General features: G+C 37.2%; 1 protein-coding gene, 1 long non-coding RNA gene and 1 pseudogene across 5 annotated transcripts; 1 reads left to right on the top strand and 2 right to left on the bottom strand.

The window, feature by feature from the left end:
* Positions 1-37,683: 37,683 nt before the first annotated feature.
* NAALADL2 (N-acetylated alpha-linked acidic dipeptidase like 2) lies at positions 37,684-916,643 on the bottom strand. 4 transcript variants are annotated; one of them, XM_072752175.1, is made up of 15 exons: positions 911,638-911,891; positions 715,936-716,097; positions 687,651-688,152; positions 552,285-552,558; positions 538,489-538,608; positions 476,822-476,972; positions 355,790-355,933; positions 333,378-333,470; positions 330,329-330,534; positions 327,576-327,695; positions 226,888-227,034; positions 179,997-180,092; positions 86,774-86,867; positions 77,652-77,847; positions 37,684-40,343 (listed from the first exon to the last, which is right to left on the bottom strand). In XM_072752175.1, exons 1-15 carry the CDS (start codon positions 911,657-911,659, stop codon positions 40,145-40,147), a joined length of 2,526 nt encoding a protein of 841 aa, XP_072608276.1. In that variant the 5' UTR covers positions 911,660-911,891; the 3' UTR covers positions 37,684-40,144. The 4 variants fall into 4 exon arrangements, with proteins under 4 accessions (XP_072608276.1, XP_072608278.1, XP_025863555.2 ...); XM_072752177.1 differs by lacking the exon at positions 715,936-716,097 and adding an exon at positions 824,392-824,490 and having other exon boundaries at positions 911,638-911,765; XM_026007770.2 differs by lacking the exons at positions 715,936-716,097; positions 911,638-911,891 and adding an exon at positions 916,346-916,643.
* LOC112926685 (protein S100-A6 pseudogene) lies at positions 883,917-884,948 on the bottom strand (annotated as a pseudogene).
* Positions 915,917-932,895, top strand: LOC140598203 (uncharacterized). The gene is made up of 3 exons (XR_012000364.1): positions 915,917-916,053; positions 921,890-921,948; positions 932,776-932,895. It is a non-coding gene; the product is annotated as an uncharacterized lncRNA (long non-coding RNA).
* Positions 932,896-1,153,433: the final 220,538 nt, after the last annotated feature.

The raw sequence follows: 1,153,433 nt of genomic DNA on the forward strand, positions 1-1,153,433 counted from the left end.
AATGTCAAGTAGAGTCCCCTTTTCTACAAAAAAAAAAAAAAAGACAAATCACAAGCAATTTTTAACATTATCATTAGTGACTTGAAGATGCCAAACAGTGATTCCTATCGCAGTTCCTCTTTACTCAGACTTTGGACTGAGTACAAAATGTAAGTGTGTCACAAAAACAACACTAGATATTAGTTACTTTATCAGAAATTAATCGGATTATAGCTGCTATTTAAGAGTTTGTTTCCTAAGGAATACAACTCTGGAAACATGGTACACAGCTTTTGATTTGAAACTCGCTTTTCCCTCTTCCTTTAAATAAAAAATACCAGAAGCGTTGCACGTTTGCCTGGAAAGACCTTTGCTATATCTTCACCATCTTGCCTCAGTGTCTTTCGCATCCTCAGCTCTGGAGAAAAATGTAATCGTCTAAGAATTTCACAATAGAATATGTTGGTTCTTAGAATTAATGCCAACATTCTGATAGGAATAATAAAACAGATCATGGAAATATCCTGAATGACCGGGTATGACCTGACATATGGTAGAAGTTAAATTTTTTTTTTTTTCAGAGTAACATGCTTTTATTTTATCATGATGCGTGTAAGGAAAGACAAATACACCAATGGTACATTTCCAGTCTGACAGAGAAATCTCACAAGTAGTTATGATATTTGGGAAAAGAGACACATCAATTACTAAGCACTGGAAGTCAAATTTTAAGAAAACGTAAGGATCTACCAAAATAGGGAAGTGATAGAAGGAATGCAGAGACAACCAGGATACCCTCTCAAAATGGAATGTACATTTTGCATCCTTTCATTATTCATTTTTTTTTACTTTATTAAAAAAGCAATGTATTTATTTAATATATTCATTACAAGGGCTTAACCACAGGCTTAATTTAAAAAAAAATAAATAAACAGGGGATCCCTGGGTGGCGCAGCAGTTTGATGCCTGCCTTTGGCCCAGGGCGCGATCCTGGAGGCCCAGGATCAAATCCCACGTCGGGCTCCCGGTGCATGGAGCCTGCTTCTCCCTCTGCCTGTGTCTCTGCCTCTCTCTCTCTCTCTCTCTGTGTGACTATCATAAATAAATAAAAATTTAAAATAAATAAATAAATAAACAAAGCAAAGATGACAGCCCAGCTTAAGATACAGAGCCTTGCATAGAAAGGAAGGAAAGCACAGACCATCTATGGAAAAATAAGCACAGTCCAAGGAGAGAGGCTGGACAGTCAGGGTTCTCCGCTGGAAACCCGCTTTGAGCAGGTTTCTTGCAGCTACTTCAGATCTGCGGGGCTTCCTCAGAGCTGGGCAGCCTGTGTGTTCAAAGGGTGGTCAATGTTGGGCTCTCCTAGCAGGCTCTGGAGGGACAGCAGGATGGCCCTGACATCCTACCTGGCAGGCACTTGGCCTGCAGGATTTCTGGGCAGATGTTCCCCTGGGTGTCCACCTTGGGGTGGTAGTGGGTGCCAGGAGCTTTGTTTTGGGTGCATGGTTAAGGGTGGGCATTGGAGGGGCACCTGGGTGGCTCAAGGGGTCAAGGGGTTGCCTTCGGCTCAGGTCATGACCTTGGGGTCCTGGGATTGAGCCCCAGGGAGGGTTTCTGCTTCTCCCTCTGCCCCTCTCCCTGCTCATGCTTTGGGCTCGCTCTCTCTCTCTCTGTCTCTCTGAAATAAATAAACAAAATCTTTTAAAAAAAAAAGAAAAAGAAGGTAGCCAGCGGAGAGCTCCAGGGAGAGCTTACACCTCGGGTCTTCATACACTGTGCCATCTGCCCCAGGGATGGGCCTTACCCATTTAAAAAGTTTGATTCGGGGAAGGCAGAAGTGCCTGTGTCGCCAGACAGCGTGAAGGCCATCAGCTCCCGCCATAGCCCCTGGCCCATGGTGTCCCGGGCAGGGGGACCCTGCTGGGCTGAGCTCCCCTGGCTGCGGCTGGGTCTGGAGTGTCTGGCAGTGCCAACCCGGGGAAGGGAACCCAAAGACCAGGACTGCAGCTGCCTACCTCTTTGCACTTTAGAGGGAGCATGTGGTGGGATTGCAATATTATCACTCCGAGGTTCCAGCTTTGAATGTGGTGATCTACAGCTGACTGTGCTGACCCACCCGGCAGGGCCCGCTGTAAATTATGCTCAATTTGTTGTTGTTGTTGGTGGTGGTGGTGGTGGTGGTAGTTCCTTTCTTCCTTAATTACATGAGTATAGATCTTCCCGGGGCAGTGCCCCCACACTTCGGTGTATTCTGAGAGGGGTCAGGTGATCCTGGCAGTGAGGTTTCTTTAAAAGGCGAACACACGTTTTACCCACTTTTCCTGGAAGGAGGAAAAGCGGCCTCTGTTAAAGATCCTTGACAACGTGTAAGTAATTGGCTAATGGTTTCTCCAAAGTCAAGGGCCCTTGGAGTGATTTCGATGGATTGTTCACAGACCAGTTTGCAGACAGGTTTGCGGGTTTAACTTCGGGAACAGGCCCAGCATGGGTGGCGTCTTCACTACCGACAGCGACTGCTCAGTTTGGCAGCAGCAGGAAACAAGTCTGATGCTCTAGGGCACTGCCACTCCCATGGAAACCAGCCCGGTGGTGTGGATGTGATAATTTAAATCTACTAGAGTCTTGGGGCAGTAAAACATTTTTTCTTTACTAAAATAGACACTATATTTAGATTTACTTTCCCTGCCCTTCAGGCCTGTGCCAGCCCCACAGCACGCGGACTGATTGAATGTCTTGATACATCATCCAGCTTATCACAAAATATTCCTCCTAAGGAATTAATTTTAACCGTGAGATAAATAAGGTACTGATTGGAGCTCATGGAAGTCATGGTCTTCTCCAACATCACGTTTCCCGGAAACAAGTGGACTCACAGGATGATAGAACTGCTCGTTGCCGTCTGTTGCCAGCTTTGAGACACGCATTTGAATTGCCATCGTGATGAGTGAAGCACACGCTCTAAGTACTGCCAGAAGTCAGCTGTGGAGATGGTTCCCAGTGGTCCCTACTCTTGGCATCCCAGGTCCTTGTGTGATCTCCCCCCTTGAGCGTGTGCTAGATAATGCCTCGCTGGTGATGAATAGAAGACAGCAAAAGTGGTGGGATGTCATTTTCTAGCTTAAATTTAAAAAAGATTCAATTCTGGCTTCAGTTTTGCTCACCTCTCTTGCTCCCCCCCTTGCTACTGATGGAAGGTGGATGCCATGTTGAAAGGTCTCTATGGAGAGCGTCGCGTGCTAAGGAATTGGGGCCTTCGCCAGCCGCCCATGAAGAGCTGGATTCTCCCAATTACCACATGAATCAGCCTAAAAGTGGATCTTCCTTCACTAGAGACGTCAGATAAGACTCCAATCCAGCCAATACCTTGCTTGCAGCCTGATGGGACACCCTAAGTCGGAGGATCCAGCTAAGCTGTATCTGAATCCTGTAAGATATGAGATAATGAGTATCATTGTTTTAAGTCACTAAATTCAACAGTAATTTTTTTTTTTAAGTAGCAATAATAGATCACATACAAAGCACCCAAAAGAGAAATGCTTTCACAGGTATATACCATTAGTTGTTGAATACGATTTTGAGTTTCACATGCTTTTGGGCAAAATGACAAAAAAGAAGTTTAAGTTTTGGCTGGACAGATGTGAATACGAAATTAGTAATGTGGAAAGAAAATCATAACTACTAATGATTTATAATCAATTCTGTAAAATGAAACTATAGCATCCAACTATATGTTCTTTCTTACTAAAATGCATATTTACATATTTTATGTAGATAATTTTACTTTTGTCTTTACCAGTATAAGAGGTTATTGTTGATAAATTTTATAGATTCCCTCCCCTACTCCAACAAACACACACACACTCTGGTTTCAGAACATTAAAGTGAGAATCACAATAGATGCAGGGAAGAAACACCTATTAGTCAGAGGCAAACTACTGAGTGTCTCTCTTTGGGGCCAACGTAAGTATATAGAAGATTTCAGAGTTGCTTTATGCCAGAGAATAGAATAATTTTTTGAAATATAATTTGAGAAGAAGGATATTATAGATATTGAGGAACTAACAGAGTAGATTGCATGGGCATTTATTTTTTTATTTTTTATTTTTTAAGTATTTTATTTGTAAGTAATCTCTACACCTCATATGAGACTCGAACCCACAACCCTGAGATCAAGAGCTGCATGCTTTACCGAGTCAGGCAGTTACCTCCATGAGCATGTATTTTAACCTGCCCAGCATCCAAACATCCTTTTATTTGATTGGGACACCAAGAAAAGTTAATGGCAAGGGCATGCTTTCTACAATGAAAAACAGGCAAATGATCTCACTTTTATTTTGCTGGTAGCTGTGATGAGGCTGGGTGGCCAGCTCCTACCGTTACGTTTAGATGTTCTAGGGTATGATTTTGAATCTTGAAGGTTTGACATGAAGCTCAGAGAAGACTTCAGAGTTGTGTAGTCAAGAAGCTTGGGAGTTTGGATGGAATTATTAGAGTTTTTCTGAGATAATGTTGCTGGGCATTTCTGTCCTCATTTTCTGACTTTGGTTCTCTAAAACTTTTGCTAATTCTGTATTTCACTATTTCTTGAAAACATTTTTTTCAACCTAAATTGACCATAGAAATCTTCCGTTTCTTACAAACTTTGATAAAAACAATAGCAACAACAAAAACAACAAACAATACCAACAAAGATACCCATTAGTTAGGACAAAAGGATCAATTGGAAAACATGTTTCAAAAAGACGAGCATTGCTAAAGGTTACCGAATAATTTTAACACCATAAAAAACTAGTATAGTGATGATACATGGAGGAAACCAAAGAAAAAATTGGGGACTCTAGTTAATAAATATTACAAAGAAAGCAAATAGAAGGCAGCCCAGGTGGCTCAGCGGTTTAGCACCGTCTTCAGCCCAGGGTGTGATCCTGGAGACCCGGGATTGAGTCCCACACCAGGCTCCCTGCATGGAGCCTGCTTCTCCCCCTGCATGTGTCTCTGCCTCTCTCACTCTGTGTCTCTCATGGATAAATAAATAAATAAATAAATAAATAAATAAATAAATAAAATCTTAAAAAAAAAAGAAAGCAAATAGAAACAACAATTCATTATTTTTACTTAGCTCAAAATATGTATATATCTCCTTTTTGCCAGACACATTGCTGGGTGCTTATTGATGTGATATCTTATATAATAGTCTGAACAACCGTATGAGGTTAATGCTAGCATTATTTTAAAACTAACAAATGAGGGTGCCTGGGTGGCTCAGTCCATGGAACGTGCAACTCTTGTTCTCAGGGCTGTGAGTTTGAGCCCCATGTCGGATTACTTAAAAACAAGATCTTAGAAAATAAATAAATAAAATGAATAAATGATTATCTGACAGGTATTGTGGCTTTATTACAACCAGTTAGGTGATAATGGAGTGAAAAGCATGATTTTGATGATATCTCAGAATCTAACTTCTTTTTTTTTTAATTTCAGAAAACTATGAAAATGAGATATCTTGCCATGGTGACTAATGTGGAAAACTGGCTTCATTGGTTATTCCAAATAATAGTCTCCCTGGTACCCTTTGAAAAATACTTTTCAGCAACTTCCATCAAAAGATGAAGCTTATTTCTTACTCCTTAGATCTAGGCTGAACTTATCATTTGTTTTGATGCATAAAATATGGCAAAAATGGCATTGTATTAACATTTTGGTCAAGTCATTAGTCATTTTGATCATTAGTCTTGACCAAACCTAGGTCAAGAGACACTGCATGCATTTCCCCGCCCCCCCTTATACCCCCAAGACCACTGTTTGAACACACTTGGAATGGTTTGCTTGTCCCAGGGACAAGCCATCTAGCTGAGGTGACCCTAGAACACTGAGGCTACTCCCCCAGCAACCCTCGAGCTAACAACTAGTACACAAGTGAGCCCAGCCTAGATCAGCCAAGTTCAGGTCTGAACCAGACTCTACGGTCAACTCACAGCTTCATGAGAGACAATAAATGGTAATTGTTTCAAGCCACTAAGCTTTGGAGTGATTTGTTACAGAGTCATAGTTAACTAATTCAAGCATTAATATTTAGTATTTATAAATGTTTTAAAACACTGTTATGCCTATTGCATCATCAAAACAAGTATACGGCCTCTGCAATCTGAATGTTATGAATTAAATACTTTGAGTTTTGGCATTCCGTGGAAAATATCTATACTCTCATAATTTTATGATTAATCAGAACTAATTTAATTAACCAAACTCATTTAGAGAATTAGGATATTTTTATATTTCAAAGAATTACATTAAAAACTATATAATATAGGTTTCCTTGAGTTGAGATCAAAGGAAGAAGAATACATTCAGTCTCTCCAACAACAGAAATATCAGTAATTGGTAATATTTATTAAATACTTACTCTGGAGCAAAGTCTATGATAAGTACTTACTCTTCATTCTCATTTTTAACCCTGAGCAACACCCAATCTGTATTTTCTACAGGGAATCCATACATCCTCAGGGTCTAGTCTGATTAAAGATAAACCCACAGAGCATGAACTGTCACACCTCATCAGAGTCAGTTTGCAGACTGCCAATACCCAGAGCTGTGATGGGATTTGACAGCAGCGGCTGCAGCACCTCAGAGAGCATCTAAAAGTAGGGGCAGTGGGAGAAAGTTTCTACACGGAACTGTGCATGGGAGAAGTAGTATGGAGATGTCTGGAGTCCACTGGAGGGATTTCCAACTGTCCTAACAGCCCTAAGAACCGGCTATGGGAAGACATTCAAGTGAGGTTTCTTCTTTCTAGGTCTCAGGAAGCTGAACTATTGCTTAATGAAGTCCCAAGCTGGGAAGACGTTGTCCCAAAACAGAAGGAACAGCCCTTTAGACCCTCTGTTTATGTATTCATACTTACCTTCATCAGAATGATCTGGGAATCAGGCTTAAAAACGCAGATTACTGAGCTCATTTCCTGCAACTTCATACTTAGTAGATCTGAGGCTGGGCTCAAATTTTTGTATTTTTAATAAGGAGCTTCAGTTAGCTTTATAGATAAGCAAGTTTGGAAAACACTAGTTAGGTGACGTAGGAGTTAGAACATCTGGATGCCTGGCAGCAGGCAGCAAGAGAGGATGAAAGTAAGTAGCAGGTTTGCAAGGTTGAAGTATGACATCCACAGGCAAAACTAGAGGCTGGGAAGTGGAGATTGTGTGTAAGAGGGACAAGTGTTTATAGAACAAGAAGAACTGAGAGGCAACTGGTCTCCGCCTTCTCTGTGTGGCCTGTGTTAACTTCATTCACTCATTCATTCTTCATATAGTGCATGTTACTGCGAGTCAGGCACAGTTTGGGTTTCGCCGAATTAAAAGGTTTTGTTATAAATGACCCTTGTCCTCAAGGATGTCACAGTTCAATAGAAGAAATAGACACATAACCAAATAATTGAGTAGCTCATGGCTTTGATGTTGTGATAGGTGTATAAAAAAATGAGATGGAAGTAAAGAAGGAGCTTTACTGGGGGAAAGGAAGGGTCAGGAAAGACTATGGTGGGACTTGGTGGTCTTGAAAAACAGGTAAGAGTTTGTCATAATGCATAGAGGATAAAGAACATTTCAGGCAAAGGAAATAGTATGCAAAAAAAAAAAAAAAAAAGGAAATAGTATGTGCAAAAGCAGTTGAAAGAATCAGATATCTTCAGTGAAGCGTGTAGAATCACCCTGCAGCTAGAAGACAGACTGCCAGAGGGGAGGGGGATATAGAAAGCAAGTAAATTACGGTCAAGTAGTAAAAGCATATTGTAATTTCATGCTAAGAAATTTGAAAATTACCCAGGACTCCATGGAAAATCTGTTAAGCCATTCTGGACTTTTTTTTTAACAGAACGTAATTACCAAATTTATTTACTACATTTAAAACAACACATATACCCTATGACCTTGAATTGTGTCCCAAAATTCATATGTTGAAGCTTTAGTCCCCAGTTGATGGTATTAGGAAGTGAGGCCTTCGGGAGGTGATTAGGCTTAGATGGGGTGTGCGCCTCCTGCGAGACCAGTTCCCTTACAGGAAGAGAAAGACCAGAGCAGCCTCTGCCACTGAGGACTCAGCAAGAAGGCAATGACCCATAAGCCAGGAAGAGAGCTCTCACCAGGAGCCAAATCTGCTGGCATTTGGATCTTGGACAATCCTCGCCTTGGACGATGAGGATTAAATATTTATTGCTTAAAATACCTAGTATGTTTGTTTGTTTTTATGTTTTTTTTTTATGTTTTTTTATGTTTTTATGTTTGTTTTTAGCCTGAGCTAAGAGTATGTACAAATTTGTTGTTTATATTTCTGTGTTTGAAATATGTGCAGAAGATGGGTGGGGAATCCAGGGAAAAATTAAGAAAGTCAGAAAAAGTTCCCTGGCTCTGGAGATCAGGATTAGAAGCCGGTTATCTTGCAGCCTCCCTGACTATAGGTTGTTGTGGCATCATATGGGGAGATTTATTTATTTTTTTAAAAGATTTTATTTATTTATCTATGAGAGGCAGACAGAGAAAGGGAGAAACATAGGCAGAGGGAGAAGCAGGCTCCCTGCAGGGAGCCGGATGTGGGACTCGATCCCAGGACCCCAGGATCACACCCTGGGCTGAAGGCGGTGCTAAACCACTGAGCCACCCGGGCTGCTCTCATATGGGGAAATTTAAAAGATGCTACTATCCCACTATACCTTGTTTTGCCGAATCCATGGCTAAACACCATTACACAAATAAGATGAAGGTGTATGTGAAAAATTGGAATGCCACATGGTAGGAAATTAGGGAGAAGTAAAACAAAACAAAACAAAACAAAACAAAACAAAACAAAACAAAAACACCCATGAATTAAAGCAGAAAAATGATTGAAAATAAATAGTGATAAAATAGGTAATGCATATTAGCTGATTCAGATTGTCCGGCGGTGACAACCAGGATGGCTGTGACACACCCATGGCATGTTCATTGTTAATCTTTCTACTATTTTCTTACTTAGACCGACATTTCCATTTGAGGGACCATCTATAAGGGCTATTTCTATTTTTACAGTATTCCCAGTGTCAAGATTCATGAGGTCAGATGTGAAGATGAATTTGTTGGTTAAGCTGTTCTCTCTTAAGGGCAAGAAGCTTAATCATTTTTTTTTTGTACTGACCTTGTCTTGTCTGGAGATGAATCAATGAATCAAGTTAGGAATGGTAAATCATGAATAAGTGATTTATACTTGTCTTGATCAAATATGATAGATTGCTTGGGTTCCTGACTATTACTATATATAAAGATTTATATAATATACAAGGAACTGTGGATTGGAGAAAGAAACTGAAAGTTTTTTCCAAGGATATGGTCTTATGTAACACGGTAAATGTTATTCCTAGTGAGCTAGTTCTTGAGCGAATGATAACTGGAGAGGATTAATTCGATATGGTTTTTTCCCAAGTAATTAAAATGTCCATTGTTTGCTCATTTCTTTCTTTTCCTTTTCCATCCATTGTTTTCTTATTTGTTTTCTTTTTAAGCAATTACACCCAAGCCTTATAGGTAACCAATAATTCAAAATCCACTTAGTAATGGGTCTTTTTCCTTTTTTTTCAAAGATGTATTTATTTATTTATTTATTTATTTATTTATTTATTTATTATTTACTTATTTCTTTATTTAATTATTTGAGAGGGAGAGAGAGCATGAATGGGTGGAGGGGCAAAGGAAGACGAAGAGAGAGAATCTCTAACTGAGCACAGAGCCCAACACAGGGGTTGATCTTACAACCTTGAGATCATGACCTGAGCGGAAAATTAACGGGTCTTTCTTACCATCTACCCACTCAAATTTCTGGAAAGATCTTTGTAGTCTTTTACCAGCAATGAATGAGGAGGGAATTTACAGTGGTCAGAGATAAACTAACTGCTAAATGAGTGAATTTCACGTGGGTAAGCTGCCATATGCTGCATTTTTCTCTGGTAGAGGAGAAGGGATGGAGACAAGATGGCAGACCACGAAAGTGAAGTTGATTCAGCTTTCAGGCTAATACCTCCTAGAGAAGATCCAACCGATTTGCCAGCCTGTTTTGTGTAGTTTTCCATATGAGACTTTTAAAAAAAGAAATCAAGAGATGATTGGCAAATGATTATTCTACTCAAATTGAGAATGTATGTCACACACAGTGTGCTGGAAGCAGACATTTAGGATAGAAAATATTTTGCTTTTCCTGGAAATTGAAAAAACTATAGTTCTTTGTAAACATCGTTACATAATGAAAAGCACTGCATGCCATGAAGGTTACTGCCATCATCAAAATAGAAATCATGGTGATGGTTTGAATAATGTCCTTGGCAATCTGAGAACCCTATAAAATCATTTTTCTTGGTCTTAACAAAAATATTCAGTATGAAATAGAAATCCATCTTCTATGTAATTTTTTTCACCCAATATTAAAAGGAATAAAAGAATAAATGTGTTTTTAATGTCTCAACTACACCTTTATGTTTTAAAGAGGGATGAATTAATTGAACAGGATATACTAAATGTATTTAACCTCACTTTATGTCAATCATAGAAACACCCTTTGCTCTAATGAATAGTGAGAAATAAAGTTGCCCTTGTCATTGCTGTTTTTTCAGTCTTTTCTGGGGCTTTATTTTATTTTATTTTATTTTATTTTATTTTATTTTATTTTATTTTGTTCTGATATTTCAAGTTCCAGTCTGGATACTGTGGATGTGTAAGTTTGAGAACCATGTCATTTTTGAAGTTCTCAGGCTCTCTAATATTTTATATCAGCAAATCTTCAGACACTAAAGGCCAGGGAGATTCTAGGAACATTTTAGAGACCATCTAAAACAATTAACTGGGTTAGGTAAGCAAAATTCTAAGATATGGGAAAAGTGAATAGATTTTGCAGATATAATTCAGGTTCCTGATTGGCTTTTCTTTGACTTATTCAAAGGCAGTTATCCAGTGGGTGTTCCCAAATCAAATGAACGCTTTAAAAGAAAGATTAGTCTTTCTTTGACTTCGGAGACATTTTCCTGCCAGTCTGGAAAAACAAGCCACCGGGAATTAGAGCTGCAAGAAAGTGCATACTGCCAACAACCAGGTGTGCTTGGAAGAGGATCCCAAGCCTCAAGTAAGATTGCAAACACAGCTCACATCTAATTGCAGCAGAGTGAGTCCAGCTATGTTGCCCCTGGATGATTGAACTACAGAAACTGTGAGATAACAAATGATTATTATTTTAGGTTGCAAAATTTGTGGTGATTTGCTTATCCTAATTATAAAAAAAAAAAAAAAACTCACACAGGAATATCAGGGGTGTATTAGTCTCAGTTCTCCACAAAGATAGAATAGGATACATAAAAGAGAATGAAGAAGACAGAGCCAGAGAGCAAGTAGGTATGGAATCTGAGAAGTCCCACAGGTCAGCAGCTAAAGAGTCAAGAGGGCCAATGTTGTGGGCAACCCAAGCCCACATTCTTAACTTTCATGATCAAAAAAGAAGACTGTGATCTTTCTTTGAGAGTAAATTTTTAAAAAGGAAAAGAAAGAAAAAGAAAAATATGACAACTCTGATGAGCTCACTAGGGTCATACGTTCTTCTGTATGTAAGTCACTGTACCAAGTTTAGACCCAAGCATGAGTCTGAGCAGGAGAAGACTGATATCCCAGCACAATAATAGTTAATCCGAGAAGCAAATACTCATGCTCATGTAGGTTTTGTTACTGTTGTTCTACTCAGGTTTCCGATGGGTTGGATGAATCTACTGGCACGGAGGGGATTCTCTGTTCTCTTCGACTTGACTGATTCTAAAGTTGATTTCAACCAGAAACACCTTCACAGACACATTCAGCCTAAGATTTAACCAAAGGTGGGGGCACCCAGTGTCCCAGTCAAACTGACATTTAAATTAACCATGATGAGATATAACAGAAGGATGGCTTTATGCAAACCCTAGCCATTTCCCGTGGATCTGTTTTAAGAGCATGTCTAACCTATGGCAGAGAATGAATGAACTGTTCCAAGGTTTGTCTACATGTCTGATAGTTCATTCCATTATTTTTTATATTAATATTTATATTAAATTTCTCTATCCTCAATTTTCCTTACCACTTAATCCCCATTCATCCTTTCAAATAAATAAATTACTGAATAGCTGATACCATGTGTAAAAGTCTACCAATCAAACCAGGATTAGACACTCCCAGGAGCCTTATTCTTCAAGACACTTAAAGTACTGTATTATATATAATTCATTATATATAATAATATTATATAATTTATACAAACCCAGATACTTACTAGGTATGACATAATGTACTAGGTACTAGTAACAATATAAAGATGTGTTAGGCTGAGCCTTTACTACTACAAAACTCATTATCTGGTGGGACCGGAGCAGACAGACAGACACTAGCACAAGCAGACTAGAGCAGACGTGTTCACGTTCCGTTAGATTGTAGGAGAAGAGATCACTTCTGTGTGGGAAGATGAATTACAACTAGGGAATTGCAGGCTTTAGGGAAAAGCTAGTACTTGAAACCAACACTAAAAATACAGATAGTACTTTGAAGCGTGGGGATATAGTGAAATTTATTATATTAATAAAGGACATAAATGGCCTATGTTGGTTGTACACTTTTAAAGATAACAGGACAGTAAAGTAGCACAGCATTTGAGCTTGGAGGGTTTCAGTTTGTGTATCAGCTAGTTCACTTAGGATCTAGCTTCACTTTTCTGAGCCCAAGATTTCTTGACCGTAAAACGCGGATAATAGTAAAACCTGTGCTCATGCTGTGAAATCAAATCAGACCATGTGATTGGTTTGATGAAGGTAAAATTTTTATTTTCCCAATTACTGCTTCCTACTGTGCTCTGTCAAATTCCCATCAACAGTCAAAAAGGACATCTCTGTGTGATTCCATATCTTTTCTTTATTAAAAAAAAAAAACACCTCATTACAGCAGAGACTTTGTTTCAAAGTTTGAAAAATTATAATCTTCTATTTGGCACAAAGCTTTACTTCTCTAGGGAGTACAAAGACTTTCAACTCCAATATCGTGGAGCTGAAGGGCAAGGGAGGAGAAAGTTGAATGGTATCTCCCAGTCCGTCCTCCATCTTCCTTTCTCCTTCCTCTCATGATGTTCTTCGTGAGACAAGGCAGATGGAATGATAAATTGATCAATCCATAGCTAGAGAATAAGGATTATTTTCTACAGAATTTTTTATAATCTGTAGAAAGCAACTCTTTTATTAACTTTTTTATAGTACCTTTGTATGCATATTATTTTTGGTTCTCAGAAATAGATGAGTTGGGTTTTCTTGAACTCTTAGCACATGACGTCTGCGGAGATGCAGGAAGGGGCCAGAGTGGTCCTTCAGCCAGTAGGCTCAAGGGTCCCCACTCCCTTCTACATCAGTAGATGGTTTCCTTCCAATAATATGGCATCACTGAATATCCCCTCCCTGATTCTCAGAATCCATCTTGGTTCAGAGATTATCCATCCCGCTCTGGTTTTTCATGATTTTCTCACAGGCTACCATCCACAAGTGACCCAGGTCTTGACACATTTTTCTGGCGTTTCCTGAGCTCTATCTCCTGTGAGTCCCCTGAACAATCTTCAAGTCTATTCCTTCCTCCTCCAGTGCTTTGACTCTTCCACCTCAGTAGAACTCACAACAATTGCTTCTCAAGATACTTTTCTACTCTTTTTGGGTGTGAAAATTTTCTAGAGATTTCTGAGATCATCCATTGATTAGTAGTCTTTTCAGACCCCTTTTCCCTCATAGCATCATTTCAACTTCCTGTACGGGCCTCCTGACAGCCTCTCATTTTGTTCCCTTATGTGCAATTTGAAGTTTCTAAGTTTTATTTGGGTTTAAATAAACACCTAATTTGTCTATACTTTTTATCTTTCTTTCTTTTTTTTTTCAGAAGAATAGGAGAATACTCAAATCTAAGCTGTCATCATATTCCTACTGGAAGTACATGCATTAATTGAATTTTTGACTCCAATATCCTCATATATCTTTCATAACTTTAAATATTTAATATAACACTCCAGTCTGCTTACTTTTGGTCATTGAAATTCTCTTTTAGACTCTTGCCACTAATTTGTACAGACTGGGCAGTGGGGGCGGACGGGAGGGGAGTTTGTGGGAATGGCAAAATACGTTGGTGTGGAGGCATAGACCACCTTGTTCTTCTGAGCATGTGTTCCAGGTATGGACAACCCTCAGGAGGACTCTTCTGTCTTTCTGACTCAGGTTCCTCCACTCACGGCTTAAACACAGAGGCAGGTGCTCAGCTGGGGCTGTGTGGAGCAAATGGTGGTAGTGTTTGCAGAGGCTGACCCACCTGGAAGCTCATGCTCTTGGTCCCCAATTGTCTCCCTCTCAGTTGCTTCTGATTCTCCTCCATCTCGGATTCTCCTCATTGAGGCTATAATGCCCACCTTTCAATCATTGTTCTCTGTGTGCGGTTGGATTTCTGGAATTGTTCATGGTTTGTGATCCACTCAGGGAAACTGTAGTGTTTAGATTATTATTATTTTTCTTTTCCTTGATTTGTCATTCATTTCTTGTTTTCCTTTCATATTTTGGGGATTCACAATTGATCAGAAAGGCTATAATGTATCACTAGATCTCCATATTTTAGCTGGAAAGCAACACGTTTCCTTTACTTTTTCAACATTCTGGTCATGTTCCTCTGTATGAAGTATGGCTTATCAGTGTTCTTCCTTTAAATTGGCGCATGGTACTGAATAAAATGTTCTCCTTGCCCTGTCATGAAAAATAGGTGGGCCATCACCTCCTTCGCCCTGTGAATACAGTATAAGATTAAATTAACACATTTTGACAGTTACATCACATTTGCTTCTATGGAAATTAAATCAACTAACTGGTGTTAGGTTTTTTTATTTCTAATATTTTTTTGTAGATATATTGATGCCAAGTATCTTATATCATGTATTTTCGCAGTTATATTTTTGACCTATTTCATCCTTTTAGTCCTGTATTTGGGATTTGGTTGATTATATAGCCTATTATCTATCACTTCCTGTTTTCATATAAATTATGGTCAATAAGACCAAAGCTAAAAATAATGTTTTCCAAGGACCACTAAATTTTATTGTTGAATACACAACTCACATATTACAACAATGAAGTAATTATACTTTTGCTATTTTCAGTACTTTTCTAGAGAAACTATTTATTCATTCAATAAATATTTATTGAGCACCAAGTCAACCTCTAGATTCTGGTGATAGAACAAGTCAAGCAAAAACAAAAGCACCAAATCTCTCACATGCTCATGGAGTTTATTGGTGAAAGGGGTGACACTGTCCACACACACGTTTCAAAAAAAACAATAGCAGTGAGATTTAATTGTTTTGCAGAGAATTAAATAAGATGATCTGATTGACAATGCTTAAGCGACTGTATTTGCTATTTCTGGTAAGTAATTGTCTTCTTGTGTTAAGGCAGTGGTGCTATTATGTTCTCATAAAAAAGATCTCAGGTATAGGTTAACTTGAGAAAATCCCAGAACAATTCCTAGTTACAACCTTTCCCATACCAGTGTACCCTAAAAAGACTAAGGATTCAAAATACAATTTCATCAAAGATCCCTAGCCAGGGAGCCCATAGGTAACCCAAGGAAATAAGAATTATACTTCTAATTAAGCTGATGGTGTTATGTGCATCATAAATTTAGTTGCATCCATTAAGCAAATAGAGCCAATGTGTTTTATACTTACTTTGATTATGATTGAAATACCTCCTGACCGTTTTATCTTAGGTGATCTAAATAATTTCCTGTTAGCGAAATTGGGGCAATAGTATATCTATTAATGTAGGTGTCTTTTGCAAATAATTACTTTGCCTTAGTAAAAATTGAAAGAGTTTATAGCTTCAAGTCTATTTATTTCTTTTTTTTTAATTTTTATTTATTTATGATAGTCACACAGAGAGAGAGGGAGAGGCAGAGACACAGGCAGAGGGAGAAGCAGGCTCCATGCACCGGGAGCCCGACGTGGGATTCGATCCCGGGTCTCCAGGATTGTGCCCTGGGCCAAAGGCAGGCGCTAAACCGCTGAGCCACCCAGGGATCCCAAGTCTATTTATTTCTTACTTTCCTCGAGTTCTAATGTTATTTCAGATTATGTTACCACAACTGCTCACAGGTGGTCTTAGCTTTAGAATCCCTACTTACAGTATTAATTTTTAACCTTTTAATATTTTTTGTGCTTTAGTATCCCCATAACATCTCTTCCCTTCCATAATTCCCAGTCATTGTCAGACATAAAGAAAATATGCATTTTTTACTCACTCTCAATTGCATTAAAAATTGTTTTTTGTTTTTGTTTTTGTTTTTTTGTTTGTTTTTGTAAAGCAACTTTGAAAATACTGTTAAGGAGCACCTGAGTGGCTAAGATGGTTAAGGGTCTGCCTTTGGCTCAGGTCATGATTTCTGGGTCCTGGGATCAAGGGCCACCTCAGGCTCCCTGCTGGTGGAGAGTCTGCTTTTCCCTCTCCCTCTACCTCTCCCCTCATTCATTCTCTCTCTCTCTCTCAAATGAATATATGAGATATTTTTTAAAATACTGTTGGAATGTAGACTCATGGAGACCTTCCATTTCGAGACGGTGGATAAAATATTTTTCCCCTTACCATTTTAACACTCCATTAAAATGATAAATGTTGTTAGAAGTAGATGAAATTTTTTGCAACAAATAAAATAGAAACAATGCATTCCTGAGCAAGAGTTTTCCACAAATTTCTTAAAGTAGAAAAAGGAGTGATTTCCAAGGGAAAAGTGCATAAACATCTAACTCTAAACATGGAGGTGACATTGGAGATGACTTAAAAGAAGTAGACACTGATCCCTTACTCTTTGCTTTTTACTCCCTCTCCCACGAAGGGGAGCTCTAGCACAGTGCTCAGCTAAATGGACATTAAGTGGTCAGGGGGGATAGATCTTTCCCTCGGCTTCTTAATATGTTCAGTCGCAAAGAGGTGTGTTACTGTCTTTTCCTTCCTCCAGACAGGGGGAGGTAGACCACATAGACTGTTTCAAGCAGATTTTTTTAATTTATATTTTCTTTTAATCTTTTACTGGGCAAATATATGTTGGATGAACACCTGGTGCCACATACATGAGGCATTTGGGCTAAAAGAGTGAGAAAAGGACTGGTGTTCCCCAAACCTACATTCTAGTGGGGTGACGGATCACACACTCACACAAATGTAAAATTACAGCTGTAACAATTTCTATGAAAGACAAGTACATGTCGCTATGGGAAAAAAAAAACACAATAGGATATTTGTGATGTTTTGGCACAATTTCATGAAAAGGTGAAACTCTTAACTGCAATCTGAATGATGAGCAGAGGGAGCTGACTAGCAAGCAGAGAAGGTAAGAGCAGCACCAGCGGTGGAAACGGTGCGGGTAAAGCATTTTGCCAGGGAGGTGCTGGGAAAGTTCAAAATTATAACACTTTTGTTATAGGAGACTAGAGAACAGAAAACTAGAAATGCGGGTAGGGCCAAAATACATATGGCAGCAGAAGGCAGGTGTGCTGGTTGATTTTAGGTGTCGCCTTGACAGGACCACGGATGCCACAGCTGATACTTAGACATTATTTCTGTGTGTGTCCATGAGGGTATTTCTGGAAGAGGCTAGCAGTTGAATCGGTAGACTGAGGAAGGCAGGTGGCTGTCCCCAGTGTGAGTGGCATCAGCTAATTCCTGAAGGACCTGCATTGAGCAAAGACGCAGGGAAAACTTAAATTCATTCTGACTGTGGAGCTGGGATGTCAGTCTTCTGCTCTGGATGCTCAAGCTGGCATCTGTCTCCTCACCTCCCAGCCCTCGGCCTTCTAAGAAAATCACGGGCCCACTGACTGGGCTCCACGTGGCAGATCACGGGACTTCTCAGTCTCCAATCCCAATAAACCGCTTTCTGGATACAGATACACACGTGCCTCCTACTGTTCCTGTTTCTCTGGGAACCCTGACTCATACATCATTTTAAGAGTTAATCGCTGGGGCAGCTAAGGCTCAGCTGGTGAAGTGTCTGACTCTTGATTTCGGCTCAGGTCATGATCTCCAGGTGGTGACGTCCAGCAGGATCCAAGCTGGGTGTGGGTCCTGCTTAAGAGTCTCTCTGCCCCTCCCTGCATGCACTCCGTCTGTCTCTCAAAAACAAACAAAAAACCTTAAGGAATCAGTTAATTGCTCATAGAATTATAGGATAAAATTTCGAAGGAGTCGCTGATGAAAGTCTGATGCTACCTTAGTCCTCACTAGTACTCATTCCCTTCTAGAGGACTGCTTATAATTTGGCTTTTGAAAAATAGTGCTTTGTTGTTTCTTTTTTTTTTTTTTTTTACTTCCCAGAACTTTTAGATTGTCTAAATTTAGTGCTTCAAAATTTTACGATATCCCTGTGGTAACAGACCGTTGGTTATTTTGCTGGAAAGTCAGTAGGAGCTGACAGTGACCGTGTTTTCACTTTATCAAAATATCTTCCATTATTTTGGGTTAGTTTCCTCCCTCCAACTGCTTTTAAGATATTTTATCATTAATTTCACCAGTTTGATTATCATGTAACTTCGTGTGCTTTTCTATATGTTTATCCCATTTGTGGGTCCCTTAAGCTTTCTGTAATTATGGGTTTATAGTTTTCATCAAATCTGACAAAATTTTGGCGGTCCTTTTATTATTTCCATAAACATCTTCATCTGCTCCCCAACTTCTCCTTCTGGACCACCAGCTCCTATTCTATTATGTTAGATAACCTGACACTGACCCACAGGTCACTACTGCTCTGCTTATTCATCTATTTCATTCTTTGTCGTCTCTATTTGAGTAGGTTGTCTTGCAAGATTTTAATTTCATTGATTTTTTTTTTCTTCAGCAGTGTTATGATTTACTGTTAATCATTTGGGTATATGTATTTTTATTTCCCCACATTTCTAGAAGTTTTATTTAAAAATTTTTTTAATTTAAATTCAGTTGGGCAACTGTAGTACATAGTTTCTGATGTAGTGTTCAAAACTTTGTCGGTTGTGGATAACACCCAGTTCTCATCACATCACATGCCCTCCTTAATGCCCATCACCAAATTGCCCCATGCCCCCCCCACCCCCACTAGCTACCCTCCAGTAACCCTCAGCTTGTTTCCTAGAATTAAGAGTCTCTCATGGTTTTCCTCCCTCTCTGGTCAACTTCCCATTCAGTTTTCCCTCCCTTACCTGATCCTCCGCACTGTCTCTTATATTCCACGTAGAAGTAAAACCATACCATTGTCTGTCTCTCGTGGGCTCCTTTCACTCAGCATAATACCCTCCAGTTCCATCCACGTTGATGTAAATGGTATTTGTCCTTTCTGATGACTGAGCAATAGTCTTTATCCATTCATCTGTCCATGGACATCTCAGCTCTTTCCACAGTTTGGCTACTGGGGGGCATTGCTGCTGTGAACACCGGGGGTGCAGGGGCCCCTTCAGATCACTACATTTGTATCTTTGGGGTAAATACCCAGTAGTGCACTTGCTGGGTCATAGGGGAGCTTTGTTTTTAACTTCTTGAAGAACCTCCACAGTGTCTTCCGGAGTGGCTGCACCCATTTGCAGCACCCGCGGTGTAAGAGGGCTCCCCTTTCTCCACATCCTCACCAACATTTATTGTTTCCTGTCTTGTTGATTCTAGCCATTCTCACAGGTGTCAGAATTGCAGTTTTGATTTGTTATTTCCCCGATGCCGAGTGGCGTTGAGCATTATTTCATGTGTCTGTGGCCATGTGTATATCTTCTTTGGAGAAATGTCTGTTCATGTCTTCTACCCATTTCCTGACTGAATTATTTGTTTTTTGGGTGTTGAGTTTGATACATTCTTTATGGATTTTAGATACTAGCCCTTTGATCATTCATTTGCAAATATCTTCTCTCATCCTGTAGGCTGCCTTATAGTTTTGTTGGCTTCCTTTGCTGTGCAGAAGCTTTTTATCTTCATGAAGTCCCAATAGTTCATTTTTGCTTTTGTTTCCCTTGCCTTTGGAGACGTGTCTAGCAAGAAGTTGCTGTGGCCAAGGTCACAGAGGTTGCTGCCTCTGTTCTCTTCTAGAATTTTGAGGGATTCCTGGCTCACAGGTCTTTAACCCATTTTAAGCTTATTTTTGTGTCTGGTGTAAGAGAATGGTCCCATTTTCTTCTTCTACGTGTGACTTTCCAATTTTCCCAACACCATTTATTGGGAAGACTCTTTTTCTCCATTGGATATGCTTTCCTGCTTTCTGGAATATTAGTTGACCATAAAGTTGAGGGTCCATTTCTAGGTTCTCTATTCTGTTCCATTGATCTATGTGTCTGTTTTTGTGGCAGGACCACACTGTCTTGATGATCACAGCTTCGTAATAGAACTTGAATTTTAGCGTTGTGATGCCACCAGTTTTGGTTTCCTGTTTCAACATTCCTCTGACTATTTGGGGTCTTTTCTGGTTCCATACAAATTTTAGGATTATTTGTTCCAGCTCTGTGAAAAAAATTAATGATATTTTGATGGGGGTTGCGTTGAATGTACAGATTGCTCAGGGAGCATAGACATTTTAACAATATTTATTCTTTTAATTCATGAGCATGGAATGTTTTCTCATCTCTTTCTGTCTTCAACAATTTCTTCCATAAATATTCTGTAGTTTTTAGAGTATAGATTCTTTATCTCTTTGGTTAAGTTTATTCCTAGGTATCTTATGGTTTTTGGTGTAATTGTAGCTGAGATTGGTTTCTTAAGTTCTCTTTCTCCAGTCTCATTGTTTGTGTAGAGAAAGGCAACTGATTTCTGGGCACTGATTTTATATCCTGCCATGTTGCTGAATTGCTGTATGAATTCTAGCCATGTTGAGGTGGAGTCTTTTTGGTTTTCCACATACTGTCTCATGTCATTTGGGAAGAGTAACAGTTTGACTTCTTTACCAATTTGAATGCCTTTTATTTCTTTTTTTCTTTTTTTTTTTTTTTGCCTGATTGCTGAGGCCGGGACTTCTAGGACTATGTTGAATAGCAGTGACGAGAGTGGACATCCCTGTTGTGTTCTTGATCTTAGGGGAAAGGCTCTCAGTGTCTCCCCACTGAGAATGATATTTGCTGTGGGCTTTTCGTAGATGGCTTTTATCATATTGAGGTGTGTTCTCTCTATCCCTACACTGCGGAGAGTTTTTATCAAAAAAGGATGCTGTATTTTATCAAATACTTTATCTGCATTAATTGAGAGGATCATATGGTTCTTGATCTCTTTCTTATTAATGTGACGTATCACACTGATTGATTTGCAGGTGTTAAACCACCCTGCAGCCCAGGAGTAAATCCCACTTGGTCATGGTGAATAATCCTTGTAAGGTACTATCGGGTCCTATTGGCTACTATCTTGGTGAGAATTTTTGCATCCGTGTTCATCAGGGATATTGGTCTGTAATTCTTTTTGTCTGGTTTGGGGATCGAGGTAATGCTTGACTCATAGAATGAGTTTGGGAATTTTCCTTCCATTTCTATTTTTTGAAATAGCTTCAGAAGAGCAGAGCAGGTATTAGTTCCTCTTTAAATGTTTGCTAGAGTTTCCCTGGGAAGCCATCTGACCCTGGACTCTTATTTGGGGAGAACTTTTTCATTATGGCTTCAATTTCCTTGCTGATTATGGGTCTGTTCAGATTTTCTATTTCTTTCTGTCTCAGTTTTAGTAGTTTATAAGTTTCCAGGAATGCATCCATTTCTTCCAGATTGCCTAATTTGTTGACATATAGTTGCTCATAATATGTTCTTAAAATTGTTTCTATTTCCTTGGTGTTTGTTATGATCTTTCCTCTTTCATTCATGATTTTATTAATTTGGATCCTTTCTCTTTTTTTAAAGATTTTATTTATTTATTCATGAAAGACATAGAGTGAGAGGCAGAGACATAGGCAGAGGGAGAAGCAGGCTCCCTGTCAAAGGCAGATGGTCAACCACTGAGCCACCCGGGTGACTCAAGGGTCCTGTCTCTTTTTTCTTTGATAGGTCCGGCTAGGGATTTATCAATCTTATTAATTCTTTCAGAGAGCCAGCTTTTGGTTTCATTGATCTGTTCTGTTGTTCTTCTGGTTTCTATTTCATTGAGCTCTGCTCTAATTTTTATTATTTCTATTCTCCTGCTTTGTTTAGGCTTTATTTGCTGTTCTTTTTCCAGCTCCTTTAGGTATAAGGTTAGCTTGTGTATTTGAGATTTTTCTAATTTTTTTAGAGAGGCTTATATTGAATGTACATCCTTCCCAGGACTGCTTTTGCTGTATCCCAAAGGTTTTGAACAGTTGTGGTTTTATTTTCATTTGTTTCCATGAATTTTTAAAATTCTTTAATTTCCTGGTTGACCCATTCATTGTTTAGTAGGGTGCTCTTTAACTCCCATGTGTTTGCGTTCCTTTCAATTTTCCTCTTGTGATTGAGTTCAGGTTTCAAAGAATCTTGGTCTGAATATATGCTGGGAATAAACCATCTTTTGGTCCTGGTTGAGACTTACTTTATGACCCAGTATATGATCTATTCTGGAGAAGGTTCCATGTGCACTCAGAAAGAATGTGTATTCTGCTGCATTAGAGTGAAATGCTCTATATATGTCTGTGAAGCCAACTGTCATTCAAAGCCCCATGTTTCCTTGTTGATTTTCTGCTTAGAGGAACCATCCATTGCTGTAAATGGGGTGTTAAAGTCCTCTACTACTATTGTGTTATTATCAATGTGTTTCTTTAATTTGGTTATTCACTGGTTTATATAAATGGCTGCTGCCAAGTTAGGAGCATACATATTTGTAAATGTTGGATCATCCTGTTGGATACACCCTTTAATTATGATATAGTGTCTCTCTTCATCCCTTGCTACAATCTTTGGTTTAAAATCTAATTTGTCTGATATGAGGACCAATTAGCATGATAAAGAGTTCTCCACCTCCTCCCTTTCAATCTGGAGGTGACTTTAGATCTAAAATGAGTCTCTTGCACACAACATATGGATGGGTCCTGCTTTTTTGTCCAATCTGATGCTCTATGTCTTTTGATTGGAGCATTTAGCCCATTTACATTCAAAGTAAACTATAAAAAGTTGGGTTTAGAACCATCTTATTACAGTAAAGTCCCTGTTTCTATAGATTGTCTCTGTTTCTTTCTGGTGTATGTTACCTTTTGGGTGCTCTCTTTGCTTACAAGATCCCCCTTAATATATCTGTCAGGGCCGGTTTAGTGATTACATATTATTTTAGTTTCTTTCTCTCCTGGAAGCTCTTTATCCCTCCCTCCATTCTGAGTGACAGCCTTGCTGGATGAAGTCCTTTTGGCTGCATATTTTTCTCATTTAGTACCCTGAATATACCATGCCAGCCCTTGCTGGCCTGCGAGGTCTCTGTGGAGAGGTCTAATGCCAGGCTAATGTTCTTACCCCAGTAGGTTAAGAACCTCTTGTCTCCAGCTGCTCTCAGGATTTTCTCTTTATCTCTGAGATGTGCAAGCTTCGCTATTACATATCAGAGTCTTGATCTATTTTTATGGATCTTGGGAGGGTCCTCTCTATCTCTTGGATTTGAATGTCTATTTCTTTCCCCAGAGTAGGGAAGTCCTCAGCTATGATTTGCTCAAATATATCTTCTGGGCTCTCTCCCTCTCTGTCTCTTCTCCCTAAGGGACCTCAGTAATCCTAATATTGTTTCATTTTATGGCATTACTGATTTCCCAAAGCCTCTCCTCATGGTCCGTTAGTTGTTCTTGTCTTTTCCTCAGCTTCCTCCCTTCCATTAGCTTGTCTTCTATGTCACTGACTCTGTATTCTGCATCAGTTACCCTAGCTATTGGAGCATCCAATTTAGACTGCATCTCAGAGCATTTTTCATTTTAGCCAGATTAGATTTCATTTCTGCACTAAGAGATTCTCTAGTATCTTTTATGCTTTTTTCAAGTCCAGCTAGTAACTTTATAATTGCTATCCTGAATTCTAGCTCTGGCATCTTACTTATACCCATATTGATTAGATCTGTAGCAGAGAGTATTACCCCTGGTTCTTTTTTGTTGTTGTTGTTGTGAATTCCTCCTTCTAGTCATTTTGCCGGGAAAGAATAGATGGGGAGAAGAGAGAATATAATCTCACAAAGTGGACAAAACAGGGTGAGCTACTTGGTCCCAAGTATCTTTTGGTCTGTGTGTTAGAAGACACTAAACCTTAAATTGTGAAGAAAGCAAAACATATGTATATATATATGTATGTATGTGTGTGTGTGTGTATATATATATATATACAAAAATAAAATTGAATACAGGGAAAGGAAGCCAAAAATGAAGAATATTTCTATAAAATGTAAATGTAAAAAAAATAAAATAAGAAACTAGTTGAAAAGGGGAAAAAAAAAAAGAAATGGAAAATTTTAAACTGAAAGATAAGCAAATCATGAGGAAAGAACCCCGTCAAGTTCTCTATACCGCTTTCCCCTAGCGCTGGAGTTTTGCAGTCCTGTTTGGTGAGAACTTGCTGTTCACCTTTCTTCCAGCTGGTCTTCTGGGGGCAGGGCCTACCCTGTTGATTCTCACGTGTCTTTGCTGGACGGGGCTGCAGCGACCCTCGCCAGGAGCAAGCCTCAGTGTGAGCCGGTTGTTCTGTGTGGCTTTTGCTCTCTGAAGGCTTTCCTGGACTCTTTAGAGAATAAAAATAAAAATAGCCTGGCCCAGATGTGCAGCCCCAGGGCTGAAAGATCACAGTGTGTGCCAACTGCAGACTCCCGTGGCCTGCGCCCAACCCATCCCCTGGGGGAAGGCAGAGGGTTTCTGGATCCCCTCTTCTGCAGGCCTCCACACAGACAGCAGTCCCCCAGTGGGGCTGTGGTTTGCAGGTTAGGCCAGTTGAGCCGAGTGCCCCCTCCTGGCCTTGCTGACCAAAACCAGTCTCCCCTCTCCAATGCTTGGGAACTTTGGTGGCCCAGGCACCCCTGATCTTTCCATGACTCCGGGGGTCTTGAGACTTCACTGTCCCACCCAGGGTTCTCCCCGCTTCACTGTCCCTGAAGTTCAGGCAGGGACATCTCTCACTGGAGCAGACTTCCTGAAAGTTCTGATTTTGTGCTCCAGGGCCTATGTCACTTTCTGATGGTCTGCTGATGCAGGCTCCCTCCACCGGCACCTCCTAGCCAGTGATCTTCCAATATATCCCCTCAGTTTTGCTTCTCTGTACTCCTACCTTGCAAAAAGTGCTTGCTTTTCTCTTTGTAGAACTCCATGTTTTCTCTTCTTACATCTCAGGTTGAATTCATAAGTATTCAGAAAGATTTGGTAGTCACCTGGTAGTCAGTTCAGGGGACAAGATGAAACCAGGTCCCCTACTCTTCCACCATTTTGCCTCCCTCCAATGTTTATTTAGATTTTTTAAATAACTTCCATTTCTTTCCTCATTATTTTTACATTTTCTCTTATAGTTCTGAGCATATGGGGAATATTTTGATGGCTATTTCCATATATTTATCTACTAATTCCATAACGTCTGCTTTTTCTAATTTCTTTCTGCAGACTGGTTTTACTCTAATTACGTGTCATATTTTCCTGCTCCTATGCATGCAGACAATTTTTTACTGGATGCTTCACGTTGTAGTTTTTACATCGTTAGGTATTAGATTTTCTTGTATTCCTTTATAAAGTAGACTTTGTTCAGGCATGCAGTTAAATTGCTTAGGATGAGTTTAACCCTTTTAAGTCTTGCCTTTCCTTTGGTCTGGAAGTGCCCAGAACTCTTTGGCCTAGGATTCATTTTGCTCATTACTATTGATGACTCTGGAAGATTCCACCCAAGTCCCTGAGCATCACAGCTTCTTTCCACTATTCCCATCCCAGAACTTGTTCAGCCTCCTGTTTTCTGGTGGTTCTCTTAGTAGCTACCTGGAATCCTACCCAATATATGAAATGTCAGTATTTAGACAAAGATTCATGTGTCAGATATAGAAAGCTGCTTTGTCCAATATTCTCTTTTCTATTACCATTCTCCTCTCCTGGAAATTGCCTTTAAGCATAAGCTGGAGCACTTAGAGGGCTTCTAAGATTTGTTTCACTTCCCTCAGATATCTCATTTCGAGGTTGCTTATAGGATCTAATGTCTCAAAACAATTGTTTCATATGGTATGTCGTTTCCTAGTTGTTTATGGTGGGAAAATAAATTCAAAAACAGTTAATTCTTTTTTTAACAGATTTATTTGAGAGAGAGAGACAGAGACAGAGATAGTGAGAGAGAGCAGAAGCAGGGAGGAGAGAGAGAAGCAGGCTGCCTGCTGCAATCATGACCTGAGCCAAAGGCAGGTGCTTAACTGGCTGAGCCACCCAGGTGCCCCTAAAACAGTTAATTCTTTATGAATGCAAGCACTGGTTGATATTTTTTATTATTATTGTTGGATTTCATGGATTGATATCATTTTTTTTCTTTACTTCTATATTTATTTCTCTACTATGTTTTTGGTTTTATTTCCCTGGGAAAATGACCTGTAATTTACTTTATGACTTATTTTATTTTTATAATCTTATTTTAATTTTTAAGAACTTTTCTTGCTTCCTGTTTATCTCAATTATATATTTATGAAAATAACATCTTCTCAAGTATATCATAGAATATTGATAAAAAAATGAAGAGGTCCTCTTTTTCTTTAGGCATTTGTTGGTTTTCCTTTGGCTGTTTTAGGCCTCTTTTAACAGGTTGGTGATTCTTTGTTTTCTCTTCATGTCTAAGGATGGATAAAGATTGTATTGTGAGGCCTTTTCATCTTGGGTACAGTGTGCAGTGGCTTATTTTGCTTAAAGTATGCACATAAAAAATCAGTCATTGTTTTATGGGACCATTAAATGCCAGCATGCAGGGATCTTTTCATTAGGGTACAAATATATACATTAGCTGTCCCAAGTCTCAATTCCTCAAGAGAAGAACCATTTTGGTGGGACAAGGAAGGATGTTGAAACTTTTTTTTCTGATTCTACTTTATCTATAAATTGTTATTATTGTGGACATAATTTTGAAACTATTATTTTAAAGTAATGGTTAAAGAAAGAAACAACTGTAGTGAATCCATGGCCTTCAACAAAACTTTTCTGTGGTCTTATTTCCTCAATGGGTCAACGTTAGGTCTTGCAAGAACTTGTCTTTGAAACTGTTCAAAGACTGGGTAATAAAAATGACTTAGTTTGTTTTGCAAAACAAATACAGGATAGATAGATGAATGATAGATAGATAGTTGTTTATGGATTCAATGAGAAGGATGGATTTGAATGGGGTAAGAATCTGTGCCAGGTGGCTGAGTGATTTTTTTTCCTTTTTCCTTCTTTCTTTTTCTTTTTCTTTCTTTCTTTCTTTCTTCTTTCTTTCTTTCTTTCTTTCTTTCTTTCTTTCTTTCTTTCTTTTTCTTTCTTTCTTTCTTCTTTCTCTTTCTTCTTTCTTCCTTTTTTTTTTTAGAAAGAGTGAGAAAACATGTGCTCGTGCATGGAAGTAGGTGGGGAAGGGGCAAAGGGAGGGGGAAGAGAGAATTTTAGGCTGGTGGTGAGCGGGGGGGGGGGGGGGGGGGGGGGGGCGGGGCTCAATCTCACAACCCTGAGATCATGATCTGAGCCAAAATCAGGAGTCAGTCCCTTAACCAACAGCTACCCAAGTGTCCTAGTTGAATGACTTCTGTCCTGATCCAAATTAAAGAGTTAGTGGTTTGAAAAGATTAGAAAGTGGTATGAAAAGCTGAAAAAACAAAAATAAGTGGATTCTTAAAACATTTGATATAGGGATGCCTGGGTGGCTCAGTGGTTGAGTCTCTGCCTTTGGCTTAGGGTGTGACCCCGGAGTCCTGGGATCAAGTCCCGCATTGGGCTCCCTCTGCCTGTGTCTCTGCCTCTCTCTCTGTGTCTCTCATGAATAAATAAGTAAAATATTAAGAAAAAAAGACATTTAAGATATGAAACAACCAGTACTTGATACTGGCCTAGATGGTAGGTGAGGGAAAATGTGGTGCCACTGGTGATTTCTAAGCTTCTAAGGTATAAATTGAATGGATAATGGAGCCAGTCACTTAGACAAACAAGAAATCATAAAAGAAGTATTCTTGAGGTGAATTCAACTGCTTTTGAGGCCAACTAAGAATGTGAGGAAGGTATTTATGGTCAGAGAGAGCAGAAAACATGCAGATTGGGGATAGAAACGTATTAGTTGCTTACACAGAGCTTTCCTAAAAGATATGGGCTTAGTGACACTTGCCAGGTGTTTAACAAAGTATCGTGAGAAGAGAAAGGCATCTGGGACTGAACTTTCAGAAATAAATGCAGCACTTAATAGTAAATAAAGGAGGGCGGCCCAGAGATAAAGAAAACGTATGGTAGAAGGAAGAAAAAGCAAACAAAACAAAGCCCCAGGCTAAGGAACGCTGTCTCGGGGAAGCCAAGGGGAAATATTATTCCAAGGAAGTAGAAATGTCAAAGGACTTGAGCATCACAGGCCTCCTAAAAGATGAGAATTGAAGTGTATTCAGTAGACCCCGTCCCTTAGACATAAAGGGCTGATCCGTCCTGAACCACATAGTCCAGACTCCTGATTTCCCAGCATAATTATTCATCAAGTATCCTCGCACTCTTTAAAAGGAGTCCTGGTTTCTATAACAAATTACCGTTCACTTCACTTGGGGAGGTTGCATCGTGACTCTTCAAAATTCTGTTGGGAGGAGTGAGGGGGACACAAGTCAGACGGTCAAGGGATGGGGCATCCTTGGGAGATCAGAGGAAGCGCACAGTGATACTGAGCAACTCGGGGGGAAAAAAACAAAAAAGTTTCCTTATGAGATGGAGGCAAAGGGTACAGTGCCTGGAGAGAGGCATGATGGGAGAAACACTTCTGGTCTCTCTTGTGATTGTTGGTTTTGTCTTTTCTTAAATGAGACTGAATATGCGAGGCTGCTGCAACGCGGGAGGGAAGGAGGCAACTGGGCCGGGAAACACGGCTCTGCTTCCCTGAGGGCAGGAGGAGGTGGGACGGTCCCTGGAGAGGAGGGAGGGGAGGGGGGAGGAGGGAGGGGAGGGGGGAGGAGGGGGAAGGAGGGGGGAGGAGGGGGAAAGAGGGGGGAGAGAAGGGAAGGAGGGGGGAGGAGGGGGAAAGAGAGGGGAGAGAAGGGGAAGGAGGGAGGAGAGGAGGGGGAAGGAGGGGGGAGGAGGAGGGAAGCAGGTGGGAGAGGAGGGGGGGGAGGAGGGGGAGGGGGAGGGGAGGATTGGGGAGGAGGGAGGGGAAGAGGGGGAAGGAGGGGGGAGAGGTGAGGGAAGGAGGGAGGGGAGGAGGGGAGAGAGGGGGGAAGGAGGGGGGAGGAGGAGGGGGGGGAGAGAAGGGGAAGGAGGGGAGAGGAGGGGTAGGAGGCGGGAGAGGAGGCGGGCAGGAGGCAGGAGGCAGGAGGCAGGAGCTCGTCCTCCGGGGACACGCAGGCGGGGCGCAGAGGGTGCGGATCCCGCCGGGTCGCAGCCCCAAGCAAGGCGAAGGGAGACGGGAAGAGGCTGAAATGCAGAAGGATGTGGCGCGGCCGCTGCGGGCCTCACGGGGCGTTCCCGGGCCTCCTCCCCGCGGCCTGGAACCGCCGCTCCCCGCTCTCTGGGCCTGTGTCCGTCTTGTCTAGAAATCTGGGGGGATGTCTTTTTGTTGGGTTCATTCTTTCTTTTCTTTCTTCTTTCTTTCTTTCTTTTTCTTTTTCTTTCTTTTCTTTCTTTCTTTTTCTTTCTTTTCTTTCTTTTTCTTTTCTTTCTTTTTCTTTTCTTTCTTTCTTTCTTTCTTTCTTTCTTTTTTTCTTTCTTCTTTCTTTCTTTCTCTTTCTTTCTCTTTCTTTCTTTCTTTCTTTCTTTCTTCTTTTTCTTTCTTCTTTCTTTCTTTCTTTCTTTCTTTCTTTCTTTCTTTCTTTCTTTTTCTTTTTTTATTTCTCTTTGTTGTTTTGGGGGAGAGGAGGCAGCTGTGAGGGCTCACTGAGGACAGCCTCGGGGTCAGGCTCAGGGCCAGGGCCGCGAGGAGTCCACGCGCTTGGCTGAGGCAGTTTTGAATGTTTTTCAAAGAAAGTCAGGTTGAGAGGACTTCACCAAGAAGATTTATGTCGGGGGGGAAAAAAAAAAAGAGAGAGACACGTGCAAGCGGGCGTGGAGGGCGTGGTTGGGTTGGCGGCCGGGGCGGGAGGAGGGGAAGGGAGGTCAGGGGGTCACGACCCACACTCCCCCTCCCCCACCCCTCCCCCAACCCGGGCAGCTGTGAACCCCGCGGGAAGCAGGGCCAGGAGGGAGGCCGCCCGCGGGCGGGGCTGCAGGAGGCCGCCGGGGCACGGGGAGGGGGGAGGGCGCAGGAGCCCAGGGCGTGAGCAGAGGCCCGCGCGGAGCGAGCAGGAGGCTCCTACAGCGGCTCCTGCAGCGGCTCCTGCAGCGGCTCCTGCACGCGGCTCCTGACGTGGCTCCTGACGTGGCTCCTGCAGCGGTTCCTGCAGCGGCTCCTGCAGCGGCTCCTGCACGCAGCTTCTGCAGCGGTTCCTACAGCGGCTCCTGCAGCGGTTCCTGCAGCGGCTCCTGCAGCGGCTCCTGCACGCGGCTCCTGCAGCGGCTCCTGCACTCGGCTCCTGCAGCGGCTCCTGCAGCGGCTCCTGCCCTCGGCTCCTGCACTCGGCTCCTGCAGCGGCTCCTGCAGCGGCTCCTGCAGCGGTTCCTGCAGCGGCTCCTGCAGCGGCTCCTGCACGCGGCTCCTGCAGCAGCTCCTGCACGCGGCTCCTGCAGCGGCTCCCGGGGAACCGGGGCGGGCCCGTAAGCTCCCGGGGCGGAGACCTAAGGGACCCGGGAGGCCGAGCACACGCCTGTGGGACGCCCCGCCCTGCCCCCGGGCCGGACATGCAGGACCTGGCCTGAGGGCGCCAGGATGCTCCGGCTCATGCACCCCCTTTCCTGGGCCCCACGGCCGCGACCCGGGTTCTCGGCTCTCGCCTGTGCTGTGGGGCCTCCCCGACCGGCTCGGCCCTGCTCCCGGGTGTCTGCAGCCCTGGATCCCGCCCTGCTGGGCCTGGCCTCGCCGATGCTTGGGGGGCGCACAGGGACATGACCGCAGAGTCACTGCAAGTGACTGTCCACTGCGTGGGAAAGGGACACCCGGAGACTCGGGAAGAAGAGGTCCAGGGCTCCTCAAGCCTGCGGATGGAAGAGGTGCTTCGCTTCTTCGTGCATTGGGGCCCGGAGGCGGGGGTCGCTGCAGACCCTGTGCAACCCCCTCCCCGCCCACCCACATGCTGGGGCCCCCAGCACACGGTTTGCAGTCTCTGGGCTGGGGCTGCACTTGAGCTGGGTGTGCCCGGGACAGGCCGTGGCAGGGGGTGCAGGCCTAGAAGGCACAGAGGGGGCAGAGGGTGTGCGGCCTCCTGGATGTCTCAGCAACGTGCTGAGGCCTCCACCCAGCCTCCCCCAGCCTCCCCCTGACCTTCCCCTGACCTTCCCCTGGCCTCCCCCAGGGCTCCACCCAACCTCCTCCTGGCCTCCTCCCAGGCCTCCCTCTGGCCTCCCCATGGCCTTGGCCTCCCCCAGCCTCCACCAGGCTCTTCATACACATTGGACGCCTGAAGGAAAGAACCTGCACCCCAAGGACCCAGAACACTGTGTCAGAAATAACTGGCGACCCTTTTGGAGCTCCTTTGAGGAAACCAAAGTCTTGAGCGTGGGAGTTGATGGAACCACTGTGGCTTGATGATTCCCCTGGCACCACCCGCACACCCGCCGGGCCCATGCGAGAACCAGCAGTTTGAGAAAAGGAGGGGCAGCAGAGGGAGCCTGGCAAACCTTAGGGGCTGTCGTGGAGCCGGGCTCCTTGCTCTTCGGGTGACACGCGTCGCCTGGAGGCGCCCGTGGGTAACACGCTGGCACTCAGCTTGCATATTTGAAAGGCTCCATGTCTCGTCGCAACAAAGCACAGGAGAGCAATGGTTTTCACCTGTATTTAATATTTTTAAATGGGTGTTTTCAACATTACTATTTCACGGCATATCCTCGTATTTTTGAACCAGACCGTATTTCTTCAAAGGTGCCTTCATTCCATAGGACTATGTTTTCAATTATGTGCAAATATTTAAGCAACTGCAGTATAAAATATTCACTCATATTCTTAATGGATATAGTACGCCAACCCATTTTTTGTCCCTCCGGATCACAATGTACTTTCTTAAGTAAGCGGCGTATTGAGTCATGGGACTAATACATTAAAAAGTTGTAACATAAATTGAGATCGTGCAATAGGCTAAGTATAGGGAGCACTAAATTCACGGTGGGCACCTATACATTATAGAAATGAGATATTCACCCCTACGTAGTAATTAGAAAAAACCCACAGACGTGTGTCTTTAAATCAATGTCATTAAAAATCAATCGCAGCAAAGACAATGACCATGAAATTTCCCTATGAAGAAAAGGTTTCTGAATCACAGATGGTAATCGGATTATTTCGAACAATATTCAATACTGTACTAGTTTAGTGCAATTTAGTAATTGGGATACCTCCTGAGAGAGACGTTTTTAATCAAAAGCAATTTTACTTGGAGAGCTCGTCCTCCAAATTTATCCCAAGTTAACTTATAGATCTTCCCCTGCTCATCACTATTCTTAAAGGCTATATATATATATATTTTACTGTTATACAATTGAGAAATTTTATTTAGTACGATGTTTTACGATATCAAAATGTTGCCACACTGAAGACATGATTAAAAATGCATGGTATATATTAACATTTTAAACGCATATATGGAACCATTATCAAAATGATGTGCTGGGTTTTCCAAACGTCTATAAAACCAAACTAGCCCTTCAAAGTGTCCTACAAATCTTCTTTTTTTTTTTCTTTTCTGACTACAATCTATTCATATTCTCCAAGTAGCAAGTTAAAATGTGTGGGATCTATTTGCCATTAAACCTTTCTGTGTGAAATGTAAACACTAACTCACCTAATAGAGTCCTAGCTCAGCTTCTAAATGGAATTATTTATAACATCTTTGGAATATAATTACATGAGCTACACTTAACCATCTGGGCATTTTGCTTCCTGCAGACAATGTGCAATGGTCTAGTAAAATAGTTTGTTTGCTTGTTTGTGTGCTTGTTTCTTGTTAGGCAGATAGGATAAAACTGTCTTTTTCATCACACGCTTTTCTGACTTCCAGGGTAAGGGAGTCCATATGCAGCAGCTTGATATAAAGATAAAGCAATGGTAATTATTAATACGAGCAAAACAGTGCTGGATCTATAACGAAAGTATGATTCGACAAGGGCTGAGGATTTCAAAAGGCAAAACGCACGCCCGGGGTAGCGTTCATCCGCACAGGAACGTATTGAGTAAAGATTCTTTGGAGAGAGAATGATATACTTACTGAGCAGACCAGATGATTAAATAATTACACATTGTGATTGAAAAATATATGTAGTTCATTAAAACAGGGACTCTGACTCCACTTCTCTAGCTAAGCTTCTATTCAGATGCCAGGTTGGTACTTTAATTAGAACAAAAGACCGACATTAACTTCCATGCAACATAATAATTCATAATAATGATCGTATATTAATCTCTTGAGCTTGCTGGATACGGCACGTGACATATGGCATAGCACGGGCACCTGTGCGGTTCCCTGGGGACTGAGGTGGCGCGTAGTAATTAGCCCCTGGGAAATAAAGTCTGTTTCCTTCTGGGAAAAGCTACCTCAGTGCTTCCTGGCTTATGACATCAAAAGAAGTCGAGGGAACACTCTTGGGCTCCGTCTATACTCACGAATCCTCTGTCTAGAGGTAGGCACCCAACCGACGGCTGCTGATTGAGTTCTTGACAGAACCCAGCTTAAGAAATTAGAGCAGCCACACCTTCCCTTGGCTTCAATGGTTGGAGTTGGGCTGAAAACGTGAAAAATCACCATTTTGGTTGCAGAAAATCATCAAAACACAAGATGACTCAACCAGAAGCATATTAATATTAGAAGAGGCTCCTTTTTCTAGAATGCTGAGAGTTGCCTCAATGTAATCCTCTGCTTTGTAAATTTAGATACGATCTGAATATGCGATTATAAACGTCTTTAAGAACTATGTCATCTCAAAAAATAAAGAAAGAAAGAACTATGTCATCTCCTAATAAGCAGGGTCTGGAGATGCTTGGTGGGCCCAGGGATGCTCAAGGCACTTCAGAGTCTAGCTTCAAAGGATAATGGAAAGGACCTATGGAAATAAAGCTGATTAACGGATAAATATAGATTGAGATGTAAAGATTCTAAAGCTGCTTTCTTTGGGGAAAAAGAAAAAGGCTAATCCCATTGCTGGGACACACCTAGAAAGAGGAAATAGAAAATGGAGCAGAGGGGATCCCTGGATGGTTCAGCAGCTTAACACCTGCCTTCGGGCCAGGGCGTGATCCTGGAGACCCGGGGATCGAGTCCCACGTCAGGCTCCCTGCATGGAGCCTGCTTCTCCCTCTGCCTGTGTCTCTGCCTCTCTCTCTCTCTCTCTGTGTCTCTCATGAATAAATAAATAAAATATTAAAAAAAAAAAAAGAAAATGGAGTGGAGATGGTGATGACTGGAAAGGGAGACAGTTTAATGATTTCTTTGGCAACTGTCCTTTCAGATTCTTGTCACCAGTAATTTTGAATTGCATAAAACAAACTCACTTAACTGGAAAGTATTTGCACTTGAGGGGGTGCTTAGAACTCTTTCGGAATAGCAGATTCTGAGGTGCTGTTAAGCCAGCAATTTACCCGTACGTAGGAAATACAGATTCACCAGCAGCTAGTTTGTTTTTGTTTTTATTTTCCACACTCACAGCTCGCTTAGCCTTCCCTTGGGTACGTCCATGATCTTGTGATGAAGCAGTTATGTGGCTGATACGTTTATTGGAATACGGGGATCCATTTCCCTGCCGTTCAACACGTGGATTGGCAGTTAAATAATTATTGTCTACTGGGAGAATGGGTGGCTAAGGCACATTTCAGTAGCCTATTAAACCAATGAGGTGACAATGTGCCACCCTCAGAGAAAGCTTAATTTTGGGAGTGATTGCACACCCTACAGGATGTCTCTTGGAACGTTTGGGCTAAGTCTGTCAATTATCGTGCAGATAATTATAGTTTTTCATTTGAGGTGAAGTTGCTGATTCATTATTAAGCAGATGGTAACAGATCACTATTTTCTGTGCACCTATTTTTTCAATGGGGAAGCCTACTGTTTGCCACATATATCTTTATTTTAAAAAGTCATATGGGGGTGCTGGGTGGCTCAGCGGTTGAGCATCTGCCTTCGGCCCAGGATGTGACCCCAGGGTCCTGGGATCGAGTAGTGCATCGGGCTCCCTGCATGGAGCCTGCTTCTCCCTCTGCCTGTGTCTCTGCCTCTCTCTCTCTCTCTCTCTCTATGTCTCTCATGAATAAATAAATAAAATCTTAAAAACAAAATAGTCTATTAGTTTTGCTGAATCTTTAATTATTGTAAATCGCAGCACCTGCTCTTTTATTCAGTGAAATTATACAGGCATTTGGAGGGGGAAATTGTGAAATATGTGGCTTCTCATCCCTTTTGTTTTTGCGATTTTATTAATTTAATTGAGAGAGAGAGAGCACAAGCATGGGGAGCAGAAGGCAGAGAGAGAAGCAGGCTCCCCACTGAACAGGGAGCCCAATGGGGGCTTGATCCCAGGACCTTGAGGTCATGACCTGAGCCGAAGGCAAGCGCCCAACCAACTGAGCCTCCCAGGTGTGCCCCCACCGTCTCTTTTTATGTTGTTTCATCTGGTTACCATGACATTTTAGACTAGTACATTTAATTTTGATGCTTTTATAGTTACTTTCTAATTTATCTACACATGCTCATCATTGCTCGGGCGGGCAAACATCGTAATGAATGATGTCATTTGTTTCTTCAACTTCGTTAATTACACCAGCCAAGAGGCAGGCCACACAGTCTGATCAGTTGTGCAAAAATACATGAAAATCTTCGGTGACATCACTTTCTATAATCAAAAGATTCTCCACATGTTTTCTGCAACACTCCGTGGGAGGAACACAGGACTGCAGAACACCCAGCCCAGCAGAGAGACACCCCGGCCATTTTCATTAGCTTTGGGATTTTGGACAAGTCGCCCAACCAAACTCTTCATCTTTAAAATGGGTCGTCGTGGGGGTTCAATCAGAAGGGACAAACATGTGAAACACTATGTAGTACTGCCCGGCATGTAGTAGGCAGATGTGAGCTGTCTCCGTGTCCTTTTTTGACGCGATGGTTTTTCTCTTTTTTTTAATGGTGCCATTTAATAGCAAAGTGTTAGGTCCTTTCTGTTATTGTGGCTTTTTTTATTTTTAAAGATTTTATTTATTTGACAGAGAGAGAAAGAGAGAGAGAGAGAGCCAGAGACCAAAGCAGGGGGAGCAGCAGGCAGAGGGAGAGGGAGAGGGAGAGGCAGGCTCCCTGAGTGATGTGGGACTCGATCCCAGGACCCCGGGATCAGGACCTGAGCTGAAGGCAGACATTTAACCAACCGAGCCACCGAGGCATCCCTGTGACTCTTTATTTAGATCTATTACCAAGTAATGTTTTCTCAGGACCCAGGATTAGCGTAGATTGGAAATTCTTAAACTTCAGTGTACTTAGGTATTATCTGGGCAATCTTGCTAAAAACGAACATTCCTAGGCCTTGCTCCTCCAAATCCACATTCTGGGAAACACTTGACTGCTGGTTTTTTTTTTTTTTTTTTAAATTTATTTATTTATTTATGATAGGCACACAGTGAGAGAGAGAGAGAGAGGCAGAGACACAGGCAGAGGGAGAAGCAGGCTCCATGCACCGGGAGCCTGATGTGGGATTCGATCCCGGGTCTCCAGGATCGCGCCCTGGGCCAAAGGCAGGCGCCAAACCGCTGCGCCACCCAGGGATCCCCTTGACTGCTGGTTTAATGTAGAGCTAAGACGTCCTCTCATGAAAGCATTTTGCTCAACGCCTTCCTTCCTGACTTGCCGTGTCAAGTAGAGACTCTCCCCACTTCTCCCAATACCGAGTCTTGGTGTCCTTTTCCTGGATTCCCCAGGATAGACAGTTTCGTTTGTCCTGGGTAGTCCGAGAATGAGCTAGTCCTTGATTAAAATCCATGCTTCCACCCCCTATGGCATCCGGTCGAATGGCTAATCAAATGCCCTGGAAAGGATCACAGGTAACCGTGGCACCTCAGGGAGAGATGTGGGCATGTTGCACGAGGAAGCAGAAAAGCTTAAATTCCAGGGCTTTTTAGTTTAGTGTCTTTGCCACTAACTCAGCATGTGACCATATCCATGTTGCTGACCATTTTGGCTTCATTTACTGCATCTGGGGGAGTGATGACACTTGACCTCAATGAATGGAACTTTCTTAAGGCTTAGTCCAGAATGGCTCTTAGGCTTTCTTTTGACCATACAACCTCTGTGTTTCCCCAAAGGGCAACGGCTCACGTATACCCTTCCTGAGCCCAAATTTAAGTGGTGAACATCTGCCACAGTTTCTTGGGAGAATAACCATTCGTGATTCATTACGCCCTGGTGCAGTTCCATGTACGAAGGAGTGTGAGAAGTACCAGGCACCCAGAGATCTCAGCAATAATCTCAACCTACCATAGATTCACCAAAAACACTTGTTCTTAACTTGCATAGGATTTTATTTACTTGGATTTGTTAGGGGGGAAAATTGAAATGTTATAAATCTGGAGGAACACCATAGCAGCGATGTTCTAGGTCTACCGCAGTCAAAGATCTAAAACAGCATCTATAGAATTAGTGGACATCTGTTTTAATTACAATTTGTTTTCTTCACATAATTTCTTAAATAGACTAATAAAAACACATTAAGATATAGTTACCTTTAGTTTTTTTTTTCACATAGCAAATATCAATATAATCTAGAAGGGAGCATCAATAATTTGAGATTTTTATCTATGCCACGAGGTTTACGCCATGTTTAAGCAAAAATGAACAAACATATATTTTGTGCTCTCGACAGTCTTACAGACTAAGGGAATGGGCTTACTTAGGATTTCGTTTTAAGATGATAAACTACCAAACTGTTAATTATTTGGTTTTGCTTGTTTTAAATTGAGCTTCAACTCCAAAATGTTGTTTGCTTAACTTCGGGTCTAAACAAAGAACTGGAAGGAACACACCGAAGCTTGATTAAATATGGAAGATTCTTTGGTAGAAAGCATTCCCTTATTTGGCCCCAAACACGTTTGTATATGTCTTCCCACCTCTGTTCTGCTGTTGACTTTTGTCCAGCAGAAGAGAGCACCGATGGTGAGGCACCCGAGGCTGCTCCGCTCAGGCGCTCCTTGTAGACATTCTTCAACATGGGAAATATTTTCAAACAAGTACATCGGTTCTAAAAAAATTTGTAAGGGAGTCTCACGTGTCGCTCAAACACGCGCACACAGGAGTTTCACATGAAAGTGGATTTCTGCTTCTATTACCCAGCTAATGGCACCAGTTGTCCTCTTTGCCTTGAGCATATCAACATCACGTATGGTAGGAACAGCTGAGCCTTATAAATCAATGAATCAATGCGGATCGATTCTTTGCCCCCGAGGGTAGCTTTCCTTTAAACGCAGAGTAGGTTCAAGCTCGTCCATAAACACGGGAGGCCCTGCCACGCTGCTCTGGACGCGTGTCTAAAAAGAGGAGTGCGTGTGAGTGTCGTGTTAGGTGGAGACAATGACATAAAATATACCGAGGATGCGTTTCCTAAGGGAAGTTGGTTTATTCAATGCCAGAAGAACATTTTCTAAGGATAAGCTCAAAGTTTAAACTGTCACCTACTAGAATTTTAGGCTTTGGGGGGAAATATAGTGGATTCTGGGGCCGTTTCATGACAACGCCAATATGAAAGACTTCATTTTCCACATGAGAGAATAACTGAATTGTGGGAAAGACACACTCTTACAGTAACACTGCATTTTCCGCATAAAATTAGAAGCATGAATATTTGCTACACTTTCATCCCAGTCACAATGAAGGCTAAAGGAGGAAAAAAATATATCAAAAGTTTCTTCACAGAATTAAGAAGTTTTTCATTGATCAAACAACTCTTTCTTTCATTGTAGGTCCTTTTGTCAGTGGCAGAAATAGCGATTTGATGCTTTTTAAGATAGTTTGGGTTTTCAAAGAGAAACTTTGCTACTTTCCTGTGGAAATTACATGGTATTCTGTTAAAACCGCCCTACAGAAAGGAGTTTCGGAAAAGATATAAGAAGGAAGAGCGATGCAAAATGCTTTCATTTTAGAGTAGCTGGTTTTCAGTGCTTCCAACAGAACCCACAGAAGAAGGAATCAGAAATATTTTCTCCCTCGTAACACATATATCACTCCTGAAATTTTTACAAAATCAACTGAGGCAAATTAGGGGTTTCAAAGCTAGTCACCTTATAAGTTGTTAGGAAAAAATTTGCATTTAAATTGCTCTGTGCAGCTACTTTGAGATTTTCCCCTGGAATGTTTATGGCTCTTTTTTTTTTCATTAATACTTAAAAAATACAATTTCATAACCAGTGTATTACTACATCTAGTTGTATTACGAACAGGCACTTCATTTCATAAAATAGAAACATTCAAAGTGGTTTCGGTCGACCAATCACTCGGTCGGAATACTTGAATTCTTCATATTGAATACTTACTAGTGAAGTTAATCTGAAACCATATCAACTCTCCATTTCTGTTACAGAAACTAGGTCATTAATAGCTGTAACATAGGGAATAACTTCCATTCCTATATGTTTTATCCCTAGGAGTGAAGATTGTCCAGCACTTCTTGGAACTTTTCCCCCCAAAATATTTTATATATATAAAAATACAGCAGATTTCTTTTTAATAGATAAATCTTGAGTATTATTTCAATAACTCACTTTTACATATTCCAGAGATGTAGATATAAGAAAATATTAAATGTGCAAAATGCTCTTTCATATGTACATTTGAAAATACGATGTAATAATAGCTTTAGACTTGTATAAAAAGTCATTGGGGGGGAAAGTCTTCAATGTCAGAAAATCCGGTTAGATTAGAGCTTTTGCTTGAGGAATTGTAAACAAACTTTTTAAAATGCCGAGAGTTTTCTCAGTTCTTTCCAACCAAGACACTCTCGAACACATCAAGTCCTGCTTTGAAGTAAACCTGAGCTGAATTAATGCTGTTCAACACCTCTGACAGGGCTTCTTGAAGGGTCTCATTTGATGCAAGTAACTTGCAGCGCTCCCGCGCCCCCAGGAGTATTGCAAACTGGCTTGTCTTCTCATCAAGGTGGTACAGGATATTTCTGGAAAGAAATAAGGAATGTGTAAATGTCTTAAACACAACGCTATTTTCATATCAACCGTTGTAATAAATATCTCCAAGCAACAGTGGTATTTGCAGTAAATCAAGAAACTACAAAAACACAATATCATTTTTCAGCGTCTCATGAATTAATGGACATACGCATTGATCATCAAGTTTCCCATAGTGACACGAGATAGACATTATGTGTGCCCCTTCATGGAAGTATACAACACTCTATGAGCTAGAATAGTTTTGCTAAAAATGTTGAATCTGTATCTGATGAACCTTCTAAATCTAATTGCCAATAAAGACGACAAATACCTTAAAGGATGTAATGATGTGTCATTAGCAAATGCAAACGGAGGGGTGGGGCGGGGAGGAGGACTCTGTAGGACAAATGATCCATCTCATTCAACAAATAAATTGCAATAAAAAAAAAAAAAGTGAAGGAAAAACCTCCAGACTAGGGTTTGTCGACCTCAGGCCCTTGACATTTGGGGCTGGATGATTCTTCATTGTGCAGCTGTCCTATGCATTGCAGGATGTTAGCAGTATCCCTGGTTTTTACCCACTAGATACCAGGAGCCCTCTCCTTTAGTCGTGTCAGTCAGTTCAGGCTGCTATAAGAACACCACCTGCTGAGTGGCTTAAGCAACAAAGGTTTATTTCTGACAGTTCAGAGGCTGGATGTCTGAGACCAAGGTGCCAGCACGGTTAGGCTCTTGGTTGGAGTCACCTTCCTGTTTCCATTCTCATAAGACTTTCCATGGTGTGTGCAGAGAGAGGAGATCCTGTGTCTTCTCCTCTTTCCATAAGGGCTCGTCCCATTAGGAGGGCCCCACCTGCATGAACTCACCTCCCGAAGGCCCCACCTAAATACCAACACACTGGGGTTAGGGTTTTAACTCGTGTATTTTGGGAGGATACTGACATTCATTCAGTCCATAGCACTTGTGAAAACCAAAAATGTCTCTGGACTGCCAAGACTGTCCCTTACAGGGGGCAAAATTAAGTCTGATGGACAGCTGCTGCTTTAGACCAAAAGCAACATATCAACCGGTCATAAAGTCTGGACTTTACCAGGTCTTTACTCAAACAAACTGTTCATAAAATGAGAAAGTGCACAATTGAATACTAATTGGAGATTCATTAGTATTAAGTTAATGTTTTAAGTGTGATGATGGTATCATCAGCATGTTTTCAAAAAGTGTCCTTATTTCTTAGAAATACATGTAGTAATATTCACAAAAGAAAGGTTTTATCATGTGTAAGATTTTGCTTCAAAACATTCGGGCGAAAAAGAAGGGAGTAGAGCCATGGACAGCGTAGACGGAACGAGACTGACTATTAGTTAATACTTGCGGAAATTGGGTAATAGAATACGTTACACATATAACTCTCTTCTTTTGTATGTATTTGATATTTAGAATGCTATCTTCTCATAAGTGTGAAGTGAATATTAAATGGTGCCCTGAAATTTATTCAAATATTTTAGAAAGAAGGATCTGGCTTTGGGCAAATCTAAAGTGACAGATTTTTTTCTAGCTATCGATAGATTTTTTTATCAGTGATATATAGAAGGAGATTCACTTGGGCAGAAAACTATGGATTATTGTATCATTTGACTTATACCCAACCCAAATTAGCTGAAATTGTACAGCCTAATAAGAGAGGGTATCATTAAAATACAGTTGTCTTATTGTCAAGTTAAAAGTGAAAGGCGACAGAAGAAGGGTTACCATTGAAAAGGTCAGAAATAGTGAAAGGGACTATAAGGAAAAAGAGGGAAACTGAGTGGGGAAAAATTAGAGAGGGAGACAAACCATGAGAGATCCCTAATTCTGGGAAACACACAAAGGGTTGCGAAGGGGAGGTGGGTGGGGGGATGGGGGACCTGGGTGACAGGCCCTAAGGAGGGCACATGATGGGATGAGCACTGGGTATTATACTATATGTTGGCAAATTGGATTTAAAATAAAAAGAAAGAAAGAAAGAAAGAAAGAAAGAAAGAAAGAAAGAAAGAAAGAAAGAAAGAAATGGTCAGAAAAAAGTTCCTAATAGAGAATATTTGAATGTCTTCTTGAATCACTGGCTACAAAGGTTTAGGGAAGGACGGGGTGGAAAGCAGAGAGAGCACCCTACATAGGAGGGATGGTATACACAGAAGCACACATTTCTAGAATAGCCTGGGCTGCCCAGGGGACCCGTGCCAGTGATTGTGAACGACCACGGTGCAAGGCCAGAGCGGGCAGCCTTGGAGGAGAGCTCAGAGAGCAAGCCCTGTCCATCCTCTGAGAGCTTCCATACCAAGTTAGGGAAATCACACCTCCTCTTGTAGGCATAAGAAACAGTGAGAGGTTTTAAGCCAAAGAGAAAGGGTACGGAATTTTATCTGGAACGGTCACTTTGCAACAGGAAGCCTGGAGAACCACATGGTCCAGGAGAAGGGTGACAAAGACGTGAGTTACACAGCGATGGCTCATTTGGAGAAGATGAACTGAGGGCCACGATACAGACTGAACTGATTTATACTTTCCCTGACGCTAACCTCCACTTATACAGAGTTCTGAACTCTTATTTCCTTCTGCCTCAGTTTCTCCTGACCTCCCACTTTGTGCTCGGCACCGTATCTAATCCATCATCACTCGTGCCAGAACCCTGCAGGTCCTCCCTTTTCCTTACATCTCTGAGGGTAGTGACTTCCCCATCTTTTCAGGGTCTTTCCTTCTCTGCTGGGGGACCCTGAGCTCTATATTTTCAAGGATAGTCAGGATATCATCACTATATACACCAGGGGGCTGAGAAATACGTTACTTCTTTATCACGTCTCTTTTAGTGTTGGGATTAGAAGAGATCTTCAGGCTCGGTGATTTCATTTACTCAAATTTTTATCAGGCTTGGCTCAGTGATGGGCACTCAGCAGATCCTCAGTAATATTGGTGGAAATCACATCAATCCAGTTTATTTTGCATTTTAAGCTCTAGCTATCTAAGAATAAAACTGTCTTACATTTGTCTTTAGGGGAAAAATTTAAGTCGACTCTAAGTACGCAGTGGGTGGCAGTAGAACAGATCGTTAGACTCAGAGGCTATTTCAATGAATTTTTCAAAATAGATCATTTAAACTGAGGACTATCTCTAATAATCCAATATCCTTGACATTTGTATCTATGAGTAAACTTGGCATGGTATGAATTAAATAGAACAGAGCAAGAAAGGTTCTCTCCAGATTCCAAACATTCTTGAATTCAGGTATAAATATTTATTAAGAAACATACATTCCCCTGAATATGAGAGGGAGAAAAACATCTTCCAAACGGAGTGGCAAGTGGGATATGCGCGGTTCTCTGGACAGAAGTTGTACTCAGAGAAAACTTTGGATCTAGTTCCTGAATTAAAACATGCTTTTTAAAATAGAGATTTCCCTCCTGCCATTCCCATAGTACTCATACAGTTAAAGAGATTGTCCGAGGAAGCCATCCAGCCGTACTAATGTACTCGTGGGAGCCATTATACCTGTACCAAGGTACAGTATCCACACGTACACGTGTTTCTACGTGTACATGTTTTGATTTTATTAAAATAAAATAGCGAGAATTAGGGAAGTATCTAATGACAATTTCCCTAAATATTAGTTCTGCTAGTTATACATCATTAAGGTGGGAGGGGTTGCATAATCAAAGAAATTGAAATAATACAGAGGAACCTTGAAACAACCATAGAGTTTTTCCAAACAGAGATAATATGGCCTCAGGTAGTCACATGTATTCTTCTACATAACAGACTATCCAAAGGTTACTTTTTTCACGTTTACATAATCTTTCTTAATTGCATTTTTATTTATTTTTATTTTTAAAAGATTTTATTTATTTATTCATGAGAGACACACGGGGCGGTGGGGGGGGGGGAACAGACAGAGGGAGAAGCAGGCTCCATGCAGGGAGCCCGATGTGGGACTCGATCCCGGGTCTCCAGGATCACGCCCTGGACTGAGGCAAGCGCTAAACCACTGAGCCACCCAGGCATCTCCCCCCACCTTTTTTTTTTTACATTATTCTCAATTGCATTTTTAAAAAGGAGTGGGTTTTTAGTATGAGGATGCCTACCAGATTTTTGAATTCATAATAAGCCACTTAAACAGGCAAACATATATGCATGTATATATGATAAAGGAAAATGATTTAATAATTAAGATCTTTTAAGGACAAAAATAGTTTAAAATATATTTTAATTAATTATTTATTATTTTTAAAAAAATTTTTAAATTTATTTATGATAGTCACACAGAGAGAGAGAGAGAGAGAGGCAGAGACACCGGCAGAGGGAGAAGCAGGCTCCATGCACCGGGAGCCCAACGTGGGATTCAATCCTGTGTCTCCAGGATCATGCCCTGGGCCAAAGGCAGGCGCCAAACCATTGCGCCACCCAGGGATCCCTATTTTAATTATTTAATCTTTTAAAAAGTACTCCTTTATAGACAACTTATACTGCTTTACCAATAAGAATGACTACAGTAGTTTTAAATATTCTCCTTCTACTTTATCAGTTTTCTGTTTAAAAATAAATGATTCCTTGGCAAATATATTTCCAGAATGTAGGAGTGCAATAGATATTTTCAAAATCTGTACCAAATACTTCCGCTCTTAGAAGGCACGTTGCTAAGGATGCTGACAAACAAACATGTTATAATCTGTGTTATCCAGAACAGCCTCTGTGTTTAAAAAAGATTTTGTTTATTTATTTGAGAGAGAGAGTGAGAGTGGGTGTGGGGACACAGAGGGGAGTGTGAAGCAGACTCCTTGCTGAGCAGAGAGCCTGACATGGGACTCGACCCCAGGACCCTGAGGTCATGACTCGAGCAGAAGGCAGACATTTAACGACTGAGCCCCCAGGAGACCCCAGAACTACCTCTTAAATGAATTGAATGAGTGCAATTAATATATTATGGGGAGCGTGTTTAATAATTTTTATCCTAGTATAGTGACCTTTCCACATTTTCAAAACCCACTGGCACAAAATACATTTCTACATATACATTCTATGGTTATTAAATGTTAAATATTATTAATATTAAATTTAATGATAAGATATTAATAAAACATGCTCATAAAAGGTTACAGGATTAATCCCTCAATGACAATCCATTTAAGCATGAGCACAATCTCTAATATATATGTAAAATTCCAGCATGACTACTATAAAATACCTAGAACAGTGGTAATGTTGAATAAAAATACCCCATTGAAAGAATGGTTAGGTCTGAAACACGAGAAATATGATCTCATTTTTTTTTTTCAAACAGGAAAGCAATACATATACTTCTTAAAGACCAATGTGATGGAGTCTGTAGTGTGCCAACATTTGCTTTTCCTAAGTGGTAAGCAACACAGTAACATAGTTTTATAATGACTGTAAACAAGTCATGTGAATAGAAATGGATCCTTTTTTTGGTTTGAGAAATTCCACAAGGAGCGAAACACATTTTCCATATGTTACATGATTCAAGTAGTAAGCTGTGGCAAGCTATTATGTAAGATAAACACTCACATCTATTTCTACCCAAATTGGATACAAATCAGCATAAAACTATGGATACTGAGATTCTACTTGAAGATACGTAAACAGATTCTTTCATCATAATGTAAGAGAAAACTTTTATTGTGGGGAGCTGCTGATATAACGTATGTTAGTTGATCCTTATTATGATAAAAAGTTTTTTTTTTTAACCTGGATAGATTGCTTTACCTTATTAAACAAATTGGGGATAACGAAGATATATTCTTTAAATTTTAAAGAATAATTTCTCCTACTGATTTCCAGAGGTAGTTCTTTTTTTCCTTTGTGTGTCTGTACTAAATGTGTACCATTGAGCTTCCTGCTTATATAAAATAAATTTCTGCATTTGGAGAAAAGTACCCTTTTCAAAAAAGTAGCCCCATAGTATTTTAGTTTTAATATTTGAATAGAAGACAAAAATCAAAACCCAGGCATTTTCTTACATTTCATCACATACATTTCCATATATTTCTTAGTTTCTGCGCACTTTCCTACATACTCAATCATTAACTCTAAGTACCCCAGGATCATCTCTGGGGGGGGGGGGGGACAAAAATAAAAATACTGTACTATTTTATAATATGCAAATGATTCTTGCCTTTGAAAATTACATTAGGTCGACGCTTCTGATGGAAGCTTCTAAGCCAAAAACTCTTTGTATTCCCATGTATGTCACCAGAATTGAACCTCAGTTAAATGGAAGTAACAGATTTCAACAAATTATACTCTATGTGAGTACTCAAGCATGTCTTGCTTTCTCAATGCTGGGTCATATTTTTCAGCTTAGGGCAGACTAGGAATTGGCAAATAGTCAAAAGGCACGTGTCTGGCAGGAATATAGGGTGGAGAAGAAGCAAGAAAATAGACTTGAAGAGTTTCCATGTCGAATCTGCTCTTTACAACCAAAAGGAATTATATTCTTTAATGAATCATTCCTGCTCTCATACACACCTGCTTTAGTCCAGTTCAGAAAGTTTCCTCGTAGAGAGAATGCACTGTGTTATTAATTCAATAAATCACCACCCTATTTGCATACACACAACATGTATCTCAGTATGGCATGTAGAGACATCAGACCTAATTAAAATATTATTTAATTGAAATCGTTTTTGTAGTTATCGTGTTTAAAATAGCATTAATTCCACCCTCATGCCTATCTTCCCTCATCTGTAACAATTTGGATCTTATAAATGTAATTCATACAGTCATCCTGACCCACACACAACACAAAGAGACTACTAAAAGGAAAGTGTTATACATTATTGATGACACTAATGAAATTACAACACACATCACTCATTTTAATGGGTCTGTTTCAATGACACATCACGGTGACCAGAAAAGAGCAGTGCCAAACTCAGAAACCTAATTAATAACTCACGCAGCATCAGTGAAGGAGATGAAGCATCTTTACTCGACTGACAAATCTTTTCCATTCAGCTAAGGCAAAGGAAAACTGAAGAAAATGAATTTTGAAACAAAGGGAGCTAGAGTCTTCATGAGTCATTTCCTTGCGTGTGAATTAGCAAATTAATGATGGAAACGATGACTCTCTTTCAAATGTTCCCTCTTATATTCATTCACACATGGGCACAGGATGCCACTCATCCTAAACTTAAATTAACATTCATACTTCATGTTGAGAAACTCCTAAATGAAATCACAGTAAATAATAAGCCACGTCTTTCAAAATTGATTGGGAATACATGCTGCATGCCAAGACAGAAAACCAGCTCAATTTTTATGTTTGTGGCTAATTCTTTTCAAGGACCATACTAACTGTACTCCACAGTTAACACTGGCTTGCTGTACTTATATCAACATTAGGGAAGACGACTTGACTTGGATACTAGGTCAGTGAGAATTCACAAAATACATGCCTGTGCTACTTACCGAACAAATACCTTTTCAACTAAGCTTGAATTTGGTCTACATTTGCAAAAACGGAATGAGAATGTAAGACCATTATGATATCGTCAAGCCACAAACTCACTCTGTAGACAACTGAGAACGAATAACGGGTGTAGATGGTTTACACGACGGGTTGTCGTTATTCCTCTCCTTCTGTGCAGGCCTCCTCCAAACATGACTGCAGCTCCAACCCACCAATAAATGGAGTCTATCTCCTTGCCTACTGATTCTGGTTTGGTTTTAGTATTTGCTTTGGCCAATGGAAGGTGGCATACATGGTGAGCCTATGCCTCACAAGGTGCTGTGCGCTCCCTCCCTTCCTCCAAAACCCTGACAAACCACCATGCGAATGCTCCTGTTAGCCGGCTAGAAGAAAAGAGAACAGGGACACCTGGGTGGCTCAGTGGTTGAGCAATTGCCTTTGGTTCAGGTCTTGATCCTGGGGTCCTGGGATCAAGTCCCACATAGGGCTCCCCACAGGGACCCTGCTTCTCCCTCTATTTCTCTACCTCTCTCTCTGTGTCTCTCATGAATAAATAAATAAAATCGTTAAAAAAAAAAAAAAAAAGAAAAGAGAACACACAGAGTGGAGAGTGAGGCCCTCCTAGACTAGCTAGCTAGCCTCCAGCCAAGTTGGCCCCAGGAGCCCTTGCTCGCAGACATAAAAACATCCCGAAAGATACCCAGCCTGTCCCAGATCAGAAGAATCACCCAGCTGAGTCCAGCCTAGATGGCCATATTGAAGAATTACAGACAAAATAAATAGTTAAGTCACTAAATTTGGGGGTGATAGTCAATGGGGCAATAAATGACTGATTTGAGTCATAGTGTTTTACTTCCCTGTGGGAAGGGAAAGGTTAATGTTGCTCTAGGCATCAGTTCTCTATCCTCTCCTGTGGACTCCACAGTTCTTTACCTGTTTAGCTGAATTTGAAAGAGACTGTTGAGAAATCATGCCAAACAGTCCTCACGATGTTTGCATTACAAAGCTAGGATATCTGTGTGCATTCATTTGCAGTTTTAAGGTCTGATTGGAGTATCAGGTGATATTTTTCCCACTAACCAAAAAATAAGTTAATCCTTATGGCATAATGTAGGTTTTTTTGTTTGTTTGTTTTTGGTTTGTGTTGTGTTTTGTTTTAATAGGGATCATCTTGCTGACGTACAACCCAAGAAATGAACAAAAACATTCTGTTTGCATCACAATTACATATCAAAGAGGGCAGAGACAGTAGACTGTATTCTATGTCTCAAAGACTTCTCAGTCTAATTGATATGATTATAAGATTAAAAATATAAAATAATATATTTCTCAAGAGAAGCTCCCCGAGAAGAGGATATCTTTTAAGATATTCAAGGAAGACTCCGTTGCACGGCGCCATGCTTGGTGGTTTATCAGTAAAGAAAAATTATATTTCTGCACTCAAATATTTTCCATTAAATCAAAAAGGGGCCCAGTTATCAGACAAAGAATAATTAACACAAACCTTAGCACCTTTCGGAATTTGATCACTTTTTCCCCACACTCATGTAATTGTTTTTTTGTCTTAATTTCATCACTGTTTTTTCCTTTCCATCTTACCTTTTTTACCTGTATGTATGGCTTAGACCTCAAAATTTAGATGACTCTTCTTTCATAACTTATTTAGAACTCCTTCTTAGTATGTGAGTTTATATCATCAGCACCTTCTAAGGAAAATTTCATTTGAATACCTTATGGGCACTTCGTGATTAACATAACAATACATTTCCGTTAATCTATACCCCAAATATTTGCATTTTCCTTTTCTCCATTATTCTTTCCTTACCTTCATTACCTTTAGTAAACAGCAATGCTGAGGCCACAAAACCAAACAAAGTAAGTAATTCAGGTTTTTCTTCCTTTAGTTTTTTATTTCAATAATGAAAAGGATGTGAACTATTTGTTTTGAAAAATTCACTCTGAAGGCAAAAGATGATAACTTAGGCTGTGTCTATTTAAACAAAGTGAGTAATTGAGCCAATATTGATCTTTTTTGCTTATTCTACTCAACAGCCCTTATTAAACGTCTAATATGAGTAAGTTGCTGTGTTAGGTGCTCAAAGATAGAAAAGAGTTTACAGTCTATGTTGAAAGCAAGCACATGATGAATAAATTAGTATTTTAATTTATTTTCTATTTAATGCACTTAGGATGCATTATATGGTATGAGATTAATTAATTTCATATCTTAAAAACTTTTCACTTTATTTTATACGTGTATATTTACATATATATCTTAGATTGCTAGAAACCATTGCTTTGTTATAAATGTTTTTGTGTATCTTGTCTCTCCAACTATATTATATGCTCTTTATGGGCAAATTCTGTAAATATTCTATGCAGTGTTCATCACATGTCTTATGGTTTGTGGGAAAATCTGCAGGGGTAGATCCTGAGAGTATCCGTTTAACTTGGCCTATCTGATTCCAATCGCCACCCTATTGATTCAGATAACATAGTCCTAATCAAATCAGCATAAGGTAATTCCTTAATCAAATGCATTATTTCAACAATGGGCATATGTTGGCAATTGATTTGAAGGGAAACTTTCTTCAGGATCCTAAGAGCGGTAGTTCCTTGCTTTTTTGAATCACTAAAGCTAATCCCTTTTCTGCTTTTGAATAATATGGGTTATGGATATGAACTCTGCATCCCTTTTTTTTTTCCAACAGGAGGAAAATCAGCTTTGACATGATACCAGGGAAGCAGACCTGAGAGACAGAAATACATTCCCTGGTCATATGATAGAGATGCTGAATCAAACCAACCTAAAATCTGCTTTTTCTCTTGACTTTCAATTATATGAGTAAGATACTTCACTACTTTGTGTAGGGTTTTATGCTACTTTACATTAAATGTATCCAGACCTACAATACTTATTAATTATATAGTTATTAAAAACACAAACTTATTTTCCATTTTAATAACTATAGATATTTTGTAACCTGAAGACTTTATTTAGTTTATGTTTGAAAGTAACCTCAAATTGAATATGTAAAAGAATAACCTGAGAAAATTTTAAATTTGCTGAAGAAATTCAGATGCAATGGGTCTGGGATACATTAGAGGAGTCTGCATTTTCTCCTGCTCCATTACTGAAACTTATTGGGGTGATACTGACACACCCTTGACAATTCCCTCCAGTGAGTTTACTCAGAAACTTGTTTCCAAACAGGTTTTTTCGAGTGACATGTGCCATTATATACAAAATTACATAATTTAATTAACAGTATGTAAATAATGACATATTAAGCTTACAAGACAGTTATTCCTATAAAAATAGAACTGAATGCATTAGAAAGACTCACAAGTATTAATGATGAAATGAAAATATTTGATTATATGTGGAGAGATAAATGAAAAGATTATTAACAAAGGGAAGGAAGGAATCTTTTTGGAAGTCCTTATTTCCTGCTCTAAGATGAAGAGACAACCTGGAAATCTTAAATGATGCATCATTAGTGTGGCTTAAACAGGAAAGCAAATCTAGAATTTCAACTCTTAGAACAGTACTCAAAAAAAAAAAAAAAAAAAAAGGCCTTGGTCTTATAGCAAAGATTGGTAAAATATTTCAGTTCAAATAAACTGCCTTTTCAATCATTTGTCCATTGACAGGTTCTGATTATGTCAGATAAAAGGATATGTACCTTTTAGGCAATAGATAATCAGATCTTTACTCCTAAAAATGGAAAGGCAAATAGGTATCATTTTGAGTTCCAATTCTCATAGACTGGCGGTCATGCCTTGAAGTGCTAGGTTGACAATGGATTGGTGGCTACTTTGGGCCCCAACATAAAAGAGCTCTATTATTACTTAAGCTCTTATTTGCAGACCCTCCCTCACTTAAGATTATTTAGTCCATTCTCTTGGTAATAATGCACAGGTTTCTTGAAGTAATCAAGGGATGTATAAACCAAGCTATCACAAAAGAGGGAGAAAGTAATAATTATTTGATTTTGCTAATTAACGTATAGTCAACTCCAGTAACCCATTCTTAATGTATATGCTAACTTCTCTAGTTTTCCTGTTTATGAATTTGAATTAACTGAACACTTTCTAAAATTCTCCTTTACTAGGTGCTCTAGACTGTAGACTTCTTAAAGCAATAGTCCAAATTGTTATTAATCAATTATATTATATTTAAAGAAAATAACTAAAATTTATGTATTTGTCTTCAATAACTGTTTCACAGATATTAGCTCTTTTGCAAGGTATAAATGTCACTAAAATAAAAAGTACCTTTTGAAGTAATTGACTTGATTCGGTGAGTTCAATTACATTGATCTATATCTACCTTCTTTCTTGAGTCCTAATATTTAATATATGCAAAAAAATAATTCATGCAGTTCTTAACTGAACTCTTTGGAACTGTGGCCTCAAATAGAGAGGAAGAAAAGTAATTTGTTCTTTGCCCTGTACATCTGGATGAAATTTTGTTCCAAACTTAATAAATGTTATGGCAGACACATTAATCCAATATTCTGAAAGTATTACTAAGTGAATTCTGAGCCATATGAAGGCAAAGACCTCTAGTCATAGACTGTGTCTGAAATATGTATATGTTGGGCAATCTGTGAGAGGATTGTTGAATTCTATAAATTGCATTGAGATGATTAAATCTATATTATGGATAAGTTATAGAATTTTAGGATTTTTAACATTTTAAAAAAGAACAGATCCAAGAAAATCTACCTTTGGATAGAAACAGGACAAACAATATAGTAACAACAATACTAGTCTTATAATGTCTAAGAAAATCTAAGAAGAATTTTATAATAGAAGATGATAGAAATCAAAGAAAAGTAATTACCTCAAGAGCTCACTCAGGGAGTATGTATTAAGCATGAAGGACTGTGTGGAATACAAAAGAATTAGAGAACTTCGCTCAATTTCAAAGGAATTTTTAAGTTTTAAGTGGGAAAGAATAGTTTTGGAGCTGTTTTCTTCTGCATATGTGGCTTTCTTACCTAAATCAAAGCAAACTCTGAAGTTAGACAATACTATCAGTTTTTCTTGCTCAAAAGACTGCAAAATGTAAAATAAATTTCTAATAATTTTGTATATTTTGTCTTCTTTCCTTGAGAAAGAGACAATTCGTCTGTTTAAGCTGTAAAGATACTAAAAAATGATAGACTGATTATTTATATGAAGATTTAAATGGACATCATAGCCTATTATGTAACTTCACATTGTCGTTTTCCATAATTAATTACATTTGATAATTCTTCACCTTATATAGAGTCAGATGTCAATAGTTTCCAAAATATATCTTATGAACAGATAGAACTAATTACTAATACTGTGATTACTAGCTTAAAATTAAAATATACTGCAGACCTAGTTATTTTTTTCCTCCATTATTTTAGAAACACTTATAAAATTTCAATTAAAAGTAAATGGAAATATATATAAATATATAAATCTAAATCTACATATTTTCTGCTAATTTGAGAAATAGAAGATAAGAAGATAGATGTTTCAAACAAGTACATACCCAGTTTTATTTAGGCTTTTTTTCTTTTCTTTTTTCTTTTTTTTTTTAAGTAGGCTCCATGAGCAGCAAGAACCCAATGGAGGCTGACACCCATGGCCCTGAGATTAAGACCTGACCCAAGATCAAGAGTCAGCTGCTTAATCAACTGAGTCACCCAGGTACCCCACAATTTTATTTTGGTTTTAATTTTTAACTGAATTTTCAGATATTTCATGCTTTAAAAATCAGTGTTGACTCTATAATTCAAATTACTTATTTTGAAGTAAAAAGAAAATTATTTATCAGAACAAAGCATGTTGGGAACTTGCAGTCAGTAATTAGCTTCAACACTAATATATTTTATATCTATTAAAATAATGAAGATTACTAAACAGTTGAACCCAAACGCAAGGTAAACCCATGACAAGAGAAAATTAATGATTTTTTTCAACTTTAAGTAAATCAAATAATTGTGATATAGACACACTCATCACATAATTTTTTAATCATGTCGTCTTATTCTTAATCACATATGATTTAAAGGTCACATATTTAAAAATAAATTTATAAAATCAGGTAAACTTTGCTTTTCCTTTTCAATGGAATTTGGAAATTGTTATTTCCAGATGGAGATGTGTATATATAAATATATATTTAATATATAAATATATAAATATAAATATAAATATTTATATATATGTATATATAAATATGTATATGTATATAAACAGAAATACATATATATTTGCAGATATGCATGAATACACATATATATACAGATACATACATACATACAGAGAGAGAAAGAGAGATCAGTATGTAATGTTTCCCATACTGGACTATGAAGAAAAAAGTCTACATTTTATGTCCTCCTCCTAAATCATTTAATTGAATAGTAAGCTTCTTGTTATTCTACAAAATACTACATTTATTAGTAACACAAATCAATAAGAATAAAAGAAAATGCCACTAAACAAGCATATTATGTTTTAATAGATAAAGGGCTGATTACATTGTTTTATGGGCACCAAAGTAATTATGTGAAAATAGAAAACTCTACATTATTTATAGGCTATAGAACATTTCCATGGCAGCCCGTCTTGGTATCTATTTTCAAATTACTAACTCTTCTTTCCTTTTCCCTTAATTTTAATTCTCATTATACTTGCTTTATCGAAATTGGACTTTCCTTACAGAAATTCTAATTATACCACTTATCATCATCCTACTTGACTGCATAGTATGAAGTCACCCAGATACCTAACTTTATATGCTCAATACTGTAAAGGACCCATTGTGATCTTTGCCTTACTAAAGGAGGGAGGATAATCTAAAAAGGGTAATGTTTGAAAAGAAAATATGAATAACATCTAAAAAGTATTTACAACAATGAAGAGAAATGGAAAAATATGAAGGAAATACTAAATAGTCAATATTAAAATCTGTCCATCTGAGTCAAGATCCTGGAGCTAGGAAGTGGTGGGAATGGGTCAAGAAGCTTAGTGTTGTGGGAAAGAGTATGGATTTTATATTTTATTTATTTTTTAAGAAGATTTTATTTATAGAATAAAACAAGTACATACCCAGTATGTACTTTCCTCCTTACTGGTAAAATAGGATATATTACTTATAATCTGGAATTTGTATAATAATTAAATGTGCTAAAACATGTAAAGGATTTAGCTTGTGCCTGGCATATACAATAAATACTTTATAAATAAATAAATGGTAACTACTATTACTTGACATTTCTGGGTTTCTTGTCCCTCACCCCTTTTAATTCTCGAGTTACTTTGTCCTTAGTATCAGAGTTGTAAGATCACCAGATGATTTCTCCTGCCCAGAAAAGAGGTCATCCATAAGGAAATTTCAGGGAACAAGGGAAAGACCACTGTAAGGGTTTACCAAGATACGTATCACTCCATGCAAGAGTCTGTACCAATAAAACCATTTACCTTTTTATATTGGACTGTACCTTTAACTATCGAAAATGCCACCCATTCGCTTTTGTTATAATCACTCTATTTTCCTAGTGCTTTTTTTTTCAGTAAATATATTTGAAAAAAAGAAGATCATATAGCCAATAGGGATGACACACACAGAGACATATATACAACGTGTGTGAAAATATATTGTTCAACTTTATTTTAAACTATTATAGAAAATGTACCTTGGTGCATTGGTAATTTAATAAAACCAGACTCTTGCATTTGTGATTTTTAAAGGATCATGGTAATTAGTGAATAAAAGTTTCATATATTCTGACTTGGAGGCAGGAGGAAAGCCAGCTACTGGCTATGAGAGGTACTAAGGAGGGGACAGCATTCTTATGGTCTGGATGAACTAGAGCATGAATCAGATAAATTTCAGAGAAGAGCCTGACTACTCATGTTTTGCCAAGAACTCAAGGCCAACTTTGTTGATTTCTTTTTAGTGCAACTATGGCATGTGATTAATGGTTTCATCATAGCACTAATTATACACCATTGTTATGCTTTGATGAAAACTTGTCTGTCCTGAGGCAGAATTTGAGAACATTGTCTTGTTTATTGTGTATTTCTTCATGCTTTTAACAAGTAGATATGGAATAAATTTGACTGCATAAATCAATAATGGTAGTAATAGTGATTCTAATATTTGTTGAGCAATTAGTCTTTTGTGGGGGATCAGAATATGTCATCCCCAAATGTGACACTTGGATAAGAATTATTTTGTGCTGAAGATAAATGAGAAACTATAGACACAGGAAATTCTCTAACTTCTCCAAACTCTTAATACTGGAGATGAATCTAGGTTTTATCAGGCCAAAGACAGCACCAGCAGGGATGTGTATAACAAGCTTTACTAAAACGACTCTAGTCATCTATTAGTCCCCCCCTTATTTACCTTCCTATACATTTTGTTGCCTTGGAAGCCTAACACCCTTTTATTTGAGGGTCTTGTCACTTCTCTACAATGTATTGTTCTTCATTAAGATTCTATATAAGCCCAAGTTCTAACCACCCCTTTGAGTTACTCATCACTGAGTTTCTCTAATTTGTTTCACATCTTAAAAAGTCCGTTTGCTTTTTCTCTCATTAATCTGTCTTTTGTCAAATTTGCTAGTTAGAGAACCTAGGAAGAAAAAGTTTTTTTTTCCCTTTTCCCTATAATATGCTCAGCCATATTCTAAGCATTTTACATGTTTTAACTCATTTAATCCTCACAAAAACTTAATGAAATAGGTAACATAATTATATCCATCTAATAGAGAACAAAAATCAGCACAAAGATTGGCTTGCCCAATGGCACATTATGCTGAAGTAGCAGAGCCAAGATTTAGAAACATACATGAATGAAAGAGTTTTAATTTGAATATCTGCCTTTTAACAGAAAGAAAATATCTGCCTTTTAATAGAAGTCTTTGGACTTCTATTAAAAACATATTCCAACAAACACTAAACTTGAAACACATGGCTGATAGGTAGATAGATAAAACTTCCAGAGGAAACAACAAAATAAACTTTTGTCAACATGCCAGAGTAGAGCAAACCCCACCGCACAATAGCTTATAGCTTCATCAAAAGGAAAACAGCAAAAAAATGTTTGTCCCTATGCAATGACAATGATTCCCTTTCAAAGTCAACTTAGAAGGTCAGAGATACTTGCCTGAGGATGTTTTCTGACAAAAGAGGGAGCTGATAACTGGTACTAAGCACTTCTCTCCTCATCCTGAACAACTGAAATCTGTATCTCTCTTAATGAAACAATACCATCTTGAACCAGCAGGTATTTTTAGAGCATAATAAGGATATTGTTCTAAAATCAAGCATGAAATAAAAGAATGATAAAACCATTGTGTATGTGCTTCATAATCTCTCACCTCCCTTCTTACCTATTGTATCTCTGCTAAATGCCTGCTTCTTTTGATCGAAGAAAAGAAAGAAAAAAAAAGAAACATCACCTAATTGAGATTTTAATCATTGAGAGACTTGTAACATGAAAGTTTTCAAAGAATTTACCTGAAGTAAAATTGATTTAAAAGTCTAATCTGTGGATTTTCGGATAACTGCCTCTTAGTTTAAAGGGAATACAACAGGTATATTGAAGAAAAAATCTTCTTTTTTTTTTAATTTTTTTTTTTTTTTATGATAGTCACAGAGAGAGAGAGAGAGAGGCAGAGACACAGGCAGAGGGAGAAGCAGGCTCCATGCACCGGGAGCCCAATGTGGGATTCGATCCCGGGTCTCCAGGATTGCGCCCTGGGCCAAAGGCAAGCGCCAAACCACTGCACCACCCAGGGATCCCAAGAAAAAATCTTAGATAAAGTAAGCAATTGAAGATATAATGGGGAAACTAAGACAACTATAAATTGTGTTCACTACACTAAGGATGAAAATAATTTCCAAAAAAGATAAATAGAGGGATCCAAACTAATAAGGACTGGGGGGAAAAATTGTGTTTTTTGAGTGAAAGTATTGGTGATATGGAAAAAATAACAGATTAGATTGGTGCAGGGGGAGAGGTCCATGTGACTAAGTGGTGACTAGGTTAGTTATGGCAAGGTTTGGAAAAATCATCATTTTATCACAGACAGAAAGGAGGGAGGAAAAAAAACATATTAGGGAATAATTAGGGATGAACAAAAGCATTGGAAGTAGACGTGCTAGTTCAGTTAAAATAGTTTAGCATTGACTCGCTACCCTTCCCTAACACTCAGGTACGGCAATGCTCTGCACACCCCCTGCTGCAGCAATTCCAGCCCACAGGGCCTCCCTTGATACTGGCACCTTGGTATTTCTCAACTGACCTTTGTGACATCCTTGCATGGTAACACATTGCGGTTAGGCATATGTGATTCTTTCTGATGTGGTATCCAAAGCAATTTCATTTGTGAGTAGAGACTTGGATGAATTTAGGCTAACAGATGTTGTAAATTAGCAGAAGAATATGAAAGAATCTTTCAAAGAGGGTGGAATGAGAAAATATTTTATCTTTGGATCATCTAGTTCTAAGCATATGCCCAGATCAGAATAAGCACATAAATGAATTAATGAATGAAGCAAATAGCCAGTTTGTTTTAGTGAGACTCCAGAGAAATAAGATTACAGTTTCCAAAGTTAAGTAGGTACAAGGTGAATTTCAAGTAATATTCTAAATATTCACATAGCTACAAGTAATTTCACCTAAAGTATATTTACATTGTTAAGGAAAAACACAAAATGTTCTTTCATTCTATCTTATTTAGCATTATAGATGAGTAGATTTACGTTCAACTAAAATATTTTGAGGGTATTTTTTTTTTTTTTTTTTAGTTTTGTTTTGATTAATACTTCATTTGCTCCTATGGTCTCCAATATTTAACTTTTCTTTTTAAGTTTTCCTTACCCTCCATTTGTCATCACCATCATAGATCACCAATGATGGTGGGGTTTGGATGGGAGAATTTCTTTAAAAAGAGGGCTTATCACTCTCTTGGAAGTTTTTTTTTTTTTTTTAAGATTTATTTATTCATGAGAGACACAGAGAGAGAGAGGCAGAGGGAGGGAGCAGAGGGAGAAGCAGGCTCCACGCAGGGAGCCTGATGTAGGACTCGATCCCAGGACTCCAGGATCAGGCCCTGGGTTGAAGGCAGATGCTCAATCGCTGAGCCACCGAGGGATCCTACTCTCTTGGAAGTTTTATAAGACTATATACTGCTGTGAGTTAATTCAAATGAATGGAGTGTTTCATCTACAAGAAAAGATGTAGGATCTTTGGGGAACATGCATTGCTCTATAGAATATAAGTCAATTTTCAATTTAGCTCTTCAAAACTAAGAAAACCAGGTGAATTAACTTTTTCTATAGTTACAGAACTCAATATTATCACTTCAACATGAATCTATATAAAACTATTAATGTGCTATTTTGCACTGCATTCTTATTTTTTTGTGTTAAGTCTTAAAATCCAGTGTGTATTTTATATTCTAATATCTCAGCTTGGACTAACTATATTTCAAGTTACCAGGAGTCACATGTTGCTAGGGGCTACCATACTGAATAGTAGAGATATATAGGTTCAGATGACATAATTACAAACTATTTTTAAATTAAACAGCTAATTATTTGACATTTTAAAAACCTTATTCATGATATTTTTGTTTCCCTATGAATAAACCCATGAGTCCAACTTGTCTCTACTGTATTGTTAGGCTCTCTATAAAAATCTGATAAGAGAATAGGAAGAAGCCAGACATTTAAAAATTGATTACTAAAAAATATTCCTAAGATTTTCTTAAAAAAAAAAGGAACAACTGAAATCTGAAGTAACAGTTTGTTTCATATCATTCCTGTAAGTTAAGCATTTTGGAGTAAAAAATATGGCCTGTATATAGGTTTTTCTTTGAGTTACAAGACTGCTAAAAGCTAGCTTATCTTAACTTTTATTTAGTATTTTAATAACCAAAAAAACAGCCCCAAACCAACAAATAAATATCTTATAATCTTATTGAAAGTCTTTGAAGATGTCTTCCCACAGCTGAGGGCTTGCATCACATAATTCAGGAGAGAGTAAGGATGAATGACCACATTATCAAAACCTGAAATAATGGTGTATGTTAGAAATGTTGACAGATCTTTAATTGCAGCAGCACAAAGTGTCCTGCTATGTGCACCATGCATCATCGATAAATAGGAATTTAGGATGCAGTTTTCTGCCTTGACCTTCAAGCTCCAACTGTGTTTTGACCATCAAGAGTCCATAAATAATATAATTTACAATCTCTCAAAAGAGACTATGTGGACACAATAAAGCACATATGTTACCTGGGGGAAAGAGAGATATATAGTTGGCCTCGTGGCCTCAAATTCAGTCAACCTTAAGACAAAATTCACTTGTGTTAACACATCACTTTTCAGTCAGTGTCAAGTAGCTAATGTTTATCCTCAGCTCTATTATTTATGATCTTATAATGCAGGTTCGTTTCTGAGAAACTTAGATACTGGCCTCGTAAGTCTATAGTATTTAGGTATCAAGGGTGTCTTAGCAAACTTTGTTTCCTGATTATCAGCATGAGATGAATACCCTTGAACTACAGGGAGAGCAGAAAAGTATACTCCCCTGTATCAGAAAGGGAAAGCTCAGCTAGAGATGATTATTTATGTATAGTGATAATCTCATATACTCTGAAATCATGCTTCTAGAACATAGCAATCAAGTTAAAATGATATAATGGTGTCTGGATGAATAAATAACCATCACAAAACCCAAAAGACTGTCTATGAAGGGAGGTGGAGTATTACTGATAAACTGAGGCAGTCACCAGTGGGTTTCAGTGGCTTGACACAATGGCATCATTAGAAGTAATAAAAGCAGTGATAAACAGGAGAAACAACAAAACACTGAACTGTTTACTCATTTTTTTTCTAAAAACAGACCAGTCTACTAGTTTGTAAGATCCTACTGAGTTACCACCTCCCCGTGATGCCTGCCTACATCCTCCCCAGCTCTGAAGAAAACAACAGAATCACTCACTCTTCTAAATAATGGCAACGGTTTCTTTCTTGGGATATATTCCTTTTAACCTTAGTTGACAATTAATTTTAAAGATATTTTGATTCTGTATTAGATTACGAGAATAGAGGAAACAACTAAACTCTCACAGAGGTTGCAATAGCAAGTAGGGGCCACTAACCCCAGGGATATGAAAAGGTTGGATTTAGTAAATCTTAAAACCTCAAAGGAGGTGTCCTATGAAGCTGCAACTCAGACCTCTGAACAGAGGTCACTGCTCAGCCATTATTAACGTCCCTGAGCTCAGGGATGGGACCCTATGAAATTGGGAGCCGGACGTACGAGGAACGGAGACTAGACAGTTGGTGCTGGTGTCGCTGATGAGGATCACGAGCTTGGTTGAGTTAATGTTGGGGGGAAAAAGTGCAGATGAGAGCTAACTGCTGCTACTAAAGTGAACTGTCACCACTCGGGTGAGGAAGCGTTTCTAGAGTGGTCATCGGCACGAGAAGAAAGTGAACACAAGAACCAAAGGCCAACAGGACAGAGTGTCTCTTTCTCTTCCCAGGCTCCTGTTTTCCCTTTGTGCCTCCCATCGGGGTCTAATGAGGACTCCAGGTGGCCCAGCAGGGATGCGGTCTGTAGATGCCCAGTTCCAGGTCCACAGCATGGTAGTTTACAGGATGGGGTTCAAACTGAAAGGCTAAAACTTAATAAGGGGCCCATGTATGGAAACCAAGCTATTGTCTATTCCACAGTCAAATCCCTTACATTCTCAGGTGGAGTAGGCTGAGTGGTGGCCCCGAAGATATGGCCACGTCAGAATCCCTGCGACCTGGGTACACCTTGCCTGATTTGGAGGGGGGGAAGAAAAGTGTCTTTGCAAGTGTGGTTAAGCTAAGGCTCTTTATGAAAGGAGATCATCTTGCAGTATCTGGACGGGCCCTAAAAGAGCGAGTTGGTGAGACATTAGGTAGATATACAGAGGAGAGAAGAAGGCAAGATGGAAGCTGAGGTGGAGATTGGAGTGACGTGGCCAAAAGCAAGGGGATGAGTGCTGGAAGCTCCTAGAAGCTCTTTAGAGTCAAGGGGTGGCTTCTCCCCTAGAGTCTCTGGAGAGAGCGAGGAGCTACTCACACTTGGGTTTCAGACATTGGGTTCCAGACTTGTGAGAGCATGAATTTCTGTTGTTTTAAGCCTGGTAATTTGTGAAGACAGCCACAGGAAACGAATAAACAACTGTGTTTACGCCATAGATATAAAAGACACTTAGTACAATTTATAATAAAAAGACAAAATAATAATCATAAAACTTTCAATTTACTTAGAGGAAGTTTCATTTGCTTAAAACATTTACCAGTATAAAATATCACTAGTAGCCTTAGAGCAAAGAAATTTGACTAAATGAAAGAAAGAAAGAAAGAAAGAAAGAAAGAAAGAAAGAAAGAAAGAAAGAAAGAAATTTGACTAAACCTAATCTAAATTGTATGCAAAATTAATCACTCAACAGTTAGAAGAAATCTGACTGTGTAGACTATCAAGTCTTTCATTTGGGAATTACAGTAATAAATATATAAAATGGAAAAGCAAACATTTTCTGAAGTAAAATGAAACAAAGGTATTCATCAACCTCCAGAAATTAATCTGGAAAAATATTTTGCTCTATTTTTAATTCTTTATTTCCAATGTCCAGTATGATTTCCTATTCATTCATTTGATATTCCATTTTAGAAAGGAAAAGAAAACCGGCACTGTAACCAGCTTTCAGAAAATGTCTACTCTTTATTTTTTCAAAACTGTCCACTTAATTTCATAGTTATTAGTTAAGAAAAGGACAGAATTGGGAATATGGGGAGTTTGCAGCAACTTTCCGAAAGAGTACTTAACATTTGGTGGATATATTACTTTCTTTCCTCCTAAACTTGTATATCTGACAAGGCTACGTTTTGAATGATATTCTGTAAAATTAGATTGAGTTAGCATATCTTCCAAACTCCCTGGTGGAGCATATGTAAGCTTTGATTAGAAAATGAGACCTACTATGATTAGCAATAAAAAAAAAATTGGAGACACTTTAACTGGCACATTGGAGGGCTGCTCCTTCCAAAAATATTTGGCCATGTTTCCTCCCATTTTGCATTATAGTATAAAGAGCCAATTACTATTTGCATGTAATTATTTCTGGATGAGAAAAAGAAAGAAAGGTAAATTTTTTAGTCTACATTAGGATTAGCCAAATATAGCCAGATAGATACAAACAGAATTTCTTCCCAAGATTTCCATCTAAAGTGCTTACCAAAAGTAATCTCACCTTGTCGATCCTATTATTTAAGCTGAAATCATGAGAACCTCAGTTGGAAAACAGAGAAAAGTCATTTGGTCCACATCAGAGCTATTAAAATCCACTGCTCATGTAAGAAATCTGTAATTCTTGATCACTTCCCTATCTTTTACCCTTACAGCTAATCCATCCCCAAGTTCTGCAGATTCTATCTCCAGAATGTTACAAATTCTTTTTCCTGTGGCTACTTCCACCAATATGACCTTTGGTAATGGTTAATTTTATGTGCCAACTTAGGTTGGACAGGCCGCCCAGTTGTTTGGTCCAATAACACAATCTATATGTTACTGGGAAGGCTCTTCGTAGACGTGATTAACACTTACAACTGGTTGACTTTGGGTAAAGAATATCTTGGTAACGTGAGTGAGCCCCATGCATTCAGTTGACGTCCTTAAGCGCAAAACCTGAGATTTCCTGATGGAAAAAAAGTAAATAAAAAAAGGGAACTCTGCCTCAGGACTCTGATGTAGAAATCCTCCTAGAATTTCTAGCCTGCCCTACAAATTTCAGACTAGGACTGCAGCATTAAATTTTCACCATTCCCAGCCTACCTGCACTATGGATTTCAGACTTGCCAACGTCTACATTCCCATGAGCCAATTCTTTAAAATCTATCTATCTGTCTATCCATCCATCTACCCATCCATCCATCCATCCTATTGGTTTTATTTCTCTGGAGTACTCTGTTGGATAAATTTAGATCATTAAAGTATCGCATCATTTTTAATCTTCCACTTCTCCCATTATGTCTATAATCCCCTCTCTACATAACTTAGAAGAATGCAAGACAGATAGACAAACCAGCAGACAGAATTATGTTGTCCTCTGCTTAAAATCAGATTTCAAAGGCAACTGGAAAGAGCATCTAACTCCCCCTCTTCATGGGCTCTAGGCCGTTGTCTAATTCTTCAATCTCAACCCAAGTTGCTTTCCCCCAATTCATTTGGCTATTTAAAAAAAAAAAAAAAAAAACTGAATTTTTTTCCTTTTTTCCTTTCTTTTCTTTTCTTTTTTCTTTTCTTTTCTTTTCTTTTCTTTTCTTTTCTTTTCTTTTCTTTTCTTTTCTTTTCTTTTCTTTCTTTTCTTTTCTTTTCTTTTCTTTTCTTTTCCTTTCTTTTCTTTCTTTTCTTTTCTTTTCGTTTTTACTTCTAGACACTTTTAAAGTTTGTAATTACATATTTATTTGGCTTGTTGTCTGTGTATTCTGTTTCTTCCCACCAAAGAGTAAGGTCCACAAGGGTAGGGCTGATATTTACATTTTTGAACATGGTATTCTCAGTAGTTCTGGCATTTGGTGAACACTAAAGCTTTGCTGAATTAATAAGTGGAATTAGTAGTAATGGAATTAGTTGTAAACCCAGATAAGTATTTTTGAAGAAGTGGCACCGATTTCTAACTCACAGGTTAGAAAGACAACAAGATAGAAAGTACAAGAAATAAAATATCACCTAACTCACAGGTATTAGTCCTATAGCTGAGGTCTGAGTAGTGACAAAGCGTTAAATAACCATTTTTTTGTGAGATAAAATATATTTTGTTTCTGCTTCTCTTTATTAATTTGAAATAGGATCATTTTATTCACTTTAACTTTTTCTTATTAATCTCCTTCTTTTATTCTACTCTTATCTGTGAAGCTACTACTACTAAAGTGGTCATTAATTTAGCTAAAAAATAAGATTCAGAATGGCTGGAATCAGGTTTTATTGCTAACTGATTTATGTCATTTACCATCTCTGGAAACTTCAGGGAAAAATTTTATTTTTTCTGAAGTTTGGGTCCTTAACTGTAAAATGGGGGAAAATATCTACCTGGATGAGTGATGCAGATCAGAAAAATTATGTAGAGAACATCAAAGAAAAAAAATGGAATCTTCCATACATGGCCTTGTTGGGTATGGTAAAGTAAGAGACAGAGGGCTTTGAAGCAGAAAGCCCTGGGTATGACTATCAGATCCCACAATGATCATGTGGGTTGTGAAGATCAGCACCAAGCACCAAGTATATTAAATGTCTGACATGACATGGATTAGTATTCATTCGAAAATCCCTTTTTGGGGGGCATCTGGTTGGCTCAGTCCTTAAGTGTCTGCCTTTGGCTCAAGTCATGATCCTAGTGTCCTGGGATGGACCTGGGAGTCTGCTTCTCCTTCTCCCTTTGTCCCTCCCCCTGCTCATGGGTGCTCTGTCACTCTCTCAAATAAAAATAAATAAATCTTTAAAAAAGGATTTTTAAAAGATTCTATTTATTTAACTGAGAGAGAGAGAGAGAGAGAGAGAGAGAGAGAGAGAGAGAGAGACTGAATGGATGAATAGGGAAGAAGCAGAGGGAGAGGGAGAAGCAGACTCCCCACTGGCAGAGCCTGGAGCCAGCATCCTGGGATCATGACCTGAGCAGAAGGCAGAGGCTCAACCAGCGGAGAGACCCCGGCGCCCCCATTTAAATATTCCAATAGGCAGTATCTTTGACTCTGTAACCTCTCCTCGGAGGGGAAATATATTACAAATTGAACAATTCCAATAAATGCTGGCGCGAGACATCCCTCCACTTCCACCACCACCGCCACCAGTTGTAGCACAAAGCAGATCCCAGTTCCTCTGAGATCCAGGGAGAACAGCATGAAAGACCTGGTTGGTTTTTCTGGATAAAGTCTTCAATCGTATTATCAAAGCACAGAAAAAGATACACAGCACGAACGTCACACAGGATTCGAAGGCAGAAGAAGGGAGACCGTCCTCTTCAGCGGTGGCTGCCCACAGGCAGGTAGGCAGGTGGCAGAAATGAGAGTCAGGGTCCTCAGGCAGCTCCTGGAAGCTGCCTGCTTGGGAGCTGCAGGCACCTGGTGATGTCACTGAGGCTTTTCTTTCAATCCTGGTAGTTCTGATTCCCTGAATGTTAGCGGACCCCCCAACACTTCTGACGGACACCCAGGCCTCCACTTGTGTCTACTGAAACCATTTCTACTTAGAATTACTGGACTGTCTTCTAGTCTTTTCATTGACACTTGTCTCATCAGAATGTTTGTATATTAAAATATTTTCATGTATTTATAACCTTAATATACAAAATTTCAGTGCTTTTCATAAAGTTTTATCTTCTAGCTCCTTGTATTTAAAACACAAGTTAATTTTAAATATGTATTAGGATTTTTTCTGGTAGATCGAAAGGAAATACTAGAATCCCACCATATGTAATTTGAGGTTTGGCTGTATTTTTTTTTATTAGGATTATATCAATTGTATATTAAATTGCATATTATATTTAGCTCTAACTATTCTTATTTCCATTTCACCCTAGTGTCCTTATAACTTTCCAAGTTGATGTCACTTCAGTATGGTTACATATTCACAGCCTCTTTTTTTTTTTTTTTTTTTTGGTCCATGAGATGAAAATGTTATAGTATTGTGTACTCAGTAAGCAGGTTGGATAAACAACACAACCCAAGGTAGTGGTTGGCACACCATGAAAGCCCTTGTGGTGGCCACTGGGGAAGGACGGACATTTGTATCCCTTTCCTCAACTGGAGTAGCCCATGTAATCTGTCACTTGAACATAATATCACACTGGGGTGGGGCACAGATACAAACATGTGCTCCCCAGAACTGTGTCAATCAGTTTTCAGTCCTTTCTGTGTGTGCCAGCTCATTATGTGGTAGCTGCCCATGTTTCTCCATATTTGTGTGTGTGTGTGTGTGTGTGTGTGCGGGCACGTGGTATAAAGGTCTATTTTCTTATTATAAGAATAAGATGATGCTACTAATCATCTAGATATTGGCAAATTCAATGATTTCTGGGCATTGGCTCTAGTAAACGTACGATCTACATCACAATCGAGTGCTCTAATTTCATTATGGGACAAAACCAAATATTACGTACTTTAGTGGGTACAAAGAAAATACCGAGTGTGATCCTTTCTCTTAGTTCTCTTTGGATCCCATTAAATCAGCATGGAAACACTGAAGTATGTTATACTGGGAGATAAAATAGATGATGGAGGAGAGAGAAATAAATGATAAAATATTTACCATGGTTTTGCAGAGAACTTAACATTTTGTAATTTTTCTTACCTCGCTGAAATCATTATTTCAATGATTATTTTTAAAGAGCATCGAAAGCTGGCTGACATTAGTCTATGGATACTTTCCGTTATCTTACAGATCTGCCTGCTTATCTTCTCTGACTTAACCAATGAGAAGAACGACTCTCGTGGAAGTTAAGTGACTGGTAGGATAATCTCATCAGTGGCCTTTTAGGGCTTACACCCCCCTCTCTAAAGTCCCCGTTTAGTGATTCCTTCTTGATACTGTACTGTTTTTTTTTTTAATGTAAAAACATTTCTAACTATGATATATGAGATTAGGCAGACAAACGTCCCTCCTCTTTTAACTGCACTTAAGACTTATGGAAACCAGAAAGGGTAGGTGGTATTTTGGGACAAGGTAATTTTATTGATTCAGACAATAGGACATATCTTTTTTTTCCTCCAGAAGCAGGAATAGACTTGGTGCCTTGAGGAAGCACTTTTGCAAATTTTTGGGCCAAGAGATAGAACTGTGAGTGTAGAACAAACGAAACTTAGCAAGCCCTTATGAAAATATCTGGCTAGATGTGCACCAAAATTGAACCATCTGCACACGTGAGTGTCTACTTTGATCCCGGTAGACTGAGTTTCAGACCAACTAGCCCGATAAAGTGGCTGTGGTCAATTGAAATTTTTTAAACAAGTGTTTCAACGTCTAATCAAATTGCAGTGAACGGGATTTGTCAAAATGGGATATGTTCTTTTTGTTTCAGTATTAACCCAACGGGCTATTAAAGAAAGAGGCTTGGATTTCAGTATGTTAATTTTTGTTTTCATTTGGAAGACTTTTTTTTGTTCCTTTCAGAAGTAGAAACTTTAAAAATATGAAAGGGATACATAATTATGAAGCTAATGTATATGTTTATCATAAAAGAGTAAAGAGAGTGTATGTAATGATCCACATTATAAAGATTTTGTACATGAGCCAGGTCTTCAATCCTCTTCTGGAAATTTTACATTGTGTAGATTATAAAACTCTGTATTCATACATATTCTTTTGTGCAAGTGGCCGCTATTAAAAATATTTTAAAAGCATTATGGTAATTCTTAATCACTAGTTATTTTCTTTCATAGCCTAAAGAAACCAGAGGCATTGCTGATAGAATTAATGACAAGAGAAACAATGGTGGGATTTTAGCTCCATTCAGACCACCCACACCTCGCTAAAAAGAAATAGTACAACCCGAACAAAGTAGTTATTATCCCAATCAAACCCTGAACATGAGGTTCTATTAGTAGTTATACAGCTAACTCTAATTAAAACACCATGAAAACTGTATAATGAAATTGCTTTATTCTGAAATGTGTTTCTCTCTGGGAGAGAGGGGAAGGGGTTGGATTTCAAGCTCTTAAAACTCTTAAAATCAAATGTATGTACAGAAGACATAGCTAGACACCTGATCATAGGGTGTCTGGGAAGTGTGTTCTTTAATAGTTCTGTCTAATGTCATCGCTTGCCTGGGTGTAAACTAGATCTAACGTCTTTCAAAAGCAAAGTTTTGGGAGCTTATGTGTTTGGAAAGTACTTTTAATGGATTGCTTGCTTTGTGTACTCTTGGCTTAAGGCAGAAGCATCTTGACATTTCCATTGCTATTTTTCTGCTTTCAAGGGTGTGAACAAAAATATTGTCTTGGCTTAGATTAGCTTGAAATTGTCCTCTGAACTTCTTCCGGGCCATTCCAGCTATCTTGGAAAGGGATTCCTTTTTTATGATCCTTCTCCCGGAGTTTTCATGAGGACACAAGGCTAGACAAGCCCTCCCTCGCCCCGCCAGCCCGACAGGTGTAAGCACATGCACCCACGTCCTTCAACTTACAAATAGGTTGCATTCCCCAAATTCCCGATTGAGGTCATTGCTTGGAACCCTCATGTATCCTCCCAAAGAAATAATCATAAATGCAGGTGTTTACATGGCACCCACAGACTACTTACTCAGGATGCAGCTGAAATACCACACATCTAGAGAGAACGATAGGACAGTACTACTCTATGACCAGTAGTCTTGTTTTGAGCATGATAATGAGCCTCCAATTATTTCAAATGAGGACGTTCACTGTCCTGGAGCTTCAACTGTGCCATGCGGCCAGCATTCCCCACTGGCTCCTGCCTGTTTCCTCCTCGGTTTTCCACACCCTGAAATAAAACCACTGCATGTGGTGCTTGCGTGGTGCCCTCAGTGTGGCATCTGACTCCTGGTTCCTGCTCAGGTCTTGAGATGCAGCACCCCCACCGCCACGCTCAATGCGGAGTCTGCTTGAGTTTTTTTCTCCCTCTGCCCCATCCACCTACTTGGCTGTTCATGCTCTCTCTCCCTAAAATAAATAAAATTAATTAAAAAAAACAAAACAAAAACAAAAACACTGCAATACACATGTAAGGGGTGGATCACTGAATCTTCTCCCCAAAGCCACACCAAGTTTCTGATCCTTTGGTAAAAATCCTCCTATAATCCCATATAATCAGTTAATAGTGCAGCAATGCATATGTCTATCTGTCTGTCTGTCTGCGAGTATATATATTTTGTAGTTGGGAGGGAAGGAAACCCTTATTAGCTGTTGCTGTTTAACTGTGACTCTTTAAATATGTAGAGACTAAACGTGGGATCTCATCCAGCTAACCTCTTCCAATGTATGAACGTAAGGCCACGGTGATATATCTCACACCCCTACATTGCAGCTGCCTATTAATAGAAAACCTTTGTCAATCACATTTGTGCTGAGAGCAGTTTGAACACCCCATGGTTTCCTATTTGTACACTAAAAGTTTAAAGTCAAAGATCTTTCTGTGTCCCTGCAGCTTAGTGTAGTCACTTAAAATAAAGGAGCAACAGGTAGTGCTTTCCTATTTTTAAGACTATTTAGCTTGGTCTAAGGGCAAGTGAGGGAAGGAGGGATGGAGACAGAACAGTAGCCTTGAGAACTCATGCCCAAAAGGATTCTAAAAATTGTGGACAAGGCCAAAAATTTGGGAGAAATTTCCTAAAACAAGCGAGGAAGAATGCATATCCTATAAGATATTAAATTTCAAGCACAAAATGGCTGGTGCCCAAATCTAAGAAGCGGCTCAAACTTCAAAACTCAAAAGGGAGGATCTTCCCTAAAAGACTGTGCTGCTTGCAATAGTGTTTCCTGAACATATAAAATATGTATTTTGGGAAAAAAATTTGTTTTGAGATAAGGCTTTCCTACTGGAAAAGGTTTGTCATTCAGAGTGTCCACATTTATTTTGGAAGCTAACAGCATTTAAATAGGTTTACTCCTTTAAAAAAAAAAATTGCATGTTTGCTTCCATCCCCTCCCATTTTTAAAATTTTCTGTGGGACCTTGCTTTTAGCCAATGTTTAAGGGGAGGACTCTATAATAAAAATTAAAATGAAAGAAAATTTTCGCTGTGGTGACCCTGGGGAAAGAGAAGGTGTGGTACTGAATTTTTAAATACTTCTCCTTTGGTGAAAAGAGAAATGAGGGAGAAGTTTTGGAATCCAGAACACTATCAAAGTCAGCAGTAAGATAAGCAGAATGGAATAAAAGTTGTTTTGATTTTGTAATATTTATATAGAATTCTATTGTTTACAAATTATCTCCTCGCATTTATCCTCACTTCATCTAATTTTATCCCAGTAATTTATCTACCTTTATCCTAATATTAATAGCCCTTTGGGGTTTTTAATTTTGTTGAGAAATTGACTTTCAGAGTTACTATTTAGCTTTCTCTAAGCCATGCAAGTAGTAAAAGATATTTTCCCATTCAAACCCCTTCATACTTTCATAAATCCCAAATCTTTTTATAAATCCCAATCTCACTGCTGTATGGTGTTTTTAATTCTGAAAGCTATTCTGTGAAGGAGTGAGCTGCCTACAATAGAAGGCAATATTATTAAAGGATATTGTATGGCAAGAGAAGAAAGGCAATTCAGTAGAGAAAGGATAGTCTTTTCAACAATTAGTGCCGGGACTACTAGACATTCACACGCAAACATAACGTCTCTGAATATATAGACCTTGCACCTTTCACCGAAATTAACTCAAAATGGATCATCGACCTTTTGTAAAACGTAAAACCATGAAACTCCTAGAAGAAAACACAGGAGAAAACCTGGGTGACCGTGGGTTTGATGATAAACATAGACACAACGGCCAAAAGCATAACCCATTAAAGAGAAAGTTGATATGTTGGGTTTCATTAAAATCAAAACTTCTGCTTCACAAAAGAGACTGATGAAAGAATGAAGAGACCTCCCAGGTCACAATCTGGGAGGAAATACTGCAAGATACATGCCTGATAAAAGACGTGCAGCCAAAATATAAAAAGAACTTTTAAAACTCAACAATAAGAAAACCAGTAACTTAAGAAGTAGGCAAGAGACCTGATGAGATGCTGCAATGAAGATTCAGAGGTGGGAAATAAGCATATGAAAAAAAAATCCTCAACATCATATTTCATTAGAGATTTGCAATTAAAATGATGAGATACGATTACTCATCTGTGAGAATGGCTAAAACCCAGAAGACCGACAACAAATGTTGGTGAGGCTATGGGGCAACCCAAAGTTTCATTCCTTGCTAGGGCAGTTGCTGAATGCTACGCCCAGTTGGGCAGTTTCTTACCAAGGTAGACGCAGGCTGCCTACGGGCCAGCAGCCGGGCTCCTCGGTCCTCACCAAGACCAGCTCCAAGTGCACAACCACACGAAGACCTGCCCACCAAGACGTACAGCGGCTTTACTCCTAATTGCCAACATCTGAAAGAGGCCACGTGCCCTCTGATGGGTGAAGAGATGGGCAAACTGTGCTGTACTCATACGATGAAACAGTGTTCAGTGATAAAAATAACGTAGAAAAGACTCAATCACACTGCTGACTGAAGAAGCCCATCTGGAAAGGTGACATACTGTGTGATTAAATGATGGAACATTCTAGAAGAGGAAAAACTGTGGGGACATGAAAAAAGACCGTGGTTGCCAGGGGCTCAGGCAGGAGTGGGAGAGAGATAAGTAGGAGAAACAGATTTTTAGGGTGTGAAAGTATTCTGTATGGTATAGGAATGGTGGGTGTGCACCATCGCACACTTATCAAACCCAGAGAATGTAAAATACGGAGTAAACCCTAACAGAAGCTATGAACTGTAGTTAGCACTAAGGTATAAATTATTCATGTTGGCTCATCAGCTGTAAAAAAAAATGTACTACACTATAGCAGGAAGGTGGATAATAGGAATAATAGGGAAACCAATAGGGAAACCCGGCCCTTGCGGGTGGGGAAACCAGGCCTGCGTGTGAAGGGTTATATGAAGACTGTACTTTCTGCTCATTGCTTCTCTAAGCCCAAAACTGCCCTAAAAAAGATTTTCTTTCTCTCTTCCTTTTTTAAAAAAAAAAAAAATATATATATATATTGTAGTAGAGAATGAATAGGTTCACTGGGTCAGACTGCTTACTTTGCCTTTGCAGAATAACTCCAGGGAGTTAAAAAGAATCCGACAACAAAACAGATGCCACAAGCTCCCATCTCCAGACAATGCCAGTTCCCAGGAGGGGTAGGACAGTACATGTTGGAGTCATAGTAAAGGAAGAGGAGAGATGAAAAGACTCACAATTTTTAAGAAAAATGCATAATTCGTTCCCTATTCAGGGGCAATGAGTCAAATTTGACACTGTGGGATTTTGACAGTAGTAATATTTTTGAGATGCTTTGTAGCTTTTAATGTACTTTCCCTTACACGGTCCCTGATGATGCACATTGTTTCATCTGCTCCCCACGGCCTACTAAGCTCAGTGACTCTGGAGCACTTTGCAGCTTTCCATTGTATCGCTGCCATCCATCACCGCATTGTTTCCTGCTCCCCTCCCTCACGATTAGAAGAATTCCCCGATTAGAGAGGTGAGGCTGAACACTGTGAGTGCCCATCGGATCAGATTCTTAGAGCTAAAAGGGACTTTAGAAATTATCAAGAAATGATCCTATAATTGCCCTGAGCCCCAAGACACTGAGCGCCTTAACTAGTTGACAGAGGAGGCGCTGGCTGCTATGCATCCCTGCTTCACCGGCCTAGGTCCAGGGGAATCCTAAAAAAGAACCTGGAATAAGGTTCTCAAAGCCCCTCAAGCCCTAAATTCATTAGTTCTTCCTTAGCATCATCTCCCAAATCTGCCCTTTGCTCTTCATTGCTGACACCAACATGCCAAGTTAGGTTCCCAGCGCCCATGTGGTCCTTACACCCAGAGTCTTCCTGGAGGTTTCTGTTCTCTTCGAGCACCAGATAAAGTTTCCTAATGGCACAGTTTTCCTCATGGCTCCTTTTGTGGAAGAAAATAAAGTTCGAAGCTCTCCACAGAGAATGTAAAGTACTCCACAGTTGGGTTCCTGCATACCGCTCCATAATTATGATGTAACAGCCATCCAAACTACCCCACTTCCTGTTCTCTACCCCCCGGTACACAAGGCACAGCCTCTCCTTTGTGACTTTCTTCACGCTATCCTCCCCTGCAACTGCTTCCTTTCTTAGTCGGTCTGGGCTACCGTAACAGAATATCATAGATTAGGGGCCTTCTACACCACCCAAAGTTATTTTTCACAGTTCTGGGGGATGAAAGGCAAAAGATCAAATCCCTGACAGATTTGGCATCTGGTGAAGGTCTGTTTCCTGGTCCCCAGTCATCCTGTCCTCACAAGGCAGGAAATGGTAAGGGAGCTCTCTGGAGTCTCTTTTACAAGGGCAGTAATCCCCCTCATGAGGGCTCTGCCCTCTTGACTTAATCGCCTCCCAAGGTCCCACCATTGACTGTCATCCTACTGAGGATCACATTTCAACATATAAACTTGGGGGGGGGGGGGGCAAAACCATTCAGTCTATCGCACTCCCTCAGTTAACGGACATTCCCTTAAGCCCAGAAAAATTTCCCTCTTCCCTTAAAAAAGTCACTCGACCACCACAAGATGATCATTTATCTCCTCACCGAATCCCAACAACACTTCTCGCCTGTAGCATTTATCAGGAGATTTGCTAGGTATTCTTCACATTTTTTGATTTATGATTTATATAGTTTATGTCTTGAATTAAACTCCTTAAAAGCAGAGGTCTTATACGGCCAGTTGCATACGCTTGCACAGAGCAATGTTCAATGAAGGTGTATTTATCAGGAAGACAACAAATTCTACATGCAACATCATAGGATTTCAAAACCTTCAATCTCCTGATGCCAAATTATGGAGAAAATTTCTTCACAGATTTCAAAAAATACTGTTTCAGTGTTTAGTGACACTTTGGTTGAGGAGGTATCCTTTGGGACATGATCCAAATTCCAAATGAAATGTTTAGCTTTATACAATGAACTTCTGTCAACAACTTTCTTGAAAAGCAAATTACTTTTGACTTCTTCCTTGTGTATTTGATGAGAATTGTCATAACACCATCAGGTTGAAGAGTGAGATTCTTACATGAATAACATCTCTAAAGGTTATTTAACATTAGGAAAATGAATCCTGTTCACCAAATGTTCTTTTATACAATGTAATTAACAATTTTATCTTTACTCCATATGGTTATCATTACAATCAAATTTTCCATTTTCTTAAACTGCATATGATCTTGTCACACCCATTTTTGTTCTTTGAACATTTCCTCCCCCAACAAGGAAGAGCTTACAGGGATTGGGAGTAGAAATTCTACTGTAATTTTGAAATTTTTGCTTCAAGAATTTTAGAAATATGAATTCTCCACCAAGAGAAAATATGAAGTAGGATGATTTGTTATATATTTCAGAGATGACGTAAAAATTCATGACAGTCTTGGGATAAAGGTCAGTCAGATAAATCAAAATGAGGCTATCTATTTGCATCTGCCTATTTAAATCTATTTGCCGTTGGCATATATATGAATTAATAGGGCCAAAGAGAGTAATGGCACACATGTATATTTCTTCAATAACTGTAGCAATAGTTTAAAATAATGCCAAAATATTGAAACATAAGCTTTCAGTTCTAAAGTTTGTTATGAGTTAGAACATTTTCATAGTAAACATTTTGAGGCTTCCACACTGGGATGCAAGGTAGCTGTCATCATATCACTAACAGGGGAAAGTATCACTTTCTTATTCATTGTTAACTCAGGACAAGATCAACATTTCCTTTTTTACTCAAAATGTGAATATAACTGAAGTGGTAATGGAAAGTTTCTCTGGACATATACCTCAGACCATACAGGTCTTCTATGTCTAGTGCAAGGGCCAAGGAAAGGTGGAAGACTTTACTACATCACAATATATAAAACTATATTCTCAATGTATGATTTTTATTAATTTCTGAATTTTTCATAAAGTAAAAGTGAGGGCAATTTTTACATTCTAAAAATACAGTTTACTTATTCTGATTAAGACTTTTTAATAACGCCAAATTTAATAACATGTTATATTTATTTATTTAGTCATTATTATATCTACCATACACTATACTTTACTTAGTTCCCTTGTTCATTCTGTTTCCCCATCCCCACTTCTGGAGTACAACCTCATCAGAGCAGATGTTATTAACTCGAGGCAACTTCTATGTCTCTGGAGCTTGTAAGACTGTCTTAAAATATCTGTCACAATAAATTAACAATTTCCAAAGTCGTATAATGTAGAGTTGTAGTGTTAGGAGAAATGATATAAGGATTTTAAATGAGAATTTGAGTTTAACATCATAAAGGGAAATCACCAAATATCAAAAGTAGGAAACATTTCTTATCTTAAGCAAGTCTCTTTCTTTTTTTTTTAATATTTTACTTATTTATTCATTCATGCGAGACACACAGAGAGAGGCAGAGACACGGGCAGAGGAAGAAGCAGGCTCCCTGTGGGGAGCCCGATGTGGGACTCCATCCCAGGACCCCGGGGTCACGCCCTGGGCCAAAGGCAGACGCTCAACCACTGAGCCACCCAGGTGCCTCAGCAGGTCTCTTTCTACTACTATCTCGTTTTATAAATGTAGACGTGAAGATGCAGAGAGATCAAATGTTTTATCAGATCCCAGGATGTTGGTACTAAAGGCCACCTTAAACCTCAGGGACAAAGTACTCAGAGTTACTTAGCCTATACTTTACTACATGCAGTGGTAGTGAGTCCCCTACCCCATAAAAGCATCACATTTAGTCTTTCAGAAACACTATTTGCCAACAACTTCTTTCTTATATGTAATTGAGATGTGCTTTCCTATGCTTCAGTTCTTCAGTCCTTTAGTCATGCACAGTATGTCTAGTCCAGGGTAGTTTTAATGTTATATAATATATATATATATATATATATATATATATATATATATATACACACTAATATAACTATAACTAATATACACACACACACATATATATAACTAACAGGGGAAAGGATCACTTTCTTATTCATATACATATATACGTACATATGTATGTGTATATATATATATCCAGAAACATACACACATATAAAGTCATATAGTGAAAAGTCTAAATTTGAGGTCCTTTATGAATGAGAATTCTGCACCAAATACTATTTCTGCCTCACTATTTGTCCAAAATCTATTTGCCTCCTGCCTTTTTCTCACGTACACGCACACACATACATATTATATACACACACGACACATAAACACACAGACATAAATTCAACTGTTATACAAACACACACGTTATATATGCATCTATTTCACAGAAGGGTGCATGTAATTATATTTTGTGTCTTGTAGAAAAATAACAAATAAGAATATGTAAAATGTTTATAACCTTTCAAACTCCATTTCCCTCTTTGTTTAGTTTCTACTATATCGTGAACTGTAAAATAAAAACCACATCATACTCCTCTCATCCTCTAAAAGTCAAAATTGAACCCCATTCTATCAAAGTGGGTTTATTAAAATATCTATTAAAATTGTTAAAATGTTTCTAGGAATCACTCTGTTGTGACCTTCCAACTAATATCTCTAATCTACTGGTTGTTTCAAAATCCATCTAAATCCCACTCTCCCCTGAATATTAAACTTCTTTAGCTCTCTCTTGACAGGTAGCTTCTCTCTCTCTTGATAGGGAGAATTAAGCATAATACTCTAGATGTGATCTTACTGGGAAGAATAGTATAGGCTTCTCTTCCGATTCATTCAAGAAAGTGTATTTTTCCCAATACAATTTATAATTCCATTTGGTTTTCCAGTAGCCATATCATGTCTGACTCATATGGAGCTTGAAAATCAAAAAGAAAAAAAAAAATCCTTAGTAATTTTCTATGTGAATTGCTACACAATTTGCTTTATTCTATACTCATGTAGTTGAGATCTTCTTTAGGTAGGAGAAGGGTCCTCAAATTGTATATATAATAATTACTGATATAACTCACATAATAACTACATTAAAAATAGTGTCATGTTCACAGAAGGTGCATATTCTGAAAGTTAAGCACAGAAATTTAATCGAGGGGCATAAATAAATGTTGAGACGCATATCCTACCTATAAAAACCTGGTGGCACTTGCTGTACCAGGAAGTTTTTCTCCATGTCTTGAAGAATGTCATTCAGCATTCGGACACGGATGGGAATTCTCTCCTTGGGATCGTTAGCAGGACGCATCTCATCTGACTGGAAGAGTTCAGTACTTTCCCGTAGGCGAGAGGCCAGGGCTAGCAGTTGAGTGTTGGGTTGATCACCTGGTGAAGGTAAATGAGTCCACCTCAGAAGAGACATCCTCAAAGGAGCAAAATAAGCATTTTGCGATCTTGATGTCAAAAAGGAACATCAGCTAAACTTTATCATATTAATTCCACCAAAAAATATTCTACCTGTTATATTCTAATAAAAGTATTAAATTGATTGCTACCACCACTACTACTAATAATAATAATTACTAATTCTAATAATAACTGTAGTAAATAAGTACTGAGTATTGAGAGACTGCTATGTTCCAGGCACTGTATTGAGCACCTCCAATATTATCTCAATAATATTCACCAAAGCTTGCACTGTCATGTCTACTTCATAGCACCTGAAAATTAATTAAGGCAAGCAAGTGATCCCAGGTCATCAAGAAAATAAATGACAAGCCAGAATTAGAAGCCTTATTTTTCTGACTCAAAAATTCATGCTCTTCATGGTGTATCTTGTATTTCTAGGGGACAAAAAATTGTAAAAGAAGTTATCTTTTCTTCTGAGAGCATGAGATACATTACTCTGTTGTGATGTGTCCATGGGCTCTGTTCCTTTCCTAAAAATTTCCTGTAATTAAAAAGATTTTAAAATTAAAATTAAAAGATTTTATTTATTTATTCATGAGAGACACAGAAAGAGAGCGAGAGAGGCAGAGACACAGGCAGAGGGAGAGGCAGGCTCCTTGCAGCGAGCGCGATGCGGGACTCTATCCTAGGACCCTGGGATCATGCCCTGAGCTGAAGGCAGACGCTCAACCACTGATATCACAACAAAAATTGAGGTTGGGAGAGGAGAAAGTTTTGCTCATTGAAGAAAGTTAGCGCCCTAAATAACAATTAAAATAATAATGTCATTTTATGAAGATACGGTTTATCTTAAAATATGATGGTTCACTGAAGTTAATGTATAGTGATCTTACAGGACATACCTTTGTAGAAGGAAAGAATAAGACAAAAAAGGCACATGTAGATTGTACTGGAATCAAAAGACTGAACAACAGAAAAAACAAGTTCGACATCCTTGAGAGTCTTCCATTTAAGAAAGAAAAATCTGTTCTGATCTAACATATACTACAGAATTGAAGACATTACTACTGAATCAAGTGAGACAAATTGTACCATTCTCCCTTATTTAGCTTTAAATGAATTTATCTTTCATGGTGGTGAGGATGTGGAGGACTGACAGCTTTAAGAACTAACTGCCTTATTCCAGAAAGGACCCTGATAGTTGAACACCTGCCATCTACACTATACCCTATATATTACTTCAAGGGTATAAGGTTACAAATTGAAAAATAGCTTTATTTTCAATGTTCACTCCATCATTTGTATTAGAACTGATATTCCAAAGATTCCCAATAGCCATTTTAATGTCAATTAGAGCCTATTTGTCCATTTAAATAAGATCCAGAAAGTAATATCACCTAATCTATGTAAGTTTTGACCCTAAATGATTTTCCCCCATGATCTTAGGATCCCTGTTAGAATGTCAGCTCTGTGAAGGCCAAGATGGTTGTCTGCTTTACTCACTGCCATTTCCTCAGACAACACTATGCCTGGCATGTCACTGAATTATCTCTTTTGATCATTGCATCATAGCATCTATATTATTTTTATCTTTATCTGCCTCATCCATCTCCTTCCTTGAAAAGAACCCCACAAGTTCAGCAAATGTGTTTTAAATGGAGAAAAAAATAAATAAATGTTCATGCAAATGATTGAAGAATTTTTTGTGTACAAAAATAGCCTAAGTCCAGAGAAGAAGTGAAACTTGAGAGACAGACCATGGAATTGCCCAGAAATCAAGGGTCTCCAAAAATGGACATTCTGGGACTTCATTTCTACATTAAAGCAGTTGAGGATGTTTCATCTGTAAACAACAATATTAATTGCTACGAATTAATTCCTTCTTATTCCCTCAGTCCTCGGCTTTCTAGAGGATGAATCTACCTCTAACTTCAACCCTGCCATTTTTCCATCTTGTTATACAAAGAACAGAGCTGGATATCATAAGCAGGAGTGATATTAGCAGAAGAGGGAAGAAGACAGAGGAAAGCAGAGAGAGGGAGAGGGAAGGACGAAGTGTGAGTCTGTGGCTAGTGGGATAGTGTTGAGATTTATGGAGGCCGGGTCAGGAGAGGCTCTCAAACACACTGAAGGAAACCCATCCCTACCCCTGCCTTCTCGCCAATCATCACATTGCCGCTTCCTCCCCTCCAAGTCATTTGGGAGGCCATGTGGTGTAGTGGAAAGGGCAGGGGCTTTGGAATCTGACAAAGCTATAGTCACGCCCTAATCCTATCGCACAAATGTATACGCCTGAGAAAGACACAAACGCCCCCTCCCCGACCCCACTCACAGTTTCTTGATCTCTAAACTGCTCTTAACAACATCTAGTTTGGCTCACGGGGCTAGAGTAAGGTTAAATGTCACAATGGACATAAGACACTGAGCACATTACTTGGGCCTCTGTGGAGCGACCCCTAAGGTGCCACGGTGTCCTCAGAAAAGTTGTTCCTCTTGAGGGCCATTGATAGAGGCTCCTAAAACACCCTCCAGTAGTGGATCAGAAACTCAAAGACACTTCATACTTGTCCTACGCATAAGGTCTTAGGACCCGCAGGTAAGACTAGTAACCACAGCGCCGTCTGCCCCCACTGAATCTGTATGTTCTGTTTGAACCTGCCAGGACCTGAGGCCTGCACACACTACTTCTCCCAAGGCACTTCACGTCTCGATGAGTTTCATCTTGGCATAAACCCATGTGTTTAAGTCTGCTCCACAACCTCCTAAACAAATACATACCTGTCTGATTTTATTTTATTTATTTTATTTTTTTATTTTTTACCTGTCTGATTTTAAAGAATGATTTTACTACTTACTATTGTGGTCTTTCATCAGAGTTTTATACTCTGAAAAGTTTTAAATTTTAGTTTATTTCCACTTTTCTTTCTTTCTTTTCTTTTTTTTTTTTGTTCTATTTTGTGGCTGTATTTTTAAAGACTCACTCAATTTCATCTTAAATTAAGAGTGAAATGTGCTGGTCATACTCTGAAACTACATTTTTATTTCAAACAAACATAACCTCTTACTTTAATAGTATTTCACAGAACCTATTCTTCTGTGGATGAGCTTATCACAGTTTTAAAGGTGCTAAGAATCGCACAATCATAGCTTAGACTTCACTGATTTATAGTGACAAGGGAAAGTATGATTTATGTTCCACATAACACAGTGGTTAAAAGCAGAACAGAAGATTATTTTGGGGGAAAAATGTATGTTGCTTAATGTCATTTTAAAAATATCTTGTGGCATCGCTAAACAGAAAAAAAAGAAATTGCCAATATGATTTCATCCAGGGGAAACAACAGTCCTTTATTATCTATCCTACACTTTCTATTCTTCATGCTGGCTTCTTTAGGATGAATCACAATGAGTCATCTCAGCCGGTTATTTAAAGAAGCTAAACAAACAAAAACGCAGGTAGAGAAAGTGTGGGAGCCAGTGCGCTGCTGGTGAATAACCTAACACGGATTTTACAATACATTGATAAAAGGATATTATTTAAAACCGCAATATGCCAGAAGACAGTGGATAACTATGTCTACATTGAACACAGCAGAAATCTCTCTTGCAAAGATGCCAAAGCGGCATGCTCAGGAGAAGAATCGGGTTGGCCACTTTTTAAAAAATAGGCAACATATTCTGAAGATTTTCGGGTAGTCTAAATATTGCCCAATGATCCAGATAGCCAACACAGATGGAAATCTAGCAAGATTTTGAACATATTGCATGGAATATGTGTCTGTCTGCCTGGTGTAGGAACTGATCTGATTATTGGCTGCTTTGGAAGAGTGAGCAAAAGCTTCCTTGAATGAATTAAATTCATGTGTGGTTTATTTTTTACCAGTCTCCTTCTGAGGCAAAAAGTTGGACTTGTATATTCAATAACATGTGTGAATTTAATTATGTTTTGGTCAAGCCAAGAAAATGAAAAAAAATAAAAATAAAAAGACTGAACAAAATTAATCAGTGTGAGGGCAAAGGTACTCTATGCTCTATTATAAGCCAAGATTAAAAGTATCTTTAAAAAAAAAAAAGCAACAACTTTAAAATTATTGCCAGAGAGGCAATACTCACAGAAAAATGGATTGTGGTACTATCCTGTCATGGGCTCAGGGTTTTATCCTAAAAATACACTTAGGGGAAAAAAAATTCACAATATAACAGCCCATTACTATGATGGGAAATTTAAAATTTAAAATTATATGGTAAGAAGTCATTACCGTATTTCAATCAATGTAGTGACACATATAAAATGTAGGTGCTGAAAAGCAAACTTTAAATGAAGTACTTGAATGAGGTGCTCAGAGTAGTGAAGGAAACGATGACGAAGGGGAGCTGTAGGAACTGCAACAAATTGTGACACAGCGCTTAAGAGAAAATAATATGGAATAATAAATAAATAAAATTCATCTTTAAGACAGTTATGTAGTCAGAGTCCATACGAAAACACATTGTGGGCCGACAGTAAACATAGTTTTGGGAATTTGTACCCAATGGATGGCCAATCTCTATTGAATTTCTCTCAATTTGAGCAAGCAAGGTAAGCTACTTCTGAGAGAATCCTTTTAAGTCCTTGTCACACAAAATGGTAAGTTCCAGAAATGCCAGTTTGGGTCAAACCACTAGAAATCTAACATGATTCAAAATTTCCATGGGAATAAAATCTTTTCTTAGAATTGTTTGGATTTTAGACGGATGGATTTGGAATTTTTTTTTGAGGATGAGCACAGGACCCAGTACCTAGTGCAGCCACTCTTCACTCTGGACTCTAGGGCAGTCCAACGTTCGAATGGGTGGTAATTAAAACCGAGATGTACTGATGACTAGACTCGGGCAACTTATAAAGCACATACTTAATTTTTCCTTTTGGGACATTCAGCATAAATGACTCAGAAAGAAAAAAAAGAAGACATCAGATGGGTGTCAATCACCTGTGATGCTAGAAAAGAACCAAGTGACACACTGACAATAGGAAACTACAGATGTAGGGGAACGCGGTGCGCTTGCTGTGGCCACATCACCACCTTGAGATACTATCCCTCCTTCTACAATGAAACGGTTGACACTAACCAACTATCAGAGTTAATAAAAAAAGAAAGTAAAGTCATATAAAGTCACCATTGTCAGTTTTTCCAAGAACTGGAGGAAGTACCGCCAACAACTGTCTTACATTTAGTGAGACAATCACCAGGTGGCAACGAGCCACCCACTTCGCAACTGTTTCCTGCTGAGTCCGACTTGTACCAGATAAATGTGTACACGGGCAGATCGAATGAAGGTGACTTTTACTTTACCTGGTCATTTGCAGTTTTTACAATAATGGTAAATAGCGGAATCCCAACAAAGAAAAATAGCAGATATTAAACAGAGAGCATCAGACTCACATAGTCTTCAGCTATTTCGAAAAGTGCTGTTTTAAACTTTAAATTGTGTAGAAAGTGAGAAGGAGTGAATTTAGTTAGGTCATCAAGTGCTCCCTCCTTAGTCTGCTTCCAGGTTCCAAGGTGTGGCGGTACCCGGGGTGTCGCTGGCACCTGCCTCTGCCGCCCGCACACCAGTCCTGGAGCCCTGTGCCTGCAGTGTTTGGACATACTTTCCTTTGCCACAAGTACACCTGAGGCGTATCAGTTCTCTTATCAGTCGCTATTTACACTCTATCTCCGTGTACGGCATATAAATATTCATTCTCTAACTATTATGTGTTTGGCATTGGCCAAATATTAAGAGCCAAGGTCACTCAGTCAAAATGAGCTTTCAAGACCATCCAATAAATCAACTCAAGCAAATTATTCACTGGTAAATTATCCTTCTTTCTGGTGGTTGTGAGAGCGGTAGAGAATGGTCGGCTGCTACTGTAAACTAGGGTAATAAATAAACAAGATGGCCCGTTGTCAGGGGGTAAAAATTACACCGCTGAAAATGCAATTGGGTTTCAGAGACCTTCGTATGTAAACTCTTTGCAGTAGGGAGAAACGCTATTTTATGGTTCAGCCTTGAAGGTCACTTTCTTTTTTTTTTTTTTTTTTTTTTACCTGTGATTGAGAACTTAAGACTCATCATTGTGAGGTGTCATAACAAAATCAGACAATATATCAACAATTAAAGCCTGTATAAGCAGTAAAATTAGATGCTTCATTTAACAAGGTACAGGAACTCCGTTGCTAATGAAATCATCCAGCATTGTAGCTAAAATTGAAACTGAAATATTTATTTAGTTGTTGTAAGTGGTGTCCATTGTTCACACATTAGCACACTATTCTACTTTAGTAATAAGGTCATAACCAGAGTAGGCAAAATGGAACAGGTACATCAAGTCGCCGACTGTGTAGCACACATTCGAATGATCTTTCACTTTGACACAGAGCAAATAACTTTGAATTGGGATGGCGAAGATGTGAAAATGTGTAGCTTAAAGGTGATGAATCATATCCACTTTTTTTTTCATTTTTTTTCTTCTTTTTTTGAATCATATCCACTTTGAACAAATATGTATACTTAGGTCATAATAAAAATATATATTTTTTTTTTTGCTTATATTTCTACTTCTTCATCACGTTTGTTTGGCTTTGTTTTGTGTCTCTATTATGGGCACATCTTAAGTCTGCCCGCATCTTTCTGAGTGAAAGCAGCAAGGAGACCCAAAGAGTTTCACATCAAAGAAAATACAATTCAAAACAAAACCAACAACCAAAGGAAAGGTTCTTTAGGTCTAGCAGAGGCAGTCCGACCTACCAGCAAGAGGCCAAAATGCTCCTGGGCTCACCCAGCCAAGAACCGTGACGTTAGGGAGCGGTTCATCGAGACTTAGGAGCATCAGCTTGCAGTGGAAATCTCTGTGTCATGCCTGAAGCTTTCTTCCCCCCTTGTACCGACACGCCTTGAGAGGTGACTATTAAAGAAAGAATTATTAACCTGGCCTCTTTTCAGAATATTTTCTGTACCTTCTTCCTTGAACAAAACCTGCCTATCCCCTGACGATACCGCTTCCACCACAGCCCTCCCAGGCGGTGTTCCTTCTCCCGCCAGCCCTAGAACACTAGCAGGTGCCTCTGGGTCATTACTGCTCATTCTGGGAAGGCTTTAGGGCCTGGTTCAGTCACTCTCCCTTACAGGTATTGGTCCGGTCTTAATTCTTGGTAATTTCAATACCCACCTATGATAGACTTTCTTTCCCTTGGCCTTTTGTCCTCCCATCCCTTGCCTGAAAACTCTCATTACCGATGTCTCTGATCTTTGCATGATCGCATTTTTAATAATCCCATTTGCTGGCCACTAGCAAATGAGTCTTTTTAGCTCACTCACTGTCAGTTCTTTGATCGCACCAATAAGTGGCATCTGTCAATCCTCCTTCATTTCTGTTCCCCCTCATTGTCTTCATCTCCTCACTTTAGATACTTTGGCCCACCTCCATGGGCGCTCCTTTGTGCATACTCCCAGTTTTATCTTACCTTGTTCTTTGTCCCTTTCCCATTAGAGCTCTAGCCTGATTAAATCCAAATCTATCAGTTCTATATCTGAATCCCCAGCTGAAGGCTGAATAATTGTGTTGAATCATCTCGTTAAAATATCTATATTTCTTCTGAACTCTCATGCTGCCCCCAATAGAGGCATCTCTCATTTTTATTGCACTTTGCTTTCCTGAGTTTCACAGAAACTACATTTTTTTTTTTTTTTTTTTTTTTTTTTTTTTTACAAATTGAAGGTTCATGGAAAGCTTGCATCAAGCAAGTCTAAGATAGAAGCTTGACAAAAGTAAAAAAGAAGGAAACTGTATAGAGACTAGCTTAAAAATACTGAAAACAGAATCATCTGAGGCCACATCATATATGAACAAATAACCGTAAACAGTTCAACTGCTTTCAACCGCCAATATAATTAGAATCATTGAGGGAGGGGGTATTGTGTTGTAAATTGTGTTGTCGTATTCTCCAGGTTAAGCAATCCCTGTAGTCAAAATTTAAAAAAAAAAAAGTATTCAACTTTCAGATACTGGAAATATTTGGTTGTTAACAATAATTCATTCCCCTCCCCCCCCCCAAAAAAAAGAAAAAGAATAATCCATTTTCTAAGGATTACTACTTAAGTAACTCTAGTTCAGGTATTGGCTTTTGCGTTGAGAAGTATATGCCTACAAATCACACGTTAAATATCTGACAACAAGATGTGTGACTCAAAGAGGAGGGTGCATTCTCCAATTGCAGCACTGCCCATTGTATCCGGTTAATGAAGACAAATTGCAAATTGTAAGTTGAGTCGAAAGATCTGCATGCAGATGAAAGGGAAATGAAAGTAACTATTAAAATAGTCTTAGAATTCTGCAGAAAGAGACATATTTGAATATGAAAGTATTGAAACTACGGCCAAATTTATTTTCTTGTCACCTTTAATCTAGGATGAGCCAACACTTGAGTGGAACGGCATGGAGCCCATGCCTCAGGAATCAATCCCCAAGGAAAAACTTCCAGTCAGTCTTGTTTGAACTGACTGAATATTAGGTATAAACTTATTTATCTACTCTCTTATTTATTTATTTGGGAAAATACCTGAACTGCATTTTTCCAATGGGAACCTATAAATGATAACAGAAGTTTGAAATGCTCAATCTCTCTGATAAAGGAAAGTAGGGGAAACATCCTCTATAATCAGATATTTTGTCTGGTGCTCACACATAAATACACCTTGTTCCTGTGGATGTGGTGGTCAGATTTCTTCTAAGCCCCTCTCGACCATAATCCTCCCCACGAAGGGAGTCACTGCATTGCCATAGCTAGTAAGTCAGCATAAGATTTTATCCATTGCTCATTAAAAATTAGTTAGACAATTTTTCATTTGTTGAAAATTCTATAATTCAAAGAAAAATTACCTTTAAGACTGTTTTGAACTTCTAAAGCTACATCAAGTGCATTAAAGGGCAGAACTGGTTCATTGGCAATTTGCAAAATCACTTCTCCCGTGAGCTGAAAGAGAAAAACACAAAAGATGCTAGCATTCAGTATTAAGGGTTTCTGATTTGCTTTTTCATTATTTCATACATTCTTATATAACCACAGTAGTTAAAACACAGAGGATAAAATATACTTTTATAAGATTTCTTTTTAAATTTCTTTTTTTTAAAGATTATATTTACTTATTCATGAGAGATACACAGAGAGAGGCAGAGACACAGGCAGAGGGAGAAGCAGGCTCCATGCAGGGAGCCCAATGCAGGACTCGATCCCAGGACCCCAGGGTCATACCCTGAGCTAAAGGCAGACACTCAACCAATGAGCCCCCCACACATTACTAGATTTCTTTTTAGTGTTTTAAAAAAGATTTTATTTACTTGAAAGAAAGAGATCATGGGTGGGGAAGAGGGGCAGAGGGAGAGGGTGAAGCAGACTCCCCCTGACCAGGGAGCCCTGCACGCTGGATCTTGATCCCAGGACCCCGGGATCCTGACCTGAGCCAAAGGTAGTATTTCACCAACGGAGCCCTCCAGGTGCCCCTAATTTTGTCTATAAGGAAAGAAAACACATTCTGTGTATTTTTCATGTCTTAAATAGTATATAAAGGCATATAACATTTTCTCCTTTTTTAAGATAAAATATTAAGACATATCACCCTCCTTCAAGAAGTTGCAATATTTAAACTTTAAAATAATTCCTTATTTTATTTATACAATGGAATATTCCTCAGCCATTAGAAATGACAAATACCCACCACTTGCTTCGACATGGATGGTCCTGGAGGGTATTATGCAGAGTGAAGTAAGTCAATCGGAGAAGGACAAACATTATATGGTCTCATTCATTTGGGGAATATAAAAAATAGTGAAAGGGAATAAAGGGGGAAGGAGAAAAAATGAGCGGGAAATATCAGAAAGGGAGACAGACCATGAGAGACTCCTAACTCTGGGAAATGAACTAGGGGTGGTAGAAGGGGAGGTGGGAGGGGTGTGGGGGTGACTGGTTGATGGGCACTGAGGGGGGTGCTTGACAGAATGAGCACTGGGTGCTATTCTATATGTTGGCAAATTGAACACCAATAAAAAATAAATGTATTAAAAAATAAAAATAAAATAAAATAAAATAATTCCTTATAAGGCAGTTCAGAATGACATACAATAAAATAAACAGTAGAGAGAAATAACTGAAAAATCAATATCTGGTTATGGGACTAAGTAAAACTCCAGACAAAATTAATGATCAATTTATTTCATTTAAAATATAATTGAGTCTGAACAGATGGTTACCAGAGGGGAGGTGGGCAGGGGGCTGGGTGAGATAGGTGACGGGGATTAAGGAGGGGGTGATGATGACGAGCACCCCGTGTCCTAAGGAAGTGCTGCCTCACTAAATTGTACGCCTGCAACTAGTATTATGTATGTTGACTAACCGGGATTTAAATGAAAACTTACAAAAAAAAAAAATAAAACAAACTGTTGTTTTCATTAGGAATCAGAAAATATAAATGTAATTTAGTCTGAAAAACTCCATTAAACTCTCCGTTACTATTTTCCTTAAGGCTTTACTCTGTTAATAATGACTTTTCCAAAATCTGTCAAAACCTAGTATCATTTATGTATCTTTGGGGTCCATGTTTAAGTCAAGTGAAAAAAAAAAAAACCCTCTACTGGCATCTCCAAAACTCATACCTGGCATCTCCATACATGCACATCCCCCAGCCCCGGCTCCAGGGCTGTGCTTGAAACCAGCATATGCACTCCAGCTGAACGAGCATCTGCTTCCTCGACTGAGCAAATCGTCTGCATCCATATACATCTCAGAGGAACTTCCTGCTGGCAGCACATGCCACTGTTACTCTCCCTCTCTCTCAATTGATGTTTAATATTTACCTGGGCTTAACAAATGTCCCTACATCTCTAATAACCCTGAAGCCGGCACACAGGGAAATGTGGCTGCGTTGATGTTATTAACGTACTATGAAATGCTGTTAGTAAATGAAAATATTGTCTTGTGAAACTACACAGGGGAAATTAGCACACTAACTCGAGACATTATAGAACACGTAAAAGACAACAACTTACGGGGAAAATACGATGTTAAATATGCACATCTACAGATTCGACAAGGGTCAAATTCCATTTATTTAAAAGCCATAATTCCCAGTTGTTTGCACAATTTGTATCATGATAAAAGTAAAATTCAATTTGATCTTCTAAATGCTTGAAAAACCTACATCTCTTAGAAAGAAAGAGGGTGAAGGAACACTTTGGGTGTCCTTTTATTTCCTTGAGATATTTTTCTCCCAAATGTAGTAACCGCTTCCCCCTCCCCCACCCTCAATGCCTCCGGTTTATTTGCAGAATTTCATCCCCAGAATAGTGATCACACAAATCCTGGGAAACTGCCTACTCTGATAATGCTGTTTTTCAGGGGAAAAGCTTTATCTGCAATAGGTTGATATGAATTCTGTCTCTATGCCACCTCACTACATCCAAATCATGTAAGAAACGCTGATATTTGGAAATAAATTATTTGTAAAAAGGAATTTTTAAAGAAGATTAAGAAGCATTATGGTTTCTTCTTTTCAATTTGCACTGGATAATGGAAACGGCAGAACAGACATGTTTTGTTTACAGTTTTGGAATCTGGAAGCCACACATTATAAAAGATTAAAATGAAAGGATGGGGAGGGAAGAGAAAGGCAACTTCACCGTGTGCCACTGCTGTGAGTTGTTTTGCTTTGTCTTAAGAGTCATTTGGCAGCTCCAACAACTGGAGCGTAAGCCAGCCACCTTGCTATTTCTTTCAAAAAGAACCTGACAACAAATCCGGGGACTTCCGAGGCACCTGGCCCACGATAGAATGCTTCCACCCCACCGCTTTATTTGCAGCCTCGTAAGCAAGAGGGGGATTTGCATAGGTCTCACCATGAAGTAGGAGGAGATGAGCCATACTCCTAGTCTCTCATCCACTCTGGAATCACTCTTCTTCAGGCAAGCCGAAGCAAGCTCCTCTTGTATTTATATGAAGCCCCGCTGTTTTCAAAGTTAAGCTTTACACTTAAATGTCTCATTTTATTATCTTGGCAAACCTAGAGGCGGGTAGTGGGGGAATTAATTCTACGTCAAAAACATAGGTATAAGGGTAAGCCTTCCTGGGTTCCAGTTCAAGGTGGTAATATAGGAGGATCCTGGCCTTACCTCCTCCCGTGGACACACCGAATCTACAGCTACACGTAAAACAATTCCTTCCGGGGGAAAAAAAATCTAATTGTGTGTCTCTGACACATCAGCCAATAAAAATTCTACTTTGAAATGTGTAAGAAAGGCCGAGATGCACTCTGACCATAAACACTAGCACATCACAGCAACGTATAATTGGAAGAAAACTCTCGACTCCCAGTTTCTCCCTGAGGAGAGAAGGGTTTGGATCCAACATGGAGTGCTCTAACCTTTCAGACTTCCACCGGAGGGACAGGCCCCCAAAACATCTAGCCCTACAAGCCAATGAGACTTGTGTCCACAAAGCTGACAACACTATAGCAAATGAAGAAACAGGACTTAAGGGGCCTGTGAGGACTTGTTGTGAGTCCCCAGGGCTCAGTGAAGAGGTAGCAAGCAAAAACTGACCATATCCCAGTGGCCCTCTGAAAGAGGTCTATTTACATATCGTAAAGGCCACAGCTTGAGCATCAGGGTTCTGATTTAACACACACCTAGGGGCCACCTGCAGTTCTCTCCGGAGACCGAGGCTGCCACGTGCCCTCTTCACATTGTCTCTCTGCCCTGCTCATCAGTGTCTCCCTGAAAGGAGCCTGGGCACCTGCCTGGTGCCCAGGTTTATCGCTGTCACCCAGAAGATGCACCCCCTTGGTTGCCTGGCTCTGGTGGCCGGTGGGGCTTGAGTTATTGAGTTTGAATTCCCAGAGGGCTGCGGCAAACAAAATAAACCCATTTCTTAATCAGCTATCCCCTCAGGGTTCAGCCTGAAATGAGAAGAGGATATGCCAATCTCCCAGTCCTCCCTGAAGGAGGCTTACGTGCATATTTTGTAACTGCTGCCTGAGGGTCAGGTGCCTACTACAACACACATCCAGGCACGATTGTGATCTCCTTCCCCAGAGAACAGGGAAGTCAATAGATACGATCTTAGCATTCTTCCAACAGCCTCCTCCAAACCACCGATATCCTCCTAGAAGGAGTTTATATACCTATCTGGCACCCCAGCTTTTACAACTGCCACCTCGGGGACGGGGACACACCCCTTGAACCCTGGCTATGGAGGCCCATGGAGCTTGCATTCCTAAGTTTCACAGGACTGCAAACAAAGAATCATTTCTTAACCGGCTATCCCTCTGGAGCTCAGCACTTAGGAAGCCAACAGAAGGGGTGTCTGGGTGGCTCAGTCGGTTAAAGCTCAGGTCACAATCCCAGGGTCCTGGGATGGAACCCCACAATCCAGCTCCCTGCTCAGCGGGGAGCCTACTTCTCCCTCTCCCTCTATAGCTTCCCTTGCTTGTGCTCTCTCTCACTGTCTCTCTCAAATAAATAAACAAAATCTTAATAAAATAAATAAAATAAAATAAAATAAAATAAAATAAAATAAAATAAAATAAAAAGCTAGTAGAATTGTCTTTTTTCTAGTCTTTCCCTGAAAGAGGTTTATTTACATACTTCCAGAGCTGCGTCCTGAGGACCTTGCTTCCAATCAGCCTACATCTAGTTGCTGACTGAGATTCTCCTCTTTGGGACACAAATAGATCTTAGCACACCCTCAACCACTGTAAGCCCAATCACAAACAAATAAGAGAAAACCAAGAGCTAGGGCCGGGCTGAATAATACATTTTTTGTCTCCTACACAAGGCCATTCCGTCAAGATTAGAAATGGTAGTTGTTTTTTTGTTTTTTGTTTTTTTGTTTTGTTTTGTTTTGTTTTGTTTTGTTTTTGTTTTGTTTTTTATCTAGTGCACAGAAACCCACACAGGCAGTGAAGAAGAGTAAAGAAATAGAGATATAGGTTCCAAACAAAAGGATAAGAAAAAAACTTCAGAAACAGACCTTAATGAAATGGAGGTAAGCGATTTACCAGATAAAGAGATCAAAATAATGAATTTGCTCACCAAGATAAGAAGAACAATGCATAGCAAAGTGAGCATTTCAATAAAGGTACAGAAAATATTTTAAAAAGTACTGAACAAATCGTAGAACTGAAGAATACAACAACTGAACTGAGAAATTCAGTAGATGATTTCAATAGCTGACTAGATCAAGCAAAAGAAAGGATCAGCAAACTCAAAGATATGAATCCATCCAATCAGAATAACAAATAGGAGAAAGCAGAATAAAAAAGAACCAGACTAAGAGACACATGGGATACCATAAAATAAGTCAATATTCACATCCTAGAGGTCCCAGGAGGAGAAGAGAAAGAGAAAAGGGAAGAAAGCTTTAAAAACGTCTTTAAAATTTTTTGAATATCATTGAAAACAATGTTGCCTTAGTGTCAGGTATACCACATAGTTATTGAAGGGCTCTATACCTGATGCTCTGCTCACCCCAAGGGCAGCTACCGCCTGTCACCACACAACACTATCACAATAGCACAGACTATATTCCCTATGCTGCGCCTTTCATCCTGGAGACTCATATATTCCATAACCAGAAGCCTCTATCTCCCAATCCAATTCCCTCATTTTGTCCATTCCCTCAAACCCCTTCCCTCTGGTAACAGTTTGTTCTCTGTATTTATGATTCTATTTATTTTCTCATTCGTTGTATGTTTTATATTCCACATATGAGTGAGATCACAAGTATTAGAAAGCTTGGTTAAGGAAATAATGGCTAGAAAAAAAATAATAATGGCTAGAGCATCTGGGTGGTTCAGTTGGCTAAGTGTCCAACTCTTGATTTTGGCTCAGGTCATGATCTTAGGGTCATGAGATCCAAGTCCAGGTTGCCCCAGGCTGTGCTCCAGGCTCAGTGGGGAGTCTGCTTGAGATTCTCTATGCCTCTCCCCTCATTCACACACACATGATTTCTTCTCTCTCCCTAAAATGAATAAATCTTATTTAAAAAGAAAAAGAATGGCTGAAAAGTTTCATAATTTATAAGACCCAAATAAAATGAATCCACAGAGAACCATGTGAAAACACATTATAACTAAATTGTCAAAAGTTACAAGCAAAGAGAGAATCTTAAAAGAGGCAAAGTGAAAAACAACTTGTTCCATATAAGAGAACCTCCATAAGATTATCAGTAGATTTTTCTGGAGAAACTTGACAGGCCAGGAGAGACCGGGATAATATATGGGAAGTGCGAAAAGAAAAAAAAAAAAAAAGCCAATCAAGGATATGCTGCCCAGCCAATGTGTCCTTCAGAATTGAAGGAGCAGTTCAGAGTTTTCCAAACAAGCAAAAACTGAAGAAGTTCACGCCCAGTACTCTCTAACACTCTTACAAGAAGTGTTAAAAGGAACTCTTGAATCTGAAGCAAAAGGATGATAATTAGTAATGGGAAAACAGGGAGGGATAAATTTCACCAATAAAGACAAATATATAGTCAAATCCAGAATACTTTGATTTTCAATGGTGGCTGGGAAATCACATAAACCAAGTATGAACCAAAATACAAAAACCTTAAGAAATAACTACCATAAGTTTTTTAGCAGATAAATAAGGTAATGATGTAAATTGGGGCATCAGAAACATAACCTTGTGGGGGCGTGGGAAGGTAAAAATATCAAGCTTTAGTGTGCATTTGAATTTAAGTTGTTTTCAGCTTAAAATAAGACTATCATAAATATGAGATGCTTTAGGTAAGTTTCATGGTAACAGCAAAGGGAAAATCTGTAACAGATACACAAGAATGAGGATAGCAGTTGGAGCATGACGCTATGGAAGATTGTCAAATCACTGGGATGAGAGCAGGAGAGGAAACAGAAGAACTCTAAAACAGCCAGAAAACAATGAACAAATGGCAATAGTAAGTCCGTGTCTCAATAATTACTTTAAATGTCAATGGGCTAAATTTTCCAATAAAAAGAGTGGATGAAGGGACAAAAACATAAGACCCAGCTCCACGTGGCCCACAAGAAGCTCACTGCAGCTCTAGGGACATACCCAGACTGAAAGTGAGTGGAGGGAAAAAAACAAAACAAAACAGTAAGTTCCTCGTAAATGGAAACCCACAGGGAGCAGAGGCAGCTTAACTTACACAAGATAGAGATCATGATAGGAGACAAAGAAGGTCACAGCACAGTGATAAAAGGAGTCAATCCCACCAGAGGATATAAAATTTGTAAATACTTATGCACTCAACATGAGGACGTCTAAATATATAAAGTAAATATTAACAGACGTGAAGAAAGAAAAGAACACTACAGTAACGGGGGGGGAGGGGGAGGTTAGGTCTCTTTCAACAGTGCACAGGTCATCCAAATAGAAAATCCATGAGGAAACCCTGGACGAAAACCAGATGCTTGACCGGATGGACCTCACAGAGGGTTACAGAACATTCTGTCCCATAGCAGCTGAACACACCAAAAAAGTCTTAAGAAGAGTCAAATCGCATGGTGTGAAACTCGAAACCAATGGCAAGATGAAGACTAAAATTCACAAACAAGTGGAGATTTAAGTATCTCCCTGGCTTGGGCAGCTGAGGTGCATGACAATGACAATGGCAGGATCCTGGGCAGCGAGCACTGTGCAGGGCTCAGGATGGCTGGAACGGCTATTGGGCCGGCTTCCCCAGGGGAGGGGACAGGGCACGGGGTCGTGGTGGCCAGAGCCGCTGGTGTGCACCTGTGTGGCTGGGGAGCCGGCTGCAGGGGCCTGAATGATGACAGGGGCCAGCCACAGGCCATAGCCACAGCCACACCCGGGGGCAAAAGCAGGGGCTGGGGCCAGTGGTGGGTGCATGAGCAGCTGCAGGACGTGGGCAATCAGCGAGCACCCAGGTGGCTGCAGAGGCTGGCTGCAGGCCCGTGCACTTTGGGGGTCTGGTAACCAGAGTTGCTGCTGGCAGCATGTGAGTGTGCACCACAGGGGCTGTTGGCAGGTACCCTTCACAACACGAGCCTGTGGATGGGGTTGGCCTGGCTTCAGGCCCACAGGTGGCTGCAGGGGGTCTGGCTGTGGGTGTGCATGTGAGTGAACGCAGATGCTGGTCCCAGAGGCTGGCCCCAGAGTGTCTGGTTGCAGAGGCTGGCCCCAGAGGCTGGCTAGAGAGGCTGGTTGCAGAGGCTGGCCCCAGAGGCTGGCTAGAGAGGCTGGTTGCAGAGGCTGGCCCCAGAGGCTGGTTGCAGAGGCTGATACAGAGGCTGATGCAGAGGCTGGCCCCAGAGGCTGGTCCCAGAGGCTGGCCCCAGAGTGTCTGGTTGCAGAGGCTGGCCCCAGAGGTTGGCCCCAGAGGCTGGCCCCAGAGGCTGGTCCCAGAGGCTGGCAGGTCACACACAATAAAGGCCAGTCACAGCCACTGGAGCCAGCTGAGCACATGCACACGACCTCCCAGGGACTCGCTGCTGGTACTCAGAGGCACAGGCCAGGGAAAGGAGGAGTCTGGGCCGGGTCCTTCATGTGACTGCAAAAGGTCAGGGGACCTGGTCACTCTTGTGCTCTTTTTGCCTACAGGGAGAACTCTTTTTGGCTAGAGAGTTTCCTCTGGATGCTGAGCAGGGCTAGGCCGGGCAAGGGGTAAGGCGGGAAAAATGAAGCTATTCTCCCCACCCCCAAGATCCCCCCTTTTTTTTAATTTAATTTATGAGAAAGAGAGAGAGCAGAGCAGGAGGGAGGGGTAGAGGGAGAAGCACACTCCCCACTGAGCAGGGAGCCCTATGTGGGGCTCGATCCCAGGACCCCAGGATCACAACCTGAGCAGAAGTCAGGTACTTGACCTAGTGAGCCTCCGGGCACCCCACTCCCTACCCTTTTTGTGTCCTTATTCTCAGGTTACTTTACTCTGCTATTTTGCTGGAACTCTCTGGGTGGCCTCCTGAGATTTCCCAGAGCTGTTTTCATCCTTGGACCACTGTCTCCCTGTTCTTTGTGGGAATATGGCAGCCTGCACCTTTGGCCTTATCCTCCTGGTGACGGCACACCCTGGAGCCACCTGAGATTCCCTGATAATAACTTTACAAGCACACAATCTGCCTCAGGACCTTCCCCACTCTCCCTAGGCCACCTTACCCCCATCCTACAAGATAAAGGAAGGATGCATTACAACAACAAATGACAACAAAATTATTCTACAGAAATAAAAGTGTTCAAAAAAGATTATATTGAAAAATTACTTAATGAACCCACACGGCAAAGGCTTCCCTCTCTTACTAGGTAATATTGATATTTCTGGAGTTCCTGGTTTCCCTGGTATCAGGCAAGATTATATTATTGCAGGATAGTAATAGTACAGCCTTCTTCTAGATTTTTTTTTAAGATTTTATTTATTTATTCATGAGACACACAGAAAGACAGACAGAGACACAAGCTTCCTGTGGGGAGCCCAATGCGGGACTTGATTCCAGGACCCCAGGGTCATGCCCTGAGTCAAAGGCAGACGCTCAACCACTGAGCCACCCAGGTGCCCCAGGCTTCTCCTAGATTTTAAGGCTAATAAAAGAAATTAATATTTTGTCATATAAAAATTTCTCTTTCTCCAACCTAAAATAATTTTAGTCGTATTTAAAGGTTCAGGGGAATGTTTTCAGAAACTTAATAAAGGAAGATAGACATACAAACACACACATGTAATTTTTGGTTAAACTCTGTAATCATATATTGCTTCACTGCCATGCAGGGAGGTATTTTCATATTTTTTGATTTTGCCAAAAATCTTTTCCATACCTGTCTAGAGATTAAAAAAAAGATATTTACAATTCCATGAATATTGACAGTAGGCATTCTCCATCCCCCCCCCCCAATTATTAGATCTCACTGGCAAATACAATGACTGTATCTACAATGATTGTTTTGAATGAATTCATTTAATTCAGTGACCAAAGATTTGGACAAAAATAGATTTATTAAAGCAATACCAATACCATAATTATATATATATATATATATATATATATATATATATATATATATATATATTTTAGGATCCCTGGGTGGCGCAGCAGCGATTTGGCGCCTGCCTTTGGCCCAGGGTGCGATTCTGGAGACCCGGGATCGAATCCCACATCGGGCTCCCGGTACATGGAGCCTGCTTCTCCCTCTGCCTGTGTCTCTGCCTCTCTCTCTCTCTCTGTGTGGCTATCATAAATAAATAAAAATTAAAATATATATATATATATATATATATATATTTTTAGTTATAGGCAGAGACACTCAGTAAATATGTGATTTGTTCCACTTTTAATAATTCCAGGTTAAAGCAAGCATGGTTTGTGCCTCCTACCTGAGCTGCAAGTTCAACTACCATTGTGGGATTACTTCTACGTCCTGTCTTCTAACGCAGTATGGCCCCACTCTAGGAGGTCGTGTGGTGAGAGAATTATAACATCTACATTGTAGGGTAGTGTGAGGAAGAAACTGAGAGAGACCGGCATGCGATGGCCTGGTGTGACATAGCAGGACAATTAGATAAATCATGAACCATCTCTCTAGTATCTACCAAGCTTTCATCATCGCTGTGCAATTGGGAGGAAAGAGAAATATAGGACAGTTTCTCCCCTATGACTTCCTTCCTTGATATGACAACCCGTATCACTTTCACACAATCAGAAAAGAAGGTAACCATAGAAAATTCAGCGAACATGAATCTTTTGTATTCTAGAAAGCACTGCTTTGCCTTCCATGCTAAACATATGGTGGGTTTCCGCCACATGTACATATTTTGGGCTCAAGAAGCTAGAGTGAGAGGGGGGAAGGATACCCCAGACCAGGGGAATAAAATAAACGAAAGCCCTGAGCAGAAGGAAGCATGTATATTCAGAGAAACATGAAGAAACCAGTGCAGCTGAAGTGGAGTTGTTGGTTAGCAGGAAGGAAAGAAGTTTGCATGTCGGGTGTGGGGTGAGGGGTCAGAAAGCCCTAAAACTCAAGCAAAGCATGTGGCCGTGATTCAGTGATCCATGCCGAGTCCTTCTCTATTCCCTTAACTTCCAGGGCAGAGGCATTAGCTAATAAATTATGGTCTGGTGAGTCTTCAGAACATGATTTTGTGGTGTATGGTGCCCTTCGGGCTGTTAGGTTCATTCTGAGGTGACCTGACTCTGATTTATGCCACTTTGTAGTAGAAAACCCATACATTAGCAACACATGTCCCGCGGATAACAAACCTCAGGGCAGCCGGCTGTTGACAAGGGGCCTCAGTCTGCCTTGAGGTGAGCAGGACAAGAAGCAGCCTTCCGGGCCTCGGCACTGCTTTCCCAGACTGTGATGTCAGCAGACGAAAGAAAGCAAGGATGTGCTGCTGACGTACCCAGTCTATTTTCTCAGCAAAAAGAGAAATGAAAGGGCACTGCCTAATGTCAGTGCGCCAAATCTATGTGCCCCTGCCATGGCTGAAATTCAGTATTCGGATTCTTGTTACCTGTCATTCGAAATACTCCACAAACTCCCCAACTGATCCAAGCGTCTGCCTCAAACCCATTCTCCACACTATAGCCAGAGCTATGCAGTTATTTATGCAAAATATATCTTTATGTACCTCCTCCCCCCAAAACACACACCTACCTATGTCACCTTGCTGCTACTTTTCATAGCTAGGAAAATTGATGGCAGGCAACATTCAACTAAAAAACCTATGATCTGACAAGTCCTATTATTAGAAAAACAATTACTTGAAAGTCAAACTGTCTCGGAAAATCAAGGACTTCTATATATCGCCCACGACTACTAGAGCATGTCACTTCAGACCAAATTTACATCCTGGAAACCGGCGTACAAAGCTTAAATGCCGCTGAAAGGTCTCTGCTACGAGGGAGCATGTAGAAATGAAGGTACCCGGTTACCTTGGAAGGGAGCTCCAGTGGTTGTCAGAGGGTGGCTCGAGCACTACTTACCATGGAGAGGTTTGGGTACGTGACGTTTACAAGGCCTTACCAGATAGACCTGTGCCCACTGCTTTGTACACACATTTGTGAAGCTCAAAAGTCAGAGGAGGCAGGTGGGAAAACTGCTATAGAATTCCTAAGCTTCCAGGAAGGAAACAGTTCAAGATCCCGCCCTTCTCTTCTTAAGATTTCAAAGACATTAAACTCGTCTGATGAGTGGAGTTTGTCCCAAAGGATGTTGCCTGGCAGCAAAGGACTTCAAAAACAGCATCGAGGAAATCCAAAAGCTACAGGGAGGGAAATTCATTTGAAGGAGGAGAAGGAGTTTAACCAAGAAAATACAGGGGACGTTCTGTCCATAAACCTTGAGGCTGTTAGTAGGAATTCCCTGTGACTGACCCTGTCTGGGCCATGAGCCTCGTGCAAGGAAAGTCTATGTGAACCTCAGGACGTGCACAGTTACACAGAAGGCAGTAAATTTGGGGACCCAGCGTCATCAGGCGGTGGGAAGCCCAGAGATAGACGCACCCCTGCGGGAGAGAAGGCCCTCTGCTCTCCACACCCTGGGAAACCTCCGTTACAGTTGTCGCCAAGCCCCTGCAGCTACCAAGGGCTGAGCACAAACCCTGGGACACCCAGTCTGGGGGCTGGCCTGGGCTTTCAGTGCAGAGGCACTGTGGCTGAGTTGTGCAAAAACTCTCTGCACCTCTGGTGGCCACGTAGACCGATGGATGAGCTATGGAATGAAGGAAAAGAGGCATAAACAGGGTATGTCTCTATGGTCTTTTAATTTGATTATTAAACAGATGGGCCCTCAGTCTGTCCCCTGAACCAATGAAGTTTGTTTTGTTTTGTTTTGTTTTGAATACACACTGACCCCCATGGACGCCAGGGCATTAAAGAACTAAGACAATCTGTTGGCAAGAAACCCACTGGTGAGAAATACAAGCTCCCTGGCCTTCCTCTGTCCTTCCAGCCTCTGCCCCAAGCCCCATCGCCTCTGGGTGTCCTCCTCCTGAACTCGGAGCACGCTACCAGGAGGTGACCATGAGCCTCACTCGGGGTTCCCTCCGAAACAGACCATGAGACAAAATATGAGTGCAAATGGTTCGTTGAGAGGGGAAGGTAGCAGAATGAGGAAAGGCAGCCAACAGAAGGCATTTTATCACGTCCCTGTGTGCAACTGGAACTTAATCCTGCTGGGAACAATACAGAAGTGACAAAGTAAACTAGTTTCCTTGGAATTTTCTATGGTTGCCTCATGGAGGTATGAAATCTTCAACTTTTCTGGACCATTGTCCCCATGGCACAAGAGAACCTCGGCAAAGAGATGGAAATCGGTTGCCAAAATCGAATGTTTCCTTTTCTATGCCTAGACCACAAAAGTAACTGATATAAGCCTTTTTAAAAACTGTATTTATTTGAGAACAAGAGGTGGGGTGGGGAGTGTGAGGGTGGGAGGAGGGCAGTGGGAGAGGGATAAGCTGACTCCCCACTGAGCAGGGAGCTAGAGCCAGACCTGAGGCCATGCGACTCGATCCAGGACCCTGGGATAGTGACCTGAGCCCAAGGTGGATGCTTACAACTGAGCCACCCAGGCACCCACAAGGTTTTTGTTTTTTCCACTGTTAAGATATCTTTCCTTTTTCAAGGAGTGTCATCATCCATCGGTTATTAAATTGTAGCAAAAATATATATATATGTACAGATTACTTTGGAAATAAGTTAGTTTACTGGTAGTTTTTGATAATTCTTTTTCAGTACGTGTAGTCATAATTTTGACTTTGTAAGACAGGTATCTTCCTCTAGTCATATTGTTCTTAGAGGAAAAAACAAAACAGTATTTCTTAGCACATTGGAGAAAGACACTAAAGGTGCCGACTTTTCTTTTATATCACGTCTGGTAGTAATTTGCACTGAATGACATATACGCTCACTGACAAATTGAAAATTAAGTATCTTTATTATATTCCACTAACTTCAGCCCAGTGTTAACAATAATAGTAACTGCAATAGCAACTGACACTTATGAGTTCCTGCCATATGCCAGGCATTATTCTAAATTCTTTCCATGAGTTAATCCATTTAATTCTTACAATAGCCTTGTTTTATTTTGCAGATGAGAAAACAGAAGCACTGCTCAGTGAAGTTACTTTCCCAGAGCCACTTAGGTTGTACATGCTATTCTGAGATTTGAGGCCCGGGCATTCTGGCTGCAGAATCTGGACTCTTATACTAAATTGCATCTTTTTCTTTCCTTTCCAATCCCTTCCCTAATTTAAACAAATCAGGAATCCCAGTGGCCACGGAGACAGCATTGACAAAATCTGCCCATAGGATTCTCAGGAAAATTAAGGGCTGATTACACCTATCAGGCACATTTCATATCAAGGCGGCACATGGTCCTATCAGAAATTATAATTTTTATACTCAGACTAGAAAAGTGGATGTAGGGATTTATGAAGCCAAAAAATCCTCTAAAATGCTGAGTATAGAAAGCGTTTTTATCATTTTCCTTGCAATAAAACAGCATTGACTAAATAGATCTAAAATACATCTGGAAAATTGATGGTAATAAAATAGGAGGGTCAGCTGGTATGCATAATGATTGGTATTCATCTATCATCGTAGATCATAGATTATTATTATTCCAATTTTAGGTTCTTTGAACAAGGTTTGGGGAAAATATTTAAACACTAACATGAACACTTACAGTGATCACCTATCCATCCATATTGATACTACTTAAGGGCATTTCTAGTATAAAATACATATTTAGAGGGCACTGGCTATATGTCAGAGACCCTGTGAAGTACAGGGAAATTCCAGGCTTTTCATATGAAACAGATATTGACTATGATTATTAAATATTTAAGTGAGGGTGATGTGAGAGGGTATACCGGAGTCCTCAAGCATCTGAGGCGATCAAGAAAGCTTCCTTGAGAAAATTCCTTCTGTGAGGAAGCCGCTGGGTTAGGGTGTATGACATACAAGAAAAAAATCAGAAACAGATTTGGTACAAAGCATATGCTCTTACCTCAGTTTGCACAAGGCTGCTTAGTTGGATTTTGCTTATCTTTAGACAATAATAAAATTAAAATGTTAAAACCGTGTTTTATTATTCATCTTATGTCATGATGGTTTCTTCAAAAGGAAAATGTGAATCTTTGAGTAGACGCAGCCCCCGCCCCCTCAACTGCCCCCATATCCCTACCAGAACAGAAATGAAATTCTCTGTCGTTGCAGAAACTGCTCTAGCTCTGGTGTGGCAAAGAGGGTAGGGGTTGTTTATTTTTAAAAGGGTAATTGTGCATTTACTCAATCATATACTCGGTAAATTATCCAAAGTAATTAATCATGGAGAGAAAGATTAGAGAATTGATTAAGCAGAGTTTGTAATAATGCTAAAGAGAACACATCAAATATACATAATGCAGCAAGACAGAAGAGGCCAGTGATTTCCTATTTATAGTTTGTTTTTAAAGACTGCATTTTCAGATCATAATGCTGGATTTCTGTACATGCAAAATAATGTGGTTTCAGTTCGCTCGTTAAGAATTTAATAAAACAGTGATTTACTAAAGGATAAAGACAACGCCTATTCCTAACACCCAATCCTTAAACAAAGGATATTTTGGTAATAATGGATTCAATCACATATGAAGTCAATTATTTAGTTACTAGATCAATATTAGCATTTTGATGTAAATTGTTAAGATATTTCTTTCTTTCTTTAAGGCCCAGTTGAAAAACCAACAACAACAACAACAACAAATTAAACCTCTGTTCTATTCTGAGTTTGGACATCTGATAAAGATTATATTTCTCTAAAATATTTTCAGAATATTGTTCCAATTTTTTACAAAAATACTAACATAGACAAATAATGACATCATGTTTCTATGTTATGGAGGCATTAAGGGCAATGGAGGGCTAGAGATATAAAAATGGAGAGGAAAAAAACAGAATGTCTTTTTGAACTTGCTGTTTCTACCTAGAGATACTTTAAATAATGGCCAAACTTTACGTGACTCTTACTGTAGGCAATTATATTGTTAATGCAGTTTCTTTTCTGTTAATGCAATAACTGCTCTTTTTATACTACATCCTATAGAGTGAGACTTGAAAATTTAAAAATGGTAAAAGAAATGCAACGGCTTTATATCCTTTGATGTGCAATTATATTCGACAAGTTGCTTACATCAACTTTCTCCAAACTAGATGCTATTGTTTAGTTGAATGCAAAAATACAAATGTAAATAAGGAATTGCACAAACAGAGCACACTATCCAGCTCTAGGTTTTCCATGAGTTCTCTTTTCGTTTTTGCATGTTGCTGACAAAGAGGACTCTTATAACTCCTTGCTTCTCAGGCATCCCAGGATGTTCCACAGAACAACACGGATCAAACAATTCAGAATTTTTGAATATTATCATTCACCAGGTAACCAGTAAAGCATGATTTTTAATTTCATAATTAATTTTAGAACACTTTATCTTAGAGATATTTCTTTTGAAGAAGTAAAGCATCTACAATTCAAGATTTCTGGGATAAATGCTAAAAATGTGAAGTGATTCTTGCAGTTAAGGGGTTTATAGTTTGGAAGCCTCTGTTCCTCATTAGCAAAGGAAAACAAGAAGAGCATATAAAATGGTGCTTCCAAAGGACCAAATTAGTAGGAAAATAGTGGTCACTATGGACAGCAAGAATACGTATTGGAGATTTTACTTCTGTTGGACCCTGAAAAAGGGTGTGGTTTAGGGAGCAGGTGACAGTTGAGGGCAGGCCTTTCAGCAAGATAAGCAGGCAAAATTAAGTTTGCCTTCCAACCACTTATTCCAGTAAGTTAGCTCTGAATGGAAGAAGACTTCTTTTAAAAGAAAAAAGAAAAATAAAGTTGGAAAAGTAAACTATGTTGTAAGGGATTGCTTTCCTCATCATTGAGTTCCTTATTCTCCTTAAGGAGACAAAAGACATTGAGAGGTCTGGACAAGAAACAAAAATTTCAAGGAATACTCTGATTATTACTAAACTAACCTAGAAAAAGACTTAGCTATTCTATGTAAAAGGCCAAAGCAAAGCTTGATCTGTAAAGGTAAAGGCAAGGTTTTCATTTCTGCATTTCATTCTTTAACTGGTAATTTGTGTTTCCATGTTCCCATCACCACAAATACCCCATCATGATATCTGAGCGCATGTTGTTGAAAACACACTAGCCTTCAATGGAAACTGTATCAGAGTTAGTCCTTGCACCTTTGCAGGTCTTGGTTTCCTTATCTGTGAGATCTTCCTCTAAAACCCCATCACAACATTCTCTTGGATTTGTAACATGCAGTTGGCTATTGAGGGGTACTGAGAGTGTTGAGGGGCTTGGTCTACTCACAGAAGTTTGGGGCTGTCTGAAGAGCTTAACGTGGCACTTTGTTAGGGTCTTTTTTTTTTTTTTTGAACACAACAGCTGTTTATTAAGATTTTATTGGTGACAATAGAGCTTAAAACAAATTGACCCAAAATCAAAAATTACAGTAAGCTGGTATAGATGCTCTATTTGGAAAACAGAATAACTGCTGCTATGAAGGTGGAGAACAAAGCGAATAGCACAAAGCAGAGGCAAAGCGTTCCAAGGAACAGAACAGAGCAGGCGGGTGGGCACAGGGTGTGGCCCACGGGGTGTGTCGCACAAGGGGTCATAGCGGAAACCTATCCAAACTCTATGCCTCTATGTGGCCTATCAAAAGAAGGGGGAAACCGAAAGCCCTACAGCAATGGTAATAATTAAGAGGACTTGCCGGAAGGAAGGTGGCCTGTGTGTCCCCATCTCCCAAGTACAAGCTGGAATCTGGAGGCTTTGATAAGGGCATCAGCCTCACAGGGACGGGGACACTGGGGAAGGGGGTCAGGGTCACCAGGGCCCAGGTAGGATCTGAACTGGACTTTCCCCAATTGCCATGAATGCTATCACAGACTCCATGCTTTGAAGGCAGCTCATTTCTATGGATGCTGTGCACTGAGCAGTCTCTTCCAAAAGAAGGAGGGTTGTAGAAAGGCCAGGGCTTAGCAGAGCGTGACACTAGTTGCTGTCTAAAAGGTAGAGAGAGGTATCTTTCCACAAGCTTCAGGAATCCTGCTTCCTTTGCTTTCTGAAATTTGTTTGATCCCAATATTTTTCATTCCTCAGAGAAAACAGGAACATTCTGCTATCCACCACTGTGTAACATGTCTTCTCACTCTTTGCAAAGAAACCAGTCCAATAAAGAGGTGATATGGTAAATTTATGGGTTTTGAATGATTTGAAGAAGGATATAGGAAAGGAACAAGTATTAACTGAAAATCAACTACATGCCAGACCTTTCACTCGAACTGTGAATACATGATTTTATGTAATCCTAAGTAACAAACCTGCCAGATTTCATTTTTTAAAACAATTTATTTATTTGAGAGAGACAGAGCATGCAAGAAAGCATGTGTGCATACAGGCGAATGGGGGAAGGGGCAGAGGGAGAGAAATCCTCAAGCAGACTCCCCGCTGAGAACAGATTCCCAAGGCAGGGCTGCATCCCAGGACCCTGAGATCATGACCTGAGCCAAAATCAAGAGTTGGACGTTTAACCCACTGAGCCACCCAGGTGCCCCGCTGCCAGACTTCATTTAATCCTACCATTGAATCTTACTGACAAACATTAAGTAATAATGGCAGTAATTAGAGCAAGGTAGCTCGGAGCAAGGATGGGAAGGGTCTGGTAGGTTAGTGGAAAGAGTTTGAACTTTGTACTGGTGACCAGAATATCTCAGTGTCTGGTTCCTGGGCTATCTGCATTAGAAGCACCTGCGAAACATTTTAAAATAAAAATTCTCAAACATGACCCTGCCCTATCACACTTGTGCACATACACACGCACACACAATTCTAACTCGGCTGATCTACACAGAGATGCTGAAATTCACGATTTTAAAATAAGCACTTCTCAAAAAATAAAATAAAATAAAATAAAATAAAATAAAATAAAATAAAATAAGCACTTCTCATGCTTCTGAGGTAGTAGATGATGGATCAGATTTTGAGAACCAGCACTGTAGACAAAAGAATGTAATAAAGGACACTTGTTTGTGTGGGGAATTGACATATTGAGATTTGTGAATTTCTATAAGCATGTATTTTATAACGTCCTCAAACTTGCACGTAGATAGTATTTAAAATGTGAATATGAATAAGATGTCATAATTGTTTTATGGCAAAGTACATGCATACATAAGAGAATGCACAAGAAGACATTCAGCCCAAGAACAAAGCAATTGCAGCAATTCTGAAAAGTTTACCAATGCATTTGGGTAATTTTTAACAACCGAAAGATGTATCAAGTAAGTAATAAAAACGTAGGTTTCTTCACTTAAAATACAATTTACTTAGTGGAAAACAGGATTAAAAAAGGCTATGCTAAGTAATGTGCCTGTTTTATTTTTCATCTCATATATGATCAGTTGCTAACAATATATCATTTTTAAACGGGATGGGATATCCAGTTCCCCATTCAATTTATTTAGAAGACTGGGGACACAAACTATGGTCATGCTGTAATGAACTATCTCATATATTTAGGCAGATTAAGAAGTGCCTGGGTTTTATTTTCACAGATCTGTATTATGCAATTCAGGTAATAAATAAGATAATTTTATTTTCTCTCATTTCTTAATGAAAAAAAATTAATTGCTGGGCGATATACCCTTGTGAAATACATAATTTAAATATACATTTTTAAGGAACAACACTAATCCCTAAAGGTCAAACATCTTACATAAATTTATGGGGCAGCAAATGATGAAAGAAATCTTGGCTGTCTGATCTCATCATCTCAATTTTCAGATAAGGAAATAGGAGTTGAAAATTGACATGATTTGCCTAACATCACACAGCTGTTTAGAGGCAAAACTAGAACTGGGATTAAGATCTTACAACTCTCAATATATTGATTTTTACATAGTAAAATGGTAGAAGTGAAACACAAATTGTGTGTGTTTGTGTGTGTGTGAGAGAGACAGGGAGCGAGAAAGGAAAATATTGAGGAAAAAAAGGGAAATGTGGTAAATGCACCAAATATACAAAAAGTACACCAATGAGAGTGGGCATGGAATTTGCCACATGCGTTATCAGGGCATATCCATACAAACCATTGAAATAATCTCCTGGGTCTATTCTCTTCCAATTCCTCTAGAAATAACTCAACGTCCCTCCCTAGGGCACCCGCATCTATCTTCCAGGCGTGCTCTCCCATCTGGTTACCCTCTCTCCCATCCTACTACTTGTCCCATTGCAATTTACCCTCAGTTTCTCTGTACCCTCAGGAAATTTTGATCTATCACTTTAAAAAATCCGATGTTATAATTGTGGGTGTATTGAATCCTTCTCTAATTTGATCAGTTTTTATCTTGTATATGTGTTATGAGGGCCGACATACTCAGAATTGCGATATCCTTCTGTAAGTTATTCCTCTTATCCTTATGAGATAATCCTCTAGTAGTTAGATAAGCCTCTAAATTTGAGTTTTGCTTTAATGTCTATTTTGTCTCATGTTAATGATCCTTCATCGGTTTTCTTTGTTTAGGATTCGTCTGATACAGCTTCTTGTTTTCCTTTCTCGTCTTTCAGCGTTCCTGTCTCCTAGGGTTTTGTATCACTTGAAATCAGTGATTAAGAAATGCAAAAGTGCATTTCTTAAAATTGAAAAATCCAGCCTGACATAGTCTCCTTCCACTGCTTTAAACTATTTATAGTTACTGTAACTACAGACAATAATGTACTTGTTCTATTACCCATATTGTGTTTTCTAGACAATGCACCCTCCCTTTGCTCCCTTAGTCTTTTTCTTTGAAATCCCTTAGTTGGAGTGTTCTTTGTTTTCTTCTTCATCTCCTCTTTCTTTGTTAAAACCTGGCTTCCCACCAATGCCAACCAGCATCTGAGAGGCCTACGACAACGTGGCCTTCAGGCTCACTTTGAGCCACTCTGCCCCTCACTTCTATTTCCCAGGACATCCTTAGGTCTTCCCTGCCTTTCAGAATTCGCATATAGTCTTCCTGCTGATGGCAACGCTCTACTTAAGGTTCTTTGCAGAGCGGACTCTCACTCTTCAAGCCTTAGTTGAATTCTAGGCCAAGCTTCCATGCTTGGTAGGGCTCCTCTCTACGCCCCTCAGCATTTTTCTCCCTTAGAGCTCTGCTTATTACTTTTATAGAACTGTTATCAGTCTGTGTTTACATCTACTTGTTTGGTTTCTGTCACCATCTATTATTATTTTTTTTCTACTCTGCCATCTTAGCTCACATCTATTAAACATAAATTCTTTGAAGGCAGCTAGCTGCCTTAAAGCATTATTGCTATGGACCATAATGTGAAGAATACTGGGAAGAATCTGATCTTTCTTAAATCTTTCTCCTTACTTTTAATGCGAATAGATAATTTAAGACAGAGAAAATAAGGATTCTCTCAAAATTCCGATTTGAACAGAATGTCAAAGTTGTTCAGAAACTCCTTTATCAATTATTAAATAGCATCATAAATACTTCATATCTAAAATGTTAAACTCTTCCTCAAAAAATCTTTATACTACAACCCATGGAATTACGTGAAATATATATTAGCAGCCAATTCCACATACACACAATCGTACTGTTGCATTTTGGGGCAGTAAAAGACATTTTGCAGAGTTCACAGAGTCAGCTATTTCTAAATAACAAAATGCATGAATTATCTCACCGACTGCCACAAACATTTATTTCTCTTCTTCTTAACAGAAACAATGAACTGAGTTCAAAATTGTTGATGAAAAATAAGTGTTGGGTGGGCAAGTCAGAACCTGCAAAGCTATCTCACTCGAAATTATCGTAGCGTTTAACTACCAAGCACTTTACCAATTTGTAATAACACAGTGATGACTTCTCTAGGAATCTCAACTTTATGATTATCACCTTATAGGAAAAACTACCAACTCAGAGTTTGTATATGAAAATGGAACCAATGTTTGACTCCTAATTTCGGACCGTCGAAGGGATGAAATCACACATTAAGTTGTGTCTGAATCGTTTTCCTATTAAATAACAGTAGTTGTTCTAGCATTTAGGTTAAGAGAACAGGTTTTGGGATTTAATTATTTCAGGAGCCAGAGTTACGGCCTAGATTATGGCACAATAACAAATGAACCCTCAAATCTCAGGGACGTAACAATATTGGTCATTGGGGTCTCTACCCCACAGGGTCTCGAGGGGCCTCAGGACCTGCTGGAATCCACTTTGGGGAATGCTGCTGGTTGCTGTGGCAGCTGACAGGGAATGCCAGAGGATCATTCACTGAGCTTAAGTGCTGTGCCTCAGAATTGATGCGTCTCGTACCCCTAGCACACTGAGACTGGTCCCATTACCCCCAACTAACTGCAAATGGCCTGCGGACTGTGAGAAAGCCCATGGACTGGACGTATGGTTAGCAGTAAATGTTTCTACCAGTAAAGGGTTTGAGCATCAGCTGTGCTAATCATCGGCTATGCCCAAGTTGGATAACTTTCAACAAATTGCAGGGCCCCTTTTTAATTTCCAACATTGTCATGGAGGACTGGACTCTATAAGTCTTTTTTAAAAAAGGTCAGTGAGACAATTTATGCAATATGCTTATCTTTGTACATAGTATTATGGTAACATTTTAGAGATACGTAATGTGCTTTTCACTAAAATGTGAAGAATAGACAGTAATAGATGTACTACATATTTTTCCACTTAAACAAAAAAAGAGATGGTAAAGAGAGGACTCCTTTTCTGCTTTCACATAGATGGCTCATGAGTCATTAGGGTTTTTGAACTGTGCGAGAGCCTGGTAACTTTAATAAAGTAACTTCATTAAAGACCATTATTTTCTATGTTGTTCTCTCAGAAATTAGTATCATACTTGACATAATGACTTTTCAGCATGTGGCTCTTGAACTTAAAGCTTTGTATCTTATGACATGATTGAGAAATGTCAGTGATTTTATAAAGTACGTTGCTAATACACATATCTATAATATCTATAAAACTGTATTAGAAGGATAATTAGCACCTTTGACCTGACTCTTTCCCACTGGGCCCAGAGAGGAAGGGGATTTCTTCCTTTATTAAAGTTAACGAGGCTCTCACATAGTTCAAAACCCATATTGACTTGGGTCATCTGTAAGACAGCGAACAAGAAGTTCTTGGTTTACCACCTCTTTACAAACTTTATCTCCTTGCCTCTGCTTTTAAATGTTGACTTCGTCACAGCAAGAAAGAGACGGGGGCTACAATTTAGTGTTTTCTGTGAGTTCGTGAGACAGAAAAAGTGAATTTCAATATTGCTTTGCCGATTAATGGCAAAAAATAAATTGATCTCAATGTACTGCCAATCACCACAGTAGGAAGGAAACAATTTAAGTCAAAACTTTTAAGTAACTCTTACATACTTGTTATATAAATTATTTGATAATGTCCTATAAATACTGCTTTTGTTTCTTAACTATAATTCAGATATAGGCCTAGTGCATTTTTATATGTATTCTAGCAAAAAAAAAAATCAGCATTTCTCTATAAATTCAAATCATAGCTCTTTGCAATGTTCTATATGCTCCATTAATATTACAAATAAGCCATTGTATGCTTCTCCTAAATGTGTGTGTGTGTATATATATATATGTACAATATAACTTTAAAAAGGTAAACCTTTCGTGAATGTATATTTTTCTATCATGAAAGACACTGGCGTAATGTTGAGTGCTAAGTCTTAGCTGCCTAGAGATAAATGCATATTGAAATTGCGTTTGAAATAGATTTAAAAATAAGTGCTAAACTCTTATTTTTTTAATCATAAAAGCCTTATATTCTTGATGACAAATACGGATAAAACATTTTACTGTATGATATTTCTTGTAACCCTAATCATCCTGGTTTTGTCTGCTTCAGAATACAGGAGCAACAATAATCTCATTCAAGTATTACCCAGTCAAATGCCATAAACTAAAAATAAATTTCAAGAGAAAGGGAACAAATTAAGGTCAATCGTTATGGATGATTTGAATAAGTTCTTCTCTCCATTTGAGACACACACTAACTTTTGAGCTCATTTCTCACTAATTATAAGGCTGACTGGCAGAGATGGTTGTCTTTTGTGAATAAATGAAAACTCTTTAAATCCACCAGTAACATTAAATCATAGCCTGATTAAGACACATAATTTAATCACTCTTAAACTTCTTTCATTAATTTTAAGCCCTGTAGTCATTATCTGGTAAACCATATTGCAGAATTAAAAAAAAAAAAAACAAAATAGATTCTTTGAATGATGACTCAAAGTATGATTCTGATAGCATTTCTCTAATCACTCACCATTATTGAAACGAAGTTGATTTAATTGAACCTGTAGAAGAGATTGCATTTTCTAATCATACCTCATCTGTAGATGCTTATTATTCAAAGGAAGCCATATGTATTTTCAAGCACCCTTAATTAAAATAATGCATATAATCTTAGATATCATTTTCCCTTGGTAGTTAGTTATTCTAAAGTGATTCTGGCTTTTCCATCATTTTTTAAATGTATTTCTTATTCTAGGCACTACCTTGTCAGTATTTTCTCTTTAGCACTGAGCAAAGAGAAATCTGAAAGTAATTCATTACTACCTACAATGGTAATCACTTGACTAATATCTTCATATATTAGAAGTAAACATCAAAATTCCACAACACAGTGGAATATTGTGTAGACACATAAATTCATAGAAACGTCAAGGATAATTCTGAGCTATATTCATTCTCGAATAACAAATATAACAAAATTGTGGGATAATTTTCTCTGATCAACTCCTTATTTATCAAGTCTTTCTTTTAGAGAGTACAAGTGTACAAAGAACACAAAATAAAAGAATGATGAAGATACAGAAGAATACATGTTTTTATTTCACTATTTTATATATATATGTGTGTATATACATATACATGTATTTAAATATACATTATATATAAAATGTATAATATATAATAGAAACCACTTAATCATCTCATAGAGATATTTATAGAGTATATGAAATTTGCCACACACTTGTGCTAGGGATTTTCATCATCTTAGAAATAAGCATATTTAATGTCTCAAGTAATTCATGATCACCAATGTCTATCTGGCCTTTCCTCCCATCCAAGACCATACTATCCTCTTCACCAAAATGATTATCTGAATACTACCTAAATATTAGTATAATTAAGTACTAATACCTTGACCATCCTAGTTCATTCATCCTCATTTTGCTTACTTTGTAATAAAAATATTTAGAAGGGAATATCTCAAGGACACCTAGCCTACAAGTATGTTTACTCTGTATTATATTTTCCTACTTAGCTGTTATTTAATATTAGCAGAGGATATCATCCTGACAAAAAAATCTTCCATTTATTTCCTAGATTCCTTCACCTCTTGCTTTGCCAGTGATTTCTATCACTTATCCACCTTTCCCTGGACTTTTACATCTCTTCCTACTGGATCTTTTCTATCCCTATTGGGACATGTTCAGGTTTCTCCCAACTTAAAGAAAAATAAACAATAATTTATTAGCCTTTTTCCTTTCCGCTAGTAGGCCAACATTCTTGAAAGAGCTATTACACTCATGGCCTTGATTTCCTCACTTCACCCTCATTCCTCTCCTCACTGCAGCAAACATCCAGTCTTACTGTTGACACCATTTGGGTCAAGGTTCACTATTACAGACTCTGCTTTGATAAATCCAATGGCCCTTCATGGAGCTTTTGGTACAATATACCACCTTGAGACAAATTTTTTCTTGGCTACTGTGGCTGTCAGCTTTGGACTGACCTTCTACCTCTTAGGTGCTCTTCCTCAATTATTTTTGTTAATATTCCCCAGAAGATTCATTAAGTAATTTCATTCATTACCATAGTTTCCAATCATACGGACACACACAAAAATACCTGCCAGGTCTATTATCTCCAACCCAAAGCTTTTCCTTGAGATTCAGATGAGTATGTACAACTGCCTAGTGGACAGATCCACTGCAGACTTTGCAGGCACTTTAAACAATATGTCAGGAAATAACTTATCATTTTACTCTATGTATAACTTTTATTTAAGGAATGTCTCCATTGGCTCAGGCTCTCAGTTCACCTAACTTGGAGACCTTTTAATGACTCCACTTCCAGCTCTGGAATATCTGAAAAATACCACTTATGAATATCGTTTTTAAAGTGTAAAGGACACAAAATACAAAGCTATTTGTGTTAGTTCAACTACACGCACACACATACATATAACATATTCGCTTCTGGAACCAACTTGCATTGATGGCAGAGTAATTATTAGCGAAAAATTTTCAGCGGTTGAACTATATTGATGGGCAAAATATCATTCAGAGGAAAAGTGTCAGTAATGTTAACCATGTTCAAGGGGTCCCAGAGTCTGGGACAAAAAAGTAGGGCATTCCTTGTGGGACTGGCAATGATCTTGATAGGAGCCCCCTTGGATGAAGAGTCACCCCTAGAACCTAAGCTTCTATCAATGTTGTACTGATTGGTGTAAAAAAGCTCCAAATAAGCCATTTGAAAGTAGAACGGGTTGTTACCTTGGAGAAAGTGTGTATTTTGAGAGTTGGGGAAAGAGGCACGGTACATTAATAGTTTTCCTGATATCTGCCCATATCAGATACGTCTACTCCTGTTCTGTAACTCCAGTCATGTGTTTCGTCCCCATTTTTCAAAAAAATATCTGGGCAGAAGAAAGATGAAAGAATAGTAAAGCTGTTTTAGAGAGCCATAAACCTACTGTCTCTTTTGTTTTGGTTGGGGTCCTGAAGAGCCTTAGGAGAAAATGCACTAAGGAAGAACTATAAAGAATTTTAGTCAGAGTTTTTAATCGATACACACCAAACCCATTTGTCCTTTTATCTTTCCTTATCTCACTTCATGTTTCCACCATCTACACAGTTGTTAAAGCAAAAAAACCTGGAAATGACTTTTGACTCTACATTATCCATCATTCTTACACTAAGGCAGAGATGTTGATCTGTTTTGTCTAGTTATCTCCCCAGAACCTCAAGAAGTGGGCGGTATAAGTAGACATGAAATAAATATTTTTAAATCAATCCAATTAATTAATATTTTTCGAATCTGACCATTTCTTTTCATCTCTTCTGGCAGTACTCTCATTCAAGTCCCGATCATCATTCATCTGAGCCAGACTAGCTGCTTTTGAACCGGTCTCCCTGGACATATTCTCGTCACTTGCCAATCCATGCTTCATATTGGGGTAGAATGACCTTTTCAAAATGCAAGCTTAATGTTATTTCCTCATTGCTTAAAACTCTTCAGGACTTTCCATGGTTCTTGGGATAATGTCTAAACTTATTAATGTGCCTTTGTGTCTTACTTCTCTAGCATTCTCTCTTGTACTCTGCTTTATGTCTTAGTCCCTAGTCCTAGACACACTGAACTTATTTTATTTTCTTAATGGGCTAACTCTGTCTCTCATCTCCAGGCTTTACCCATAGCCTTTCCCTTGTCTGGAATATTTTTGTTTCCCCACTTCTTCACTTTGGTAAATTATTTCACCGTACCATTCGACACTATTATTTTTCAAGAAGACTTTTCCTGAAAGCTGATATAGGCATCTGTGCTGTGTTTTCCCTTAGGCCTACATTCTTTTTTTTTAAATTTTATTTTCTCAAAGCACTCTCCGTGTTTTATTATAATTTTAAATCTTGTGTATCTTATAAACTTAACTGTAAGATTCATACGGCCAATGGCAAGGTCTTCTTTGTATACTGTGCATACCTTGTGCTTGAGCATTTCAGGGAAGAGTCTGCAACTAGGAATAATTAAATAGTGCTTGAATAAATAAATTGCTTTAATCTCCATAATGCTACGATAAATGTGGGTACTCCTCCCCAGTTTACATGTGCAGAAACAAAGACTCAGAGAGGTCAAGAGAATTGGCAAAGGTTTGCCTTGCTATGCAAGGTTCAAGTCAGCTAAGTGTTTCTGATACTTCCTTTCATCATGCAGTAAAGATAATAAATTTACCTCAAGATGAACGATACATTTTAAGATGAAAAAAGTAAACGTCTAGAACAGTGATGAGCAAACTGTGACCCACAGATAAGTCCAATTTACTACCTGGTTTCGTAAGGACTATGGACTAAGAATGTTTTTTTTTTTTTTTAACTGCTTGAAAAAAAATCAAAGAACAATATTTCATAATATGCAAAAATGATATGACATTTGTATTTCACCCTCAATGCACAAAGCCTCACTGGATCACAGGCATATCTATTCACTTACATATTGTCTGCCTTTGTGTCGGCAGAGCTTAATAGTTGCAATAGATCGTGTGTGGTTCACAGAGTCAAAATATTTACTCTCTTGCCTTGGTCTAGAAAAACGTCTGCAAGTATTCAACAGATGTGCCTATAATTTTTAGTATTGTTTTCAATAATAAAAAAATAGTCACAAAAGACTTTCTAGTCTAAGTGATTTATAGCTCATCTCCCAGCAAAATTACTGGCTAATAAAAAACTATAATGACAAGTTTCTTTGTTCTTACTCCAACGAACACATGGCATACAGTCCAGTAATCAAGTAATTGTTGCTTTCAGCAAGATAAACCACTTCTAGTAGAAATATAGAGAATTGCTTATGATTCTCTAAACAGGTACTCAACTTGTTTTTAAGCTCCCTCACTTTCCACCTTTGTGTGATAAATATTTATCACAGATATCACACCTATGATCAGGGTCCTGAAGCAAGGTAGCAAAACACTGAAGAACTGACTTGAGTATCCAAAATTCGTGAAGAAGCCTGGATGAGGCTCAAACAGGTATTGGAGCCATCTTCCTTTGATGGAGAACAGTCTCTAATCTAACACGATGGATTCCAGCCTAGGATACTTTGAATTAACTGTTTCCTCCAATGAAATATAAATGTGTCCTAGAAGTTGGCTTGGTCGACAATGGTAATTTTTAAATGTTTAGATATTTGAGATTGGGAACGAAATCTGACCATTTGGAACACTGATCCTTTGGGAAGCGGGGAGGAATGGGTGTTGGGTACATTCACAAAGCAAATATAATTTGAGCAGGCAAATGAAGCCCTGGAGAACCAGGGGTTCTACATCTCCTGTTTGTTACAGCGTATTTCTTCCTGTCCACACAGCGTTTCTTCTTCATGCTGCCTCATGACCTATTTTGTCACCCATACGTTCCCTTGACCTCTTCTTCTTTCTGTAAATTTGGAATCCAAAAGCTATTCAAGATGCAAGGTCATTTATATGATTGAACTGAAAATGTACTGTTAGTCTCTTGGCCTAAGTAGATCCTTTCTTAACAACACAATCTAAACTAAATAATCTAAAAAGATTATTTATCTGCCTTGTTTTGAGCTTCATGGTGACGTCATTCATGAGAGACAGAGACGAATAAGCAGATGGAATGATTTTGGCCTGGGCCAAGCAGACTAAGATTCGAAGCTTAGCTTGCCACGTAACTGGCTGCATGACCTGGGACCAGTTTCTTATATCTCAATCTCAGAGTCTTCATTAGTAAAAAGTGGATAATAATAGCTAACTTAAAGAAGTGCCGCGAGCATTCAAACCACAGAACATATAAAATATCCAGAACAGTCCCTGAATCACAGTAGGCAATGAATCAGTTTCTTTCCTTTCTTCCCTTTCTCCTCACTTCCTGTCGTGTTGGTGGGAGAAGCACCAAAACACACTCGGGGTGATGGTTCGTTATGAGCAGATGGAGTGTCAGGTCACAGGTAAAACGTGCTCTGTTAAGAAGATCCCTTCGGTATACATTGGACCAGAGTGTAATGCCTTGTCTCTAAATGAGTGATTTTAACCTTGATTAAGGAAATCCCTTTTCTTTTTTTGATGAAGGAAATTCTAAGTAAGTATATAATGCAGTAGAGAGGCCGCGAGAAGACCTGGCTTCGGATTTGGGCTCTCCTGTTTGTTTTCCATGTCGTTTATGCTCAGTGGGCCTCATTTTATTTTTCCTGATTTTTCCTGATTTTTTATTTTTTCATTATGATAACAGTGTTCTCTAATCTCCATCACCTCTTTTCCCCATCCCTTCACTGACCTCCTCTCTGGGAACCATCAGTCTGTTCTCTATAGTTAAGAGTCTGTTTCTTGGTTTATCTTTCTTTCTTTTTTTTTTTCCCCTTTGCCATTTGTTTTGTTTCTTCAATTCCACATATGAGTGAAATCATATGGTATTTGTCTTTCTCTGTCTGACTTATTTCACTTAGCATTATACCCTCTAGCTCCATCCATGCTGTTGTAAATGGCAAGATTTCATTCTTCTTTATGGCTGAATAATATTCATATACATATGAATAATATACATATATATGAATACACACACACACACACACCTCCTCTTCTTTATCTACTCATCTATCCATGGACACTTGGGCTGCTCATTTTCGTCTCCTGCAAAATTAGGATAAAATCAGCCCTTAAACTTCCAGCAGGTTAATGTGACATCCTTTCATGATTCTCACTCTTCTTTCTTTCTTTCTTTCTTTCTTTCTTTCTTTCTTTCTTTTTCTTCCTTCCTTCCTTCCTTCCTTCCTTCCTTCCTTCCTTTCTTCTTCTTCTTCTTCTTCTTTTTTTCTTTCTTTCTTTCTTTCTTTCTTTCTTTCTTCCTTCCTTCCTTCCTTCCTTCCTTCATTTCTTTCCTTTCTTTCTTTCTTTCTTTCTTTCTTTCTTTCTTTCTTTCTTTCTTTCTTTTTTCTTCTTTCTTTCTTGCCTTTCTCCCATTGCTCTTTCTCTCTAGATACACCAAACACAGTTTTCCAGATTATTGAGATTTGTAAGCAAAAGCCTCCGAAAAAAATTGTTTCCTGCACCCGAAATGTCTTTCCACCACAGGCTCAGATCCATCTTTCATATATATAGGTGCAAATATTTGTCATCTAGAAGATGGTTTTAGCACCAGCCCTCTGAGGTACAGTTGTTCCTTCTTCATTTGCTCCCACAGTCATTCGCGCCTAATGTCCTCACATCTCTCAGCAGGTTAAATAGAATTGTTAGTCACCCACGTAATCCAGCTTTCAGGGCCAGATTCTGGGGCTCATTCAGCTTTGATACCTCAATATCTAGGTGAGTATTAGCACAGAAATCTCTGTTCAAAGAACACGGGGAGGGGATGTAAGCATGCTCTGTAATACTTAAAGCCAGTAAAATATCCCGACTCTAAAGATTTGGGGAATCTAAGGTACAGATCAGTGAAAAGCAAATGCTTGCCTGAGGAAAGATTTTGTATAGAAAGACTGTGAGAAGTTAGGGTACATCTGGGATTTAGATGAAGAACAGAGTCAGGACAGGGTAAAGGAATTCAGAGAGAAATTAAAAAAAAAAAAACACACTTTACATAGTTGCCTGGTACATACTCTTTTTATGGTCCTGGTAAAAGATCTTTCAGGACCTTTCAGATGTTTGCACCTCAAGACAGAGGACAGGGGAAACCCTTCCTCCCACAGCTCACAGCCCCACTTTTAAATGATAGTAGCTAATATTAAGGAGTCTTTAGTGTACTGCAAGAACTGTGCTAAGCACTTCACATAGATTAAATATCTCAATCCTCACAACCCTATGAGGCAAGACGACCCTATCCGCATTTTGGCTGAAGGACCGAGAGAAGGGCCAGAGGTAGGGTATTTTCTGAGTCACACAGCTAACGTGACACATATTAGGGTTATGATTTAAGCACAGATAATTTGGTTTGAAGGCAGTGCTCTTACACTCCACCAGTAGAATTCCCCAGAGGCCTCGTTAAAGCACAGATTGCTGGCCTCACACCTAGAGTTTCAGGTTCAGTCTGGGTTTGAATTAGATCATTTGCATCTCTGAGATATTCCCTGGTGATGCCGATGCTACTGGTTCCCGGACCACCTTCTCACACCCTTGGGACCGCCGATCTATTCTAATGCACTTCTACGAAATCCTTGTTTATTTGAGAATCTCACACAGCCTGACTCCTATGATTCACACGGGGCAGGGGGGAAGAAATCACAAATCATAGTGCTTAAGAAAATGGGCTTTTGAGACAGATGTTGAGGACAAATTCCCATTTTTCCTATTCTGTAACTCACTAGTTCTGTGATCGAGGGAAAACAGCTTACCTTCTATAAACCTCAGTTTCCATATCTATAAAATGGGTATAACAGCACCTATGTCATAAGATAACTGGGTAGGAAAAAAAAATTAAGGAACATATGTGTAAAGTAAGCATGTAGTAGTCTGGAAAGAATTTTCAAAAATAGATCCTTTGTTATGACATAACACCCTTGGCACACAACTTATGACCCAGAGTGAGCACTTGAGGAGGAGTTCTTGCTGGGTCCCTGAGAAGTGATTTGCTTGACATCGGTCACATGATTAGGGGCTAAAACTGGAGCAGGACACTATTTTACAAATGACAAGAAGTGATTCTAGAGACCCCTGGGGAAAATGCATCTAGAAAAGGAATAGAATAAAGGCAAACTTTTTTTTTTTTTTCATAGAGACACTAGTCATCACAATTATTTTCTTTCTTAAGCCAAGAATCCAAACCTATTTAGTTTTATTTTTCAGTGATAATAAAATCAGAATCGTATTCATGCATGTCCCTGAACTTCTTTTTTTATTTTATTTTATTTTATTTTTTGGCCCTGAACTTCTAAAAGTAACCCAAGGGTCAATTAAGGGGTGCCCATGTGGCTCAGTTGCTCGACCCTTGATTCTGGGTCAGGTCAAGATCTCAGGGTGGTGATATCGAGCCCCTCACTGGGCCCCACGCTGGGCATGGAGCCTGCTTGAGATTCTCTCTTTCTCTCTCTCCCTCTGCCCCTCACCCTTCTAAAAAAAGTCAATTATATATTTAGACCAACCCATAACAGCCTGTTTGAATGGGCACATTTTAAGAAAAATGACATAAAAACAAATGTTTCATCACATCAAGTAGAGAGATGAAAAATTAAAAAAAAAAAAAAAAGAAAACGTAAACAGGCTGGTGTACTTAGCTCTCAGTTATCAACTTAGGTTAAATAATAAGGTAAGGAAAGTACTTGAAGAAAAAGCATTAATTCCAGTACATGTGATGGGGATTGTCCAGTTTCTCTTTAGTAAAAAAATAACAATGCTGTCTGATGTTATAGCACCTTGGGGCCTTTAGACAGTTCGATGGACCTTTTGAATGAAGCATTTTACAATTACCCTACTTATACCCAAGTTTTAATGATTCACTTGCAAAAGAAATGTCTTTTTACACAAAGAAATCTGTGTATGAGCTGAGAAAACAAGAATCCAAGAATGCATTATATTGGGTTATTTGTAAGAGGAATGCTGTGAGTTCTAGCATATTTGATTATTATTCTAATCCTAGATCAGACTTCCAAAGGGACTTTATTCTTTCCCCTAAACATTCAAAAGACATGCCAATTGTGGGGTTAAATTCAATTAAAATAATTTATACAGGAGATAAAGCATAGCAAGTACATTCTGCGGGATATTTTGTAGCACTCTGCTGGAATCCCCCTCCTCCTCCAGTTAGAAGAAACTCCTCACATCCACTTCTGTTTTGCTTTCTTTTCTTTTCTCCACCGTGTTTCTTTCAGATTTAAATACACAACCTGAAGATCTACTCTTTTTGGCCCATCCCAATATTTTCTTCTAGAGATTTTTTTGCAGACAATTGAATTCATAAAATATATTTAGCACGTAGGCCGATTCCCTAAGTTCTTGAAATAGAAATGAAGTTACCGCTTTTCTTAAATGCATCCTTGACCACTGAAAAAAGCTTAGTTCATAGCAACCTTAGGTTTTAACATTAGGAACATTTTGAAAACTAGTAATAGGATCTTCCATGGGTTGGAAGACAAATTCTATTAAGTATCTTATAATAAGCCATTAGTGAAATACAGAGGACAGATTTATTTGACATTTTTAATATAGTATTTTTTATTTTATTTTTTATTTTTTTTACTCAAGTACTTTTTGTTATTCTGCATTTCGGTGAGCAATGGTTGTTGCAGCGTTTTTGTTTTGTTTTGTTTTCCTGTTGTCCGTAAAGCCTAGTACACCTTTCACACAGTAGTTACTCTCTAACGATATTTTGATTGAATTATTTGGTAACAAAAGTAAAATCAACACTTTTAAGATGATTTATTTTGAAGGAAATCCCAGCATTAACTCAACCTTCCAAATACTTCAGTGAGAATCCCTTTTTTAAGGTGTATGGACAGATTGTCATTTTTGAATAACGGTGTCCTTTGTGCTTTGTGACCTGCGCAGAGAGAACACCAAAACTTTGACTCCAGACCTCTATAAACTACTGTTAGAAAAGAATTACAAGATTAGCTTTGTATTTCTTTTCTTTAGTGCAGTTTTATAAGGCCATTTATTATCTTGTTAAATGTTAGAACTAGCATGTTTGACATATTCATAATTTATTTTCTCAAGGAAAAGAACCTCAGAGGAAACTGTAAATAAATATTGGAGATTTGGAGGGCCTAATAAATTTAGCTGAATACATTAGCTCTCATGGCAGCTTAAGTCCATTATTCAGGAAATTGAAATTTGGGTAAATTAGTGTGGTAGTCATCTAGTTCTAAAAATAGAAGCATATAATAAAATTGAAAAACATGCAATCTGAAACAAAAAGATAGAAAAATTGAATGTGTGGTCCATGTCACCTAAATGGGGAAGTTGGTTCAATTAAAATAATCCTATCGCATTAACCACATTTTTTTGAAATATGCATTGCAAATGGAGCCACTACTTACAAGAAAAATTAGACCTCAGAAATATATATATATTTTTATTTTTCTACAAATACAGTCATGATATTAACATCACCCATTGTTCCTCACGGAGTTACACTGCGATTTCATTCTGCTTCATACATCTAACGTGGCCAAACCACAATCAACTGGCGGGTTGGGAGAGTTTTCCCTCCCATGTCTACAAGTGCAATTTTTCTTTTTTCCTTTCTTTTTTTTTTTTTTTTTTTTTTAAGTGCAATTTTTCACTGGGATGCGTGATATTTGATACACACCGACATGGAATCAGCTGCTTATTGCATGCACACGTGGGACACAAGAGACTGAATAGACAAGGCCAAGGCCATGTATATATAAGTAAACACTGACACTCAATCCGCCACAGCAAGCCCAGGAAGCCAAACAACTACTGTAGCAAACAACCCTCAGAAGGCCCATTTTAATAAGTACCTGACAGCTTCTCTAATTTTTGCCCCCACTTCCAACATGGGATCCACCAGGAAAAGTCAAGTATGATCTGCTAAGCTCTACAGGACGCCCACTTCCAGCGAGCGTGCCTCCAGCATCCCTACGTCTACGGCCTCCAGGCAGGGCACACCTGAAGCCCTCCCTGCTTTACGACTACTCGTCTGTCTACCTAGGAGCCTCTGCCAAAGGCAAGGATGACGGGTGCCTCTTTTGCTATAGCAAGTTGGGATAAATAGCTTTTGCTTGTTTTCATTTGGGGCGTTTCATATATTTTCCCAGTAGTAACAGTGACCAATATTGCTTAGCCTGGAGCACCCTAAGGCCCCGTGGAGGCTCCCACCTCATGCTCCTTATTCCCTTCCCATTGTCACCAAGCAATGCCACTCTGCGCGTTAGACGACACCTTACTGCTTGTGTAGCCAACACAACACTTCAAGGCTCAGGAACTATGGCACTGCTTTTACATCGTTTTTCAAGGTAAATATGCATCCCATATAAAAATATAGAAGGATTTTAATCAACCGCAACCGAATTAAGTACAAAAACATAAACAAGAGTGGGTTTAGAAGGAACGATGAAATACAGATTGGAGTTTATTTTATATCATTTGCAATAATTTCTTCCTCTAGGGAGTTAGGAAGGTTGATGAAATTTTTAAGGTTGCTCTAAAAACTCATGATCCCATACTCTCTTTTCATACTTCTTTACTCCTCCCGTAAGCAATTTTAGGTAGTGAAAGTTCTGACTTTTGAAATGTCACATATAATGCCAATCTCATGTTCCCTGCAAAGAGCATCAAGATCTTTAGTACTTCTCCGATTCTTTCAAGAGTTTCAGAACAGTTACCTTTAGGGGAACAGCTTTGGGTAACTGCTCCTAAAGGAAAATCTGTCTTCTAATTATAGTTTCTTCAAGAGGCTTTTCCTCTGAATGAAGATGATTTTATTATTTATTTTTTTTTATTTTCAAAGATTTTATTTATTTATTCATGAGACACACACACACACACACACACACAGAGAGAGAGAGAGAGAGAGAGAGACCCAGGCAGAGGGAGAAGCAGGCTCCATGCAGGGAGCCCGACGCGGGACACGATCCCGGGACCCCAGGATCACACCCAGGGCTGAAGGCAGTTGCTCAACCATGGAGTCCCCAGGGCCCTAAGATTTTATTATCTTCAATCTCATTCATGTAAGTTTCCTGAACTTTTTTTGAACTCCTATGCAGTTGGCTTGATGACAATACTGGTGCTTCTCAATTTATTCCAATCAAGCACCTCAGTCGAAGCTAGAAAAAACTTATTTAGCATTTTTTTTTTAAAGCCAGGCTTATTTTTACACACATTTGAACTTCGGTTGGAATAAACATAATCCAACAGACGAGATTTGTAATAAAACAAGGCTTTCACGGACACTTTCACTTCTGCTCTCAAGACAGCAGTACATAACTGATCACAAATGAAGGACAATAAATCTATTTGAAGGTAGAAAATTGATACAACAGATTTTATCTTTAAAACCAAAATCCCAAAATAAAAGTTTACTGTCTCTGATATCCTAACTGGACTATAGAAAATGCCCTTAGACGTTGTGCTAAGTCTTTGAATCTCCTGTCGTCTGACAGTACAAGCACAACATTGTTTAAAATGCCTTAAAACACAGAATTAAAGGATTTGGCATTTATCAATTATTTAAAAGAACCTATTACAATAATGACGATGCTAAGAAAAAAAATCCTGTGATATGCATTAAGGCATATAAAAAATAACTTTCTGTCACTCAATAATTACACTGTGTGTGTGTGTGTGTGTCTTCTATCATGATCCTGTATTTAATTCTTCTAGTTCCAGAAAGGGCAAAGTGTGAATGTTTAATAGATACTTGTTGAATAGAATCTACTTGTGTTGGGCCAAAATTTTGGAGTATTAATCTGCTTGTGGGTAATGTAGGGGAAGGGAATTTCTAGCCTCTCAAGTAGACATGGAAGATAGAAGGATGGTGGGGCCGGAGCACCTTACAGAATCTCCATGGAACACTCCAGACAGATTCCTAAACGCAGAGCTCATGCCCTATATTATTCCTAAATGAAGATTAAGATTAAAAACTACTCCATGTCGGGCAGCCCGGGTGGCCCAGCGGTTGAGCACCTGCCTTTGGCCCAGGGCATGATCCTGGAGTCCGGGATTGAGTCCCACGTCAGGCTCCCTGCATGGAGCCCGCTTCTCCCTCTGTCTGTGTCTCTGCCTCTTTCTCTCTCTCTGTGTGTGTGTCTCTCATGAATAAATAAATAAAATCTTTAAAAAAATAAAAAAATAAATAAAAACTGCTCCATGCTTCATGGATATTAGTAACCAAGACAGAGAACCACTGTAGAAGACAAGGTCTGTATTCATACTCCCTTGTTGCCTGTCATCTACGCGGGTCATAGGGAAAAACATCGAAACTCAATTCAGAACAGTTATATGCAGGGCTTTAAGGTAACATTCACTGTCTTCAGTGTTGTTTTGAGGATCTTCTAATTTTTTGAAATGCGACTAATGGATTCAAATCACATCTTTCTGGCAAATTTGCACAGCTGGAGCCTGGACACTTTTGCTACAATATTCCTTCCTTGATTGAAACAATCCTGCTTTTTAATCACGTAATCAAAAACTATAAACAAAAATTGAAAATAGAAAGAAAAATCTCACTTTGGCAGAGGTTCTGTAAGGTGGTTCTCTGCAGACGATATTTGGCTCCAGAAATCTGAAACTTTGGGGTCTAACAATTACAGTTTGAGCTTCGTGTGTGGTTATATATGTCTCTGAACTGCTGTCAGGCCATTGCATGTGTGCTTAGCGCTCTTAGCACTTTCATTTCTATCTCGCTGCAGAATTGTAACTGTGTATTTGAAGTCATATTTGAATTAGTGAGAATGTTGTGCCTTATGATCTTTGAGACCAAATATTATTTGACTGCATGGTCTGCTCTCGTGAAGATTGTGAAACTAGAGGTTTTCATATTCCTGTGGATAAATGGGTGTGTTTGTATCTTGAATGATTGTAATTCATGGAACATGCCACAGAATATGTCAAAAGTCCATATATTTTAATTTTTAAGGAATCTATCTATGCTGTATGGTATTAAGAAGGGTAGCTCTACTTTTACCTCTTAAAGGATATAAAAATCTTACTCCTCTTTCTCGGTACCCATCACTCATTCATCACAATCAATCTTCTTAGGTCCTATTTTCATCTAATTTCTCTTTATATCTATATCTATATCATCTATATCTATATCTATCTCTGTCTATATCTATATCTACACCTTTCTGCCTTGACTTATTCATCAGTCAGATTTGCTGTCATGTTTTCACTTCAGTCAAGAGCTTGGCCTTCAGACCTTTATGATTTACAGAATTTTGAGATCAGAACGGTGGGTGGGCAGATTAGCTTTAAAGTCAAATCCTACTTCCAGTTCTGGAGTCACTCCATGATTCCAACCCAATTTGTGCATCTGAGGGGCAAAAAGAACACGGTTTCCCAGGCGGTGTGTTGCACGACCTGAAGGCCAACACGTTGTGAGCCGCTGCCCGGCAGAAAGTGGCTAGCCAACCCCATCCGTAACGCACTGTGCGGAAATAAGAGCCTCTATGTGCTCCTCCGAGGCGTGAGAGCAGGCGTGAGAGCAGGCGTGAGAGCAGGCGCACCTATGAGCGTGCAACCGGCCTGCACTGCAGGTGCACAAGCTCCAGAGTCCTCACTGGAGCCTCCACGAGCCACCTGAAGGCCGAGGCGTTCCTGACCGACTCTGGCTTCAGACGAGGCCAGAAGCCATTGGTGAGGAGGCTGCCTCCTTCAAAGAATGTCTCAAGCCCACCTTTTCAGTTTTTATATTATCCTTTATTTTTCCCTCGTTGGGTTCCTTACAGTCTGGTGAGACAACCACTGTTGTATCCCGCACACACATCCCCTGTATTCACATCTCTGGCTTTTGGTTCACTCTTCCCTCTCCCTGGAGTGATGACTTGCTCGATTGTTCCCTAGACCTGTGCTCTCGAGCCCTAGCTAACTGGAGCTCCCAGTGATGCTCCAAGCTGGGGGCAAAGACAAAATAACGACAACAACAACCACACACAAAGAAAAGACTCCCCCTCCTGGAGTCCCTTTTATTTCTTTAGATAATCTTTCAGAACATGGACTCGTTTCTCATTATATCACAGCTTTGTGTGTGAGCCTCCGCTCCCTCCCGGGATACTGACTTTGTCAACCAGTCTGGCTCGTTTTATCTCTGTAGGATCTAACAAAGTGCTTTCTTTGCATATGGTAGGTGCTCAGTAAAATCTTTTTTTTCTTTCTTTTTTTAAGATTTTATTTATCCAATAAGGAGAGACACAGAGAGAGAGCAAGAGAGGCAGAGACACAGGCAGCGGAAGAAGCAGGCTCCATGCAGGGAGCCTGATGTGGGACTCGATCCCGGGTCTCCAGGACCACGCCCCGGGCTGATGGCAGGTGCCAAACCCGCTGAGCCACCCAGGGATCTCATCAGTAAAATCTCTTAAATAAATGTTTTGGGAGAAGAAGTGTTCCCTGGGAACACTGTGGATCAAACTGGTGTTCTCAAGATTTGGAGATTAACCCAAATATTTGTTACTCTTGCTATAAAAAATGACCAAACTACAGAATGGTCCAACATACTCTTCTTTCAGAGGCAGACTTAGAAATACCAAGATCAGAGAATAACGATGGTAGTGTCATTTGTTTTCTATTTTGTATACCTAGATGAGATGGCCGGTTATTTGCTTTCTCTCTTTTTTATTCTTTTGAGCTATGACATTATATTACCTTTTTACTTTCAACAGGGACCAGTGAACTAATTATTGCTGATGATGAAAGGTATCACCATCAGTGGAGTATTGAGTATCAGATATTATTAACTTTAATTATTGCACGTTTGAGAGACATATAGTTGTTTATTCCTCAAAAAGCGCTCTCAAAATATCTCCTGTGTGTTTTAGTCTATTTTTGCAAGTGTTATGGTGTCTGAAGGAAACGTTCTTAAAAAATTATTTTATCCATTTTTTTTCCAGTACTGTTACTAAAAAGATAGTGTCTGTTCATGATAGTGGCTTTGATACTAAAGGAACCAACGGAACTAATTGCACCTGCACAGATTAAAAGGGGTGCTAACTGCGCCTGCGAAGGCTCAGCATATGCCACTACGCTAAGAATGCAGCACATTTTTCAACAAGTATTCTTTTAAACATCGCTAAGAAAATCACTGCAACAGATGTTGGAAAGTAAACTTCAACAACAAAATTACAATGTGGAGTCTACAGTTTGAGAGTATTTTGATGGAAGGAGTGGGGAAATTAAAAAAGTTCCTATTTAAAACCTGAAGGGATCTTGTTGGAAACCAGGGTTTATGTATAATCGAAAAAAAAAATCACTCTGGAGAAAATTGCAAGTGTGTATTGTACAAAAATGCTCAATTATCCCAGAGATTGGATTTTTTTTTGGGGGGGGGGGAGGTGGCATCTTTACGGATCTTGCCACGAGCACATCAAATTAGGCAATGCAAACATAGCAAACCCCAGAAAGTCTAACTGCAATGAAGTTGAAACTGCTCATTAACAACAGCATACCGGATCTAATTTTATGTTTACCAATTACAGTGATGAAAGTCCCCAAAAGCTTTTCTGCCACAGTACCGGGAAGGCCCTGTCATTGGATTAAATCATGTATTTACCTGATTCTCTGTTTCTAGCAGATTTTTAAAAATCTGATGGGTGAACAGTGAAGGCGAATTCTCTTATTAAATACTGACAAAGGATAATGGACTCAAAGATGGTACCAAAGGGATTCCCTACAGTCAGGATTTCACATTTTGGTTTTGATATGGGCAGCTCACGGAGGTTTCTTCAAAGTTTTTTCTCCTCTCTCTTCAATGCTAATTCCTTCCTTATCTCCGAGAAACTGCAATCGCATACAAAATAGACATATTGAGACAAAGTGCATAGCACTGTAGTTCTTAAAACCCACCGACTGTGCATGTCCACTGAAATTCATTTTTCCTAGACAACGATCATGAAGCACTTCAGTCTATTATACTGTATTTTTCTACCACTGTCCAGTCAACATGTTCACACCAATGATCACGTCTGCTCTCAAGAATATGCCTTGTATATGTTCTTTTATTTATTTTATGATCCTTTTTAGTTCTTAGGCATGCATTAATTACTAGAAAAAAACATAGTTTCCTTATTTAAAAAGGGATTCATATTAAAAAAATAAGGAATTAGATAAACTGTGGAAGTGGACTGATTTGTCACTTTGCATTGGATCATGTTTCTCATGTCTGCAGGAACAAGTGAAAACTCATGGAATATGAAATAAAGCTAAAGAGATGACTATATATTCATGGCAGATATATTAGAATTTACTTTCTTTAACTCACCAAGAGAACTTCTGAATATATTTCTTAGAGTTTTTTTTTTTTAATTCCTACACAACCCTATAGAAAATACATTTCTCAAGCGTAATGTTTTTGTAAGGTATTTATTTGTTTTTGTGGCATTCGATATTTTCTCTAAAAGAAGAATAAACTGATTAAAAGACTGGATGTTACAGCACAAACACCAAATAATTGATATTATTATAGCTTACCAAAAGAGTTGGAGTTTTTGGAAAAGTTTATGTCATGGACAGAAGATTAAGTTTTATAAAATGATACAGGTCATGATCTGAGCCAAAATCAAGAGTGGGATGCTTACCCAACTGAACCATCAGGCACCTCTAGTTTACTTTTTAATTCCAATGATATACACACTAAGGTAAATTTTAAAAATGCAGAGGAAAAGGGAAAAAAAAAGATTGCACATAGTTCCTCCACATCTTTCATTTTTTTAATATTTGCCTTAGTTTCTTTATTCAACATGTAGCTAAAAGTATGTCTTGTATATAATATTGTCCACATTTCAATTTAAAATTTTATTTACCTCTATGGATTTATGATTTAATCAGAAATAGATACCTACATCAGTGGACTCTGAATAATCGAGCATCTTTTATTTTGACAATTTAGTACAACAAGGTAAAACGTTAAAAACAGATCAAAGGCCCAGAATTAATTATAATTATTAACCACTCATATTCCTCTACTTTTTTTTTTTTTTTCTACTCATCACTGACTAACCAAGTCTAATCAGGGAGCATGCACACATTCTATATACTAATCTAACATCTGACTTTGATTTAACATTTCTAATACTTTCCCAATGTTTAATTTTTCATGCCCATTTTCTCCTCATTTTAATTTTATTTTCTTACATTGTATATATTTTTATGATTTTACCTTTATTACTTCTTGTATAAGGTAGGGAGTACATGCATACATAGGGTCTTTTTTATTTTGTGTTAATTTCTTGATTTGGTGTTAAATATGAAAAACTTTGACGGGGGCAACAAACATGAGTTCAGTGACTATTCTCCCAAGGAACTGTTACTTTGCTACCTTGATTTCAAAATGTATTACTAATCCAAGCACTAACAGATTATCTGTATCTTATTTTCTTAAACACAAAACTCTAAGGAGCGGTTTTGTCTTGTGGGGCTGGGGTCATTGTCTTTTGTTTGGTTTTATTTTTGTAATCCTGTCTAACACATGTAGAGAGGGCTATGATTTATATCCTTCTTTTTGAATGAGTGGATATTTCTTCCAGGATTGGTTCTATTTCCTGTCCATTTAAGGTTTGCCTTTCAATATCAAGAATTCATCTATCAACCTCTACATTGAATCCTACAGGGCAGTATCAAGTCATCTTTAAATTATCTTCTCAAAACACAAATATCTACTGAGATCAGCAGTGAAGATATAGAATAATGTGTTAACAAATTAGATAAATTTAGATGAAAATCCTATTTTTTGAAAAGGAAATGTTTCAAAAGATTTTGTGAAAAAAAATCCTTCCACTTTGTGGATAATCTTTCCTTTTTTTTTTTTTAAACCAAATCTTAATATTTCCATTCTAACTGGAACTACCCCAAAAGTTAACTGTGGCAATGTATCTTATCAGTCTCTTCCCTAATATATACTCTAGTCAGGTTGTGTATCAAGTATAACACATTTCAAGGAACAGAACCCCCCATCTCTGGCTACCATGTAGTGAAAAATGTAATTTTGCCTGAAGGGAGGCCTAGACTTTGCACTCTAGTTCTGGTAGGTGATATCTAAGTTCTTGGAACGTCATACCTTCATTGTACCTTGATTGTACCTGGGGTCATACCCAATGACCTAGCAATGTGAGTTAGGGAGGGGGCTGGTCATACCCCGTAGTCCAACAATGTGAGTTAAGGCAGCAATTTTAAGTGTATGGGATCAGCTCAACCTCTGGAGGGGCTGGAGATGGATTATCAACCACATGGGTAGACGAGTATGTCTAAATGATGGAACCTCAATAAAATCTCTGGACATCTAGGCTGAAGTGAGCTTCCCTGGCAAGCAACAACATGTTCTATGCATATTCCCACACATCGTTACTGGGAAAAGTAACACACATTTTCCATGATTCCAGTGGAAGAGGACAACAGGAAGTTCCACACTTAGAAATGCCTGGACTGTTCCATGGCTGGATTCCCCGGGCTGATTTTAATCTCCATCTTTTCACTGGGATAAACTAACTGTGAGTTAAAAGCTTTCAGTGAATTCAGTGAGTCTTCTACTGAATTATTAAACATGAAATTGTGGAGACTCCTAAACGTGTAATTAGTGTTAGAGGTGGGGGGATCTTGGGAGTCCCAAACTTGTAATTGGTGTCAGAAATGAAAAGGGTCTTTTGGACAGTTAAGTTTGTACTCTCTCAAAAAACTGATTTACGCAAGATTTATAATTAGCAAATATTCATGAAAGACTCAAACAACAAAGGGCTGGTTTATTTTGTTCCCATTGTTCAATGATGGCACCAAAGACTTTTTTTCCCCCCCAAATTTCTCTCATGATGGGAAGATGGCTGAAAATATCCTAATACAAATCCAGAAAGAAGGAAAGTCTTTTCTTCCTCACCATCTCTGGATTCCTAACTGCAAATAAAAATCTGATTATAGTGACTTTCTATGAAAACAAAAATCACTATGGCCCAGATAAGGACCTACCCTCACTAGTTTAGACCAATTAGAGCTGTACCTAAAATAAATCATGAGATTAGCCTCATGAAAACCTCAGAACTGCCATGGGTGAGGGCTGCAATGAATACAGATATGCGAGCTGACCACCCTGTCCACCATTGAATCCCATCATTTACCAGAAATTAACTTATGACAAAGGTAGTTAGCTTTTCTGCTAGTAAACTTCCACTTCAAGGCACAAGCTGTACATCATTTGAGATGCAGTTCAGAATGTCACAGTAAGTAAAGTCATAATAAGTAAGTTCTGGCAAAAAAAATGAAAGGTAACCATAAGGAAAGCAAGGAAAACAAGTCAACGCACATAAACCTACAAGCATCACTTCCAGTAAAGTCCCTAGGGACATAAAATATCATATTGCAAACATTCTTAGAAGGGCCACTACACCTGAGATTAAGCAAAAATTCTACAAAAATAAACAAGAAAAGGACTAGGAAAAGTAGTTAGAGGCCTCAGTGGTGGATAGATCTAGAAGGTACAATGCTTAATGAAGTGAGACCGAGAAAGACAGATACCATATGGCTTCCCTTTTTAAGTGGAACCTTAAAAATAATAAAATAAATGAACAAAGAGCAGAGGATGGATTCTGGGGATGGGAAGATGGATGGAGGAGAGCAGGAGGTTCAGGCTTCCAGTATGGAACGAACGTCTGGGGGATGAGAGGTGCGGCCCAGGTCCTTCAGCCAGTGCTACTGTAATAGCACTGTGTGGTGACAGCTGGGAGCTGACTTGTGGTGACACAGCATCCTGTACAGAGACGCTGCAGCACCAGGCGGTACACCTGAACCTAACGTAACGTTGTGTGTCAGCGATACTCAAATAATTTTTTTTAACTAGTGGCAAAATATAATTCCTGAAGGTGAGGGGTTTGCCTTGGAATGCACAAGCCACGTCCTTTAAACAGCAGCAATATCTCAGTATCGACCAACTGTCTCAGAGCGCACACACAAAAAAACTTCTCAATCACTTTTATGATATAAGTTTAACATTGACCTTAAGCCCTCTAAAGAATATATTATTAAAATGCAAGCCACTCTAATTTATGAACGCTAGTGCAAACATCCGATCTAACATATTAGCAAACAGAGTCGTGTGTATAATGAGGATACACTAAAGGGAGTCACGCTGAAACCAGAAATAGGTCAAAATGTTTGGTATCAGCACTCTTATTTTTGTATTTCCTGTAGGCATTAGCCTACACTTAGAAAAGAGGTAAGTTAGTGACATAAAAATTGACAAGCAAGAGGGAAATAGATGATGTGGTTTTAAACGTGGAAAACTTAATATTAATTAAAAATATTAAAGAAGCTAAGCATTTCAGTTAACACCGTTAGTTGCCAAATTAGTAGTTTCATAACATATGAAACGGTTTAGGGATAGAAATTATACATGTATATATACGTATACACACAGATATACACACACATTAACAACTAACCATTACTTGTAATGAAATGAGATGAATGAAAGCAGTAACTATCAAAGAAAGGAAAAAAAATGCCTAGAGATAAATTTAACAAAAAATGGGCAATATCTGTATGCAAAAAAATTCAAATAGTAAGAGAAGACACAAAGGATGCCTTGAACACCATGAAGACATACCATGTTCTGGGGGCGGCAGGGAGATTAGTTTAGCAAAAGCATCCTTTCAATGTAAAGTAAAAACAGATTTCACATGACACCAATAGAACTAAGAAAGATCGGTTCTGTTTTCACTTTTGTTTAACTAGATGTGATCTGCAAATTGATTAAAAAATAAAAGTCAACTAGCCAGAAAAATACTGAGAAAGGTAAGCAATACAGACAGATTCCTTTGGCTAGATATCAAAAACTATTATCATAGTTAAATAATTAATAATCAATAATTAAAATGTTAAATAGAAGAGAACTCCAAATTCAAAAATTGCCATATTCTTAGACACACACAAAATCATGATTCATCACATGAGAAAGGTTGTGTTTCAGCCCAATGTTATGCCCTGTGCTTTAAATAGCAAAGTTAGCAAGTCCTTTTTGTATTCCATAGTATTTTTTTTGCTCTAGATAAGTAATGATTTCTGAATCGGGTACCATTTTAGAAAAAAACCTGGAAACCAAGAGAGCAAGATAGAAATGTTTCCAAGACATGGGGGCAAGCCTGAAGGGTGTCCCAGTAAATTAAACTGAAAGTCTCCCCATGAAAATTACGTTCTTCATTGGAGCCGAGAAAGAAATACAGATATGGAACCGCCTCTGTAAGATACTGCTAAAATTCACATCAAGATAATGCCTATTTTATGATTCCATGTCTCTGACCCAAAACACACTGTGGGTCAGGGTATGCAAAGTTGTGCAGCTGTAAAAGTTTAGCCCATCTCAGAACCTCAGGTGGTTTTTTCCCCATTTCCCATTTTAAACAAGTTGAAATATCCGACCCTTCCATGTGCCTTGAGTACCGATCCTGTGACATAATCTATGTGCAAAATGTGGGCAAGCGCCTTAATTCTTTTGAACTTCAAATTCCTCATTTGTTAAATGTAGATAATAATATTTATTATGGGATTGTTTCAAAGGTTGAGTAAAATAGTGTATATAAAATGTGTAATTCATAGCCGTAACTCAATAAACGCAATTATTACAAAGTGATCCAAGACCGGTATAAAGGCATATTTCACAGGCAACTTGTAGATCAATAACAGGCTTTTCTCAAATATGAGAGTTAGGATCTTAAAAAATGACTACCATAGGAAAACTGACAGTGGAGGTATTTAAGATCTTATTAGAGAAAATAGAGTTTGAGGACTGTGTTAATGAGAAAATCGATTTTAAAAAAACACCTTACCACTATTTTTACACTAAAATAAAATAATACAGGCAGCTTGATCAGTAAAATGCTAGGAATGATGCTTTTATCCACCCTAAATTGTTAATATAATTAATCCCCACTTATCATTCCTCAATTGCCAATGTTACCCTAATCTCCTTCCTCTGTAATTTCAAAGAGATTTTAAATATTAATTTTCTGAAGTTTCAGAGGAGGTACATATTAAGAGTTTCCCCCCACCCCATATTTGGTTCTCTAAATGTTCACTGCCTTTCTGATTTCATGACTCAGCGTTCTTGGATCCTCTGTCCTGAGCTCTGTCGCAATCCAGGAGCAATATAATGTGAAGGGTTAAGATGAAACAAAACACAAAAACAGCATCAAGGACAATTTGGAGTTATTTTAAATGACCATATTTGGCATAATCAATACCTTTTTCTAAAGTTTGCTGTGTAATAATGAGGTTATGTAATCACATATATGTCTTCTGACCCTCTTAAAATAATTTATCTTCTTCATTCTTCCTAGATGTGGGACTATAGTTGGAAGGCCCTGGATATTTTTCCTCCACCTCCTTTTCGGTCTAAAGGCACAATACTACTGCTCTGACTGTTTTACCTTTTATATTTATAGCTACAGTTTTAATTGGCCAAATATGAGTAAGTCACAAGTCAGAGTAGGAATTCTGGAATAAAAATTCTCCCAGGTGCCATGGATTATGGAATTAAATCTTCTGTACATATTTACATAGTCACTATATCTGTATTCTCTGCACATTGCATATATACTAAAATTTTTCTCTCAACATAATTCTCAGTATAGGAAGATCTAAAGCCCCAAGGTTTTTTGGAGGGCATTTCAATATATTTGTTTAATAATGCAATTAAATTCAGTTGGTGATAATTCCAAAGAAGAAACTTAGAATTGGAAAGAGGAAAGGAAGCTAAAGATGAGAGGAGAAGAAGGCATAATAAATATTCTTGGAATAAAAGCTAATAATGCCCATTGGGTAACAGGGCATTGAGAAGTCACATGTTCTTTTAGCCTGAGAAGTTTGTGGAGATTTTGGAAAAAGGCCAGAGCAAAGAACACAAATGTCACAATGACCACTCTCTAAATATCAGAGATTAGCACAGCTTTCTTCATCAAGAACAAAGGAAACATTTAGGCCAATTTATCTGGCAAATTGCACTAAGTTGTAGCAGGATTCATTAGCAAAGTTTTCAGTGGCTAGAAAGAATAATCCTGCATTTACCCTATAAGCACGTGAAATGCACAGTTTGACCAACCATATATACTTGAGGTCCTATGTAAGGAGTCTGGGTCTTGGTTAAAAACCTTTGTGTGACTTCTCAGGCCTGAACGTAAGCAATTGGTACGGCTTCTTCTGTCAGGAAGCGTCCTCACCACGTGAGACTTGGGCACAGCGAGGGCACCGCAGTCCCCCAAGGGATTCCATGAAGGGGACTCGGGCCACCTTGTCAGCCTTGATCTTTGGTTTTTCTTCTTAGCCCAGGTGCCTTTATTCCTAGGCCTCTTCATCTGAAGCTTTGGGTACCGGTCCCTTAGGGCCCTCTGCTGAGGCCTACTTCTTGGGATGACAATGGTGCGGGGAGATAGTGAAGAGGAAAAAGGGAGACTTGAAGACACGCGCTCTGAATGCCCAATATCTTCCTCTCCTAGCTCTTGGTCCCTGCCCTCTTCTTGACCCCAAGGTCCATACAACCGCCCCAGGCATTTGTTCTGAGCTCCCTCAACAGTGAAACTACTTCCACGTGGGTGCTGAGCCTCCTGACCCTTCACCAGTATACCCTTCTACGGGGGGGGGAATGGAACAGGGGGAGTCGGTCTTCTCCATGCTCTTAAAACTCTTTCTTGTATCATCATAGTAAGTGATGAAGCTTCAGTCTTTCATTTAGACCTTGTGGCTTTCATTGGCTCCTTGAACAGTTAATAGTTTAGCTCTGCCTCTCTCATCTTAGCTAAGCTGCTGACAATATGTTAACATAAGAATCCAAAATATTACTCAATGACCTTGTTTTTCTTCCCAACACAAAAATGCAGTTAACCTCTCAAAATGATGTCTAATTCCTCACATGAAATGCAATACATATCGGGAAAACAAATACTGAGAAAAAAACCGACATTATTTAGGTTCCTTTCATGGCATCAACAAGAAGTGTTCATTAATTTGTCATGCGAGGAAGCCCATAGAGTCTTCATCATGGTAAAGTCATTTCATCCTGTTTGACGGAACTTTCATATAGGATCTTGACTTTAGGATTCCTAACCATGAGGAATATTAATTTGCGCTTTGAGAATCCTGTTACTCTCCAGAGTCATATATATAACAAATATTAAGGCAGTGTAGGGCATGGAAACAGTACAGGCCTAGACCAAATATTTGGACTCTACTTGCTAGGCCATAACTTGAAACCAGTCAATAATCATCTCTGACCCTTCTGCCTCAAAGGTTGTTAGATTAGGTAAGGCTATTGCGTAAAGTGCTAAATGTCATCAGAAATTCTGATACTCCTAAGTATATGAATAAACAACATATTTAATGGAAATTAGTAATAGGACATTTGATCTCTCTGGGCCGCAATGACATAATGTCTACCTCAAAGATGTTATCAATTAAAAGTGCTAAGACATATATGGCACTTGGAATAGTGAATACCCTACAACTCCTTATGTTTCAGGTATTGATCATTACATCACCATCATCATCATCATCTCATCGTTCATACATCCTCAGGGTAAAATGGAACAAACTGGAAAAGAGTTGTACCTTAGAAAAATCTATGATCAGTGACCATAGATTAATATGACTATTTTCAGCCCGAGTGGCTCAGCAGTTTGGCGCCGCCATCAGCCCAGGGTGTGATCCTGGGGTCCTGGGAACGAGTCCCACGTTGGGATCCCTGTATGGAGCCTGCTTCTCCCTCTGCCTGTGTCTCTGCCTCTCTCTCTCTCTGTGTCTCTCATTAATAAATAAATAAAATCTTTTAAAAATAATAATAATAATATGACTATTTTTTCTTTTGTAAATTTCTAGAAAATTATGATTAGATCATGATCATCTTTCAAAGAACAGTTTATCCTTCTGGGAAATACTGGTATTGCTCAAACTATTTTTGGAACACACTGCGCTGAAAATGTCTTCATAATCTATAAACGATAGTTATTTTTATTAATTTTCAATTACATCTTACTTTAAAATTTTCAATTTGCAATACCCAACTTCATAATCTGCTTTATTTATCAAATTACTTATCTGTATCTGGAACTGTATTTATATCTACATCTATGATATACAGATAGATATTTATACTCTTTCTCTGATAAACAAGAATTCAGTATGAATTTGTGATAGGTTACTGGATTAAGTTCCTTCAAATATATTTGGTTATGCAGACATGCCCATTTGTCGTATCTTATGCTTTCAGTGTTCTTTCTGGAGGCCTACTAACCTCTCATAATTCTCTGGGCTTCCTATTAAGATTTCATCCACTTGTATTCCAGCAAACACAAGGGCATTATACTCAGCTTGTTAACTTTATATTGATTTATTTTGAGATTTTTTTTTGATTTTGTTATATGTTTCCCCAAGTGCATTACACATTCAGCTCATGCAGTAATATCTAAACAAATTGTGATTTTTTTCCCTCATGAATGAATAAAGGAATTTTATTCTGGATTTTTAAGAATAAGACTTATAACACGTAATTGAAAATTACAGGACTACGAATTTACATATTTCTAATTCCTACCCCTCTAGTTCATAGACAGATATAAATGTCTCTGAAGATGAAAATAACAAATGCTGATTTACAAAATCTTTCAGTGGCTATATATTGATCTGTAAAATGCCACTTTTAGGTTATTTTTGTGTTATATTTTAAAATGCTGTTTCTGCCATTGTCTCCCCTCTTTTCTGGAGCTTGTTTTGGGCAAATATTAGAGTACTGCAATCTATCCCACAAGCTACTAAGACTGCTTTATTACATTTCTTAAGCTTTCGCCTCTCAGAGCTATTTTCTTGATTTATTCCTCAGTGCTAACCTCCAATTCATGAACGCTTTCTGTAATGACTGCAGTCCTCTCTCGTCTGCAGGGGATACATTCCCAAGCCCCCAGTGGATTCCAAAACTGAACCCTACACTATGTTTTTTCTTCTCTGTGCATACTTATGGCAGAGTTTAACTTATAAATTAGGGACAGTAAGATATTAAAAATACTAATAATAGAACACTTATACTATAATTATGTTATAGTATATTATATAACTATAGTATATTAGTTTATATTAGTTTATATTATAGTATATTATATAACTATAGTATATTAGTTATGTGAATGTTTTCTCTCTCTCAAAATATTTTGTACTGTGCTTATCCTTCTTTTTGTGATGATGTGAGATAATAAAATGTCTCTGTGATGAGATGAGCTGTGGTGAATGACACAAGCATTGTGATGACACATTTGACTACCACTGACCTTCTGACAATAGGTCAGAAGGAGGACCATCTGCTTGCAGACACCATAGCTGACTATGACCACACAGTGGGTACCAGAAACCATGGAAAGCAAAACCACAGATAAGTGGGGAAGGGGGCTACTATATTGGAAAAAAATCAACCTTGGAAAGATCCAACCTCTAAACCAATAGATAATTTTATTCAATTACTAACTTCTTCAGGCTTACAATTTATGGAAAAGCTACAACTACACATGAAAATCGGTACCAGGGCTTGGCTTTTTTAGCCTAATGTCACCTGAAGCAGAACTCCAGATCAGGCCCTGTCTTCAAGCACTGGGTCAGGTTTTGATCCCTTTCAATAGCTGGATGTTCAGACACTTACACTGTATGGAGGATGAGCTTCTTGTTGCTAATGCCTGTATTGGTATGACTTTTTAGTTTCCTATTTTCATACTTAATATGTTGCTGTGTGTTTAGAATACAGCAATCAAAGAATGAAAACAGAGCTATTGTGAACAAAAGTATTGAGTATTTTTCTAACATTTCTTTCAGGATAATCTAAGGAAGCACACGAACACAAGTGGCGTGGCCTTAAGATTTTATAATAAAAACTCATACAGATTTTTATCACAAGAAAGTATGTTATAGATCACTTGTCAGCTTATTATGGTATTAAAACTATCACTAACATTCTACTATTTAGAAAGCATAATGGTGGTTTACCTAAACCAATTATTCCTTTAAAATTATAAATGCTCTGAAGAACATAATGAAGGAGATGTCTATGCGCCATAATATATATATATATATATATATATATATATATATATATATATATGTAAATGTCAGGCTGTAAAATGTTGTAAATAAACAATACCCAAATCTATGGTGATAGAACACACTAATAAATGTAAAAAAGGAGATGATACAAGTTCAGAATAAAAAGTAAATTAGACAAGGAGCATAAAGAACATTCATTATTGAATGCTATGAGCCACTTGCCTATTACATGACACGATTCTTGTACAGGGAAGAAATTTAAGCCAGTGAGTAAGAACTTGGTTCTGCAATCCAGCTGGCCTGGATGTGAACCCTGGCTTGCACATTCACTACCTGTGTGGCCTTGGCTCAGAAATGCAGTCATTTTTAACCTGTTCCCTTATTTGTAATGTGGGGTTAGTAGTTATACCTACTTCCCAAGAGTATTGTGAGGGTTGAATAGATACATACAAATATGTAAAAAGCACATTACACTGTGCCTGGCACGAGGTTAAGACAATAACAAGTTCTGTTGAGAAATGGAGCAAATTGATAAACAGTTTGTTCTCCTTTAACATAATCGAAACCTCTATTAGCATTTACATTTCTGAGTCGGAATATGGATTTATCCCTCTACCAGTGGCACCAGACCATGAGCTCCCCAAGGAAAGGCCACTTTCGAATCTTGAATGTTCAGCACAGTGTCTAGATCAGAGAAATAAATGAGCGGAAAGCACAGACACATTCCTGTAGAGAGACCCCAAACAGGAAACAACCTCGGACATTTCTTATGCAGTCAGAATCACTGTGGTACATTTTTCAGTGCATCAATGAAAGGCATTTTAAAGTACTAACCTGTCAAAAGAGCTAGGCTCTCCGGAAATGGGGTGTTCGGGTCAAATATCTCCGAACCTATAACATCTCAAAGCAATTGCTCTGAACCTCAGGGCACTGCTGAGCTCTTCTAAGCTCTCAGAGATTTGGTGCCAGTGATGATAATTTCAACCAAAGGTAAGGAGAATCATTTTTTTTTCCCTTACCATTTTCTTTTCCTTTTTCAGGCAGGTGAAAATGGGTGTGAAGTCGTCTATTTTTTTTTTTTTTTTGCTCACCTTCTCCCTCTTATCAGCTTGATTCTATACTATACATCTTGAGTCATCTGAGCCCAAGTTCCAAATTCTATTTCTGCTTATTTGTTATACTCTTCACTGAGAAATCTCTGCTCAAATTGAGTCTCCGAAATGCATGGCCCAGGCAATTTTCATGGTCAGAAAATCGCTAGCAAATAGAGCCTTCCCTCCCTTCTCAGGCCCAGCAGTTGCTGATGTTAATGGAGCTAGTCATTTGCTTATCACGGGCAAAAGAGATTTCATATTGATTGGTTTGACTCCGGACTCCGGTATTCCAATTTAGCTGGCCACAAGGAACCCCGAGTGAAGACAAGCCGGGATGCAGGGGCACACAGCATTTACAGTCTGCCACAGTCACGAGCCTTCCACGCTGCAGACAGTGCCTCGCGCTCATTCTCCACAAGACCGTACAGAAAAATGAGAGTAGACTTTAGATCATAAAAAACCACATTTTACTGCTATGATTTTTCATTCTCACTTTAGAATCGTTCATTTATCAGCCATTTGGCTACGCCTCCAACCTCACTTTCTTTCCCTGAAACCAGTTAGTTGTGTTTGGTCAGGTGCAATCCTCTAGAAACAGCAATGAATGTCCACAGTAAGAGCCCCTGAGTAGGCAAGTCCCTGAGCTGGCTCTGAAGGTCTCCCCCCTACAGCTCCATTTGTGTTTTCCACTCTCAAATGATCTCATAGGGCTCTAAGTACACAGACCATGTTATTGGGGTCAGAGGACAGAAGAGGGCAATAAGCTACTATTTTTCACTTGAACTCATTTATATTTTGCCAAATATCAAGTTTAAGCAGAATATTTTGTTCCTTGCTAAACGATGTTCTTTTTTTTTTCTATATTTCCAAGGATTAAAAGAATACAGTTTTAAGATACCAAAATTGAAGCACCAACAACAAACAACCCATCTAGATGGAAGCACACACCTTAATTGAAACCCTAACAGAGCTACCGTTTTCTTCTTGCGTAGTGGCCCTGCTAGCAGGCTGTGGCTAATCCTCTGAACCCTCCAAATTCTCCAAAAAAAAAAAAAAATCCCTGAGAGGCCAAGTCTTTCAGTCAAGTCTAATTTAACTATAACTATGTAGAGATAGTTGAAGGCCGCCCACTCAGGTAGAGTGGAGACCTGAGGCAATTATGAAAGTGATTCAAGCAGAAAAATTTCCTGCTGAAGAAGAGATAATGTTTGCTTGAACTCTTCAGATTGGCCATCTATAATAATTAAATTCATTAACTCACTCCTTCGCTTTCACTTTGCCAATAAAGACAGCCTTGTTGCTCTTCAAAATACACATGCGAGGCATCCCAAATATTCGTGAATTTTCAAAATAATTTTTTAAAAAAATTTTCAAAATACTTTATTGATAACTTGTAAGATAGATTCACAGATTTAAGAAGTTGGTTCCCAGAAAATTAGATGCAGGGATACCCAGAGGGAGTAGTAACGACGGGGAAAAGAAGGATAAACTATATCAAGAGGCTGTTTCTCTAAGATGTTGCCCCCTATCCAAGTGACCCCGCTGGAGGTGAATCTTGTATAAATGCATGTGCACACACACACACACACACACACACCATTATATCATTTATCAGCCACTAGAAATCGATACATGAATTTTTAATACATTTAATGATTTAATAATAATTATGACTATAAAAAGAGCCCGTGATCCTTTAATTCTAAAGGCAACAGATGGGCTCCTTTGAGCACACAAAAATTTAAGGATAAAGTACTTACAAACCCTATATAAAAAAAATAAAACAGCACCATTTATTTCCACTGGTCTCTAGTCGAGTAGCTCCAGTTCTTGTCACTGTCATTTTTTAGGTATTCCCACTTTCTCAAGGCTTCACTGCCACTGCAGCCACCTGCAGGGACTCATGACACTTGATTTTCTCCAGCTTTTTCCTCACCAACCACAACCATTGACATCATGTTTGCTTACTTGGATACCCCAAATTATGGCCAGGATAGAGGGTTTAAAACACCTTGATTAGGAGGAAGTAGGGAAGGGCCCCTATCTGGAACTAAGTATGGAAGGATCCCATTTCAGGAAAACCTTTGTGATTTTGATAGTTTAGTTCTTTAAAACACCTTTCACTGTTACACACACACACACACACACACACACACACACACACACACACAATGTCCTACGGTGATTTTGACAGCGTAGGAAATGTCCAACGTTGTGTTCCATGTGGGAGCTCTCTACACGAATGTCATTCCAGGCGTGAGGAAGCATGGGGGAGAACCATCAGGCCCATTATTCACACAAAAGGCGTATGTTTGATACCCACAGCTACAGGGGGGACTACATCAGAGGTCATTCGAGTCTGCTGAAGAGAGATTTGGTGGCAGAAACCCACAACGGTGCCAACAGTGCTGCAGAGTACCTCGGTGCTTTGGAAGTCACTTTGTGTCAGTCAGTAGACAGGTCATCCTCAGGGATGGTTCTACAGGGAACTTACCAGAATGGTTATGACAATGCTCAGCAATATGGAATTATTTCTTCAAAGATGCACATGGTATGAGTCGACAAGCAGATAACCATGGCTCTACCCGTGACTGGTATCTCGTGCCAACAGGAGACTGTCAATAAGGCTGTCAAGGTGTATGTGGAGGTCTGTTTCTCATAACTGCTCTTTCAGTTGGATGTTATACAATAAAACAGTTATTTTAAAAAGCAGAAATGTTGCTGTATTATATTTCAGTTTTTTGCTATTTAAATTGGATCTATCTTTACATCCTGGAAACACATCTATCATCTATCTATCTATCTATCTATCTATCTATCTATCTATCTATCTATCATCTATCTATCTATCATCTATCTATTTTGCATTAGACAACAGAGGTAGTGCTTTCAAAAAAATAAATGTAGTTTTTTGAAATACATTCAAATACAGTCAATGCCTGGCCTGCCAATTTAAAAATATCTGAAGACTGAATTAAGTGAAAATTGTATTTTATTATACATATATGATGTCATGTAAGGCTCTGCCTAGATGATCTGCACATTCACACATAAAAACTGAAATGACTGTTAAAATGTAAAATAATAACCTGGCCAAATAAGAGATTACTCAAAAAACACTCAGAAATGAAGCAAACGTGGTAATTAAATGGGATGTCGTCTTAAACAGACACAGCAGCAAAAATAATGAATAATGAAGTTAAGCACTCAGATCTTCCCAGGATCTTTTTTCTCTTTTTCTCATAACATATTAGGGGTCTTTTAGAAACATATATAAATATAGCTTGTAATAAAGCAAAATGAAATATTGCCTCTTTTCTTAATATAACATGCAAGTAATTATTTCATTATAATACTTTTTTGCCTATTCATCTATTTTCAACAATGTACAGTCATTGAGATATTATTAAAATAATATCCCTGAAGTATTAACAACGGTTATGGGAGGGTGGGATTTGGGTTAACTTTTTAATACTTTAATCTTTATACTCCTCTCTATTGATTGAAGTTATATTGTAAGAATCTGCCAGAGGATATGGGCGGCGTTGGTTTCCATGAGAACAGCAAGAGAATGATTAGGAGCATGGATATGAAGGGACTGATTGGAATCTACTCTTGATAACTCTAGAATTTTGGATCTTATTCGAAAAAGGCAACATAAGTTCACATTATTTTAGTGATTCCATCAAATTTACATATAGACAGACACACAGAGATTTAGAAAACTATAGTTTCTAAATATAGTCATTAATATTTAAAACCAGTTGAAATTTGAGATTCAACTCTACTCCAAAGACGATGGTTATACTGGTATGTGGATGAACAATACTGCTCTTGGCAGAACTTATAAAATAAATCCTCATGACTGATAAAAGAGCAGAAACATTATTTTTCCATGAATAATATTATATAGTTATCCACTTCCATTTAGTGTGAAGATGATGCTTTGATTTCCCCTCTACTTAGCAGGCAAAGTAACATCTAATTCAAAATAAGGTGGTTTTGCAACATGAAGACGCTGAAAATTGTTTAAAGACCTGTATAAAAGTTTCATTCTTAGAAAAGATAAGAGAAATGCGTCTGCCCACTAAATTTGGTGTGGGTTAGATATAAAGTTAGAAGGTGCTGACACATGTGAGTCAGCTGGACATAAACAATAAAGAGCTATTAAAAGGGAAACAATCAAGACCAGATTCATGCTCAGTTTGAAAAATTAAACATATGCCCACAAAGCTCACTAACATGCCTCATAAAATAATTATGAAGTACCAAAGTAACATATAACTAAGGAGATATAAGGAACATGACTCTCCATTTGAAAGCTCAGAATTTTAAGAAAACAACCCATAAACAAAATAGCTTAGGTACCTCAAAAGCTTTATATAATACACTTTAAATACATTTTGCTATATTTTACAAGACCGTCAGGAGATTTATAAAATCTAAGAGAGTCATGAATCATGCCAATAAATTCTAAATTTAAAATATTTTTGATTTACAAATCTTTCCTGTGCAACTTAAGGACAGAAATGACATATTTATAGATCAGTGCTTTTGGTACCACACCATTTTCACTGAGTTTATGTCCTACTTCCTTGTTTTAGTTCAAAGTTCCGATATATGAATCCTAACTGGCTCTTTCTCCTACTTCAGTCTTTTGAAGTTCAGATTGGTAATGAGCTCCACAAGATGTTATGCAACACTTTCCCCGTCTTTTTCTGAAGGGGGGAAAAATCACCCTATTTCCTTTGCCCAGGTGCCAAGAGTAAACAGCCTCGTTCAGTGGGATTTTCATTAAATGCACTAACAGATTATTTTTCTCCATAGAAGCCACAGAGGAAGAGAATCAACTTTTCATTCCTAGAAAGTTATCTCTGCAGAAGAAAAGCACAATAAAGCCGGAATCAGTATTTATGCACACTACTCATTATCTGGCACTTACGATTTAGTCACCAATCAATGATTCCGGATGGGGTTAAGATGGGAATGTGTTTCCAGCAGTGTCAACAAAGCACCATTAAGAAGCCAGCACAATTTCTAAAAATTATGAACTCTTGTCACTAGTTCAAGTTCTAGTTCAGCAGTATTTCCCTCTCTTAGCAACTCCTGCTCCACCAGGCTTTGGTAATTAAAGTCATGTTTAAATCCTGAGGTAGCAGTGTTTCAGTGGTTGAAAAAAGAAAAAAAAAAAAGATCTCTCTTGGTAACATTCTAATAAAAGAAATCATAGATTAAAAGCTTAGCATTGTTAGACATTGCCTTAGAAATGGAAAAGAAATTTCATGAGAAATTGTCTAAGAACAAATTTTCACCTTATAACAATATCATAACGTAGTAATGAATTGAAATAATTTAAGCTCATTAAACAACCATTGATACTTTTAATGGTTCGTTTCAGAAAAAAATGAGAGAAAAATATTTTTTAGAAAATAGTAAAATGACACCCATTATGGACGAGAGCTTAAAGTGGTTTGAATTTTGGAGACACAAATATTTTTCTTTTTAAAATAATTTAATTGTTAAAGATATTTTATTTATTTATTTGACAGAGAGAGAGAGAGAGAGAGAGAGAGAGAGAGTGCACAAGCAGGGGAGGGAGAATCAGGCTCCCCACTGAGCCTGATGTGGGGCTTGATCCCAGGACCCAAGGATCATGACCTGAGTAGAAGGCAGACACTTAACCGACTAAGCCACCCAGGCACCCCTAAAAATAACTTTAAAAAGTAATTTAGTATATGTAATTTGACTTTTTCCAACCAGAAATTCTCTTTCTTAAGTAGTTGTAAAGGAAGTTCGCTGTTTATTTCTAGCAAGCTGCCAACCTTTTAGAGTCTTCTCTGAAATGGTTTGTAAAATTGAGTCATAAATCTCCAGGGATTGACTCATGAGAGATTTCTAGTGACTAACTCCTTTAGACAAACAAGAAATCAAGCCCAACCAGCTAAGATTCACTCATAATGGAATCTAAATATGTAAGTGATATTTCCTTCATTATCTTAACATACAGCAACAGGTAGCTCATGTTAACAATTAGCTCAGCAACAAATCCCAGTGTCTCTGAAATTATCATTAAGGGGGAAAACAGCAGATGCTAGTAAGTCAAAGTGAAAAGCACTAGGCTAAATTCATAAAATACAAACTATTGCTGACAGGCATATATTTTTCTTCATGTTATTTATTTACTCACCCACTTGTTTATTTATTTTTCTTCAAAAAATTTAGAAGCTTATTTATGTAAAGGAGGGGGGAGAGGCCGAGGGAGAGGGAAAGAATCTCAAGCAGATTCCCCGCTAAGCTCAGAGCCCTGGCAGGACTCGATCCTATGGCCCTGAGATCACTACCTGAGCCAAAACCAAGAGTCAGACACAATCAACTGGGCCACCCAGGTGACCCAAAACATCTGTTTCTTTTAAGTTAAATTTTTCTTCTACCCCTCCCCTCCTTTTTTTTTTAACAACTCAAGGCCACTCATTGCTCACAAGGTCAATATATGCAAATTTATCTATGTACAAGAAATATTCACAATTACTCTGCACAATTTTGGATCCATATCACCAATGACCTGAAAATCAATGTTTTTGAGTGTATTTTTTGAAAATGGGACAAATAATATTTTCATGTATAACATTCTTCATGTATGTTTTATCTTAAAATCACAATGCTTATAAAGAAATATAGTTTTCCAAAATGCTGGACAATTTTTAATGTTTTGTTTTGTTGAGTTTTTATTTAAATTATAGTTAGTTAACATATAGAGTGATATTGGTTTCAAGAGTAGAATTTAGTGATTCATTATATTCATCACCCAGTGCTCAACACGAGTTCTCTCCTTAATACTGATCACCTGTTTTACAAATATTTTAAGCTGCCAAGGGTCAAGAACAACCAAATGTTTCTTCATTTTTCCATTTAAACAAAACTTACAGGTCTTCTAAGACTATTAATATTCCTGTGAGTGCAAAACAAATATATTTTATGAATATCTAATGGAATTCTGTTACTAGTTTTGATTAACATATAAACACAATCGTGAGTCAATTTAGTATTTATTCTTAAATTTCACCTCATTATCTTTATAAATTAGCCAGTGAGTTCCTTCTTTAACTTAAAGTGCTTTCTGTTGATTGTTCCTAGTTTGTTTTGTTTGTGTTTTTTGATCGTTCTTCGTTTTGATCATGAGCGTAGATTCCAAAGCCAGATTGCCTGGGCTCAAGTCCTAGCATTACAACTTGCTGGCTCTGCTGTCTTATTCAATCAAGGTGCCTCAGAGCTATGTCCTCTCTTCTCTCATTTGTAAAATGGGTTTGATAATAATAGAGATTACTTCATGAAATTGTTGTGAGGAAACAAAATTATGTAAAGTGCACAGTGCATGGTATATGGTAAGTTCTATGTAACTGTTTGATATGATTCTTTTGGTTTTATATTAATGATTGCAAAATTACCAAGCACTGAATATTGTGTTTGATACAACATATTAAGCCTAATTATTCAAAAAAAATGGTGTCCTTCATTGTATCGCTTGAAAAATTACACATTTACCTCACACTGTCACTAATTTAAGAAATTCTGGGTTTTCTCCTTTGAAGTTGTGTTCAGAATCATTCAAAGCCAAATAAGATAATTAATCTCATTACTCTTAGTGTTGCAAACAGTATTTCCCAATTTGCTCATCCAATGTAGTTAATAGACATGCTCTTCAAATATTAATAATAGTAACAAAACTCCGATTTCCTGAATATTTCATGTGCCAAGTATAGCACTGAGGATTTTACAGTTATAATCTCATTTGGTTAACTTTGAACAGTCTGAGAAAAGTTTTCATCAGCAGTTAATAAAGATGCGTATCATTGGGGACATTCTAAAGAACGTGAGGAAAACTTTGGAGGTGATCCACAAAAGGTTTTGCATGATGGTCCAACTCATGTCATAAATAACCAATGGAGCTAAAAAAGGAAATGACTCTTTGGATGATGCACATTGTTAATTTTGGTTGAAATAGACTATCACGTGATTTCAAAGTCATAAGTCATTAAATAACTGTAATTTACATGAAATTTGTAACTAACGATGAATAAAAACCCTACAATAATACTTAAGTTTAACTTTAGGCTACACATTTTTCTCTGATTTAATTGCTTCGGGGACTTAGAAGATCATGAGGGAATATATGGTTATAAGATATACTTTGCTTTAATGACTCTCAAAGGATTATAGTAGAATTATCTGTTCTCCAAAACTTTGATCAAGTCTCCCAAAGTAGAATTTTTAAGCCTCTGTTCCCCATTGCATAAAGGGAGCTGACACCCACCAAAAGTAATGAATATAAAACAGAGGGTACAGTGTCCGGCCCATAGTACATGCTTAATAAATAATAGCTGTTATTAATAAGTGTTGTTTATTAACAGTCACAAAATTTGCATCTGAAAAAACCGCCAAAGCACAAAAATGTAAGACTAGTTTTTCTTGTTATTGTTGTTGTTTTACTGCATGCAAGTCCTTGTCCTATAGTTATTTACTATACCAAGTGGAAATTTGGCAATTTAGTAGTTTTGTCAAAAGAAAAAAAAAGTACCAATACTACTGACACTTCTACCAAGGCAAAGCCTGATGAGGAGAAATTAGTTCTTGTGAAGGAGATAGCAATGGTGGGAAACAGAAATCTATTAAGCTTTGTGTACAGAATCAAACTAAATTTAAAATTATAGGAATGGCTTGACATATCTTCTTTCCTCTCCTTAATGTTTCCTTGTACTGTATGATTGCTCTTATTTATTCTATGGTCGCTTAAACAAGACCAAAACCCATTCACATGTAGTACGGCTGCAGTTTGTAGACAGTCTCATTCTTGTGCTTGAAAAATGAAAATATCTGAAAACGCAGTAAAAGCAGTCTGCCATAGTGAAGCAAAATTACAATGCTATTCTTAAGGTTATCATAAGAGAGCAAACAATGGGTCATAAAAAAGATGTGTGGCCATGGTATAAAACTTATCAAAGGCCACCATGGCTCTCTCTCGGAGAGCTACATAAGCCAGACTCGAGAGATACCGAGGCATGTTAGTAACTCTGGCAGCGACAAAAGTTCACTGCCAAGCATACAGGCACTGAAGGGACTGAGGTAATCAGTTCCATCCATCTTTCTGGGTAATTAGAATAATAAGCTCCATGCAGAGGTCACATATTGCCTAATGAAACACTTCATCTGAAGGGAAGGGCACAGTAATTCTTACCAGTTGAAGGAGACGGTAGTATTGGACCAGGGCGATTCCTGCAACCTGGCGCTCCTGTGAGGTAGTGGCTACACCCTCCCCACTGCAGGCTGCATGGTGGGCTATGCCGTGAGCTCCCCACAATTAATCAGAGGGTAAGTGAGCTCTACTGCAATGAATCATCTTTGAATAGAAACCATGATAGATTCCAAGGACACCAAAACCAATAATTTCACTGATTCAAACAGATATTATGAGTGTCCCCTCATGGCCGACCCACAGGTACAAGGATCGACACATCCTCAAACCCAACTTCATCTTTTTAGTAATTGACCAAACAGATGGCTGAGGCTACGTGACCAACACAAGACAGCGAGGGATGTTGGGGATGGGTGAAAACCAAGCTGAACATTTCCTAACTTCCAGGTCAGTGTCCTGGCCACTGGCCACTCTGATTCTATTTACACAAATGTTATGATACCGGATATTTGTGACCTACTCTCTTTGTGCTGGCATCAATAAAAATAATACTGGAAGAAACAATATCTCACAGCAACCAACACAGTTCCACCATGGGATTTTGGCCATCCTCTCCCCATCCTAATCTCCAAACCCGTGCAGACAGTACTTTTTCGGTTAACAGGTGAGGAGATCAATTACACTGTTAAACTGTGTGACAATTTTGGATCTTTGTTGATAATTTCATCTTCTGAGACATTGGAATTTGAAGCATATGGCCCAGAGAATTTCATCCATTTAATTTCCCTTCAGATTGTTTCCACTTTTTTGCCAGCACAGACCTAAGTTCCCAAATTTTCATGTAAAGGGGAACATGTGAAAAATTAGAACCTAGGATATTTACCACCCCACTCTGTATCCATTCGTCAAAAATATACCCAGTCCTAAATGTGTATAAAATCTAAAGATGGCTCTCATAGAAATAAGTAGGTTGATTCATCAACTTCTATTTGAACTAAATATTAAGGTAGTTAAGATCTTATCATTAACATTTTAAAACTAAGTTTCCAAGCCTATCTAAAAACAGGGTATGCTTTCTTATCCACCTGCATATTTATATTAAAATGGAATCTATACTACCAGGGTGTTAAGACTTCCAGCTATAAACTGAAACCAATATTTAAGGATTTCATATTCACCTGAAATAATATCTCTGTAACTATATTGTTATGCTCCAGGGGCTAACTGTGCTATCTGTAAGAATACAAATAATGCTTTCACTTAAATTTCAAACCCAAAGTTTTGCATGTTAGGTTGGCACCCAGAGATGCACTAGTTTTGAGAATAGGCGCTTTAAAAAAATCACTTATCACATCCTGGTTTGCAGAACGGTTTGCTTAGAAAATGTTGCCTCTTTGTTATGAGTCCTGGAGTTAATAAATTCACATGCTCTACCTTGAGCAAGTTACACACCAAGTATTTGAAGAGAAGAAGTTCATTGTTCTAGAAAGAGAATCTATCTGGTGGATGAGTCCGGGAACCTGAGTCCTCATCTAGTTGTATCCCCTCAGTTTGAACTTAATTTTCTAATCTATAGAATCAGGTCGATTATGTTTAATGGTCAATGGGGTCCTCTTCAGTTCTGAAATTCTGATACTCAATACTATTCACCATTACTGTCTGAAGCACATTAACAATACTACAGAAGCCAGTCTCGCATTGTGGAAAAGAAGTCTGGGTTTCAGAAGATCTAGATGCTATTCTTGGTACTTCCAGTACCCAGATTTTATCAAAGTTCTTAACCTCTCCAAGTTTCAGTTTTCTCATCTCATTTCTAGATCTATCTCCTCTAAGTGCTCATCATCATCATCTCTATCATCTATCTCCTCTAAGTGCTCATTTTAGGGAGCAAGATTTTGAAAACAAGATAATGTATTAAAACATTTTTTAAATGTTAGATCCTTCCATAATGAACTGAAAAGGTATTAGTGTTTATTGTACTAAGACTTAGTCGTATCAGAATTTATTCTGTCATTTAAATTCTATGAGACCATGAGAATGTGTTGGAAACACAGACATAAGACAGATTTCAATTTGCAACCCGCCCTTCTATATATTTAGGACTTCAGTGCCTAACTTATTAATTCTAAATTGAAAAAAAAACAGATTTTTAAATATTCTTATTAATTTCTTATATCTTAAATCCATAAACAGTTGGTTTTAAGTCATAACATGAAAAAAATATATTTAAAAGGATATTTATTTTTCAACAAACTCGAATGTTTAGATGGTTACAAACAACTGGTTTAAAATATGGACCTGTAACTCTATGCTTTATGTCACCTTGTGTATAATCTTGATTACACCAATTTCATTTTCTTATTGTATGTTTCAAATTCCACTGAGCTTACATCATGAACTTTGATGGATGAGCTAGACTGTTGTGTCTGTCTGGGCAGGTGTGAGATAAATTGCTGGGCAGGCTATGATCTTTGGGCAAATTACTCTCCTTGACTACAATATGTATCGATGAGATGTGTCAGTGTTCATATACACACTTGTCAGTTGCATTACCCAGGTGATGAAAATACAAGTTAGGAGACCATCAAAATGAAGAGGGAGACATCCACCGTGTCATAGGAAATTAGTAAAAGAACCATCACCTGAAGCTGGAAATATCATGAGGTAAAACCTTTGGTCGGTTTTGATAGGGGAAAAAACTCAAACCACTTAGTCAAGTATAAGTAATTATATTTTTTCACTCCCATCTAAAATTAGTTTTATTTAATACAAATGAAAGTGAACGTGACAATAATTTAGGGTGTTTTAAGTGGTACAGAGCAGGTAAATGGGCTATAATCTCAATTCAATAAGTTTTGACCACTCATTCAAATTAAGAACTGCTTTGTTATTGTTGTTGGTTTTATATTTTTTAAAAATTGATTCATTAGCTCTATTAAAGAGATCTTTAGGAATATGTGAATATTTTATTCAGAATCCTTTCAATAGATGTACCATCTATGCACTTAGGAGTCAGGCACTCTTACATAAGAGACACTGTGCATTACAATAGGAGATTAAAAAAAAAGACAGAAATATCTTCCTTAATTAGGTAGTGCAGATTCCTTGTTACAAAATAGCCCTACAGTGTTCTTCCTCCTTAATGAAAGTATAAATTGATCTTGGCTTCAAGATCCAGAGTATTAATAGACATGGAATACACAAAATATCTGTGTTTGAGAGAAAAAGCCCATTTCAGGAGGAAGCCAGAAGATCCCCACTGATTTTGTGTTTACCAAGTAACTTCTGATATCGGTGTACTCCCTAAGCCCCCAAGGTCCTCCCAGTCCTCCATTAGACAAGCCTATTTCAGACTAGTGAATTTGTAAATGCATAAAGACATAATTACTTGCGCACATGAGTGTTTAGGAGAGGGAATTGGAAGCTACCAGAAAATTCTCTAACAGAACTAAGAGTGGAAAAATGTTTTAAATCCTCCAATAATTACTTTAGCTGCCCCTACTGTGGTGCTCAACAACTTGTACGCTGCCACGTCCCCCATTTTGTTCCTCCCAGACAGACTTTATTCCTAAACGTTGCTGAAAAAAACATAATTCTTAAAAGAGGCTCACTATCTCTCAAAAAGGCATCATGCAAATATCACTTTACTTATTTATCTATATTCTTGAGAGCTGATACTCTACTAATAAAAAAGTACTTTTTAAATATTTTTTTCTGAAAACTGGATATTCTTTAATAATATAAACAGTGCTTTTCTAGATTTTAATAATTTGGATTTAAAAGTGATATATATGCTATATTGGTAAGTTATATACATGTTATATATATGAAATAGAAAGTAAAGTATAAATAGAAATAGAAAGTAAAAGTTCTATATCTTCTGCTAATTTTTATTATGTAAAGAAGAATTGGGCCTCATCTTAATTACTGCAGAATTTTTACTGCATTAGATCCTTCGTAAAACTCTCAAATTATTCTTTATAAAGAACAATTTTACTTTAACGCTACATTATTCTTTTCCATGACAAACAGAACAATAAGTCTCTTTTCTCAATTAGTATAAAAGTTTAGCAAAGAGTCATACTTTTAAATTATAAGAGTCTCTGATACACAATAAAACTAGTGAGAAATAGTAATCTATCTTAAAAACTACTGAGAATAGTAATTTATCTCAAAGCATGAAGAAAGTTGATTGTAGCATTACCCAGAGATGTACACCCCATTACCATCTCCGGTAATTCAAGCTCCTATCACCTGGATGGGTAGATGGATGGATTAGCAAAAGAGAAACTGTCTCTTTGATTACGACCCTGCAAATTTCTTCTATCACAAAGGTTCTAGAGACCTATAGTATTATCCGGAATTCTTTGTCTCAATGATAAAGTGATAATCAAGAATAATGTAGCTGTTTCTGTCACGTAAAGCACCCCAAAATGAAAGCACATCTTTTTGGAATGTTTTAAAAGGGTCTTATATATAGTATCATGGTGAATTCTGTTCAGTTATTACAAGATTAACATTGTGTATCATCTTGATCCCTATGCACAGCTCAAATTTGTCTTTGGCAGTACCCAGCTGAAAACTGAATTTGGTTTCCTTGGAAACGTGCTAACAGAGCACTGAAAGACAAGGAATCCAAATGCTACATATAGAAATCTAGTTCCTTTTTGGCTAGCTAGTTGGGTGGAATATAGCAATCTCAGGATCGAATTAAATTTTATGAAATAATGAATTCATCTAATTTATTTTTAATAATGTCTCAAGCTTCTAAGGAAGATTTTATTAGCTGAACACTTTAAATTGAATACTGAATTTAATCAGTTCAGTTGTGCAGAGTTTAATGTTTGCTTTTTCGGTTAAATTACAAAATACTGAATTGATCAGTGAGACCTACTAATGTCTATATTATTTGCTTTATAGTGATCCAACATTCCAATAACTAGAAAAGCAAGCAGTGAGAAGTTGGGGAAATTTAAGGAAGTATAAAATGTTGAATTATCAAGAAACAATGAACACTATTGAGAATATTCCTATAGCATGCAAAAGATGAGGTGTTCTGCTTTTAAATATCTAACAAAATTTTGAGTTTTCTTTAAAATACTGTGATGAGTCTGATGACCTATTTTTTTTTAAAGATTTTATTTATTTTAGTGAAAGAGAGAGAGAGAGGGCAAAAGGGCCAGAGACTCCCCGTTGAGCACAGGGCCAGCAGTGGGACCGTGAGATCATGCTCTGAGCGAAAGTCGGACACTTAACTGACTGAGCCAGCCAGATGCCCCTGAATCTGATGACCTGTTAAGAAAAATATTGGTATAACCCTTTGTAAATATTAATGTTTCTACTTGGCTCTTTATTCATAGTCAAACTTATAAGGATAAAGATATTACAGGCTCTGTCAATAAATGTACAATACTAGCATTTTCTATATGAGGCGTATGATCATCATAACAATATGGCAGATACTATCATCATCACCAATTTATAAGTAAAGCAGCAAAGATTTTGAGAGCTTAAATTATTCAAAGTGATATAATTACTAAGTAGTGGATTTATTAAAATAGCACATCTGACTCCAGAGCCTTCAGCAACACTCTCCAGCCTTAGCTTTGTCAATGTAGAATATGGCAAACCTAAATGTGTGTATGAATGTTGCATGTGTGGACTAATATCTTTGATTAAACAGAATAAGGAAAATGATAAAACCCATGAAAAATAATTATTTGTGGGATGTGCTGGGAGTATTGCTTTAGCAATTTTGACGTTAAATGAAGTCAAAACTTTTCTTTAAAAACATAGTGTTAATTCAAATTACAATGAACTTGCAAAATCACCATTGCTTGGATGCATCCATACATTTTCTAGTGTCTATTTCTGCATACTAGAAATGATCTGTATCTATGTCAACTATGAAAACTTTAAAAGCATGTATGAGTTCAAGGAACTTCTAATTGCCTTTTGTTCCTTGTTTTGCAAAGGAGAAACAACACTATCATATTCAATTTCTACCCTGTTGCTTATTTTATCTCTTAATCTGCCCATATTCCCCAATGCCAGCTAACCACAATCTCTGTCTGAAGAAAAGAAAGAAAGGCCAAAGCAAGGGACCACCACAGTTTAAATCTGAATGATAATGTATCAGACTCTTAATGACCAGTAAGTAAGCTTATCTTATCATTTTCCCTCCAGTCTGATATTTTTCTTTTTTTTTCTGATATTTTTCCTACAGAGTAATTGGCTATATTTGAGGAAGTCCTGTGAAAATCCGAAGGGACCATATTGTGGGTCCCATCATTCACGATGCAAACCCCACTGTGACTCCTACACGTGTATTACGTAATCTGTAGAAACTGCAGCAAGTGCGGAAGGCATTCACAACACATATCTCTGAGGCTATGGTGACATAATAAAAGGCTAATGTCATTCAACCGAGCAGTCCAACTGCAGAGAGTGATTTCACAATCTAGAATGCTGAAATGTTTATCATCACTCACTTTCCTCTAAAGAATCACAGTTTTGTCTTTAAGCGATGAGTAAAAAATATACATAAATCCATAAATAAAAAAATAAAAACATATATATATTTTTTTTTCTTCCTTTTCACATACCCATTAGATTGACCTCTTTGGCAGAGATTGTAACCTGGCAACACTGGTAAAGATGGGCCATTCTAAAGCACAATTAAAACGGGTAAATGAGTCTTCCTTTCTGTCTCGTCATTTTCTCTTCTCATCCAAACTTCCATTAGTAACCACTTAGAAAACTTTGTTTTCTTTAGAGAAAGGCCTGATAAATCATTTTAATATCTTCATTCAGAAAATGAGGTTAATATTAAATAGTAAAATAAAAATTCTATGCTTCTGTGATAAAAATCCTATGACAGAAATAGAATGCTCCTTTTACTTTTTATTTCCCAATACTTATATTATGTTTGAAGACCTGAAGTTGATCTTAGTACACAGTTTAGTGATTAGATCTCATATGAGCTATTTAGTATTCCATTTTTTTAAATTCAGTGAAATATTTATATGAATAGTACATTCATAAAGACAATGCTCTTTAACACATACTCAGAATTCTGGAATTCTGGTGGGGCACAGAACAAGGAAGCAAAAGGGCGTGACTCTGACCAGAAAAAAAATTATTAATATTATATTATATATAAATATATATAATATATTTATTTCCTTCAGTCTGAATTAGATGTCTCTGAATTTCTATTCCTATTCCCTTGAAAAACTAGACTATGCCTGACTCTGATTCATAATTTTGGTAGGAAACAAAAGACATGGTAGTCAAACTCTCAGACGGTTACTACCTCTAAAGAGAACTCTCTCATCTGATATTTAGGCTGAGAAGGCTTAGCAGCATATTGAATAGTTAATAATATGCTGACTGTATTTTGGGAGTTGAAACTCAGTTATAGTATTAAGTGGCTTTGTAACTTTGGCCAAATGACTTCAGACAAGCCATTTCAAAAGTCTGTATCTCAGCCACCTTATAAGTAAAATTAGGGGTTTGGAATGGACAATTTCTAAAGCTCCTTTCAACAGACATAAAAATGCCAGTAGCGAGCCTTTTAAGACACACAAAAGACATATTATTTTCTTTCCTTTTCATATTAATTTTCCTTCCACAGGCAACCAACAGTAAATTCCAGCATCTATAGCAGGCAATAGCCAAATCTTGAAAATAGAAAATAGGAAAATAATGGCAATCTAAAGCAATATGGAAATCTGATCTGACACTTTAAAAGGGCTTTTTATTTTTTTTAAATACAACTGCAGTGCTCTTTGTCTCATAATACTTAACTCTGAAGTATTGCTACATTCTGATGGGGTAAGAAGAAATCTCTCTTGCTGATGAATGTTTCTGTGATTTTTAAAAGTGGTTTTCCAGTGATTTTCAAAGACAATTTCAGCAATCACAAAGAACATATCATGCAATCCAAGACTATAAGAGTGTATTTGTTCTTCATTATTTAGGAAGAAACACACAAAAATATTATAATAATTTAGCACTGTTTGGCTAACTCCAGGTAGCAAAGACATTTGGAGATATATGAGCCAATGGAATACTGAAAAGCAGCATCATAAATTAAAATTATGGCCTTTCTTTCAATAAAATACTTTTTTTTTCTTTCCTTTTCTTTTCCTTTTGCTTCCCAGGAGTGAGAATGGTAGGAGTTTGACTATGAGCTTTCTCACAAGTATTGATACTAATGATTGTGATACTTGATATAAGACTATAATTCTCCATGTCCTCTTGAGTTAAGATCACAACTCTAAAAGTCTGTGGAAAAAATATTTTTCACATATCTACTCCTGACAGATATTCCAGGAATAAAAAAAAATCCACATTTTAAGTGCATAACACCATAAAAAATCATATATATATATATACATATATATCTCAGATAGATCACATCTTTACAATCACATATAAAGCCACAGTCTAGAGATGATTTTTTTCATCTCAAAGATGAAAAAATATAAGCATTGATATATTAACACTATGGCATATTTTAGCAGTTTATTTCATCTGTGAAGTCCAAAGCTCCCATATCGGGTTAGTATCTGGCTGTATTGAGGTTGAGGAAGGTTGCTGCCAACAAATCTTAAAGATCTTCTCCAATTTAAGCTCATATGCAAAATAAAGAACGATGTTTTAAACATTTCATCCATCCTAGCATTGGCTTTTTCCTTACTACCTATTCACATAAATAATTAAAATCCATGTTGATATCTGAAAAAGGAATATTAAAGAACCTAAGCTTTATTTTTCATGGTAGTGGGAACTCGTTAAAGTTAATTAACTCTTTAAAAATGCTTTTAAGCACAAGCAGTTATATAACTATCCTTATTTTCTTATTAGACTATTAGAATAAAAAAAGAAACATAGACTAGAACATTGAAATTTGAGGTACAGCGTCTCATCACGCTGTTTCTATTCATGAACCATGAACTTTGAGGGTAATAAGGCTTTTATGTCATGAGCAAATATGGCTGTCAATACTCAGAAAGAAGTTTTGCTTCTCAAGAGCAAGCTTCTCTTTTATTTTTATTTGCTTGCTTGGCTTTGCACAAGGCATTTAAAAATCTATTGAGTAGAAAATAAATTGCATACATTGGTTGTGCAGTCATAGGAAACTTAACTTGCTGAAGGACTCATATTTAACATTGATACAAAGTTAAGAATGTGATAAACTAGAACCTGAACATATTACAGAGCTTTAGCTGAGATGCTGAGAAATGGACTGGAAACATTTCAAAAATATGCATCATGGCAAGGTTAGTCTTCCACTACTGAAGGGATTAAAACATATTCATCTCTGAAAATGATCTAGTGGGTTATGGTGAAGGACTTATATAAACTCTTAACAATATTTAGATCCCTACTTCTGCTATGATGTTTCTATAAATCCCAAGTGACTGCTGCTGCTTCTATCTCTAAATAATAGGATTCCTCTGAACTCTCTTTTCCTCTGGATTAGCTATGATAAGAACCTCTCTAAAATGAATTAGGAGTGAAACCAACCAGTCACTTCCCACAAAGGCTCATGTTAGTAGATTACATCATTTAATCACTAAATGTTATAGGTTTGTTCAAGCCCATAACATTGAATAAAAAGACTTAAATCATATGACAAATATTTGACAAGAGCTGCCTTCTTACATTGCCCTTGAAAGTTATTTTGATGAGCTCATTATACTCAAAATAACGAGTTTTTTTGTTGATTGTGTCAACTGTACTTTGTCACTGATTCAATAATTTTCTTCAATTATGGAGAGAAATCCCATTAACTAAGACAGTGTAATCTGAATTACCGAAATGTATGAATTGTAAAATATATTAAAGAAACATTTTCCAGGAACGAAAGAAAACACATCTAATACTCAAAGGCTTTATAAGCAATGTTACAGACATTGCAGTAAAATCCTCTACCTTAATTTTTCATTTGTATTCCCAACAATCCTGCTGAGGACGTCCATATTTTAGCAGTGAGGAGATAAACTCAGAGAAGATAGGAAACCTAGATAGGCTCACTCAGCTAGCACGAAGTAGAACCAGGAGTTTCTTATTCCTACAGCCCAGACATTTTGATCTATACCATGCTGCAGTATCCACTTTCTCATAAATGTTCCATTTTATAGTGTATCTGTCGGGTGATCTGGAAGTCAAAGATATTTGATGAGAGAAGAGAAAAATGTTTCATGTAAAGAAATACTAAGAAATTTAAGTCCTTTTGGGTAAAGTCATATTTAGAGATGAGAATTCTTCCCTGAAAGCAGTTAGAGACAACACAGAGACAAGTTCCAGAAATCAAAGCTCATTTCAGGGGGATAATAGAAAGGAATCTTACTGAAAACCAGCAAGACTTTGACTTGCTTATGTTTGAATGATACAGGGACACATACTTTATATGAGAGAACCTTAATTTTTAAAAATTCACCCATTGCAATTATATTCCATGATTTTAAGTAAATTTATGGAGCTGTGAATCCACACTCACAATTCAATTTTATATTCCCATAACCCCCCCATAATTCCCTGGAGTCTCATTTGTAATCAGTCCTGCTCCTATCCTAGGCAACCTCTAATTTATTTCTATAAATTTGTTTTCTGAACACTTCATATAAATACAAGCGTACATATTTTGTAGCCTTTGCATTTGTTTTCATTTAGCTTTTGGCAGATGACTTTTTTTGACTTAGCATAACGCTTTTGAGGTTCATCTATGTTGAAGCATATATTAGTATTTCATTCCTTTTATACTGAATAGTAATTACTTGTATGGATGTACCCCATTTTATTTATCCATTTGCCAAACTGATGCAAATCTGGATCACTTATAGTGTGGAGTTATTCTGAATAATCTGCTATAAATATTCATACACCTGTATTTATGTAGACATAGTTTTCATTTTTCATGGGTAGATACCTAGTAGTGGAATTATTGAATCATAAGGTAAACTTATGTTTAATATTTTAAGAAATTACCAAACTGTTTTCCAAAGTAGCCATACCATTTTACACTGAAAGAGCTTTGATTTTTATCCTTGGGGTTAAATATTTCAAACTCACCTACTAATATGAATAGTAGATCTTCTTTGAATATCTAGAATTTAGATGCTAAGCACACTATTGAAGACTCCATGGTTGTGTTTCTCCTCGTTTCCTATGTTGAAGCTTTAACCCCCCAGGATACCTGCATTTGGTTATGGGACCTCTAAGGAAGTAATTCAGCTTAAATGAGGTCATAAGCTTATGTTCCTAGTTAGATAAAATTAGCATCCTTATAAGAAAAGAAACCAAATCATCAACAAAATGAAAAAGCAGCCGACTGAATGGGGGGAAATATTTGCAAATCATATATCCGATAAGTGGTTAGTATTCAAAATAAACAAAGAACATTTACAACTCAGTAGCCAAAAACCAAACCATCCAATTAAAAAAATGGGCAGTGGATCTGAATAGACACTTTTCCAAGGACATTCAAATGCTCAACAGGTACATGAAAAGGTACTTGATACCACTAATCACTGGGAAATGCAAATCAAAACCACAATGCGATATCACCTCATACCTGTTAGAATGGGTGTTATCAAAAAGACGAGAAATAACAAGCATTGGCAAAAATGTGGAGAAAAGGGAACCCTTGCACGTTGTTAGTGGGAATGTAAATCAGTGCAGCTACTGTGGAACCTAATATTGTGTTTCCTCAGAAAATTAAAAAAAGAACTACTGTATGATTCAGCAATTCCATTCCTGGATATTCATCCCCCAAAAATGAAAACACTAATTGGAAAAGATATACAGGCATCCCCATGTTCACTGCATCATTATTTACAATAACTATGATGTGGAAACAATCTAAATATCTATCAATGGATGAATGGATAAAGAAAAAGTGATATATATATATATATATATATATATATATATATATATATACATACACACACACACACACACACACATATACAATGGAACATTTCATCCATAAAAAGAATGAAATCTTTCCCTTTGCAATTCCATGGATGGACCTTGAGGGCATCATGCTAAGTGAAATAAGTCAGACAGAAAAGGATAAAAACTACATTAGTTTCCGGTGTACACTACAGTGATTCGACAAGTCTATGTGTTATGCTATGCTCATCACAAGTGTGCCATCTGTCCCCACACAATGCTATTACAATGCCACTGATTATATTCCCTGCGCTGTACCTTTCCACCCTGTGACTTATACATTCCACAACTGGAAGCCTGTGTCCCCCACTCCTCCTCACTCATTATGCTCATCCCCCTAAATCCTCTCCCCTCTGGCAACCATTAGTCTGTTCTCTGTATTCATGTGTGTTTCTGCCTTTGATTTTACTGTTTGTTTCATTTTTTAGATTCCACATGTAAAGGAAAGCCTAAGCAGGCTAATATATACACCAACAATTTATTCAGGGACACAAATGGGACAGTTGAGAGCTTGCAAGGTATCAGAGTTCCAGGGAAGAATCTTTCTTCACTGAAGATCTCTCAAAAAACTAGTGGAGGTTTGGAGTCTGGAACTTCCTCTGAAATATGAGTAACTAGATTCTATCATACATTTTCTTTCTTGTATTTCTCTCCTAGATCCTTAATTATAAAGCACAACAAGCAGTCGTGGATTGAAGAAATGATGGTGCTGAGGTTGGAAAACAGATTATAGTGAGTTAAGAGGCTAAAATAAATTCCTGATGCCATATCTGCCGTTGTGGTCCATTTGTAGATTTTTTTTTCTAGAAATTATCTTGTTCTCACAGGCATCCAACTGACTAATTATATGCAAACAATAAGAATCAAGCTTCTGCCAAAAGAATTAGCTCTGTAGCCAATAGCAAGTTACTTTGGCAGGACAGATGTATTCATTAGCATTAAAAACACTTAATTTTTTATTCCTGAATTAAATACTTGTAACTAATTTCCAAAAGGGACAACTGAAGATATAAAGAGAGAAGACAAGTGACCCTAGGCAAAGTATTTGATTCTTATTATTGGAAAAATAAAGCTTAACCTTATTATTTTAGGAATTGGAATTCATAGAGAGAAAATAATGTTATTTTTTTAAGCTGCACTGCTTTCATGAGATACAGGGAGGCTTAGTAATGATGTTTTTGAAATAAAAAGTGTTTGGATCTAAGAAAAGTCCTCTGGAGTACATATGGATTCGACTAGATATCCAAGAGTAAAATTGAAAGAGTAGTCAGTTGAAGTAAATACTTTGGAAGCATTTGCTGGCAAAGTATAAAAGTCAAAAATGAATGTGACACTGGTGCATGGTCAAAAGCAAAGTATGTTTTATAATTCAATAATAATTAAAATGTGGAAGAAATTAAGAAAAAGAAAATTATCTGAATTTGAACTGTTGCCAACAAGAGTACTACAGCTCCAAGCTCTTCCTTAGCTGTGTATTTTAGACTCAGATAATATCCAGTTCTTAAAAATAGTTTTTATATATTGAGTACACTCATGCCATGAACTTCTACATACATTATCCAGTTTAGTTATCTAATAAACACTCCCAAAAGAATCCTGTTGTTTGCATTTTTTTGCCTGTTGCTTAGAAGTGAGAAAACCAAGGAAAAATAGTGAGGTGTGAGAAACCGTCACCATTCTCTGGTCATAAGACAGTGGAAATGAAGACAAAGTGGAACCTACTTACTATAAACAGGTGTAGTCCTTTGCTCCACCTCCACCCAGGCTTTGATTCTGATTATCTCTCAGTAAAGTGTCTAAAGCAAATGTACTAAATCCCTAGTCATGTGAAACGGGGTATGACAACCCAGCAGGAGAAAGAACAGAAAGACAAAACATGGCCTGAGTGTTCACCATTTTGTGCTGAATGTTACAACAAGACTCTACTGAGGGGATGCTAGAACGAGATCAAATCAACATTATAAATTAATTGCTTTGTTTCTGATTTACCTAAGGGAAATCCAAGGTAAATAAATACAGAGCAGTAACAAGCATAAGAAATGAGAACTGCTGACCAGAGACGTTCTTTCTGCCATGATGCCATAGTAACTGTTGAAGAAGTCCTCTGTGGACAGTAATCTAAGTGCTGCTAAAGTTCATCTGACTTAGATAAATTTACACAGGGCAAAGCACTGCAAAAACATTACTTGAAATCATTGTGCTTTCCAGTGAAAAATAATAGCAAAATAAATGTGAATAAATAATATATATATTAATATAATAATAAAAATAATAAATAAAAATGGATAGCAAACACACCAACCAAAAGTTGCCTGTTAGAGCTTACTCCTCACAAATGATTCCTCTTTCTAAGGAAGAGGAACTTTTTTTTGAAAGTTAGAATGGATGAAATTCTATAATCAAAGATTCAAAATGAATTTAATTGAGATTAAGAAAAAACAGGGAAAATAATCTGAATATAATAGTTATGGTCCAAAAGGAAATTATGAACATCTATATATTAATGAAGAATTCAACTGACAAATGAAATTAATAAATTTTCCTTTTTCCATAAAGTTTATTATTTGAGAGATTAAATGATACTCTAAAGAAAGGTATTTCCTTTCTTTTATGCCATGCATGTCAGCCATATAGAAATAATTTAAAAAAATAATTTTCAAGGTGCACATGCTCTATCACATCAATGACAACTTGTATGTTGATTTGCATTTTGAATTTCCAATAATTCATATGCAAAATATACATTTACAATAAAATAACCTTAAGTTTCAATTGCCTTAAAGCACAAAATGTATCAACATAAATTTTGAAGATTTTCAATGACGATTTTATAGAACCAAATAGCATTTTATAAACATAAAAATATGTGTAATGTAATTTTTAAGGTTAATATTTCAAATGTATGATAAAAAATACATATTGTATATCCTTTGTGGAGATTCTTTTTTTTTTTAAGATTTATTTATTTGAGAGAGAGAAAGAGAGAGAGTGTACAGCAGGGAGGGGGACAGAGAGTCTGAAGCAGACTCTTCACTGGGCGAGAAGTCTGATTCAGAGCTCGATCTCACAATCCTGATACCACCACCTAGTCAAAACTAAGAGTTGGATACTTAAACGGATACACCAACCAGGAGCCCTCTTTTGTGGAGAGTCTAAGTGGAGGTAAAAGCATTCATTTTATATGAATGTTTGTGTTTATATATACAACCATATTTATGGCCTTCTTCAGATAATATTTCTCTAAGAGCAGAACAGAATCCTATGTCAATTGAAATATAGAAAACCAACGTTTCATACAAGATCAAGTCATAGCTATGGATTAAAAATTTATTACACTGAAACAATTTTTCTATCAATAAAATTACAAATAATTTACCATCAGTTGTTTTCTTTAAAAAAATCTGTTCAAAGATACAGAAAACTACATTAACATCTATTTATAGTATCTTTTCACTACAGAATTCAAAAAGCCTTATTTTATAATCACTTATTCAATCTAAGGTAATTTTTATTGTTTTTTTTTTTCTGGAATAAAAAATATTTCTGAAAATTATTAGGTAGAGGATTTCATTTTGATGTGTTTATAAGACATATGAGATTATGTATAATAATAGAAGATCTTAACTCTGTGTAAAGACTGAATTGTGCAGGAGAGCCCTGATCCTTAAACATTACTTTACACTAGTATTTCCCAAAATATGTGCCATGAAAACCTACTTCCATTTTGAAAATACTGGTCTAAACAAAGTTAAGCAGGCATCATTGAGTCACAGGTTTTACAAGTCCCTGATTTAATAATATGCCTGTGACTATGTAGTAGTGCGTATATGATATGCAGCCCTTTCAAGAAGTAATTGACTCTAGATTCTTTTTCCTTCTTTCACAAGACAATCTGAGATGATTACTGTAGTAAATATAGGTCTACTTTGAGATTGTAGATGTAGGTTTTCATTATTAAGAGTTTTAGAAGTAAAAAAAGAATTTTAGAAGTAAAGCAATGCCATGAATTGTAATTTTGGGTGTAAAAGAAAAAAGTTAAGTAAAACACTGCAGTTTATTTTTTTAAAGATTATTTGAGAGAGAGAGAGAGAGCAGGGAGAGGGGCAAAGGGAGAGGGAGAGAGAGAATCTTAAGGAGATTCCCCCACTGAGCATAGAGCCAGACGTGGGTCTTGATCTCACAACCCTGAGATCATGACCTGAGCTGAAATCAAGAGTCCAACACTCAACGGATTGAATCACTCAGATCCTCCCAAACACTGCAATATTTAGATCAAGGGGGCTATATAGTTTTTTTAAGTATGTATTTTCTAGTTCTCCCAATTTAAATTCCAAACATAATATCATCCTCATGAACACCTTTGGTGGCCAGGTATCACCCTCTTCTACCATTCTCCATTAAAGGAAACAAGATATTATTGGAGAAATGGCTTATTCAAGATCATGGGAAGGGAAAGTACAAAGCAAGTCTCAAAAATCTTGTGCCAAAAATCAAGGAAGCCATCAAAGATTGATGTAGTCATGTCAAAAAATTATAGGACAAAACTTGAAAGAATGTTATCAAAGTTGGGATAATCTCAACATCAAACACAAATGATTTTAGTTGATGGAGATCATTGATTCTATGAAAATTGACTTAATATATAAAAACACTGCAAGGGGAAAACATCAAAAGCATTTATTATTACCATGTGAAGCAGCTATTATATCAACTCCATGACAATTATTAGTAGAGAAAATTAATTAAACATGTAATCTGCCTTTTAATAGAAACAATTCACCGTTAACCAAATAGTTTTATGTAAGAATATTTGTTAATAAAGGCAAAATAAATAATAAAATTAGAAAATTATCATCTTACAATCTTTAGTAAAACTAGTGATTCAGATGAGAATCATAGATTATCATAAAGCTATTAGGTTAGTGGCTAACAAATGCAATTTGTGCTGATTACCACTGTTTATGTTCCTTGTCTGTCAGGATGCATGGTGGTCATACCTTTCCCAGTCCCTCAAGGTTAGGCATAGTCCTGTGACTTGGTACAGGCATGAAATCAAGGGTAACTTATGGGCAGAAACTCGGAAGAGCCACTCCACACTTGTCCATTTCATTCTTTCCCTGCCTTGGTGATTACAAAGAGTGCACTGATATGCAGATAGAATTCTGAGTCATTCTACAGTGGAAAGTTGCAGGATTTGAATGAATAAGAATTTTTTTTTTTTTTTGTCATTTTAAGCCAGTGAGATTTTGGGATTATTACTGCAATGTAACCTAGTTTTTCCATGACTATTATAATGGGAAATTGAACACTTGACTGTGCTAAACTAACATCATAGATACAATTTTCTAGTAACAAAGGAAAACATTACTATTCAATGAAGAGATCAGAATCTCATTACCCTCATCAAATGATAAATCTTAGAATCATTAATGATATTCCTACTAGGTGTGAAGTGCATCTGATGGAATACAATATGATGCATATATCATCGATGTTGTATTCTAGCCAGAAAAGCTTAATATTAACATATGATCAGACCTTAAAATTTAACTTCTAGTTCACAGGCTATTCAGGGGATAGAGGAATATGTTAAATGACACCACATATCCAGAAGGTAAAACTAATGACAGGACAACAGGCCTATTCTCTTCACCAAATCAGTGTTGTGGGGTGGGGTGGGGGGATTTGCCTAATGGCTTTTTTGAGTTTTTAGGCATGTAAGGCAGTATGATACAGTGAAATACAGGCCAGTAGACTTTCTTATGTTGCTTATCATCATATCCCTGGACTGTAAGGGAACATCATATCCCTAGACTATATTCTTAAATAGAGATGTTGAGTAAATATTTCATAAGGATGAAAGAGATTGGAGCTTAGTCTGCGTCCCATTTTTTTAAAGATTTTTATTTATTTATTTGCGAGACAGAGAGAGAGAGTACGAGTGGGGTGAGGGATAGAGGGAGAAGCAGACCTCCTGATGAGCTCAGGGGCTCCATCCCAGGATTCTGGAATCATGACCTGAGCCAAAGGCAGATGCTTGACCACCTGAGCCACCCAGGTACCCCATTTGAATATATATAATATGTATAGTATATATATATATATTTTATTGATTTATTTGAGAGAGAGAGAGAGAGCATGTGTGTGCAAGAGACAATGAGCAGAAGAAGAGGGAGAGGGAGAGTAAGAAGTAGACTCTCCTGCTGAGCAGGGAGCTTGACGAGGGACTCTATTCCAGGACCTTGCTGTAATTTTGACCTTCACATCTATGGGTAGCAGTTAATTACCTATAAAATGAGTTGTTTAAAGGATGACTTTTGATGATATTTTCAGCACTATTAAGCTGCAAAACTAGTATATTTAGTTATTTCCATTACTGTTGCCATTACTACATTTGATGCTAGTAATAGAATAACCTTTTGAGAAGAGTCAACCATTCTGGAACAGGAAATATTTATTTAAAAAGTAGAGAGTGTCTTCATTTCCAATTGATATTCCAACAAGGTTTTTGAGAACCTGACAAGTTAATTTTCACATTTATATGGAAGAACAAAGGGCAAGAACAGTCAAGATATTCTTACAGAAGAATTAAGTAGGGACCATGAACTACCAGATAGGACGATTTATTTTAAAGACATATGTTTGTACATCAATGGATGAAAAGACTGGAATAGAATTAAGAGCCCAGAAATAAACCTATACATGTGTAGAAACTTGACAAAACGGTTTTATTGTACATAGTTAAGGAAGGATAGTATCCTCAATAAATTAAGAAGAAAATTGAAAAATTGAAAATAGAAAATTACACCCCTAACTAAATAATCATCATCATCATGGTATATTAAAAATTAAAATGTTAAAGAAAAAAATTATAAAGATTTATAAAATAGCATAAAAATATTGTCTCAGGTTATGGAAGAACTTCTTAAAATGCTGAAAACACTAAACATAAAATAATTGTTAAATTAGATTACACTGAAATAAGAACTGTTCATTAAAAGATACAATAGGGATCCCTGGGTGGCGCAGCGGTTTGGCGCCTGCCTTTGGCCCAGGGCGCGATCCTGGAGACCGGGGATCGAATCCCATGTCAGGCTCCCGGTGCATGGAGCCTGCTTCTCCCTCTGCCTGTATCTCTGCCTCTCTCTCTCTCTCTCTCTGTGTGACTATCATAAATAAATAAAAATTTAAAAAAAATAAAAAAATAAAAAAAATAAAAGATACAATAAAAAGAGTGGAAATAAAAGTCAAAATCTGGGAAAAGATATTTACGACACATAAATCTTACAACGAGTTCATGGCCAGAATAAAGAAATATCTCCCATGAGTCAATAAAAAAGATAAACAATCCAATAAAAAAAAATTTAAATTTGGCAACTAACAGGTGCTTAAAAAACGTATGTACAAACATCTAGAAAACCCAAACTGCCAATATGTAAGAACACTCAATTTCATTAGCAATCAGAGAAAGGTGTAGAATTTCAACCACAATTGCATATATCCTATTAGCAAAAATTAAAAACTATCAAGTTTGGTAGAAGATTATATTAAAGGAAATTGTCATACATGCCTCCATGAATTGATACTACATGAGTCCACTTAGCTTAACAGCACTGGAAACTAGTCACTTGTGTCAACTATTTATTCCAAAAAATTTTTGTTTATGAAGACTTTAAGCTAATAAATAACTTCACTGTGTCAAGAAATTTCTACAAACCAATATGTCCAGACAAATAGCCTACTCTTCCATGCAAAGACAAACTTCCCTGGGTAATATGCTGCTCACTTGGACAAACAACTCGTTTATAAAATAGTCTTCCCTTTATTGTGTCCACCATCCCTAATCTATCGTCACGAATTTTTCCCATTAAAAATAATTTCTCTGAATTAAACACTCACCTTAAAATTTAAGTCTAGACACTCAAATCTACTAATATTTCCTCCAGGATATTCCCTTCTGAAATATGACTAAGATTCGGTCAAGGTGTTGTCCTCTCTGTGTGAAGTCAGTGTAATAACTTTTGCTTAATCAGTAGACTATTCTGGTGGTTTTGGGGGGACTTGACAGTCAATTATCCCAGCAATTTAGCATTACCTAATAGGTTTAAACACGAGTCTGTAATTCCACCCCTTGGTATGTATCTTAGAGAAACTCTTATACAAGGAGACTTGTACAAAACATTCTTAATAGTTGCTGGAAACAAATGAAATAGCCATCAACAGTGGAGCAGTACATAACCTTCCGTATATCTACACAATAGAATATTTTACAGTAATAAAAATAAATTACAATTATACCTACCAATGTGGATGAGGAAGAGGGAACTCGGCTTCTCTTCATTACCAATCAAAATTTGTAAAACTTAAAACACAGCTAACACATATTTTTACTTATTCTTCAAAATCAAATACACCTTTGTTCTTCTGAATACTGTAACTCCTTTTTTGAATATTTGACTGATAGAAAATATATCATGTAGGGATGTTCAAAAAAGTCCATGTTATACTAAAAAAGCAGTAATCTTTTTTTTTGCTTTAAAATACCTTTATTATTTCCCCAAGTCATCTGACATAAAAATTATAGTTTTTCCTACTCTGAAATAATTCTGTTCTCTAAGATTCTCATCAGTCTCTTATTCATGCTTTTACTATGTGGTCCCATGTTCCCAGTCACTTAGGGTTTCATTCTGACATATCTCTCTGTCTTCATACCCTCCTCCAATCAGGCTATCACTAATCTGAATTAGCCAAGATTATTAATCAAAGAAGTTATGACGAGCCACAATTTCTTGATCTTGCTTAGTGTCTTTCTTCCAAACCAGGGTTTATAACAAATTTACTTTCTTTTTCACATAAGGAAATCAGGCATAACCCAATGAGCACAATTATTTCCCTGGTCACAAGAAAAGACTCAAAATAAGCATGATGCCAGGTCAGAGTGATAAGATGAGGGTCCGTTTTGCTGGGGCTTTCTAGAAATCAGCAGTATTGCTCTTCTGAGAAAGTCACCAGAGGACAGATATTCTCTTGCTTTGACAGAATTAGGTACAGATAGGATTCTAGGGACTGCTCCGAGCATTTTCTACAATGGGGGAATTCCGCTGGTGAAATACCCAACAGAGAGAAGGGTAGAACTAAGAGGATAATAGAGAAGTAGATCAAGTGCTGCAATTGAGCCACTCTGGAAGCATGCCTCTTTGTTACATGAGAAAAATAGAATTATTTTCTTTTTATTGAACAAGTCTGCATGTAGTTCTTTATTAATGACAAACGTAATATCCTACTTGGTAGGGACTTTTTCACTTTTGAAGAAAATATTTCTAAAATGGATTACCTTCTTCCTAGCTATCTTAAAAGTCAGTAATGATAAGGGTCATAATTCTTTCTCTTGACAACTAGAAAACATAATTATGACTGTTCATTATTTTATTTTAGAAAGTGGAATTATTACTCTTTGAGCCTCCACTAATGGTCAAAAACACTATAATTTTAAATGTAATTCATTCCTAAACCTTAGCTTATAATATCAAATAGATATAATAGTAAATAAATCATAATTAAGTCTAACTAAATATTATCCTATCACAAACAAAAGTTTTATTTGCCCTTCAAACAAAAATCTGTTTGATTTATTCAAATCCAATTCTCATTCGGTTCCTAAAATTCAATTTAATATTGTTAAAGTATTAGTATTTGTGGAATACATTCATTCTATCCTAAAACATCAATTGCTGTGAACTCTTTGAGAGACACTGCATAATTAAAATGCTGGCTACTAAATGACAGAAAAACTGCAACTTTTAAGTATTTTCTGTATTACACCAATAGCCGCAGAATACATAGGTCCAAGGATGATTTAAAAACAAACAAAAACAGGATGACATTCAGACTGTCTTGGAAAAGAGGACATACAGGCATATATATAAATATGTGATATTTATATATATAAATCCAGAGTTTTTCAAGGAATAATATGGAGAGTAACGAGCACTGAAAATTTGTATCATTGATTCATTCATACCACATGATGGGTGTGTATGTGTGTGTCTGTGTGTGTAAGGGGATCTTTTTTTATCATGACACATGGGGACAATGGTTACCGTCCCCAGGTCGTGTGAGCATCATCATCAAAGTCCATTATAATAGACTCGGAAAGACTGCTCAGATTCTTCTGGTTTGTAGTCCTCTATTTGATTTTTTTTAATAAGTGGTTATTGCCTGGGGCTTTTAAATCTTTTTTATTATACAGAGGCTTTATTTCAACAACAGATTTTGGGAGGACATTTGACCTGCCTACCTAGAGCTAATCTGTTATCCATTGACTGGATTGTCCTTTGCCTCTGTACTTCTGCATCACTTCAAGGATGATATTGTTTGAGAAAGGGTGTGAAAAGACAAAGAATCTCTTGTTCAAAGTGAGGGGCAAGTGAAGAAATTGACATTAAAATTCCCTTTCAATTTATTGACATTTACCAGAAATAAGAAGGATGTATTTAGCTCAGACAAAATTCAGAAGTGTTACTTTATGGGACGAGGCTATCATCATTTCCTGAATCACACATGAAAACTTTCCAGAGTGGGTTGACTGTGTCTTTATAAGATTGCCATATTATTTATAGGTGATCATAGAGCTTCCTATCCTGATTTATATCATTAGCATATTTATGTTCTGCAATAAATACATGTTAAAATCAGTCAGTGTATATATTGAAGAAAAAATGTATCCTAAGAGAATCACAGCTTTTCTCCTTCTCTTAATGTGCAATATTAACTCTTTTAATTTGATGAGACAAAAATATCTATTTTGATGATGAACTACCCTTTAAAAAGGGTGTCAGATTTGACAGGTGTCTATTGTGTAACAATTTGCTTTTGAGTAACAAAAGCAAAGACAAAAAAGAGAAACTTATAGCATAAGGTATGCCTTTAGAAACTGTAATACTTGTGCCATATAATGAAAAACAATAAACCAAACCTCTCTAGGCAAGAGAAAATATAGTCAGCACCATTTCCAATTTCAGTAAATGAAGATATTGAGTTTAATTATACATTTATGAAGAAAATGCACACCTATAAAATTTCCTTTTCAAAGCATACAAGGTTGGTTTTAATATCCCATCATTTCCCTTGAGTAGCCCCAACCAACATTCTTTATCACAAAGTACAATCTCTGCATTGAAAATACATATTTGGGATATTTTCTGGTTTAGCTCACGTCATGAAACACAGTGTAGATCCCTACGGAGACATCTTGCATCAAGTAACAACAATTTGATATAGCAGGAAAAAAATTTCAAAGTATTTTTAAAAATAACAAAAGTCTTAAATCTCACAGCTTCAAAATAACCTCAAATGTACAAGTCTGATTAAAGCCTATCGTTATACTTGCTTTGCTAAATAGAATACAGTATTCTCATATTTCATCCAAATAATATATCAACATTAAAGATACTTGGAAGACACTCAGATTTGCTCATTCAGATTAGAAATCGGAGCCAGGTTTTTAAGCATTTAAAGAACTGTACCAGAAATCTATTAGCTCACGAATACATGGCTGTGGGATTCATGAAACTGAATAAAGGATATCTGGTCTCTTCCTTTTTCTCTGACTTTACATAAGGGCTACTATGCTATGATTTTTAAGCTATAGCTTAGAATGACATCTCCAGAGACATAAAATCCTGTATTTTAGTCTGCCTTTGTGTCCTATCATTATAAAATCAACAGATTCTTTTAGCGGATTGTTTTCAGTTGCCATGCTCTGAGAATCTTAATATCACAACAACTGGTACGAACATAATTTATTAGTGACATTTAGAAATAATCACGGATTCATATTTTGCAAATTATGTGTTTAAAATAAATTAGCAGGATATAACTGTATTAGTCAAAGTCATTCTGGTTATTACCTCTAAATGTAACTAATATCAGCTGAAACGGTTAAAAATTAGAATTATTTAAATGTTTTCCATTATTGAAGACACCACCACTTGCCTTTATTCACACCACTGTAAAATTGAGTTAAATTTTATAGCTATAAGTAAGGGCAACTATAACTACTTTGTTAGAATACAAACTATATAAGAATCACTAGTCCTGACTTCCAGGCTTTATACAAACGCTGCCTTATTCTGCAATTTAATCTCACTGCGATACTTTCTCCACACGCATAATAGGAATGAATACTATATTATTCCTATTATTTTTCTCTTTGGAATATTGCAATATCGAAATAATTTTATAAAAGATCTCTATTTTGACATTATATAAGAAAAGGAAGAACTGCATATACATTTAAAAACAGTATTTTAAAACCCCTGTACTAAAAATGTATTAATATTGCATATCCTACAATAATTAAAGACAAAGAAATATTTTTTTTCTTAAATTAGATGGAAAAAAACAATGATATGACTAGTAATTGGTATTTCTTAAGGGAGCTCACCTGCAGAATTAGGTCATTTGCTAGTTTCCATGGTACCACATGTGTAAGGTACTTTTCATTTTCCTGGATGTGTCATTCATACTCAGAGATTTTAAAGTATAATATAGAGCATTTGGGGTTCCGGAGGAAAAGTACAATTAATCCAATAATGCAATAGATAGCGTCTTTCTTCTCCTTCCCCAAATGCTATATATTGACACTTAATTTTAAGCCCTTTCCTTTTCAACATATCTATAGTGTTTTGCTTAAAATAGGGTTATCAATCATCATTTACTGAGTGTGGATTATGGCAAAAATTTATCAAGAAAATGATAATAAAATATATTAAATCCAAAAGGATATAAAATAAATACAGGGTGTTACATCAATTAAAAGTAGAGCAGGGGCGCCCGGGTGGCTCAGTCAGTTAAGCGTCTGCCTTCGGCTCAGGTCATGGTCAGGTTCCTGGGATCGAGCCCATGACTTCATGTTCCTGATGCTGTTGGGCTCCCTGCTCAGCCAGGAGACTGTTTCTCCCTCTGCCTCTGCCCCTTCCTTCCCCTGTTTGTTTTTCCTCTCTCTCTCTAATAATAATAATAAAAAAAATGAAATCTAAAAAAAAAAAATGTAGACCAAAGAAATGGTTAACAAGTCATGTGAACTCTATGGATAATGGCAAAGAATTGAGGATTGGTCATAAATGAAGAGAAAAAAAATAATTCTAAAATTCCAAACAATTGGTTCAGAAGTTACAGTGACCAGTTGACCGGGCGAATACACTTTTTTTTCTGGATTTTTAAAGATTGTGGTAAAATACACATAACATAAAATTTGCCACCAGTCATTTTTAAGTATGATTGAGTGGTATGAAATACACTCCTAACGTGTAACCAGGACCAATATCCGTCTCTGGAACTCTTATGCCTTGTGCAAGTTACAAGGTGTAAAACTGAAACTCTATACCCATTAAATAAAAATGCCCCATTCCTACCCCAACCTCCATTCTATGTTTTTTTTTTTTTTTTCCTCCTTGGTTTCAATTACTTCAAGTACATCATATACATGGAAGCATATAGAATGTCAATTTGTGATTGGCTTATTTCAACATGGGTGAAACTCTTCAAGTTTCACCCATGTTGTAGCCTGTGTCAAAATCTCCCTCCTTTTTAAGGCTGAACAATATTCCATCGTATGTATACACCCCATTTTACGTATCCATTTATCCCTCCACGGACACCGGGGCTGTGTGCATGTTTTAGCTATTGTGAGTAATACTGTTATCAACGTGGGTATACAAATATGTTTTCAAGACTCCACTTTCAATTCTGTGGGTATTTACCCAGAAGTGGAATTGGTAGATCATATAATTCTATTTGTAATGTTCTGAGGAACTGCCATAGTTTTCCACAGCAGCTACACCATTTTATATTCCCACGAAGAGTGCACAGGGGTTTCAATTTCTCTACATCCTTGTCAACACTTGTTATTCTTTGTTTTGTTTTTAATAGTAGCCATCTTAATGGTGTGAGGTTGTGGAGAAATATGCTTTTGAACATTTCCTCTTTCTTATAATGTGTCTTTTCTAATGGATCCCATAAACCATTCTAGCCTGGGTCGTTTGTCCTCTCCCTGTCACTCTTGCTTCTCTGCATGAATATTGTCAGGGCAACATTCTTGCACCATTGGTAATGATGAAAATGTTCTATAATCTGCGCCATCCTATGCAACCCTTAGCCATATGTGGTTACTAAACATGTGGACTGTGGCTAATGATATTGAGGAAATTAAGTTCTGGTTTTATTTAATTTATTTTTTAATTTAAAGCTACATGTGACAAGTCGTTATTACATCAGCTAATGCCTTGGATTCTGTTTCTTCCTGAGCTCCAATCGTGTATCCAACTGTCACCATGGCAGATTTGTCAAGATGTATGAAGTATCCAAAATTCCGCATGTTCGATGCTAAATTCTATCACTTTCTTCAGCTCAATGCCCAGTTTGGTTAACTCAATAATATTAACTTTGCCCATAATGGAACTATTCAAATCACCCTATACTCTTCACTCTGCTTCATGTCCCATATCCATTAAATCATATATTCTGTTATTCAAACCTAAAAAAAGTCTCTTAAATCTGCCTTTTGTTATTGAAAGTACACATCATCATTTCTCGCACAATATTACCAACAACCTGCTTTTTAAAGAATTCTCAAGGGTAGCTCATTGACATTAAAGATGAAGTTAATATTTCTTAAAGTCTTCAAATGTCGCCTTTCTGGTGAATTTCTCAAATCTAGTCAGAAGCATAAACTCCATCTTCGTTCTCCTCATAACTTGTTCATATCACTATCACCTCTTTTAGTATGTTACATTGAAATGATTTCCTTACCTGTTTACTTCTTTGGACCCACTCCCATGTAATAACTGTTTTTGTATTTCAAGTGTTTTGCTTCATCCTTGGCTTATAATAGGCTACTAAAATACTTAGATAACTAATAACAATTTATGCGCTAAATGTTGAAGATTTAGAAACATAACTAGAAAAGTCCTAGGTAGAGAGGGAGAAATAAGCCTATTCCAAAACATAAATCCATGGAGATTTTTATTCACTTATTAAAAGATTAGCAGCTCAGATTTATATTGGTATTTCATTCATGTGTAGTCTTCGGAGAAATTAGTTTGGCTTCTATGATAATTAAAAAAACAAGTACTATTTTTAAAGATAATTGTAGAAGATAAGAAAACATCTCCAACATCAAGACAGTATTCCTGCCCTTCGGCAACTTTATACTATACCACCTGACTGTCATTGAAGCAATGATGAATTACACCTTTTAGCATCAATATTGAGTCATTACTTTCTTAGGCTGCATGCTTTATATCAAAAAGACAAATGCCGACATAAATTCATACTTTGTAAAAAAAATATATTTTTAAAGAGCTACAGGAGAGCATTTGAAAGCTACATACTAGGACTCATAGCTCTTATCCCATGTATGAGTGCAGTTTATTTATTTTCATTTTTTATTCAGAAAAATAACACCATTGATAGACTATTAACTTTTTAATACTTAGGAACTATAATTTAATTTTACATATGTCTTATTTGGGATCTATAACAAAGGCCTGGAATGTAAAGTTACCATTTGTAAAGGATAATAGATTGCATTACATGAACATTTGTATTAGATGTATATGCTTGTTATATTTATTTAATTAGGCAAAATAAATATGTGATTGTGTTATAGTGCCATGTATTGAATTCAAATTTTATTGGGAGGAATAAGGAATAGTATCTTCAATATTTCAATTTACTATAGATTTCTTTAAAATGTTTTATAATTGGTATATCAGTAATTGTGTTTTATCATTTTCTAACGTGGTTCTCCCATTTCACATCAGGTTTTCAGAATTCACAGCGACAGAACTTATACATAACTGGATCTTTTTATTCAAAATCCATTGCTAATTTCTATAATATCTCACTGTTATGTAAAAAAGGAGTGTACTAAATACATGATATACTATTATAATACCATTATTATTCTTACTGAAAAAATATATTCCAAAGGCCTTGATCAATCTTTTACAAATTAAATTATATATTCTCTTTGTACACACTAACCTACCAGTGTATTCTCAGCATTTAATCAATTAGTTTAATTGTACACTTTCATATCTAACTTATGCAGGTAAGAGTCTACTTTCAAGACATCAGCACTCATACTTTTTAATGTGTTAATAATTATACTCAATTACATCCATATTGCATTTCCAGAGAAAATGTATACATTGTCTTTCAATCTCACAGAATCCCAGTGAGGAAAGCCCTTATGAGTGTATTCCTTTTTGATGTAGAAAATAAAATAAAGTTTTACTACATTAAATAACAAGTTGATAGCCAATGTAGTAAAATCTGTGCTCCATATATCCTAGTCATGTGCCTAGTCAGCTCCACCATATTTTAATTTTTATTTGGTTGTTGATCAATGAAAATTTGACCTTAAAATAAAGTATTTATTAAGTACTTCTTGTTATGGTTCCCTAGTTTCTTCTATTGGTAAACTAAGATTGAACTTCTGAAAGCACAGTTTCTTCCCCTGGCCTAACTCTCCAACATGAATGGTTACCATAAGTAAACATGATGATTAGGGAAACAGTATCAACAGTAGATAAATATATTTGGCCATGAAAAATGCCACAGGCCACTTACTTCTGTACTTATGCATGATTTATTTATTCACAGAACGTTTTCCATCATCCATTTAATGGGTTAGTATCTGTTTACATGTGAAATAAATTTGAAAATAAATGTAGAACCGGGGGTAATGTCTGTGCACAAATTTGTGTATTCTTTCAAAAGGTCTCTGACTTTCTGTGTTTTACACTAAGTGCTGACATCATATATATGTTCAGCCTATGTCCTACTCTACTCCACTCTCTTCTTGTCCCATCCCTATTTCCCAACATGCTCTTAGAAGTTGTGGTGTGGCCAAGACATCACTGTGTGTTTCCACTTCTCACGATACATCTGATATCACTAGGGTCTCAAATTATTCATTCCATAAAAATCCAGTGAACTCCCTGACCCAAAGGAAAGCAGAAAACAATGGAGAAAATATTACTATTCCATTGCCCTAAAGTCCTCTAATGCTTCACTTAAAAATAAGTAAATAAACCTAGACTTTAAGTATCCAGAATATTTTAATGAATATACACATCTGCACACAAACACCCTCATCTAAATGTATGCAGATGTATATACTCATTTAAATAGGTATATAGATATATAGATATAGATATCTATTTTTATCTATCAATCTATCATCTTTAGAAGTATTAAGAATATATTAATATTTTGAATACTAAGGAACTATTTTCCTTAGTAAAGGGGGGCACTTCCATATTGCTATATCCAAATAAATATGTATATTAAAGGATGGGTACATTAAAAACTAAATCAAAGAAGTGAAATAAATTGCAAAGCAAAGAGGTATAAATATAGTTAAGATTCAGATATTTTGAGCTTAGGAGAATTTTAAGTAAAATGTGGTCCAAACTCCTCTTATTTCAAAAGTTCAGAAGAAATAAATTCACAGTTTTTTAAAAAGCTAGGGTAGACCTAGAATCCTAGTCTGTATTCTGAGTTCATTCTAATGCCATTTACTGAGTTCAGTTCATTATATCACATTTCCTGTCCATGAAAGAGAAAAATAGCCATGTAAAATTTCACTAAGAAGATTTAAGAATGATTCAATCTTTCAACTAAGCATATATAAATATGGATTATTTTAAATGTGCTGAAATGCCAATATTCTCTATAAACTCAATCCCCAAAAGGGAGGTTATGACAGGTTAAACAAATAGCTGGTAAATGTAAAAATTCATATGATGTCATATGATGTCAGAGATTAAATTTATTTACTCCATATTGTACAATCTAATTTTCTCCATATTATAAACTCACAGCTAAGAGTTTTAAGAAAAATGTAGGTACAATCATCATAGTATAAAAGCATTTATTATAAATGCAGTCTTTTTTTTTAAAGAGCCATTTTTCTTTTACCGAAATTAAAAAGTGCCACCGCAAAAACTGAGTCTCTTAAATACTGAAACAAAACTTTGAAGATACAAAAATTCAAAGACACATTTTATACTGCCCTTAATCAAAGGGTGTACTTGAGAGTATACCACAAATCTACTTTCAGATGAAGAAACAACTCTAATTGTTTTATTAAAGATTGATTTTGAATACAAATTATGCTGTTGGTCAGTATGATCTTGATTGAGTAGTTTATCATCTTCACTCCTTAGTAAAATAACAGGAGGTACTTAAAATCTTTTCGAGTATATTTAATAAATGAAAATATAAGATTTATCTTGATCGATTATCTTCCTTTTCTCCATCTACCAGCAAAAAAAGAACAAAACTTTCCTAACTTGCTCATGAATGCAGTTATCTCCTACCTTGGTAATGGTTTCATGAAGGTTGAAAAATGGATCCATTTCTTCAATTTTTGCTGTGCGTTTAGGAAAAAGGGCCTCAGAAAGAAAACTCGGACCCTGTAGAAAATCAGAAAAGAAACATTTAATACTCTTCATTGATTTTGTTTTTCAAGTGCTTATTGGATTTTCCTTAAAGATTCAAAAGGACTCTAAATTGCTTTAAGTTTTCTGTGGATTGTTGGCCTTAATTCTACTGATCTAATTAACCCAATTGCAGAATACTTATAAATTAAAGAATAGAATTCTATAACTCTTATTTGTATTTACAAAAGAATTTTATTTTATTCAGAGGAGGTGATTCTTTGCAGTCCCCCCTTTTTACAAATGCAAACTTATATGTAGAGTAAGATATCCTGATGACAAAAATCTCTATCTGAAACCCTTTCTCTGATTCATATATTAAATTTTAGGTTTTAAGGCTGGTAGGATGGCATTTTTTTTGTAACACAATTATCATCAAAAAAGCCGAGGTAAATGTGTGCATGATATTTTAAATATTGCAAATCTCACTTCAAAGCAATAGTAAGATATTTTGGATAGATAGGTCTCATGGCTCCACGTGCTTCCAATAAAATGATAGCATGTTGGTTGTATCAGAACCTTGGTGTTGAAAATGCTTCAAATTAATCAGAAAAACTTTTTTTTTTTTTAATCAGAAAAAACTTTAGTCATTTTGTACCTCTAGGTGTAAAACCTCAGGATATTAGAAGACACAGGATGCTGACCATGTTAGTATCTACTATCCTCTAAATATTCATGCTTATTAAAAATTCCTGTATTTAAATCCTAATCTCCAAAGTAATTGTATTAGGAGGTGGGGCATCTGGGAGAGGATTAGATCATAAGGGCTTCATCCTTGTAATTGGGATTACAATTGGGGTAGAAGTTTGCAACCTACAAAGAATCCTCACTCCATCATGTTGGCACCCTGGTCTTGGACTTCTTATCTCCAGAACTGTGAGAAACAACATTCTGTTGCTTTTTATGCCATTCAGTCTGTGATACTTTGTCCAAAAGGACAAAGATGTTATCTAAAATAATGCTCTTATACTTATCGACATTATTAGCATCCCACATGAGGACTATTACTTACCATATAAATATAGCTTTTACTTGAAAACCTGAAGTAACTAGGATTTGTGTAGAAAATAGAAGAATTGGGTTAAGATATATATGTATATATGTAGACTACTGAATGATAGATAATCTTTCTGAAGGCTTTCATAGGGAAGAAAGATGCAAACCAATCCAACCAGCAATGACTACAACAGGGTAGCAAATTTAAACTGAATTCTATTAGACCTATTCAACAGAGCTGTATATAAGAGCAATCCAGCAGCATAGACTATATAGATCAATGATGAAAAAAGTTAGGATGATGTAATGATGGACTCTGAAGTCATACAGATGAGGACAAAAACCAACATATTAATAATTCCCTATAAATTAAATAATTATGTACTTAGGCATACTCTTCATCCCCTATTTTGTACAATATTGTGATCAAACAAAAGTATTTAGCTATTTGCTCCAGTATATTCCCACTTGGGATAAGAAAACCACGAATCAACCAAAAAACTTATCTATATAGGCAAACAGAATATTTATAAACACTTGCTTTATGTTCCCCTCCTCATTTTGGCTTGTAATCTAAAACTAATTTGCCAGAAACTGCTCAATCCCAACTAGTACTCCACTTTTTAAAGCTTACCATAAAACCACACAACTAGGCCAAAATATCATAAATATCCTTCCCTAGTTTCCCCATTTGGAGAGTTTACTAAGACTCAATGTTATGGGTTGAATAATTCACATGTTGAAGTTCTAACCTTCAATATCTCAGAATCTGATGTTATTTGGAAATAGATCATTGCAGATGCAACTACTTAATTTAGAATAAGGTTATAATGGGGTGGAGTGGGTAACAGATGTGCACACAAGGAGAAAACCATGTGAACATGAAGGTAGAGATTGGAGTGATGGTTGACAAACCAAGGAAGTCCAAAGATGGCCAGAAAACCACAAGAAGCGAGGCAAGAGGCTTGAGATGGATTTTTTTGTCACACATCTGAGAAGGAACCAACTCTGATACCACCTTGAACAATAGATGTCCTCATACTCAATCTGTGGTACCTTCTTACGGCAGCCCTGGGAAACTAATACACTTAGGATGCAATTCTTCCTCACTGCAATAGGTCTCATAAACTTAAATTTGTTTATTAATAGGGTTTTTTTGGGGGCATTTTGGACAGTCAACATAGAAATATATTAAAGTTTTGGTTCTGCCACTTAATTATGTTATCTTAAACACTTTAATCTCCAAAGGATTAGTTACCACATCTAAAAAAACTTAAACATTGTATACTTCACAGAGATGTTGTGAATGGTCCAATACCTGCCATACTAGAGAACTTATATTAATGGCATTGATGATGAGGCTAACAACAATAAATATCACAATGATGCTGGTAAGGGTGGTGGTGATATGGTGGTAATTGCAGTACGATGGTCAACTAAAGGAAATCCAAAGACCTCTCTACGATCCTATGAAAGGGCATAATTCACATTTAGATAGGTCTATTTTTCTAAGTAGAGATATCTTTGAATCAACTTTAATAAAAGAATGGCATGAATAATTTGCGGCATTCATTTTCATTTAATAACTTAAGCCTGAAGTCCTTAAAAAGTTTGTTTCATGAGTAGTTTTAAATAAACTACTTGACATAATTTTATCTTATTAATTTTCCTACCAAAGCAAAACTTCATAAATAGTGCAAAGGTAAAATAACAACCCCCCTCAAACTGAGTGATCCCATACAAGATAAATAGGGAGTTATAATTAATGAGGTTTTTATTGAACTTTCAATTATTTAGTAGCAGTATATGTTAATTTAAATTATCCATTACGAGCCTTATCCTCCAATGTAATCCCTTTCTCTGTCTTATTCTTTCACCTATTTGTCACCATACCATTTTTTTTTGTTTCTACTGCCTCATTTATTAACTTAAAAAGCATCCATGTGCCCCTTCTACATGCCATTTACTGCACTAAATGCAGACATGATCCTTAATCTCATGGAGTTTAAATAATGGAATTTGAACACACAAGACATCAAATATCACTGTCTTTGAAAGTATTACAACATTACTATTCTCTATATGCATACACAAACACACGTATAGCATTATTATTCATAGACAGGTATTTATATATCCTGACATAAAAATACTGAAAAGATTAAGGGAGGGATATATGCTTTGTGAAAGTTTTCTACTACTATTATATTAACCCTGAGTGCTGGCTGTTTAATAATGGCTCCCATCTGTAGATGAGAGGGAAGTTAGGCACCACTAACCACTTGGAAAGGACTTTTGTCTAGAAAAATTATTGATTGATTAAAATAAAGAAGTAAATAAAAATAGATGAAAAACTTAACACTATATGTCTGCCAGCTGCAGATCATAATAAAAATGTTACAGAAGAAGGGATACTGATAAATAAAAAAGTCTAACTAGGATATGGGGTAAAATGCCATTTGTCACTCCAGTCACCAACTTACTTGTCTTTCCTATAACATTTAGCCATATTTAGGACACCATCTTTCTTTCATCTCTTTTGTCTAACATCACTGAGTTGAGCCTGCTGATTCTTGAGTTGCATATAATTCTCTCCATGAAATGGATTTCCTTTTCTTTTTTGAATCTTACTGTCATTTGTAGGTGGTCTACTCTCAGTCTTCTCTTTTCCACAGGCTAAGGGGTTTTATCTACTTTTCTGGCTTCAACTACCATCTTCAAAATGATGATTTCCTAATCTTTATCTCCAGACCAGATTCCTGGTTTTAGTTCATTATTTTGTTTATGAAATCCTTCAGATATATCAACTTATGTTCCAAATCATGTGTTTCTATTTGTTGCTTTCATTTCTTGGATGAAAGCATCATATCTATATTTTGCCTATATATATTTTGAAATTTTGTGCCATTCTTGGCTCCGGCGTCTCTCACCCTTTGTACCATAGAGCTACATTAGCCAATTCCCTTCCAATCTATATATTTAGACAATTTTCTACAAGTTTTTATCCATTGATATAATCTAGTTATTTATTATTTTTAACCAAACTTTGGTCTCTACTGACTAAAAACCAAAGTTTAAATTCTTTAGTATGATATTTCACAAACAAGTCCTAGCCTTTTTTTTTCTTTCACCTTAGAACAATTCTTTCTTTCCCACAGGCTATTTTGCATAATATCCATATGGCTTCTGGTTATAGTGCAGCAAGTTATTCACCAAACAGGACCCACCCTTACTTTTACTATCTCTGTTCCTATACTTATGCTATTTCCTCATCTGCCTGAAATGTTCTTCCTCCATCTGGTTATCAGGTTTCTTTCTATAGTTGCTTTCCTTGATCCTCACCAACCCATCAGAGTTCATTGTGCTCTTGTCAGTGTTTTAATTTCACATTATATTTACTTCTACTTATCATTTATCACATTGTGTTTCTGTCATACTTCAGTTTTCTCTACTATACTGTGAGCCTTTTAAGACCTGGGATCCTTTTTGTATTAAAATAGTGAAAACTGATGGACAACCTTGAGTAAGTCATGAATCTCTCAATCTTAGTATCATCAATCCATAAGGATGAAAAATGTAAACATGCTGGTCCGTCTCAGAGAGTTCATGTCAAAATTAAGCAAAGAAACAAAGTATATAAATGTGCTCAGGAAGGAGCAAAGGACTACCTTAAAACTGATTTTTTACACTTGTCAGGAATTGCTCTTGTTATGTCAGCAAAGTTAGAGTTCTGAAATTAAAATTACTATAAATATGTGCTTGTGTATTGAATTCCTTGTGAAGTTTCTCTTCTATAATCTACAGTTGTTAAGACTTGTAAACCATTTCTGTAGGACAGTAAGTCCTTAGAGGGCTTTGAATACAGCAAGTTATTTTTTCAAGTGTGTGCTGAGGATGGTACTCATTGATGCTTATATGGGGAGGGGGGGTAAATTTTAAAAAGATAGATTGGAAACAGGGAGTTTACATAGAAGGCTATTGCAGTACGAGAGTGAGAAAATGTGAACAATCGCCAAACTGTGGAAAGAGTGGAGATATCCACTGACAGATGAATAGATAAAGAAGATGTGGTATGTTCTCCCATATAATAGAGTATTACTCAGCCATCAGAAGGGATGAAATCTTATCATTTATATTGACATGGATGGAACTGGAGAGTATTATGCTGAATGAAATAAGTCAATCAGAGGAAGACAATTATCATATGGTTTCACTCATATGTGTAATATAAGAAACTGCAGAAAATCATAGGGGAAGGGAGGGAAAATTGAATGGGAAGTCATCAGAGGGAGACAAACCCATGAGAGACTCTTAACTATAGGAAACAAACTGAGGATTGCTTGAGGGAATGTGGGTGGGGGTAATGGGGTGACTGGGTAATGGGCATCAAGGAGGCCATGTGATGTGATGAGTGCTGGGTATTATAGGCAACTGATGAATTACTGAATACTACATCTGAAATGAATGATGTTCTATATACTGGCTAATTTAATTTAAATTAAAAAAAAAAAGTGATAGGCTAAACCAGGACAGTAGTTGTAGAATTAGAGAGGAGGGGGTCAGTTTGATAAATGTTTAGGATAAAATGTCTAAAATAGAGTACTTGGTAATTAATTGGATGTGTAAGTCTTAAAAGGAGTCTAGATTGCAAGTATTTCCAGATTTGATGAAATGAGTGGATACAAATTCCATTAACTTAGAAAATATAGAAACACATGAGAATTTAGGACAAAAAATAAGTTTTAAACATTTGAAGTAAGGTATTTGTGAGATATCCATCTAAATTTATCCCAGAAGATGAGTGACTGTATTATTTCAGATGTTTTTGGTTCAAGACCAAATTCTAAACTGAAATAAAAAATAAAAAATGTGTGAGAAAATTTGAGAAGCATGCACATAATAATCAAAATGTAAAGAGGACCATACATAGTGAGTGTAGCACAGATCTCTGAGTAACAGCAAGATCTCTGAATGGCACCTATATTTAAGGAAAAATAAAAACAAAATCTATGAAAACATTATAGATAGAATAATCAAAGTAAACATCATCATATGAGTTTGATTTTATGAGACTCAAAAAGATAGAGAATGTCTGGGAATGAATAATCAATACTTCAAAGGAAGTAAAGAAATACAATAAGATGAAAATCATCTATTGGAAGTCGCATTTCAAAGACTCCCAGTGCCTTTTGTCAAAAGAGTTTCTATGGATTAGTGAGCACAGGACACAATGCGATCAGTTGAGGAGTAAATGTGAAAAGTGCAACATTATGAACTACCTTATTCTCTCTAGAAATTCATGTTAGGTTGAATGAAAAGTCAAAAAAATATCTATCACTACCTGAAGAGAATAAAAGAACCAAGGCAAAGTGTATTTGTTGTTTTAGACAAGATCGATGTGAACTTATTTTTAATGTGAGAGAAAGCATCCGGAAGATCAGATGATATTTTAAAAAAAAAAAACAGGAAAATTTTAGGGAAATAAATAGATTACAGTCTTAAAGGGAAGGAATTACAAGCTCAGGAAAATTACCCAGAAAAATGAATTGTAACTGGAGGAGCCATTGGAGAGACAAGTGTTGAAATGAGGATAAAAATATGGCAGAAGAGTGTTAGTGCATATACATAGGGAAGAAAACACTCAAAGGTTATATTCAATTCATTTCTACAATATATGGAGTTGACCAGACTTTAACTTATTACCATACCAAAATACACCCTTTGAATTTTTTTTTTTGAGAAATAATCATTTAAAACATTTAGTTCATGTAGGTGTTAGGGCATTGATCTAAAAAAAAAAAAACATTCTGCACATGTCTTTTCTGTGTACTTGGCACTTAATGAACATGATTTAGGTGAATACAATAATATTTAATCTACCTACGTATCTTGAAGGTGGAATCTATGATGACCCTCTCCTTACAAATAGGGAATTGAGAACCAATGAGTTCCACACATGAGCTCAAGATCATACCATAGGTAAGTGGTAGAGCCTGGATTCAAACACAGATTTTTCTGACTCCACAGCCCATGCTTTCATTCCTATGCCATGCCTACTCCTTCCTGCCAAAATTCTCCTTAGCTGAAGATTTTGATTTCTTGAATGTCAGTGGAAAAGGATGATTTTCCCCATCTCTTGTTCTAGTTCCCTCCAAGACTTACTCTACTTTATATAAGCAGCATGAATGCTATGTACAGTTAAAAGATATAATCAAAGACTTCCTGCTTAGACTAAATAAAATTGAATCTAAGAAGTCCCACATGCATTTCCTTCATTGTAATATTCTCCTTTCTGCAAAAGAGAATATACACATCAATACTTAAATTTAATATATGAAATTAAAACACTTGCAGGCTTTGAATGGCACTGACATTCATAATGTGCTGGGCTGAAGAAAAAGGTAATTACAGCCATAATTTTGGAAACATAACCTTCTCATTACTATTCAAAGTAAAACAGACTTGAGATAATGTGGAGTTTAAACAGAAGTGTAACAATCTAAGGGTCAAATGTGGAACAATATTAGGACATTATTTTCTGAATTCACCCATTTTTTTCATTTCAATTATTTTTTTCAAGTTTTAGGAAAGTCCACAGCATTGGCCTTATTGAAAATATTGAAAGTATTCAAGGTCCCTTTATAGTTCCATTCATATTGAGATAGCATTCTAATTTTAGACCTAAATGAAACATTAGAGATCTTAATTTAACCCAGAAACACAAAGTAAAACATAAGAAATTCAAATGGCTAAATGATTTTTTAAAAATTGCAAAACAGTTCCTGGAAAGCCAATAATAAACATTGCCTCTGTGTGTGTGTAGGTGTGTGTGTGCGTGCGTGCACATTCTTTAAACATTTCACCTTTTCCTGTACTTTTAAGAGGGGGATAAAAATTGTAATTTAAGTCTTAAAAATACATATCATTTCAATGAATTTATGATGAGTTTTTGATCTTGAAGTTCTCATATGCAAACAAAATACTTTCATAGGACCCAATCTTCATATTTTAGACTTTCATTCAGCTCTTCCCCCTTATATGTCTTGCCTTCTTTCATATCTTAATCACTGGATGTGTGCCTTATACATTATCATTAAGTAGTCTATGTCTTTGTTTTGTTTTGTTTCACATCACAAAGATCAGGAAGGAGGGAAAGCTGAGTTGTAGCAACAAAAAAAAAATAATAATAACACTTAGCAGAGGGTTTCACAAAGTAAGGCATTTCCTAATTAATTCCTTCAGCTAATAATCTGATGGTAAATAGTTAAGATTAAGTAAATATATGTTGCCAAATAAACTTTCTGAATAAACATTAATTATTCCATATAGTAAAGCAAAATGAGCAGTGTTTGTGTTGCTTCCATAATTGTGTTGCTGTCATGAATAAAAGAATAACATCTGACAAAACATTTGCCTTAATGACATTAGTAACAATGTTCTTATTAACATAAACATAACAAATGTATATGCATTAAATAAAGAAATAAAATAACTAAATAAAAGACCAAAATTTATTTATTTAGAGTAAAAGATGTAAATATATGTTATACAGAAATATGTAATATTTATATAATAAATATACAATATTTAATGTTTGTCTATGGAAAATAAATGATAAAGAGTCCTATAGTATAATAAATATAGAATAAATACATAAAACTAGTAAATATTATTGCAAGTTTAACAATATTTATCAAATATTTGATATATGGCAAGCTCCCCAACTTCTCTCTGTGCTTTAGCTTTCTCTGCAAAGTGAGTATGACAAAATCTACTCATAAAATCATAAGTATTATATGAATTCCTATATATAGAACTTCTAAGAAAATTCCTAGAACTGTTAATCGAAGTAGCACCTCTGTCAGAAAGGTATACCTGTCCCCAATTTGTAGATGAAGAAAGCTGAGGTTTAGGACAAAGGATGAAGAAATTTTCTAAGGAAATACATTCACTCGTTGGCAGGATGTTAACACAAACATATGACCCATTCATTCTCATTTAAGCCAGGGGTCCTTAAATGCCAGGTCATACGGCGGTGCTGTAGTCCAGTCCATAATAAAATGAGACAGGCCATAATGTTGCAGAGGGATTTTTTTTCATAAAATTAACTACATGCTAATTAAAGAGCTATTTTTTTCTTAAATTATGTTTTTTCCACTGTCTTCTGATATTAAAACATTTTTCTTTTGCATGAAATAAATTGAAAGTAGATGACATCTCTTGTTTTTTTGTTTTGTCTTAATGCACTTCACTAGTAAATTTAAGGTTGGTACTCTATGTCAGACTCAGCATTCTTATTTTTTGATTCATTTCATTTGTCCTCAAAAAAGTTTTAAATCTAAAAAGGACTGATTAAATCCTTTAGGTTTTTTTCATCATGTCAGACATAGAGATAAAAATATTTTCAGTGCATTTATTTAAATTTTTCATGGCTGTGTACCTTGTGTGAGAATATAAATTTCAACTTTGGTTAGTTGAGCCTCATACACGCCCTTACACTTACATCACTGATTCAAACTATAGAATTCTACTACTTCAACCATATACGACCTACAAAGGTTAGTAGGCATCTTCATGAACATAAAACAATAAAAATAAACTACGTACCTGAAACACTTCCACACAAGTAATATCCGCATGGTAAAATGTCAAAATAATACACATTTTCTGATTGGTAGGAGGTTTAACAGATTTTCAATATATATGCTAAACACTACATAACGGAGGGTCATAAGACTCCCAACACTAAAATATAATCTGATGATGAAAGATGTCTTGTAATTTAAGCCATTATTCCTAAGCCAAGTACCATTTTAAAATAAATACTAAATATTTTGGGTGTTTTGGAGAATCTGGCATGCCCACTCTATGCAGGTAAAGTATTAGGGAAGGATGTGAGGATTTTTTACTGCCCTTGAGAATCACTTATAAGCAAAAGATTTGATTTATGTGTAGATTTCCTCTAAAGTACAGAAAACTGTCTACGAATAGTTATATTCGTAGAGTAGAGAGATCGTAGATTCGTAGAGATAAGTAGAGATCATGTCAATCCTTCTGTTCTATAATATGCATTAAAAATACTGTACGTATAATGAATGATATATAATGCTAATAAGGCTCACTGTGAAAAACCCTCAGTTAAAATCCACATAAAATAGTAGATACTCTGATCACTCTACTTTGTAGATAAAGCAACTGAGGCACAGTGAGTTTAAGTAACCTACATGAGCAGTAAAGCTGGGAGATGAACCCAGGCAGGGTCTGTGCTCTTAACCATTCATTATAGAATATACCGCCTATAATACACGTTACAGTATCAACAGACATTCTTTAGAATCTTTGCAGATGAAAAAAATTAAGTCCCTGTTCACCTCATATACATCTCATATATAAACAGAATATATAACTCTGCCTAATGTAGTGATTTAAAATCTTAGCTCGCCCTGAACTTCTTTTAACCTGGGAATTCCACTCTTCTCCAGTAATTTTATTTTATTATTTTTTTTTAAGATTTGATCTATTTATTCATGAGAGACACACAGAGAGAGGCAGAGGGAGAAGCAGGCTCCCTGTGGGGAACCCAATGTGGGACTCAATCCCAGGACCCCAGGATCATGCCCTGAGCCGAAGGTAGACGCTCAACCGCTGAGCCACCCAGGTGCCCCTCTTCTCCAGTAATTTTAGATACACATTTTATTTTACCATATTTCAGTTTTTAAAACAGGATATCTCCCCACTATATATTTTAGATCCTCATGCTGACTGAGCTAGGCAATAGAGATGCTCTCTCCATTTTCCTATGAAGTTCAAATAACTGTGAAGGAGGCGATCTCATAAACTCAAGTCATTGAATGTTTAGCTGAATGTTCTTTTCTCTTCAACTTGCCTCCTTTCTTCTGGGAGGCTGATAATCCTTTAAATATCAGATGTGCCACTAGGTGATTATAAATTATTTCACAGTCTATCAGATGGAGTCCCAGAGGAGGTTCCAGGAGGAGCCACTGTAGACAAGGGGAAGACACTTATGGGGCCACAGGGTGGCACCTGCTTGTCCCCTCTGCTATTATGTTCTAGTTAGAGCTGGTTTGGCTCCACCAGTGCATCCCGGCCACATCGTGGGGTAGGGTGCTGCACCCAGTGACATCATAACATGGTTAATATACTATGTACCACTGAGAATGCAGCAGGATTGACACAAATAAGTTGCAAGGTGAAAAAAAGAAAAAAAGAAAAAAAAAAAAACCCTGTTATTCCCAGATCTTGGAGGGAAAGAGTTTTCTCAGTAATGAGAAATCCAAACTTTAATACGGTCTTTAGTAAAACTTGGTCTCTCTGGTAAGGTCTCAAGTCAATTTAACAACAGCATTTCTTTGAGGTCAGAGCCTGTTAGCCTTCTGAAAAGCTTTCTGTTGAACAGTCAGTCAGTGCTTTTCTGAGGGCTGTATTTAATCAACTGTGAAAGAAATGAGGGATTTAAAGGTCTTAAAGTTAAGGGCAAAAGAATCTAAACATCAGGTTAAGAAGAAACAAATACATTATTCAAATCCTGGGAGAGATGCTCCAGTCCTTCAAAGTCCTTTGGCTAGAAATAGGAAGAGATTACCTATGTAGTCGTGACCTCATGTTCCGTAATCTGGGTGAAAACACCCAAGGGAAATTAAAACCAGGATATTAGCCTATCTGAAATTTTATCATTCACTGTATTTTTCTTATTATTATTTTAACACCCTTTTTTGTCAAATACTAAGCCCAGCCTAGGAGAAATTGTGGAGAAATCAGAAGAGCATAGTTCTCAGAAGAGAAATGATTGTTTAAATCCATCCCAACCCTTCTCCCCATTCCCCTTCTATGCCACCCCATTGGCATCTCATTTAACAACATATGAATGATTTCACATTAATATGGTTAGATATCCCTGGGCAAATTACATATTTCTATTCTTGTTACTACTTACTAAAGGCTAAACGAAAGTCTTTATTTCCCTCTGTAACCCAGGGAGCACATGTGGATTTAATTTCAGGACTGAAATTTGTTTCTGGAGTATCTATAGTTTGGGGCAATGTTTTCCTTTAGCTAAATGCATTCATTTTAATCATTCATTCCATTTATTCATTTGAAAATCAATAAAGACACAAAATTAATTCTGCAATTCACTAAAGCAAAAATCCCATTTAATTGAATAAATAGGTATTAAAGAAAAGAGCTGTTGTAGCCCTAATGGATAAAACATGTATGCTACATTTGTCTCTTGGTAGAAGTCTCTAAAGACTACAGTAATTGTGACTTCAAAAAATTATCCAAGCCCCAACACAGAACAGACTCTTTCCTTTGTGGATTAAAATATAAAGAAAGAAAATATGCTTTTGATTTCTGATAGCATCTTCCCTTAGTTTTCATTTGAGAATAATCAGTTATCTCAATTTTCCCTCATCCTCATTTAAAGACAGTGAAATTAAAAAGACATTGATGTTCTACTTTTCAAACAATGGGTCACTTCTGATTAAACTTCGATTGAACATTAGACTTTCAGACTTAAAACAAATTGCCTCCTTTTGCTTTTCAATTTGGACCCAATTTCCTGCTGCCCTCAGGTCACTTGATGGCAATTAATTGATTATGAATCAACAGAAGGTGGACTCAAATTGGAAAAATAAAAATAGAAAGAGAAAACCTGTTTTTTTCCCTTTAAATTTATGACCAATGTTTTATAAATGACTCAGTTCTCTCTCAAGTTATATACACATATATTCATAATTTAACAAATTTTATGTTTATAAAGTATTTTTAGGAAAAGTAGACTGCTCAAATTTTACTTGACTTTAGGTTATTTGACTTCTGAGAAAAGTTTTAATCAAAGAACCATATCATACTCTACATTATTAAGATATTTCCTTGTGATTTGATACAATAACCAAATCTGAAGGGTAGCGGTGATTCTCACCAATCTCTCAGTACAGGCAGCATGGTTCACTTAAAGATTAAGTAGGAATTTTGGACCTAAGTGTGAACTCTGTCTCTGCTGACTACTATAGTAACTTCAAACAGGCATGTTAGGTCTGACACTGTTCCCTATGTATATTGTTGGGATCCTGATATAATGCACACAGAGTATTATTATGTTTTGTTAGTATTATATTCTTATAAATAACATATATTTTAAAGCTCCTATTCTCATAATAGTTACATATTCTTATTTAGTATTTTTATTCATTTATTTTTTAATATTTTATTTATTTATTCATGAGAGACACACAGAGAGAGGCAGAGGCACAGGCAGAGGGAGAAGCAGGCTCCCTGCAGGGAGCCCAACGTGGGACTCGATCCCTGATCCTGGGATCACACCCTGAGCTGAAGGCAGATGCTTAACTGCTGAGCCACCCGGGTTTCCCTATTTAATATTTTTAAATGAAATAATACAATAAGCAAAACCCTTAACGCAGTAGCTTGCACAGAGAAGCTGCTCCAAAACTGCTAATATTTATCATTTTATTAACGTTAGCCTGTTATTAAACTCTGTATCCAGTGATTAGTGTGACTTTAGATACCTAATACGTTTACTTGTTTAATGTTAATTATTAAAAATTAATACTTAATAATGCTTATTTAATATCTTTGAACATTTATCAGAATCATACATGATCAAAAATTCTATGCAAAAAAAGGTGGCCTTTTATTACTCAAAAATGTTCAGAATATTTTAGAGAATATTTATAGGATCGTTTGGAGACTACATATTCAAAATGCCTACTACCAGTAATTGATTGTAAGACCAATAATCAAGAAACAAAAGCTTAAGATGTTCTGACTAAATTATCATAGGCACCTGGGTGGCCATGGGCAAATTTATTCTCATCTTTTCTTCCCTCATCTATAGCAGTTAAACAAATGTTTATTGAGTTACAAGCTATTGCTTATACATGAACAAAGGAGAATAAACCACAGTCTTTGAGAAGCAAATAAGAGAAGAGACATGAAGTATAAACGCACAAGTGTGTGTGTGTGTGTGTGTGTGTGTGTGTGTATGGAAGGAGAAATACAATTTACTTAAGCAAACAATCTAGAGAGAGGGAAGCACACACGTGTGTATATGTAATATGAAGTTCACATGCACATGAGTGTGTTATATAAATATGTGCATGTCTGTTTACGCACTTATGAAGAAATCAGCTTTATTTAAAATAAAGTAAATGATAACATGGAGGCATGCAGAGGATGCTAATCCCAAATAATGAAGTTTTAGGGCAGGCATCCTAGGAGAAGTGCTTTCTGAGCTTAGCCCTGGAAGGTAAAATGTAGTCAGGGAAAAAAGGGGTTAGATTATTTCAAACAAAGGGAAAAACATGTTCAAATGCAGACAGATGAAGAACTCCTTACTCCTTAACTGGATGCTCTAAAGAGTTTGGTGTTAATTGGCTAAAATGTTTGAGTTGTGCAGTGTGGCAAAGATATGAGGAAATGGAAGGTCATTGAGGATCTTAATCTAATGCCAAAGAATTTGGACCTTATTAAAAAAAGAATCAGGAGACATCTTTACAGTTTTAAACAGGGAAGTTCAATTAGAGTATTTCAATGGCATCTGAGTTCTAACATTCCGTGATTTTATCACAGGTATAGTACTTGGGAGACTTTCTTTAAAATAGTTCGTGTTAAAAAAATAAATAAAAAAATAAAATAGTACATGTTAAAAAAATTAAAACAAAAAAATAGTTTATGTTTATGAACTCACTGTAAAAAACATAATAATAGAAACTCATAGGCATATGTATTTGCATAGACACAGTGTAGTTATGAAATGGAAAAGAAGTATTATTTTTATATTTTTTATGAGTATATGCTGGAAAAGACACTTATTAAACATATTCGTTATAACCATGAAAGATGCCATATTTGCTTTAAAGATTGGCAGTGTTTTTTATGGTTACGGTTTAGTAATGCAAACTACGGCCAATGGGGAGTGAAGATGCAACCTATTTACAAGTCATCCTAGGTCATTTTCTACCTAACAAAACTCTCTTCCTGTGTTAACCTGACTACAATAACAGAATTTTGTTTCCATATTTACATTCAATAATGTCTAAAACATGTAGACCAGCTCAATGACGATTATTTTATTCTTTATCCGTATAATTATATGACACACCAGCAGAGTGTGTACTGTTTGCAGAACAACTCTCACTTCCTAATTTACTAAGAAAGAGAGAAAGCTGAAAAATACCTGCTTTCCCTGGATGACCTTTTATGTCTTTCTGCTTTTAAATTAAATTCGATACGGTGTATTTAAGTCACTAACATGGTGAAATGAATAACAGTAAAATCTTGACCAATATACAATGACTAACAATTCTTAGAAATTATTTTTCAGCTCCCTATCTTAAATCTAGAATTGGTATTTCAGGACCGGAAAAGATACTAGAAATTAGGTTGAACCCTTCTTTTTATATCTGAAGAAACTGGCATGAAGGCAACGGCTGATGAGAGTCAGTGCTTCTCTAGTCGCTGTGCTGCCATTTCTTACCCCCAGGTGACTTTCCTAAAGTGCTCATCAAAGCTGCCAGTCATCATAACACAAAGAGGGCTAGCGCTTTGCACCAGAAAGAGCAAAGGGGGAGTGAGGGATATGTAAGTAAATTTCCTCTCAACTCTCCTGCACAGCATCTGGATTTCTGCCCCTTGCCAAGTACACAGACTTTAATGAGATTTTTGGAAAAGGCCAAGAAGAGTAGAAACATGAACTCTAACCATGTATTCATGGCGACAGTATTCCTTCACACGCAGTGACAAACACTCACATACCCATGCTCTTAGGGTACACAGGTACAAAAGGACAGCCTATGCATGCACTCCATTCCTTTAAAAAGTGAACGTCATATCCATACGCGTTGACTTTCCTCAGTGAAAATCTTTCCCATGCCCCCTTACTGGAATTATTCTAACTTTTAAACAGGGGTCTTTAAATATATGGAAATCCTTGAAAATCTTCCCATTGGCCCCCGCCCCTTTTTAAAATTATTTCAATGCTCCCAATTACACTGTTCCAAGCTGCACATGATTTATTTATTTATTTATTTTCTATTAGCTAGTTCTGATAGATTTCAATACTGAAACCAAAGCCAGGGTTCAATCTCTAGTTGGGCTAGTAGACTTGTTATTGAAAACATTTCCTTTCTGGGGGCACCTGGGTGGCTCATGTGGTTGAGCATCAACACTTGGTTTCGGCTCAGGTCCTGATCTCCTGGTGGGGAGAACTAGGCCCAAGTGGGGCTCCATGCTCAGTGGGAGGACTCAGTCTCCCCTCTACCTCTGCTCCTGCACTCACTCTCACTCTCTCTCTCTCTCTCTCTCTCTCTCTAATAAATAAATCTAAAAAAGCAAGAAAGCAAGAAAGCAAAAAAGCAAGAAAGCAAGCAAGAAAGAAAATCCTTCCTTTCTGGATTTCCATTTTCATCCTAGTTAGTGATCTTAAAAATATGCACTGCTAACCAAAAGAGAAACCAAAAAACTCAACACAGAAAGATGGCTTAGTACAAACAATCATCACTACTAGAAAAACTAAGTCGCATAGGGCCTTGGGTCAATGGGATTATCTTTTTGTGTGTTATGTAGTACAGTGGTGTCAAAGGATAGTGGTGCACACCAGCACTTAACTGGTTTTGTAAATATTTCAGAAATAATAAAACCAATGATATAAACAAGGTCTAAGTTAAGCATAATGGCAAAATGGTAATACTTTCTATTTTTACTATGATGCTACCCTGGAAGTAATTATACTTTGCATAGAACAGACATTCAGTAAACTTGTGATAGAAAAATAAAGATCATTAGCATTTCTATAAGTTCAATCCATCATAAAGCCTATAGTATCATTAAATCAACCTATATTTAAAGAGACTTATTTAAAAGACAAATTCACACCCCCTACACAAGTGCTATAAAAATGTTTAAAGGATTGTCTCATTTTGCATTCAAGGGGTATGCCAAAGTCTGTGGAAGCATGAAGGAGAAAGAAACACTGGGGAAGAAAAAGAAAAGCAGAACAAAAATACTTCTTATGTCTGCACTGCGGGTCTTCGTCTTGTTATAAAATGGATTTTCCTTTCAATAAATAAAGCATCGGACAAGGGACACATTTTGCAGATGAACTCCCTCCTTGTAATCAATTATATATTCTAGAATTAAAAAAATAAATATAGAAAATGTAGATTTAGGGAAAAAAATGGAATAGAAAAATGGAACTAATATATTTTATTTAAGAGATTAAGGAGGACAAAAAAGATTTTAATAAAAAAATATAAATTAACCATAGCCCACAATCTGAAGTTGTAAGGTATTATCTTCCATAAATGAAAAGTAAAACAAACAACAATAAAAAACAAAACAAGGCAAAACAGAATGAATTATCTGTTGGGCGTGCCATATACGAGACTGCACATTCTGGTAGCCCTGGGAATCCAGAGACAGGATTCTCCCCCAGGCTTTGCCACCAACCTGGTGACCTTAGGCAAATCCTTAACATTACTGCTCTCTAGTCTCCTATTAATGTGGGACATCTGGCTTCCTTTAAATTCTAAATTTCTCAGACTTTGGCTTCTGTACTTTCCCCCTCGCATATGACCTGTTCTTCAGACTCTATTGTTTCTCAATCCAGGCTGCACATTAAAATTACCCTGAGAACTGTTTAAACTCACGGATGCCTTGGCCCCAGCCAGTACAATTAAATTCCAATCATAAGATTGACCTTAAAAGATGACCTTTTAAGAAAATCCCTTTTGTTGGGAGTCAACCTCTTCTCTCTTTTCAAGGCTTGACTGAAAAGAGAGGCATCGTCACAGGCTCTTAAGAGCAGAGAGTTTATAACAAATTTGAACTACATGGTAACTGTTATCTCGTTTTATTCTTTTTTTAAGATTTATTTATTTATTTATGATAGACACAGAGTGTTACCTCGTTTTATAACCTTTCAGACAACTTTTCCTTACACTTGGAAGTAATACGTAATAAAAACCAGTAGACATATGGAACCCCTATCCTGCCTTTATTTCTATAGGCTCCATTGTCTTCACCGAGGAAACAGAGATGGAGTTCTATTTGGTGTGTATATGTGAATCTGTCAAGGAGCACGCAAACGTGATTCCGTCTCAAATTGTGAGTGGAAAAAGTTTTCAACAACAACAGAAACACTAACAGAGCAGAGGAAAAAAGTATGATTATAAATTAAATACCTACTATTACCATGCATGTAGAATATCAAGAAAACATCCGAGAAAAATGTAACAAAATTTAACAAATGATATGTGATGACCGATGACTTTAAAATACTATTGTTTTAGTAATGCTTCTCATTTTTTTCAACTGTGTGCATGCATTATTTAAAAAAAATAAATAAAAACACCTGAATTGGGGGAAAAAAAAAGCCCATGTTTCTTTAGAAGTCTCATCTGGAAAACATTTTGGCTTAAAACCAGAATTCTCCTCATGCTCATGAAAAAGTCCAACTTCACAATACACCTGCTTACTCTCCTCCGTGCAGTTCTTTTTATATTCACTGAGTGAGCTGCAATTCAAAAGCTTTTGTGGTCTTTTCTCTTTTCTCTCCATTTGGTATGGCATGAAAGACATTTCAAAAAAAAAAAAAAGACAACATAAACAACTCAATTGCTTGTTAAATTTTATGTTAAGGATATGCACTGACCCAGCAAAATCGCCACAGACAGCCAGACATGCTGCTGAAATTTAAGCATCCCTGCCCATCTACTTGTTTACAGAGAAAGCAGGTAGTGACCTGAAATCGCTTCGCCCTTCTTCCCCGACACTTCAGCTAGAGAAACGAAACCAGGAGAAAGGACTGGAAGTATGCTAGGTTTTCCTTATGCGATTCTATTGGTCTCAAGAAGAGCCAAATTGGAGGGGGTATTAAGGACAAACTTAACACAGTCCACTCTTATATCTGAATGCGGAGCTGTGACTCCAACACAGGAGAGGCCAGACCTGTCGTGTTGCCTCCTGTTGCCCAACCGGGAAGAGCTCTTGGTGAACATCCAGTGGTTTCAGGGGGAAGGTGATATGAAATGTTATTCCTCAAATATCGCGAATATGTCAGCTGAATTTACACGGAAGGAAAATATCTTTGTCCTAGGTGTGACAAAAAAAAAAGAAAAAGAAAGAAAGAAAGAAAGAAAGAAAGAAAGAAAGAAAGAAAGAAAGAAAGAAAAGAGAAAGAGAGAGAAAGAAAGAGAAAGAAAGAAAGAAGAAAGAAAGAAAGAAAAGAAAGAAAGAAAAAGAAAGAAAGAAAAGGATCTTCCTCCTGTATTCCCATTTGCCCTCCGTTCTTTTCTGACATCCTCGGCAGCAAATGTGAGCTCGTGTGAGCAAGAAGACACGTTGCAGAGACTCTGGCCCTGCTCGACCATCAGAAAAGGGAAACCAACAGTCCCCTGTCCTCCACACATTAGGATTTCTCCTTCCAGTGCCTTTGCTTTTCTTGCAAGCAAACCTCACCAAATTCCTAGTTCTAGTACCTGCTTCTAGCCACGGTGCTGGGGCATGAAATGTTCATTTGTATTCTGGGGAGTCCTTTGTCAGATTTAAATCCTTTTGCACGTGAGAAAGAAATAGCTCAACACCCTTTGGAGCTGCAAGGATCTTTTTGTTTGGGTTTGGTTTGGTTTTTTGTTCTGTTTCTCCCCAGTCCTCTCCCTCTCTCCTTTCGGGATGCAGAACACATAGTGACAACATGAGGACCAGTTGATAAAACTTGCCTCGGGGGATCAGCTGGTAAGGTTCCAGGCTTGCAGCATGTGATCCTGGGCTTAAGCACTCTTCCTTGCTGGCCTTGTGAGGACAAAATCCTCCTTTGGGTTCTCTCTCACCAAGAGATACAAAGCTACGGGGCAACAGCACTCTGAAGAGAATAATGCCTTTATTCCCTCTGAGGAAATGCTCCAGTGACTTGCTTTGTAATTCAATAATTTATTATAAAACAGAGACAACAACATAGGCTGCAATTTATTGTTTCATGGCATCAAAAATAGAAGGCTATGTTGTAAGATTACAATTAAATGTGGGTGAAGATGCTCAGGTTGAAAAACAAGCAGTATGTATCTCAGGCGTTTTTAGGCTGAGGACCAAGTGAGGGTTGGAGAAAGGAGTCTGGGCAAGGAGAGATCAGACCTATGCTAAGGATCGAGAAGGCAGCCGACGAGCGTGTCTTTTGCCTTCCCCTCCAAATTCAGATCACCTTTCCTCTGACCAACCCAGTTGTCATAACAAAGGCCTTGGCCTGCGTGACACATACACATGACCTGATTTCACCTAAAAAACTTTCCCTACTTCCTGCTGATGCACTCAGTTTCTCTTCAATGGGAATATCATCTTTCCCATCCATGGCTAGAAAAAAAAAGGCTTATAAAACTGAGGCAGCTTTGAGCATATGCATGAACTTAAAAAAAATTATACTCACAGACTTTATTTATAGAGTAGCATGAATGAGTGATGTCAGATACCTGAGCAGAGCTCAGAAGACATGAAAGGGTCTTCCCTAGATGAGGAAGGAGCAAAATCAAAGGATCTGGTGGTGCTGAAGTCACAGGTAGGTAACTGGCATCTCATCTCTGCCAATTCTGATTAAAAGGTAGAGACTAGATAACATGGAAGGGAAATATCAGACAAACCAAAACTGAGGAACATTTTACTTAAAATAGTGGGGTGGAGGGAAACAAAAGTTGAGTATTACAAAAACTTCAATATCTAAAAGAATAAAAAAAAAGAAATTACAGTTAGCTACCACCTTGCAACCAGTTGGATGGCTGGTTGAAAGAAAAAAATAGGGGATCCCTGGGTGGCTCAGCAGTTTAGCGCCTGCCTTTGACCCAGGGCCTGATCCTGGAGACCCAGGATCGAGTCCCACGTTGGGCTCCCTGCATGGAGCCTGCTTCCCCCTCTGCCTGTGTCTCTACCTCTTTCTCTGTGTGTCTCTCATGAACAAATAAATAAAATCTTTTTTTAAAAAAATAACAAGTGTTGGTGGGGATGTGGACAAAGTGAACCCTTGTATATTTTGTGCAGATACAAGATGGTGCAGCTGCTGTGCAAAGCAGGATAGGAGGTTTCTTAGAAATCAAAAATAGAATTACCATCATGATCCAACAATTGCACGTCTAGGTATATATCCAAGGGAAGTGAGAGTGGGATCTTGAAGGGATACGCTCGTGTTCATAGCAGCATTATTCAGAATAGCTAAAACATAGAAACGATCCAAGTGTCCACAGATGGATGGATGAAAAAGCAAAATGTGGTAGATGCACACAATAGAATATTATTAACAAGGCAGGAAATTCTGGCACACGCAACAGCATGAACCCTGAGGACGTTATGCCAAGTGAAATAAGCCAAATGCAAAAAGACAAATACTATAGGATTCCCCCTTAGAGGCGGTTCCCAGGGCAGTCAGAATTAGAGAGGCAGAAAGCAGAATGGTGGCTTCCAGGCCAGAAGAGACGGAGGGATGGGGAGTTACCATTCATCGGGAATAGAATTTCAGTTTTAAAAGGTGGAAAAGTTAGGGAGATGAGTGTTGGAGACGATCGGTCACACAATACGAATCCATTTACTACCCTTGACCTGCAAACTTAGAAATGGTTAAGATGTAAACTTTATGTTGTGTGTATTTTACCACAATAATAAAAATGAAAAAAAAAAATTTAAAAAAGACAAAGACTATGTAAATGTTCCAGATTAATGAGACTGAAAAGCAGAATAACAAAATGCACCTCCGAATGTAGACTGGTTCTTGTACTGGAGAAAAATAAAGTCTATAAACCGTACTATTGGGCCAACTACAATATGAACAGTAGACTAGATATGATTTTATTAGTTGATTCTATTAGAATTTTATTAATGATCAATTTACTGAAGTTGATACTGCGTTGGGCTATGTAAGGGTATTTCTGCTTTAGGGAAATGCACAAAGACATATTTTTGAAAGATTGTTTATTTGAGAGAGAGAGAATGGGGGGCAGGAGCGAAGGGGGAGAGAATCTCGAGCAGACTCCACGCTGAGCTCTGAGTCCGATGCCAGGCTCCATCCCATGATCCTAAAATTGCGACCCTGAGATCACAACCTGAGCTGAAACTCAGAGCCGGATGCTCAATGGACTGTGCCACCCAGGCGCCTCCAGAATAACACATTTAAGGCAAAAGGACATGGTGTCCATAGCTGACTCTGAAATATCTTTTATTATATTGATGTATATAGGTACATAGATAGCTATTTCTATCTCTATCTTAATATCTATCCACCCATCCAGGCATCCAGAGAGAGAGAACAAACAACTGCGAAATGGGGAAAATATTAGCCATACGCAATTCTGGGTAAAAAAAAAAAAAAAAAAAGGCTTATAAAATTTTGTATTCTTATTTGTATTATTCTATTCTTATTCTCTAAACTCTTCTGTAAACTTGAAATTGTTCCCAAATAAAATGTTTAAAAAAAGACTTAAGGCCCAGATTCTGCATATGGAATCTGAGACCCTTCGAATTTGGCCACAGCCTGTCTCCCCAGCCTCTTTCCAGTTCCCTTAACACGGTGCTGAAACTTTCTGAATCACAGCATGGATTTTCGTTCAAGTCCTGCAACTTTGCCATGCTTCTGCATAATAAGTATTTACTGATCTAATAAAGCCCAGATCGATTATCATGCCCAGGCTTCCCCATCAGAATTAAATGCTCACTATTGCCTCTATTAGGATGTAGATACAGATATATACACTGGTACCGTATTTATAAGTGCACACTATGGCCATGGCCTATATTACACCCATATTATAGTTTACTCGAAGTTTCAAATCAATGAATGATTAATAGTCAATCATTGATCAATCATAATTGTTAATCATTAACTAATTAATGTTAAGTGACTATGGTTCCATAAAAGACTCATTTAGAAATGGATATAAATATATAACTCATGTATTTTAAACCGGATAATGCTTCTCTGCCTTGGCTTTTATTTTTCCACGTACTCTCTCCTTTCCATGTACTCTAACTATTGTCAATAGTTACTATGTAGAGATAAGGAGCCTTCTAAATCTGTATTTTCTGAAGATATGCTTATAGGCTGTGAGAATTGAGAAAAGTATATATATATATATCAATCACATATATATTAATAAAGTTCAGGTCAATATGAATACACACTAACATATATGTTTACATATATGTGTGTGTATTCAGAGAGAGAGAGAGAGAGACAGAGAGAAAGAGAGAAGTTCCAAGAAACAGGGTTTAATTTTGTCAAAGCAGAAATTGTATTTCTGTAATTACTTTTGGTACAGACTCTACAGCATAGCTATGGCTATATATCTTCGCTGAATGTCTGTTTTATAGCTAAAGATATTACAAAACCACAATGAAAGTCAATGATCTGATTTTTAGTTTTGGTGTTTGGTGTTTCTGGAAGATATTGAATTTATGTGTTAAGGTATTAAACCCTCTGTTTATCCATGGCCCAGCTACCATGTAGTATATAGCCATTTTATCAAATAACTTCAATTTCTACCCAGAACAATAAATATCTCTCTGGATAAGCATGATTCATCCACTGTGTTCAATCTATTCAAGGTATTTTAACAGTAAAAAAAAAAAAATCTAAAATGCCAGATTTTGACAGTCTTCATGTATTTTGCTGTGAACTTACAACATGCCCCAAATCACCAGATATTCTGTGCTCCCGACACATGCATTACATTCAATCACTCTATCAATATCAAGTGGGACTTCTCAGATTGTGTCCAACATCACAGAGCTAAAAATACGACTAATAATAATAAAATTTAACTATGTGGTATAAGAAAGCGTTGGAGAAAAGCATTTATTTGGCCAGGTACATAAATAAGACTTTAGAAATAATTTCTGAATGTACGTATTTTTAAATTTTGACATTAAATAATATTCCATTAATTATTTCGATTTTTATCATTTTAAAACATAGTTACATAAACTTTAATAAGAATACTAAAATGTGTTTTCAAAGTAAGCATCAGGTACCTTAAAAAAATAAATCAATAAAGAATTATTAGATGGCATTTTTAAGGTGTGAAATGAAAATGCTGTCCTTCAGTTTAGCCATATGCCTAAATTTGTCCTTCCTGAGAGGGGAAAGAAAGAACAAACAACTCTTTGTTAGACACAGATTTCTCTGTATCATAATTAGAAATGCAGATGGGAAGTTTAAATTAGGCAATGGCTGACAGGAGGAAAGACATTTGCTTTATAACTGTTGGGAGTGATTTCAAGTTCAAATCCTTTGAAATGAAACAAGGTCCATTTGTCACGGAATGTAATACAGTGGCACATGGTCGGGTTAGTTGGCTCCAGTTTGGTTAAGACTCAAATGCATTTGTGGGACAAAAGGCACATGAAGTACAGACACTGGTAAGGGATGTTCAGCAAAAAATGAATTCATCTTCCGTTTCCAAAAGCTAACATACGACAGCTTTCCAAATCTCTCCAAGAACTCATCTAATACTTCTCTGTGATCGTTTTTACCTTTAAAAGAGGAAACATCTGCTATGCAATGAGATGTGATTCTTTTACAATTTAAGGGTATATATATGTATGTACATTTCAACACACACACACACACACGTACATATATTCCATTATTTTAGATTTCCCTAAACTTCTTTTTATAGCCAAGGATGTACAGCTGAAGATCTTATAAGTAATTTCCCAAAATAATTAGAAATATTGGTGCTAATCCTTGAAATTATGTCTAGCTTGATCTAAATTTGCAACGTTTCAAACCGCAGTATGATTTTTAAATTTTAATTTAATTTAATTTAATTTAATTTAATTTATTTTATTTTATTTTATTATGATTTTTATTTTATTACCTGGTATTTATTTTTACTAAAATTAAATTTTAGGAACTAAGGAAGAGAAGCCGTGTCCTGCTCTCGCACGGCTGATATGGGCCTAAGATTTGCACCCATAGAACAATTAGATAATAGTGTTTAAACTAAAAGATACTTTGAATGATTCATGTGTATTAAATGAAGACGACAATCTTAAACCATCTGCATGATAATGTTGATTTGTACATAGAGTGATGAATACTATCATCGTAGTAAAGATACCGATTTTGTCAGATGAAGCCTAAACTACCGAAGAAACATTGTCAGTGAGCAAAATTACTATGTTCCGCCTCATTACCTGGAAGAAGAGTGTATTCTAAGACCTACCTTCCTAGGTTTCCTTGTCTTGCATGAGGGTGGTCCCGGGAATCTTCTCAACTCCTGGTTTTGCTCCATCAGTGACAAGATAATATATACATGAATCAGACAAATCTAGAGTACTAGCTTTGCTAGAAAGGTGTCCATTTGAAATGTGTCCAATGTGAAAACAGTTCACTCTTCTCTAGTTTTTCAGCCTTGCTTAGCTGCTCCACAGAATCATTTCTCTTCTCTCAGTCACCGAATTCACTGCCTTCTCTTCTTCCATTCTCCTTCCCCCGCCCCATCCCTTTCTTCTTTGTAGTTCTGGTACTTTGTTGGTTCATACACCATCAGAGTAGTAAATAATTAGTTTTATTTTTATTTATTTATTTTTAAATAATTAGCCTTATTAACTACCCATATAAGCTTTTGGTTTTACTTATCGTGATGGTTTCATCTGTTTTTCTGAATTATATGCTAATACTATTTATTAATTCATAAATATAAATGATGTATTAACATTGTGTATTTCAAGATAGATTTAGCTCTCAAACAGCCATCGAATTACCATCCCTTACCCCAAACACAGTTTTATAAACACTGTTCTTAGTTCTTGCGTATTTTTAAAATTTCAAAATATTTAAATCTCTATTTTTAGTCCCATTACCTTTTAATTGTACCTCAATTTCTCCCCATATAGAATTAATGTAATAGTGCCTCGATGCTTCTTTAATCTCCAAATATGCAACATTTGCGACTTTTAGCAAGATTCCTATTATTTACATTGCACTGTAGTGTCATAATTATTTATATGAGGCTTTATTTCAAAAGTCGATAACCAATAAATAATATATATAACAACTTAACTATGTAAATATCATTCACTACTGAGGCCAGCAGGCTGTAACAATTACATATATTTCCGACCAGTAAAATGTAATCCCATTCCACTCAAAAATACTATTCACGTAAATTTTCCTGTCTTACTTATTGATCAAAATCAAGAGACAACCCAGTCAACTTCATATTTTAGTCTGGCTTTAGCTTTGGTTTTGTTTTTTTTTTTTCGTCCTCTGCTGAATTCTCTGATTGTTGGGTTTTCCCCCCACCTCCTTACTGAGTGAAGAAACATTTTCTGTCTCCAAATATTCCAAATATGTGCCAGCTCATTACTTGTTCTATCCATTGTTTGAATTCCATCCCATTCTTAAGCTCCACTGATTTCATATTCTGTTTTAAATGAGAAGTTTCATATTTCAATTATAACTCTCATATGAATTTTGGAACACTTGCTTGGATCTTTGTGCCCCTTCCAGATGCCTGTCCCTCTGCTTCTTTTCAGACCATTGGTGTTTTGGATAGCTATGTAGTGATATAGCTTCACTCCTAATTCTTCTATTCAGTACTCTTTTGTGTGAGAGTGTTTCTTGTGTTCCATATCATATTTTTTCCCTTGCTTTTCTCCTCATTTTGTGGCATCTTAAAGAAATTTTCTGAGAATACATACATGAGAAGCAAGCATTGTGAGCCCATGCAATAAAGAGGTCCTGATTCTCCTTGCACAACTGATTCACTGAGAGAGTGGGTTTAGAATTGTAGATTTAAAATAACTTTCTCTAAAAACTCAAAAGGCATTTTGCCATTTTCCAGTACTATCCTAACTTGCTGATGAGAATTCTGATTCTAGTCTGATTCTCATTCCTTTGGAGATATTGGCTTTGTATTACTTTGGCATTTGTTTTTGATCTTTGGAAGCTTTAGGGTTATGTTTCTTGTTAGAATAACGTAGCATTTAAAGAATAATTGATTAGAATGAAATTACTAGAGAAGGGCCAGCCTTACATGTTTTTAAGACAAGACGATAACTAACAATGTGAAGTTGCAGATGTCCCTAAAGGTCTGCATGCTCTTCCAGGACTGGCCCAACGTGTTATATAAAAACGTGCTCTTCCAGGACTGGCTTAACATGTTATATACGCCCATGACTAGGTCATTTAGTTGGGATAAGCAGATATTTAAAAAAGCTCATGTAAATATACATATTAAGGATAATAGGTTAATTCATCAGGCATGTGTTGAGTGTCCAAGCCAGCGCATTAAGCCCTGAAGATGTACTGATACTGAGAATAAACACAAGATCTCAGGATGAGACAGCCAGACACCTGAGAAACCTGGAGACAGAAGAGGAAGCTACAGGACTTGAGTCAAGGTCCAGCTCTAGGAATGGGGTATAGGGAGGAGGTATAAGGTGGATGTTATGGGAATAAACTCTGAAATCAGACTGCCTGGCTTCCGATCCCTCCTTAATACTTACAGGGCCATAAAAAGCTACCTAAACGTTCTAAGAAACAAATGGATTTAAATATAACAAGGCATTTGACATAATGCTTGGTACACCGTAGCCACTCTGTAAATGTTAGCCGTTATTATTATTATTGCCATTTAGTAATTGTGCAGCCTTGGCTGGGAGACTGAAACTCTGATCTTTCACACTGTCATGGGGACAATGGAATTAATGATTCCTGTGCGACAGGATTTTAAATGAGCATACCATATATAAAATTATAAATGCTTGTTATCATAGAGCACCTACACACCAGTGTAAATTCATTAGCAGTAATTTTTATAGCCCATGTTTCAGAAACACTTGTAGAGTAGTGCGAGGCTTGCTAACACGTTATCACTATCGGTACCACACCATTAAGGGGTGTAACAAAGATGTTCCTCCAAGGCAGTAAGTAACACCTGCACTCAGGGCCTTCATGATGTTGGATAAAACGATCCAAACAATCAATTTAACCTCAACTGTGTTTCAACTTGTAAAACACTGAGTCATTAACCTTAACAATGTCAGTGAGCTCTTACTACCAAACTCAACTAAATGAGTGTCTGGGGGAATATTTAAGAGTACAATTCATGTAGAGTAATGTGCTAAAAGCATCACCGAAGCCTGTTAGAGGGAATAACCCTGGAGTGAGCTGTGAAGGATTAAGTCACTTGAAATAGTGAGAAAGAAAGGTAGATGAAGGGAAAAGGCTCATGAGTGAAAACATGATGCAAGCTTCTCAGAATGGCACACGGCTACTGCCGTGGGAGTTGTGCTGAAACATCTAAAGATCTGTGGGGTCAGGGAAACCCATCCTTTGAGATTTATTAGTTGTCCCATATCTGTCACTTAACAGGAATATGACCTCTGTCTCAGTCTCTATGTCTATAAGGTCAAAATAATCCCAACCTAAGGAGTATGGCACAGGGAATTACAGGAGACAAGAGAGAGAAAGTCCTCGAAATATATAGAAAATGAAACAAATCAAGGTATTACTATGATTACCATTAGGACAATGGAATGACCTTAACCAGTTTTTACATTTCTACATACTGCCTCTCGTTTTAAACCTTTAATGCTTCTCATTTTAGCCCTTTAGGAATTAAGCAGCATAAAAAAAAGAAAGAAAGAAAAGAAAAGAGAAGAGAAGAGAAGAGAAGAGAAGAGAAGAGAAGAGAAGAGAAGAAAGAAAAGAAAAAAAAGAAAAGAAAAGAAAAGAAAAGAAAAAAAGGAAAAAAGAAAGAAAAGAAAGAAAAGAAAAGAAAAGAAAAGAAAAGAAAGAAAAGAAAAGAAAAGAAAAGAAAAGAGAAGAATCTTGGGTCTATTTTTGGGCTGAACCATGGGGTTAGAGGAAAAAGTCCTCCCTGGTCACAATCCTCATAATTTCGTAAAATAGACAACAATCTTTCCACTCTACTGTATGCCACTTCCTATGTCCATATTTTATTCTTACATTTAATTTCTTTTGCAAAGTTTTGATAATTTGTAAAATATTTACTCACCAAGAGAATGCAAGTAATGAGGCTTGATGGCTTTGTATAGACATTAACTATTTTGTTAGGCCCCTCATTATTTTGCACAATGGCTGGAAAATATCTAATATACACGTACACATATATTCAGACATATTTACATGCACATACATGTACATTTACATGTACATATATAGAGAACAACGTTCACGTTTTTATAAAGAATATGGCTCTTCAGAGAAGATATTAGAAAAGCCTGTCAGCGATACGCTAACCCCAGCCCAAGTTTACTGCACACTTACACGTCAGAAACTGTGCAAAGCTCTCTCTCTGTAAATGTAGATATTGATATTCATGTAATCCAGTGTTCCTCACCAGGAGGATTTTGCCTTCCAGGGGGCTTTTAGTGGTACCTGGAGACATTTTGGGTTGTCACAACTGGGGGAAGGAGGAGCCACACTGGCATCTGGAGTCCTTGCTAAGCCTCCTTCAGAACACAGGGCAGCCGTTCACAACAAAGAATTATCTGGCACAGGGTCATAGTGTTGAGGTTGAGAAGCCCTGACCTCATACTCCAGGTAATCACGATGCAGGTATCATCAAAACTCTCAGTCTGTAGATGAGGAGATAACAGTTGAAAGGAGTTAACTTGTGAAAGGTTGCAGGTCCGTGAGAAGCAAGGACCGGCAACCAAGAACAGCCACCCTTTAATCCACAAACTCACTCCCACTAACAGGTCTTACCAGCAGTCCATACTTCAGCTAGAATCTGGTATATCCTTGCACTGCTCACTAGGTATGAGATTTCATAAGGGAACAGGTGAACCCAACCTTGTGTGTCTGCAGTAGGTTATTTTTTTCTCCCACAAACTGATGGAGTGAAGGAGCCAAATGAGAGGGGAAATGACTGAATTGTTGGTAAGTAAATACTCACTCTATTCAAAGTTCAAGCATGTCGTACCCTTTGCTTTCATAGAGATAGGAAACTTGCTTTGAGAAGTGCTAATGAGACTTGAAAGTTACCTTCAAGAAGTTATGCATATTTCAAAAGAAATAAAAGTCATTATGCATTCTCTCTAAAGAGGATACAATCTCAAACTGTCAAAACCCTAAACTCTTCTACATATATTACATATAAATGCCATCTTTTAAAAACCTCCTTCCATTTTTTCTTCTAAATTAGCTTAGTGGGCCATGGTATTTACAGTATCTTGGTCTGGCCTGTGAATAATGTGACAGGTAATTTCTTCACTTCTCCTTGCCCGTAGTTAAGTTTGACTGAAGATATGGAAAACAACTTTTATGACTTAGGTGGTAAAAATAAATGTTCTGTAAGCCGTACAGAGCTAGGTTCTGGACAGCTAGCATAAAATATTGCATACTGAATTTATATCTGCCAATAAATAATTTAAAAAAAACTAGGGACATTTTATACTAATGTACGCTAAAATATTTTCCCAAAACAAATTGATAATGTTGGTAATAATCTCAACGTACCTGTCATGTTACTGGAGAGCAGGCTTCTCAACATCAAAAAAGCACTCTGCTTGGATATGCTCAAACAATGAATTGCAAATAAATGACATTCATAACTGGGCAGCACTAATTTTAAGGATTAATTCTTTAAGGTAAAGAGAATGGCAACATTCAAAGAATGTCATGGTAATAATAGTCTATTCCTATATCTGCAATGGGTAAGGACGTGCCTTCTGCAAGAGCCTATGGTTGCAAACAACATGGAAATTCTAAGATAGTATAATTTAGCTTCGTTTAGTTTATAATGATTATGATTAAATCTAAACTATTATAAGCAAACCACCATCTGGAGCCACAGCAAATCAAGATTCTATTTTCTATGATGACCAATCATGGAAAGCTTATTCAGATTTCCACTTTGCAATATTGTATAGTAATGTGATTAGATAATCATGCAGACCAATGAACCCAGCTAACTGGAACATAAACAAATGTACCATGTGTCACTTGGAAATACTTAAGTACTTTATCAGGGCCTCCTGACCCACACTGCTGAAGTCATTTTAAAAGAACAAGAATGAAATCTAACAGCAAGTGTTCTAAATCTATACAAAAGATATATGAAGGGGGAGGAGGAGGATTGGAAAAAAGTAGACATTTTATATGTCGTTTGCAAGTTCAAATGAACACTTCAGGAATAGAAGACTAGGAACATAGTCAAGAACATATAAATCAATTAAAAAACAAAACAAAACAAAACCACAATCCTCTGCGGTCCATGTTAATCAAATACGGTACCGATTGTTGGGATTTTTGTCTCCTAAAGAGATGCTGAAGTCTTAACCCCCAATATCTTTGAAAGTGATCCAATTGTTATAGGGTCACTGAAGATTATTAGGCTGAAATGAGGTCATTAGAGTGGTTCTTGATCCAATATGACTGTGTATATATTAAAAGGGGAAATTTGGACACAGAGACAGGGACAGGTCAAATGCCATGTGAGTTTTGGAAATATGCTGCTACAAGCCAAAGAATGCCAAGGGTTTCCAGCAAATCATTAGAAGTTAGGAGAGAGATATGGACCACAGTCTTCTTTACTGTCCTCAGAAAGAACCAGCCCTGCCTACTGATACCTTGATCTTGACTGACAGGCTCTAGGGATGTGAGACCACACGTTTTTGTTGTTTGAACCACCCAGTACTTGTAGTGACTTTGTTATGATAACCCCGATAAATGAACACATTGTTTAAATAGGGATTAATGTAATTCAGAGTACCGTTTCATGGTTCTACCCCCTTGGTACAAAGATGGTGAGGACAAAACTTACAGACTCCGCCAGCATATACACTATTAGGAGAAAAAAAGGAAACAATGAACTTCAAGGCATTACCCTATTAGATGTCATGAGAAGGATAAAGACAATCATTGTGTTGAAGGGAAAGATTATGTTATTTCTAAGACTACTAAAAATTGTTCACTGGGAAATGCGGAAGGTTGCTGAGCCAGGGAAAGGGAAAGAAGACAGGCATAATCAAAGCACTTTTTTTGGGAAGCTGGCCATTTTGTGTGTGTGTGTTTTTTTTTTTTTTTCCTTTGGTAAATCAGGTTTTGTTTTACTGGAAGGAATAGAAGAAGCTGTAACATAAGGTTATATAAGAAATATATATATTCAGATGGTTAAATATACTTCTCAGATATGTTTGGTCTTTATCCACAGTTCCTGAAAATGCTTCAGAGCCATGAAGGTGAAACATGGGTCTGGTTACTAATGAAAGTGAGGTTTGGACCCCACCCAAGGTGGGGGCTGGGTCCCAGGAGGACCCATCATATAATCAGAGGGTTAGAACTTTTAGTCCCAACCTCCACCCTCACCTTTGGTCTTTAAACATTTTGCAAAAAAAAAAAAAAAAAAAAAAAAAAAAAACATTTTGTAAGACAAAAGTGGTGCCTGAAAAGTCTACTGAATATTTTAAAGTCCAGATGTGAGGGCATAAGGAATGGTCAGAATTAGGCTGCCGCCGCTAAAGATTCAATGACAGCAACGAGATGCATTATAAGAAAATATATATTGAACTCAGCAATAGAGTTACTGGCAAAAATAGGAGTTAGAGGAATTGGTGAGGGGATTAAGAAGAAAACAGTCAACAATAGTTTCAAGAATTAGAGCTTGGGTGGATGAGCTTATGTTCTGGGTAAGTGATGTCATCACATATCTAGATTCTGAGTTAAGAGGACATTGTTATACACAGATACCGTTCTAAAGGAATTCCACCAGTAGCCAATCCATGGATGATTCCAGAAATGGACTCTAAATGTTACCATAGAAGAAGCCATCATGGTGCTACCCGATCTCTTTGACCTCTGGAGAGGCACGGAATTTGTAGACTTGGAAGACCTGCTGTTCTCTGATGAAATTTCTCACCCTCTGATTTATTGTCTCACAGGTATGGTCTCGGTTTTATTTTTCCCCCATGGTACTCTTGAGATTTACATTATTTATGGTGGATGTATTTGTATGTTGTGAAGGGCTCAAGAATCTAAGGCAATGTTAAAAAAAAAAGTCTTAAGTATATGTGTGAATTCTAAGAAAATAAAAATAATTAAAATTTTAAATGAATCACTCCGTGTGCTATGGCTCAGATACCTTATGTTTAGAGAAATCACTTGGCATTGAGCCTTGGCTTCCTTTTATTGCCATGCATTTGTTTATGCTCATGCCTGGATGCTCTAAAGAGATTATAAATCCCTTGAGTGCCATGCATTGTATCATAGCTTTATTTGTTCTTAATGCAAAGCATACTGTTCTGTACATAGTTTGTGCTCAATTAAACGTAATTGATGGTGATGATTAATATCTTTAAGGAAGAGAAAGATTAAATTTCTTTCATGTTACCATAATACATTGGTTCCTTTCCATTGTTTCTTCTCTCTAGAATATATATATATATATATATATATATATATATATATATATATATATTTTTTTTTTTTTACAAGCATAAACAAGCCTCACAAATGCTTTTGAGAGACTTTTAGGCCTATGAATCTGGTATTTCTTTTAGCATCAGAGTTAAATTTTCTGTTTAAAATAAGCTACATTCCATTCTTCATTTTTAGAACAATGCTTTATATTATATATGAAAATACAAAATCCACTAATAAAATGGATAAAATAGAGATATGAGTATCTTAAGATTCAGGACTGCATACTCCCCACTTCTATACTAACCCCCCATCCACCCACCCACCCATGATGAAGTGTCATTTTTCTTATGGCATCTCCTGAAAAATGACATTAGAGAATGATAGAGTACAATGTGGTACAAGTCTATTTTTTTGGTGCCTTACAGGTTAATCACAGTGTAGTAGCAGCACCAGCTATTTTGAAGGGGTGCCATGCCCATGATACAGAGACATTAATCATGCCCTGGGTCTCTTAACAATCTCCCCACCTCTAAACACACATGCCTACCTTGGTTCAGGACTAAAAGTGAGTATCTATAATTTTAAAATTATGACCTTGGAATCATTAAAACCTGATTTATGTATACTTTTAACTCCAATTCTTTTCATTTTCCCCTCTGTCCTATCCTCTTAGGATCTGCTATGACCTTGTTGAAGAAATTCTATACACTGCTTTCTTGTAGGAGTTTTGAATAATATACTGGAACTTTCATAAGGCAATCTCTGACACCTGTCAAGCTAGTTGTCACACGTTTTCTATTTTCCAGCTTCAATACTTCAAATACTTTAAAGCTTCTTGAGGTTTAGGCTTCAGGTTCCATGCCTTGATAAACTTGAGCACAGAATCCCTTATGAACGTCTTCCTGGTCCTGATTATTAAATTAATTACAAATTTATAATTTTTCTGGGTGGATCTTTCAGTTCATATCTTAGTCATATTATTTCTATTTTTATATTTGGAAAGATATTTAATTATCCTGGTCTCTGCTGATATATTCATTCCCAAAGTCACTCTACACTGAATATCCTTAACAAAATATTCTAATACGTTAGTAAATTAATATTGAATAAGTTAATATAAGGGAAAATCAATTAATAGAACAGGATACCCACTTTCTTTTTAATGAACACTGTTGGCAAGAGTGAGATTATAGAGCAGCAATCCAATACTTTGCCATAAAGTTTTTAAAATACACCACTATTCAGGAAGATATTTTTTCAACATCTTGAAGGCTTAAAATATTCATACTTTGACCCAAACTTCATATCTAGGAATTTGCTTCAGAGGAACTCAAGAGAGGAACAAATATCAAGTCTGCAAATTACCTATGATGACAAAACAATGCAGGGAAACTCATTGAATAATAAGTGCATAGTTACATCAAGTTATGATGCAATTATATTATGGGTTATTATCTTTTAAAGCAATCTAAAAACTATGTTAATATCATCTTAAATAAATAAATAGCAACAATATACACAGAGCATGATTAAAATTTGATTAAGGAAGTCAGGAAGAGGAGGGAGAGAGATTAAGGTTTGTAAGAACATAGTCATTACGATCAAAATAGTAATTTAAAAATGGATCCATCCATCTATTCATTCATTCATACATTTATTTAATGATTGTAAAATTACCGATAGCTATATCTCAAAGAGTGGAATGATTTTTGCTTTCTAGTACAGTATTTATATTATGCCACATAGCAGGGCTCTCTTTACAAGATATATTCGAAAAGACTATGGCTACCAACAGACTATAAGAAAACTAAATGCTGACTAAATTCTTAACCAGCATTCCCTACTTTCTGGTTTTCTGACTTGTGTTTCAGTTTGGAATTTAGAGTTTTCTCATTAAGATTCAAATACAGAAATTCTACTGTTCCTCTGTCAAAAATTACCCAAAGATGTTTCTTTGCTCAAAATATTTTGGTATGCATATACACACCATTTGGGCTCATAAAACACAGAATTTTATAAACTTTTCATAGTTGAATATGATCATAATCTTCAAAATGGAGTAGATGGCAGAGAACATAGCACTTGAAATTTTCCCAGAGTTTGTTCAAGGTTCCATTATGCATTTCTTTGCTTATAAAGTTTACTAAAATGAACTCTTGCTTTAGAACACATGTCCCAGACTGGGTCTGTTTAACTGAATATTTTTCATGTTGACAACTTCTCACTTCTTTTTATATTTCATTAAGCTTGAAATTTTAAAACACATTTTCAACCATCTCCCGGAAGAGATCTGCTATATTAAGTACCTCATGGATTCAGGGTCACAACCATTAGACAGACACACCTTTCAGAACCTAGGTTAGGGTGACACCCAGCTGATACTGCCCATGACCCTGTAACGATTGGTTCAGGTCTGCAGTTTTCTCAGCAACAAATCTTAAATAACGCACTAAAGGCATTTGAGCAGGTTTCTTCAAGGATATTTACTTTCCTACACCAGGACCATCAGCAGTTTGGCATACCAAGAGTTCAGTATCTAGAGTTTAGTCACTTTTTATCTCTATGATCTCTTGATCTTAAATCAACTCTGAGAGACGTGTCTACTCAGAGTCCATGACTCCCTTTTGAGATTAAGTTCTAGTGACCTTGATTCTAGAATCTCAGAGTTCCCGGTTCAAATGGCCTTACATCTGCTTCCAGTGACTGGCCACCCTTCTTCCCCAGCTCTGTTGGGGAAGACTGTCCCTCTGGTATGCAAGCCTAGGCCCAGGAAGTGGGTGAGAGGCAGCCACTTATGGGTGCTAGGGACAATGCTTACAAGTGAGACTGTGTACACACACGGGTACACAAGACCCCTCACAGTGTGGGACAGAATCGAGATTGGAGAGAAAAAAAAGGGTGGGTCAAGGATCAAAGGTCAGGAGCAGAGGGCCAGGTATTTCTCTACCACCACATTTTGGCACAAGTTTCTCATAAGTCTGTGGACATTATGTTCAAAGCTGCCTTCCCAATATTTTATTTATTTATTTATTTATTATTTATTATTTATTATTTATTATTTATTTATTTATTTAAGATTTTTATTTTATTTATTCATGAGAGACACAGAGAAGAGACACACACACAGAGAGAAAGACAGAGAGAGAGAGAGAGAGAGAGGCAGAGACACAGGCAGAGGGAGAAGCAGGCTCCATGCAGGGAGCCTGACGTGGGACTCAATCCCGGGTCTCCAGTATCATGCCCCAGGCTGAAGGTGGCGCTAAACCGCTGAGCCACCCAGGCTGCCCAGCCTTCCCAATAATTTTAAACAGGTGTTTCTCAGATCTGGAGGAAAGAGTATAGTTTAAGTTTTTTTTTAGTTTGATTTATAATATTTAAGCAGTATGTACACATAACGGCTCCCATTTGTACCACTGCCTTGTACCCTAAAATGTTATGAGAAAATTGGGCTATACCTTCACCTGTGATCAAATTAAACACATTAAGTCACTTGAAATAGACTAAATTTCAGAGTCAACAACAACAACAAAAACAAAGCAAAGCAAAGCAAATGGGAGAAAAGGGAGTGGGAGCAGAAAACCACCCAGAAAAGTCAAGGGGAGAAAAAGGACATGAGGAGTATGACCTTATGTGCAGGAAACAGTACAAGAAACCAGAACAGAGAGGGGAGAAAGAAGAAATTTAAGTGTGAAAAGGAATATGACATACAGAATAGGAGTTTAACAGAGAACAGTTATAGATGCACACACTGGGCTGGGAGGAGGAATAAGTAAGTCTGGACTTAATTTATTGTTTTTGCTGTTGGTGGTGTTCTAGTCCCTGATTCCAAGTTTCTATTTCCTTTTACTACAGAGGAATGAATTAAGCTACTTAGGTTCAACGGTCAGTGTTGCTCTAAAAGCCAATGAATCTATAAGCACTTTGTTAGGTTTGGTTTGTCTGTTTGTTTGTTTTCCAGTCACTCCACCAGAGAAATTCTGGACCAGGCGCATCTATGGATGCATCACACATATGACCATCCTTCCACCAAAGAAGCCTCTGATCCTACTTTGGCCACTTAAATTGTCCAAAATTACAAGTGGCAGAAGTCTGCCAACCAGTGATAGCCAATGGAGCTTCCATTCCCACCTGCACCTGTGGCCAGTACACAAAAGAAGGGCTTTGGATTCAACCTCAATATTTTGCCATGTCCTAATCTGATTTTAGTATTTCTGACAATAAGTCCCAGCAATAATAATACAGAACTTCTTTTCAATCCGATTCCTATATATATATATATATATATATATATATATATATATATATATATATATATATTTCAGTGATAAAATTGTTTCTAAACATGGAATATGTATGACATTTCTAATGCTCTGATAAGAATCATCAGTGAGTACAAATAAAGCAACAATGTACTAAAGATCTAAAAATGACTTGTGTGTAAAGTTACAGTTTTATTTTTTTTCCTACTTTTGCCCATTTATCAGTACTACATAAACACTACACTGTTTAGACTTACAACATTCTTCACTAATAAGAGAAAAATGGGTCGAAATAATTTCAATGCTAATGTTATTGACAAGAGACTGTGGAAATCAAAATACTGATAAATAGTTTGTTATCTTTCAGAATCCTCTCCGTTCCTGTCAAATCACAGGGACAGGGCCTCATGAGAGACTGACGATGACTGCAGCTCTCTTGAGACTAAGATAAAAGCCGGAACTTTCATGAGGAAGCAATAGTGATCTTTAAAAGCCAAGTGGCCTTGGCTTCAATCCATTTCTTTCTAGCATTTATGAGACTTCAAAGGCCACTGTTGTGTTTTTCTTTGTGGTTTTTATAGAAATATTTGCTTATTAAAAACCACACAAAACTATAAGCTTCTGTGTGAAACATTATAAACCGTGAAACAGATGTTAAAAACCTGCAATTCCAGATGCAAATAAAATTGTATGGAGTTGTGGTGATTAGGGAACGGACAAGGAAATTCAATCATGGCCATAGTCATCATCCACATCTATATGAAATCTAGATATGCTGCTGCCTTCTGGAGTTTATAGTAAGAGCATGTGGGTAGCGAAGCTTCTGTTAACATTTGAATTTCTCATTCTAAAGAGTCATCTAACTTAATCCCTAAAATGGTTTTATTTTTTAAAAAGATTTATTTATTTGAGAGAGAGAGAGAGAGAGAACGAGAGAGCACGTTTGAGTGCGCAGAGGGGCAGAGGGAGAGAGTGGGAGAGAAACAGACTCCCTAGTGAGTGGGGAGCCCTACGTGGGGCTCCGTCTCACAACCCCAATCTCACAACCATGAGATCATGACCTGAGCAGAAACCAAGGGTTGGCTGCTCAATCTACTGATCCAGCCAGGCGCCCCTCCCCAAAATGGTTTTAGATGTCAAAACATTTTAACTGGAAGAAATATGTCATTTTCTATGAAGTTAGAAGAGACAAACTTGTTCTTGTCCTCATCTTCCAACATTAACTTGGAAATAAAAGTATAAACTCTCTTTGTCTGGGACAGGACTATATAAATTACCGTAAGGAAACATTCATACCAGTTTGTCATCATATCTAAGTTATGGGCTTATTTTAAATTGAGTTAAGAAGTATTGCCCACTTGTAGATATTGCTTAACTTTAAGAATTGTCAAAGCTGAAATGTTCAGAATCTTTGCACAGGAAAGTAGGAATAGTAAGAAATACCACAGACTGTGGTCCTACACTGCACTATGGATGTGGTGGGAAGTGGAAAGCATTTTAGAACTAGTTCAATTTATGTAGAAAACCTCGAGAAACGGGTTAAGACTGGGAAAAAGTCCAGATATCTGGCCCTACAGTGTGGTTTGAATCTTATTCTTCCGCCTAGTAGACATGTGATGTTGGCCAAGCTACTTGACAACTTGGTGCCTCGGTTTCACCCTTAATGAAACTGAAAATACTACTACCTTCCTCATAAGTACTAGTTATAAGAATTAAATTAAATGAATTAACATGTTTAAAGGTCTTAGAACAAAACTATGTCTACCACAGATGTTATTTGTGTTAAATATAATTTTTCCTGATACTACCCTGGCTCTTTCACTTCACTCTATAGTAGAAGCCATCCTAGCCAATGGATCTGTCCGACTGACTGCCAGGTTAATTATTTACAAGTTGGTTCAATTAAATAACCAGTAAAACAAACAAACCAAAAAACCTACATCTCTAAAGTATTATATGTTAATTTATAACTACTGAGTTCATGTTTATTGGCCAATATTTTGATGAAAAGCCAAGACCTTTTCTCTAAACATTGACCTGTTGAATAAAGAGCTCTCATTTCTTTTTGTTTTTTTGTCATTTCTTTCTTGTCCTAATCATTATCTACATTTCAAGCTGCTTTTTTTAATTTAAAGTGGAATTATTAAAGATGTTAGTGAAGTAAACTGAATACAGAATGCATCTAGATGACTATAATTTCCCCAAGACTTGCCTGCTCCACAGCATTCCAGTTTTTTATTAGCAATTCACCTTTTAATGCATTATCATTATAGGTTTCTTAGAAGTCTTTTTTTTTCATATTCATGACTCACAAATTTATGCAGCAATTCATTTACCCTGTTATTTATAACAAATGCAAAGGGCATATATAGATCTGAGAATACAGCTGAATCTGGACATGCATACTACGTAACCTGAGAAAACACAAGTTGTAAAAATTCAGAAAGGATTTACTGTGATGAGCTTCAAGGAGGCTTGGGCATTAATCTTTGTGTTCTAAAGGAATGAAAATCGTCAATGAATCACCCACAAGTTAAGTGGAAGTCCGTTAAGAGGAAAAAAAAAATTAAAATTAAAAAAAAGGGAAGTCAATTAAGATAACTTCTACTATACTTTCTTCACTTGATTACTTACATGTCTGAGTCCTAATCTAGACCGTGACCACTTTAAGAGAAGGAGAGCAGATTTTATTCATCTCTGAATTTCTAACATAGCACTGGATTACAGCAAGTACTTAATAACTGCTGGCTAAATAAGTGAATGAGTTTGAATTAACAAATACCTGAATAAATCACCTTGAAGTCACCCCGTATTCTTAACTTAAATGTTGCCAAACTTACAACATCATTGATCTGTCATTAAATCCACCTGTAAGTCTTATTACCAAAATCATCAAAAACTTCATAATGAAACAAATTTCCCCATAACAGGGATGATCACAAGACTATCCTTGAAAATAGCATTTGAGTTAAAATACAGTATGTATATAATATATTTTGATTTAATGGTGATAGGCACTCGGAATAAATGTTCCTACTTAGAATTCCAAGTAAGGACAACCGCTAGGGGAAATCTGTCCTCCTTGCAGCCATTTCTAAATATTAGGCAATTTGAAGTAGATCTGTTGAATTATCCATTTGAGTCTTAAGAGTTTCTTCATTCTTTGTTTTTTCAATATCTGTCTCATATTTCAATTTCTTGTGTTTACTCCTCAGGCTCCTGGAAGCATACAGCAACTTTAATAGCACTCCCTCTGTGACAGGCATTTCATATACTGTACAATCAAAGCCTTTCAAGTCTGCTCTATAACTGTTGATTTGTTGATTGGGGTTTAACCTTCTCTTCTAAAAGAAGGTTTCTCAGAAGTGGAATTCTTTGTAGAGTCACAGTTTATGAGAGTGTTATATTCCCTACTTCATGCTGTTTGTCAGGTGAATGGGATGGCAATACCCAAAGATGCCCAGAAAATACACACACAGGTTTATATAGAATCACAGTTCAGATTCTTAAAAAAGAGAAATGTTGAACACCTCGTCAGACATAAAGGATGAGGTAGGCTGGTTTAACGGAGGCCACTTCCTCAAATCAGCATTTCTCCATGTGTGTCGGAGACTCTCAAAGGTCCCTGAGATCAACACTATTTTCCTGATAATAATGACATTACAAACCTTCACGTTTTCATTTTCTCTCTCCATTCCTAAGTGTACAGGTTACAAAAAGCTCATCAATATGGTTTTAGTTTCCACGTTGAAACTAACCTTTAGAAAATGAATACTTGTCAAGTCTCAGTGTAGTATCAAAGAAAAATATTTGCCATTACGTGAAAAGACTTTCAGACCAGATTTTCTTCATACATTTCAACCAAAACAACATAAAACAACAGATTAAAGTGTAGAAACACATATGAGAATCCAGTTATCCCATATTAAGTCACAATAAAGAGATTTGCAAAAAAATGTAAAATAATGCACTCTTCTCTATTTTCTTGTCTTGGGAAATATAATTCTCTTTCATAAAATAAGTCATTTATATTAATTTATATCAGGTTTATTATGGATTTTAAATGAAATAGACATATATATATGTATATATAGAGAGATTTTCAAAGTTTAAATTCATGATGTAGGAAATAGTAACACATATGAACCACATAGGCAAAAGCCCTTTTCTTTGTAGTCCTCAATACTTTTAGAGGGTAAATGGGTTTTTAGAACAAATGTTTAAGAAGCTCTGTCCTAAATGAAATAAGTCTGACCTGAAAATAATGATATCATATGATTTGATTGATACTGAAAGTATGTTTCCTCAAATAAATTACAAAGAAAAGTAATGAACTAGAGAGAAGTCTAAAGAATACCTCTCCACTCCATTTCCAATTGGCATTTTGAAGTAGTAAGGTAAAAAATCTCATTTTTAAGTGGCATTATGTAAGTTTTATAAGAATCAGTATAAAACAGATTCTAGCAGATACGGCAAAGTATCAGCACGTCCTACGCATAGGTACACACCTCTGCACACCTCTGGTTCTTTAAGTCAAGAGCTTGTTTTTGTTTTTCTTTCTTTCTTTTTTTTTCGTTTGTTTGGTTTTGTTTTTTTTTTTTTTTTTTTTGTTTTTTTTTTTTTTTTTTTTGAGAAAGAGATAGGGAGGTGGTGGAAGGGGCCGAGGGCGAGAGGGAATCTTGAGCAGACTTAGAGCCCTCATAACCCTGAGATCACGACCTGAGCCCTAATCAAGAGTCAGTGGGCTGTTTGAGGTGCCCCCTCCTTAAGTCTAGAGCTTTTAATTGACTTTTGAACTGTTATGATCTGTTAACACAACAGTGGCAGTGCCTAAGTTCCAAAGGAAAAATGTAATGGAAGAACTATCACTAAGTAAAATACATTATTCTTCGACTTAGTAGAATAAAACATGAAGAATCAAGGTGTAAATCATGAATTGCTTTGCTCTGAAATGTGTGCGTGTGTATGGTAGTGTTGCATCTGTACAGTACCTGCACTAATTATTTTTATGTGATGAAATTACCTTAAGGTTAAAGTTCACATGTGCATACATATACCCAAATACTTAGGCTGTTGTATATCAACTTAAGATCCACAATCGGTATTGAAGCCATCTAACTTAAAAAGAATAAGAGTTTCAAAACACCTATGCTACTTGGTTTTCAGTTGCTGGGTTACTAAATGATATTGAAATAATTATGCAAAAAAATTTGGCTATATAAAGGCTATTACACCTCTTTATCTCATTATCATTTAAATGTTAAATGCTCCATTATAGAGGTAAATTGGGTTTAAAATAGAATGTTTCAAGCAGAAGAGCAAAAAATATAAGGTTAAACAGTGTGAGGAACCAGAGCTTCAATTTGTGATAGAAAGCTTACTAGGGCATGGATTGATCTTTTGATATACTAAGAAAGCCAGACCCTCTGACATGCCCTATGGAGAGTAAATATACTGATCTGGAGCAAAAATTATGTGAAACAGCTGTTAAGTGACAGAAGAAATGTGTATCGGACCACCAGCCTGTCATAAATATTGCACTCTTAATCAGAAAGCATCTGTCTTTTCATTTCCTTTTCAGCAATTTCTGCATTGTATTTAATCTGCGCAGAATGCTTCTCTGAACAGGTGCAACAATGTTTACAAATTGAAAACCTTATTTAAATGAAACTTAACAACCAGAGACATTTCAATTAACAGGGCGATATTTTATGAGAAGGAATAATTCTAGCATTTGGCAAATCCATACATCGCGTTGCATTTGTGAAATTTAATTATTGGAAAATTAGAGTATAGACATCAAGAAAAACTAAGAATGAAATATGCTTCAAGCATATTCAATATACAAGCACCCAGAGAAACTATAGGGAAAGAGCATTGGTGGGAATATGGATGCATGAAATATTGATGGATATGATAAAATGTCATATTTCATCAAAAATGATTTTAGAATAATATCCCATGTGTCCAATAAAAGTGGTATCTGTGGTACTAGTTTCTTTTCCTACAGTTTTTCTTTTTCCTATTATCAATCACTTGTTGAAACTGATTATAATGGATCCATAATCAATCGGCTGGACAAAAAAAAAAAAAAAAGGCAAAAAGTACTGAAGTTAGCATTATAGTCACCCAAATAAAATTTTAAATAGATAATCTCCTCTAAAACATGAGAAGTATTATAAAATTAGCTCATTTAGAACATGCAACGTTTATAAAATGAAGAGGACTATAGGATTGTCCACTTTGGCTCTTTTACTCAAAATGAGTGCCGTGATAAAGCACCCAGTTCCTACGGGGCCAGGCGGGTAATGCAGGCAACACAAATCTGGGGAAACATGTGGCCTCTTAGGCTGATTGTTTCATTTCCCAATTTGTGATAGCAACAGGCGCTGAAGAAATATTCTTCCTAAGTGCACTCTAGGACAAACAACATGGAAGACTCCTTAATAAAGAATATGGAACGCTGGTAATTGATAATTCAGCCAATTGCTTCCATGGGGGGAAATGTTTCCAGATATCCAATTTTTCACTAAAGTTTGGGGTAAACAGAATATATCTGTGAATTGGATTTTGCCCTTGGGCTTCCAGCTTGCCACCTTTAGTGTAATAGTGAGGACATGCGCTTACTGTTAAAGAGATCCAAAGCCAACTTCTATCTTGGTTACGTATTAGTGTAATGACCTTGGATAAGCTACTTGATTATAAGCTTCATTTCAGCCTCAGGAAAAAAAAAAAAGTTAATAATAGCTGACTCATAAGGATATTATAAATACTAGGTAAGATGAAATAAATATATTTAGCACATCAAGAATCAATAAGTGGTAGATATTTTATAAATTATGCACAAAGTATATATAGTATGCAACTATATGTACAAATATGGTTTTAAATCTAATTGCAAATTCATGAAAAAAGTGCTAATTTCCTCATCTGCTTTACTAATTGACATACGATGAATATTTTTCATGCAATGGATAAAGCCTATCAATGTTTATAATTTCTCTCAACGTATACAAACATTTATTGGAGGTTAATGCAAAAAGCAAAGGTTATTATCTGTTCTTGGAAGAATTCACCACACAAAATTATCTCAAGCACTTATGTTTTGCAGGGGACAGGTACATTAAAATCATTTTCCACACTAAAGCCTAATAAAAGTCATTTGTTATATAGCTTAGGGGATTCTCTTTTGATTGCTTTTTTAGGATGAATATAATAAAAAAATTGCTGATGGGATGTGGACATTTCGGGTATAGATTGGGGACATTTGAGTTATGTTCTGAAAAAAAATGATCAGCTCTTGCAGACTAAGCCAGTTCTAGTAAATAGACATTAGCCACAGGAGTTTCAGTGATGACAGTACCTTCTTAAACCTTGACTGCGATCTGTTTCCAAATATTTCTACTGACATCTCAGATCCTCCAGCTGATCTCATTAGATCCCCCTCTTCAGCCTTACCAGCTTGTTTCCCCTAATAATTAACAAGCTCCTCCTTTCCACGAATGCATGCTTGTCTAAAAAGTTTGAAGATCCTTCTGCTAATATGTCGAACCTACAATCAGAAAATAATACTTGTAACAATAGCTATGTTGATGGAGGACTTGTGTGCTCGATATTAGCTGAGCCCCTTCCAGGTAGTCTCACCAAATCGTCACCAGGGCTCTATGCAGTAGTTCCTTAAACATACCAAGTTTCCTCATCTGCAAAACAAGGCTGAAAGCGGTTAGCTCATTGTCTCGTAAGTTATCAGAGTCAAGATTTACGTATAGGCCTATTCCTAAGGCTGCACCATACTGTCTAAATTCATGGCTTAAAGCTCAACCAAGATGAATGAGATACGGATGGAATAAAAGCTACCATTCTACATGTTAACATGACAGGACCTGGGTGCGCTGAGATGGGAGGATGATGAATCAATCCTAAGATATCAAGCAGGAGAACTAAAAATGAGTTAAGTCTTAATATGTTGATTTCATTAAAGTGTAAATAGTGGGCTCTGTAAGAGATAAGCTACCTCTACACACATATTCCATTTTTAGGCAATAATAGCAGGTGAAAATATAATTAAAAAAAAATAGATAAATTCTAATGACATCTTTTCTATTACCCAAGAGTTCACCTCATTACAATAGGATGTACCCAGTGTTTCTCCCTCCAAGAATTTATGTTGTTAGTGACCATTAGCTGTTTACAGAGGAACTCAGGGATGAGTGTGAGAGTGCTGCCAAGAAACAGAAAGCTAAATATCACTAAAGCTATCAGAAATTAAGAGATCGCATATCCGCAGTCGAATCTCTAAAAATGTAATTTAAACACAGCTCTTCAGGAGCATCTATAGTTGAAGAACAAAGCAGGCTTTATCCTATTTTCCAGCCACTGCGTATATTGTTCATATAATAATTACCTGGAGCGGGCCACCCCAGCTTTCGAACAGCTCCCAAGGAAGCACGCACAACTTGTCAGAGTTAAACTATTTCAACAGTTCTAGATCTACAGAGAAACAGTTTCCTGTGACATAATCCTGAGAAAGATCCAAAGTCCAACATATGGATGAACAAAGACTTAGTTCAGGTAAATCAGGCCTCAGTGATAATCTTTGGGGAAAAAACAAAAACAAAAACAAAAACAAAACCCTCCTATCCTCATCAAAAAAAAAAAAAAAAAAAGTCGTATCTTTTTAGGCAGGCAAACTATTGACAAACCCTGGGCAGCTAATCCACAAGACTCACATTAATATACAGCACGTGAAATGCATTTTCCCTCGGGCAAGGAGAGGAGAATCTATTGCCCATGTCATCTGTTTCTGTGAATACTGAAGATTACAATTATGTTTTGATGTTAATCCAACTACTGCAAATTTCTTGTTGCGAAGCACACTGTGAAAATGTGAGTGACAGTATAAATCTTTTTAAATTGAATTCAACACTATTGAAAAGAGCTGATGTTTTCAAATACGGTTACAAAGCCTCTGAACAACAAGAATAACTCTCCAAATGAAGCAGCCTCCTAGAGTGACCTACTTGGTAAGAAAGACAAATAGGCAGGATAAAATCAAATTCTGCACGTCAGCTATATTGTGTGTGTATTTTGCATTTTTAGGAATAATCACCTCTAACGTTTTGACGTCCTCGTAGGTGAACTCCACGGTGGGAACTCCAAGATGGTTGATGAAATAATCAGCATCACCAGGTATCTGCACAGAACTGACGTTGCTTTCTTGGCACTTAGCTTTTCTGGAACAGTTGAAATGGCTTTTCTGAAAAACATAATTTAAACTGTTAGTGTACGCTTTGCTTCTCGGGACATCCCCAAATCAGTGCTACTCGAAATATGGCCCATCTATCAGCTGTGTGCCTGTCATTCAGGAACCTGTTGGAGATACAAATGGTTAGGCTCTCCCCACCGCCCCTAACTCCTTCTGGAATGGGAACAGGAACCTTCTGGGATAGAGCCCAGGAATAATCCATGTCGTGACACATCCCTGATGGTTCTGATGTCCGCCAAACAGCAACTAGCGCCTAGCACTGGACCAAATCAAACTTTGCTTGTTGTGTTTCAAAGGGATTTTTATCATAGATTTATCATGAACTGCAATGACTCTTTAGTTTGCAAGATTTTGAAATGATGCTGAATCCCTAAAAAAAATTATTTATTTTTTTTTTGTTTTCCAGTAAATTTTTAAAAAATGGCTTTGTGATTGAAGAATGGGGATTCCATTCTTCTTAGAATTTTTTGAATTTATTTTTTATTATTTTATTTTTTTTAGAATTTTTTTAAACCACACAAGAAAAAAAAAAAAAAAAAACAAGAAAAAAAACACACAAGGAATTGTCTCTTGTCTCCATTTATTCTTAAAAGCATATTCCCTTAAGTCTAAAGTATGACACTTATGGAAAAAACATCAATCTTCTCAGCCATAATCAGGAGAAAAGTAAGACATTAGCAATGAGAACATCACATCTAACATCAAGCAGGAAGTACGTGTTCAATACATGTTTGTTATTGAATCCAGCCACCCCCCCACACCCATGTGTCTTTGGCATGATATAATTCCAAAAATACTTTTAAATATAAATGATCAAAGGATTTGGAAATGTGTAGTCCAATAGTTAGAAAGTGAATTGTCCCAACTTTTTTTCAACTACAGGGCTAGATTTTTTTCAACATACAATAATGTTTTAATATCTCCTCAACTTTCTTTGAGGACCTAATATAAAAATCTTCACAACAGAGTTAAAATCGACTAAAATGGAAAGCCCGTGTGAGTGTTTATAAATAAGGCAAGGTTTCAAATATCTTGAGTAAGGATAAAAACCTAAAGTTTTTATAGTGAAGCCCACCAACTTGCTTCTTTGGAAACCCTGATTTTCTGAAAAGAGGGTTAATTCTCTTTCACTTTCTGATATATTCCTGAGGCAAAGATTCCTGAAAGTTTTAGATCAACCTGGGACAGTTTAGACAGAGTCTCAATCTTCTCAAGTTAGAGCTCCCCATATGTACTGGATTATGAAAAGCAAAGCAATTGTATCATGTACAAAGTTCCAAGTACTTTTGACAAATCCAGCTCTTGAGAGCTGGCACCTTCGAAGGTATTTGTGCAGCCCCGACAAGATTTTTTTCCTAATTGAATTTGAATGCCTTGGTCAAGCTGGACATTGACCGACACCCCCGCCGCAATCAATTCTTGCGTTCTTTGCTTGCTCTTCCAGTTTCACAAACCAGTTCTTGTTTCATCTCCGCCTTTCACCAGCCCAGGACATTCTTTCTGAAGCCATTGCAGATACCCTAGCCTCTCTCTCCTCGTCGTGGCTAATCCCATTGCATAGCTTTAATATTTTCCATTTCTGTGATTCCTTCTAGCTACATCATTACCTATGCATTCTCTGTTTTTCAGCCAAATCGAAAGGACAATATCCAGCCTTGAGGGTCCCTAAAATACTTCCACATACTTTCCCCTATTCTGGCTTGTTTTACTACACCCATTTGTTAATGAATCTACCTTTTCTTTAAAGGTTTGTATTGCTACCTCTGTGACCTATAAAAACTCCCTTTGTAAGCCAACAAAGATGGCACCAGAATGAGCGTTATTTAGAATGGTTTTTAAATTGTATTTTGAAGGTCGGGATCTATTAAGCTACATCAATGGTCCTAATTATTGACTATGCAGGGAGGGAGCCAAGCGTTGCGTGGCCTGGATGGCTGGAGCCCGTAGCTGAAGTGCTCAGCTGGGGAACCTCCTTGTTGGGATCAAGCACAAATGAAGGGTAAAAGATTCAAGAAAGCCAGTCCAAAATTTGAGGATGAGGGACAATGCCGTTTCCCCTGCTCTTACCTAGCAAGCCCAGACCTTCCCTGTAGAGGACTCACCTCACCAGCTCATACCATTTCTCCTCACTTTGTTTCTCTGCCTCTGTCTCCCACCACCTCATCCTCTACTGACTATTCCCCTGTGATTTCACCAGTGATGAGAGGAGGAACCACCGTACCCTCAGGCCTCTGCTTATTTTGTTCTTTAGTGTTTTGTTCCTAGCTATTCACAGAGTTAAATAGGATTAAAAAAAAAAAAAAACCCAAAACCAAAACAAAACAATTTTCAGATCATATTTTTCCCCCAAGTCATTTCATCTAGGGATCTCCCTTAGGAGAGGAACACTCCTGGCATAGAAACCTTATTCTCTCAATCTCTTCATTATTCATTACTTTAAAATCTAGGCCAAATGCATAGAATTTAGGTGATCCTAAGCCTGCATCCTATCTTAAGTGAACAGTTTTCTCACACAAGGCCTTAGTGGATTGTAGTTGATCTACATCAGGTAAGAGATACTGATCTAACCCAACCCCCGTGAACACTTAATCTGAGAGGGAAGTAGAAAGAAATGTTAATATCTTTCATTTTATGAGAAGTTAGCCACCATGGGAGAGAGAAGGTTGGTAACAAATTTGTGCAGGTCAATTAATCTTTTAAATTTATTTACAAGGCTGAGTAAATTCAAATTAAGTATTTCATCCAAGGAGTTCAAAATGCTCCATACTTAATGTTTGATAACAAGCATTTTTATTACAGTTCATAAAATAAGCAAGTTCAGGCAATCGCCGTGGTTATGTCACTTGTTTAATTTCCTACCACAAGTCTACTGAAGACCTCAAGTGAAAGCACCATGTCACTCCTAAAGCTGTATGCTTGTTGCAAGTAGACTTTTAGGGCGAAAGGCACAACCTCATAGTAAATGATCACAAAAATGAAATATAAAGAAATTAAGTCAGCATTTGCCTTAATTGAATAGCGATATCAAGGCATATTGACAAGTTTCTAAAATATTTCAAAATATGTTTAATAATTCAAACATTTTCGAGGCATCTGGGGGCTCAGTGGTTGAACATCTGCCTTTGGCTCAGGTCATGATCCTGGGGTCCTGGGATCGAGTCCTGCATCAGGCTCCCTGCATGGAGCCTGCTTCTCCCTCTGCCTGTGTCTCTGCCTCTCTCTCTCTCTCTCTCTCTCTCTCTCTCTCTCATGAATAAATAAAATCTTAAAAAAAATTAATTCAAACATCCTCTCTCTTCCATGCTTTGCTTTCCCCTGTATACTTAAGTATTCACTCAATATTCTTAGGAAATCTAGGGTGATTTACTTATTCAAATAGCAAGTGTGAGATTCAAAATAAAAGTACCACATGCTATACATACATGTTGTAATAAAATCAAATAACTTTTTCATTTCAATAATATTATGTAACTCCGGTTGTGTAGAAACAACCTACCCCCCTGGTTTTCCTGAATTTCACGACACAGTAATGTTCCAATCCTGATAATGATGCCTATGGGTATTTTAAAAATGATTTCTCATTTTTAGGCACTGAGATGATTAATTGTATGCGTCAATTTGATTGGGCCACTAGGTACTCTGCTATTATTCTGGGTATGTCTGTGAGGGTGTTTTCAGATGAAGTTCACACTTGCACTGGAAGACTGACTAAAGCAGATCACTCTCCCTAATGTGGCTGGGCCTTACTTCACTCCGTTTCAGGCTTGATGAGAGCAAAACGGCAGACACCCCCCAGTAAGAAGGAGCTCCTCCTGTCTGACATTAGCTGGGACATGGGTCTTGTCTTTAGACTCAACAGAAGCCCACTCACTTCTTGAGGGTGAAGACTGCTGTTTGGGGGACGGGAATTTGTACCATCAGCTCTTGGGGTCTCCAGCTTGTCAACTGCAGGTTTGGGGACTTCTTCATCCTCATAATCCTGTAAGCCAACTCCTTGTAATAATTCTCTTGTATATATTCTACTAGAATATATGTATTCTATATAAAATAACTATTTTATATATTTATATAAATATTATATATATATATATATATATATATATATATATATATATTTCTCTGGAGAACTGTGACTAATACAGATACTTTTAGATGTTAGATCACCTTTTTAAGAAATTTTCATCACAACCAGTAAAAAAAACTGTAATCAATAGTGGTGAGACGAGCTGGGGATTTTTTTTGTTTGGTCAGCTGGAAATAATTTCACAAAATTGTGTTACATTTTTACTTTCGAACTTATTAACCTGCTCCCAGGCAATGTGAACATGGAAATACTTAAGGAATCATAGAGAAATGATTGCATTTTGAATCTAGACCCCAGCCTAAAAATCTGAAAGCCCAGGGAAAGCACAAGGTTATTATCCTGAGGTCCACAGAAAGAATTTAGGAGATCTACAAACTTGGTGGACCAAGAAAAAAAAAAGAAAAGAAAAAAAATTTAAAAATGCATTCTTTTTTCTATTGATGCTAACTAAAATTTAATATCTCATTTGAATATCAAGTAGGCAGTAAACCCAATAGTATTAGTAGTACCTGGGACTTTTTGACCAGATAAAATCAGGCATTTTTATATGACATTTCAGTTGTAAAAAATGCATTAATAATTTGAAAAGATGGCAGTTGTAAAACATTTGGTTGGATTTTGGTGTTTAATTTATTAACTTAAAAAAGCTTACGTACCATTAAATACAAATTTATGCATTTTAATACTGAGATAATTGGAGTTTGCCATAATTAGTTTCCTTTGTAAAGGAAACTAAAACCTGCAGGTTTTAATTTAAGCATTTTAAAACATTACTTCTGAGAAGGAGTCTATATACGATAGATCAGTTTATCGAAGTGGTCCACAACGGAGAGCTCTCCAAGCAAAACAGTTTCATTTAACACATTAGAAAACTGAAGTCCCAAATCAATAGAATTAGAATTCGATTCCAGATCTTTTTCATTCTAAATGCAATGCGCTTTCCTCTCTACCATGCAGATATACCCAGCACACAGATCACATTAATGCAGGTGAAAGTCTTGATCTTAAATTTGCTCTTTCTGGGATTGTGGGTGTCTTTTTTTTATTTTATTTTATTTTTAAGAATTTATTTATTTATTTGAGACAGAGTGTGTGTGTGTGTGTGTGTGTGTGTGTGTGTGTGTGCAGGGAGGGAGAGGGATAGAAAATCTGAAGCAGACTCCACACTGAGCACTGAGCTCCGAGCTCCACTCAGGCTCGAGATCATGAGCTGAGCTGAAACCAAGAGTCAAACTCTTAACTGACTGAGCCACGCAGGCCCCACTCCCTTTTTAAAAATCACATTATAATCACCGGATGTGGTTGAAGCCAACTGCACATCTGTGGCACTTCTTCAATGTTTATTTAGTTGCTGTGTGCAGGCCATGAGTTCCTCGCTTACTGTGATTGCATTTATACACCAGTTCCCCACGTTGCTACCTATCCACGTTCCTCATGACCCATACAGATCTCACAACTCCTTACAGATCTCCTTTAGTTTATCTTTGAGAGGAAACAGGAAGTTATACTTACTGACTCTCTTTCATATTTTAAACTGGAAACTTACTTAAGTCATCCTTAACGCCAGCATCTGATAATGAGTTTCTAATACAGAGAATATATTTTCAAATCGTAAACGTTTTTAAAAATCTTATTAAAGATTAAATTGAGTCTGGGGAGAAATCAGCTTTTTTATCATTTATTTTTTTTTTCTAATGGAAATTTTCAACCCCATAAAACAGGATTTTCAAAATCTCCAGTATCTCAAGGTTTCTGCAAAGGTTTAATCGCCTACTTACAGAGTATTAACAAAGTATTTTCAGCTTTAAATGGGGCAGCACTGCTATCCCTCTAATATACACAAGTAGAATTGCCAAAGTGCAAACAGTCTAATTCTCATCTCATTCTATTCATTTTTAAAACTTTAATCTTGTTACCAAATATAGAGAAATATTACTTCATGTTTTAAATGCTTCAAATTATATTTAAAATGTATTTGTCCAGTAAGGAGTTCTTTAAAGAGTGCTCTGTAACGGTGAAAATAGAGAATGAAGACAATTACCCTTGTTCTTACTCTAACTTGTGTCTCCTCCCCCAGCCCCATGTCTACTCCATTTCCCCTTCCTCTTCTCTGGTTAATTTAAGATTCCTGACCAGGGACCCCTGGGTGGCTCAGGGGTTGAGCATCTGCCTTTGGCTCAGGTCGTGACCCCGAGGTCTTGGGATCTGGTCCAACATCGGGCTCTTTGTGTGCACATCTCCCTCTGCCTGTGTCTCTGCCTCTCTCTGTGTCTCTCATGAATAAATAAATAAAATCTTAAGAAAAAAAAAGGTTCCTGACCAATAGACACATCATAGTTGAAAATCTATTTCTTTCTTTTCTTTTTTTTTTTTCCCCTTCTCCACTTAAGGCTTTTGTGTAACAATAAAAAACAGGTGTGTTATTTTAAAACCTTAAAAAATTCACATTTCAATCAAACTGTTGGGTTTAAATAAAAATCTCCACTAAAATAATAAAATAGTATCCACCCTATGGTATTTTGTACCACGATACATTGCAGATGAATCCATTACTTAAAGGTAGAAAGCTAAATCATAAAATATGGAGGAAACAATGGAAGATCATTTTTAAAAAGCCTAGAGTGGGAAAGACATTTTTGAGTATGACAACACACCCAGAGAATGATTAAAAAAAAAACATTAATTACCCCAACGACATAAAATTCTCCTCCATGTTTCTTGCATGACAAAAATTATCCTAAAGATAATTGAAAACCTGGGAAAACATAGTTATAATTAATTCCCTAGAAATATGGCTAGTTTCTGTAACACATAAAACAAAAAAAACCTGAAAAGCCAATAAAAAATAGTCAATGAATATGAACTGGCATTTCACAAAAAAATAATTATAAATGTCTTTGATGGATAAAAGATACATAATGTGTCTCTTATTTTTACTTTATAAAATGCTTTGGCAAGTTTGATTATGGGCTGAGTTGTGAAGGATGTGGGAACTGTGGTGCCTCCCACGGCTAAAGAAAAAAAAGACTGTTACGAATCCTATGAAGGTTAAATAAATTATATCCCATCCAAACAATGGAACAATATTCAGTATTTAAAAAGAACAATGAAGCAACTTATGCACTGGAGATACACAATCCCTAAGATATAAATTTTGCAGGAAAAAAAATAATATGTGGTAAAATTCTATATGTTGTCATTTATGGTAAAAAACAACCAGAAAAACCATAACTAACCATAACTATAACTGCTCTCATACAAATGGTGTTTGCCTCTGGAGAGAGGCACTGGCGAGAAAGAACAGCTTAGGAGGAAGACTTTTTATTGTCTGCCTATTTATTTCTTTTGAATTCTTTTTTATTTCTTTTGAATTCTAAATCTGTGATTGAATCATCTGCCAAAAATAAATGCTAAATTTTTCAAATCTCCTTTATATTATATACTCTGAGTTCCCAATTCTAAGATTCCCAGATTGTAAATCAATTTTAAAATAGCTTTTGTTGGATAGCAGGAAAGAAACGAACCACGTACGAGATCTCTCCCAGTTTCAGGGAGGCTAGCACTGGTACAGAATGTCTAGGTACAAAATTGAGAATTGTATCACCAACAACCATTTAATATAAGAAGGTCCATTTAGGACCATGGGAAATGCATGTACCACTGGGGAGGCGACAGATATAAGGAACAACCACTTGTTAGGGGCCAACCCGTTCTCTTATAGGCAGATTTGGGAATGGATAGAATAACACAAGTCCTCGGCTGGGAGAGGGGTCACTCAGGTCGGCACTCAGATACCCAGGAGGGCCCGGGAGGGAACAGCCCAGGTGGGGTGGGGGAGACTGGAAACCCACTCATTGCATAAGCATGATCTCCTCGAGGACTGGTCTTATTTACACGGTTGGTGTGTGCTGTATTTTCTAGACAAGTATCAACTTATTATCAAAATACGCTAAACACGCACCATCAAACTACGCCACCTTACTTTCTACATGGAGACATTTACATAAGGGTCTACCATTTACAATCAGACATCATATTAGATCATAACTCTACCCTTTGTTAAAAGCTTTGTTACCATCTAGGGACCCAAGGAAGACAAACAGAATGGTGGGCAGGATTTCTAACTAGATCCTTACATTGGTGGCCCCTCCCCTGCCCACCTCTACCCTCCGTCTAGTTAGTCATCCCCCTTCCCTCCCACTCAACTATGGAAATAAGAAAGGGGTTCCTCGTTTGTACAGGAAGAGCTGGTAGGATGCTGTTGAATCAATTCAACTAAAATTACCTTCTGGTTTAAGAAAATGGTGACTTACTAAAAAAAAAAAAAAAAAAAAAAAAAAAATCCGCACACAAGGAGACTCCATAGATCCCTCTACCACACCGGCGCTTCTCTCATAGGTTTGCTTTGGGTCCTTCCAGTTGCTGAACCTATTTCTTCATCCAATGCAAGCAATATATAGAATAATAAACCCAGGGCGCTTCCAAAAACCGCTCTATCTAAATGAAACCATAAGCATATACTGAAAAGGCAAAGCAGAACCATCCCAGTTGACCTTTGGCCAACACACTGGATGAGAACACACTCCCCCTGGGTCCAATTCCTATAGGACCTTTAATGACCGAAAGGATCAAGATATAGATTTTATGTCTCAGTGAAGGATAACAACTCTGGCCTCACCATGCTGTTCCATACGGAGGAATTGGCTGACATAACATAACTTCGGCTATTATTTCACCAGCCTTCTCGAGGTTTGTCTTAAATAGCTTCTCCTGGCCTCACAGGCAATGCTATTTTAAATAAGACGGCGTCAGCATTTCGGTGATGTATTCCAGCTGCCAGGCATTAAAAAAAATTAACTGAAAAACCTAACTGGTTTTCAATTCAACATGAACTGTCTCAGGCTGCAAATATTTTTAATGAAATATTTAAACACACTCTACTGTCGATGAAACAAGTTTAGTGACTCCCCTTCAAAAAAAAAAAAAAATCAGACATTTCCAAAAAAGTAAACCCAGAAGCAAGAAAAACAATTGGAGTTACTCTGCAGAGATTTAGCCTCATTCAGTGGATGGAGGAGGAAGTTTGCCGTCCCCCCGGGGACCTGGGTTACAGGGCGGGTGTAAATCAGGTGGGTGCTCTCAGGTGTTTTAGAGATAATTCATTTAATTTTAGGAGGGCACAGGGAGAAAAAGCTGAAAAGTGCAGACAGAAGGCAGGAGGGCAGGGGATGTGGATGGTGCACCCTCATCACACACTACCTTCGCAGGTAAGGTAGGTGCCGAGAGCGAGCAACGGCCCAAGGAAGCAACCCCATGGGCCTGCTACCTCTTGACTCGGACAGATGACAGCATCATCATGGAACCTGGAAGCCCAGGGCCACAAGCACTGCGGGCCTAGGGGATGGCTTTGCTGGAGTGAGTTCCTCAGAGCCGTGTGGCCACGATCTATCACAGGCAGCACCGGGCAGAGGATGCCAAGGCACTACCCATGACCCACGCCCCAACGCCAGTCAATCTCCACATGTCAGGTTTCTTTGTACCAGACCTAGGACCATTATTTTGGTCACAGGGTACCGAGAAGTCTTACACATACATCCTCAATTGTGTTAACTCAATTCTCCTTTGTAGTTTTTCTGCCCCCCCCCTACCTGTTTCTTGGGGTCAGAGACTTTCTCCACCCTTCCATTGACCCCACGGTGATCAGCACAATAAAATGGGCGCAGAGTCCCTCACAATGAAGTCAGCGCATTCATATCCATGTTTTGTGATGGGAGGGGATGGTCAGCGAGAGAAGACCAAACACCATCTGGTGTGGCTGAGGTGTAGACCTGAAAGTGACTGGATTCAGAGTTGTAAAGATCTCAGGAAGCTTGAGGTTGACTTCAGGTAATTCCATGAGTCATAACTGTCCTGGACAGTCTCTCTGTCTTCATTCCGGGCTGGGAAAAATCTGCTTTCAAGAACACTCTGTATCCTAGCAGGTACCCGGAGGAAATCGGTGAGTGCGTGCTGACATCACAGAGTACACTGTGGTAAGTAGGCACCGGAGACAAACACTGAGGAACAGTCGAAGCGTGACCTACACATAGACTGCGGGTGAGATGGACAATTTTGCGTTCTCCCTTACAAAGCACGGAGGTCTCTTTTCAGCAGGATGACTTCAGGCAGTGACTTAACTTCCCGAAGCCTTGAATTTCTCTAATGTAATAAGGAAATGTGTGTACAGCATGAAGAGGTTGAGAGGAGGGAATTAAATACTGCACGCAGAGCACTCAGCACCTAGTCCTCTTTCAGAAGCACTGACAACCTAACTGTGGTGACTATGAATTACCATCACTACTGAAATAATCAGCCGTCCGCACGCACGCTTGCACACACACACACACACACACACATTTCTGGCAATGTCTTTCCACCAAATTTGCCTTCTAAGACATGGAATGCTCATATTCAGAAAGTAAACATTTTCCTGATTATCTAATGCACTTTTTCACAATGTATTTGGGTGAACTTTTGTTTTAAAGGAGGTTCTTTTCACACTTTTTGTTTTTCTCTCTTCTCAAAAATTAACCTCTTTGGATTTTATAAGGTAGTTCACATGACAGAATTGTATTTTTTCTTATCTAAACACGCTTACTAAATTCACTAAGAGAGAATATTTTTAAAATGTCATACAAATATTAAATATTGTAAAGTATTGCCCCTTGGGTTTCCCACACACACAGAAAGGCTTTCTAAAGACATGGGGTAAGGCTGTATAAAAGATAATTATATATATCTAAGAAATGATAGGATATTGTTTCATATTTTTTAATCCAGTAGCAAAGAGTTTTTTTAAGCTATTTTATTTTTCTTGAATTTTTCCTTAATAAAATTATTATTTTCTAAAGAATAATTCTTAACACTATGTAGTTACAGTGTTATTGTAGACACAATCTATATATACTCATGACATTTTCTTTTTTTTGTTTGTTTTTTGTTTTGTTTTGTTTTTTTGACATTTCCTTAATATAGATTGAAACAAGATAAATCTGTGATGGCAAAACACAAGAAAAAATACTTAAAACTGTATTATATTAACAACAAAAAGCAACAAGCAAAATAGTAGTGATCTAATATAACATCTAATTCATATTTAATAAATATGTGTTGCATATACTATGTGCCAGGTGCTTTATATATATTATATTTTCTATATAATATTTCATTTTATCTTTATAACAATACTTTAGGGAGGAGATAATTATCCCTATGCTGGTTTAAAGCCCCCATTGCTCAAAGAAATGTAAGCACATCATCTGCGGTCATTTAGGTCATGAGAAGGCCAAGATTTGGACAAGAGCTTCTGTTTCCAAGCCTAGTACTCTTGACTCTTTAACCCCAGTGCTGGGGCTCCAAAGAAGTCAGCTTTCACCTTTTCTCCACATTTGGAACTCAGAGCATGGAGAAGTGGAAGCTACTTTGACAGGAGACTTTTGTGTTGGATTTGACATTTTGCAGATAGACACAAAAATCACACAAATGACCGACTGGCATGTCCTCTTGCCATCCGCCACACTGACATCTCACCTGGATGGGGTGAAATAGTTGCTTCAAACCCAACTCATCGAAGATTAAACCCTACATCACGCTAAGCAAAAGAAGCCACTCACGAAAGAGATAGTTGCCGTATTATTCTCGTTATATGACTGCTCTTGGGTGAACTGTAACTCTTGCAGATCCCTGCGTTGAAACCTCACCCCCCAAGGTGACTGTTTCTGGAGATGGACACTGTGAGGAAGTGAAAAAGGTTAAACGAGGTCATTAAGGGTAAGACCCTAATCTCATAGCTCTGGTGCCCTGAGGAGAAAAAAGAGGAAGAGACACCAGTGTCCCCTTTCCCTCCACCGTGTGGGGACACAGCAAGCAGGTGGCTGTCTGAAAGACGGGAGAAGAGCTGTCACTGGGAACCGGCACCCTGATCCTGGGTTTCCCGGCCTCCAAAGTTGGGACAAGTAAATGTCTGTTGTTGAAGCCACCCAGTCTATGATATTTTGTGATAGCAGCCCAACCGGGTTAACACGATCAAGTAGCTGGAGTAGTCACATCCATGCGACATAGAGTAGTGGTCGGGGACCTGATGGAGGGGAAAACCTGGGGAGTTGTTTAGTAAGTACAGAGTTTCGGTTTTGCCAGACAAAAAACTTAAAAAATATCTCAATACATACTGGAATTAAAAATAAATAAATATATTTTGAAAAGTTAAGGTGAGGGAGCCTGCCTGGCTCAGTCAGTGGCACATGCGACTCTTGATTTGGGGGTTATAAATTTGAGCCCCACACTGGCTGGAGAGAATCCTAGAAAATAAAATATTAAAAAATGTTAAGATAATAAGATCGGCTATCTTATTGTATATGTTATACTACAGTTAAGTATTTTATTTCAAATTTTTTAGGTTTTATTTATTTATTTGAGGGACAGCAAGAGAGAGAAAGAGAGCATGAGAGGTGGGAAGAGAGGTGCAGAGGGAGAAGGAGAAGCAGACTCCCTGCCGAGCAGGGAGCTGAATGTGGGACTTGATCCCAGGACCCTGGGACCAGGACCTGAGCCCAAGGCAGAAGCTTAACCTACAGAGCCACCCTGGCACCTCAATTAAGTTTTTTAAAATAAAAATAAACCAAAGAATAAAGTATTGGTGTCTCTTAAATCAGCTTTTCCCCAGTATTCCTTTTCTCCAAAAATGGTCCCAGCATCCACCTAGATGCTCACATCAAATCTTTATAGTCATTCTTCACTTTTCACCTTCTTTTGCTGCCCCTTACATATGCAATCCGGTGCTTCTCAGGCCTTAGCTTGTAAGAGAGAACCCAGAGGGGCTTATTAAAACACAGATTTCTGGGGGCCCATTCCCAGGCTTCTGATTTAGTACGTCTAGGACGGGTATCAAAGAAGAAGTGCAGGGATAAGAAATATGAGGTAAGAGCTTAGATAAATTAAAAGCAATTACTATTATTATAAAGGTTTTTTTTAATATAGAAAAAAATGTATGTTAATTCCTCAAGTTCAGAGAAACAAGATGTTTTTCAGAAATAATAATGTTATTCCTTGGAGTCCAGAGTCTGTCTAACCTAATTTTTTGTTGTTGTTTATTATGTTTGGCGTTCAATGAAATGATGGTAATTTTAAATAGACCAAATGAAATGATTTCATCAAGAAGGCAATGAGGGGACTCTACCTGCAGTATCATCTATCATTTGGAATCAGAAATGTATTTTTATCTTTTTTTTAAACTGTTGGTTCTGAGAGTGAGGTTTCTAAAATCTATTATATTATTTAAGTACTATATACAGAATATTGGCCTATATGTTCCTCTTATATTTTCAGAGCACTTTGTGAAGTGTGGAGGGTATTACCGCCATCCAGCACATGAGGACACGGAGAGACAGACACGTAAGCAATTGCCAACAGTCCTAGAAATAATAAGTAATGGAGTCTAGTAGAATCTGACTCCTGCTCCAGGATTTTCTTTCCCCCTTCTTCATGCTTTGTCAAAAAGAGTTTTTTTTGTTTTGTTTTGTTTTGTTTTCCCCAGGTGTTGCTTCAAATCTTCTCCCCTAGTTAAGTGTATTTATTTTTTGGTCAATATTTGTCAAGGAGGAAGCCGGGGACGAGCTGTTAGTGCTGCATACCCTCAGGCTGCCCTGTCCTGGCCCGTCGTAGATGCCAGGGTGACCAGCTAACCTGAGCAGGTGCTCCAAGCTCCGGGGTCCTCGGCTCCCTGCCCTGGCTGCAGCTGGACAACTATCCTTCAAGACGACTGCACACAACGTAAAATAAGTTTAAAAAGAGAATTAAGAGGGTTGGTTTTGCCTTTTGTTGCTGTTGTTGTTTTGCAAAGTCAATTCAGTTCAAATCCTAGACATTCAAGGGCTGGTAAAATGCTTCATTAATTATCCTGCAACTCAGGAACAAGAATCTGAGCATGATGCTAATAACAAGTAATCACGGATTTCTCCCTCCCTCTCAGGGTATGTGCATGTGTGCATGCGTACGGACGCATACGTGTGTATGTCGTCTATGCTTTGTGACCACTGCACAATCAACAACCCTTTGCAGAACACCTACTAAGGGTCCGATGTTCTAGAGGATACAAACTATTAACAGAATGCGTACTTTAGAGTTGCAAGGATATTGCAAAAGAGTTGGGTAGGAACTGCTTACTCGCCTGAAATGCTTGGATGGTTTGTGGGAAACACTGTGCTTCAAGGGGTGCAGCATATTGGTTTGAAAGTGACCTTTGGAAGTTTACATAAATTTAGTAGAATGGAGTAGAGTCCATTGATAAGAGATCTCTGGCGACAGCTAAAAGGTTAGGAAGCCATGCGGTAAGATGCACCTGCTGCTAGCTGGAAGACAGGCAGGAGTCTCCACGACAGGCATTGCCAGTGGCAAGATTCTTTGTGGAAAACCAAACTCTGGAGGGGATGGATACGGTATCACGTGATCGCTTCCTCAGGGAAGCCTGGCTTTCAGTACGAGGTCAAAGAGTAATAGGTCACGTCCTCGTTCTGACATGGAACAACAACGTAAAGAAAGACATGCAATCCCTGCTCCCCTCACCAGCCCCCCAAAAAAGTTTAGGGCTCATCAATAAATAGACTCTTGGCCCACAGGAGCTGCACTAGAATTAGGAAATCTGTGAGAGTTCCTACTCCTACAGTATCTGGCTTCATGCCGGATTATATGGCTTCTGAGGCTCTGAGGAAAACCTCCAAGAGGCTTTCTTAGATGTGCATCACCAAGAATAATTGTGTTTTCCAATTAGACAAGGACGGCAGAGCTAGAATAAGGTAAGTAAAAGCTGATAATAGATAAATCGCACATATTTAACCTAACTCGCATTTTATATAGAGGTGCTCGCTACTTTATTGAGTACTATTTTCTCTTCTGTTAAATATGGAATATGTGCAATCATTTTGGGTTTTTGTTTATCGAATTAACAGGATTTTTATTTTTTTATTTTTTAAGGTTTTATTTATTTATTCATGAGAGACACACACAGAGAGAGAGAGAGAGAGACGCAGAGACATAGACAGAGGGAGAAGCAGGCTCCATGCAGGGAGCCTTGATGTAGACTCGATCCTGGGACCCCGGAGTCACACCCTGGGCCAAAGGCTCAACCACTGAACCACCAGGCATCTCAATTAACAGGATTTTTAAAATTATCTCAAAAGTTGGCAACTCTACGATAAATTATATTATTCTACGTCACCAAAGAAGATAAAGTGTACCAGCCATTTAGAAAGTCATTCAGGATGTAGCACATACTTGAAAAAAGATCTTTTTTTGACCCACTGACAGTGTGGCTGAGAGTCTATCCTCTGTGACCCATCTAACAGAATCGGACAACTAGCTACATAAAAATATTTACCACGTCATTATTTATATTATAATGCACTATATTTTGGGGACAAATTATATAAGTAGAGAATATTAGAGATGACCTAAATACTCCTAAACCATAATGCTCACAGTCATTAAACATAAGGATCATAAAGCTTAGTGGGCTGAAAATGCTTTTGAGAAAGTATTGCTAGACTAATCTTTAAAATTGCAAAACCTACCGGCAAGATCCTCCCTCCTAGTTTAAACTTTCCAAGAGCTTCCTGTCGTCCTCACATAAAACCCAAACACTGACTCTGGCTTGCAAAGCCCAACCTGATCTGGGCCCTGGCTGCTTCCTCCCTTGTATCCCGCTCTCCCTCACCCACCAACATCCCCACACTCCGGACTTCGTTTCACCATTTGGAGCCCATGCCCTCTAGTCATGGCTTGGCCAGCTCTCCCCTCCTCCAGTCTTAATTTAAATGTTCTCTCCTTCTGGAAGATTTACTTGATTATGCAGTACGAAATCCTCAGTCACCCCCTATCTTGTTCCCTTGCTTTAATTTTCTGCACGGTGCTCATTGTTGTCTGAGAGTTTTCTTTATGGATTTGTGCGTTAGCGGGCTACTGCACTAGGATGCATATGCCGGAAAAGTCCAGATGCTTACATGGTGTCACTGGTACATAGAAGATGCTTAGATATTTCCTGAATGAATATGAGGAGGTTCAGAATGTGCAGCTTCAAAATAGGCTACGTTGACCTGAGAATGTTTTGAGCTGAAGGCAACTGAGAGGAAGGAGACACCAGGAAAACCCACTGTCCTCTTTCTGTCTATTGGGAGGGGCAAGACGATGTCTCCCATCAGCCCGAGATAGGTGGCACCAGAGGAATCCATAGAGCAACCCCTCTACAAACTTACCTCCCATTATTTTCCCCCACTTATTTCCCTTCTCAGTTTGCCGCCCTAAATTCCTTTGTCTCATCTCTTTTCTGTACATTTGCTGTCCTTTGTAAAGATGCTGGATATGTACGCCCAAGTGCTAACCACCCCTTTCTCTTATTCATCAGTGAGTTTTCTCCTGCAATGTGCATGTTCATAAACTCTATTTTTCTTTAGTTAATCTATCTTTTGTTCCGTCTAATTTTTAGGGCTCCAGACAGAGCCTTTTTTGTTGTTTTTAAAGGGTTTCTTTATTTAGTAATGAGAAAAAAAGAGAGAGAGAGAGAGGCAGAGACACAGGCAGAGGGAGAAGGAGGTCTCCCTGCAGGGAGCCTGATGTGGGACTCTAACCCGGGTCTCCAGGATCATGCCCTGAGCCGTGAGAAGGCAGGTGCTCAACTGCTGAGCCATCCAGGCATCCCAACCTATGTCTTTTTTAAACAGAAATATGCTTTCAAAGAAAAGTTAGCTATGTATAAAGGGGATTTTTGTGTAAAGCTTTATTTTATTTATTTATTTATTTATTTGTGTGTAAAGCTTTAAATGATCATACCATGAGCCTAATTTTGAGGCTACAATACCCGGCTACCATTGCTACTTGGGAATAAGTCCTGTTATTGAAATGCATAGGATTCCCAAAGAGATGAATCGCAGTGTAGGGTTGTGCTTTTTGAAGCCAATAAAATTTCACAATGTCAAACATTTACAAAACCCAAAGCAACGTATCATTAAGAAATAAACTATTTAGTACGATGCTAAGTACAAGAACTATACATGGAAAGAAAAGATTCATGTGGGATGTAGCTGTTTGGGAAGATTTTATAGAGAAGACACAACTTAATTCAAGGACAGGTACAGGGATTTGGACTTAACTGGGAAAAACTAAAAGGATTCCATAAACATTTGGGAAGAACTGTTTTTAGGGAAATTTAAGATATTCTCATCCCTTATGACTTGTTCTTTTTGAATTTTCTAACCCTAAATTATCCTAATTTTAATCATTTGGCTTAGAGTCCAAGATAATACAGGACCACTCGGAAATTCCAAGTCCTCAAATGCTCAGGTATTACATAATAATTTATTCATTTTAGAAGCTTGAAAAGCTTGAACTAGTATGCAGTCGGCCAGGAGATATCTCGAATTTATAGACCGTTCTTAGCTTGTAAGCATATTTATTCAGCATCTGATACATTTAAAAATATATAATGATTTAGATATAAGACCCAAGTCATTTGTGTCTACTTCTTGGGGCCTTGATATACTTACCAAATACAAACTGAACTATCAGCAAAAATATATATATGGATATTTAACAAGATGCCTATAACTTCTTTCTGTATAGTGAGTGCTTTGAGAGACAAGAAAATAAAGTAAAAGGAAAGTCTAAATCTTTAAAGGTAGATTTAATTTGGTGGCATTTGATACAGACCATAAAATTTTTAGATATTGATAAAATATATGATACCCAACCTATCACCAGTAGAATCTCTTAAAGTGCACCCACTTAAAATGAAAGTGAGATTATATTGAACTTTATTCCCCCACTGAATTATGCAATTAATTCCAGGACTTTCTGACACACCACAGGTACACACTGGAATCCCCACCTGCAAAACATGTTGCAAGTCATTATGTTCATCAGTGTATGTCTCTAAATCAATAAAATGGCACAAAAATGCAGCATAAGCAAAGGGGAAATTTTAATATATTGTATAATGCATGTTTCACATCCTGTTATACTTTTATTAAACATTCAGCTGCCAGCATAGCACTGCGAGGCTGTGCAGCAAGAACACTCGTATTAATAGAACATTTCTCTAACAACTTATAAAAAAGAAACATGCACATTTTGACAAGCACCTAATATGGTAAATCTCAGTAATATGAAAGTATAGCTGTATATTTCAACATAAACTGAATGTTCAACATTTTAAAATACCAGTGGTGGGAATAAAGTAATTTAATAGACAGAATTGCCTCTAGTCATTTGCAAACTACTGAAAATTTGCATGTAAAATTTAATACTCTATTTTCTTTTTCACTGGAGGCCTTATTGAAAGAGGAGAAAAGAGCAAACGGGAGGAAATCATGTATTAGTGAGTATAGTGTTCTTTTAGGAACTTCAGATAAAGGAATAGCAACACTTTACCGCATTGCATTTCCAATGCACTTCGTGGTCTCACAAACATTTTCTTAACATTCTCATGCTTGCTTTTGTCTTAGAAGTTTGGTTATAAACAGTTACTGCCAACATATATATGCTGAACATATATATAATTTTACATAATTTCATAAATTTGGTGATTTATGCATAACATAGTTTTAGGCCAACAAATGATGGAAAATAAATCTCTAGTGTCATGAGATATGGCCACAAACACTCCGCGTTTACCGCAAAACAGAAGTGTTATACTAGGTGATTCCCAGATCTCCCTCCTGTATAGATTTTGTCACATGGAAAGCTGTACGGCAGAGGATAATTCACACTTTAAGAGGGGATGACACATTCTAATTTTAATGAGACCCTTAATTTAATGGAGGGAGGGTAAGATTTAAAGACTTTATTTAGCAATTTCAAGTTAAAAATGTAAAGTCCGAAGTTCCATCACTAAATGCTTCTTTTCTATCTCCATTTGACCAAAAATAAAGCATCTGACCGGGAGATGACAGAGACACTGTATTTCAGTTGTGTTGACTCCTGCTTAAGCTAAGGCTTCCTCTGGCTACGTTGTTGACGCTCCTGGGAATGCCAATGTGGCTGGGGCCTCGCTGCCCTTTTTTTTCCTTTTTAATAAATTTATTTTTTATTAGTGTTCAATTTGCCAACATATAGAATAACACCCAGTGCTCATCCCGTCAAGTGCCCACCTCGCTGCCCTTTGTTTCAAGTTCGGTCAACTTCTCAAGTGTCCGTCCCCTCCCCAGCTCAGGGGTCTCCTCATTATTATTTCTCCAGGGTTCCCTGGCTCAGATATAATGAAACGTTCAAGTATTGCCTGCAGCTAAGCCAAATTCACCACCACCTCCCCATATGCACCATTAGCTTGGTGGCAAGGACACACACGCACACACATAACCATCTCAAAATTGATTCTGTATCGAAAATGTCTTCTTCGGTCCAATTCCTAATTATCCCAAGGAAAAACTTCACAGAAAAATCTATTTGTAAACTGGCCTGTCATTCTTTAATATTATCTTTCCTCTGTGTTAGCGTTGACCTGATCTGGTGCCTGTGTTTCATTCAAAGAAGGTGGCACCAATCAAACGCGTTAGCAATGTGTGAGCTCCCCTAGAACGGCAGATACAGAGAGGTTCCTTCCCAGAAGAAAGCTTCTGTATTTGCTGCCTTAGATGAAGCTCCCACTCCAGAAATACCAAGTTAATAACCACTGCACAACTAGATATTCCTGCTTCTTTGCCCTCATTGTTTTTTTTTTTTCCAAATATGCTTGAGGTCACAGCAACTCACTCCACCCAGCCAAAGTAAGAGCACTACTAAGGTCCTTTCTACACTGTCCCCAGTATAGGGCCTATCATCACACTTTCCCTGTAATAAGGAATTAAAGTATCAATCAATAGTCTTAAAATACCTTTGTTTTATCAGTTTAAAAAGAAAAAGCCAAAAACTTTGCTACATTCCTCATCTTTTACAGGACCTACAGGCACTATACACAATATTTGCCTTTATGTTTGGTCATATGTAATGAAGCCAATATATGTCTTAGAATCCCAACACTGCCATGCATCTTAAGGTAGAAAAATGATGCTCCTTCTTTTTTTCAATTTCTCTTTTCTCTGAAAGCCAATTTTTATTTGCATTTTCACATACGGGGGTCGGGGGGCGGGGGCGTCCAGTGCAGTTGAACCAGTTGCCTCAGACTAGAGTTACACTAAAAGTTCTATTATGTGTTCCAGAGTTTCCCAAATATTTTAAAAGATGATGTTGATAATATGTTTTCTGACTCTACCCAAAATGTCAATGGTTTTCTGATGATCTCCCCTTCAAAGAAAGCTCACAACATGATAGAAGCAAAAGAAAACTTAGGATTTAAAACCCTGTAGGTGATCTACATTTAAATAATAACACTGGGCAGCCCGAGTGGCTCAGCAGTTTAGCGCCGCCTTCAGCCCAGGGCCTGATCCTGGAGACCCGGGATCGAGTCCCACGTCGGGCTCCCTGCATGGAGCCTGCTTCTCCCTCTGCCTGTGTCTCTCTGTCTCTCTCATGAATAAATAAATAAAATCTTAAAAAAAAAAAGTTAAAAAAAAACATCAAATAAGATGCAATTTAATGAGAAAATATCCAAAGTTACATAACGCACAAAATATTTTCAGCACTATAAAATGTTTTATTATAAGCTTGGTAGCTCCATTATTATTGCTTCTATTATTAACATTTAAATAAAGAAAATAATTTATTCTTAAATATTTATTTAAAATTGCTAAAAAGAGACCTTATCTTCATGGTTCAGAGTATGGCTCAGTCTCTAACATGCAATATGAGTAAGAGACCAAGCCCAATGGGCCCAGATTAAAATGAAACAGTAATCTCCAAAATTCTGCAATTACTTGGAATTATTCTGTCAAAGTGAGAAACTGCTCTTATAGAAACAGCTTAGAGCAGACTGAGTGGATTTTCTGGAATCACAAATGTCAGTGTACCTTGAGTCTAGACCAGTGGTTTTCAATGAATTTTAGACTCACATCTATATCTTTGTCTATGTCTATGTCTATATCTATATCTATATCTATATCTGTATCTGTATCTGTATCTGTTTTAAAGATTTTATTTATTTACTTATTTGAGAGAGAGGGAGAGAGCAAGCAGAGTGGGGGGTTGGGAGGTGGCAAAGGGAGAGGGAGAAGCAGCCTCCCCCCTATGCAGGGAGCCCAAAGATCAAGACCTGAGCACCCAACTGATGAGCCCCCCAGACACCCCAGACTCCAATATATTCATTAGTAAGAAGGACTCACTATGCAAGCAGAGGAAACACTATTCAGAATCTCTAGGGGGAAAGAAAATGAACCCTATAGATAGACTTAAAAACACCCATCCCCTTATACCTTAATTAACCTCCTTAAAGCTGGTATTGTCCTCCACTTAAAAGCCATGCTCTAGGCCTTAGAGCTGGGGGACATACAGCAAGAAACGGGGTGCCGTGGCTAACAGGAAAATTGATTACTTCATGAATTTACACCATTAACTATTGCCGATGAATCCAACTGGAATAATAAGCACCATTTAGGAGGAAGACTGAAGACAAAGAATAATCAAAAGAGAAATCTGTACCATTATGGAAGTGGGAGGTGAGGAAGTGCTGGGATATATTTAGATGAAACAGAGAGCTGCATTAATCATTAGTCAAAGACTTAATAAAAATCAAATGTGTTCAACCATAAAACTTTCAAATTAGACATATTAGCTGTGTAAAATAAATATTATCTAAAATGGAAAGAAAAGATAGCTATACTCCATCAAAAAGAAAGCTATACTCCAATTTTTGCCACATAATTTTTTAGAGGCTAAAACAGTCATTTCAGTCATTTACCTCAGAAAACCCCAAACTGTAAAGTGAGATTTTCATTACAAAAGAAAAAAAAAAGGTAACTAAAACTTCAATAGCTACTGGAAATGTGATAAAAATGTCCTGGTCTCATTTGCCATAAGAAATGTATATAATGGTATTTTCCATTCAAAGAGCATTATATTTGCTTATTGGCAAAGAGTTTAATTATACATTTCATTAGATCATTTTGGGGTGTTCTTCAGTGGCTTTTCCAGTTAAAACTGCCTCTATTGTTTGCCAACTTTGTCACCTTGGGTAGAAAACTTAAAGTATCTCTACCTTAGCTAATCACTACATGGGGTTAATGGCAGTACTTATTTCCTAGGTCTAATTTAAAGATTAAAATGCATAATAATAAAATATTTTATGATGCTTATCGATAAAAAACTTTACCCCCCAAATGTCTGCTGTTATAACTGTTATTAACAAAAGTAAAATTAAAGACCTGATACATAATTTTTTTCATGGAAAAAAAATCCATGTGATTCAGAATTTCAGATATAATTAGAGCTTCACAAAGCTCTTTATCAATATCGCATTGTATTCAACAACGTTTCCTAGAGGAAATAATGGTACCTCTTAAAAGATGGTAAGGGACAAAAGGAAGATTGATAGGGAAATAGTAATGAATAAATTTCTTTAAAGTACATTCCAATTATTTAAAGGCTCAAAAATAAAAATAAAATAAATAAAGGCTCAAAAATCTTAAAGAACCAATTAGTTTTCCTATATTAATAAAAAAATACCGGTAATAGCTTATTTAGCACGTCTCATTTTTCAGATCTCTCATGTTTATTATCTTCGGAGATATAACTTTGGAGTGTTATAACTCACAAACTATTAAGTCTTGAGGACTGAAGTGCTTTGAAGACTGTCTCTGCATTGTTTACACTTAACATATGGTAGGTGTTCGATAAATATATGAACAGATTATTAGCTCTAATCATGAAGATGAGTTTATAATAAGAAAAATGAGGATTTGAATATTCTCTCTCTTGTGGCTAGTGGACTCAAATTCATATTTTCTGATTCTCTGCAAAAACCTGTATTGTCACTGGAGATCTAAGAATTCACTAATATGATGACATATAGGATAACTGGTCATACTGAATTCAACTAAATTCCTTAAGTACAAATGCATAATTAGATTCACAGAAGGAAACGGCATAAACATTGAGTGTTTACAATGCTAAAAATAATTTTAAGGCTGGATTTAACAACCAGGGTAGTGCACAAAGCTATTAGGAATAAATTGTAATGTCAGTTAAAGAAAAATAACACAATCGTTATATTAACTGAATACCCCAACCGACTTTATTTAAGTTTTCTATTTTGGCTTTTCAAATCTTAACAGAAGAGGTGGCCTGAGTATCATTAAGGAGTAATGGGAATGGGCTTAAGAATCACATCAGAGAACTGCATGACCAAAGAAAAAGACAAGAGACAAGAAAAAATAATTTTCCAAAAATAATCTCCCCCAATTTCATGTACGGAGTATCAAATAGCCATTCTCAACTGTATTGTAAATAAAATATAATAAATTAAAAAACAACAATGATGTGTTAATTCAAAAGGAGAGCTTGATTTTGCCCGATGGCTTGACAATCCAGAGAACTAGTGATCTCTGGGAGCACAATACAGGCTTTTCCTTTTCTGATTTTAGGGGCCTTAAAATCACCCTATGACCATTTAATTCTGTCGATTTCCATCTATGAGTCACCGATCTGCCTTTTAAAACTCTAGTAGGATACCATCCCCTCAGCCAGCATTAATGATACCTTCCTCTGCACATTTATTCTTCAGGTAGACTTCTCATCACATCGCACCCTACACCAGAATGACGTCGGAGCCAGAATGATCTGTGCCTGAATCATCAGTGTCTAGGCCTGTGCACTCTTCCCTGTAGGCGCTGAAAACAATCACTTTCTGCGCCATTCAGGTAGCCCAACGACATCTGGGAAGCCTCCCCTTACCCCTCCAGCTGGAGGCAATGCTCACTGGATCTTAGCGCCTTAGAACTTGTCGCACCAGCTACCCCTGGGCTGCTGTCCCCTTCAGGTAAACCACATGCTGGGTTACAGTCACCACGTTTGTGTTTTATCTGCCTCATCAAAGCACTGGCCACGGGAGGACCGAAGCCTGCGTTATCTCTCACCATAGCTTCAACAGATGCCCTTGCTATTAAATGTTGCTCCATCCAAAGGAACCTTGGCCTCCTCCTTCTCTATGTTTCCTACCACATTTGTCAGCAGCACCTGCCAACTCCGCTTCTTAAATGTACCTCCCAGCCCAGTAGTTCAAATGAGCTCTGGTGCTCCCATTCCTACTGCAGTGGCCTCCTTGCTGCTGTCCCTCCGGGAGCCTCGTATATCTACTGAGCCAGAGCGATCTTTAAGAGCAAATGTCAAACCATGTCAGTCAACAGTTTCAAACCCTACAGTGACTTCTCATCCCACTTAGAATAAGATTCAAACTCTCTGCCATGGCCTCTAAGGCCTTACATGATCTGTGCCCTGTGCTCCCTGCCATGGTTTGCCACTCCGGGCACTGGGCACTCTGCTGCGGGCTCCCTGGCCTCCTTGTTTCTCCCACATGCTCCCACTTCAGGGCCCTTGCACTTTGATTTCTCTTCCACAAGGACCATCTGCTCACTTCATTCTGATTTCCGCTTCCAACACCCCTTTTCTGGAAAAGGCCTTGCTTGGTGATACTGAAATAGTCCTCCCTACCCTCTACTCTCTGGACTACCATATTAGTGTTTTCCTAGCACCTAGTAATGTAACTGGTGTTACATTAACGTATCCCTTCGCTGTCTGAAATCGAAGTGATTTTCTATCCCTCTGTTAAACATCACAGAGAACAAGCAGATGTTCCTATCCCTAGATTAAATAATTCTGGAATCAAACTTCCTTCCCTGTCCCTGTGCTACGTGATCCCATGGTGAACTGCACATTTTTTCTTTTGAGAGTATGCGAAATAACCTCACTGTTTACTTGAGGAAACGCCTGCTCATTGAAGATATAAGTGAAACGTAAACAGCTTGGTTATCAAGTTTTGTTTTAAGTTCCTAGCTTCATCGTGCCTTCCAGTTCCAAGTAATCCTGCCATAAATTCCTTACAATGCCAAACACTTTCCCATGTTGCAAGACCTACCTTCAAATCACCCAGTCCGGTCCTATCACCCTATAAATATTCTGACCCGATTTCTCATTTTGAAGGCTGTTAATGACTCTGTCAAGATAGGGCTCAGCCTTAGGGTAGAAATCACATGAGCATAGTTTTGCTTGACCGAAAGCATATTTTTCTGGTAGTTTTTTGAAGAGTTACCACTTGATAATGTTGGCGGTTCACCAAGATCCTATCAAGACCGCCTTACTAACTGGGACTCAGGGCTCTAGCCTTGGAATAGAAAACACTTCCTTGAGGACCTCTGAAGTTCTCAGTTGGGGATCTCTTTAATAGCAACAGCGAAGTAGGTCCCAACCTGGGTCTGAGGTTGAATGTTTTTAGTGATTCTCCATTTTCTGTTTGTCTCCTGGGGATGCAGGACAATTATGAATATTTATCCAATCTAATTAGAAAACTATTATCCTTAGTAGAAATAAAAAAAAAAATGAACTACTAATTTTCCTGTCTGCTCTTGTTATCTATTGTGAATCTCTATAACCCAAATGAATTTGTACTTGAACTATGAAGTCAGCATCAGTGTGCTTTATTGTCTCCATGAATAGAGGAATATAAGCTCCTTTAGGGCTAACACCTGACTGTGGAGTATTCCATTAAATAAAAAGGCACAAAGTCAAAGTATATTCCAAAGTCAGAGGAATTCATCAATCTACCAATTATATTAAGTAAATATAATCAACAACCATCTAATCTGGATATTCTCTCTATACAAATTAATACAATACTACCTCTTTCGAAATCTGGATTATTGTCACCGACATTACTTATTCTGTTTCACTTCCCAAGACAATTTAATAAAACTTAATGCAATAATAACTTTCTAATCTAGCTTTTTAAAGTTTTTCACAAGCAAATGGATATCCAAAAACCACAATCATGGCTTGAAGTTTCAGGAAGACCATCCTTTGCAGTTTAAATATGTCAAAAACATTTTTTTTCTATACCTATACATATCCAAGAGACATCAATGTACTGCATGGAACCTACCAAACAGACCAGTCAGATATTTCCTATTTCAAATACTTAACTTTCTTACTAGTATTTTCCTTCCAATTCTGTATATCCTGAATATACTTCTTCAAATTTGTTTAGACCTCAGTAAGCAGGAGGCTTAGCTTATTCACCTTTCATGATCTCTCCTAACTTCATCATTGATGCTATATCTTTTTTTTTTTTTTCAACAAATATGGCAAGATCATCTAATGAGAAAATGATCCCAGGAACTAAAGTTCCTCTTTGGCAAGCTAACAGCACTGAGTTTTCTAAGGTATGTATGTTACCTTCACTGGTTCTTTACATCTTAAGTCAGTTCTCATTCCAACTTCTGATGTAGTAGGGTATTTTAAAAGCTGCTATTTTATGACTGATAGTTAATATTGTCATTTGTATATTAGGACACTGAGGCATGGTTGTAAAGTCAATTTATTACCTACTTGTCCTCTACTTAGGGTGGACGGAGTTGAAAACACGACCTTCCTTAATTCAATCCCCTGCTGTCCCTCCTCCACACACAAAATAAACAAAACAAAACAAAATAAAATCTCTACACTAATAGTGCAAGGTATAGTGATATGATGAATTTACAAATTCATAGGCTCTCTTCCCTATACTGTCGAAAGTATTACCGATTCATTTTGAAATATGAAGCATAGTTTGAGCTGCAGCAATGTTCAAAGAAAGTATTACTTTGCCACTGAGCTTTATATCCTTGAATAAGTTACATATTCTCTGGGAGTCTTGGTTTCTACATCTCTAAAAAGATAGTAATGGTGTCTATTTTTGTAAGATTTTTACAAAGATACAAATGCAAATCACCTAACCTAGTGTCTGGATCATCAAAATAGCCCAATCAAGAAAACATATTCTTATGTTTAACAAAATAAAATGAGTAAAAAGCAGAGGTTTATTTTAAAAATCTGCTATTTTGAGGCCCCTCAGCATATACCCATAAAAAGTACCCATCTTTTACGTCTACTCATTTAATATTTTACCATGTATTTACTACATGCAAATACCACAATCCCAGCTCTCCACTAAAATTAGACTGGGCGTAAACTTTCCATATATTACTCCATTTAATACTTTGAACCATCTTAAATGAAATGAGTATTGCTTTGTTTTAAGAAATGAAAAAAAAAATTGAGACTCCTATAAGTTTGGTAACTTGTTTATGGTAAAAAAAAAAAAAACAAAACTGCTAAGTAGCAATTACCCAATTGAGACCTATGCTTTTTTCTCATTTTAATTTCAACACATTTCCCCAAAATATTAGCCTACTAATTAAATCGAATAGAAAGGACTGATATTTGTTGATAGCCTATTATTGGCCACTCATATGGCTAGTTATTTTTGGTTTTTATTTTAAGAGTTTTCAAGGGCACCCTGTCAACCTCGGATTTTCATGGAAAGTGAAACTGAGGCTCGCAGAGGTCAATAAGGAACACATGACCAGAACGTGGCAGAGCCAAGATTCAAACTCAGATCTGCCTGGTTCTAAGGCCTGTGAACATATGACACCAACACTGAAAAAGTGGGGGCTTTGGAATCAGACCAATCTGGGATCCAACATCAAGCCTGCCATTTGTCAACTCTATTAAACCTCAATGGGCCCAATTTGGGCTCCTAAAAATGGACATGATAGTGCATTTCTCATGACTTTGTTGAGAGAATGAAATGACACACACACACACACACACACACACACACACACACACTGCTTAAGACCTAGTACATTTAACAGTAGCTATTACACCATCTGCCTCAAGAAGAGGTAAAACCATAAGGATTGATATGAATAAAACATGATTTCCAGGTTTCCAGCTTGAAAAGCAGGTGGTTCCATTTTCTAAAAACTAAAATATATACTCCTATAATACACAAATATGTCATATCCCTTTCTCATCTCTGAAGGGGAGCTCACCTACCACATGACATCCCGTTATCTCCCACAAACAACTAAAGCGTGTACCCCCACTGGACATAGATGGCCAATCACTTTCTTCCTTCTACAAATTTGGGACTGAGATGTCAAAGGGTCCCTGGTCATAGTTACAGGCATGGGAGACATAAGGCCTTTTAAACTATGGGCTGGCAGCTTTTTAAAATTATGTATTCTCTGTTAAAGAAACCCAGAAAGGCAAGTCTCCTGGGAGTAGCAGGGGAACCAAACAATGCTGTGTGTAGCTGAGCTGAGACAACTCCGAAGCAACGGAGAGACAGAGTTGATCAACTATCAAGCTTCGGAGGCCATTGTATTGCCCCAAACTGAGTTCCTTGAGATCATTCTGTATTCTTTTCAACAAACTTTTATGCTAATTCAACGTTCCCGGTTTTATAATCAGACAACCCCTGAGACAGAATATATTTTAGGGGGCTATATGGAAGAGTGGACGTCGTGGTTATCTTCCCAACATCTGATGTATCACAAGTCCTTCCCTGGCACTCATGTGATTGGCTGGGACTGCTCGCCTTAAGTTCTGGGTGTGAGTCCTGACTCTTCTAAGAACTTGTCTCGGTGACAGGTTGGGAAAACTGGCAGAAGCCAGTCAGGCTGCCTTTCCTGGGAGGGTTTTTTACCCTCGGGGCTTCTGAGAAAGGTCTCCCGCTCTCTAGAAAGAGCTCTCTGAAGAGCTGCTTTCTCTCTTTTTGAACAGTGTGAATGAAGAAATGAAGACCAGGCCCACTGAAACGATTGTGTAACTTTCAAAGAAGCCAATTGGGGAACAAAGCTGACTCTCAGAGAACCATAGGGCTAAAAAATCCTAAAGAAACACAGCCAAATCAGCTTTTACCAGGTCTATAGTCCTAACTGCTTCTGAGCCAATGTAGCTCCTTTATTGTTTAAACAGCCAGTTGAACTGAGTTTTTTGTTAGTTGCAAATGAAAGCATCCTGCCTGAACCGGGAGAGAGGGAAGGGAACAGGGAGAGAAAAGGAATGAAGTCATTTGGGGGCATCTTGAATTTGACAATCTTGTGGAATATCCAGGTGGGGATATGCAGCTTGCAGCTGGAAATACGGTTTTGGAACATCAAAGGAAAGGAGACATCAAAGCTGGTGATATAAATTGGGAGGGTCACCAGCATAAAGGTGGGACCTAAGCCCTGCGGATAGCTGAGGTCCCCCAGAGAGGACCCTGTAAAACTGACTAGTCACCAGTATCATTTGGCTCAAACAAAACCTACTTAAATATGATTTTTTATGGGTTTTACTTGCACTTGAATTGTTTAAGAAACATCTAAAAATTAAGTCCTACCCCACAGCAAGAAATATGCAGTTGTTTGCATTGTTTTTTAGGATGATATATTGACATTTCAATGCTAAAGATTTTTTTATACAGGATATAAATTTAAGGATTTGAGCAGAAGGAATGAGCATTAGATTTTCTATTACTATATACCAGAAGTACATATATAACTTTTACCTGGTATTTCTTTGTTCCAATTCATTCAATTCTGAATTCTAAGCCTATTTTCATTTTTTTTTTCCTCCCTCATGTAGGCTCCATCACCAGCACGGGGCTTGAACTCACAATCCTGAGATCAAAAGTCAAATGCTCTACCATCTAAGCCAGTCAGGTGCCTCTAAGCTAAATAAGTAGTACATGTGAATTTTTTTTAATGCCATTGAAGAATATTTTATTTATATAAATATACATATATTTAAAAGGACTATAAAACAATAAAAAGGACTATAGATTTGATATTTCCACAGTGCTTATTTTAAAAGAAAGGCTGATTTCTCCTTGCTTCTTATAATCCCCAGTTGTATATCATAAAAACACATTTGATTGAAAGGACCTGGATGTTTTCTTTACTGCTAGCGTGATTGTTAGATCAGAAGCAAAGATACAGCAATATAAAAACTGGAGAAGAAATTAAAAAAAAAAGTGGAAGGGAAAACGGAGATAGGATTAAAAATAAAAGGTGGGAAGAGAACAGTTTACAAGAAATATAATTACTTTCTCATAACAAGAATTCCTGGCTATGTGTTTACGATGAAAACAAAACCAAGGGCATTCTAAACAACAGAGAAAATCAATATAATCAACCTAAAAATAACCTTCTACCTTGCGAAGATCTTAACTTTGATATAAAATCGACATGTTAAGTCATCTAGTTGAATATCCTCACACTAGACATCTTGACATCAATGTCAATGGAACTTTGATAGTGAGTCTACCATGTGGAAATGCTGAAAATTCAGTACAATCTCCTGAATAAATATGCCATGACCTTTTGGACTGTTGTGTTCTTGCTTTTCCTAGAAACTCTACACAGGGGGCACCTGGGTGGCTCAGTCAGTTAAGCTTCTGCCTTCGGCCCAGGTCTTGATTTCAGGGTCCTGGGATCTGTGGGGCCCGGCTTCCTGCCCATCTGGGAGTCTGCTTATCCCTCTGCCTCTCCTCCCTGCTTAACCTCTCTCTCTCTGTCTCTATCTCTCAAATAAATAGATAAAATCTTAAAAAAAAAAAAGCTATAAACTCTACTTGGGGTGCTAGTTTATGTGGTCTAGGTCCTTGGGAAAATAAATAAATCTCAGAGCCTCGATTTCATCATTTCTAAAAAGAAGAAATTAGGCCAATAAATCTATTCAAGGAGATATTGTCCTTTGAAAAATCAGAACCAATGGAGATAAATGGATGGGTACAGTTCTTTGAGAAATCCTTGTGTTATATATTAAAAGATAATTTTATTTTTGAAAAAAAAAACTTGTTTTCAGATCACAAATTTCAGAAACTTGAGCTCAGCGAAATCAGTTTTGAAAATAGACCATCTTTTGAAATTAGTGACCACCAGGTGAAGAAGGTGGATGTGGGAGGAATGCTAGTCCAAGGGAAAGCCCTATCAGAATCTCTCACTGGTCGGGTTCCAGATGCCACTGCTAGTCTGTATGTTTTACTGCTTATACTTCTCTGTCTCCTCTGCCTTCTGATGCAGTTTTGTGCAGTTTGCTTGTGCACCGTGGCCTTCCTGTAATCAGATCCACTTCTGAACTCTTAACCTGGGACCCCTGCATCTCTTATATGTTCTGCTGGGTCTCAACACTCTCCTTTCTGAAGAACTTGCATGGAATCTTTTTTCACTCTCTGTTCCCCAGACTCTCGCCAACCGAAATTGCTTTGCTATGAAAACATATGTGCACTTTTTCAAACTCTATACCTACCCCTGTGCAGAGGACATATCCTATTCTTTGAGAATCAACCATATTCTAAAGCTATGGGTCTTCGACTTTCTAGGGAGACTGGGATTATTACAAGTAGTTCTAGAATACAGAAATGCTAAAGCAAAAGACTTATCTATAGAATAAGTTAATTTATAACATGTGTAGTACTATTTTTCAAAAGTGTGTATAAGTATATGTGATATAAATGTATATACCCTCTAGGTAGCAAGTTTCTGAAATGTAATATGTCACATGAAGAACACTATAAAATGCTGTTGAGATTTATACTATTTAGATTTATTTCTAAAATGTTATTGAGGGCATCTTAGTGGCTCAGTGGTTGAGCATCTGCCTTCAGCTCAGGTTGTGATCCTGGGGTCCTGGGATCGAGTCCTGCATCGGGCTCCCTGCATGGAGCCTGCTTCTCCCTCTGCCTGTGTCTCGGCCTCTCTGTGTGTGTGTCTCTCATGAATAAATAAATAAAATCTTAAAAAATGTTATTGAATTAAGTATATGTCATGTGCTATAGCAGGGAGGTATTAAAATACCTTCTCTAGGGCACCTGGATGGCTGGGTCTGTTAAGCATCCAGCTCTTGATTTCAGCTCAGGTCATGCTCTCAGCCCAGGTCATGCTCTCAGGGTCCTGAGATGTAGCCCCACGGCAGGTTCCTCACTTAAAGGAGAGTGTGCTTCTCTCCCTCTCTCTCTCTGCCCCTCCCCCTGTTTGGACATGCTCATAGGCATGCTCTCTCTCTCTCTCTCAAATAAATAAATATTTTTTAAAAAATAAAATAAATAAAAAAATAAAATACCTCTTCTAATTCAGTGATTTGAAACCCCTTGGCTAAATAACTCATTAGAGGGATCCCTGGGTGGCGCAGCGGTTTGGCGCCTGCCTTTGGCCCAGGGCGCGATCCTGGAGACCCGGGATTGAATCCCACATCGGGCTCCCGGTGCATGGAGCCTGCTTCTCCCTCTGCCTGTGTCTCTGCCTCTCTCTCTCTCTCTCTGTGACTATCATAAGTAAATAAAAATTTTTAAAAAAATATAAAAAAATAAATAACTCATTAGAGTATTTCTTGTGTATTCTCCTGAATCATCTTTCTATTGGCATGATCAGATTTTTAGAGGGTGGTAGAAGGGAATTAGAAGCTAGCTAATACAATATTCCTGAATATTCCTGATTTGATTCTCAAGTATATTTTGCTTCGTTGAAGAACAGTATTTTATTTTAAGAAAATTTTGCAAAAAAAAAAAAGAAAAGAAAGAAAAGAAAAGAAAAGAAAAGAAAAGAAAAGAAAGAAAAGAAAAAAAATTTTGCCACCTAGCATTCAAGAAGCTATTACATAACTATCGTTGACCTAGATCACAACCAGATAATTAAGTATCCATCTATACCTACAACATGGGTTGGTGGGCCTCGTCAGCTATCAAGACAGGAACAAATATCCCCAATTAAAACAGATCTATGTAGTGCTCCTGTGAGTGTAACAACAGACACAGAGCTTTAACCATCATTTCACTTGACTTTAGCAACACGGAGCCAAGCCCAGGGCTTCTCTCAACCAGTATGGCCTTGTGCAAGTCCTTTCTTTCTTTCTTTCTTTCTTTCTTTCTTTCTTTCTTTCTTTCTTTCAGCAGATGCCTTGGGGCCTCCATATGTGGCTGCTCCCATCTCCCATGACAAGCCCTAAGACTCTTTTATTTTAAGGTTTTTGTTGCTGATCATTTTAAAGAAGAGGCAACAGCCCAAGATAAGTGAAAACTCTTGAGGGGAAAAAATAATCACAAACCTTTGGAAATGTCCCTCTTGTGACACCAACCCTAGGAAGTGTGACTATCTATTTGCTATGATAATGGAAAAGCCAAGTGCTCTTGGATAAATGCTTTAGTTTCTGAAAGTGGATTCACCCAAACACTACTTAAGGTGAAGGTAATATGTATATGTTTTCTCTAGAAGAAGGTTCCTCACTTCTGCAGGTGGGCTCCCAAAGCCAATTAAGGTAAAACAATAGTAATATTTTTGGTTTTAGGTCTTTTTTTAAACTTTGGAGACCACTATTTCATAGAGTTTTTATCCTATTAGGTATCTGCCTAGTCAATGAAACTCAGGCTTGTTCCTCCTCAAACCTTCTGTTTTGATACGTCATATATTTTATGCACTCATTGCTCACTTAGATAATCTAAAGTAACACCAAATACATAAGCACGGTTTGGCCTATAGATGCTATAGAAAGAAAAAAAATAACAGTAAAATAAATTTCATTTCATTTTTTTTCTTTTTTTTTAATAATAAATTTATTTTTTATTGGAGTTCAACCAACATTTCATTTTAATTTTAGTTCTAATATTAAGCAAAACCTAAATGGTTTAATATATGCAAATTTGTCCATTTTTTATGCCAATGTTTTTTTTTTAAGATTTTATTTATTCATGAGAGACACACACACACACAGACAGAGAAAGGCAGAGACACAGGCAGAGGGAGAAGCAGGCTCCATGCAGGGAGCCTGACATGTGACTCGATCCCGGGTCTCCAGGATCACACCCCGGGATGAAGACCATACTAAACCACTGAGCCACTTGGGCTGCCCGTCAACAATTTTTGAAATGGCTAAAATGCTTAAAGAATAAGGAGAAGGAGTGATGGTGGTCAATTCCACTTTTCAATTATTTGTCAGTAAAGTAAGGGTCAACTCTCTCCATCTTGTAAACACATATCCAAAGATATTGTAAAGCACAGCTGCACCAACTACTAATGAATAAGGGTGTGCACGTGTGTACATATCCACATTTTTGATAAACTGAAACTTACTAAAAGTTGCATGAGTCACTTTTATACCCCCCCCACTAACACTAGTTGCTGTTGCAAAAACACCAGTTAAGTAGTTTCAAGATTAGCATTTGACAAGTGTCCTCATTTTTCAAAAGGCTGATATTTTACATTTTAAAGATACTTGTTATGAATTGTAGATCATTCTTTTTTAAAGAATGCTCTAGGCATTCTTTTTCTATATCATACGGACTCGATAAATATTAAAAACTACTAGGGTTCCTGCAATACTTTCTCCATTCACAGAAGAACTTGGATTTTTGATATCCCTGTAGAGAAAGATTAATGATGAAATGTAATTTTTTTAGAAAAGTAATGATGATTAATAATGACCAAGTTATCATTGTAAGAGTACATGCCAATAATTTTTTTAAAACACCATACTATAAAATAGAATTATATCTTTTCAATTAGGTGTCCAACATTTAAATGTTACAGGAAAACACCGCACACCTTGAGGAGAGCTCATTAGCACATTGAAGCCCAGAGAAGTTCATCAAAAACAAAACAAACTCACTTGATTTTGACTAATGTGGCTTTCCTCAAATGCATTTGACCAATAATTCCCCTTATTTTTAATAAACATTGAGGGGTAAGGTTTGAGAAACACAAGATCTGAGGAAGTCTAACAAATATTTTAGTTTTAAATGTTTTGACTGTTAAATGTGTACTTGCTTATTAATGAGTTATGAAGCTGTGCTTGAGTCACATTCAAACTGATGTGTCCACAGCAGGCTCGATTCAGACAGTGCTTTCCAGTGAATCAGTAAGAGGGCATAGAAATGGGAGGTGTGTAGGGGAAGGGAAGAAGAGAATAATAAAATCTTGAGTTCTACCCAGGCTAATTCTGAGCTTTGTCCTGCTTGCCTTTATTAAAACCACCCAGATGAGTTTCCTTTTTAAGTGGGGAGATTACCTATGCCTAGAATGAGGTGGTTAACAGGAATGCTAAAAATCTGTAATAAATTGGATAACTTGTTAAAAACAACCAGAATAATTTTTAAAAGCAATTAGCAGTTCAATGCATCTACGTATCTATTTTCTCCATCACTATCCATTCATCCATAAGTCTATCATTTTCTATCTCAAATAATTTTCAAATGAAAAAAATAGAGAATGTTCAGCAACATGTTGTCTTTTCTGCTAATCAGCATATACTGGAGTTGACCATGCCGCATTTTGCCACCATATACTTGAGCATATTTCTATAACAGTTAGTATCCTTTTATTACTGATTTACATAGCTCTCTTCCTTGTTCACATGTAAATTCTTTGAGAAAAAACAAAAACGTTTTTATTTATATCTTCAGTGCCTTTCAGCACAATAGATGCTAAAAAGTTTTGAATAAAGGGACTAAACTAATGAGAGTAACCACAGAAAAAAACAAAAATGATATAGGAATGTTTATAGCTATTTATTTATTTATTTATTTGTTTGTTTGTTTATTTGTTTGTTTGTTATTTATTCATTCATTCATTTATTTATTTATTTCATTTATTTATTCATAGACACAGAGAAAGAGGCAGATACACAGGCAGAGGGAGAAGCAGGTTCTCTGGAGGGAGCCCGATGCGAGACTCGATCCCAGGATCCTGGGACCACTACCTGAGCCAAAGGCAGATGCTCCAGGTGTTTCTATAGCACATTAATTAAATAGAGATGGCAAAGGACATGGCATTAATGTTAAAGAGTTAAGTGGTATAAACTACATAAAGAAGAGAAATCATGTACTATTCAGTTGTTAATTTTAGTGGTAAGTCCTTGGGTTACAAGACATTATTTATTTATTCCTTAACTCATTCCAAGGAAAAAATGTTACATCGTACAAAAATTTAATTATGATAAAGCAAACACACACACACACACACACACACACACACCAAATACAGACCACCAAAACTAACAAACACTACAAGCCATTAAGTAAAAGCCTAGGAAAATTAGATATTAGAAAATTAAAGTGGAGCCAGAATCATATTATTATCTCAATTCTAGGCTAGAAAATGGTCTTCAATTACATTTATAGCTCTCTAATAATCAAAACAAGAAAGAAACAAGCTCAATCCGATCTTCAAATTGTCCTTTGAAGCTATACCAGAGCTAATCTTCTTAGAACTGAGGACGGAAAGGAAATCTGTAGGTAGGTAGAGCAAAGCCATCATGGGAGGCACCATCAACAGTGCCACAACACAGAAAATCACTCTTCAGGGGCAGAGTTTGATAACCTGCCTTGAAACTGGGTGACAGCATCATGCCACACAACACGTTTAATAAACCAGAGATAAACCGAAAGAATGCAGTTTAAATAACTTAATCTTGGTAGGGAGGTTCAGAATATCATCTTATCTAGAGTAAGGTTCCTCAGGAATGGTACTAATGACCTTCAGGCATAACGGGTTTTGTTGGGGGGCGCCACACTGCACACTGTAGGTTTAGCAACCCCCACCTCTTGCCTATTGGTATCAATAACAACTCCCCATTCTCCAGTTGTAACAACCAAAGAAAACAAAAAAACAAAAAGCCAAATGTCTCCAAAGGGGTGAAACCATCCCCCTTTGCGAAGCACTACTCTGGAGCACCGATTCACACACTGGGGGAGAAGCACAGATCCCATTAAGAATATCTCCAAAGCTATGGATCCTTTAACCAGCGATGGACCCGTATGTACACCTGACGGAAATGCTCCTGTACCTTTCAGGGCTCGGGGACCCTCTTCGGTACCCAGGTTAAGCACATCTCATTTGAAGGAATGATGGATTACATGTCTTTCAGCCAAGGTTTTATGAATGTGTATTTCTTGCAAATGACCCTTATATACAATCAGGTGGCTTTAAGGGCTAGATGGGGACATTTTAAAAAGATTGTTCACAGAAATAACTGAAATCAGATCGAAAACACTGCTTTAGCCAAAACTGTCCAAAAATGATTTCCCTAATCAAGATCAAAATGACTTGGGCTGCTATTTTCTTTTTTCTGAAGAAAGTCAGGTATATTTAAAAGATCTTAAATAATAAAATCAGAAACAACGTTCTAATTGTGCACTGAAAAGACTTCATATAAGAAGCGGAGTAAGACACTAGAAAAATTATTTACTGAAAGCTGTTGTACTTAAATTTGTTATTTCAACATAACAAGCACGCTCGTACCATTTTATTTGAGAGATTGCCAAATCCCTGAGATTTAAGTGTGCTGATCCACCTTGTGGTTCCGGTGAAGAGCACAATGCCCCAGGCAATGCCATTTCAGAATATGCCACCTCCTTGCTCCAGTGATTATCTAAGATATGGTACATGACCTCATGAGCCCTAATAAGTCAGTCCAGGCGGCTGAGACAACATTTTCTCCTGCTGTGTACACTAAGCTGCTGATACAGGAAATTGTCACCTCGTGGAGAGCGTTCAACAAATGTTTCTCAGTATTTACTATGTGCCAGCCATGATTAAAATAACCAAAATTGCTGCTGTCAGTGAGCTTATGTTATAGTGAGGAACGGTGCATAAATATATAAATAAAACACATAATATAATTTCAAAGATTAATAGTGCTTAAAAGAGAATAAAGCAAAGATACACACACACACACACACACACACACACGTATATATATATATCCGAATTCTTGAGGTGATAGTTTAAACCATTTAATTATTTAACGAATGGTGTTATTGTTTTAAAGCCAGAATGAAAGTTCAATGCATCCTGGGTAACATGTTCTAAAGGGAAATATAAAAAGGCATTATTAAATAATGACCTAGAGTTAGAAAGTGGAAAAATGTTTATTATTTTCATTTCTAATATTGTCCTGAGGATTTTCCTATTTAATAAAAATCTACTGCCAACCATTTCCCTTTGAATTCATTTCCTACAGCTGCTGTAGCAAAACACCACAAATTATGTGGCTTAAAAGAACAGAAATCCGCGTCAACTTTCTGGAGGTGAGAAGTCCTAAGTGTCCTCTCAAAGGTTCTAGGCCAAGATCCTTCCATGCCTCTTCTTAGCTTCTGATGGATGCCTGCGATCCTTGGCATCCTTGGTTTGTAGATAACACTCCAACTTCCCCCCATGTCTTTATATCACCCCAACTTTCCCCACATCTTATATGTCTTCCACCTTGTAAAAATCCCCCCTTTTTTACAAGGACATCAGTTATTGATTAGGATACCTCCCAATGCACTATGACTTCATCTTAACTTAATTACACCTGTAAAGACTGTAATTCCAAATCGGGTCACATTTACGAGTACTAAAAATGAAGACTTGACACAGTTTGGCCCACTACACCTTCTATAGTTGCTTAAAACATTTGGTACCAAAAATAGGCCCCCTTACAGATTAAAAATGTAGGTCTGTAAATAATTAAATTATGTAGCTTTTGAACAACAAAGTCCACTTATTTTGAGAATTACAAAAATATGCAAATGACTATTAACCACAGAATTTCTTCCAAAGAAATAATGGCATTTATTTTTTGACTTCCGTTAAAATAGCATTGTTATTTCATCAGATTATTAAAAATAAATCATATTTACTTTAAAAAACAGTTCATGGGACGCCTGGGTGGCTTAGCAGTTGAGCTTCTACCTTTGGCTCAGGGTGTGATCCCGGATCTAGGGATTGAGTCCCACGTTGGGCTCCCTGCAAGGAGCCCACTTCTCCCTCTGCCTATGTATGTCTCTGATTCTCCCGCTGTGTCTCTCATGAATAAATAAAATCTTTAAAAAAATAAAGAAAAAATTTTAAAAAACTGTTCAGAAAGGTCTGAAAAAGGGAAAAATTCATAATCCCTTGAGACATGGATATTGTCAACATCTAATATACTTGCATGCATCTCTCTAGTTGTACTAGCTTTTAATGTATAATATCTTCTGTTTTTTTGCACTGTCAATATTAGGAAACTCATTTGTTTCGATTTTATTTGTTGGAAGCATTCTGAATCTGCTTAATCTAGAAGTTATAGGAGAGCAGTAAACTTTTATGTGATAGACACCAATCATCTTTCTGCAAAATTGCCAACTAATCATGAAATTTGAGATTCTCACCCTTGATTCTCACTTCAGCTCTAATGGCAGACCCCTCTACAAAGTAGGCCTTTCTTTTTCTGGAAAGCTCTAAATATCAGAGGGTTCTTCATTCTTCTCGGCAATCAGCAAACACTTTCTTCTATTGTCCCCTATTGGTCCTTGCTCTACCTTCTTAAACTACAATAATGTATTTACTCCCTTTTCCATACGTGAGGGTCAATATCTTACCTACCTTCATTTTTTCCCTTCTATAAGCTTAATTACTTCAATCATATTTCATATACTGCAACTTCAGATGCTATCTTTCTCACTTTTTTCTGGTTATATAGCCCTTTTAAATTACACTCTTCAGAACTAACACATATTCTCCAAGGATGGTGTGACAAAGAGTGAAAAGTGAAATGATTACCATCCCCATTCCTTTCTCTAAAGTTTATTAATGCATTTTAAGATAAATTTAGGCTTTTAATAGTCATATAACAACATTGATTCAAATTTAGCTTGCTGCAAAATAAATCTCTAGAGCTTTTCCACATGTGCTATTATTAACATGTTTCCTCCAAATAGCTATTATAGGAATTAGGATCAGTAAGGATAACTAAAGTCCACAAGTAATGCTCCAACTACATCTCATCTATTAATCTAAATTCCTCTGTATCTAAGTCTCTACAGAATCACTAAAAAGTATAAAAACAGATCATTTTGGAATTTGGTGTTATTAACTCCATAGCCTCGTAAAATTTTAAAAAGTAAGGTAAGATTTGGAGATAATAGAAAAACTCTAAGTATGTTGTGGATAATCTTACTGAGAATAACCCAAAGCATTGCATTTCAATATTTTACACGTTTGGTATTTTAAAGTTCATACAGTAGCTTTCCTTTTAAAGCATTCCAGTAATGTACTTCATCTTACATTTTTGACTAGTAAGAATTCAGTGAATTCAATTTTATTTGACTTGCTAACCAGTTAGATCTCATCATCAGGGTTGATATACAAATCTGATCATGTACATATTCATAAATACCTTGCTATTGTATCTCCGTATGCGTTCAATGAATGTTTGGTGAGTGCCTTACATGCATCAGGTCTGTCTCTATCTTGTAATCTGATGTGTTTCTACCATATTTGTGTATATGTGTGCACATTTGTTGGCTACACTGAATAACAGTCAAAAAGATAAAGACATTCCAAAGGATTAAAGGCACGATTCCCTCTTCTAATCTGCTTTAAGGATCTCATCTCTATATAGGGCATCTTTGGTCGACAACTCAGGGAAAAGTATAGAGCTCATAAACTCAGTTCTTAGCTCTGTCATTGTCTAGTTTTGGATAGTAACTAATTTTTATATTAGTGAAATAACACCATTGGAATGATCTTAAAATTTAAACTTAGAGGAAATAACACAAATAACAAAGCAGTAATGCTTATATGAAGCATTGCTACATACCCCAAATTTTAGTTTTAATTCCCCAAATTTGTTTGTGTAACATTGTCAGAAGTAAGTCAGGAAACATTTAATAAATTGACAAGAATAAAGAAAGAAGAAAACATTATTTCATATCTTCTCTTTTTAACCCTGGTAATACTAGGACTGATCAGAGATAGTTAATTCATGAAATCATGAAAAATAATCATTTAAAGGTCACAGTTGGGCCTCAACCTTTTGCGTACTGTAAAAGGCACTGTAGTCCCTCTGTTTACTGATAAACTGTATTAGTGAATATGAGCCATTATACATCTTCTTAAGACTATGAATTGAAAGAGTGGAAACTTTAGAAGAAACATAGAAAGCCTAAGATTTCTTTGGGTAAAGTGTCACTAAAAATAATACCGACATCAATTTAAATCAAAGAGTGTTCCATTGTGCTCAAGGAAAATTGATCTTAAAGACTGTTCAGAAGGAAAAAATCACCGCAGATACACACACACACACATCACTGCAGATATGAATTAGCAAATATTTGTATTATCTGCAAAAGTGGCACATACAAGGTGAGGAATACTAGTATTTGCATAATAAACTTACAGAGAGAGATGGTAACAAAAAATTACTTAAAACAACTTAGAGTTAGCAGTAGTGATAATAATAAGCAGATGTCCAGACTGGAGAAGAGGGCTAGGAAAAAAAAAAAAAAAAGGAGAAAGATAGAAAGGAAGGAAAAGGAAGAATTGGAAAGAAAAAAAAAAAAAAAGAAAACTCGAGTCATGTTGTCATGGTATTTTAATATGAAAATTGAATAAAATGTCACAATACAGAGAAAGAAACAAAGTGATTACAACTTAGAGCCATCCGGAGTTCAGGCTTTGTATATTTTTAAAATATGAGGATAATCTTCAGGGCCCTTTTCTTTCTCCTAACCAGTACTCAAAACAATAATTGGGGAATACATTGTTCGAATAATAGTTCTCTTTCATTACTTGAGAGTTTCAGGTTCATGGCTACAACTTCAGGAAGAGGATTAGTTGATCATCAATTCCAGACCTTTAAATGAGAAGTTGGCCACAAGGAGTGCGTATTTGAGTCAGGCTGGTACCATGCAGCAGTTGGCATAGCTTATCACAAACACTTAGCTCACGCACAGCCACGCGTTTACACGAAAGCCTGGGGCAGCTCCTCTGAACCCCTGAGAGCTAAGAGCGGACCTTCTCTTCGCCTAGAGGGCCAGGGACACGGCCTTGGTCTCAGCCCGAAGAGATGTGGGCCAACAACTAACCAAAAGATAAACCACAGGGGTATGTGGTGGCCCTAGAGACCTGTCTGTTTTGCTCCTGTCCCTTCACTCCCAACTCTTACACGTGTTAGTGACGACAAGCCATGTTCCAGGCTGCCTCAGCAAACACTGGGGAGTCTTGGCCGCTTTCAACAGCTTTCAAGCCATCAAAAGAGCAAATGTGTCATATGATCAATTTACCCACACAGTGCGTGGCCAGGCAGCATTACGAGGGCTCTGCAATAAACATCTGTCCCTTCAGGCTGCACTTCACCTAAGCAGCTGTCTTGTTTCAAAATAATTTTGAAGTAGAAGAGGATCCTTAGAGCTTCGCCTCCTCCCAGGCTTTCTGATGAGATACTTCTTGCTTTTGTGTTGATGGCACAGGCATGTGCCTGAAGCTCAGACGTCAGAGGGCCCCACCTAGGACTATGTGACTAGGGAGAGGACAAAAATGTAGGGACTCAGCAGCAAGCTTTGGGTAAAAAGATCTAAGTGATAGCGGAACAGCCCGGCTACTTCAAGTGGATCAGATTTCGCCTGCTTATCTGATGCCTGGTTCCTCTGGTTTATGCCCAGTTTAGAAATAGGTCCTCCAGCCTTCCAACAGGTTCCTTGGTAGCATTATATAATCTAGCCTGTTCACTTTTGCTTAAATTGGCCAGAATTTTCTTTTGTTGTTTGCAACCAAGACCATGTAACAGAATGCTTTTCCTTCCAGGTTCATAAAATATATATATATATATATATATATACAATTTATGAAATTTATTTATATATATAATTTATAAAATATATTATATAATTTATATATAATATATAATTTAAATTTATATATATTATATATAAATTATATATATTATAAAATATATAATATATTATACAATTTAAATTTATATTTATATATAATTAAATTTATATTTATATATATAATTTGTATATATATATATAATTTAAATTTAAATAAAGAATTTAATTTAATTTAAATAAAGAATTGCCAGGATCGAGAACCAAAGGATTCATCAGCGAAGCACTAACCTCTGAATTGTCTTTCTTGGATGCATTCCAAAGGGGATGCTAACCTCTCCATAGTTGAGGGAAAATGACAAGAAGCAGGGGATTCAACAACAAGACTATCTGTTGAGATCCCCACCGAGACAACAGTCTCTGTTTGAGATGAGCTCTTCCTGCTGTGACGAAGCTTCTCAGCTTTGATTTGCAGTCTATCGTATTTTAGGTGACAGGCTGTTGACAATGCTACGTTTGCTTTCTGCAAACCCACAAAGAGAAAAAGTAAACTCACATGATCTGAAGAAAAGAAAATAGGTCAAATACTGTGATAAAGGTTGAATCCCTTGATGGCTCTGCCATAGTTAGGTAAAGAAGCCCATGCTTTTAAACAGAACAGCTCAGTAGACCTAAGCAGGATATAAGCTACTGGATCAGAATCTCTTGGCGGGCAGGCTTCGGCGTGCATACAGACACACATATGTATGGAATATTGTGCATTATACCTCCACAGGAAATACTTATCCTTAGTGTAGAACCAACCACTGTTTCATAGAGACCAAATACTTAGGAAAAACCCGCTTAGAAAATGTCAAAATCCCCACTGCCTCCTATCAGCATGAATAGAAATAATGTTTATAACTTATTTTCACTGTTGTCAGTACTAAGTCTGCCTCTCATTTTTATCTGATTTCCTTCTTTCATTTATCCGTAATCTTGCCTCTCAGTAATTGCCACAGACTCTGTTTGCTTTTGTGACCATTTTTTTTTTTTTCATTTATTTTCTCCCTTACCCGAATGCTTTCACAGAGATAACATACCCGTAACTGCCTACGGTACAGATCCACCCTGACCTCGGCTCCGTTCATCACTCCCCACCTGTCCTCTGAACACACTCCCACCAGAAGAAGGGATCCCACAGAAACCATCAGGCAAAGGAGCAAAAGCAGAACCTGACAGCCTTGGGAGGCTTGCCCACAATACCAGTTTAATGCTGAAATATCCATAGATAATGTCCCCTGAATTGCCTTTTGTACTCATACAGAAGAGAAAAAAAAAGGATGGGAAAAAATACTGAAAACCCTTAAATTTTTAAAGTGACGTGAACAATTTTTCATTTTGTACAGTTAATCTGTACACTTTCCAACACTAGTGATAATGTTCGGCAATTTCACGAGCAATATAACTTACGATTAAATCCTCAGGTAGTGAATTCATAGCTGTACGATCAGAAACGTACAGAAGCGAATGACTCAACTGTTTGTCAAGAAATTAGCTGAATCACCACAGTGTCATGGAAGGATTCAGTGAACGCGTTACAGGTACCACAGTCGCCTTATCCTCGACCGCACACAGCCCAAGGTCGCACAGCTCGTTTCTGAAAATGAACGTCGTGGCAAGCGCTTGTAAGTCCTCAGAATCGACATACTCAGGAGAGGCAGGAAAGGTCTGTCCGGGGAGATCCGTCTGGATTGTCCTGTGCATCATGCACTGAACCACTCGTCGCTTTCACCCTATTCTCACCTGGCCTGGCTCTGCCTCCCAGCCTTGCGGTTTGGGCCCGCTCACCCTGCGGAGCGGCGCATCTCCGTGGGAGCGGTCACAGATTTCCCTGCTGTCCTGCACAGGATTCCTTCGTCGCTGCAGGAGCCCTGGTAACTGCCTGTGTAATTCTGTGACTTGTTGACCACTGGCCCTGGGGAGCCAGGATGCCACACTCTGCTGTCACAGTACCACATTGACCTGTGCCAATGAACACCAGAAATCAAATTTCCCTTGTCGGAAAGAGCACTAGTAATGAAAGATGCTTATTTTTATATTTGTTCGTCAAACACTTTCCCCCACAATGGCTAAAACAGGTTGCGTTGCTCCAGAGCGTTGTCCGTTGTGAGCAGAATTAAGCCACGCTTTATCTAAATATGCACATTATTGACACAGACTAATGTCTAGGCCAGAAATAGAACGTCTGGCCTAGAGATGTTCTTTTACACTGTCCGGTAGAGTAGTAGGGTCACAAAAGGCTGGTCAGCACTCAAAAAGTGACTAGTATGACTGGGCAATTGAATTCTTTCTTTCTTTCTTTCTTTCTTTCTTTCTTTCTTTCTTTCTTTCTTTCTTTATTTTTTAAAGATTTTACTTATTTATTCATGACAGTCACGGGGAGAGAGGCAGAGACACAGGCAGAGGGAGAAGCAGGCTCCCTGCAGGGAGCCCCCTGTGGGACTGAATCCCAGGACCCCGGGGTCACGCCCTGGGCCGGAGGCAGACGCTCAACCTTGAGCCACCTGGGTGTCCCTATTTAATTTTCATTAATTTAAGTTTCAGCTTACAAATCCACATGTGACTAGTGGCTACGCTTTGGATCAGTTCAGGTCTAGATTGTGGTTTCTTTTAGGGCCTTTCTCTCGTTCTTCTTTTTATTTCTAAGATCGTGCCTGGCGCCTATAATAAACAGATTCCATGAGTAACCTTTATTGAATTAGTGAGTGAATTGTGTACTTTGAGTTTAGCTTCCAACTTCCTGAAAAACTGAAATAATAAGCACACAGAAACTAGGACAAAGCACGGGGCTCAGAACAGTGTTCAATAAGTAATAGCTGCATGTATATTTTAGAGGAGCTTCCTGTAAAGTTGCTTCTGAATATGTCCTTTCACTCTGCAATGCAAACAGGGAAGTCTGCACAGTGGATGAACTCTGCGAACCAGACAATAGCACTTCGGCTTTGAATGAAAGAGTGTGAGTTCAGGGGCTGCTGATCCAAGAAAACAAAAGCCAATTGTTTGCTTCTGCTGGGCAACCTTTCAAGTCTCGCCCAAGAAAACTGGCAGAGGCAGGTGCTATATTTTTCATAGAAGTGACAACAGATACTATCTCATTTGGAAGACGACTGGTCCTCTCAAGAAAACCGTACAGTAGTTCAGCCCCTACTCAGGAGCGTTTTTCATCACGTTGACACGAACATCAGTTCTTGCTTTGTCGTCTGCCTTCCGTCTTTCATATGATAAAAATAATTGTAGAAGAGCAGATTTGTTATCTGAAGCTTTCATTTCTTTTCTTTCTTTAAAGAACTAAAAGAAGTTGGGTTCTACCTTAGATTTCATGGCATTGTCTTTGCCTCATAAAATCTTAAACGGGAGAGCTTGAAAGAGCTTTGGGGGAGTTAACAATGCTACATCAATGCAATGAATTAACAATTTAAATTTTCTAAAAGTTCAGTTATTCTTTTATAAATCGTTGATATCATTGACCCTGCGATAGCTTCCATAGACCTGATCTAGAATCATTAACATTTAGCAAAGGGCATAATTTCTCATGAAAATTTCCCAAAAGTTTAAGGAAACTGTTTCTTAAAGCCAATTAGTAGACAGGAACCCGTTGATTGATGCTTAATCCAGACACAATTGAACACATCCTGGGTTAAAACACGATCGTAACAAGAACTAGCTCTTTGCACAGGTTCCTGACATTTGTAATTTCCTACTGTATTTGAATTAATTTGACGCAGAAGCACAAACTCAGTCTCTGAGGTGGAATTAGCCACATTTTTGGCTCTGTCAGAACTGTGGGAGCTGAAATTAGCCACTAAAGGCCTCCTGATACCTTGGTTTCCACTTGATCACACTGCGGGATGACCATGAGCAGAAGCGCCGGTGTTAGTTTGCAAGGGCTGCCATAACCCAACCGCAGACTGGGGGGCTTACACAACAGACACACATTTTCTCTCGGTTCTGGAGACCTGAACTATGGGGTCAAGGTGTCAGCAAGTTTGGTTTCCTCTGGGGCCTCTCTCCTGGGCGTGCAGATGGCTACCCTCTTGCTGTTTCCTCACACAGTCTTCTTCCTCCGTGCCTCGGCATCTCTCGTGTCTCTCCGTGTGTCCAGACTTTCTCTTAGAAGAATACCCATCGGGTTGGATTAGGGCCTACCCTAATGGCTTCATTGTAACGGGATCACTTCTTGAAAGGCCCTAATTTTCAAATATGGTCATCTTCGGAGATCCTGAGGGCTAAAGCTTCGACATATGAATTTGGGTGGAGACACAGTTCAGCCAATACAGCCCATCTTAGTTTCTCTTATGAGTTTAATGAAACCGGATTATGGTTAGTTTGGGTCGGGTCATCTAGAAATCACCAAGGCAAGGGTGACTGGCCTCTAACCAGGTGTCCACATGACTTTCCTTAACTTTATTATCCTCTGTGACAATGCCCAATTCACATGCTCTTTTGAATGCAGCCTCTTAAATTAATTATTGGGAGAGGTTCCAGAGTGAAAAAGAGATAGAGAGAGAGATTGTAGCTCTGATTCTGATCTCTTTGCCCCAGAGCATCTAGAGTATAATTAACATTTGTAGAGTACTAAGTGGCAGACGCTCTGCCAAGAACTGTAAATACCCTAAGTTCGTTTGCCCTTCATCACGCCTCTGTCAGGTCATTTACAGTATTATCCTGATTTCAGGAGTGAAGAAAGAGGCACAGGGCTACTAGGTGGGAAAACTGAGATTTAAACCTAAGTGGCTGAATCCAGCGGGCGTTGGTGAGGAATCCTTCGTGATTTCTCGGTCCTATCGCTCTCTGGCCAGGTTGCCCTTGTTAAATACCTCACTTGTGAGAGCCTCCCTGCAACAGTGGCTGTTTACACAGTTGCTGTAAAAATAGATGACTTAATATTTATGGACATGATTGATGAAGCAGGAAGATAACTCATTAAGAATTCACTGTAATCCAAACAATAGGAGAGACTCAGGACGGTCTATAAGGTTAAGGGTTGAAGAGAGACACTCGGTCGTCCCCCATTGACCCTGCTAGAGCCAAGATGTCACTGGTGACTGTTTCCAAGGCAGACGTACTTGCCATGCAGTAGTAAGAGCGCAAATTAGATCGCATCGCTGTGCAAGGGGGAGTGGATCAAGGATCTAAAAATGGACAGAAATAATAGAACAATTCCTTCGGGCGTCTGGGGGATGAGACTGGATAAAGAGAGAGCAGATGCACACAGAGAGGCAGTACTGAAGGGAAGGTTTGTCCGACTGTTGTCTTGCATGTTTATTTTCAGACAGTGAGGAAAATGTGCTTACAAGGCCAATAGGACAGATCGAGCCAAGAGGGGCCCGAAGATAGAGGAGAAAAGGGGTTGGACACGTCTCAGTGGAGGAAGGGTTTAGCGTCACCTCAAGTGGGGTTAGAAGAATCAGGAACTTTATAACTATGACTGCAAACATACAAATAACAAAGAACAAATTGTGGGAAGGCCAACATGTCTATGCTGGGCGGCTACCTGAACACACACCTGGGACTTAGTGCAAAAAGATTATCTCTACCAAGTTCTCTATAGATTCTTTAAAAAGAGTGTTGCTTTTTTTTTTTTTTTTTTAATTTGGTTAATTCTCTCTTATACTGTTTATACTCCCTGGAAATGTTCTGCTTTTTTTATCCTCCCTATCTTCAGTCTAGTGAAGTGTGACGGAAATGAATAAAAATCTGTTAAGGAAAAATAAGTCGAAGAGTTTGCATTTTTCAATCCATATTTGAGTATGATTTTTCACAGCAAAAGTATATGCTCCCAAAGGCTGATAACATATTTTATCTTTAGCATTATTAGATCAAACATTTAGAGAATGAAAGCTGATAGCTCCTAAATGTTGTACAATATTATCTAAAATGAACATAAATTGCATGAACCTTCAAGTTTTCATCCATTATAAGATGACCTTCGGAAATTACTTCTGCAGCAATAAAACTAAACATTCAAGGATGATGCATGTGCAGTGCATTAAGTTAGGAGTGTTTACATGGCACGCAGTGCAAAAGATAAATTGGCAGATTTGCCAAAGTACCATGCCATATCTACTTTTTTCCCATTTCACCTGAGTGAAAAGCAGTAAAATACCGGTGTTAGTGGGATCTAAGTGCTATCGCTTATAATTTTTGTGTGTGCCCTGAGGTAAAAGAAGAAGGTAATGAAAGCAGCAGCAGCTAGAATGCCTGGGTCAAAGGGGAGCCTGGTAGTAAATGACCCCAAATCTGGTGATGGCCTGTTTAAGGCCTTCAGTTTCCACACCCCCTGATGGGTCTTGGTGTGATTCCAATCTCCAGAACCCAGAAGGACAAGGCAGTGGCTTTAGGAGACCTTTACACTTTAAAAAATTCCATGATGCAAGCCTTTGGGAGTTTTATCTAAAAACAAAGGAAGAAAATGTCTTATCTTATATAGATAACTTTTCATATTCTTTTTTTTTAAAGAACTTATTTATTTTTAGAAAGAGAGAGCATGAGCTGGAGGAGGAATAGAAGAGGAGTGAGAAGGAGGGGGAAAGAGTCTCAAGCAACTCCGGGGTGAGCATGGAGCCCCACTTGGGGTTGATGTTATGACCCTGAGGCCATGACCTGAGCCAAAACCAAGGGTCGGATGCTCAGCCGACTGAGCTACCCAGGTGCCCCAGGTATCTTTCCTATTCTTTACTCTGCACCTCAAACTTCACTTTACCTCTTCTCATTTACTCCTTCTCAGAGGAAGAGGTGCTCATCCTGCTTGCCAAGGTGAACTTCTCCCCCTAGAACGCTGAATACATTTTCTATCGTTTCTTCCAGGTCCTTACGACCTTCCCTATCTGACATCTTTCCTGTAGCTTTAGTCCATCTCTCTTCTGAATACAAATCCTCAGCCTGGTGCAAATCTCAGGGCTACTTTCTGACCCAATCCAATCAAAACATAGCAGAAATGATTCGATAGTATCTTCTCTAGACTTTGTAATTCCCACAAGTGATGTCTGTTCTCTTTATCGTTCTTTTACCGTGAAACAAACCGTAGTGTTTTAAAACGATAATTTATTATCACTCATGGTTCTGCCAGTTGACTGAGTTCTAGCAGGCAATTTTCACTCCGTGCCTCTCCCGTAGTTTTAGTCCGTGATAGTTGGGGCTGGAGTCACAGGAAGTCCTCTTCACAGTCGTTTTTGGTCTGGCGTCTCTTCGTGAACGTTCTTCTCATGGCTGGCTCCAAATTCCTTCACTCCCTGTGCTGCAAAAGGTCTTGGAAAAATCCTAAACCCTGGTGGCTGTCACATCCTCTCATTATGTCGCCCACACACATGTAGCTAACTAACATTACTGAGAACTTGTGATTTGCTAGGCACTATGTCAAGTATTTTTTGAATATCACCTCAAGTAAAATCTGTAAACTAGATACAATTACTATTTATAATCTCTATCTTAAACATGAGCAAACAGAGCCTTAGAAATTTTAAGTTTATTATCCAGAGTCACATAACTAGCTATTTCGTAGACTGGCCATCCTATTCTCTCCCTTTGAGTCTTTATTCCTTACAGTGTGCTTTTGTTTTAGCTGAAGAGCTTCTTTTCAAGATCACCACTGATTTGTTGTTTTTCTAGACCAAATGGTTTCTTATCAAGCCCTTCCTTGATCAATGGTGGGCTTTTCATTGTGGTGACCAATCTATCTTCCTATCTCTTGGTTTCAATGATAGTATTTGATTTTGTGATGATCATTTTTCTTAATCCCATTAGAGTTCACCATTCCAGGAGTCATTTCTCTATTCATTTGACTCCTAATATTTTATATTTAGTATTTGCCTTTCTTCTAAACTCCAATTTCATCGTTTCAAACTCTTCACTAGTCATATCTATCCAAATGCTCTGCCATTATTTAAACTCAACACATTTATAAATTATTCTTTTCATTCTCAAACTTGCTATTGACCTTTTCTCCACATGACTTATTTCTGACAAAGGTCTCTATCACTAGCTCAAAATGTTGGTGGAATTAATATATTTTTTTTTTGTCTCAGATCTTTTTCTTTTGGGAAATCCATCTTCCCTGTCTCTCACTCCAAAGGATTCAAAAGGAGTTTACCCAAATCCATTCCTGTGGTGGGTATCTGACTTAAGCTGAGTCTTTGAGAGTCATACCCTGTTTTCTGGTCGAAACGTATGTAAAGATGGTTCCTTTTGATGAAGACTTTCTAGCTTCTAGGGTAATGTGATTCTGGAGGCCAGAAACCATCTTCACCATATAGAACGGCCCAAAGAGGAAAGCAATAAGGGAAAGCAGATCTGAGAGACTGTAAAAGAATTTCTTGATTCAAATATATGAACCAGTAAATTCTCGTTTTTGTTTAAGTAAGTCTGAGTGGGCTTCCTGTCCCTTGTAATCTACAGGGTCTCCACTGATGTCACTGCCATTATATTTGACTCTTGTTCTCTTATGCAATTCTTGTTAATGCTACCCCTATGAAATTCTCTTCTGTGTATTATCACAGCTACTACTCTAACTCAAACTTCATCATCTATCATCTAGAGTAAAAAATAGCCACCCACTTGCTGTCAAACTTCACTGTTCCAATCAATCTTATTCACTGCTGTCAGAATAATCTTTTTAAATAACAGTTTTGATATTGTCAAACTTCTTAGCTTGTCATTCAAGGCCATTCATGGTCTAACTGTAGAGACTTCTCTCCCAATTTATCACACAGCAGAATGCAGATCATGGAGCCAGATACCTGAGCTTAAATTCCATATCTGCTACTTCTTAGTTATATTATTGATGAAGTTTCTTACTTTCTTTATGCATCAGTTTCTCCACCTATCAAATGGAGATAATGGTACCTATCTTATGGTATTATGAAGATTAAATAATTAATATTAATAAAGTACTTGGGACATAATCATTATCAATTAAAGAAAGTAAAATGCTCAGGAGAAAAAGTTCTATTTTCTTTCTTTCTTTTCTCTCTTCCTCTTTCTTTCTTCCTTTCTTTTTCTTTCTTTCTTTCTTTCTTTCTTTCTTTCTTTCTTTCTTTCTTTCTTTCTTTTCTTTCTTTCTTTTTCTTTCTTTCTCTTTCTTTTTCTCTCTTTCTCTTTCTCTCTTTCTTCTTTCTTTTCTTTCTTTCTTTCTTTCTTTCTTTCTTTCTTTCTTTCTTTCTTTCTTTCTTTCTTTCTCTTCTTTCTTCTTTTGGTAACCCTTGTGCCTAACATATTTTGATTCATGGGAGACCCCAATTAAAAGTTTACTGACTGAATGAGTGAATGAATACAGTCTCTGCTCTCTCCAAACAACGCCTTTTGCTCCTCATGAAAGTCCACATGCATGTTTATGCTTCTGGGCCTTTGTGCCTATCACTGACCTAGAAATTTCTTTCTCTCCAGTATGTGTGTGCGTGTATATATATACATATATATATGGAATACTATCCATACTTAAATACCTTACTCAAATGCTGTCTTCCTGAGTAATTGTGCTAAATCCCTCTTGCCAGATATAAATGCAATCCCCCTTTAAAAAAATCCATTCTGATTTATCTGGACTTCTCTAATGGCACATATTTTTTCCTTGCCTTACATTAGACTTATTTATGTATGTGCATTACCTTCTTTCTAAAGAATAATGATTGTAGGAAGTGGAAGAAGGATTTCCTTTGCAGTATCCCATAACACCTGGTACAGGGTCTTGCATGTTGAAGACATTCAGTATTTATTTTTGCGTTACTATACATGGATATAATGTATATGTATACAAGTGACTTAACTGCTAATAGGAATAAACAGGAAAATGCCAATATTGAAACTCTAATTAGACTATGAGAAGGAAATGTTGCAATATTACTGAACCAAATATGCTAAAGACTTAAGATTTAACTAAACCAGATCAGACTCCACACAGACGAACAGCTGAAAAGTTGGCTTTATCTGCTTGCTTATATTGAAGAAAAGATATAGTAGACTATGACAAGTAAAAGAAAATCAAATCGAACATCATCTTGAGGGAATGACTAATGGAATAATCAAAATATACCTGATATATTAGAGGCAATAATTTGGGCAGTAAAAGATGAAATGGGAAAAATTAAATAATTACTATGACCTGACTGATCATCTGGAAATAGACTCAACAAGAATCCTTTTGCAATGCCCAATGAAGGCTCCCATCTCAGGTTCTCAGTCATGGGTTTGTATCAGTCATATAACTATCAATGTGTAAACCCTTTCTCTCTAGTTAGATGCAAAAGATTAGAAGGCAGATTGAAGGAAGAAATAAAATAATTTAAACTCAAAGAAACAGAGAGTAGGATGGTGCTTGCAAGGGGTTGAGGGGTGAAGGAAATAAGGAGAAATCAATAAAAGAGTACAAACTTTCAGTGATAAAATGGATAAGAAAAAAAATAATAAGATGGATAAGATCTGAGGATCTAACATATAAATTGGTGACTATAGTTAATAATACTATATTGTATAAATGAAATTTGCTAAAAAGGGAGGAAGGTATATGAGATGATGAATGTGTTGATTAACTCAATGATGGGAATACTTTACTTCGATGGTGTATACGTGTCTCAAATCATTACAATGTACATTTTAAATGTCTTATAATTTACTTATCAATTAGACCTCAATAAAGCTGAAAAAAGTTAAGAAGAGAGATAAGAACAGAGTCTAGAAACAAATTTAAATCTACAGTTTACCTTTTTTGTACTCAATTTTGAGAAAACAATAATGAACAGATTGTAATGATTATACTTTTATTTGCTTAATTTTAGGATAATTAAAGCATTAAGAGACTCTAATTGTTAAGGCATTTCATTTCTTAAGTTTGTAATTATAGTTTAAATGTTTGGTGAAATCTCATTAGTTATATGCACAATTTACTAGCTTTAGTAGTGGCATATTAATAATTAGAAAATGCTAAAATAAATTGGAAATTAGAAAAAGTATAAACAGTACTAAATATTCTTGTCTTTGTACCAGGGACTCTTGAGCATTAATGAATCTATCACAAACTGAAGTACAAATTGTTCACTAATGAATCATAGCTCAAATACTTAGTGTTAATCTATAACACTATTGTGTTAACCCTATAGTGACATTGAAGGAAATATAACAATTCAGAGCAGTCTTTTTGAAAAAGGTGTTGGAAATTAGCAAGTGACCTGAAATTCTTAGGAGGTGAATTTAAGTTGTATAATTACTGAAAAGAAAGTCCTGAAGTAAAACTATTATTGATAAAATTCACAGAAAGCCTCTAAGATATACTTTGCTATGACTATTAGTTTTCTAGGGCTACCAACCTAATGACCTCATTTTAATTTAATTACTTCTTTAAAGATCCTATCTCCAAATACAGTCACATCCTGAGATACTGTGGTTTAGGACTTCAACATGAATTTTGTGGGAACCAATTCAGTCCATTAAAATGACTTAAAGATTTTTATTTTATTGGTGAGAAATCACTTTTAAAAATACTTCTAAAATATAAGTCAGTTGGAAAGACAATTTCATACATTATTGTAAAAAAAAAAATAGAAAAGAATTGAGCCCAGAAATAAACCTACACTTGCATGGTCAATTAATCTATGACCAAGGAAGCAGGAATATATAATCAGGAAAAGACAGCCTTTTCTGTAAACTATGCTGGGAAAGCTGGACAGCTACATACTGAATAATGAAACTGTACCACTTTCTTACACCATACAAAAAAATGAACTCAAAATAAATTAGACCCAAATGTAAGACCTGAAACCTAAAAGAAAGCATAGGGAGTAATCTCTTGACAATCGGTCTTAGCATTATTTTTCTTGCTATGTCACCTCAACAGAGACAAAAGCAAAAATTAAAAAAAAAAAAAGAAAGATTGGGACTACATCAAACTAAAAAGCTTTTGCACAGTGAAGGAAGCCACCAACAAAATGAAAAGTCAATCTACTGAATGAAAGAAAACATTTGCAAATGATATATCCAATAAGGAGTTAATATCCAAAATATATAACGATCTCATACGACTCAACACTAAAAAAATACAAATAATCTGATTAAAAAGGAATACACATTTTTCTAAAGAAGACATACAGGTAGCCAATGGATACATGATGAGATGCTCAACATTGTTAATCACTAGGGAAAAGAAGATCAAAACCTCAATGAAATATCGTCTGATACCACTCAAAATAGCTAGAATCAAAAACAAAACAAAACAAAACAAAAACAAACAAGTGTTGGTGAGAATGTGGAGAAAAGGGAACCCTTGTGCAATGTTGGTGGGGATGTAAATTGGTGCAGCCACTCTAGAAAACAATATGGAGGTTTCGCAAAAAAACTGAAAAGAGAGGTACCATATAACCCAGAAATGCCACTTTAAGGAAACAAAAACATTAATTCAAACAGACATATGCAGTCCTATGTTTACTGCAGCACTATTTACAATAGCCATAGAAGAACCCTAGAGTCCATCCATAGGTGAATGGGGAAAGATGTTGTGTATACGCACAATGGACTATTAGCCATAAAGAAGGTTGAGCTGTTGCCATTTGCAACAACATGGATGGATCTAGAGGGTGGTACATTAAGTGAAAAAGTCAGACAGTGAAAGACAAATACCATATGATTTCACTTATATGTAAAATCTTAAAAAAAAACCAAAGAGCAAGGGATAACAAAAGCAAAAGAAAGTAGACTTATACAAATATAGAGAAAAAACTAGTAGTTGCCGGAGGGGAAGGTGGTGGAGGGATGGGCAAAATAGGTGAAAAGGATTAAGAGTACAAACCTCCGGTTTTAAAAATAAAATTAGTCACGGAGATGGAATGTACAGCATAGGAAATAGAGTCAATAATATTTTAATAACTTTGGTGACAGATGCTAACAACACTCACAATGGTGAGCATTTCATAATGTGTAAAATTGTCCAATCATTATATTGTACATCTGAAACTAATATTATTATTATTTTCTTTAAAGATTTATTGACTTATTTGAGAAACCAAAAGGGAGAGAGAGCATGAGCTGGGGGAGGGGCAGAGAGAGAGGGAGAAGCAGACCCCCCCACTGAGCAGAGAGCCCCACCCGGCTCCATCCCAGGGCCCTGAGATCATGACCTGAGCTGAAGGCAGACATTTAGCCAACTGAGCCACCCAGGTGCCCCCCCGAAACTAATCTCATACATCAGTTATACTTCAATAAAAAATAAATAAAACACAATTAAAAAAAAAAAAAAAGAAAGCCCAACACTTAAGTACAACTATTCACAGCAGTCATGAGATGAGCCTAACTCAAGATCAACCCCAAACTTTATATCCCACACTGTACTACAAGCGCACCCCACGATCATCCCATATATCACCACGCCAGATAGTATTCTTAATAAAATAATAACCTGGATCAGCCATAAGCACATCTATAAAACATAAAAATTACTTTCAACGATCTTTTACTTTCCATTTATAAAGGCTTCTTGGGAAGGAGATTAAGACTATCCTATTTGATCATTTGCCTGCCTCCGAAAACGTTCTCAGTTTACACTTATATATCACCCTTAGGGGTGCAAAATGGTACCGCATCTCTGGAAGCATGTGGCCGTATTTATGAAAATTATGTTTTGATTTGACTGATTTCCTTTTAATTGTGGTAAAGTTCACAAAGTAACATAAACTATACATTTGAACTATTTTGAAATTCACACCTCCGTACCACGTAACACATTTACAGTATTGGGCAACCATTACCACTACCGAGTTCAGGAACACTCCCATCACTTTTCTGACTTTTTTTAAATGCAGAAACTTTCTAGCTGTACCATATACCTACAAGTTAAGTGAAATACCAGGGTTCCTTAGAGTCCTCAGATGTGAAGTTCCTAACAGAGGAACCAAAAATGTCTGACGTGAACAGATAAAATGGATAAAGAATAGTATTAATGTTGCTATTTCACTGTATTTCATCACAGAGGTTAAGTTCACGTCAGTGAGAATCATTTAAGAATTAGAACACCATCTTTTGTAAGGGAATTTTAGTGAAAGCCCCTGTAAACAGAATATGGCTCAAATTTCATAAACTGTAGTTTCATTATTGGTATCTAGATTCAACAGTGGAAAGTGAACAGACGTTCAAATTTCTGAGGATCTACTATGTTCTAATTACTTGTGGCAGGTTTCCCCCATACATTGTCCAGTCAAATTTGCACAATAAATGCATCATATACATATTATAACACTTTTTTTTAATAGATGAAGAAACAGATTTTCATGAGACTAAATAATTTGTCAAAGGTGACAGTCAATAATGATGGAGCTGGAAGTCAGGCCTGATTCTCTCATGAGTCCAAGGCTCATTTCACTTGACCGGACAGGAAATGTAATAGTAATCTGAGGCTCAGTTTATTTTCAGATGAAAAAGTCATACATATATACTGTATCCTATTCCAAAGCCATCAGGAGTTGATACAGACTGGATTTATGTGATTTCCCCGAAAAAGAAAATATTGTAAAAGTAAAACCCAAGAAGTCACATTAAACATCCCTCTTCCATTTTATAAAGTGGAAAGTTCTACTGGGGGGATGCTTAGTTTTCTTTTCTATGATGTTCATGGCAAAGGGGAAAATCCTCTTGGAAACTTATATTTATATATTGGTATCTTTATTCCTAACAGACGGGAAATGTTTCTTGCAATCGTATCTCAATCTTGTTTCCCTTATATTATGAAAATCTAAATTTATTATCTTCACTTAAAATGACAGTAAAAATTATTTCTAAGATTCTTAATATGCTTTCACATACAAATGAGGCAAGTTTCATAGTTATCACATAAATTCCAGTAGATTTTTTAGAACGATTTTAACTAACCTCTGAACAGTGAAAAAATGTATTAGAAAAAGTCATGAACAGTTAATTCGGTCAAACTTATTAGTAGTTAATTGAGAATGACTTAAGAAGGCCTTCTTGGGACACCTGCATGGCTCAGTGGTTGAGGGGTCCCTCCCTCCCCGCAGGGAGCCTGCTTCTCCCTCAGCCTGTATCTCTGCCTCTCTCTCTGTGTCTCTCATGAATAAATAAATACAATCTAAAAAAAAAAAAAAAAAAAAAGAAGGCCTTCTCCAACTCTGGTATTTCTTAGAAAATAACCTCCAATAGTCTAAGAATATTTAAAAAATACTTGTATTTAAATTAATCTGAGATATATATTTCTTTCCATATAATCAGTCAAGATATACTACATTATTGAAGGTTATATATTGGAAAACTACATTTTAAAGAGTGCTTCAAGTACCAACCTGTTTTAGATAGCAAAATCACATCTATATGTGACAGGTGAGTACACTTTAGATAAAAACGTCATGTTTCCCATCCAATAAAATAGATGTACTTTTAAAACTGAGATAAGACCTTATTTAGTGAAAAGATATATTTCTAGTTAGAAGTGGGATAGACTAAAAGAGAAGTTACTAAGAAAAGTGAAGAAGGTAAGATACTGTATTTCTTAACTACTGTGTTATTTAAAAGTTCTAAATCCTATTTCCAGGGGGATAATGAAGCTCTGAAGTTCAGATTCCTGGTTTCAGAACTCAAATTTTGCCACTAGTGACATGCTAACGTAGTCATTAAAAACTGACTTTGAAATTATGTATATTCATTTATCTCAAGGAAGAAATGCCAGTTTTAAAATGTTTGAATATGATACCTCCAGTATAAATTCTCTGCCATTCCAATTAATAGCAAGTAGAGGAAATCCATTGTTATCAGTTCACTATAAGATCCACAGAATATTCAAATACATGAAAGAGAACTGAATTTAAAGTATAAGTTTCTCAGATCACAGCTTTACCTTAAAAAAAAAAAATCCAGTCCTGAAGATGTGGATAAACCTCAATATTATAAAGTTAAAAAAGAAAAGAAAGAAAGAAAGAAGCAAGGAAGCTTGCATTTATTTATACTTGAAAGCCAATCCATCAGTTTTGTTACATTTTATAGAATTTATAAATAGCTGTTTTCACATATATCATAATGTTCCAGGGAACACATTTTATTTCCTCAAACCACAACTCTCATGAAATTTAGATGTGAAGAAAAAGTGGGTTAGTTTTCCTTTTTTCTTTTTTTAATGACATCTAATTTTAGCCACAGACTAACTTGATATGAATGATAAAATATTTATACAAAAAACAAATGAAACTCTTAGCTTCTTGGTAACTCTAATGTAAATGTTCTTCTGATGAATCTAAAATAAAGTTATATTATATACTGGTGGAGAAAATATTTAGAGTTGCCAATCATTAGTGAGAAGAAACTCAAATAAGAGTATATAAACATGATTTGGACTAGGACAAAAGTAAGGAAACAGGGATAATTCCACTAGAGGTTATGGTTATGAGCTACTATTTTGAATCAGGAAATGTTCTTAAAAACCATCCAGCCTGAATCAAATTCAAAAGGATTTAATTATGTTTGCAAGTTAATGTATGTGTATAACCAATGTGGATTGTGCAGGCTAGGATAGATGGCCAAATTATGACAAAAATTTCCTAGTTAGGCAGCAATCCCAAATGCTAGGAAAGGTCAATCAATTGTTTGAAAAGTACATCCTGCCTACTGTCTTTCTAAATATCATGTGCACATTCATATCATATACGCACATGAATCGAATGTTTTCTGTGTGAGAGGCACTACATCTAGTGCTTGCCAAGTATTTGCAGTATTGTGTTCGATAACAAAATAATTCCTCTTCAACTTATAGAGGAGTAAACTCAAGCTTAAATGGGGCTTATACTCAGGCTGTCTGATTCTAGGATCTGTGGTTGCCATGCTTATCTATACTGCATATGGGTTTCAAAATATAAGATTATACTTTCTAATTAAAATAGTATTTTGAGCACCATCTTTATAATAACTATTTCCACCAAATCCACTTAAAGGAACAAAAGAAAACACTACTAGGCTGGGGAATTTAGATTAAGCATTTAAATAAACTATCCATTATCAGCCATTTCTCTAACCATATAATTTAATGGTCATTATCTACCCTGAAACTATTTCACAAGCATCTATAATTTGCAAACAAACAAACAAGTTAAAAAAAAAAACCTCCAAATGTGATACAAAATGGAATTTTATACGAATGACTGCAAATCAATATGAATGAAGAAAGGACTGTAGAAGTTTTTTAACCCTTAGGAAGCATCAAATTATTATACATTTTGTAGAAAATATGTTCTGCAAATATGTAAAATTCCTAAGGATGAAAAATACTCGGAAGGATTTCATTCATCTATTCACCAGATATTTATTGTGTGTTCCTTTGTGCAAGGAGGTATCATATATTAGTTAAGGATAGGACTCTAAACACATTCTGGTTTGTCCTTCAATTATATGGGCTGTATGATCTTGAGCTTGTTACTCAAATTTTGAGCTTCAAATGTCTCATCAGGGCAGCCTGGGTGGCTCAGAGGTTTAGTGCCTGCTTTCAGCCCAGGGTGTGATCCTGGAGACCCGGGATAGAGTCCCACGTCAGGCTCCCTGCATGGAGCCTGCATCTCCCTCTGCGTGTCTCTGCCTCTCTTTCTCTCTGTGTCTCTTATGAATAAATAAAATCTTAAAAAAATTTCTCATCAATAAAGTTATAATATTTCCCTGACAGACTTGAATGGAGGATTGATTTATAATATTTATATAAAGTACTTCACTTTATATTTGGCACATACTAAGTGTTCAATAAATACTGTCAGCTATCCACCTAATGTCATGGAGGAGTAGGAAATCCAAAGATGAAAGTGGCTTGTATCCAATTTAAAAGGAGAGTAAATTAATTACAAAATTAAGATAATTTTCATGTACATGATAATGTAAAAAAATATACAGATAAAGATATCAAATAGAGAAAGATGCTATAAATGTTTATTATAACTTTTTGATATAATAAAATGATATAAATTAAAATATTATAAATCACAACTATTAGCAACTTATAATACGGGTCTTAAAGTTGCCAGAACCTCAGCCTGCTATAAATACAAAAGGTCTCTAATCTGTAGACTCAGACAAATCCTGATTTCCGGTGTGATCTAGTTCACTGTCATCTATTTATTTTGTCATTTAATCAGGTTGCATCTTGTTTTTATTCAAAGATCTATCATTTATTTCCATTATCTCATATTAATGCTTGTGACATAAGCTTTCTAAGGGTGGAAATTGGTGTCAAACGTGTTTTGCCCCATCACAATAGATGTCACTTGAATTAAGGGGGGAATGGATTAAGTTTAATCATTAATGGAGAGAAGTCAATGAGTCATAAGTTAAACATATAATTGGGACACGTGATATCTAGAGCAATTATCGGTACACTGAATGACAAATCTGAATGACTAAAAGTAACATAAAATAATTATTGGCAAAAATATGGCAGGTTAAACACATTTTTGTGTCTTCTCCTCAAACTTAAGTAAAAAGGAAATAATTAAAATGCTAAGGATTTTCAAAGACACAGAGCAAAAAAGGAAGGAGACATTAACACAAGATATAAAAAGGAGAAAAATGAGTTGTCAAGAATTTAACTGGGGAGGCCCGCCTGGGTGACTCAGTGGTTCAGTGTCTGCCTTCAGCTCAGGTCATGATCCTGGGGTCCTGAAATCGAGTTCCACATCTGGCTCCGTGCAGGGAGCCTGCTTCTCCCTCTGCCCGTGTCTCTGCCTCTCTCTCCGTGTCTCTCACGAACAAATAAATAAAATCTTAAAAAAAAAAGAATCTAACTGGGAAAAGAAAATTACAACAAAGTGTGTGTAGAGAGGACACAGGCAAAGAGATTCAGTTCATCAAACAGACACCCAGAGACATGCAGAAGGTGAATTCTCGTACAGAACAAGTTGAGACTGAGGCATGTGTTGGAAAATAGGAACATGTTCAAAGTCTATACCTGGAAAGTCACTGCTCATGCTACTCTTGGTCTCCTCCCATACTGAAAATGCCCACATTTAGGCTCCCATCTTTCAGGCAGAAGGCTGGGTGTTTGCTTTCTGGAGGAATGGAGCATGAAATAATGGCTTGGTACTCATAGACACCAGGCACATTATAGGGTGGATATCTTAAGTTTTAATGACAAAAAATTTCCATATATGCAAGGAAAAATTGAAATATGATAAAGACTAACAGAAACATAAGAAAAGGGAAACACCAGGACTGTATGGACCAGAAGACATTATCAAAAAAGGTAATCAGTATCTTTATAGAGATCAAAGAACAACAACTAAAAAGGTATTGGATTTGAATTAAAAGAAAGAGAGAAACAAAGAGAGAGAGAGGAGAATACATTACGGAAAAAAAAAAAAAAAAAAAAACCTAATCCGAAGAAGTCAACACAAGGAATTTCAAAAGAAGTTCTTACAGATGAGGAGAGGTTGTCTCCCAGAAATCAGGTTTTTAAAGATGACATAGAGACGGTCTATATGAACAAAATAATATGAGTTAGAGAATCAACCTAAGTTTCTCAGAGCCAAGTAGGAGGAGTTTCAGATAGAAGAACTGGGGAAATAGAGAAAAGCATCAAAATTTGCAGAGGAATTCACCAGAAATGAAGGACATGCCTACAAGGGCACTGCAGTTGTTTCATCCAATATTTGCCAAAGTAATCCTCATGAAGCAACACTCAATTTAAGAATGTCAGAGACAAACATGCTAGAAGATCTTAAAAGTAAAATAAGTTTATTTTTAATAGAAAAACAATCAGAATAACCCTGTAGTCTAAACAAGAATACTGAAATCCAACGGATAAGGAAGAAATGTCTTCGAAATTTTGACCGAACAGAATTTTAAAGCTACGTTGTATATGAAATCAAACTAAGAGTTACAGGTAGGAGCAAAATAAAAAATGTTTAGACATTGGGAAGTCCAATAAATGTGTCCTATTGCATCCTTTCTTTTGAAGCTATTCTTAGATGTGTTCCTGTGAGATACAAAAATAAACTAAGATTTAAAAAGATAGGAAATGACTCCTACGTAGGATCTATGAGAGAGTAGCAGCCATTGGAAAATCCTGGGTTGACACCGTGCCACAGGCTTAGTTAGCGATTGTTCTAGATTGCCCCAGGATGACAGTAGACTTCATGAGATGAAATATTGCCTATCTTGACAAAATAAACACTTTGGAAAAATAAGCCATACCTTTCCAGCAATAATATTTGTGGCATATCAGAGGCCTCCTGCCATGGAAAAGGCAGACCAACAAAAGAGCCTATTACATTCCATGGGCTCAAAAATTCCACGGTGAGAAGAGACCACAGACACAGGTATGAAGGCCTGTGATACCTGACAGCTGCGCCGGTGGACCATAGGCCCATGGGTACTTAAGGAGGAAGGCTAGTCAGTGAAGATGGCCTGTGGGTAAGGCCGAGAGGGCTTAGCGCCACTTCTCTGCTCGCAGGAGTATCAATTTGCAACATCCTTCCTGTATGTTTTCTCCATGGAGTAAAAAGTAGATTTGGGACCTACTAAACCTACGCTGCGCTCTGAGGCAACACTGGTACCTAGAAATAAAGAAACTGACCTTCCATTCACCTCTGGCCTGTGATCGTGGAGCTGTCAGACTTCAGTAAGTGTCACTAGGGATCAAGGTCATACAAGGAATTTATAAATTCCTCCATTTTCTAAAGCTACAGGCTTGTTTTAAAAACTTACGCCATATTAAATAGCTAAAAACAGAAAGGCAGAGCTACTCTACCACTCTAACTGCTAGAATCAGCTGATACATGCCTCAAGACACGTACATAAGGTTATGTATCACCCAAAGGGATAGAAACAATTAAAATGATTCAAATACTCTAAAATATATATATGTTACCAATTACAGAACACAAATTAATAACATGGGGAGATATTTAGTATGGCAGATAGAAATCAGCTTATTAGATACTATGTATAGTAGGTAAAGGATTTATGAAAAGCAAAATACACATGGACTAAACAGATGATTTCCAAAATAATGGAGTTGTAAATAATTTTTAATTTCTATGAGTTTCTATGCATTGTTTAGTTTGTCTATAAGAAGTATTAAAACCTGAGTGGTGTAGTCGGTTGTTTGTAGTCAGTTTGTCTGACTCTTGGTTTCAGCACAGGTGGAGATCTCAGGGTTGTGAAATCGAGTGTGGAGTCTGCTTGAGATTTTCTCTCCCTCTCTCTCTGCCCCTCCACACCACTCTCTCTCTCTCTCTATGTGAATAAATAAATCTTTAAAAAAGAAGTATCTAATACTTGTAACAAACTTTTATAAGCATTTTATATTATATAAAAGAGAGAGGAAGTTGTACCAAGAAATCCATCTTGCTAACTTACTTATTCCAAAAATTTATACCTGAGCTTCCAACTCCTAGGAAACTGAAGAGATCATGCAATAGATCATAACTCAATAGATTATACAATTTTCACTCTGCGTGTGTCTATTTATCTATTATTTATCTGCCTAATATCACAAATAATTTGATATTATTGGCAATAATTTGTTACGGAGCTTCCAATAAAAGACGCAAAGCTACATAATGACAATATTTGTCATTGAAAATCAATTGCATTTGTTATACTGGTGACTACTACACGTATTGGTTATTAGGGAGAAGCATACATATAATGAATGGTCTGTCAGGGAAATGCTATGGAGACCAAAGTTAAGTGTGCTCTCTTCTGGTTAGCCATGCAGCTTTGAGGTTTAATGTTTAAACTGAAATTTTATAAAAAAATAATAAATGAAAAAGTGAATGCTAAGAAGGACAACATCAAATGCATAAGCCACCTTGGTTTCTGCTGAGCTGGTGTAATGTGGGAATGGAGTTTGATGATCTTGAGCAGTAAACGGTCAACTTGTCTCGCAGACGGATGTTTCACATGGTTATGTTTCCCTAAGGGTGGACTACATTCTCATAGCATTTTAAAAAATATTTATTTATTTATTCAAGAGAGACACAGAAGGAGAGAGGCAGAGACACAGGCAGAGGGAGAAGCAGGCTCCCTGTAGGGAGCCCAAAGTGGGACTCGATCCCAGGACCCCAGGGTCACGCCCTGAGCTGAAGGCAGAGACTCCACCACAGAGATTGTCCCTACATTCTCATGGCATTAAACGATCTCTGTCTTGTTATAGTTCTGACCACGTCAATCTTGTTTTTAAGGGAAACTGAATCCAAATAATACAAATATGAGGCTGCTATAAAGATTAGCTCCTCTTTTTTATTTTTTTATAACATAGAAATAGCTTCATTGTGTTTCTGATTTTAAAATTAATGTCTTTACTACTAAAATTGAGAAAATAGAGGAGAGTCTGAAATAGGAAGTAAATCATCAATAACCCCACAGCCCTACTGTTATCATTTAAGTGCACACACAACATTTAGTTATTAACATTTATGAATGCATACCCATATGGATGTGAATATATGCAAAATGTATATGTGTATAAACTGTATGTGTTAACATATATACATATGCTATCAATGTGCCATAAAATGATTTTTTATTTTAAGAATATATCATGAAATTATTTCCCATATAAACAAAATCCTATCTACAACATATTTAGTGGTTGTAAGAGCAGAAATATGTTTTCGATCAAAGAACGAATCGTAGGTTCAAGATACTAGTCATGTAGAAGAAAAAAAAAAAACATGTTTAATGATGAAATAAAGGAGACTAGATGGTCTTCCTCCCATGCCATCTTTCCTTTTGAAAGTGTTATTTCAGAGTCGTATAATGACATTAATACGGCAAACTGCTTATATGTCTACATCCATTCAGATATGTAAGTATGATGAGAGTATATAATTTATGACTGGGTGAGAACACGTGTGGATATTCGTATCTGTGCTTTTACAATTCACATTTATGTTTAAATTTATGTGGCCATTCTTCGAATGCTTGGAATGATTATGGTAATACAGCCACTAGTCAGGCTTCCTTCGGAATACTCCTTCCTTCCCGAAGGCACTGGTGTGTTGGCACAACTATCAAACATGCACAATCAGCATTCATTATGTGGGTTTCATTCTTTCCCTTTGAATGGCATTTACCATCTTACCTGATCAGCATTTTATACTCCATACGTCGTAATGTCTTCTTTTCTTTCTAAGACATTTTAAGGGCAATGATAAAAAGTGAGAATGCAGATGAAAAGTATCCTGTTTCTCAAAGCTGCAAATTCAACTTCAAGGGCTTCATTTTAGCACATTTCAGGGAGCCGCCTGATTGACTATTCCATATACTAAAGAATGAGCAGCAATTGAGGCCAATCATGCTGAACTAAAAGGAGTTGTGGAAGCAAAAACTTTTGATGTAGAGTTCAACCGTGAGAGATAAACAGTATTATCCAACATTAAGAGGCAGCATTTTTTCATCTCAAAGCTCAAAAGAGAATTTTAGCCTGGAAATTCTTCTGAAAAATTCATAGTACACAGCCTGCGTGAAACAAGTCACGTCAAGTCTGATCCTTGGACTTTTTTAAGTATGACATCGCTTCATCAGAGGTCCAAATATGATCTTGTGTGGTGAACCCATTCTAGGTGATGAGTAACCTTGTTGAGGTCAGAAAACATCAAAGACATCATTACTGAGGTTTTTTGTAGTATATTCATTTACAAATTATTCTCATTATGTTGTTTAGCCAAAGTGACTCTTGACCATTTCCGATATTATGCTGTACATTTAAGAAAGTGGTAATATTTGCATCACTGTCGTAAATGTTGGTGGTTGCCTACATTTGGAGACCAGGCTGTAGGTACCGACAGCTGTATACTCTCCCTGGCCACTCAGGTCACCCAGGGACAGCGTAGGATGGCGGATGGCATCGCCCAACAGATGGGAAATTTTGCTCTACAAGGATCTTCATGCTGCAGTGAGCTTAGAGTGCCTTGTCCATCGCTAATCAGTTTACTGGCGAAGTGGAAAAGAATTCTGTAATACGACGAAGCAAATTTCATATAAATGAGAGCATAAAATAACTAAAAGTATACATTTGGAGTAAGTTTTAAACATAGGACAGTGAAAAGGGGTTTACAAAGCTTAACCCTAAAGTTAGAATATTATAAAGGAAAAAGAAAGCTCAACTACATGAAAATTTAAAACTTATGTACTTCAAAAAGTTTAATAAGCTTTTATGTAAGAATGTAAGACAAGCACATTAATAACAAAATGGGAAAAGGGAGTTTTCCATGGAAGAAATCCAGATAATATACAATGAAAATGAAAATAACTTCAAATTAATTAATGATCAAAGAGGTACATATAGAACAATGAGATACTGCATCCTATCAATCAATCAAATAAGATACTTTTCAATTTGATAAAAAGTTTTGGGAAATACCTTCTCTTATTGGTAACATTATAAATCAATATGTCTTTCAGGAAGACAACATATATCAAAAAAGTCTTAAATAGCTATATCCTTTACTAGCTATTCTACTTGTAAGCATTTTACCTAGGTCAGGGAGAAATTATATATATAGTGATTTACTTATGAGATTGTTTATGAAAATGAAAATTGGAAACAATTAAAATATACAAAAATAGGAAATTGGTTAAATACTACATGATATATCTATAGGTTGGGATATAGTTCACTCATTAAAAATGGTCATAATAAATTGTATTTGTAAATAGTGAGAAAAATTAAATATTTAAAATGAAGAAATTGCATTTTGTAAGATGATTTATTATATAGTATAGAGAGATGTCAGTATAAATACAAAGACACATAGATATCTTAGTAACTAGTCTAAAAGTTTATACACTAATATTTTAATGGAAGTTGGATTGGTAAATTATTTTCTTCACTCTGTTTATCTGAGCTTCTAATGCGTATATGTAACAGATACTTCTTATGGAAAATAACTAAACTAACAAAGTCTTTTCCTTCTTCTTGAGCCGTACATGGTGGCAGACTGGCAAATGATATTTTTTTGTAGGCTCCTCGACATTATCTATAGTATCTTTTTTTAAATTGCCTCAGAACCTATGGTTTGGGTATTACTTAATAGAGCAGACCTAAAATTAGATTTTTGAGTAGCCAAAGTCCATAATTAACCATGATCATTTTTGACATGTTCTTATAAGCAACGGGCAATTTCTGAACCTATAATCTCACAGAGTCATAACTGAAATTTGTAATGATCCAATTCAATATTTATAGGGCATGTATCACTTAGGAGGTATTGTGTTGTCTATTAAGGGGCTAAATGAAGAAAAAGATACAGTCCCTAGGCTCAAGACATTCATAGACTAGCAGGAGAAATACTACAGGCGTCACAAGGCTGACCATGATCAATGCTACGTAAGAGTTTCCGATAAAACGAGTTTAGAGAAGGGAGAGATGATTTTCTGAAATGACCTTCGAGAACTATAAAACTAAATTATTTTTTGTAATTTATACTTACTAAGGCAAGAGATAATACTTGGTTATTTTAGGAACTCTGCAACAAAATGGCTATGTATTAAAGGATTTTTCTGTTTACTTTCCACTATTCAGAAAATTAAATTACCAGAACACTTCATACTCCAAGATTCCAGCTAATTAAGGCTTTATTTCTAAGGGCATCGGGAAATATTTTCTCCATCATTAGGCTTAATTTTATTATTCTTAATTTCATCTCATTATCTAGAGCAAGATGAGTTAATGGTGTCCTTTATGATTACTTCTATTACATTTAAGCTCAAATGTTTTCCAATACTTTGATTTTGTCATATTCTTTCTAGATCAAAAATAAAACTCTCAGTGTCACATAATGGGATTGCCAATAATTTTCCCCAATATTTTTTTGTCTAAATGTATCACCCAAATCAGAGGAGAAAATTTTGTCCCCTCATATTTTGGGCAAGGCCAACTTATAAAACTGGAATAATGTAACTATGGGGCGCACTCAAGCACCATCCTTCCTATTAAAATTCTCATTTTTACTTAGAAAGTGACAGAGAGGGAAGGAGGGAAGGAAAGAGAGAGGGAGTGAATTAGATCTATGAGATACTTCTGTGAGTAGGTAAGTTTTCTCCTTGAAAACAGAAATATCAATTTGTAATGTGGTAAAAAGAAAATATATACATTATAATAGCTAGAACACTGATAGGAAAAACAAAACCAAAGATATTAGCCTGACAAAGAGCATACCCATGTTTCTTTTCAATCACTTTCAGTTATTTTGGTATAAAAAGTCCACGGTTTGGATATAGGTTTGTTTTACATGTGAACCTCCTACTACTGCAACCTTATGAAGGTTAAGACCCACTACTACGTGATTGGTGATATTTCCTCATTGTGTAAGTGTGCTAAGAAGCGAGATTATCTTCCACAAGTGTGAAATCTTAGAAGCAGAAGGGACTTTCTGAAATTATCTATCGCCTGCTTCTCCAGGAATGCAGAAATGTCTCCTGCCACTGTTTTCTTGGATGACATTTAAATACGCTGATAAATCTCGGATCAGGGAAGTGTAACTTAACAGTTTTCAGGGCGTTTAAAGAAATTAATGGAAAGAGTTCTTTCATGCACCAAAACAATTTTCAATTTCCACCTGAATTTTCCTTTTTCGGGTATCCTCCTCATGACGTAAGAGATAATACTTGTTCTATTTCCAGGCTAAAAGTCCTCCCACTTTTGCAAAGGTGGTATCAACGGACACGCTATGGACGAGCTCTGCTCCAGGCATCTCCCTGGATCATCCCATGCTTGTGATGGAGAGATTATTTTTCCTCTTTAATGAACCATAAGGTCGAGGTTCCTTCTGAGCCTCTTCAACTTTTTTTCTAGCAGGTAGACAGTGGGAACATACATAATCACTCGCATTTCACACCGAGATTGGTGTCAAGCACCTTCAGACACTCCTAAATCCTGGCTGGCGGGGGGCGGGGGTGCAGTGCAGCACAGGATTCCTCCATTTAAGAACAGGCTTCTGCTTCAGAGATCTCAAATAATGCCTACAACCTTGTGCTGGCTTTTTTGGCTGTTACTTATGCTCTTGTGAATCGATACCTTCAGGAAATAAAACTCTTCACATCCCAAAGCAAGAGTCAGCAAACTACGGCCGCCAAGCCAAGCAGCCCACCACCTGTGTTGGTAAATAAGGTCTAGTTTGAACACAGCCATACCCATTCCTTTATTGTCTAGAGCTGCTGTCTTGGCAACGTACAAGAGCAGTGCCAGAGACCACAAGGCCCACAAAGACTAAAACATGCCTTGTGTGACCCCTTAGACGGTTTTCTGGCCCCCGCTCCACAGTCAGACAACTATTTTTAAAATCCAAGTAGGAAACTTGCATAAATTCATTTTGCTGCTTTTCTCACTCAGGGCGTATTAATTAATATATACAGAATAGCAATACACGTTTGTTTTTATGTGTGTACATATCACTTTTTTAAAAAGTGGCTAAGCTAAAATGAATGATAAACAAACAAATAAATAATAAATAAATAAATAAATAAATAAATAAATAAATAAATAAAAATAAATGATAAGTCTATCAAATTGTGGTATACATCATTATCAGTCAAGGGCGATTTTGTTAAAGTGTCGATTCCCAAGAATCTCTAAGAAGCAATAGGGAATTTCTAAACTTATAATTTTGCTTCAAAGATATTTGAAACATCTAAGTATATAAATATACTTGAGGAAATAAATGGAGGAGGTACAGTCTAAGTGTTCTTTCACAGAGCTGGGTCTTCTGTGTGTTTCTCTACAGGAAGGGGTATATTCCGAGGATAATAGCATGCCTTATATGTATTTCTCCATACAGATTATTAGTGGGAGGAAAAAGCAGGTAAAATTGAGAAGTTCAATTTCTTAAATGAATCACCAATATGGTGTGAGTTGCATTAGTCACTGAAAAGCATGGAGCACTACTTCCTGCAAAGAAGTAGTGAGGCTGCTACAACAATGGGAGAGTCAAGAATAATAAGGGAAAACCTTTTCTTCTTTTTAACCTTTTTAGTTTCCACTGAATGGATTCAACTTGGTGAATGTTAATCTTTTTCTTCCTTTATTGGGAAGAAAACTAATTTGGTATCAAGGAAAAACTTTGTATTATCCAGGGACAACGCTCTCTTATTCTATGCACACACACACACACACACCATGAAAATTTGAATTAAAGGACATTTTTAGTCTCTTTTCTCGAATTTCTGCTTTTATTAAGTAAACTCAACCCACTTCCTCCACTTTGGAGCAGAAACTGCAACTTATTCACCTGGTAGATGGTAAGCACTCAATAAATGTCCACTGAGAAAAGCTTATTCTTTAAAAAAAAACATTTTCAGAGACGAACTTAACTTTTTTCCCCTACGAATATACTGGAATTTAATAATTTTGTGGCTCCAACATAACAAATAATATTGTATTGAACTGAATTGCAGATTTACTTGCCTGTCCAATATTTCTTCCTTTGCTAATAAAATAATTGATCCCAGGGAGGTGATTCTTCCTCCAAAAAGTGATTAATCTTACCCATATAGGAAAGTAGAAATACAATGATTTTTGAGCCTGGAGGTCAATGGTAATCATTAATTATGGGACCTTAGGCCTCAAGTTCTCTCAGCTTCCACATTAAATGGGGGTCGGAATGGATGGACAATCAAGTACCTTCCAATTGTAATGGAGGTCATATGGAAGCTTTGCAAATCAACCAGGAAGTAAATCAGCCTGGATGTAAAAATAAAATCACATTAACAAGACAAAGAAGATTCGGGGAAAATAATATATTAGCAATGAGGATTATGTAACTTTTGAAGTTAATAATCTTCTTTTAAAATAAGGACCAACTTAATGATGTATATGTAAGCAGGTATTTAAAAATTATTTTTAAAATGATTTAGATAGATTAAAAAATAAAAATAAAAATAAAATGATTTAGATTAAGAATGATGAAAAAAATAATGGGTGAAATGCACTTTAATCACTTAGATTTCTTAGCCCACAAGCCACAGAAATATACTCTGGTTACTTTCAGTAAAAAGAAATTGATTGGAAAACTATCTGGAGCTTCCAGAGAAAATGGGAAGGGAGGAGGTCAAGGATTGGAAAGAAGGAAGTGTGGCACTCCCGGATGCCAGGCAGCGGCACTATGAAACGTTCTCACATATTGGGCAGATTGGTCAAAATGCTGCTGCTGGAAAAGGATTCAATTACTTCCAAAAAGTCTGTTCATTTTTATGTTCAATTATACTTTCAAAGGAACTTTGTCTCTATGTCAAATAAACTGTTCTGAAGGCTATAAGATGTAGCCATCATATGACATCATTTGGAATCATTCTCTGTCGAGTACCTTAACTGTGAAGTCCTGGTTTGAATCCCTAAATACAAGGCGATGCTTTACCCAGCTATTCGGCTATGATCCAACAAGGACTGCCGACCCTCCTGTTTGGTGGAGGGGCAGGGGTCTTCAGGGTCCTCCATCTCGTTGTTTTCGGTTCACCCACAGTCACATACAGGGTCTATCATGGTTGCCATCCTATTTCTGATAGCACTCCCCATATAAAAGAAAGATGCAACTAAAACAATGAGAGGAATTTATCACTTCCCTAACGAAAAGTCTAAAAACAAGCAAGAATTGATCCAGCAACTTAAACATTATCATCAAGCACCTAATTCCCCTCTCTCTGACCTCCTTTCCATGCTCAGGCCTTCCTCTCAGACTCCACACTAATGCCTCCTTGCATCTCTATTATGGCAGTAAAATGGCCTCTAACAGTTTTGCCACACATTTTCAGGAGGAAGAAGGGTGGCCTTTCCCGGGCGGCTCCAAAGGAAAGAGAAAAATCTCTGGTTTCCTCAAAGGTAGCCCATTCCTTACTGCCTCATTGATCTGTTTGTATAATGTGTCCATCCATGAACTGACTACTGTGGACATAGAAATGGGTTGTAGTGACTGGATTGAGACAACCAGGGCCCACCCTCGGGGTGAGCATCAGGGCAAGCCCATACATACCACCTGGCTGAGAATGGAAGGGAATGTCCAACTGGGCAAAACCTGGGTGTTAAGGCCCTAAAAGAAGGCGAGCGGATAAAGGGTGAGAATCACAACCATCTCTTACGTAATTTAGAGACTATCACACTGTCTTATGATAGTTTCATAAAGAACAATGTTCCATTTATAAAAGAAATGTTATATTTGAAGTTGAAATGGAATAGGAGGCTGGTTTATTCTATCTAACCTCATTATTTTTCTTCAACAAATTTCCATACCCAGATCACTTCCAATAACTCATAGTATGCATAGCCATTTCTATTATTAGAAAAGAACTGTAAGAATGACCTTATTTCACACAAGACACCATGGTAATGGCTTTTGGTCCCTGATGACATGACATCTGCTGGATTCAGATCAGTGATCCAGAAATGAAAAGTGCTATCCTGTATTATCCATCTTTTTGAATTTCATATGCCAGCAAATAATTTAGGGCTTTGTCTTTTAAATGTGAATTATTTTTTTTAAGATTTCATTTATTTATTCATGAGAGACACAGAGAAAGAGAGAAATAGAGAGAGAAAGAGAGCGAGAGAGAGGCAGAGGGAGAAGCAGGCTCCCTGTAGGGAGCCCGACGTGGGACTCGATCCTGAGACCCTGGGGTCACGCCCTGGGCCGAAGGCAGAAGCTTAACTGCTGAGCCACCTGGGCTTCCCTAAATTACAATGATTTCTGCCTTCCTTGTTCATCTTTGATGTTTTTTCCCTTTCTGGTCATCTGGAAAATGAATAATAAAAACAAGCTCCATACCTATAGATATCTGTGACTGTTATATGACAATTTTAACTATTTTCACTTAGTCTGTAAACCAATATAAGATTATGTGGCTTGGTTTCCATTATTCTTCTCTAACTAGCATCCATTCTTCCTTGAGATAAGAAGGGTAATTTATTTATATGATATATATATACTCGCACTAGGTGACTTTTCAAAATATCCCCTTAATATATTTTTTCTAAACATTTTGTAATGTCTTTTTATGACAATCTTAATTTTATTAGAATTTTAAAGTTAATTTAAACATGTGTCTATTAAATCAAATCACTTCAATAAATATAGTTTTCATCCTTCCTCATTGATATCATAAATATAAAAAAATATTATTTTCTCTCTAGATGCTATGAAGAGGATCCTGGTCTTCTAATCTCCATCCACCACAGCCATGAGGAAATACACAGAGAAATCCCTTAGTCATTTTATTCCCAGGCCAATAGCCATTATTACCAGAAATTCAGATTGGCCCTTCATTATGTAGCCTGCTTGTAGCCAACTGCAGTGTTAGTCTATGTGATTAAGTCTCCCAGCTTTCTCTATCCAAGCAAGAGATGCCCTGGCAGGGGGGTTGGTCTAAGTACCAAAAAAGTTTCATAAAATGTGTTTTATTGTACTCTTTTCCAATAGTTTATCAATATAAAAATATTCTGTGGAGAAGACACAGAGAGTGTGGCCTTAAGCACAGTCTCAAAGGTACCTAAATAAACTTACAATGGAAAAAAAAAAATAAAAAAAATAAAAAAAAAAAAAATAAAAAATAAACTTACAATGGGACCAGTTTCTCTACCCTAAGATCTGTAAAATTAGAACATGTGAAAGAGAAAAGAAAACCCTCCACAACTATTGCTTATTAACTCACTACTTTTATGAGAAGGTTTTTAGATCAAATTCAAATTCAACCCTTTTTTTTTTTAAGATTTTATTTATTTAGTCATGAGACACAGAAAGAGAGAGAGAGGCAGAGACACAGGCAGAGGGAGAAGCAGGCTCCATGCGGGGAGCCCAAAGTGGGACTCGATCCTGGGTCTCCAGGATCACACCCTGGGCCGAAGGCAGGTGCTAAACTGTTGAGCCACCCAGGGATCCCAAGGATAATCATTTTTAGGAGTTATTTACACATAGATGAATGCTGATGTGTGCAAATGTGGCATGTAGACACACAGCAGTCAAATGGTATACCTAGCATAGAAACTATTTTCTAAGTAATAGCATATTTCACAAAGCGTGCTCAAAGAATAGGATTCTAGGTAGTCTTCATATTGTCTACACACTCTGGATTGTGGCCAGATTGAACACGAGTGTGAAGAAAGGCTCAAACTCCAAACTAATAATTCATGCTTGTTCTCTAATTCATAGTACGCCTGCCCACCATCTTCGTTCAATTTCGTTTGGGAGAGTAATGAAAGAAATCACTAATTACACCACCAAAGGTTCAAAGAATCATCTTTGATGTAGAATTAAAAGTTGAAGTATTTCGGTGAAGAGCAATGTTTTTTCTGACAAGCGGATATCTCAGCCGCTCATGCTATTAAACATTATGCCATTTTCCATTTCAATAAGGTCAGTTTTATCACGTCACTTTTTCCTTTTGGCATTTCCATTTCAGCCGTGTTTGCTTTGCTTTGGCCTATTAACACTTCCACTTAAATTGGTGCCAATCTCTCCCAGACTACAGAGGTATTTGATAGACTATTTTGATAAAGGGTAAAGGAAATAATACCAAAATACATATTTCTAACAATTCCAGGAATGTGGCATCAAGAAACTACTCGCCGTATCTGGATTAGACACTTTCCCTGCTACATACACCCAACTCCCAAGTGAGCTTTTCCATTAAAATGCATCTTTAGATTAAATGGTGTTATTTAATCTAAATGGTGTATAGATAATATTAAAATTTATTTAAGTAGATGTTGTGTAACTCATTTTGCAAATTGATAATGAGATGTGGTGTAGATTCCAGAAAGGGGCTTTATCTTTATGGACTTCATAGGCTATTATGCGTGTCAGAGAAGGTAGCTGCCGAGAATGATCTTGATATAAAGACTGAATGGACACCCTGAGGACTGGTGATCACAACTGGGATGGAGGCACTTGTAGGAGGAAGGGCAAGATTTGCTTAGTTCTTTAGATAGTATCTCAGATGGGCCAAAAGAAGAAGAGGAGAGGGGAGGGGAGGGGAGGCGAGGGGAGAGGACGGGTGGGAAGGGAAGGGAAGAAAATTACACTTCATTCATCCATAGAACAATTATTTGAGAGCTTACTATGTACCAGGCACTATTTTAGATTCCAGAAAATCATCAGTAACCACAACAGACAACCATCCCTCCACATCTTCATGAGCCTCGTATTTTACAGGGGAAAGACTGGTAGCAAACACTGTAGCAAGTACATTATAGAGAACGCTCTAAGTGCTAGGACAGTACAGGCCAAAGGGCTCAGGAGGGCTTTGGGGGGGTGGCGGTGGCCAATTTAAATTAGGTAGACAGGGTCATTATCACCGTGAAAGACCAGGACTGCAGCAGCATGAGCAAAGGGAGAAGAGTAAGGGATGGGACTGGTTAGGTCAGAGGTCAGATCTTGCAAGGCTTTCGTAGGCCGCTGCAAGGACTCTGGCTTTTACCAGGAACCAGGAACGGAAGGAGAAGCAGATCACAGCATGATCTATGTTGGGTTTTTAAGGACTAACTGCGGCTGATATTCGGAGAAGATTGAGGGGGCTGGAGGCAGAGAGGGAAGCAGCTGAGCAGTTCGGTTAGACGGGACAAGACTGGAGACAGAGAAGGCAGGGAGACGCGGCCCAATTCCGGCTTCGCCAACAGAATTTCCAAACGGAGAGGCTGGACAGCGGGAGGCTGGGAGAGGAATAAAGGGTGACTCCACTGTTGGGGGCCTAAACAACCGGGTGACAGTTAAGATGCCCCAGATCGGGCAAGAGACACGCCACGTTATTTCTAAACCAGCCCCCAAGGCGACTTTTGCCACAGCTCCGGGTTTTCATTGCTAGGAATCAGAGAGGGATCACCGCCAGGGAGGTGGACGGTGCCCGGGGGCTCGGGATATAGGTGACTCCAAGCCTCAAGCCTGCTGGCGCCCGGGAGCACAAGGGTGCACGTGAACTGTGAGATGCACGTCAAATGTAGGGTTCAGGAAGCTGATCATGGTAAACGAGTCAGGGGCCAGGCCCCCTGGGCCACTGGAGTCCTCCAAGTTTCTGCTGTGGGCGTTGGGGCGCAGTAGAGCAGAGCAAGAGAGCGCCCAGGGAAGTAGGCCCCGGGCCCAGGAACCCTCTCCTTGACCTCTGCCCTCCAAAGAGAAAGTCCCCAGGAAAGCTGGCTTCTGGCACCGTATTCTGAGGAGCAGGGTAAAGCCTACACAAGGCTGCACCCGGATTACACTCTGATCCCAGGTGGGCTTGTGTCTGGCCACTCTTAACGGTGCTTTTGATGTGTTATTATTTAAATGGGAAGCCCATGACACCCACATGGCTTTTTTGCCTTGGTACTGCAGGAGCGATCCAAAACCCAGGCCATCATGCCTCGTGGTGAAGAGGCCAACATGTGAAGACAACCAACCACAAAGAGCCAACCTGCTTTCTCAGAGAATGCAACCACTTTGGCTCCAGTCCCCCGAATCATGTCCTTGCTTTGCTTCCAACTCTTCTCTACCATGAAGTCTCACCCCTGCCCCCATTGGTGGAGGACTGTTGACCACTTCTGGTTTGGCCCTGCCCGATTCAAATCATTTATTTCTCATACTCTTACACTTCTTAGTATATCTGTTTATCTTTTAACAAATACAATCTTTTCTTTCCCACGATCACCTTTCTGAAGTGGGTTAGTATTATTATCATTATTATCATCATCATCATCATTATTATTATTAATCCTTTTTCATAAAACAAACCATACTGAGGCTGGAAGAGGTCATTGAAAACTTCTTCGTCTTCTTCTTCTTCTTCTTCTTCTTATTATTATTATTATTATTAATTCTTTTTCATAAAACAAATCATACTGAAGCTGGAAGAGGTCATTGAAAACTTCTTCTTCATTTTCTTCTTTTTCTTCTTCTTCTTCTTCTTCTTCTTATTATTATTATTATTATTATTATTATTATTATTTATTCCTTTTTCATAAAACAAACCATACTGAGGCTGGAAGAGGTCATTGAAAACTTCTTCATTTTCTTCATTTTTTCTTCTTCTTCTTCTTCTTCTTCTTCTTCTTCTTCTTCTTCTTCTTCTTCTTTTTCACCCTTTTTCATAAAATAAACCATACTGAGGCTGGAAGAGGCTATTGAAAACTTCTCCTCCTCCTCCTCCTCCTCCTCCTCCTCCTCCTCCTCCTCCTCCTCCTCCCCCTCCTCCTCCTCCTCCTTCTTCTTCTTCTTCTTCTTCTTCTTCTTCTTCTTCTTCTTCTTCTATTATTCCTTTTTCATAAAACAAACCATACTGAGGGGGAAGAGGTCATTGAAAACTCTTCTTCTTCTTCTTCTTCTTCTTCTTCTTCTTCTTCTTCTTTCTTTTTATTATTATTATTAATCCTTTTTCATAAAATAAACCATACTGAGGCTGGAAGAGGTCATTGAAAACTTCTTCTTCATTTTCTTCTTTTTCTTCTTCTTCTTCTTCTTCTTCTTATTATTATTATTTATTCCTTTTTCATAAAACAAACCATACTGAGGCTGGAAGAGGTCATTGAAAACTTCATTTTCTTCTTTTTCTTCTTCTTCTTCTTCTTCTTCTTCTTCTTCTTCTTCTTCTTCTTCTTCTTCATCCTTTTTCATAAAACAAACCATACTGAGGCTGGAAGAGGTCATTAAAAACAACTTCCTTCTTCTTCTTCTTCTTCTTCTTCTTATTATTATTATTATTATTATTAATTCTTTTTCATAAAACAAATCATACTGAAGCTGGAAGAGGTCACTGAAAACTTCTTCTTCATTTTCTTCTTTTTCTTTTTCTTCTTCTTCTTCTTCTTCTTCTTCTTCTTCTTCTTCTTCTTTTTCTTCTTATTATTATTAATCCTTTTTCATAAAACAAACCATACTGAGGCTGGAAGAGGTTATTGAAAACTTCTTCTTCTTCTTCTTCTTCTTCTTCTTCTTATTATTATTATTATTATTACTAGTATTATTATTCCTTTTTCATAAAACAAACCATACTGAGGCTGGAAGAGGCTAAGTCATTGACCAAATGTCACCAATTCATTGTCAGGCTGGAATAATTCTCTCTAAATGTACATTTTGACATCAATATTGTAGTTGTATGTTGCTCCTGGCTCTCTATTCTCAGCTAAAATAGTTAAAAGGCCAGGAATCATTAAGACACTTGATAGTAATCAACCTAGAACTAGTCTAAACAGGCAGAGAACACCACTGGCGGGAACAGCCGTTAGCAGCTCTGCTCTCCAAGCAGAGAGCCCCATAATCAAGCTTTCTACCTCCCCTCACCACACGACAAAAAGCAAAGGAAAAAATTAATTATTTACGCCGCTGGTTGAGGTGAGCCATCTAAACAAAGTAATTTGCTTTTCCTAATTCAGCTGTTAACTGTAGTTCTCATCAGTCCTTGGCCCCATTAACTGTTCTCATCAACACCAAACACACACACACACACACACACACACACGGAGTGAAGATCGTCTACATCACTACGGACTTGCGTCTTTATTGGCTATGTTATAACATGTAACAGTACTATAATATCTTAAGAATGTCTTTGACATTATCAAAACATAATTTAGTTTCTTTACTAAAGGAAGTGAATTGACTTGTTGCTTGCTTTCCTAAGAATAAATAGCAACAGTAATTGAGTACATAGGCTCCTTAATTCGGAGCATACAATAGCATTGTACCGTGATGACAGCAGCTCTATAATATGATTAAAATATATCTTGTAAACATGATTAATGTTCCTTGCATGGTATTTGCAAGTAATTATGTCTTTTAAGAGACATTTTATGACTTGAAAGTATTGACTGTTACAACACTGTTCAAACAAACGGCAAACTGTTTTCATAAATATGTATATCTTATGAATGTGATGATCATTATTATTATTTTTTCCTAACTGGGCTTCCCTGACAGATGAACTTCTAACATAATAGGAGACATTGCATTCTTTTGTGCGGTCATGTACACGACTCACAGCTAAAGGACATTTATCTGCGTTGTGTTCTCTCTTTAATTTCACCCCTTGCCAAATAAAGCATTTGGCTGGGAAACAGTCCTTCTGCTGAGCTGTCTTGCTCCTCAATACATCTGTTTGACTAAGAGACCCGGTTGGCCGTGGTCGGCTCTGCTTCCAGGACCAGCTGCTCTAAAGTGTGAAAGAAGCGTGGTTGTGATGTACATGTCCATCAGTCCAATCTCATTACCAGCCACTCTTCGCTGCAAAACTAAATAAATCGTACCTCCTCTTATCTGAAATTTCAAGCTTGCGGAGTTGTTTAGAGGACATAATAAAATAATTAATAATATTGAAGCATGTACTCCGTCCAGGACCTGGCACATACATGCTCAGTAAATATTCATTTTCCTTTCTATTCCTCTCAGCCAAAGAAGTCTGCCCTGCTTTCAGTTCTTTTTTTTTTTTTAATGTTTTGTTTATTTATTCATGAGAGACAGAGAGAGAGAGGCAGAGACACAGGCAGAGGGAGAAGCAGGCTCCATGTGCGGAGCCCGACGTGGGACTCAATCCCAGGACTCTGGGGTCACACCCTGAGCCCAAGGCAGATGCTCAACCGCAGAGCCCCCCAGGCATCCCCCTGCCTTTAGTTCTTAAACTGAGTCTTCCGATCATACAAACGCACACTCCCCCAAAGTAGCCCATTGCTCTTGCTATAGGCCACCTGTGTTTGAAGCGCTGCTCATCGTCAACCCCATCTAGGAAGACCAAAAGCATTCCTTTGAGATGGCTTTAAAAAGTAAACTGGGTGTTATACTATATTGGCTAAGTTGGCAAATCAAACTTCAATAAAAACAAATGGAAAAAAATTATCACTCAAAAAAAAAAAGAAAGAAGAAAAAGAAAAGAAGAAAGAAAGAAAGAAAGAAAGAAAGAAAGAAAGAAAGAAAGAAAGAAAGAAAAAAGAAAAAAGAAAGAAAGGAAAGAAAGAAAGAAAGAAAGAAAGAAAGAAAGAAAGAAGAAAGGAAAGAAAGAAAGAAGAAAGAAAGAAAGAAAGAAAGAAAGAAGAAAGAAAGAAGAAAGGAAAGAAAGAAAGAAGAAAGAAAGGAAAGAAAGAAGAAAGAAAGAAAGAAAGAAAGAAAGAAAGAAAGAAAGAAAGAAAGAAAGAAAACAGTACTAGCCCGAGGATGACTCAGGTGAGGTCAAACACAGTCATATAATCAATAATAAAAGTGAGAAAACATTTAAATGATAGGTTAGGAGACATGTAGGCAATTGTTCGTTAAATTCCTCGAAATGAATTAAAAAGAGAAAGACAAGAAAAAGGATTAAGGAATAAGGCTGGACAGAGGAGGTTCATGGGGACTAGAGAAAAATAGGAGGAGAGTGAAAGAAAAAGAACCAAAGAGGCAAATCAACGGCAATCAAATTCACCGTACGTCTGGTGCGTGGGTTACTATGGGAATGCTCTCTGGAGAACGACTACCTCTTTTTTAGCATTTCTCAAAACATGGTCTGTACATACGTTCAACAGGTTAAGTTGCAATTATTAGGATACTTTGGTTGAGAATACATATCATATCTGCAATGAAATTTAGAGACATAATAAAATGCAACGTGACGTGTAAACCTTTTGCTCAACTGGCACCGTTTCTTAGGAAGGCTTATTTCCCAAGTACTGGTTTTGCGTATCTACAAGACTCTTATTTCTTGTCTGGGCATGTTTGGTTTAAGGAACAATGCCTGAATTCAGTGGACTCACTCAGCTTGCCTGCCCACGTTCGAAAGATGTGATCTGAGTGAGCAGAGGAGAAGTTTACATATATTAATCCAATCCCCCTTACCTAGTAAAATGCTTAAGGAAGTTAGCGCCCGTGCGGAAGCCAACGAAGGCTCAAGTGGCGATCTCAGCAGGTTACGTTAGATCTATACCAATGGTTTCCTCCCAAAATTCCCAAAGACCAGAGTCAGCATCTCACCCAGATGGATTACATGAGTCTCATCTAAATTTACTGCTTGTTTTGTTTTAGTTTAAAGGAAATCAGCAATCTCTAATAAAACTAATAGGTTAGCGAACAGGTAGGTAGACACAGAGGGATCACTTTTAATGAAGCTTTTTCAACATGATGAAAGATCCTCCGAGGAATTTCTGAACGTGTCCCATGACCCCATAGACACAGCACTCTGAAAGGTCACCTCGAAGGGAGCTGGAGCTGTATGGCTATACCTGGGGCTCCCCGAGGTGCTGGCAGATGGAAAGGCCGTACCACAGGCCGTGGCCTGATTTGTCGACTGCACGGGTTTCCCGAGTTCCTTAAAAATGTGTTTGCCTAACTAAAAGCTAGCTCTTCGGCCTATGGATACATTTTTTTTTTAAGATTTTATTTATTTATCCATGAGAGACACAGAGAGAGGCAGAGACACAGGCAGAGGGAGAAGCAGGCCCCATGCAGGGAGCCCGATGTGGGACTCGATCTCAGGACCCGGGGTCACACCCTGAGCCCAAGGCAGACACTCCACTGCTGTGCCCCCCTGGGGCGACCCTATGCTTACATATATGAAGCTAATAATTTCCATGATTCTATCTTCTGAGATACGTTCAAAGATTCAAAATTTAATACCGAACAGCAGCCTCTTGAAAACTTCAGATGTAAGGAACCTCCTGTGCAAAGTGGAGGATTCACTGAATAGAAAAAAAAAATCCCTGTAATTTTAACAGACTTAGAATCTAAGGATTTTCACATTCACGCTGAGATTTCTCTCGATGTTGGCTAATGTGGGCTAATACGCGTCCCTTAGATCAGTATATTTTAGTTTCCCTAATTCTTTCCTACTGAAAAGTGAGGGACCTTTTCTTTTCCAACAGTATTTTATGCTCAGCCTCTGCAATGTTATATCAGAAATTTTGCATCTCTAAGCATATAAGATGGTGGAACCTTTAGCGAGTGATTTTTATTTATTTTTTATTATTATTTTTTAATTTTTATTTATTTATGATAGTCACACAGAGAGAGAGAGAGAGAGGCAGAGACACAGGCAGAGGGAGAAGCAGGCTCCATGCACCGGGAGCCCGACGTGGGATTCGATCCCGGGTCTCCAGGATCGCGCCCTGGGCCAAAGGCAGGTGCCAAACCGCTGCGCCACCCAGGGATCCCGATTTTTTTTTTTTTTTTTTTTTAGGATTTACACTGAATACATATGCATGGAAGTTTATGTACAACGACACTCTGATCTTCAAGCTAAATACTATTCTGATTTCTTTCACTGTAGATTGGTTCTAGGAGTTTGTATGAATGGAATCATACAATGAGTACCCCTGTGTCTGACCTCTTTGGCAGATCACAGCCTTTGAGGTTGCATGTATCCATGGATTATTCCCTTTTATCTGTAGGTAGCATTCCATCGTGCGAGTAAACTACGATTTGCTTACCTGTTCTTCCACTGGTAGACGTTTCGATTGCTTCCAGTCTGGGCCATGCTTGTGCGTATCGTTGCGTACACATATTTTTATGTCTCCTGGACAAACACCTAGTCTTGGGATTACTGGGTCATATGGTCGATACATGTTTATCTTTATAACAAAACATGAAATCATTATTTCAGGTGGTGGTGAGACCTGAATAGGGTCTCATATTGAATATTCTCATACTTCATATGGAGCTAACTCTTCTTAGATGGTTAGAGAAGTTACCCCCCCCCCAAAAAAAAATGGTAACTTTTTTGCTCTCACCAGTGAAGTCTGAGAATCCCCATTACTCAAAAAACTTGCCACTATATGGTGTGTCAACATATAGCCTTTTTGATTGTAGCCACCCTAGCAGCTATATTTATAAAGAGTTAAAAACTATATATTCATCACGTTTGCCCATGAAATACTGATAATATTCACCTTTTGGGTCTGTAATATTTGCCTTTTGGGTGCTCTCTGTTTCTCCCTACACGTCATTCCCTCTCAGCATGAAACATCATCTTAAGGTTTCTGTGTGGGAAGGAGTTAAGGGCTAACTCAGCAGGCCTGGATTGCTCAAACCCGGCGCATTTCACCCCTGAGAGATGAGCTCTGAGACCTTGGAACGTTCTGCTTGAGTCTTTTGTGTGCCTGAGGTCCTAGGTCATAAGCTATCCAGTAGTCTGTGCCACCTGCGTGATTTACGGTCACCTCCTTGCTGAGGTCTGAGTCCTGATGAGACTCCAGTGCATCTCTACATCCAGATGCCAGTGGTCCACACCATGAGTGATGGCTCAGTGTTGAATGGCCCAAATGCCGGGGTTCTGTTGTTTTGTTTTGCTTGGGCTGCTTGGAATCTTCTTCACCCCCAGTCCTATACCTGGTTTCCCTGGGCTTCGGGAGATTTCTTTTGGATTGATGACTACCCAGCTGTAAACTTCAACAGCCACTGCCTTGGACATGTTGATGACTTGAAGCACCTGGGATGGAGGTCTCAGTTTACCTCCCCTGCTGCCTCACCTCCAGAAATCCCTGTTTTGCACTCGGTAAAATTCTGAGTGCTTTAGAGGAATTTTTCTCATATACCTTCCTTGCCTCCTGCTACGGGCAGTTCCTTCTTTGTGCTCAGGGAAGCTCTGGAGCCCCTCGAGGGGTTTCTTTCTGCAAACCCAACTCAGGACTCCGCAGCCCGTCTTGCACTTGGTGAGAATCTCCCAGGCTGTGAAGGGATTTTGACAGCTGAGCCCCCAGCCCCCTGCCAGCCCTTGGTCTCCGACCCCGTGCGCTCGGTGAAGATCTATGGGGAATTCCAACTCATCGCGTCCTCCCAAAGGGTCTGGGAAAACTTCATTTGTTCTGCTGATTCTTCTTCCCTCATGCCTTCCCTAGATCCCTCCTCGTCTTGTCGCTCTGCCATGATTGAAGCAGCTCTTTTCTCCCAGAAAGGATTTACTAGTTTCTGGATTTTAGCTTCTGTGGCCTTCTTTGCAGCCTCAGATCTCAATAGATTTTTATCTAAGATTTTTTTTAAAAAAACTGTGATTAGGTGATCTATCTCACTTGTTCTCGTTGTTCGGGTAGGAACAGTGGTCCCTGGCCACTTTTTACAACCCAAGTGGGAAGCAGAAGTCCCATATGTAAGCTTTATTTAGTAAAATACAGAAAGTGCCAGAAAACAAATATCCATTTCTTTGTTCGTTCATGAAATATTATTGAGTGGTCTCTATGTACTCGATAGTGGAAATATAGCAATGAATAAAACCATCCAAGTTCTCTCCTCTCAGGCAGTTTATAGTCTACTGGGGAAAGACATGACAAAATAATTAAGATATATAAAGTGTCAATGTTACGTGTTAAAGAGAAAAATATAAGACCCTAAAGGAGATATAAAATGTCAAGATGGTGGGATGCTGGGTGGGTCAGCAGTTGAGCATCTGCCTTCAGCGCAGGTCATGATCCCGGGGTCCTGGGATCAAGTCCTGCATCCCTCTGCTTCTCTGTGTCTCTGATGAATAAATAAATAAAATCTTTTAAAAAGTGCCAAGATGGCATCTCATATTTCAAATATTGGAACAAGGAATTTCTCACTCAGGTGATTTTGAGTAAAGATCTAAAGAAAGGATAATGTGTCAAATCTATGACTCCTTTCAATCAGAAAAATCGGATATTGGATGGCTGTGTCTGTCAATGTTCCAGGAATTGCTCTCTGATGCGCACTGCTTTTCCCCCAATCTTCCAACAATACAACCATCTCCCCGGACAATCAAGCATATACACCTACAGGTGAAATAGCAACGCAGATACCATCTTGCTTGATTATTTACAAATAATAAGAAAAAGAATGTTAAAACACGGTGTCGTGAAAGAGGGCACGTGAGAAGAGGTGCTCCGATATATTGCTGTGATATTTATAGACTAACGATTTTGACCCAGAAATTCAATATTCTGGAATTTATTCTAAGAAAGTGTTAACACACCGCAGATTGGCTACTGCAGGCCTGAAGCCTGGAAAGCTAGTGATGACTTTACAACTTGCCGAGACATAGCTGCCACCAACTACATGCACCTGCGTGAGATTAGGAGGATGAACATAAGGCAGCATCTGCTGCTTCTGCTGCGACAGGGTAGTTTCAGAGGCATTGGCTGGCACTGCACGCTCGGTGCAAGTGCTGGGATCCTGGCTCCGTGGTCTAGAAGGTGCAGGTTGTGGGGCGCATTTCTCTCTGCATTATGGCTGAGGCAGTGCGGTCCTAAAGCCAGTGACTATGAGCTCACTGGATCTTAGGAGAATTGGTGGGCTCTAGATTCAGTAGTTTGGGCAGTAGCTTCTGGAACCCCATGCTTTCCTATCAAGCAGGCATAGAAATGGCCTTGGAAGGTCTCTATTATCATGCTATCCTATAAGCCATGCCTGGAAAAAATGAGAGGTGGTTCCTGCAGCCCTTCCAAAGACTTTGTGATAACTAATTCCATATTAAAAATCTACTTCTGCATAAAGAAATGGCTTTTGTTACATGCAACCATCAGGCGACTGATGAAGGAACTAACTGGAAAGAGGCAAGAGGTATGTACAGCTTACTAGAGAGTCGCAATGTTAATTTAAAAAACAAAATACTTTGGGGCGCCTGGGTGGCTCAGTCGGTTAAGCATCTGCCTTGGGCTCAGGTCATGATCCCTGGGTTCTGAGGTGGGGCCTGGCATCCAGCTCGGCACGGACCTCCCCGCTCAGCAGAGGGTGTTCTTCTCCCCTGGCCCTCCCCCACACTCACACTATGAAGTGAACTCACACTCACTGTCTCTGAAATAAATAAAATCTTAAAAAGAAAATTTTGCACAGTATATAAATGTTCTTCTTTTTTTTATAAATGTTCTTAAAAAAGAATTGGCTAACAAATGGTAATATAGCTATGACATGAAATAATATGCTTTCACCAATCGAATTTCTTATTTTGAAAAAAATCCAAACCTACAGAAAAGCTAGAAGTATTTTATAATACATTCCCCTATACTTACTTTCATATGATTTACTCATGTAACAAAGATATTATATATATATATAATGTATATTAAATGTAAACTATAATGCTTGAGAGGAAAAAAGGCAGTTTCTTTTTCTCAACAATATATCTGTACATATTACACAAAAGAAAATATTCTCACTGGTTTTCTCTGAGCAAAATCATAGATGCTTGTTTTTACTTTTGCCCAAGTGATTATAATTTTTCTACAAAGACCGTAATAAACAAAAAGGAGCTAAATTAAGGGTCAGGGAATTCTTTGTAGTGTATACAGTTCTTTATTAAATTCCTATTTCTAGGATAAAGTGAGAATGCCAGTCACCTTTGTGGATTTTTCACCAAGCTAGAGCCTGTGACCTCACCTTGGGATCATGCAATATCTTATTATTTTCTTAACCTGTAATTACCTACTGAATATGATTGAAACTCGCTTGACATTTTGGATGATATGCCATATACAACTGGAAAATAAGTCACTTTATTTCAAAGATGACTGAGCTTCATGTAAAACGTAATTTAGAAATTAATATCCTTCATTCAATTTCTGAAATTTTCAAACCAAATAATTTTGGATGACTTTACTTAAAAAAAATAAAGTAATTTCTGAAATTTTCAAACCAAATAATTTTGGATGACTTTACTTAAAAAAAAGAAAGTATACTGTGGACAAGGGTACCAGTTCTGGTGCTGTAATCCTAAACTAGCTTTTCTTTAAAATCCTCCCTAGATTCACGTCTCTTTCAGTTTTACATCTGGGTCACCGTCATCGTTAAGTCTTTCTGTGGTAACCACCGACTGTCCCAGATGAATGAGTCGGAACGCTTCAGGTGAGATGGTCACCGTAGAGGAATGTCTACATCTGCTCTCCGCGGTGACGCCGTCACAGGGCCATGGGAGGTAGTTGTGAACATCCACACTGAACTTCAAGGTGTCACGGTCGCTTATATTAACCAAGTGCTCACATCTAACATATAAAGTATAGCTTAGAGGTCTGGAGCTGGAAGGTCTATAGATAAGTGAACAATAAACCTGAAAGTTAACAACCCAGAAACTAATTGCAGGCCCTCAGGTACGTTACAACTAGACAAACAAACACAAATAAACAGAGGATGCACTCACAAGTGAATGTCTCTATAAATAACCGCCCGTAAAGACGTTGAGTCCCCCTTCACCACACCTGTGCAACGCTTGAGCGCCTTAAGATGACCCATCCTATTTGACAACTCTTCCATAGGCTGCATTGAAATGATTTCTCTGCTCCTTGGAGACATACAGAAAACTGCTATCACGGCCTTCAGGGGTAGTGTTGTTTCAGGGTGAAAATAGCTTGATTTCTTCTGCTGTTCGATTTATGTTATCACCCTGGTCTTAAAATGCTAATTTTCCTACTAAAAAAAATATAGTTAACAGTGGTTACTGTGGAGAGATTAGTGTCAAATTATAGGATGCTTAAGGCTATGAATTTGCAGGTGAAATTCCAGATCAAAGGGAAGGGATAATCAGTGCCTTCGAGTCTTATCAACACTGTGGGTTGAGGTGCGTTTCAGAAAAAGTGAACGCGGATTGTCGATCTTGCCCTTTGGAAAAAAAATCCATTTTCAAAGTGAAGGGATTGAATATTTATTTTAGCTTCTGTAAAATTCCAACCTAAAAGGGTGCATACGGGGTTTGGTTAAAACAGCATTTCCTTGACTGTTTCCACCAGATGAATGTAGGAGAAAAGTTCTAGAACCAAACAAGCTTGGGAAAAACTGCACGTTCTATTTACCTCTGGATCTTTGCCACGCGGAAGACGCACACCGGAGGCTCTACTTAGTACATCTTTCACAACACACACTGGGAAATGCTAGTTTACAGCAAGATTCATTATCATGTTTATGTGTTCAACCTTTCCTTTACATTATTACACCAAGTTCCTTTTGCTTCAGAGAACACCTTTTTTTTTTTTAGCGAAGCATTGATTTCATTTATTTTTACCAAGAGCCTATTGAGATTTCTCATTTTAGATTGTTTTTTGAAAGTCATTTAAATCACATATATTTTAAGACTTACAAAATGATGATTTCATATACATATATGTGGCGAAATGATCGTCCAGGTCAAGATAATTAACATATCCATCAGCTCACATAGTGAACGCAGGTAACTGTGTGTGTGTGTGTGTGTGTGTGTGCGTGTGTGTGTAGAATGTCTCAGATCTACCCTAAAACCTAATACAAAACTGTATTATCAACTATAGTCACCATGCTGTACATAGTTCCTTTTTTTTTTTTGCATTTAGATTTCCAACCTTCCCAGCACCATTGATTTTATTTTATTTTTTTAAAGATTTACTTATTTATTCATGAGAGACACACAGAGAGAGGCAGAGACACAGGCAGAGGGAGAAACAGGCTCCATGCGGGAGCCCGACGCCGGACTCGATCCCAGAACGCTCAACTGCTGAGCCACCCAGGGAATCCGAGAGCAACACTTATTTAAAAGTATGTTCCTGATACCCTGTCAATAATTAGCTGACCATATATGCATGGTTTATATCCATATTCTCTGTTCTGGTCCACTGGCCTATGTGCCTGTTTTTATGCCAGCATCACCGTTTTCATTAACACAGCTTTGTAAGACAGCTTGAAATCAGGGAGTGCGATACTCTCAGACTTGTTCTTTGTTAGGATTACCTTGGCTCTTTGAGGTCTTTTGTGGCTCCACACAAATTTTAGGACAGTTTTGTCTATTTCTGTGAAAAATGCTATTGGAATTTTGAAAGAGATCGCCTTGAGTCTGTAGGCCACTTTGTAAGAGCATGGGCATTTTTAGTAATGGTAATTCATCTAATCTAAGAACATGAATTATCTTTCCACTTATTTGTGTCTTCTTCCATCCTTTTCATCAATGGCTTAATAGTGTTCAGTGTACAGGTCTTTCACCCCTTTGATTTAAGTCATACCTAAGCATTTTACTGTTTTCAGTACTATTGCAAATGGCATTGCTTTTATTTTTTTTAAATTTTATTTTTTATTAAATTTTATTTTATTATTTATGTGCCTGGGTGGCTCAGTGGTTGAGCATCTGCCTTCTGCTCAGGTCACGACCCCAGGGTCCTGGGATCAAGTCCTGCAACAGGCTCCCCATAGAGAGCCTGCTTCTCCCTCTGCCTGTGTCTCTGTCTCTGTGTCTCTCATGAATAAATAAATAAAATATTTGGAAAAAAAATTTATTTATTTGAGGGAGAGAGACCATGAACACAAAAAGGGAGCCTGCCTCTCCCTGCTGAGCAGGGAGCGTGACCCAGGGCTGGATCCTTTCCGGATCTCCATGATCATGACCTGAGCTGAAGGCAGATGTTTTAACTCACTGAGTTGCTTTTAAATTTATCTTTCAGATAATTCATTGTTGGTATACAGAAACAAGTTAGTTTTTTAAAGAACCAAATGAGCCATTCGAATACAAAATATCAATATAAGTACAAAATTGCTTGGTTAGGATGCTACTTAAAAACAGAACAAACAAGCAAAGGAGTCATAATTTATACAACTTCCTTGGGGTAAGCACATGCCAATAGAAACTAAAATTATCCCAGTAATTGTATTTGAAAAGGTGTGTTTGTTTGTATTTTTAAGTAGACTCCACGCTCAGCATGGAGCCCAACACAGGGTCAAAGCTCATGACCCTGAGATTAACACCTGAGATCAAGAATCACTTGCTTAACTGACTGAGTGACTCTTGATGACCCAGGTGCTCCTGAAAAGGTGGGTGGTTTAAGGCATGAAATCACATCTGTTTAACTTATTTTCATTACTCATAATAAAAATTTTAGATAAAATGTCGTCCATCATAAGGACAAAGCATTACTACTGTAATCGCTATATAGATAATTAACTGATGACATCAGTGGTAGGTTTTTAACCAAAATATATTAAAGATCAGGAGGGGAAAAAGGACAATTAACTCATCAGACCTAAGTTTCATCGTTTTAACTGGTACACTCTATTATATTGCAATAACGATGCTGTGTAGGTGAAAGTTGTACCCAGCCGGCCAGCAAGGGTGATTCACTAACTTCCCCTGAGTAAATGGCCATTCTATTGAGTCCTGTAGGGTCTGGTGTCTAATATACCAACCCAAAAGTCACAGACTAACACTAACTCAGCTAAAGCCACTTAAGAACATGATATTCATTTCTTGATGCATGAATGCATTCACACTATACCTGTTAATATTTCAATATCTCTAATTTAATTGTCTGCACTACTCTTTGGCTAGGTCACCCAAATACTTAAACCAGCTGCCTTCTAAAATTCGGGGTTTTACCCAGCATCTAAGGCTTCCCTTGATATCTAGATTCAGATAAAAAAGGGATTTATAAATTGCCAGCATATACTGAACAGAAAACCTTGTAAAACAATAATAACCTGGAGGGATTGCTGGGTCTTAACACAAAGAAAAGTATTGTAAACCTAGGAGATAGATGAACCTGCCAATAGACTCACAATGTTAAATGTGAGACTTTATGGATGTGGTAAATTAGGGTAAGATAGGATTTTAAATCAGTTTATTAGTGTTTATGGTCACTTCCGTCGGCTACTGGTAGTGGAAGCAGCGGAAAGGAAGATAAATTAAGTAGAATTAAGCAGAATACACGAAAAAGGGTCGTAATTTATTGTGAGCAAGAAAAAAACGGAGAATTTCTCCCCTTAAAAAAACTAAAGAGAGAAACTATCAAGGATAGAACCAAATCCACAAACAAAAACTATGCCATGCATCATGAGAGACAAGTCAGTAGAGAATGTCTCAAAGTCCATTCTACGCTTGTGTTTTACAGCGTGGAGAGCAGACTCCAAGCTTTGTTTCCGTACTCTCTTAAAATTCTCAACAAAAGAGAGAGAACGAGAAAAGACATTCTACTGCCATCCCTTTTGCACGCTTACCACACGGCATCTTTGTCAATATTGGAGACTCAGGTGTGTCCTCCGGAAATGTCCAGGCCAAAACCCAGCCAGCCAATGTGACCATATTGGGAGGGAGAACCTTTGACAAGGTCATTAGGGTTAAATGAGAACATAAGGTTGGAGCCCTAGTCCAAGAGGACCGGTGTCCTTATAAGAAGTTGAAGAGTCTCCGGGAATGAGCGTGCGTGGGGAAGACCACGGGGAGGCACCGTGAGAGGGCGGCTCTCCACAAGCCAAGGACAGAGGCCCTAGGATCAAACATACCCTCTCTGGATCTTCGCTTGGACTTCCAGCCTCCAGAACTGTAAGGGAATACATTTCTGTGCTCTAAACCACCCGGTCTGCGGAATTCTGTTGTGGGGCCCAGGAGACTGGGGCCAGTGATTTTAACTGCACAGTGTATACAAATAAAATCAAGGGGGGGGGGAAGCATTTTATTTAATAACTCTGTTATTTGAAAGTCAGGCTTCTAGAGACTCAAACGTTTCAACCAATTACCTGCAGGGGCTACAACGTCTCCTACATCTTGTTTCTAGCCCTAGAACAATACCCTTCCCACAACAGAAGAAGATCTGAGGCAGAGCAGAGTTGCACTTGGTTTGAGCAAGGACATGGAAACGCGCATCACTTGTGGGCACTGAAAAGAGGCGCTGGTAGTTCCCTAGAAGGGCAGTTCCTTGATGTGATCCAGGTATGGAGCTCTGACAAGACAGACTTAAATTTCCTCAAGATTCTGAGTGCGCTCCACCTTTCTGCCACTGTTGTAGAATGATGATTCTGGATTAAACCAACTTCCTTGCCTCTTTCCTCTGAGTTCCAGGAGAACACCTACCACCCTCGCCCCTATATTTTACCATATTTATGCATGTCTGAAGTTCACAGTAAAGTCCTAAATTCCTGGGCCAACATGGGCATTTCATCTAGTAATTGTGGTCTCTACGACCCCCACAGCAATGCCATGCACAGTTCGGTTCTTTATAAATATTTATCACATTGCAGAGCTCTGCAACAGACTGGGGGTGTTCATAAGGAGGTAATACCGTACGTAGTCTGGTTCTGGACTCAAGGCACAAATGAATGCAGTTGAATTAAAATATATGTACTATATTTCCTGGTGGGTAGTTCTTGGTACTAAAAAATAAAACGTGGAAACTTTTTACAAAAACACTATAAAAGTGTGTATATATATATATATATATATATATATATATATATATATATCTGCTGCTTTTTTTCAGAGACTTAAAAAAAAAATAACACTGTCTATCCTGTGGACTGTTTCATAATATTGAGGCAATCCTTTGGTTTGGATCAGGTTTGCCAGTGTCTGGCAGGTGCTTCAAAAGTGACATTTAAGAAGAATATAGTGAGATTGACTACTTTCATATGTACGAATGCTTCAGGCTTTCCTGAAATAACCTCTTAGAAATTTCCTCACTATTTACTTGAGACTTACAGAGCACTGACTAATATATGTATGGTCAAATTCTGTTTTTCTAAAGGCAAAATCAGTACCTTCTGTGAACTATGAAATATGATTTCAAAAAATAAGTGAGGGATCCCCGGGTGCCTCAGCAGTTAAGTGTCTGCCTTCGGCCCAGGGCATGATCCTGGGGACCCGGGACTGAGTCCCACGTCGGGCTTCCTGCATGGAGCCTGCTTCTCCCTCTGCCTCTCTCTCTTTCTCTCTGTGTCTCTCATGAATAAATAAAATCTTTAAAAAATAACAAAAATAATTGTGAAACAGCACTGTATGCACAGAGGGATGCATGGGTTTGTACTGCATCCTAATATTTAAAATTATTATGTAGGGAGAAATCTTATTTTATCTTGAGTTTCATAACTGACTTTGCGTGGAGGTGGTTGCATTTCATTAATGAAGAGGGCATTGACCTGTGTATCCTCTATTGTACATTTAGGGACCAATAGGAATTGTTTTCAGGAAAGAGTTTTCTTCTAAAAAAGTGGATCTTGTGAAGATCATTTACTCCTGCCTCATTTAGGGGCCTGGGTACTCCACACCTGTAGAATATTATACCATCCATAGTGTTTGTGCATATATATGTATGAATATTCACTATATATATACACAGTATATATAAATACACACACAGAGTGGAGAGAGAGAGAGAGAGAGAAGGGGGAGTAAGGGCTCGAATGTTTGTGGATGAGAGAATAATGAAGGTTTATAATGTGCCTTCAATATCACTACTAAACGAAGTTCACCATGGTTTATATAAAATACTGGAACAAGAAATACCATTTAGAAGATTTCAGTGAGATTAAAACGTAAGGTGTGTTGAGACCAGGAAGAGAGCGAAATGTCAAGCCACAGACTAGAAGAGGAATTCACAATATATGATATATGACCAACAAAAAAAAACTGGAATTGCACATATATAAAGAACTCTTACATATGGGTTAGACAAAGATGAACAATTCTCTTTTTTTTTTTCAAGAAGAAAAAGACCTAAGTGATCCTTTAAGATATCCACATGATTAATCATCAAAGAAATTCAGATTAACACCCAGAAAGACATACTCACATACATCAATGCGTTGCTATAGGGCAACTATTTTCACACATTGCTGGTGGTCCTATAATCGATACTTTGGGAAATGTTTTGGCAGTTGATCATGTGTCTACCTTGTGACCTAGTGATTTCATTTCTAGATAAATACCCAAGAAAAATGAGTGTGCTCATTCTACCAACACCACAAGAATAATTATAGCAACTATATTCATTATAACCAAAAACTAGAAATAATCATCCAAATCCAAATGACCACCGACCATGGAGTAAAAAGTAGGAAATTCACACCAGAATCTCATATAGTACTATGTAGATGAGATTTTAAAATTTAACCAAATTTAAAATATTTTACTGGATCTTACCAAAAATTCTTAGTTTTCTGTAATTGACATACTTCTCTGATGTCCACAATGCACATATTAACATTACCATTATAAACTGAAAAAGTCATTTCACTGTATTTTTGCATAGCAAAATGCAAAAGAAAAGAAAATATTAAGAGAAAGTTAACATTTTTGTGAAGGAAATAGGTAATTTATATTTTGAAAAAACATATTTACGAAATGGGGATTTTAAGAAAAATATTATTTTTTTTAGTTTTTTGAAGTGAGTTTTTTTGGTTTTTTTTGAATTGAGATTTTTAATTCTAAAACTTACAAGCTAATTAAGTGACAATAATTTTTTTTGGTAAAATTATTGGTAGCACAAAAGAAGCAGAAATGTATATACAAAATATTAACAAAACTAACAGAAAGAAATCAACCACGTAAAGCCTTAGTTCTTGCCTCTTATTTACCATTCAGTGGGCACCTCACTGGTGGGTTATTACTCCTTTCAGAAGACAAAATGAATTTATTAGTTATCACTGTTACAACTTTTAAAATTTCACTATTTTTAGGGGTTTTTTCAAGTTATAATGAACATTTCCAAGTAAACACCAAAGAAGAAAGAGCGGTAGAATTAACTCACAAGTTCCTATTACCGAGCTTTGGTAACCATTAGTTTTCATTATTCTCCAGGTAATATTTTTTTAAGGACACTCTTTCATGAATTTTAAGAAAAACCTACAGTCATTAAGCATTTCTGAATCTTCGAAAGATTTTATCCTCTCCACTCAGGATGATTTAATTCAAATTTAGTAGAATAGTTTCAGGGAATTCTTTCCTTAATGTCAGTGCTTTTATTTCTCTTTGTTTCAAAATCAAAGTTAGAGTGCCAAGCTGAAGGAAGAGCTCCAAAGGTACTGCATTCATCAAAGACATGGCTGACTTATTATCCTTGTCATCTAGATGTTGTAAAACTACTGACACGGGTGACAACATAGACATATTTAATTTTTTTTAATTTAAATTCGATTTAGTTAACACATACTGTATCATTAGCTTCAGGGGTAGAATTTAGTGACTTATCAGCTGCATACAACACCCAGTGCTCATTCCATCACGTGCCCTCACGTCCCCCCACCAACCTCCCCTCCAGCGACCTTCCGTTTGTTTGCTATAGCTAAGAGTGTCTAATGGCTTGCCTCCTTCTCTGATTTTGTCTTATTTTATTTTTCCTTCCTGTCGTCCATGTTCATCTGTTTCTTAAATTCCACATATGAGTGAGATCATATGGTATTTCTTTCTCTGACTTATTTTATTTAGCATAAAACCCTCTAGTTCTATCCATGTCATTGTAAATGGCAAAATTTCATTATTTTTGATGGCTGAGTATTATTCTTTTGTATATATATGTATATATATGTATATTTGTGTGTGTCTGTGTGTACATATATATGTAACACATCTTCTCTGTCCATTCATCTGTAGATATACATCTGGGCTCCTTTCATAGTTTGGCTGCTGTGGACACTATCACTATCAACATTGGGGTTCCTGGGCCTCTTTGAATCACTATTTTTGTATTCTTTGGATAAATACCTAGTAGTGCAAGTGCTGGGTCATAAGGGAGTTCTGTGGTTAACTTTCTGAGGAACCCCCACACTTTTTTCCAGAGTGGCTGCTCCAGTTTGCATTCCCACCAACAGTGCAAGAGGGCTCCCTTTTCAAGATGGACATATTTTAAAAATCATTATGCTAAAGAAGAGAAGCCACACAGAAAGGCCTGTATACCGAAGGATTCCGTTGTTCATGCTATTCTGAAAGATAAAACCATTTTGGCCCAAGTCAGATCAGTCTTTGTCAGGAGCTAGGAATGAAGAGAGGAGACTGAATGCAAAGGGCTCTGATGGGACTTTTAGGGGATGGAAATACTGTATATCTTGATTGTGCTGGTGTTTACATGTTTGTACACATTTGTCAAATTTCATCATCCTGGATACATAAGAAGGGAGAATTTGAGGGGCGCCTGGGTGGCTTAGTCGGTTAAGCATACAACTCTTGGTTTCAGCTCAGGTCCTGACCTCAAGGTCATGGGATCAAGTCCCACAGCAGGCTCTGCACTCAGTGGGGAGCCGGCATAAGATTCTTTCTCCTTCTCCCTCTGCCCCTCCCCTTGCTTGCACACACTGTCTCTTTCTCTCGAATAAATACATCTCTTTTTTAATTTTTTAAAAAGATTTTATTTATTTATTCATGAGAGACAAAGAGAGAGAGAGAGAGAGAGAGAGGCAGAGACATAGGAAGAGGGGGAAGCAGGCTCCCTGCAGGGACCCTGATGTGGGACTTGACCCCAGGACCCCGGGATCACGCCCTGAGCCAAAGGCAGACGCTTAACCACTGAGCCACCCAGGCATCCCAATACATCTTTTTAAAAAAGGGGGGGTTGTGGATTTTACTTTATGTAAACTATTATTGTAATTCATCCAGTAAGTCTAACTGAAACAAAAATAATAGCATACTAAGGTCTAATGGACCAAGGACAATGAAACTATCACCCTCCTTAATAGAGATAACACATTATTAATGAAATTTAAATCTCTCTGGTATTTGATTTAGGGCGACCATTTCACAGTTTTGTTTTTTATCAAGCTTATAATCCATTAAAATATCCTATATCTGTCTAGATTTTTAAAATAAATGCAGTACTTTGTATTAATCTTTAAAGATTCCATCTGACATATTTAATTCCATGACATGAACGTAGTGAGGTATTTCTGATTCTGTACATGGTTATACAAGAGTATATTGTGTATAATCTTATGTCATCCACAATTCAGTCATCATGCTTTATAAAAAAAACATTGTTCTTTGTAGAAAAATCATTTTTAATTTGTTTTTGTTTGGTTGTTTGGTTTACACTAGACAATATGAAACATGTATTTGTATATGGTAAGATCTAAGTAAGCTGATGAACTACAAAGTCCTGAAGACTGATAAAGCTTTGCAAGTTAAGTTACATATATTCTGTTATAATTAGTTCCTTTAAAAAAAAGACATGCATTTATTTGAGAGAGAGAGAGAGAGATTGGGGTGAAGGGCAGAGGGGGAGAGAGAGAATCTCAAGTATATTCCCCGCTGAGCATGGAGCCTGATGCAGGCCTTGATTCTATAGCCCTGAGATTGTGACCTGAGCCGAAATCAAGAGTCAGATGCTTAACCGACTTGAGCCACCCAGACACTCCAGTTCCTTTTATTTTTATTTTTTTTTAATTTTTTTTTTTTTTAATTTATGATAGTCACAGAGAGAGAGAGAGAGAGGCAGAGACACAGGCGGAGGGAGAAGCAGACTCCATGCACCGGGAGCCTGATGTGGGATTCGATCCCGGGTCTCCAGGATCGCGCCCTGGGCCAAAGGCAGGCGCCAAACCGCTGTGCCACCCAGGGATCCCTTTTTTTTTTTTTTTTTTTTTTTTTTTTTTTAATTTATGATAGTCACAGAGAGAGAGAGAGAGGCAGAGACACAGGCAGAGGGAGAAGCAGGCTCCATGCACCGGGAGCCCGATGTGGGATTCGATCCCGGGTCTCCAGGATCGCGCCCTGGGCCAAAGGCAGGCGCCAAACCGCTGCGCCACCCAGGGATCCCTCCTTTTATTTTTTGAAAGGAACATTTTCAATCTTTCTTTTTTGAAATGCCACTAGTGTTCAATTATTTTAAATTATATAAATTACTGTGAGGTTTTGTTTCTTTCAATTCTCTTCATCTTTCTATTTTTAAGTGTCCTTATATATTTTAAAGAAAGGTGGCATTAAATTATTATATGTAAATCTGTCTTAAATTTCCATATTTACTTTGTTTTGTGTTAATAAAACTCAATACAGTTAAGTAATACTCATTTTTTTTTAATTTTATTTATTCATGATAGAGAGAGAGAGAGAGAGACACACACAGAGAGAGGCAGAGACACAGGCAGAGTAAGAAGCAGGCTCCATGCAGGGAGCCCAACGTGGGACTTGATCCTGGGACTCCAGATTCACGCCCTGGGTGGAACACAGGCAATAAACCACTGCACACTCAGGGATCCCCATTATACTCATTTTTTAAATTGCATATACTGGGATGCCTGGGGGGGCTCAGTGGTTGAGCATCTCCCTTCAGCTTGGGTCATGACCCCAGGGTCCTGGGATCGAGTCCCACATCGGGCTCCCTGCAGGAAGCCTGCTTCTCCCTCTGCCTGTGTCTCTGCCTCTCTCTCTCTGTCTCTCATGAATAAATAAATAAAATCTTTAAAAAATTAAAAAATAAAATAAAAACTGCATATGCTTTTGTTTGAATTTGTGATAATCCTACCTTTCTAAGTTGTCCTATAGTCAACATACATAGGCTCTCTCTCAACTGAAAGGAAATTTTCTTCGAATAAATTAGAATTTATATACCAATTCTCAAATTAGTATAGAAACATTTTCAACCATAGAACAAAAAGTTTTCTTCCCCAAACAGATAAGAAGGTACATCTTCCATATCACTATCCATTATTGAGAAACCATGTCATACTTTTAGATAATTAGGTTTAAATTCTAGTATTTTGCAGTTCTGTTATAAGATGTGCAAAGGTATTCTAAAAGCAGTATATTCTCAGACATTTCTATAGATAGATATTTCTATAGATTTGACAGTCCTTATTAGTTTGTTATTTCTATTTGCTTATGAATATCACCGATTCCCTATCTTCCGAGGTTCTCAAAATACCAATATTATAACATATGAGACAGAACAAAAATTTTCAACTGACCCTCCCCAGTTGCCAGATACTTGAACTCACACTTTCTTCCTGGACACTCACTTGTACAGAAATAGCTTAACCTCCTAACAGAGACATCTGCAGCTGTTTCTTCTTCTGAGTTTTTTCCAGGCAGGTACAAGTCACAGAATGCAAAGCAGTATAAAGCACCTGAGGAAGTCACTTACAGACCTGCATATAATTTAGGACACGCACAGTGGGGTTTGGCTGTTCTCAAATGTACGGATTTATCTATTTCATCTCTCATAATATCTTCTTTATTATACTACATATGGAAATGTCAATGAAAACTATTAAACTAGAAAATGCTTTATGAAAGTCATAAAATGTTAGTTTGCATTACATTTCAATCAGGCATTATGGCTAAACTAAAGCACCGTTCATTATCCCTCTCTTTTTCTAGCTCAGTTTCTAGGATACTCACTGGAAACTCTGTGGGCATCCAAAAGGTCATTTCTAATATATACCAGTAACCCTTTGGGTTGGGAAGAAACCACCCCCCAGGGCTGGCAATATTACTTTCCTTCTGAGAAATAACACACATCATTTCATCTGTAGGGTAAGTCATAAAAAGAATGTAAAAATAAAAGCACAGAATCAACTAATCAACAGGAAAGATGTTCTGAAAAATTCTTTGAAAGGGTCCAGAGTGACTAGTTTTTTTTAAAGATTTTCTGTATGTAGGTATGTGTGTATGTATGTATTTGGGGGGCGGGTAGTGAGTGAGCTCGAGCAGGGGGAGGGGCAGAGGGAGAGAATTTCCAGCAGACTCTGTGCTGAGGGCAGAGCCTGATGCTGGGATTACCTCAGGACCCTGACATCATGACCTGAGCAGAAATCAAGAGTTAAAATGCTTAACTAAAGAGTGACTAAATTTTTCTTAAAAAAAAAAAAAAAAAACTCTAGTGAGACATTATCACAAACTACGTAATTTATTTCAAGTCATTCTGTAGGAAAATGCATGCTATCCCTTTCCATAAGCATTTTTCAAATACTATTTTCTAGCTATCTTGGAATTAGTTACCACTATATTCTAGAGACTGGACACAGATCCTGCTTTTAGGGGGCTTAGGGTGTTGTTGAAAGGATAGGGCAGGTCTCAAATTTGCTCAAAACATGAATGAAGGGGAAGAAATCTAAAAATAGCCACGTTTACCACAAAATGTCAAGATTAACAGAATTGGGAACTGGAGAGCTAAGTTATTTAAGAAATAAATTGACATTTTTACATAGTTCTCTGTTAACTGTAAAAATCTATAACTATCACCATAGTGAGTGCAGAATGTAAGAAACTGGCTAAAGGAATATTGATAAAAAATATAAACAGATTATTTCTTAAAAACTTAGATGGCTTTGTGCATATTAAAAAAAATAAGTGAAAACATCAGGACATGGCAAATTACAGAGAATTAGATGAAAAAGTAGTTCATCTTACCTCTATTACCAGTTGCCGAAGAGATGGTGAAGCCATGGAATGCAGACTTGAGTTACCCCTTATGGGACTATGGAGACTAACGTAAGCCACAGCATTTCTTTGCAGAACCTTCTTGAAATCCTGAAACCACACCAAACCAAAACAAACCAAAAAGCTCCATAAGTAAAAGTAACACATTTTACGTTGTCAGTGATGTGTTGAACCGTAAACACTCCCTACTTAAAATCATTACATTACACAACTACTCTTTTTAAAAAAATGTAGTGTGTTAGAGTGTACCAAGGTCCCGAAAGGATTTTAAATAAAGGGGATAAGGAGTTACGCCTCACACATGACAAAATAGTTTTAAGCATGTTCCTGAATAAAGTCAAATCTTAGAAGAAAATGTTCTTACATGGCTCACATAGAATAAGCTTCAACTAGAGAGTGCAGAATGGAAAGTCTGCTCTAGCCTCAGCACTTAATTTTATAGCTACTGAATCAGAGAAGAGACATGGGTAAACTACTTTAGCGATTAATCAAAGTAGGCCTTTCCTTTGAGACAATGAGCTACGTTTTACATGAAGTAGCTCTTTATCCTGAGCAAAATGGGGCATAATACACCTTTGTCCCTGAACATATTACTGGAAATAAAACCCGATGCATTTTATGCACATGAGTAGCATAAAATGATTTCCGCAGACTAGTTTTTCTAGCTGAGCCCTGTCCCCCAAAACTGAAGACCACTGAGGCTATTACTAAGGTGCCACTGTCAAATCCCTCCCTTTTGCACAGATATTTAATAATAACTAATCGTCATGGTGACAATTCCATAGAAAACACCTAAAAAAACCTGTCCTACTTCATGCCTTAGGAACCTAGCTTTCTTCCTCCAACACTAGGAGTCAGGAGACTGTGAGAGCCAGCCTCCCTAGCAAACCAGTACGTGACCCCTATTTTAAGTTGAAAATTCAGCTACCTCTCTGTAAGATTCATTTAATAAATATTTTAAATGAGTGGGAATGATGAAAATATAATTGTCCACATACATGCAAGGCCACATTGATTCAGTTTACAGGCAATGATGCTCGATGCTTAAAAAAATTCAAAGACTTTTTGCAATGCACTCCCCCTCGCATGGCTCAGGATGTATGTTAGCGACGACTAATGTTGGACAAGCCTACTTTGAGAACATAGCTTAGAAATATGCATGTTAATTTAGGATGACATAAATTCAATGTGAAAGTCACTAGATAGATATGGAGAAGGCCATATGATATAATGGAATAAATTTTTGGAATTTAAAAAGATTCTTTAAGAACTTTTTAAAAAATGTAACTTACTGTTGCAAGAAACTAAAATAATTATTTTATGATGAAAAAAATTCTGAAATACTAAAATCAGCTCCAAACACAAATATATTTTCCAAATTGTTTTTTAACTTGTTTATGTCTTTGAAGTAAGTAATTTGGATTAAAAGTCTGAGAGGTTGGTTCAGCTCTTACATTTTCCATCTTACTAAAAATTTGTCAATTTAAAGACCTTCTTTCAGCGATAGAATTTATTCATTTGATTTAGTTCTCTTGAAAATGGAACAGATATTCACAGAACTAATTTGAGGAAAGAAAAATAATCTAATTTACAATATGTATATCTTGATAAATTCTACACTAAAGTTTTTCCATTTTTAAGACTTCTTTTTCTTCAAATTAAAAAGACACTTGCTATTTTCTTTTGTATCATTTTGATATTTTCTTTGAAGTCAATAGATATTTTAACTTTCTTTTTGAGTACCTAAATAAAAAAAAATGAAATAGGAGAATTTCCTATTAGATATTTAAGTTTGTTTTTTCCTCCAAAGCTGAGTTTGTAAATAAATTAGAGCATCAAATAGTTTTATTTTCCTAGAGAAAACTGTAGAGATTTTTCCTACACTTCTCTACTAGCCTTCTTTTAAAAAAAATCATAAATAGAATATCTAAGAGCTTTACAACGTTCTCATTGTTTTTAATACGGCATCAATCCAATTATCAGTTGTCGTATCCCATTAAAAATACAATGCACCTGCGAAACTCAGACCTATGAAAAGCATTTGAAACTGAAAGGTACCAGTGGCTTCTAGCTATGACGCAATGCATCTAGACTTCATTTGGACAAAGCCTTCCTAAGGCAGTTTAGGTAGGCCGGTCGGTTAATAGATTTGTGGGAAAGAAGGATCAGAGAGAGAGATGTAAGAATAGAAGGAGGATGGGGTGGAGGAAGGGAGGAGAAAGGGGAAAAGAAAGGAGACCCCTACTTTGAAGCCAATCTACATACCGTGTAGCTACGGTATGAGGCGAAGGTAGTAGATATTCAACATAGGAGACTGTTTCCTAATTCTAGATCATTGCCAGAAAGTCAAAAAAAAAAAAAAAAAAAGTGATTGTATGCATCAGCTCATCTTTTCTTGTCCAGTACCTGTCAAGCTCGTCTGAGGAGAAACACACTAAGCGGGAAAATGCAATCGTGGGTCCATGACTCTGATGAGTCTGTTGGTCTGGGAGCAACAAGATAAGATTGTTGCCGAGCACACACAATTCACTGTGTTCTAATCCCCCCTCCTTCTTTATGGGGGATCTTAGCAAGTTAGCAGATGGGACAACTTTGCTGCAAGGTACATTCTTATCCCTGGCTTCCACGGCTTTATTGAGTCAACTTTAGTCGAAAAGAGAGAGAGAGAGAGAGAGAGCGAGAGCACGGGGGCGAGAGAAGCATAATAATCGGTGTGCATTTACCTCTCCCCATTCATATGAGCCAATATTGCCAAAAGCTGTTCCTCCCCATGAACAGAAAACGATTGTGCGGTCTGGCCTCCACCCTTTCTTGACTCTTAACATCAAGGCCCTGATGAAAGCTGTGATTACGGCCGTGCTGCTAGCCCATTCTTGTCCGTCAGAACTGGGCGCCGTGAGATGCTGGCTGCCAACTATGATATAGCGGTCTGCAAAGAGAAGGGAACGAGGGCCATTAAAACAAAATATAGACCTCAACAATGAATTTAATGACATTTACATAATCCTATCGCACAACTGGGCCACAATTATGTAAAACTGTCCTAATAATTAAGACCTGCTTTAACATTTTTCACCCAACTGTCTTGGTTCACACATCTGTGTATATCAAAGCAGAGGCAGCTGCTGGACTCAATTATGATTCCAAAGCTTAGACCCATATTACTGTCCTTTGCAACATGCATATTAATTAAGGAAGGATACAAATATGCCACAGTGAAACCTTTATCTAACATTTTTCCAGGATCATAGTGGGAAGTGCCCTGTAAACAATGTGTGTATGCTCAGTAAATATTAATGAACTATTAATACATGTGACGGGGAGCGGTTATTCAGTAGCTGTAAATATCAAACAATGTGGCAGTCATATATGGATTTTGAAATAAATGAAGTATTTGGGGAATTAATTACAGCCTCCAACTCAGAGTTTTAGCTCCTCTGGTTTCTCTGAAGGAAAAAAAAAAAATCAACATCAACAGTCATCCAAGTACTGTAAAAGTTTTCTTCTCACATATTTCATAGAACATATAAAATCCATCAGATACAACATAAAGAGACTGACTATTGTCGATAATAAGGTGGAATAAAAGCAAATCTCCAGAGTTTCCTCTGATTTTGCTGCCACTAAGTGTTACTGGTATAGAATTCCATTTATTTCATCAAGTGCCCCCACACATCCGTGTAAAAAGATTTCTACACCGAGTGCCATTTTACTCAGAGATGTCCTGTAGCTCAATGGCGCAGACACTGAAGACAGCCTGCTCGGGTTTGGACCCAGGATATTCAATTTACGAGGTGGGTGACCTTGGAAAGTTTATCTCAGCTCTTTATGCCTTAATTTCTTAAATTAAAAATGGAAATACAGGGACGCCTGGGTGGCTCAGCGGTTGAGCATCTGCTTCTGGCTCAGGGCGTGACCCCAGGGTCCTGGGATCGAGTCCCACACCTGGCTACCCGCAGGGAGCCTGCTTCTCCCTCTGCCTGTGTCTCTGCCTCTCTCTGTGTGTCTCTCATGAATAAATAAATAAAATCTTAAAAAAAAAATGGAAATACAAAGAAAACGTACATCATTCAGTAACTTTGAGTTGTAAGTGACTTACTATATGTGTAAGGCACTTGGGACAGTGTCTGACACATAGCAAATACTACCTGTATGGGGAAGGAATGAATTACTCCTTTACCTCATGGCGTCAAAAAGCCATTTGATGGGAAATCATTGCATGAAGTTATTTCAGTTTTCCATACTGATTTTAAAAGCAGCAATGAATTTGATCTGCCAGCATTTTATCAAAATTTAATTAATGATATAAAGAGAATGATTGCAAATGTTGAAACACAGGGAATTTATTTACTCACCTCCCAGATATGTGTGAAAGTTCTGCTTGGGATTATCTGTATTCTAGATAAACCATATCTAAAAGCCTTAATGATCGTTTCTAATTTTCAGAGTCATTAAATAAGAAAATCAGGTGAGTGAACAGCCAATATTTTTGCGTAGAATTCAAATAAACAGAATTTGAGAAGCTTTGTCTATTACACACTGAAGAATACTACTGGTAAATTGATTTTAAGAAACTGATTTTTTTTTCCTATATTGAATTTCAGTTAGGAAAGTTATTTTACCCTAAAGCGAGTTTTGTATAATTTGGTTTTTCTACAAAAACTAGCACATGTAGCAATGATGATAAATATTTCTGGTGCCTCAATTAGAGATTCTTACGATGGAAATTTGTTGAAATAGTTGAAATGCAACTATAACAATTTCCAAATCCATTTATACCTTGCATTTAAAGACATTAAAATCAGAGGTTGTTCAACATTGCTACTGGAAAGAAATTAGAGGGAATATGAACCTTCCGTAAATATTTTAAGAGCTGGCAGGAAACTTGGAGAGATGTAAAACCTGATCTCAAAACTCTCTGGGTTATCAATTATGGGGCAATTTGACTGAAGTTGTGGAGAAAAATAATTCTCCAGGGAGAACCTGAGTAAATATCCCAACCAAATCAACAGAAGTGGCACAAGTTTGTGCCACTTTCTAGAATGCTACGCGGCTCAACCTCAGTGTATTCAGAAGTGTTGCTACTACTCTCTTCATTAATACATGTATTCGTTAGTTTTACTTTTTTAGCCTACATGATGTTATCTGAAGACGCCATGGACATCCCTACATGAGGTGTAAAATTATTTAAAGTTCAGCTAGGGGACCATTTCCATCAGCATCTTCAAAACCTAAAGCCACGCAGACGTGAGGCCGAACTGTCAGTAGACCACGGGCCAGACAGAGAACATAGGTTAACCCTGAAAGATTCATTTTTGGAGATAAACATGTTTACTTTAAAAAAAAAGAAAGAAAGAAAAAGACATCACAAAACTTTTTTTTTTTTTTCCCCTAAAAGGTCCTCTCTTGATAAAATAAAAAACTCCAGTGGTTATGGTACGTTGACGAAGAACAAACAGACAAAAAACCCACGCTGGTTTGGGTAGCTTTTCTTCATAAGGAACATGCCAATTTAACGAGTCTAAACTCTTTTCTCATTTTGGTTTCTTCCCCCCCCCCCCTTACGCTCTCTATTTAGATTTATTTTTGAAGAAAGTAAGAAAGAGAATAAAGACCTACTTCTTGGTTTCATACTGACTGACTCACTCTTCGAGCAGTAAGAACGAGCTACAGCTACAGTGGGACATTTAATTACGCTCTTACATTGTTACAGAGCATTTTCTTGTGACAGTTTAATAGATTAATACATATAGAATCTGTACCCCTCCTTACCTGGAGATGTCAAGCCCTTTAAATATCCAATAACATTAGTAATTGTTTTGAATTTCGTAACTGTCTGAACTTGCATGTTGACAATTCTTTCGTCTGAAAAAAAAAATTATAAGATATTTGCTTTTCTATATCCTCTTGTTGTTTCTTAAAACGTTCAACTTAATTTATCGAATGTCGTTAACACAAGAATTCCAAAACAATTGAAAATTTCTAGAAAATCAAAGTTACACCTTTCGGCAAGTACCTACTGAATCCTTCTGTGTAGACCCTATTTTAGGTACTTGTTATACAATGAGGATCAGGCTACAATTGCTCATAGAACTGCAGTGCAGAGCTATAAAGAGGCAATTTGAGACTCCACATTCAGAGCTGCAGTGAAGTTCAACATGAGAGCACACAGAAGACCTCGGGGAGATGTGGACAACTCATACTTTAAAAAATATGGATCAGATAAAAATATTTCCAAAGAAATTTAAGTGCTTTTCTAGCTTCAGAAAAAGAACATGTGGAAGCTAATTTAATCTTTCCTGCGTGATTCATTATTACGTTATCACATGGAAAACTGTAAACCAGCAATACAGAAATTAAGAGTAAGGATTTCTAAAGCTGTACATATTTTTTTTGCAGTCTTCATTTTCATCCGTGTTGGTTGGTTTCTCACTTCTATCCTAAATCTCCACCGAGTTGCTCTGCCTCTTTGAGTGTTTGTATTCGTGCCTGATACTCAAAAATTTCAACAACAAATAAGGCAAAGACACCACGATCAGGAGATACTTCAGTCACAGTCCTGGAGCCATCTTTGAAGGCCTTTGGGGGTGACGGGTATTAATCATGTACTTGATGGATCCTGGGAAGTCTTGGGGTACGAGGTTCAAGGGCAGCTAGGAGGTTCTTCTGGGGGGTTGAGGATGGCAATTAGGACGCAGATAATGCGGGGCACCTGGGTGGCTCAGTGGTTGACCATCTGCTTTCAGCTCAGGGCATGATCCTGGGGTCCTGGGATCGAGTCCCACATGGGGCTCCCCACAGGGAGCCTGCTTCTCCCTCTGCCTGTGTCTCTGCCTTTCTCTGTGTCTCTCATGAATAAATAAGTAAAATCTTAAAAAAAAAAAAAACAAAAAAACAAGCAAGCAAGCAGGTAATGCCAAGTAGCCAGGCTCTACTGACAGGCCTTCAAATGCCACTTTTTTCTACTGGATGAAAATTGTTTAATAATAATAATTGTCTTCTTTCCTTGAATGTACCCTTTCTGGGAATGCAAATGGGAAATCAATATACTGAGTTTATTAAAATTAAAACTAAAACAAGAGTAAAGATTCCCTGAGAGAATGTCTGAGCACCTCAGATATGAGAAATGGAAAGTTGCATAAGAGCCCGAGTATTGTAGTTTTTAGCTTAGGTGCTATACATTTTTGTTTGTTTTAAATTAATATACTTTGTTGTTGTTGTTGTTGGTTTTTATAGCTGTTTCAGATTTACAGGAAAATAGATTGGAAAGTACAAAGTTGTCAAATATCCAGTCTCTCTCCCCCACTCCTATTAACGTTTATCATTTGGGTGATCTAGTGATTATCATTGATAAGCCAACATTAATACATAATTGTTAACCGAAGTCCCCGGTTTACATGAGGGCTCACCCTTTGCGTAACCTGTACTAGGATATTGACCACGCATAAGGGAAAGTATCCAAGCTTACAGGATCACGCAGAGGAGTTTCACTGCCCTACAAACCTCCTGTGCTGTACCCTTTCATCCTTCCCCTACTCCCTCCTTATTGAACCACTGATCTTTTAAATTTCTCCATAGTTTTCCTTTTTCTAGAACATTAACCACTGATCTTTTAAATTTCTCCATAGTTTTCCTTTTTCTAGAACATTATATAGTTGGACTCATATGGTTGTTTTTTGTTTTGTTTTGTTTTGTTTTTAGGGTTTATTTGAGAAAGAGAGAGGGAGTGAATGCGGGGGTGAGGGGCCCAGGGAGAGGGAGGAGTGAATCTCAAGCACATGCCCATTGAGCCCGGAGTCCTGCACTGCTGGAGCTCACCCGCCTGAGATCATGCCTGGAGCCAAAATCAAGAGTGGGCTGCTTAACTGCCGAGCCACCCAGGCACCCGTCGTATATTTGTTTTTAACGTTTATTTCCCTCCTCTACTTTTGTTCCAAAGAGTTCAGATAAGTGAACTTCAGGCAAGTGACTCATTACTTTAGAGTTTTTTAAAAATCTATTTTTAAAATAGATTTTTTCCAGCTTATTTTTGAGTTAGACATGGATGAAAAAATATTCTCTGGTTTTATAAGATTCTTTTGTTTTCCTCATTTAGAAGTGAGAAAACCTCACAAGATTTGAAAACCTGCAACATAGGGCTTAGAATATTAACTTGCATTAATATAGTTTCTTACAAATTATAGTAGACATTTTCCCATGTACACGCGAGGTCTCATTGGATCTCACTGATTCTTGAAACAACCAAGTGAAATGGGTTCTATTATCTTTATTGAATAAGGCACATGGGGCAGGCCAGGGACTCAAACCAAGGTAAATATAATAATCATATAAATAACATTTTTAGCTAACAATAAAGTCTCTCTCCCTCTAAGACTCTATTTCTTTCATTATGAGATATTCTTCGTATGTATATAAAAGAATCAAAACTAATACAACATACTATGATGATCCACATCTAGTTTTCACATATTATTTTACTATATTTCCTTCATTCATATCATTTTTCAGTAATGAATTCGATCTCGCAGACTTGGTTATTACCCTAAGGTAAATGTTAATCATTTCAGGTTTTGTTATATAGATTTAGATAGATTGGTAGGTTGATAAGTAGGTAGATATAGGTAGACATGAGCATAGGCACAGATTTAGAAATAAACATACTCCATTATTTTATAAGCTTTGATATTTGACAGATATTATTTACCCCCCCTTTTTTTTTTCCCACTCAGCGTTACGTTTTTCTAACTTTCCATGAATGTAAATGGAGATCTGGTTCATTCATTTAAACTGCTAAGTAGTATTTGGTTGTAAAGTCAATTCCAGCTTATGTTCTAGTTCCATTACTGAGATCTAGGAGGTTATTTCCACATTTTCAACATTACAGTGTGGCAAAGAGATTTTTTGTCTTTACATTTCTTTTTGCACGTGTGCCATTTTTTTCTCCAATTAGATAACTAGAAGTATAAGTAGTGGGTTATAATATATGTGTATCTTCCACTAATATAAAATGTGTTTATTCCACGAATATATATGTATCTTCAACTAATATCTTCAACTAATGTATGGAGAAATTGCTTATTATATTTTCTTTTTACTTTTGACAATATGATGGGTATAAAAATCTTCTTATTGCTTTAATTTGCATTTCCCTGGTTACTAGTGAGGTTCATAAATTTTATATATTTTATGTCCAAGTTTTTCATTCATATTCTTTGACATATTCCTTTGAGTTGTTTACCATTTTGGGTATTTTTGTGGGGTTCTTTTATTTTGACTATTATTCTCTTATGAGTTATATGTATTACACATACTTTTAAGTCTGTGGTTTACATTTTCTAGATACTTATTATATTTTAAATATTAATATGGTCAAATCAATAATATTTCAGTATTCCCCTTGAGTACTTGTGGGATTTTTATGTTTTGTTGTTTTTACTTTTTTAAGAAACACTTTATTTTCTAATGTCACAAAATGTTTTCCAAGTATTTTAAAACTGAATTTTCAAATTTGTGTTTTTAATCTAGTCAGACTACATTGTGAAGTAAGTATTCAATATTACCTCTGTGTTAGGGATAGTCAAGTGTTCACACATACTTTATTAAAGACATTTGAGGATTGCATTCGGGATGAATTAATGAACTCATTTGAGGATTGTCTTCTGTCCATAAACATTATATGTCTCTCTATTGCAGTTGTTTTTCAGGTCTTTTTAACAAAGTTTTATATTCTGCTCCAGAAAAGGATTGCACAACCATTATTAATTTATTTTTATGATGTTCCTACTATGGTAACAATATATAATATTTATAACTTTTTCTATCATGTATAAGCACGCTATTTAATTTCTCACCTTGGTCTTACAACGAGTCTTCTTGTTAACCTCTAGAGATTGCAATAGTTCATCTATAGAGTTTTTATTTTTGTTAGTTTCAATTTAGGCAATTGCTCACCAGAAGAAGAGAGCTTTGTTTACTTCTTTCAAATTTTATGACTTTCAACTATCATTCTTATCATCCTGTCTAGGGCTGCTAGTGCTATACAGAATAAAAGCATTGAAAGCATTCCCTGGTCCTTACTTTGTGCTTTTCATTTTTAAAAGAATGTTTCTTGGATTTTACTTTTAAAAAGAAACAAGTGATATTTGCTATAGGTTCCTGGAAAATTCCCTTTCAGATTAAGGAAGAACACTTCTGTTCCTACTTTGCAAAGAGATTTTATCATAAACAGATGTTGAATCATCTTTTGAGATAATTGAAGGCTTTTCACTTTACTGTGCTAAAAAAAATGCATATGTTCCTGGACAAAATTCTACTTAGTCATATGTTTTCTGCTATTGGCTACTAATGTTTTTAGGATGTTTTCATAAATAAGAAATTGGCTGACAATTTTACTTATCATTTGTCCTTGTCTTGTTTTGGGATCTGGATTATACAACCTCACAAATGTTTAGGGATATGTGCTTCTTTTCCTGGATTTTTCTAAGAGTTTTCAGGTAGCACAGGGATTATCCTTTTTACAAAGGAGTACTAGGATTCATACATAAACTACTGAGTTCTCATATTTTGTATGTGGGGAGAGGAAGGAGAGTATATTCTCACTTAATGTATATTTTCATTTAATTAACATTTTCAAATAAATATTCATGGTTATAAATTCATTCAGATATTTAACATGTTTATTGCTTCTAGTTATTTGCATTTAGTTGTTCACTCTCTTCTTGTGCTTCCAAAAAAAGGAAAGAAAAAAAAAAAGAAAATCACTCTGTATATCTATTTTTGTCCTCTTTTCTAACATTAACTCATTCTTGTCTTTTTTTTTCTTTACCAGTTTTGCTAGAAGTACCTAAGTTATTAGTATTTTCAAATGGGATTCATAGATCCTCATTATAAATTTTTTTCACTTCAATATTATACTCTATGCTTACCATTACCTTTGTTCAATTTTATCTGGATGCATTTAAGGTTACAGATTTTTTATATAGATTTAGTATGCCATTGAAATTAATATATTAATTTCCGCATATGGTCTTTTTATCTTACATTCCAAATTTAAAAATTTTTTACTATTATTCATTCTTTTTCAAACACTATTCTTAGTTTGCAAGTTATTTTTTTTAAGATTCATTTATTTATTTTGAGATAAAAAGAGAGAGGAGGGGAAAGAGGGAGAGGGAGGGGAAGAGAGAGAATCAAGCAGACTCCCTGCTGAGACAGGGCTTGATGCCACAAGAGCCTGAGATCATGACCTGAGTCATGATCTGAGTGACCAAACCCAAGTCAGTCACTCAACTGACTGAGTTGTCCAGGCACCGCCCCCCCATCATCCTTTCTGTAATATATATGATACATTAGTTCAAATAATTTTAAAGTATTCAAATAGAAGGTGTGTGCTACTATTGACATCTAACTTAATTACAGACAGAAAGCAGGGTCGGTAAGCTTAGTGATTCTTTGATATTATGTGAGATTTGTTTTGTTTGTTTGTTTTTATTTTTTATTTATTTATTTTTTTTGGTGAGATTTGTTTTGTGACCTCTATAGGCCATTACATCTGATAAATAGAGAATACACATTTTAATAAAATGTCCCATACAAAAACATGCATTCCCTGTTATATGAGTGCAGCATTTCATATGTATGCCCTGTAGATCAAGGTTGGAAGACTGTGGGGCTGTAACTTTATTCATTGTTCTCTATAATTTCTCTGTTAATTACTGAGACATGTTAAAGTTTCCCAAATGATTTGTCTTTATCAATTGTCCTGGCAATACTAGCAACCTTTCCTGTGCATATTTTTAGACTATTTGTTTCTTGTATTCAAGTTTGGAATTCCTATATCTTTCTGACTTCTATATAGAATGTGTAGAGCAATTATTTCTTACATCTTCTTTATCTCCTTTTTTTTCCTACAGTCTTCCTCCCCCCTCCCCTCTGATATTAATAACATCATTCCATCTTTCTTTTCCTTAGCATTTCTGTGATATATATTTTCCCAGCATTGCATTTACTTTTGCCAGGCATCCCAGGAGCATCTCTGGCTCAGGGACAATTTTTATGCATATTTCTTGGCTTGCAGTTTCTGTACTACAATAGTAGTGGAAATTCTGAGCTAGGGTTTTTGATTTCTAAATATGAATTTTTTTTTTCCATCCAGAGTTCAGATAGAAGAAAGATTCCCTGTACTGGTGGGTGAGCTCCTTTCTAGTCTGCCTACTTACTACCTGCATCTATGTAAGAATGCTACTTACAACTCCCTGCTCCCTATAGACACATAACTATGCCTTCTGTCCTCATGTATTACTATATTCTCACTCTAATTTACCAGAATCTATAATTTTCCAATACCAGTCAATCACAGGGTAAACTATTTTGCTTATTTCTCTGATTTTTTGTTCCATCTTCATTTTTGCCTCTGGATATTTGACTTTCTTTTTTGATAGCTGCATATATATATATATATATATATATATATATATATAATTTATTTATTTATTCATGAGAGACACAGAGAGAAGCAGAGACACAGGCAGAGGGAGAAGCAGGCTCCATGCAGGGAGCCCATGTGGGACTTGATCCCAGGTCTCCAGGATCACCTGAGCCAAAGGCAGATGCTCAACCACTGAGCCAACCAGGTGTCCTTTAATAGCTGCTTTTTAAAATGTTTTTTCTTCTATTTCATTGAGTCATTAAAATTTGTATGGAACACTTCAAATATTTTGTCCTGCCTTCTTGCCATACTAAAGTCTAAGATTTCTATCTAGAAGATACATGGAGATCTGAAAACATGAAGACAATCTTTTGCTCTGAGGAGGATGCTATATTTTCATTGGATCTTCCCAACTGAGAGAAGGACCTTTTTATGTATCATTGCACAAGGACCAGACCAAAATAATAATATATAATATAACAAAAGTCACCTTTTCATCTATTTATTTGCATCCCCATACTTGATATTGATATTCATACATATTGTTTCAGGATGCCTGAGTGGCTCAGCGGTTGAGCATCTGCCTTTGGCCCAAGGCATGATCTCAGGGTTCTGGGATCGAGTCCCGTATCGGGCTCCCTGCATGGAGGCTGCTTCTCCCTCTGCCTGTCTCTCTCTCTCTCTCTCTCTCTCTCTGTCTGTCTCTGTCTCTCTTTCTCTCTCTGTGTCTCTCATGAATAAATAAATAAAATCTTTAAAAAATGTGCTTATAAAAAATACATATTGTTCCATATTATCCCATGCCCATATCTGAAAACAAATATTGTGTTTCCCTTTATGAGAGGCAGCACCATGATCACACTTTCACTTATAACATGAGAGAGCCACCAAAACTTTGGATAAACTCCCATGACACATCTATTGCTGTTGGCATCGCTAATTTAAACAGTCCACTGGTAAGGCAATGTTACTCTTCATAGCAATAACAATAGCAATGCTATACTTTGGAATTTATTCTACAAATATAATTGAATTCTTCCCAGTATAATGTCTAACTGAAATTACAGAAAATGGCATAGATATCCCAAATAGGAAAATGACTGAGAAAATTGTGATAAACTGTGTGCCTGTTAAAATGTAAGCATATGAGCACTGGGTGTTATGCTATATGTTGGCAAATCAAATCCAAAAAATATATATATATATACAAAAAAATCTAAGAATAATCTGTAGAAACATGGATATCCTATATGTGAAAAAAATAGAATACCAAAAGATATAGATAATTACTGAACTTAGGTAAAAATGTGTTTACAGACAAAATATTAAAAAAGGAAAGAGTAATAAATGAAACAAAGACTGGGTTAGCAAGGCCTCCCAGGATCTCCTGGGGTGAAATCTTGTTGTAAAGAGGTTTGAACAAGCCTGAACCCTTGGACATTTATTCTTCTCCTCCAATTTTCAGGCGTGATGGGAATTAAAATCAGACCATCCTCTATTGCTCCAACTTATGACACCAAATCCCTGAAAACTGAGGCTGTCTGGGGACCTGGCAGAAAAGGAGAGAGGTTTAAGATGTTCTATTATTGGGGAAACAATGACTACCATTATGCAAACCCAGAAAGATATACATTAGGTATATATAGATATACCCAAGATATATAATGGACTCCAGCTCTGCCCTCCTAGAAGTCAGAAGAAGTAGCTAATACCTCTACAGCAACATAAACTCCCAGACCAGAATATTTAGACACCTGGTTGTGCAGCACACAACCACACAACAGAAACAAAATGAACATATATATTACCCAAAGTAAACACTGAAACACACAACACGCGAGTTTAATAAGCTTATAATTAAACACGACAACAGAAGGGGATGCATTAGTGATAAGAAACAACCAGAAAACACTCTCAAAAGAAGAAATAATAGGGATAAGAAACAACCAGAAAACACTCTCAAAAGAAGAAATAATAGGTAAGGAAATAGAAACATCAAAAGAAATATGACAATAGATAGGATGAGTAGATAGAAATGGTAAGTAAGAGTATAACTGAAAGTTGAATTTAAGAGCTATATCAGGTTGAGGATTGTTTTCAGGAAACACAGAAAAGGGTAAAGAGAGAAAACAGGAAAGTACAATTAAAAATCATGGTGGATAGAAATAGGAGTTCTAAAAAGGATGCCAGAGGAAGAAGAAGAAGAAAAATAAATGGAGGAGAGGAAATATTTAAAGAAATAATATTTTTCCAAAATAGGGAAAAACATCTATATATTTTTGTTTTGTTTTTGTTTTAAAACATTTTATTTATTTACTCATGAGAGTCAGAGAGAGAGAGAGAGAGAGGCAGAGACACAGGCAGAGGGAGAAGCAGGCCCCATGCAAGGAGACCGATGCAGGACTCGATTCTGGGACCCCGGGGTCATGCCCTGGGCCGAAGGCAGATGCTCAATGGCTGAGCCCCCCAAGCGTCCCACATCTATATATTTTATAATGAAGTTTAAAAGCATGTAGGATATAGAGAAAAATTCTAAAAGTTCTCATAGTTGAAACCAGATCACCTACCACAAAAAAAAAAAAAAAAAAAAGAATCAGGTTGATAACAAGCTTCTCAAAAACAACATGACACCAAAAGGCCATAAAATTAAAGAAATTTTTTAAGTAGCCAGAGAAATTTTGAACCTAGATTGTTTGGTAACAAAAAAGAGAGGGCAATGAAGTTGTCCAGCCCTGGAGTAATGGATCTATCAAATGTAGTAAAGCTACTTTTTTGCAAAACCGTAGAGCACCTAGAAGCAATGGAGTAGACAGGGGACAGTGGGGATAGAGCCACAGAGTAATAAATGAAAAAAGATAACAGAATCCAAAGATATATTGCTCAATAATATGTAAAAAAATCTTCACTTCCTTCCTGTTTCTGAATACGTCAGTCCCACAAACTCTTAGGTGAGGTTGGCCAGGATAGCACATCCGGCAGCGGCAGTAGGATATGATGCACAGCGAGCGAGGGGTCATGTGTAGGAAGGCGAGCATCCCAGTGGGTTGTGGTGCTGCATCCCAGGGTGCCGGGGCTGAGGCATGTGGAGCACAGTGTGTGTGTGTGTGTGTGTGTGAGTGTGTGTGTGTGTGTTAAAGCCTGAAAATTGGGAGCGAAACAGCTGTCAGGGGGAACAGAGCAATGAGAGAAGTCAGGGATGAGGACTGAGAATGGCATCTCCATTTCAGGGCTGAACAGCACATTCCCTTGGGAGCTGAAGGGGTCAGGAAGGTAAGTGCCCCACGGATGGGGGACAGGCAGGCGAGTAGTGCAGGCCAGACAGTCCATGTGGGGCTGAGCCCGGCTTTTCTGTCGGACCCACAACGGAGTGAGAAAGGCTTTCTTACGGACGAAGGAGTAATGACATCAGTGGAGTACACGCAAGGGAAGTAATGACCCAGCTGATATTCAAGGGCATGACCCGCACAGGATCTCTCATTGTTAGTGAAGAGATTATAAACATGGGAAGAGAAAACTAGCAGGTATTCGTATGTCCTTTTGGTGTCTCAATAGATATACATAGATATAAAACGAAATAAAGATATAATCTGAATATACATACATGTATATCTATACAGATTTAAATTAAATATATTAATTAAATATATTAAATTAAATTAAAATAAATTAAATTAAATATATTATATTTAAATTAAATATATTCTCCCCAGTTTTGTTTACTAAGTACTGAAGGAAATAACACTCCAACAGCCATGAGCTCATCTAGGATCCACATCTTGTTTTCCAGATATCATTCTCTACTCGAAAGAACTAGGACTTTTTTGGAGAAATGGCTGATAACATGGTTGGGGCTGGGGAGTACAAAATGATTTGATATATCAGATTTCTGTTGTATCAAAAATGAAGGAGATTTGCAAATCATGAGAATATGCCACAGACAGGACCTAGGTTGAAGGTTCTATTTTGGGCTGACCAGGGACAATTTGAGTATCACAATAAAAGTAGTACCGGCTTATAACCCATTGAATAAAGCAGGGATATAAATCCTAACCATATTATAAATTGATACTATATGTATAAATAAAAACCCAAACAAACAGGAAAAAGAAAGCTCTTCTTTACAGCAGAATGTCAACCCATAAAAGCAGAAGGGATGATGAACTTCGAAGGTCACTTTTGGCTCAGCTTGGTAAGGACTAATTGGCCCAAAGCATAAATAATTGTTAAAACTAGTGGGTGGGCATAGGAGGGGGTGGGGACAGGAGCTCTGCATGATTTCAAATAATTATTAATTGTATAAAGGAAGAAATTTAAAAATAATAACTTCAACGAGGAGCCCTCACAGATTTTTGATGAATTAAATGATCAAAGTTAGCATTCCCAGTAATGGGACAAATTGATACCAGCAATGGGGCGGGGGGGAGGGGGTGGACAGTCTCATTCTGTAATGTTGCTGCCAAAGATGCAGCAGCTGAAATTATTTATGGGAAAACATGAGCTAAGCCCACACTGGGGAACATTCTCCAGGTAGCTGGCATGTAAGCTTCAAAATTGATAAAGCCATGAAAGTCAAACAGAGACTGAGACTATTCCGGATTTAAGGAAACAGGCCACTTGGTAACTCACAACACAGGACTCTAGATCCCGTTGCTACTTAGGTCATTACTGACACAACTAAGATTTGCACGGGGCCTCCGGGGTGAGCACCCGACAGCCACGTATACACGTTTCATTCATGATCGTGATGGTTGTGTGGTCTGCAGGCACAATGTCACCCCTTTTGGGGGAATTCGGATGTGATGGGTCATCTTGGTGGTAGTTTGCTCTCAGGTAGTTGAGAAAAAAAATTATTTGTGCTAGTCTTGAAACTTTGCTGGAAGTTCACATTTATTTCAAAATTAAAAAAAAAAAACACTTAGAATGAGAAAATCCTGGATAACATTTAGATGTCACTTATTATTTAAAAAGTCAGCGCGTGTGCGTGCATGTGTGTATGTGTATTGCTACTTTAAGATAACATTTCCAGCTCACATTTGCCAAATGCTTTCTGTCTTTCATGCTTCAAAGTTTGATGGTAGCTTTAAATTTAATGTGTGAAGTTCAGAAGATTTCAAGATGACAAAAATGCGTTGTTCCACTCAGAGAACATTTGTATTCAAATAGGGTGAGGAGACCTAAAAGTAGTTGCCCTCTCTCTAGTCCTGAATTTCATCACGTGCAGAGAAAAATATCCTACTACAGAAATTCTTTTCCAGGGGCAATTCTGTCTCATATTCCATTGCTATTGTGAAGACTCGATTAATCCCGGTCTCCTGGCAGCCCGGGTGGCCCAGCGGTTTAGGGCCCGCCTTCAGCCCAGGGTGTGATCCTGGAGACCCGGGATCGAGCCCCCATCAGGCTCCCTGCATGGATGGAGCCTGCTTCTCTCTCTCTCTCTCTCTCTCTCTCTCTCTCTGTCTCTTGTGAATAAATAGATAAAATCTTAAAAAAAAAAAAAAAAAAAACAATCCTGGCCTCCTTCACTCAGCTAACAAAGCCTCATCTCCACCTGCACTGTGAGTAACTAGGACTCAGCATCTAGGAAAAGTCCCATCCCCATTTGGAGAGATTTGAGGACTAAAAGTTGCAACGAACTCTGAGTCCTAATTCCACTAAATAAGCTTCCGTTGGTTTCTTCAACATAGTTCTTGCTAGGATTCCTAATTTTAATTATTTGCCTCATTCTGTGCACCTGACTCTCTTTTTAGCTGCCTGACTCTAGAAAAGAACTTCTAGGATGGGGGCTATGATTTGTTTTCTTTGTTTTTCAATTTCCCTGAAATCTAGAATCACACTTTTGGTGGCTGGGACTTCATAAACCGCTAGCATCTCTCCTAAATGCCAACTGCTTCTCTAAATATCTGAGTATAAACTGCTTCTGGATTCTATGTCATCACAGCTTGCCTAGGTTTCTCAGTGCTCCATTTCTCCACGTGAGATCTCTCCATTGCCAAATGTTTTTCTGAACCAATATACTATTGGTTGATATCTTATACTAGATCAAGGGTCTTATGGGAAATATTGATCAACTGACATGGCATACATGCTAACCAATCAGAATGCACTGGCGGCAAATAACTGGAATGCCCACACCAACAGATGCAAACTGATATCCCTGCCCCAGATACTGTTTTTCTTGCCATGTTGTAATTTTTTTCAGGAGCTCCATTTCAGTCTATCCTGCAGGGAACATCACCTTACACAAGAATTCTACAGAAGGGGCACCTGGGTGGCTCAGTTGGTTTAGCGTCTGACCTTGGCTCGGGTCATGACCTCAGGGTTGTGTGGTTGAGCCACGTGTCAGGCTATGAGCTCAGCAGGGAGTGGGCTTCTCCCTCTCTCTTTGCCTTTTCCCCCACTTGTGCATGCATGAAGAAAAAAAAAAAGAGTTCTACATAAGAGTCTGCACAAATTCTAGTCCTAAGACCTGACTCGGTCCACCGGGGCCCCCCTCACCTGATGTGATACGTCTTACCATATCATGGATACTGACAATAAGACCAACTACCAAAGAAAAGGTTCTTCAAACATTTTATCCACTAATTACAATAATGACTTTTATAACAGAAGCTTTAAGAATTTCAAGTTTATTGAAAATAAAAGGGACAGAGGAACTAGTTAAATAAAATCACGAGGAAGCATTCCACAAATCTAGAATATAGGGCACATTCAGGACAACAGACTTGTTCCAAAGTTCCCAGTGTTAAGAGAAGAAAAAGAGGATGTGCTAGATTAGAAGGGATGCAATTTATAGGCCTGCCTTGGTTTGGATAAACCCACTGTAAAAAATTGGGATGCCTGGTAAAACACCATAGTTTGTGCATCAAATAAGGTAAAGTTTACTGTCATGAAAAAGTGGATATATTTAATTAGATAGATTTCAAAATAATATGTATAGGGGATCCCTGGGTGGTGCAGAGGTTTGGCGCCTGCCTTTGGCCCAGGGCGCGATCCTGGAGACCCGGGATCGAATCCCACATCAGGCTCCCGGTGCATGGAGCCTGCTTCTTCCTCCGCGTGTGTCTCTGCCTCTCTCTCTTTCTCTCTCTGTGTGACTATCATAAATAAATAAAAAAATTAAAAAAAAAACAAAAAAAAACAAAATAATATGTATAGTATGATCTCCTTTTGGTTAAAATAAAACAAACAAACAAACAAACAAACAAAAAAACCTCCAAATGTGTATATATAAATCCAGAAGGATTTAAACTGTTTTGATAGTGGTAATTACTGGGTGGAATGAATATGTTCTGGACTGAGCTGTTTCTCTTCAAAATCACATGTTGAAGCCCTGGCCCCCACCATAGCTGCATTTGGAGATACGGCCTTTCAGGAGATAATTCAGGTTAAATGAGGTCTCAAGGGTGGGAATTTCATCTGGTAGGACTAGAGTCCTTATAAAAAAGAGAAAGATAACACCACAGGGTTCTCACTCTGCTTCTGTGTGCGCAGAGAAGAGTCCATGTGAGGACACAGAGAAGGCAGCCGTCTGCAAGCCAGCAAGAGAGCTCGCACCAGAAAGCAAATTTTCTGGCACCGTGAGCTTGGAGTTCCCAGCCTGCAGAAGTGTGAGAAAAATAAATGTCTGTTGTTTAAGCTACCAGGTCTGTGGTATCTTGTAATGGAAGCCCAACATGACTAATACAGAATGTGTGGATTTGCTTCTCTGTTTTTACTCATCTCTCTTTTCTAACTCTTAGCAAACATTAGCTGATTTGTAATGATAGAAATTAAAGAGAAAAGTAAAATCGCCAAATCTGTTTCAGTGCTGCAAAGTTTTCATTCTGAAAAAGTGAGAGTAGCATACAAATACTGAATGAAAACTGTCAGCTTGGTCCTTTTCACCACCTTAGTAGCTATCCCTGAGTCTACACGCACACACACACACACACACACACACACACACACACGTGTGTATTCTTATGAACCTGCATGCATTTTGGAAAAAAAATAAAGTTTAAGATTATTATTTTCAATTAGCAAAATTACCTAAGTAGGAAGATGTTTTAAAGAATATTAAACTCAGGAAAAAATAACTTATCTTCTTCGTATCCCTTCTAAGAGTGAAAACTGATCAACAGAGTTTCTACATCTTTCTACCAAACCACCCCACAAATCACAAGTTATCAGATTTGTCAGCAGACTCCTCATCTGCAACACTAGCCCAGTACTGCATATTTCCCACATTTCCATCCAGATCTATTTTCACCCTTCACCTAGCTCTGTGTCCCAAGGAGCTGGCCTCTACCTCTACGGAGAACATCTACCGGGCTCTTCTTTTAAGATTTATTTATTTTAGAGTGTGTGAGAGAGAGAGAGAGAGAGAGAGCAGGGGATGGGTAGAGGGAGCAAGAGAGAGAGAGAACATCTCAAGCAGACTCCGTACTGAGTGTGAAGCCCAACAGGACTTGATGTCAGAACCCTGAGATCATCACCTGAGCCAAAAATCAAGAATGTGCTGCTTAACCAGTTGAACTCTCCAGGTGCCTCTCACCATCCCTTTTCTATTTCCCTTTACCTATTTACAATTACGCATAGGCCCTTGGCCAAACTCCCACGAATTGCCATTTTTGGTGTGGGTATCATCAATTTCCTGATGGTAACCTGATTTATATGTTGACTGACTTAGGTATATTTACTGAGTCATCTGTATGTGTTGCCAGGAAAAGAATAGATGTTGAGGAGGAGAAGAATTTCTTTTATAGTGTTAGGACAGACTAGGATATTCAGGCCAACTTTCCCACTGAAAGTCCTTTACAATGCTGAATAAAACACAAAACGAAACTTGTTAACAGCATCCAAAAACTAGAAGGTAAAGAATTACTAGGTCAAAATTTAAGTTGTGACAGGAACACAGATAAGCAAAACAATAAAGCTGCTTTCAACTTGAGGGAATTTACTGAAGCTGGAAAATCTCTTAATCTTGATGGCCTTATGAGATGCGAAGTTTAGAAGAAAAAGCCCTGGGCCTGCCCACGTTGGAGAGAAGGTAGTTTCAAAAAGAGATTGCTCCTTACAAAGTAGAGTTCTAAATGACTGCACTCCCCTCTCCTATCCAAGAGATGGTGATGAAAGTTACCTGGCATGGAACGAAGCAGGAAAAGTGATCTTGAAAAAGCTATAATTCTAGGTAACTCTAAAAGAATACAAAGAAATATAAATAGCTTCTAAAATAATAAAGGGAAAATATAATGACAAAAATAATCTTAATATAAAGAGAGAAATAAAAGGAAAACATAATATGTGGTACAAAGAAGAAATCCAAATTAAGATGAAAAGAATATATAAGTAAGTATAAATACATTAATAATCACATTAAATGTAATGAATTAGAGCTTTCTGGTAAGAGATAATCAGATCGTATTTAAAATAAAAATTAGTTGTAGGGTGTCTAACAGGCTCAGTTGGTAAAGCATGTGACTCTTGATCTCAGGATTGTGAGCTAATAGAATTTACTTTAAAAAAAATACAAAGTAGTTGTTATTAAGAAGAGATGCTAGGGATCCCTGGGTGGCGCAGCGGTTTGGCGCCTGCCTTTGGCCCAGGGAGCGATCCTGGAGACCCGGGATCGAATCCCACGTCGGGCTCCCGGTGCATGGAGCCTGCTTCTCCCTCTGCCTGTGTCTCTGCCTCTCTCTCTCTCTCTCTGTGACTATCATAAATAAATAAATAAATAAAAGAAGAGATGCTAAAAGAGAAATATATAGAAAGTTGGATACTAAAAAATAAAAAGATATACCATAAAGAAACTAACACAATAACAAGCTAGTGAGTCTAAATTAATATAAAGCCAAATTATTTTTTTAAGTTATTATTTACATGAGGAAGAGCACAAGCGGGGGTGGGGAAGGTAGAGGGAGACGGGGAAGCAGACTCTGCTCAGCAGGGAGCCCAAGACCGGGCTGGATCCCAGGACCCCAGGATCATAACCTGAGCCACAGGCAGACACTTAACCGACTGAGCCACCACCCAGGTGTGCCAAACCAAATCAAATCTAAGACAACCATTATAAATATAAAAGAGATCACTCCATCTGATGAATGTTTCAACTAACCAGGAAGATATGATGTATTTGGATTTATCTAAGAAGGGACGCCTGGGTGGCTCAGTGGTTGAGTGTCCGCCTTCGCCTAGGTCATGATCTGGGGGGGTCCCAGGATCAAGTCCCGCATCGGGCTCCCCGCAGGGACCTGCTTCCCCCTCTGCCTGTGTCTCTGCCTCTCTCCCTGTGTGTTTCTCATGAATGAATGAATGAATGAATGAATGAATGAATAAATAAATAAACAAACAAACAATAAATAATAAATAAATAAAATAAACATTTAAGAAATGACCTTAAAATGTATGAATCAAAAATGGACAGAACTACAAGATAAAATAGACAAATGTGTACATAACAAGGAGACTTTAACACTAATAATAAGAATATCTGAATGTCCTGTTAGGGTTCCTAGCCTCCATGGACGTGTATAGAGCTCTACAGCTGACACCACACGGTGCACACCCTCACATACTCCTAGGACACGGGGCAATAAGGGAGACATCGAAGAACCATATAGAAGTAGAGCAAAACAACACATTCTAATGAAAACTGCAGCTCGGAAGGATCTGCTCTTCTTCTTCCAGCATCCAAGTGCCTGGAGCATGGCGGAGAGAGTCAGGAGGTGCTACTTCCAACTCGAAGAGCATGGCATTCGCCTGGAGCTTTAAAGGATACTGAGGCTTTACAAACTTAGAGACACACCCCTGAAGACATGTTTGGAAAATACTAAATAGAGTGATAGGGAGAAATATTGGATACGGAACCACAAAGGCACTGAGGGATCATCAGTCCATTGCCAACAAAAGGGTCATCAAACTGTAAAGACAGGGCGCGCTCTCCCGGGGTAAATCACATACATAAACCACAAAGTCTAGCCGAAGCGTCTGTAATTGGAAAGAAGTGACAGGTACTTGAGAAGTGATGTGAAGAGGATATCAGAAACTATAAAAAAATTGCTGAGGAACATTGGAGATTGGAAAACACTTGTTAAAAGTAATTCTACCTCAGAGTGTACAACCCAGGTTGTCCATAGGTCTCTTAACAAACAAACACAACCCTAGATTGATTCTAAGTTGAATCGTCCCTGAAAATCACAACTGTCAAGACAGAAGCCTGGCAACGTGAGACGCTCTGGGCGAAGACAGATCTGTGTCACCCTTGGTAAGCCCCACCTGCACTCCCCAGGACACAGAGGACTGACTGTACTGTCTATGGACTTTGGACAATAGGTTTCCCACCTATGTTCACTCTACTTAAGACCCTTGATGAGTCGTCCTTCAAAGTCATTTCTGAAGCTTTTTTTCCCCTTTTGTCCGGGGACTTCAGACTGGCAGCTCACGAAGGCTGATCTTTAGTTCTACGGATTCCTCTCTTATCAGCCTCCAGCTCAGACTCCTCGGTTCACTGCGCAACCGGCTGCCGGAAGAGCCATAGCACTGGGGTGTCACCGTTGCAGTTTAGTGCCTCCTAACATCCGTCATGACCCTTGAGTGTAAACATATTCTAGCTCGCTAAATTTTGGGAATAAAAAGTGGCCACTGTATCTCTGTGTGCCATATAGAAGTTGTCTACGCAAATTAAAATGTTTGCATGTTCTGGGTATAATTCCTCCAGATTTGGTGCTGGAAGTCATTAAGGCCTACCTTTCCCTAAAACAAGTTTGCAATTCCCTTATATATATATTTAGGCCTACTGAGGAACCCTCTTTTGCAGGGTCAATAAGGGCCATATCATATCATTTCCATATCACTCCATTATCTTCCTGACGTATCTACCAAGACACTCTTTAACCACCAGACTAACATAATGTACCCCGGGATCTTCTCACAGGCTATTCTGAACAGGTTGGTTAGTTTCATATGTAACAAAAAATAATGCTGAATTCAACCGTCCTAACATTTCTTGTTAACAAATATTCCATGAAAAGCTAAAATTTGCCACTTGCCAAAAAATTTTAGTATAACCTAAATTTTTGGACGGTACGCTCAATACATCTTTTTAAATCTCTGCTTGGGATGGTAATAATGAACACTTTTAAGTAGCTGTTAAAAATTAGAAGTACAATCCTTCAAAAGACATTTGAAATATGTAAAAATTATAACTGACAGTGTCACTATATTATTCTAATTAAACTGATTTTCATCAAAGAATATGTAAAATTGTGAACAGGGAAATATATTTTATATATAGGAAATATATATCCTGTTCACAATTTTATATATATCCCATATATATTAATATATATTAATATAATATATATATCCATTTGAAGAGATGATACAAGTTTACTTATGTGATGACATTAATTTTTATGCAACACAGAAATAGTCACTTTTCTATTCATCAAAAGTGATCCATCAAACATTCATATGTTTGAATTGGCCATATTTGAGTCAACACACCCTACCTTCATTATTTTAAGTTGATTAATTTAATTTTTTTGTCTTAATGGATCTTAAACTTCCTTCTCTCTGTTTCCCACTATATTCATCGTTTTTAACCACAAACTCTGACTGATAACTGAAAATTCAAATTTCCATGTTTTGGTTGATTCTCAGAGACAAAGATTGATAACATAATTGAGATTGGAAATTGGAAATAGATAAAAAGAAGAGAAGACTGTGGAAAATAAAATACAGCCAATATGCAATTATCTATATGTTATATATCAATATATGCACGTATACATATATATGCAAGACCTTTTTTTCCTGCTTCTTTTTCTATTCCTCACACAATTTTTAGTTCTCCCAGGAATTTTCATATAAATACTCTGCTCTCCAGTTCCTTTTACTCAACGTATTTCACATATTTTATGAATGCTGATATCTAATGCCTTTATTTAAAGTTTTATGGTCTGTTTCACTTAGGTAGCTTTCTGTTGCAAGAAACTAAAAATCCAACATAGATTGACTAACAAATATGAAGGTAGGGTGTGTTGACTCATATATGGCCAGTTCAGTAGGTTTGGCTACAGACAAAGCTTTAGGGCTCACTTGATGTGGAGGTTTTCTCTCTCTCTCTCTGTCTCTCTCTCTCTCTCTGCTTCTCCTCCCATTATTCATCTGTACTTTCTTGGTGTTGGTTCCATTTTCAGGTAGGCTATACTCTCAAGGTCCTGACAGGGTTACCAAGAGATCCTGAGGTTACAGGCTTTTTTGTTCAGCTATAGTGTTAAAGTGAGTCATTGCTACAAATAAATTCCAGAAATTGAGTCCTGGCGCTGTTTGGCTAAGATCATCCTTGAATCAACCATCATAATATGGTTGATGTAATGTACCAATAGGCTTGAGCTAATGAGGATCTATTTCTAGAGCTTGGGATGTGGCCAAACCGATCCACACTATCTTCCTGGGAAATGTTGGCAACGATTCAAAGAGGGGGAGGGGCAAATGGATGCTAAGAAAGCAAAGATGATAGGTCAATTCTGCTATACTCTTATCTGACAATTTGGATTTGGTGTATACAAAGGATTAAACGAGTAAGATGATTAGTTGATCTGAACACGTATTTTTAATGTGCTCCTGCCTAACTTCTTGGTGAAGATTTTCCTACACTAAGGTTCAAGACTAAGAAAATTTAACAGTAAGATATAATTATAATATGTTTATAATTAATTTTTCTATTCCATAAACTGTAAGCATTGCTCTTATTGCCCCAAAATATAGCACTTCATTCTGCATCCTTTTCATGTACCATCCCTATACATATCATAATGAGCAAATGCTATACTTTCGTGTTTATGAGAAAACTTAAAAGTTAATTAATTATTTTGGCTGTATCATGAGTATTATTACCCAAAACTGGCTCATTATTCTACATTTAAGACTAGTTTAAATTTAATAACTCGGTTCAGACTGCTCCATCACTATTTGGGAAATCTAAATATAATACCCTGTATTTAAAAAGATGATGAAAGGAGTACCCATTATAACATGAAATATCTTCTCAATTTACACATGTCCCTTAATTTAACTACTGTCTAAAAACAGTAATAAGCTACTATATCCATAAGGAAAACTGATGTGGCTTAATTCCTTAGAAAGCATGTATCTTGTTTTTTTTTTTTTTTTTTTTAACAATGGAGTTGTAAACAGGTTTCAGTGTATATTTCAATTTTTCTTCCAAGCTTTATACACGTTGTGACTTACTGTGAAGATACAGCTGTGGATAGATACAGCAAAATGTGCCATTTTGCCCAGCTATGCCATTATTATACAGATATTTAACATATCGTGGAGGAAATCGATATAATTCTTTGCTGAAAGACAATGGCTAATATAATATTTCACAGTATGCAGAAGTACTGAGACACAGAGCATAACTTGATTCTCAGATCAACTTGAGACACTAGAAGCTTAGCTAGGAGGGTGTCTGTAGATCAGGTAGCGGCCTCCAGCAAGGCGGTGATGCATGAGGCCATGGAGCTCCCATGCACGCTGTCGGCTCACGAAGGGCAGGACAGTGGCTGGACCACAGCAGGGTCTCTGAATATTAATTGGAGGAATCAATCAATTAATTAACTCTGGTCTTAAATTTGGTCTTTTAGAAGTCCAGTGCTTTCCTCGGAACCAAAGTATTATGAAATGTTCTTTACATATTTTAACAAATAGAGCCCACGGTCAATTTGTAGGGCTCCGAATAAAAGACGGTAAAAACAAGACAAAACAAAAAGCTTCTCAAAGTCTCCCTTCCTGCTTTGAGGATCTACACTCATCATTGTTTTCTCTATTTCCTAGTTGTTTGATCAATAATCCGTTTTGGAGGCACTCAATCGATAGGACTTTGAAAAGTGTACGTGTGTCTCTAACAGAGGACAAGCCTGTATGGATTCAGGTTGTGTGTGTGTGTGTGTGTGTGTGTGTGTGTGTGTGTGTGTGTTTAGGTGTCTTCAAAACATTTTTTGGAATGCTTTTGTTGTCAAGAGAAAAGCAGATGAGATAAAACATGGGTCGTTGAGCCTCCAGGTCTGGACACAAAACCCCAGTCCTGGTGTTGAATTTTACAACCGCTAGATACGAATTTAACAATATGTAAAGAGAGTCTCTGCTTTCGAACTGTAATGCCGAGGCTGGAGGCAGAAATAAGATGCAGCCTGTGGCTCGCACCCCACCACAGGTAGCTTAACTACTTCAGTTTTATCCGTTGTGTTCCAACAAGGCCTGACAAACCGCCCCGCAGTACAAGAGGCATCTCTCGGGCGATGATGCGTAAAGACACGGGGATTTTTTAGTCAATCGCAGGAATTAGGCTTTAATGCTTTCTACTAAAAGACTTCATACCCCAGATAGCTGACTGCTATCCACTGAATCTTGGCAGCCAACAAGACTGCTGAAGCTGAAACGAGGAAGCTATGTTAAGCAGATTTTCATGAATGCACAAAATGCTTTATTTGTAAAGCTGCTTTCCTTTGTTGTGGTTTAAAATGCTTTTTTCTCCCCCCCCCCTTTTTTTTTTTGATCTCTCAGTTTGACGAACTCTCAGTCTTTATCAAAATTATTTTCTGAAAACGTCTCTTAAAGAGCCACAGATGAGAAATAAGTGCTCACCTCATCACAAAGGAATCATTTTTTTTTTTTTAAGGAATAATTCTGAACATGTCAATCTAAGGGATTAAAAATTATCATGGTCCTTACAAAAACTACAAAATACACAGAAAGACATGAAATACTTTACCATTATCTGGAAGCTCTAGAGGGCTACAGACACCAGTTTTGGTTCTGCTGTTTGGCGAAGAGATCAGTTTTGCAACGAGAGATGCTGAGACAGGCTGCACTAGCAGAGACGTGAGGTTTGCTCGGTTTTGCCTAAAGCTTCCATCTGGATTCAAAAGACAAGGGAACAGACCTGTTAGCAACCAGAAATTAAAAACACTTGAAGAGAAGTTTTTTGTTAATAAGTATTTAAAATATGACCCATGTGCTTATTTGAGTTCCTTTGTTTATTCCCTAGTTCTACTCTATAAGAGGCCTTGACGTTCAGTCCAAACACTGTTACGTATCCTGGTTAACGAGGGGGCAGAGTGGACACATGCACCTACCTCCATTCTCCCGTAGAACTCCACTGAAATGACAACAAAGGAATAAAAAAGCATAAACCCCCATGTGCTGATAAAAGAGAAGGGGCAATAACAGCAGTAAGATTCTAAAAGCTGGAAAGCAGATGCGTAAGTGTCAACTGATGTAACAGACCGAAGACAACCACAATCTAAGCAGCAGAGGGTAAGCTGAGAAGCAATGCAGTTTGTACCACACAACCCAGAACGGCTTAGGAATCGGCCACAGCGCCTACCTATTAAAATATGGGCAAAAGAGGAGGAAAACAGGAGGACTTGATGAAATTCTGATTATGAAGGTATCTCTCCTCAAATCCTCATTCATGCCATCAGTCAGAAGAGTGTCTGTTCCTCCCTGACTGCCTCAGAGGAGTAAAAGTGGGATGCTGAACAGGGAAGGAGGCACCAGACACAGTGATAGGGAAGGGGTCTCATATTTAAAATGGGATGGTCTTGGGCAGCCCGGGTGGCCCAGCAGTTTAGCACCGCCTTCGGCCCAGGGTGTGATCCTAGAGTCCCGGGATCAAGCCCCATGTCGGGCTCCCTGCAGGGAGTCTGCTTCTGCCTCTGCCTGTGTCTCTGCCTCTGTCTCTCCTCTCCATGCTTCTTATGAATAAATAAATAAAATATTTAAAATAAAATAAATAAAATAAAATAAAATAAAATAAAATAAAATAAAATAAATAAAATAGGATGGTCTTATAATTACAGAGACTCTTCAAATGTTTTACCGTTTTATGGTGCCCAGAATCCTTCCTTCCAGGTAGGGCAATAGGAAATTCAACTGGAGTAAATATGGCCAGGTCAATGAAGACTATACAAAAATACTAAAAATCTGGAAGTCCACCAAGAAAACAACTCACCAAAGACCTCCTATGTTAGTATCCATCAGTGAATAACACTCATCCATATACACAGCTTCAAATCCACTCAACTTTGCCATTCTTAAGTAGGCCCCCTCAGCCAAGGACAATCCTCGAATGGCACACATGCACCAGAGCTTATAAGAATAAGAGCAAGGGGGGGAGGGCAAGATGGCGGCAGAGTAGGGTCTCCAGGTCACTTGTCCTCAACAAATTACCTAGAAAACCATCCAATCATCCTGAAAATCTACGAATTCGGCCTGAGATTTAAAGAGAGACCAGCTGGAACGCTCCAGTGAGAAGAGTTCGCGCTTCTATCAAGGTAGGAAGACGGGGAAAAAGAAATAAAGGAACAAAAGGCCTCCAAGGGGGAGGGGCCCGCGAGGAGCCGGGCTGAGGCCGGGGCGAGTGTCCCCAGGACAGGAGAGCCCCGTCCCGGAGGAGCAGGAGCTGCACCGACCTTCCCGGGGGGAAAGGCCTCCCGGGGAATTGGAGCAGGATCCCCAGAAAGGCGGGGATGCCCTCGGGCTCCCGGGGACAGTAACAGAGGAACTGCGCCCCGGAGAGTGCGCCGAGCTCCCTAAGGGCTGCAGCGCTCGGCGGGACCCGGAGCAGCTCGGAGGGGCTCGGGCGGCGGCTCCGCGGAGGGGGCTGCGCGGCTCCGGGAACAGCTCGGCGGCGGCGGCTCGGGCGGAGGAAGAAGCTCCGCGGAGGGGGCGGCGCGGCTCCGGGAACAGCTCGGAGGGGCTCGGGCGGCGGCTCCGCGGAGGGGGCTGCGGGGCGGGAGCGCGAATCCAACAGCGCAGGACCCGGAGCACAGGGCGCCGGGACACAGCCCAGGATCCGGCCTCCCCCGGGACAGGCAGAGGCCGGGAGGGCCCAGGACAGCGAGGACGCTCCTGCCTGGAACTGAGCAGATCAGCGGCCCCGCCCGGGAGCCCCCAGGCCCTGCAGCCGGAGAGCCCCGGAGCTACTGCGGGAGCTGACCCCAGGGTCCCAGAGCTGCCCCCGCCACTGTGGCTTCCTCCCGGGGCCTCACGGGGTGAACAACCCCCACTGAGCCCTGCACCAGGCAGGGGCAGAGCAGCTCCCCCAAGTGCTAACACCTGAGAGTCAGCACAGCAGGCCCCTCCCCCAGAAGACCAGCGACACGGACCAGTTCCAAGGGAAGTCAAGGGACTTAAAGTACACAGAATCGGAAGATACTCCCCGTGGTTTTTGCTTTTGGTTTTTTTTTGTTTTTGTTTTTGGTTTTTTTTGTGTGTGTTTTTTTTTTATTTGTTTGTTTTGTTTTGTGCTTTTTTTTTTTTTCTTTCTTTCTTTTTGATTTCTGATTGCTTACCCCGCCCCACCCCCCCTTTTTTTTTCTTTTATCTCCTTTCTTTCTTTTTCTTTCTTTTTCTTCTCTTTTTCCCCCTTTTTTTCCTCTTTCTCTTTTTTCTTTTTCTCTTTTCTTTCCTTCTCTCTCTTTTTCTCCTTTTCCCAATACAACTTGTTTTTGGCCACTCTGCACTGAGCAAAATGACTAGAAGGAAAACCTCACCTCAAAAAAAAGAATCAGAAACAGCCCACTCTCCCACAGAGTTACAAAATATGGATTACAATTCAATGTCAGAAAACCAATTCAGAAGCACTATTTTACAGCTACTGGTGGCTCTAGAAAAAACCATAAAGGACTCAAGAGACTTCATGACTGCAGAATTTAGATCCAATCAGACAGAAATTAAAAATCAATTAAATGAGATGCAATCCAAGCTAGAAGTCCTAACGACAAGGGTTAACGAGGTGGAAGAACGAGTGAGTGACATAGAAGACAAGTTGATGGCAAAGAGGGAAACTGAGGAAAAAAGAGACAAGCAATTAAAAGACCATGAGGATAGATTAAGGGAAATAAATGACAGCCTGAGGAAGAAAAACCTACGTTTAATTGGGGTTCCTGAGGGCGCCGAAAGGGACAGAGGGCCAGAATATGTATTTGAACAAATCATAGCTGAAAACTTTCCGAATCTGGGAAGGGAAACAGGCATTCAGATCCAGGAAATAGAGAGATCCCCCCCTAAAATCAACAAAGACCGTTCAACACCTCGACATTTAATAGTGAAGCTTGCAAATTCCAAAGATAAAGAGAAAATCCTTAAAGCAGCAAGAGACAGGAGATCCCTAACTTATATGGGGAGAAATATTAAATTTACAGCAGACCTCTCCACAGAGACCTGGCAGGCCAGAAAGGGCTGGCAGGATATATTCAGGGTCCTAAATGAAAAGAACATGCAACCAAGAATACTTTATCCAGCAAGGCTTTCATTCAAAATGGAAGGAGAGATAAAGAGCTTCCAAGACAGACAGCAACTGAAAGAATATGTAACCTCCAAACCAGCTCTGCAAGAAATTTTAAGGGGGACTCTTAAAATTCCCCTTTAAGAAGAAGTTCAGTGGAACAATCCACAAAAACAAGGACTGAATAGATATGATGACACTAAACTCATATCTATCAGTAGTAACTCTGAACGTGAACGGGCTTAATGACCCCATCAAAAGGCGCAGGGTTTCAGACTGGATAAAAAAGCAGGACCCATCTATTTGCTGTCTACAAGAGACTCATTTTAGACAGAAGGACACCTACAACCTGAAAATAAGAGGTTGGAGAACCATTTACCATTCAAATGGTCCTCAAAAGAAAGCAGGGGTTGCCATCCTTATATCAGATAAATTAAAATTTACCCCAAAGACTATAGTGAGAGATGAAGAGGGACACTATCTCATACTCAAAGGATCTATCCAACAAGAGGACTTAACAATCCTCAATATATATGCCCCGAATGTGGGAGCTGCCAAATATTTAAACCAATTAATAACCAAACTGAAGAAATACCTTGATAATAATACACTTATACTTGGTGACTTCAATCTAGCTCTTTCTACCCTGGATAGGTCTTCTAAGCACAACATCTCCAAAGAAACGAAAGCTTTAAATGATACACTGGACCAGATGGATTTCACAGATATCTACAGAACTTTACATCCAAACTCAACTGAATACACATTCTTCTCAAGTGCACATGGAACTTTCTCCATAATAGACCACATACTGGGTCACAAATCGGGTCTGAACCGATACCAAAAGATCGGGATAGTCCCCTGTATATTCTCAGACCATAATGCCTTGAAATTAGAACTTAATCACAACAAGAAGTATGGAAGGACCACAAACACGTGGAGGTTAAGGACCATCCTGCTAAAAGATGAAAAGGTCAACCAGGAAATTAAGGAAGAATTAAAAAGATTCATGGAAACTAATGAGAATGAAGATACAACCGTTCAAAATCTTTGGGATGCAGCAAAAGCAGTCCTGAGGGGGAAATACATCGCAATACAAGCATCCATTCAAAAACTGGAAAGATCTCAAATTCCAAAGCTCACCTTACACATAAAGGAACTAGAGAAAAAGCAACAAATAGACCCCACCCCCAGCAGAAGAAGACAGTTAATTAAAATTCGAGCAGAACTCAATGATATCGAGACCAAAAGAACTGTGGAACAGATCAACAGAACCAGGAGTTGGTTCTTTGAAAGAATTAATAAGATAGATAAACCATTAGCCAACCTTATTAAAAAGAAGAGAGAGAAGACTCAAATTAATAAAATCATGAATGAGAAAGGAGAGATCACTACCAACACCAAGGAAATACAAACGATTTTAAAAACATATTATGAACAGCTGTACGCCAATAAATTAGGAAATCTAGAAGAAATGGACGCATTCCTGGAAAGCCACAAACTACCAAAACTGGAGCAGGAAGAAATAGAAAACCTGAACAGGCCAATAACCAGGGAGGAAATTGAAGCAGTCATCAAAAACCTCCCAAGACACAAGAGTCCAGGGCCAGATGGCTTCCCAGGGGAATTCTATCAAACGTTTAAAGAAGAAATCATACCTATTCTACTAAAGCTGTTTGGAAAGATAGAAAGAGATGGAGTACTTCCAAATTCGTTCTACGAGGCCAGCATCACCTTAATTCCGAAACCAGACAAAGACCCCACCAAAAAGGAGAATTACAGACCAATATCCCTGATGAACATGGATGCAAAAATTCTCAACAAGATACTAGCCAATAGGATCCAACAACACATTAAGAAAATTATTCACCATGACCAAGTAGGATTTATCCCTGGGACACAAGGCTGGTTCAACACTCGTAAAACCATCAATGTGATTCATCATATCAGCAAGAGAAAAACCAAGAACCATATGATCCTCTCATTAGATGCAGAGAAAGCATTTGACAAAATACAGCATCCATTCCTGATCAAAACCCTTCAGAGTGTTGGGATAGAGGGAACTTTCCTCGACATCTTAAAAGCCATCTACGAAAAGCCCACAGCAAATATCATTCTCAATGGGGAAGCACTGGGAGCCTTTCCCCTAAGATCAGGAACAAGACAGGGATGTCCACTCTCACCACTGCTGTTCAACATAGTTCTGGAAGTCCTCGCCTCAGCAATCAGACAACAAAAAGACATTAAAGGCATTCAAATTGGCAAAGAAGAAGTCAAACTCTCCCTCTTCGCCGATGACATGATACTCTACATAGAAAACCCAAAAGCCTCCACCCCAAGATTGCTAGAACTCATACAGCAATTTGGTAGCGTGGCAGGATACAAAATCAATGCCCAGAAATCAATGGCATTTCTATACACTAACAATGAGACTGAAGAAAGAGAAATTAAGGACTCAATCCCATTTACAATTGCACCCAAAAGCATAAGATACCTAGGAATAAACCTAACCAAAGAGGTAAAAGATCTATACCCTAAAAACTATAGAACACTTCTGAAAGAAATTGAGGAAGACACAAAGAGATGGAAAAATATTCCATGCTCATGGATTGGCAGAATTAATATTGTAAAAATGTCAATGTTACCCAGGGCAATTTACACGTTTAATGCAATCCCTATCAAAATACCATGGACTTTCTTCAGAGAGTTAGAACAAATTATTTTAAGATTTGTGTGGAATCAGAAAAGACCCCGTATAGCCAGGGGAATTTTAAAAAAGAAAACCATAGCTGGGGGCATCACAATGCCAGATTTCAGGTTGTACTACAAAGCTGTGGTCATCAAGACAGTGTGGTACTGGCACAAAAACAGACACATAGATCAATGGAACAGAATAGAGAACCCAGAAATGGACCCTGAAATGTATGGTCATCTAATATTCGATAAAGGAGGAACGACTATCCATTGGAAGAAAGACAGTCTCTTCAATAAATGGTGCTGGGAAAATTGGACATCCACATGCAGAAGAATGAAACTGGACCACTCTCTTTCACCATACACAAAGATAAACTCAAAATGGATGAGAGATCTAAATGTGAGACAAGAGTCCATCAAAATCCTAGAGGAGAACACAGGCAACACCCTTTTTGAACTTGGCCACAGTAATTTCTTGCAAGATACATCCACAAAGGCAAAAGAAACAAAAGCAAAAATGAACTATTGGGACTTCATCAAGATAAGAAGCTTTTGCACAGCAAAGGATACAGTCAACAAAACTAAAAGACAACCTACAGAATGGGAGAAGATATTTGCAAATGACGTATCAGATAAAGGGCTAGTTTCCAAAATCTATAAAGAACTTATTAAACTCAACACCAAAGAAACAAACAATCCAATCATGAAATGGGCAAAAGACATGAAGAGAAATCTCACAGAGGAAGACATGGACATGGCCAACAAGCACATGAGAAAATGCTCTGCATCACTTGCCATCAGGGAAATACAAATCAAAACCACAATGAGATACCACCTCACACCAGTGAGAATGGGGAAAATTAACAAGGCAGGAAACAACAAATGTTGGAGAGGATGCGGAGAAAAGGGAACCCTCTTACACTGTTGGTGGGAATGTGAACTGGTGCAGCCACTCTGGAAAACTGTGTGGAGGTTCCTCAAAGAGTTAAAAATAGACCTGCCCTACGACCCAGCAATTGCACTGTTGGGGATTTACCCCAAAGATTCAGATGCAATGAAACGTCGGGACACCTGCACCCCGATGTTTCTATCAGCAATGGCCACAATAGCCAAACTGTGGAAGGAGCCTCGGTGTCCATCGAAAGATGAATGGATAAAGAAGATGTGGTTTATGTATACAATGGAATATTACTCAGCAATTAGAAACGACAAATACCCACCATTTGCTTCAACGTGGATGGAACTGGAGGGTATTATGCTGAGTGAAATAAGTCAGTCGGAGAAGGACAAACAGTGTATGTTCTCATTCATTTGGGGAATATGAATAATAGTGAAAGGGAATATAAAGGAAGGGAGAAGAAATGTTGGGAAATATCAGGAAGGGAGACAGAACATAAAGACTCCTAACTCGGGGAAACGAACTAGGGGTGGTGGAGGGGGAGGAGGGCGGGTGTTGGAGGGGAATGGGTGACGGGCACTGAGGTGGACACTTGACGGGATGAGCACTGGGTGTTTTTCTGTATGTTGGTAAATTGAACACCAATAAAAATTAATTAAAAAAAAAAAAAAAAAGAATAAGAGCAAGGGGGTCGGGAGGCTCAAGGAAGGAGGTCTCCAGGAAGACAAAAGAAACAGAAAAACTAGCTACATGCTACTGGATTGAGAGGATATTGACAGTAGAGATCAGAGAGTTAGCATGGGAGGAACATCTAGATACATAGAAAAATAAGAATCTAAGAATTAGACAATCTCTAGCTTCAAAGGGAGCAAAAAGTTGTTCGAGAAAGAAATGTAATCATTGTACAGTGTGAATAATATTTACGTAGTCATTATAATATAAATAATGACTATTTGACACACACAAAAATGATACTCTTTGGGAAAATAATGGGAAAAGGGCACAAGTCAGGGGTGAGGGCCTGTGGAGACTTTGAGAGCAAACTAAATCTTTATCTTCCATAATGGTAGTAGTGATTAAAACGGAAAAAAAATGAATTCAACTCATAAACATGCTTTTGAGAGACAGAGAAGTAAATATAAAATGTCGGGAACAACTGAAAACACTGAAAGAAATTGAGTGTTTGCCTTTGGGAGAGAGGGGAAAGAGAAAAAAGTATATAGGGAAGGAGGGAAGAAGATGAGGGTTTTTTTGTGTTTTTTTTTTTTTTTTTTAAGATGAGAGTTTTTTACATTAACCTTTGTAGAATTATTTGAATACATCCAACAATAACTTGGAGAAAAACAAAAATTAAATAAAAATAAGGAGAGAAAACTATGGTAATACAGGTGAAAGGAAAGTCCACAAGCACTCAGAGTAAAGAGAAAGGAGAGAATAAACAGAAACAGTGCTTAGTACAGACTCAGAGAGGAAATACACGACGGAATGATTCTCTTAAGCAGCCAAAATGTCTGTGAACACAGAGCTTTATTTTTCAGAACTTTTATTAGGGAAAATGATTGCCGAAGGTTTTTCTCAGAATTTAATTTGATAAGACTGCAGGGGGTGCAGAGCTCAACCACACTGGTATCCAGGCTCCAGGAGGCAGATTATAAATGAGAAAGTGTGTTACAGAAGTGTTTCCTTAAATTTATCATCTGGAAAACCACAAAGCTAAAAAAAAAAAAAAAAAAAAAAAAATGGTATTTAACTTAGGCCTATGGCAGCCATAGCTGTCATGGCTTTGAAGAAAAAAAAAAAAATAAAGATTTACGCTTAGGATCAGTTTTGTTACGTAAGCACAGCGCTGGTTGCACTATTCAGCGGCCCTATGAGAGCAGAGGGATATCCGGGAGTACATTGTGACCACAGTGTAGTTCACGCTTCCCAGCCAGTTTCAGGTCATGGTACCATAGCGGCTGCAGAATTTGCAGGGCCCAGAGCAAAACGACAACAGGGGACTTCTTGTTCAAAAGGCATGAAGAATTCCAAGATGGTAAGAGCAGAGCATTAAATCAAGCGTGGGCCCTTCCGAGTGGGGCCTGCGGGACTGTGCAGTGTAGGCCCGTGAGCCAGGCCCTGCAGGGCACCAGGGCACCAGGGGCTAGCAGCCATTCCACCCACTGAGAGAAACCCAAGGGAGCTTTCACACCTCCAGGAAGCTGCTGTCAGCCCCCTAGTGACCGGCCCAGAGTCTCTGCAGCTCCAGGTTGCACCCAGGGCCATCGTGGGGTAGACGGCGTCCCTCAGTGCACCAGCTGGCAAGCCCTGATATGAGCCATCCTACTCCCACTCCCCAGCCTGTATTTTCTCCCTCGGCCATCACTTTCAGGATTCCCAGTCTACGTGGGAAAATGAAACAGTATTTATGAGAAGTGTGTAATCAGTCATTTTGATCTCATGGATGTTAAGTGCTGACACGTTACCAACACAAATGAAACTTCTTAAAAGGCTGCACAATCTCACCTCTCTCCAGATCAAATCCTGAACTCTTTAGTTTGCCATTCAAGGCTCTTCACAATCTCACACTTTATATTTTGAACACGATTTCCCATCATTCATCTCCATACGTCTTATGCTAACAACACATATTCTGTGATGGGCCTCGTCCATGTTGTTGCTAAAGCCGCCCCTTCCCCTTCACTGGCTCTTCTCATGCATCACACATGTCGAAACCATACCCTTCCTTTAAAACCCAACTCAGAAAATAAATAAATTAATAAATTAACTAATTAATTAAAATTAAATACAATAAATAAAAAATAAAACCCAACTCAGAAGTCACTTTCTGAGGCTTTCTCTGTTGCCCTCAGTTCTCTATCTGATATTTCTGTACTTTTTTTGGTAGTTTTTTCATTTCTAATTAACATTGTCCTTACATTTCATACTTATCACTTTAATCACTGTGTTTTTCCTCTTTAAACTCTAAGTTCCTTGTAGACAAAAACCAAGTCTTCTCCATCATTGCAAGACACACAACACCTAGCACAAGGCCAGGAACACAACAGGATCAGCAATTCTTTGAAAAATAGTTTCGATGCCACTGTCCCACAGGCTTTCTGAATGCCCTGAAGATGGAACAAGGGTACAACTAAGGAATAAATTATAATTTTATTACTCCTATGCTTGCTATACATTTGCGCTTTTCTCTCCAGGTCACTACTCTCCCACAACAGACATATTACATCAACTTTCAAAACCCATCTATCGCCAACAATTAACTAGTTAGCCTTGCTGTAAAATTACCTTTTGTGTGTAAAAAAAAGACTATATCTACAAACAAGATAATCTGAGGCGTATTTATCTGTTAATGAAAAGAATCAATAACTGCATTTCCTTTTTCTCTATAATGCTCTAACAAGCATATGAAATAATATATTTAAAAGTTAAATATGAGTCAACCCTAAACTCTAATTGAACGTACTTAAATCTTTGATTTATTTTATTTTTTGCTGCATGACTAATAGACTTGCATTAGTTTTGAAATATCTGAAGTGGGTCATTAATTTTTCACCTTCAGCTTAATGGAAGTTTGACAACAGTTCACATCCAAGAGCAGATAGTAAAAGTAGGACTTTACAGTATACTGAGATTATAGACAAATGTTATTTTTTAACTCATTTATTGAAGAAGGGCTGAGAAGAGAAGTTTAGTTTCTTACATTATTAAGAGGCTTTGAATAAAACCAAATACATATACCATTTTTATCTGTTTATATTCTAAAGCACACTTATGAGCTATAAGGTATGTGTTGAAAATCAGGTAGATAGATAAAAAAAGAAAGAAAAAGAAAGAAAGAAAAAGAAAGAAAGAAAGAAAGAAAGAAAGAAAGAAAGAAAAGAAAGAAAGAGAAAAGAAAGAAAAAGAAAGAAAGAAAGAAAGAAAGAAAGAAAAAAAGAAAGAAAGAAAGAAAGAAAGAAAAAGAAAATCAGATAGTTGATGTGCTTTGATGGAAAGGGCACCACCTGGAAAAGATGTCGATATTACCTCTTAGCACTCCAACTTTTATTTTTATTTTATTTTTATATTTTAGCACTCCAACTTCTAGATTATAGCATGGATATTGTGGCCTGTGTTCATTGCTTATGCTCAGTAAAGACTGACACTAACTTTTTTTTTTTTTTTTTTAATTTAGATAGCTGGTTTTCCCTTCACTTTATACACTCGTTGCAATCCTGATAAAGATCCATATCCTTCCGTGCCATAAATAATCCAATCCCTGACACAATGCCACATGCATGTGGTAGAAAGAGGAAACAGGATGTAGAGTCCCACGTTGGACTTCATCACTGACTCATTCTGTGAAATGTAATATATAAATAATTTCACTCTGCCAGTATTGTCATCCCATCTACCACACCTGAACAACCAAGGTGACACTGAATGACCTTCATTATTCTAAGTGAGATAAAGAGTGTCTCAGCCCAGAGGCTGAGAGCCTGAACCACAGTGGGTAAAACTTGGGAGAAATGAGGTTAAAAATAAGTGGGAAGGTTTTCTAACTGTACATATTTAGTAGGCTTCACATTACGCATTTTCACATTGTTGATGGGCCACTTCGATCGTAGCTGGTTAGGTGTATAAAGAAAACATAAAGACTCCATTATCTTCCAGCTAGTTTTTTTTTTTTTTTTTTTTGATAGCAAGATGGAATTCGTTGAAACTCAACTGAAGAAGTGTATATAGCAAGTAGCGATTACCCAAGGAGTATCAGAAAAGATAAGCCTCCAGAAACTAGAAATCTTAAGACACTGGGATCCTCAGATGAATGCACCAAGAAGTGAAATAAGGTAAAAAAAAAAAAAAATGCTGGCAAATAAAGCAAGAGGAGCCTCGTGTGGATCAGTGGTGATGATGTGCTGCCACTGGAGAGGATAATAGAGTTTCCAAGTTGAGGAACGTAGTCCACGCTCGGCACCTGTGTGTGTACCCAGACGATCCGAACTACGTGGTGTAAGCAGAGGCCCCACACACTCTTCACTCAGTGTGCGTAGCCCTGGACTAGCAGCACAGGCCTAACGCAGGAACTCATTAGAAATGCAGAATCGTAAACTCCACCCTGGACCTTCTGAATCCGAAACTGTAGTTTAACAAGGTCCCTAGGTGATTCATATGCACATTAGATAAGCACCAGCCTAAATCATTATATATTTTTCCAGCAGCACGATTTACATAATTTTCACAGCAAAGGAGATATAAAAAGCGGGATGAAAAAAGATAAAAAAAATAATAGCTGGTGTGTGCTCACCTTTCCCCAAATTAAAGATGACAGAGCCTTTAACTGTATCAATAAACCCCAAATCAAGTTTTCTCAGAGGCTCTTTCAAAATGGGAAACAAGGCTGCTCGTGTGCTATCACGAAACAACAAGTTTAAATTGGAATGAGAGAGCACTTTTTTGTTTTTGTCCTTTCCCCAAAGATAAATTTGGCGATTCAAGATCAGAATTACATTTACAACACTTTATTTCAGCCATGAATAAATATTACAATAGGTAACTGATTTGACTTCTTTTCTCCCCTTTGGTTTTCAGGTATTATAATTCATTATAGCAGAAGACTGACAAACCTAAAATTGTAAATGCTTCCCACTTGCCAGTGAACCAAGCAATCAGAGAGCTTAAAAAGCAGAGATTTTTAAAAAGACATTTTGTGCTGCACTTTTATAAAAAGGCTCAAATGGCAAATGAACAAGTTGATATCAGTAATGTTATCCCAGAATATTTGATTTGACTCTCTCCAGAGAATTGTCACTTTGACAGAAATCAGACCATTAAATAACTGGAGCAAATGGTTGGTTTTTTTTTTTTTTTTTTCATTTTTATGTGAGCTCACTAAATTTACAGTTATTTCCCTGCAATGACCAGTGCGCTAAATTGCCTAGTCATGTTGTTGTCCTCGTAAATACAGCCGATCCTTTACTATTTCAGGATCCCATAACCTGCTGGTTATGAATATCACCATTTTCCCTCAAGCTAGTCAAATTCAGTACTGTGTTGTTTAGGTTATTATTAAAAATGCAATAGTTAACACTTTAAAAAGCCCTGTGCTATGCAGTCTGGGAGCTCATTTTTACTCTCCATGTCTCTGTGCGCGCGTGCACACACACGTATATATTTTTACCATATAAGGATTTTTTACTGATTATTTTCATAACTAAGATGAATTATTATTTCTTTCATTGACATAATATTTCCTGCCTGCCCTCACACTAAAATAAATTATAGGTCTACGGGACGCCTGGGTGGCTCAGCGGTTGAGCGTCTGCCTCTGGCTCAGGGCGTGACCCTGAGGTCCTGGGATCGAGTCCTGCGTTGGGCTCCCTGCATGGAGCCTGTTTCTCCCTCCATCTATGTCTCTGCCTCTCTCTCTGTGTCTCTCATGAATAAATAAATAAAATCTTTAAAAAAAATTATAGGTCTAAAAGCTGGCCGATGTTGGGGCGCCTGGGTGGCTCAGGTGGTTAAGGGCCTGACTCTTGATTTTGGCTCAGGTCATGATCTCAGGGTTGTGAGATCAAGCTTCACATCAGGCTCTGCACTGGGCATGGACCCTGCTTAAGATTCCCCTTCCCCATCCCTTCACCCTCCCCCAACTCCTTCGCTTGAAAAATGCTGGCCACCACCAGTTTACCCAATTCACGCATCACTTACTCTGGGAAGCTTAGTCCTTGCATGTGCCCCCACACAAATCCTTGTCTACACCTCTAGTAAACACTACTTTTCTCTAATGCCCTTTTTATTTTCTGCTCACTGACCAGAGTGTAAGTTTCTTGGGGGCTGATTCACTGCCATATTTCCATGGCTTAGCCCACGGCACAGTAAGAAGTAGCATCAATTTGGACGAATGATCAGACCAGTGTTCAAGTGAGTAATTTTGTTTTGTCTAATCATAAACCTAAGACTCGTGACTCACAATATAAAACTTGGAATCACAAAATCCTAAAACTGAAGACACAGATGGTCTCGTTTCCTCATTTCATTGGTTCTCTCTTACGCAAAGCATCTTGTCATGTTCCAAAGTAATTATCACAATATTTTAGTGCTTAACTCATGTTTTGGAAAAAGTCATAGAGGGACTAGAAAGCAACATACTCATTTATAAAGCAAAACTTCTGTATAATCTGATATTAAAAGAGCATACAGATTATGTACAGTACAATTTCATTTAAAAACAGTATACCAGACAAATCTGTTAATACTGTCACTATTTATATTAATATTTTGTTAATTTAACCTGGACTCTTTCTTTCCAGTTAGCTTATTCAAACGTATTGATCATGAACATGACACAGGCTCAGACGGAGCTAGACAACTTTTCCCATTGCTGAAAACATTTTTCTTTAATGTTTAGATATAAAAACTCAAGATTTGTATTGGTAAAGTGAAATTATTTGGGGCAAAGGACATTACAATATAAATCACCATCATTTTCTCCTCTCAAACAAATATACTTGGATCCTCTGTATATTTGTGGCTATGCAACGGACATTCAATAAGGAAGAGTTTTTACTACCGTATTAAAAAGTTTTGATTAATATGCAGTTATATGAGGTGATATGCTTCATTCTGGCCAGTATACAAGACATATGCACAGTATTTAAGTAAATTGTTAGTTGAATCTGGAGTGTCCTATATTGAATTTATTATTATTTAGAGAATTATGGGAATAAATTTTTATAAATACCGGATTTTTTGTGACTTTACCACACACTGATAAATCACTTCAAAAGTCCATTTCTGTAGATGGTGGTCATCATTAACCACATGCCCTCTAAAGCATTTTTGTAGTCTGATCCTTTCTACTCAAGAAACAAGGCTTCCTTTGGCATAGAGTTTTATCTCACTGAGTTTGTATATAAATTTGTCATTTTTAAGTGAAAATTTAGATGTACAATGGCAGTGGTAATACTCAGATGTTGACAAATATTTTCTTAATTCTATTTCAGAGGAATAATTGAGTATATGAGAACTGATTTCCCATCCCCGAAAGTCTAAATCTTTCTATTTTTTTGGACTTACCGTTTGTCTACTCTAAGACTATTTCATTCCCTAAAGCATTCCAAGAACATGAACATTTGGAAATAAACCATAAACTATATCATAAGAAAAACAAACTCTGAGACAGATAAAATATCTAGTTTGTTCTTTACTTCAAGGAGAGTAGTCTAGATTCATAACTGGAATAATTGGCCATCTGCACATTACATGTAATATAAGCAAAGCAATCCTCTTCAGAGGCATTCCCCCGAGAAGCTTCCCATCTCAGACTTGAAGGATATGAACATCGGAATGATTTGCAAAGTTTCTAGTTTTAGAAAAAGTGTAGTTTGCATTTTTCAAAAGACAGCAAATAAACCGTTTGGATGGGTTTTGTTTGTTTTTTTTCGTTGTTGTGAAAGAATGCAACCATTAATTTACAATAAAATTCTTCATACCAGATTGTAACGAAAACACGTTATTTTATGAGGCTAATTAGATGAACAGGGAGAAAACCAATGCTTTATTTCTGGATTTACTTATTTTTTTAGATGTTTCTGATACTAACAGAAAATAATTAACCCTTGCTATTCTGATTTGAATAGATGTTAGATGACATGAGCTATCACATATGCAGTGTTTTCCAGATCTTCTTGGTTTCTTGTGCATTTCTATTTTTGACATGGAGACACTGACACAAGACAAGGATGGTGGGGTCACCTGGGTGGCTCAGGGGTTGGGCATCTGCCTTTGGCCCAAGCTATGATTCCGGGGTCCTGGGATCGAGTTCTGCTTTGGGCTCCCCAGTCTGTGTCTCTGCCTCTCTCTATCTGTGTGTCTCTCATGAGTAAATAAATAAAATCGTACAGAAAGAAAGAAAGAGGGAATAAGAGAGAAAGAAAATGAGAGAAAGAAAGAAGGGGCACTGGCTTTGAGCCCAAAGATGAATCTGGTCCTTACTCTGCCTCTAACTGGGAAGTGATTCTGGGAAAGCTTTTCACGTCTTTTGCAGTCTTAAATGCATCATACATACAAGGTCTAAGGACTTTCATTTCTAAAGTTTTGATTCTAAACTTGTCCATGGGTAATCATTTAAGTAAGCTAATAGTTCCCTCTCCGAGTGTGTTTCAAATGGCAGTATGGTGCTTTATAATCCTGACAGGAATTTAATAGAAATATTTCTCATCTTAACGTTGAAAGAGGCTCTTTGTATTTAGATGGCGACATCCAAATTTGAGGTGAACATCCCACTATAATAACAGAAAAGTTCCCCATATGTGGAATGGGTAATATGAAAGATTTCCATTAATTCCCCTTCTGGCTTATCATTTTTATATCATTAAAATTATTTTTATTAATACTAATACAGAGAATTAGGACTTAAAAACATATCACTCTAGTATTTTGCTGTATTGAGAAATGAACAGGTAGAGATTTTAAATATGCGCTATGGAAAACAAAATCCCCACTGTCAATAAGCCACAGATTGGTCATCAAAAATTATCTCTACAGAGAACTCCAGTCAGAAAGATTCCATTATTTATTCTGAATTTATATCTGTGAGAATTTTCTTACTGAAAAGCCCTGTAATTTGGTGAATATAGTATACTTTAGCAATTGGTTTTGTAAGTACATTTCCTGATAATATTTTATAAAACGAGACCCAAATTAACATCAAAAAACCCACTTGAATACCACTTTGCCTATTTTCTTACTAAAGTAATGTTTTTCGTATCCTGAAAGGTTATTTCAGTAAATAATAAGTCTTTGAAGTCACAGCAAAGGCTGTAATGACACAGTGAGAGACATGGCCATGCTTAGTATAGTACTAATGGTCCAGTTAATAAGCTCAGGTGTTCTGTAAAGACAGGAATGGTCTTTGTTAGTTCTTGTGTGTAGGACTTCAAATAGCACTGGGTGCAGTCATCTTTTAAAAGCTTTTTCATGATAATGGAGCTTGAAGAAAATTCAGAATTATTCACTTTGGCCTAAATTTCCTTTCTAGCTTCTTCATTTAATCTTTCTAAAAATCCAGTGATGTACTATGACCCCCTGCACTACATATCAAGTACCTTTCAGGTCATTCTGAGTCAGTGTCATGAACGTTTCTTAGAAGAGGTAGAAAATGAGTGGTATCTTAAATAACTGGAAAAGGAAAAGGCCCCAGTTATTCCAGAACAAGAACAGATCCCCGTCACATTTTTGAGGCAGTTGGGTTGGAATTGGGACAGAAGATCCAAAATGCCCAGCTTGATGACTGAAACTCTTCCAGAAATGGGAAAGCTTCAGAGTGGCCAGAAAACCCATGGCCTTTAACAGGGTAAGTGAAATGAAGAGGCTTCAGCAGGCCTGAAGACAACAGGCACACCAGAAATAAGGGAGCGACTGGTACCTGAACGAGACAGTGATGAATTCAGTAGAAGCAAAAAATGCACTGGTAATGGGTGAGTGGGAAAGACTGGTCACTGGTCAGCCTGTCAGAGGTCGGCCCACGAAGTCAATCTTCTTGACTCCTTATAGGGAAATACAAGTAGTAGCTAGAGCACCAAAAAAGCAATTACTAGAACTGTTTTCTTTAGTTACATCTGATGTCAAATGATCCTGGCTCTGACAAGATTTGTAATACAATATTTAAGCTTCAAAGTGTAAAGAAAATGTGTATAAGGGAGATAATTCTATGCAAAAGAATCAGCATGACTAAATGGGATGTGGGAGGGGAAAAAAATGGTGTGAAAAGGGGATGGCAAGTGGCCAAGCTTAACTGGAAGTTACCATACATGTTGTAGATAAAGGCTAGAATGACAGAGTCCTTGTTGAGGTAGTTCATGAAGAAGTGTGGAGAATATTAGGGAAGCCCTAGGGACTCTGACAGGGTTTTGAGCAGATAATTGGTATCATGAAAGTGGATTTAAGAAATATTGATCTGAGAGTGATATGCAGGGAAGAACAGACCAGGGAAAGGGAATACAATGAAAACAGGAAAAACAGATCCCAACGTTGCCAGACGCAGAGCTCCTATTTAGCATCTCATTCCATTTCCACACTTAACATACGGTGACACAATTTTTCAACCTAGTTATTATTATTTCTCTTTTACTGAAGTGACTCTAAAGCTCAGAAACTTAAGGTCACATAGCTGTTAAGCAACAGAAGTGGGCTGAGTCTGCTTTTTTAGACTCTGAAATTAAGGGCCTGGTGTCAAAAGCGTTAGGAGCTACAGCAGTTTCTTAACAAGAACTAACACCTGCACAAACTAGGATGTCTCTAGAAGTAGAAAGGTAAAGACTCATGTAAAAAGCCTGAAAGAGTAGAATTGTCAACACTTGGCAACCCACTGAACAGAGTGGAGGAAATGAGATGACAGGAGCAGCCAGGAAGGCTTCAATCCGGGACGTGTGGGAGAATGAAAGTCCTGTTAACGACAGATTCAGCAGGAAAAGTATCCCAGAGGTAAAGGGGAGCCCGAATGCTTTAAATAATTATATTTCACACTTAGTCTTACTGGGCAGTTGCTACTTTATAAATAATAGTATATAAAATGAATAAATAAGACATAAATAAAGTCCTCCTCACCAGGTCACATTACCATTAACCCCACTGGTTGTTTTCTGAGCACTTTGCAAATGCTTGCACAATGACATCCTTTAAACTGCTGTCTCCCAGGCCATAAAGTGAGGACAAAAGCTGCCAAATACCTAGCTCAGGCCTTAGGATTAATGAGAGTGCCCATAAAGTGCTTTGAGCTCCACAGAAGAATAGGTACAATATAAATGAGCCACATTATTCCAGTGACAAATACTATCCATATAGTGTCCAATAAAACTGAAAAAAAAAAGCAATCTCAAGTCGTTCCTTTTGATAGTGCATATTGTCCTGCTATCACTTCTTTTCATTCTTTTGAGGTTCCCATGGAAAAAAAAATTTCTGCTTCATGCCCAATTTGTAGAGTGCACTGAGATGCACAAATCAAACAGATAATAGGATATTCTATGCCTACTTTCGCATAGTACCTTTGGCATAAAATGAAAAAAAAAAAAAGAGCAATGCATTTACAAGGTTGTTTCAAAGAAAATATAAATCATATGAAAGCAAGATGGCTATTTTTAGAATGTTATGTTCAAGTCAAGTTCATTTTTCAATACAAAAGAAGACATCAACTACTTTCTGCATGCATTCAGGATCTGTTTGAACTATCTGAAATTTCAAAATGGTTTCATGTTTTAATAAAATCTCAATGACATGCTAGATTTGTAAGATCACTTATTATATATCTATACAAACTAGATTGAACCAGCATTGATATTAAAATTCAATACCTCCCCATAAGTAATAAGAAATTCTAAAAAGTTAACTAATGTTACACTAGTATATTATCTTCATGTAAAGATTCAGCATTCCAGATTTCTGCCTTAGTTATTGACAGAACATCCACAGGCTTTTTAAATATAGTTACAGCAAATTTTCATGAATCCACCTCTACGTTAATCTTACATGTTTATCAATGTATGTAATACTGAGATGGGACAACCCCAATGAGGAATAGTAATGTGTGTAGAGAAAAAGTCATTCACTGAGTCTCCCCCTTAATAACAATGATATAAATAAAATATAGGTAGATGATAACATCAGTGAGACTCATCCTAATATTAGCTAGAAGACACACTAGAATTACATACAATTTAGTTAATAATATGAATAGGAATTAGGACAAAAATATTAAAGATTCTTTTTAATAGTGAGATTGAAGTGTCTAAGCTCTGTACTGAATAATTTCAATTAGAGTGTGTTTCAAAACAAAACCATAGAGGCTTTTAAAAAGTCTTCATTGCTTCCAAGTTCCTAAATTAACACACGTATAAATGTTACCCTCCGACACACACATATATATACATATATATATACACACACATATAACTCAAAGAAGAAATAATATTTACAGTTATTCTAAAACTTGCGGATTAACTACTAGAAAATAGCATCATTTAGATTGGTGGTTCTCCCGGCATGATTCGAAATCCAAAGAGTATAAAATCAGAATACTAAAAATGAAAATATCATAAAATAATAATCTATGTTTATCTACATTAATGCAATCTCATTACAAAAACAGAAACATCGCAAATAAAGGTAAGGTCATTTTGATCATGCCCCTCTTTCAGCCCCCCATACCTCATTCCATATAAATTAAGATTTATATTCCTTTCAAATATGCAAAATTAAAAAAAATGTGTATTATTATTTCATGTTCCTTTAAATAAATAATATTGTACATACAAATATGCTATTTCTTTTCACTCAACAAATATGTCTTAAAGATGTTTTTCATGTAAGTTTGCAGAGATGTATTTTATTAGTATTCTAACGCTATAATTCTAACATTCTATAATTTATTTGGTCAACTCGAAATTTTGCCATTGCACTCAGAACTTTAATGAATATCCTTGTTCATACAACCACTTGCACAAGTAGGAGCATTTCTGTAAGGTTGCTATGGGTAAACAGATTTTGGGCGAGAGAATATGGGAATTTTTAATTTTAATACTTATTGGTGGATCATCCTGAAAAGTGACTGAACCTAATTTTATCACTATTAGCACTACAAGAGAGGATCCATATTCCCTATCCTCCTCAAATCTTCTAAGCAAGAAGGACCATATGTGTGAAGATCCTGAATTAAGAAAGAATGTGGTGTATCTGAGAAAGCAAAAGGTGTCAAGCATGACTGGGATGATATAAAGAAGGTCACGGAATAATGAATAAGATCTTAGGATGTGAAAAAGATCTTGCCTTTATTTTCAGAGCAACTTAATCAATTGGGTCTCTCTGTTCCTCCAAAGGATACCGCATATAATAATTTTATCATATCTGTATGTCCTAGAAGTCCTCTTAACCATTTCCAGCCCTAATGTCCTCTTTCTCCCTCCTCTCCAGAGGGAACTAATATGGATTTGATTTGGTTAAGCCCTTTCAATCCATACTCTGTATTTTAATATGTCACCATAAGCAGGCAACATAGATCTCAAAACACTCTGAGTGTGGTATGTATGTATGCATGTATATATGCATGTATGCATGTATGTATTAGTTATTTATAGAGCGTGCATGTGGTAGAGGGAGAGGGAGAGAGAGAATCCTAATCATGCACCACGCCCAGCATGGAGTCCAACACCTGGGCCCATCTCATGACCCTGAGATCATGACCTGAGACAAAATCAAGAGTCGGATGCTTAATCGAATGAGCCACCCAGGTGCCCTCATTTATGTAAATTTTAAAGAACAACAACAGCACTAAAGTTTCACGTAGAAGAGTGTAGCATGTTCGGATTGGGGGGTTTCAAAGTTCATTTATAATATACCAGCCTCTATTAGAAGTTATAAGGGAGGAAGCGGTTAGACGATTTAGGAGGCTGTTTGTAGGTGAGGATGAATGAGGGCTTTCACCCGCACAGACACGGTGGAGATGGAGAAAACAAACTGAGGACTTCCGGAGCAGTTGGAATCACTAAGAGTGACTGCAAGGTGGTAGGAGCTGAGGGAGTCGAGTGAGCCTAGGGGACTTCTGGATTGTGAGAGCCGGTCAGGTTCCTCTCACCCTCCACATGCTCAGTTAACTCTGGGCTGAACTCCTCCCCACCACTCCCGGCCCCAAGTGTCCACTCAGGTGGTTCTCTGCCTGTTAATCATTTTAGTACACGTATCACTATTCCATAAATATTATATGAAAAGAAATTCATTAATATTGAGAGCTTTTTTCATTTCAGGGTGCTTAAAGCGTTGGAAGCACAAGTGCCTTAGCAATATGTCATGTGAGGAATAATCCCAGAAAACTGCCCCAGTATAAAATTTCTAAACTGAGAGAAGATTCTGTTTTGCATTATAACAAGCAGTACTAATTGGTCCGGTGATGGGGCATTTTGTTCTTCTGAAATGAAATGAAGTCTGAGATCTTTGAGAAAATGCATACTTTGATACCACAGTGGTTATTTTTCGTTTCAGTATAACATATCAGAGAGTTTTCTTTCTCATAAAAAAAAAAAGTGTGTTGAGTAATTATCATATTCTAGCTAGATGCTCATGCTACAGAAGTGATGCAAGTCAAGCTATATGCTACAGAAGTGATGCAAGTCAAGCTATATGCCATCAAGTAACCAGACATTTCTAGAAGTATAAGCTGCAAAAATGGGGTTGGAAATTTGGGAGATGGTGGAAATGTTCTATACCTAAACCTAATTATCACAGTGCTATAAACATGAAACATTTAGTGATCTTTACACTTCATCTGAGTGTCCTTTATGCTCTTCATTGTATGCATGGTTTCAGGGGCAAGAAGGTGAAAAACTGGGACAGAAAAACAATTCTCCATAAAAACTAATGTTTGAATGTGAAAGAGATCATAATATTTGAATGTGAACGAGATTACAAGTCCGTGTTTCTACAACTTCCACTCTACAAATCCAAAAATGTATACAATATTGTACAAAAGTAAGAATATAGCATATTATGCTATATTCTACAAAATATTATACAAAAGTAAGAATCTAATAGCACGAGGAGCATTAAGCAGTATTTGGGTATGGATGACGGTAAACTGAATTACTTGAATGTTTTTCTCCCTGAGATGAGAGGTATGAAAATAGACAAAATTAGAAAATAGGTCTACTGGAAAATGCTAGTGAAATGTTGGTAATTTACTCTGAAAAATAAGAAATGTAATATTTTTAAGAGGATAAAACATACATCAAATAGAATGATGAGCTATTGAAAGACAGAAACAAAACGATTTTGAGGTAGGAGTAGCAAGGACTTCCCGGCCTGCCAGTGTTGAGAAATTGGACCTGTGCTGCCCTGTACATTTGGCGACATGTTTTATAATTTTCTTGCCTAAAGGTAACTTTTCAATATGTATGTTTTAATATGTGTTTTTTAGTATGTATAACATGTATCTGCCATGGATCAGCGCTTACAACAGTGTACGGAGAAAGGGGAGTGAATCATTTAATACGCGTATCACTGTTCCAGAAAGAATATATGAAAAGAAATTCATTAATATTGAGAACTTTATTTATCTCCCATTTCCTAACTATAAGGTATTCAGGGTTGCTAAAAGCATTGGAAGCACCAGTGCCTTAGCAATACGTCATGTGAAGAATAATCCCAGAAAACTGCTAGAAATAATAATAATAATAATAATCTATTTCTATCATATGCTAATTGTTCTATCACTGTTAATTTTTACAAACAATATTTCAGAGCATGTTCAGAGTTGATTCAGCAGCTTGATCCTGAGCCCTAAAGGTGGTAAAGGAACTGGAGAGCAGCATATATTCAAGAAATAACCTACCTACGCACACTTTTTCTTCTGCCATAAGCCTTTGACTACAAAAGGTGAAGCTTTCTGGCCTTAAATGTCGGACAGAGTTCAAAACCAGTCTGGCAAATGTTTCAAAAATCATTACCTACTAAAACTCATCACAGGTCTGAATGAGGTACCATGTCCTCATGAGGTGGCTCAGGTCTCTTAGTCAGCACATTCTGTTTTTACCCATCACAGAACCAAGGACAGACTTATATCTCCTACAAATGTGGCACTTTCCCTGACACCCTGTCACTGGCACAGGTGCCATTAAAAAGATTCAGCTGCTGATCCGCTAATCCCTCTTTTTTTAAGCAGCAGATATGTATAAAGATATGTTTATACACATTTATATGTTTAGAAAACACATAAACGTATTTATATATAAATATATAAGTGTAATACACAAATATAGACATATTTATATGTTTATAAATATATGTTTATTATATCAGATATTTTGTATATTGAGCTCCGTCTGTGGGAAAGGTCAAGGTAGAAATATGCTTCTATCATAGCTAGAGTTGCCTCACTTTGTACTTGCAACTGTAGATTCAAACATTAATCACCCTCACACCAATCGCCATGACTATTGCACCACGACCTACCTGTGTGCACGTATCTGTGTGACATATGCAAGCATACTCCTCTGTGGTCTAGGTGTGTGTAGGGGGTGAGCCTAAATGTAAAGAGCATGAACATGAGAAGAAGGAATCCATAAAAGGCCTGTCTTTAAGTGGGCCTAACCTTATCGATGCAAAACCACAACAAAACGTAAGTGACTGCTGATCCCCAGCATCTTGCAGCTGGCCATCGCATATCGGAAGTACCACTTTACTTCCCTAGGACAGACCCCATGTTCTTTCATATTCCATAAAATGAAAGTCTGACGTTGCCAACCCCCAAATACTTTCCAGTCGATTGTGTCTGTCTCAGGATTTATCCCCGCCAGGAAATCTCTCTTCCTTGGGTGCAAAACAAGGGGTTTGGTCAGAGGATGACTTCAATGTGTTTAAATTCTAAGGAATATAGTAAGTATTTTGACTATTTCCACATATAATATCCACAAGATGGATGATCCTAGGTCTTTGTTTTGTTTTTAATATGGGAATAAAGTTATCTAAAAGTATCAGAAAACAATATCACTCTTAAAAGAAGTCCTGTTACGTTATATGATGTGATTTTATAAGATTTTTTCTTAACTCTTAAGATCCACCCTCCTAAAAATTACAGTAGCTGTGGATCAACAGTGACTTATGTTTTGTTATTGTTAGAAATGGGAATTATAGAGGCATCTGGGTGGCTTAGCGGTTGAGCATCGGCTCAGGGCATGATCCCAGGGTCCTGGGATTGAGTCCCGCATTGGGCTCCCTGCATGGAGCCTGCTTCTCCCTCTGCCTGTGTCTCTGCCTCTCTCTGTGCCTCTCATGAATAAATAAATTTTAAAAAATGGGAATCATAGACTCAAAGGCTTGTGGTGCCAACTGAAAATAAAATGTGTGAATCAAGGCCTCTGTGGAACTAACAGAAATGGCGAGGCCCTGGCAACTCAAATCCAACCCCCTACCACATTTAAATTCAGTTTCAAAACAACAAAGACAAAACAATACCAACAGATTGACAGTCGACCAAAGCACCTCTATGGGTTAGATTTGGTTTTAAACTGAATATTACGAGGTAACATATTTTTCTAAGGACTATGTTTCTTGCAGTTTTCCTATAATAACTAAACACTCAAAGAAAGAAAGACAAACAAACAAAACAAACCAGAAGTCCTGAGGAACTAGTCATTCTTGCTGTTCTAAAAGAGTCCAGGCTGAAGGCCAGTTATTTTATCATGTGAATTGTCAGATATCGTTTCTGACAATGGGTTTGCAATTTCTTCACTTGAGCGGATGGTATTTGCCAACAAGAATTTTAACCAAGCTGCTCTGATCATTGTCACCACTCTCAGGGAAAGGATCAAGCCGCAAAGGTGCCACAAAACAAATTGCTGGATGAGTGTGTTACCAAGACTTATTAATTCACTCATTATCCAGAATTTCACTGCGCTTTCAACCGTGCGGGTCACCATCCCTGTGTGAAAGAAGATTCAGAACGAAGTAAACATTGCCAAGAGAGTCATTTGAAACAGAGCTGCAAGGACACCGAGGAAGGAGGGCCTAAGCCCCTCTGCTGTTCCAATTCTTAGAGGACCTCAAACCTGACTTTTGTTCCTTGCAGTTTGCCCAAGGCCGGGAACACATCCTTCTACTTTGCACCGAAATTGAGATAACGTAACAGGGGTTAGCTAAACAGCTAATCACGTATTCCATCGTCAGCTTAAACTCTCGCTTGGAGTCAGCACCAATCATGAGTCTTCCGGGACGGGTTACGTGACCTCGTGGTGGTCGCCTGTGTAAGCCTGCACCCTCCACTTGCAATTCCAGCACACTCTGGGCTTCTGTGGACTCTGTCTCTTGAACGCCAGCCCCTTATACCCCAGATTAGTCTTACTGCCTCTTCTTGATCAACACCTAAGTACCAGTGGGATTCATCTTCACATGTATCTCAGCTGTATTGTATGAAAGCAAGCGGACAAACAAACTTCTTGGCAGATATTTGTTCTAGGAGGACTTATCCTTTTGTTTAATAGGAAAATCTATTGCATTGCTACGATCGTATCCAATAATACAGCCAACTTCAGGAAGCAGGGCTACTTGTTGGGAGCAGAGAGACTGAGGGACTAGGGAAGTGATGGGGGTAAAGTTAACACAATAGTCTATTTAAACTATAGACCCCGCTGGGTACAAAGGAGCCACAGGGACCATCCTCACATCTGTACACTTATTTGTATGTCCTGCCGAACTTTCACACCAACTATTTGAAGCTCATCTTATTTTTCTACTTTACTCCTCCCCTTACTGAACCTGTCCCTCTTCTACTGTTTCCATATGACGAAGTGGCTCTGCTGTGCTCTTAGCAACCAAATCAGAAATGGCATCATCATTTGATCTATGACTTTTCCTCACCCTTTACATCTAATCATTCTCCAAGTCGAGTAGATTTCACCTTCTAAACATCTAGTGAATCCATTGACTTCTCTGCACCCTTACACTTGTTAGTCTACCTCTGCGTATTAGCTGGATGCTGGATAATTACCCCCAAACTTGAGGTTGCAAAAGAATCACCTTGGTGTCTGTCTAAAATTACAAGTGTGCTCCTAAACTCATAAGAAAGATGGGGTTAGTTAGTAGGCACTCAGCTGTTTAAGTGGCCGTGCTTGGCCTTTCCATACTATTATGCCATTAAAAGTATAAAGGCCAACACAAATTAAAAAGAAGAAAAAAATTCTCCTGGTATAAAAATGGAAGGAGACTTCCCTCTCCCTTTTCTTAGAATATTACCTTTAGGGGCACCTGGGTGGCTCAGTCAGTTAAGTGTCTGACTTCAGCTCAGGTCATGACCTCAGGGTCCTGGGATCCAGCCCCTTGCCAGGCTCCCACTGAGTGGGGAGTCTGTTTCTCCCTCTCCCTCCACCCCTTCCCACCATTTGTGCTTTTTTTCACTCTCTCTCACTCTCTCAAATGAATAAAATCTTAAAAAAAATAATGCTCACCTTTATAAAATTTATAATTGTGGGGGATCCCTGGGTGGCGCAGCAGTTTTGCACCTGCCTTTGGCCCAGGGCGCGATCCTGGGGTCCCAGGATCGAGTCCCACATCGGGCTCCCGGCATGGAGCCTGCTTCTCCCTCTGCCTGTGTCTCTGCCTCTCTCTCTGTCCATGTCTATCATAAATAAATAAATTAAATAAATAAATAAATAAATAAATAAGTAAATAAAAATCTTTAAAAAAATTTATAATTGTGAATTATTTTCCCATCCCTTTGAAATGTACGTCAATCTTTTAAAAAGCCAAATTAGCGAGTTTTATGTTCCTGGGATATTTTGCTCAAGCAAAGGTGCTCAAGAAATGCAATCATCAGGGAAGGAAACACCCCCGTCACCCAATCTCTATGAGAGGAAAGCAGGCTAACCTCAGCTGGTGTCTGGTTCATGCTGCAAATCTACCCCTTGTCATAAAGATATGGGAAATATATTTTTCCCTTTGGATACAAGTGATTAGCAAACACAGGTGGCCACCCCAAATAGCAGGTGACTTTAGGATGAGCTATGTGTGACAAAGCTGAGCACTAAAGGTTGTTCACCCTGAGCCAATGTCTGCAATGTGCGGTATCTGCTCAGCTACATAAAAGGATAAAATGTATTTCTGTCTTTGCAATCTCTTTAGCAGACTGCCTGTGATGCACATCACATTTTGGTTTAACGCTTATTTAATAATAAAATAGTTTTCTTTCTGTCTTTGTAGAGAGGATTTCTAGGTTGGCAGCGGATTTTGTTTTTAATTATATTTCCTCAATAAGAAACAGTCTGTGTAAGGTTATCCTGCTACTTTAAAAAGGTAGATTAACCGAAGGGCAGTGGTATACATAGATTGGAGGAGGAAAGAACCACTGTAGTTTAATGCAGGTATATTGGAATTCTTTCAAAATTACTCATTCCATGCATCTTACACAAAACAAGTTTTAAGGTATAATCCTCAACTAATAACCTTCTCCATCTCTACTTCCGTAAAGACTTAATCACAAAATATTTGGGATTTTTTCTTCGGTACTCATAACTCCATATGGTCAAAGACATGATTTGCTGCCTTTTTATTTATTCCTAGCTTGCTGCCCTACTCAATTCAGATTCAAATCTTTAAATTGTTTAGTGTTAGAAGGAATCTTAAAAATCATCTACATGAACCCTTCATTTTACAGAGTTACAGAGGTTAAATGACATGCAGTACAAATCTCTAGTCCTCACCATGGCCCGTGATGAGGGGCATCCTTCCCACTCTGACCTTATTCCCTACCACTTGTTCACCTTCCTCCTCCCTTGGCCTTTTGTTATTCCTCTACCACAGCAGACAAGCTCCTGCCCCACAGTGTTTGAATTTGCTACCCCAGGCCCAGCAATGCTTACTTTCAACCATCAGCGGGTCACTCACTCATCCCTCTCAGTTTTTCCCCCACATGTTTCCTTCTCTATCAAGGTCATCCTCAATAATTCGATAGCAACACATATCCACCTTCCATACACACACAGACACACACACTCCCTCTCTACCCTCTTGCTCTGCTTTTGTTTTTTTTTTTTTTTTTCATATTTATCATGATCCTAACTCGCATTTAGATGCAAATGAACGAGTGAGTGATACTGTGACTTTAGGGTGTGCCTATCCCAGGGTTACTTCAAATGTTTGCTTAAATTCTGTATTTTCATTTGTTTGAACTTCTGTGTATTCCTTCCCAACATACAAAATTCTTTCAAATAAAATCAAGCAAGAGGAAAAAAAAATCAAACAAGAGCCCTAGAGTTAATAGAGGAGAAAACGGAAGTTATATCCTCACATTCTAACTATGGATATAAAAGGATGATTTCAAGGGGAAAACAAAACAAAACAAAACAAAACAAAACTGTTTCTGCTATACCCATTCAGATCTCCTAGGCTTCAAATACATTCTAGTGGGTAACAAATACCAGGAAACGGACTTGGCCCATTCCCTATTTCTCATTCATCTTTAACGTTAATGTGCATCATAATTACCTGGAAGGTATATTAAAATATAGATTTCCAGCCCCCACATCCAGAGCTCTGATTCAGTAGTTCTGGGGTGGGGCCTGAGAATATATTCATTGAATAAGTTCCCAAGTAATTATGCTATTGCTTTATGAACTACACCTTGAGACCTACTGTAAAGGTAAACCCCCTATCACTTGGTATTTAGTATTCATAACCACTTTATCCACCCCAGGAAATGGGTTTTACATGGAAGCGTTGCCTCTATCTGAACCGTATATGCACTCAAGCAATAACAATAGATACAAAATTATATAAGAAAATATGCTTTTAAAAATATTCTTGATATTTTGAAAATATAATTTATTTTACTCTGCAAGGAAAGCTAACAGATGCTGAGGTGAAACAAAGCATAATCTATCCCATATTTTTCCCTAACTATACTGGAATTTCTTATTAAATATTTAAAACCTTTCTATAAGACTGATGAATCTCTACCTCAGAAACCAATAATTCATCATATGTTAATTAATTGAATTTAATTAATATTTTTAAAATTTTAAAACTCTGATCAGAAAATTTCTACTCTTAATTTGTTATGAATAAAAAAAATAGTCAACTTTATATATGGGATGTGGACAGGCAAGCAAATACATTAAAAATGAATGGTAATATTTGGCATCTTATCAAGGGTCTTTCACTGATTTTTTTAAGCTATATTGAGGCATAACTGACACACACAAAAAATGCACACATTGAACGCATACAACTCAGTAAGTTTGGGCATAAGCATCAGCCTGTGATACTATCATCACAATCAAGGTGCTGAACGTATTCACCAGGTCTGTCTTCCAGATCTTTCACCGATTCTCCCTTGCTTTGTAACTCCTTCCTTAAAGAGACAAACTGGAATATGAAAACCTATAAAAATTAATTTAAAAAAAAGAAAACCTAAAGGAATTTTGAGAAATCATATTGTCCAAGCACGTAATGTTCAACTTGAGAAAGAGGAGGTGTTTAACTTTACAATGCTTTTCCAATATGGGCATTAGAACTTGAGCGTACGCTAACTCCTGAAATAATTATGCTTTCAAAAGTCTTGTAAGTATTAACTGCAGCTATTCACGGAAGTGTTGACATTTGGAATTCATTGATTAAATATTCCAAAAGGATATCCAAATCAAAACACGTGTTGACCATTACTGTACATCTATTACCTTACCTTGCTTTAAGGAATATCTCAACTCTGAAACACTCAACAATCTTAAAGTGAGGTTGTAATCGTCCACAATACTGTACTCTACTCTGTAACAGTTTACATAGACAGAAATTTAAGTTCAAGTCCCCAAAGGGTATATCCAACAAGTTCTCCCGGCAAAGCTAGAACATGAAAAGCACTCCCCTCCCCGGAGCTGTAATGAGGCTAAAACAAACAGAAGAGCTAAGAATCAGGTGAAGGGGATCAGAATACATCACACTAAAATAGGCTATTTTGACATAAGTATTGTTTTGAGCCAGAGGCAATTAACTCTCTGCCCTGCTCCTCTCTGCCTGAAAGCAAGGTATACATTTTCTTTTGTAAAGATAAAATACAATTTTCACTTGCAAAGGTGTCCCCCTTTCCTATACCAGGAAGAGGAGGCTGATTCCTAATAACCAACTTGGATCTGCATAATAAATCTCATTTAATAACCCTTCTCTTGCATGGGTATCCCCTATTTACCTTCCCACAATTTACCATCCCAAGAAATCCACATATCTGGACCTTTGCCTAGTAACTTCACAACGTATTGGTCTGTTAAAATCATATAGAAGCCTCCAGATTTAACCTCACCTTTGGATTTTTTTTTTTTTTTACTTCTTTTCTGTGCGAGTCCTATGTGCATACAAAATACACCTTTTCTCCCATCAGCCTGCCTCTTATCAGTTTGATTCACAGACTCTGGGCACTGAAACTAAAACAGAAGAGTCCTGTTTCTGTTGTCCTCCCCTGTACAGGCAAGTACTTCAGAAGATGGGTATTTCTATTTTAACGAGAGTAAAGCTCTAAGAAAGCTCAGGAATAATCTAAATGCTGGCAATTGGATCTTTTTAAAAAATATTTATTTTAGAGAGAGCAAGTGTGCGTTAGCGGGGACATAGGGACAGAGGGAGGGGGAGAGAGAGAATCACAAGCAGACTCCTCACTGAGCGTTGAACCCACTCAGGAGTCTGTCTTATGACCTTGAGACCATGTCCTGAGCTGAAAGCAAGAGTCGGAAGCTTAACCGACTGAGCCCCCAGCCGTCCCAGGCATTTGGGTCTTTATAAGGCTCCATGAGCAGTGCTGATGAGGAGCCTTGGTTGAAAGGCATTCCCAGGGGTAGGCCAATGTCTGGATTTTGTGCATGAGTAACTCAAGGCCTGGAATGTCTACTCCATCCCTTAACTCCCATGAAAAAAAATTAAAAGATTTTTCTTTTTTTAAGTTTTCAAATGACTCTTGCCTGGCTCAAAGTGGTTGTGTACAATTAGGTCTGGGAGGGCTACCATAACTGCATGTTTTGTTACTTCATCTTTTTTTTTTTAATTGGACATTTGGAAATATTACCTCCTCTGTGAGGTACCTTATAATCCTCCCTTATCTCTTAACGACCAAGATGAGTTTTGTTTTTCTTCCCTTGGGACCCATAATATTTTTTCATATTTCTATATATTATAAAATTGGTAGCAAATTCTTAAAAATACCAGATTATAATGGGTAAAAAAATCCATATCATCATGGGAAAAGAAAATAAACCAATGATAAAACAGAAAAAACAAACAAAAAACATCTGGAGAAGGCACAGAGGGAAAAAATGGGAACATTATTTTTACATTATTTTGTTTCATAGCCTTCTTCAAGTACATTTAAGAATATACTTGAATCAGAATGAATGTCACCAAAAAAAAAAAAAAAAAAAAAGAATGAATGTCACCTGAGACTGGCACATTTGCTTAAGATTCTGCATTATATATGGGAGGAAGACAACAACTGGATAGTTTTCTCCAGGAGCTTTCCAAGGCATGATTCCTAGAGAATCACTGCACAATTTAACCTGCCTTTAGGCTTTGTGGATTTGTTTGCTTTATTTTATCTTATTCTATTGAGAAATATGAAACAGAGGACATGTAACTGAGTTCCTGGAATACTTGCCACACTGACCTGTTTCCAGGATGCGTCTAATTCAATTCACGTGCCCCCTTCGAGACAAGAATTTCAAGAACCCTCTTCACATGGAACTGAGGAGAAGACTGCGTGAGCAGAGCTGGCCTCTCCCCCAGTGAGTTCTTTGGCCCCCGGAGCAATATGTATGATGGTTATGAGAATTCACCGTGAAACTAGAATGTTTGGGTCTGAAACACAGCTCTGACACTGAGCAGCTGTGTGAACTAGAATAAATTATTTAATCTCTCTGTGCATCTGTGACTTCAAATCTTTTAAAGCAAAATAAAAAAAAAAAATGGTGATCACTAGAGATGTTAAGGTTCAGCCCAGTTGCTACAGGTGAACTGGGACAGGTAGGCCTTCAGTTACCTACCATTCCTCCCCGCAGTGCAAAAATTCAAGTGTCTTTGATTCTTAACACAAGCTACAACACTCTAACATTGGAGTGCCTAAAGCTGAACTATTGTAAAATCTCTTTTTTCAAAGCAATATTAAACCAAGTGGGAAAAATAGACTACTCTGATCTGTATTCCTCTTCCTTCCATTACCTGCCCTCTCGACTTTGAACATCACTGTCATTGACCCCAACTGCTTCTCATCAACCAGCACCAATTAGGCTATTCTGTATCAATCACTTCTAAATTCACAATAAATGCTGGCACGCCATCTTCCAGGGGAAGATTATACGCAACATTATAGACTTTATACTTCTTTTTAGGCTCTGCATTGCTCAGAGGAAGAAAAATGCAACTTACCACTCAATCTCATAAAGTTCCCACTTATAGGAACATTATGAAGAGCGTCAACATTCAACACACTTTAGAAATATAATCCAGCCATGTATTACCTGTACGAGAACTTATGTTGAATCCAATAACCATGCATTGGACAATAACCTGACAAAAGAGAAACTTTTTTTTTTTTTCTTAATTTGGCTAAGTAATTCAACAGATGCTTCACATTGGAAATGTGTACATATTACCGAGTAAAGGGTTCTTGCTCCTGCCTTGAGGCCCACCTATTTAAAGTCTGGTGTTCAACAGACAAAATAAATAAATAAATTCAATATTTACTGAAACCTTCCCAAAATCTGAAAGGTAAATTTTATTCATAATCTCCAAAATGCATTTGGATATGTTCTTCATTTATTTCCCTTTTCTTGTCTCATACACTTCAGCTCTCCACCTCCCCCGATTTCCCCAAGTCTTCCTAAACCCAACCAGTACAGGCCTCCAACACCTTTTCTCATCTCCCCTCTCACCCCTCCCTTCTAGTTTGGTTCCCTTCACCATAAATCCCCACCATTCCTGATACAGATCAAGCACGGGTCTGAGGCTTTCCAAATATTCTGGTTCACCCATTAGGTGGATATGCATTAAGAGACTCAGGAGACCATAAGGCAAGAAACTTTTTTCCATGGCTGGAGAAGGGTAGCAGAACATGCCATTCCAAATTATGCTTCTTTGGCATAAAGGTTATTTTGAGTCGAATGCAATTGAGCAGCAGATACAAGAAAAGTTCTCTGCCCTCCCCCCATTTGCCTAAAAGCCAGACATACATTTGTAGAGGTGTCCTCTCTCCCCTCTTTATCAAAGGTAAAAGTCAATCACCAGGAGCAACTCAAGATCTTTCTCAGCCCAAAAAGGCACCAGAAGAATCTACATAATGAGCTTTGCTAGCTAGCCCTTGTCTTTCACGGGTTCCTCCTCCATGTGTTAGCCTCCCACAATGTGGCACCTCTAGAAACTCGGCCTTTTTCCTTTGTCAACTCATCTACAAATTTATTGTTCTTTTGTTAAGATGCTATATAATTCCAAATTCTAACTAACCTTTCGAGTAACTTGTCACTCCTACATCTAGGCATGATGCATGTGGTAATAAACTTCTGTTTTTCCCCTTTTTTAAATTTACTTTTTAAATTCAAGTATTATTCAAGTATTCAAGTGTTATATTGGCTTCAGGTGTACAAAACAATTTGATGCTCCTATACATTAGTCAGTGTTCATCATAAGTACTATTTTTGTTCAGGATTAGAGAGAGAGATAGAGAGATAGATAGAGAGATAGAGATAGAGATAGATAGAGATAGAGATAGAGATAGAGATAGAGATAGAGATGATAGAGATAGAGATAGAGATAGAGATGATAGAGAGAGGGAGAGAGAGAGAGAGAATCCCAAACGAGTCCACACTGAGCTCGGAGCCCACATAGGGCTCCATCCTAGACCACCTGGAGATCACACCTGAGCCCAAACCAAGAGTTGGGTGTTCAGCCCACTTCACCACCCAGGCTCTTAATCTCCTTCACCTACTTCATCCATCCCCTCAAACCATGTTTTCCTCTTGTTAATCTATTTTGTGTCTTTCTAATTTGCAGGGCCCAAAGCAAAACTAAGAGGTAGACGATCAAAGTTAAAAGTATTCCCCTCTACACTAGCTTTGAATACGCAGGTGTTCTTGTCCCGTCACAGTGGGGATAGGCTATTAGTAGTAAACATCAGGATTTTTGAAAACAGGTAAAGCTAGATACATATTACACACCATACAGTTAATTTTTTTTCCTGTCCGATAGCTCTAAAGTTCTAAAGAACTGATACTATAATCTCATTCTACATATGTTCCCTCTTCCTTATTTCAATACTCAATTTAGAATTTTCTAAATGATAGTGTCAATGAGTTAGAGCTTCTGTGGGGGTGTGGAGAGCTAATGGGTTTATGTCTAATAGAATTCTAGAACTGAGATAATTACCAAATTGGCTTTCTTAAACTCATTATCCTACTCAGTAGAACTTAATGTATCCTCACAATATTAATTGAACCAAAACAGTTTTTAAAGGAAAAAAAAAATTGGAGGCATCATATATTCTAGCTGACAGCATTATGATGATGAGTTTTAAATGCAAAAGTGACTATGATACTAATTTTTCTTCCAGGATTATTGAATTAAATAATTTATGGCCAATGATTAATGGTGCTAATTATGTCCACTCTCAGAATTACTTCAATAATTATTTATTCTCTTCTGCTTCTGAGTAATTACTTGAGCGGATGCATCTCAGTTTACATTGCCTTGTCTCATAAAAAGGAGTTAGTACTCTCTGCTGGACATTTTAGAAACCATCATAGTTTGGACAGTTTTGGTGGCTGGATAGACTACTTTTCTGTTTTCCTCTACAGTCTGCCTCAGCCTGCTGGTTTTCTGGCGAAACTTCTTAACTGACATCCATTATTCAGCGAGGTTCCAATTGTAACTGGATTTATGAAGGTTTTTGTTACTTAATATATCCTGAAATATTTGTTTAGCACCCTGTACAGTCCACCTAACACTGACTTCCCCCTCGACTTTACATTTTTAAATCTTTTTATATCTCAAAGATAACATGACAGACACATTCTCCTTTGTTTTCACATATTATCACCCATTTATGTTGATGTATCATTGAGTCACAGCAGAGTTTTCACATGGTATTTCTGTGGTCATCTCATTTAACACATTCTCTCCTGCATCACTAAAGCCTGAAGATATTCTTTAAAAAAATATCTAATAAGAACTGCTTGAACGGAGAAGGGAGACTTGGGAGTAGTTTTCATGCCAGCAATAACCTTGTTCTTGAGTTTAATAAATAACTATCTGTATGCAGTTATGAAACCCAAACATCACTGAGAAAATCTAGCATTTTGTCACATCTAAGTTTTTTCAAAAGGAAATGAGGCCTTCCTTCCCCTAAGCAATCAATAGTCTTGAAACTAGCACAATACCTCCAATATTATGAAACATTTATTGTTAATTGTTAGGATAAAGTCCGATACTACTTTACACAAAGGTTACTGTCTCCAGTAACCAACCACTGGTTCGATGACAACCGAATGCAGGCTTCAGGTGCAAATCATGTTTCAAAATTAATTTTGCTATACCTAATTGTGAGAACTGGTGCTTAGGGAAAAAGCTCACACATATATACTTTTAAAAAAACCTGCATCTGCACCATTTTCCATTTTTTACCACAATATTCTATTGCACATATTACTCCATTGCTCAAGCACTAAAATTCTGTTCCAGCTTACATGCCATTTTAGAAAATCATTGGAAAAAAATATTTTTGTACGATATCTCTGTATTTATTGATGTGTTTATTTGAAATATATTTCTATTCAGAATTATTTTCCTAAGGGTATAAACATCTTTATGTTTCTTGCAATGCATTGCTTTATCGTTAGTATCCTAAAAGGGTTGCCTTTATATATAATGAGCATAACATTGATGTAGGGTCCACATCTTATTCATTTTAAAATTTATTTTTTTATTTTTTATTTTTTACTATTTTATTATTATTATTATTATTATTATTATTATTATTATTATATTTATTTTTTTAGAGAGAGCACACTTGCAGTGCACGTGCATGAGTGGGAGGCGCAGAGGGAGAGAGACTCCAAGGCCTTGGAGACTGTGAGCTGAGCAAGAAGCCTGAAGTGGGGCTTCATCTCAAGACCCTGAGATCATGACAAGAGTTGGGTGTTTAACCAACTGCGCCTCCCAGGAGCCCCTGGTTTAGTGTACACATCTTAAGACAACTTTACCAGAATTTGGTGTTGAGGGTCTTTTCCTTTAGTTTTGCATTATGTTGCACTATTTTGCTAGTTTTATAAAGCTATTTCAAGGCTGGATATCATTATACGAGTTACTGCTTTGTGAGGGTGTCGTTTAGTCTTCCGTTTGTTTTAGTCTTAGCATTTCCCATTATGTTAATTATTTTCTTACATTCTATATTTTCTGTATAAATCGTGGTGGAGCTGTTTTGCTGTTAGCAATGTTAAATGGTGCTTTTCATTTTATCTTATCATTCAAAGTATGTGTGTGTGTAAACATGGGTGTATAGACCTAGGTTTACGGACACCTGGAGAGGAAAAGTCCAAGAGGAAAGTCAAGAAGGAAAAGTCTACTTTATAGTTGTAATCCCATAAGGAAACTTTCCTACTTAAAAGTGCTTCCTTTTGATCAGTTTTAACCTTCATCATTTGTTCTAAATTTACTCAGTGTCCCAAAGAACTCATCAATATTCAATCGCTAAGTTTTCCCATGACTTTCTTTCTTAGCCAAGTGAACAGTAAGCATTTTCTTGCATACCTTTATATACATACAAATCTTCTAACTCTATAGACTCTTTACCTTCACTAATTTTGAACTTGGATCTGCTCTAAAATCAAGACTACTTTAATGTTTGCTCTTTTGATATATCTGCAACTATCGACAGAATTGAAGAAACGTTAACACCGTCCGAAGTCACTTTTGAATAATGTACTTTTGACTAAAATCCGTACCAATATTTCTGACATATAATAAAGAGAAGACTTTTGGCTTTAAGTTTTGGAAGAGGCTCTGCTTTGGAAATATTCAATTTTACTTCAAAGAGGACATCTATGTTTTTGTTCAGAAAGCAGAAGCAAAATGTTTCAAGGTATGTTAAGTCCAGATAAGTAGGTCATGTGTACATTAGACACAGGTAGAAAAAAGGTGGAGGGACCAAGAGAGATCCAATATGTAAGAGGTACTAGACACACATAAGGCGCTTGTGCACTCTATGCTCATACACTAAAAATACACAAGCATTTAATGTTCATTAGGCCTTCATCCTACCAGCCCCCTCTGACCAGGATTCTGGTTCTGCATGTCCTCTGCCCAAGGAACGTAAATCAAACCTTTGTTGAATAGACTAACTGAAGTCACAGCTCTTAACCAGGCAGACTTTTCCCTGTCTTTCCTAGTGAACAAATGTCTGTTATTGGGCTGGAGTACGTCTCCCTCTGTGGACCTGCTTGCTCAAAACCACAGCTGCGGACTTCATTGAAACGTTAGAAACGTTGAAAGGAAGACGCACCGGACATCGTGTACCTCAGCACCTAGACGTGGTCTTTCCACACCGCCTGTTCCTTCTCATACGTGTGTTAACCCATCCTCTCCTCTCCCCACTATGTGTTTTAAATTGACTGAATAAGCCACGTGATTAAGCGATTTAATTCGGTTTTCAAGACTTTGTTCTATGACCTCTGGGACAGCTTGCCTGCGTATAGTTGGAGGCTCCCTTTGCATCAGGCTAATTTTCTAAAAGGCAAGTTTTATTTCAGTCAGCGATCATACCTTAAAAATTAGTATATACCACATGTTTGGGTTTTTTAATTAAAAATTAATCATTTGATTACTAGGCATACCAGGAATTAAGCAGTGACCCAGAATGTCCCAGACTACTTGAAATGATCAGTGGGAGAATTTCATCAATGGCTGAAGTTTCTAAAGAATTTGACAAAAGAAAAAATAAAAACATTTTTTCAAGATTTTAATTTTGGGCCTTTATTTTCCTCTCTGTTTTTTGAGATAAGCACTCATTTAAGCCTTATGTAGTGAAGAAACTGACTCATCAAAAGGAATATTCACAACATCATATGTGCAACTTTTTCTTCATATATTCTTATGTTTAATAATGACGATGCCAACCAATGGGATATTTAATAAATAGCTCATTTCTTGGAAAGAATAATTAATATCTAAGAGATTACCTACAGATAACAAGCAAGGCTACCACTCTGCTTGGCTGAATCATTCTTTAGTGAACAGCTATCCAAATACCAAAAGTTTATTTTTTCTTCCTTTATCATGTCACATACATTAAAAACTTTCCTTATAATAAAGCCTCATTTAATAAATCCCCAACATCTACTCACCCATCGAATGTCTTGCTTACTTAGAGCGATGTAAAATTCAATACAACAAAATGATATCACAATCTCTTCTGGTCATCTTTAGCCAGAAGATAAAAAAAAAAAAAAAAGATTATAAATTACTAAAGAATATTCTAGGGATCCCTGGGTGGCGCAGCGGTTTAGCGCCTGCCTTTGCCCCAGGGCGCGATCCTGGAGACCCAGGATCAATCCCACGTCGGGCTCCCGGTGCATGGAGCCTGCTTCTCCCTCTGCCTGTGTCTCTGCCTCTCTCTCTCTCTCTCTCTCTGTGTGTGACTATCATAAATAAATAAAAAAAAAATTTAAAAAAAATAAAGAATATTCTAACACTTGTTTAGATATTGACTTAAAGCACAAGTTAAATCTGGTTTATTACAAGGAAAATGTTGAATTCAGATAGTCGAATAACATGTGCCAGTAGCAGGATTCAGAAAGCCTGTGAGCAGAGCACAGCCTTGGGCACGTGGAAGAGACTTGCTGTCATAAACCCATGTGTTCAGAACTCCTGTAGTCTTTTACAGTCTGGCCGTGTTAACTCATTATCTGACCCTGATCTCTCCAGCACTTGGGGTTTGCAACCAACCTCTGGCCTCTTGCCCACAATTTCTCATAGTGCCTGCACCGTTAATCTCCCAGTGGCTTTGACAACCCGCTCTCTTGCTGTTGAGCGGAAACACTGACCAATGAGTCACTGATACTACATAGTTGTTTTAAGAATAAATTGTTAAATTCGGCCACTTTTGTTCCTGATTTTTGGACATCATAGCTTGTGAGTGCTTTTCAGACGCAATCATGTTCTACTCACCCACTCCTCCTCCCACTTTTTCATCATCCAAAGAAACTGCTTCCCATAAGTCAGTCTTTATCATGAGCGCTTCTCCTTCTGGTTTGCTTATTCAGCTTCTTCCCCATACATTTTTATCACATGCTGGGAATGCCCCAGTTTCCTGTTTTAAGTCTATTTGAACTTCACTGCAATTTTTTCTCAAACACCTCATCCGTATCTTCTCCTTTAATTTCAACATACACGAAACCTAAAATTTCATCCCCAGTTCACACACCTCTCTGAATTCCAGGCTGCCATAGCCAACAGACTACTTAAACTCTCTTCCTGAATATCTGCAAGCATCACGCGATATCAAAACAAATGACGGAAGAACAACAATTCAAAGCTGCTCCTCTAGCATAATGACCTCAATCCATCTACTTACACATGCCAGAAACAAAAGAATTGTAGGCTACCTCCTATGTCGAATTTAATAGAAAATGCTGCTCTCTCTTCCCAGTATGTATCTGGTAATTCCATGCATTTGTTTTCATGTCTACTGCTGTCACTCTGTCCTAGGGACCAGCAACCCTTTCCTATGCCATTGACATGGTCTTCCACCACCTTCACTGTTTCTATTCTTCTGCTCCTACAATTTATCTTCAACACTTCATCCAAAATGACCTTTCTGAAGCCTAGATATGATCCTTCTAACGTTTCAATGGCTTCTCATTGTACTTATGTTAAGGACTACAATCTTAAACATGCCAATAAACTCTGTTCCACTATTTTCTACCCCTGTTCTGTCATATGACATGCTTTCTCTCACTCTGCAAACAGAATGCAGAGGACTTGTTAAATTTACTCCAATTTTCCAAGTTTGTTTCGGTCACAGGGTGAAAACTTATTCCACTCATTCTGCATCTGAGACATCTGCTAAGTTCTCTAAGTTAAGGTCAGCTTAGGCCTCAGATGACCTATTGACCTTTTCCCAGGAAAGTGCTCCCTGACTTTGCTTCCCTCTTCCAAGTCTAGGTTGGAGATACCTGCTATATGTGCTTAGTATACCATGTAAATAGGTTAAAATTCTACATTTATTTGTGAAATTATCTGACTGTCCATCTTCTCCTCTAGACCAGAAGCCCCATGAGGCAGAGATGCTATGTACTCTTGCCAACAGTGTTTTCCAGTGCTTCAACATAACGTATAGCATGAATAGGTATTCTATAAACATTTGTGGAATTAATCAGTAAATGAGGGCAAAAAAAAAAAAAAAAAAAGACTGAAGTTCCCTAAATTTTCTTTTGTAGTACTTGGCTCCACATGCAGGGTTTCTCTGGGCTTCTTTTGGTGGCTTACAACTCTGCTATCTGGAGTCTTTTAAATGAAACAAGAGATAATTTCCAAAGATAATAAACTTGAAAAAGTATTAATATCAAAACAGTGTATATATACACGGCAAGAAACGAAAAGAACAGTTGAGGGGATCCTTGGATGGCTCAGCAGTTTAGCGCCTGCCTTCAGCCCAGGGCGTGATCCTGGGGTCCCGAGATCAAGTCCCACATCGTGCTCCCTGCATGTAGCCTGCTTCTCCCTCTGCCTGTGTCTCTGCCTCTCTCTCTCTCTCTCTCTGTGTGTGTGTCTCTCGTGGATAGATAAATAAAATCTTAAAAAAAGAAGAAGAAAAGAACAGTTGAGTTTATGATGAAAAGGAATTGACCTCTATATCTTCTCATTGTATCTCAAGTTTGTCTCCCAGAGATACTTTAAGTATTCTTCCTTTCAGTGTTTCTAATAATTATCATCATAGCACTATTCCAGATTTATCAAAATATTAAATAATATAAAGTGATAACTCTGTATAAGGAAAAAAATGGGAATTTAACTTATGCTACCCTTCCCCATCTCTTCCCAAATATTAACACTTATATAATTATGTTTAGCTCTTTAGTTGGTTGTTTTTCTACTTTTAAATAATATTTGGCCCTTCACATTTTAGGAGCATTCCCTGAATCTTCCTTTTGAAATATGACTTTTATTTCTAAAACTTTACAGTCTATGGTTTTTATCCTATAATTTGCATATCCCCCAAGAGTATGTTAACAAATGCATAATCTGATTATGTCATAGTACTCCTTCTGCAAGTTTACACATTATTAAAATATGCCTAAAAACAAGAAAAAGAATTGCTCTCAAAGTAAATTGGGGAAAATGTATTCAATAGCTCATGCATATTTATTTTTTTACAAATGAAAAATGTTGAACAATGTAAATTAATGAATTTATAAGCCATCTGAAACAATTTGGTAGTTTCCTGGGGCAGAGAGGTTGAAATAAAAAAGGAAAAACTATTCACTTGATTAAATAAAGCCAAATTATGGCTTGATTTTCTATAGTCTTAGAGTTATACATTACACTCCAAATAATTCATTTATATAAATTCCACTTGAATTTAACATAGATATAGAATTCTTACATGCAAGATGAGACAACAATCTCTAAGTAAGATTCACTTCACCTAAGATTTTACTGAAGGAAAATAAAGTAGTGGTGGCAAATATTGTTAGAAGTAAAAAGAGAAGACATTTATAAATCAATGACATCTTAGACAACTTTTGCACGTAGATAGGTACGTAGCTCAATTCACATGCTTGCCTGCCTGCCTACCTGCCTTCCATTCCCTCCTTTCCTTCCTTCTCTTTTCTTTAAGTAACAGACTGGGGAAAAAAGTCCCTGACTTGGAAATGTATCCATCAATACCTCCACAACCATAGAGTTCAGAGTTGGATAAAGGTTTGCATTTATAATAAAATATTTAAGGGTGATATTTAGAATATAAAGAAAAGAAAACAACGTAGAATCAATGTGGACAGAATATCTTCATGTGTAACCAAGTTATTTAAAAAAATAGAATATTCAATACATATATTTTTTCTAGTTTCTTTTTTTGTATATCTTTTATTGGAGTTTGATTTGCCAACATATAGCATAACACCCAGTGCTCATCCCATCAAGCGCCCCCCTCAGTGCCAGTCACCCAGTCACCCCAACCCCCGCCCACCTCCCTATCCACCACCCCTAGTTCGTTTCCCAGAGTTAGGAGTCTCTCATGTTCTGTCTCCCTCTCTGATATTTCCGACTCATTTTCTCTCCTTTCCCCTTCATTCCCTTTCACTACTTTTTATATTCCCCAAATGAATGAGACCATATAATGATTGTCCTTCTCCAATTGACCAACTTCACTCAGCATCACACCCTCCAGTTCCAACCACGTCGAAGCAAATGGTGAGTATTTGTCGTTTCTAATGGCTGAGTGATATTCCATTGTATACATAGACCACATCTTCTTTCTCCATCATCTTTTGATGGACACCGAGGCTCTTTCCACAGTTTGGCTAATGTGGACATTGCTGCTAGAAACATTGGGAGGGCAGGTGTCCTGCCATTTCACTGCATCTGTATCTTTGGGGTAAATCCCCAGCAGGGCAATTGCTGGGTCGTAGGGCAGGTCTATTTTTAACTCTTTGAGGAACCTCCACACAGTTTTCCAGAGTGGCTGCACCAGTTCACATTCCCACCAAAGCACAAGAAGGCTCCCCTTTCTCCACATTCTCTTCAACATTTGTTGTTTTCTGTGGTATTTCATTGTGGTTTTGATTTATATTTCCTTGATGGCAAATGATGCAGAGTCAACACTTATATTTTAAAATAAGAAATCTAATGCAAATAAGATGGAAAACTAGTTTTGATTGACAAAGATATTATTAGTATGTTGTAAATATCTGTAAACAAAATCAGAGAAAACAAACGAAGCTTGTTCTAGTTTATGAATAAATCGACTAAGCTTCTATAAAAACTCAGCAATCCATTAACCTCAATTTGTCCAATTCTTTTAATTTACTTTATCAGCTACTCTACCATAAGATTATTTGGTACTTAACATAAGGTCTCCATTGATAGTTACTTACTCAAATAAAGAGGGAAAAGATAGAAGCACATTTTAGAATTTTGATACAGACAATGCAAGGTCATTGGGAAGACAGTCTTTTTATATATTCAAATAAGTAAACCAAATCAATTCATTTTACCATAAGGTGTTCTCTATGACTGTTCAAATGACATCATTGCCTCATTCATCCTTGAATTTTCTGTACATTCTCAGTTTCTTTAGTCTTTTGAAATCTATCTGAATGGGTTCTAAGTGTTATCTGGATCTTTTATTATTTAAAAGTGTCAAAGAAATGGCAATTCCACAGCAGTTAGAATGCTATCCTGGTTATGAGATTTAAAATATTTATGTTAATTTTATACTTTTAAGGTTTCATAGCTGACTGTACAAAGTTGAGGGGGAAAAGTCATAAATCAGATATTATTAAAATAATGTTTAATCATTAAATCACTAGCAAGTAAATTAAAATTCTTGGCAGACGACCACAAAACAGCATCTTATACTAAGTTCCTAACATCTCTTTGAATTCACTTTACTATACTAAAAACTAGGACTGACAGGCAACCTACTACTAGACTGTAAAGACAATACTAGTGGAATTTAATCATGAAATCAGTTGGAAGCTCATTATGGTTTACTTGCAGAAAGCAAACTGAGTTGCCCACTTTCCCACTTTTCTGCATTCAGATTTAGAAATAAAATCTATTATCCAGAAACCATCTCACAATTCTATGTCTTTGATTATTACCTTCCAAAGTAAGAAGGGTGCTTTTCTTACTATCTCTTCCTCTATATTTATTTGAGGAATATAAATCCTAGAATATGAGTGAATGAAAAGAAAGGGAACTCCTACTGCATTATGAAAATTTGTTTCCCCGTGCATACAGGAAATACAGGGAAACATCATAGAAGCAGTACATATTGATCTTTGTAATGTAGAAGTACATACATAAAATGTATAGAATGCTTTCCTTGGGATAAGATTGTATAAACACCAACAGATTGAATGTAAGAAGATTCTTCTTTAAAATGAATCCAGTTATACTATATGAATGTAGATGCTAAGAATGTGGCTATGCTATCAACCACATAACCTACCTTTTTTCACTGTAAGTGAAGAAGAGGAAACATGATTTAATGTAGAAATCAGAAGAAAAATTCGGAGAACTATTGGACATGCTTTTTTTTTATTGGACACATTTAAAAGAAGGCAAAAAACACAGGAATCTGTAATGAAAGAATAGGAAAAAGAATGTACCAAATGTGAAGGAGTGGTAAGATAATAAAGAGTGAAATATAGTCTTAAAAATGCATTAGGAAATTAACTTCAAAAAAAAAAAAAAAAGAGAGAGAAGGAGGTCAAAGCAACATAAAGTTAAATGGTATATAGAGAGAATAGAGAATGGAGGCCCAATATTTATATATGTGTTCTTGACCTAGAACCAGATCATTTTCAAAAGGAGCAACAATTAAGACATATTTAATAATAATGGTACTAATAGTAATAATATGTGCTAAAACAAAAAGTAATGGGGATTTCACCCAGTTCAGATCTAGTGATGATGGAAATCCCTTAAGCAGCTAAAAAGGTGGGCCTATCTCTTTACAGGAGAGAAGAAAATAACCTCACCTTATTAGTTGTCTCTACGTTAACTTCTAACTTCATAGAGTTGTAAAATATGCCTTAGTCAGGAGTAAAAGCAACGAAACAAGGATAGAGATCACACAGTTGTGTGTTGGAAGTTGTGTGTGTGAAATCCAGGTTTTGGATAATTGTCCTTAACAAATTAAATCCAAACTCTAAAGCTAAAATTTACAATTTGCTGACTGTCTTCCTGCCCGACTCTCTGACATCATTTCATACCATTCTCTTTCTCATTCACCTTGTTTAAGTCACAATAGCCAATTTTGTTTGTTTCTTGAAAAATAACAAGTTCTTTCCTACCCTGGGTCTCTTCCTTTGCTTTCCACTCAGACATCCCTGCTGTGTCTGCTCAACTGCTACATCTTTAGATAATCCACCCATGACTACTCATCCATAACCACACCCCTCATCCTTTACTCCTCATGGTCTTTCTCCAACAATTGTTGTCATGCTACCAATCACTACTACTTGGAATGACCATATTATTATTTGCTTATATGCTTAGTATCTGTCCTACAACTTTAGAATATAAGCTCTGTGAGGGCGGGCACCCTGTCTGTTCTGTTCATCAATATATCATCAGTAAGTGCTATATCCCCAGTGCTCATAGTACTGCCTGGACAGGAATTCAATAAACAAAGATACAAATAAGCAAAGAAATGTGCAAATAACCTTCAATATCAAGAATAAACGATATGAGGATATTCCTCATAATAATCGTCTTTAAAATCACTAAGAAAAATTAAAATATAATTACAGTATAGTACTTACGTCAAAGGATTACTGGCAGATTAAATGAGACAATGTACACAAAGTATTCAGTACAAGGCCTGATAGCCTAGCATATAGAAGGTGCTGATGAAGGTTCTTATCATTGTTGGTTATTATTTCTCCAAACAATGGGTGTAAAGAAATTACTAGGGCATTAAGATTGATAAATTTTAATGAATGCAACATAGAAAAGTGTTAATATTTTCTTTCTATTTAATCAGGCATAGGAAATTATCATGAAGAAAGTCCACAGATTTTTAAATAACAATAATTAAGGCCAAGTTTAATATCTGCAAAAATGTTATGCTTAAATTCATCTCACCAACTTACATTTTGGCATATTTACTAATGATCAGGAGTTAGATTATTGTTACATGTCTTACTGAAAATAAGCTTAATGAAGCTTAATGGTTCCCTGCTCCTTTTTTAAATTTAAAATTATGTATTTCCTTGAATATCACTTAATAATTATTTGTTACATTAACTGGAAAAGAGTCATAAAAATAAATTTATTAAAGCACAGGAAATGATTATGCAAACAAGAAATGTCCAAGTTAACCTTATTTTTAAAAGGTGCCTAAAGTTGTTTTTCAAATCTTGAAGGATATTACTTCATATTGCTACCACAGCCAAACACGTTGTATAAACTCAGAAAGAATGAAAATGGGGCAGCCTGGGTGGCTCAGCGGTTTAGCGCCGCCTTCAACCCAGGGTGTGATCCTGGGGACCCGGGATGGAGTCCCGCGTTGGGCAACTTGCATGGAGCCTGCTTCTCCCTCTGCCTGTGTCTCTGCCTCTCTCTCTCTGTGTCTCTCATGAATAAATAAATAAAATCTTAAAAAAAGAAAGAATGGAAATGTACGTATCTATGCATGAGTTACAATAAAATTAAGCCTCATGAGATGAAGTTGGATTTAGGTGATTGTGTAGATTGCAATCTTAAGTAATAACTTTTTTGAAAATCCATTTTTCTTTAATTTCAAGTCACCTATTTGTGTGGCGAAATTATAAATGACACAATAAAATTACAGTATTTTCCTGGAAATGCATTTCATTCAAATATAAATTTAAGTGATTAATTGCTATTCTCAGTAAATATGATGTTCCCAGAAATGTGTGTTGTCAAAGTAATTTATTCTAGTGCATGGATACTAGTGAGGGGCTGATGGTCCTTGATATATGAGGCCATCTTCTCCTTGGTTCAGGTGTAGTTTGGAATGCAACTCCACTTAGAAGTAAAACCTGAGATTCTCCTCAGCCGTTTACAGAATCAAGGATAAAAGATTTTGCATTATATATTTCCCTTATTCAACTTATCTGTCGCTCTTATTTGTACATTGAAGGCCTCATGACACTTGGCATGGACATAAATCTAGTGACTATCTTATACCTACAGCCAATAACAGCTTACGTGTGCGGCCAGTCAACAGATACACTCTCTGACCCCCTAAATCACTTTTTCTTGACTCCGCCCTCATTTACAGGAAGGCTTAGATTCACATGGCTTTTGCCACTGATCTCCCTTGGTGAGCTGCAGCCATGACAGGTTCAGGAATGTAGACCAGGTCACAGTTATCAAGTGATTAAAGGCCACTTTCCACCTGCAAGTTAATAGATTCAGGAAGCGGACTCATGGACAGGAAGCACACCGAGGGACAAATCTAATTTTATTCAGTGAAGAACAGGAAGATCCAGCTGCTAATCCAGGATCCCACAACCAGTTTCTAGCAGAGGGGCTGAGGACTGGACACCAGATATTCCTGCTCCAAAGCAGCGCTTGCTGTCTTCACCACTCTGTACTTTTGCCAGAAAGCAGCTCACGGAGAACCATGTGAAGAATCGCAGTTTTACATAATTCAGACGGGGTCTCAGAAACTAACTCAAGATATTTTAATTTACCCTGTTTACTCCTCAAAACGATTTGGGAATGTTTAATTAAATTCATGATCATACAAAAATACCACAGTCAGACTGAGGGAGCCTGTCCTTAGTTTACTAACAATGGGCTTCTCTCCGGTTGCTGCTATCCCCAGGACTAAAAGAATGCTGGGCCCGTGTTTGACACTTCATGAATGATTGTTGTATAAATGAGTAAGTGGAGTTTAAAAACTAGTGAACATGTAGGACAGTTTCCGATTCTGATTCAGTTCTGGGTCTGGGAATTCTGCGTAACTAAATGTTTATGCCATCCAATTTTTCTTAAGTATGTCAGTGATGTCTGATAAATTCTTTAAAAACTACTCTTCTCCATAAAATGTAATAAACATTAAAACACACACAAAGAAACAAATACCATATGATTTCATTCAAATGTGGAATTTAAGGGAAAAAATGAACAAAGGGGACAAAAGAGAGAGAAGGAAACCAACTAAAATTCTTAAATACTGATGAGAACAAATCGATGGTTGGCAGAGGAGGGGTGGGTGGTAGAGACGGGTGACGCAGGTGATGGGGATCAAGGAGGGCGCTTGTGATGAGCACCGGGTGTCATACGGAAGTGTTGGATCACTATTTTACACACCTGAAACTAGTATTACACTGTGTTAACTAACTGGAATCTAAATAAAAACTTTTAAAATATCCTTCATTAGGGATTTGAGTAGAGACTTCTTTTTTTTGTCAACAATAACTGAAATGTCTCTTTATTTCTCCTACGTTAATGATTCTCTGTTATTTTAGAGAAAACCTACTAACTAGTAAAATGGAGAAGGTAGAAAAATTATATTTGGTCATCATTGTAATATCCATTATTTCAGTACCAAAAGTTTCAATGTCCGTTTGTTTGTTCATTTGTTAGTTTGTTGGCCTCTCTTCCTGGTGCCCACTCAAAGGATTAAACAGATACTTACCCACTGGCCTGGCCTGACATTTTGTGACAATTAAATAAAGGCGTCTCCTGAACTTCTACAAAAACAAACCGACCATCTAGCTCCAAGGGGCAAGACATTTCTGGATGCTTCTTACTGCACAGCTTCAAAAAAAAAAAAAATTTGAAGACAGTAAAAGGTCTAGCATAGGTCAGACAGGATGGAGAGAGTTGTGGAGTATACACAAAAGACTTAGAACAAAAAAAAAAAGGAAAAAGAAAAGACAAAGAAAATCTCACAGAAACCACATGAGGGAAGTAATTCATTTACAGCAAATCTTTCACCGTGCTCCCACAATCAGGGTTACGAAGACACGCCCAACCACACACACACAAGCAAAAACAAATCTGAACTAAAATTAAAGCATAAACCAGAAATAGCATGTGAGGTAATGTTACATGGGTGTGAGCTCTTCATTGGTTCGTTTCACAGCTACTAATACAGGATTTACTAGGTTCAGGCTCTCTGCTGGGTGCTAGGGATATATAAATTACACCGTCCTTCTCTCAAAAACCTTACAGACAAATAGAGTAAACCCAGCATTTACAGCCCAGAGGGTTGGTCTAACAGGAGAGGAATGCACAGGCTGCTGGGGGAGCCAATGTATCCCGAGCGACAGCAGGAGGAGGAGCAGCATACCACGGGGCTTTCTAGAAGATGCTCAAACCCAATCCTAAAGAAGTGACCATGAGCTCATAGAAACTCAAGTTATGGTGGAGACAGCATATTGGAAAGGCAGGTGACATCTCTGAGGACTACAGATACTTCCAGTACGGCTGCAACCCCTAATAGAGAAGTCCATGTAACTACACACCACCGTCATATAGACGACACCGGATGCAAGCAGGACTCAAATAATAAAAGGATCTTGTTGACTAACTTGAAAAGTTTGAGTCATCCTAGTAATCACTGGGGAGCCATTCAGAGATCGAAAACACATCCTTTTCAATGATGGCTCCAAAAGTCGTTTCTCAAAAAAGATTGAAGAAGACCCAGACAAGAGGCAGGAAGAAGGATAGGTCTGCTTGGCTCAAAGAATTAGCTCATTTTTATGACATAAGCATGACTTACTTTCTTAAAATGAAATCATTTGTCATACGAAATTGATTTTGCCCATTTGCTTTGTATTGGCTTTGTGGTTTTATTTGTGTCTGATGTGTAAATTATGTCTGACTTTATGTTTTGCAGACTGGCTTTCATTAAGTGCCTCATGTCACACACATAGTTACATCTGAACTATGCCTGAAAACTACGTATATTGAGAAGATACTATATGTTTTCCATTGACATTTTTTAAAGATTTTATTTATTCATGAGAGAGAGAGAGAGAGAGAGGCAGAGACATAGTCAGAGGGAGAAGCAGGCTCCATGCAGGGAGCAGGATGTGGGACTCGATCCTGGGACCCCGGGGTCACGGCCCTGAGCCGAAGGCAGACGCTCCACCCCTGAGCCACCCAGGCGTAACCTCCATCAACATAGTAATTCAAACCAATCTAGCACCATGATTATAACTGTCCAGAAATCACAGGATAGAAACAGCTGATTTCAGTAAAACAGAGAAATCACTCCCTGAGAGGCTTATCTCAGTCACACGTTATAACATCCCCTGCCACCAAAATAAACTAGATTGTCAGACAATGTTCCTTAAACACTCCTGAGTTTCTACTCGACCTCTATGCTTAGAATACCAGGAGCTGCACCAAGACATCGTTATGATCCCAGTAAAATGCAACACGTAATAACGTATTTCTACTCCAAGCAGAACTTGTTACATATCAGGATATGTATAATACCTACTTTATTTTTAAATATAAATTCTATTTTTAAGTATAAGTCTACAAAAAAAAAAGCATCTTTCTGTTGTGACAGTTTGGAAGAAATAACTCTAATATGTGGAGGCCAGATTTTGTTTTTTTTTTAAAAGAATCTTCTAGGTACTAATAAATGCGTCTGGCTAGGAAAGGATTAGTAAGTCTAAAATCTATGCAAAGCTTTTTATTTTTTGTAATATTTTATAATATTTTGTAATTTTTTTGTAAGAAAATTTGATATCAGCACACTGGAGTGATTAGATGTGGCTGCTTCTGGCCAGAGATGACAATGGTGGACTTCTGGAATCTTAGCTTCCAAGTGACCCACTCAGTGCTGGGAGTTTGAGAATTCCTATATATGCCCTCATGTTTACCTACTGCTTGTGTCTTGGTATTCCCGTTGAGAAACTCCCTCTCCAGACACTCAAGAGGTGACAAAGGAGGCCATGCTGGGAAGATGCTGATTTAGGAAAAGGATCAATTTGTTGCGTACCAGCAGATCGGCTTGTCTGATTCTAAGTTGATAAAACTGGACCTGCTGCAAGCATGTGGGATGGGATGGCAATAATTTTCCATTCATGTGCCAACTGCTTGAGTGATAATGGCTACTTGGAGAGGTTTTGTTGAGAAACACTCTCAGGCTTTGTCTAGGCCCAATCAGAAATAATCCTGAATTGATTAATGACGTGTAGCTCAGTAGGAGAAAGTAGCATTAGTAAGTGACTTAGACCATAAGGTTGACTGTGCAATACACACATAGTCTCTGCATCCCTTTCTATAAAAGTATTTTAGGAATTGAACCATCGGGGTTTATATCCTAGATTTGTTGTACTGTTCCAGTTATAAATAATTTAGCTGACGATCCTACTTTAATCCTTTGTTCTAATCTTGTCTGGCTCCATGCTTTCCATGCAATTGCCTGTTTTTATTGTTTTATCCCTTCTTATTGATCAAGTAATCACTAGCTTATTTTATTCCCATTTTTCTTTTACTTTAAATAGAGATTAAGAAGCAACCTCAGGGGCCCCTGGGGGGCTCAGTCAGTTAAGCATCTACCTTCAGCTCAGGTTATGATCCCAGGGTCCTGGGATTGAGCTCTACATCATTGGGTCTCCCTCTATCCTTCCCCCCAACCCCATACCTCTCTCTCAAATAAATAAATACAATCTTTATAAAAAAAAAAGGAAGCAACTTCAGAAAAGGATACAGATGAACATAGCCCCCATCCTAGAGGAAGCTGGAGCTTGCACTTTTCCTGTGAGCATTGTATAGAAGTTACTACAAAAAAGAGAGATCACAAGCCCTGTGTTGAACCCTTCATCCTAGAAAGACTGATAGTAATACCTTGAAAATAGCTCATCTCTGGGACTTAGGACAAACATCAAATTATCGATGATGAAATATAGCCCAAGAATATTGTGGGAATTATGCAGATTAGACTTTTTTTTTTCTCTTTTCCAAGTTCATATATGTATCCTTCTTTCAAGCATTTATCTAGTGCTCAATCCAGTCCTTTTTCATGTAGAGACGGGGAATGATATTTTTATTTGTTTCAAAATATGAAATATCAGTCTCTTTATCTTTCAAAATAAAAGTTACTTTGCTCCCAACATGCACGGTATCTGGAACATATGAATTAACATCCCAGGATGCCTTCACCTTACAGATATATCACTTTTAACATTGAGTTATCTGTTAGTTCTATGAGAGCTAGAAGAAACAATACAAAAGAAGGCTACACCAGTTGGAAAATGGGCAAAGGTATGAACAGTCTATTTATAGAACCACAAATACAAATGGCTAATGAGCTTTAATTCAACTTGCTAGTCATCAAGGCAATGCATATCAAAATGAAACACCTTCAAAATGTTTAAAGTAAGGTGGTGTTGGAATCCATGGAAGCAGGGAATCCTCCATAGGGATAGAGTCTTCCTGGATGCTAATTTAACAATATGTATCAATAGCTTTAAGGGCCACATACTTCAACCCAGGAGTTCCTTTACTGAGAATATATCCTAAGAAAACTTTCTGTAAAGGTCTTGCTTGTAATTTTCTTAGTCGTTTCTTTAAAAGGAAGTTAGTCTTAAAGCAGGAAGTTGAGCTTAAAAACAACACAAGTGAACTATTCTTTGCTGTCCTCACATGAGTTTATCTTGCCCCATCACAGGAAGTCTAATTTGCAGAGGCTTCCCCAGCAGAGGAGTGGTCCTCAGCTGACTACATCACTGCTTACACAAGCGTCTCTGGTTAAACACTGCCCCTCACACCAATTGAACAAACTTTCTCACTCAACTATCTAACAAGACATGAGATCATTTCTGTTTTGTTTGTTTGGCAGGGGGACACCTTCAAGAACATCCAGTTCAACACTTGAACACTTCTATGTGAGTAAGAAACAAGACCAAGTGGTGAGCTGGCTTGTCCATGGCTACACAGCTAACAGGTTGTCAATAATATAGCGGGGATGGGGCCCCTGGGGGGCTCAGTCGGTTAAGTGTCTGCCTTCGGCTCAGGTCATGATCCCAAGGTCCTCGGATGGAGCCCCGCATCGGGCTTCCTCTCAGTGGGGAGTCTGCTTCTCTCTCTGCCCTTCCCTCCCACTCTGCTCTCTTGGTATCACTTTCTCTCTCTTCAATAAAAATCTTAAAAAAGAAAAAACTCTGCTGAACTAAATAGATAATTGCGGTTATCTACTCCTCCGTAAAGTGGTGACCACCCTGTTAATGATACAATAATACGAGAATGCCATAGGGTGGCAAGGCATCGTAATATAGAGACACAATTTAAAGGTAAGATGGTCTTAAATGCACTCAAGAAATATAATCACAGGTCTGGATTTCAGGCTCCTCTGGTGCATGACAACAGCTGCTCTGGGATTCAGAGAAAGAAAAAAATCTATTTGGTCACGCTTGCTTCAATCTACCTGGTCTAATAACTCTAGGTCCCAGTGCAAATTCATATTGAAGAAGCATCATCCAGGAGAAAAGGAGCTAATAAAAGGTTACTGAGGTATCTCTCAATAATGAAAAGGAGACACAGAATTTACGTGCTTTTGTGTGATTAGTGTATGTTTTTAAATGCACTGAAGATTGCTCATCAAATATTGGTCATATCAAGATCCTGGCATTTTGTAGCAAGACTGTAATATGGAAGATAGACGAATCCATTAACGGGGTAAGAAGTCAGACACTGAAATGCCTCCTAAATTGAAGCTCTGGAAATGATATGATGAGGTATAATTTGGTATTCAGAAAGCCACTCTTTCAACCCAATACTCTTAAAAGAAAATAATTCATGATAAATACTTATTTCAGGTGTTCTTGGTTTGAATGCCTGGGGCCTAAGAGGGTTAACTTCCAAAATGGAACTTTTCCCTAACTTCCTACCAGGGGGTAAAAAGTGAACTCCATTCAACCAATTTTGCAGAAGCTCAGATGTAGTAGCTTTTCTTCCTTCTCAGAAGGGGATATTTCCATCAGTGACAGAAAAGCACATATCAACCCCCCAAAAAACAAACAAACAAACAAAAGCCAAACAATTGTTCATTGACTGGATAATAGTCCTTAAGTGGAATATACTGATATTCAGACTGAAGTCATAACTGACCAAAATTCATAAAATCAAGTCCAATTAATTTGAAAAATATGTACTAATCCCCTACTGTGTGTCAGGTAATAGGCTAGACCATAGTCTTAAAAACAAAACGAGTGGTCACAGGTTCAGTGGCTAAATATTATTATACTCTGGAAATAATAGACTTTTTGCGTATCTGAGTCTCCTCGAGATTTTAAGGTAAAAGAACAAAATGCTACAGAGATTTGAAAAACATATTTGGAGTTTGTCAAAAATCAAAAACCACTAAAAGATACAGCTGTCACCAAAATGGTGCAGTAATAATAATACTGCCAACATTAACAGTTTACTATATGCTAGATGCCAAGGTAAACACCTTATAGGACTCACTTCATTTAGGCCCCACATCATACCTTTGAGTAACACGTTGAGCAATGTAATCTTAAAAAATATAATATGTACCCAAAACAAGATGTCGCACTGAGATTTTTCAACCAATAGTGAATGGATAAATTATCCCCACTAAAAAAAAACAAGGAAACTAACTTCGTGGTCCCTCTTGGTCCACGTCACTCAGCTGTGGAGGACTCAACCTTTAGGGTGGTAAACAGCATGAGAGCAATAAACATATTTGCATAGAAGTACAGAGCAAGGCTCTCTGACGTAGACAGGGAACAGGAGATTAGGAGGAGGATGAAGCTTCCTGTCGCTTCTTTCCAAATCAGGAAATCGGTGCATTTATCACTCTGTGCTCTGATGGTCTGCTGATGTGTCATCTTCCCTAATTAAACTGTCAGTCCTCTGAACGCAGCCATATGTCTCAATCCATCTTTATTTTTTTTTTTTTTAGGGCCTTGGGTCGTGTCTCGGACAGTGCGGGTAATAGATAAGAGTTTGTTGACTGAATACATGACCAAAGAGCATGCCTTTGATTAACTGATAGATCAAATCTGCCCTGAACAGTGGCTTTAGTCTTGGGAGTATTTTCTAAAACTTTTCTGAAAATAAACTATATTGTAAGAAGATCATGACTTACAGCATCATGGTGTTTCATCCTGTACGCATAAGGTCATGAGACATATTCATCTTTCTAAGAAATATTCATCTTTCACTTTATGTATGATTACTTAGGCAGGTGGTCATGAAAGAAAAGATATTTGTCACATATATGGGTTTTATTTTATGATTTAACTGCAAGATTCCATTGCTATTCATCAGCAAATAAAATTTACCTATCTATGCGCTGTGATTTGTTTACTGAATAGAGCAAGATTGATTTTAGCCATTTGGCAGGTGAAAATTAAAACCTGGCTTGCTCTGTCCCAATGCCTGGTCAGATGCAGGGTAACGAAGAAGCTAGAACAGAAACAGTTCCTATATTTCTTAGAGGTCAACGGTCAAGGACTGAGTCGCCGTGCCACTTCATTGTCCATAAAATATAGTATAACACAGAGAAGCTCACATGAGACGGGCAAGGCTTATTACTGCAGCAACACAACAGTATCTGGAAACGGTGGCAGCCTCTGTCTTTTTTTTTTTTTTTTTTTTTTTTTTTAGCCTCTGCCTTTTTTAGGGATGGGTTTAGCGGAGACTGTTATGTTCTATAAGCAAAGATTGCGCAGAAATCAGTAATTTACGCTTAATAAGATTAAATAGAAGTAGCATCTGGAGTTCTTCCTTAATCTCTTCCGAATTTACAGCCCAGGCAATATGGTCAACCTTGGATTTTTAACTAACGATAATGGAAGTTTCCATTGTTTGGATCCGAGAATCCCTAAAGGAATAAATAGATGCTTGGATGTAATTAACGCCTCTTCCATTACTTTACCCAAGTTTGCCAAAGGGTAGCTTCCGAGAAGGCTGGCTGCACTTACCTGTCCTAGGGCATTTTGGGGGAATGGACATCTCTTCAGGGCTTGATGAAAAAGAGAAGCACAGTATGATCTAGGTCTGAGACTGCAGCAAACATAAGACGACACAACTCCCAGCTTATCGACTTGCGCACAAATCTAGCTTCTGTTTCTTAATATGTTGTGTGAATTGGTATCTCCATTGGTGTCACAGCTCATTGGTTTTTTTTCTTTTTTATTTTGTGTGTGTGTCTGTGTTTTGTTTTTTTGCTTTTGTAAAAATCATAACAGCTCTCAAAAAGGAACAAAGTCTCATGGATTTGTTAAAAAAATAAATAAATCCAAAGTAACACGCACTACGTTTCCTTTTCTTCAATAATAGAAAAGAGAATAGTGATTATCCATATCTTGAATATCTTCAAAAACAGCTTTAAAATTCTATTCTAATAAATACCGGCAGATATATAGATTATTACAGATGGACCAATCGAGGCATAGTCTATAGAAGAATCAGCTTGTACTCTGGAAAAAAAAAAAAAAATCAAGATCATGAAAAAAAAAAAAAAAAAACAAAGACATTTTTAAAAGGCTGATGGTCCTCTCCAAGAGAGTGGCTGGAATGGAGAGAAAGCTGTAAGCTACATTTTTAGGACAACCGTCAAAATTTGGGTAATGATCAGAGGGTTGAACAAGAGTATTAGATCACTAATAAATTTCCTGATTTTGATTACTGCCTTACTGTAGTTATGTAGAAGAATGTCATTGTTCTTACACACTGAAATATGTACGATAAAAAGCTGATGTCTGCAACTTACTGAAAGATTACTGAGACCATTAACTCTCAAATAATTCAGAGAGAAAGTGTGCCTGAGAGCGTGCCCGAGTGATTATGAAGTGGCTAAGGAAATGGGACAGACTGTTAACAACTGGTGATTCTAAGTAAATGGTGTGCATTTTTGTGACATTCTTGCAAGCCTCTTTGGCTTGAAAATGATATTTATAAAAAAAAAATTGAGACAAATTGACAGCAGTAAAATGCAAAACAGGAATACCCCAAGGATAATCATAGTGATTAAGGTAATATCTTACATTTGTATAGTGATCATTAATACAGCTCCGAAATATGCTTATTTGACCTTATCATTGGAACAAGTCTAAGATTGCAGATGTCCTTACTCCCATTTTAGAGATGGAGAAACTTGGAAACAGAACTGCTTCACTTCTTTAGTTTGAAAGACTTTGATTTGAAGTCCCATCTCTGGTAACCACACCACAAACGGTGCAAATTGCCCTCATTTAGGTCACGAAGGCAAGCCTGTGGTTTGTCCTGTGCTCACTAACCAGCTGTCAAGCTGTAAGAATTTGGGTGGTTGCAGATCAGTAAGCAGCTCTATAATTTAGAATCAATCTTCTAAGCTGTCTCGTCTCTGTTTTCATACCATGTTATTGGTTTTCCTTCCAAAACTGTGCCTGCTTTCCTTGGCATGATCGATGATGCAGGTGCACAGGTTTAGGAAGGAAACAATAGGAAACCCTACTGGATTATTATGCATCACAAAGAGAAAGGGCGAGCAATCAATGTTAGACAAGTAGAATTGAGAAAATTATTAGGGAAATAAATTTAGATTCCATGCTTTCAAGAATTACATCACATAATTCATATTTTATTTAAAAAGCTGTACATGTTCCTTGGAAAGAGAAGGCAAGAAAGGGAGGGTCTAGAGATTCATATTTCCAGAATTCTTATTTCATAAGAAGACAAGGCGTGTCTTCTGAGTTTAGAATACTCTATTTAATATGACTTGATCTATCTCTGATTCTTTGCATGTGAGGGCAGAGATGGGAGAAAATAAAATTCTCTGCGTTGGCACGTTAAAAAAAAAAATGTTACCACAGTCTATTAAGTAGTGGTCTTCAAAGTTGAATGCAACTCAGTGGCTATACAAGATGAGATGCTGAGTCAATTGTAGAAAAAAAATATATATCTAGATGGATAGAAACTTAAAGTTTACTCTTACATAACAAAATAACAAAATGTTAACATACTAGGACCTAGGACCATAGCACCAAAATATGAAGTACATATTGATATAATAGCATGTAACCTTTTAATGTATTTATTTATACATAAATATTTATGTAAATAATTGCACTGTAATTACAGTATATTTATACATATACATACATATATTTATATATAAATATTTATGTAAATAAATGCATAAAACATACATATGTTGAACATATCTAACTCAAATATTTTTATAGTATGTAATATTGTTATGCATCTATTTACATAAAAATATATGTATGTTGAAAATACCCGCTCAAACATTTTTTTTTTTTTTCCGTTCAAACGTTTTTAAACAAATAGCGCATTCACAAAAGCAGTGCATTTCCAAGCAGTGTTCCTTGTCTGGAAAATGGGGATAATGACTGAACCTACATCACGGGGCTGTGGTGATGATTAAAAGGGTAAATACCTAGGAAAGTTAAAGACGCTTGGTACACCGTTAGCATTCAATAGATTTTAATTGTTATTGTTCATATAAGGAATCTGATGAATATTTATTGAGAATCTGGTGCCATCCAGGTAGTACGAGAAGCACGGGGTTTTGCGGTTGTCACGGTGCAAGGCCCTGCATCGAATTCTACGGGGAATAAGGAGATGATTCAGAAAAAGGTGTTGCCTTTTGCTTTTGCTGTATTGTCTATTGCTGCCTCACTTAAACAACAAGCATTTATTATCTGTGGGTCGGGGACTGTGACTTAGCTGGGTGCCTCTACCCTGAAGTCTTCGTTACACTTATTCACATCTAATAAGCTGTAAAACACATGCCACGCCGTGGACTCTACTAATTAATATTCTCCAGGGCTTTCTCAATAACCACTTGGTAACACATTTTACCACTAGGACTACAGTCATCATTCTGGATCTGGGACTTTAACGGTGTGGTTCATATCGTCTTTGTTCCACATGATGCCGTTTTCTCTCGGATGGCTGCTTCTTGCCTCATGGCCCTTATACGTAATCAGATATTCTTAGTCTTTATCAACTTATTTTGGGAATAACTGAGTAACCCTGAGTCTGTTTTCTCTCCTAAGTGCCCTGTGGCTGTATGTATGCTCTGAGAGCTTATCTCTAGTGAAGGAATTCTTCCCATGAGATCACTCAAGTGAATTCTTTTTACTATAATGGTAAATATTCCTATTCTTTATATTCTTTTACTGAAATGGTAACTTCTTGTTTTTTTTATTGTTATTATTAGAGAGCACAAGCAGGAGGGGCGAGAGAGAAGGAGGGAGAATCTGAAGCAGACTCCATGATGAGCACAGAGCTGGATGCACAGGTTCGAATTTAAAATCCTATCACAACCTGAGCTGAAATCAAGTCAGTGGCTTAACCGGCTGTGCCACCCAGCTGGTGATTTCTTGGTTTAAATGAGTGGAAAACATTAGAGACGGTGACAAAACATGAGACTCCTAACTCCTACTAAACATGAGACAAAACGAACAAAGGGTCACAGAAGGGGAGGTGGGTAGGGGGATGGGGTGACTGGGTGACAGGCACTGAGGGGGGCACTTGATGGGATGAGCACTGGGTGTTACACTCTATGTTGGCAAATTGAACTACAATTAAAAAAATCTGAGTTGGAAAAAGGCCTTTGTTGGTGTCCTAAACTCGCTCAGATTTATTGACGGCATTGATTTCGTATTCATTTGAGGAGTCATCTTGAAATGTTATATTGGACAATTTGAAGACTACCTATCCCACAATTAGAGAAATCGCTTTGTTCTTGTCCTTGAATAATTCAACTTCACCACTATAAGTTAGTTTCAGTCCCTCAGTTAACATAAGAGTAGTGATGTGTACTAAAGTACACGTTTTATACAAAAATAAATTTTTACATGCACGCATGGCAGATTACATGGGAATTAATCATATCCTCACTGCTACATCATAATCCCTCCTAATTTGTTTGTACAATGGAACTTCCTGGTTATCATCACATTTATTTTCCATAAGAAATCAGAAATAAGGACCAGAAATAAGGACGGGAGCAGGGAGTGCAGTTCTCCTTTCTCATTGTATAAAAGAGAAAAACAAACAAACAAACAAAAAACAATGAGCTCCTAATCCAAGCTTCATCTAATTCACGGTGAACAGACCATGGTCAAGGACAGAGACCTCTGTCAAGCTGCAGCTCTCGCATCAAGTCACATCTATTCATAATCAGGAGGACACTTGGAGTATGGCCATTAAATGACATTTACTAGTCTGATGAATTTTGCAAGCTCCAAGCTCTTACTTCGTTTTACTTAAAAACATATTAAGGGAGAACACTGATGTGTATAAATAGATCACGTTTGTATAAATGAAGGCCCAAAAGACCAATTTCTACTCAAAAGGGGAAAAAAAATGTGACTTATCATCATCACAAACACCACTCTACCCCAATTCTTCTGGTAAATTTGATTCTAGTCTAATCTACTTTGACATGTAAAGAAAGCTTTTAATAACAGACTTCACTTTGATATTCTATATAATTTGTACCTTATCTTACTCTAAGTTTTTCCTCTTTTGCGGGGATATACAATCATACACGTTTATATACTATATTCACCTCTGACTTTAGCCAAAAAGAGCTATAAGATAATACGTAGCTATAATGCAAATATATAGACGATCACTGCACAAGCTTATTCATCATATAATTTATTTAAATAGAGAGTTCTTTATGGTTATTTATATATTACTCAATGGGAAAAAGAGGCACACAGGCAACTCCTCCATAAATCAGATTAATGTAATATTCTGAATAAAATAAAATACAGTCACTAAAGCAGTTGGGGGGTAATCATTCACAGAGTACAACATTCCATACCCAGATCATATCTTGTAAATAAATCTTATCTTAATGGGATATGTACACGTAGCTTCAACCTGGCCTATGAACCTTCACTGACCCTATGATGGGCATTAAATTAAGTGTTATTTCATTTTTATAAATTTTTTATTATGAACATTTTCAATGTATAAACAGGTAAAAAGAGAACAGAATGATAAAACCTCAGGTATTCAACACCCAGCTTCAGAAACTCACCAATTTTAGGGCATTCCGTTTTTCATCAATGCTCCACTTAACTGGATTGTTTTAAAACAAATCCCAGATGTCATTTTACTACAGTTGAAAATATTTCACTATGCGTCTTTAAACAAACAAAAAAAGATTTTTCCTATTTTATATAGGAATACTGCAATACTACTATTCCAGTGTGAAAAAATGTGAGATAATCCCTTAATATCTTCCTCTCTCTCTCTCTCTCTCTCTCTCTCCTTTTTTTTAAATTTTTTTTATTTTTTATTTTTTTTTGGTGTGTTAGCTTGACTGAATCAGAGCTGTGCAAACTGGGTAGGTCCAACATTGTATTTGGCTGATAGATCATTTGTCTCTTTTATCCTATAGGTTCGCCTCCCTCTACTTCTTCCTTGTAATTTATTTTGGAAGAATCTGGTCATTTGTTTTGTGGAGTTTTTTATACTATGTATGTTGCTGCTGCCATTCTCATGGTATCATTTAAAAGACCCAACCTTTTTTTTTTTTTTCCCCTTATACACTGATAGTTAAATATAGGGTCTTAATCTAATTAGATTCAGATTTTTCACAAGAACACCTCACGGGTAGGTATATTGTGTACTTCCACTGAGGCACACAATACCTGTTTTTCTTTCTTTCTCCATTTCTCTCTACTTCTCTTTCTTATTAATGTCTATTATTGCTCAGGGCCTAGATTCATTATTTCACTGGGGGATTATGAAACCGTGATATTTTAATTGTCATTCCTCCATTATGTGTTAGCTAGAGGGCTTCTACAGAGAGAAAATTTCCCTATCATATGGGTTTTATAAGGAAGTCAGGTTAAATGGTCAATTATTTCTTCTCTTTACCCGTTTTCAGACTGGTGAATTGGTTCTCTATCAACTTCCTATGGTCCCTGACAGATTTCTATTTTATTTATTTTTTATTTTTCTAAAGATTTTATTTATTTATTCATGAGAGATAGAGAGAGAGAGGCAGAGACGCAGGCAGAGGGAGAAGCAGGCTCCATGCAGGGAGCCCGACATGGGATTTGATCCCGGGTCTCCATGATCATGCCCTGGGCTGAAGGCAGCGCTAAACCACTGAGTCACCCAGGGATTTCCAGATTTATATTTTAGTATCATTACATGCTCCAGGATTATTTTTTTCACTTTTGAATATGTGAAACTCATTCAAATTTAGTTATCTTTTGGTAAAGAAAAATACTAAACCAAGACACTACCTGTAGTTGAAAATACAATAAAAGCATAAAATTAAAATCCTAGAGGAAGATTTGCCCAATATATTAAAGTGTAATTTGAGTTTAAGAACAAGCATTCCCCCATTCTTATAATGCTAATAGTACTAAAACACGGGCAATACAATAGAATGATATAATTCTATCAAATTTTATTTCTAAATACCTACAAAATATTGTTTGCTTACTATGTGCCAAGGTATACTGCGAACACTTCACACGATTTACTCTGTAATATATTCACAGTCTTATGAAGAGAGGATTACTACCATTTTACCTTTGAGGATACCTAGTCTTGTCGAATGTCTGACTGACATTTAATTATAGAGTCATGCCCTGATTAACCTATGTCCCTAACATCCCTAGGGAATCTGTGAATGGCCCCAAGAAATCCACCGTCCTGAACTTATCTGTGTCCATACACACTTTTCTGGAAGGACTTTGCAGTTTTAACCAAATTTGAAAGGAAACCATAATCTCTCACCTCTCTCCAAAAGTCAAGAATTGATGCAATATGTGAGTCGATCAAGAAGAGTATGAGGAAGACCTTGGGAATTGAGGATTGAGAATCTGGCCATTTTTATTTACACAAACATTCCATAGATTGGCCTGATATGAGCGGTACCACCTAATAGCCACCTTCCTTCAGATGTCTTTTTCCAATATACATGACTTCACATCTGAAAACTTATAGAAACTGAAATATATCTCCTACCTAAGTTCGAATATGTTTTTCTGGTGCCATATAAGAATTAGTCATAAACAAGGGTACCTGGGTGCTCAACCAGTTAAGTGTCCGACTCTTGCTTACAGCTCAGGTCATAATCTCAGAGTTCTAGGATCAAGTCCTGTGCATTGGGATCCTTGCTCATGGGGAATCTGCTTCTCTTTCTCTTTCTCTCTCCCTCTCCCTCTCCCTCTGGCCCTTCCCCTGATCATGGTCTCTCTCTCTCTCTCTCATTCTCTCTCAAATAAATGAATCTTTTAAAAAATTAGTCATAAACATTATTTTGTACCCGATTCTTGAACTTTGAGTAGGTATACATTTGTCAATGCCATGAATATAAAAATCTATGTTGCATTTAATTATAAAAGAAATGCTTACAACTATTTCAGAAAACAATATCTCTGAGGAAAATGCCACCATCATTAAATAAAATATAAAGACTGGAAATAAATAATTGACAAGAGTGCCAGGAATGAACCTAAGACTAATTTTGCCCCCCCCCATCCCTAACAATAAATTTCACAATAATTGTGGACACACAAACTGCCAGTGGTTTTCTCACATAACTTTTCTACATTACTCATATCGATATTAGTTTCAGGAATAAATAATATTGGTGCTTTTTGAGATATTTTTCACTGGATCTATTGGCTGTTTTAGGATAACTCTATGTCCTTCATCCTGGACTTTGCCGTTATTTATAGAACTAAATCACAACATCAGATATTTGCCATTGATAAAATTTCAAAGACACATTCTTCAACTTATTGATAGTTTTAATACTGGATTATAAGCACAGATCATTCTCTTATGGAAAACAACAACAATAATTTTTTTTTTTTTTTTTTACAAAGCCTTTTTGCCCTGATGGGTATTCTATTTCATTTCTGCTTAATGGTACTTTTTATCACTGTTCATTAGGATAATCATCCTGGAACCATAAACACACTAAATGAAATGCTACAGGGGACAGATTACCAATATTTCTAATTAAAGATACTGTTGGCCATAAGCTAATTAGAGTAAGCAACATTTTAAGCACGGCACAGGACTATACAAATATAAATTACAAAGATTAAAAATAGTGTTAGTTGAAATTTTATCAGGCTATATAAACTATTTTACATTGAATTCAAGATAGTATTGGGTCACATTTGTTTCAGTGAAGTTTTATTTTTTAAAAAATATCTGAAAAATATATAAATAATATTTACAAAATTTAAAAATCTAGTTACAGGTAAAGATCCCACTTGGAGGAATCAATATTTAGACCCAACAAGGAACAGACACCGCACATTGCATCTACAATTCCTTTTTTGTTGTTGTTGCTGTTGTTCTTGCTCTGTAAGTTAGGTGGAGAATTGAAAAATTACCTCGTTGATATAAGAAAGTTCAAACCTTCAAACCTTCACCTAAATAACTCAAGTGGAGATTTTGTTTCCCCTGCTTGAATTGATATATTTTGTTTTGTGATGAAGAGGTCATCACTAAGGTGCTGAGCTGGGTAACATTTAGCAAATGAATGGATCATCAACTCGTGCATTTATGTAAACAAGATAACTGGAGGAAAAGAATTTTCCTGTTTTATCTTGGGAATGCAATTCTATAATGCATTAGGTCTTAGGTTGGAAACTGGAAGTTAGCCCTTTGGAAAACAGGAGAAGGGCAATCCTGGCTCCACAGGTCAGGTCAAAGAGCAGGTTTTGTTTATCAGGCTCATACTCTGTGGCCTAAAACACTGGCTCTAGGGAAGAGAAAACATGTTTCCTACGAAACAGTAGGAAGAACATATTTGTCTGAGGCTCAAGTTAGAGGCTTTTACAGAATCCTAAAGCATAATTCAGAGATTTAACAGTAGACTCAGAACTATAAGGGAAGCGGGACACAAGTGGTTACTAGTAATTCTCAAGTTAGTAAGGAATTAAGGAATAACACTCTTGACTTAGAATCCTTTATGCCAATATATAGAAAACGGCACACACACGAATCAGAATTATTACTCTAAGACATGAAAGTATGTAAGTAATGTTAAAGGAAACGAGTATCACTGCCCGCTCCAGAGAGGGCCACTTAAAAAAAAAAAAATATATATATATATATATATATATATATATATATATATATATAGGCTATTTTCCTTGATTACTTTCCTATTTTATATATGCAGATTGATGCATGTGTATTTCACTTTAAGATTATAATGATCCCAACTGTTCTTTTTAAGACTATACCACGAACATATTTCAAAGTTAAGAAGGAATTAGTTTCTTGCTCTCTTTAAGCTGCAAGTATGCAATACAATGGCTAACATGAGATTTTCCCTCTCATGGGCATTGTTTAGTCTTTCCAAAGTACATGGAATCTGAGAGTTTAATCCAATAGTGTTTTTCCTGGTCCCTGTATGTGGCGTTAAAAGTACCTATAGGTTCTTCCCAAGGCTGTGGGAAGCAAGGGGGTGAGGGGGTATTGCCTTAGGAATGCTGGGGAGATCCACTCATCACTGAGACCTCATTAGGCAGTAAAGCCCCCTAATTTCTTTGCCTCATGATCTCCTGAGAGGCACCTTGCGAGGACCTAGGATCTTCTTCCTCTCTCAGAGAATGGTAGACAGATGGTACTTTGACCTGAAAAACTTAAAGATTTTCTCTGCAAATGTTGTCCTCTTCTCCAGTTCGGTATTCCAGAAGTGAATTTGCAAAGAGAGGAGGTAATGGAAGCAGATTCAAGATATAGTCTTCCCATCATACCTGACCTAGATTTTAGAAAGCCAGATTTCTTACACGTCAGAGGAAAATTAAATGAAAAAACTCCAAAAGAGAAAATGGCTCATTAGATATAAAATTTCTTCAAAGTAAATGACCTATCGGAATAATTCCAGCAGAGGAGTGGGGGAGAGGCAATAGATATTCGTTGGAACAGATAAAACCAAATATTTGAATTTTCAAAGTAGGAAAACCAATACATTCAGGAAACTATATTCTGAGGAAACTATTTATCTTCCGAAAACTCCTAGACCCACATTTAAATATGTAATGTGTAAGCACTTAGAGGAGCACATAGGGATCAAAGAAGCCAAAACTGGCTTAGTGAATACAAGGCAGGATAAATTCCTTCCTCTCTTCTGCTCTTTTTTTTTCTCTTTCTTTTCTTCTCCTTCTCCTTCAATAACAGTAATAATATATTTTTGGTAGACACATGCAAATTAAAATAAAAATAGCAATTTTAGTTATTGTCAATAAAATGGTTAAATATTAGCTGAAAACTCATTGAACAAAAATATATCAAAGTTGGTTGAAAAGAGATATTGCAAGATTACTGTGAATAAAGTAAGTGTAATATATTGAATTCTAAAGACAGGTAGCACAGTGCTATTAAGGGAAATGTGTTGAAACACATGAAACGAATGAGAAATATTTACGACTTCCTGCATTTACGTTACAAAAAGTCAATCACCTGAGTATGGGAGAGGGAAAACATGGTTTGACAACAGTTCAGTAAGAGAGAAAAGAAAATAAGCACTCTATGGATTATAGTTTCCCCTCAACTGTGTATAGATCTTTGGGGAGGTGGTTAACACAGACCACCTCCCCATTATTATTGCAGTCTAAACAGGGGTGTTGATGGTGTTTCTTTTTACTCCTCCAGCTCAACTACTTTTGGGAAATACTCTCATGAATAAATAAATAAAATCTTAAAAAAAAAAGAAAAAGAAAGTAAATTCATGGTTGCAAGGTACCGTTCCCAGGCCCCTCTTTTAGAATGTGGATTAGCTTTCTCCTAAGTGCTCACATAGTCCCTGTATTTGCCTGTACTGTATATTTTCTACACAGTCCTACACATGTCTTTTTAAAACATATGTCTTCATATCTTTTTAATTTAAATACAATTAATTAACCTATAATGTATTTTTGGTTTCAGAGGTAGAGGTCAGTGATTCATCAGTCTTCTACAACACCCAGTGATCATTCCATCACGTGCCTTCCTTAATGCCTATCACCCAGTTACCCCGTCCTGCTACCCCCTCCCCTCCAGCAACCCTCAGTTTGTTTCCTATGATTAAGAGTCTCCTGTGGTTTGAATCCCTCTCTGATTTCATCTTGTTTTATTTTAATCTTTAAGCAATTTGAGTACTGAGGATGTCTCATGTTATGCTACTGAATCTCCAGTGTTTTGAATCATTCATTCATTCATTCATTCAGTATATAGTTTGGAGTAGCCACCATATGTTAGGACCCCAAACAAGATCTCTAATAGAGTATATACTATGTTTTCAATAAATATTTAATGCATGAAAAAGTGTGGAAAAAATTTCTTTTTTATTTTAAAATCAACCTCGGTTCATAAAAGGCTACATTTAAAATAAAATGCTATGAAGAAGTGAATACTTGGTCTTTTTGAATTTATACTCATCAGGGTTCATCAGATTCAATAATTTTGATCAATACCCAGATGCCGACACTCTGACTAAATTTATTCCATTACACAATATTAAAAGCATCATTCTAGATTCAATTAATCCTATTCACACATAGTGATAAGGAGCAGTCAAGCCATTAAAATGAAAGTGAAACCCCAGAGGCAAAATAAAAATCTACTAGGATCATCTGCATAATTAAACTTATATCACCTCTAAAACAACAAAACATGTAAAGGGTGCATTCAGTGCTTAGTTCTAAAGTAATCTTGAGTTACTTAGGGACACATAAATATCCTATTAAAATTAATTATAGCACTAACCGATTTAATGCTATATGAAAAACCACAATTGTTTCAGCACTTACCATGGCATAACGATGCCTCTCAGTTACAGTCAACAAAGCCAACATACACGTACAACCCACTAAATCCATTTTGTTAAACTTTAAGGTATTTATAATTAGTCAGAGTCATCTCTTACACAGTAAAATAAGATCAGTATACTTGAATAATTAAGTTTAATAATTAAGTTTTTCTGTAATCTTCCACTAAGGGTAGGAATTAGATTAAATAAACTACATGCCTTCTTTAAATCTACAATCTAGGATAATATGAATACACTTGAACTACTTTGACCCAAATGTCTCCACATTTTAGAAAAAAATATTTCGTAAGATATCATTTTTAGAATTTTCTTTTGAAGAACCCTAATGTCCTACAAAATATTTAAGATTGGTTTATGGTGGGAGGAGAGGTCCAAAAAATTAGAAAATATTAGATTTTTAAAATTAGTTTATTGAATGAATTTTCAGATCCTTATGATCCTGACATATTGCTGATTGTCAAGTAGGATAAAAGAGAGTATAGTCTCCGTTCAAATATAGAATTTTTTTTAACATACCACAAGTTCTCCACAAAACTCAATTAGGTACACTGCTTATCTGTAAAATTTCTAAATAACAGATATTGAATATAAATCTTTTATAATACTCAATTTCTTTAGATCATAGTAAACTTGAGCTGAACTTCAATGGATATGGTTTTGTGATTTAGACCAGAAGTCAATAAACATTTTCTATAAATATCAGATAGTAAATATTTTTTGTTATTTTCTGTTAACAACACCTCAACACCTCAACTCTGTTGTTGTATCATGAAAACAACAATAGACCCTAATAAATAAGTGAGAATGATTATGTTTGAGTAAAACTTGTTTTTGAAAAGAAGCAGTGGACCATGGTTTGCCAATCTATATTTTAGACGCTGCAAACTGATTCCAAAAGAAAAGTTTAAATCTGCTGTGAGAAACTGCATTAAATAAGCTCTATTTTGATATCTAAGAATAAATTAATTATGAATTATTTAATTATTATTTAATTATTATTTAATTAACTATTAAATTCAGAATTCTGGCTTTAAAATATCATTTTAAATCTATCAATCTCAACACTGTAGTGTTCTGCTGAAAGAAGGATCTTTTCCTTCAAATGTGGGGCATCCTATTGTTGAGCTATCATTCTTTTCTTAATTTAATAAAGAACAGGTGGCAAAGTTCTACATGAAATGTTAATATATTCTAAGTTTGACGTATACAAATTTTGAGAATACCCATTATGTTCTTAAACATCATATTAAAAAAAAAGAAACATTCCTGCCACAAATTTTTATTTCACAAACATGGGGATTTTTATTTTAGCTCATTTGGCAAGTGTTTACACTTCAAACTCTTTAATTTTTTTAAAAAAGTATGAAATGATGTCATATTGTTTCACGAACCATTTGGAAAGATTTTTTTGCATTTGGCTTCAGTTATTTATCTATTTTTATCCAGGACTCTTTCCCTGAATCATTTTCAGCTCTTATCCAAACAGCATGCTTTTATCCTGGAAGGTGGAAAAATATAATAGTACTTCAGTTCTCTAAGGCACTCCCCTCCTGTGGTACTGACATCCTAAATTGAGAGCTTCCACTGGAAGTGTTTAAGATTTTGTACCAAAGATAGGACAAGACACAGCAGTTAGTCCTAGAGAAGGGCAAGTGAGCAGTGTGGTAGTAAGTGGGTTAATAGGAAAAGTAGGGCACTGAGGATCATCCTTCAAAATAGAGCAATCTCATCAAGCTGACAGGTGGCATCAAAATTCTGACAATTGGGCTGTTGCTGCCAATACCTGCAGCTGTTCTCACTGCCCCGATTCTGCAGTCACCTGTTGCTCCACAAATGAGACAGATGTTAAACAGAAACCTATACTCTTCTTGAAAACTTACTCAAACCAACTTTTACCCATCAATTACCTTCTATGACAAAAGAAAAAGAATAATTTCTAATCATTTAAACTGGGACCATTTACATTTTTGTGAGTGCTCACATAAGAGACCTGAAACACTGTATCACTTACAACTCTAGAACAGTATCCTTAGACATTCAATAAGCAAACATACTAAGAAATTAAAATATATTGTCCATCAAATGGAGCACTTAAACATATTGACTGAACTAATTGTTAAAATGTGGTATTTTTCTTTATTTTAGAAGATCGTTATGAATCATCTCTAATAAATAGGGACTTTTTGAGATTTGAGTATAAAGATTCACATACTTGAAAAAAATGTCAAATGCAGAAAATATTTTTAGAAAAAAAATACTAAATCTTGGCACCTCAGTGACTCAGTGGGTTAAGCGTCATGAACCTGGGGTCGTGGGATGGAGCCCCAAGTCAGGCTCCCTCTCCCTCCGTCCCTCCCCTCTTGCTTTTGCTCTCTTGCTCTCTCCCTCTCACATAAGTAAATACATTAAAAAAGAAAAAAATGCTAAATCCATCTGTTACTAATTTTATTATATGGGAGAAATATATTTTATTTGTCTGTTTTTCCTTCTCCAAACAAATTTGAATTGCCAAATGGAACAAAAATAATTATTTTGCATAGAAAATAGCTATAAACATATTAATATTTTAAATCACCACCTGGAAAAAGAACTTCATCACCAAAATTACTTTAAAAATGCATAAGAAAATAATTCATCCCTTCTCTATAATTATAGGAAGCTTATAACAATAGATACTAAATTACATTTTACTAAATTGACCTAAGGCATGAAATGCTGGCAAAGTACGTCCACTCTGCAATAAAATACATTTACAAGTTGTTCAGTATAAAATTTGTTGTTTTTTAAACATTTCATATAATGTTAAAAATGAGATATAGTCTCATAACTAATGCCTTACATGGTAAAAGTTAACTTTTATTAATTCTCCAACATCTGCCTCTTCATAAATAAGAAATACCAACATTAAAAAAAAGATGTTAAAGATTTAAAAATCAACACTGCTTAAAATTTCATAACTTAATAATATCGAGATTTCATTATTTTCAGTTTCCCAAAGGAGAGTTGCTATTCTGTAAAATGAAAAATGTGCTAGACAAAGAAATGTCGTTAAGTCAGGTCTGCATAAACACAGACAGTATGCCATTAGCAGTTTCATAAAACACTGAAAGTTTTTCATAAAAGTCTATAGTATATTACTCAATATGTGATTTCTGAATATCTAGAATGGAGGACTGATTTCGAAAGTACAAGATGAAAACTCACTATGAAAAACCTAAATATCCTTTTTTTTTGTCCATTTTCATAAGTCTATTCAGTTGGTAGACAGGATGCCTAGATATCGTACAAAGGGGTTTCAGTGGGAAATTCAACATTTTTGTCACGTGATATCTTCTCATACAAAATTGAAGAATGGAAAGGGGAAAACACATCAGAAACACATGGAACTACTCAAAACTACACATGCGAGGGACACCTTGTTGGGGGATGAGGCCTATGGTGATGGAGGAATGAAAACACACATGGACGTAGATATTGAAAAGCCTTTTCACCTGGACCTTCAATAACTCATCCATCCACTAGCTTATTGTGGCATCCCACAAAGTCAAGTCCCAGATCCTCTTTGACTATACAAGTCATTCAATAATGTGGATGAAAATATAAAACCTGCTGGATCCCAGCTTTCGTAATATCATACCTAGTCAGATATACCTTTGAGGAAGATTCACAGAAATGGGCACTTAAAATCGAAGTTGTGGAGAATTTTTACTGGAAGCCATATGAGATATACAGAAAAACAAGCTAAGTTAAAACTAGACAGGTAGATAAGAGGTCAAACTGTGGATATTTTACACCTGGGTCAGAATTACCAATAAAGTGTGTGTAGCAGACACTTTCCTCTGCACTTTGCAAATATACTAACTCATTTATTCCTCACAACATCTCTATGAGCTAGGTGTTATAATTATCCCCATTTTACAGATAACAGTAGTTCAGAGAGGTTAAGTCACTTGCCCAAGGTGGCAGGTCCAAAATTTGGACTGAGGCAATTTTTCCATCAAATCCACACTCTTAATCACAAGGAGGTGTGGTATTTTATTTGTACTCAGCCTGGCCACTCTTCTCGGGCCTATTTCCAAGTACAAAAATAAGTTGTACACTTGAGAATATGAGGCCAAAAAGAAAGTAAATAATGAATAAATAAATAAATAAATAAATAAATAAATAATAAATCAATAAATGTAAGGAAAAAAGAAAAAGAAAAGAAAATATGAGGCCAGTGTAAACCTTAGAGAGTCAGCTAATGCCGTAATCGAGAATCAAATAATATTGAAAGATTGACTTTAACCTCTAAGGTTAAAAATTACTAGAGTTGATGTGAAGTCCTAAGTTTAACTGCCTAAAAGACATCTACTTCCAGCCTATAGGATTAGGCTTCCTATCATAACTAGAAAACTAGACCACTATTATTTTCAGGCAGTGAGATACCATGAACCTTGAAAAAAGGAATCAAACAAGATAAGTCTTAGGATTGTCCAAGTTTTCTGCCTAGAAATACTTTTCAGAGGATTAAGAAACACAGTAGTTGTGCTCAACTGAAAAGACAGATATCATATATTTTTAGCACCAGGTAAGGTAGAGGTTGTTGGGTTTTGCAGGAGAGAATAGAGGAAAGGAGGAGCTTCACACAGACAGGGCTCCAGCTATCTGCATAAAGGCCTCCTGAGACTTCAGATGTATATTAAGTTGTCCATGCATAGGGTGAGACTCCACAGGGCCAGGTGAAGAATCCCAATCAGGAAACACAAAGTGAAAGACTACTGGTACACACAAATAAATAAACTGCCCACCAGTGCAGAGCACAACATACTTTAAAGAAATACAATAAATCCATATGTGTATCCATGTAGCAGTCACAAAATTCTGAGCCAACCAAAAACAAGCTAAAATATGAAGAAGTAGAAAAATAAGATAACAGAAACAAGCTGCAAAATGGAAAAACAAACAAGAAAAAAAACAAACAAAAAAAGAAATTACTTGAAAAAGACAAAAAAAAAAAAAACCACTCCAATTATAAATAAATTCCAGGATTTTAAGAAAAGATGGACATAATGAGCAGAGAAATAGGGACAAAAATCAAACAAACCCCTAAAACCAAAATCCACAATATTCAAAATAGAAAACCTACCAGAAGGTTTTAACAGTAGATTAGAAACTGAGGAAGAGAACACTAAATTTAAAGTCATAGAAATAAAACTCAAACTGAAAAGAGTGAAAAAAAAAGAGGCTAAAATAAAAGATGAAAGACACAGTGACCTGTGGGAGAATATCAAGCTACGTAATATTTGTAAATTGGAGTTCCAGATTTTTGAAGTGGAGAAGGAAAAAAATATTTGAATTAAAAAAATGGAAGAAAAAATTCCAGATTTAATGAAAAGTAAGTCCACAAATCCAAAAACCTTAAAGAATACCAAGTAGGATAAACACAGAGATAATTATACTTAGGCATATCATAACCAAATGGCTTAAAAAAATAATAAATAAAATCTCCTTAAAACTCTCTGAGAAGATGAGATATATCACACATACAGGAAAATAAGCATAAAGGTAACTTATCAGAAACAATGTAAGGCACAAGTCAATAGGATAACATTAAAGTGATGAAAGACAATGTAAGAGGAAAAAGGCACTCTACAATAATATATATATTTAAGACTTCATTTATTTGAGAGAGAGAGAGAGAGAGAGAGAGAGAGAGAGAGAGAGCCAAGCAGGAGGAGGAGCAGAAGGAGAGGGAGAAGCCGATTCCCCACTGAGCAGGAGCCCCAGGTGGGGCTGGATCCCAGGAACCTGGGACCATGACCTGAGCTGAAGGCAGACACTTAACTGACTGAGCCACCCAGGGGCCCCTGAAAATATCTTTTAAAATGAAGGTAAAATAGAGCAATTTTCAAAAGAAGACAGAAATAGGGAGAGAGAGGAAGAGAAAGAGAGAAAGAAAGAAGGAAAGAAGGGAAGACAGAAGGAAGGGAAAAGGAAAGGGTCATCAGGAGACTTGTGCTACAAGAAATGTTAAAAAAAAAAAAAAATGTGTCCTTCAGGCTGACGGAATAAGTTACCACACTGAAACATATACACTCACAAAAAGATGAAGTTATGAAGAACTGATTAAATATGTGGGTATATATAAAATACTTTTTCCCACAATTTTTTTCTGTACAAAATAAGAATGACAACAAAATATTGTCTGGTCTATAGCAATTGGGCAATTAAATATTATACAATAGCACAAAGGGGTAAATAGAAGTATATTGTTGTTAAGTTCTTACAGTACATATGCAAGGGCATAATTTTACTTGAATGTACTAAATAAGTTAAAAATGCATATTGTAAATTAGAAAGCAACCATGGTGGGGTGGAGGAAGACAAAGAGGATGTATAACTAATAAGCTAACAGAGGAGGTAAAATGGCCACAAAATATAATAAATGATATTGAAGAGAGGAAAGAGACAATAGAAAAAAATAGAAAATAGGAGTATGGTAGATATATACTACACATCAATATTTAGGGTTTTTTTTATTTTTTTTAAGATTTTATTTATTTATTTACAAGAGACAGAGAGAGAGAGAGAGAGAGAGAGAGAGGCAGAGACACAGGCAGAGGGAAAAGCAGGCTCCATGCAGGGAGCCCGACGTGGGACTCGATCTTGGGACTCCAGGATCACGCCCTGGGCTGAAGGCAGGCACTAAAGCGCTGAGCCACCCAGGGATCCCCCAATATTTAGTTTAAATGTAAATTGGGACAACTTAAAAACTAAAAACTTAAAACCTAATATTACCTAAAACACACTTGAAATATAAAGACATATTGGTTGAAACGAAAGGATGGAAAGAGCTAGAGTGGCCATAGTGATATCAGACAAAATAAGTTTTAAGACAAGAAATACTGAAAGGGATTAGAAAAAGACATTTAACCATTACAACAAAGACAATTTATCAAGAAGTTAACAACATTAAATGTGTGTATATATATATATATAATATTCAATTTATATTGCTGAAAAATGTTAAAGAAGATGTAAATAAATGAAGTGATTACCAGTTGATAAGTTGGCAGACACAACGCTGTTAAGATTTCAATTCTTCCCAAATTGCTTTATGCATTTAAGACAACCCTAATCAAAATCCTAACTGGTTATGCTGTAGAAATTGGCAAGTTTATTTTATTTTACTTTTGAAAGTAATGACTTTTTTTTTGTTTGTTTTGTTTTGTTTTGTTTTTTTAAGAGAGAGAACTAGAATTACTGTTAGGGAAAGAGAAAACTTGAAATCTTGCAGCTGCCCTAAAACAGAAGGTTCACGCGTCAGAGACTGTTTGATGCTGCACATATTTCCCCCTCTACGCCTTCATCAACAGAATCTCAATCTCATTGGGTAGAGCTACGTGCCTGGGTATAAAAATTATTTTCTCAAATCCCATTTTGGGAAAGGCCAACGAGACAGAAGCATAAATCTAGGGGCACGACTTTAAGGAAAGACCTAAAGAGGGCAAGTAGACCTCATGGACCTGTATGCTCCTCTCCCTTCCCTCCATCCGGAGTGCTCACGTGGAGCCTTTGTCACCAACATGAACTAAAGGCAGAGTCTTTAGGTAGGGAAGCTTCGAGGCGCTGAGTGTACACCAAGCCATCTACCCAATTACTTATTTTGTGGGGAAGAAAAATCTGGACAAGTCCACGGTTTGTGTGTGTGTTGTTGTTCTACGCAGGAAAAGCACAAAGCCTCAAAATGCTTCTAGGTAGTAAGAGATCATGGGAGCTCATTCCCAAGGGTTATTCCTTTAAACTCTAGGTGAGTGTGGCTGAGCTTTTTTCAATACTAATCGCATTCGCCTCTTTCTTCGTTGTGACGGGAATTTGGCCTCAGGAAGTTCAACTATTTTACCTCAGTGTGGTAACATGTCTTCTGGAAACTACCAGGAAAGTAGAAGGCATATTTTCATGGATGCAGTTTTCTAAAGGTCACATGGAACTTCCAGGTATTACAGATTTTGAAAGATGAATGACAACCGTTTAGGTGATTATCAAGTCGTTTTCAAAGGACTTGTGTAGCACACAGAATGGTTTCTAAATAATAGCATCTGTAATATTCATTGATGGCCTCTTCAGAATTTGAAATTCAGCATTTTATGAGCGTTACCAATGAAAGGGAATTTTTTAAGATAAAGCTGAATACAGAAAAAAGTAAGGGAGTTACCACAAATGACTATTCCTATTATAATTTGAAATTCTGTTAATTCCTTAATAAGCCAAATCATTATTTTGGGATACTGCATTCCATACATTTTCAAACCACCCAGCACCCTCTAACAAAAGATATGGCCCAGTGATTTATATTTTTAATGGACGGTCTAACCAGACATTTCAATGACTCTAAACATAGCAATATTTTGACATTCAGGGCCAGAGAGCAAGGGTTCTGTACTTGCTTCCAGTTGAAAGCAAAGAGGTTCTCAAGAGCTGTCAGCCTTTTTCCTTTATGTTCTGAAAGCTGCCTGAACTTGTCAGTTTGCTTTCGCTGTACTTTTATTGAAATAATGCAAGAAAAAAAAGTTATTACAGTGGTCAACACCTTTACATTTCTTTGAAACAAGGTAGAGATGTCACAGGACCACAGCATGTCAGAATCGGAAAAGTGTTTGGTTATTGTTAAGTTCAGTATTTCTGTTTTATTTATTAGGAAAGCTGTAGAGGCCACAGGACCTCTCAAAATCATACATGGAGGCAGTAACAGAGCAGATCTAAAAATATCATGTGATACTTGCGGGCCACTGGTCGTTTGCTCATAACAAGCAAACAGAAAAAGCAATTTTTTAATATAATCCCCCCTATTTATTGTCACTAATTGTAAATTCTAGTCATTTTTTAAATCTTTAAAACAAAAGATTAGAAGCAAGAGTAGTTAATAATAACTTCAATTTTATTTATTTATTCAACTTCAATTTTATAAAGAATTTTATGATTCACAAATACGTCTTATAAAATAAGTTTCCAATATTTCGTTTTCTTATATTGGTAGCTTCAGAAAGAAAAAAAAATATTAAAATTTTATATTTAAAATCTAAGGTAAGAAATAATGGAAAGTTTCTCCCGTTATCTTTGCTCTCTTACTAACATAGTAACCAGATAAAGGACTTCCCAGGAAAATGGATAGAATCACATAAAATATTTTTTTCTATTTGTTCAGGGCTGACAACGCACGATGTCTGAATATTGAAATAATCATTCTTTTCTCCTTTGCAGTCAGACTTACATTGTGCAGTGGTGACATGATCAGACAAGCAGCTCTCAGATGACATGTGACAATACTACATTCAATCTTAGCAAGAGGCTCTGCAATTTCACACTTGCGGTAGGCTGGATTATTAACCCAATTGTATTTTTTGGAGGTTAAGAGAAACTTTACATTTGCAGAACACCATCCTTCAGAGACCAGGAGGTAGAATTTTGTTATCTCAACAGAATGTTATGGAAGCAAATGATCAGTTAGTTAGTTATTAAATTTTAGCAGACGGTTGGAGGGTTTTGAAGGAAGTAGATATGACTCCCTAAAAATGGACCCTGAGTTCTTCACTTTGATCCTCAGAAATGTGTGAAACTTGAGACTTTCATTGAGCACACCTGTCAGGTAAAATATGACCAGTGTACCAGTTCCAGGCTCTTGGTTCTACATGGAATATATATATATTCATTCCGGTTATTGCTCTTCCAAAGTGTGAAAAGAACTAAACTGAAACTAGGTGAGAATCAAGTTTGTAAAAGTGAAACCATTTCCATTACAGTGGATTTCAAATGTATTGGACACTTTACAAAATTATAATAAATTCCATTTATGATACATCAAAGCCTATCCTTGATGCTAAGCATATCTGTATCTTTTATATCTGTGGCTGTTTTAGATCATCCAATTTCAAATGTTCATCACACTCAGAAGAACATAACTTTTAAACCTTTTTTTTTTTTTTTTTTGATTTCTGGAAAGTACATGTTATTTCAACTGGATGGAATACGGAAAATTCACAAAATCTAGATCTTACATAAATTTACCAAAGTATAAACCAGGCCATAGATGATTTAATCTTTATGAAAATAGAGTAAAATTTAGAACTGCAAGACTTCTGTTCTGACTCTGCCATTTACTAGAGGTGTCGTGTAAGGCGATACACAAAAACCATGAATTAGGATGTTTCCTGTTCTGTACCATGGCGATAATACTTTCTAAATGGGTTTTTGCAGAAATTAAACAAATTAAAGGGATCATATAATCTGTAAGGATGCCATATCAATATTAATTTGATATTAATACATAAAAAAATGAACACTGTGACTCCTCACTACAAGTAGCCCATAGATAAGTCATCTCCCATGTGTTCTCAGGTAAAATATAGATTAATTCCTGAATACATTCAGTGTACAATGTTCAGACACACTTTATTTTTCTTCCTAAAAATAGGCTGAATGATATGTAATCAAATAGATCATCCATTCGATTGTCCAAGGATAAATGTCTTAGTAGTGAATTCACTTAGTAGTGAATAGATCACATTAGAGGTAGTGTTCTATGATACATAATTCTCCTTTAGCAGTTTAAGAAAAAAAGATTATGTCAGTGCACTGACAATAGCAGATTTCCCCACAGAAATGTATATTCTCCATGTTACCAGAAGGAATTCCAAGGAATATGAGTCAAAACGTTTAAAATTGTCAGTTTGATTTCTCTCTCAAGTTATATCTTTTCCCAAGCTAACTTGTGATCTACCCCTTGAATGCATGTCTACACTCATTTTATTATCAGAAATACTTTATCATTGAGCAAAAGTTAACTTGTATTTTGTTCCAAATGTAGGATATTACACTCATCTACTGGTTCAAAATAAGCTTGTCTTTGCTTCCACAAATGGAGATTAGGACTACATTAATTTATATAAGAGGGAACTAGTGGGGGTGAGCATGCTTTGAGGACATCAAGCTTGGATCTTAGCTACATTATTCCAAAAATAAGTCCCTTCACTAAGTCTGTGTTTTACTTGGCTCAAGAGGAATATCAAGAAAAAATGGATAAACAAGAATTGAAAAGACTGTACATAACTGGTGATGTCACCCGAAATCTACAACCCAGGGAATTACATCACTAGGAGACTTCTACTCAATTTCTCAGAACATAGAATCTGCTCCATTTCTCTCATCATCTTCCCCTTTGTCTATTCTTTCCTTCCTCCATTATCACATTCATTTCCTTTGATTTGCAATCTTCTCTACCAAAGGCATTAAAATGGACCTAATCTTTTGGTTTTGTTTCATACATAGGGATAAAGACTTGTATTTCCTCATATTAAAAAAAAAAGGAGAGATGAGTTAGGCCTTTCATATTCTAAGAAAAGGAAATGGGAGAGACACAGAAAGGGAGAAAGACAGATAAAAAGAGGGAGAGAGAATCTTATTTCATAAAGGGATAAAACCCATTTGACAAGTACTGCTTCTGCTGTGGCCATGCACAGATTCGAGTTATATTTTTGGCATTTTATTTTTAATATAAAGGTCAGGAAAAGGCCAGCAGGTATTTAAGGAAAAGCCATATTATAAAATAAACAGGCAGGTGAAAAAAAAAGGAAACAAAAACATACACAGAAAAAATAAAAGCTCATAGAAAAGAAAAAATCTGGAAAAAATTATATATTACAGAAAAAATTCTACATCCATTTAAAAGACATGGTGTATATAAGCCAGGATACAGCACAGCTCAAGAAAGAGGTCCTATAAATTAATGTATGAGGATATAGCAAGAATTAAGTAGAAAGTTGAGAGATAAAGTTGAGGAACAGAACCAACCCAACAAGCAAAGGGATGGATAATAGGAAAGCAAAGAACCTTGGAGGTCATGTCAATGGTCAAATACCTAAAGGAGTGTCAGCAAATGGGAGCAAAGGATATGAGGGGATGAATTTTATCAAATAAATATTTTAGATCCTTTCCCTAAACAGAAAGACATGTGTACCCAGATCAAAAATACCCACTGTGGAAAAACTGATGGAATGAAAAAAAGATCCATTGCACATTATCATATATTCAAAAAAAGATCCTAAATGTTTTCTGGGGTAAGACGTTGCAAAATAGGCCTTCCAAGAAAAAGGACAAGGGATAATAACACTGAACCTTTAATAGTGACATTGTAAACTGAAAAAAAATACTAGAAAATTCTGAAGAAGAAAAGTATTTCTCACTTAAAATTTTATACCTAGTCAATATAACAGCCAAATATTTTACTGAATAAAGACATTTTCAAATATACAATATATTTTCAAATATACAATGCCTGAACATTTTTACCTTCTACTCATCCCTTCTCAGAAGTTATTTGAGAATATTTTCTTCCAAAATGAAGAAGTAAATAAGGAGCAATAATATGTGGGATTTGGGAAAAAAATGCAGAAGGAAGCAAAGGGAATCATTAGGCTGTTTATCAAAAGAGAATGATAAAGGTAAAGAAAGTAAAAAAGTGACATACTCATAAAGGAGATCTCTAGGGTGAAGGAATGGGATTGTGTATATTTAAAGATCTCACAGTAGGGTTGAAGAATTTGGGAAGGAATTTATGACAGAAACCTCAAAAACTAAAACTGTGAAACAAAGCAATCAAAGTATCATGCAAAAATTGAAGTCCTTAGATTTTATCGCATGGCTAAACTAAACAATGCTTTGCATAGGTATAAAAATAAAGACACTAAATACTGACTTACTTAAAAATTGAGAAATACACCATATGCAAAAATTAACTTAAAATGGATTAAAATTTTTCACGTAGGACCTACTGCCATAAAACACCTATAGGAAAATTTAGGGAGTAAGTTTCTTGAGATCAGTGTTGGCAAAGATGTTTTGAATTTGACCCTAAAAGCAAAGGCAACAAACGCAAAAATAAGTAAGTGGGACTCCATAAAACTAAAAAGCTTCTGCCCAGCAAAGGAAACTATCAACAAAATGCGAAGGCAACTTAGTGAATGGGGAAAAATATTTGCAAATCAGATATATGATAATGGCTTAATATCCAAAATATATAAAGAATTTATACAACTCAATACAAAAAATCCAAAACAAGAACAAAACCAGATTAAAAATGGGCACAGAATCAGAATGAATAGACATCTTTCCAAAGAAGAAATACAATAGATCAATGAAAAAAAAATGCTGAACATCAGGGAAATGCAAATCGAAATCATAAGATCTTACTTCAGACCTCGTAGAACGACTATTATCAAAAAAGATAAGAAATAACAAGTGTTGGTGAGGATGTGGAGAAAAGGGAACCTTTATGAAGTTAGTGAGAACATAAACTGTGCAGCCACTATGGAACATGGTATGGAGATCTTCAAAAAATGTTTTAAAAGTTTTAAAAAATAGGACTACCTATGATCCTCTAATTCCACATCTAGGTATTTATCAAACAAAACAGAACAAAAAACAAAATAAACAAAACAACAACAAACCCAAAACTAACTTGAAAGATCTCTGTACCCCATGTTTACTGCAGCATTATTTACAGTAGCCTAGATATGGAAACACCTTACATGTCCATCAACAGAAAGAAAAAAAAAAGAGTATAAATTGAGAAATTAAATAAAATGAGAAGAACGAAGTGAGGATGGAGTGTGTTGAGTGTTGGTTATGGAAAGATGGACAATCATGTCCTTTCTTAAGAAGACATCAATTCAACATTCACAACATAGCATAAACCCAGTATTTGTAAATACATTTGACCCTTGAGCAGTGTGGGGGGTAAGGACATCAACTCCCTGTAGTCAAAAATCTGCATATAACTTTTGAATCTTCAAAAAAAAAAAAAAACTCATTTGCTTACTGTTAACCAGAAGCCCTACTGGTAATGCAATGTGCACATATTGCATATTGTTATATTGTCATATACTGTTGTATGTTATATACACGGTATTCTATTGATAAAGTAAGCTAGAGAAAAGAAAATGTGATTAAGAAAAACATAAGAAAGAGAAAATGCACTGAAGATAAGGAATACGGTATGCACGGATAAGTATTTGTTGACTCAAACTGAATTAACAGCATCATTATTTCTATTTTCATTAGATGGTTAGTATATGGAAGGCATAAACTGAATTTTAGTTATTATCACTCAATATTTTTTTACCAAGTTACACTTAGAGCAATGGAGTGGTTTGTTGTTATTACCATTGTTTTAATTAAACTGGATAAGTGTGGCATGTTTTTCTGAGATAGTTTTGAAAAATCATTAATTCAAGTGGTTACTTGCCCTTGGCAAAAAAATAAAAAATAAAAAAGCATGCAATGCTTCCCCAAGGTGATTAGTGTTTTTTTTTTCCCTTGGTGGGGGGGGGGGGGGTGTCATTTTAATAAGCTGGATAATTGTTAACTAATTATTTTAAATGATGACTGTGTATTGGCAAGGATTGGATGTTTAAGGGTATTGAGTTTAACCCATAACAGGAGACTGCTACTTTGGAGATTATACAATAACTGCCAGTATCCGTTTACTGCATGTAATAAGCACTGATGGGAATTAAATCTGCATTTTCGAGATGCTAAAAACAGATCGTTTCCTTCAACGAGAAGTGTTGAAACAGCATTTAGCACGCTAGAGAAGACCCTGGCTATCCTTGTTTTACGGCTCTATCGGCCCCTCGATAGCTGATGGGACTCATGCACTCCCAGGATCAGTCGTCTCAAAGGCATGGTTCTGAGGATCTTAAAATCACGGTGCCAAATTGTGGAGCATGCTTTCTGTGGTTACCCAAATTTTCACTTTTCCCTTGAAGGTGTGGGATTTAGGGTAATGGCCAACGGCAGTAAAACAGTATGTGTGTTGGACTATCACGTTGTCTCACCCGTGAACGACTACATCACCGTGTTGGGGCCATGCAAGAGTAGAAGAGCAGCATACAGTGTAGAGGAAAGCAGAGTTTAACCTCCCAGCTTTGGAAAACTTCTAACACATTGTTATATCCTAATTCATATCAGAGAGAATAATATTCCCTCACTTTCAGAGGTTAAAAGACAGTAACTCAAGCTCTTAGTTTCCTGTTTGGGGTTGTCTTCTTTAGTTTTAAGAGGGCATTTTATATTGCTGATTTCCAAAAAAAAAAAAAAACAAAAAAAAACTAACCTCCTAATGCAGTGATTTAATAGGATTCCCTAAGGCAGTAATCATTTCTGTCAAAAAAAAAAAAAATAGTAATGGGAAATCCAAAATGCTACATAATCACATAAAAACATAAATTGGATATTCTGAGTCGAGGTAATAAAGTTAAATAAAGAAGAAGAAGAAAATGATTGCACATTAAAACTATGGGGGGAAAAAAAGGGACGCCCAGGTGGCTCAGTGGTTGAGGGTCTGCCTTGGCTCAGGGCTGATCCAGAGTCCCAGAATGGAGTCTTGCATCGGGCTCCCTGCAGGGAGCCTGCTTCTCCTCCCCCTGCCTGTGTCTCTGCCTCTTTCCCTCTCTGTGTCCCTCATGAATGGATAAATAAATAAAACTTAAAAAAAAAAAAAACCTGGGGTGGGGGCGGGGAGCCAACTGAATGTGTGTGTGTGTGTGTGTGTGTGTGTGTGTGTGTGTGTGTGTGTATCTAGAAAGGGAGCTAGAGACCAGGTCCACAAGCAGGAATCTCACTGCAGACAAAATCCATGATCCTTTTCTTCTCCTGGTGAGTTCTTTATGAAAGAACTTTATGAAAACTAATTATTTGAGAATTCACTTCGCTTGAGAATGTCGTGGTTTTCACACCATTGGCAGGCCTTTCGAATCTTCGAGCTCTTTTGCCGCCGGATAAACCATAGCAGGAGCCAGGTAGGTCCCCTCGGCTGCGGGGCCGGGCTGCACGGTGGCCAGACTGCACGGTGGCCAGGCCGGGCCGTGCACTGTGCAAGGCCCCGGCCTCTCGGGCAGCAGCTCCCGGCCGAGGCAGCTGGTCCCGGCCGGGCCTCCTCTCTGCCACTGCTTTCCTCTGCGTCCCCTCACTCTGCTGCATTTGGCTTTTCAGCTGTGCTACCTCCACAAAGCTTCCCATGTGGGCCCTTTGCCTTCAAATACTTGAGGTAGATCCTCCGGGGCCTTGCAATTAGACCTTGATTGGTAGTAGTTATTAACAAACAGTAATCCATTTTTTTTAACGTAGAAAGAACAGAAAAATGCATCATCACTTATGTTGCTTTCCTTGTGCCAGGATCGCAGCGTAGGCTCAGGACTACAGGCCGTTGGATATCTGGGGTTTCAACACCGCTCGACAAGCTTGTCAGCACGAGGGAGGGCCCATCTGTAAGGTGGCTGCTGACCAGCAGCATTGGGATGCAAAGCAAAACAGGACATCCGGCGGGCAAAGGGGAAGGAAAAAAAAAAAAAAAAACGTGTGGAACAATATTTTTCTATTAAGAAAAATAATTTTATTTTAATTATATATTTAATTCTTTTTTTATTATAACTTCCTACACATTTATAATTATGGAGTTCCGACATACAGAATGAGCCTTCTCTTTAGCAGAGAATCAGAAAAAAAAAAAAAATGTCGTAAGAATGTTGGCAGAGATTTAAGCCAGATTTTCGTATGAAAAATCCCTTTCTCCAATAATTTCTTAGTTGTCCATGATCAATGTAACCCATTCAAGATGAGTCAGGCCTAAATAATACAGCGGCAGAGCCCGTCACTTCCCCTCAATTGATCTTTGTGACCTAATTCCTTCGTGGAGGTTACTTTTCTCATTTTTCAAAGAGTAAGGAGAAAATGGATTCCATGCAGATGGAATATGTCTATTAAAGCAAGTCAAGTGGAATAAAAAAAATAGCGAGGAGAGGATATAAAAATGCATAAGGGATTATTTTTCACTTTAGAAAGAGAAGAATCCATCAGTCATTGGGAGTGAAGGGAGCTGACTGACGGGCAGGCCGCAGAGTCTGGGAAGAGGGGAAGCCCAGAGACGGCGCCTACACGGGATGGGACCTCCGGGCGAGTCCTGCTCTCCCGGGGCCCCCACCGTCACCCCATCCCGAGGGGGCAAGAGTGACCACAGGGGTAACATCAGGAACACGCTCACAGCCCTTCCAGGGTCAGTAGACCATGTCTGCAGTGGGGCCTCCTCAGAAATGAACCCGGTGGTTCCAAAGCCGGGCCTGACTCAGATGTGCAGCTGTCACAGGCCCTCCTCCTGCATCAGCACGAGCCCCTTCTTTATTGGGGCTTCAGATTCCTCTCTGTGACCCTCGGTGGCCTCCCCTTCCCTCCGGCGTGGGCTCTGGAACTCCGTGTGTCTCCCCCTGACACGGATCAGAACCGCCGAGAGCCTCTTTGTGGCACCTGATGCTTCTGTCTTCAGTGTGAACAAAATGGTATTTGCTTATTTTGGGGCAGAGGCCTACGGGAGTCGTTGACATTTCTTACAATTCCAGTAGCCATTTTTCGCTGGATTGCAGTCACATCCAGCGTCTTAAGCACTTAAGCACTTTGTTCTTCCCCCTGTGTTGGACACCCCACAACGTCCCCCACCAATTTAGTGCCCGGATGAGAAATCACTTGGTAAATACTGTTTAGGATCTTCTCCATTAGTTGCCAACGTCCTCTATCAAAATGACCTTATAACCTTTATTAAAACTATTTTTTTTTTTTTTTTGTCTTTTGCTATCCAACTATAGAGTTTTCACTCTACGCCAGCCAGGATGTTCTTACTGGGCTCAGAAATCTCATTCCCTCCCTACTTCTGCTTATAATTTCCATCACGGGAATCATCTTTTTATCGTCTCCCTCACCCATTCGTCACACTGTTGTCCAAGTTTCGCTTGGCACCTTAGGTGACACTTCTAGCACCTGCTGTACTCATCCAAACGAAACTGTTAATTGTTCTCTATTCCATTTCTGGTAATAACAACAGGAAGAGCTAACAGCTTGTGAACCCAGACTGGGATTCCACACACTTTAAGGAAACACGGCCTTAAAGCTTTGTTGACATCAAATCCTTCCAGGCACCTTCTGGAGCGGATGCTGCTGCTGTGTATTATTACCACGTTACAGGTAAGAAGACCCGGGACTATCGTGTTTAAGTAAGATTCCTGATGTCATAGGAAGTGGCAAATCCGGATGACAGGCTTCAGCCTCTGAAGTCGAAGCTGGAACTCTTAATGTCATACACGGTCTCACTCGACACTTGAATCAACCTGAAAAATCAGTAAAGGTAGCGACGATGACATTGTGGTTTCCCTTTGTCTTCCACAGCGCCTACCACATTCATCCTCACGCATTGCTGGTTGATGGCCTGAACTGGCATCTCATTTTACAATAAACATTTTGGGGGCACCTGGGTGGCTCAGTCCGTCAGCTCGTGAACTCAGGGTCCTGGGCTGGAGCCCTGCTTCACACTTCCTTCTCCCCTTTCCTCTGCCCTCCCCCCCCAACCTGTTTTCTTTCCCTCTCTCATTCTCTCTCACTCAAATAAATAAATAAAATCCTTTTAAAAAAGGACAGTTAACATTTTATTATGACCTAGGAGTTAGTTACACTCAAAAGTATTATATGAAGAGATTAATAAATCAAGTCAATTGAAATTAAAAAAAAAAAAAAAAGTAAGAGATCCCTGGGTGGCTCAGCAGTTGAGTGTCTGCCTTCAGCCCAGGGTGTGACCCCGGGGTCCCGGGATCCCGTCCCATGTCAGGCTCCCTGCATGGAGCCTGCTTCTCCCTCTGCTTGTGTCTCTGCCTCTCTCTCTCTCTGTCTCTCATGAATAAAAATAAATAAATAAATAAATAAATAAATAAATAAATAAATAAATAAATAAGATTTTAAAACTTAAGCCAGTTTTCTGTTTTTAAAGCTTATTCTTAGAGTAGAATATTGAAAAAATATGTACGTGATAGAATTGGTCCTGAGTAGGAGTGATCAGCATTTTTTAGGTGTCAACAACTCTTTAATGTAACTAGATACTGAAATAAATATCTTCTTCCCCCAGTTCCTGAATATTGCTAATATTAAGATTTTATCATTTTCTACCAGCTGTTAACGTTTATAAATTATTTTTTCCATGCATTTAATTTTTCACCTGAATTTTGGACAACGTACAGTAATTTTCAGAATATCCTTTAGTTTGTCAAACTGTAAGGATTTCTGTATAATTTTAATTTCAGACTGGGTTTGATTACACCACGGATCCTTTCCTACCTCAAAGTACCAGTCATTATGAAGGTGTCCCTGAGAAGACACATTACCGTTACTCCTTTTGTTGAACTTTTTTTTTTTTTTTAATGACTTACTAGACTTCTAACAAACCAGTGGAAATGAAACCTGCCACAGGAAGAAGGGACATGGGTCTAGAACGAGCTGTAATTGCGAACAAGGATCCAAGAGTAAAAGAGCTCCCTAATTTTAGTTCTAGAAGCAATATATAGGTATGCAAACCACCAATGTTTTACATGTATGATGTCAACCCTCCAGCTGTTGGGCGGTTCCAAGTGACAGGATTTCCATACGATTCTTGGTTATCATGAAGGCACATCTTGGGTAATTTTAGTTTTCATTTGACTGTTTCATAGACACAGAAGTTATTTTTGCATACTAACCAGTTTGACAAAATATGTTGAGTGGAAAACCTGCTATATTTGAAAACTAGATTCAGGGGAATTAGATAAGATGTTTCAAAATAAGTGGTTGCTAGATTTCAAAGCTTTTTCTTTCAAGCCAGCTTGGGTATCAACAAAACCTAAATTTTCTTGGAAATACTTTACGACGTCTCTGTGACACTGAAAATAATAGAGCAACTGACGGAAAAGCAAGAAACCAGCTCTATTACTTCGTAGCCTCATGACTTTGAGTCCATCACTTCGAACTGACATGCCTCAGTCTTTTCATCTTTTGATATTACTTAAAGTAATAGCAATATATGATAAGGTCATAAATAGAAAACTAAGCTGTTTTATCTTTAGGTTTTTAAGGACTTTTGAGAAATTTGGGGGTCGCAAAACACCCAAGGCATGAAGTAAGTATATACTGAATGAATATATGCTTATTCAAACTTTCTAAAATTAAAAAGAAAAAGCATAGAATCAGATAATATAATCTGGATATTAAATATATCAATATTAAAAATGAATAACCGTATAAATCCAAACATACATACACAAATGTGCAGGATCTTTTTTTTAAAAATTTTTTTTTTTTTTTTTTATGATAGTCACAGAGAGAGAGACAGAGACATAGGCAGAGGGAGAAGCAGGCTCCATGCACCGGGAGCCCGACGTGGGATTCGATCCTGGGTCTCCAGAATCGCACCCTAGGCCAAAGGCAGGCGCTAAACCACTGCGCCACCCAGGGATCCCAAATGTGCAGGATCTTAGAAGAAAATAACAGAAACTCTACAACATCATCCTTTTGAATTAGTGTTAATGGCCTATCTTTGAGTACACCGATAAAAAAGAAAAAAGAAAGAAAGAAAAAGGAAAAACAATAGCTGGAGAAATAATGAGCATCTGCTGGAATTCAAGCATGCCGGGAATAAGGGGCAGGCTTAACGCCCGGTGACCTACGTGAGCTCATATTGGACTCAAACCTCTCTATGTCTCTTCGTTCTCTAACGTACATATACACACACACAAGTGAAATCCAGCAAAACTTTGACATAGATGAAACGTTTTCTTTTGATTCTTTCTATCATGCCTCCACGTTCCCTCTTTTAAGCTGCTGCTCGATTTTCTCTGTTCCATCTTAGTCCAAAAATAAATCTTGAGCTTCACACTTCTTTGTTAAAATGCACCGTGCTAAGGGGTCATTCATTGAGACTTGCGTGTAGTTGCTTCGCATTAGACCTGGAGGCATGAGGGATACATCCTGAAGGGACATACTATGACTGGCAGGAAAAAAAAAACAAAATATTGGATAACTTTATATATATAGCTCAAGTAACAGGGTAAGAACCTTCGAGTAATGCCTTGAACCTATCCTAAGTCTTGACTACATTTTCAGTGATCAGAATTGGGGAGGGGGTGGAGACGATGAAGGTGAGGCCTCGGTAGACTGTACCTTAGAATCCCTTTGTGTGATAAGGAATCTGACTCCACTTTTCGATGTCTGGTGGCTGCCAGCTTTTAAGCCTTACTTGTCCCTCTTTGCCGTGGCCCCACAAAGGGGCAAGACGATAAGAAAGCCCAGGTGCTCTCTCCTTTGGTGCTAGAAGTCCAAACCACATGCAGGACACCTCAACCTGGCTCCATCCCCAAATCACCATAAAACAAAACAAAACAAAACTAAACTAAACAAGCCAGTCTCCTTTCCTTGCCCTGCAAGCCATCTGGCCTTGCTCACCTCAATAAACCTCTTAATACCCTCTCGGTGCGTGCACGGCCTCATGAGTCTTGACCTCCACCCAAACTTTGCATATGGGGTCCATCCTGTGACTGTGGAGAGTCCATTACACCTTGCTCACCTGGTTAATGTGGTGGAGGGTGAGCGGAATATCTTGTTTATTCTATGATACAATATCTTTAACATCAGGTAAACACCCTCCCCACCCCAGAGGGGTGGACCCGGAATTTCCTGGAGAGATCCCAATTGGTATCTCCCCTCCCCACCTCTCCGTTTAGCATACCGCCATCATTCCCCAAATTTGATTGTTTGTTTAAATACCTTGTACAGATCCATTCATGCCCTGCAGACTCTTCAACCCTCACCGGGACCTCTCTATCCCTCCATGTAGAAGAATTCAATGTGGGGAAACCTAATGAGGTTCCTGTTTCCCATATTCTCCTTTCTTACAGGCCTCAATGTCTTCTGCTGCCCCAAGTAAAAGATTAAACTTTTGATTTATTCAACATTTTTAATCCGTAGTACTAATCATATATGATAAAAAATATTTATAGATGGAAGATATCTGTTTGGATGTTGTTTGTATGTAAAAACACAATTATTCATGCATAAACTTATGATTATATATATATATATATACACTTCAGATTCTCCACTATATATAAGAACATATATGCACCTTATCTACTAGCTTACATGGTTATGAATATTTATTACTTCAATGACAAAAAAAGTACTATTTTTAAACAACAGAAAGATACCACAGATGACATTAATAAAATGAATGGAGCTTTGCCGAACAGAATCCAACGCTTATTACATTCACCTACGTGGCCTTGAGAAGTAAGGTTCACCGAAGTCATTATATGAGGCAAGCGGCACAATTTACAGGTTTGTAGCACATTTACTGAACATATTAAATCACACTCCAAATGATGCGTAATTCACATTTTATTGTTTCAAAGCTGTTTTTCTCCTCAGGAAAACTATTTATATGCTAAGTTACTTATTCTAAGGTCATCTCTTTCAATTTTTAATAATAAAAAAACGAGTTCCAGGACTGTGTGTATGGATGTGAAAGCACCCATTTTGAGAAACAGGAAGGACTGGATTCACAGCAGAGATCATTTTACTTACAATTTATAGTTAACTTTATTTTACGATTTTAGAGTTTCAATAAAAAGTCCTTCATGAAAAAAAAATATTATTATTATTTTTTTCCCCAAAGGCCATTGAGTTAACAAGAGGACTAAACAGTTAGAGGCAGGAGTCTACTCGGGTCCGTGGCTCACCCACACACGTTTGGTATACAGAGCCTCTCCTTCCCAGGAGAAATCCCGACCATCATCCTCATCTTCCCACCCCCTTCTTTTTTTTCCCCCATTATTCAAAGGCTATTGTCACCTGCCACCCACACAGGAGAAAGAGCCCCATGATGTGGGTACGATACACGAAGGAAGATGTGGTGGCATTAGTGTCCCGATTCTACAATCTCTCACCCCAATTTCTGCCAACGGTATCTCTGGAATTACCACTCAGACTGCGTCCTTCGGAGCATGTTTGCTCGTGGAGTTTCAAAGGCTCAGGTGGCTTCTCAACTCCTCATGCAAACAGAATGAACCAAGCTCAGCCTCCACCTGGGATTTTCTCCTTAGAGACCAGACAGCGGCTACCCTCCCCCAAGGTAGGCTTTAACGAAATGGGGACATGATTTTCATTGCTTTATGAGAATAATGTGTTAGAAACCTCACTTTTATTGACCTACCGATTCATCTTGTCTTAATATTGAATAAATGAGGAAGCAAAATGCATAGAGAATGGGGGTAGTAAAGAAAAAGACAAAAAATAAGAAAGTAAAACAGTGTTATTAAAATAAGGGGAAAGGTAATACCGAGAATATTCTTTTCGGAATGAAAGACTTTATTAAGAATTAATAACTAAGGCTAGGGGTGCCGAGGTGGCTCAGTCGGTTGAGCACCCGACTCCTGACTTGAGCTCAAGTCATCAGCTCAGAGCTGTGGGATCCAGCCTGGTGCTGGGCTCCCAGCTAAGCAGGGAGTCTGTTGAACATTTTCTCTTGCCCGCTCCCCATTCTCTCTCTCTTTGTTTTTTTAATTTTTTAAAAAAGTTTATTTATTTATTAATTCATGAGAGGCAGAGACCCAGGCAGAGGGAGAAGCAGGCTCCCTGCATGGAGCCCAATACAGGACTCGATCCCAGGACACTGGGGTCATGCCCTGAGCCACCCAGATGACCCCCCCTCTCTCTTTTAAATTAATAAATCTTTAAAAAAAAGAATAGATAAGGTTACCTTTTTTTTTTTTTCCTTTTTCCAATCAAGCATTGGATTTGTAACCAGAAAGTGTGAGAAAACTATAAGAGTTACTTAAATGCTTCCTGGAAAGTCACATATATGGAAAAAGGCCCAGAAATTAATGATAGTGATAAGTCTTTCTGAGAGTAGAGTAGGGGTGATCCATCTTCCCTTACATTCGGTACGTGGTTGTGCCAGACGCTGCACATGCCCGGAGAACAAAAAGGAGAAAAATAAAATTCAGTCCATGTGCTCATATGCCTGGGAAGTTAAGCTAAGGGTCTCTCTTCCACTTGGCCCACTGAACATGCCACACAGCCCCCCCCATCTGAAAGGAAAGCTGATGATTAGGTGAGAAGTTCCCAGTCATTCACCCTAATTTCAGGACTCCACGGATTCCCGACATGGTTTAAAACAGACAGACCTATGGCTCCTGTGTGCACACGGAGCAGGCCTGGCTCTCCCTCCTTCCTGCCCCAAATAGGGAGATCTGTCTGTCTCCCACACTTTCTTTGGTTCATAATCCCCCATATACCGTAAACACACTCAGAAAGTAAAAATAAAACAAAAAAAATTGAGCAATTGGTGTTTGTTCTCTTTGGCTCAGGTCATGACCTCGGGGTCCTGAGATCGAGTCCAGCATTGGGCTATGAGCTCAGCACAGAGTCTGCGTGTCCCTGTCCCTCTGCTCCTTCCCCACCTCCTCTCCCTCAAATAAATAAATAAAATATATTTAAAAAGAAAAAAAAAAGAAAGAAACCTTGCTGAGTAAGGACACGGGGAGCGCCCGGGCCACAGTGCATTCAGGCAGCGTCGGTTCTCGCCATGGCCCCCACGCTCGCGTGCTTCACCGGATGAGACGGGGAGGCCTGTCTGGCCGAGTTCCTCACCTGACAAGAGGCAGAGGTGTCAGCAGTCGCCGCTCAGGCCCAGAGCACTGCCCAGGGCGGCCTCGAGGTGCTGCTGCTGCGGGAGGGCGGCCCAGGCCCTGCCGTCGGGGGCCGCTGGACGTGGCCAGGCCGGCCTTCCTCGCCTCCTCTGCAAACTGTCCCCACGGACACCCGCCTTCAAAGCCGACGTTTGTATGAAGGCCCAGCCCAGTTTCAGACATTCAAGGGACGCCCTAAGTGGCTACTTTGACTGTTGTTGTTGTTGTTTCTGTTTTTTCTGCAAGGCCTGACAAAGGACGTCTTGCTCCTTGGATTCAGACAAAGGGTAGCGTGCCTTCCGCTTCTAACAGGCTGTCGACGTGAACAAGACATCCAACCCCCTGGGCCTCAGTTTCCTCATCTATGAAAGGGGAGACCTGATGTTCTCGAGAGGCCGTGCAGGGTGTGACCTGGAGCACAGCGCGCAGGAAGGGAACAGTGCAGGTCTCCTTTCTGTCATTCTGTCTGGGGACCATTGAGCCACCTGGCTAGGTTTTTTTTTTTTTTTTTTTTTTAACGCCCACTTATAGAACAGATGCAATGCTGATTCCACCTGAATGGTTACAGGAAACCCCGCAGTTTCACTAGTTTCACTAGGCGGCTTTTGTGAGGTGAGTCTGCATTTTGGGCTGAAATGAAAGGAAGGAAACTCCATTGAGTAAGGCGGGTGAGGGTGAAGGGTTTTAGTGCTGACCCTGGGGGAGACGGGCAGAGACGAGCAGACACAGAGACACAGAACACGCGTGCATGCACACACCCAGGGCACCAGCCATGAGTACGTATTTATGGGTCTGTACAGACACACGCATTGATACGCGTCATACGTGTGCTGTAAAGGTGCCTAAGAGACGTGCGTGCAGGCAACAGCGACGGTTACCTCACACAGTAGAAGTGCAAAGGCCTTAACTTCCTTCCTCAGGTTTTTATACACAGTGTGAATTCTTAAATCTTTTTTGTTTTTATTAAGATTTTATTTATTTATTCATGAGAGACACAGAGAGAGAGAGAGAGAGAAGCAGAGACACAGGCAGAGGGAGAAGCAGGCTCCATGCAGGGAGCCCGACGTGGGACTCGATCCCGGGTCTCTGGGGTCACGCTCTGGGCCGAAGGCAGATGCTCAACCGCTGAGCCACCCGGGTGTCCCTACACAGTGTGAATTTTTAAAATGGATATTTATATATTCATAAGAATGTAATACCCTTATATCCTTAAGAAAGAGATACACATATTATACTCAAATATGCAGAAGTGGGCAGCTGGAACTTTCCGTTGCACTGCAGCTGGTGTTCACTTTCTCGTGAATCCCCTTTGTCCACGGATAACTGGAAGAACGGATTTTTCCCAATTAAGGAAATTTCAAGCCATTACATTTACGGTCATTTTAGGGAGGGGGGATTCTCACAGATGCTGTTTGGCTCCATATAGCTTCTCACTGTCCTTGTCGGGAAGCGGGCCTGGTACCTGGCGCCAACCGTGCTGGGGTCTTCTAGCGTTTTGCGAGACTCAGTAGCAATGTCGCTCGCGTCCCCTGGTTGCTGGATGTCCTGCTGCCCCTGGATGGGAGTCACCGGACGCCGAGAGGCTATGTAAGCCTCGCCCTGAAGCCCACGGTCGTCTACAAGTTGACCTCGCTCCTGCTCTAGTCTGGAAATTCCCGGGCCCTCAGGCCCACGGCTGGCCCCTCCACCTAAGACCCTCCGTCGTCCTGCTGGCGGTTCCCGTGGGGTCCCGAGCCAGGTCACTAGATGTGGAAGCCTCGCAGTTCGTCTCCCGTGGGCTCCAGTCCCCGATGCGCACACGCTGAGGAAGACTTCCCGGCGCCCAGGGCACTTCTCTTTGCCAAGCTCAGCTGCCAGCTCACCTGCACTGGGAGCCCCATGTGGGATAGAATCGGAAATCACCTGCCAGGAGGCTTCCGGAAGCCAGAGGACCAAAACACCCTCCTGGACTTTGCTCTCACTTCCACTCTTTCTCCTCCTCAGGAGGACCAGAAAAGGTCCTTTGTAGTGACTCTAAGGAACTTCTCTACGTCAAATGCTCATTCTCCAAGGGGCGGCATTTGCCACCCTGTCTGCTGTGTGCAGGATGGTGGGAAGGGTGCTGGAGGACGGACTGGCCTCCAAAGGGACATACGTCAAAAAGTATTTAAGAAGATATTATGCCTTGGGGATCCCGGGGTGGCTCAGCGGTTTGGCACCTGCCTTTGGCCCAGGGCGTGATCCTGGAGTCCCGGGATCGAGTCCTGCGTAAGGCTCCCTGCATGGGGCCTGCTTCTCCCTCTGCCCGTGTCTCTGCCTCTCTCTCTCTATGTCTATCGTGAATAAATAAATAAATAAAATCTTAAAAAAAAGAAAAAAATATTATGCCTTTCATACTTCTATTTAATATTATTTATTTGAACAGACATTCACTGACTAGTTCCTGAGGCTCAGCTATGATATTAAGTAGCTATAGTATCAACCACGATTCAGTGGGACAGGGGAGAACAGAATGTATGAAGTAACAGTACTTTAGGAAAGTTACTGGATGTACCCGAGCCTCACTATTGCGCTTGTCTGTCTGTCTGTCTGTCTGTCTGTTTTCAAAACAGGGACAGTCCTATCTGACTAGTTTACACTGGCTGACTACAGGCATAGGCTTTGGATTTAAAAGAACTTCGATTCAGTCTCAATTTCTCCTCTTATTACCTTATTTGGGAGAACCTGGTTGATCCCCTTTTACTTCAGTTTCCTCATCTGTACAGTGGAAATTAAAAATGGCAATAATGACGGCAGCACCTCACATATGTTTGGGAGGTTCAAAGAGTTCATATTGTACATTTATAAACGTGCTTGGTACATAATAAGTGTTGAGTAAAGGGTCGCTTTGCCAATTGTCTGAATATTAAATGATGAAAAAGGATTATGAAAGAAAGCAGTCATCCTTGAAATATTTCGTAAATCTAGTTTATGATACCACCAGCATTAAACATATACTCTACAAAGGTACTTCTCTTTTTCAAAAGATTATTTTTAAATATTTATTTATTTATTTCAGGGACTTCTCTAACATTTCTGGATAAGTCGGAAAAAGTTTTTTTTTCTTTCAAAATAGACTCATGGGAATGGTCCATAATTATCAAGTAAATGCTACAAACCAAAATACATAAACACTACTAACATTTGAATCGTATCCAAATCATTTCCAGAGTTCACATAACCCATTAAAACAGAAGAGATGGAGGGAAGGAGAGTTTTTGGCAGGAAACATGTTTTAGAGAGTTGCTTTGCACAGAGCAAGCATAGCTGGCGGGTGGACCATACCGTGGGGATGCCCGGGGCAGGGTTCCTGCCCTTCCCGCTGCCGGAGTCTGGCCATGCTGCAAAGTGGAAGCGGATCAAGTGCACCGCGACTGTGCTACCACGGAGGACAGCTGATCTATGCGCCTGGTAAAGAAACCGCCACGTACAAGGAGAGCTACCCAGATGCCCACACGCACACACATCGGACTCTTTCTTCAGCACTAGGAGAACTCTTCCAAACTTTTTATTTTTATTTTTATTTTCTTCCAAACTTTTTAATAGCAGTTCAAGATCATGAGTGATCCTGGCCGAGAAAATAACAGTATGTACATGTTAAGCCGATGTTTCTCGAAGTAGGTTTATGAGACAGGGATGGAGGCATTGCAGAATTGAGGTAAGTTCCAGAATCTCACAGCAAAGAAGGGAGATTTCGTTTTTAGCCAGAGCTCATTCAATGACCTTCTCTTTCCCTTTTACAGGTGAAAACATAGGTCAACTGAAATAGTGTTTCCCTTCATTATGTCTTCTCATTCCCCTGTTCTCTTTCCTGCCCTTCTACTGCCCTCTCTCATTTTTATTACTTTTTTAAATAAATCTTGTTTTTTAACCATTGCCTGGCATGCAATGCGTATTTTTATCAGTAGTTCCTCTTTACTAATCTCCCTGACTCTCAATTTTCTATTTAGGAAAAAAAAAGGTAACCACCGAACACAACCTCCAGGCAGACACATAAAAAATTCACACAAGATGGGCATAAAAAGATGACACAGGGAACTAAACGGTGCCACAGAAGCTTACATTGTAAAATGGTCCTAGTTTCCTTTCTTAATTTCCTCAATTTAATTTTTTCACGGTTTCTTGGATGACAGACGGGATCATCAACACATTTTAGAAAGTTACTTAAAAAGGGGGAGGGAGGGGCCCCCGGGGGGCTCAGTCTGTTAAGCGTCTGACTCTTGATTTCTGCTCAAGTCGCGATCTCAGGGCAATGAGACTGAGCCCTGGGTTGGGCTCCATGCTCACCAAGGAGGCTGCCTGAGATTCTCTTCCTCTCCCTCTGCCTTTCTCCGCTCTTTCTCTCTCACTCTAAAATTAATACATAAATCTTAAAAAAAAAAAAAAGAACATTACTTAAGCTATTGTAATTTACAGTAAAGTACTTTAATGACATCTGGATTTTTTTAAATATGGAAATGGGTTGGAGGTAGAGGGATGCAGTGCCCTAATTCATTCAACCTCAATGTTTTTATCTGTACAATGACAAATTCTATATGCCACAGGGTATTTATCGCTGTAGAAGTGATCCGTGATGAGAAAATCAAGATAATTAATAGCACATGCTATTTATTACTGACACAATTCTATCACACAAGAGGTTTTCATGAATATTACAGAAAATGCACAGGTAAGACTTTCAACTTATTCTTCAATCTACAGCATTTAAAAGAAATCTTGTGCTGAATTTCACTGCACTGAAAACTTTCATGTAAAAAAAATGAAATGAAATGACTGGTACATATTTTATTGGACTTTTCCATTAAGGATTCAAGTATAAGGTATGGCTTCCCTCACTCTGGGTGATTAAACTTTGGGCCTCATGAAAAGCTGTCTCCGAGGACAATACTAGTTGTAAAGTTTTGATTAAGTACCAAGCAAAAGAAAAAAACAAACCAACATAAAGGGAAGTTTGAAAACAGCAAGAAAAACAATGCGGAGCATTTTTCTTTTAAGTCATTGGTATTTTGTTGGCCGTTCTCAATGTACTCAATTTACAGAGGTTAGTCACCAGTACAGTTTGGTTTGAATATCTATCTTGGGGAATTAACTATAAAGTATGCAGAGCACCTCCTGAGACTCACTTTGTATAAACAGAACTCAATATTATTTGGAAGAGTGTTTTGGGCTGGTTTAAAAAAATGTGTGTGTGGTGTGTGTGTGTGTGTTTATGTACATGCGTGTGTCCATACTCATACCCAAAGCCATATCCCAAAATAACTCCAATGTTTTGCAAATACCAGGAAAGAGTATTTACTTTAACACTGGAATAAAGAATTGCCATCAACTTTAGTGACTGACTTCCCAATGCCCACAGGATCCAATGCCTTGCGTTCTGGTCCCGCCTGTATCATTCCATCCCCCTATCTCATGATTCCCTATCCTCTGGTCCAGCCACATTCAACTGTAAAGTACCTGCTTCTTTGTCTCATTTCTTATGATTGTGCAGCTTTTTACCCAGAATCCATCTGATGTTTAGGTCAGTTATATCCCTGTTGTTTTCCTCTGACACTACTTTATCCAGAAGCATTTCATCCAAGAAATCTGATCTCTTCTGTGGCTGACCATCTCCAAATCATCTTTCAAAACTTATTCCAAGTTCCAAATAGAAATGCAAAGTACTTAGAATAGCTGAAACAGGAACAAAGTTGAAGGACTGACACTTCCCACAAACTATAAAAACTTACTACAAGGTTACATAATCAAGACAGTATGGTATTGGCATAAGGATGGATGTAGAAATATGAATAGAATTGAGAGTACAGAAATAAATCTATATACCAATGCATAATTGATTTTCAACAAGGATGCCAAGACAGTCTATGGGAAAAAGATATTCTTTTCAACAAAAGGAACTATGATAGTTAGATATCTACATGCTAAGTACTTTTGAACCCCTCGATCATATAATTTCCAAAAACTAACTCAAAATTAAAGACCTAAATGTAAGAGCTAAAACTATAAAATTCTTAGAAGAAAACATAGGTGTAAATCTTGAACGTGGCAACCTCAGACTAGGCAACAGTTTCTTAGATATGGCATCGGAAGCACAAGCAACAAAGAGGGCTAAAAGATAATCTGAATGTTCTCAAAATTAAGAACCTTTGCACATCAGTGTTCACAGCCAAGCTAGTGAAAGACAATCTACATAGTAGGACATATTTAGAAATCAAGTACTGATAAAGACAAGACTCAATGACTAAAGTAGGCAAAGGATCAAAACAAGCATTTCTCCAAAGAAGCTATAAAAATGGTCAATAACACCTTAAAAAGATGCTCAAAATCTTTAGCCATTAGGAAAATGCAAATCACAACCACCATGAGCTACCAGTTTATACCCACTGCAATGACTGTCACTTTAAAAAACAGAAACAGAAAAAAAATAATAAAAATGAAAACAGAAACAGGAAAATGACAAGGGAAGGGAAGGTTGTAGAAAGAGTGATCCCTCCGTATATTGTTGGTGAGGATTTAAAATGGTACGTCTTCGGGACACCTGGGTGGCTCAGCAGTTGAGTGTCTGCCTTTGGCTCAGGGCATGATCCTGGAGTCTCAGGATCGAGTCCCACATTGGGTTTCCTGCATGGAGCCTTCTTCTCCCTCTGCCTATGTCTCTGCCTCACTCTTTCCCTCTTTCATGAATAAATAAAATCTTAATAAAATAAAATAAAATAAAATAAATAAAATAAAATATAAAATAAAATAAAATAAAATAATAAAATAAAATAAAATAAATAAAATAAAATAAAATAAAATAAAATAAAATAATAAAATGGCACGTCTTCTATAGGAAGCAGCTTGGCAGTTCTTCAATACTTCAACACAGAGACACCCAGCTATATAGGAGAGGTATAGACCTAAGAGAACTGAAAGCAACTTTCACACAAAAACCAGTATAGGAATGTTTGTAGTAACAGAATCTGTGAGAACCCGAAAGTAAAGGGAACCCAACTGTCTGTCAACTTATGAATGGATAAACAATCTGCGGCATGCCCAGAAAGTGGGAAATTATTCAGCCATATAAAAGGAGTGACGTGCAGATCCATGACAAGGATAAACTTTGAAAATATTATATGAAGTGAAGGAAGGTGATCACAAAAGACCTTATATTGCATGATTCCATCTATGAAATATGCAGGGTAGGGAAATCCATGGAGACAGAAAATGGATGGAGCTGCCAGGGGCTGGAGGGAGGGATAAATCAGGAGTGATTACTAATGGATACAGGTTTGTTTTATTATTTATTTATTTATTTATTTATTTATTTATTTATTTATTTATTTTTTGAGTGGTGAAATGTTTTAGGATTGAATAGTGGAGATTGTTGCAAAACTCTGTGAATACACTAAAAACCCAGCAAATCATAAACTTCAAAATGGTGAATTTCATGGGATGGGAATGATACCTCAATAATTTTTAAAAAATGAAAAATAAGAAGCTTTAGTGGAAACTGTACCTCCTCTGAAACTGGATTCTTAGACTGAGGAATGTGTCCACCCCATCCCAGAGTACCCTATTTTTCTTTCCGGACTACGGTTACCTTTTTCTGTAATTATCTCTGTCCCTTCTGGATCTTTACCTTTTTTGAATTAGAAGACTCCTACTTTTGCCTTCTTGTGCATCACTTATTAATAGTCAACTTGAGGAATGCTCATTGACTGGATAAAGAAGGACACTCTTGGGGCATATAAATATATCTTGGGGGAAAGAAGAATCCATGATCATGTATATTTCTTCTCTATTTTATCAATACCAAAAGAGTGCTGATAAGCATGAATAGTTTGACGGGGGCTTGCTTCCACACTGGAGGGCCACTGGAAGAAGCTATGCCGCCAGAAAGTTCCTCCTGAAACTCCCTCGAGAACTGCCTTCTCTACATAGAGCTAAGAAGACAAAGAGCTGTCCAAGTGCCCTAGGTCCCAGTTGGATCCCTCACATAAGGGAGGCTCCGGAAGTACCAGGGGGCTTTATCCCAACCCTTGAACTCTGCTCTATCACGCAGGGGCTGTACAGCTCACTGATCGCTGGCCTTGTCCACCATTCTGATGTAAGTCACCTGGCCCTTCCCACATTGAAAAGCGCGGCCTACGGAAAACGTTGTATTTTACCATCGACCTTACTACGTTCACATGTGTTTATATAGCAGTCCTGACTGTATCACAGTTATTTTCATACCTAAAAATTATGCAGCATTTCTCTTATGTCTTCTAATGGACTACCTCCTAACTGGCAGGATAGAAATTTTGATTTATGTTCACCAGAATGATTCCTCTCCGCTGTTTACAGAAGAGAATGCAAAATGATGAGAGATTTATCAGTGATTGGGAATATCATACGCTCTACACTTGAAACTCTCGAAAATCTAAAAATAAGTATCCCTGTAACTTAATTATCGACTTAAACAGTGATGTGTTGAGGTTACCTTTCTTGCAGAAACGGATGCAACTCTTGGCTGCCTCCTCAGGGTTCAGATTTTAACACATTTCCTTATTAGTGTTGAACCTCTCTCCCCTAGGAAAATCTGGATCCCTCTAATTACATTCTCCTTTTTTTTACTTCTGAACATAAGGTCTATCCAAGTAGGTAATGAATACCCGAGGAAAGAAATTCTTAATCTGGTTTCTGTAAGTCCATAAGGGGAATTATCTAAAGATATCTTTTTTTTTCTAGGGGATCCACGAATCCCCTAGAATTATAGGTAAAGTAAGTAGGTTTTTATGTACAACTCTTTGGAAAGAGGACACACATCTCAAAGCTGTCAGCACCTCAAGTAATAATCGCCACTTCTATTTTGTGCTCTTTCTCATTCACGGCATCCCCTCTTCTGTTCAGGGATGGGAGTAGGTCCACAGGATGAGTAGGTCCACCTGCACTTTGGCTTCGGGACATATGGGGCTGCGTCTATTTTTTTTTTTTTTTTGAAGAGATCAGTCATCAGTTTATAATTACACTATAGGACAAAGACAAGTTTTAAAAAGTTCTAATGTATATGGTTAAATGCCTCAAGTAGCTTACATTTGCTGATAAATAAAAGCATTCCAAATTATGGACATTTAATAATGATTAAAACTTGTAAACTATATCACATAGTAGAATACATTAATCAGCACAAGTAAGTTTTCATCAATTTACATAAATTATCTCTAGTTAGAAGTTGAAAAATGTGGTAACAGAAAAATTCTTCCAATACCTTGGAGTACACGGAATCAAAAAAAAAAAAAAAGTAATCATTAAAAAAAAAAAAGTAATCACACCACTGAAAATGTAAAAACCACGTAGACTTGAATTACCCTTGCAGTAGTACAGTTGTTTTAATCCAAACTTTTTTATTTACAAGGTTTTAAAAACAAATGGAATCCATATTAAAGGTACATTATCACTAAGGTTTAAATCTTTTTTTTTTATTATTATTATTTATTTATGATAGTCATACAGAGAGAGAGAGAGAGGCAGAGACACAGGCAGAGGGAGAAGCAGGCTCCATGCACCGGGAGCCCGACGTGGGATTCGATCCCGGGTCTCCAGGATCGCGCCCTGGGCCAAAGGCAGGCGCCAAACCGCTGCGCCACCCAGGGATCCCTATCACTAAGGTTTAAATGGGAGTAGGTCCACAGGATGAAGCTAGACTCGGTAAGTGATTAGAGACAAATACAGGGCAGCATTCCAAGATTCAGGTATTTGGTTGCGTGACCAGAGGCCAGTCGTAGAGTTCGTCGTTTTTATACGGAGCATAGTGAGTTTGGGACTTCTACCATCCCTTTCCATGCTACAAATCTAAAATTGTGAAGCCTTGTTCACATGCAGCAGTGGAGACCAAAAGGGAGAAGAGAAACAAGAGTGCAGGATGCTCTGTGCCCCTTCCACACGCACCCCCCATCAGAGCTGTCCAATCTCATGCTGGAAGGTACCTGGAGGGGTCATCCCACCCTGCCGCTTTGCACCGTCTAACTTGTGACTCGTGGAGGTGGTCTATGTGTCATTGGCTGCCACAGTCGGCAGCACTGACTCTGAGGTGCCAGCTTGTTCTCCTGAAGTCGGCTGGAAAGAGGCCTTGAACTACGCACCCACCCAAAGTGCCACGGGTGCGGCCTGGTCCCAGCTCTGCGTGCTGCCACAGGCTGGCCTCGAGGCTGCTTGGGACTCTGTGGACCTCCTCCTGCCCTGTCTCCGATGGCCACACTTCAGCTCTTCAGCAGGCCTTTCTCTCAACCTCAGTTGGCCTGACAGCGCCCCCTCCTCAACCCCAGAGCAGGTGTAGGACCCATCGGGGAACCCAAAGGAGTCTTGTGTCCCTGTCCACACTTTAGTGACTGATTTGCCTGGGACCTGAAACGCTTCATCCTGGTCTAGACACTCAGTCCCTGTTTTGTTTTTTTCTTCCTTGTTCCTCTGCCTTTCCTAAATTGATAACCTACCCAGCATCTCTGCTGCTGTAAAACCGGGACCCTTTAATACGTTCTATAATTTTCTCATGGGACTCAGGCCCCACTGCAGCACCTCATTCCTGAGATTGCCCCCAACTCTCAGCTCCCACCCACCTACAACCATTGTCCCTTCCCTGTGCCTTCCCACGACAACTTATTGTAAAGTCGTGGTCTTTCATAGGCTTTTAGGAAAGGCTGGGGGTCACCTACCAAAGAAAGTAATAACTTAATATTGAATGTTAACCATCACTACACTTAACAATGGATTAGATCTTTCCCAACACAAAGACTTTCTTTCAGGTCATGTCTTCTCTTAGGGTCAACTGAACGCAGACTGTTCCATCTATCTTTCGAGAATGTCTCTCCCACCATAGAATCCCATTCCCCACATAGCTTTGTGTGTCTAAAGATCCTTCATATGCTTTACTACTGTAGAAGCTGGGAAGGCCAGTTTCTCCTGTGAAGGACTAAGACCGATCTATTAAGCAAAATTCTATGCCCTTCTTTCATTAGAGCTGGTGCCAGGGCTAGGGTGCTAGTGCCTGATTATACTGGATTTTCCAAGTGATACCACCATCAAGTCATAAGCCAAGAAGAGTTACTTAGACCAAATTAGGAACAGAGACTAGCAGAGATGCCTAGGGGGCTCATCAGGTGAGCATCTGCCTTCAGCTCAAGTCGTGACCCCGGGGTCCTGGGATCAAGTTCCACATCAGGCTCCCTGCAGGGAGCCTGCTTCTCCCTCTGCCTGTGTCTCTCATGAATAAATATAGAAAATATTAATAGAAAAAGAACAGAGACTAATAAACAACCATAAGACTTGTTGCACTAAGCACTTCTTGCTTTCCTTTGACGACTGTGAAAATAGAGGCATGCTAAAAAGTATCTCTTTCCTTTGTACTTTTAATGATAACGTTAAAGAAACTGTTTTTATAACCTCCATTTGTATTAGTTTGCTGGGACTGTTATAAAACAATCTACTACCAACTGGATAACTTCAACAACAGAAATTTTATTTTCTTTTTTTTTTTTAATTTTTTTTATTTATTTATGATAGTCACAGAGAGACAGAGAGAGGCAGAGACACAGGCAGAGGGAGAAGCAGGCTCCATGCACCGGGAGCCCGACGTGGGATTCGATCCCGGGTCTCCAGGATCGCGCCCTGGGCCAAAGGCAGGCGCCAAACTGCTGCGCCACCCAGGGATCCCAAAATTTTATTTTCTCACAGTGCTGGAGGCTGGAAGTCTGAGGTCAAGGTATCTACAGGGTTGGTTTCTTCTGAGGCCTCACACCTTGGCTTGTTGATGACCATCTTCTCCCTGTCTTCTCACAGTCCTCTCTGTGTCTGTGTCCTCATCTCCTCTTCTTAGAGAGCATCGATCATAGTGGAATGTGCTCCATCCCACTGCTCTCATTTTAACTTACCTGCCTGTTTAAAAACCCTGTCTCAAAAACAAAAACAAAAACAAAAACAAAACAAAACAAAACAAAAAAACAACAAAAAAAGCCTGATTCCAAATATACTCTGAGAAGATACAGGGGGTTAGTACTTCAATGTAGGAATTTTTTGGGGGGAGGGGAATTTAGCTCATAACATCTCTTGACTGAAAATCACCTGGATTCCTTGGTCAAATCTATTAGGAAATCTTAGTTTTAATCTAAATAGCATCACCATTATCATCCAGTAAATACCTACTATTTTAAGTATCTGCCCATAGCAACCCCTATTATTCCCTAATGACCTGGTTGATCTGTGTATTCCACAGTTACCCTAAATGTAAAGGAAGTTCTTTGGTTTTGTCCCATTTTCTCTAGTGTATCAAACGCCATCCCAGGGACAGCAGACATCACCCTGACTGAGGTTACTGAATAGTAATCTGGCCTGTGATTACTCGGTTTAAAATTCATCATGATTTCCAAAGCCTTCTTGAAATACAGAAATGACGCAGACTTTCAGAGTGATACCACAGTAATAACTTAAGTATGTTTGTGGAGAAGGTGAAAATTTCAATGAAATGTATTCTAGAAAGAATCGCCTAAAGCACATCATCTTTTTTTTTTTTTTTTGCCTATTGCTTAAAAATGTGTGTATCTGTGTTATCATAAGAACTGTCGCTTTATCTATTTTTTTCTCAGGATAAAATTGCATCTTCTATTCTATTACTGAAATAAGAAAAGTCACCTGAGGGTCTGGTTACAGAAAGCTGTTTAAGAATTTTATTCAGATTTGTATTTAAAAAAAAAAACAGATTTTTGAACATGGTCAGCAATGAACCAGAACAGATCATGCTGAGTAAAAGATTAGCTGGGATACACTGCTTTTCCAGACTCGAGACTATACCAAAAATTCAATTATAAACCTAATTACTACTGTAATTGTTAAACAATCAACCAGATTATTTTTTGTTGCCGGGTGTTTTGTTTCCTGCTGACTCATAAGCAGGTTTAACCTTGTTGTCACCGTGTGACCTAACCAGCCCTGCCCTTTCTAGTGTCTGTATTACTTTTTATATCATACCTCAAGCTACAAAATGTGCAAAAGCTGAGGCACAGACCACACATCTCTGTGTAGAGGCATAAAGCTAGGGAAAGATTTGCAGTGGAAAAGGGAAAGGGCAGGTGCCCCAGGCCAGCAATCCCACAGTACGTTTGAATGAATAATAGTCCTTCCAGATGCTTCTCTGAACATGAATTCCATAGTCAGGTAAATTTGGGAAATCTTCCAGACTATGATGCTTTGGGAGTTTTGGAAAACACATCACAATAATAATAGATTTTAAAGTTCTGTAGTAAAGAAATCTGTGTCGCTGAGTCTAGCTCTCCATTTCCTTAATAAATGTACAGACTATACTTCTGTAAATGTTATCAAGTCAAAAACCTGAGGAATTAATAAGAAGGGAAAATAAAAAAAGAAATGCTTTCAAGAGCGTCTGTGCCCAATAGAAGGCAATGAGGGTATTCAATTATCATATGGGAATTATTCATGTAAATCACAATTTTTGTGAATATATAGGTAGTGTCACTTCATCTTATTCAGGAGTCAAGGGAAGAAAGTAAATTACCTGACCTGTTTCCACCAAACAGAGTCAAATTTTTAATGCAAAAGATGTACCAAAGTCTGGCTTCCAACTTATTACAAAAGTGGTCCACATATATATTCCCCAAAAGTCTAACACTGAGATGGTGATCTCTCAAAAAAAAAACCCACATAATATTCCCAACATTTAATTTTTTCAATTCTCACTGAAAAATTTAGAACTGAGTGGCTGTTGATAAGCAAAACAAAAGTAGAATATGTTTTTTTCATCCAGGATGTATCTCTCAAATGAAATTGTATGGGACTAAACTTTACAATGCCAGCAGTTTGAAGCAAATGCAATAACACTTTAAAGTAGCATTATGAGATTTATTTTTACATACTTAAAATTCAAAAACTCTTTAGAGAATACTGGAAATGGAAAGTGTTTACTTTAGGAGCATTCAACTATGTTTTGGTTCAACACTAAACCATAAAATAATTCATGAAGCACACCCAACATGTGTGGTTCTTAGAGTCTGCTTTGTAAATAGATTTTAAATAATTCAAGTGGTAAAAAAGACAAACAATCCTTGATTCTCTAAGATTATATATAGAAAGAGTCTCATGAATGATCTAAAACAGTAGACAATTACCAAATTTTGTATAAAATTGCACTAGTTTAGGCATTTACTCTGTAGCACTCATCCAATAGAACTTTCCTTAATCATGAAAATGTTCTATAATCCTCACATGTGGCTACTGAGCACTTGAAATATGGCCCATATGACTGAATTTTTTTCATTTTATTTTATTTTAATTAAGTGAATTTTAAATTAAATAGCCACACAGGGAGCCTGGGTGGCTCAGTCAGTTAAGCAGCTGCCTTCTGCTCAGGCCGTGATCTTAGGACCCTGAGATCCAGCCCTAAATCCAGCTCCCTACGCAGCGGGGAGTCTGCTTCTCCCTCTCCCTCTGCCCACCGCCTACCTCTCTTATGCTCTCTTTCTCTCTCTGTTCCAAATAAGTAAATAAAATCTTTAAAAAATTAAATAGCCACATATGGTTAGTGACTACCATAGTAGGCAGCACGGCTCTAAGCCCTCATATCTCATGACCAAGAAGGGAGCTAAAGCTGCATTTCTGGAGTTGACATAGTGATGTCGTATCTGGATATTCCATTCTGTCAAGTGGCGGGGGTACCTTTAAATCTGATGTTGGGAGTGCTATCAGCAGAGATCCACTAACTGATAAGAGGTGCAGAATTTGCCTTAGTCATGGAGGATCACTTCAGTCAGTGGCATGCCCTTCTTGGGGAGCCACACATCCAAAGACTGGTTTCAGAAGAGACATAAAGGCCTGGTCACTCAGCCCACTCATGGACAATTCTAACAGACCATATGCTCACAGGAGGTTGGACTGTTCTGTAGTTCTACTTCCACCCCTGGTCAATCCTGCTTGCACTCTTTTTTTCCCCCCAACAAGCATTGATCTTTAATAAAATCCTGCCAACTATACTTTCTCTCAGTACCTGCTTCTGGAGAACCCAACTATTGACAATCTCTAAGAACTGATTGATAGGAAGAGATGCTTAGAATTGCTCAATGGAAAAAAAAAGAAGCACAAATAAGTATTACGGTATGCTATATTTGTGTAAAATTGAAAGGGCAAAAAAAGAATATACATTTATCTGCTTATTTTCTACAAAAAAGAAATACAGGGAAGACCATTAGGGAGTGAGTGAAGTGAAATGGAAGAATTGATTGGGGAGATACTGACACTACTCTGAGTATTCATGTTTGTAAGATTTTGACTTTTGGAACCATGGTATATTTTATATTAAAAGTAATCATTAGGGGGACCCCTGGGTAGTTCAGTGGTTTAATGCCTGCCTTTGGCCCAGGGCGCAATCCTGGAGTCCTGGGATTGAGTCCCACATCGGGCTCCCGGCATGGAGCCTGCTTCTCCCTCCTCCTGTGTCTCTGCCTCTCTCTCTCTCTCTCTCTCTCTCTCTCTCTGTGTGTGTGTGTGTCTATCATAAATAAATAAATTAATCTTTAAAAAAATAAATAAATAAAATAAAAGTAGTCATTAAAGACAGAGAAAATAAACATTTAAGGTGAAATATAAATAGAAACACACAAATCTAAACACATTTTAAATAAATAGCACACACTAAAGAGAGCGTGAGGAAGAAGAACTAACCCCAGTAACCTCTGATCACAATATTTTTACTGCATACCCTTTGTTCAAAGATAAGAACTGTACACACTCACATACGCACAAGGAACAGAGAAGCTCCTTGTACTACTCTGCTAATTTAAAATACATCAAAATTTAAATTGAAACAAAATTATATCAAAATTTAAAAATTATATCAAAATTTTAAAATAACAAAATAAATAAATAAATAATAAAAATAAGAAAATAAATGTATATGTATTAACATTAATGCTTTTAGGAAAATCCGCAAGATTTCATTTATATTCTATACCTACATAGTTTCCCTGTTGCAATGTCTATAATCTTATGTAACAAGATTTCACACCTCAATTACTGCACTTTGCTATTTATATATGAAGATGACAAAGGTCGGGCAGCTCAGCCAGTTAAAGGTCGGACTTTGGTTTTGGTTCAGGTCACAATCTGAGGTGAAACCCCACATGGGGCTCCTTGCTCAGCAGAGTCTGCTTGAGATTCTCAGTCTCTCCCTCTTCCTTTGCCCCTCCTCTCTCTCTTTCTCTATATCTCTCTCTTTCTTTAAAAAATAAATAAATCATTAAGGAAATGATTGACAAATAAGTAGTTTTAAATTTTGGTTTATTTAGCTATATTTCCACTTAAAGTTTAGATTTACTTTATAATAAAATTGCAGTGAAGCTATAAAGAAACTAAGTACCTTTACTATATCTGGTTTTGCAAAAGGAGAAAATACACAAAAATCAAATGTTCATATATATATATATATGTATATATACATATATATATATATATATATATATATAAACAGCTTAGTATTTTTATAGTTACATAAAGTAACTGGTTAAAATTGAATAAATGATCAAAAATATTTGGGAAACAAATGATTTTTAAAGAAATTCAATATTATATTATTGACTACTACTAATTTATAAGATCAAAAAGAGATTCCTAGAGGGACTGAGAGACTACTCTGCACAATTTTATGGCAACAAAGTGGGCAATGTAGAAGGAATGGATAAATTCCTAGAAAAATATGACCTATCAAAATGAATTATGAAGAAATAGAAAATATGAACTGACAAATAACTACTAATAATTTTAAATAAAAAATCTTCCCAACAAAGAAAGTACATGGACAGATGGCTTCACTGGTGAACTCTACCAAACACTTAAAGAACAGTTAATACCAACCCTTCTTAAAATCTTCCAAAAAATAGAAGAGGACAGAAAACTTTAAAACTCAAAAAGTCATCATTAAACTGATACAAACGCAGATAGGGACACACACAGGAAGGAAGGAAGGAAGGAAGGAAGGAAGGAAGGAAGGAAGGAAGGAAGGAAAGAGAGAGAGAGAGAGAAAGAAAGAGAGAAAGAAAGAAAATCACTAACAGATTTCAACAGAACATTAAATGGATTATACGCTATGATAAAGTAAGTGGGAATTATTCCTGGGATACAAAGATGTTCAACATTAGTGGAATATCCCAGATTACAGAATGAAGGATAAAAATCATATGATCTCAACAGATACAGGGAGGGCATTTTACAAAATTCAACCATTTACTTATGATGAAGACTTTCAACAAAGTGAGTATAGAGGGAAAGTACCTCAAAATAATAAAGACCATGTGTGACAAGACCACAGCTAATCATTCTCAACAGGGAAAAGCCGAAACTGAAAGCTTTTCCTCTAAGATCAGGAACAAGATAACCACTTTAATTCAACACTGTCCTAGAAGTCCTGGCCAGAGCAATTAGGAAAGAAAGACAAATAAAAATCCAAATCAGAAAGGAGTAAGTGATGAAAGACAATAACCTAAAGGCTCCACCAAAAATCTGTTAGAATAAACAAATTTAGTAATGTTGCAGAACACAAAATGAATATATAAAAATCAGTTACCTTTCTGTACACTAACAATGAACTACTGGAAAGAGAAAATAAGAAAATAATTCCATTTATAATAGCATCAAAAAGAATAAATTATTTAGGAATAAATTTACCCAAAAAGGTGAAATATCTATACAGTAAAAACTGTAAGTCCTTGCTTTGAAAGAAATTGAAAAAAAAAAAAAAACAGGCAAATAAATTTGAAGATATCCCGTGTTCTTGGGTTAGAAGAATTAATATTAAGATTTCCATAATACCAAAACAGATCTATAGATTAATGTAATATCTAGAACACTTTAATAGCATTTTTCACAGAACTAGAACAATCCTTTTTTATTTTTTTTTTAATTTTTAAAGATTTCATTTATTTATTCATGAGAGACACACAGAGAAAGGCAGAGAAAAAGGCAGGGGGAGAAGCAGGCTCCATGCAGGGAGCCTGATGTGAGACTTGATCCCGGGTCTCCAGGATTACACCCTGGACTGGAGGCAGCACTAAACCACTGAGCCACCCAGGCTGCCCTAGAACAAACAATCCTAAACTTGGTATGGAACTATAAGAGATTCCAAATAGCCAAAAGCAATCTTGAAAAGAGGGAACAAAGGTGGAGGCAGATGCTTTCCAATTGGAAACCATATTACAGTATGGTATTGGCAAAAACAGGTGCACCAAATAACAGAAGAAAACTAGAGTGCCCATAAATAAACCCATGCATACATGGATAACTAATTATGGACAAAGGAGCCAAAATAAACAATGGGAAATGGATATCCTCCTTAGTAAATGGTGTTGGGAAAATTAGACAGCTACATGCAAAAGAATAAAGCTGGACCCCTATCCTACGGCATTCAAATCAACTTAAAGTGGGTTAAAGATTTGAACATGAGATAAGAAGTCGTACAACTCCTTCAAGAAAATATAGGTGGCAAGCCCTTTACATTGGTTATTAGCAATGATATGTTGGATTTGGCACCAAAAGCAAGGCAAATATATATATATATATATATATATATTTTTATATATAGTATATATATATATACTAAATATATATTTATATTTATATTTATATTATTTATATTTATTATATATATATATATATAATTGGGATTACCTCAAACTATAAAGTTCTGCACAGCAAATGAAACAACCAACAAAATGAGAAGTCAACCTATGGAATGGGGAGAGATCTTTGCAAATCACTTACCAGATAAGGGTTAGTATCCAAAATATAGAAGGAACTCATATAATTTATGAAAGAAAGAGAGAGAGAGAGAGAGAGAGAGAAGAAAGAAAGGAAGAAAGGAAGAAAGGAAAGAAAGAAAGAAAGAAAGAAAGAAAGAAAGAAAGAAAGAAAGAAAAGAAAGAAAGAAAAAAGAACCCTATTGAAAAGAGGGTAAAGGACCCGAATAAACATTTTTCAAAAGACTATATACAAATGTCTAGTAGGTACATGAAAAGGCACTCAACATCACTACTCATCCAGGAGATGCATATCAAAACCACAATGAGATATCACCTCACACCTGTCAGGGTGTCTATTATTAAAAAGTGAAAGACACAGATGCTGGTAGGATGTAGAGGATGTAGAGGAAGCCCCTGTGCGCTGTTGGTGGGACTGGGAACCAGTACAGCCAGTAGAGAAAACAGTATGGAGGTTCCTCAGCAAAAGAAAACTAGAGCTACCGTATGACCAAGCGATCTTACCTCTATTGAAAGGCAATGGAATCACTATCTCAATAAGATATCTATATTCCTCTGTTTATTGCAGCATTAATCCCAATGGCCAAAGTGTGAAAACCCCCTATGCGCCCGTCAAAGGAGGAATGAACAAAGAAACCGTGGTACACATATGTGATGGTTATTATTCAGCCTTGAAAAATAAAGAAATCCTGCCATTTGCAACACATTAGATGAACCTGGAGGGCATTTGACTAAATGAAATAAGCCAGATGAGGAAAGACAGATACTGCATGGTATCATTTATATGTGGAGTAAAAAAAAAAAAAGAGAGAGAGAGAGAAAGAATAAAGAAAGAAAAGTTGAACTTACAGAAACAGAGTAGAATGATGGTTGCCAGGGCCTGGGAAGTGAGAGAAATAGGGCGAGTCTGGCAAAGATGTACGAACTTTCAATTAAAGGAAGACTAATGGCTGAAGATCTAATGTATAACATGGTGACTATAGTTGACAATATTGTATTATATTGTTGAAATTTGCTATGACGGTAATAGCTAAGTGTCCTCACGAAAAAATTTTTTTTAAAAAAGACGGTAACTAAATACGTTAGGTGAGGAACGTGGGAATCCTTCACAGTCTTTAGGGTATTGACTCATCAAACTGTGTACCTCCAATATACTGCACTTTTGTCAGATATACTCCAATAAAGCCGAAAAATGGAAAAAAAATAAAAAGAAATTAGTAGAAGCCATAATTACCTTGACCTATTTAGAGAATTAAGCAAGAGTGTCACATTTACCATGGATATAGAAAGTATCTCTGTAGCCACTATAATTAAGTATTAATTTCAGACTGCTTTATGGCATAATATGGATTATTTTCCACCACTAGCTAGAAAAGAAAAGAGATGAACTGACAACCATGCCCTATTTTCTGAAAGGCATCAACAAAGGACACTTTAGGGTTGACTATAGTTGCTGATTTGGAAATTGACTTCTTAAAACACTGAGACTTAACATTTAAGACTATGGGAATCCTGTCTGATAAACTCCACAGTGCAATTTGCCACGTGTTGAAAATTCACTCTTCATAATAAATAGTACAGAAATTAAAAAAAAGATTAATATTATTTTTATATTGCCTTTATCATTTGATAGTGAATATGAAACAGACTATATTGAATTTTTTTAAGTTTATGTCTGACATTAGTTCCATTAATGATATTTTCTCTAAGGTAGCTTAAGAGTGTCAACGGTAAGACCTCCTGCTATTCCTTAGTTTTTGGTCCAGAACACAACGGATAAGAAAGTATGAGAACTGGCTGGGAAAATTAAAGTTAACTGCATTGTGGGAGAGTCTGGATGGCTCAGTCTGTTAAATCCTCAACTTCAACTCAGCTTACGACTTTAGGGTCCTAGGATGGAGCCCTGTGTGGGGCTCCACACCCAGCGCGGAGACAATCTTGTCTCTCCCTCTCCTTTTGTCCCTTTCCCTTCTCATGCCTCCACTCTCTCTCTCTCAAATAAATACATTTTTTTTTAAAAAAAATGATCTTTTCATTTATTAGATCGAAAGAGAGAGGATGGGGGGAAGGGCAGAAGGAGAGAAACTCTTTAACAGAATCCCCGCTGAGCACAGAGAGTTGGGCTCCATCTCACAACTCTGAGATCAGGACCTGAGCCCAAACCAAGAGTCAGTCAATAAAGCACTGTGCCATCCAGGTGCCCTAATAAATAAATCCTTTAAAAAATTGTGTTGTTCAGCATGATTTATTATTTCTCAGGCATATCCCTGCCCTTTTATGCAATTTCAGCTGATATGTTCTGCTTTCTAGTACCTTGAAAAAGTGGGTTGTACCCATGATTACAACAATTTGTATTTTGAGAAAGATACTCAGATGGCTGTATTTTATAGCATTTAAAGCTATTAAAGAAGAAGGTTAATAAAGTTGGGGAAATGACAGGTTTTGAATATATTCCACTAAAATAATCTATATCATGTTGTGGTTGAAAAAAAAAATAAAACAAGGTCTTTTGTTGCTACTGTTTTTCCTCATATACTTTGGTTAGTTAATTGTTCAATTTATTTATTTTATAATAATTTCTTTTATGATTATTGTATTTTTGTAGATAAGAGTAGAAAACAATACTCTGTAAGGATATGGCGATTGCATATAATTCAATCCAAATTCGGTCTGATGTCATATTGATACAGTCTAAACCTGCAGGCAAGTTTTATAATTTTACTGTGGTATTTTATATTTCACTTTCAATATTACACTTAACCAGGTGTAAAAGTAGGGGGAAAAGAAACAAAGCCACACATTCTTTAACATCAAACTTAATCATTTGTCTGATGTCACACTAAATACAACTCTTTTTCTCATAAATTTCATTTATGTAAATTTTATGGCTGATGCAAGATAGTATTAGTGGAACGAACCCTCATTTGGTTAGAAGTTAGGTTACTTGGGATTTAAGTGCTGGTTATACTAGCCTGACATCTTTGGTTAAAGCTCAGTTTTTCTAAGGATCACTTTACTTATCGAGAAAGGGACAGCAAAAACTATCCTGTTGAAAGATTTGAGATAAAGCATACAAAATCCTATAAAAATGGAAAATTACGGCACCGGGGTAGCTCAGTCAGTTAGGTTCAGGCCATGGGTCCTGGGATTGAGCCCCACATCGGGCTCCCTGCTCAGTGGGGAGCCTGCTTCTCCCTCTCCTCCCTAATTGTTATCTTACTCGTTATCTCTGTCTCTCTCATAGAAATAAAATCTTTTTTAAAAAAGTAAAATTAATTTTTCTATTGTTTCAATTAGCTTCTTATCTTCATTGAGATGGCAATTTACTGATAAGTCATTTTTCCCAAACAGTAGATTTTATCATCTTCTTAGAATCCCCACAGACTTTTGTGGAAACTTCAATTCTTAAACTGATTGTCTCCATTGATAGAGCAGGTGTTTAGTTTAAAATAGAGACTTCCGAGTACAGTAATAAGAACATTCTAATGAACTATGTGGCACATATACTGTCTACAAACAATAATAATTCAAAAATATTCTCTAAAAGGGCTGTAACCTTAGACATTTCAGCCATCAATTATAAGTTTCCCATATAAAATTTTTGGGACCAAGAAAACTTAGGTAACTACGATTATTTTTCCAAAAAAAATTAGGTTTTTGAAAGGAGCAGTTTGAATGTAAACAACCTCTCTTCTCAACATAATGCAAATTAAATGTACTGAAAATCCGCTTCACTATGTGCCACTCTTCGAATGGTTCTTAGAACCAATTTGGACAATATTTCATGTAAATCTCAAGCCTTCAGTACACATACAAGAACCACCAGTTGGAGTAAAATAAAAAAATACAGGCACCTTATTTTTTTTTTCCCCAACAAAGTGACACGGCATTTCAAGCTGTGAATATCTAACACTGTCTTGACAACTAGGCACATATTTATATTTCCCGCTATTCTAGTCAGGGAATAGTTCAACACGGTCTCAGTTGATTTAGTGCCAAGTCAAGTCAGTCTTTCAACATTTGTCCAGGTAACTGGACCAAGAACACGTGGAGAAGACTTGTCACAAATTACAGTGATATTCTTTATTCTTTGAGTGGTTTTGTTTGGCAGGAGTGATGTTGAACAGACAGCGGGTAAACACGCGCATCCACTGAATTGTAACACTGGGAATATTAAATAAAGTGTGTCGTTTGATACACTTCACTAGAGTAAAACCACTGAAACCACTTTCCTCTCCAGAATATAAAACAAAGAAAAAGAGGGCGGGGTGTTGGGGGTAAGGGCGGCACGGGGAGGAAACGGGATTGCAACAGAGAGAGGGACATATACGCAAAACTTTAAATGAGGATGGATGTCGGAAAATTGGGTACAAGGAGGATTAAGTCTAAGTCAACATAAAAGAAATTTGGATTTCAATTAACGACTTGTTCATAGATGAGATAGGCAGTTACCTGGATATGGTAGTAAAACAAAAATAAACTCTTTAGCCAGCAGAGGTTTTGGAAGATAAATGATTAAAAAAAATAATAATAATATGGAAAGAAAAGGACTTCTAATTGCTAATACTATTTCTAGTGTGGTGGTGAGACAACCTGAAGCTTAGAAATTGGGGAAGGGTTTTCTTTTCCATGTTCCAACATAGACTAACTAATCGGCTTCTCAAAGGTGTCCATTTCTCACCTCCCTATACTTATTCTCACCCACAGCTTTCTGAATCCCTCTTTGCTTTGAGCAAAACCAATTAATGATTTGAAGCTAAGCATATCTTTGATTATAACTGATCACTGCTGTTATAATTATGACCAGTTACTGTGAATGTCACTTTGTATGCCTCATTTACATGAGCCTCCACCTAACCTGATCAAGGTTTTGTGCCTCAAAACTATATGAACCTTACAGGAACCGTAAAGTCTCTTGGAATTCTAAAATTAGATGGTGCTAGGGAATGAGGTTTGCTTAGCCCACGGTTTAACGTAGCTGAAATACTTGTATTTCAGCAAGTTGGTGGAAGTAATTACGATCAAGTCTGATATCTTGGACATTTAATCTTTGACATATTTGATAAATTATCAAAAGAATTAAGAGAATAGATTAGATTTTTAACATCCTAATATTGTAAGCAGAATTTCGGCTGTTCTGAATGGTTGAATAGGTGCGAAAGAATTTAAGGAGAAAAACCATGTATTTTGTAAACAAACCCATCAGAGGTATATGCTTATACACAATATTTTTTTTTTTTTAGTTTTAATTAGGTTAATTAAAATCAGGGTATAGCCCAAGGTCAGAATCATCAAACACCAGTAGTCATGTTAAAGAAACAGGTTTCTCACTCAACCAATATTTTCTGAGAGCTAATGGAGTATAAAAATAGGGTCCAGGCTGCAGAACACAAATATTCCTCAGTCCTGATTGACATGGAGGCAGGGAAAATGAAAGGCTGCAATATATAATGTTGAAAGAACAGCAACATGAGGTCATAAAGCTTAGATCAGTCGTCCTAGTGGCCCAACTAATGTTTGGAAATAAAGCATAAAGTTCTCTAGCTCAGTAGGTCTCAAAATTCATTTGCATCAGAATCACCTGGAGAGTTTGTTGGAATACAGATGGTTGGGCCCCATCCTCAGAATTCCTACTAGGGTCTGGGACAAAGTTTGAGATACTGCATTTCCTTATAGTCTTGTAAGATCTGGACCTATGTCTGACTGTCTGTCTGTCTATCATCTATCATCTATCATCTATCTATCTCAATGTGTATGTTATATTAGTATAATTATTTTTAAGGTAAAAAAAATAAGGTTCAGAATGATTAATATGCCAAATGAACTAAAGCCTTGTTTTTGTTAAAAAGATAAGAAGACATTATTTTCTGTGTTATAGGAGGAAAGGATTTAAAAAAAAAATACCTTTTTTACTCTTTACTCTGATTCTATAATAATCAAGACCTTTTTAGGTAGGCAACGAGATGTACTGAGCAGAACTATCTTATAGGAAGTTCCTTCCCTTGTCTTACTCGAACAATCCATTTGGATCATGTGTTGTGGAAGAGTGCCTTGGCATGCTTACTTGAGAGACACCTACGTGAATCAATGCAGAAATTGTGGTATACTTGCTAACAAACTGTTACGTGCAAGTGTGAAGGAACACCAAAGACATTATACTAAGCAAAAGAACCTGCACATATTATTATGCATATATCAGGTTTCCGTTTGCATGAAGTGCCAAAATTCTGTACTATGGTAAAAGTGAGACTGGTAGTTAGCAAGCGCTGGCGATGAGCACTGACTCTGAACTTTCCAAGGTGATAAAAATGTAGTATCGCTACATAGGCACAGAGATTACACAGGTATATCCTTTTGTTGGTTAAGATGTGTGCATTTCAATTTATATGTTTTTTTTTTCCATAAAAATAACAAGTGGTGCTGTGGGGTATGAGGAGATGTACAGACAACACATAAATAGTAGAATGTAGATAGTCAATGAAGCAAGGTGAGGCATATGGAAAGTTTGTTACGCTCTTCTGTTTATTATGTACATATTTAAAAAAACAAAACTGCCTACTTGGACTTGTATTATTCTATACCCTTCTTTAGAACTTAATCATCCTTAGATTAATTAATAAAACAAGAGTTCCTAAAAATGGAAAAAAGTGGTAATTTTATATTAATTCCTCTAATAATCATTTACCTAACAGTATTGTAGGGTATTAAGCCAGATACTACTATTCACTTTGAACAATTTATTACTTGTAGTTTTTATTTACAATTCACAACCTGCCTTCTCCTCCTTCTTATCTGTCCACAAAATTGAGGATTGCATTATTTTTTATGTGAATAAAACCATAAGACACAGAGATCTTAAGATAATTGCAAGAGGGAGGGATAAATGAATCAGAAACCAGTGGTATAAGTCACTACACTTAACCAGAGATTCTTAGCAACCAGGACAAAAAGAGAAATACAATGAATTGAATCTTTTCCTTTTCTGTGTATTTTGGAGACATCCTTCCCCCACCGACCCCCACACACTGGCATGATATTTGTAAAGGAATTTTCCATGTGAGTCCTCTATGACTACATTAGTAATACAGTAAATAATGTTATTTATTGCACTGATATTTTGTAATTGAGTCTAAGAATTCTGGCCTGCAATTTTGTTCAAAATGGTTAGTCATTTCACTGTTGCTAAAGAAGGTAGGCAGGGAGCGTGACTACTCATATTATAAAAATGTTTCTTTAAGCAGGATTCTAAAGGAATAATGGAAAGAGAAAAATCAGGACCTGGCAAATATCACAGAAATAATTGAAACGAAAAAGAACTATTGATGAATGCTATTATTTATGAGGAAAAGTAAGATAAGAAAGAGGATATTTAGGTAGCTTCATAGTATCTTCCTAGAAGATGTCTGTTAATCACAAAGGGGAAAAAAAGAACACCTGCACGGTAGAGAAAACTAGCAGACAGCACCACACCTGAGAGATACAAGCTAGCATCATGAGAAATGACCCGTGCCCATGACGTACCTCCTCATAGAAGGCACTGAGAAGGGCGCACCGTCTCTTCTGCAGTATCCCTGCCAAAAATTGATAGCCACAGTCTAAACATTAGAAAATATTGGACAAGCTCAACTGAGATATTCTACAAACTAAACTGCGAGTATTCTCCAAAGGGTCAAGATAATAAAAGAGAGACTGAGGGACTATTTCAGGCTGAAGAGGATTAAGGAAACAAGACAACTAAATGCAGCATGGAATTCCAGATTGGATGCTGGATCAGAAGAGAGAGAGGGGTGGGGGGAGAATTGGAGAAATCTGAATAAAGTCTACAATTGGTTAACGGCACTGTATCAATGTTAATTTTATGGCTTTGATAATGAAGTGCTATATTATATAAGATGTTAATATGAGAGAAGTCTGGGATAAAGTCATACAGATTCTTTAAATATCCTATTTGAAATTTTTTGTGAGTTGAAATTATTTCAAAGAAAAGGGATGGGAAGGGAAGAAAAGAGAAGAGGAAAGGAAAGGAGAAAGGAAAGGGGAAAGGAAAGAAAAGGGAAAGAAAAGGGAAAGGAAAGGAAAAGAAAGGAAAGGAAAGGAAAGGAAAGGAAAGGAAAGGAAAGGAAAGGAAAGGAAAGGAAAGGAAAGGAAAGGAAAGGAAAGGAAAAAAAAGCATTCTGAGATTGCTCTCAGCTCTGGCCAACATTTTGCTAGATATTACTGAATTCCACAGCTAGGAAATTATCTGAGCCAAAAAAAAAAATGTTGAGTAAATGTTGCCAACTGGTCAATATACCAATTTAAACAGAATATTCATAAAGTAGCTTTTTGATAGCATTGCAGCCCATTGATTTGTCACGAAAAAGTTAGCTGTCATATGTAGACTCCTGAAACTGAGGCGTTATAACCCAGGGAAGTTAGAACATTTGCAAATGAGACACGTGGACTGACATTTTTGGCGATGTAGATGGACATCTCCTAATTTTAATTCTGAAATTCTAATAATGAGACAATAGACTATAAGAAATACATATCAATAAGGTCTCAAGGAAAAACCTTAAATGCATTACTAAAAGTGTGCTTTAGAGGACAAAGCAGTAATCAGTAGACCTAACAAAATTTATAAATTATAACTCATATTTGATTCAATTTACTTCTTTCTTGGAGAGTTATTGATTAATCAGTAAAGTCAATGTACACAGAGGACAAGTGGACTTGAACAGATAATTAGAAAGTCTTTTGTGCTATTTTGTAGAAAACAGGGAAAATTTTTGGCAGGGCACATGAATAATTACATGAATTTTTTGTTAGTTTAATTACTGACTGTAGTGTCATGGTTAATGGGTTACTATCACCCTGGAAGAAGGGTCACGGAGCTTCTTCCCCAGCCAAGACTGTATTAATGGACCACTTGTCAATGACACATCGGACAGAAACTCAATGATGCAGGGAGCACCTGCCAAAATCAGTTGTCTTCTCTCTGCCACATGACCCCTCAATAACGTGAACACAACCTATTGAGAGAAGGAAGGACGTCTGATGCGAAGATGGTCATCTTCAAGCTGCCAGTGACTGGCCAAACCAATAAGATCCCTTCCCTGAGGGAGCCGGATGAGTTGATCATATTAACTCCATTCTGCCCCAGCATCATTTTCCACTACTTAGGTCACCTAACGGGACCATATTTACCCCTCAACTCTGTACTCAAATTACAGACACCCTAAAGCAGCAGGTACTTCATCCTTCTAGGTATTTGTAAATGGTTTCCACCCGTATGGAGTGCCTCTGCCACCCAGTAGTAATTTATCTTTCAGTCAACCAATAATAACATAAAATATGTCCTCTTTTTGCTCATAATACTGCAACTGGTCCAGACAAAAATCTATTACAGACTTTTTAAAACGTTTTATGCCTTGTTGGAGTAGTCTCTAACTTGATCAGATAAAAAAAAATCATTGTTTACATACAGAATGGTAAGAGTTCTTCGACCTTGCTACCCCTTAATTTCGAATGTACTTATAAATTACAACCTGTAATGCTTAAAATAATAATAAAGATGAACAACACACTTACCCACACTGGGATAACCAGGCGTAGAAGGGTCTCCTCCTGGGTTCAGTGACACCATGAAGGCATCATAGCTAAGATTTGCAGTCTTTGGTAAATCACAAGGATCAACATATAGAAGAACACCACCAAATCCAGCCTTTTCCAATAAGGAAAGCTAAAAAGAGGAGAAAAAAAAAACTATTAAAAGAATTATCATGTGCATTGAAAGTACCTGCCATTTGATGACTGTGACTAAAATGAGATGACTCCCCACCAAAAATAAATAAATGATTCTCTATTTTTTTTCTTTTAAAATAAGCAGATGCTTCATATTTCCCAATTATCAAGCCCAGTCACTGAGTTCCTCGAGGGGCCTCTTTCTTTTTCCCTCTGTCTCAACATTATTTTAGCAGCATTCCTGTAACATCTATATTTGAGTTCAGTTGTCCACATGTGCAATTTCTGCCCCTCTCATTTTTAATTATCTAGGTAGGTCTGGAGTCTCACTTTCACAAGATTAACAAAGGATCGACCGAAGATGAAATTCTGCTGTAGAAGAACTCTTCTGACCACTGTCATGTCCTTCCCTTCGAGCAGAAAGTCGCCTGCAGCATTTTATGATTGTTTCCTAGGGCTGAGCCTGTCATACCAGTTGCTGATATGTTGAAAGATTTCCTCACATTTGGCAAAGAGCCACCGTCCTGACCCCTTCTAGGCCCCTGTGGCCCACTCCAGTCCGTGCCCTGGATACTCCAGCCATACCTCCCAGATCCAGCAACGGAAAGACAGAAAGAAACACGAGGCATCCTTCCGAAGGGTCATTCCCTGCTCTGTCTTTGTCATTCAAGACCTTGAAAACAGTTCCTGATTATTTCACTTGAGACGTATCTAATGCAGATTCCTCTGTGTTCTTCAGTACGTACATGAGGCGTAAGTATGATGGAGCAGATGAACATGGCATCTCAGGTCCTTTTTATTTTAACTTGGTAAATTAACTTCTGGGGTAAAGAGCTTATATATCTTAGTGTGACTTACCTGATGTGAAAAGCAGTCATCATAATTTGGTAATCCATTTGTTCCCTCCTTGAGAGAGGAAGAGCACTTAGGGGACACCGGGGGAGTTAATAATGGAGACATAGTAAGGTCAGCAGTTGCTGTTCCTTGTGGGAGTCTAGTTAACACCTCCAGTCCCCTGTAACTGCTTGTCTTCTTTATTGAGTTTTACAGTAGACTAAGCAAGGGGGCAGCTGTGGGCCTGGCTGGGCCCCTCCATGGGGACAGAATCATCCTTATCATCTCTAGCAGTGTACGCTGGCACTTAGCAGGTGCACAGTTGGCATTCAACAGTATTGGTAAATGAAGGAACAAATGAGAAAAGATGCTGGTTTGGCACTGCTACTGCTCTTCAAAAAAAGAGAACTGAACTCTGAGAAAATACTTAGGATGTACTTCTTTTTTGTTGTTGTTTTAAAGATTTTAAAGATTTGTTTATTTATTTGAGAGAAAGCGTGCATACGGTGGGGAGGGGTGGAGGGAAAGGGAGGGAATCGCCAGCAGACTCCCCACTGTGTGCAGAGCCTAGTGTGGGCCTTGATCCCAGGACCCCGAGATCATGACCTGAGCTGAAATCAACAGCTAGATGCTCAACCCACTGATCCACCCAGGTGCCCCAGGATGCACTTCTACAGGAAAAATAAAACATAATTGTAAATATAATATGGTTTTTACATAAAATAAGCTATATGCAGAAAAGATAAAAATACTTGATGTAAGTACATCACATTAATGGCATTTTTTCAAATCCTTTAAAAATATTCTGTACATTAATTTTTGATTTATGAACAAATCTGTACTAATTATTAATGCATCATATTAAATAAGATATTCCATTATTAATCAGAAAAAATTCCTGAGAATCTAAGCAAAGAACAATTGATTCATATGTTATGATTTTCCCATCAGTGTTTTAATGAAGAGGGAGATGAATTTAGGGAGAGGGGAGGAATGAGAAAAGGAAAAGAGTGCAAAGACTCTGTCAATAAAGAGGGCCAGATTTAAGACTGATTCTCCAAAAGCTCACACTGAAGTCCTCAGGGAAGGTTTCTAATGTTTAGATGCTGAAATCTCTATTTTTAAAAAGAATAATCAATGGAATGATTTTGAATGTTCTGCTTACTACAGAAGAATATATCGAGAGAAAAAATATATAAACAACTCCAGATAGCAATTTTTAAATATTAAAAACTACTTTCTAAAAAATATTACTAAAGTGACTTGTGATCATTAGAGAAAAAAAGATACAGGGAAAATAATAATAATAATAATAATAATAATAATAATAGCAGCAACAGTCCTATCTTCCTGTGAAGAGATAGCAAATGGTAATATGTTGGAGTCTCTAAATCCTTTTATTAGAGCTTTAGGCACATATTCACATATACTCACAAAATAAGGCCACAATTTTGCAAGCTCTATTTTTTCCCACTTAAAAACACATACTAAATATGTGTCCATTTTGATAAGTACGCTTTTATACAGTATTAAGAGCTGTGTACTATATCCATATGGGGATGCTCTACATAATAATAAAATATAGAAAGGCTGAAATCATGCCATTGGCAATGACGGGATGGAGCTAGAGAGTATCACCCTGAGCGAAATAAGTCAGTCAGAGAAACACCACATGATTTCACTCATATTCAGAATTTAGAAACAAAACAGATGAACGTATGAGAAGAAAAAAAAACAGAGAGGGAAGCGAACCATAAGAGACTCAATTATAGAGAACACACTGAGGGTTGAGGGAAGGAGGTGGGTGGGCGGCGGGCCACATGGGTGAGGGGGTATTAAGGAGGGCAAGCGGTGTGATGGGCACTCATCACTAAATCACTAAAATAGAACTTAATTCTTTTAGTGATTCATAAAATATTGAAACCGATATTACGCTAGATGTTAACTAGAATTTAAATAAAAATTTGAAACAAAAAAATGTATACAAAGGCCATAAAATGGTATTTGAACAATCCTTGACTGTTGCTCTTACAAATTTGATTTTTTATAACCTACTTCAACAAACTTCCTTACAGCTAAATCATTACACAAGTATTTTTTTTTCATGAAATATATTTCCACAGGTAGAAACTCTAAGTGAAAGTACTGTTATTTTTATGATTTTTGGTAAAGTATTTTCCCAGCAGAAAAACTGTCATAAGTTACATTCTTACCAAGTTATATAGCTGAGTATACGTTTCCTCTATGATCAGAATTAAACATTACTTTTTCAGAAATATTAGCCAACCTAGCCAAAAATTGCTTGTCTATTTTTTTCTTGATTAAAGTGAAGTTAAATTTATTTTGGCTTGTAACTGGCCACTTGCATATTTTATTTGAAAATTACCTGCTAGTGAAATTTTTTTTACGATTCCTGGAGTACTTATTCACTATTATATATGGAGTGCCACTTTTGTGCAGGTAATATGCTGGCATCGCCATACGGAGGTAAGTAGGACAAAGTCCCTGCTCTCAGAAAGTTCAGTTAACCAGTGGAATGATGAATAATTTTCATATTAAGTGTTAACCCCAATTAACTGGCAATGAGTGGCTGCTGAGGAAGCATTTTGAGGCCAAGTCCAGGGTCAGTGAAAAGTGGGAAATGGCTCTATGAGAGTTGTCTGCTGTGGACACGAGAAAAGAAAGTGGCAATTCACAATTTTTGTTGTCGTTGACCCTGCTTTAGTGGGAAAGTCAAATCATTTTCAAAAATCTCTTTTAAAAAACGTCAGTACATTAACTATCTGACTGATTAAAGTTTATGAAACCTAGCGACTCAGAATTTGCCATAATCAAAAATAAAATGCAATTGCATATTTTGTTTCCTCTGATTATGTTTGGTAATACACTGTGATTTTCTTTTATAATCAATATATATATTTCTATACGTGACAGCTTATAATGAAGCGATGCAGTTGTTTGTTTGCTTTTAAAGATTTTATTTATTTATTCATGAGAGAGACAAAGACACAGGCAGAGGGAGAAGCAGGCTCCCTGGAAGATTCGATCCCAGGACCCCAGGATCACTACCTGAGCCGAAGGCAGACGCTGGACCACTGAGCCCCCAGGGGCCCCCGAAGCAATGTAGCTTAACAGTATAGGGTCTTTTGCCGGAGTTGATTACTTCCCTACAACCCTGAAGAGATAGCAGCCCTATATGTGATTTTACCCATTTTTCCCCATCCTCTGCCTGTAATGGTCGGACCTCAGGTGTACACTTCTCTGATGTTGTCAAGTCTGGTTCACGATGCTATCCCTTGCTGGCTACCAAAAAGTTCTTAAACAAGTAGTTTAATTTGGTGACTTAATTTCAGAAATTATCTATGGCTGGATTTCCACAGAAGTTGGCAACTGAGCAGACTGCCTGCCTATGTTAAGTCAGATTAAAAAGAAAAAAAAAAAGTTCCTCTGCATTGTTAGCATTGTATCTTGAACATGGTGAGGTAGTGATTGCCTAAAATATTCGAAAGAGGGGATTGCTGGGTGGCTCAGCGGTTTAGCGCTGCCTTTGGCCGAGAGCTTGATCCTGGAGACCCGGGATGGAGTCCCATATCGGGCTCCCGGCATGGAGCCAGCTTCTCCCTCTGCCTGTGTCTCTGCCTCTCTCTCGTGAATAAATAAATAAAAATAAATAAAATAAAATATTCAAAAGATCTACTATTCTGGTGAGATGATACTTTTAAAAAATGCATTCAAAGGCGAGTCAATATAAAAAGAATGAAGCCAGCTGTCGTTGGGCTGTCTGCTTTTTTTTTTTTTTTTTAAGGATTTTATTTATTCATGAGACACAGAGAAAGAGGCAGACATACAAGCAGAAGGAGAAGCAGGCTCCATGCAGGGAGCCCGATGTGGGACTCGATCCCAGGACCCTGGGATCACGCCCTGGGCCGAAGGCAGGCCCTAAACCGCTGAGCTGTCTGCTTTTGACCATCCCTGGGAGCACAGGTAAAAGTTGTTGTTAGCCCCACGTCAGATTGCTTCAATCTAGGGTGATGATGACACTAGGGGTCTAATTCACAAAAAGAGAGAGCAAATATAAGGCTAAGATTTCCTAATACTGAACTTTGATTATGCTTTTCCTCTCAAGTACTATGTGATAAGTGTGGGGTTCTTTGTCATCATGCCTCCCACCTCGCAAACTAAGATGATAGTTGACAAAACAGAGCCAGTTAGAAATTGGGACGGAGACATAAAAACTGAGTCAAGCAAATGGCCCTGAGCTCAAGTGTTACAAGCGGGCCACGGCCCCTGGCTGGCCCCTGGCTGGTATGCTGTCCTGACCCACTGGGCCGTACACCCTGCAAGGGCACCGTTTCCTAATTTACACAAAGTGCCCTCGGAACACGTCTCCATGAAAACAGAAATCGTTAAACCAGCCTCCTATCCACAGAGCTCCCACCCTTTTATCCAGCTCAGAGATCTCGAAGTGCGGAGCCAACGTGCTCTTCACTGAAGTATTCATGGGTACAGAGTCCTCAACGTGCCGGAGGTGCCCGCGACACGCGCTGGACTAGTCACTGAGAATGGTCAACAGTCGTCCTGGGACGCTCTTCCATTTGTGTGTGCAGTGTCAGTCAGCTCCCTTCCAGCTAGGACAAGAGTCATCATTTGAAGCCGTTATAGTCCACAAAATAAAGTCTCGTATTTTTTTTTATCTCAATGGATTCATAAGGATTTGAGGGTCATTTTTACTAGCACTGGACCTGTTTGAAGACAGGAATGCTACGGCTTTATTGTATATGCCCAGTGCCTAGTCCAGTACCTGGCAGCAAACGATTCCTCTATTGTTGAGCTGATGAATAAATTAGTGTATCCATGGGTGAATGAATACACAATGCATATGGGGACAAATAGAGTGCGTGGATTTATTTTGCTCTACACTTCACACCCACTGGCTGGAAAACATGCACTATTTTTGTATCATTTTGTGTATATATATATATATATATATATATATATATAATCTGTCAAAAAGTGCATATATGTATTAGGTCAGCTCATTTCTGAAATTAAACCTTCCCCCACACTCAACGAAATGTGTCGCTTTCTTCTTAAACTTCTATAAAAACACACAATTAAAGAGAATTTGGTTTGATTTTTGTCCCATTTCATTTTATGTTTTGTTATCTAAAAGTTAGAGATAAGGAGTGGTGGAGACGAACACGCTGGGATTTGAACATGGGAGTTTGTCTTGTTGACAGGGTCTTGCAGATAAAATGTCTTTGGTGAACTTCAGGGTGACTGATCCCATATTTCTTGCTGTGAACCATATTAATACATTTCTCCTTGCGCATGGTGTATAAAGCTAGGTCCTAACAGTTGCCAAACAATTACCTCTGAAATATATGGTACTACAAATCCACGGGCTGGATCCAGCATTCCTACTGAACAGGCCTTACAAAACTCAAAGCTCCCTGAAAACTACTCTTTCAGCCTGGTACCTAAAAATGGTCCAATATAGGTTTATATTCTCATTGCCTAGAGATTGGCAGCATGTGAGTGGCTGCCTGGTATTTATATATTCAGGGGAAAAAAAATCATTCAAAGGAGATCAAAGCCAGGAATCGTAAAGAGAAAGGACCCTGCTCTGATTCTTGCCATTTAATCTCTTCCATTATTGACTTCTATTCTTATTTTTCAATAAAAATGTATTTTTTTCTTCCTATTTCAGAAGGAGGGCGTTGTTATGAATTGAACAATCCACCTCTCCAGTGTCTTCATTGTGACTTCCATGGCTAGACTTTAATCCATCTACAGAGGCTCCTAAGTCATCAGTTCATCCTTTTGAACCCCTTGAATGTCAGCTTTGCTCTTTTTATTTTCATGGGTTGCAATGCAAGAATCAACGTTGGAAGCTTGTGGTTTCCTCTGGTATTTAGCTGCTTCACAGCACTGGTCGAGCCCTAGAACCAATCCTCTGGCCTCCATGACTAGAAAAGCTTTCTGAGTCTTCAGGTGGAAAACAAGAGCAAATATAACAAGAAGTCCTTAGTTTTACAAATAAAATTAAGGCCCACTGTTATGGGCTGAGTTACGTTCCCCTAAAATTCATACGTTTAAGTCCTGACATTCCGTACTTCAGAATGTGACTGTATTTGGAAATAGACCCTTTAAAGAAGTGATTAAGGTTAAATGAGGTTATACTGATGGATTCTAATCCAGGATGACTAATGTCCATAAGAAGAAGAGAGAGATGCATCAGAAATGTATGGACATACAGAAAAGGTATATATGAGGACACAGCAAAAAGGAGGCAATTGAGAAGCCAAGAACAAAGGTCTTAGGATAAACCAAACTCATCAACACCGTGATCTTAAATTTTCAGTCCTTAAAACTGTAAGAAAACAAATCCCTCTTGAAACCGTCCGGTGGTATTTTGTTACGGCAGCTCTAGCAAACTCACATGCACACGTGAGGTGCCAAACGTTGTGAAAATAATTGTGATCCGAATCTAAGTCTTCTGAGGCTGTTTTTAAGTCAAATCATCAAGTACTAATTGCACATATCCTATGAGCCAGATACGGTACCCAAAGTTATTTGTTGAATTTCATTCAGAATATCTGATTCGTCATTTCAATTCCCACTATGTGGTTGTTGACATTGTGATTCAGAAAGGTTAAAAGCTTGACCCACAGTCAGAACTACTAAGTGGTAATTCCAGGGATCAAACTAGAATTTTCCAAATTCAAGTCTGGCAATCTTTCTGCTAAAGCACACCTTTCCTTTCAATTATACACCCATCCTTTACAAAGACAAATAGACTGGCTAAAGGGTGAATTTATAAAACACATCAGATTCTCTTGCTGTGATTTGCTTTCCGAGAGGACAGTGGAATCAATACTGTGTGAATTATATGCCTGTTTATTTAGATTGCTAAAAAGACTTGGGTTTTTAGAAAATACTGTCAAGGGGATTAATATGCATTATAACAGAATGTGTTAAGGATTTGTGGCCAGAGTGAACAGAAAAATAAAAATAAACCTAGAAAAAAACAAAACCAGAAACCTAGCATTTCATAGCAAATTCTGATTCATTTAATTTACATGGCTCTGGCATTTATGAAAAATAAAAATATTGGATGTGTAATTCGTGATCATTCCTTAAGCAGATATTTTGACTTCAGGGCTTAAATTTAAATTTATTCTTCCTTTTTGAGATTGTTTTCCCTGTTAATAGGTTTGTTGTTTTGCCCTTTAATTACGTATTGTATTGTTAGTATGCCATTAAAGAGATTTTAAGATTCCTGTTTGCTTTGTTATATTTCAGAAATAAACTCACTTTCCTTTGTTAAAGAAAAAAAAAGACTATCATGGTGAGGAATATTCACTGTAATCAGATGGAGTATATCCAAGGCATAATCACAGCATTCTTTTTTGATTTCACTCAACACCTCTACTTGGATTTCAAATTGCTTTACTTAATGTATCCAAAGTTATTTAAATAATTCTAGTGAGATTAATAAGAAGCAATGACCTTCTGCTTTTGTGAAGAAAAAAAAAACTGAAGTTATGCAGAAAGTTAAGCCTGTTGTTGAAGTTCTAAAAAGAATCCTCAACTTTTATCATTGCAATTCAACAAGGAGGGAAGTAAGGAAGGGAAGGAAGAAGGAAGGAAGGAAGGAAGGAAGGAAGGAAAGGAGGAAGGGGAGGAGGGAGAGAGTATCTATTTTGTAAGGTATCCTCACGTACAACATTTTTATTTCACTTTAAACTAATGTCTCATTGTGGCCTGTGCAGTTATTCTCATTTCAAATGAAGTAATCGTGAAATAAGGAAGACTCGATCATGCCACATAGCTAATAGCATATTCAGAGTAGAGAGATTTATTTACTTGTTGGTTTTCCCATTACACTATATTACTTCTAAATCATGAAAAAAAGTAACTTTGCAAATTTCTTTAACATTTTTAATTCAAACGAGTTATTGGACAACCGTTGTAATGTTTGCCACGTAGAAGGCTAATCTTAAAAAATTAATTATGTTATCATTTTTTCCAACTGTAGCTTCAAAATATCGAAGAGAATGCTGTATTTTATTTCTATATTTTTTATCTTTCCTTTAAGTGCTGGGTCCACCTATGGTACACGGGCACGTTATTCTAGGCTCCAGACTGATAAACAGTCATAGAGTGGGGATGAGCAAGTATTAACCTAAATCGTATTATTTTCAAGGAGAGGGATCTCAGGCTGGGATAGGAAACACAGTGGCCTGGGGTCTTTTCTTCTGTCAAGGAAATTCATGAATTGAAAACGCATCAGTTTTTTTTTTTTTTTTTAACATGATTACATTACTTACAGTCAATATTGGGAGAGAATATATAATTGGTATGAATAAATAAATTGCTCATATTACCAACTGCTAGACTCCATCTGTAGGCATGGTGTTGCTTTTATTAGGCAAATCATGTTCAAAAGGAACAAGAAATAATATATTTTTTAAAGATTTTATTTATTTATCCATGAGAGACACACAGAGAGAGGCAGAGACACAGGGAGAGGGAGAAGCAGGCTCCATGCAGGGAGCCTGATGCAGGACTCGATCCCAGGACCCCAGGATCACACCCTGAGCCAAAGGCAGATGGCTCAACCGCTGAGCCACCCAGATGTCCCCCACAAAATAATAATTTTTAATATATGTTCTACTACCCTTAACTAAGAACATTAAACTAAAGTCATAATAAGGAGAAAACCATGGATAATAATAATTATATAATTTCTGAAGATATCACAGAAATTTGTCATTGCTTAGGTTTATTAACATAAGTAATATGTTACTTATGTATATTACTATGTGTATTTATTGACATGAGATGTTACTTAGATTACAATATATTACTATTGACATAAGTAATATTCTGATGTTTCACTGTTAAAGAATCATTATTCAAAATTTTTTTCTACTGCCTATACAAATAGTTCTATAAAAGAAATACTAAATTGAGCTCCTAATTTTATACATAAAGGGAAAATAGATATATAGTTGATGTTCAATGCTTTCCTAATATAGTTTTGCGGATCATAACATGAACATTGACAAAATTAAGTTAAGGTATCATAGTAGTATATATACACATATATATCAGGTAAAATATTAAAATTAAAAAACTTAGAAATATTGAAAATACTATATATATAGCATTTACTTTTAAACATCTTTTTAATTTCAAAAATAATTTTTACTTAATTTTATCTAATTTTTACCTTACTTATGTTTTTACTTTGTTTTGTTTTGTTTTTTACTTGTACTCAAATTACTTTTAACATTTCACCATAGGAAAACATCAGATCTTGGTCTACTTGCAAGTCCTATATAATGTTCTAGGAAAAGCATCTGAATTTATGAGTTGTTGGGTTGCAGCATGGCTTGCAGGCCATAAGACAGGTGAAAAAGCCCTGCACTGAGAGGAAGAGGCCTTGACCTGGACCAGCCGTGAGGACCAGCCGTGAGGACCAGGATGCTGGGTGCACCACTGAGACGCTCCACACTTCAATGTTCGCAGCCATAAACAGGGATGGCATCGCCCTGCCAGTCCCACAAAGTGACCGGCGGACTCAAAGGAGGCCGTGAGTCTGAAGGGCTGTGCGGAGGGGAAGGGCCTACACGGTGCATGAGACTGTCTGGTTTGGGTGATGACCAAGGGGCCAAGGAGGGGCAGCAGCTGATAACTGCAAGGATGCAGCCTCTTTGCATTTTGCTGGGATGGAGGATGATTTTAAGGAAAAAAAAAAAAAAACAACCCCCAAAACTAGTTATCCTGAAGAAATGTTTCTTGACATAAAAATGATGACATTTCATAGCTTTATTTCCAAAAGTAAATATTCATATGACTTAAATCTACTCTTCCATTATCTTTTGCTTATGACCAGGCTGTTTGCTTTTTTGTTGTATGTTAGAGGAAATGTGAAAGGAAAAAATTCTAAGATCCTCCCAGTCATACACCCCCCCCCATATTGCATTAGCGATTTTTTTCTTTTAAGATTTTATTTATTTATTCATGAGACACAGAGAGAGAGAGAGAGACACAGGGAAAGAGGCAAAGGGAGAAGCAGGCTCCATGCAGAGAGCCTGAGATGGGATTCGATCCCAGGACCCTGGGGTCACACCCTGGGCCAAAGACAGACACTCAGCTGCTGAGCCACCCAGGCGTCCCTAGTGTTTTAAAATTTTTATAATTTTATTAAAATGTTAGTTTATATCTTTCAAAATTATGATGATTATTACAATCTCTCTAACAATCAAGGAAACACTCTTTTTGTTACCTTCTGTACAACTTTTCCCGTTTAAGAAAAAAAAAAAAAAACAGACAATCTGCTTCACTGAGACATAATTTCTCAACCCCTCCTGAAAATAATTTATTTAACTATATAAAACCTGAGGTCTCAGTCAGGCACAGGACAAGTAACCAGAAACAAACAGCTGAAGGATGCTCTTACTCCCAGGCACGGTAAAGGATTACACATACGTGGACATGGATTATGTGCAGCTTTTTCTTTTTCCCCAAGAGAGTAAAATCTGATGCACAGGTCTTGCAGAGAATTCAATAAGAATAGAAATAATTTCCATATTGTCTTTTCTAATGGCACTAATTAGAAAGACTTGTATTTGTCAAACAGCAGAGTGCATGTCTCCTGTCCACGTAGTTAATAGATCATGATTTGTTGCCTTTACAATTCCACCTGGCAAAAACTGACACAGGCTTTTTACAGCACAAACCCATCGAGGTCACAGAGTTTCCACTTCCCTGGCCCAGAAAGGCTTTTGATTTTCTTGAGAATCACTATGCCCTTTGGATGAAAAAAAAACTACCTGTACGTACGTTTTCACTCCGAGTTTATTTTTTTTAAGTAGATAAGAGAGCAAAGGTCCATTCTGATTCTGACTTACCTTTTGAAAACTACATTAACTGTTAAGTCTACCAGCTAAATTTTTCATTACAGATGCCTAGGAATCTAATTCAAAGTATTATTTCAATGTACTATGTCCCAGGTGACTGAGGCACCCACTGCCAACCTCCCCCAGCCCTAGGACTATATTAAGACAAGCCTCTGGGCAGAGAACATATCCACTTTAATGCCTGAGTGCACAGAAATGAAGGGAAAAAAATAACTTGGGGGGATAGTTCTCAGCTAGCCACAGTGGGATGAGCAGCGTTAGGTTACCTCTGAATGCACAACACACACACACACACACACACACACACACATAGGTGTGAAAAACTGAAAAAGGAGAAAACATTAGCATAAGTGATTTTATGGTTCATGGCTTCTTTCCATGCAGGTTCATCAGAACGAGTCCCTTTTTCCATGAGAGAATGGTTTCCTATATAGGAATGTCTGTCCCATATGAATATATCTATATACTTCATTAAAGCAGCAATATTAAGGGAAAATGATTTTTAGCCAATATCTGCTTTTCCTAGGCATTTCTAGAATGTCTAAAAGCTATTGTGCACCTCAAATGGGAGTAAATAATTACTCTACTTTGTTTTCTCTTTTAATTGAATAAGTTTTGCTCATGTTGCGATAACAGGTTTATTTGAAAGTGAAAGTAATTTGTTATAGAACAGCAGCTTTTATAAATGGAAATTTCTACAAAGGAACATTGTGAGATGTTTAAATATTAACCAGACATATTGTTCACTCTCAACACTAAATTTCAGAAACTTAATACAAATTAGGTACATACGTTATATTGCTGGGTCCTGCTTACCAGTGCTAAGAAATCCAAAATGTTCAATTCTAATTAAAAATGAAATTGAACTGCAATTCCCTGGAAACAAGGGCTGATCAGACTCAATAAGCTTTACTTAATTTATTTCAGAAACAAAATAATTGAATTGCTCATAGACAAAGAAAAAAAGTGCTTACATTGTTAAAGAAACACATGCTTCCAAATCCTCTGCAATTCTATTATATTTTCTAATGCTCACAGTTGATTACATATCCCATATATATGTTTCAAGACACTTAATGGTTTGAGAATATGCCAGAAAGCTTTATTATTCACAACATCTATATGTACGTTTACCAGGCCTGCATCATAAATGACATCCTTGAACTTTTCTTTTTTTTTTTTTTAATTTTAAAAGAGATATAAAAACACTATCAGTCTTCATTGTAATCTTTTTTTTACTTGGGTTATCATTAAAAAAATAATAAAAATAAAAAGACTTTCCCAAATGCTTGACTAAGATCATTTCATTGCCACACCACCCCGGGAGATTTTTAAGGTCAGGCTTATTATTTATCTTATTTGTATTTGGTTTCTGTTTTTTCGACTTCAGAACACTGTGGCTCAGTGAGGTGTTATGACTTTTCCGTGGTCATACAGTTTGTAGTACTGAAGATGGAAACACTGGTTTTAAACTAATAGGAAAAATGGAAAAAAAATAAACATCAATGAAGAGTATATTGTTGGGCAAGGAGCAGGTCAGATTATCCCATGCTCCCCCCTCTTTGGGTTTCCCATTGCTTCATATAGGGATTCAGCTTCAGACCATAATGGTCCTACCACGACTAAGCCCAGAGGGTTCAGAATGGAACGGCTCCCTCATCGTGAGAAAGACTGTTCTTTGGCCATGAGGTTGGATTAAGGAGCAACAATTCTAGAATAGTCCTAGACAGTAACTCTCCCCAGCCCTGGATTTTTATAAGAACAGACAGTGCAAAAATCAGAGTAGTCAAACGATGAAATCAGCATGAACACTTCTTCAGGAGACAGAACTAACGCAGGAGAAATGTCCATCTGTCAGGGAATTTATAGAAGTCACCCTAGCAATGGACAGAAGTTGTATCTAAATCCACTTCTCTCATAGTATTTGCCTTTTTTTTCTGGTCAAATAAATAAAGTGAGATAAATGAAATAATATAAGGCTTTTAAACAGGCATATGTAAGACAGTGTCGTCATAATTAATCCTGCAGTATACTTTTTATTAGATCTCAAAAATGTTTAAGAGAATAAAAAAAGTATGAGTGTAATAAAATTGGATGCACACATCTAATCAGAAAAATAGGGGGAAAAGATAAATAATGGGGATGCCTGGGTGGCTCAGTGGTTGAGCCTTTGCCTCAGGGCATGACCCCAGGGTCCCGGGATCGAGTGCCACATCGGCTCCCCTCAGAGAGCCTGCTTCTCCCTCTGCCTGTGTCTCTGCCTCTCTCTCTCTCTCTGTGTCTCTCATGATTAAATAAATAAAATCTTAAAAAAAGAAGATAAATAATAAACATTATGTATGATGAAAGACAAATAAATAAAGCATATAAATTTTTAAACTGAAAGAAAACAGATGAATCATCCCGTTAAAATCAGAAGTGTTTGAAAAGGAACCAAACCTTAGCAATACGTGTTTTAAAAGAAAGCTTTTTGAAACAAAATAATAAAGGAAATGATAAGAAAATAGGCACTTTGGCAAATAAAAAAAGCTAGAAGAGGCAAATCCATACAAATTATCTGAATTAAAAGCAATAAAGATTAAAGATACACCCTACAGAGTGATTTTTAAAAATCAGCAAAATAGATAAAGGATATTCCATATACCTGAGTGTGCTAAACAGCATAATGGCAAAATAAATACATATTGAGAATGCAAGATGATATTCTAAAAATAGAATTACGTAGGGGATCAACTTCTTGTAAAATTGGACAAATTCTAAAGCCAGAAGTGGTAAAATATACAGGAATCAAGTAATTAAATTGAACTTAACATTTTTTCAGAGAACTCACGCACACCCACAAATACTCACTTTACATGAACTTTGCTACAAAGAAAATATTGGAAAGACTCTAAAAACCACATTTGGAGATGCCTGGGTGGCTCAGGGATTGAGCATCTGCCCTTGGCTCAGGGCATGACCCCGGATCCTGGGATCGAGTCCTGTATTGGGCTCCCTGCATGGAGCCTGCTTCTCCCTCTGCCTATGTCTCTGCCTCTCTCTGTGTGTCTCTCATGAATAAATAAATAAAATCTTAAAAAAATAAAATTAAAGCTAGATTTGTATTGGTGCTATTATTTACCATGATCCAATCAGTTAGATATTAATAAAATCATGTGCAAAATCAATGTATTCCTTAATAACTAGAGATCACAAAACAAGTGAAAAGCATCTGGACCACAATGAAAAGTAGCATACGGGTCAGTGAGACTTTTGTGACACTGTGGAACTTCTATGAAGCTAAAAACTTAATAGTTTCTCTAGTTCACATACAGCTTACATAGGAACCTGGTTTTCTTTTGAATACATAAAATTAGTTAGAAAGATGGGTTATTTAATTCAGAAGCAGAAAATAATGAAATGGTAAACAACAAAAAAGAAAAGCATGTACTTTTTCTTTTCCTTTCTTCTCTCTTTTTTTTTTTTTTTTTGTTTTCTTTTCTTTCTTTTCTTTTGTTTTTTAGAGGTTGGGGAGAGGCAGCGGGAGGATGAGAATCCACACCTGTGCAGAGCCCACTGCGGGGCTGGATGTGAGCACCCTGAGATCATGACTTGAGCCAAAATCCAGAGGAGGTGGTTTCACTGACCGAGCCACCCGGGTGCCCCTGATGTACGGGTCTGAAGAAGTATTTACACAGCGAAATATCTGCAAACATTAAATAGGGAACAAATTCATCACAATTGACAGCAAGGTGAAATTAAATATTTCGTGAGCAGCCTGTCCGTGTCCCTAGACTCCGATCAGACAAAGTACCCAGCAGTGGAGCAGCTGGGCCTGCAGCTGCTCGGCCCCCCTGCGAGCAGCAACGCACACCGGCTTCTCCTGGAAACTAAAGAGGAGGCTGCCAAGGGGAAGGGCCTTTAATAAAGCCAACAATGGGCAGAAACAATGCCAAATTAGTGCAGAAATCAGCACAGGCATGTGCCGTTTTGTCTCAATTACAGAAGTCAGATCCGCAAAGAGGGGAGTCACACCAGACTCTAGTGGGGGGCTGTGGTTTTTCAACCCTGGAGTCCTACACCTGAGGGTGTACTTGCCCATGTTCTAACCTCTGGAGAGGAGATCCTGGAAAACAAAGGGGGTCGGTTTCTGCTCTTTCTGCGCCTTGAAGAAAAGGAGATTCCCACTCACAAGTTCATTTCTGCGAATCCAAAAGCTCATGACTCCTGATTTTGTAAGTGACGCTGATGTCAAAGGAACCAGACAGGGGATGAGAACTCACAGGGAGCTGCTCGTTTGTCTCTCACTCCCCCTTCTCTCCCAGCCTGGACTAGTGGGGCATATTTTTTCTTTATTAAACTCATCGTGAATATTCACTCTGAAAATTGTTAAAGGTAAAATAAAATAAGAAAGTTGTCATAAGAATTCGGTTGCATAGGCCTGTCTCCGACCTTTGTGTCATCTTAATGGACACAGATACTTCCTACGCTGGGAAGCTAGCCACTCAGACTTCCTTTGGATTACTAGCACACAGGTTCACAGGTATTTCAGGGACAGCATGAAAAACCCATTCTAAGCTCCAGCTGCTTTCTTTCTTTCTTTTTTTTTTTTTTTTTAAAGATTTTATGTATTTATTCATGAGAAACAGAGAGAGAGAGGCAGAGACACAGGCAGAGGGAGAAGCAGGCTCCATGCAGGGAGCCTGACGTGGGACTCGATCCCGGGTCTCCAGGATCACGCCCTGGGTGGGAGCCTGTGCTAAACTGTTGGGCCACCCGGGGTGCCCCAAGCTGCTTTCCATTGCTGTCCTACTGGCTTCATAACGAACATCTGGAATGGAGTACAGGGAATCAATGCAATACATAAATTATAAAATCGAATTATTGAGAAATCACATCATTTCAGAATTCTGACATTTTTCACAGAAACGTTTTTCATGTCTTATCAGTGAAAAATATTTGTTAGAATCCTTATTTTATCTAGCTTCTTCGGTAGAATGATCTCTAAAGAAAACTTAAAAATGGGAATGGAGGCCAAATCATTGTGCTAGAAACATTGTGTGGGCCAGTTTAAGAAACATTATTATAATCCCTTTCTGTATAAAATCTTAAAAGGAAAGTAATAATATATAAAATTAGGTTATCTGATAAGAAGATTTATGTCTGGTCTTGGTATACATTTTAGGGGTCAGAAAGCAGAAAACCCCAGTTAGGATCTGCTATATGGGAGATAGTTTTCCTCGTGGTACTTTCCTTGTTCATACTACGCAAATATCGAAAGCTTCTTAAAGTAAGAAGCTAGTTCAAAGAAAGAAGCTAGTTCCAGCAGCCTTGAACATTACATGATTGTTATACGACCTATTTATTAGTGACTAGGCTTTATCCTTAAAAACTAATAACTACCATTTATTATTTGCCCATATCTTGACACACATTGCTGTTGGATTTACACAATTTAGAAAGATGGATGCTGTGATTTTCTTTTTACAAATAGGGAAACTGAGCCCAAAAGTTAAGTAACCTGTCTAGTCTCAGCACAGTCATGGAACTAAGAAAATAACCAGGTTATTTAACATTTTGAAGACAGATATTTTGTGTGTCTTCAAAACACACACATTTGCCATATGATATAAGGCCTCTTAGAAAAATATCCCAAAGAAAATATAAATAATATTTTATATTATTACAGAAATACTGCCGGAAGCTATGTCAACAGACTGTCCATGGTACCTGTCAATGCTTCTGTTCTCATTAATTTTCTTTTTGTTTTTTAATAGTTTGTCAATTAATCTTTGAAATAAAATCCTTCACTTTCTCATGCCCTCCTTTAATTTTGGTATGTCTTTTCATTGCTAACTGAACTTACTAATATTTTTAAAGTATATAGATATTTGTCCACATGTATGTTTATATATATACACTTTTATATGTACACACACGTATGTGCACGTACATATATGTGTGTGCAGAGACTGAGAGGGAGAGAGAGATTGATTCATTCATTCATTAACATTTGTTATTGAAATTTAAGTACCAGGCCTACTTCACAAAATCCCTGTGCTACATGCCATTTTCTAACATAAAATATTAGAAAATCTCATGTTAAAGTACTGGCAGTTTTACTAATACGGCATACCATATACATTAAAAAATGTATCTTTATGGGATGCCCGGGTGGCTCAGTGGTTGAGCATCTGCCTTCAGCCCAGAGTGTGATCCTAGAGACTTGGGATCGAGTCCCACGTCGGGCTCCCTGCATGGAGCCTGCTTCTCCCTCTGCCTGTGTCTCTGCCTCTCTCTGTGTGTGTCTCTCATGAATAAATAAAATCTTAAAAAAAAATCTTTAAAAAAATGTATATCTTTCTTCAAAGTATGTTCCATTAAGTCAGCTCATCTATGGGGATAAATTTACGTATTATTTGCATTTCCTTAAAGGAGATAAATTTAAATATTACATACTTCAAATAGTAAGAAAAGTTTAATGAAAAGGTTTACTATTCTGAAGAGTGGCTACTGAATCATAATTACTATTCTAAAATCCCTTAAGCCCCAGCTAGGCTATCATTAATTAAGGTGGAAAATTTAAAATGGCCTAAAATTTAATCCACTGAAATACATGGGTCAGTGAAACAAATGCTTGCCTTTGATTCATTCTTGCTGATCATTACCTTAAAAAAAATAATAATTAATTTACTTCTTTCTCTATTAAGTGTTATTTAATTCCTATGATATTATATGGTCCAAACTAGACTTCCTTGAATATTGTAGTAGTTAATAACTTAGGCTTAACAGGAAAAACAAACAAACTGAAAGGGAAATTATAAATTGAATAGCTCGGAGTTCTGAAATAATTACCCACATTAAAAAATAAAATAAAATAAATAAAAAATATTTCTTGCTTCTCTTAAGATTGATTACTGCTTAGTGCATCTTGTGATCAAATTCATCCTATACTTTATCTTCTTCAAGTAAATTAAACTATCCCTCATGCCTCTGCCTAACAGCTGGCAAGTCACAAGAGTAAAAGTTTAATCAATTTACAGTGTCCCCCACTGGAAGGGCAACTGGATTTACCGTATCTGCACATCTTTCTTGTATTTTTGTCTCCATTCAGATTCAAAGCACAGAGCCTCAGATCCTGAGACTGTGAAAGCATCAACATTATTGAGTAATCCACAATAAATACCCACTGGGACTGGTGTTATAATTTACAGCTAGATGCCATTCTTCACTTAACAAAAAGGGAGGATTATTTTGGTCCAGTAAAATTTCATCATTCACATTCTTTTTGGTACATACATCAGTAGTTATCAATTCTGCCAAAATTCTGTATTTCAGTAATTATTTTTTTTCCTTTTTTTCCTCTTCTTCACCCATCCTCATTATATCAATAGACTAAATCACAGCTAATTAAATGTGCTTCAATATGAGTTTTCATATTCAGTGAATCAGAAATATGTAATAGAGAAATTGGAATGAACAGTGTTTGAAGAATGCAAAGGAGAAAGACAGCTGCATGCATTTTTTATAGTGGTATCTAAGCTGTTCCATATACTTTGCTGTCACGACTTTGAGAGGACTAACTTAAAACTTAACCTCAATAAATAAATATATAATAACACAATTTTACTTGCACTTAAAAATGTCCCAAAATACAGCCCAAAAGGCAGTTGAAAGGAAACACAGAGCTTTAACAAACGGATACGAATAAACAGTGATTTGCACCTCATTAAGATACAAGGTATTCCACAAAAGTGCACTTTCCATATAAATGAAAGTTGATCTTTTAAATCCTAAAACTGTTTCCCAGTTAAATTCAAATGATTTGGCTTTATCCTGATTTAAATATATCCAATATAGAAATAGAAATGTACAACACATAACAGAGAAAAGGCTCAACTTTACTGAGGGCCAGGCCTTTGGAGAGGAAACAGGAAAGCTGGGCTGAGAACCAGGGTGTCCAGCAGAACAGAGTTGGGCGGGGTGGGGGGAGCAAGCAGAGAGATTTGAAAATTCCATAGCTTTTAAAATTTAAAATTGGCCAATATAAATCCCAGACATGGGAAACTCACAAGGAACGCTAAGATTTTTTCTTTTTTTTTTCTTCACTCCTTTTGTGAGATATTTGCTTTAATGATCAAAGAAAATTATGCATCATTAGAAGTCTGTTGATTGAGTTTTATCAGGTTCAGGAAGGGTAATCTGCATTCTCCACAAAGTCATAACTAAGATGCAACAGTCAGAGCTCAGAAGCAGTAAAAGCAATGAAAGCATCCACTTAGGAATATCATGTCTAAGAGTTCATACTAATGAACAACAAAACAGGCTTCCGAGTCCATCCAGCCCATTGCTCACTGAGGTCACCCAATGGAAGTGCTTTACCATATAGGGGAGGAATAATTTCCTGTCCTCTTCAAGGTTCTTCTAGCTGGACTAAGAATCAAATTGACATAAGACAGATTAACAGAAAAAAATCATATTTAATTTTGTATGTACCAGGATTCCACACAGACATGGAAATTCCAAAGAGGCAAAATGAGGTAGTAGGTCATTCTGAACCAAGGTGAATTGGGTAAGGATCTGTGACTTCAAAGGGAAGAAATGCAATCTACAAGAAGATATAAAAGAATAAATGTTTGGTAAACAAATGTTTGCTGGCCTTTCAGAAATAATGGAACATACAGGACTCTGATCAAATAGGCCTTGCTAGTTCCTGTCTACCATACCTTGGCCATAATATAATGTAGTCATTTGTGGTGATTGGTCTCCTCCTGAAGCAGGTCCTCTAGCTCAATTTTTTTTTTTTTTTTCAGGTAGTTGTGGGGGAGGTAAAAAGCTTTTCTTGAATCTGGTGGGTTTTGACTTTTTTTAAAAGAGATTTATTTATTTATTTATTTATTTATTTATTTATTTATTTGAGACAGAGAGAGGCAGAGACGCAGGCAGAGGGAGAAGCAGGCTCCATGCACGGCGCCCAACATGGAACTCGATCCCTGTCCCCAGGATCACTCCTTGAGTCGAAGGCAGATGCTTAACCACTGAACCACGCAGGTGTCCCTTGACTGCTTTTTAACTCAAAATAATCCTCATGCCAATGTGATCCATCTTGGGCAGCCTGCTCTTGTCCCCTAAAATCAAAAGTTAAGTCTGAATGGGCAACAGTTACGTTAAAAACCTGTATAATTGGGATCCCTGGGTGGCGCAGCGGTTTGGCGCCTGCCTTTGACCCAGGGCGCGATCCTGGACACCTGGGATCGAATCCCACGTCGGGCTCCCGGTGCATGGAGCCTGCTTCTCCCTCTGCCTGTGTCTCTGCCTCTCTCTCTCTCTCTCTGTGACTATCATAAATAAAAAAGAATAAAAAAAAAATTAAAAAAAAAAAAAACCTGTATAATGCCCAGCAAGAGAATTTGGAAAATTCAGTGGTTGGATATGAGTCTTTTGCTGCTTTCTCCTCTCACATCTTATTTGTAAAAATTATGAGGTGGAAATGCATTATCCATTAATTTGGCTATCATTCAACATGCACTTATTTACGGGGTGCTATATGTCAGGTACTGTTCTAGGGTCTGGCACACAAGAATTAGCAAAAATTAATGTACAATTATTTTCAGTCACTTTTTCAAAGGGAGACAATGTGTTTGTAGATATTAAATTTTCAGAATCCATCATATGTGACAATGCTAGATTTTTACTTAAATTAAAATAGGAACCTGGGTGGCTCAGTCTGTCACACGTCTGCACTCAGCTCAGGTCATGATCCTGGAGTTCTGGGATTGAGACCCACATTGGGGTTCCTGTTTCTCTCGCTCCCTCTGCTGCTGTTGCTGCTTGTGCTCTGTGTGTGTGTGTGTGTCCCTCTCAAATAAATAAATAAATAAATAAATAAATAAATAATTAATTTTAAAAAATACTATTTTAAGCAAAATAGGAAATATGTGCATTAGTTTGCTGCAAGATATGTTACCCAACCTGCATTGTTCTAAGTATGTGCCACTGTCAGAAATGTAACAAAATTAGGGGCTCCCTGGGTGGCTCAGCGGTTTGGTGCCTGGCTTCAGCCCAGGGCGTGATCCAGGAGTCCCACGTTGGGCTCCCTGCATGGAGCCTGCTTCTCCTTCTGCCTGTGTCTCTGCCTCTTTCTCTCTCTCTCTCTCTCATGAATAAATAAATAAAATCTTAAAATATATATATATATATATATATATATATATATATATATATAACAAAATCAAATCTATAAGTGGATATAGTAACATCAAGTATCAGGCAAATTTAATGTGAATTACCCAGGGTAAGGGAGTAATACCACAATAAAGTCATATCTAAAATGCAAAGGGAAAAAAATTAAAAAATTAAAAAAATAAAATGCAAAGGGGATCCCTGCGTGGCTCAGTGGTTTAGCGCCTGCCATCAACCCAGGGCGTGATCCTGGAGACCCAGAATCGAGTTCCACATCAGACTCCCTGCATGGAGCCTGCTTCTCCCTCTGCCTGTGTCTCCATTTCTCTCTCTCTCTCTTCTCTCGCATGAATAAATAAATAAATAAAATCTTTAAAAAAATAAAAATAAAAAAATAAAATGCAACAAAAATGACTAAACATTGGGGATAATGTGATAAAGGCATACTCTCCAAATTAGAGAAATAGAAAAAAGCAATTTTGCCAGATAAATCACTTTTGCTCAGGATCCAATTGCTCATTCATAAATGCTGCTCTATAAAGTGGTTCATAAACAACATGAGGAAGTTTTTAAGCAGTCTATGGTGAAAATTGCAGCTTAAAATACATTCTTGGAAACAAAACTGTATTTTATCTTGGAATTTTATTCTGGTGATTGCAGCTGATAATTTGTTTTGATACACTAACATGGTTAAATAAAAAGCAGTACTATGTTGAACACTTAATTCTCTGTCGGCTTTTTGCTGGAAGCATTGCTTTAGAACAGAAGTCAGCAAATGTTTTCCATAACCACCAAAGAGTAAATATTTTAGACTTTGCATGTCATATGGTCTTTGTAACTACCTTGCTCTCCTTCCTGCAGTAGCAAAAAATAAGCAACAGACAACACCTATGGGCCAGTGACTGTATTTCAATAAAACTTTATTTGCAAGCACAGGATTCGAGATGGATTTTGCCCATGGCCAAAATTTGCCAACCCCTGCTCCGGAGCCTTTCTGTAGCCTTTTAGGTAAGCCTGGCTAGGGGATTATTCAAGAGCCACCTGGCCGTCCTACGCCATCTGCTCCTGCTCCTCCCATAGGACATCACCTAACCTACCAGTCATGAAAGGTAGCAGCTTCTTCCCTGACATGTAGAGAACAAAGCATTTCTCTTGGTAAAACTCTGAGAAGCAATAGTGTGCCCAGTGTACATCCTCACTCAAATTCCTAATAAAATTCATTGCAATTATTTTTCTTATTGTTCAGCATTTATTCTGTGAACACATTTAAAATATATTGTGGAAACTTACAGAAGAAATCGTAGTGGGACATGAGGGATAAATAAATCTTCTAAGAGAAAGATAGAAGTATTAGTCCTCTTGGACATTAAATCTGAGCTTCCTGTTGGCCAGGGTAAAAGAAAAAAAACAAACAACAGGGGGGTATATTAGTGACTTTTAAACAGTAGGTATGTATGTATACCCTATATGTACAATTATAGCTCAATAAAATCATTAGCTAAAAAGGAAAAAAAAGGAAGGTATTATCGGGGTTACTTGGGGGAACTATTTAAATACATACATGCCTAAGATCTGGTTTAGCAAACCTGTGGTGAGATCTAGCTGTTTTGAGTCTTGAGATAAAATGCCTTCATGATGTATAGTCTAATAATGCAGAATTTCTTACAAGAGATTGGTATTTTGGTGAGAGGGCTTTTCCTGTTGTGGGATTGTTCCACGATGAAGAGTGTAGAACCTCTGTCCCTGGCCATTTACAACCTGTAGTGCCTCTTAGCCATAGGACAATGGAAAATGCTCCTACGCAGTTCCAAAGAGGTGCTGGCTGTGGGCCATTGATCTAATGAATACAAAGAGAAGTTTAGTTGTGGACTGTGTCCTCGAAGGGTCTGGCATATTTAATAATATAGTCAGGGCAATGATACAGATATAATCAGAGTTTTTATGAGAAGATAGAGAAGGGATCCCTAATCAGGCATTTAGGTTAAGGAAAGCTTCCTATGACAGCTGAGACTGGAGTAAGTCTGAAAGCTTTTGGTCACTGGGAAAGTGCTTTATAAAACAGGACACAACATTGGCAAAGGCAAAAAAGTGAGACCAGCATGCGTTTGCATGAGGGTTATGATCAGATAATTCTGATTGATGAAAAGGTGTAAGGTAAGGAATGATGCGTGTTAAGGCTGGTGAAGTCAAAAGGGTTGGATTATGGAAGTCTGTTTACCTGATTTAGGACTTCAGATGTTTGTCCTGAAGATGTCTGAGAATCCTAGAACAGTCTGCGAGTGTGGGTGTAGGGAACTGATGGACTTAAGCAGGGGAGCGTCATTGTCAGACTGTTTCTGGAGAATGCCCAGAGAGCACGTGTGAGTGGAAGAGCACCAGAGCCAGGCAAGGCTGCCCTTGTGAAGCAGAAGCACAGCTAGAGGAGACAGGAAGGATTAAAGTCATGGTTTAAAGTTGGAAGCCTTGATAACTTCTTTTACCAGGGCATGAAGGAAACGTGAAAAATCACCAGGACTTTATGGATTTCTCACTTGTGTCAGAAGGTACATCGCTGTACTCTGCAGGGGTGGAGAAATACAGAATCGGAAAGGGTAGGGGCAAGAAATGGGTTCAGGTTTGTCCATGTTGAGTTAAGGTCAGAACATCTAAACAGAGCTGTCCATCACTCCGGGGGTCAGACTGTGATGGATGACCCACTTTAAAGACTTTAGGATAAAGACAACACCAGCCTACTGTTTGATGGACGACTTGAAACTCTTCATACAGGTACAGAGATTGCAGGTGACTGGCTAGTCTGCTGTCATGTGGTATTATCAGTGACAAGACGGTCTAAGCATATGGGCTTTGTTGTTGTTGTTCCTTAATTTCTGGAAACATATAATGATGTTAACATTTACTGAACACTTATTCTATGCCAGATATTATTCAATATGACTATATATATTGACTCATCCCCAGAGAAAAGGGGATGATCTTTTATTATCTATCCTCATTTTAAAGATGGGTGAACTAAAGCACAGAGCGGCTAAGTAATTTCTTACCTCTCTTCAGTCACACAGCTATTAACAGGAGACTGCAGACGGATTAGCACCTTACGAGAAGTCACATGCCTTCGCAGACCCTCCGATGCGTCTAATGTTTACATCTCCCTAAATCATTTTTTTTTCCTGCCAGTTGAAGAGCAAACAATATTAAACGTTTCTAATGGTCTTGAAACAGTTGTCTTTGCCCGTACTCCTTAGGCATGGCCATGAGAAGTTTCTCTAAAGTTCTCTTCATACATGACCTTTATTCCTAGTTTCACAAAAAGGAAAGTATTTTTCTTTTCTTCTTAAACCACAGGTAGTGATTATCAACAGGCTTGAGTTGAGTTTGAGTCATGACTCTGCAATCTGCCAGCTATATGATGTTGGACAGGTTGACACAAGTCCCCAAAGCCATAGATCATACCTATAGAAGACTGAAAAGGGTGCATAATAAGCCAAAAAAAAAAAAAATAACCATATTTTTCTTTTGGCTCAACTGTCTTGGTGGCCTTAGCAACTTAGACTCCCTTGGCTATGTTTTAGGCCTTCATAGAACTTCTCTAGGATCCTGCTCCCAAACACTCCATCAAATTCCCTGGTTGACATTTCATTTCCTTGGATTCTTGGTCTCTTCCCTCATATCTGCTGCTAGTGAATGTGGACTGAGACGTTGGAAAGGATCTGCCTGGCATGGTCTGGTTTGTCCATTCTTTATGAGGCCTTTGGCTTCATGACCTGAAGAACAAAGGCCAATCAAGTCTAGTCCACTGAACGGCTTGGGCTGTCAGATCAGAGGTCACGTGTTGTGTTGTTCAAGAAAATGTTCTTTTTTTAAAAAAAAAAAAAATATATATTTATTTATTTATTTATTTATTTATTTATTTATTTATTTATGAGGGGGGGGGGGGCGGGCAGAGACACAGGAGGAAGGAGAAGCAGGCTCCATGCCCAGAGCCTGACATGGGACTCGATCCTGGGACTCCAGGATCGCGCCCTGGGCCAAAGGCAGGCGCCAAATCGCTAAGCCACCCAGGGATCCCCTCAAGAAAATGTTCTATCTTGGAAAGCTTATATATGTTCAGGAAAAAAAAATGCTAATTTTTTTCTATATTAGTAGTGATAATGATAACTACTAATTAATTGCCACATGACATGCAGTAGGCTAAGTGTTTTAAATATATTATTTAAACCTCAAAAATAAATTTGTGGCAATATATTTTATGTACTCCATTGAGAAGACATATCTGAAGTTCAGGCTGTGCCTGAAGGCAGCTGTGGCTGTCTGATGTCTACTGTGCAGTTTTCCCCCTGCAGGGTCCACCTACTTACAGAAACAAGCCAGCTCTAAGAGAACTCATCAAGGTTAGAGTCTTAAAACAGATACCTTCCTCTCCCGAACTGCACATAGCCACAATTAGATTAATTTTTTTCAAAGTGGTAACCACATTCTCTCCATTTTTATATCCCTGGACTCTTGCACACTGCCTACCACATTGCTGGCCAATGAACGTTTGCTGAATGGATGACTGAATCATCAGAGTGGCTCCAGAGTGAATCTGGTAAACCTAGAATCCCCTTGGGTGTCAAAAAAGATTATTTAAATCCCAACTCACAATCAGATGACTGACCATGCATTTGCAGAGGCTCAATTTACGGTGTGCCATTGACAAATAGTGACAATTATCCATAGAGCAAACCAAGGAGTTAAGCATTTTGTAGCTAGAATTCACCAAGATAAAAAATGGAAGGCCACAAAAATCACTCCACACACACATACCAAGTTTCTATCATTCAAAGTACAGGTATATTTTAAAGCTGCCACAAAGATAAATCTAGCTTATATTCCCATGACCTAAAACTATAAATCAGGGTAGTCCGCAAAGACTTTAGGCAAAAAAGACTGGGGCAGAGTTCTTCCTAAGGCCTATCAGTCATTTGCTGGGCTTTGCTTTTCATTTTTGTTCATTTTCATTTAAACTGATGTGGGGATTTGTGCCTAGTGGCAAACTCCGTGTATATAGCCAATAGGCCAAAGTCTGGTGCTTTTATTCAAATGATAGAGACATCAAAGGGAGGATATCTGATGAGGAATAGAGCAGTCGCACATTTCAATATCTGTGACTGTAATCAATGCAAGTTCTATTGTTCAAATGGCATCCTCTGAATAATTTTGTAAAACTATCTGCAAGGCTAATGTCTACAGTATATTGCAGATTAATAAGAGATTAAAAAGAATTTAGAAATTGTATTTGCCTTGTGTGTATGAATAAATGAGCCTTTATTAGTGTATGTTCTTAAAACTTATATAAATAACAATTATCCTCAGTCTTTTAATCACTAACACACATTTAGCACTCTGGGTAATTGCAGCTTTAGAACCCTGGTAGATGTTTTAAATGTCACTGTTTTCAACAGTCTTGATTTTTAGATTCCCTTTCCTCTCTTCATTATTCATTGCATAAATGTCATTGCACTAATGGATATCCTACCCCCATAAAATTCGGTGAATACTCAGGACTCTCCATTCCTTGAGACGAAGTTTCTGTGTGTCACACTTTGAGTGACAAAAAACCCTAAAAGTATCAGGATATGTCTCTAGTATTTCATTCATCTTATTTTGTAAAACATTTAAATTTTGTTTTGTTTTAATTATTTCCAGCTTGAATTATATATGTAACTCTAGGCGTGGGTAGGTATATATGAGTTGGAGCAAATTAACCAATTAATATTTTACATTCATTTAAAAATTAGACATCTGATGTTTAGTTACTTGTAAAGTTTATCTTTAATTCTATTATTCTTTAAGATTATTTATTTATTTATTTATTTATTTATTTATTTATTTATTCATGAGAGATACAGAGAGAGAGAGAGAGGCAGAGACACAGGCAGAGGGAGAAGCAGGCTCCATGTAGGGAGCCCAATGCAGGACTTGATCCCGGGACTCCAGGTTCACTCCCTGGGCCAAAGGCAGGTGCTAAACTGTTGAGCCACCCAGGGATCCCCTAAAGCTTATCTTTAAGGAAATAAGTATTGCAAGATAAACTTACTTATAATTCTTATTAGAAAAATTTATACAAATAAGTAACAAAACATAATGGGAAAAAACTCTGTAATTTAGATTGAACTGACAGTTACCAGAATATGCTTGTATTTGGAAGTAAGTAGTAGCATTCAGTGAACACTTGAAAGTTTATGGGGCTGTATACCTTAGGATTCAGAGGAAATCAGCAGTTTTGTTTGGTTCTAAAATGAACTCATAAAATTATTTTCTACTCAATTATTGGTCAATGGGCATTCCTCTTAATAAACCAAATAGACATGCTTGCAGATTACTTTGAGTCTAAAGAAAACCAACAGAGGAGAAATGGCAAAATAGTTCATTATGCTTATAGATGTGTATATATATATTTATATGTATATATGCACATATATAATGGTGTTATTGCCCAAAGAAATTTATATTGTTACTTTTTCTAATAAAGCTATTGCTTTGAAGAAAGTTATAGCAGTAGAGGAAAAAACACACATGTTCTCGCTCCATGAAAGTGAAGATGTATATTCAATTTTCCTATTACGAAGAAGACGAGAAGATGTGGAGATCCTGGAAAAGCCTATGTAATTTAACATCCTATTCACTTGTGACAAGAAGGTTTATAAACTTTCGTTTTGTTTTATATTTAAAATATAAATACTTTTATTTTTTAATTTTAATTTTAATAAAATTAATAATTTTAATATAAACAAACATATAAAATATATTTTTAAATTTTAAATAAATTTTATTGAAATATAGTTTCCATAATACAAAACATACTAGTAAGTGTATATTACAACTGTTTAAAAATATATATTTGCCCATGTATCCACCACCACCATCAAAGTATAGGATATTTCCATCACCTCCAAAACTTTCCTTCTGTGCCTTTGCTGTTAAATCACCAATCACAAATCTGCATTCTGCCACGATTGGTTAATTTGCTTTTTTCTAAAATTTGATATAAACGGAGTCAAACAATGTGTATTTTTTCACTTTAGTTTAATATTTTTTAGATTCACTGTTTTGTTGCCTGCATCAACAGTTTTTCACCTTTTTACTGTAAAGTGATATTCCATTTTGTTCCCAAACTCTATCCACTGACCTTATACTAATGCCACACTGTCTTGATAGCTATAGTTTTACAGAAATCTTGAAATAAAGTGGTACAAATACTTCACATTTCAGCTTATTTTTAGTGTAACATACATTTATTTGAAACTTTATCAGCATATTCCTTAAAATCTAAAAATGTCAAAGAGCAATTTATAATTTTAAAATAATTGATATTTACGAAAAGAAATGACAAAATATATTTCCTTTCTTCCTGATCATGACACAGCAAAAGACATTACAAATATAATATTTAATGTTAGAGATGAGCTTTAAAAATCTCACATAGACTCTATAAAAATTATCTGTCACAATACAGAAGAAATAACAAGAATATTAGATTTCAAACATATCAACTTTTACTAGGTTTTCCACAGTATCCTTATTTTGTCATGCTTGCTTTCAAGAGACCTATAAATCAGCAGTTTTCTCCCTTCTGACCTCCTAAGTAGTCAGTTTTACCAAAATGAAAAAGTAGAAAAAAGCTTCTTGGAAGACATCCAGAGTTCAAATGCTTGATGAAAAAGAGTAACAGATTTAGTTTGGCAAAAATACAGTTCAGCATCCCACAATAATACACTTATGCTACCAGAATATGTCTAGGTTCTGTTCAAGAGTAATATGAAAAATATTTAACTACCACGCACCAAGGGAACTGACCAACCAGAGTAGATTCTAAACGCCTGGCTCAGGTAAACTAGAGTGTATGGGCTGAGTAACCCTCTGGATATCAGCTTATAGAAACATCCTGGGCTGCAAGGAAACAAAGGTTGGGTGGATAAATGGATGGATAAATTGAAGAATCGTGCTGCTTTTCCACACATACTTAATTTGAGGTGTTATAATTGTTAACACTACGTATAGATACACACACATATAGGAATATATACACACACACATGTACATATATATATAGAGAGAGATGTGTGTGTATATATATTTCCTATTGGCTCTATTTTTCTGGAGAACACTAATATAGGTATAGAGATTCCTGGTGAAAGAAAGTATAGAATTTAGGCAGATACGTAATTCCTACAGCTGCTATGGAGTTCTTGGATTGATAATAACTTTTGATTAAACTCTAGAAATCTCACCCACTCTTTTCCTAAAATTTCTATGAGTCCAGGTGTGGGTCATGTCCAAAACCTGGTGAGTTGAACATTAAAAATTAAAACACTAAAGACATTTAATTCTGTCTGCTAGATTATGAGATGATTATATGATAGCATAAACGTGGGATGTTAAATACTGAAAGAAACAAATCACTGCAGTTTGACAAGATCAGTAAGCAGAAAATTTTAGGGACGTGGCCCAAATTTTTCTCTTTTCTTGTATTCATTTGCCATGACAAAGACAGATCTATTCGAACCACATTTACGGAGACTATATTCTGTTCTAGACACTATGCTGGTCACTGGGGATTCAAAGACAAATGTATTCACTCCCATTTCTCACTCCCCCTTCCTCCCTCTCTATCCCACAAGATGGAGAGGATGCGCTGCCAGATGTGGGAGGGCTTTATGAAAGATGAGGCTTTAGCCCCATCTATAACAAGTCAGTTACTTTGCAATGCATGGCATTGTAGGTAAGGGCACAGGCTGTGGAGCCAAAAGGTATGGGCCTGAATTCAAATCCTCAGAGTCACATCCCTATGACTTCCACAAGTTAATCACCCTCTGTCTCAGTTCCCTCAACCATAAAGTGGTGATCACTGGACCCCCCTTATGATGTTATGAGAGTTACTGAGTTAACACATATAAAACCATTTATAAGAGAGCCTCGTGTATTGTAAGCACTAAAAAATGTTTGCAGTTTTTACAGTCTCAGGCAACTAAATGTTTTCTCTTGCTGATTATATAGGTGACATTGATGTCATTTTTTTTTACTATGCTGGATACTTGAAATATTTACTCATTAATTTTTTGAAGAAAAATGCAAGAGACAAGTACTATTTACAGTAACAATCAACTCGTAAAGCATCTTTGAAGTAATTTGAAAAATAACTCAGAACGCTTTTATGGGGGAAATAACACTCTATTAACGTTAGACATGAAAAGAGTCGGGGATAAATGAAGAAACATAGGCACCACGCATGGAACAAGACAATGCTGTTAATATGGCAATTTTCCATGTAATGAGTTTTCAATTAATTTTAAAATGTTTGTAGAAATATAACTAAAACAACTTAGAAAAATAAGACTGGCATTCTCAAAGTTTAAAGACATATTACAAAGATAGAAAAATAAAGGGTGTGGCACTGCTACAGGAACAATGGAGTGAGATAGAAAATCCAATAGATCTGTAGACATTATAGAGGTAGCCCCACAAATGCTTGGGGAAAGGATGAATTTAGTACATAGTCCTGGAAACCCCGGCTCAGTATTTTTATTCTTGGACACCTAAGAGTCTTCAAAGCTATAGTTTTGCTGAGTCTCTGTTATAAAATCCTTTCTTACTTCCTGGGTGGACATCATGTCCTTCAAGAAGTACCTGTCCTGGCAGTGCTTTAACTCTGTCCTCATTCCCAAAAGGACACCAACTGCTTCAACCCGGTTTGAGATCCATGCATAGTAACTGCGCATAAATAACATTATTCGAAGACCTAGCAATTCCACCCTTAACTTTATATCCAGCAGAAGGTCGTACATAAGTTCACGAGAATTCTCACAACTGCGCCATTCATGAGATTCCAAAAGAGAAACAACCCAAAGAGCAAGCAACTCTAGCAGGTATGTTGGTGGTGTTAGGACCAACAACAGGTGGTGGTGCACATTCCTACAATGCAAGACTGTCCAGCGACAAGAATGAGCACAACTACCCCGGTCTCTCTCACACACAGAATATTGAGGAAAAGGAGGCAAACGCTACATGTATGTACTATTGATCCTACTAAATGTTGTTGAAAACAGACAGAACTAAACTATTCCGAAGGAAGTCGGGAAAGCTGTCTGTCTCGGGGCTCAGTGATTGGGAGAAGCCATAAGGATGGCTTCTGGGCGCTGGCAATGCAGGCACACTTAAGTCACCTAGTAGTATGCTTACGATCTGTGGGATATTAATTATATACTGTGGGATATTAATCAGCCTAAAAAAAGAAGAAGAAGAAGAAAATCGTGCAACAATCCTACAGCAACACGGATGAACCCAAAGGAGCATTACTAGGCTAAGGGAAATAAGCTAGACAGGGAAAAACGAACACCACGTAGTATCACACATGTGAAGTCCTAAAAACACACACACAAACTCATAGAAACAAAGGGGAGAAGGGGGGTGGCTGGGGGACGCGGCAGGGGAGAGAAGGAGGGGCTGGTCAAGGGTGCAAACTTTCTGTCATGAATAAGGTCTGAGGATCTGGTGTACAACATAGTGACTGTGGCTGGTAATATCCTACTGAGGGACTGACATTGTCCGTAGGAGAACAACTTAAGTGCTCTTACCACACACACGCACACACGCAGTAAAGATGTGCGGGGAGTTCACCCAGACATAGACTGTCCATAAACTGGCATGTATCAATCCAACAAAAGTATCCCAATGTGTAATATCTATAGGAAATTAAATGATCCAGCTGAAAATCTGAAAAAAAAATCTGAAAAAAAACTGCCTAAATAATTTCCTTAATTAACTGATCATATATTTTGACACAGATATTTGTATTTTGCCTCTGCCCAAGTGCCATTGACAGGTGGAGAGCCTGCCTGTATTTTAAACACTGACAAACAGATCTGAAGAATTGATTTAGACAGGAGGAGAAAGTCTCAAGACAAAACAGACATTTTTTTAGCTTTTTCTGTGTCCACAGGACGAGGCAATCTTGGCGGTGCGTGGCTGGAGTTCAACTGACAGCCAAGCATGAAGATGCTGCATCTCCAAGCTGGACTTCGGATTATTCACACACCTGAATCCAGACCCCAAATGCAAGATACCTCTTTTCCCCCAAAACACAAGGATAATTGAGTTAGTAGTGCCCAAACACGTTATTGACAAAAAACGGGTTTGGCTATTGTTACTATTTTATTCCAGTTTTCCTCCTTTGTGTTACGAAACATTGTTTATTCTATCAGATAGAAGAATCTGGTTCCTAAAACCTTCTAAGAACAGACATTGCTTTGGGATGGAGATAAGTCTCTCTGAAGATTAAGCCTAGTTTCCAGGTGTACAATGTAGACGTATCTCCAAGATTAATGACCAAGTAGGCATGTTGACCAAATGACCAACAGACGTGTTAAAACATACTTGCAGAAGTAGCTGAGCGGTCTCTAATAAGATGTCCAGGGCACGGACACACGGTGAGGATCCTTGTCCCTCCGGCAGATGCAGATAAGAGAAGTCATTGCTCTTTTGCTTTGCTGTATCAACTATGAAACTGCCCTAACGTTGTGGTCAATTCTGTCCTTCTGCCCAAGTAAGTCTGTTAATGCTCACGGAATGACAAAATGTGTTCTCTCTCCCTTCGGCCCTGATGCGGAGGGCTCTTTTTGCTGCCAGAAATGTTTTACTTCTCTAATAGGAGGAAGAAAACGAACGCACAATGAGTGCCAACTGCATGTCAGACCTGCCTCATGTAACAAAAGCTCTTGGTAACGTATATTGAGGAAGTAACTTCTGTTAACGTCACAAATCCTATTATTTTAGGTAACCCCGATGACTGCAGCAAATACAATGGATATTTTTTCAGGTAGAAAATATAAACTGCAGTCACATTCTATTAGAGATTTATGTTTCTTTGTGCTTCTCTCTGACAGAGCATCCTATAAAGGTGAGGGAAGAAGAGGGAAAGAGGTGATCATGCTGCTCTTAGCGTGCTGTAAACTGAATCTTTGGTTTTTTTTTTTTTAAGATTTATTTATTTATTCATGAGAGACACAGAGAGAGAGAGAGACAGAGACACAGGGAGAAGGAGAAGCAGGCTCCATACAGGGAGCCCGATGTGGGACTCGATCCCGGGACCCCCCAGGTCACGGCCTGAGCCAGAGGCAGACATTCAACAGCTAAGCCACCCAGGCGCCCATGTAAACTGAATCTTAAAACACCCATGAAAGTGGATACTGAGTTCATCTGAATACTTACAAGAATATTTTATAGTCTTCATATATATGTATATACCTTTATATACAAATATATGATACATATATTTATAAGTAAATATATTAACATAGACACAGATATTTTGAGTCCGTTTCCGATTCCCCTCATCTGATCAATGTTGAAGCACTGTGTCTATATCTCCATGTCATCCTGCTGTTTTCAGAATTAAAACGTTCTTGATCATTGTCATTGCTTATTCTGTTACTGTTGATTTTCTGTAAACAAATCCTGAATAATTGAAGAATGAAGAAAAGTGAAGTAGATACCAGGACAGAGGTGATATATCTGTATATTTCATTACTGAAAGAAAAGCCAGCCACCCTCTCCCTCCCACCAAAAAAAAAAAAAAAAGAAAAGAAAAGAAAAGATTGAATCACAAACTCAAAGACATGATTAGGACAAAGGCTAAGAAGAATCAAGATTGCAGAATTACAGCATTACCTTCCCTTCTCCGCCCACTGAAATTTCCTTTTAGTTAATAAATACTTAGTTGCTGAAAAAACATTACCTAAACCTTCCCTATAAGAATAGTTCGTGTTTCTGGTGACCCGCTAAGTGTCACTTGTGGAAGTTCGTGGGGCAGGGGATGGGTAGGTAAGTGGGGCTTGAAGAACTCTCCAAAGTTCATCCACTTTTACCCAAATTATTTTCCTTGTACTCTTTCTGCCTATCTCTCCTTGAAACACTTGAAGGATTGTAAAGGCTCACATGGTGGTTTGAAAGTTGTAAAAGCAGCTGATGTCACGGGCTTTCAAAGGGTAGAGGAATAGAAAACATTTAATAACTATAGTCTGTTAAGTGTTCTTACAAGCGTACTAAGAACTGGAAATTTTGCCTGATCAGCTCTATCAAATCACAGAACAGTAAGCCACAATTTTCTGTTATCTCACTCATGCCATACTATCACAGCTTGACCTGGGTTAGTTGTAGGAACGGAAGTCAGGTTTTAATGCCTTCTCATGTGTATGGAAAAATGTTTCGGTATTCCATTTATTCATTTGGTATTTCATTTATTCATTTGTAAAACATATTACATTTCTACTATGTGTTAGTATTTACTGTATTATAAAATCATTTAATCACCAAATATTTTAAAGTGAATTTTAGGTGTCTGTGCCTTGATTTTGGTGGAGGAGAGGAGAAACTAAAACCAGAGATATAAACGAAGCATAAAGCATAATCCTTGCATTTAATTTGCTTTGTAAAGATACAAATAATGTATGTGAAACAACAAAAAATTATTACAGTGGATTTTTAATGAGATGCAACTCAGCTAGGAAAGTTGGAGAAGGCTTTGTAAGAGGACCTGAGATAACCCAAGAGACAGAGTAAAATATAAGCATTCCAGGTGGAAAATGAGAAAGAAAATACTTGGGAAATAAGAGGAAAACTAGATTCTTTGTCTAAACAAAATTCAAATATCCAGAAGAATAAGTGTTATTTTAGGATGTTGCGATCCCTAATTCTAAAAATTAAAAAGCTTGATTACATACATGATGCATTATGTGAAGTCTGGTATTGTGGAAGGTTCTAGATCAAACAAGGGGCTCATTTCAAAGACAGCACTCTCTTGTACAGACACAAAGTTTGAGCATGGTTCCATACTGTTTAATTAAAAATTGGTTTCATATTCTTTTAAAATATGTTAGGTTTATCAAACTGATCGAGCAATTTAGAGGAAAAGTTAAAACTTTAGAAAATACACACATTGCAAAAGGCTTTTTAATGTATTATCAAAACCAATAACATGTAAAAGTGAGACAGGTTACAACCTACTTTAAGGACTTTACAGGCAGAAAAGTGACACTAGACGAGGCAATTAAATTTTACCCCATAATAAAATATTCTAAGGAGATTTTAGGGAAAATAATACAAATAAACATTCTTCCGTGAAGTTAGAATTATAGACTGGAGATAGCTTTAGAAAGATTTTCTGAAAATTAAATTAACTGAGCTAATTTAAATAAATAATTATCATTTAAACATGAAGGCATATCTTTAACCCCACTATTTTTGTCTGACTTATTCCACCCAGTAGAATGTCTCATGTTCCATCCGTGTTGTCACAAATGGCAGAAATTTCTTTCCTTTTGAAGGCTGAATAATATTCCATTGTGTATATGCATGTATGCGTGCATATGCATCTCACTTTCCTTATCTATTCATCCGTTTAGGTTGTTTCCAAATCTTGGCTATCGTGGATAATGCTGCTACCAACATGGAGGTGCAGATATCTCTCTAATAAACTGTTTTCGTTTTCTTTGAATCTATGCCCAGAAGTGGGATTGCTGAATAATATGGTGGTTCTATTTTTGATTTTTTGAGGAGCCTCCATACTCTTTCGTATAGTGGTTGCACCAGTTGACATTCCCGCCAACGGTGGAAAAAAAGTTCGTGCTTATCCACTAAACTCTAAATGAGGCACACTATGTTTATGCGGTAGATGTTTAAGTGTCTCAGGAATAGGAAAGGTCAATTTGTGTCTCTCAAAGTGAAGTTATTTTTCAGTTTCATAAAAAAGATTCCTAAGCAAATAGTCATGATTTTCCCCTGGTAACAACATATTTCAACTAGCATTTCACTGAGATGCAACAACCTATTTAATCTTAATCTCTCATTAGGTCCTAGCAGGGTGCAATAGGGTTTGTTTTTTTGTTTTATTTCATTTTGTTTTTCAAACACATTTGATGATGAATGTGTAACATGGGGGAGTTAAGATGTTCATCACAAACTAACAATATGTTTTATACACACACACACACACTAACACGTAGAGGATCTTATTTAAATATTGTTGGAAAATTCAAAACAATTTTTTATCATATTGGCCTTCCTGACATTATCACTCTAGATCATTTTTCCCCTCTCTAAATTTCAGGGAAGCAATAAAGCATTATGTAATATTTGTGCCATAAACAAACAAACAAAACTCAGATGAGTTAAGAATTAAAGTATGCAGTTTTGGAGAGACATAATATATGATTTTATGCCTATGATGTATTCAACCCACAGATTTACCATGTGTTTTAACCCAAATGGAGAAACCAAAAAACAAAACAAAAAAAACCTCTTATGCTTTTAATTAAAAGTGTTTTTTCAATCAAAAGCATCAGCACTTTACATATGAATCTAAAATGAAAACTGACATTAAAACCCACATTAAGGAGATTTAGCTTTCAGGCAGAATTATGCGTAGAAAATTCTTTTAGATGGTAGGATGGACTTTCTTTTCCTAGAGCTGTTGCTAAAATATTTTAGTAATTTCAATGAGTACATTGGCATTGATAAGGGTAAATCTCTGCAGTGAGCTTAGATTAAATATCCGCTTGCCCCAGGGCTCCATATAAAATGAATGCAAGTTTGAGAGTTCCTCTTGCATCTGGCTTGTCTCTACCAGTGGTTTGTTACTTGCAAGGAGTGTTTCTGACCATCCATCTGCAAAATAAAGTTTTAATTGCAACTAGTAGGTATGTTCACAGCTGAAAAGTTGAACTCTTCTAAAATGAAGGACACTGTGTGGACTCTCCCCAGAGGAAGGAAATGTACACTCACTCCATCTGGAATACAGAACTGTTGCATAAAACAACAAAAACAGCATCCAACCTTCAGAGAAGCTACATTAGAAGACGGTAGTTCCTGTCTCCTAGATAAATATTTCATATGTTTCCCTGCATGTTATAGATGGAATTGCTACCAATTAGCATAGAAAAATATCATGAGTTTTCCCATCTTGGAGTCCAACCTTCAAGTCTAAGTTCTTCCACCTACTAACCTGTATAATTGCAAAATTATTAGTGAATACTTTCAAATAAGGTCATGAAAAGGATTGAATGTAGATGAAGTCACACAAATATGTCATCTGGTCCAATGCGGTGACCTCATTGGAATAGGTAGGTTACTTAAATTGGACTTTCCAAAAGGAACACTACTGAAGCAAAAAAGAAGTAGGGGGCTGCAAATGCATCAAAATTTTGGCATTCTATGGATAAGTTTCTATTTTCAAAATTACTCTGGGCAGAGTTTGGCTAGCCACACACTGACTGACATTCCTCTTGTTCCCTTCAACTTGAATGACGTCAGATGATTCAACCAGCTAATAGGAAACAGTTTTAGAACCAAAAATAGAGTTAACTTTGAGATTTCTCTCTTATATATTAACCAGATACATTCATTAAATTATTCATTTATCAACATACAATTTTTTGAGACACAGCTAGCATCCATGAAAGACCTGGCACGGTGTTACTAGCCGATGGTGCAGGAGCAGAGAAAAACCAACATCATTTCCTTTATGAATTGATTATTTAGTAAGGGAGGTCACATATTAAATTATATCACACAAATACATGAAATTATGAAAGATTATTTGTTAAGGAAAAAAGGGCCTACTTGCACTTTACTGACATATTCTTTGGAATTAGGGAAGTATCATGTAAGGAAGTAGGATTATATTATGTATATGTGTAAGAAAAAGGGTAGCGGGAGAAAGACTCAGGTACAATAAACTAGAATAAACAAATGTCTTGAGATGGGAGGGAACACAGTATATTTTAGGAGGTAAAAGAAGATAAGTAAAAATGAGGTTTATAAGATGGTAAGTATACAATGAGGTTATATAAGATGAGTTAGGCAAATATCAGAATATTAAGGGATTTGTAAGGGATACTAAGCATTTTGGGCTTCCTGTCAGTGGGGGATGACTTTATGTTGTTGAGAACCATTGGAGAGGTTTAAGCATGGACTGATAGGATCAAGTTTGTATAAGAAAAAGATCCCTTTAGCTGTTAAATGAAGGATCGACTGCAAAGAACGAAGATTAAATAGAGACACTTGTATATGAAAATATGGTCATTTTACCAGATTAATATTATGACTTCAGATTCTTCATCTCTTTCCTGGTTTGTGAATCCATGGCCTTGCTACAAGCTTAAGGTCTTCAGAAAAGGTAGAATAAACTAGGAACTATGTCTTGATACAACTCATCCATATCAGATATTTTAGCCAAAATATGGATACTTGACACAGCAGAGTTAAAGTCGCATTTGATATAATCAAACACAAATTTCAGTTTGTAGTGCAAAACATGATGATTATATTAAGATACTGGCATCCGTGGTTTTATACTCTTGGGTCTTTGATATTGGAAGTTTTACTTTGCACAACTGTGAAAGTTTTCTGTTAAGTTGTCCTATGAATGCAAACAACATCTGTTGATTAAAATTAGGCCCAGTCAATAGTAGTTAGCATCCCTTAGTGTCTCTGGAATTGAGAATGGGATGGGAAGGTGAAGTGAGCTGGTAAATAAGAGGATTAGTCAAATTAGCTGGGTTGCACTACTGAGGTTGGAAGATGAAAGAAGTGAATTTCCTGGTAATGAAAAGTGAATGTCCTCATTACTCTGTATGTCTTCATTGTTGCGTTCTACCTTTATCTATCCCAATTATGAAAGTTCTATTTGAATTTTTTCACATCTGCTTAGTCATTTTTACATGATGTCCCTAAACTGCTTTCTCATCAAACGCTGTTGAAAGCTGTAGGGTTCAAAAATACATTTGCAAGGGGATCCTCGAAAGCCTTATTAAGGCAAGAATTATTATTTTGTTTTTATTATACTACAAAAGGAAATGGAGACCTTGCTGCTGAAGAAACTCAACAATGAATAAATTCTCTTAAATGACAGATAAAAAAGCACTTTGTGGTGGGGTGCCTGGGTGGCTCATCTAGTTGAGTGTCTGACACATGAGTCTTGATCTCTTGGTTTCTGCTCTGCTCAGGTCATGGGCCCTAGGATCCAGGCCCCAAATGCCCCTCAAGCCCTGTGTCAGGCTCCTCCAGGGAGGAGAGTCGGCTTAAAGATTCTCTCTGCCCCTCCCTCCACCTGTGCCACTCTATCTTAAATAAATAAAATCTTTAAAAAAAAGTTCTTTATGGTAAATCCAGTTTTTTTCTGTTCTCCTTATGTTTACTCACCTTAGAGAAATATAATGGTTACTAATATTTGTAATGTAATGGTTACTATACTGTAACTCTTATTAAAATATGAATAATTTTTCAAATAGGTACACTTTTATTAAAATTCATTATTTATGACTAAAATACATAACATTGAAATGGTTTACATCATGTAAGTGCCATACTAACTTTCTGATGGATACCAAAGTTTCAGAGATGAATTCTAGGGGGAAAAGAAAGACTTTTGGATTTCTGTTATTAATCCTAAAATTTTTATTTATGATTACAATCTTTTAATAAGAAAAACTAAAAAAGTACTCATATATTTCAAACTATACCTAGTTGAAAGCCTAGGTATAGTACTTAGTATTTGATCTTCATAGTTTAGGCTTAAAATACGTCATAATTTTACATTGGTTCAATTTCTGGCTCTTACTAATACACATAAAGATGCCATATGGGTAGAGGTACATATAAGACAAGTATCCTCAAGACACTTGACTTCCATCTGGCTAAAATTTGTCATAATATATGGATTTTGTTAGAAGGAGACATTATACTGCTGTTAGCCAGATAATGGATGCAAAATATACCCAGATTTCTCATGTTTATGTTGTAAATGTTGCCCCATCATACGTAAATGGAGTGACTGGCACAACTGTATGCCATGCTTCTGATAAAAGAACTCCACACACGTGTATAAATGGAAAGGTTATATGAAATTTCAGTTTTCTGGAAATACACAAGAAAACACGACTTTAATTTTTGGGAATCTTAAGATCTTCCTAAAAACATTATTAATGTAAATTACTTCTATATGAATACAGTATATTCTTTATCAAGCCATTTGGATGAATATTCTCAGAAATTGCTTGATTTTTTTCCTTGTACATCTTCAATCAACAAACACCTTTTTTTCCATAATTAAATCAGAATATGGCCTTTGATTTTCATGTTGTATCTCCACTACCACTGCACTCCACATGCTTTCTGTTACCAAAAAAAACTTCCCCAGTACTAACGTATCTTTACCACCACCATTTCAAAATGTGGAGGTAGCCTTAGCCAATAAAAAGTATATGAGCACTAGGGAGCTGTTTGGAGAAGTGAAACTAAAAGGGTCACAAATAGAGGTGCTTTATGCTATAGCTCTTAGGATTTCCTGAGGGCTTATTTCTTAGATTCATCACTCTGACACGTTCTTCTCAATTAAGTGAATATTTCTCTTTCTTTGTGAATTATCTTCAAGAGCATGGAAAGAATAATTATGTAGAATGGAATATAAGCTAACTCTAAATATGTAAAAATTATGGCCCTGATTTATCTATCCTTATCTGCGAAAACTCTGGGAGTTAGTTCACTTTCACTTGACTTAGTGAATACTTTTGTGGGAAGTATATATATTTTTAAATGTTTTATTTATTCATGAGAAACACACAGAGAGACATAGAGACCCAGGCAGAGGGAGAAGCAGGCCCCACTCAGGGAGCCCAATGTGGGACTCGATCCTGGGACCCCGTGATCACAACCTGAGCCAAAGGCAGACACTCAACCGCTGAGCCACCCAGGAGTCCCTGGAAGGTGTAACTTTTAATTTTAGACAAAAGGATGAACCGGTAGATAAAATGATTATCTTAATGGCATAGGTAGAGCCAAGAGTTAAACCCCAGCATGTCTGGTTCAGAGCCCACGTCCTTAAGTACTAAGCTCTCCTGCCCTACTGGTTAATTTTGCAGCGCTGTTTCCATGTAAAAACAAAGCAAAGGAATTCACATAGCTGAATAAAAATCTGAAATTTGATCATGTGATCTCTAATAGAATAGTGTTCAGAGTTTGAAATTCAAAATACTGCCCATGCACTATATTTTACTTTCTTTTATTGTACTGTCATGCTATTTTGAGTATTTGGGGAACCATTTTTATTTCTACTTAACAACTGCATTAATCTGTAGTCAGTTTATCTAAAATATTCAAATAATTCAAAGAAATGCCTATTTAAGAGACTTCTTATTTTGTTGAAAATATAATAGTAACACATATTTATTTTAAATAACAGAAATATATACAGAAAAATAATTTAAGATTCTGTATTTCCATCACAAATGTATATTCAAAACAAAATGCAATGGAAATATCAATTCTTACCCCCACCCCACAAACACAGAAATATCCATTATGAAATTATCTTACCTTAGGGGTAAAAGGGAGAATAAATGGTCTCCTTTTGAGCTATGCAAAAACCATTTGACTTCTGTAAGTGTTTTAATGTCTTTATATATCATTTTTAAATTAAGAATTTCTTATAGATAATCTTGTTTTTTTCTTATAGATAATCTTTAATAATAATGATGTTTCCTAACTGAATTAAAAATATAAGATTCTAATATGGATGATAATGTAGTGTAACGATTGAATATCCTTGGCACTGGTTTGGGATAAGAAATTTATATGAGAATACTTGAAAATAAAAATACTCAAAGGAAGATAAAGTATCTTGTTTACTGACAAATATGCTACCAAATTAAAATTTAGTTCAATAAAGAAGATGTATTTTTCATGTCTATAGATATATATGTGGAATAAATTATAAGAACATAAACAACACAAATAAATAAATGCAGCATTCTATCAAACACTTGTACTGCAGTTTACTATATGTAATCTCGTTCACACGGACCTATAGGTAAATTGTAAACATGAAGCCTAATGTTTTACAATTAAAATGAAAAATACATTAAAATCATTATGGGAATCTAAAAGTACACAAACCAAGATTTTAAATGTTCAGAGGTAAGCCTATGAAAAATGGATACTCCATAGGTGAAGTATAAAATATAAACACAAATACTGTTCCTTTTCTTATCCTAATCTGTAATTTATCTGCATGTTATTATAAGCTATTGCTATGTTACCATGACTATATTTGTTTTTCTCCACTTTTTTTAACTATAGTTTGCCCCCCAGATAAAAGGATATATTTGAAAATAAAATATCAATGCTTTCTCTTATATCAGATAAATAACCCAAGAGAACTGATTGAATAATTTATAACATCTGGTTTCTATGGACTTAGAATTACAGATGGAATTACCTCATTTGGTAGGAGAAACGGGATGCATACTGTACGATTTTTAAGTCTCCCTAGATATATATTCTACACTGAAAAAGTAATACTTTAAACTGTTTTGTGGGATAGAGAGGGCAGTACCAGAGATGACATATTATCATAGAAGTAAGCGTCTCAACCCTCAATATTTATCTGATGTCAAATGCAGCAGGTTCAATGCATCATACATTTATGTGATCAAGTAAATTGCTAGAAGCAAATTTGACATTAAGATGATAAACACGGCTATTAACAGAAATCAGGGTCTACGGTAATCAGATCCAATAAGCTAATTAATCTTAGCTCTGTCACAAAGATTCCTTGAGACTGGAATGATAATGTAAAGCATAAGCAGCACATTTCAAACAATTTGGCCTTCCATCTTCTATGTGGTAAACATGGACTGGACAGGGCCATGGTGACTGAGATAAATGCTCTCCTTTTTAGAGTCTATTCTGGGGATTTGTAAAGGAATGCATTATCAGGCTAGTCCCTTTCAAATAGTCGGAATTATAAAATTATCAGAGTAACTAATTATTATCATAAATAGGATACTCGGTTAAAGTTATAAATGACCTTAAGTAAAAAAAAAATATAGAAATCAATTTATCTAGCTAAATTAATGCTAGAACAGAGGCATTCTTTACTAACCAACGTAGTCTAGGTATGGATTTTGCAGCCAGAGATGTATAGACACTGGTCAACTTCTTAAAGAAAAATAATCCATCTACCTACACAACTCCATTTTTATGCTAAAGATTAATACTTCACATAATTTGATTGAAAATATGATAAACTCATTTTCTTAAGGAAACATAAAAAATGGTCTTTTGAGTTTTTCAAATAAAGACACATGTTAAACTGATGCATTCCTGGAACAGACTTTTAAAAAGCACAGAATTTGCCATAATTTGAATTAAAAAGTCCAAAATCTTATCTTTTACTTGAATAAATTAAATGATTTCATAAATACTGAGGCATTTGATTTCAGAAAGGGCGGTTTTCTTGATTTCTTAGTTCACAACTATTGTGTGGTCACAATGTGCACCTTCTCATTTTTTGTGTGGAAGTTTTCTAATCAAGGGCTACGGTTAAAAAAAAGGTAGATACGTGGTATCTGACATATACTAAACAACTCCATACCTTGCAGTGAATTGTCAAAGATTATAATAAATAAATACACACACATACTTATCAAGAAATGCTATATAAAACATTAGATATCCTAAATATTCTAGAAGCAGTCTGGGGCAACCATCTTTGGAAACCTTTTCTAGTATTTAATTAACCTTATGTTATAAAATTATTTATGTATAGCTGAAATATGTTTTGCTATCATTCAAGACCATGTTTTATAGCTTTAACCTTTACAAATATTGGAATAGCTCCTAATTTTATGACATGCAAAACTCCTTCATGTGTTTGAGACTTTTTAAACTTTCTCTTCATCTTCCTTTTTTTTGGATTAAATAATTCCCAGTTAAATGACTTATCACATTTCCTGATCCGCAATCCTCTTGAATATCCATTCCTCAATGTTTTTCTATTTTAATATAGAGTAAATACAACTGGACCTGATACTCTACTAATTAACAATGCATGGGGCAGATTATTTTTCTAATTTTGCATATCTTTCTCTTGCTAAGATGAACCAAGTTGTCATTTGTTTTTAATGTTATTTTCCTGATATCTTCTGGTCTTTGTCTGCTGCTCTGGGCCAAACTATTCATATTCTCTTCTAACTGAAATTTCTCTAGGATTCTGTGACATCGAAGCAGTAAGAAATATAATTACATAGGATCCTCATCTGAAAAAAACAAAGAACAAAAAACTGTGTGCCTACTTATTAAGATCTACTTAGCTCAGATATATATTTCAAAAATATGTAATAAAACAAAACAAAAATAAGTCACTGATCCTTCCTCCAAAAATATTTCTTACGGGCCTGGTTAGTATAACAAAATAGTCCTGTCACTTTCAACTCATTAGTTAGAAACTATTCCTTTCTGTGAGGATTTTGTTAACAGCCAACAAAATTCGTACAACACTGGGAGATGTTCCCAGCAGGGTAGCAGGCCCTTCTCACTTTTCCATTAAACATTCCATGCACATCCATCAAGTCATTACAATATTCCACATATCTGTCAACCTTTGCCAGGCTATCACATACAAGCACGCACCCTAAAACGATTCTTATGAAAAATTCATAAACATTTTCAAGTTACAAATTCTTCTCATTCAAGATAAGATTTAATGGCAACAGTGTCCCGAAGAAGTTAATGAGAACTCCTCTCTAATAATAAACGAGCTCAGATATGCAAGTGCCCTATGATTTCACCAGGCGCTCTGGTTGGGAATAAATTCAACACCAATTCACATTCAGTTTTCTTTTGTTTGGGTGCCTCAGGCTATGTCTTCCGGGCTGTCAGTAATCTGATAAAAATATCAAAATTCAGTCACTGTGGATGAAGAGTGATTTACCTGTAATGACCATATCCAACCCACCGGATGGTTTTTACCATCCTTCGCAGGGAGAATATCCAGTGATATATTTTATCCCTTAAATCAGGTCAGATTCGGGACAGCTGAGTTGGTAATTCTGAATCATCTGATTAGTGTGCATGATTGACAAAGGGTCAGAGATGGGAAATCTCTGTAATCTCTCAATCTTCTCTCATTGGAGGTGAGGGAAGCTGAAATTAATACTAGAATATAGGCATCTTCAGGCACCTATTGAGAATCTTGGTTAAGTCCACCCTCATTCCCCTCCCAGCTTTTTATTTTGAAAAGTTTCAAAGATTTCAATAGAAATGAAAATATGGCCAGGCTAAGATTCACATACTGATCACCTGACTTCTCCAGATGTTCATTATTTTTCCCCACATTTGCTTTATCTTTCCTATCTTTCTCATTCTGAACCATGGACAAGTAATCTAAAAACATCTTTAAAATATATATATTTATTTGAGAGAGAGAGAGATAAAGAGAAAGAGAAAGAGGTCCTGAGTGGGAAGGGCAGGGGGAGAGGGAGAAAGAATCTCATGCAGACTCTATGCTGTGCGTGGAGCCCTACATAGGGCTAGATCTCATGACCCAGGTATCACCCACCACCTGAGCCTAAACCAAGAGCTGAAAGCTTAAGCGACTGTACCACCCAAGAGGCCCTAAAAATATCTTTCATTAGATGTAAAGATCCATGATTGAAGCCACAATGGTGCAAATGTCTGAGAGAAGGCATCTTAAAGTAATGGTTTCTTCATTAATTCACATAAATTAATAAACTGTGGGGAGCAGTAGCACATAAGGTTTGAAGTAACAGGCCTAGTTTTCTTGGCTAATATTAGGCATGACGTCAAGTAAACCACTCGAACCTTCAGACTTAGTTGCTGTGGAGCAGTGACCGTTCCTACACATCACAGTGATTTTGTAAAGATTATGAGTGTTTACAAGAGATAATGTATCTGAAAATTGCAGTTCCACAAAATATCCTTCAGATAACTACATTTAAAAAAAAAATCGCCAGTGAAAATAAGAACGGTTCCTTTACCATGGTTACAACGAGAAGATTGGGCATTTATGAATCATTTACTAAAAGCCAGGTGATATAAAGACAACACTACTGATTTCACAAGGAAGAAAATAAATCTTAAGGTTAAAGGCTTGAATACGGACTCGTGGCAATTAAGAGGTAGAACTGGGACTCAAACCCATATAAATGATCATGTTCCATGCCTAGGCCATGAGAAACGAGGTTGGATTGATTGATTGATTGATTGATGATTGATTGATTTCAGAGCGGCAGAGAAACAGGCAAAGGGAGAAGCAGGCTCCATGCAGGGAGCCTGATGTGGGACTGGATCCCGGGTCTCCAGGATCACACCTTGGGCCAAAGGCAGGCGCTAATCGCTGAGCCACCAGGCGCCTGGAAATTGATTATAAATAGCAAACAACTGATACAAAAACCCCTGAGGTCAAGTGAAGAATTCAAGTCTGTGTTTAGCCACCTCTTCTACACTTAGTGCCACGACCCCAGATGCAGTCTGTCTACCCTTCCTCCGAGCTAAGGATATGAAATTGATGATACACTGATATTAATTACCTTTTAATAAATCTTTATAAATTATATTATGTGTAATGACATCTTAACAAATTGCCTGTTAAGGGCATTAAATAGTAACTTTTAATTTCTGGCCTTTAACCAACATTATTTAGGCTAAAGAGACCTCCCCGAAACCTCTCAAATTCTGTGGATATGGTCTCATACTCTGCGCACTTGTAAAGTGCCATCTGCATACCTGTGTTTCCTAGTTTGGGGCAAAGGGCTTTACAGTGGTCCTCTCTAACCAATCAGAATTTTAAACAACCCCAAATTACTTGGAAAACAGAATTATTTCCTGGCTTATCAGCTTCCTGCTCTATACATGACCTTATTTTATTTTTTAAACTTTATTTATTCATTTCAGAGAGAGAGAGAGAGTGTGCACGTAAGCGAGCACAAGCGAGGGAGATGCAGGCTCCCCGCTGAGCAGGGTCCAACATGGGGGTCCATCCCAGGACCTGGAGGTCATGACCCGAGCCGAAGGCCTGAGCCCAAGACAGATGCTTAACCATCTGAGCCACCCAGTCGCCCTTAAGTGACCTTACTTTAAAAATAGATTCTATCAACCCGTTTTGTGATTAAAGCACACAAATGATAAAGCTAAGCAAAGTAAAATAAATAAAATCTACATATTTAGTAAGTCATACTAGGAATTTTGTAAAAACCAAAGGAAAATATTTGCATGTTTTACCAATTATCACATAAATGATACCATTTGTAATCATGTTTCACTTCATTATTTCCAGCACCGGTTACTCAGCTATTTTGTCCAGCTCTCTTTGATTCCAACTTAGGCTAAAACACTTTCTCATTTAGATTTACTGTCTAAGAAGAAGAGGCAATATGCAATCCAGATTATCACAATTTTGAAAATTTTAGAAGTTATATTATTTTTTAATGATCTCATCATTAAATTTTCTGATCGAATCAGACTCATCCTGTAGCTACTCTTATCTTTGGTTTTCTTCAAAGTAGTCTGTTGAACATCAAAACATGTTGAAACAAGGACTATAAATATTAAAACTTATGTAATATGTGAGTACACATAATAACAGAGGAAGCCAAAGTGGGCTCATTTTGTTTACTATTCTAAATTAAAAACAAAAATTCAATCCAGGTACATGTGTGAATGGTTTAAATAATTTCCTACAGAGTCACATAAAACTCAAGAATGAAGGATATGAAATGGGTAGAACGATGCTTGTGTATCTCTCATACAATAGTAACTTGGGTGGAAGGCCAATTCCATTTTAATCCACTAAGTATTACAAATTTCCTTTTTTAACTAGGTCTTCTCTTAAGTTAAATAATCCTTAAGGTTCTAAAATTTATAAAACTGAAAATAGTGTTCAATAGCACCCGCAATAATATAAGGTGAAGGAAAGTTTCTTCACAGTGTTTTCATAACAGCACTGAAATTAACTTTTAGATTTTATCAGATGTTTTAATATCCATAATACCATCACCAAGTTGTAATCCTGTCCAGTTACAGATGCCACTACTTAAAGGCAAAAAAATAAAAAATGTATTAGAACAGTAATTGATTTGGGTATTGGAACAGTGTCAGGTAAGTATGGCAAGTTACAACTATAAGGGTTGAATTTCATTTGATGTCATTTTATATATGATGGAATATATCCTAACATAGTTCAAAAACTTTTTTAAAAGATTTTATTGATTTATTCATGAGAGACACACAGAAAGAGGCAGAGACACAGGCAGAGGGAGAAGCAGGCTCCATGCAGGGAGCCCACTGCGGGACTCGATCCCAGGACCCTGGGGTCACGCCCTGAGCCCAAGGCAGACGCTCAACCGCTGAGCTCCCCAGGCATCCCTCTTGAAAAATTCTTGGTGTGTGAATTATAAAAAAAGCTTGATGTGGATAATTTATCTACTTAAAAAAAAAAAAAAAAGAACAACAACAACAGCCTGCTCTCTAGTGATAGGTAAGGATAGTAACAACCTAATAGATTTGGATAAAAACAAAAAGAAAACAATAACTTAAAATTTAAGAACAAAACATGATCTTTTGGAAGAATCTTCTTGATAGCTCTTCCTTGATTATGAATACTAGTCCAAATTGAAATCTGCTATTATACTACACATATTTCTCAGATTATACTCTAATTTTTCTGATTTTCCAATACAAACTTGATTTAAAATGCATAATTATTCCAAAATTATTGGGAATGATAGTGTACTAAGACCTTTAAAATGTAGTTGGATGACTATAATATTCAAATAATGAACTTGTTATTAATTTAAGAAAATTTATAAGAAATGTATTATACTAAATGAGATTCCTAGGTGTAATCTAAAATTTGATACGAGAGAATATATACCAAAAAAGTAATAAAGATTGAATAAAATTTGGAAATGCAAATCTAGTAAATAAAAATAACTTTCATTTTACCTGTAATAAGCTTTTTTCAAACTGCACATTATTAAAACCACAAAAGCCTTATTTTTAACTATAATATATATTGGGCTATAAAACCTTTCCAATAGCTTTTGCATAAACACAGTGAATATTTTCAGTTAAAAAACAATTTAATGAATGTTTATGAGAGTAATAAATTAACTTATCTGTTAATAATTACTTATTAAAATAAAATTTTATTGAGTGTATATTATTTTCAAAGTTCAAGTGAGAATATTTTGTTTGTATAGCTGGGTCAAGGTTTTATACCTTAACAAAGGTTAATTTGTTATAAAAACAGGAAGTCTAATTGAGTTCAAAACCAGCTACAATACATTGTATGGCTATAATTTTAATCACATAAATTTTAGGGAGAGTGTTTTGGACTTTTTTTTTTGCCAAATATTCATCTTTTAATGATATTTCTTTCCAGAAGTAATTTAACTGTCTCCACATATTTTATAGCAACAGCAAATGAGTAAAATCCAAGTTGCCGCCTAGTATTCCTTATCAATGTGTTCCTCCACAAGATAATAATTAATTTACCTTTATTAAAAGACAGAGAGCAAGAGCTCAGTGCTAAATGGATAGCAATTAATATTAGACATTGGATGGCTTTTTTTTAAAACTTTGTTAAGTACAGAGCCAAGGGTTTATTTATCTTTGAATTTTTCAATTTTGTTGACACCCTGTGTGAAATTTCAACCGAGAAATGAAAGGAGTTATGCAAAAATCTCAAAGTTAAAGTCAGTTTTAGGATATTCTAAATTCAAACATCTATGAAAATCTTCAACATCATAATAATTCCTGAAATAATGTGAATCCTCTACTGAAGTACTGAGCCTCGTGTGGAACAAACAAGGCAGGGATTATACTATTGAATGAATAACGGCTTAGATTTTGATTAGCCAGGACAGTGACCATTAAGGAAATGAAATGCAAATAGAAAATGCAGTAATTGCTAAAACATTTCGGTGTGATTGAATAAAATATTGGCTTACTTTCAGCAAGTGCTTAGCATGTTCTAGCACATACATGTATTATTTCAATTAATTTCTACAGTAACCATATGATTCAGGAAATTTCATTGTGTTTTTAGAGCCATACATGGTACCTCCACTTTCACAATAAATTTAAAATTTATAAATGTTTGCATCATTACCATTCTGTGAATATAATATAGTTTTAATTACCTAAATATTATTTTCAAAATATTACACAACTCCATCACTTTAAAAAGAAATTTGTGCATAAAAATAAAGACTGAGAATGTGAAAATTGAGAGTAGGTACTATCCTGTTAGGTCACTATTTATATTCATCTTAATTTATGTTTATTTTTGACATTAATTTCTACATTCATTTAGATCTGTCTTACTTTACAAATAATTAAAAATGCAAGTTTTTTTTTCCTTTGAGATTAAAATTATGCTACTACATAGCATCAACATAATTCTTACTGTTAAATCATGAAAAAGTGCAATCTTAAATAAATATATTTCTATAATTGAGTGTATCTCATAAGTATATTATTGTCTTCAGTTCAATTCTGCGAGTTTGAGAGCGCTGCCATTTCCTCGTGACTAAATTCATGTCCCTTCTCATTAGATTATTTGTTTTTAAGGGCTTAAAAATATAATATTTTATCACAAGTCATGCTTGCATTTTAATGCTCACACAACCTTAAAAGTTGAGATTTTTATCACCACTGTAGAGAATGTAATTTTTTAAAAAGAAAAAAGGAGAAAACAAAGAAAACCTCTAAGACTTCAGAGCAAGAAATCATATAAATGTCTAAGGTCACTTAACCCTCAAGAAGAGCGAGGCCTTGAACCTGTATCTACCTCCCTCGCCTCCTGCCATATTGTGGTTCATGATTTAAAACAAGTTACCTGTTGGACACAGAGCAAATACAGCAGATGGGAAGGAATAGAACACCTCTGTACGGTGGGGAAAATAAAAATTGTCAATTATACACAGGGGGAGAAGGAAACACTGGGATATTTAAAAGTAGCTCAGAATGACCACAAAGCCATGTTCTTGCTATAAGAGACATCTACATTGGTGAGTCCAAACAATTGCCAGAAGTTAAAATAGGTCTGAAGCTTACTCTTCCAGATATTAGGGTAATATTTAATATATAAAAATATTTCTGAAACATGTAACGTTAGGAAATGAACTAAAAGAAATCAGTTGTTGTTTTTTTTCCCTCCTTCATTCCTCCCTCCTTGTCCATCTCTGACTTCTTACTCTCCCTTTCTTGATTGCTTGCTTTATTTATTTTCTACCTATTTTAAAAAATAAAATTTTATTTTATTTTATTTTTTGGCTTATTTTTCTAATTTTATTTAAATTCAACTAATTAACATACACTGTATTATAAGTTTCAGAGGCAGAGCTCAAGGACTCATCAGTCTTATGAAACACCCAGTGCTCATTACATCATGTTTTAAATGATGTCCATCACCCAGTTTCCCTGTCCTTCCACCCACCTCCCCTTCATGACCCTCAGTTTGTTTCCTATGATTAAGAGTCTCTGATAGTTTGTCTTCCTCCATGATTTCGTCTTTACTTTTCCCTCTCTTCCCCTTTGACCCTCTGTTTTGTTTCTTAAATTCCACATATGAGTGAGATCAGTTGATAGTTGTCTTTCTGTCATTGACTTATTTCGCTCAGCATAATATACTCTAGTTCCATCCACATGGTTGTAAATGGAAGATTTTTTTTTTTTTGATGTCTGAGTGGTAGTCCATTGTGTATATATATATTTAATAATATTTACAAAAATATATATAAATATATACATATATCACACTTTCTTTACCCATTCACCTGTCAATGGATATCTGGGTTCTTTCCATAGTTTGGCTATTGTGGACATTGCTCCTATAAACGTTGGGGTGCAGGTGCCCCTTTAGATCACTACATTTGTATCTTTGAGGTGAATACCTAGTAGTGCAATTGCTGGGTCATGGGTAGCTCTATTTTAAACTTTTTGAGGAACCTCCACACTGTTTTCTAGAGTGGCTGCACCAGCTTGCAGTCCCATCAACAAATGATGTATGAAGGTTCCCCTTTTTCCACATCCTTGCCAATATCTGTCATTTCCTGATTTGTTAATTTTTGCTATTCTGACCAGTGTGAGGTGATATCTCATGGTAATTTGATTTGTATTTCCCTGATGCCAAGAGATGTTGAGTATTTTTTCATGTGTCTGTTGGCCATGTGTATGTCTCCTTTGTAGAAATGTCTGTTCATATCTTCTGCCCATTTCTTATCATTAAATCTTTTTTTTATTTTTATTTTTTATTTATTTACTTATGGTAGTCACAGAGAGAGATAGAGAGGCAGAGACATAGGCAGAGGGAGAAGCAGGCTCCATGCACTGGGAGCCCGACATGGGATTCGATCCCGGGTCTCCAGGATCGCGCCCTGGGCCAAAGGCAGGCGCCAAACCGCTGCGCCACCCAGGGATCCCTTCTGCCCATTTCTTGATTGAATTATTTGGGTTTTGGGTGTTGAGTTTAAAAGTTCTTTATAGATTTTGGATACTAGCCCTTTATCTGATAGGTCATTTGCAAATATCTTCTTCTATTCTCTCAGTTGTCTTTTGGTTTTGTCAACTGTTTCCTTTGCTGTACAAGTTTCTTATCTTGATAAAGTCCCAATAGTTCATTTTTGCCTTTGTTTCCCTTGCCTTTGGAAATGTGCCTAATAAGAAGTTACTGCAACTGAGGTCACGAAGGTTGCTGCATGTGTTCTCTTCTAGGATTTTGATGGATTCATATCTCACAATTAGGTCTTTCATCCACTTTGAGTGTATTTCTGTGTGTGGTGGTGTGAGGAAATGGTCCAGTTTCATTCTTCTGCATGTGGTTGTCCAGTTTTCCCAATACCATTTGTTGAAGAAATTGTCCTTTTTCCATTGGATATTTTTTTCTACTCTGTCAAAAATTAGTTGACTATAGAGTTGGGGGTCCATTTCTGGTTCTCTATTCTGTTTCCCTGATCTCTGTGTCTGTTTTTGTGCCAGTACCATGCTATCTTGATGTTTACAGCTTTGTAATAGAACTTGAAGTCTGGAATTGTGATGCCCCCAGCTTTGGTTTCCTTTTTCAACATAAATTTGGCTACTTGGGGTCTTTTCTGGTTCCATACAAATTTTAGGATTATTTGTTCCAACTCTGTGAAATAAGTCGATGGTATTATTTTGACAGGGCTAACAGGAGCAACAACATGCTTTGCACCTTTCTTGCGGTGCCAAACTTGTATGAAAATAAGGGGATTATTTCTGTTGAACATATGTAACATGTATGCAAAAATCAGCACTTCTAATACATGATGTTACTTGTTTTGATTTTATATTAAAATATTAAATGTGGGCAGCCTGGGTAGCTCAGTGGTTTAGCATCACCTTCAGCCCAGGGTGTGATTCTGGAGACCCGGGATCAAGTCCCATGCCGGGCTCCCTGCATGGAGCCTGCTTCTCCCTCTGCCTGTGTCTCTGTCTGTCTGTCTGTCTCTCTCTCTCTGTGTCTATCAATAAAAATATTTTAAAAAATAAAAAATATTAAATATAAATAAATTATATTATCACATAGGTAAAATACAGACATAACTTCCAAACTTTGGTATTCATTCACTACAGACTTTGAAAACTTGTAGACATACCTTTATTTCATTTTGACCCACAAAAATTACTTTATTATTAGGAATAGGATCTGAAGCATTCAATCAGTTATTCTTGTTCTAAACTCACTTTTTAAAAGTCTGATAGCTAAATGGTACAATAATGACACAGTCCAAAGTCTTTTCATTATAACTTATGATTGAAGTTGTATTTTAACAAAAACCACTTAACTTTTGTAAATATGGTAATATTTGGTCTAAGTCATTTAGAAAAATAAGTAAAGTCAGTCAGTGGAAAATGGAAAGCATTCTGATTTAAAAAACAACAGCAGATTTAGCTTTTAAATACATTAAATGATTGTTTCCTGACTTTGTGTTCTAGTCCTGACCATGTTTTCTGTGATCAACGGAGCAGCTCTGGAGTCTTATAATTATAAAATATAGAGCATATTTTGCTCTTTTGTAATTACTTCTGAGAACTGGGTATGAAGTACCTCATTTAATTAGTCAGTAAATAAGTGTACCCTTTCTACGTATCAAGGCAGTGTTTCTTTTTGTTTTTGTTTTTTTCTAAAAGACTTTCAAATAGTGTCTTAAGAAAAAGAAACAAGTTTGCTTCCATACAGAAAACCATACCTAAAAGCACCATATAATGGTGCTTAAATATTTTTTCCCATCTGAAATATTCATAGAATGCCACAAAAATAGATCCAGTGGTATCACCAATACCAGGAAAAATTACTATAATGCACTAAAACTTTCAATAAAAAATGGAGTTTTCTCTTTTTTTCCTATCTTTCTAGCCTCACTGCCACATCACACATAAGGTCATACCAGTGTGCACACTCATACACCACACACACACTCACACACACACACACACAAATACCATGAATATTCTATCTCTAAAAAACATTGAGTCTCTTATGCTCATTGTTATATTACTACACTAGCAACATATATTTTTGATGCTCTTAGCTAAATGCATATTTTAATTGTCATAAGAAATTAAATTTTAATTTTACCATCTTAAACTTCTATCACTTAAAGTAGGGTAAATGCTGTCCGTTATTAACTAGAAGAAAAAATAATTATTTTGTAAATATTCAATTAATGTCATCAGACAAAAGGAAAAGGAGACTGGATTAAATTAAACTATAGATCAGCAAATCTGAAAAGCATGCAAATGCTTCGTGTGAAGTTAGTTTACAAATATAGTGTTTCTCAGCATTTATTTTACCTAAACTAGAAGATTTCTTATTGATCTTCCAATTGTCCGTTTGTTGAATATTGACTGGGGAATCACCAATATCTATAGATTTTTCCTCACTAAATCCCCAACTCAACATTTTAGGTTAATCATTTTTAAATTATGGAAATTGTATTAAGTTTATTTGTCTTTAAATAATACCATCCCTTCCTAATCTGTGGGAAAGATTCTATTTGAAAAGTATAAACACCTAAGAGTTGTTTCCTACCTTTCATTTCCCCTCTGGCTCTTTGAGGAGGCTTCCCAGTGTAAGAATGCTTTATGAACTGAAGTGGTGGTTGGTTAAGTTACATGGGGGCCAAACAAAGCACAATTAACATTAAAATATAAATATTATCAGATGAATAGATAGGAAATGGTTTATTTGTAGGAAATTACAAAATCATTTGAATTCCAGATCATTAAAATTATAATTATGAGGGTCAAACTGTAAATAAGGAAAATTTAAAAATGAGTTAATACTTAAAAAAAAAACAATTAATACTTACAGATATTTTTTTTCCTATATAACAGTGAGTACTAAGAATGTGCTGTCATTCCTTTTATTAAAAAAAAATAGCAATAACATTTGTGGATTTTTATGTGTAGTTTCACCGTGTAAAAAGGGCATAAATATATGTATTCATTTGTAATTTCACTGCCAAGAAATTTAACTCCTATAAGACAGGAGGCTGATGTGTGGTGGAGATCTAGACAATGGCCCAGCCTCCATGTTCCAGTAGGATTTATATGATTTCTACTTGTCATGAAGTATACAGTAATTTTTTTATTATTATTGCTTTTGTGAAAATAGCTCCAAAAAGAAAGCCAAATGCTTTTATTGCACTTATAAAATAAATTCCATACCAGAGTGCTATCCAGCAATTTGGAATATGTGAGGGTCTTAGGATGAGCTTTACCAAGTTTCAGATTGTCACAGACAAATCTAAGTGAATCCATTAGGACATATAAAAGAGCCTTCTGCCTTAAAGCTTAAAGAATTAAAGCACTCTCCCATAAAATAAACTGCTAAAATACAAAACTAAAATAACCTTAAAGTCTCTTCTCTAATATTTAATCTTAAGGGAACTAGCGCAAGTTAGATCTTGTGAACTGAGGTGGCTCTTCCCCAACGACGTATGGATGTCGAGGCATACGGCTGGCACCACTTGCCTGTCATAGTTTCTACTGCACAGTGTAGGGATTTTCTCATCAAACCCTAAATTAATACATAGATAGTATTTACAATAAAACTAATGAGATTTCTTCCTTCTTGGTCACACATTTTTCTACTCATTTTGGGAGATAACTCAACATCACAATTAGGTTCCTTTTTTGCTCCATCCATCTCGGATGCAGAGAATCCCACCAAAATTTATTTTTGAACTATGATTTAGTAACTACGGCATCGGTAAGAAAGGGTTAACTTTTCTCTTTACTCATTCATTCACTTGTGCACAATCTGGATTTTATATAATCTTAAATAATTTGAATATATTGTCTCACATCATGATCAAAACTCTACCGGTGATTTAAAATTTCATCTTCCTGTCCGTCACCAGTTCAGGTCTGTTGTTGAAGAAGTGTACTCTGTTTCCTTTCTTTCCTCATGCACTAATGATACTTATCTATAAATTGAAGATAATAATGGTCCCTACTTCAATAATATGGTTATTATGAAGATTAATGTGATGGTACATAAAAAAATGCGTATTAGCACGATTAGCAGCTGTGATACACAAAGAAGTCAGTTGGTTCTCTGCCTTTTTCAACCCAGCTGCACGACAAACTCTATCACCTCGCTTTCTCGTTTCAGCCCCAGAATGATGCTTGTTGGACCCGTTAAAGGAGCTCAGCTGTTACCACGCGGCCCAACCGTATTTAGTCCAGGCCTCCTTTTTCTTCACTATGTGAATATGTATTGATGTATCACCAATGATTCCTCCAAATATCTGGGATAATCCACAGAACACAGAGATGGCCAGAGTGGAATTTAAAGACTTAAAGACTCCTCTGCCTAGAAGACAAATGTGTGGCAAGGCTCTGCCTAGGGGGGGATTCCACGGAGATCTCTTTGTTAAATCTACTCATGGGCCTATAAATAAGATGATGAGGGGAAGTACACAAGGTTCTTAACAATTTTGTCCTATTCTAGGTAAAACACTACTTCACTGCTCTGTAGATATGGCCAGAAGCTTTCATAATGTAAACATTCTCTGGAGCAGTCAACTATAAAGAAACTTTTTTTTTTTGCATTTTTTTAAATTAATTTTTATTGGTGTTCAATTTACCAACATACAGAAAAACACCCAGTGCTCATCCCGTCAAGTGTCCACCTCAGTGCCCGTCACCCATTCCCCTACAACACCCGCCCTCCTCCCCTTCCACCACCCCTAGTTCATTTCCCCGAGTTAGGAGTCTTTCTACTGGTTAGGATTTTGAGTATTTGGCCTATAAATTCTGTTACAAATATTTTTGAATGTCTTCTCTAACTTGAAATTTTTAATCGCCCATAATTTTAACAGTCCGATTTATGTAACGGGCCCCTACCACACATGGCATCGCAGTCGTGCATACCTCTGGAAGACTGAACACGCAGAATTTATGCACCAGCAGCTATTCTATCTCCCATTGCCTGTTCAAAACACGTCTACAGGGGCTCCTGGGTGGCCCAGTCGCTTAAGCATCTTCTTTGGGCTCAGATCATGATCCCAGGGTCCTGGGATCGAGTTCCGCATCAGGCTTCCTGCTCAGTGGGGGAGTTTGCCTCTCCTTCTCCCTCATCCTCTGTCCCTCCCCTCCCCCTGCTCACACTCCCTCCCTCTCTCTCTCAAATAAATAAATAAAATATTTTTTTAAAAAATCACCAAACATCTAGAAGAAGACTTCTGATTATTGGTAATTTTAAAAGTCCTATAATCAATTTGAGTCAGTTGTCTTAAATAATTAGAATACGTCGTCTCACATCATGATCAAAACTCTACCGTTGATTTAAAATTTCATCTGCCCGTCCGTCACCAGTTCAGGTCTGTTGTTGAAGAAGTGTACTGCTTCCTTTCTTTCCTCATGCACTAATGATACTTATCTATAAATTGGAGATAATAATGGCCCCTACTTCAATAATATGGTTATTATGAAGATTAGTGTGATAGTACATAAAAAATGCTTAGAAAGAATATCTAGCCCATATTACTAACAATGGAAAAATATAAAGAAGTAGAAATCATCCATAATTCCATTGACCCAATTTATATAATTGGCCCCTAAAGGCTGGAGGAAATAATACTGGAGAAGCTGGGAGCTTTTTGGGTTAGAAGAAGGTGCATTGGAACAAGGGGGTGTGTGTGGCAGGGGCGGGGGCAGACAAACCATTTTGGCCAGGAGAAAATAATCCACTCCGACTAGTCTAGCCCAGACCAACAAAAACATGTGATTACTTATACTCTTTTGATTCACTAGAAAATACACCAGTGTATATCAATTTGGTTTTTTGGATAGTGTTCAGATCAGTATGGATTTGGGTCACCTCTCTACGACCGTATGCTACCTTTTCAAGAGGCCCTAGGAACATCAGTGCCTTTTATGGACCTGAAGGACCAGGGGAGCTGGTCCAGGCAGCTACCCGGCCTCCCTTTAGAAGCCGATCGTAGACACTGTTTCCAGGTCTCTGGCGTATGTGTATGTGTCTATATCCAGCTCTCCCCGCCCCGTCCTTCAAACCTTTTACAAGCCAGATGCAAGAGGTCTGACAGCATTCTAACACGCTTTTACTTATTTCCTTTGAAATGCTGGGGTTGAATAGTTCATTTTGAAATGCATGTGCTTGTACATACTAGAGCCTCAGTTAAAAATTCCAACTACCATCTCGATCAGTTGTATCGAGTAGTTGGCCAGCTACATCTATCTACCGGTCTATGCTAACGACTCGCATCCAGTTCAAGAGTTAGGATGTGAGATGGGACCGCCTGGGTGTGAATCCTGGTTCTTTCATTGAACTCTGTGGCCGTCTTTGACACGGTTGCTTATTGTTTTTCCTGCCTTAGTTACCTTTCCTGTAAATTGCAGATAATAGTCCCTACTCCGCAATGTGATTATTGTGAAGATTAATGTGATGATGCATTTAAAGAAAACACTCAGAAAAGTATTTATCCCATATTACTAACATGCTCTCTTTTGAAGTGGCATTAATATAATTGTTAATACTATGATTATTGTAAATATCTACCTTATAACTTATTTGACTTATGAGGATTTTCACATGCCATTCGATATTGTTCTTCACATTATAATTGTAGAGTATTTCACCAAACAGCACCATTTTCAATACTAAACTGGACTTATATATCATTTCTAAAATTTGCCACGATTCATTATCATTATTTATCGTTTCTGTTTCTCCCTCTTTAAGATATACTGATTTAACTGGAATTACTGGACCAAAATGTGATTAAATGAGAAATCATACTACTAAAAATGAATATCACAACAATATACATATATCATATATGTCAAACTTAATGTATTTTCAAGAGTAGCTTCAAATTCTGGCCAATTATCTAATCATCAGACACTGATTTAAGTATAAGGGCATCCATGGAAGGTAACAGATAGCAGATACAGGACATTTTATTGTCTCCTTATAGACTGTGCAAGCAGATTTCTGGAAAATTTTTGGACCTGGTAAGCAAAGATCTTTAAGTGTTGGATAAGGAGATCCAATATATCTTCAGAACCAGAGAGTTCCAGTGACACAACTACACTGACCATTCTTTTTTCTTGTTTCTTTTTAAGCTGTATATATTGATTTTAAATAGGGAGAGATCACGTGCTTGCAAGGGAGAATAGGGAGGGGGGCCCAGGGCCAGGGAGATGGGTAGGGAGGGTTTTTTTTTTTAATATTTTATTTATTTATTCATGAGAGATACAGAGAGAGAAGCAGAGACACAGGCAGAGGGAGGAGCAGGCTCCATGCAGGGAGCCCGACGTGGGACTCGATCCCGGGACTCCAGGATCATGCCCTGGGCTGAAGGCAGGCGCTAAACTGCTGAGCCCCCCAGGGATCCCAGGGGGAGGGAGTCTTAAGCAGATTCCACGCTAAGTGGGGAGCTCTACACGGGGCTCAGGCTCACAACCCTGAGACCAGGACCTGCGCCAAAACCAAGAGCCAGATGCTTAACTGACTGTACCATCCATGCGCCTCTGACCATTCTTTTATAATAGAAAAAGAAAATGAAGTAAGAACGAGCAGTAGTGGTTGTCTATCCTGGTGGTTCATTATGAGATACTTAGATTGAGTTGCTTTAATTATGTAAATGCATCTAGTGGATGAGTGTTAATAAACTTCTATTTAAATAAAATAAATCAAAATTCTGTTTCTCCTTAGCATATTATATTTTAATTAAATTCTTGAGCACAGTCAGTAACTGTGAAGTTATACAGTTGACAAAATCAATCACTAAGGACCGTAAATCTGCTAGATACTCGTCTAACACAAAGCACACAGTAATTAGTCAGTTTTGATAATAGAAGTTTCACATCTGTCATAAGAAGAGGACCCTCTGGTTCTTATTTCTAGCATTCCACATAGGTATTATTATAAAGAATATGCCAATTTTATGAAGGTCCCACAATCCCCAATAACCGGCCTAAATGATCTTTTGTCTTAAGTAATAAGGATATTAATTTTTTTCTTAAAGGTTTTAATTCGAAATGCTGTATTGAGGAAAAAAGTCATCTTCCTGTGACATTCTCTGACCCTGTACCTCTCCTTCTTCCTCTTTCTAGGTCTCTCTCACTTTCTCTCCACTCACAGAGGCATGTCACTCCAACAAAACAGAATAAAATATTCACCCAAACCGCCATTGGACCAACCTTATAAAGTAGTGGCCATTTTCCTAATTTCAGGAGTGCAATCTGATTCGTTGTATTTTTCATTTTTTGAATCCTTTTTAAATCATCTGCATTGCCGTAGCTCACGTCAATGACTCCAGCCTGAAAGACAAAAAGAAAAAATAAAGTCTTGCAGGAAGATGTACAGCAAACTGTCCATTTAGCATGATGGAATCATTCACAATAATTTGAAATATTAAAAAAGAACTATTTCTACTCTCACCCTGACCCAGTCCCTACAGACATGATTTTTCTATTTCTACCAGGGTAAAACAACTCTTCTGGTCACTTGAAAAAAAAGAAAAGGTTCAGAGTCACAAACTGAGGGCTGCTATAGGGGTGCTGGGGGAGGGACGGGGTGATTGGATGATGGGCATTAAGGAGGCACGTGATGGAATGAGCCCTGGGTGTTGTACGCAACTGATGAATCACTAAATTCTACCCCTGAGACTAATAATACACTGTATGTTAACTAAATTGAATTTAAATAATAAAAAAATTGTAAAAGGTTCAGATTCATTTTTCCTTTGCCTTCTCCTCCTTTCTAAACAACTTTCAAACCTAATTCATTCTTCTAGCAGGCGATTGAATTCGGTCTATTATATATTAGGTTTCTGGAATTTGAACCATTTTACAAAATGCAAGATTAATTTCCTTCAAGTCCAACAACAATCGTACCATTCTTAGACTTAAAAAACAATTTGAAGGCTCTCAGTTGTTATGCAGATTAAGTAAAAAGTCCATCATACGCAGCTGTTCAGGTGGCGCATATGTTCAGTTGTGACTGACACAACCTCTACAACCAACCATACGTGCCAGGACAGCATTCAAGGATTTTAGAACATGAGCTCAGACTATGATTTCTGTCACATTTCCAACCACCCTCCCTACAGTTTTTTTTTTTTATGTTCTACATCAAATATTTCTTATTTTTAAAAGTCCCCTTTTATTAATATCAAAATTCTATGCCTTTCTGGAGATTGGAATGAGAATCCTCTGATGTAGCTGCCTCTTTCCTTCTCCTTGAAAAGTACCACACCGTGGGGTCTATCAAACACATATTCCTATGATCCAAAATGATCCCTTTTAGTTTCCATGATTTCAATCATTAAAATAGTAATTGTTGGGGTGTCTGGGTGGCTTAGTTGGTTAAGTGTCCGACTCTTGGTTTCTGTTCAGGTCTGATCTCAGGGTCATGAGATCGAGCCCCAGCTGGGCTCTGTGCTTAGCAGGGAGTCTGCTTGAAGATTCTCTTCCTCTGCCCCTCTCCCTCCTCAAAAATAAAAAATTTTGGGGACGCCCGGGTGGTTCAGTGGTTGAGCATCTGCCTCTGGCTCAGGGCGTGACCCCAGGGTCCTGGGATCGAGTCCCGCATCAGGTACCCTGCATGGAGCCTGCTTCTCCCTCTGCTTGTGTCTCAAATAAATAAATAAGACCTTTATAAAAAAAATAATAATAAAATAAATAAATCTTAAAAAATGCTAATTGTTATGCTTTCCAATGATAACATCGTAATACAGAATGTACTGTTTCCAGCTACCGCATACATATGTCGAGGCATTAAGGGGTTTGTGGTAGCAAATAGAAGAATAAAGATGGGGAATGGAGCCCTCTAACTGCCCACTTTTCTCAAAGGGAGCGAATTCCTTTCACCAGTTTCATGCAAAAGGCTTCCATGGAAGACTCACATGAAGAGGGACCTCTGGTTTTAGAAGCACAGGTGAGTACCACCAAGACACCTGCAAATCTGTTGGAGGAAACATTTCTGGCATGGAAAATTTCCTGAGCCATTTCATTCATCCAGTATCCGTCAAAACTTTACTGATAGAGTAAAGCCCCTTCCAAATGTTACCGTCCTCATGAACTGCATTTCCACGCTGCCCAAGTATCCGTGACCTCGACTTTGAGTCCCACGGGGAGTTGTTTCTGATTCTCTTGAGGACCTCACTGGCCTCATCTCTTCATGTACATATATAAATATATAAGTTTTCCTCGGTGAAAGCCCATCATGCACCTTTCTCAGCCCTCATCTAGACGTCCAGCATATGCCGTTGGATTATTGTCTCAAATTGAAAAAATTATAGTTTACGTCATATCTCTGAAAAGTTAAGCTATACTTTCAAATGGATTTCCTAAGAAAAACTGTATTGTTAAAAATGCGTCTGTCAGAATGGTTTTTGGATAATAATTTTGTTCCTATTAAAATCTGATTAAATCAGGGCCTTATTAATATAATTTTTGAATTTGCTAATACCATTATGATATAAATAACTGTGGATTTACAATTCTAAAAGCCCGATTAAGTAAATGATCACATAATACTAATAATAATGTTGAAAAGACAAAAGAATGAATACGATTCACCTAAAATTTTAAACTACCTACTAATTATGTGTGATTCACTGATACCATCTTAAAACAGGGATGTTAATTGGTTATATTAATGAACATATTTTTCATATTTAGGAGGGGCTGGGGGAAAATCATACTCGTTTGAGAGGGTGTAGGCTGGACTTTGGCTTTTTGTTTGTGTATATACCAGAAAGAGTTACAAAAATACCAAGTTACATTATCAGACAATAGCTTTAATTTTAATTTTAATTAAAGAGCTCTCTAATGATCTTCCTTTAAACAGCACATCAAGAGATTACGCATTTTAGCACATGAGGTTTTCTTTTTTTTCTCAAAAATAATCTTCCACACAGCATCGTTATACCAATTTATTTTGGCTTATGCATTAAAAATCAATGATTACAGAAATCAATGTTCTCATGGTTTGGCAGGTGAAAATAAGAATGTATCTTCTGCCTTCACAAGATGCCTGTGAATCAGGTCCTTCCTGAAAGTCTCTCCTATTTACCTTTAAGCACACCGAAAAATCACAGCTGCAAGAAAGCGCATTGAATTTTTCTGAGACACAAATCAATATACAATGATATGATAAAATGTCAAGCCATTTCTTTCCACACATTCTTCTTGCTACAATGAACCTTTTCTCACTGTATGCAAACTGTCACGCGCGAAAGTCATCGAGTGGGCCAGCTGAGGTACTAGGTTTAATTTATGTCCGAATACCAAGGATTAAGTTACATCTGACCAGTCCCTTTGGAAAATATCAAATAAGTAGGAACCTATGCATTTGTTGAACTATTCACTCCTGTGCACCCAATTTTTCCATTGATGACTTCCCTGACACATAGGAGGGGGTAACTGAGAGGTGCAAAGTAAAATGGAATGAGGTCCGTTTTGTTTTAATTATTATTATTGTTTTTTAACCCGGGAGAGATAGAAAAACGTCTACACATTAATTTTTACTTAAATTCTATACACTAATTTTTGACTAAGAACAAAGAACTTAAACAATAGCAATAACTGAAACAAAACAAAACAAAACCCCCAAACATTTTAAACTTCATTTAAGATTTTAAAGGATTGAAATGACAGCAGAGAGTGGTGGGCCACGTAGAAGCAGCTAACAGAGAAAGTGGCACGGATTAGAAATAAACACTAAATATTAAAATACAATTATCTTTTGTGGTAGAATAGGTGATTAGAAGGAATCATAACCTAGATAACTAGCAGTAATGAAAACTCAAAACATAAAAAAGTCATATTCTGAAAAAAAAAGTCATATTCCGTTATACCCGTGGTTTTATGCTTCTACACAAAGATGGCAAGAAATCCTGAACAGAAGCAACAGAAAGGAATGAAGAGAATTGCTATTTCCTGTAGTCAGCTAAATAAAATAAATAGAACCATCATGGAAATGACCAGGTCAGAGAAGCATCTCTGGGGCCATCCACCTGTGGGTGCCTTGTACTCACTGATGAACAAGCCAGGGGCCCTGTTTCTCTTCTATCTCGAGGTAGCAAGAATTATTCATGCTTACGAAATGATGTATGCTTTGAAATTCTTCAGACTTGACATTTTCAACCAAATCAATCACTTTGGATCCTCTGAGCTCTTCTCTAATAGATTCTGAATGTACAGAATATTTGAAAAGCATTGCTGCTTTGACTAAAACAGTAATTTTCTACTCAGAGTCAGAAATGGTAAACCCAAGCAGTTCTCATCCTGACAAAATACGGTGTCATCAGAAGTACTATTCACCTAAATACAAGTCTTACTTCAGAAATTCACTACTGTCGTGTACAATCTAGGTTTGGATCCACTTTAAATTAGGGTTTATGCCTATTAAAAATCTGCAAAATCAAAATGTCCACCCATGGTTACCTCTGTCTTTCCTAAAAGGCATTAATATGCTAATATTTGTGAGGACTTCACAATTCAGAGATTGCTGGAATTGTATTAGTACTTACTTTCATCAGGTTTACTCAATGGCTTCCCATCATGGATAGTATCATGGAAACCACGCTGTACTGAAGCGTGAAAACCAATGCCGCTCCCTCCCACTCCTGCGCAGGCATCACTGATCAATCATCACCTTTTCAAATTTCTCAAAATGCCAATTTAGCTAATCAAGACCAATTAAGTGTCTAGCTAATCAAGACCAATAAGTAGGGAACTATATGATATTTTAATATTTAATTTTTGATGCTAAATAACTTTTAGTTACTTAAATAATATTTAGTTATTTAAAATCTTTAATAACTAGAACACAAGTACTAATCAGTTAAAATGGATCCTAACCAATCAGAAGGGATACGAGCTAGTGTGTTAAACTAGTACATCCCAACTGAATCGAGCATTAAGTATGAGACACACAATCCATTTTGCTGTGTTTGGTATAAAAGATCAGATAAAGAGCTGGCTTGTCAATTTTATCTTTTTTTTTTTTTTTTACTATAATATATACACTGGAGAAAAAATACTTCCTACAACAATATACTAAAGTCAAGGCTTGCTGACATGATGACCAATTTCTATAGCAGAAATAATAAAGGTAAGCCAGAGCAGTAGTTATCGTGACATTTAGTAATTATTTTTAAAAATCGCAAGATGTTTTATAGTCTAACATAATGCACACCCATCTGAAGGAAAAGAAAATAATTAAGTTAAATGATTGTAATAAAATGATTGTAATATAAGTGAAGCACAGTTCTGTTGGGTTTACATCTCCATGTTATAAGTTTATAGACAGCATTCTAGAGTAAAAAAAAAAAATAGATTGTTGGTAAATTTTCCCAATCTGAATAGTCTCTTACAAAACACTTAGGTATTTGAATTATTTGGCCAACAATTTAAAAATAACCATCAACCAGAGTATCTTTCCTTTTAGCTATTTTTATCAAAGTCTTTTTGAAAGCCAAAATTATGTCTTTTAAAAAAAGAGAATATGAAAAATATGCAGAGAATTAGGAGAAAAACCAGGAGAAAACATAATTATGCAAGTCCAAGGAAGAGTGTATTAAAGAGGGAATTATTTCATTTTCCAATAGTATGTGTCAGATTATATTCTAGTTTCTGAAGGAGTGGAGAAAATGAGTTACAAAAGGAGACTTCGTGTTCTGGTTATTTTCTCTTGCTAGAAGGTTGCCAATAAAAAGGAAAAGAAAGACATCAACAAGTCACAGGACTTTTAGTTCTGGTGTGCCCTAAGAACAATAAGGAAGGGTTAATACAATAGAGGGTGACAAGGAATTATTTTATTTTATTTTTTTTATTTTATTTATTTATTTTTTATTTTTATTTTTAGGAATTATTTTAATAAGGATGTCAGGGCAGCATCACATCCAATTGATGAGGACCCATGCACTAACCTGGGGAAAACACATCTGAGGCAGAGGTTAAGTACAAATGAATGAAGAGCTCTACCAAAAGCAAAATAAAGATATTGAATATATTAAGGAGTAACACATGACTACAGAATGTTGAAATAGGTAGTTATTCATTTTTTTTAAGATTTTATTTTTTTATTCATGAGAGATACACAGAGAGAGAGGCAGAGGCTCAGGCAGAGGGAGAAGCAGGCTCCATGCAGGGAGCCCGATGTGGGACTCGATCCCGGGACTCCAGGATCACGCCCTGACCCTAAGGCAGATGTTCAACCACTGAGCCACTCAGGTGCCTTGAAATTATTCATTTTCTTATAGGGGCAGATATTAGATATGGGCGGAATTTCAGGACATGTATCAATGAAGGAGAGAACAGTATTTGGTGATACCCAACAGGAGCAGGAGTTAACTGGTATATGTACAGCTGAGACAGGTGATGGTTTGTTGGTCAGCTTTTACCAAAAAGGAGACTTAAAATGTTTATAAATTGGAAAAAAAAAAAAAGATTTAGCCCAATTTGGTTAACAAATCTTAGAAACAATAGTACAGAGAAACTGGACTAGATTATTCTTTCTCATCATGAGAATGGATAATATAAATAAATGTAAAATATCAGCAGTAACTGATTATGGGAGTTTCTGCAACTTTATTACTTTCTACATGTTTATTTACTATGTGTCCCTCCAGTAAACTAGGAATACAGTTCTTTAAATAAAGTAAAAAAAAAAAATGACAACAGAAGAACTGGCTAATTGCTTTGGAGATAAGTGTCCTGGAGTGACTCAATCATGTCTCCTGGGGTTGAGGGTACAGGACAATGGGGACTCTCATGGTGCAGAGAGTCCAGGCAGGAAGCTGGTGGACCAGTCTCAGTTGCTTGAGAAAGGGGACAGAAGGTCAGTTGATATTGTGCAAAATGCTCCAAGTATCCCAGAAGGGTTGACATCTGAAGGACAATTTGAGGGAATTCTTGGTAAAGAATTTACCTCTTGATCACCCATTAGTTCTGTGTGAAAGGTAAAGCTTATCTAAGGAACTTCTCCTCTCAGGTAGAAACCAGAAGGAAGTTCTCTGCCTCTTACTATTGACTATTATTGACTTTTGTGTGGTCTCTGTGGCACTGGTCTTGGCCCTGGGTGGCCGACCCAAATATTGTGGCCATGCTCTAACTGGAACACCAGTTTCTTGCTGAGTACTGGGTGCAGGGAAGTTTTATGTTAATAAAATGGATCTCGGTGGGGGGCGAGGGTGGCAGGGATCCCTGATTTATAGCATTTATAATGTATATATATATATATGCATTTATAATTTTTTGTGGTTTAAATATCACATCAGGGGTGCCTGAGTGGTTGAACTCAGTGGTTGAGCATCTGCCTTTGGCTCCAAGGATGACCCCAGGGTCCCTGGATCAAGTCCTGCATTGGGCTCCCCATAGGGAGCCCGCTTCTCCCTCTACCTGTGTCCCTGCCTCTCTCTGTATATCTCTCATGAATAAATAAAATCTTAAAAATAAAAAATAAAAAATAAAATAAAATAATAAAATAAAATAAAATAAAATAAAATATAAAAAAATAAATAGATAGATAGATAGATAGATAGATAGATAAATAAATAAATATCAGATCAGAATTTGGAAGGATTCACAGAACTGACTTCTACTAGCAGGAACTCAGAAGCTGACCTGAACCATCCCAGCATGCCACTGGGGCACTTGCACCTGGCATTTTTTTTTTAAATTATCATTATTTTATTTTATTGTGTTTTGTTTTGTTGGCTTTCTGTACCTGGCCTTTTAAGCAGTCAAGCACTACATTACTCAGGGCTTTCCTAGAGGGTTGAACACGGAAACGGGTATGCATTAGAGGTCTGGGATGAACCTGACGCCCAGGCCTTGGCCACGTTGAGAAAGAGTCAAGGAGGAGGAGAGAGGAAGAGGTGGGTCACAGTGAGAGGGAGATGAGGGCAAGAGCAGTTCACAGAAAATCCAGTGATGAGGAAGTTGAAAAGTGAACATAGGGGCTCTGAGAGAGAGAGAGAGAGAGAGAGAGAGAGAGAGGGAGAGAAGAAGGACGGAAGTGGACATGGGTTTATGGCGTGACAGACGGGGGAAATTAAACCAGTACTGGACCATTCATGTCCTCTGTGCTGGACACAGTACCGTGGAGATCACATCGCTGCCTTCAGTCTACCTTCGGAACACTCAAGCTTGGGAGGTACCTCAGCCCATCTTGCAATGAGGAAACCTGAGCATAGAAGATCCACGCATTGCGCGAGTGCTCATGGCAGTGTGGGGCCAGGCAGTTAGCAGCTGCTCACCTAACCGTTTCTCCGAGGAGCCTGCCAGCTGTAGGTGGACAGTGCCTAGAGCGCCCCTGGGTGCCACTTGGTTCCCTGTGACTGGCACAGGAGAGGCGCCCAGGATGTGTCTGCTAAGTGTGGGCTGCCTCTTGTCAGATTAGCGACACCCAGGTGGCTGACGGCTGCATTAGTCACCTAATCTTTCACTAGCAAATTAAAACATACGGAAAAACAAATTAATGATCACAGGGCACTTTATTTAATAGATGATACTCAGCTTATTAAGGTAAGGATATTGAAGGAGTCGCAGATTCATTCGAGAGAATTCTTCCTGGAGGCCACGAAAGTAATAGAGGACAGAAATCAGCTTCTTTAAAAATCAATTAGATTAGTTTATTGAAATAGTACGTACACCTAAGGATCAACTTTTCCGCGTTATCTTTCTAGCCCTGAAAAAAAGGAAATTGCAGCACCTACTGAAATGCAGTAAATGTTATTCATAAGGTATTTCGTTAGTTAGTTATTTATTTAGTTATTTTTATTTATTCATGAGAGACACAGAGAGAGAGAGAGAGAGGGGCAGAGACACAGGCAGAGGGAGAAGCAGGCTCCATGCAGGGAGCCCGACGGGGACTCGATCCCTGGACCCAGGGGTCATGCCCTGGGCTGAAGGCAGGCGCTCAACTGCTGAGCTACCCAGGCTGCCCAAGGTACATATTTAAATACTAGCACTTCATGGAGATTAAAATATAAATTAAATTTGCTAAGAATGTTACATTCTCACTTAACTCGGGAAGTGGTTATGCTTTAAATCATGTCAAAACTAAAAACAAAAATGCTGACCTAGACTTTTCTGTCAGATAACACATAATTAGGATGATTCAGAATCTTCAGAAATAACTTCAGGCGAATTAGAACTTTGTAGTCAAACACTTTCTCACTAAAAATGCCGTATTTGTTTTCATGAAGGGGGGGGGGTCACTGCACTTTAACTGCTTAGCTGAACTCAGCTGTGTTTTAAGACTTTTATGTCATAAAATAGGCTTGTGCTCTGTTTCCCGGGTAGAAGAGGTAACGTCTCCGACAAACATGTAAGTCCAGACAACATGTTGTGATAGGTCACTTCTGGGTTTGTAAATGCTTCCGTCTAAATGTTAAATATGGGGAAAAAAGCAGTACGGACTTGAGATATGTGCAAGTTAAGCCCGTAGTGATGAGGTTCAACTACAAGAGCAGCACTTGGGGATCCGCCGTGCTGAGTCGGCTAAGGCACGGGCTCGGCGACCGGGGAGAGGAGGTCACTCGGGCCGGGCCCTGCCTGCAGATTCATAAAGGACACCAGCACCGTATACATACGGGGGCTCAGGGCCTCCCACCTCACAACTGTGCCCTGCTGACCAAGAGACGGATTCCACGGGAGCAAAAGCAGGGACACAGATAAAACACAAAAGCATTCCCAGCGCTGAAAGCCTGCGTGCACCAAGCTCCCATGTTCTCCATTGGTGGGACAGTAGTGGCTTCATCTTCTTACCCAGACAACAAAAGTCTAAATCCTGCAATTCCATTCCACTCCTTCATTTAGCTTTCTGATCACTTGTTATCTGTAACAGGAATCCCTCCCAGCCAGATGCATACAGCTCTGCCTTTTGCCATAACGCTTGGCAAGCTGACTTTTGTTTGAAAATATTAAAAGAGAAAGACAAAGTTTTCCTCACTATGAGAAAATCGGTGATTTTAAGAACCTGGAGGATTGCAAGCAGCTTTTTCTTTATCTCTTTCTTTCTTTCTTCTTTCTTTCTTTCTTTCTTTCTTTCTTTCTTTCTTTCTTTCTTTCTTTCTTTCTTTCTCCTTTTTCTTTCTTTCTTTCCTTTTTAAGACTGCTTGAGACAATCCAATACAGTGTTTAGATTTCAGGTGTTTTAAAAAAAAAAAAAAAGATTTCAGGTGTTACACTAAGGCTTGATATTTTATGAGTTGAAATGATTCGTCACGGTGCCTTCAAAAACAAAATATTTACTCCTAGTTCCTTTGAGCTTTCAGTTTTCAATTAAAAATCTGATATTGAATGTATTGAACTATGTTGAATATACTTTATTATTTATTCATACTTATTGAATATATTTTATTATTTATTCATATTTAACAAGGCATTTTCCTCTCTCGTGATTACTCTTTGTCACATTAAACACAAGACAAGTAGATTAGGTTCAGACAATGTGATATGAAGCTTGTATGTTCACGTCATGACTTATAGTTCTCGTATTTTAATTTCTCCCATTTAAATGTGTTTCTTTTATGCCACGTCGTAACAGTAGCTAACACTTTCTGGGTGCTTTCTACGTGCACTCAGTGCACTCTACTCGGTTTGCATCATTTCATCCTCACAGCAACCAGGGGAGGTACTATTACTGTTCCCCTATACAGATGAGAGCACTGAGGCTTGGAGAACTACAATGACCAACCCACAGTTGTGCAGCTAATAAGGGAGGATGCAACCGTGGGCTCTCTGGGGAACGGGATAATAATAAACGTGTTGAGGACCATCTATCTTAAGAACGGTTAATGAGTTGTTGAAAATAAGTCTGGCCATAAAACTGCATTACTTGCCTTTATTCTCAGACACAAAATAATACTTAACAGAAATTCCCAAATCTATAAAGTGTATTAAAGTGAAAACAAATTCTCTGTTCAAAAATATAAACACGGTGGACTCAAATCTTACCGGCCTCTATTAAATATTAATCGTTTCCTTTGCCTTTCTGCATCTGGGTGGGTTTCACAGAGGACAAAAGAGACAATTGCACAGAAATTATATAAGGCCATATATTCTATTTATAAAACTGACTAGGCATTGTCAGCACTCACTACCAGTGTCTTTAACAGTACGATGACATTATAGTTGATATTTATCTTTTAGTAAAAGTATAAATCACTGTTTATTCCCTGAAGCTAACCTCACTCATGCTAAATTATTTATGGATCCATTTTAATATGTATTTTGCATGTGACAGGACAACTCTCCTTAGGACCCCTTTCCTGACCCACCTGTCATTATGACGGGGTAAACAATGTCACCTTTCTAGCGCACAATGAATTACAAAGAAGTTGCAAAGTACACCATCCATCATGCTGGCACTAAGTAGGTTTTCGAAGTAGATCTCAGATATCACAAATGCTGTTTAGACCATTACCAGAAAGCAAAAATTGGAAGCTTATACAAAGTGGTCATATGATGAATGGACATGACAGCTCTTCAAAGAGAAGGGGCACTCCTCTTCCACAAATAACCTTGTCAAAAGCAAAAGTAGTGGGGAGCCTTGCTGGCAGTCAGGCCAGAATAATTTACGCACTTGTTAATGGCTCAGCCTGATAGAAATTCATGCGAATACAATGTACTCAAAATCAAAAAGTAGGTATGTCTGAATCATCAGCAGCAACCTCTCAAGCTTGATTTTAATTAAGAATGGTCTGAAGAGATACGGAAAATCACCCACATTCTATTAGTTAGAATATGTGAGTTTTAATGGCACATCAGTCTAGAACATGTATATGAAATATATGCAAATATTCTACACGCATATAAAATAGTCACCTAGAAATTGCTTTGCTTTTGAAAGTCATAATGCATGGCTTGAGCTTTTAAAAAATCAACATCAATAAATTTATTGATATAAATATTTAAATTATTATGTACTCAGTATATTAGATTTGAATTATTAATATAATCCCGAAAATAGTTATCGTTAGTGTCTGCATCTAATTCACACGGTTGATTTCTCAAGTTATGTTCTTCAAATACAAGGTGTTTGTGTTATCCATAATTGCATTTTAGTTCCTTTAACAGTGCTCCCTTTTAGTTAGGCCTATATTTCAAACCTAAAATCTATTTCTGCATTGACAGCTACGTTTATTTTTTCCCTTTTAAAGCTTCTTCAAATCTTTGTCAATACTTCTTTATTAAAAACAACAGACTTTTTACAGTATTTGTAAGTGGCGGACGGTCCCAAAATGACTTACGTCTTTGTGGGCATTTAAGTAGTTCTATGATTCTGTAGTAGACTTTGGTTTCTTTTAGAGGAAACCACGAAAATTCAAACATTTATAACTGGTAAGATAAATGTGTAGAAAACTCTCAGAGATGTAGCTACAGGGGAACACAGAAAACCAACCCAATTGCCCAGGGGATTAGTAGAGGGCCATGCTGAGGAAAAGAGGGACACAGTTGTGATTTCTTGGCTTTTCCATATCTCCTGGGTCAAGGAATAATAAATAATTTGCCAGAGCAAACTGAAAAGCAAATAAATGGGGGTGATTCCAGGGACCGACTTGAGCTCCTGGGGTTTTTATTGTTGATCTGTGTTTGGGACATGTTTTGTTTTAAGGCCCATTGATAACTGTGCTGAACCAATGGGAGTTAAGAGGGTGCTGGAAAGGTGTGGGGCCAAAGAAGCTTTGGGAGACCAGAGCTTCTGAACCAACAAAAGAGGGCTGGTGGGCTCCCTCCCATCATTGTTATCAGAAACAGTATCTATTAATCAAATCAAGTTACACGAGTCCCACCTTACAAATATTACACACATCTAATATTATATTAGCTCTTAACCAATCATAAGGTTTTCCATGGCAGTGGTTATTGTGCACTAAAAGTCAGAGGATGACCCACCAGAATACAAACGATGCTGAACCACCAGTAAAAGAACTCTCCCACCCTTCCAACAACTAGAAACCAAACAAACCAAAAAAGCAAGATTGTATCTGTGAAGTCACTTCAAATAATTTAAATATTTAATATATTAATCAGAGCTAATACAAGAGAGTCTTACAAAGCTGTGCCAATAATCAACAACAATCAGAAACATGGTATTATTCCATTTGTCTCAAAGGAGGCAATCGAAAGGCTTGTAAAAAAAAATAACTAAATGTGTGTATTAAAAAGGTATTTTTACATGGAGACAGAAAATGTGCCTTTAATAAAGGAAAGATGGACAATTACTTGTATCTAACTGGTATATTGTCTCTACTGTGGGCCAGGCTCTGTCCTCCCAGGTTTCATATATGACCTAGTTTAATTTTCTGAACCACTTTATAAAGTTGGCACTATTATTATCCCCATCACGGAAATGAGGGAATCAGCCCTAGATGGGTGAGTGGCAGTGGGTAACTAGGGACTCAAGATTTGAAACTAGGCTATGTGGCCCAGGAAGCCACGCACGTCAGCTCCAAGCCAAAAGAACTGGCTAAGCCAGAAAAATAAAGCACCTGGCCCCTTTTCTCCTGCATTTTCCACCAAGAAGGCAGAAGCCTTGTATTTCAAACCCTAAATCTGTGAATAGTCACATCCATTTTACGTTTCATTTCTTGTCTGCGCACCCAACCTGGAACACAACCCGCCTCCGTTTCTATTCCTTCTGTCCGTATCATCAGTCCATTAAAATTTGCCTCCTCAAGAACCCAGGAAGGAGATGAACTTGTCCAATCCCAACCTGGCAAAATGTGAATGACTCAGTCACACGTTCAACACGTTCGAATTAAATTCTTCCGACGTGTTTTCGCTTTCAAAATATGCCAAGACAACAAGGTCAGGCGATCCCAATCATCCTTCCCCTTCCCTGGCACCTCCACGCTGAGGCCATTCAATGGTTACTTTCTCATGCTGCATCTTGCCAGGGAGTTCAATTTAGATGAAAGCTGTTGTTTTCTAATTCCATTTCACTGTAAAACGACAGAGACAAATGGTCGTATTACCTCGAGAGTTCCTTTGGCAGAATAGGCTGCGTATGAGTCGAGCAGGTCTTGGCCGCTCCGCGTCCTGGCTTCCTCGCTGCAGGGCCGGCCACTAGGACGGAGGCACTGGCCGCTGCTGCTCAGAGTCACAGAGCTGGCCCCCGGGCCCGGCAGGTTGAGCAGCACAGAGTAGTTCACAAACTGTACGTCTTCTAGGCCCAAAGCAGTCCAATGAGTCTTGATCTTCTTTGAAATCTCTGTGTCATCTTCACTTTTATACAGTTGTACCAAATTTCTGAAAGAAATTAAAAAAAAAAAAACACATACACTCTAAAAAACCAAAAAAAAATGAAAAATATTCTGTTGAGTTATAACCATTGGATATATGAACCATTAGGAATAGATGCAGGATATGAAGGATGAATGGGGACAGGACGCCAGGCACGAAACACAGTTTGTTGGAGGTGATGAGCCTGCAGAGAAATTACACCGAATCAAAGCAGAATGAATTAAGTTCTTAAATTAAGAACTAATAAAGCACGATGGGATTGCAGGGGAAAAGAGTGATTAACGCCAACTGGTTCTTTTATTAGTTCTGATCTTTCTATGGATATCAACATAATCCATTTAAAACTCAGTTCCAAAATTAGGAGTCGTGCCGGTGGAGACAGTTTTGTATTGCGATTAGTATGATTCCATATAGAGCTATGTGATGAATCTATAATTATTGCTTTTTAAAAATGATACAGAGAGGACACTTTTGATACAATTACATGCCAAATTTCATGAGACTATGAGCACGCTGATATCCAATAAAATCTGTATATCATGGCAAAACCAACCACAGATGATCAAATCCATAAGAAATTGATTTTTGCGTGTACTTGCTGTAGTCCATATATTTATTCCCACGCCTCTTCTGAAATCCAAAGACACTTTTTGTCAGTGACACTTTTTGCTTATGACATCCTAGAAGCCAAAAATATTTGTAAAAAATATATATATGTGTGTGTGTGTGTATATATATATATATATATATATACGCACAGAACATAGAATAAATTGGACATGGGAAATTTAAAAATAATAATCCAGTAAAATTTGTTTTGGGCTGGGATGCAAAGAGACCAGTTTCTTTTTTGGCAAAAAAAGGATCTTCTCATAAGAAGTTTATTGCTATCCAAAATACTGGCTAAATGAATATTACCTAACTGGATAGTATGTTTGTTTGAGTTCATCCCATTATTTTTCTCATACATACTTGATTCTTTTATGACCTTATTTATTCAATAACCCCCAAATGAAACACATCTGGAAAACGAATATGGAATATCCACATCGGGAAAAAATACCTAATATGATAGTGTAGAAAAGCATTACTGGAGACAAAAAAAATAGGGCTGTTAACACAGCTAAAATCTGGTCTATACAAGAAAATGCAATAATAAATAATTTCCCAATTTTTTCTCAGTTATTTCTCTTTTTTTATGATTTATTTATTCATGAGAGACACAGGGAGAGAGGCAGAGACACAGGCAGAGTCCGAAGCAGGCTCCCTGCGGGGATGCCAATGTGGGACTCGATCCCAGGACCCCGGAGTCACAACCTGAGCTGAAGGCAGATGCTCAACCACTGAGCCACCCAGGTGCCCCTCTCAGAGTTATTTCTATTTTTTTTCTTAACAATGTATTTTGACAATGATCAATGCCATGCAAATGTTATGAAAGAGCTGACTGAAAGAAGTTCAGTTTATATTCCGAATAAGACCAGTCTGCCTTCCGGTTGTGTGTGTGTGTGTTTGGCAGGGGAGCCTTTTTGAATCACTGACAAATAAAATGTCATATATTTAAAGCGTACAATACCATTTGATCTATATGTACCTTATGAAATTATGACAATCAAATGAGCACATACACGACTCCAGCAGCTACCTTTATGTGTGTTGTGTGTGTTGAGCACGTCTAGGATCTCCTCTGTAGGCAAATTTGAAGTATACAATGGAGAATTTTTTTTAATGGAGTATTATTAACTGTAGTCATCAGGCTGTACGGTAGATCCTCAGAAATTACCCATCTTATAGCTGAAGGCTTATCTCCCCTGGACCAGCATTTCTCCCTTTGCCTCATCCCCAGTCGGTTGGTAACTCCGGTTCTACTCTGTTACGGTGAGTGTGTTTGTTGGGTTCTTTTCTGATTACACACGTAAGTGATGCTCTGCAGTATCTTTCTCAGTCTCTGTGCTATTGCACGTATCCTCTGAGATATCTACCTTATCCCAGAAGGTGTGATCTCTTTTTTTTCAAGGTTGAATAATATTCCACTGCACATCCATCCCACGTTTTCTTTATCCAGTCGTTCATCCATGAGCACTTGGGCTGTCTTCATACTTAGGCTATTGTGAATAATGGGGCAATGAACACAAGTGCAAATATCTCTTCTAGATACTAATTTAATTTCCTTTGGATACGTACTCAGGAACGGATTGCTAGATCATATGATGGTTCTAATTTTAATTTTTGAGGAACATCTATACTCTTTTCCATAATGGCTGTACCAGGGCAGATTCCCACTAACTGTGGACAAAAGTTATCTTTCCTTTACATCCCCACCAGCATGTTCTTTTTTTTTTTTTTTTTAAGTAACAGACATCCTAACAGGTGTAAGGTGATATCCTGTGGTTTTGCTTTGTGTTCCCTGATGATTAGTGATGTCCAGCACCTCTCACATACCAGTTGGTCATTTGTATATTCTTTCTGAGAAATGTCTATTCAGATCCTTTGCTCATTTTTAATTGGACTATTTGCACAGCTTTTTTTTTTGGCTACTGTATAAATTTATACAATTTATAATTGTATAAATTCCTTAGAAGCCCTTGTCAAACATATGTTGTATAAATATTTTTGTTCAATCCACAGGTTCTTTTCATTTTCTTTGTTGTTTCCTTTGCTGTGCAGAAGCTTTTTAGTTTGAGGTAGCCTCATTTGTTTATTTTTGCTATGTTGCCTTTGCTTTTGTTGTCATATCAATAAAAAAAAATAACTGCAAGGACCAATGTCAAGAAATATCCCTTTTCTTCTAGTTCCTGGTCAGCCTGCAGCACCCTTGTGGTGGTGGTGATATTGGTATCTGATGTATGAGCACCCACAGAGCGACCACAAAGCCAGGGTCTAGAGTTTAGGCACTTAAAGAGTGATAGTGGCTCCCGAGCTCCAGAGCTCTGGTAAGGCCACAGCAGTAGTGGCTCCGGCGCCTGAGCCTCAGGCATATACAGAGTGTCAGCTATGTCCAAGCCTGAATTGTGGGGACACGTAGAGCAGCCAAGGCTCTAGGTTTGGGGAATGTGCCTGGGTGGGATGTGGAGGCAGCCATGGTCCAATGGATTGTGCGGTAGTAGCTCTTCCCAGTATAAGAGGGGCATAGTAGCATCTCCCTCTCCTTGGAATCTGCAGCAGCTTCTGATTACCTCAGGGATGGAAGCTGTTGGCGTCCTCCAAGGACCAGGCCACTGAAGCCTGTACCAACGAACATCATGGGGTCTCCACGGTGAACCTATGTGGAGTCTGTGGCTGAGGCCCTCAACAGGCAAAGACTGCTCGAGTCCTCCACGGAGTTGGCCACTGGGAACCATGGTGGCATCTGCTGCTTGGTTGATACCAACAGCCTCTACCTTTCTTCCTGGTTCCTGACCATTTCTGGATATCTCAGCTAAGCTGATCTCCGCAATCCTTTCTCTACAGTTAATTCCCATCTCTGGCTCCAGTGTGTTGCTATATATTCTTCAGTGGACTCTTGAGCCCTCCCACAGCTATTTGGATTCTTGGATAGTTAACTGTTATTTCTGGGGAGATGAAGATTGGTACATCCTACTCCCTCATCTAGGTCTCTATTCTGTTCTTTTGTTCCTTTATCTGATTTCCGTACCCCCGTCCTCTTACTTTAGTGCTACTAAAATTCTCTCTGCACTACTTGGGATAGGACAGGTAAACTGAGTTGAAACTTAGTTTGAAGAGAAAGTTATTTAGAAAAACGTATCAAGAGCATTCTTTTGTAATATGCATAGAGTTGCAGAATGCATATTTATGCAAATTTATCTGTATACAGTCAAAAGTCATAGAAATAAAGAAATTTCAATTAGTTTTTTTTTTCCTTTTTTACCCAGTTAATTGATGAGTTGAATCCATCCGAGAGTATGTACAATGTTTAATCTGCCATTTGTTATGCTGGTCTCAGTTCCAAAGTGCTTTATGGTATAAGCAACTCAAAAAAACATTAAATTCTTCAAGGTGCATATGTTATACAAGACGGCCTTAAAAAGTAAACCAAATACTTCTTTAAGGAGCTCCACTGAAGAAGTAGTAATATGTCCCAATGCTGGATAATTTCTAAGTATTATTAAGCACTAAGGTAAAATTCCTGAGGATATCTACATTCTCTACCTCATTATTAGTATATATGTTGTGTACTATAATTTCATTTTTTAATATTATGAACAAATTTAATATATAAAGAACATATAGCATATAAAAAGTATAAATAATAATGAAGGAACAACCCAGCTTATGATATACAATATCTATGATATTATTGAGGTCCCCTCAGTACTCTTTATTCCATCACTTAGTTTGGCCTCCTAGGGTAACTGCCTCCCCCAAAATGAGATTTTTTTTTGTTTCTCATTGTCTTCTTTGTATAGATTTAATATTTATGTAGGCATATGGTCTTAACAATTCACTCCTTCTTTTTCATTGACACTTTTTTTCAAAGATTTATTTATTTATCTATTCATGAGAGACACAGAGAGTGAGAGAGGCAGAGACACAGGCAGAAGGAGAAGCAGGCTCCCTGCAGGGAGCCCAACATGGGACTCGATCCCAGGATGGTAGGATCATGACCTGAGCCAAACCCAAGCCCAACTGCTGAGCCACCCAGGCATCCCTCACCCTTTATTTTTGAATGTTCGCTTTAAATAATTGGCAGTTATTATATGTGCTCATTTTTTCCAGCTTTATTGAGATAAAATTGGTATCAAACATTGTATGAGTTTAAAGTGTTCAACATGTTAATTTGATGCACTTATAATTTCAAAATGATTCCCACGGTAGTGTTAGCTAATATCTCTGCACATCACACAACTATCATTTCTTTTCTGTATTGAGAATATTTAACATCTAGCCTCTTAGCAACTTACGGCATGGTGATTATAGTTAATATAAAGTATTCTTTTGTGATGTGCTTTTTTCACTTACTCTTAGACTTCTGAAATTCCTCATTTGTTTATTGATTTCTGAGATAAGTATTTTAAAATTGTTCCCAGCTTTCCATTATTATAAAAGAATGAAGTTATAATACAAGTAAGAGAGGAAGATAAATCATTAGCTAAACTATTTTCTTTTTTTAAAAGCAGAAAATAGACACAATTGGAAAATAACTAACACACAGAAGTAACTTAAAAAAATATGAGAACATCAAGCTCCATGTGAATCAGCTTTCTATGAACATGTGGATGATACAATTCTTTCTTGGTCCCCCATATCCTCCCCCTGCCAGGGCTTCCTTCATGCCTTGTAGGTCAACATTTGGACTTTTATCAAGTCCCATGGCTCCTAGTTGTTTTAGGTTCAGTCAGTGAGAAAGGCTTAAGAAGAGCCATTGCCCCCGGACCTCTTCTTCCTCCACTGAAGGGCACTGGAATAAATTAATAAATGAAGGAGCATTCTTGTTCATATTTCGTGACAGACGTACCAAAGAGTTTCTTAGCCAAGGAGGGCATATACCTGTACTAGTAAGACATGCCAACATGCTTTTATTTATTTATATTCAAGATTTATTTACTTATACCTGACGTGGGCCTTGAACTCACGAGCCTGAGATCAAGAGTCACGTCCTCTGTGGAAGAGTTCTGGTTATATTCCTCTCTGCTCTGCATGGAAGTTCTGATCCCTCCATCCCTCACCAACATGTGATTTATTTTATTTTATATTTCTGCCAACGTGGTGGGTGTGGAATTGTATATCATTACTTGTTTAACTCAAAGGTACCATTATTGGGATGGAGGGTAGGCTATGTAATTTTAGAAAACATTTTATACCACAAGCATTATTGAAGAGGTCCTATTTTCATTATATCTAATTTTTGCTAACCAATGAGCATAAAATTATATACCAAGATAGCTTTCAGATATATTTCCATAATTATTAATAAGGATCTTTTCATATATTATTTAGCTATCTATGTTCTCCTTTCTGGGCTATGACTGTGTATTTTGTCCACATTTATACAAGTTTTTCTATATTCTGGAAAATTCTTTTTAGGTCATTTATGACACTTTGTTCTACCAGTTTTGGGCTACTCTTTAATTTTCAATGTCTTATGACGAACAGAAGTTTATCATTTCAATGTACACAATTTTAACACAGTGCAATGGTCTGTACACTTTCTTGATGGGCTGAAGAAATCCTTGTCAAACTCGAGGTAATAAAAGGATTCTCATTTTTTCCCTAAAGTTTTAAGTAACTTGATTTTAAACATTTTGATGTCTCCCTGGAATGTGTTTGTGTCTACTGGGGGTGGGGAATGAGGTAGGAATTCAATATAACTTTTTTCCCCATATAAATAACCAGCCTAGTGCCCTTGATCATACTCTTCACCAATGTGCATTGACACATTTGTCATTTATGGATTTTCATGGGTGTGTGGGTCTGTCAGGACTCCCCAGTCAATTCCATCAGTCTTTTTGATCCATCTCCATTATAATATGCTATTTTAATTAGTTTTATTTTCTAATACATGTTAATATCCAAATGGCAATTCCTCCTATTTATGCTTCCTTAAGAACATCTTCACTCTCCTTTCTCTTCCATACTAATAATGGAATGAGCTTATCAATTTCCTTGTCAAGATTGTGTCTGGAATTACTCTGAGACTGAAGATCAATTTGAGGAGAAATGTCATCCTTATAATAACGTAAGTAAGTCCTTAATAAATCAAGCACCAGTAAATGCTAACACAAGTTGTTTTAAAATTAAAATATTTTTTCTGCTTATTGCTGGTACGTAGGGATCCTATTCTGTTCTATCAAATAATCCTAAATTCCTTTATTAAATATAATATTCTTCAAGTTTTCTACATAAAAAATTATGTGATAAGCAAATAATGAAGGTTTTAATATCTCCTTTCTAGTCACTTATAGATGTCATTACTATTTTTTTTTATTACTAAGAAGGTTAAAGTCTCCAGAAAATATCTAATAAAATATTTAATATGGTGTGACAGTGGTCATCTATTTCATATTCCAAATATTAGGTTAAAGATGATCCTCCCTTTCTTATTTTGATAAAAGATGTCTTATGAATTAGTATTAAATTTTATCATAAATTCTGGTGCATTTATTAAGAATCATATTATCCTTTTCTTTAATATGATGGATTACAGTAATTGATGTTTTAGCATTCAAACTTGAATTCCTAAGATTAACTTTTACTTAGAACGCATTATAATTTTTGTCTATTACATGATTTATTTAGCCAACATTTTGTTTATAATTATCATGTCTATTTTTAGAAATGAAGGTTGTAGACAATGTTCCTCTCAGGCATCATTTCTGTCTGATTTTGGCTTGAAGTTATATAAACCTCATAATATGAGATAGAAGGTGTTCCTCTTGGTTTGTTCTCTGGGAGAGCTTGAATATGATTATAATTTTTGAAAGATAGGAATTTTCCTAAACTAAACATTGTCTGTACTTGATGCTACGTTTTGGTCCCCTTGGGGATTTCTTTTACTACTCTGTTAGCTCAGGATCATAGTGTTTTAAAGGAAGTTTATTATAATGTATACAGTATCTGTGTGTTTTTCAGGGTATTTATTTTTAAATACTACCCAAGCCAGAAAGGCTAACTCGAGTACCCAGCTTATATGTAAGACACGATTTCTTTGTAAGTACTGATCACTATTCCCACAACATCCAAGCAGGGAAATCTGCAAAAGCAGTTAAGAATTATGATCCATGTTCTTATTTTCTCCTGCAGACCTATAACATAGATAATTTATTCAAAATTGATTGATGTGATATCATTTTGTACATTACCCAACCTGATAGAAATTGTTTAAATCTTGTATATTATGATGGTTGACTGGATTTAAGGGAAAATGAAACCCCTTCATAGTAATCTGAAGAGAACCACTATATCTATATCTATCTATATCTATATTCATAATAAATGATATCCTTAAAAAACGTTAACAAAGTTTTTGTATATGTATGGCTATAAAAATCACTGATCATTTAAAAAATGATAGAGGGAACACTATTTTTAATAAATATTACTCAATAGGGCACCTGGGTGGCTCAGTGATTGAGCGTCTGCCTTTGGCTCAGGTCGTGATCCTGGGGTCCCCAGATCAAGTCTCGCATCAGGCTCCTCGCAAAGAGCCTGCTTCTCCCTCTATGTCTCTGCCTCTCATGAATAAATAAAATCTTAAAAAATAATAATAAATATTACCTAATGGTCCAAATCATTAATAAGTTAATAAATACTTGTTCAAATCCAATTTTCCTAAGATTACTTCTTAATTCTGTTGCCTTTGAAACTATATTTTAAATTTGTCAAATTATTTATAATGATCTTCCCCCCCAAAAAAAGGTTTAAGTAGGCTATGAGAGTTCCATGTTCTGAAATTATGTAATCTTTAAATCTAGATTTTTCTAATTAAATCAGTGCCCATTAACAAAAAAGTCTTATTGATACAAATGTCTTAATCAAAGTATTCTAGTCAGTAATCATTTCTAACTCACTTAGAATATTAAAATGCCTAAATTTTATTAAGATTTTCCACCATTTTTCTTAACCTTTTCTCCCCCACAATAGGTATTTTGGTATTTATGGTGAACAGTTCTGTTATAATTGGGTATTTTGCTATATTCAAAGACAATTGTTATTAAGTAATTAGCTGCGATTTAATCTCAATTTACTAATTCCAGAGAAAGCTGCAAAACCAGGAGTGTGTCACCTAAAATCACAAGGTATTTGACAGAAATTTTACTTTGCCTTAATTTTTAAAATAAGAGTTTCCATGGGCCAGTAGTCTTGGCAGGCAGCATAATGAACTGTCATGCCTGAGACTTGAATTTGGAAGTTTTGCATTAGCATTCCTTTGGCCAGTGGAGACTGGAAATGGGAGGATTTTGGCTTTGGTAGACAAAATTCTGTTTATATCAATGTTCAACACCTGCTACTGGATGAGCCACAGAGCAACAGCGATGTTAGAATTGGAGGAAGCGATGCATGTAGCATTCCTAGTACCAGAGCGAGTGCCAAGATTACGTTGTAAATGAATGGCGAAAGAAAACATCTAAAGAAACATAACCAGCAGAGAAAAACCCAGCACGTTTACTGAAAGTTCACCGAGACCTTATTACGTGTGTATAGAATAACATACACACACACAAGCACTGCTGCTATACCAAAAAAATAAGAAATGTCCATAAAGTTATTATCTGAAATGTAGTAAAAGTCTTTGAATTTTTTACTCTATGTGTAGAGTGAATTCAAACACTAAAGCGTGTCCTGTGAAATTCTCCCACTTGCCTCATTGCTCTTCAAGGGGCAAACACTGATCTGCTTTCTGTCACTCTAGCTTAAATTTCATTTCCTAGAATTTTATGTAGATTCATATAATAGGACTGAATTTTGTCTGGCTTTATTCACTCAGCGTGCTTTCTGAGATTTATCCATGTTGTTTTGCATATCAATGATGTACTTTTTTTTTTGGATGCACTTTTTTTTTATTGCTGTTTTCCATCTTATGGAAATATTTATTCATTCACATTAATGGACAATGAGGTTAGTTCCATTTTTTTTGACTCTTGCAAATAAAGTTACTATGAGCATTAAAAATAACTAAATAAACACTAAAGCATGAACTGATTTTTTATCTCTCAATTTTGCTTTGGGAAATATAAAGACTAAAACACACGGTAAAATTCTATCATCACACTTAACATCAAGAAATTAAGTGGGTAGGAGAAAGCAGCAGCATCCTCTCACCTTCCTTGCCAGCCAGCCACTAGCATCATGTAAAATGATTACTCACTCAACTATTTCTTATCTTCTAGAATAACACACTAATTGTAAATCATGTACTAGGTATATATTATTAGGACTGAAAATATTGTGCAGATTCATTACACAAAAAAAATTCCTACTGTCATCATTTTATAACAAAGGAAATTGAAAATCAGGTAATGTAAGCAAGATGGAAAATGTTCCAGATTAAATATGTCAGACTTTTACTGTACTACATTGTATTTCAGATATCCACCCTAAGCTAAGTAGTTTAGCTCTTTGGAAGGAGCATTTAATCTCACAATCTTAGGCACTTTCTATAGGCAATAAAGACACCTGAGTGTTATGAAGCACAGTATTCTGGGTAAAATAATTAAAAGTCAGATGGTATGAGGCTGAAAGAAAGAGATCTTTAATGCTTGTGAGAAAGTAAGATTTGGGGAAATCAAAAGAACTGTTTCAAGAATACAATACACCAAATTTCAGAGTTGGGGAGCCATCTAATCAAGAAAGAAGAAAACTGCTTCTTCCACATTTCTTTTGAAAAAATTCAGCATGCAAGTAGATTATCTAAAGGACATCTGACTATCCCCTCTCTGTGTGGCCCAGAGAACATGGCACATAACTGTTTGCTTTGCAAGTTATGGACGGATGCTGATGGGCTTGGTGGCCTCCAGCTAAGTCCCCAGCACAAAGATCAGTAAGTACTTATTTAATTAATTTGACGTTTCTTTCGAAGTTATGCTTCATAGACAGCAAAATACAAATATTGAAAAACAGTAAAATAAGCTTTATTAAAAAACAGAACACAGAGGAATACAATAAAATACCAACCCATCTGTTATGACCTGAGGCGGGGAAAACAGTCGAGTGGTATAATCACATCTTTCACCCTTGCATATACTTGTATAGGAGATAACTTCATCTCTAGCATATTTGGATTATAATTTAAAAATACAGTAGTGGGATGCCTGGATGGTCAGTTGGTTGAGTGTCTGACCATTAGTTTCAGCTCAGGATCTGATAAATAATAGTGTCGGGTTTCTGAGAGTCTCTTTTTCTCTGTTTTTCAGGGAGAATTGTTGTCAAAGGTTACTTTTCATATTAAATCACCTTAACTTATCTAAGCCAATTCTAAAAGAAGACTCACAAAATGGTGAAGTTAATCCAATCAGTACGACATTACAAATCTTTTGTTTTGGGAGGTGAGTGGGGGAATGGGGTAATTGGGTGATGGGGGTGGAGGAAGGTACTTGATGTAATGGACACTGGGTGTTGTATGCAACTGATGAGTCACTAAATCTACCCCTGAAACTAATAATGTAGTCTATGTTAACTAAATTTGATTTAAATAAAGAATTTTAAAAAATCTTTAGTTCCATCTGCTAGATTGTCTAACACAATGACATAAACTTGGATGGTACCAATGCTTCACCGGAACTTATGATTTAGAGTCACTACTCCATGATCCAATGTTTCTTTAGGTAACTGAATATATTACTAAATAAATATCAGGAGAAATACGTAATTTCATTAAGATTGTAACAAAAATGGTCAATCTCCATACTTCAGAATGAGCATATTTACTGATAATTTTTTAAGTACCTAAAACACTAACATGATTATCTTTTCTTGACATTAACACAAAATCAATCATTGTTACTAATTTAAAAAATAATAAGCTTTTTAAGGTCAAGTAATGAGTCATCTCAACACATCCTTAAACTCTAACTACAATGGCTACCTAGTGAATGGTAACCATAGCAAATATTCAGTAACTATTTTTTACTAAATAAATGTCTTTAAGACTACATTAAAGAATATAATTTTGTCACAATATACACATATTTTAGTTTATTTTCCAATATAGGAAATTAAATCTTGAGTTCTAATACAAGGCTGCCCAAAATAATGAAGGTGTTTTATATAATGGAAGGGCTAATATACATCTATATATGTATCTATATAAATATATAGGGATTACAAGATTTTATTTATTTGAGAGAGAGAGAACACACAACAGGGAGAGTGGCAGAGGGAGAAGGAGACACAGACTCCCCACTGAGGAGAGGGCCTGATGCAGGGCTCGATCCCAAGCACCCTGAGATCATGACCTGAACCAAAGGCAGACATGACTTAACTGACTGGGAGCCACCCTGGCACCCCAGAAAGTGCTATTATATTTTTTAAATTATTTTTAGATATTGTCTTTCTGTGATACTGCAAATAGGTTTAGGCTATTGACAGAACAGTGATCAAAACAAGTGAGAATTTAAATATTACTCATCACTTGTTAATCAAGACTACCTTCCTTCATGGGCAAGCTCATTTTAGCAACCTAGAATAAAATCTCGTCCATGAAGTCCTACTCACTACATGACAAATTGCATAAATCATGAAAGAAAAAAAAAAAGTTAATACACCCAACTTCATGAGATGAATTGGAATCAATCTGTGGAGACGTCTGGTCATTGAAAATCATAACAAAAATGAAAACTCAAGATGCTAAAATGATAGGAAACAGAGTTTTGACAAGAAGAGCATATTGCATGTTGTGATATTTGAATAAGCTGTCACTTAAGTACTTCATCTTTATTGTACGTATGGGGGAAAAACGAGCTGCGCTGAGCAGTACTGACGTTGGTATATTTCTGACATACTCTATTCCTACTGGGCCACAATCTAATCTAATGAATAACATGAGACATTAGACAGCTGACTATCCACAAAAGTTAGTGGGTTAGTGGGTGGAGGGGGAGTTAGTGGGTGGTAGGGGGAGATGGGACCCTTGGGAAGAGTAGGACAGACAGTGGAAAGGTTCTGGATGTCGGATTCAGCAAAAGAGGGCTTAAATTCTGCTTCTCACATACAAGCTAGATGACTGTGGGCATATTGATAAGCTTTGGAACCTCAGTTTCAACACTGTAATACGTTGAATACTAACATTTTACACGGTTGTTTTTTGCTTGTTTGTTTTTTGAGAGCATTAAATGAGAAAACATATGAAAAGCACTTAAGCACAGTCTCTAGAACTTCCAGGCACCTAAAAAATGTTACTTTTCTTTCTCTTCCTTTCCTACGTGATCTGTCCTGAAAGAGGAGTAATAGAATCTACTTTACTAAAAGAACTACATCAGAAAAAAAAAAAAAAAAAAAAAAAAAAAAAAATATATATATATATATATATATATATATATATATATATAAGAACTTAATTTTGATTTATGGAGGGAATTATAAAGATCTACTTGACATCTTTCTCTTTTCCTCTCAAAAAATTAATGATATCGGAATATATTAACACATGATATTTGGATTCTAGACACTGGATTCAAATTTTGATATATTTTCTTTTGTACAAGTCATCAACAGGATAGGAACACAGTGAGAAAGCTAAATTTAGAAGCAAGAATCTTCTGAAGCCTGGGTGGCTCAGTGGTTAAGTGTCTGCCTTTATTTAGCTCAGGACGTGATCCTGGAGACCCGGGATCGAGTCCCACGTCGGGTTCCCCTGCAGGGAGCCTGCTTCTCCATCTGCCTGTGTCTCTGCCTCTCTTTCTGGGTCTCTCATGAATAAATAAATAAAATCTTAAAAAAAAAGAAGCAAGAATCTCAGATTATTGATTATTTTTCATAGAAAAATTAAAATCATCTCTCTTTAAGAAAGGTAGGGGGGGTGAGATAGAAAACACAGATAAGCAAAGGTTAAAAAAAAAAAGTAAAAAAAAAATCATCCTATCAGGAAAATGCCCTACAGGTAATCAGAAAACTGTACTACCCGTTGGTAAGATTAAATTCACAATTCAAACGCTTTTGAAAATAAAAATCCTTAATAGTCACTGCTATGTAAACACTGCCACCATTCCCAACATTTTCTGAGGGCTTGCTCTCTACCTGCCATTGGTTTATATTCATAAACTCAAATCTGGCACATGGAATTTTAGATTATATTAAAATGAGCCTAGAAAAAAATTAGAATATTTCATGAGTTTTAAGAAAAGAGATCTAGGGGGCCTGGGTGGCTTAGCCAGTTAGGTCGTTAAACGTCTGCCTTTAGGCTCAGGTCATGATCTCAGGGTCCTGGGATGGAGCCCATTGTTGATTTTGGGTGTCGGATGCTCAGCATCTCTGTCTCCCTCTGCTCCTCCACCCTCCTTAGTGAGCTCAGGCTCGCTCTCTCTCTCTCTCTCTCTCTCTCTCTCAAATAAACAAAACCTTAAAGAAAGAAAAGAAAGAGAAAAGAGATCTATAAATAGTCCCTTTTCACTGGCCCAGGGAAAATAACTGGTACCTCATGAGACAACTTTCTAATCCGGTGGTTCTCAAAGTTTGTTGTCCAAAACCCCATGGAGAGTGCAGTCCCCGAGCCCCTTCGGGAATCTGTAAGATCATCACAGTTATTTTTGTAATAATGCTAAGATGTCATTTGTCTTTTATTGTGTTGAAATATGAACTGATGGCGCAAAAGCAACAGTGGATAAAAACTGCTAGACTTTTGGCACTGGTAAAAACGGTAGCAACAGTGGTGCCTAATAATCACTAAATTCTCCATTATCATCCACTTGCAGGAAAAAAAAGAAAAAGGTCAGTTTCACATAAGATGAATATTGATGAATCTCTAAAACATACTAATTTTATTAAATCTCAAACTGGAGCACACATCTTTTTAATAGTCTGTCATAAAATGGAAAATGCACATAAAGCACTTTTGCTGCACGCTGACATGTAGTAGGCTCCAGAAAAAGCAGTTGTTTTAGTTGTGAGCTGATCTAATGTTACTTTTCACCAAACACCATTTTTACTTGAAATAATAACAAATAGATGAACTACGAGAGATCAAGCTTCGGTAGCTGGAAGACATTTCTCAAAAATAAGCAAAGAATGACTTGAAGAAAATATCAGGTTTTGGTGCCAATTAAAATATTTACGCTTTATACTAAGAATTTTTGAAAATTTGCATTTGTCACAATGAGATTAAAAATGTGTGATACATAAAAATGTTTCTGATGAAATCAGTGATAATATGAATCAATGTGGTCTTTCTGTTGCATAATGAAGTATGTGAAAATTGGGAAGACCCACATTACTAAGTGAAGCAATATTTTCCAAGTGAGCAATGTATGGCACAGAAGTGTGCGTGCGGGGGAAGACCCAATCAAAATATATGATTGTCCATTTTAATTTTTAATACAATAAATTATGAAAAGTCTATTAATATACTTTTAGATTCTATGTTGCACTATTAAGAAACTGCCACCTGTTAAGTTTTGATATAAATTTTAAATATCCAGTAAAGCTTTCAAAATATATTACCCTTTTCCAACCACATATGCATGTAAGGCCAGATTTCCTTCATACACTTCAACTAGATCAACATATGCAACAGACTGAATACAGATGTGGATATGAGTCAATCTTCTTTTTTTTAATTAATTTATTTTTTTATGACTCAGTCTTCTATTAATCCAGACCCAAGATTTGAAAAATATAACAATGCCACTCTTCTAATTATTTTCTTTGAAAAAAATATAGCTTTATAAAGTATCTTAGCTTGTTAGTATGTTGCTGGATTTCTATCATTTTTTAAAGGTTTTTTGTATTTATTTGAGAGAGAGAGAGATAACAAGAGCAATGGGGGGACAGAGAAGGACAAGCAGACTCTGCACTGAGGACAGATCCCAATGAGGGGCTCAATCTCAGGACCCCGAGATCATGACCTGAGCTGAAATAGAACTGGACGCTTAAGCCACTGAATCACGTAGGTGTCCTGGATTTCTGTCATTTTTGAATAAATTAATCTTTTCAAAATTTCTAAGTTTTAATCCAAATATAATAATTATGCACATATAGAACCTTCATTAGCATAAGCTCTTACAGATCTCAATAATGAAGACTATAAAGTGGTTGTGAGACCAAAATATTTAAGAACCACTGCTCGACCCCATGCTTAAATGTAGATAGTAATGGGAGGTGGCTAAAAACATCTGTGAATACACTACGTAATATGCATTTCCCAGTCCTGAACGGAGATGCCAGTTCATGGAGGCTGGCAAAACAGGCTGGCAGCCTCAAGTCTGGAGGATAGATCAATAAGAGAAGGTGCAGAGAACTGTAAATTTTCCAATAAGAACAGAGACAGGAACATTTTTTTGAATCATGCCAAAGATGTCTTTTTGTATACGTGTGTGTCTAGCTTCATACAGCTGGCCGCATTATCAGTGATGCTAATCCAGTTGATGAAAGCACACACAGGAGGCTAAAATGGCCTCAGATCAAGGAATAAATAAACAGCAAAACTCTCATCGATGAATATCGACTACATGCAGGAAATATACAAGCTTCTATCCGGCCGAGTCTGACAAAACCAACGTAACTTCTTTGGCACCTCGTACTGACCCCCACATAGTTCCTGGACTTCGTCCTTAGGTACCCATCCCAACGCTCCCCACTGACCCACCAACATAACCACTGAATATCTGGGAAGCAGCCATATAGGTAGCAGCTACTGTGTGGCTGATGTGGATAAGTGGTTAAACAAATACACAAATGCCATGACTTCCAGTTATGTTGGATAGGCTTTAAATTTTATAAACCAGGGTCACTTGGGTGGCTCGGCCGGTTAAGCATCCAATGCTTGATTTCCACTGGGGTTGTGATCTCAGGGTGATGAAATCAAGTCCTCCTTGCTCAGCACAGAGCCTGCTTGGGATTCTCTCTCTCTCTCTTCCCACCACGCCACCCTTACTCTTAAAATAAAAAAACAAAATAAAATAAGAAAAGATAAAATAAAAATAAAATGTATAAAGCAAAATTTGAAAATATGCAAATTCACAATGATAGTTGGCAATCTTAACAAACCTCTCAGTAACTGATAGAATAAGCAGAAAGCGAAAAGTTAAGTAGACAACTTGAATAATATGATTTTGAAAACTGATCTGTTTAACATATAAGGGAAACTATACCCAAAAACTTCAGAAAAGCACATGAAACATTTACTAAGCAAGTCTCAACAAACTACAAGACACTTTCATACAGATTGTATGTTTTGAGTGCAGTGGAATTAGGATGGAAACCAGTAACAAAAGTATGAGCAGAAAATCCCAGTAGCTTGGACATTACATAATCCTTTTTATTAACCAAAAGTCAAAGATGAAATTGAAATAGATTTTTTTTTATAGATTGTATTTATTTATTCATGAGAGACCCAGATAGAGAGGCAGAGACACAGGCAGAGAGAGAGGCAGGCTCCCTGCGGGGAGCCCAAAGAGGAACTCGATCCCAGGACCCTGGGATCACAACCCGAACCAAAGGTAGACACCCAATGGCTGAGCCACTCAGGTGCCCTGGAAAATATCATTAAATGAGTGATAATGAAAATATGGGGAGCAGCTAAAACAGTAGCTGAATAAAAACTTATGGCTTCAAATAAATATATAAGAAGGCAAAAAGTCAATGATTTAACTTTCATTTCAACAAACTAGAAGCATAACATAAAAAGTATAAAAGAAGAAAATAAGAAAAGTAAGAAAATGAATGCAATAGAAAACAAATGTACAAAAGAAAAAAAAATCTACAACTCTCTGATATGCATTTTGGGTCTTTTTTTTAATAACCCATGAGTTTTTAATATAGGTCTTTTAATTTATCTATTATGGAACATTTACATAATATGTAAATGTTATATATATTTATATAATATTAGGCATTTATATAATATGTAAATATAATATGTAAATATAATATAATAATGAATTATGTAATAGATAAAAGAACTAAAAAGTATGCTTCATTTTATCCTAAAAACTTAGCCAACAAAGAAAGGAAATGTAGCATAATGATTTTCAGAAATCTGGTCAAGCTATTCATCAAATGCAATTAAATTAACATAAATATTATCCATCCATGTTCCTTTGCTCTGTTCTTAGTCTCTAGCGTTTCTACAGCTTCTCTATCGACAAATTATGATACAATTCCTCTCATTAGCCAATACATGTGGAATTTCCTAACAAATACAAACTACAATGAAGACAAACATGCAGAGAAAAATAGAAGGAAGAATATAAAGGAAATGGGCTAATTTTTTAGAGCCCACTACTCTAAGTCCTTGTTTTCATTCTTGGAAATACTGACACAAGCTTATTTTCGCGTAAGCTTACAATTGCTCAAGGCCACATAATGTGGACGTCGGTATATAGTTAAACTGGAAGTTCTGATTTTTCTTATAGTTGGCCACTACTCCTTTCACAGCCATAAGAATGTTACATAATTATATTGAATTCCGTTAAGCTAACTGTGAGAAATAAGCACCAACCAAGCAACGTCTGTTAATTGCACCTTTAGTATTACTTTCCATGGATGGCCAGAGTCTATTTTTAGAGTCTTTAAAAATATATGCATATATTTCCAAATTAAATCATGCTGTTAGGGAATACTTGAACTAATTTTTGGTCCATGTGAAATGAACAGAACACAAACGTTTGAGTCCTAAGCAAGAAAGTGGTGCAGAGCAGAGTTGCCACTTCTGCTTGTTATTTTTGGAAAGCCAAAGCTTCTGTGAGGACTGCAGACTAGAAATGAGCACATGTTGTTGCTGGGCAAGCTTTTCTCAGTATTTCTCACAAAGATCTGAAATGTCCTTATTTTTATATTCTTCTAGATCTCCCTCTGTAGGTTTTATGTATATGTGACTAGCGAGGCTGTACTTAGCACATACATAACCAGGGATAAGTGAACAAAATTATTCTGATGCTTTTCTGAATTCCAATAATATTGTTGACAGAATCTGAAAACAATAATAAACAAAACACGTGAAGCATGCACGAATCAATGTTTCAGGTATGTTTCAGAGGCTGAAAGCTTGTTTCCTTCAAACAGAATTTGGTGTTTCTACATCTTATGGGAACGATTTACTAACATTTAAAACTGGGATTCTATTCATTATATATTGTGGAGTTAATAAAGCAGTTTAAAAGATAAAAAAAATTAAAAAAAATTAAAATAAATTAAAAAACAAAACTGGGATTCTAAAAAAAAATCTGAAGTTTCTGATCCCTCTTTTTACTGTTTTCTTTTTTCCATTCATTTTTAAATTTGAAGATTTGATATCACCAGTCTGGAATTCTTGCTTTTCAATAGTCTGCTGGAATGGGGGAGTGCTCAGCTGTTTCAGATAGAGGAGCAGTTCTGCAGTTCACTATGGACCTCGATCCCCAACAGCCTAGCACTTATTCACTTTATTTTACATTATCTACTTGGTCCTAGTAGGCTTTTTAGTTTTTTGAGCTCTTCCCTTACAGTACATCCTTTCAAATGGCAACTGTTTAAAGAATCATCTACTGTTTTTCATAAATTTGTTGTAACTATTTGCATCTATTTTTAAATGAAGAGTATTTTTATACTCTCTTGAGGCCTCATTAGGCCTGAGGCAATTCAACTTATTTCCTAAAAACTAATGGAACCAACGATTACGCTAAAGAAAATGACCACAGCAAAATATAATTTTGTTTTAATATTAATGACACTGGTGTATGTGAAGAAATGAGAGAATCGGGAATCAGGTTATGTAATATTCATAATTGGTCATCTTTTTCATATGACTGCATTTATACTATTTCTTGTCATACTAAAAGTAAAAAGAAAAAAAAAATACAAATCACATAAGAAGCCACGCAGTACACTTGTGACAGATTATTGGCATGCCAGAAAATGCATTTAAGTTATCTTTGGAAAGGATGATTACAAATTGACATTAAAATTATTCATCCATTAAGGATCTACTGACATGTCATCATGTCATAGAAATTAATAGGAAAGAAATCATTCTATTTAGAAATAATTACATTTAGTTCTGCATTTTTCTTCAGGATTATGTTTTTACCACCCAACCTATCTGACTAGACCAATTCTCACAGTCTTACTTCCTGTTGTATCCAAAATAATATTTTAATTATAAAAAGAATCTGGCCCTAAATAGGTAGACTGTTCTAAAAATTTTTAGTGGAATAAATGTGGACCGGCCTATATGGCAAGAAATCAAGAGCTGAATTGATGAATTAAGGGTGTGGAGATAACCATATCATTGCCAAGAATGAATGAGACCATCAACTAGGATGACTTTTGACACAGTGATTAGGGGACATTATTGGAGAATTCCTGAGGCCAAAATTCTCAAAAGGACATTGAAGTAGCCATAGAATGGGCCTGAGAGGTGGCCAGGGCCTGGTGATGTGAAACCTACCACTGTACAACGTGCAGAAATCCAGGTAAGCAGTCAATTACCAGGTAACTAGACAGCAGGTAGCAAGACACCTGCACCAGTGTATGATCCGAAGGCAGGTCTTTAGTCTCTGGTCAGGGAAGGGTAAAAGTTGGAAAGCAAAGTGCCTTGAGGGGAAGGGCCAAGAGATGCATCAGAACTGTGATTCAAGAACTGGCCACTTAATAGAGGGAAAAAAGACATAGTATTAACATAGGAGAAAAGCAAAGTTTTCCTAGTGGTACTTCTCTGATGATTGGTGAACTCTAACCCCAATAAATAATGAGGATTCATCGGTAAGCACATTACCCCTTAAATGTATTTGTACTGAAACCGTAAAAATGAGGAAGCTCAGGTTCAGAAAGGCTGAGTTAGAGGCTCTGACATCTCCCCCCCCTTAACAGTGACTAATCTCAGAAACTGTGTGGGAGTTTGCACGTAGATGTCAAGTAACTTTGCTGGAAAAGAACCACTGTCACCGGGTGAACTCATACAAAGGAATGCAATTCGTATTACCTAAAGTAGCAAAACCATGTGAAGAATTAGTAAACCCCCCCCAAAAAAAAAAAGAATTAGTAAACCCCAATCACTGATGGAAGTACACTGCATTTTTTGTGCATTGTGAAGTAATGATCACAACGAAACCAAGCATTTTGTATAAGGATCCAAGTCAATGCACAGGAATGTCTACACCGTTGAATTGCAGGTGCTAATGGTTAGAGCTCTGAAAGTCAACAAGGAATGTGTGCAAATGAAATCATATCCTTATCAATTACATTTCGAGATCTACATAGTTGAACTTATCTGTTTAGTTAGAATAAGCAAAACTAGCTCAGACTTCATTCTTACTCTCTGTACCACCTTCCTAGTTCTATCAAACAGGAGGAGAATATATTTGTTGTCCCTTGAAGACTCTGTAAGAAAAAAAAAATGATTTTCTCATGACATCTGGTTTTTACTTTCCAGGGGTCAGCCAAAGAAGACTGATGATAAGCAATACCTTAACTCACCCAAAGCTCCGACAGGACAAGAATAGATCCATCAAAACTAAATCAGTAACTGACATTTGTACAAAACATGCAATTAATCCAAAGGTTTATAGCTTCGCAAGATAAATAACTGTCAGGAAGCCATCCTTTACTAAAAGGATGTTTCATCTGAAAGACACAGAACAATTCCTAGCTCTGCTATGAAGACAACACAATGGCGATGACTGGTTTCCAAGAAATGCATGTAATTTTTCATAATTTTTTGCATTTAATTATAAATTCAATACATTGATTAGGCAAAAATACTGCCAGATATATGACAATACTAAAGATAACCTCTGTACATAAAATAAATGTCAGCGTTTCTTCCCCAAATGTCCCGATGTTTGTTTTGAAATACAATTTCCATTATTTGTATAAAATAGGCATGCCAGGTCATGTCAAATATATACATCTTTTAAAATATGATAATGGAGTTCTATTTTCAAATTTTCACACAAGCTTTCTTCCCGTACTTTTAGGAAGCACTACGGAACACTGAATTTTGATTTGGCCTTAAGAATTCCCTCTTAAGATCCACAGGTACAGAGTTGTAAATGGGCTATCACACTTCATATGGGAGGAGAGAATACAATAATGGGAATTAAAAGTAGGGTTCTGAAAAAAAATAAAAAAATAAAACTAGGGTTCTGGAGATAAAATGTGCCAAATCTCTACTCTGTCATTTGCTAACTGAATGACCTTGAGCTCTTTATCAAAACTCTTTAAGCCTCAGTTGTTTCACTGGGAAAGGGGGATGATAACAGTATAGAGATTATTAAGTTGTATTAATTAAATATGACGATCCCTACAAAGGATTGAGCTCAGTGACTGCTCGGGTCCCACCCACTGGCCCATCCACCACTTGTGGAAGTGTGCAGCATCCATCTATATTGCTCTTGGCTCAGCTCAAGAGGGGGCATAAACCATGCATAGGTCTCTTCAGATATTCATTTGATTATGATCTATCGATTAATTAACAGATCATGATGTATCAGTATATATCAATATACCTAGCTGTTGAGTAGTAGTTGGCACTAGCTCTTATATGATGTGACCCCTATAAACCTTGTGAGTTGAGGAAAGACTCCAGACATGGAAAGTAGACACTTGGTGACATGATGTCCCTAACGACGACCCACAATCATTGTGATCATCTATCATGCGAAGCCCCAGATCTATTTTTCAGGATTTGTGTTTAGTTACAGCCTTATCCCTACTCTGATTCCTCATCTGACTTACTGCAGCTCTCCCACCTGTTGGATGAGTCAGAGGGAGCACACTTCAGGATTTAAGAACGAGGAGTGGGAGCCAACCTGGCAGGGGATCTCCTCTCATCCAGACATAAGAGCTTGGACTAGTTCTTAAGCCTCCTGGAACCTCAAAGGCCTCATCCTGATTCCAACCTCGGTGAGCAGCGGCTAAAGTCAACAGCGAGGTTTGTAAACTGCTTGGCACGGAGCAGGGGTACCGTAAGTACTCAATAATTAGTTCCTACGTTGAGCTTTCCCTTACTCCTCCCGGGCCTGCCCATCAAATGACACAGTCGTGGTCGCTGCCACTGCCATTACCTGGCCCACAGAGCCCTTTTCTGCACAGGCCAGGCAACTCGAAGCACTCGGCCCTCCAAATGCTCCATGACTGTCTTACCAGGCATTGCGAGTCCTCTATGGTTATTTAAATATTTCCCTTGAACTTCCCCAATCCCCCCCCACATACATCCACAAAATAAATTTATTATTATTATTATTGGGAATTTCAAAGATTAATATGTGCAGAAGAGTATAATGAGCCTCGTGTGCCCATCAGCAGGTGGCACCACACCAACTCAGCCTCCCCATCCCCATCCACTGCTTCCCGCCCACCCCACCCCCCCACCCGGGTTGTCTAGACCATGGTCCCTGGCATGTATACACCTCAGTGTCCCTGTAAGGACTCCAGATAGAAACCCAGCCACATCATGCTCACACTTCAAAAAATTAAGTACAACACCTTAAAGTCATCTCATGCACATTCAGAGCTCAGTCTCCAGATTCTTGCAAACATCAGAAATTCATTTTCCTCCTCCAGCAGACCCACATATCAACAATCGCTTGATTCTTTCTTCAGCCTGTCCTCACCTCCTCCTGTGGTCTCCTACTATTTACTTAAAAAAAAAAAAAGAAATTAGCAGCTCTTTGATTATTTCTGTAAGTATAGAAATACATTGCTTTTTTTTTTTTTTTTTTTTTTTTGCTTTTTTTTTTTAAAGCATTTCTTTAAAAGCTGACCTAAAACTATCCCCATAACGTTAATTGGTAAATCAATGCTGAGTTAAGGAAGGGAGTGAAGAAGAGAAGAAAAGGGGAGAAAAAGAGGAGTAAAAGGAATGAAGGAAGGATGGGAAGAGAGTCATCAGGGAAGGAGGGGAAAATGGAGGAAAGGAAAAAATTAATTTGTCCTGCATGGTTGCTCCTGATGCCTGATTTGTGTCATTATTCATACTGCGAGGTACTTGTTTCCCCCTGTGATTTCTGCAAGAGACCGTATTCCAATTTTATTTTACCCCAGAATCAAACTGTAACACAATTTAAACCTAATAGACTCTTAGCTTTGTTTTCTTTTACATGTTATAAGCTAATACAACTCTTGTTTCCATCTGACTGCAGCTTCCTTAGGTAGCTCTCGTGGAGCAATGTCATTGTCAGGGGATGGGCCCTCACGTGTAGATGCTCCGCAAAGTACATTTGAAATAGGCTGGCGTCTACGTGCTTTTCTTAATGGGTGCAGGCAACATATAGGATCTTACCACTGGAAGTAAGAGGAACCATTCTCGATTGATGCATTTCATCTGCCCTACTTCGGCTGCCATTATTTTTCAGAGAAGAGTAATAAAATGTCCTTTCATTTACTCTCTTGGAAGAGCGAAAAGGGTGGAAAAAAGAACTTTGAAACAGTGACCCTACAGTGGCATCTGAATAATGTCAAGTATCTGATTTAAAAAAAAAAAATTAGCCAACATACAGCTATTTCATTGTGTTTCAGCAGAATATTGGGGCAAGGAAAACTGAACTACCCCCTTTGAATCAATTTATCTTACGTCACAAAATGAGAGGACTCTTCCTAACTTAGGTAATATCTTTGTAAACGAACACTTATTATTTTAGAGCACAGCTTGAAAACTCAGAGCGCTTCCTTGTGTGGACAGTTTCCATAAAGAAATACAATTGAACGTGAAAACATGTTAATTTTTAATTTTTTTTTTCATTTAAGCTCTTGTTTGTTAATCAAGCAACTCCCATATATTCAAGCACACTGAGTTGACTTGGCACCAGAGAGCATGAGGCAATATGTCTAGATCTGCTTTAATGACACTGTCCTTTCAGGGATGCCCGGGGGGGCTCAGCGGTTGAGCATCTGCCTTTGGCTCAGGTTGTGATCCCGGGGTCCCAGGATCAAGTCCAGCATCGGGCTCCCTGCAGGGAGCCTGCGTCTCCCTCTGCCTGTGTCTCTGCCTCTCTCTGTGTCTCTCATGGATAAATGAAATCTTAAAAAAAAAAAAAAAAAAGGATACTGGCATTTCAGGGAATTTATGATACTATATATGGGTGATACTATAAGTGAGAGATATGAGGAATGACACGTATTATTTTATAATAAAAGTAATACGTAAATGCTTTAAATACAAGAGTAATATAAACTAGAAGGCACATTTCTAAAAGTAAGGCAAACAGAGCATCTCCAGACGGAATATCATAGGTCCAATAGGCAATGTCAACCCTCGATCAAAAATAATCACTGAGCTACTTCTCTTTGGATGTCTTTTATTACTTCCATCTGGACTGCTTTTCCCCCCAAGCTTGCACTATTCAAATTCTATTATTCAAGTTTCTGTTCCTTGAGAGCCTTTTGGAGCATGTGCATAAAACGTAATAAGGACTCTGCAGTATCCTTGTTTATATGGTGTTTTTCCAAGGCAGTTTCAATAGATCAAATTAAAATGTGCATCACTTTATGTTGAAGCATTCCCCTCAACCCCAGCTTCACTAAAATAAATTGCTGTCAAACTTTTAATCCTTTGGTCTAAATAAAGGATTTCTAAGCTGGTTAGAATATAAAGGATGCTCAGAGCAAATGGGCCTTTTTGTTTAAAATTTTACATTTAATTTCCCGAGAATAAAATTTTATAACACAGAAAACATCAGGTCTTTTTTTCTTTTAATAAAACAGTAGCCAATATGGTAAATATGGAAAATGCCAGTAAATAAACAAATCCTGTTCTGCCTCTATAATCAGGGTGATATTAAGGGTGATAAGTCGCAAAATAAATATCTCAGTATTTCAACATTTGAAAATTCAAGAAATTTAAAAAATGATACAGCCCAAATGGCATAACAGAACCTTGGATTAGGAATCATGGATCCAGAGGTAATTTTTAAAGTTTTATTAACTTTATATACATGGAAGATCATGTAAAATTGATCATCTCATAATATTTTACTGAGATTTTTTTTCACTTTTCCCTTTCTTTTTTCCCTTTAGTTTGTTTCAACTTCCTCCTATCTATTCATATCACATTTCCCCATATTTCATGCAAAATTAGATATTCTTCATATATATTATGAATATATAACCACATAAATATACATTATGTAGCGTCCAGGATTTTCTCCTAGAACACACACACACACACACACACACAAACCTAAGTTGTCTTACAACAAAAGAGGTGAAATCAAAATGTACACATTTTCTATTTCCTGCTTATATTCAATTTCATCTCTTGGAAATCTCTCTAAGTCATTGGGAATGTTTCTAAATTATTATTTTTTGTGTTGATTGCAAAACTAATATTTTAGGCTTTATGGCATATGCTTTTTTTCTACTGAAGCTCATTAGCTTCATTTTTAGTTTTTTCTACCCATATAAAATTAACATCCTTGTACATGTGTTTTTTATGTACTAGGAATTTTATTTTACACACATTTCCAGAAGTGGGATTGCTGAGTATATATTTATCCTTGTACTTCCCTGACAACTAAAAAGTTTGAGTAGCATCTTTTAACATTTATTTGGCCATTAAGATTTGCTCTTCTGCAAATGTCCTATTCAATACTTGGTTAATTTGTTTGTTTGGCTTTTTCTTACAAACTTGAAATGGCTCCCTGTACATTATAGATATCCATCATATTTCTGTCATTAGTACTGTGATGCTTAATATCTTTACTATATTATATGACAATTTTAATATACTTCACTATATTTATAAAATTGTGTTATTACCTCTTTTCTAGTTTCAGAATTTTCCTCAGAGGTGAAGACTTTTCCATATCTTTTCAAAATGAAGAATACTAGATTTGTTCTAAAAATATTCTAATGATTATTTCTTACATTTTACCCACAAATGCGTTCTTTCTGGAAATGAATTTTTATATGGTTTAAGTTAAAATTAAGTTAAACTTACTTTGGGAGAGCTTGTCAGTTTTACAAAGGCATTTATTAGCAAATTTCTCTATTAGCCACTAAACTAAAATATATCCTTAACTGAAGGAAAAAATCCTGAACATTATCCTTTATTGCATTTTCTATTCTGTTCCATGAATTTTTTTCATCTAATTAGTATGCTATTTTTATCTGAAATGCATTTTAATGCCATTTTTAGAATATTTACCTATAAGGCAAACCTCTAACATTATCATCCTTTCTTGTAATTTCCTTGCTTGTTCAGGTATTTACTTTTCCAGATAAAGTTTAAGGAATTTTTTCCTATTAATAAAATATCCTGTTAGCTCTAACTAGAGCCGCATTAAATTTATATATTGATTTTAGGAAAATGTGTATCTGCTATTAAATCTTCCCATAATGGAGACAGTTTTACTTTTTGTACTGTTTATCAGGTATTTGCATTATATGCTAGATTCATAAAAATTAATGGGAAGAATTTTTAAATCTTTTCTATGGTCTGGAATAATTTAAACAACATTGAAATTACCATTTATTTTTTTTAAAATCTAATTCAGCTATAAAAATATCTGGTTGGGACCTTTTGGTGGAAGGTCTCCAAAGACATATACAATCTCTTTTAGACAATTTCACTGCTCAAAATTTTTGGTCTTTGGTAATTTTTATCTTGATAAGAAAGCATCATGTCTCTCGGTTTGAAATTTATTGTCTGTTTTACATTATATTTTGTTATAATTTGTATTTTAATCTTTCTTGTATCTGTGGCTATAGCCCCGTTCATATAGGTCATTTTATCTTCTTTTGCTTTTTCATTTTGCCCTAAATTGGTTTTCTGAGAAGTTCAATTGATGGATTTTTTCAAAGAATCAGCATTTGAATGTAGATATCTGTCGACTATCTTTCCCTATTTCATTCATTTTATTTTTTCTTTATTAATTCCTCTTTCTAGCTAATTGTAGTTTATCTTGATATTTATTTTTTAATTACCTAGGATGAGTATATTGGATTCATCTATTTATCTTTTTCCCCCTCTTTAATAACAAAAGGACTTGAGAGGACTGGGTGGCTCAGTCACTGAAGTGGCCAACCTTTGATTTCAGCTCAGGTCATGATCTCAGGGTCCTGGGATCGGGGACCCGTGTGGGGCTTCATGCTCAGTGGGTAGTCGGCTTGAGGATTCTCTCTCCCTCCCAGTTAGGAGCTATCACTTCACTTTTCATAGGTACACACACACAACACTTAGAATTTAGAAGACTCACTTAATCTAACAGATTTGTGTCCCATGCTTTTCATAAGATTATCATATTAGTAAAGCCCCACAGTACATGGTAAGTTACAGAATCATTCTTTAAATCAACTTTTTGAAAATGGAAAATCAGTGATAAATTTTATATTAAATCTTCCTTATTTAACTGCTTTTAAAAAAGTTTATTGCAATATAAAAAATAAAAATAAAATAAAAATAAACTTCTACCAAATAAATTAAGTTACAGGTGTGTGTGTGTGTGTGTGTGTGTGTATCATTGAAATTTAATTGATCACACTACTCTTCACACTCTAGAGACTGACTGCTCAGCCTAATTACCTCCACTTATTCCAGGTAATGCTCATCTATCATTCCTGACTTTCATTTCCCCTAATTCGACCTACTAGCTTTGTGCACTTCATCAACATTGGCCAGGTGGGGCAGCCGCATCCAATCTTTCTCCTGCTACCACTTGTGATTCATCTGCCCCTCATCTCATAGCACACTTCATGCTACCTTGTGTCGAGAAGAGGTCAAGGAAAAGAGAAATGTAATTCTGGATTAACCACTTCAGAAGACCAAGTATGAAGCTGGAAACTTGTTTTTAATACAAGTGTTAGTAATATTTTATGGAAGGAAGGAAGGAAGGAAGGAAGGAAGGAAGGAAGGAAGGAAGGAAGGGAGGGAGGGAGGGAGGAAGGAAGGAAGGAAGGAAGGAAGGAAGGAAGGAAGGAAGGAAGGAAGGAAGTCAAGAAAAAGAAAGAAAGACAGTAAGATTCAGGATAATGCTAAATTTGACAAGATGATAGGTCAACAACTGTGCACGACGTGAACTTGCCCTAACCAAGGAGTGTGTACTCTGTTATAGCACAGCCTCAGCCTCTATGATCATATTTTTCACATGATACTGTTAAAGTTTTCCTGACTTTCTAACCAAGTACACACTGAACTTGAGGAAGGGAGGGAATATATTGTTATTGTCTATAATCCTATCATCTATTACAGGTCTAGCGAAAATGATGGAGGAAAAGAGTTAATGAGAGAAGCATCCACATGTATATTTATAGATACTCAAAGCCTTTAAATAAGAGCAAAAAGGTTTGCTTGGGTCCTATGGCACAAATATTCATCACCCCCATTTATGAGGACCTTGTGCTATCCATAGATATCCACAAAGTGTGCATATCCAAATAACTAGTACACATTCTTAGAAACATGTCATTGAAAACTGGTACTATTTTATTTAATGTGCATTTACGTGCACTTCATCTTTTGTTTTGTTATATCAAACATATCATACAGTGATACGTGCAAAATATCAATAGATTCTTTTTTGCTTGATCTTCTGAAGTTATAGAAGTTTCTACCAAAGCACCCCTATTCTTTGTTACATAAATGACACACATTTAAAAGACAAGCAGCATTTTCAAGACAAAATTTTGACTTTTTCAAGAATGCCCATGAAAACTCTAATATAACCATGTGCCAGTTCTGCTTCTGCTCTTTTAAGAAACTTCTCCCTAACTAGTTTGGTAATAATTGGGTAGAAAGAATATAGCATCACTTCCAGATTCTCTGTATTGAACCAATTTTTCCCCTGCTTTTATCTTCAGCAGCATCTTTTATAGTCACTGAATAAATGCAGCACATCTACACGTACTGTCTTGAAAAGGCAGAAACCCATTTTTTGGGGTTTTTTTTTTTTTTTTACCATTTTAAGTTGGCTTAGGAAGAGATGCGTTTTCTTTGATGTTCTGTTCCCTACTATGCCCTCTATTTAAGACCCATTAAAAGCAAAGAAAGGAGATCAAACACCCAACAAAATAAAGGTCTCTTCTTCAATTAAACAAAGCTTTTGCTTTTTAACGTCAGAAATCCCTTTGTAAATAATATAATACTGTAGGTGCTGAAAATGCAACAGATTAAAAAAAATTAAAAAACTATTGGTTGTCTATAACTGACAGGGCCAAACATTCTAAAATGCAACCTAGTAGTTCGATGCATGCCAGGCCTGATCCATAGAATCCTCAAAGAATAAAAGGATTATTCCATAAGCAAAAGTGATTCATAGTTTTTCTTCAAATAATATGATCTCTTAAAGTTGTTCTGCCATTAACAAACTTCCCCAAATTCCATAGTATTATCTCTTCTCTATCTAAATTGAGTTTCCTCTCTATCTAAATTCAACGGTATTAGAGGCTTGTGTGCCTGGTGGGATAAGTAAGGCATTATTGGGGAAAATGTAGTACAAGTTGCATCTTTAGGAAGTGAAACAAAATCATGACTTTCTCTTCATTTCTGCCAAGTCACCAGGACCGGCTGTAGGTATTCTACTTTATAGCACAGTTGGTTCATGAACCACACACTGAATAACCAGCTAATGTCAATAACAGAAATACTGGTGGTCACTTAAGGCAGGAAGAACAAAAATTTTTCTTAGGGGTTATGCATGTTTGTTTTTAATGAAAATACAAAACAGAGCACTCACGAAGAAGTAAGAATGAAAGCTGGTACATGTCACCACACTATAAACTTTGAGATGCCTGTAAAGGGTAGCGCAACATGTCACCCCAAAATATGACACTTTGGCAGAAGGACTACTTTGAGCTGAAAGTAACTGAGAAGCAGATATAAGAAAAGCTCTTGCATCTCCTCCTCTTTGCCTAAAACCATGAAATAAATTTGTGAAAGTGTCTTCCCTTCCCTCTCTTCCAGCAAGGATGGAAGTGAATCATTGGAGACAATTCTACGAACTTATCAGCCAACATACAGCCTTGAGGAATCTATATAACAAACCTTCCGAAACTAGCCCTCATCTACCATTAATGTCCCCATATATTTGCATTCCCACAATTTGTTGCACCCCAAAATTCAAAATCCTTTTCTTTTGCTTTGTTACTTCTCTACAAAATTACTGTTCTTTTGTGAAGATGCTAAATAAGCCCAAGTTCTAACCATCCCTTTGAGTTACTCATCCCTGAGTAGTCCTGACTTCTATACGTGATGCAAGTGTTAATAAACTTACTTTTCTCTTGTTACTCTGTCTTTTATTAGTCTAATTTGCAGGGCCCTGGCCAGTTTGCCTACAACAGAAGAAAAGGAAAATACTTCCTCCCCTGCACCTAGCAAATCCAATGGCAAGGGGACGAGCAAAACAGACAGGTTTAGACAGACCAGATGACTTTTCCCCTGGACTTTTAAAGAATTAACAGAACCAAGTCAGTGAAACAAGGGAGCAAAAGGCAAACAGGGTAATAGTAAGAATATACACAAGATTGGTACAGAAAGGCGTAAATACAGGCATAGGTTGTTGTATTGTGATTCCCATTATTGTGCTTTGCAGGTACTTTATTTGTTCACAAACCTGCATGGAATAAGTCTATCAAATGCCATTTTCCCAACAGCATGTCTCTGTCACATTTTGGTAAATATCACAATATTTCAAATGCATTCATTATTATTGCATGTATTATGGTAATTTGTGATCTGATGTTATTATTTTAATTGTGTTGGGGTGCCACAAACCACACCCACATAGGACAGTGAATTGATAAATGTCCCACTGACTGATCAGCTGTTCCTGTCTCTCTCCTTCTCAGCCCTTTTCCTAAGACCCGATATCAAAACTAAGCCAATTAATAACCCTACAATGGACTCTAAGTGTTCAACTGAAAGAAAATGTCACCTTTCTCTCATGTTAAATGAGAAACTGGAAATGATGAAGCTTACTGAGGAAGGCATTTAGAAAGCTGAGATGGGGTGAAAGCTGGGCCTTTGGAATCAAACAGTCAAATAGTGAAAGCAAAAGGAAAAGTTCTTGAAGGAAATTAAAACTGCTTCCCTGATGAAGACACAAATTATAAGAAAGTGAAACAGCTTTATTGCTGATACAGAAAAAGTCTAAGTGATCTAAATAGAAGATCAAACCAGCCATGACATCCCTTATGCCTATATTTAATCCAGACAGAGCAAGACCCTCAATATCTTCAATTGTATGATGGCTGAGAGAGGTGAGAAAGCTGCAGGAGAAAAGTCTGAAGGTAGCAGAGGTGGGTTTGTGAGGTTTAAGGAAAGACGCCAGCTTTGTACCATAAAAGTGCAAGATGAATCACCGAGTGCTGCTGTTGAAGCTGCAGCAAGTTATCCAAAAGATCTGGCTAAGATCAGTAATGAAGGTGGCCACGCTAAACAACAGATTTTCAATATTAGACAGAACAGCCTTCTTTTGGAAGATACCAAGTAGGACTTTCGTAGCTGGAGAGAAATCCATGTCTGGCTTCAGAGGACAGGTTGATTCTCCTGTTAAGACCTAATGCAGTAGGTGACTTTCACTGGAAGTCAGTGCTCATTGACCCTCCAGAAACCCTAGTGCCCTTAAGAATTTTGCTGCACCTCCTCTTGTGCTCTATAAATGGAACAACAAAGCCTGGATGACAATACGTATCCTTACAACATGGTTCAGTAAGGGTTTAAGCCCACTGTTGAGACCTCTTGCTCAGGAAAAAAAAAAAAAAAAGATTCCTTTCAAAATATTACTGCAAAAAAAAAAAAATTACTGCTTATTGACAATGTGCCGATCATTCACGAGCCCTGATGGAGACAAACAATGAGATTGACATAGTTTTTTCGCCTCCTAACACAATACCCATTCCTCAGCCCATGGATCAAAGGTTAATTTTGACTTTCAAGTCTTATTTAAGAAATATATTTCATGAGGCTGTAGTTGCCATGGATAGTGATTCAGCCGTCTGGGGAAAATTCTCTATTCTAGATCTCATGGAGATAAAAATATCCACATTATTAAGAGTTTGGAAGAAATGACTTCTGATCCTCATAAATGACTTATTTAAGAGGTTCAAGATTTCAATGGAGGCAGTGACTGTGGATGTGGTAGAAATACCAAGAGACCTAGAATTAGTAGTGAAGCCTGAAGATGTGACTTAATTGCTCCAATCTCGGGATCAAACTTGAATGGCTAGGGACACCGGGGTGGCTCAGTGGTTGAGCACCTGCTGTCGGCTCAGGTCAGATCCCGGGGCCCAGGGATCGAGTCCCGCATTGGGCTCCCTGCATGGAGCCTGCTTCTCCTTCTGCCTATGTTTCTGCATCTTTCTGTCACTCTGTCTCTCTGTTTCTCTCTCTGTCTCTCTCATGAATAAATAAATAAAATCTTAAAATAAGAAAACGTGAATGGCTAAAGAGTTGCTTCCTATGGATACACAAAGAAGTGGTTTCTTGAGATGGAAACTACTCCTGAGGTATATGCTGTGATGACTGCAGAAAGGACAACATAGGATTTAGGCTAGTACCTAAACTCAGCCGATAAGGCAGGGACAAGTTTTGAGGAAATTGACTCTAGTTTTAACAGAATTTTTACAGTGGGTAAAGAGATATCAAGCAATACCAAATGCTGTTAAGAAATTGAGGCACCTGAGTGAGCCAGTGGGTTAAGCATCCGACTCTTGATTTCCACTCAGGTTATGACCTCAGGGTCATGAGATCAAGTCCTGTGTTGGGCTCCATGCTCAGCGTGGAGTTTGCTTGAGAGTCTCTCCCTCGCCCACAACCCATCCTCTCTCTCTCTCTCTCTCTCAAATAAATCTTAAAAAGAAAAGAAATTATTCATGAAAGGAAGACTCAACTAATGTGACAAAGTTTACTGATGTCCTATTTTAAGACATTTTCACAGCCACCCCAACCTTTAGCGATCACCACCCTGATCAGTCAGCAGCCATCAACGCAACGGCAAGACTCTCTGCCAGCAAAAAGTTTATAACACGTTGAAAGTTTACGTAATGGTCAGTATTTTTAGCAGTATTTTTTAAATTCAGGTATGCACATTTTTAGGTATTTTAGAATATGTTATTGCACATTTAGTAGACTATAGGATAGTGTAAACATTTAATAGACTATAGGATAGTGTAAACATGACTTTAATATGCACTAGAAAAGCAAAAGTTTCACTTGACTTGCTCGATGATATTTCATTCATGTTGGCAGTCGGGAACCAAACTCCCAGTATTTCTCTCCAAGGGCGGCCTGTATCGGTAAGATCAGGGCATTACCTTTAGGGGGGCTTGGATGGTTGAACACTTGTGAGTCCCTAAGGAAGAATCAGGAAGAAGACCAGGAACAAACAAAAGGAACCATGGACACTTGGTTTCTCAAGAAATAAGTCATCTATTTTTTTCTTCCTTTCCTTTCACTTAGTTTCTGGAGCACTTAGTGTTTCTTTCCAATAAGAGTTTTTGTGACCTCGTTCAGCTTATATTCCCTCAAGTAAATCTTCTCCTCGAGCCATTGAATCTGTGGTTCCAAATATCTATTCAGTGGAACAATTTCCTTTTCTTCAAATTCCTTCTTTCTCTCATTTATCAAGTGGACAGAATAGCACTTCTTTGTCACTGCTTTGAATTCTGGATCCCCTTCGAGGAGCACCCCCCCCTTCTTCTCAGATATGCTTAAGCACTTAAATCTAAACATTAGATAAAGGAAAGATTTAATAAGTCTCGTTCAGCTGAATGTGCTCTCAGCTCCCTTTATTGAAGCATTAAATGAAGAAATAATCAAATGAGGGAAAACAGGAGAGCGGAAATGTGTGGATAAGCAACTAGGAGACACAGATGTTGAGGAATTACAATTAAGCTGAAAGATGCCCCCCAGTAACAATGTGTTCTAATGTGCAATCACCTGAATTGCCCACCAAAACATACAAATGGGCTGTTTCGCTTTATGAATGCTTAATCCTGAAAACCAGATGTAGGAAGCTATTGTTGTCTAGTAAGGAGAAATTGAGGCACTCCACAAATATCCAGAATTAAATCTTTCAAAACTGAAGCCAATTGACGATGTTTGTCACTAACCTCCACATCTGGTTTTTGTTTTTGTTTTTGTTTTTTTGTTTAATAAAAAAGTCACTTAAGATCAAAATTCAAATCATCCATTTTCTATCTTTGCCCTCTTGTGCAATTTACCTGCCTTCAATTCCAAACCTTTCAATGCCTCCAATAGTTTCCAGAAACAGGGTTACCATTAACGTTATGTTGAAGTTTAGCCTGGCATATATACTTGGATTTCGTCAACATGATATGGACTTGCTCAACTAGTTTTTTCAACCATTACTTCATAAATATTAATTGAAAACTTCTGTTCTATATACTGTGTTGTGGTCTTAAATGTAGTCCTTTTAATATTAGTGTGCCTCCCAATAATTGTTCTATTCCTTTGAACTTTTCCTTATTTTTCATCTTATTCTTTTTTTTATCATTGCATCAATTTTTTTCTGATTTCCCCTTGCTATTTTGTTTATATATCCTAAGTCCTCTTTTCCTCATATATTATTCATTATTTTCTATGTCATATATCATCTCAGAAGTCTATCTTTCTCCTCTCACATTTTTATTCATTTATTCTTTATATGCACTTTGCCATCTCCTCTCACATACATCAAGGAAAACCTCCCAGTCACTAACACATTCACATATTCACTTACTTTATAATATTTTATCTTTCCATGTATATTTCCTGGGTATATATATACTTTACAATTCCTATGTATTTATATATACAAGTAAATATCATATATAATATGTATAATATGCATATATACTTAACTTACATATTATTTACATCTATTATATATATGTATATATGTCTATAGGTATATATACAAAGCTCTGGTGTTCTGTAACATAATTCAATGAACATATGTATATCAACTAATCTCTATATATTATAATTATATTTACATGTATAAATATACATATAAAATACATTTAATTGCAATATTTAGGTGTACATTTGTGTTTGTGTATGTACAACAGTTGAGTGTGTGTATCCAGTTTTTCTTACTTTTCCACTCACTTTCTCTTCTTATTTTCTTATCTTTCTTCTTTTGAATAATGAGCTGAGTATTTAAAGACCCATGTAGGTTTAATGGGCATCAAAAAGGAGGTGACTAATATACATCTGTCCCTACCTAAGCATGTTTAAAAAGTTAGCAGACCTAATCTAGGAAAAGTGACAGTGGCTTTACTCCTCTATGCTGCTGCAAACAAAGAGGCCATCATTCCCAAATGGTGGTGCTTTTTACTCTCCCGGAGTCCCATTAGCCACACAGGCTAAAATGACTTTTCCTTGGTTTGGTGGGAAAGCTGTTGACATACTGGATTGGACAATTCTTCATAATTCTAATGCAACATGTCAGCCTTATCCAGCATTAAGCTGCCATGTCATACCTCAACTTCCTCCCACCCCCAGCCCAGACCTGTCCCCAAACTAAGGGAAGAGATGCATGGATCAGAAAGGATGAACAAGGGACTTGTCAAGGTCTATGTAACAGAATTCTCTTTCCTGAAAGAAGAAGAAAGGAGCTGGAACGAGGCCAACCTGGCTGCCTTAGCTGGACACCACCATTTGGAAATGAAGCCTTATGTTGAGAGGGTAACTCCTGGCTAGCAAAGAAGCTAGTCTGCTGCAAATCTCACTTCCTTACGGAGAATTCAGCTTCCAAAGAAAGCATCATAGCTGAATGATGAGGAGTACAGATCTGGAGTCTGAATGGTCGTGTTCAAAGCCTCAGCTCTAAAACATTGGGTAAACTACTGTAACTTTCTCTACCTTGGTTTTCAAAAAAAGTAGGAATAGTAGTATCAGTACTGACTTATTCGGATTGTTGCACAGATTAAACAGTTTAATATCTGTAGGTGTTTAAAACATGTTAAGTGCCATTTAAGTGACAAAGTGAAGAAATGCACTGACAAGTTCAAGGGCATCTTTTCTGAAGAAAATTGGATTAACAAGTCTATTTAGTCCTCTACACCTTCTAAATCTTCTACTCTCCCATTTCCTGTAGCAATAGTTTTGAAAAAAAAAATTTTTAATAATTACCTTCAATTGAATATTTAGCTAGCTATGTAAAGCAATGATGCTTAAGTGAGAAAAAGCTACAACAGATGGTAGGAAGCATACATAAGGAAATTAAAAAACAAATTTAAAGAATATGGTTATTTAAAGAATTAGAAAAAACTAAGTGGAGTTGTTTGTAAATACTATAATGAAAAGAATGTCTGAAATAATTTAAATTTACTTCCAAACTTTATTAAAATGTTTTGTTTTCTATATGGAGAATCTGAAACTAAAAAGAAAAGTTAAATTATTCTATGGGACTCTTGGTATGCAGAATGACTATAATACTATTAAAATAAGAAACAATGTAGGTGATCCAATCTGCACTTGCCTGGTCAGCATGTTACCTGACACAGCTCCAAGACTTTCTTTTGCTACATATAAGGGAGGTAATTCGGTTTTAATCCCTTAGCAAATGCCCCTATGACTTCCTTATTCCTGCTCAATTTGGTTTGTACAAATCTTTTGCCTTGTACAGCTCTTTGGAGTTCCCTTCTGCTAGAATGGATCCTCCCAATTCCCGAATCACTGAATAAAAGCCTACTGGATCAGTAAATTACGGATTTTTTTTTTCCCACAGAGGAATAACAAGATAATTTGAGTTGGCCTCTTATTTGTCATTTTTAATTTCTGAGTTCTTTCATTTTTAGGAATAGGTTTTCACTCACCCTGGATAGAAAGTTCTCTTCTAGTTTACATCTGATCATAAGAGGGATGGGATTTGCAAACCAGTGGTAAATTGGGTACCATAGTTTCAATATATTCACTACTGTACACCACGTATACTACAACGCATGCCATATTTCATTGTTGCCAGCCAGGATACAGTATTCCTCAGTCAGTGGTCTACTGTGCTAGCCATGGTTTTCAGCAAATGGTCAGGAGGAGCACACGCATCCTGGGGTGAGGAAAGAGGAACTAGAGATCTACGATTAAAGATGTGGTCCCAGCACTCAGGGAGCTCATATCCTAGACATTCAGAAAGCAATCAAAGCATTGTGTTCCTTAGAAAGGAAAAACAGAGAACGTTATGAGGACGCAGGAGGAATTCAGCTAATTCCGACTGGGAGCGGATGACAGGTTTCAAATTGTTTTCCATACGCAGGAAGTGTTATCTGCTATTTTTTTTTAAGATTTTATTTATTTATTCATGAGAGACAGAGAGAGAGAGCAAGGCAGGGAGCCTGACATGGGACGTAATCCCAGGCCTCCAGGATCACGCCCTGGGCCAAAGGCAGTGCTAAACCACTGAGCCACCCGGGCTGCCCTCTGTGCTATGTCTTAAAGCATTAGTAGAAGCTGGCCTGGGAAAGACCATGGAGAAGGATATTAGGAGCCAATAAAGGAGGCAAAACCAGAGTACTAGCATGGCAGATCCTTGGGTAGGATGAGGAGATCTGGTGAGAAATCAGGTTGAAGATGTCATGCTGAGCAATTTGCAATTTAAAATTGCCTGTTCAGAGTTAATGGGAACATTTCAAGATAATGACCCCTGTTGTATTCTTTTTTAAAGGAAGCGTGGGCAGATCAGTTTGAAGGAAAGGGGTTCTCTTTAAAAATTTATTTATTTTTTTTCTCTCTTTAATAATTTAGATAAGAAATGCCGAGGGCCCGAATTATGTACGGCAATAACAAAGAATAGTAGAAGGGAATACAGTGCAATTCGTTAAGGCGAAGTCATCAGATGTGGTAACTCATTGAAGGTAGGCTCATTTCAACACCTAGACTCTTCGGGCTTTCATTACTGGGAATGTGATTATTTCCATCACTAATAGAGGCAGTGGAGGAGGAAGAACCTGAATTGAGGGTTTCAGAAACCGATCATCACGGGAATAATGCTGAAATAGCTAAGAACAAATATTTGATGTATATGTTTGGAATGTGCAATTTCAGACGGTGAATGTGCTTTTATTCTCATCATGTAATTTATGGACACAATTTCCTCCTCTTGTAAATTATAGGAAAGTAATCTCTTTTGTCCTATATGTTTATTGTTGATATACAATTATAGGAAAGTAATCCCTGTCATCCTATATGTCTAGTGTTGATACATAAATTATAGTATGGTCTTCATCGTTTACTTGAAGAGAGAATGCTGTTGCTTAAATGAAAACCTGGTTACCTGTGTGAGCAAATGTTCCATCCTACTGGACTCATGATATGTCAATCATTAAGTTTTTGAAATCGAATTGGGAACTAGCAGCCTTCCTCAGGCTAAATCCAGTTCACAGTTGTGGCACATGAGAAGAATAACCTTTTCCAATAATCAAAGCCCACTGAGTCAGTTAAAACAGTAATTGATGGGGCAGCCCGGGTGGCTTAGCGGTTTAGCACCACCTTCAGCCCAGGGCATGATCCTGGAGTCCCAGGATCGAGTCCCATGTCGGGCTCCCTGCATGGACCCTGCTTCTCCCTCTGCCTGTGTCTCTGCCTCTCTCTCTCTCTCTCTCTCTGTGTGTCTCTCATGAAAAAATAAATAAAATCTTAAAAAAAATAATTGATGAAGCTAAGCTTAAGCAAAACTAAAACTGGCTGATTATAGCTAGTTTCAAACAAAGTAAGAGTTTGGGGAGGATGGAAGGAGTTCTGAAAGCCTTCAAGCAGGACAAAAACACACCCTCTAAGCCAATGCACAGCTGGCCTTTGGAAAGTAGGGGTACAAAAGATTGTCCACTTCCATGTTTACACACTCACTTTTAGCTTAACTTGCATCATTTTTCCTGCAGTCAACTGGGAAGAGCAGCCTTGCTTCTGGTGGACTAAAAGGAAAATTATTATTATTTTTTTTTTTACCTCTACACATAGAACAAGGTCCAGAGACTACAGTACTAAAGCAATGACTGAATCAGTTACTTCAGCCAGAGAACTAGGAAATACAATAGTGACATCAGTTGAGAGCAAAGCTAAAACCTAGATGAGACAAGGAACATCTTAGAGTAAAGCACAACCCCAGGAGAAGGGCAAGGCCACCTGCGATAGCGGATCTGCGAATGCATGGGGTAGCCCCAACTGAACACCGATTCACTCATCCATCCATTCATTTAAGTAACTACCGGATAGGTACAGCGTGCTTGCAGCTTATGTGAGCAGATGGAGTTACAACAGTGAAGAAGGTACATAACCCCTGCCCCAGAAGCTCTCAAACATCACTTAAATGTCATGTGTAAAAACAACATCACAACCTAACACAGTATGACAAATTTAGATAGAAGTGAAATGTGGTGTCAGGATGTGCTCCCTACATCACTCTAAGGTCGGCTGCATTCAAAGTATGAGAGAAAAGGAAAAGATGGAGGATGCAAATACAGATATGCCCAGAATAAAAATCATCGCGTGTAATCTTCACCCTGGTATCTACATGAACTCCGCCAAAGAGAGAGAAAAAAAAAAAAAGTATAAGGTGGTAATCGGGAAGCACTAAAAGTCATTCGAAAATATCACATCATTTTTGCTAAATGCACATTAGTTTTTGGAGATACACAATTAAGATAAAATATAAGAAAGATACATAGTTGGGATAAAATATGAGAAAACAGTATCAATTTTGCAAGAATATTGTGAGAATAAACTGCATGACATTTGAAAGCACCCAAACCTTGTGGGGAAGTGGGGTATATCTTTTAAGAACTTATTTAAGAGGAATTTGTGGAGCTGGGGACCTCATACAATACAGCTGAATATAGGAGAGGTTAACATAGTGTACTTTAAGAGCAGTTCGCTTTGTTCATCAAGTGTGATGACAATATGTATACAATTTGATCCAGCTCTTGCATTTTTATGCCAAAAAATGGAAAGTAGACAAAGATGTTCACTCCAGTGTTAATGCTAAGGAACACAGCAAACAAACAAACAAATAAACAAAAAATTATAGTAAATGGGAGGAAATTAAATAATGAAATCACATCAGAGGGAATTAAGATATCTATGAAATGTTCCATCTCCATAGAAAAACAGTGAAATGTTAAGTGAAAATTACCTAACTCTCACATGTATGTGTGAACATAAACACACACTTAATAGAGAAAGATTAATTTCATATTAATTTGGGGATGACTAATCTGAGCTGATGGACCATGAGTTATTATGTTTCTTTTGTTTTATAACATCTAAATTTTTGGTGGTGAGCACTCTCTGTCTGTCCCTTCCCCTGCTTGCACTCACTCTCAGTCTCTCTTTCTCTTTAAAATAAATATATCTTTAAGATTTAAAAAAGAAATAAAGAAAGAAAGAAAGAAAGAAAGAAAGAAAGAAAGAAAGAAAGAAAGAAAAAGAAAATTGGATTATATATTGAATAATTTGATCTTAAAATACTTTTTTAAGTTAGAATATCAGACAATTCATGTCTAAAGATAGAAAGTCTTTGGGGAAAGATCAGTTAAAAATTGGAGAACAAATATACAAGCTTACAGGATTTTGTAAGTGCTGGCATGAAATAGCAGTAGAGATGTTTATTAAAATATTTTTTAAAAGATTTTTGGACAATTTTATCACGCAAAAAGATAAATTCTACTTCAAATGCTTTCAATTTTAAACAAGTTAGCCAATTAAGATACACTAGTTTGCTGGAGCGATTCTCTGCAAAAGGAACAATTTCTTTTCCTTCGGTGCAAAACTCCACCAAGAAAATACTTAACTCACATTTATATTTAAATGCAACACTGAGATCAGCTTCGTGTGTGACTCCTAACAACAGGTAACAAGATCTTGAGACTATAACCTGCGTTTTTCTACCTGCAGACATTTCTAACTACGGTCTGGTCCGACTTGTGCCCTGCTGGATGAAGCATAATCCCAGAGAGGAAAGCCACATTTGAAATAGGAACTATCCTACCTTCAATGCCATTCAAAGCAGGCTTCAGAGGAAGTTCTGTGCTCCTTTGGCAGCCGGCACCTCTGCTTTTATCCTCAGACCTAAGAACACGTATTAGGAAGTCCTACTGGCCAACACAATCCCCTTTTCAAAGGCAAAACTATTACAAGGCATTGAACATGAACATGATGCTTAACCTTTAACTATTTGTTGAAAGAGTCCTCAGTAGGCAAATCTGGAACGTCCACATGCAAATATGCGCTGAGCAACAGTTAATCTCAGCTCTGCGCTTCCAATGATAAAACAAATAGATCCTATTTTTGAGATGCGTGAAGCAGTTTGCCTGAGGTTTACATCTGGATGCTGCCTAATTACTAAAGCTTACTGTATTTTCTTTAACATAAAAAATAATTGTGACCTTATGAGAATCTCTGGAGTTTGGGAGAAAAAAAAAGTATTGGCTATAAAACAAACAAACAAACAAACAAAAAACCCAAAAAACCATAGGTTATATTCTGGGTTTAACTCTAGGTGAGGAGCAAGTTTCCTATCAATACAACCAATAGTTTCAGTCTAGAGAGCTGGGAAGTCCTTTTGTTTCATTTTTTTTCTCCTTCATCATGGTTGTCTGTCAGGAAATTCCCCTCCTCCATTGCCACATGGAGGCAAAGTGAAGAATAATCTCAAGTATGTGAAAATTTTACTGACTGAATTAGGGAATTATAGGAGTATATAAACCCTGTAAATAGGCAGGTGTATTTCATATCTGTGTATACACGGGGATCTATTTATGTGCATATAACTAACATATATGATTTTATTATGCTTCCGCTGCAGATTTGGGGAGACTATTCCATGAAGTACTCCACATGTCTAAGTCCTTCTATTGCAGATAAAGGCTTGCAGGTGTGAAGTGATATATGAGAATAGAAAAGTATACTTTTTTTTTTTAAAGTACACTTTTAAAGTATGAAAGAGCATTTCCAAGAGACCACACTCTTTAAAATTATATATAATTCCAGGCCTCTAACTAGGAAAACGATTAGCTAAAGTTCAAAATTGATCTTGAGTATCAGGTTTCTCATACCATTGGGAGGAGTAGAGTTGGTGGGTCAGCTCTAAAGCACGTTCTCTACCAGTGAGTGTTAATCAAAGTGAGTTCTGAGAATGCTTTGTTATTGATCTGTGATTAAGTAAATACAGAAACTGGGAGCAACTGATTGAACACTTTAATAGCAATTTTACACGTCATTTTCTTTTTGTTGGACCGAATAATAGAAAGTCCAAATAACCTGCCACTTCTCTACGGGGGCTTCCTGAGGTCACTTCCCAAATAAACCATCTGAATTCACATTTTTGTCCCAGGTTCTGTTCCTGATGTTAGACTAATGTCTGTTTGGTCTACTCCTACATCACCGACATCTCTAACAATGCCTGACATATGGCAGCTGTTCTATACAAAATTATGTAATGTTTATTTCATTAAAGGTTGGGTAACCTTCGACAAATCAGTCCACTTCCCTGTGCCACAGAATCCTCATATAATGTTCAGAATGGATAACGCCCCAAGTGTTTTCTGGATTCTAGCTCTATAGTTATGCAATTAGTTTTTTGAAGAATTTTCTAGACTGTTTTCTAAATCCGAGAGAGAGGGAGAGAGAGAGAGAGAATTCCAGTGAAATGAGGTAGGTGGAAGTGATTCTCGATGACAGGTGGGAGATCTAGAGGATGCTGAGAATTGGAATGGACAGGGAGGAGGGGAGGATCCATTTGGAGACGAGTTTTGATGGTTAGTGGTGAGAAAGCACATAACAGGTTGAGAAACCAGCACGTGTAAACCAGGGCTGCCCTGCCCAGTGAATTTGCTTAGGAGAGTTAACAAATGATCGTAGGAAAGCATTTAGTGTTTCCTCCATGGCCAAAAGTTCCATTATTTTTACACAAGGGATGTCATATGCATTGGACCCCTCAGTCACCATCAATCTAAAAGACTGAGGGGGATTTGTTCAGTGAGGGGCAGAAGGAACATGATGGGTTACACAAAACGCAGGTGGAAGCATTTGACAGGTGTGAGGCATGTGTTTAGGGGCAAGTGAAGAGCTCCCCAGATCGATCTACCTAACAGTTCCCATCAGGGAGTAGTAGGAAGGAGCTAGATGCTGCATGAGGGCGGCTTACACACCTCAACTGGCTCAGTTTTCAGAAAAGGTGAGTATTGACCCTAATGCTGGTCTTAAAAAGACTTTTTAAAAAAGGCTCTTTGGAGTCCATCCTTCGTTCTATATATTGATCACTGTTATGAGATGCTCTCGTTTTCATTCTAATCTTACTGTCCCTCTGAGTTAGCATCATCATCCCACCCCCAGATGGCATATGGATGACTTTGTGTAAAACTGCTTGTATTTGCTAACAGAGTCTCCCCCCTTCACTGACTCATAACCAGTTTATACCCTACTGCCTTGAACTTGTAAACACTTGTTTCCCTGGGATACAGCTGCAGGCGCTTTGAGACAGAGGGACCTATCTGAGCCATCTTTTGGTCTCCAGTACCTACTATGATTCGGGGATGCGATAGGTATGAAGTGCATAGAATAAAATGAAGTAAACATTCAAAATGATAGGTTTTAATACCTCTTGCCAAAAACGAAAGCCCCATTAAAGAATTTTGGCAAAGGAATGAGGGTTCTCCATGCACTGATGAAGGTCCATGAATCACAAAGACTTCCTTCTTTAAAATGTGCAGCGATACAAAACTTTCTCCCAGAACTGTCTTCTAAAAAGAAAGAAAATTAAACAGGACGCAAGGATACCTTAGCAGTCCCATTTCATTTGCAAGCTTCTCCTTGTGCCCTCAGCCTGTGATGGAGGCCTGTCCCAAGACTCCAACTTCAGGTCTTTTCTAGCCCCACTGCCCAGGTGAGGTTATCCAGGCTCATGATGGATCATGGGCCAAGAATATGCTGATCATTCTTAAATTTTATCTCTTTTTCAAACTCCCTCCTAAATTTGAGATGCAGGGCAGCCCGGGTGGCTCATTGGTTTAGTGCCACCTTCAGCCCAGGGTGTGATCCTGGAGACCCGGGATCGAGTCCCGCATCGGGCTCCCTGCATGGAGCCTGCTCCTCCCTCTGCCTGTGTCTCTGCCTCTCTCTCTATCTCAAATAAATAAATAAATAAATAAATAAATAAATAAATAAAATCTTTAAAAAAGAAATAAAAATCTAAAAAAACTTGAGATGCAAACATCCAACTTCATACTCAGCATTTCCAACTGGATTCATAATTTGGGCCTGAAAATCAGCATGACCAGAGCTCCTGAACAAGCGCCTCTTACGCAAACCAGCTCTTTCTGCAGTCTTTCCCATTTTGGCTTTGTGGCCTTTCCATCCTCCCAGTCGCTCAGACCAAAAACTTGGCATCACCATTGACTCATCTGGCTTCTCCCATTCCCAACTGTACAATCCACCAGCAAATCCGATTTGTTCTAATTTTAAAATGTATTCAAGACGTGAACCTCTACCGTCAACACTAATATGCTGAGATAAAGGATCACTCATTTGCACCTGATTCTTATGTTGGCCTTACAATTTGTCTCTGTGCTGCTCCTCTCCTCGCCGAGTTGGTCTCTTCTCCAGTAAGTAACCAGAGGAAGCAACCCTCTTTTTTTTTTTTTAATTTTTTTTTAAATTTTTTCAACCCTCTTAAAACTTATCACATCACTCTAGTCCAAACTATGTAAGAGTTTCTCCTTTCATTCAAAGTTAAGGTCCAAGCCCTCAGGATGTCTGTCTTTTCTGTCCTGTTCATCATCACTTTCATGCTCACACGGCACCATTCAGAACTCGACCATTCTTTTAAAACAGCAAATAGGCTCCCAACCCAGAGAACTGCTTGAAAGGCTCCTCAGTTATTATGAGCCTATGTTCAAATATCACCTATCATGAGCCTTCACATAGCATCTTATATGAAAAATAATCCCACACCCTCCCCTTGCAGGTTGACCATCCCAAAATGCCTCCTTGACTTTTTTCATGACTTACCTTTCTTAAATAACTTTGTATCATCTGCCATACATTTACCTATTTATTTTTATTTTTTTAAAGATTTTATTTATTCATTCATGATAGACACACAGAGAGAGAGGCAGAGACACAGGCAGAGGGAGAAGCAGGCTCCCTGCAGGGAGCCCGACGCGGGACTTGATCCCGGGACTCCAGGATCACACCCTGGGCCAAAGGCAGGCGCCAAACCACTCAGCCACCCAGAGATCCCCTATTTACTTATTTATTGTCTGTCTTTTCCTAATAGAACATAAGTGCTATGAAATCAGGGAATTTTTTAATTACTGCCCCTTGTCCTAACTGCAGCTAGAATAACACCTGGCACACTGTGAGTCCTCCAAAATGTTTTTTTAAAATGGATCACGAGTGAAGGAGAGATATCATCTCTGTCCTGCAATTATTATTTAAATTAACCACCATTACTGGCATAAATCAATTCTCCATGCAGCATTAACCTGTCTGTGTGCACATTGTCACTTTACACTAAAGGAGAAGCAATTTTAAAATAGTACATGATCACTGATGTTGGGGAAATACAGAGTCTTGGATGGAGAAAGAGAATTAGAAACCAAAGTTTCACTTTACTCAAACATTGAGGGAATAATACTCTAACATCTAAATGGTGACTCCAACTAAACTTCACTCTTACACAATGGCAGCTTCTTGAATTTTAAATCTGATGCCCATACTGGCATGGTTGAGGGGAAATTTTCATTATTAAATAATCTGATGCTCTTCATATCACGATTACCTCCAGGAAGCTGGGTGCCTCAGTGGTTGAGCGTCTTCGGCTCAGATCGTGACCCCAGGGTCCTGGAATCGAGTCCCTGCAGGGAGCCTGCTTCTCCTTCTGCCTGTGCCTCTGCCTCTCTCTCTGTGTCTCTCATGAGAAAATAAATAAAATCTTTAAAAAATATACAATGATTACCTCAAAGTTACAAGGATGTGGTCCCCTAAATAGAAAAAATATCTGAACAAGTGAAATTAAACATTTGTGAAAGCAAGTACAATAATTACAGTGTGACTACACACTGACTGAACCATAACTATCAACATCCTGGTAAAAAAAAAAAAAAAAAAAAAACCACCACCACCACCGCATGAATCTGCATAATAAATTCCTTATTAATAATGACTCCACCTTGGTTAAAAGTTAACCCAATTCCAACTCAATATTTGTAGGGGTAAATATATTTTAAAATATTCAAAGGTTTTCGCTTGGACTTTTTTCCCTGCCCTACCGTTTCTAGCCTGCTGTAGGCGACCCTTCATTCAAAGTTGATGAGACAGATTGCTGTGATTTTCAAATCGCTAAATACTTCTGTCAACCCCTTAAGGCATTTTCAGAATTTAGTTCTTGGATTTGTTGGGATGATTTCCAGGCTCTCCTTTTTGGTGGAGATGAGGTGAGCAACAGCTTGAAACTATGATTCATTTCTGTTGGAGTCTCTGTCAGATATGTGCAGAGAAAAGAAAATGACTAATCACCTACTAAAAATGGCAACAGATGCCATAAGCAAAATTCCATTCAACCTGTTAACTTCGGTTCCAATGTAAAAATCATTTAATTAAAAGTCTGAGTTTTAAAATATCATTTTTTTAAAGTAACATCTGCTTCTAAAATATGAGGTGATAAATTTTAGGCTCAATATTGTAAAGTTCTTTACAATGACGTTCTTCTGCGTTTTAGTTTGTATACACCAATGCACGGAGAGACATGCAGGATCTACCTCGCAGTCGCATGAGGGTCCACATGCAGATGCTCTGCAGTAAGGGCTAATAATTTCTGTACAGATTAAGCATTCTTGTCTTTAGAAGGTCCTAATGGTGTCATGTTGACCACATTAGGTTCATAAGAAATAGTAATTAATGTTTTTATTGAATGTTTTGTCTGCTTTTGGTAGTGTAAGTTTTTATTCAAAGTTTCTTTGACTTTATATCTGAAAAAACAACAACAACAAAAACAGGACCAAGGAACGGCAGATGGATTTAGCGATTCAAAGTGGTACATTGATAAAACAGCCGAATTCAGAAGTCTTCCCAAACCAAGTGGCGGCCAACCGAGGTTTCTCACCGCCCCTACCCGCCCCCCCCACCCGCTGGCCCATGAAGTACTTTTGGAGACTTTTATCACATGACTTAGAGTAGGTGGCAGAGAGTGGCACGGGCAAGGGCAGGGGGGAGAGAGATCCTGCAAGAGAAGAGAGGGGCGGGTAATGGCAAGACTGTCTCTTCGGTGTCCCCCATGCCAGAGCCAGGCCGCTGTAGCAGCATTTACTGAGCCAGGGTCTCTGTAAGTATTCACGGCGGCTGTCTTCTTTCTGCCCTGAAAGGAGGGCTAATGCTGGAGGGGCTATTTCCCGCCTCCTCTAACTATCAGGTGAGCCTAAGAGCCCACATGGAAGAGTAGCTGTGATCTCATTGAGCGGGGACAAAAGTAAAGTCAATACTTTAACCTTTATCACCACATCTGCATTACTTAACATAGTTTGGTGAGTTCCTGTGTCCCACTTTACAGTAGAGAAGCCAAGGCTCAGGGAAGATAAGTATTTTGACAAAGGACAAATAACTAATGAGTATTAGAGCAGGAATATACCTAGGGCTTCTGGCATTTAATCCAGTTGTTGTTCTACTAAATATGCTTAAACATGCATCCCTGACATTTTGTAGATGGAAAACATAAAGTTCACAAAAGTCGGGTGACTTTCAAAGCACCAAAAACCTAAATAGAGTAGTATTCTCTTATTAGTTCAAATCTAGTAATATCTGCTTGACTTTAAAAAAATCTCTTGGTCTTTTTGAGCCACAAAGATCTCTGAAAAGAGACGTAAACTGGATAAACTCCCGGGTCTCTTTCAGTTATAAAATGCATATATATATATATATATATATATATATATATATATATATATATATTTATATTTTATTCTATATTGGCTCTAAAATCTTAAACTGGTTGATATTATCAAGAACAATTCCAAACTGCCATGGATGGTGCTAAATATTATTGCTATGTTGACAAGAGCATTATTTCAGCAAACAAAAATAAGACAAACAAAATATATATGTATAAATACATGGATAGATAGATAGATTTGAGAAATATGCATTGGTTAAAAAACAATAGAAATTGTGCCAGGAATGGCTAATATCAGTATTAACCATGATTCAGAAAAGAAATGCAAAGAAGGAATTTGTCATAAATAAAATGCATGCAATGAGTTAAAAAAAAACTTGGAATAATAATTATTTCTCTTCTACCTTTCATGGCTAATTCATTTGAAACTCAGGAGGCAAATCAGTGAACATTCCACAATTATTATGAGCCAAATTTCAGCTGTTAATCTCCTAGGAAGTCATGACAAAATACATTAAACAGGCCTGTAGTAAGTTATTCAAATGTGACAAGATAAAAATCAGCCTCCTGCTCAACTGATATAAAAAAAATGAATTTGTGAATGAAATGATAGAGCATATAGTCCCAAGGAGACCACAGGACTTATGATTTCAATTATTTTAAAATTCATCTCTCTGAATCTTGAAAACCTAAGAAAGTTAGCTTAACTTTCTGATAGTAAAACAGTAGCTCTGTTAAGTGAACCACTATTTTGGAACTAGTTTTATATTTATTTACAAATAGAAATAGAAATATATAGAAGTTCAAAGATATTTTTTCTTTGAAATGCATCTTTACCACAAGATGGAGTACACCCCTTGCAAAAATTTCCAGGAATACTATGGCAAAGCCTGATGCATTAGCAATATTTCTTTTCCCTATTTTGGGGATAACGTAAGAGAAATAAAAATATGAAAAAAGCTAAATAAGATCCATTACCAAAAAAAACTAATCGATTATCTAACTTACTCCCCCGGCAGTCTATTTTTAAAATGGATTTCAAAATTCATTTCGATGGAAACAATCGTGTTTATTTAGGAGACCACCACTTACGCAGCAGCTCAACCACACTGCTGGAGAAGAAGCTTCCCATTGCGATGTTCTGACTCCCTTCTTTTTCCTTAGAAATGGGTAAGCACAGTCTTCTTCACTTCAAGCAGATTCTAATAAGTAGGGATCGAAATAGCCTTGTGTTTTCCACCCACCTCAACAAATCGATGAGAATACTTGTTATATGAAAGGTTTACCTTACGCAGCATCTCCTCAAAATAATCCTTACCGTAAAGAGAAAACAAAAATGCACCAACTGCAGCTATCCTTTGGAACTCATCCCAAACTTACTGCTTACCAAAGTTTTTTCTTCTTCCCCCCTAGTGATAGAGCTCCCTCTTTTCTGCCCCCATAGGACACTTTACCCTTACATGTCCACGAGTCTATATATACATGCACCTACGGGGTTTGGTTCAGGGTATGCCTCCTGGGCTATTACTGTAGACCTCCCATGGACAGAAAGTCCTGACATGGTCTTTGCAAACCACCCCTCTGTTCTTTTAACACTTTTCTACATCAGAGCCTCCTCAAGACCAGCTTGCTCTAGGTTACCACTCATAACTACCGATGAAACTCTGAGCTGCAATGAATTGATGATGTCTCCAAGAGGCAAATGACTTCTATCATTCCCTAATTACTTAATCACATTACCCTTTATTTACTCAACTATACGAACGTGCGATAAAATTTGCATTTTTAAGATCATGCCTGATATTTTCCCCTTGGTTTCTTTGTGGCGGGTCCGGTATCATCATTTACATTATTGCAGTCAGGTATTATGGGTCAAAATTGCCTACCAGAGTTCAAAATTAAAAGGAGAAGGAGTATTCATCCCAGAGTCAACAACACATACTGCAGAATAAAGAGAGTTTTTGATGTGTGGAACATTAATCTTTGCTGACCTAGACTCAGCAATTCAGTTTGATGCATTAATCCACGTTGGGTAAGAGCAGAAAAATGCACTCAGATCAGAGGCAAAATAAATATTAACAAACGAAATATTTAAAAGACAAATGGGGAAGCAATACGTTAACACTACAAGTGCTTCCATGTCATTAAAGCACGTACACTTCATATCAATGATGCATTTATGAATTTACCTTGTCCTTGAGGGCAAGGACTATGTTCACTTGTCTCTATAGTCTCCTCAACTCCACTTTGGGCCCAGAATGGTCCTTGGCTCATAGTATGGAAGGAAATCAACGTTTACGGAGTGTTCTCCACATGTTCTACTGATTGGATCGTTCTCATATGGCCTCATGGGATAGCCACACCAGGATCAATTAAATACTCATAGTTGACTAAACAGACTGAAAAAAAAAAGAATTCTGAGGAATTCAACTGGTAAAAAGGTATAGTCTTTATATATTTGAAGTAATATAAACATACATAATAATCATTTGGTAAAATCCCTTTCTTTAAAATCTAGAGTCTTAGTTCTAATCAAAGACTTGTGAGAAGGGGGAAAAAGATAAAAGAAAATGGAGAGGGATCCCTGGGTGGCTCAGGGGTTGAGCATCTGCCTTCGGCCCAGGGCATGATCCTGAAGACCTGGGATCAAGTGCCCCATCAGGCTCCCTGCATGGAGCCTGCTTCTCCCTCTGCCTGTGTCTCTGCCTCTCTGTGTGTGTGTCTCATGAGTAAATAAATAAAATCTTAAAAAAAAAAAAAAAAGAAAAGAAAAGAAAATGGAGTTTCAAACCTAAGGCTTACAATATTTTGGAGAGTGAAGCCAGAACACATAAAGCAGAAAGCAATATATAAAATATGTAGGTGCTAGGATACGCAAGGATAGGCAATAATCAACCTCGAGTCTTCACGTACCATTGTACCAACGCTTCCACTACAGAATTTCCTATTATGGAATGGTTTGTGTCCATGTTTATTCCCATTCCTGCAACAAGTACATACATAAGAGACACATACATGTTCAAAAATGTTTATGACGTGAATGACCACATGCAAGCATGAACAGCTGTCAGCGAAATGTAGACAGACGTCTCCTAGACGATGGGTACTCAAGGCATCAGAGCTCTAACAGCGGCAGCGGCCAGGCTGATATAACAGGAACGCGAGCTCTTAGACATCAGCACGCAGTGAAAATTAAAATATTACTTATTATAAAAGGAAACATCAGAAAAGAAAACAATGGACTAAAGGACTCTTAAGATATCTTTTTATCACTGTAATACTTTTGCTTTCCCCACTTGGGGACATTTTCTTCTTATTCTTCAACTGACTGACTAATAACCAGTAGAAAAGGCAAAGTCAGAATAGATGTTCATTTAGTTTGAACAGAACCTGGGATGTATCTAACCTACTGGTGGCAGTGCCAAAATGCGGAAGATAATCAGCTCTCTAGAGATAAACAGTTCAAGGAAACCTGCAGTAACCAAAGGGTCAGCTTATTTTGCCAAAACAGTTCTCTTTTCAGAGGCAATAAAGAAAAAGCAAGTTATGCTTTGTTTTGTTTTTTTTTTAAGATTTATTTATTTATCTGAGAGAACGAGAGAGTGAGTGTGGGGATGGGGGTGGGTGTTGGGTGTGGGGGGCAAGGAGAGAAAGTCTCAAGTTGACTCCGCACTGAGAACCTACCACGGGCTCCATCTCAGGACCCTGAGATCACGACCTGAGCTGAAAACAGGATTCGGATCCTTAACCAACCGTGCCCCCTGGGTGCCCATAGGTTATATTTAATGAAGAAACAGCTTGGGACACCTGGGTGGCTCAGGGGTTGAGCGTCTACCTTCAGCCCAGAGCATGATCCTCGAGACCTGGGATCGAGTCCCACGTCGGGCTCCCTGCATGGAGCCTGCTTCTCCCTCTCCCTGTGTCTCTGCCTCTCTCACTTTCTGTGTCTCTCAAGAATAAATAAATAAAATAAAATAAAAAAAGAGAGAAAAACAGCTTAACGCTTTAGGTGTTCATTTATCTCTATTGGGCAATATTTTAAAATTAGGTTTTAAAATCTTGTTGTTTATGTTGTTGTTTTCTAAAAGATTCAACCAAAGGGACACTTGGATGTGTGTTTTTTTTTTTATTTTTTTTTTATTATCCAAACACTAAAGTCAAAGGAAAAGGAGACAGAAGGAAAAGGTAGGAGCATCTGATGAAGGCACTGGAATTAATTTTTGACTGGTGCCTGGGAGCCTGTGTGACAAGGAGCAGGTCAAAGCTGCCTCTGGAACACAGGAAGAGCATTTTCTTGGAACATAAAACAGTCATGTGCAAGATTAATGTATAATAAAGACTAATGCTAAAGTTAAAGTAATTTTTATCGTTTCAGGTCTCTTGGTTCATCTCTTCAACATTTATAAGATGTCAGACATCCCTCACGTGGCCAAATATTTAAGCTCGTGCCTTACCAAGCTGTGCCATTCAATATCGCAGGGGGACACCTCTAGCTGTTGAATAATTAAATTGAAAGAAGTTCAGAGTTAGGTTACTAGGAGCAAAAATGACATGACTCCTAAAACTGGATACTGAAATCTTGCCCAATAAGCACAAAAGAGATTTCTTTACATTTTTATTGTTATTATTTCTTTACATTTTGAAATTTAAAATAATATATTTTTGAAGGTATAATCCTTAGGAGAATGATGACATAATAAAATACAGGAATAATTAGCAAGTCACAGGGGCTTTTTTAAAAAAAAATATTTATTTATTTGTTTGTTTGTTTATTTATTTATTTATGAGGGAGGGGGAGAGAGACAGAGAACAAGAGCAAGGGGAGGGAGAAGCAGAGTCCCCACCGAGCAAGGAGCCTCATGCGGGGGCTTGATCCCAGGACCCCGGGATTATGACCCGAGATGAAGGAAGATGTTCAACCGACTGAGCCCCCCAGGCGCCCTACAAGGACTCATTTTTTTGCCGTGTATGTAAATTGACATATTTCACAACATTACTGTATTATTTTAGACAGACAAAAGGCTTACAAGAATTATACACTAAAAACTAGCTTAAGAATTGAGATAAGACATTACCAGTTCTGTGATCACACTCCTGCCTCCCCATAGAGACATCTATCCTGATTCTGATGTTAATTTTTCACATGTAAGGATCTATCCTTTCATACATATGCACCACGTCTGCACAACACGGATCTATGTGATACCGCTCGGATACAAAGCAATATGTCAATATATCACGCTTCATGAGTCCTTCTGCATATTTATTTTTTTTCATTCAATCTTATGTGCGTGAGACTCATTCATGTGACTTGCAATAAACTTTACTTCATGCATATTCACTGCCATCGTATAAATATACTACGATCTACCTACCTAGCTAGAGAGGAATATTTACAGGCTTCCGTCTTCTTCTCCTATACAAAGCACACAGCTAAGGACACTCTCACGCTCGCCTCGTTGTACCCATGTGGGTGAGCCGCCCTGAGAGCGCCCAACCAACAGGTGCGATTGCTGGTTTATGTGTTCTGTGCATCTTCAGCTTTCTACGTGACATCAAGCGGTGGCCCGATGTACCAGAATGGGTAAGGGTTGCTGTGGTCTCCCCAGTGCTCCAGGTGATAAGCCTCAGCGTAGTTCAATTATTTTATAGGTTCTCATTCTTTGCATCAGAGCCTCTTCCCAGCATGACATGGGACGAGCAATAATCCTATGCTTTGGCAACTGAACAGCACTCCCAGAGTCAGGAAGCACCAAAGAATTTCCCTTTGCCTTGTCCTTAAAATGCTCAAGGTCGTAAGAAGCAAGAGTCCTAAACAAGTCTGGGCAACAAACAATGGGTTGCAGAAGGGGGAAAGGGGGGACGGGGCCACTGGGTGACGGGCACTGAGGGGCACTTGATGGGATGAGCACTGGGTGTTATACTCCATGTTGGCAAATTGACTTTCTATTAAAAAAGAGAGAGAGAGAGAGAGAGAAAAGAAAAACCCAAGCCATATAATCTAGAAGCCAGTAATTAGGACGACAGTGCCTATAGTGCCGGCAAGGCCACGATTTGCACAAGCGCAGCTGTTGGTGCTTAGTGCACCTTCTTGGATCGGGTCCCTGGGGTTAGGCTGGTGATCTAGGTGTTACTACTCCTGTTTCATACAAGAAAAAACTCAGAAGTTGCAACAGTTGGGTCCCTTGGGCACGTTGCTGCGGTCAGTGACCCACAGTCGGGGGGCCGAGGAGCGCACGGCAACTCACGTGCAAGGCACCGTGGGCAGGAGCAGCTGCATCTTAACCTCAGGGCCTGCTGTGTACACATCTGGGATTTTCCAACTGCCTACGGTTGCTTTATTTTAGCGGGAGCATCCAAGGACGGCTTGGGACCTCCAGAAGGTCACAGAAGGGACCCTGAAACAATGCCGCTGGGAACTGCGCAGGGCCGTGCATATGGGGATTTTTTTCCAGGATGGTACTGTAGGTGGATTTTCTCTTTGTCACGATTTTAGTATTTTCTGTCGCTTACTTTATTGTAAGAATTCAGCATATGACATACATAGCATATGTATTCAGCATATGACAAAATACCTGTTAATTGGCCATTTCTGTTATTGGTAAGGCTTTTGGTAAAGTTGGGGGATTTGAAAGTTATACATGGATTTCCGACTCTGAAGGTGTCCCTGACCCTTCCGTTGCTCAAGGGTCAACTGAATTTAAAATAAAACTTAGGCAATTTACTAAATAGCCACAACACTACGAAAAGCTGCAGCAGACGGTAAATGAGTCCTTAAAATGAATTTGGGCCATCATGTATGGATTTAACTTATTTATAACATCCCTCTCTCAAACTTAGGTGGTTCACTTGTTCAATCAGCATCGTAAGCCTCGCTCGATACTCAAGGGAAAAGACTTCTGAAGCTCTGAAGAGGAATGAATCCACAGAATTCAAGTCATCCTCACGCAAGAGGGCCTCTGTCCTACAATAAGAATTTTAAGAAGTAGGGGATGCAGGCAACTGCAGGCCGAGGCTTAAGGGAAGCCCCCAAGAATCTGCAGATACAGCCCCAAGCATGGGATCCAGGAGAAGCTCCTTCTGAAGAGTGACAACGGGGAATGATGGCCACAGAGCGGGAGGTGGACATGTGAAGAGCTTCAGGAAGGGGGAAGCCCGGGGGGCTCAGCAGTTTAGTGCCGCCTTCAGCCCAGGGCATGACCCTGGGATCCTGGGATCGAGTCCCACGTCGGGCTCCCTGCATGGAACCTACTTCTCCCTCTGCCTGTCTCTGCCTCTCTCTCTCTCTGTCTCTCATGAATAAATAAATAAAATCTTAAAAAAAAAAAAAAGGAAGGATGCAAACTACAGATTCTCATTTTGAGGATGGCAGAGAGATGCCATACGGTGACCAAAGGACTCTCAGCGTCGGCTTCTTTCACTACAATGCATGCAGTGTAAATGTTTGACTAAGAAATGACAGGACTCAGAACTCTATCAAAGTAAAATGTCTCTCAGGCCAGAAAATAGAAAATTCAAGGGACATGAAATTATTTTTATATATGATTTTTGTTTGTTTTTATACTATACTGTGTAGAAAAAAAATAAATAAGATCCATAGATGCAGCTTACCAGGGGGTATATTTTGGTCTAGTGACATCTTCACCGTCCCCACCAAATGCTCCTAGAGATAGGTCTTAAGGACACATGGGTGCTTCCAAATGTCATGAGAGGTGAAGCCCAGCAGCAACGTCCACCTGGATAGGCACCTCACGCACAGGCGGTGGTCAAGGCCCCGGAGTCAAAGAGCCCAGAGTTCCGTGGCCTGGGGTCCTAGTCAGCTCAATCTTTACCCACGTCACGTTAGGCAAATTATTTGGCCTCCTCCCATTCCTCCTCTGTAGGATGGGAGATAATAAAAGCAACTACCTGATGGATTCACTGTTGGGATTAAAGCATTGACAGCAGTGCCCGCCTCATAATAAATATTTTGGAACTATGATGTTTATTAATGACGTTAAAAATCATAAATAAATCCTGAGGATGATGATAACTAAATGGTGGCTGGGGAAAATAGCATAAATCCCTTTTTCTCGTTCCATAGATGAATAGTGTACGTTTAAAACTTCTGTCTCCTTCCAACTTCCTATCAGGCATTCCACCATTCCATGGTGGAATTCAAAATCCACCATCCCCAAGGGCAAGAATAGTGCAGCTTCTCCAGCCAAGAAGGAAAACCATGTCCCTAAAGAAGTTGTTGCCCATGAGGTCAAGGAGGGACCTAAAGCCAAGGCCGCTGCTCCTCTGAATGGTGGCAGGTCTAAGACGCTGTCTGAACACCTGGCCAGGAAGACAGAGGCCCCCGGGGGCCCTAGGAGGGCTGGCATGACCCCAAGGCCTCCTCATCCAAACTGGCCAGTAGGAAGGCACGAGACTGAGAGCTAGAGCTGGGGTGGAGACACTGAGGTCCTGCCTGAGTTTTTATTCTCCAACAAACTGTCACTCTATTTCGTTGTAAACTATTTATCAATAAAGGCTTCCCCCCCCCCAAAAAAAAAGAAAGAAAGAAAGAAAGAAAGAAAGAAAGAAAGAAAGAAAGAGAAATCCCCCACTTGTATGGGAACTAGTTCAAAGAGTCCTTAGTTCCTACTACGGGGAACCAGTACAGCCTGGGATCTACGTCCAATCTTGCTGTTTTAGTGCCTGGCATGTAGCAAGTGCATTGGGGCCATGTTACTTTATTCCCTCTAACCGCTAGATAGGAATTTTAACTCTGCTTCAATCCCTGGTGATATGGGCTTAGAAGCAAAGCATTTTCAGAAGTCTAAGAGCAAGAGAACACTTGGGTTTCAAAGACCATCCCATCCAGGTCCGCGTGAGGACCGCGTGAGCGGTGAGCTAGGAAGTAACCCAGCGGGGTCAGCTGCGGGCTTGACCTCACCATCGCACCAGCAATCGTTAATCACAAAAATCCTCATTTCTTCTGTGCCCACTTGCATCGGGCTTCTCTAATGGCAACGGGTTCCCAGATAACACAGAATAATGAAAACGGGCGTCGGAGGTACAAGGGTAACTCGCTCACGAGACACGGTCTCCAAAATATTTAGAGCATGCTGCGATCATCGCTGGGTCATTGCATGTATGTACATTTTCATGCATCAAGAGAAAGAATATTTGTTGTTCTTTTCACTCTTTTTTTTTTTTTTTTTGTCCAGTTTTAATGAATCTAAATCATCTATTCTCAACCCGTACTGCTATAGTACAGATAGTGGCGTGGCCTTTCCAAAAGCCATGCAGCGAACCCTAATCCTCAATGTGAGGGTATTAGGAGGCAGGGCCTTGGGGAGGGCGTGAGTGTGAAGCTCCTGGGATGGCAACGGTGCCCTTATAAGGGAAGGAAAAGACACCAGAGCGTCCTCTGGCTGCTCTAGGAGGATGCAGCAGGAAGGCAGCTGTCTGCAAGCCAGGAAGAGGACCTGCACCAGGAACAGAACCAGGCTAGCACCTTGATCATAGGCTTTGCAGCCTCTAGAATTATGAGGATAAATGCCAGCTGCTTACGCCACCTAATCTGTGGTGTTTGTTAAGCAGCCCGAGCTGACAACGGGGCTCGGAGCATAATTACAATTCAGCAAAATTCAGTTATCTAAGTCAATATATTCTAATATATTCAGTGCATGGTAACTACGGGCTAAATATTTTCACTGTGCTGGTTGCAGCTACCTTTTCCACGGTCCTCATCAGACACCCATGAACAAATACCTTATGGCCTGCTCACTGCACCTGAAGGAGCTGATCTGAAGGATCAACCCAATTGCAGGAACTGAAACGTGCTTAAAACCTGAGTTCCTGGTGTCAGGAGTGTGCATCAGCGCACCCAGGAATCTGTGCACACCGACCCTGTGCCAGGGTACCGAGGGTCAGGCATAGTTTTCCAAGGCTCAGCCTAATTTAAAACCTGATGCTTGGAATTCGGATCCAGCACAAACCAAGCTGGCGTAGCTGATAAAGTAGCCTACGTGCAACGCGATAAACCAGGGTAAATATAAAAATAAAAGCATGTCATTGCTTCAAAATGCCAGCAATTCACTCGAAAGCCTCGTCACAGCAGCTAAGACTTGGTTCTCTCTGGAAGTAACCCACGTCCAAGGAACCTACAAATAGCTATAAAGGTTTCTAAGTCGCTAAAGGTTTCCAAGCAACCGGGAGCACCAGGATAGATATTCATGTTACAAAAGGAGGAGAAAATGCAAGTATTTTGAATTTCTGAGAAGAACCAGAGAGCTTCCTCGGGCTGCTGGTTCTGTCCTAGGAACTCCACGAACAAGAGTGTTTCTTGACTAAGTACCATGAACGGCGGCGTTGGTCTGGATAAGGAGCGCCCACAACGACCATACCCCCCCACCCAAGAATGTATGTATTTGTGGGAGTTTGACATAAGTCACTGTCTATCACCGATTAACCCCAATATTCAATCACCTGACATTTATTTGGTGCCCGTCGTGTTTCTGGCCCTGAGCTACTTTCTGGAATTAGAAAGAAACATAAGAGCTCGCGTTTTATAAAAGGAAATAGATCTGCAAAGTGACAAACTAACCTGCAACTCAGAGCGTAAGTGAAGGTACAGTGTCTGCGTTCGAGGGCAGGAAAGGAAAACAACTTCCCGTGTCACTGAGGAGCCAGCCCCAGAGAAAAGCGATATTAAAAATAGTCCCTCGGAGTTTGGCTGGAGGGTCAGGGAGGGCGACTAAGAAATCCCATCATGAAGGAAGGCTGCTGAAGAAGGTCTATAAAACTCCATGACTCCTTTTTTTTTTTTTTTTTTTTTTTAATTTTCAGTCGCTTAACCAAGTGCCATTTAAAAGCAGCTATTTCTTTTCCCACAATGGGAAACCCACCGTTGAATCTGCAGTAATCCGGGAATTCTGAGAGGCATTAACGTGTCCAAGTCATCCACCATCATGTGGCATCAGCAGAGCCCAATTCAGGACCATTTCAAATGGAAGCCAAGAAAAAGAAACTGAAAAAGGTCGTGTCTTTCCCAGACCTGGTTTTGATGGGGCTGGAAGACCTAACACGGTGGTTCCCAAAGTCTAGGGCCTGGCCCGCAGCAGGAGGAGCAGGAGGGTCTAGACCCACTCCCTAGACCTACTGAATCAGATCCCACGGGGTGTGGGCCAGAACCCGCTTCGACAGCCCTCTAGATCATTCTGATGCATTCAAAGTTTGAGAATCACAGATTTAAAGCACGGTTTAGGGCGGCATGAACACGTCCATGTCTTCATGAGGGTCCTGGCTGTCTTCAGAAAGGAGAGCCCACGTCCACGAGAGCCTGGCTGGATCACTTCAAGGGCAGGATTTCTACTGAGAGCCAATCTCGATTTTGTTGCACGTAAGTGACCAGATTAGTTGATCTGAGATTATTGTATTTGACATTGACTGAAGATAATGGGGACTAAAATGTACATTTGGGACACATGAAAGGAATGATTTTTGTAGAAGTATGTATATAAGTACTTGTTTTCTTATTTAAATGCGTACTGCCACTCGCCAGTTGCATGACCTTGGAAAAATCACCTGGCCTCTTTTTGCTTTAGTTTCCTTTTATTTTTTAACATATATATATATTTTTTTATTAAGATTTTATTTATTTATTCATGAGAGAGAGAGAGAGAAGCAGAGACACAGGCAGAGGGAGAAGCAGGCTCCATGCAGGGAGCCCGACGTGGGACTCGATCCCAGGACTGGGGTCACGCCCTGGGCCAAAGGCAGGTGCTCAACGACCGAGCCCCCCAGGGCTCCCATTCAGTTTCCTCTTATATTAAATGGGGGCAGAGGAGTTCCAAGCCTTAAATCAGTGCATATAAATTACTTAGAAGAGCCCTTAGGATATACTTTTATCGTTTTTGTTGGCATCTGAAATAAAAAGTTAGGGGTTCCTTCTGTAGTTCGTCCTTTTACGGTTTGCGCCAATAATTTTTGCACTTATTGCAATTGTTCCTTTAAACGATTTTAATCAAACGCTTCAAACAGCCAACGGCTGTGATTCTTTCCAGCCCATTCTTCCGCCAGTTCTAGTATCTGTATGCTGCTGAGTGATAGAAGCAGGAGCAGAAAGGCCGGCTTCCTCTAAACCCCGCTCTGCGCGCAGGTTTGAATTAGAACCGTCTCTCTGCGAAGATCTGAATTAGAATCTTCGCTACATGGAGGCCGAATTCTCCTTCCTACGTTAGAGAACAGGCCTGGAGAGACAGCAACAGAGAGCTCACGGGAAGCTGAGCTCAGACGGCTCCTTCCTTCATACCAGGTGAGCACAGGTGTCTCACACGCAGTAGGCGGGATGAGGGAGGCGCATGATGGAGATGGGCGGGGGGCTGGAGGGCCTTGAAGAAAAACAGACGAGGCAAGGGGGGGCAGGAGGAAAGAGGTGACGTGGGCAGGTGCTTATGCTGGGGCAGGAGGGAAAAGCCCAGAGAAGTGGCTCATCCCTCGTGAGAGCGGAGGGGAGAATGGACTTCATCTACTTCCTAAGGGAACACCGCACCTTCCCCCGCCTTCATTCTCCCACACCTGGATGCCTACTGTTATTCTAAAAAAGCTCCAGTTGCTGTTGAAACAAGTCACCACAAACTTTGTAGTTTAAAACATCACACGTTTGTTATCTTACAGCTCTAGGGATCAGAGTCCAAAATGGGTCTCATGGACCTAAAACCAAAACCCACATGTCCACAGAGCTGTGCTTCTTACTTATGGAAGCTCTATGGGAAATTCCACTTCTTTGAGTATTGTAGCTTCTAGAACCCGCCTGCCTCCCCGGGGCACATCGCCTCTTACTCTGTTCTCACAATCAGCAGCCCCTGTACCTTCAAATCCACTTGCTCTCATTGATCTCCTCTTCCTTAGTCACATTTCATTCTTTGACTCTGTTTCTCCCACCCATAGAAGACTCCAGTGAGAACACTGGACCCACCCAACTAATCCAGAATAATCATGTCTCAAAATCCTTAACTTAGTCACACGTACAAAGTCTCATTTGCCCATTAAGGTGACCTGTTCAAAGACGACAGGGTTTAGGACGTGGCCATCTTTGGGGAGACATCATTCCGCTTACTAGAATTGTGTTCTAACATCTTCTCTGACAACACTTGATTTAAATGCAAACGCACCAAAGGGCTAGGGCTTGAAATATGTCATCTCCTAAGACTGCTCCAAGATTCATGGAGCTATTAGTCAAGCTTATGCAAAGTCTTTCTTTTCTGCTCAGTAAACCCACATGCTGCAATTATAACATAATAAATGATTCCTATGTATTTGTCTGACAAGAAATCTTTTGTTAATAAAAAAAAAAAAAAGAAATCATTCGTTAAAATGCAGAAGAAATCTAAGTTGCTTTATACTTTAAAGGCATCTTCCAAGGCATCAGGGATGAAAGAGTTACAGCTGTATGGCCACAGAAGATATATTTACAATTATTTTGCCCATGCAAACATAAAAATCATTCAGTATGAAATGCACAGATTCAAATAAACCGGTTCTTGATGAAAATGGGCTTTATAAAAATTGTTTTTTATGTCATCAAAAAGGAATGTTGTCTTTTTGAAACACTTTCCAGATGAATGGCATATCATAATATATATTTGCTAGCACATAAATAACTGCCTGAATTCAAAAAGATGGCAAGCACAGATAAAATTTGAAGATATGTGTTACAAATAAAGCAGATATTTTATGATTCACTGCTACGTCGCATTTGGTGCCTCTATGTATCTCTTCCCAGTATGACATCTGAATATTAAGATAATTCCTTGTAGGTTTGGCACCTAATGGTAGATCCCACAGTACAGACTGAGTGAGCATATGAAAGAAATAGGCCATTGGCTAAAAATCAGAAAAGAGAGTACCGCTGAAACGAAAGCAGACAAAGGCCAGCTCAATTATTCTATATCAATTGATTAATTATTAAAACAACAAGAAGGTCGCCCCTGCTCAGGCTCTGTCTCTTTCAAATGAATTAAATCAAAAAGAAAGAAGAAAGAAGAAAGAAAGAAAGAAAGAAAGAAAGAAAGAAAGAAAGAAAGAAAAGGAAAGAAAGAAAAGAAAGAAAGAAAGAAAGAAAGAAAGAAAGAAAGAAAGAAAGAAAGAAAGAAAGAAAAAAGCAAAGAGAAAAGAGGGATCCCTGGGTGGCTCAGCAGTTAAGCACCTGCCTTTGGCCCAGGGCATGATCCTGAAGTCCCGGGATCGAGTCCCACGTCGGGCTCCCTGCATGGAGCCTGCTTCTCCCTCTGCCTGTGTCTCTGCCTCTCTCTCTCTCTATGTCTCTCATGAATAAATAAATAAAATCTTAAAAAAAGAAAGAAAGAAAAGAGAAAAGAAAAAGAAACAGCAAGAAGGGCAGGGAGTACTTTGAATGTAAACTAAAACAAATTTAAAAGACCCACATCACACTTCCCCGCAAGGCTGTGATGTGATGAACATAAAAAGTCCATGAAATTAACAAAGACAACAGGACTGAAATATTTAGATGATTAAGATGTTGTGAAAACTAATTTAAATAGCAAAGAAGTTCAGGCAACAAAGGACACTGTTAAGAAATATAAGCAAAAAAAAGAATGAAATCATTTAGGAAGCTATCTTCCGAACTTGGAAGACTGGGATGCAGCCACAGACTAGACTAGATGGGACAATGATAAAGCTGCTTACAGACTCAAAGTGTGTATTCAATTATCAATGACCTAAAGTTTAAGTTAGAGAGCTAAAAATATCTAAAACAAACAACACACACGCACCCCTACTTGGAAAAAAAAAAAACAACAACATGGCTCATAATGAAAAGCAACATGATGGGGACAGTTCTCTCTTCTAGGCACTACATCCTATCAAAGTATTTACTAAACACGCTTATTGCTGGGAGAAAAAGGATTCGCTTACGTCAGCTCTGCACATGTACATGACAGTGTATCCTGTTCATCGATCAATCAAATGTTTACTTTTTTTCTTAGAATTTGTAAGATTTCATAAAACAGATTTCTAAGATATCTGGTCATGACATTTGCAATGGTGAAATGAAAAACAGAGAATTGCACATTTAAAAACATGATTCACTTCTGCATTAAAATTAGCTTCGTGGAATTACCATGTGCTGGTTTAAACAATATCTTCCTAATTTGTGCACGCAGGTTAATGTGCAAAAGTTGAATATTAGATTTAGTTTTGTGTTTGGGATTCCATTTCCCAATTTCTTGAAATGCGCTCCCTCTCTCTATCAATTTCATTTTTGAATTTTATTTATTTATTCATGAGAGACTCTGAGAGAGGCAGAGACACAAGCAGAGAGAGAGAGGCAGGCTCCCTGCGGGGAGCCCAATGCAGGACTCCATCCTGGGACCCCGGGGTCACTGACCTGAGCCAAAGGCAGATGCTCAACCACTGAGCCACCCAGGCATCCCTCTCCTACCAATTTTAAAACATAATCTCTTGACATATTACCAGAATTTTATGGCCTTTACTTTTTTCTCATTTTTCTTCAAAGTTAAAAATACCTGTCATTTGTGTAAGTTCAATAAGTATCCAGTTGAGCCTAAAAATATGTCATCCTTGGCAGGCTTAATTATTTCCATCTTTGTTCTATTTTAGTAAGTACAAGAAAATTGCTTTTTATTACTTATGTTGGTAATATAATTATTCCATTTTCACATTCTTATATACTATACTGTGTATATCAAGGGCAATATGCAAGTTGCAATTATATATTCAAATAACTGTACGTTGTTTTTCAAAGAAGATAGGAATGCTGCAAAAACATCACTGTCATCTATCAAAATATACAAAATGAGGGGCACCTGGGTGGCTCTGCGATTGAGCATCTGCCTTCGGCCCAGGGCGTGACCCCAGGGTCCTGGGATCGAGTCGCGCATTGGGCTCCCTGCATGGAGCCTGCTTCTCCCTCTGCCTGTGTCTCTGCCTCTCTCTCTCTGTGTCTCTCAGGAATAAATAAATAAAATCTTTAAAAATATATAAGGAAACATGGAGTAACTAAAAATATTTGAAACAACAAATCTGACACATAAAAAGCTGTTTGGGTGGCAACGTATGGTAAAGAGCGCAAGCGCTGGCTAAAGAAGGAAGAGGCCTATTAAACACTGGTTTTGACTCGTAACCAAAAAATTTTCAAAACATCTGTTGTAAGAATTGGTCAATAACTTGAAGCACAAAAAAAATTGGTGCAGGCAAATTTACCCATATTTTATAGTACACTTTGTATATAATGTATGCATGTGGGATTAGGGATAGGTCACAATTCATGAATCGTTCTAAAATTTATTATTATTATAAAGTATTGTATTATTTATTATAAATTTATTATTTTCTAGATGGAGTTTAAAGATGAATGACAGTACAATGACATAATTATTCCCCTTAGAAAATCATAAGCGTATGAAATTGGAGGGCCAGAGATGAACAAAATTAAAAGGAGGAATTGTCTTGGAAATTACAATATATTTGACAAGTCTGTTATTAAGGTACGGGAGGTTATTCTTAGATAGGTCACAGTGAAAGAAAACTCTGGAAATCCACAGACTTCAGTCCACCTGCTGGGGCTGCTACGTCCAGCAAAGGGCCGCGGGAGGTGGGGGCAGGAGGGCGGGGGCAGGGGGGGCTGAAGGCGCTTGCAGGGGGGCGGCCTGCACTCGGGGGGAGCCCAGCACAACAGGCAACTTAGAAGTGAGGCCGTGTGACTAATGGTATCTTTAGCTAGTGCAGCTCAGCAAATGGCCCAGAAACGTAGAGAACACGTGTACGCAGCATGAACATGAATAAAACTGAGGTTCAGATTCAAGGTAAAATCACTCTGATTTTTTTTCAAATTATTAGAAAAATCTCATTGAGATATTTTAAAGAGATGTCAGCGTAGAATGGCTATAATGTAGAGTACTGAAAAACACTTCAGCTCTTTGCTTGAAAAAAAAATTTTTTTAAGATTTTATGTATTTACTCGTGAGAGAGCCAGAGAGAGAGACAGAGACACAGCAGAGGGAGAAGCAGGCTCCATGCAGGGAGCCCGACGCGGGACTCGATCCCAGGACCCTGGGGTCATGCATGCCCTGAGCTGAAGGCAGATGCCCAACCGCGCCCCCCAGGCGCTCCTGCTTGAAAATCTGTAATTAGCACCACATGCAACATTAAAAAGAAAAAAAAATAGTGTGATTCTCAAGCAACAAGGTCCTTAATGTGAAAACAGAAAGTCAGTGTCAAGTTACTGAGAAGTCAGGAGGTCGTTTTTCTGCCTCCTTTTTAAAAACCCATGTCCTAAATGCTGTTTCAAACTTACAGCCTTAGTTCTTCGACTGAATTCCTTTAGTAGCCTGAATTCTCTGTTTTCTACGTCTGTGCTTGAGGATGTTGTTATATGGTGCTCATCGGTCAGAAGCAACCGTGGTGTCTTCCTCATGTAAGCTTTTTTTTTTTTTTTTTTCATTTTTTTCCTGCAAGGTTGAACGTTTCTCAAGGATTAGGACTCTTTTCAATCCTCAAATTTCAATTATTCTTTATGCTAGAGAATAATAAGTATTATTTTATTAAATTCAGATATTATATTGTTTGTGAACACTCCTGTAAGACATTAAGCATTAAAAAGCAACAAGTATATCACTCGGATGAGAACTGTTAGTAAAATGATTAGTTAACCAGGGATGTATGTGCCTTTTGTCTAAACATGAAACTGATTTTTTAGGATCACTGACTGCAAAGATAATTCAATAATCAAAGCTGTTGTCAGATCTGGACTAAACATACTATTGGTTTGAATGGTCAAGTCAGTGGTGGCCCAAATGGTAAAGCACATGTGTAACTTTCTACCAGAAATCGGATTGGGCAACATTACAGCACTTTCAGTATATCTTATCTTCCTCTTTTTTTTTTTTTAAATAAAGATTTGATTTATTTATTTGGCACAGAGAGACAGAGCATGAGCAGGGCCAGAGGGGGAGGGAGAGGGAGAGGGAGAAGCAGACTCTCTGCCAAGCAGGGAGCCCAGTTAGGGACTCGATCCCAGGACCCTGAGATCCTGACCTGAGCCAAAGCCAGACATTTGAGCCACACGAAGCCCTTATCTTCCTATTTTTTAAGCAAATCAATAACTATGAGTTCTTAAAAGAGAAATAAGAAACAAGAAAATATTCATGTTTGGTTATTACTTCTGAAATTCAAAATATCAGATTCTTTGCTATACTTGGCACAAGTTTATATATTTTTTTCTTTTTTTGGACTGAGATTAAGTATAGAGGATCTAAATATGAAAATACAATAAATGGAGTCTGTGGTTTTGGTTTTCTTTTTCCTTTTTCAGGAAAGATACTCTTGAGAGGGTTTATTAATCTCTTTTTCTCTCCAGCTTCATTGATATATACTTGACAGACAATTGATCAATCTCTTAATTATGCATGTAGAACTTATACAAAGCCAGGAAAATAAAGTGAGTTCTACTATTCTAAGTTATTTCTCTATGCTACAGTCTCAAGCTGCATAGTCCTTTGGTTTTAGTGCATCCTGCTTCTTTGTAATATATGTTTATGGCACAATAAGGGAGTATAACAGAAATACAGAATAATAGCACCTACCCTAATTACAATTCTGAGATGTAAGAATTTTAAGTCCTTGAAATTCAAAGTATCGTAATACACAAGGGAAAAAATATTCTGACTACATGTTGTAGTTTAAATAATGATAATTTCCCTGTTGTAAACTCTCACATATTCATTATACAAATTGAGAAAATAGGGGGGCGCCTGGATGGCCCAATCGGTTAAGCGTTTGCCCTCAGCTCCGGTCGTGATCCCGGGGTCCCGGGACCCAGCCCCACATTGGGCTCCCCGCTCAGCGGGGATCTGCGTCTCCCTCTCCCTGCCTGCTGCTCTTTCCTGCTTGTGTTTGCTGGCTTTCTCTCTGTCAAATAAGTAAATAAAATCTTTAAAAAAAAAGAAGAAAAGAAAAGAAAGAAAAGAAAAGAAAAGAAAAGAAAAGAAAAGAGAAAAAAAGAAAAGAGAAAAAAAGAAAAAAAGAGAAAAAGAAAAGAAATGAAATAGAGAAAATAGAAAAAATATAAATAAGAAACAAATGTAAGATCATCTGTGTTATCACTCTCTGATATCTCTTCCTAGCATACTGTTTTTATTGCTAACCAGTGTCTCATGTACATTCTATTTTTCCATACTTGAATCACACTGAATATATAATTTTACATCCAAATAGCCTTTATACTCTATTCTAAACATGTACCAATGAATTCACATTTTAAAGGCAATATCACATTAAGGTATATGACTGTTCTATAATTTATTTCTTTTTCTTTTTTTAATAATGTTTTATTTATTTATGATAGTCAGAGAGAGAGAGAGAGAGAGGCAGAGACCCAGGCAGAGGGAGAAGCAGGCTCCATGCACCGGTAGCCCGACGTGGGACTTGATCCCGGGACTCCAGGATTGCGCCCTGGGCCAAAGGCAGGCGCCAAACCGCTGCGCCACCCAGGGATCCCCTATAATTTATTTCTTTCCTCAATATGAGCTACTAATTTATCTCCAGTTTGTCTCTATTATAAACAGTACTTCAGTAAACATCCTTGTGCAGAAATCCCCAGGGGAATCCTTGCTAACCTTCTTGAATAAATATATAGCATAGTAGTTATACAAAGAGTAAAGATTATTTACCATTGAAGAGACAAATGAGAGAATGCCTTTCATTTCTTTTCTAGACAATGCTAGAATTAGTTCATATATATATAAATATATATATTCATATATATGTATAAAAATAACACAATTTATTAGTTCATATATCATATATATACATTCATATATATGTATAAGAATAACACAATTTATCTTTAAATAGTTCAACAGTAAATCCTCTTGCTAATTTATCTTCATGTGTTAATGAGGAAATTCAGAAAAATAATAGGAAAAGAGTACCATTGTGCAGTTATTCTACGATTTTTGCTTGCTCAATAGAAAAAGAGAAATATAGTTTGAGAATTAGGAATTCATTTCAAGTATATAATATAACAGAGATTGCCTATAAGATACTTAATAAAAACGAGCAATACTGTATGAAATCTAAATGGAGTTAAAAGTTGTCAACAAAGTAGGCTTATCTGAACACTTGCATTAAGTGAGACCCGACCAGGTTGTAAAATGTTAAACATAAGGGAATAAAACGTGTAGAACTCACTCATATCAAGGAAATGCTTTGAAATATTCTCAACCAGAGAGTTGAAAATGATGTTAAATTGTATAAACCACCACCTGCAACTGCAAGCTATATCAGGAAGTTAACAAATATGTGTCTCCAGGTATCTATTCCTATGCAACATGTAACAAATCAATGGAATAGACCTCATCCAACAAAATAGCTATCATCAAAGTCTGGTTGAACCTATATAATGATATACTCTGGGATATTTCCAAACTGCCAGTACACAAAGTGACAAGGGATGCATCATGGACAGAATGCAAAAAGCAATAGAGAAAGACATAAAAAGGAATAAAAACTTAGATTTGAAAAAAGAAAACCTACAAAATGAGAACATCACATTGAATCAAAAGCAATAAAATTTTTCAGCTATGTTTCTAAAGTCTTACAAAATCATTAGGCATGATACTATTATCAATAGCAGTATCACTTTATATGCCATGGGATTATAGGTATATTAGCTTATTTGGTTCCTACAACCATCCTCTCAGCTATGCAGCCTTGCACCTCTTGGACTGTTCCACATTAAAAAAAAAAAAAAGACAAACAAACAAAAACCCTAAAACCGACAGATGTTAGATTACCTGGCCCTGATTACAGCTAGTAAGTAGCAGAACCAAATTTCAAACCTAGCTGTCCTCAAACTCAAGAAATAATTCTCTCTCTCATATATCAATTTCCAAACCAACAAACAAAAAAATATAAGTACAAATATTTCTAAAGCAATAAGTAAATCAGGGACAAAATCACTTTTGACCTTCTTTTTTTTTTTTTTTTTTTTTTTTTTTTTTTTTAATTTATGATAGTCACAGAGAGAGAGAGAGAGGCAGAGACACAGGCAGAGGGAGAAGCAGGCTCCATGCACCGGGAGCCCAACGTGGAATTCGATCCCGGGTCTCCAGGATCACGCCCTGGGCCAAAGGCAGGCGCCAAACCGCTGCGCCACCCAGGGATCCCTGACCTTCTGTTTAAATAAAGCATTTGGAGAAAACATATCCCTCTAGTTTACTAAAAACAAATTTCCGTATTTAGGATCCTAATATTCTAAAAATAGTGGTTTATAGCTGATCCAACTTAATAGATCTGCCAAAATAGCAACTTCACTCTTCAGTGAGGTTTAATGGAGTTGGTTTTGTGATAATAAATTTAAGTAGAATCAATCTGATGATCCATACTTTAAAAAATAATTAAAGCTACAAAAAAATCCAATTGTGCTGTTCCTCTAATAATTTCAATTTTTCATAATGTTCCAAATGCTTAATCTTATGTTAGAACTGTAACAATAGGGGCACCTGGGTGGCTTGGTTGGTTAAGTAGTTGGCTGTTGGTTTTGGCTCAGGTCATGATCTCAGAGTCTTGAGATCAAGTCCCGTCACACTCCAAGCTCATCCAGGAGTCTGGTTGAGAGTCTCTCTCTCTCCTTCTTCCTTTGTCCCTTTGTATGCATGATCTCTCTCTCTCTCTCAAATAAATAAAATCTTTAAAAACAAACAAGAGCAATAAAATCCCAGATTATAAATATCTATAACAAAACACCAAAGACTTTTCATGGGTCTGGTATCCACAGCACATATTACTAATTATTTAAGAAGAAATAATATCTATAAACTCATGTTGGAGAGAAGAAAAGTAATGGACCTGAATATATTTTCTAAATCTCAACTTTTTATTTTTTAATAAGCTGAGCTAATCAAATAAAATGAAAAAAGCAGGAACCAAAAACAAAACATAACAAAACCAAAACCGATTTCATTATCCCAGTCCTTCATGGCAACTATACCAATAATATTGAATTTAATATGAAAAATTTTAGAATTTCATACAGTATTTTCAGACTTTAGATTGTTACAACAAAAATATTACAAACTAAAAAAAAAATTACAAGTATTTTCAAAGTTAAATCTAAAGCTACTGCCTGTTATATCATATGGCATTGTCCAGAAATCAAATTTTACCTAATAAATTTTGAAATTTCTCATACACCTTTATAAAAAAAAAGTCTTCTACAAGAGAATATATGTGCTTCATATTATCAGAGTAACATTTATATAATCTATCTATATATTTAAATTTTTTTCATTTATTATAAATGTTCTAGTTGTAGTCCCTAAAAGCACTGACCCTCTGATTCTTTAAAATTTTGTTTTCAGTTCATCTTCAAATAGGATTGTTTTCATCTCAGTATTGCCACAGATCCTTGAAGTTATTAATTTACTTGTGCAAGATTTCTCACTATCGAGTACAATTGACTTATATAGTACCCAAAAAATATGTCTTCCATAGATCTTCGTAATAATGATTTAAACATGTGATTGTGGGAAAAAATGATTACCAAAATATTTTTATTCTTCATAGTAGCTGGTTTTTATAAATGTAGAGTTATTTTGGTTACTGGTACATGAGTGAGTGATTATTGTCATATTGTCATAATTAATTCTACAGTTCAGATAAGAATTACATCATTTTAAATAACGATAATTACTATAAAATAATGAGCAAAGAGGATACTGTGATACAAAATACAGAAATAAGAAGTGATGATGGAGGAAGGTTCTACTTTAGGCAAGTTGGTTAGAAAGGCCCGTCTGGGGGTGTCTGGGTGGTACAGTTGATTAAGTGTCTCACTTTGGCTCAGGTCATGATGGGTCAGGCTCCATGCTCAGTGGGGAGTGTGCTTTCCTTTTCTCTCTACCCTTCCCCTGCACCCATGTTCTTTCTCTCATAAATCAATCAATCAATCAATCAATCAATAAATCAAATCTTGAAAAAAAGAAAAAAGAAAGAAAGAAAGAAAGAAGAAAGAAAGAAAGAAAGAAAGAAAGAAAGAAAGAAAGAAAGAAAGAAAGAAAAAAAGAAAGAAAGAAAGAAAAAAAGAAAAAAGAAAAGAAAAGAAAAGAAAAAAGAAAAGAAAAGAAAAGAAAAAAGAAAAGAAAAGAAAAGAAAAAAGAAAAGAAAGGAAGGAAGGAAGGAAGGAAGGAAGGAAGGAAGGAAAAGAAAGAAAGAAAGAAAGAAAGAAAGAAAGAAAGAAAGAAAGAAAGAAAGAGGCAGGGAGGGAGGATGGAAGGAAGGAAGGAAGGAAGGAAAGAAAGAAAGAAAGAAAGAAAGAAAGAAAGAAAGAAAGGCCTGTCTGAGGAGTTGCTGTTTTTAAATTGAAACATAAAAGATGAGAAAGAGGAGTAGTGGAGATAGGGGTGAGGCAATGGAAGGTATATTTCAGGGTTCAAGGAAACGTATTCAAAGATTCTCAGGTGGAGATGGGGTTTCACTGGTGTGCAACTTGTACAGCTGCACATGGCCCCAGGCTAAGAGTCCACTCTTGGTTTAATACTCTATTGCATTTTGCAATTCTTCATGATTTTGAATAAGGGCCTCGCATTATGACTTTTCACTAGGCTTTACAAATTATATAGCTGGACCTGAATGTTGCCCATTCTTCAGACACATAATTAAGAATGATGAATAAAGAGGATGTGACATCAGATAAAGTAGAAAAGAAAGGGCCAAGTCAGGCAGTGCTTTAAAAGCACCAAAAAACGTTTGGGTTTTGTTTTAAATAGAGTAAGAAGTTGTTGAAGGTACGTGCTGAGCGGGTGAGTACCGTGATGATATTTGCATTTAGAGCATTCGTTCTAGCTGCAGGATGAAAGGGGTTCGCCATCGATAATACAGGTTAAATTCTATTAAAATACAAATGTACCCATTTTTTGTATACAGTGTCTATGACTATTTTCATGCCAGATAGGAGAGTTCAGTTGCAACAGAGACTGTATAGCTAAATATAATCATGATTTGTTCCTTTAGAGGAAAAGTTTGCTGACCCCTAGGTTAGAAGGGTACAAAACAGAGGCAGGAAAATCTGATGGGAAGCTTTAGCACTAACAGAACTTAGGTGTCCCTAGTCAAGAAGTAGAACAACATTAATATAAGGCATCAGGTTCAAGACCTAGTCAGTATATTTAATTTAAGGATTAAGTGGGTCAACTGGATGTGAGTTGGGATTGAAAACCTGGGCAGTAGGTGATGCCATTAAAATAAATAAAACTGGGTAAGTATTATGGTATTGGGAAGAGGAAATTAAAATTTCTATTTTATTTATTTATTTTAAGATTTTATTTATTTATTCATGAGAGACCCTGAGAGAGGCAGAGACACAGGCAGAGGGAGAAGCAGGCTCCATGCAGGGAGCCCGATGCAGGACTCAATCCCAGGACCACGGGGTCACGCCCTGAGCCGAAGGCAGACACTCAACCCCTGAGCCACCCAGGTGTCCCTAAGATTTCTATTGAATCCATGTAAGCTTGAGATGCTATAAGAGAAGTCAGAGAGGATTGTATTCATGACAAAAGAAAGCTCGGTCCTAAGGACAAGGACAGACCTAAACATCGGTATCACCATCAGCGAGATGCAAACACAGAGATGGATGTGATCCTCTAGAGAGAGAGGAGAAGGCCAACAGTAATGGGCAAAGTAAGAAAGGGTCATGTCTTGGAAGTTAATGAGAACAGAGTTGCTGAGAGTTGGGAACGCTGAGAATGTGTAGGATAAAGACAGAAAGATATTCACCAAATTTTCCAATAGGAAGACACTTTGCTTTTTTTATGACCGTTCCACCACGGGAATAGAGGCAGAAGACAGAGCAAAGAGGCTGAGGGACAAATGGGAAGGAAGGGAGGGAGAACAGGAAGGCAAATTCTTGGAAAAATCACTGGGAAGCAGGAAAGTAGGGTGAGAAATGAAAACAAAGGGAGAATTAAACCAAGTTCTGTTGGCACGACAGGGTCACATGCAACTGGATGAGGAATGGAAGGGGATCAACAGTAAGCAAGTCCTGCTAGAAGAGTAGGACGCTCTGAGCCAGGACTTTCCTGAAGGCAGTGGTGGCGCAAAGTCCCCGTGTACGACAACTGAATTGTGAATCTAAAATAGAGAAGTTAAAAAAATAAATAAATAAAATAGAGAAGTCAGAAAAAAAATTAAAAATAATAATTAAAAAGAAACACTTCAAAAGAGTCAAAAAAAAAAAAAGAAAAAAAAGGAAAAGCAGTCCACGGAATGTTGAGGATGGTGATATTTAAGGAGCCAGAAAATAGTAATAGGAACTGTGAAGCTAGAACCGAAGTCCACAGGTTGTTGCATGACGGAGAGCAAGGGGAAAGGTGCCAGCAAATGGCAGCGAGAAGAAAGGAGTCGCCTTGATCAAAGGGAAGGTGATGAAGCAAGGGGGACACTAAGCACCTCTTAGGTCTCAGGTGCCTCTGCCTGTGGGAAGAGCATCCACCGGAGACAGGGATGCGGGGAGGGTAGGTCGGCAAGGGGTGTGCATCCCACAGCGGGGGAGTGCAGGACCTCGCAGGGTGAGCGGCATGCAAGGAGGATCACACCACACACCGTTACCACGTCCCAAGTTCTTCGCTTTCAAGGGACACTTTCTGGAGAGGGGGATCCATTTCTTACAAATTTTGCATACATGGGTCCTTCGATGGCCTTGGCACCATGATGTATTTTTCCAGATTCTAGGATTTGGTACGCAAATAGAGGCACGCCTTCGTGATTTCGTGCACTTTTAATTATCACTAATTTAAACTTTACATTTTAGACATGAATTTATTAGTTTTTAAGTTTTTGTTCTGCTAAAGATAACTCTGTTGATTCACGTACTGTTTATTCACTGATTCACCGATGAATAAGCATTTCTCAATTAATTTATACTCTTTGAGGCCCTGGAAACTCCAAGATTGATCTGACAATTTGCTATTAAAGGGTTCATGGTCAAGGGAACAAGAAGGATTTTAAAACACTGCACGTTTTAAGGGACAATTGATCACTTTGTGTTGTCTGCTGGAAGCACGGACAGAGATTATCTGCTTGGGAAATACCTCATGGAGGAAGAGAGATGTGAGTTGAGTCATAAACACTTAAGACTCCAGTTTAGGCTCCATGAGGACAGAAACTCTCATTCCTACCCCCTTGTCACTCCCCAGATCTGTAGGACCACCTTGCCCAGAGTGGTAGCCAATAACTAACTGCTGAACGCGGAGGTGGAAGGGGGCATGGCGGAAAATAATCTTAATTCCAGGTACAGTATATTCTAAGATACAAGATCCATTCATCTTTTTCTATCATGTATCTATTTCTAATATTTTATCTCTCTCTCTATATATATTTTTTTAAGATTTTATTTTTTTTAAGTAATCTCTACACCCAGCCTGGAGCTCGAACTCTCAACCTCGAGATCCGAGTTGCACGCTCCGTCAACAGAGCCAGCCAGGCGCCTCTTGACTCAGGGAGTCACTCACACAGGAACAGACAGACCGGGATACATTTCACTTCCAAGTCCTTTCTGAGGAATACCCCCAAAATTCTATTAACTCTACGGATATCACAGAAAAAAATATTTTGGCATGACTTTTTTTTTTTAATCCCATCAATGCATTTTATTATTTCACAATATATTCTCACTTCCACATCATTTCTACAGCTTCTTCCAATTAATACTTTGCTACTCAGAGTAAAAAATATTATGGGATCTTATTTTTATTTTATGTTTATTTTATACCCACCAAGTTTCAATGTTTACTTGTTTATTTCTCATGAACCTTTTTTAATCCCTCGAAAAACATTCAAAGTGCTATATGTAGTAAAACCAAGCATTTTTTCTTTAGCAAAATTAATCCCTGCAGTGCAGTCTCTCAGTTATTATCATTTTTCGAGAAGGGGAAGATACTGTTGAAGCAAGAATCAGGTTTGATATAAAGACGTCCACCCTATGATGATTATCCATAAAACATACATATAAACTAAGTTTAAGGGATCCCTGGGTGGCACAGCGGTTTGGCGCCTGCCTTTGGCCCAGGGCGCGATCCTGGAGACCCGGGATCGAATCCCACATCGGGCTCCCGGTGCATGGAGCCTGCTTCTCCCTCTGCCTGTGTCTCTGCCTCTCTCTCTCTCTCTCTCTCTCTCTCTCTGTGACTATCATAAATAAAAATTTAAAAAAAAAGAACTTCTTAAAAATTAAGTTTAAGATCATACATATATATTATATATCTGTCATGTAACATATGTATAATTGCATGTGTATATTTCTAATGTGCAATAAGGAATTGGACTACTGCTGGCTCTTTTTCTTGCATGGGCTTATCGTCTAAAGTTTCTTTAATGCACATACATTTATTCTGTTAATTAAAAAACAGCAAAAGGCTATTTTAAAAATAATGTCTTAGAACCGGGCCAAAGATTGGTTTTTAAAGTTGCTTAGGTTTAAAAAGAACATGTCACTGCGCATGGCAAGATTTGCAATCGTTTTTTAAACTTCCTTCATGAAGCATGTGAATCTGCATGGTACTGGCTTCATGGACTTCAATAAAACTAGAGATTTCGGGCTCAGAGCCAAGACCTGCTTCACATTCAAATTTCTGATCCATCCAGGATCTTGTGCACTATCCTCAAGAGCAAACATGGGCTTTGCCCCTTCCTGCGGCCGATGAGGACCCACTGAGCCTCCTTCCCCGTGTGGGAGCGGCTGCCCCTCCGGGCCACCCACGCTGGTACGAGCCCAAAGGTGCAACGCAGCGCAGGAAAAGAACTATGTAATTTTACTACACGAGCCCACAGGGATGGATTAAACAATAAATCAATCTGCAATGTAATAGGAAGAGAAAAAATGTCAGTGCCATGGACTCGGGCGTGTCTTTATACCAGGCAGGTATAGACAGCTGGCAGCGTCTATACCAAAGGCAAAGTCATGCACCTGCCCTCTTCTCACCTGAGCATGCGCAGGCCAGCGCCTCCCCTGTGCTCTCAGCTCCATTCCCGGCTCTCCTCCCTCCTCATACTCATTTTCATTGGGCTATGCCAATTCCAGTTGATGCTAAATTTCCATATTGGGATTCCCTAGGTAAGCTAGTCAAAAATCTTAATATTTCTACCTCCTTCCCATTTAAAAGGGAATAGCACACAGAAGCAGTCTCTGGGGCATGGAGGGGACCAGGGGCCACGTTTGCAAACAACTACTTCTAGCTTTTCACATCAGTGTCTCAAAATAACGTGCCTTTCATCCCTCGAAAACACTGTAGATGTTCTCCAGCGAACTTACACAACCCACAGGTAGAAAGAGGGCACCTGCCCTGTGCATCAAGGAAAAACTTGTTAAATAGGCAGGTTGTCCAATTTCTCCAGTCATTCCCATCTACTCGGCTCTACCCTCCAGTTGTAACATCCGTTTCATTTCATATATAGCTTGAGCGGAGAGCAAAGACTGGCCTGCCTCTTTGAACCAAGTGCGGACTAGTTCACTTCAGATATTTCTCAGAAACACCGATATGTCCTCGTGACCAAATCACTGCGATCTGTAATAGGTTTCCTTTCTCAAGCCCTGAGAAAAGAAACCATAATCTCATCTAGGCTTTCCTTATATGCGAGCATCATTTGCATGCCTGAAGAGTAAGCTCTTCTATATTCCTATAGTCAGAAGCTACTCTAAAGAAGGAAACATTTTTATTTTAAAACATTTAAATAGTATGAAGACCTCTCAGTTTGTCTAAAGAGAGAAGAATCAAACATACAAATCCATATAAATAAAAATTTTTCAAGACACATCTCTCTTACACCCTTGATTCGACAAAGCTTCCTTTGAGAATCAGATCAAATCAAATTATTGGAATATCTGGAATATTAACTTTCCCCTTGAGGGCTGGTTCCTGGCAGGAATCACTTAGAGAGTTTGCAAACAGTAGGAGGATGCAGTGCAACTTTTGGCTCATATTATATACTCAAGAGGCACAAATAATTTGAATTAGTTATGTACGAGACAGAGATGCAATCAATCAAAGCTGAAGAAGACAGAAAGCTCTGGAATTCCTTCATCAACCTGGCAATATACGCCCCCTCCCCCACACCGCCCATGGAGCCTCAAGATGTGATTTCAAGCCACAGTTTGCATTTTTTTCCGGAATATCTATGCAGACACCACACCCCAATGCAGTGTAAATTTTCAATATACTGGGTGAGAGGAGGGGACACGAAACATTCTGGATAAACAAAATATGTTCTCTCATAGGAAGAAAGGTCAGGGCATTTAATTTAGGGCGACAGGCCACATGGTGCTGATCCCTGACCGAGAAGCAGAGAAAAACAAACAAACAAACAAACTGAACCACCTTCTCCCTGAAGCTCAGCTTATACTTTATTATACCAAATCTATTGGAACATCAGGACCTCACAATTAATATTAAAATTAAATGATCATAGATAATATTAGCCTTTTTGTGGCTGGTATAATTGAAGTTCTGGGCTTCTACATGCATGGGTTATTATTTTCCCCCTTTGGTGATTTTTTTTTTTAAGATTTATTTATTTATTTATTCATGAGAGACATAGAGAGAGTGAGAGGCAGAGACCCAGGAGGAGGGAGAAGCAGGCTCCATGCAGGGAGCCCGATGTGGGACTCGATCCCGGGTCTCCAGGATCACACCCTGAGCCGAAGCAGGTGCCAAACCACTGAGCCACCCAGGGATCCCCAATGGTGAAATTATCGTACATATTTGACTCTTAATTTAAAAAGTGACAAAGATTCTCCCCTTGGCCAAGGGGAGAATCTCCACACTCATGCATCTCTAAACTCTTTTTCATCTAGGACTTGACTTTGGAGCTTCCTCGTTCTTTTCTGCATTGTCCGACGTGAGCAAGAATCCTAGGATTGTGAAGTCTATCTAACCAGAATCCCCCATCCTCGGTATCTCATCACCCTCGACACCCAGGCAGGTTGCCCATGTTCTGCAATCCCCCAGGTAGTATCTGATCAGTGTGATATTGGAATCACCCGATCATCTGATTCCAGAAGGATCCTGTTAGGTCAGTTTGAAAGAATCTCCCATAACTACCGACGTGTCCTCTTGACAGTATTCCATCCGACCAACCCCGCACCCCCCACCCTTGGCTATAAATTCCTACTCTTTCTTGTATTTGGAGCTGGACCCGGTCTCTCCCTACTGCAACACCCCACTGCAGTCGCCTCTGTTCCTGCTGTGATCGTCCCACCAGAGATCACATTCTTCAACCAGCATTGTTAAAAACAAGTTTCCCACCAAAATAGCAGGTCTAAATGTGTCTTGTTTTACTCTAATCATTTTCCCAGAAATGCAAATACGAATTTACTGGCACGGGGTTGATCCTTGGGGAAAAAAAAATACTAAGTTTATGGACACCTTCTGGTGAAGGATAAGGACAACTAATTTCCAAATTGGCATGAGTTCTTCTTCCAATCTTTTTCTTCTCCTGAAAAGGTAAGTTTTACAATCCTGAAACTCTTAGAGATGATTGTTGATCCAAATTCTTTTTTCTCTTGATTATAAATGTTTCTAAATTAACTATTACTTCCTTCAGATAATAAGCAATTAAATATTGCTTATACTTTTGTTAGCAAAATAATATGCATATATACATACATGCATAACTTGTAAGCCTTTTTTTTAAAAGAATAGCTATAATGTTTATCCTCTTGTAAAACTAATTTAAACAAAAGGTAATGTAAAACTGGTTAATAATGTCAGTAACCAGCACAAAATGATCAAATCTACCACTTTAGTAGTGACCTTCATGACACTGAATAATTATGTAGTCAAAAAAAAAAACTAAAAAAAAAAAAACAACCCACAGCCTCCTCCCTTATTTCTGAAATTCCAGAAACCACTTAGGTACTGCTACTAAGTCATGATTTCACATGTTGTCTTCTGTAATCAAGACCCAAACATTCCCTTTATGTCATAGTCTTGAACTATCTATAAAGAGTCAGAAAACTATGTGCTGTCCCAGATGCATTGCATGAATTGGGTCCTACAAAGGAAGGAGATTTTTAGAGAGATTTCAAGTTTTTTTCACTTCCTGTCAAAAATATTACTATAGAACAAAAAATGTGTACTGCAATCTGTGCATGTGTTTGTGTGTATGAGCGAGTGTGTGTAAAACCAAACTCTTGGACCTTTCATTCTTAGACTTGCCTACGATTCCTAAACAACTTCATCTCCTGTTGTGGCATCGTTACAGGCCTAGCAGCTACTTCTGGCTGCATCTGTGCTTCTGTGACCCTAGTTAAGTTGGTCCTTGCTGTATTCTCAGTACCAGTGAAACTCAAAACCTCTTTTTTTTTAATTTTTTTATTATTTATTTATGATAGTCATATATAGAGAGAGAGGCAGAGACAAGGCAGAGATAAAGGCAGAGGGAGAAGCAGGCTCCATGCACCGGGAGCCCGACATGGGATTCGATCCCTGGTCTCCAGGATCGCGCCCTGGGCCAAAGGCAGGCGCCAAACCGCTGCGCCACCCAGGGATCCCTCAAAACCTCTTTTAACCAAGATTTCTTTTGACATTTTTTTGTTAAAATCCTACTGATACAAATGGTTGATTTTTTACTGCACTTTTTTTTAATTGTGCATTTATTGTGCATTTATCTTTACTGCATTTTTTAAATTTATTATAATTAGCTAATTATAGATTTGCAAATAAAATTGAGAATTCATTGATCTAAAAAATTTAGTTATCTTTAGTTATATTTATTAATATGACAAATTTAGTTTAATATGCTTTTGTAGTCATCCAAATTAAACTCTTAAATTAGTATATTTTTATCTCTTAATTTGATTTCTGAAACATGAAATAGTTTCTTAAAATGTTTACAGATGAAATAAATCACATGTTCATTGTGATTGACATATATTTCAAAAGCAGAATATTGCTAACAGTAAAAGTCCAATACATTTTTTAAAACGTGATTTGAATAAGTATATAATAGGTTTTCAGGGTAACATTATTACGAGATGGGTATTCAGTATGAAATTGCAATGATTTTAAATATATTTAACTCTATTTGTATTTTCTAACCATTTCAAGAATTTTATTTTTCCTGATTAGAAACTCTCTTTGTTCCCTTTTCTTGGAAGAACATTCTTCAATGCCAAACTTATTACTATTTATATATATATTATATAATTTTACTATTTATATTTTAAACAGAGTTCCAAAGAGAAAGATTCTTAAAGATGATTTTTTTATTTTAATCACTTAGGTACATTTCAATTATACTTATGAATTTCAAACAGTGATAAGAATTTTCTGCACATTTACATTGATAGCTGAATATAGTACTGGAAATAAGGGGACTGCTGTGTTGCTCCATAAATACATACTACTACTAGAAACAACACTTTTTTTTAGTAAAAAAATTAAATAACATAACTTCTATGTTCCTTTTTCCAGCTACCATGAAATAATTTAAAATAGCAAATGATATAGAGAGGGCAAAGCAATTCATGAGCGGGGTAATGCAAAACCAAACAAGTAAAAACGTAACCATAACACATAACATTTCATCTATGTCAGGATTTGAGTACCACACAAACATAAATAATGTAGTAAAATCATTGTTAATGGAATGATGGATACTTTTCATTAATTTTAAAATAATATTATTTGCATTAACTTCAGTGTGTACCACACGATCTAGTGCCCTCTTCCAGTACTGAGTTCATATCTGTACTGTCCACACACAAAGCACCTTGAACCTTAAGTCCGGTAGTTCTGAAGGCAGAGCTGATTCACCTGTAGATCAAGTTAAATGCTGACATTGAGTCTCCACACGAGCCAATTTAATTGGAAATTCTGGGGATTGGGCTTAGATATCATTATTTTTAGTTTCCCAGTGATGCTAATGGGTTGAGAACTGATGATACAGTCCCTAGAATCCATTCTATAGATGAGAAAATAGACCTAAAGACATGTAAACTTCTCTGAAATCAAAATTACTAAGAGGCAACATCAGGAAGCTTACCTAGGTCTCCTGATTCAGAGCAAGGTGTTAAGCATGGAATCAGCTTCTAATGTTTCTCACTGCTCTACTGGTGACAATGTTCGCTTCTGCTTTTGCTCCTTCTCTCTGTTCTAATCAGTTGCTTTGATAAAGCTGAACATGTCATCTCTAGTTCTACAACCACTTGTGTTTCTTCTGATATTTTCTTCTGAAAATAAAACAAGTGTCCCAAGATTTTGGAGTAAACCTGGTATATTAGAGTTCTCCAGACAAACAGAAGCAAGTGTGTGTGTGTGTGTGTGTGTGTGTGTGAGAGAGAGAGAGAGAGAGAGAGAGAGAGAGAGAGAGAGAGAGAGAGGAGAGGAGAGATATATTGTAAGGAATTGGTTCACACAATTATGGGAGCTGAGAATTCCCCAAACCTGCAGTTGGCAGGCCAAGGACCCAGGAGGCTCAATACATAGTTCGAGTTTGAGAACCAGGAAAAGCTGATGCTACAAACTCCAGTCTGAAAGTCAGCAGGTGTAAGAACCAAGAGGAACTGGAGTTTCAGTCTTAGTCCGAAAGCAAGAAAAGACCAGGATCTGAGCTCGAGCTGCTAGGCTGGAGGAGTTCCCTCTTGCTCAGCTGTTTTGTTCTGTTCAGGTTTTCAATTGATTGGATGACGTCCAGCCACATTTGAGGAGGGCAGTCTTCTCTCCTTGGTCTATTGATTCAAATGCTAATCCCATTCAGAAACACGCTCACAGACCCACCCAGAATAATGTTTGTTCAAATGTCTGGGCACCCAAGGGCCCAGTCACGGTGACATAAAATTAACTATCACAATTTGAATCCAGAAATTCTATCCTCCAATTTTCAAACAGGCCCAACACATCTTTTTACCTCCAAATACACTGTGTCATCAAGCTCTGAGCTCCTAGTAATTGCCTGCCTGTTGATCTACCAACAGACAGAATGAGGTGATATTTATCCTGCGTGGAATATAATAAACTCCAATAAATGGTCATTGGAGTTCGTGTTCTTGCTTGTTTGAGACAAACTCAGGACTGACTTCCCTTTTCATCAGATGAAGCCACAAAATCAGCAACCCTACTGGCATGTGCTTTAAGCCCTGGGTTATGAAATATTAAAGATGATGATTCAGCTCAAAGTTGAAGTGCCTTGCACATAATAGGCATACAACAAATATTTGATGACTGAAGAAATAAATGATGCCACCTGGATTCTGGTTCCATATCTAAAGAAAACTCCAAAACTAAGCAATTCAGATAAAGGGAGACTGTTTTCTTTCACAGAGTATTTTAAATAAACAAAAATCTACAAAGGGGAAATATATATGGTTGGAATAATAAATGCCCAGAACAAGCCTGGAGCCTTCTAGCCTCTTCTCATCTTCTCATAAAGAGATTAACTGAGCATTGTTTTTAGCTTTCCATGTATACGCAAAAGGAAAACATGTAATAGAACCCATTTCTTACTCAACATCTTCTGGGTGTCAGATCATTTCCAAGTATTCTAAGATTTAATCATAACCACTCTAACTAGTAAGTAGTATTCTTTCCATTTTACAAATGATAAAATTGAGGCCTAGAGATCTGAAGGATATACAGATCTTCCTCAACTTATGATGAGGTTCCATCCCAATAGATCCATCATTAGTTGAAAATATCATTAAGTCGAAAACGCTTAAGTCGACTTTTTACACCTAACCTACCAAACATCATGGTTTAGCCTAGCCTACCTTAAACGTGTTTGGGACAGTTACATTAGCCTACAGTTGGGAAAAATCATCTAATACAAATGCTCTCTTATAATAAAATGTTGAATATGTCATATAATGTATTGAATGCTATCCTAAAAGTAAAATAAAAACAAAAACAAAAACAGAATAGTTGTATGGATACAGAACGGTTGGAAGTGAATCTGTTGTTTACTTTCCTTATCGTATGGCTGCTAGCTGTGGGTCACCACTACTGCCTGGAACCCCGAAGAATATGAAACCACGTGTCACTATCCAGGGAAACGAGCAAAAATCAAAAAGTGAAGTGTGGTTTCTACTGAATGTGCTAAAGGGCTTCTGGACAGCACCTCCCCCTCTCCCCCCCACCCCCACCCCCCACCCACCCCTTCCCAGACTGTGCCACTTTGGCTTATGATTTATTTTGAACTAAAGGCACTTGAGACCCCGTGGGCTCCAGAGAAACATTAGGCCTTCCCTAACCACACAGAAAAATCTGAATTGGGGGGTCTTTTCCAGAAAGAGTCATTAACAGAGACCAATTTTATCCGAGTGACCCATCTGTGCAGAAAGGTGAACAACTAATTACCAAACATCTGCTTTTTTTTTTTTTTTTAATTATTTATTTATGATAGTCATACAGAGAGAGAGAGAGAGAGAGAGGCAGAGACACAGGCAGAGGGAGAAGCAGGCTCCATGCACCGGGAGCCTGACGTGGGATTTGATCCCGGGTCTCCAGGATCGCGCCCTGGGCCAAAGGCAGGCGCCAAACCGCTGCGCCACCCAGGGATCCCAACATCTGCTTTTCTTATCACCTTGTGAGATGCGTTTCTTTCCTCTGGAATCTCAGACTCCCACCCCCTTCTTCTTAGTTCAGAACGACATGCATACCTCATTTTGCCTGTCTTTGGAATTTCCATGCGTGGGTTCCCCGTATATGCTTATTAAATGCGACTTTCTCCTACGAATCCATCTCATGTCAGTCCAGCTAGAAGGACTTTGAGGGGACAAAAATTCTTCCTCACGATAGCACATTGCTTATGCACCATCAGAGAGCTGAAAAGTCTAGTTGAACCATCATCATAAGTTGTGGACTGTCTGGATAGCATTTAAACGCTGAATCCAAGAACTGAACCAAGATTTAGTTCAAAACTCCCAGGATCGCCTTCTACACTTCATGCTCTACTTTACGTAGATGCAGAGGCTCTTCTTTCACTCTGGTGACAAAGCTGGCACGACTTTATCAATTTCAGCGCAGCAACGGGAGGCAGGCAGTCCCAAGGCCCATGTTAGTTGATTTTTATGATTTGGGTTTAAAGAATCATTTTGATGGCTTTTCAAACTCAGCAGATCTGAAACATTTTCCAAATTTTCTAGAATTTTCTGACAGAAGACACAGACCTTGACAGCAATTTCTCCTTCTTTCTTTAAATGACAAAATGTACCAACAGTGACAAAGAGACTAAACGTGACACGATGACAGTGGCTTTGTTTAGGTAAAGAAACTTCATTATGGTGTTAAAAAAAAAAATGACTTAGAAAAAACTTAGACTTGGCTTAATTAATTCTGCTAATGAGCCCGGGGAATTGAATATGATGATTCCTAATTTTATGTGTCAACTTGACCGTACAGGGTGGCCAGAATTTTTTAGCTAACCATCTTTCTGGGTGTGTCTTCGAGGGTGTTTTTGGAGGACACCAGCATCTGAATCAGTAGGCTGAATAGAGACCGGCCTCTCCAACGTGAGTGGGCCCCATCTAACCCACTGGGGGCTTGAGTGAAACAGGCAGAAGAAGAAAGAATTCACTCTAACTGAGCCGGGACACTGTTCATCTTCTACTTGGACTGGGGCTTACACCACCAGCGGCCACGGTTCTCAGGCCTTCTGGCGTGAACCAGAACTAAATGTCCAGCTTTCTGGGTCTCCAGGCTAGAGACAGCAGATGGGGGACTTAGCCTCCACAATCACGTGCCTCAATTGCTCGTGACTGTTGTCCAAATGTCTTTCTCTAAGTGTGTGTGTGTGTGTGTTTGTATACATAAATGCTTATATGCATGCTTATACATGCTTGAAGTAGTTATATATGTATAAATATGCTTATATATAAATGAGTTATATATAATATGCATATATGTAGAAGTAGTTACTTATATATATATGTAAGTATATATAGGATATATATATATATCTCCTGTTGGTTCTGCTTCTCCGCAGGACCCTGACTAATACAGTGGTATACAGCAGATCAACTAATTTAAAACAGTTTTTGCTTCTTTGTTTCTCTGTCTTATTCGTACACAGTGGTTCTGGACATATACACACCTCCCCTGCTTTTCTGCAGGTCAGCTGTGCCCAACAAGGTGATACCCATGACCATATGAGAAGTGCTAAATTCTTAAAGTTAGATGAAAGCTTGTTATAGAAGTCCTCCAGCCAGTGTCTAACGATAAATAATCTACTTTTTCTAGTTTAAATTTAGCAACTTAATACAGAATAAGATTTAGTAATTCAATCAATATCTCATCATTGAATGACATTTTAAAATACAAAAAAAAATAGGATACATAAAACAATTTATTATGCCAAAATCTAGAGTATTTCTTTTTTTTTATATACCTTTCAAAACCATTGAGGGGTATGATTTTAACATAGTGCTCAAATCAAAAAGCAATGTAGGAAATAATAAGCATAATCAATCATTGATCACATTATATGTAATTCAATATATACTAATCACACATTTCATCTTCAAATAATGAACTTCATTCATGCAGGAAATTATTAATACTATCTTCACTGAGTTAGTAGAACTATTTATCTAAAGATTTATCTGAGAATAAAGAACGTGGAGTCTAACCTGCATCCAAAGGATTACGGTCTCATTTTAAGTCTATGATTCACCTTAGTATTTTACTCGAGTGTTGGGATAACATCAAAATGCTGAAGAATAAATACTCACTCCTGACAATGTAATCTAGAAACAAGAACCCTAACTCTAACAGCAGCCTGAAATGGTCATTTATTCCACCTCCTTGAACAGGTCTAAATTTGACTCACTACTTTATCAATTCCTCCAAAGGCAGTCTAGACATTTTCTGTAAACATACATTCTGCTTTTTTTCCCCTCAAAAAGTATGACAAATTTTAAACCGCATTGTCTTCTTTTTCCCTTAGCATCTCTCTCTCTTTTTTCTCAATTATTATTTTTTTATTTACATTTCTTAAATAAAGGGTTCTCAAACTTGGGTGCATATTGTTGTTTGAGGAACTTAAAAAAAAAAAAAATCAGTGTCTGTGTCCCATACTCACAGATTCTGATTCACTTGGGTTTGGATGAGTGTCAAGGGTCTATCTATGCCTCTTAAAAGCTGCTTGGATGATTCTAAAGCACAGTCATTTAAAAATACTGCCTACGTCTTCTGGATGCAATGCTTACAAGTATCTGGAGCAACGTAAACTTATTAAGAGAAGTATAAATAGTAATTGCATGTGACATAGCTATATGCAAGATCCAGCAAAAAAAAAAAAAAGATAATAAAAAGATAAATTTTAAAAAATAATCTACCATACACTTAAAGTACCACGAACTAATTTCCAACATAAAGACTGTCATTAACCTTACCCTCCTCTTCCTATATTACCAGACACTTCCTAACCTGCTGTTGTTGTGGTCAAGACTCTGTAGCTTCCGTCCACAGCTTAGCCAAACTTGTTTCTGTCACCTTGAGTATCAGATGTTAACGTTCCCAAAAGCAAGCTGATACCTCGTAAAGCAACTGTCAGAGGAGCAATCCCTGCAGCTGTTGGAAAACGCAGGCACGCACTAGCCAAGAACACCTGGATTGCTTCCGTAAGTCTCTGGCCTGGTTGTATTCTAGATTCTTCTGCGGAGCTTTTACACATTGCCAATACCCAGGCCCCGCTGCCCCTAGAGATCTGAGGTGAGGCCCAGGAGTCTTGCTATAAAACCTCTCCAAGGTTTGTTATGTGAAGCCAGGGTAGAGAACAACCGACTCAGATTGGTTTGAAAAATCTGAAGGTCCCATGAACCTGGCCAGTTTGTAACATCCCAGGGCACTAACACCTGAGGAACTCCTCACGTCCCTATACACCTCCAACTACACCAACGCTCCCTCCCTTTACGGTTACTCAACGGTTGCTCTTCTTCATTTTGAACTTACTTTAACTCTGTAAAAACAAACAATAGTAGGGATTAAAAGTTAGGAGAATACTGTAATTTGGTATAAATTCTCTAACTCCTAGAGTGGCTTTCATCAGAGGCAAATAGATATTTGGGACTTTGATCCTTCTGTTATGTTTTGTTAAATTTGTCTTTATTCTCAAGTCTTCACATTTTAAGTGTCAAAGATATTCCCCATTGTTCCCCAGAAGCGAGAAAAATGTAGCAAACGTGATGACAAATTGCAAAGCTTTTTCCCTTTCTTTTCAACTACCCAGATGAAAAATATTTTTTTAGCCCATATTAACAAAAATGAAAGGAAACACACACACAATCATTATATAGTGCCAAGACTATTCTAAACACCTTGCACATAGTAATGCATTTGCTCCTAACAACAACCCAATATTTCCGTTCCATTTTACAGATGAGAAAAGGGAGATGTGAAGAGGTGAAGTAAGTTTCTTTGGGTCATTTAGCAGATAAACTGCCCCTTAAAATCTGTCTTAACTACGATGCTATGATGTCTCTATAAGAATTAAGATTTACCTTCCTAGAGTACACAGGTGAGTTATCATATTATTATGTTTATAATTAATTGATTTAATTTTCAAAATCCAGTGGGACAATGCAACAGAAACAAAATTTACATGTCATAGTGTATTTTCTAGTGATAAGGTACCAGAAAATCACTAAAGGCATCCTTTGGTCCTCGGAAAAAACAGGTACATAATGTTGGAATTATCGAGGAACTAATCATTAGAAAAATTAGTCCCTTGGGAGACTTCTTCCAACAGAGTCATTTTGAATAAATTCAGGGAAATCCCTTCAGATGACCTGGTATAAGTGAGGTGGGAAGTTCAATTAGTTGGGGAAAGAAATGAGCATTAAAAAGTTCCCACACTTCTAGGTAAAGTCTACCTATTGGTTAGCTTTCCATCTAGTTTTAAAACTTCCGTCAATTCGGTTGGGTGGACAGCATCCGCAAGACAACCAACCGAGCCTCATTGTTTGCAAGTTGGCCAATAAGCAGTAGACTCAGTCCAGTGGACAGGCTTCGAAGGCCTAGTTGCCTTACTATCCTGTCTTTAATTCACTCGCCAATGATTCAAATGAGATCCGAAGTTGTTTGCCTCGCTCAGCAAGATTGTGGCTGACCGGCATAACTCTCTTGTTTCACTTTTTAAAATTGATCTCACATTTTTCAATATTTTAAGTAATCTCTACAGTGCACGTGGGGCTCAAACTCACAACCCTGACATCAAGAGACACACGCTCCAATGACTGAGCCATGAGGCACCCCATCACTTTTTTAATGACTTATTTATTTATTTAAGAGAGAGAGAGAGGAAGAGAGAGAGGAGGAGCAGAGGGAGAGGGAGAGGAAAAATCTGAGTGTGGAGCCCAATGCAGGGCTCAATCTCATGACCCTGAGATCATGACCTAAGCCAAAATCAAGAGTTAGATGCCCAGTCAACTCAGCCACTCAGGCACCCCATCACTTTTTTTTTTTTTTTAATACTTAGTGGTGATCTCTTCCCCCAGCAGAGGATGCAATTAAGTAGTTTTGCATTTAAGACTTTAAAAGTCTTAAATTCAATGCTACTTGCATCCTAGAATGCACCCAGTGACAGTAGCTCTAGGTTTATTATGTGGGACAAATCAGATCCAGTGATGACACATCACTCCCTACGGCAGAGTGGCCCCCGTTGGGCAAAGCATATGTGAACCAAAAATGCAGAACTCTGGGTCTACCCTGAGGACCTGTGCACAGGGCAACTTCTACTGTAAGACTGAAAGGTACGGTTGTCCTTTTCTAGAACCAGGTGGCCCTTGAATTGTTCCAGGCGAGGGACATCTCAATGCACCAGAGACATCATTTGTTAGGGCAGCCCAGCGTTCAATACTGCCGTGGCACGGGACAAAGAAGCAACAGCAGCCGGGGAGCGGTTAGGGCAGGCTCCCATTTCTCTCCCCACTTATTGTAAATGCTAGACACTGACCTTAGAGTTGGGTTTGGGCAATCCAGTGGGAAGAAGATTTTTTTAAGAGGTAATAGTATATATCCTGTTAATAAGACATCCAGGCTCTCAAACAATAAACTGGAAAAATAGGAGATAGTCATGTATTTGCATTTCAAGCTTGGAAGGAAGTTTATACTTGTGAACACGCAATTTCTGTTTTGTAATAAAATCTCATGGCTCCTTTGGGTACCTTTAAAAGTTATTTTCAATGAGAACGAACTTGGGAACCTAATTAGATATATTAAATTTTACATACTATAGCAATTCTTGAATATCCATATTATTTTTCTCATCATCAGAAAATCCTTGTTTTACTTCTATTTATTTTTGATGTATCAGTTTTCTTTCACCTTCCCTAGGAATTATCTACATACCTTACATATCGGAGTTCTAATTTATCATTTATCGTTGTAGAAGAAAACCATCAAAAACTTTGTAAGATTTTGTTCAGAACATTTTGATAATTTGGGTCACAGAACAAATTTGTAATAGGGTTAGTTTATTATGGGATGGTCTCTAAGGGATAATTGCAAATAAACTAGCTCCATGACCTTAGAAACATAGCTGAAAGTTTCTATATATACTACAGAAACACAGATCATTTTATCATGTTACTCATGCCAATTTTTTTTCTGTTCAAAGTTTTGGAAATTACTGCTGATAACCTCCTACAATATAGTCATGCTTATAAATTCTTAATAAAAAAAAACCTCAGCTTAGAAGAGTAATGAGGCATTACCCAATTGACACCAGCTATTAAAAACAAATACAAACTATAAGGAGGACATTACTTTTAATCTGCTAAATGATGAAAAAGAATGGTGGTAATAGCGTAGACATTAACAATTTTATCTTATACTAAAATAAGTTAGAAAATATATTTGGTAATTACTTTGCCCAATTTCTCTGATATTAACTGTGACTGAAAGGTAATGAACACTCAATACATCCTAATATTTGTTATTTTATTGTTGTTTATGATGGTAATAATCTAATTTTTAGCCTTTGATGTGTGGCATGTGGATGGCTTTTTTAAAGGGTGCCAGTGAGTTAGTAAGACATTTCATCCTTTTAAAAATTTCTGGGTTTTGCATAGATTTTGCAATCCACATAAGCTATAGCAGAGTGGTACGTGTACATCTAGGGTTTATGGTCCAACCATCACTATTTGGGTTGTTAACCTTTTTTCTTTAATTTGCTAAGATGCTCAATCAAGAACGTATAGTGGTCCCTAACTTGTAGGATGTCTGACCTACATTCACCTTAATTTCATGATTGTTTTCTTAAGGGTGGACCATTTGCTATGAATGGAAAGACAACTCCCCGTTTATAGGACAATAAATAGGCTGATGGCAGAAACAACATTTCTGCCAGTAGAGCAAACCAGCAGACCAACAGCCAGAACTGGTGCACCTGACCAGAGCGGACAGCGGCCTCGCCAGATGACACGGGCCAATCAGGGGTAAGCTGGCAGTGCCTAAGGTAGCCACCTCCTCAGCCAGGTGCGACGCACCTGCTCAGTGAACAGGAACTGGAAAACTCATCCTGGCCCCTACAGCTGATTACTCCCAGGCCATGACTGCACACCGCTGATTACACGACAAGTGACAGATGGAACAATCAGCTCACAAATGCAGACACAGTCCTCAAAGTTGCTAGGATATCCCAATGCTGATTCATTACTGGAAGCTCAAACTCATGAGCAAAGAGCCACGCAACGTGCTCAGACTCTAGGTCCATCCATCCATCTATCCATCCATCCATCCATCCATCCATTCATCCATTTTTCTTTCTTCCTTGCTTTTTTTTTCTTCCTTCCTTCCTTCCTCTCGTACGACTCATTATTTAAACACATTTTGAACCTGAATTATGTCCAGCAGAATAGTCATTCTTCTTTAGCGACAGCCTCCACCACTCATTACAGGCTTATGTCCACACCTTCACTCATTTTCCTTACCTGCTTGGCCCTAAAGGCCTCTGAATTTGTAACCCCTGTGAACAACCAGTACACCACAGGGAGGCAGGGATTAGGTCCGTTTCATTCACTTCTGTGTATCTGGCACCTACCAGAATGCCTTACGCATTGCAGGCTGTCGTTAATATTTGATGAGGCAAAGAGCATATACATCACTGAATGGCAGTCTTGTATTCAGACCTTCAGAGCGAGAAACAGAGAAGCGGAATTTATACCCGCCCACCCTGCTCATCTTTATATTCTTTAAAAAAAAAAAAAATGACATCACTTGTTCCCATTAATTCTGGCAATCTGATGCCAATTAAGGCAGGTGATCTAAATGAGTTACTCTGCTGCCAAATCACACTCTTCAGTCTCTGAGTCCTGGAGGGGAAGGTTATCCAGAAATCCCAGACCATTATTTTGAGTGTGCTCTCAGCATATAGGATGCTGGTTCTAAAAGACAACCACATATAGATGCACTGCCACCTGTCATATACTTTTTAATAATCGTCTGTCTGAGAGAGAGAAAAATGGGAAAAGGGAATTCTTAACAGCACAGATAAACAAAGCTAAGACAGGCTCTTTCATTGGTACCAAATCTGACAGTCTTATTTATGAGTGGCTCAAGGATAGAGGGTGAAACCAAGAGAGGCTATTGTCGACAACCTTCCCTTGAATAGGCTACCCTATGAGTTTTTGGCACCTACCTCAATGGGTTTTGAACAGGCCCTTGGAAACAACAAAACATTTCCATCACATCCTTTATGTCCTTTTGAAACCTTTGTGTCACTTAAAAACACATAATGATCCTTAATCTCAGTGTTGCACTCGATCTAGAAATTTCATCTCCAAAACTGAGAAAACACGCTGGCAGGGAAGGGCAGAATGATTGCCTCTTTCTAATACCTGCGGTAGGAGCGTGATAATAACTGGAAGACAACGTCTCCCTTCTCTCAAAGATAATTATGGGTCTCTAGAATTCAGCATCTGTGCCACCAGATGTTACTGTCAAACAGGCAAGCAATGGGTTTGCGCGCTGCACCAACCGGGCCAGCTTCCAAGAGTCTTTGAATACCTCAGCAGAAGCAGGTGGCTTTCTGGAGTCCAAGGTTTCAAGTACCTCACCACGCAGATCCTGTTCAATAGGGAAGAAATGGTTTTCTCTGATGATGGATTAAGTCTGTTTAGGTTCAAGCCACTACTTTGCTGCTACCGACAGTTTATAGCTATGTTTTATGTGGAAGGAATAAAAACTCAAATATTTAATATCACTAATGAAAAAAATGAAAATAATTATAAACCAAAAATATGTCATCATTTTCCCTCAACTAAAGGACATGCTGCTGTCATGGCAACTGACCAAGTGATTTTGTAAGAATGGAAATAAAATGGTTTTTTGGGGTGGAAAAAAAAAAAGCAAAGATGATGTTTTAGGTAGACTGCGATGTTAGTTACACAATCCAGTTGTGTCTGGAAGACATTAAAATGTTGATTAGGAGATGGAATGAGTTTTGATAGAATATTTCATAAAATTAAATGTAACTCTTAAAATTTGAGGTTGTCCTTTCTTCTTGATGTTGAGCTAGGCTTCAATTTATGAAATAGTGATAGTATATCATGGTATCATTTTTCTTACATTTACTGGGGTAAATTGAAAATTAATAACCATAAATTTTCTTAAGAAATTAAATGTGGAGTATCTATGTTACACTAAGATTTGAAGACAAATTTGCTCATAACTCTAAATTTACTTTAGGGGGGATGCCTGGGTGGCTCAGCGGTTTAGTGCCACCTTCGGCTCAGGATGTGATCCTGGAGACCCGGGATCGAGTCCCACATCGGGCTTCCTGCATGGAGCCTGCTTCTCCCTCTGCCTGTGTCTCTGCTTCTCTCTCTTTCTGTCTCTCTAGTGAATGAATAAATAAAATCTTAAAAAAAAAAAGTATTAGTTGACCTTTTCCTAAAGAATGCCACAGTCAAAATCAGTGCTTCTACCTAGCAAGATCCACTCAAATGCAAATAATTCAGGTACTATATCAGGAGGAAGCCATTTACTTTGTGTGCATTTTTTGTGACTATATAAATGATCCATTTCAGATCATGAAGGGTATGTGTCTATATGATACTGGTAAATCATAATTTAATAAAATTCAAGTTATTAAAAATAACTTTCTTTTTCAAAAAGGAAACATCAGACCAGCACTTTTACACACAGAAGGCACAATAGGTTAAGTGATTGGTTTTTCTGCTACTATTTTATCATCAAGTAGCAATAGGGAAAACACACACACACACACACACACACACAGTGAAGGGAAATGTTAACTTTGAGTCTTTTTCACTATTTTTACTACTCAGTTCATGTGATTGAAGCCATTCATTCTTCAAAATCAACTTGATCCATCATCCCATTAGGAGTCCTTACATGTAGCATGCCCTACTTTGTAAAGGAAGGTAAGCAAAACTCTCTGAATCTCATTTCTCTGGTTTATCTGTATTTTTCTTATCCATTCTCTGACTAGTAATCATTTAGCTTTGTCAGCTACTTATTAGTAGTCCCACCAGAGGGCAGACAGAGGAAAGCTCACACTAAAAACTCAAATAAGCACAATACTGATATTTATTCATTTTCTCATAAAGGTTAGTGTGGAGAGGGGGCATTTTGATGCTATTTCAGAGTATTCAGTATTGTTCCACAGCCCTTTTCTTTGTCTCCGGGTAGGCTGGAGACTCTCTTATGATCTCATAATATCATAAAATAAATTTTCATGGAACAGAATTTATTTTGTAAGAAGAGGATTATTTATGAGTCAATAGACATGCATGCAGCAAATCCAAAGTTTAAGACAGTTCATAAGAAGAAGCCAACAGAGAGAGTTCAACTGGTGAGATTTTTAACTATCCTGTGGAACTTATTACCAAATACAGTGTGTGTCACATTTTTTACAATGAGGATTCTGACAAAGGTGAAAACAGAGAATGATATTAATTCAATCTGTATGCTACAAAAACATATAAAACAATTCCCACATCCACAGGAGTCAGTCAGTACTTGATTCGAGCTCTGTTTCTGAAATGATAAAAAGGAGGTTTAACAGCAACTTTATTATATTTGTCAAAAAAAAGAGGATACCCTTCAAACCACCTCAAATTTCTTTGAAATGGTAGAAAGAACTATTCTAGAATATCTTAGAAAAAACTTTAAATACTAAAATTATTATAAGGAAGAGTAAATCATTATTGCTGAAATAATTTTGTGTAAAAATTAGTAGGAAGTATGCATTTTTGCAATAGTAACAATTCAGGTTAAAAACTACAGAGGAGTTTTAAGACAGTAAGACAAAATGTAATGTATAGGTTATCACTAAATTAGCCAAGAATTAACTAAGTCCCTTTTTCAGTCTCAATAGCTTCATTTTTGAGCCTAAACTTATAAATTTAGTGTCAAGAAAGGTCCAATGAAAGAAGAAAACATTTTTCTTGTAAGAAATAATTATTATCCAATGTTCTCCAAACTCAGAAATTATAAAATTAACTCTGCTGCTGCTGAAGATAACCTGTCCACAAAGTCCTTAACATCTAGATCTTTCAGTGGGTTTACATCTATTGATTGCCACCACTAAGTAGGTAACCTAGGGAACAGAATTATTTTTTTCTAAATTGGAGAGATAAGAGCAGCTTACAGAATTAAAATTCCAGATGGCTAAAGAAAGAGTTAATATGTTCACAGGCACAAGAACTACTGCAATAGAGGGGGTGAACGAGCATCAAGACATGGAAAGGGCAGCCCCGGTGGCTCAGTGGTTTAGTGCCGCCTTCAGTCCAGGGCGTGATCCTGGAGTTCCGGGATCAAGTCCCACATCCCTGCATGGGGCCTGCTTCTCCCTCTGCCTGTGTCTCTGCCTCTCTCTCTCTCTCTCTCTCATGAATAAATAATTTTTTTTTTTAAAAAGGGCATTGTAAACACTGGCTACAGAAATTTTGGCACCACCTACATAAAAAATAAGGGGTCCAAGGGAACTTATCCTGCCTATTGGCAAATACTAGATCCTTAAAAACCCTTCCCTATCCAAGAATGGACTAAAAGACTGAAGATGTAATATGAAAAAAATAATGCAGTGAGTAAGGAAAAGAGAGCATAGTGGTGAAAAAAAAGGGGGGGGGATTTTTTTTGGGGGGAAAAGTATAATACCTGTTAGTGAAGAACATTGAGACTATTATATTGAAATCATATAAAACTATAAGGTCTCTTCTAAATCTTGTGATTTTTTTGTGGGAGATACATATCAAAACTACTAAAAATGACAAGACACCTAAAAACACAATGGCAAAGTCAAAACCAACATCTGAAGCGTTTAAATCCCAGAGTTGGTGCTGGAGAAAAACAAATCAGGAATTTAGTGGATTGACCTGAAAAGCGCTCCAAAAAGAAAGGGGGAAGGGATCCCTGGGTGGCGCAGCGGTTTGGCTCCTGCCTTTGGCCCAGGGCGCGATCCTGGAGACCCGGGATCAAATCCCACATCGGGCTCCCGGTGCATGGAGCCTGCTTCTCCCTCTGCCGGTGTCTCTGCCTCTCTCTCTCTCTGTGACTATCATAAATAAATAAAAATTTAAAAAAAAACAAAAACAAAAAGAAAGGGGGAAAAATGAGCAGAACAAGCAGCGCACTCCTGGGTATGCAGGGAATTGCATTTACTAAGAAGCAACAGAGGAGGCTGTCACAGGTGTTACCAGTGGCTATCTCCAGACTGTGCAGTCACGGAGGCCTTCACTCTTATTCCTTGTATTTCTCAAGGAATACAACAAAGACTTTTTACAGCCAGTACCTATTACTTTTATAATCAGAAAAAGTAAAGACACACAGCTCACCTTGTCTGTCCTATCTATCTATCTATCTATCTATCTATCTATCTATCTATCTATCATCTATCTTCACTGACGGAAGGGCTTTGTCTACAATGACCAATCCCTGCTGTCTGGTCTTAGGCTGGAGGCTTTGTAAACCCGCTACCTTTAAATTACAACGATGAAGCTTAATTAACCCAGGTTCTATTTCTCCCTTTCGATCCTGCATAACTCAAAATTCTATGAAGCTGAAATTTAAAATCAATTCCAGCTTGTAGTAGCATGCCATACGGGCCGATTCTTAGTTTTCACCATTCAAGAAGGAGAATGCCTCCCAAGTCTTCAGTCATAACGAAGAGGAGATTAGCCCCAAGACCTAATATTTTTGTTATTCTTTTGAATTGTTTTTAAGCGCTTTCAAAAGTTATCCGTTATATTTTCGCTTACTTTCTCTTCATGGAAATTTGGGAAAGCTTCCTTTAAATTTTCATGAAGACAATAAAAACATCAGTGTTGTTTCTACCATAATGCATTGCAAACAGCAAGCCAACGCGGTGTTGAGGAGGTAACACCAGCTCTGACGTTGAACAAGCTCCGAACCTCAGGTCTCCTATTTACTAACTGTATGTCATCAGGCAAGGAGATAATCACTGAGTGGAGCTTCTACATCATTAAAGAAGAAACAACCCTAACTGCTAAAACATTTATTTCCCAAATCCTGTGCAGTGCCTTCCCTGTACCAGACACTCTCCCATATATAGATAGGTACTTCGGGATTTGGTTAATTATTTTCTATAAAGGGTATTTACCAATTTGAAAAGTACATATATCCCAGCTGGTCAGTACTAGCTTCTCCACAAAAGCGACTTTTAAATGCGAATGCTAGATTATTGTTTTCTCTTTTTCCTAACATCAACAATTAAATTGCTGGAACCCTTAATATTTAATGCATATTGAGATGCCATAGTCATGCTGTTTTTGTCAACTGTTTGTTATTGGCACAGGGTAGAGTTAGCAGTTTTGCAGCTAGCCTATTTTCAGAAGTAGCAAAAAGCATGCCTGAGTAAAACATTTTCGGTGGAAAGAATCGATTTTTAGAGTCAAAGAGAATAACCAATGCTCTTGTCTAATACATGTCATTGCAACTTCTCTTTGCATGAGTTCACATAGCTGAATATTTGAGTGCATTAAAACGTGGAGAACATGTATTGACCACCTACTGCAAGATAGACACATATTAGGTTTTCTGTGTGTGTGTGTGTGCGTGTGCACGTGAGTATGTACATGTGGATGGTTTTTCAGTTCTCGCTATGACCTTTCAAAGTGTAACACTATTGTGGGAAGAAATTGAGGCAGGTTGTCTTGCCAGAGTCACGGACTGTGTCATGGTGGTGTTCAGTGTCAGATCTCCCAGGCTCCAAGGCCTGTAGTATTTCTCTAGAATGATAAAAATTATCCAATTTTAAGATATATTTTAAAACAGAATTTCCAAATACACACAATCATGGATTATCAAAAGCTAAAGTGTGACATAGAGTACAAAAAGATTCTATAGCATAGATGAAAAAGATACACTAATGACAGGTATTCATATCTCTCTTAAAACAGAATTTGACAAGTTAAAATACCTTTCAAACAGCCAAAATCATGTGAAAATCAAATATTAACAGAAGATTTATCACTCTCATTGAATGGAATGAAGACCTATCCACAGACCCAACTTGTCTCTATAAAATACTGAATAAGCTACAACTGCAAAAGTTACCTGACATATGTTACAGTTCAATGAATCCATGAGAAATTATTCAAACTGTGTTTTGAAAAAAAAAAAAAAAAAGAATTGAGGCTATAGAGCATAGCCTATAAAAAGGTATTGGCTCTAGATGCAGACCTGAGTCTAAATCCAGATTCTGCTCCTTACTAGTACCTCAGGCTAATCACTTAACAGTTCTGTGCCTCAGTTTCTCCATGTGTGAAAAAAAAATGACAGTACTACTTCCTAAGGCCATTGAGAGGGTTAAAATAAGAGGCAGGTACGTATCAAGAGTGCAGCAAATACTAAAAGTGTAGGATGTCCATAATTGAGCAGCAGCATAATATTTTAAAGGTAAAAAATATGATTGAATCAGAAGTTCCTCATCATAAGTGACAGGTGAATCCCAAGCACTTTAGATTGAACAATGGTAACTGCCATATTGTTTAATTCGTTTAGAAAACGTCTCAGACTTGGATGCACAAATGAGAAAGGGTTAAATTTTTTAGGGAAGACAAGAGTAGTACCAAATGCATGGATACAGCGACAGAGCATTGACGTTTCGGCCTAGGTTGAGAACATATGCAGCGTGCCGTGTGCTAGGCACCGGGGGGGGGGGGGGGGGTCTGGAACTAAACGAGACTTCAGAAGCTTACCAACAAATCCTGAAGACACGAATGCCAACACCCATGGCCTTTCTTCCCATCGGTGCCGTATTTTCAAGTCTTCAGAGAAAATAACAACATATAAAACGTTCTCCGAGGGATGTTGAAGGTTCTCCTGACCCCCTAAATCACGTCCTCGTACGCTTCTGTCAATGCCTAACATGCCTTGATCTTGAATAAAAAGGTGAGGTCCCCTGTTACACAATAACCACTCTCTGGAAGCAGAGCACATGAAGCCACGAAACGCTTAGCTCCAGGTTGGTTCATGTAACTGCTTGGCTAAGGCTCTGCGAATTCTGAGGGGAAAGGAAACAGGGCGAAAATTCCCAACACGTCGTCCCCTCAGATGGGATTTTATAAGCACTTCTGTTTCCCAACCCTCTCCACACACCGCAGCCGCTCTGTCCATACTTTCTAATGAGATATTAGAGTTCTAAATTGTACCAAGTGTATACGTACATCTCTTGGAGCACTTCACGTTGCAGATCGCACTCAAGCTTGGTCACCCCAACCCTCATTCCCAGGTCATGGTGTCATCTGGACCTCTACTCTCTCTCAGGCATCTCCCATCACTGCATTGTTCTCGAAGGCCAAGTGGACTGTGCAGCCATCCCTCACCTATGCCTCACCCATGACCTCAGGCCTTTGGCTCCCCTCCTACACAGACCCCCGCCCACTCGCTGCAGTGGCCCACCTGCTGGGGACCTGCGCGGGGGCAGTTGACAAGCGCTGACAACAGAACAGCTGTCACTCAGATTCTCCAGGTGAGATCTCCAAACAGTCTTCAGCAGATTCTCCAGACTCCAGGAGAATCCAGATGGTCACTGGGGAGGCGGCCTTCTGCAGCTGGAGCCACCGGAGCTGACAGCTAGAGGTCACGGCCCAGCACACTCCCCTCAAGCGGGCAGCAGCTGGGCCTAGAACGGCCACCCCGAGAAGAGCACCTTCCCAGCTGCCACACCACACATCTGGGGCTCTGCTTTCAGACTTATCCTCCGTGGTAAACTGAAATCCTTCAACGGCCCCACAGTCAGTTCCAAGTGCACTGCAGCCATTCCCTAGCTCCCCTGCAGCTATGCAGGAAAGTTCTTCACTCTTCTGAAACCTACCGACAGCCCATCATTCCTGGTCTTATCACCCCATCCTCAGCACATGATTTACTGCAAAGAGAAAATGCGAGATAATCAGGCAGGAACTTCCTGAGCTTGTGCCACCCACACCAATATACGTATCTGTGTCCACGTCTCTCCTTTCTTCCACGAACACACTTCAGTAACTGTCCTCTGAGTCCCGGGAAAGCCAAACCTCTTCCCATGGCCAACAGCAACTCCTCATGATCAGGCTCCTGTCGAACCCTCCATCCTCTCTCACATTGCTCCCTTCACCTTCAAGATCCTGTAAGGATTATACCTCAATCTCCAGGAATCATTGCGCTGGGGCACATTTCTCTTTGGCAGATATATTTTTTTCCCTCTGCGCTGAACACTCGTCATTACCTTCTTTGCTTCATTAATTCCCAATTGCTTTTTGGATCTCAGTCGATTTACAGCTAATCCTGGCCCTTCGACTTGAGTTTAGACATCCCTGTACCTGCACCTTCAGCACCCCGCCTCCTGCCGTCATTACAGTATGGAGTAGTTGCCTGTTACGTAATTAATGGTCCCATAGACCATAAGCTCTCCGAGGACAGGGCATGGTCTTATGCAGAGCTCATCCTCCAGACTCACACGAACACCCGACACCTGATGGATACCAAACCCCTTTTTTCAATGAATAGTTACTTTTATAACTTATGCGTGACGCTAAGGGCCAGAATGAAGGTAGATACTTGGAATGAATTATCTCATTTAATCTTCACAAGGATTCTACTAGATTTTTGCAATTATTACTCTGAAACTAGGCACTGATGGCTCCAGTCATGTGTGAAAAGTTCTCATCTAGATAAAAGACAGAACTAAGAGTCAAACCCAGTCTGAATTTCAGTCCCTTTATCTAGCCATATAATCTCCTCTGCTAGATTGTAAGCCACTAGGGGAATAGGCTCATGTCCCGTCTATTTACATCATTAAATTTATCCGTTTGTTTATTCATCACCACACTGTGCTTTACCACCCGATTAGCCCTGGATACACACTAGTTGACTGAATTATAAACTTCTGCCATTTTTGTTATTGTTACTTCTTTGTTAGATTTTTGTGTCTTTCTTTCGACTCAACTACAAAGGGTGCAGAAGTAACTTGTGATGCATAATTTTTTTAAGAAATGTTTTTTTTTTCCTATGGAGAAATGAAATTTGAAGACAAATCTAAGCCTTAAACATGAGAACAGATATAATTCGGTGATAAGCACCTGCTCCGTTTCAAATGAAGACAGGGTTAGAGGTAATGAATTTAAATTACAGAAAGAATGAGTTAGGTTAGAAGTTGAACAAAATTCTCTGAATGTGAATAATGAAATATAAGAAAATGATATCAAAGGAAGATATATGGATCACCATCTGTGTAGCATTTGAAATGATGTAGATAGAGAAGTATCAATTTGAATAGCAGAGACATAAGAAATAAATTACCTCTTCTAGGTTATGATTGTATGTTTCCATCCTTCTTATCTGCTAATGATGACTTTTATATTTCTAAGAAAGATCCAATTGTATGTATAAGGGGGGTGGGGAGAACGTTTCCACGATACAAATTACAAAGTAGAAAGGAATTCAAATTTCATTCTCTCATTGAGTCACTTTTTCAGGTATTACACAAATATCCAATGTTTTACCATTATCAGAACAGGAATATATTTTGAACAGGAGAAAAGCACTAATTGTCAACAGGATGAATAAATCTGAGGGTAAACCTACCTATTTTATTCCTAAATATGATGGCTTGTATCAGTCATCTAAGTATTTAATCAAAATATTTGCTTGGAAAATCTAATTTCCACCGGGAGACTTTCAGACAAAATATCCCTCACTGTCAAAGGGAAGATTTATATTTGCTTTTAATCTCATTGGATAGAAAAATTCGGAGAGAAAAACATATTTCAAGTCTTCCAGCCAAACACACTTAAAATAGTTAATTTGTATGACCTTTCAAAACTATTTGTAAAAAAGGGGGGAGGGGCAAATAAAACCAACTCTTTCTTTCTTTCTTTCTTTCTTTCTTTCTTTCTTTCTTTCTTTTTCTTTCTTTCTTCTTTTTTTCTTTCTCTTTCTTTCTCTCTTTCTTTGTTCTTTTCTTTCTCTTTCTCTCTCTTTTTCTTTCTTCCTTTGTTCTTTTCTTTCTTTCTTTCTTTCTTTCTTTCTCTTTCTTTTCTTTCTTTCTTTCTCTTTCTCTCTTTCTCTCCTCTTTCTTTCTTTCTTTCTTTCTTTCTTTCTTTCTTTCTTTCTTTCTTTCTTTCTTTCCTTTCTTGAGTTTAAAATATTTACCTTGTCCCTGTAGTGTAATTTACCTACTTATGTACTAGAGCTCTAAAAGCAAACTACCAGTAGCAAACACATTCACAATCTTTTATCTATATTACCTAAATCCAAAATGTTCTGGAAACCAAAGCCATTTTGTGTAACTTTGCAGTGAAGGCATTTGGTGACAAAACCTCAATTGTTACTGCATTAGGCTACTTGGAATTGAAGATGTCTCACAAAAAATTAAATGTTTGGCTGCACAAATATTAATATGCTTTATTACTCATATCACCCAAAACCCTGTGGGGCTATTAGGTACTGTATTATTACAATATGTAAATCTAAAAAAAAAAAATCTAAAAAAAATCCTACGACACCTAGATCCCAAACATACCTGGCCCCAAGGGTTTTGGACAAGGAACTATGTGCTTGTACCATGCGGTGATTGCACATGACCCACATTAGCCCCTTTCAGCATCTACTCACTATTTGGTAGCTTCTCTTAGTCTGCATACCTCTGTTTTAGAGTATCCAGTGCTCTAAACAGGCACTGCACAACTTGCTAGATTGCCTTTTAACCTATTGAACCTCAGTGCCTCAGTCTCCTCTCGTACGTGAGATGTATTTTCCCTTCTGGCATTTGCTTCCCACTCCATCTACTGCCTCGAGATCTCCTTAGCTATCTCCAGGCAACTTAATTCTCTAGCATAGCCCCTTACTCCCAGACATTTGGAGAAAAAGTTAAAAAAAAAGGGGGGGGGAGGGAACGGAAAGAAACAGGAAAGAAAAAAGAAAAATTATCTAATGGAATGAAATTAATAAAATTGTAAAATGCTTTTTTGGAAAGATAATATTTGTCAATTTTATCGAGCGACTTAAGAATTGGGTCAACATTTTACCATGTACTCCCACTTGTAGGAATCTAGTCTGAAGAAGCAGCATTTCTAAATATAAAATAAATTTTATGCACAAGGTTCTTTATAGCAGTAATAAATATTAGGTCGAAAAATGGAGATAATTTACATACACAGTAATGAGAAAGGATTAAATAAATTACATTACGGTATGTCGCTTTATAGCATGGTATGCAACCATTATAAATAATAACAAATAAGAATAAGTAAAAATACAATTAGGAAGATTGTGTTACAAAAATGTACTGATATAAAATTAGGTTAAATAAACTGAGTAAAATAATTTTTAATGTGGATGCAACTTCTTTCCTTGAAGTATGCATAACTGTACAAAGAAAATATCAACATGATTATTGTGGTGGGACTAATGAAGATATATTTTATTTTCTATATTTTATGCATTTTTAACTTTTCCATAAAGGAAGAATATCATTGTATATTGGGAAGTATTTTTCTTTAATAGAAAAGAAAGAGACACGTTTAAGACTACTAGATTTTATAATCTGATCTTTAGTCTGTTAATCATTTTATAAGGGTCAGTTTCTGTGAATTCTATTATTAGGTTCTCAGAACAAAAGCTTGGCTGGGCATATATCAAGGGGATTCTCTTTCATGAACATTTCTCCTTGCCTATCAAAGATATATTTACCTTGAAAAAATACATACATACACATATATAATACATACATGTAAATGACCATAAATATGTAAAAGTACATGTATGTGTGTGCATCCAGAAATTATCTTTAAAACTGAAGCCTTATTTGATGACTCATTTCAAGTAAATATCATTATTTTAACTGACTTATGCAAATACAAGGTCACTGTGACTTTTAACTGCCAAAGCTGGTAGTCACACCAGACTCTCCAGAAAGTAAATCTGCTAAATAGTGTTGCCCTGCATCAATCAAGCCTTTAATTGGTAGCAGATTTTAAAGTATGAGGTCATTTCTGAAGAACAGCCTCATTACCGTGAAAATCCCATTTAGCATCTCCAGAACAAAAAAAAAAAAAAAAAAGAAAAGAAAGAAAAAAGAAAAAGACAGAAAGAAAGGGGCTGCATTTTTTTCTCTTCAGAGAAGCTTACAAAAACGTGCATCACAGTGCATGCAATCACAGATGGCTTAAAGAGGACCAACTTTACCTTTATAGAGGGAAAGTTCCCTCTTACCCGCCCTGACCAGCCTGCCTGCCTCTATCTAGGTGCCCTAATCAGACCAGGTGTAGGATCTACAGCTGGGACCACTTGCCTGCCACCTGCAGCCTCAGTGCTGCCTTAACCTGTCTCTCCCGGGCGAGTTTAGAGCACTGGGGTAGCTGAGCATGTTGAAGGATGTCCCATGGCCATTTAAGGTAGACACACTCACAGGCCCAATACCCACAGGAGGGTGACAACTGCCTCAGAGCTGCCTGCCTCCCCTCAGGTCAACGCCACACCCGGCCTTATATGCACCATATAAGGTGAACTTTTTCTTTGTGTTCTCTTGGGCTTCCTTTCCTTTGAACTAAAATGGCCTTACTTTGGCTCTTTCAAAGCCCGGGAGCTCTGGCCCCTGGGATGTTCTTGCTTCCCACCTCACCTTACCTGCCCTCTCCTCGCCCTGAAGAGCTGGCTCACCCTGGTAACCAATCTGAAAGATGGGCTTTTCACCTGCCTTGCTTCTGCCCACGACATCCGTTCCTTCCCCCTTAATAACCGAACTTTGGGTCTGCAGACAGTTTTCAGCAGCTTGCCTTAACCTGGTGTTGCGGTTCCAATATTTACTGCGCTGTTACAACGAGCTGCTAGGGCTCACTCTTAACATTTTCCTCCAGGACTGAATTTCTATCTTGTTCATAAAATTGTACTCTCAGACCAGCAGCCTTTTTTTTTTTTTTTTTTTTTTTTTTGTTACTGGTATTACCTAAGTATCTACTTATTTTCTTGACCCAAATTTCTTTAGACATCTACCTTTGGCCGACACTTGCTTTTAATCCTTTAGTGACTATACATAGGACCTTCCAGAAATTATTGACTCTGTTCTGAGAAATATTATCTCCAGAGTCTGGACATTATTGCTATGGGCCTCCGGTTGCCAGATGAACTTGGGTTTTAAGATTTACATCTTTCTTTTTTAACTGATTTTTCGCCAGCAATTTTTAATCACTTTATTTAGGTAAAATGGTGGCTGTTTTATTGAAGTGATCATATGCCTGCAAAAATCCTACAAGGTTTATAGTACTGGTTATTGATTCATGCTTACTATACAAATCTGTGTTTATATGTGCTAGTGTGCACATCATTCTTTGAGAGGAGCCTGGGGATATTAGCAAAGGAAATTCAAGGATCTTCCCATTACTGTAAAAAGAAATATATGCCTTCATTCATCTTCCCAACACAATGAATTATCAATATTCTCGGCAAGTACGTTAAATGATTTTGAAACAAACCTCTCACAGGTAATGATGATGCTCTGTTAGAATTCTTCTCATTAACGGAGAATTAACTCATTCCTCCCAATGGGAAAATCTGCTCTCTAGAATATTTATGGGGATTGTAATTGTAGAAGTTTAAACTGTTGAGGGATATTATTTGTTGAACAAAACTGATCATTTGCATTAGTAGTAGGACAGGAGCAATCTATTTGTCAAATAAAGAGCTACAGACAACAGAAGGAAACAATTACTTTATATCTCAATAATATGACATTAAAACAAAGAGAAAAGGGCAAAGCCATCATCAGTTAATGCAGACTGTCACATTTTTACTCTATATACTTATATTTTGTGATTTAGGATTTGAACTCTAATATGGTCAAACCTATTAAATCATTATTTTTGCTTAACGTATATCTGTCTTATTATTCTGATAAAATTTATAGGCTTTTTTGTTCTGTTCTCTTTTCGGTTGTTACTTGTTACCTCGGTATCAGCCTAGCAGGGAGAAAGAAGAGCAAGCACACTAGATTGGAAAAAAAAAAAAGGATATGGGTCAATGACAAAAGGCATATTTAAGGATTTAATGAGTTCAGTTTTTGCCTCTTTTGAAGGCTAATTGCTCACTGGAATTTCCTGGGGTGAGCCACCTCTGGGGACCGGCACTTGGTTAGGTCTGCTGTGGATGTTGGACTGAAATGTAACCAGTGTTCACAGAATCCAGGCTATGGCAACAGGCTAAGACCCGGAGGGTAGACAGGTACTGGCCACGTTCTCACTTAGGGTGCAGGTGGTAAAGTGTGAAAGAACAGCGAGGTGCACTATCAGATGAAGTCACTCCTTCGATCCTCAGTCCTGCACTTTACCTCCTGTCTTTAACACTCTACCCCCACTCCACATCTTCAGGTCAGCTTTGTGGACTGCTGGAGCGGAGCCTGCATTTCTACTCCTACTCTGCTGTTCTGTTCTGTTTTAATCCAACAGGTCTTCTAATGCTAGAAGTTGGGAAAAAAAATAACGAGCTACCGTCGATATCTGAGGTGACCATAACGTACTCAAAATACCAGATGCATAGAATCAATGCATTCAAGACGGTTGTGTATTTTTGAGGTACAAAACCGTCAAGAAAGGGAAGACAAATAAATGTGGGCAGCCAATGGCACTGATAACGACTTTGCTGCATGGTTGAGGTGGACTAGCATCTTCGCTTCCAGGAGATACAATAGAAATGCACATACTAGTAGCCCCACAGCCGGGACACAAATAAACAGAAAGTGGCAAGTACAGCGAACACGTCGGCTACAAGTGACCCTGAAGCTATCAAAGAGAATTCTCCAAAGGAGCTCAGGTTCGTTATTGACGTGTCACGTAGCACTTGAGACGGGTTGCAGGAGTTCAGGGGAAGGAAACTAATTTGAAACAGACGTAAACTCTGATCGTGGACAAACCAGGCACGCACACAAGACCTCATCACTACAAATGCGTACGTGTACACACACCCAACCTTCACTCTGTGTGACTCTATAGAAACACCCAGAAAATCACCAGCCAGATGCCTGCATTACGTGCCTAAAGATGATGTCAACTAGTTGTGTGACCTTGAGCAAGTTATTTAATCTTTCCGACCTTCAATCCTGTCATTTAAAAGTAAAATATTGGATTTGATGACACTTAAGGTCTCTTCTAGGTTCTAACAATCTAGGACCCTATGAATCTATAGAAATTATAAAAGAATCCAAAGTGAAAAGAATGCACTGGAGCTTTATAGCTGGACATTGACGGAAAATCAAAGGACACTCAGAGTGACATATAATGGAGTTTCACAACACTAATTGTACAAATGAAAGACTCCTCAGGAGTATTAAAAAAGAAATTAGCAGGTCAGAGTAATAAGCAAAAAAAAAAAAAAAAGAATGTAGTCCTCTAGCACTTCTTTTGTGAAATCCATTTATATCTAAATCTTGATATCGAAACTGCCTTTCTCCTTGTATTCCCCTATACCTGCTGTTCAATTTCCAAATGAACTGAAACAATATAATAGGACATTTTCCAATTTCTGTGCAATGATGAGAATACAGAATAAAGTCTAAGAGATAAAATCTTGGCAGGCTTTAGAACTGCCTACTAAAAACACAAAGGAGGGAAGAGAAAAAGGGAAAATTGGGGAAATGATACTAATCAAATGATCCTATGATTCTTTGAACCAGCCAATCTTTTAACTATCAGCCATTACTTCATTTATTCCAAAAGCTGGAAAATTAGACCGCTGTACTCTTCATATACCTAAAAATTTGGAAAACTTTACGTTAACCCTATACTTTTCCTTCTAAAGAAATACAGAAACTTAATTTTACTAGCAAGCACTTCATTTCAGTTAAAATCATTTAAACAAAATATAATTAATACATTAAGTTTCTAAACTATTAACTAGGATATTCCTGTATTTACATTTTATTCTCCAATAATAATGTAGGGTCATCATCCAGGGAAGCAATGCTGATAACCTTCTATATTACCTAGCAGAGGGATAATTACAGTCATAGATTCATCTTCACCACTCAAACTTTTTATTCATGTGTTTTGGGATTATAACTGCAAACTGCATAAAAAGGGAAAACACAAGTATAACAAATTAAGTTGATGATCTATAATTTCATACCACTTTTATTAATATTTTGTGTTTCATTTCCACTTTTATGTTGCATATTTTTCATATCTTATAGTGTCAACGTAGTATGAAAAGTTTTACATAATGTTAACTGAGATTATGGAAGTGGGTGTAATCAGCATAAATGTCAGATAAAATGGGACGTGTTCATGGTCTCAGGGTGGGGAGATGGAGCCCTAAGAAGGGCTCTACACTCAGCAGGGAGTCTGCTTGAGAATCTCTTCCTCTCCCTCTGCTCTTCCCCCCAACCCTCACTTTTTCTCTCCCTAAAGTAAATAAATAGATCTTACAAAAAAAAAAAAAATAGTCCACCTGAAAGAAGTTCAAATAACATTTATTCCTCTTTAGATTCTCCTAATTCTATGGTCAGCAACACAATAGGAGTAGGCTTACCCTTGGCATATCCCTCCTATGGACCAAGTACACATAATTTGTAATGTCCACAGGTATCCCACATCTGTCCTAGAAGTAAATCTTTTTTTTTTTTTTTTACTACTCATGAATTTCCTGTGTAAATTTCAGAAAAATTTGGAAATTACCACAGTGGTAATTTACAAGAGAAAGGCAAGCTCCCAGAGAAGTTCTAACTCATTCAATATACCACGGCTGGGAATGCAGTCTGTGACTTCACCCAGAGTATTTTTTTGGGGGGGGGACTGGAGGTAGGGTAATAAAGTGAAAGAAAAAAATATTTGCCATAGTTACCATTCCTGGACGATAAGCCATAATGTCCTGGAAGGTGTTTACAAGCTGAGCACATCTATGAAGACAAAGTATATGTAACAGTTTCCCTGAGCAACGTCCAATGGGTCAACATTTCTAGAAATATACTTAAGAGAAGCCAACGTCAAAGCAATGGCTCAGACTCCTTGGGTTGCTTTCAGCATTTTCACCTAATATTCCACATAATAGACCCACATTAACTGAAGAATTTTCTAACTTAGATGAGCACGACATTAGCCATGATATTTTAACAGGACCAACAACTCAAACTCAATTTACAGGAGGCTCACTGAAGGAAACAAACAAATATAACAACAATAAAAAAGTTCCATCAACAAGTTGAATGACACTGAGAAAATGATTGAATCTCTGTGTTTGGTACATGCAGACTGTGTATGAGAGTTTGGTTGCAAATATTTAATGTTTTTTATCTGTAAAATTTAGGAAACTTCATGAAGTCATGCATTAAATACATTTTTTGATGAAATATTCTGTTTAACAGCTGACAAAAAATAGTTTGTTTAATTGCAATAAAGCTCTCCATTGTGATATCTATTTACTTGGTCTCAGAAAATAAGCTACCATTCTTAACTTGAAATGAAAATATTTTCCTTTAACATCTCTTTGAATTAACACTGATTTTTAAAAGTGGAATCATTCAGTTACTTTTGAAAAGTGGGTTTGATAGGCTGATAAACTTAACAAGACGGCTCTAAATCAGTGAAATTGCCAATATTGTGTCCAGTGAGTGAGAGAGCTGGGCCAATCCAAGAACCAATAAAAGAATTATGTCTGCTTTAAAATGTACTTTCCTCCCTCCACCTCTATCAAATTAAGCCTATATCCTGCACAATTAGAATTTATTAAAACTCTTTTTTTTTTTTTTTTTACTAAATCAATCTCCTTTTTACCTGTCCTCACCATAATCAATTTCTCTCTTCCAGTCTCTCTTAAATCCACTCCTTGAACACAACTGCGCTAAGGCTTTTGCAGCCCCTCCTCCCCAGAAACCATGCTGGTTGCAATCACCAATAACTCCCTCCTCACACACACCCACACTGCTAAATCCCATAGTCAGTCACAGACTTCATTTTTTTTTTTTAATGCATAACGAGGACATTCTGACATAGCGAAGTATTTTACCCTCCTGGCCTTCTAAAACCCTCACTAACCTAGGTTTCCTCCAACCTCCCGAGCAGTTTTTCCCAGTCTCCTTTAGCTAGTTTGGCTTCATCAAATGCTAGTGGACTTTTCAACACCGTCCTGTCATATCATCTCCCTCCAGTCTACACTCACTCCTTTAGTGCTCTCAGAGTCACAGCTTCAAACACCACTAACATGAAGACATTCTGAATCATACGTCCAGCCTATATTCTTGGACGTCTAGTAGGCATCCCAAGGTTGCCAGGTTCCAGATTCAGTCTCCTCTTGGTCAACAAAACTGGTCCTTCCTTAGGTCTTCCTCATCTCAGTTAGTAAACCTTCCATGCTTCTAGCTACTTAGGCCAAAGAACATAGAATTATTCTCTATCATTTCTTTTCCCTTATATCCCATATTTAATCCATCAGGGAATTCTGTTGATTTGATTGGATATATATAGAGATATATATTTTACTTGAATATAGCTGGCACACAATGGCACCTTAGGATCAGGTGTACAACATAGTGATTCAGAGTCTCTACATTACGGTATGCTCCCCACTAAGGGAACTACCACGCGTCACCATGGAACGCTATTACAAGACTGACTACATTCTTTACACTGTGTCTTTTATTCTGGTGACTCATTCCGTAAGTGGAAGCCCGCCCGTATCTCCCGCTCCCCTTCACCCATTTTGCTCACCCTTCTCTATCACTTTGTCCTCCGTACTTGGAGGTTTGATTCTGCTTTTTGTTTGTTTATTTATTTGTTTTGGTTTGTGGTTGTTTTTTGTTTTTAAGATTCCACATATGAGTGAAATCATGGCATTTGTCTTTCTCAGTCTGACTTATTTCACATAGCATAATACCTTCTAGGTCCATCTATGTTGTGGCAAATGACAAAAATCTCATCCTTTTTAGGGCTGTGTAATACCCCATTGTATATGCGGCTTTCATAACATATGCACAATCCAGCCTCTTCAAACCATTTATGCCATCCTAGTACAAGCCACTACCATCTACCACGAGGATTAGTACAGCAGCCTTCCTACGCTCCCCTACTTCCCGCTATCGTCTGCAAAGCAGGAGAATAATCCTGTTAAAAGAGAGTTTGGATCATGTCACCTTTGTTGAATATCCTCCAATGGCTTCTCCCAACTTCCTCAGGTTAAAAGATTAAAAATCAAATTCAACTTACAGTGACCCACAATGCTCTAAACTGTACTAACTAGTATGGTAACTACCAACCGCATGTGGCTATTTCAACTTAAAAAAAAATTGCATAAAATTGAAAATTCAGTTCTTCGGTCACAAGGGCATATTTTAAGTGTTTAACAGCCAAGTGCAACGAGTGCCTACCCTACTGAACGATGCAAACATAGAACATTCCCATCACCACAGCGACTTCGATCGGACAGTGATTCTCTGTACACTACTACTTCCCATGATCTCATGGACACACTAAACCCAAATCTGCAAGACTATTCTCTAAACTAATTGATTTATTTTTTTTTAAAGATTTGTTTATTTATTTGACAGAGAGAGAGCACAAGCAGGCAGAGAGGCAGGCAGAGGGAGAGGGAGAAGCAGGCTTCCCACGGAGCAGGGAGCCCGAGGGGGGCTCGATTCCAGGACCCCAGGATCATGATCTGAGCTGAAGGCAGATGCTTACCCGACTGAGGCCCCCAGGCGCCCCTAAACTAACTGATTTCTAAATACACACAGCTTTACTGCTTATCCCTCTACTCCAATATATTGCGTATTACAATTTCTGCCTGTTGGAATGTTATTCACCTTAAGTCCCATATCATACAACACCCTTTCACAACGTTTCTTCTGAACACAACTGTAATCATTTATAAACTCTTCATTCTCACAAGTTTCACACCGCCTTGTTTGGGCACGTCACACGACGCATAGTCCACCTATGATACCTTCTGATGATAAAGTATGGTAGCAGGGATTGAGGTGGTTAGTGCTGCTTTTGCTGCCTTAACTCTGCATAGATACCTAAATATGCAGTGGCCTTCCTGTGATTAGGAGGCAAAAATATGAGGATGAAGAATACCAAAATGTTGAGGTTGGCAAACACAGTGTTGCAATGTGTTTGGGCCCCTGATGTCATCACTGAGCAGCTGAACCAACAAACAGCCATCACTGGGCTCCAAACACTTTGTTTGTTTGGTTAAGCCAACGTTGAGTGAATTTTCTGTTCCTTAAAGCTAAAAATAGAATATATAGATTGCAGGATGTAGAGACACCTGGGTGGCTCAGTGGTTGAGCGTCTGGCTTCAGCTCAGGGTGTGACACCAGGGCCCTGGGATCGAGTCCCACATGGGGCTCCCTGCTTCTCCCTCTGCCTGTCTCTGTCTCTTATGGATAAATAAAATATATATATTTTTAAAGACTGCAGGATATAATCATGCCTTGTCTCTGTACTTTGAACATGGCAGAGAATGAAGTCAAATATTTAAAAGGAGGGGCACTGAACTGGACAGTGCACTCAGAACACAGATGCACACCCTAAAGATGAGGGGATGCGGTGAAAACCCAGGCAACCTGCAATCTGATTTAAAGAGTCACTTAGATGGTTATTCTCCATGTTTTTCCTTTAGAGGAAAAATATCCTTTTGCCGGAAAAAAAAGAAAAAAAAAGGTCATACTGTTAGACAAAAAGCAAACAAAGAAATTGGATAATAATACATGGCCCTTGCTCTTAAGAAACATACAATCTGCTAGAAGAAAACAAAGCCAGTACTTGAGAAGGCTGAAGTGCTCAGTACGACTCTACCGGCAGGACACAAAACTGTGTTCATTGTGGTTTGATAGAAGATTCGTAAGGGCTGGAAAGGATTTGCAGAGGAGGAAACGCCTGAACCGACTCCTCTTGATACTCTTGGAAGACGAGTAAGTATTCATCAGACATGCAGGCAAGGGCATTTGAGGCAGAAGCAGCAGCTTGTGCCAAGGACACGGGGACAGCAACCGGTAGGGTGCATCTGGACAACAGCAGGTTGCCCAGATGAAAGCCACAGAAGGAGAAAGTCAGAAATAGAAAAAAAAAAAAAAAGAGGCAGGTCATGCTCTGCAGCCATGAGCAGGAATTTGGACATTTTTCTGTGAGCAACAAGGAACATGATGTTACCAAGAACATTGTCAAGAACTAGCGTTACTCGGACAGATCACCACCCAGGCACTAGTGTGGAGGGGCACAGTGCCAAGCACTGGGAACCTAAAAAGCTTTCATGACAGGAATTGTGACTTGGGACCATTGCCCTAATATCTATTAGCGCCGCCATCCATAAGCTTTAACACGTGTCCTGAACCGCATTAGTCACTGGCACTGTTCAAAAGTCTGAGCATCTTAACGATCAACAAGTATCTCCACATTCTAGATTCTTCTCTCAGTTTAAGGGCTTTCCAAACGATTTTTATCTTTCCTATTTCAAACATTTCATTTGTAATTTTTAAGGACGTCCATATACATGGTTGACCGGGTGCAAAAAGTGGGCGCGGTGTATACGGGGACAGGGGGGCAGGAATTGATAATAAGGACGAGGCTGTTCGGTGCCAAACCCCAGGCCCCAGAGGGAAGCAAGCCAAATTAAATAGGAGACTCCGAATTTATAACTTAAGTTATTAACAGATTACAATTTCTAACAGTTCTCAGGCAGTGGTGCTCAAGGCCCTTTTCTTGTCTAATGATATGCCACCCGGTTTTCTTGAAACCCTCTAGCCAACTTTTGCTAGTATTTAATATTTGATGGCTCATCACACCTATTCATAAGCATTTAGAAGGGTATACTTAATAATGTGATGTCTCACCACACCTTTCAGGAGCACTTAAGAGGGAAAGTAAGACCTGGGGGGTGATACCCATGGGCGTATCCAATGCTCGGTTCACAGTCCAGCAAAATCCAGGAGTCTCAATGATACCCACGCAATCGGTTTTCCCACTGCAGCAATCAATCCATCACATACCCTTACCACCCTTTCCACGGCTGATTGCAGCGGCCAAGTAGCAATCAGCTAGGGTGCCGAGGGGGCACACATGTCTGTCCTCAGGCAATCACGAATACGAGTTTGTATCGGTACAGTCGGGGGCTTATACGTGACAACAAAAAAATTGACTAAATCTGTAGAAGTGCATTCACAAGGTGCGCCCCGCCTCTTTACTAACACCCCTAATAACACAAAGCTGAATTTACTCCACAACCAATTGAGGGCAGGATAATCATCTTTTATTCTTATTTTCCTTTCACTATTGCAACATGGCACCACTATGATATCAAACTTAAAGAAAAAAAGGAAAGAAGAAGGAAGGAAAAGAAAGTGAAAGTGAAAGTGGAAGGGAAGGGAGAAGGAGGGAAGGGGAGGGAGGGAGAGAGGAAGGAAGGAAGGAAGGAAGGAAGGAAGGAAGGAAGGAAGGAAGGAAAAACAGAAAGAAAAATAAATGCAGGATCACAGACAAGAGAATGGAACCAGTAAAAAGAAGCAGGTGCTTGTCCCGACTATTTTTAAGAGTCCCTCCCCAAGACTGAGCTCTATTCTGAAGCGGACTAAGGAGAAGAGAACATTCTAGTGAAGTGGAAGAGTCACACCAATCTGTTGATAGACGAAAAACTCCGAAAAGCCCCCTTGAGTCCAGGCTCGTCCGGCTCAAGGATCTGTGGTATGAGGTCCCGCATGGGGCAGGTGCCCAGGTCACTAACTAAAATAGTAAAAGCCTGTCAGCCCCGAACTATAAACAAATTCTGATGCTCATGGAAATGTCACTTTGAGTTGTAACTGGGTGGTGGAACCATCTGGACCCAGCCCATAAAACCACAACCGTTTCCATCTCTCAGCATAAAAGAGGGTGCGCCTCAGTTTTCTGAATTAGGAGGGATAGTCTGCAGGTCCAGCTGCATCCAGGGGAGCCCACACATGAAGGTGTGGTCTCCTCCCGCTCCCAGCACCCCCCAGCTTGCCCCAGGCTCTGGTTCCGGAGCTTCTTACGCCCACTCTGCAGGCCAAGAGGTAACTAGGGACAGCAGTGGGTTGATTTTCACTGTTTGATCAGAAAATCACGTGCCTGTTCACTCTGGGGTCAAGTCAGGGTGAAAGAACCTAAGGCACGTTAGGTGCCAAGTATCTGGCCACACGGGTGACCGGCCCTCGCTGACACGCTGCGTACTCCTGGAGCCTTTAGCCACGTCTTCAGGATCAGCCTCAGCCAGTGTCTCCCCTCGTGCTGTGTGAGCCGGCGCCACCCAGCACTTGTCTTCAATCTGGATCAGGGAGGATAGTGACCAAACTGGAGGGAATTAAATCTTAATGATCACTTATGAGAATGTTGGATAGCACACAAAAAAATTAGGCAAAAAAAGGGAAATCATCAGAGAAACAAGAAGGGCTGTCCATGACTCCATCAATAATTCTTTTAGTGAATTAACGTATAGCTTTATGAAAAACTTATGAATCAAGACACCGTTTGTTGGATGATTAATTTTTTATTAGCCCAAATTAGTCTTGCTCTATTTGGAAACTGACTTTTTGAGGTTATAGCTTTACGACAACAACAGAGCCGATTTGGACAGTTTTATCATAAACCAACGAGCTAACTCCGTTTTCCTTTGGAATTTGCAAAGAAAACAAAAAGGCCAACTCAACAGATTACAGCACAGGTGTTGAAAATGGCTGCACTTTTCAACCAGTAGTGTTACAATCATGTAGACATAGCTTAAGTGAACTGAATTGAAAATAACAGCCTTTTTATTGGAAGACCATTGTAACACACAATTATTAAAATTGATTAATACTTGGGCCAATGCAATTTCATTATCTCCGATCGATTTCAAGCATTACTTTTTAATGGCCTTCCCTCTTGTCATTTCGGTTAGAACTGCATGAACACTAGCTTAGTGGAACAACACGGAGTCCTTTCTTTACGAGATTAAGCTCTCCGTTCTAATAACAGGTCCCAAATGAATCAAATGCCTAAGTGCAGAAGGCCAGACGCTACTATAAACACTGTTTAGAAATCCATACTCGTTGGAGGATTTGCTTTGATAGATTTTTATGTTTATCATGCCAGGAAAAAAAATGCACATTAAACAGGGATTGTAATTACATTATGATCCATAGCATGGGGCTTTCTTTAGAAATACACACCCAGGAAATGGCCATTAAATGACTGCATGGAAAAGACAGAGAGAGAGAGAGAAAAAAAAAAATATATATATATATATATATATATAATCTGGCCTAAGGTTATCTTTTCCTCCGAGTCAGGAAAATATAATCTGGAAGAACTCGGTGGCTTATTTCTTGGTCAGCTTCTAAAGAGCAAATCCTTATGACGTTACCGCTAAAATACCACCTGAATCCATTCTTTTGCTTCAATTTCCATGAACTTCGCTTCAATCCAACCCTCAACAGCAACGTAAGCAATGATTTTAATACATAATGTCCTCCTCACTTCACTCTGGTTTACGGCTTTTTCCTCATGTCATCCATCCTAAACACTGTTTCCTGTTCTTGTTCTAAAATCTGTATCTCACTGACTCCTCAACAGCTGATTAAAAATAAAGCAAAGCAAACCAAAACCATTTTTTTTAACGGCATACAAAGGCCTCCATAGTCTACCACCTGCATCTAACTCTCTCCTCCCCCTCCTCTCTTCTCCCTATTTCCCTCCCCAATCTCCTATTTCAGATCAGCTTGCCTCCACTTGTCCTGTGTTCTTAGACACAAAGAATCAAGGCCATCTCCAAATATCCCATATGACTCTATCGTTCCGTCTTATACCTGGAATTCCCTTTGTCCCCCCTCTGCCTGGAGGATTCTTGTAAAACACCTTCTGATTTTATCACCCCTCTACCAAGCTAGCCCTGTCCTTTAAAACCAGGTTACTAGTTCTTACCCAGATAATTCCATAAGTCTTATTTATATCACCCTTTATTAAAATTATATCGTTTTAGCAAACAATCCCATCTCCTACCACCTAACAGTCTCCGAACTTTTTGAATCCAGGAAGCCCAACTTATGTCATTTTAAAATCCTCAAAATAAATAAATAAATAAATAAATAAATAAATAAATAAATAAAATAAAATAAAATAAAATAGAATAAAATAAAATTCTCTGTACCCTATTATCTCCCGAACTGTAAACATATGCTTAATGTCCACTGAAGTAACGTGTGAATACAATTTAGGAATCAGGATTTATTATTCAACAGATACAAAATATTTTTTTTTAATTATGAAAATCCCTAAGGGCTATAAGCAATAATTTAATTTCTTGATAGCTATTGACTGGCACATCTCAGCCAAGAAAGGTAAAATTTGGAACATTTTAAGAACATGCTTTACAAAACTGATTGTCTCTCCGTACTTGAGCTATAATCTTGAGTCTAAGATCCACAGGAAGAATCAATATCATCAAAGTGGTAATCTTAGGAGATAAATGGGCTGCTAGTGTCATTCCCCATTTATCATGATATCGTTACAGCCGAGATTGTGCAGAACTATAATCTATCCTGACAGAGCTCACTGATCCAGAACCTTATTGCAGATTTTTATAACTTGCATTTTTAAAAATGCATTAGAAACTTTGATTTAGACATTATAGAGTATTGAATAAAAGAGACAACTGAGTAAGCCATGGTTGTCCTGTGTGTGGCACCACCATGCCCCGCGCTGACCTGTCTGTCACAGCCTGATGGTTTACCACTTCCTGCCCACGGCTCCACTAAAGCGCACTATTCGGTAATTACAAAGTGATCATTCCTTGTTCCGAGGCCACTTTTATGATTGTTATGCTTTATTTTTTCCTTTATGATCCGAGGCCTGCGAGGATGCTCACTTTTTCTTTAAAATAAAAATTTCACTTTTTTAAAAAACTTTAATTGAAGCATACTTGACATACAAGTTTCAGGTGTACAATGCAGTTGTTGGACGATTATACACATTACAGAATGTGTAGTTACCATCTGTCACCATGCAACGCTATTACAATATTATCGACTATATTCCCTACGCTGTACTTTTCATCCCTGTGATTGACTTTGTAACTGGAAGTCTGTGCCTCTTAATCCCCTTTACCTAAACTCATTACTGATACACAAAGCAGGCAATTTATTATTGTTCTGTGATCTCTCTATAGCCACTGCTGAAATTTGGGTGGACATTTTGAGCTATTCAGAGTGTTGAAATTCTTCAATCGGATGTAGAGAAGCAAAAATATCAAAGCAGTAATATCATTCTACGATCTTTCCCTCACCTAGAGACTTAGAGATTCTCAGAACCCATATGCCAAGCAAATACTTTCTAAGTGGATCATTTTTAATCCATCAAAATACAGAAAAACCTTACATTTGTTGCCTAAAAAAGTAATCTCTTTTATGCTAACATTATACTTGCAGATTTTGCATAAAAGCATTGTTAGGACACGCACGTTATCTGTTATTTGCCAATGTTCAGAGTTGTACACATCATACATAACGTGAAAATCTCTCACTAGTATCTTTCATTTAAACAAGTAAAAATAAAACCAAGTTTATGTTAATCACCATGTGCCTTAAAGAGATTTTGGTGCTAATATGTCAAGACATTATAGTTAACTTTTATGACACCTATGATGGAGCTTGATTAAACAAAAACGCAAGCACAACAAATGGATTACAAATAGTAAAAAACAAAACAAAAACCCACACATGTGTTTGTTGATTGGCTTGCTAGGGATCTGAGAGACCAGTGCTCCTGTTAAGAGTTTAAATCCGGCACCTAGGAGTGTCAGTTTTAAAAACTAATGGAGAAATAGGCATTTCTTTCTGAAAATGCAATTCTAATATGTAACAGACATAATGATAGTCTAATTGGACAGAGATAAATCTCACTATTTGGTCCAGGATATTTCAACATCTTTCTTTTTCATTCAAAATCCCATTTATAGATCCTTGAGGTTCAAAAATCCATTTTCGTTTACCATAACCATTTGGGAAGGGACACACACCAGTTACACCTATGCAGCACTGTTGGAAATGCAAACGGGAACAGTTTTCTGCATTGAGTGGGCTGCAATGAGTTCCTACAGCCAAGTCATGCTGCCTTAGGAATCTTCTCTAAATAAATAAATAAATAAATAAATAAATGAATGAATGAATGAATGAATGAATGAATCTTCTCATTGCTTATGCATCGTAACTGGTCTCCGGCCCCACAAAACAAACACTACGCGATGAGCAGCACCCCAGTCTTTTCAAGCTTGAGACGTGATTTTTCATTCTCAGAATTTCTCAATCCCACTGCATTACTGTGACATCCCAACCATGGCTAAAGGGTTGAGGATTTAGAGTGCATCCCAGAAGGTCTACTTAGTCCTAACACTCTGCTTTCTTGTCTTTAATTACCACCCGGTGATTAGTAATGCCTCCTCAGACTATCACAGAGCATGGCTAGTTTTTCAAGACCTGAAATAACTCTAAGGCAAGGCGTGACGCCTCTATGCCTAGCACACGTTTAGAAACTACATACTGAGGATAATGAAAACTCAGTTTCACTTTGACCTAATACCATGCAGCCCCAAAACTAAAGGGAATACTCTATGTCAAAACCTTACCTCCGATTATTAGTATTCCTACCCCTTCCGGACTGTCCTGGGTTTTTTTCTCAGGTTTGTTTTGACTTAGAGTTTATTTCTGCTGTAGAGCGAAATTCAAGTGTTGAAAAGCACTAACTGTCACACCCATGTGATTTAATCCCTTTAATGAGAATTCTTTTTCTCCTGACGGCACTTCTGTCGGCCTGTGTTACTACAATGGTGACAGTCAGTTTCTATGACTGGGACGTATTATTCTCTTTATCCTTCAAGACGACTTCAAGCTCTTTGAAAGTGGACACTATCCTGCCTTCCTCGGAGAACTCCACGCCTCCCCTCCACCTACTGCAGGAAGCAGGTATTTAATATATTTAAGTAATTTACTAAACCCTGACAAAACGGAGCCAAAGATGAAACTTGACGCTACACGAGATGCTCTCTCACATTTCTGCACATTCCCTGAGACTGCCCTTGCTCAAAACAATCTTCCCAAGGATACGCACGTAGCACACGGCCTTGGCAGACATAGACAGCGGCTCCTCCATAGGAAAGGTCAGCTTGGTCCACAGACTTGGAAAAAATGAATATGCTGTCTGCCTTGAGAACGTGCAGGCGTCGTACACATGTATGTTATTATACAGGTAGGGTCACCATCCGGCATAAAAGCTTTAGGATCCTGGGGCGCCTGCGAGGCAATAGTCGATTAAGTGTCTGACTCCTGGTTTCAGCTCCAGGGCTGTGAGATCCAGCCCCACATGGGGCTCCACACTCAGCCCGTCAGCACGGAGTCTGCTTAAGGCCCTCTCCTCCCCTACCTCTCTGTCTCTCTCTCTCTAAAATCAATCAATCAATCTTAAAAAAAAAAAAAAAAAAAAAAGATCTAGGATGCCTAAGTTCAAAGTCTCTCTTCTGTAAAGTAACTACTACACGTTCAGGTGTCAACTCACCCTCCTTTGGTCACCTGTGGGAAGTGGGGCTCAAAGGATTCATGCAAATGCAATGCTTTGCTGCTTATGCCGCTCGCTGTGCTGTAATGAACTGTCTTCCATCTTCGATTCGGGGCTCTCTGCACGTGTCCATGAACTCACGACAGACTAACTTGTTAGCTCGCCAGCTCAGTAAAACCCGACTTCTCACGGGTATTAACTGATCCTTGGCAAGACGACCGATACCCATGTTGGAGTCCCACAGCCGGAGGATTTTAATCAAAATTGAGCAGTAGGTGCACAATCAGCCTTGTGCATTATGCCCCTCGTTTCAGCATTTGTCTTTGTGCACACACCTCTTCACCGATGCTCCGCGGACACGTGCCTCCCCAATGCACACCTGCCCAGTGGTGCCAACAGCGGGAGTTGCCCGGTGACGTCACACCATCTCTGCACTGCCCTTCCTGTTCTCAGTCTCTCCATCTCTAAGCGATGCTCTGAGAGTGATCTCCTCAGAAGGTGCATCTGGTCTTGAAATCCTCCTACCCAAAACCTTTTGATGATGTCTCATCGTATCAGAACCAACTCCTAACCAGCAACTTTGCTCCAAAGACTTCCACGAAATTCTCCTAACTCATTTCTCAAACCTCTGCAGTACGATTTAAGAAGAATGGACCCTGCCTCTTACCTGCTTATTGATGTATTGCATCAAAGTAAAGGAGTGGAGCTCTCACTAGGGAGGTGCAATTCTTCCTCAGGATGAGTTGAGGCCTAAGAGGTGCCATAAAATTTACCTTGTAGATACGATTGTGCATTTGGTACAAAAAAAAAAAAAAAAAAAAAAAAACGACTTTTTTGGGGGGTGGGAGGGAGCTGACCTCAAAATTCTCAGAGAACTTTGTTTAGGGAAATACCTAAATATGGAGCGTGAGGCTAATGGCATGCCTTGGAAGACAAGCAGATAGAGATAAATAAATAGCAAGATGAACAAGAGGGAGAGAGGAGAGGAAAGTTGAGAGGTGAAGGAGGAGAAAGGAAAGAAACATGGGCTGGGCCACATTCCAAGACATCAGCCTATGAAGGAGGGCGGTTGATGAGATATTACCACAGGGGATAGTTAAAGACCTTTTGGTAACAAAAATAACCACAACAGACAGAACATGAGAGACTCCTAACTCTGGGAAACGGACAAGGGGTGGTGGAAAGGGAGGTGGGTGGGGGGATGGGGTGACGGGGTGACGGGCACTGAGGGGGCCACTTGATGGGATGAGCACTGCGTGTTATGCAATTTGTTGGCTAATTGAACTCCAATTAAAGAAAATATGTAAAAATAAAATTAAAATAAATAAATAAATAACCACAACAAGAATAGTAAATAACAATAATAATGGTAAATAACAGATAGTCTTGTTTCCCACGTGCTATGTCCTCAGTAGCTTTCGTGTGTTCATGTGAAGGTCAGACTATCATTACCTACACCGTATAAATAAGGAAGGTCACCTGTGGGCCCCAGCGAGGTGCAACAATAGCTTTGGGGTGAAACAAATTCGGGAGCAGATGGGAACCAAGTGGGTATCACTTGATTTTCCCAAACACAGGGCTGTGGCTATGCCAGGGCCGGTGGGGCCTACCTAGGCCCCAGGGCCAGGTGGGGTTCTAGGGGTTTGCAGCCGTGTCCGGGCCCCTCTCCACATGCTCATCTCATCCCTCGGGTCGGGCCAGCACCGCCAGGCCAGCCGCCACCTCCGTCCCGGGCGTGGACACCGGCCTCCAACAGGGAAGGGGACCCGTCAGGCCTCGGGGCACAGGAGCCCCTTCTCTACTGCTCCACTGCGGACTCCTCCTCCCAGCAGCTTAGGCTATAGCACTTTTTCTTCCCTTCTAAGAATTTTCTAGACTAGACTCTCACAGCGGTATTGCCTCCATCGATTGCTTTCTAACCCGGATTTCTAATCCAGAAGCCTTCCCTTAAGTCACCAGGCAGAAGGAAAACTTAATTCATTTTGATTGCCACCTTGTTTCTCTCACCCCAAATTGTTTGACTAGCTTTCCTAATTTTTGAATCATCCTGTGTCATTTTCACAGCTTTTTTTTTCTCTCCAATTAGCAAATTATTTTCCAAGTGACGTTTCTCACAATGCCCAATTTCTCCTCCCTGCTTACAGATTTTTGTAGCGATGCTTATCATCAGTGTTGCCTGTCATTCAACTTTCCCCTATTCCCAGCACAGGGTGGGGGTCGGGGGTGGGGGTTATTTCTGGAATGAAAGTTGCTGGCAGCAATCGCCACCTTCTCTACCACGGTGACTGCCATGCAGGTGCCACTCTCTTAGAACCCCTGCCTTAAGCCTCCTCCAGTCCCGTGGTCTCCACATCTTCTGCACATTTGCTGCCAAAAGGGTCACTGGAAAAAGGCAGAGCACCTGCCAGTCCCTGGTCACTATCCATCGACAGAAGGAAATGACAGGGCAAGTAGATGTTCAAAAAAAGAAAAAAATCCATGTGGATATTTGTGTCCAACTTTCAAGTCTGTAGAGCAACTCTCCTCACTGGCACGTCCTGCGGTCTCAGACAGCTAACGCGCACCCCTGGGGGTCAGACCATAATTGCACATAATTAGCAAACTGCACCTTTCAAAAGATTGCCACTGTTTAAACAAAAACTAAGAACACAAGAATCCGAGATTAACATATCATCCTCAGAACGGTTATTTCGGAATGAGACCGAGCTGTGAGAAAGATTGCCAGCTTCCTCCGTGTACCGCACCAGTTCTGCGCGTAATGTGAAATTTAGGAAAACAACAACAATAAAAAATGGGGAGTTGTGAGGCAGTCTTCAGAAATGAGGCTATTTTGAGAAGAAAAGCAGAACTTTAAGTTATTCTATGGTCGGTAATTTTAAAAAGAGGCAGGCATGAAGCACATGAAGGGCTTCTTATTTTCCAAGTTAAATTCCATGTTGAATATTGCAAACGAATACAAGCTGGAGAATGGTCAAAGCTTACCATCCCCTCCCACCTGTCACTTCCTGCTGAACTCAGTCTTTAGAAGTGGGTATGTGTTGTGTGTGTGTGTGTGTGTGTGTGTGCACGTGTGTTGGTTATTCGCCAAGGTAGCAGCCAAAAGCATGTAAATTAGCAGGGGGACAGTCCCCGGAGCAAGGACGAGGGGCAGGCTCTGCCAAAGAGCTGAGCAATCCTGCAGCCCCATAGGCAGCCTGGGTAGAGGTTCGGGGGGATTGAGCAATCTTCCTGGAACCCAGTAAGTGACAATTGCAAGTTGAACTGACCAACGGCTACGTCCCAAAGTAGCCCCCAGAGACCTTTGCAAATTAAAGTCTCTCTCTCTCCCCCTTTCCTCTCCCCCCTTCTTTCTTTACCACAATGTGTAATTTTGCATCAATGTACTTTACATACACAGGTAGGCTCCCATTGCTTCAATCTGGACATTCCAATAGGAATGGAAACGCATAAATGCGGGTACCTGCCATGACTTCTTCATGGCTTTCTCTCCAGCCCAGCACCCAGTAGGCCCATAATACACAATCATTGAGTAAATAAATAACGTAGGAATAAATGCATCATGTTAAAAGGCACCTTGAGCGAGTCTTGTGATTGTAAACTAAGGCAGTATCTTAAAAATGGAATATAAATTTGATGAACAATACAAACCCTTCAATTGGAAAGTTGAGATGTCTCCTTTCCGTGTAACAGTGTAGTTTTGATATTGCCCTTAACCTCCCTAATCATTCTCTATTTAGATAATGTGCTTATCTTTGTGTGTGATTTTAGTTATTTGACTGAAATGTAATTTAAAAATTAAAACCAGGAGGGAACCGTCTTATAGGAATTTAGTTTCTCTACTTAAAATAAGAAAGGAAAGCTTTGATCATGAGCATGTGTTATGCCAGCAGCAACTGATTCAGATCCAGCGAGGGCTCACAGAGCAGGATGCAGAAAAAAATCTGCTAAGGTCTCAGCCAAAAGAAAAAAAAAAAAAAAAAAAAAACCAACAACAACAATAACAAAAACAACAAAGGAAAAAAAAGGCGGTAAACCACAAGAAGTAGCAGCCTCTGAAAACCTGATTCAATTTATCTTGGCTGCCCCACTGGACTAAAATAAACATTTTCCTCCCTCTGCTTTTTGCCCACATGAAATAGTAAGATACTTTGAAATACTCAGTTAAATTCCAGTATGCCACAGAGACACACCTAAGGCATCTATAATAAGGGAATATCTGACGTTTCGTCGAATTACCAAAATTATCAGGCTAATAAATTAGAGCTTTTGAGTCTCTGTAGCAGCTTGAGCTACAATATTGGTACAAGCTGATCTTACAAGTTGTTCCCTACAGAATAGTTAATATGATGAAACCAAGTGAAGAAATAGAGAGAAAACGCCCACACTTATTTTATTTTTATTGAAGGTAAAAACCACCTGCACACAGTGCTGTTCAAAGAAAAATGTTCAGTTTCGTTTTTCTCTCACAGATAGAAATGCACTCCACGGGATTGGAACTACTTCCTTTTGTTTCTTGCTCTATCAGAATTTGATTTGCATATTTGGGGACATGTTAAGGTGTTCTCTGTGATTTAGAGAGTTTATAAAAAGGTAATTTGATCTCAAATCATACTTTTTCTTTCTTTATTTCTAATACTGAAAGCTGCATACCCTTCCGAGAAGTGAGGCATGAGGGGAAGACATTAGCTTGTCTTGTATTAGATAATAAAAAAGTTCCACAGGGGACGAGTTACATAGGATGACATTGTGAATATAAGGCTCATTTGGATTTAATTCATTACTACATCATGTTGCACAGGAAAGCAATTTTTAAGCCATAGAAGTGCACTTCATTTGTAAAGGACCCAGCTATAACACACAATCAGTTATTGAAGACAGAAACTGATTTCCCAAATCAGGCATATAAAATTTAATATATTTGCTCCAGTTATAATGAAAGAGAAGGGAAGTTGAATGCCTTTTTTTTTTTCTCCCCAGATGAGAATGAATCTTTATAATATTTGGAAAGTGCATCTTTGTTTGGGGAGCTGACTACATTTTTGATGCCACAAACTGAATAAAATGAAAACCTTTAATAAAATATTTAATAAAATATTTGAAATACCTGTTATACATACAGAATATAATTTCAACATCTGTCCTTCCATAAGTTTAATAGTATTACATTAAAAAATAAGATTTGAAATTTGTTAATGAAATAAGGATAATGATGGGCATTTTTTTTTTTCATATCAGTACCAATTTTCCATATTGTTCAGTTTAATCCTAAAGGCTGAATAAATTATTCTGTGGAGGGGAAAAAAAAAGAACAGTCAAATTATATTGGTTTATTTACGCTCCCTAAATCTGTATGTATTATTACTTAGAATCCTCCATAGAAAGACAACCAACAAGATGCATATTTACAAAAAGAAAAGAGAAAGAGAGAGAGAGAGAGATTTATTTTAAGGAATTGGCTTACACAACTGTGGAAATCTGAAAATCCAAAAATGGGGGGTGGGGCAGAAGGCTGGAGACCCAGGAAAGAGTTGCAATTTAAGTTCAAAGGCAGTTTGCTAGTAGAATTCCCTCCTCTTTCTGAGACCTAAGTCCTTTTCTATTAAGGCCTTTAACTGATTGGATGAGACCCACACATTAATTGCCATAATGAAAGTCATCTGCTTTACCCAAAGTCTACTCATTTAAATGTTAATTTCATTTAAAAAATATCTTCTGCAGAAATATCTAGAATAATGCTTGGCCACACATCTGTGCACTGTGGCCTAACCAAGATGACACATTAAATTAACAATTACACTGTAGTTATAACCATCTAAAATGTGGAAAATAAACTTATCTACCCATTCTGTGATAGTTTCCCAGGATAGTGGCAATGAAGAAGAAGTTCTCATGACCCTTTTAAAGTCTCTGAATTACCAGACTACTTTACTTTCTCTCCTATCAGCTAGAAACATCTACTTGAAAAAAAAAAAAAACTTAAGTGACTGTAATAAAGAACTTAATTTGATTTGGTAAATATATATAAATCATCTATTTTCACATATATTTTCATTTAAATTTCCCCTGTAACCACTCTGATGAGATTACAAGATTGATACTTTTATCCATAATTTTAGAGCATTTTTCTTAATTTCTAAAGCATAGATTGAGATTTTCAAATTGCAAATCTCAAAGGGCCATGTCTGCCATTTGAATCTTGATTTCATTGACATTAAAAAGGAACATGAAGGAGGGAGGTATGTAATCAGTTCCCAACCTTTCTGTGTTTAACTTATACTTCACTCTAGTAAATGTGATCATTACCACCTTTTCTATCGCTAGAGTGTCAGGAAGTCAAGTGACTCCACAGGAAACTGACATACTTTATCCTCAAAGAAAAAGGTTTGTTTTTGCCTTTTACTACATCTGACTGATCTTGTTCCTTTTTGGGAATGAATAAGATCAAGAAGTGAACGGATGAAAAAGCATATTATAGTCAATGCAAGAAAGATATAAGAAAGATGTGACACATTCTTAAGGTTGAGCCATTTTCAGGATAGGCAGCCAGTAAGCACAGATGACCTTGATATATTTGATGGAAATGTTTCATTGACCATAGAATATAGTCCATGCCAAGAGTCCTTCCATTATGTAAAATATATTCCTCCTAAGAATCCAACCAAAGTCAGAGCTGAAAACCTGTAATTCCTGCATTTTGATACCTAACAATTTCACATAGTCCTGATGTTTTACATCACACAGATTCAGTAAAAAAAAAAAAAAAAAAAGAGAGAGAGAGAGAGAGATTAAGAAAAAGACACGTGTTTACTAGGAAGTTAAGCGACCTAATCTTAGTATGTAACTTTGAGAACTGAAAAAAAAAAAAAAAAAAGTGTGTTTGCCAGGAAGGGAAAGTGGATAAGGGATGGGGAGGGAGGAGACCGCAGGACAGCAGGAAGAAAGCAAACCTTGTGAACGGACTAGCTCCAGACTAACACAACCCCTTCCTGGAAGAGCATAAAAAGATCTGTTAGGGGATCTAGTTTGTACCTTCATAAAACCTGCCATCATAGAAGTTACCTTTTTGTGAAATTTTTCCTTTCCCTTCTTGATAGCAAAAGCATGTTCTCTACATTAAACAGAATATCATTAAAAAAAAAAAATGTAGAGTGACTCACAGAGTGCCTGGAATGTAGTTGATATTCAGCATATGTTTACACAAGGGAAAAGAAAATCCTCTATCAAAATTTTTTTTAAAAGCACAGATTATGATAATGTAGATAAAACAGGTCCAGAAACCAAATTCATGTTTATATATATTATGTATATATATTATTTTTATATATACACATTAAATTATATATAGTCCTATATACATGATTTTAATTTCAAATTCCAATAATATGGATGAATGGCCAGAAACAGACTTTTTCTCCAAAAAAAAAAAAAGAAAAAAAAAAAGAAAAGAAATGAAAGAAAAAAAGAAAGGAAAGAAACCACATGGAAGTGAAGACTTTATCAAGAAGGTGTAGATATTCTGGGTTCATTCTCTCCCACAGTAAAGATTTACTGAGCATTTGCATGCTGTGACTCAAGTACTGTGCCAGACTCACATAGTTCTTTCTCTACCGCAAAGCGGAAAGTGATTCATGCCAACAAAAAGAGAAAAAAGAAAGAAAGAAAGAAACTCTGCAAGTTACTAGGAGAGGGAACTCAACTGGTAGGAGATCGGAAAGAAGATGAGCCAGACTTCAAAGGCTGCCTAGTATTTGAACAGGTCAGGATGGATAAGGTCATCGCAGACACAGCCACTCCGCCAATAGCCCTTCTTCATCCTCTGGTGAGTGCTGCTCTTGCTCTGGTCAAACGCCTGGAGACTGTGAAGAGCACAGCTCCCACTGGTCTGTTCACCCAGCGAACTGCGAATTAATGCCATTCAGCACAAAATAAGAAACTCTGAGGGAAGCAGTTCCTTTATCTAAAGTCCAGAGCAGTAAAATAGTATGCATAATTAAATCTTATACTGTGTATTCTTTTGTGATTAAATTTAAGACAATGCACATTTGTTATCTGGAGACATCAATGATAGAATGGCTAATTACTTCCTTTAGGAACTGTCACTCTATTACTGGTAAATTCATTCGATTATCATTTGCATAAGTTGAATTATGGGCACTTTTGTTATACGTTTACATGTTTTTCTCCAATTAAAATGCCAGTTACTATATTGCCTTCTTCATTTCTCCCAACCTTCCTGCTCTCATTCTCTCTAATACGGAAATTGATGAGGAACAAAAAAAAATACAATGGGTAAGGAAGACAGAGAAATAATAATAATAATAATAATAATAATAATAATAATAATAATAGGGGCTCCCTGGGTGGCTCAGCGGTTTAGCGCCTGCCTTCAGCCTAGGGCGTGATCCGGGAGACTCAGGACCAAGTCCCGCACTGGACTCCCTGCATGGAGCCTGCTTCTTCCTCTGCCTGTGTCTCTGCCTCTCTCTCTCTCTCTCTCTCTGTTTGTCATGAATGAATAAAATCTTTAAAAAAATAATAATAATAAATTACACAACAGAGGAGGACAGACAGATGGCTGGAACGTGCATCTGGAAGCTAGAGAACAGTTGCTGACAGCATCATCACCATGAAGCCTTGCTTTTGTACAAAAACATACCAGCAAAAAAAGAGAGAGTCCTGTAGCACCAGAAGAAAGAAAAATCATGGATTTAAAGGAGACTTCCCAATGTTCTGAAAACCTGGAAACACTGTGGGCCCCCATGAACTCCACAGCCAGCTTTTCTTTAGGCAAGGATCAGCTTGTCTCCTTCATGTAAGACTGAAGAGACTGTGCAGTTGTGAGTTTTGTGGAACAGGAAACCAGACCAATCATGCAATCTTTGGTAAAGGGCCTGGAGCCCTCTTCAACAGGAGGAGGTGATTGTGGGGGACAGACGTGGAAAGGGGAGGATGACAAAGTGAAGACACGCTCTGGGCACAGGAAAGACAGTAACACTCTAACAACTAAACAAATCTAGTGTCAGGGTTAACCGAATGGCACGGAGAAGCCGCCCTACTGTTGACTATCTTATGTCAAGGGATGGTAGGTGAAGACAGGTAGACAAAGATTTAACCAGAAGAGTGAATTATAGATTTTTTTTTATTTCTAGATAGCTTGTACAGAGATTTTCTCCTTTCAGGTGATCAGCTTAGCATAAGGAGGTATCGTAAGGATATAGGAGATGCTAACAAGTAGGGATTCTAAGATTTTAGACTCCTTGGGATATAGGGTAGCTATAATCTAGGGTTCTTGCTGTAGTCAGTCGGCCTGATAAAAGTAGGAACTTTTCCTTTCGAGAAGAAATTCAATGTCATTAAAGCCAAGTAACATGACCACACAGTGTCAAAGTTTGGCAAAGTTTAAGGGGCATTTATGAAATGTACCACTCAAGCTACATATGTATGACTAACTGAATACGCTATTGTCGCCAAAAGGCACTGAAGGAGGAAGAGCAGAAAGAAGAAAAAGAAGGAAGGAGGAGGAATAAGAGAAGCAGCAATGCAGTAGATGATTTCTAAACATATATTTGAAAAAAAAAAAGAGAAAACTAGATTTGAAAATCCATTTCAATATATTATATCAACAAGTAATGACTATAAAGTACATAAACAATACTGAATGCTATCTAGGTTTCAGATAAGGTCTCATTCATCAAGATATTGCTGAAGAAAATTTATGTTTCCTATGCTTTTTGAAGAGTTCATTATCAGCTGGAAAAAAAAAATACAGTGTTTGTTTGTAAAGATCATTTCACAGCAGAACTGAACTCATGCCTAACTGCTTGTACCAAGCCAGACAGTGGTAAGAAATATTGCCCCTGTCCAGATAATGCAGACATTTAAAAATAGATGAACCCTAGATAGCTTATTGTTCATTTTATTTTGTTAACAAATATGTCTACTAAATAAAATCCAGAAAGATGGGGTACCATACATAAAGTAATAGACTGTTCTACTATTATAATATTTTAATTTCTCAATTTGTAAAGGCAATGGGAAAGAACATATAAAAACCATGGGGAGATGCTCTAAAAAGTAGGTCGTGCGTGCATGCAAAAAAGAAATGCAAATGGTCAATTAAGATATAAAAAGTTTGTCAACATTATTTTTGGCCTATCAAACCAAATAAAGGACTAGAAAGCTGGCAGCTCTGAAAGCTATTTGGTAAGACAAAGCAAATAACTGAACAAATTTAAACTCCCTGAATCTGTGATTTGCTTCCAGGAATCTATCAGAAAAGAATAATTAAAGAAGCAAAGACCTATGTACAAGAGTATTTGCAGAGGCAACCTAAATGCCCATTTATAAGAAACAGGCTCAATAAATTTATGACACCTACATAATGGAATACCAGCAGTATTTTAATATAATGCTTTAGATCTATATTTATTGGCTTGAAAAATGGTTCTAAATATACTGTAGATAAAACACATTCTGAAGCAGATATCAAAGGAATATACACGTAATGATACAATTTTGCTTACTGATTGGAAAAGATAGAAAGAAAAATGATGAAAGGGTGACAGGAGCACGAGTGATTTTTAATTAATTCCAATTTTCTACATATATTTTACTTGTAAGTAAGAACAACAACCATGTCCTTTCCATTTAAAAAAGAACAAAAGATGCCATGTTAGCCATCATTAAGCTACAGCAGCACATGCTTTCCTTGTCACCATTTCACAGCATCCGTAGGCTGTCGAAAGCCAACACGTCCCTGCATTCAAAACTATGCTAAATTTCATTGATTCAACCGTTTCAAATATTTTACCACTATAGTATTATATTTGGTAACTGAAGTTTGAGGTTTTTGACATACTCTGTTCAGCGACGTGTTTATGATCTTTAACACACACACACACAGGTCATTCATTCAACAAAATATGTGACAAATGAAGAAAGGCTCAGAGACTTCATTGCATAGCACACACGAAACATTATACCTGCCCAGTGAAGCTTCTTTAAGTTAAAAAGTTCTCTCAACAGCTCTAGATAAACATGTTTTATCCATGTTTTACCAGCACCCCAAATGACCAAAGCTGATTAGACCAGGGATAAGCACTTGACACAGAGTCACAAATGCCTTTGGTCTTCAAAATAATATTTCATTCTGGAGAATAGAAATGGTAGGGTCATATACTGGGGGGATATAGCAGTTGGTGTTGGGAGGGGAAAAAAGGAAGAAAGAAAGAAATCGCAGGTAGTACAGATGGAAAAGGAGTCAAGTCACGGTGTTTCAGCACTTCAGTGGAGGGTGGCTTTGGAGGTCCCTGGAGCTAACCGGATCCACAGTCTAGATGGAGAAGCCCTGACCAAATGAATAATTCCTATTCATCGATTATTGCGTGGACCCAGCCTCCTGTGTTGATGCTCACAATAAACGTGCATTATCTAAATAGTCACTGCTTCAAGGCACCACAAGCAACTCTCAATGGCCTATTTTGATTCTGACCCATCAGAATATATCGGCTATTTATCTGAATACACCCTGCTGGCTTACCCAGAAGACACGTGGAAGAAATAAACCCATAACATAAAAGAGTGAAGGCATTTTTTTTTTTTCAAATAGCAACAAGTTAAGCATAGGCCTAAGTGACGGAGAGAATCATGTCAGGAGATTAATACACCCCCCACATTTACACACACTAACACGGTCTTCATAGCCCTCTGCTAATCTTGACCATGTCTAAGAATGTGAGCGAGTGTAACTAAACTTCAGAGTGGGTTTCTTTTATTTGGTCAACATACCGAGTACTTGGCTGAAGTTCATGTATTATGTGGGCTTTATTTTGGGGCAATTAGGGACGGAAAGAAGGAATAAATAGGGAGGGAGGAGCTCTTTTATATTTCTTAGCTTTTCCAACCTTCCATGGGCTAAAACTGGGTGATCATCCCAGAGATTTATGCTACCCTCCGCACCCCCAAGGTCTGCATGCTGGTCCTAATTAGAGACACGGCATCAATGGTCTTCAATCCTCAGCTGGAACTGAGACATCAACAGTGTCCTTTAACAGTTTTACAGTATCTGGTTTGGATGGGAGTTATAATTTTTGTTTTTAATCAGAAGACAGCACATCCTCTGAGTACCTATAATTATATAACATACATATAGTTTATAATATAAGTAGGTATATTAATAAGGTTTTGAATATGATAATAGGAAAATATAAGTGGCAAATCAGATGATTTTCCAAATGCATAGCAACATCGATCAATGAAATACAGATCTATTTCTCACTTATTCAGAGGTTCATTTCCCTCCCTTAGAAAAATACTTATCCGATGTCTGCTACACAACAGGAATCTAACGCAGGGCCGAGCAAATCTGGTCCATGCCCTCACAGAGAGGCTGCCCTTTATATTGCACAGCTTTCAGATGTTTGGAAAGAACCGACATAGACTTGGGGCATGGACAGGGGTAGAAAACCAAGAGTGAACAGAGAGAGCAACAGACGCACAAAACACGGAGGGCTAATAAGTTGATCCTCATAGGTTGATGAGAAGTAACAGTAGGAACCTGTGATATACAGAATCAACGCTCAGATGACTTGGTAAACACAGGAACTCACAATAAGGCACGTGGTTAGCATGACTATTTGGGAAAAGGGTGTTTTTGGATGAAGAGATGTTATTTGGAGAAAGTTACCATAAACGTATTTGTAACAAAATATTTATTAAAGAAAAATCTCTTATCTCAATAAAGAATATATGTGGCTATTTGATGGAGCACAAATGCGAATGTGTCCAACCACTGAATAGTGCCTGGCAATATAATTGCTAGTGGTTATATTTCTGCAGCTATCTTTTAAATATATATTTCGTTGACGTTCAAGTTTAAGAGGAGAATATATGCCTTACTGTCCTGCAACCCCTATTCTGAGGAAAATAATGAATATTGTAATTTAATTATATATTTAGAATTTTAGAACCAGCTATCTATTTGCAAAAAAAAAAAAAAAAAGGACATTAATCAGTTTTTAAGGATGTCTAGAATGCTAAGGGGCGGGGCGGGGGATAAGACCAAGAAAGCCAGAGAAAGAAAATAAATCCGTAGGCTAGTTTGCACATAGAATGCATACAGACCCTGACCTCCACCCCCCCCCCCAGCCCCCACCGGCTGCAGGGAGCTGAGCCCTTCAGGCTCCGAGTCAGCAGCAGCCCCACGGGGGTCAGCCAGTGGGACAACCAGGAGGGTCCTGCAGAACTGGAGAAAGGGAGAAGCTACGGGACTTCCTACTTTCTCTCTGCCTCAGTAGCGAGGCTGCACCTCCACCCCACGCCCTGCACCTGTGTATATACAGAAAGTTCCAACTCCCGCCAAGTTGCCCAGCTCCCTCTGTCCCTCCAGCCTACGTCTGGTAATGGCTCCTTTTCTTTGGGCGGCCTCACTGTGCTGCCTGCCTTCTCAGATTTTATCATTGACGGAGTGATCTCTCTCCTTTCACAGTGCCCTCTACTTTAAATATTCAGAGAGTTTCCTGTTGTCTGTTAGATCCTGACTGCCACCATCACTCACCATGAGATAATCTTAGGTCTTTCAGCTCAATTCTGCATAAACAATATCACATTGGGAAATATCATGGAAAGCCTTATTATCTGCATAGGACACGCTTATGCAACAGTGAGCGGCAGATAGGAAACAAATTGCCAGCATGATCTCTAGGAAGAGAATAATAATTCACCAACATCAATACACATGACATTTCGGCAACACAGATTCAATGATACATCTTCAGTGGGCAGAAGATCTCCCTAGAAGATCCCTAGAAATGCACACATGCCCACACCGTGGTTGTAACGAGTCAGTGTGACCCAAGGAGAATGTCCCGGGGAAGTCGTATCCCTCTCTCTCATCCACCCGAGAACAACACAGATGATTCACTTAGGACTGTCCTTTCTTGGCAAATATGGAAAATATGTGGGAACGTTATATTCCAGTTCTTCATCTCCCTAAAAGTGGAAACTAGAAAACCCTTTACGACTCAACATCTATGCTAATGATGTGACAAAACTTTCAAGTTACCCATTAGTTATCCGGCAATAGTGAAACTTTCCCCAAGAACTCAGAAGTAATGCCCGTTAATATCTTATCATCATTTAACTTAAAAACCAACAGATTCTGGTTAGGGAGGTCATATGCCAACTTACCCAGAGAGACAAATGAACTTTTAGAAATGTGTGATATATGGAACCCAATTTTTTTCAATAAAAATATGCTCACTGAGATGCCCAGGGGTGCAGGAAACAAAATACTATCAGTGCTTATCTTAGCTTCTAACCATAAGAGACAGTTACTTCAGCCCATAAAAGAGGTTTATTTATTTCATTCTGGTGTCATTAAAAATTTCAATCATATGGCTAATGCCCTAGATTTTATTACACATATATCCAGCTGTCTTTGCATCTCAATTTGGCTACCTGGGCTTCCCAAGAGGGAGCATATGCAATGACTGGAATCTTTTAGTCTCCACAGTAGTTATGGTTCTTATCATCAATTAATAAAACAGCATCATAAATCTGTAGCGCAGTATCATAAATCTGAAATGTGTACCCTCGCTGTGAAGGGTGGGTTGCTAAGCTTTGTTGCTTAGCTTGCTGTACTCACCTTAAACCATGGCAAAATCACCCATTCAGTACTCCCTGAGGGACATCTTTCCCGGGAAATGCATCCCCCCCACATCCATTTCTTCTACACCTACCTGAAAGACTTCTTAATATCTTCGGCTTGGATCGTCTCAAGAATCTCTTGGTATAACTGAAGATCAAGCGTTGCTGAAGACGTAGCACTTGAAGGGCACTTTTTATGTGCGTAGTAGCCTATCAAAATCCCCGAAATAAATAAAACGATGGCTGTGCAAAGTATTTTTAAAAGGCGGCAAAAGTTGCAGGGGTTGCTCTTTGGTGCAGACCTTGTGTAGCGGGTAACATAGTCAGACTCTTCTTGAAGTCTCTGAAACCTTCCTTTGGGTGAAGTTGCTGGTTGAATGGAATCAAGATTGAGATCTGTAGTCTCTGGATTCTCTAGGTTCTGAATCTCAGCATTATCTAGCTGGAACTGGTCAAAACCAGGCTCCTCCAGTTCCTTTTCCATGTCCCACTCTAAGTCAAGGGCAGTGGCTTGTAGGTCATCATTGTCCAAGTACTGTGAATGTCCTGGCGCTCTTTGATCTGCACTGACTTTCTGATAGGCCATCTTTTTACCTGTGAAAATAAGGGGAGCATATTTTCTTAAAATGAACTGTAAAATTGAATAGAGGAAATCTCAATTGAATTGGAGTGGGGAGACCAGCAAGGGGAGCTCTCACACCTTGCCCTCAGCTAATGACAGATCCCAACGGGAAGAGACACACCTCGCATTCCCAACTGGAAGAAGCCTACTTTACTACCCCAGCAGGAGAAAGGGGGAAAAAAATGTCTCCCTGTTCGGTAACAAGCTCAGCAAATAAAATAAAATACAACAACTCAGCCAATGAGAAACCATCACCACCCTGAACCCTCACTTTCCTCCGATTGACTTTTCATTCTTAGCAGCCCTCCCACCTTTCTTCTTTTCTTGAAAAGTGACAGTCCTCTCCGTTGATCTCTAGTCTTGCCTAGGCTTTGCCATAGTTTGCAGGTCCAGACTCGTAACTCCTCTGCTATTCCAGAGGAAAAAACAAACAAACAAACCACAAAAACACTTTGCTGGTAAAACAACGGGCCGTTTACTTTTAAGGCTGGCAAGACAAATTAATAAAGAAAATCTCCACGGTGAAAACAAAAGAAAGCAGCAATCCATATTAGATACCCATAAAATTGTAGTGATTATAATCAGAGGAAATATATTGTCTCTATAGAAACATCACATCTTTGTTAATCATTTAATCTTCTATTTTGCTGTTGATGTTTATTACAGGAAGAGAAGACAAAATGTAAAAGTAAAATAAAAGTAGAAGGTACTTGGAGAAACTGAGAAAACATAAAATAGACACATGTACAGTCATTCCTTTGAAGCTCAGGAGAATAAAAAAGTCACAAATGGACAAGAGCATTGAGGACAATATGTTATAATGAAGGCAAAGTTTAAGCTTACATGTGGTCGAAATCACTTTTTAAGAAAAACTGAGTGTAGAAGCAATAAAGCACAACTTTATTGCTTTAGTGGTTTATTGTTTATTAAGTTAAAGAGGAAAAACAAAGAGACCCTGGGATGATTTACATTATCAGAACTGTTTTTAAAAAGAGATTCAGGATGGAATAGAAATAAAAACTAAAAGGAGCCGCAATGCTATTGGAATACAAGCAGCAAAATACGGTGGACCACATAGTTGTGAGGTATCAAAAGGACTGGAGAACTTAAGGCTACCACAGGAGACCAAATGTTCCGTGAATCAGTGACATGGATTGGCCTGGATCACTGAACTTTAAATAAAGGTCTGGGATGGCATCTATCCAAAAAAAGGAAGCCTTTTGCCAGCTAGGAGAGTTTGGTTTCATAACCTTGCTACAGGAGCAGCAGATGGAGATTTTCTCCCCTGCATGGTTTTGGATGACAGTTAGTTACGTCCTGCAGGGTGGTATTAGGCCAACTGGGCTAATTAGCTACTAGCGGTCTTCAGTCTGTATTCAGTGGCCCACTGGTGCATTATGGTTGCCCATTGGGAGTATTCATACTTTGTATTTTCTGTGTAGTAGATTTGTCATCCCAGCTGGATTCGAAGGTCCCTCACTAGGTTTTATGATTTTTCTGTGCGCCCCACTGTGGTGGGTGAAGAATAGCGCTCAACAGACAACTGATCAGCTAATTGCCTTAGGGGCCAGTGGTTAACAAGTAAACCCCAATAAAACAAACAGGGACTTCATGAAAGGCAGTGGTGTCAAGCACGGAACCCTGGGTATGGATTACTCTGATCGGGGCTGGCACAGGTCCGTGTTAATTAAAATGTTATGAATTTTTCAGAGAATTCAAATGTAATTAAATATCAATCTTACAGAATATGAATTGCCATTCTAACTAGATATCTCTCCATGACCCTATACCCTAGGATTCATTCTTACCCACCGTTGACTCACTAACAAGGAGCAATGCATGCCAGGTACTGGGATAGGCGATGAAAACAGAGATACACGGGTCCTTATTCCTCAAGTAAGGAGCAATTCAATCAGAGATAAATGCATGCATGGACCTATGGTTGAATTAAAAATGCAGAGTGCCAGGGAGACTCAGGGGTGACTGACTCCAACATACACCACCAGAAAGGATATCCCGAGAAAGTGACCTCTCTAAGATATTTCTGGAAGGAGAGGAAGAGCTAACTAGGGCCGACCAGAGTGTGGAAGGAGATCAGATGGGGGGAAATTTATAAACACACAGAGGAATGGGAATTCCTGGTGTATGAACCATTTGAAAAATCCAGAACTACCAGGGTAGGAGTCCATATAGGCCTAGTAGGAGAGCAGAGGGCTGAGGTTAAGAGAAAAAGTGAGGGAAGGGGGACTTTGGGCAAAAGACTTAACTTCTGTGTAACCCATGGTCTTCCTCTGTGACATGGGCATGAAAATAACATAAATGTCACAATGTTGTCACTAGACTGAGTGCACCTAAAACATCCATTGAGTGCTGCACAGGCTGTGATGGGCTAGAAGGGACATCTCTGGTATTTAGAGGAGAGAGGACTGGGAAGGATTGTTGGAAGAAATGGGTTTAGTGATGCAGAAGACATTACACGGGTCTCTAAGACATTGTGGAGAAGGAAAAGGGTTTATCACATTCACATGCACGGACACTCACATACATATGTGCTGGTTGTGATTCACTTGTCTACACTCAGTCTACATGTAGAGACAAAAAGGAAAAACACTGTACGACACACCAAGTGTTATCATGAAGGCGAGTGTTTATTTGACACTATGTGTTACAGCGGCCTCAGGAATGACTCTGCAGGCCCTTTTATTTCCCTTCCCGCCCTCCCTTTCGAGTGGCCTGATTTCTAAAATGATTCAAGAGGGGATCCCTGGGTGGTGCAATGGTTTGGCACCTGCCTTTGGCCCAGGGCGCGATCCTGAAGACCCGGGATCGAATCCCACATCGGGCTCCCGGTGCATGGAGCCTGCTTCTCCCTCTGCCTATGTCTCTGCCTCTGTGTGTGTGTGTGTGTGTGTGTGTGTGACTATCATAAATAAAAAAATAAAAAAATAAAATAAAATAAATTAAAATAAAATAAAATAATAAAATGATTCAAGAAAGCCCAACATTTGAATTTTGTCTTGGGTCATATCAAGAGAAGAAAGAAAAAAAAAAGAGAGAGAGAGAGAGAGAGAGAGAGCAATAATTGGAGTTAGTGATAATTATTCATCAAGGTTAAGTGATAGTTGATTAACTGGTAGAGGAGCGGAGGACTCCAAAATCACACTCGGTTAAAAGAATTAAAAAAAAAAAGGGGGGGGTAAAGGAAAATTTTGGAGGATAGGAAAAACTTGAAGGTGGTAGAAATAAAGACGCCCTAAGATCCATGATTCTAACATCTCTCTCAATACAGAAGAGGGAAACTGAGGTCCAGAGTTGAATATTCTTTAGACTAAGGAAAGTGATATCTGGGTACATTTTTCTCAAAATGATTTGTGGTTTTATAAAAATATGAGATTAACAAGTTGACAGTAAACTAATATTAAATACACCACAATTCAACTTATTTTAGCATAAATCATAAAATACTGCAATTTCTTAACGCTAGTCATTTTTTTTTCTTATTTAAACATCAATAAACCCCTGCCATCTTGCCCATGGTCTTATGATATTTACTTAGGTGTTCAGTTTATGCATTATTGATTAATTTCCTTAGACACTGACCCAGGGAGGTCCTGCAGACTTCCCCTGCTTCTCATTTTAATGAAACGGAGCCTCTCTCTTTAAAGAGTGTTTAAAAACTGGAATTGTAAGAACATGGTTTATGCTCCAGGGAGACTTGGCACGCAGGAGTTACTACAGAAGTGTGAGACTCTAATTGTGGCCTCTAATACAAACAAAGTCACTTCTCCACAAATCATTTTAAAACCCACCGCAGTGGTGAGGCACAGTTTTCATCTCTAGCCTGCCCGCAGGCCTTCGTCACGGGTACGTCAGCAACTTAACGCTTTTCAAACATCAGCCAGAGCCATCAGTTGGAAGGTGACGCAGATATGGACAGTAAGTCCTCACCATGATGGTGAGAATAACATAAATGTCACAATGTTGTCACTAGACTGAGTGCACCTAAAACATCCGTTGAGTGCTGCACAGGCTGTGATGGGCTAGAAGGGACATCTCTGGTATTTAGAGGAGAGAGGACTGGGAAGGATTGTTGGAAGAAATGGGTTTAGTGATGCAGAAGACATTACATGGGTCTCTAAGACATTGTGGAGAAGGAAAAGGGTATATCATATTCACATGCACGGACACTCACATACATATGTGCTGGTTGTGATTCACTTGTCTACACTCAGTCTACATGTAGAGACAAAAAGGAAAAACACTGTACGACACACCAAGTGTTATCATGAAGGCGAGTGTTTATTATCATTACCCTGCCTGCCACCCCTGCTACCACTTGTGAACTCATGACACATCCATGAATTTACCCTAAATTCTATCTTCTGGGAGAACGGTAACTGGGTCAAAGGTAGACGGAGCCATTCGATGTAACAAATTCCAAAGTATTTCAGGAAAACTTCGAAGTAAAATACGTATGTGAGAACATATACAATGAAGCATTTTTAACCATTTATTTAGCAAAACGAGTTACATATATACTGTATACATATATATTCATATATATATATTTACATGCATTTTATATAAACTTAGAAATCCATTTCTTAAAATTATCTTGCTTCAAGGAACATAGTACATAGCATTTTGAAAAAATACACTATAAATCTCTGCCCTGACGGGATCCCTGGGTGGCGCAGCAGTTTAGCGCCTGCCTTTGGCCCAGGGTGCAATCCTGGAGACCGGGATCAAGTCCCACGTTGGGCTCCCTGTATGGAGCCTGCTTCTCCCTCTGCCTATGTCTCTGCCTCTCTCTCTCTCTCTGTCTGTCTCTCTCTGTGACTATCATAAATAAATAAAAAATTAAAAAAAAAATCTCTGCCCTGACAATTGTTTCCCTTTGTCTAAAATAAACTCCTCGAAAATAAACTCAAACACTAAACTACTGAATTAAAGTGACCATATATTCAATACTGAGTCACGACAAATTATTTTACTCATTCCACAATGAATGTAGCTTTCCTGACAGTAGCTATGCCTGGGGCGCCGGGTGGCTCAGCAGGTAAAGTGTTGGTCTCTTGATTCCCACTCAGGTCATGACCTTAGGGGGGTGGGATCACTCCCTGCATCCAGCCCCGCCGACCCCCGTCAGCCCGGCACTCAACCAGATGTCTGCTTCTCTCCCTCGCTCTCTGCCCCTCCCTCCCACTAACATGTGCATGTGCCCACTCTCTCTCTCTAAAATACATACATCTTTAAAACTAAATAAATTAAAATGAAATAAAATACCTATGTTCTTTAAAACTAAATAAATTAAAAAGAAATAAGATGCCTATGATCTGTGAGATAAGAAACACGACAGTGTTTTTACCAGAACTTTCAAATTTTCAAGTATAATAATAAAAAAATCATATTATAAAAAGATGTCTTAGATATGATCACATACTTATGCTATTGAAATCTCATATATTTTCTATTACTGATATTTGTTGAATTTATATAGTCATGTTATTTTATGCCTAAGTCTATCTGAGTAATTTGGAAACTACATGTAGTAGATTTTAGTATCCGCCACGTGAGTTTTGCTCTAAAAGCGATGTACAGTTGACCCTTGAACAACGTGGGGTTAGACGGGTCAACCCCTCAAAAACCTGAAAATCTATGTACAACCTTCCAACGCCCTCCCCCCAGAAAAACTTAACTAAGAGCCTACTGTTGTCTAGAAGTCTTACCAATAACAGGCAACACGTATTTTGTATGTTAGACGTATTCTATATCCTACTCTCAAAGCAGGCCAGAGAAAAGAAAGTGTCGTTGAGAAAATCACAAGGAGAAGATACGTTTACAGTACTATGCTGTATTTATGGGGAAAAAAAAAAAAAAAAACAGGTGTAAATGGAGCAGCACAGTTCAAACTGGTGTTATACAGGGTCATCCGTACTTGAGGTGCAGACCAGGTCATAGAAACCTGTTACATGTCCTCAAACAGAAATACCCGTAGCATCTTTACATTCTCTATTATAACATTTAGGCTTTCTTAAAAAGCACAATGTTTTGTGAAAGGTAGATTATCTTCTCCATGTTTTCAACACCTCTTATTCACTTAGGTGAGATCCCTTCCCACCCAGGCCTACACCAAAGGCTCAGTTGTTTTAAAAATTCAATATACTCAAACATTTATCTTTTATATACACTTATCCCTTTATAAGGAAAAGAAAGCAGATACAACTTATGCTAAAAGGTATTTTTTTTCCAGATTATGACAGGCTTAGATCAATAAAAAATGAATTTGTATTCTTACTGAGCATATGATTAGTTTAAAAATAAATTGTTACTTCTGAATGCTTTCTTTCACACATTTTCACTGGCTGAGACTAAATAAATTATATAGAAATAAAAGATGAATACAAAACAGGCAGAAATCTCAATATGTAACACGATCTCTGGCTGCTGCAGATCTAGCTTAACAAAAACGAATGGCTGGCAAATATTTCAGATGATAAATACATGTTAAACAAAAATTTCATTTAAAAGTTATATGTTACTAATGCCACTTAGAAATATGATCACAGCACTATTATTTTCTTGCTCAGCAATCAGTGAAGGAATTTACTACACAAATGCCCTGGTTTTATCAATCTCTAAATTGGTAGGCTCTACAGTCAGTCTACCTGATTCAAATTCCAGCTCTGCTATGTAATTTAGACCAGTTACTTAGTATCTTTATGCTTAAATTCCACATTTGTAAAACGGAAATAATAATAGCACTGTATTTTTATCATCAGTATGAATGAATGAGATAAATTATTAAAGGGGCTTAGAACCAGATCTAACACAGTGTAAGTGATCCACTAATAAAGGATTACTCTAGAAATCCTATAGTTTAAGAGAATAGAGGAATTGGAGCTTACGACTATAAAGTACAAACTTGGCTAAATTAAGTTATATCCAGAGGCTGTAAGTTTCAGCAACAAGAGCCTAGAGATAGTAAGAATTTGAGCAGCAGACTCCAGCATTTTTGAAGATCAGAAGCATCTTCTAATTATTAACTATGGCTCAGATAAGAGAGAGATGTGACTAAATATATATATATATATATTTATTTATCATATATATATATTTATCTCTCTCTGTGTGTGTATATATATATATATATATATAGAGAGAGAGAGAGAGAGAGAGTGTTACTATTACATTTCACTTAAAACACAGCATCTATATCTTGCCATTACAAAATTTATTTTTAGTCTATTTACAGAAAGAGCAAGAAGGCTCTTCTATAGTGCTAAAGGGTTCAGTTTAAGAGTTCCAGGAATTGGTGATAATTAATCATAATCATGAGCTGCATACATTTGTTGTAGGAAACCGTTCGTCCTAGGTGACTGATTTCACGTGTTGACCACGATGACACCGATAGCGTTTTCGACTCCAACAGTTATTGGAGAGATTGTGTAGATTTTATTAGAATTAGAAACACATACAAAAGCTTGCCTACTGGTAAAAAGTTATTTTATAAGCAAAATAAATAAATGACTCTGGCAGATTAACTCGAAAACATAAGGCAGGATCTCAATTTCCTATGACAGTTCTGTGATTGAATCTTTATTGTACAATGGGGGGAAAATGTTCATATAGTGTTTCCTGAAGCTTTGAATGTCAAATAATTTGCTGGTTTGAGCAGATTGATTTGAGGCAAAGGCATTTCTTAGAAATGTCAGTGCATCATCAAAAGGCATTCATTACGTCCCTTCGTGCAGTATAACTCTGGCTGCTGTACTCGTGAACTATAGGAGCGCCCAGAGGAATTTTCACATTTAAGTTTAAGAACATTTCTTATGGGCTAAAAACATTTGACATAAATTTTTCAGTATGAACCTACTTTATACAAATAAAGTCCATGTTTGTGGAATAAATACTTGTTGTTGAAAGCTTTAATGGTCTCCACGTGAGAGCAGGGCCAAAGATAAAACCATAAAAAGAGTAATTCAGAAGACTCTGTTCCCTGACTTAATTTTTTTAGTATAATGAGATTTCCCTTTTCTATCTGGCTTTATAAAATGGCCCTGGCAATTGCTATAGCATCTGTAAGTGCATTAAGAATTCCTTTTTTAATTGTAGTTTTGTATGTCCGCTGCATAAAAGAAATGACAATAATTATTTGTTGTTCATGCTTCACTAATTGAATAAACAGTATATATAAAATAAGGGGGAATTATCTGTGTTTCGTTTTTAGGAGGGGGAAAAAGTCAAAACCTACTCTTAAATATAGTACACTAAATTAGGCAGAGCAGATAATCAAACTGGAGAGTATAAAACTAAGATTTTACTCTGAGGTCTGAGCTACCTTGATCACTAAATGACATGTAAAAAGTATGCTTATAGGATACCAAATTAATGAGCTATAAATTTCAAAATGCAGTCAAAACCATTTGAAGGAATATTATTTGATGAAATCCAGCAGGTTTGTATAAATTTGTTTTATATCACTTGCATATGTATGACCACCTGCCAGTTCCCTGAGTGGGCCAGCCATGCTTTCCATACCTATGTGCACCTGCAATTTGTGCAACACACTAACTGAATGGTTAGTTGGGCCCACCTGAGGTCCCGTATTTATGATAAGGTTCTTCAGGATCAGAGTGATATCATTCAGTTCAGACAAAATTTGGCAAACAGAAGAACTAACTTAAATAGACTAAAATGAGGGGCACCGGGGTGGCTCAGTGAAGTGTCTGCCTTCTGCTCAGGCTACAAGCAATCTCCAGGTCCTGGGATCGATCCCCACATCGGACTCCCTGCTCAGCGGGGCATCTCCTTCTCTGCCCCACCCAACCCCTGTGCGTGTTCTCTCTCTCAAATAACTCTCGACTAAATAAAACTCTTTTATTTAAGAGTTAAATTATTATTTAAAATAAATTATTTAATTTTATTTAAAATAAATGAAACTCTCAAATAAATAAAAATCTTTTTTTTTTAATTGACTAAAATATACAGAGTATAACACTCTCTGGGTTTCCTGAAAAAGTAGTTGGAACACAGTACTATTTAGAATAACTATCAAGTGAGATTAAGTCTTTCTCTTTTTTTTTTTTTTTTTTTTTAAGATTTTATTGGTCTATTCATGAGAGACTCAGAGACAGAGACACAGGAGACGGAGAAGCAGGCTCCCTGCAGGGAGCCCGACGTGACACTCGATCCCAGGACCCTGGGGTCACATCCTGAACGGAAGGCAGACGCTCAACCGCTGAGCCACCCAGACAACCCCTATGATTAAGTCTTAACTACTCTCACAAAACTTTCCACTTAGTGATGTGTAAACAGTTTCTGTTCCTGCCTTGGATTTCTTTCCTTGTCTTTTTGGGGTCTGCTTCTACCTAGATTGATTATTTATTTATTTACTTATTTATTTATTTATTTATTTATTTATTTATTATTGGCCTGGCCCCATCCTTTCTATCTATAGTCTGCAGAAATATTTATTTACTTCTACAGAATTTGCACCCTTTTCACCTTCAGCGTATCTGAAGTGGCTTACGTTAGAAATGTACATACACAAGACAAATGAAAACACGAAACTACCAATTATAGAAGTGTGGAGGAGAATACATCCTGAGAGTGGCTAAAGAAAGCCACCATAATGGAGTTTTGATGTCATTCTGAGCTTCACTGCAGTGAGGGCGAGGAAGACTGTCTGCAGGGTCTTCTCAAATTCCATCATCCTTCACCTAATCTCACTTGTTAATCCACAAGCCTGTCAATCTTAGCTGACGAGTGTTTTTAATTTTATTTTTCTAAGTTTTTCCTCTTTGTAGTTGCAGATGTCTATGTTAAGAAGATATTTTTCTCTCCCAGTCAGAGAAAACTAAGTCTCTCTCTCTCTCTTTTATATTTAGATTTTGAGAAACAGAGGTCACAACACGCCCATGTTCCAGTATCCAAAATAAAATGGAACAGATGATTCATTGACCCCTTAAAATGAGCCAGGATTTATTATAAGGTTAAGGTTTTATAAACATTATGGCACTTAAATCAAACGATCCTATATGTTAAATGGTATTATTATTCCCATTTTATGGATGGAAGTACACATAAGGCTTAGGGGTTGCCTTTTATCCAAACTCTCACAGCTATCAAGAGCAAGCGGCTGGAGTATCACACCCCACCTGTCAAATTTTAAAACCTGTTCTTTTAAATGATACAACCGTTGGATTCTCTACAAGCCCCCAAGGTTGGCATAATAAGGAATTCAGAGATCTTAGTCATTGAATGATCCCCAGCTCCATCACCAACATGACCACAAGCACCGGGAGTGTCTATGCCCATGAAATCTGAATAGTCCTGCCTCGGCCCTTGGGTCTCGGGGTGCTGCTCTGACCTAACGAGATCCCTGTGGCCCCCCTGCACAGCACCCCACAGGCCCCCACGTTTCCCCGCACTGCAGTTTTGAATAAAGGAGAGTCACGTCCAAGTACATTGCTCTCCTTGATGGTCTCTTCCTAGCAACACTTTGAAAATTCCTCTTTTCTCCTGCTGCCGAGGGACAAAGAGCAAAACAACTGTGCTTAGAACTTGAAAGCTCCAGTTTACAAACAACCTGCTGCTGACCTATTTTCAGCCATTAAAACTCTTTTGTCCATCTTATCCTACTCCCTACTATGTGTGCTTTATACAGGCCTGAGAGGGCTTCAAGGGTGTCAAGAGTTAACAGTCAATACAATCACCACTTGGCTCTTTGAGAGCTGTCTGCCAGGAGGAGCCTCTTAGCTTGATAGATACACTGCAATTTTTTATCCTTTCAGCCAGTGTGAATGATCTTAAATTGCTGTTTTTTGACTATGGCTTTTGGATTTCCCAGGAACAGACAGATGAAGCCGTTATCTACATGAGGCCACTAAGCCCTCTATTTTTCACATGTTCAAAGGTAATTTTACTGGTTTACTTTTTAAATATCTTTACTCTTCAAAAACTATCAACAGGTCTCTAGAAATTGGAAGTGCTTTATTCTAAAATTTGTATTGCTGTTTCCTAAAATCATAACATGAAAAGACTTTTTGAGGCCCAGGGTAGTAATCTAGTGTACCCAGAATCTGTGCTTTTTATTTTCTGAAATGGCTCTTTTCCTACTTGTTTCTTTAGCATGTTAACGGGGAAAAGTGTTAATATATTGTGATTAACTGGTGGGAAAGAAGGCAACCTAGGAAAACACATTGGTCCCCCATATTTATGTTACTGTGAAAACATGTATTATAGGAACCATTCCAAACATTATTGGATAAATTCTGGAAATCTATTCTTTAACTAAAGATCACCAAGGAGATCCAAATGTAAACATTTTAGTACTCATCTTCTGAACTATTGGACCATGAGCTAAGGAAAATTTAAATTGGTGATTTAATCCAAAATATCACAATATTAGGAATTCGTTATACTTCATAGCATGGTATGGTCCTTATAAGACAAAGAATATATTAATTTGCTGAATCTTAGGGCTAGAAATTAGTTTAAGTGAATTATGATGTTTGTCTAAGTAGTAGGAATACATTAATGGGAAGAAAACCAAGAATTGTGAAGCTTTCAGTTTGACAACCAATGAGAGAATCAAGACTGAAATGCTTTTCAAGAATTACCTCAAGCAATTTAATAGAGAAACAAATTTTTCAAGACTTTGCTATTTTTTCTTACTGTCTGAAACGCTGTATCATAACTATATATCTGAAACTAAACAAAGGTATATTTTTAGGGGCACCTGGGTGGCTCAGTTGGTTAAATATCTGCCTTCAGCTCCGGTCATGATCCCAAGGTCCTGGGATCAAGGCCCCCATTGGGCTCCCTGCTCAGAGGGGTGTCTGCTTCTCCCTTTCCCTCTGCCTCTCCCAGCTTGTGCACTCTCTCCCTCGCTCACCTCTCTTAAATAAATAAAACCTTCAAAAAAAAAAAAAAAAAGATACGTTTTTACAGTATTTTTTTTCTAGGCCTCCCACTGATATAAAATGGAATTTTATCAAAAAAAAAAAAAAAGGTTGACAATCATTATTTTCAGTTATGAAATTCAAGTTATTTCTATAAGTTACCTTTAAGTATGATAATACCAATAATTGATAGCTTTTTCAATAAAAAAGCATGTATTAAAAATAAGAAACAGGATGAGAAATTCTAGAATAATATTTACATCGGTATGACAGTTTGAGACATTAGTTTTTATTACAAATTTATATATATATATATGCTTACTAATTGTTTTAGGTAAATTAAAGTAACTAAATAATTTACTAAAAACTATATTGGGCACTGCTTATGTCATTTATATTTTATTTATGAACTGGAGTATTATAAAAAATGGAAGACCTCCAATGGCACATAAAAGTAATGCTGATATGAAATTAAATGTCAGGCAAAAGGCATGAAAATGCAATATTCACAAAGACATTAAATGTAAAACATTTAACAGAACTTTTGTATAATTGACACCATTGAAAGGTAGTTTGTTATAATAATGCGTGCAAAATTTTAAGATTCACCTAGCACTTCAGCTTTAAAATGTCAAATATTATTACTTTACCAACATGAATTTTAGCTTCCTTCCCATTTTTTCCCATTCTGTATCCTTTATATTTCTCTTTATATTTTTTTCTCTCCTTTCCCATTATTTCATCTTTTTTCTTCTCCATTCTTGTTTTGCTACTGACGTCTCCGTAATTACTGAGAAATAATAAGAAAACATAAAGTCTGTTTTATTTTTTCTTTGTATTGAGAATGATCTATCCTGAACTACAAATAATCAATGTATTCTTTTTATTTGACATGATGACCTGATGACCAGACCAAATACTACGTTTTGCTCTAGCATTCCAAATACGCTTACTCTTTAGCCTAAAAAACTCAATTTATCTTTAACCTGCTGCGTGGGAGTTCCCTACTCTGACAATGTATAGGAAAAACTAAAGACCTTTCTTCCTAACACTTCTATAAAGTCTTCCTTTAGCTATTATGACTGGTGAGATTTTTCATTCCCATCATCCTCCATAACTATAACCTACATATTACCCACAAAATATTTCCTAATCATATATCTTAGAAACAAAGGGATTTTTTTTTCTGCCCACTATGTTCTCTCTTTTCAACCCAGTAAAGGGTTGAGGTCTTTAATCATTTCCTGAGTAATTTAAAACACTTGAAAGCTCAAAATAATTGAAGCATAGTTTTTGCCTTAACAGGAAAATTAAGTTCAGAATTAACATAGGAACCTACACTGCAACAAAGATGTAAACAGAAGATGACCTTGACTACTTTACTTATGCTAAAGAGATTCTTAAGAAACAAACAAACAAACAAACAGGACGTATTTATGTACCACTATGTAGCCTTTACATAGATTAATTAATTATCAGAACAGTGCTATGAAGTTACTACTGTCACCATCCCTGCTTTACAGACAAGGGCACTTAAGGGAGAGTTGCTATTTGCTTTAGATAACACAGTTTTTGAAACCAGATAATGTGCTTCCAGATTTTGTGTTCTTAGTCTCTCTGCTATAGTGACAGAAAGCAATCAAATGAAGGCATATTTTTAATCCCTCTAAAAGTAAAAAAATAAAACAGCATAAAAGAACATCACTCAATTTTCCCACAACCAATACCTAACATAATTTTGTAGTATGACCTTTTCCCATAAGTTCTGCCCCTATGTAGCCTTTGGGGAGAAAGAAAAAAGAAAGAAAAGGTTTTCAGGAAAAAAAAAAAAAAAGAAAGAAAGAAAAGTGGAGAAAAGAAATGAGTAAGTTCACACATTCACATACAGATCTGTCTCCACACCATGGCCTCACTAAAGTTGCTTGTGGTTTCCCCAAATAGACTTCACACCCACGCTCGTAGCTACTGGATATCAATCTTCATGATTTTAATCTCTAAATATTTCTTTTCCATATACTTTTCCTCTCTAACTCCAAGAGTTAGGTCTTATTTACATTTTTTTTAATTTCCCACCATTTTTGTAATGATTAGTTATCCAGGTAAATGTTTGTTGGACTAAACCCATAATGTTGACAACTCCTAAGTATTCATGATCTCCTCATGTTCATATCCATGCTTTTTCAAGAATATACATACTTAAGAGCAATTGTTTAGCTTAAATGTGACAGTTTTTAAATGAGCAGACTGAACGACAGTGTGATATTTATTTTTGAGAACTGTAATTGAGGCAAGAGTAACTTTTACAGTGAAGGAATTCTTGGAGCCCTGAGTTCCAAGAAATCCATCTACCCTGACTGGGAGACACTATAAGGAGAGGCCCCAAGACCATACAGAGATGCAGCTGAGCCCAGGCGTCCAAATCCAAGAGCCACACATGTGAGACCTGACCCATCACCAGCCAATATTCACCAAGGGACAAGCACGTGGAGCAAAAGCAGCAGCTACTTGACACCTGCCCCTATTCTTTATCAAGCGTATATAATCGAATAGCTGTTGTTCAAAAACCACTGTATTTGGGGGTTGTTTCTCAGCAATGAATAAGTAACTAGAAGGAATTACCACTGAAGCTATTTTTCCAGAACGGACACCTGTGCAGGTGACTTGACCACCTCAGATCACATGAGGTGTTTTATTCTGAACTAACACAACATTCCACGCACTCCTTTCGAAGACATCTAAGACCTTTATCAGGCCCGGGCTTAAGCTTCCAATCCTCTCCTTTCCGTGTACACTCCCAATCTCTTCTAGGCACACATTACACACGTTCCTCCTCCGCCTCATCCGCTCAGGTTCAGATTCTTTGTTCCAGTTAATTTTATCTTTGCAGACTGGCATGGTATCCAGAACCCTGCAGCTGTTCAATGGATGACAGGCTACAAATAAGCATGGCATCTTGAAGCTATTATAGAATTTAGGGTGAAATAATTGCCATTTTACCGGCAATGTGTCTTGTAACAACTACTTCAGTTCATCCAGCCTTTAAAAGGGAATGTACCACCTACCTATCATACACACTTCTAAGACTCGATTAATGAATGATGTTAAATACTGTAACCAAAGACAGCTGATATGCTGTATACCCAGTGAAAATGCTATTGTTCTAAAATTATAAACTACTAGGAATCAAGAGAGCTAGGTTTTAATTCTCAATCTGTAATCTAGGCACGTCAGGGCAAACTACTTTTCTTCATAGGTAAAACTAGATTTGTCTGTGTGAAAACCAAATGAGATAATTCATCAATGTGTTCTTTAAGTACTGTTTATCAATATCCTATAATTAAAGATTAGTAATGAATCAAAATCGGTTAATACCAATTAATCACCCTCACATGATGCCATACTTAGTCACCCCAATTACTGAATATTTGCTGATGTAATGGCTTGAGGTAAAGCCACAAGTGAATTTACATTACAAGCCTCTGAATTTCTCTTTTCCCTAAACAAAGCACAGGGCCTGGAATGAGAAGAGGGAACTTTTGGGTTGTGTGCCAGGGGTGAAGATTGTACCCAGGGAATGGGGGACACAAGAGCAGAAGGAGGAAGGAAGCCGCCTATGAAATGGTAGCCTCTGGAAAATCCAAGAACTTACCGATTTCCAGTCTCTTAAACACATTATAAAAGTATTTACTTAAGCCATTCAGAACTGGTGTCTGTAGTGTGGGCATCCACAGAGTTAAAAACAAAATCATGTCCTCTATGTTGAGGGGGGAAATGTAAAGAGATCTAAAGAGATCTATAGGAGAAGATTAATACAACTCCCCTCCTGCACATAATACATTTTGAAAGGAACCTATCCAGAAAAATCCATTTAGCTATGCCCAGAACAATCAAGACTGACTGTGTAGAGATTGAAGTGCCTCAGTCCATCTGCTGATGATATTTATTGCTTTTTGGCACCTTCTACATATTTACCAAGCCTATATAAAAGAAGGCTATGCTTCTTATTTCTAGGACAAAAACAGATGGTGCTCCAGCAGGTAATAATTTAATTAAATGGCTCCTAAAGCATGAACAAATTGTTCCAAAGAAAAGAAAATATTTTTATTTATTCTTTAAAAATAAAAGAGGGGGACAAAGCACTAAATCAAGTTAGACTTTTTTAAAGCCACAAAATTAAGGTTTACTAAATCTCCTGTTCTTAACATCAAAGCGCTTCTCCCCATCTATCTTCATCCTAAATCAAAATCAAAATTATCAATAATATAGATGTTGTTCCTCAACTTTCATTGGCTAAGAAATGACTTCAAGTTAAAGTGAAATGTTTTTACAAAAGTGAAAAATCACATATTCTTGGATTAATTTTTATGATATTCAAAGTGAGTTGTACAATGTACTTTATGGACTAAACGGGATAGAGTCAACTACATACTTAAATTGTAGATTCTAATAATTGAAACCAAAATTTGCCGTTCCACTTAAAGCCAGAAAGCCCTTTAAAGCCCCTCTGATACACACATTAGAGATATCACAATACTAGAAAACAATAACAATTTTGCAGCGTAACAGGATAAAGGTCGGTCACTTGGGTTCAAGATGGAAATGGGTATGAATCCCAGTACTGCCACTGCCACTTACAGACTGTATGACTTTAGGACAGGAAATCAAGTTTTTGAAGATTCTGTTTCCTAGCCTGTACATACATGAATACACCCAAACACAGAATGATGGCAATTATAGACTCAATCTGAGGATTTAATGGATAGATTCTTAGCACAGTTCTTAAAACAGAGTAAAGATTCTACAAATGGCTGCCAGTCATCATCACAATTAAACAATAAGAATATATGTATAGTACAGGAGCTATAAAAATATGAACCAAAATATATAAAGACTTGCTTCAAGTAAATTACAATCTATCAGGAAAGACGAAACTAATGCATATACACACTTAAAGTGTAATCAAGAAGTAAACTGTGGAGTTTAAAATACTAATTCAGTAATGTTGAAATTAAAGAGGGTTTTGATGGGAACTAAAAGGGATACCTTGAAAAAGGGATATGGCTTAAGAATGAAGAAGCCATTCAAATAAATAATGAAGATGAGCTCAAGGTGGATGTTTGGAATGAGTATCTGCATGTAAGAATGAAGGGACTCTCTTAATTAAGAAAAAGGTAAATACCAGGGGCTGGAAGAAAATAAATTTAGACTGATAGAAAAGGATACGGTCTCCCTGTGTAAGAGTAGGTTCTTCCAGGATAAAGGCACCATGAGATTATGCTTCACAAGATGCTGATACAAAGCAAGAAAAGCTAACATCAAGAACATCACGACAGTGAAGTAGGATAACCACATAATGCAGTGAAGACTGAAACCCTTTGTACTAAACAATCATGCCTTTTAGCAAAGTTGGGCTACTTAGATGACTCAAAGTATATACACTTGCCTCAATAATTTTATGATCGTTTATAATTATAGCAAGTTATGTTTATAATTTATATTTAAAACATACTTCTATTTAATTACTATCATATATAATTTTATAATTCTTAAAAAAATTGTAATCTTCTGAAAAACAAAGTTAGAGGCATCATATTGCCTGATATCAAATTATATTACAAAGCTATAGTAGTTGGAACAGATCAATGAAACAGAGTAAAGTACCCAGAAATAAACCCATGCATTTGTGGTCAACTAATTTATGACAAAGGAGCCGGGACTATACAATGGGGAAAGGATAATCTCTTTAATAAATGGTGTTGGGGAAACTGGACAGTCACATGCAAAAGAATGAAAGTGGACAACTATATTACAACATACACAACAATTAATCTAAAAGGGATTAAAGACGTCACTGTAAGACCTAAAACCATAAAAGTCCTAGAAGAAAACACCAGCAGTAAATTCCTTGACATAGATCTTGGCAATAATAAAAAAAAAAAAAAGCAAAAATAAGTAAGTGGGTTTACATCCAACTAAAAAGCTTCTGCACAGCAAAGGAAACCATCAACAAGAGGAAAAGAAAAGCTATTGAAAGAAAGAAAATGTTTCAAGTGATATATCTGATAATGGGTTCAATAGCCACAATATATAAAGAGCTCATAAAACTCAATAGCAAAAACAATCTGAAAAAAAAAAAAAGCAGATCTAGATAGACATTTTTCCAAAGAAGATATACAGGTGGCCAATAGCTACATGAAAAGATCCTCTACAGCATCAATCATCAGGGGAATGCAGATCAAAACCACAATGAAATATCACCTCATACCTGTTAGAATGGCTATTATCAAAAAGGCAAGAAATACCAAGGATTGGTGAGGATGTAGAGAAAAGGGAACCCTCATATGCTGTTGCCGGAAATCCAAATTGGTGCAGCCACTATGGAAAACAGTATGGAGATTCTTCAAAAATTTATAATTTGAACTACCATATGATCCAGTAATTCCTCTCCTGAGTATTTATTGAGAGAAAACAAAAACACTAATTTGAAGAGATTTATACACCCCCATCTTTATTGAGGCATTATTTAAAATAGCCGCAATATGGATATGGAAACAATCCAAGTGCTCATGATGGATGATGGATAAAGAAATTGTGGTACACACACAGACAATCACACACACACAATGAAACATTATTCAGCCATAATAAATAACGAACCTTGCCAGGTGAGACGGCAACCTACATGGAACTAAACAGAGAACAAATTGCTGGTTGTCACAGGTAGGGTGTGGGAGGAGGGAAAAGTGAGAATGAATGAATTCATTAATTATAGTCATACTTCTATTATATATTATGTGTATACATGAACTTTACCTTGTGCTAAATGATGATGATAACAGCAATACATTTTCCTCATTCATATTCTCAGTCATCTATCTGTTCTCTGCATTTTCACTGTCAAAATGGTTGAAAAGAGAGGATGGCATGTATTGGTTTTGTTTTGATGGATGGGGTGACCTTTTGCTGATGGCTGCTGTCTCACCTCACAACTATAGCAGTGGATCCTGAGGGAGGAGCTAAGGGATAGGAACTTTGCTTGAGGCACTGCCATTGTCTTTACAATATTTAATCTCATGTCCTGAATGGTAAAGAACTATTGACACTAATACAAAAAAAAAAAAAAAAGAGAGAGAGAGAGAGAGAGAGAGAGGAGAGAGAGAGAGAGACGAGAGAGAGAGAGAGAGACATACAGACAGGCATCATTCTAAAGGCAAAATTCAATCACATTTTCTCTTGGAAATTATACAACAGGGTTAAGTAAGAACCTATATGACTTTTTCTTAAGTTCTAGTGACAGAGTTGCCAGAGTTTAATGCATAGAAGATATTTATTAGTCACTGGACCAAGACTGACTTCAAAAACACAAACAGAATATCCAAGGCATTGAGTCCCATTTTAATTTATTCTTTCTACATCGATAAGCAGTAATCCAAGTGTTTCAGTAAGTAAAATGAACTCCTGATCAAGAAAACAAACATTCTACTTTCCCATAACCAATAATACCCTTGATAAAACACAATGCCGGACAGCTCTAATTCTGCCTGGATAAGCCTATAAGATATAAGCAAACATTGCTAACTCTGGGAGAGTCGATACTTTAGGAAGATGTATGCTCTAGTCATCTTACTGATACAGTAGGATCTCACAAATGTGGAAAATTAGGGTTAGTATTAAGGTAAACAGAACCTAAAAACTACTTTGGTAGCATAATATCCAGTTTAAGAATTGACGACCTTCAAGGAAAAATGGTTAAATAAACTATAAAACCCATATAAATAGCCTCTTAATAATTATTGTAAAGGGAGTCTGTGTATTTCTGAGATATTCAAAATGATGCTTTCAAAGTATAACAATTCTTATAATATTCACTAAAAATGAAATGGTAAGGACATCAAGGTAAGTAAAGAAAATATTGAGGGTATCCTACACAACATAAATGAATAATGATTATTAATTTGAAGTTGGTTTTCTGTATTATTTAGTTCTTTAGTGATCTCTCCTCTAGAGTTTCAGAAAGAAGCTTAGGCATTCATTTTACTGTGTTGACTTCAACATCCCACCTTCTGCTTTAGTCCCAGACATTTGGCATAATCTTGATGCTTTATGTCCAAAAACACTTTTAAAAAGCTTTTGACATACTTAAGACCTAGTGTATTTTTTCTCAATATTTCTCTGAAAACTGTTGCAAAAAGTACCATCAACTAAATAAATTAAATAAATAAATAATAACTTTTACTTTATCAAAAGCACATTTCTACTTCAAAGAAAACAATCAATAAAATGAAAAACAACCCATAGAATGGGAGGAATTAATTGAAAATCATTCCTGACAAGGGACTTTATTTAGCATATATAAAGAACACTTACAACTGGATAATAAAAAGACAACTTTATTTTTTAAAAAAAGACAGAGTCTGGACAAACATTTCTCAAAGGAAAATATTTAAAATGGCTAATAAATACATGAGGAAATGCTAAAAGTCATTAGTTATTAGAGAAATGCACATCAAAATGACAATGATAATTTCACACTTATCAGGGTAGCTACATCAAAAAGACAGGGAGGAAGTGTTGATGGGATGTAGAGAAACTGAAGCTCATAGCTTTGGGAATGTAAAATGGACCAGCTGCTTTGTAGTATGGTCTGGGACTTCCTCAAAAGATCAAACATAAGGTTACTTACGATCTAGCAATTCCACTTCTAAGTTTATACTCAAGAGAAATCAAAACATGTATCTAGACCAAGATTTGTACATAAAGGCTTCAGCAGTGTTAGTCAAAATAACCACAAAGATGGGAAACCCAAATTATCCATCAAATAATGAAAAGACCAAATGATGTATATCTGCACCACAGAGTATTTTTCAGCAACAGTAATGCTTTAAGTACTGACACATACTATAACATGTGAATCTAGAAAACATACTAGGTGAAGGAAGTCAGTCACGACAGACAACGTATCGTAAAATTCTATGTTTACAAAGGCCCAAAATAAGCAAGTCCACAGCACTGGGAAGTAGATTAGTGATTGCATATGTGCTGGCGCAGGAAGAGTGGAGGAAATGGGGAGTGACCAGGTGACTACTGATGAATAAAAAACTTTATTTCTGGAGTGATAAAAATGTTCTTAAATTGATTTTATTATGGTTATAGTTCTATAACTCTGAACACATTAAGACCATTGCATACTTCATATAGGTGAATTTTAGAGTATGTGATTTATATATCTTAATAAAATTATTTTTAAAAAGAAAAGTTCATTGCAAACACCTTTAACTCTGGCTCTGCCTTTTGCGACAACTTCCTTTTCTAAAACTTCAGCCAAAATTCTTTCATGTTATAAGATGGCCCCAGTAAAAGCGCTGGTAGTCTATATAAGCTCGAGTCAAAAATTGCCCAAAAGGTCTACAGAAGTAAAACTATATAGTCCAGACTTACACCAGGGGAATTTTCACATAGGGAAATGCTTTGTCTTCAGGATGTGTTGTTCATTGGTAAGGTTAATGATTCTTCCCTTCTCTATCCACGTTCTCATGTTTGCTCATAAAACAAACATGCATAACCCTATCATTTTTTTTTATTTGTTTGCTTTAGAAAAGTAAAAGCCTGTTTTTAAATATAGGGTGTTAGAATTAGAAGCATTTTTTTAAGAGCAGCTGGCTCTATTAGCACATATTCATGTGCCAAAAAATGGGAACGCTGATATTACATTTATAATAATAGTACTAAATAAATAGCATTGTCCTTATTTACATGCTTAATAATGCCATTAGAATGGTAAATACATGGAAAAGCTCAAATTCACTACATTTTTGTATTTTTTTTCATTTTTTGTATTTTTAAATACCTTCTGGACACCTTTAGGAATAAGAATCAAAGTTAGAATTGATTCTGTCTGCAATTGTCTCTGACTTCCTATACAAATTTCAAAGCACAATTTTTTTATAAGCTAAAATGCTGGCTAATATGAATGGGAAAAAAATACTGCAGATGTTCTGTCTAATTCCATTGCATACATTATTGTTGTTTTCCTTTCTGCTTTGCTTTTCCTTTAAGACACCAGAACATTAAATAAAACCACACGAAAGGTCACTCTGATGTAGAAACAGCCAAATTTCCAGTGTTCTCCCCAATTGTTCTACACATTTAAAGCTTAAATGTTAAACTGAAAGCATTTTAAACTGTTTATATTTAAAATGTTAAGCTTGGGACACCTGGGTGGCTCAGCAGTTGAGCATCTGCCTTTGGCTCAGGTCATGATCCTGGGGTCCTGGGATCGAGTCCCGTATCGGGCTCCCTGTGAGGACCCTGCTTCTTCCTCCGCCTGTGTCTCTGCCACTCTTTGAATCTCTCATGAATAAAGAAAGAAAGAAAGAATCTTAAAAAAAAAATAAAATAAAATGTTAAACTAAATTAAAAAAAAAAAAATCCTTAAAACACTCCAAATAGTTCAGGCAAGATTTGTCACTTGGGAAAAGAAAACAAAAAACAAACAAACATTAAGAACAGATCTTAATAAAATCCATTTAATTTCACAGTACGTCTGCCATTTGAAAACATCTTTTTTTTCCTTCTGAACACAGCTTAATGAACCTTTAATTTACCTTTCATTCAGTATCCACTGAGGGTCGTTAAAAGACAAAGTCTTAAGTCAATGCACTTAATTACCATCATCATATGTTATTATGTACTGTTATATAACACCATATGCCAATTATCATGGGACTTTAATAGATACTGAATAATTACACATCTGCACACACATAGCACTCATACTATACACCTACATTTGAACTACATCTTTGAAAATAAACAGGTTTTTAAAAAATATTTGTATTTGAGACACTGACTAAATGCTTTATAGATTTCAAAACTGAATATGGTTTCAAGAATAACAGTGTCAATTATTCCCTAGTTACGTCTAGATATCAGACATCTTATAATCAGAATCTCTAAAACACTTACTGTATTTAGACATCAAAACACAAAGTCCAAAATAATTTATTTTAAAATAAATTATTGACTTTCAGAAAAAAGAGGTAAATAATAGGATGTACTTGGTATTTATTCATGAACTATTAGGGGATTTTTGTCATTTTTCCAGTTCCCTGCCCTACTTACTAACAGTCACCCGAATTCAACCTGTACGACAGTACCTCCTGTGTTTCTCTTAGTCCTTAACATTACTTCCAGCTATAATGGGTCTATGATATACATTGTTGTAAAAGTTATCTTTTAAAATTAAGCATACTTGGCTTCATTTCTGCCCTTTGTAAGAATTTTAGTCACCCATTCCTAGAATAAAATAAAAAATCTCTTTAGCCTGAAATGTAACGTTTGGCATGAGTAAGTCCCAACTTTCAAGAAAAAAAAGTCCTAACTTTCCAGTGTCATCTATTTTTTTTTATCTATTTTTTTTTAATGACACTTTTGGTTTGTAAATTGGCCCTCATACATGGAAAACAAGGAGAAACCAAAGAAAAAAGTAAACCACTCCAGGTAGCAGGTTTAACAAGCAAGGGAATGTACATTTGAGGCTTGTCTTGGGCAGCCTCAAAACAAGTAGATCTCCACACCTGCCTACAAGAACCTTAGAAGTTTATATGGAGGCTTCAAATGGGTTCAGTCATGTATGCCATCCAGATGGTCTCAACAATATATCATTATCTCAAAGTTGTGTCCTTTAAAATGGCTCCCCCAGGGGAATAGTGGGCATAACGTATATCCCAGAGAGGGGATAAGAAACCTCTAATTGCTCAGGTCCAGCTGCAGTTCAACTAGTCAACAAGTGGTCCTCTGATGACCTCCTCAACAATTATATTTTATATGTCCATAATGCACACCTGTACACCCATTACCTTTCTAAGAAATCTACTTTATTCTGAGACGTTTACTTTTTCCTCCATGTTTTAAGATCTCTGAATTCTCAGTGAGTCTTTATAATCACCCTAGTGCAGGTGGTCTGTGACATATCTTTACTTGTTTATCCATGTGGTAACTCAGTTATTATTCTGGACCGACGAGACAGCTGTATTTCATCTAGATTTCATATTATTGGGCCATGCAAAGATCATTTTGGGAAAAAGCAAGATCCTGGTCATTGTTGAAAACACTCCACTGATACCTTCTGAAAGGTCAGGAAAATGCTGGCATCAAAAGTTACATTATAGGTGTCATTAACTTAGAAGAAAGTCCCACAGACAACAGTGGAGTATTATCTTAATGACTATTACATCCCTACTTCTCTTAATGGCACAGAGGAAGAAACATAGGCATTAATGGCTCTGAGTCAAAAAGAAATATCAATGACTCACCCTCTTAATGTAATATATTTCAGGAAAAACTTGTCTATATTTTATTTTATATGCATAAAGACTGATGGATAATCTAAAAATATGTAAAGAAGCTTAACAGAGTTATTTCAATAACTTTGAAATTTTTAAAAGTCAGAAGTTTTCTTTTTTAGAAATAAAGTAATAGTGCACCTTACAATGATTCAGTGATATAAACAGTTTGACAGCCTCATGACTTATACTTTGGGCAAGTTGCTTAACTACTGTGAATTTCAATTTCCTCATCTGAAAATCGATGATAGTAATAGAACTCAGCTCATATGGTTATTGTGAGGATTAGAGGATTTAAAACAGTGCTTGAGATATAAGTGCTCAATAATGTTAACTACTCCTATCTTATCAATTGTGTTTTTTTAAGATTTTATGTATTATGTTGGAGGGGGGCAGAGAGCACGATTGCACAGGTATGTGAGCACACGGGAGTGAAGGAGAGGGGAAGGAGAGAGGGGGAGAGAGAGAGCAAATCTGAAATAGACTCACACTGAGGATAGAGCTCGTCAGAGGGCTGGATCCCATGATCCTGAGATCATGACCCTGAATCATGACCTGAGCCATAATCAAGAATCAGATGCTCAATTGACTGAGCCACTCAGGTGCTTCTACCAATTGTTTTATACAGAGTTGCTTATATGTCTTGAATACCTACTCTATCCCTTCATGAGCACATTTGTCTTCCTATATTCTTCCCCTCCCTCTTCTTCTTTTTCTCCTTCTTGTTTTTCTTCTCTTCTGGAGAATATTTAATATATATGGGAATAGAAACAATAATATGTAAACCATGAACTCTTGGTAATCATCATCCGGTTCCACTGACCATCAGTCTAATCCCATTCACCTTTCCATTCACACTCATTCATATTATTTTTTTTAAAGATTTTATTTATTTATTCATGAGAGACACAGAGAGAGAGAGAGAGAGACAGAGAGAGACAAACAGAGGCAGAGACACAGGCAGAGGGAGGAGCAGGCTCCACGCAGGGAGCCCGACGTGGAACTAGATCCCAGGTCTCCAGGATCACACCCTGGGCTGAAGGTGGCACTAAACTGCTGAGCCACCCAGGCTGCCCAATTCATTTTATTTTTAAAACAAAAAACCTCAGACTTACCATTTTCCATGTAATTATTCTAATATGTAATTCTAAATAAGAACTATTTTTAACATAACTATAATACCATTATCCAACTAAAATAACTAACATCAAATGGTTAATATTGTTAAATATCTAGGGAGTATTCATAACACAAATGGTTCTGAATAAATCATACTAGAGGGATTCCAGTTAAAAAGGGTCGGGAAGTCCATGCATTATGTTCACAACAAGATTTTGAATAACACAGACTGAAATTATTGAGTGGAAGAGCGAAATAGGCTACGGTATCACTCCGAATGCCAGGGTTCCCTAACTTTAGTGGATGGTAAAGGGTGGTATTTAACAGGTATTGAAAACCTGCTTTAGGGAATATTTTTGTTATCTAAAGAAAACCTGGCCTAAAACATATTAATATCACCAGAGATGCTGTTGCATTTTAATAGCATTGATTAGCATTATGTTAGATTGTTATACCTTTGAGAAATATGAGCCAAAAGTTAAAAACACAATTTAGCATTTATTATCAAAAAACTAGTCACAGCTATTTAACTTTGTTTTTCATGCATTTTCTAGAAATATAATTTTGGTAAATTCAATCATTAGTTTAATAAATGCTTATTGAACATTTACAATATGTTGACAGATGCTCTTCTAGACATAGGGGATAGAGCAGTGTAAAAAACAAAATCCCTGTCCTCGTGGAAGTTACTTCTAGTGTGTAAAAAAATAAACAACAAAATTAAATTTATATATGGTTTAGACTTGAATAACACAGGGGATAAGGGTACCAACACCCCACTCTAAAATCCACATATAACTTTTGACTCCCCCAAAATGTAGCTAATAATCTGCTGTTGACCAGAAGTCTTACCAATAATATCAACAGTAGATTAACACGTATTTTGTAAGTTAAATGTACTATATATTTTTTCAATAAAGTAAGGTAGAAAAACTCAAGTGTTAAGGGAAAAAAAAAAACATAAGGAGGAGAAAATACATTTATTGTACCATACTATATTTATTGAAAAAAAAATCTATGTCTAAATAAGACTTGTGGAGTGCAAACCCATGTTGTTCAAGGGTCAACTGTAGTATGAAAAATGGTGCATGGAGGGGGGCCAAAAACCTAAACAGAGACAGGAATGGAGGTATATATTAGGGGGTAGGGCTGGGGATGAAGAGGGAGGTTCAGCTTTAAATAGATGGTCAAAGTCTGAACTGAAGTTTTCTTCTCATAACCATCAATCTGCTCTAATCACTACCTCATATGAGTAAGATGCCTATTAATAAAAACCATTGGTTTTCCATTTGATTCTCCTGAGTAACAGTGAACTTAAAAACTGAAATTTAGCTGTTGGTCGATCAAGCCTTCTAGGACTTAATGTGAAATAAAACCACAGACTGACTTCAAAGACATCCCTGACGATACTTCAGAATAAATAAAAATATAATTCGTACTACTAATAAGATTAAAAAATAGCAATTGAACATCTTCACTTCAATTCAAATAAGTAATTGTATTAGTACAATGAACCCAGGAAGAAGTCTCCAGTCACATGCTCCAGGTAACCGTGGTAACCTTTCTTTAGAGCTATTGCATTGTACTATCTGTATGACTCTCTTCATGACTTAGGATGATTTAGAAGAGAAATATAAAGCTTCTCTATATTCTCATGACCCAATCTCAAAACTGTAAGATCACTACTGTTGCAATTACTTCTTTGTTAGAACACAAATAAGCCTTTTTTAAGGCAACTCTAATAAGAAATATGATAAACTTTAATCTTGTATAACCGTTTCAAATACAAAACCAACAAATCTTAGCTTTAGGACAAAAAAATAATAATAATAATACTGACCAAATAGTGTCTCATTAATAACTGAGAACTGAAGGCAACCGTGCTATTCAATTTATGAGTCTGGCCTCAAATAGTCTTTAATGATATTAAAAATAAAAATCATTGAGTGCCAACAAGGTTGTGAACCAGCTGGCAATTTCAAAACACCGTTGATATGACAATGCACAACACTTTTGGAAATCGGTTTAAGAAAATGTATCAAATGTCTTAAAATGTCTACAGTCATCTTATAATGTAGCTAGAGGAATTAAAAGGAAATGAAACGAAAATACATAAGATTGTCATTGTAGGGATCCCTGGGTGGCGCAGCGGTTTGGTGCCTGCCTTTGGCCCAGGGCGCGATCCTGGAGACCCGGGATTGAATCCCACATCGGGCTCCCTGTGCATGGAGCCTGCTTCTCCCTCTGCCTGTGTCTCTGCCTCTCTCTCTCTCTCTCTCTCTCTCTCTGTGACTATCATAAATAAATAATAAAAAATATATATTAAAAAAAAAAAGATTGTCATTGTAATCCTTTATAAAGAAGTAGTAGGACATTTGTTTTAAACCTGTATTTACTGGGATGCCTGGATGGCTCAGGGGTTGAACTCTGCTTTCATCCAAGGGCTGGATGGAGTCCCGCATCGGGCTTCCTACATGGAGCCTGCTTCTCCCTCTGCCTGTGTCTCTGCCTCTCTCTCTGGCTCTCTCATGAATAAATAAATAAAGTCCTAAAAAAAAAAAGAAAAAAAAAAAAAAAGAAAGAAAAACTGTATTGACCTAGTCAACTTTATTGGCTATAATTTGTTCTAAGAAAGGGAGTTGAGAACCTTAAGATGATATATATATCAATGAGCATTCTAGTAGTGGATATTTGTCCAAGATAGATAGGTCATCCTTGTTTTGTTTTGTTTTGTTTTTTTCTAAGATTTTATTAATTTATTCATGAGAGACCCAGAGAGAGGCAAAGACACAGGCAGAGGGAGAAACAGGCTCCATGCAGGGAGCCCGACGCGGAACTCAATCCCATATCTCCAGGATCATACCCTGAGCTGAAGGCAGGCACTAAACCGCTGAGCCACCCAGGGATGCTCATCCTCATTTTTTTTTCTTTTTTTTAAGATTTATTTATCTGAGAGAGAGAATGAGAGAAAGAAGCTGAGGAGGAACAGAAGGAGAGAATCCTCAAGCAGACTCCCCGCTCAGACTCCACTGAGCATGGAGCCCCACAGAGGGCTCGATCCCAAAACCTGAGCTGAAACCAAGAGTTAGATGCTCAACTGACTGAGCCACTCAGGCACCCTAGGCCATTCTCATTTTTAAGCTAACTCAGGCAATAACATAGAATCAAAGAAAGAATTTTTTTACCAAGGGTTTTTAGTATGACTATTTCTATTTTAGACATACTCAGATAAGGCCTCAAATGTTGATATTCAATTATTTGCTGTGTAATAAAATTAACTATAAAAACAACAGTTAGCATTTATTTAGAGTTTACACTGTGCCTTTAGTCTTAAAACCCTTCAAAATTTGTTTTGTTTTTAATAATCCTCACTTTCAGATGAGAAATCATGATTTTGAAAGGTTAGGTCATTTGCCTATGATCACAGTTACTAAATGGAAATGTGAAGATGCAAATTCAAAATAATACGATTGCCAGCTCCTGACCCCAATGCTACAGTGCCATCCTCGGTGGAAAGACTCCAGATTTTTTTCAGTATTCTTAAATGGCAGTTGAAGCAAATTCTCCATGGAAAACTCTATAGCCCATTTTGATGCCATGGCTTTTACACTGTGACCGTATTTCCCGAGTCATGAAACATGCCTATGTGGTCTGACAAGCTCAAGTATTCTTATGAGGAGAAAAATGTTGAATGTGTGAAGTGGAAAGAGTTCTGGAAAAAGAGAATACACAACCGCTACACCATAGAGTCGAAAACACAGCAGTCGCTATGACAAATAAAATATAAGAAAGTCCATGGTTCAATACTAAGTGAGGACCAGACTCAAGAAATTACCTGAGACTTGAGTCACTAGTAATCTCCTTTCCAGTATTTTGCATCGCCCAAACTTTCCTATTCTTTGTTAACACACTTTTGTTATCATTTCTCTCGTTTTTCTCTCAAGTGCTTTACCGTTCTCATTTCCTTCAAATATACGCTTTGGCCAATGTTGCTATCAGGCATTTGGCCTGATGACATGCTGTGGTCAACTGATACAACCAATTAATTAATGCGTGTTCATACAAAGACCCCAAAACCGACAAGCTTATTAGGCATGAGAAATAATCTAAATACATTAACCATTTTATCCAGGAGTATTATAAATGTGTCAATCTCCCTTAGAGGTAGGTAAACATATGTGAATATACACAAGTATAATAAAATAGATGTACATGTAGATATATGTAGATATCATAGATTTTTGCAGGAAAAAGTATACGCATACAAATGACATAAATACAGAAAGAGGAAAAAGAAAATAATGACTTCCTTTTTAATTAATATGACAGATACAGGTAAAGACAATATAGTAGAGTAGCTTTTGAAAAGAAAATAGGATTATGTTTCCAAAAATAAATGTGGAGGAATTAATAATGATGTGTGTTTAAAAGGCCTAGAGCCAACCCACAGAATTAAAAAGAGGTGAAAACATTTAAAGTAAAACAAGTCAGACTCTCTCTGTGACATCAGTCTGTGGTATCGATTGGAACCTTTAGGAGTCGCTTGAACTCATTTAGGACATAAGAAATTATATGTTTGTGCATTTGTCCCCGTGTGCACAGAAGGGCATTCCAGTGACCCAAGAAGAATCCCCATCCTAAGATTATCATGACATCAGAAGAAGCCAACTAAATCCTCAATACAGGCACATTTCAGACTCTAGACACATTTTGACCCACCATTGCAGCATCTTCTTCGATGCCCACCACCCGCCACTTTTTGTTACGACACTAACACTGTATATGTTCTTAAACAAGATCAAGAGCAATGAGCCTGCGGAAAATCACAAACTTCCAACAGGGTAGTGGATCTATAGTAAGAATTATTTGAAAAAAAAAAAAAAAAAAAAAAAGAAAGAAAATTCAGTCATATTACATCACACTATTAGTATATACGGTATGTATTCATTTTTCAAATGAATATAAGGTGCTATTGAGATTGGTAAATATGCATTTACTTTAAATTTGTAAATCGATAGTAATTCACAGTAGCTTTGTGTCATGTACTTTATCAACAAGTCTTAAAGGCCAACTGTGATAATATGCATCTACAACCACATAGTTTATGTGAGAAAGTGTCTTCAAACTTGAAATGTTTGAGATTCACTGCGCTACCGCATACTTTTCTTTGGGGGTAGGAACTCACTAAACACCTTAGGCAAAATGAATGTGCTACACTTTAATAATTATAATAGGATTATCAATTTTTAAAAACCAGTCACTTTACTTCATCAATGAACTGGAGCAACACTAGAAGATTAAGAAGGCTTATCAGTTCAAGACACTTTAAGACAAGTCCAGTGGTTATAAAATTAATTTTTAATGATTTCTACACCATCTGGGAGATTCTCATTATGTGTAATAAAAGCTAACCTAATAGTGTTTTAAAATTCCCCATTTCACCTAACCATCAGAGAGGTCTAATAATTTTATGTTCGAGTTCTAATAAAAATTTACACATTTGGGTAGAATTGTATAAAAGCTCTAAGATAATATTTTGAAAACTTACAGATTTAAGACTTTTTTCTTAATAAAGGTTTCAGATGGCTCTCTTCTCCAAATAATTAAAGCATATGTGGCATATGGCCATTTTAGCCAACAGAAATTGGCTAGTAATTTTCTTAATGGTTTATCTATTTTAGAGAGACCCGTTCTTTCAGTGATAGCAAGCAAATCCTTTTCTAGAGGCATCCTGATTGCAAGTTTTCTGTATCCACTGGATGATTATTTGACGCGCTAAAATATAACTAAGATAATGTTGACAAGCTAAGGAACAGTAACTGTGTCTCTGGGACTGTTTTCTTCAGATATTTCCACCTTCAGCTCAAGTCCTAGAATCACCTCTCTGATGCCTTTTTTTTCATTATTATTATTATTTTTTTTTTTTTACTTCGTTACAAAATAGGCTTGATAACAAGAGCTAGCTTAAGCAGAGTCTGCCCTCAGTCACAGAGAACCTTTGAGAACACACCTTCCAAGTTTGTCAGTGGTAAGAAATAGGAGGAGGAATCTGAGAGCATCCCGCCCCTCACGGATGCCTTTACGGGGAGATGTTGGACAGCCTCAGAGCTTTGTCCTTACCCCCCTCATGGGTTTGTCCCCCTTGTTTTTAAGCAATACTTGTTTAGAGTACGTTCTAAAGTTTCTTTTACTGTAGCATCACTCTTACTTCTAAGACTTTTATACATATTCAAATAGCGTCCATTCCAAACTTTTCAACATCCTTTGCTTCAGGAAGTTAGGAACGTGCAAGTACATACCTTACGAGGTGAGGAGCACTGTCAGCACATGTCTATCAAGATCTTTCTTTCTCCACCCAGACCAGCCGTCAGAACCTCCCCGTAAGCAGACAGGACTCAGTGCTGACTGTTGTTTAGGTTAGCGGGGTTTAAATATCTACAGGAAACCCATCGCATGGGCTTCCATAGGCACAAAGATTTACAGGATCCTAGCTAAGTTGCCTTTGACACTCTCTTAAATGACAGCGCGGGTTCCAGGAAGACTCTTGGTTCTCTTGTCCGTCAAGACAAGATGTGTCCCCTGTGAGCTCTCACCTATGTTCTTGGGAGATCGCAACCATTAAGGATAAACTAGAGTGAGACACGCTTCCTTACGGTCAGGATAAATTCTAAACCCAAAAGTGTGCTCTTGAAACAAGAGTTTATCAGCGGTGTCTTTCAGAAACAGTGTCCCAACTAACTAACCCAAGACCAGCGGAGTGCAGAAGGCAGGCCTCAGCAATCTACAGTTCTGGCCATCAGGGAGTGAGGGAGTGAGGAAAGGAGAGTGTGTGTCTTTCCCCCCTCAACGCCAACTTCAGGGTACTAGCTGGGTGTCCTAGAATTCAACTTAATTCTGACATGATCTACTTGAAGACCGTGTTAGATCCAACAGGAAAGGGTCTAGTCCTACAAGACTGCTCCCCGACCTCAGCCTCCAAGCCCAAGTCCAGGTCACCACCTGTACCAACTGGCTATAGATTGGTGGTTCCAAGTACCCCTCCTCAGGCCTGATTAATTTGCTAGAGTGGCTCACAGAACTCAATGTTTTACTTACTGGATTGCCAGATTATTATAAAAGGATATAACTCAGGAACAGCCAGATTAGAAGAGACATATAGGGCAAGGTCTGGGGAGAGGACATGCCCTCTACAGAGGGTGCCACTCTCCCTAATTCTCTACATGTTGGCCCACCCAGAAGCACTCCAAACCCCATCCTATTGGGTTTTCATGGAGGCTTCATTACATGGGCACAATGATTAAATCATTGGCCATTGGTGACAGAAGTGAACCTCTAGCCCCTAACCGACCCCCTCAATTGGGGGGGGGGGCGGGTGGAGATCTGGACCTTCTAACTCTCTAATCACATGGTTGGTTCTCCTAGCAACCAGCCCCCATCCTCACCTTTGATGCTAAAGCCACCTCATTCTTTTTCTGTTTAGGAAATTCCAAGTGTTTTAGGAGCTCTGTGCCAGAAAACTGTGGATAAAGACCAAATGCGTATTTACTGTAAATCACAACTTCACATAGCGTCAAACGACAGTTTATCCCCCCTCTTTCCAGCTACGAGCACTTTTGATTGTTCCTACTGTTCAACAAACACATAGTGAACATCCACTTTGTTTAGCACGAGGCACTGGATGGAACACAGAAGCGGCACGGCTGCCAGTCTTGGCCCAAAAGGAACTCCCACTCTAGTGGGAATTTTATTTTATTTTTTTTTATAAATTTATTTTTTATTAGTGTTCAATTTGCCAACATATAGAATAACACCCAGTGCTCATTCCATCAAGTGCCCCCCTCAGTGCCCGTCACCTATATGTTGGCAAATTGAACACCAATAAAAAATAAATTTATAAAAAAAATTAAAATAAGAAAAACAAGAAAGGAGAAAAAAACGAGTGGGAAATATCAGAAAGGGAGACAGAACATGAGAGACTCCTAACTCTGGGAAACGAACTAGGGGTGGTGGAAGGAGAGGAGGGCGGGGGGTGGGGGTGACTGGGTGATGGGCACTGAGAGGGGCACTTGATGGGATGAGCACTGGGTGTTATTCTGTATCTAGTGGGAATTTTAGATTAAAGACTGCACAGAGCATGGCACAGCAGGCAAACCCGGTGCAAGGAGGCATGAGAGCACCCGGAGGTGCAGTCCAGCCCAAGTTTAGAGGGTCACGAAAGACGTCTCATCAAACTGCTCCTCCCTCAGTGGTGGCCGCAAAGTCACTCGCTCTTTGTGAAAACTCCAATTCTGTTCTCTTCCCCTGTAAGATGAAGCCCCTCTAATCAGCCTCTTCCCTCATCCGCCCTCTCCTGGACCATGGGACAGTCCTGCTTCAGCCCATTACAGGGTGGCTGCATTTCAAAACGTCTACTTGTTCTCCGCAGGACAGTGGGTATCAGGAGCAGGCGGGGCTGGGGCTCAATCCCAAAGCACAGCCTGTCGCCCTGGTCCATGTTATTTATACCTTTGTCTCTTCTGATATGTGGAAACTTAGGTAATTAAATTCAGATCGAGCTTTCAAGTCGCTCTACATTCTTGATAAAAGGGGTGATTTTTCTCTACTTAAGGGAACACGGTTTATAATGATGCAGTCTCCTGAACGTGCTTTTGAGGCGCCTGGCCACTTCCTGCCCTAGGTCTTTTTATCTCCGTGACCTCTGCCGAAGATCGCGGCCCGCTGCACTGAAGAGCTTACCATACGTTCCAAACTGCGTCCTGACACCTGCTCCTACACGCCCCGTTTCAAACATGAACGTGAGTCTAAAGTGATTTGAGCTGCACAGGCTTCACTCTCATCCCTGGTGACAGGGATGGGTCTGGCGGGGAATCAACCATTTAAACCGGGATCACCCATGGCTCAGGCCATTTTTGAATGTTTTAATGAGTATCAGTGAATCTGAACATAAATGTCTAACAAAAAGTATATCCTCCGGTAAATTCCATGTAGATTCACCAAGTCCTTGATTCGGAAATGAGTGTAATAATGGGCATTAGTGTTTTTAACGCACGATCACGAGGTTCAGCAGTACACTAAATGGTCATTATTTGTGTTCCCAGTGATGAACCTTCAACAAGGGAGCCCTGGGAACAGTCCTAGCACTCGGGTGTCCGCGACCACCCAGGTGTCCCTCACGCAGCACGGCGCCTACTGCTTAACCGAATCACATGCAGTTTCGGTGGGACTAGTGCCCCCATCAGAATTCGAACTCAGCTCTGACCTCGACGTCACTCACTCTTCTCAGTGTCCTCACCGCCCTCATCAGGACTTTGCCTTCCTATTAAATCTCTTCAGAAGGCTTCCAACTTCCAACTGACGTCCGACTCCGACGTGCGTTGTTGGTATATAACGACCGTTGAACAGGAGTCTTTAAATCCACAACTGAAGAGCTGAATGAAGTACTTGTTCATAGCACCTATTATTGAATCATATTTTTAATGACACAAAAGACTTCTGCACATGCAAAGCTGAGTCAGGTGTCAATTCTATAATTGCAGCTACAGCAGGAATGAGGCATATACAGAATTTTCACCGGCCCTCCAGATGGTCACTCCATCCCTCGTCCCCGCTCTGTGCCCAGAGAAGCTGACCTGTGCAGGCGACATCAACAAGGCCCGCTGCCCTTGATTCTAGTTGGGTTTGGCCAACTGAAAGGCAATGATAGGAGACCACTGAGCAGAGAGCGAGATCAGAGTGTCCTTCCTCAGCTGCCTCTCTGCCTGGCCACAGCAGGCTGCCTCCATCCCTTAGGGGAAGGCCATCGTTGCTCCAGGACCATCTTCCGCATGGTTCTCTCCTTCCCCACTACTGCTCCATCCTCCCTGGCCACCGAGGCAAAGGGTAGTAAAGGCTCCTTTACTGCGAGACCTGACGACACTGGCCCTACACCCTACATATTCACCCCATCTGCATATGCCTAGGTTTGCTAACTGATACAGCTGACAATAAATGGCATTATGGCCTGGGCCTGAGGGAAATAAATGTGACTCGTATCATCACTTGATTTCCTAATATATTTGTGGATCCATAACTTGTTGTTGTTGCTGTTGTTCTGAGCCTTTTCTGTGTTCTTTTCCCAAGTTTGACAATTTTCCCCCTGACAGATCTCTTCCTTAGCTCTACCAACAATGCCATCTCCACAACAGGACTTCATAACCTGATTTGGTATTTATTCCTGTCTTTAGAGAAAGTCCATGTAAGATTCAGGCAACTTCAGGGTAAAGAGAGCTGAGACAGGGTCTGGGGGTGATCATGGTTCCTAAGTGAATAGGATTTCTGACACTTCTATTGCTTTATTGGTCCAGGAACTTTAAATGACAGCTGGGCTATTGAGGTGAGACAGAGTAACCCAGCAGGCCTGGGGATTATAAAAATATTTGGATCATTCTTAAAGGGAGTTGTTGAAAAATGGTACTAATTTACCATTTTACTAATTTGGATAAATTTTGTTGCAATTGCTTAATATAGATGATCTTATTCTAGAGCTGTTTGTTTTAAACTCTGAGAAGCTTAAGGAACAAACACTTTAAAAACAAATTGTTATTTTGCTTTATTATTCCATCATCTCCTTTCCCTGAACTCACCTAGTAGTAGCTTGATTTTATCAAGGCTGTATTTATATTACCTCAAAAAACAACAACAAAAAACATGCCCTGCTCCTTTTCCCAAAAATATAGGAAGGATAAGTTGATTTTAAATGCATATATTGGGGATCCCTGGGTGGCGCAGTGGTTCGGCGCTTTCTTTGGCCCAGGGCGCGATCCTGGAGACCTGGGATCGAGTCCCACATCGGGCTCCAGGTGCATGGAGCCTGCTTCTCCCTCTGCCTGTGTCTCTGCCTCTCTCTCTCTCTCTCTCTCTCTCTCTGTGAGTATCATAAATAAATAAAAATTTAAAAAAAATTAAATGCATATATTTTTAAACACAAAATAATATTATATATATTTATAAATATTTTATTTATATACTATATATTTATGTATAAGCTTATTATATTTATTATATTATATATTTATTGTATATTTATTATAATATATTAATATATTTATTATGTTTATTATTTATTATATATTTATTATATTTATATTTATTATAAATTTATTATGTATTATTTATAATAAATATGAATTTATTATATATTTATTTACCAAATTAATATGCAATATATATAATATATAATAAATAATATATATAATATATATATATATTTGGTAAATAAAGCAAGTTTCCTAGATTAAAAATGATGTCACAGCTAAAGAGATTTCACCAAATGATTGGTAAAGATTAAGCCTATGGAATCAAATTTTCAAAGTAGCCCATTGTAGCTAGAAAAAAATAGTTCAGGCGCATTTTCTGGTTTTAAATGATAAAAATGCACTTAGAGTTTTCTGATAGTAGTAATTCTTAGCCACCATTTTGGGAGAAATAGCCGGGCATTTCAAATGTCATTCACAGTTGGGGAAAAAAACACACACAAGCGCAGCCGAACGTCCTGCCCTCCAAACAGGAGAGAGAGACACTGATAACAATCATTATTAGGAGTTAAGTGGTGTCACAAGCCCAAGTTCCAATTTATCTTCCCAGCATCTAGCTAAGAACTAGCTGAGCCAACAGTCTCCAGAAATAAGATTACCATAGAATGAGCAAAACATCAAGGCCTATGACCTTGAGTTTCCTTCTCTATCAATAATCCTGTCAGGATGGCAAAGTAGATTCGGTAACCAAAACAAGCTCGGCAGCCTTCCTTCTAGGCGAAGTCGCTGTTCCTATTACCTCCTAAAGGGTGGGCTAAATTACAGAGGATTCCAGGCACTAGATGTTGATTCTCTCTTCATTTAAAGTCAATACTCGCAAAAAAAAAAAAAAAAAAAAAAAAGTTAACACTTTTTCTGTTTTCACAGTGATTATTATTAGTTTTTTAATGTTAAATAGCAGAAAATAAAGAGTCCCTTACTACTTTCCTTAAATCCACCAGCACATCTCCCAGGTGTCTCACACGGGGGGCACCAGCATCCCCACCAGCATGATGGGCAGCCAGGTGCTGGGCGTCCCGCCGTCTCACCAGGCAGGAGAGTTCTGGGCTTACTACCCAAGTGCAGGCCTCTAGCTCCTTGATGCAAAGCTTTCATTAGAACAACTCCCGGGATGGTCAAAACAAGTAGAATCCACGAGCACTAGCTCCTGGGTTTGCAACAACATGTCATTCTGTGGTTTTAAATAGAGAGAGAGGTTTTCACACAATTGGCTAGACTACGTGGAATCACTGATGTCCTGGCCTACCTGTGGGAGATCAGTGCCACCATCTAAATTTCCTGAGGCCGAAAAAGAGGTCTAAAGGTCAGATGTCTCCTGATCCCAAGACGGGCCCTCCTCCTCTTCTCTCCTGCATCCTCTGCCCATGTAGGAGACAGGCTGGAGGACCTGAGTCCCCCCTCAGCACCGGTCCCGCGGGGAGACCATCCGGCCTACGTAAGGGGTTTGTGAACAAGGACTCGAAACAGGAAAACCTCTCTAACAGCAACGGACGTCTGCAATACACAGGATATTTCCCTGTTTAAAATTCCGATTTAGATTTTTTTTTCTCATACTTTATTATCACTGAATAATAAAACCAGCTGATCACAATCCTGCTCATAAAACACTTCCCCTGCTGCTTAAAATTATTATTGACTTATGAAAAGACCATTAGCTTTTTCATCTGCACATGAACTAATTCCAATTCATTTAGGCTTTTCCCGTTGGTAATATTTTCCAGCATTTTAATGAGTGCTATTGCCCTGCTCTGCTCATTTCTTAAATACTTCATATTCCCAAATTGAAAAAGAAAAAAAAAATGGATTATGACTGCATGACTATGTAAAAAACTCCAAAACTATTATGACTTTTTAAAAGATTTCTTTATAAAACTCCCAGACAGCTTGTGGTCCAGTCTGGTCCCAGATCTTGTTTTAGGACCATGTTCTATGTAATGTAACTGCCAGTGTAATACAGCGATTAACTATAATACCCACATTCTAAAGATGATTTTGAGTTGTATTTTTCCAGTTATATTGCATAAATGTCAGCAATATTAAATATTACCGTAGCATTATTAATATAATTAAGACTAAATCAAGAAATTTCCAGAGTAAAAGCATTAATTGATCATCTTTAAAATCATGCCATATGTAAGATCTAGCATTTTCCAGCTGACAGATACTTTGTAATTTTTTTTTTTTTTAATAAGTGAAGCCTAAAAAACAGAAATCATATCATAGCATTTGGGAACAAGTAGATGAAATTCTATTTGTACCAAACAAGTTTTCTTCCTTTTTCCCTCTACAAAATATCTTTATAACTGAAAAAAATTAGAGGGAAAGGGAGTTATATGTATTGAACCCTATGATTTCCCTTGTAGCTTATGAGCTTCCATTTCTCTCTTTAAAAAAAAAAAAAATTTCATTTATTTATTCATGAGAGACACGAGAGAGAGAGAGAGGCAAAGACACAGGCAGAGCAAGAAGCAGGCTCCATACAGGGAGCCCGATGCAGGACTCGATCCCAGGACCCTGGTGTCATGACCTGAGCCAAAGGCAGATGCTCAATGTACTATTATTATTATTAAAAAAGGAAAATAGAAAAAAAAAAAGGGAAAATAGAATATTTCATTTGTAGAATGGGGGGGGGAGAGCTTAAGAAAGAATCAAGAAAAAAATACAAAAACAGGTAAATAGCTTTGAAAAGTTTTGTCTTCACATAAGGGATAGTTATTTTAATTAAAGCTTAATAGCAAAAACTATTTCTTGGCCCAAACATTTTGATAGATTACTAGAAACGACCAATTTTAGAGCAATGCTGCTAACAACTCCAAGGTCACTTTTGGGATTATGAAGATTCATAAAACCCTTTACTAGTCAAGACTGTTAGGTGTAGAAAGACGCAATACTGAGCCATTAGACTCTTCACCCTTTTTCTTTTAGAAAGAGACAGGGTTAGGCTTAGGCAGCCTGAGGAAAACACCATAGGTCCTGATGTTAAGGAAAGTCCTTCACAGAAGGTGACTGTCTAGCTCCAATAGATAAAACAGTTTAAGACCAGCAGTCTAGGTAGATGCGGGAAGACTTCCCTTCAACTTCGCACATTATCCCTCCCTTCCCTCTCTGAAAACTGACTTTACCTGCTTGGGTTCAGCTGTGCCGTGCTCCACTGACCACAGGGCATCTGCATGTGCTCTTTCTATTTTCAGAAGCCTCCCTCTATCTCCCTCCCCTAAATGTTGCCTCATCTTATCAATCCTACGTCATCATTTCAAACATATTCCTCAGGTAATAATTGCTTGTTCACCAGACTAAGTAACACTGATTATGAGATCTCATGGAAGGTAGATATGTTTACTTCTCACAATTGTGACTGTATTTGGTTTTATTATTTGATTAATCAAATATTTGATTAATAAATCAAATATCCACCCAGGATGCCTGGGTGGCTCAGCAGTTGAGCTTCTGTCTTTGGCTCAGGGCATGATCCCAGGGTTCTGGGATCGAGTTCTGCGTTGGGCTCCCCTTCTCCCTCTGACTGTGTCTCTGCCTCTCTCTGTATGTCTCTCATGAATAAATAAAATCTTAAATAAAATAATAATTGCCTCCCCCACTAGAATGGAGACTTGTTCTTTACCTATTTTGAGTCACCATTATAATCCATAGCACCAAGCCCAGGGCCTAGTCAAAGGGAAATGATTAATAAATCCCTGATGAATGAATCAGTAGATGGATGGATAGATGGATGGGGACTTAACTGTACCAAGAAATACTAGAGTTGGCTGATACATACTTATGATGGTTCTGTCCCTTTGGAAAACCCTAAGCTGACATAATTTGTATAATGACTGTTTTCTTTTTTTTTTTTTTCTTTAAGCTAGTGATGATTAGAAAATGTTTATTCAAATGAACAGAACCCTTGAATCGAGAGGCATTTTTCTTGCAATAGAACTTTAGCAATTTGACATTTGAGAAGGAGACCATTTATTCTACTTAAATCAAATGCATCTGGAATGCGAACACTTTCAACAATCTGTCCTCAGAGAATTTAATTAATCAGATGCATTTACTTATGGCACATAGAAATTTCAGTATTGGGTTTGGACAGTACTCTACAAACACTATTGACTAGTTTGGACAAGAAGGTTGGCCTGAAGGCCAGACCTGATGGTCTAAGGGTTAGAACATTGTCAAACACAGTAGTGACAACTGCGAATTCAGTGGGGGATGACTCAGTGTCTCAATTAACGATGGAAAGTCCCCTTGAAGGTGAAATCATTGATGATTTCAATTTAGCAGCCAATGATCTAGATTCCCTTTCTTGGATTAAGGATAAGCAGGAATCTTAGTGACCTTGACATCTGAATGCATGGAGTCATGGATTTGTTACACAGCCACCTAAGGCTCTCACTGCCTGAATCCAGCAGACAGCCTAATTAAACAGCAAGAGTTCCTGGAGGGGAATGTTAATGAGTCTACTTGGCAGCCAACAGTCTGTTCCCCAGATGGTGCAGGGGTTATAAATTGTCAATAGGGTATGAGTAGTGAACGGAGGCAGGGAAAATACAGAAAGACTCCTACGTAACTGGAACTTTCTGATTTACTAGCTCCAACACAAAAATATTTGGAGATGTGGCAGCAGGGGCTTGGTTAGAAGAAGTACTAGCATATTCCATTTACTTGAACTGTAGGAATACATCGAGAATCGCTTTGGCTTTTCAAACGGACATAATTCAGTCTCTATAAATTTAATACTGGGATGGTTATTTCAGGCATTTTTGTTTGATGATAAGAACTATAAAAAATAATATCAGGGCAGCTGGGCGGTTCAGTCGATTAAATGTCTCTTGATTCTGGTTCAGTTTAGGGTTGTGAGACGGAGCCCCACGTCAGGCTCCATGCCCAGCGTGGAGTCTGCTTGGGATTCTCTGGGATTCTCTCCCCTCCCCTCAGTCTCTCTCTCTGTCTCTCTCTCACTGCCCGTCCCCCAGCTCCTGCACATTCATGCGTGTGTTCATAAATAAATAAATAATAAATAGTTCAAATCTAAAAAAAAAAACAACAACAAAAAAAAAACAATAACATCACTAAAGGCCTATCATGTTTATAGTCTGTATTTATTACTTTCTGCCGTCTTGTTTTTCCTAATGGATGGAATCTAGAGCATGAGAGCTCTTTCCTAATTAGGTTATTTTTGAATGAGCAATAGCTTGATGAGGAATAATTTCCCGTGACCTTAAAGTCATGTCCTCACTACTCCAAAGTAGCTGGTGTCAAAGCAACATCTATTAGCTACAATTAGGAGTGAAAACACCTCTTCCCTTTTATCAAAATTCCTCTATCTGTTTGGTCCTTAATTAAGCGTTGGAGCCAAATGGATATATGAAAGCCACAGTCGAGTTTAACCTTCACTGTACTTCAAAAAGTAAATTCTAAGAACCATCTGTGGTAGACAGATTCTTGGGTGACCCCAATAACTTTCACTTCCTGGTGTCTATACCTTTGTGCACTTTCGCTTCCATTAGTGTGACCAGCTTGTAAATAATAGAATGTGACAAAGGATGTCACTCCTGTGACTAGCTTATGTCATATAAGGCTGTCTGGCTGGCTGGAGGAAGTCTTTCCTCTGACCTTGAAGACGCAAGCTGCTAAGATATTAACCGTCTGATAAGAGGGCACAGAGCAGAGAACTACAGGTGACCTCTAGGGGCTCAGGGTGTCAGTCTATAAACACAAAGAACTGGATTCTTCCAACCACCACCTCTAGAGGACCACAAGCTCCAGAAACAAACACAGCCTGGTTCACCTTATTTGCAGCCTTGTGAAGCCCAGAGCAGTGGACTCTGCTGAGCCATCACCATCCTGACCTGTGGGATTAGATAATATGTTTTTTTTAAGTTTGCGGGAACTTGTTACGCGGTGGTATAAAACTAACACACCATTGACGAATTATCTGTTTTCGGCTAGGATGGTTAATATTATGCGTATAATTGACTGAGATGCAAGGTGCCCAGTCAACACGTACTCTGGGTAAGGTTTCTGTGAGGATGTTTTTGGATGCAACTAACATTTAAGTGGGTAGAATGAGTAAAGCAGGTTGCCTGGACTTCCTCCAGATAAGAGAGAATTCTTTCTGCCTCATGGCCTTTGCAGGGGACATCAGATTTTGTAATAGTCCCTCTCTTTGTGTTTTGTTTCTCAGAAGAACTCGAATACAGGCCATAATAAAAAATGGGGGGAAAAATCATCAAATCTTAGGGTTGGAGAGGACTGTAAACGTTTACAAGAATCTCCTATTCTGAATCTACAGGAGTCAATAGTGAGGCCATCTCTAATTCAACAGGAGTACATTTTATAGCCCCGAGTCTTAGAAAGTTCTTTTATACTGACCCAAAATCTGTCTTCCTCATGACTGCTACTTTCATTAACCCATAATAAACATATTTCCCCTTTCAGACATTTGGATAGCTCTTAGGTCTCTACTAAACCTTATTTTCTCCAAGTAAAACAATCCTACTTCCTTTAGCACTTCCTTGTACGACAATTTCACCACAACTCACATCCTCTCCACATATTTTGGAAGGTACATTACCTCTTATTTGCACTTGGAACTAAAGACAACACTCTCAATTACATGTGGCCAGAATAAACTATAATGGCAATATTAACCCCTTTCGACTGAACTCATAGTATTTCTAGAACCTCAGACCTTCAGTACATTAAAGAGACTTTACATATATAGTATTTAATTGTGGCCAATATTATAGATTAGCTTAATAGACAGCCCTTCTCAAACAACCTTTTTCCCTTATCTTCCCCTATTATAGAGCCTGGAAATCTAAATGCTTGATTTCCCAGCCTCTGTTGCAGTTAGAAGATATTAAACGATAATAATTCTGACTAATGAGGTATAGAGAAAAGTCTGCCAGGGATGAATCTCCTTATTCAAAGAACAGGGAAAACTTCATCAGGAAAAATGCTCTTTCCTTTCTTCCCACCTGGAAGGCAGACGTGAAGGGTGAAACTTAAGCAGCCGTCTTGCAACAATGGGGCAACAACCATAAACAGAAGACAGACAGAAATGATGAAGCCTCTGGTGACAGTTACATGGCCCTGGACCATCCACTTTCTATCTTCTGGTTATAAAGAAAAATAAACTCCTGTTGTTACAATTCCTTTAGTTAGGTTTTCTGTTACTTCCTAACTTGTTATTTTTTTTATATATATAATAGAAAACTGAAGGTTAGGAAGCTAAATTGTTTGTCAAAAGTCCCTTTTCTGGTAGAAAAAAACAAAAACTTCCTATTCAGATTTCTTGCCATTATTTGGTTCTGCACTTTTATATAATACCGTCAATGTACAGGGTATAGCATAAATTCTCCAATTTAAATATAACCCAAAGATAATCTCAATGTTACAATTGTCAGAGCTGTGATTAAGAAATGCATGCTCTGGCACATAAGGGTGTCTACAAATTAAAATAGAAATAACACTTGGCCATAGATATATTTCAAGACACTCAAGTGAAATATTCAATTTTGACCATACGATTCAATCCTATAAATTAACCAAATGACACATAAACGGTTCCTGAGAAGTGCTACTTCTGGCCTAACCAGAGCAGTCATCTCTTCACATCTTTCCATTAAATTGCCTACTTTGACTCCTCCATAAAAGTAGTTTTATAAGTTGAATTTCTACTTTCATGATGGCTCTAAATGAACACTTTTAAGTTACCGCAGCAAGTGCACTGAAAAAAAATATCATCTCGTTGTCATTATGGAACAAGAAAAAGGCTTTTGGGACCCTTCCCAACTTTTTAAAAATATGTAGTAGAGAAAAGAACACCTTTTGCTTTCTTCTACATAGTCATTTTCTCTTTTTTTCTTTCCACGATAGGCATAAACTCACCAGAGGGAGTTAAGTTTGATCTTAACTCTAAAAAGGTGTTTTCCTAATAGACAATCCCCAGTTGGAATAAAGTCCTTTCCCTGATTTTTTTTTTTTTGTCATTTTTGGAAACACACACAATGTATAACTGAAAGGAAATAAAGAATATAGCCTTCAACTGCTTTTTATTTTCAACTTCTCAAAAAGCCAGAGAGATTAAAGTACAAATCCCACTACCAAAGGCATAGTAAAAGGTTGGGAGAATGTTCTAAAGGTCACATTATCTTAATGAAGTGCCACTTCCTGACAACACGGTCGTGATATTGGAGTAATCTACTCCATTTAGTGGGAAATGCTCTGTGAAATCCATGCCCTCTGCACTCTAAACAAAGACATTGGTAATTTTCTTAAAAGGTCACACACAAATGTGTTGTTTAAAACTAGGCATTTGCCAGTCGTGAATATATGAAAGTGAATATCAGATACAGGAATTGGCACAGACTATTTGTAAAATGCCAGAGCTTTTCACCTATGCTTTAATCATATAAAATTGTGTCAAGTAATTTCATTCTTTGATCTATATCACTTTGTGAAAATATTAAAGGAAAAATTATGCTAAAGATTTGAATACCATTTTATCTAAAACCTCTGCCTCACTCAACTTTAAAAGTGGGTTTGGGTAAGTTGGCGAAGTTCATCTAACATTTGTTTTATTTTACATTTTTCAAGGGGAAGTTGCATGTTTATATATGTCTCACCTTTAAAAGACATGGTTCTTTTAGAAAATGGGTTCTCACTATGAGAACTGCCAACCCACCGTGTGATATTTCTCATTAAAGTATATGCATGATAAATTTTTAAGGATGAAATTATTGCAGACTTGTCAACCAGATGGGGAAAAAACTAAAAGCAAACAAACAGAAAAAAAAAAAAAAAAAGAAAGAAAGAAAGAAAGAAAGAAAGAAAGAAAGAAAAACCCAGAAACTACTCATCAAAGTTCCTGACTGAACAACAGCCACTGCCACACTGCTAAAGAAAATACACATATTTTCTTTTTTCATGTTCACAAAGTTCACTTGGCATGGGTAGATTAAAAGTTAAAATAATCAATTCAGAGTGTCTTTAATTTTATAGAGTGAAGCTACAGAAGTATGTCCAAAGAAAAGTTATGGCACTAATATGGTAAAGGCATTATTTTAAAACTCAAAATGGGGATCCCTGGGTGGCACAGCGGTTTAGCACCTGCCTTTGGCCCAGGGCGTGATCCTGGAGACGCGGGATCGAATCCCACATTGGGCTCCCGGTGCATAGAGCCTGCTTCTCCCTCTGCCTGTGTCTCTGCCTCTCTCTCTCTCTCACTGTGTGCCTATCATAAATAAATAAAATTAAATAAATTTAAAAAAAATAAATAAAACTCAAAAAATAGGCCTACTTAATAAGTAAAAGCTGGAAAACTGGTTAATAACAATAGAGACAAAAAATAGTTATCTTAAATACTTAATTTACAATAATCATAAACATAAATCCCAGATGGATTAAAAGTTTATATGTAATATTATAGAAAATTATACTTACAAATTAATGTCTCAGAATAAGTAGAAGAAAAATATATAGCTTATGTATGTATAGAAGAGAAGATACATAATATAGAAGAGAAAAGAAGTAGTTTACAAATGGACAGATGTAGGACGCTTGGGTGGCTCAGGCAGTTAAGTGTATGACTTTGACTCAGGTCTTGATCTCAGGGTCCTGGGATCGAGCCTCAAGGCGGGCTCCATGCTCAACATCTGCTTCTCTCTCTCCCTCCACCCTTCCCTCTGCTCATGCTCTCTCTAAATAAATAAATAAATAAATAAATAAAATCTTAAAAAAAAAAAAAAAAGGATAGATTTGGTAATTCAAAATTTAAATGTTCTAACCAAAAATGGTAACCAAAACTAAAAAGCAAGCAGATTAGATAAAATATGTACAGCAAAGTCAACAAATAAGAGGTTACCACCTTATGTTAAAAACTTTAAAAAAAAAATCCTAAGAAACACGAGAAACCCGTACAATGGATAATTCATTCAAACGGACAATTCACAAATACAATTAGAAAACTTACATATGGAAAAGTATTCAATCTCACTACTAATTCTATATATTTCCCAATTTTCCTTGCTTTATCAAACATAATTTTAAAAAATCATAGAAGACTTACATGGCTGAATGAAATGTGCTTCTATATCCTTTTGTAAAATCCCAGTTGAATCACCGAAAATAAAAACGAGCTAACAATAATAACAGAAAGGCACGGCGACAGCAATGGGAAGTAAGAAATAAGAGCACTTGTGGATCTGAAATCTTGGAGAAATTCAGATACAATTCAATGGGTAGAGGGGGAAAAAATGAGGAAATAAGGTCCCCAAATCCCAGGGGGCAAACAAGCATGGAGCCTTCCAAAGAGACGTAAGGAAAGCATCCCCAAGCTGAGAATGAACAAAAACTAAGAACCAATATGAATATAAACTTGCTACACTTAAAGTCTCCATTGGAATTCACTCAAATTTAAAAATATAACTTGAAACAGCTGAGACAACTGGGGTCTCTCCTCTTCCCCTGGGAGGAAGCAGAGCAACTGGCAATCTGTCTTCTGCTGACGTCAGAAATGTACCATCGAAGGAAGGGCTGCTCTCCGGGAGGGGCTGCTGGGGGGAGTACATGGGCCTCAGAGGCAGAACCGAACCCAAGGTAGCCCTGCCCTCCCAGGCAGAGGTGGAGGGCGGCAGAACGCAGGCAAGGCCGCGAAGTCACTAAGAAGGCAAACGGATCAAGGCCTTGCTTCTCAGAGAACCTCCCAGCATCTTTTTAAGTGTGGAATCTAACTCAGCGGGTCCAGGTGGGGCTGAGTGTCTACACTGCAAACACGCTCCCAGGGGAACCCCACACTGCTGAACTTAGAACTTCCATTAGCGAGGTAATTTTTTTTTTTCCCATTTACATCCTAACATTCTCCATAACCTAGAAATTAAGAGATTCCGTTCACTTCTCTATCTCTGGAACGCTTGAGAAGCATGTTTTTCTTTATCACGTATTTTGATTTTGATGACTTTTATTGCGAATTTCAATAATTACAGAGATACAATTTCCAATCAATTGTATATATTGGCATAAAACAGTCTATTTTAAATGAAATCTAAATACTGCAGGAATTTGATGGCCACTGTCATTCACTTTAAATGATATGCTCTCTTTTACAGACACTTTACACTTCAATTCATTCATCTTCCCATTACACTTCTACGTTTTTTTAGATGTAAATTCACATACCTTGACATTCACTTGTTCAAATGTCTAATTCAGAGATTTTTAGGATATTCACAAAGTTGTGCAATCATCTCAGAGTAGTTTTTAAAAGATGTATGGATGTATTCAAAAGAGAGAGAGAGCACCAGCATGCGTGCAGGAGGAAGTAGAGTCTGAAGTCTTAAGCAGACTCTACACTGACCCGAGAACCCTACATGGGGTTCAGTCTTACAACCCGAAGATCGTGACCTGAGCCAAGGGCAGGAGCTTAACCAACTAAGCCACCCAGGAGCCCCTCAATCTCTTTATTCTTTATAGGTCTCCTCCAGTTTTCAAGTTCTTGAGTAGTTCAAATAGTTGTCTAAGAATCTATCTAAGTTTTAAATATATGGATGTTGGGCCACCTGGGTGGCTCAGTGGTTGGGCACCTGCCTTCAGCTCAGATCGTGATCCCAGGATCCGAGATCGAGTCCCGCATTGGGTTCCCTGCGGGGAGCCTGCTTCTCCCTCTGCCTGTGTCTCTGCCTCTGTGTGTCTCTCATGAATAAATAAATAAAATCTTTAGAATAAATTAATAAATGAGTGTCATATTACCTAATAATCTCTTTCATTTCATAATGCCTGTGGTAATGTCCCCTCTTTCATTCCTGATTTAGTAGTTTGATTTTTTCCCTCTTTTCTTGGTCAGTCTAGCTAAAGGTTTATCAATTTTACTGATCTTTTCAAAGAATCAACCTTTTGTTTCATTGATTTTACCTACTGTTTTTCTAATCTCTATTTCATTTATTTTCAATCTTAAATCTTTATTGTTTCCATCCTGCTTACTTGGTTCAGTTTGCTCTTTTGTTTTTCTAGTTTCTTAAAGTGTGAGGTTAAGCTTTTGATTTGAGATTGCCTTGTTTCAAGTAGGCGTTTATAGCTATACATTTCCCTCTGAGCACTGTATTCGCTGCATCTCATACATGTTGTTGTGTTGTATTTTCATTCATCTCAAAGTATTTTCTAACTTCCCTGTGATTACTTCATTGATCTACTGGTTATCTATTTTCACATATTTGTATATTTCCCCAAAGGCCTTCTGTTACCAATTTATATAATTTTTTTTAAGATTGTATTTATTTATTCATGAGAGAGAGAGAGAGAGAGGCAGAGACACAGGCAGAGGGAGAAGCAGGCCCCAAGCAGGGAGCCCGATGTGGGACTCGATCCCGGGTCTCCAGGATCACACCCTGGGCTGAAGGAGGCGCTAAACCGCTGAGCCACCCAGGCTGGCCACCAATTTATAATTTTATCCCGTTAGCATATTTTGTGTGATTTCAGTCCTTTTAAATTCATTGAGACTTTTTCTTCTCATTTGTCTAACATATGCTCTATTTAAAAAAAAATGTTTCATGTGCCTTTGAGAAGAACGTATATTCTGCTGGTGTCTGGTACAGTGCTTTTTGATGCCCAGTAAGTCTAACTGACTGCATTCCAAGTCTTCTTTTTCCTTGTTGATCATCTGGCTAGTTGTATGCATTATCGAACGTAGGGTATTGATGTTTCCAACTATTATTGCTATGTATTTTCCCCTTCTGTCACTTTACGTCACATATTTTGTTAGGTATACATATTTATAAATATTATGTCTTCATAGATTAACACTTTTATAATTATAAAATATCTTCAGCCAGTAGCAACAGCTTTTTTTTTTTTTAATGTGTTTATATGTTAATCTATATACAACTCTTTCTTGGTTACGGTTTATACGGGATATATTTTACACCCTTTATATCCATCTTGTGCCTCTGTATCTTTGAACCTAAAGTGTCTCTTTTAGACAGCTTACATTTGGTGTATTTTTTAAAAACCTCATTTTGTCAATCCCTGCTTTTTGATTAGAGTGTTATTACACTTAATATAACCTCAAATTTACTGATAAGATTCCTAAAGTCTGGTATTTTTCTATCTTTCTATTTGTTTTCTATATATTATATGTCTTTTTGTTCTTTTGTTCTCCCATTTTTAATTTCTTTATGGTAATGAATTTGTTAAGTGGAGTAACAACCCTTCAAAGATATCCAAATCACCTTCAATCTTTGCCATATTTCCTTACATGATAAAACGGACCGTGTAGGGGTGACTAAAGTTAACTTGTAGATGATGGAGATATGCTCTGGCTTCTACTTGCTGCTTATAGTAAAATACAAGAGGATAGAAAGGAATTGTTAAACAAAAAAATAAATGGGCCACGATTATTTGGGAAATTCTCAACCTGTTCTGCTTGCAAAAAAAAAAAAAGTCAAAAATTAAGAAATTTATTGTTAGGAAAGTATGTTTTAGAGAATAACAGTGTAGCTATATGATTCTTTTTCTAATATCCTATACGTTCAAATGATCTAAACCTTTTTTCTTTATAATCTTTTACTTATATTTATAATCTTTTACTGAAAATAGAGTTTTTAAATCATATAATGTGGCAACTTTGGGAAACTGGGTTTGTTGTTGTTTTATTAGTGACATTCCTGAATTTATAGTCCATATTCTTCATCATATGTAGCCACTAAAGTTTCCACTTGGTTAGATGAGTGGTCATCTAATGATCATGATGAAGTTTTCCTAAAGGCCTGGAACTAATGTTCTCCAGACTTAGCCAAGGGGATATATGTGGATGTCTCGTTATATCTTTAACACTCAGACAGGTGGTTTACAGTATTGGCTTAACCTTAACTTCTTGCTTATGTAGAGACTCACAGTCCACCAGAAGTGAGAGTTTGGTCCTTTGTAGACCTTTCCTGGACATTCACATAGTCTTACACATGTGTGTGGCGTTCTGGATTTCCAGAAATATAGTAGAGCTTCCCCAAGCCCCCAGTAAATATCTCGAGTTATTCCCCAGAATTTTCTTTTAATTCTTTCAGTCAGCTTCCTCTTTCTCCAGCCCTTACCATCTCCTTGGTAGCTTTCATATTAAACAGTTGCCACTGCTTGTTTCTGAGCAATACCCTGAGAGAAAAGGTTGTTTGCACTGAGCACTGAGCAAGCTCTAGATGCAGTTAAAAAAAAAAAAAAAAAAAGCCCTTGTAATGCAGGTTTCTAGGATGGCCAGAAAGGCCAAATAACAATTCTCTGAGAATGTTGTTTTTCTCCAAGACATGTTTTTCTCCTTCAGTGATTTCTGGGCTGCTGGCTTTCATTGTGTTCACAGGGCTGACAGTTTTCAAGGCTATCACAGTGCTGGAAAGAGAGGGATGAAAATAGCTAAAGGATGAAAAAGGTTAAAATGTCACAAAACTTACTATTAACTGAAATTCATCTGTTTTTCTTGAATAATGTTCCCTGGATTGTTGCAAGTCTTTAGATATTTATGGACTTCTGAAACAAGTTGATTTTGACATTTAATGACATTGTTCTTATTGTTTTTATGGAGAAACAAATTTCTGGAGGTCCATACTCCACTGTTACTCTCTAGGAAGCTTACTTTTTCTGAGAAGGAATCTAAAATCAGTTCTCCCACAGACAGGGATTTGGGGAAAAGACTTTCACAGGTGCTTAGATCAACTGCTACTCATCTGAGATCTCCACTCATAAATATGAACCTCAGATTTATGATGAAAGTTAAAAGTATAAAAAGCTAAGGTAAGAACTGGCTCCCGAGGAAACAAGGATAATAGATCTCTGCTAGTCAAATTGCTATCCAAGGACCAACAGCATGGCATTGCCTGGATTTTCTTAGGAATTTAGAATCTCAAGTCCTGCTTCAAACCTATTAAATCAGAAACTGCATTTAAATGAATTCCCCAGGTAATATATGCACATGACAGATGCACTGATCTAGAGAATAAAAGATAACTCTTAGAAATTACCTTAAAATGTTTTTGAAATGATATTGTATACCCTCACCTCTCAAAAGAGCACGATTGTAAAAAAAAAAAAAAAAATCAGACAGAGAAACAAACATTAGATTCTAAAAACTAAAAATCAGTGGATGGGAGATAGAGTTTCCCTATATCTGCACATCTTGTGAAGCAACGCACTGACTGCAGTTTGTTTTGGACTAGCATTTCAAGGATATGTGAAAAGTAAGAAGCCTTGGAAAAACAGTTATAGTGTTTCCCTCCAGACTAAAAGGCAGGTTTGCTTATGGTCTTGGAAGAGAGGGATGGTATTTGCCTCTGGAGCAAAGGGCAGGCATGCACCATGACCACTTTAAAAGATTCCAGTTCTTGAAGCTCAGAATTTCTATCTTACAATGTCTCAACAGTCACCTCATGGTACTTGTAAGCAATGGAACTTGTAAGCAATGGAACTGACACAGATATGTTGATGCCCGTGCTACCTGCTAGGCTGTGGGTAACACAGGTCTTTGTCTCTAACACTAATATGCCATGTATTCCATCAATACCTATGAAATTGAGGCAGGCTACCTTGGTAGTCCTCAAGTAGGTACAAATCTCAGACCGTTCAGTTTTTGACCATAATTAAATGGACAGTGGTAGAGACCAAATTAGTAAGACCAATAAACAAGGAGATAGCCCCACAACTTAGAAAAAGACGATAGTGGAAATACCATATCAAAGAAAGTCAAAAGACGCCCAAAATTTGATATGAATATTAGAAAATAACAAGAACAATGAAGAAGAGAAAACATGAACTTATTGAAAAGGGCATCCATGTCTTCAGATGGAGTATGCAAGGGAAGGGCTAGGTAGTATTAAAATAAGACTCCTATGGCTGGGAGATTTCAGAAGTACAGAGGAAAAGAGAACATTCTAAAGGCTTTTATAGCAAACACAATTTTCTTCAAAGGAACCCAAACCAAACAAATATCAGAGGTCTTAGCAAAGTTTTATGTTAGAACAGAATGTCTTCAGGGTTAGAGTAAAATGAGGAAATAAAATATAAACTGAGAAATCAATAAATATCTAAACCATCAGCTTATTATAAAGGAAAAAATAAAATAATCTTCAAACACCAAAAATAAATAGATAAGTAGATCTTATGTGACTAGAATCACTCAAGGAAAAAATCCACCAAAATAAACTTTAACAAAGAGAAGAATTTGGTCTATAAGAAGCAGTTAACAATTAAGTAAGACCCAAAAGTAAATGATGCTAGAAAGAAATTAAAACTTTCTAGACTTTGAGACATTTAAGATTCTTTATCAACATTCTTTTATGCATCCAATCAACCTACATGGTCCTATAGAAAACAGTATTTATATAAACACAGTATCATAATATCTCTTCACAAGTTTTCAAGAGCTGAACACACGGATCCAATTGCACCTATAAAAATATCTAAAATGATGGAGGCATGGTACCTTCTAATTTTACATCAGTGCATTCCTAGAAACCAAAAATATCTAAAGCTATCTTGCAGTTCCTTTAAAAGTTCCTTTAAAACTGCCAACAATCTACTTGTCACTTGGAACACTGTCAACAATCGAACCTAAAATTTCATCCCTTCCTGAACGCTCAAAGATATCAGATTTTATGTTCTAAAAGCTACAAGTGACAAACACATGCAGTTTACTTTGTAGGCTTCATATTATATGGACATCCATGAACATTTAAGTCGAGTCTTTGGTGGCACCTCAAAAACACTCATGATTAAGGGGTTACCACGGAGATGACAGTCACAGCGTCTCCTTGCAAAAAACGGAATAGATAAGAACTGCATTTATGGCCTGAATATCCCAACAAGTATGAGGTGACAAGAGATGCAACACAAACATCAAAACAGCAGGATGGTCCCCGACTGTAGAGGAAGGAGGGAGAGATTACATTCTACTCATTCTTCTCATCTCGAACATTTGATTCCTGTTCAAGATCCAATGTTAAACTTAAAACAGATAGAAAAAAATCAAAATCCTCCTTGGAGCAACTCTAAAAATATAATGTATTATTTGCCAGTATTTCATACATACTTTGAAAGCCTAATGTGTGCATAAAACTTGGAAGAAATGAAAGGGGCCATCTGACCAAAGCTATGATGTCATTGGGTAAACATGCCACAGAAATGCATGGAAACCACACTTCTAAGGACCCTCATCTCTTTGTATTTTAAAAGGATGCTTGCCTGAGCGTCACCTGTGACCAAAGGGTTCCTGGGGCTCACAAAGGAAATGAGCCACCACTCTGACCCTGATACCAGCTTCCGATAATCTTAATGAAATTCCAAAGACCTCAAGGTTTGGTGTAGTTGATGACTATTTAGAGACTGTTTTGAGAAAACGGGGAAGGCTGCTCTGAAGAAACCTTTAAGTCATTTTGTGAACACATATTCCTAAAAACAGCGAACATCAAACATGGTTTCCTCAACCACCAGATAGAGAATGTGCATTTCCTTACAAATCAACATCTTAGAGATGCCAGGAGTGTTAAGTACCCTGGATATATTTTAAAAAATCTTGAGAATAAGAAGTGTCCAATGAAAACCAGTGGACTCCAAAATGTCAATAATGTATTCCAGACACTAGACCTAGAAAACACAGTATCAGCACAAAACATGAATTCTCAGACCAAAAAGTGCTATCTCCACGATATGCAAAATATCGATAATAATGTATTCCAAGAGGTGGTCGCAAAAAATAAGGCCACGGCATGAATAAAAAGGAACTTTTCAGGCTGACAGAAAAATTAAAGCAGGAAAGACAATAAAAATGTATTGTAAATATGCAGTGGCATGCAGACACTGTGTCTACGGTTACTCGGCGTATGCCCAGGCATCGACGCTTTCTGGGCCCTGAGTTGATACATGTTTTTTAATATGGGATTCTGCATATCTTAGTGTAGAATTAACATTGCATATCTTGGGGGGAAAACAGAAAAATGAATACTTTTCATGGAGACTGAATACTAGATTGTGGACGTGCCTATAAAAGTATGATAAAGGACTTTATAAGCAAGTAGCTCTTTTATATAGAACTTCACCATTTACACAACAGTTCCAAATGTATTATCTCCATGGACCCTTGAAGTAATATATTAGGGCGGGTAGAAAGAGAAAGGCAGGTCTCCTGATTCTAGCGTTCGTCTTCACATCACACGGACGCTCTGAGGAATCAACACTCACAAGTGTGATGCCGCAACTAGAAGTACTTCAGGATAGGGGTGCCTGGGGGGCTCAGCAGTTGAGCGTCTGCCTTGGGCTCAGGGCATGACCCTGGGATTCCCATCCTGGGATCGAGTCCTGCATCAGGCTCCCTGCATGGAGCCTGCTTCTCCCTCTGCCTGTGTCTCTGCCTCTCTCTCTGGGTCTCTCATGAATAAATAAATAAATCTTAAACAAAAAAAAAGTAATATTTTAGGATAGGTGCAATTACATGTCTAGCTTTTTCTTTTTTAAACCCACACATATTGAGTGCTCATTTTATACTAAGCACTCTGCTAAATGCTAGAAATAGAAGGAAAAAAACCAACAAAGGAACAGACAAACCAAACAACAACAAACATGATCTTGTTTCAGTGTTTGGATGGACACTGGGACTGTTCTTCAACAAACGATACCCTGGGGGAAGAGGAAAGAAATGATTGTAAATACAGACGTGGACATGTTACTGTAGGCATCTTTGAAACATCCAAATAGAGACATTAAATAGGCAAATTGGCACAGGTTAAGCCCTCACGAGAGAGATCTAGGCTAGGAGAGTGTGTGTGTGCGTGTGTGTGCGCGCGCGTGCAGACACCTACATGTATGCATCTTTTTATAAATGTAAGATCTATTTAACTTTGTAAAGCAAAATTAAGAAGCCTGTATTGTCAGTCCAGAATGTTAGGTATAATCTTGCACAAAATGTATTCAACTCTAAATTAAAGACGGTAACCGAATGCATGAATAAATGAAAGGAAAAGAAGGAAAAGAAGGCATAGACAGACAGACAGACAGACATACCAAAGCCAGGTTTATTCAAATGTAAGTGCAATGGGAGTACGGAATGTGGCTTTCCTGCTCTCCAGTAAACTCTAGGTACTCAGTAAACACTTCACCAATAGAACTGCCGATAGAGCACCGTGAACTCTCTTCTGCTTCCCCTCTCCAGTGAGTTGAAAACTAGCAAAGTAACAGTAAATGGTCAAAATACTCCAGCACAAAGAATACAAAGCGGAACAGCATGTTACCTACTTTTTTTTATGATTCATGATATTCAAGTATAAAAGTCCCCGTGAAAAATATGCTACATTTAAAATGAAAAACCTAAGAGCTCTACATAATTCCTTTCAAAAAATTATAAATAATAGAAGACATCTGTGCACAACAGAGCAATTTTTTTTTCTCTCTTTGAAAAGAACGATCGGTGTTTTCCTTGGTTGAGAGAAAAGACTGTTCCTAGCTGATAATTGCATGTGATCCAACCATATGATTAATTCAACTAATGGGAAGTGGTTTACTTTGACTCAGTAGCACACTGTAATCACCCATACGTCTGATTTCGACAGTCCCGATTTTCACTTGTCTTGTCCCAGCACAATTGTTAATACCACGTGTTCACTTTCAGAAGTGTCTATTTATTTATTTATTTATTTATTTATTTATTTATTTATTTATTTATGATAGAGAAAGAGAGAGAGAGGCAGAGACACAGGCAGAGGGAGAAGCAGGCTCCATGCCAGGAACCCGATGTGGGACTTGATCCTGGGACTCCAGGATTGCGCCCTGGGCCAAATGAAGGCGCCAAACTGCTAGGCCACCCAGGGATCCAGAAGTGTCCATGTTTACATGATAAAATAGTCATCATACACATGAAACTGAAAAAAGAAAGAAAAGAAAGAAAGAAAGAAAGAAAGAAAGAAAGAAAGAAAGAAAGAAAGAAAGAAAAAGAAAGAAAAAAAAAAGAAGTCTTCAAGGCGTCTGGGTGGCTTGGTCAGTAAAGTGACTTACTCTTGGTTTCAGCTTAGGTCCTAACCTCTGGGTCATGGCACCGAGCCCCAGGGTTGGGCTCCCTGCCCCTCTCAGTCTACTGGGGACTCTCTCCCTCTCCTTCTGTACTTCCAGCCTGCTCCCTCTAGCTCTCACTCTCACTCTCACTCTCCCTTTAAAATAAATAACTTAAGAAAAAGAAAGCTTTCATTTCCTAAATCTGGATATTGTGAGTCATTGATCACTCGAGACCAACGATCTGTTTATTTTGAAAGCTCCACAAGTGTCTCTGATGTGTACCCAGTTAAGAACCAATGACCTAATGTCCATCAAGACTTATTAGAAGTAAGAAAGCACTTGGTGGCAGAGGCTCAAAGGTCGAATTTGCAGTGGCCATAAAGACAACGAGATGGCTAGTCTGAAATCATAATTTTTTTATATTTTCATGAATGTTTAGCTTTGAGTGTACAAAGGGGATGTTACGTTATCAAGTATCTACTCTGGACTTGTGAATACTTGGCCAGGTACGACTAGATGGGTGGTGCACTGGACACAGTAACATGGTTCAAACAGTACATGTACGTCTTAGGTGTATCCTACCTGAAATGTCAGCCAACTTACTTTTCTTTATTTTCTTGATATAGAGATAATTAAAATAATTCCATGTAAATGATCTTTCTTTTTATTCTTTAATGTTTTGCAATAAGTTTTCCAAGAACGTAAACATGCAAGTTTTATTGAGTATCCTCCTCAATAAATCTTTTTTTTTTCTTTTTTTTTTTTTTTAAACTAAGTATTTCACTTCATGTTTCTGTTTAAAGATACTATCCCTAATATTTATTGGCTTTGGCTCTAAACAAAAATGATAATCAAAACCCCTTGCCTGCTTTCTCCTCATCTGAGAGCAGCCCCTTTCCCATTAGGAGAATCCACGGTTATCAGTGGCTTATCAGTGTTTCAGGGTTACCAGAGGAAGCCCAGAAAGGCTTCACTTTGACTTTTCACTCGCCTGGTCTTCCTTAGGTTTTTCCTTGCAAGCAGCAGAAGCTTCACTCATTTGTACAATCCGATTCTGGCTTGGTAGCTCTGTCCAGCTTCCCAAAGGGCCTTGCAGGCATACCTATGGGTACCCCGGCAGGCTTAGCCACGCTCTTTGTGGATCCAAACACCACTGCTTGGTGATCCCTCAGGATTAGGGCATGCCTACCACTTTACAGCCCACCTTGGGAGGGAGGGCTCAGGATAGAGGCCCCAACAGGATGCAGAAGAAGGCAGGAGGTCCCTTGGGCAAGGAACCAGGTTCAGGTACCCACAGAGCTTGGTCTTGGGGATCCAGATGGACCTAATTTAGGGGAATCACTTGGCCAAGATGCCCTGGGTAACCTTGAACATCTTCACATAGGCCATGCAGGCAAGGATTAACCCTGGATAATCTAAGTCTTTATAAGAAGCCCTATGATTCTTGGAAAAGAAAAAAAAAAAAAAAAGTATAGGTGCCTTCTGAGGAGAGATTACCAAGTCATTTCCTTCCATCTTTCTATCTTCCAGGGATGCTGTCATGAGATGACCTCTTATCACTTTCTGGGCTCTGCTGAGGGAGAAGCTTTCTCTCCCCTGAGCCCCTACACTGCAGGTATAGCCGTGGCCTATAAACTGCTTAGTTGCAGCATGAAAGGGGCACCTCAGTGACACGGTCCCCCCCCCCCCCATACTGCTTCATCACATCGCCCATTCCTTTTGGTTGCAGTGTTGTCCTGGGGGGCAAGTCACATGGGGAGCCAGCATCTAGGTTCATCTTGCTTTTGTTACATAAGTAATAAACTGTCTGAATCTACAAGAGCTTGCTGGTTCCTTCCTGGTTGCCTCTTTTAGCCCTGTTGAGTCCATGGCGAGAGCAGCGTGGCTAGGGGAAGGTGGAGTGGGGTCCTGGTGTGGGGCCACTACTGTCAGGTCTCAGGAAGAACTGCCTGCCAGCCAGGGGTACTTGAAGACGGCAGCCCAGAATGAATGACAGCGAGCCGGTACAAAGGAGTGACTGTGTGTGGGTCCCATTCAGAAAGAGAGTTGAGGAGACAGCACAACATAAGGCCAAAACAAAAAGTTATTTGAGGGTGGTGGTGGTGTTGGGCAGCAAGTAAAGGAAGGCTGAAAAACAATGGACTATAAAATAGAATATTGGCCAGCAGGAGCACTAGGGAAATATTGCCATAATATGAAAAAATACATTTAAAAGTATTAAACACACATGCACACACACAAAACACACACAGGTTACATAAGCATATGCTCTATGTGGTCCTGATTTTCTATCAAAGCAAACAAAAGCATAGACTGGAAGTCAGGTTTTTTGTTTTTTGTTTTTTTTAATAGTCTATACTGTCAAAAATGAGCATAATTACATTTATAATTAGAAAAGAGATAAAAATAAAATGGATTAAGTGTAAAAGGGTATTAAAAATGGTCAGAAGATAACACTAAAGTAAGAGAAACATAAACAAGGTAATGTTTAGACAAAATGTTGAAAGGCAATTTAGAGGCACGTTGATTCTAATTAAGATTTTTAACGTTTACTTACACAGGTGCATTTTACCATAAATGAAGTGAGAAATAAATTGAAAGAATTTATATGCTTTCCAAATTACTGACCTAGTGAAATGGTTGAATATCCCTTCATCTTTTAATTAGCTTCGTCTTTATATAGGACCACCTGCTTTACCTGCCCTATCGAAGCAAGTAAAAGGCATTTCCTCTTGAATGTTGGCAAGCAAAGCATATGCTGGAAGAGACAAAGGAGCTTCTTAAAATGTAGATGCTTGAGCTGTACCCTAGGAACTCCGTTATGGTCAGTCTGTGGTGGGACCTAGGAATCTGCATTTTTAGTAAGTTTCCCAAATGATTCTGATACTGGAGATCTGGGAAACATACTTTGAAAGATTTTTGAATGAACAGAAAAACCCTAAACATAAATATATATAATTCTACATCTTTTGTTTAACCAAATGCCTAAATTTATTGAAGTCATATACTTCTCACCAGTGTCTATACTAGTTTCTTCATACTCTGACATATTCATTGCCATATTCATGTCGAAACAACCCCATTTTAAAATCTTATTTCTTACTAAAGGGAAATAACAGCCTTGGGAGTTTTGAAAACCGCATGCACTCCGCTCAATGAGTCTTGATGCTTTTTGAGCTTCTTTTACGAAGAGGACACTGCTGAAACTCTCTTGAGTGTTGAGGCAGGAAAAAAGGTTGTGTTAATAAATTCAGATCTCCTTAACCCCCATCCCAGTGCCTCCAAATCTGGTCTTAACTTTACTTCCTTCCAGAAGACATTCTATCTTGGCTGACTGGTTGACCTTGGAGTACATAGGACCACTTATTTCTCAATTTTGAATTTTCCTTCTCTTCCCCACAGATATATCAAAGCTTATCCCAAATTAAAGCTATTTTCAGGTCCACCTTCTTCTTAAAAGTTGCCTATCTACCAACTCACACCTATTTCTCCTACAGCTGAACTCTTCCGCGTTTAGCAATGACTTCTGACACATGCATAGGTCATGCAGAACATATGTGCTCAAACAGATAACCATGGGTAGGGTTGCATGTGGGGAGCTGTGGGAAGGGGTTGGTCATGAGAAACTTACATATCCCTTGTACCCTTCATTTATTATTTCTTTATTTATTCATTCAACTATTTCGCAATGATCTCTTAAACGTCTACAAAGCACCAGAAACGTTTTTAGGTGCTGAGAACATAGCAGTAAACAAAACACCCAAGGAGCTTATATTCTAATTCTAAAATACAGTAATAATGCATAGTATAACTAACACTTACTGAATGCTTACTGATGCCAGGTATTGTTCTATGAGCCTTATGTTAATTCACAACAATTTCAGAGGTAGATATTATTATTCCTGTTTAATAGTTGAGGAACACCAGGAAGAGACAGGTTCATGAAGCAAGAAGCAGGAGATAAAGATTTAATCCTAGACATCTGGCTCTAGCATTCACTTTCTGAGGTCTTCACCAGGCCTTGCCATCAGTAATAAAAATATATGCTATGAAGAATAAAGTACAGTAAGAGGGAAAGTAATGGATAAAGGTGTTTGGGGAAGTGTCTCTGATGAGGTACTGGGCATGGGGACAGACAACTGTAACTAGAGAGGATCACAAGGGTGAAATTTCTGAAGTGGACTTAGGTTTGGCATCATGGCCACTTACCAAATTAGGTTTCATTTCAACTTCAGTAGAAAAGGACTGAGCTACATTTGACTCCACACGTAATTTACACCCAGCTGCAGCAATGAGTGCACACATGTGCTGTACATTAAACAGCTAGTGTGGTGCAAGTACAAAGAATGAAGGGGTACGTGGGGGAAGACCAAGTCCAAGTCTGAGAAGCAGCAGAGGAATGACAGGAACTTACTTTGGTTTTAAAAGGAAAATGTTCAGGGGTGCCTGAGTGGCTCCCTCCGTTAAGCGACGGACCCTTGATCTCAGGGTCCTTGAGTTCGAGCCCTGTGTTGGGCTGTATGTTGGGTGGGAAGCCTACTTAAAAATAAATGAAGGAATGTATAAATAATTTTAAAGAGGAAAGTCTTCATTTCTCTGGGGGAAAAATAGACTCAGAGCAGCAAGAATAACAGCAGGAGACAAATCAGATCATTTCACTAGCTGACGAGAGGTTATTAGGGTGGTAAAAGTAGAATTAAGATGGAATCAGACTCTAAATCGATTTGGAAAGGGGAACCAAAGGGCTTTGTTTATGGGTTGGATGTGGTATAGGGAAAAAAAAAGTATTAAAGATGGTCCACAGTTCACACAGAGAACCAATGAGTTAGGGACACACAGGCTGACAGAAATCCCCAAAACGCTGAGGTAGGACACCAGAGATAAGGGAACAAGTCAGACCACCAGATCATCCTGCCCAAGGTGTGGGCGGAGAGGGTGTCTTGTTATATTGGCTACTTGTGACCAACAAAGAATTACCTGACCCTAAAAAGGAGGTCAGCCATCAAAGAGGTTATCACTAGTTCTGTCAGCTCAATGGTGATATCAATAGATATGTTAAAAGGATTTGGGTCCCCTGGCTGGCTTCCAATAAAAGACCAGCCCTACAAGGGCTCAGTGGCAACTGTGTCAGGACCCCTCTCCCGAGAGCTCTCTCTGAATCTTTACTTCATGAACTTCTATCCTTACTCACTCTCCTGCATCCACGAGACTCCGTGAGACAAGAACCCAGCTCTCCCATATTAACAAAAACAACAGAATATTCTCAAGTGGAAAAAAAAAAACACAGGAGGAAGAGGTATAGCTGTAGATGGTGAGGTGGGTAAAGCTTTCTAAGTTTCATTTGGGAACTTTAAGTGTGAGATACTATTAGACGGCCAAGTGGTGATGTCCAATAAGTACCTGGAAAAGGAAAGGAACATTCCTAGAAAAAGGCTAAGGCCCAGAATCTAAAAAAAAAAAAAAAAATCTGGCTCTTGGTTAGATGGCTGATTGGATTATATTCTATTGGTATGTGCAACAGAAGTTCCATGGAGGTAGGCTGGTGTCTTGACACCATAATGTGGAAACGGTTTGCTTAGTAAACACTTGGTACACTGTAGATATTCACAACCAATGAACAATAAAATTCTTGATATAAGAATCAAAATACCAAACTTTCTCCAACTTTGAGAGTGCTCAGCCTATGCATAGTATGCTAGTACATCTATTTGTGAGAAATCATTAATGGTTGTAGGATATAGCAAAGAATCATAGAGATAAATTAATCTTGACATAAAATGACATTTCATTTAAAGTCCCAATGGATTTTGTTCTAATGTATTCATCCTATAGATGATTTTTAACTATTTAAAATTATATGAATTTAATGGAATATTTTGAGGTCATTAAAATCATTTTATTAAAATATAAATATAAATTTATATAAATATAAATAATTATATAAATATAATATAACATAATATAAAAGATAAATATATTTATAAAATATAAATATAAATAATATTGATATGGAAAATATAAATATATTTGAATAATATTGATATGGAAATATAAATTATATAAATATAAATAAATATTTATATAAATATAAATTTTAAATATAAATATAAACTCACATATTTGAATAATATTGATATGGAAAATATAAAAATGAGGACATGGGATGCCTGGGTGGCTCAGCGGTTGAGTGTCTGCGCGTGATCCCAGGTGCTGTGCATGGAGCCTGTTTTTCCCTAAGCCTGTGTCTCTTCCTCTCTCTCTCTCTCTGTCTCTCATGAATAAATAAATAAAATCTTTAAAAAAAAAAAAGAAAAATGAGGACATAAAAATATAAGAAAAGAGAATAGAAAAATATTAACATTCATTACCTCTAGTGTCTGGGAACCAAGGACATTCTGTATTTTTTACTTCATACAGTTCAATACTTTTCAAACATAGTACAGTGAATTTGTACCACTTCTATAATAGGGGGAGGCACAATAAGCAAACATATGTAAATTCTATTAACTGTTCCAATTCCATTAACTATTTACACACAATCATTTAATTCTTTGGCAAAGCTAAATACGTTCAATAATACAGCAACTTGCTAATAACAGTACACTCAGCTACTATGCTTTCCTGAAGATGTGTACTCCTAGAGGTTTCCCTCTAAGTTTCTCCGACCAGATTTACAAAGTACAAACTCATTTTGCAAATTTCACACGGTACTAAGGGTAAATCAGTTAACTCTCATCTTAAAGGAAGTAGAAGCAGCTCATTTTAACTCTTTGTTTTGCCCTGGGGAACTTGGAAACCAAAATCCCATCAAACCTGCCCTGGAGGCTTTTAAACTTGCTTTTATTTTTAGCTCCCATTTTATCATTTGCTAATCGACCAGATACAGGACACAACTGTCAACGTCTGAGCCCACATTTCAGGTGGGTCATCTGCCTCACCCTGCGATGCATTTGGAGGAACCAAACCCAAGATTAAAAACATAACATTAGGCTGAGTTGTAATTTGGGGGAAAAGCAACAAAGTGTGTGTATAAGCAACTTCTACATAAAGGTAATACCTGTAACAGAAGACTTAATGGACTGAAGTGTCATCCTCCTTAAAGGTACATTTTTAAATCAGAAGGAAGCACAGCTAAGCAGCAAACATCTTATTAAACAACAAGTGTGCCAATGCGAGAGGCAGAAGCCTCTGGGGCCATGTTAATTATCTCAGGGTCGGAGGCATTAAGAAGCCTGTCTGGCAGCTTCTAAGGCAGTCAGATGGCAATGCCAACACACCAGCCTCCCCAAGGTCTTGCAGTTACAGCACTGTCATATTTCAAATGACAGGTAATACTTATGAACACGCCGACACTAACCTCCTCAATTATAGTCAATGTCAAGGTTTTACAACTGGAGGAACTACTAATTTCTAACATATATATATTGCCTGACAAAAAGTACTTTATAAAAGTAAGTGTTTAAAGGACCTATTGCAAAATGCCAAAGAGATCCTAGGAAGGCTCACACGAAAATTCTGTGGGCGTTTTTCATCTTGGGGGAAGAAAAAATACATTTTCCTTATAATGAGGATCACTTTTGTGGCATTCGCTGATGGCACAAGGAAACCTCGGGGCACTTCAATGGGCCTGGAGTCCATGCTCCTTGGCTATAGTGACATTTTACCACAGGTTATTTCAAGTTAGATCTATTCCATTTTTCAATATAATCATATAATCCTATTGAAATAGAAATTTTTACTTATAGGTGTGGTGTCATTTCACCAGGTTCCATATTTCTCCTACTTTTTACTTGAAGGACATTTTTCAGTTTCTTTTCATGTTTGCAGTTGATGTGCTGGCTCTGTCCACACCTACTGTTGCTAGTTTTTCTTTTACTTGTAAACCTCCCCACTGGACCACAAAGAGCCACTCAGATGTCAAAGTGTGTTTTGGGTAAACCTTGCGTGGTGCGACCTTTGACATGAAACCAGAAGTGGCACTCATGATCAAGCTTAGGATGCCAACTTTTAAAATCACAATACTATGTCTAAGAGATTAAATCCTGGTGCGGATTTCAGCTTTACCAGGAGGGAGTTTGTTAAGGGAAGCAGTTCAGCAAAACAGAGACATGGGAGAATGAGACAGACCCATGACTTATACTCCAGGAAGGACGAACTACAAAAATAAAATAAAAAGTTTTAACGACGTGGGTCAGCACAGGTTTTCCACTAGACAGTTTGAAACTGCATACAAATTTCAACTGTATATCCATCCATCCATTTTCTTTTTTCCTGGAGACAGTCTAGCATATCTATGTACTTCTTAAAGGAATCTATAACACCCAGATTTTAAACCATTAAAATATATATTCTATGGAACTTATTTCCCAAGATATCCATATATAGACGGGACACACAGAAACACACTGAAGTGAAAGGTCCATTTAAGATTCAGCTAAGTTTTAACTTACAAGTAACTGAATATTTTTATTTGCCCAATTTTGTGTGAGAAAGAAGTGCTGAGTTGGAATAGGTGTGTTTTTTTTTTTTTTTTCTTTCTTCTTCTTCTTTTTTTTTTTTTTTTTTAGGTTTATTTATTTATGATAGACATAGAGAGAGAGAGAGAGAGGCAGAGACACAGGAGGAGGGAGAAGCAGGCTCCATGCCAGGAGCCTGACGCGGGACTCGATCCCCGGACCCCAGGATCACGCCCTGGGCCCAAGGCAGGCACTAAACCGCTGAGCCACCCAGGGATCCCCTGAGTTGGAATAGTTAAGTATTATAGTCATCGACATTCTAAATATGTTTGCGTTATTTTTTGATGATTTGTCTTATGAGTCTCTACTTAGGGGATACCATCAACATACCCTTTAGCCATTTAGATGACATCCTAATTGTTTCAAATGTATAAAAATGTTTAGATGGTAGCGGAAACACTGAGGTCCCGGGGTAGAATTTTCATAAAAATCTTTACTGCTGTTTACTTATAAACACATTTAAAACGCCTGAAACGGTGGCTGTATTAATGTACCTCAAGTAATTACTTCCAAGAATTAAAAAAAGTCATGCAAAATTAGCTTCTAAATTTGGTTCTATGGAGGACACATAAGGAATCTCAATCCTTATTCTGATTCCATGTCAAATGTGCAGCAATCATACTCAGGTATGTAGTCAGAGATTTCCCTCCCTTGGAGTAGAAACATAATCGTGGCAGTAGACTTGCTGTTTTTTGGGGGGTTTTTTTGTTTTTTTATTTTTATTTTTATTTTTTATTTCTTAATTTTTGTTTTTTTAGACTTGCTGTTTTTGATATCAGTGTTTCTACCATATGACACGTGTTTCAGACCAACTTCCTCTTGGCGTAACAAGATGCTTTTAAAAGCATTTTGGTTAAAAAAAAAAAAAAAGCATTTTGGTTATTGAAGGAGAAGGAATCAGAGACTCAAACATATCAAAAAAGAGGCTGAGGATCACCTGGCCTTGTTGGCTTGTGATCGGCACCGGAATCCTTTTACTCAGTGAAGTGACAGCAGCTCACATCTGGATTGCAAAGTTTCTGAAGGTTAATTTCACCTTCCAGCTAAAAGGCATTACTTTGTATTGACTCACGTTGCCTTCCCACAGGCGAATAATTCCACACACAATTTTAGGTCAGTTCCATCTAGATACAAGAAAAAAGGCTTTAAAAATAAACAAGGGGAAGCCACTTTTCTGTGGGTGTTCAAAATAACCACCTGCTCTGACCTGAAAACGTAAAAATTGACCATTTGCCATTTCGAGGTATTGCACACGAGCCCGGGTCACTGCCAAAAATACAAAATTCTACGTGAGGGCAAGCAAATTACTCTTCACCAGTGTTATGTCTCTCTCTTTTTCCAGGGAGGGAAGGTTAGAAAGTTCACAGTATTAAGACCATTACGACCATTAAGATAACTTTCAACAGCATATATCTCCTATTGCTGGAATAAAGATATGTTGTGAAGGCAAAGGATTTTGGGAGAATCGTTTTATATACTTGCTATTCTCATCAGGAATGTACATGGTCTCATCAAGGTTATCAGAGCTGAATTTTTATTATCATTTAAGCATCTAGTCACATGGGCCTTTTCAAGTGAACTAATTATATAATAAAACCATATATATATATATGTGTGTGTGTGTGTGTGTATATGTATATTTTTGTGTGTGTTTGTTTTGTTTTTTACATTTCTAATTTGGTATGGAATCCGTGGGAGATGTTTTTGTAGTTGAAACTGGGATGCAATAATGGAATCCATACACTGTTTCTCCACTAATATTGCTTCAGATCTGGGGACATTTATGTACTTAGTGGGGTGCAACTTCACTTTTCATGTGAGTACTCCACTGGCAATAATTGTAATTTTTTATTTGGTATATCTGTACCTGCTACACTCAAAGGCATCACACATTAAATCAACAAAGACTCTGTGTCATGGAGGAGCAGGAGGTGTGTGTGTACATGCATGTGAACATGGGTGTGAACGGGGCAAAATGTTAACTGTCTTTCGACAGGTGGCGCATGAGGGAATAATACACAATAATACACAAATCCAAACCCTCCAAATCCATGCACTCCTCATTCACTGAAGCAAACGACAGAGATGATGCTGGAGTGTGGGGGTCCCTACGCATCACTGGCATACACAGAGGATCCGTTCAACTAGGGGCAGAGGCAACACTGAAGGCTGAATTCAGCCCACAGACATGTTAGGAGCTCGTGAGCGCTCCTAACCCACTGGAATCTCTTTAGGGGGGCTCCCCAGCACCCCAGGATTGACTGCACTCCTTGCTGCATATCTAGCCCCATTCATTACTTGATCGCCCTTGAGCCTGAGGATATTGGAATTTGGTACTTTTGCTAGTAGGCAGCCTTTTCCCTTACTTTAAATCACAGATATTAAAAAAAAAAAAAAAAAGATTTTATATGAGAGAGAATGAGCAGAGGGAGGGGCAGAGGCAGAGGGAGAAGCAGACTCTCCACTGAGCAGGGAGCCCGATGTGGGGCTCCATCCCAGGATCCCGGGATCATGACCTGAGCCAAAGGCAGATGTTTAACCGACTGAGTCACACAGGTGCCCCAATCACAGACATTTTAAGAGGAAAATACTGCTTCCCAGTGAGTCAGCAGTTTGAACGTTCTGACCTCCTATCCTTCCCTTGTGGCCACATACTTCTACCTCTTATCTATTCTTCAAGAATTGCACTGGCCTCTCCAAAGTACATGAGGTTGTAACTGAGTATGTCTACAAGTATATATTTTCTCATCAATATTCCCCGGAACTTTATAAGCCCATATAAGTTGCAGAATCAAGCCTCTCTTCACTGTGGATTCTTTTCCCATTGTTTATTTAAAAATTAATTTGTTAGAATGGGTAAAGGGAGATAAAACTCAAGATGGAGAGATGGCTTACGGACTCCAATTTTCCCCAGACTTTTCAGATTCTGTATTTTTCCTCATTAAAAGAAATATTTTTAGTATTTTCTTTTTTCTTAATCTTATGCACTCAACATTTATGATTCATTTATATATGTTTATATAGTCCCATGTTTTTCATGAGAACATCAAACATATAATGTTTGATTATGTATATTATATATATAAACATATAATCAAACATTATATGTTTGATGTTCTCATGAAAAACATGGGGATTAGGGGTGCTCACCCTGTGCAGCTGAAAATCCACACATACTTTAGACTCCCCCAAAACATAACTAATAGCCATTAACAGTCAATTAACACATATTTTGTATGTTATATGTATGACATACTGTATTCTTAAAATGAAGGAAACTAGAGAAAAGAAAATATTACCCAAATCATAAGTGAATTTACAGCACCGTAGTACTAAGAAAAAAAACCACAGAACACAGATAAGTGGACCAATGAAGTTCAAACCTGTGCCGTTCAAGGTTTAACTTGTAGAAACAAAGCTTTTGGAAGGTTTTTGCAATTACAACAGCAGTTGCCCAAACTGTGCAGTTTAAATACTGCACTTCGCTAATCCCCAGAGCGACCCTTGGGGTACGCGCTCTCTGCCTCTGATTGAGGAGGAAATAGAACCCGATCGTGTAACTTGACGAAGGTCCTATGGTTACCATGTGGCAGAGCTGAGATCTCTGCACGTCTGATTTTAAATGTGACTCTCTCAGCCACCCATTACGCTGTCTCATCACCTGATAGCTTTTCCGTGGGTTGTGTGGTAGGGTCTTACCCATCACTGACACGGGATAAAATACGTACACGTAGAAACATCTCTCCCATCTGCTGCTCAACTCTGGACATTGAAACCTTCATCACAGCCTAGACTGGAGTGCACACATTTTGCCACCCTCCATCGGAGACACTCTAACCCCATTTTAAAAGCAAGGCACCGGATTATAGTTTTGAGTATTTAGAATAAATAGTAATCATTACTACCAACCAAAGTGAAAAAGTGAGAATTTGATTCAAATTCTTTTTTTTTTTCTGAAATGTGGCATTTCAGTTATCTAACTTAAATCATCTCAAAAGGTAACAGATGCTTTTAGACACCCTCATTTTCTCTCATTTTTGTACCTAATAAACATTTTTATACATGAAATGCTATTTGTGTGCCTGGCGTGGGTGGCAATACCAGGCTCAGACTCATCTCCCTTATTGTTGTGTATCACTTAGAATCTCAGCGACGCCATTAGATCACCCGATTCTCTGAAATGTATATGTTGCTCTGACAACTGAAAGCTGCTACCCTCTGCTAGAGTGTATGCAATTTTGTCAACTTGTCTTCAGCTTATTAAAAAGTAAAACCGCAAAAAATAAGGTTACTGTTCTTTTTCCCTCTACTATCTTGTTTCTCTTACGCTACTAAAAAAATGTCTTCGATTTTTTAAGTTTGTCTTTTTCACTGCAATATACCCAATGTGCTGAGAAAATTAAAAAATTTACCCATAAGCTATTTAGTATTTCTTGTCCCTCTTATCTATGACTTCTAATAAAATTTAATCACTATAAAGAAAAACAAATTTTTCATTTTCCCTTTAAAACATCACTAGGGTTGTCTGGCTGGCTCAGTGGATAGAGCATGCGACTCTTGATCTCGGGGTTATAAGTTCAAGCCCCACATTGGGGATAGAGATTATTTAAAAATCTTAAAAAAAAAAAAAAAGCACTCAACTACTATCAGGCACTTCCTATTTCAGGTAAATAGACAAAAAGCATCCACTTTGACCTTTTTGCAATTTCATAGTCCACTCCTTGATGCCATTTGGTTGTTTCCCTTTTTTTTTTCCTATTACTTGAGCTTTTGACACTCTACGAAGCAGGGATTTTTACGACCACACATGGACAATCATCATAGAGAAGGTAGAGTCAGAATGTTAACACTAATCGGTCCAGTTTAATATTTTATTATATAAATACATATATATATTTATGCCTAATCTATAAATACATATTCTATGTAGTATGTGGTTTGTAAAAATCACATTATCTTCAATTTCATAAGAATATGTGACAGAGAGCAGTTATTATCCTCATGTTGGCATAGGGTGAACAAAACTAATGGAAAATAATATAGTAGCTTATAATAATAACCAATAATAATAAAATAATAACCCCAAATGGCGTAAGTGTTTTCTGACATTAAGGAATCTTTTTACTGCTGCCTCACAGTCCCACAGATTTTAGAGCCTCCAAATGGTGTTACCTTTACCAGGTAAGTTTCATATACCTAATATTTTATTACAAACCCCTATCAATGAACTGGCTACAATAACTAATAGGAAAAATAGAAAGGGATATGAACCCAAACTCACATCTAAGAAATCTGAGTTCTGTTCTTCAATAAAACTATAATACCAAAAGTATCATATTCTGTCCAGAGTCCCTTGGTCTCTTGGTGGGCCACACGGTCTCACAATCTCCACAAAACTCTTCATTCTTATCACTGATGTCAGGAAGCAAGCACGTTTGTTATGAACTTATCTTAGTGTATGGTAACTGTCACATTATTCAGCATGTCTGCACGATGAGGTGCAAGTATTTCTTAAGTTTTGTGCCAGAAAAAAGTAAGAAATTGGTAAGCCTTCTACTTTCTGATAATGAAAGCTCTGTAGCCAATGAGGTTTCTTATTTTCTTATGGCCAACAGGAAGCTCCAAGCCCAATTAGTTTCTCAATTACAAAAATATTAGCTTTATGATAGGCATACTTCCTTCCTTCCCTACTACTTTTCCCTGATATGAGATGGATGCCACTTATTAGACACTCGAAATAATTTTCAGGAACAATGAGGCATGAATTTTAATACAAAAAAATTACCCTATAATTACAGAAAGCCTAGTATGTTTGAAACTTCAAAATCTCTTGTATATTTGTGTGTGTGTGTGCAGATATAACATATCGGTATATATATATATATATATATTATAAATATATGCATATGTATTCTTCTGAATAGATGCAACTTTATAATTTGAGTGCTGATTTGTGTGCTTCTTAAAGTTGGGAAACTATATTTGCATTGTATTATCTCCCAAATGCCTGGATTAGCATCTGGTACATGGAAACAATTCAAAAGAACACATCTGTTGATTTTTTTTTTGTATTGTTCTTTTTAAAAGACCCATTTGTGAGAGTGTAGTAAAATATTCTGTTTCTAAACAGTAGCAAATTTACTATATTCTCATCAACCTTCTCAAATGTTTCAGGAAATCTACTAAGATCCTAAAGGATATTTACCTAAGGAATTAAATGTTATTCATTTTTTTAGGTCTGGAAAATATTTTGATAGGCTAAAGATCATGTTGGAAGAGTTTTAGATAAAAATAATGGCTTGAGTCCAAATATCTCCTAACCAACCAACCAAAGAAAGAAAAAAAAAACCTCACAAGCTTTTTTTATCAATCAAAACAACCAATTCTAGGAGATTTGGGATTTGCTATGATCTATATGTTTGTGTCCCTCCCAAATTCGTATGTGAAATTGTAATGCCTAATGTGGTGGTGTTAGAATGTGGGGGCTTTGGGAAGTGATTAGGTCATGAAATGCTGCCCTTGTGAATGCGATTAGTGCTTTTATTTAAAAAAAAAAAAAAAAAAAAAAAAAAAAGGCTCCACAGAGCTCCCTAGCCCCTTCCAGGATGTGAGGATAAGAAACCTGCAACCTAAAATCCAGTGTGTTCTCTCTCTCTCTCCCTCTCGACCATGCTGGCACTCTGATCTCAGACTTCGAGCTTCCAGAACTGAGATAAATACAAGCCTTTTGTTTATAAGCTATTCAAACTGTGGCATTCTGTTAGAGCAGCCCGGATGGTCTAAGCAAGGTCCTTAAAAGAAAAATCTAGGAGCTCTTCCAGCGCAGATAGAGCGTTGCACTCATCTTTATATCTCCAGGGTCTAGTAGAGAGTCGGACCCAAGGTAGGCGCTCCACAAATTTTGAATGGATGCCTAAACGGATCATTTAAAATGATGCTAGTCGAATATGTGCTCTGAGCTGCTTTTCCCTAGAAAGATTGATTTCTGCTGATCCATCAGTATGCTCCCGTCCACTGTCGCTCAGCTAAAGCATGCCTTTGAGAACGACAGACGAGGATTTGGTGCTTAGTCTCTGGCCAGAAGTAGAATAAAAGGTGTAAATCTAGCCCGCAAAGGGAATTAACCTCTTGACCCTGGCCCTACCAACTCTCTGCTTTACCTGAGTTAACCTGCCATGGCTGCAGAAAAAGCAACATCCATGTCCTTTAATTGCATCACCCTAACCAGCCAAACATTACGGACTTGGATGAGACGCACATTTGAGAAGGCATTAACCGCACTGTGTATGCTAACACTGTACGTTTGTAATCCGAACCAAAATCAGATCCCATTTTTCAGATGATTACTCAATGCTCTATTCTCTGAAGTCAAGTAGACTATTAAGGACCTTAAAATTTCTCTATTAAAACCTCTAGATCCCAACCCAGGAACATTCTATCCATAGTTACAAGGCATTTATGAGAATCCTTAAAATATCCAAGTTCTTCAAATGCAACATGTCAACCTGTCGATGAGCCAACAACCATCAAATACCTAGTATGAGCAAAGTTCCCTTCCACATGTCCCCAGGGATCCAAATTATGACAAATATTTGTGGCTTTCAAGGAATTTACAACTTAACTTTATTTAGGAGATGTACTGGAATGCCCGGGTGGCTCAGAGGTTGAGCGTCTACCTTCAGCCCAGGGCGTGATCCTGGAGGCCTGGATCGAGTCCCACGTTGGGCTCCCTGCAGGGAGCCTGCTTCTCCCTCTGCCTGTGTCTCTGCCTCTCTCATGAATAAATAAATAAATACAATCTTTAAAAAAAGGGGGAGATGTGCATATAGAAATATAATTGCTATCAAAGAGCAATGAGACATGAAAGGAGGCACGGAAGGCATTTTAGCAGATGAGAAGGGCTAAACTCTGAAGCTTGCAAATGAAAGTAAGACTAAGCAAAAGAGACTTGGCAGTTTTATTTGTCCTCACGTTGAACATGAAACACGTCAGGGGAAAGACTGAGCTCACGGAAGCCCGTATGTACCTTTATTACAGCCCCTGCATTCATTTTTAATGATCGCCACCGTGCGTGCTGTCCCCAGTACCTTGAGGATCAGAGTTATATATCCTTTTTGTCTGTGTACACCAAACTGTGTATTGTGTGAGCTCATGAAATAGGTGTTTGGATATTTATTGAACACACACACCTTGCGTCAGGCCCTGACAACACAGCTTAACAGAAGACACGTGGCCCCCACCTGTATGGAGTCCACAGTCTTGTGAATCAGGAGCAAACAGATGAAGGAAAGCAGGGACAGAGGAGTAAATGGATGAACACAGCAACTGCTTGTCAACCCTCTCTCCTGATAAATCTCTTTCACTTGCAGGAAATGCTGGTACACCGTCCTCCCGCTGATAATTACGCAAGTGCAGAAGAGTTTATCTCCTGCTCTCCTGTTTATTCCTACCAGTCAAGAAAATTTTGTCAAGTTTTATGTTCTGTAGTCAGTATTCTGAAAATGATCATGTCTCCTCCAAAAGACAAAGTGCATCACCGCCCTGAAGACGCTTTTACAAACCACACTGCCTGGAGATGCTCATTTATCTGCTGCGGGGTAGGCAGCCCTGGTCAGGAGCCCTAGGGACACAGGAGACGTGGAGAAAGAGATGGGCAGGCAGGCAGGTGAGAGAAACCAGGGCCCCTTCACCGGATCATAAATGCAGGTATTTGGATGAGCCACCCCGAAAGGGCTGAAGAGCCCTTGGAGAACTGTGACCCGGGAGGGGGGCACAGTCCAAGTGATATTTTGAGATGGTAACCAGCAATCAGACACGCTCTTTGTCGTTACAGAGGTACACTTAAAACAAGGGGGGCCTGTAAGGAGATGACCCGAATAGTTCAGGGACGGACTTTTAACGGTCTCAACAATGGTGGTGCCAAAGGTACCAGAAACGTAGCAGAGGGTTTCAGCCTGGAGACGCGGGCAGTGGTATTACCACAAACAGGATCATCAAGTCCGTCAGGGAAGAAAAAAACCAAACCCAGACAAAAACAGACACCATCTTGGACTTGAGAGAATAAGGGAATCTAGAGAATAACCTATTTTCCAGCATAATTAATTGCACTTGGGTGAAGCCCTGTGAGTGAGGCTCTGAAAATCAGTTGGAAATGTACAGATGTGGAGTAAACATTCTTTTCATGTTAAGGGAATTCCTCACAGATCTCGTTAATAGTAATACTGGTGTTGAATAGTTGAAAAGTAACTTCTGATTTTTGTTTGAAACCAGCAAGAACCACAACCTACGAATCCTTCATGCGCTGCTGCAGTAATAGAACTCTTGACTTAGGGCACCTGCTAAGATTAACACCAAGAGGCCCCCGAATGCTCTGCACCGTGCAGGCCCTAACAGAACAGTGAATTTCTAACATTCATTCATTCATCTGACCATCCCTCTATCCACTCATCACTGCTAACTGAGGGCTTATTATTATGTGTGATACACTGTGATGGGGTCCGGGATTCAGCTGAGAAATAGGAGAGATCGGTCATCTGCTCTTATTCAGGTCACACGTTTCCTAGACTGAAAAACAGGCTCCTTCTCTTCAAAAGTATACGCCTAAAGGTTCTGTCTCCAGATATACCAGGTCAACATTGAGAAAGTGTATCAGGCGTGTAAATTTTGGAGGCCATTAGTTGAAATCGCAGAAGAAAAAGACATAAACGTGCGGAGCAAAATTTGATGCTGCGGAACAGGCTCAATTCTTCCAACCACAGGTTCAGGGAGCCCAGATTAATGTCATTATTAAGCAGGATATAGTTATGCTCTGCAACTGCTTTACATGGTTCCATGGGGAAAAAGGAAAGAAGGGCTGAAAATGGTAAGTGAAGTACAATTAGATCATTGGTAAGCTCATAACTTAGGTTCATACCATTTGGTCAGTTTTCTAATGGCCATAACTTAATGATTCAATTAGTTTCCTGGGAACAAGGATAAGTGCATGTTCAATGTTCTGTATCATATCAGTGATTAGAAAGTGCCAAAGCCATGTCTAAGTGAAGCTTATGAGCAATGAGACCCAAAAATATATGTGCTGTTGTTCCGTGATGAGTAGATGAATAAATACACCGTTGTTGACGATAAAAATAGATACAACAAAATTAGGACACAGAATGATTTCCTCAAGTACTATTTTCCTACGTTGGTAGCTGTGTTAGTCATTCATCCACCGGGCGCCACATGCAAGGCAGGTGAATGAATGACTGAACCAAAGATGACCGGTAGGGGGGCGGTTCACATGAATATGCTTGAGAGCCCGTGAGATACCACATTTCAAAAACTGGCAGTGTAGGCCATGGAATGCATGTGAACGTTAGTTTAGAGATCACAGTAGCAGAAGTGGTGCAATATTACGCCATACGGTAATCACCAGACGACTGAGAGAGTACAGCAGTACGTTAGTTAAACTAAGATATTTCAGAAATGCAATGGAAATCGGGAGAATGCCTCCTTCAAGAAGACAAACCAGCAGACAAATGTTAAATGCTCTGGTGTGAGCACCTGTCAAAAGAGATAAACCTCCATGAAGAGTCTCAAATTGCAGCGTCCAGCCCTTCTGTAGTCGTGCGCCCGTGCAAGGCCGATTATAGTGACGGGTGTAAAATATTGATACGTTATTTGCAGTGGAGGCGCGGGGTAAACTGATACCCTGCTGGAGTGTTGTGGCTCCTGAATGGGAGGAATCATCTTCTTATGTACAAGATCACACCTGTCACTTTTATTTATTTATTTATTTATTTATTTTTATTTTTTATTTATTTATGATAGTCACAGAGAGAGAGAGGCAGAGACACAGGCAGAGGGAGAAGGCAGGCTCCATGCACCGGGAACCCGATGTGGGATTCGATCCCGGGTCTCCAGGATCGCGCCCTGGGCCAAAGGCCAGCGCCAAACCGCTGCGCCACCCAGGGATCCCGCACCTGTCACTTTTAATAAGTTGAATCTTATGCAATCTCTGGTAGGAAAAATACACCTGTTGGTAACTTACTTTCATAACCATTAAAGTACCTGTGTCCTTAGTGAGCTAAGGGTAGACAGGATTAAGCCTATTTAACTCCCCGTTTCCAACAAGTCATCGACCACTGAGTGGTTCACACCGCTTTAGGAACAGCCTGCTATGCTAACCATGTCTGAAAACAAAATCACAGCATTTCTTCCACTTACAAACATTTCCAGTATCATTCAAAAATGAGGAACTCAAATCTCTGAACAGATACACTAATAGAATTCTGAGGCCACATTCTATTACTTTCCATATTTTTTTTTTTTTTCTGAAAAAAATGGCTTGGCACCTGTCAATTTGCCTGCTTCCAGAGGTGTCTGAAAAAGCCTAGTAAAATCCCAAATATACAAGACTTTGTAAAAGGCATGCCCAGTTCACCTTGTGAGTGTATTTGATGGATGTTTTATATACTAATTTTGACATTGATATAAGAGCCGTGAACATGGAGGAGTCCTCCCCGTACATCTTTACTGCAAATGGAAATATTGCTACTAAAGACAAGCTTGAGTCAGTATTTAGAATGATTGATAATTTTGAATATAAACATGGAGACCTCTTCTCCAGGAGGTGGCATGACTGCGCTGGATGCTGATATCATTTTTGACAGTTTTTATGAGACCCTAAACAAGTGAGGGATGGTTTTGCAGGACCACCTTTCATATACTTGTCACTCTGATTTCCTGCAGTAATGAACTTCAGGGGCTCTGCTTAGTAGCAAAAGCCATGAAACCTAAGAAATGCACATGTGTCTCAAAAACTGCCTCAAGTAGACAGAGGGCCTGGCGAATGCTCAAACCTGTTTTTTTTTTTTTTTTTTTCCTTTATTCTGAAGCAGAGAGTAGAAGAGAAAGCTGCCTCAGTGCCAAGAAAGAATAGCAACTGGAAATGTTATTTGGTGATAAGTGGACATCACCCAGGATAGAAGAAAAAGGACCTTAAATGAAAATTATTCTGGGAAAAGAATGGTGTGTTTCTACTCTTGCTTTGAGTCTCTATGAATGAAGCCTGAAGAACTCTGATTTTTTTTTTTTTTTTTTTTATTTAGGTGAGAGTATTTTTAGGAAAATGTAGACTATGACCCACATTCAAATAAGCCTGCTGACTCCTGAGAACTTTGGAGGATAAAGCAGGGCACACTGTCAGCACAGTAAGGTTCCAGGAAGGAGGATTCCTTGCATGCACAAAACCTCATGACCTCTCTGTGCTCCGTGCTGACATCCACGCGGCGCTGCAATTAGTTGGACAGATTCAAAATCCCGAGTCTGCCACTTAGTGAGTAACCTGGGCAAGTTACCTGCATCCACCTTGCAGGACGGTGGCGAGAACTAGCAACTGGACACAGTAGTTAGTCTGATGCTTACAACACAACAGGCACGCAGCAAACGGCAGCTATTTCTCTTGGTTCCACGCCACCATCGTGGCACAAATCGGAGCCGCAGGACATACGGAGTAAGTTGTGTGTCTATGCAAATTAAGGTGAGCAGATTATTTAAGTCCATTCAACGAAGTTATTTCTGCCACAACCATTCTGTGGGGCAGTGATGCTGCCTGTTTTACTAAAACACTCCGTGCAGGGAACATAATTCTATTATGACTCACAGGACCATTCATTCAAAATTGCTGTTTGACTTTTCTAGGTCAAATGCACATCTAATTATTGAAAGACAAGAGTCTAATACTAAAAAAAAAAAAAAAAAAGATATTTCTCTTATTTAATGTGGTTTCTGTAATTTTATATATTTTAAGAAACAAACACATCTTAGGAAGACAAAAGGAAACCTCAGAAACGACTACTTGTAACGATAGCTCAGAAAAACCCTTTAGTGTTGTGGGCTTAATCCTTTCAGATATATATTCAGGTAGACTCTTATACACAACCAGAACCTTACGGCACACGTGTTTTGTGACCTGTAACAATTAGCAACGCATCTTACTTGTCAATAGATGTTTATCACATTGTTTTAATGGGCCACGTAACATTCTAAAATACAGATGTACCATATTCTATTATCAAAAAAATCCTCAAATTATTAAATGTATAATTTATCTGAGACTGATACTTCCATGAGGAGGAGATCAATGCTTGTCTCATCCGGTATTGTGTGTCTAGCTCCTTGTACCACGCCTACCACACAGAAGAAGCAAATATTGGGACGCCCGGGTGGCTCAGCAGTTGAGCGTCTGCCTTTGGCTCCGGGCGTGACCCTGGGGTCCTGGGATCGAGTCCTGCATTGGGGGCTCCCCGCAGGGAGCCTGCTTCTCCCTCTGCCTGTGTCTCTGCCTCTCTCTCTCTCTCTCTGAGAGATTTTGAATAAAATCTTTTAAAAAAAAAGCAGCACATATTGTTGGTTAAAAACAACAAAACACACAAACTCACAAACCTTTGTGATTCTATTCATTCAGAAAATATTCATAAAAGAGAACTCAGGCTAGAGGTCTTGAAAAGCAATGCACAATGATAATGGATTGATGAGTTACAGAATATTCACTAAAACATTTTAAATGTTAATTTATAACTGGTTTTCTCATAAAATTGAAGAATACTTTAATCTAATAAACAATTAGTGAGCTTTTACTATTAATATACCCCACAGCCTATACTAGCATTGGAGATAAAGAAGCACACAGAACTAAAGAGGCCCTTTTCTAGCAAGGAGGGGAAGAGAGTATTAAATAAGAAATTCTAAGGGAGATCAGCAGTTTAAAAAAAAAAAAATAGCAAGGAGATGGTAGAGGGACCTTGGTGGAACTTACACAAAATGAGTTGAAGAAGGGCTCTAAGAACACAAACTGTAAGCCGAGATTTAAGGAATGATTAGACGTTGTCTAGGCAAAGATGGTACATATGGGCAATCTGGACGGTGGAAAAAAATGGGTACAACGATGAAGACATTAAATAATGAAGGGAGGGATCCCTGGGTGGCGCAGCAGTTTGGCGCCTGCCTTTGGCCCAGGGCGCGATCCTGGAGACCCGGGATCGAATCCCATGTCAGGCTCCCGGTGCATGGGGCCTGCTTCTCCCTCTGCCTATGTCTCTGCCTCTCTCTCTCTCTCTGTGACTATCATAAATAAATAAAAATGAAAGAAAGAAAGAAAAGAAAGAAAAGAAAGAAAAGAAAGAAAAGAAAGAAAAGAAAGAAAAGAAAGAAAAGAAAGAAAAGAAAGAAAAGAAAGAAAAGAAAGAAAGAAAGAAAGAAAGAAAGAAAGAAAGAAAGAAAGAAAGAAAGAAAAGAAAGAAACAAGGGAAAACCTGGATAGGAAACACAATGAACAGTGGTAGAATGAGGGTGGAAGGTGAGAAACTCACAGAGGACTTTGTAAGCAATGCTTAAATCTCAGAATTTATCCTTTGAATATTGGAAACCAATAAAGGGTAAAGATACATTGCAGGGTGCAAGGTGAGAGAGGCAGGAAGATTAATTAGGAAAATACTACTACAGTGATCTAAGTGAAAGGTGTGGTAGGTAACGGAGATGGAAGGAAAGAGCAAGATCCCTAAGGGACTCACAACAGAACTGGGAGTTCTGGTTGTGGGCAGCCACTTTGTGGCTTACTGTCATTTCAACTGCTATCTCAAAGTAAAAAAAAAAAATAATAAAAATTAATAAAAATAAATAGATAAATAAATAAATAAGAAAGATTATTTTTATTAAAGTTTGTGCTACAAAATAATCGGCTTTGCTTTTGGATTTTTCTGCGTATAGCAGAGGCTACTGGTTGTCCCCATATCCATTCTCTTCTCCTTTATTACTAATAGAATCTTTGATTTTTAGGTAGGTACACATCCCGCAGGAAGAGAAGCTACAGCTCCCGGCCTACCTTGGAGCAACTGAGTTCACAGTGACTTACTTCTAGCCTAAAAGATTGGAACAAAGGAGCAATGTGTGGCTACGCAGAAATATCCTTAGAGGGAGGGGATGTGATCTTTATCTCCCTTCCTCCTGCTGACAGAGAGGGACGGCTAGAACTCAAGCAATGATCTCCATCTCCATCTAGAGTGGGAACTATGCAATGAATACGGTGGAACTGGAGAGATGGAACATCATGTTAACCCTTCCCTCAGGCCTACCCCTAGAATTCTAATAATAGGGAAATTTCTATTTGGTTGAAGTTGCTGTGTTTGGTTTCCTGTCTTATGCATTATGCATTATGCTTTGGGTTTGCTAATTTTATAAACTTGTATATAAATTTCCTGAAATGAGAGAGGCCTTTGTTTGTATCTTTTCTGATTTTCAATATAAGTTAGTGAGATTCTTCTTTAATTGGCCAAAAGGGGATTTATTTGATAAATTAGAGAGGCTATATTAATTTCCTAGGCTGCTGTAACAAATTACCACAAACTGGGTATCTTAAAACAACATAACTGTATTATCTCACAGTTCTGGAGACAGGGAGTCCAAAATCACTGTGTTGGCAGGACTGAACCCTTCTGAGGCTTCTGAGGGGGACCTCTTCTGTGCCTCTTTCCAAGGTCCTAAGGGTGGCCAGAAATACTGGACTTTCCTTGGCTTAAATTCCATTGCTCTAATGTCTGTTTCTGACAGGACATGACATTCTCCGTGTGTTTCTCGGTGTTCATAAGGCTCTCTTACAAGGACACCAGTCATTGAATTTAGGGAGCAAGCTAATCCATTAGGACTCCACTTTGATTACATCTGCAAAGACCCTTTTCTCAAAACAGGCTGTATTCATAGGTACTGGGGATTATGATTTCAATGTATTCTTTTTTTTTTCCTTAGGGGGAATGTAAATCAACCATGTAAACCTCACTATCTTTAAAAAATATTTTATGATCTCCTAATATTTTGCATTCCTTAAAGTCATTCCCAAGTGCACGTGAAATACAGTTAAAGTCGGATTGTCTGCAAAACATCAAGTTAAAACTATATTCTTTCAACAACAAAAAAAAACCTATATTCTTTCTATATTTTATTTGAAAAAATATAATACTTAATATCTTACTATCACTGGCATCTGTTCATAATTTCAGTTCATTGTAACTGACATTATAATAACTTTATAAAGTCTTCTTGATAAAATTTTGGGAAAAAAAGTATAAAGCAGAAACAAGTTTTCATTTTTCCCCTTAAAAATTCCTGAAATACGACACAGAACTATTTCTAGATTAAATTTGCATATAGGCACTCACTATATATTTAATGAATAACAGAAAATAGTATAATTTGTTTTTTTTACTACAGTGTATGATACAGGTTATAATCATTTGCTTCAGCTTACCTAGGAAATCTTAAAGGAGTTTCAGGTAAATATTATGCTATTCATAATAGCAGTTTTTCCTCAAAAACTGTTGATGAGGTCTTGGTAAGGAGCAATGTATGATGTAACACCCCGTCCTCAAAAAAAGACAAGTTATGAGATTTGTATCAATAAAACTGAAAACTAAATTTGAATATATGATTTATTATAAATCTTTAAAATGTCATCATTCTATGTACAGTATTGGGATAAATTTTAAAGCCTTTAACCTTTATAAAACATGTTTGGTAAGTCTTTACCACCAAAATGTTTGATAAAGTATGACTTTTATTGCAGCAATATAAACAGGCTGTTCTTCAGAAGGAGTTAATCATTCTATTTAATTTATAAAATGAGGGACGCCAGGGTGGCTCAGTGGTTGAGCGTCTGCCTTCAGCTCAAGACGCGACACCGGGGTCCTGGGATCGAGTCCCACATTGGGCTCCCTGCATAGAGCTTGCCTTTCCCTCTACCTGTGTCCCTGCTTCTCTGTCTCTCTGTGTCTTTCATGAATAAATAAACAAAATAGTTAAAAAATAATAACTTATAAAATGAGAGATTAGCACATGTTAACAAAAAAATTGCAAATTTATATCTAAATTGACTTTAGTAGCCACCATGAAGCTAAATGACTTATCATTCTTTTTTTCTGAAACATACCCTATTTAATACAGTCACTAAGGCAGGAAAAGGCACAACCATATCTTAGTGTCTGAGCTGTGATGAATAGATATCACCATAAGTGCTCCCTAAAATTAAGCATCTTTATATGCTCTATCAGGCAGGTCTCCAAGACTATAACAAAAATCAGCACTAACGTGTGACATGAAAGTGACCACTCAAGCAGTGACTACTTAATGCCCTGCTCTAATGGCAGGAAGAGGCTCTTCCCTAATGTTTAAGTAGTTTTATTTGGAATATTTTTCTCATGTTCCCTTAAGAGCTTTTCACAAATGCATGCACACATATACATTGATTAATAGAAAAATCTGGAAAAATGCCTTCAAATGTTGTTGTCATGGTTTCAGTTCACAGTAAACACTGAAGCTGAACGTGATACTCAAGTGTGAAGATCCCCAACTGGTGTGCTTTTAAGCCTAGTGTCAAAGTATAATAGGATTTTTAAATTCGGTTCTTTGGGCCAAAGTCTGTGCTTCCATGAGATGATATGCAATTGATTTATTTGAAATTATATAGTGTTTCTCATTTTTATTGAAAAATTGAATAAGCACATGACTGTATGAACAAGCACAAAAATTACTCTGAAATCTGAAGGTAGCACTGCTAAACTACATGTAGAACGTAAGAGATCCAGGGCCTTTATGAAATTGAAGGGGAACGGAGGGAAGGCAAGCAAAATAGGAAGGAGAAAAGGAGAATAAATGGGCAAAATGAGTTTTACATTCCCATTGCTGTGCCCTGAGAACACCGAGTCAGCATTTAAACTCTAAACTAAGGAATAATAGTTGTTGGCCAGTTCTATTCTGGTAAGCTACTATAATTGCACCAAAAACAAAACAAAACAAAACAAAACAAAGTTTTCTAATCATGGAAAAAGCAAGCAACTGTAAAATGTTGTCAATAAAAGCGAGAAATCTATTTCACAATTTAAAAACATTTAATGTCTCCCATCTACGTCCTTTACAAATCATATGTCTCATTCATTCATTCCCAAGTGGTTCATTTATTCATTCATTCAACCTTTATTTTACGAGAACCTTCCATTCTGGATACCAGCAATACATTACGAAACAAAAAGTTAAAAAACAACAACAACAACAGAAAAAACTTCTGAGCTCAAAGAGGCCACTGTCTCCTTCTCAAAGAGACAAAATATAGCAGTAAAACATATTTTATGTCAGATGATGATAAATACTAAAGAAAAAATAGGAACACTAAACAGGGATATACGTGCATTGCAAGACTCTGCATAATTTCCAATACAGCTGCCAGGGAAGGCATGAAGGACATGAGAGTATAAGCCACACAAACATCACGGAGAACGTGTCCCAGACACAAGAGACGTCATGGGCAAAGACCAAAAGGTGAGAGAGCCAATGAGAGGAAAAGGAGGGAAAGACCCTAGGAGACGAGGTCAGAACTATGGAATACGGGCTTGCACCACTACGCAGGGGTGCGTGCGTGTGTTTCTGATCACCTAAAGATCTATGAGCCACTGTAAAAAGTAACTTACGTAATAGCATCCGGGAGTAAATGACAATGATTTTAACTTAGATCTCAATTTCTGATCTAATTTTCTTAGAGAGTCCTGGCTAGAGATACGATGCCTAGGAGTTTAGCACTGTGGGATTAAGGCCTACACCCTGCTATGTCTCAAACCTCTGGGAAATCCTTAATCTCACCATGCTTCTCAAGACTGAACAGAACATAAGAGTGGAAATCCGCCTATGTGAGAGGAAGGAATTTAGAGAAACCTCTGTGCGCCCCAGGGAGCTGTACACAACAGGGAGAGCTGTATATCAGAAGGACCACTCCTGGAGGGATTACAAAGTCATGAAACATTCAAGAATGTGGTTCAAATTCTAAATTTTTTTTCCCCAAAAATGGAAGACTGAATCAGGAGAGCTATCACAAGAATTAGGCAACTTATTAATTTTTAAAATATATATATTTTTATGACTTTTATTTATTTTTTAAGATTGTATTTATTTATTCATGAGAGACAGAGAGACCGAGAGAAAGGCAGAGACACAGGCAGAGGGAGAAGCAGGCTCCATGCAGGGAGCCGGATGTGGGACCCGATCCCGGGTCTCTAGGATCACGCGCTGGGCTGGAGGTGGCGCTAAACCGCTGAGCCACCCGGGCTGCCCAGGCAACTTATTAATTGATCCAAATTTGTACACACAGGATGTAGTAGGCAAAAGAAATATAAAATGTACACATCTGTTTCTAAATTTATACGATGTGTTTTTTTTCCCCTGAGAAGCTGAATTTATTTCCAAAATACATTTACATCCAAATGAATTTTCTTACATAAAAAAGAAAAATAATTTTTAGAATCTAGGTCAGCAAACTTTGTCTATAAACAACCATGTAATATATTTGAGGCTTTTCAGGGCACGTGTTCTCTGTCAAACTACTCAGCTTCATCATCACAGTGTGAAAGCAGCTACAGACAAGACTAAATGAATGGGCATGCCTTTGCTCCAAAAAACTTTATTCACAAAAGTAGACAGTGGGCCAAATTTGGCAGGAGGGCTATAGTTTTCCGATCTTTTTCTAGGAGGATAAAAAGATAACAGCCATAACGCATCAATTATAAAGAATAAGTAATTTTAAATAGTTTCCTGAAATAGTGACTGTATGAAATGATTATTCAGAAATAGATTATTTCTCAATTAACTCACAGCATTTCAAAGGATATTAGCCACATTCTCCATCCATTGTCTCTTATATAGAGATTTTTGCTTGGACACACTCATTGTGTACTAGACATAGCACCCTCATTAATCTTACTGGCATTGCCCTACATTCTTGTTCCTACCTTTTTTAAGGAGTAGTCTCTACAAGGTAGCTGATTACCTTCACATCGATTGTAACATTAACAGCCTTTTATTGGTTTTCCATGTTTTTAACCTGAGTTATAATGTTGATTTCATTAAAACAATCCTTAATAAAGACGCTGGTTCACAAAGCCGAAGTCTCAGACTATCCAAATAGTGTAGTCGGCTGAGAGAACGCTGAAGGAGACAACTTGGTGTTGCCACCAGGTGGGATAAGACCAATTTCTCTTGGCACATGTCAGACCTCAGGACCTCGGCTGCACCAGTGTTAGGAATTTCTTGTCTATTACTAGCAGCAAGCCAACTCAGATTTCATAAAGAAAAATGGAAAGACTTTTAGAAGAATATAAACATATTTAATGAACACCCAAGATGAAGAGGAGGCCAGAGTAGACTGAGGCTTCAGGGACAACTGAAGCTACAAATTTGAGTATCATCAGGCTGCTCTCTCTTCTCTACTTACTTGAACATTGGTTTTATTATTTTCTTTCTCTACACATTGCGTTTCTCTGCAGTCCATGGAAAACAAACTTGCTGACGGTGACTGAATTTTTATATGGGAAGCAATTTCTAGACCAATAAAGTGGGCCAGTGAGCTAATCTTTCAGGCTGTGAAACCTGGGAAAATCAGAATTAGTCTTTCTTCAATGGGTGAATCTATAAGATTATGTTAGAAGCTCACCTTTGGGCCCATAAACTATGGCCAAGAGAATAGGCCATGTACAAATAAGACATCCCTCAATGGAGTTCTGGGAGTCAAAAGGGAAAAAAAGAATCAGTTCTGGGGAGAATAAGAGTGTGTTATACAGTAAATCAAAAAGTGCTGCAACTCTCAAAAGCTACGACATTTTGGTAGGAAGTTAAAGTCTGGTCATTTTAAAAGACAGTAATCTCTATTAGATTATATAATGTCTGACATATATAGTAACTGCACATAAAGTAATTGTGCATAAATTGCAAAGCGGGTGTAGGTTATGTGTTGGAATCCACTGGGAGATGCACAATCTAGTGGCATCTGAAGGTGCTGAATCATCCTGCACTAAAAGAACATCCTCATCTTATGATGCTAGACACTATCAGTGGACAAGGGCTGCTATGACTAGAAAAGACGTCTAGGATAAAGGCTGCAGCACCAAAACATTCCACTAAAAGCCACTGGGCAATAAGATCTCATCAGCAAAACGTGTTTTGCTTTTCCCTTTAGCTGGTCAAAAACTATTTGGTGAAAGCTAGTCAATTAATGACTTCACACAGAAAAAGCCATTTCTCCATTTTTATCCTTTGAGATAAGCATGCCTTTAGTTCAGAGAGAAAATGGCACTACTTAATGCTGTGTTAGGAGAATTTTTCTGCCAAAACAAACGTTTTGAAGCAATAACACAGAAGCAAGATGGTGATACCAGAACAAGTTATGGGAACAGACTGGAGATGCTGAATGAAGGTTAAGTGCTTTAAGGCTCTTAGAAAGTAATGTTCTCTCAGCAAAATATTCCCCAGTGTGCACTTATCCCTGTGGAAGATGTGGCATAATTGACTTTGAGTAAATAAAAATAAAGCTAAAGAGTTTTAGACCATATGGCTGTTGTCTAATGTTTTACTTATTTGGACTACAGATAGCCAATGGTATCCCTCCATCACTCCGTTAGTTTTTCTGTAGGGAATAAAGATTAACAGCAACATTATTGGCCAAGTTAAAACCAGGTGTTACATAACATTACAATAATATTCAGTATGGGGTTAATCAACATCCATCCCTCAACTGTAAATGCACCAATTTTAATTACTGCCCTATAGCTGTGGGGGGTTTAAACTACCATCCATAAACCTTCTCACCCTGTATGATTAAACTCAAAGGCAGCCAGAAAACATTTTAGCAAATCAAGTTTGTAAAGCTGTAAGTAAAATATTATTTTGTTTTTAAATATAATTGCATTTTCATAGTAAAACTTCTGAAAAAAATTTATATTCAAGTGGAAACAGTGCTTATTCATGACTAAATCACATTGTTTTAGCTTTTCTGATTTTATTTTTTATGTTATTTTAATTCCAGTTAGATAACATGCTCTATTACCTTCAGGGGTACAATACAGTAACTCAACACTTCCATGCATTGTCCTGTGCTCATCATGACAAGTGTGCTCCTTAAGCCCATCACCTATTTAACCCGTTTCCCCATGCATCTCCTCTCTCTGGCAACCCTTAGTTTGTTCTCATCACTAGGTCTGTTTCTTGATTTGTCTGTTTCTCTCTTTTTTTTTTTCCTTTTAGCACATCAATTTCTTAAACACTGTCTTATCATTTTACTGTGTAACCAAAAGAAAAAAATATATGTAAATATATTATCTGGATACAAAACCAATAAGTAAAATTGGCATAAACACAAAATTCCAGAAATATTTTTTGTTAAAAAATATTCTAGATTTAACTTGCAGAAGAAAAGACTAGCTCATTATTATTGCTGTTGAATTCTGACATCAATGAATTAAGTATTTTGAGACTACCTAGTGATAGCCCAGTTCCTTCATATATCATTGAGGAAACTTAAAGTAATATGTTATAATTAGACAAAATGGACAAAAAAAAAAAAAAAGACTAAAAAGAAATAAAGCAAGGCATTACATAATGATAAAGAGGTCAATCTAATAAGAGGATATAACACCTGTAAATATTTATGCACCTGACACATAAAACAAGTATTAACATACATAAAGGGATAAATAGACAGCAATATAAAAACAGTAGGGGACTTTAATACCTCACTTGCATCAATGGATAAAACACTGAGGCAAAGAATAAGAAAATATCTGCTTTAAACAATGTGTTAGACCAAGTAGACTTAACAGATATACACAGAATATTCCATCCAAAAGCAGCAGATACACATTCTTTTCAAGTGCACATGGAATATTTTCTAGGACAGGTCACATGTTAGGCCACAAAGCAAGTCTTAATAAATTTAATTAGACTGAAATCCTATCAAACATCTCTTCTCACCATAATGGTACAAAACCAGAAATCTGTTACAAGAGGAAAACTGGAAGTTTCACAAATATATAGAGAAGAGACAATGTGCTAGTAAAAAACCAATGGGTCAAAGAAATCTAGACAAATTTTATAAAACATATCTTGAGACAAATGAAAATGACAAAATTTATTTGATGCAGCAATAGCAGTTCTAACAGGGAGTTCATAGCAATCAATGCCTATCTCAAATCCAGAAAAATCTCAAAAAAATTAACTTTATAACCCAAGCAACTATAACCCAGCTAGTGTAAGGGAGGAAATAACAAAGATCAGAGTGGAAATGAATGAATTAGAGGCTAAAAAAGCAAAAACAAAACAAAACCTAAGAGCTAGTTATTTAAAAAAATAAAAATAACAAATATTTAGCTAGAATCACCAAAGGGGAGGAGGTGAAAGGACTCAAATGAACTTAGAAATAGAAGTGGAGATATTAAAACTGTTACTACAGAAATACAAAAAGTCATAGGAGACAACTGTGAACAATTAAACACGAACAAATTAGACAACCTAGAAAAAAATGAATAAATTCTTAGAAACATACAACCTTCCAAGTCTGAAGCATAAAGAAAGAGAAAATCTGAACAGACTGATTACTAGTAAGGAGATTGAATCAGTAATCAAAACCTCCTAGCAAACAAACGAAAACCAGGTAGCTTCACTGGTAAATTTTACCATTCAAAGATTTAATACTAATCCTCCTCAAACTCCCTCAAAAATAGAAAATAAGGGAACATTTCCAAACTCATTTAATGAGGCTTGTATTACCCTACTATGAAAACCAGACAAGGATACCACAAAAGAAAGTTACAGATTAATATCCCTGATGAACATAGATGCAAAAATCCTCAACAAAATATTATCACCAAATTCAACAATACATTAAAAGGATCATATACCATTATTAGTGGAATTCATTTCAGGGATATAGGATGGTTTAACATCTGCAGAAAACAAAATGATACATCACATTAACAAAATGAAGCATAAAGATCATATGATCATCTCAATAGATTCAGGAAAAAAATATTTAACAAAATTCAACACACATTCATGATAAAAACTATCAACAGAATGGGTATAAAAAGAATATACCTCAACACAATAAAGGCTATATATAAGAAGTCCATAGCTAACTCACACTCAACAGTGAAAAACTGAAAATGTTCCCTTTAAGATTAGGAATGAGACAGGGATACCCATTTTCTGCACTTTTATTCATCATAGTACAGGCACAGATTGGAGATACTGTGGATTCACTTATATAGAGAACACTATAATAAAGTGAGAAACAAAATAAAGGAAATCACATAAACTCTTGTCCAATAAGTGTACAATAGCATTAGGTCTAAAAACAAACAACAAAACACTATATATACCTTAATTTATTATTATCTTTGAATATTTTTTTCAATTTAATTTCAACTTGCCAAGATATTGTACAACACCTTACTTTAAAAAATACTTTATGCCTGGAACCCCTGGATGGCTGAGTTGGTTAAGCATACATTCAACTCTTGGTTTTAGCTCAGGTCATGATCTCAGGATCTTGGGATACAGCCCCCGAATGGAGGTGGCTTGGGGTTCTTGCCCCCCCGCTCCCTCCTGCTCTCTCTCTGTCTCTCTAAAATAAATAAAATCTTATTTAAAAAAAAAGGGACTTTACTGCTAAAAAATTGCTCACCATTATCTGAGCTTTCAGTGAGTTGTAAGCAATGATCAAAGATCAACAAATATAATGAGAAAAATCTGAAACACTGCAAGAGTTACTAAAAGATGATAGGGATATGAAGTAAGCAAATGCTGTTGGAAAAACGGCACCAATAGATTTGCTTAGTGCAGGGTTGCCACAAAACTCCAATTTGTAAAGACAGTATCTGTGAAGTGCAATAAAGCAACATTCAATAAAACAAGGTATGACTGTGTTGGAAGTCCTCGCCAGAGTGATTAGACAAGAAAAATAAAAGACATCTGAATTGGAATGGAAATGATAAAACTGTCAGCATTTGCAAATGACATATAATATGTAGAAACCCCCGAAGACTCAAACAAAAAACTGAATAAACAAATTCATTAAGTTGCAAGATACAAAAACTATATATAGGGGGTTCCTGGATGGCTCATCAGCTTGGCGCCTGCCTTCACCCAGGACATGATCCTGGAGTCCCAGAATCGAGTCCCACGTCGGGCTCCTCACATGGAACCTGCTTCTCCCTCTACCTGTGTCCCTGCCATTCTCTCTCTCTCTCTCTGTGTGCCCCTCATGAATAAATGAAAAAAATCTTTAAAAAAAACCTATATATAAAAATCTGTTAATTTCTATACACTAATAATGAACTATCAAAAAGAAAAATTTAGAAAATCCCATTTACAACTGAATCAAAAAGAAAAAGAAACAGGAAAAAAAACTATGAATTTAACTCAGGAAGTGAAAAACCTATACACTCAAAACTATAAGATACTGATCAAAGAAACTGACATATAAATAAAAAAAATATTCTGTGCTTATGGACTGGAAAAATTAACACTGTTGAAATGTTTATACTACCCAAAGCAACCTATCCATTCAGTGCAATCTCCATTTCAATTATTTTTTTTGCAGAAAATAAAAGCAACCCCAAATTTGTATGGAACCACAAAAGACTCTGAATAGCCAAAGAAATCCTGAGAAAGAAAAAAAAGTGGAGGCATCATACTCCCTGATTTCAAGCCATATAACAAAGCTATAGCGATCAAAACAGTATGGTATTGGCATAAAAACAGACACTTTGATCATTAGAACAGAAGAGAGCTCAGAAACAAATCAATGCATGTATGGTCAATTAATCTACAACAAAAGACCCAAGAATATACAATGAGAAAAGGACAGTCTCTTCAATAAGTGGCATTGGGAAAACTAGACAGCTATTTGCAAAAGAAACTGGATCATCTTACACCAACATAAAAATTAACTCGAAATGAATTGAAGACTTGAATGTAAAACCTGAAACCATAAACTCCTAGAAGAAAACACAGGTGGCAAGTTCCTTGACATTAGTTTGGTAATGATATTTCAGATTGGACTTAAAAGCAAAGATAACAAAAGCAAAAACAAACAAGGGAGTCTACATCAAAATTAAGAGATTCTGCACAGCAGGGAAAACTATCAGTGAAATGAAAAGATAACCTACTGAGAGAAAATATTCATAAATCACATATCTTAAAAAAAGCTAGTATCCAAAGTATATAAAGAACTCATACAACTCATTAGCAAACAAAACACACATACACAAAAACAATGTAAGAAAAGGACAGAAGATCTGAACATTTTTTCCAAACCACAATGAGGTATCATCTGAAACCCATCAGAATGACTTACCAAAAAGACAAGAAATGGTAAGTGTTGGTGAGCACATGGAGGAAAAAGGAATCCTTGGATACTACTGATGAGAATATACATTGGTATAGCCACTACAGAAAACAGTACAGAAATTCTTCAGAAATTAAAAAATAGAACTAGCATACAATCCACAATTATACTTCTAGATATTTATAAGAAAATTCTTTAAAAAAATGAAAAAAATGCATGCACCAACATATTCATTGCAGCATTATTTATAATGGCCAAGATATGAAACGATCCAAGTGCCCATCAATGGAGTGGGTAAAGAAATGTGCATATATATTCAGCTGAATATTATTCAGCCATAAAATAAATGAAGTCTTGCCATTGTGACAATATAAATTGACCTTGATGTTATTATGTGAAGTTAAATAAGTCAAAGAAAAACAAGTATCATATGATCTCACTTATATGTCCAATCAAAACAAAACAAAACAAAAAAAATATTCAAGCTCATGGATGCAGACAATGGATTGGTAGATGCCAAGGAGATGGGATAAGTGGAGAGGGTCAAAAGGCACACACTTCCAGTTATAAAATAAATAAATCATGGGGTCATCATAAGGAACATTATGGGGACTATAGTTAATAATACAGCACTATATACTACAAAGTTTCTATGAAAATACTTCTAAAAAGTCCTCATCACAAGAAAAAAAATGTTGTAACTATGTATGACAATCCTGAGTCACACACATGCATGTATAATGCTTGGTCTTCTTTTATAAAATTGTGATGATTTTCTTTCTTTTAGATTCAAGTAATTTTTTTAAACTAATCTCTACCTACAGTGTGGAGCTCAAACTTAACAACCCTGAGATCAAGAGTCACATGGTCTATCAACTGAGACAGTCAGGCGCCCCATAATGATTTTTTTTTTTAATGTAATATAAACCCAGGTTACTGACCATCATTCCAGAGGTAAATATCATCCTTTGGGCAGTACAAAAATCAAGTACTGTATTTACTAAAGTTGATAAACACCAATTCAAACTGCTTCCTCTGTTCTCATTCTCCCCTCCAGGACAGCTGTTCTCTTAGGACCTGCACACCAGCAGCACCTGAGAATTTCTCAGAAATGCAAATCCTATGCTGATCCCAGTCTGAATCAGAAGCTCTGAGAGTGAGACACAACTAGTTGTGTTTAAATAAGCTTTCTAGGGATCCCTGGGTGGCGCAGCGGTTTGGCGCCTGCCTTTGGCCCAGGGCACGATCCTGGAGATCTGGGATCGAATCCCACGTCGGGCTCCCGGTGCATGGAGCCTGCTTCTCCCTCTGCCTGTGTCTCTGCCTCTCTCTCTCACTGTGTTCCTATCATAAATAGATAAAAATTAAAAAAAAAAAATAAGCTTTCTAGATAGTTCTGAAGCAGCTAACTTTGGAAACTACTGTTCCAGAAAGATGAGATTTAGCATTTAGCATCAGGTCATCATCAGAGTGATGTTTTTCATATCAGAAGTATATGACAAAAGTGCTGCATCTGGGCTTATTTTCACCAAAAACCTTTATTTAAAGATAAAATAAACACATAGAAGCTATTAAAAACAAAACTTTCCTTTATACCAGTTTTTACTGAACCAAGATTACTCAATTTGATTAATATGAGGACAATTTTCTAATAATTTGACCAGATATGAAACCAGAAAGCTTCCTAGCAGGTTGGATGGTGTAAACCCCAGGCTAAACTGGGACTTCCCTTCCCCTACAGCATGAACCTCAATGTCCTCAAAACGGAACCAAAGCTACCACCACCACAGGGTCTGGTTTGACTGGGCCACTGGTAGACGAGGAGCTCACCTGACTTTTCTTTAGTCAGTCTAGGAAACTTCTACCTGAATTCTTGTTTCCAAAATTCGCCCGGGGCCAGGCCTCCTGAAGTCTGAGAAAAATCGATGCTGCTCAAGCTTCCTGATGATCTGAACCTCTTAGGGGAGTGTTTCTCAACTCTCATCCCAGACCTCCTAAATCTGGGGCCAGTCTTCGTGGCCATCAGCTGGATACTATTTCTTGGCCCCATCAAGGCGCAGACCAGGGTATTATGCACCTGATACCTTTGTTGCCATTTCCTTAGCTCTATTCAGCTGCCCGAAGGCAGCTTGTGTGGTTGGTTATTCTTCCAAGATTTTTCTACCATCGGGTTAGCCTCACATGTTCTCTGCAAGCCTGGTAGGCAAATATCTATATATATTTTTTGAACTCCACTTTTCCCAGTTATGTTGACCTAAAACAGCCCACTTAATCCTAGATTCTCAGGCTCTTACTTGTCAACTTGTAACTTGATCCCAAATGTACTAGCAGTGCAATACATTTTTATACACACATCACTATCTTTTTTTTTTTCTGGCCCCCAAAGTGACATTTCTCACCCTAAAAAAGAAATTAATGAGGCATGTGTAGGACTTAGTGATGAACAGGCATCCCAGAATGCTTCATTTGTATTCACAGATTTACCTTTAGAATCTAATTTTCTATTTACGATATTGGAGTATGTATAAAATTGATCATCTTTCCAATAATTATGATTAAATGAAAATAGAAATTTTACAGAGATGAAATAGTGCCTAATTTTTTTTTAAATGCATCTATAAGAAACTGGCATATTCATCCTTACAAGAGCTATTCACACATAAGAATGCATAAGTCCTGTACTCACAGCATCCAAAAAGAAAAGACTTAATAAAAACATATCCAAACATGTTTTGGGTTTTGTTGAATATCAAAATGGAAACAGTAATAACAATTTGACAAAAGAACTTTTCATTATATCGGAAATTACATCCCATCTTTTAGTAAAAATATCTGTTCAGTTGATTTGGAGGTGGCTGTTAAAAGCCCCAAGGGCCCTATACACTTAGAAGGAAGATGAAATGGTTTTTCTCTGCTTTCCTTCTACCTCAGACTTCCAATCACAAAGAACTATGTTCTATGAAGATAAAACAGAAAACAAAAAACCTTCCCATCAACTAAATTCGGGTTTTAAAAGCAAGTTTAAGGAGCTCCAAGAAGGCCTGGAGCAAACAACATTCTACATAAACTGACACAAATGACACATGCGTGAATTTAGATAATGTCCAAATCAATGACTCAACCATTTCCCGCCCATCTAATATGTGGACACGTGGCCCGTTCTGGGGTTGGTAATGCTCAGAAACGTACAGCGCAAAGTACGTGTTGCATTCAGCAAAGTATGGTCGAGTTACAAAGACAAGAATTACTCCTAAGGAGCAAGGGAATAAAGAAAGGCCGCTCACTCTCCAAAATAAGGCCTCACAGGCTGTGGCGAAGGTGAAAGTACCCGGGGGCAGAGACGGCAGGGCCCCGGTGTCTCCTTGGAAAGCTCCATGGCTCTAGGAGGGGAAGTGGGTTCCAGATAGGCCTTAAAAAGCTTCAGGGTCTCAAGTAGGCCCAATCCAAGGGAAAGGCCTTGTAGGGGAACAAAGAGGAAGAGGTGACAATGAGCAAGGAGCCCAGCAAGCTAGGAGCACGGAGCGGCAGACCATGTTTAAGGCTATTATCCTGCCCGTCTTAACCACAGCAAATATTTCAAGCTGTACTGCACACTCAGGTTACTGTTTTTGGCTAAATGCAGTTGCAACATCTTATAAATTAATTTAGGAAGCATGATTTTTAAAATGTTCCGAACATGCTTTATGGCAGCACCATTATTTCCAAGAGCTCCAAGATTTCATCCAAACCAAAGCAAAAACATTTTGATTTCTTAAACCTAAAATACAGTGAAATACACATACCAAATTGTTTATATATGTTATTCACATAGAATTATAGCTATGATACATTTATATCTAATTATAATGTATTTATACACACATATGGCTTCTTGAAAAGCCCTTTCCGACTTAATTGCTGACAGGAGCCTTGTAGCGGTCTCAGATGGAAGCCTAATATACACTCTCACAGCGTCAACTCCGCTTCCAAAGTCCCAATATTTTGTAGGTAGGAGTGTTTCAGGGTACCCCGATTCCCCCGGGCTAACTTATTCTTTCTCTCTTCTGCATCCCCTCACACTTTGCATGTTACAGACTACAGGCCGTTGATAATTTCTTATATATTTACTTGTTTAGCAACTATTTACTGAGTGCCTAGTACGTGCCAGGCACTGGAAATGTAACACAGAGCCAGGGGAATACGATCCCTTTTCAAAGATTTTTTTTTTTAATTTTTATTTATTTATGATAGTCACAGAGAGAGAGAGAGAGAGGCAGAGACACAGGCAGAGGGAGAAGCAGGCTCCATGCACCGGGAGCCTGACGTGGGATTCGATCCCGGGTCTCCAGGATCGCGCCCTGGGCCAAAGGCAGGCGCCAAACCGCTGCGCCACCCAGGGATCCCTATGATCCCTTTTCATAAGGAGGTTAAATCTGAGAGAAGACAGAATGGAAATAAAAATAATTATAAATCGTGTTCAATGCTTTAAAGAAATGTCCGGCTGAAGTACAGTCAACACATGGTATAGCAGTTAAGAACATTTGCTCGCGACCTCAACTGCCTGGATGTGTCATCCTGACTTGACCGCTCTCTAGCTCTTTGACCTTGGACAACTTATTAGTGCCTTTCTGCTCAGTTGCTTCATCTGATAATTTGGGATAATAATGGTATCTACCTCATAGAACCATTATGAATATTAAATGATAAAAGGTAAATCACTTAGAACAGTGGTTAACATGTAAAAACATAGAAATAATAACTGAAAATATCATTTCTACAAGCTTTTCATTACACTCAAGCAATGTCTTGGCCAGAGGGAGAGCACTGAGTACAAATAAACCACATTTTATTCTTTTTGTTTTGTTTTTGTTTTTGTTTTCTGGTGCCATAAGGGAATAATTTTGAGACAGTAATTTACTGTCATCACGATGCCATATACTATATTGTGATGGACAGTTTTACAGTCGAAAGTAATGACTCTAAGGCCTCCTTTATTGCTGACCGTTTGATTTCTTCAAGTAATTTTCTTTCATAGAATAATAAACACGGAAACAAACATCCAACACTGAGCTTACATAACTGAGTTCAAGAAAGTTACAAGGTATCAGGGAGAAAAAGGAATGAGCCAATAGGTAAATGTGCAAGAAAGAAACATCTGAACTCCCACAAAGATGAGGCAGGCAGACAGGTAAAAGGTGTTGCGTGGTTTGCCAGCATTCAGGAAAGCTCACCAAAACCAGGAAAAATATGCAAAGGTAAAGATTACCTCCCACTGATCAGATGTGGACCAGAACAGAGCTCCTCAAACTTGAATCTTGAACCACCTGGGGTATCTGTTAGCATGCAGGCCCTGACTGTTGAGATCTGGGTGAGCCCTGCGAGTGTGTAAGGATGCTCTGTTTTATTCGGTAAAAACAGATGAGAGGCATCCGCATCCTCTGAGAGCTGGTTGGAAATACAGATCTTCAGGCCATATCCAAACCTACTCACAGATTCTAAATCAGAATCTGGTTAGCAAGATCTCCAAGTGATTCCTACGCACATTGGAGCTTAGGAAGCACTGGCATGAAGATGTGGCCAAATTGTCATTCGTGGCCCAGAACTTTCTTGGTTTTAGCACTGAAAGTCTCCAACCCCTCAGTCCCAGACAAATAGGACAAATATATGGCCACCCTAGCTATTGATCCCATAGACCGGACTGGAGTTTTCAGTGCATGCTACAGTATTTTAAAGGTCATAGACGGTGCAGTACAATTCGCTTGCTGTTTTCCATCCTTGGCCAGCTGCACAATCCTTAGCAAATCACTTCCCCTCTCCAAGGACTATTTTCGTGTAAAATGAAAATCATATCTACCTCACAAGGTAGTTTTAAGGATTAAATGAGTTATAATGTAATGGAGCATGCTTTGTATTCACAGAAATTTTAAAATGTTAGTTTTTTTTTTTTTTCTTTAAAGATCCATTTGAGAGAGAGAGAGCGCGAGTGAGCCCAAGAACAGGCCAGCACCAACAGCGGGGGGGGGGGGGGGGGGGGGGGGAGGGAGAGGAGGAAAGAGAATCGCAAGCACTGTCCACACTGAGCACGGAGCTCAACGTGAGAGTTGATTTCACAGCCTTGAGACCACGACCCGAACCAAAATCAAGAATAGGACGCTAAGTGCCTGAGCCACCCAGGTGCCCCTAAAATGTCAGCTATTATTATCAGTAGGTCTTATCTGGAAGTAGGGACTGAAATCTCCTCGGTTTCAGTGCTATGAGCACGGCTGATTATGATCATGGATTCTGGCTCCAGCTAAGCACCGGAAAGGAAAACAAGGAATAAAGTAGAGGAAAAAGAACAAAGTGTGTGTGATGTAAAGGGTAAACAGGTGAAGATACTACTCTGGCAGCAGGTGCTGCTCTAGCGTGATTATTTACACTGGAGGCTTAGAGGCGGCTCATGCTAAGTCCTTTCTATGTTGTACGTCCCCAGTTTTGAGCTACCATGGGAGAGTTGAGTAGTTGCAACAGAGGTCACATATCCGGGAAAGCTGAAAACATTTATTATCTGGCCTTCCATAGAAAAGGTTTGCGAAGCCCTGATCTATAGAATCTTAGGCAAGACTTCAAAAACCTCTCATGGCCTCTTCAGGCTGGGCGGTCTTGCATATACTTCTGTAGCACATCACTGCCCTGACATTGTGTCCTTATTGATCTGTCTTCCCTTGATGAACTGAGTATTTCTCAAACGCAGGAACCAGGTCTTACTTTTTGAGTCCCAAAACCCTAACAAGGAAACCTGATCCATAAAGGGTGGTCAACGAATGGATGTAGGACTGAACTGAACTATAGGCTGAAGTTTGGGTACATCGGGTATTTAGATGAAGAGTAGGTCTGTGAACTGAAAGGGTAACTTGTTTCTCTTTTCAGAGGTAATAGCTCCTCTTGTGAAATGTGGCGTCTGAGTTAACAGTTAATTTGCTATTTTGACGTTTGTCAAAAATACCTATCTGGCATGTGAATGAAAGTTAATTAAGTCTAAAACAAGTTCTCCATTTGGAATAAACAAGTATTGCGTCCTCCTGCAAAATCCAATGAAGCCGATAAAGCAAAAAAAAAAAAAAAAAGGGGGGGGGATATACAAGAATAACAGTTTGGTAAAAACTTTAACATTGAAAACTATCTGTGTCCAAAGGCTGGAACTGCCTTACTTAACATTACATGTGCACTTTCAGTAACTAGCCAATGGTACCCTAAATACTTATCAAGTACAATTCAGAAGCCTGACTTCCACCAATAAGACTTAGCCACAATCAAACTCCTTGCTATTTTGATAAAGCTACCATACTGTTTTAATATCAGAGGATCATATGGCCAGTGGCACTAATTAATGGGTTATTCTATGAATAACTGGTGCGCTGCAAGAAATATGCTTTCTTCAATAAACTGGAGTGGACAAAATCAAATACACTTCAAATCTAACGACTGCCTAGACCAAGATTCCTTAAGAAATGCATGTGCAGTATAAAAAGACAATTCTACAAATCAATCTTTGTAGTAGAAATTGAGAAATATTAACCTTTTTAAATATATAATGTTCTCCCTATTAGCTACTGTCATTAGCCTTCTTTTCAATGTTAATAAAGTAAACTTAATTTTGGAAGACCTTTAAAATGTCAGACCAGTAGATGAGAGAAAAAAATTTTATATCTTTACTAAATTCCTAGATACAAAATAGAGTAATTGTCTTATTAGCTGTATTATTTTGCTCCAATTAAAAAGTAAAGGAAATATGGACTGTACTTCCTAAATGTTGGGAAACTAGAAGTGAGTTTATCAACAATTGTGTTTATGCTCCTTCTTTTTTTTTTTTTTTTTTTTTTTTGTTTATGCTCCTTCTTAAAGTGGATTGGATGTGTTGGCCTGTTATACTCATCATAAAATTACAGTCTTTAATATTTTTTCAGACACAATGACTCTATAGATATTATTCTTGTGTAAGCTCAGTATTTCTACAAATTGATGAGTGGTTTTGCTTTTTCTAATAGGTGATTATTCTTTATCACACTAGCATTAGCAGATACAATTTGATGGTAGTATTGCAGACAGGGATTTAGCTGTGACCTACGTATATCAGTAGGTCTAGGCTTTGCCTAGACTGGCAAAATGATTCTTACAAAAATATTTGTGTTTTCTCAGACGTAGGAAAATTTCTGGCAAGAGGAGTCTCCCATGTGTTGAAATGTTGGTTTACTTCTACACATTTTGGCAGACTCTGGTCCAACATGCAGATAATTTACAGGATTCATATGAAACTTTATAATCTGAAAATGTACAATGGTTTTGTTGATACGAAGTTAAAATGTATTAACATTTTGCTTAAGATTCCATTGCTCTGTACCAAAATTCAGTGATGAGCAACTAAACTATAAATCCGAAGACCTAAATAAAGTCCCAGGATTCACTTTTTGCAAGTCTACTTGTTACAGAAGACTATGAACCTGATGTTTGTGTGTTTCATGGGATGGGGGTATGGATTTTCAATAAACACATCCCAAAGTTTGGCTGCTTTTGTTTCTTCGGTTCTCAAATGGGATAATAACAGAGCATCCTTGAATGTTGTTGTGAGGGTCAGATGAATGTATGTGTCATGCACAAAGTACAGTGCCTGGCATGTATAGTTAGAGCTATATAAATGTTAGCTATTTTTATAGAAAATGAATCAAGTAATTTCCCAAATGCCTATTTACTGTTGGAGAAGATTAGAAATAAAAATAAAGGGAGTTTTTAGATAATGTGACTTACGTTGACTGGAACTTTAATGATGCCAAAGTAAAAAGTATGACAAAGAAGAAGATTCCTTTCTTCTTTGATGCTTGTATCTCCTTCTTTTGCCTTTTCCCCTTCTTTCAATTTATTGTTTTCTTTTTGCTATTTTTTTTTTTTTATCCATTTGCTGTCTTTAAGGATTAGTGGTCTTTCCCTGTCTGCCATTATTTCAGGTAATTGCTTAAAGGCACAAATCAAAACCAATGAATAAAACAGGCTTCAGAATAAGCTCTCTTAATTATCAAGGCTCTGCTGGTTTTCAATAAGGCAGGTAATTGGTAGGCAGGCAACTCAAGAGAAGCAAACAGCAGTGCCCAGATAGGCAACTCTAAAAAGATTCAATGCACCCCATCCTTAATTCAGGATTGTTTTAAAAAGAAGACTGGGAATATATAGGTAAAGCAAGCAAGTTGATTACAGAAAGGTCGGTCAACAGAACTTATATGGCATTAAAACTGTAATAAAAACTAATATTCTTACATTTTTCTTACAATTCAGTGGCCTTAATTAAAAAGACTTTTTTTTTTCTTTTTTTCTTTTTTTAGCTATGTGCTTAAGTGCAATGGGCAACTGTATCTTCCATGGCTTCTCCTAATTCTCGTGACTCTTCCTTCCTCAGAACAAGTAGTGAGCTGAAAATGCCTCCAGTTCAGTTTTTTTACATGTTATTAATAATCATGTAGTACTGCCTCTTGTCTGGATTATTCACCTGATCCAAATAAGTTTATTATCAGATTTTGAAATAAATCACTGCATCGCTATTTTTTTTTTGCATCACTATTTTTTCACTATTCTTTTAAGCCATAGTGTATGAGCAATTTGAAGGTTAAGATTTAAAGCACAGATTTAAAAAAAATTCCAATTGATTATACAAACTTGCTGAATACAACATGTTCTAGTAGAAAATTTTATATTTTTTTATCTCATTCTTTAAGTGCAACTTTAAAAGCCCTATGAACAATTCCATTACTCATTACCTGTTCTTTTCTGAGAAGTATAATTGAGGTCAGAAAATTATGTGATGAGCATGGGGTCTTAAAAACCTGCAATTCATCAAAAGAAAAGAACAGAGAATCCAACACAAACAACTTCCCCTAAGTGAATGATGTACTTGTTTATTAGGAAAAAAAGGTTGGCAGAAATTTCCTATTTTGAGAGGAAAAGAAAAAGCTAAATTCATTGAAGTTATAAGATTGATTTTCATGCCAGAGGTTTTTAATTTTCTAAATAAAATTAAATGTGTCTGTGGAGTCAAGGAGATTATTCCCATTACTGCATTAAAGAGAAAAAAATGATTATCTGACTGATGTTTTCACTTTTTAAACAATTGTGTTAGCTATATAAATTCATTTAAAATCATTTATCTAGGAATTAACTAAAAACAAAACTAGAGGATGGCTGGGTGGCTAAGTTAAGGGTCTGCATTCAGCTCAGGTCATGATCTCGGGGTCTTGGGGTCCAGCTCTACATGAGGTTCCCTCCTCAATGGGGAGCCTGCTTCTCCCTCTCCCTCTGCCACTCCCCTTGCTTTTGCTCTCTCTCAAATAAATAAAATCTTTGAAAAAAAAATAACCCACAAAAAACAAAATTAGATAGTGTCCAGAATCATGTTTTCTCACTACGTATTTCTGTTTCTTTTTATCCTTTGTTTTTTTCCTCTCCTCTGTCTTTACATTTTGTCTCTAAACTGCTAGAATCAGCTAATGTCATGGGAGAGCGTAAACAAAGCCTTGTAAACTCTGAGCATAAGTAGGCAAAGAATCACCAGTTAGCCTGGCCTCTCCACTTGTGACAGGCTTAGTACAAGAGTAACTGTTAAACAGAGTTTGCCATTGTCGAGCGGAAGACGTTATGAGCAAACTGTAAAAAGAGTAGCTGCTCCGCTTAAGCAGGTAATAATGCAAACACGTTGTAATTTATTTAGATTATAATCCTTAGAGAGATGAAGTATGTTAAATATGAGATCCTTAAGCCAAATTGAAATTTTGACAATTTCTAAACTGAAATTGACTCAGGTTAATGAAATCAGGTTGGCTCTGGTTAAGGACATCCATATTACGTTCATTTTTATTAACCAGAGAACAGCTGGATAATCTCTCTGCAGATGAAATTCTATAATTTTACATCAGCAGATCCACAGCTTTAGGATTTTTTTTTTTTACCCCCTTCATGGAAGAAATTCTAGTTAACAGAGTCCTATTACCATTCATTTCTTGCTGTACTTTTTTACATGTTGGTCTGTGCCATTTGAATTTATTATACAATGTTTTGTTGATCCCTAAAAGAAGAGTTTAATTTGTAGAAGTAAAACATAGAATGTTAATAAAAAATCAAAGATGTAAGTGCTAAGCAAAATGTGATGTGTATGTGTGTGTGTATCTATCTATCTATCTATCTATCTATCTAACCTTTATTACCTATAAAAATAGTTTATTTGGCTTTTGGGCTGTTATATTTTTTAGTATTACGAATATTTAAAGATATTGAATGCCATGGACAGATAAACACTGAGTACACTGTTTTGATTTTATGCCCAGAGCATTATTTTCTCTTCTTCTCCTGAGGGTATTCCCATCGCTTTGCTAATCTTTAATATATAGAGTGGTCCTGCCTCACATGTGGTTTCTCCTTCTGCATTGTCAGTTACCCAAGGCCAACTGTGGTCTAGAAGAATATTCTCCTTCTGATCTAAGGTCAGAAGGTCAATAGCACCTTAATGCTACCTCACAATGCCTCATTCCCGTCACTTCATCTCATCACATAGGTATTTTCTTATCTCACACCATCACAAGAAGGGTGAGTCCAGTACAACAATATATATTGAGAGCGAGTGAGACCACATTCACATAACTTTTATTACAAGCTGTTGTTATAATTGTTCTATTTTATTATTAATTATTGCTGTTAATCTCTTAACTGTGCCTAATTTATAAATTACACTTTATCATAGGTATGTATGCATAGGAAAAACACATAGTGTATATAGGGCTCGGTACTCTCTGTGGTTGGGGCATCCACTAGGGGTCTTGGAAGATACTCCCTGCAGATGATGAGGAACCCCTGTACATGACCTACATCAAGTATTCACAAACATTCAACCAAACACTATTATATCCAGTTATAATAACACCCAGGTAAAAGATCTGGAAGTGGACCTATTTTTAGACATGTTCTGAGTTTCACGTTATACTGAAGAATGTGAGCAGTATCTCTCTCTCTCTCCCCCACCCCACATGCCCCAGAATTCACATCCACCTGGTGCCTGGGGATATGTCCTTATTTGGAAATAGTCTTAGTAGATGTAGAGGCAATTTAAAATGAAGTCACACTAGAGTATGGTAATAAATCTGTATTCCAATAAGTATAACGTCCCATGTTAAAAGAGAGAGTTACACGCAGAGAGAGATGCGCGGGGAGATAGGATGATGAAGGCAGAGATTAGAGGTGTCTCTACAATTATTAGATTGTGTCTCTACAAGACACAGAATGCTAAGGATTACCAGCAACATCTGGAAGCTAAAAAGTGTGGAAGAGTTTCCTATTGAGTTTTCAGGATACGGCCCTGCTGACACCTTGGTTTCAGACTCCTGGCCTCCAGAACTGTAATAGAATGAATCTCTGTTGTTTTAAGCCATCCAGTGTGTGGTACTTTGTTTCAGCAGCCTCGGGAAACTAATACTCATATTATTTTTAAAAATTATTTTTCTTATTTTTTAATAGCTATGACTTACACATTATTTTAAAGATTTATTTATTTAAGAGAGAGGGAGAGAGAGAAACAGAATGGGAGACTGGAGAGGGGCAGAGGGAGGAGAGAGAATTCACAAGCAGCCTCCCCACTGAGTGTGGAGCAGACACAGGGCTCAATCCCAGAGCCCTGAGGTCAAGAGCTCAGCAGAAACCAAGAGTTGGATGCTTAGCAGACTGAGCCACCCGGGGGCCCGACACATTCTTCCACGTAGGCTATATTCTAATACTTAACCCACACAAATATCTTTAGCAGAAGGGGAGTTTTCCCCATAGAGGTGACTTGAATTGCCTCCTCTGAGACCTGCCCCCTGGTCCCCATGACCTCTACCCTAGTCTCTCACGTCACGTGCATCTGCCCTTCATTATATTTGTTACAATTGCAATCATATTTTTTTGAGTCTGGCTCCCTCACTTGAAAAGAAGCTCCTTGGGGGGATAGATACTTGGGCTGTTTCTGCTCAGGACGTAGCACATTTCCTGCTTCAAAGTAGGTAAAAATATGGTGAATGAATGTTAACACCTCCTAATGTCTCCAATCATAAACCTTCATTTTTCCCTTTTAATCCTCATAACTCTTAGAACTTCTGCTAATTTGTTTACTTTCTACGGTGCTTTTTATTTCACATCATAGGGATTCTTAACAAGAATGGTTCAGGAAGCTTTGTGTGTTTGTCTAAAAAAAAAAAAAAAAAAAAAAAAAAAAGCCTAACTTCCTCTTCTCCTGTCCCAGTTAGCTTCTCCTGCAGGAAGCAACTACAGATGGGTAGAAGTTTTTTGTTCTTAAAACTCCTCCACGTTCTATACATGCCCCAATTCTCCGTGCAGAGGGGACAAGACGACAATATGAGCCCCAGAACGCTTACGCTTTCTAGTCAAAATTAGAATGTTTCATTCACTGCTTCTCTACACATCTATCTAAATGAACGTTCTGATTCACACAAATATATATTTATAAACATGTTTCTCTGTAATGGGATACTTAGAGACATGCATGACTATGTTATATTTCTTTTAACGGTCATTCCAAAATGGACCAGCTTGCTCTTCAATAAGTAGATTTTATTCAGTTTCTAAATAGCAAATCATCATAAATTTCCATACTTTGAATATCATTTTTTTTCCTAAGAAAAATTTTAAGAAGGTGATTATTATTTAAGGCCATTAAAAAAATTAAAGAGTATGTTTACAGATTTGAGGAATAATCTAAAATAAGTGAAGCAGGAATTATCATATCAAGTCTCCAAAATAAATTACTATTTTTGTTAAAATAAGTGTAGAAATACATCAATTTACTATGATTGGACATGCAATAAATAAAAATGCACACAAATAACATTTTACCCAATGATATTATCTGTACCAAAAAAAAATTTCTTTGAGAGTTTGAAATATTTTTTGGACTTTGAAACAGACAAGAAAACTTTCTCAAGTGGTTCATTGTTAGCAAACCCAAGAAATTACATTGCTTCAAATCAACAATGATCTTATCACAACTGATCCTCACTTTTTCCAGTTCTTATTCCAGTAACAGAAAATTCAATCTTCAAGCCTATGAAGAGTTGTAGGTCAAACTTAACAAGTTTGAAGGTGATTATCAGTGCACTAAATATAGAAATGATAAGACTATAAACCCTTAATTGTTCTGAATCTTCATCATATTCATTGTCATATCCTTAGAGTCATAGATGTAGTCTGTTAAACCTTGAACTGAATTTTAATAGGTCACTAGATATCAAAATTATTTGTTCTAACAGATGAGTCTAGAAAAAAGTATGCCACTTACGCCATGGGATCGCTCCGTAAAATAGTAAACTACCATTTATTTTATAATTTGCACTTATTCAGGTCAATTTAATATTAATTGCTTTTCAGTAACTCAGCTGTACTGCTAGGTACAGACTTAGAGAAAAACAAGATGAGAAGGGCTCATTGATTCAGAAGCTGCCTTTCCTGTAGGTTTTATTTAGTCACGTGTAGAAACACACAGTAACGTATACATGGACTTACTGTGAAGGCTAAGGCTTCTAAACGTAATACTGACTCATGGTAAAGATCATTATGTGCCTGTTCTCTCAAGTGGACAGTAAGGCTAGTGCTCCACTGTTTCAAATCAACATATTTCAAGGACAGTCTTTATCAGTTCTATCTCCATACAGGAGCCTATTTTAATTGCTTATTCTCTTCTGGTTTCTTTCTCCTTCATCTGTCTTCCAGCTTTTTGTTGTTTTGCATATAGGGTGATGAGTTTCAGAATAGGATACGGGGCATCTCTGATTGTACTGAATGGCAGCTAATGTTCTTATGGGAAGTTTAAATAAAACATATGCTGAATGAAGAAAATTAAAATGACCCTAAACAATATCCTTCCATAAATATAAGGAAAGCTTCCAACTCATTTTCTCCTACATTTTTGAGCAACTAAACTATTTTAGGGTCCACATAAGGATGCCAAGAATTTGCAGAGGATTTGTTATTCATGTAATATTTTCACAATTATGACGTATCAAGATATTGCCTGTATTAATAATTTTATATATCTTAATTAGACTCAATTTTAAAATTAAATGCTTATCTTGAAAAGGACTTCTACGTCATTACAGAAAAATAGAAATCTGTAAGTAAGTAGCCTCAGAAGAAATATAAAGAAAATAAAACAATGGTATTGGATTTCAAGTGAATTTTAAATCCCCACAATTAGAATTTAAACTCCATGAAGGCTAGGACTTTTGTCTGCACTCCCTCAAGCACTTAACAGTATCTGGTATGTAGTCATTACTCAAAAAAATGTATTGAATAAATGAATAATAAATACAGTGCACGGTAAATGAAAATATTAATCAGGTTTGTGCTCCTCTGCTCCACAAAGCTAATTTCTTAAGCACCAAGTTTTTTTTTCTCCCCAATAAGTTCTTGCAAATTATGATAGTAGCTAGTGTTTGTCTAAAGCTAGTGTATGCTTATATTTTGTTCAGTGTGATGCATTAATTACTGATAGTAAGTAGGATCCTATAATGCTATTGTTGTCATATTGTTTTAATGTTCCTGTTGAATAATGTTTAACAATAAAATGTCCTAGTTGACAAAAGCCCTACAGCAGTGGCTTTCGCTTCTGACTGCAAATAGAATCACTTGCAGAGATTTAAACAATACTGATGCTCAGGTCCCATGTAACCCAGGCCAATCAAATCAGAATCTGCTGGGAAGAGGGCCGACCATTAGTAGTGACTTAAAAAGCTCCCAAATGATTCAAATGTGCACTGGGAGCCACTGATTCAGGAGCACAGCCCTGAAAATCCATTTGTCTATGTAGAACATGATCCTTGTATCAATCTTTAGCTTATTAAATTTATCCTATTTTTACACAACCCAACTTTTCCCTGTTTTATCAGCTTTGAAAAGTTCCTCTCGGGTTTCCATACGTACAATCTTAAAACAAAAACAAAAACAAAAACAAACAAAAAAAAACTATCCTTACTTAAAACTATCTTGAAAAAATCAATCCCTCATTTTGGTTTTTGTATTTTAAATTTTTATTTTTTTTTTATTTGAGAGAGAGAGAGAGAGAGCATGAGCAGAGGGAGGGGCAGAGGGGAGAGAGGGAAGCAGACTCCCCATTGAGCAGGGAGCCTGATGTGGGGCTTGACCCCAGGACCCTGGGATCATGACCTGAGCCGAAGGCAGATGCTTAATCAACTGAGCCACCCAGGTGCCCCTCAGCTATTTTTTTTTTTTTTTACAAAATTCAAATAAAAACCTTCCAACTAAATCTAATATTTTTGGAAGTATAATCTTTTAAATCGTTTGGAATGTGCTAATTATTTCCTGTGAGACACACAGTTTCATTTTTCATTCCTTCTCATTGGCTCAGGATTGACAGTGGATACCATGTAAATTGCACACTGGATAACAGAACTGATCAAATATATTTCAGATGTGGCAATGCGACAGCAAAGGAGCCCACCGTTGTGCCATTATGATCAGATGAGACAGCAAAGATATTCCAAGTTGCCAATAACTCAAGAAATATTAGATCGATAGTTTCAGTTTAGGATCAAAGTGGGTATGGGTGGCGGATGGTGGTGTTTACCAATGGGACACAGCGCTGCACTCACAGACACTCAATTCTCCTACACAAACACCACAATCCATCATTTAGATAATGCTCTGTTCTATGCTCACGGAAATTGATTCATTTGTATGTTACACTATGGTTTTTCAACAGGAAATCTGCTTTTGTGGTTTCCACGAGGAATTTATGACCACTGTTATTTAAGGATACCAAGTGGATCAGCAAAGAAATGTATTATTAAGACAATGGGGAGAAATCCAGAAATATAATTAAAATTCAAAAATTAAAACACAAGATGAAATGTCCTTATTATCTGTGGAGGTTACCAAGTTCTTTGGTTTCTAGTCATGAAGCTCTACCGTTGCTGATTTCTCTATTCCCACATGTAATTAACAGTCAATCTTATAAAATATATTTCCCAAAATGGTTTTATCTATCCCAGGCTTACATTCTCACTGCACCACCTCTTTGGGGCTTTATATTTTCAAGCTTTGATTTTGGTTAGAGACCCTAGACTTGTTTTCTGGTGATTAGTTTTTCCTTCCTACCACCCATCTTGTGTATTACTGACAGATCCATATTTTTAAAAATCCCACTATTAGCACCTTGCCCTGCTGAAATTTTTCCTACCTACTAACAACATAAAAGCCCAAATCCATCATTTGACATCACAGACCTTGGATGATTCTGTTCCCCACAAATTGTTTATCACAACTTTTTCTTCATTCTCTTTTCCAATTTATTAAAAATAGGAAAAAAAAACATACCAAATCATCTTCTATGGAGCAAAGTATAAATTTGTTTCTGCCATCAAATAATGGAAAAATATAAAGCCAGAAAAAAATTTGCAATTAAATGTGAACTGCACTACCAATTTACTGGATGTGCCCCTCTCTTCCCAAAAAAGGGTTCATTTGTTGAAATCCTAACTCCCGAAACCTCAGAGTATGACCTTATTTGGAAATAGGTTCATTGCAGATGTAGTTAATTAAGATGAGTCACACTGGCTGACTGTCCTTATAAAAAGGAGACATTTCAACACGGACACACACACACACACAATGCCATGTGGAGACCGGAATTATGCTGCCACAAGCCAAGAAACTACCAGGAGCTAACAGAGAAAGTCCTGGAATAGAACCTTCCCTGGTACCTTTAGGGAATGTGGTCCTGTTGATACCCTGATCTTGGACTGCTGACCTCCACAACTGTGCGACAATAAATTTGTGTTGCTTAAGCCAACTAGTTTGTGGCACTTTGCTGCATCAGCCTTAGGAAATTACAATATTGACTAATTATTTTACATTTTTAGTTCAATTATTTTTCCCATTAAAAAAAATGGGCATTATAACTTTCTTATCACGTGACTGCCCTCAAGATAATGGGTCACTGTTTGTAAACTAATACATGGCTTGACTTTAGAAGCCATTTCCCTTCCTCTTTATTCCTTACTGCTTCTAATTTATATGAACTATAGGTCCCTGGGAAGATTAAAGCTTCTCTGGATCTTAGTTGCTTCAAAGGTAGAATCATAAAAATACTTTACCTAACAGCAATCTATATCAGAGAGATTCTCATTCTTCCTTCTAACTCAAAGGTCTATGATTTATGACCAGAATTCATATTCTTGATATTGTCTTAATGGCTTATCTCCTCTGATAGTTTATTCCTCAGTGATGATATAACTTGAACCATGACTAACATTAACAGTTTTTGTTCTTCACATTCTAAGATTCAACTCACCTTAAAGTTTACCTAGTACGGTTTTACTAGGTCTAAAAAATCCTAATAGTGCTCTCGGATGATCATTAGTTTTTATGGTACCAAAACCCCAGATATTTTATATGAATCTAAAAGGCAGATTTACTATCCATTTTTTAAATTAAGAATGTACATATTTTTATTATTATTGTATTTATTTTGTCATACTTGGCCAATATTCTTTGAGCCCTATACTTCTGCACTTACACTGTTGGAGTGAAGAATCACTGATGAATGTGTTGGTATTGTCATAATACTAGAACGGCAATGCCCAAGGGTCAAGAGGCAGTGCATTCCTTTTGTAGATTTTTCATCACATGAACAAGTACATCCACATGTTGAACAGAAAATGTCTGTACCATTTTTTAATAGTAATCCATTTAATCAGGAATCCATATATATGCAAAGGGTATAATTTTATTACTAATAATGTTGATATATAACCTTCTAAGTATTAAATATGAATTTTTATTATCTAAAAAGGACTTAAATTAATTTCGCATGGACAAAAAAAATTATGGCTGTCATAGTCACTAATCAATTATCAGCAATTCACTACGAATACTGATATTTAACACACTACACTCCCCCAAGAACTTTGAGAGTTTACCATTTCAAATCTGATCCTAGGTCATATCACTAATGGTGGCCCTTCTGCTTTTATTAGCAGTATTCAAAAAGAAAGCTTATGTTTATGCAGCCGTGTTTAACCATATAGCTAGGAATTTTGAGGTCACATGGTGTGTCCAAGATTCCAGGGAGACTGTGGTCAAATTTGACATTTACCTCAAAAAGTTTTTCTTGAAATAGGCCACAATGATAGAAAATGGAACAATTCTAATATATTTTTATATTTGCACTCAAAGATGGCCAGAGACACTTAAATGATTCAGATTCATCAACATATGTGAATTGCTTCTAAATATCACAATATCATCACATCATTTCCACTTAATAGCACTATAATTTGTCAAAATCTATGATTCTGTTTGGTTTATATCTGATTATCAATGAACACAGCCTTTATTTATTTTTTTATTTTTTTGAACACAGTCTTTAATCTTCATTAGATTAATTAGCATTTTCAGTCTGAGACTGAATACTAAACACTGTCCTTTCATTTACTTATTTTTCCCTTAAGTTCCAAGTTTAATGTGCTCTGATGTCATGACAGTGCCCTATGGAAATATGACCTTCTGAACCACTAATATTAGACTAACTGGGTTTCTCAAAACACTCAATTCCAAAAAGTCAATGATCTGAGGAAGAGCTCAGCTTATATAGACCTTCTGGAAGTTTCTGATATCTCACCCAATGGCTGAGTTAAAGTAAGCCACATCCCCAAATATTTCACAAATATTCACCAAATGTAGATATCTAACGGTTCATTCAGAAAGATTTCTTCCATTATACTACATCTTGTAAGCTCTGCAGAGAAATAATGCATGGCATCTGGACATATCAGACTTCATTGTGTTCATGAACAATCTTTCTTCAATTCTAAAGGCTTAACCTCTGGTGAGTACATTCAACATTTCCATGTTCACGTTTCTCAAATACCTTATAGACAGGTATTCAAGAACTTATAGCTCATTACTAATTGCTCATTATAAAAAACTGAGTATTAATTTTTGTTTCTTTTTCTCTGTTTCAGTCACTTTCATACTTCGACATTCATCAGAACTGCTGAAAGTTTTTAAAAACAGTGCTAGGCCCCAGCAACAGAGTTCCTTATTCATTAAATCTGAGGGGAGGCCTGATAATTTGCATTTTCAACAAGTTCCCAGGTGATGTTGCTGCCGCTGTTCCTACCACATTCTGAGAACTACAGCTCTATTGTGGCAAAAATTAAATTAAATTAAAAGAAATTTTAAAAAATTAAAAATTCAAGCAAGTTATTCTCGAGTCAGTCCAAATTTGGTAGACTAGAAACCCATTTTTGGGTACAACTGGAAAATTGACCATATATATACATATCTATCTATCTATGCAGACACACACACACACTCAGACAGTCCTCTCTGTCATTTGATCTGCACAAAAGAAGTGTTAGAGTTAAATCCAACATATAGTAATATATGACAATTAATAAATGATAGTTTTTTTTTAAACCAACCTCCATTTTATATTTTGATGATATATTTGCATTAAGTTTCCAAAGGGCAGAATGACTAATGCCTTTTTTTTTTTTTTTAATCTCAAGCTCTTCTCTAACATTTTGCCTATCCTAATCATTATGGAACATCCTATTTATAAGTAACTTGCCCAGCATGACATAACTAAGTAAGTGATGGGGAACAGATCCCCATGAACCTTGAACCTAGTTCCGTTTGACTATTCTCTAATGATACTTCACTGTCCAGATGTCATTAGTCTATTCACAATTTGCTAACCTAAATTGGGAGAATTTATTTTTGGGAGAATTTATTTTTATGTAAGGTATTACATTTGATGTTGGGAATATATAACGAAGATAAAATCTTGCACTTAAGATTATAACATAGTAAAGAAGTTCTACATGTAAGTAAAAAGCTCCAATACAAAGTGATGAGAGCTATAATATTAATAACAGACACTGCAATGTAGTTTCAGAACCTATTTCCCAAAACAATATAACCTGATCTTCAAAACAACTTGAGAATTAATTGAGCTGATTTTTTCTTTCAAATTGATAAATGAACCAGCTGAAGAGCAAAGACGTTATATGACTTTCCTTTCATTCCATTCTCCAGATCAAAGTTTCCCACAGCATATTTAGCAGCACACTAGACCTAAGAGGTATTTGGAAGGATACATGGATGAATGAATAAAAGGTTCTGTGGGAAATTCTATATCTCTGCTTGGAGAGATCCATAATGCATATTATCATTTTAACAGTTCCAAGAAGACCTGCAGCAGAAAGCAAAACAAAAACAAAATAAAAAAAAGAAAAACTATTAACTTTGCTTAAGCAAAGTGTTATGCAAACTTATATGACCATAAAAGTCAGTAGAAAACTTTTGGAACACTGATCCAAACCTATAGTTTCCTAATGATATTTTGCAGAGACCGAAAAGTTTCCAGAAAATTGTGGCATTGCGGTGGGGTGCGCTGAACTACTTCTCCTTGACTTTTTCCCTCCTCTATCAGTCTGGCTGCATTCAGAAAAGTTCTAGTTTTATCTGTATTCTATACTAAAGAATGTGATTATCCAAGTCTAGTGAAAAGCCACTACTTTAAGTGAATCACCAAAATTTAAACTACACTTCCAGGAAAAGAGTTTGAATAGGACTTCATCTTGAAACATTACTGACGTTTATTTTATGTTAAAAAAAATTAGGCTATAATTGCAGCCTAAATCTTTACAATGAATAATGAATCACGTCATTAAAGAGTTAAAAATTCTTTTGGATAAAATTTTGACAGCATGACACACGCTTCTTAATGTCTGACTTTTATATAATTAACAGAAAAAGTCTTATCAATAATATTCAAAACTCTCATATTTTATTCCCTCCATCCTTTTTTTCTTTTTTCCTCCTCTCTTAATTCTTTAACGAAAATACATGGCAGTCTTTTCAAACTTATCAAACTTTATCCTGCTGTCATCTTAAATCCCTCTTATGGGCACGTTTCATAATTACCACAGAGGAAAATCAAAATTTACAAAATGTACAGGTCACAAGCACGCATGAGGAGACTAAATGTTGGGGAGTGAAGTGGGAAGAGAAACAGTGAAGACCGTGTGACATGGTAGTGAACATTAATGTTTTATTTTCTGTATTTTATGATGCTTTACCATCCTGGAGCCTCGCTAATCCACCCCAGGCAGCTCATTCCCAGAGCCTGCGAACAACTCACCTGCCTGCATGACCTTGACAGGACAACCAACAATCCCAAACCCCAATCCCAGCTACCTTCTCTCCAGCTCACACGCCACACCAATATCCCCGGTGTCCTAATCACCTCAGGACTAGGTGGCAAATGCCTAGAGATTATTCCTATGGCCCAGAGCTCCCCAAAGTATTCAAACCAACCAAACCTATACTATTTACCCTGACCTCCTTTGCCTTCCTCTTGACACTACGGGAAAGAATCTGGGCCACGGTGCCCGCTCACTTGCTCTGCCTTCTGACCAACCCTGTCACTTCCTCCCATGGCCCCACACGGTGCGGCATGCCTCCTGCTCCTGGAAACTCTAAGTAACAAGACTTTCAGTGGCATTGGCCTCTCCCGTGTTGTCACTCACTCGCCTCTATAAATTAAATCCCAGGGACGATCACACAACGTGGGGGCACTCTGTGCCAGGTCACCGCTCACCAGTGGCCATGCGCATCATTTGATCTCTCTGCCAACAGCACACACATGGACTTCATGAAATCTTGCACTTACGGCAGGTTTAGGTTTTACACTTTCCAATCTGCTTATGTAAAGTCAGAAGTGAACAATATTAGATAGGAGGGGCTGACCAGGCTTGATCTCCTTAGGTGACCTTGTTGGATGATCTTATCAGATGGCCTAACAAGACCGACATCGCTACATGAGAACGCAGAGATTTGTGTTAGATTGGGGGTGGCGGGAGGGGGATATTGAAGTAGGCATTATATGTAATCAGTTCACTGAAGAATGTTTTTATCATTTAATAGTTACTGTTCCCCTATCTCATCGTGACAAAATATCTTAATGAATTCTTTTTTATTTTATTTATTTGTTCATGAGAGACACAGAGAGAGAGAGACGGAGAGAAAGGGAGGGAGAGGCAGAGACACAGGCAGAGGGAGAAGCAGGCTCCATGCAGGGAGCCCGATGTGGGACTCAATCCCGGGACCCCAGGATCACGCCCTGGGCTGAAGGCAGGCACTAAACCACTGAGCCACCCAGGGATCCCTTAAATAATGCATTCTTAAATAATGAGTAGCCCCTGTCTACACTCTACAGGTGATGTAATTCACACTTACAAAAAAAAAAAAAAAATCAATTTGTAAAGATATGTCCAAACTGGAAAGGGAACTACTACTAGAGACAAGTCATCACCCGGGGGGCTCTCACCTGTGTAACAGGACAACTCTTCTTTCCTATACCTTTCCTGCCTCCCTTCCCCCAGAAGTACCTTTCCCTCTGCTCAGCCTAAGATAGTATATAAGCCTGAATCCCTTCTGGGGTCTCAATTCATTATATAAATCCCACAAATACATAATTAAACCGGATTTTTTTTCTCTTGTTAACTTATCTGCATCAGTTTGATTTGAGGGCTGTAGCCCTTGAACTTAGGAGGCTGTCAGGAACAAGATGTTTCCTCCCTATAAACATCTCTACGAGCATGGGGGAAAACCAAGTTAACATTCTGTTTCTATTTTAAAGAGAAAAAGTAAGGCTTTGCTGTCATAATTTAAGGCTTATTTACAGAATCTGGAATTTACTCTAGGACTTCATTTTCATCTTTTATGAACTAATGGATACAAATTTCAAATAAAGCTTCAGTTTTAAGTACGATTTAATATTGGTATGTTTTACACAGTCTTGTGAGAGCTGCATATTTTTCAATGGGGTTTTGAAGATATAATGGATATGATTAAAACTGTGTAAATAATTATCTGAAAATATAAGACATATATTTATGTCATATATGACATATATTAAAACCAAAACTAGGTGAAAAGGAATTATTTATACCATAAGAACAAGCCTAATATGCATAAATAGGTATCCTCATAAACACAAGTTTTTGTTAGCCTTAAATACTGTAGCTAGAAAAATTTTCTTTCATTCATCAAATACCCTAATAAAAGTTACCTTTATTCTAAATATTAGTAAGCCTATTTATAAATAAAGAAATGCATCCTTATTAAAACTGCTTATAACAATTTTACCTTTCCTTTTTGATTTGGAATATTTCATGCTCTCTCAATGTTTTCATAATCATCATTTTTAAACTCCTGCATCCAATCAGCAAACACCTCTGATAGGGCATATATCATATGCAAGTTTCTGGAAATACAACCACAAATGAAACAAAAAGTCTTTGCCCTTGAGAATTTTATGGACCTGCTGAAGGGACAGATTACTAGAAAGGAGTTAAAATACACAGTGGTCTGTACTATGATAAGGACATTCTAGGACAGCCTGAGGAGACGGGGGCGGGGGGCTTCCAAAGGACGGGCCCCAACTAAGGTGAGTGACAGGCGAAAAGTTTACCTCTGTAAACTCAGAGGTGAGCGACAGTAAGCCTGGCCTCGGGAAGTGGAATGGTGATCCTACATCCAGCCAAATTGGTCGCAGGAAGTGAAATCACAAAGTTCTGGGGCTGTGGAGAGTTTAGACATCACCCTGAAGAAAATGTGAAGCCCCATGAAGATCTTCATCAGGAATGTACAATGATGGCTACTGTTGAATGTTAGAGGCAGAGAATTACTTAAGATATATAGGATCCCAAAAGCCAGCAAACATCAATTCAATCCGAGCTTAGGCAGTTTTTCAAGGAAAGACATATATTTATAATATGAAATTTATATTAGTTATATCATTATATTATAATGTTCTGTAACATTCCCTCCATTAAATTTGCAATATGCTTTGTTTTTAAGAAATATATTTAAATTGGCTAAAATAAATTACAATATCATTATGTAGTTCATATATTTATATTATATAGTGGACACAATGCTTATAGAAGACAAAAGCAAAATGTCAATCATAGTAGGTGCTGATCTTTTATTACAATACCTTGATCTGCTGCTGAGTATACAGATTTGAATAAATAAGAATGTAGAGGACTCCAGAGGAGAGGACAAAAATTCTTTGAAGAAAATGAGAGCTACGAGAGAAGGTCAAGGGAACCAAAACCAGTCTGTTAGGAAATTCTGAAGAATGTCTTAGAAATGTCTTAAGATATACTTTTTCTTTTATAAATTAAATAGGCAACTTCTCTTCTGAGAGATCATAATCCTCCCTTTTGTCTCCTTTCACACAAAAGGAATAAAAAAGAAAAAACATTCCTATCACCCATGTGAATCATTTCCTGACTTACACAGATAGTGAAATTATTTATCATCAGACATTCTCTGGTTAATATTTCTTTTTAAGATAATCATTTGCCTACAAATAAACTTATCAAAGATATGCACCTCCAGGGAAACTACTGTATCATTTTTTGGGTCTTCTCAAGCCTTTTCGATTCTAAAAGGTAACCAGTTCCTTTTCTGAATTATTAGCATAATAGGATTTCATAATATTCTAGGAAAATTAATAATTAAATGCTTAATTATACCTAAATGCTAGTGATGTTTTTTTAAAGCTTTTATCTTAGCCATATTAGGAAAAATAAATTCACCTTCCATGATGTTTTTTGAAGCTTTTATCTTAGCCATATTAGGAAAAATAAATTCACCTTCCAAAGTTTATTCATGACAATGATTTTTGCTACTATTTGGGAAAATATGTATTTTACAATAAGTATCAAGGGAGGATGGTTAATCAAAATTAATAAATTTTCCCTATCCATTCTCATGTATGGACATTCCTTTTAAAATTTTGTATTATAGAAAACAGAGATTAAGCTTTGAAAAAATAATTTTGCTTATGCTAGGATCTTCATCCACTAGCATCTAGGCCTATCTTCAAGTCCTGCAACCATGAATAATTAAAAACTGATATTAAAATTGAGTAAATACTTTTTTTAAGTAGGCTTTTAAGTAGACACTGAGATCAAGAATACATGCTCTACCACTGACTGAGCCAGCCAGGAGCCCCAAAATTGACAAAATGGTTTTAAATAATCTATAAGCACAAAAGGTAGGAAAGAAATTTTCAACTTAAAAATTTTTAACTCCAGCATATTTTCTAAACAGACTGGCATGGTTAATGATAAAACATAGTATAGGATAGTGTTAAGAGCCCTAATTCTAAAGCAAACTTCTTGGTTTAAGTTCTGACTCCTCCCCCTACTAGTATGTCCTTCCATGAGTTTATTTACCTTTCTGTATTTCAGCTTTCTCTGCGCCTCAGTTTCCTCATCTCTAGAATGGCCATAATAATAGTACCCGCACCTCGCAGGATGGTTATGAAGATTATGTGAATTAATACATGTAAAACAGGGCTTGGTGTCTACTAAAACTGTGTAAGTTTTAAATATGCTTTGCCTGGTCTCAACACTTCACAAAATCTAACATTTTGATAGCATATAATCAAATCATTTTAATATTATAAGAATAAAATCCCTTGATTATAGGCAAGACTGAATTCCCATCCCTATGCACCAGTAGGGCCTTACATGATGTATACAGCTGGCATACATTGTGAGTAGTCAGGTCTCATGCCCTATTAGTGGTTAAATATTTTGACTATTATCCTTGGTTATAGGGGGTAACTATCTTCCAAATAAAACTGGATTATCCTGGACCAGTATTTCTTACCTAAGTTCTATAGATCCCCTGGGGTTTTATCCTGGTATAGGATGAGGGTGGGGAAAGAAGAAAGCCAGAGTGGGTCTCAACTGGAGTTAAATAAATAACTTCACGTTAAAAAAAAAAAAAAAAAAAAAAAAAAAAGTTTCTCATGGGCTTAAATTAAGCTGAAATTCACTCCACTGGAGGTTGTTTTGAAGATGTATTTTGTAGAAAATTTTTCAAGTACAGCAGTTTCTTTAAATACCCCCACTGCCCTTATGTTCTGATAAGACCAAATTCTAATTCCTTGGCCTTAGATCTGAGATTTTTCTACCATAAGACTACCATACTATCTATAAACTTTTGCTCTGAAGATAATTTCATATATATATATATGAAAAACCACTGTCAGCTGAACAGTGATTCAGACCAGAACTGATGTTTGGGATGCCTGGCAAGTTGGTAGTTAAGAGCTTCATAAGTGATGGTATATTATTTTTTACTACAATATTTCATTGACTTTTTTCAATGAACTTTTAGGGTATTGTTGATTCAACAGAGAAAGCTGAGGCTTTAGCTAAGAAGGTGAATAGGTGTCCCAAGGTTGTACCACTAGGATTTGAGGCAGGCAGGCTTCCAGCTCGCTCCTCTCTCTTCCACGGAGAGAGCTGGGGGGAGGACTCCCAAAGATACTAATAAGGCAGAGCGAAAAGGCCTCTGTGATCACTTAAATGAGTTATCCAAGCTCTTATGAGCTGTGAATTCATAACTTATCCCTCCTCCACTGAGGAAAACATAAGCTAAGACCCAAAACTTGAATCTTGGGGAGATAAAGGTAATCATCTTCTAATAATTCTATAAATTATTTTCTCTTTTTCTGGCAAGTTGGCATATTTACAAGAGCAGTCTCTATTAAATAATCTCACTTAAAATTGTCTTTAAAGCAAAGTATCTGTACCTTGTTTCTTCTTAAAAGAGGATGATGATTTTTTTTTTCTTTTTTCTTTAAAGTAAGCTCTACGCCCACTGTGGGGCTCAAACTCAAAACACTGAGATCAAGAGTCACATTCTCCACTGACTGAGCCAGCCAGGTGCCCCAAGAGGATGATTTGATTACTATACCCATCATTCCACTGCTATCAACGAAAAGTAGCTTTAAATGATTACATAAAATGTGTCAAGCATTGCATCTTTAAAATTTACCCCTTCGAAAAAAAAAAAAATTTACCCCTTCGTTTAATATCTACACCATACTACTTTACAGATGAAGACATTTAAGCAAAAAAAAGTATGAAGTAATCTGATGGCCACAGATTTAAGAAGGGTTCACCTGGGATCCAAATCCTATTGAACATTCATTTGCCATATGTTTTTTCTTACTTGTTCCTGCTCCCAACTCCTCCCCTAACATAGATTATAATAAAAGAAATGCACGGACACACACAAATGCTCTGTGTACATAGTGGGATAAGTAATACAAATGAATACAAAATTAAGTGAATATAAATAATGTGAAGAAAAAGCTGGATGGTTATACCAAGGAAGATTAATATGTAAGTATATATTCATATATGGAATCACATATATATGAAAACAGACAAATGTTAATAGTGGCTAAAACTAGATGATGAGATTACTTATTCCTTATATGTTTACCATTTTCAAATTTCCTTAATGAGCATATGTTACTTTTATAATTAGAGAAAAAGTTATTTTTTTTGAAAAATCCTATTCTTGTCACAAATATGTGTAAGTAATTTTTATTCCACCTTTGGCTCTTTCATGAATATTCTTCCATACTATATAACACAATTTTTTTTAATGGAGCCAAAATTTTATATTAAAGAAAACTGCATTCTCTTTTTACATATCGATGTTACTAATTCGTAGTCCTTATTAAAGCATAAAGAACAGATCCATTTATTCAAATTTAATGGATATACAAATGCTCACATATTTTAAAATACTTCATATTAGAGGTGTATATAAAATTTGAAAGGATCTAAAATTTGATAATATAAAAATACAACCAAACTCTGCTGTAGGATAACAGAAAGAAAAAAAAAAAAATATATATATATATATATATGTTTCTACTCTTGGTTCCTGGCATAGAGCTCCTAAAACTTGTAATTTTGTTAAGTGATAATAGCACAAGAATATAGTTTTTTTTTTCTAATATTTGGTCTTTGGGGCTGGTTCCTGACACTCAAGTTCCTAAACCCCTTGGAAAGTCTTGGGTAATAGCAGTCAGTTTTTATTCTATGGGGAAATTCTTGCTGGGAGTCTGAATAGCTCCTGGATGGGGAGCTGGTCACTGGAAAGATTAAGCCCTGACGAGAAGCTTAGAATTTCAGCTCCTCCAACCCCTCATTCTCCAGAGAGCAGCGAAGGCCTAGAAACAGAGCTATTAACTGATCAGGCCTTCCTGACACAACAATTCCAAGGGTGTGGCGTTTGGATGGCTTTGGGCTTGGTGAGCACCTGGAGGAGCCAGGACAGCAGCATGGCCCGGGGAAGCAAGAAGCTCCGGGCTCCTGGCCCAGTGCACCTCTCCCGTCCGGACGCCCAGTTGTATCCCTCACCATCTCCTTTATACTAAACTGGTAAATAGTGTGTGGATTGTTTTCCCAAGTTCTGCGAGCTGCTCTAGCAAGTTAATCAAACCTGAGGAGGGGTGGTGGGAACCTCTGATTTACAGCCCTGGGTGAGAAACACAGGTGATACCCTGGACCTGGACTGGCACCAGAAGTGGGGGCCAGGGGGTAGGCTCCAGGTAGGTAATGTCAAAACCAAATTAAATCATAGGACACCCAGCTGGAGTCACGGAGAACTGCTTGAGATGGGGAAAACCCCACAGATCTGGTGTCAGAGGTGCTGTGAGTGTGGTGGTAACATGGAATCAAGGAGACACTCAGGACAGAATTTCCCCTACACATGCACCTAAGGGAAAATGACCTATCTGTAAACATATTCAGGTTTTAGAATTTTTAGAGCTAATTGTTAAATTCATTCCAACCCACCATCAAGGATCCACACTTTAACCTGCCACACTTTGGCATCCCCACTCTAGAGCTCGGCCGCTGTGCCTCACGGAGGACTTGCCCACTCCCTCCTCATACAGATGCTCCCCCAACTTTCCCATTTTCTTTGCTTTCACTTCTTGTTCACCAAATGTCCAGCCTATCCACACCCTGACTGGTTATACCGAGAAGCAAAAGAAGAGACATAAGTGATGACAGTGGAAGAAAGAAGAATTTTTTTTTTTTTTAACCTCAATCTTACTAGTATTTCCCCAAATCCATACTATCACAGAGAGGAAACTAAAGAGGGAAGACAAAAAGGACAGGAGTGAAAAGAATGAAAAAAAAAAAAAAAAACATGGAGGAAGAGAAAAGTATTTTATACCTAATATTTCCAACTCAGAAAAGAAAAGGGAAGAGGATCAAAGTTTCGTGGCTACACTCAGAAGCCTTTAAAACCGTTACCACTTTTCCTGAGACTCTTATCCATTCACACCCGATAATAATGCAATCAGAGTCATGACACATTTATTTAAAACATGAATCAGAGTTGTTATTGAGGCAGGTGATGTTAACGGAGACACTGACATCTCAAATCACAGCTGCTTCTCTATGATAGCCACAGGGCAAAGCATCATTTCGGAAAACAGAGAAGTGTAGATTAAAGAGTAGGGGTGTATGTGTGGGTATGCGAGTGGGGGTGTGTGGGTGAGCGAGAGAGAGAAGAAAAACAAGAAATGCAGGGTATGGAAGCCCATGAGCAAAAAAAAAAACAAAAAAACAAAAAAACAAAAAAAAAGCTATGGGCAAACACTATATAAATTAGGCTTCGGGGATTCCTGGGTGGCTCAGTGGTTGAGCGCCAGCCTTTGGCCCCGGCCCCGATCCTGGATTCCCAGGATCGAGTCCCGCATCGGGCTCCCTGCATGGAGCCTGCTTCTCCCTCTGCCTGTGTCTCTACTTCTGTGTGTGTGTGTCTCTCATGGATAGATAAATAAAATCTTAAAAAAAAAAATTAGGCTTTATATCTTCACTGCATATTCTATTAGGGAGCAGCTATAGGTGCAAATAGGCTCTTCCATCACCAGATTTTTGTTTAAGAGAGAGAGAGAGTATGTGTGTGAGAGAGTGGGGGAGGGAGGAGCAGAGGGAGAGAGAATCTTAAGCAGACTCCAGGCTCAGCATGGAGCCCAACACGGGGCTCAATTTCACGACATGAGGTCATGACCTGAGCCAAAATCAAGAGTCAGACACTTACCCCACTGAGCTACCCAGGCGCCCCACCTCCCTATGCTTTAATGCTACCAACAATTATCCACGAATGTGGATTAATGGGATTTTTAGGATTACAATTGTATAAAGCAACTGATTTTGTTGGCCATCTTTATCTGTATATAGATGTATGTTATTATATATATATCTATATATATATAGATTTATGTTATATATATATGTTATATATATATATTATATATATATATATAATTTATCCATATGTCTAGCAATACTAAAGAAGCACAGTTCAAATCATTTGGTGTCCTCTTAAGATTTCTCAAATAGCCACCGGAAAAAGTGTCACCACGGGTATTAACACAGTTTGTTTTGTTCTAGTTCATACAAGTGTTGGTGTAGTGGCTGACTTAAGTCTGCAAATGACAGGGCTAGCTAACTGCCAGAGAAAAATCATTTCTCTAAAAATTGTATCGTTCAGCAATGTAGTTATCTTTAATATATATATATTTTTTGCATTCGGCAATTTAAAAAGTAACAGATTTTTTTAGATTATGGGGGACTTTTAAATCATTTTTCTTTAAATGACGGCAGGAACCACTGATATATCCTAGCACGTACGCAAATGTCTTCTCAAGAGTCTAGAACTGCTAGTGGAGAGCCTGTACTATTTGCTTCTCAGCCTGATTCTACATCCTTCATGATGCAAACAGAGGCAGAAACGGGATTTGGAGGAGGAGAACACACACACACAGTTGGGGATGGGACCATAGGGAAGAATAAAGGGCTTAACTGGGAACAATGTGAAAGTTCGGCTTTTTAGGGGAAAAGGATAGTATCTGCTTCGTTTCTATAATCTTCCATCGCTCTTCAAAACTACTAAAGGGCTTTTATAAGTCAGACGTGAATATGCGCGTCAGGCAAAATTAAACCCCAATACAGAAGAACTGTCACAGTGCAATCATTAGGCAAGCTGCTTCCCATTGTGTGTTATCCTGGATCTCCTCTGAAGAGAAGCCATCATTTGTACAATTCAGTTGTTTTGTTCAATAAATATTTATTGAACACCTGTAGATTACAGGACTATCCTCAGCCCCGGGAATGCAAAGATGAAAACAACTGGCCTGGTCCCTGTCCACATGGAATTCAAAGTCTTTACTTTTACCTTTTTAGTCACAGTTTGATAATAGCGGGGGAAAAAATCCAGAAGAACAATAAAATCCCTTGTCTACTCAGAAGCTTATCCTAGTCTGATTAAAACTTCAATTTGTTATTGTTGTTGTTGGTTGCTTTTTTTTTTTTTTTTTTTTTTAATCCTCTTTGGCCTGATAGTCCAATGTGCTCTCTACAAAATTGCCTACAATCGCACACGTGCGTACTCGACCTCCAGAATAGACTTGTCAGTTTGGACATTTTCTAGGCGGCTGCCTTAAGGTTTTGCTAACTTCCGCAGCTGGGAACCAGAATAAATCCCTAAATAAATGAAAGCAACCCCTGATGGACCCTCCAAAGACTCATGCCATACCCTAGAGTTCACCTGAAGTGAGAAACACATAACCTTGTTCTTAATATCTATTTGTTTTTATATCCTCATTGGGACAGAGGAAGGAATTTAAACATTCCAGTATACGATAGTGAATTTCTGTAGGTTTCTAACAAGGATTTGCTATATTTCACTGAGGACTAGGCCATGATACACCATTTGCTGAGTGCACCCTGTTTGGTGATTTGCCTCAGACAGAGAGTGGAATTCGAATATAGATAACGAAGCAATGGCATCCTACAGGGAACGGCAGATCTAACTGGCACACAGACAGGGACTTGGTCTTATCAGTATTGCATTCATATAAGTTAAGATAAATAGTCATTTTCAGCTGAAGCGATTGCTTTTACAATCAACAGTTTAGTCACTGACTCAAGGCAAACACATAAGAAATGGTAGTTGTCAGAGCGCTCTTTTGGAAACACAAGACAATACAATACTTATAAGAAGACACATGAGACAAATTGGGTTTGCATTAAAACAAATAATTGTGACTATGACTAAAATATGATGTATAGGCTCAATTGTTCCTAGTACTTTATAAACTTCAAGAAGAATGTCCTGCTAGAAATTATGAGCAAAAGCCATAAGGTAGTTTTAAGAGATTATGTCTCATTATGACTATTTTGCAAAATTCCTTTCAAATCCTTCATCAAAGAAAAGCTGCCCTTATCATGCTTTCTAGAATTCTAATTACAAAAAATGGATCAAATTAAATATAAAAATATAGGATTACCTATGTCTATCGTATTTATACTACGCAATTGTATTAGTTTTCTATTGCTACATAACACATTACCACAGCTCAGCTGAAAAGAACACACATTTCTGGGTGCCCGGACGACTTAGTCGGTTAAGTGACTGACTCTGGCTTTCAGTTCAGGCCCTGATCTCAGGGTCATGGGATCGAGCCCTGTGTCCAGCTCCGGGCTCAACACAGAGTCTGCTTGCGATTCTCTCCCTCATCGTCCTCCTCTGCCTCTCCCATCATCCATGCTCATATTTTCATCCCCTCACTCTCTCTCAAATAAATAAAATCTTTAAAAACCACAACAGCAAACACCACACATTTCTTATCTGTTTCCTTGGGCTGAGAGTCTGAGTTTTCCTGAGGTTGACTCTCCTCCACAGGGTCTCACACATCTGCAGTTAGGGTGTTAGACACGCTGAAGTTCTCATTTACAGTTAGAAGTTCTCTTCCAAGTTTAGTCACCTTGTGGGCAGAATTTAGCTCCTTGTAGCTATAGGACTGAGATCCCTGATTTTTTGTTAGTGGTCAACCAGAGCTGGATCTCAGCAACTAGAAGCGGCCCACATTTCCATACCACATAGCCCCCCACGGACAACCCCACATGGTTGTCTGCTAGCTTCTAGGACATCAGGAAAACCTTTCCCTGATGACAATTTCCCATCCAGATAACACAGTATCATCACAGTTGGGACTGCTCTATCACCATTTGTTATATAAGGTTACCTAATCAAGGGGATGACTAGCTCATCCTATTTGAGGGCTCTGCCCATACTCAAGGGGAAAGGATTATTCAAGCTACTGTACACCAGGAGGCAGGAATCTTGGAGACCATCTTGGAATTTTTCTGTGTAATATGATTGGAAATTAGTATAGCCTGTACAGCTGCCCTTTAAAACTTCTTCCAATAAGGACTAGTGAAATTATTATTTATCCTAATAACAGTATTACTGTCATAATCAAAAATCATTATTATCCCCAATGAGTGAAGAAGATGGCAGAAGCATAAAGATCTCGAATCAGCGTCAGAGAGCTTAAAATCACTCAGGGAAGGCAGTGAGAACAGAATCCAGTATGCTGTACACGAAACATGCTGTTTCCCTAGCTCTGTACTGTGGCACAATTCCTATATTAAGTAAAGGCAGATGGCAACCTGACGCTACTGTACCAGCTATGAAGGAAACTGGCAAATGATTTTCTTTCAAGTGGTAATTAATGTATCAAAACCAAATTCACTATAAAGCAAGTTTCAATAATTTCCCAAATTAGCAAAATTTCAAAAATTATGTTAATTTTGAAAATTGAAATGAATCTTTTTTTTTTTTAATCAGAAAGAGATTAAAACAAACACTCACCAAAAAAAAGAAAAACCCCAAAACCCTACAAAACAAAACACAACACACGAGTAACTAGACACATCTGGTCACACCACAAAAATCACAAGAGCTACAATGGCAACATACCTTACACATTTTGCCTTCTTCTCTTTCCCTTCTACTCCCCCTACCCTACCAAATGCTATAATGATCAAGGGAAATACATGAATAGACTAAATAACTGTTCTCCAGTTGAACATGGTGCTTTCTGAATAGGTCAGCTCCATTTTCAAGTTCTCTAAAAATGGGGAAGATGAACAATATTATTGCTAAAGTATTCTCCAATTTAGTTCCGAAATTCTGTTATAATTAAAATCTAGACGATCACAAGTAAAACAGTAGGCCCTGGAAGCAGATTGAAAGTAAGAAAAAAATAACAATTGGGGTGATCCCCAATTATTTGTCCAGCCCTGTCCAGGAACTGTCACAATACTAGCTCATTTAACATCCTCACTAGCCAAAGAAAGCATTACCATCCTTATTTAACAGGTAAGGAAACCAAGGCACATTGAGGGTTCAGCGATTTACCTTGATTGAACAGCTGGTAAGAACATTATACCTGAAAGGCCCCTGATAAAAGTTTAATTAACCAATGACTAAATTAACAAATGAATAAACAAACAATGGTGAGCCAAAATTCAGAGAACACTCATCCTTCACATGCTATACAGTTAACTGGATAGTAAGAAGCTGGTATTTCAAGCTATTTCAGTGAAGTGATTTTATAAATAACCCTGGGAAACACCAGTAAGGCATGGGTATGGAATGGGCTGACATAATCATTGCTATGCCTTTAAAACAATGCTGCAGCAAATATGTGATAAAAATGTTTTCATATGTTTCATTTTCTTCTTTGTGATTCAATCAATTAGGCAAAACTGGTGAAAACCTTCATGGCGAAGTTAGGTCCATGGCAAACTAAATGCATCTTAATACTTATAAACCTGTGATACCTCCCCCCCCCCCCGCCCCCGATGTTTCACTACAGATAAATCCACCTGAGGTCAAATTTACTTGGATACAGGTCCTACCATTCCTACTTAGGCTTTGGAAATACAAAATTAAACCTTAAATGAGCTCTTCAACCAGGCAAAAGATATATGTACTCAGTAACATTTTTTCCTACACACATAATTGCATAAATTTTTAAAATGTACATGTCTTTATAACAAATACCAATTAGAGCTATAACATTAATCTTATATAAAAATAGCTATCTATAAAAAACCTTGATATAAACACAAGCAGCTCATTGAAATCAGATACTGTCTTCAATTTTTTTAAGATTGACTAAATCTTATGGTCAATTTTATCTCAATATTTTAAAAGAATAATTCTTCTAAAGCAACTGTTTAATTTACTCTTCTTTCGTGAAGTCCATATAAAATTGACCAGAGAGTGTTAAATTTAGACTCAAACTGTGGCTTTTTTTTTTTTAATCAAGTAATTCCCTCTTGAAGATGTATTCTATAATAGGCATAGAACTATAATTTCTGCCCTCAAGATATTTACAACTTTGTAATGAATATAAAACAAGTATGTAAATGACTATAATACAAAACAGTGCTATGAGGGAGGTTGAAAAACAACACAATGGGCTTTCTCAGGGTAAAAGTGCAGTTCCCCACCAGTTCAAAATAACATCCTCTTATTCATTCAACAAAAAACTCTTGGTTGGTAATGGTATAGTGTCCTCCCCCAAATTCCTATGTTAAAGTCCTAACACCCAGAATTTTTGAACATAAATAACTGTCTTTGGAGATAGGAGCTTTCAAGAGGCAATGAAGTGCAAATGAGGTCACATGGGTGGGCCTTAATCCTATATGACTGGCATCCTTGTAAGAGGAGGAAGGGACATCAGCAACACATGTGCAGAGGGAAAAGGCTGGAGGAGGACAGGCTGAGAAGACAGCCATTTGCAAACTACGGAGAGAGGCCTCAGAAGAAACCAGCCCTACTGGCACCTTGATCTTGGTCTTCCAGATTCTAAGAAAACAAATTCAAGTAGCTTAAACCACCCATTCCGTGTTGTTTTGTTATGACAGTTCTCGCCAACTGGTATGCTCTGCCTCATAGGAAAAAAAAATAGTAGCTAAATTGAATAGACCACAAGACAATAAATCTTGAGCCACAGATTATATTTTCCCCTGTAGGATTAATTCACAGTACTGAACAAGTCTCTAGATTAGGTGTCATAAGCATAAGCACTAGGGGGCTAGGAAGATAAATGAGGGAAAAGTGTCTGGGATTAATAAAATAGGGAGTGATGGGGACTGTTGACACCTGGGGGCTTCATCACTAGGACAGAGATGCTGATGCTACTCAACTTAAAATATTACCTAGTCTGTCTAGATATGAACTCAGCGTTTGTCAACTGCAAATGCCTAGATCTGTTTCCTCCTGTAAACCCTCTACTAAATAATCTCTAAAGTCCCTTCCATCTTCAGCTTTTTCAAAGTCTGCAAATAGAGGACAAATTAAGCATTCCCAAGAAAATCGTAGACTGGTATTACAAACCACTTATAATCCACAGTTTAATCAAATTATTTTCTAGAAATTAATTAACTCTTGAAATTAATTAATATTGAATGGCATGAAAAAAAAAATCAGGAGCTTTTCAATAATAACATGCTACCCTTGATAGCAGACCTCAGTTTCATAGTTTCTGACTCATTGAAGCAGTTATCATTATCCCCGCTTTACAAATTAGTAAACCTGGATGACCCAAGTTCTTCAAACACAAATGGCTTGAGATTGAGTACGTGGAAGGCTCTCGAAAGAGCACTGGCACTGGAGTTAGTCTCTGCTCTGACATTCACTAATTTCATGACTTTTACGAAAACCATTCAGCAACGCTTACCCTCGCTGAGCCTTTGTTTATTCGGTATAAAATAAAGATGAACATGCGTCTCATAGGTTTGTTGGAAGGACTGTGAGAAAACGCACACAGAACAACCTCTCTCAAAGCTTAGCTAAGAAGAAAACTCAAAACCGGGAAGCCTAGCAGCAGCAATGGTCATGGCAGGAAACAGCACCAACGATGCAGGTAGAAACATGCCTATCACATCTCAGGAAATATTCAGAGCCCCTCTCAATCTGTACCCATACTATTAAGAAATCAAAATCTGAAATTTCCTCTTTCCTCAATCTGCTTCTCAGCATATATCCCCTACTTTGGTGAATGGCAACATGGCCCCCCAGGTGACAAAGGTGACTAAGCTACAAACAGGAGGACTTATTTAGCCCCATCTTTCCTCTCACCCACGTCTCTCCTTACCCCCACACATTAGTCTGTCATTGAAATCTACTGAGGGTCACTCGGGTATCTCAATGGTTGAGTGTCTGCCTTTGGCTCAGGTTGTACTCCCAGGGCCCTGGGATCGAGTCCCACATTGGGCCCCCTGTATGGAACCTGCTTCTCCCTCTGCCTGTGTCTCTCATGAATAAATAAATAAAATCTAAAAAGAAAAAAGAAAGAAAGAAACCTATTGAGTTTCTTTCTGGAATTCATTCACTCCCCTTCCCCTTCATTTCCACTGCTTCTGCATTACCTTTGGCCAGGTTAATCAATGGCTTCCTAATTAGTCTTCTGGTATTCATTTATTCTCTCTCCTGCCACCTTCCAAACCTGTATTCCATTTTCTTGCTGCACTAAACAAACAAAAATGCTGAATATAAGCCTCTTGTACTTAAACTTCACTAGACCATAACATTGTTGTTTGTAGTGAAGTCCAAACTCCTCTGAAATGGCTGTGTGTCTCGGTGGGGAAGAGCACAGACTTGAGTCATTGGCAGTAAGTTCAGGTTCCAGTTCAGCCATGTGATAGTTGTTTGAGAACTCTACTGTTTCTCCAATCAGATTAAGTTCTTTCAGAAACTAAATCTTGCCCTGTATGATATGCCCAGGGTCATTCCTGGTGCCCTGCACAAAGATGGCAAAAATGTTTGCCCAATGAATGAATGAGAAGATCAGACACTACACCTCCACAGACCTAGTAAAGTTGGAGCTGAGAGGTCCCTGGTCCATAGATGTCCACCCCCTACTCCACTCATGAGGTTCTCTCTCCAAGAAACGGATTTGAAAAACTAAACTCTCCTAGTGAGGATGACTGTATCTACCAACTAGATGGATATTCTAAGGTCCAGTTCAAGATGCTAACATGCAAAGGACAACACAGCTATACTCCACATTCTCAGACCAAGTCTGCTTATATGATCTGTCCTCTGAAGTAAGCAGCTCAAACACAGTAGAGCACTCATTCATTTATTAATAAATATTCTTTGAGCATCACAATGTGCCAAAGTGATTTAACTTAGAGAAAGTTACAATTCCTGCCCTCAGTTTGCCGCTACCTTGAGAAGAGAAAATAATGAATCACAAAAGGAAATGCTGACTCTAAAAATGTGATAAGTACCATAAAGGCGGGGGGGGGGGGGGGGGAAGAAAGCTGCAACAGATACCGTAAGATGCGGACCTAATTTTAGGCAATGTTTTCAGGAAAATACTCCCTGAGGCTGTGTCAATAAATATAAGAAAATGAAGAAGGGGATACATTTCACCATCTTTGGAATATAAATGAGAATTTTAAGATCACCATAAAGAGAGAAATGTTTACTCTGGAATTGCCTTTATATTTTTTAATAATAATATCAATCTAACCCCCAATGTCTTCTGGACTGTGATCTCCTGGAAGATGTGCTGATAGATCTAATTCTAAATTGCCTGAGTGACTACTCTGAAAATGCCTGTTGACTGAACATGTGAGAAAGGGTTAAAGGTAATGAGACAAGATAACTATGTATGATTCAGACCACGCCATAGCAGTCACTTAAATTAAGAGGTTAGCATGCTCATTAACCAATCTGAAGAACCATTAGCAATGGAAAATAAAGAGAGTGGAAATAAGTATTGAGGAACAACATATTACAATTAAATTAATGGGGTTTAGGGAGGATCCATGAAAGTTCCCACAGCTTTTGCCTCTTCTTTATAATGTCATGATTCTAATTTACCTCATTTATATTAATGAATGGAGGATTGCACAACTATTAGCATGATTGAAAATTACACTAATGCTCAGTAAATCTACCTCTAATTATTATGATTAATGAGAAGTTGATCATCTTGGACCAGATTAACAACCTAAGGCAACTGAAATAGAGCAAAAGAGCTTTTTCTTGCTAACCCAGGTCTTTAGTCTTTTTTATTTAATGAAATCCTTAGCAATCCACTCAGCAATGTTATATACTAATTCACTATAAACATCCATTTACATAGATTTACATAGATTATATTTTAACATTTACGTATTTATTTGAAATAATTATTTCTGAGTATATTAAAATGCGTCTTATGGCTTGGCTTAACCAGTGTTAATGCTCCAGTATGAAACTGAGTAATAAAACCAGTCATATATTTTTTTCTCTCTCTACCTGGTTACAAGTCATTTGTTTCAGGGTTATTTCCTCCAAAAGAGAAATTATCCATCCTTGTAGTCATCAGAATTAATAATTAAGACATTAAGAGGCATAAATCTCAGTGATTAACTTATTTAAATATTGCTACTTTACAAAAAATTTTTCAAGTGATAAAAAGACACGATAGAAAAAAATTTATTTTAATCAGCTCAATATCTGACTGCCTTTTTTGAGTAGAACAGGGGACGGTTTTTAAGTACTTTCCCTTAATTCTAACTGTATTAAGGCTGCAATATGGTATCAATGCCTTATGTTTTGGTCTAACTTATTTTCTATCATTGGCTACTGATAGGTGTCCATGTAAACAAACCCATAGTCAATGCTAGACTCTTGGAGCACAGTGGCCTAGGATGTATACTTTGACATATAATATGCTCATATAATGAGCAAAAAGCCATCGAGTAATTTTTCTGTGAACTTAAGGGCTTTTAATGATGCACAGAAAATTTACGTTAACGTGGCCTTTAAGTCCTGAAAACGTGGTCCCATCTCAAAGTTGTATTTACTCTGTTATTATCAAGAGTTTCATACTGTATTATGTGATCTTAAGTTATAATCAATCAATTTAAATACACTGATGTTATTTCCCCAGGCCTGTCAATCATCTAAAAATTCTTAAATTAACTCACAAAATATACGCAAGACAAAATGTCCTCCTCTTCATGGAGATTTTGAGATTAATGGGAGAGACAGAGTAAAGAGTTATAAGAATGAAGAGTGTTACATAAAGGAACAAGCAAGTGCCTTGCTTGTATGTAACAGGAAACCTAATACAGGAAATCAGGAAAGGCATCTCTGAGAAAATGACACTTAGGAGGAGAGCCTAGCGGATAGAACTGTTGATAGCAGTTTAGTATATGCTATAAGGAAGAGCTAGGACCCTGGGAACCAAAATGAAGTTTATCACTGGGTATAAATTCAAAGAAAAAAGCTATGCAACGTAATGGGAAGACTTGGAGCTTAGGAACCCCACAGACCAATGTTAGGGTCTACCTTTACCAGGTCCTATGTTGTATAAGCTTTGGGTAATTATGTGTCTCCCTGTTTTATGTGTCACAAAAGTGGAAATGAAACACACCACATAGGATGGCTATAAGGATTTTAGGAGCCCATATATATTTATATATGCCTGACACAATAGTAGGCCCTCAAAGAATGTTAATATTATACAGTGACCCAAAATTCTGTGTTCCCACAAAGTCACAAAAGGAAATATGGGGAGCATGTCATGGAAGTGCTTTTGATGTGAATCTAAATGACTTCCAAAATGAGTTAGAGAAATAGGTTGTGGATTCACTCAAACCTGTGTCAGTTCACTCTCCAGCCATTCATTAGTTGTATAGCCTTGGCAGGTTACTTTATCCGCTTTGAGCTTCGGTTTCCTCATCTGTGAGACCGGCTACTATAGCGCCAGAGAGAGGGTGAATGGACAAATGGGTAAGAATGGATAAAGGAGAATGGGAGATACAGATGTCCAGTTATAGAATGAACAAATCACAGGAATAAAAGGTCAAGCATAAGGGATATAGTCAACGACACTGTAATAGCTTCATGGTGACAGATGGTAGCCACACTTGTGGTGAGCACATCATAACATAAGCTGGCTCACTACGCTGTACACCTAAAACTACTATGATGTTGTGTGTAACTATACTCAAATTAAAAAAAAAATAAATGAATAAATTAAAAATAGTGCAAAGTCACAGCACTAGACTGGAATAAGACAGGAAGGCCAAACTCATGGGAGTGTTTCCAACCAATAGTGAAAAGCTCAGTCAAGTCCACTGTTTGTATTACTGTAGCAGTAATGACAATAACAGCAGCAGAGTAATCATCTCTGGCATATTATTTATATATATAAAGTAGGAGGTGGGAAATAAGGTTGGGAGAACAAATCATGAGAAAAGGGCATCAAAATTAAAAAATTAAGCGTTCCAAATAGAAGTGTAAAAACACTCCAGTGGTTCAGATACACTATTGGATGGTCAGGGGAAATTGAAAAGTAGATTTGGGAGAAAGTATCAAAAATATCTTTCATGGGCAGCCTGGGTGGCTCAGCAGTTTAGCACCACTTTCAGCTCAGGGTGTGATCCTGGAGACCAGGGACTGAGTCCCATGTCGGGCTCCCTGCATGGAGCCTGCTGCTCCATCTGCCTATGTCTCTGCCTCTCTCTCTCTCTCTCTCTCTCTCTCTCTCTCTCTCTCTCTCTGTGTGTGTGTGTGTGTGTATCTCATAGATAAATAAATAAAATCTTAAAAAAAAATCTATTCATGAGAGACTTATGACTGACCGGCTGATCGGTGACATCTAAAGATTGGTAGCTGATTATTACATAGGGTACGTGTCATCTGTTGCTACATAACAATTACTTCAAAGTTTGGTGCCTTAACCAACCCGTTTGGTGTATCCATAATCCTGCAGGTTAGCTGGTCTGTGGTAAGAAGGGAGTTTCCTCTGCTGGTCTCGCCTGGGGTCACAGATGACTTTCAGTCATCAGTTGGTTCACCTGGGGCTGGATTGCCCAAAATGGTCCCCTGGCACGTCTGGAAGATGGTAGCAGCTATCAGCAAGATCTCTCTCCAAGAGTCTCTCCTCCTTGGGAGAGGAGCTGAGGCTTCATCACATGTGGTCTCAGAAAGGCCAGAAAATGAGAACAAAAGCTTCAAGGTCTCTTGAGGCCTCAGCTCAGAGCTTCTGAACTATCGTCACTACCACATTCTGTCGCTCAGAGTGAATTACAAGGCCAGCCTGAATTAGGGGGGCAATGAAATGGACTGTTTTCTTGGGAGAAGGGCAGGAAAGACACACTAAAAGAGAGTACATACAGGCTTAAGAGAAATTCCTATGAGGAAATTTCTTCCTCATGGTGCCGCACAGAGCCAGCTAGTATCTGCCACCCTCTCATGTTTAAGGCACTACCCAAGGTTTGATGCCCTGGGAGACTTGGCCTTACTCCATTCATGTTTGTTCTCTGTAGACGGTCGAACCACTATCTCAATGGATCTCATACATTACTCTTCACCAGGATCATCAGGGAGCTTCAGAAAAGGGATCTCGACCTTCTACTGCCTCCGTAATCTGATGTAACACACCAGGCATATGGCCTAGATATTGCTCTTTCGTGTCTTTTAGAAATTCTCTTGTTGATGCTAACAAAGGGTCATGATTGAGAACCACTGCATCTAATGTGTTCCAATTCTTTTTAAATATAAATATTAGTGTACTTCATGAGCTCCTTTCTTTACTTCCAAAATATTACTATTATTTTATTTCTCTGATCCCTTTGGACTATCATTTCTCATTCTTTATAGGAATGATTCATATGTATATGGTTGCTTCTCTAATCCTACACACACACACACACACACACACACACATACACACACTGAGTGTATGATGACACCCCCAATCCATGACTTCAGGGCTAGTGATTCCCAGACTATGACTTTCATTCTTTTTTTAAGATTTTATTTTTAAGTGTCTCTATATCCAATGAGGGCCTCAAACTCACAACCCCAAGATGAAGAATGACATGCTCTACCAAATGAGCCAGCCAGGTGCCCCTCTCCTTTGCAGGACTTCATATGATCTCCATTTTTTAACCGACTCTGAAACTTTAGACTTAGACATTCCTGGTGCCTACAGGGCACCTACAGATACATGTTACTCAGGTACCACAAATTGTGTGTGTATTAAGCCAAACTAATCTTTCCCCTCATTGTTTGTCCCTTTTCTATCCAGTTTCTCATTGAATGTTACCACCATCATGTAAAAATGATGTAAAAATCCCATTTGTCATTCTAGGTACCTCCCTATCCCTTTGTCTCTATATTCCAGTCAAGATATTTTTCCTTTCTTAATGGCCCTCATCCTCCTTAGATCACCTTTTCCCACTGCTAATGCTTTAACTGAGACCATCATCACGTCTCACGACCACAGCTTCCTTGCCGGTGTCCCTGAGTCTATCTGGATATGCCCTATTTTAAACGATCTCCATACAACCGCTGGAAGATCCATTCTAAAATACAAAACAGATCATTAAAATACAAAACGTACTGCCCAGTGGAAAATATTTCATTACTTGTTGTGGTTGGAGACACAGTTTAAGGCCATATTACGACAGGCCCCGGGATTAAAATCTAAGCATTTGGCCTTCAAGATCAAGAGGAAAGTGTTTGGCCAGCCTAGGACTTTAATTTACAAAAAAAGTCTTTTGAGAAGACTGATGTGGCAGTGGCAGGAAAACCTGGGGGGAGGAAGACCAGTTGGGTGACTACTGTCATAACTCAGGCACACGGTAACAATGGTCTGGCCTAAAACTGTCATGATCCCACAGATCTGCTGACTGGACTCACTTGTATTTATGACCCCGGATCTCAGATGGGTACTCAGCAAAGCCAGGCGGGCCTACTAAACCTTCCAGAGTAAATTCATCGTCCTACGTTCCAACCTAACATACATCTTACATCCCAGTACCTTCCTCCTTACCTTTCATTCTTTACTGCTATACTCACCTACTGCTTCTTCCCAAAAATAGTCATATCAGAAAATAGATTATATAAGAATTACCCCGTTTTCCTTCCATAAACCTTTCTCCTCCACCTGTCTCTGCACCTGCCATGCTCTACCCTCCCTCTGATTTCTGTGAAGGCAGCGTCCCCGCTCCTTCCTTCTTGTAGGAATCCCTCCCCTCCCCACACGAAGCCTAATCAAGACCTCCGGGAAGTATCCTCTTTTTCACCTTTCTGTTGATTTCCTGTTCCCTTAAACACAAATGAGGTCTTAACATTGCCCTTAAATAAAGAAAATCCACCTTCAGTCCACATCGCATTTCAGTTATTATATCCTCTCTTTGCTACCCTTCTCAAGAGAAAACTCTCAACCCAATTACATACAACTGAAATTACCCTCTTACCACGGAGGTGCTGGTCTAAAGTATGTCCACAAATTCTTTGACATTTGTTTCGAAAGGTGGAACATAAACTTCTTTAGGAATCCCCGTCTCGATACACATCTAATGAACAGAAAACAGCAAAAGTGATACTACCTAATTTCTGAGAATGAGTCCTAACAGGTATCACATTTGATATCTCTCCTTTTGATCTCCTGCTCGGTGGGAAAACCTGCTACCGTATTGGGACCAGCCCTGTGGAAAGGCTTGAGTGCAAGGACGCGAAGCGGGCTGCCAACAGCCAGCGAGGAACTGAGACCGCCCACCAGGAGCCCTGTAACCGAGCTGTCTTTTGGGCATACTGCAGCCCCATCCAAAGTCCTAAAAAAAAAAAAAAAAAAAAAAAAGTCCTAACTGCTCATTCATGAGACCCTGAGCCAGAACTCGCCAATTAAATATGTCTGAATTTCCAGTTCGTAGGAATGATGAGATAATAAACGGGCCACTGGGCCTTGGAATTTTTTATTATTATTATCTTAGCAAAAATATCCAATTCTTTTTCACCCCAATCCAATTAGTTATCCGTAGTCACCGCTCCAACAAGATGGTTCTTATATACTAAATTAAATCGCTTAATATGTACAAAGCACTTAGAATAGCTTCTGGGGCGAAGTGCTGAGTGGGTTTCCGTTGCTAAGCGTGGTGCTGCATCTGTTACTGTAAGTAGCAGTGGGAACGCACAGGTCACTGAGGACCACCATCTCGCAACACCCACTGGTGGATTCCCTGTCCTCGTCCTTGCTACCTCTTACAGCACAAGCTACTCTCCTCTTACCATAATGTTCCTCCCTCCCCCAATCCTCTGTGGCTTCCCAGTACGATCCTACCTCATGGCCTTTTATATGTACTACCCTGCCCCGCCAGGCTTATAAATGCTGAAATGTCCATGCATCTGTCCTGTTGTCTCTTATTATTATTTTCGTTGACATCATCTCCCTCGGTGACTGTATCTAGTAGCAGAGCTTTATGGACCAGTGTTTTTCCTCCCACCAATTCTTTATCTCCAGCCCTGATCTCTCTCCTCAGCTCTGGGTATGTTTATTTCCTTCTCAACATTCCCATGAGAATCTATCAGGCTTTTTAAATTTAGCACGTCCACGTAAGAACTCTTGATTTTCTGCACACTTTTATCTTGTGTCTCCCACCACTCAATTGTAAGCTCTATGAATTCAGGAAGTTTTTCATCCTAGGCACTAGGTTCTGAAGAATCTGTGCTTACAATAGTGCCAGGCACATGGCAGGCACAGTAGGAATTTATATAAATGAATAAATATTTCACTATATATGAGAAAGAATGGGTCGGATCTTTTTAAACGTTCTGAAAAATGTAAATAAATAACTATAAACTTTACCTTTTAAATAAGTTTGAATTCTACTTAAAAATCTCATAAAGATAGGGTTTTTGGGTTTTTTTGTTTTTGTTTTTGGGAAGATTGAAACAACGTATAAAATCCTATATGGGGCACCTGGGTGGCTCAGCGGTTGAGCATCTGCCTTTGGCTCAGGGCGTGACCCTGGGGTCCTGGAATCAAGTCCCACATCGGGCTCCCTGCACGGAGCCCGTTTCTCCCTCTGCCTGTGTCTCTGACTCTCTCAGTGTGTCTCTCATGAATAAATAAATAAAATATTTAAAAAAATTCTTTCTCTCTCTTCTCCCTCCTCCTTTACCCTTTCCCCTGCTTGCTTGCATGCTTTCTCTCACTCTCTCAGTCAGTGCAGCAGCAGCTCTTTATCTCAGGGTTGTAAATTTAAGCCCCACACTGGATGTAGAGATTACTTAAAAAAGCATTTTTAAAAAACTGTGAAATTTCTATCTTTTCTAAATACTATGTTTTTATCTTTTGATTGTCTAACATTTTGCTGAGCTCTTAATATGTGCCAAGCAACACATACGTCATGTGATAGAAAGATAAAAAATGCTGAGTTCTCGCTGGCTAACACCACCATGACGGACATAATCAGAGACAGATGTGAAAGCAATGTCTAAGGCCATATTTTGGGGATAAGGGTGACAGGTCCACTAACTACGCCAAATGAGTCTGGCAAGGCTTCCCAGAGTTACACTGCACCTCACAGGGTGTAGTAACCACCAGGTTGTTAGAAGGTTCAAAAGAATTAAAAATGCATCCAATCTGACAATCTTTCAATGTTTTCTGTCTTTTTTTTCTATTTAAATAAAACTCTCAGCCCAGCTATAAAGTTCTCATGTATTCATGCCAATATCCTTGAAACAAATTCCTGGTTCTTTTTTGAAACTATCACTAGTGTCATGTGACTAAAGTATTTATATTAATCCCATAAATGTTCCCCATGAGTTATTCCTTAAAGTCACTGCTTTGATTTTCCCTTTTTATATCTAGGTCACATGAAACACACACTTTCCAATATCTCCAGTTGCTGAGTATCGGTGATTTAAGCCAGATAATATGCTAAGCTTGACATCACCAGAGTCATATAAAGAGAATATATTAGGCCAAGGAAAGCTAACACTTTCTCTTAGCCCACTCAACTATGAAACAAACACTCCTGAAATCATTTTACTTTTGACTATTGAGCATCAAGTCCCCTGTAACCAAGGCAACGGGTTTCAGCTCCCAGTTTAACAGACAAAAGGCAATTATCTGACTCAGGTAAGGGTCCATCCTCGGCCCCCTTGTCAACGAATGCATCCCGCGCCTTCACCTTTCTTTAGCTTCTGTGCATCCGTAACTTACATCACAAGTCTCTTCTGCCTCCTATGCTCTGTGGTCTTTACAGGCAAAGCTTCTTCCATACTTGAGCAAACTGTGTAAGGGGAGCTTTCAGAAACGACATGTCAAGGACTCTACAAACAGTGAAGGCCGCAAACAATAATTTGGTGTTAAAACAGCTGGGAAGAGTGTCCTAAACACAATCCAAGAATTTCTGAGCAGCTTAGCTAGGTGGGTCTGGCTCCTGACACCTCGGAAGTTTTAGTCAAGCTATTGGTTGAGCTGCCATCAGGGGAAGGTTCACCTGAGGCCCCGGGATCCTCTTCTAAACTTACTGTCATGTCCGCTGGTGAGAAGTGTCGCTTCTAAACCATAGGGCCTTCTCCATCGAGCTGCTGATGACACGGCAGCTGGCTTCCCCAAGAGTGAACAATCCGGGAGAGGCCGAGGTAGAGAGGTAGTGCATGCACCTGAGACAAAGTCCCAGTGTCTTTCATGACCTTGTGTCAGAAGCGACGTACATGATACACCACACGGCCCACCCTGTTACGCTGTTGTAGGACGATATACAGGACCTCAGTACTGAAAGGCAAGACCTGTGGGTCCAGGCATGTTGTGTGAACGAGATAAGTAATACGTGCAACACGTGCAAAGCCATGACTGGCTCATAATAAAGGTCATGAAAATTATATCATCATCATCATCATCAGAGGTAAAGTTTGGATGAAATTCTCTGTGAGATGGGGCGAAACCCTGAAAGATATCCTCTCACGCCCCAAATGTTCACTAATGCACAGAAATGTAATCCTAGTATTGCCACTAATTATAGGACACGAGTTTGGTATTTAATTTTCACTTCAACTTCTCATCTTGAAGATAGGAGGCAAGAATTATTATTTTTTAAAAAATATTTGTGAAACCATCACCACCATCAAAATACTGAACATATCCAATACTATTTATTCTTAATTCTTTTAAAATTGTATTTATTTATTCATGAAAGGCAGAGAGAGAGAGAGACAGAGACACAGGCAGAGGGAGAAGCAGGCTCCCTGCGGGGAGCCAGACGTGGGACTCGATCCCAGGACCCCGGGGTCACATCCTGGTCCAAAGGCAGACGCTCAACCACTGACCCACCGAGGCATCCCGATACTAGAATTAAAACAAAACCTATGCTATCGCCTTTAATTCAATTAACCAATAATTCTGTCATTTTTTTTTTCTTTCCCCTGTTTAATGTTTCAGGAATATAGGGAAAACATTTTTTTCTCCTCAACCCACTCCATATTTTTAATCAAGCTGTTATCATTTCCAGGATTCTCTTGGAATTCCTATTTCACAATTGCTTTTTAAGTGACATTACAAGGAATCCACAGGCTCTTTCTTTCTCAATTTTACAGACAAAAAATATACTTTAAGTTAGGTATTTATGTAAGAGACCTTTCCGTTTTCATTACAGAAAACAATTTCCATGATAACTTCCTTACTTCTCCAGGATATTTGTTTATCCCCATCATTTAGGCTTGTCCTCCGCATCATCCAGGTTAGCTAGATATACCCTGCATTCTGGGTAGTTTTTGGGGAATCTGTTAAATATGTTAGAGAAGATGGCTTTTAGGGAAAGAACAAAAAACAAATAGCATTGGTTTCCTTAATACCATCAAAGATTATGCCTCTAAAACTCTTGTCTCTTTACCAGCTGTAATGTTTTCCCATAAAGGCTATTAATATCTAGATGGTTTTCTTTATTTCTTTTTCAGATGTTTTGCTGTTATAATTGCATATAGAAACACAACTGTTTCCTGTATCCTCTAGCCTTACTGAATTTATTAGTTCTAGTAGTTTTGTGGTAGTGTTTAGGATTTCCTAAATGGACAGATAAAACAGAAAAGACTCCCAACTGGCACATTTTCTTACAATTATATAGTCCCAAATTATTAGAGTAATAATTTAACACAGATAAACACGCAAATCTCAACTACTTCTTATTCATATTAAGTTCAAACGGGTATTCTTGATCAAAGGGTAACTCCTTCCCCAAATGGTGCTTAAGGGATCTAGGTTACCTCTCTCCTGTGAACTTGTCATTTTCTTGGCAGTGTGGTCACCAACAGGAACACAAAGAGGGCCAGGCCAAAAGGTATGAAAGGTATACGAGCTTCTTAACCCCACCCCTGACCAGGAGTGACATACATTATACTTTTTTTAAATTTTTTTTTTAAGATTTTCTTTATTTATTTGTGAGAAAAACAGAGAGACCGAAAACAGGAGCAGGGCATGGAGGGGAGTAGGAAGAGCAGAGGGAGGGGGAAAAGCAGACTCCATGCTGAGCAAGGGAATCCTACTCAGGCGTCCTCCCCGCGACCCCGAGATCATGACCCGAGCCAAAAGCAGTCGCTTAACTGATTGAGCCACCCAGGCACCCTAACATATATCACACTTCTGATCACACTTCACTGGAGCTCAGACACATAGCTACTTAACCTAAGAAAACTAGAAATGATAGAGTTCTAGAAAAAGGAGGAGTCAGAGTTGCTCATCAACTATGGTAGTTATCTATGCTGATTCCAAGTCACAGAAGAATAGAGCTAAAAGGGACTTTATAATCTTCCAACCACCTATTTTGTGGGAGAGGGCCCTGAAAACTGGAACAATTATGTAGTTTACCAAAAGTAAGCAATACGGTTAACATAGAATATGGACATTACCACTCACTGCCTGAGAGTAAGTCCATTCGGTCCCATCTTAAAACAGAACTTGTGGAGGTAACTCCAGCTACTCCCTATGATCCCCTACAGAGGCTGCATCACGTTAGTAGCCCTACCCCGACCCAACGTGCCCAGCATCATATCAACAGGCCTAAAACCCAGAATGGATGGGCTAGGAAACTCACTTAGCATGATCAGGCCCTTAGAGGGATAATTCATCTTAAGAATTGGATGCAAAGGGGGCAAATCTTGTCAAAAGCAATGAGTATCAACTCATAAAATAGCACAAGGTACTTCCAACATATCTAAGTGATTGGTTTGGCTTGTAAAATGACATAATCTGACTAAAGGATGAGAGCTTAAGCCCCCTATTCAAATAAATCATTGGGATAAAGCCATTACTTTGGGCCTGATTTCAGTGATTATGATCACTGAAATTTAGGATCTTTGTTCTCAATGCTTGTATGTCACCTTGTCTGGAAATAAAAAATCACCACTTAGTAGGTAGGTAGGTAGGTAGGAAGGAAGGAAGGAAGGAAGGAAGGAAGGAAGGAAGGAACAGTTATGCTTCCACAAAAACATGTTAAACTTTTTCAATTTCTGTGCTTTCATCTTTTCAGGCCACCATTTAATGAACATACCCTGTTGGTACACCTCACTGGGGACCACGGTGAATCCTCTGGCAGGGGGATTCTCCAATGTTTCCTGCCCGACCACCTCGTTAAAGTTTGGGGAATTGCTGCATTAATGCCCCTCTGTGGTGTGACTCCTCAGAACAACTGGCACTTGTGCATCTCCAAGACCTGCATGTCCCAGGCAGCACAATCCACAAACAGAATCTGCTTTACCTACAAAATAATAAGCTCCAAGATTAGGATCTATTTTTACTTGATTTCAAGGCATTTGCAATACCTATCTCCAGGTAGTTTATGCTCCTAGATGGCCCTGTGAATAGCTCTAAACAGTTTACCAATAACGGCGCGCCAGCTGGGTCTCTAGAAGTCCCAAACAAACACATATGCTACTGCAAAAGCAGTTGAAAATCGGTCTGGTTTCCACGAACTAAAACTTGCCATATTGCAGTGTCACTAACTACGCTGTCATGAAATAGTTTTTAGGGAACTATTGTCACAGTTCCTCTCTAGACAGATGTCCACCAAATTAATTTCACAATTTCCTGAATGACACTTTTTCTTTCGGCATCAAGCACACATAGAAGGAGACCGTGTGTTCTATTTCAAGAGAACACACCAACACTTTGAAAATAATTACTTTTTGAAAGATAGTTATTACATAAACAATTGATTGCACTGCTAAGTGCTTATAAACGCCTCATATAACAAACTGAATACGAGCAATCATATCATCTACAAGCAACAACTGATATAATTACGTTCACTATGACTATACAAGATAGTCTTTACCAACTCCACACTGATTGAAAGTAAGTTGTCTAAATATTGAAGGAACTCATCAAGAATTAAAATTTATCCCGATTTCAACAAACACATTACCCTATTTGTAATGCAGGAAGAAGAAAGGAAAACAATGAACGAAAGAAATACACAAACACAGCAGTTTTGTTATTTCAGCTACATAATTCATGCTAGGATCTGTTTCACATGAAAGGTTCGCTGAGGAAAAGCAAACTCAAGATAGATTTGGAGGCACGTGCAATGAGTAACTGAATCACTCCTTTTAAATTTAAATTTCAGTAACTAAAGAAATAACATATCCCTCACCTCTAGGGAACTGGGAAATAAAGGTAAGTAACACATGTTGGAGCCTCTTGAGCAATAATATCGGAGTCTTCTCCTTGCTTGGTATTCCTGATGCTTTGGATCCCCTACCTGGTGTCCTCTCAATTTGAGGACAAAGTCATCCTATGAATATATCCTTTCTTTTATTCAACAAATAGCTGTTGAGTGTCCAGTATTTTCTAAGCATGATATTAAATTTTAGGGATTCAATAGAAATACGGTGTGGTCCTTGCCCTCAAGGGGCTCATGCAGTAATCAGACAAAGACCACCTTATAGATAAATAGTCACAGTAAAGCAATAAAGGGATTCTGAAAGAAGTCTGGATCTTGTTCAGTGTTGAAACAGAAAGCAAGCAGTTCTTTCCACGGAGGGTTAGAGGAGAGGACTATGGTATGATAAAAGGTTTCATGGAGGATGTGATGCACCGGATGAGTAGGTGCTTTGCATACGTTAGCGAGGTAAAGGATGTCCCAGAGAAAGGATCCATTAGCAAACTCCATCGGCAAAGAAGAAGAAATTACTTTGTCAAGGTTGATGGAGACTTTGCAAGTTGGCGCATGAATTAATTAGACTGAAACAGAATCCTGGCCCTTCCACCTTACTCATTCTCCCCTATTGATCTAATTTAGACACACTGATCTTCAAAGCCTCCTTTATTCGATTCCTTGAACGTCCTTAGTCATCTTCCCCTCTTCGAAATAGCTAGTAGAATGACACTATTAATTTCTCACCTCTTAAAAGATAATATGCTATTCATTTTAAGATTCCAAAGCAACCCTAAAAATAAATCAAAGAACCAAATCTTACCCTGGCCATTGGCCTATTTCTCAGGATGGATTCAACAGGTATAATCAAGTAATAACTTTCTTTTTCTCCTAATCACAGTTGAAAATTTCCTATGGGGTCTCCCTCCCCAGCCTCTAGATGCTATCTTGGGCATAATTCATAGCTTGGGTCGCTTTAGGATTGCTTAACTGTGTAATTTTAGGAATTAAAAAGCACACTCTAATCAAAATCAAAACATGTATCTCACAAATAATAAGCTTCTTGCCTTCCCTGAGCTCAGGCTCAGCCTTGTCTTAGTTGCCAGTGGGGCAGGAGAGGGGCTTGATCTGTTCTTTTCCTCTCTTTGTCCTTCCTCCTCACCTCCCCCGGACTCATTGTGCGGTCTCCTGCTCTTGCAGCACGCAGAGCTGTCAACATCATCCACCCACTGGGCTGAGTCTGAGTCGCTTTATCCCTTTCTTACTTGGCTTGGTTGCAGAGACAAACACCATTCTCTAGGAAGAGGCAAGGATGCTGTTGACAGGTCGTTGGCCTAAACAGATGCCACCAGAGAGGAGGCCGGAGACCAAAACAAACAAACAAAAAACCCCCAAAACCACAAAATCTGTGAAACATTCTTTATATAAAAGAGAAAGCCACAGCAGAGTGACTGAAGCTACAGAAAGGAGGAAAGAGCCGGAGTGGTGACTGCTGATGGAGCTGAAATCCTTAAAAGGAGACACGGCTTATGTTGAGAAGAGATATAAATGATCTTGTATCCTGTTCCTTGGTTCCGGAGAATTGCTACCAAATATTACCCTGTTTCACTTGAGTAATCGTCATTTGAATCCTCCTTGGCTATAAACCCATGGCTGCAGATGCTCCTCTCCTCTTCCCACCTGTCAGCAGCCCCACCGAGAAGGACCTCGGCCCAGGAAGGGTCCTCACTAGGGCGGGAGACGCAGCACGAAACGCATCGGCTGCTACCCAGGAGGGCAGCCTGCCTCAGCACCCCCGGCCCCAGAGCTCTGCTACCTCTGGCTTCTTCCACGCTTGTCCGCACGTATGTGACGAGCAGACAAGCTCTGTTCGGCCAGTGTCCCTGTTTCAGGGGGATCATCATTTGTTCTCAGCAAGAACTTAAGATAAAGAATCGGACTTGGTGGCTGATCTCTAGGTAAATTCCCCTTACCAGACCCTCGGATCCTTCCCTGCATCCCAAAATTTAAGGACACACTTGAAGAGAATATCCAAACAGGCACCTGTGGCTTTAGAACAGTGAGAGAGCCCAGGGGACTTCAGGGGCTTCCATGAGCAACTCCGTCTGGCGACCGCCTCCAAACACCTTTTACTTGGCACTGAACAAGAAAGAGAGTGTTGTTGTTGTTGTTTTTTAATAACTGTGGAAATCAGTAGAATCTCCTGATATGGTCCACTGGCCGACTTTTAAAATCTGCATTCAATTATATTTGTAGTTTTATTTCCAAAAAAAAAAAAAAAAAAAAAAAGATCCTGCACAAACACAAGACAACGGCAACTGATGCTCTAGGGAGGCCGTAGTTTCTCACTGTATCATTTCAATCTTTGCCAAGAGTAAGAAAAAAAAAAAGGTTCTAATTTCATTTTGTAAAAGCAATGAATTTTACCCTTTGAATTACATTTAGATTCAGGAGGCATTCTTATAAGGAGCCTTTTAAAAAAGGTAAACAGAATGTTATCGTTAATGGATATAGAAAGTTCTACACTAACCACAATCAAATCTGCAAATTCAATGACATTACCCAGAAGACATACATCGTAGCTTTTAAGTTAGAGAGCATTTAATAACATACATAAACCTTTTATGAACTTCTCTTGCACTTTTAAGCCAGCAGGTTCTGGTGACAGGAGAGAAACAGAACCCACTCAAGCCCCTGAGTTTTCCAGTTCACATTTTGCTGGTCTCCGCGTTTGTACCATTTCAACGCTCTCTCTAGTGTTCTGACCTTCATTTTTTATTGTCTTTAGTTTGGTCCAGAGAATTATTTACTGAATATACTAAATGACATTTCACTGAACTAAAAGAACAAATACACCAGCAAGTAATGTCTCACTTTAGACACATGCAATACACAGTGTCTTCCCCTAACTTAACCGCAAGGTTAGTATCCAGATGGCTTGACCTCCTCAGCATTTTTATTCTTTTGAATAGGGCTCTCCTGGTACTTATTTACCAGTCTTACCTAAATGCAAGTGCTTCCTTGTCAATCTATAAAATGGAGTTTTACTCAATCACAGCGTAAAGCGCCCTCAAAATAGTGCAGTTTTCATTTAATGAATTAATTTTTATGCAAATTTAACCTTTAATGGTGCTACAAACAGTTGCATTCAAGTTACATCTGCATAACATTTCCCAAATGGTTTAAAAGTAGTGAGAGTGGAAAACAACTAATTTTTTTTGGTAATTAAAATGCCCCAAACATCACCTGTTGGGCTTAGCAGAATCCTCCAGCGTCTTTATTTGTCAGTACTTACTCGACAGTGGGCTTGAGCCACTTCAGTTCCTGTGCCAGGAGGAGAGCACTGCAAAGAAGGCTTCTGCCAAATGGACCACAGCTAATAGGGTCAAAACCCCCGATAGGATACGCCAAGGCCATATCTAAATGGACTCCGAGGAACAGTGTCATTAAAATCTACCTGAGAGCTTTTCTCTAAACACAGTAAGAGGTTACAAGTCTTGGTAAATCATTGAAGTATCTTAATTTCCCCGAAACCTAGCCACTGGGGACATAGTATGTGTGTCTGTGTGTGCATTCAGTGTTTATTTTTAAAAGGGTCGTTAAAAGGTGATTAATTCCACCTACAAATAGTAGAAATACAGAGCAGAGGTGTCCCTGTACAGGAAGGCTCATCACAGGGTCTGGCACATGGTGTTTGTTACACTTGATAAATGTTTCCTGAATTAAGTGACTGTCCAGTGCCAAAGGCCAGGGGAATGGACCCTACTCAGCATCCGTATGTGCTATATTCACGGCTGCATCCTCCCATCCTATTCACCCAGAAAAACTCATTTTTGCTGTTGCTTTTGTATTAGCCGTGGGAGGCAACATTGACTTGCATCAAAATACCTGCAAGGTGATGCCATGAAAATATAGTGTAAATACTTCAAGTCCTGAAATCTGTGCAAACTGCATCAGAGTGGAGATTTGGTTTGCTCATGTGTTTCTAGTGCCTAGGACGCTGCCTGGCACAGAGCAGATGGTCAATAAACATTTACTGTATGAATGGATGAATACATGAATATATGAATGATCTGGTTCCTAAAACCCGGGTTCTCCATACACGATGCTACCTAAATAAATCTTTTTAAAAAACCATTTATTTGAGACCGATAGAGAGAGCACGCATGCTCACACACACAGAGACAAGCTAGGGGAGGAGCAGAGGAAAAGAATATCGAGCAGACACCCTGCTGAGCATGGAGCCAAGCTCAGACTCAATCCAGGACCCAGGAGATCATGACCTGAGTTGAAACCAAGAGTCAGATGCTTCACCAACTGAGCCCCCCAGGAGCCCCTAAATAAAATGGTTTTAATCAAAAGGCCATGTGGTATAACATTTGAGATTATAAATTCTGAAAACAGACCTCATTTAAATCTTTCTTATTTGCCATAGGATGTGGGCACATTTCTGAACTCTTCTGTGCCTCAGCTTCCTCTTCTATAAAACTGGGGTCATTATAACAACTCCCCACAGGGCTATTGTAAGGATTAAATGTGAAAACATAGCACCCTAAATGAATATTACCTCCTAATATTATGGTCTTTTATTATTAACCACCCATTTAGGAGATGGCACATCTCAAGTATGACATATTATTTATCATTCTCACTGGGACACTTGAAAGCGAAAGGGAAAGACACTAAAATAATTAAAAATTATCAGTTGACCTCTAAGTGTAAACTTAGCACCAAGCAATCGGTAACATATGGTTCCCCTACTGACTGGCCAAATCTGAAATCCTTACGCCTAAGCCTATATAATTTAGCACAGACTATGGTGTTACCATTTTTACCATATGGGCTCCAGTTTAGAATGTTGAATCCTGTGGGTTACATATACAACCACTTAAGCAACTTCCTTAAGTATCTTCCCATGACCATGTTTCCATCAAAAAGTCCTGTCTAGTACCTCTGCATGTCTGCCTTCCTCACTACATTGAGGGCTGGGCTCATCATTTCTAGTAATGTGTGGTTCACAGTAAAACCAGTCACCACGGATGAGCACACTGAGCTCAATATGCAGGAACAAAGACGTCTGGCCTTAGTCTTTCTTCAACTATCTCTGAGATGATAGGGAAATTGCTGTCACACGCAGTGTCTGTGTAAAATGTGTAGGGAAAGCAATTGGATTGAGCCATATACTGTCTGAGAATTGTGTGATCAGGTCAGAATGTTTAATGTTAAAAAAAAGTTATGAAGGGGAATATTGATTCCTTTCTGAGACAAACAGTTATTGTGTGCTTAGTAGGTTCTGAGTGCTGGAGGCTCAAATGTAAAGAAGACGAGAACCGTCGTCAAATGTAATGAAAATTAGGACAATGCAATGTGGTAAGTACCACGTTAGAAAGAGAATCGGGCTATCAGATCAAGTAGGGTCTGGAGGATTCGTGACACAAAAAAGAAAGAGGGAGAGAGAGAAAAAGAAATAAAAGAGAAGGGAAGGGGAGGGGAGGAGAGGAAGGAAAGAAGGAAGGAAGGAAAGGAAGAATGGAAGAGGACAAGAAAGAAAAGACAAAGGAGAAAGAAAAGAAAAAAATAAGTAGCATTTGGAGAGAGAGGATCAGGCTATCAGACCAAGTAGGGTCTGAAGGATTCATGACACAAAAAAGAAAGCAGAAGAAGCAAAGGAAAAAAGGAAAGGAAAGGAAAAAAAGAAAGGAAAGGAACAAAGGAAGAGGACAAGAAAGAAAAGACAAAGAAGAAAGAAAAAAAAAAAGTAGCATTTGGAGAGAGAGGATTGGGCTATCAGACCAAGTAGGATCTAGAGGATTCATGACACAGGAAAGAGGGAGAGAGAGAAAAAGAAAGAAAAGAGAAGGGAAGGGGAGGGGAGGAAGGAAGGAAAGGAAGAAAGGAAGAGGACAAGAAAGAAAAGACAAAGGAGAAAGAAAAGAAAAAAAAGTAACATTTGGAGACTCAAAAAAGAAAATTATACAGAAGAGGTGTCTCCTTAGCTGGAAGGATGAATGTGACTTTGGCAAATGAATCAGTTAGGGGAAGGGCATTCAAAAGAAAAAGCACGGTGAAAGGCATAAAAGTATGAATTCATTTTATAAATTAAAAATCATGAAAGTCATCTTAGATTAAAAAAAAAAACTTAAAATAGTTTCGTATGCCTGGGACAGAAGGTTTGAATCAGGGAATCACAAAAGATAAGGCTGCGCGTCAGACTTGGACGACACTGGACATCACCAGTGGTTCTGAAGAAAGAAGAAACTGGCAGTAAAGAAGGAATGTGAGAACAGCAAGATACTTAACCAACAGGCATTTATAAAAGTCTTTTTTAAAAAAAATAATAAAAAATAAAAAAATAAAATAAATAAAAAAATAAAAGTCCTTTGAGGCCAGAACGTTGTATCACAAGCTTGATTATGGCATTTAAAGTTGAAGATAGTCTGTACCAAAAAGTACAATAAAAGGAAAATAAAAACTACATAAGTGCAACTTTTGTTTCATTACCTGGACTTTTATATAAATTTCATCTAAAGATATTTTAGTCTTGCCATCAACTGTAAGAAAAAGAAATTGGAGGGGATAAAAAGGTAAGGAGAACACAGGTACCTTATTCTCAGAATGAAATAACCTTTTAAAACACGATCTCCCTCCACGTCCTTTGAGGTAATAAACTCAATCAGCCTTTTGTCTTGTGGTTTTGTGTGAGTCAGCTCTGTTGGGCCTGCTGCTACTACAACTCTTCCTACCGTGAGCTGGGAGGTCGATTCCTATGATGCCATCGAGGAGGCTGTCCCTCGTCTCCTGTTCTAACTGGAAAGGTAATCATTACGACTTCAATCTAGTTAGGTCTTGCCTCCTCCTCGACTGCAAGCAATTCATGCAAATAATTCTTACACCTTGTAAATACTTCCCACCTAAAGTAGAGGGCTTATAGGCCAATTCAGGAAATTATGTGATTTGAAATTTTAAGCACTGTTTTCTTTTGTATAGAACATTCTTATCACAGAGTAGAAAAATGAAAAAGTACAAATTAGAAAATTTGCTATGAACATTTTAGTATAGCCTTTTTCCTTTCTCTCTCTCTTTTTAAGATTTTATTTATTTATTCATGAGAGACACAGAGAGAGAGGCAGAGACACAGGCAGAGGGAGAAGCAGGCTCCTTGCAGGGAGCCCGGTGTGGGGCTCGATCCCGGGACCCCAGGGTCATGCCCTGAGCTGAAGGCAGATGCTCAACTGCTGAGCCACCCTGGTGCCCCTATCCTTCCTCTTAATATTCTTTTCTCTATCCTTCTATCTTTCCTCAAAAATAGACAGGTAGAGAGGAAGGTACATAAATAGGTAGATGGATCGATATACATAGATGATAAAGAGATACAGACATGCAGATGTATTTAGCTATTTATGTTACATGTTGTTTTTATAGATCACTTAACTTTTACTTTCACTATACCCAACCTTCAGTTTCATTAATGATTTTTCCACAACACTAATGACTGCTAAATATGCCGTACTATAAGTAAACTATAATTTAAATCATCTTTTATAATGGCATATTAACATTATCTCATTTTTAAAATCAACAAAGTCGTGCACCTTAATATTTTAGGGAAATGCTTTCTACAATTTACAGTCAACTAATAAAAGTCTTTGTAGAGTCTTCAAGAACACTACAAATACTTAAGTGTAAAAAAATAAAAAAATAGTAATTAAAAAAAAAAAAAAGGCAAGGTACAGAGGACCCTGGATGGCTCAGTCAGTCAAGCACCTGTCTCTTGATTTCACCTCAGGTCATGATCTCAGGGCGTGAGATCGAATCCCAGGTCAAGCTCTGTACTCAGTGTGTGTATGTGGGGGGAGGAGGTGCGTCTGCTTAAGATTTCCTCCCTCTGCCTCTCCCAGTGCTCTTTCTCTCTTAAATAAAGGAAAAAAAAAAAAAAATCAAGTTCCAAACTTAAAAAAAAAAAAAAAAAAAAAAAAAAAAAACAGAAACAAAACCGCTTTGCTTTCAGGAAAGCGTGCTCACCTAATTTTAAATTCAATGTGTCCTGGCTATGCTACAACATCCACCGTGCTGCGCACGAATCATGTCTGTATTTTACACGGCAACATCTAATAATGAAAACCAGTTAGTTGGTCATATTAGCCAACCCAAGCATGTTGCCAAACACCTGTAGACAACCACAATTAGTGGTTCTCAAAATCTAGCAGACATAAAAAATCATTTGGGGAAGTTTTCAAAGATGCAGATTTGCAAAATTGACCTCCTGCCCCTAATTCGGATTTAGTTAAGTCAGTGGTGAACTTGAGGAATCTGCCTTTTTTTCAAGTAAGCTAGAAGAGTGGGCTGGCAAACTCTCCTTAAAGGCCCAGATAATGATGTTTTATGCTTTGGGGGGTCTCTACCACATATTTTTCTTTTTGTCTTATATCATTTTTTTGTTTTTATTTGTGTCTTTAAAAAACATAACAGACATTCTTCACAAACTGAGCCATACATGCTCCAGGCCAGGTTTAGCCTGTTGGCTGTAGTCTGCTAACCCCTGCTCTCAATTTTGGTGCAAGTGATGAGGGGATCATAATTTGAGAATTGCCGCTCAAGACCAGCACACAAGGAGGGGCCCAGGAGCCCTACGCCTGGTGTGGTTACCTCAATAAGCTATTGTTTGGTGTGAATTAGTATTTCTGTTGCTTCACACTTCTCCTTCTGGATAGTAATAAGGCGTATTCTTCTGTTGGATGTTTAGCTACCGTAGCCAAGGGTGGTTTTGTTTGTTTTCTCTGGCCGAGTGCTAAAGGACAGAACACTTCATTGTCCATAACGAAGTGTAAGGTCACACCAACACGCATTGTAAAAGGCACGGTGCAATCACGTTACATGTTGACACTACGGTTTAATTAAGATGTGGGTCCTGGTCCAAATTCTGAGATTACTGATGGAATTAAAGTCAGTGAACTGCAAAAATACATTAAGAAGAGCTAATGATGGCTGATTATGCACTTTGTTCTTTTTGACACCAATACAGATGTATTTTCCCATGATGGCTACAACGGTATCCTCCACTGCACAGGTTTCTCTTACGATGTGATTCTGACCCTCCTTTTGAGAGGTTGTGTCAATGAAACTGGGTAGGCTTGTAACGATGGCAGACGGGCATTGTAGGACTTCCAAGCTGTGTCATCAAAGGCAATAAAGCTTCCACCGGCTCTCTGGGGACACCTGCCTCTGGAACCCTGCTGCTGGCTGTGAGGAGGCCCAATGTAGAGGCCATGGGCACATATTCCAATTGATAGGCCAGGTCAGGACTTAACATAGTGTCAACTGCCAAACATACTGGTGAAGATGCCTCTAGCTGATCCTCGCCTCCAGCTACTCAGTCACTGTAGCCATAATATCTTCCCAGCTGAAGTCTCTGACCTCATGGAAGAAAAGTCACTTCCATAGTTTCCCTGTCCAAATTCCTAACCTACAGAAACCATGAGGAGTAATAATATTATCTTTTGTGTTTTAAGGCACTCAGTTTGGCGATAAGTTGTTAAACAGTAATAGTAACTAGAAAAGCAAAGGAAATAAATGTCAATAATTAATTAATTAATTAATTTCCAGTAAGTTTAATAAATTTAACTGTCATTTAAAAAAAATTAGAATTCTACATGAGCATCCATGAACATGGATGTGTGCATGTGCATACTTCAATGGTACTTTAGGAGACCTTAAAATAATCTGCATTTTGTTTTTTAGAGCATTATATTTAGTTGATGGTTTAGTGGGTAAAAATTAATATGTCAAGTCCAATATGTCAAATGGCTTTTTAAATATAAATATATATAAAATGTAGATATTTTACACATTATAGACATCTAAGAAAATGGAATATTAGTTACAAAAACGGCAACTACCATAATTAAGTTGTTATTAGAAAATAAAGTTCAGCATGAATCTTTACGATAATGACTGAGATACCTGATAACAGATATACCTGCAGACCCAGTAGTGTATCTGATATAGGACTAGGACTTCTTTATGAGAACAGTAAAATTGTAGAGAAGAACCATTAGCACCATTCCTGAAATCCTTTTCCCAAATTCCCTTTTCATTCTACCCCATTCCACATTCTGCTTGTATCTGCCCTTGAAAAGAATGGCATTAGCCAGGAAATTTTTTAAAAAATTTAAATTATAACACTACCATTCCTTACCATGGTCAGCATTTAAGGAAGGAATTGTTAATCTTAGAAAAAGGTCATATTCAGATTATGCCTATAAATTTGATCAAAGTGAAATCATAAAATAGCAGTCTTCAACTCTGCTTTTCCGGGAAGCCTTATAAATTTTCCCTACAAGGGTTGTGCTAACTTAACATGTAATCATGTGGTAAGAAAGCATTTGTGTTGCATTTGAAAGAAGAAAATGTTCAGGGTTGCTTTTAACCTACAACCCGGCCAAAATAACTATAATATAGAAAAATCAGCATCATGTGGTAGAGAAATTATACATTTGACCCTTCTGGAGATAAATGTACTGCGGATAAGTTATGATGCTCTAACTGTGCACAAAGCAATTACCCTATTTAAGCACAGTTATATATCAAGGATTTTATATGGTTGTGAACCAACGTAAAGGGTTATGTGACAGTCCTAGCTTCACCACTTTTAAATGTTTATTTTGATTAGTAAGTTGCAGATTCCTTTATTAAGTCTGCAAGATTCAGTGGCAAATCAACTTGCCTAAGAAATATCTACATATTCACATATGAATGGATATAAAATTGCAAGAATATACAGTTTTCATTGAATGTCAAAGCATGTTAGCCTAGAAGAGATTTCCCTTTGCTCCTAATTGACCAATTTCCCACCTATCTCTCCCTTCCCACTTCCATCTTCCTCTGCTTCTCCCTCCCTTGCCTAATACACGTCTTCTTATTTTCTTTATTCTTTTTAAAATTCTTTTGTTCAACAAAGGTGAAAAAGAATCACAAAAATGTCCCAAACCTGGATAAGTGAAATTAATTAATAAAAGTAAATACATTTGAGGGCACCTGGGTGGCTCAATCGGTTAAGTGTTTGTCTTTGGCTCAGGTCAAAATCTCAGGATCCTGGGATCATGCCCCGTGTCGGGCTCCCTGCTCTGTAGGGAGTCTGCATCTCTCTCTCCCTCTGTCCCTCTCTGTATGTTCTCCCTCTCTCTCTGTCAAATAAATAACATCCTAAGAAAAAATTAAATATATTCAGAACTTACTATATACTATACCAAGCACTGTCCTGAGTCTTTTAGAAATATTGCTTCATTAATCCTCAAAACAACCCTGTAAGACTGGTGTCAGCATTGTATCTATTAGCAGACAAGAAAACGGAGGCATAGGAAGGTTAACCTGCCCAAAGTTACACAGACAGGGATCAGAAAAACAGGATCTAAATCTAGGCAGTGGGACTCCAAAACCTGTTCTCTACCACAGGTTCTGTTAAGGAATTTTTGTGAAAGATTCTGTTCACACTAGGCCAAAAACAGAGCAATTAACTAATTTTTATAAAATGGTATTCAACTGATAAACATTAAAATACAAAAGGAGGTACCGAGGGGCTCAAATTATTGCAAGGCTCTGGAAACCTGGAAAAGAATCCAAGAAATGCAGGTAGAACTGTTCCAGAAATTATCTGTGGGATTGCAACTTGTTTGTCCTATCCCATTCTAAAGAATATTAGGAGAGTAAGGATGAAGTCCTCATGGGGCTTCTCCAACGCCATTCTTCTAACGAATCAAAAAATCCTCACTGGCTACACATTTCAGGAATTTTACCTTACAGAACCGAGTCATGTTCAATTCCCATTTATTCAGTCTTAAATGTCTAGGGACACTGTGCTCCAAAGGCTTGAGGATTCTATTAAAGAATATCTCAGTGGAGACAGGGAGTCGGGGCAGCTCAGACTCTTGCTTTAAACAGGTGTTGTAACTCCTTCTGTCACATTTTTGTCTCTGATATTTGGGAGACAAATGGGAATACACGAAGAACCCCAGATAACAGGCACTGGAATATGGGAAAACAGAAAATGTGGCAAACAGACCTGAGTGGAAACCTCTGCGTCTCCGTTTACCACGCCCCGTGCAGGACATCCCTGGTAACCCGGTTTCGTTTTCTGTATTATGGCCATAGCAGTGTTAGCCTTGTAGGGGAGTTATGAGGATGAAATGACATCATGACAGAAAAGGTGCTGGACCCAGAGCCCAGTATAAGAAGAATTCCCACTAATGCAGGTTTACAAATGAAGAAATTGAGACATTTACACCTAATATTGGTAAGCGTCCCATGATTTTTTTTTCTTTTTAGATCTCTGTTTTATGGAAATGCAAAACTCCAAAAAACTAGGCATGTTTTTACTTTACACAATATATTACCATGAAAGTACACTTCATACATACTCAGCAAACCTAATATAGCAATTAATTGCTAAAGAAATATATATATATATATATATATATATATATATACATTTTTAAAGAAATAATTCTACATTCTACAGAAAGGATATATATCTACAGAAACAAATATTTCTCTCCAGCATACAGGTAACCCGAAAATTAAAATAGTCATAGATAGAAATTACCTCTAAATTTTGCAGTATTGCCTAAAATACTGAGTTTTTTTTTTTAATTAAATGACTGACATATAAGAAAATGTTTTAAATCCAGCCTTCAGACAAGAATCACAAACCAGCAGGAGATAAGCAATAGTCAGTAACTACTAGATGCTGGCAAGTTGCTAAGCAACTCTGAAACTGCAATTTTTTAGGCTCTTTATTCAGCTAACAAATATTTATTGAATACCTACTACATGTATGTTGCCAAGGAGGGATACAAACAACCTCATGAACATTATTTTTATCATTTCCTCCTATGACAAAATGACACTAAACAGTTTCATAACTCACATACATTCTAAGACTAGGAAAATGAAAGAAATTTTTGAATCCCAGCCTGATAGCTTACAAAGACCTTGTTATTTTTCATTCCGTTGTCTATCGATGAGTCCTAAATCACGGTCTTTGGGACTATACCACAGCCTGTCTTATAGTTATGTAACTGATTTTTTTTTATACGAATTTTAATATCCATGAGGAGTAGGGACGCCATCGGGTTTCTTTTGAGTTTCCTAGAGTGGTTTGTGGGATGCTAATTGTGGGATGCCAATTAGTAACAAACAAAGGGTTGTTTGTTATTGATATTGAGTATTGATATTCAGATTATTAATTTTTTTATGGCAGTTTGATTAATTTTATGTCTGTATTGATATTGAGATTATTAAAATTTTTTATGGCAGTTTGATTAATTTTATGTCTGTTGAACTTAATGATAAGATGTGTGGGTGTGCATTTTGTACGTTTTGTTTTGTTTTTAAACTGGATCCATATCTCTTCTTTTTTAAAGATTCAACTTTTGGGGGTCAAGTGAAGGACACAAGACAGCATATGTTTCATATTAACAGTCTCATCAGTTTTGACATATCCATGCCCCCATGAAATCACCATCACAATTAAGATAAACACTTCTGTTACCCCCATAAGTTTCCTTGTGCCCCCTTTACAAGTCACCCCTCTCTCGAGCTCCATGACAATAAAATAGCAACTGGAGGGGACAGTGTCTCTCAATAAAAACTAATTTATAAAACCAGACATCAGCATACATCTGGCCTATGGGCTGCAGTTTGCTGACCCCTCCTCTGGAGGATCATTCCATTGACTCTGAAAAGCACTGTTAAGAGAATTAAAAACAGAGAGTAAGAAACAAAAACCACTGGATTTTTGGTACTCAAATCCTGTGGAACCTACTTAGAGTGTTGCCAAAACAATCCTAATAGTTGTTTATCTTTTGTTTTGAGATGGCCTTTGCTTCAGAATCTTTGATTTTAACTTTATCAAGTGATCTTTAGTAATAATAGCATGTAAGCACGTCTTATTATGATTGACTAATTGTCAAATTCATTTACCTATTTTTTCTTTTTACTTTCATTTAAAAATTAGGTACATTAAATATACGACTTTACATAAAGATAACAAGTCATGGGCATTTTATAACAAAATAGTCAGTGTCCAAGGGCAGGTATTTTGGACTCTAAAACAGATCACGATAGTTATAAAAGGAACAGGTCTATCAAATATTCTGATATTATGAATAGTGAACACTCACCCTTAGGTTTAAAGGAAATCTGAGATACCAAAGTATTAATTAGCTTTTCAAGCACTAGAGCACTGTTTTCCTCAGAATATAATTCATTAACCACAACATCAGGTTATACAGCATTGCTTTTCTATAAATTGTTTTTACCAGATGAAAAACCACTACCATGGCCCTGCCATCACTATGGAAAAATAGGAAATAAAAAGCAGAAATAGCATGGAAATGACCCAAAATATCCTCTAATTTTTAAAGTTTGTTAGAGTTATTGTATGTCCCAGATCCCTATTAATCTTATACTTTTAAGAAAAATACATGTTAGAAGTGATTATAAAAGTTGAGGTTCAAGTGGATCACCATTCCCTAAACTACAGTCCAGCAGGAGTTCCCATTAGCAAGTTTGTACAACAGAAGAAATATATTCTTTAGGGTGGTACACTTTAGAGAAGAAAGCTTAAAAGAACAGAATAACATATCCAAAGGTGGACAACTGGAAAGTCTATATTCACTATTACTCAAAAGTCTTCAAGTCACAAATTTAATGCATGTGTGCATGTGCGTGACTTTGTGTGTATATATTGTGAAGGGTAAAACTGTCCCAGCCTATTGCCCCGTATCATCTCCACCTCTACTAACCAATTTCATACTTTGAAGCAGGGTACTAAACAGGTAAAAGATCAAAGTATGTCATAGAAGATGATATATATAATCGGTATATTATCCTTTGTTTTTATTCTTGCTAACAGTTCATGTCAAAGATCCATGAAGTAGAATTTTTATTATGAACCATAATTTCATTCTATATGAATATGAGAAAATCTGACACATTTGCCATAGGTTTCAACTTTTATAAAGAACACCTTGGTAACCACAAGATAGTTCCTTATTAATAACATTTTAGAGCCAAGCAGCAGACAAATGCTTATTTAGCTAGAACAATATTATAAATGAAAGTGAACCGATTTCCCAAGTTCTTTATGAACAATCATACCAAATTGACTTAGGAGAAAACCCTCTGAATGTGGGGATATTTTCGGTTTTAGAAATGTCTGAAGTTCAATACGTTAATACCCTAGAAATGGAAAAGCAAGACCTTAATCTTATGGTAGGCAGGACTGCGCATTTGCAGCGCTCATTTAAAAAGTATATATTAGTGTTCTTGCACAGTGCATAGATTATACGACTTCAGGTGGGCATGCTTCTTCATAAAGGTATCGGTGCTCTAGCAAAAGAGATGGCAGGTAAAAGAAGATCGTAAAACAATACCCTGCACTTCCCTATCATAATATTCTTCGAATTTTATTTTTTATTATGTTTTAGTTGTGTTCTTTGGAACAAGTATGATGTTTTTCTTGTTAAGCACTATAGGCATCCCCTCTCACTTTTCAAAAGTTCCCATAATGCCACTTTGCTTTTACCAAAGACCTACATTAGTATTTACGTTTACTACAGGAAAGAAATCTGGAAAGGAGTCTTGCTTTTATGAAAAAAAAAAAAAAGGCAAAAACAACGGTCTGGCATTTGTTTTGCAGAGCCATTCAGCAGCAGCGAGTACCCCCAGCAGAGAGAGGGGCCCCATCATGCTCCTTCCCCAGGAACTACACTCCTCATCTCAGCATCAAGCCTCCATAGCCTGCACCTGTGTCTGTCAGCATCTGTGCTTTGTTCTCGATTTTTCAGTCTCCATTAGGACCTTAAGATGTATGCTAAAGTAGGAGAAAAGCCTAACGACTGATTCTTTTAGGTGTGGCAACACTCAAAAATGTTTCCGTACACGTTAATGGTAACTTGATTCTTTGCTTTATGCCATTTCAGCTTGCAAAAGCTTTTGTAGGAATGCTCTCCTTTCAGATAGTAGGCGAAACCCAGAGTCCCGTAGTGCCTAACACAATGCTCGTCAGTTGGTATTCAATATTTTTGAATGACTAAACTTAACATATTCTAAAGCCAACTAAAATAATACCTAAAGCTTTGTGGTGGTGTTATTAAATAAGAAAATGAGAGCATTTAAGTATTCATTTATTACTCTAGATTCATAGTTTCCCAACGTGAGATTTGAGGGACACCAATTTACAGCAGTCTAGATTCATAATTAAACATGAATAGTTACCTATTTTACACATAATCATTCTGACTCACTTGTCCTCATCCTCACTCCCCCCTGTGTCTCTCTCTAAATTTATACATATTTTTTTTTTCTTAAAAAACAAAAAGCTAGGAAACAAACTCCCAGGGGATTCAATTGCACACAAGAGGCTGAGAAATCCTACTGTAGGTGCTAAAAATAGGAGGCAGATTATTTTTGCTGTCAGTAGTACCAGTTCTAGAAACACAAGTAGTTAGTACAACTAAATATCTGTGGAATGAATGGAGTGGATAAATTGATGTTGCAAGTTTATGTGTCAGACACAATGCTCAGAAGTTTATATTTAGTTAAAATAATATCTCAACCTCTGTTTCATCTGTAACACGTGTTTTTTTTTTCAGAATTTCACACATTGACCATAATTTCAAAAATTAGGAGACTAAGACTCACGATGATTAAAATACAAAAACACTAATTCAAATGAATACATGCAACCCCTTGTTTATTGAAACACTGTTTACAGTAGTCAAATGACAGAAGCAGCCCAAGTGTCCGGTCAACAGATGAATGGCTAAAGAACTGGTATATGTTACAGTGGAATATCACTCAGCCATCAAAAAGAATGAAATGTTGCAATTTACAATAAAATTGATGAAGCGAGAGAATATAATGCTAAGTGAGAGAACTCAGATAAATATATACCATATGGTTTCTCTCGTATGTGGAATTTAAGGAACCAAACAATCAAAGGGGGAAAAAAAAGACAGATACAAATCAAGATACAGACTCTTAACTATACAGGGCAAACTGATGGTTACCAGGAGGGATGAGTGAAGTAGTTGATGGGCTCAGCACTTCTCATGATGAGCACTGAGTAATGTATGGAATTTTGAATCACTATACTGTACACCTGAAACTAATCTAACAGTGTTAACTATACTAGAATTGAAATTTAAAAATTAAGGGAAAAAAATTGCCTGAGGTTGCATACCATAAAACAAGTAAGGAGGTTAAATATATGGCCAAAGTTAAAAAACAAAACAAAACAAAAAACCTTTTTAAATGCTATAACCCAATTCTATCTAGTTTCCAAGCTTAAATGCTGTGTACTAAAGTATAGATCAGAATATGGGAACTATATCAATTTGGAGTATTTATCACTGAAAGAAAACAAATTCATAGAATTTGGGAGTTCATTTCTCTTTAAAAATTAGAGATTCCCCAGGGTGAATATGCCTAGAGACCGTGCAGCCAGTATCTTTGAAATAACATCAATTATTCTAACTCATAGGATAAAACGATTGCCTATTCAGGAAGATACACAGAAAACAATCAAAAATTTAGCTGAACTATTCTAATGGATATATATATATATATACACACACTAAGGCTCCACTATATAGATTATTTTATGTGAAAACAAGACATTTTGTGATGAAGCTTTGAAAAAGCATAGCATAGTTGGTCTAAAACCTCTAAAAATTAACTGTCAGGATCTACAATGAGAAGACATGATTCATCTTTTCAAAAACCTGGTACAGTTTAATAATTGAATGCTCATAAGATCATAAAGGGATTCCCAGAAGAAACTGGAAGACCTATTTGTAACAGGAACTCATGAAAGAAAGAGGAGCTCAAAGTAGAGAAAATACATCTCAATTATCAAGGATTTGGAAGGGAAAGTGTGTCTACACCATGGGAGAAAAAAGCTGATTTTGGAAAACTAAAGTTCCAAATAATTCCTTTTTCAAAGAGAAACTACTTTATTATTTAACAGAGTCACCCTCAATTAGACGAGCAAGGTTCGGCAGAGCCAACAGGCACGTAATATTTTCTATTATAAATTTGGAAGTAATGCTTTCTAAATAACACAGTACACTTAAGGTCATCTTGACTATATTACTGTAAGTCAGAGCCACGAAATTAAATCTTGAAGTTGAAGCAGTGTTAAAGTTCACGCAAAAATTCACCAAAAATAGAGAACAGTATGGTGTTCTGTTGCTTAAAAACCACGCCGATGGAGCATAGAAGAAACTCCAGTATCCAGCAGAGTTTACTAAGTAGGTGGGAAGCTAAGAAGAGCCCCATAATTCTCCAATCAGTACTGAAGCAATAGGTCCAATGACTGTTCACTTTGATACCATTAAATTTTAGTAGATTTCATTTCTATTCCAATCACCTCCGCACATATGTTTCTCAGCCAGTGGTTCTGATACTTGGAACGATGCAGAAAAATTAAGTCAGGATGAACACAACAGTTAATAATGTTTGGAAATGTAAGAAATTAGCCTGGGCTGTCTGTGTTGTTGCTACTGTCTGGCTTTTATATCGTGTCACTACATTCGTTATTAGAGCGAGAGCGTCTAATTCAGCTTCAGCAGTTTCTTTGTTTTGATGACCTGATGGTGCCTGGTTAATGATATGCTGTGAGATGTATCCTAACTGGTAATGCAGCTACTCCTGGGGAGAAAGCAATGAAACGTTCTACTCTGCAGTTCTGGCGAAGGAGAGACACTGTAAGCTGCACTGCGTGCCTCCATCAAGGGCTGAAGTTACAAAAATATTTTTATGTCTTTAAGGTTTCCAATAACTTGTGAATCTCTGACATTGGAGAACATGTTTAAAATACTACCAGGAGAAAAACTCATCTCAACGCACAACTCTGCTACCACTGGATGGATCTCATCTATTAAAAACACATAAAAAGTGTTGAAGTTATTTGAGTTTACTCAATCATTTCTACATGATAAAACAGGCTGAACTTTCAAATTACAAAAAGTCAAGGTGAAAACAGGTAACAAATCATCAGGAATAGAAGTCACCTTATTTCACAGGCTAGCGATTTGTTCAGGCCTCAATTCCTCACAAGGTGGAGTCAAGTCAACCAGGTGATCGTGTCTCTTCTTTCACTGTGCGCCTGCGAGAATCTTCTATTCTATTCAAAGCAACAATCTCATTGTGTCTTGAATACTTTCTAATTCCCCACCACCACATCTTTGTTAGGACCCAGCACACTTTAATCTCATCTACCCTTGAAGAGGCCGTTAGTATTCTAAGCACTAGGATGAGGATTGCCCCGTGGTGATTTCTTTCTTTCCCCTGAATTCTGATAATAAACCTCTCTTTACACTTTTCATTTAACAAAAACCAAGAAGTCCTTCATAATAATAGTAAATGCTACAGGACATTCACCTTAGTAGCAGGAACTAATCTCATCACTACGCAATTCAACTCATTTAATCCTCATAATAACCTGAGGATATGGTATCCTTCCTTTTTTTATGGATGGAAACGTGAGATAAGGAGATGCTGTGTGACTTCCCTTGGATCACAAAGCTCCTGAGTTGTCAGAACCAGGAATCAAACCCAGGTAGGTTGGTTTTGACCTCTATTCTACATTGCACTGTACATTATTTTACATGAATTATAATTTTACCAACTATATTACTTCTCAAACTCTAGGTTGGACACTGATGATTGGTTGATCATTACATGGTCAGGCATAGACTTATAGTCAACAAATGTATTGTGATTGGTTGAGTCCTCAAAATACCTGATAAACAGAAGTTACATACTTCATTTGTATAAAACTGGGTCCCCTTCAAAGTGTGAGGAAAGAATTTGCATTAAGAACCCAACAGGATGTCAGGTATTGTTAGATTAAAAGTGATTCTATTTAATTTGGTCATAACTGCAATATATGCAAAGAGCAATTTAAAATATTCATCTCAAAGGAAACCTCAAATAATTATTCTGTTTAGTATATAAAGTATACGACAGAGTGTAATTTTTCAAAGCGATCCATGCCATATATTATCTATTTTGGTGAAAGTTCTATCAAAAGCTTTAAGGCTTTCTCCAAGACATATTAACGATGTGATTTATATGAGGCATAATGTTTAATTCTCTACATTTATTATGTAATTTATTTTTTATAAGAATCTGTTTAGGTAGGTACCATTTTATAAGAAAAGACTAAGGAAACTGGAAAAAAAGAAATGTTAATTAACTTGACCAAGGTTACACAACTAGTAAGCAAACAGGGACAGGACCACAATTTAGACTGGCCTGCTGGGGATCCCTGGATAGCTCAGCGGTTGAGCACCTGCCGATGGCCCAGGGCATGATCCTGTCGACCCGAGATCGAGTCCCACCTCAGGCTCCCTGCATGGAGCCTGCTTCTCCCTCTGCCTGTGTCTCTGCCTCTCTCCCTCTCTCTCTCTCTGTGTGTCTCTCATGAATAAATAAATAAAATCTTAAAAAAAAAGACTGGCCTGCTCATTTGCATATATGAAAATATTTTGTAAAGAAAGGAAAAATAAAACAATCCAAGGATAGTAATTCCATACCTATCAATAGCCCAATGGTGTTAAGTGAAAGAATAATTGGAAGAGACCCTTAAACACATATAGACAAAGCTATTTTCTCAAGCAAATCATAGCAAAAATAGAATTACTTTTTAGAATATGTATCATATATATTCATACACCATAGTATTATGTATGTGTATATACCTAAAAGATACATGTATAAATACATAATACTGTAAAAGATTATGTAAAGCTATACAATTCCTCAACCACAATTCTATAAGCATAGTAATGTAATTTTTGGAAGAGGTAGAGAATAATGATAAAAAAAAGTGAAGAGGTGCAAAACATATGGGGGCACTTTTACTAGCTGTGTCATTCATCATTTCCTTGATATGGCAGTGAGAATAATTCCCTAAAATCATAAAACTCCCCTCACTAAAATCCTTCAATGATTTTCTATTACACCTGAAATAAAATCCAAACTCTTTAGCTTGACCTACCACAAACATTCTCCTCTGCTCCCCATGGTCCTACCCACGGCCTTTTTTCCCAGCCTTATTGCCTCAGTACAAGCCACCACTCTCCTTGAAAGGCCATGCCTCCATGTTCCCCTGAGCGGCTCCTTTATTTTTTTAGTCAATTTAGCTTAAATGTCATCTCCTAAAAGATGCATGTCTCCCCTACAACAGCTTTTTTTTTAAAAAATTAGAGTTAAATAATTACTATGTACTGATTTTTCTCCACTTGACTGTAAGTTCTATATGAACAAGGGATCTTCTGAGTTTTATTTTGCATTGTACATGTGAACTAATCAATGAATCATTCATGAATAAAGACAATAATATTGGGATTTAAGTATTATTATTCTGAACTACTGTATTAACCAGTGAAATATACATGTATTTTTTCTCACCGTTACCTATTTCTAGTGCCTTTTAATGTCATTACAATTTTATTTTATTTTATTTTTTTAAGATTTATTTATTGACTCATGGGAAACAGAGAGAGAGAGAGGCAGAGACACAGGCAGAGGGAGAAGCAGGCTCTATTCAGGGAGCCCATTGTGGGATTCGATCCCAGGACCACGGGGTCACGCCCTGGGCCGAAGGCTGGTGCTAAACTGCTGAGCCACCTGGGGATCCCCTGTCATTACAATTTTATACTAAGCTATGAGTACTATAATTTAACTATGCTTCACAATTTGATGAGCTAAATAATAAAACCAGCTGTTATAAAATTATCATTAGTTTGCTTTCAATGTCCGTTTGCTAATAACTAATTCTGAAAATAAAGTTATACACCTCTTCTAAGCAAGTCCAACTTCTTTAATCATGATTAGATCACTACAAACTTCAAAGCAGAGTGAGACCATAGCAAATCTTTAAAGTTCCTTAACTTCTGTTTTATAATTTTTACATCTGCTCAATATGCTGAACTGAATGACTTCTAGCATCCTTCAAGTTCTTACATTTTGCGATTCCAAAATTTAACATAGATTTCCAAATTTTCCCTCTTCAATTGCATTTACGTCCCCTTAGTCCTATAACAATAAAGGAAACAATACATGGAAAATTACAATGATGGCTACGGCTGTCTACTGTTAAGTCTTCAAATATCTCTATCTCCTCTATAAAAAATATGTAACAAAGAATAGAGCATTCTGGAGCAACTAAGCTACCATTATGTGTTTTTCTCCATTTTATGCTGCTTTTTCACAAATCTAACCCTACGCCTCAATTCCATGCACAGTTGGTTAGACTTACGAATGTCCTTACAGCCTGTGTTCTTCTAATAATCACTCTGCCAAAGGACAGGGCATGGGCCTTTTTGAACTGGTGAACTTCTAAAAGATAGCAGGAATTGAAGTTTTGTATTTTACACCTGCAATGCCAAGCTAACAAAATTATGGAAGATGCCGAAAGCACCAGGGAATCTGACTTTTTGTTGTTGCTGCTTCCTACATCTGTGCCTAGCCAGAGGCTACATTTAAAAAAAATGAATTATTTTCTCTCATTATTCAAGAATAGGGCATTGAAAAATGATGGCACTTAGATATGTGGTAAGAAAGCTGTATAGAGAAGGAAACACTAGTATGTTTTAGAAAATTATCAGTTTCAAAAATGAAAGCTACTATGCAAAGTCTGTTTCTCCTCCAACTTTTGCTAATTCTAAGATGGATAAAAATCATTATTGTGTTGTTTGCCTAATGATAATTGTTTTTTTTTTTTTGATAATTGTTTATTTTCCTCATCATTCAACTTTTATTAATCAAAATTTTATTAATCAAAAAGGGACTACCTGTCCCTTCTCCATTGCAAAGAATCTTATGTTTGAATCTGTCCAAAATTCATGTTTTTGAAGTCCTAACCTCCAACGTGAAGGTATTTGGAGGTCAGAACTTTAGAAGGCAGTTAAGTTTCAATGAGGTCATGAGTTTGGTGCCCTCCTGCTAGGATTAGAGATCTTATTAAGAAGAGGAAGGGAGAAGTGGGCTCTCTCTTCCTACCATGTGAGGTTATAGAAATAAGGCATCTATCCGCAAGTCAAGAGGGCTCTTGTCAGACTCAACCGCACCGGCACCATGACCTTGGACTTTCCCGCCCTAAGAACTATGAGAAATAAATATCTGTTACTTGAGCTAACCAGTCTATGGCATTTTGTTACGGCAGCCCAAGCTAAGACATCTACCCCGAATATTTACCTAATTACATATTTATATCAGAATGGACTCATGGAAATATACTTAATTCTATGGGTTAATATTCAAAATTATCATTTATTTTGTTCAAATTGTTTTAGCTCCAGTAATCTATGATTTTTCAACAACCCCCATCTATTTCGAGCACTTTTTCGACTTTCTTACCACAAGATGTGTCAGGTTCATCTCATATTTACCCTGCCCCATCTGGAATCAACTGCTTTTCCAAAGAATCCTTGTTCCTTTAATGCAGAATATTTAGAAACTAGGGCTTGCACCTCTCAAAGTATTTCCCTCAAGATAATTTCCAGAAAGGGAAGGATAGTAACTTAATGGTGGAGAAACCTTGCAGACATCTGCTTGCCAAGTGATCAGATTAATATCAGACATTACTACCACCATAAAATCCTCGATTTGGTGTGTTGAAAATATAGAATCATTTCAGTAGTAGTATTATTTTTAAAAATGCACCACTTTATTCCAACCATGAGAAAAATCAAATCCAAATCGAGGGACTTTCTACAAAATAACTCATTAGTACTCTTCAGAAGTGTCAAGGTCATAAAGGAAAAAAAAAAAAAAACAAAGCTGAGGAACTTTTACAAGCGGAGAGGCTAGGGAGGAATAACAACTAAACTCAGTGTGGGATCCTAGACAGGATCCTGGAACAGAAGGGGGAAAAAAAAAAGCATTAGAGAAAAAAATTATAACAATTCAAATAAGATTTATAGTTTACTTAATAGTGTTGCACCAATGCTAATTTCAAAGTCTTGAAAGATGCACTGTGGCCATATTTATTGCTAATATGAAGGGAAATAGGGAGTGGGGTTAGAGTACAAATGGGAATCGGGTCCTACTTTTGCCACTTTTCAGCAAGCCTAAAATTATTCCAAAATGAAAACTTCTTTTTAAACAACAAAGATAATTGATCTTATTAGTGACACTATACTTTATGATATACTTTCACCAAAAAGGAAAGGATGGAATAGATAGATGCTAAGAAACAAACAGTGCAATGGAAAGCTTCTATCCGTGCCCAAGCATTCTGAATGAAGGCATTTTCCTACCAACTGTATGTTTGACCTCTAAAATTCCGAAACATATTTATAAAAAATAACATATCCCATGAATTCTCATAAAGTTTTGCTATATTTGAATTTTTAAATATTTGAGTTATTTTAAGCAGTTTCAAAGTAGGATTTGCAAAAAATTAAATGATTAATCACATGCAGGCCTATATAGAAAAAAAAAGGAAAAATATTTTAAGAATTTAAGTGGCTTCATTCTAAAACCAAATTAGTTAGCTTTATTGGATACACATTTTTTGCCAAGTACTCTTCCAAAGATGACATTAAATTGCTAGATAGGGAGTGGTATATTGCAAAAATGGCCATAACTCTCTGCTCCCTCCTTGATCCACACACTTAGCAAGGCAACTTTGCAGCTACTCCCATCAAGACGTGGGGTCTGTTCCATCCTCCTTGAATCTGGCCTACTTGTGTAACTTGTTTTGACCAACACAGCAGAATGACAGTACGCGGGTTCCAAGACACTTTGTGTGCTTCCTCTCACTCTCCTGGACCCCCTCTCTGCTGTGAGTGCAACCCAAACAACACCCAGGAGGAGGTGCCATCACATGAAAGAGAGGTCACTTGTCCCAGGGGAAGCCACCTTAGATCAAATTTCAACCAGTCAACCACCTTAGATTAATCACCTACTGATCCACACAAGTGACTATAGAGGCAAAGTGAACCCGGCTGAGCTGAACCCAGTGAGCAGTAAGGACTTTCTCTTTACTATTCGAAGTCACAAAGGTTTGCGGTGCTTGCTTACATAGCAATAGCTACTGATACAATGGTTATTTTTTTCCCATTGTGCACAAAAGGAAAACCAGGTACAGAAAAGTTAAGTAGGGGATCCCTGGGTGGCTCAGCGGTTTGGCGCCTACCTTTGGCCCAGGGCGCAATCCTGCAGTCCCGGGATTGAGTCCCACATCGGGCTCCCGGCATGGAGCCTGCTACTCCCTCCTCCTGTGTCTCTGCCTCTCTCTCTCTATGTCTATCATAAATAAATAAATAAATCTTTAAAAAAAAAGTTAATTATGCAAGTTTACACCAATATTAAGTACAGAATTACAATCCCACATCTGACTCCAAAATGTTTTCCATTTCGCAGTACTATCTTCCAAAGTCTAGTGTGTTCTCATTTTCATTCTTTCTATAAGAATTGTCCCTAGACTTCACTTCTAAAATTATTAGATCGGATTACAAGAGACTAACCTCTTTGGAATAAGCACATGCTAAACATTGTTCTGATTAAAGGGGCATTTATTATATTTCATATGCTTTCATAATCATACTAATCATACCACATTCTTTAAGGTGAAATCAAGTATGCTATAGAGTAACAATGATTAAGTGTCACAATGAATGCTTTCAAAATATGCCTCTTCCTATTTATTTGTTAAGTAGCATATTTTATTTTTATCACAGGTATTTAATATGGGTTTTACAGTATAAATACAATTATATAAACATTCTTGAAGACATTTTTTTTTTCTTGAAGACATTTGACACTCAATTTTCTTTTTTTTTTTTTTTTAAGATTTTATTTATTTATTCATGAGAGACACAGAGAGAGAGAGAGAGAGACGCAGAGACACAGGCAGAGGGAGAAGCAGGCTCCATGCAGGGAACCCGACGTGGGACTTGATCCTGGGTCTCCAGGATCTGGGCTGAAGGCTAAACCACTGAGCCACCCGAGCTGCCCCTCAATTTTATTTTCTATTTAAAAATATACAAAATAGGGATCCCTGGGTGGCGCAGTGGTTTGGCGCCTGCCTTTGGCCTAGGGCGCGATCCTGGAGACCCGGGATTGAATCCCATGTCGTGTTCCCGGTGCATGGAGCCTGCTTCTCCCTCTGCCTGTGTCTCTGCTTCCCTCTCTCTCTCTCTCTCTCTCTCTCTCTCTCTGTGTGACTATCATAAATAAATTTTAAAAAATTAAAAATATACAAAATAAAATTATCAGTTGGACCAAGAAAATTGTGATGAAGACCCCATAGGATCTTTATTTCAACAGTGTTACAGACGAGTATCTTTGGAGCCAGGTTGAAACTGAGGCTTTTCTTTATTTTTAATTCCCTACAGTTGATGGTTCAAAAAAGAAAGGAGTACATCTGAAGCAAATGAAAGGAAGACTGAACTACAACTTTCTTTTAATTAAACCATAAAGTGCATGTTCCAAATAGTTAATCCCATTTGATTTAGAAAAGACTCTCCAAGTACTTAATAAACTACTTGCACTGGATAAGACAGGTTCTCTAAGCAAGGTCCTGTCGTGCTGGAAGTATTCAAATAAACTAATGTATTTAGCAGTGTGACTGAATAAAACCCATGGGATATTTATGGGGCCACATGTTACCACAAGTAAAGAACATCTTAAATAGCCAAACCCTATAGTTTTACTATATTGACATTCAGTTTCAGATCTTTGTTCAATGTCACTGAATGAAAGTGACCAAGCATGTTAAATATACCATTTTGCCTTTAAATCTCCAAGGTGCTTTCACACAGTAAGCGTAATATAAATATTACTGGTATTATTTTTCTTTTCATCAACAATTTCTTGGGTTCTTGATGAAATTCATAACCAGTTAAGAATTAAGAATCATTTGAAGAATACAAAAGTATTTTTTTTTAAATAAGCCATGTAAAAATTCAATTTTTTTTCTGCTCCACTTATGGATTGATATTAATTTACATTCGGAAAATAGGAAGTAATTTCTGAAGCAAAATTAAATCAAACTTTTAATTTGAAAAGAGCTCTCAGCATGTAACGAATAAAGTTTCAAATGAGAACTATTGCCTGAAACACTTCACACCAGACATAAGCCAGGAATCGTGAACGGGTAGAAATAGTGCTAAAGAAATTGCATAGAGTTAAACATACTAAGCCCTATGTATTAGACTGTAGGTATTATTTTGCATTTTCAGCTCCTCTGATTTAATGAGTTTTAACATCTAAGACATAATACAAACTATAGCCATAAACTCATAAAGCTGATTGGGTTAAAAGGTTACATTTTTTTCCCTAAAACTGTTAAAGTATTATAAAATACAATTTAATTTTTTATCAATTAAAATTATTGACCTATTTTTGTGTTTCTTTCTATTCTCCTGATAGAATGATCTGAATGGAATCTTCTTAGACAAACTACACCTTGAATGTCTGGCCTAACAGTCAAGGCCATGTGTCCTGGAACCAGACTGCTTGGGTTCAAAATCAGACTCTACCACTTACAGCAGCTCCACGAAGTTGTCCCTATTCTCAAATTGGGAAGACTAATGTTTAGAAAGCTTTCTAATATTCCTATGTCGAACTGTGTCAATTAACAAAGATGACGCAGCCACCTCGGTATGATTCCAGAGCCTGGCTCTTAACCACTTAGCCCTGATGCTGTTATGAGATAATCGTAAAAGTTACCTGAAAGAGCTTTATCACCATGACAAAACAGAAGACAACACTACACCTCCTCTACTGTCATCCCTCAAAATATAACCCCTTCACCCTGCACATAGACTAACTCACATGAAATAATCCAACTCACTGCTTTAGAATTCTCTAAGCTTTATATCTAGACTGTTCAAATTTGACAAGTATTTCAAATTTAATAACTAGGCTATCAGGTATCCTGTTTCAAATATTGTCTTACTTTCTGGAATGCTCAGAACCTGTCTACAACTGAGAGTTTACAGAGTTAATCTACAGCAGAGATATTTTTATTTCTTAAATCTATTAAGTAGCAATTAAGCTTAACTCCCTGTATCTTTCCCCATCTCAAACATTCCAAAAAACAAGTGAAACCTGAAGTTTATTATAACTGAATTTTATCTATATTAGAAAATTTTCCATTCTAAGGAAATCTCTGTGATGTTGAAGGTACACTTATTTACTACCTATTCTAACTTGTGGATTATGTTTAACACCTCTTATTCTCCCAACAACAATAGCATTAGTCTAATTACACCCAGAGGACACGGGGCCTCAAAAAAAGTTAGTAAATAACTACAAGTCTCATGGCTTAGATACATCCAAACTGATACTACAGGTTCAGATCCATCTACCCACCCAATCCACTCCCTTTGTACTCCATATGGCACCAACTATCATTCTCTAATGTAATATTTAATGCGATAAAATGTAAAACCAGAGAAAGTGGACTCTGCATAACAAATATATAAGACCATGGTTATAGAGATCATAAAATTATTTTGAAGACCAATTATAGAATTTTACTTTTCTCATTTTGGGCTTCATGAGTCAACTGCTTTAGTTCTTCAAAACTTCCAGTTTAGAGAAGACTAACACTTGCTAAAAAAGTTATAACTTTTTATCATGTTATAAAATATTAAGAACATTCATCAATTTGGTACAATAAAAAACTAATCGGTCGATATTAGAGAAAAAGAAAAGGAAAAAGGAAATGACCATTTACTGAGTACCCGTTATGGTATAATGTATTTGGCTTAATCTTTGAACAATAATCAAAGCTGTGGAATTATCCCTTTCTTCAGATGAGAATCTAAGTTTGAGGGAGATTCATTGACTTGCCAGGTGACATAGCTTCTGAATGAGCTGATTTGGAGGAACTGCCTCCGAAGCCCACCAGAAGACAGGGTTTGTAGCCCAGGCAAGTATCCTGTGAATGCCTATTACTAGTCAATCAGATACCTAACTCCACAGGAAAGAGGCAATAGAAATGAAACATAAATTACTAGCCAGCACAGCTTTTCCTCCTTAGTATATTCAGAGTGAATCCGTTTTTGTTAACTGGCTTGTTTTAAAGCACTGTTTACACCGAAAGATGGCGAGAGATGATCATGTGACACCTGAATAATCCAGAGAACACTTGCAGGTAAAACTATTTATACCAACAACACTGCTGTGATAGCTGTTTACATTAAAGATGAGCCTAGAAAACCATGTTTTGTTAATATACTGCTTGGTAAGTCAAAGTGAAAACAGTTTATGGGACAAATTTTTACCAAGTCTTTTCCAAACCAGTAAAGTCATAATACTACCTCCCATCTAGTCTATCACATCACTGATTATTACATGAACTACAAGATAGTTTAAAAGTAAAAAAAAAAAAAAAAAAAAAAAAGTGGCTAATGGCAATTGTCGGGTGCCATCCATTGGAACATGCATCCAATTTCAGGGATACTAAAATGTGGGAAAATGTGCATCTTAGAAACCATGAAACATCATAGACACTATCATTGTGTTTAATGTCAAAATATATTGGGATACTTTGAAAGCAAACATAACAAGTGGATTCTCATGTAAAAACCATTAGTCTCTAATTCCAAATATTTTCACAAATAATCCTGCCAGCAGAATGATGAGAGATTAATGATGCCACGCCACAAGGAAGCTCCAGGGAGTAGCAACAACAGGGAAATATCAATTCAGAATTCTAAATATGTCCTGATTATAAAGTAGATGGTTGCCAACAATTAACTTGGTCATATTTTAATGTATCTAAAAACTTTCTATCCCAGACCTCAGTCTTAGGACCACAAATAGCCATTAAGTTGCACAAAATTAACAAGGGGAAGTAAGGTTATCAAAACTAAAAAGGGAGGGTAACTGTGATTTTATCCATTTGCATTAGATTGCTCAAGAAACTAATCGGATCAACATCAAATACATCTTTTAGGTGACCTGCCCCACATACTGGTTACCAAGGATTCCACTGAACCGTTTAGCTATTTCAGCCTCAGGGCATCCATGTATTGATAATTTACAGAAGTTTTCCTCACCTAATTTGTTCAGCTATTCCTGAGAAGGAAAAAAAAAAAAAATCCTAGTTACCTTAGCAACTGCAAGGTTACATTTTATCTTGAAGCTGCAGAGCTTTTTCGAAATTAAAAAATAAAAAAAAAAATGCATCTGTGCTAACATTCCATCCTTGTGGGGTGATGGCTTTCATGGGTTGAGAATAACATGCAAACACCTTTATCTTCTCGCTGCCCCACCCTTGACAGCATTTTGCACTGATTGTCTTCATTTTTTTTTCTTTTATGCGAAATGAATCACCAATATGAAATATATATATATAAAGAAATTGTCAGAGAGAGGCTATGGAGAGTGTTGTTCATCACCGCTGGCCTTCGTTATTTCTATGAGAAGAGAAATTGGTGGACAATTGGCAATTGTTGTAACAGGAAAATAAACATCCCGTCAAGTGTCAGCAGCTAGAAAGTCAATTTCCAGCACTAATAGAAGATAGCTGCACGCCTGTCTGCAGAAGAAGAGATTTTTTTTTTCCAGAAAATTCTAAGTTAAAAACATATTTTAACAATTTAATTTGAAACAGCACTCTAAGGGCTGTGGTTCTTGCACCTCACATACTGAAGGCCACATAGTAAAGGGCAGTTGTCACATCTTAACATGGGACTTCAACAATGCCTGAGGTATGACTGATTCTGAAAAGGAACTCCGTGGACAGAACTGGCTTTAACCCTTAAAAAAAAAAAAAAGGAACTCAGAAATAAGGGAAATAGGAAATTGAAATACAAGAAGGTGTATTAGGTCCTCTTTTCCTTAAAATGGCTGAAATCCAATTTGAAGTAGCTTAATAATAAAAAGGAATATGACTCTTCAATGTGGACTTCTGCACGCTGGGCAGGGGCTCTAAGGCCTCAGGCGGGAGGTGGCCCTGCCCTTGCGGGTCCCCTCCCCCCGCACAGCACACAGGACTCTCTCTAGGCAGTGGCTGGGCAATCTCAGGAGGTGCTTCTTTTGTCCCCTTTCTCAGGGGTCCCTTTCCTTCGGCCTGATGTCCAACGTCTTGAGTGCTCTCCCTTCACATGTGGTGTACATTTTTTTTTTTATTATTAGTTTCAAGCAGGAAGGTACTTCCAACCCCCTGCAGCTCAACCCTTACCAGAAGCAGAAATTGTTTTCCCTCCCCCCACAACATGTAGTTTCAGAAAGATACTGGATTAATTACCTCCACATGAACCCTATTCTCACTTAGGGACAGTCGCTGAGTCCAACCCAAGGGGCAATGTGATGAGCAAAAACTGAGTCATACATCTGCAGATCTATTCGTTCTGTTGCCAGATTCAGGAAAAAAAAAACAAACAAAAAAAAAAAAAAACAAAAAAAAGCAACCCACCTTCAAATGTGGAATTTAAACCAAAATAAATGACCCCATCCTGCACTGAATAAAACTCATCTGCTATTTGCTATTTTCTCATCTTACTGCCTGTCCTTCAGTCCCCACATCAAAACATTTGGTCCACTCATAAGACCCACATTTAATAAACTGGAAAAAGTATTTTTTAATATTTTATTTATTGATTGATAACAGAGAGAGAGAGAGAGGCAGAGACATAGAGGGAGAAGCAGGCTCCCTGTGGGGAGCCCCATTCAGGTCTCAATCCCAGGACCCCTAGATCACACCCTGAGCTGAAGGCAGATGCTCAACCACTGAGCCACCCAGGCATTGCAAAAATTCTTTATAAAATAATGTTGATTGAGGAAAATGATAAATCTTTCTATAAGATTTTTATAGAAATATTATTTTTAAATATATGTTCTATACACAAACACCAAAAGGCAATATTAATAGGTATTTTCAAAATCTGGGTTACCAAGTTATGGATAATTTCACTTTGGTCTTAATACTTTTTATTTTTTGCATTTTCTAAAATTTTTGACAATTAGCATGTTTTATATATAAAGTTATTCCTAAAACTGCTAAAAAAAAATCTATCTCATCTATCTCTTGATGAAAATCTTCCCTAATTAGCCATATTTAATAAAATTACTTGGGGCACCTGAGTGGCTCAGTCAGTTGAGCATCAGATCTTGGTTTTTGGCTCAGGTAATGATCTCAGGTTGTGAGATGGAACCCCATGTCCTCAGGCTCCTGGCCCAGCATGGAGTGGGCTTGGGATTTTCACCCCTCCCCCAACTCTCTCTCTCTCTCTCCTCTTAAATAAATAAATATTTTTTAAGATGTCATTATCTTATTTGCATTATAGTATTGCATAATATATTGCAAATATTATCATATCTTCTATAAGTGATTATTTCCACATAATTTATATATTTGAAGGCAGAAAATGTTTTTTTTCTCAATCTTTTAATGATTAACTTGCTCAGTTAAAGTAATCAACCAAATGACTTCTAAAGTTATGCCCTCCTTGCTTGTGAATCTTGAAGGAGATTCAAATAATAAATATAGCAGCCATTTATTGAGTTCATACAATGTGCCAGGTAGTTTTATATGTTCTATCTCATTTAATCCTTAAAATTAAACCTTTTACAACTTTCACTTTATACACAAGGAAACTAAAATGTAGGAACAGATAAATGACCTAAGCCTTCACAGCCAGAAACTAATAGAACCAGTATTCGAAAACAACTAAGTGACCCCACAGTCTGTGTTCTGAATCATCACACACTAGTTTTCATGCTTCACAATATTAAGCATTTCCGGGAGGCAACAATGAAGAGTTGAAGAGAGACTTATACCAGTTACTTAACATCCATTTTTTTCCCATAGGAATAATACAAATACGTGCCATTAAAGCACTGTTTTAAAATTTAAATAGCTATATGATCATGGCTCAGCATGAGTGTCTGGTACATGGAGAGTGCTCCATAAATGCTAACAAATATTGGTATATTGGTCCACGTACGTGATAGCTAGTGGGAATTCAGTGAAGCTGGAATGGCTACAAGACTAAGCAGGCTTTTTTTGTTTGTTTATTTGTTTGGTTTTTTTTTTGAGTAAGTGTGAACTAAGGACATGCCTCCAACTCTAAGAAAATCTATTTCCTGCAGGCTTCTCAGCAAGTCCTTCCTATACCATTAAGATCCTATAGCCATTTCTTTTTGAGATTCCTCTTTTCTTGAAAACCTATGGTTTTGTATTATGTTTTTATTTTGAAATGAATGGATACTGCTACGATTATGAATTGGTTGTCATGATCAGAAGAAAAACATTAATTTTTAATCTCGTTTCAAACGGGTAAAAACATAAAGCCAGATTTAAATCTCGCCTGTTTTAGTAAATAAGTCAAATTTCAACCTGAGAGTAAAATAAACATAGGGACTTTTGTTTAATTTGACCCTAAAGTAGGGGGCCCACTTTTCCATTAACTACTGAGATCGTCATGACTAGAAATGCCTCCTCCATCTTTCTCTCAGTTCCTTAGATTTGCCTGCATAAGTGTTCTCAAATACAGCCGACTTTGAAAATAATTTTCTAAGGCTTAGTGAGAAAAAAGACTAATTTCTATAGCCACCCTCCTGTTTCTAGAGCCATGGGTGATTGATGGCTTACAAAGCCTTTTTATACAGCACTGACATTTTAAAGATACTGGCCAGTCTGAACTTTCCATCTGGCGTCCCTGATTCCTTTGTCCCACTTTTCCCGTAGTGACTTATTCCGTCCTTGAGCTCTAAAACTACTTTGATTTAATTTAGGCCTAGGAGTTTGGGGAAAGTTTATTTAAACAAGAAATGAGAGTAATGCTTTTCATGGTGCATGGTGATGGAGAAGCAAACCCCTGACTCCCTGGCATTTATTTGTATAATAACTCCACAGCCACATACAACCAGAGAGATAGTCCAGAAACTTCTGTGCATTTACATAAAATGAGCAAGAGGGGGTGGGGGCCAATGTTTGGAAAATAAACAGGAAGATGGGGGAAAATAATTTATTCCAGGCCAAAAGAGACCCAACTTCTGTCTTTTGAACAGAGATAATTGATGTAAATAAGATATATATTACTTAGTGCTGGAGAAGCAGTTTATAGTTTTAAAAATAGGGATCCTTGGGTGGCTCAGCAGTTTAGTGCCTGCCTTTGGCCCAGGGCATGATCCTGGAGTCCTGGGATCGAGTCTCACATCGGGCTCCCTGCATGGAGCCTGCTTCTCCCTCTGCCTGTGTCTCTGCCTCTCTCTGTGTGTGTCTCTCATGAATGAATGAATGAATGAATGAATGAATGAAAAAATAGAATCTTTAAAAAATTAAATAAAAATAAAAATATTCTTACATATTAGATCTTTAAAATTCCATTCATAGCAACATGATAGAAAATAGTTTTCCTCAGAGTCTTAAACCTAGTTAAATACTAAAAATGCGGCTCTTTATACGGGGAGTTTTATTCACTCTTCCTTTCATTGTGTCTATCCAAAAATAAATCCAAAGTACTTTCTATATAATGGATCCAAAATGCAATCCTATTTATGTTACTAAGTAACACTATTAATGTTTTGTTCCTGAAGACTAGTAGCACAACACCTTTATAGATGCCATCATAGAAAGTCAAACACTGGAAATGTGGTTAAATGTTTAGCAATGAGAACTATACACACACACAGAGGGAGAGAAAGAAACAGAAGGAGGGAGAGTGGGAGGGAAGGGTACACAGAACCTCTGCATCATATAAAACCATGGAAATTTGAGAACAGTTTTGTAGTATTAGTAAAAATAGGCTATTTCACTTTGGAAGTTATCCATGACACGGTTCAAGTCCAGGCTAGATATTGCTCATCTCCCCAAAATATTCTGAACATTGCCTTCTACCACCCAGTAAATTTATGGTCAGGGAACCAAAGGAACACTAGAAAAGAGTCATTAGATCTCAGTTCAAGCAGTAGTTTCATCTTGGGTAAGTCACTTCATCTTTCTTTTTTTTTCCTTACAGATGCAAGATTATTCATTTATAAAACAAACATTCTGGTTTCTAGGATATTTAAAGGATATTCTAGTGTTATTAGGGTTCTTTGAAGAATACTATGATTTTTGGCCTACATGCTAGAAAGGTAATTCCTTTCAAAAAATATGAATTCTCAAATAATAAAGATAAATGAGGGGCACCTGGGTGGCTCAGTTGGTTAAACGTCTGCGTACAGCTCAGGTCATCGTGTTGGTCCCACGCTCAGTGGGAGTCTGCTTCTCACCTCAGTCTGCCCATCTTCCCAGCTCATGCTCTTTCTCTCAAATAATACATAAAGTCTTAAAAAAAAAATAAATGAACTTGCAATTATGATTCAGACTGAGGGGATCCCTGGGTGGCTCAGCGGTTTGGCGCCTGCCTTTGGCCCAGGGCGCGATCCTGGAGACCCGGGATCGAATCCCACGTCGGGCTCCCGGTGCATGGAGCCTGCTTCTCCCTCTGCCTATGTCTCTGCCTCTGTGTGTGTGTGTGTGTGACTATCATAAATAAATAAAAATTAAAAAAATGATTCAGACTGAGTAATAGAAATTGGATAAAGGCTGTATTTGCTAGGCACAAAGAATTATGAGTTACTTGTGCAATTTTAGTTTTTGCTCTTAATAAAGCTCTTATTTTTTAAAAAGGACTAAGCAGTTTAAAATAAAAACTCATTTCTGATAACAAAATACTTATAAAAAATCAGAGATCACATAGAAAGCAAAGAAATCATGATACCAGAATCTGAAATGAGGTGATTAATGAACCTCTTGGTTTCTAAATCGTTTTCTCTTATTGCAAAACAAATTACCCAAGAACTAAGGAACTTAAAACATCAAATATATAGTCTCATACTTTCTGTGGGTTAAAAGTCAGAGCATGGCTTAGCCAGCGCTTCTGGCTCAAGGTTCTTCAAGAGGATGCAGTCAGGGTGTCGTTCAGGGGTGTGATCCTATCTGAAGCATGACCGGAGTAGGTTCTGCTCCCAAGCCCACTTACATCCTTGCTGGCAAGACCCAGTTCTTTGTGGGCAGGTGGATAAGGACCTCAGTTTCTCACTATCTCTTGGCCTGAGATTTCCAATTCCTTGCCATGTTGGCTTTTCAATAGGGCACACTGCAACATGGCTTTTGACTTTGCTCAGAATGAGAGAGAATGAAAGCCACAGTCATTTTATAACCTAATATCAGAAATGCATCCCAGTACTCATTGTGTATCCTATCATTAGAGTCAAGCCATTAAGTCCAGCCCTTATGAGGGAGGGGTATTTATTATAAAAGGCATGAATACCAAGAGGGAGGGACCATTGGAGACCGGTTTAGCAGCTGCCTAACAGTTCTGTAGAGTCAAAGCAAAAAGATACACAGATACTGATTGCACAGTTCCTATTACATGATAAAATGATAATTATTTATCCTTAATGAAAAACTCTTCATGTCAGGAGTTCTAAAATGACTTTTTATATGTGTTTGTATGCAAAGAGCATTGAGTGATACATCATATGCTGAATAGTTGCTTTGTACAATGTTTAGAGGTATCCTTCATGACCATATCATAATTTTAAACTATGAATGAGGCTATTTCAATAGGGACAAATCTAGTGCCACTTCTAGTGATATTTAATACTTTAAAGAATATGGTAGGAAATGGAGAATATGTCACTGTTTTTCAAACCTTTAGTATGCTTAAGATCAAATTATGCACACACAAAGGTAAATATCCAGTTTTATCTCAGTTATACTAAACTAAATCTCCAGGGGATGGGCACAGATTTTTTGCTTTATGATACACACCCCAGAAAATTCTGATGCATCAGCTGCAGAAACCATATTTTAAGAAACATTTCCTTATGTAGTTCATCCAATTAATTGCCCTTTCTACATTCTTGGGATATAATACAATGGAGACCCATATGGGCTCTGTATCAGACACTTCTGTCAATTACTTTATCTTTTCTCATATGTAGATTTTCTGGTTAAGCTGGCGAAAAGTCCCAAATCAATGTAAGACAAACCAAAAAGTTGGAATGTAAAAGACTGAGATAAATGTTTTGCTCTTTTAATTAACAGAATTAAAGAAATTATGAGAAATTACAGTTCTATATTTGTTTCATGTTTTTCAAGTTTTACTTGTCATTATGCTCATTTTTTTTTTCTGTATCTCTGAAAAGGTTTATTCATACAGTCTCTTTAATACCTGTTACCATCTCACTATATTGCTACCAATTAACTTCAGGAATACACAATAGAAAATAAAAAAATTATTAAAACCATATTCCCAAATTTCTCAAAATTCTTAATTAACTATAATGTTTTTAGGCATGGTGATGTCCAGAAAAGTGATGATCTTTAAGAAAATTCTACTCCAAGATAAGCAATTTACAAATGATTAGTCGTACTACTGCCCAGAGCAACCCGCATTTTAATACTAAGTTAAATGATAGAGCATATGGATAACCATTGAACAGTTCTGGTGTTGTCAGCTATATAAAGCTCTATGGTTTGAAAAACTTAACATGGCTTTCTGAAAGAACCAGAAGTAAAAACATTATAGTAAATCTGGAACATTTATGATTATTATTATGTATTAGATATGTAAAATTTTACCACTAGCCTTCTTAAAAATGATTTCGTTACAAAATAAGAAAATTGTTACAGAATGACACTAATTTTGACGACTTTAAAAATGTTCACACAGCAATCACACAAGGAACATTTATAAAAGTTTTAACGTTACATATATGACCTACCCTGAATTTAAAACATTTAAAATTAAAATTACCTTTATTCCACATAGGGTAAGGGGAAAATATTTAATAATTAGAACAACTTCACCCCATGAATATATGGAGAGCAGCAAAACTGGTGATGCAACTATTTCACATAAATTCAGTGAATTATTGCCTCGAGCTATAAAGAGTATGGTAACAACAAAATAAAATAAACAGCTCCAGCTGTTAACAAATAGAAATAGGAAGCTCTTTCATTTGTAAAAGGAAATAGCACAAAATTTCCGGTCTCTAACAAAACAAAGTATGCAACATTTTCTCCCATTTAAATATTTACAGTCTATTATTTTTATTATTAGGTATTTGATTAGGTAGTGAAAGTTCTTGCTGTCTTTGATATTAGTAGTCCTTCTCTACAATTAGTCAAACAATCTGGGATTGTTAATAATGTGTAGGAAAGTTTGATTATACAGGAAATGGGTGGATTTTTGTAGTTACCTAGTAAACAATACCAAATCCTAGCATGCCAAACCAAAGTAGACTTTCCATCTGACAAATGAGAATGACAACTGCTTCACTCATGCATGAGAACTTATAAACATGATATTGATTAGACTAAATTATTTGAGATTGGAACCATATCCCCCAATATGGTATTCTAACAGCTTCATCATCATCATCATAATCATTATTCAATGCAACTTGTAGTGAGATCTCTTGATGTACTGGATACATGCTGCCTATTAGAGATACAAGTGGAATTATCTATTTTGTATTGCTCTAGAAAACTGGATTTATATTAGGGATTGTAGAATGTATACTTTAAAAAAATTGTTATATATATAATATTCCCTGTAGGCCCAAAAGAGTATCAGGCCTCTCTCTAAACAAATTAAATTATACACTTATATATAATTATATATATATATATGTATATATATATATATATACACACACACACATCTCCATACATTCAAAATGTATTCATATACATTTATATATATAAACAAATATAATTATATGATGTTGATGATGATGAAAAATTACTCTAGCAATGATTATTGTAACTTTTGTTTAGCCAGCCACCACTTAATCCCATTCCTGGATTACCTATAAATTTCCTTCTAAAATATAGTCAACTGATTTTTAGGAAACACTGTACTCTTCCAGCTACTAGTGATTCTGCAATATATCCACACACTCCTGATTTTATCAGTGAGTTGTATGCTTGTCAAAATCAATTTGTATTTATTCTCAAAACACTCATTTGCCATTGTATATAATACTAATAAAAAATGTGTACAAAAAGTAGTTGAATCTCTGAAAATTAGGTCAAGACCTTTAGAATAACTCAGAAAAGACAAGTTAGTAAAAGATAGGATTGACAGATAATGCTGCTTTGCTAACCTAAACCCATTTCCAGATTGTTCTCCTTTCTGAGACTTCATAATGTTGGCATCAGCTAAAATAATAGCAAATTGATGTAGACATCTGGCACCATCCTCACCAATGAGACATGGACACTCATTAATTGGTGACAAGAAAAATTTGTTTTACTCATAAAGAGGGTAGATGTCTCCAGAACATGATCCTAATGTTGGGACCTGTGATACCCATTTGTGACTGCCTGCAAGGGCAAGGCCAGGAGAAATTCAGAGAGAATGTGATTATCCTAATGTCACCCATCATTTAACTCCAAACTTCTTATTTAAGAAGACAAAGGAAAGAAGGAATGAATGAAGGAAAGAAAGGAAAGATGAATAGAGGAAAGGAAGAAAAAGGAGGACACTCATTCATATAAGCCATAGGAAGATTTGTTTGGCTATTTGCAGTTGAAGTATTCCTAACTGAAACCCAATAGTGGTTAGGGAAGACGGGAAGGGGGATCCAGAAACAGTTTTCATTCCAATTGCTTCATAATTTTCTTGCGTTATGCCTCACTATGTGATCAACAATACTGTAAATCATTTGAATGTAACTAATGCAAGGAAGATAGGATATTTGGAAATCCAATCAATGGACCCCAAATATTAGTAAATAAATTAGTGCACTGATTCATACAGATAGATTGATACGCAGATATAAAATTTAGGTATATATGCATCACTTTTTAAGATTTCTCACTTAAAATGACTTTTTCAATAAATCAACAAATGCCAGCAGTGAAAGAATCGAATAAAAACAGCTTCCACTATATTTTAGGGAAAGAAAAATCAGTCAAAATGTCAGCAAGATTCTAAAATCAATGCCAAAATGTGAACATTGTGTATTTTCATCTCAGATTTTGGTAAAGTTGTAAATAGATAAATTGGAAGTAAATAGAAAGTCTGGAGATAAAAATTAAAATTAATGAATTTCAAAAGGTAGATTGAGATAATATGAAACAAGAATGTAAAAAAAAAAAAACCTTTAGAGCACTACAGATTATTGAGTTCTTATTACTATTAAATTCTTAAAGAATTTTAAGGAAACAATTGTTTTTGTTGATGCCTATCAAAGCAATTAGGGAGTATTTCTTGACTATTTTTTTTCTAATATTTATTGTATTATTAGAATACTAGAATTTAGAGTTAGAATTTAGGGGTGAAGGATCTAGCCCAACTGTGCAGTTTTAGTAGAAGACTAGCCTAAAACATGCCTGCAGAAAGGGTATGAAGCATTTGCTTTCATATATATATATATTTTAAGATTTTATTTATTCATGAGAGACATAGAGAGAGAGGCAGAGACAGAGGCAGAAGAAGAAGCAGGCTCCATGCAGGGAGACCGATGTGAGACTCGATCCTGGGTCTCCAGGATCACACCCTGGGCTGAAGGCAGCGCTAAACCACTGAGCAACCTGGGCTGTCCTTGCTTTCACATTCGACAATAGGGACTTACCTTATGAGTAAATGGATTCCTTTCTGGGGGGAACATGAGCAAATAGAAACAGTTTTTTAAATTACACATAAACCTGCCAACCTACAATTTCTGTTAGCCTCTGTTTTGTCATCAGAAGTAAGACAGAGGTAAGACTATTTCTTCATTCTATCCCAACAACCCGCTCTCCAACTTTTCTTATTTCTGGAATAACACATGCAAGTTTTTGTTTTGTGTTTTTGTTTTGTTTACCATTTTTCACTTGAAATGTCTTTGGAGGAACTGCCACCAATTCCATATGTCAGCATACCAGAATAAGAATAATAAACTTGGAGTTGACCACAGTATTTCTAAATCTAACTTATTAACCAACAGATAAGTATCTTTTCAGTTTACGATGACTCCTTGGAAATTCCCAACGTTTCTCTAGTATTTTCTTAATATAAATATTTAGTATGCATTGATGCAACCTAATATTCTATTCACTTATTTAATTCCCGTAAGTCCTGCTACTCTTTTATGTATATCTTTAGTCATGAGAATTTGTTATTTTTAAATCTGAATTGAAATGATCAGTACCAACATACTTTGGTTGAACTCTTCTTTTATGTAATAATTACACTAGAAGCTACTATTAGGTGGAAAGCACTTATAACAAGCTAGGATCTGTTCTGGGCATTTTATGGATACACTATCTCTAACCTGCTCTACAACAAGACAAGGCAAGAATTATCACTTGTTTTAAAGATGGTTAAATGGAAGCTCAATGAGTTAAAGCATATAGATCAAAAGACACAGTTATAGGATTATTCTACACATATCTTGATATCTAATACTCACTTTCCCTAAAGATATTTGAAATAGGGTCCGAAAGAAGTTTAGACATTTCTCTTATAGCCATGTTATACCTAGAGTGGTCCACAGGCTAAAAGCATCACCTACACAGAATCCCAGGACCTACTGAATGAGAATCCACACCTACGCTAGATTCTAAGTGAGTCATGGCTATATTGTGGTTTGAGAGGCCATGACATGGAGACAACTTGCATCACCATCTGCTCAGATATCCACCTCCTTTCCATGACAGAGGATCATTTGAGTGAACATTTCTAGTCTCCTTGTTCTCTAGTTTAGCAGTCTCTAGTTTGTTCTGGCTTACACATGGTTGTATACAGGTCAGAGTGTAAAGTCCATGCTTATGTGTACTAAAATGTCTTATCCTCTTAGATCTGTCTGTATTCACACTCTTGTTCAGGATCACTGGCCCATTCCATAATGATTATTACAGTTATAAGTATATATAATCACTCACTCTCATTACCCACATCCGCTAGCATTTTTGCCTTTCTGACTTGCCTAGAACTGGGAGGACTCGGACTTTGTACCTGGCCAGGTAATCATTCAGGATCCACTTGATAGACTCAGATTTTCTTTCCCAAAAGATGCCAAAGCCTAAAACTGAACTTGGAATAGATGATGCCATTTGGTTTTATATCAAAGCTAGAGTCTCCAGAGCAGTTTGCCTGAAGACAGTGTGTCTGTATTTGAAAAAAGATTACTAGAATCATAGTCATTAATAAAACTTATGTCCCCAGAGCCCACTTGATGGCTGGTAACATCTGTGTATTTTAGTTAGAGGGTGAGATTTAGGCTGCTAACCACATTCTCCCCAATGCTACTAGGGTACTACAGACACAGGGCTCATATATTTCTGAGAAGCTCATCCAGCAGCATATCTCAGATAATTCATCACACATATAGTTTGAGAGTGGTTGAAAAATTCTTCAAATTACTTGAGATTACAGTCTCTGATATTATTTGTCATATGATTGGAAAGTCTGAATACCATTGCTTTTTTTTTTTTTTTTTTTTTTAAGATTCTATTTATTTATTCATGAGAGACAGAGAGACCAGCAGAGACACAGGCAGAGGGAGAAGCAGGCTGCCTGTGGGGAGCCTGATGCAGGACTCAATACCAGGACCCCAGGATCGCACCCTGAGCCAAAGGCAGATGTTCAAACACTGAGCCACCTGGTACTCCTATTACCAGGCTGATTTAATAATTAAATAATATTCTAGTAGGTAAAAAGAGAATTCTGACCTAATTACCCATTACATTTATTTTTTCCAATATTTGACATAATAATGAGCATATACTCATAAAGTTTCACAATACCTTAGGAATATTATAGTAAGATCCCCAGAAGTGAAATTATTGAGAGGGAAAGTACAAAATTTTAAGTCATCAACATGACTTAGGTTTATGATTTACAAACTTCTAGGAAAAGATTCTTCTGGTTATACTTCATCAGCAAAATATGCCCACATACTCTTGCTATTATTGGGTTGTATAATATTTTGGTCTCTTAAAAAATGTGATAAATGAGCAAGAGCTTGAGAAAATGACAGAGTAGGAGGACCCTAAGCTCCACAATGTCCCATGTTTACAGCTAGATATCACTCACATCTTTGTAAATAAATTGGAGGGTGACCTAAAGACCATCAAAACAAACTACAACTAAATGTGGAGAAGCTATATTGGAGGTTAGGAAGAGCAGGAAGGCAGTGGAGGGGAACAGTAGAGAGGAAGCTGCAGGTACAGGGAGGGGAGAGAAATGGGCCCTAGCACCAGGAAGCCCACTTGGGGAAGGCAAATTCCCATAATGTTTAGCTTTGAAAACCAGAGGGGCTGAATTCCATGAGTTTTTATAACCAGGTGGACTTGGACCCTGGAGATTTAAAAGTCAGTTGATTCAGTTCTAAGCAAGCCTGGAGGGCAAGTGAAAGATAGCTGAGTCGCCCCTCCCGCTTAAAGAGAGAGCAACGTACAGTGAGATAACATAAAAGTGGCAGTTTACACAATACTTGAGGCAACAGGAGAGAGATCTATTTACATGGATTTTGGGACACATGGACTTCTCTGGGAGTAAAGAAGTTGAAAGAGGCCATTTCCCTTCTCCACCCTGCAGCACAAACACAGGGCCACCTAAGGGAGGTAGTGCTGCACAGACATTTGCTACCTAACCTGCTAGCACTACACCCTGCCAAGATGTTCTACTAAGGACTCACTCTCTCCAAGTCTGATGGCCTGGCCCCTGAACTCAGCACAAATGCACCATACCCCCAGATCTGCCATTTGCCCACTCTGGGAGATCTGGCTTAAAATCAGCCACTCAGTACAAATTTTGCTAACACTGCTGCCCTGTCCTCAAGTTCCCCTGAGGCAAGCCCTTTCAGAGTTGGTCTGTCTGGGTCCCATGAATACTACAGACAGCAAGCACAGGGCACAAAGGCAGAGAGATACTGCAAAAGACTGTGTAGAAAGGAAAAACAATTCAGATACAACAGCAGGGTCCAAGCAACACACATAGGAGACTCCTCAGAAGTTGCAGGTTCTGGTGAACAGGGGATACTGCACAATAGGGAATTACAGGATCTCTTCTTCATAAAGATAGTACTTTTTTTTTTTTTTTTTGATAGTACTTTCAAGAGCAGAATATGTAGCTGACTTTCCCAACATAGAAACCAAGGCATAGACAAAATGAGGAGAAAGAGGTATATATCACAAATGAAAAAAAAAAAAAAAAAAAGCACGAAACCATAGCAAAAGATATAAGCAAAACAGAAATAAGTCATATGCCTTGATAAAGAATTTAAAGTAATGATCATAAAGATACTCAATGGATTTGAAAAAAAGAGTGGAGACATCAGTGAGACTCTTAAGAAAGAGATAAAAAAAATAACATTGGAGATGAAAAACTCAATAAGTGAAATTAAAAATAAAATAGATGGAATAAATAGTAGGGTAAAGGAAGCAGAGGACCATATCAGTGTGATCTGGAGGACAGAATAATAGAAGGCAAACAGGCTGAACAGATGACAGCCAAAACAGCATAATGAGAAAAGACTTAGAGAACACAGCAACACCATTAAGCATAATAACATTTGTATTATAGAGATACTGAAAAGAAAAGAGAGAGAAGGTGTGGTGGGAGGCAGAAATGCATTTGAAGAAGTAATAGCTGAAAATTTCCTGGGAAGGGAAACAGATCCAGCTTTAGGATGCACAGAGATCTCCCAAAAGATTCAATCAAAGGAGGTCCACATCAAGACACACAGTAATTAAAATGGAAATACATAGTAATAAAGAATTTTAAAGGTTGCAGGAGGAAACAAAAGAGAGTTACATACAAAAGAAATCCGAGGGATCCCTGGGTGGCGCAGCGGTTTGGCGCCTGCCTTTGGCCCAGGGCGCGATCCTGGAGACCCGGGATCGAATCCCACATCGGGCTCCCAGTGCATAGAGCCTGCTTCTCCCTCTGCCTGTGTCTCTGCCTCTCTCTCTCTCTGTGACTATCATAAATAAAAAAAAAAAAAAAAAAAAAACAAACAAACAAAAAAAAAAAACAAAAGAAATCCGATTAGGATATCAGCTAACTTTTCTGCAGAAACTTTGCAGGCCAGAAGAGTATGAAACAACATCTTCAAAGCATAAGAAAAATCTGCAGCTGAGAATACTCTATCCAGCAAGGCTACCATTCAGAATAGAAGGAGAGATAAAGAGTTTCCCAGACAGACAAAAGTTAAAAGAACTCATGACCACCAAACTAGTCCTACAATAAATGTTAAGGGATACTATAGGAGTGTCAGGAAAAAAGAGAGTATGAAAAAAAGGAGATACAAAAGCAAGAAAATTCAGTATATCTGCAAAAGAAACAAAGCAAAACAAAAAATCAAGAGAAGCATAAAAAAAAAAGAGATACGATATGAAATATGTGAAACATGGAAGGGAAAGGAGTAAAAAAATGGGTTCAAATAAATGGCCATCAACATAACATATGCTACTATATGAAGACAATGTTAAATATAAAGCAAACAGCAAAATAAACAAATAAAAAATTAAAAAAGCAAACGGCAATGACAAATCAAAAAGCAGTAATAGATATGTGAAAAATAAAGAGTAAGGAATCCAAGTATTTTGCTAAAGAAAATCAACTAATCGTAAGAGAGCAAGAGAAGAAATAGGGGAACTACAAAAACAGCATAAAACAAGTAAAAAAAAATGGCAATAAATACATACAGAGATATCAATAATTTCTTTGAATGTAAATGGATTAAACACTCCAATCAAGGGACATACTGTGACAGAAATAATTGGGGTGGGGGCCAAGACCCATTTATCTGCTGTCTACAAAAGACTCATTTCAGATCTAAAGATGCATACAGACTAAAAGTAATGAGATGGAGAAACATTTATCATGCAAATGGGCGGGGGGAGCTGGAGTAGCTATATTTATATGGGACAAAATAGACTTAAAAAAAAAAAAAAAGAGGTTGTCCCAAGGGACCAAAAAAATACACTATACAATCATAAACAGTACAATTCAACAAGATATAGCAATTGTAAATATTTTTGTACTGAACATGGGAGCACCCAAATACATAGAACAGTCAGTAACAAATATAAAGAAATTAATCAATAGTAATACCATAATAGTAGGGGATGTCAACACCCAATTTACATCAATGGATGGGTTATTAAAGAGAAAATAACAAAAAGACAGTGGCTTTGAATGGCACATTGGACCAGATGTGGTCAGAACATCCTCATCCTAAAACAGCAGAAAACACATTATTTCCAAGTGCACATGGGACATTTTCCAGAATAGTTCAAATACTAGGCCACAAAACAAGTTTCAACAAATTCAGACAGATTGAAGTCATACTATGCATCTTTTCTGACCACAGTGCTATGAAACTAGAAATCAACCACAATAAAAAATTCAGAAAATACACAAATACATGGAGATTCAATACCATGCTACTAGATGAATGGATCAACCAAGAGGGCAAAGAGGAAATTAAAAAATACAAGGAGATATATAAAAATGAAAACACAATAGTCCAAAATCTTTGACATGCTGCAAAAGCAGTTATAAACAGGATGTTTACAACCATGGAGGCCTACTTCAAGAAGCAAGAAAAAACACAAATAAATGACATAACCTTACGTCTAAAGGAACTAGAAAAACTACAACAAATGAAACCTGAAACCAGTAGAAGGAAGGAAATAATAAAGATTAGAGCAAACATAAACAAAATAGAAACTAAAACAAAAAGAATCCAGTAGAATAGATCAATGAAACCAGGAGCTGGTTCTTTAGAAATACCAACAAAACTGAAAAACTTTTAGCCAGATTCATCAAGCAATTAATAAATGCATATAAAAATTAAAGAGACAACTCAAAATCAGAAATGAAGGTGGAGAAATAACTGGCACCACAGAGATAAAAAGATTACAAAAGAATATTATGAAAAATTATATGCAAATGAATTGGACAACCTAGAATAAATAGATATATTCCTAGAAATGCAGAACCTCCCAAAACTGAATCAGGAAGAAATAGAAAATCAGAACAGACTGATTACCAGCAATGAAACTGAATCAGTTAAAAAAAAAAAAAAAAAAAAAAAACCTCTCAGCAAACAAAAGTTGAGGGCCAGATGGCTTCACAAGTAATTCCAGCAAACATTTAAGAGTTGATACTTACTCTTCTCCAACTATTCCAAAATATAGAAAAGGAAAAACAAAAACAAACAAAAAAAAAAACTTCCTAACTCATTCTACAAAGTCAGCATTACACTGATACCAAAACCAGATAAAGACATTAACAACAACAACAAAAAAAGGAAACTACAGGTCAGTATCTCTGATGAAGACAGATGCAAAAATCCTCAACAAATACTAGCAAACTGAGTTCAACAATACAGTAAAAAAAAATCATTCATCATGATCAAGTGGGATTCATCTGTGGGATGCAAGGATGATTCAATATTCTCAAGTCAATCAATGTGCTACATCATATCAATTTAAAAAGGGAACAAAACCCATATAATCATTTGAGTAGATGCAGAAAAAAGCATTTGGAAAGTATAGCATTCATTCATCATAAAAATCCCCAATAATTTAGGATTAGATGAAATTTACCTCAACACAATAAAGGCCATTTATGAAAAACCTACAGCTAACATCATATTCAATGGTGAAAAAATTAGTGTTTCCCCTAACACAGTAGATGTCCACTCTTACCACTATTATTTAACATGGTACTAGAAGTCCTAGCCACAGCTATCAGATCAGAGGAAGAAATAAAAGGCATTCAAATTGGTAAGGAAAAAAGTAAACATTTCACCATTTGCAGATGACATGGTACTATATATACAAAACTCTAAAGACTCTGCCAAAAACAAAACAAAACAAAACAAAAAAAACAAAAACAAAACAAAACAAAACAAAAAAACTACTAGAACTCATAAATGAATTCAGTAAGTCTGTAGGATACAAAATCAATATACAGAAATCCATTGCATTTTTATATATTAATAATGAAGCAACAGAAAGTAAGAAACCAACCCCATTTCCAACACACCAAAGACAATAATACACCTAGGAATACACGGAACCCAGGACATGAAAGACCTGTGCTCTGAAAACCATAAAACAGGTTAAATGTATTGAAGATGGGATAAGCAATTAGAAAGATATTCCATGCTTGTGGACTGAAAAAAAACAAAACAAAACAAAACAAAACAAAAAAAAACAAATGTTAAAATGACCATACTACCCAAAGCACTCTGGAGATTTAATGCAATTTCTGTTAAAATACCAACAACAGGGATGTGTGAGAGGCTCAGTGGTTAAGCGTCTGCCCTCAGCCCAGGACATGATCCCGGGGTCCCTGCTTCTCCCTCTGCCTGTGTCTCTGCCTCTCTCTCTGTGTCTGATGAATAAATAAATAAAAATCATCATCAACAACAACAAAACACATTCAATTTAGAAAAATAAAAAATAAAATAAAATAATAAAATAAAATAAAAATAAAAATAAAATAATAAAATAAAATAAAATAAAATAAAATAAAATAAAATAAAATAAATAAAATAAAATAAAATAAAACAAAACAAAATAAAATAAAATACTGGAACATTTTTCAGAGAACTAGAACAAACAATCTTAAAATTTGTATGGAGCCACAGAAGACCCTGAGTAGCCAAAACCATCTTGAAAAAGAAAAACAAAGCTGTGGGGTATCAGAATTCCATATTTCAAGTTATAGTACAAAGCTGTAGTAAAAAGAACAGTATGGTACTGGCAGAAAAATAGACACATAAGATCAATGGAATAAAAAAGAAAGCCCAGAAGTGAGTCCTCAATTATATGGTCAATTAACCTTTGACAAAAGAGGCAAGAACCTGCACAGGGAAAGACGGTCCCTTCAACAAATGGGGTTGGGGGAACTGGACAGCTGCTGCAAAATAATAGAACTGGACCACTGGCTTGCACCATGCACAAAGATAAACTCAAAACAGATTTAGGGCCTAGACGTGAGATGTAAAATTCTAAAAATCCCAGAAGAGAGCATAGGCAGTAATTTCTCCAATATGGACCATAGCAATTTTTTTTTTTTCTAGACAGATTTCCTGAGGCCACAGAAACAAAAGCAAAAATAAACTAGTGGTACTTCATCAAAATAAAAAGCTTCTCCACAGTGAAGGCAACAAGTGATAAAACTAAAAGGCAACCTACTGAATGGGAGAAGATACTTGCAAATGACACCTCTGATAAAGGTTAGTATCCAAAATATATAAAGCACTTCTATAATTCAACATTTCCCCCAAAGAAATAATTCAATTTAAAAACGGGCAGAAGACATGAAGAGACATTTCTCCAAAGAAGACATAGGCACGGTGAAACAGACCCATGAGAAGATGCTCACCACCACTCACCCTCAGGGAAATGCGAATCAAAACCACAACGAGGTATCACTTCATACCTGTCAGGAGGGCTAAAGTCAAAAACAACACATAAGCGTTGCAAAAGATGAGGAGAAATACGAATCCTCATGCACTCTTGGCAGGAGCACAAATTGTGGGACACCCCGGTGGCTCAGTGGTTGAGCGTCTGCCTTTGGCTCAGATCCGGAGGGTCCTGGTATCGAGTCCTGCGTCAGGCTCCCTGCAGGGAGCATGCTTCTCCCTCTGCCTGTGTCCCTACCTCTCTCTCTCTCCATGTCCTTCATGAATAAATAAAATAAAATCTTAACCAAAAAGGAGTGCAAATTGATGCAACCAATGTGAAAAACAGTACGGAGATTCCTCTAAAAGTTAAAAATATTGGCACCGGACTGGCTCAATCGGTAAAGCACGAAACTCTTGATCTTGGGGTTGTGAGTTCAAGCCCCTTGTTGGAAATAGAGATTACTTAAAAAATAAAATCTTTAAAAAAAATACTTTAATATCTTAAAAAAAAAAAACCTTTAAACATATAACTATGCAATACTGGGTTTTTATCCCCCCAAATACAAAAACATTAATGTAAGGGATACATGCATCCTGATGCTTATAGCAGCATTGCTGGCAATAACCAAACTGTGGAGGCAACCCAAGTGTCCACTGACAGATGAGCAAAGATATGGTGTGTGTATATATATGTGTACATACGCAGAATTCAGCATTATTCGGCCATCAAAAAGAATGAGATCTTGCCCTTTGCAACAATAGGGATGGAACTAGAGAATATAATGCTAAGTGACATAAGTTAGAGAAAAACAAATACCTTATAAATTCACATGAGAACTTAAGAAACAAAACAGACAATGGGAAGAAAGACAGAGACAGACAAACCAAGATACAGACACTTAATTACGGAGAATAAACTGATGGTGACGGAGGTGGGGTGGGTGGGTGAGTGGGGTGGGGGGTAGGGGGTGGGTGGGTGGTGGACCATGTAAGTGATGGGGATTCATGAGCGCACTTATCATGACAAGCATTGAGTACTCACGCTCAACTGTTGAATCACGAGATCATACACCTGAAACTAATAGAACACTGTTTACAGGAATTTTATTTTATTATTATTATTTTTTATACAGGAATTTTAAAAAAATAAAAGAAAAAAGATATATGAGAAATGAGACTTTCTTGCTATTGTAATTTCCATTTGTTTATCAACCAGGTTGAAAACATCCATATGCTTTTTTAGTCCCTGTATTTCTTCCTTTGTGAATTGTCTGTTCATGCCCTTTGTGTATATATTGGTTGGAATATTTACTACATTTCTCACATATTTTGGAGAAAAGGTTAATATATATATTAAACTGCTGTCATATATATGAAACTTCTATCATATATTTTACAATTTTTACTCATTTTGTTATCTACTTTTTTATATTCTCAGATTTCAAAATTTATTTCTAGTGCTTTTCTTTTGATAATGATATCTGATTTTAGAAGGTATTTCTTGAGACGCCCGGGGGGCTCAGCGGTTGAGCACCTGCCGTGAGCTCAGGGCATGACCCTGGAGTTCCAGGATGGAGTCTTGCATCTGGCTCCCTGCATGGCACCTCCCTCCACCTGTGTCTCTGCCTCTCTCTGTCAAATAAATAAAATCTTTGGAAAAAATAATAATAAATAAATAAGTTATTTATTTATCCACCCGTCCCCTCCATAAATTCAATGTCCATTTCTATTGTTAAGTGTTCTATTAATATTTACAGTACCTGTACTTAGGAATTGTTCTATTAATTTTTCTACAGTTTACTAAAATTTTTTCCTGAGTTTAAAAGTAGCATATAGTCACTATAAAAAAAAAAATTGCACACATATATAAAAATGTTATGCAATTTATATGGACTGCATCACAAATGTAGTCGGTTAAAATTTTGTCATATGTCCTTCGAATATTTTTTATGATTTTTAATTTATTTGAAAGCATAGAGTATATAAATTTTAGATTATATTACAGATAATCCTATGGTATAAAAATACCACCACCCTACCCTGTACATAAAAACTTATTTCTGAATTAAGATCTTTTGTTAGACGATCAGAAGTATTGGTTAATGTTAATATGAAATTTTAAGGTTTTTAGCTTTTTGTTTTTTTTTTTTTTAAGATTTTTAAGGAATCTCTATATCCAATGTAGGGCTTGAACTTGCAACCTTGAGATCAAGAGATACATTCTACAGCCTGGGCCAGCCAGGCACAGCAAACTTTTAAATTTTTGAGGTACATTGCAAGATTATGCTCCAAAATGCTTATATGAACTTAGATTTCTTCTAGAAATATGCACTGTCTCATTTTCCTAACAACCACAGGTGTACTTTGTTGTATTTATTTACTAATTTGAGAGGCAAATATGCTATTTTATTTTTATTTTAGTTTCTATTTATTGTAGATTTAAAAATAATTACTTAAGGCATCTGAAATTATGTTGCTGAACTATGAGTTAAAATCCCAATTCTAAAATAAACAATATTGCAACTCTACTTTTGTCCTTTTGATCTATAATAGCATCTAATTTGGGATAGTTTATTAAATTCTACTAGTTTGACTATTCCTGTGCCAGTTACATAATATATTTTTGTTGGTGCCTTGTAAATGCTTTAATATCTGGTTGAACTAGTTTTATAGTTTCATCATTTTTTTTTTTCCTTTTGTATTTTCTTTAATAGTCCTATCTCATGTTTTTTTGTTTTGTTTTGTTTTGGTTTGGTTTTTTCCCCTGAAACTTCTAAACAGATTTTGACTTTTTGATTGAAATTAAACACATAAAACTAGTGTTTTAAATTTTGCTTAAAGAACCTACACATATTTTGCTTTCATTTTTAAGTTGTTAACCTTGTTGTTGTTTTTAGAATTTTTTTTAACAAACATGACAGGAACATAGGAATGGTTTTGAATTTTCATTCTGTTGATTCTTTTTTTTTTTTTTTTTTTTTTTGAGCAATTTAAGCATATGCCTTGGTACTTACTAGGAAAAAAATTAGGTTACATACAAATAATCATATTTTTATCTCTTCTCTTCCTATATTATTTGTCTTTCTTATCTCATTTCCTTAATAAAACTTAAAAAGCAATTTTTCTTATTAATAACAAGCATCCTAGTTAACTTCTTGCCCTTTGTATATATCTTTATAGTTTTAATTTTCCCTGAGGTCTTAGTGTATTTTAATATGCCAAAAATATTTTGCTATTCTCAATTCTATCAGGAATGATCATTAACATAACTAAATTTTTATTCCAGTGAGTGAAATATTACAATATAAGATTAATTTATATTGAAGCCACCTTTGTATTCTGGGTAAAACTCTGGTGGTATCAAAGAATTCATTTACAATATTCCTAGTTTATTTACTGATATTGCCCTAGCAGTTTAATATTTAAAAGAAATATTCTCTTAGGATAACAGAAAAAAAAAATTTTCTTATTTAATAGAAAAAATAGTATCTCCAAGAGCTAATAGCATCAATTAAGGAATAGTCAGAAAATATCTCCTTCTTTTTGACCTCCCCAAGAGCTATAGCACAAATTAAGGAATAGTCAGAAAATACCTTTTTTTTTATTCCCCCCCAAAAGTTATTTATTGAACAATTACCCACCACTGGATTTGACTTAGGCAACCCGATAGTGGGTGTCTCCACTTTCCTGATTTATTTTCAGCCCTGAGAGCATCATCGTAGATCAAAGCCAAGGTCCCCAGGAAGGTGACATATTCCTGGAAGTTGACCACCTGGTCCTTGCTCCCATCCAGTCCAGGTCTTCCATCAAGTAGGCAACGTCCGCATCCTGCAGCTTTGGGCCACTGGTGGGCTTTCTCTGAATTATTGCCCTCAGTTCTGCCTTGCTGGGGTGCTCCTACGCCCCCCCCTGTTTGAGTATTCATGGCAAATGGCCACGTGGAAGCCGGTGGCCTGATCCAGGGGGCACGTCTTGGCTTGGTGCTGGTATCAGAGCACAGCCAGCAGGGAGTCGAAGGAGCAAGAAAATATCTTTTGAATAACTGAATTCCCCAAGTGGTCGATGTCTATATATAAAGATATTAAAGATATCAATCTTTGGTTCTCTTATATTAACTTTGTAATTATTGTTCATAGAATCAAGATAAAACAGGAGTTAATATATAACGACTTTAACCTGCTGAATGATACCTGTGCAAATACTATCTGATATTATATATATTCTAGCAAGGATTTGGTGGCATATTAAGAATTTGATGTTCGTGACTCGGGTTAGGTCTTTTCTAAGTCACTGCTTCCCAGGAAAATTACCTCCAGCCACACTGGGTGTTTCATTATTCCCTTAAGCGCTGTTCTCTTCCACACTTCTCTGTTTTTATTCACACCGTGTCTTCATTCTGAAACATTCTTTCTATGCAAAATTGCACTTTTTATCTTTAAAGTTCTACCTTACAAGTTACTTCTTCAGCTTCCCCAATGAAAATACAAATTTCATATAGCTACTTTTTTTTTTTTAAGGATTTTACTTATTTATTCATGAGAGACAGAGAAAGAGAGAGGCAGAGACACAGGCAGAGGGAGAAGCAGGCTCCAGGATCCTGGGATCACACCCTGAGCTGAAGGTAGAAGCGCAAAGGCTGAGCCACCCAGGGGTCCCAATATAGCCACTTTCATGCTAATTTTAATTACATGTCTCCGACACAGGATTTTGAACTTATCTAGGATGATAACAGCATCTATTTATTTTGGTGTCCCCTGGAGCCATGTACTAGGAGCTCATTAACTACTACTACTACTCAATGAATGAGTGATATATGAGACTCTTCATTATAAATTTACCCTACCCCACATATTTATAAATGTATTACAATTTCAACTGAAGAACGTCTAGTATAAAAGAAAAAAAAAATATTTCTCTTTGCTCCTATATTTACCTTCTGTTTTACTATGCTCCAATTGAACGTTAGTACTATTGTCCTAGTTGTTATAGACCATGTTCTAGAAAGTAATGATACAGTAGCTAAGGACATTCATAATCTCTAGCTCGTATGCAGGGTGAAGTCATGGCCCGGGCTCATATGGAGAATGCTACAGTGAACTTCCCTCTATCGAGTTCTTTTTAGAAACATTAAGGGGAAAATATCCCACACTCACACCTGAGCTGCCCGTCCATGGAGAGACCTGCTTTTGCATTTGCAATAAACTGAAAAGAAACTTCTTTCACAGTTGCTTTAGCATTAAGAAGAATGTCCTTTTACCCATTTAACAGAGATTTCTCATATAATCACACCTGGATGTTGTTCTTAGTTAAGTGCAGGTGTCCAAGAAGAAGAGAACGGTAAGATCAGGAAAACAACAACAACAAATTAAAATAATCGACTGAATTGCGGGGAGCCTTCCTTTCTTCTTTCATGGAAATGCAAGTAATTCAGTCATGTCTTGTCAATTATTAATGTGATGTTTTTTTTAATGCATGCATTATAAAATGAGATGTTCTGTGTCTTCTGGATCTGAATGTTGGATCTGAATTTAAATGTACCTTTTTCATTCATTAGAGGCAGAGAAGCAAAGATGGGGAATGAAGAGAAAGGCACGCACAGGGCAGACAATGGTGGTCAGCAGGGGAGGAGCAGGAAACTAAATGCCAGTGGTGGAATCAGATGGCTCAGGAAGCTAGGAAAACCCCACATCCCTTAGTTGGTCTCTATTTAAAACCCTAAGAGAAGCAGTCAAAAAAAGATTATAAAATAGCAAGGTTTACAAGCAATTTTGATGCCTAACAGACTAACAGCAGTTTAAAGTACGACTAGGTTACCTAATGAAAACTCAAAGAAGCATCATGAGGAATGCTATTTTGTTTTTAATAAAAATACCCGAAATTTTCTAATTGTAAAGTTGTTTTTGTGAAGGTTGGACAAGTCAGAGAGGTTCAGGCAAGGGGAAAAAACTACTTTGGAATTGAACAGAAGTTACCAACTACATATAAGCCACTGTGGGAATTAGGAAGCATGCTCAGTTACGTGAGGCCCTTGCATCGAGCTGCGGTATTAATCTGCTGCTTCTCCAAAAGTCGCGCCTAATATACTATAGGAAATAATTACAAAGTTTTTGAGGTTCAAGTCTAAACAAAGGGAATCGAATGCTCTTATTGTCATGCGACATTTTGAAACTGACAACACTGTAATAACTTGTGTTTCGCATTTAACCAAGCAAATAATTTGACTCAATTTATATGTTTATCTTGATACAGTAAACACAATTCAAACAGCACCATAATAATAGAGTATTTTGAAATCTATTACAATAAAACAAACCATATAATTACATATTTATGCTAGTTACTGCTAGACAATAGAACAGAAGCACAGAATACCAATGTTCAGAGCAAGGTTGGTAAACTGCATAAAAAAAAAAAAAAATGTCCCAAATGATTGGGGTCACTAATTCAGATTTTTCAAATGCCAGATTCTCTTTTAGGGTCACGTTCTAAAAGAAGCAAGTCAATTATTTTCTTTTAATTGTAGATTGACAACTTTGGCTAGAGTAAAAGCTACAGCTAAACAACTCTGTAGGTAGCAAAGAAGGAATATATTTAATCAACAACAGATGAAGTGAAAGTCTGCTATTTGAACTAAAGACGGATGCACTCACTGACAACAGCAGTCTACTTCACTATCGTAATTGAACAATTTCCTATTTTATCTTTCTACTTTTTGATTCTATCTTTTCTTTGTTTTTGTCCAACCTCAACTGGCCCTTCAACTGTCAGTCAGATTGATATTACTCCATAATACGTTTTTAAATTTAAATCCAGTGAGCTGATTTACCAATAAAATAACACAAAAAAAACCAAACTCAGTTCTCTGAAATAGGATCTAAAGTATACTTTATAATCATAATCCATGAATGAAAAACAAAATGGGACTCCTGGGTGGCTCAGCGGTTTAGCACCACCTTTGGCCCAGGGTGTGATCCTGGGGAGCCAGGATGGAGTCCCACGTCGGGCTCCCTCCATGGAGCCTGGTTCTCCCTCTGCCTGTGTCTCTGCCTCTCTCTGTCTCTGTGTCTCTCATGAATAAATAAAATCTTTAAAGAAAAAAAAAAAAGAAAAAAAAAACTTCCTATTACAATTTTTAATTATTCAGTCAATAGCATAAAGTCCTGATGGACAAAATGAAATCAGCCAAGATCCTAAACAATTAGTTTTGAATGCAGGACCCTCACCACCAAGCCCTGTAAATGCACGTCCTCAATTACTGTGACTGCAACAGCAGTGACTATTGCCCGAAATTACACTTTGAAGAATAGGTTACATACAGTCAATACATTCATAAACATCACCATTTGCTTTGCGTTTGGTACCATTTAAATATTAACATACTGACAGTCCAGAAAAGAAAAATAGTGTAATGCTGCTCGGTTTCATGGAACTATTTCTGACTATTAAAGATGGTATTTCCTAGACTTTACCATATTACTTCAATATCTTAATTGCATTCTATGGTAGTTTTAATGCAAACATATCATATTAGATTACTGTGCCTCTTGCCAGATTTTTAAATTTGAAAATGAGTGTCTATATTGCTAAAATTAATTCAGATTGAGACTTCCAGATGTTTATATATGGGCACAGGTGTCTACTCCCCCCCGTTCCATATCCCATTAAAAATGAATAATAGTATATAAGAATAAAAGAAACCTTACACGTGGGCCCCAAACCAAGAAACGGTGCCATTCCTAAACCAGAAACATCAAAGTTTTTCAACAGTAGTGGAATTAGGCTAAGAAGACACCGTGGGTCAATCATCTGAGCCACTTCAGAGTAAAGTTATTTTGCCTGAGAAATAAGTGGAGTAGGTTTTTGGTTGATTTCCACAAAAATCTCTTCACTCAAAGAGGTTGGAGATGAGAAAAGAGTGAACTTGAATCCACCAGACTCCACACTGATGGATTGGTTTTCACTGTTGCTCACTGGCTCCATTTGGAAGCATCTATTCCACGAAGTACCAAAGACCATTTGAAATGCCAGTGGCTAGAGCAAGCAAAAAACTGGCATGGGGTTGGCAACGTGCAGTGAAGGGCCGATGTAAAGTTCTAGTAAAGAACAGTGGGCACCGCACCATCCTGTCTGTAGTGTGGGGTATTTATCATCCTGTGAACACAGGAAGTCTGTCAGTGTCCAGAGAGACAATTTAGAAGAAAGACTTCAATTTCCGAGTTGCACACTCTGTACCTATCTTCCATAGTTTGGGAAATAATGAAATGCAATATGAGCGGAGAACACTCCAATCGTGGACCAAACTTATTGACAAAGTCAGATGTTTGAGGAGAATCTGCAATGCAAGAAACTGCAAAGGAATGGTCTGCAGAGTCAGAGCTACTGGAGGCCTATGAAGCATTTATATCAAGAGATTAAAAAATAAATTTCCGTTCACGGTTAAAGTAAGATTTAACAGGATACTGTATCAGAGAAGGCAAAGCAAGCAGTAATAGAAATGTAACAACACATGACCAGAAATAATTAACTGTTTGGGATAAAAATGATCCTTTTCAAATTTAAAACTGTAATGGATACAGTGATTAATTAACACATTGAATACTACAGAAAATCAAAGAAGTGCACCAGAAGACAAGCTCAAGAAATTCTCCCAGAATTCACAGGAAAAACAAAGGAGAGCACTGATGCAAATAATCGATTAGACTCCTGGAAGGTGTAGGAAGATCACACCTACTTCCAGGAGAACCATAAAAAAAAGGAAAAAAACCTGAAATCAACCCTCTCCAAATTTCAGAAAGACACCTAAGTGTCTAAATTTAAATGCCTAAGTTCCCTCCAACAGCTGAACAATTGGAAAGTAGAACTATCACTGCAAATTTATGAATTTCAAGACAAAAGGAAAACCCCTCAAATTGTCTATGCTTGAAACAAAAGGCAGACTTACCTCAAATCCTGCTTCTGTGTTACTCAAAACCACAAACCACTTAAGTAATGTCGTCAAAGGTTTTGGGGGAAAATATTTATTATCCAGTCAAGAGTATTCATATGAGAAGGCAAAAGAGTATATTTGTAGTAAATGCAAGCAAGGTAGGCTAAACACATTCTATTCAGTATAAATAATATTATTCTGTAACCACATGGGAGATAAAATAATGAAATAAAATTGCCATCATGATATGAAAGTATAAACTGCTTGACATTGAAATAGAACAAAATGTAAATGATTATTTTTAGTTATAAAAAAAAACCCTTGCAAATCTCAAAAATTAGTCTTGAAAAAAAAACCAGATGTAAATATGAAAAATAAGAATTCAAAAAAGTAAAGCAAATTTAGCAATCAAGACTACATGAATGAGGGGTACCTGGGTAGTGCAGTCGGTCGACCACCTGGCTCTCGGTTTCAGCTCTCGGTTTCATCATCTCAGAGGCCTGAGATCGAGTCCCTTGTCACCAGGCTCTACCCTTAGCCTGGAGTCTGCTTAAAACTCTTTCTCCCTCTCCCCCTGCTTGCTCTCTCTCTCTCTCTCTCTCTCCCTCAACTAAATAAATAAATTTTAAGGAAAAAAAAAAAGAGAGACTACATGAATGAAACTGCAAGTGATACAATGAAGGGAAGGGAAGGATAATCTACTTGGATAGTAGATAATATATCCAATACAGAAAATGACCATGAAAAAGAAAGAAAATGACAATGATGGCAGCACATAGCAAAATTCCACCTGAGATCACCCCTTTAAGTCCTTTATAATTTTAAACATAAAAATTATGTCGAAAAATGACTGCAAAGAAGTGAAATAATAGGAGCAGAAGAAGTAATATTATCACATTTTGTTACAAAATAAAATAGAGGAGACCAAGTAAATTCAGGGACAGAACTGCTCTGGGTTCTCACTTAGAACGGAACTTGTCAAAGATGTACCACGGACACAGGAAATGTGTCGTGTCATCGAATACAATTCAAAACTAATTTTTATGGGGTACCTGGGTGGCACAGTCAGTTAAGAGGTGTAGGACTCGGTTTGGGCTCAGGCCATGATCTCAGGGTCCTAAGATCAAGTCCTATGTGGGGCTCTGTGCTCAGCAAAGAGGATAATTGAGTCTCTCTCTCTCTGCTCCCCCTCAAGTTCACCCTCACACACTTTCTCTCTCAATCTTTAAATCTCTTTTGTGACTATGTAATTAGATTAATACTGATAAAAATAAATTTTATCAGGGTCCGAAGAACATGTTTGTTTTTTTTTTTTTTTTTCTGGAGCCTTTGAACTTTAATATAAGCTTCTTGAAGGAAATGTTCATGTCTCATATGCTTTGGCAGGGTATATAGCACATGCTGAACACTCGAGCACTTGAGGGATTGAATGAAAATCCATTATAATAACCATTTCAACTTATTTTCATGTGCTTCTTTACAAAGGTGAGTCTATAATCTGGGAGACATCACATTTAAATTCATTTAAAAGTGATTTGGTTATGCATTTGTTCAGGGCACGTATCCTTTAAAGATTAAAAAAAAGCTAATTTTATGCTGCATTTATAGACCATTAGTTATATTTACCGAATGCTTAACAAGCGATAGCCCAAGTGCTGAGGGCTAAATCTCCATGAGTGGAACGTATGAAAGCAGGTCATTGTGCTTTCTACATGTTACATTTCAAACTACAAATATGACAAACTTTCTTTGGGGGAAAAAAAAACTGCCCCTTTTCTTCTCTTCTCTACACAAAGCAAGAGTGATCTTTTCAAAACATGAATCAGCTCATGACACTGCCTTACTTTTTAAACCTTCTAATGACTTCCCATTATACTTAGGATCTAATTCAAACTTCTAAGGCCGCAAAACCCTCTATTACCCGGCCACTGTCTCCTCTTTCACCTCATCATCTCATAGCTCTTTTGCCCTTGTTCACAACATTCCAGACTCCCTGACATTCTTTTTCTCCCTCAAAAACTTTCAGAGTCTTAGCTCTTACAATTTTCTCTGCCAGGGACCCTTTTTCCTACGTGCTTCACATTGCCGGTTTCTTTCCATCACTTAGGGTTCAGGTCAAGTATTACATCTTCTAAGAGGGCCACCCTGACAATCCTATCTAAAGATCCCTCTCTGACCCATGACCCTATTATATTTTCCTAACACTGATCACCCACTGATATAATCTCATGCTTCTGTAGTTTTATCTGTTAATTGTCTATCTCCCTTCTGTGACATTCCATTAAAATGCAAGCTCCATGTGAGACATTTTATGTATTGCTCACCACTGGCCCCACATCTAGAACAATGGAAGGTGCTCAAAAAAATATCTTTGAATAGATGAATGTGGAAGTCTTTATGCCCTTTTAACTTAAGCCCAGAAAATAAATGGCAAGGGTACATTTGAGGAATGCATATGGTAGCCTATTAATAAAGATATTAATCAATCTATATAATAAGAATCATGCTTGCTCGGGAAGCAACCTTTTAGTATTTAAATGATGATGACACTGATCAGAAGATTAACCAAGATTTAAATCAAGTTTAATTAATTAGACACTCACAGCGCTCAGTGTTGTTGAGCTGCCACCAACAAAGATGTTTGAAGCAAACTTCTAGTGTTATAATTAGCGACCTTTTCCATGGCATTTGCCAAAATACTATTAGTGGTGGAAATCACACTGCATAGACCTTAGCCAAAGAGCAGATTGAAACTGGATCCTCTTTACATAGGCTTCATGATCAGGGTTTTGGAACTAATTGAAGACAGAAATATAGTTTAGTAATTACAGTAGAGACATAGTTATTTTTTTTAAGATTTTATTTATTTATTCATGAGAGACACACAGAGAGAGGCAGAGACACAGGCAGAGGGAGAAGCAGGCTCCATGCAGGGAGCCTGACGCGGGACTTGATCCCGGGACCCTGAGGTCACAACCTGGGCCGAAGGCAGATGCTCAACCACTGAGCCACCCAGGCATCCCTGAGGCATAGTTCAATATACTTTGTATATTTGTCTGTTGTCTATTTGGTTGGTGGGTTTAAAAAGGAAGGCAGAGGAGGTGGAGAACGTTTAAAGATATTGCCAAAGGGATCAGTAGAAACAGAATGATAATACAAAAGGGGAAGGGAATGAGTGAAATTCATGTCAGCTGGAGTCCAGTTGAGACTTACATTTGAAATAGTTAATTTTCTGTCACTCAATTTGACTACTATCTACACCTAGAAGCTCTCATCCTTTCCTAATAGTTTTCTAGATGCACAGGAAAAAAAAATAGGCTTTTACATTTGTATTTGTATTTCTAATCATTAAGGTAGATTTCGGCATCAGGTGAATATGGCTATCCTGCAATACTGATAAAATCGGTCACCTTCAATGGGTACCTTAGGTCGTTATCAATATTTAAATATATAAAGACATCCATAGCAAGTTATTTATTGTGTGTGTTTAAATAATTGTTTCATGTATATAGTGTTGGAAGGAAAGGAAAAGGAAAAGGAAAAGGAAAAGGAAAAGGAAAAGGAAAAGGAAAAGGAAAAGGAAAATGTAAATCTAACCTACCTGTAATCACTGACTAAAGCCTATTTTTAAAGCTCTCTAGGGACACCTGGGTGGCTCCATCAGTTCAGCAGCCAACTCTTGATTTCAGCTCAGGTCATGATCTTAGGATCATGAGATGAGGCTCAGGGTCAGGCTCCATGCTGGGTGTGGAGCCCACTTAGGATGCTCTCTCTCCCTCTTCCTCTGCCCCTCCCTCAAGCTCATGCACACACACTCTCTAAAATATTAAAAAAAATTTTTTTCTATACTGTTTGCATACTTTTGCATTTTTATTAAGAATTCCCCACAAAGACACAGAGAAAGAAATTATGTTGATTATGAAAGTCCGTAGCAAATAAGACATCTGAATTTCGAATTCAGATGTCTTACATAAATATAGAGGAGAATATCATGTATTCTATATCACCCTAGATCCAAAAAGACAAGTTTCCAGAATTATTTCCCTAAATCTATTAAACTTTGGGGGGGGGGGGGGAGAAAGAACCAAATGTTGTGCTTATGCCTAAAACTTATCACTGTAAAGGTATACTCAATGAGTATAACTGTTTATATAATTCTATTATTTAATTCACATATATTAATTCACCAAAACTAACATAGCTGAAAACGGAGATGCAACAGCAAACCGAAAAGGTAAGAAAAACAAAGCCATTTTTCCTTCTATCTCTTTTGAAATCTTTTTGTTTTTTTTCCCTCTTATTTCTTTGGACCCTAATTTGCAGAGGAACATTCCTGAGACAAGCAACATTAGGAGGTGTTCAAATATTTACTAAGTACCAGAGCACCTGGGTGGTTCAATTGTTGAGCATCTGCCTTCGACTCAGGGCATAATCCCAGGGTCCTAGGATCAAGTCCTGCATTGGGCTCCCCGCAAGGAGCCTGCTTCTTCCCCTGCCTGTGTCTCTGCCTCTCTGCCTGTGTCTCTCATGAATAAATATATTTTTTAAAATACATATATATTATATATATTAAATATATATACACATCTATTAAGTACCTAACATATGCTGATGATTATTCTAGGAGTTTGGGATACAACAGAAATAAAACATACAAAGACACTGTCCTCGTGGAGTACAGTTGGATAGATGAAAGACAAATTATAAACAGACAACATAATGAACCAATAAATAATAAACGACAATGAAAAGTATTTAAGTTTGGCACAAACTAATCAAATAACCAAATTGGACCAGAAACATTAATGTGTTTAATAACGGTGTGATGCCTAAAACCCTACTAAGGCTAGTATATTATATAGTGTTCACCATAGATTCCTCCTAAAACGCAAAATAAATTAATTAATTAATTAAAATTTAAAAAGCCTAAATTCCAGAACACATCTAAACACATCTAGTCCCAAAGATTTTGGATAAGAGATTGCAGACTTAATATAAAAAGTAGAATGGGAAATGGAGATTACAATTTTAAACAGATGGTCAGGATAGGCCATGTGAGCTGGGTTGATTAGTGTTCTCACTTCCCCCATACATATGTCCACCTGGAACACATGATGGTGACCTTATTTGGAAATAGGCTCATTGCAGAAGTAATTAATTTATGGATCTTGAGATAGGATCATCCTGGATTTAGATTTAGGGTCAGTACTTTATCTAATGACAGATGACCTTATAAGAGAAAGACAGAGGGAGATTTGGGGCAAAGTTACACAAAGATGAAGGCCATATGAAGATGGCAGCAGAGATTGGAGCTATGCAGCTACAAGCTAAGGAGAGACAAGGGATGCCCCAGAATCTGGAAGAGAGGCCTGAAGTGGCTTCTCCCTTAGGGCCGTCAGAAGGAGCCAACCAACCCTATTGCTATAGATGAATATATGTGTCTCCCCCTCTCCACTCTCCGCTCCCCACCATAATTCAGACCTTGAAGCCTCTAATCCCCAGTGTGATGGTATCTGGAGGTGGGGACATCGAGAGGTCATGAGGGTGGATCCTCATGAATGGCATTAGTGCCCTTATGAAGGGGATTCCTGGGAGTCCCCTCACCCATTCTGCATGTGAGGCCACAGTAAGAAGACAGTGGTCTGTGAACCAGAGAGGAATCTGCCCATGCCTTGATCTCAGACTTCCCAGCCTCCAGGACTGTGAGAGATAAACTTCTATTGTTTATAAACCAGCCATGCTACGGCATTTTGTTATAGTGGCCTAAACAGACTAAGACACCTATCAACACATTGTTTTCAGATTTCTGACTTTCAGAACTGAGAGAATAAATGTCTTTTAAGCTCCCAATGTGTTAGAGCAGCCCTAAGAAACTAATACACCTAATTAAGAAAGTAACGTTTGAGCAAAGGCGAAGAAGGTGAAGGAGTCAAGCCAAGCAGACGTCTTTGAGGAGAACAATCTAGACAGAGGGGCCCTAAAGTAGGAGCATATCAGGCATGTTCTAGGATGGCTACTGTGATCATGTTGACGATGAGCTGTAAGCGGGCCACGCACAGAGACACGAAACCAGTTATGACACCAGCGAAATACTGCAAACTAGAGGATGGTGAGACCACAGTGGTATTAGCAGAAGTAAGTGGTCAAACTCTGGATGTATCCTGAAGGCACAGACGTTATCATTTCCCAATGGACTACATGTAAGCTGTAAAAGAGAGAGTTTTCGTGTTTGTTCTATGCTTTGTATTTTTGTTTTTGTTTTTAGGTCATGCAACTGGGAGAATGGAGTTCCTTCCTACTGAAATGTGGTACACCACAGCAGGTTTTGGGGAGACTATCAGAAGCACAGCATAGTTTGAGATGCTCACTAAATACCCAGGTAGGGATGCTGAGTACATAATTGGCCATATGAGTCTAGGGTTCAGAAGAATGGTCAGAAGTGGCAATGTCAAGTTGAAAGCTGTTAACATAGAACTGATATGAGATCGCCAAAGAGAAAAAGAAAACAGAGAGGACCAAGGGCTGACTCCTGGGTACTCCAACTTCCAAAGAGTAGATTTAAGTGAATAAACTACAAAAGACATTACCAAGGAGTGGCTAGTAAAGTAAGGGGAAACCAAGAAAGTATGATATTCTAGCTAAAAATGGAAAAAAAGGAAATAGTAATCAACGCTTGATGCTTATAGATCAAGGAGGACAGGATTACGAATTTACTAATGAATTTAGAGATGAAAGTAATTAGTGACTTAGATAAGAATATTTTTGGTAAATGGTCTGAGCGAATGTCTGACAAGAAGGGGCTTAAAATAAAGAGGAGGGAGAAACAGGAAGCAGCAACCAGGGACAATTACTTAAAGAAGTCTTACCAGAAGAGAATAAGACAAACAGAGTTGTAGCTGGTCGAATGAGAAGTAAGGACAAGAAAATATATGATAAACCTGTTATTCACTTGAATTTAAAAACATAGATTTTTAAAATTCCTTTGAAGCAAGTAATCATACAGGATATATTGCTAGATATAGAAAAACTTAACATATAGAAATGTAATAACCACATGGAAAAGAAAATAATTTGTATTTCAAAACTGTGAATGAAGTGTCACCTCAAGAAGAAAAAAAAAGATTCAGAAAAACAAGAACTAAAACAAACAAACAAACAAAAAATGTTATGATATCATAGCCAGAAGTCACTGAAAAGTATACATATGTTAGAGGCAAGGTCACACTGAAAATAAAATCTTCATTTTTTCAACTTTTAGACTAAAGACTATCTGGTGTGGATTGATCTACAGTGAAGCCGATTAACTCGGAAGTCTGACTTTCACAAGATTAAGAAAGAGCAAAATTGGGTTTCTCTTTTATCTTTGCAATTAAAAAACTGTCTACAGTTAAGGTGTCCCTTAATAAAACAGACATATTTCACTCATTCTGTAAGCCTCATTAACAAAGATGAATACAGTAAGTATAGAAAAACATGTGTTTAGTACATATATTAGTAAACATAGAAGGTCACATATAAAACACCTTGCAGGCTCTTATTATGGGGCAGAAAGCCATTTATACTTCTACAAACTCAAAAAAAAAAAAAAAAGTCAGTACGTTTTGGCTTATCCTGTGCTAGAAAAACTAAAAATCGTTCTCATACACAGTCACATAAAATAACTTTAAATATGTTTACTGAGATTGAAGAGCCACAGTAATACTGAATTTTATATAAACATTGAAGGCAACAACAGGCCTGCAGGAAAGCATGGCATTGCACATTGAGTTCTCTTCTTTACGCATCTTTTTAATCAAAAAGAACAAATAAACAGATGGCCATTTTTTATCTTATCTGTCTTCTAAGGTACACTAATTATGAGAAAGAGAATCAGATATCAGACATGACTTCTTTAATGAATAACAGGAGAGTGGGGGTACGGGAGAGGCGAGAAAATCATTAAGAACCCTTCCTTGCTGTCATGTACGGGGCCAGGAAGAAAAGAACATATTGAACTTATTGCCAGAGAGAAAAAAGCCAGTGTCATTTGTCCTTATAAGTGGAGTAAGCAATTATCACAGGCACTAGATGTAGAGCAACATGAGACGGTCCTAGGAGGCAAGACCTATAAATTAAGGTGCTTTTAAACGCTTAATCCAGAACATGTAGGTTTTTGCAATATAGATTTTTCATAGGAACATGTTCTTTCACGCAATTTTAGCAAGTTTTTGCTGCCGAGGCCATAAACTTTCCTAGAGGATAACAATTCAACAGTTTGGTCTAATCCCATTAAGATGTAAATAATAATAACATACAGACTTACTTGGAAAACAGATTTTCGTTAATACATAAAGGTCTTTTATCCAGTTTCTTATCTATCAATCAGTAATTCATTGCATGCTCAGTTCAAGTATTAGGTTTAATCATTTAAATACTGTTTTATAATAAATAAATAAATAAATAATAAATAAATAAATAAATACTTTTTTGTCAAAGTATCTTATAAATCTTATTCTAGAAGATCTTACTAGACTGCACCTACATATTTATCACTTTATTATATATTCAGACTTAACCACAAAGCCATTTCAAAATCAAATGCTAAGTAACCAAATTTGAGGGTTCCAGTGTATCACTTTGTAGTCTTCCTTAAGATGATTCCCTGACAAATGTATACATAAATGCTAACATTTCAATAGAACGCTCTTGGTTTTAGAACTACCTTTAAATCATCATATATAACCCCGTAAGCATCCTCTATATCTTTGTAATTAGTAGTAATTCAACTTAACGCTGGGATATATCTGTTCATAAGGAATTCACTGTCTTAGGATAGTAAACTTCTACTTTTCTTACAAAGAAAACTCACGTCATCTTGAAACCATACAAAAGTCTTTCTTTACATTCAACTAACCCTTTGCCTTGTAGCTACTATTTATTGGTTCTTGTACTTCCCCCTTGCGATTATACTTAACAATTGTATTTAACATTACATATTTTCAAACACTTAACATAGCTACAGACACTAAAATCTATGGCTCTTTAGTCTAATTTAAAAAGTCCCCAAAACCAAAGCTGAGAGGCAATAAAACCAAACCTTTAATAGTTGTATTCAAAATGATACTTTTATTTTCTTGTTGAGATTGGTATTGTTTGTTTTGTGTGTGAGAGTGTGGTGAGGGGGCTTTTTCTGGATGTCTAATATTGGCTGAGTTGAAAACTGTGCACAGGCTGAGGAATCTCTATTTACTTAATATGCTGATTTATAGAGAGAGACCTCAACTCAAGGTAACTAGAGAGCAATTTAGTTCAGCTCTAAGAATATATTGATAAACTTTATAAATTTGCTACCTGTTGTACCGAATTACCAAGATAGAAAATTTGATGGAGAAAAGAGGGAAAGGAGTATCTGTATAGATGCAAAATAGATGAAAATAGAACTCAAGAGTCTAAGTCATTTGTTGGAATGACGCAAGTTATGGACTGAAGGTTTTATCCCTCCAAACCTCATATGCCAAAGGCATATGATGGTTCTTGGGGTGGACCTTTGAGTGGTAATTAGTTTCAGCTGAAGGCATGAGGGTAGGGCCCCATGATTTGATCAGTGTTCCTACGGGAAGGGGAAGAGAGACAGGACTGACCTCTCCTCTGTTGTGGTTGGCCACAAGCAGCCATCTGCAAGCCAGGAAGAGGGTTCTCACCAGGAAAGGATTCTGCAGGCACCTTGATCTTGGCCTTTGCAGTCTCCGCAACTGTGAGAAACTACTGTCTGGGATTTAAGGCATCCAGCCTATGGTGTTCCTTTACAGCAGCCTGAGCTAAGACCCCAGTTGCAAATGCCTCCTCCTTCAGGCCATCCTACAACACATGACTCTTAAAATGCAATATAACTGAGGAGGATAAAAAAAAAAAAAAAATCAGTAACGTGATCATGAGAATTCATTTTGCTATGAAATGAATTTCAGGCTGTGAAATTCCAGGTATAACCCCGTGAATGAGGAAAACTTAGAGCCAGGTAAAATAAGACCTTAACTTGAAATCTCAACAGATGTCATCTACGTTGTATGTTTGAAGGACGTAGAGCAGATACTATCACACAAAAACTTACACTTGATATTCCACCATGAAAAATATAACATTTTACTGTGAAAAATTTCATTGGATCATTTTATGCTGAACTTTCATACGAAGGTTATATGATAGGAAGGACAGAGAGAAACGAAGCTAAAGGATGATCAGCGATATTAGAAAGGAAATGTAGCAAAAAAGCTGAAGAGTAAAAACAAAAACTTCAATTACTCCACAATTGTTTGACAGGTCTTGTCTCTCTCACAGGTTTACTCTAATGGAGTCTTAGAATAAGAACTCAAACCCTAGTCAGTATTCTTTGGACAGACCATAAGGATGAACAGAGCAGATTCTTATATTTTTGTGTAAAATGTATCATTCTGCTGAAGTCCAAGATTGTGTTTGCTATTAATATCTGATTATATTTTTTAAAGATTTTATTTATTTATTCATGAGAGACAGAGAGAGAGGCAGAGATACAGGCAGAGGGCGAAGCAGGCTCTTTGTGGGGAGCCCGACGTGGGACTCGATCCCAGGACCCTGGGATCACACCCTGGGCCAAAGTTTGATGGTCAACTGCTGAGCCCCCCAGGTGTCCCAATATCTGCTTTAAATGAATATATATAGTATATATTACAACCTATGTGATGGAAATAAATCTGCTTGAAATATTAGATTTTGATATAAGTCTCAAAAGCTAACAATTAATTTTTTTCCTAAAGATCACAGGATTTCCCTTCAATCCATTTTTAAGTGGATTAGTAACCAGAAGTTAAAACATTAAGGTATTAATATAAGCACTATAACAGCATTCATTTTTATTTCTCCTAAGCATTTATATCTATAGATAGCACTTTTGCATTTAGTTTTAATGGTCCATGTTAAATAGAAAATAGGCAAATAACACTCTGCCTTAATCCACAGTGGCAATATGTCACTTTATTTTGAGATTGCTTTTAAATGCCGATCAAAAAGTGCAGAAAATCTTTGCATTACATTTTTATACTGCAAATCACAGCTATTTTAGTCACAACTAAGGGACACAGAACTTTTTTTTCTTAGAAAATAGTATATATTTTTGTTTCTCTAGGGGAAAGCTAGTAAGTCTTAACAGGAATGTATCAGGACATCAAGTGAATTACCCAAGTTTTGATAGAGAAAAGACATTTAAAATCATCTCAATGCCATCTGAATTATTAATTCCTTTGATGAAATCTATTTCCCTGTCTCTTAAAAAATGTATATAAACACAAAAATCCTTAATGTGGGGTCTCTTAACTGGTGGTCCATGGAAAGATTTTGAGCAGCCCATACCTCTGCAAAAATTCCTATGCAAATGTTTGTGCTGTATACATGAATGATTATTTTATCATCAAAATCTACTTTTTTTTCCTCCTGCTTTTTGAATATTTCTGAAAATTAATGAGTAAGGCAGCAAGACTTGTATTATTTCATTACATGTAAAATGTCAGTCATCCTAGAAGTGGGAGAGGCTGATACTAACGGCTCAATATGTTTTTAAGATGAATTGGATGACATTGAATTTTTTTTCCAATCATGAATTTTAACAAACCAGGCTATCTGTCCTCCTGGCAGCTGAGTGAGTTGTTCAGCAGTCAAAATATCACACATCTCCCAAGACAGATGCTTATTGCACCTACTCATATAAATAGGACATTTGTAAAATATTTAAGGAGCAAAAAATATACCTTGAATTGCCATGTACTTCGCTGATGTAGACTCCTAGTCAAAGCTATTTTTTTCTTGAGCACTCACCAACTCGATGATGCTTTGATATGCATATAGATTGTCCTTAAACCCCAGAACCCTAGGTGTAATCTCTTGGGGCCAACATGTGCCATGACATGTCATTCACATAATCCGCCTGCAGTCATATCACACATGTTTTGTCAACCTATACATTCTTAATCGCTTTGCTGTGCACCTGCTGCAAAACAACCTGTCAATTTGGCAGGAAAGAGGGCCAGGAAATCCCCATGCTGCCTTCTTGTCCACTATGCAAGTATTTTAACTTGGCACATTAAGTATCAGTAGGGGAGACTGGAGTCGAGAGGCACTGACATCCTGTTCTCATATAGAGCAAGTGCATAAAGAAAATCTGATGCTTTCCACAAAAGCAGATCATTGAACTGTGGTTGACATCTTGGACATGTGCACATCTGCTCACATGCAATCTGGTGAACGGACACAAAGCCTAGATGATACAGGCACACGTGTTCTGAGATTAAGTAAAAACAGCATAAGACCATCCACTCTGCTTAAAATGTAGCTAGCCTTAAAACTCGACTGTAATCAGTGGATTGTAAACACATTTAATGCCAGTCCAGGAAAAAAAGAAAAAGTCAGCATTCCCATAGCTGATGTTCGCTGGACACGTAATAGGAACTAATAATTGAATTTTTTGAAAGACACTACTCATGTCACAATGCCTTTGTATAAATGGTTTCTTATCCCTTAAGAACACTGTCCATTTACTTGACTGGGGAGCTCTTCATTTAAGAAGGAATCAAATATCACCTCTTTGCTTAAATTTTTCTCTCTCCGATAATTCTCTTCCAAGCATGAAGATTGTGCATACATAGTAACCTAATAATTGGTTTAGATACTATTCTGAGAATAAAATTAGGTAACTTAAATAATATCCCCTGGATTGGTACCATGCATAGAGTAGCCTTCCTATTTCTCATTTTTCAAACATAAACTTTATAAAACGCCTAACTCCCATGAGGAAGGCTTGTTCACTGGCACTAAACTGGCTAAGGCACTTTTCACATAATTCTCAATGTATATATCCTGGGAGAAAGTTATAATGCATTTGAGAGACCATCTACACCCATCATTGGTTTCTCTTCAATGATGAGGATTAAAACAACAAATAAATTTGGTTTGAGAGGTGCCTGAGTCAGTTAAGTGTTCAACTCTTGATTTAAACTCAGGTCATGGTATCTGGGTCATGAGATCAAGTCCCATGTATGCCTCTCACCCCCACCCTCCACAGCATGGAATCTGCTTGAGATTCTCTCTCCCTCGTACCCTGTTGCTCATAGTCTCTCTTTCTCAAAATAAAATCTAATAAACAAATAAATAAAGAGTTTGAAAATTTTGCTTACACTTGACATGTCTGACAATTAACTGCCCATAACTCATCCTTACAAGATCATACCACTATATGCGTAAAAGCTTCAGTGGAAGCTAGATAGCAGCCCCCTAATTAAAGCACAGTTTGGGGAAAATTGTACTTTTCTTTATAAAAAAATAGACTTTTATATTTCAAAAATTGTATTTTGAGTTCTAGGGATTTTTAATATAAAGCTAAATTAAGTGGATTTGTGCAAACCATCGCATCCAGAGTCACTATTAAGGGCCTTATGTACATGGAAGGCTTAACAGATTCTTTAACCGAGGGATTTAATCACATTGTGGATTAGGAAGAAAAAGGTAGGGAAGAAATGGCTGAAGACTACTACTTATTAGTTCCCACTGTGAGAAAGTAGGGGTTCCTGTGGCAACAAAAGTCCATATAGACTCTCTGCTGATACCCTCAAAACAGCATCTTTAATGGCTGAGGTTATATGGGTACTGAGGTCTCCAAACTGACCACACAGGGCATTACAGTATCCAAGGTGCATGACCATACATTTAACGAGATTCCAAAGTTCGAGAGGGAGTAATTCTAGAATGTTATCAGAGTTCTGAGGGTATATAAACATAGAGACACACACACACATACAGTAGACTATGAGTTGCTGTGTCCATGACTTATTGCATGTAGCTTCAACAGCTCCTAATAATATGCCTGGTACATAATCGTGTGTCAATAACGTTTGTTGAATGAACAATCGCATAAATTTGGTATGTTCGGATTTAAATACAAATCTACTTACATTAAATGGTCTAAAGTTCAAAGAATTTCCAACCTGCTGAAAATAACAACTTAAGAAGCCCATATCTAGTCAGGACCATCATTTCAGGAGTCATACAGACCCGGGATTGAATCCCAACTCTACCATTTAGTTCCTATATATTCCTAACAGTTTCATCATCTCTCTGAGCCTTCTGTAAAAGGGAGAAACTGAGACCAGTTCTCACATGGTGGATGTGAGGCTTAAGTCTGGCCATTGAAACTAAAGCAATGTCCATCCCCTAGTAAAATTTCTATGTACAGTAACTATTCTCTTCATCATCATCATCATCATCATCATCATCATCATCTTCATCAATGTCAGATATCTATTTATTTTTTTCAGATATCTATTTAATTTTTACAGAATGGAGTTCTTTGTTCATTTCACTGATTCAAGGATGAAAAACTATGAAATAATTACTTCTAAAATGATAATTCCAACATTCATCATTCTGTGTAAGTTAGGAAAACCTTATATATATATATATTAAGTCCTGATTAAATCCTATTTCTGTATTAAAATATTAGCGATAATCAAGAGTACCATTAGAGAATATTTTTTTTCATAAAATAAGGTAAAATATTTCTTAACTCAAATGTGTGATCCTGGTTTCATCAGAAAGTTGTTTAGACGAGATGATCTTTACATCTTCTAACATTTAAGTAACAACTGCAACCAAAAACATCCTTTATTGTGCAAGTAGTGTCTTTGATTCCTCTGAAATTCTTCACTTTTAGTCTGTATGTCATACTTTCAGCAGCTACAGAACAAGAAGGGAACAACTTTTCTGATGTCAGATGCGGAGGATCAATAGCTATTTCCCAAAGTTTATGGCATAATTAAAATGTGTAACAGGAATAATTTTCTCTTTAAACCCTAAGGCCAAGCCTAGAATTATTGACTAAGTCAAAGTTATGTGGTGTAACATTTTTTATTATGTTTATGGATAATATAAAGGAGTTTATGGCTTTTACATGTAATTTGTTAAGTTAAAAACACTGAAGAGGAGGTATCCATTACATCAGCAAAGCACCAATTGTTTAAGAAACCTTTTTAAAGTGTATTTTGTAGAGGGTAAATCTATATTCCTTTATACCAGTTTGTGGTCACCTAAAACTTCCAACTGAAGGTTAATGGTCAAAACATTCTTGAATTTAGTAGAACCCATTTACTTCCAACTACTTCTTCAGAGCTTTATCACCTTCAATAAAAGTTCCGGGAATGCAGGTATGATGGAAATATCATAAGGATGTGTGGGGAGGTAGGACAAGAGGAAGCAGGAGGTCCTCAAACAGGAAAACACTATTCGTATGCAGGAGATTGCGTGAGTTTGTGTAAAATACGGTACCTACAGAAAAGCAGATATATCAGCTATGGAAGACTGGGAATAAAATATTCTTTCCAGTGAGAAAAATTAACAGTCACTAATTTCTGTATATGGATATTAATGGCAAGCATGTGAAACACTCTCTGGGCAGTCCTGTGGTTTTGTCTGTTTCTATCGTCGTTTTAAAGGCAGCTCTTCTAAAATGGTACACCTGGGAAACGTGGTCATTAAGAAACAGTGAAGTAAGATACACCCCAGATTTAAACTGTGGCTTTGTCTGTCATTGGTATTTACTAAATGTCCAATTTTATTACTTGCCCTTTTCATTATTATCAATGATAATGATTTAACCATATAAGTTCGATTACAAATCACTATCCAAGGGTCTCAAATCTTCGAGCAGGTTAAAAACTGATCCGACCTTATTTTGATTTCTTCTAACAGAGCCAAATGGAAGTGGGTCTCTATCATCCCAAAGTTTCATAGGTCTGTCACATTCACACTATATGGCCAGTTATATATGGGCACTTTTCAAATGTTACATAGATGAGAAGACACCACTAAAAAAGCTTATCGGGGGGATCCCTGGGTGGCTCAGCGGTTGAGTGCCTGCCTTCGGCCCAGGGCGCGGTCCTGGAGTCCTGGGATCGAGTCCCACATTGGGTTCCCTGGATGGAGCCTGCTTCTCCCTCTGCCTGTGTCTCTGCCCCTCTCTTTCTCTCCCTCCCTCTCTCTCTGTGTGTGTGTATCTCTCATGAATAAATAAATAAAATCTTTTTTTAAAAAATAAAATAAAAAATAAAAAGCTTATCAGCTATAAAAATGGGTGTTCCATTATTGTTCAAAAGCTGGATGATTCTGTAATAACATGTACACTCTCTTCTAGTTCAGCTGTGGTCCAGGGGCATGGACTGTGAAGGTAAAGAGCTGGAGCGGGCTTTCGGGGTGGTGCTACACGTTAGAGTGTCAATCTTCCAGAGTGATCGTCTCCAACTCTGCATACCAGCCAATAACACACACTCACTCTCATCTCTATGAAAACTGGCTTAGTCACTGGCATTTTTTTTTTTCCTATTGCTTTCCCATATTCATGGTCTCCTAACTTCTCTGAGGCTGCCTTAGGCCAAACCTCTTAATTTTCTTTCATGGAATCAACATCCCACACGTAGCCCCACCCTAAGTCTTGGCTGTATGAACTCATCCTTTACTACAAAGATGCAGCTCCATCACCCACTCTCCTCTACAATTTGGTGAATCTGTCATTACACTCACTCTTCTTATTTTTCCTTACAGAAAGTTGCCCTCCTGCTCTTTGAAGTTACTATAATGAAGAAAAAACAATAATAAAGTGGCTCTAATGAGACCAAGTTCTCATCTCATCAAACACACCCTTCACCTTCTCCCCCGACACTGATTTCTCATTTGTGAAAGGTGAACATTATATCTACTGGTAGCACCGCTGTGATGGATCTGCCTCCTTCGTTCTATCTTCTGTCTACCACTCCCCAGCCACGGCCGTTCCCACGACACAATCACTGAGTAGCTCGCACAGCCTAACTTTACAACTTGGTCTTTGCCCTTCACCTTGTTCTTGATAACTCTCAAATTGCTTCTTCCTCATGTTGCACCTTAATTCTGGCTTTGAATCACCAAATAGATCCTATATATTTGACTATTCTGACATTTGACATCCTTCACTCCTTTAATAGAGAAAACCCCACTATGCATTGCCCTGCAAATGCTGTATCTGAAACTTCTTTTTGTCCTATGACCCCGCTCCCCCATTTCTTTCATTTCTGTTCACACTTCAGATGTTAGTGTTTTCTATCACCTTTTCCTTTAACATCTATCTTTGTATAATCTCCCCCATCCACAGCGGCATGTAGGACTTCAGTCTTAATAATTTCCAACTCTTTAATCTCATCCTAGGACTCTCTCCCAAGGCCTAGCATCATCTTTGCAATTTAGGTCCTGGACATTCTCATCAGTATATAACACTTATAGCTCAAAATCATTTTCTTTAAAACAATCTCATATTCTCTTCCTAAACTGTTCCCCATCTTGCATCCCCTAAATCATCTAACAGAACTATTTTCTCTGTCACCTAAGCCAGAAACCTAGTTTTCACAAGCTCTTCCTTCTGCTGCACTCACTACAAATGAACACCAATTTATCCTCAAGTATGACTCACATTGATTTGATTTTGGTCAAATCCCACCATTATTACATGAACTCAGTTTTCCATTACTGTGTGATGAGGGACAACAATGAAGATGAATTTGAAACTGAACAGGAGGGCAGCTTTCTTTCTATAACAAAGAGATAGTCACATAATTATTTGCATTGGAGTCTATATTCCCCTTTGGGTGATTGTGAAGCTTAAATATATTGACTACTTAGAACAGTCTCTGGCACACGGTATACACTTAATACATGTTTTCTTCTATCACCACGACTTAAACTATTTGAGAACTTATCTAGGTAACCCCAATCAAAGTTACAGAATGAAAAAATGAGAAGGAACAATTCTCTAATTTTGAATGACAGCACACTGTTCCTAATCTCCTAGAATAGACTCTACGCCAATTATTATTCTTCTAGACAAATGCTTCTTTCCATTTTAAGACTTTTATTTATCTTTTTTATTATTGTTTTTTTTTTTACTTAAGTTTTCTTGTTTTATTTCATTTTGTATTTACCATGTTAAGTGACTGCTACTTAATGCTCAACTAATTTTCATGTTGGAATAAATGTAAATTGCATAGACACAGGAATAATATGAATTTTATGTTTGACTTTTTTTTCTGAGCATATTAAGTCTACACTTATTGAAAATATAGTTTGTGTTAGTGTGGTTCTAGGCACTAGAAATAGAGAAATAAGCAAGTCAGCCATGGTCTTTAATCTCAGAGACAGAAGAGTTTATTTTTATTTTTTTTTCCAGGAAATAGACAATATACAAATGCACCAAAAAAATAAAGTTTTTAAAAGACCATAGTGAGCTATTAAAAGAATTAAAATCAAACATTAAGACAGAATGGCTGCTCTAGTGAGAAAGACTAGGGAAGGTATCACTGAGATGATATCTGACCTGACAACTGAATGACAAAAAGAAAACAAACCACAGAAAGTTTAGCAGAGACTATGAGTCCCTACAAGGGTTCGAAGTCTGAGTTTGGTGTGTTTGTTGGTGAAAGAAAGGCCAAAATTTCTGAGATTCAAATAAGCCTATTAATCTCTGCTTTGATTTAGTACCGGATAAATTCTAGTTATTTCCTCCTTTATATATATGTGATTATAAAAACAAGTTATTTACTATGGAATCAACATAAGTAAATGCAAATTCCATGTGAAGATCACTTTTCCAGAACATCTTACGAACTAAGTACCAGTGTTATTGTGGATTATGTTATCAAGTCACCTGAGAGTATTTTTGAAAATAATTTAGTAAGTACTAATTTCTAGAAATATAAGTAAGTTTTCTAATCAAGAAGAAATATGATGTATAAAAGAAATTCACAGAAGGCAAATGGCAGACTGAAAATATAAAATATGAAACTAAAACGGATGAGAACTCAGGCTTAAGAATAAAAGCATTATTATTATTTTCTTTTTTTCACCCAAATTCCTATTTATCCATATCAAAAACAGAAACTTAAGGTAATATCACCCCAGTGCACTTACAGTTTATAAAGTTTCTAAAGAAGGTTTTTAATGCAACATGCATTTCATCAATACCTATGTGCTCTTCTCTATTCTTTTTTTTCCTCTATTCTTATTCTCCATCCCTTTGCACTTACTCCCCGCTCCCAACCAAATCCACCACAGTCAATGTACAGAAACCTTCAGTTAACCAAAATAAATATAAAACAACTATATAAAACCCAGTAGAAACTGCAGGAGAGACACTTGAGTAATACCATATCCTTAGAAAATATATATAGCAGCCTAATTTTCAAAATGAGTTTTTATACTCTGAAATGTTAATAATGTTAAAACTTCAATCATATAAACATTTAGATATTAAGTCTATCTCTTATTATTCTGTGTCCTTTTCCTTTTTTATTATTTTCAGGTTTTTATTACATGTTTGATATATTTCCTATATATTTTTTTTCTGACAAATGTCTAGTAGAGTAATAAAGCAACTTAAGGAGCTCAAAAGAGAATCATGCATAGCAAGATTCTAAGATGAGTTAAATAATACTATTTTCTTTGTCTCTGTAACTCTTATTTAATGAAATCCCTCTCTTCTAGCTAGATCTGACCCCTGCCATCTATAGAAATTATTCTGATGTCTGTCACCATCTCTATACATCCCTTGAATAGCTGAAACTTTTTTTTTTACATATTTGAACATCATAAATCTTAAAACCAATTTCTTACTTTCTCTTGGCTGCTAGGAAGCTTGAAAACAAATCTGTGTCCTGTTTGGTAGCTGACTAGAATGTTTTGGCACATATTCTATATACAATATTTTAATTGTTATTTTAATCTTATTTTGTTATTATATTTACTTATTTGTAGCTTATTTCAAAGTATTAATTTTGGGAAAATCTTTGTTTTCAACAAGAGGAGAATAAAGCATGTAAATAAATGGACAGTAGAATTTCTATGCCTTGTCTCTGTTGTTATTTTTTCCAGGGAAAATTTTCTTCCTTCTGGCCACTTACTCTACTTTACCAAACCAGCCAGAGCCAGTTTACACCATATCCCCTCTATGAAACTCTCCATAAATGCCTAGGTTTCCCTATAAATTCTTAGATAGCTGTCTGTGATTATAACAATACCAAGAATTGGTAAGAGTAGAAGCAACTTCCCTCTTTGGTGACAACGTACATTTTCCACCTCTGAAGTTGACCACCCAAAAATGCTGACGTGATGAAGAATTTTTAAAGATTTATCAGTAGTTTAAGGAAGATAGGACTTGTCTCTGATTGCATTAAATATCCATAAACAAAAGGAAAGTAAAGCATAGTGACCCTCTAGCTCTCTCTACTCCTCACATCTCAATTCCAAAGGAACTTACTTTTGAGAAGACAAAAACTAAAATCACAGAGATGGAATGGTTTCAAGAGTTTAATCACATCTCAGAAATGAATCATTTACCAAGGTCTGAAGTCACACAGCAAAGTTGACTGTGTTGCTTAAGAGGTGTATGTGCACACCGTTTGCATGTTTATATGAATTGCATTAAGTCCAGTAGTTTACTTTTCAAAATACTTCTATTCCAGGCTTTTTTAGTAGATAACATTTGGTACTAGAAGTCACACACTTATTGTTTTTTCCAAGTATACGCTACACATCTTGAATTACAGTGACCAGGGGCTTTAAAGAGGACAGGTGAGTTGCATTTTAATTAATTATAAACACAGTTTTGAATGCATCTCCCAAAGTGTTCAACTATGGAGATGGTTAAACATCTATCAACAGAGCAACAAAACAGCCCTGGTAAATAAAAGTATTTACACATACTTTTCCTGGAGAGAGATTAAAAGCTCAAGGGATAAAACCGAAGCTCAATTCCTTCTTAAGGGTTTTCATCCAAACCACATTTTCTTTGCAATCTAGTCAGTCACCTGATCTTCCTTCATTTATGTAGCAAGTATAATACCTTGCAGTAAGTCAAGTATGTGCTTGGTTAATCCTCCCCCCAAAAACTGTGATACAAAAAAGCTTGGCTTAAAAAAAAAAAAAAAAAAAAAAAGTTGGCTTGCTGTTCTACTCAGTTAGCTAAATTTGTTTAAACTCTTTCCAAAACTAGAAAATAGGCATACAATGTAATAATTATAAGGTGTTTATACATGTACAATCATCAGATCATTACTTACACCCTTTGTTTTATTTCTTTAAGGAAAGAAAACAGATGCAAAGACAGATCCAGCCTTTTAAATATAAGGAAAAAATTTAATTGCATTATTAATAATAATGTTTAAACAATCAAGTCATCCTGTAGGTATGTATCACCTTTTCAAGATTTTATAGTGACTTTAATTGAAACTTAAAATGTTTCCCTTTAAAACAATTTCGGTGCCATAAAATACCATTTAAATCAAAGGGGATTAAACTGTGCTTTTCAGAACATTCAAAAGTCTATGAACAAACTCTAAATTTCAAAGTGTTTGAGAACTGGCCTCTCCCCTAGCAGTAAGTTTTAACTGAGTACCAAGTTTTTAACCACCCTTTTTTATCTCATGTTCCATTTAAGTACATTGCTTCCTGTTTTATTTCAAACAAGGTAAAGATCCTATTTCCATTTACAAAGACAAGAAAAAAAGAGCTCCTCAGCTCCATTGTGCTGCTGTCATTAACTACTTCTTATGCATTATTGCAGAATTCATCTCCTAAACCCACTGCCTACTTCAGGGATTCTCTCTCTGATATCTGGGGGGGAAAAATCCCTTAGCTGTCTTCATGAGTCCCCTGGCCTAACCCACTTAGGTCAGACTCACCTGGGATTTCATGCCTTGACATTTTCTGCAATTTTACTGGCTCCAAATGTGTTCAAATTTATCCTTATGTAATAAGGTCTCTTCAGCAGAGCTTCTGGAAGTTCCAACTCCAAAATGCCCTTTTGCCTTAATAATTAAATTTCAACTCCAAAATGTCTCAGGTCTTCAAGTGCCCTGACCTATCAGGGAGAGCTAGTGGAAGGAAGCCTTCCTCCTGGAACATGGATAAGTTAAACAAGAGCTTCTTGCACTTCTCCTTCTTTAAAATGCTGTTAAGGTTCTATAGGCTGGGAAGGAAGAGTCATAAACTGGTCAGTCCTCTTTGGGGTTTTAGAAAGATTTCAAGACACTCACAGGCATGGTTTGCAATGATGAATGCAGAGATACTTTCTCCACCACAGAAAGTAAACAGGCACACCAAACCAGTATAACAGGTTGGGGGATACAGTACTGCTGCCCTCCGGCTGCAATTTAGCAGCACAGACACTAAGGCACCTTCCTGCCTAGATTTTTTTTTTTTTCTTCTTTTCATAGCCCAGCAGGATAAGTATAATTTCCCTTAAAAAAAAAAAAATGGTTATATCATGAGAAACAGGATACATGCAATGCCTGTGTGTCTGGACTCCTCTTGGCTGTGAGAAAAGTCAAGAAAACTCGAGTTAAAAAGCCAATGCAACTTTTATAGTCAAGGAAAATCCCACACCTGGATGGACCAGTCTCATAATAGCTTGAATGAATACTGGACAATCCTTTCCAGGTCATAATGAGAGACTCTAAAAGGTATCAATATTGAAAGTATTCATAAGTCTGATTTTTTTCCCTTTTCAAATAGGAAAGCAGATGCCTCCAGAATGGAATGTGCCAAATTCCTCTATAAAATTACAGGGTCTGGGCAGTTAGGGTGGAGATCTAGGTTTTGGCAACTGCTTCTGAGAAAACAAGGGTAATTTTCTTACCTTCATCGGCTCTGTTTGCTATTCTACAAAGTAAAAATATCAGACTTGAGGCTCTGTAAGCTGCCTCATACCCTGAAAATGTTAAGATTCTATAGGGTTTTTGGTTTTTCCTCCCCTAATTCTGACAGCCAAATTCTCCTTGTTGAAGAGTCCTCTCTTCTCTGCTGATTGCTCTTTGGACCTGGCCTTGGATTCGACAGGGTCTAGCCAACCCTTCTGTGCTTGGAGACTTTTCTTTCCCCCCTGAGCTCCAGTCTTTTATAGCCTGTAGAGGAGGGGTTTCCTAGATCGCGAAAACCAAGAACTGGGGTAGGAAGGGGAGATATAAGTAGAAGATGTTCAAAGACATCTGAGCAGCTGATAAGTGGATTGCCTGAGTGACAAGGGTGTGTGGGCCGTCCACAGGAGACTTCCACTCAGGGAAACCGCTCTCAAGGTTGTCTCAGCATTGAACCCAAGAGGTATCTTTTACTTAAATCACTCCAAAGATGGATTTATATACCGTATCCTTTCCTAAGAAGCAGAGGGCTTTCGACATGCTTTGACCAAGGAGGAAGAGGAGGGAAACAAAACGGAAAAAGCTCATCTGGACTAAGTCGCTGAGGCAGGAGGGATTTGGTGGATGAGGGACATTAGGGACACGGCTGGACAGTGACAGGCTCTTTCCCTTTCGTACAATCCCCACCAGGCTCTGCTCTGCCTGTTACTAAGAATCTTGGAATAGAAAATGCACGTCCTTCCTGACTCGCCATACAGATAAGGGGCCCTTTTATGCCCCCAGGGTAGCTTCTGGAGAAATCTTAACCTGAGGAATTTCCCAGGGAGCCACCTGCCTGGTTGGAAGTTGCCCCCCTCCTGTTGTTCAGTCGTGGCCTTTCACCGCTCTGGCAGACTGGCCAGGTGCTACTCAGTGGTACAGGGGAGTTTGCAGGGACTGTGGAAGGAGATGCTGCTGCCTTTCCTTACCAGATAAAATGCTCAGCATTTGTCCCCATTCCTATCGCCACATTATTTTATATATTTTATTTATATTTTCAGAAATAAGAAAAAAAAGAAATCTAGCATTTTATCCAATGCTAGATAATTCTATTTTTTTTTTAATCCTGAGACTATTATGAGCCTTCTCATATATTATTCTCTGTAGAGTTACTTTTCACTGGGACTGAAAGGAAGAGATTGCTTTTTATGTTTGAAAAGATAATTGAGATCTGTTCACATGTAGCTGAAGATAACCTTGGAACAACTTCACTTTCATTTGGGAAAAAATAAGTTCCTGATATCATAGCTGCTGATTGCTTAGAGGCTCCACTAACCAGGGTACCCTCCTCGCTGGCTTCCTGGGTATAAAACCTACAGGAAACAGCACTAAAATGGATCATCTTTGACAATGTCTATGGCTTGCCCTCCACGTTGGGACGAGACATGGTCACAATCTAGACACGTGTCATTAGAAAACCACTATTAAAAGAACATGATAGAGTTCTAATGATAATCTATCACCTACAATCTTCACAACCAAAAAACTTAAATCATCCATATGTTTAATGTGCAAAACAAAGTATTTATATGCAGTCATTTCTGCTATAGCATGCTTATTTGCCAGCTGAGCTGATAATAATTGTATTATTTCAGAGTATTTCAGAATCTTTGCTAAGTCAAAGGCAAAATTAAACAACATTTCAAAATGCCTTTTTCATCTACTTCAACAATTTTTAAACTCAATGTGAGATTTGGAACAGGATGTTGCAAGGCAAAAAGAATAATGTTAGACCATTCCAGAAATGAAGATCCCAGAAAATATTTTGATCCATTTCATAAGATATTACATTTACCAAATCTCTTACCTCCACACAAGAAGCTGCAAATTATCCCCCACAGTACTTTCCTTTATAATTAGAAATCCAGAAATAATTTAAAGCCAACAATTGAAGAACCCTCACTTATCATTAGCTCTCTCCAGATTACTAAATTCACTTAATTTTAAGGCAAATATAACTGGAATCGAAACACTGCAATATTCCAGGAAGATGGATCTGAACTATTTGTAGACCCATTAAGGGTACATTTCAACTCAGATGGAACAACATGTTCCCCGTGGAAGTTTTCACAGAGCTCACAAGGGAGCTGGAGACAGAACCAATCTCACAAGCGGCCCTCAGCCACAGAACGTTTATGGATCTAGCACATGATTTTCTAACTCAAACCATAACATTCGAATTCACCACAGCTCTTGTTAAAACTTATACATTTTTTTCTGATATATACCGATTATTAATTCTGAAATTAAGGATATGTGCGTGTATATGCACAGTTATGCGCTCGCATAAGCCTATACAGCAGGCTAGTCAGGTGGTTGCCAAAGAGTTATACACATTTTATATGAAATCATCCTTATATGAACAATATTAACAATCTAAATACTTCCCATATATCTTTTTAAGAAAAGACATTAGAGAGACAAAATATATGCTATGATCACATACATAAAATCATTTTCTCCATAAAACACATATAAGTGAGTCATTTCATAGAATCAAGCTAAATAAGTCTTTTGGCTTGTTTTTCTTCAATAGAGTGCACTAAAATGACTCTTTTTTGTATTAACCTTTAAACTAAAAGTGTTGATAATAGCATTTTATGCAGTATTTAACAAAATGTTTTTTAGGAAACATACAGCAATAAAATAAGATTCTGGGATTCTTAGGTAGGTTTAGTGGAGAAATGATTAAAGAAAATAAAGGAAAAACACAGGCATTCTCTGTAGGACAATTTAACTTTAGAAAATGGACAGTTTATGACCAGGCATGCCTGTGATCATCTTACTGTTATTCTCATACACATTATATGTCACAGATATTGTTATATGCTTGATTATATGCCCTAAATAGAAAACTGGGTGGTTTAGGGATTTTCTTGGTGGCAGTATCACAAGAACAAAACTAAAATGTCATTATCAGTCAATTAAAAATATATCTTGACCAAAATGTCTTTGTAAAGGCAACGAATAATTCATAAGATGTTAGCCTATTAGAAATCCTAGCAGCAAATCAGCATTATGTCAATTTTGAATTTTTTTTAAGAAGGAATTTTTCTCACTCAAAATAGTGAAACATGTGAGCAACTTTTAATTGTTTCTATCAACAAGCCTAACCACAGAAGCCTAGACAAGCCAATGTCAACAAAGCCAATCCCTTCAAAGGACAAAGGTACCTGTAAAATAAACCCCCTTTTCCCAACTGCTGTGCTCTCCTCTGAGATCCCGTTTTCTACCATAAAATTTGGTTATATTAATATATCAGGACAAGGACACTTAGCTGGAAAACCCTAGATACGGCAAAACTTTATTACAAATAAAAATTCCCCAAGTAGTGGCAAAAAAACAATTCTGTGTCAATGTTGGAAGAGATCCGCACCACAAGTTGGTCACAGCATTTCTCCGGCATTATAATGGACAATAAAGGTAAGGCTTTGCCCACTCTCCACCAATTTGGGTTTTTGTGTTGGTTAAGTTGTTGAGCCCAAGAGACAGGCAGCTTCTTTTGAAACAGGAAAAATCCTCACCTCTTTTCCTCACCCTCAGAGCATAGCTTGAAACTTGCTTGGCAGGGCACACGCAGGTGCGTGTGTGCGTGTGTGTGTGTGTGCACAGGTGGGCGCGGGCACATACACACACACACACACACACACACACTTTGTAATAGAAGCTGCTTGATTCTCTGGTTGGAAACATTTCAAAGACTGTTGGCACTTACCTTGCAAAGATGTGTTAGGTAAACTTGCTTCATTCTCTCCCATTTTATTATTTCTTTTTAAAGGGGGCCAAGCAGTTTCAGGTTGTGTCAGGTACCTTGCAAGCTTTGCGACCTTCTGACTTCCTACTGTAGTACTGTAACAGTATACCACCTGCTTTCTGCTGTGAATAATTACCATTCTGCTTCCTGAATTACCTGGGCTTGCAGGACCAGTTTTGCTATGAAATGAGATCACATCCCCTGATCAACGTTCTGCTATTAACGTGTGCTGCACCAAACGTGGCTTCCTTTCAGTTCTGATACTCACTTTGAATTCTCTACTTGCGCTTTAGTCGAAACTGTATTTACATTTTCCCCAGGTGGGGATACTAGCAACATACCACGGTGCAGAGCCAGTTTTGTTTTTCAGTGTTCCCGATCTGCATCTCTTACAGAGATAAAAAAATATAAAGTGAATTTTGCATTGTTCATTAAAAACAAACAAACAAACAAAAGCCCACAGACATAAGGAACAGCCTGGGAGTCACTTTTGTGTAGTGGTGGAAAGACCAGCTTTGGAGTATCTCTGGTACTAGCTGCAGACCTAGGAGAGCTATACTTTCTCTGAGTCTCAGTTTCCCCAACTGTAAAATGATGATACGTATTTCAGAAGGTTCTTACGAAAACTGAAAACAATCCTGTATGTGGTAAACACTGTGAATGCCAGATGATAAATACAACACAGGGAGCACTTTGCCTCCTCCCCTCCTCTTCCTCTACCTTTCACCTTCTTCCTTCCTTCCCCTTCTTGTCCCTTCTCCCTATGACAAGTGCAAAGAAAGCCCAGGAAGGGCACTGGTATCGCCGTGTCCTGATGTGAGTTATCCCACTTATTGAGAGATCCTTAAAAAATGATCCAATGCAATTTCAGAGTCCCTCAAGGTCCTCACTCATAACAGGATCTAGATATCTGCATTGCCTTTTTACAAGGAATATAATGAGTATTCATTTAAACTATTGTTCCTCAAACAAAGATAATCTCTAGCAAAGATAAGCAACAAATTGAAGATTTATCTTTATTTGTAAAAGTGAGAGAGGAAGCGGATCACAAAAATAATTTATAAAAGCTCCATCTCCCATAAAGTATCCAGAATTAAAAGAAATCTCTATTTTCTCCCTCTAGAATTCCTTAAATTTTAGCTTTGATCAGAATGGCTTAAAAAAGAAAGTTCCAAGGTTCAAACATCTTCTCCTTTAATAGTTCTTTGATTTTCAATTTGAAAAAAAATCTGCATACCATGTTTGCTAGCTCATTAATGAAAAAAAACTGATTACATAAAGTTATGTAAAAAGAAAAGGTAAACAACTAGAATAGTTATTCTCAAAAATACTAGAAATGAAAACAAATGTGGCAAAAAATCCTCATTGCAGGGGCACTTGGATGGCACAGTTAAGCAACCAACTCTTGTTTTGTTTTTTTTTTTTTTTTCAACTCTTGGTTTTGGCTCAGGTCGTGACCTCAGGGTCATGAGATCGAGCCCTGCATTGGGCTCCACACTCAGTGCAGATTCTGCTTAAGTTTTTCTCTCCCTTTCCTTCTGTCCCTCCTCAGTGCACTCGCTCTTCTCTCTCTCAAAATAAATAAACAAATCTTTCAAAAAAATTCCTCATCATAGTGAATTTACAGTTCTCTCTTTCATTACCTCTCTGGATCTCAGTGTCTTCACCTAGAAAGTGATCTAGAACATTTGCTGTCTAGGCCCCATTTTCTCATTATAAATGCCCAAACCTCTGATGTAAAGTCTAAGTTGTGGTTTGTCCCAGAATAGTCTTTGCTGAGGACAACTGCTAATGTAACATATAGACCAGGCTACACGCTTTATCAAATGTAACCTGAAACTGAATGTCTTTCAACAAAACAATATAATTATTATATTCTGACTTCCCCCCAAAAAAGAGAAACACATATACCAATCCTCCTTCATTATGACAACTTGGAAATGTATTTATATACCTGTCCCAGGCACCTAGAATTGTCAATAACCAGTCCAAAACACCCATTATCTACCAGCTGAATTACGGGATGTGTGAAGTTACAACGGAAGTAGAACGGAGAAGTCCTATTTTTAAGCAGAAGGAAAAACATAAAAACAGCAGAAACCCCAAAAGCGCTTGTAGTTGCCCAGAAAGTAACATAAATATACTCTCAGTTATACTGAAATAGCTTCAACACTTCTAAAGCGCCATGCACTCACTCACTCACTCTCTCTCTTGTGTGTGTGCCTCACATGCCTGGAAAATTCTTCCTTCACCACTTCCCCTTTGTCTAATTCAGATGAAGAAATTCTTCTTGAACCTAATCTTGACTCAGGCTTCCTCTATATGCTCCCAGATGCCTCTTAACAACTCGGACCTTTCCTTTCACCCTTTCACCGTGGCTCTTATCACATCGCATTGTATGTACTGCTTATTTCTGTCCTCGAGAGCTATTGTACTAGAGACTTCTTCTGTGTCTGCCACTATATCCCTAAAACTATGCAAGATAGCACAGTTCCTACCCTATATTATGCCATCAACAAATTTTATAAAGGTGAATAAAATTACCATCATCAGAAAGGGTAAATTAAATCTCAAAGAAAAGAAGGACACATATTAATAAAGAAGATGATGAAAGATACTCCAGGAGGGAAAAATGCCAACTTAAATTTCAAAAGTAAAAAGAAATGAAGGTAACTAGTTAGGTTTATCTGCAAGGGCAAATAATTCAGAGCTAGAAGGGTAAAAGAGATGAGGGCATTTATGAGAACTTCCAAAAAAGAATCAAAGAGAAGTGAATGGAAAAGAAAAAAACAAAACAAAACAACATACATAGTGAACACATTAGATTAACACACACACACACACACACACACACCAAAAAATAAACACTGGTAGTATTAACTACAATAGCTTTATTGAATGGTGAAAGGAACACTAAATATAAAATTATCAAGATTTTTAGAATATTGGAAAGAAAGTCTACAAGAGTGTGTTTTCTATGAGCTTCTGAGAGAGTGCTGTAACAATTATCAAGATTTTTTTCTTTTAAAACAACTCAGATGACTTCAGACAACATTTCCAACCGTATCACATTTCAGAATTTCTAACAGTCTATTTGTAAAGCAAACTTCAAGGAGAGAGTGGGCACAGAAGATAATAAATGCAATTCTTTATCATTTAGTTTGAGGGTTCTACCTAGAAAATAAACAAGAGGAAGATACCAATGTTGAAATTTAAACTTCTTATGCATAGTTATTAAAGTGATTATGTAGTTCTGTTTTTCAAGGGAAGATACATGTGAAAATTTGAAAAAAAAATACTAAGTGGTTTTTCAGAATTCTGAATGTTGGCACGGTCTTAGAAAGCATGGAGCCCTGGGTATGTAAAATGTTACACATTTAATAATTACACAGACCTGGTACCTCTCAATGAAAAGTATAAGAGTGGGAACAAATAATTTGGTCAAAACCATAAACATCCAGAGAGAAAAAAGATTAGACTCTAAAAACTGTAATCCTAGAAGCTACTATGAGGAGAAAATTCCATGTTTAGCAACCAGAATGAATTTTTGAGATTGCAGTTTCAAGAAGTAGGTAGAGGTGCTTGGAGAGTGCCAAAATATACCACCTACCCCCAAATATGTCTCATTGGCGTTTGGAGATAGATTAGATAGAAAAAAAAGTATCTTTCTTTGAGAGAGAGAGAGAATCGTAAGCAGGCTCCATTCTGGGCATTGCAGCTGGATCTCATGACCCTGAGATCATGAAATCAAGAATCAGATGTTTAACCAACTAAGCCACTCAGTGCCCAGGCATGTGGATTATTTTGACTCAAGGGCCGATGAGAATTAGTAGACACAGGAAAAGTTCTTTACCCCCCTTCATTGCCTAATAATGGGGTATAAACCTCTTCTTTGTAAAGAAAACGTACATGTTTAAAGGAAATTTCCATTTTTAATAGTTTCTCCTTAACAGGAACAAAACTACTCCTGGAGGCAACTCTTACCACTTGAGAAACAAGCCTTCCTTATACATTCTCTTCCCTCACTTTTCCATAACTTCCCTCCCAACTCCAGAAGTCCCAAACCCCTTTCCATTGTTTAGACTAAGATCCTATAAACCTCAGTCATCTGGCTCTTTGAGTCTCATTCCTTGTGAGACTCCCATGCAAATCTACATAATTACAACTGTTTTCTCCCTCCCTCCCTCTCTTTCTCTCATTAATCCATCAGTTTGCTCAAGGGCCCATGGAGTGGAAACTAGGAGGGTAGAGGGAAAAGGTTTCTCATCACACTGGTGGTGTTTACTTCATGCATTTTAGAATAAAGTAAAGCTTGTTCCTATACGGTTATATTCCAACATCTAAACTGTTTCAGTCTTTTTCTTTACCTATAAAGTAGAACTAGGTAACCGTATTCTGAAAGAATTTAATCAGATCATATTTGAATGCCCAACATGGTGGGGCTCCTGGCTGGCTCAGTCTATAGAGCATGTAACCCCTGATCTTGGGGTTGTGAGTTCAAGTCCCACACTGGGCAAAGACCTTACTGAAAAATGCATCCATGCATACTCCACTTGATGTCAGGCAAGTAATAGGATGGCTAGTTTTTCATTATCACCTCAACATAGATCCCCAATCCTGTCAAACCACTCCAAATCTGACAAACATTTTCCAATGTTGGGAATTGATAGGACATAAAATTTTCTGAAATGAGTCCACTTTTCTTAAATTTACTTAAAAAAAAAAAGATTTTATGTATTTATTCATGAGAGACACACAGAGAGAGGCAGAGACACCGGCAGGAGAAGAAGCAGGCTCCCCCTGGGGAGCCTGATGCAGGACTCGATCCCAGGACCCTGGGATCGTGACTTGAGCCAAAGGCAGACACTCAACCACTGAGTCACCCAGGTGTCCATCTTGATTAAAATAAAGATGTCAACAGTGCAAAAATGAGAAAGTTTGTACTTTGATACCATGAGCCATTTGGCTTTAGACCCAGGCATTTCATCACTTAGTGTTTTTGATTAAACATTCTTTGATGAAGCTGAAATTTTATTGTTTGATTATAGCCAAGAATTTTTAGGCTGGGATTGTCTGATCCTTATAGCTGCTAAATGTTTTTGAGTCCTACCAGAAATGAGACAGGTAAAGTAGTAAAGTAGGGAAGGGGGTGAGTGCATGTAATATATACATACAGGAAAAATGGGTAGAAATAAACAAGGTTTTCTCATGCTTAGGAATACTGGCTGCTGAACATATTCTACATCCTTTCTTCCAGATCTGAGTATTACCATCTACCCAGTTGCCCTAGACAGAAAATTAGGATTTATCCTTAGCTATATCTTCCCACATTCCCCAAATAGTCATGAAGTCCTAAGAATTCCATATCCTAAATGTCATCGAAATTCACCTCCTTAATTAACTCTCACTATCCTCTGGGTAAGCCCATTATCATCTTTTGCCAAGACAGAAAATCCCTAAATGAATTCTCCTTTTCCCTTGAATCCATCCTTTCTGTATCTGCAGAGTCACCGGGCAGAGTGAGCGATCCTCCTAAAATGCAGTCATGTCATTTCCATGCTCAGGTATGTTCACTGGTCTCACAGCCTACTCAATAATGTCAGCACATTATCACCACAATTTTCCATCCCGCTGACTCCTCAGCCTCCATTAGCATCTAGTTCATTTAACTTAGTTGAATACATAACCACATTTACTTTCCTATACCTGTGAATAGAATATATATATTTTTGACTATATAATTTTTGACTATATATACACATACAAATTTGACCATATATATATACATATATATGTGTGTGTATATATATATGTGTGTGTGTATATATATATATATATATGTGTGTGTGTGTATATATATATATACACACACACACACATACATAGTCAAAATTAAAGCAGACCAAGTGCTTTGTATTAAGATTGACTGGTAGTCAAAAGTAACGTAACTAAACTTTTCCTTTTTTTCTTCATAAAATTGCATACAGAATCTTAAGAAAATTTGTGTTGATAGAGAACAAAGAAAGTAACTACTTCTTTCCGTAATAAGACACATCCATCAACAAGGAAACAAGCAATAATGACAAGGAGAGTATTGTCATTTTCATGATCTTTCTACTACAGTCTTATTAAATGAAGTAGCCAAGGAACTATATAAATTATATGCTAACACACACAGGCACTTACTACAGACTTGCTTAACAATTACTGGTGGTTTACAGGTTATTTCACATAATTAAGATATACAATGACTCATCTAAAAATAACAGACACATGGAGGTGCCAGGGTGGAAGGCAGGTGGGAGTGATCTTACGAAGCATCCTCATTTGCTGCTGGGAACAACACTCGTCTAGATTGTGGAAGAACTGTGTAACAAGACATTAAACGCAAGCTTGTAATCACGGTATCTAATGACTTATATACCTTTTATGAGGATCTCATGACATCTTGGCTTACGTGCCAGAAGGTTTTAAAGCAATATACTCTAATTTATTAGCAACCTCAGCCTCATCCGTGTGAGTCTGACAGTAGGAAGACTGGCTATAATAATCATCTAAGTATCATTTGAAAAAGAGAAAATTGTGAACTTTCAATGTGTATTTAATACTATCACGGAACTATAAAATGAAGTACACACACACACACACACACACACACACAAATACTTGATTAATCTATACAGAACTATTCCACAAACCAGGGCAGAACTCCCTCAAGAGGATCCCCAAGGAACGACTTTTTTTTTTTTTTTTAAGATTTTATTTATTTGATGGAGAGAGAGCAAGAGCACAAGCAAGGGGAGCAGCAGGCACAGGCAGAGGGAGAAGCAGACTCCCCACTCCCTGCCAGCAGGGAGCCCGCCCGATGCGGAACTCGATCCCAGGACCCTGGGATCATAACCTGAGCCAGAGGCAGATGCCCAACTGACTGAGCCACCCGCCCCCCCCCCCACCCCCATTACCAAGGAAAAATATTAAAGGAAGATGCATGCTTACTTCCTAAGACGACGCAGAATGATGGACTTTTTGATTTGGAAATATCAGGACATGCTAAAAATTTACAATAAGACTGGAAAAAAAAATCTCCAGCTAAAACCCTAGAACAGGAAGGTCTCCCAAAGTGATAGAATGACTTCTCTCATCCTTTTAAAATTCAATGAGGATCCTTAAATGATATTAGCTCGGAGATAAGTTTATTTGCTCAAAACATACTGTTGTGACCAATCCTTAAAAAAGAAGTTTCATCTCCATATCAAAGAATGATCTAGGACGCCCCTGCTAAGGGTCCAAGTCATGCCAGTCATTCACGCCCAAGGGCAAAAGGTCGTCCAGCCTTTGGCCTCCTCCCCAGAGCCTCAAAAAGCAAAACAATTAATGGCAACTCTGCTACAGAAATTTGGCAAATACTAACTAAATGGAAAACCACCAAGGCCCAACGGCTGTGCAGGGGGTCACAGCCTTCTCTCTCCAGGTGAAGCTCAAGTAAAAGGTGAGGCTTCTCACTGTCTTTAGCAACATCAGATCCGTTTCTCTAGCATCTTAGTAACAGGACACGGTGGGTGCCTACCAACCATCACTTCTTACCTTCCACACCACGTGCCGTTTCGATTCACGAATAGGAACAAAAGTAGTTGAGAATGACTAATTATGGGGAATCAGAGAAATTGCGTTTATCGTTTTGATACATAATATTTCTTTAATTTTTTCATTTTTCTGGTTTCTTTTTCCTCCTCCTGTTTTTGAATAAAGTCGAAGTGGCATAACAAGCATTCCTGGGGCGGAGGGGGGGGGGGGAAGATTCCAAGAGGATGACTTTTGTTCAGCATCACAATGGACCACTACTTTCTGGGGTGAATGTTTTCTTTCTGAAAGCTCCTCTTCCACTTTCCCTGCTGACTGGCTGCCAGCTAGCATTGTTACAGAAAAGGAGAGGAAAGATTAAAGTCTTCAACCTTCCCCTAAGTAGCTAGTACTTAAAATAGACTTTCTCTAAAGTGACTGGCTGTCTTTCCTATGGTGACCAGATGAACAAAATGGGGGGCGGGGGGGGGGGGGGGGGAGGAATCACAGAACAAAAAAAGGGCGATAAACACAGCTACTTTGGATGGACTTTACAGAATAATAAGCCAAATGGGGAGAAATCTATGGGGGAAAAAAATAGAATCCCAGGAAGACACTGGGAAATACAGTGTCTGATCACAATGGACAATGAGGGGCTCCCATGTGAGCAATTTTAAGAACTGAATAAACATAAAAATAGAGCTAGGCGTGCTGTGGCTAAAGGTACCTTTACATACTGATTATGTTCCCTCAGACCTCGCCTCAAACCTTTAGCCTTCTTATAGCCTAACATAGCGATTTTTATTTCCTTAATTTTTTTTTTTTCCTTTAGAAAGCTGGGCAATTCTTCCAATAGTCAAGGCAGCTATTGAGAGCATCTTTTTAGTTGCTGTTTTTAGTTCTGCAAGATTCATAAGCATTTAATAAATAATTGACCATTGATCAATTGAAAACATATTTCAACTTTCTACTAAAACCGTTCAAATGAGAGCGTAAGGGACACCTTTAATTAAAAAGTGTGACCAGGACTCTGCTTCCCTCTAAGGGGCCAGAATATGTTGCCCCCAAATATGACACTTGGGTGTAAGGATTGTTTTGAGCTCACGGCAATTAGCTCCCTGCCTTAGCTCCCTTCTATTTATAAGAAGGACAGAAGTTTCCATCCCTCATAGCCTTTCCCTGTCCCACACTAGGCGGGGAACCACTCTGGAGACAAGTCTTAGTCCCTCAGATAATTCCTATCTGAAACAAAACAAAACACTAAATACTCCTTGTTTTAGGATACACTCCATCCACTCCCCTTCCCATAACTTACCTCACCCTAAGAAATCTCAAACCCTTTCTCCATCCTCTGGCCTAAGTATAGAAGCTTCAAATTCTGTCTCCTAGAATCACATTCCTTTATGAATTCCCAGTGTGCACGCATGTCATTAAATCTTTTTTTTTTTTCTTTTTTCCTCCTGTTATTCTGTGTTTTGTCTGTTTGATTTACAGGGTCCCCAGCCACTGAACCTAGGAGAACAAAGGAAAAAAGCTATCTTTCCTACACCGCTTTTCTTTAGCTTTCCAAAAATCTAAAACAAAAAACAAAAAACTCTTTTACTTCAGATTGGTGATAAATTGAAAATTATATTTTAAAGTTCATAACAGTTTAAAGAAATGAACTGGGATTGAATTACCCCAATTAGCACCTAATGAAGTACAAGTTAAATAGTGGAAACAAAGAGGACAGTGTAAAATGCATCAAGAAACTTGGAAGGCAATTTAAATTATTAAAGTTAAAATTAAAGAGAACATTCTGCTTTCTAACTTAAGAGTTATTTTATGACATCACAAATTCTGTATTTGTCTATCCTCAAACACTGCTCTGGAAACTTTTTTTTAAAAAAAGTAGAATCTGAACAAATTTAGGTAAGTTATTCACTTTCTAGTGGGTCCAATTCTTTTTATACAGCCCCTTTTTGCTTTGTTTCCTCTTTATCCTCTAAAGCACTTAAATACCCGACTCTTGGCTTTTTACCATCAAAGTCATATGAGATTTCCTCCCAATTTCAGTGTCCAAATGTAAATATTTACAACAGTATCAATATAATAATTCATCTTCACCACCAAATTAACATACCAGAACAGTTTTATTGGGATTTTAATTTGTTAATGAGCTGAAGATGAATCCATAAAGTGGCCAATTTCAATGTAAGTTCAGAAATTTTTGATATAAAGAGAAAGCTGCCATTCACGATGCAGATTTTTTTTTTTTTTAATGTTTATCTTACTCTTTCACTGTTGAGGGCACAGGTATTTGCCATTTTTATCCTATTTGTCCCTTTGCATAGACCCAAGTTTAAGTTTCCTACTACCTGAAAACTGCCCTTGTGGGTCACAAGCTACAGGACACACTGATGCTGGTGCCTAAGACAGGCGCCTTGGACCGGGGGCAGGTGAAGGACTCCACCTATGTCTTCAGCTCACAGGGCAACCAGCTGTCCCCAGCAGGATGCAGTGTGTGCAGCCCACCCTGCACTGTAGCCTAGGAAAAGTCCTGCTGTAGCCAAAACAAAAACAAAAAACCCAATCCAACCCATTTCTTATAGTTGTCCGATGACAGGAAATTTTCTCAGTTTATCTGAAAAAAGTCCTTACTTAACTTTTATTCCTAATTTTTTTTTTTTTTTTTTGTATTCATTGAAATATTTCTTGGAGTGCCTGGGTGGCTCACTTGGTTTGACCCAACTCTTGATTTTGGTTCAGGTCATGATCTCATGATCCTGAGACTGAGCCCAAATCCAGCTCTGTGCTGGGCATGGAGTCTGCTTGGGATTCTCTCCCTCTCTCTCTCTCTGCCCCTCCTCTCCTCATTAAAAAAAATATATATTATTTTTTTCTTTCAGAATTTTAAGTATTTTTTCCCCTTTGTCATCTGGCTTACATAGTTTCTGTAAAAAAAAAAAAAAAAAAAAAAAAAAAAAAAAAAAAAAAAACTACGGTTTTTCTTATCCTTTATCTTCTGCATACCATGTTTTTCTTTTTCTTTTGCTGTTTTTATGTATTCATTTTTCACTCATTCTTAGTCCATTTGAGTATTATGTGACTTGGTGGAATTTTCTTTGTGTTTATCATGCTTAGAGTTTGAGCACGCTTGGAATTTGTTGAACTTCTTGGCTTTGTCAGCTTATATAATATTCACCAAATTCTAAAAAAAAAAAAAAAAAAAAAAATCTTCCATTGCTTGCTATCCTCAAATATTTTGTCTCTCCTTTCTTCACTCTTCTTTCCTTCTGCTACTCTAATTACACATATGTTATAAGTAAACACATAGATATAGATGTAGAAATCCAAACAGGTCACTGGAACTCTGATTTTCTTCAGTCCGTTTTCTTCTGTGGTTATGTTTGAATAGCATCTCCTGCTGTGATTCTCAGTTCACTAATGGTTCTTCTGTTTACTATTCTACTATAAATCTATGCAGTGAAATTTTCATTTCTAACAGTTTATTTTTCATTTCTACAAGTTCTATTTGGAACTTCTAACATCTTCAACATTCTAACATTTTTAAATCTTTCGTTTTTTTTTTTCCTTACTAGGCTGTTTGCCTTTATTATCATTGCTCATGTTTATAATAGTAAAGTCATTTGCTAATTCCATCATTCTGGATCTATTTCTCTTAATTTTTCTTCTGATTATGAGTCTCAGTTTTCTGCTTCTTTGCATGCCTAGTAATGTTTTATTAGATGCAGAAAATTTTGACTCTGACTTGTAAACTATTGAGTGGTAAATTTTGTTGTATTCCTATAAAGATGCTGGACTTTGGATCAGCTATTAATTTACATTCTATGTATCTTTTTTTTATTCTTATAGATTTTTATGTAAAAGATATATGAAGATATATCTTTAGTTTTATTTCCAGCACTTTGTACACATTATTTTTGTTCCAGTTGAACACTTTGCTTGACCAAATTAAGTAGAGCAAACATCCAGCTGAAATTAAAGAATCGTGTTTATTTTATTTATTTATTTATTTTTTTTGTGGAACATCTGATTTCTATCATTGAATTAATTATATTAAATTCTGAGAACAATGCTTGTCTCCACTAGTAACAGCACTTAAAGGCTATTAAGTTATTCTTAGATCAGCCTGATTGTTTTTAATTTTTCTTATAGTTTTTGTTTTCAGGGGAGGCCTAGAGTAGCGTTTACTCTAGAGCTAGTTTAGCCATTCAAATAGAATGTGTGGCATTTTCTAGAGCTCTCCTAGGTGCCTTGTGCAGTCATCAGGTCTATCCAGTCTTATTGGTAAGAATATGAAGGACTCCTGGCTTGAGTGAACTCGGGAAATTATCCAATTTAGAACTCTCTAGTATTTTTATTTTTCTAGTGCCTGTTCTTTGTTCAATATCATGGTGTTTCACCCTTTGCACTGATTGATATTCAGTTACAGACTTCAAAGTACTCTTCTGCAGATGTCTGGAGCTCTTTGTGCAGCACCTCTTACCTCCACCTACAGCAGTGGCTCATTCTTCCAAAGTTCAATCTCCAGCTCTTCAACTCAGGATATATGTGGGCTCTTCCTTTATCATTTTGAGAACAATTTACACCCATATTCATCTGTGTATAAAACCAGGGCTATTGTGAGGTTCATCTTGTTTGATCTCCTTTTCCTAGGATCACAGTCCTGGGCTTTCTGTTGTCCAATGTTTGTTACCAATTGTTTTAGATATTTTGTTCAGTTGACTTGTTTTATGGCAGAAGGCAAGTCAAAAAAAATGTACTCTTTTATAGACAGAGTAAAAAATGGTGCAATCTTCCTGGAGGGCAATTTGACAAAATATATCTAAAATATAAAAAAAAAAAAAAATCAGGGGACCCTGGGTGTCTCAGTTGGTCAAGCATCCTATTTGTAGTTTTGGCTCAGGTCAGATCTCAGGGTCATGAGACTGAACCCCCTTTATTGGGCTCTGCAATCAGCAGTGACTCTGCTTGAAGATTCTATCCCTCTATTCCTCCCCCTGTCCCTGCTAAAATAAATGTCTTTAAAAAAGAACTCTCAAAAAAAAAAAAAAAAAAAAAAAAAAACTCTCTTGGATGGAAAGAGAGAGAATTAAGTAACAATCATTAGAAATGTCCCTCCCAGGAAATCTTCCAAGACAATAACCAGAAAAGTTTACAAAATAGCTCACATGACACTTGTTAGTGTTGTTTACAATATAAAGAAATATAAGTAATTCAATGCTAACAATAGATTTTTAAAATTATTTATACAATAGTGTAGTGGAATAATCTTTAACTGTTAATGCAGAAATATTCACTGACTTACAAAATATCCAAAACATTGTTGCATTATTTGTCACAGTATATGACATATGCTAAAAATATTACAATTATCACCACGTTATAGAATTACTGGTGATTGTCTAATTTCTTCCTTGCATCCTTGATTTTTTTTCATATCTTGAAAATAGTTACCTATTACTTTTATAATCAAAATAAAGTATTTACCATTTTGAGAAAAAAGTAATTCTTATTATGATCCCTGATTGTTATTCAAAATAAATTAGAAAGATTTAAGAGGTCCTAAACTATGCTTTCAAAAAATGCCAAGGGCATCCATACAGTTTATCTACATGTCTCTGATATTTATAAATGGAATCTGAGCTTGTTAGTTTTGGCCAATACCTAGCAAAAAGAAATGTCTGTATGTGTATAAATAGGAATTCAATAAGTAGTTAATAAATTTAGTTGATAAGGAATTTTTGTAAACTTTAATAAGAATTCCTTAAAACAGCCTAGGAAGAAAAATCTTTGGTATAATTAAAAAGCTATAAAACATAGATATTTTATTTATGAGAGGGTGAGGTAGGGAGATAAATATCACTCAGTGATATTTCACAGCTTCTTTCTTATAAACCCATACTTTTACAAAACCTGATATGAGTATCTTAGCCACCATGTTGATTTGGGGAATTTTAGTTAGAAAAGGGAAACACATCAGGTCAGTATGACAATCTGTTTGAAGTGAAAAAAAGGAGACAAGAAGCCACCTAAGGAAACACTATCACTCTCCAGAGAACTGGCAAAATAAGAAAATTAAACTGGCATTTATTTTTCTTTATAAAACACTATCTTCTTATAATCATTATTATCACTAACAAAAATATAGACAGAAAAAAACAGAACTTAAATAACAGGTTATTCCAGTACTAACTTTTAAATATATAGCCCAGACAGAGAGAGAGAAGGAGGAGTATATGGGTAAATATAGATAAGATATAGATGTAGAAAGATAAATATATTCAGAGGCATGGGCATAAATTGAGATATAAAACCTAACAATGTTCAGGCCATTTTGAAACATTTTTTTTTCTGTTAAAATTACACAGTGGGTATCATTCTATTGGTATCTTTTTGATGGAGTTTGAGTCAGATAAATGTGCATTTTAGGTCCTGGCCACTACTTGCTCCTAGTGTGATCTTGAACAAATTATTTCACTTCTCTGAGCCTCAATTTTCTTTCTTTACTAAAATGAATAAAACACCTGAGCCTCCACATGGGGTTGAGGTGATAGTTCCATATGATAATGCAAGGCCTGGTCATAATAGGTCCTCAGAAAACTGTGGATATAATACAGATTATTGTTTTTAACTGTTATTATAAGATTTACAAATAACTGTGATACACAGTTTTTAGACTGTTTTTCCAAATCTCAGGGAATCTCTCTTAGCTATTCCCCTGCAACCACAGGAGTAGAACATTCTGTTCTATGTAATAAAGTTCATTCCACAGGTTACAGTTGACCAAACAAGTATGTACATAAAACTCCAACTAGGAAGACCAGAGATTTCCTCCCCCGCCCCCTGCAATTTTGATTTGGGATTGAAGGAGAATTAAGGTTAGGCTTGCAACACGTAACGTCAGGAGCCGTATGTGTACAGCCATGTTCAGCCCTGGGACCAGAGAGGGACAGCTAGTCACAGAAGGGAGAATAATGAAGCTGATATTTGGAGGAAAAGGAGATAAGAGATGAAGAGTGTAATTAGTCTGGATGTCTTATGGCTCTTTCATCAATTTTAGTCTTTCCAAGGCCTACCCCTTGGATTCCATGAATAGATGGACACTTATCGGTTCAGTAAATGTGAGAATACCTCTTTGATCTTTCGCCAATTAAATTCATAAGGAAACCGTGTTGAGAACCTGTTCTGTTACTCTCAGAGATGTTAACCTGACCAGTGATACTGATATTTGTCAGAGATTGTATGAAAATATTTGGTGAAAGAATTGATGAACAACTTTCTTCTTAGAAAGCAATTGCTGTGATTTAATACTAATCCATCTTTTCTGGAGGAAAGACTGGGAGAATGGTAATTTTGAGTCACAACCTTGAGTGGAGGACCTGGAGGGGGGGCCACACTGAAAGTTTTGGAATGTAAAATGTGTTTGCTCTCATTGGAAGGTAAAAAAAGGAAGGATCCTGGCTCATGCCTTGTAGACCTTAACCTACAGAAAATCCCAATCTATAAGGCTAGATTAGACAGGCCACGTATGGTAGGCAGTACAAAGGTCCCTGAAGATGTCCATGTCTTAATCCCACAAACCCAAGTACTTCCGAGGTAGTTCTCAGATTACAGGAAAAAAAGGGAATTAAGGTTACATATATAATTTTTACTAATTAGGTGACCTAGAGATGAAGAGGTTATCCTGAACCATCCCAAATGGCCCAATTTAATGACATGAGTACTTAAAAGTAGAAGAGGAATGCACAGAGGGTCAGAGAGGTATGATTTGAAGACGACTTGATCTGCTATTGTTTGTTCCTGAGACAGAAGAGGGGGACACAAGCCAAAGAATGCAGGTGGCTCTAGACGGTGGGAAAGGCATGATTCTCCTTCAGGCCTCCAGAAAGAAACACCATCTTGCAGACACCTCAATCTTAACCCATTGAGACCCCTGTTGGACCTCTGATCTACAAAACTAGAGGGCAATAGATTTGTTTTGTTTTAAGCCATTAAGTTTGTGTTAATTTCTTATAGTGACAATAGAAAACCAATATGCCGGTACATTCTAATTACTGAACTTAAATTATGTTTGTGGCTTAAAGTAACTGTAGGTAAATTCTATCCTATAGGAGTAAAAAGCCATGACATCTGCCAGGGTTTTTGCCCATAAAAGAGGGACACTTTCCATAAAGTTTAAAGGGGTAATGGAAAACAACAGTGAATTCAGGCTATGAACGTATCAGGAAGGATTCTTGCCCAATCGGCTAGTTATAATAAATGTGCTTTTTAATTTTTTTTTGTAATTTCTTTAAGGTTAAAGCTAGCTAGAATTTGGTTTTGAATTGAATCGGTTTCGTTATTTATAACCAAACAGTTTTAATGACTAGAACTGTTAGAGATAATTACCCCAACAACAGGTACAAATGGCCTCAGGCAGGGCTGTTGACAGTACTAAATGAGAATGGTATCTAGGGCTTCTAATTTATTTTTTAAACAATAGTAAATTATAGCACACACTATAAGGAACACCTCAGTGCATCCCTACAAAAACCTCAGAAAAGCCAACACCATGTTTAAACACTGAGGAACAGAGGTTTGAAACGCTTTAAAAACATGGCAAAGGTCATAGGTGATGGAAATGGCATTTGGAGACACCTGTTATCTTTCTGATATCGAAACTCTATTATATCATTCATTCATTCACTAAATGTTCATTGATTACTCACTATTTACCAGACACTATTATACCCAGCTAACTGACCTTTAACGAGTCTTCATTACATGCCGAGTAACTTACATATACTGACTCCTGTAATCTTTCTTCTATCATGTCCATTTCACAGATGACACCTGAAAAGAGGACCTGGGAGTGACAGATCCAGGACTCAAACGAGGCAGTATGGTTCTTAGTGACCCCTTAACCACCGATCTCTACTGCTGCCGGTACTGGGTGCTGACTTTACAGATGGAGATTCCGCTGGTCTCACAGAGGTTGCATTCTAGTCGGAGACACAGAGGAGAGCAAAGCAAGCAAACAAACAAGTACCAGCTGCAATAGGGTTGTGTACGAAAAGGGCAGGATGCCATATGAAAGGATAGCAACCTATCAATAGTAGTTTTAGGGAAGTAACCTTAAAAATGGAGGTAAAGGGATCCCTGGGTGGCGCAGCGGTTTGGCGCCTGCCTTTGGCCCGGGGCGCGATCCTGGAGACCCGGGATCGAATCCCACATCAGGCTCCCGGTGCATGGAGCCTGCTTCTCCCTCTGCCTGTGTCTCTGCCTCTCTCTTTCTCTCTGTATGACTATCATAAATAAATAAAATAAAAAAAAATTAAAAAAAAAAAATGGAGGTAAAATGTGAGGAGCCAGCCACAGAAATATTTGGAGGATAGTGAGGGGAGCATGGGAGAAAGCCTGGAGGTAGAAGAGAACGTGGTCCTTTCTTTCACCTGAAGGAAGGCCACTGTGCCTGAATCCAGCAAAAATGGTAGTTACACAGGATAAAAACACGAGAACCACAGTAATAAAAGGTCAGATTTAATATGGGTTTTATGGTTCTTCATTACATGAAATAAAATCTCCCCACAAAATAAGAATTATTAATCAAAAAATCTTATTTTCAAAATGCTTTATATGTGTCTAATAAAAGAAACCATTTCAACTGGCTTCCCTTTATCTGTGCTGGAGGGACAGGCATTGCCATTTGGTGCCATATGTGAGCAAAGCACGGCCATCACCGAATGGCAGCTCTTCCGCTACAGACACAAAGGTCTCTACAGCCTAAACAATAACCACCTAGTTCACTTGCTCCATTCACTCCTAATTACCTGGTTATCTGCTCAGTCCCTTTAGTCTATATACTCTGAGCTCAAACTGTCAGTTTCATTGGTTATAAGTGAAATCAATGATGTTGATGTATAATACATAAACCGTTGCAAATATCTACAGGTATATACATATAACTCCTAAAAATTTAACTCATAGGGGACGCCTGGGTGGCTCAGCGGTTGAGTATCTCCCTTCGACTCAGGGTGTGATCTTGGTCCTGGAATCGAGTCCCACATCAGGATCCGCAGGGAGCCTGCTTCTCCCTCTGCCTGTGTCTCTGCCTCTCTCTGTGTGTCTCTCGTGAATAAATAAAATATTTTAAAAAATAATTCATAAACCTGTCATATCTACTAATACATTTCAGATATGAACTTTAATTATTGAACATAGTAAATTCATAGTCAAATCAGAATGTTGCTCAGAAATTCTGTGAAAGGGAATTATCAGTAATATTCTTTTCTTAAAAAGTATAAGACACAATGTCTTCTTATGAATTCATTAAAAATATAATTCCTTATAATTAATATTTTATAAACTAAAATATCAAATTCTATATATGCATTGACTTTTCCACTCAAAAAATTTTAATTTATTAATTTTTAAATATTCTATTTATTCATGAGAGACACAGAGAGAGAAGCAGAGACACAGGGAGAAGGAGAAGCAGGCCCCCTGCAGGGAGCCCGATGTGGGACTCGATCCCAGGACCCTGGGGTCACGACCTGAGCCAAAGGCAGATGCTCAACCGCTGAGCCACCCAAGTGGTCCAAAAAAATTTTTTTAAAGATATATTTATTTTAGACAGAGAGAAAGAGAACACAAATGTGGCGGGGGGGCAGTGGAAGAGGGAGAGGGAATCTCAAGCAGACTCCCCAGTGAGCACAGAGCCCATCACAAGGATCAATCTCATGACCCCGAGATCATGACCTGAGCCAAAACCAAGAGTCGGATGCCCAACCGATGAGCCATCCGGGTGCTTGCCCCTGTTACAATTTTAATGTAACAAATAAATGACATATCACTAGACAAAATTACATGTAATTACAATCATAAAAAATAAGAAAGAGCCTATGAAACTCAGTCTAATAATCCATTTAAATTATGATGATGGTTACTCCCCTATAACTCTGATCCTCAAAATAACAGAAAGTGCTAAATATGGAAGAATAAATCCATCTGGCTTCTAGAGCTAAAGAATTGATATTTTGTTTGAAATAAAATAGCTATGCCAAGTTTATTTTATAGAAATCACTAAGATTTGTATTGCCTTCCTCTGAGATTAAAAAAAAGATTCTAAAATAATATTGCAAAAATATTAATTTGTGTTACATAGAAAATCTTAAATTTTCATAAAGAATAGAGGTTTGTAAGAATGGGATTGCTCTTATAACTGCTGGATGAGCATACTCTTGCTTAAAGATGATGTTAAAGTATCATTTCATTTTTCCAAGTGATACATATAAAATCTGTTGACCCATATAATCCTACTTATTTAAAAATTCTGGAATAATCTATGCTTTAAGGTATTGAAATTATATATGTTGCTGTATATTTGGGCTTATTGGTATTTTGCAAATTTGCCCTCTAGGAATACTGCAGCTTTATACTCCAGCAAGGAATATAAAGCATTTGCTTAACAAGAATTTGGGTTGGCCAAAAAAACCCTTCAAATGGAACATTTTAATTAGAACCTCTCGATGAGAAAAACTGCAAGTTTTTTTCTTTTTCTTTTCCTTTCTTCTTCTTCCTCTTTCTTTATTTTTTAAAGGAAAAGAAGCAGCTCTATTATTATGTTCTTACAAAAACAAAACAAAACAAAACAAAACAAAACAAAACAAAACAAAAAAGAGAAAACCCAGACACTTGGGAGGAAGACCCAACCTGGTTTTAAATTATATTCTTCCAAAAGCATAGATTTATAAAGATATAAACTACTTTCACCTTTTACATCCTTTTAACACCTTTAGCAGAAATTACCTTTATAAAGTATGCCTAAGTGTCATAGCCAAGTGGAAAGACCAGGATACAGGATTCTGTGTAAGTGTTTTGCGCTTTCCTTTTTGTCCAATTCATTGGAGAAAAATGCTGTCTTTTCCCTCTCAACAGATCAAGAAAGAAATATTCAGTCCTTTCGATAGAGACAGGGACTAAAATGGAGTCGCCAGTGGGACACAAAACGGAAGAGCCCCCGGTGTAGGTTCCCCAACCGTGCAGGCCATCGACTGCTTCTCTGCACCCCCAACGTACCCGCTCTTGGTCATCCAAGAACAACACACCCGCCTCCTGCGTGCTTACCAAGCACCTACCTGTACCTCAGGTAAACATACCTATAGACACAGGGTAAACCACACACTATTCGAGACCCAGCTCATTCTGTAAGTCACTGCTCTGAGCTGATTTTCTTTGCATCCTCCCTTGTTCCTGACCCCGGGCCTGCCTGGGGCTCCCTGTTCCTGTGATGGTGATGCTGCCCATTTGTGGGCAAAGGTTTACAAAATCTATGCTGAAGCCAAATCAGCCCTGGCAGACTTCATATTTGACCCAGAAGTTGTTTTCATTTTCAACTGGCCCAATATTTTATATTTTATGATTTACCATATAATTCCAGATTTTTCAGCTTTGCTGCTGAAAAATTAAAAAAAAAAAAAAAAGAAAAGAAAAAGAAAAAGGATCTTCTACATTTTCACAGGGCAAAAATCCTTTGAATTAGAGCATAGCTCCTGCATGATGCGCAGGACCTATTAGGTTCACCACCTTCCCTCTGGTCTCCCCATTCTGGGCCCATCACATAGTGTTGCACTTACAGGATGTATGTGTGCATTTTTATCACAGAAAACTAGAAGACTATTTTTCTGCACCTAGCCCACTCAATTCTACCTTTTTTTTGGCCATTCCTCCCTATACATTACTTGACTTTGGTATCTATCCCTAGGCTGTTGGGAACATGATCACAGAAAATATAAATACACATGCCATGTATTACTACCATTATCCTTACTATTGCACTATTGCAGTCATTTTTAACTATGACTTCTTCATTCCCTCACTTCCAACTCATTTTCAATGCAATGAAAAATATCCACTTGTCTCTTCCCCAGCCGTTCTTCTGTTTAACGTGTTGGACATGCAATGACCACGAGAGAGGCCGTCGGAGGTAAAGCTATGGATAAGTCTCACCTTGGATAATTAATATACAACCACAGAAATTAGTTTAAATAGCATCCCATCATCTTACCTTCCTCCCGGATAACTGGCTTCTTGCCCAGCACTAAACACAGAAGGCCCAGAGCAACACCAGAAGTTCCACCATAAGCTTCTGGAATCAGCTGACAGCCAGAGCGTCCGCTGGGAAGTCGCAACTCCGCATAATTGCCCGAAAGTCCTGCAGGCCTCGCTAGGCTTGGTTTCAGGGACTAGTGGTTCGTTTGCTCAATCCGTCTGGTAGCTTACCAGGGGAAAACTGGCTTTTCATCACTTGCAGAATGAGAAATGTTACATTCTTTGAAAATGTAATCAAACTTTCTCGGGTCTCTGTGAAAGGTTCAGAAGAGAGCATGTGTTTCTGTTTAAGCGCTAATAAAAAGAAGGGCAAACGCTACCTGGTCATCTGTTATGTGCCAAGTGCTGAGCTAGGGGGCTCACCCGTATTTTTTCATTATACCTCTCAACCTTCAGCTAGGAGCTGTCATTCCTCTTTTTATAGATAAAGGAGCTGAATCTTCAAGTAAAGGTAAGATAGATTGTCTAACATAATAGGATTTATAACTTGAAATTCCGGCATCTATAGATGGTTGATGCCAAACGTGTAACATTTACTGATTTTACAAAAAGCTGTGCTTTGCCTTCATTCAAATCTACTCCTCCCCGGTCTCCTAAGGGGAGTGGGGCCTTAGTTAATGAGCAAACTGGCCAAGAATCAGCGCTTGACGAAAAATCTGAAAAGAATCATCATACTGGAAAGAGCTGAGGATATTTACCCGGGGAAGGACAAAAAAAAAAAAAAAAAGACGTAGTGCTGTTTCTGAACACTTGGAGGATGAATTAGTTGTGTCCTAAAGGTCATGCAACTTGTGAAGGAGGGGTTTTTTTATGAGAATTAACACAAAATTACAAATGCACAATTAGTTATTGAGGTGAATATTTAGGGGCGCCTGGGTGGCTCAGTCAGTTAGGCATCTGCCTCTGGCTCAGGTCATGATCCCAGGGTCCTGGGGTCGAGCCCCATCTCAGGCTCTCTGCTCAGCCGAGGGCCTGCTTCTAACCTCCCTCCCTCTGCCTGCCACTTCCGCCTACTGTGCACTCTCCGTCTGTCTAATACGTAAAGAAAATCTTTAAAGTGAATATTTAGAATAATAAAAAACGTCCAACTTTTCAAATGCCAACTTAAATTCCATTCATAGAAAATGTTCAGGAAAATAAAATAATATTATTCTTTATTAACTGCCTAGCATACTTTTATTGCACTTTCCCCCCATAATTTTGTCCGTGTATTCTTGATTATCTCTTTTTCATTTTATGGCAAAGATCTTGCAATATTTTTCTATACAGAAAATAGATAATTAGGTTTCTTTGGTATGGTTGATTAAAAATTATTTTTTGTTGATATATTAGAAGAGTTTCTGTCAGCTTCAGAAGTCATCACTGAAAACATAAATTTTTAGGTTCGTTAACAAATTAGAGAAAACCTCCATCAAGTTTCTTTCATTTATAAGTTGTCATAGACATACTCAGGGTTTATGTTACTGTTACAGTTTTATAGAATACGAGCATAGGAATTCTGAAGAATTCTATTTTGTTCAGTTTCATAGAAAATTAAAAAATACATATGGTATTTATAATCGCATATGCTCCATTACGGAGCATACTCCTGAGAACAGAAATCACTGGCTAGAGGAGCCTCCACTTAACAATTTTACGCACGTGACAATTAGATTCTCATCAACTGGTTTCTGACTTCATGCATTCAAATATCCACTACACACATACTTAAGGTGTGAGACATTTTAGGACACGTTCATATTACGGTATGACTTCTGGCCACATATCTTTGTGCTCTAGCAGAGTTAGCAGTAGCGATTTCCTAGAAGCCATTCCTGTGCATTGGAATGGAGAGCCGTTAACCTAAAAACACAAGAAGATTACCATGAGCCACATAACGCCTGCCCTACTGAGCCCAAACTAAGTGCACTCCCAACTGAAGCATCCCATAATCAGATCCCCAACCTGCCCCAGCCCCTGTAGCACCTCCCACCCCACTGTACATGAAGAAAAATATAAGGGAGGAGAAATTGGACAAGACTTGTCCTGTGATTAAAATATCTTATTTTTGCTAACCTAAAAAAGACATATGACCTTCCGAACTATTCCCGGGGCCCCCTCCCAGAGCTTCGCGAGTGGCTGGTGCACAGGAGATGCTTGAAGCTTAAGCTGTATTAATTTCACAGTAATTCTGCTTCTGTTGGAGGGTTACTTTGTAGATAAAGGACACCTGTCTTCTGTGCTTTTCTGGAGAGTGTGGGGCTACATAGCTTGGGGCAAAAACTATAGGCAAGAGGTTTCTGGTTCGGCTTTAGAAAGAACTTGCTAACGAGGAAAGGTATCCAGTAATATTGTGGGCTGCAGCAAAAAGTTGTGAATTCCCATTACTGAAAGTAGTTGAACAAAGCAGCTATGTGACATCTGGAAAAGATACGATTGTCAACGAGAAGTCAGGCCTAGAATACATGTGTGACGCTTTTATAGCTCTAAGTCACTGTGACATTTAGTTTTGCCACACTAGGTCCTTTTTGATTATTTGCAAGAATTTTGTTGGGAAAAAAAATAAAGCTAGTATGAAGAATAAGTGTCTAGTAAAGAAATTTAGTTATTCAAAGAAACTGAAAATTTTATATTAAAATTCTCTTATTTCTTCTATATAATTCATTGGCTCTTTTAAAAAAAGAAACAAAGCTAGAAAAAGCAAACTTCTTACAAAATAAAATCTTAAAAAAAAAAAAGTGGATGTGAATGGAGCTGTTCAGTTTGAAGCAAGGGTAAAAGACTGAAAACATGCCTTTGCCCCTTTATCTTCCTCTTCACCCCACAGTGACCTGTATGGACTCCAACAGTTTCAAATTTAGGGCTCCATGAAAGTCAATGCTCTATCCCCTAGACTAAGGGCCTCCTCATGAATTTCTACTATCCAAGTGAATTTTGATATCTGAAGCATTTTTATAGTCAACCTTAAAGCAAAGAGACTTTTGTGAAAGATCTCAACAGGGCTTCTTAAACTGGGGCATGCATATTCCAGGTGTGACAGGTAAAGGAAGGAGATAACAGGACGCACAAGATAAAGGCGGCACAGCTCCCTGATACAGCTGTTCTACTTGATGTTAAGTATGTACAACGTTACTTTTATATTCAAATAGATATAACAGATGCAAAGTAAGGGAGGCCTGGGTGGCTCAGTGAATGTGTCTGCCTTTGACTCAGGACGTGATCCTGGGGTCCTGGGATCTAGGCCCACTTTGAGCTCCCTGTGGGGAGCCTACTTCTCCCTCTGCCTGTGTCTCTGCCTCTCTCTCTGTGTCTCTCATGAATAAATAAAAATCTAAAAAAAAAAAAAAAAACAGAAGACAAACACAAAGTAATATTTATAGAATTCTTAAAGACAAAATCCATAATTTCAAAGAAAATTCCAGCTGGCTATACAAAGTTGCTGTTAGGAGCTCAAGCTTTGCACACAGAATGTGTTTTATTCATGTTGGCAGTAAGGAGTATTTTAGGGAGAGGCCCTGCATTAAGCTAATAGGTTCAGAATTGGACTTGGAAGCTGGACATATGTCTCTAATCTCTGCTCCAGGAGCGTACGACTGCATAAAAGTCAGAGGAAATGGCACCTGTCTCCCTTCCTTGGCTGCAAAGATAAAAATCAATCCAAGTGATTCTTATTAAACAACTTCAGAGTTCTTGGCATTTCAAAGGACACTATGGGGTAAAGATGTATAACAAAGTGCACAGTCTGTGTCCTTTAAGAGGCTGCAACCTAGTACGGAAAACAGAGACAAATCGATGACTAATCCGAAATGGTTATCAGATGAAGGAAGCCCAAGCAGCTGTGTTGGCAGAGCAAAATAAAATCACATATTTTCTGTGGACTTAGGTTACTATAGAAATATATGGAAATGGTTTTATTATTGACAGTGAACATGTAGCTATCCACAATCTGAAGGAAACAAGTTTCCTGATAAGACTATTTGAAGAAAAGGAACATCCATGAGAGCTAGAAAATAATTCTAAAATGCTGATTAGCAATGGAGTTAAAGAGAGTTTATAAGAAGCTAAAAAGCTATGCGTGTCAAATTAAAATTCTAAATGCATCACCCTAAGGAAAATGATAAACATCCCTAATCCTCTTTTGGAAAGTATTTGTTTTTAATTTTATTACTATGTACTCGTATCAATTTGTACTATGAAGAGCTTTTGGTAAGAGTCACGTTACCGTACTTTCATATGGGGTGTTTGCAGGGATATTTTGCCAAATACCTATATCAAAATAACCAACCCACTCCATAATTCTAAGACTTGATAGGAAGACTGTAGGTGATTTTGTCATTTTACTTGATTCCTGTGGATTACCCAGTCACTCAATTTGTCGCCACCCCCCCCCCCCCTTTTTCTGGATATGATGCTATCTCTGACACTTTCACGAAAGGAAATAACAAAGAGCTGAAGTCGAATTTATCAGCTTTAAGGTTGTACCCGTTATAAAATGCCCAGTGACTACAAGTGTGGACTAGAATAATATCACATGATAATATTTGCACTTTTCATGGTGGTTTTCTCCTCCAAATATGAAGAATCCTCAGATATTCTAATGCATGGTCTGCTACAGGTCAGTTAATACCGCAAGGCCTGTGGCTTACGCACACCAATGACTCCCAATCATTGAGCTGGTTTCAGAAATTCCACTGCTGGTTTGCAACAACAAATAGTATAAAATGTAAGGAAGGAACTGTCAGGGCTAAGAGAAAAGCAGCTTCAATAAGGTAATAAAAGCAAGAAGGTCTTAATAAGTAGTTAAAAGAAAGAGTTTGAGACTCTAACATACTTGATTTAGAAATCAAATTCTGCTACTTGGGTTCCCACACGGGGGAGCTTTGGCAAATTAATCTAAATCTCCAGTGGCCTTGTTGGTAATGCTGTACCCATGATTACTAAAGGAATGACTGTGTGCATGGGAAGGGGAAAAAGGAAAGAGGGAGAAAAAGAGAGGATTTATCTATCTCTGTATTTATCACTGAGGTGTACACAGTACGCTATACAATCTAAAGACGTTATATATGATTATATAATCATAATGTACAGGTATATATTTTGGCAACGAACGGGGCAATTAATAGGCCCAATGTCTGTTTTGATAATTTGTGAGCCTAAATGTCCACTATGGGTTGAATGCTAAGTTATATCTTCCCCAAAATTTGGTACCTCAGACACGATCCTATTTGAAGATAGGGTCTTTAAAGAGGTAAATTAAAATGAGGTCATTCATGTGGGCTCCACTCCAATGAGACTGAAGTCTTTACAAGAAGAGTAAATTTTGACTCATACTTCCTTCTCTCTAGAACAACAACTGAGGCACAGATTATTTAAATATCGTGTCCAGGGCAAATTCAAGCATTGATGGCTGAGCCAAAACTAAATTCAGTCCAGTTATTCTTCCTTAAGTTCCAGTGCTGACTTTGATGAAATGATTTGGTTTCAAACCCACTGTTGTATGTTAGCAAATTTTTCCTAATATACTGTTGTGAAGGTACATACAAAATATTCTGAAAAGCCTTTCTCATTATTTTGAAAAATTCTAAAGACTAAAAAATATAATCTTAACAACTTTTTTTGTACAAGTCAGGATAAGTGTTAATGGGCTAAATTATTTTTTAAAAAATTCATGAAGTCCTAACGCCCAGTACCATAGATCATGTCTTTATGTAGAGACAGGGTGTTTACAGAGTTGATTAAAATGGAGTTCTTAAGATGGGCCCTAATCCGGGACGCCTGGGTAGCTCAGCAGTTGAATGTCTGCCTTTAGCTCAGGGCATGATCTTGGGATCCGGATCGAGCCCCACATCGGACTCCCTGAGGGAGCCTGCCTCTCCCCCTGCCTGTGTCTCTGCCTCTGTGTGTGTGTCTCTCATGAATAAGTAAATTAAAAAAATCTTAAAAAAAAAAAAAAGATGGACCGTAATCTAGTATGACTAGTATTATAATAAAAAGAGAAAATTTGGACATAGCCAAGGACAAAAGAAAGGTTACATGGAAACACAGGAAAAAGAAGGCCATTAGCAAGCCAAGGAGGTAGGCCTGGAACAGACTTTTCCCTCATAATCCTTAGAAAGAACCGATCCTGCCACAAACTGATCTGGGACTTCTAGCCACCAGAATTTGAGAAAATAATTTTCTGGTGTTTATGCCACCCAGTTTACGGCACTTTGTCATAGCAGCCCTAGCAAACTAATACTTTGTCTAAACTGACATTCTTGCTGAATGAATGACTACTTGCTTCTATAAAGAGGTGAGACCAAGGACGTTGTAAAACTAAAGTCAGGGCTCCAAAAATATTTTGGTTTCCTTCCAGTACATGGCAAAGAAAACTCAATTTTGTACTTTGTAATCTATTTATGACGGATTATATAAAACATACTAAACATGGATAGAAATGCATGTTATAAGATATCATAGGCCACGTCTAATATTGTTTTGATCTGGATAATTCCTGAAACTGGAGTGACCAGATATTTATCTAAGGCATAAAATGTTTTGAATAATGAACTGATATATCACCTTTTTGAGAGAAACATACCTCTACAAAGTTCAAGATGAATTAATTACAAAACATACCTCTATGTAATAGAAAGGATCGACCTACTGCATTCATATGTAAACGAATTACATTTTGGAAGATATCTGCCAAAAATAACTTTTATTTCAGAGTACTTGTTCTTAAAGAATTATTTCCGGACATTATCAGGACAACTTTAGACACACACATCATGTTATCAGAGTGGAGGAGGACACATATCTTTTGCTAATTTATGGTAGATGAAAATACTTATTTTAATAAGGTTCATTTTGAACCCCAAAATACATTTGCTAGAATTGTTGCCCAAACTAAATGCAGACACCACAGGGAGCACAAGATTCAAGTTTTGCCTGAAGTGTTGGTAATACTTCCTCAGGAAATCTGATATAAACTTATGCTGTCTTGGGAGTTCATGAATCAATATGAAAGCCTAACCTCTACCGATCTCACTTCACAGAATGTCCTTTAATCATTCAATTAAGATGGCCTGAAGTACAAAAAATTGTAAGATTCCATATATAAAAATAATGCACAAAATACACACTTAAGTTTTTATCTAGACAGTTTTAAGCCGTTCTTGTGTATTCACACCATTCACATTTTTATTACACTTCCATAAGAAATAGCTCTTATTATAATGCACTATAATGGGTTGAGGATTCATGTGTACAGGGAAGGGGCCTATGCCTTGCCTTACATAGACACTAAATATCTGTTGAAGAAATATCTAACACTTTACACATATATAAAATTTTGAAAGATTAAATATAATTTTCTATTGAAAATTACTTTTCAAAAATGTGAAGGATGGTAATTACGAGAAAAGGTAAGGTATTTGGCTAGTAGTGACATCTGTACGGGCAGATTCAAGAAAATAGGACTCCTGAAAATAAACAATTTTACGAAGTTAGCCAAGAAGTTCAAGAAATGTCAATTAATTTAACAGATTATTATCTATTACTTTCAAATAATTTTTATGTAATACATAATGTAAATCGACTGCCTAATGGTCCTTCTGTAAGTTCTGAATCATGCCACCCCACTGAATATGATGTCATAAAAATATTTTGCATAAACTGACTCACTGCAAAGGCTTGCTTAAAAATTCCTGGCACCTTTATAAATATTCGGTAAATACAAAAAGAGCAATGCTCATCGAAGCTCTTCATGGGCTGTCATAAAGTGAAATTGGTAGACTATAACTTTCTAATCATTTAAGGAAGATAGAACCCTAGGTTCCTGTCATATTATTCTAGGTTACATCCTAATATCCTGGATAGAAAGTTCATTCTCTTTATATTTGTCTCTTTTACTTGTCTACAACACGGCTCTTTTTAAAAGAAGCTGCTGCTATTGTACTCCAACAACCAGAGAGAAAACTACATAGTCCAGGACACTCCCGACACCAATACAGCCTGCATACGCATCCCTAGTACCGTCTCCATGTCTGGCTACATGTTACATTGCCTATTTTTATTTCCTACCTATTTCAGGTTTACAATAATAATCTTAATAGCTTTCTTAAAAATTATTTTCACATAAAATATGTAATACTCATTCAACTTTTCAAAATTACTGGGGCCTCATTAGATAAATGTGCAGTTGAAACACAACTAAATAGGTTACACAACTGATCGATGTACAGGAGAAAACACTTACAAAAATGCTATGGTTCTGTAAACTATACTTCTAAATGTGATTTTAAAAACTATTTCATGGGACGCCTGGGTGGCTCAGCAGTTTGGTGCATGCCTTCGGTCCAGGGCGTGATCCTGGGGTCCCAGGATCAAGTCCCACGTCGGGCTCCCTGCGTGGAGCCTGCTTCTGCCTCTGCCTATGTCTCTGCTTCTCTCTTTCTCTCTATCTCTCATGAATAAATAAATAAAATCTTAAAAACTATTTCATGTGCCTAGCTGGCTCAATTGGTAGAACATGACTCTTGATATCGAGGTCCTGGGTTCAAGCCCCACACTGGATGTAGAGATCACTAAAAACTATTTCATAACACAGGCTGAAGGTCTCTGGGATTGGATGGATGGATTACATAAACATTTACATATATATATGTATGTAATTGTACACATATGTGTATTCCCACCATTCACAATACACATGTGTATTCCCCTATATATATATGACATTTTTATTTTATTTTATTTTATTTTTTAAATAGACAAATGGAACCACATGAAATTTAAAGATTTTTTTTAATTTATTTATTCTTGAGAGATAGAAGGAGAGACAGAGCCAGAGACACAGGCAGAGACAGAGCCAGAGACACAGGCAGAGGGAGAAGCAGGCTCCATGCACCGGGAGCCCGACGTGGGATTCGATCCCGGGTCTCCAGGATCGCGCCCTGGGCCAAAGGCAGGCGCCAAACCGCTGCGCCACCCAGGGATCCCTATATATGACATTTTTAAACTTTTTTATGAATATGCTTTTAAAAAACAGATTATTAAAGCTTTCTCTAAAGCAAATCCTGCTTTTTCCATCTTCTTCTATTTGATAATCAGAGATGCTTCTTCTCTGGGAGAAACTAATCCACCAAGTAAAAATAATGATAAAAGCATTAAAGGTGATGGCCAGATTCCTCGAAGGATAAAAATTTCAGCAAGCTCAACAAGTTTATTATGCCTATTAAATTAAGGAAGTCGTCCTACTAACTTTCTTTTGCAGCATTTTCTCAATTGTATGATAAATCTGTAGTAAATACAAAATCTAGGTCACATATTTCCATAAATGGGAATGTTCTATAATTCTTTAAATCCACTAGAAAGTGGACTTCTCAGGTTTATGTTCTTTACCTCTCATTTCATTTGACCGTTTGCATTGGCATATAGTGCTCTAGTAGACTTGAATAGCCATATGACACAACATGAGGAAGGGTTTAGTCAGATACAGTGAGGCCTTGTTTAATGATTTTTTAACTTTAATTTTCATATTGTGAAGAATGAATTCATATTCCATTTTGTTATCCATAAGTGTTAACTCTTAAAAAAATTTTTAAATATAGTTTACTTACAATGTTACATTAGTTTCAGGCGTACAATACAGGGATTCAACTGCGCTATATGCTTTGCTCAAAACAAGTACACCTACTGTTCATCATCATACAACATCCTTGACTATATTCCCTATGCTCTGCCTTTCATTCCCATGACTTAGTACATAAATGGAAACCAACATCTCTCACTGTTTTTTAGCCATTTTGGCCATCTCCCTACTCCCCTTTCCTTCTGGCAACCATCACTTTGTTCTCTGTATTCATAGGTTTGATTCTATTTTTTTTATTCACTTGTTTTGTTATTTTAGATTCCAGATATGAGTAAAATCAGATCCTGATTAGCCAAAGCACTCTCAAGAAAAAAGAACAAAGTTGGAGGTATCACAATTCCAGATTTCAAGATATACTACAAAGTTGTCATAATCAAAACAGTATAGTACTAGCACAAAAATAGACACATAGATCAATGGAACAGAATAGAGAGCCTAGAAATAAGTCTATGTTTATATGGTCAATTAATTTGTGACAAAGGAGGCAAGAATATACACTGGGGAAAAGAAATCCTCTTCAGTGGTGCTGGGAAAACTGGACAGCTACATGCAAAAGAATGAAACTAGACCACTTTCTTACACCATATGCAAAAAAAAAAAAAAAAAGAAATTCAAAATGAATGAAAAGACCTAACTGTGAGACTTGAAACCATAAAAATCTTAGAGAAAACCATAGGCAATAACCTCTTTGACATGGGCCATAGCAACTTTTTTTCTAGATATGCCTCCATATCTAGAGGCAAGGGAAATAGAAGCAAAAATAAACTACTGGGACTTCACCAAAATGAAAAGCTTCTGCATAGTGAAGGAATCAACAAAACTAAAAGGCAACCTATGGAATAGGAGGAGATATCTGCAAATGACGTATCTGATAAAGGTTAGTGTTCAAAATATATAAGGAACTTATAAAACTCAATACCCAAAAAATAAATAATTCAATTAAAAATGGGCAGAAGACATGAATAGACATTTTTCCAAAGAAAACATACAGATAGCTAATAGACACATGAAAAGATGTTCAACATCACTCGGCATCAGGGAAATGGAAATCAAAACTATAATGAGATATCACCTCACATCTGTCAGAATGGCTAAAATTAACAACACAAGAAATGACAGGTGTTAATAAGGATTTGGATAAAGGGGAGCCCTCTGACACTGCTGGTGGGAAATGCAAACTGGTGCAGCCATTGTAGAAAATGGTATGGAGGTTCCTCAACAACTTAAAAAGCGAACTCTCCTATGATCCAGAAATTGCACTGCTAAGTATTTACCCCCAAAATACAAAATACTAATTCAAAGGGATAAATGCACCCCAATGTTCATTGCAGGGTTATCTACAATAGCCACATTACAGAACAAGCGGTCATCAACTGATGAATGGATAAAGGAGAGGTAGCATATAGACACAACAGAATATTACTCAGCCATGGAAAATAATGAAATCTTGCCATTTGCAATGATATGGATAGAGCGAGAGAGTATTATGCTAATGTAATAAGTCAGTCAAAGAAAGACAAATATCATATGACTTCACTCATGTGGAATTTAAGAAACAAAACAAGCAAGCAAAGGGAAAAGAAAAGAGAAGAAGGCAAACCGAAAAACAGAGTCTTACCTGTTGAGAGCAAACTGATCATTACCAGAGGGGAGGTTGATGGGGAGATGGGTGAAATAGGTGACGGCAATTAAGGAGCGCACTTGTTGTGATGAGGACTGAGTGTTGTATGGAAGTGTTGGATCACTATACTGCATACATGAAACTAATGGGATTTAAAAAGTTTTTTTTAAAAGCTGTATAAAAATTTAACTTTCTTTTTAAATTTATTGTAAATCGAAAATATCTTTATGAGAATGTTTCAAATTTCAATACCTATACTCTAGCTAAAAAGGAAACAAAAACTAAGGCCCGATATTAAAAATCATATGCCAACGAGAACAAGGGAAAGAAAGATTTTTATTGTTACAGTCTGTTCTGCTCATTTCTACTTCTTCTATTTGGACTATTTATATATACTCACAAAGTACAAATTCATGGAAGACAGACTTACTGAAGCTATCAGCATTGCCGCAAATCAAACAAGCAAATTACAAAAGAAAAAATATGTACAGGGAAAAAGCAAAACAGGAAAAGAATATTTTAGCACAAATTAAATTCTGCATCCAGTGAATGCTATATCTGATAAAATGGGGGTGGTTATTATCCTCATGCTTCAACTTGGACACAGTTGAGTGCACTGTATGGGCAAGAACCAGAACCTATTACTAAAATGTAAGTCCTATCCATTGGAGTTATCAGTGTTTTTTCACTTCACTGTGCAATTTCTATATACATTTTTGTTAACTAGAAGCAGAAGTTGAATATATCAAAGGATGACTATTATGGTACTCATGAAGAAAAAAAAAAAAAAGTAGTGTAGTAAAAATGCTGATGTAAGAAACAGATTCTTATTCAATTAAGGCAGCACTTCATAAAGACCCAGTATGTGAGCTAATATAATTTCAAGTCCTATAAAGGCTGAAACACTAAAATACACAAGCATATTTCTAATGAATGAATTCTTAATGATGAGTACTAACTATATCCATATTCAGGACCTGGAACACTCAAGCTCAGTTTTAAGTTTTCTCATTTATCTTGTGACTATGTAAAATCATCTAATCACTTTTGTGTCTGTTCCCTAATCTGTAATTTGGAGTAATGATGCTTACCCTGTCTTGTTTACCAAATGTCTAGAAGAACCCATAGCTTTATCTGAATCATATCCGAGGAAGTATACCATCAACTATAATCCAGAAGAAAAAGGCTATGAAAAATGATACATACTCAAATCAGTAGGAAGATATTTGGATACACATGGCTTGAAGAAAAAACTAGTGTCTGAAAATTGTACACCGCACAAAAATCTTAGAAAGCAATGAAGTAAGGTTGGAAAGTATATGGCTCTAGAGTAAGACAATTTTAGTTTTTAATCCAATTTCAGCTAATTTTGTAACTAGAAACATCTCAGCTTTGCTCTCTATAAAAAGGGGATAATAATATTTTCCACATAGAATTTACAAGATTATTAAATCTGTGATCCATCTTCAAAAAAGGACTTACTGCCCCTGCTCCTGGGATTACTGTTAGCAGACAGCCTTCAGGCATCAGTGCCTTCAAAGATTACACCCAGAGGCAGAGAATCACATAGCCCAACATGGTATCTACGGTGTCTCACACTGAATGACTGACTTACATGGAAACAAAAAGTTCTCCCTTATAGGCCCAAATCAGGGCAATGCTCCAGGACCATTCTAGGCCCAGACCTTCCTGTAGTGCTGGCTAACGCTGTCTCAGGACTGTGGGGCAGCTGGACTTCTCCTCTGGCCAACTCTTCTTTCCTTTCCTCCCTTCCACAGGTACTAAATCCTCCAGGGACTCTACCAAACATCCTATACTCTAAATCCCCTGTTAAAATCAGCTGTGAGAGAAGGCCAACCTGAGACAAATGATTAGTGATAGGAGCAAGGTTCTGATAACTAATGTGTCATCCAATAAGTAAGTGAAGGCCGCTATGGTTATCCTCAATTATTTGAAATCATAAACTTCCACAAGAGTTAACTACTACTGCTACAGGGGATAGAACATACTGGCACATCATCAGAAATGAAGTTAGTGTCATCACTTTGACAATTAATACAATAATTTGGACCCAATATAGATTACAGAGAACGGGGATAGCCACATGGATAATTTAGTTCAAAATACACTTGTATATAAAACATCTACATAGCTGAAACAAACTTTTTTCTTGGAAAGTTATGAATTGTTTAATATTTTCATTTGTTCTCAAAATACGACTATAGCTTCAGATGGCAAACTTTGATTAAATAATTCATTGGGTTTTCCAATGGCTTTCTCTAGAGAGTGGTCTCTAACTCACAGTAAGATGACTATGCTTTTGTAACAAAATGCCTAAGGAAAATTAGTGAGTAAAGATTTTTAACCTGATATAAAGAAAGCTTGACAAAACAGACTCAAGACGATATACAGTAATTCCTGAAATGTTAACATGACATCTTACTACTAAAACAAAAAGACTTGATAGCTATCAGCAGTTGATAAGATAACATACACAGTGCTAGAAGATTGTGCTTTGTGCCAAGCTGTTCCAAGAAAAACTGGATAGCAATCAACAAATGATATTTAGATATGTGACACTAAAATTAAAAAAAAAAAAAATAGAGCAACTAAATAACCTTTTAGGATACATCCTTGAGAGACAGAGATAGAAAGTAGATCTGTGGTTGCCTCCAGCTAAGTCCAGGTGGTGGTGGTGGGGGATGTAATATCTGAGGAAGATGGGGGACAATTACTAACACCTATGGAATTTCTCTTGGGGGGAAAAATATCCTAAATTAGATTGTGGTGATGATTCACCACCTTGTGAATTTACTGAAAAACATAGTAAAGTGTGTGGTATATAAACTATATCTCAATAAAGCTAGAAAGAATATTCTAATTTAAAATCATTTTCTACATCATTTAGGTGGCTTTTCAATAATTATTTCTACTCTTCTTAAGTATCATGTATTAAAAGATGCTTGAGAAAGCAGTGAATGAAAAGTAAAATTTCTCCAGTGAAGGTAATTTAGTTGCTTTTCAAGTGTTGCATGGATATCTCCTATTTAACGCTATGTCTAAGCCATTTATAATTTATTTGAAGGCTTAATTGCTCAATATCTCTTTCAATTATTAAAAGTCTGTCAGTTCATTTTCATGTTGGCATTATAGAACATTTGGAGAGCCATTTGTTCTTATTTAGTTCTCAAATTTTAACTTAAGGATCCTATTGCCTAAAGCACATTCTATTCCTTAGGTTCTAAGTGTTAAGTAACTATAAATGATATCAAATGCCAAAAAAAAAAAAAAAACAAAAAACCCACAAACAAACAAAACCAGTAAATTTTGGTCTTCTTTCTGAAAACAATTTTAACTCAAAGACACTGCAGAAAGTCTCAAAATTGGACAGATCCTTACAAGTTATTACCTGTTTCCCCAATTAAACATATAGTATCGAATTCATAGAGTAATTATGAATTAAGAAGTATGTCTAGGCAAGAATCTAGATCTAGAAATGCCAACTTCACTATAAACTGTCCAACACTTAGATTTAATCCCACATTTTATAACCACTTTACCACTTGTTTTGCGACCTCCTCCATAAACATACAAAAACAGTAACAGAGAGAGAGAGTAGTGAAATCATCTCATGGATACCCCACACATAGGTTTTTTTCTCCATTAGGTGGAGAAATGCCAATTTCTGACATTAGAGTAGTCTATTATTCATTAGACTATTATTTCAGGAAATTATATACATATACTCTATTTTTCACATGATTACAGCACATTTAAATAATCATATTGAAAAATGCAGGGCTAGTAATGTCAATTTTTAAATAAAATAAGGCTCTTTCCCTTGTGTTACAAAAAATATTTGTTCTTCTGCAATGTTTGATTTTTCTCTAATGCAAATTTTCTCCTGAAAACAGTGATTTTCTATAGATAATAATTTGGTTTTCTAATCAGTAGTAAACATCCAAATCAAGAGAGAAAACTATTAAAGAATCAGCAATACCTTAATAATATTATCAGATATTCACAGTACCATATTTCTTAGGAACTCACATAGGCATTAAATTTTTGTATTAATAATGAAAAATAATTTTTATTCAAAAATTTTAATTGGATACTAAGCACCACATGGGAGGGACCACAGTGTCTAACATTTGATAGTCTCCAATGCAGGGTGTATTTTTTCTGGGATCATAAATTTCAAGTATAGAAAAAGATACCCTGGGTTGGTCACCAACCAATGACGAGAAGAGAACTGCTAGTGTCCAGCAATTGAGTATCAATAGATGTAGAAAATTAGTCATTTTCTTTATTTTATTCTTATATTTTTTTCTATTCTCTCTTATCCCTCATAAATAGGGCTAGACTATGAAAAATAACTATGACAGACGATTGTAAGTATATGTTGGGTTTGGCTTTATATAATCAATAATTCTACTTTATAAAACCTGAGTTTTGTTTAGTATGTATAAAACCAAAGGAAGAACACAGCAATATAGCAAATGCAACTTGACATGATTCACTGAGTAAATACTAGAGGGATCACATCGGGCACATTGAATCTAACCTACTTATTATCCGACATTAAATATATTTAAAAGTATCGTTAAATCATACAGTTTTCCATACACTTTACTTTGAAGAGGAAGAAAATGAATCCACCACTACTAAAAACTGGGCTTCTTGCTACTGTGAAGCTTGAACTCCCCACATTCTCTTCAGTTGCTCAGCAACTGTAATTGTACTAGAATCATTTATATTAGACATTAGATACTTCCAAGCTTTATTTTTCCTTCTTCTAAAATGAAAGCTATTGTTAAACCAAATAATTTCTTTGAGGATAGAGGTAGCAGCATTTTGAATCTGAATGTGCTCAAGTGTATCTCTCAACCTACACCATTCAAATTGTTTCTATGCAGATTACAAAAGCATCCAGTCAGATTATGTATTTTTATGTCTCATTTGATAGATCTGAAAAAATTCAAGACTAATACGAATCCTTCTTCAAAATAACTACACAGTCTTAGTTGATATAATTATATTCTATGAGAAAGCTAGCTATAGAAATAAATACATTAAAAAAACATAAAACAACCAATATTCAATAATATTTAGATTTTTGTTATTGCTTTATTTTTCAATTGGGGAGGACTAAGTATATATATGGTAAAATGTTATTCAAAACAGCCAGTGATTCTGGATAACTTCAACCAGAAGCATCATATGACTGACTACACTCAGAATTATCCTTGGACAAATGATTTGACCTTAACATTGGCTGTGATTTGTATCTTATTCACAGAGTTTACCAAGCACCTATCATGATACCCATCTTATATCACAAAGCAAGTAACTGTTTTCTGAATCAAAATGAATAAAATAATATAAAAGATACTGATAGATAACCTCAAGTAATTTAATTCTGCTGGAAGTTATTCACCACGACTAGTCTCTAACTGGCTTGTGTTGTTAAATAAAAGCCATTTCAAACACTTTTTCTATATAAAAACCAAGAGAATTTAAAAATAAGTTCTCATATGAGTATTGTAATAAATCTTATATCGATACAAAAAAAGTATCCTATTCTCATAAGAGGAAAAAATCGGGATACTATTTCTCTAGAACCTTATATTCATCATCACGCACTAAGTACTTAGGCAGATAAGGACCCGGCTACCCATGTGACGGCCTTCTAAGGGCAGTGGTTCCATGGACTCAAAATGAACTTTCATATTTCAATGTGTATGACACATTTTGTAAGAAGCTAAAGTGACTATTTTTAACTCACATAAATCAATCCAAAACTCTGCTTAGTTAAAAAAGAAAAGCACATTGGCAAAACCTTGAAACTAGCAATAGAAGGTACTTTACACTCTAGAAGAGATGACTTATTTTAGGAAGGAGAACTCAAAATGAATCCTCTACCTTTGCTTACAGCTACCCCCAATTCCCTAGGAGTAGACAGTGTTGCACTCCCAATACTGTCAGCTTGTTTTCAACTTTGAAATTTTAGAGTTTTTTTTTTCCAGAATTAATTGCATGTAAAGATAACTTACTTGTATTTGAGGCATAAAATAAAGCTATAATATACTACAATGCCAGTATCTGGAGGATATTCAAATTTGAGGGAGATGAAATTGTACAAGAAATGAAGCTAGCTTTCTGTAAAAACAAACAAACAAAAAAAAAACAAGATATGAAGGGACAAAACAAAATTATTGAGTCATGGTAGGAGTCAACCCACGTGAAGGCCATCTGCTATGGTAGATGGCTTATCCATATGCGAATGCTTCAAACTGAGCTCGGGAATGTGCTGAATGGAGCTCTACTGTCTCTACCACGTGTCTGGGCAAAAGGGGATTGAACAAATGGCAAGAGAATCACCACACAAGGTAGGTCAGTCACCATCAGTCTAAGAAACAGGATAAGATGAAGAAACGTAATTCTCCGTTCTAAGCTCCGTATTTGGTCCTGGGAACACAATATTAAAATGACAGAGTTTAGGGGAGAATATTTTTAAATGTTACAAAGGAGACACTTTTGGAAGAAGTAGTTCTAATTCTGTCTAGGGGCTTAAGTGTTTTTTAAACTCACACAGTTAGCATGTACGGATTCTTTGGCTTTTCCAACATAGATGCTCTCTTGATGGTCCTCTGTCCAGCCCTCCCAATGTCAAAATCTTCGGAAAGGGCACATTTTCCCATCTTCCAAATGGGGTAAGAGCTGAGGGGACAATCTGAATCCGTCTAGGCATTTGGACCTGAGCTTCTCTTCATCACTGCTATTTATTTTTGTATTTGGGGGGTCCTGGGAGCACACAGACAAGTTAATGGACAGTTTAATTAACAGAAATGTACAGAAGTATGGGCTAGGGCTATGGGAATCAACAGGGGGTGAGGAGCATCCAGGATCTTGCAATAGCAGAAGACTGTTGCCACTCCTACATCTTATAGGACACCAAGGGAGCGCAGTGTTATCAGACCTAAAGGAAGGCCCTGAATAGTGGAAATAGGAAGACTACTGAGTGAACTGAGGGGCAGAGGGACAGACTTCTCTGTCCAGATGGAGTTTATAAAACCAAAATAGAAACAATTACAATAAGACACTTATCTTTCAATTCAATCCTCAGTTTGTCAAACCATTTAACTGATGTGCCACTATGGCCAGTAAGAATTTTTTTCATATGTTTGCTCACTTGTAGGATAATCTTTCTCTAGTTGTATTTGTATTTCATTTGTAGATAGAGCAAAAGCTCGTGTTATTGCAAGATGGTCTTTGGTTTTGTTTTTTGTTTTTTTTTAATTATGGACAGACTGATGTCCTCATATGTGTCTAATATATATTCTTTATGGGTTTTTGGAAAATATAATATTAGATATGAATCTTCTAGGAAACAGTTGAACAATAAGCTTGGTTTTAAAGTCATTTAAAAGCTCCACAGAGGGCAAAAAATCTTTGTTCTGTTCACTGAAGTATGCTGTGCCTCGCTCAGTACCTCGCACATATGAGGTATTCAATAAATACCTGTTGGATGAAATATAAATAGTGACTATTTTGCTATTTTTTTTGTGGTAGCCTATACTATGCCTGTTATTTTTTTTTTTACTTCAGATACTGCTTTCAAGTCAGAGAAGGCTGCGCTGTTCGCTATCTTCTACCCAGGTTTCTTCCAGTCATTTCTGTGCCACTGCCTAATTTCGATACCAATTTAAAATGAAAGCATTCTCTACCGTATTGTCTCCTACACACACGGGGCTGCTGAGTCATCACTTCCTGTTCCATAACATGATTGGAAGGCCTTCTTCTCACCTATCCCCAATCTCAAATTCTTTATCCCAAACTTCAGCCAATTGCTTTTTGGCCAACTGAAACTTCTTTTGGTTAGTTTCTACATCACTTCTGAGCACTATTTAGTAACTTCCAAAATTATTTTACGTTGCCTTCATTTAACTCTTTGTCTTGCAATGACTTACAACATCATAAATCCCTAAACACTACCTTTAGAGTATGAGTAGCCACTTGTAAAGATGTTCTGTACTAAACACATAGATACAGTAATTAAGCTAACTCTGGGTAAACAGAATACTTTTAGGAGTGGATAAAAACAAATCAAAGAGTATAATCCCTATTTCAATTTTTTTTTTAATAAAACCTAACTGTGAATTAAACATAAGCTACATGAAAATAGCAAAACTGCATTACTTATGGTTTATGACACTTTTTTGTTTGCTTGCTTTTAGTTTTATTGCTAGAATTAATTCATAATTTATACAATTTCTAATTCTTCAAAAGATGACAGTATTAACAATTTGCAACTAAGTATATTTATTTGAACACAACAATTTTTTAAAAGATGCTATTTGAAAAAGAAACTCATTCACTTTTAAGAGTTAGCTCACACAATCTTAATCCCTTTCACTTCATCATAAACAGGTTATGACATGTTAGTTTTAATGCAAAAATAACTGAGTTTTAAGTTTTGTTTTGCTTTTAATTTCAGTATTTGGAATCATTTACAAGGTCGAGAGGAAGAGTACAAACTGAGGACCCTCAACATCACTCCATTCTCTTCCCAAACCAGGCTCCACCAGAAGAGTCAGAAGTCTGGCACATGCATGGAGACCACAACACTTCACATTTTCTTATATGATATTCTCATGTTTCTATGTACACTGTATCTCTCCACTGTCTACCAGGCAGCATATGTAAAGTAAATATAAAACTGCAATAAATAGGGATCCCTGGGTGGCTCAGCGGTTTGGCCCCTGCCTGCAGCCCAGGGCGTGATCCTGGAGACCCGGGATCGAGTCCCACGTCAGGTTCCCTGCATGGAGCCTGCTTCTCCCTCTGCCTGTGTCTCTGCCTCTGTCTCTGTGTCTGTCATGAATAAATAAATAAAATCTTAAAAAAAAACCTGAAATAAATAATAATAAAAGTAATAATACATCCTTGAAGCTAAATAGATTATCAACATTATTTGGAGTGTCTATTGGGTATACATCATTCTATTGGGACATTTTTCTGCATACTGGTGTACTTATAGAAAAAATTTTGGAGGGTGCCTGGGTGGCTCAGTCAGTTAAGCTTCTGCCTTGGGCTCAGGTCATGATCCTAGAGTCCCAGAATCCAGTCCCTACATTATTAGGCTCCTTGCTCAGTGGGGAGCCTGCTTCTCCCTTTGCCTGCTGCTCCCCTGCTTGTACTCTGACAAAAATAAAATCTTAAAAAAAAAAAAAAAACACTTTTTCAACAAGACACAAGATGACTACCTCTTATGTACATTTCTGACAAATTATTGATTTTAATAAACCACAAATTGGGAAAGAGGGAAATAAGACAGAGCATGCCATATTGTCTTCATACAAATTACTAATTTTATAATAAGCTATAGTATCAATATTAGGAACAGAACAAACAGAGACATTTCCTTGATTTTGACTCTTTCTAAGGCTCCACGTCAAACCAGGAAACTGGAGCCCACGTGTTTACGGCAGCTAGGAAATCCCACTTCGCTTCCCTCAGCACCACATACAATTGTCTTTCAACCTCCTTCCTTGAATACAGTGAAAGAGAGCAGACTTCAGTTTTTGGAGATACCCAGGATGCCCTTTTCCCTCAACGCTGACTCACACCGTGGAGACACATCAGAGATTGAACTCTGCGTGACAAGGTCCCCTTGGCCAATATACTCATCTAATGCCTCCAAAGTCAGACCTAGTGGCCAGCCCTTCGCAGCCCCGCCTTTGTGACAGCGGATCTCAGGGAGGTCCCTCTACCTTTGTTCAATTTCTACACTGTCTCTTAGCGGCAGCTTTCAGCAACAGCTTCCACAGTTTACTTCTCTTTGTTGTGGAGTTGGGTGTGCCCCCGGGGGTTGGTGCTATCACTCAGGCTGCTGGTAGAAAGCAGTTTCCTAAAGCCATCTCAGTGACTCCTCTGTCCTTTGCACATGAGGTCCTGCTCAACTTCTAAAATGCTGATCTCAAAATGAATTCTAAAAAATAAAATAAAATAAATAAAATAATAAAATAAAAATGAATTCTAGGTTTGGGTTTTATTTGTTGTAAATCAGTTAATGAATTCCTGTTAATCCTCAACACTATCTCTAGATGGCATTTCACAACAGGGTTCTTGATGAGAGCTACAGATGCAGTTAGGATGCTTCACAGCTTTTTCAAATAATTACATTTTTTTTAAAGAATTTACTTGAAATATCGAAGTCCCGATTGCCAAAATTCCGTAACACCTTGCATCCTCCCTTCCCTCCTTTTCTCCCCAACCAGAAACCTATCTTGTGACTTCATCTTCTTTGGTAGCCGCAAAGGGCAGAGAAAATAAATGAAACAGTACAAATTGTCCTAAGAGGTAGTGGCCACAGCCATCCACAGAAGCCACCACACCAATCTTGTAAGCTCTGCTTCCTTCCAGTCCTGAATTTCTATCCCTGTATTATTGGCCACCAGACAGACACCTAAGGTAACATGGGTCAATAAAAACTCTTTTCTTATGACAATGACCTGAGCAGTAGAAGGTATAGTAAATCTCCAGTACCCAAGAAAATCCTAAACGAGGAGGCTCATTACAAGTTCTCTGTTTAAGACCTAGTTCATAAAAAAAAACAAAAAAAAAACAAAAAAAAAAACAAAAAAAAGACCTAGTTCATGCTTTTGGGATCTTTTCTGATTTCCGTATACAAACCTCTCGAGCTCTTCTGCAGAGCGGGCTCCACGCGAACATGTTAGAATGCCCTGAGCATGAGGACAGGGCTCTGCAATGTTGGTAATCAGAAGTGATGCCTGCACAGGCTGGTCTCAGTAAGAACCTTCTGGTGTGCTTAGCAGAACTCTGTATTTGGGTCACCTCAGCTTGAGAATCTTACAAATATAATCACTTTACAACTTCTTATTCTCAACCCTTGTCTTTTTTTTTAAAGATATTATTTTATTCATGAGAGACACACAGAGAGAGAGGCAGAGACACAGGCAGAGGGGGAAGCAGGCTCCCTGTGGGGAGCCTGATGTGGGACTTGATCCCAGGATCCTGGGCATGACCTAAGGCGAAGACAGATGCTCAACCACTGAGCCACCGAGGCGCCCCCAACCCTTGTCTTTTCTCTAATAAAATAGATTTGGGTGATCAATATTACACAATAATGACACAATAATTTCACAATCCATGGTGCTTTGTTGTCGTATTTTGTTAGATCTAAGACTCCAAGTTCTGTTGAGGCTCCTCTGGTTAAAATCATGCTGCTAGTATCTGTTTGTTTGTTTGTTTGTTTGTTTGTTTCCTCCTCCAGGAAGTTAAAGGAAGAACCTATATGTTTTCAAGATGAGGCTGGATAGGATCTCCAAGAATTCAGCAAAAAGACTCCAATACCTCTTTTCCAGTCTACCTTAAGGAACAACATGGAGATGTATCCTCATGTAGCTATCATCTATCCTCTATTGAAGATAGATGATCTATTCTTCATGATGACAAACACTATAAAAGTGATTCTGAACTACTTATTTGGTTATTAACCAAGGAAGTGTACTTCTTCTTTTCTAATTCAGGTGGAGACAAATAAGTAAAAGGCATAAAAGTCATTAGAAAGCACATGCAGTATCACCTTATGAACAAACGCTCAAGTAGATCATTGATTTTATAAAAACCCAGAAAGATTTATTCCCTATTTTTCATTGAGATATATCTCTGTCCTCACCAGGTTTAGAAAAATAAATTTAAGCCCTATTCCATCAACAACTATAGTTCTCCAACGATGCCATGTCTGTAACTTTGTTCATTGAGCTACTGAATTATTAGAGCTAAAAAAGAGCAAACACTTTAAAGGATTTAGCTTTTGTTGGTTTTCTAATATAATCTACCTATTCATTAACAGTGATCATCTTTTTGTGCACAATATGAATTTGCTTCCAATGCTATACGCTTATTACAATAGCAGTCATTTTCTTCCATTAATGTGTACATTGACTTTCTTTCCTTTTTTTTTAGGCTGCTTTCCCAGGCACTTTTGCTCAGGGAAATCTATGATGCCACCATTCTCTCTGGTGTTATCTAAACCTAATGTTTAGTAAGTCATAAATCTGTAAACGCAGTATGTCTCTGTTGTGCAATTTATTTCACCCATTCTTCATTTATCCCTAGCAATAATACACAACTCTCCTAATCAATTTAGCAGTCAAAGGAAATCAGCTTGATCACAGATAAGCCTAGATAAGGTGAATTTCTTAATATACTAATATATTCAAAGGCTTTGAAACTTTAGGTACTTAGAGTAAAATGTGAGTTGGTAAGGTCCAGCATATTAATATCCTTCCCTGGTTCCTGGTCAATACTCACTAACTCACCTTCTAAGATCATAGGTTCCCTTCATGTTTTCAACCCTATTTCAGAAGTCAGCTTTCATCTGTGATGCCCTTTCCCATAATTATACAACAGTAACTCTTTTAGTGGATACTGTGCAGTCCTTCTCTATTTTATAGGACTGAGTCTTCTGGAATTCTCCAAAATAGTATCACATCTGTGGGGGTTTTTTAAGTGTTTATGGAGTTCAGAGCATACTATGATCCACATATACACATGCACATAGACCTCTTGTTTGCTGCCTCAATAATTTACTTGTGGATATGCTCAACTTAGAGCCATAAACAATGGAAGAGCTAAATAACTACACAAGGGAGCAACCCAAGAAACACTGCAAGACAGTACAAGATTAATTGCTTGAACAGGGGATATAGACAATAAGGTTCACAGCAAACAACAAACTAATCATTTAGCAACTCTGAGTTAAAGGATTATTCCCCCAGTTGAATAGAGAAACTTCTGCATGAGCATAAAAAATTTATTATAATTTGGTCCAGTTGACAAAAGTCCAGCGAAACCTGTGATTCTCTACTGTGAGAACTTCAATACACTAAGCATTCTCATGTTTATTAAAATCGCTCAATAACCTCATTAGGAATGTTTTTTCCCCTCCAAACCAGCTTCTGATATGACTTCTAAATTTACTACCACATCTTTAACCCATTTATTCAATGGGAGATTATTTCACACCATCCAGTACTTGGCTAATGATTGGGGTACATGGTCTCTGGAAATGATATCGCGAGTGACTTTAAGTAAATATGGTACATGACACAAAAAGTAAAGGCAGACATTGGCTCTTCAAACACAAACTGAGTTATGCCACAAAGTCTCATCTTCACATAATGTGATGGAGGCTTAGAGACAAATACACCTCTATTCAAGGCTGCAGATTAATATGTATACTTTTTCCTGTCCTACATTTGTGTGGAGACAGCAGGTGGATTCAAGGCAGAGAACCTTTTACTATAGAAGTAGGTGACACTATTTTACATGAATATAAATGAGTTCTTAACACACTAACTAGCCAAGCAAATAATTGTATATGCCACAGAACAAGACAATAGTTACATAGAGATTTATCTACCCTAAAGACATGAATATTTATCTAAATGTGTAAGATGGTACATTTCCATCTTCCGTTGAACTATTTTTAAAGGTTAAAAATAGCAAATGAAATAATCTAACAAATCTTGTGGTCAAGACAGCAAAGCACATTCCTGGAAACCCCTGTGTTAATTGAGGCATATTTCTCGCCTTCGAATCTTTGTAGTTTCCAGCTCTAGTTAAAAGCACCTTAAAAGAAGTATTAGGTTACTTTTCAGCATGGCTTTGTCAAAACAACGAAGAAATCCAGTAATTTAGCTTTGCAAAATCTAGAAATGTAAATAAAACAAGATGCATTTATGCAGTCTTGGGCATTGTGTTTTCATTACACTTGCAATGTTTCCCTTAACTTGTGAAACATTTTGTCAGTTTGGAGGGAGGAATAAAAAGCTTAAAAATTTCATATCTAGAGAATTCAAATCCAACTCTAACACCCAAGGATGTAATCTCATCGCTTCATGCATCCTTTAAAGTAATATAAAGCCAAATATATTATCCAGTTAAAGTTGAATTGTATTTTTTTTTCTGATTTGCAGATTTCTTTATCCATCATGCACCAGTCACAATGACATGATTAGCCAGATGTTCAAACTACGTATCAGAATATCGATATTTATTTTGTAAGGCACTAGGGAAGGAGTAAATTTAATTTTTATATCTTACAGTTAGCAGGAAGGAAGCTGAGTGATGTTCTTTGGGTCTTTATTACTAGAAGAGAGCATAACCCTCACCCCTCACCTTCACACAAGCAGTATGTTTCTTCTTCAACCTACCAAGGACCTGTGCCATTTATGTAACTTTACTGCTCAGTTTTATACCTGGTTTCTCCTTGTCAACGTGTATTATCACTCCCTAAGTTTTTATCCATTGTTAGAAAAAGGTTTCCTGAACAAAAGAGAAAACCAGAAAAAAAAAAAAAAATCTCAGGGCTACCTGTCATAGGGAAGCATAGGGAAATACAGAACAGAGTAATTATTCTTTCTACAAAAGTGTAATTTGACTTTTCTCATAAAGCTTTTTGCCAAGCAAGGGATGATGCAAAACTAACCAGATGGCAGCTTGATGCTAATTTAACCAGAGCTCCTGGTTGTGGCCTGGTTGGTTGGTACCGGTTAAGTAACTAGAAGTCAGTATAAAGTTACCACAGCTAATCATGTAATCCCTGTGCCTTTACACAACCACTAGCTCTGTAATATGCAATGAATTAGGAAAAAGAAATCAATATCAACTGAAAAGAGCCTGCTGTAATCTACTGAAGACACAGTGGTAAGGAGATAATGAAGAAGCACACTAGAAAAGGGCCACAGAGTGCTCTGACAAGTTTTAAAGCCAAAATTCACATTTGGAACCCATTTAAAAAATCATCAATGCTTAGTTTTAATCTCAAAGACTTCAAACAGCAGACGACCAAATAAATAAATACGAAAGGAAAGCAACATGACTGTAGTCTGTGTCTTACTGTCTCAGAACCTACATCCCCTCAATTGAAATGCAGTGACATGAAGTCAGATGTAATCCTCACAGTAAAGAACCAAAACAGTAGCATCAAACCCAGATCTGTCTCGATAAAAAATGTCAAAATTCAGTAGCTTTATGTAAAAAATGTATTCAAAGGATAAGGTGTATCATGTCAACATGAGAAAAATAAAACAGGACAAAATAACTTGTATGCTTTTCAGAATGAACTATATTTGAAAAGAATAGTATATTATGTATTAACTGGTTCCTTCTAGAAACTAAAGGGCTAGAGTGTCTCCTGAAGTACAGAAGTTTAAAAAAAAAAAATTAAGATCTGGTATGTGGTTGAGGAGGACAAGTGCAAAAAACAGCAATTTATCTCAAGATTCAAGATAAATAAGTAAATAATTCTAAACTGCAAATACAATTTGCCTCTTTGCCTTTGGAATGCACTTTAAATAGCAAAGAAAATGTGTTTTCCCCCACATTCTGGCTGCTTTGTAAACATTAATTAATTAATCCCAATAATACCCTTGTGAATGGGAATAGGTACTTTTCTCTCTGTGTTCTACAAATGAGAAAACTATAATACTAATTATGTACATTTATAGAACTATTTTTCCCTTAGGGATACAGGGCGCCTTACTATTTTGCAATTACGAAACATACATTAATCATCACATTACCTCTGTGAGGTATGCAAAGCTAACATTAAATAAGAATGATCGAAACTTTTAAAATAAGGAATTTTAACACTTTATTATCCTTAAAATTACCTCTATGTATCAGGAGAATCCAGGTTGGATGATAGTAACTACAGCCATAGCAACAACTAAGATCCTACTTTGGAAATATGAAAGTGTTGTACAGGTTTTCTTTTTCCTTTAGAGACAAAAAAAAAAAAAAAAAAATGGCCTCAAAGTCTTTGAATTTTCCAATCAAAAGAAAAGGAAACAGAAGACACCACAGCAAGATAGGAAGTTAAGGAAAATGATATATTTATTAATAAACATCTCCTGAGTTCTAATAATGGAGCAGCCACTGTTCTAGATCCACGGAATATAGAAATGAATAAAAGAGATCTGTCCCCATTAAGCTTACATTCCAGAAGAGGAAAAAGTCAGCAAAAAAGTAAACAAAATAATGTCCAATGAAAAATAAATTTTTATGAAGCACAGACACCAGGGTAAGAGGCAGAATGAGGGCCCCAGCATGTGCAAGGAGGAGGAGAGGGACCTCACATAGAGGTCAAGGTCAAGAAACTGCCCTGACACGAAGAAAACGCTCCATTAGCAGACTAAATATAACACACGTAGGACAGCCCTAGTAATCATTAAATTTAGCTTTTGTTGTTTATTTATTGAGGCTTTTTTTTTTTTCTCCCTTTGAGAATTACTGCAACAGTCTAAACTTTGAACTAGTGTGTACTGTTTAGTTAATACACCTAGGGAGGCAAACGGCTCCTCTTATCCAGGGAAGCACTACTGCAACAGTCCCCAATGCTGCCTGCACATCAGAACAGTCAGGGACTCTTTCTTTTGAAGACTGATTGATTGACTGATTTAGAGAGAGAGAGAGAGAGAAAATCTCATGCAGACTCCCCACTGAGCACACAGAGCTCAATCTCACAGCTCGGAGATCCTGACCTGAGCCAAAATCAAGACTTGGATGCTTAATTGAGCCACCCAGGCACCCCAGTTGGGGACTATTTCTTTTCTTCCTTTTTTTTTTTAAGATTTTATTTATTTACTCATGATAGACACACACACACACACACACACACACAGAGAGAGAGAGAGAGAGGCAGAGACATAGGCAGAGAGAGAAGCAGGCTCCATGCAGGGAGCCCGACATGGGACTCAATCCCTGGACTCCAGGATCATGCCCTGGGCCGAAGGCAGGCACCAAACCACTGAGCCACCCGGGCTGCCCGACTATTTCTTTAAAAGAGAAACACACTGGAAGCCCTCTGAAATTTCCAACATAAGCATCCTGTGCGTAGGACTGAGAATCTGTCCTGCAAATGCTGCAGCCGTCCTCCAACAGACCCCCCAAGCCCCACAGAAGATTCAATCACCAACAACTCTAGGGCCACACAGTGGTGATGCTCCCAAACACAGCAGCTTAGGGAATGAACATGACAGTGGTAGCACTCACTAAAGTATTCAAAATAAAATATATGAAAGCCCCGTGGAGATTAAGAGAAACAGAACCGTGAGCAGAATCTGGCCGAGAGACCGACAGTTTGCCACAGCTGCAAAATGCACACTATTTGATTGTACCAAGTACAAAGAAGGCTAATCCCAGAGATGAAGTTCTGCACAGCATCAGAACTGGCCATGATTTAACCATCATTCTTCAGCGCAGAGCGGAATACCCCCTTAATTCTGGGACAGCATCCACTGGCTGCTCACGCCAAGAAATAATCCTCATTATCAGGTGAGCTCTTTTAGCAGAAATTCAGAAATCCAATCACTTAATACACTCTGGTACACACTTCCACCCAGCTGAGACTGTCAAGAAGTCACAAAAGCTGTATTTTCCATTCTACACTTAAACCCGTAAGTGTCAGAAGGCATAAATGTTTAAAATAATGTAAATTACTTTTAAATTATGGATGGAAAACTAATGTTGACTCCATTAGTTGGCATTACAGAAGCCTTTGGCCATCTACACATTCAGCTCGTCCTTGCATGAAAGCACAGTATGGATGTAAGATAAGAAATAGGGAGAAGGGACGCCTGGGTGGCTCAGTGGTTTTTAGCACCTGCCTTTGGCCCAGGGTGTGATCCTGGAGTCCCGAGATCGAGTCCCACATTGTGATTGATCCCTGCATGGAACCTGCTTCTCCCTCTGCCTGTGTCTCTGCCTCTCTCTCTGTGTCTCTCATGAATAAATAAATAAAATTAAAAAAAAAAAGAATAGGGAAAAAACAGCAAAGAGACACCAAGCACCTTCGCTTTAAGCATGATAGAATGTGTTCATTTCATTCCTGAGCTTAATTATTGCCTAATTCGGCGTGTAGTTCGTTAACATGACTACACTTGCGTTTAACACATGTATATAGATGCATGTGCAAACACAGATTTCTGTTCATTTTTCAGCGTATACCGTTAGTGTCAATACAAATATTGAAATTATTTTTGCATGCTGGACAACTGTGTAAAAGCCGACACAGCAGTAAAAGTTATCACTGGGAATCCAGAGAACTTGTCGATTTAACACAGAGACACACACTACTTTTGCATTAGTTTCTTCTGTACTATTTGAACTGTTTTGCTTGGAGAACAGCATCCTCATGTGAAGGGCAGCCTTGTACTCAGTGAGGAGCAATGCCATTCTCTGGATCATTTATTTCCTACTTAAGCCCTGCTTTGGAGCTAGGACGTCAACAGCTTGAATAAGAGTAAACCGTTCTCTCAGCAGCGAACCCACACCAGCAGCTGACGGTCAAAAATGATGCATTAGCTATCTGCATGCTTCCCCGTGAGGAGAGAAGGCTCAAATATGCCTGAAGTTTTAATGATGCTGGAAAAAGGAGAAAGTGACCCTGATCTGTCTCCTAGGGCATAAAATATCAAGCAGCAAATGAACACACAGAGTATCCTTTTGTACTTCCATCAGGAGAGGAGAGAAGCATTCCCTCTTCCTCATGTAAAAACCCTGCCCATTTCTCTCGCCTAAGTCCCTGTTTTTCCCCTACAATGATCACGGCGGTGGCCAGGATGCTTACTTCCACCCTCCCTGAACACACTGAGCAATTCTCTGTTCAGCTCTTCGCTCAATTCGTCCCCCTTCTTAGACTACGTATTCCCTTTTGCACTCAGTCTTATCCATCTTGCAAGGTTCACTTCAAATCCTGTTGTAGTCACTTGTAATCACCAGCCTTCCAAGATTATTCCAAAAAGAAAGCAATCTCCTCTCCTCTAACTCCTATAGAATCTATCTTTATGTGTCACCTACGACATTTACCTTGCTAACTAGTGTTCATTTAATATGGAATCACTGAAACTCAGCACTAGGCAGGGCTACGGGAGACATCAGGTCCACCTGCCTGGCTGGTGTGGGAAGCCATTCTCCACACCACTGATCAATGCTCATCTTCGTTTCCTTGCCCCCACCTGCACCCCGCTCCCGCTTCCAAGGATGAGAAGTGGACATTTTATTAATTAAATACGAATATACAGAAAAAAAAAATCGGTGCAGAGTAGCCCAGCAAATGTCTGCAGAATGAATGATAACAATACTTTAAAGTTGAATAGTTCTAAAAAAAAAAATTAAAAAAAAATAAAAAAAATAAAGTTGAATAGTTCTAACTTGGTACTTGTTCCTCTTCACACTTCCGTCAAACGTAGCTCTCTGTCGTTTTTAACTCATGATAGTTGCTCTGGGTTCTTCCTGTGTCTCTACCAGTAGGTACCACAGGCTTCAAGACAGATCAGGTGATGATGAGCTTTATCTCAACCACACTGGATATCTCCTTTAATCATCTAAGATAACTTCCAGGCCTTCTCTTCTTATGGACACTTAGACTACGGCATTGAGAACAGGGATGAACATTCCTGGGAGTACCTAGTGAAATGTCTCTCCACTTAGGACGCGGTATGATACGCAGCCAGTACCAGCAGGTGGACAGCAAGCATTCACTCAGTGCAGAATGAAAATCTGTTGGCATGATTGGTAATAGCTTTGGAACGCCAGTTCCACGTCAGCCCTGATAGATACGTAGGTTCATTCCTCACAATACTGTAGTCTGTGTGGACTCCTGAGGTCACTTGCTGGCGTTCAAAAGACGACCTTGACTTCCCCCGTGGCTGTCTGTCAACCATTCACAGCCATTGATGGTAAAGACCACTGAACCAAGAAGAGGACGCGAGGTACCACGGGCATCTGCATGCGCATCTGGCAGGAAGAGACAGGGTCAAGGACCCAACAGGAGACAGACTGAACTTCACGTTGAGCAGATCGGGTTCAGGGTTGACACATCCTTCGCTGTGTTTTTTCATTCCTTTAACTTTCAATCATTCAGGATATCAAATCCCTCATCAGGACAAGGAATAGTGCAATTTAACAGCCCAGTTACTGTTTTCTCCCAGTACGTATTTAGCGTTGCTCAGGCTTCCATTTAGATAGGAGGTACGCTGACTTTCACCATCTGCAGGAAATGCGCTTTTGTTTTTTGCCTCTAACGCTTGACAGTCTTTTAAGTATAAATATACTATTTTCAATATTTTCAAACTCTATTTGATGGGCTTGAATTCCAGTTTTTTTTTTTTTTTTTTTGAATTCCGGTTTTATTTACTGCATTGCTACCATGTCCTCGCGTCACAACAGAGAAAGGAGGACACTGGGTGGCAAAGAGTTACATCGTGATTTTTTGTATACTACTTTTTATTTTTTTATTTTTTTAAGCTAATATAAACATCAAAATATATGGGTGCTTCAGTCAAAATGATCTGCTTATTTAATGTATTTTTCATGGAGAGAGGGTCCTTATGAGAATGAGAGAAAGGGTTTTCCGGGTTAGTATCCAAGTCCTCAAGAATGAAACTGCAGTATTCCGTCCCTTAGAAAGATTGATAGTTGACAAGTGCACTTAATCAATTACTGTGACTGAAATTAAACTGAATCAGAGACACCTGGGTGGCTTAAGCAGTTAGCCAGTTACCCTTAGTCAGTTCAGGTCATGATCCCACGTCCCGGGATTGAGCCCTGCATCAGGCTCCCTGCTCAGCAGGGCGTCTGCTTTTCCCTCTGCCCCTCTCTCCCTCCAACCCGTGATCTCTATGTCTCTCTTTAAAAATAAATATTTTTTTAATTAAATGTTGAAACAACAAACTTTAGTTAATTAATTCCTCCTGATATATGGCTTTCCATTATTTTCAAAAGCTGTTTCCATTGCTTTTGCCCTAAAGTAATTTAAGAAAAAAAAAAGTTTTTAAAGGCTCTATGATCACAGTGTGCTGTGCACTCTGAAATGAATTATGTCCTAAATATTTAGATTATGTGCAAACAATGATGCAGCTTTATCATGCATGGTGAGCAATGAAGTCCTTCATAACTGAATCAATGGAATTTCTTAATTTTATCACACTGTCACCGTGATTCATAAAAAGTATAAAAGATCCATCACAGAAATGAGAGAAATCTCTTCCATCTTCAATAAGTAAAACCAGAAGCAATATGAGCCTAGAGATTAGATCATCTGTCAGTTACAATGCATCATTACAGGCCCTCGAATTATGAATATGCAGTTTTCTGAGTGGCAAATTTCATGGCTGAGGGAGTACAGATTAGTTCCCCAATTCACAATGAGGTATGTGGAATTTGGGAAAGTTTCAGGCACCTGAGGACTGGATGGAGCATATGGTCATAGTTATTCATAAGAAGATTTCAATAGGAAGTGGCTCTGGAGCTACAGGGCTGCAGCGGTAAGAGAAGTCTAAGTCTTCAGAGCCTATTACCTAAACACGGCCATTTACCACCAGTGAGGTCTGCCAGTGTGCTGTGGGCTGTAAGTGCTGTGCAGAATCAGGATTTCCACTTTGGTCATCATTACCCTGGTTGTGTACCCTCGAGGAAGCCACCTCACAGCTTCGGGACAATTTCCATATGTACTTTGCAATCCTCTGGACCTCTTGAGTGTAGAGTCATAAGAGGTAGGAGGCTCCTCCATTAGCTGCCCAAAAAGAAGGCCTCAGTTCCAAATAAATGTTCTCATTGCTTGTCTAGGTCTGTCAATCAAAAGCATTTGTTGAGCACCCACTGTATGTAAAGATTCTTACTTAAAGAAAGTGGATTCCGGAAGTAAGGGAGGAGGTTAAGAGCCTCTGCCTTCCAACTGCTGCAGGAGAGAGGACAACACAGGAACACGCAGTGGAGGCTGATGTTGAACCCAGCGTGCTCCGAGCGTGCACCCAGATAACTGGTCTTCTGGTTTAACAGACCCTTATTTTAGCCTTGTTAACAACAGAGATGTGACACCCAAAGTGCTTTTTAAGAAAGGACTTGCTGCCCGGCTGCAGGAGTGGGGTTCACTGATAACCTCCAGTTGAAAGGCTTATCCAGCTTTGCTTCCATCCTCCGTCTTACTCTCAGGAAAGCCCCTGGCCAAGCACCAACAGGGTGGCGGAGGAAGGGCCTGGCCATTCCCTCCCATTGGAGGACTCCCCCAATGGGCGATCTTCACCCTGGGGCACCAAGATGGGAGATGGGCATCATGATCTGTAGCTTTCTTTTTTAATCCTGCTTCTGCTCTTTTTCCTTTCACAGATATTACTCACCAATAATTTTTTTGCATGCCTGACTCCATCTCTAAGTTTCCCTGTGGAAAACCTAACTTTCAACAGATTTTTAAAAATTTTATGTATACTATTTTTTCTGCATTAAAAATGAATGAGATACTGACGCATATGCTACAACGTGCAAAATATCATGCTAAGTACAACAGGCCAGTCACATGCAGCACATTGCATGACTCTGTTTTTATGAAATATGCAGAACTGGCAAGTCTTGGAAGCAGAGTTGTAGATTAAGTGGTAGCCAGGGGCTGGGAGGACAAGATGATGGAAAGTGACCATTCGCAGGTATGGGATTATTTTTGAGGGGGGAGAAAAATGTTCTAAAATTGATTGTGGTTATGGTTGCACAACTCTGAATATAACAGAAGATACCAAGCTATGAACTTTAAATAGGTAAATTTTTTGTATATCTCAACACAGCCATTAAATATTTTATTTGTATACACTTGCCTACTTTCTGAGACTATGTTCGCACAGTGGCAGTAGGGGGCTGGGGCAAGGCACGTGCTGATTCTTCACTGAATGTGTCATTTTTCAGTGTATGAGCATAGAGTAGCCTAATGCTTCCATTTGGGTGAACTGAAGTGAAAACCAAACAAGCCAAATTTGTAAAATCATTAAACTAAATCTGTATACAATTCTAATGTTTCAACCTGAGTTGAGACAAAGTGAAAGCCAAGGCTCCCTGAGGGAGTGTCCTCCTTTGCTTAGAAGTTTCCTTTCCAAAAAAGAAAAAAAAAAAAGAAAGAAAAAGAAAAAAGAAAAGAAAAGAAAAGAAAAGAAAAGAAAAGAAAAAGAAAAAAAGAAGTTGCCTTTCCTATTACTTCTGTGACGATGATAACTAAGGGTGTCTAGGTGCACATATAAGTGTGCACCTGCAATAGGATGTTACGTGACGATTTTCCTGTTGGTGCAGAATTGTCAAAGATGCTACGTATTTCACATTTGATCAAGTCTGTAAGCCAGGTGGAGTAGAGACAAGACATGAACTTAGGAAAAGGAGGCAAAACCTGCCCTGCTACCACAAACCACTACTTCACCTCCACAGAATCCGTGAAGGAATGGGGTCGTCTTCAAGCCCTCTGCTTTGTGTGGAGTCCATGATCACGCCGAGAGGCCGCCGTGAAGAGTAGCAATTACTGAGAGACTACACGCGGTGCCTTCGAGAAAGGGATTCAGGCATTTCATTCCCTGGGTAGACGTCTGTTTGGGCAGATAAGCGGCAGATCAGTCTCAGAGCCTGCCTAGGTAGTGGGAAGGAATATTAGAGATAGTAGAGCCAAGGTAAGGCCTCTTTTTCTACTATTTGGCACAGCAGGGATTTAGAAGTTTCCGCTGGACCACCTGGACATCACAGAAGGCAGCTAGAGTTGCACCTATTTTTTGCATCCCACATAAGAAGACCCACTTGTAGGGTAAAGGGATTCCAACAGCAAGCAGGTGTGGGTTAAATAGTACTGGGGGCAGGTGTGGTGAGATGATGAAAAGGATACAGTGGGCAGATGATGGAGGGTCAAAATACAGCCTCCAGTCCCTTAGATTAATGAGTTCATCTTTATAAAAATGCACCCAGAGTTAGGTCAGAGTTATCACGTGTTAAGTATTGTAATCATTACCACCATTTAATTCTGGTTTCTCAGAATGAAGCCTGCAGTTAAACAATCAAAAGTGCTTATTTTACTCAATCAATAGTCTCTACTACTTGGATCAGTGCGATTAACAACACTACACTTTTCAAATCACATTTACTTAAATTCATTCTTTAAGGAAAACACCAATTAACTTCCTATTATAGACAATTAAAAAAATCTGCACACTAATTAACATCCTCTCTACTCAATTTGAATCCACAAATATTCAAAAGCAAACTGCAATGAAAATCTGGGGGGTAATACGTTTCTATTTCTAATGCAGTAATAAATTATTCTTGAGAATGCTGCACAAATATTCTCATTTAGAAATAAACAGAATAGTATACGAGCTCAGTGACATCAAAATATTGAAGATAAAAGATTGAAGATTTCGAGAAAGAAATCAGACTTCACCCACTAATTAATTCCAATATTTGGAGGAAAGCTTCATCTTATCCTATACATTAAGAAAAGCATTAATCAGTTATTGCCATGATCACAAAAATCAGAATCTCACCTGAAACGCCACGAAATTAGTTTTATAAGGAAAAAATTTATGTCCTTGTACCTAAACCAATGTCTAACAACGTGGGTTTAAGACAGTGTAGGTCAAAGGTTGAATGTGTGCATGGAGTGAATAATCTTTTCCTTATTTCTCTATCAAATCTCTCGATATAGTCATGAAATGTCCGTTTTCCTCTAGCGAGGTCTCTTGACATGTCTACTTCTCTCCAAACTCCCTCTAAAATTCTGGAGCTTTGTCCTTAGAGCAATCTCCAGTAGTTTCTTTTCTTGTAGCATAGTGCAGTACCTTTCTAAACAGGTCAGAGATGACACTCTCCTCCTGCCAAACCTCCGGTGCCCCCGGTGCGAGCTGCTGTAGGATGCCACCCAAACGTCTGAGGAAGGCGCACAGAGCCTTAGCATCAGTCTCAAACTACTTCTTCACCTAAACTAATGGCCAGCTCCTCCCCAAATCTGACGCACCTATTAGCAACACCCGTGTCTCTACATCCTAAACAAGCCATACCCTTGTATGCTTGTCACTATCAGCACATTGCCCTCCCCACCTTTTCTTCTTTCAACAACAGTTATGTCCTTGGCACTGCACTGGGTGCTGGACAGAACCCTATATTGCATTCAATAAAAATTTGCTATATCAATACACATCTCTGATGTTACCTCCGTCTGAAAGCCTTACCCAACTTCCTCAGAGGTAGAGGTGTTCTTATTACACTTCAGATTCTAGTTTTTTTGTATTTTTCAGTTGTTTGTGTGCATTTATATCATTTCCACCAGCAACCCAGGGGCTTTGTTGCTCATCTAGATCCCTGACACCCAACAGAGTGCTGGGCTTGAAGAATGCAGTTAATTTAAAAAGCACCATGAATGAACAAATGAACGATCAAAGTGATAGAAATATATGCCCCAGATATTTGAACTAAGGAGATTCAGTAATTCAGGTTAAGTTCTAAGTTAACGCTGGTTCGGACAAGGCCCACACAGAAACTTGAACAAAAGGGTTGATTACAAAATGTGTCTTGCAAAAATTAAAAATTTGAATTGCTTTTCCATTAATGCACGCAATCCATTAATCTATGAAATGTTACCAACCCTGTCTATTTATAGATGAGAAGAGAATCACAAAGTTCACGTAGGGTTTCATTTCAGGTCTTCAAACTTCCAATGCAGTGTTTTTGTTTGTTTATTTTTGTGAAGTTAACATCACAATATTTGTTGTCTGATAAGAATTAGCAATTACACATCACTCTTTCATCATATTGGATCCTATTCCCACTTGGCAGTCACTGTGCGTATAGCAAAAATCTCATATTAATTTTGTTTCTATTTCCTTTATTTGAACTCACACCGATAATATTTCTCAGAGGCAAGCTTGTGTATTTTGTTGTATAGTTCCTTTCATACACATGCATGTAGATATCTGAGCATGCTTTTATGTATAAATTGTGATTTTACTAAAATAAGTATCCAGATAGATTTGGCATAACAGATTATTTCCTGTTATAAATATGAATTCACAGATGTTGATATGCAGTCTCAAAAAACGGGCATCTAATAATTTTCATTATAACATTTCTAGGTAAGTATAGATAATTTCCAACTTATGGAAAAAAATATGGAGGCCCCTGTATCCCAAAATTTGGTTGTTAGAAAGCAAAAGATTTTTATTCTCAATAGTAAGCGACAACAAACAACAGGGTTTAGATATGGGGTAAGGACTAATTGTCTTAAAATAATTTCTCAGGTAAAGAAATGAAATGATAATTTTGAAAAATGCAAGAAATCAGAGAGAAATTAGATTTGTTTTCAAAAGGTTGAAATGAAGTTTCCCACAGAAGGGAAAAAATGTTACTAGAGAAAATGGATAATATAAAAACAACTAAGTTGCATTGTCTATGTTTTCTTTGTTTTCATGGCTGAGTATTAATGATATAAAATTTAAAATTTAAAGGTATTTTATCGATAAATTTATTTTTATTGGTGTTCAATTTGCAAAACAATTTTTTGAATATTTTGAACTATTCAAATATTCCACCTTTGGTCCCACTTTTAAATACTTAAAATATTAAGGAAAATTAATGACTAGAAATCTCAGTAATACACTTAGATATTTTATTTTTTGAAAAGTAGCTTATAGGGATCCCTGGGTGGCGCAGCGGTTTGGCGCCTGCCTTTGGCCCAGGGCGCGATCCTGGAGACCAGGGATCGAATCCCACGTCGGGCTCCCGGTGCATGGAGCCTGCTTCTCCCTCTGCCTATGTCTCTGCCTCTCTCTCTCTCACTGTGTGCCTATCATAAATAAATAAAATTTAAAAAAAAAAAAAAAAGAAAAGTAGCTTATATATGCAACTGGACTTATGGCCTGTGATGGTTAATTTTATCTAAAAATAGCTGGTAAAATGTTATTTCCAGGAGTGTCTATGAAGGTGTTTCTGGAAGAGAATAGCATTTAAATTGGAGACAAAGGAAAATGTCCTCACCATACAGGTGAGCCTCATCCAATCTACTGAAAGCCCAAACAGAACCATAAGGTAGAGGAAAGATTAATTCACTTTCTCCTTAGCTGGGACACTGATCTTCTCATGCCCTCAGACATAGATGTGCCCGGTTCTCCAGCCTTAGGACTTGAACCAGGACTCACACCCCCTAGCCTCCTGGTTTGCATGCTTCAGACTCAGCCTGGGAGTTGCATCATATTCTCCTCTGCTCAGAACTTCAGGTTTGGGCTGGAACTTTACCACTGGCTTTCCTGGGACTTGGCTTGCAGATGGCAGACTGTGAAACCTCTCAGCCTCTACCTATAAACATGTGAGTAAACTCCTTATAAAAAATCTCTTTATAGGGATCCCTGGGTGGCGCAGCGGTTTGGCGCCTGCCTTTGGCCCAGGGCGCAATCCTGGAGACCCAGGATCGAATCCCAAATCGGGCTCCCGGTGCATGGAGCCTGCTTCTCCCTCTGCCTGTGTCTCTGCCTCTCTCTCTCTCTCTCTCTGTGTGACTATCATAAATAATAAATAAAAAATTAAAAAAAAAATCTCTTTATACATGTCTGTCTATATCCTGTTGGTTCTGTCTCTCTGGAGAAACCTACCTAATACATGACTTTATTCAAACAATAAAGATGGGAGATTTTTCTGCCAACATGTCAAAACATTTCTAAAATTTAGCCTTTATCCTGCCAAGTAGATGGAAAAAAAATAACATTATAGGCGACATTTTCTGAAGTAATAATACCATTTAATACAGCATTTAAATAACAAATATCAATGACAATAATAGTAAACTGATGGAAACAAGCAATAAAATATTCCTAATCAAAGAACATAGAATATTGAGAGGAAAAAAGAAAATGAAAACATTTTCTTTTAAATTCATCCAAGGAAACAAAATAGTGATTATATATTATTTTATACCTCTGATTGCTTTTATTTTAAGATAAACAACAAAAATAAAACCACTGTAATCATTCAACCCCAAATTCAAAACACAACGCACAGGGATAAATTAATGAAATTATAGGAATGCTACATTCATTTATTAAAAGCATTATAAATATATAAAAATAAAAATAAATATAAATATATAAAATAAAATATAAATATAAAGTATATAAATATAAATATATATAAAATATTTAAATATAAATATAAAATAAATATTAATAAAATAAATAGAAAAACAAATAGAAAAATATAAAAGCATTAATTTGCAAATATAAAGAATTTGTTTTAGAAAAATATATAGTAAATTTAAAAATGCAAACGAAGATATAAAAAGACATAAACGTGTATTTAATAAGTCAAAAAATTTCATTTTTAAAATTTTTGACATTAGCATAATGCCATAATTGAGAGAACTATTAAAAAACTTTCCACAAAAAAAACAAGAAGAATCCAAGAGTTTTTGGATTGATCCACATATTCTTCAGACTTTTAACCATATTCTATAATTTGTTCATGTCATAGACAAAAACACATTAATCCACCTAACTCGTTCTAGAAGAAAAATAGTATTATTCTTTAAACCTATTAAATATATTTCCAAATCATTAAATGAGGATAGTAGCAACAGTTAAGTATTCTGCTCGAGTCAAGCACTAAAGAAAGCGTCTTACGTTATCTAACTTAATCCACCTGACAACATCCCTATATAGGTACTATAATTTCCACTCCATAAATAACGACACCGGGCTCAGAGTTATCGTCACATGCCCTAAGGTCATCAACACTAACTGGCAAAGCTAAAATGTAAACCTACTTCTATCTCACTCGAATGTTCCTTTTCTTTTTTTTAATTTATTTTTATTTATTTTTTATTATTTTATTCTTTTTTTTTGAATGTTCCTTTTTTTTTTTTATGATAGAGAGAGAGAGAGAGAGAGAGAGAGAGGCAGAGACACAGGCAGAGGGAGAAGCAGGCTCCATGCACCGGGAGCCCGACATGGGATTCGATCCCGGGTCTCCAGGATCGCACCCTGGGCCAAAGGCAGGCGCTAAACCGCTGCGCCACCCAGGGATCCCCTTGAATGTTCCTTTTCTTAACCACTAAGTTGCACTACCTCCCAGCTAAGGACATATTATATATTTACTATATTATCTAATTACACTTACTTAGAAAAGGATCCCGCATTTCCTCACTGAAGGTACCGCCAGAAAAAACATGGCCTCTCCATACCAACTTATCATCCCCAGAGTCAAAGTAAAATGGAATTCCTAAAGCTAAAGTAAATAAAGGGTGACTGGCCGGAAAGATCCTCTGTGTGCTCTGAGCAGTCTCATAGCTCTGCTGCCTCCAACTTGTTTAGGTGACTTCCTTGTCCCAGGGCTGTTGCATAACCTATATCAAAAAATCTCAGACTAAAATTGAGGTCAGGGATTTGTTTTCTTTTAAAGATTGATTTACGTGAGGTCTGTTTTCTTATAAAGATTGAGTTATGTGAGTCTGTTTACTTATTCTGAAGAGAGAGCACATAGTGTGAGTGGGGTGAGCTGGTGGCCGACCTCGCCACCCCCACTGAGATCATGACCTGAGCCCAAACCAAGAGTGGGCCCCTTGACCAACTGAGCTGCTCAGCTGCCCTGAGGTAATAGCTTCTAACTCGTCTCTTTACTTCTATGTTTATGTTCTGTTGGCAGCAGCTTTATTTGCGGGCCCAGATTACAACCACAAACTTTTCGATTTGATGGGGACCAATTCTTCGCACTTCTTTGCCATTCTTTTGCTCATTCACTCAGCTCTGCATCAGGAACTTCACCGGAAAAAAAAAATAACAATATAAAAGAGAATAAGGGAATTAATATAACAGAACTTAGATATTCCTGGCAATCTATAAAAACTCCAAGAATAGGCCAACCACTGGGCATTGAGGTAGACATGCCTTGGGAGTAAATGCAGTAAGACCCGGCGAAGCCAGCCAGGCTCAGGGCTTCCGGCAGGTGCAGGCCAACCCCGGCTCCCCCGTGAGCCCTGACAGCACCGGGCAGCCTCGACAAGAACCTCTGCAGGGGGCGCCTCGGAACCTGGAGGCAACGCTATGACTGTGCTTGGTGGGCGAGGAGGAGAAACTCTACTCAAGCTGAATGCCAGGCGGCTTGCGAAAGGCTGATCTTGTCGTTGAAGGTGTTTACGCTAAAGTTTCCAGCGATGCGTTAGGTAGGAAAGGCAGTTTAGGAGGGTGAACTACAAAGATCTCAACTGGACAGGAAAGTTAGCCTGACCATGTCTCTCACTAGGATACAAAGAGATGTGAAAGGGTTTACGTCCCCTGACACCATTTGCCATGAAATACATCATTTCTGTTTAGGGATGTCAACTCTAACTTGCAACCACTGTGTGCTCACTAGTGTTTAATCTTCACTGAGCTTTAAACCTATTCCTTCATATAAAAACAAAAACAAAAACAAAAACAAAAAACAAAACAAAAAAAACCCTACTCCTTCAGAAAATTCAGGCCTAGCCACTCAAGAGATCATGTGGCACTGGACCAAAAGCTGTTGCCTCTACTTAAACCTGGCCCGACACTCGAACTGTCAACCGGGGCTGCGCAGGCTATAAAGTACGCAAGTCCACGGCAGCATCATTCATAGGACAATTAGGTAGGTAGCATTCCCGGGAGTTGCGTGGCACACAAAATGCACAGCTGTACATGTAGACCTAAGACCCACAGCTAGAAATTTCAGCCCGGTCAGTCTTTAATTTTGTACTTTATGTTCCCTAAGCCCTGCTACAGTGTAAGCTCCCAGAGGACAAGGATTTTTCTCAATTTTGTTCCCCACTAGGTGCAAGTAGAACGGTGCCTGTTCCAAAGTAGACACTCAATAAATATATGTTAAATTAATCAGTCAAAGGAAGACCCTATATCTAAAGCAGATAAGAAGATTCAACTAATAGTAATGATAAAAAAAAAATCATAAAATCATAAAAGGAGCCAAGATAGTGTCCTATGTGGCATTTAGCACTTATTAAGGCTCTTTTGAAGATGGAGCCCTTTGATGTTACCTGAAAAGGAAACTATTAAATTCATAGCTTTGATTATTGACGTGTAAGGGACACACTAGGCACCTTTGCCCATCCCGTAGATTATTTTCTGATACACACTTCATGAGATCCTAGGGGATAAGCCGAAGAAAGCAGTGACCATCAAGGATTCACTGCAAGACCAGGTGAAGATAATAATACTGGTGGCAGAGAGGACACATTAAAATAATGGCTTCAAAATAGCTAATTCAAAATCCCAGACCTCACAGGCAAAGAGTCATATCCAAGGGATGGATAGAGACTATCTTCTGGAAACCAAAACTCACCCCAAAAAGGTAACTGACTCAAATTTGAAAGTAAACACTAAAAAAATGACAGCCAAATAGGGTGAGAAAGAAGGTGGTATCAACAGGCACTCCCCAGTGAAAGCATAAGTCTGTTTCTTCTTGAGGTGCCTCTGAAATAATATTAATAATATAACATTTTGAGAACAAAATGCCCAAACATTTAAAACTGTTGAGAGGTGTTTATCTAAAATGGTCCTGAGGTGGGCTGGGCCTGGCAGTAGAACTAAGGTCGCTATGCCCAAGGGTCTTATGTATGATTATTATTCAAACTGGAAACCATAATTTACTCGTAAAGTTTGGTGAGCAGAACACAGGAGGCTCTCTCTCTCCTCGGCTGACTCCTTTCACTATCACACCGTTAGGTGTGGATATTGCATTCATTTTGGCAGTCAGGTGTTGTATAGTGTGAAAACAAGCGGTAGAAAATAATACAGTTTCTCATGTTGTCATTTCGTCAAAAAAAAGACATTATACTGAATAATATAAAAAGCCTATATCATCTGCAACGCTGCCCTAAATGCTGCAGTCGAAAATACATGTGGGTTCACCCTGAAAAATCTTGACCTTATGCAACATTGTCAATTAACCTAGAAAAGACACAAAAATAAGTAGTGTTCACTCCTGTCCTAACCCTTTCAGTTCGTATAACAAAAATAGTCTCTGAAAATTGCAAAACCACAAAAAACTGCCCACCCTTTAATATAAGACCAAGTGCAGAGAGATGAAAACAGGTGAGGAAGAAGGGTGTGACAGGAAGAAAAAAGTACTATTTTTTATTTACTTAGAACCTCAAAAGATAAATCCAACATTTTTCTCCATGCTGGTAATAAAATTTGTAATTTAGATTTCACAAATAATATGTGTTTTCTATCCAAATAATTTTCTCCATTAGGCTTATTATCTAATATCTTTAAGTGAATAGCCAAGCTGTGTGTGTGTTATTCAGTCCAAATTAAATCACCTGGTTGGCTTTTATTTTCCTGCCCATTTAATACCTATCTGTATTAAATCTATTATTTTCATGTTGTCATAGAAGGGAACAAAGGCAAGTAGGAAGTAATCTGTAAATATATAACTTCTTCATAACACATTTTGTTCCCATTTCCTTCAGATTATCTTTCTACATATAAATAGGTTTCCCCTGATTGTTCCTAGTTGTAAGAGCACACCATAAACACTACCACTCCTATTTCTATGTGTTTTATCATTGGTCTTCTTTCTCCCGTCCTCTACATGGCCCCAACTACTGCCAGAGTACACGTCCTTATCGTCACCTACCCAAAAGTTACTGGTTATCAGTTTATTACTGATCACGGTTTACATAAATTCATCCTTCAGAATTGTCAACACAGACCTTATAATAAAATGTGATTTGTGTCTTGTTTACTTTCTATTTCTAAGACTCAAGGAAGGGAACTGCACATATGGAACACAAAAGCTGCCTAGATTAAAACTATGTTGTTTTTTATTGTTGTTTTGAGAGAGAGAGAGGACAGCAAGCAGAGGGAGGGGCAAAGGGAGAGGGAAAAAGAAAATGCTAATTCTATGCTCAGCATGTAGCCGATGTGGGACTTGATCTCACAACTGTGAGGATCATAACCTGAGCTGAAACTAGTGTGTGTGTGTCAACTTTTATTTTACTTTTACTTTTTTTATTTTACTTTTTTAAATCAGAGGAGAGAGGAAGTTGATTATTGGTTATTTATTTTACTTTTTTAAATCAGAGGAGAGAGGAAGTTGATTATTGGTTAGCTTTAGTTCCAACCATCTCTAAAATGTTATCAATCTAAAAGAGTTTGGGAGGGTCTTTTTTTTTTTCTTAATTTCTTCTTCTACTACTATTACTACTACCTCTACTTCTTTCCTAATCAGAAAATTGATGTATAGACCTTTAAAAAAATCCAATTTCAAATTATTTTCACCCTACAATTTTTATCAACTTGACTATTTTCATAGGTATCTTTTCATTTTCTACCCCATTAACACTAGATACATTGTGAATTCACTGAGCTTTCTCCGCTGCAAGAATGATTTTGTGATAAATGCTACTTCAACATTTTTTTCTCTCTTAATAAATTGCTTCAGTGCATAGAATCCTAAGATTTCATTATATTAATTATTATATTCATATATTTCTCTGAACATAATTAGAAATTTAAATTCATGGAACATCTTAAAGATACAGTCAAATCTATACATCAATGTAGAACATTTAAATATAATAAAATGAGGTCAATATAATCTTTTAGTAATTGTTCAAAATAGGATCACATATGATGGTTCAAGAAACAGAAACATTTAGGGACAAAGTAATTGTTTATTGCTTAAGGCTATATCTCTTTATTCATAGTCATTATTTGGAACCCCTCTGTTACAACCAAAAACTTCAAATATTATATTGTAAATCATATTTATTATAAATTATGATACAGCTCAGTTAAGAAAATGCTTCTTAAAAATTATTAATGGATTTTTTTAAAATTATGGGATGAAGATGATATTTTTCCATTAATGGCATTGTTACTGTAGCTATTAAAATTACTACTTGGTATCTAATGAACAACACACATCAATCAGATTTTTCTAAATAAGTTTCATTATACTAGGGACAGATGCTAAAGAAATGCCTCAAGATGACTCTCAGGCAATGTATTAATTCCCTGAAGTAGGTCTATACACCATAGGGCCCCAATTCTGAGTTACAACACTCACTGTGAAATTCAAAAAAATTCCATAAGTTTCTTCTCACTCCTTTCTTTCCCTTAAGAGCTAGAGTTGACCTAGTCTGAGCCCAGAGAAATAAAAGGAACTAATTTAGTGAAGTCAACTATTTAGTGCCAAGTTCTGGTTTATAGGGTAATAAAGTAGAGGGTATCTGCTATGGATGCTGAGCTCAGGGGTTGACCAAACGTAAAATAGGAGCTGACTTCTAACATGGGTGATCTTGTGCAAATTAGGCAAACTGTAAGCTACAGTCTCATAATCTATAGAGTAGAAACAAAGCAATGTATTTTCAAAGGATAGTAGAGAGAATAAAAATGAGATAACGTACCTGAATTACTTAGTGGAGTACCTAGTACTCAAGTAAGCAGGTCAATGACAGCTATCAATATGATTACTATATATTTTGACTTGTTATTTCTTAACAATTACTTTGTGAGTCTTAATTTTACAAATAAGGTCCACGGTTTATTTGTTTTTAAACTTAAGAAGCAGCATAAAATCACAGTGGGGTCATAGGAACTTGCTAGAACTCATAGCTTCATCTTCTGCCACGTTTCATAGTCATAAACTGGCTGTAAACTGTTTAGAACTACTAAGGCAGCATACAAATTCGGTTTGGGATGATACCAAAGAAGCTCCTGAACTCACATCCTCCCATGGACATACATAATCTACAGCAACATACAGATCAACTCCATCTGAAAGAAATTGAGAAACATGCTGACTCCTACACAAGGGCTAACAAGAAAATGCCCACATCAAAATGGGTCTTGGCACACCTTCAGCTACTGAGAGCTACTAAGAGCAAAGAAGATGGTGGGGCACGTGGGTAGCTCAGTAGTTGAGCATCTGCCTTTGGCTCAGGTTGTGATCCTGGGATTCTGGGATCCAGTCCCACATCAGGCTCACCACAGGGAGCCTGCTTCTCCCTCTGCCTGTATCTCTGCCTCTCTCTGTGTGTCTCTCATGAATAATTTTTTTTTTTTTTTTAAAGAAGGTGGCTTGAACGATCAACAGTTTGAGACATGATCAAGAGCTAGGGGTAGGCTAAATAATAATGCTCATCTCCTATAAGACTACAAGTACAAGAGATGGAGGCACCTGGGTGGCTCAGTCAGTTAAGCATCTGCCTTCAGCTTAGATCATGATCCTAGGGTCCTGGGATCAAGTCCCTCATCAGGTTTCCTGTTAGTAGCCTACTTCCCTCTGCCCCTCCACCCCCTCCTCACTGTGCTCTCTCCTTCAAATAAATAAATAAAATATATTTTAAAAAACCTACAAGAGATGGGTGCATTATCTAAAGCAAAGAAATCCAACAGAGAGTCAAGGGAAATAAAAAACAAAAATATATGTTCCAAACAAAAGACAAGATAAAATTCCAGAAATAGAACCTAAGGAAATGTACATAAGTGATTTAGCTGATAAAGAATTCAAAATAATAGTCATAAAGATGCTCACTAAGGTCAGAGGAACAATGCATGAACCAAGGGAGAATTTCAGCAAAGAATGGAAAATATAAGAAAGTACTAAACAGAAATAACAGCTGAAGAATAATGAAAGTGAAAAATGCTAGATCAAACAAATGAAAGGATCAAAGAACTCAAAACTGGACAGTGAAATTCATCCAGTCAGAAAAGCAAAAAGATAAAATAGAATGAAGATAGCTTAAGGAACTGATAGGGTATCATAAAAAAAAAAAGAAAAAAAAAGAAAGACCAATATTCACATGATAAGTGTCCAGAAGAAGGAAAGAGAATAAAAGAAACAAACACTTTTCAAAGAAACAACAAGCAAAGGGAAAAAAGAGAGAGAGTGGGAGAGAGGTAAACCAAGAAACTGGCTCTTCACTATAGAGAACAAGCTAATGGTTACCAGAGTTAAGTGGGTGAGGGGATTGGTGAAATAGGTGATGGGGATTAAGGAGGGCAGTTGTGATGAACACTGGCTATTTTACAGAGTGTTAAATCACTAATTTGTAGAGCTGAAACTAATGTTACATTGTGTTAACTGACTAGAATTTAAATAAAAACTTAAATATTATTCAAAGAAATAATGGCTGAGAACTTAGGGTAAGAAACAAATATTCAGATTCAGGAAGCTTAGAAAATTCCAAATATAAATAATCCAAAGAAACACATACCAAGAAACATCATAATTAAATCGTTAAAAATTAGGAAAAAAAAAAAAAAAAACAAGGAGAGAATCTTAAAAGCAGCAAAAGAAAAATAGCTTCTCATTAAGAAGGGAATCCTCGTAAGACCATCAGTAAACTTCAGGAGAAACTGCAGGTTAGAATAGCATGGCATGAAATATTTAAAGTACCAAAAACAAACAAACAAACAAACAAACAAACAAAAACTACCAAGCAAGAATACTCTACTCAGCAAAGCTGTACTTCAGAATTGAAGGAGAGATAAAGTATTCCCCAGACAAGAAAAAGCTGAAGGAGTTTATCACCTCTAAATCAGAGTTACAAGAAATGTTAAAGGGATGTTGAGCTAAAATGAAAAAAAAAATAGTAACAGAAAACATATTAAGTTATAAACCTCACTAGTAAAAGTAAATATATAATTAAATTCAGAATACTTATATTGTTATATTGGCATGCAAATCACTTATAAAAGTAGTATGAAGGTTAAAACATATAAAATATTTTTAAGACCTTATAACTGCAATAATTTTTTCATGGATATACATGGTAAAAAGATGTAAATTGCCACCGAAGAAACAAAGTGTGGAAGAAGAAAAAGCTGAATGTAGACCTCTGCATGGATTTGAAGTTATATAGCTCTCAGATCAAATAGACTCCTATAAATATAAAATGTTCTATACAAATTGGTAACAACAAAGCAAAAACATATAGTAGATATGCAAAAGATAAAGAGAAAGGAATCTAGACATAAGACTAAAGAAAATCATCAAATCACAAAGGGCAAAAGGAGAAGAAAGAAACAAAGGAATTACAAATCAGCCAAAAACAATTACTGAAATAGCTATAATAAGTCAACACCTATCAATAATTATTTTGTAAATGTCCTAAATGCTCCAATCACATCAACAAGGTCAACAAAGAAATCAAAAAGGAAATCAAAAAAACACATGAGGACAAATGAAAATAAAAACACAATGGTCTAAATTCTTTAGGATGCAGCCAAAACAGTTCTGAGAGTTTATAGCAAAACAGGCCTAACTCAAAAAATAAGAAAACTCTCAAACAACCTCATCTTATAACTAATGGACGTAGAAAAAAAAAAAAAAAAAAAAGAACAATGCTTAAACCTAGTTTCAAAAAGGAAATAATAAAAATTAGAGTGAAAATAAATGAAATAGAATCCCCCACCCACAATCACACACACAGACACAGAAATAGAAAAGATTCATAAAGCCAAGATCTGGCTCTTTGAAAAGATAAGCCAAGTTGATAAACCGAGAGCCAGATTCATCAAGATATAGAGGGAGAGGACTCAAATAAATAAAATCAGAAATGGAAGAGAAATATCAATAAGGCAGAAATGCAAAGAACTGTTGAGTATTATAAAAGGAATCATATGCCAAACAACTAGACAACCTAAAATAAATGGGTGCCTTTCTATAAATTACAATCTTCCAAAAATGAATCAGGAAGAAATATAAAATTTAAACAGATCAATTAGTAGTAACAAAATTGAACTGGTAATCAGAAAACTCCCCACCCACAAAAAAATATTCAGAAACAGTTGCCTTCAAAGGTAAATTCTACCAAACATTGAAAGAAGAGTTAATAACCTATTCTTCTCAAACCATTCCAAAAAAATGGAAGAAGGAACACTTCCAAATTCATTCTATGAGGTCAGCATTACCAGACACCAAAAAGCAAAGACATCACAAAACAAAACTACAAGCCAGTATTTCTGATGAAACTAGATGCAAAAATCTTTGAACAAAATGTTAGCAAACTAAATTCATTAATATATTTAAAAAAATTATTCACCAGGGTGGTCAGGTGGGACTTATTCTAGTGATGCAGCGTTGGTTCAATACTAACTGATGTGATAATCACATTAACAAGAAGAAAAATAAAAACCATATGGTCATCTCAATCGATGCAGAACAATCATTAATAAAATATAACATCTGCTCATCATCAAACTTTCAACAAAGTGGGTTTAGAAGGAACATATCCCAACATAATAAAGGCTATATACCAAAAAAAAAAAAAAAAAAAAAAAAGAAAGAAAGAAAGAAAGAAAGAAAAGAAAACCATAGATAACATCAAATTCAATAGTGAAAAACAAAGCCTTTCTTCCAAGATCAAGAACAAGACAAGGATGTCCACTGTCAATACTTTTAAACAATATAGTACTGGAAGTCTTACCCACAGCAATCAGAGAAGATATAAAAGACATTCACATTAGTAAGGAAGAAGTAAAACTGTCACTGTATGCAGATGGCATACTATCTACAGAAAAACTTAAACACTCCCCTAAAAAAGCTATTAGAATTAATAAATGAATTCAATAAAGTTGCAGGATACAAATTGATATACAGAAATCTGTTGTGTTTTTATACACTAATAATGAAGTAGAGGAAAGAGAAATTAAAAAAAAAAAAAACAGCTCCATCTACAATTTTACTGAAAAGAATAATATCCCTAAGAATAAATTTAACCAAGCAGGTGAAAGACTTCTACTCTGAAAATGATAAGACACTGATGAAAGAAATGGAAGATGACAAGGATGGAAAGATATAACATGTTCATGGATTGGAAAAATATTGTTAAAATGTCCATACTACCCAAAGCAATTTATAGTTAATGCAATCCCTATCAAAATACCAATAGCAGTTTCCACAGACCTAGAAAAAAATACCAAAATTTGTAGGTAGGCACAAAAGACTTCAAACTGCCAAAACCCTTGATAAGAAGAACACAGCTGGAGGTATCACATGCCCAGATTTCAAGACATACTACAAAGCAATAGTGTAAAGACTGTGATACTAGCACAAAAATAGACACAGGGATCAACAGAATAGGAATGAAAGCTGAAAAATATATTCATATATATATATGAATATATATACATATATATACATACACATACACATATATAGTCAATCTATGAATAAGAAAGCAAGAATATACAATGGGGAAAAGCAGTGTTTTCAGTAAATGGTGCTGTGAAAACTGGATGACTTCATGTAAAAGAATGAAACTGGACCACTTTCTTATCTATATACAAAAATAAGCCTAAAATGGACTAAAGTCCTAAATGTGAGATCTGAGACATAAAACTCCTAGAAGACAAAAGGTAATAATTTCTTTGACATCAGCCTTAGCAACATATTTATGGATATGTCTCTTTAGGCAAGGGAAAGAAAAAGCAACATTAAACAATTGAGACGACAAAATAAAAGATTTGCCCAGCAAAGGAAATCACCAACAAAACAAAAATCAACCTACTGAACTGGAAAAGACATTTCTAAATTTTTCAATAAGGGGTTAATGTCCAAAATATATAAGGAATTCATACAGCTCAACACTAAAAAACAATCTGATTAAAAAAAAGAAAAAGTGGGTAGAGGGGCTGTAGCCATTTTTCCAAAGAGGACATACAAAGGACCAACAGACACATGAAATGATGCTCGATATTACTCATCATCAGAGAAATGCAGATATATCACCTCACATCAGTCAGAATGGTTAGTATCAAAAAGATAAGAAATGGGGGCACCTAGGTGTCTTAGCCAGTTAAGCATCTGGCTCTTGGTTTCAGCTCAGGTCACAATCTTGTGGTTCTGAGATCAAACCCTATGTCAGGCTCTCCACTCCGTGCAGTCTGCTTCAGGTTCTTTCTCCTTAATAAAAACTTTGAAAAAATGGGAAAAAGAATTGAATAGAGACTTTTCCAAAGGCGACACTCAAATGGCCAACAGGTACATGAAATGGTAATCATCAGTAATCATTAGGGAAATGCAAATCAAAACCACAAGGAAGTATCACCTCACAACCCTAAGAATTGCTTTATTTAAAAAAAAAATAGAGATAACAAGTGTTGGTGAAGATATGGAGAAAAAGAAACACTTGTGCATGTTTGTTAGGAATGTAAATTGATACAGTCAGTATGGAGAGCAATATGGAGGTTCCTCAAAAAATTAAATAGAACCACATAATCCCAGTTCTGTGTATATATCCAGAAATAAATGAAAGCAAGATATTAAAGACTTATCTGCACTCTCATGTATTTTTTCAGCATATCTACATCAGCCAAGATACAGAAGCAACACAGTCATCCTTCTACAGGTGGATGGTTTACACTTTTATGTTTAATTTTATGTGTAATTATATCTCAAAGCTGAAATTAAAAAAATAAATAAATAAATGGGAAGGTAGCATAAAAATGACCCACATTTTCCCAAAGAAATCTTACTTGTAAGATCTGACCAAGAATTACCGACTAAGTGGAACCAGAACAAGTGACAATATTTTTAGGTACTACCCTTCAGTATCTCAATTTATGCTCAAACTACTAGTGGCCTGATAAGAAGAATTCATTAACAGGAAGCCCAAATTTTAGTCTGTCCTCATTTTGAACTGACATATTTTTTTCTTTACCCCAAATTAGCTGTACATCCAGCTAATTGCATCAATAAGTGACTAATTGTTGGGTAGCTGTGTGAGCAATTACCCGATTTGCACATGTAAGTGATGCTTATTTCAAGTTTACTTCTCATGCCAAGCTTTAGAAATTTGACTCAGAAGTTCAGGAAGACATAATCAAAGCCATATCACACCTTATTTACAATTATAAATAGAGCATAAATCATTTCTTGTGATATGCTACTTGAAGCAATGAAAAGATCTCAAAATATCTTCAGATTGTACTTTCAGGTATTTATAAAGAAGAAAAACAAAGGCCGGAAGTTCCATCTTGCCAAAAATCAAAAGCTTAAACTACACTTCCTGCAACAGGACAAGTGGCAGGAATCTATCCATAAAATCACAGAATCCTGAATAACCATTTCAATATTTGAATGAAAGAAAAATGACCCTATATCCTGGCAATAGTACTGCAATTACATAACAATGATTTCTCTCAGCATTTAAATATGAGACAAATAAGAGAAGAGATTTTACTGAACTCCCAATCTTTTTCAGCAAGGCATTTAGTTTCAAATGGTTGCAGTGGTGAATTTAAAAACTGTTTCAACTGTGTGATTTTTAACCTTTCCTTCACAATTTACCACCCTCTCCTTCATTTGTCAGCTCCCACAAAATAAAAAAACAAAGTCATGTACTTATTTTCTTTCAAAAATATGTCCCACTAGTTTCTGGGTATTATAAAAGATTTATTTTTGAATTACTACATTTTCTAAGCCATATTTTTAAATGAAAAATGCTTTTCATGTAACAAAGTGTCCTCAAAGTCATTTTAAAATATTCAACAGGTATACATGAAATCCCACATAAATTATTCAACCGGTACATATGAGATGCCAAATAAAATAGAAGACATGTGTAGAGAAACATTATTTCAGCCAGATACATTGTTTTCTTTCATTAAAAAAATTCAACAGGGCTTTAACCTGATATATTATTATAGGTTCAGAAGGTATAAAATTGAATATATAGACCCAGAGATGTGCAACTTTCTGAAAAATGAAACATAATATTTACCAGGAAAGTGGGACATGAAACAGAAAATTCAAAGATGAATTCAAACATAAATATAAATCATAATAAATGTAACAATTTACAATCCAAGCTATGCTCTCAAAACTTCCTTCTAGGATATTGTAAATAATCTATTTTACATGTCATATAGTAAGTTTTAATTTGATATTTTTTTCTTATAAAAGACATTAAAAATATCTTTTATTCCAGATTTAGCTTTTTTTTTTTTCAAGTAGCTTATTGGCTTCTAATTTCCATGAAAATGTGCAGATGCATTACTTTTTCCAACCATCAATGTGAATAATATCAAACAGCTTTTTAATGAGATAATCCACAAATAGGAGGTCCATGGAATTTTTCAAATCAGAATAATTAAATTCAAAATTCAGTTATCATTATAAAGTAGATACTGCAAACCAACTGAAAATGAATTCTGGTACAGCCCCATTCACTTGGAACAAATATTTTCTTTAGAACTAAAAGGGCTTTAAGATTATATGACATGTGAAACCAAGTGTGCTGCTGCTGCGGAAAGGATTTAGGATCCGAGACTGGAAAGGGACAGTCACATTTAAAGGTCCCATGAAGAACTAGCAACTACTATAGTAGCTGTTTGGGGATTAGGATGAATTAAGAGATTCTGCACGACAAGATGCCCAAAAAAGAAATCATCTATCTTTGTCCCCTTGTGTGCCAAACTTGAACAATCACAATGAGCAAGAATTGGAAGTAAATAAAATAATAGCTAAGACAAATGAATATAATCCAAAAAAAAAAAAAAGTGTGTATAATTGAACTAGCTGTTAAACGGGAGAATTTCCTCTCAAGCAGGAATGAATGCCTACGTTCATAATACTGCCGAGCCCCAGCTGCACCCCAGAATCCACGATGAATGGTGTGTTAGAGACTTAAGCAACATGCCTAGAAGGAAGCCAGGTCAGCAGGAGCCTGGCAGAGACCTCGAGCACCCAACCACATGTTGAACAGGCAGTGGGGCTCGCTCTCAATGGGTCATCCGCCAATGTGTAATGAAACCTCCACCACAAATCCATCTAAAAACAGACCAAGGATGGCACTAAATCTGGGGATTTTTTATGTGGACTGCCCACTGTGCCTATCAGAGTCTTGCACGGAGTGAATAAATTATTTCTCTGCACCCTCGAGTCCAGCCAAAGGATCCCATATTGGCTGACCTGACAAATGTACCACTAGGTCTGAGAATTCAACTGCCCTTTTTTTTCTTTTCACTGCAGAGTCACTACGGCAACTTCTGGGGGGGGGGGGGGGGCTGGCTCCTTTGCAAAGAAGAAGAGAAATGACTGGCAGGGTGGTGCCATGCATAGGCTTCAACTGACCCGGAGATGTCCGGGCATGCAGAAGGAGAGGTCCTATGGGTGCCGAGGGCAGCTCTTCCCTTCAGAGAATCTGCTTCCTTGGGAAGGAAGGAGAAGCATCACTGCCTGCGCTCTGCAGACACCGGGAACTGGAGGTGTAAGAAAGATGCATCTGCCATGGTTTGCACACTATACAGCATTAGTCAAGCAGAAGTTACTATTATTGTGTTTCACAGCATAAGAGAAGAGAAACGTGTTACTGGATTTGGTCTGGCCCTATTTCTAAACTTCTCCTGGCAGATACATTGATTGATAATAAAAATCTACTTTAATTAAAACTAATCTTCAAAAAAAAATAATCTTCAGTGGACCTCTACCCTCTCAATGTTTGTAGCATATACAATTCCTACCTCTACCTTTCGTGGGCTCCTTTTTTCCCGAGGGCCAAGAAGAGACTTTGAGGAAACACAAGCATCTCTACCACTAGCTGCACCTTCACCGATTAAGAAGGCGACACACCATGTTCAAATCAATCTGAGTGGGAAATGAGAATTCTGTCTCTTAAGAAGCATGGGAAGAATTTGCACAAGCAAATAAACTTGCATCCGGATCTTTTGTGCAAATTGTGAAAGGGATACATGATCTTTATTTTTTCTTTCCCTCTGTCTAAAAACAAATACACTTAAAACAACTGAATCATTCCAGATAAACTGACTGAATGCAAATGAACAGCACAGCATTGAGAGAAGCCATTATGGAATAATGCAAATAGTAGACTAATCCCAGCTGCCAAACATACAAATAATTTTGATAGCATAAACCCGGAACAGATTTTCCAGTTAATTCTAAATTTCTTGAGAAACAAATCTTATGCTTTCTACTGACAAAAGAAAAAATATGTGGATGAAACTACTATCATAACTAAATATAATGCTTGTTGGTGTTATTATTTGTGCACACATTTTTCTAAAACCTACTATAAATTATAGACATGAGAATTTTATAAATAAAGAAAACAGTCTGGATAAGACCTAGTAGGAAACAAGCAATTAATCTTACTGTAAATGTGTTTTTTTTTTAATAAAGTGATGCAGCCATACAAAAAAAAAAAGTATTGCATTTTCATGATGCAAATTAAAATGAGCTGTTAAAACCATCCTACGCAGACTGAATATTCATCCACATTACAAGACTTTTAAGCCATTCAACAATCTGGAAATATCTCTTAGTCCATCCAGGCTGCTGTAACAGAACACCACAAACTGGTGGCTTATAAACAACAGAAACTTCTTTTTTTTTTTATTTTATAATTTAAATTCAAGCTAGTTAACATACAATGCAGCACTAGTTTAGGGAGCAGAACCCAGTGCTTCACCCAGTGCTTACCCCAACAACAGAAATTTCCCACAGTTCTAGAGGCTCGAAATTCCAAGATCAAATCCCAGATCCAAGGTGTTGTCAGATTTAGTGCCTGGTAAGTGTCTATGAGCCTGTGTCTCTGTTCTCAGTGTGGAAGGGATGAGCTTTCATATGGGCACTAATTCCAATCATAAGGTTCTGTCCTCAGGACATAATCACCAACAAAAGGCCCCACCTCCTAATAGCATCACCTTGAGGATTAGGATTTTAATATATAGATTTTAGGGCAGCCCAGGGGCTCAGCGGTTTACAGGATCGAGTCCCACGTCAGGCTCCCTGCATGGGGCCTGCTTCTCCCTCTGCCTGTGTCTCTGTCTCTCTCTCTCTGTGTGTCTCTCATGAATAAATAAATAAAATTAAAAATATATATATATATGGATTTTAGGGGTACAAATTCACTCTATTGCAATCTCCCATAGTTTGAACAGGGAAAGGGCAAGCGTGAAGCTGTGTTCCTAGACCAGCTGCCTTCTGCTACCAAGCAGTTAATTACAAGGCAATAGCTACCCCAGAGGCAATACCAAAGTAAAACTGGAAAGGAGGGAATTTTGGTCCAAGCCTGAGGCTCCCTTCTTCAAATAACCATCCCTGTCTCCAGGGTGCTCCTGCTGCATGGACTTCCCCAACTTTCCACGTAGGAAACAAGACCTTTTGGACTATCGCTGATGACGTCTTATTCTGAGAGTGCAGGGGGCAGCGGAGGGAAAAGGAAGACAACTGAGCATCGAGTATATCCCTGGCTCTAGTTTAGTTTTATATATTATTCCATTAATTATGCTGAACATAATTAACAGAGGTGAGAAAGTGCTGGTGCAAAGAACCAAACATATGACCTTCATTCTCTCACTAAATCATGCTACCTCCTTGAAATAAAATGCATTACATCCCGGAGAGGTGTGTGTTTCATTAAGAGAGAGACAAAAAAGATTCTAAAATGCAGAACTGAGGCTCTGTGACTGTTTGTCTGTTTTTGAGGACTAAAAGGAACCACGACAGGGGCCCTTTCTGGTCCCCGCTGTGACTTGTTGAGTCTTAAGCAAAGGAGTTGGCGTCCTCAGTGCCATCCTGCAACCTTTGCTTTCTGCAGCTGGAAAGACTCATGGTGGTAACTCTTTAGGCTTTTATATTTCATTCCCCTCTCTTGCTAATTTTAAAGAAGTTTCAATTTCTTAAAAAAAAAAAGGGGGGGATAAAAGGTAAAAATCAATTACTTTACTGGCTCCTCCTGCATTTTGCTAAGATGCACCTTCCATTCCTTGATTAATTCATTCATTGAGTAACACCGTGCCCCCTTGAGTGAGGTTTTCACTATACACTAGATGTCTGGCTATCCTCAGACATGTTATCTCTGCTTTCACCGCCCCCCCAGGCTAACCTTGAAGGAAAACCACTGAATCACTTTTTGTTTCCACAAAATATTCTTGAGCAGCAACATCACTGGTGAATAAGACAGACCCAGTATTTTGTAGAAAAGTCAGAGAAGTGAGTATCTCCTATGCACAGATTCCCACTTCCAAAATGCTCCCAAAGTCTCTCTGGCTAAGGACCTAAGCAGAGTTGCCCTTCACCATGCCCCATTCCCTCAATTATGCCCCAGCTTTGCTCATTGGCTGCGTCAGCCGTGGTATCGCCGCTCTTGGCCTCACTGTTGCTACTGACCCAAAATACTGCAACTACATTTATGCAGAACGAAGCTGCTTTGCCTTAACTTCTCTGGCCACTGGGTACTGAAATCCAAGCACTGTGCAAGCGAGGCGATCTCCAAGTATTGGAACTTCCCTTCTTTAGCAAGAGCGGTTGATCATAAGTCACAACAACAAAATAGCGTCGCCTTCAAAGAGTATAGAGACTAATGAAAAAAGACCTATGACACGTGGACAACAGTTTTGTGAAACAAGATGCTAAAACAGAAGTATGCTGGGGTTACCATAGGGAGACAGAGATGGGGGCTCTTCCTCTAAGCCTGAGGTGTCAGGAGACGCATACAAGGAAATGACAGGAATCTTGAAAAACAGGAGATGGAAGTTTTCCCAGTAAGCAGGACTGAGACGGGGGCTCTCAGAAGAAAGAAGAACATGGACCAAGGCAGGGGAACATGAGAGGTCAGGGCATGTCTGAGAACAAATAGCTCACTGTGGCGCTGAGATCAGCCATGAGAGCAGATCAGATGCCGCAGTTGCAGCCTTCTTCAAAATTCACCTACTCCCTTGCCCTCCTGCACCAGCTTCTCCCCCAGTGCAGAGCAGTAGCTCTATCTTCCCACGACAGGAGACAGTGCTGGCTGCAGATGTTGGAGTATAAAAGAATGGGATTAATTTAATAGTTTCATCCTAATTCTGCTCTGAGTTTTCTCAGTCTAACTAAATAACTTTAATGCGCTTAGGCACCACCATGCTTTTGACAGGCTTTCTTAAAAAGTCATTATAAAAATGGTGACGGTTGCTAAAGAATGTACACAGTGAAAATCATTATTCCAGTAGATGGAGCAGAGGTGACATCAGAAGAGCTGAACGCTGCCTGGCCCGGAACGTACAGCCCACGTCCAGACACAGCAGAGCCACGCAATGGAAAAAGCACATTTGAGAGCAAGGACTGACTATTACTGAATACGGCTTGGCTAATCACCTCATTTGGACTTGGAAAATTTCATACACTATTCGAACTGAAGAGGAAAACAACCTTAGGCAAGTACCGAAATGATTCCTTAAAGAAACATTTATATTTTAGAACAAGAAAGCTGCAATTCGTATTTGTTTAAAAGTCTCACTGCGGCGCTTTGCAATCATCCTACATAACAGAGAAGGCTAAAATTCTTAGTAGAGCCTCTAAATGTAGGGCTAATGTGGTTTTTCCCCTCCCAGACAATCTGTGTATTGTATGATTGCCTGATACAGAATTATTAAGAAACAGATCAATAAACACAGCAGGCGACAAGCTCAGAACTGAGGTCCACACAATGGACCCATGAACAAAGTTACCGCTTAGAAATTGTGACAGCAGAGAGCTGCCCATGCAGACTCATGGTTGAGAAGACCTCAGCCAGTGGAATTATAGACATTAAAAGGACTGTGGAGAAGCAAACATTTTGATTATAGATTATAGCTGTTACATATATATTAGGTAAACGCCTTAAATCTAATGAAATTCCTTAGGGATTCTTGAAATCAAGGATGGACTATTCCATTTGTGGTTTTATCAAGTAATTATTGTAAGGAAATAGTTTCTAATAGTTATTGGAAACAGGAAATCTTTCCATTTTCTCTTAAAAATCTACCCTGTGCCCCATTCTCCTAAATTCTTTGGCAATTTGCAGAACTGGATGATTCAGAGGCAGAAAACATATGTGTTCAGGACACAAGAGAAACAGAAGCACCTCCAAGTTTGTTTGTTTTTTTTTTTTTTTTAATTTAAGAACATATCTGTTACTTCACAAAAATGCATCAAAGTTATCACTGGGAGAAAAACAGCTTTGTAGGATCTTAATTTGATCAGATTTCTCACCTCATGGAAGAGCTCATTAGCCGCATACTAAAAACAAACAAACGAAAAAGCCACCAACAACCAATTAATTCAGACTCTTAATGTTTAATTTAAATGTAACTCTGCCAAAATCTAGTTATATTAAATCAGGAAAATATCCTTGCCCTTTTTTATTGTTTCCTTATTGTAAAATGCAGACAATAAAACTTCTCACAAGGGCACCTGGGTGGTTTAGTCGGTTAAGTGTCTGACTCTTGATCTTGGTTCAGGTCATGGTTTCGATGTCTTGGGTTCAGCCCCACCTCAGGCTCCATGCTCAGCAAGGAGTCTGCTTGGTATTCTCTCTCCCTCTCCCCTGCTCCTTCCCCTAGCAGGCTCACACGCTCACACTCTCTCAAATAAATAAATAAATCTTAAAAAAAAAAAAAAAACTCTTAAAAAAATGGTAGTGAGGACTGATATAAAGCATAAAAAAGCGTCCTGAGCTGCCATTATTAATGCGAGTATCCTATCCCTTGAGTGAGACAGGACTATAAAAAAGACAAAAAACCCAGTTATATGTGTTAATCCCAAAGCAAGCTCTTTTGATGATATTCATTCTAACCCAACCTACTTTGAAGCACATCTGAATGTTAAGCAACTCAAAATTTCTAATTAAAAAAAAATAGCTCTGTAATTTTGTTTATCTAGAAATATGGTGTCCTCATTTCATACTTTGTCAATCTTCCTTTACACAGGAATCATGAATATCGAAGAATTTACTTAAGCATTTCAAGTAATAATTTCTGAATTGGAAACAAAATCTTTCAGTGCGTTTTATAAACTCATGACACTGTCTATGTTTTCTTGATATGCATTTAAAAAAACACATGTATCATAACAAAACAAAATCATTTCCCAGATATTTCCAATCTCCCATTATCATCACTGCCATGGTAAAAATATACTATCCTTTTACTACTTTGAAAAATAAACATATATAATAGTTAGCGGGGCTTCCATAAAATGAAAATGAAATATCACTGTTTTAGTCAACTTATAACAAAATATGATAGATTGGGTGGCTTCAACAATAGGAATAGATTCCTCTTAGTTCTTGAGATGAGAAGCCTAAGATTAGGGGCACCTGTGTTGCTCAGTGGTTGAGCATCTACCTTAGGCTCAGGGCATGATCCTGGGGTCCTGGGATCAAGTCCCACATCGGGTTCCCTGCAGGGAGTCTGCTTCTCCCTCTGCTTCTCTGTGTCTCTCATGAATAAATAGATACAATCTTTAAAAAAAAAAAAAAAACCCAAGTGTAAGATCAAGGTACTGGCAAGGTCCATATCTGGTTAGGGCTCTCTCCTTGGCCTGCACACAAACTCACATGGACTCCCCCTTTGAACATAGTGAATGTGGGTAGAAAAAAAGCAAGCTCTCTGATAGCAAGAAGAAAAAGCAAGCTCTCTGGAAGCAAGCTCTTCTTATAAAGGCAGTAATATATCATAAAAGTCCCACTGTCATGGTCTCATCTAAATCCAATTATCTGCCAAAGGCCCTATTTCTAAATATCATCACACTGGAAGGTAAGGTTTCAACTTATGAATTTTGTGGTATACAATTTAGTCCATAGCAGTTATTTTTGTTGAAACAAAGTATAACCAATGGTAAGAGAGTAGATGTGTAAACAACTTTAAGCTTCCTCTCTCTCTCTCTCTCTCTCTCTCTCTCTCTCTCACACACACACCTTTAAATCTTGTCATCTATTCCTTCTTGGTGTCCCTAATGGTCAGAGGTAATATAACTTTTCAGTCTCTCGCAGTACTCTTAATTTAAAAAATTGTGATTTTAGGAAGCAATACTTGCCTTTTCTCCCCATAAATCAAAATAAATAAATAAATGAATGAATAAAACTATAAATAAAACATTTGAAAATGTGTTTTAAGATTATAAAGGAGAAAAAAATTTAAAACTCACATGGCCATTTAACCTTCCTCTCTAATTTTAGAATAAAATCCTAAAAGGAAAATGAGATCAACAAGAAAGTAAATTTATTAGCAAATTATTAAAGATGTGTATATATATATATATATATGCATATATATAAACACAAATATACATATGTGTTAATCATAGATCACAAATCTTATATTCATGGAAAAAGTTAATATCAGAGTACATACCATTAAATCTATAAAGAGGCCTTTTGTGATATGGCTAGGTTTAATCTATAAGTATCCCACTGAAATGATAAACTCCAGCAAAACATGCCATACTGTTTTATGCCTCTATAGATAATTACGTATACATATACCTACAACTAAACTACATACATATACATATACATAGCAGAGAGTATGTAACTCCCACTGCTCCTGCAAAATGTAGTTCTTAAAAGTTAAACAAATTGCTCAAAGGAGAATTATTTTTCTTGAATATTTTGTCCATTAAAAAAAATCAATGAAAATAAATTAGGAATCTACTATAAGAATTTGAAAAGGAATAGGAAACTGTAATGAAGCAAAAGAGAACAAATTGTTAAAGAAAAAGCATATAAGAAAACTGAAAATAGAATTAATAAATTCAATAGCTGGTTATTTGAAAGAAAAAATCACTAATGAAACTATTTTTGTAAAAAAAAAAATAGTAATGTACAAAAATGAGTAAATGATAAAAGAAAAATAACCAGTCAGAATAAGTTTTAAAAAATAGAGTATGTTGCTAAACACAATGTAAATAAATCTGAAAATCCAAATAAAATGGATAATTTTCTAAGAAAACATAATTTGCTAAAACTGACCTCAGAAGAGATGAAAAATCTAAAGATTGATTTACATAGAATGTGGAAATTTGTCAAGAGGTAAATCCTAAAACATCGTCCCACAGGATTTCATAGGGAATTTTTTTTTAAGTCTTTAACGATCAAACAATTTTAGTGCTTCTAAAATTTTTCCATATTATAGGTTAAAGAAGAAAACTTCCTGCTACAACAAAGATTGCATATATACACTCAAATCCCCAAATCAATATCACTTATGGATATCAAAGCAAAATCCTGAGACTAGCAAACTTAACCCATGTATACACATGATAAAAAGAATCATACACCATGACTAAGGGAGGTTTATTCCAAAAATCTAAGAATTTTCAACATTAGGAAATATTTTTTTTTTATTTTTTTTTTTAAACACTGTTTTGTTTTTTTTTTTAATTTTTATTTATGATAGTCACAGAGAGAGAGAGAGAGAGAGAGGCAGAGACACAGGCAGAGGGAGAAGCAGGCTCCATGCACCGGGAGCCCGATATGGGATTCGATCCCGGGTCTCCAGGATCGCGCCCTGGGTCAAAGACAGGCGCCAAACCGCTGCGCCACCCAGGGATCCCACATTAGGAAATATTTTAATAAAATTTATTTTAATAATATTAATGGATCTAAGAAACATTAAATTGTCTTTGTTAATGCTGAAAAACCATTTGTCAAAATTCAATAACCATTTTTTTTTATTTAAAAACTCAATAATAGGGATCCCTGGGTGGCACAGCAGTTTGGCCCCTGCCTTTGGCCCAGGGCGCGATCCTGGAGACCCAGGATAAATAAGTATTTTGGAAAGGAAAAGGTAAAACTGTTACTAACTAGAGACGTCAAAATGTAATCATATGTATAGACTATCCCAGAGAGTCAAATGGCTTTTGTCACATACAGATGATGGAACAATCACACTGTGGGGATAAACGATAGTTGAGAGAGTTGTACTTGCAAAGATACTACAACCAGGTGAGACATAAAATACCTCTAAGCTTCCAACTTTCTGTTGGGAAGAGGCAGGCAGGCAAAACTGCTTAGCCATCAATAAGTGGATCGTTCCCAATGTTTTCTTTATATAAAAGGACGAAGATAGAAATGGAAGATCTTTCTAGAGGGTAAAGCCAAAATCTCTGCAGCACAAAAACTAGGGAGCCACACCTAAAGAGCTGAACCCGGACCTAATTCAAGGTTTTTGGTTTTTTACCCTTGGGGTAGTAAGCTGGCAATATTTACCCCAATGATTTTCAGAGCTGACTGTATGCTCTATGGTGCCCATTCTTATTTCCAAATCACAGTGATTATTTTCAAGGGAAAAGAAGTAAAAAAACAGGATTTATATTTGCATGTATATTTGTAAAGATTCACATGAAACTAATAAGAGCGCTACTTTAGTCTGAGTGGAAACTGGAAAGACTGGAGTCAAGGAGGAAAGGAGACAGACTTTTCCCTGTACCTCTTCTCATATCGAGAATTTTTGGAACCATGAGGAGGCATTCAATATGCAAAACATAAAATGGAAAATGAAAAAAAAAATTAAAACATGCTTAGGACTAGAGCAGTCAGTTAAGTGTTCGACTCTTGGTTTTGGTTCAGGTCATGATTTCAGGCTCCTGGGATGGAGACCTGAGTGGGACTCTGTGCTCAATGCGGAGTCTGCTTGTCCCTCACCCTCTGCTCCTCTCACCGCTCTCAATAAGTAAAATATTTTTAAAAATATAGGTCATAGGACTTACTGAATTATTGGAAAAAGGATTAAGATAAAGAGTAATATGATGATTCCTACATTTTTGGTTTGACCAGTTTACTGCAGTACATCAAGATAGAAAATACATTGTAAACACACATATGAGAAAGGAGACTTTAAGGATGTTGAGTATCAATTATATCTTAAAGCTATCCACTGGTTTTATGATGACCACTAATTTCAGGTTTGCCTCACACTTCTCTGGTTTGAGCACTGAAATCCCTAGATCCCAGGAAACCCCTCCTTGGGATGCAAAATATGCTGGTTTTCAGCAATGGGTACAGAAGGTTAGGGGAAACGTATAAAACCCATGTGGCAGCTCAAAAAATTGAAGCAATAAGTAACACTCTATTTAGTTTCAAATAGATAGGACATAGACTATCCATTTTCAGTAGTCACTGTCACTGTTTTTTTTTTTTTTTTTTCCCCAACTGCTGGTTGGCAACTATGATTTGCAGTTCGTAAAAATGAAACCTCCATTGTTGCAACACTGAGTGATGAGGCTTATATGTGCAACCCAAGTGCACTGTAATCATGAGCATTAACACTCATCTTTCACTTGCCTGTGGATCAACTGTGTGCTTTGCATTGAAGTAATGCTAGCTTAATTTTGAGCTATATATAATGTGAATACTTTAATCATGTTTTCTAAGAGTTAAGATAATGAAATGAGAATTATTATAACACCAATGTCACTATAACCCAGACGGCTATATTATTTTAACAAGAGAAAGACACATGTAATTGTATTAGAAAGGTACTTAACCGAGTATTTTATACAATAGGCAAGAAGGAATTTGGGAATGGCCATGGTAGGAAAGGGTTGTGCAAAAGCACAGAGGAGTCTAAATTTCACAAAGTCCTAGATGAAACAGGGAAGTACTTAGAAATCAGTTATATGTTTTGTTTTGTTTTTTTTCCATCTCCCCAAAATACATCAATGCTCAAACCAGTCCCTGTATTAGCCTATGGGCACCACAACAATAAATGCACATCTCTGATCCACTTGAGTATTCTATAAAAATAAATAAATCTATGTTTCTTGATTCAGAGACTACAGCCACGTGGGCAAACAAAAGGAGAAATTAGGAATAGGTAAGTTGACTTACTATACCACAAACCAGATTTAACTGGACCTTATTAATAAACACACTTTTCTTGGTCTATCCAGTGATGTACTGAATCACACCAAAATGTTTCCTCTAAAAAAAAAAAAAAAGTTTCCTCTAGTTCTTTGGTGCTTTGTTGGTTTCAAATCTTCCAGGTTTATATGAAGATATTATAAAACCACAGAAAACCTAAAACAAAGAATGCTGGTATCTTACCCAAATAAGAAGTAGACTTTGCCCATTCGTTCCCTATTGCCCTGCAACAAATCACCACAGACCTAATGGCACAGAATAATGGAAATTCATTATTGTACAGTTCAGGAGGTCGGGATCCTGAAATGACTATTACTGGGTAAGGCACTGGGGTTAAAAATCAAAGTACTAGCATAACTGAATTCCCTTCTAGAGACTCCAGGGGAGAATATATTTTCTTGACTTTTCCTGCTTCTAGGGGCCACCTCCATTCCTTGCCTGGTACCTCCTCACATCCTCAAAACAACCAATGGCTGATTGAGTCCCATGGACCACAACAGTCTGACATTGACCACTCTTCTCCCTCCCTCGCCCATACTTTATTTGTAATTTATTTATTTGAGAAAGAGACAGTGGTGGGGGGGTTGACTGGGAGAGAGTGAGAAGGTCTTGAGCAGACTCGGTGCTGGGCAAGGGGCCCGATGCAGGGGTTGGCCTCAGAACCCTGAGATCCTGAGCTGAAACCAAGAGTCAAAGGCTTAACTGACCGTGTCATCCAGGTGCCCATATTCTCCCTATCGTAAAGTCAACTGATTAGCAACCTTAATTCCATATGTACCTCAATCCCCCATTTGTCATGTAATAAAATATATTCACATATTTCGGGGATCAAGACTTGAAAATCTTGCAGGGACATTATTCTGACTACCACACTCCTCTATCTACATATTTGACAGATTACACAAATATAAATTTTGACAAATTCCAATCAGCCAATAAATTTCTGACCAAAGAAAATGCGAAGGTAGTACCTGCTAAATGTTTTCTGCACACCTTATATACAACACTGCACAAAGGGTGTGTGTTTTGCCAACTGTGAAATTGAGGATTTCATAATGATAGCTTTTGATCATTTTTTCAGTTATGTCAAAGTGCAGAAGTACAAAGGAGATTTTGGACTTTATAGAAATAAAACAATAAATTCTCCTTAGACAGAAGCCTACAAGATAGCTATCATGTCACTGGCCATAAAAAAGGATTAAAATCTTGGCCTGTCATAAATTCATTTTGAAAGTATGAAACAAGAATGGTGTTTTTCTCTAATTTGGAAATATACTAAAGGTAAGAAGAAAAGGATTAAAATAAAATAGACATTTATGGGTGGTTTCTGTAAATCAGATGAACTGTGAACGGCCATAAGGAATCTAGAAAAAAATGATTGCATCTGAGTTGTTTAATCTTTAGGCTGAAACAAACTCAGAAAGTACTATAAAATTAAAAAAAAAAAAAAAAACAGCAAAAAAAGAGTAGCCAAGTTAAAGAAGACTGTTTGTCAATTTTATAAGTTTGTATCATCTCTGTACTTTACAAATACTGTCCCTGAGAAAGACAGGTTTAAATTATGTTACTATACAATGTGCTCTGAAGTTTTCAAAAATGATGAATATTTTTGACAGGAATAGCCTCTATGGTAAATGTACACAAGCAAAAGGCCTGGTTGACACAGCTTGTCTGCAGCACCAGCCTCCAGGTATTAAGTGAATCAATAGATCTGGGATCTAATTCTAACAAGTCTAAATACGGACTGCTTCAAGTAAGTACAATCCAACATAATGAAAAAAAAATTTTTTTGAGAGGATACTTAGCTTTGTGATACCACAATGAGCTGATACAAAGAATTACTGTAGGAACTCCTGGGTGGCTCAGTCCTTGAGCATCTGCCTTTGGGTCAGGCCATGACCCCGGGGTCCTGGGATCAAGTCCCACATTGGGCTCCCTGCATAGAGCCTGCTTCTCCTTCTGCCCGTGTCTCTGCCTCTCTCTCTCTGTGTGTCTCTCATGAATAAATACAATCTTTAAAAAAAAAAATGTAATAAGGTCTTGATGAGGGCAGAGCTTCAAATCAAAGTAAATGTTACATGTAACTATATTCAATTTTAGTGTGACTTGAAAGGATGACCTAAAGGAGGTCGGCAGCTAAGGGAAGGATTATTAGAAAAGGAAACAAATAACAAAAATATCCTATTATATCAAGAGACAGAAAGATGTCTCCCTTACTCTGCATTAAATACCGGTAACAACTGTTCACTTAGTTCTTTTGTGATTACATTTCCACTTATAATTCCAAGTTTAAGTTTGCAATATAATCTATGAAATTCAGATGTCCAATAAAGTTCCAAAAAGTAGTTCAAATGAATTGCTCTATCAGAGGACAGAATAAAATAAAAATATTGTTATATTATAAACATATGATTTGTTAAATTAGTCCCATTAATTACTAATTGCCACTTTTAACTATTCTGCAACTCTGTTTAAATAGCGATTATGAATCAGAAGAGTAAATAAGAAATAATATATAACTTCAAATAAATACCTATTTTCCCTATTTTAATGTTAAGGTAATAACACACATGCATATAAGTCTTAAATGATCTGAATTTGATCTGAAGCCAAAGAGATTGATCCGGGCTACAAGTATTTGGAAGTTAAAAAACAAAACAAAACAAACGAAAACAATATTCCTAACTTTGTGCTACTTTTTACACGCTCACATTACCTCAGCGCACTATAATTATTTGTATCCCCAATAAACAGTGAAAAGCCTGAGGGAAAGCAGTGTAGTGTAATTAATTAACTTTGTTCCTCTAATACCCAAGATAGTGTGGGACATAGAAAATCGGCCCACCAAACGTAACCCTATAAAATTGTCTTTGGAGAATTTTACAGTACTTTTTTTTTCTAAATATTAATATGCTATACATTTTATATATAAATAAGTGAATGAGTTTCGCAGGTTACAACATTTTATTTGAAAGGTGAACATTTAGCTTGAAAAAAGGAAATCAATTTTAGAATTATTCTTCTTGGAAATGTAAATATAAAAAGCTGTTTCAAGGACAAGAAAGCACTTCTATATATACAAAGTATATTCATTTTGAATATACTTCAAATTCATTTTGAAAGTATGAATTTTATACAAAGTATAAAATTCATACTATGTAAGTTAGTAAGAAACCGTGTGTCAAGGCGTAACAATTTCCTTCCATTGCAAAGAAACTTTACAGATTTCTTTCAGTTGTAGAATATGAAGCCATCTCCAATAAAAAAATAATTAAAAAAATAGATATGTGAACATTAAAAAAAATATGAAGCCACTTGTGTAAAGGTAATTTTTAGCATCAAGTACTAAATGAATTGCTGCAAAGCTGATTAATATGGTTAAAAGCTGGTATCTTTGAAATGTACTTCAAAAACTAGATGCAAAACACTTTTAAAAAAACTTATGAAATTAGGAGAGAAATAACTAACAATTGATTTATCTATATAAAAATAAAAAGGGAGGCACCTGAGTGGCTCCATCAGGTTAAGCATCCTACTCCAGCTCAGGTTTGTGAGTTTGAGCCCCATGTCAGGCTCAGAGCTCAGCCCAGAGTCCTTCTGTCCCTTTCCCCCTGCTCCTCTCCCTGCTTGAGTGCTCTCTTTCTCTCAAACAAATAAAATGATATAAAATAAAAAGTTAATGAGTTGGGGTCTTCACCCTTAAAATATCACTTAGCTCTTCATGGATGAATTCTTATTCCCCACATAAATACTGTTATTTTCTTTTATTTCATTAGAAAGGAAACTATTTCAAGTGAGTCTACTGAGAGAAATATATTTGTAAAGAAAATATTAAAAAGTAATATAACCTCAGCTCTAAGGATGGAATCTAATACAAAAATTATTTTTACAAGAAATAGTACAATAAAATTTAAATATTTATAATTATGAATTATATTATAGCCCAGACAAAAATATTTTAATGATTTTATTAAAATGTACTTTAAAAGAAATAGACTACAAATCTTTTCCTAACAAAGCTAATCTCACTGAGATTAACCAGAAAAACCACTGTTTAGATGAAATTACTTGTGGGTGAGGGAGTACTTTAGGACAGATCATGACAAGAACCTTAAGAAACTTGCCATCAATGTTTTTCCTTCTCTTTTTATCTCATTTAAGACTTAGAGTATCAGTAAGATTCTATATAAATGGGTTAGAAATGCACAGCTCCTGAGTGTTATAAGGCCATTTATGATACTAGGTTTTATCTTTACATATATATGCTTCTGTGAGATCATTTAACTGTCTTATTTTTATTATTATTATTAGTCTTATACTCTAAGCAAAAGATTGTCGTACAAGAAAAGTAAGAGAAGAAATTCTGTAACAAATCACATTTATCAAACAGTTTAGTGAGAACCCTCTCATGAGAAAATAAGCTTGTCATAACCACATGTACTTCGGTTTACAGGGACCCAGGAAGGGGTGACAAATCTCAGGAAGCATAAAAATGCATGTAACAGGCTCTAGCATCCAACCACTCACTAATACATGATTTCTAATTACTTTTGTAGTTTGTCACTCTTTAACACAATCAAATCTAATTGACCAGAAAATTTTGGTTAGATTGTACTAAGCTATGGCTAAATTTTTACTGTTATTATTCTGGTTTCTTTGTGAACATCTCAACTTTACTGCATCATTAAACCTTAAATTAGATTTTGATAATAAGAATGTTTTATAAAATTTTTCAAACAACTCCAATATTCGCACAGGAGCTACAGTATTCTTAAACCCACTGTCATGTCTTTTTTTTTTTTTAATTTAATTCATACCCATTTTTTCTGGGTTATTAAAAACAATGGCACTTTAATTTTAATTAAACACTCCATTTGAAAGCCTTGCATAACAAATGTCAAATGCTAAAGGTGAACTCGTGTTAAGTGAATATCAGAGCCTTTGGTCGCATGAAAGGAATTAAAATCTGAGGGTTCTTAGTTTCAGAACCATGGATGAAAGACATACAAGAAGGGTGGCGATTAACTGTCTCAATTTAGAGTTTGCATTACTTGGTTTTAATGTTGGGAATCAGTGATCCCAGCAATAGATTGGACATTCTTGTCATTAACTCTATAAGCCTAGAAGGATAATAAAGGAATAATTGAGTTTGTTGTCTAAATATCTACTTTGTCCATATACTCTATGTGTTACTAAAGCACTGAAGATAAATATTCATGAATTTATTCATAAGCATATAGGACTGTATTCATTAAATAGAATAAAGAAAATACTTATTCATCTGGTAATTTTTTCAGATGCCTAGCTAAAATAAGATCATAGGATGTAAGATAGCATCAGTAGAGAACCTCCCTGTTCAGCCTACCTTAAATTACATCTGCTAATATTTTCACATATATGTTTATTCTTATTTTTCACAATATGTGGAGATTTCAAGGGACATCATGAATATCTGGGGTTAAAAAAAAAAAAAAAGATCTTGTACTTAAAGTCAAGGAACAAATCTAACCAGTTCTAATCAGTTTGAGTATTAATGTCTAAGTACTTCAAGTTTGACTTGGCTATCAAAGCAATGAAGAGTAAATACTTAAAATTATTACAACATAGCTGGACCATAACATGTAATAAATTTTTAAAACATTATTTCAGTAACACTTTGTGCTAACACTTGGAAAAATTATCTGAAAGATATAACCATGACTCAAACAATGTACCCATTCTCAAAACTAATCATACCTGAAGTAGCTTGAATAGGTCTACAAATACATATGATTCTGAAATGAAAAGCTGTACATCTAATGTAGAAAAAAGAAGCTACTGGAAGGGCCCACCTAAAGGCATAAAAATTCTAGTTTCTTCTAATTCTTCCTCTGTCACTGGGTTAACATGTGTGGCTCCCTGCAGTCATGGGTTCAATTTTCTTGTAGACATAAATTCTGACTTAAATGGAGCCAAAGAGAATAGATAGGACCCCCAGAGTATATTGTCTTGGCCTACTTCCCACCTTCAACTCGGCTTGCTGCCTAATTGTCATTAGCATCTAATAAAATATACTTATTTTCTCAGCTAAAATATAGGTTTAAAAGGCAGTAAAGGTGATAAAAAGAAATAAATATGTGCTACTGTTGTAAAAAGGAAAATACAGAAAGGGCAAAAACTGATGGAGCTTGAAGTATACTTACACTTATTTTCTAACATAAGTAGTATATTTTCTAACATACAATTTTAATTTTTCCATATAGAACATTTGTTTTAAAATATTAAAGTATCAATCAAAAGAAAATACAACTCACTCCTTAAAGAATATGAAACTAGTCACAAAGAAGTTGTAGGACTCTCTTTTAGATGTTCACATGATTTTTTTCTTTTTCTTTTCCTTTTTTTTCTTTTCTTTCTTTTTTTTTTTTTTTTTAGTGAAAATGCTCACTAATAGAGAAGTTGCTAACTAGTAACCTACAGGCTGGGTTTTATTCTTGGATTATCCTACTAGATTCAAAACTCTCATTCCAGGTCAATTGACTAAAAAACAAAACAAGCAACACCTTAAAAAATTAAACTGTTGAATCATTTAAATATTTTACAGTCAAATCATTTTTGCTCCTAATTCTAATGTGCAATTTCTCGGAAATTTAACCGAGAAACTTTTTTATATTACTTGTTTATCTTCAATTATTTAAAAAGGAACACATATAGAGCTCAACAGATGCTACACAAATTTTAAGTGTTTTACATAGTAAACAAAATTTTACAACCATGTATTGAATTGAAAATGATCTTAGAATTTATTCAATCAAATGGCCAAATTTAATTCTCCTCTTGCTTTCCACTCCCCTATATACTACACAGTTTACTTCTTTGTCCACCTTAAAAGCGTTAGGATCTGAATGGCTTTAAGAGGGCACAGCCCCCTTCCCCACAGGCTAACCGTTCCTTACTGCCTCACACCCAGGGACTTCATACTCTTATATTATATGTCTAACCTCAAGGCACATGAATTTGTCACCTTTCGCTGATTTAGTCTGACTCCTTCTAATTCAGTACTATGGGAATACTCAGAAGATTAAATGATTTGCCCATTCTAGCATTTACTTTAGGAATGAGTTAGAGGCAGACGGGGCTAGGCAGGGAAAGATAAGGGAAAGGCCCAGAGTCAGGCTCCTACCCATCCCAAAAGAAACAGAGATAAGACAGTAAAAACAAGAAAAAATAAACCTGGCTCCCTAGCTCCAAAATGTTAGGAGCTAAATGTCCCCCTTTACTGGCTACTAGGCTCACAGAAACCCCAGATGTAGAGAAATACTATGGAGGAGGCATTAACCAGAGAGAAGGGAACACCTTGTTTGTGTTCTTGATGTTTCTAAACAAATGTTTGTTCCAAGTCCACCATGTTTGTTCTAACTATAGACATAAAATTTACAAATCCACTCTGATATTGACCAGAAATTTACTAAGTTCCCTGGTCAAAAAGACCAAAAAAATCCTCAGTGGCAACTCTGTTGGGACCGCCCCCCCCCTACTTTTGAGAGCTTTCTCTGTGTTTCTGCCTAATAAACTTCCATCCCTTTGCTCATTCTCTCTTGTCTGCAAAGTTCATTCTTGGACTCCGTGAGACAAGGACCAAGCTCCCCCATGCCAGTGTGTTGGTGGCCATGCTGGATCTGCTCGGAACTCTTAGCTCTTAGTTCTTTGCTGCCTTGAGAATCTGTAAAGTTTCACGGGTAGTTAGCCTAAACCAGCATTTGAACATTAATTGCTGCTAGTGCTTTACAGAAAAGCATTTCAATCACACACTGGCATCATCCCCTCAAAGTAAAAGTATTCCAGGAAAAACAATAAACTCTCTTTAAATGTATATGAAAACTCTAAAGCCTAACTGGAAGGTCAGCAGTCTATATGTGACCATATATAGGCAGAGGTTCCAAAAAGGTAACTTGTATAAACTTGAAATAAATAAGCAATGCAGAGTCATGCTGGATCATGGCACAAAGTGCATTGTTGCTTTTTAGTAAAACCAGTGGGCCAACTTCAACTAAAAGAGAGAGAGAGAGAGAGAGAGAGACACTGATTTGATTACTTACCCAATTTATAGTTGTATAAAAGTGATTTGATACCACAAAGACAAGAAAATGGTGCCAATTTGAACAGCCACAATGAAATTAAAACATTTAAATAATGCTATCCAAAGAAATGGCTTCAAGTCCATGAAATAAATAATGAACGGAAATTGAAATACATAAGCATTTGCCACAGAATAATGCTCTTTCTATCAAAATTAGCAACTATTGTCACTTACCAGAGGCATGCCAAGTCACCTTATTAAAAGTTGACTCAAGAGTAAAAGTCTTACATTCTAATTAAAGTAATTAGGTCTTACTTTAATCGAATGATCCTTGTGCAACCAGAGGATCTTGGTAGGATACAGGACTCTGACAAGCTGACCCAGGGCTCTTCATCCAGGTCCCTAATAGTCAAAGCTCATTTCCTGTTCATAAATCAAAAAGTGGAGGTGATCAGTTTAAGTTGGGAGCTGTATTACATAATTTATCAGTTGGCTCCTGAATTTCATTCTTTAGTTAATGCTTTGTAGATTTTTTTTTTATTGTAAGCAGCCTGAAATTCATTCTTTTTTTGCAAGAATGCAAAGACTTAAAAAAAGAAAATATTTCAAAGACAAATATATACACAATCACACAAACACTTTTCTTTCTTGCTCTCGTTTTTATGTTTACATTTATGCCTTAATTTAGCTAGTCTAAATGGCACACTTACCTTGAGCCATGCACTACCAAACACAGCAAACTAATACACAAGAGAAAAAATAACTGGACACAAAGTGACTTATTATTTCTTTGGGGAGAGAAAAGGCTAACCAAAGGAATAAATGTGTAGTAGAAAGAGCAAAGCTGGGACTGAAAGCCTGGCATCTCCACTGAACACCTGTGTGACTATGAGTTATTTCTGTAACTCTATTAATTTCTTCACTTTAAAATTAGGATGAAAATAGGTAATCTGAAGAACTATTGTGAAAAGCAGAGACACTGTATGCAATGTGCCTAGCACACTGCTGAACACTTAATAATGCTCAATAATGGAAATAAAGTATTTCAGGAGATTGATGAACTTTCCCTATTACTTTATATCTCCTACAAGATCGGTTATTTCACATTTCCTATTTATGGGCTGTGATATTAATAATGACATAATTATAGAGCTGTTTATTTTTACTTCCCCTATTTTTATATTTTGATCTTAGCTTTGCAATATCTGAAAACTATACAGTGTTTTTATCCTCCCTTTAAGGTTATTTCCCCCAAATAAGCTATGATTTATTTTCCTCAGAGTCAAATTGCAGTATTGCATATGCCTGTAACTACTTGTGTTGACTTTCTCTTTCCTAATTTTTTTCTCACATCTGAAAATCACACATTTCCCCTTAAACTTTACATAATAGGAAGTAATGAGACATAAACTACTCAACTACCAAAATATAGAATAAAATAAAATTTCTCTATTTGTATCTTAAATTCCTTCTGCTTTCAGGGAAAAAAAATTGCTTCATGTAGTTTCTTTAGATCTATCCAATTTTGAAGTCCCATCCAAATCTTCCCCCCCCCCCCCACCAATTTCAAAGCTTCTTGATAACAGTAACCTAACTTGGCCAATACAGCAATGAAAGTTACTTAACTCTCAATTTTTATTTAAAAGTGCCTCAATATCCTACCCATGGGCAAGGTTGTGCAAGAAATCAATTATTGTCTTAATACAAATGTAGGTCTGCTCTCCCTTAACACTGAAAATGAAGGCACCATTATAAAAATGGTATTGTTGTGCTCACAGAGACTTATGTTTTCAAGCTAGAAATCACAGAAAACCCAAGTCACATGAGAATTTACCCTTCACCCTTCTCTTGGTATCCAACTAGATAAAAATAGCATGCTGTCATCCACATCCTTGAATTTGAATAAAAATCAAACTGTGTAGAATGGCTTAGATACTGAAAAGTCATAGTTCATCTTGTCTAACATAATGCCTTTGATCAATCTTTGCTTTTTCAAACCACCTATTCAGGATTCTATTTACTAAGTGAAATAAAATCTATTTTCATGTATTGAAATACATTATTCAGGATGTGATTTTCTCAGATTCTTAGGGAAACTTGCCTGAATTAGTTCCTTGTGGATCTGTCAAATATCATCTAAAGTCAGAACACTGAAATTAGAAAGAAGCTTAGAGATCATCTCATTCAAACACTAATACCAACACCTACCATCAGCTCCACTAAATGTTTTATTTGATAGTACACTCTACTCAGGCCTTACACATCCAAATTCTCAAAAATAAAAGAGCCCCACTTGTCTATGGAGATTTTTTTTCCTTTATACAGAGTATTAAATAGCATATATTTATATTAGAAAGACAAAACGGTACAACTCCCTGGAAATTGTCCTTAGTTCTGATGATGGCTTGATACAAACATAATATACTAGTTTTGGATTTTAATAAGCACAATCTATAAAAACAAAGCAAAAAAAAAAAAAAAAAAAAAAAAAAAAGAACAACCCAACACACAATGTTCTCCAACTTAGCAAAGTTTCTGTGAGATTATCACTGACAGTTGTTCTTTTATATGGTTATCATTTTACTAGCTTATGGAGGATGACTTTTCCTAAAACAATTTTCTTCAAGACACTCTACTGATCAAGAACTAAGAAAAATACCCTGTTGTCAGTCATATAAATTTCATTTTCAGATTAACACCCATTGAAAGCCCACCATGAGCTAAGACGGTCAACTCAATATATAGTGTATATCGCTTGGGATTCCTTTTAATATCTTGATCCACCTGAGGTTCTTGAAGGCAAGGACTATGCCTTGGTTAGCTATGCCCCCAGGACCCATCACTGCGCCAGCATAGAGGGTACGCACAGTAAATGTTAAATGTCATCTGTGACCCTTAGCATTTTCAATCCTTTCCATATTACAAATCTTCTTGCCATTCTTCGAAAGAATACAGTGTTCCCTCCATGCCTTGTGCTCTGGTCTTCCTTCCTGAAACATTTTGCTCTCTTTTGCCTAATTTCTACGCATTCTTCAATATCTACCTATATCATGAAATTTATTCCAGCCTAGGCATTTAAACTTTTCAAGTCTATACTACACTAATCTAATCTTTTGAAGAAGAGTAGAAAAATCAGATTTACCCTTTTTCTATATTCCTCAGAGCTCTCAGCTCAAAGCTGGACCACAGTTTCTGGCTACTATACAGGATACAGGTAATTTGTGAGCTAGGAATGGTACAAGTTATTTGTTGATGAATTAGATTACAGATTGGCAAACTATAGGCCACGGGCCAAATTTAGCCTGCTCTGTTTTTGTAAATAAAATTGTATTGCAACACAGCCACATCCATTGTTTCTATATTGTCTATGGCAGCTTTCCTACTATAACAGCAGAGTTGAGTTGTTGCAACAGAGACTGTCTAGCCCACAAGCTTATAATATTTGCCATCTGCTCCATTACAGATTGAGCTTGCCAATCAGCATATTAGTTCAGTGGTCCTCCAGCACGGGCCCAAGAAGAGATCTGGTCCATTCACAGCTTCAAGCACTGTGGCTAAACAATATTCTACAACCCAGTCCTTAAAGTGTGATCCCTAGATTGGAAGCACCAGCATCACATGGGAACTTGTCAGAAATGCAGAATGTTGGGCCCTATCCCAGATTTCAGATTAGGAATTCTGACGATGGAGATGGTAACCCGTGTTTTTACCAGCCCTCCAAATGATTCCAATGCATGCTCAAATTTGGGAACCACAGATTAGACAAAGAGAGGAGTATTTATTAGTACCTGGCCATAATGAGTTGGCCTGGTTATGGCAGACGCAGCTTCTTCAACTGCTACTAGGGTGTACAGAGATTTTTAAGTAATTAAAGGATATCAACTATATTTCACCTGCCCTAAAATGTGACACTTTGGGTTTATTCTAAAGAACACTAAGGAGCAGTATTACTTTAATGTGGGAATTGCTATAGCAAAATGCTAATATAGCCACAAGCTGTATATCCAAAGGAAAGACAATATACCAAGTGTCAAAGAGTAAAATCTATCCAATTTAGATTGAAATATCAAAGCAATATAGCAGATAAGCTCCAGTTTTTATAGGACTGCCTGTCAAGACAAACCTTTGCACAATAATTCTCAGCAGGGACACAGGAGAGCAGACTGCAGCTCAGTATGGGACTCTGCTAATCAAGGATTTGTTCCAACATGTATATATCCCTCAGCTCTGAGTCTCAGATGTGGCCAGATAGCACTTTCCATGATAGTGTGTGAGTAGAAATAAGGAAAAATCACCACCAAGCTTTGTGGAAGGCAGTAACTAGATAGCATTTCCCCTGAAACAATATATATCATGTTATATAACATACACAATTTCCACTAAATAATGTATGTTTAAACTTTACAATAAACCCCTCTTCTTGAATGTTTCTGTCTAAAACACAGACTAGCACTAGCAGCTAATGGCTATGAGGTGAAAGGGTTATAATACACAGAATATAATGTAAGTTATTGATAAGAGATGAGCAAGATAAAGAAATTTCTTCATGAAAGAATCTTGCCTCAACGTATTATTCTTAATGCTGAAAGCCTGGCAGCTGTTTTAGGAAACAAACAGTAAAATTATTCAGCCTACCGAAGAGTTTCTATGTAAAGGTGGAAAGAAGCATGTCAATAAGAATAAACTATTTACTGACAGCTTCTAGAAAATTCACATTTCTTAGTCAAAAAAAAAAAATCATGATTTCCACTTGATCATTATTTCCCTTTTGAAAAGTGGCAATAGGGATCCCTGGGTGGCGCAGCGGTTTGGCGCCTGCCTTTGGCCCAGGGCCTGATCCTGGAGACCCGGGATCGAATCCCACGTCGGGCTTCCGGTGCATGGAGCCTGCTTCTCCCTCTGCCTATGTCTCTGCCTCTCTCTCTCTCTCTCTCTCTCTCTCTCTCTGACTATCATAAATAAATAAAAAAATTTTTAAAAAAAGATAGAAAAGTGGCAATAGACTTCACATGCCTAAAATCTATATAAACATTTATTCAATATCAATTTAAAAATGTTTTTATTTGGACATGCATCTATGGAAAATAGGAAAAGCATTTAGATCTGCTGTGTATTAGAACATTGGGTAATCTGGACCTGGATTTCACACCTATGAATTTAGTAAATGGGCATCGTTCAGACTGTTAGAATTCAAAGATTTGAAATTTACAAATGTAAATCAAAGATTAATATCAAATTTGGTACATTTATGCATAACAGCGCAAAATCAAAGAGGAGGCATATACAATTATCTCTCAATATAGGAACTACCGGCCCATGTAAAGATAAAACCTATGCTTCACTCGGAAATAATTCACAGTGGGAAGACATAATACCTATCTAGAAGGACAGTGAGTCACAAACAGTGTGAACCAAAGAGGCAGCAGAGGCTGAGTAGGTTACAGAAAGTAATTAGAAGTAATGCTCTAAAATTTTAAGGAGTGGAAAATTAGGCTAAATGTTAGAAACCTTTCATAGCAAGTCCATTAGCCTCTAGAATCAACCTCCAGCTGAAGCTTCTTCAATTGAGTCATTTAAAATTAGACAAGAGCCTGTCTTTGCCAAAATACCACAGGGAATTATTCATAGGGAATGACTAGTGGGATGTACTGAATGAACTTTTTTTTTTCTTTTGCTCCTCTTTTATATATTTAACTGTCATGAATTCACACACATTAAAAAAATAGTAAGAAGATGAAAATGCTCTGAAGATTATTCTTACTACCATGACACCATGTTAAATTTATATTGTTTTTATGTTTTTCAAAACAAGAGGAAGATAATGGGATAAAAAAGTAATTAAAAGATAAAAACTACTCTTGAATAATCCACTCAAAATCTTAAATTCAAGGAAAAGATATATTGAAAGATTATGTTCATTCATAAAATTTACATAGTTAAAACTACATTTAATTATCAGCAGTGTCCTAGTATACTACGTAACAGAGTTGATAATCAATAAATACTAAAAGAATGAATAAATGAGGACCACCCTCCGCCCCCGCCCCCCCGGAGATTGTCTCTTCTAGGGATTTATGCCCTTGAGATGTAAGCTTATTGTAGTTATTAATTACTGAGACTCCAAGCCTAGCTTTGCTACTTTACTGAGTATCCTTGAATAAGTAACTCGGTCTCACTATGCCTCAGTTCCTTCATCTGAAAAATGAAGAGAAATTATAGTAGTAGCCAGCAACTAGGGTTTTTGTAAATACTCATATGAGTTGATAGCAGGGAAACACAGAATCTGTTAGGTAGTAATCACTCAGTTACTATGAGATATAATTCTTATTAACTGTGGCTACTGTGTATAGTGACCAGTTCAGGAGATTTTAGGAGATTGGTCTAGAAAAAATCTCAAGTTAACAGTGACAAGCTACAGATTCTTGGTACATGACATAGTTACCAAAACACTACTAGGAACCAGTCAGTTCTATCATAGGATTAATTATGGAAAATAAGGGATTATTCTCACCCAAGTTAAAAGAAGCCTGACCTTTCCTTACCAGGCCACAGGTCTATTCACAGACAGGTACTTTTTCACACCTATAATGCTATCACCCCTGCGAGTTATTCATAAATATAAACTATCTGATGCTTCTGGGATAATTGCCTCTCAGTCAATTAACTCAAAAAATTATGGATGTAAGTTATAAGTCAATCTCTTCAAGTTTCTGTTCTTCCAGCTAAACCACGAGCTCTATGACCTTGGTCAAGTTATTTCATCTTTAGGCCTATTTTCTTATCTGTAAAATGAGAAAATTGTATTAAATATACCATCTCATAAGGTTATACTAGGGATTAAAAATCAGGTAGTTCGTGAAAATTGCTTTCAGGTACCCTGAACAGAGACTATCTGGATTCAAATGCTAACCCTAATATTTATTAGGTGTGTGTACTGGGCCTCCTTACGTAGACCCACTGTGCTTTATAAGTGCATAGAAAAAGACTAGCAATTGCTATTTTAACAGCTTTATTGAGATATAATTTATACAATACATTCACTGTGTATAATTAAATGATTTTTTAAATTTATACAATAATACAACTATAATTATAATCCATTTATTTATCCCAAAAAGCTTCTCAGTGCTCATTTATAGTCAATCCTTCCTCCTAATCCTAGGCCTAGAAAACCACTGATTGGCCATTATGGGACATATAATATTATAATTAAATAATATGTGACATTGTTTCTGGTTTCTTTTAGTATATATTTGAGGTTCATCATGTCACAGTATGTGATTACTACTACATTCCCTTTATTGCCAAGGACACCACCAAGAGAGGATGATCACCCATGTGAGTATGTAGAGAGAAAAAAAGGTCAATGGTGGGATTTTAATGAATTTTGACTTTTAAAAGGTGGTAAAAGGAGAATTCATGTAAAAAGTGGGAAGAATATAACAGAGTTACAAGTGCAAAGGAATGAAGAGACTCAACAATGTGAAAAGATTTAAGCAACCCATAGGTCCAGTAACATAAGCACTTGGAGCATGTGCATTGGCTCTGAGGCATGAGTATGCTTGAGTCTCTTTGAGGCAAGCAATGCAAATGAGCAAAGCGACTGAACATAGAGCAATCAAGAGTTGCAAAGACTTGGTAAAGTTCACAAGTAGCAAGAGCTACTCAGCTCCAGCAGATTGTTGCTATGTGGAATAATAAGTTAAAAGATGGCCATTCTTATTCTCCAAAGAAGCCCAAAATAAATTTGGGGAAGGTCTCAATTTTTAAATGTCGCAATTAAAAAAAAACACACTGTGTATAAAAATTATACCATCAGAGCAAGCAGGATTTATTCCAGATATTCAAAATAGGTTTTAACATATAAAAACCAATTAATACAATTCAATATATCAACAGTCTAGAGGTAAAATATATATATATATATATATATATATATCAGCAAACTAGGAACAGAGAGGAGCTTTTTCAGATTGATAAAGAACATCTAAAATGACATGATACTTAATGTTGAGGAACTAGATGCTTCCCCCTCTATGATCAAGAACAAGTGAAGGATGTCTCCTCTCACTAATCCTTCTCAACATCATACTGGAAGTCCTACCTAATGCAATAAAACAGTTAATGGAAATAACATATATGCAGATTAGGAAGACATAAAGCTGTCTTTATTCACAGGTGATAGTATTGCCTTATGTAGAAAATCTGAAATAATCAACAAAAGATTCCTGGAACAATTATAGCAAAGACAATATACAAAAGTCAATTGTTTTCCAATACTCCAGCAATGAACAAGTGGAATTTGAATTTAAAAAATACCATTTACATTAGTTTTGCAAAAAGTATGTAGGTGTAAGTCTAAAAAATGAAAGATCTATACAAGGAAAATTATAACATTCTGATCAACAAAATCAAAGAACTATATAAACAAATATTCCATCCTCAGGATAGGAAGACTTTATACTGTTCAGATGTCATTTCTTTCCAACTTAATCTATAGATGTATTGTGGTCTCAATCAAAATCTCAGCAAGTTATTTAGTGGATAATAAATGGATCCTAAAGTTCATAAAAAGAGGCAAAAAATCCCAAATAGCCAAATATTGAGGAGGCTAAAGTCAGAGGACTGATGCTACCTAGCACCAAGGCTTACAATAAAATTACAGTAATCAAGACAGCATGGTATTGGTGAAAAAAATAAACAGATCAACGGAACAAAATGAATACATCCACACAAATATAGTCAACTGATCTTTGACAAAGAAAAAGAGGCAATTCAATTGAGACATGATAGTCTTTTAAGCAAATGGTATTGGAACAACTAGACAGTCACATGCCAAAAAAATTAATCTAGATACAGATATTACAATCTTCATAAAAATTAACTCAAAATCGGTCATAGGCCTAAATATAAAGTGTAAAACTATAAAACTCCTAGAATATAACATAAAAGAAAATCTAGGTGACCTTGAATCTGGCAGTAACATTCTAGATATAACACTAAGGGCACGATCCACGAAAAAGGAATTGGTAAGTCGGACTTCATTAAAATTAAAAATCTTCTATCAGAAAGCCACTGTCAAGAGATTTGGAAGACAGCCACAACTAAGAGAAAATATGTGCAAAAAGACTGTTACCCAAGATAAAGAACCTTTGAAACTCAATAATAAGAAAATGAACAGTCCAAGTGAAAAATGGGCAAAAGATTTGGAAAGCTCGCCATAGAAGATATACAGGTGGTAATAAGCAAATGAAAAGATGTGCATCATATATCATTAGAGAATTGCAAACAAAAACAATGCAATACCACTGCATGCTTGTTAGGATGGCTAAAATCCAAACCATTGATGATGCTGAGAAGGGTGTGGAGCAACAGAAACACTCACTCATTGCCAGCGGGTATACAAAATAATACAAAATAATACAGCTACTTTAAAAGACAGTCTGCAGTTTCTTATCAAACTCAACACACCCTTATCATATGGTTCAACAATTGTGCTCTTTGGTCTTTATCCCCAAGAGCTGAAAACTACATCAACACAAAAACTTGCCCATGGACGTTCATAGCTTTATTCATAATTGCCAAAACTTGGAAGCAACCGGGATGTCTTTCACTACATGAACAGATAAACGAACAGTGGTGTATCTAGACAGGGAGATATTACTCAGCACTAAAAAGAAATAAAGTATGAAACCACAAAAAGGTAGGAATAAACCTTAAATGTGTATTACCAAATGAAAGAAACCAATCTGAAGGCTACATGCTGTATGATTCCAACTACATGATATTCTGGAAAATGCAAAAACGACGGAGACAGTAAAAAGATCAGTGATTGCCAGGGGCTGAGCAGAAAGTAAGGACAAACAGGTGGAGCACAGAGGATTTTGGAGCAGGGAAACTATTCTGTACAATACTATAATGGTGGAAACATGACACTACACCTTTGTCAAAACCCACAGAATACTGCAAAGCGTAAATCCTAATGCTTACTATGGACTTTGGTAGATGTTGATGTGTCAATGTTCGTTCATCAGTTGTTATAAATGTACCACTCTGGGGTGTGATGTTGATAGCGGGATGCTGTACACGCATGAGGAAGGGATACATGGGAACTCTGTACTTTCTGCTCAATTTTACTGTGAACCTAAAACTACAGTACTGTAAAAAATAAAGTCTATTTTTAAAAAAATAACTGGATAAAATTAAAGAAGCATACACAGTATGAGTTAAATAAATACATATCACTTGGCTGGATTACAATTCATTTAAAGGCTATGGAAGCACATATGCTCCAAGACTTGGGATATAATTAGTAATATGTATAAAACCTTTGATTCAGGGGCGCCTGGGGGGGGCTCAGTCAGTTAAGTGTCTGCCTTGGGTTCAGATCATGATCCTGGGCTCCCCACTTAGCAAGGAATCTGTTTCTCCTTCTGCCCCTTACCCTGCTTGTGCTCTGGTCTCTCATGCACACGTGCTTTCTCTCAAATACATGAAAAAATCTGGAAAAAAGAACCCTATTAACTCAGAAATAAAGAGTAAACAAAAAGGATAATTACATTATCTTGTATTTCTAGGTCTAGAAGACAAGCCTAAGAACTAACAAGTCAGTGGGTCATCCATCATCTCTATCTCCTTGGTGAAAAACAATTTTTTTAGAAAGCGGGATTAGGCTTCTAACATTTTATACACAACTGATTGGAAAAAAAATAAATATTCAAAAACTTCCATAGTCAAAATATGAGAAAAGGGGGAAATATCATTTTTACCCAACCCATCACGCAAACATACTTAGATAAGAAAATAAGCACAACTGTAGAATAAGGCTATAGCAATATTCGAATAAAATTAACAGAAATTTCGGGAGAGTATGGCCTTTATTTACCGATTTATTCCTATAATCTAACACAGTGTCTTGTGCAGAAAAAAAAAATACTAAATAAATATTTGGTTAATAAATAAATGAATTACATATTCACTTTAGAAAACAAACAAACATTCTGCCTTCATTGTGATCAGAAAGGGGCCAGCAAGAAAGTAAGAGAAATTTGTTAGCAGCCTATTGCAACTGTTCAGCCATGAAATAATGAAGGTGTGGAAAAAGCAATAGCACTGGAAACGGGCAGAGGCAGCCAGGAAAAGTATAAACAGCAGCTCGCTCAGAGCGATGAGGATGAGCTACTGAGGGCAACAAATACTGAAGGGCTGAAAGAGAAGAATGTCCCAGGAAGGATACTGAGAAGGAATACGGGTGATGTATGAAAGGAATCAGAAGACAACACTGTGACAGAAACTCAGAGGGGACAGATTTCAGAGACAGAAAAAAACAGTATCAAGTGCACAAGGAGGCCAATACTGTGAGCAGGGCTGGAATTAGGGGCGTGTGAAGCAGTCACCTTGGGCACAATAATTTAAGGGGCGCCCATCATTAATCAAGACAAAAATATGTAAAATGCATTATTTTAAAAGTAAAAATTAATGCAAAATAATCCATGGTAAACAGAAGATCAAAATTTTAAATCAAGGCAAGGTTGCTCTTTGCATGTCCTATCCCCCTCGTTACTGTGCATCATGACAGCCTGCAGTTCCTGGACCTGCAAAGCTTTTGCTTTCCCATTGGGCAGGTTTGGGGGTTGCTAGTGGTGTGCCAATAAACTGGACAGCATGCGGCTTTATGTATCATCATGTTGTTGTTGTTGTTTTTAATTTTAGAGCTTTTACTGGCTTTTTCTGCTTGGTTCAAAATATGGGAGGCTATCTTAATAAGCGTATACAGGGCACGCCTTTTTCCTTTAACCACAGTTTCCGACATGGCTTGGCACGGCACTGACCGAGACTTGGAATGCTTCCTTTGGGATTAGCAATTAGAAAGTCATCGGCGACTTAGTGGGAGTAGTTTCAATGTGGTGGTGAAGGGAGAGGCCAGATTGCAGTTGATTAAAGAGAAAGGAGGCTGAAGGCAAAGGGCCAGAAAAGATGTTCGAGAATACAGGGTAGATAATCCATGAGGCAACACAACTTCCAGGCTCTTCTTTTATTCAAAGGGATCCACCCAAATCTGTTTGTAAGGAAACAGAAATATAGTTTAACAGAAACAAAACAAACAAAACAACCCTAGTCATCCCTACTGTGCTGCTTTAGAAACAATCATCTTCACTGAGGCATTACATATGTCACTTATGCCAGAAACTCTGTGACCACTGACCAAAATCACATGGGTTTCAATTGCAGCATTTCTGAAATATTTCTGACAACATGTGAGTTGACGTAATTTTCTCCTAAACAAACCATATCACAGGAATCGACTCTATAAAGAATAGTTCTCTTAAAATCTAGATGATTGCTTAAAAAAAAAAAGGCAATTTTGCAATAATATTTAGATTTAGTTTGAAACTTGTAATAAATCCCCACTTGTTAACCTTTTAGATTCAGATATCTCACAGGAGAAATTCCAAATTGGTTTATAAATGTTATCTTGGGTACAGAATGGTCCTTGAAGTTTAATTATGTCTTTATCCTTAGAATTTTCCAGTATTAATATGCAAATGCAGGTATGTTCATGATGACCCACCGAAAACTCTCAATAATATTGAAGGTGAAGGCATATTAAGTATGTAAAAGGGGAAAGTTTCAAGTTAAAACAAATTTAAACATTTTAAGCAAGAAAACCATGTTTCTGGTTATTCTGGTAGTACTAATCTCAAAGGCTAACATCTGATGATTTCCATTATAGTTTCACAAAGCCAAAGGCTTCACTCCGAGGACACAGGTTTCCCAGTAATTATATGAGAAGACGTAGAAACGACACTTTAGTAGAGAAGTGGAAAAGTATAACTGAAAGAGTGCTTACAAGGGGCATGTCTAAAAAGCCAAAATCATCACAACATGTGTTTCTTAGAAATAAACAACAACACATTACAAGTTAGCAAATGACTTTCTCTTCAAATATTAGAGAGCAGTGCTTCTCAATGTATTTCAAAAATACTTCCATGAATCAACTCTGGGTTTGGTGAAAAATTAGATTCCTGGTCCCAGATGAACAAGAATCTGAATGGTGTGCCCCAGAAACTGCATTTTTAACAAACTTCTCTAAGAGATTCTCAAGATTGGCAAATTTTAAGCCCTGAATAGGATATAATATATATATTAATATATATACATATATATATTATACACTTTATTATTTATGATATATACTCTGGCATTTTTAAATGATGGATTTAATTGTGAAAATGTAGTAAAGAATAGATCTACTACTATTCCACCAAAAAAAATCACATAAATGTTGTGCAAATTACTTATAATAAAGTTAGTACATTAGATCCATAATGATAGCAAATAAAATACCATCAATAGGTATTTGTTGAATGTTCATAATAAATGCAATAAATCTAACATGCAAAAAAATATATTCCCTGTCCCTAGGGTGCTTGTGATGTATACATTAAATATGTTTTTTTCTTATTCTCTAGTCCTTCAGAACTCAAATATTTTCCAATCTCTCATTTGTCTATTCCTAAATAATAATACTCTCCCCAAAAAAGGAAAATACATGTTAATAGGAACATGGGATTACCATGTCAATATTTGCTTACTAAAATATCCCAAAGGGTTTAGAGACTGTTTAGGATCATTTCAGAATTGCCCAATTGTCTATCAGTCTATTTCAAGTTATAAAAGCACATAAAAGCATACAGCATGTCTTTAGAAATATGATCATCTATGACTATATTATGAGAAAAACAACCTTGCCATGCAGCAATGAAAGGTGGATTTCCAAAAGGTTCTTAATTAATAGCTCTTAATTACAACTTTACATTTCGCTTCTTTTATTTGAGCAAGACTTACACATTTTAGTTTAATATGTGATATGTCAAACTCCCTCACAATTAGCATGAGCATCACAAACACAGCCAGTTTCAGGGAAGCAAAAGGGCATGAAGAAAGAAATTGTTATGAAGAACAGTCATCTTCAAATAGAATTTCCACTGTTTTCTCTGGCTATCATACAGAATTTATTTCCCATCTTCTTCTCCATGAAAATAGTATTAAATATATGTATATGTTAACAAAAAAAGTCTTCCTAAAGAAAAAATGTTCTTAGGAAGACCTTGTCAATAAGGCATGGGCTTTACGCAATATTGTGGTAAAAAGACAATACCTAGTGGCCAACAAAACCAGTCATTTTGTCTGGTTTGTCTGACACCACAGTAGTGATGTCATCTACACTCAGATGACCAAGATCAAGAACCCTTCCATTTAATTTACTGAATATTCAATGCTTTTGATTTTAAAAGCAATAACATGCTTTTTCGAATTAAAGCCCAAAGTAACCATTTTAACTAAATTTAGTTGCATTATAATTATATGTGCCAGCTGATTCTATTAATGCCATTTGTTAGACTGTAACTACACTGTTAGAAAAGATCTTTGCCAAAAATTTTTGTATTTCCATATCTTCTTATTAATAACTTCTTCAGTAAGCAAAATCTGTTAGGGTAAAAGTCTGAGTAAATGTGTGATAAATTAGAGGTCCTTGGAAAGAAGGGGAGTGGAAAAGATACAGTGGGTATTAGCAATATACCGGGCCCCCTAGGAAGTGTTAAGGATTCCTCAAAGTCACACCACAGAACCCTCAAAGACAAGGAGCACAAATGCTTGAGATAAGGACCATGGCTTCCCTGAGACTATGGAGGATTCCGAGGTTTTGCCTTTTTGGGGAATGTGATTTGAATGAGGTTCAGAGGAGATGTTACAGGTAAAAACAGTGCTGGATAACAAAGGGGGAAGAGGAGTGTAGGGAAGCAGGCCACATAGGTCCAGTATGTGCCTACTGTTTTGCTGAGATCATGGCCTTGGCTGTTCCTTGACTCAAGACACTTTTCAAAATGGTTTATGGACCCAGAATTCTGAGAAGTGATGTAACATCACAGGGATGGATGCATCGGGTAGTTCTGAGATTCACCTAGTCTCCCTTCTGGTCAAAGAACAGTCTTGCTTACAAATTGCTGTAAAAGTGGTGGGTCCAATGAGTTCAGGTACCCACTGCTCAGGCAGGCTCCAGCTGGCACCTGACATGTCCCTACAGTATTTTGAGCTTGGACAACCAGAGAAATTGCTTTAACTTCGGCTTTTCCTATTAGTAACTCCAGGAGTCTCCTGTCTTCCATCAGCATCCATGGGACGGTGGCAGCTTCACTCACTACCTTATACAGTTGTTTCAGCAGGAGTTCTGCTACTTCTAGCTCCCCTCCAGGTTGTCAGACTTGTTTTATCCAGATATAAGGTTATTTCATTAAGGGAAGAGAAATGCCACCAAGGAGTCATCTTCCTTTTAGGTCACACCCCATTCAAAATTATAGAATTCAAGGTCTTTGCCGCTGAGCTCTCACTTCACTGCCTCAAAAATTTTTACTTCGCTGGCAATAAACATTGAATTTTCAGGAGGGGAGCTTGTTCATTCATATAGACCTAAAGTGTTTTCTCACATGTGTTTATTTGATGAAGACAAACATTTAGAATTATGCTAAATGTAGAAATATTCAATGTCATATTCCAAATGCTCTGGTTGAAAAAAAAAAGTATATTTTTTACCACCTATTATTATATTCTTTGACAGAATATTCCACAAATCTCTTACAAACCACACCAACTATGCTTTATTAAATGTAACGTTACAGCCAGTTTCACATAAATATTACTGGATTCATAGTTATTAGCATAATATGTTAATATAGGGCACACATTAAAACTACCAAGCAATTGAAAGAAAACTTTATTCAAAAATAATCTACCCTTCCTTTCTTTCTCCCTCTCTCTCTCCTTCTCTTACTTGCTCTCACTCCAGTTAAATATTTAATAATCATTTAAATTCAACAACAGTCTGCTCAAGTTAAAAATATTGAAATAAGTCATGTAAAAAATCGTTTTAAAGTCAAGCACCGGAAACACACATTTTGTGCACTTCATTTCATTTTATAGTCTCTAAGAACTATTACAATTTTTAATAAACTTGTATCTGGGATTTGAAGCCAAATACTTACACTCAAAAGGCAAGAATTTATTAACCAAAAGACACCCTAAGTGGTACTAAAATGTATTCCCCAGTGATAAGTTTTAAATGAGTTGTAAAAACTGCATTTTACTAATCTAGTCACAATTAAAGAACAACAGCTGTCCCATCTGTATTCCCAATGCCCACTTCTGTAATGATGATTTTTTTTTCATTTATGACACTGCACATAAACAAACATCTCATGGTTGAGTTCCAAAATTTTAGTTCCATCACTTTAATTGCAAAATGTTTTATTTTTTATCAAGCTTTGAAATATATAATGTAAGTTTAAATTAACAATGTTCTAAACAAAATACGTTCTCATTTATATCCTTATTTATATCTTTATTTCTATCGATAGATATGTATTTCTATCTCCACATATACACATTTTATATCTACTTACATCTACATATATGGCTATCATATGGATTTCTATAACTATCTTGAATAATTTAACATTATGCAAAATAAATTAGTTCTAACTTTTACTGCTAAGAAATGTTTTATTAATAGCCACATAAGTCTCTTCCTTTCAAAAACTCAAATGTTCTGAAAACCATGTTTTAAGAGAATACCTTTTCTTTTAAAAACTAACATTGCAAGTGTTACTTTAATACAAGTTTACATCAAAACGGATCCTCCAGAATCTTTTGCCTAACGTAAAATTAAAACTGCATTATCTGTCATAAAGCAAATTATTTCTGGATGTTTTTAATAAGATTACTGTCAAGTAGACTCAGAATTCCTGACAGAATGTATTAGCACATCATTCCATTCTCTAAATGTAATATTGCTTCAAACATCTCAAATTCAGGAGACTGTTGCTTCTCTCCCGCTTTCTCTCTCAAGTATATTTAGGATTAAAATTAAAGTGAAAAATAATCAAAAGATTTAACAGTCAAGATACGTAATAATAACAGCTGAAAGCTAATATTAGGAGGAAGACCTGGATTATAACTTGTTGCGAAGTTTTTATTAGCCATCTCCTCTCCTTGGTTGTAAAGCCCTTCATTAATAAGACACAGGAAACACAAGAACTCATGAATATGTGGCACCTAGACATTCAGGTTATATGCCTTTTTTGATATCAAGAAAACCACTTTCAAAAATCACATTGGTAATCAACTTACAACTTAAAGAAAACTGCATAGGACCATTTGTAAAGAAATCATACACGTTTTGACCTCTGTAATTCCAACACAAAAGTATAAAAAGATGGGAGATTTTCAAGAGAAAATTAATGCATGCCACCTCTTATTAATATTATTTAGTGTCTCTGGTTGGAGAAATAGTACAAATGTTAATTTCTAAAATAATATGGGTATTTTTAAATACAAGTTTTAACATTTTCACAGAGCTGTTTTTTACCGAATCATATTGTTACATTAAATGGAACTTGTGAATTATAAACTACCTTTCTTCATGACTCAAATCATCTTACATGGAAAACCACACAGTGATAGCTACAGTGATATACAGGGACTTCTCCCATATACACGTGGTCATTTTTCTACACACAGAATGACTTCAACCAGAAGAAAAAAAAAAAAAAAAAAAACTTGAAGAAAGAGGAAGAGGGGGAGAAAGTGAGGGATTTCTTTCTTTCTTTCTTTCTTTCTTTCTTTCTTTCTTTCTTTCTTTCCTTTTCTTTCTTTCTTTCTTTCTTTCTTTCTTTCTTTTTCTTTCTTCTTTCTTTCCTTCTCTCTTTCTCTTTCTTTCTTTCTTTTATAATTCTTCCTTCCTTGCTATCTATCACTGGATCAGACCAATATCATCTGCTGACTTATTTAAGTATTATAGCCTAAATGAATATCACTTTTTAAAAAAAAAAAGATTTTATTTATTTATTCATGAGAAACAGAGAGAGAGAGAGGGGCAGAGACACAGGCAGAGGAAGGAGCAGGCTCCATGCAGGGAGCCCGACGTGGGACTCCATCCCGGGTCTCTAGAATCAGGCCCTGAGCCGGCAGCAGACGCTCCACCACTGAGCCACCCAGGGACCCCCATGTTTCTTCTCATATTTGTGCTGACTGCAAGATCCTGCAAGTCTTGTGGCTGAAAGAGAACTGCTATTCCATGGGATCTGGGAAGAGGCAGCCCTGGATTAGACAGAGATCCAATCTAAATTCTAAAATTCACCATTCTGGGAACTTTAAATTGCTTAACCTCCTGGACCTCAGCTTATCTTGTTAAGTGGGTATTTTATCAGTCTCCCAGGGCAAAAGGTGGATACTCAAGGACAGGTCCTTTCCTCTGTGTTTTAGAAGGTGGTTTTTCATCCTGGTTCTGCTATAATACTGTTATCATCGTTTCACCTCTGATTCTCAGCCTCTGTGTCAATAAAATAATGACGGTATGGGCTGTTTGGCTCTAACTTCTAAGACTTCATTTAAATGGCCCGGAAAGCAGGCCTTTAACTTCTTATTTTAGAGTAAATAACCTCAAAGAAATTAATGGCGGAATAGTCCTAAATGAGATTCAATGATATAAATTAGATTAAATCATAGAGATTACAAAAATTATTGTGAATATTTAAGCAATATAGGATTTCAATTTCAGATAGGCAATGTGAAAGATAACCCTCACCCCCAAATAGAGTGCTTCACTGTACACTATTCAATGACATATGTTATAAAGGAGGAGCATTCTTTTTTTTTTTTTTTTAAAGGGGGGGGGTGTTTTTTAAACTGAATGGTATTCATTATCTACAGACACTGAAGAAAAAAAAATGCTCTGTAAGTTCCAAATTTCCAAAGAAATGTTTTAAATTGTCATCATCTGACTGCATATTTAGCACCCCATAAGGAAATCACAACCACTCGAAACTAGTTGGAAGGGGCAATTACTAATGATACATGAAATATAATTCCTGAACTTGTAATTACTACACAGAATGTATTTTAGAATTGTGGAGAGACAAAAATTTCCGGCACCTTTTATCATGAGTTTCTAAAAAGGACACCTTTGGCCCACTAAACCAAAAGATTAAATGGTTTATCTTTTTCCAGTCTTCTTCTAATTAAGATAGGTTTTCTTATAAATGGAAGGTATTTTTAAATTTGTATATTGTTAGATGTGTACAAGAAGACTGGGATGTCATTTCTCCCTCGTCCTATCTTGCAGTCCACAGCATTATTTTCACACTTCAGCAGACGAACCAAAAGTCTCTGGTGCATCAAAACCAATATCAACCTTCCTGAATTAATTACTTCCTTCATTCTCAGCTTTATAATGAGCCTCTCTGGGAATTGGCACAATTAAAAAAAAAAAAAAAAAAAGAGTCACCAGTAAGATGAAGGAAGATGCTGCTCTAAGGCCTGTTATCTTCCCTCCTTTTTCTACCATTAAACTCTTCAAAAAAAAAAAAAAACTCTTCAGATTAGTATTCAGGAAGTAAAATCTCACTTCTGAGGATGAGCTCTATTTTAAACAGACTTGGTTTTCAGACCATTGAGGAAGAAAAGTCATTTTCAACTCCTATATTACAAAACCAAATGTACCATGGTCTTCTCTGTTTTTATACAAAACAAGGTCTTTGAAAAAAAAATTCTAAATTCTCACACACGTTTTATTTGTATCTTAGGGAATATTATCGTCTCAAATATATAGACAGCTATCAGCATTTTAACAGTTCAGAGATGGATCAAGAGCTATGCTTTTAATAACATTTTTATTCTGTCTTGATAATTCATTATTAACACAGTTATCCTCAAACCTCGCTGTACATCAGTCAGCCCTAGAGATTTTATATATATTTTTAAATGTTATAAAATTATGTATACAGATACCGATCTCTGGGCTATATTCATGGAGATTCTTATTAGGTAGACCTCTGCCAGTAATCTATTTTTCTTATGAAATGAACATTGGACTGACTTTTTTTTTAATATCAAAGGTGGAGAATCACTGGGTTAACATAGTCCCATTATGATAAATGAAAAATTATGCATCCGTTATGCTTTTATTGCTATATATTTTATTTGTCCAGTAGTATAACACAAATGTGCAGTTCTCTTTTACTGATATAAACTGTTAATTTAGAACAGTCTTGGTATATCATCATATTTGGAACTCTGGGCCTCACTACTTAAAGGATGTGAGAGTAGCCACCTTTGAGGGGGAGGAGAAACAAATACAATGAACAATAGGTGTGATCATAATCCGCTTTAGTTATCTCTCACTCATCATCATGGTTAATTGGCTGACTTGTTGGCTAATTAGGTATCTCTTTCTAGCTCACCCATCTATAGGTCATCATCCTACACCTATGCCTTCCATCAGAGATGACCTTTTAAAATAGAAGATGACTATTTACTGGTTAACCATATTCTGTATGATGAGATAAAAAGTGAATGAGAAAATGAAGTCAAAAAGGGAATAAAGGTAGAGAAAGTCAAATGCTAGGACTAAGACTGGCAAATCAAATATGTGCTATGAGACCCATGTCATTGAGGGGAGTACTAAGAATTGAACTCAGAGCATTTTAGCAATCAAAGGAGAATAAATAATGATTTATACCACTCATATTCTCAAGAAAAAAAATAGTCCCAAACGAGTTACTGAGGAAAATCTCAGCTCTTCCTAGAATGAAAACAGAGGAGAAATATCTTCACTAGGTCCTCATAGAGAGGACACTGCCATGTGGTAAGCCTTATTCATAAGGCCACTCTCCCAACCCCAGACCCTTAGTGAATACAATAACATGTTGTATTATTCTCTTTATTGCAACGCCTCCTAACACAGGCACAGAAAAGAAATGAAAAGAAGCCAAATAATAAAATGCAAGAATGTTTTTTGTAACCACTAGCTTAATCCTGAGTTCTACACAGTATTTATTAAAACTAGACTTTTGCCAATTATTGGGTATAAATGATAGACAGATTTAATATATTCTACTGTCAGCCACACTGGGAGTAGAAAATCTATTCCCTAATGAAATTTGAGAATTCTTAAATATCAAGCTTCTTAACTTCAGGAGAAGGATAAGTTCAGAAAATATGTCATAATACTGCATTTTCTTAAAGAATCCTGAGCCTAGTTCCATCAATGGATAAATGGCACTGATAATTTTAATATGAGACATTTAGAGCACGTATAATTAGCAAATGTGGAAAAATAACCTCAACATTGCACCAATACAACTTCTGACTTTATGAAACATCACTTCTGATAAGTTATTTAAAATAGATTGGTTGCAAAATGCCTGTCTAGGAATCTATAAGCACTGGCTTGCCACAAGTACTTTTTAAGTTTAATTCAGTAAAACACTGAAGAACACTTTCCAAAATTGATTTGGGTTTGGGAGAGGTTTATCTCAAATCATTCTTCTTGGTAATCAGATAGCAGTTAATTGACTAATAAGAGACATTTTAAAAAGCTGTCACCAATATGAAGGCAAATGCTTATATTTCTCTTTTAAAGGGATTGCTGCTGGGTTGGTGGTGGGAATAAAAATATTATTAGGGGAAATAGAACTCATTTGAAAGAATTATCACAGCATCATGATGTATTAAGAAGATGGACAAGATACACTAAACACTCATTTATCCCATTAGAAGTTATTAAACAATTCATCAAGAGACCATTCTGACCAATCCAGATTTTCAATAGTTTTAAGGTTATATTGACAATCAATAACGCATATAGCGTAGGTAATGACGAATTTATGTCTGGGGACAAGGGTGAGGAAAAAAAAGTCAACCAGAACTGTGAAAAAAAAAATTCCTTTAACCTGAAACATTCTACACACTGTGATAAGAGTGGTATGCCAACCTCATGCAGAAAATTGGCTTAAAAAGCCAAGACTTCCGATTTACTAAGGAAGAAATCTATAGTCTCAAAAGACTATCTAGTATGCTATATGGTCTATAATTTGGGGAGAATACAAGTTTGTCATTGAAAATGGAATGGACTACTGTCTGATTTTCATGAGAAATAAGCATATTTTGGAAGTTTTTACTTAGTGGGTAAAGACCAGAGCCAAGTATTAGAAATATCCTTGCACTTAACCTAAAAGTAGAAAGACTGGGTATTTCACTTAATTAGCCTTAACGTACAAGAGGGTATAGATGGGAAGTATAGTTCTACTGTTGATACAAAGTTAAGTTGAAAAATCAGACTCCTCTCATAGGAACTACTTTCACCTGCATAGACGAGTGGAGGAAAGAAAAATTTTAAACAAAATCTCATTTAATTTCACTCAAGTGGCCTTTCTGAAATTTGGCTTCCAGTGTTGCTTCACCAATACAGTCCCAGATTTCCCACTGATTGGGCCAATTTTAATCAAGGTAGCATAGGGAATGGACGTGCTGACATATGTGAAAAGGTTATTTCTCTACTTCTGGAATAAATTCCAGATACAGATTTGAAATTGAAGCTGCTACAGCCAATTTTCCCCTAGGAAGAAAACAGGGGGACAATGAGAATTTCAGAGGAACAGAGCCAGAACACTTCATAATCACATCTGAAGGTCACCCCACCCTACCACTGGAATTTTCAATGATCTAGCTGTATTAGTTTTCTATTGCTGTCTAATAAATTACCACAAACAGCTTAAGACAACACCCATTTACTAGCTCACCGTTCTGGTATCTCAGGATGTAACAAGTCTGACATCAATCTTCTGGTTTCTGGCCAGGCTGAGTATATTTTAGTTATACCACAAAATTAATTAATTAATTAGTTAATTAGTTGAGTAATTAATTAATTAAAAATATATATACATATATATATTTTTTAAATTCCACTTCATTGACATCAAGCTCGTTGTTGTTGGCAGGATTCAGTTCCTTGTGGTTGTAGGTCTAAGACCCCTCTTTCCTTCCTGTCAACCAGAAATTTCTCTCAAGTCCTAGAGGCTGCTTCAATTGTTTCGTCCCACACAGCCTCTTCTATTCTCAAGCAGGCATTGGCACCTCAAATCTGATTTCTTCTTCCAGCCAGAAAATTTTTTTCTAATTTAACGGGCTCATGTGATTAGTTCAGAATCACCCAGATAATCTTCCTATTATAAAATCAACTGACTTGAGAAATTAGTTATATTTGCAAAATCCCTTCACAGCACTACCTAGACTCCTGTTTAATGGAGCAAAATGGGAGAGAGTATATGCCAGGTTCAGGAATCTTGGGTGTCCTCACAGAGTTCTGCCTACTGCATAATCTAATAACTTCACTATCTATACCTATTTGAACCACATTTTCTGTTATTTATAAGCAAAAGCATTGTAAGTGATAGACTCCTCAAAAGAAGGGACAAATTGAGGTTAACACCTCAATTCAATGTGTGAGAACATGAATCCATTATAAAAAGAAACAATTGTCAGGATACATGCCTCATGAGTTTGAGAAACAGTGGCTAGTCCATCTTAACATCTTCTAATCATCACATCTCTAGCTATATCTGGCTACTAAAAAGTTCCAGGGAATAAACATGGTTGCTAGTATCTAGGACTCTCTGAACAAACAATGAAGTTTACCAGAATAGCCAACATACCAAGATTTTTACCTACAGTATTTTAATTGGGTCCAGTCTAGAAAAGAAATCTTGATCCCTCTGATAAAGTAGGTTTATGAAAAATGATTTGTGGAAACCAAAATCTAGCCAGTCTTCTACATAGGTCTGTTCTTTCATTGAATCAAGTCAAACCACCAGAAGACTACAAGTTTAGATTATATTATCTTCAGAAACCTAGAATCATCTTCCTCAACTTATGTTTTGGTTTTAGGTCTTCTTTAAAGAAATTTGTCACTACAAAAATATATAATTTGTAATTCCCTATATAAGGTTCTTTATAATAAATTTCTTTAAGAACTAAGTAATGAGAATGGATATGCTTTTGAAATTATAACAATGAATACAATGCAAGAGATCAGGTCTTCTTTCTTACTGTAGCTCCAAGGAAATTTGCAACCAAATTTATCAACTAATGAATATGGATGGAACTGGAATGGTAAATCCATATTTTCTTGTTTTTATTTTATATTCTGTTAATATTCCTTGTTCTTCATCTTTGTCCAAGACATCTCAAAAGTTGTATAAATTAGACTGAATTTAAATAAATGAATAAATTAGTTATATACATCAAACTTTGTACCTATATCATGAAAAGCTTGATTTTGTTTGGAAAACATTTGGATTGAGAAATTCAGATCAAGGAATAAGTCTTCTCCACTACAAATAAAAATATATATTCAAAAAGATCTGATTTAAATAATGTACTTACTTATTTTTAAAAAATTAAAAATTAATACATTAAATCATTCCTTAGGAAAACAAAATTTGGCTGAAAAATCAAACATGGAAAATTCCTTTTCCACTTTAGTATTTCTAAGATGACTCCTTCAAAGTTCAAACTCTGAATCCTTTAAATTCATGGTCCTAAACACAGTAAAGTTGCATACAATGTTATTAATTCAAACAAACCTGAAAAAGTCATTTTTAAAAAAGATTATAAGCAACACAAAGCCTGTTTTTCTTGAGAAACAGATACTTGGAAGAACAAATCTACAAACAAGAGTATCTTTTCAATATTTGACTCAAAGTTCACAAATTAAAGATTGATGATTTATAAAATGACATTTGTAACTATATGCTATTAGCATAATAACCACTAAGGGATTGTTGTAAAGATTATGAAAAGAGGATTGAAATTTTTCAGATAGGATTTACAGATTTAAATTTAGCACATCTTGGAGATGAAACTTGATTTAAAACATCAACTAGATGATATTACTCCAATTGATCAGGCATGTAAACCTCAAAGAAATAAACATATTGTCAGGTCATAAACCTTATGGGTCACAATAGCTTAAATAATATTCTGTTTGGATTAGGGGAGTTTCCCAATGGAAAAAATGTCTTTACTTTGCTAAACAGACCAAGTTTCCATTTTGTCTTTTCTATTTATTATATCCATAGCTTCTCATAGACAGAAAAGAGAAGGTGGAGAGGTGGGTAGAAGAAACAGGAAATAAACCACACAAAACACTTATAAACTCTTATTTAATCTATACCCTGTCAAATGTTAGTTGTTGGTGAGTTGCCTATGGTTCATTATATTATGGATAATTTTCAGTTCTTAGTAGGTTAAGCTAGAGAATCTTTATATTGATAGTAAAGGGAAATGATACAATGGAATATAGCTAGCTGTATTACAGAATACAGTTAACATTTCACTTTTTTTTTTTTAACATTTCACTTTTATATTTATTTATAACTCATGTTGTATGTGTATTTATTTCTGTGTATATCTGGGTATGTATATATATTTTTTCTATTCCCTTATCAGACACATAATTTGCAAATATTTTCTCCCATTCAGCAAACTGTTTCCTCACTTTTATGATAGTGTCCATTATAGGACAAAGTTTTAATTTTGATGTAGTTCAGTTTATCCTATTGCTCGTGCTTTTGGTGTCATATCTAAAAAAACACCGTAGAACTCCAAGTCATCAAGAGTTACTCTTGATTTTTTTTTTCCTAAATGTTTTATAATGTTTACCTTTAAATGTAAGCCCATAATCATTTTGAGTTCATTGTTGTATACAATAGAGGTAAGGATTGAACTTCTTTCTTCTGAATGAGGATATACAGCTGTCCCAACACCATTTATTGGAAAGACTATTCATTCCCTATTGAACGGTTTTGGCATCCTTGTCCAAATCAACTGACTAAAAGTCAATTGGGGGTTTATTTTTTCAAAAAGTTATTGGTATTTTCTGTTTTTACACTAACTAGACTTTTACTCAGACCAATTATTTTCAGATAACAAGCACTTTCTTAGCTAAGTTTTACACTATAATAAATGTATTTGTTGAACAAGAAAAGAGGAATTATAAAAGTGGAGGTGGTGGACGAGTTAGTGAGAGTTCAGAAGAGTGCTGTAATGGAAAGAACTCCAAATTAGGAACCTTGACACCTGAATTCTAGTTGTTTTTGTCAGTAGCCATTTGCAAAGGTTAACAGGATGATTCAGTATATCTCAAGTATATCTGAATGGCCTTTCAAGCTGGATCATATACCCACCTCTCACCTTACCCAACATGTGACTGACAGTTTAGCAGATTCAGATGCAAAATTTCATTTTTAAAAAAAATATTTATTTGAGAGAACAAGCAGGAGAGCAGCGTGGGGAGGGACAGAAGAAGAGGGGGAGCAGCAGACTCATGGGGATCAATCTCATGACCCTGAGATCATGACATAAATCAAAATTAAGAGTTGGATGCCCAACCAACTGAGCCACCCAGGCGGCTGAAATTTTAAAAGGAATTTTTTCATGGGGGGGGTTCCTGAAACATATTAGCACTCTATAATAGTAACTTAATATTTTGGCTCATTTAGGCTGCTATAAGAAAATGTCATAGACTGGGTGTCTTATAAAAAGAAATTAATTTCTCACAGTACTGGAAGCTAGAAAGTTCTAAATTAAGGTGGCAGCTGATTTGGTGTTTGGTGAGAGCCTGCTTCCTGGTTCATAAATGTCCTCAGAAGGCAGAACCGGGTGGAGTTCTCTGGGGTCTTTCTCAAAGGCCAATAATCTCATTCACAATGGCTCTGCCTCCATGACCTAATCACCTCACAAAGGCCCCACCTCGAAATACTACATTAGGATGAGGTTTCAACATATGAACTTGGAGGCAACACAACATCCAGTCTACAACATCCATGTAGATTCAGATATATCACAGGCAAGATTATGCTCTTCAAAAAATAACTACTACAAAATCAACAGATCTGACATTATTCCATCAATCCACCGGGACATAAATTAATGATTTTCCTTCTATGTACCAAAGTGTAGCTGTCCTTTTCATTGCACTGTTTTTGTCTGTGCATTCTTTAATCTAGTCTCATTTATGCTCCAGCTTGTCTGTTTTTGGTATTATAAACAAAGCTATTTGCATGAATTTTTAAGTAATAAATCAAAGTGTAAATACCTAATCAAAAACATTTAAAAATATATCACTTCTAATAAATACTCCTCATTCCTTTAAATGAATATTCTTCATTCAATTACAGTAGAATCCTCTTGTTATAGTAATATACTAGAGAATGCACTCTCATCTTTTTTTTAAAGTCTATATTTGAAACTGCACAAAACAGGAATCCATAAAAGGCAATTATTTCTGTATTTTATGTTCTTCTAAGGCCCCAGTATTTAGTAAGTGGATAGCACTAGAACACTTTATCATATCACAAACAAAAAGGAAAGTTTTTTTTTTTTTTTTAAAGCTATATATTAGTGAGCAAATGACCTTTGGCCTAAAACTTCCATATCTTCTAGTCCATTCCATTAGAATAAGTATTATCAGTATCTCATAGTCCATGTCCTCTGACTTCTGAACTGATAAATAAAGCAGACTCTCCTTTTCCAGAGAGTTTCTAATTTAAAGCACTTAGTGTTCAGTCCAACATAGAACATGGACAGACTTTTAAAATTCCCCTATCCTAGGAGGCCAGAGATCACACTTTCCCAGATTTCAGAATGTTATTTTAGCTGTTACAGGATGAAGCAAATGAAAAAGTGAAATTCCCAGAGCAAAGCAAAATATACACTAAAGATGTCCATAAGGTTAAAAGTAAATTTTTAATGGATACTCAGCCCTCTATCTTCTTTACTTTCTATGCTGAGCACTATACCTTAATTGAAGTTCCAAAATCTACAGGATAATCTTGGTAACTAAAAACCCTACTGAACTACCAAAAACTATTCAGTTACTACCAAATGTCTATGATCAGGATAACACTGTGTACCTAAACTCATGATTCGCAGGAAACTAGTCAGCCCATTTGACCTACCATATTCTTTGCTCTTTAAAAACAAAATTGTTGCCTCTTACCTCACTTATCTCTTCATAATATTTGCTTATTGATATTTTCTTATTTCGAAAAGCTTAAAGTCCAGCTTCCTCCAGGAAATCTTCCTTCCGTATTTACTGGGACATTTATTTTTAGTACTTTTCATTTGTAAATTACTTTCTGCTCTCATACATTTTTAGTTCTCTGTCTGCTTTTCCAAAGGTAGTTGGAGCTCTTTGAAAGCTGAGGGAGAATCTGATGTACTGTAATATCATACTTATCTTTTAACCTTATAGAAAATATCCACATAAGTGAATCATAAATTGCAAAATACTTAGGGGAATATGTTATGATTATATCGGATTTTAAATGACAATTTTTGTATCTGCTGATTGAGAGCAGGTTACAGAGTCTTATTCTTATTGTATCCCCAGTGCTTGGAACTAGGTACTCATTTAACTCATGTTGAATGAATGGCTGAATTAATAACATACCTTAAAAGAAAGTACAAAATTAAAAGGAAGTTAAATATTCTTTTCTGTAATATCTGCTCCTAAGATAACACTACAACACTGATTAAAACACAAGAAATGATGTGAACAGATACTTAACTAGAGAATATGAATGGAAACAATTAAGCAAGGACCCCTGGGTGGCGCAGCGGTTTAGTGCCTGCCTTTGGCCCAGGGCGCGATCCTGGAGACCCGGGATCGAATCCCACGTTGGGCTCCCGGTGCATGGAGCCTGCTTCTCCCTCTGCCTGTGTCTCTGCCTCTCTCTCTCTCTCTCTCTCTCTCTCTCTCCCTCTCTCTCTCTCTGTGTGTGACTATCATAAATAAATAAAAATTTTTTAAAAAAAGGAAACAATTAAGCACATGAAAGATGATCAACATTATTAGTCAATAAAGGAATGAAAATTAAAATGACAATGAGATACCATCACATACCTACTATATCAACCAGAATTAAAAAGACTGACCATGTCAAATGCTGTGGGAGATTTAGAAAAATTGTAACTCTTACACACTCTTGGTCAGAATAAAAATAATACAACTACTTTGGAAAAGTATGGTAGTTTCTAAAAGAGTTATGATCAAGCCATTCCACTCCTAGGCATTAACTTAAGAGAAATGAACACACATGTTCATACAAACACTTGAACCCAAATGTTAAAAGTACTTTTACTTGTAATAGCCAAAATCTGAAAACAATCCAAATATCTACCAGCACATAAATGGAAAAACAAATTGCAATATATCCAGGCAAAGGAATACTCCTCAGCAATAAAAGCAACGATCAGTTGGTATTTAATACAAAATGGATACCTCTGAAAAAATTATTCTAAGAAAGCAGCTTAAAGAGTACGTACTGAGTGATTTAACTTACATAAGATTCTAGTACATAGAATTAGTATTTAAGATATATATAAATATGTTTATCCAATTTGTGTAATTTTAAGATAAGTATACATTGTATTAGGATTTTAATATATAATTTACAATTATGAATTATGATATACATATGTAAATATATAATCATTCAAGTAGTTGAAACCCTGTCTTCTCACTGCACTTACAATTTATTCCATTATTATGATTTGAAATCTCTGCTCCTCTCTCTTTAATGTCATAACACTCTTAAGAATAGATCACCATGCTGCGATCATACAGACATTCTTTTTGTTTTTCTCCATTGGGAACATGTCAAGCTCCATTATTCCTCTGGGCCATTGCACTTGCTAAAGCATTTGTTAAAAATTCTCCCCAGGCCATCATCATCAACTCTTACCTCATCAGGGAAGTCATTACCATAATACAATCCAAATAGTCAATTATGTTCTCTTTTACTTTGTCACATCACCCTGTTTTATTTTCTTCATCGCATTTATGTCCAATTTGTCCTATTTATTTTTTCACTGGCTATTGTCTATTCTCCATAACTAAAATGTCAAGTACAATGTGGCAGTGGACTTTGTTAATCTCAGTAACCCCAAAACATAGACCATGTCTGGAACATAGCCTGGCTTTCAAAATAAAGTTATTTTAATGGATGAAACCTCATGTACTTTAGCATGTCTTCAGTGTGGCAAGTAAACCTGGTTACTAGTAGGCAGGTTGTTTTCTCATGGCTGTCTCACTAAGACAAATGAACTGATTTTACGTGATTAGCTTAAGAACATATTTTTAATGACACTTTTGGTCATTTAAATAGATTTAATCTGACTACAATAGCTACATATTTCATGTGTAACATAAAGTGGAGTAAACTGAATTTTTAATAAAGGTATTTTCAAAATGGTGCTATTTTCAAAAATCCATCTTTACTATTTTTACAATCTTAGCTGTTTTCAAAAAAATAGAAATTTTATTGCAAAATGCAGTAACCTAGGAAACCACCACTTTGAGCCATTTAGCGGAAAAGATAACCCTGAGGCATATCCATAGTGAAACAAATGGATCTGGCAACAAATATAATTTTGTCACACTGACAGTTTCAGAGGATAAAAGTTTAAATAGACAAACCAACAAATACAATAAGCACTCTGGAAGATATGAGGGAGAATTCAAACAGATACCCCCAACCAATGACTGTGCAAGGGAAAAGAATTAAACCTGACACCCCATTATTCTGCTTGGAAACCTACAGAAGAACTAAGTTTTCCTAAGATCAGTTATCCCCCCATATAGTAAATGCAGTGTTTTTCAAAGAGAATTATCTTCCATTAGAACCTTAACTTTTCTACAGATTAAGTTTAGCCACCTAGAAGTTCATAAAGCTCATAAACACACCAAAAACCAGACTCCATGAGTGATATTTGATAGAAACAACAAAAAATTTATACCAGCAAAGATATTATGTTAGAATTTATAACTAGACATCATAGGTTAACTATGTCTGACATTTTTACAGAAATATTTTGACTAAAGAACTTAGCCAATACTTTATTCTCAGAAATTACCAGGGAGAGTTGAAACCAAACTATATTTAGAAATAAAATAGAACTTTTAATTAAAAATATATTGCTAGTATGATCCCCTCAATAGATGCAGAATAAGTATTTGACCAAGTACAGAGTCCATTTTTGAGAAAAAAAAAAAAAAAACCTCCCAACAAAGTAGGGATAGAGAGAATATACTTCAACCTCATAGAAACTATGTATGAAAAACCCACAGCTAAGATAATTCTCCTAAAAACTGAGAGCTTTTCCTCTACAGTCAGGAACAAGACAGGGATGGCTGTGCTCACCACTGTTATTTATGAGGAAGTCCTAGCCACAGCAATTAGAAAACAAAAAGAAATAAAAGGCATCCAAATATGAAAGAAAGAGTTCAGACTTTCACTATTTGCAGATGAGATGATATTTGATGTAAAAACAAACAAACAACAACAACAAAAAAAAAAACAAAAACAAAACGACTCTACCAAAAAGTTGTTAGAATGGATATACAAATTCAGCAGTCACTGGATATGAAACCAATGTACAGAAATCTGTTTTATTCATATACAACGATAATGAAGTAGCAGAAAGGGAAATCAAGGAATCCATCCATTTACAATTGCACCAAAACCAATAAGATAGCAAGGAATAAAACTAACCAAAGAGCTAGAATACCTGTACCCTCGAAATTATAAAACAATGATAAAAGAAATTAAAGATGACAGAAGAAAATGGAAAGATATTCCAGGCTCATAGACTGGAAGAGCAAATATCGTTAAAATATCTATACTGCCCAAAGCAATCTACACATTCAGTGCAATCCCTACCAAAATGCCACTAGTATTTTTCATAGAGTGAGAACAAACAATCCTAAAATTTGTATGGAACCCCAAAAGACCTGAATAGCCAAAGCAATCTTGAAAAAGAAAATCTGGAGACATCACAGTTCTGGGCTTCACCTTATGCACTACAACACTCCAGTTATCAAGAAAAAAAAGACAGTCTCTTCAACCAATGGTGTTGGGAAACCTGGACAGCAACAAGCAAAAGACTGAAACTAGACAACTTTCTACACCATCCACAAAAATAATTCAAAATAGATGAAGATCTAAGTTTATGTGAGACTTAAAAATCCTGGAGGAGAACACAGGGAGTGACCTCTTTAACATTGGCCAGAGCAGCTTCTTACTAGATACATCTCCAGAGGAAAGGGAAACAAAAAAATTAAATAAATAAACTTATGGGACTTCAGGATAAAAAGCTTCTGCACAGTGAAGGAAACAATCAACAAAACTAAAAGGCAATCTTCAGAATGGGAGAAGATATTTGCAAACAACATATTGATAAAGGGTTAGTATCCAACATCTATAAAGAACTTATGAAACTCAACACCCCAAACATGAATAATCTAATTATTAAATGGCCAGAAGACATGGATACACATCAACAGATGTTGGTGAGGATGCAGAGAAAAAGAGACCTTCTTGCACTGTTGGTAGGAATGCAAACTGGTGCAGCCACCCTGCAAAACAGCATAGAGGTGCCTCAAAAAGTTAAAAATAGAACTACCCTACATCCAGCAATTGCACTGTAATTTACTTACCCTGTTAGGTATTTACCCAAAGGACATCAAGTACTGATTCAAAGAGATACACACACTCCAATGTTCATAGCAGCATTATCTTCAATAGCCAAATCATGGAAAGGGCCCAAATGTCCATCAGCTGACGAATGGATAAAGATGTGGTATAAATAAACAATATTACTCAGCCATCAAAAAGATGAAATCTTGCCAGTTGCAGTGACTTGGATGGAGCTAGAGAGCATTATGTTAAGCAAAGTAAGTCGGAAATGAATACCAGAGGATTTCATTCATTATGTGGAATTTAAGAAACAAAACAAATGAATATAGGAGAGAAAAAAGAGGGAGGCAAATGATAAAATAGACTCAACTACAGAGAACGAACTGAGGGCTGCTGGAGGGGAGGTGGGTGAAAGGATGGGCTAAATGGGTGACAGGTATTAAGGAGGGTGCGTGTCGTGATGACCAGTGGGTGTTATAGATAAGTGATGAATCACTGAATTATACTCCTGAAACTAACATTGTGCTATATGTTAACTAACTGGAATTTAAATAAAAACTTGAAACAAAAGAAAAAAAAATGTACGGCTAAATTCCAGCCTAGACTCAACTGCATACAGAGTAAAAGAAGTAGATAATAAACTTAAGGAAACTACCCGCAATGCATCAATGAGAGTAAAGATGATTAGGAATTTAAGGAGTTTCAAATATTTTAGACAACTATCAAGGCTAATATTCATCTAAGTGGGGTCACACGGAGAGAAATTAAAAGTAATATTTAAAGAGCTATTCAGCTTTGAATTTTTAACTTTGAATTTTAATTTTTTTAATATAATTTATATATATATATATATATATATATATTCCTTTCCATCAGTTGTGAAAAATTCAAAGCTGAATAGCTCTTTAAATATATATATTATGTATATAAATATATATACATATATATATATATATATAGGAATCATAATGCATTCTAAACAGGATAAAAACAAAAGTCTGTGGACACAATAAGGAAACTAAAAAATTTCAAAAACAAAGATTATTTTCAAAACATCAAGAAGAAAAGACAAATCCATAATAGAGAGTTAGTACATTTCTCAGTGGCAAATATGAAAGCCAGAAGAAAGTAGAATTGTATCTTCAAAATCAGGGGAGGAAATGACTATCTCCAATAATAAACCTAGTAACATTCTTTCAAGAATAAAGGTAAAATAAGACTGTCAGATAAAGTCTGAGAGTTTACCACCAATATAACTATAAACAAAGCTGTTTCAAGTAAAATATATCGAAATAGATCAAATGAAGAATGCTGAGACTTTGTTTTTCTAGTATTAAATTCAGTATGAATGATTTGTTTTCAGGAAATTAATTATGTTTTATAATACAATATTATATTAATATATTAATAATAAATTATAATATTAAACATTATAATATATAATAATATTAAATATTATAAATGTAATTTTAAAGTTATTGGTTTCATATTTGTTGGAATTTGTATTGCGATTATATACAAACTATAAGGTTAAGAAATATATATGTAGTCTCAAGTTATTGTTATTAAACTTAAATATGTATAATGTAAGTGAACCCAAGGGGTCTGTGATGCATTGTTTTCATTTAAAGGAGTCTTTGAAACTATTTAAATATGATGAATACTCAACTAGATAATCCCTGATATTTCCTGCAGCTCTAAAACTGCATGATTTCCTTTCGGCAATCATATATATTTCCATCTTTTTCAGCTTCAACTTACTGTTGTATCTGGCTATCATTAAGTCTGTTTAGTGGGTGTGAAAAGAGTGTTTCAACTTTTCAAGAATCTGAGCTAAAGTGACTTACTGAAAGCTTTCAAATTCATCACTATTAGATCTTCTAATGGATATATCACGCTTCTGTGAACATATTACACTTTTTAACAGAATTCCAGGCACAGGAAAAAATTAAATCACGGTACTTTTTATGTTGTACACAAGGTTGAAATCTCTCATATAAGTGCTTGCCTGTTTAATCATCCTTCTAAGAAAATATCCTATCTTGACTTTTCTCTCTGTCCTACTGGCTTCTATTAAGATGAAACCACTGCTCCATAAGGATAAACTTCTCAGTGGAGAATAAGATAATGGTTTTGTTATCATCTACAAGCTTTATGTTTTCATGTATCGTTTTTACTACAAAGTCTAAATCATGCAACATAATTTAGAATTTTGTTCAGTTATCCATTTGGTAGGCAAATTACAAACGATCAATGCTTTTACATTTTGAGATTATAAAATTTTCTACTAGATTAGAAGGGTCTACTAGATTAAAAAATTTGCTTTATTTTTCCTATTTAAAACCAACTTCTTGAATTCTGTTGTACCTCCCAAAGGACAATTTAACAAGACTTGCTCGACGAAAGGCTATTTTCATTACCCTCATAAATCAGGAAATGAATTCTGTAGAACGGTTAAATCTTAAAACATATTCAGAATGTTGGTTTTTAATATCATGATATGTTTGTTATTTTCCATCAGGTATGTCTAGATTTCAAACGCAATCAATTCTAAGTTATTTAGAATTGATTCTGATTTCCCCCCAAAATTTCTAATTTCTAATTTCTATTTCCCCCCAAAACTAGGGAGAAATTTCTACCCACCATAGTTTGAGAACCTCAGATTAGTAATGTAGAAAAATGTTCGTGTATTTCAAGCATACTATTAAATAACTAGCTAATTTGGGAGGGGGGGGCAACTACACCTGCCTAACATTTTTTTTTTTTCAAAAACAGAGAATGGAAGTGGGGCAAAGATCATGTACTGAGTGATAGCTCTGTCAAGAGTTTTAGAAACTGTAGGTATCAAAAACTCCAGTTAAAAGCTTAAACCAAGGGTTGTTTTTGTTTGTTTGTTTGTTTTTGTTCCCTCACTTACAAGAAGTCCAGCACTCATACAATAAGAAATGCTAATTTTACTTATCAACCGACACCCAGATGCTACGATATGTCTAGTCTTCCAAATTTGGCCAGTGGATTTTGGTCTTTCTTGTAAGATTTCTGCTGTAGCTCTAAGAATTGCATATGTTTTGGTAAACACAGTCATATCTGTTTTATACCAGCAAGGTTGTTTTTTTTTTTTTTCCCCCTGACATCTCTCATCACGCTCATCCTCTAGGATACTCCTCCCCTGTAGCTCACTATCCAGAACCGGATCACATTTTTACTAATCAAAAAGCAAGATGGACAAATAGAACAGCATGATTAGTGGGATTTGGTTAAAGGAATGTTTCTTTTGAGAATCCTAGGGGTATCTTATACTGGGAAATTTGTTATTCAGAACAGTACTGTATATCCCTGGACACTTGGAATTTATGACCAAAGAGCATTGAATGTCCTTATTGTCTCTGAATCCTTTTGACTCTCTAAAACACATTCAAACATTTTTCTAAATGTCCCATAGAGGAATGGCATATCCCCTGGCTAAGACCCATAAGCCAAAGTCAGGTGTATTTCCACCTGAAACAACACTGGAATTCTCTTGCAAATTAAGAAGTCATGAATGGATCCCTGGTAGGCAATCACATTACCTTCAATGAATTCAAAGTTCCCTTTCAGTTCTAATATATACAGTTTTATGAAGAAACAGGAGCCTAAAAAAATATTTTGTTATTTCAAAATTGTATTTTTACAACCAAAACATCCTATACTTCCTTTCCGATATAAGCAGAAAGACTTACTTCATTTCATTTCAATACAAAACTGTTACACTAGCCTACTAGTATAAATTATACAATTTTCAGACATTTTGCCATTTTTGTTGGTAAATCAATGTTTCAAGTCATATTGGGGAATGAGAGAGAAATCAAAAGCACCAAATGATCCAGTGGTTATACCAACAATGGTCTTATATTCATTGTTCAAAAAAAATGAGAGTGGAAGATTCTGAACTCCCAAATTCTATGTATCAAAATATCTGCTAATTTTTTCTGTGGATGGTTTTAAGTTGTCATCCATTTTGCATTAAGTATAATGAAATAAAAATGTTCTCATGTATACAATTCTATTGTAGACTCTGGACATAGGGTAACAGAGGTCTTATTTTAATCAAACTTTTTATGCCAAAAAAACATTTTTTTATGCCAAGCACAAAATGTACCAAATAATGCTCAGTAAAGATTTATTGAATAAATGAATTTCAGCCCTTAATTTTTTTTTTTTTTTTTACCTAATAAACTTGCAGCAATGGGAAGAAGTAGATAATAAAACTCTTTTCTGTGTCTTTACAAAATATTTTTAAATATATTATTACATGTAAATAATTCAAATAGCCAGTTAGAATAAAAGATCCTTGCTTCTAATCTAAAAGCAGTGGTTTAAAAATCATAATTTCTGGACCCCTTGGGGGAGAGGGCTTGCTGAAGGATAAATGGAGCAAATAAGGCTAATGTGTAGAGGCTGATCTTTCACACCTGATCTATGAATTCCTTTATGTATTTTTTGTTCTGTTTAAAATTTTAACAAAAAAAACATGCTACTAAAAATAGCATGGGAATCACTGGTCTACAACAATGGACAGGTGGTACTGTCATTGTTGCTCCATTCTCAGATACAGAAAATGTCTTCAAAGTTTGCTCAAAGAAGTCTGCTCTCCAAAAATGGCTAATAATTGTCCCAGGGCAAAAGTCGCTTCAATGATATTCATCAAAACAGAAAAGACTAGAAGCTTTTCTCTTTCTGTGTCCACAGCAATGCCTCCTGGAGGCAGAAATGCAAATTGCCCTTGAAGTGAAGATCATTTCATTCAATATTCATTTTAAAACTGTGCAAAGTGCTGGGGAAGGAAATTAATAGGACATAATCTCTTCCCTCAAGGAGTTTACCAGACAGCACATACTGGGTATGCAAATATGTCTTTCCTTTTCTTAGAGAGCCCGTTCTACCTACAACCCTCAGAAAAATAGCCCAACGTATTTCATCCTTTTAGTCAAAATAATTAGACTAAGAGCAGGCAACTTATACAAATTCAGCCAATTATATTCTACTTGGAATTAGGTCATTGATTCTACATCAATGAGTTATGGAAAAGAGATGAGGAAATGTGCAACCAAAAAAGCGTCCAAGTTGGCGAGTAGGCAAGATAAAGCCACATATACTCTCAAATTATGAAAGAGCACAGACTGGGGGCCTTGCAAAGACACCCAGTTTACAGCAGTGAATGGGAAATGTGCAAAGAAAGAAGATATGACCCTGAATAGAAAAAAAGCAACTATAGCTTTCCAGTCCTCATGAGACCCAATAATATTGGTAGCAGCTGGGTTCTATGCTATCCCCCCCCAAATCTTTATAATAAACCTTTTTTCATAAAGGAGGTGTATAGTCCCCTTTCTTCAGCTGAATGACTCCTGACCACAGAGAGCGCCTGACAGGCCAACTCTATATATAACACTCTAAACCATGCAAACATTATCCATGCTGTACTGCCTTTTGAATTTATCTTTCATTGCTTTTTCTCTGTATCCCTTGTTTCCTATAATTCTCTCTCCCTTACTACTAATCAACTTTAATCCCTTTCTTATTTTCTCAATTGTATTCCCCAGTTTTGAATAGTAACTAAGAATTTTTATTTAGCTTAAAGGCCATTCAAAGACATGTGACACTAACATTTCCAACATAACTGTATTGTTCATATTTTTGCCAGTAAAAAGGGCTGCATTAGCTTTTTGGTCACTGATTTTGAATACTAGAATTGGAAAATTTCTTGGTAATGAAGTAAAGACTAAAAGAAGAATAATTTATTTTCTGAAAAATATTCGGAATATATTCTTGGAGCTTCCAGATAAAAATATGTTTTAAGAAAGACTCAGGACCCTATAGACTACTAAGGAAAAACATTTGAGAGTTTGACGTAAATTAAGAAAATGAAATGTAGTAAGCTCTACATGTCATAAAAACAGCAGGCTTTCATACATTCAGGCTGCATGTGCTTTGGCATTCAGTTCTAAATGTACCCAAATTAGGCAATAATGATCAAGACCCAAAAAAACCCTGTTGAGTAATGACCAGATTTGAAGATCCGATGGTCCCACGGACAGTGGTAGGCCATTATTACCTAGTGGGTCTTAATCTCCAAGAGATATCATAAACTGAGGCTTCTACTTTGATCACAGACTTAAAGAAATGCAGAGGCATTGGTTTTCATTTATTATTTCACTGGTTGCTATTTACATCTATATGTTCGATTTCATGAAAAGTATAAGTTCGCCTGTGTCTCTATAAATAGGACACTGCATACCAATGACACTCCATCAGACTAAATTAGGGGGAAAATAATGGAGCCAAGTATGAAATATATATTCAAAAGCTGGAATTAAAGCATTTAAACACCATTCACGTGTGTGTATAGTATATACATGAGATATAAATTTAAAAGAGTCAAATTTTTTATTGCTCTCTTACATATCAGGAACATCGCTAAATGTATTACATTTAATCCTAAAACCATTGTTTGAGATGTATATCATTATCCTTAAGACATGAATTTTGACATGTGGATAAGGTTAGTAACTTGTCCTAGTATAAAGGCTCCCAAACTCTGTGTTCATAGAACCTTCAAACCTCAGCAATTTTTCAACGGTGCCCTTAGGCTAAAACACTTATGTAACAGACAACCCCCAGAATGGTGGCTTGAGGGGCTAAGTGCCTCAGAGCCTCACACCATTCAGACAGCCATAACAGGTAAAAATTACAAACAATAAAATAAAATAAATAAAATAAAATAAAATAAAATAAAATAAAATAAAATGATAAAATAAAATAAACAAAAAACAAAAACATCATTTGAAGTTCATGGAAATTTTCTTAAGGTTGTACAGGAAAAAAAGGAAATGCTTACAGCCTACTAAATCTCAGTACAAAAAGCATGAATCTGTTGTACTTGAGCTCTGAACTACTTGCTCCCTTCCTTCTTCCAACTCAGTATGATGAAAACTCCACTCCAAACGGATAGAACCCAAGAGACAAGGCTCCCTCGCCCTCCTACACTCAGCCAGGGCTGTGGTATCTCTACGGCAGGGCCCGGCCACCAGTATTTTTCACCTTCTTCCGGCTCTGTGTTGCAGAGACTAATTCCAGGCAAGTGTGGCCATGAAGGTAGGGGTTCAGGTTCTCCACCCAGGCTCCCCTCACAACAGAGCTCTTCCGACAGGCACAGCAAGCCAAGAACACTGGAACTCAACAGCCCTTGATCCAGCTCGCATGGAAGCTGGCACCCCATGCTAACAAGGGCAAGGCAGGAAGATGGGAGGGCTATTTTCTGACACAGTGTCCTGCTTATAAAGCAGAGATAACACTCCAGGAGGGGCAGGCAAAACGGCCAGTTTTTTCAGTAGTTGTTCACAGGATTTTGCCTGGGGACAAAGGCAATGCCTAAGAACAGGGAGATCTGAAGCTCTGCCAAGGTAACTGACTTTATTTTTTGAACAGAATATGGAGAAGTTCAAGCCTAAGAGTGTTCTCAAAAACAAAGCATATTTAGTGGCAAGCAATTAAGAGCCGGCTGGTCGCTTCAAGAGAGCAGCAGGCTCAACAATAGGCCAAATAGTGTATTAAACAGGACCCAGGAACAGGACCGTTTAGAAAAGCCCCATCGGGATCAGAACCACCTCAGAGACTGGCCTCAGAAATGATGCCTGCGACTACTGGAAGCGAACAGTCGGGTGCAATACCAGCAGAAGCAGAAAGATGAACAGAGGTTGATGAAAGAGACACCGAGCGCCCCGCTGAAACTACTGCCAGCCCAGGGGAAGTCACCAGATGGTACCTGAGTCCACAGAAACCAGTAAGAACAAGACAATCTAAGTTAGAAGCTTAATCTATAACACACACCACACATACATACTTGTTATTCTTTCATCTTTTCTAAAAGCTACTAAATTATGTAAAGTAATAATTATACCAATACTCGGTTGGACGCGTAAACTACATAGATGTAAAATATGTAACAATAGCAACATAAAATGCAAGAGGAAATACGGCTATAAAGGAGCAATGTTTCTATATCTCACTGAATTAAATATAAATCTGAAGTAGATTACAGTCAGTTATAGATGAATATGGTAAGTTATAGAGAAACCACCAATAAATTAACTCCAAAAATTCATTATAAAACTCACTTAAGAAATTAAATGTTACATCAGAAAACATTTACTTAATGCAAAACATTGGACTAAAGGAGGAACAGGAGAACAGAAAATCGACAACAGATATATAGAAACAAAATGACAAGTGGAAATCAATTATAACAAAAACTATCAAAAACATTAAATGTGAATAGATTTAAAATCTAATCAGAAGAAGAGACTGGATAAAACAATATACAACAATAATAATACCTACAAAAGCCACACTTTAAAGATATAAATTGAAAATAAAATAATGGAATATTTATATACATACTACCCAAAAGTAATCCTAAGAAATCTGGAATGGCTATACTAATACCAGACTAGATATTTTTAAACAAAAATGTTACTAGAAACAAAAAGATGCATTTTATATTGATAAAAGGGCCAAACAACCAAGGTATGGCAATACAAAAAATATATATGTGCCTTAAAATAGAGGCTCCTAAAATATGAATTAAAAACCAACAAGATAAAGAAAAGGGCAATTCAATAATACTCTGAGACTTTGACACTCCACATTCAGCAAAATGAAGAACCACTGCTAAATTTGAAAGGAGAATAATTCCAAAAAGAACTTGAGTTTTGGCAAAGAATGGGTAAGTTATTAGCACTGCCTTTCTAAGAACCATTTAGTTGGACAATTACCTGCTCTCACGTAAACACAAGTCTGTAGGTAAAAATCACAGTTGTGTTTCATAGTTTTCAGAGAAGGTTTGGAACATCTAACAATGTTGGATTTCAAACCAGGTATGTGAAACTTAGATCACACTGTAGTGACACCAAAATTAAAGCCCAACTCATTTCAGACACAATTCAAGAGAAAAATGGTGACATGTACATGTTATTCTGTCCTTATAGTTTCTAGAGTAACATTAAGAACGAAGTATTTTTTTAAAAGCAGGCAACAGAAATTGCCTTTATTATTTTTATTTTCAAAAGCTTTTTTAAAGATTGTATTTATTTATTCATGAGAGACACAGAGAGAGAGAGGCAGAGACCCAGGCAGAGGGAGAAGCAGGCTCCATGCAGGGAGCCCAATGCGGGACCCGATCCCTGGACCCCGGGGTCACAACCTGAGCTGAAAGCAGACACTCAGCCAACCACTGAGCCACCCAAGCGTCCCAAGAACCAAGTATTTTTATCGAGGCACTAGAGCCTAGTGGATAGGAATACTAAAATTGGCTTTAGGCTAATAGAGAATCAAATCCCAACTGATCCATTTACTAGCTGTGTCTTAATATCCCTGAGCTTAAGTCTCATGATCTATGAAATAATATTCTCACATGGTTGTTACAGAATCAAACAAGCAAAACCTAAAATGCTTAACATAGTTCCAAGTATAAATGAAGAACTTATGAATTCTGGTAGTAATCATAGTTATTTTTAAGAAAACGATCAATCCCTTTAAATTTCCCTTAATACCTAAATCCCAAATTCAAAGTATCTATTTTTAAAAGAAAATGAAAGGGAAGTCATATAAGCAAAGTCAGTTTTTTAAAAAAATTATTTATTCATGAGAGACACACAGAGAGGCAGAGATACAGGCAGAGGGAGAAGCAGGCTCCATGCAGGGAGCCCATCGGGACTCGATCCCAGGACCTCGGGGTCACGACCTGAGCCCAAGGCAGATGCTCCACCACTGAGCCCCCCCGCCCCAGGCATCCCACAAAGTCAGTTTCAATGGTCTACATTAATGGAAAGACATAATTACCAAAATCTTTCCACTTATGGTTGTCACCATGCGCACACACGCACACAAACACACACACACATACTCACACTCCCCTTTTACAGGATCTATTAGGACTACTCAAGTTTGTTAAAGTTATTTTAGGTAAAACTGAACATTCATATTAAGAATTCTGCATTAAAATCTATCCCATATCCAAAATGGAAAGAGTAGAGTCCTCCTATTCTCCCTTTATTAACAAATTAAGCAACACACAAAATTAAATAAAAGGCTCACAGGCATCATTCAAGTCTTTGTCACTGGCATTTCATAAAAATGTCATTTCCATTAAAATGGCATTACATAAAAAAAAAGATTTTACTGGGGGTATTTTTCAGCAGATTAGCCGTCCTAATTACATTTTGCTTGGGCTAATGTTAAAATTAGTTTCTGTTCCCTAAGCACATATCAGCTGATAGCAGAGAGAAGCCGACTTGCAACTTTCTAGGCAATGGAAAGAAACCACCTGCAATTAGGGAAGTGCTTAATTTAATTCACAGCAATTAGTGTATACAGGCAGGTGAATATGATTTAATGGAACTCAAATTCTCTCAAAAATTTTTTTGGAATTCTAGACAGAAAAATGCTGTAAAACTAAGTATGTAAGGGAAAAATCATAATTTAAAATCACACACTAGAAAATAAGTGTCTTACAGCATAAAATCACCAAACTTTAATTATGAGATATTGTTCCTTATGTGATTCTATCCACCATTTTGCAGAAAATCAAGACAAATGAATTGATCTGTTTAAATAATTTAATGAAATCACATCCTGATATTTACCAGTCATTTCTGGATGCACAATGCCTTAAAGTTCTGTCATGACTTCTAATAGCGTATATTAAATATTTACAAAGATGACAAAGCAGCCACATTTTGATTCAGTTATCTAAATGAATTCTTTGAAGGTGAAGGTTAGACTGAAATTTTTTTTTATAAGATCAAGGATCCATACTAATATTTTATGCATGAAAAAGTACAGTAGTTGATGACCAAGAAATATTGATTAGTTGATGTGAGTAGCATCAATAATGAATAGTTTTCTTCTTGATCTGATTTTAGAGCATCCTTTCCTAAAAACTGAGATTTTTGATACTGGATTTTCTAACTTCAACATATTAAAAATAAATTGAACTCAACACCCATTTACTGAACACCTACTATATGCAAATCATTGGATGACAGGCCTTAGATTACTTGTTACTAAGACAAGACAGAGAAGCTCTCCCTTCACTATGTCTTCGCTCCCAAGGAAATTATAATTAGGCCAGTGCTTCTGCATCCATAACATGCCTGGGAATCACCCAGGGAGCTTGGTCTGTGGTGTGGCCGGGGATTTTGCATGTCTAACAAGGTCCCTAATAACATTCACGGACTATTCTAGAGAGGCAAGAGAATCAGAGGCTCAACTGAGAAGAATGGGAAAATCTCCACGTCAGCATGTCAGGTTAAAAAAAAAAAAAAAAAAAAGAGATTGTTCCACATAGTAAAGGAGGCAGGTGTGAGGAATTTAAAGACCACTTCATGGAACAGTTGGTATTCTTGTGGACCTTGAAGGCTGATGACTATTTTAATGAACAGAGATCCTAGAAAAAAAGAGCAATCCTGGTACAGGGAAAAGACTAACAAAAATGTCAGGATGGAGTAGGCAAAAAATGCAGCACGCTTTGGAGAGAATACTAAGTAATACTGACAAGAAGAATGTACAGTTCATGAAGTGGAAATAAAACAGGTTCATAATTAACAAAGAAAAGAATTAAATTCTGCGTGTGTTGTTTTCACCGTTAATCATCATGCCGAATCTACAACTGTCCTGCCACTCATAAAGTGTTCTCATATCTATTAACCTTCAGGGAGTTCTTGTAAGAACCCCACGACAAATTTTTGTTGTTTTTGACACACCCAGTTTATAGAGGAGTCCAAAGATAACATACTGTCTTGAATAAGTTTAAAGAATCAACTAGTGCTAGATCCAAGCTTCAAAAATCTTGCTCCCTAAAACATCTTTAGTAACCACTTATAAAATAGGAAAACATATTTTAACTAAGAGTAAGAATCCAGAAGCAAAGTAGTTTTTTTTTCCCCCTAAGTTTCATTTTATCACAGTGGTCAAGTATGAAAAAAAAAAAAAAAAAAAAAACCCTTGTCTTTTTTTTTTTTTTTTTCTGACTTTAATGAGAGTTTACCTAACATCTCACTGTTAATGATATAGCTTGCTGGTTTGAGTCAGGCTCCTTATTACAAAGATAAGGAAATAAACATCCATTCATACTTTTATAAGAATTTTGACCAGAAATGTGTATTACATTTTAAAAGAACCATATATTTAATAAAGGCCTAACTCATACGCACAGGTGCCATCTACAAATTATGGAGCACAGTCATGAAAGACCTCCTCCTCAATATGCTAATGTATTAGTTTTAGGAAAGTAGAAAACTGAAACACTCCTTTTGATTACATTTTAAAAACTAGAGAAAGCAACTCAGTAATCTAGGTGAGGATATTTGGAGTAACTGTTAAATCTGAATATGTTAAAGAAATTCAGTTGCATTCATTATGACTAGATGCAATTCTTAAAGTAGCTTAACAAAACTTAAACTTGATTTTATGATAAGGTGAACAGACACCTACAGTGGAAATATCAATGAATAGATTAATATTTTATAAAGGCTTACAGTTACTTATTCTTTTAAATATTTTGAATAGCCATTCAGATGTGTTTAATTAATCTGTAATTTCGGTAATGGTAATATGTATTAGTTACTCCAGCTGAATTTCCAAATTCTAAAAGCATGACATATAAAGGTTCTGTAACAATACTATTTTTAATGTCAGGATCCCAGAAAAATGTGAATCTGGTACATACAAGGAAATACCTACAAGGAAGAGTATGTGAGTTTAACTAAATGCAAAATTACTGGATAAGATGGGAAACCTCATTTAATAAGTACCTGCATATGAGAGAAGAAAACTGAAGCCTATATATTCCCTGAATATAAAGCATTGCAAGCTAATCATTAAATTAAAAACTGAAATGAATATAAATGTTTCCTTAAAAAACTCTCCCTAATATAATCCTAAAAAAACTAAGCTGTTTTAAACAACTCAAGCTGTGAACACTCTATAGCTTTGAGGGTGAGGGGGGGAAGGGATTCTCATTTTCACGTTAAATTGTATGCACGGTGTGATGAATATTAGTCTCTAGTGTTAAAGCAAGATTAAAATTGTCAAGCTGAACTAACGTTTTCTTTTCTAAAAGTTACTTACATTCTCCTAATTCCTCTCTTTGACATTACCAGAGCAAAGTTCATGAAACACCAAATGGCTGAAAAATGCTAGAAAGAAATACCTGTAATTATATGCATACATATCTCTATGTATCTCTACCAGGAGCCTGCTTGCGTATGCACTCTCGCTTGCTCCCTCGTTCCCTGCCCCCTTACTATATATATGTCTACAGATAGATAAATAGATATAATAACTGCATTAGAGAACTAAAGTCCGTATAATATTTGATACTTCCACAATTTAGCTGCTTTTTTAAAAATCTACTTTGACATTTTTATTATATACAATTTTCAAATAAAGCATACTACCACTAGAGAAAATAAGGTGGTTATCATGGGTTCATTTTTGGTACTTTCACCTCTGGTTAAACTTCCATTCCTCTTGAATTTTTTATTTGTTGGACACTTGGGCTTCTGACTCTAACACCAAATAGATAAGCCATAATAAATATATGAGGCGCTCAAAATTTAATATTTGTTTTTAACAATGATAAAATACAGATTATAAAAATGATTTCTCACGTCTGCACATTGCAAGAGAAACAAATAATATGACTAAGACATGTAAGACACGTAAATAACATGAATCTACTTGTTAATTCTTTAGTATCACCATAGGTACTTATTACCCTATTAACCCTGCTTTCCCTTTGACACTGTGAGAGTCAACTCAGTAACTAGATATTTAAACTTTGTACCATGTACAGCATTATGTTGTATTGAGATTATTGATGGTGCTTCTAATTTTGACCCTGAACAAAAATCAGTAAAGTGATGCTGAGGTATTTAAATGGTATACATCCTCTCACGAGAGTATACTCAATTATCAAAATAACAATTGTCTTCAATTTTATACCTGCAACACCCTACAACAATAAAAACAGAGAAGCCACTTTTAGAAGGAACTGAGGAACCAGCGCATGATATATGAACATATATATACACATAAACACATATATATATACACATATATATATATATATACACACACATATATATGGGTATTCTGAAACCCAAATGCCTGATAAATCTGGCTCCCAACATGCATAGAATTCTTGTGTTCAATAACGGAAGAGATTATTCAAATGCAAGTTGGTTAGATATCAAGTACTTCTTTATGAGCCATGAAAATTATAGGCAATATTTAAATTTTAAATTAGTCATTAATTTAAAAATAAGGGAAATTAATCTTAACGTCCTATGATAACCAAAAAATATAATGACGTTGTTGATACTATGGAGGGATAATTAAATTTATAATGTGAAAATGGTCAGGTTCATCTTGAACCAGTAGCTAAAATTTTTGTTAGGTTTCTCAGGGGGAAAAAAGAATGAATTAAAGGATATCTAAATTCACGCCCCATAAAGTAGTCACACCCTTCTCAATCACAAGCATAATTTTAAATGTTTTAAAAGTTTTAAATAGCAACGTGTGTGTGTGTGTGTGTGTTATACTCAGAAAACCCTGATAATGATTAACTGACTGTGCATAGCTATTGACAAGTTGGGGTCCAACAGTGACTGAGTCCTTTGTCCCAGACAGTGGGTCTGCTTGGGTCACAGTTTTCATTTTCTGCAAGATCATTCAGCCTCTGCTCACACCCAGCACCTCTCTCCTTGCTTTCCCTCCGTCTCCTTGCTGTAGAGCCAATTCACTCGGCGTCCCCTCAGTCCCTCCTCCTTATTCCATTCCCTTTTCTGTTGTCTAAAAGAACTCCCACATTTTTTTTTTGGCCTGGAATACACTTTCCTCTCCTTACCGAAGCCTACCTTTGGGTTATTTGAGGAGTCCTCTCCCTCCCTAGTGGATGTGTGTGTTTTTACCCGATCAATATTATTTACCTCCATTAGAATGTAAGACGTGCAAAGGTAGGTTTGTGGGTTCTGTTTCTCTTCACGAGAATAATTATAGCTTGAAGTCTTCACATTAAAAAATATATTTTCTATATAAATGACTAATCTACTTGCACCACTTACATCTTTTTTTTTAAATCTCATGACCAAAATATTATATATATTATTATATCATTTCCTAAGTAACCTGTCACTGCCATGTAGTTTAGGTCTTTATGGCAGCAATTCTGAACATGGCTCAAAACATCCAAAATCAGACACTGCCAGTGAAGTTTCAACTTCCAAATTTAAAATGAGGAAAAGGAGATGAGCTATAATAATGATACATTTCTTCATAGGATGTAGTCAAGTACTGTAAAACTTTTAGACACTTTGGTCAAAATCAAGAGTCCTTTCTAAAATTTTCGTTTTCAGACAACTGTCAAAACAAATGAAAGGCAATCAAAAAAATAAAAATCAAGAAAAAATACAGTTAAAGTAGTGCCCTTACTGAATGGGAGTGTCAAGGTGACAAGACACACTGGAACATGTTCCGGGATTCAAAGACGGCAAGAGATAGACGTTCCTCAAAAGTAGTAGGTACCACACAGCATTCAACAGCTATGATTCTATCAAGCATTTGGGAGCTTGAATTTAAAAGGGAAAAACTTTTCTTTCAAACTGAGGTGCTCTTAAACGGGAAATTAACTTTACAGCTAAATATATACTGTAGATGATGCAATCAAAGTGTATTTAAATCCACTGAGAACAAAAACAAGTTTCATAACACTGAAAAAAAAAAGGTATTGCTATGAAGTATTTTTTAATTAGTAATTTTTAAAAATTATCCTTTAGTAGAAAATACCTGGTTATTCTATATTTTTAGTGTGCTTCAAGAATGAGATATTTTGGGGGCACCTGGCTGGCTCAGTTGGTAGAGGATTATGTTATGGGATTCTTGACCTCACGGCTGTAGATTCAATCCCCATGTTGGGCATGGAGCCTACTTTTTAAAAAAATGAGATATATTATTTTTGAATGAATAAAAACATGTTATCATTATTATGAGGTCAAGTAATATGCCAGTGTCCACATTTTAGATAAGTTAACAAGTACCCATGTAAGTCAAGAGATAGCAACACTGCAGTTCTAACAGCATGACTCATTTAACATTTTTATAAGTGATCACAGACGTAAATTTGTTAAGCTGCCTATAATAAACATTATGAAAATTAACAGCTTGGTCAACTATTTTTTAAAACATTATTATGCAGTACTGCACCAATCCTATAATATTCAAACTTCCTAAGTCAACGCTCCATGTATTCAGACCCCATGCCCTTTCCTCTACACTGACTGGGGAGGCATGAGGGGAGGGTATTAAACATGAGCAGATTGGAGGAAAAACACTATCAGAGTAAAGCCCCTTTTATCAGAGACAGAATGGCTTCCACTTAGAGTGAATATTCTGCTAAGCTAGTTATGTTCTTAGATTTTCACGCAGCTTACTTAATCCTCACATCATCTAGATGGAGGTAATAACCATTATTAACCTCACTTTAAAGAGGCAGAAATTGAGGCTTAGCTGGGTAAAACGACTTTCCCAAGGAAACATAGTGAACAAAGAATAAACACAGATAAGTATAGAGTCCATGAGTATCCAAAATCTAAATTCCTACACTGACAAAAGTGAAAACTTAATTAAAACGACTCAAAACAAAAGGGTATAAAGCATAAGCAGCATTCTCCTACGCCTTCTGACCCCACTGCCTTTACATAACCCATGTGAACAGTCCATCCCTTCCTCCTACGCCTTAAGCTCCAAAAAGAAAAAAGATCTCACCATCATTTTTTAATCCTCATTATCAATCCATTTAGAAACACAGAATGTCTTCATATCAATCAAGCATCTACAATTATGCACCTGATTTCCTATCCAATATCCTATTGATATCCACAATATCATAAAGTGAAGTGTGCGATTCTGGGCTATTTGTGTGAAATGTATTAAGTCTTTTATACTTTTTTTTTCATTATTATGAATGACATTTTTACTTTCCATTTCCATTTTAAGATTCATGATGGTAAAAATAAAAGGGATGGAGTCTTGAATATTTGCCTTAATCTATTTATTTTAAACATTTGTTCTGTTGGTTAGTTTTGTAGGCATGCCTGGAATCATCTGCAAATAACAATTCTATCTCTTCCATGATTAATACCAGATATTACATGGGTATATATGTTGTGATCGTATTAGCAACAACCTAAAAATGCTGAATAAAAGTGCTAATGATTAACTTTCATATCTTGGTCCTTCTTATTATAATGATATGTACTTTAACATTAACTTCATTATACCTAAATACTGATTTTTAGAAGAATTCTTTATCATGTTCAGGAAGTTTCTCTTTATTCATAATGTACATCGATTTTCAATATCCAAATGGTGCAAATGAATAAAAAAGTGTTCATATATTTTATCAAATGCTTCCCCATTTCTATACAGAAATTCATATGTGTTCTGTCTGTTAATGGGATACTATAGTAGATTTGCTGTTGCATTTCTAATTTCCCAATATAAACCTATCCTTCCATTACTGGAACATGCTCCACTAGAAGCCTGTAATTAGCAAGTCAAAAGATATTGAACATTCAGAATTTAGAAAATGTGTAATTTTATAAAATTTCTAGCTTTTTATAGAAATATCTCCTGGGGCATCAAGGTGGCTCATTCAGTTGAGTGTCAGACTCTTGGTTTGGGCTTGGGTCATGATCTCAGAGTCATGAGATGGAGCCCTGCATCAGGCTCCCCGCTTAGCCGGGAGACGGCTTCAGATTCTCTCTCCCTCTTCCTCTTCCCCTGCTTATGAGTGCACACGTGGTGGCTCTCTCGTGCACTCTCTCTCCATTAAATAAATAAATATTAAAAAGAAAAAGAAATATCTCCTAATTTTAAAACCTTCTATACTATGGTTTTCTCCTTTAATATCCTGACTTTACTTTCATTTTGCATCTTATTTTAACTGGGTTTATCATTTTTTGTTTTAATATGTTCAAAGCACTAAGTTTAAGGTGTTTATCTTTTCTCTACGTTTACCTCTTTCACATACTTTACTTTTATCCTTATTACCTTTTAATTTTATTGGTTTATTGTTAATTAGAATGGTTAAATTACTTGTGTTCAGTCTTTAAAAAATATTTAAGGCTATATATTTTCTCTCAGCACAATTTTAGTTGTTCATTACAAAGTACTGTTTTCGAGTAAACATATTTTGCTTTTTATTATTCAAAATTCCTCTTTAATCCAGAGGCTATTTTTTAAAATGTTTCATTAATAAGTTGTTTTTTTTTTTTAAGTTATGTTAGTTTTTTGGTTCAGGATTTTATTAGTGGTTTCAGAGTATCAAGTTTATTAAATTCCAATAAGCAAATGTAACCTTGGAAATATTTTTAGAATCCTTTTTTGCCCAAGAACCATATTTTGTAAAGACTCAAGACATAATAGACAAAGGCCAATGTGTTTCTGTATAGATGTGGTGTATGCAATTTTACAAAGCTGTGAACATACTATGAAAATCTGTAATACGTTATATACTTTATTAGCATGTTCCTCTCTCCAGCAGTGATTCATAACAGTAAGTCCACATAAAATCTTATTTTTCTCAGTGATATAGATATACATTTTTAAACTTACACACTCATTTGTAGTTTATTCTGCATCTGCTTAAAAAATTATACAATTTTCTACATCTTAATTTTTTTACTCAAAAATGTCACACAGACTTCTCCAATATTAATGTCTGTATTTTGTGTTTTGTGGCTGTATATTACAGGATATAATATGTTTTTCTGCTATCCACTGCTATTGATATTTACTTTGCTTTCAGTCTATTGCTATTGAAAATGCTGCCACAATAGTCATCAGTACACATATGTAATACCGATTAATGTACTCAATGCCTTTCCCTATTGAAGTCTCTGAGATTGGAATGTGGGGCAAAAGTTTCTGCTTTAAATTTTTAATTATTGCTGCCAGAACGTTTTCTCAAGAACTGTTACAACTCACCCTGCTGGCTCTGCTGCATGAGAGTAGACTTTCCTCACTTCAAAGCACACACTATTCTATCTTCAAAGAACATTCGCCCCCGACGGTCACATGACTTCACCCTGACTTTGTTTCTGCTGAAATGTCTCCACCGAGATCTTCCCTTAACAATTTATTATCACTGCACATTCTCTCTCCCCATGACTCTGTATCAATTTATCAATTTACCTTGCTTTTTCACAGAATTTACCATGATCTGATACTGTATTACTTAGATGCATTTTTATTAATTTATTGTCTGTGTCCCCCTCCTCTCTTTTCCTACATGTTACAAAAGAAGTCCAAGGGACTTCTTTTCAATTAATTTTAGTTAATGCAAATCTGGTTCTTGGTTACAGATTCCCATGATCCTTCTGTCTTGTTCCTTTACTGCATAGTCTAGGAAGGCTGCTCAATTGCTAGGGCAGCACAATCCACTAGAAATAATGACACAAATGTGATTCACATACATAATTTAAAATTAGAATCAGACATAAAATATAAAGTATGTATGTTTAATAGGTTTATAGAAATAGAAGAGGGGATTAAAATCCATTATGAGTCAGTATATATGCAGAAGGACAATATAAAAGTTCCCCAACTAAAAATATAATTAAAAATCCTTAAGCAGTTTGGACAAAGTTGAAGGGGGGAAGCAGTGAGCTAGAAAATATATATGAAAAAAAAATATCCACAATACAGCATAGAGAGACAAGGAAACAGGATATGTGGAAGCAGAAGTAAGACTAAGGATGGAGAAAGAATGTGTTAAAAATTGAATTGGAAAGACAGATGGAGAACAGAGAAAGATTAAAACACAAAAATGAGCATTTTTTATAATTCATTAAAAATACCAACCAAAGACTGAGGAAGTTCAATAATGTCTAAGCAGTATAAATTCATATCTAGACAGAACACAGTAAAACTGAAGAACAAAGAGAAATTAACTTAAAAGCAGCCAAAGAAGAGCTTTGCACAATATAAATATTCATTGCAATCCCTATCAAAATTCTACCAGCATTTTTCAAGAAGCTGGAATAAACAATACTAAAATTTGTATGGAACATAAAAGATCTGAGGAGCAAAGGCAATCTTGAAAAAGAAAACCAAAGCTGGTGGCATCACACAAGCTCTATTACAAAGCTGTGATCATCAAGACAGTATGGTACTGGCACAAAAATAGACACAGGAATAAATCGAACAGAATAGAGAACCCAGAAACGGACCCTCAACTCTATGGTCAACTCATCCTCAACAGAGCAGAAAAGAATATCCAGAAAAAAGTCTCTTCAAAAAATTGTGTTGGGAAAGCTGGGCAGCTACATGCAGAAGAATGAAATCGGACCACTTTCTTACACCACACACAAAAATAAACTCAAAATGGATTAAAGACCCAAATGCGAGGCAGGTATCCATCATAATCCTAGAGGAGAACATAGGCAGCAACCTCTTCAACTTCTGGCACAGCAACTTCTTGCTAGACGCCTCTCCAAAGGCAAGAGAAACAAAAGCAAAGATGAACTATTGGGACTTCACGAATATAAAATGTTTTGCACCTCAAAGTAAACAGTCAATAAAACCAAAAGGCAGCCTATAGGAGAAGATATTTGCAAATGACATGTCTGATAAAGGGCTATAGTATCCAAAATCTATAAAGAACTTAACACTCAAAAAATAAAAAATCTAGTCAAGAAATGGGCAGAAGACTTGAACAGACATTTCTCAAAAAAAAAAAAAAAAAAAACATACACATGAAAACACACTCAATATCACTCAGCATCAGGGAAATACAAATCAAAATCACAATGAGATAACACCTCACACCTCACACTAGTCAGAACTGCTAAAATTAACCAGTCAGGAAATGACAGATGTTGGCAAGGATGCGGAGAAAGGTGACCCCTTATAGAGCATTGGTGGGAATGCAAAATGTTGCAGCCACTGAAAAATAGTATAGAAGTTGCCCAAAATTTAAGAATAGAACTATCCAACACAACCCAGCAATTACGCTACCAGGTATTTATCCAAAGGATACAAACATAGTGATTCAAAGAGGCACCCGTATCCAATGTTTATAACAGCAAAGTCCACAATTGCCAAAATATGGAAAGAGCCCAGGTGTTCATCAACCAATGAATGGATAAAGAAGTGGTATATATATATTCAATGGAATATTACTCAGCCATCAAAAAGAATGAAATCTTGCCATTTGCAAGATGTGGATGGAACTGTAGGGTATCATGCTAAGTGAAATAAGTCAGAGGAAGAAATGCCATATGGTTTCATTTATATGTGGAATTTAAGAAACAAAACAGATGAACACAGAGGAAGGAAAAGAAAGACAAAATAAGATGAAATAGAGAGGAAGGCAAATTATAAGAGACACTGAACTCTAGGAAACAAACAGGGTTACTGGAAGGGAGGTGGGTGTGGGGAAGGGGTAACTGAGTAATGAGTATTAAGGAGGGCACTTGATGTAACGAGCACTGAGTGTTATATGCACCTAATGAATCACCAAATGCTACCCTGGTAACTCATACTACAGCATATGTTTACTAAATTGAATTTAAATAAAGAATGTCTTTAAAAAAATTAAAAAGAAAGAGCTTTTCAAAATGTGTTCCGTGAACTGGCATCATCAGCATCACCCAAAAACTAGTTAGAAATGTAAATTCTTGGGCCCTATTCCTGATTTACTAAATCAAGATCTCAGGGGGTGGGGATCCCTGGGTGGCACAGCGGTTTGGCGCCTGCCTTTGGCCCAGGGTGTGATCCTGGAGACCCGGGATCGAATCCCACATCGAGCTCCCGGTGCATGGAGCCTGCTTCTCCCTCTGCCTGTGTCTCTGCCTCTCTCTCTCTCTCTCTGTGTGTGTGTGTGTGTGACTATCGTAAATAAATAAAAATTAAAAAAAAAAAGATCTCAGGGGGTGAGCCCAGAAATCTGACTTATACTAAGCCAGTGTTTGAGAAGCATTTGAGTAAAATACATACAGTCCATTGTCTCTCATGAATTCCATGTCTGTGATTTCATCTATTCTCCAAAATTTATTTGTAACTTGCTGTGCTTGTGTTGCCATTCAAAGATATATATGTGCACAGAGGAGTAGAAAATAAAATCATCTTATGTATACATTCCCATCTGAGACTGAAAGAAAAAGAGACCCTTTGCTTGTTTCAGCTCTCATACTATATAAGCCAATGTCCTTCCTGTAGTCTATTTAGAAGCACAGTTTTGTGGGTTTGATTTTTTTTTTTTGCATTTGTGTTCTTTTTGTATATGATTTTGCTGACTACAATGGCCCCCAGCTGTAGTATTGAAGTGCTGTGTTGTGTTACTAAGTGCAAGAAGCTGGGTTGTGCCTCATGGAGAAAACCCAGGGGTTAGAAGCTTCATTCAGTCTTGAGTTATAGTGCTGTTGGCCACGAATTCCATGTTAATGAATCAACAATGTATATTACATAAGGTGTCTTTAAACAGAAACATGCATAAAACAAGGTTATATATTGATTGAGGAAAATGTGACCAGAGGCTCCCAGAAACCTAACCCTTCACTTCCCCTAAGGTCAATGATTTAGTATTGGCTAATTCTGTGTTGTAATCAACTTTATAAAGCATAACTACCATAAATAATGAGAACCAGCTATATACAAGGACAGACTGTATTCGAAATATAAAAGAAAAGGAACAAAAATACTCAAAAGAAACCAAAAGCCAGGGACCCCTGGGCAGCTCAGCAGTTTAGCAACTGCCTTCAGCCCAAGGCGTGATCCTGGAGACCCGGGATCGAGTCCCGCATCGGGCTCCCTGCATGGAGCCTGCATGTGTCTCTGCCTCTCTCTCTCTCTCTCTCTCTTCTCTCTGTGTGTGTCTCATGAATAAATAAATAAAATCTTAAAAAAAAAAAAGAAACTAAATGCCATTGACAAGAGAAAAAGTAAACTAATAATGATATATTCACATGATGAAATATAACACAGAAGTGAACACTAGTTAATTATATAATTAATGACATATGTAATATATAAATTACATTAGTATATATGATAGAGTGATATGATGTTAAACGGAAAAAAGTCCCGAGAGGAAATTGCACATGATCCTAAAGTCCAAAAGAATGAAAACTGAACAATGCAGTCTCTAAGAACACAAACATATGTGTCAAACCATAAGTAATAAAAACAAAGAAATAGCAAGTCCCAAATTCAGGATAGGGTCACTGCTAGCCTAGAGGAAAACAGACAGATGATGGAGCAGTATTTACATAAATAAAAGTAGAATGTAGATACAAATGTTCTCTGGACACTATAAAAATATAGGAAAGAATGGATGGATGGTAAGTGGTACAAAGGGTATGCACGACAGAGAGTTTTTTTAAAAAGTAATGGCAATGTTATAGTTATAAAAATTAACAATGAATCAAGTTTAATATTTTGCTAGAATGACTTGATAAAAATTTTTAAACAGATAACCAATTTCAAAACATTCTGTTCAGAATGCAAATACAAGTATTTACTAATGAGGTGAAATGTTGGTTTATAATGTTTTACTGAAAGATAAAGACCATAAATATAGAGTAATATTAAAAATATTCTATTTATCTTGTGACTTAAGGTTTAAAAGACTCATTTACATATACTTAAATCTATTATCATTTAAATCTATTCTCGGGCATTATTTTTAGATGAAGATTTTTTTTAAGAGGTTAATAAAAAATCAAAGCACAAAAATCTAGGACTACAGATTCCAAAGTCGTGGTCTTTCAACTATACAGCTGCAGTTTTTGTAATTCCTAGTATCCATATATATGCAGAATGGTTTCAAAACACTTTAAATATTTTAAAATTGATTTTATATGACCTAACAGTATAAAGTTCATCTGAAGTGAATATTGGCTATGAGAAAACAAAACATAATTATGCATATTGTTCATATAAAGTGGTTGAACTGATCCCCAAGATCATCATTTCCCCACAAACTGTCTAGAGGCTTACCACAATGAAGCCAACAATGTCCCACTCTTATATTTTCTCTTCTTAAATATTTTGAATTCAAGATTTCATTAGCCATGGAACTTCAATCTAGTGAAGAGCCCTTTGAGTGAATCTTCACAATTGGTCAATCACCAAGTGTGAACTTCCAACTGTAAGTGTTTTATATGTGGTATAAATCTAAGATCAGCTTTAAATACCAAAGTGGCTATCAACTTGATCAAGTAATAGTCCACCGTTCTCTAGCGTATCATGGATCAGAATCCAAATACATTGCTTTGAGGATATTCAGTACAATCAGACCATTACACTTGAATAACATTAAAGGAAATTTTAATTTCTGCCTGAACTAAAATCATAACACAAACCGCTATAAAATATTTTTCCTTCCTTCCCTTCTCTAGGAGGTTGTCTGTGGACACTTGAATTTACTGTGCTAAATAATATTGTTCTAAGCAAAAGCCTCAGCAAATTGCTGAAAACACTGAAACATAAAATAAAACTCAGTAGATTTACTGAAAATATTTTTTTCTTCACTTAACATGGTTATACAATGTGTCAATTATCTAGTCACTCAGAATTCTGAGGAAGAAAGAAACAACTTTCTCTATAGAGAATCAGTTGGCTTTCATAATACTCAGAGTATATTTGCATAATAACACTGCTACAGCTGCAAGGTTAAATCCATTAATTTATTGGGAACAGAACAGGCTGTTCTGGTTGGCTGTTGCAAAAATTGCTTTTTGCACTTGTCTTCTCCACCATCAAGTATTTGCTGCGAGCACACAATTACTGCAGCAAAGCCTATGTTGCCAAGCAAGAAACCTTATTTAACATGGAAAGTGGCGAACACTTCACTTTCTTAAAATGAAAAGAATTAATCCTGAAAAGCTTCCTTATTAACATTTTCTCCTTCTCCTGTTGTTTCATAGGATAACGTAGAGGATGGCAATTCCGATGAAGGTTAACTAGATGAACCCATTTCTGAAGCAGCTCTCAAGTGCAAATGTCATCCCTAAACAGTCTCTCTTCATAACTAGAAATAATCTCAAAGCTTCCTTAGGGATTTGTATCCCTCAACAGTATTTTTAAAAACAGAATACTAACCTCCAAAAGTCACTAACTGAACAAAACATCTCTTGAAGTTCACAGTATACATACAAGAACTGCTATTTAATAAAGGCAAGGCAAGTATACGGCATTTTTATGGAATCATAGCCGAAATCTTAAAAAAAAAAAAAGGGATAGGCCAAAAGTTAATTTACATTTTGAAAATGAACTATATTCAACCAAGTATCAATAATGAATATAACCTTTAAGTTGAGAAACTTTTTCCTATCCAGGAAAACCAAATCACAGGAAAGAAACATTAATGTCAGAAAAATATTAACTCAGGGATGTCTGGGTGGCTCAGAGGTGGAGCGTCTACCTTTGGCCCAGGGTGTGATCCCAAGGTCCCGGGATCGAGTCCCACATCGGGCTCCTTGCAGGGAGCCTGCATCTCCCTCTGCCTGTGTCTCTGCCTCTCTCTGTGTCTCTCATGAATAAGTGAAATAAAAATCTTAAGTTATAATATTAACTTAATATAATATTAATTATATTATAATATATATTAATATATTATATAATATTAATATAATATATTAACAAAAAATTAATATAATATTAACAAAATATTGTTATTAAGTTATGTTATTTATAACATAAGTTTATAATTACATCCAGGTCAGAGACTCTGGATGTAAAACTAAGAAGCTCAATATCACAATATTTGTACATTTTCAATATCTACAGTAACAAAGCACTTTCGCGCCGTGGTTTGGAATCCCTGTTTCTCTACCCTTTTTAACCTGCCAATTTTCTATTATTCTTTCAAGGCTCAAGGCAAATATATTATCATCCATGAAGCTGTCCCAGATCCCCACAGTCTAAATCAAATATTTCTTCTTCCAAATCCCCATATTATTTATTCTTACTTCTATTATGAAACTGAATTGGTATTACAGTCAAATTGTGTTTCCTGAAGGAAGAGGATGTCATTTACCTATTAGCCCCAACACGTTGAATAATTCCATAAAGTGGGCCTCCAAGATCTGTTTAGTGATCTATGTTGAAATTCCTTCAGCAAAAAAAGTATTTTGTTGGCCTAATTCTAGTCTGTCAAAATGTCTCTTCTACTTTCATTAAAAAAATAAGAAAAGAAACTACCCATCATTAAATGAGACTGACCATCCTTTAAGGTGGCTCTAATCATGCTAGCAGCCGGAGTGATTTTCTGAAAGCATCTGTCAGACCATGTCAGTACGCGGCTCACACGTCCACAATGGTTTCCAATTTCAATCAGGGTATAAACCAGAGTCCTTATGACCTACAAACTCTTTTCCCTCTGACTATTTGCTCCCACTGTCTTCCATTTGAGTGACAGTGTCATCCTCGCGAGGCTTGTCTCCCACGGCCTGTGCTCTTGCTGCTCTCACTGCCTGAAGTGCTCTTAGATAACCACATGATTCACTCCTTGATCATCAAATGTTCACTCAAAAGTCACCTCCGTTAGACCTCTCTTAGCTACCTTGTGTAAAATTATGCCCTCTGACAATTCCTACTAACTCTTTTCTTATTAACAAGTATTTCTCTCTAACATATAATCCCCAAACAGGTACCTCATCACCATGAACAACGCCATCAAATATATTTATTTGTCTCACACAAAAAAAAAAAAAACAAGCTCCAAAGGGCAGGGATTTTTTTCTGGATTTACTCAGTGTTCTATTCTTAGAGAATAGACTCTGACCCATAGCAGGTCCTCAATAAACGTGCTGAATGTTAACTTTTTTTGTACATCTTTTGACAGCATGCCTTTGAGTAAACAAATTTTTGGTGGCATTCACGGCCATTCTACTTTTAAGCTTGTTCCAAGGCTGTAGGGGAGAGAACCAAAGTTTAGCTATTAACCAATGTGGGAGAGAAAAAGTGAACATTGAAATGCATTGCGTTGGGGCAGCTGTGTGTCTCTGCACATGAGGACAGAGGACACGTGAGTCACAGTCGTCTCTCACTCACCTTAATCAGTAAGTTTAGAACATCCTTATATTAGGGCCTAAGTAATATTCATACACATCAGATAATCCAGAAATATTTGCTGTTCATGGCAGCACTCCTCACAATAGTCAAGATGGAAGCAATCCACACCCACTGACAGATAAATGTAAAAGAAAATGCAAAAAATTTTTACATGTAAAAAATGTAAATGTAAAATATTGTATATATAAACCACGGAATACTACTAAGGAATAAGCAGGAAGTCCTGTCACGGCTACAGCATGAATATAACTTGAAGACATTATCCTAATAACATAGCCAGTCACAAAAATGCAAATAATATCGATTCCACTTTTATTAAGAATTTAAATTAGTCAAACTCATAGAAATAAAAAGCAGAATAATGGTTGTCATGGACTGACGGGAGGTGAGAAATCAGGAGTTACTGTTCACTGAGTATAGAGTTTCAGTTCTTAAAATGAAAAAAAACTAAAGAGACCTGTTATACTATGATGTGAATATACTTAACTATGCGTTGAAAATCATTAAGATGATATACTCTAAGTTGTGCACCTTTACCACAATTAAATATTTTTTTAAAGGAGAGAAATGATGGCTGAAGCTCTGCAGTGCCAGATAAATCAGATTTGTATCTATAAATGCATATTTGTGCTTTCAAAGGTTGTTTCCACATTGGTTTATTCAAAGAAAGAAAATACTATACCCAAATAATATCATTTAAGGACAACTGGAAACCATAAATTTTAAGTTGCTCTTCAAAGGAAATTATAAAGACATCAACTTTCTTAAAAATAACAAATTTTATACCGGAGTGTAGTTATTTTTAAATTAAAGAAGACACTACAGTTGTTTGAGAAGTAACGATTCAATAATTGTACCGAATACTTTTATTTCCCTCCTAGTGCCTGCAAATAGTTGAAAATCATTTGTGTTCATGGTCCTAACATTTGCAATTGCAGTACATCTATGATTACTGCATAGGCACAGTTTAATGAGAATGATAATTATCAAGATCTTTGTTTGACTTAATAAAAACATCTGGTACCTCTATGCTATCTTGCTGTTGCACGTTAACAATATCCAAATAAAAATCAGTGTGTATTATGTATTTTATTTTACATAGACATGGTGTGAATTGAATTGTGTCTCCCCAAAAGATATTTTGAAGTCCCAACTCCCAGTACATATGAATACAACCTTATTTGAAAAAGGGTCTTCACAGATGTAATCAAGTTAAGTCAAAGTTATACTAGTTCAGGATGGGCCCCAAACCCAATGACTAGCATCATTTTTTTTTTTTAAGATTTTATTCATTTATCCATGAGAGACACAGAGAGAGAGGCAGAGACACAGGCAGAGGGAGAAGCAGGCTCCCTGTGGGGAACCTGATGTGGGACTCAATCCCAGGACCCCGGGATCACACCCTGAGCCGGAGGCTGGAGCTAAACCTCTGAGCCACCCAGGCGTCCCAACTAGTATCATTCCAAGAGAAGTTTGGACACAGGGAGAAAGCCACATGAAGACAAAGATCAGAGTGATGCATCTACAAACCAGGAACGCAAGGATTGCCAGCAACCACCAGAAGGTGGAAAACAGGCACTGAACAGATTCTCCCTTAGAGGCTCCAGTGGGAATCTTCTCTGCCAACAACCTGATTTTGGACTTCCAGCCTCTCGACTGTGAAGAGAATGAAGTTCTGTTGTTTTAAGCCACCAGTCTGTGGCATTTGTGTGAGCATCTCTAGGAAGCTAATATAATACACAAACACGTGCATGTGGGAGCAAAATTTGCATGAAGGAATATGGGCATCTGAGTTTCGCAAACCTGGACTCAAACTTTGCTCCACTGAATACTTGTACTACGATATGGACCAAGTTACTTATCCTCTGACATCCACTTTCTTCTGTAAAACTGCAATAATTAATTGCCCTGTGAAGATTCGCTGAAATCCTATACAGTAACCAGAATCTGCCACATGATGGGTTCAATAAAAGTAACAACACCTGCCATTAGAGCTGGGTTGCATACATTACACCCAAACGTACCAATACTTTTAGTTAACCTCATGTTTCCGTCACGTTCTATATATGAAAACTAGCTTCTTAAGGAAAAGAGATGTAAAATAAGATCGTCACCTAAAAGTAATATTCTTCTAATGCAAAATGGATGGGATTCCAAACACCCATACATGTGTTTTCAATGACCACTTTCATTCAGTATCCACTTATATGCTATATATCATTTATTGTAAGAACGGACCGTGACCTTGGGTCTTTTCATGTGATAGTAGAACTGCTTCCCATTATAGTACTTATTTGAACTTGAACATTACTAACAGCTTATACATCATAGTGGGTTCAGGACTCAGGATTTTAGGATGATCTATGGAAAGGTAAATGTAATTTTAAATCTCACAGATTTGGAAAGTCAATAACAAATCTAAGTATATCCATAGAAATGTGGTAGAAGAATGAATGAATGGTCTAGCAAGCAAGACAAATGTGAAATGTTTATGAGAATTAGGGTCAGCCTTCAGACACAGATCCTAAAGAGCACAAGAGGAATAGCTCTGCTCAAATACATGAAGGTTCAATAGATAGGAAAGAGCATCAATTTATTCTTCATTTTTCAAATAATATTTGGGTTATCAGACCAAAGTAATATAAAGGCATATTTTGAATCAATATAGGAAATAGTTTTATAACAATCTGAGCTCTCCAAAACAGAACGGGCTGCCTTGAAACCGAGATATTTCTGAAAAAAGTTGTATCGTCATCTGCCAAGGCTACCATATGGCTGGGCAAGAGAAACTTTTGAGTTCCATAATTTCATGGCTTTTTAGATAAGAGTAACTAAACGTATTTGTTAGCTAACTTGAAGGAATAAAACATTCCACAAACTGACCATTATAAGGCAAATCCATCGATAAAATTTGCCATTCTGTATTCAAAAGTTAAATTTCTAAAGACGTCCCGTAAACACACAAAAAGTTGATCAATCTCATTAGTAATCCAGAACAAGAACAACAACAACAAACATTCACCTACCAGAATGGCTAACCTTAAACACGCTGACATACCAAGAGTTTATAAAGAAGTGTTGTGACTCAAAGCATAATATATTATGACCAGGTATGGAAATTTTTTTTCTTTCTTTTTCTTTCTTTCTTTCTTTCTTTCTTTCTTTCTTTCTTCTTTCTTTCTTTTGTTTCTTTCTTTCTTTTGTTTCTTTCTTTTCTTTTTTTTTTTTTTTAGGTATGGAAATTTTCACACCACAATGGAAAACTCACTGATGTCTACTTAAGCTGAAAATATGCCCATCATATAGCCTAACAATTACACTCTAGGTATATACCCCCCTAAAAAATTCATCATAATATTAACTAAAAGTCAGGAATACAATATCCACAGCAATAATATTTCATAGAAACAATTAAAAAGCTGTAAACCGGATAGACAGTTTTTCCAATACAATATACAGTAATGAAAACAAATGGACGACTGATCCAGTACAAATATGAATCCCAGTAACAATTCTGAATGAGAAAGCCAGACACAAAAAGGCACATAACGTAGGATTCCATTTTTTTATAAAGTTCAATAGGTGTATCTAATCTATGGTGTTAAAAAGCAAGATCATGGCAACTTTCTTTGGGTGAGGAAGGAGGGTTTCTGGGGTAATAATATTCTACTTTCTGATGGGTAGAGAATTCATGGTATAATCTTTACCTTGAAAAAATTTCAAGATTAACATTTTTAATTGGTGTACTTTATATATGTCATGCTTCAGTAAAATACTTTTTAAAAAGCTAATTTGCTATCTGTGAAATAAGAATATATGTAGAAATACAGAAAATGATGTCTATGCTTTCTCATTTATTCCCCCACAGAGTTTGGTAAAGACATCTAAATTCCTTGTACAGGGGTACCTGGGTGGGTCAGTCATTCTGGGGTCCTGGGATCAAGTCCCAAATCAGACGTCTCTCAGGGACCCTGCTACTTTCTCCCTCTGCCTGTGTGTTTCTGCCTCTCTCTCTCTGTGTGTCTCCCATTAAAAAATAAATAAAATCTTAAAAATGTTTCTTTGTACAGTGATATAGAATATTAGAGCATAATATTAGAGCCTAAAGAAAACACTGAAGCTATCAGCCCCAAATTCAGGAGTGAGTGAGGGCTAGATGATACAGAAAAGAAATTAAGGCCTGATGGAGCCATCTTCCCTAAACTCAGTCAACAATCAGATGCAGAGCAATGTCCAGAACCCAGCTACCCGACCCCATGTCTAATGAGTTCCTTTTATGTTGGAAATTCAGGACTTTCATAACCACAGGGCTATTGGTTTCTTTTATTTTCTTACTATTGACCAAAAATCTCTACATAAGGGTAATAATTCCAAGGAAAATAACTTTCTTTTAATTTGTGGATCAGCTAATGTTGATTTTCTCTTTCTCCCAGGTCTGCTGAGAATTGCTGCATAAATGTTCAAGACATGGACACAGTTTCCACAAGACTTGAGTCTGGAGTCTACCTGGAAATGAAAGAACTATTGATATTTACAAAATGAAAACTAGCAAGCTAGTCTTTCGGCTCAGCAACAGAATGTTCCACTATGGCACAAGTTGCTTGGCAGGTTATAAATTCCTCCATCTTAAGCTCTGAGAGACAAATGAAGACCTAAGGGACTTTGTTAGTCCCAATAGTCTATCAAGTAACTTCAAGAGCTGAAAAAATTTGCATCATTTGGCATATATAATGCCAAATACATTCAACCCAGTGAGATAGTAAATCAATATTCTCTTTAAATTATGAGACAATACAGCAAGCACAGGAGCACAGCACCTGCCAGAGATAAGAGCACCAAACAGAATTATCATTCAACCCAAATACCAGAAACTAAACACTCAGATCGTTAAACCACCCACCGTGACACAGTAAATGAATAACATGTAAAGCATACAGGTATACACATTTAAAAACACATACAATATTTAACTGATGCCACCAAAAGGAACTTTATGTTAAGAACAATGTCTCAGAATGAAATATTTATTCCTATCAGTTGATGCTAGTATATGAAAGCATTCATTAAAAATTCATTAATTGCTTATTGGTATGAGACTATGCTTCTAGAACTCCATTAAAAGATTCTCATAGTTCATGATTTATGTATTGATGAAGTGTTAGAGTCAACGTGAGACTATTTGCTTAACCAAAATCTGATGGTCTTATACATAATATGTACGGTGGTCATGGGAATATATAATGTAAGACTGCTTTTTGGGGTAATAAAATATTTTAGAGATATGAAGAAGCAATGTCATTTTATTAATCAATTTAGATTTTACATGTATTTCACCATTTAATTACAACTACTATTTTTGATTTTATGGTATTTTCTCAGTAATGGTATATTTTTTGTGACATTTCAGAGAGGTTGGCCAAACTGCATTTGGCCAAGAAATACGGTAAATATTGTAAACAAAGGTCTCTATCACTTTTCAGTGATATTTGCACAACTGGATAAATACATATGTTTGGATAACAATATCTATAAAGACTTAAGTCCATTTCATCTTATTTGTACTTCATTGTTCAAAAGGCATTAACTTCAAGGGAAAAGTGTGGTTTTCTCCCATGATATGCTATTATTTATAGATAGACATTTAATTGTTTTCTTTTTAAGATTTTATTTTTTCATGAGAGACAGACTAAGAGGCAGAGACATGGGCAGGAGAAGCAGGTTCCCTGTGGGGAGCCTGATGCAGGACTCAATCCCAGGATCCCGGGATTACAACCTGAGCCAAAGGCAGACACTCAACCGCTCAGCCACCCAGGTGCCCCTAATTTTTATTTTTTCAAAGTAAATTTGTTAGCTAAGAGCAATGGAATGTATAAATATTTAGATAAAGTACTTTGTAAGCAATTTTTGTTATTTAATATTAAAATTTGCTATAGAAAAGCAGCTATTTTGATAGCAATATAGCTTTACATTAAAAAAAATCTCTTGCTTTGTTATAGGAGTATAGTCTCTGTGAAACACAGAGATATCAGTATATAATGAATGCAAAGCCACTTACAAAACTCCAAAGATTGTGCCTGGGACAATTTCAAGGGATACCACTTACTTCCTGGCTTCTATGAACAGCTCAACTGTAATAGCACAAAGTATACACAACATGGCCAGATGCAATGGCCCTAAATAAGCACCACAGAAAATAATTCAAATGTAATAAAAATACAGCCAAGCTATATTTTTCATAAAAGGAATTTCTGGGGCAGTCTGGGTGGTTCAGTGGTTTAGCGCTGCCTTCAGCCCAGGGCGTGATCCTGGAGACCCTGGATCAAGTCCCATGTCAGGCTCCTTGCATGGAACCTGTTTCTCCCTCTGCCTGTATCTCTGCCTCTCTCCTTGTCTCTCATGAATAAATAAAAAAATAAATCTTTTTTTAAAAAAGGAATGTCTGCACACCTTATAAAAGTAGGATTTTGATGGTTTTCCTACAAACAATCTCATAGTATAAAAATTCAGTCTTAATCTCTCCCATGTTTTCTCTCAACAGGAATGCTTCTGTTAACTCTAGTTATCTTGCCTTACTCATCTCCACTGGGGCAAATATTTCTTTGCATCTCAATAGACCCCAGGATACAACCCCATTTCTTCAATGTAACCAGTATTATTAGTAACCATGAGTCATCTAGAAAAGGTTAAATTATGTTTTAAGCTTTCTGATTAATAAGGAAAACAAGAGAGTGATAAAGTTGTTGAAAGTTTCTCCTGTGAGTCCTTATAAATGATAAACTAATTTTATGATATCCTTAATAATGTTTTCATAATAACATAGAAGCAAACTTTATCCTGCTTATACTCTTCAAGCTAAGACCAAGGAGTTCAGTAAAAGTGTTTCTCAAACCATAGCTTTAACCTGAAGTTTAAAATAATATTACCTATAAAATAATCGCAATTGATAACATGCTGTTTACCATACAGAAGATGCTGTATTAGAAGTTTTATATAAATTAACTTCTTTAATATTCAAAATAACTCTGATTTTGTGTTATTTTTATTCCCACAGCAAAGACAGGAAACTGAGGCTTTCTCTGAGATTGAGCAATAGCCTGTGTCATCCTAATCCCCCTGTCCTCACTTCTCCTCTTGGGGAAGAAGAAATACAAGTATAACCAAAAGGCATCAGGGTTACTTTTAGGAACACTCCTGTCCCCCACCTTTAGATACGTCCCATTGATTGGGCTTCCTCCTTGCTCTACACCTACAGTAAAGAGCTACGAAGTAGAAAATGTCCTACCCCTCAAGTGTGTCAATTAGAAAAAAGTTTAAATCAGCACCAATAACTCAAAATAATTAAACTCCATATCTTTTAAACGGTTACCATTTAATATTATTAGGTAACCTACTCACAGAAGTTGGTTAGTCATGAATTTAGCAATATTCTCTAAGAATGGAATATAGCATTCTAAATTATTGATGAAGACTCAATAAGTAGACTCTGGGGTTGACGTTAAAGACTTTTAATCTAAACCCATCCTGAATAGATGCCACCTGAGGAAATAACTATGGGCAAGGCCAAGATTTTCCTCATAAAATAATTATAGATTATGTTCCAACCACAAACAAATGAACAGTTTAGATGCCAAAGGCCTTAATGAAGCTGAATCTTTTTATTTAAGCATATGTAATTGAAAGTGAGACCTCTATACATGCAGAGGCTACGCCTTCCCCTATCAAATAACCATCAATACTGATACACCATTTTTACCTTGTACATAAGTGTTCCAATATTGATTTTCCTGACAGTTCTAAATAATGCTTTCCTATTAATAACCTAAAAGGAATTACAGGCTCAAACCTAATATTTCCTTTAAGATAAACTAATTATATTTATAAAAAGGTCCCTGGGTCAATGGCTTTTTATTTAATACAGGATATTACTGTCCTTTCTCCAAGAATGAATACACTTTCTTATTTTTAATAAGGCAGAAATATATTCCTGTTTATTAAAAAAGTACAGTATGTTTTCTTAATAGATTGCGCCGAGGGAAAGGACTTTTTATTCCAGATGAATTTCCCATAATGAAGGCAGACAGAATAAAAAATGTCCAACAATTAACTCTTAACATTATACATGACATTATTGATAAATCATTCTTTCATATCCTCAGAATTCCAGCATATTATAATAAAATGAGAGTAAAGACCTTTCCAAACTGATATGAAAAACCAACCTACAAATTTTTAACAAATATTATGATTTTGAACAAATCACTAGATCTTACTTAGTTCTCTAGATCTAATGAATATAACTTTCCAATGTAAAAATGAACAATCATGGAGTATCTTAAGATTCGGTAAGAAAAATACACATATATTAACACTGAATAAGTTAACCTTATTCAGTGAAAATTGCATTCTGTCAAGAAAGATACCAAAAAACACTAAGGTGAGGTATTTGACTAATAGCTTAACTAAATTCACAAAAGTCATTAAAATAAAGTTTCCAACTATTAATCTCTTGAAAATAAACCATTTTATATATTTATTTGAATATAAAATAAGATATATTCTAGAAAAGTAGCTACATATTACATTTCTAATGGCCGAGAAAGCACAGCAGGAATTTTTTTATGAAAATGTTTATTGTATCCTGTATCTTCATATCCTTACATTCAAAATTCTGTCTTGAAGATAAACAACTGAATATCAACTGTTTCAGGCAAAGTCCCAGAGGGAAACAGAGGATGCATTAAAGAGAGGAGGGGGCAGTTAAAGTAACCAACAGGGAAACACACAAGGAGTAATGACAATAGGAAGCCCTCGGGCTTTAAAGGGAACAAGGAGAGAGGGCAGCCTTAGTGGAACCCAGCCTGAGTGAGGGCTCTTGAAATGGGGCCATGTGACAACAGATGTGGCCGCAGGTAGGAGAGCTTGCTTTCATCTGTCAAATAGTCCCATAAGGTTTAATGATACATACCCTGAGCTCCCCTCCTCACTCACAAAACTCTTGCCTGCGTCTTCCATTGGCTGAGCCCAGCAGAGTGAAGCTAGGGAGAAGATGATGCAAATTCATTAAAATGTCTTTTAGGGTACAGAGCGTGCAGAGAGGAGAATGGATCTGAAGAGGCAAATGGGATAACCAGCATATTCACCCCGTGGTAACTATTAAGCTGGAATCTGGGAAAGCAAAAATGAGCCTGTTATTGCCCTTACCCCTTGAGGATTCAGTCTTCCAAGATCCTGACCTATGGCTCAAATATAGAGAATATGAACAGGATTCTCCACTTAAATTAAAAATGAAACAGGAATATACAGTAGAGGCTCCTGGATGGCTCAGCTGGCTAAGCTTCCAGCTCTTGATTTGGCTCGGGTCATGATCCCAGGGTCTTGAGATCCAGCCCCTTGTCTGGCTCCACACTGCACTTGGAAGCCTGCTTAAGATTCTCTCTCCGCCCCTCCACCCTCTTAAAAAAAAATAATAATAATAAGTAACATACAGTATATTCACATTGGTAAATGAAGAAAACAAGTTCCTCTTCCACTTTGCTTCTATGTTAAAGAAAATAAATATGAATTTAATAGCAATTCAACTTAATGATAGCATATCATACTTTTGATTTCAAGTAATAATGACAATTATCACCAAATAAATTATATTTATTGCCAAAAAAGTTATTTCAGTGAAGGAATATTTACTTTTACATCATACTATCTAAACAAACTGTGATCTACAGTAAATATTGCACCAGAGGCCTTACAGTATTTACGTCACCTTGCCAAAATAAAAAAAAAGCGTCAATTTTTAGAACTATAGAGTATATGTCTTCACTAAAATAAAAACCACTAAACCAAAGGCAGAAAGAACCTCCTAGCCATTCTTTTCTCCCGAATCTTTGTCTCCAAGATCTTTTTATATTGCTACATCTATACCTAAGATCTTATAAGTGGATCAATTTCAAAATTTAAATGTAAATACACAAATCTAGGGCATAAATTATTTCAATTAAAGATATTACTTGTTTACATATATTGCTCTAACAATGCTTATTAATTTTTTAAAGTTTAATTTTTTTAAGATTTTATTTATTTATTACTGAGAGACAGAGAGAGAGACAGAGAAGCAGTCTCCATGCAGGGAGCCCAACATAGGACTCGATCCCAGGTCTCCAGGATCATGCCCTGAGCCGAAGGCAGCTGCTAAACCACTGAGCCACCCGGGCTGCCCTAAAGTTTAAGTTTTTATTTACATTCCAGTTACTTAACATAGAGCGTGATATTAGTTTCAGGTGACTCCACACTTCCATGTAACACCTGGAGCTTGTCACGGCAACTGTCTTCCTTAATCCCCATCCTCTATTTCCCCCATCCCCCCACCTACCTCCCCTCTGGTAACCATCAGTTTGTTCTCTAGTTAAAAGTCTGTTTCTTATAGTTTGTCTCCTCATTTGTCCCCCTGTGCTTGTTTTTTTTGTTGTTGTTGTTGTTGTTGTTTTTAAAATTCTACACATGAGCGAAATCATATGCTGTTTGTCTTTCTGATTAATTTTGCTTGGCATCATATACTCCATGTTATTGCAAATGGAATTATTACATTCTCTTTTATGGCTGAGTAAAATTACATTGGACATATACATACTACCTCTTCACTAGCCATTAAGCAGTCAATAGACACTTCGATTGTTTCCATAATTTGGCTATTGTAGATAATCCTGCTATTAACATCTGGGTGCATGTATCCCTTTGGATTAGTATGTTTGCATTCTTTGGGTAAATACCTAGTAGTGTAATTGCTGGATCGATCATAGGGTGGTCCTTTTTTTAACGTTTTGAGGAGCCTCCATACCGTTTTCCAGAGTGGCTGTGCCAGTTGACATGCTGACCAATAGTACAAGAAGGAAGGTTCTCCTTTCTCCACATCCTCCTTAATAACTATTGTTTGTGTTGTTGATTCTGGCAATTCTCACAGGTGTGAGGTGACATTTCACTCTAGCTTTGATTTGTATTTCCCCAATGATCAATGATGTTAAGCTTCTTTTCATGTGTCTGTTGGCCATTTGTATGTCTTCTTTGGAAAAATGTCTACTCGTGTCTTCTGCCATCTTTAATTAGATCATTGCGGGGGGGGGTGAGTTTCGTAAGTTCTTAAGAGATTTTAGGTACTAATCCTTTATCAGATGTCATTTGCAAGTATCTTCTCCCATTCTGAAGATTGTCTTCTGGTTTTGTCGATTGTTTTCTTCACTGAGCAGAAGCTTTCTATTTTGATGAAGTTCCAATAGTTTATTTTTGCTTTTGTTTCCCTTGCCTTCAGCAAAATGTCTAGAAAGAAGTTGCTATGACCTAAGTCAAAGAGGTTACTCCCTGTGTTCTCGACTAGGATTTTAGTTTCAAGTATCACATAAATTTAGGTCTGGAATCCTTTTTGAAATTATTTTTGTGGATGATATGATAAAGTGGTCCATTGTCACTCTTTTGCATGTTGTTGTCCAGGTTTCCCAACACCATTTTGAAGAGACCATCTTTTTTCGACTGGATATTCTTTCTTGCTTTATCAAAGATAAGTTCAACATATAGGTATGGTTCCATTTCTGGGTTTTCTTTTCTGTTCTATTGAACTATGTGTCCATTTTGTCTTGATCAATACAGCTTTGTAATATAACTTGAAGTCCGGAATTGTGATGCCCCTAGCCTTTCTTTTTCAAGGTTGCTTTCACTATTTGCAGTCTTTTGTGATTCCATACAAACTTTTAGCTTTGTGAAAAATGCTAGTGGTATTTTGACAAGAACTGCATATAACATACAGATTGCTTCTGGTAGTATAAACATTTTAACAATATTTGTTCTTCCAATCTATGAGAATAGAATGTCTTTCCATTTCCTGGTGTTATCTTTTATTTCTTTCATCACCGTTTGGTAGTTTTCAGAGTACAGGTCTTCTACCTCTTTGGTTAGTTTTATTCCTCGGTATCTTATTGGTTTTGGTGCAATGTAAATGGGATTGATTTCATAATTTCTCTTTCTGCTACCTCATTATTTGTGTATGGAAATGCTAAATACTATTTCTGTATATTGATTTTATATCCTGCAACTTTACTGAATCTATCATTTCTAGCAATTTTTTGATGGAATCCTAGCTTTTCCATATTAAGTATCAGGTCATCTGCAAATAGCAAAAGTTTTACTTCTTCCTTGCCAATGTGGATGCTTTTGTTGTTGTCTGCTATTGCCAAGACTTCTACTCCTGTGTTAAACAACAGTGGTGGGATGCCCACGTGACTCAGCAGTTAAGCATCTGCCTTCGGCTCAGGGCTTGATCCTGGAATCCCGGGATGGAGTCCCATGTCAGGCTCGCTGCATGGAGCCTGCTTCTCTCTCTGCCTGTTTTTCTCTGCCTCTCTCTGTGTCTCCATGAATAAGTAAATAAAATCTTAAAACACACACACACACACACACACACACACACACACACCAGTGGTAACAGAGTACATCCCTATATTGCTTCTGATTATAGAGGAAAACCTCTCAGTTTTTCCCCACTGAGAGGATTATATTAACTATGGGTTTTTCATATACAGTCTTTATTATGTTGAGATGTGTTCCCTGTAAACCTGCTTTGATGAAGATTTTTATCATGAATAGATGCTGTACTTCATCAAACGTTTTCTCTACACCTACTGAAATGATATCGTTCCTATCCTTTTATTAATGTGGTATATCCCATTGATTGATTTGTGAATATTGAACCACCATTGCAAACCAGGAATAAATCCTTGATCATAGTGAATGATTTATTTAACGTACTGTTGGATTCGATTTGCTAGTATTTTGTTGAGAATTTTTGTATCTATGTTAATCAGGGATATTGGCCTGCAGTTCTCGTTTTTTAATGGTTTCTTTGGTTTTGGTACCACAGACTGAATTTGGAAGTTTTTGTTTTCTATTTTTTGCAATAGTTGGAGAAAAATAGGTATTTTTTCTTTAAACATTTGGTAGAATTCACCTGTAAAGCTGTCTGGCCCTGGACTTTTGTTTGTTGGGAGTTTTTTGATTACTGACAATTCAATTTCTTTGCAATTTTGATTACTGATTCAATTTCTTTCCTAGTTATTAGTCTGTTCAAGTTTTCTATTTCTTCCTGCTTCAGTTTTGGTAGTACACATGTGTCTAGGAATTTTTCCGCTTCTTCCAGGTTGTCCAATTTGTTGGCATATAGTTTTTCATAATTTTCTCCTATAATTACATTTTTCTGGTGTTGGTTATTTCTCCTCTCTCATTTGTGATTTTATTTGGATTCTATCATTTTTCTTTTTGATAGGTCTGGCTAGAGCCTTATCCATTTCATTAATATTTTCAAAGAATGAGATCCTGGTTTCATTGGTCTAATTATTTTGTTTTCCATATCATTTATTTCCACTCTAATCTTTATTATTTCCTTCTTTTTGCTGGCTTTAGGCTTTGTTATTCTTTTTCTAGTTCCTTAATGTCTAAGGTTAGGTTGTTTGAGATTTTTCTTGCTCAAGGTTGGCCTGTATTGCTATATAATTCCCTTCTAGGACCACTTTTGCTGCATCCCAAAGGTTTTGGACTCGTGTTTTCATTTTCATGTATTTTTCTTTCTTTGATTTCCTGATGGACCCATTCATTGTTTAGTAGCATGTTGTTTAACCTCCCTGAATTTGTGGTTTTTCCAAGTTTTTTTCTTTTTTTTTTTTTTTTCCAAGTTTTTTTCTTATGGTTGGCTTCTAGTTTCATAGTGCATGCTATGATTTCAATCTTTTTATATTTTTTGAGGCCTGTTTTGTGACCTAATATGTGATCTACCCTGTAAAATGTTCCATGTGAACTTGAAAAGAATGCCTATTCTGCTGATGGAATGTTCTGAATATATACTAAGCCCATCTGGTGCACTGTGTCATTCAAAGACATTGTTTCCTTGTTTTCTGTTTAGATGATCTGTCCATTGATGTAAGCAGGGTGTTAAAATACCCTACTATTATTGCCTTGTTATCAATTAGTTCCTTTATGTTTGCTCTTGTTTTATATATTTGGGTGCTCTCATGTTGGGTGCACAAAATTTACAATTGTTACATCTTCTTGTTGGATTATCCCCTTTGTGATTATATAATGCCCTTGTCTCTTTTTTTACAGTTTTAAAGTCTAGTTTGTCCAATATAGGTATTAATACTGGCTTTCTTTTGACATTTGCATGCTCAGAATTTCTCCACTCCCTCATTTTCAATCTGCAGGTGACTTTAAGTCTAAATTGAATCTCCTGTAGGCAGTATAGAGATGGGGCTTGTTTTTGTTTTTTGTTTTTCTTTCCTCCATTCTGACCCCTTATGTCTTTTGATTGGAGCATTTAGTGTGCATTAAAAAAGAATCAATTCCCTTTGAGAGTATGATTAACATTAGAGATACATTGTCTATAAGAGTGCACATACATACAATATCTGGCAAGGATCATAAATGGATTAAAACAGATTAAGAACATGAAGAAGCAATATATGCGAATTAATCACTATTTTTCATTACAGTTGAGAAATCTATACAAATCAGTAAATATAGTAAAGTTTGATAGAAAAGGAAAATCTTTGATTTAGAAAAGGAGATCTTTGATTATTGAAATTTTAACATGAAGAATGCAAAACATGAGTTATACCATATGGATAGATTATAATGGAGCCTTATAACAGGGTGATGTTTACACTAAAACTGCATTGATATACATGTTTTATTCTTAACACTGTATCTCATTAATTCAAGATGCTATTTTATAGATGCACCATTTATATTATGTACCAGTACAAGAATATAAAATGGTCAATGAACTATGATAATGCTTTCTTATCACTGAGAATTTATATTTTATATTTACTAAAACTACTATCATTCATGCATAAATAATGTATCAGTCTGTCCATTCCATATGTGAAAATATGCTACACATATTTGTTAAGATTGTCCCCAACTTCCCACTTTTAGAGTCCAAATCTTCTGATTCCTTTTGACTCAGCACTGGAAACTTTCCTAATTTTTCACACAAATCCTAACCCATCAAAAGTAACAATACTGCATTTCTTAAGAGTGCTCCAATTTTGTCTCCAGGATTTTCTGCCAAGTGGCTACACCAATTCTGTGAGTTTTGGTGACGCTTCCCTATTTGATGGCACTGAAATTTTCATTTTTTTCAACTGAATCAGATCTTGCTGGAAGTTAAGCAGCTTCTGTTCAAAGCCAGCAGGAAGTTTGTTAAAATAAATTCAACAACTTGCACAATACATAAATCAGTCATAATAGACTGTCTGCTTTGAAATTCCTCTTATCTATTCTGAGAGATTTGGCAATTTCTCGTTCCTTCAGTTCCAACTCTGTGCAGGATGAGCCATCTTTCTGCATAAATCTTAGTAACAAAATGTAATAGACCATCCACTTCAGGGTATTTTCCTTCCTCGGTCCATGAAAAGTACTTTGTCGTCACGTTGCAAGAAAATATAAGCTTATAATTGTTCTTCCAATGATGGATACTGGCTTCATTGAGATTAAATGTACACTCAGCTGTGTTTTGCCATCCCTTTTTGTGTACATAAAAACTTCATTTTAATCTCTAATCATGGTATAATATATCTGAAGACATTTTAAATAACAAACTCAACATGTATAAAATACCACTAATACATGTAACTCAATTGAAGTGATGTTAATTTGAACACCTATGACATGCACGGGCAATGTTCTGCTCGCACAATTCCAGCCTAAATGCTGGCAATTTTAAAATACCCTTGAACACAGAGTATGTCCTAATTTCAGAAATATCAAAATATGTTTTATAACATTTGTATTTTCAGAGGTGCCTGGGTGGCTCAGTTAACTCTCTGCCTTTGGCTCACATTATGATCCCAGGGGCTTCGGATTCAGGGATCCGAATGTTGGGCTCCCTGCTCAGCAAAGTCTGCTTCTCACTCTCCCTCTGCCCCTCTCCACTCATGTTCTCTCTCTCTCCTTTGCTTGCTCTCTCAAATAAATAAAATCTTTAAAAAATAAATCAAAAAATATTTGTATTTTAAAATGGACAAAATAGAGCTGCTTAAACCCTCTTCATTAGTTGACAGCATAGGTTCAATGCTAAACAAAGCATAAGTTTAGCAGCTGTACATATAAACTATGTTTTTTTATAGTTTATTGTTTTATAAAACAATCCTTATAGTAATTTCTGAATTATTCTATTTTTCACTTTGTATCAATGTTATCCTATAACTATTGAAAATTAGTGAAATTTTAATAATCTAAAAATATTCATATACCTCTCTAACTCATTATCACGAAAGCACTTCATTATTAACTTTTCACCATGAATTATTTACAGAATATTTAGCATTATATGAGAAAAGTTTAAAATCACTTTTGAGAGGACACCTACTGAGATTTACCTAGTCTAGGGTGACCCTCTAGGGCAAATATTATAGAACTTCTCTAAAAAAGTACAATTTACTGTTCCAAATATTTATCCAAAAATCTAAAAACTTACTTTTTTGTTATTTACTACTATTTTATAATGCCTTTATAGATACTGTAAATTCCTTTTATATTCTATCAAGTTTGGATTTTAAGAACTAGTATGTATGTAGTCAATCAATGTTATACTAGTTTAGGTCAAAAGTAAAGGGAAGATAAAATCATAAAATAAGTATCTTCATTCTAAGGCTTATAGTTCAAGGGCAAAAATGGCTCAATTGAGATGTGAGCCAAAGGAACAACAGTGCAACATAGAAAGAAACAGCTTCTCAATTTGAATTGTTTAAAGGAAAAGCTTTGTTCAGATGTTTATTTCTGAAACATTTAGTAAAATATTAATTTTTTTTTCTTTTGCCACATCTCCTGTATCTGACAAGTTTCTGCTGGTCATTTCTCAAGAATAATTATAACACCTGAGAAAAAGTAAACTCTTTAAGTGGTGTGACCCCTTTCCAACTATCACAGAAGATTTTTAGTTTTAGGATAATCATTGATTTTTATCATACTCTCTAATTTTGATTTTTTTAAAAAATCAGGAAACAAACAGCTTTGAAAAGTTAAATTATCTCTCTACACTTTTATTTCTGGGCATACTTTCTAATTTTTACCGTGATTGTGTTTGTTGGGCACCCACGTATACCTCACTAACTTCAGAGGAACTGTGGCACATGCTCAGATATTGACAGTTTCATAGGTTATCAAAAAGCACAGCAGAGTATTATGAAAGGGTTTGACCCCTTTCTCCTCTTCTGTATGCCAAAGAAGAATTCAGCTGAGGATATAAATGATGTAAACCACATACTTAACTTACAAAAAGTAAATCACCCACTATTAAATATCCTGGCAAACCAGGGTAAGGAAGTTGGGTAAATAAATCCTGGGTTAATCTGCAGCTGTTTTCCTGGAAATAAATGATAAAGTTTATGTGCTTGATGAATTTCTCAGACTCACAGCAGCTCAGCATTCCAAAGAATCAATGAAAATAGGTAGAAATGGGGGAAAAAAGAACAAGATACAGATTTTACTCACATACCTTAAAGTTAGAAACCACTATCTTCTCAATATTAATACTTCAGTTTACAAGTTATTGAGTGTTTGGCTGATCATAAAGAACTTGCAGTTTTTATCTGCAAATACTGTTTGCAAATTTGTGTTCAATACTTCTTTAAACATGAATTACCACTCTACTATTTCCATGTATATAATTATATATGCTTAATTATAATCACTGATAACAACTGAGTAGAGTTTTTGATTCAATGACACCACATGGACATATCAAGTTTCAACAACAGTTCTCAACTTGTGCTCTAAATCGTAGCACAATTCCAAAGTGATAGAAAGCAAAAAAAAAAAAAAAAGACACACGACCAAAAGCAACATGAAGTAGATTTTTGTTTTTTCTCCCCCTATAAAGGTACAGAAATACCAAAGACTGTATCATGGAATCTGATCATAAGGAGTAAAATAAGTGAATGAGTCCAAATGTAGAAATAAAACAATTAGGCTAAATACAGTAAGTTACTTTCATATGGAAATACTTTTATAGGGCATGATAAAATGATCAATGGCTACACCTGAAAAGAAAAACACAAGTTCACTGGAGGTTAGTATGTTAAGGCATTTTTGTTTATATTTTCCCATATTTTCCATTGTTTATTTCTACAAATAACTGACACTTTCCAGTCACAGGTCCTATGACATGAATTCATTTTTCAGCAATACTTGGCAATGACAATCATGGCTACCCACTTGCTGTTCTAATTATTCTGAAAAGAAAGAAGTTTAAGAGAAATTCCGCACCTTCAGAGCTAGTTTTATCCAGTGTCTTCTGAATGCTTGTTCAATGAAATGTTAACACAATTATTAGGAGAAAGGGGGCCAATAGTTAAGTAATGGGGAAACACAGGGTTGAACAATAGCTTCTTAATGGTGAGCATACTTTCATAAGTCTTTAACATGTTTACATTTCCAAGAGGAAATAGGTAATATAGTGTTTTGTACACTTATTTGATCACCTTTTTAATGGAGCATTTTAAAGAATAAATGATTTAGAAATAGACATCCCAAGTCCCCTGTAGTAATTTCAAATACAAGTACACACACATACACACACACACAGATTCTAATCAGTAAAAGATTCCCCCCGCCCCAATCCCTAGACCATATTCTACGACCTTCCGAAGGCCCAGTTCATTGCACAGGATGAGTAGTTTGGAAGTATTTGCTATCATAGCTCTTACAATTAACTCGTCATTGACTTGCTGCTTACATTAAAACAGCTTGATCACACTGGATTTGTAAGTTATCTTTCATTTATGTTTTATGACTTGTGTCTAACTCATAGAAAATGTTTAAGAAATATTATTCTGCATGTAAGATAGATATGGGTAATGTCTTGACACAATAACAAGTTTTTAAGATTCAGTCTAAAACACTATCCTTACCTTTAAGTCAAAAAGTGAGAAATAGGCACCCTAGTCTTACCTTCTTCAGCTCCCATGTGAACTCACTCTGCTGCTTAAGAAAAACCAAACCAGTTTATACTCCACTTTGCCATCTATATATGTGTGGATGTGTCAGAGAATGGCCGATTTCTTTCCTCTCCCGTGTTTTCCCTCTACTCCTCTAACCTATATCTAATAAAAACAAAATAGAGCTCGAAACAAAGATATACATGATTTCTCAGGGTATTAAAAGTAAGAAACAGAGCAATCAAACTGTGAAGAATAAAGATTTTCTATGTCACATAAGCATATAAAAAAGATATTTTATATATATAATATATATATATGCAAGTAATTTATCCTCATGGAGTTTCAATTTCATCATATATATATGTGTGTGTGTGTGTGTGTGTGTGTATATATATATATATATATATATATATATATATATATATATCATGTTTAGAAAAGTCAGGACTGAAGAGAAAATCACAAGTACACCAAACTAGTTACGAAAACCATAAATCAAATTAGGTTCTGAACTCTCTAATATAAAGGAAAAGAGAAATACAATGACAAGTTTGCATTACAGGACTCCATGTCATTCATCTTTCCCTCCCTCCCTTCTCTCTCAATCTGAATCTATACACGTGTGTTACCTCCACAGATATAAACAGGTAAGAGCTTATACATAATTTTAATTTTTAATTCTGTATTTTGTAACTTTCAAGAAGCTAATTATCTTTGGATAAAGGGACATGTGTAAAAGCTTTCTGTGGCATCAAAAAAGAAAATTTTAGAAGTATGGTTAGAAAATACAGACTCTGGGGGCACCTGGGTGGCTCAACTGGTTAAGTGTCTGCCTTTAGCTCAGGCCATGGCCTTGGAGCCCTGAGGGGATGAGCCCTGAGTCAGGAATCCCTGCTCAGCGGGGAGTCTGCTTCTCCTTCTCTCTGACCCTTCCCCTTGCTTGTGCTCTCTCTCTCTCAAAATCTTTAAAAATGCAGATTCTGAAAACCCAGGTCATGATGTATTTCCAAATGCTACCTTCACCATGAAGCTTCCCATTTTCTTCCAACACCTCCTGCTTATAGAAACATACTGACTTGCTAGCATGTTTTGGGCTGAGATTTGAAAGTTAATACTATATAATATTGTTTGCATCACAGTGCCATGTGCATGGTTGGCATGTAGTATATTTGGGTTAAACAAATGAAACAATACAAGAATAAATAGTCTTTCAAGGAAATCAGGCGACAAAGATTCCCACTAAATAACTCCTTAGACATAAATGCTGAGTGAGCACTAGAGAATGGGATTGAAGATGATAGGTCTACTATCTTATAGGAGCCCCCCCTCCAGTTATTCAGGTCCCGCCCACCCCACCCTCACAGGCTCCCATGAAGAATGAAGGATGCGGCACACGCTATAGATTTAGCGAGATCAGCCTTCAGATTTGTCTTGCTTAGACCATATATTTCAACTTTTGAACCCATTGCTGATATTTAAAACAAAAGCATTTCACACGAGATTTAGATCGTGCACTTTCCTTGAATTAGAAGCCTGGCAACCCTACACCCAGAGCTATTCAAGGCAACATGAAGTTACACCCCCAAAAGCTGTTGCTCCCTTCAGAAAGGGCCTCGGTTCCCCAGTTAACTGCATCACTTCCCAGTCTCTTGTGCTTGGTCGGCTTCACCCACTTGCTTCTGTTCCTAGATCACTGCAGGCATCTGATTTTTTAAACTCTGCTACACACAAACCAGTTTTAATAGTGCGCCCAAGTCTCAGTTTTGGTAATTACTAGCAATGCAACCTTGAGCAAGTAATTTATCCTCATGGAGTTTCAATTTCATCACCTATAAAACTGTGAAAGTAATCCCCTGCCATATCACAGGAGGCTTGTGAGAAGTAAATGAGATTATACATGAAGCAGCTTCGTCAATGATAAAGGCCACATGTACGTAAAGTATTATTTTGTTATTAAAGCTGTAATATGTAAAAATGTGATCCTTATTTTATTTTTTTAAACGTGATCTTTAAAGTATAACATATTCCTGAAAACAAAATTTAAAGTCCTTAGATTAATGGGGAGGAAAAGCAACTGCAAATGTTAACAGCAACTTAGATTACAATTAAAAACGGGTGAGTGTTAGAACGCAAGCAGAAAATACATCATCAGACCTGGGGTTATTTCTGTCGAATTGGTTTGTGTTAAAGACAACTTATTCAAACTTAAAAAAAAAAATGTCGATTTACTTTATAAAATGAAAAGACAGAGCCAGCAGGGCATGTATTTCCAAACAGAAAAAAAAAAATATTTGCCTTCAGAATAAATTTTAAACATTTAATGTCATGTTATAAGAAAACTAGGCTTAAAGTAATTTTATAATAAAGGATTGTAGAATCAAAGTCTAAATATCGCTGTTACCTAAAATTTTATGGTAAAAACCTTGATTTTAAATGTATTGTTATATTCTTTATTAATATTGGTTTTGTTTCAGTAAAATTCTCCCTTGAATATGTATTGTTTTAAAAACTGGATCCCTCTATTTCTGAATAAATTTTCAAAAAAATAATTCCTATTCACAGCATGTAAGTGAAAATTCCAGTTTTGTCCTTTTCTTCTTCCCAGGGCTACATCTCACTCATTGCCATTGTTTCTCTTGTCTACCCAATTCTGGGTCCTTAGTATCTGGTGCTAAATATGCTTGATATTGTAGGGATATCACCACACAGTATGCAAAACGACTATGTTGTCAGGTTTATTGTATTTCTCTGCAACAAACAGATTTCCCTTTGGCCAATTTTTCTCATTACTGAATACTGGGGCATCTCATTTACTTAATGGACTTTATTAACTTGGTCAAAATCCATTGTTAAATGAAACTAAAGGGTTCACTCTAACAGATCTCCTGCACTTTTATCTCTGGATCATTACAGAGTTTTGGCAAATATGATCATACCCTTCAACAATATATGATTTTTATATAGAAAAGTTGCTTTTCATATCTTCCATTGTGTACTCTGATAGATTTCTATTTGAAGCATCATTAAAAACTATTAAATATTAAATACAAGTAGTTTGCTATTTTTATTAATCAAGATAATCACTATGTATTAAGTGCTTATCTTGAATAGGGGTCTTATATAGTAAGTCACTGAATCCTTGTCATAAACTCTGTGAGATACATATCATAACATTAGTTTACAAATGAGGAAAATGAAGCTCAGGAAAGGTTAAGTATCTTAATCACTGCCTCACAGCCTGTAAACTAATGGCAGAGACAGGATTACAACCCAAGTCTTTCAGGTCACAAAGACCCCAAATCTTTCTAAATAGTGTTAAAGGAAAGCCTCCAATGTTTTCCAAGCAATTATCATTGTCCTCAGGCAACAATATACTCCCTAAAACTTATGATGGACACAAATCCTTATATAAATAGATGCTGAAAAAAATCTCAAGATTTATGAGCCAATTTTGAAGGCAGTGTAAATTATGTGAGTGGAGATAAAACCCATAAAGATGACTGGATTCAGTGATTGATATGTGCTATATCATCATTATTTACAAGTAAGATATATTACAACCTAACATATAAATTTCTCCCAATTCATGTGTTTAATCAAAAGCAGAAAGGACTAATTATAAAGAAACTTCTTATATTCTATTTAGTTTTTCCTGTCTAGCACAAGCTTATAGTGACAAATTAAATATCATTTTGTAAACTAAATCCAAAAGTCATGTTTTACTACATTTGCTCTTAGATGCATTTTGTATATCATTTATTTATTCTTGAATTTAGAAAAAACAATGCTTCACCCAAGGACCCAACATTTTTGTCACAATCATCATTTTAAAAGAGTTTAAACAAGTAACTAGTAACATTTTTTTAGGAGTATATATCTCGAAAGAGTATAAAATCCAATCCAAACCCAAAAGCAGGATCTGTGAGGTTCATTCTGAAGTCTTGGTTCTCCCATTAGTCCAAACATTCCAATTTAATCCAAAGTTGGCAACAGGGAGAAAATACAGATTTTAGAAATAAATGTCTCTATGACTCAATTTATATTTATTCATTGGTTCATTGAGTCATTCTTTTATATATACTATTTGCTTCCAAAAAAATGACTAAAATGCATGCAATCAGGTTGCTAAAATTAAGAAGCAATTACTGAGTTTGAATGTTAAGTTTGTCTCAGCCTCCTGGTAGCCAATAGAAAAAGCAAGGACAACGAAACCTACTCCTATACACTCAAAAATATTTTTCCTTGCCATTATTGAAGATATTTCGGATTTCTAGAACTGTCTATAAACATATTTTCGAGGTTATTGGTGATTCTATACAAAACACAAATATTTAATGATATAAAAGTAATGTTTGAAAGTTATTAGAAGTAGTCAACATCTAAAAAAAAACTCTGATTCAAGTATGTTGGTGATAGAAATGCTCTAATATCACACTGATGGATTAAATTCATTTCTATTCGTTCCAGATCCATATTTGACTCCCAGTCAGTGCACCCAGACTAAATTATTACACTTGGACTTTCAACCACTTAAACATTCTGTATTTGAGTAAAAGCAAATAACTTCATGTTTTTAGCCTGAGTGATATATTTAATGTATAGTAAACACCACACCAGGGACTTAGGGGTGAAAAATACAAGCGAACGAAAAGGTAGTTTCTACTAAAAAGTTGATATGTTTTTGGAGAGGTAAGAATACTTGCTTGTGTGTTGTTATTAAGAATATCAAGTAGTGCAACTGATATGGAAAACAGTACAGAATCTCTAAAAAGAAAAAAAAAATCCAATATAAAATGACCACATGATCCAGCAATTCCACCTGAGTGTTTATCCAAAAAAAAAAAAAAAAAATTACAAGCAGGGGCTCCAACAGATATCCATATGTCAATGTTCACATCAGCAGTATTTACAATAGTTAAAAGTTAGAAACAACACAAATCTCTCACTGTATAAACAAAGAGGCATACAGATACAATGGAATATTATTTAAGGACTTAAAAATTGATGAAATACTGACCTATGCTCTAACGTAGTTTGGAGGCAATATGATAAGTGAAATAATTTAGACACAAAAGGACAGATATTTTATGATCACACTTAGATAAGGGACCCAGAGCAAATTCATTGAAAATAGAATAATGACTGACAGAATATGGGAGAGGAAGGATTAGGGAGTTATTATTTAAGGGATACAGAATTTCAGTTCTGAAAAGGAAAGCTTTGGAGATGGATAGTGGTGATGACTGCACAATGTGAATATATTTAATGCCTCTGAACTGCACACCTAAACATACTTAAATGGTAAATTTATGTCATATTTTACTATAATTAAAAAAATACTTGGGGGACCTGGGTGGCTCAGTCGGTTAAGTAGCAGACTCTTGATTTCACTTCAGGTCAAGATCTTAGGGTCCTGGGATGGGACCTTATGTCAAGCTCCATGCTCAGAGCAGAGTCTGCTTGAGGATGCTCTCTTTACGTCTCTGCCCCCACCCGAAATAAATCTTAAAAAAAAAAAAAAAAAAAAAAACACACACACACACTTGGTTCCTTCTCTTCTTCTAGTGTGTTTTTTGGCTTATATTAATTTTCATTCATCATTCCCTAGTTTTGAAAGTATCACTTAGTTTTGAATGTGTGCCTTCTACCAAAACAGAAAGTCAAATAAAAGGGGAAGTTGCTATCTTCTATTTCCTATTATATTTCTATTTCCATTGCATACTATGCCATAACCAAATGCAGCTGTGGTTCTCAAACCTGACCTATTTAAAAAGCACAGAATCTGAATTTAGGAATCGTGCTCATTAAGTTTTTTAAACTCCCAAGTAATTCTCATTATAAACCTCAATGAGAACCACTTTAGTATTTTAGTACTTTATTTAGTAGGAGTCTCAGCTGAATGCTGACAGATAAACTGATTTTCCTGGGCTGTTGAAATACCACATTCTACTTCTCTCATTAAGAAATAAACACATTCAGAAAGGGAGACAGAACATGAAGACTCCTAACTCTGGGAAACGAACTAGGGGTGATGGAAGGGGAGGAGGGCGGGGGGTGGGGGTGAATGGGTGAAGGGCACTGAGGGGGGCACTTGACGGGATGGGCACTGGGTGTTATTCTGTATGTTGGCAAATTGAACACCAATAAAAAATAAATTTATTATTTAAAAAAATAAATAAATAAACACATTCAGGAATAAGGACAACTTCTAAGATTCTTTTCAATACTGAGTAATATAACATGAAAGCTTGCACTGTCTTTTATCCACCATCTAGACTCTTGTGTTTGGCAAAAAGAAATACTATATTCTATATTCACTCTACACCTAAGGCCTTTATAAGAACAACATGGTTCCAGAAAGTCTAAAAATCTCCATTGATCCATAAAATTTGATGGCAATATCATTATAAATCTACCCTAAATTGTGTTCCCTTTAATATATGTATGAATTATATATTCCAGTCACAGTACATAAGGTTGAAATTCTTAGGCTAATATAAGAAAATATACCTATTTAATGTATGATGGCCTTGCCAGAAAATATGTTTATGTCGACCCAGGATCTTCTTTTATGTGGGGAAAAAAATCTTATAAAAAACAAATTATCTTTAAAAGTTCTAGAGTGTGTCATAAAACTGTCTAAGGGGAAAATGTTACCAATTACATGGGCATAAACCCTGTAGTCTCTTTTCCTCCAAACCCATTTTTCACATAAACATCAAATACATTTTCTTAATACACAATTCAAAGTCAGTCTTGTAATTAAAACAGCATGAAGAAAGAGTGTGAATTCTTCAGGTCCTTTACCTGTTATAGCAAAGCTTAAACTCCTTAGGCTAGCATTTAAGTTCACCAAAATTTGATCACAAATATTTTAGGGACTGCCATGACCACACTGTATTTCAGTTCTTTGCAACAACAAAGTCATAATTAGAAGATACCAAGAAACGGAGACAGGTTCTACTCTTCACTTATACCTTCCTTTATATGGTACCCAATAATGGCCAGATTTCCCCTGCACCCTTCTGCCTGTGGTCTGATGTTGGAGTTCTGTACATGTATGAACTTGGCTGCAGAGCTAGAGCTGTTCCTAGTAATCAGAGAATGAGCAAGGACTGACCTTGCTATATAACCCAAACCTACCTGAGCCTGGCTAGGGTGCAAAAGAAGTCATTTCCACCCTTCCCTGATAGCAGAAAAAGGGGTCCCAAAGGGCATCCAGTCACGACTCTTTTCTCAGGTCTCCTGCCTGTAATTTCTAAACAATATTTAAAGCAAGCATAATTTTTAAACCAAGAGTACTTTCAATAGAGAGTTTACACATGACATTTGTTCTGACATTTTGCAGGTGTGCAGCTTATCTTTCAAAGGAGGCACAAATATCCTAGCACACCTTGCTTAAACAGACAATAATCATAGTTTTAAAAATCCTATCCACAGCCCATAGGATAGAAAATTATATAGAGTCTCAGGCTCATCTTGGAAGGTATTCCTGAGGTCTCCCACAGTATCAACTAACCTACCTCACAGTTGTTCACAGTATTATTCTTGAGCTCTACTGTTTGTGGTCTGTGTTTCTTAGACTTATACTTTCCCAACTGCATGCCTACATTCACTCTATATTTTATAACTGAGCATCCTTCATTCCATTCTCCAACTAGTGATATGCCCCTTTCTTTGAAGGTCTTTCTCGGTTTCTCCCACTCGTGGGTGCTTTCCTTGACCCTTTCTACTTGAAATGAGCTCCCCCATTTTTGAATTTTCATTGCATCTTACCTGCTCCCTTTAAGTCGAATAAACATCTTTGCACAAAAGAAGTTTGAATACAGATTTAACATCCTTTGTCAGAATATACACTGAGAGCAGAAATCTTGTATCACTTATCTTTGGTTAACCAATACCAAAATCTCATTAATTCTTGTTGATTTACTAGTCAAGAAGCTATTCTTAAGATGATCTTAAATTTACATTTGGTAAAAAATATCACAAAACTGGGGATCCCTGGGTGGCTCAGCGGTTTAGCGCCTGCCTTTGGCCCAGGGCACGATCCTGGAGTCCCAGGATCATGTCCCACGTTGGGCTCCTGGCATGCAGCCTGCTTCTCCCTCCTCCTGTGCGTCTGCCTCTCTCTCTCTCTCTGTCTATCATGAATAAATTTTTAAAAATCTAAAAAAAAATATATGGGCAGTAGACATGAACAGACATTTCTCCAAAGACATAGAGATGGCCAACAGGCAGATTAAAGGATGGTCAATGTCAATCATCAGGGAAATGCAAATCAAAACTACAATGAGATAGCACCCACATTTGTCAGAATGGCTAAAATCAACATGAGAAACTACAGGTGTTGGCAGGGATGTGGAGAAATGTGAATCTTCTTGCACTGTCGACAGGAATGCAAACTGGCACAGTAACTCAGGAAAACAGTATGGAGGTTCCTTAAAAAAATTAAAAATAGAACTACCCTATGACCCAGCAATTGCACTATTGGGTATTTACCCAAAACTACAAAGACACAAATTCAAAGGGAAACACCCACCCTTATGTTTACTGCAGTATTTTTTACAATAGCCAAATTATGGAAGCAGCACAGTGTCCATCAATTAATTAATAAAGAAGATGTGAGATTTTTAATATATTCTATATATAGAAGATGTGAGATTATGCATATATTGATATATCAATAGTTTGATATATATATGAGAGATTATACATATGAGTTATATATATATGAGTATTATACAACCATTTTGAAAAGGAATGAAATCTTGCCATTTGCAATGATGTGGATGGACGAAATAAGTCAGAAAGCCTAATACCATGTGATCTCATTCATATGTGGAATTTAAGAAACAAAAACTAGCAAAGGTTAAAAACACACACACACAGAGAGAGAGAGAGAGAGAGAGAGAGAGAGAGGAGAGATAAACCAAGAAACAGACTCTGTAAACTATAGAGAACAAACTGATGGTTGCACCAGGGAGGAGGTGGTAGGGGGAGGGGGAAATAAACGATAGATATTAAAAAGTACACTTATGATGTAAAAATAGAATAAGTTAACTTTTCCACGAAAAAAACTAAAATACCTATAGTGGCAGTCAGTTTGGGGATTTTAAAAATAGTACATATTGTGCTACTTGAGAATCTACTGTAAATATATGTATATTTTTATTTTTATAGTGTCTAGTACATAGAGTCATTTGATTAGTGCTAAATAAAACATTGCAGACAAGAAAAAAATAGCATAAAACCGTACCATGAATGAATATGGTAGGAACCGATACATATTCATAAACTGAGCTAAGGGAAGTCTCTGCTATCTCTAACAGAATATATATAGAATCTTTTCAACTTCATCCTGCCTTTCAATATATTTTTCATTATGTATTCCACTTGCTTTAACTGCTATTAGGTTCAAGGTCTATAATCATTAGGTCTCTTGTGACTTCACTGTTCTATCAAAAAAGCAGTAGGATACCTCAATCCTTAGAGAGCAAGCACTTGGAATTGGCTTCTTTTGATTGTCATACTTGATAGCAGTATCTCTGAAAGCAGTACACAATGAAGAAATTAAATCATAAAGAATTTCTACTACTTCAGAGTCAACATTTCAGAGTCATTGTTTCCCCTTCTTCGAACCATTCCAGTATCTATAACTTATCTTACGTATTTGTTTGTTTCTCTTTTCAAAAGCAACCACTCAGCCATGCCACTGCCATTAGAATACGGTCTCAGAGCAGGGTATCAACTACCTGAGCTGAAAACAGCGTCTGCACATAACAAACCACTGTGCATTATCTTGAATGAGTTTCTCATATCACTAAAACTTTCTTAAAATTATAAAGACAACAAAATGCTATTTTTATTCTGGAGTCACAATAGTATTTGTTTAACTGAAGCCATCCAGACAACAAGCAATCTGACAATGGTTCTTAACCCAGGGAAGAGGATGAGGAACCACAAGGAGCTTTTGTAGTACACACTGCAGGTGATATGGATTTAGGCAGTCTAAACTGTGGGCTGGATGTGCATGTGATCAGCGTGTATTTTTTTCATAGCTCCTCAAGTGATTTGTATTCAGAATTCAAAGTCAAAGCCCAAGCTCTCAACAGTTGAACACCTTCTCCTGTTTCCTGAATCACCTCCAACCTTTTAGTCTCCCTCCAGCGGCAAACAATGCCAGGCCACCATAACTGACTTTCCCATGCCTCACCCATATGCAAAGTGCAGCATACACAGACACAGAGGCACGGCCCTGACATCTGCAAAGCTAAAGCCAAGAATGCCAGATGCACTAACTAAGTTGTCTTTCCAGGCCCTGGAGCTGCTGGGTTTCACCTGTTTAAAGGTATCACAGATGCCAGGTGACTATTTCCACAGACATACTCTACTAGGCCTCCCTGGGACAACGAACACCTTAAAGAGTTGGAGACTTCTTGGACCACTGTCCCTGGAAGCAGTGCTTAAAAGGGACCAGTTGGGGTGCTAGGGGGTTGAGACTGAGAACCGGAGTTTGGGAACCAAACTGTTAGGTGATTCTGATGGGTACCCAAGATTAAGAAGAGCTTCGGAGCCTGTGACATTTCTAGGCTAAATCAAGTTATATGACAACTTCTCTTCCCTCAACACATTTTTAAGAGTTCCAAGTAACAAGCCAACCTTGGGAAGAGGTTGCAAAAGGACAGTCTTGGAGGTAATGGAGGGAAGTGCATATGGCTCAGGACCTCTGAACACCAGTTGCCTAACATGATTTCAAGAAGAAGAAATGATGCAGATTATTCAATTAATAAAAGAACCAGCTCAAGTATTTTTACACAGATGGTAGGTATCAAATTATGACTTTTACATCCCATTACATATACATAGTGACAATATTACATCCTTTGAAAAAATAAAACATGAAAAATTTCTATGTGAATTTTAAAGTGTACAAGTATGTAATTCTTCAAATTCTTTTAAGGGAACCATGTGCACCCCTGGGTCCTAATTAAATTTCCCTTTTTAATGTAGGATATGGAAAGTTCCATCATATTAGAGAGCTCTCTCTATATATAAACTTATGTTATGCATGTGAACAAAGTTAAAACATTAGAATTACCTAAAACTAGCATATACTGTGATGCTTCACAACCTTAAGCTAACAAGATTAGTGACAAAGAATATCAACTAGCCAAGGAAGCAGTCAGAAACTTCCAAAGCTGATTCAAGTGCCTGAGACGTTCAGTTGGCGAAGCGGCCTACTCTTGATTGCAGCTCAGGTCCTGATTTCAGGGACCCAGAAGCCAGCCCTGAGTTAAGATCTACCCTCAGTAGAGGGTCTGCCTGAGATTCTCTCCCACTGACCATCCCCCCACCTCAAAAAATAAATTATATATATATATATTTTTTTTTTTTTTCTCATTTCCAAAGCTGACCAAGTCAAAGGTGTTAGGACAGAGAAGGACAATTAGAAATAGTCACAGGAGGGATGCCCAGATGGCTCAGTGGTTGAGTGTTCTCCCTCTGCCTATGTCTCTGGCTCTCTGTGTCTCGAATGAATGAATGAATGAATGAATGAATGAATGAATGAATAATCTTTAAAAAATAGTCACACAAAGGAAGGAGATGAAAACATATTACAGCAATCTGGGGCCCTTAAAAGAAAGGGAAAACAGTTTTATCTAAGTAGTCCAGTAAGACACAACTGCATTAGAGCATTAGAGCAAATATCTAAAAAATAGATATTTGTATTAATATAAACTCTAAAAACTCCAATCAAAAGAACAGATTTAATGAAGCAAAAAATAATGAAGTGTATTTTTATCAAGAACAGATAAATTAAAGCATCCTCTCTAAACATTTATTGGAAAATGCATTCATGTGGAATAATTCCTTCACCAATATTTCTGAATGCCGGGTTAATATGCAAGAGTATATTTCATACTTACTTTCATCAGGTCTCTGATTTGATATTCTACACAGTGTCCTTGATTATATTTATATTGTTGATTTATCCATTGATACTCTTAAGCCTGATCCTCCTTCTGTAATCTCTTCTCGTGCTACGGTTATATTTCAGCTCATGTCAGTTTCTGTGTGGAAAATGCCCGTTGACCGTCTTCCTTTATTCTTGACTCATGATTCCAGCCTCGGCCCAGATGCATCACTCTGTTTGGCCTTTCTTGACAACCCCAGCGTCGGGGTACTTTGTTCTATAGCTACCTATAGCCTATGACATTAATAATTAAGCTGTTCCTCACTAAATTTTTTAACAGAAAAAACATCCTTGTTTTTATTATCTCTATGGTCTATCAAAGAGCCTGATATAAACATGACACTCCATAGTTACCTACTGCATGAAGGCCAGGTAGAAAAGTCCTAAAATTTTGACACAGTGATGAAAATAATGCACAAAGCTCACATTGTGCATTTTAATGAGCAAAATTACAGCAGACATTTTTATGTAGATTTCATCTACACGGTAACAAAGAGCAACCTGTTTGAAGGTATGAAATTCAATCATCCTATTAGGATTTTATTTGAAAACATGACTATTAGTATATTACTGATACTCAACTTAGTTTAAAAAAAATGAGCACTTTGAAGGTTTAGTAATTTAAGAATTCACTACCCTTTTTGATGATTTTTGACACACTACTCAAAAGAATGACTTACATTCATAAGATTGAATGACATTCAAAAGATTACTGATATTTGGGAATGTATATAAAACAATTTGCAACAAGGCCATCGTTGTAAAGATGACTTGAAAAAAAAAGGACATTAATAGAAGAAATCAATATTGGGTTTTATTAAATCTTGAAATATATATGCATATGTGTGCTTGTGTATATTTCTATAAATCAAAACTGAGATCAATCAGGGAGAGAGAGAGAGAGAAAGGGGGGGCACACAGGAGAAGGAGGGGAAGGGGCAGAGAAAAGAGAGGGAAACTCAAGCAGACTCTGAACTGAGTGCAGAGCCCATTGAAGGACTCAATGTCACAACCCTGAGGATCCCAACCTGAGTCAAAACCAAGAGTCCAACGCTTAACTGACTGCACCACCCAGGTGCCCCAGTAGTTATCTACTTTTATTTTTAAAAGATTTTATTATTTATTCATGAGAATACACAGAGAGGAGACACAGAGAGAGGCAGAGGCACAGGCGGAGGGAGAAGCAGGCTCCATGCAGGGAGCCCGATGTGGGACTCAATCCGGGGTCTCCAGGGTCACTCCCTGGGATGAAGGCAGACACTAACCTGCTGAGCTACCCGGGCTGCCCAGTTATCTACTTCTAACGTAGTAGATTGTGAACATTTCCTGTCAAACTAATCTTATAGATAATCAAACTAATTCCAAGAAGTTGTCTAATGTCCAATATATGAATATGCTATACATTACTTAACTATTCTATTATACTTGGATATTCTTCACAAATACATTTTTCAATAATTATATTATATACTTTGTATATTTTCCTGATTTATGTTAAGAGTAAAACTTTTAAACTACTTGGTTATTTCAGATTTTTTTACTCCCCTTTCCATATTTTATGTATAGGATATCATATTTTATATCTTTTTATTTTGTAAACCTCTTGATGGATTTTTATACACATAATTTATTTCACTGTTTTTGTGCTTTAACTTTCATACTGGTTTTATAAGTAATTAAGCTATTACTTTCGTATGTACCAGTGAGGTTTTGTTTTTTTTGTTGTTGTTTTTCTTATTCCTGATTATTGCCTTCTCTTTAAAAAGAATTCCCCTTAATGTTTTTTTGTAAGGCTGGCTTTATGGTGATAAACACTCTCTCCAGCAAGGCCATCATTCAGAGTAGAAGGGGTTTCCCAAACAAAAGTTAAAGGAGTTCATCACCACTAAACAAGATCCCTCTTAAAATAAAAGCAAAATAACTTCAAGATAAAAACAAAAAGCACTTGCATTTTAATATCTTGGTGTTTTCAGAGACAGTATTTACATTCTGGATAATAAAAGGAAGGATCTTAAGATTTGGCCATTATATCACAGAAATTTAGGACAATAGGGTCCTGAGGATATTATGTAGATCATTCTAAGATTATTTACTCCTATGGATCACATATAAAAATACCATCGACATTTAGGAAGTAAAGACTTCCTAAAGAGACTGCAAAATATAGCGTCCCTTGGTACACAATAGCAATGTGAACATCAAACTCTAACAGTATTTCAAAGAAACTAAATTTCAAATAATCTACCTAACTTAAAATAACCCTATTTTATAACTAGTAACTTACAAAACAAAGAGCACTGAAAACTGTTTGAGTAATTAGGGATTTTCAAAGCCACGGAACAAACACAATCTTTGCCTTTTAGATCTTGCAATCCAGGTTAACTATTACTCAGAAGTTAACAGTTCAAGTTTGTGACATGAGATCAATGTAATCCAATCTCCACATAATGCCAATAATTTTATTCCTGATCTTCAAAGTTCTCATGAAATGGAACATGCACTGGACATAGAATCAGAGACTGTTTTATATAAAATATAGAAGTGTTTACATGTTCAAACTATTAATGAAGTTTGGGACTATGTACAAAATATACAGCAGTATCATATTTTTGTCAATAATGTTTACAACATTAAAATAGCATCAACAGGGGAAATCAAGTATAATTTTATAAAATCCTGATAAGAACTTGAAGAGATTATAATCCCAAATAGAAACAGGAAATAACACAAATCCTGCAACAATTTGAAACATTACGAATAATGTCTAAGTTGACAGCACATCAGGAAAAATGGTAAAATTTTAATGAGTAAAAAGAAAAAATAATCTATGAAGATTTATCTATACATAATAATTAGAAAGGGAAGAGCACAATAACTAATTTCACTTTTTATTTTTTTGGCCCACCTTGGACTATTATCCCACACACCAAAGTTAATAACTGCCTCTAGAAAGAAAAGGCAAAAGCCTTACTTTCTGCAGTAATGATGTGGAAACTAACAGAACTTCCATGCAAAAGTAAATCATGATTATTATAAGTGTATTTGAAAATAGAGCATATTCAATTGTGGATTTTTTATACAAAGTATAATTATTCAATTGAATAGAAGTTGTATTTTTACAATACTAGCACTCAAATAGGCCTAAGTCCTGTCAACCGACATTAGTACTGTTCACAACAGTATTGTCTACAACTCTACAACTCTGCTCTCTTACTCAACAGATTGTTTTTTTTTTTTTTTTAACTGGACAGACATTTGACACAAAATGTGTCTTCAGATAAAACATGATCCTCTGAGGCTATGATCTATTTATGATTTTAAACATTTCAAAGGAATAGATAAGGCAGGAAAGAGTACTAATTTCCTGGATGCCTTCCATAACAAGTCATAGAAACTGAAACACCTACTCTTAAAACTCAACAGCCCCAACACTACATATTTATTTTGTAACTTGAGCTCTTTAAATCACCTGTAAGAAGTATCTGTTGACACCAAAAAAAGAAGTCCAGATCTTTATGTACATTATTTAACCTAATTCTCTAAGCAACTCAATTAAGTTAGAACTACCGCTTGCACCTTACAGAGTAATAAACTGTATTCCAAGTCATTAGGTAATTTATCCAGAATCATATAAGTAGAATCAAAAACAGATCATTCTCACTCCAAATCTATGCTTTTATAGTACACCACAGTGCCTACCATATGGAAAAGCATGCACTTGGCAAGACCCTTCATTTACTGATAAATGATGACCAGAAGCCTCAAAGGAAATTCTTCTCTGGTATATAAAGCATTAGGATTCAGTAGCCAATCAACTTACATCAAACCTTACAACTCTAGATTTTCACTAAGGAAACCCTGGCTTCTCAGGGTAAGGCAGCTGGTCCCAAAGTAATTTGCCTCTAAAAGGAAGTAGTCTATTACCTTGCCTTAAATAATGCAGCATTCAGTTATTACTTCCTGCCAGAGTGACAGTTTAAGCACAAGGCATTAAAAAACTGTTTTCTCCTGTTCTAGCTGTCTGTTATTTATTGCCTCATACACTACTTGTCTGGAAGTGATGGATAAATATTTGAAGGGAAAGATGCATCATTCTGGATGCTCCATGAAATTCAAGATGGATAAAAGTCAATGTTTAAGGCTCATCTATTTTTAGATTCTTTCCTATAATAAGGTAAAAACAAGCTTTAAGTGTTGTGAAAGTCTCTTCTAGTAAAAACAAAAAAACCTTTGCCTTACCAGTTTCTATATCAATTTTAAAAGAACAGCTCCTATTCCACTATTTCAAGGCATTAAGTCTTGTGGAAAAATAAATTTATCTGAAACAATGAGGTTGCCTTTCATAAGCTATTGAGATTGACTTATTCTGTGGATTATGTTCACACATAACAAAGAAGGAACCAAATACCGATACTGTCAACTCAGTTGCGTGCACAGAGTAGAAACGTAAATTTAACGTGAAAAAATATTTGGTAAAATCAAGATTTGGGGCACCTGGATGGCAGTCAGTTAAGTGTCTGAATCTCATTTCCAGTCAGTTCATGATCCCAGGGTTGTGAGATCAAGCTCATGTCAGGCCAATGTAGAGTCTACTTGAGATTCCCTCTGCCCCTCACAGTTGTTCTCTCTAAAATTAATAATTTTTGTTAAAGTCAAGATTTGTTTATCCTGATACTTGCTAATATCTGAACACTTACTGTATGTTGAACCAGGAACTGTTAATAATTTTATATACATTATTACATTTAATGTGATAACTCTTCCCCTGATATCTAATGCCCCTCCCTCATTTAAGTCTTTGCTTGAAGCTATTCCAATGAGGCTTTCCCTTATCTTAAACTTGCAACCCTCTCTTTCCCCATGTGCACTATTAGCCTTTATTTTTCCTATAATTTATCACTATCATGAAAAATGTATATTTTACAGATTTGTCAACTGTGTATCTTCCAAAATGTAACCACCATAAGGGCCTAGATATCAATTTATAATTTATTTGCATCTGTTTTCTTCAGTGCTATAGCCCCAGTGCCAACAGTGTTTGGCACGTAGCGGATACCCAAAAATGTTGATTTAATGAAAATATTTAGTCTTTGCAAACAAGTATTAGTCCATTTTCTTGAAGAAAAAAAAAAAAAGACAAGTGATAAAGTGACTTACTGAAGTAACTGCACAAGCAGATTTGTGCACTCTGAAATTCAATCCTCTTTATTCACTATAGCGCTTCTAGGAAAAGGAATCCTCCCAACTAAAGTGTGTCTATTTATTCTGCAGATTTATCTGTTTTTGAAAAAATTATGAATATGTCTAAAAATTGTGGAAAAGATATACACTTTCTAAATACTCTTCATGACTGGTCCTTTTCTTTTGTTTGCTTTTTTAAAAAGGTCATTCACTTTGGATGGGACACAAATGGGGTAGTGAGGGAGACCGGGGATTAGCTCAGACCATCTGTATCAACCCTGGAAATCAATATGTTGACAGATGTCACAGCTAGTTTCCCCTCATACTCAATAACCTTAATGTCATGAAACATTTGCTGAGACCAAAAAAAAAAAAAAAAAAAAAACTTCTATATAATACCTAAGCTTATGTAAGGCCTTTATATGAAAAATAGTGAAACACAGATGTTTAAAGTCTTCATACCCCATACAACACATATTTACTATAGACACTCATACTTTAGTTATTTGCCTTGTTTATTTTTCCATTTATCCTTCTCTCACCCATTCTGAAAATAAAGTCAAGTAGTTTGGTGCCTCATTACACACACCATATACAGTCTTTTTTCTGCTTTCAAACAGTCAGCCACAAGCAAAGATTAGTCAGCATCTTAGTAACTTGAGAACGTATTTTGTCATTGCTAGAACACAAGGATGGTTAAATTCAGAAACTACCCAGTTCAAAGAAAATATTTAGCCATAGGGAATTGGTGGAAAAAAAAAAAAAAAACACCCAGTTGCTTCTATTTTTCCAACTGACTGCTTTCCCACCATTCCTCTGGCATAGAGTGGTGGGGATTTTAAGACTGGAATTGTATAGTTAAGTATAGTTGAGTAACTTTTTAGAAAAACAATTTGACAAAACTATTCCATTATTTTTCTACAAATTTTTTTTCACTTTTTATGGAATAAGAAGATATGGAATATTATGGAATAAATCAGAGGATCTGACCAGATACAGTAAAGAATATGTAACCAAGAGAGACAAAGAATCTGACAAAGGATGTCAACAGTATGTAAAGAATCTATGGGAAGTAAAAATGGTACTCCCTAGACTATTAGTCACACAAAAGCATGTCATGCCATGGTGAGCTCTTCGGGAATGGTACGTGTAAGGCAGAACCAAAAATAAACTCAAACATTCTGAAAATGAAAATGGAAGGGTTTCTTCACCCAAGGAAACTGGAAATTATGTAACTGAACCCAAAGATGTTCCACTAGGAAGACTCATTTAGCTTTATGAGGCAGATCCCATCTGAAGACCTGCTTGTAAACATGTCACAAGAGAAGATCCTAGAGGTAAGCTATAGCTTTCAATACTGATTGTAACTCACCTCCAATTTTCTGTTAATCAAATTATTTAATAAAGACAGAGCTACAGAAGTAACTAATGCAATCACCTCTGTCCATCCCCTAGTGCTATTGAGTTGTTTCCGTAACACTAATTTGTGAATAAGTCAAAATCTTACTAAAGGTAGTGATTGAGAAGACCAAAAAGGCATATAGGATGGAAAAGGAACAGTGAATCATGATGCTAATATCTGAACATTTTCTTCTCCTCCTGTCCTTTTCAGGAGGGAAAATATCTGGAAACAAATATATATTTTATAATAAAATGTATCACAAATTCATGCATAAAGGGTATTAGCTTTTAAGTGAGTGGGAAATTTAGAACACTTAAATTTTTCTAGAATTTATTTTCATGTGATATGATTGATGATAAAAATATATGCCCCAGGTTTTCTCCAGAAAGGAGAACCAAAGAGCTCTTATGTATCTTCTTGAAAAGGCAAAATACCTACTAAATATCTAAATAGTGACTTTAGGGCAAGTCACCAGATGATTAATAACGAAAGTCATACTTTAATGGTATTTTAAAAAATCTTTTTTTCACCAAAAATATGGAAAATTATAATATTTGTATTGTAAAAATTGTAATTTAGTTTTTTTTTAATTAACTTTTATTGGTGTTCAATTTACCAACATACAGAAAAACACCCAGTGCTCATCCCGTCAAGTGTCCACCTCAGTGCCCGTCACCCATTCCCCTCCAACACCCGCCCTCCTCCCCTTCCACCACCCCTAGTTCGTTTCCCAGAGTTAGGAGTCTTTATGTTCTGTCTCCCTTCCTGATATTTCCCAACATTTCTTTTCCCTTCCTTTATATTCCCTTTCACTATTATTTATATTCCCCAAATGAATGAGAACCTACACTGTTTGTCCTTCTCCGATTGACTTACTTCACTCAGCATAATACCCTCCAGTTCCATCCACGTTGAAGCAAATGGTGGGTATTTGTCGTTTCTAATGGCTGAGGAATATTCCATTGTATACATAAACCACATCTTCTTTATCCATTCATCTTTCGATGGACACCGAGGCTCCTTCCACAGTTTGGCTATTGTGGCCATTGCTGATAGAAACATCGGGGTGCAGGTGTCCCGACGTTTCATTGCATCTGAATCTTTGGGGTAAATCCCCAACAGTGCAATTGCTGGGTCGTAGGGCAGGTCTATTTTTAACTCTTTGAGGAACCTCCACACAGTTTTCCAGAGTGGCTGCACCAGTTCACATTCCCACCAACAGTGTAAGAGGGTTCCCTTTTCTCCGCATCCTCTCCAACATTTGTTGTTTCCTGCCTTGTTAATTTTCCCCATTCTCACTGGTGTGAGGTGGTATCTCATTGTGGTTTTGATTTGTATTTCCCTGATGGCAAGTGATGCGGAGCATTTTCTCATGTGCTTGTTGGCCATGTCCATGTCTTCCTCTGTGAGATTTCTCTTCATGTCTTTTGCCCATTTCATGATTGGATTGTTTGTTTCTTTGGTGTTGAGTTTAATAAGTTCTTTATAGATTTTGGAAACTAGCCCTTTATCTGATATGTCATTTGCAAATATCTTCTCCCATTCTGTAGGTTGTCTTTTAGTTTTGTTGACTGTATCCTTTGCTGTGCAAAAGCTTCTTATCTTGATGAAGTCCCAATAGTTCATTTTTGCTTTTGTTTCTTTTGCCTTTGTGGATGTATCTTGCAAGAAGTTACTGTGGCCAAGTTCAAAAAGGGTGTTGCCTGTGTTCTCCTCTAGGATTTTGATGGAATCTTGTCTCACATTTAGATCTCTCATCCATTTTGAGTTTATCTTTGTGTATGGTGAAAGAGAGTGGTCCAGTTTCATTCTTCTGCATGTGGATGTCCAATTTTCCCAGCACCATTTATTGAAGAGACTGTCTTTCTTCCAATGGATAGTCTTTCCTCCTTTATCGAATATTAGATGACCGTACATTTCAGGGTCCACTTCTGGGTTCTCTATTCTGTTCCATTGATCTATGTGTCTGTTTTTGTGCCAGTACCACACTGTCTTGATGACCACAGCTTTGTAGTACAACCTGAAATCTGGCATTGTGATGCCCCCAGCTATGGTTTTCTTTTTTAAAATTCCCCTGGCTATTCGGGGTCTTTTCTGATTCCACACAAATCTTAAAATAATTTGTTCTAACTCTCTGAAGAAAGTCCATGGTATTTTGATAGGGATTGCATTAAACGTATAAATTGCCCTGGGTAACATTGACATTTTTACAATATTAATTCTGCCAATCCATGAGCATGGAATATTTTTCCATCTCTTTGTGTCTTCCTCAATTTCTTTCAGAAGTGTTCTATAGTTTTTAGGGTATAGATCTTTTACCTCTTTGGTTAGGTTTATTCCTAGGTATCTTATGCTTTTGGGTGCAATTGTAAATGGGATTGACTCCTTAATTTCTCTTTCTTCAGTCTCATTGTTAGTGTATAGAAATGCCATTGATTTCTGGGCACTGATTTTGTATCCTGCCACGCTACCAAATTGCTGTATGAGTTCTAGCAATCTTGGGGTGGAGGGGGAGAGGCAAGATGGCGGAGGAGTAGGGTCTCCAAGTCACTTGTCCTCAACAAATTACCTAGAAAACCATCCAATCATCCTGAAAATCTACGAATTCGGCCTGAGATTTAAAGAGAGACCAGCTGGAACGCTACAGTGAGAAGAGTTCGCGCTTGTAATTTAGTTTTTAAATGAGTAAGCATTTTATTCACAATGCATTATTTTCCATTTAGGTTACAAGAAAAGCTAATTAAAAAGTAAGCACTATACCATATATATTCAAAAGCTACCCCAAATGTCACTCTAAAACTTTCAATATTATATGCCACTTACCACATTCCCTATGCATAATATTATGCTAATAACTATCCTTTCAACTTCAGTCACTTGTAGTCCAAGATGAAATTGCTCATTTTCTTGCCTACTTATCAAGAACTACATGCTTTTTTGAACATTAGCTTTGCGTGCATAGGACTCACCTTGTCTTTGTCATGGAGATATATATATATATATTATATCTATCTATCTATCTATCTATCTATCTATCTATCTATCTATGAAGGGAATACGAAGCCTTTAATGCCCACAACAAAGATGAAGGACAGTCCCTACAGAAAGGAACTACCTACCATATTTAATACAAAAAGGTGGCAAGGCGTCAGATTTAAAATTGAGAAAAATAAATAAAATTGGAGAGAATATACCTTCCTCAAAAGATTTTTAATACTTACATATTAAAAGTATATAATAAACATACAACAGTGTAAAACTACAAGTTTGGTATTATCATACAATTCACTTTAACACTCCATATAAATTGCATGCAAATTAAAAGTTCTTCTGCCAATATCCCTAAAGAATTACTAAGGAGAATTAAATAGGATAAACCCCAAAAATCAACAGAAATCCTTCAGCCAATGATCAAGCTATTTATTTTACTGTATTCTGGAACATTGGTGCTGTTTTCCAAAGATAAACTACTCTTACTGCTTCTTGAACCCTCATCTTAAGGGCATGGAAACTAAAGGTCCTATGCCACTAATTAATTATAAGCTCATTTTGGACCCTAAAACCAACTCTTTTGTTTCTCTTTTTCCTTGCATAGCAAAGGGCAATTTGTATATAAACATAAGAATCCCTAAGTAACATTATTGCCTCATTTGCATATCATTTATTTTTTACAAGAATGACGTACAGTATATCAATATTAGCATTTAACTGAAGATTGCCTTTTGAGGATTCTTTAATTTGTATTTCATAGGATTTAAAAACAAGTTTTAAGGGCAGCCTGGGTCGCTTGGCGGTTTAGTGCCGCCTTCAGCCCAGGGCATGATCCTGGAGACCCGGGATCACGTCCCACAGGCTCCCTGCATGGACCTGCTTCTCCCTCTGCCTGTGTCTCTGGCTCTTTCTCTCTCATGAATAAATAAATAAAATCTTAAAAAAAAACAAGTTTTAAGAATGAATATGTTTTTAATCCTGTCTTTTTTCTCCATCATCGATCACACAAATACTCTAAGGCCAACTATCAGAAATCTTTGAAATACACAAAGGAAGAAAAAGTGAGTCATCTCTCCTGACCCATATTCCTTAAAAAGTTCTATGATCACGGTACAAAAAAGGAAAAATTTATCTGAGAGTGAGGACAACCAGTATGCTTAACAAGAAAATCAACAAATGAGAAGAGGAGGGGACAGACACTCAGAGGTCTGTATAATGCACAGTAAACCATGGTTCGCTCTCAGAAATAATGTAAGCATGCTGCAAAATGTTGAAAGAGGAGGAAACAACAGCAGCTCTGCCACCATTAATTTTTTTTCACACTATGGGAATATCTTGATAAATCAAAATCCAAGGACCATTTGGGAATCTAGGTTTCAATTCAACTCTCCAACTAACTCAAAATATGTTCTTGATTAAGCCAGTTAACTTCTTTGGGTACCAATTTTCACATGTAAAATAAGGGAACAGAAATGGATAATCTTTAGTATCATTTTTAACTTGCATACTCTATGCTCTATGTCTTGAAATACTTGAGGAATAAAGTCTTCTTTTTATAACACAGTTGTAAGGAGAAAGTTTATTTTTTATTAACTTTCTTAAAATAATTTATTACTGAATTATCCCAATAGTCTATCACAATACATACATCTAATAGATTCATACTTGTTAATTTGCACACAGATATAAATTGCCTTAATTTTGAGATCCCTGAGATCAGGGACCATGAACCATGAGTATCTGGGGCTAAGCAGGCTCTTAAAATGGTACCACATGAATGAAAGAATGAAAGTGAAAGATGGACACTAAGAATTCTGTAAATAAATGAATCACATTTGTTAACTATTCACACTTTAACAATTTGATTTTAATTCATATATATATTTGAAATTATATATAATTTATATATAATTATATATAAAATTGTGCTTCAAATCAGCTGGGATAAGACCATTATTCAAAAATTAATTCTAACTGTCAACTGGAAAATAGAGTAAAAGTATTCATTTCTTATTTCAGCAAAATTCCAGAGAGGGAAAAAATATGTTTCATTAATAGATTAACACTTAAAAATACTAAAATACATTAGTAAGGATTTTCTATACTGTTTAGTGATAAAGGTCTCTCTACGAACCTGATCCACAACCATGAAAATATTTAACTACCACGATATATTTAACTACTTTAGAAAATCATAATGACGTGTGGAAAAGGTTACGATAAATAAAGCCTTAAAAATTAAAAGAAAAAGACAAAAAAAAAAAAAAGCCACTTGACAGAAGCATCTAATGCACACACGCACACATACACACACACACACACACACACAAAACTCCTCTGAAACAACAGATAAAACCCCAACATACTAATAGAAAATTAGGCAAGGATATGAATAGGTTAAGCCAAAAATTCTCAATTAAATGTAGTTCAATCTCATTACAGCCAAAGAATGGAACTGAAAATAGGATTACTTGTTTCCGTATCTGGCAGATAAAGATGAAATCTATTACAACATTCAGAATTTGTTCAAGGGACAGAAAAATCATACACATTTGGAACAGTTTTCTGAAAGTCTATAGTACACTCAAACTTAACACTGACTTCAGCCTTTAAACCAAAATCCCATTACTAAGTCTTTTAAGAAAGTACTCTCACTTGTTTCTTAAATTCCACAGGAGTGAAATCATTTGTCTTTCTCTGACTTCACGTAGTATCAAATACTCTAACTCCATCATTGTTGTTGCAAAGAGCAAGATTTCATTTTTTTATTGCTGAAAAATATTATATGCATATATAATCACATACCATTTCTTTATCCATTCATCAGGCAATGGACACTTGGGCTAGTTCCATAATTTGGCTGTTATAGATAATGCGGTTATAGACACTGGGATGCAGGGGCACCTGAGTGGCTCAGCAGTTGAGCATCTGCCTTTGGCTCAGGTCATGATCCCAGGGTCTTGGGATCGAGTCCCACATCAAGCTCCCCTCGGGGAGCCTTTTTCTCCCTCTGCCTGGGTCTCTACCTCTCTCTGTGTCTCTCATGAATAAATAAAATCTTAAAAAAGACATCGGGGTGCATGTACCCCTTTGAATTAGTATTTCATTTTTTTTTAAGATTTGAGAGAGAGCATGCATGTGTGCGCAAGCACACACTCAAGTTGAGGGAAAGGCAGAGGGAGAGGAAGAGAGAATCTGAAGCCGACTCCACACTGAATACAGAGCCTGATGATCCTGAGATCATGACTTAAAATGAAAGCAAGAGTCGGACACTTAACCAATTGAGCCACCCCGGCACACCTTGAATTAGTATTTTTTAATTCATCAGGGAAATACCTAGTAGTGCAATTGCTGGGTCTCAGGGTAGTTCTCTTTTCAACTTTTTGAGGAACCTCTATATTGTTTTGTACAGTGACTGCACCAATTGGCATTCCCACCAACAGTGCAAGAGGGTTCCCATTTCTCCACCTTATTGCTGGCCTCTGTTTTTTGTATTATTGATTTCAGCCATTCTGAGAGAGGTGAGAGGATATCTCCATCATGGTTTTCATTTGTTTTTCCCTGATGAGTGATGTTGAGCATATTTTCATGAGTCTGTTGACATCTGTAGATCTTCTTTGGAAAAAATGTCTATTCATGCCTTCTGTTCATTTTTTAATTGGATGATTCATTTTGGGGGTGTTGAGTTTTATAAGTTCTTTATATATTTTAGATATTAACTCCTTTATCAGTTAGATATTTGCAAATGACCTATTCGTAGGTTGCCTTCTAGTTGTGTTTATTGTTTTCTTCACTGTGCAGAAACTTTCTATCTTGATGAAGTCCCAATAATTTATTTTTGTTTTTAGTTTCCCTTACCTCAAGAGGCATATCTAGAAAGAAGCTGCTATGGTTGCAGCCTGTGTTCTCCTCTCGGATTTTTATGATTTCAGGTCTCACATTTAAATCTTTCAACTATTTTGAATTTATTTCTGTGGATGGTGTAAGAAAGTGGTTCAGTTTTTACAACACCGTTTGTTGAAGAGGCTGTCTCTTCTTTGGGTATTCTTTCCCATTTTCTCAAAGATTAATTGACCATATAGTTTTGGGTTCATTTCTGACTTTTCTATTCTGTTCTACCAATCTATAGGTTTGTTTCTGTGCCAGTGCTATACTGTCTTGATGACTACAGTTTTGTAATAGAGCTTGAAGTCTGTAATTATGATGCCTCCAGCTTTGCTGCGCTCTTTCAAGGTTGCTATTCTGGGTTTTTTGTGGTTCCATACAAATTTTAGGATTGTTTGTTCTCACTTTGTGAAAAATGCTGGTGGCATTTTGATAGGGATTGCACTGAACGTGAGATTATATCGGGAAGTATAGACATTTCAACATTTGTTATTCCAATCCATGAGCATGGACTATCTTTCCATTTGTTTGTGTCGTCTTCAATTTTTGATCAGTGTTTTATAGGTTTCACAGTACAGGTCTTTCACCTCTGTAGTTAGGTTTATTCTTCAGTATTTCATAAGTTTAGGTACAATATGTATGGGTCTGATTCCTGCATTTCTCCTTCTGATGCTTCATTGTTGGTGTTTAGAAATATAACAGATTTCTGTAGGTTGATTTTCTATTCTGCACCTGTAACTGACATTTTCAGAAGTTCTAGCAATTTTTTGGTGGAGTCTTTCAGATTTTCTATAGAGAGAAGCGGGTCATCTGCAAATAGCCTAAGTTTTACTTCTTCCTTGCTGATTCAGGTGCTTTTTCTTTTTGGCATCTGATTGCCGAGGCTAGGACTCCCAGTACTATGTTAAATAACAGGTGAGAGTGGACATCCCTATCTTGTTTCTGACCATAGAGGAAACGCTCTCAGTTTTCCCCACTTACAAGGATATTAGCTATGGATTTTGCATACATGCCCTTTATTATGTTGAGGTATGTTCCCTCTAACTCTACTTTGCTAGGGGTTATCATGAATGGATCTATACTTCATCAAACGCTTTCTCTGCATCTACTAAAAAGATCATTTGTTCTTATTTTTATTAATGTATCATGTTGATTGGTTTGCAAATATTGAATCACTCTTGCAACAAAATTAGTCTCCCATGTAAAATGCCCAAAGACGACTGGATAGTAAATTATAGAACTATCCAATGTAGTATATGATCCCCATTTTGGTCAGATTACAAAAACAAATTTGATAATTATACATCTAGATAGAGATACCTAGTAGTACTCAGCAAATATTTTAAGTTAATCAAATTAAACATTTATTCCTTCAAGTTATATCTAAATGCATTTAATTATAAAATCTTTGAAAAATATATAAAAGCATAAATGATAAAAAGATTAAACATCCATCACACCACTTAAAGGTATTAACACAGTGAGAGATAGCCTTCTAGTCTTTTCCAAATAAAGTTTGTGTACATTTAAATTTATTTTTATATGCCACTACTGCAGTTAGCCAAATATATACTTCATCATTTCCAACATATTTCACAAGTACAAATATATTTCAATGGATATATATATATATATATATATATATGCATATATATATAGTATGTATATACATACATCCTTATAAATATTTGATTATTTAGGATAAACTGGTCTCCAAAGCTTAAAATCTTTTAAATTTCACTAAACTTTCTTACTACTTGGAAATTTCAGACTAATTTTTATAAAAAAGTGAAGGTTCTTCAAAAGGTAAAAATTTCAATATTTTATGGGCCTTTGTTTTTAGTTTTGGTATGAATACCACAGACAGTAAAAAGGAATGATTTGAGTTTAATTTACAGCCAATAAATCAAACTTAAGAATTCTGAGGATATCATCTAGATCATTCTACAGAATTATTCAGAATGTTACTGATCTATACAAAAATGTTATCAAAGACTTTCTGAAGAGAAGGAGGGCCCTAAACAACAGCAATAATCTCAAGATATAACAGTAATTTAAAGAAAAACTAGTAAATTTAAAATAATCCTATTTGTGACGCCTGGTGCCTCAGCAGTTGAGCATCTGCCTTGCACTCAGGGCGTGATCCTGGGGTCCCGGGATCGAGTCCCCCATCGGTCTCCCCACAGGGAGCCTGCTTCTCCCTCTGCCTGTGTCTCTGCCTCTGTGTTTCTCATAAATAAATAAACTTTAAAAATAAAAATAAAATAATCCTATTTGATTAGTAGCATGAAAAACTAAATCTAGCACTCAATAGTGTTTGACACATACTACTTTCAAAGTTATATATGAAAAACAATCATAATTCTGCCTTTTAGAGAATGTGATCCAGGTAACTAATATTAGTTATTCTGAAATCACTCTTTAGGTTTATGACACAGGACTAGTGCCATCTCGGCTCCACATGCTTGTATATCTGATGTTCAAAATGGAGACAACCGACATGGAATAAATGCGCACGGGATTTGGAACAGAATTTATGTAATTCTAAAATGGCCTGTGGCTCCTTCAGCAGTTCCCATTTCCCTGCCAAATATTACAAATTTATAGAATTATGAAGTAGTGAGGCATTATGCATATGTATAAGTACTTCATCACTTTTAAGATTTTAAATATAAAATATTTTTTTAAATCTTGAAAATAGCCATTTCCTGAATATTCCAAACTATGCTCAATAAAATGTTAGCATATGTGAATTTTACTCTAATTTTCATGTTTAACATATTGCTAATCCTATTTTACAACTAAATGGATCATCCTATTTTCCAAGTACTTGGTTGTTTTAGAAAGTTTTATATGAAGTAATTTCCCTCTTATTTACATTGTATAAGTTTGAATCTCTTTATGAAAATCCATTAAGATCCTTAGTCAGAAAATTGATGAGATTGCTAAGATATTGGTAAAGCATCAAAGACAGGCAAATTCACAAGATTTAGAAATCAGAGCCATTAAAAACAAAAACAAACAAACAAACAAACAAAAAAAACACTTAAAAGTTGTTAAACAGGAGCACCTGAGTGGCACAGTCAGCTAAGCCTCTGACTCTTAGTTTTGGCTCACGTCCTGATCTCAGGATCATGAGACTGGCCCCATGGCATGCTCCATGCTCAGCACAGGCTGCTAGAGATTCTCTTTCCCTCTCCCTCCATCCCTCCCTTTCATGTGTGCTCTCTTCCTAAAAAAATATATATTTTTAAAGTTGCTAAACAATATCTTATAGAATCTTAAACATTAATGCTTTATATTTATTCAACAAGTGACTATAACCCTGGCATGTAGAATCTGATTTAATCCTCTAAACAATCCAAGAATGTGGCTATTACACTCCATTTACAAATGAAGTGATAAGAGCTCATATTAAAGTAGTATTTAAAGCTCATGTGAGAAACCATAAGTTGCCTACATTTTTTCTTCATCCACAGAAGACACTCTATCATCATACTTAATTTCAAAAACTCAAGTGCCCAACTAATGGCCAGTATCTTCCAGACTAGTTACATCATGTCGTTATGTTACAGTAAAAGACACATAACAAGTTATCGGATAGAAGCTTCAGGAAACCTCATTTAAAGGGGCATGGACAGTAGTCACATGCTTCCCCCCTCACTTCGTCCTACTTCCAAGCTGAGAATGAGGACTAGAGCTTCTATAACCATCTTGAACCAGGATGAGATCTTCAAAGTTCAATGCTAAGGATGGGGAGGCAGAAAGCCGAAAGCTAATCTTACAGATGAGGACTATAATTTCCTGAACTTTTTTTATAAGAAAAAATCAACTTCTATTTGTGTAGAGCTTACTGGCAGCCAAAGGTGACTAAGACTATACAGAGAGCCCCGTCCTAAATATTTTACCTATATGGTCTTATTTGTTCCTTCCTACAGCATTATTTTACAGTTGTGGAAACTGAAATTCAACAAGGCTAAGTAACAAACTCAAAGTGGCATTTCTAAATAAATTGTCAAGATTAGGATTGAGTCAAGATCTTTTCTTAAAGTGATCTTTTCTATAATGCCACCCTATGCTTTGCATAGGCATCTACAGACTTTACCTGTCATCCTGTATTTCCAGAATAGGATTTTCTCTTATCTAAGTGTTTCCCTTATCATTCATTTTCTCATCCTTCACTCCCCTCCACTTGGTGATGAGAAGTATAGTTAAGTCTTAGCTCTGTGATAATGGGAGAAAGTCCCAGTGGTAATCTCTCTTATCTTTCAGAAAATGATCCAAATGCTATTTTCCATTGATTCTTTTTTTTTTTCCTTGAAAGCAGACTTATACAATAAAAATTCTCCCTCTTGTCAACAAATCCTCTTAGCATCACATAATCATCTTTTCATGAAAAAGTAGCTACGGGAACATTGCTAGCAATTTCAACATGCTCCAGGCTTCAAATTACGAGAGAAGCTTGCAGCAATTCTGAGCTAGAGGAAACCAGAAGTGTGTAGACATTGGACTGTCAAATACATCTCTTCCTCAGATTTACAGTTATTTTTCTATGAGATGTCTACCCAACCACTGAGATGCTATAATCATATATTCTTAAGGTGACAGCCTAATATGCTCTTCCTATTCAGTACATTCAGTCTGCCTAAGGTTAAAAGCAGAATAAGGTGTCAAAAAATACCATCTTCAAATTAATAAGATTGATAGCCCATTTTGGTTTATTATTTAGACATAAGCTGAATCATGTAATTAGTTCACTAAAAGAAAAGCATTTTGACCTTTATTTCCTAAAAATATTTCATAATTTGAATTCAAATTAACGATTATCCTGAACCACTCAAGCTCATTAAAATGAGATTTATCTAAGTATCTTTGTGAGGAAAATACACAAGTATTTGTGTACCCAATTGGAGATCATTTCCATAATCAGTTTCTCAGTCCCATTTTATTTTCCTGGATCTTAAGTTCCCACGACAGTTCCCTAGTTTAATTTTGCTGGAGTCTTTAAATTACTGTGATTGAAATATCAAACTGCCTTCCTTAGGCCAAATATTCCTAAACTTTCTCTATTCATGATGGAAATGTTTTTGTAGTATTCTAGGTGAAATACGACCAGTTCTATTTGATATGGGGTTAGTTCAAATACCTCGAGAACTATGAATTTAGTAGCCATCTAAAGACACATATATATCGAAAGTGGCTTACATAATATCCAATAGTGCTGTGTTTCCCCCACAAAATTAAATATTTTTTTAGCATCTTGTGTATTTGCCGCAGCATCTAGGGTGACCTGGTATCCATTTTTGATATCTCTAATATCAGGCACTGTTCATTTTTAATTAATCTATGAGAATATCAAGGGCAGAGACTGGACTCCTCTATGTTTGCATTCCCAGAGCCTTGTTGTACGATGTCTAATAGAGACCGGGTATCAATATTTGCCAAATGAAAGAAGATGAATATAGATGATAAAGTGGATAAATATTGACTTAAGAACAATAGTTACCTGTGGATGAGGCACTTTGTAATATAGGGTGGTGACATAAAACAGCAGTAGAGAATAGGGGCTGTATCATTATAGACACAGAATTGTGCCTCCTTCACTTATAAAATGGGGACAGCAGAAGGATCAGCTTCATAGGACTCACAAGATACCTAAGTGAGAAATACAAGTAATTTACAAGCTAGTGTACAGTACACAGTAAGTATTTTGGCAAACGTTCTCTTGCTCTTTTATGCTTTACATCATAGAAAGGCAGACAGTTTCAGAAACAGTGGGAAGAAATAAGAGAATGAAACCTGCAAAGAGTACGAAGAAAATCAGGGAAATAATTATTTTTAAAAGGCAAGCTGTGGTTCCAAACAGAAGAAAGCACAGTTATTCTTTGCTTGGAAAACATATTTAAAGAATGGGCTCTTTGTGGCCAGACTAAAAAAGCCACAGTGGGACTGAAATTTGCCACCTGCCAAAAGTGAGACAAACTCAAATCCCTTCATTTCATGGCTTGAAATTGAAGACCAAAAGCATCTCTTATTTCTAATCACATTCCTAATTACAGAAACACAGGCTAACACCCCTGTTGTATATGGGGCTGCCAGTATTTCCATTATCAGTTCCCGTTTCCAGGGCTTATTACTAAAGCACATGCTCCAGGGAAATTGTTGGCATGGAGGCTCTCAGCATGGAAGAGAACATGTTTTACAAAAGTTGGCATCAACTTTTCAACTGTAAATACGAAGAGATAAAAAGGCAACAATGAAAAGTCAAAACCCACAGTTCTGGGATTGGCAAGGGTATTCAAGCTAATTTCAATTACAGTGTATAGATGAAAACCCTGCTCAGTATTTACAGAGAACATACATACTTCAATGTAAACAGTATCACCAAACATCTGTAATACGATAGTGGAAGCGCTGTGATCTGTCCATCTGTGTCCCCATTAGTAAATACTAGCATAAATCTAATTTCAGTATCTGTGAGGAACTGTTTCTCACTGAATCTTGGCCAGAGTATTAGTATGAACGTAACATTTGTTTTGAGCCATCTCTATTTTTTTTTAAAACAATTTTAGAAAGGGGCACCGTTATTTATTTCTAATGTCTCTGTTATACTCATTGGATGGTTAATGTAACTATTTTAATTTCTCAGATACCTTTTGCTTTTATTTTAGTTTCCCTAACAGTGACTAGCTTGTAGAGCTGATCGATCCTGAGGTTGTTAAAAGTGCACGTAACAGCTTGTTCTTATAATACTTAAGACAAGTCTTTTTTTGAATATAGTGGTCACAGGAAGCACAGTGACTCAACTCTGCGCGATGCAACGCTCGCCAGAGGTGTAGCTACCATCCCTCACCAACACAATGCTAGTATCCCACTGACAATATTCCCTATGCTGTACCTATTATTCCCATGACTTTTCATTCCATAACTGGAAGCTTCTACTCCCCTCACCTCTTCACACACACACACACACACACACCCATCAGTTTGTTCCCTGTATTTACAATGTAGATGGAGACAGAAGTATTTTTGAAGAATTCTATAGAGACATTCAAGGTGTTTTTAAACTTATATTTGGTTGTGGTCAAAGAAGCAGCCACAGTCAGAAAAAAATACTTTAAAACTTTTGGCTCAAAAAAGAAAAATAGGAAGACATTCTTGTTTAGCCTATGTTACTGCAGAAACTTTCATGTGTTTCTTGATGAGTTTCGGTAGATCAACTCAAGGCTCAGTCTACAGGGTAGGAAATAACTGTTAACTCAAAAGCCTTTTCTACCTAGGTATTGCTGTTATGTCAACCAAAATCTTATTTCTGGGATACCTAATTAAGCAGAGTCCATGGAAAAAAAATGTTAAAACCCCAGTGGATGAAGATCATGGAGAACTGACAGGATTTAATACGTTGATACTTAACTTGTATCTCTTTGCCACAGTAGAGCATCACTGAATTTATGAGAATCTTTATTCAACCTTCTCTCTAGGAAATATAGCAATTTACTAAAAGTGGACAAGCAATTTATGGAACAAATTTTAAAATGGGTAATGAAAGCACAGAATTATGGAGCAGTACTGACCTCAGAAAATCATTTTGCATGTACCCTTCAAGAAATGGCTATACCTAAACCATCCAAGTTGAGTTACTATCTATTACATTCTTAAAGGCATCCAGAAAAATTTAAAACCTCTTAGACAGCCCATTCTGGATTTAATGCTACCCAAAATTTCTCCTTCGTGTCTAAACTAGTTTCTCCTCCTACAATGTAAGATACCTCCCTCTTCTTTTAATCTCAGTAAAGATGGAGAATAGCTAGTTATGATCCTTTTTAGAGGAAAACTCACATAATTCCCATCAGAGATTATATATGCTAGAACTAGACTCACTGGTTACACTACTTGAGTTTTTAAATTGTTCTAAGAAAATGTATCCATACCCCACCCTGTTTAAAAGTTAGGTTTGGCAAAGCAGCCCTGATTCTTGCACATTCTAAATTAGTAGCTTTTTATGCAGATCCACAGATTCATGCTTCATTTAGCCCTTCAAGGAACAACAGGCTTTATTAGTTCTATCATTGAAAGAAAAAAACTATTCTCCAGATTTAGTCAAAAAATGTCCAGATGATCTTTTGGACTGATAGAAGTAGTTTTATCACTTTCCCAAACTGGATTAATAAGTAAAATCCATCCTGTGCTAAATAAATTTTTCCCCAGTAAAAGCATTTTTACCAGAATATACTTTCTTATATCAAATTGCACAGTTTGTCTACAAATATCCAAGTTTTTTTTCTAGCACTGTAAAACCCTGACTTGTAATGAGATTCCAAAGACTATAAATTCATTTTCTTTAGTGTTTAAGGTGAAAGAGTAGCTCAGAGCTTGGCACCTAAAATGTTATTTCTGGATCTAAAAATATTGAGTTAGATAATGTGGATGTTTTATCAATCAAAATGACCTTTATGTGCTAAAATCCTTAACTAAAACCCTATCCCATTAGATTTAGTCCTTTAAGGCAAGAACTAGATCTTATTCATGTTTGTATCCCTGGGACTTTGCAAAATATCCAGCACCTCAAAAAAGTTAAATGGGCAAATGAAACCAATTAAAAATTTCAAATTGTATCATTTCAGTCATTTACCTTTGATACTGAGATCATTTTTGTTAAATATTACTCAGTGTGAAATAGTATTTAAACTATATGGTAGGTTTGCATAAGTATGTATAGTTAAACAGAAGAATCTAAATGTGTCTATATTGAAATTTAAGTTTCTATACAAGTAATCAAGAATACGAAGAACAAAAATCAGATAAGTTTCTCTTATGGGGAATATCTAACTGTCTCTGGGATGTACTTTTCCATCGCAGGAGCATCCAGCATTACTACATTGGTTTTGCTAGTGATAGACTTACTACTAGGCACATTTTTGGCAATCCCCAAGCAGATATGCTGTGTATAAGGAGACTCATCTGATTTTGGCATCACATTTTACACCCAGTAGTGTGAATTCTGAGAACACAAAGACGAGACAACTTCCTGTTTCACTCTTTGAGAGAGTCTATACATAACAGAAATTGCAGCTTCTAGTTTAAATTCAGTAAGGTTCTAAATGAATGGTCCCAGAACACCCCAGAAATACTGAGGTGATAGTCCGCAATCATATGGTGCCTGTGTAAAAAGCGTTCCTTGCTATTTCTCCTTAAATAGCAATAAAGGACAATGTTACAAGTCTTCACCCTACTCCCAAGTTCACATTAAAGCATCCTTGAGTTGCTTTCTTGAGTGTAATCTAAAGTATTTGGATAAATCCCTTAGCAAAAAGTAGTGTTAATGATCATTTTACATTTCCCATCTGATCTACTAGATATTTAACAAAACAAGTTTCCCCACATAACTATAACATCAAGTAGTGTATGATATACCCTGTGGGCACTCCATACATACTCAGACTCACAACTGGGTATCAGAGGTCAAATTAGGGACTAGTTTCTAAAAATAAATAATAATAAGAATACCTTGTGTTCATATATAATTTACATTGGGTTATTAAGCAACTGATTTAAGTACAAAATACATTGTTTAGATTTCGCAGCTTTGGTGTTAGGCTTCCATAGAACATTTTCAATGTGCTGTATAAAATTTTAGTTCCATGTGTTCTAGATCTTTTATAAGGCTCAGGGCTATAATTTTATTTAATAAAATAAAAGCTATGGCCAAAATGGTGCCATAGGAGACACTGAATTCACCTCCTCTCACTAACACACCAAAGTTACACTTACAGATAGAGCAATTCCTAAAAGAATTGAAGGCTGATTGAACAGCTTCCGCACAACAAATGATACAGGGAGCACAAGAGCAGGGTGGGAGAGGAGAGGAAACAAGAACAATGAGATACTATCCCTCAACATGGCTAACTCCAGTAAGGAAGAATATACCACTGAGGGGCCCATGTACAGACTAGCCTACCCAGGGGCACAAGGAAAAAACAAAAAAAATTTATAGGACAAATAGTCTATAAGCAAAGGAAATCCAACCACTTAGCCTAGATTGTCTTCCAAGCAGGCAGGCAGGCAACTACTAAAACTCTCTCTGGGGTCAGAGGCACCAGCAAGCCATTTTTTATTTTCCCTCTTCCACCCTGATAACATGAACGGGAGCAGGGTCCAAGCACTCAAGCCTACCTGCTAAGGCCACATCAGCATGCCCTGGGACCCTGGCCTACACCAGCCCCAGTCACCCACTGAAGGTGATAAGACAAGCAATCTACCTGATAAAGTGTTTAAGGAAATGATCATAAGGATGTTCACTGGACTTAAGAGTAGATGAACTCAGTGAGAACTTCAATAAAGAGAAAATATAAAAATCAGATCAGAATGGAATACAGTAATTGAAATGGAAAATACACTAGAGGGAATCAAGAGATTAGAAGATGCAGAAGAATAACATAATCTAAAAGACAGGGTAGTAGAAACAGAAACAAAACAGCAAAAACAGAAAAAAAATTAAATCAATTAGGATAGGTCAAGGGACCTGAGATAACACCAAACATACTAACATTTGCATGAAGAGGGAAAAGGAGGCAGAAAACTTATTTGAAATAATCGTTGAAAATCTCCCTAACCTGAGAAAAGAAACACACCTCCATGTCCAGGAAATCAAAAAGTCCCAAACAAGATGAACTCCAAGAGATCCACAACAAGATATGTTATAATTAAAATGGCAAAAGTTCCAGATAAAGAGAATCTTTTTTTTTTTTTTTTTCAGATAAAGAGAATCTTAAAGGCAGGGGTAACAGTCACATACAGGGGAAACCTTGTAAGATGATCAGCTGATTTTCCAGCAGGCAGTGTGGAGGCTAGAGGGGAGTGACAGGATATTTGGAGTGCTGAAATGGGAAAACATACAATTAAGAATACTTTGCCAGCAAGGTTCTTCAGAATTGGAGATAAAAACATTTCCCAGATAAGATAAGCAAAAACTAAAGGAATTTATCACTATTAAACTGGTCTTATAAGGAAGGTTGCAGCGTCTTCTTTAAGCAGAAAAAAAAAAAAAAAAAAAGGCCAGAACTAAGAATAAGAGAAAAATCTCACTGGCAAAGGCAAATATGTAGTAACAACAGTGGATCAGACACAAAGCAGATAAGAAGGTTAAGAGACAGAAATGATAAAGTCAGCTATAACTACAATAAGTAAAGAGAGACACAAAATAAAAGGATATAAAAAACCAAAACATTATGTTTGGGGTAGAAGGGTATAAACACATAGTGCTCTTAAGATGCTAACTGAAGTGACTATCAGCTTAACATAGACTATTAAACATGCATAATGTATTATATATGAACCACATGATAACTGAAAATCCAAAGCCTACAATACACAAAAAAATATAAAGTAATCCAAACAGAACACTAAAGAAAACAATTAAACCTCAACAGCAGAGATAAAAAGAGGAAAACACAAGAACTACAAAACCAAAAAAACTAAAAATATGGCAATATGTACATATCAATAATTACTTTAAATGTAAATGGACAGGGCAGCCTGGGTGGCTCAGGGGTTTAGCGCCGCCTTCAGCCCAGGGCCTGATCCTGGAGACCTGGGATCAAGTCCCACATCGGAGACCTCCCTGCATGGGGCCTGCTTCTTCCTCCGCCTGTGTCTCTGCCTCTCTCTCTCTCTCTCTCTCTCTCTTGCTCTGTCTCTCATGAATAAATAAAATCTTTAAAATAAATAAATGGAAATTTTTAAAACAAATTTTTTAAAGATTTTATTTAAAATAAATAAATGGAATTTTTTTAAAAATTTTTTAAAGATTTTATTTAAAATAAATGGAAATTTAAAAATTTTTTTTAAGATTTTATTGATTCATGAGAGACAGAGCGAGAGAGAGAGAGGCAGAGACACAGGCGGAGGAAGAAGCAGGCCTCATGCAGGGAGCCCGATGTGGGACTTGATCCCGGGTCTCCAGGATCAGGCCCTGGGCTGAAGGCGGCACTAAACCCCTCAGCCCCCCAGGCTGCCCTGGACAATGTTTTAATCAAAAGACAGAGGGTAGCAGAAGACCCTGGATAGCCAAAGAAATCTTGAAAAAGAAGAACGAGCTGGGAGGAAAAACCCTCCCTGATTTCAAACTATACTACAAAGCCATAATAATCAAAATAGGATGGTGTTGGTACAAAAAAATGGGGATATAGATCAACAGAACAGAATACATCCCAGGGGCAACCGGGTAGCTCAGCTGGTTAAGCATCCGACATTGGCACAGGTCATGATCTCAAGGTCCTAGGACCAAGCCCTTCATCGGGCTCCATGCTCAGGGGTAGTGTGTTTTCCTTCTCCCTCTACCCCTTCCCCTTATGCTCATGTTCTCATTCATTCTCTCTCTCTCTCTTTCTCCCTCTACCCTCCACTCCCCCTCTCTCACTCTCCCTTTCTCTAAATAAAATCTTTAAAAGAAAAATAAAGTCCAGAAATAAACCTATGCATTTATGGCCAATTAATCTAGGGCAAAAGAGGCAAAGATACATAATGGGGATGAGACAGTTTCTTCAGTAAGTGGTGTTGAGAAACTGGGCAGCCACATACAAAAGAATGAAACTGGACCACTATTTAAATCTTATACAAAAATCAAAATGGAATAAAGATTTGAAGACTCAAAATCATGAAACCCCTAGAAGAAAACATAGGTAAGTAAACTCCTTGACCTTGGTCTTAGTAATAGTTTTTTGGCCCAGTCTCCTCTGGCAAAAGCAACAAAGTCTAAAACAAATGGGATTACACTAAGAAATATTTTGCACAGTAAAAAAAAAAAAAAAAAAATCAACAAAACTAAAAGACAACCTACTGAATATGAGAAGATAATTGCAAATCATACATCCAATAAAGGGATAAAATTTAAAATATATAAACACATAAGTTAATACCAGAAAAAAAAACAAAGAGCCCACCTAAAATGTGGGCAGAAAGTCTGAATAGACATTTTCCTACAGAAGACAGATGGCCAGCAGCCACATGAAAAGGTACTCAACACCACTAATCTGGACCTGCAAATACAAACTGCAAAGAGATCACCTTCTACCAGTGAGAATGGCTACTATCAAAGACAAGAAATAAGTGTCAGTAAGAATGAGGAGAAAGGGAATAGTCATTCACTCTTGGTGGGAATATAAACTGGTACAGTTACTATGGAAGACAGCATGGAAATTCAAAAAATTAAAAATAGGACTGCCATACAATCCAGCAATTGCACTTATGGTGTTTCTCCAGAGGTAACAAAAACACCAATTCAAAAAGATATATGCATGCTACGCTCCCTGCAACATTATTTACAATAGAAGAGATAGAGCAGCAACCTAAGTGCCCATCCATAGATGTATAATTAAAGATGTATAAATACAAAAAAAAATGTATAAATACATGTACACAGTACTTAACCATAAAAAACAATGAAACCTGTGACAACATGAATGGAACTAGAGAGTATTTTGCTAACTTAGGGGAGCTGGAGAAAACAAGAATCCTATAACTTCAATTATATGTATCCAGAAACAAGTGAATAACCAAAAACAGACTCAGATATAGGAAACTGGCAATCCCTCTAGGGTGACCAATGGTAACTAGACTTGCAATGAGTATTATTTCATATTGTATACAAATATCACATCACTGGGATGTACACCTGAAACAAAGTATTGTGCTAATTATACTTTCATAAAAAGTAAAAATACAACCTTAAAAAGCTATGGATTTGCTGATACAGTTAAGAAATCATCATGCCTCCTACATATTAGGTATTTATCTTAAAAATCCTATCCTAGCCTGAATACCTGATGTGGTTAAGAAGGAAAAGAGAAAGAGAGAAGTAAAAGAGAAGGAAAGGAGAAAAAGATCATACACAGAAGGTTATGGGTTGCACAAGGCTTCACTAATATAACCAATGATATCAATCCCTGTGAAAAGCAAACCAGACTCCCCTGTAATTTTTCCTTCGGCTCATACGATTAAAAAAATCTTAGTAGCCAAAAAGTCATTAAAAAGACATTTTTCTAAATCCTCTCAATGGCAGCGTTTTGTGACTCTTCTGCATTCCTGACCCTTGCAACCTATTTTTGTTAACAGAAGGAGTGGATGGAGAACAAATATCAATTGCTGGCACAATTAACATTTTAAAGTGAAGCAGAAGAGCTTGGGGCAGAAAGATTTGTGCGGTGCTAGCTGAACCATCCTGGAAGACGGCAGTCTAGTCACTGACAGAAAGAGCAGACCGTGTTCCCAATCCTTTAAAATGAAGGGTATACATTTTTAAGGTCACCCAACATCAGCTTCCCAACTAACGTGCAGCTAGATCTTTGGGATGCCTTTTCTGGGTCCGCTTTCAGATCAAAACCTTTTTCTCCTACAATAAAGTAATTTTCCTTGCGCTAGAAACCTTGCCCGGAAAATGGCCTACAGCAGGCGATAGTCACCTGTATGAAGTAAATGCACTATTACAGAACACTAAGTTATTTGTAAGATTACTGCTTTTAGGTCTCTAATTGTTGGCTGTGTCATTTGAAAGCTAATAAATTCTATACTGGAGAACAGTTTATTACAGCAAAGTCCAGCTGAATATAATTCTTCGACCTTTTTAGAACATGGACCTGAAGAGTTTATAGACGCCAGAACCAAGATAATACACTAAGGATTCCTCATCTACAATTAAAAATGTATCCAATTCTATGCTAGAGATCAAAGAGCTTTGAGGACAAGAATTCAACTTAATTTCCAAACTTATATAATTACCAAATCTACAAATGTGTGTTCAGAAACTACACCAAAAGTTTCAAATCTTACGGAAGTGCTTGTTAAGCATAATATAACCCATGAGGCATTATAAAGGGTTATTACATTATATTTTTAAGGGCTTAAAATATTCTATTTTTCCCCAAAAGTTAAATATAATTGTTATTCTTATATATGATTTTTCTCAACGATCAAAATTAATGCTCAACCCTGTGAACACTTATGTCGTTATATGCCCTCTTCAGTGACTTACTCCATCACCGATAACGACCGGTGAGGACAGGAATAGAAAAGCTGCCTACAAATGGAGCACCAAAGCTTCCACTGGCTTTAAATCATATTCAAAGTATATGTTGACAGAAGTAGTCCTTGCAACACAGAGAGAAGGATTTTCACACCTATACCTTTATCTGTCTGGGGAGAAAAGAATAAAAGAACATAAGAGTGTAATACAATGCATACACGTAATAAATAGCCTAAAAGGCTTACTATTCAGTAAAGACAAAAGCAACTTAGAGTTATACTCTTGAGACCCAATATATTTTAAAACCAACCAGTATTGGTATTTCCAATGGTGTGACTCTGCCTAAGAAACTGATTATTTTCAGTCTAAATATACATCCCTTATTACATCTGGCTTTCATTAACGCACACATAAATGTAGGCATGGTTACTCAGAGACATACTCCTCTGATGTTGTGTCTTTTTGCACCAAGAGCCTATGAATAATGATGTGCTGAGAGGGAAAAAAAAAAAGTCACTTCACTCTCTTTAAAGTCTATTTAAGAACATATTTGCAGCCCAATTTAGAGTAAATAACTGCTAAAAAAATTTCCTGCGGAATAATTTATGTCTTTCCTATCATGACCATCAGCCTCGTAGCCACTCTGCTAAAACTGAGATCCACTACCTGTAGATGAGTGAAGGCACTCAGTCGAGCAATCCACAACTGGAGAGGATTAGCTTACAACTGCTGCCACTATCAGCAAAACAGCGAGAAGCAGACAGTTCATTTTACAGAAACTTAATGGAGTGTATGGCTCTAGCTGTTTAATACAAGCACTGTCAAGGCATCTAAGCAAAAAGTCTCAGCTGTCACCACTGACAAGCTGAGTAGAATTATTTGTCACAGTCGACTAGATAAGGCACCATTAGAATGGCACATGGTGCTGCTACCATGCGTCTCCACATCGTAGCCAGAGACAACACTCTCATGGTTGCCAGACATAATGACGGCATGTCCTTGATCCTTTATCACGTAATAGATACCAGTTTAACATTCCACCTTTAGCATTTCAAAAAGTGATGGAAGCACATGAAGGCTTGATAGTATCTTTCTTTAAGTGTATATATCTTTAAGTATGTATAGATATAAATATTTGCTTAACAATTTTAGATTTATATAAACTGTACACACACACATACTCACATGTATTCATACACATATAACCTAGCAATGTCTGAGCCAACTTCTCTTGGGTAAGTTGTGCTATCCAGATCCTAGAGCCCTTAACTATTTATACACAAGTTATGACTGTACCTAACACTAAAAATCATTTATCATGAACACATTTCATGATCGTTATCAGGACACTGAGAATATCTTTGCCTGATAAAAATATTAAAATGTCACCTGAGAACTGATAGCAAGAAATCGTTTCTTTAGCTAAGGAGTCTACTACTTTCCCTCAATCTAAATAAAGTTCTGTATATATATATATATATATATATATAATTTAGCACAGCCCTAAATAAGCAACAATTTCTACTGAAGTGTGGTTTTAGAGGAAGAAAATGAAAAGCCTCTACTTAAAACCTGAAGTATAAAAAAATGCACTGATTTAGAGGAACTAGACAAAAGTATATGACTACATCTTTTAAAAATAAGGACATAATTTCCAGTTAAATATTCTTGGGTTCTTTTAGGATTTTTAATCTGAAAAACTTTATGAATGACTACTGATAAAACTGGACAAGTAACTGTTTCAGGATAAAATACAGGCCATTATTTTTCACTCTTAGTCATCCATTGATTCATTCATTCAATGTGTGTATTGAAAGCGAAACGCTAAATACTTAGCTAATGGAGATTAATTTGAGGAAGAGACAAGGATAACTTCCTCAAAGAGTTTATAATATTGACATGAGACTTGCACACAAATAATACAGAAAGGAAAGTCCTTAGTGTTATGAGTGAACACTTAAGTTGCCAGTGCCCCTCAAAGCCAGGAGATCAATGTTGCCCAGAAGATGAGCAATGGTGGAAAAAGGGTACGGTCAACCAGAGCATTCAATGGAAATTTTATGAATCCTAAGTTTAAAAATAAGTGAGTAGACAGCTCATATTATAAAATCAGAACACAGTAATTACAATAATTATGATCCCGAAGATTTCTCCCTGTGAATCCCTTTTATCCCATTTATTCAGAACGATAATAGATATGTTGCAAAGAGTTTTAAGCCAAGGAAGGATAAGATCAGATTTACATTTAAATGGCTCACTCTGCTGCAGGATGGAGATGGGAATGAGAGAAAAAGATTGTATATTAAAAGGCAAATTAGAAGGTCCAAAGAAGATTTAAACAGGCCCGAGACTGCTATCCTTATAGAAGCCTGTTTGCAAAGTTAGCCCTTAGCTGACATATGGGAACTTCAGATTCGGGAAGGTTCCCAACATTCCCCGATTACAGCTAACAGTGTCTAAACAACTGTTTTTGCAAATGATAAAGTTTATGCTAAATATGTGACCTTCTGAGAACCTCGGTATGTGTTAGGCATGGTGGGGTGGCGGGAGGGCTACGTAGTCAGTCTCTAACAGAAACCCTGGACGATGAGCTTTCCAACAAAGCTCCCCAACAGACAACACTTCATCCATGTTGCAATAAATCATTGCTAGAGGACTTAAGGATGTCCTAGGAGACTCCCCTGGGAGAGGACTCTTGGCTCTCATACCTGGTTTCCTCCAGATTCTCCCCATGTGCTTTTTGCCTTTATTTTGTTTGGTAGCCTTTCCTAGTAATAAGTCAGCTGTAAAAACAACGATATGCTGAGTTCTGTCAGTTCTCTGGAGAAACAGAAGACCTGGGGATGGTCTTGGGAGATCTGACACAGAAAGTTTTAGCATCTCAAAAGAAGTCTAAACAATCATAAAAAGGATGAGAGGCCCATAAAAATGGTTAAAAGCAAAAGCATTTGATGCAAACAGACTTGGAAGCAAATTCAGCCCCACCACTGACTAGCCATGAGCAAAGCACGTCCCTAGGGAACATTTAGCAGATATTTAGGACACGGTTGGTTGTATATTGTAATCTGAAGTCAATCATGAGATCTACAGGAAACATTTTTGCAGTTAAGAAACTATAAGCACTGACACCATGAAAAGAGAGGAGTTCACCTAGACAGAAAGTCTTTGGTGAGAAGCCTCAGCCCAGATCTAAAATTACAGGCCAAATTAACAGGGACAGGAAGTAAAAGAGGATAGAGTTAGAGTAATGATTTAAAAAGAAAAAAAAAAAAAAGCTTTATTGGCTTGGACAGACTGCCCAGACTGACCGACGCTTCTCCAAAAGCACCCACTGCAGATTCCCAGCATCCCCCAATGCCGGGGCAGCAAGGGGAGCGTGCAATCCTGAAGGTCCTGTCACACCACAGTAGCAACTCTTAAAGTATTGTTCCTAGACCAGTAGGATCAGCATCACCTAGAATTGGATTAAAAATATATATTTTGATACTCTACTCAAAACCTACAGAATAGGAACCTCTGGGGCCCAGTAATCTATTTTAACAAATCCTCCACGTAGTTCTGATATCTCATAAAATTTCAGAATTACTGAAAGAGTATAAATCCTATAACAAGTCAGTCTGGTTAAACAGTCAGAAAGTCAAAGAGAACCAGCCTATAACCTGCATAAAAGTAGATAAGAACATCACTCGGAATCAGGGAAATACAAATCAGAAACACAACGAGATACCACCTCGCACCAATGAGAATGGCTAAAATTAACAAGACAGGAAAGAACAAATGTTGGCAAGGATGTGGAGAAAGGGGAACCCTCTCGTACTGTTGGTGGGAATGTGAACTGGTGCAGCCCTTCTGGAAAACAGTGTGGAGGTTCCTCAAGAAGTTAAAAACAGAGCTACCCTATGACCCAGTTATTGCACTACTGGGGATTCACCCTAAAATACAGATGCAGTGAGAAGCTGAGACACCTGCACCCCTGTTTTTTGTTAAGGTGGGACTTGACCAAAGCTGCAGATAAAAACTGTATTCAATTATGAAAACATGAAGCTTGAGGCCATGAAGGGTCTATTTATACCAGAGAAATAGACAAACAGAAGCTTTGTTTTTCTGGAAAGTCAGTTATTAACAGTAGATCATGAGACAGTGCTAAGAGGCAGCAGAACAACAAAGAACTGGCCACTTAATGGTTACTTACTCTGGATTCCATCAGCAACACTGTAAGAAAAGGAGCTGACGCATGTATTAGGAACCTATAAGCTAGGTCTCAAAGTTAATTTCATCATCGGACTAGCATATGGATTTAAATGGAGATCTACAAACTTGGACGTTTTCTTGTGTTTCCCACGCTTACCGTCAAAATGTAGATCTCTGGCAAAACATATTTCTCTGTCTCACTCCCGGTCTACTAAATCAGAATTGCTAAGAGAATGACTTAGAAAGCTGTATGACCTACATGATTCTTCTTAGCAGGCAAAACTAGAAAAATACTTTATATCACACAGTCTCTACAGTCTGTTCTCTAGTTTACTAGTCTAGGTCACAAGCATAAGAAGACTCAGACCTACCATCCAGTCTAGGAATAAAAATCAGGTACTGATCAGTAATATATATATGGTCCTTGGGAATATGACATATGTAAAGAAAAGGAGAAAGAATAGCCCATAAAAGTCAGAGCAAAGTTATCTAAACCCAGAATCATTCTCAGCACTACCCTTTGTTCAGATATCAGACCTTGCAAATTCTCCCACCAATGTCAAAGAAATAATTTCCATTTTATAGCTGAGGAAAAGCAAGTGGTGGCAGGGTATGAGGAGAGGTAAGAAATTGGCATAAAATACCATCAAAGGAAAGCAATAAAGATGGAACTTAATTAGACGGTTCGATGTTCCAACCATCCTTTGATGGTTGAAAGTTTTAGAAAACAAATTTCAATGTTGGCAATGACTATTTCAAAGCATCAACTGACATACTATTCTCTCTATATATGTATATTTTTTTAATTTTAAGGAGGCTCCACGCCCAATGAGGGCTTGACCTCTGACCCTGAGATCAAGTGTTCCAGCACACTAATAAAAGTAGCTGAATAAAGGAAATCCTCAACCATATTGTTTACAATCTAAAATAAGTGAACCATAAAATTTAGACATCCATATTCTGGAACCATATAAATATCACAGGAAAATCAATAGACTAAACTACAACAGCAATGACTATTTATCATGATAGAACTCTCAAAACTGTCAGCATCTAGGATAATTCTTATTTAGCAGAATTAGTCTCATTAGTCATTAGCAGTATTATTACTCAACCTCATTGTTACTCTTTAGGGTCTTAATATGCTGCTTATGATGGGTGTCTTGACTAAAGACCTGTCCTGCATGCCATAAAGATAAGCATCTGGTAAGGAGACAGTATCAGTTCACAGCATAAAAGTTCAGGAACAGGAAAATTAACCAAAGGCCTTAGGGCAAGATTTGATTCATGAGTCTGAGTGGTATAAACCACAGCCTAATGGTAAATTCTTTAACTTACATCTCTATACAAGAAGCCAGTACTGCTCATATTTTAAAAAGTCAACTTTCAGGGGCATCCGGGTGGCTCAGTTGGTTAAGTATTTGACTCTTGGTTTCTGCTCAGGTCATGATCAGAATCATAAGATGAGCCCCTACCGGGGTCCACACTCAGCATGGAGTCTGCTTGAGATTCCCTCTCATTCCCCATTCTGCCCTTCCCCTTGTGCATGCTGTCTCTCTTTCTCTCTTTCAAAGAGATAAAATAAATTAAAATTAATAAAATATTTAAATCTTTAAATAAAAATCTTTTTTAAAAAAGTCAGCTTTCTTCTTTTCGAGGAAAGCAATATAGCTATACTAGTTAGGAGTATGGGCTCTGGAGCTGGACTGGATCTAGATTCCAGCTCTGTTTACTTAATAGCTGTAGAACCTCAAGTATATAAAAATCTCTAAGCCTCAATTTCCCCATATGCAAATTAAGGATATTAATAAGCAGTTCCTCAAAGTAAAGACTGGATTAGTTAAAACTCAAAACACTTAGAACAGTGTCTGACATGTACTGATCACAAATAAAAAGTTAGTTACTATTACCTTCAAGCAAACTATCCCTGACCCTAATTATACCATACATGGATCAGAGAGTTTATGCTGATAAGAAGTCACTTATTTAGCAATCTGCCATTAGAATAATTCATTAAGACAGTTAACATGGAAAGGTCGTCTCTGGAATATATATAACTTATATTTCAAGACCAAGAAATGTATAGGACTATTCATATTATCCTGTAGAAGAATTTGAAAACCTTGATTGCAGTAAGTCTCGGCATTCATCTTCTAACCTACTTACTTATTGTCTTGCTTAGGAAGTTAAGAGTTAGAACTGATTAGGCCAGCTGAAAAATCTCTCATGTACACAGCAGATAGAGTCAGACTTAAGCATAATAAACTCAAATCTTTTGCTAAACAATTTGTCCTCGCAAGAAAAAAAAAAAAGTAGATCATAAAAGATCCTACAGGGAGAAGATATGCTTAACTCTCAATGCTAATGAAAACTGTTGTTTTAGGGGCACCGTTATGCCAATAAATGATGGAAATGAGAATTTACCAGAAGCAAAGATCTGTTAGCAAGGAGCTAAATTAGAAAACTTCACAATTCTGCAATGATTTCTTTATATGTTGCACTTGTAAATGTTCTTTAGATGAGATCAATTAAATGTATTCACTTTAAACATCTGATTAATCACCTAAAGATGAAAAAGACTACGAAGATCCCTTGATATCAGAATTATGTATATCATTCTCAAGCATGGGTCCCAATCTTTGCCCAATTATGGATTCTAATTACTTTTTTAGGTATTGCTCCCTCAGGATGGCCTAAAGATATAGCATATGACCCCATCTTCTAAAAAGAAATACTCCATTTTTAAATTAAAACTCCATTAGTCTAGAGGACATCTTATAAAACTCCAGTCCAACTTTCTTCATAATGAATTGCAGAACACCTATCAATTTACTTAATGAAAGTTTTGTGCTTGCTCCAGCAGCACACATACCACTTAATGAAGATCTGGACTTGACTCACTATTATACTTATTATATGCCACACTCTTTTTTTAAAAAATTAAGATACCTATGAGAGATACAGTAAAATGTTTAAAATCATTTCAGCTAAGAGAATAAAAAATCTCAACAACTCTTCAAAGCACACAAATGGATTATTATGGCCAAGCATAATAACAACAAAAACAAAATGAGAATTTGAAACTCATGACTCGTTATAGACAAATTTTCTAAACTTAGAGGGAAAGGTACAAAATTTGTTATATTACAACAAATCTTAAGATAATGACCATCGAAGAATTCTGGTTATTAAGTGTGCAAGGTGAACTTCACACTTCTGGCTTCATTCATTTAACTCATTCAAGCATCAGGTGGGCCTGTTAGAAAGGTTGGAGGTTTTCATTTCCATGATCCATTCATCAGGGGTGCTACTAACTCCAAATGACAAGTTTTCCTTTATCTGAGACGACAGATATCCTCTGCACATGGAAGACCGTTACACGGAGTACTCATCTCATAAGAACTACTATAGAACATGAATGTAGTCTGCCGTCATTCTGTCTGCCATGGACTGTTCTTTCCTGTTTGTCCAGCTAATCTGAATATACCTAGATACCTTCGGTCTCAGAGAACAAAGCAATACATACAGAGGTCCAGGTTGAAAAATTTCTGTTCCTATTCTCAGAAGACCGCTGAAAGGCTTACAGAGCCTTGCCCATCTTAAGATTTATGATACAATTATTGAGTTTCTTTCAGTTGGTCTATCTCCAGAGGATAAGCCAAGGTTCTTAATCTGTCAACTTCCTTCACAGCCTCTATGTACTAACTGTTGAATCGGGGTTCTCTCTTAAAAAGCAGTTAGTTCTGTTTTCCCTCAGTCGCACCTGCTTTTGCAATGGATGGGGAAATCTGCTTGCCTCTCTAAATTCCAATACCAGAAGCAAATATAGAAAAAAGGAAACATACTAATGGAAACTTCTTTTTTTCTGTGTATTTCACTGAAATAGCTATCACTATCATTTATTGAATATCTATTTCCTGTCAAATAGGGCTAAATGTTTCCATGTATTATTTTGACCAATCCACATTTTACCACCAGCAGCAAAAACTAAAGAACTATGAGAGGAGTTGTATTACTGTGCCCATTTTACAGATGAAACATTAAGGTTTAGGTGTCTTGTACCTTGTCCAAGAAAATAGTAGTATAGGAATTTGAACTCAGAAGAGTAAAACAGATTCAAATAATTTAACCATTGTGTTATCCTATTAAGTAGGAATATTCACTGCTCTATTCACTTATCTAATTGGGGGTTTGTTGATATTAAATAAGCCACAACTCCTTTTGTTTATTTAACAGAGGAGATGGACATAAGAGTAACACAAAACTTAATTCTCTCTTCAAAACCACTTTTACAACATGGATAATTTGTATGTATACCTAATTCATAGTTTTATTCCAATTTTTAAAAATCCAAGAAAAGCTTTAGAGTAACTCTTTATGTCTTACCTATTGGGTAGATACTAAATACTAAGTTGTTTTAATTTTTTTTTTTTTATTATTTATTTATGATAGTCATATATATAGAGAGAGGCAGAGACAAGGCAGAGACAAAGGCAGAGGGAGAAGCAGGCTCCATGCACCGGGAGCCCGACATGGGATTCGATCCCGGGTCTCCAGGATCGCGCCCTGGGCCAAAGGCAGGCGCCAAACCGCTGCGCCACCCAGGGATCCCTACTAAGTTGTTTTAAATTATCAGGCTTAAAGGCAGAAAAGGTGGAATTGTAACTGTACAGTTTTAACTACTCAACTTAGAGCAAACAAAGAATTAATTGCATCGTCTTTTCATATGGAATGTAAGACCAGAAAGATCAAGTTGGTTTGATTATCAAGATAATCCTTCAAAAGATTTGCATATGTCTATGGGAGAAAAAAAATATGTTTCTGACTGAGAAAGATCTCAAAAAGGAAAGGTAGATTGGATAATTCTTGTGGATAGTAGGAAGCTTTAGAAAATAATAAGCGTCAGGTACTCCACATGGCTGAGTCAGTAGAGTATGCAACTCTTAAATCTCAGAATCCTGAGTTCATGCCCTATGTCGCTTGGCTGACTCATTTGGTTGAGCACCTGAGTCTTGAATCTGAGTCATGAGTTCAAGCCTCATGGGAGGGGGCAGGAGGGTAGATAGAATTAAAAAAAAAAAAAAAAAAAAAAGGTAATAAGCCTAGCTTCCAAAAAACTCCAAGAAAGGAATTTTGCCTTTTCTTCCCAAAAATATGATGTTTTGCCCCTTAACAATTAATGTGAAAAGATAACAAATAACGTTATAGCCTCTAAGTGAAAGAAATAAGGATTTTTTGTGTGTGTCTTTCTCAAATATTTAAATGATTGCCTACAAAAAAATAAAAAACACCCTAATAGAAAATGCCAACAAGAGTTAATAAAAAACAAAACAAAACAAAAAAAACCTCTTGAGCCTGTTTAATGATCTCTACCATAGGTTTATCAAAATGATTAACTCAGTAACACAAATTTTCAGAAGTGTTTTGATTTACTGATTGTTCTTCAATGCCACATTCTGTTTTGAAAAGCTCAAGTTTTCCTTCTGTAGTTCATTCAACAACATTTGCTTAAAGGCAGCATCTTTGCCTTTCATTCTCACTCAGCGATGTATGAATAAATGGCACAATCTCCCTGAATGGAAAATTTTCAGCCAATAAAAAAGCTTTTGAAATCTTCATACACTTAGACCCAGTAACTTCTTGAAATTTATCACGAGTATATGCACATAATTAGCTACAAGGACTATCATCTTATTTATAATATTAAAAAAAAACTTTAAAAACTCCCTGATGTCTACTCCTAGGGAGGTGATTAAGTAAAATACAGCGTGATCTATACAGAATTCTATTAAAGAACTCCCATGTATAGTGCACACAACCCATGCTAAACAACCGCTTCATCCACAGATGAATATGCATTGAAATTTAGTTTTTAAAGCTGCTCAAAGTGGCTTTATCCCATCATTGTTAATTGTGTATTTTTTACACCATATAATATAGCTAACACCTTCGGAGAGCTTACTATATGTAAGGCATTTAATACTCAAAATACTTACATCCATTAATACTCATCCATTTAATTCTCAAAACAGTCTTTTAAGGGACATACTATGTATGATCCCCATTCTATAGCCTAAAGGAAACAGAAGCATAAGGAAAATGAGTAACGTACCCAAAGTTTAGAGCTCCTCAGTGATAAGACAAAAAGTCAAAGTTAGTCAATCAGGATTCAGAGTCTATGCTTTGAGCCAGAAAATATGGATGCCACATATTATATTCCACTGCCTATACAGAACAGTATGGAAGGCTACGTGACATGGGAATAATGTCAAAGTGGCTATTTCTGGCTTTCAGATTATCAATGCTCAATAATAAATGTGAATTACTGGGGCACCTGGGTAGTTCCATCTGCTGATCATCTGACTCTTGATTTCCACTCAGGGCACGATCTCAGGGTGGTGAGATCAAGCTCCAGGTCTGGCTCCGTGCTAGGCATGGAGCTGGCTTAGGATTCTCTATCTCCCTCTGCCCCCCACTAACAAATGCCCATGCACTCTCAAAAATAAATGTGAATTATTGCATCATTAAGTGAAAAATGTCTTCTGATTACACAATGACCCACAGACAAAAAAAAAAAAAAAATACTATGAGGTCTAGGACTGAGAACTATTAATACAGATCCAAGGTAGAAGTTCTGACTCCCATGACTCCACATCTTTAGAGGTCTCTGAATTGACAACAAATCTGAACAATAACTCCTTCTGAACCTTGACCTATCTCACACGGTAGAAGAACAATACCGATCTAACCCATCAACATTATTCTCTTACACTCATCCATTTAAAGTCGTGTTACTAAGGTCTATTTTCTCCTTTAAGGCTAACAAAGTTTTTATGCTTCTGCTCTTTGCCTTTCACTAGCGGTAAGACTGAAATTGATATTTTAGGAAATTTCTAGGATATAGTCAGCTCAGGAGCACTTGGACAATATAGCCTAATGTAGTGGTTCTCAATCCTAGCAATAAGTTTGTTTTGTTTTGTTTTTAACTCCACAAGGGGTTCTGATGCACAGTCCAGGTTTAGCGTTCCCGTAGCATAGGTGTTGTATAGCTTGTTGTTCTGCAGAGTCCTAGCATTAGTAAATGAAACTGAGTAATGCTAATTTCAGGATGTTATTATGCATATTGTTATGTATCCAACTAATAAAGCTTTGTAATTTCACTGAGAATGGGAAATACAAGTAATTAGGATGGGTTATAAAAATGAATTTATATATAGAACTGAAATACTAGGTTTAAAAAAAGAGTAGGAATATAAGTATAAAACTAAAAAAAAAAGAAAAAAAAAAAAAACAAGAGAAAGGAAGTTTTTGAAGTCGACCAAGATAGTCTATTTCCAGGGAATAATCAGACTGACTCATCAAGCTTAAACTAAGTGAAATCATGTTGGCTTGATAAATACAGCTTCAATATGCATGCAGTCGTATCTAGGATTTAGTGCAAACTCACAGAGGACCAACAAAATGCATAGCAGCAAACAAGAACCAGTACCTGAGATGGTACAAAATCATTCAGGATATCTTTCCCCAGGAAACTATTATGTAAGATGCAGATCTGCACTTAAAGTTAGGCTAAGGCACTTGATCATTTGTTGAACCACTAAAGATAAAACGAAAATACATTTTAAGTACTAACAACAAAATTTTTAAATGATTTTGCGATTAAGTTCATAGGAAGTTGAGTACCTACCAAATATCTAAAGACACGCTGCAGAGCTGCCGGTATTTGTTCTTCACACTATCCCCAGTGATAGTGTGTACTTGCACGGGTGTGTATTCATTTACTTTGCTTCATTTTGGCATAAGTTTTGGGCTAAAGTAAACTTTTTCTGTCTGCCTCTTTCTTGAGCACTTCCTTTTGCATTTGTATCCCACACACGCCTGGTTCTCCAACCCCTTCACCAGCTGTTCTTTCTCAGGTTCTTCTTCTTGAGGATTTCTAAAACAGATGTCTTATTTAAGCTCTTCGTGGGTGACCTCATTCAATTCAATGGTTTCAAATAATATTTATGGGACATCTAGGTCTCTGTCACCAGCGCTGGCCTTTGCCGGACAACCTGACTCATGGGTCATTGTGCACATGGCCTCTCTAACAGGTTTCTCAGCTTAAAACTCAGGATTCCTTCTCCATAACCAAATGTATTCCTCCACAAGTCATTTTCTCAGCAAACGGAATCCCGTTATTCCCATCAAAAGTTAAGAGCTACACTTAATTCTTCACTTTCCTTCATCTCCCACATTCAATCTACCATTCGATGTAGAACTCTCCTACTTTTCTGCCTCTCCACAATCACCACTGTTTTCCAAGCCACTACACCTCTAAGCTAGATTTCTGCAGTGGTCGCCCGACTCACACTCCCCCTTCTAACAATACTTTCTCAAAACATCAACTAGAAAGTCCTCTTAAAATGTACATCAGAGCATCTTGACGGTTTTAAGCCCACCTACATCCCCACTTTCACTTTTAATAAAAGTCCACATTCCTAAATCTGATCTACAAAGCTCTGACGACCTTGCTCCTGCCAGGCCTTCCAACCTCATCTCATTTAATTCCGCCTTTATTCACTAGAGTCTTGTCCTAGGGAGTCTCCTTTCCATGGCAAGAACATCCCAAGTGCATTTCCAAGTCGATATCTCTACACTTGGATTTTGGTATGATGTCGGGTGGTCAGGGAGACTGCTTCTTCCTCATTCTAATGTTTCCTCTCAGGTGACATGGCCTCGACTGCTAGAATGCTTTCTGCCTCTAGTCTCAGTCCTCTGTTAAACTTCAGAGTATCTGGGTAGGCCCCACTTTAGTCTGCTTTTTCAAAACCCTCTGGTGAGCGACTCTGCCCACTCAATGGATGGTCTTTCTGTAGAGCATGGAAGGCTGTTCCACCAGAAAAGACTGACCTGTTTGGCTCTTAAGTTTATTAAGTGGTTTCTTCCAACCGGGCCTCTTAGAAAAAAAGCTGCTATTTCCACCATTTAATCCTAAATGGTTTATCGAAAGATGTTTCTCACAGCCATGGAGGCTGGTAGACCAAGATCTGGGAGCAGCATGACAAGGTGAGGGCCCTCTTCCGGGTCACATACTTACTGTGTCCTCACAGCAGAAAGTGCTCAGGATCTTGTGAGCTCTTTCCTACGGGCACTAATCCCATTCGTGAGAGCTCCACCTTGTGACCTCATCACCTCCCACAAGCCTCACCTCCCAATACCATCACACTGGGCAATGGGATTCCAACATGTGACCTGGGGAGGGGGCGGGGGTGAACACAACATTCAGATCACAGCAGAGGGTTTTTAATAGGTAACACTTTCAGACTTCAGAAATATAGCTGGATCCTTCAGGTAACTGTTACATAAGCAAAAATGTCATCTCTTCAGAGGAGCTTTTCTTGATGACTTCATCTACAGAATCCACCTAGCTGCTGATGATCCTGTCGCTCCCATTTCGATAGCCTGCATATCAGTTATGCTATTGTTTATTTTTGTTTTTGTTGTTTGCTATCTCTTGCCTTCCACTGACATTCATGAAAGTATAGACCTTGCTCTCTTCCCTATTTATCACACTTTCCCTGGTACCTAGAACCGTACCTGGGATACAGTGGGTACTCAAATATTTGACGAATTAAAGAGTTTCCACCAAGTTTTACTGACTGGTACGGTATTTACAGTGAAACTAAGACTCAAGAGATGCAAACCTGGCCAAAGCTACTAGTTCTCCCATCCCCTCCAATCTTTCTCTCAATCCAAATCTAACAGCCGAAGAGCCCAACTCATAAATAGTTGGGCAATGCCTTGCAGATATTGTGTTCCTTTGGGGCTCAGCAAAGGTAATAGTCCTCCAAAAGTTACCCTACTTCCTCACATTTTGCTAGTATCAGAGGTAAAAAGCTCTTGTTACCCTTGGGCACAGACAAGGAATAAAGACGAAACATGCATAATCTTAGATGACGAATCTTTTCAGAGTAATTGGGAATGAGGTGGTCAGGGAAAGAACTCAGATTCATGGGATCCAAGAAATCCTCAGTGGATTTTATGATTATTCTTCAGAAAGTTTAGACAATATGAATAGTTATTCAGTTATCCTGTTCAATTATTCTGTTCCAAACAGTAAAAAAGTAATACTGATATCGAAGATTCTGATATTTTTTATTAATGGCTTTATCACACATTTTCTTAGACCATGACTCCAATTTCCTAAATACTTGATTAAAGAAATCCTAAATACTCAATTGAAGGAAAACATTTAAACATTCTGATGGTGTTTTCCTGAAACTAGAGTGATCTAACACACTTTCTGATAAAATAGAACTAATATTCCTTTTAAGCATCTTCAAATTTTGAAAGTTCTAGCCTTTAGGGGCACCTGGATAGTGCAATCAGTTAAGCAACCCCCTCTTGGTTCTGGCTCAGGTGATGATCTCAGGGTCAGGAGATTGAGCCATACACTGGGTTCCAGGCTCAGCACTGAGTCTCCCCCAACTAAGTAAATAAATCTTAAAAAAAAAAAAAAAAAAAAAAAAAAAAAGTTCTAGCCTTTAAAAAACAAGTAACCAAGAACATCAGGCAACTACTTTATGTAAGAGTCCAATTACTGTTAAATGTGAATTATTTAAACAAAGGCAAGCTAGAACTCAAGCCCATAATGATTCTACTGGCTAAGCCTGATACTAAAAATTCACAATAAATGGAATCAAAATATTCTTTTGGTTGCATAAAATTTGCAAGAGTTTGGCAAGATTTTTGTGTTTTCCAGATGTCTGAGCAAAAAAAAAAAAAAAAAAAATAGATTCACATTTCTCTTGCTGTAACTCCAACAAGTAAAAGATTTAGAAGATCAGCTACATATGGTAATATTGCATATCAACTACAACTGAAGATGACAGTAGGACAACAGCCATAAAAGAAAAAAAGCTACATGTGGCACTACAAAGCAATACCAAATTCTTAAGAATTCGTTTTTTACCTTAGACTATAAGCACCCTGCTGACGTTAATTATGCCTATTAACTTGATAAAAGATAATCTCCTTATTAAGATCTTTTTAAAATAATGATAAATCAATGAACAATAGTGTGACAGGATAACTGAGTTAAAGCTCACCTAGGGGAAATATAAAACATTTTGCTGTTCATTAATTTTGAAGGTGGGACTCAAAAAAAAAAAAATACACATGGTCCTTGTGATGAGTCCCCTGTGTCCAAAGATCTAAAACTTGTGGAAAATTATTCCCCTTTCTGTAATAGCTCATTATTCTTCTCTTAGACTATGTCCATTTCAACCTTTGAAACTAAGTTCCAAATATTCAAATAAAGGATATAAATCCTTGCTTTTACAGGTAAGGTGTGGATTATAGACAAAAGCTTTAAAAGAAAAGGGAAAATATAATAGCATCCAAGCCTGATGTGTACCCAAGAGGCTGAGACATTATCATAATGCCTCTATTATGGCAATTGCTGAAATTAAATGCCTGCAGATTTGACCCTATGGAGTATAGTGCAGTGTTTGCTGTAATATAACACTTACTGTAAATGCTTAACCTTGAATAGATTCTATATTAATACAATTCCACAATAGCTATTTTGACAACTGTCGCTGTATATCTCAGAAGGCACATCGAACCATCTCACGTTACTTTTTTTGGTTATCTGAAATACCGTGCTTCTTTTTAAGTGTGTATTGCTTTCCAGAATATTTATTAAGACTCCATACACACTGTAAAAAGAGAATGGCACAGTACTTTGTTGATCATTCAAGATTAAAATAATAGAAAAAAATGATTCATGGAGCAGCATGTTCAAAAGTACACAGGTACAGTTTGAGAGTTTTATATAATTCAGAATGATGTATTTGGCAGCACTTACCTTGTAGATTTATGCTGGACTTTGCCATCATTTTGCATTAATGTTATCCTAGCTGCTTGCTCTTTAATAACCTTATATTAAGTCCTTATGTTTCATTTACTGGTGACAATCATAAAGACGTAAATACGGCTTTCCTTGCCTTTGCAAAACGACAATGAACAATATGTCCATCTTGGAGTTTGAATTACATTTGCATTGTTAGCTAAAAATGGAACCTAGATGTTGCCTGCTTCATTTTTTAAAATATCCAATTATAAAACTATAAATATTTTGAAAAGCAACCGAGTAAGAACTGAAGGCTTAGAAATGATACATTCCTTCATGTGTCACATAAAGATAAAATTTTTAAAGGAAATCAGAAATGGGTGTAGTTCCTATTATCCAGTGAGTAACTTTCATTTCTCAAGGCTGTTTGCATATTCTATTAAATGTACCCACAGTTTGTTTTGTTGTTTTTATATTAAGTTCACTTTCTAGTAACATGGTTTGCAGAATTCTCAAAAGCAAATATGTTACATTTTACAAGTTTGGATGTTTTATAGCCAGCTAGTCTACTAGTTCATGCTATCGATTTCAACACTAGTTGACTCCATTGCCCACTTACACTACAGCCCTCAGAGATACTTTCCTTCCTCATCATCCTACCAAATTAACTCTGGAAGATCACAAATAGCAACTTAACTAAATCCAGGGTATAAAATGTTATACATCTCTTCAGCCTAGATTTCTCTCTTACTTGGGACTCAAAGTCAGTCACAGAATCCTGTTGATTCCACCTTCTTACTAGCTCTACTATCCCTCCCTCTCAATCACAGACTTAACTAGGTTACTGTGGGGGTCGGGAAGACTTCCAAATGGCTTTATGTCATGGAGATTTGTGGCTCCCACCATGTTCCATTGTGGGTCATCAGCAAGAGGCTCTGCTCATCCTACTTACAACCAAGCAATGGAGAATCCACGATGCTATTGCCTGCCCCTGTGGCCAACTAAACAGAGCTCTAGCGAATTCTGTGTAAACATTTAAGACAAGTTCAGAGATGACAAGCATCACAACTCATTGGCCAGAAATAGTCTCTCGGGTCCTTCCCAACCAGGAAGGACTGGGAAATGCTATCTCATGTACTTGGAAAGAGAGTGAGGGTAATGGATAGTATTAATTTTAACACATTAGTGTCCAGAATTTTTCAAAGCTCCTTGCTGGGGACAAGATCAGATCTATTGCCCTAGGCACCCATTTTCTCTCTCCCTTCCCAATTCTCTTCACATCCACCACTCAATTTGTGTCCTGGTGCTGCTGAATTACTTACAGGATGTTTTTTGTTTTGTTTTGTTTTGTTTTTAATGCCCTGTCGTGTGCTTTTGTACATATTATGCCATCTGCTGTAGTATCAGAAAACTATTCATCTTTCCAATTTTATCTGTGACTAGATCTTCCTTCTAGAATCTTCTCTAGCCCCACCTAGATTTTCTTTCATAGTTTGTACATTCTTTCCCGTCATTAAAACGTTGTTGAACCATTTGTACTTTTTTCCCCACTAGACTATGACCAACTATGTTAGAATACATTATTTCAAGTTTAGATCCCTGTCATCAGAGATAAAAGATAAACTCTAAGACATGTGTAATACGCAAATCCTACTTGACTTCTCTACTTGATGACTACTTTTTAAAAATATTCTGGTTCTTGGCTTCCATGACACCATTCTATTTGGATTTTTTTTCCCACCTCCCTCATAGTTAGCTTCCTGAGAAAGCTCACTGCTTTTCAAAAGCTGAAATAGAATCATCCCATAAATGTTGGGGTGGCAGGCGTAGGGATGCAGGAACCTAACCTCATGCTTCCTGGACAACCCGTTCAACTAGCACCTAAATAAATTGATGACTCCCAAATCTAAATCTGTATTTCATTTCTCTCAAGCAATACACAAAATAAATGTAACCAACTACTTGCCATTCCCATTTTGTCACCTCATAAGTCAAATCCATCATCCTGTCCACAAATCCATGTTTGCATCTTCCCTTTCTCAGCTAATTGACATAATGGGACTGAAACCAGAACTTGGAATAATTCCGTGTTCATCCTGCTCTCTCACACGCCCGCATCCAGAGAACACATCATACTAACTTTACCTGTTAAGTATCCCCTGTGTTCCAGGTCGGCTACCACTTTTTCAAGTCTCCATCATTCCTTGCTGTAACTCTGTCTCTTTATTCTAGTTTTGCCACCTTCCCTTTCATCCTTTTGCCATGAGTTTGTCTAAAAATGCCAGTCTGCTTGCGTCACTCACCTATTTGCAATCCATCAGTAACTCTGTGGCTTTAGCTTGACAACTAAGTCTCCCTCTATCCAGGTTCCAGTGCCCTGTGATCTGTGCAGTCTAAGCGACTTCTGGGCCAGAAAAGCTGTATATCTTCAATTCTTGGCCTTTTTTACATCCAATATTTCCCACCCATCTCTGTGCCTGAGAAATCCCCATATATCCTTCAAAACTCAACTAAAAAGCTCCTTATTCAGTGAACCTTCTCTGAAGAACCTAGTTTACATACTACTCTAACCACAGATAATGAACAACTCCTTGGAAAGAAACTCTGTGACTCTTCAATGACCACCTAACACAATATTTCACAGAAAATGCTCAATCTTAAGTAGATTTTAGAAGGAAAGACTAAACGGTGTTGAGACATAGGTATAGATGTAGGAAAATAATTCTCCTCATATATAATTATTGAAAAGAAATCTACTAATAAGCAGATCCCTCAAAGCTGGAAAAAGAAATATTGTTTCATATGCCATTTTCTTGATCTTGATTGACTAAAAAAATCAAGATTTTGGTAATTCAGAAGAGAAGTCAAACCACATAATTTTATTGTATATTCAGCAAAAAAATTAAAAAAACACAGAAAATCTAATGTATTTCAAATCTAAATAAAGAATATGTCTGCAAGTAACAGTGGTGTTGGTAGTAGGGAACAAAAGTGATGTATTCCCTTTTTTGTCAATACCTTAGATTTAAAGAAAATTTGTTCTCAGAAAAACATGATAAGACTAGTCATGAGGAATAGAGAAAATCTTAAAAATCCATTTGCTTATTTGAATTTAGAAAGCAGAAGCCCACTGCCCCCTATTTGGGGAAAACTAAGTATAAACAAAGACGTGGGGCTCAATGACCTACAGCATAAAAGAGAGAAGTCTAAAGATCCAGAAGCGAGAATGCACGTTGCAAATTGTCCATTTGAAAGTCCATAGGAAAGATACATTTATTATTAGTGAGATACCTATTCAAGTGTCAGCAGGGATGACACACTGGTCTTTATTTGATCTATATGAAATACACATAAAATTATCTACCACAGGATTTAAAGGAAAACAGGTCTCTAAAACATGATAAGGTAATATATGAAAAGGTGTTCAACCTCAGAGAGTGCAGCTGAAATCTAGACTAATATATTGTTTACACTAGAAACTATTCTGTTCCTTGTATATTTTTTTACACAAGAGTATGTATTTATTCATTTTTCATTTAAGTAGGCTCCATGCCCAATGTGGGGCTTGAACTCACAACCCTGAGATCAAGATTCACGTGCTCTACTGACTGAGCCAGCCAGGCACCCTGCTCCTTGTATTTTTAACAAGGAATCTTGAAAACATTTTGGGGTTACAAAGTAGAAAATGTTTAGGACAGAATATTTTATACTATGTATTTGTGTTTTTTTTTTTTCATTCAGTAGACTATTACCCTCTTCTGAAAAATAAGATTTCTGCCTTTCCCCTAAGATCAGGAAATAGGACAAGAATGTCCATTCTAGCCACTTTTATTGAATGCAGTTTTGGAAGTGCTAGCCAGAGCAATTAGGAAGAAGAAATAGAGAGCATCTAACTCTATAAGGAATAAAACTATCACTCATTGCAGAAAACTCTAAAGAGTCTCAAAAAATGAAAAAAAAAGGCTCAAAAAATCTTACTGAATTCAGTAAAGTTGCAGGTTACTAAAATACAGAAATATGTTGTATTTCTACATATTTTTTTCTGATAGTTAAATAAAACAGCCTCATTTATAATTGCATCAAATACCTAGGAATAAATTTAGCCCAAGATGTGAAAGACTAACTCTAAAAGCTCTAAGACATTAATGAAATTGAAGACAAATAAATGGATATATATAGCATGCTCATAAATTCTAATATTGTTAAAATGTTATCCTACTCAAAAAAATCTGTAGATGCAATGTAATCCCTATCAAAATTCCAATGGCAGTTCACAGAGACAGAACAATCCTAAAACTTGTATGTAACCACAAAGACCCTAAATAGTCGAAGCAATCTCTAAAAAGAATATAGCTGAAGACATCATTCTCCCTGATTTCACGCTATATTATAAAGCTATTTAGTAGTCAAAACAGTATGCTATTGGCATAAAAACAGACACGCAGATCAATGGAGAGCCCAAAAATACATGGTCTATTTATGACAAAAGAGCCAAAAATATAGAATGGGGGAAGAACAATCTCTTCAATAAATGGTGCTGGGAAAACTGGATAGTCACCAGAAAAAAAAAAAAAAAAAAAGAAGACGAAAAAGAAAAGGGACTGGAGTCTTACTACATACACAAAAGTTAACCAAAAATTAAAAGTTTATGGTTTTAGAAAACCATAAAACTCCTAGAATAAAACATAGGCAGTAAGCTCCTTCATATTGGCCTTGGCGATAATTTATTTTTCTTTCTTTCTTTTTTTTTTTTTTAATTTGACACCAAAAGCAAAGGCAACAAATGCAAAAACAAAAAGGGAGGGCTACATCAAACCAAAAAGCTTTGGCAAAGGAAAAAAAAAAAAAAGCCACCAGCAAAATGACAGGCAACCTACTGAACGGAAGAAAAACTTTGCTACTCTTATCTTATAAGGAGTTACCAAAAATATATAAAGAACACATACGACTCAATAGCAAAAAGGAAAAAAAAATCCAATTAAAAAATGAGCACAGAAATGAAAAGTATAGCGTAGGGAGTATGTTTTAAAAATGATCAGAGGATCTGAAATGACATTTTTCCAAAGATAATACAGATAGCCAACAGTTCTATTAAAAGGTGCTCAACAGGGGAACCCTGGGTGGCTCAGTGGTTTAGCACCACCTTCTGCCCAGGGCACAATCCTGGAGACCCCGGATGGAGTCCCACGTCAGGCTCCCAGCATGGAGGCTGCTTCTCCCTCTGCCTGTGTCTCTGCTTCTCTCTCTCTCTCTCTCTCTCTGTCATGAATAAAATATTTTTTTCAAAAAGTGTGCTCAACACCCCTAATCATTAATGAAATGCAAATCAAACCACAAACCATACTTATCAGACTGGCTATTATCAAAAATAACAAGTGTTGGTGAAGAAGTGGAGAAAATTCTTGTGCACTGTCGGTGGGAAGGTAAACTTTGCAGCAAACCATGGACACAGTATGGGGATTTCTCAAAAACTTAAAATTAGAATGACTATACAATCTATCAATCTCAATACTTATCTAGGTAAAACAAAAAACTCAAGGATATATTCATCCCCATGTTTTTTGCAGCATTATTTAAAATAGCCAAGATATGGAAAAAACTTAAGTGTCCCTCAATGGATGAATGAGGAAATAATGGTATATTGTACAATGGAATAGTATTCATTCATAAAGCATGAAATTGTGCCATTGGGAACATCATCGGTGGACCTTGTGGGCATTATGCTAAATAGGTCCAAGACAAGTTACCATATGATCTCACTGATATGTGGAATCTAAAAACAAAACAAAATAAACAAACAAAAAAAAAAAAAAAAAAAAACCAGCTCATAGACACTGAATAGATTGGTAGTGGCCAAAAGACAGGTATAGGAAATGGATGAAATGAGTGAAGGAAGTCAAATAGTATAAACTTCCAGTTATAAGTCATGGGTATGTATTATACACCATGGCAGCTATAATACTCTACTGAATATTCAAAAATTGCTAAGAGTAGATCTTAAAAGCTCTTATCCCAAGAAAATATAACTATGTCTGGTGACAGATATTAACTAGACATAGTGTTGATCATTTCACAATATATACAAATATCAAATCACCATGTTGTACATCTGAAACAAATATAATCTTGTAAATCAGAGATACCTCAATTAAAGAATATTAACATGCTTCCTACTTTGCAATACAAAAATTAACATTCACTGTTAAAAACAAACCAGAATACTCTCTAGTTATGCTACCTTTTATGTATTATAGGGTGGGCATAAGAATATATGGTTTTGTATATATTTGCATAAAGAAACAAGTGGTGGGGAAAAATCAGATTAAAATGTTTCCATGGCAGTGTGAGAAGGACTAGATGGATGAGTGACTAGGAGTAGATATTTTATTCCACACCTATTTGTATTATTTGATTTTTAAGCAATGTAAATATTTTATTCTAAAAGTAGAATAGAAAACAAAAGCAAAAAAAAAAAAAAAAAAAAAAAGGTACACCATTGCCTAAACTCATCAGCTCTGCAGCAATCTTCTGAGTACTCCTACACTTTCTGGATAAATAGCAAGAAAGAAGGTTCCCAGAAAAGGATTATAATGCCTATCTAATACAATAAATGAATCAATTTGTTTCGTATACTTAAAAAAAAAGGGGAGGGGGCATGTGATTGACATGAATCTGAATAATTAAACTAGGAAGCTGATAGGCCAGAGCTGCAAGGATGGTATATCCATCAAGATACAGCCTATGAGTCTTGAATAAAAAGCTATTTAGACTTACCCTGTTATCACTCTGAACACATAACATTGTCTTTCTACAAGTACTTAATAATTAAGTTGAATTCAATGGAAACATTTTTACATTTTAAATAGGGACTTATTTGCAATGCAGAAGAGTAAACTGCAAATTCGAATGGATTATGCACTTAAAACTATTTGCTTCCACTTCCATACAGAGCATAGTGAAGAACACAAACAAGGCTTTATATAAATTTAACCAAGTATGACTTCTTTCTTTTAACCTACCACTTTGTCCTGATTTCTACAACCTCCCTCCTTCTCCCTTTTGCCCTTTAGATGTAATCTAAATTTCTTTCTCATGAAGGTCTATCTTCCCTTCATCGTTATTTGGAATAATTATAGAAAATTGTCTTGTTTGCATAGAAAATGGCAAATAAAGACTTCAGAGTGATACAAAACTCATAATTGCAACCAGTTACTAATAACTTATTACTAAAACTGGCAGATCTAATCACTACACAGCTCAGCTACATGAATGGAACTCAACTTTATAATAAATGGAAACCCCTACAATTAGAAAAAATATTGTCTTTTAAGTCATAAAATGTCTATTTTTATATAAATGGGTTTGGGGGTATATGAGAAAGAGGCTTCTTTTCTGAGGTTAAGTAATACCTTTAGGTATTTTGGGTGAAATGAGCCCTTTACTTCCGGATATACCCACATAGCCTAGACAAGAAATAAGTTAGCATGTGAAAATGAAGGAAATCTCATTAAAATGAAGTCAGGAAGGCCTGAAAGGAGAGGCTCTCCCATACTGGGATCTCAAACTGCTAAATTCAGACGGGTCACATCCCTTCTGAACTCCCACCCCAGCAGTTTTGTTTAAAATCAAAGTGAACGAACATTCATTTTTAACTAATTGGACCAATTTAACCAAAAACAATTTTGAACTCCAATGGCTATTACAGAGAACAGGAAACCACGACTACCTCAGCTTTAATTTAGTAAATCCACTTGCCCTCGCCCTAGAAGATTTAACTAAAATTCTTAATTTCAACTCCAAAAACAGACGTGCCTAAACAGAACACCTCTTGGTGTTTGTCATTAATGCAAAAAAGCCCGGATATTGGAAGAAACTAGTACAAACTTAAATGCACAGCTGCCTTTAGACCTCTAACCAGCCTTTCCAATTCCCTCCTAACACCCAATTATAGGACTGGAACTACACGGGCTTTTCACCCTGTCTTTAATCTTAACTGGCTTGGAGCAACGACTCTTCAAATCAGGGAAGTTATGTACACAGGAGCTACATTCCTGGTATCCAACCCCACTGTTACAAATAGCCCATCTCAGAATATGTTTATGGTTCTTCTTAGTCCTTCCACCCCTACTTGCTTCTGGGGTGTAGAGTTCTTAGAGAAATATCATGCCAGAATTTTTGTTTCCCCAAATAACCAACCAGGTGAATCAAATGACCTTCCAACATCTTTTACTTGCTCCACCAGATGATTCTAGAGATGAACCATCTGTCCCTCCAGAATCAGCAGTAGGCATCAAGCCCATAAAACAAGATTTTAGGCTCAAGGTTTCATTTTACCCTGCACTAGTCCTATTGAAAACAATTTCTCATTGAATTAATTTCTGTGGCACATTCTTTACCATCCCTGTGGGAAAGGTTAGCCAATGTCTCTTTGCTTTTCTTTGAGAAGGAAAAAAGTCCTTCCTATTTCTCTGAATTTTATAAGTTGATTTAGATGCTCAGGCCTCTCTGCAGGAAAACCCACATCCACCTATTAAAACATTTAACCATAAAAGGGACACATTCTCCCAGGAAAAACTACAATTTGCCCAAGTTAGGTCAAGTTTTTGGAGAACCC

This window comes from Vulpes vulpes, chromosome 3, assembly GCF_048418805.1.
Source record: "Vulpes vulpes isolate BD-2025 chromosome 3, VulVul3, whole genome shotgun sequence".
NCBI lineage: Eukaryota > Metazoa > Chordata > Mammalia > Carnivora > Canidae > Vulpes > Vulpes vulpes.

Excerpts from the sequence above, each read along its gene's own strand:
- NAALADL2 (XM_072752175.1), bottom strand. The coding sequence starts at position 911,659 with ATGTCAAGGCATGAAATCCCAG. Across the intron at positions 538,609-552,284 it reads CTGCCAAAGGAACTCTCGAG|GCTGGAGTCATTGACGTGAG; the intron begins GTAATACGACCA and ends TTTGTCTTTCAG. Across the intron at positions 40,344-77,651 it reads GTGCCACCAGGTTTTTATAG|AAATATCCTGTACCACCTTG; the intron begins GTAGGATATGCG and ends ATTTCTTTCCAG.